The 1153433-nt window shown below is 39.2% G+C and overlaps 3 protein-coding genes across 10 annotated transcripts; 1 reads left to right on the top strand and 2 right to left on the bottom strand.

Moving 5' to 3' along the window:
* Positions 1-257819: 257819 nt before the first annotated feature.
* On the top strand, positions 257820-612500 carry unc5a (unc-5 netrin receptor A). The gene is made up of 16 exons (XM_052013762.1): positions 257820-258168; positions 462316-462537; positions 481417-481560; positions 497917-498020; positions 502699-502879; positions 516198-516365; positions 530440-530604; positions 553755-553943; positions 555803-556099; positions 562734-562821; positions 565764-565932; positions 579825-580058; positions 589426-589575; positions 595729-595893; positions 608317-608495; positions 611098-612500. Exons 1-16 carry the CDS (start codon positions 257949-257951, stop codon positions 611261-611263), a joined length of 2841 nt encoding a protein of 946 aa, XP_051869722.1. The 5' UTR covers positions 257820-257948; the 3' UTR covers positions 611264-612500.
* Positions 612501-623340: 10840 nt separating this feature from the next.
* pdlim7 (PDZ and LIM domain 7) lies at positions 623341-736032 on the bottom strand. 8 transcript variants are annotated; one of them, XM_052013769.1, is made up of 11 exons: positions 735778-735809; positions 734963-735043; positions 710346-710497; positions 693230-693263; positions 677703-677827; positions 646121-646200; positions 637684-637927; positions 629852-630032; positions 628836-628956; positions 626285-626400; positions 623341-625401 (listed from the first exon to the last, which is right to left on the bottom strand). In XM_052013769.1, the coding sequence occupies exons 1-11, from the start codon at positions 735802-735804 to the stop codon at positions 625315-625317; spliced, it is 1248 nt and encodes a 415-aa protein (XP_051869729.1). In that variant the 5' UTR covers positions 735805-735809; the 3' UTR covers positions 623341-625314. The 8 variants fall into 8 exon arrangements, with proteins under 8 accessions (XP_051869729.1, XP_051869724.1, XP_051869727.1 ...); XM_052013764.1 differs by having other exon boundaries at positions 677559-677827; positions 735778-735807; XM_052013767.1 differs by lacking the exon at positions 735778-735809 and adding an exon at positions 735347-735371 and having other exon boundaries at positions 677559-677827.
* A 96601-nt stretch (positions 736033-832633) lies between these two features.
* Positions 832634-1150484, bottom strand: LOC127569513 (glutamate receptor ionotropic, delta-2-like). The gene is made up of 16 exons (XM_052014230.1): positions 1150213-1150484; positions 1095171-1095326; positions 968792-969076; positions 966962-967167; positions 935063-935116; positions 919800-919973; positions 915492-915653; positions 908757-908876; positions 902618-902719; positions 894430-894627; positions 882239-882551; positions 869840-869984; positions 860363-860558; positions 853992-854158; positions 835511-835748; positions 832634-833292 (listed from the first exon to the last, which is right to left on the bottom strand). The coding sequence occupies exons 1-16, from the start codon at positions 1150295-1150297 to the stop codon at positions 832945-832947; spliced, it is 2949 nt and encodes a 982-aa protein (XP_051870190.1). The 5' UTR covers positions 1150298-1150484; the 3' UTR covers positions 832634-832944.
* Positions 1150485-1153433: the final 2949 nt, after the last annotated feature.

Below are 1153433 nucleotides of genomic sequence, written 5' to 3'. Positions count from 1 at the left end.
AATCAAACTGTTACATGGCAGTGTCCACATAAATATAGAAGACTTGTGAGCGGTTGACTGAATGTTTACTGTTTCACAATTAAATGCTTGGTATTTTAAAGTATAGACTGTCATAGATCCCTTCAAAATTATCTCTAACTCTCTATAATATTGAGAAGCATTAACAAAATATTAAAAATCAACGACACAATTGAAAATATTTAAGAACGATTGCAAGTTAAATAATACTATAAGATACTTTTAATCAATTAAAAGCATTTAAGCAAACTAACTAAAATCAAAATAACTTACCTTATATCTAAAGAGATTGTTTGCAAGCCTTCCTCTCAATTGAAATAATTGGATTTGTTGATCTTGTAACATCTAACATGCACAGATTCAGCAGTCAGTCTCCATAACAATTAATGTGAAGAACTGCAACAAGTTTGTCTTCCACCACTGGACTATATGTGTAGTCCAATTGGAAGATCATTGGTGAACATTGGAGGACAAGTTTGGAACTGTTATGATCCCACAAGAGTCCTAACTGTGCTGGTACTCATGTTGCGAAGTGCCAGCAATTCAATATGGAACTGCTGGCTTTTCTCAGCAAGGTCCATACTCTTGTTTAAAATGATTTTATTACTGTTTACTATGTATGCTTGACATCACATTATGTGTTTTATTTGGAATGATGAGGTACTGCAGCGAAAATTAATAAAAATAATAACTAAGCTTTCCTACGTGGTACAAAGGATTATTGGGCTTTTTAAAGATTGCAATCACTTTTGTTAAAGAAATTAGGATAGCTATTAACATTTCATAAAATGATTCTTTCCCTGTGCAATCTTAGTTACAGATAGCTCCCTCATGGCTGATAATTAATAATGATAGTTTGCATTTGCTATTGTCTTCATGAATAGATTGTCTGATAACTGGATTAATCATTGGGTCGGGGTAGGGGTTTTCAAGCAGAAACTACAGAATTATTTAAGAGTCAGTTAGAATGAATTGGGGATTTGGTTAGCATGGAATAATGAACCAAAAAATATATTTCTGTCCATGAAATGCAATGGCTATATTTACTTCTGTCAAAATTTTAAAAAAATCAAAGCACAGATTTTCCCTTGGAATTCATTAAATTGTAGAAATGTTTGACATTAGCCCATCTAGTGTTTAGTCATGTGATGTCACTGGTAGAAATAAAATATACAGATTGTTGATCATCATTTAGCTGTGAAGATGGTCCTATAATTGTTTCTGAACCTATAAGAGATATATTTTAAAGTGGGGAAAATAAATTTTAAGAGAATTTTTAAAACATATGTTTCAATATAAGGCTGCACTACTTATACTGAAACAGATAAAGGGGACTTATTTTCATGTTAGAAGAGCACATGCTGTAAGTTGCGATAGATGCAGAGATACGTCAGGAGACGCTATGGAGTTTTAGGATTTTACATTTTAAGGGGAAGAGAAAGCCAAATGGAAAAAGCAGGGCAAATAGGTAGTTAGCAAATAGTGTAGGGTATAATAGGGCCATATTTAGTTAGATTTTCTGTGTTGGGGTTATATACCAGCGTGGAAATTCTTTGATTCCTCAAAAAAAAGATGCAATGGTTTTGCTTATTTCAATAGATTAGTAGATGGAAGGAATAAGGTCCAGTATTCTTGGGGCCAAAAAGGAATGACTGAGATATGTGCAGAGTGTGTGGGAATGTGAGGCAGGTCTGGTTGTCCTTCCTCTCTACCCTCATCTCCCCAGGACCAAAAATTCTGCAAGATAGCTCAAATCTTGACAAATCAATTCAAAGTATTAAATGTATTTTAGAAATATCAAATCATAACATCCTGCTTGTTCATCATTCCAACTATTATCATATGAGGAATGCACCATCAGTGCCCCATCCCCTTTCTCTTCAGATTTATTGGTCATTTATTGATGGCCTTGTCCCAATTTATGTCCATCTGGTCCTCCACTCTGACCTCTTCTGTCTTCCTCTGCTTTCTCTTGCTATGGGATATGAGTACAAAATGGAGACATATTGCTCCAGTTATGTAGAGCCCTGCTGAACCTGCACCTATAGTATAGTGTGCAGGTCTGATCTCCTAAGGAAGTGTATACTTGGGATAGAGACAGTCGAAAGAAGATTTATTAGGTTAATTCCTGGGTTAATGTGTTTTTCATATGAGAAGAGGTTAAGAGGAGTGGGCTAAACACTCTAGAATTTAGAAGAACAAAAGATGATATTGAAATTAAAAAAATCTGATAGGGTTTGACTGGGTGGATGTAGGGGTCACAATGTCAGGACAAGGGTTGCCCATTCAGGAGAGAGTTAAGAAGAAAGTGGTGAATCTTTGGAATTCTCTACCCAAGAGGGCAGTGAAAGCCCAGTCGCCAAATATACTCAATGCAGAGATTAATTGATTGTTAAATATTAAGCGAATAGTGTTGGAGCAGGAAAGTGGTACTGAGGTAAATAATCAACCAGGTTCCTATTGGATGTCAGGACAAGCATAAGGGGCAGAACAACCTTCTCCTTTTGGTACTTCCTATTCCATTGCATTTCATTTTAATTTTGATATGGCAGAAATTATACAGCACCAAAAAAGAAACAGTAAAAAAAATAGAGGTGCAAATTTTTCTTGGGGTCTGAGGGTGAGAGTAGTGGTGGTATGAAGAAAATCAGGTGAGGAATAGAGACAGTATTAGTTTAGGATCAGGGTCAATTGGAGAGAGAATTGGTTGGGGGTTAAAGTGAAGTGACTGGGAATTGGAGATGTGGAGGAGCCAGACAGACAGTTGTTGACCCTGGGGACTTCAGATTGCTTAATGACGAGAGGCATTCATTCTAACATTCTGTGTTTTAAAATTAGGTTTCCAGCTTCAACAATTTTTTTGTCTTGTTTTTCTGAATGGAATAAATGCAGTTTGGAGGTGGACTTTGAATAAAATTACTTCAGCACCTAATTTAATTTTCAATAAAATCAGATCATGCAGTGCGCCAAACTGCTGCAATGTGGAGTGGAACTTCTAGACCATCATATTTTTGAATTCAGATTTGAGAACAGCCCTCCTAACTTTTCCATTGATGCTTGGTATTTGTCTTTCTTCTTCGATGTAGTCTAAGACTACGTGAGTGGTTGATTCTAAATAGCTGGTATCATAGACAGTAAAGAAAGTTATCAAAAGTTACAGGGGGATCTTGGTCAGCTAGGTATGTGGGCCAAGGTTTGGCAAATGGTGTACAATCCAGATTAGTGTGAGGTGTTTCATCATGCAAAGTCAAACCAATGTAGGACTTACACAGTGAATGGTAGCACCCTGGGGAGTGTTGTGGAACAGAAGGACATAGGTGTGGAGGTACATAGTTCGCTGAAAGTGGCATCACAGGTAAACAGGGTGGTGACGAAAGCATTTGGCATGCTGGCCTTCATTGGCCAGGGCATTGAGTATAAGAGTTGGGACATTGTGTACAAGACATTGGTGAGACTGCACTTGGAGTATTGTGTACAGTTTTGATCACCCATTTATGGGAAATACATCATTAAGCTGGAAAGAGTGCAAATAAAATTTACGAGGATGTTGCTAGGACTCCTAGAAAGATTCCAGGAGGGTGAAGGCACACAATTTTTTTCCCAGGGAAAGATAAACAATAACTAGGGGCATAGATCTAAAGTGAGAGAGGAAAAATTTAAAAGGGACCTGAGGGGAAACTTCTTCATGCAGAGGGTAGTGCGTACATGAAACAACCTGCCAAAGTAGTTGAGGTGGGTACAATAACAGCATTTAAAAGACATTTGGATAAGTATATGGATAGGAAAGATTTAGAGGGGCCAAACAGGGGCAAAACAGGAGCAAAGTGCTCAGGTGGGCACTTTGGTCATCGTGGAGGAGTTGGGCTGAAGGACCTGTTCCCGTGCTGTATTACTCTATATTAGCTCATTTCACGTTAATGCTGCAACATAAAGGTTAACCTTCTTTGTTTATTGTCCTTAAATTTTTGTAACAAGCAAAATCCTTTCCAAAGCCTGAAGACAATCTAAGCCATCAGGAAAGTATACATTTTCTATGAAAATTAAACATTATGTTTAAAGGTACTTCTGTTTGCAATAATTAGCAATGTATTTTTGGTTTAAATGGTTGTCCAGAAAAATAACATAATCTGCAATGTCAAATAAGTTTCAAAAGTCTTCAGACAACAGATGAATGACATCAAAATGACAATAATGTGAAGGCAACACAATATACATCACAAGGCTGACTATCTTAAGATTGTATAAGGTATAGCAAAGAGGAGCAGTACCACTAGAAATAACTTATTGCCAGCTGTTGAACAAAATATGGTTGGGCATTATCAAGACAGTGTTTACTGTGAGTTAACAAAATCATTTCATAAACTTTTGGAGGTATTTTGAAAATTATCTATTGTGTCATTTAACTATATTAACCTCATCATGCAGACTAATATGTTTGCAATTGCATATTATTGAGAACACAATAGGGATATTACTGTTTGATGGATACAATCATGCCATATAGATGAAAGTTCACCAACATGACTGATATCACATCAGGGAGGGAATCAAATACCACTTAGCAAGAGAATTGAATTTCAACATGTGGAAGAAATTCTAAATTTAAATTTTGAATTCAAAAGTTAACACTGACTTACAATTTTTCTGCAAAATAAAAATTTCACAGGCATTTATATACCTGGTACCTGAGTTCTCTGCTTATGCAAAGGCACAGAGCCCTACTTCCATCAATATAAGGTTGATGCCACAACAGCAGTACAAATCAGTACTGAATCTCACAAACCTTTCAAACTGCACCTTCATTACAACCATAACAATAAAGTTTGATGTTGTAGCTATTACAAGGTCACACTCTCAGCATGGAGCTTGCAATACCAGGTGTTGTTATTGGGTATTGATTCATAGAGGTCGGAGTTCACACAGCATTTTCCTCCTATTTGTTTTAATGGATTAAATACCTGAAGGGATTAACAAAAATCTCTGCCAAAGATTTGAGTAGGAAGCCACTAACGTAACTTTGTAAAATCAAGTGTAATTTCAGGGAATAGCTGACAAAACATGGGGACAAACTTTGTTTATTGGTATTGGTTTATTATTGTCACTTGTACCGAGATACAGTGAAAAACTTGTCTTGCATACCGATCGTACAATTCAATTCATTATACAGTGCAGTTACATTGAGTTAGTACAGAGTGCATTGAGGTAGTACAGGTAAAAACAATAACAGTACAGAGTAAAGTGTCACAGTTACAGAGAAAGTGCTGTGCAATAAGGTGCAAGGTCACAACAAGGTAGATCGTGAGGTCAGTGTCCATCTCATCGTATAAGGGAACTGTTCAGTAGTCTTATCACAGTGGGGTAGAAGCTGTCCTTAAGTCTGGTGGTATGTGCCCTCAGGCTCCTGTATCTTCTACCTGATGGAAGAGGAGAGAAGAGAGAATGACCCGGGTGGGTGGGGTCTTTGATTATGCTGGCTGCTTCACCAAGGCAGCAAGAGGTAAAGATAGAGTCCAAGGAGGGAAAGCTGCTGTCTGTGATGTGCTGGGCTGTGTCCACAACTCTCTGCAGCTTCTTGCAGTCCTGGGCAGAGCAGTTGCCATACCAAGCCGTGATACATCCAGATAGGATGCTTTCTATGGTGCATCGGTAAAAGTTGGTGAGAGTCAAAGGGGACAAACCAAATTTCTTTAGCCTCCTGAGGAAGTAGAGGTGCTGGTGAGCTTTCTTGGCCATGGCATCCACGTGATTTGACCAGGACAGGCTGTTGGTGATGTTCACTCCCAGAAACTTGAAGCTCTCAACACTCTCGACCTCAGCACCATTGATGTAGACAGGTACATGTACACTGCCCCCTTTCCTGAAGTCAATGACCAGCTCTTTTGTTTTTTTGACATTGAGGGAAAGATTGTTGTCATGACACCATTCCATTAAGCTCGCTATCTCCTTCCTATACTCCGTCTCATTGCTGTTTGAGATACGGCCTACAACTGTGGTATCATCTGCAAACTTGTAGATGGAGTTAGAGTAGAATCTGGCCACACAGTCATGAGTGTATAGGGAGTAGAGGGCTGAGAACGTAGCCTTGTGGGGCACCAGTGTTGAGATTAATAGTGCCAGAGGTATTGCTGCCTATCCTCACTGATTGCGGTCTGTTTGTTAGAAAGTCAAGGATCCAGTTACAGAGGTCTCGGAATTTGGTGACAAACTTGCTTGGAATTATTGTATTGAAGGCAGAGCTGTAGTCAATAAACAATTTTCCAGGATTTCTATGTTCTTTTATTGCTGTGAAATGCAATCAAGTAGGGACGTTCATAGAAATTAGTTTCCAATGATTTATTTACATTTCATTTAGCTTGTATAAATTTAAGCATTGAATTCACAATCTCATCCCTGTTCAATAGACAGAATGATACCAAAGTTTCAGAATGTAACCACAGTTCCAAAAAGAGCTACAACTGAATTAATGGTGAGAAAAGATAATATATCCTTTGAAAGGGAAATTAAAAATTGTAGTGCATATAGATATGGGGGAATCTTTAAAACTGAGTGCACCACATAGTATAAACTTGATGCATTGTTGCAGGGACTATTGTTAGTTGAGAGATTCTGCTATCTATAAAGGATGATCTGCTCATAATCCACCTCTAATAGGTCTAATTACTTAAGAAACACAGAGAAAATACATTGGCATCAAGGATAGGATCATGCTGCTTAAAGGAGGAGTAGGATAATAATCTAGTGTAAGGGAAATAGATATTGGGTTGTTTGAATGGAGCACTGATAATGGCTTACAGAGGATGTGCCAGATACACTAGGCAGCTCAAGAGATATGAGTGGGCTCAGATTGTTACGCTGTTAGTAGAACATGTGGATAAGTTCCTGAGTGGAAATAATATTGTCGAGGTCCTGGGCAAGGATATAGAAGAGTAATGCATAGTCAAATGTGAGAAGAGAAAGGAGATACTGTTGGTGGAAGAAGGGCTGGAGGCATTGGTGAGCTTATTAGCTCCATGAATTATCAATAAATCCTGAAGGGACATTTTAATCTGATGCCATCAAAGATTTTCAAGACCTACCATTTTGGCAGATGCAATCAGAAACCAAAGGAAAGACTTGGTGACACTGGCAATGGATCATTGTGAGATTGCTTATTGTGCAGATGGTAAAATGACTTAATGTGGAGGACTTAATGTGGAGAACTTAACGTTTGAGGCAGCATGTCAGATGGTCACCAGTATGGAGATGACATTTAAGAATGTAAAGCAGTTTTACTTGGTTTGTGATTCCTAAATGTGAGCATCAAGCAAGCAAAGAAAAGGACAGTAACGATGGCATTCCTACTCTGTCTATGGCATCCAGTCGTTTGGTCACTGAAAGTGACTTCACCATGAAACTCTTGAGTTACATGTACCCAAAAGGCAGGAAGGACCAGTATGGCCAGGGTACAAAATGTTGGGAGAGGAGCATCGCACAAACTGGAGGTACTGTAAGCCCACTATCAACCCAAAGAATTAACATCATATCCACTACTGTTAATGCACACTTATAGAACAACGCTGATTACAATGTCACAGTTACAATAAATGAAGGTGGCTATTGATATGTGGATGGTTCACTCATTAATGGATCACTGCAGTACCAGTTTTTGGATGCAGTCTGGGAAGGTCATACAGGTTTTCAGGCAAGAATTATGCACAGTCTGGTTCAAGGGCATAAGGACGAAAAAAATTGGAGCAGCCCGTACTCTGCCATTCAATAAGATCATGGCCGATCCAGTCTTGGCCTCAATACCACTTTCCCTCTCCCTTCCCTTGTAGTTTCTTCACAGTTCTCTGCAATAGAGAGTTGAAATAATCCACAACCCTCTGAGAGAAGAAATTCCTCCTCAGCTCCGTGTGGGTTGGTAGCTTACTTGGTTGCCTGTACTATGTAGGTGAATAGTAGAGTCTGGGAGGAGTTCAGAGAGTCATAGAGTCACACAGTAAAGAAAAAGGCCCTTCAGCCCATCGTGGCCATTCCACCCGTTGAACCTACCTACACCAATCCCATTTACCTGCTTTAAGTCCATAGCCTTCTATGCCTTGGTGATTCAAGTACTTAGCTAGATGCTTCTTATCTTAGTTTCCCCCACCATCTACCCTATCTATCCCCTCATAGTTTTGAATACCTCCATCAGCTCCCCTCATACTCTTCCTTTCCAGGGAAATCTAGTCAATCCAATCTCTCCATATCAATGAAGTTCTTCAATCCAGGCAAGATCCTTTTGATGAGAATGAGGGGAGAACTGGTTGCAGGAAAAGTTAATGGAGAACAAATATGCAGATTACCTCTCATTCTTCCATTCTTCAAAGACACAATCAACTCAACCTTTCTTCATGCTCCAACTGCTACATCCCTGGAATCAACCCTCTGAACCTTCTTAGCAATGCCTCCATTACACATCCTTCCTCAGATATGGAGACCAAAGCATGTATGGTCTCATCAGTGCCCTGCACGGGACATCTAGAAAACCTGCCAATTATCAAGCCAATTGCAGTAGGTGAGCAATGTTAATGCTGAAGGACTGGCTGTGGTCGCTGCAATTTGACTTTTGGTGATCCATAGTGCTAGCACAGCATCTATGGACTTTTCGCTGAAAAACATAGTAACATTGTTGGGTATAAGGCTGTTATTCGCATTGGTTTGGGAGCCAAGCCCACTAATTGTCAGCCAAGATTGGTCTACTATGCCCTAAGGCTGCAGATGGAGGATGAGCTATGTAAATTAGAACAGAATGGGGTGTTAGTGAACATCAACGCAGTGAATTGCTGAACTGCATTGACAGTGGCCCCCAAGGCAGATAAAACTGTACCATTATGTGGGATTAAAAAAGTAACCTTTAACTGAACCATGAATAGAACCAGTGATGAGCAGTATCCACAGCCCATCTCAAAATTTGATTGGTAAAAGTGTTATCTCAATACAGCAACACAAAGAAACCTGCAGATACTGCAAAATTCATTTAAAATATTTAAAAATGAATCAGAAGGGAAGAAATGATCCAAAATAATCCAGAAAAACAGTGAATAAACTTTTGGGAAGCTGTCAAATCTGTAAGAATCTAAGAATAATAAGAACAAGAAAGTGAGGTAGGAGGGGGCTTGAACTTGCTTGTCTCAAGGGTTTCTTTTACATCTGTATGCAAAATATGATTCCCACTTACTATGTTACCCTGCAGCAATAATAAAAGCACTGCTGATATTTTTTCTAAAAAGAAATGTATTTTTTCTTTTAATTAATGTTTCTTGCTTCATTTAATTTTTATTTGGAATTATTAAATATACAACGATACTTATAAAACTCCAGGACCCTGATTATTTTGACCACTTGAGTGAATAGCTTGAAGGAAATCATATAAAATTTAGGAGTGGATGAAGGAACACCTTGAACTTGTTCTTCCATTCAATTCAATGATGACTGAAATGTTCCTCATCAGCAAGAACCGCACCATTTCTATCTATTCCTGAATGCCCTTATATTGGAAAATGCATCTTGAAAATTGCAACTGGCCCAGCATGCTCAGCCTTCAAGCAGAGAGCTGAAATTTCCACAGCTCTTGACAAGAGAGTGTGTTCATTGATTTCACAGCTAAATAGCTGAGCTCTAATTTTAAGATTATGTTACTTTCTTTGAATTTTCATACTGGAGGAAATAGTTTTTCTCTATCAACCCTGTTAAGTTGTTTTATCATTATAAAAACTGTACCCTTTGACATTCCAAATTCAAGGAACTACATATCAAATTTATATAATTTGTCCTTAATATTTTAACAGTGGAATCTGTTCTATACCTCCTCCAAAGCCAATATATGCTGCTTCAGAATACAATACACATTGCAATAGTCCAGACGGCTTGTGAGACATGGTGGCGCATCAGTTAGTGCTGCTGCCTCACAGTTCCAGGAATTTGGGTTTCATCCTGCCCTTGGGAATTGGAGTTTGCACGTTATGCGTCTGCATGCGTTTGCTTTGGGTACTTGGGTTTCCTCTCACGTTCCAAACACTTGCTAGTGGGTTAGTTGGCCACTGCAAATTACTCTTCAGCGTAGATTAATGGCAAAAAGAATTAAAGGGGAGTTGATGGGCTTGTTTGAGAGAGAATAAGTTGCAGAGATACAGGGAAATAAGGAGAGGGGTAATAGTACTGATGGGATTATTCCCTAGGAGCTGACATAGACATCATAAACCAAATGGCCTCCTTCTATGCCATTATAAAGTCTGAGGCTCTGTACACTTAAACATCACTTTCAAACGCTTCCTTAAAACTTCCTTGAGTTGAAAGCTCTCAAACCATCAGCTATTTTGATTATTCTTTGTACCTCCGAACAATCTTCTCATAATGTGTAAGTAGCCAGCTCTTTATTTCTCCATAATCACCATCATTAAGAAAATATTCCAGTTGTCTTACTTGTACCCAAAGTGGATAATATTTCACTTTGATTGCCATCTTAAAATCTGAGTTTTCCAGTGTAATTTGGTGAAATGATGCTTCCAAGGCCAAAACAACGCATAATTTTATTGTGATATAAGTTATGAGGAAGGGGAAATAAATTTAATCTCTTCAAAATTTAAACTTCAATGTAACTAAACTTAAGTGACAGCCTGAGTTTGGCCTCAATCCTACTGAAAGCAATCCTAATATTCTTAGTGTTGGCAGCCAATTCAAAGTTTTAACTTGGAAAAATGGGTGATCCTTTGGTTGCCTTTCTACTTTAATGATTTACTTCTGAAAATGTTTTATCATTCACTTTGTGGACTAAATTCAATTGATCCTGAAAATTGGTGCAGGGATCACAACGCTCAATAAACATTTCTCTTCCTGCAGCAACTTTATTCTCAAGTCAAAGCTTTTGGAATCCATTCAGTGCGCTCCATGCTGTTCTTTGCCCCTATGCAACATCAGGGGACCAGTAATGTTTGTGGTTTGCTGCAGATCAAGCTAGCCTGCATCACTTAGAGGAGAAGTGCATTGTTGCTGGAACAGCTGATAGCAGTCACAGTGAATCTGACTTTGAAGAATGCCATATCATGGAAGAAAGTACACTCCAAGCTTCTCATATGCGACGTGGAGGCCCCAGCAGAGGAAGTGTAATGTCCTGTTTCTCTCTCTAGAAATGCTGCCTCCCTTGTTGAGTATTTCCAGCATTTCAGATTTCCAGTTTTTTTTTGCTTCATGTAGATAAGAATAGATTAAAAAAAAGACACATCTAAGCTTACAAAACAGAGCAATAAGCTTGAGGAATGCAAGTTTAAAAAAAAACAGAAAAAGATGAGCAAAAAAGTGGAAAAAGTGAATAAGAATAAACTAGTTAAAAATGATAAACCAGATTTTGCAGGAAATGTTGTGATGGGGAATAAGGAAATAGCCACACATTGAGCACTGTGATCCCTGCACCATTTTGAAGTTGCTTCACAGTAGAAGATATGAAAAGCAAGGAATAACAGGGAGCTAAGGGGCAACTAAGAATGAGGAAATTAGAGAGTATTCACAATAAAAAAAAAGTTCCAGAAAAGTGAACAGGTCAAAATGCCAATAAATCATGTGGGTCTGGTGACCTACATGAAAAGGAAGTTCCTGCAGAAATGATGAATCCATTTATTGTGATCTTTCAGAATTCCCAAGATTCCAGAATCAGCCCAGTAAACTGAAAAACAGCAAAATGTAACACATGATTCATGAAATAGAAATGGATGACACATGTCATAGAAGTTTTGGAGAGATAACTAGCAGGATAAATAAAATAAGTCAGTGGACATGGATTTTCAAGATGCGTTTGAAAGAACTACATGTACAATCTCTCAGCATGTTTAGAGGATTTGTTCAGTGGTAGAAAACAGAGTAGGGGTAAACAGGATATTTTCAGATTGAGAGGTGATAACTAGCCTGGTTCCACAAGGATTGGTACTTGGGGGCTCTCGGATTTATAATCTATATTAATGATGAATGAAGAGACTAAGTAGCCATGTCAGAATCATAGAGCCATAGAGCAATACAGCGTAGATACAGGCCCTTTAGCCCAACCAGTCCATGCCGACCATGTTGTCCGCTCAGCTAGTCCCAATTTCCTGCTTTTGGCCCACATCCTTCCAAGCCCCACCCCTCCATGTACCTATCCAAATGCTTCTTAAATGATACTATTGTACCTGCCTCAACTACTTCCTCCGGCAGCTCGTTCCATATACTCACCACCCTCTGGGTGAAAACTTTGCCCCTCCAGGTCCCTTTTAAATCTTTCCTTTCTCACCTTAACTCTATGCCCCCTAGTTTTGGACTCCCGCTACCCAGGGGAAAAGACTGTTACCATCCACCTTATCTATGCCCCTCATAATTTTAAACACTTCTGTAAGGCCAACCCTCATTCTCCTAAATTCCAAGGAATAAAGACCTAGCCTGGCCAACCTCTCCTTATAACTCAGGTCCTCTAGTCCTGGCAATATCCTCGTAAATCTTTTCTGCACTCTTTCCATTTTAACCATGTCTTTCCTATAACAGGGTGACCAAAACTGTGCACAGTACCCCAAGTGTGGCCTCACCAATTGTCGTCCCAAAATCAATTTTCCCTTTCCGTCCACTGTAAATAACATAGTGCCACAAGGTTGATTCGAACAAGTACCTTTATTAGCAGTGCACTGCTAGGAGAATTCTCTTCAGCACTCACTAAGTGTCGTTTCCTGAGTTCTCCCCGAACAAAGGGCAGACAGACATTTATACAGGAATTGTCACGCACATCCCATGCAAACGGCGCCGTGAGTTTCGGTCAAGCTATAGAGATCCCGAGACAACCATCACACCTTTTGTCTTAGTATAATTGAGTTAGAATCAAGGCTTTCAAAGGCAGGTATCACCCTTCATTGTTCAGACCAAGTCTTCACCTCGATGTTAATTACACTCAGTATCGCCACCGTCTGACATATCGGAATGGTTCATTACCCGAAACAAAGGCAGTTAACATACTTAACATTCCAACCTAACTAGTGGGTCAGCAGCTTGCTAGTCCTTGCTAAAGAAATATAAATGCATATATATATATATTTTATTTGCCAGTTATAGGTATGGTTGCAATTCTTAACCCTTCAGTTCCTCACAATGACTTATACAACTGCAACATAATGTCTCAACTCCTGTACTCAGTGCCTTGACTGATGAAGGCCAGCAATGCTAAGTGCCTTTCTCACCACCCTGTCTACATGTGACGCTACTTTCAATGAACTGTGTACTTGTATTCCTAGGTACCTTTGTTCTATTACATTCCCTAGAGCCCTACCATTCATAGTATAAGGCCTACACTATCCAAATCACATGTTTGTTGACAATATGAAGCTGTGTGGGAAAGTAAGCTACAAGGCGAATGCAAAGGGACTTAATGAGTTAGCAAGAATGAGGCAGATGGAAGAAGAATAGAAAAAACAGAATTTATAAATGGAGGGTAACAATTAAATGTTGTTCAGAGATTTCTGGATGTCCCACTAAATGAATTACAAGGCCTGGTGAAATCAGAAAAGCAAATTTTCTGCTTATTTTTATTACAATACTAGTGATTAACAAGAGTTAGGAAGTTTTGCTTCATGTGTACAGTGCTTGTGAGTTTGCAGTACTGCAGTTTACGTACAGTTTGTGTCTCCTTGTCTTGGAGGGGATGTATTTGTATTGGAGGTGGGGCAGTGAAGGTTCACGAGATTAATTTCTGTGTTGAGGAAACCGTTCCATCTGCGAAGCTGGGAAGAGAGGCACAAAGTGCATCGAGATGCAGCTCCTCAAGGAACGAGTTGAGAGTCTGGAGCAGCAGCTCGATGACCTTCGGCTGATTAGGGAGACCGAGCAGGAAATAAACAGGAGTTATAGAGATTTTGTAGAAAGTACCTTTGTGGCGGTCCCCCTCGAAAATCGGTATCTCATTTTAGATTCCGTTGGAGAGGATGACCTGACAGAGGAAGACCTCGGCAACCGGGACCTTGGCACCGTGCCCGGTACTGTGGTCCAGCGGGGAAAGAGAAATGCAGTGGTTATTGGGGATTCTATAGTAAGGGGTACAGATAACAGATTCTACGAAACCGACAATGAATCTCGGATGGTGTGTTGCCTCCCTGGTGCCAGGGTACGGGATGTCATGGACCGGGTCCAGAATATTCTGAGGAGAGAGGGTGAGCAGCCAAAAGTCTTGGTACATGTAGGTACCAATGACATAGGTAAAAAAAGAGAAGAGGTCCTGAAGGAGGAATACAAGGAGTTAGGGAGAAAGTTGAGAAGTAGGACGTCAAGGGTGGTAATTTCAGGATTACTACCTGTGCCACGTGCCAATGGTAGAGAGAATAGACAGCTCTGGCAGATGAATGCGTGGCTGAGTGACTGGTGCAGGGAGCAGGGCTTCAGATTTCTGGATAATTGGGACCTTTTTTGGGGTAGGCATGACCTATTCACTAAGGATGGGTTGCACCTAAACTCCAAAGGGTCCAATATCCTGGTGGGAATGTTTAATTTAGCTGTTGGGGAGGGTTTAAACTAATCTGGCAGGGGGATGGAAACCAGGATGTTAGGATACAAGATGTTAGGGTAAGGGAGGAAGTTTATAGAAACAAGTCCAAGACAGTGTGCAGTGAGGATGGCAAGAAGGACAGGCAGGCGAGAAGTCAGGATAATTTGCTGAACAATAGAAGTACAACAAAATCAATAGCAGATACTGGACTAAATGTACTATATTTAAATGCACGTAACATTATGAATAAAGTAGATGACCTAGTGGCACAACTACAGGTTAATGAATACGACATTGTGGCAATCACCAAGTCATGGCTTTATGACAGATGTGATTGGGAACTGCATGTCCGGGGGTACACAGTGTATAGGAAGGATAGGCGGGTAGGCAGAGGGGGAGGTGTGGCCATGATGCTTAGTAGTGATATAAAATCAATAGAAAGGAAGGACATTGGGTCAGAAGAGGCGGGATCCTTATGGGTGGAGCTAAGAAATAGCAAGGGTAAAAGGACAATAGTAGCAGTTATATATAGGCCCCCAAATAGCAGTCAGGAAGTGGACGATAAGTTGCAGTTTGAAATAGAAAAAGTGTGCCAGAGTGACAATGTGAAGATAATTGTGGGGGATTTTAACATGAAGGTGGACTGGGAAATCCAGCAAGGCAGTAGAACTCAGGTGAGTGAGTTTGTGGAATGTCTACGGGACGGTTTTTTGGAGCAACTTGTTGAAGAGCCCACCAGGGGATCGGCTGTTTTGGATTGGGTGCTGTGTAACGAACCGGAGGTGATTATGGAACTAAAGGTAAAGGAACCATTGGGAACCAGTGATCACAATATGATTGAGTTCAGTTTCAAATTTGAGAAGGAGAAGCTGATAACTGGTGTATTGATATTTCAGTGGAACAAAAGAAATTACAGTGGTATGAGAGAGGAGCTGGCCCAAATTGATTGGAAGAGTAAACTAGCTGGAGGGACGGCGGAGCAGAAATGGAAGGAATTTCTACAAGTAATAAGGAAAATGCAGGATAGATATATTCCAAGAAAAAAGAAGGTTTTGAATGGAAAAAAGACACAAATGTGGATAACGAGAGAGGTGAAGGCTAAAATAAAAGCAAAAGGGAGGGCATACAAGGAAGCAAAAATTAGTGGGAAAACAGAAGACTGGGAAACTTTTAAAAACCTGCAGAAAGAAACTAAGAAGGTCATTAGGAAAGAAAAGATGAATTATGAAAGGAAGTTGGCAGATAACATTCGAAAGGATACTAAGAGTTTTTTTAAATATTTAAGGAGTAAAAGACAGACACGGGTTGATATAGGACCAATTGATAATGGTGTGGGAGAGATTATAATGGATGATAAAGAGATGGCAGAAGAACTAAATGAGTATTTTACATCGGTCTTCACTGTGGAGGACATCAGTAATATACCGGTTAGTCAGGGGTCTCACGGAATGGAACTGAGTTCAGTTAAGATTACTAGAGAGAAGGTGCTAGCAAAACTAAATGGGCTAAAGACTGATAAGTCTCCCGGACCGGATGAGGCACATCCCCGGGTTCTGAAGGAGGTGGCTTTAGAGATAGCGGAGGCATTGGTGATAATTTTCCAGGAATCGATAGACTCTGTCATGGTTCCTGAGGACTGGAGGGTCGCAAATGTAGTTCCACTGTATAAGAAGGATGGGAGGCAGCATAAAGGAAATTACAGACCTATTAGTCTGACGTCAGTGGTGGGAAAGTTATTGGAATCGATCCTCAAGGATGGGGTTATGGAATACCTAGAGGTGCAAGGTAAGATAGGTCCTAGCCAACATGGTTTTGTGAAGGGAAGATCCTGCCTGACCAACCTATTGGAGTTTTTTGAAGAAATCACAGGTAGGGTGCATAAGGGAGAGGAGGTAGATGTTGAGTATTTAGACTTTCAGAAGGCCTTCGACAAGGTGCCGCATAAGAGACTGATTAATTAGATGAGAGGTCATGGAATTACAGGTAGGATAACAGAATGGGTGGAGCATTGGCTGGTTGGCAGGAAGCAAAGGGTGGGAATAAAAGGATCTTGTTCTGGTTGGCTACCGGTTACTAGTGGTGTGCCGCAGGGGTCGGTGTTGGGGCCACTTCTTTTTACCTTGTACATTAACGATTTGGATGATGCAGTAAATGGTTTTGTGGCTAAGTTTGCGGATGACACCAAGATAGGTGGAGGAGTAGGGAGTATTGAGGAGACAGGAAGGTTGCAGAGAGACCTAGACAGTTTAGGAGAATGGGCAAGGAAATGGCAGATGAGATTCAATGCTGAGAAATGTGCAGTTGTACACTTTGGAAACAGAAATAAACAGCCAGATTATTATCTAGAAGGAGAGAAAATTCAAAGTATAGAAATACAAAGGGATTTGGGGGTACTTGTGCAGGATACCTTAAAGGTTAACCACCAGGTCGGATCGGTGGTAAAGAAAGCGAATGCTATGTTGGCATTCATTTCGAGAGGTATAGTGTATAAAAGTAAGCAAGTGTTGATGAGGCTCTACGGGGCACTAGTGAGGTCTCATTTGGAATACTGTGCACAGTTTTGGGCTCCATATCTTAGGAAAGATGTGCTGATGTTGGAGAGGGTTCAGAGGAGATTTACGAGGATGATTCCTGGAATGAAAGGGCTTATGTATGATGAGCATCTGTTGGCTCTTGGACTGTACTCACTGGAGTACAGTAGAATGAGAGGGGACCTCATAGAGACATTTAAAATGTTGAAAGGACTGGACAGAGTAGATGTGGCTAGGCTGTTTCCCTTGGTGGGTGAGTCCAGGACCAGAGGGCACAATCTTAGAATTGGAGGGTACAGGTTTAAAACAGAGATGAGGAGAAATTTCTTTAGCCAGAGGGTGGTTAATTTGTGGAACTCCTTGCCAGGTACAGCAGTGGAGGCCAGATCATTGGAGGTGTTTAAGGAAGAGATAGGTAGATATCTAAATATTTGGGGTATCAAGGGATATGGGGATAAGGCCGGAAATTGGGATTAGAATAGTGTGTTTTTTTTTCACTTGCCCCCCACCCCAGTTTCTCATTTCTTTTTCTTTTTTCCCTTTTCCTTGGAGCAGACTCGGTGGGCCAAATGGCCTACTTCTGTTCCCTTGTCTTGTGATCAATTTCACTGAGGTTTACAAAATTTGGAAAGGAATTGATCCAATATCTGCCATTTATTCATTCCATTGGTCAAAGGTTCTGGAATGAGCGGGAGTAATCTCAGACTAAAGGGACTGGCCATTTAGAACTGATGTCAGGAGGAATTCCTTCACTCAAAGGGTTGTGAATATTGGGGTTGTTCCACCCCAATGGTCTGTTGGTGTCAGTTATTCAAAATTTTAAAGACTGAATTTGATATAATTTTGGAATCCAGGATATGGGAATCAAGTGAAATAGTGATGTTGAAGTAGGAGATGAGCCATGAAGGATTGAAGAGCTGTGCTGCCTTTTCCAGCTTCAGTTTCATAACCCAGCCCATAGATTAATAATGAATGGATTTGCCATTTTATGAAAATTAAAAGTAACTCTTCTTTAACACGTTAGAAATGATTAAAGTAACTTAGAGCCTTGTCAATTACTCTCTCATTGACTTAATTTTTACCAATAACATATATATAAGACAGTATCGTTCAAAGTAATTCTGCAGCAAAATATTTCTGCATCCTTGTGGACTGTAGCCAATAGTTGTTTTGATGGCAAAAATTCTTAATTCTCACCATCATATGTGTGTTAAATTGCCAGCATGGGCAAATGCCCACATAAAACTCAAACATCTAGACGTTCTTGTGAGTGATACCCAGCTCCCACAAAGGATGCACTTCTGCAGTCCTTGCAGGTGTAAACAGCATAGAATCATTGATTTGACATGAACTTCAACTTTTTCACACCATTCATGAAGTATGAGAATAAACTGGTGAGTGAACGATTGATCATCCTTGGGTGCCATTTTGCTTGCTGGAAGAAACGTTTTTTCGTGGTGACCAACAAAATAAAAGATACTAGAAGAAAGATCTTGTAGTTTGCTGGGGTAGTGCTCAACGAACATCAGAATTTAGATCACAAATTTTGGAAGCACATTGTCATCTATATTTAAAAAATACACACTGCAATTTATTATTGAACAGTCAAAATCAAGAGCTTTGACAAATTCAAAATAAAGATCAGAAATCCATTGGATAAATTAACAAAATGCCAAGCCAAAAAAAAATTGAAGCTGTTGTCCATATCCTTACCCTAGTAAATAAAAGCAAGATCAGTTTTTGTAATCCTACTGCAATGTGAGTGCCACTAATTCCCTAGTCATTTTCTCTCATAGTTTCTGCTCAGATCAATACCTTTAACAAAGTATGCATTGCAGCTCTACCCCCCCCCCACTAGTTTTTGACCTTTTTTTTCAATTCTGTGCCTTAAAGCTAATTGTATTTTGATTGAGGCATTATCGAAGAGAAACATGCATAAAGGTAATGGCTTAATCTGCTTTCCAGTGTTATATTTGATTGTTTCAAAGATTTACCTTCCTCTTGCTCGATTGCCTAATTCTTCATTGCTGTTTTACTTGACCTTAAATGTGCTACTTACAAAGCTGTAAAATCAACCAGCTGCTACAGGTTCATCAAAAGAGCCAGGGAAACTGAAGGGCCACTCATTCTATGCTAGCTTCGATTTGTGTGTCTGTGATTACATTTGTGCTTCATCAGTTTGATAGAAGGCCACAGGCAGAAGAACAATCAGCATTTGTGGGTTTTCTCAATGCTATAAAAACTGCCTATGAATCAAGTGTTTCCATGATTCCTGTACACCTGTATTTGTTCAACTTTCATCTGATTATTTTTTTTTCTTTGTTTAATTTCCTTCAGAGTTGATTATGTTTCCCAATTATATTGAATATTTGTTTTTAATATCTGTACATATTTCAGCAAAATTAACTTGGTGCTGCCAAAATTCTGAAGATTTACTCATTTTTTAGAACCATAGAACACTACAGCACAGAAGACAGGCCACTCAGCCCTCTAGTCCATGCTGAAACTTTATTCTGCTAGTCCCATTTACCTGCACCCAGTCCATAACCCTCCAGACCTCTCTCATTCATGTATCCATCCAATTTATTCTTAAAACTTAAGAGTGAGCCCGCATTTACTACATCAGTTGGCAACCCATTCCACACTCCCACCACTCTCTGAGTGAAGAGGTTTCCCCTAATGTTCCCCCTAAACCTTTCCCCTTTCACCCTAAAGCTATGTCCTCTCGTACTTATCTCTCCTTATCTAGCTGGAAAGAGCCTACTCACATTAACTCTGTCTATCCCCCTCATAATTTTGTAAACCTCTATCAAATCTCCCCTCATTCTTCTATGCTCCAAGGAATAAGGTCCTAACCTATTCAATCTTTCCCTGTAACTCAACTCCTGAGGACCCAGCAACATTCCAGTAAATCTTCTCTGCACTCTTTCAATCTTACTGATATCCTTCCTATAGTTAGGTGACCAGAACTGCACACAGTACTCCAAATTTGGCCTCACCAATGTTTTATACAACCTCACCATAACATCCCAACTCCTATACTCAATACTTTGATTTATGAATGCCAGGATGCCAAAAGCCTTCTTTACAACCCTGTTTTTTTTGGACTTTGTGACACAAATACGATCTATTTGAGAACCATTAGCTTTTTGGTATGGCTTTTGAGTTTATTACTACATGTATTTTAGTTACTTTAATTATCTTGTGATTACATACTTTTCTAAAATATCTACTGTTTTGAGGAGAGGCACTCACATGACTTTTGTTTGTAAATAAGGGCAATTGGGATTAGATTCATAGACATGTGAACATGCCACCTTGCTGTGTTTGATACAGAATCTTCATTTTTTTTAGTAAAAGCAATATCTAGGAATGATCTCCAACTTGTTCAGAATTTGCAGTTTGTAAACTGATGTATGCGTGTGTTATGGTGAAAACACAATTTCCCAAATTATCCTGCTGACTTTTCACACTGGTATCTTGTCAACGGTAGTTTGGTTTGAACCACCTTCAGGAAATGACAGCCGAGAAATTGAATCATATAGCACTGCTTTCTTTTCAGCATTATGTGACAGAAAATTGATTTAACCTGTACTAGATCATTTTGTGACCATTTCTGGGAAATTCAACTGGGTACATCCTGCCAAAAGCCACTATTGCAACTCTGATATAACTTCTGCATCAGGATGCATGTGAATATGTCATTTCCCGTTCAATACTCCTTTCTGAAGCATTTCAGGGGAACTTGATTCACATTGTTTGTGGGACACTGGGGATTTAAAAATGCATCTGCAAGTTAAATAAAAATGCATCTGCAAGTTAAATATATCCTTACCAACATACCACCAAGCAAAAGGACAGTTTTTATCCTGCTGTTATCAGACTCTTGAACAGACCTTTCATATGCTAAAAATGAATTTCGGATCTGTCAATCTATCTTGTCACGGCCCTTGCACTTGTTTACTTGCTCTGTACTTTCTATGTAGCTGTAACACTATATTCTGCATTTTGCTTTTCTTTTTACTACGTCGATGAACTTATATATGGCATGATCTGTCTGGATGACAGGCTGACAACAGCTTTTCACTGTACAATAATAAACCAATACCAATGCCAATGACTCATTCCAACACTAATATGTACAGCCCAACACTCCCAAATATCCAGCCCCCTATGCTCAGAACTGCACTCCTCCCAATTCCATGATTCCCTTCACATTTCTACTGCATCCTCCACATCCCCACCACATTTGCATCCTGACGTCGATCCTGAATCGGCTGTCAGAATACGGCAGATCGCCCCCACCAACCCCACTATTACACACACCTTCCAACCCCCAAATGCTGGTCTGATCTATTCCGCTGTCCCAAAAATGTGTTTCCTTCCCTCTCCGCCCAACAGAAGAAGGTTAAGTGATTTATACCACTTTCTGAGAGGAGAAGACTGACTATTTTCCTCACCACCCACTCCCCTCTCCACCCTCACCCACTGGACCCCGGGAAGACTGTGCCAGAGTGCGGCTAGTCCTGTTGATTTAAAGCTGCGACCCCACCCTCAAGCCCAGCTTTGGGAGAGCAGGACCAGGCAGCACATTTTCAAGTGTGAAATGTGCATCACTCGGTGCCTTGTAACCATGGCCTTGATTATGCAACTGCACTTTGATACAGTGGAACAGTAACAAAAGCAATTATTGTCCCACCTCAGCCAAAGCCTTCCTGTGCACCCCTTATTGTGCATTGGAATGTCTAGGTTGGCAACCTATCTCACTGAAAATAGCTCAATTATGTCTTTCAAGCATAAATGTACGATGGAGATGCTGAGAGATTTGCACAGAGTGGTCTGGATTGGAGCAGAATGAGGGAAGATAATTACTGAATCATAAAGATCTGATAGGTCCTCTGTAGGAATAAAGATAAAAAGCCTATTGTATTAAAGCTGTACCAAGATACTTTGTTGGAAAAGAGCTCTTTTGAAAGAGGATTTTGATTTTCACAGTTCTGATCATTGGAAGTAGTGTTTCTTTGATAAAACATACTCAAGCAAATTCCACTTTACTGCTCTTTATCCACGGGACAGAAATGTGTTTGTGAACTTCCAATGACCTCTGATATTCAAAGCAGCTGGATGAATAGCAAGTGGCAAAACCTGAAAGAAATATCTTATCATGAAAAGCAGATTATGCCACAACTTTTTAACCTTTCTTCATTATGCAGTGATTAAAAAAAAGTTTCCCTTGCCAGAAAAAAATGAATTTATATCCAGTTCTTAACAAGCTGAAATATCTTTAAAATGGTTCCGATTTTTTTCTAGGTTCATGCATATTCATTTTCCTGAAAAAGGAATAAATGTTACACATTTAATGCAGAAAGGCTCTGTACAGGAAAGAGAAGACTTAATTTTAGCAGAGTTTATGGAGAATAGGATGCAGAGAATCTGTTGAAAGAATGCTGAGCATATAAAATAAGATGGAAAGAGCAAAGCACAATTTTATGTTGGTATGAAATGAATTGGGTTTGGAAATTATGCAGGATGTTTATGTGCTTTGATGTTTTTAAAAGACTATGGGTAAAAATTAGACCAAAAATTTGCATTGCCCAGTGTCCTTATTCTTAATTACAATAATGTCAGTATTTTGGAGTTTTCCAATAATGAAATCAAAAAATGGACTCCAGAAACCAAATTAACCAGTGTTAAGCTTTCTTGGTTCTATGTAGATATCTGATAGATTTCTACAGAAACATTTTTCTGAATGTTTTTGTTGGGGGGATTTCATAACAATTGTCTTTGACAGTGCTACCTCTCTGAATCCACAGTTCAGACTGCTATAACAGCTTGATATACTTGAATATAGGTAATACTTACATCATCCTGTGTGGAGACCTGTAAACTAAATAAATTTAATATCCTCTAGATAGTTTGTAACAGCAGATTTTAAGCATTCTCTAAGATTTTTGATTCTTGTTATTGATCCAGAAACAGACGGTATAAACATTATGCTTAAATTCTGATTCAGCTTCAAGACTTTGCAGATCAATTTTCTTCACTCATCTACATTTTCCGGAATACCACATGCTGGAAACGTTAAAGATTACAACTACTTACAAATTATGTTTTTAGAATAACTGTTAGTTTACATACTAAATGTGCAAATAGAGAACTTGCATTGCCTTATCTCATGATACGGCTTCTAAACACCGCTGCTCTCTGAATAATTGAGATGCCATAAAGAAGAACAATAGAATTAAGAGCCAAAGGAAGAGAAAATAAAGCCAGTCAACACCATGAAAATTGTTGCTGGTAGAAAATGAATCACACATTCAGAATTCTGCAGCAATAATTTGCATACAATATAAGTAATTTCTGGAGGTTGGACAGTTCATTTGAGGAAATGTAGTTTATTCCTTTCCACATTATCTGTAAAATTATATCAGGTGTGAACACATGACAGAACTCAAAGTGTTCCAAAATTGCATTGGAAACACTTGTTAAATTTTAAGATTTATTTTCAGTCATGGCAGTGCTACTATAATTAAGTGAAATTTGCAAGGGGGGAGATGAAGGCAACATCTGTGGAAAGGAGAAACAGACTTAACGCTGCAGGTTGAAAAACCTTCATCAGAACGAGGAAAGTCAGAAGACAAGTTAGTTGTAAGTTGTAGAGAGGATGGAGAGGGATGGATGGGACAGACCGGATATCTCTGACAGGATGAGGCCAGAGTTGCCCTGTAATAAGGAGCAGTCTGATTGATAGATTAACGGGGGAAGTTAGGAAGTTCCGCTTCACCTGAAAGAACTGTTTAAGTCCCTGGATTGCAGGAAGGAATAAGCTAAATTAGCAGATGTTGCATTCCTGTATATATAGGAAAAGTGGAGAGAGAAGAGCAGATCTGAGGGTTGCTAAGGGAACAGAATTGAAAGGGTAGGGGGATATGTATCTGATGATGTGGAAATTGTGAAGGGTGATTTGTTGATTGTGAAAGCTGTCGGGATGGAAGCAGGAGAGCTCTATTCTTGCCCTGGCTGGGAGTTGAAGAGGTGAGAGTAAAGGTGCAGGAAATAGAAGAAATGTCATTGAGGTCTCTGTCCAGCATGGTAGGGGGTGAAGCCATTGTTAAAGAAATAAAGTGGAAAAATGAGGAGAGCTGAGTAGGACTGAAATTAGGACTGTTTTATGTATCTCACAAAGAGATTGGTATGACTTAGATCCATGTGAGTTCCCATAGTTACGCCTTTGATCTGCAGAAAGTGAATAGAATTGAAAGGACACACTCATTCTCTGGGTTGAACTCATTCTCATATTGAAGATGTTCAGTGTGAGAATGAGATTAGTCAGGCCAACGAGTCTGTTTGTGGAGGAGCACTAGCTGGTCCTCTGTTCAAGGAAGGGCAGAGGGCTCTTAGACCGAACCAGTGCGGAATGGAAATGGAGAGGGATTATCTGTAAATGATGAAGACAAAGCCTTTTGAGATCACGAATTGGAAACTGTCAAAGTGGTGAAGGACATCAGAAGTGTCACTGATGGAAGTGGGAAGGATCGGGCAAGAAAGATGAATTCGGGTTGGTTGAACTAAAAAGCAAGCTGGGCAATGGGTGCACCGAGGTGGTTGTGGATCTTGGGGGAGGAGGTGGAAGTGGCTGTGCAAGATTGGGGGACTGTGAGGCTGGAGGCTAAACAGGGAGCCTCTCCTGAAGAAATGAGGTCAGTGATAGTTTCCGAAACAATGGCCTGATGTCCAGTCCTGCGAGGTGGTGGAGATGGAGGGATAAGAAGGTGTCTGAGAACTGAGGATTGGCCTCAACAAGCTAGAGGCAAATTTGCAAAACCACAATAGCCCCACCCTTGTCAGCAACTTTGATGATGCTCGTGGTTCTTTGTCACAAGATCACAAGACAAGGGAGCAGAAGCAGGCCATTCTGCCCATTGAGTCTGCTCCAAGGAAAAGGGAAAAAGAAATGGGGAATGGGGAGAAAAAAAAACCTATTCTAATCCCAATTTCTGGCCTTATCCCCATATCCCTTGATACCCTGACTATTTAGATATCTATCTATCTCTTCGTTGAACGACCCCACTGATCTGGCCTCCACTGCTGTACGTGGCAAGGAGCTCCACAAATTCACCACCCTCTGGCTAAAGAAATTTCTCCTCATCTCTGTTTTGAAACTGTACCCTCTAATTCTAAGATTGTGCCCTCTGGTCCTGGACTCACCCACCAAGGAAAACAGCCTAGCCACATCTACTCTGTCCTTTCCTATCAACGTTTTAAACATCGCTATGAAGTCCCCTCTCATTCTTCTGTACTCCAGTGAGTACAGTCCAAGAGCCGACAAACGCTCATCATATGTAAGCCCTTTCATTCCTGGAATCATCCTCGTAAGTCTCCTCTGAACCCTCTCCAATGTCAGCACATCCTTCCTAAGATGTGGGGCCCAAAACTGCGCACAATATTCCAAATGAGGCCTCACTAGTGCCCCGTAGAGCCTCATCAACACTTGCTTACTTTTATACACTATACCTCTCGAAATGAATGCCAACATAGCATTCGCTTTCTTTACCACCGATCCGACCTGGTGGTTAACCTTTAAGGTATCCTGCACGAGTACCCCCAAGTCCCTTTGTATTTCTATACTTTGAATTTTCTCTCCTTCCAGATAATAATCTGGCTGCTTATTTCTGCTTCCAAAGTGTACAACTGCACATTTCTCAACATTGAATCTCATCTGCCATTTCCTTGCCCATTCTCCTAAACTGTCTAGGTCTCTCTGCAACCTTCCTGTCTCCTCAATACTCCCTACTCCTCCACCTATCTTGGTGTCATCCGCAAACTTAGCCACGAAACCATGTATTCCATTATCCAAATCGTTGATGTACAAGGTAAAAAGGAGGGTCCCAACACCGACCCCTGCGGCACACCACTAGTAACCGGTAACCAACCAGAACGAGATCCTTTTATTTCCACTCTTTGCTACCTGCCAACCAGCCAATGCTCCACCCATTCTGCTATCCTACCCGTAATTCCATGACCTCTCATCTTATTAATCAGTCTCTTGTGAGGCACCTTATCGAAGGCCTTCTGAAAGTCTAAATACACAACATCTACCGCCTCTCCCTTATGCACCCTACCTGTGATTTCTTCAAAAAACTCCAATAGGTTGGTCAGGCAGGATCTTCCCTTCACAAAACCATGTTGGCTAGGACCTATCTTGCCTTGCACCTCTAGGTATTCCGTAACCCCATCCTTGAGGATAGATTCCAATAATTTTCCCACCACTGACGTCAGACTAATAGGCCTGTAATTTCCTTTATGCTGCCTCCCACAATTCTTATACAACGGAACTACATTTGCAACCCTCCAGTCCTCCGGAACCATGCCGGAATCTATCGATTCCTGGAAAATTATGGCCAATGCCTCCGTTATCTCTAAAGCCACCTCCTTCAGAACCTGGGGATGCACCTCATCCGGTCCTGGAGACTTATCAGTCTTTAGCCCATTTAGTTTTGCTAGCACCTTCTCCCTAGTAATCTTAACTGAACTCAGGTCCATTTCATGAGACTCCTGACTAACCGGCACATTGCTGATGTCCTCCACAGTGAAGACCGATGCAAAATATTCATTCAATTCCTCTGCCATCTCTCTATCGTCCATTACAATACCTCCTGCACCGTTATCAATTGGTCCTATATCAACCCGTGTCTCTCTTTTACTCCTTATGTATTTAAAAAAACCCTTAGTATCCTTTCGAATGTTACCCGCCAACTTCCTTTCATAATTCATCTTTTCTTTCCTAATGACCTTCTTAGTTTCTCTCTGCAGGTTTTTAAAAGCTTCCCAGTCTTCTGTTTTCCCACTAATTTTTGCTTCTTTGTACGCCGCCCCTTTTGCTTTTATTTTAGCCTTCACCTCTCTCGTTATCCACATTTGTGCCTTTTTTCTATTCAAAACCTTCTTTTTTCTTAGAATATATCTATCCTGCATATTCCTTATTTCCTGTAGAAATTCCTTCCATTTCTCCTCCGCCGTCCCTCCAACTAGCTTACTCTTCCAATCAATTTGGGCCAACTCTTCTCTCATACCATTGTAATTTCTTTTGTTCCACTGAAATATCGATACACCAGTTATCAGCTTCTCCTTCTCAAACTTGAAACTGAACTCAATCATATTGTGATCACTGGTTCCCAGTGGTTCCTTTACCTTTAGTTCCCTAATCACCTCCGGTTCATTACACAGCACCCAATCCAAAACAGCCGATCCCCTGGTGGGCTCTTCAACAAGTTGCTCCAGAAAAACGTCCCGTAGACATGCCACAAACTCACTCTCCTGAGTTCTACCGCCTTGCTGGATTTCCCAGTCCACCTTCATGTTAAAATCCCCCATAATTATCTTAACATTGTCACTCTGGCATGCTTTTTCTATCTCAAACTGCAACTTATCGTCCACTTCCTGACCGCTATTAGGGGGCCTATATATGACTGCTACTATTGTCCTTTTACCTTTGCTATTTCTTAGCTCCACCCATAAGGATTCCACCTCCTCTGACCCAATGTCCTTCCTTTCTATTGATTTTATATCACTACTAACCATCATGGCCACACCACCCCCTCTGCCTACCCGCCTATCCTTCCTATACACTGTGTACCCCTGGACATTCAGTTCCCAATCACATCCATCATAAAGCCATGACTCGGTGATTGCCACAATGTCGTATTTATTAACCTTTAGTTGTGCCACTAGGTCATCTACTTTATTCCTAATGCTACGTGCATTTAAATACAGTACGTTTAGTCCGGTATCTGCTATTGATTTTGTTGTACTTCTATTGTTCAGCAGATTATCCTGACTTTCCACCTGTCTACCCTTCTTACCATCTTCACTACATACTATCTTGGACATGTTCCTATATACCTCATCCCCTATCCTAACATTCTGTATCCTAACTTCCTGATTTGTTGTACTTCTATTATTCAGCAAATTATCCTGACTTCTCACCTGCCTGTCCTTCTTGCCATCCTCATTGGACTTGTTTCTATAAACTTCCTCCCTTACCTTAGCATCTTGTAACCTAACATCCTGGTTTCTATCCCCCGCCAGATCAGTTTAAACCCTCCCCTACAACTAAATTAAACATTCCCGCCAGGATATTGGACCCTTTGGAGTTTAGGTACAACCCATCCTTAGCGAATAGGTCATGCCTCCCCCAAAAAAGGTCCCAATTATCCTAAAATCTGAAGCCCTGCCCCCTGCACCAGTCACTCAGCTACGCATTCATCTGCCAGAGCTTTCTATTCTTCCTATCATTGACACGTGGCACAGGTAGTAATCCTGAGATTACTACCTTTGAGGTCCTACTTCTGAAGCTTCTCCCTAATGCCTTGTATTCCTCCTTCAGGACCTCTTCTCTTTTTCTACCTATGTCATTAGTACCTACATGTACCAAGACTTCTGGCTGCTCACCCTCTCCCCTCAGAATATTCTGAACCCGGTCCGTGATATCCCGTACCCTGGCACCAGGGAGGCAACACACCATCCGAGACTCATTGTCAGTATCGCAGAATCTGCTATCCGTACCCCTTACTATAGGATCCCCAATAATCACTGCAGAGTGCAATGCTGCTAGTTGAGAGAGTGATTAGAGCAGGGCCAGTCTCTGATAAGGACTGATCATTCAAGATCAGAGAGGGGAAGATTTGAAGGGATAATGCAAACACAGCAAAATTTGGGAAAGATGGGATTAGAAGAAAGAGAAGGGGAAGAAAGACCTGGAGGAATTTTGGAATTCAAGAGCTGTTAAAGTTTGCAGAGGAGACATATTGTCAAATGGACAAATGTGAGAAACTCCTAATGCTTCGAAAAGTAGACAAAGCTCTGGGCAACTAGTCAGTTGAGTCTCTCTCAGGGATATATGTACTTTTCTAATTCCAGAAGTTTAGAGCTTCTTCAGGTTTCTCCCTTGCCTGACCTGCAACTGCACTTTTCTTGAATTCATCCGCAGTGACACTGGACAGTTTCATTGTGAGGTTTGGTGCTGTGGAGAATTTGAATTAGCTTATCAGCAGAATAGAAGCCCAAGTATGGATTCAGAAATGAATAAAGCAGCACTGGACCATTAAGGCAAAGAATCTGAAAGACAGAGAAAACAAAGACTAGAACATAGGCAGCAAAAGAGTTTGGCAGTGCTTAATGATCTATATTCCAAAACAAGTGAATGAAGCAGATGATTTGAGAACACACACAAATAGGTTGAAGGATGGCATCAGAGATTTACTGAAACATAGTATAAAGAAGAATATGGAGGGCAGCTCATTATTTCTGGTTACAGGACTTTACAACAAGATAGGTGGATAAGAAAGGAAAAGGTGATGGTCACAATATGGATTAAAGAAACATCATACCTGTGAGGAGGGAAGATATATTGGAAGGATCATAAAATGCTTCTACGTGATCTAAATAAAAGAGCTGCAGTCACATTGAGTGAACTACTGTTTTTCAAGCAGTTACAGAAAAACAAATATTTAGGCAATGGTCTGAGGAAAGCTGACACAATAATGTTGTGGTAGGGGATTTCAACTATAATAATATTAGCCAGGGTGGAAGCAAAGTAAAATATGTGCAACTTTCTTCAAATTTAATCAGGAGTACCATGTCAGAGAAGTGGGAGGCATTCAGAGAGGAGACACTGAGGGCTCAAAGCAAATTGGTTTCCAAAAAAGAAAAGAGTGGGTTTCCCAAATTTAGAGCTTCATAAATATAAAAATGTTCATGAGATTAAAAATTATTGCATAAAAGAGAACCTCATGCTCGATGTTGAGAGCTCACAGTACATAAAATCTCAAGGAATATAAAAAGTAGGGAATACAGGTCCACCCCAGCTTACAAACCCCTGACTTATGCACAGCCCATACATACGAACAAGTGTTTGGGAGACCCATGGGATGGATTTGTCGGCCGCTGCGGGGCTGCAGGTGACTGTTTTGGACACAATCTGGATTTTTGCCACATTGAACCCAATAAGAATACACTCTAGTCAACACTTCAATGTCCATTTTGCAAATCCTATCCAGATACACGTCATCCAGGCCAGCAGCAGTGTCCTTAAAACCGCCAATAGCATTTAAAACCTCGTCTGCAGTAAAATCTTTTAAAAGAATATCATTATTAGCCCAAGATAGGCTTGTTAATATCAGCTTTATTATTAAGAATGGCAAAATGAAATTTAAAATGTTTCTCCAAGCTATCTAATCCGATGGGACAACCCACATTTGCAGGCATCTTCTGTCGTGTAGGAACTCAGTTTGCAGCCGTATTTCTGACATGTGAACTGTTTGGGTGATGAACAGTTCTCAGGAGCGGAACCTGGGGAGGGCCTGTACTATAAAAACAGAGGAACATATGAAAAGAAGCAGAAGTAAGGCATCTGAGCTTCAAGCTAGCTCTGCCATTCATTAAAATCATCCGGGTCCCCCAGACCCATACGATCCTCATATCTTTTGATTCACTTATTGTCCATAAATCCCTTGATTCACTTACTGTCAATGATTGAGCATCCACAGCCCCATGGGGTAGAGAATCCCCGTGATTCATAAATGTCACAAGAACACAAGAATATACGAGCCGGAGTCAGACATCAGGCCCTTCAAGCCTGCCCATTCAATATGATCATGTCTGACCTATGCTGATCTCAACTCCTCTTCTGTGCCATTTTCCCATACTGCTCTATTCTTTGATCTGTTTATCCACCTCCACTTTAGATACTTCTAATGATCCAGCTTCTGCCACCCATTGGGGCAGAGAATTCCAGAGATTCACCACCCTCTGCAAGAAGGAATATCTATGTACTTTAGTTTTAAGTGACCAGCCCCTTATCTTGCAGTTATGTCCACTTATTCAAGACCCTCCACTGTGAAAACATTCCAACACCTATCCTGTGAAGCCCCCTTAGGATCTTATATGTTTGAATAAGTTCATTCCTCACTCTTCTAAACTCCAAGGAACACAGGCCCAAACTTTTTCGTTTCTCTTGGTAGAATAACCCTCTCATCCCAGGAATTAGCCTGGTGTGTCTCCTTTAGTCTGCCTCCAATATTACTATTTTGTTTAGGTAAGGGGGATTGAAACTGTTTGCTGAATTCCAGGTAAGACCTCACCAACACCCTGTATAATTGCAACAAAGCCTCCCTATTTTTAACTCCAGACCCTTTGCAGTGAAGTCCAAAATCCATTTGTTCTCTTAACTACTTGTTGGACTTGTCTGCTAGCTTTTTGTGATTCATGCACTAGAACACCTAAATCCTTCTGTATTTCATTCACTTCTAGTCTCTGTCTGTTTAGATAATAATTTGCCTTTTAACTTCACTTACCAAAGTGATGGCCTCACACTATCCCACATTAAACTCCATTTATCAGCCATTTGCCCACTCACTCAATCTATCTATATCCCATTGCAGAATCACAGTATTGTTATCAAAAAATGCCCTTCCACCTATTTTGGTATCATCAGCAAATTTGGAAACCTTTTATACTGTTCCTTCCTCCAGGTCACTAATTTAAATAGTGAGCTGTTGTGGGCCAAGAACCGATCCCTGTGGTTGCCTCTGCCCAGTGTGAAAACGACTCATTTATTCCAATTTTCTGTTTGCTATGAGACAACCAGTTTTCAATCCATTCCAACACACATCTTACAATACCATGGGCTTTTAATTTATGCACCAGGTCTTATGTGGCACCTTGTCAAATGCCTTTTGGAAATCTAAATACACTTCACATATTGGTTTCCCTGTATCAACTCTCCTTGTTACATCCTCAAAGAACTTGACCAAATTTGTCAAACTTGATTTACCTTTTATAAAACCATGTTGACTACATTTAATTTTATTCAGCTTTCCTAAACTGTTAGCTATTTCCTCTTTGATTATTGACTCTAGCATCTTGCCAATAATAGATGTTAAAGTAACTGGCCTGTAGTTTCCGGCCTGCTGCCTTCCTCCTTTTTTGATCAAAGGAGTTCCATTGGCTGTTTTCCAATCTTTTGGTACCCTCCTGGAGTTTAGTGAGTTGTGAAAAATTTCAATTAAGGGGTTCAGCATCTCTGTAGCCACTTTCTTTAAAATCCAAGCATGCAGTGTAGGAGGTCCTGGCGACTTGTCTGCCTTTAGCTCCCCCTGTGTTTCTCCAATACTTTATCCCTTGCAACTGAGATTTTTGTAAGTTCTACCATATTATTTGAAATTAGCCTGCTTAAATTGGTGTGCTTAGAGAAAAATATTTTCATCTCAGTCCTGTGTGGCTGATCTCTTCTCAAAAGACCATGTCACCTGATTCCAAACTCTTCAGCCAAAGAAAACATCAAGTTAGCATCTAAGCTGTTAATCACTTCCGAACAAAATAACCTCCCAATTTCCTGAAGTCCAATGGGTTCAAGGCCAACATATTGCATTCTCCACAAAATGTAACCCCTAGGATCAATTAAGTGATGAACCTATGGTGTTCCTCCAAGACAACCTGCTGACTCTAGAGAGCTGACCCTCTGCCTACAGCCTCTGGATGTCAGCAGGATGCAGGGAGCCCTTTTTGGTCAGGTTGTGAGGTCTGGATGACAATTAAACCAACAGCGGTGTAGTGCAGAACTGCTTCTGTCTGTCAAAGGCATCAGTGGATATAACAGTTCTGAATGTCTCTGACATACAAAGATACTTTAAAAAAATCTATTGAAATTAAAGCATTAAAATATTTTAGAACACATAAGAACAAATAGTAATGATAATAAACAAAATAATTAAAGAAAACCGCAGGCTTAGAGAGACAGTTCCTTAGGGTAACGCTAATAAATTCCATCAAGGCTGCACCCGCCCTTGGACTCCATACCTGTATGTCAAGGACTTCCTGACAGTTCCATTCTTAACTGAGGACCACAGTCAGTATGATTTAGGTCATTGAGCTCAAATAAAGCTTTCATGCATAAAGTGAGGATAGCCTCGTTTTGTTGGCTTCATATTGCTGTAAACTGGATCATTATATTCAACTACCGAAATGAAAATAAAAGATAATTACCAAGCAAAGAAAAATACATTAAGAAAATGATTTCCTAATAGACCATCCCAGTTAGATAATACTAAGTAAAGGATGGGTTAGTGTAGAGGCAAGGTCAGGTTGAGAATTGGCTGCTGGAGTATTGTTGATAGGTTAGAGGGGAAGATGTGTTGGTGACAACGTGGAGGATATTGTGGAAGAGTGCAGAAGAATCGAAGGCCTGGAGATGGGTGAGGGTGGGGCAGAGGCTGGAACTGGCAACATGGTGAGGGAAGCATTGGTGGGGCTGATCAAGTCTGGAGCATTTTAGAGGAACTAGGACCAGCGACATCAGTGGAGAGGTTTAGGACCAGGAGCATTGTGGCTGGAACAAAGCCAACAACAGCAGGGGATTGGGACAAGCAGCATTCAGTATGGTTGGCGGCAGGGGGGATTTGTTGCAGTTATCAAGACTGACAGGATTGTTGGTGGAGGGAGTGAGTCGCATGAGGATCTTGTTATCCTGAGTGTACATCTCATGGTGTCAGGGGCTGGGGTTATTGATTGGGTGATGTCTGGGGGAAATGTAGATGCTCCTTTAGGACTTCAGGAAAGATCCCCAATTAGATAGCCCAAATTTACAACCGCCTTTTCAGGAATCTGTGAAATATAAATGCAATATAACATATTCTGTCTTTTGAATACAATACAAAATATATGCAAGGTTTTACTTTAAAATTATGTCACAATATACATTTCACAATTCTCAAGAGAGTACTTGATCCCTACTGCTAGATATCCACTGGCCTATCCAGAGTTCCCTTGATAATTGGAATGGCTTACTCATTTCTGCCTCATCTTCATGTGCACTTGATTTGGTACTTAATTACAATACCATTCATTCAAATAAAAGGTGTCAGCAGTTATATGAGTAGCAGATGTTGTCACACAGTAGCCTTCCCACAATTTACTCTTTTGTTGAAACAGAGCTCAGCCACATAGTTTTATGTGGCTGTAATCAATAGCTCCTAAATCCTAGGGAGTATGCCAGTTCTTTAAAATTTGTCTAGGAACACTATCAAATTGCATATTGCTCTAACAAAGAGTGTTGGTGCCTTGCATGAAAGAATGCATTGTAATTTGGTTGATCCACCAAAGGTCTTCTAATGTTATGTCTTCTGGTCATGTTTGGCGACTCAGCGGTGTATACTTGCTTGTATCAATGAGTGGAAGTCCTCCAAAGTCTCATGAATGAAGTTCATCTTTCTGTGATTCTAGCTGATGGTCTCAAAAATTGGGCTCAGGTCTATACATTCCATGCAGTCTTCTCATACAATTGCTCAGAATTGAGAATGACATGCTTCCACTAAAATTCTGTGCATTCTTCAGTGACTGATGAGGCCCACAAACTCATGGGTCCACCAACTCTGCCATAGGTGGAACAGAGGGTGCTTGATGGGAAGAATAGGTGGGTAGTATGAGAGATATTGTGATCCTCCGGCTGCTTTACTGGATTTCTGGGTGCTCCTAATACATGGAGGCAACATTTTCAGTGTCATCCCAAATGCTGCTTCTCCATTTTGAATAGTTCTGCACCAGGGATTCCAACAAATGATTGGGAATGTCACACTTTATTCGGAAGTCTTTAAGAATATCGTTGAATCATTTAATTTGTCCTCTTGTAATCTCTTTCCATGACAGATAATTGAAGTTGAATGCCTATTTCTGGAGGGATAACACCTGCTCCAGAAGTCTTGATGTTTTTGAGTTGATTGGGTAATATTGGAATGGTCTGATTCTCCACTTAAGCCAACTAATAAATCTAGCTTAGTAGAGAACACTACTACTCTTCTTCTTCCTTCAGCATACTTGTCAGGTAAACTGGAATTCCCTGTAGAAAGCAAATTGTGTAGCACTCTAACTCCCAACTCCACCCCTCCCCTCCCCTACCTGGCTCCATTTGCCTGTCATCCTTCATCTATCCCCAGTCCACCAATCATCTACTTGTTCCTGTCTCACCACTCCCTCTCTCATCTTTACACTGGCTATCATCTCTCTCCACACTCAATCCTGATGCAGGGTTTCAACCTGAAACGTCAACTATTTCTTTTCCCCCACAGATGGTGCTGGACCCACTGAGCTCCTCCAGCAGGTTGTTTGTTGCTCCAGATTCCAGCATCTGCAGTCTCTTATGTCTCCTGTGGAGCACTCAATTATTAACTCAGTACTTCACTTTGTAGATCCAAATCTGGCAATCTGTTGTGCTTGTTGCTGACCTTAAAGAAGACCTAGATGTAGCCACTGCTGTGGCATGCATCCCTCTTCTCCAAAATGAAATCTGGCATTGGCTCAACAGGATCCCTGGTATTCAGCCATACTGATGTCATTAAGCTTACTAAGTAGAGTCACAGATTCATACAGCACAGAAATGGGTCCTACAGCCCACTATGTCCATGCCAACCTTTTTTTCCTCCATCTACACAAGTAGTCAAGCAAACATAGAGAATTCTCACAGATAACAAACCAGGAAGAAAAAAGCAACAAACAAGAGCCTGGAGGAACTCAGCGGGTCAGGCAGCATCTGTGGAGGGAAATAGACAATGTTTAAGGTCAAGACCTTAATAAGTTTTTAAATATTCCAGAGAGAGAAAAAAGAAGTTAGGGATTTTAATGTGAGATTAAGATAAAATGTCACAATAATATGAAATTTTTATTATTTTGCAAAGGTATGACATTTTAAATTTTATTTAAGGTTATGAAAATCTAATATAGAAATTACTATTTTCAGATTCAGAAAAGTTGTTATGGAATAACTATGACCTAGCCCTATTAAAATTTTGGTTACACATGTTCTAATGCATAAAATTTCCAGTGTTTTTAACAGAGGTTATTTTGCATATAGTTTGTTCTTGGAAGTTTACGGTAGAAGGCTGTAAACCTGTACCCAAGAAGAAGCAGGGAATTTTGCATATTTATCCTCCAGATGTTACTTTCAGTTTCATGGCAAAAGATGCCAAACACTGACAGTTTCACTGTTATTACAGCTACAAGCTCCAGGCCAATGCCTTGAGCAGGTTTACTGTAGTGGTAGGTTCCCAAACAATCTCCTTCTGCTTTTCTAAATTGTTTTTATTTACACTTGGTGCATTTTAAAAATGTTTTGCTATATTACATATTATTGCAATTGTGCCATAGCTAGTATGTTTGATTTAGTAGTTTAACTGAAGGCTTCAATAGGGTAGACAAGTCCATTTAGTGAAAGTGAAGGAAAAGTACAGAGAAGGAATAGATAACTAGAATTAAATGTGAACATAGAACATAGAACACTACAGCACAGTACAGGCCCTTCAGCCCGCAATGTTATGCCGACATTTTATCCTGCTCTAAGATCTATCTAACCCTTCTCTCCCACATAGCCCCTATTTTTCTATCATTCATGTGTCTATCTAAGAGTCTCTTAAATGTCCCTAACGTATCTGATACCACAACCTCTGCAGGCAGTGCGTTTCATGCACCCATCACTCTCTGTGCAAAAAACTTACCCCTGACATCCCCCCATACCTTCCTTAAAATTATGTCCCCTCATGTTAGCCATTGTCACCCTGGGAAAAAGTCTCTGACTGTCCACTGGATCTATGCCTCTTATCATCTTGTACACCTCATCTTGTGATGATATAACATTTTGCAATTTTTTTCGTGAACTGTATTTGTGTAAGTCTGCTCCTCTGCGCACTTCAGGGTGGAGCAATTCATTTAAAAAATAACTTTGAGGAATATAATATCAGATATATTCTGGAAGATATCTCAAATTAGTAAATCACTAAAGCTTAGAAAACAACTATGCTTTTATTTAATAGGAGTTATTATGATACATATTTTTTAAGATGTTACTTTAATTTCTCACTGATTACTCTTATCATAGTAGTAAATATCTGGATCTTATAATAAAAGTCCAACTATTGCTGTGGGAATACATAAGACAATACAGACTCTTGTCTCATGGATTCAGCATGAAATCTGAGGATTCACTCATTGCTATTGTGCTTAGCCTGCATATGAGGAATGGGCAAGGCAAACTTGTTACTGACTTCACATGGTGTGTCTTTGTCTGAAACCACTGCCATTTGCAAATCAACAGCTTGGGATACAGGCACTTATATTCTGATGATTTTGCTGGGCAGGGAATCGACAGAAAATCATTTTCTTAAAAGGTGTTCAACTTGTATTAACAGAGAAAATATTCTGACTGCATTGCAAAAAAACCAATAAAACTGAGGAGCAATAAAACAAACATACTGTAATATGAGCTTAACACTGCATCTTTTCTAAAATGCGTATTGCTTTAAATACTTAATGCCAACTTCACAGTAGCATAGCAGTTAGCATAATGATATTACAGTGCCAGTGACCTGGGTCCAATTCCCACCGTTGTCTGCAAGGAGTTTGTACGTTCTCCCCATGTCTGCATGGGTTTCCTCCAGATACTCCGGTCTCCCTCCACATTCCAAAGACGTACAGGTTAGGAGCTGTGGGCATGCTATGTTGGCGCCCGAAGAGTGGCGATGCTTGCGGGCTGCACCCCAGCACATTCTTAGTAATGCAAAAAGACATATTTCTCTGTGTGTTTCGATGTACATGTGGCTAATAAATAAATATCTTATATCTTAGTGAAGAAACCTTCAATGTACTCCCGAAACTTGACTGACCGCACCCCTATCTCATCCGTGTTTCCCAGCTGTACTGTGCCAGGGGAGTGCTGCCTTGGAAGAATGCGGCCGAAGGATTTCCAGTTCCATTATCCCACTTACTCTACCATTTCTTCCAACTTTGCACAAGAGTCCAATATGAAATTGGAGCCCAGAATGAAAGTAGCACTTGTCTTGAACCAGCTCGGCCATCTGTACTTTCTATTTGCATCACTATCTTCACACTGCACTCACACTGTAAATTGAAGAGTTAAGATATTAAATTCATTGTTTTCTATCAATCCTTGCAAGTAAAATGATCTAAAATTTGAGCCTTCATCTTTTGATCTCCCTCAGGTACAATAAGACTGACGTGAAACAGCTCACAGTTTTAGAGTGTGAAGGTCAGCAGGCATTCCTTATTGAGGAACAGAGTGCCATCATACATAGAAACAAACATCTCTTAAATTTTCATTTCTGAACTAATCAGCTAAAACTGTTAATGAAGAGCACAATGTTATTAAATTTATATTTGATCAAGGTAATGATTTAAACATTTTGACAATGTTTTCCTACCAAATATGTGTTTTCTTTTGTAGGTGGCTAAGCTTGAAGTATAACAGACATGTTAGATTTGCAGGTTCAGTTGGGGCGAGGAGTTCAGGGACATAGGGCAAAGCCAGAAAGATAGAATTAAGGTGCAGATCAGCTATGGTTTCAATGAATAGAAGAGCAGAGTTGAAAGCTTGAACAACCCCCACCCTTCCCTGATGTTCCTTTCTTCCTATGATTGACATGTCTAAACAGCAGGTGGAGGAGAACAATGAGGCAGCATAATTTATGCAGCTGAATGAAAATGTTCTTTGCCTGGATTTAATCTGATATAGAAACAAAATTGCAAAATATTCATTCTGCAGCTACTGATTCAAGCTTTTGAGGCACTGTGAGTTTCTCCTCTTCTGTTATTTAATAGCTACATAGCCATTTCATGGTTGATTAGTGAAAGTTTTGTTGCTATGGAAATTAATGTGGGAATTGCCAATTCCACCTTTAGATTCAATATTACTCTGACCAAAGTTCTAACCATTTCAGTGAAGTTGATATTGTCACTTCTCTGGTGTAGCCATCAGATTTACAGCTTTTTGCAAAAGTGTCATTACTCAGTTATGTTGAAACCTAAATTCTAGTGACTCACGCAGCAAGCTGCAGTTTGAGTAAGCCTGGAAAATGATCATTGGGAGAGCAAGTGATTATGAGAAGGATAGGATTTTGAAAAATTAGTAAATACATGGCTGATGCATACCTACTCATTCCCCAAAATTACCCTATTCTTCTATCAGAAACAGTTTGTTCAATGGAGGCCTACGCATTTTCAAACATACAGTTTATTATTCCCATAAATTTGCTAGTGACAAATGTGGTATTAAAGTACATCTGTGTTATCTTTTGCTTCTTTGAATTGGTAATACGAATACTGGCACTGATTTGTGGGGTGCAGAAATAAACACCTGTTTCCTCTATGTTAATAGCCTCTAGTTCATTTGGGGGAGGCTGATTGTCGGTCAGTGGCCATCTGCGCACTTGGGAGCTGTTCACAAGCTACGGTTTTGAAAGCATTTCTCATACATCTAGCATGAAATTTCAGTTAAACTTGGATGCAGAATTCAAATAGACTGGTATGACTTTAATTTCACATTCAAATGGGAGATAATGACAGTAGCATGCAGGCCAACAGCTGATAATTTGGTTCAGCAGTGTTTTGATTTCTGTACGTTCTTCCAGTGTCATCTAAGTCTGCCTCGGTTTGCAATACACGATTATCAGAGAAAAAAGTGGCAGGGATTATTTACTTGTGATTTTATAAAATCTTCTGCCATAATCATTGCAGGGAACCATATTCCAGCTGCCTGGCATTCTAATTATCTATTCTGTAAAATAAAATATCCTATTGTAATAGATAATATTTATTGTTCTTGCAATAGAAATGTTTTGTGTTAAATACCATTATATAGACTTTGATATTCACCCTCTAGGGACACAGGTGAAAGGGGATTGTAAGAGGTGAGGAAATATATATAAAAAAAAACCATTGAAAGTGTCCTCAGTCTGGGGCTATTCACAACTACCACCATTTCATAACAGGTTTCCTGGCATGCTTGTAAGCACCTTCATGACCACATTTAAATCAGATTCCCACAGTGTAATTGGGAAATTGATGCAAGTTTCATGGCTGGTGGCTAAAACAGGTTCAACAACTGTATCTTAAAGCACTGTTTGTGGGCCAGGAAAAAACAGGAATACATCCCTACTCCTCAAGCAAACCTTCACGCACCCACACCATCCCAAACAAACACTACACCAAAATTCAAATTTCTCCCTTTCCACTCAACGCTATGTTCCTACTTAGCCCTAAGTTTTCCCATTTATTATGGCATAATTGCCATAAGAGACCAATAATGGGGATTTTAGAACCTGTTGCATGCAGAATACTGGACATAAATTTTCTCCTTTTACGAACAAGCATAAATGTAGGAAATTTGGGGTAGTAATTTGTCCTTGGTCACGAGCTAACCATGTAATATAGTTGGGACTGGGAGTCGTACACTGCTTTTGAAATTCCATTGAAGTCAATCATATTTTGGAGTACAAATTTGCTAATAAATCTCACAGTTAGTACAGGCGACCAAAGACAAATTTCCATCCCTCGTGTCCTCCAGCTAAGTGCAGTTTTACCAGCATTACTCAGATTTGGCACAGTTAATCAAGCAAGTATGTACTTAGTGAGGTTCTGGCATCAATCCACCATAAGCTACAGACAAATTCATAAACACATGGCACATGCTGTTGATGCTACAAAACCAATTGATTCCTGGAATGGTAGTTTAATGTATATAGCCGGATTAAGCAAACTGAATCTATATGTTATTGAAATTAGGAGAGGTGATCTCATTGTAACAAAGGGGGTAGATGCTGGGTACGTGTGCTTTGGCTGTAACCAATGGACAAAGACTCAAACTGAGGGGTCATTCAGGACAGAGATGAGGAGAAATTTCTTCATTAAGTAAATTGTGAATCTTTGAACTTCTGTACCCAAGATGGCTGTCTGATGAAGTCATTAAGTGTATTCAAGTCAGAGGTCAGTAGATAATTAGATATTAGGGAGTCAAAGTATATAACGTGGATTTAGGCAAAGTAGGGAAGGTGACATTGAGGTAAAATATAAGCTGTAATCCTACTGAATGGCAGAGCAGATGTAAGGGGCCAAATACTCTACTCCTGCTCCTATTTCTTATGTTTGTGTGTTATTATAAATTATGAAGAAATTCAGGGTCAAAGATACAGCTTAGAGATTCTTAAGCTTGACATATGAAAGCCAGAGACTTAAAAGTGATTTCCCATCAAAATTCTGGGAGGTATGTAAATTTACCTTGAGAAAATTTAACTAATATTTGTATTTAATTTTCCTTCAATAAACTGAATCAAATATGTCCAATTTGAGCAAGTGATAAAAAATAAATATTAGAGTTAATTGCAATCCAATCATGTGAAATGATACTAGATATCAAATATATGTTTGAACAAATAATATATTTAATGAATCGTATTTTAGATATTTATTATGAATGTATAGTTATTGTAGAACTATCTACAACAACAGAAGTAATTTTTTTCTCTAGCTGTTGAGCAGAAAAGGATTTCTGATTGAAGATTAGAAATAGTATTCCCCTCAAAGTTTGAACTGACATTACAATATGTGGGAATTTGTGGGAAATAAAGGACTCGGCTTGCATTTATTTCTTAGTTCATTTGAACTGAGTAGATGCTGATTTTATAAAGATACTTACCAGGTTTGTAGACTCATTTCAGTATTAAGCACACTTACAGATGATGCATTTCAATGATACAACACTAGCCAGGAATTTGTGTATGGTGAGGAGTATATAAAGAGCCTTTGAGGGCATTTGAGGAAGATAAATGAATGGGCAAGGACATGACAGATGGAATCTAATCTGTAAAAATGTAAGATCTGGGAATGCCTTCTCTAGAATTTAGAAGAATGAGAGGAGATCTCATTGAAACATACAGTTTTCTTGAAGGCTTTACAATAATTTAATAAAGTTTCCAACAAACCTGGTGACTTTAAAGTGAGTATGGGAAACAGGATCCTGATGACTTTAAAGGGAGCATGGAATAGAAGGCCCTCATGTGTTTAATGGGAGGTTGGGAAACGGGATGCTGGTGAGTTTAAAAGGAGCATGGGAAACAACTCCATTAGTCTTTAAAATGAATGTGCAAAATGGGGCCTTGGTGTGTTTAAAGGGAGTGCAGGAAACAGAGCTCCAATGAGTTTAAAGAGAATGTAGAGAACGTAGTCTCAGTGAGTTGAAAGGGAGCATAGGAAAAGGGGTCTGGTGAGTTTAAAGGGAGCATGGGAAACAGGGCCCCGCTGAGTTTAAAAGGATCTGGGAAACAGGGTCCTGGTGAACCAGACCTGCAGTATTAAGAACAGTACTGATCTCCATACCTAAAATAGATAAACTTGTCATAGGGGGAGTGCAGAGAAGATTCACTAGATTTGTTCCAGGAGTGGTGGGTCTACCATGTGAGGAAGATTTAGTAGACAAGGCCTGTACTGAAACTTACAAAATTCTTACAGGGCCTTGACTATGGAATCTAGAATCAGGGGTGACATTTTCAGAATAAGGGGCAAGCCATTTAGGGTTGAGTTAAGGGAAAATATCTTCATTTTGTGAGTGATGAATCTTTGGAATTCCCTACCCTGGAAGGCCATGGATTTTGCTCATTGAGTTTGTCCAAAACAAAGGTTAATAGATATCTAGATATTAAGGAAACTAAGGGATATAATGGGAATAGTGCAGAAAAATAATACTGTTAGAAGATCAGCTATGATCTTGATGAACAGCAGTGCAAGCTCAAAGGGCCAGATGGCGTACTCCTGCTCCTAATTCTTAGGATTTTTTCAGCAACAATCAATGTGTGAGGGTGAAAGGATTCCTTTCTTCTTCCCCCATCCTGACAGATGCTGCTCGATCCTCTGAGCTTCTCTAGCAGATTGTTTGTTGCTCCAGACTCCAGCATCTGCAGTCTCTCGCGTCTCTTTTATGTTTTTTTGTTCTTGCAAATTATACTGTTGTGGCGACTCCGTACCGGCATCGAACCAGCTACTGACATCATGAACATCGTCAGAGGCTCCGATCCAAGATGGCGCGGGGGCCCTCCTTCTTCCCCATCATCGGGCTGGGAAGGCCCGCGTGCGGGAAGGTCAGGCGACCTGCGTGTGACGTCAGCGCGGGAACTGTAGCGCGGGAAGTTTTTGGATATTAAAGGCACACCGCGCCCCTGTCGTTCATCCGACTCCAGATTTCAAACCAGCGACTCTGTGTCTTCACTTTGTAGTGTGTAGCTAGCCGCTACACTGTTTACTTTGTTAGTATTTCGTGACTACTGATGTGTGTGCTTGAATGTAAATGCATGTATCCAAGATTTCACAGCTTCTTTGTTTTTTGACTGTGTCATCTGATTTTCTTGGGGAAAGCATATTATTGATTGGTGCTCCCAGACTGTGCATGTCTCGTCTGGCTTTGTAACTATCAAGCAGAAGTGTCTGAAAATTAAAGTATTAATCTCTCATGTAATGGAAGATAACTCTTAGATATAATGCAAAAGGAAAATGCTGCAGAAACAGCAAATCTGAAATAGAAGTTAAAAAAAAATCATTGGAAAGACGTAGGAATGTTTAGGACTGCAAGTGTTGGTATTAATACTGTTACCATTTACACTTCAGTTGATCCATCTTTAGTTCCCCATTACCATTTACTTTTGCCTTGTGTCATCACCCGCTTAGTCAGTTAATATCTCCTGTTTTCCACCCGATCATAGTTATAGAGTCATAGAGACACAGTATGGAAACAGTCCCTCAACCCATCACGTCCATGCTGACCATCAAGTTTCATATCTACACTAATCCCATTTACCAACACTTGATTTGTGGTCTTCTATCTCTGGTGATTCAAGTGCTTGTCCAGATATGTTTTAAATGTGGTGAAAGTACCTGCCTCCACCACTTACTCAGACAGTGTGCTCCATATTCCAACCATCCTCTGGGTTAAATTTTTCCTCAGATTCCTACTCCTCACTTAAACCCGAGCCCTCTGGTAAAGTTTCCTACTATCTACTCTATTTAGGTCCCTCATAATTCTGTCAGGTCACCCCTCAGCCTTCTTCACTCCAAGGAAAACAAAACAGCCTATCCTAGTCCTTTTTCAATCCTTTCCTGCATTTTCCCCTCATCTCCTCTGGCTCTTTACTTACAAATAATCTGTCAGATGAGATAAAATAAGATAAGATAAGATAAGATATTTATTTACTAGTCACATGTACATCGAAACACATGACATAAGGGTGCAGCCAGTCAAGTTTCAGGAGTAGATTGAAGGTTTCTTCACTAAGATATAAGATATTTATTTATTAGCCACATGTACGTTGAAACACACAGTGAAATACGTCTTTTTGTGTTACTAAGGATGTGCTGGGGGGCAGCCCACAAGTGTCGCCACTCTTCTGGCGCCAACATAGCATGACCACAGCTCCTAACCTGTACGTCTTTGGAAGGTGGGAGGAAACCAAAGTACCCAGAGGAATTGATCGCGATCATTTATAATGAAAGGTGATCAAACAGAAGTCTTGATCCTGTGCCTCTTCCCCTATCTATTGCCTGGCCTGCTAAATGCTTTCAGCATTTTCTATTTTTATTTCTCTTATGCATTGGTTGCTAAAGCCCCCAGTATGCATTCAAAACAGGAAAGGCTGGATATTCTCAGCAGGTCAGGCAGCATCAGTGGAGAGAGAAGAAGACTTAACATTTCAGGTCAATGAGCGTTCATCAGAACTGGAAAAGTTTGAAATAAGACCAGTGTAAAGTTGCTTGAAAAGGGATCCAGAGTAGAGAGAACAAGAGGGAAGGTCTGTGATGGGGTAGAAACCATGAGAGATTAAATGACAGAGTGGCTGTGATGCTGGCTGAAAAAAAAGGTGAAAGGAAAACAGATACTCTGTCTGGGGAAGGTGTAAGTAGGAGGAGATGAATGAAATCTGGCTGCATATCTAAAACTGTTAAATTCAGAGCTTGCTTCTGCATTATGCATATCTTAAAGATGCAGAATTGTAAAAAGCAAAAAAAAACTCACAGCTGCTGGCAAAATTAGGAAAAGAGGAAATGAAGAAAATATTTTCACACAGTACTGTTAAAACCAGACACCATTACCCAAAAGGCAGGTGCAATCAGACTCCATGGGAACATTCAAGGAATAATTTTCAGGATTACACTGCAAAATCTGGTTTAAGGAATTAAATTGGACAGTTCTTTCAAAGAAGTACAATGTGTCAAACGGCCTCCTCCTTACTGTAATGTTCTAGTATCCAGAAACTTGCCTCAGTTACTCTTGTGCTACTCATACTAATGTGCATTACAGTATCTGCAGTGCATGATATCCCGATTCTAAAACTGGATTCCAGTGAAGTTGATGGAATTGAATTTCAGCAGCTGGGTGCAAAATGTATGTAAGGTGCTCCTATATGGTACTTTAAATACTAATGACTGAAAAACATTTTCCTTCCAAATGTTTCCAAGAGCAATTATCCACAAAATACCAACTAGGCTAGGATGAGTAATGACTGATTTACTCTGGGATGCTTGGATACAGTCATTTACGTGGGACTAAGAACACAATATAAAAACTTAAGAAACTGGATCAAGCATAGGCCACATGGCCTCATAAACCTGCTCCAGCATTCAAAGAAATCATGTCTGACCTTTCACTTCAATCCCATTTTTCTGCCCTGTCCCCATACCGTTTGATTCAGTTAATGCCCAGAAATCCATAGATCTCTGTTTCGAATGCAACCAGAGAATAAGCCTTCATATCCATTAGCCATCTACCCTCTTGAGCACGGTAATGATTTTGAACATTTCAATGATGTCATCTCTTATTCTTCCAAACTCCAAAGAACAGAGGCCAAACAGACCCACCATCCTATGAGCCCATCTGCTGAATCTTCATTTCAATCCCTCCAGAGCAAATATTACCATTTTGAGGCAATGAGGTCAAAATTGTACACAATATTGCAGGAGTGGTCTCCCCAAGGCTCTATATAACTGCAATACTCAGATCCTTTCTCAATAATATTCAACATATATTTGCCTTCCTAACTGTCTGTCGCACTTGCATGTCAGCTTCCAATGACTTGTACAACAACACCCAGATCCCTTTTATTCCATCTATCGTTTTGTTGCCAGTCATTTAGCTTGTCAATATGTAGCCTTTTTTCACTCTCATCACTATTTATATTGGTTTTGTATCATGAGTAAACATTTTGTCCCAACAGTCAAATTGTTGATATAGATTGTGAATAGTCTGGGCCAATCACAGTGTTAGATGTCCTTTCGATTTTTTGAAACTGTGGCCCCTTGTCCAAAACTTCTCATCCAGGGGAAGCATTTTCCCTGCATCAAGACTGTAAAACCCTTTAAGAATTTTGTAAGTTTCAATGAGATCTCCTCTCATTCTTCTTGATTGTAGAGAAAGCAGTCCCAGTCTACTCAATCTCTCCTCATATGGTGATCCCACCATCCCTGAAACCAGTTTAGTGAATCTTTGCTGCCTTATTCCTGTATTCAAATCCTCTCATAATAAGATGAACTTTCTACTTTACCTCTTAATGATAAGCTTCACCTACATGCTGTCTTCAGGAACTTGGGTATAAACACTGCTAGATCCCTTGGAATATCAATACTTCCTAATCTTTCTCCAAATACTCCACATTTTTGTCATGTGCTCTAAAACAGATAACCCTATATTTTTTACCAATCTATTTAATTTGTCATGTTCTTGCCCACTGATTCAGCTTGTCAATATACCCTTAAAGTCTCTTTACATCCCCCTCCATATTCATGATCCCACCAGCTTTAATATTGTCCTCTCAGCCAGATCATTGATATAAATTGGAAAAAGCCAGGGTCCAGCCCTCAACTTCTGCGGTATCCCACCGGTCACAACCTGCCAACCTGAGAAGGGCCTGTGTATTTCTACTTCTTGTTTACTCTGTGCTAATTAACTCTAGATCCACAACAGAATATTATCTTATCAAAAGCCTACTGAAAATACAATTACACCACTTCTGCTACATTGCCTCTGCTAGCTATGTTCCTCCCAAAGAAGCCCAATAGACTATTCAAACATAATTTCTACATTTAAATCCATGTGTCAGGATATACACTTTGGGTTCTTTTAATCCAGTGCAATGCATTCACACTCACAATGGGGTGGCATGGTAGTGGAGGGGTTAGTGTAATGCTATTACGGGTTCAATTCCGGCCACTGTCTGTAAGGAATTTGTACGTTCTCCCTATGACTGTGTGGGTTTCCTCCGGGTGCTCCGGTTTCCTCCCACATTCCAAAGACGTACAGGTTAAGAACTGTGGGCATGCTATGTTGGTGCCAGAAGCGTGGCGACACTTGTGGGCTGCCCCTAGAACACTCTACACTAAAGATGCATTTTACTGTGTGTTTCGATGTACATGTGACTAATAAAGATATCTTACAATGTGGTCTCTCACTAGAGAAACCACTTGCAGATTGGGTGACCGTTTTAAGGAGCATCTGCGTTTCGTCTACAGGGGCAACCTTGGGTCCCCGTTGACTGCCACTTTCATTCTCCATCCCCCTCCCACTCTGACCACAATAAGGCTCAATGCAAACTTGAGGAACGGCACCTCATTCTCTGTCTGGGCATGTGATACCATCTGGACTTCAACTTCTTGTAGAATTCAACAACTTCAGGTAACTTTGATTTCCTCAGCTTCTCATGTATCCAAACAAAGGGACAAAACTCTTTCCATTTCCTTGCAAGTGCTGTGCTGTAGCAGGTTTTTTGTTTTCCATGTAAGATTTGGTTTATTCAGGTCCTAATTACATCCATAAGTAGTTCACAAAATTGAACCAGAGTATTATATTAGGTTTATCCATTGTCCAGAAACAATTGGATTCAGGTGCAGGAAATATAGCTTGTGACTATTCTTTTGAACTATATTTACAGAATACTGTTTTCAGATTTTGTACCTATAGGTTTCTTGCAATGAATAATCTTGAATTGGGAGAAATGAGAGTCACAAGGTTAAGACAGGTCTTGATATTTGGGGCTTGATGAAAGAAAAGTATTACTTCCTGTGCTCACTTTTGTTAGCGTTTTCACCTCCTTTTTATTGGAGTCCTTCTCTGCTTTGTTTTTGCTAAATTTGAGTTAGGCCTCCAATTAACATTTCAAAGCCTCGCTCCTGTTTTGATCAGGCGTACAGGATGATGACATGCTTTGTCAATTTCCTATGTGGAAGCCAGCTTATTTCTGGGAATCAAACGCAGGATAATACAAACCATAGTTCATTTCCCAGAAACTGGGCACAATATTGGCAATGCATCCCTGGCAACCATGCATAGATGTACAAAAATGTAGAATTCTAATTCAGAAGTGATGTCATTTGAGATGAGTGGAACTAATATGTTTGACAGAATAAATTTGAATGGCATGGATTTCTTCAGAATTCATGTTACGTGCCAGTTTACTCAGATATTGTGCAATGTATCACAAATGTTTGTATTTATATTGTACACAACCAGCTAGAATATGTGATGAGAATTCAGCCCTTAGTATAAGACCAGATACTGCAAAAGGTATATCTAGTAATTATCAGAAGGTGTCCCAGAGAAATATACAACACTGCAATGGGTGGCACGGTAGTGTAGCGGTTAGTGTGATGCTATTACAGCGCCAGCGATCAGGGTTCGATTCCCGTCTCTGTCTGTAAGGAGTTTGTACATTCTCCCCGTGTCTGCGTGGGTTTCCTCCGGGTGCTCCGGTTTCCTCCCACATTCCAAAGACGTACGGGTAGGTTAATTTGGGTTTAAAAAAAAATGGGTAGCATGGACTCGTTGGGCCGGAAGGGCCTGTTACCACGCTGTAAATAAAAAAAATCAAAAAAAATCAAGTGATCAGGAGAAGCAGGCATATGTTGCATTGAGACATCCCAGGCTTACTAAGCCCCTTATGAGGATACAGATTTAAAAAACATGCTTTGGCATAGAGACTGAAAAACTAGCAATTGGATGCTTGGACATAAAATGAGAGGTAGTTTATCTATAAATGACCATGTTATCACTTCCCATGTAAACAATGTCACTGAATGTGCATTGGGCTACAGGAGAATAGCCAATTTTTAAATCCATTACTGCTGATATTGTTCTAGCATAGGCCTGATCCAGATGCCCTGGGCTCAATAGAAGCTGGGCAAGGACCTCGCTGTATTATTTTCAACAGGCAAATTTGGTTCTCCCAGACAATGACCTCTCCATTTTTCATAGATGGTATCCTAGAAACATACAGTACAGAAATGGTCCCTTTTGGTCCACCTTGTCAATGCCAACTATGATGCATATCTACGTTAATCCCATTTGCCTACATTAGGCCTGTATCCCTCTACACTTTTCCTATCCATTTCCTTTGGCAGCTCATTCACACCCTCTATATGAAAATCTTCCATATTCTCTATATTCATACCATGAAAATCTTACCCCTCAGATCTCCTTTAAATTTCTCTCTTGTCATCTTAAATCTGTGCCCTCTAGTTCTAAACTCCCCTGCAATGGGAAAAAAAGATTCTGACTATCTATTCTACTTATGCCTCTCATTTTTGTTTGGTAGCTTTCTTCTGTTCCTTTAAATATTGCTGGAAAATTATTCTGAGCGTATACATTAAACTGTCCATTTAAGACTAACTTTGGGAAAGAGAGTTAAGTAGCATTAGGTCCCTGATTTGTAGCTATATGAGATCTGACACTTGTTTCAAACAGTTACCATGCCTGCCTGGAAAACCAAAATTGCAATGTCATCTCCCAGAGCCTGATTTATGTGGAATAGTGTGCTGGATATTGGTTATCATTGTTCTTTTTTGATGCTCAAAAAACAGGAATAGCAAACCTCAGTTTCCCTCTGTAGACTGTTGAATAAATGATTATACAGCAATGATAGGGAGAGCATGACTATGCACATGGGGAAAACCTATTTCTCCCCCTCCCATGAAACATTGTATAATCATGTTCTGCCTCAATATGAGTGCACAGATGCATCTATGGGATTTTTGCGGAGATAAATCAGTTCATTTCCAGTGTTGTAAATGTGTGATCTGCTCAATAAATCACATAGATCTGTTTTTTTTCATAACACCATTTTGTTTTAACCTTGTAGTTCAAGGTGTAGTGTGCTAAGTTCTCTGTACACATCCTAATGATTCAGTCTATCTTTAAAGGTCAATGATAATTGAATTACTGATAATGAAATAATTATTGCCATCAATAATGAATTTAGTTATTGACTTAAATGCATCTCTTGAATCACTTTATGTTTTCAAAATAATATGAGGAAAATATTTTGCTCACATACATCCTCATCTCTGTTGTTAGTGCTTGTTGTAATTTTTATACACTAAAATGTTTCAATATTTCTCTGAGAGATTATTTTTTAAATACTATAGAATTATAAAGACCTAAAAATTCATTTGGTGTCTGCAGTGGCACATTAATTGGTCACCATATGGTGCATCAATAACTGTTTTGGTTGTGTTTCTGCCACTACCAAATTCATTACCAACTGAGACCCGAGTTAACAAGTAGTATGGAAGCTGCATTACATGAGGAAAGGCCTTTTTTTTATGTCCAGTGTATGTCCAAAGCATGTGAAGGTAAACAGTTAAGTCTGGAGTCAGGAGAACTCAGAGGTTGAAAAACACTTTGATGCTGGAGGAACTCAGCAGGCCAGGCAGCATCCGTGGAGAAGAGCAGGCAGTCAACGTTTTGGGTCAGGACCCTTCTTCTGGACTAAAGATAGGAAAAGGGGAAGCCCAATATATAGGAGGGAAAAGCAGAGCAGTGATAGGTGGACAAAAGAGGGGAGGCAAGGTGGGCACAGGTTGGTGCTAGGTAGATGCAGGTAAGAGATGCTGATAAGCAGGTGTGGGGGAGGAGGGGAGAGCAGATCCACTGGGAGGTGGGTCAAAGGTAAGAAGAGAGAGGAATAAAAGGGGCAAGGAAAGGCAAGAAGAGAAGAAGCATGGTGGGGGCGGTGGAGTTTGTGGGGAAGGGGGTGGGGATTACCTAAAGTAATAGACAGCGAGGTTCCAAGACGGAAAATGAGGTGCTGTTCCTCCAGTTTGCACTTGGAATTCTCCTGGCAGTGGAGGAAGCCGAGGACTGTCATATCAGTGATAGTGTAGGAGGGGGAGATGAAGTGACTCCCCCTCCCCCTCCCACCTCCTCAGAGGTTTGCTGGAAAGAGATGTGAGAGATCGGGGTTTGGATGCCCATGAGTTGTTAAGGCAGAGATTTCAATGGTAATCATGGGGATGGAGAGAATGTGGTATCTGGTGAATTAGGGGCCTGCAATTAGACATGCATTTGGTCTGTAGTTGGGTTCTGTGATCAAGGAGTTGGGTGTTGTGTCAGGTGATTGGAACTTGGGGTCAAGTGATCATGATCTGTGGTTGAAGTCGTATGATTTGGGGTGTGGTGGTTGGGAGATCAGTAGGAGGGGAGCGGCTGTCATTCAAGGGTTATGACCCTGGCAACTCTGGAGGTTGGTAGAGTTGGGACCTTCGGTAATCTGGACCTGAAGGAGAGCCTGCAGGAAAATAAGTTAAAGGGGGCCTGCCTGAGTCAGCTTCCTGGCATTTGGTCGGAATTTGCTAATCGGGCACCATTCTTTATCTGGCACCGCAACAAAGCAAGTATTACTCGTAAAATCCGGTCAGGGTGAATGTGTCCAATGACAAGCATACCTCTGTACAAAGTGAATTAATTTCTGATAACAGTGCTCTAAATAAGCATTTTATGGAGGTTGATATCATTACAAGGACATATGGTGTGGAAAACGGCTGTTCCATGCAACAGGATTGGCAACAGAAAGTGCCCGATGGACTGTCCAATGTCGGCAGTTCAATCTGGAAACAGCACAATTGTTTTGCACTCTGGAAAACATTGCTTTTCGAAAAGTGCTGTGCTGGAAAAGAGGGCACGGTATGAACAGATTTCTCGGCAATAGTCTTGCTTCAGTTGGCTTCTGATATCCTGAAATAGAAAACAATGTCCTGTGAAGTTAGTGATTAATGGTGAGAACAGTTATGAGATGTGAATTTCAGCTTTAGCAACCCATATTCATGATTATTCCAAATATATTTTGTAAATTAAAAATAAATTGTCAATAATACTGTCAGTTTATGTCAAACTATCACTGAATAATTGTCGAGGATACTCATTTGCAGCTATCTTTCTATTTACATCAATTTCTGTCAGTTGATGCTTCTATTCTGAGGTTACAACATACAAACAAATTTATATTTGAAATTCAAGGCTACTAACAAGTTTTACAAGCTGCCAGTGTTGAATGTATTTGCTGAAAGCAAAATTAATGTAAACTGTTATCGAGGTATATCAACATATTCTTTTGGAAATATTTGCATCACAGCTCACTTTGTTTCAATAGAGTGCTGACTATTTTGATTTTATTTGTTTTAGATATTACTGAATGAGCCACATGCACATTCAAAGCAACTGCACATTTGACTGTATTTATATAATAGCAAGAAGTGTTCTCTACCCAGACTAATGGCTGTAAATGATTCCTGTTTACTTTGAATATTGGACACAAGAATGTAAGAAATACGAGCTGTGTGGGCCATCTGACTCTCTGAGTTTGTTCTGCCATTCATTAAAACCTGGGCTGACCTTTTACCTCAGCACCATTTCTCAGCACTATCCCCTTTGATTCCCTTTGATTCCCTTAATGTCTAGAAATACATTGATTTGTGTTTCAAATGAACAGAACTGGTGTTCTACTGCCATCCAGAATAGAGACTTTCAAAGGTTCACCATTCTCTAGGTGAAGGAAATTCTCTTCTGTTCCTGGATTCCTCAACCAGAGGAAACATCTTCCCTGCATCTAGCCTGTCAAGCCCTTTAACAGAATCTACCACTTGCCTACAAACTGGTGGCAAAAATTATTTCCTTTGTATATTTAATCTGTTTGGAATAGAATACAACCCAGAAAGTGAGTTCATTTGTACCCATAATATTATGTCCAAATCACACATGAAAAGCAAAATTCACTCTCTTTCATGTAGTCATACCCACCTTTTGCGAAGTCAGCCACATCCTGCTGTGATTAACCTTAAATCAGGTGCAATTCATTGCTGTATTTCCCATATGTGCTGATGTCACTAGCTTGCTCCGTCTGTAATATTAATTCAATGATAGAAATAGGATCAAGAGGATGTGATCTATGATAAAACATGATAATTGTTGTGCTAAGAGTTGTGAAAACCATTGTGACTTAAGGATGCCACTGAGACAACAATGTTATATAAGTCACCCACTGTTTCCTTTGTAAACTTTAGTGTATTAAAAATGCCTATCCCCTGTGACGTAGTATGTGACCATAGCCCTTAGCTCATACAGGCTCAATCATGGATCCCAACTCATCCTGGCCCAAATGTGACATTTTATGCCCAGCCTTATTGGTCTGCAACAAAGCTCAAGGCCCATTGGATGTTAAAGCTCAGCCCCAATTTCTCCATTTTAACTTCATGGCCTCTCACTCTTTTTCCCAGAAACTCCATTCCCAATTTCCCAGGAATAGCTGTCATTTTTCTCATTGATCAATATACTAATGATATCCCTGCTATGAAATGAGCTGCTTGGGTTTTAACTTCAGTTAAAGGGTGTAAACGATGTCACAATTTATCAAAGGATGTGCTCTTCTTGCGATTTTTTGTGACCTCCAATTTGGCAGTAGCACCATGCTAAGACCCATTTAGTACACAAAAATGCTTAATTATGCTTAATTAATGCTTAAATGCACATGTATGTGCTTGTACATTTCACAAGCTAACTTCAATGAAAGATAATTTAAGAATAGGCATTTCATGTTGGTTAATCAGTCTGTGATTTTCATTTTGGGAGAGGTTAGGATTTGCATTGTCATCCAAAATTTTTTTTTAAATTAAATTTTATTTACAGCGTGGTAACAGGCCCTTCTGGCCCAACGAGTCCACGACGCCCATTTTAAACCCATATTAACCTACCCGTATGTCTTTGGAATGTGGGAGGAAACTGGAGCACCTGGAGGAAACCCACACATTGGGTCAAAGGGCCTGCTTCTGTCCTGTATGACCCTAAGACTCGATGACAGACGTCATAACTCTCATGGAGACATGAGAGTACTGATGCAGAGTCTTGACCCAACACACTGCCCATCTCTCTGGCTCCACAGATGCTGCCTGACCCACTGAGTACCTCCAGCAGTTTGTTTTTTGCATCATAGCTCTCACCTTTCTCTGACTTCTGCTCTTTATGACACATGCTTTAACTTGCAAAGCCTAAAATATCAAATTGATATTAATTGATATCAAAAAACTAATTCAGTGTCTGATCAACTTGTAACTCCTAACTGCTTACATAATAAGGACTGAATGATCCAGCTGTAATAGATCAAATGTTATAAACAGGAAAAATATTTGCTGCTTGTTAGTCACCTGACTAGTGCTTAGTCACAGTTTGAAGTCTGTTTAACTTTGTACATTCTGTCATATGAACTGGATGTGTTTTAACACAGAGGTGTCGTGCAATATTCAACTAATCAGAATCCTTCGTGATGAATTCATTGCATAATTTCTTACAGGTTCATGACACTAACCTGAACCTCCCGCTCCTCCTTAAATGTGAAAACATCTCGCCGCCCTGAATATATTCCATCACCATATACAAATTAGTGTTATCCTGAAAAGGAAAAGAATACAGATTAAAAACAAATCCATCAAAGCACATACATTGTGGATGAATTCACTCCTCCTCTTTGCTAACGAGACACAAATTAGCAAAACATCCTGATGGCAGCACTGTGGTGCAGCTAGTAGAGCTGCTGCCTTGTAGCTTCAGTAACCTGGGTTCAATCCTGACCTCTGGTACGGTCTGTGTGGAGTTTGCATGTTCTCCCTGTCTCCATGTGGGTTTCCCCTGGGTGCTCTAGTTTCCTCCCACATCCTAAAGATGTGTTGCTTGTTAGGTTAAAGACCACTGTAACTTCTAGTGTGTAGGTGAGTGGTAGAATGTGGGTGGGATCAATGGGAACGTAGGGAGAATAAAAAAATAGTGTAGATGGATGCTTGTTGGCTAGCATAGACTTGGAGGGCTGAAGGGCCTGTTTTTGTGCTGTATGATCCTATGACATCCATGTAGCCTTTTCCTTGCTAACAGCATGAGAATAGTCCTGATGAAGGGTCTTGGCCCGAAACATCGACTGTTTATTTCCCTCCACAGATGCTGCCTGACCTGCTGAGTACCTCCAGCACTTTTTGTGTATTGCTCCAGATTCCAGCATCTACAGAATTTCTTGTATCTCCAGCATGAGAGTAGGGTAGGAATGAGATGTTAGAAGACTCACAACTACAGCAGTCACTTGGATTATAAAAAATATTACTAAAAGTGAGCAGCATTTATGTGGGCTAATGGTCCTCAAACATTTTAAGGTTTGAATTATTCTCCTCATACTTAAATCCTTTTTTTGTTTTCATCTCTCAATTGCCAAGAAATTGAATTACATCTCACTTGTTCTTTTCAGTGGTATACAATTGAAATCAATGCTCCAATATCACCCTGCCCTCCCCATGCAAAATGCCTTCCTTATCCTCCTCCTCTCTTCTTGTCAACAGCTGTCCCCAGATTAACAGTTAGGACATTCAGGATTGAGATGCAAAGAAATGTCTTCACCAGGAGGGTGGTGAATCTTCTCTACACCGGAGGGCTGTGGAGGGTCCGCCTTTGAATTCATTCAACACAGAGACCAATAGATTCCTGGGTATCAAGATAATCAAGGGATATTGGAATAATTCAGAAAAATGAAAGTGAGATAGATTATCAGCCATGGTCACGGTATTACAGCGCCAGCGATCGGGGTTCGATTCCCATCGCTCTCTGTAAGGAGTTTGTATGTTCTCCCCGTGTCTGCGTGGGTTTCCTCCGGGTGCTCTGGTTTCCTCCCACATTCCAAAAAGATGTACGGGTAGGTTAATTTGGGGGTTTGAACTCGTTGGGTCGGAAGGGCCTGTTACCATGCAGTAAATAAAATTTTAAAAAAAGTTTTAAAAATTTAAATTTAAATTTATCTTGAATAGTGGAGCAAGTTCAAAGGTCCAAGTAGCCTACTTCTGCTACTAATTCTAATCTTTTTATACTCTCATACACATTGCCTCCTGACCTTACATGCCTTACTGCCTGGTGTCTCATAAAGCTGTAGGATGAAAGTAAGCTCTTTGGCCCACCCACCTCAATTTGACCACAGCACTGGCCCTTGACCGTCTTAACCTCTTCCCCAACCACACCCTCACCCCACTGCCCAGTGTGGCCTGGGTGATATATTTCTGAATATGAGAATATGTGTCACCTCTTCAGTTGCATCTGAGGCCTTGACTCTCGGCACAGCTGAAATTTGCAGAGGGGATAGGAAAGCTGGTGGGCCCATGACCAAAATAGTCATTAGTATCCCACTCTAGCACTCACCCAGCATATCCATATGGCAACACTTGAATTTCCAGATCAGTCTCTTTAAATAGTTCAATGGATTGTGGAAACTTGGGTTGCACTGAAAAGAATTAGTACTTAAAACTATGTTATCTTTCAGTGGCACCACCGAGATTTAGCAATATTGAGAATAAAGCTGAAAGAAGGTTCAGTAGAATGGAAACTCGAGGACCTGATATAGTGGTGGGAGTCTGATGAAGTGGGATTTCCACCTCTGGGTGTCATTGGTTCCTGAATTGTGGGATCAGTTAATAATGCTAGGCAGGACAAGATTGTTTGTCCCACTAGCAGAAACTAGGAATTAACGAGTGATAAGGGACCTAAGTAGAGGCACAGCTCTCTCTTTTTTGGCACTGCTCTAGTTTAAATGCATGAGTAGACTTTGGCCACTGGGATTGAAGTGGGGATGGCAAAGAAGAGAGATTGCGATCATCCAGCTTTTCAAATGATGTTGATGTCCTTTTGTCAGAAATCAGAGAAAGCACGAAACCAATTATTGGAATATCTGGAAAGAAGCCAGGGTGTTATAGCACAGCTCACAGGGAAAGTGACGGTTGTCAGTAAGAATGCCAGTTTTGTAAGCACAAGGAGCTCTTACAATACAAAGTTACAAGGTCAGTAAAAGTCATCGTAAAAGTCATCGTTGAAACACTGAGAGGAAAATGGAAATTAACTTAAATAGTACAGAATTACACACCCAGTCAGCAACAGCAATATGAATTTCAAAACTCGAGTATCATGCACTGCTGCCACTATATGGCAAGTCTAATGTAACCAACTGGGGATGAATTTCTGTGCATAGTATTTGCAGCACAGAAACAGGTCAAGCAACTCAATGGATCTGTGCCAGTGTTTCTGCTCCACATAACCTTCCACATTTTATTTCATCCCACCCTATCAACATATTCTTGATTATATTTTTCTCTTATTTAACTGACTAAGGATTTTCCCAGCCCTAATACTCAAGCAATACCCCAGAAGTATGAACAACAGTCACATGCAGCCCATATGTCTCATCTGTCTCTGGGATGTTTCATTCTGGCCTGGCTCAATGAGTTCAAAGCCATTCACCTTTCTCTTTGGAGCAAGTTCCCCAAATAGGCAGCTGATCAGTAAATACATACAACGCCAAGTCTTCCTTCCAAAAATGAAAAGCTTCAGCGCTGAGGAAACCTTTGACAGTTGTCGCATCAGGTCTCCAGGTTGACCGGTTATTAAAACAGCTAGAGCTTGAAACATGTGAATTTCTTGAAAATATTCAAAAACTTAAATATTAATCATTAAAATAATACAAATTTTAAAAAGTTAAAGCATTGAAATTGTTAAGCAAATTAAAGAAGATCACTTAAAATGTTAGAGTATATTTAAAACAAAATCCATTTTAAAACATTTTATAGTTAAGTGCATTTAATTAAAAGAAAGTGAAATATCTAGAACTTAGCTATCTCTCATATTCATTGTTCTCCATTGAAATAAGTAGGTTGCTGAACTTGAAACATGTCCAACTTGGTACATGATCTGTTCCCAAATTACTTTTCATAACTGCTAGGACACTGGAGGTTGCTGGCCTCAATGAGGTGTCTAATGTCAGAGAACCATTGGAACAACAGCAATAAGCTCCTCAGATTGTTTGAGACTTCTATATTTGCATGCGTAGTCCTCAGAGGTGATTTGAATTACCAGTCTGGCCTTGCCACAGAGAAAATTACACAATGAAACATTAAGCAGTTTATAAATGCAATCTTTTTTTGCCTTTCCTGTGCTTCCTTCTATTTGTAAAACAGGCTGTCAGAAGTCCAGAGGTTGCAATGGATAATTTTGTGTGGGAGATCATCATGCTGAGGTGAGTACCATGGTGTGATGCCAGAGCAGAAACAGGAACCTGAGCCTGATAGCCAAATATTTGCCACTGGTAATGTTTTGTACTAAGGATAGTTATCACATGCAAAGGTCTAGTGCTCTGTCATGCTGCTAACTTGTTTCACTGGAGAAAGAAATGAAAGAGTTAGCCTTGACAAGCCAAGTATTTGTCACCTGTTTCATGCTTTGTTGAATTGCTTGGCAAAAGAATTCAGTTACGTAGCAGTTGGTGTTACTGCACCAGAAGCATACAAGAGTGACTTCGATAAAATAAGCTTGTGATTTAGGAGGCAGTTTAGGATGGATAATAATTGCTGGCCTAGCCAATGATGCCTACGTCCTGTGACTAAAAAAAACAAGTACAAACATATCACAGTCCTCAAGAGATTTATGGCATCGATCCACCCGCAATCCAAACCTTTTTAAATATGGTGGCAGAATAGAAGCAAGTAAAAGGGAGAGACAGGAATAAAATAAATCAGAACTAGGCTTAGTGATAAATGAGGTTCTGATCTTTTTAAAGCTTCTGATTCCCAAGCTTCTGAATCTCTTGGTTCCTATTCCCAAGACTTTAATTTGCGTTGCTCCTTTTCTTTTAAAAACACTTCAAGTGCCCTCTGATCTTATAGCAATTCCCTGCACACAAGACAATATAACTAGTCTCTGCAGTAGATGTTGACTTTAAGAAAGAGCTAAAGGCTTAGATCACAGGAAAAACAAGAGGGCATATTAGTGAATCCATTTGTGTAGTTTAATATAATGTAATTAAAAGATGTAGCATAATATTCATAATATTTTACTTAACATTATACAATTTAAACATAACAGTCTACAAGGTTTGCAAATGACTGAGTAGTTTGCTTTGGGAATCATTACTAACTGAGACCAAACCAGTTGGAATTGGGAGGGGAGGGGGCATGAGAAAAGCTGGAGTAAGATACATGGGGACAAAGCAGTGGCGGAGTAAATTTCTTGTTCTCTATCCACTTATTTTTAAACATAAACTATTAAAAATATGTATTGTCTGTTTGATCTCTCTCTGGGAGTGCTCTTACCTGAGTCAGATGAGTAAAGCTTCACTATAAAATCAGGTCTTCACAGAAGGAGTATGTGAATTGTCCAGTGAATTGTCCTTCAAGGAGGCAAATCTATCTATTCCAGTGGTTTTGCTGGACAGTAATCATTCCCACTGGGACTACTTGAAAGTGAAACACCTCTCTTACAATTCCTTTATCAACCAACACCACCAAAACGTTAATTGGGTATTTATGTTTTTGAAATCTTGTTACACACACACAAAATGATTACCAGTATTTTGAATACATACAAACTATTCTCTTATTTGAGGTTCAGTATGTGGCTCTGCACACTAACTGAAAAGGAATTTGTACTGCTTAATGAACCAATTACATGAAAAGATTTTTAAAAATGGACAGTATACAAAAACAGTGGGTACTTATTTGATTGTGAACACATCCATCTAAAATGCTAATGATAGTAAGGAGAATCATAATTTGTCAACCAACAAAATATCATCATTTATTGTCAGAGTAAGTCTTTTACAACAGATCGTAGATACTTATGGCACAGAAAAAGCCACTCAATCCATTATGTCCTTGCCGGCAGTGAAATAGTAGCTGGACATATCCCGTTTCCCATCAACTTAGTTCAGAGCCCTGTAGGATTTTTTTCCTGTACAGGAAGGCTGAGTGAGTTTGAGTTTGTTGGATTCTTACTGCAGATATCAATGACCGAGCAGGCCACACTTAACTGAAAGTAAGCAGCAAATCCAAATCCATGATTCACTGTGATCTGAACTGAAATAGGGGGGAACGTGGTCTATTGCAAACCTTTGCATGTTACTGTAACAATCCAGATTACTTATGAGGAAGTATAGAAAATTATGACACAAAGGGCATATTGCATTCCTGCTGGACAAAAAGGAACTTTTCAAATTAATGACACTTCCCACATCTCGGTCAGAACAAAATGTTTCTTTTTACTTATTGAAGAGACAAACATTATTTTGTTCTATGCTTTATTGGAAATTTTACATTATTTTTGGCTGTTTATGAATATGTATTCTCAAAACACTTCATTAATGTAAAAATGTTGCATTTCCATTTACCAAGCACATCAAAATTCATGAAACTAAAAAAAATGCAAATGCTGGAAATTTGAAATAAAAAAAAAGTGCTGTAACCACTCATCTGATCAAGCAGTCTGTGAAAAGAGAAGTAGAGTTATTGCTTCAGGTTGAAGAACTGGTCGAAGGTTTTCAACCTGCAAAGAATCTCTTTCCACAGATGCTGCCTGATCTACTGCGTATTTCTAACATTTTCTGTTTTTATTTCATTGGAATTCATGGTGTATGATATATTCTGAAAAAACTTCTGTTTCAAATTTGGCACTCAAAATGAAATATTGATAATAATATTCAAATTAATTCCTACCTCAGAATTATAAACAGGAGTAGGCCATTCAGTGCCTGCTACCTGTTCTGCCATTCAATGAGATCATGGCTCAGCACCAGTTTCCTGTGCTCATCCCATATTCTTTAATTCCCTTAACATCCAAAAAGCTATTGATCTCTGTCTTGAATATACTGAGAGACTGAGCTTGCACAGCACTCTAGGGTGGAGAATTCCAAAGATTCACTCTCTTGTATGTGAACGCATTTCCTTTTTGTTCTGCCCTGAATGGCTAATTCCTTATTCTGAGCCCCTGGATCAACACATCCTAACCAGGGGAAACATCAACTCTTTATCTACCCTGTCATCTGTGCCTGTTTACCAAGGACGCTGGATTTTTTTCAGGATGTGCTATTAATTCCTAAGTGTAACTTGTTGAAGCTGTGACTATAAAAGTGATTTAAAAGCAAATTATCTATCGAACCATGAGACAGATAAGTGGTTGTTGAGACACTTGCGGCTGAGGATACCGATTAGTGCTGCAGCCAACAGAATTATAATTAACATTTTTCTACACATGTTTTGTTTTTTTTTATTGATTGTAAGAAAGGCAGATATATTGTCATTTTATTAACTAAGATCTCCACAGAGAGCATCAAATCTCACATTTACTTGACAATGGTAATAGTTGTTAGAAAAAGGATTTCCTAACCACAGGATTATTTTACTTTAAGGTGCCTGAATGGATGGTATGTTTCCCAATGTGTTCTGTGTACATTGGATGGCATTACAAACTCATAGCAGACTCTGCCTGTAATGTCAACTTTTGGATTGAAAATGGTAGGCTAGAAATTGAAGTATTTGCTGCAGATTTTTTAAGCATTGGGGAATTGATTTTTGGTATAAAATTGATCATAAAATGTGATTGTGATCTTATAATGCACTTTGCACAAAATACGAACAACTATCAGCATAGCTGTGAATGCGAGCACTAATGCATAGAGCATGTGGAGCATGCGTGGGTGACATGAATCACGTAAATGGCCAATTGTCAGTTCATCTGTAGCACTGTTTCACAAAAATGTAATTAGCACAATTAGCACAATGTGTGAACAACACACTGTAAATCTTGACAGCATGGACATTCCCCACACCTGGGCTATTGAAAGCAATCATCAAGTAATTTAAGAAAAGATAAGATAAGATAAGATCTTTATTAGTCACATGTACATCGAAACACACAGTGAAATACATCTTTTGCATAGTGATTTTTTTTGGGGGGGCAGCCCGCAAGTGTCGCCATGCTTCCTGCGCCAACATAGCATGCCCATAACTTCCTAACCTGTACGTCTTTGGAATGTAGGAGGAAACCAGAGCACCCGGAGGAAACCCACACAGACACGGGGAGAACGTACAAACTCCTTACAGACAGTGGCCGGATTTGAACCCGGGTCGCTGGCGATGTAAAGCATTATGCTAACCATTATGCTACCGTGCATAGTGTTGGGAGTCATTAGGAAGACAGTAGTTGGAAGTTATGTGAAAAGTATGGGAGAATGTTGAGCTTCCATTTAGCTTTCAATACTGCTGATAAATGGGTGCTTGAGTAATGATCCCATTGGGCCTTGATTATGACAAGGAACATAAGGAAAGGGCATCATAAAGAAGAATGACTTGCTAGAAGGAGGATGGAGAGAAGGACTAGTTTAGGAGAACCTATCCCTCAAAAGTCTGCTGTGAGTAAAGCTTCTACTTCCAGCTGTTCAAAGAACAATTCAACTAGAAGTTATTGTTTCCTCAGAATTTCAGACACACATCCATGTCTGGAGAACTGCACCTGTAAAGGTGAAGGTCACTGTTACTATCACAATACTCTAATACCTGGCACAGATTATCTCACCATTTCCCTTTGACATTAAACCATTCCCCCAACAATCATGTTGGGTATTGCTAGTGGTCAGGAGATGATCTGGGCCCTACAAGCTTCTGCAGCAGCAAATCGGAGGCTATGAAGACTACTGTGGTAAACCCAATTCCTTTCCCACAAAGCCATTTCACCTGAGCCCCTGGATAAACATATCCTAACCAGGGGAAACATCAACTCTTTATCTATCCTGTCATCTGTGCCTCAAAGGCTCAAGTCTGTGTTATAGGCGGAGATCTTTAAAGCTACAAAGAGACTAAAGAAAGCTCTCTATTTGGAGCTAAGAATGCAGCTCTAAACACAATCAAGTGTCCTCATTCCATCTTGATGATTTCAGTTCTAAACTCACTGAAGAATACTCTTGTTAAGTTGCTGCACTACCAACCAATGAACCACCCTGAGCTTTCATTGTAAAGCATTTTCTAACTAGATATCAGCAACTGGGGAAAATATCATGGCAGCTTGGACTGCACATGTTGAAGTGTCCTTTGCAACACTCAGAAGTTGGTTGGCTTCTGCACGTGCTGTAATGGAGACCGTGACCTTTTGCATCAGACTGGTTGAGTCCATAAATGTTGGCAGAGAGCTGATTATCATTCTACACTGGAAAGAATGGATTCCAGACTTTGCACAAAGACCCGTGAAAGATTGCAGCTGTACTCTCCCATGCTCTTAAATGTCTCACACAGGCTTTCAGTGAAGTTAATCATTTCCACAAGGTTTACCATAATACAAATGCAGGAGGCTTCATTTATAACCTCCCCAACCATCCCCCCCCCGCACCCCAAAGTCCTCATCTGAGCCCTCTGAGGCAGAACTCTTGTGCGACTTTGCTGTTGGAGGAGCTGGCACAGCATACCCTTTCTCCCTAACTTGGCTGCTGTCTATTCTTGCCTGCTGATTCATCACAAGCAGATTCTGCCTCTAACCCACCCCTAAGTGTAAAAAAAGTGCCAGAGTCTGAGCTGGTAGATGTGACTGACTGATGCAGGCATGGTGTGTTGTCTACTTCCTCCAAATTTGGAGCTCTGCCTCTGGGGCCTGACCACATGGTATCCCTTGTGAGTATAACATGAGAAAGGCACAAGTGTATGAGGAGTGAAGGCAATTAAAAGAAGCGGTTTGAACTTCTCAAAGCTGTAAGAGAAGGAATCATAGGATGAAGGGTAGGTGAGATTGAGAAGATGGGTTGGATGTAATCATCTTGAATGATTTGCAGAGCAGCACAACCACTAGCTCTGGGTGGGTGGGAGGTGGAGGGGTCTGGAAACCCTCCAACCAGCTGAGTGTCTGGGCAGTATTGAGTTACTCTCTTGCTGCTACAGACATGTGTGTGCATCCTTCTGTGCTGCAATGTGAAAGAATGATATTCTGATCATGACTGAAAATCTGTTCATGCACAAGGTACGAGTTATGTGTGTAGATGCTGAAGTGGTGTAAGTGTGAGAGTTGCAGATTGCTTGCAGTGGTTGATGAGTTTTACAGCATTTTCCACTGACCTTGACCTGACATTTGAGGACTTTAATTTTTTTTGGTGTGGTACAAGGTCTAGGTCCTGAATGTATCTCTGGCCAACTCCTCTACTGCTGCTTCATTTCTGTATGCAAAATATAGCTCTGCTTTCTATCTCTTCCATTAAGATTTTGGGCACTGTATTGTAAATACTATCTTCTATACTCCTGCTGTCATCAACTGCACAGTGATGTCCAGCTGTGGTTGGAAGGAATGGTCACTTCCCCTTTAAAAAGTGCAGGCTTGTTGACAGTTAATGTAAATTAGTTTCAGCAGTGCATAGCACTCCTGAAATTACTCACAGTTAACACACAATGATTAAGGAAACATCACAATTGATTTCTCTTGCCACTTATGCTAATTGAACTGCTGAGTGCTTCTAGGTATTTCTGTGTTTCTTTGGATTTCCTACCTGCAGTTTTTATTTGCTCCAATCCTGGTAAGCAAGTGATGGTTATTTATAACTTAAACAACCTCATACAAGAAGGGGAAATTTAAGAACTGACATTAATTAGGTGAGATTTTCACAAGCAGGAAAATTTGATGAACGGCTTCACACTTTTTTTTAGCCTGGAGGAAAAAATGTGGCTGTCCAAAATCAAATATTGATATTTAGGTTAATCATTAACAATAATCAATGATGATAGTCAAGTCATATTCTTCTGGTAAAACTGACAACTTTCAATGCCACACAAGTGGATTCTAGTAGAAAGTAAATTTTGGGGACATTTCTAATCCATTACATCTGGGGTAGCTGCACTGTTAAATTAAGCTGGGAGCACCTACAGTTTTTTTTCCCAGAATCATTTTAGTACACACTTTCTTCAGGAAGCCATATGAACTTCATGAATGCAATTCAAGGCTCCTGATTTCATTAGCTTGACTGTAAGAAGAGCATAAGTTGGGTTAATATGTGGCTTTTGAACAAGTTGTGAAGATGTATATGAGACATTAAGCTGGATCATGCTGGACCTGTCCTGTGCTTTTTGTTCATTCCTTGTTCTGGCTCCAAGTTTGCACTTACTTTGTATGGCCTTATGGCTCCTAATATCCTTCTGGCATCTTGCCAGGGCTCTTCCATGAGGTAGAGAAGTTGCAAACCATGGGCAGGGGGTGGATAATAAGACCCTTTCCCACTGAAATGTCTGATGATGGTTAGAGATGTTTAGAAACTGTGAAAATAATTCAATTTTTTTAAAGTAAAATTAAATAATAAAATTTAATCACAATCAATTAAAACTAAGTAAGAAAATTATTCACCTTCATTTACTTTTTTTGTGAAGATCAGCAACCCAGTTCAAATGATGTGAAATCTAGCAGGACGGTCAGCTCAGGATATTATTGGAATGTCCCTGGACTCAACAGTGCACATGGCTACTGATTCCCAATCCCTACTGGCAAGTCAAGGATCCAATACAGCCCAATGTAGCATTCTTCCAATGCTGAGAGGAAGGGGAGCCATGTGCAAAAGAATAGGAAAATAGTTGTAAGTGTATTGGTTGAATTTTAATGTGTAAAAAGAGTGTGGGTTGAGAATGAGTAATCAGGTATGGGGTGGGGTGGAGTGGAGTGGAGTGGTGTGGTGGTTAAAACAAAGGAAATTTACAGCACATTAGAAAACTGACTTCAACTCAGCAACTTCCATTATTAACTGCAATGTATTAGGCTGCATCAGGAGAGGTGGTTGTCTATTTCTCCATTTCAATAGATAATAGGTGATTTACAGAGATTTTAAGATGGTACTTACAATTTGACTGTGGTTCATAGGTTTTCCAGGCTTACTGGAACTTGCCAGTGAAAGAAAGATGAGCACACAATTCCAACTGAGGGGCTGAAGACGTGACAGAAAGATGTGCTAATAATACTGACATCTCACAGCTGCTTTCTTGACTGCTTCTGTGAAATGCTATGTTCACAGCACTTGGAGCTGAGATGTTGCACTGACAACTTTGGAGGTTTGTATGTCTTATCTGCACTTTGAAGCTCGGATTTATCTGATGACTTAATCCAGTGATACTATAGAAACTGTGAAGGCCTTAACCTGGGGACCTAAACCCTAAGGTTCTAAAAGAATTAGCTACAGAGATAGTGAATGTATTTGGAGCGATCTTTCAAAATTCTGTAGTTTCTGGGACCATCCCAATGGTTTAGTAGGTAGAAAATCTAACATTGCTAGGAAATAGAGGGAACTATAAACATGAAGTCAGTACACAGGAAAAAAAGTAATAGAATTCATTATAAAGGAAGCAGTAAATGGACATTTAGCAAATAATAAAATGACTGGGAAAAGTTTTATGAAATTTGAAAAATCTATTTATTGAGGATGTAATCAGTTGGGTTGATACATAAAGAGCAGAAAATGTTAACATGTGAATAGAGCAAACAATTTGGAATGGTATATTGGCTTTTATTGGAAGGGGAATAGAGTCCAAGAATAAGGAAATCCTGCACCACTTGCAGATTCCCCTCCAAGTTGCCCATCCTGACTTGTTAATATATTGCCAGTCCTTTAATGTTTCTGGGTCTAAATCCTGGAACTCCTTACTATGGGAGTACCTTCACCAGAAGGATTGCAGCAGTTCAAGAAGGCAGCTTACCACCACCTTCTCAATGGTAGGGGATGTACAATAAATGCTGGCCTTGCCAAAGACACAATTCCCATGAAAGAATCAAGTGAATATAAGTTGCACCAGCTCCAAGGCAAGTATGAGCAGTTGCTATAAATTATATAGTGTTCAGGAAACCGGTATATCTTTCCAATATCAAACCTGTATCCCTGTTAACTGAAGCACCAGTGCCACTTAAGATGAAAATATTGACTGTGGAATTTCTGGAACCTCAGAAGAAAATTCAGTTCCCTTTTAAGAAGTGCTAGCTGAATTAAAACGTGATTGGATTTCTAAGCCTATACAGTGGTGATCTGAAAATCAGTTAGACTATCACTGGAAGCTTTCTACTCCTAATATATATATATATATATATATATATATATATATATATATATATATATATATATATATATATATATATATCTGAAGGCCTGACCAAAGCATTATTTAAGTTTTACTATGTCAGAAACAAAGATCAGCAGCATGAATCCCCACTTGATTCAATAAGCCGCTGTGTTTCACTCAAATTTCACATTTCAAAAAAACTATAAGTAATGTTTGATTAACAAAGCCTTGTACACAGTGAAATTGGGTAAATAACCCATAATGCAAATTCCCACTTTATAATACATTCTTTGCAACTTATTTAGCTTAAATTGTAACTGCCTTATAACTGTACTTTTCATATAAACATGGTGTATAAGCAGCCTTTCTGAAAGCAGCTTTCTTGAAATACCTGATATATTACATGTTGGAATGTTGTAAAATAACAATCAGTTCACAAGAAAAGCATCAGTGAATTCTCAGCACAAATTTAAATTTTGGTCTATTGCATTCCCGTAATCATATCTTTAATCCAGTATTTTAGTTTGTTTTTTATCTAATTATCAAAAGAATTTCGGCACATCAAAGATGCAAGATGTACAGAATTACTGTGCCCAAATGCTATTCCCAACAGTACATCATATCTTTACAATGTCATCCTGATATCTTTTGAAGTATGTATATCTAAGGGGACCTTCAGGCAAGCTCAGTGTTGAATTTAGTTTTACTGCAGAACATCAGCAGGGCACTGGGATGATTGAAATACAAATAGCATAGAGGGTAATGAAGGGAATGATCTACTAAAAATGACATAGAAGTATAATCATCAAAATGCAATTTTCTTCTCCAGAAAATGAAATGAGGCAAAAGTCTAATTTTCGTATAAGAGCCAATGAGCAATTTTCATTACATTTGTGACCTCTTATTACATGTTGCAGCAAATATGAAGTAATGCAATTTCAAGCTAAAGCAAAACTACTTGGTGTGTTTGGAACTGATTAACATAATTGAGCTACCATATAATGTTAAAAAAAGGCAATAAGAGTTATTGATTTAAAGAAAATATCCTTTGGAGATTATTCACCCTCGGTTGGCTTTCCAACTATATGGCAGCATAATTAATCTTAAACCACCCAACTTTTGGTTCCTGTTAATGTCTGAAAAAAATTGCAGCTAATATACCTTACATAAGTGTTTCTGTATTCCTCCTAACTTATGGATGCTTGTTATATCTTTCAAAAGAATGGGTATTATTCTTGTACCTGAGTGTGAAGTGAAAATGGAGCGGCTTCCACTTGTCAAAGGTCATTGCCAAACAATGGCATGTTGCCATGGCAGCTTGCCTCTTGAAATTCATACACCATGTAATGGTAGGCCTAGAGGCTTTGGCTGATGGAATGCTCCTCAGAGTGTGTGTTTAGTGGAATGGGATTTTCTTGAACTCCAAGCCTGAGATGTGCCCTAACAGCACATCCAGTGAAGGCCTTCCCATGTTGTTATTTGTTGCCATTCTTCTCGTCCTCCTCTTTCTCCTCCCTTTGCTCCTGGTGTTCCTGTTCCTGAACCAGAGCTGTACCATCAGAATGGCCAGTTTATGGAGTACGCAGCAGACAACAGTACAAGGCCATTTCTTGAGAGTGTTACAGGACGCCCACCTATCTATTGATGTACCAGAATCTCATCTAAAAGAAAACCATTGAGGCTCTTTATGAGGCTTCTTCTGGCCTTAAGGCTTCAAATGTAATTTTGCTCACAAAATCACCAGGATTGGAGTGAGGAGCTAGGGACAGCGAAGTGAACCAACACTTCACTGAGCACAGATGCAGCCATGACATGATGGGTGTAGCTGATGGCCAAGAGATCAAGGCATCCTATGAGTTCCTCAGATAAATGGCATTGACCATGAGGAATTTCTGCTTGTGATTGCTGTGAAGTTATCAGGGAATGATAGCATTGTGAGTCCTGTGAAGTTCTTGATTCATATAGAGAGCCCCAGGCATTTCCTGAACTTTAACACACCCCGAGCCATCAAGAAGCCTGATAAAACCCACATGTCTGTTATTCTTGCTGGTTTATACTGAGGAGGTCCTTTTTCCTCTAGTAGGGGCCAACTATTATGTCTCTAATGCAAAGTGTGTGCAGCAAACTGAAATTTGGCAGAGGCCACCAACTGCTCTCTGAAGTGATTCATGAAGTAGTACAGAATCTAGACCTGAAGAGGCAGTCCTGTCCTAGCTCTGTCTACAGAGGGTAACAAATGCCTTTGAAAATCATGGCCTCTGGGTATAGAGGGATGGAAATAGGAGTGTGATACTTTGGATTCTTGGAGGGTGTACAGGTTAGAGCTTCCATTCCTCTTTCAGGGTCCTTTGGCAAGTCTGCCTTGCCTTTATGCCCTGCCTTCTTGCTGTAGGACAAGAAGGACCAACGCTTTCATGCATGGTAAGCAGTTAATGAAAGAAGCTTAGCTCACATCTCAACCAGACTCTTCCCACACTGTGGCAGCAAGTTTTTGACAGACACCTGACTCCCCAGCATAGCTGCAAGTGATTGATTGCACCTCCAGCTAGAATAGTCATGGAGTATGCTCCTGCTATGCAAACCTGATTTCCTGTGAGTAGCCAGCATTGTGATTTTGGAATTAGTCCATAATAATATTTCACAGGAGAGCTACCACAAGAGCAGTGCACTGGGATTGGTGTCACACATATGTTCTCTACAAGCTCTATGCTCCATGTGCTGGTCTATTCTACATGGGGACGTGTTGGAAAGAACTTTCAATTATGCTTGACGTACGTTGCTTCTCCGTATTTACAGGAAGCAAGTGCATGGAGCAATAAATCAGTCACATAGCACTGAAAAGGCCAGCACTATATAAAATAATTTCCAGTTCAAGTTACATTGGCTGAGTTGGATTTGATCAGAACTGTAGCATTGCATGTATATTTAGAGTGAACTTTAGTTGCTTATGGATTTTTATCTGATCTTTTATGGTGTTTTATTGGTCTGCTTTAGACTTAGATAGCAGATGTATACCTGGAAAAGGTATAAATATTCAGCTGTCAATCAAAGGGAATTCTATTTCATCCTGATTTACATTTTTGCATTGTTAAATACTGGAGAGTCATGCCATAATGTTTAATAAAAAATCTCATCATTGGAGGTGAAATTGGAAAATCTCTGTCTGAGAAAATAAGAAATATCTTAATATGCTTCATATCATTGAAAATCCCTAACTATTTACAACCAGTCTTTTCAAAGTACAATCATTGTTGTTTTGTAAGCAAATACATTGGTCAGTTTATGTCTGCCAAGCACCAAATGAATGAATAAGCAGCTAATACGTTATTGTGAAATGTTTGGTGTTGATTGGAGGAAAGAAAATGTTAAATAGTGTATGAGGAGAATTTGTATTTAATATATTTTGTCATCTTTTACATCAAGATAAGCAGGAAGGTGAGAGTCTAAATTTGGTGATTCATGGGAGTGATAGAATACATGTTGGAGTAGTAGTCAATACTGCATCTATGACTCAGGTTGGATTATGTGATTAGTTTAGTCATGGAGTTTATGTCTATAACCTTCTGGTTTGAAGGAAAGAGTGCTGAACCATGGTGATGATTAATGCATAAATAATGAAATCAATAACTTGACATATTGAGGCACTGATTTAAACATCTCAATGCTATTTTGCTAATACATGAATATATTACACATGTGAGCTAAAGCACTACATATGATTGACTAAACATTGATTAACGGCAGAGCCAAAAAAAGAGAGCCAAAGATGTGTAAACAGGTTATTGTGCAACAGTCTACATTTATGCTTTAGAACATAGACTGCCCTGTGTGTGTGTGGGTGGGGGGGTGGGGGTGGCGGGGTGAAGATAATATCTCCAGCCTCAGGAAGATAAATTTAACTTCATGATATACCAAATACCAAAAGACTGGGTGCTATATTGGCCCATTGTTATTCTTCACGTCACAGATAGGGTTTCCATAGATTTTCACTTTTGTAGTACAATATACACTTTAGTTACTGCAACTTTTGGATCAATTATACCTACATTTTAGGTATACCGGATATATTTAAATAAGATGTACAGTTTGACGTATGATTTTTACATTTTCTTTGGTTCTCTCACTATTAGCATTCCGTTACATTCAAACTGAATTTTCACCTTATCATATCCCATATTTTTAAGTGTAAATGTGCTCTTTGTTAACAGCCACCCTGTTTGCAAGTCAAATTATTTCTATTGAATAAAATAATAACTAAATGTAGCAATGGCTATTACATAACTAGTTTAATGTGACGATTAAAAAAACTATTTTAAATGCAGTTTGTGTTCCTGCATTTTCAGCAGAACTGGATTCCGTGGGGGGGATTCTCACTACAGGAACATTTGGATTATGATTTGAGCTGTTTTAGAATATTGCTGTCGACCCCTTGAGAGCTACATTTCTTGGTGCATTCTTAGAACAATTAGCTTTAAATACTCAATGCAATCTGCATGTGTCATTTGTATAAAGCATTGCCTGAATACCTGCCTAATCAGTATAATGAAGATCATCATTGCAGTAAATATTGATGACCTGACAGCAAAGTCCATTTCTATTCCAATAGTGATATTTAAACATTTGGAGGCATACAAATGTCATATGTATTGACCTATAAAAAATTTATTTCAGTGCAATATTCAGGGAATACTGCACAGCCAGTGGGTATTGTCTTTTGAGAGTGAAATATAGGCTTAGGCCCTCAATTCTCTCAGGTGAGTATAAAAAGCTTCATGGTGCTATTTCAAACATCATTAAAAGCAGATTTTACCTGGATCTACTTTCATATTTCCTTAAGAATGAAAAGGATGACATAATACACATCAAGTCTATGCCAACTCTCAAGAACCATCTCAAATCATCCCCCACTTATTTCACTGTAATCTATTCTCTCTCAAGCCTATTGACTCCCCTTGATTCTCTAGGGGTAGTTTGCCAGTTAGCCTACTAACCACCACAGCCTAACGATATGAGAAGAAACCAGAGCACTGAGGAAAAACCCGTACGGTCAGTGGGGGAATATGCAATCCCCATACAGACAACACCAGAGGTCAAGATTGATCTGTGTCACTGGAGCTGTGAGGCTCTTGCACTATCTGCTACACCATTGTGCTGCCATTTGTCTTTGCTGCAGGTGGGCCCTGTATGCACATTGGCAACTGTTTCTTGCCCTCAAACAGTGAATGCTCCTCAAAAGTAACTTATTGGTTGTAAAACCCATTTGGACATCCTGAGGCCATGAAAGGTTCTACATAGACGCATGTTCCTTTTTTTTCGTCATGGATATATTTCCATTAACCAGAATTCATTTTTATCTTTTCAATGAATAAGTCAAACTATAAGATCATGTGTTAAAGTATTTAAACTATGACAAAAACAGTTACTGCATTGTAACATGGTTCTGAAGACCTTGGCAATCTCTATTTGTAATGCATGGCTTTTATAGAAATACGTGCAAAGGTCTGCAGAAAATTTAATGTAAATTTCCTATCCGGCAAGATCAGCAAAATAAAAGCAGCTACCTTCAAAAATAACCATAAAGTCACAGAACTTCAAAGAATTTGCACATCTCAGCCTGTCTTGTACATTGAATAAAAGTATCTGTTCTTATCATTGAAAATATCTTCCTTAACCCCCGAAAACTCGGTAGGATCTCAGCATTGTGTTTAAAAATACTTCCAAAATTTGAATGTTCAAAATTATCAGCACAATAAATATAACAAAATAGACTTTATTTTCATACCAACTTTAATTCTCTAGGTTTTATGGTACATATTGTTTTGGGAATCATTAATCAAATTGATTTATTTTTGGCCTTTAAATTTGTTTGAGTAATGCCAAAAATTTTTCTGCATTACTTGATCCAATTTCCATGAAAAATGAATTGTGATGGGAGATTGGGATCTTGCAGCAAGAAATGCAATGTCCACCATTTTTCTTCTGAATCCCTCTGTTTGTCTGCTGTACGGACATGGTGAACACTTGTCACACGCAGTGAAACCCAAGAACTTTTATTCATGCTGCGATTCCCCTCAATGTTCTCAGGCCACTCCTATATCAGTAACTTGTGAAGCCTGCTTTCACATGACTTGTGGGAGATTTCCCTTAGCAGGTCCGAGCTCAATGCTGAGAACCCAGTGTAAGTATGTCCCTTAAAATTTGCTTATCAGCTTTCCTATGAGCCTTCCATGCTCTAAATCTAATGGTACTGAACTTGTACTCTGTCATTACACTCGTGATCCTAGCCCAACCTAATCCTCTCTCACATCAGGCACTCTCCCCCATTGGCAACCACAGTCCAATTCCCCATCTTCCACCCCCTGATAATTGCATGGAACCCCTCTATCATCATTATCGATTGCCTCAAGCTGATCCTTTCCCTAATCACTGTGATCCCTGGTGTCTATCACATGCACTGGCCTATCTTTCCCCTGGTCCCAGCTACACTCCTGGACTTAAGTGATTCCTTTGCATGCAATGCAATGGCATGGAATACAAATGGAAAGCTTGGTCTCAAGTCAATTGAGTAGCTCTTGACACCTTGCTCCAAATGGCTGGGCCATGACTTAAACTGTTATTGGCCTGCTCTGAAACAATTGCTTAACTGCAGGTCCTGAGGAGATTCTTGGCAAAGTATTTGTATTGAAAGAGTCCCTCTCACATCCCTTTAGGAATATTCCAATGTACATTTTAGCTGCTGAAGTATTTTTGAAAGGTAGACAGTATAATTACGTAGGAAATATAGCTGTCAATCTTTCCACAGTAAGCTGTTGGTCTCCACCCTATCACAGACATTCCTTTTTTTTTCTCTTCAACTCTTCCCTCCTTTATAATTTGACATGTTTAGTTTCTAACTTTTCATAGTTTTGATGAAAATCATTAAAATGAAATATTAACTCACTATAGCTGCTGCCTGACCTGCTCTATGTATCTAATATTTTTTGTTTCTCATTAAGAAAATTAATTGTTCTAATGCTCCAAGATTATATAATTCAAAATATAAAAAAATTCTGCAGATGATGGAAATCTGAAATATAAACAGAAAACATTGAAACCACTCAGTAGGTCAGGCAGTATCAGTGGAAAGAGGAACAGAGTTAATATTTCAGGCAGTATCAGTGGAAAGAGAAACAAAGTTAATATTTCAGGTCAAAGTCCCTTCATTAGGACTGGAAAAGTGAGAAGACAAATTAGTTTCAAGTCTCAGAGAGGGTGAGGGAAGGATGGACAGGACAAAGGGAACATCTCTATTAAGGTGAGGTCAGGGGTTTTATGGTGATCTGCTGCTCATGAAGCTGTCTGGTTGGTTGATAAGTTAGAGAGAGAGGAAACAGCTGTTGCAGAGAACTGAAGCCAAAAGGAGAATGCTGTACACACCCAGCAAGTCAGGCAATTTCTGTGGAGATAGAAAAACTGAGTTAATACTTCAAATGGATAACTTACAGCAGATGTGATCATATCATAGCTTTTACATACCCCTTTTGTTTCTCTCTAAATGCCCTTATTAACCAGATGGCTTGGTAAACAGTTTGTCTTCACAGTAACTCAGACCTCATTCTATCAGAGATGTTACTTTGTCCTGCCATCTCTCCCCCACCCTTTCTGCAACTAATTTTATTTCTCACTCTCAGTTTGACCTGAAACATTAACTCTGATTCTCCATCCACAGATGCTGCCTGAGCTTCTGTCCTTGCAGTATTTTTCATCTCTCTGTGCTACGTTTGACAGATATCAGATGGAATTTATCCCGGACACTACCACCAACCTCAAACTCCGTCTCAAGAACTCCTTAATTCAATCTCCAAGATATTGGAAACAGTAATTTAAACAATCTAATTTTAGCAACAAGGAAACTTCATTCATGAAACTGTTTACAGAGCCAGCAGGCATCTTTATTGTTGCTTTCTTTCCAATAGCTTCTTGCTGGAAGTTTCTATCCACACACCATTAACAACATGAAACAAGCCTTGAAGGATCAATATTACATGTGATACCATGTTATGGACTCCTTGGATTAGGGAGGAGGCCTGGAGTGGACATCAGGTCACTCTCCATTGAGTTTTCCCAAAAGTACTAATTAATTCCTGTAAAATAGCTTGACATGTAGCCATCCAGAATTCAAGGTAAAGATAAATGAAAGATTAATTGAAATATTCCACAGAATGAGGTTATTTGGCACTGTGATGAACAGGGATCTTTAAAAGAATAATGGAGGAGTCAGAATGATGCATAATGGCTTTGCGTTTAATGAACTTTAATATGGAATATACTTCATGTAGTTTATAGAAGTAACTGTGCAATACTTATTTCGTTGTCTCCTTGTATATACTTGGTTATTTAAAAAATCATATTTAACAAGTTACTTAATTTTACATGTCAGTGTCCAAGGCTGTGACCCTAAGGTTGGGGAAGCAGATCAGCTGTATCAGCTGATTCTGCAACAGTTGTCCAAAGGAGTACTGGGGAGTATTGGGCTCAGGAATGTAAATAGCTAAGGCAAAGGCACTGACCCTTGCAGCATCCTATGAGTTACAACCTGCCAGTCTGGAAAAACACCCATCTGCTTTCAATCTAATGAGATTTAATTAATCCTCAATCTCCATCATAAGTAAACCCTGGCTCCGAAATCTCTGTTGCTCCTCTGCCGCGCTTACATCCACCTTGTACTGTAACTGGAACTTTCAGTAGTGCTTAACTAGTATTTCTAGCAAAACTACCCTGATCACATACGCCATGTCGCAGCTAATAAAAGATGACTTTCTTAAATCCCCACTAGCACCTTGGGCACAGGGTGATACTAACTGAAGGCAGTTGAAAGTTCACTGAATTGTTTGCAGGGGAGAAGGGGTTGTCTTGCGAGGGGGAAAAAATAGAATAGACCGGTTTCATACTCTCTGGACTTCTTTTAATGAGAGATGATCTATTGAAACATATAATATTCTAAAGGGCTGGACTGGATAGATGCTGGATTCCCCCTGGTGGAGGAATCTAGAACTAAGATCATTTCAAGATCAAAATTTACATGTTTAAGATTGAAGTGAGGAGGAATTTCAGTGCTTCATCATTACACCTGCAGTAGATGCATTGGTAAACTTGACCTCTGTACAGTCACTGTGAAGCCAAAGTCCCATCTTCATACTGGGGACATCTATCACCTTTTGTGGTACTACAATTTTGCCAAAGGGAATAGACTCAGAACAAATCTGGCAACTCAACCCTGAGTATTTATGAGCCCATTAACAGCCCTTAATTCTCCCATCAGCCACCTGCACTCAATGTAATTTACAGAAGCCAATTAATCTAATACCACCCACCTGTAGGATGTGGGAAGATACCAGAGCGCCTAGAAGAAGTCCACACAGTTAGAGGGAGAATGCACAAACTCCACACAAACAACATTGGAGGTTAGAATCGAACCCTGGTCACTGGAGCTGTGAGACCACTGCGCTACAGCACCATGATACTCAGCAAGACAGAAAATTGCCCAGGTATGTCCTGTTCATAAAAAATCAGGAAATATCCAATCCAGCCAATTACTGACCAATTAGTCTACTGTCAATCATCAGCAAAGTGACAGAATGTGTCATCAACTATGCTACCAAGCAACACTTATTCACCAATAACCTGCTGACTGATGTCCAGTTTGAGTGTCAGCTCCAGACCTCAGCATAGCATTGATCAAAGTGAGCACCAAAGAACTGAATTCCAAAGATGTAGTAAAGGTGACTGCCCCTGATATCAAGAAACCATTTGATCAAGTTTTTCTTCTCAGAGCCCTGGTAAAACTGAAGCCAATGGATATCAAGTGGAACATAGTCCAAAGATTGGAGCCATACCTTAAACAAAGGAAGATAGTTGTGGTTGTTGTCTCAGGACATGCAGGAGTTGCTCAGGGTGGTGCCCTAGATCCAACTATCTTCAACTGCTTTATAATGACCTTCCTTGCATTGTAAGGTCAAAAGTGGAACGTTGCCTGATGTTTGAGCAATATTCCATGCAATTGCAACTCTTGAGCATATGAACCAACATATGCCAGCATACAGCAAGATTCAGGCACAGGCTGGTAAGTGGCATGTCACATTTATGCACAAGACATTCATAAGGCTCATCAGCTATCTCCATGAAAAGGGTATGGTTAAAATAGTGATGAGTACCTATAATTTAATTTCCTGTTTGATTGTTTCTACCGTAGGACACGGTAAAATGCAGCTTGTTTGTTTGATGGTGATTTGCTGTGCTTCTGATTGATTGCTATCCATATTTGAGATAAACTTAAGTTTGACTGCAAATTCCGTCTTATCATGACATAAAAAATTGTGTCCAACTAATGTAAAAACACTGATATTTCAAAACAATTTAGGGCTCTGTTTATAATACATTTTAAAGTATGAATTCAGCTTTAGCATTCACTTTTTAGTGAATTAAATAATCATATGAACTAGCTATTTGGCCCTTTTGAGCAAAATGTTTTAAAGCAGCTGATAACTTTTGGATAATACAGCCACTCTGGAGATCACGTAAGGATTCATATATTATGCCAGCTTTATTGCTCTACTTTGAAAAGTCTTTTCATAGAATTGAATTCAATAAGGAAATATGGAATGTTCCATGCAATGAGATGAGAACAAGTATAGTCAAGCTCATGCAACTTATTACCTTTTGATAACTGTGACAGCTGTTTTTTTACTTACATTTTATTTTCAAACATTCCTTCTAAAGGGCATTATGTGCCTGGCAAGAACAAAGGCTCTGCTGGTGAATTGAAGAAATCTTTAGATTGACAGTATAGCACCACTGTTTCACGATATGTCAACATTTGATGTCCGTCCAAAGTTTGTTTTAATAGGATTATGGAATCTGAAATAATACAAATTAAAATATGATGCACATTGCCAAGCAAAAGCCATTAATTTGTAAAGCCTGTACTAATTACAGCTTTTAACCTGGATATATGAAATGCACTGACTATTTGCTTTGACCCAGATTCTCTTGCACTGTTAGAAAATTTCATTTTATTATGGTGGTGTTTTTAAATTTGATAACATGTTCTCTTGCCATTATCAAGCCATACCATTTGACAGGAGGTATTGATAGAAAAGATACATATGTCAACATTGGTCCTCGTCATGCTAGGAAATGAGTAATTTGTGCACAAAGACAAAAGGCCCAATCTTTCCCAAGGGCATGTTGGATTCAGGAACAATGGTCCTCTCAATTTATTGTAACCTATATTTTATATACTTCATTGTCTGTTAGTTTCCCTTCAGATAATTCTACTGTGGTCATTTTTTTCTTCTTTTGTTTATGTTTGTGTATTTATATTTTTGAAACACCTCTTACTTTAAGAAGTCCATGGTGGGTATGGAATAACTTTACTTCAGCTTTAAAACAAACAAATATTAATTAATGGTTTTCCCTCCACTAAAGTCCTAACTTGTGTTGCTTGTGAAATCATTTTCCTACTTTGCTGTTTTGTTTAATTTGAATTATATTTTCTCAGCTTTTGTCTCAAGGCTAATTTTAATGCAATTAATTCTGTCTTGCGTTACATTTAAATATTATCATTAATTAACAACAAAGAAACCTTGCATCAGGATAATGAGCTATGGAATAGAATATCCAAAACACATTATGGCTAAAATCCAATATTTACTGACAATAATAATGCACATTGTGGGAAAGTTAATTAGGAATACAGTGACTGACAACTTTAACAAATATGAATTGATCAGTGTAAGCCTGATTTGTAAATTGTTAAATAAAGTTTAATCATTTACAAATATTTTTGGAGAAGGTGACTGACCTCTGTGACTTCCTGAAGACTTTCAATGCAATTCCATCGAAAGCAAAAGTGCATGAAATTAGAACCACCTTTTTGGCACAGGAAGTCAATTGATTAGGAGTAGAAGATAGAGAGAAGTGATAATAGATCTGTGCTTCATTAGCTGGATGTAACCAGTTGTGTCACTTAGGGATTGCATTGGGGCTTCAACACTTCATTATTTGGATGAAGGAATAGTGTGAAAGTGCTGCATTTCCAAGTTTATTGGCAACATTAACTTACATGGCAGAGTGAACAGTGTAGTTGGTGTAGAAGTTGTAAAAGGTCATTGATAGACTAAGTGAGTGGGTGTAAATGCAGCAGATGGAGTTAAAGATGTGGGAGTAGAAGTATATCTACTTTGGAGCTAAGGAATATAGTGTATTTTTTAAGTGATATGATCTATGAGACGTCAGAGAAACTGACTTTAGAAGACAAAAATGTAACCAAAAACACTAATGGAATGTTAGCCTTCATATCAAAGTTGCTACAATGCAAGGGGATAAAAGTTGTGTTTAATTGTAGCTTGACAGCAACTGCATGTTGTGTTCAATTTTGGGCACCACCTATTGGTTAGTAAAAATTGACCTTGGCGAAGGTTCAGTGTGGATTAACTAGAGTTATATTACAACAGATTACATTATGATGATAAACTGTAGAGATTATGTTTGTTTTTTTTCTTGAGAACAGAAGATTAAGGAACATCTACATAAAATATAAAACAATTAAATAATCTGATAGAAATTTCCCCTTGTAGGATAATTCAGTACATTTCCTTAAACATTGTACTAGACTATTCAGATTATGTCTAAAGCACTTCTTCACACAAGTGATAGCATAAATGTAGAAATCTTTGAAATAGTTGTTAATTGGTCAATTGAAAATTTCAAAACTGAGATTTAAAGAATTTGTGAGCAAAGGGTTTGTAACCAGGGAGGGTTACTGGAGTTACGTTACAAACTGGTCATGGCCTAAATGAATGACTGGAGTAGTTGAATGGTAGAGTTCTGGTTCAGTGAACATGTTTTAACCAAACTATTTTACCAAAATATCAGAGTGATAAATTTAACATGTTCATTTTCATAAAAATAAAAAAAAATCAATAATTGAATCTTCATTATCAGATTCTGAATTCAAACGCTTTTTTGTTATTTTTAAGTCTATTTTTGCACAATTGATTGCATTCCACCTCAAAACAACAGCTTAAAAATTTATCAGCATGTTAATCGGTGGTTTTCTGTACAGCAATAACTGGTTTCAGTTGCAAACTTGTCATTCAGCGGACAAAGATTGACACAGCTGCAGAGTGAGGATTGTCAGTCTTAAGTCTCAAACAGATTTTTTGAAGCAGACGCATTGCATGGTATGTCACAATGGCCAGCATCCTGAGTTGCCAATAGTTGTACTGGACTCTACCAATCCCTATTTGGCAAATATTATCTGGAAAAATTAAAAATCAGTTGAAAGGACAAATTCTGCATCGAAGTCAGTTTTGGAGATACTGTTGTTGAAATATACCATTTTCAAAGAAGGCCACATAGAAATCACTGAATATGAGGCACAATCCAGTCTATAGCAAGTTCCTTATTCTTTGAAGAACTAAGTGGAAGAACTGTTTTTGAAATTGGAAGTAAATTGAGTTTTGGTCAAAGTTATTAAGTGCTATCATCAACTATGATGGGCAAGAACTGCCTATAGAATATGCTTTGTGTACTCTTAATAAAAGTGAAGTTAGCAGAAAAGGAGAAGGAAACATTAGTAATTATCCTTAGTGTGAAGAAATCACTCCAGTTCATTTTGGGAAGACTTTGCTTTTATTACAGATTGCAAACTGTGATTGGTAATTCTGGGTTCTTAAGCAGCAATTTCCACAATGCAAAGGCAGGTTGTTTTGCTGTTGCAGTGTTTTTAAACGATTATCGGGCAAGAAGGCAAATATAATTGCTGATGATCTGTCCAGATTAATACATGAATCACCTAGTATTTGTCGAGAAGCATGATTTTGCAACTTCACACTCGGGCAACTCAGCAAGACGTACTCTTGAAGTCAGCCCACAAACACATACTGAATATCCCAAAGGATACCTGTAGCCATGTTTAGAGGGAAGAGTAATGGAGCTGCAAAGAAAACAAAAAGTAATAATTCAAGGCATAGATAAACAATTCTGACCAAGTGAAAGAGTCAGAGTTACCAGACACTTGAGACAATGTGACCTTGCTGAAGCAGTTCAAGTCTGTAATCCGAAGGGGTACCTGATATGCATTGCAAATAAGGTCTGAAGAGTTCATCAGATGATCACAACAAGGGACATATCTGAACAAATTGAACAGATATGTTCATTTATTCCTAATGCCAATATATTGTTTAACAGTCATGAGCAGCAGTGATTTAAATCTAGAGGTTGCAAGTAGTCTAGTTCAAGGAACCAATGTTAGAGACAAGTATGCAATTGAGGAGTCCAAAATGGAAGACAGTCTGCAGAGTCTATAATGACTGTGTATTCGTGTAAAGAGTGAAAGCAATCTGCTGCATTCATGAACAAAATGCAAGTACGTCATGTATGTATGCAACATAAAGACCTTATTGTGCATTATATCATGTGTTTGTGTGCCTTGCAAATTACACATTCTGCTTTTGTTGTGTAGATATCATTGTAGTTAGTGCCTGCTATCATTCTCAGCATAGTGCAAAATTCACCCCCAAAAAAAATTACAGTCGTGGTCCTGTGTATTTGTTGCCAGTTTGAAAGGCAGTCTTGATGTAGCCTAAGTTGCTAACTAGTGAATCTTTAGATGACATTTATTATGGGCACAGTATCTTGGTGGTGGAAGAATGAATGTTTCGGCTGATTGATGTGGTTCCAGTCAAACAGGTTATATTGTCTTGTAAACATAGAAACATAAGAAGTAGGAGCAGGGGTAGGAATAGTATATGTGGCCCTTCAAGCCTGCTTCACCATTCATCATGTCTGTGGCTACTCTTTTGCCTCTGTTTTGAATGAATTTAATGACAGAGCCTTCCAAATACTTACATAAGTCCTCTGCATAAAGAAATTTATTCTCATCTCTGTTTTCAGTGACCTAGCCCTTATTCTGAGAATGCAGTAAAAATGGAAAATGCTGGAAACACTCAGTAAGTCGAGCAGTATCTGTGGAAAGAGAAACGGGATTAACATTTTGGGTTGAAGGCTTTTCATCAGGACTGAGAAAATGAGAAAGCAAGTTAGTTGAATTGCAGGGACGGTGGAAGAGGGATAGGAAAATGTGAATATCTGTCATAGGTTGAGGTCAGATTTGCCCACCTGACCCCACGTTCTTACTCAGCTTGTCTATATCCCATGAAACCTTTTCCCCACTCATAATTCCACCTTTATAATGTATCATCAGCAACTTGGAAATGTGATATTTCATTCCCTCATATGGCTCTTGAATAGCTGGAACCTGAGGACCAAACTTTGTGGTGTCACTAGTCACAGCCTGAGAAACATAGAAACATACATACAGCACAGGAACAGGCCCTTCAGCCCACCGTGTCTGTGCTGACCGTGTTGCTAAATTAAACTTATCCCATCTACCTGCACATGGTCTGTAAACTCTGCATTCCCCACCTGTTCATGTATCTGTTTAAATTCCTCTTAAATACTGCCATTGTATCTGCCTCCACCACCTCCCCTGGAAGCACATCCCAAGTACCCACTACTCTCTATGTAAAACACTTACCTCCCAAATCTCCTTTAAACTTTCCCCCTCACCTTAAATCCATGCCCTCTAGTATTTGGCATGTCCACTCTTGGGAGAAAAAAAGATTCTATCTACCCTCTCTATGCATCTCATGATTTTATAAACCTTTATCAGGTTTCCCCTCAGCCTCCGACACTCCAGAGAAAGCAATCCAAATTTGTCCTACCTCTCCTTACAGTTAACCACTCCAAAGCCTTCCCATAGTGTGGTGGCCAGGACTGCACACAGTACTCCAAGTGTGGCCGAACCTAAGCTTTACACAGCTGCAACACGACTTCCCCACTCTTAAAACTCGGCGCCCTGACAGAGGAAGGCAAAGCGCGCCACACTTCTTCTTTACCACCCTGTCCACTTTCAGGAGCCATGGACTTGCATCCCAAGATCCTTCTGTACATCAATGCTCATAGGGTTTCTGCCATTTACTGTATACTCTCCTCTTACATTTGACTTCACTCCCCCCCACCCCGAAATGCCACCACCCCACACTTGTCCGGATTAAATTCCATTTGCAATTTCTCTGCCTAAATTTCCAACTGGTCTACATCCTGCTGTATCCTTTCAAACCTTCCTCGCTATCCACAATTCCACCAATTTTCCAAGTCATTTGCAAACTTCTAATCAGACCAACCTACATCTTCATGTAAGTCATTAATATATAATCACAGAGGTCCCAGCACTGATTTTTGGGGGAACACCACTAGTCACCTCCAATCAGTAAAACACTCCTTTGCCACTACCTTTTGTCTTCTATGGCCAAGCCAAATTTGGATCCAATTTACCAAACTCACCGTGGCTCCCATTGGACTTGAATCTTCTGGACAGCCTACCAATGAGAGATCTTGTCCCAAATGTTTTACTAAAGTCCACATAGACAATATACCCTCAATCATCAGAATAACACCATATTCTGCATTTTGTTATTGCTTGTTTTGTACTACCTCGATGTACTTATGCATGGAATGATCTCTCTAGACGGCATGCATACAAAGCTTTTTACTCAATCTCTGTACATATGACAACAATAAACCTCCTCCTCACCAAGCCATGCTGACTGCCCGTAATCAGTCTGTACTTTTCCAAATGCGGGCAAATCACGTCCCTAAGGACCTTCTCCAGAAATCTCCCTACCGCTGATGTCATACGGCACAGAAACAGACCCTTCGGCCCAACTCGTCCATGTCGACCAAAAAGTGCCCATGCACTCTCACTCCAACAGATGCCACCTGGGCAGGGGGACCTTAGCTACACTCTCCGTTCTTGGGGTTGGGAGTGCTGGGACATTCAGTTGCGAACTATCTATTTATACCCACCCTTTTCTTCCAATAACCAATTTTCACTCCATGTCAATATATTACTTCCCATCTCTGTGTGCTCTAACCTTGTTGACCAACATCCTGTGTTATTGAAAATCCAAATATACCACTTCTACCCCTTCTCTGTAATCATATCTTCAAACATGATTTTTCTTTCATAAACCCATGCTGATCCTGCTCAATCCTTTCAAGGTGTTCTGTCATTAAATCCTTCACTATAGACTCCAGCACCTTTCCCTCCTATTTCCATTTGGCTAACAGTCAGTAGTTACCTGTTTTCTCTCTCCTACCTACCTTAAATAGTTCGATCACACCTGTTATCCTCCAATCTGCAGGAACAATTCTAGAAGATAATAACTGGAGCATTCACTGTCTCTTTAAAACCTCTCAGATGGAGATTATTTGGATTTATCACTTGTCAGTCTCACCAACTTCTCTAGCACCTTTTTTCTCTTACATATTTCCTCTTCCTCAGTAGACCGATGTTCTCTGATAGTTCTGGCAGATTATTTTTTGTCTTCTGTTGTGAAGTAGACACATATTAGTTAAATTAATTTGATTGCCATTTCCTCCTTCTGCATGGCAATTTTTCCCAGCTCTGTACATTAGCAGTGACCCTCATTTGGCCTAGTTAATCTTTTCCCTTTTACATATCTATAGAGGTTTTCACAGTCCTTTTCTATATTTCTTGCCCATTTATTCTCGTATTCTATCTCACCTTTCTTTATCAATCTCCTGAATTCCAAAATGCTCCTAATCCTCAAAACTACTAATTTTTTTCTGGAACCTGCATAAGAATCTTTCTTGGATTCAATTTCTTCTGTCAGCTAAGGATGGGCCACTTTATCTTTTGGGTTTTCGTGCCATAAAGGACTCTTTTTCTGCATATAGTGCACTTTTCCTTTAAATTCTAGCCATTGCCTGTCAATCATCATCTCTTTCAATGTAGTTTCCCAATCTACCAAGCCAATTTTCCCCTTGTTGTTTCCTTTGTTTAGATTTAACACCCTACTTTTGGATTGAAGCACATCACTTACAAGCTCAATGTAAAAATTCTATCACATTGTGGTCACTCTTCCCTAAAGGCCCACTTACAACAAAAATATCAAATTTATGTGGTTGATCACTTTCTTTTTGAAGATGGACGTTGCCTGGCAATTATGTGTTCTAAACATTAGTTAGCATATTATGACCAAAGCCAGATTGTTGTCCAAGTCCTTCCATGTGCAGGCATAGACTGCTTCATTTTTCTTGAAGGCTTGTGAATGGAGTTCAGTTCTGTGCAATTGTCAGAAGAAACATCACTGTCATGCCTCGGGCACTGCTCTGAAGAACTCCTGCAGTGATGTCCCAAAACTAGGAATATTGACCTACGACAACCAGTACTATTTTTCTTTGTGTGAAATATGAACCCTTCCTTTGATGCCATTGACTTCAATTTTACCAGGGCTTCTTGATGCCACTTTGTCAAGTGTTCCCTTGATGTCAAAGACAGTCATTGTCATCTTATCTCTGGAATTCAGCTCTTTGGTCCATGTTTGGACCAAGGCTGGAATGAGGTCTGGAGCTAAATAGTTTTAGCAAAACCCAAAGTGACATCAGTAAGGAGGTCGTTGCTGCTTAATAGCACTGTCGACTACACCTTCCATCACTTTGCCAATTATTGAGAGAAGATCGATTGGGTGATAATTGGCTAAATTGGATTTGTCCTGGTTTTGTGCGCACCAGAGTTTGTGATGTACAATTACTATTACTTTTGGATATTTAGCGAAAGTAACATTCCAGATGCAAAGCAAATTGGTAAAATATCTCTGTGATGCAGTTTTTACTAAAAAAATAATAAAACATAATTGTTTCTTAACTGAATTTTTTGTTACAAATATGTTAAAACCTCTAAACTTCTTGCATTAGATAGATCACTTTTGTGGATAATTCCATTTGGAATTAATTTTCAGCAATTTTGCTGTCAATCATGGCCAACACTTGACATTCTACATGTATATTGAACAGCAGAATTCTCCATTCCATCTTTATATAGCCCACAGATACATTCTTAACAACATAATTGCTTTATAAACACAACCTATTTTCTTGAAATTTGCATTGCCTAAGTACATTCACTGTTTGTATAAAATCAAAAAGCTGAACCCAGGTGGTACAGTCAAGTGGAATTCTTGCGTTCCAATACACTGCGTTGTTAAGTGTTCAGAGGAAGTTTAGTTTATGTTTACTTCTCAGTCTCAGGTGTACCATCTGTGCTGATTGGAGCCTAAGCAAAGTGCTCCCCATGGAGAGAAAATGTAGTGTGTGTCACAGAAATGCTGTGCGATGTGTCTGGAGGCCAACTCGAGCACCTTTGGCAGAAGCCTGGGAATAGATTAACTTTGCTGGTTCACAATCCAGGGTGAGAGATATTGTCCAATGGAAATAAGAAAATCAGAAAGAAAGATTTTCTTTGAGCGATTTTGGAGGCAATTTAATTATATTAAGACTATAGCAATTGCATATCCAGTCCATAGACAAAAAAAACATCAATTTCCTTTATTAAATGATTCTGAAGTCTCAGGTTATGATCTGGTGGAGTTGACCCAATCCACATCAACTGACTTTGCCATATATATAAAAAAAATGTTGTGACATGGCTTCTTGAGTATTTCCATCTGTAGAGAGGCAAACAGAGTTAATGTTTCTGGTAGCTGACTTTTCATCTGAACAATTTCTTTTGTTTCTCATCCAAGAGCAAGTTGGGACTTTATCTTGGTTCTTTTCAATGTCCAGCAAATGGCAGGAAATACTGAGAACCAAGCATTATACCATTTCCCTCTAAATTTTCCACCTGGGCTAGTTTGCCAACATGTACTGTAAATATTAATATATTTTATAATATGGGAGACAAGTTGTGCTTCACAAATGTTTACAAGTTTATTTAGATGGAGATAGAACTCACCAGCCTAGAGTTTATGCTTGGCTAATGAAAACCAGCAAGTTAAATGTTCACGATAAGGTTGAAGAGAAGTAGTCTTCTGAACCTTAACATAATAGAATAGCCAATAAAAGCCTACAGCAATTTAAAGGGGATTAATATGAAAATCATTTTCTCAGCTCTTCAGATGATGTTTGATATGTCAGTAAAAATAACAGTAATAACAAGTCTTTCACTGAAATTAAGAAAAGGTATGCCATTGTTTAGAAGCCTCTTACAGGGGCAGGAGCACAATTAAAGTGGCAGTAGGTATAAACTTGGAGCTGAGTCAACAGAAAAGATATAAGTTGTATTAACCGGGTTGTAACATCTCTGTTGCTTGTAATCCAGTCCCTCCTACTAATACTTGGAGATGTGACTGCATAATCATTTCTTGTTTCTTTTCCTGGAATTCTAATCATGACCAAACTGAAACCGCAAATTGCCCTCTATGAGAAGACTACGGTATGAGAACATCAATTAAGCTATTCTCTGTCTGCAGTATTAAGTGTTGTGGTTTCATCATTCGAGGAAATGAGACAAATATTGTACATGTGTCTAATTTTATGGTCTCATATTTGAGTTCGATTTCCAGTTCAATACAATTCCATTTGACTTGGGGGCAAAAATGTCACAGGAGAAAGACATGGAGGCATTGTATTGATTTAAATTTCTTTCTCTCTTTTTTTTTGCTTCAGTTTCTGACAAAGTCAACTTTTTCTTGCACTCCTGAGCACTTGTACTTTAGAACTGAAGTGATGTATATACCGCAATTAGGGAGGAAGTCATTGAACAACACAAATGTGACAGTGAATATTTCAAAAGTACACACTGCCAACTAGAAACAGCCATGTGGTAAATCTCACCAAAATAGCAAATGCATGGAATGCCAGAAAACATTAAATGATTGTAAAATTAGAATAAATTGTATGACATTTTAAGACATTCATCTTAGTACTTTTGTGATATTCTTATATTAACCAGAGTGCCCTACAGAATATCTCTCATTTATGAAGGCAAATAAGCACACACAGAAAATAGATATCCTTGGACCTATCGACTCTAGTGAAAGATAAACAGGGACATTCATAACTGATGATATTTCTCATTATCTCCTGCAATTTTCTTGAAAAACTAGTAAAACATACACTGCTGTCGTTATTTTCCTGCTACCAATTCCTAGTCTTTCATTCTTATTTGGCCATAAACTGAAATTAAACAGAGCCTACATGCAAATGTACAGATTAGGAGCAGGGGTAGGCCCTCATACCAGGTCTGTTGTTAAATAAGATCATGGCAGATCTGACTGCCTCACGTCTGCATTCCCATCCACCCACAGCAATCCTTCATCTCCCTACTTACAAAGAATATATCGACATCTACCCTAAAAAAATATTAAGATATTCTGCTTCCACTGCCTTTGAGGAAGAGATATCCAGAGACTCCTAATTCTCTGAGAAAAGAAATTTCATCTCATTTCTGTCGTAATCCCTTATTTTTAAACAGTGTTAAATTTTTCCACAAGAGGAACTATCTTCTCCACATCTATCTTGTCAAGACCCCTCAGGATCTTTTGTATTTCATTCAAATCATTTCCCACCCTTCTAAACTCTGGTGGATGCAAGACTAGGCTGTCCACCTGTTCCTCACAAGGCAACTTTTCCCATTCCTGTATCAGTCAAGTAAACCTTCTCTGAATTGTTTCCAATGCATTTACACCCTTCCTTGAGCAAGGAGATCAATACTGCACACAGGACTCCAGATGTGGTGCACATCCTGTGAAGTTCTGTAGCTTCTATGTGTGCCATACCACATTTGTATGCACAAGATCTACCATCAGGAACTCTGTGCGTATGGGTGGAGGGTGCTGTTCCTGAATTCTTTTCTGCTGATGTTGACGTAAGTGGGATGGGGAACTATTTTGGTACTGCTATTTCTCCACTCATGCTGAACTGCCCTAGTTCAAATCAAATCCATTTTCTCTGAGGTAGTTTCACCCCCTTATAATTTCTATGCTATACAGATTAATAATAAGAGGAATTAGCTCAATTCTGCCTCTAATAATTATCCTAAAAATTTATAAGGAAAGTTTTCAGTAAAGGAAGGCCCTGTGTACATTTTGCAATGTTTTTCTTCACTTGAACTGTAAATAAAAACGTTAGATTATAGCCTTCTTCAAGGAAATGATGTTAACTGTTTCATCGCAGAGGCATTTAACTTTATTTTTTAATGAAAATCAGTATAACCTGATTGTAGAAGACCGAACCAGCTCATGCTTTATCAGTAGGGCAAATCTTTCTAGCTGTAAGTGTGAAGTCCAAAGACAGAGCTGAGCATTATTTGCAATCATTTCTCCGTTCTTACCCTTGGCTAAGGATTAAAGAGCCAATTCTTTTCAGTGGACAATCCTGATCTGTGAAATGGAGGAAGCTCAGATATTTTATTTTTATAATTTTACTACTTAATCTTTAAATATTTTTAATAATCCTTTTTAATACTTTAATAATCTCTTTTAATATCTTTTAATAATTTTAACTTTATGCTATTAATTAACTTTCCATTTTTTTATTACATGAATTTTAATATTTTTTCAACATTCCTGAATGACAAAAATAGTTAAAAATGATTAAATGCTCTTGTAGACTTTGACAGGGGACACAGCTCTGCTTGAACTTTGCCCACTGTCCAGTCCTTACAGAGGCATTCTTGGGGCAGTGCCTCAACTGTCTGTCAATTGAAGTTTGCATATCCTTTGGAGCTTACTGTTCAGTTCCAGGACGTGGAGACTTCAAGTGATCAACCCTCTGCATCTGAACAAGATGAAGTTGGGTGGTTGAAGAGGATCACTGGTGCATCTGGCTTGATCCAGTCCATCATATCTGACCTCATGTATTCCCAGTGTGGTCATAAATTAGATTTGTGCCTTATTGTAGTAAATGTGTTTTTCTAGATGGTGTATAGCAAAAGAAAACCAGCACATCCTGGAAGCTAATAATGGTTAAAAATTATTCTATTTGGTTTTCATGCACAATTGCAGGATGTAAGATGATGTACCTGATAAAAATGCTAGGGATATTCATGTGAATGGAAGAAACAATGTTAATCAATTTGCCATCTCTTTCTAACTAGTACATCATATTAATAGTATTAAAAATGACTAGCCCATGAAACAGGCAGGCACTAGTGCCACGCAGCTTTATAACTCAAAGTATCAATATATGTATGGCTTGACTTGTTTGCCAGGCAATAGATTTCTTACAGGATTGTACTAAGTAGATTATGAGCCAGTGGTAGGGCAAGTTTTAAGGGGATTGCTTCCAAATTGTTACAGAGCAAATGAAAATCTCATCCAATGTGTGTAAAGCAAGAAGATGAAATGCCACCCGGGCCTTCAGCCATTCTGAAAGTTAAAGTGGTTATTCAGTGGCTGGGTTTTCAGAGTGTTTAATATTCCTGGAAAGTAGTGATAAACACAGCATAGAAATCAACATGGGTAACTACTGAGTGGATGATAAAATAATAATTGTGTCTCAGAGTATGATATTGTTCGTCATTTGCAGTATCTCTTATAGCAGTGCTGTGCTTGTAAAGTGGTTAACAGTGCATCATCAGCTGGAATCAAGCTAAATGCAATGCAGTAAGTGCAATTAATGGACAAAACTAATTTTCATTAATAATAAATCTGCATTTTTTAAGAAGCTTTTAAGTTCTGTTTGATTTTACAGTAAGCCTTGAACTGTTTGTATGTTTTGCCATATGATAAACATAGCCAAAGTTCACATCCTTTAATAATTATAACATTAAAAAATATGGAAAAAGGAACTGTGTTTAGACTTCTTTTATATGAAAGATGAATGGTAGAGGAAAGTGGATTGGGGGGACCCAGTGTCAATTGCCCAAAAATTCCATTTGGTTTTCCAACCTCGCATCTCCCCTTCTCATTAAGTGCAAATTGACATTAAGTCATAAAATAATATGTGTTGCTGGATTTTCTTACCATTGCTAATGGTGGCCCACCTGAGAAATATCAATGCAGGTGTAAAAAGCACTGTTGTGGTTGCTAAGCAGCAGCAACCAGGCAGAAGTGTAGTTCAAGGCCCTTCTTTGAAGATTGTTGCTGAAAGATTTCTGTGCAATGCCTGCTTTTCCTCATCTTTTTCACTTCAACCTTGGAAATGAATTCAGCGTTGCTCCTGGGGCTACATACCTGCACTTTTATCTTCTGAACCCTTTCTCTCTATGTTAACAGAACTTTTCCCTAAGGCATTTCCGATATTTCTACTATAACAAGAAAGAAAAGGGATACGAGGAAAAGATTTGCACAAATACTGAGATTTTCATGCAACTTCAATGATATCTGGTACTGATTTGCAGGTACCTCCATTTCTGCAACCTAGGAAGTCTTAGCCAAACAACATGATTTTCTACAAAATCCTGCGTGAAGAGATCCGTATGTTGAAACAGCAATTTAGTCTGGACCTTACGTTCATATCTATCAACCCAATATTAGATATTGTATGGGAAGTATAGATTAATTGCAATAATTGTGGCAAAGTGCATTGCCTGTCACTTTAGTACTGCAGAGAGTAAAAGAGTTAATGTTCATCAGAATTGGAAGAAGTTCAAAATGAAGCTTATAAAGTTGCAGAGAATATGGGGTGGACTGTAGGGGATAAAGATGAAATGTGAATTCTTTCTCTCCCCCTTCCTTCCCCTCTCCCTATGCAGGATTGAAGTGGCAGGCAGCTTGAAGCTCAGACTCATCTTTGTAGAATGAACAGGCGTGTTCTGCAAAATGCTCACCCAATTATAGAACGTAAGAACTAAGAAAAGGAGTAGCCATTCAAGTGTGTCTCTGGCTATCTGCACTGTTCTGGCAAAGTTCAACCTAAGCCCAAGAAATATTCCTTTAGGACTCAACAGTGAATTCAAATATTCCGGCCTTCTATCTTTCATCTCCAGAATCAAGTCTTCACTACTCCCATCTCTTGTGGTAATTCTGTATTTAATTGCCTCCAATTTATAACTCCTCTAGACAAACCTTTTGTTATTCACTGGCCACTACCACCCTCCTTCAACAAGGACCAGCAGCCCTTATGTCAATCAACTTTATATCTACCCCATCACAGATCTTCTGCTTCGTCCCCTTTGCCCTTCCCGATCTTCATTGCAATCGTAATTATTCCAGCTACAATTGTTTCAATTGAATTTCTTCCAGTTTTGATGAATTATTGACGCTTCTCTCTCTCTCTCTGTTGGTGCCACCTGATCTGCTGAATATTTCCTCCATTTACCTTTTTTTTTATTTCAGATTGTCAACATCTGCAGTATTTGGATTTGGGCTTTAGAACAAGTGTTTACAGTTGTCTGTCAGGAAATAATTATGTGCCTTGAACAGTTGGTATCTCTTCAGACATATAGGTGTTCCTGATGTATGTAAAAACTTCCACAATCAAACTACACACCGACACCCTACTATGAAATAATCTGGCATACAACCTGCCCCAGTGCAAACAGTGGTCTCATGTGAGTACTCCAAAAAGGAGAGCATGTACTATAAAGTAGGGAGAAAACCTTAGCTCATAATTTTGTTTCTAGGTCTGAAGCTTGAGACTTCAAATCCCACTCCAAAGATTTCAACACATGTAGATGACACTAGTACATGTAGTTTCAACACTAGTAAATTGGTCCTGTAATGAATGAATACTGTGTTGCCAAGGATGATGTCTTCAGGATGAGGTGATAAAGCAAGTCATCATTTCCCTTTAGAAGCGTGTGTGCTCCCATGAGCAGATTTGTCCCCCAGTCATCATATCCTTGGTCTTTGTGGCACCTTGTTTTTGTTTAGTTATTATTATATCAGAGATGCATCAGAAATAATGTATTGGTATTATAGCATGGTAGGACATCCTGGAATTAGGAAAGGCACCAAATAAATTTAAGCCTGTCTTTCATCCTCCTTTATGAGTTCATTTTCATGACTCAGCACTTGACATGCTAAGAGTGATTAACAAAATGCTTGGTCCAAATTTCCTGCATATTAAAATTAATGACTGAAAGCTCTGTGCCAAGAGCCTGATGAAATTTACAATTATATTTCAAGCTACTTGCTATGAATTATGCTTATTAAAATGTATTATTAAGTGGATGTAAGAGCTAACATCATTTAACTAGATTACAATTAGGAATGATTTGCTTCTTGTCAGCAGTGTAAACTGGTCTCAAAATAACATACCTTAAAACTTTAATCATTTGTGTAACTTAGAATATGTAACTGTGGAGGAGAAAAGTTTATTGGACATATTGCAGCTTTGTGCTTTCAATAGGAAGCTTTAAGTATCAGGAGTATGAATAGAATATTTAAGCAGACATGCCACATGATTTTCTGACCATTAATTTAAATGATTTGCAATTACTCATGAACATCTTTGAATTTGCACCATGTGGTTCTGGCTCGTAAGGATCACTACCAGGATCCAAAAGATGCAAATTTATTTTTATGTTTGATGAATCAGGTATTCAATGTATTTCTCCAGTTTTACCACCCTGTTCAACTGCATGCAAGAGCATATAATTACAAAATAATTCTTAGTATCATACCCATTTGAAATATTGAGAGACTGAGCCATTTGATCATCTACCCCATCTTGTATGAGGTCCTATGAAGAATAGTTTAAAATAGGCTGTTTGTGATCATGTAACTTCTGTGATATCCTTTAAAATTTGTAGTGACTGCCTGCCTTGTTTTCTGTCCATACATTATATGGAGGATTATTTGCACTTTTAAAAGATTTTCAGGAACTTGACTGAATATATCTCCGATACTGACAGATCACAGTCCTGATAGAAGGAGCCAATATGTAGCTTCCAAGAGGTAGTGTATTTCATTTACTGAATCGAGGATGGGATGGAATGGGATTGCACAAAGAATTTAAGCAGAATTTGCGTGGTGAGTGGCTTACACAAAGAATCTATGCTGGACTTTCTTGATTTGCAGACATTACAGCCCAGGTTTAGGGGTTAGTGATGAAGTGGTTGAGAAAAGCTTCCTCACCAAGTTCAAGCAATCTCTGTGATAAAAATGTATCTTTTTCTGCTGTCATCAACCATCGGTTCAGCAAGAATCCCTAGTGTGCCGTAGATTTGATGAGCAGCCAATCAGAATGAAGCATTCTCACAAGTAAAAAACAGCAGGGTTTCTGTTAAATTAACTGTTTAAATACTATGTAGAATGATAAATGATGATCAGAACATACAGGTAATTAGATAGAAGCTGAAATATCATAAAAACGGTTCTTTAAAAATAAAGAATTTATTTTACACTTGCGTAGTATTTTGAAATATTCATGTACAAAATTCCAATATACTTCCAAAGTTAGTTTCTTAGGGTCACATGGTTTGCAAAGTGTTGATTATGGCTTGGGATGCCTTAAAAACACACTTAGATCTCGTATAATTAAGATTAAGGGTATTTTATGGCAGGACTAATTTATAAAAGGCTTAAATTCACCATTAAAGTGATTTAAGCTAAATTACAATAACAAGAATGGAAGCTGCACAACTCGTGAAGGCACAACGGATAATTGACAACAAATCATATCAAGATACGCATATGCTATCAGTTTCATGGAGTGATGATATTCTGAAGTATATTCACATCATGAAGGAGGAAGAGTCTGATATATTGACACATATTAGGGTGGATAAAAACCCAGGGTCTGGTGGGATCTATCCCAGGATACTAAGAGAAGAGAGGGATGAGATTGTTGGGACTCTGACAGAGACCTTTGCATCTTTGCTAACCTCTGGAGAAGCACCAGAAGACTGAAGGACAGTGAATGTTGTCCCCTTGTTTAAAAAGAGCAACAGGGATAAGCCTGGAATTTACAGGATGGTGATCCTTACATGAGTGGTAAGGAAGTTGTTGGGGAGGATTTTGAGGGACTGGATTTATGTTCACCTGGAAAGGCAGGACTATGAGGAGTCAGCGTGGTTTTATGCAGGGAAGAGCATGTCTCACAAATCTGATTGAGTTTTTTGAAGAGGTAACTAAGAAAGTTGATGAAGGCAGAGTAGTATATATGGTTTACATGGACTTCAATAAGGTTTATGACAAGGTACCACATGGTAAGCTAGTCCAGAAGGTTAAGGCAGAAGGGATCTGAGGAGTATTAGCAAACTAGATCCAAAACTGGCTTGGTGATAGGAGGTGGAGAGTAGTGGTGGATGGACATCATTCTGACTGGAAGCCTGTAACAAATGGTGTACATCAGTGATTGGTATTGGCACCTTTGTTGTTTATAACATGTATAAATGACTTGGATGAGAATGTAGGTGGTCTGATCAGTAAGTTTGCAGACTACATTGATATTGATGGAATTGTAGATAGCAAAGAAGGTTGTCTAAGGATACGGTGGGACCTAGATCCACTAGTAAGTTGGGCACAGCAGTAGCAAGTATGAGATAATGCACTTCGGGATGTCAAATTCTGCTAAGACAGAGAGTAAATGGTAGGGACATTAGGACCATTGATATACAGAGAGACCTTAGAGTGTGTCCGCGTGGGTTTCCTCCAGGTGCTCCGGTTTCCTCCCACATTCCAAAGACGTACAGGTTAGGAAGTTGTGGGCATGCTATGTTGGCGCTGGAAGCGTGGCGACACTTGGGGGCTGCCCCCAGAACACTACGCAAGAAGATGTATTTCACTGTGTTTCGATGTACATGTGACTAATAAAGGCATCTTATAGCTCAGAGGAAGTGGTGACACAGGTGGATAGGATGGTAAAGAAAGCATTTGGTATGCTTTCCCTCATAGATTGAGGCATGGAGTATAAAAGTTGGAATGTCACATTGCAGCTGTACAAAACATTGATTAAACTGCTTCAACTATTGTGTACTGAAGTTTTCATTGCCTATACTATAGGAAGCATGCAGCAGCAATAGAGAGGTTGCAGAAATGATTCACTAGGATTTTGCCTGAATGGAAGGCTGTAGCTATAAGGAGAGATTGGATAGGTTGGGTGTATTCTTACTGGAACACAGGAGGGTGAAGTGTGACCTTTCAGAGGTTTGAAACAGAGGGAAGGGGTTTAAGGTGAGTGGGGGGAAGTTTAAAGGAGATCTGAGGGGCAAGCTTTTCACACAGAGATAGTAGTTAACTGGAACAAGCTGCCAGAGGAGGAGCAAGAGGCAGATACAATTAAAACATTTAAAAGGAATTTGGATGGGTATTTGGATAAGAAAGGAATAGAGGGATACATGCCCAATGCAGGCAAATGGGATTAGAGTGGGATAATCATCAAGTCAGCATGGGCAAGGTGGGCTGAAATGGACTGTTTTAGTGCTGTTCAATTCTATGATTCTATAACTTAACACCAATAGTTTTGCCTTAGGAACTATATCAAACTCTGGGCCGGTATTGTGAATGCTGGCTAGAGATTGCTTGCATGCATACAATACACTGTCCTTGTCTTTCATCTGTTCTTCCACCATGCCCTGTAGCCAACATTATTCATAGAATAACTTTCCATATGGTATATCGGTGGACATTATATGTTGGAAATTACATCCAACCAAAATAATGCTGCAGAGACATTGTCATGTTTGATATCTGACCTTCTCACTCTTGGAACACTATATATCAGCAGAAAATCAGGAAATTCCCAAGGATGGATGAATTACATGCTCTGCCTTCATCTGTTTAAATTAGGGTGTATTTTTACCTTTGAGCACAACACTGTGATGGGGCACAGAAGAAGAATTGCCACAATTTTTCTTTAGGGTCAAAACACAATGGTCTCCACTCCAGTTTTATTTACCAAACCAAAAACAGGTGGATCATGAAAAGCAAATTCAGGTGTTATTGTTCAAATTTCAATAGATGAGAAATGATGGGTTTCTATTTAATTCAATGTGTAATAAAAAACACACAAAAGCAGGTTTGTGGAGCTTTTATATGATCAGAGGGCTGTTTCCCAGTACAGCTGGGATAAACAATTGTCCTATTCAGAGGATTTATCTCCACAATTATAATCTGTTATATTTCTAAACTGTAGTATAAAGATAAATGGAAGAATCAGTCCTACATACTAAATTTTTTTCAAACCTTATCGAGCACAATAATGTTTCAGAGGTGGAAGAGCATGATATTCAGTTATTCCTCCCTTAGTTCACTTTCAATACAAGGATTGAGAAAGAATAATGAATCACAACCCTATTGTCCTTTGGGAGTAACATCAGCCTATTTGTGAGGGTATTTGTTATTCACTGCTTGCAGAGAAGAAAAGTAAAATGAAAGGAATAGGGCTAGTCTTGGATAGAGATTAAAAAAGCAAAACAGAACTACAACCTTCAAACATGTACAATAATATACCAACAGTAATCACAAGCTTGGAAATTAAATTCTTGAATTTCTTCCCACAAGTTACAGCCCCCAAAATACATGGAGGCTGGAATGCAAAATTTGGAACTTGTTCTCCATGTTACAATCTTCTTTTGACAGGAACTGATGCAGTATGAAGAAAATTAGATAAATCTGCTTTCAGCAATGGATCTCTGGAGAGGTATGAATCTATTCTGGAATGGACCCCATTTAAGGATATCATAATCAGTTGATAATGATGCTTCAGTCTGGACTGAGAGAGGCTGAAAGCTCAAAGTTTAATGTGTTATTTGCCATTTCAGCTCCTTTGAGAGACCTGTCAATCAGATATGGTGTTTGAAGATGACTGTGGGGATATGTTTAAAAAAAAATCTGGAAGATTCATGAAATGATGAGAGGAGTATTTACTTTACTGTACTTGTTCTGCCTTGTAAAGATAATGATAACAAAGGGCATTGCTCTGGATAATCTACAATGTAGGGGGTTAACACTCTTTGCACAAGAGATGTGTACTATGATTAATCTCTGTACAAGAACTTGACATTGAAACACTTCTACTTGTATAGAAAGGTTTGCGGTCAATCAAGATCAGACAAAAATCCACAGTAATATACCATCCATGCTCAGTGAACTATAACTTTCCTCAATCGTAGCATAACTCCTATCTTTCCTGACTGACCTGCATATTATTGACCAGTGACTGCATTATCAGGAGGAGCAATAATGGAGAGATGAAATGGTTGAGGTATCACCTAGTTGATGACTACTGAGAAGTGAAGAAAATATCAAAGGCACTGGCAAATTCAATCACTTCTTTCAAGAATGCCTTAATGAATGACTATGCATACCCCCTCTTGACACAGGTAACATCCACATACATAGGAGCCAATTCCTGAGTATTTTTGTTTAAGATCCATTAATATTAGATATTGCTGATTTATTGGCAAAATACTTAGCTTTTTAAAATTACTGAGATATTTTTTCTATTGAACCAGTTCTGGATGAATTAACTGCTTTAATAATTAAGATACGTCACTGGTACAATTGGAATTAACTAACCATGTATGACCAAAACTATAGCTTTATGCAGAAAATGCCCGTTTATCAGCTTCTCACAGGCAGAAACTCAACAAGCAGAGTCAAACAAGAATCCTACAATGTGGGAAGCTTTCCAGATATACCAGGAGCAAAAGATTACATGCACATGGAAAAGGATATATTATGGCCATGAAATAGGGATATGATTTATATTCCACCAAGGATGTTAAATGAATATCTCTAAAGCAGGGAAATCACAAGTGAGTTACGAGTGGTGTAACGGATAGCATTTAAATAATTTCTTGCCAGGAAATGGAGCTTTCTTTTTATAGCACATTTTATAGGAAACATTTTCAGTGACAGCTTTAACTTTTCTTAAAAAAATTAATTTTAATGGAAGTGAGAGGTAAAACTCTTTAATGTCATGGTATAATATTATTTATTTCTGACCTGTATAGAGATGATGATCTTGATCATTTGCAAAGCAGAGAACAAAGTAAGTCTTGGGAACCAACATAGCACGAGAAATTTTTCTTTAATATAATTCCACTGTTTGTCACAGAGTAGAAGTACTAACTCTAAGACAGTTTCAAAAATGAGGACTTTATATCACTTTAGTAATGCCAACTGCAGCTGCCAGGAAATGATACCCAACTCTGTTCAATTACAGAAACAGCTTTCTTGGAAGTAAAGCTGCAAAAGAGATTCATTCCAATTGAATCATATTTATTTCCAAATTTCAAATGGTAATGTCTAATCCCATGCACCTAAGAATTTCATAAAAATTACTTTAATTTCATAAAACAATGGTAATTTAATTTTCATGAAAGTGTTTGACCATGGGTATTTACCTTAATTGAGATAATTGACACAGGCAACTCCAGATATGAAATAAATAAATCAGGTTTTTCTATTTGTGGAGATTTTATTTTATTATTATGGAGCTCTTTATTCTATTATGATTACTATTTTATTACTTTGTGGGAAGTTGGTGGTCTTTGTTATTGCAATTTTTTCAAACATGATGCAAAAGTGATTGAACATTGACAGCAGTTGTTTGATTGTGAACTGGACTGGGGATAACAAATAAGGCTTGTCAGAGCTTATTTCTAAACCAGCTAGGTCATCCATTGAAAAGACAAAGCAATATACTACATTTTGTGTGATAAGCATTGTAAACTGGTCAATTTTAAGAATTTTAAAAGAAATGAATTCATAATTGGCAATTGTGAAGGCAAAATTTAAAATGTATACTGGTAAGGTGTGAAAGCAACTGGCAAATCATTACTTCCTATAAGATGAAACCTAACAGCATAAATGGAAGTGATGCTTCACTCGTTGATGAGCTCAATACCTTTATGTACGATTTGAAAGGGAGAACAACACGACACCTGTGCAAATCCCCACAGCATCTGGCGACCCTGTGAACTGTCTCAGACGCCAACATCAGAATATCCTTCAAGAGGGTGAACCCTTGCAAGGCGTCAGGCCCGACAGTGTACCTAGTAGGGTACTGAAAATCTGTGCTGACCAACTAGGTGGAGTGTTCAAGGACATCTTCAACCTCTCACTGCTGCAGTCGGAGGTTCCCACCTACTTCAAAAGGGTATCAATCATACCGGTGCCCAAGAAGAGCAGAGTGAGCTGCCTCAATGCCTATTGCCCGGCAGCACTCACATCCACTATGATGAGGTGCATTGAGAGGTTGGTCATGGCAAGAATTGACTCCTGCCTGAGCAAGGACCTGGGCCTGCTGCAATTTGCCTCCCACCATAACAGGTCTGCAGTGGACGCAGTCTCACTGGCTCTCCATTCTGCTTTGGAGAACCTAGACAACAGCAAAACATATGCCAGGCTGCTGTTTATCGATTACAGCTCGGCGTTCAACACCATCGTCCCCTCAGTACTACTCAACAAGCTTCAAAACCTGGGCCTCTGTACCTCCCTCTGCGACTGGATCCTCAACTTCTTTATCGGGAGACCACACTCAGTATGGATCAGTAGTAACATATCCTCCTCGCTGACAATCACCACAGTTACACCTCAAGGATGCGTGCTTAGTCCACTGCTCTACTCTACTCTACACTCGTGATTGTGTGGATAGGCACAGCTCAAACACCATCTCTAAATTTGCCGATGATACCACTGTTGGCGGAATCAGGATGGCGATGAGGAGACGTACAGGAGTGAGACAGATAGGCTGGTTGAGTGGTGTTGCAACAACAAACTTGTACTCAACGTCAGCAAGACCAAGGCATTGATTATAGATTTCAGGAAGGGGAAGTTGGGAGAACACACACCTGTCCTCATTGAGGAATCAGTGGTGGAACGGGTGAGCAGCTTCAAGTTCCTGGGCATCAACATCTCAAATGTATCTTGGGCCCAACACATTGATGCAATCATGAAGGAGGCACACCAGCTTCATTAGGAGTTTGAGGAGATTTGGTATGTCACCAAAGACACTTGCAAATTTCTATAGATGTACAGTGGAGAGCAGTCTGACTGGTTGCATCGCCTCCTGGAATGGAGGCTCCAATGCACAGGGTTGAAAGCAGCTGCAGAGGTTTGTAGACTCAGGCAGCTCCATCATGGGCACAACCCTCCCCACCATCAAGAAGGTAGCATCCATCATTCAGGACCCTCACAATCTGGGACATGCCCTCCTGACGTTACTGCCATCAGGGAGGAGGTGCAGGAGCCTGAAGACCCACACTCAACATTTCAGGAACACCTTCTTTCCATCCGCTATCAGATTTCTGAAAGGTCCATGAACACCACCTTGTTATTCCTCTTTTGCACTATTTATTTATTTTTGTAACTTATAGTAATTTTTATGTCTTTATGTCTTGCATTGTACTGCTGCCACAAAACAAATTTCATGACGTACGTCAGTGGTAATAAACCTGATTCTGATTCAAATCTAGTTAAGAGCAGTCTGTGAATCCCTGATCTTTGCCACTCCTCAGATTAGTATTCATTTTACAAAGTGGGTTCTTCCACATATAATGGTAAATCTTAAACATATCATTAGTAGATCAGTTGCAGCTGACACCATTCTGCCGTGCCATGGTCTATTTCATTATTTAGTCAAAATCAACGTTATTATTAAGGAAAGAATGGGGAATAAATGGGTTTCTTATTTAAGGAATGCCACTGCCATTGTAGTAATAGAGAACCCACAATTTATGATTTACAAAATGAAATTTACTATTTATTGCTTTATCCTTTTTTTCATGTCAGGAAAGGTTAGTTGATCGCACTTTGCTCAAAGATTTTAAATGAGAGACTCATAGAATTTATGATTAGGTTTGTTTATTCTCCAGGTGAAAGCACAACAGCAGGGCTGATACATAAGTTTTCCATTACCAATTGCTAGCAACATTGCTTGAATTCAGCTGGTGTTCTCTAGTGCACACCAGATCTCTGTTCTTTTATATTTAATGATTCTCAAAGATAACTTGCCCACATTTTTGTAAGGAAAGGGTTATGCTGTGTAATTGTTTAAGATGGTGAAAATTAACTCAACTTACTATTCATACAGAGCATAAGCACCCAAAATTACATTGCTGATCAGAAATGTAAAATCCAGCAAAAATTTGCAATATGTACAATGCCATTTATGTTCTTTTTCACAATATGTAGGTCAGGATGTGATTGTTGCATAAAATATGTTCATATTTGTAGAACGAAATGCCACCATAGAATATGCATCACTCTCATTCTCAGTAGCTCTCTGTATCTGGGCCCTAATGTTGGTCATGGCATCTGTTGTGAATAAACTGGGTGCTGCTCTCGAGGCCTGAAGCTGCATTACAGATCTCATTGAGAGGACCATTAGCCTGGCTTCATGGATCTTATTAGTGCTACCATGGCTGTAGTTTTACAGAACTCTATTTTAATTGTGGAATACTTGTGATCAATATAAGCAAAAGCAAGCAGTGTGAGCAGTTGAAGTATTACAACTCAGAAGGACACCGTTTGACTCACACCGACTACCTACAGAAGAATTCAGATACTTCTAAGCCACTGTTCTATCCAAGAGCCCTATGTCTTTTTTCTTTCAAGTCCCTACCCACTTGCTTTTTGAAATCACTTCTTCCTCCGCTCTTATAGGCAGTGAGCTCCTGGTCATTTACCCTCATCACATAAAAATATTCTTCCTCACTTTTTCCCTGTATCTCTTGCCAAATCTTAAGTGGGAGTCCCCTCTTCTCTGGACAAAGAAACGGCTTTTCTTTGTTTATATTTTCTAAATTTGATGCACTTTTTTCAAGTCTCTCTTCAACCTCCATTGCTCCAAGGAGAATCTCCAGTTTCTACAACTTAACCTTGTAGGTAAAATCCTTCATCTCTGTAATGATTCTGGTAAATCTCCTTTGCACTTTCTCAAGGACCTTCACATCCTTCAAATTGTGGCCCAACCAGAGTTTTATAAAGGTTCATCATAACTTCCCTGCTTTTATATTCCATACCTGTATTGTTAAAGCTCAAGATCTCATCTGCTTGGTTAACAACCCGCTCAATATGTCCTGACATCTTCAAATGGACATCAATTCACAGTTCTTGCACAGTCTTTAGAACTGTGCTATTACAACTCTGCTATCACCTCCTCAACTATTCTGCTTAAATGCAACAGATCTCTCTTCTCTGCATTAAATTCAATCTGCTGTTTGTCTGTCCATAGCCTTTCTATGGATTGTTGGTTGGTATCATCCTCATTGTTTGATACATCTCAAGTTTAGCATCATTAGCATATTGTACATATTTCAATATCCAAGTCTCCAAAACGTGGTCCTCAAGGAAACCACAATCCACCATTCTCCAGTCAGAAAGACAACTATTTGACACAACCTGCTACTTTCCGTCCTAAATTAACTCAAACCTCTCTATATGACAGTTATTTTTGTTTCCTTAATTAGTTTCTAAAACCTTACTCACCAGTGATGTTGAACTGACTGGTCTGTAGTTACTTGAAATATCTTCATACCCTTCCTTGAACAAAGAAGAATTATTGGCTACTCTCCAATCCTCTGACACCAGAGAGTGGAAAATTATGGCAAGTCATTCCCCCTTCTCTGCCCACTCTTTCCTCAGCCATCCATACGAAGTGACCTATCCACTCCAAGCACAGCCAACCTTCTTGTTCTTCCTATGAGTCTTGTAATGCCCCATCCATTACCTCAGTTCTCCTCTTCCGCAGATGTTTTGTCAGCCATTTCTGCTGCAATCAGAACATCAAAGGGAAGTAATTGAGTGACCTACACCAGGCCCACAGACATTATTCTTAGTGCAGAAAGATTCAGATGCATTGAAGTTCATTTGTGTCCAAATCGTGTTATTGTTCTGGTGTTGGATACTAAGTAAGCAGTTGGCAAAAATGAATCCTCAGCAGTTGCATTAGAACCAAAGGCAATATTACTGGGGAAGGTAATTCAGACGTGGTATGATACAATTGGAAGTAGCACTGTTCATATAACTAAGAAAAAGTGTCATTAGTGTGGTCTTACTGTCCAACTCCAGACTGCTATAACAATTTGTTATTTTCCTTGGTCTTGCTGAAATTAGTAGCCATCCTCCTCTGGATTCTCTATAGTTACACCACAGTGGATCACAAAGTTGTGGAATCTTTGGTCTGGGCAGTTTATAGAACAACCCTCCCTAATGAGGATTTTAAAACACGGCTTCAAGATACAAATGACATGATCACGAACTAATGTGATAGCTTAATGCACATTATTATAAATATACTCAACAACTGTTAATGAAGTCATGAATTTCAATTTAGGCTTAAAATTTTCCACATAAAACACCAAATTATCTCAGTGGTTTTCGGTAAAGTCAATGATCACACATCTGAGTAGTTTGAGAAACATCTTAGGTTTAATACTTCTGCAAGCTTCTTCAGAAGCTAGCAAGAAATAACAGCAATTACTCAGTTCAGAACAAGCATCTTAACATTTAGCTCATGGACATCACACTGAAAGTGCTTTCAGTCTTTTACTAACAACACTGCTGCACATTAGTTGAGTGGCTTCTTCAATTGTGCTTAAGACCAGTGAATGTTGAATTATTGAGCACAAGAGACGTGGAAGTTATTTAATGACCTTTTATGGAGCACATAATTTGACACCACAATTGCTAGAGATTGAAACATCAGAAAACTGATTGTGCCAAGCAAGTTACTTCCTACAGTTTCAAGGAATTCACAATATGGTGCATGTGGCCATTAAATCCTGACTCAAGCTCCTGCTGCATTGGCTTAATATCAATTAATATTCAGATGCAGATAACATAGTTATTCCAAAGAAATATGATTACTTTTGTTATACGTTAATTGTTAAAATAGATTATTGAGTTAATAAATCTTGGGATTTTGCCAAAGGAAACAAATACCTAGAGGCCTGAAATAAAATTAGACAATGTTGGAAATATTCAGCAGGTCAGGCAGCATCTGTGGAAGGGGAAACAGAGTTAATGTTTCAGGTCATATACTCTTTATCAGAAGTGGGAAATAGAGAAAACAAATTGATTTTACATTGCAGGGAGGGTAAGGGAGGGATGGACTGAAAAAAGGGTTAACCAGGGGATCAGCTCCAAACATAGTCATCCGTACGATGGATTAGTGGGGACAATTAAAGAGAGGGAGAATCTGAATAAAGGAACATAAAGCTATGAAATAAGCACAATTAGATAGTGAGAACACAAACAAAGAAATATACAAGTTGCAAAATGCAGATTAGTGGGATATACCCAGCAGGTTAGGTTGTGCTAGTATAGAGAAAAAACACTGAGTCAATATTACTCATGTAATGGTCAGTTCTGATACAGAAAGTGAGTTACCTTAATTTGTAGAATTCAATATCAAGTTTAGAAAGCTGCGAAGTGCCCAGATGAAAGAATTGGTGCTGTTCCTCAGGCTTGTGTTGAGCCTCATTAGGACAGGTTGGATAAAAATGGGATGGAGAATTAAAGCCAGGCAATAGGAAGCTCTGTGTCCACAAAGCAGTCACCTGAATCTGTGTTTGGTTTCTCCAGTGTAGAGGAGACCACTGAATGTGGTACACAAGACTGTTGCACTACACTAGTGCAAGTGAATCACTGCTTCAGCTGCAAGGTCTGATTGGGTCCCTGGATTGTGAAAAGGGAAGAAGTAAATGAATGGGTGTTATATCCCCTGTAATGCATGGGATAGTGCTATAAGAAGGGACTGTTTGATGGAGGCAGAAGAGGACACCAGAGAGAAAGGGGTGGGAAAGACGAGATGTGTTGAGTGATGGAATCTCATTGGAACTGGCTGAAATTGCAAAGGATGACCTGCTGAACGTGGAAGACAAGGGCTGGGGAAGTCAATCCTTGCTCTGGAGAGGGGATGAGAGCAGAGGTGCGAGAAATAGATGAGATGTTTTCAACTACAGTAGAGGGGAAGCCATGGTTCAGGAAGTGGAGACCTGTGGGGAAAATTTTACCACTGGACCAAATCCAACAGAGATGGAGGAGATGGGATAATAGAATAGAGTCCTCACAGGAGGCAGGATGAAAGGAAGTTAACTTAGTTTCTCTTTGCTGCCTGACCTGACGAGTATTTCCAGCACTTTCTGTTGTTATTTCAGATTTTTACCATCTTGGTAGTTTTTGTTCAGTCTACAATATCACCCAGTTTGCCATGAGACAACCTTACCAATGCAATCTGTCTGATTTAGATGGTTTGCAGTGGTCTTGTTTCTACACCAGTCGGCGATATGTTGAAGCTCCATTCCGGAGACCTGAGGCAGAATTTTAACTCCTTGACTGTATGATAGGGGCAAGTGGGAAAATTGAAATTTCATGCAGCTGTTTGTTAAAACTGTTTTAAGAAAACCCCATTAATGTATTATTTCCAGGTTTTCCCACAAGTCCGTCTTTTAAACGTGAGTCAACAACTGTATTTTTGGTGCTGTTCTGCATGCCAGCTGCTCCAACTGTAACAATGTCAGTAAAATCATTACCAGATCTCTCTGGGTGCATAGTATGTACATAGCTTACTGGAGCTGTCAATAGTTGCTTACAAACCTTCATACATGGGGACTCACATTCTGCACTGTGAACCCCATAGGTAGGCCTTGTGCTCCTCTTCTTGAGCCTGCTTGAATATAAATAGATATGAGTTCCCAGAAGCCAAAATCTCCTGAATACAACTAATACCAATCTATATAAATCATATGGGTGCAATTAAAAACACACATCACTGACATCAATAGAAAAACAACTAATTAGTCCTTCAAACAATTAGCACTACATCTAATATTAAAATAAAATTCAGTTAACTAGATAAAACGTAGCAGTGAAGATTTCCAGGGACTTGGTATTTAATACTCATTTAGATTTTGTACTGGGTATAATTGGCATCAAAACGTATGTCATCCCTGAACAAATCCAGCCATGTCTCTAATTGCAAGTACTAAATCTGCTGTCATGGTTACAGATTTTCTCCTTTGGTTGTATGGTTTTTAATAAATTCAAACATTTGGTGAAATTTTAGACCTCCAGTTGTGTAAACCTGGAATGCTGGCACCCAGAAAATAAATAATAATGTGCCCGTCACCATCATTTGTCTGAAATCGATCATAACAACCAATAACAGTAGAGGAGGGGAGGAACAGTGAGGAAGAAAGCTGGAAATGGTAGGCTATGTTCTTTCTGTTTGCTCATCAACAGTTCTGCAAAGGTTGTCACTGGAGTAGCCCAGTGTCAAAATGTGAATCTTTCAGCTCTGAGGTCTTTATAATGTGCACTGTTTATCTTTTTGTTTCTCGTAATTGTTGGGGGCTGATAATGATTTGAGTCAATCTATATTATTTTACAAATATATGAAAGTTAGAACCAAACACAAATATCATTTCAGATGTCCTATAATATCTTTTGATGTACAAATTAACTGTAAAGTATCGGAAAAGAGAAACCAGAAGTAAAGTTCCTGATTCATTTTCCTGTTTCACTGATTCCAGTCAACATATCAAACTGGTACTGTCACCTCATTATAGTTTGATAGATGTAGCTACTACCTGTACTATTTATTGATTACCTGGATATTATGCAGACCAACTATCCAATAACGCCAGTGGGGAAACCTGGCCCTTGCTGATTGTGAGTTGAATACAAACATACTGTTTTACAAATATATTAAAGTTCAGAATCAAACACAAATACCAATTGAGATATTAGTCCTCTGGTATATTATGAGGTGGTGGAAATCAGTGATAAATAGTTAAAAATAGAACATCGAAAGCTGAGACATTTATGCACCAAGTTTCAGACCTCCAATGGTTGTTCCTATACATGTACTAATTTTTGGTAATGTAGGGGGTAGGTATTACAGATGAAGGAGTCTTATTTTGGATGGGAATGATGTGGATGGAAGGGCTTCGCAGATGCATAATTCTTTAAGAAACCAAGGGAACTCTGCCATATCTCTTGAGCCCCCAATTATGATTTAACACTTACTATTTCAGACATTTTCTATTGTACCATCAGATTTTACTGAGTGGTGACTTCACAGCAGACAATTTGTTGCTTCATTACTTAAATTGGCTTTGGGTTCTTGTACACATTACAGGATATTGATTTGGCGAGATTAATGATATTCTTGCTTTATCCTGGCCAACACATTGGATATCCCTGACCTCGTAAAAGATGGCACGGCAGAAAAGTGGGTCTGGGGATGGGAAGGAGCAGAATTAGATCCATAATAAATGTATTTACTTCACCTGTACTCCAGTTTTATTTGGCTCTTTACAACTGGGATTGCAGGTGGGAAAGGCTGTTTAAAAATAAAATGGAACTTTATAAACAAAGGTTCTCATGGTGCAAATAAAAATGGTGATATTTTATCTCCGTAAACCATCAGGTGAGCCACAGTTGAAGTATGAGATGACACTTCAGCCTTCCTCCCTCACCAGCTGCTCGCTCCCTAGAATGTGAAGGGTAGTACAGATGATGACGGGAGATGGAGGATGGTTTTTATGAACAACACTAGAAATAAATGGGAATACATAGGTTTAACAAAAAAAGGCTTGAGAAATTTCATGGTAATAGGAAACATAAGGGGAGATTTGGAAGGCACATGGTTCTGGCAACCACAACATTTATAACAAGGTGGCATCCATTTTGTAGTTTCATGAGAAACTGAAATGGAAAAGGCAGGTTCTTTCACCCAGAGCATGATTAGAACAAAGAATAGGTCTCCACAAGTCTTTTTTTCTGTCCTACCAGCAAGTAGCATAGAAATACCCCAAATGACACATCTGCCACCAATCTCTATATTAGCATGTATCCTTACTGGTGCAGTGATGAATTCCATCTATGATCTGATTTGCTTATTTAAAGATTTTCTCCAGTTGAAGTTCAACATCAGGGGATAATTTATCAAAGACACCTTGTAGATTGCTGTTATTTTTCTGTGCCTTCCTTCAATTTACATTTGCTTTCCCATCAAGCTGGCTTCTAAGTACTCCCTGTTGCTGTTAAACAGCTTCAATCCGTCTTGCCTGCAGTCTTGCCCTCTCATGTGTGGTTAGGACTAAGTTGAAACATTTTTAGCAGTTTGTCATTTTCCAGACCAGCTACAATGTAATCATGTTTCCTGGGTTAGTAAAGTGATGCAAGGTCGTGACAAAATTGCTCAGAGATTCCATTTTTTATTTCCTTTGAATAAAATTTCCCATCATAACAATTATATTTATGTGCCTCACAAAAATCTTAACTTTTTCCCAAAACATTTTCAGTTTAAAGGAGGAGAGAAAATGTCCTGCATGTACCATTGACATCAATAGTCAAATAGAAACATTTCATTTTTCTAATATAATTTGGGAGCTCTTCTGTATTGTTCCATTTTTGTTAATAAAGTTGGCTCAATATGCTCATATTTACTTTCTAAATTTCCTTTGCAAGCAAGGATTTTCTGTCTTTCCTTCATAATCACTTATTAAACATAGAAGTGATTGAACTCCAACCCAATTTGTTTTTGAAGGTTTTGCTTACATATTCTTATCTGTTAATTTAAGTTTATGTTAACTTATGTTTGTCATGTTTGTAATGCACTATGCTGCTGCTGTAAAAAGCTCGTTTTCATGGTATTTATATCCTGGGTATGTATGCCTAAAGCAATAAACTTGAACTTGAACCCTTCCATATTTTTGTGCCATAGAACAATAAAATGCTTATTGCCACTGTCGGGAAATTAGATTAATTGCCCTACAGTGTAAAAAAAAATTGATAATATTAGGATATTTTATTGCCTAATTCCTTGGCGCTCCTTCCACTTCCAATGAAAATATAGCGAACCTATCTACACATACACCAGGGCAAAAGCAGCTCTAAAGAAATTCTTGACCCTTGTCTGCGTATTCCCCCAGAGGAGGCAACTCTTTATGATTTCTGTTAACTTTGACCAAGCATAGCAAGATTTAATATTGCTCTGTAACCTGGATAATCATGCAACACATCATTTACTCATAAAAATGGAAATGTAATTAAAAAATGAACTACTAAAGCACAAACCCACCTGGCAGACAGTCAGACATTTGAGTTGCTGTAATTACTGTAACTCACATCACCAGGAAAACATTTAACTGATATCTGGATGAATTTGTCCACCTAGTCCCTTGTTTCCCAAAGGAAATATCTGTTTGTAGTGTTACTATATTAAAAAAAAGTTTTCTATATCTGTAACTTTTACACTCCTTGAATATTTTTTCCCATTTTGCTGTTTCCGAATTCCCATTTTTAAAAAATTTTATTTCCTATTTGAAAAGACAATCAGTTCACCTTCTCTAATGAAGCTACACTCAGTGAACTACTCTGGAAGTTGAAGTATAAGGGGCAAATGTTCTGGCCTCCACAGAATCTAAATCCATCATTTTTAACACAATCAAAATTGGTAACTGTGACTGATTGGAAACACTTTCATCCCTTTGTGATATATAGTAGTATAAAAATACACCCAACCATGTTCCATTCTGTCATCTCATCATAATCCTGTACTTAGCTATCATCATTTGGCCTACAAACATTATGCCTATATTGGAGATCAGGCTGGGAAAAGGGAGCTGAGGTACAGGATCAGCTATGATCTTCACAAATGGAGAAGTGGTTTCAAGGGGGCACATTGTCAACATCTCTTTCTTAAGTTCTTGTGCAAAAAGTATCTTTTGTGATGATATGAGTGTCCACTCTTTCTCATGCTTAATTAGATTACTCCAGGGAACTTAGGGGAAAAGCATTCATGCAATTTTGTCATCTGAAGTATATTGAACAAACTTTCCCAATTTACTTGCTCTGGTTGTTTCAAATCTTGTTGACTTTAAGTCAATAATATGAAGTTGCTGCCTCCTGGTCTCCAGTACTTCTAATTTCCAGATCATATTTATCTCTGCAATCCTTTGACCCAGAAACATTTCTGCAAATGGAAAGCATGGAAAAACTGGGTCAGTAGCATAAAATCACGGCCTAACATTTGTGCTGTTTATTTCAGCTCTACGTCATTGAAAATGCACTTGGAATGGAAAATGGGTATTTCCCAGACATCTTACATCATGTGGAAAAAAAAAGACAGGCATTTTCCCACAAGTTGAGCTTGTACATTTGTTGTGGAGCTTTGGTGGGCAAATTAGCCCATGTGGCCTGAGCAGTCACTATTTGGTCACTCCTGGGATAGCATGTTTCCATTGCGCAGCACTCAACCGGAAATGAGCTAAGGTAAATCCTACACTTACCATCTATCTCTCACACTCTAACCTTAACACACCAATTTCGGCCCTTGACCCTCCAATTGACCCAGCACCAATCAGAACTCCTGGTTACCTCATCACCCAGTTCTCTGATCATGGATTTTCAAATCCCACGGCAACAGTTCGACCTTGCTCCATTCCCAAAACCAACTGTTTGTCCTCTTTGATCCCTGGACCCTGGTTTTGGCCTTAATTCTGGATGGTATATTTTTCTTCACTTACAAAAGAAAATGTGCAATGGTTCCTCTGAAGTTTCCGAGTTGGGCCCACAGATGAACGTTGTTGGGTCACTATATATTGACTTTATTACGCATTTCTAGGACACTACACTTCCTAGATTGATAGGTTTAAAAGTGACCCATGAGTCAGTGAGGCCATTCTGATATAAGGACCAGAAAATATACCTTGGCCTGAATTGTGCCTTGAGTTACTGCCTTAAAGACTCAGTAGACACCCCTAGAGCAGTAATTCCACTCTGTGCTGCATGTGAGCCAGTTGCAAAGGGACAATTTCTTTGGCCCATGCCTCTCTCCCCCCACTCCTCTGAGTCCATTGATGAATTCCCAGTGGCACCTGGCCCACATGCAGCACAGAGTGGACTTGCTGTTCTGGGGTTGCCTATGGTGACTTTGGTCAGAAAACAAAACTGGGGTGAAGTATTACCTTCAATCAGAGAGGAGTAAGTACATGGGAATTGCAAAAAGAACATGTTAAAAATTTTTTAAAAATGTGTAATGCTTTCATTAATACATTGAAACGTAGTATTAGACATTCCATCAAATTACTGAGTCATTAAGGAGCTGGTGCAGACTCAATGTTTCAGACAATCAGCAAGAATGCAATATTGTTGCACAGTTAACATTCTACATGACCCCCTCCCCCATCCAATAACATCATAGTATGAAACTACATGCTACAGACAGAAAACCACAGCATACTGCTCCACTTTTTTTTAAAAGTAAAAACAATGTACATGTAACTCATCAATATGTACCATTAATGAATAACAATGATAAATCTAGACTAGTAATTGATTATTAGGGTCTTCCAGGTTTTACAATTTTCAGTATTGAATCAAATTTTGTAATGTTTGGTTCAGAATTTCACTCAAAGAAGGTTCTGTTGATTTGTTAGACTTGTTTAGGTTTAGTACTTGAATTCCTGACATCTCGGCCATAACTTCATGATCAAGTGGTTCACCATCCAGATGTGATTCATATCTAGCAGAGGTCACTTGATCACCCAATTTTGTCGCCAGTTTATATCAAATATCTCTTGGTTCTTAAGCATCAACTATGCTTCCTCCCTTCCACCTGTGAAAGCTGAAATTGCTGGAACACTAAAGGATTCATTTTTCTTGATTTTTTTTTCTCTCTGTTTAGTGTCACAGTGATATTTTCACTCTTTTTTCTGTCCAATTCCAGAAACCAAATTTGATTGAACAAGTATCAGGTATATTTCATCTGGATTCTGCTGCTGGTGTGTATTAGCTTCCTCATAAGCTTCTCACTGAAACATATCAAATATTTTCTGAAAACTTAAGTATACTATAGCAATCCAAATTCCTTTAGAAAGTGGCTTCCTCCAAAAAAAACTTTAATTTTGTGACGTGAATTCTATTGCTTCCAAATCCATCTTGTCAATTAATTATGATCTCATTGTTTTAGTCAAAACTATACTACCATATAAATGTATAATACATAAATATATAAATTTTACAATAGCAGTTATTCCATAAGTATTAACCATTTTAGGTTTGAATGAATCAATCCTGATTTAATATGATTTCAAAGGAAATTTTTGATATTCTTTATAATATGGAAGAGAAAATTTTTTCAAACATACTTGAAATGCAGATAAAATGGAAGATGATGTTGAGGAAGGTCTGTAATATAATTTTTTTTTGTATATATCTTTCTGAGAAGTTAGTAATCATAGTATTTATGTCAAAAAGGAATGTTGGCACCAGAGATATATTTAAAAAAAAGCATTTATCAAATGCAACAACATTCTTTCCAACAGGATAGGTGTTTGAAGGGACCTACTGCTCTAACATTTTGTTTCTTTGCAATTTTTTTCACTTGATCTGCCTCTCAATTTAATGCCAATAGAATTTTTCTACTGGTATATTTTGTACAGGATTTATTTTGGATGATTTAATTCCCTGCTGGCCTCAATCATAAACATCTTCTGAAATGTAGCTTAAGGCCTCATTTTTCTTTCCTGTATATCACTTTGCTCTGATTAATGGAAATACATTTGAATCATTACTGAAGGTCAAATCATTCTATACCATCATGTTAAACTATTTAAATGGTAAGATCACTATTAAATTTTAATTTATTGCAGGTGGAAAAGTTTGACAAGAAACAGCAATACATTCCTGTGATTTTTAACCTGTAATTTCTGTGGATTATATCGCATTTACTGCTTGAATAACCATCACAACCTAAAAAGGCATCAGTTTGTGTTTCTTTTAATGTTGCCCTTTATGAAGAAGATATAAGCAAAAATGGAGAGCAATGTTAAACAGCAAGAGCAATCTCACTTCATCAGCACTGCAAAAGTCATTTCAGAATGTGAGTACTGAAGTGTTTTTTTTCTGCTTGACCTTCAACACGTACAGGGAGTTTTATTCAAGAGCTTCATCATTTAATTGCTTTGTGATGATGATTTTCCTAATATTTTCTCAAGCACACTTCAGCATCAACCCTCAGCATATTGTTAGCAAACTTTACTCTGAATTACCTCCCCACTTTATTGAGCAGATTTGACTTAATTCAACTAATAATAAATCACTTCTGAACTCGGGCCCATAGCAGCAGAATCTATTTATCAATGAAGCCTCTTTTCATGAAGATCCATTTTCCACTAGGAATTCTCAGCATAGTCGGATGGAAAATGCAAATAGTAATCTAAAATGATTAAACTTAAGAGATGCAAGAGACTACAGATGTTATAATCTGGAGCAAAAAACAAATTGCTGGAGGAACTCAGTGGGTCAAGCAGCATCTGTGGAGACAAAGGGATAGTTGACATTTCGGGTCAAGCCCCTGAATTAGGACGGAGAGTGTAGAGAGGAGTTAGCTAGTATAAAGAGGTGAGAGGTAGGGGTGAGGCAGGATCTGGCAGGTGATAAGCGGAACTAGTGAGGAGGGAGATGATGGCCAGTTGGTAGTGGAGACAGAAGAGGTTGGAGTGGGGAGAGGTGGCTGGCAGATGATAAGTAGAGACAGATAAGGGACAAGTATGGACAAGAAGAGGGGCAGATGTAGCCAGGTGGGGGAGGAGACGATGAAGGAAGAGACAGAGGCTGGAAGCTGATGTGAAGACACAAGAGGCTGCAGCTGCTGGAATCTGATAAACAAGGAGGATGATAAGTGGAACCAGATAAGGGAGGGGTGATGGGCGGATGGAACTGGTTGAGGGAGGGGAGAGGAGACTCAATAGCTTAAGGGTGTGGGTGATGGGCTGATAGAGCCAGGTGGGGGAGGAGAACAGAACTGAGTGCTGGGGAGAAGTGTTGGAAGAGCCTGAGTGGATCAGAAAGAGAAAGGAAAGAGCACATGGGGGTGGGGTTACCTGGAACTGGAAAATTCAATGAGCATACTGTTGGGTTGTCGACTACCCAGGCGGAATATGAGGTGTCGTTCTGCTGGTTTGTGCTTTGCCTCACCCTGGCAGTGGAGACGGCTGAGGACAGATGGATCAGTGTGGGAATGGGAAGAGAAGATGAAATAACATGTGACCGGGAGCTCAAGCTGCAAAATGGTCGACTACTTTGCACTTGGACCAAAAGAACAGACTGCTGGAGGAACTCGGCATGTTGGTAAGTTCCCACTGCATTACTCCAGCAGTTTGCTTTTCTCTCCAGATTCCAGCACCTGCAGCCTTTGGTATGGACGCTTGGGCTCGCCGAAGTAGAGGAATCCACATTGAGAGTACTAGATTCAGTCAATGAGTTTGGCAGAGGTCCATGTGAATCTTTCCCTGTTCCTGGATGGTGGTGAGAGAGGAGGTGGAAGGACAAATGTTACACCTCCTACAGTTGCAGGGGTAAGTTCCAGAGGTAAGGTAGGGGCGGATGGGTAGGTATGAGTGAACCAGGGAGTCACAGAGGGAGTGGTCCCTTTGGAAAGCAGAAAGGGGTGGAGAGGGGAAGATGTAACTGGTGGTGGGATCCTGTTGCAATTGGCAGAAATGTGCTGGATGAGGAGGCTGGTGGGATGAAAGGTGAGCGTCAAGGGAATGCTACCTCTATTCTGTCTGGGGAGAGATGAACGAGAGCGGGACTCTGGGAAATGGAGGAAATGTGAGAGATGGCTTCATCAACCTCAGCAGAAAGAGTAAATTTAAACTGACCTGCTACCATTTTCAACTTTCAGTAATCACCATAGCAGCTATCCTGCTCCACTAGAATAGAGCAAATTTCTTACTTTTTTTGGACCGAGAACAAGATTCAAGGATGTACTCAAAGTTTCCTTGAAGAAATTCAATATCTCTTAAGTTTCCTGGGAACCTCTAGATCATAGCCACTTAAAGTGGAGAAGGAACATCCAGAATGGTATTGAGAACCTCAAGACCATGGACTGGCTCTTGCATTTGCATCTCTGCAAATGGACAATATTAAGCATATATTAATTAACATTTATGGTCTTCATGTCATCTGGCTTTGCAATTTGATAACAATGTCAACTCTGTCCCTAGTTCAAAATGTACATCATTTTTTTTTGAAATTTAAGTAGTGTTTTTTGTGTTCCATCGTGTAAGTCACAAACCTTGCTTGATGGAACAGAAGCTAGTTACTTATTTCACACTATGAGTACATTGACAAATGAAACCATTAACAGCAGATGACCCTGAGAGCAGAGCCTCACCAGTTCTCAAAGCCATTCAGGGGCAAAGCCAACCACATGCTCTCGGAGAGACCCTACTCTGAGCAGCTGGAAGGTTCATATAGAAGATTGCTTCCAGGATTACGCTGAAACGAATAATGTGGTCTACTTGCAGGTGACCAATGAACTTGGGTGACATTGGAAAACCTGGCTCATTAATCAATTATATAAGTTGTTGTCCCGTCAACAACTTGCCTTTTTACTTCATCCTTCAGATTGATTCCAAATTCCATTACTTCATGTCAAACAGGAATAAGAAACCTTCTCCTAATCACCCCCTATTCTCCCCTTCAGCTGATTTATCAGTTCTCTCTACATTGAAAACACATGGAAGAAGACAAAAAATAGCAAGGCCAGAAATTATGTCCAACACCAAGAGGTAGCACTGCATCCACAATCATTCCCTCGCTCCACCAATGAAGCACAGTAGCAACAATTGGTTTCATCTACAGGATGCACTACAGCAACTCACCAAGTCGCCTTAGACGACACCTTTCAAACTCATGACCTCTAGCAGTTAGAAAGACAAGGGCAGCAAAAACCTGGGAAAACCACCATCTGAAAGTTGCCCTCCAAACTGCATACCATCCTGACTTGAAAACGTATCGCTGTTCCTTCAACGTCGCTGGGTCAAAATCCTAGAACACTCCCGCATAGCATTGTAGGTGTACCACATCTCAAGGACTGCAGCAGTTCAAGAAGGCAACTCACCACCTACCTCTCAAGGGCAATTAAGGATGGGCAATTAAATATTGTCTCAGCTTATGAAGCCCACATTCATTGAATGAAAAAAAAAGCCAGCAATATTTATAATAAAAGCATCCTTTTAATAATTTTGATTCAAATTGCCAAATGGTTTTTATACAGCATCTGAAGTAAAAAGAATAGACAATATATTCAAATTTACAGTTCTCTGTGGGCTTTCCCTACACAGTTGTACCATTGTGGGACATGATGTGGCTTTCTCCATATTGAAGCAGTGTTGACAAACTGATAATTCTTTTGTACTTTGGTGAAAAAGGTTATAATGAACATAGAACAATATTGTTAAATTAATGGACTCAGGGTGCTTGTCACGCTTCATGGCTGAGAAATTATTTCTCATGTATTTTCAGTCTCCAGATGCCACCAGTTGTTGTAATGTTCTGTTCAATTACTCTGTTCGTTCCATTGTCATACCTTCTTCAACTATACAACAAAAAAGGGATACAGAATCTATCCAATATTATAATTATGATCCTATGTCCTATAATGCTGAATGCATACTAACTACTCCACAAATAAACAGAAATTAATGACAGGTTTGATGTCTTTCATTTGGTGGCTATTATCCATTATAAACTGATTGCATGGGTTTCCTGCAATTAAAACTACAAGTAGAAGTAATTTCTTTACATTTGACTGTCAAGTCACATTAGCATCGACAATATAGTTTCCACAAGTGTAAGGAAAAGTAAATCAGATGTGTAAATCAGTAGATCAGAAGCTTAAGGATGTGTTAGCAATTGGAATGATTTTACAATTAAAATTGAAGGAAAGGCAAGAAAACAGTTGTCAGATTTTAGTTCTGTTAAGTAGCCAGACAAATGTGGGGCTGGCAATGAAAAATATAAGAGGTTATTGAGAGCTGAGGACAGATTTTTTTTAATGATGAGTTAACTGGCAGATGCCACTCTGGATTTGAGGATTGCAAGTACACCCCCTGCAATTTTCCAAACAGTGTTTGTCATTAGTCAAAGATCTCATTGCAGACTAGGACATGCATTTACTTCCACTGTATTATTAGGGTTAACTTTATGTTGATTATAATGAATTTATAATTAGCAATTAATAGCAAATATCAAGCAGCAGTTCTTAATTAAAAAAAACTTTTTTAGAGAGAAGTTATAGAGTTTTTAAGTTTGGGGAAAGGGTGATAAGGCTGATTTATGTATTTTAACATGAACTAAAACAGGTTAATTAATGTTAATTGTGAGTTAATTACCAATTATATAATGAAGAGGTCCTGATGAACAATTTTCTTTTCCCACCACCTAAGTATTTTCTTCCTCTGACAAATTTTCACTTTTGAAAGCTATATTCTTTATATTTTATTTATTTATTTATTCTGACTGAAAAGGAAGCCATTTGCCCTATCAGGTTCATACCTGCACCCAGATGAGAAGTCGCATCAATCCCGTTCCATACCTCTCTGTAGCCCTGCAACTTATTTTCTCGTACATGCCCATCTTTTGATTTTGAGACTTTTCATTCCTTTTGCTACTTATCAACACACAAGTAATTTATGTTAGCCAATTAACCTACCAGCACATCTTTGGGCTGTGGGAGGAAATTGGAATACCTAACAGAAATCTGCATGGTCAGGGAGAAAATGTGTAAATTCCACAGAGAGATCAGTGTTGAATTTGGAGCTATGAGGTCCATGTGGCTAATTATTTTCATACAAAGCTACAAAAGTAAATTTGTGTATAAGCCACTATCTTTGTGTAAATCTCTGGAGCATTACATTTTAAAAACTAGAGTTTTCATAAAAATTATTTAAAGATTGATCAATGAAGGGAGCACAAAAGTGTCAAGGAAAATAATCTATTCATTTTAATTGATCTTTTTTGAAAAATGTGCATTGTTTTATTGCCGTGATACCAGCGAACATTAAAATGTCATATTTTGATTTAAAAAGAAAAGTAATTGCTGGAATTTATACAATGGCAAACAGAATTTGTGGTTTTATCTCTTTTCTACTTTTCTTTTTTTTAACAAGTTCATCAATTCAGTAACTATGTGTTAAAATAATAGCAGAGAATGTTGGAAAAGCTGAGCACCTGTGGAGAGAAAAATGCAGAGTTAACATTTCAGGTCAATGACCTTTCACTAGAACGGGGAACAGTTGGAGATAAACAGATTTTAAGATGTAGGAAAAGGGAGGAAGGGAGAAGAGAGCCAAAAGCAAGACCTTTTATAGAGTGGGAAGCAGGGAGATGAATGAGCAACTTAACCTGGTAGGGGTAATGTTATGAAAATGATAAAAACAAAAGGGTGCTGACAGAAGTTCTGCACCAGATTCATAAATAGTTTACATCTCCATAGTCTAACAAAAGAGGCAAATGTCTCAGAATTTCTGCTGTCAATACTAAGGAGAGTGCTTGACAAGTTTATGTGATACTTTTCTGCTTTAATTGCGGCATTAGCCCATTTTTAAAAGAAATAATGGGGTATCATCTTCATTAAAGCAGCAGGGGAATATGGTATGACTGCATTAAATATTCATTAATACTTCCAACTGTAAAGTCATTTCCAGCCTAAAGTTACTATATCAAATAGAATATATGACAATAATACGCAAGTAAGTGTCAATTTGCGTTTACAAATCCTGTTAATTAGAAAATAGGCTTCCTCTATAATTCAAACATATTTGCTAAGAGCACATAAGGAAAATGCTGTTTCCATTTACATCTGTAAATTACGTTGATCACACAACAAAATTTTTGATGTAGATCATAAGCCAGAGAGAGGTGATTTTATCTTTTTTTGGTGTGCAACCAATTTTGTAAACCTGTTACATTTGAATGAGTTTATGATCTTGTTAATTGTCCTTTTTCATAATAATAAATGGCATGTTGGTGCATTTTCCAAACTTCACTCCCTTAGCCTTGAGAAACACTTTGAATCATTTTGCCAAATAGATCTTCATTACTTTGACAACTTCAAACTTGGAAGTAACAAAATAAGACATGTTGGGAATCAACTCTGATAATCTGAAGGTGATCGTACATTTTGTTTAGCTTTTATACATTCAGTTTATATTTTTGACTGCTAATCTTTACAAATCTGGAGTAACAGATCATGCCCAGTACCTCTTGAACATAAATCAAATTTGCCAGAGTCTTAGAATACTGTTGCAAACAGTTGCACTCTATGTATCTTTTAAAACATTTAAGAAAACTGCAATACTCTTGAGTTGTTCTTCTAACGTAGCAATAAAATATGTCTTTTCCTGAAGCATTTTATTCTTCACAAAGTAACAGATGTTTGTCATAGGAAATGGAATACTTTCTAATTTCAAGCACCCAGTGTAAAAATCAAGTGCTGCTGAATCAAGTTTGGCACTGTAAAATGCAGTGTAAGCTCACTCTGCTCTGTCCCAAATATATTCTCCAACGCAGCTTCCGAAAAAAATCCCTTGAAGCAGAAAGGTGACATTTGGCCTTTCCAATATCCAGGCATTTCCTATTTAATGTGTGAAATGATAATTCGTGGGGGTGGTATGTGTGCTGCATGTGTTCTGTTGTGAAGCAGTGTGAGGAAAATGAAAGGCAAGCGAACTGGAATGAAGTAAAATTTCATATTAATCTGACAGGTATATTTTTGAAGATGATGCATTATCATATTGTGACAATACCGCACATTTTAGAAAGGAATTGTTAAAATATCTTGGATGTTCTGATTTACACATGAAATAATTCAGTTTATTTTAATGTTGTGTTTGATCAGCTAATAAAACCTGGCCATGATGCCTGTTCAATGCTGTGGTTGTTTAAGTAAACTCAGGTTCAATTACTGGGATGAGCCATCATTTTTTTTATATTCCAGTTGTTTTCTATTTTATTGGTTCTTCTGCTTTACAAAATGGGGATACTGCCATACAACTTGTAATGAGAAAACATCTTTCCTTGCATAATTTAATTGTAAAATTGATTAGTTTGTTCAACTTCTTCATCATCTTCATGGAGTTTAGTAATATTGCATTATTAATGGGGCAAAGTATAATCATTACATGATGGAACAATGTAATGCCACCTCATGTTTTGTTTTCTTTATTTCTTTTTATATTTAATGAACTTACTATGTTGCAACAGGGCTTCCAGCAAGAACACATTTATCTCGCAATAAACTTCCATTAAAGGGAGCAGGGTAATGTACATGCAGTTCAGATGTAAAAAGTTTCATAACCAACATGTTATCAGGAACAAATAGAGCATTTGAATATATTTTTAAAACAAATTGTAAGATGAAAGAAAAGCAGGAGTTATTCATACGGAAACACGGACATTGACTGGTGTTATGAATTGGTCAAGCTGTTCACATGACAGGTAACATCCATCGTTCTGCTGAGTCCAGATTTGTCCCCACAACCTTAGAAGATGCTGACATTAGAGCTGTTGTAAAACCTATTCGCCAACATTTTCAAACTGCAGATAAAGTCACAGTTTGTTCCAGCATCATTGGCTGTGGCAAACTGTGGCTTCAAAGCGTCATTTGTGTGATGATAGTCAAACATCAAACAGCATGATTTCCTTGAGATAACAAGGAATTAAGTCACTAAATCGACTAATTTATGGATTTAGCAAAAAGGATTCAGATAATACAATCAAAAGGTGATTGCATCAGTCAGTTGTTACAGATGTAATTCTTATAAGAAAGGTGCTTTTACAGGCAAATCTTAGGATTTTGCAAGGGAAATGGACAGATTTATTCCCTTGTACAAATGGAAAAAGACTCCTCTGAGTGATGACTGGGTGAGTGGTGCTTTTAATTTAATGAATTTATTGAGAACTCTGTATGTGAGTAATGTTTAAAATTAAAGGAGAAAGCGTGTATTAGAAGGGACACCATACTAGTAGTGAGTTTTCACTAAGAGCTCCAGTTTCCTCCCAGATCCCAAAAATGTGCTGGTTGGTTAATTGGCTCCAGTAAATTACCCTTTGGTTTAGGTAAGTGCTAAAAGAATCAAAAAAAGAGGATGTACATGTGTGAGAGAGAGAATAAGTTGCAGGGCCACAAGGAAATAAGGGAAAAGGGAAGGGGACTGATGGGCCAAATTCATTCCTTCTGTGAGGTAATAAACAAATGTGTTTCTATGATACTGTTAGTACAAGAAATCATTAAAAGAATATTGAGGCATACTGCTTAACTAGTTTTTCCCCAAATGGATAACATTGTGTTTAATTCTGTAATTATAGTATTTGAGGAGAGGTGAGGATCACCTACCTACAATGTTGAGCATCTAACAAATATTTTTTTCCTGCTAAAATCAACTACTTTTTAGCACCACTTTGCTGAAAATACTTTGGACTGTAAACCCTTCAATATACAGTATGATTTTCAACTGAGATGAAGAAATGTTGTGCAATGCAGATGTGCCAAGTGAGATCTCAAATATGCTACTGCGCATGGTAGACACAGCTTAATGCATGATAGGACAGGACTTACATACAAAAAACTTCCCTTTGTAATCCATTATTAGGGGCGATAACTGCTGGAGGGTTGGGGAAGGAAGTGGGGAGAGTTCCAATTGTCAATGAGGATATCAGTAGAGAACAGTTCAGGGCTAATCACATTGTCAGAGTGATCTGAAATATTTGGCCCCTGCAATATCCATCCATCTGACAAACATAAATGGATCTTAGCAAAATGTTAACACCTTGCTGATATTGTAATTGGAGAAGTTTGGGCTACATTTTGTAACTGCATATTTCATTCTAGGTCAGGTTGGCACTACATGGATTAGGAATATAAAAAGACTTTGAAATATCATAATGGCAGCTAGACTCACTTAAAATGGTAGGAAGCAGAAATCAGTGATATTAAATTCTTTCCCATAGGAAGACCAAACATTGTTGTAAATATTCTATAATGTAACCAGAAATATTTGTCATTTTATTTCTAAATGTGAGAAACAAGAGGATGACTAGGGTGAGGGTAGGACCGCTCAGGGATAAGGGAGGAAAAAATGTGTCTGGAGGTGAAGAAGGTAGGGGAGGTCCTAAATGAATATGTTACTTCAGTGTTCACCAGGGGGAGAGACTTAGACAAATGTGAGGTTAACGTAGAACAGGTAAATGTGTTGGACCATGTTGAGGTTAAGAAAGAAGCAGTGTTGAAGCTACTAAAAACCATTAGAATAGGTAAGTCCCTGGGGTCAGACAGCATATACCCCAGGTTACTATAGGAAGTGGGGGTAAAGATTTCTGGAGCATTGACGATGATCTTTGAGTCCTCTCTGGCCACAGGAGTGGTACTGGAGGATTGGAGGATGGCAAACATTGTTCCATTGTTCAAAAAAGGTAAAAGGGATAATCCTGGGAATTGCGAAGGGCAGGTCATGCCTCACGAGCCTAATAGAGATTTTTGAGGAAGTGACAAGACAAACTGATGAACGTAATGCAGTGGATGTAGTATATATGGATTTTAGCAAGGCGTTTGTCAAGATTCCCCATGGTAGGCTCATTCAGAAAGTCATGAGGTATGGGATCCATGGAAAATTGGCTGTGTGAATTCGAAATTGGCTTACCCACAGAAGGCAGAGAGTGGTTGTCGAAGGGGAGTATTTGATCTGGAGGTCAGTGACTAGTGGTGTTCCACAGGGATCTGTTCTGGAACCCCTGCTCTTTGTGATTTTTATAAATGATTTGGATGAGGAGTTGGAAGGATGGATCGGTAAGTTTGCAGATGACATGAAGGTTGGTGGTGTAGTAGTTAGTGAAGAAGGTTGTTGTAGGCTGCAAAGGGATATTAACAGGATACGGAGCTGGGTGGAGAAGTGGCAGGTGGAATTTAATCGGAAGAAGTGTGAAATGATACACTTTCGAAGAGCGAACTTGAAGGCAGAGTACACGGTTAATGGCAGGATTCTTAGCAGTCTGGAGGAACATAGAGATCTTGAGGTCCAAGTACATAGATCCCTCAAAGTTGCTGCACAAGTGGATAGGACGGTTGAGAAGGTGTATGGTGTGCTGGCCTTCATTAGCTGGGGGACTGAGTTCAAGAGCCGAGAGGTAATGTTGCAGCTCTGTAAGACTCTGGTTAGACCACACTTGGAATATTGTGTTCAGTTCTGGTCGCCACATTATAGGAAGGATGTGGAAACTTTGGAGAGGGCGCAGAGGAGATTTACAAGAGTGCAGTCTGGGTTGGAGAGCATGTCTTATGAGGAGAGGTTGAGCAATTTAGTGCTTTTCTCTTTGGAATGACGGAGGATGAGAGGAGACTTGATAGGGGTATATAAGATCTTATGAGAGGCATAGACAGAGTGGACAGCCAGCACCTTTTCCCCAGGGTGGCAATGGCCAATACTAGAGGTGCATGGAGGAAAATTCAGGGGAGATGTCAGAGGTAGGTTTTTTACACAGAGAGTGATGGGTGCCTGGAATGCACTGCCGGGGGTGGTGGTAGGGGCCGATACAATAGGGTCATTTAGGAGACTATTACATAGGCGCATGGACAAAAGAAAAATAGAGGGTTATGGGGGGTGAAGTAGAGGGGGGGATAGATTGAATGGGGTTGAGGTTTATGTAGGTCGGCACAACATCGTGGACCAAAGGGCCCGTACTGTGCTGTACTGTTCTATGATCTTTTTTTAAAAATCTGGTTACAAATCTTATATGGGGTGAAATTTACTTTAAAATTTCAGGTTGGATTTCCATAACATGGTCCACACGTATTTAGCTGGAGATCTGTGCATGCTTGGTTGAGGGACATGCATTCTACTTAATGTTGCAGTGTCTCAGATAGGTGTGTTTACTTTTAATAAGATTATATCCTGTGATCCTGCTTAAATAGAAGTATACAATCCAATTATTAAATGAATAGATGGAAGTTTTGATTTAATTGTTTGGTTCTCTCCTCACATTCCATGGTCATCTTTATGACAACCTTGACTCTACTAGTAATTGAAAAAATAAAAATGCAGAAATAACAACAGAAAATACTGGAAATCTCAGCAGTCAGGCAGCATCTGTATGAAGTGGAAGAGCATTTGTGTTCCAGGTCAATGATCTTTCATCAGAAACTGAGATGTCAATTATGTTTCTCTTTTCACAGATATTGCTTGACTTGTTGAATATCTCCAGCATTTTCTATTCTTATTTGTTTTACTCAAGTGTGTTTCCATGCAAATGTTACGCCATCTACAATAACTTAGCTTCCCCTGCTTGTCAGTTTCTATGTAGGAGACCCTGGTTTTGTCCTGCTGAGCCACATTGACCTCCAGTTTAACCCCGGCAGAGTGGAAACAACTCTTTGAATTCCATAACAGTCTGTTTGCCAATGGCCTCAATTCCTTTCATGTTTTCTTTCTTGTCCATCTGGGCTCATCCTTCACCACATCTTCCATCGAACTGTTACTAGGATCTGCTTCTATATTCATGGTGCTCTTGCCTCCTAAGATTTAATTCTTCCATCTTTTCACATTAGGTAACCTATTCTTTTAAAAATAATCCAAAGGTAGCTATTATACTACAAGATCAAGAGTTTTAGATCTACACCATAGTACTTGCAGATGTTAATATTCATCATCAATCTGCTCCCCAATTAACAATTGTTGATTTTATCAAGGTGTTGCCGGTCTCCAACCAATGGTGGAATTATAACTCAACTTAGCTTAAATCCTTAACCTCTGTTGAGCAATCTTATAACATTCCTGTGACTTCTCAGTCTCCTTTGATGAACGAGTCAAACTAGCACCTCATGGTGTGCAATTAAAACTGTTGGAAAAGCTCAAGTAGGATCATACCCAGTGTGACCTACTTTTAACTTCAGTCCCATATATCCTGATTCGTTCTGAATAGCAGTAGATATGCCTTTGCAATGCTGTCCAAATCTTAAAAATATTTTAAAGAAAAAAAATCAAGTGATATTTTGCATTGATTTACCACTAACTAGACCATGATGGGTATATCAGGTTCAAAATCCTGACACTCATCTTCCAAGCCTTCAACAGCCTTGGTGCAACCTAGACCTTTTTCTTTGTTTGAATCCTCTCCTGCACACTTTGCACTTTTTTCTGACTGCTCTTCACTTCTACTTTGACCCTGCTTTCTCCCTGAACTCCTTTATCTCCCCCTCTGTGCAAAATGATCCCAAAACCCATCCCTTTCAAGTTGGAATTCACATTTACCTTGGTCGTGACTTTGTTACCAGTTAGAACTGCAAGAGTAAATATAACATGCTGAAAGTGTCTATGGTTCCTTGTTAACGCTAGTAAAATTGTTTTCTTAGAAATTACATACAACAAATATTGTACATTGCCACAGTTTTAGTATGACAATTCATTTAACAGAATACATTAAATTATCACATTTCTTAGAGATAAAAATTTTGTCCCCAGAGAGTATGATTAGACATTTTTTAAAATGTAGACAACGAGGTCACAGCCAGTACAACATTCTATTTTTTAAAAAACTGACAATAGTTTGCATCTTCTGTGACACAGGCAAGAAAGTAATTCTATGCCTTTATTATGAAGTAAATAAAGTACGTGTTATGTTGATGTGCATGCGTATTGTTACCAATACTGATGATTAGCAGACATGTGATAAGAAGAGAGATTTTGTAAAACATTTTCTTAAAATAACTCATGATCAATCAATAAGAAGAAAATTATATATCTGTCCTGACACATTGCTGAAAAGGTACAGATACCTGACATCTCACTTTTTTTATTCTTTCGTGCCAGAGGGGAGTAAATAATAGGTGCTGAAACAACACAACTTGAATTTATATAGCCTTATTAAAGTAGTAATATTGCTGAAGGTCCTTCACAGTGAATAATAAGACAAAAGTTAACACTAATCCATAGAAGTGCTACTTTGTCAGATGATCAAAACCTTCATCATCCTACTTTGAGAAAGAAATTAGAGAGGTGTGAGTAGTTTCAGAATTTAGCACCTCTGCAGGCCAAGGCATGGTTGATAATGAGGAGACTCAGGAATAAGATGCCAGAGGTGTAGAAAGGAGAGAATTGGAGCCTGGAGGACTGGAAGAAGCAAAGCCATGGAGTGATTTTTAACATAAAAATTTGGGATACGGACTATTGTATTTCTAAATTTCTTTCACAACTTCAGCATTTCTTGGCTTCAGAGCCAATGAAGTACTTTTTCGAGTCAATGTTATAGTGTAGGGAAATACAGTCTCACATAAAACAATAAGTTAAATGTTTAACTACTTAACAACATTGGTTGTAGATGAAGTATTGACCAGAAAACTGAAGAACCTCCCCCACTCTTCTTCAGATAGTATTTTGGGACCTTTTGTATTTACCTGTGGAAACAGATGGGATCCCAGATTAAGTTCTTAACTAAACTAAATAAGTTCCACCAATGTGCAATACTCCCTCAGAAATGCATTGAAATGTCAGTCGAGATTACGTGCTCTAGGGTGAATTTGAATCCAGAAGCTTCTGAGCCAAAGGTGATGATAATAACACTAAGCCAGGGCTGATGCCTTAAGGCAATTGAAATGTCAATGTCATGCAATAAAGACTGCTTACCATTTTGTATTGATTCCTTGTGCCTGATGTCAATCTGTAAATTCCAAATTAGGATACCAAATGTATGAATTCACCTCACAGAATCAATGAAATATGCCAATTATTTTTTTAGTGTGGTCTAATTTACTGCAATTCAGACAAGCAGGAACTAGCAGCCAAATGATTTTAAATGGTCTATGTATATTTTTGGATTTCAGCAGCATATTATCCTGTTGCTCAGAAAAAAAAACATATTTCTACTGACAATCACTTCTTATTGCTTAAGTTCAATAAGTTAATACGTCTTATTATTAAACAGGATTTCATCTATTCAGCCTTTGCCTGATTGGAGTCTTTGTTCCCTAATATTTCTGGATGGTTCCTTGTGCCCTCTTCTGTGAAGCTGCATTCCCTCTATAGTTAAAATATACTTTCTCAGATAAGGAGACTAAAGCTACACACAATATTCCAGGTGTGGTCTTGCACAGGTTTTGTATAATTCTTGAAAATCAAAACAAAATGCAGATGCTGAAAATCTGAAACAGAACCAGAAAATGCTGGAAAAACTCAGCTTGTCAAGCAACATCTGAGGGAAGAGAAATAGTTCTGATGAAGCCAAGATGTTAACTGGGAAAGAGAGAGACGCAATTAGGTTTCCTGTAAGAGGGAATGTGAGGGAAGGGTGTGTAAAACAAACAGGGTTGAAATGCCTAACATTAGAAGGCATGAATTTAAAATGAGAGGGGGAAAGTTCAAAGGAGATATCCGGGGGAAGTTTTTTCACACAGAGAGTAGTGGATGCCTGAAAGGCACTCCAGGGGCGTGGTGGAGGCAGATATGATCGAGGCATTTCAGAGGCTCTTAGATAGGTACATGAATATGCAGACAATGGAGGGGTGTGGGCCATGATTTTTATTAATAACTTGGATGAGGGGGTAGAAGGGTGGGTTGGCAAGTTTGCAGATGACACAAAGGTTGGTGGTGTTGTGGATATTGTAGAGGATTGTCAAAGATTGCAGAGGGACATTGATAGGATGCAGAGCTGGGCTGAGAAGTGGCAGATGGAGTTCAATCTGGAGAAGAGTGGGGTGGTACACATTGGAAGGACAAACAAATTGGAAGGACAAAGTTAATGGCAGGATTCTTGGTAGTGTGGAGGAGCAGAAGGATCTGGGGGTCCATATCCACAGATCCCTGAAAGTTGCTTCACAGGTGGATAGGGTGGTTAAGAAAGCTTATGGGATGTTAGCTTTCATAAGTCGAGGGATCGAGTTGAAGAGCCACGAGGTAATGATGCAGCTCTATAAAACTCTGGTTAGACCACACTTAGAGTACTGTGTCCAATTCTGGTTGCCTCATTATAGGAGGGATGTGGAAGCATTGGAAAAGGTGCAGAAGAGATTTACCAGGATACTGCCTGGTTTAGAGAGTATGCATTATGAGGAGAGACTAAGAGAGCTAGGGCTTTACTCTTTGGAGAGAAGAAGGATGAGAGGAGACATGATAGAGGTGTACAAAATATTAAGAGGAATAGATAGAGTGGACAGCCAGCGCCTCTTTCCCAGGGGACCAATGCTCAATACAAGAGGGCATGGCTTTAAAGTAATGGATGGGAAGTTCAAGGGAGAAATCAGAGGAAGGTTCTTTACCCAGAGAGTGGTTGGGGCATGGAATGCGCTGCCTGGGGCAGTGGTGAAGGCAGGTACATTGGTCAAATTCAAGAGATTACTAGATAAGCATATGGAGTAATTTAAAATAGAGGGATATGTGGGAGGAAGGGGTTAGATAGTCTTAGGTGAGGTTTAAAGGTCGGCACAACATTGTGGGCCAAAGGGCCTGTATTGTGCTGTACTGTTGTTCTATGTGCAGGCAGAACAGATTAGGTGTCATTAGTTTAATTAGTTTGGCACTACATTGTGGGCTGAAGGGCCTGTTCCTATGCTGTATTGTTCTATGTTCTTTCCCCCAGGGTAGGGTTGTCCAAAGTTATAGAGCAGAGGTTTGAAGTGAGAGGGTGGGAGAAGCAAGTACAATTACAACATTTGGACATTTACCTGGATAGGAAAGATTTTAAGGGATATGGCCAAATGCAGGCAAATGGGACTAGCTTAAATAGGCAATTTAGTCGGCATGGATGAGTTGGGCTGAAGGGCCTGTTTCTATACTGTATAGCTCTATGACAGCGGGAATGTCTGGGATATGATGAGTCAAAATGGCTTAATGAGGACTGTTTTAAGCACATTAATCTGATAGGCCTGTGTAATGAGTTGTCAATGGCAAAATGGTGGGACTTGCCTGGCAAACTCGACTTCAGCATTTTTCATTGCTTTTATTCTAAATGCATAAAAAACAAGCAGGTTAAGCAGCATCTGTGGGAAAGTGCCATACAATGGGAGTGGTAGGTGGGGACAGAAGAGCAGACGAGGAAGTCGCAAGTTGAGCAAATCCTACGAAATGTAGGAAGGGGAGGCGAGGGAAATATGTATCTTGTGGCGGAATCTTGTTGGAGCTGGCGGAAATTATGAAGGATGATACATTAAATGTGGAGGCTGATGGGATGGAAGATAGGAAAGGGGAGCTCTGTTCTTGTTCTGTTCAGGGAGAGAAGAAGTGAGAGCAGAGTTGCAAGAAGTAGAAAATGGTTCTGTCTATCATGGTAGAGAGGGAGCCATGGTTAAGGAAGGAGTGTCCAACTATATCACATCTACTGGCAATCTATTCCACCAGTTACCTTCTCAATAAACTCCAGTAGATTTGTCAAGCATGATTTGCCTCAGATATCAATGTTGACTTTGCCCAATTCTGTTGATATTTTCTGAATGTCCTGCTATGTTATCCTTTATAATGGCCTTTAGTATTTTCCCTACTATTGACGACTGACTAGTCTGTAGTTCTCCTCTCTTTCTCCATCTCTGCCTCTATCCCTGCCCCCTTCTTCCCCTCCCTCTCTCCCTCTCCCATTTCCCTATTCCTCATTATTAGTCCTGTTGTCTTCTGACTGTAGGGGGCCTACATTTGATTTCACTAATCTTTTTCTTTTTACATTGTTGCTGAAGCTTTTATAGCCCACCTTTATGTTCCCTGAAAGTTTACTCTCAAATTCTATTTTTGTTCTCTGGGGCAAAGTGGCACAGCCAATAGAGCTGCAGTGACCAGGTTCAATTCTGGTCTCAGGTGCTTTCTGCGTGAGTTTGACCCAACGGGCTTCTCCCAAGTGCTATGTATACTTCCCACATCCCAACAAGTGTGCATGTTATTAGATTATTTGGGTAACTGTAATTTGCCAACATTTGTAGGTATGTGGTAGAAGCTTGGGGGAGTTGACATGATTGTCGGGAACATAGGTCACATGGAAAATTAGTAGAAAAGCAGGATTACTCTATAAACTGGCATAAACTTGATGAGTTAAAATAGCCTCCCATATTGTAAAGAAATATGGTATTCAATTACTTTGTCCTCCTTTGCTGAAATCTATGTTGCTCCTAGTCACCAAGTTTTCTACTTTGTCTGGCAATCCTCTGTGACTGCTTTTTGGACCTAATAGTATCCTTAACTTCTTTCATTAGCCATGGTTGGCTCACTTTTTATCTTTGTATTTTTATATCAGGAGGGAATGTACAACTTTGCAGTTCCCATATTTTTTCCTCAGTATGAAATAGGTTGGCATATTCTTATGAACATGACTCAGTCTTAGATGTAGTCCTCTGAGTACTTAAAAAGATCCATCGTGACTTGTTTATCGAGGCCATCTACTGGATAAATGGTACTCTTGGATAAACTTCTCGTGGGAATTCTCTTTGGTGTGATATCTCCTTCTGCATCTATTGGTGGATTATACACACGGTTTGCAACATTGACCTTGGCAGTACCTTTTGTTTGATATGTTAAAATATCATCTTCTAGAATAACCAGCCTGTTTACATCAACAGATACCCATTTCATGCAGCACCTCATCCACTTCATTAGCCACCAGACAGAGGGTTCAGAGTGGTGCTACCTTAGCACTATGACAGACTTCAGAAGTTCCACATGATTAACCCAGCAATATTGACGTCTGCTCTGACCTGGCCTTTGTGTTCCAGTTTTGAAAATTCATCCTTAATGTGCTGTATCCTCTGTGAACATTTAATCTGAAAAAGATGGAATAAGTCATCAATTTAAAATGTTTCTGAATGCAACATAAATTCATAAGTTATGTGGCTTTATTTTAATAGAACACCATTACAATCATTATCATCATTGTAATTCATTGCATCTGCTGTTGCTTTTAATATTATGGATCATTTATCAAATAAACTCTGAAACATATTACAAATAACATCATGTTACTTTCTATAAATGCTCCATAATTGTGTCTTTAAAAGCACCCTCTAATTTAAAAAAAATCTTCTTTAGGAAGTTTGATCTCTGTTGCTAATGGCAACATAATTGCATACTTTAATTTTCTGTAAATAATAGCTCAAACGTAAAAATATAAATTGTATAATTGCTGATTTCTTATACTCCATTGCATAAACATGCAAAGCATGCAAATCATTAAAACAGTCAATTTTTATAAAATATAAATGTTCCTCTAAAGCATTTTATATTCATATATTAAAATCAAATCTTAAAAAGGCATTTTCTATATTAGTTGTTAATGTGTTTCACTTAGTTGGGAATTACAAAATTTAATCTGAATTGAGATCAACCCAATGAACTAATAGTTATATAAGCATAAGAACATGTGAAATTGAAGCAGGAGGAGGCCATTTGGCCTTTCAAGCCTGCTCTGCTGTGGCTCATCTAACACCATTTTCCATCACTATCCCAACATCCCTTGATTTCCTTAATATCCATAAATCTAGCGATCTGCATTTTTAATGCACACAACAAATGAACCCCGCAGCCATCTGGTGAATCAGAATCAGATTTATTATCACTGACATACATCATGAAATTTGTTGTTTTGTGGCAACAGTACACTGCAAGACATAAAAATTACTATAAGTTACAAAAGTAGATAAACAGTGCAAAAGAAGAATAACGAGGTACAGTGTAGAGAATTCCACACAGTCAGCACCCCTTGTATGAAGTAATTTCTCCACAGGTCTGTCCTATGTGGCCTATTCCTTACTCTGAGACTGTCACCACTGGCTCTAGACACCTCAGCTTGGGGAAACATCCTCTCTGTTTCTAGCCTGTCAAGTCGTGTATGGATTTTGTAAGTTTCAATGAGATCACAAAAACATGTGTGCTTTCGCTAGTGTAAATTCCCCCTAGTTTGTAGGTGAGCGATAGAAGCCATTGGAAAGTTATTGGCAACGTAGGAAGAATAAAATGGGTCAGGGTAGAATTAGTGTAAAAATGGGTGGTTGATGGTTGGTGCAGTCTCGGTGGGCTGAAGGGCCTGTTCCCATGCTATGACTTTTTGACTCTGTCTCTCACTCTTCTAAATCCAGCCTTAGTCCACTCAATCTCTCCTCATATGGCAAATCCACCATCCATAGAATTAGTCTAGTAAAGCTTTGTTGCAATTATTTTGGCAAAGATTTTTTTTAGGTAGGAGGATCAAAACTATACACAATAATCCAAGTATGGTCTCACCAAGACCCATACAACTGCTGCAAGACATTTTCACTCCTCTACTCAAATCATGTCAAATTAAAGGGCAATAAACAGTTTGCCTTCCTTATCACTTACTGGACCTGTATGTCAAATTTCAATGACTTGTATACAAAAACCCCTAGGTCCCATTGAAGATCAACATTACTCAATTTCTCACCATTTAAAAAAAAACCTGCATTCTGTTTTCTGCACCAAAATACATAACTTTACCTTTTTCCACGAAATATTGCAATTGCAGTGTTTTTGACAACTTGGTAACTGATTATTTAAACAAACATATAATCTACTTTTTCTTGCAGATGACAATTATGCTTTTATACCAGTCATCTAATAAAAATCTATGTTATCCTATTGTAACACAAAGTATTGTGAATTATACAGGTACATAGAATTCTAATTTGCAGTAGATATTTCATCAGCCTCATTCTGTCAACCTTGCATGCTTTATTTTGAAGATAGTTAACCCTCCTTATTATAGATGTATTCGTCTATGGTATTACAGCTATAGGTGTTCAACAACAAGCTTTGTTATGGCCCAAACCAGATTTTCATGCCTTCAATATTTCTAGAGATGTACTGACTTAACTATATATGAGGCAAAGATTGGTTCAAAGCAAAAATTGAATTCAATTAGTACAAATTTGCTCTAAATAATAACGGTGGTACATATCATGTAATTTTGTATTTTGTCCTGCTTTCTCAGGAAGGATCTCATATCTTTGAAACCTCCAGTATTTTAGATATATTTGGCCACACAGCTCAATTTCCAGAAATCTTTAGATGTCTGTGCCTACTTCTTTTTAAATCGCTGACTGTAGTGTCTGCTGATGTTAACAATGCAGCATCTGATGCTGCTGTTGCATCAAGATGAAGTGCCAAAAGTGACCAGGGTATTTAAATTAATGGGAGATATCTTATGCTTCTTTCATTAATTTTCTTTCAAAAATGTATTTTAATGAAAGTTTATCACCTCTTCTATTTTGGCAAGTTAATCTCTAACTGGTTTCTTCAAAGATGCAAGAGGGCTAAAATTGTTATATTGTGACCTTAACATCCTCATAGATGGTATTATCTTGGTGTTTGAAGCTATGGTGACACACCTATAGATGATGAAATCTGAGTGCTTGAAGTTATAAAAACACAGCCATAGATTGGCTCAGCTGACTTGCTGTCACAGTGGTGGGTATTCTTTGAGGTTTCTCATAAAAGAGCAGATATGCGAAGAGAAGGTAACTGTCAGTAATCCAATTGAACTACCCCAGTTCCCGTGATACTGCATTCCATCCCTTCCATTGATCTACAAGAAGGCAGATTCATGGAAGTGTTTTCTGCATTTCCAAAAATAGAGAGCAATGCCTTTATGGCCATAGTTGAGCTTACACTAAAGCTGCTAAGAATGTAAATATAGTTCATGTTATAGCACTGTGACTATTGTTTCCTCAGAGGTAACTATAATTTTTTCAAGACAGCAGAGCACCTATGATGTGCAAGATAATGCCACACTGGCTGAAAGCAAATTCCTCCACACGTGGAGAGGAGGGAATTGATAGAGGTGCTCAAGCGGGAGAGCAACCTGTTTTGTCAAATGCTTTTGGGAATGCAGGAATAAACAACCAGACTCCTTGTTCTTATGAAATAATCAAACTTCTATCGGCATTGAATCCAGGTGTTAAGCGTGATGCTTGTGACACTGTCTCTTTCTGCCACTTTTATCCCGTCCTGCCTCTCTGTAGCCTTGAGGACCAATGCTCATGATTTGCCCACCCAGTCATTCATTTATACTGCAGCTGCTGAGATGATAAGACAGCATTTATTTAAAGTAATATTTATGGTCCATCCTTGGTTCATCTAGAAACATTGAGTTAACTATATGTATCACTGTAGCCCTAAACATTTCCCAGGTCTCCTGGTTTTTGAGTTGCATTTTACTGTATGCATGCTAATACAATGATTGAGTTATGCTGATTGAATAAGTTACACCTCATTTTATTCCACTGGATTCCAGAATCCTTACCAATTATTCTTGGAGTCACTTAGTATGTCCCCTGCCATTTTCCCTTGAAAGCCAAAGTTCTCTTGATTAGTTGAGTACAATTGATTTCTATTTGATGATTTCTTTGGAATCAGAAGCTCTATCTTTCTAGGGAAAGGACTTTAAAATACAATCCTATTGCTCTCTTGCACTGCACTCACATATTGAAGCTTTGTTGGGTGTTGACTGGGCTTTCGGACCAGTAGTTTTTTTTATAGATAGAGTATTTGCTTTTTGGTTCAGTCTTAGCTCAAGTATCATCTAACATATTGTGTTCTAACACCTCTCAGAGCCAAATACTGTAAGTCTACTTTATACTTGGCATCTTGACACTAAACAGAGTCATAAATTCATTATTATAGACAAGTGCCCTTCATTGTGCTATGTTACAGTTTTGTAAGAGCAACATGATGTCATGTGACTAGTTCAATAATTTTACTGCCTTACATCATCTGAAGATTATTCTCTGTATCCCAGAGTTGCAGTGGTGTGCTCTTCACTGCTAAACATATTGGGTTAGACATTTCATATCAATATTTTTAAAAAATCATTATTATCTATCTGAGATTCTCAGAAGGGAATGAAATGAAATGTTTGCAACAGATCTGTAACAATCTTATCAGCTGGTTAACTATTTTTGGGTGTTTCACTGTAAGCCAAATGAGTGAAACAAGTATTGCAGACACAATACAAGCTGTTTGATCCCTCCTATCTTAGTGATGCTAGTATGTCTCCTTTGAATGGTCACAATATCCTAGCCTGAAAATATTGGTGTTCCTGAGGTAAAGGAATCAACCGACTTTATCTTCAGGGTAAGTTATATGAATAATGATTTTTACACCAAGATTTTTTCCTTGGGGATGCATGCAATTAAATACAGGGACTGAGAAATTGGAGTTCACCCTGCTTTTGGTGTGCTAAACACGTGTTAGGTGTGGCACTACAATTACAGCAGCCCCCTTAAAAAATTAGTGAAATTAATGAAAATAAAATGTGGAAATTGTGCTATGATGTTTAGCACGTGAATTCATGCTGTAGAACAGGATCTCAGCAGCTCCTGTTGGGGTTTTTATGCCCTTTTACTGATGCACTGATCTGCAAAAAAATGCCAGCACTAAAAGAACTCCCTTCACGGCAACTACACTACTCCCAGAGTCATGGAGGGGAGGCAAAACAGAGGGGATGGGAAACATGGGAAGGGGGCACAGCCCTTTCATGTGTTTCTGCTTCCTGCCTCCCCAGTGCAATGAAATGGCTGGATTGACTCCCGTTTTGCAAGTGGTCTTAAGCCACAGTGCACCATGGGTTATTCGATGCGCCAGCAAGACTGTGTGCAGGGCAACTATATAAAAATGCATGCCTTTTATCAGTTGTTTCATTCCCATATATTCAATAATATGTCCTTGTTTTTCTGTGGTTAATAATGAAGGTTGTAGGTTTTCCCTAAAAATTCTAGTTCCTGCCGCAGGAAGTGTGTGCTGTGCAACCTATGACATCGTTAGCTGTGCAATTGATACCAGGCCAGAGCTGAGGTAAATCAAATAAAAAATCTGCAAAATGGGCCTGATTTACAAGCAAGGGTACATAATATTACCTGTATTTCATTATCTGGTGATTAACAATACCCCTATTAATACTAGTCTGGAAACACATAATCTCCTCTGAGCTCAGAAACTAGAACTGACTCAGACCTTTTTAACAATTGAATAGGACAGTGCCCAGAAATATCAGGTGAATTGGCTGGATCCGGAGAGGAGCAAAAGTTGAACCACTGGATGAACTCAGTGGGTCAAGCAGCATACCTGGAGGTAAAAGGGATGTGTTGATGTTTCAGGTCAAGACAGGGGGGCAAGAGCTAAAATGGCCAGCGTATAAAAGTGAAGGGGAGGGGTGGGAGAGGAGCAGGTGGGTCATAGCTGGAACCAGATGAGGGGAGGATGATGTGTAGATGGAGCCAGTTTGGGGAGTGGTGGGGGAGGGGGGGAGGGGGGGAATGGTGGGACAGATAGAAAAGGTGAAAAAAATGAGAGAGAACCTGGGATGACTGGTGGGATTGGGAAAGGAACACAGGGCATGTGGGATAGCAGACACTGGAAAATTCAATGTTCATACTATTGGATTGTAAGGTACCCAGGTGGAATATGAAGGCAGAATATAAATATGTTCTTTTAGTTTGCATTTGGCCTCACTGCGGCAGTGGAGAAGGCCGAGGTCAGACAGGTCAGTGTGGGAATGGAATGGAGAGTTGGAATGACATGGAAATGGAAGCAGGCAGAGCGCAAGTTCTCCGTAAAATGGTCACCTGTTCTACATTTGGTCTTGCCAGTGTAGAGGAGGCTACATTGCAATTATCAAACGCAATAGACCAGATTAGAGGAAGTGCACATGAATCTCTGCTTCATCTGGAAGAGCTGTTTAGGCCCCTGGATGTTGGTGAGGGAGGTCATGTAGGGACAAGTGTTGCACCTCCAATGATTGCAGGGGAAAGTGCCAGGAGACAGGAAGGAAGAGGATGGGAAGGTTTAAGTGGACCAGGGAGTCATGGATAGAGTGCTCCCTGCAGAAAGAGGGAGAAGGAAAGACATGACTTGTGGTGAGATTGCCTTGGAACTGGTAGACCTAGCGAATGTCGATATGCTAGATACAGAGGCCAACTGGGTGAAAGATGAGGACCAAGGGAACTCTATATCTGTTCTGTCTGTGGAGAGCAGGGGTAGGGAAGGGATATGAGAGCAGATGTATGGGAAATGTAGGAGATGGGCAGCACCTGCTTACTTCACTCTGCCCAGGAATCACCTCCAATGGAAAGAACGTTAGAATGCCTAAGGTGTCTAAAGTGGTCAAAAAGGTCCAGCAAATTCTTGGAAACTCCTGGCTATGCTGATTCAGTCACTTCAGCAAGTTCAGAATATCCACTATTATTTTTCAAACATTTTTTTTCATAAGAATATTGGCTTGAACTTAAAACAGATCATAACTCCAAAAAAGATGATAAAGCACAATGATGGCTAATTGGGGAACTAACCACTGAGTCCAGGACTAGAGGGCACAATCTTAGAATTAGAGGGTACCGGTTTAAAACAGAAATGAGGAGAAATTTCTTTAGCCAGAGGGTAGTGAAATTATGGAATTCTTTTCCACGTACAGCTGTGGAGGCCCAATCATTAGGGGTGTTTAAGGAGGAAATAGATAGGTATCTAATTAGTCAAGGTATCAAGGGATACAGGGACAAGGCTGGAAATTGGGGCTAGATAGGAATAGTTTTTAGTGTAGCTCATGGAGCAGACTCAAAGGGCCGAATGACCTACTTCTGCTCCTTTGTCTTGTGATCTTGAAAAACATTTGATTTGATAGTGGGTGGGGTTATTTTTCAGGTGTCCTTGAAATTATTATTGAGGCTGTCTAGAATAAATTAAACAGGGCATTAATAAAACTATAAGCTGGACAAATAATTGGCAAATGAAGTTCAACACGGTGAATGCAAGGTAGTAGTACATTTTGGTTCAAAGTATAGAAAGGCCCATTATTACTTGCATAGTGTGAGTCCAGTTGGGGTAGAGGAGCAAGGGGATCTTCAAGTTAAAGTGCATTAATAATTAGAAGTCACTTCATGGGATAGCATGGTGACTAAAACAGTAATCAACCCAAAGCTTATTTCTGGAGGGATAAAATTGAAAGCTAAGGAATTTATGTTAAACCCGTATTGATCCTTGGTTAGAATACATACGGCAACAGTTCTGGTTGCTATGTGATAGAAAGAATATAAAGACAATGGAGTTGGTGTGGAGAAAAATGATAAGGGTAATACCAGAAATGTGAGGGTAAACGTATAGCGAAAGAATGATCAGAGTCGATCTCCTTTGAGAAAAGAGTTGGTGAGATCATTAAAATTGTGAAGGGTTTTCATGGCGTGGACACCAAGAGAGATATTTCCACTTGTGGAGAACAGCAAACTGGAGGTCATCATTATAAGAGAATCACTAAGAATTCCAAAATTCAGAAAGATTTCAGAAGAAATTTATTTATATGGTGAAAGGCAAGAAAATGGATTAAATAATCTCCTGTGCATAATCTGCAACGTTATAAATATGCCAGAAATACTCCATTAAAACAATACTTGCAGATGATAAAATGCTATTGGACATACTCGGTTGAGAGATTAATGAAGAAGTGGTTTGTGAATAAGCGATTTGCCATGAGTCCATAATCTGACCACTGGGAAATCTTGAATTCATCAAGATTACAAAGCCTATTTCTGTGGAATGCTTGTCAGACATCTAATCAGTATTCAAAGTCAAATCAGTCCCCCAGAAGTGAAAATGCCTACTGACTTTTTTGTGTTTGTTTTGTCTTGCCTGCAACTCAACCACAATTTTTTGAAGTTCATCCCACACCTTAGGTAGGGCCTTAGTGACGATCAAAAATCTGTCCCTGTTATTGTAACAGATGTGAACTACTTTTATCTAGCTTTGATTTAGTGTTGCTTGTTGAAATCTGCACAGCACCAGAAAACAGCCACAAATTGACTGCTCCAGGAAACACTGAAGCCTTGTCATCTCTAAATCCAGATAATTATTGTCTTTTATTGAGAAATGAAATTGGTTCCTTTGCTGATACTACCCCAGTGTGGTGAGAATAAAAACAAGAGACAGGTGACCTGGAGGATGATGCAGCACCAGCAGAGAGAACATCCCACTCGCAAACTCCCAATCTAAACAGCATTCTGGCCATGACCAATATTCCAGGGGATATCTGAAGAGCCGACAGTGTGGCAAATCCACTTTACAAGTCAGGTCATCAGCCTGGACTGTCAGCTGTTCCATAATAACTCAAACCTCATCTATGTGGAACATGGGATTTGTTGAGGAAATGAATGTCACCATGGCCTTCACCTTTTAGAAGTCTGGATTCTTGCTGGTAAATTCATTGCCTTGTGTGGAATTAGTTAAGAAGCATTTGGAGAATGCATCTTCCAGGTAACTGAAAGTAATTGATGCCCTTTTCTATATAATCAGGCAATTCAATTGATTTGAATTCCAAAGGAAGGACTAACAATCTGTGATTAATTAAACAGTTAAAGGTGTATCAGATTTCAGGGAAAAGCATATAACCATGCAAAGACTGTTAGCAGGTCAGAATATTGGATTGTACACAAAAAAAAGGCAAAGGATGACTGAAGGACTAAAAACGAAGGAAACATTGGAGTTTGAGATAAAGAAATACAAAAACTATTAGTAGGATTTTCTATGGATACTTAAAAAATAGAAAATTTAAGACAGGAGCATAGGTCCTAAAGAAAATGAGTTTGGAGGCACTAAAGGAAAACTGGAAAATAGCAAATAAATTAAAAATGTATTTTTAATTTTCATTACAAACTATACAAGCAACATCCCAGAAATAGCTGTAAATAAGGAATAGGAAGGGACAGAGCAACACAGGGACATTACAATCATTAGGAAAATGGCATTGAGCCAATTGTTGGAGTTGGTATTGATACTGGTTTATTATTATCGCATGTACCGAGATACAGTGAAAAGCTTTTGTTTTCGTGACACCCAGTCAGATCATGCCTTACATAAGTATATCGAGGAAGTTAAAAGAAAAGCAGATTGTAGAATATAGTGTTGTCACTTCAGAGAAAATGCAGTGCAGGTAAACAAATTGGGAGATCAAGAGTTCAATTTTAGCATATTAGAGGTAACAGCGAGAGTTGTGGCTGACAAGTCTCCAGGTCTTGAAGGAAACCATCAGAAAGAAGTGATTAGTGAAATAGTTGACAGGGTGGATGTGGAGAGGATATTTCCTCCTGTGGGAAAATCTCAAACCAGGGATCTTAAAAATATGAAGCTGTCCATTTAAGACAGAGAAAAAGTATTTTATCTCTGAGAAGATCATGAGTTTTTGGAAATCCCTTCCTCAAAAGCAGTGGAAACAATGTTTTGAATATTTTTAAGGCAAAGTTAGACAAATTCTTGAAATAAAGAAGGTGAAAGTTTATCAAGGATAGACAGATATGTTGAAGTTACAGTCAGATCAACTGAGATCATATTCAATGGCAAAGCAAGCTCAAATGACCAAGTGGCCTTCTCAACCATTTCTTCTTCCTACCCAGGGGTGCTGTTTCTTTTGCTGCAATATTGTACCATGATGAACAGATCTCATCCAAAAGGATTTCATTGAGACTACTGTCCTATGAACATGATGTGTACATGGTGAGAAGTCACATCTGAGGCAATTTGCACACAGCAGCTGACCGCCATGCATCAGATATTTTCCTTAGAGCTGTTTAGACTGAATCCACATTTTGTTCCCTCCTTCTATGAGATGGTTTAATGCAGTGTATCTCTCTTCCAAACAAGCTACCTCTTCACTATGAGACCACTGTAATTGTTAAGCTTTCAGACATTTTCTATCTGGCTCTAGTTTAACAGGCCACAAGCTTAAGGTGGAGGAAATCTCACCCTCAGTCTTTGGGTGTTCCTGGCTGGATGTATGCTAAGCCCTGGCTTTGAAGAAACTTGCTCATGCATTGTGGTGGAAGATCTTGACTTCTCACCATCTACACATCATTCTCATAGGACCGCAGCCTCAATAAAATCCTTTTGGATGTGATCTGCTCATCATGGTACAATATTCCAGCAAAGAAACAGCACCCCAGGGTAGGAGGAAGAAATGGTTGAGAAAGTTGGTGAGAAAAAGTTCTAAAGAATAGATTTTGAACTTTAAAATTTTGACTTCTAGGAATGTTGCTCAATGCTGGTGATATATGCAAATAATTTTATAAAATAAACATTTCCTTTGTTTCATTATTCATTAAAGCCCAAATGATTAACATTAGCAAGTGTACGAGTTCCCCTCTACTGCCTACAGTTATTTTGTCAATAATACAGAAACAACATCAAGTTTGGTACACCAAATGTGCATACTTTTAAAAAGTATGCTGTTCCCAGTAGGTTTCAGCTTGGTTTAGAAATCCCATCTTTGATTTATTTTCCCACTAACTTGGGAATTGAACCTCTTTCATTAAAACTCTCAATATTTTCACTTCCTGAATATTTCATGAACCACTCCTAAGGAGAGAATCAGAAAAGTGACCAGGCCTAGAATATAGATACATTTGGAGCTTTTTAATTCATAACTAGTTTGTAGTTTGTTTGCAGTACTGCTGATGATCTTGGGTGTAAGTACAATACAAGATGAAAGTGATGGTCTCCAATTTTTTATCAATTCAAACAATACAAAACTATTATTTGCGGGCCACTTGGAAATTTTCCAGAAAAATACATTGCTGATGAGTGACCTAAAAGCCAATGATAAAGAATGTTATTTCACTAAGGTTTATAATATTTATTGAATGTAATCAGGTTATAGTAAAAACATAATAGACATTCACAGGTATGATATTGTATTCAACATAACATGGTAACATTAGGAATGATGTAATGACTCTGACAGTAGTAAAACATAAGCTTTAAATTTATTAATTAAAATGCAGAGATAATTTAAATACTTTGCAACTAGTCCCAATGGGGCAACTGATCTTAGAGGCTGAGATGATTGTTTTGTGCATGTGTTGGGGATATACTGTCATCATTTGAATCTGTTACTTTAAACTCTCTCCTGATTATTTGTTGTCCTTTATTTTGTGTTCTTACTTCTACTGCTTCCAGACTGTCACTAGTTATACAGGTTGTTCTTTACTGTGGTAATATTTCCAAACTTTATTTAAAAACAGTTCCCCTTTGATCAGATCTCAACAGTGGAGATTATGTGTACATTAATTTACAATATAGCAAAATGCAATTTATACACTTTTAACATGCTATAGTGGTAATTTATGGACTTTATTAAGGCATTTGATAAGATCCCTCATGGTAGGTTGATTCAGAAGATAAAGATGCATGGGATCCAGGGTGAATTGCAAGTTTGGATTCAGAATTGGCTTGCCCATAGAAGACAGAGAGTAAGGGTAGAAGGCTGTTATTCTGGCTGGAGGTCCGTAAGCAGTGGTGTTCCACAAGGATCAGTGCTGGAACCTTTGTTTGTGATTATATATCAATGATTTGGATGAAAATGTGGATAGGTGGATTAGCAAGTTTGCGGATGACACCAAGATTGGTGGACTTGTGGACAGTGTAAAGGACTGTCAAAGAATACAGTGGGATATAGAACATTTACAGATATGTGCAGAGAAATGGCAGATGGAGTTTAATCTGGGCATGTGTGAGGTATTGCACTTTGAGAGGTCAAATGAAAGGATAATGTATACAGTTAATGGTAGGCCCCTTAATAGCATTGAGCTACAGAGGGATCTTGGGGTCCAGGTCCATAGTTCACTGAAAGTGGCTACGCAAGTGGACAAGGTGATTAAGAAGGCATATGGCATGCTTGCCTTCATTGATAGGGGTGTTGACTATAAGAGTAAGGAAGTCATGCTGCTGCTATATAAAACTTTAGTCAGACCACCCTTGGTGTATTGTGTGCAGTTCTGGTCACCCCATTATAGAAAGGATGTGGAGACTGTCGAAATGATGCAGAAGAGGTTTACCAAGATACTGCCTGGATTGGAGGTTATGAACTATAAGGAAACATTGGAAAAACTTGGATTGTTCTCCCAAGAGCATCGGAAGCTGAGGGGAGACCTGATAGAGGTTTTTAAAATTATGAAAGGCATAGATAGGGTAGACAGTCAGAAATTTTTCCCCAGGATAGAAATGTTAAACACCAGAGGACATGCTTTTAAGGTTAGAGGGGGGAAGTTTAAAGGCAATGAGAAGGGCAAGTTTTTTTACACAGAGAATGGTTGGTGCCTGGAATGGGTTACCAGGGGTAGTAGTGGAATCAGGCAGCTTGATGGAGCTTAAGAGGCTTTTAGATGGACAGATGAATATGAAGGGAATGGAGGAAAATAGATGATACACAGGAGGAGGATATTTAGAATAAATTGACATCAAGATCGGCACAACATTGTGGGCTGAATGGCCTGTCCAGTGCTGCACTGTTCTATGTAATTCTTATGTGAGCCATTACATTGAGAAAGTCTTTGTACACAGTTGCATATCATGATGCCATGACAAACCTGTCATGAGTAGCTTTTTGGTGCTGAAAGAAATGGTATTGGTTTATTATTATCACTTGTACCGAGGTACAGTGAAAAACTTGTCTTGCATACCAATCATACAGATCAATTCATTACACAATGCAGTTGCATTGGGTTAGTACAGAGTGCATTGAGGTAGTACAGAGTGCATTGATGTAGTACAAGTAAAAACAATAACAGTACAGAGTAAAGTGTCACAGCTACAGAGAAAATGCAGTGCAATAAGGTGCATGGTCACAACGAGGTAGATCGTGAGGATCATGTTGTGATACAGGTTTTAAACATGGGTTCTGCTGACAACCGTGGTTACTTCATTCTACCCACAATATTCTCAGCTGCTACTCACTTGTTTAAAACACTTCTCTGTCTCAGGTTTAACCATACTCGGCTCTATTTCCTTCCTTTGCCTCTCCCCTTATGTTGATGAACCTCAAGGTAGGCTTCACCTTCCATCTGCTCCTTTATGTAACCGCCTGCGGTGCATAAATAAAACTTCACAATCTGTGCTTGATCTATCCCATTTCACTCACTCTGTCACACTTTCCACTTTATTGTTGTGCTGGTTGCCCGCACTAAGTGTTAAAATGGAAAACAAAACAAATCTGGCACATCATTCTTTGATGCCTTACCTTAAACCCCAATATCAGGCTTCACACAAGTCATGATGTCTCTTTCTTGCATTGCTGCTTCAACTCCCTCTCTTTTTCCTTCACAATGGAACCTTTGAGCCTCTGGTTTGTCCAGCATAACACTTTCAGTAGACCCTCCACACTGCTACTTCTGTATCCAAACATAGCTCTCCAACTTCTGTTCCTAGCCTCAATTTTTCTTGAAGTTTTCATGGCAGCTTTAAAACTTTGAATGGACTGCTCAGGCAACTTATGTTTCCTTATTAATGCTTTCCTTTCATTTTGCACCCTCACCTCCCAAGCTCAGACACCAGAATTGTCAAAAAACATTACTTTTCTTACTCTTTTGCTAAAGTTCTCTGCCACCATAGTTTTCTGTTCTGTACCTCAATCGGAGGTACACGATATGCTGTTATGTTATAGGACTAGTAACTCATAAGTCTGGACCAATGAGCCATGAGAATATGAGTTTGAGAATTTAAGCTCAGTTTAAAAAAAACTGGAAATAAAAAGCTGGTCTCAGCTAAAGAACCATGAAGTAACAGAAAGCTGCAAAAAAACCCACAGAGGGAAAGAACCTTTCATGTGACTCCAACCCCAAACCAATGTGCTTGACTCTTGGCTGCCACCTTAAGTAGTCCTGAAAGCCACAGGGTTGGTGTTAAACCACAACAGAGCATAAACTGCACTGACTTAGGAAATAGCTCAAGGCTACCATGGATGAATGATAAATATTAGATTTTTCAGTGACTTATATACCCCAAGAATAATTAAAAATGTACAGTTGACGTATGTTTTTCTACTTTGTTTATTAATTTATTGGTAACTCCCACTATCATTTCTTTTATTGGTTTGTGGCAGGTTAATTAATAATGAATTCACTTGAGCCTAGTTCAAAATTAATTAATTAATTTTCTGTTTTGCATGTGTTTTATTATTAATTCATGGCAGCTTGGTGTTTCATTTACTTTATTGATTTATTGGGGAATGTTGTTCTATTAATTTATTAATTTACTGCCATACAGTGTTTTTGTTTTAATCTATTACATTTCTGGGGCTTGCACTATATTTAATCAGTGATGCAATAATTCCCTGGAATCCATTAATACCTTTGTGCACCCATGGTCGCAGAATTTAATGGTGGTGCTCTGTTAAAATACTGCTTCACACAAACACACTGCATTGTATTAATTTACTAATCTGCAGATGCAACTGTATTATTTATGATGGATTGATTTAAAGAGTAAAAGACAGGCGAGAGTAGGTATAGGACCGATAGAAAACGACGCTGGAGAAATTGTAATGGGAGACAAGGAGATGGCAGAGGAACTGAATGAGTATTTTGCATCACTCTGCACTGAGGAAGACATCAGCAGTATACCGGACACTCAAGGGTGTCAGGGAAGAGAAGTGTGTGCAGTCACAATTACAACAGAGAAGGTACCCAGGAAGCTGAATGGACTAAGGATAGATAAATCTCCCGGACCAGATGGAACGCACCCTCATGTTCTGATGGAAGTAGCTATTAGAGATTGCGGAGGCTTTAGTAATGATCTTTCAAGAATCAATAGATTCTGGCATGGTTCCGGAGGACTGGAAAATTGCAAATATCACTCTGCTATTTAAGAAGGGTGCAAGGCAGTAAAAATGAAATTATAGACCTGTTAGCCTGACGTCAGTGGTTGGGAAGTTGTTGGAGTCGATTGTCAAGGATGAGGTTACGGTGTACCTGGAGGCACTTGACAAGATAGGCTGAACTCACCATGGTTTCCTTAAAGGAAAATTCTGCCTGACAAACCTATTGCAATTTTTTGAGGAACACAACATCCACTGCATCTCCTTTGTCTAGCCCGCTTGTATTTGGATTTTCAGAAGGCCTTTGACAAGGTGCCGCACACGAGGCTGCTAAACAAGATAAGAGCCCAAGAAAAATGCAGTGACCAGCACTTGATGCCTTTTATTCATGCCTTTTTGTTTAACCTAACCAAAGTCTTTGACTCCAATTCGGAGGGACTGTGGAACATTCTCCTCAAATTTGGCTGCCCACAGAAATTCTCCTCCATCTTACACTTGTTATATGACAGCATGTAAGCCACGATTTCAATCAATGAAATCTACAACAGAACAATTCTCAGTGAAGACCATGCCAGACAAGCTGTGTCATTGCTGCAACACTTTTCTCAATCTTTCTTGCCATGATGTTACATCATACTTCCAACGGGGGTGCAGCTAATCTTCAGGGCTAAGGAAAAGCTGTGAAACCCAAGGTGACTACATTATAGAACCAAGGCTACACAAACCTTACTCATCTGTAGCAGTCTGCAGAAGGTGCTTGTGTTTCCACATGCTCAGAGGCCAAGCTTCAAACCATTATCAACAATTTCACTGAAGAATGTGAGTAACATATAGTTGATGAGGCCAATTAAGAAAATGAGCATTTGATGATCAAGACCTCAGATCTGGAACAAAACCCATGGTCTACCAGGCAGCAGTTATCCCTCTGTTCCCACATGTTTCTAAGATCTGGAATACCCATAGCAGGTACCTCAATGCACTGGAGAAATGCCACCAACACTGACTGCACAAAACCCACCAAATTCACTGGAAGAACAAGTGAATCAAAGCCATTCTCCTCTCCCATGCCAACATCCCACTACTGAAATCGTATTATCTCCTTACAACGTAGATAAAGGACATTTGGTCCATTCACTCTGTGCTAGCTGTCAGAGTAACCCTATCACTGCTGTTCCATCACATCCCCTGTAACCTATTCCATCTCTCAAATGCCCATCAATTGCATCTTGATTCTCTTACCATACCTCCACAAAGGGGTAATTTTAAGTAGCCAGTTAACCAATCAGCATGTCTTTGCAAAGTAAGTGGAAACTAAAGCATTAGGGAAACAACCTTTGTTGTCACAAAGAAAGGTGAAAACTCCAGCCAGCACCAGAGGTCAGGATCGAACCCAGGTCACCATAGCTGAGCAGCAGCAACTCTGGCTGCTGGGCCTCTGTGCCACCCTCATCACACTCAGTCTGCTCCATTAATCTGCATGCCCGACACCAGACTCTGCGAACAGACACTCCATTCTGAGTTCTGACCTTGGAGAAGATGACCAGGTGGCGAGAGAAAAGGTTCAAGAATGTGCTAAAGCCTCATTGAAGAAATGCAACATCACCACAGACTCCTGGGAACCTCTGGGCCTTGACTACCCAAAATGGAGGAGGAAGATTCAGGGTGGTATTCAGATCTCAAGGGCCATGAATCGTGTGCTCACAGAGGCCGAGCATAGGTGGTGAAAAAAGCAGACCCCCTCTCAAACTTCTCACCTACCCCAGTTATCAGTCACTCATTTATCAAATTGGATCTCATTTATCATAACCCACAAAATTGGAATGCACGTAAATCATCTTCAATCCCAAAGGTCTTCCTCAGAAGTAGGACTGGAGTCATATTTTGACTACATCAGAGAGGGACGACTGGTTTTCTTCGCCAAAGACATTATGTTTTTGACAATTCAACAGCTTTGTGTTAATGACACCAGATTATCCTTTCAATTTAAATGCTCTTTTTTCCTCAACTGGATTGAAACTAGCTCTCTTGGTTTTAATCTAGATTCAAGATAACTGGTTCAGCTATTCTGTTTTGCTGTGCTGGATTATTTATTTTGGATGACTCTGAATGAATGCTTTTACATGTCATTTTTGTCATCTGAATTTTCTTGTGTTACTGTTGAGCAAAAGCAATAGCACATTTTGTTACATTTTAAGCCCTCTATTCCATTAACTTTTAATCTTCATGACATTTTTGTTGTAGTTTCTGTCACTTCCTACATTTCCACGTGCTATCATTGTATTCTTTTAGATCACAAAGATAATTCTTTTGAAAATTATATGGGTCTTGACTTCCCGCTGTGCAGCACTACTAGAGATTGACTGGTATATTATTATTAAAGGTCTTGTATATGTCATACTTCAGGATGACAAATTTTGCTGCTTTTCAGGATATTTGATGAATCTTTAATGTCAAATGTTACCTGGGCCGAATCATCCTTGAGTTTGCCTGCTGCTGGGATTGGTAAATTGGTTTCTTATTGTCACGTGTACCAAGGTACACTGAAAGACTTGTCTTGCATACCATCCATACAGATCAATCCATTATCACAGTGCATTGAGGCAGTACAAGGTAAAAACAATAACAAAGTGTTACAGTACAGAGAAAGTGCAGTGCAGGTGGACAGTAAGGTGCAAGGTCACAACGAGATAGATTGCGAGGCCAAGAGTCCATCTTATCGTACAAGGGAATCATTCAATAGCCTTATAACAGTGGGATAGAAGCTGTCCATGACCCTGGTGGTATGTGTTTTCAGGCTTTTGTATCTTCTGCTCGATGAGAGGGGGGAGAAGAGAGAATGTCTGGGGTGGGTGGGGTCTTTGGTTATGCTGGCTGCTTTATTGAGGCAGCGAGAAGTGTAGACAGAGTCCATCGAGGGGAGGCTGGTTTCCGTGATGTGCTGAGCTGTGTCCACAACTCTCTGCAGTTTCTTGCAGTCAGGGGCAGAACAGTTGCCATACCAAGCCGTGATCCATCTGCATAGGATGCTTTCTGTGGTGCATCCTAAAAAATTGGTGAGGGTCATAGGGGACATGCTGTTGTGAGACAAGTTCAAGGTCTCAAAGGACGAGGACTCTGAACACAGCCTTAGAGTTAAATGACTTATTTACAAAAGTAAACACAGGGAAACAGTAATGGGGCAACACACACACACACGCACCGGTGATAGCGAGTGTGGGGAAATCACAACAAGGGTAAAATACACACACGCACAACGAACTGGGCACAAACAATCAAGGAAAAGCAATACGCCACCCCTTGACTCAGTGCAGGCACAGCTCTATGCTACCAGGGATATTAACTAATTTCTCCAGCACTGTTACGGTTCTTCGGCCTGGAGTGAAGCAGACTCTCCTAACTCCACCAAACAGTGCACAGCTTACTGACAAGGTATCCCTCAGAGACAAAAAAAGAGAGAGAACTAAGCATGTGGCACTCTTTATACTGCTGGAGGGCTGGGGGAGGGGTCCAGCCCAGGTAGTTCAAACAGGCCAATTGCCCAAGGCCAGGTACAAAAGTGCTTAAGGGGACCAATGGTCAAGTGTGCCCTGATGGGTGGGGTGGAGCCAAACCTTGATTGACAGTGGTGTATCTTCCAACCAGTTAGGGGCAGTACTGTCATCTGACCAGGTAGGAGCAGTGTCATCACGTGACAGCCACGACCCTCCACAATACACATGCCAAATTTCTTTAGCCTCCTGAGGATGTAGAGGTCCTGGTGAGCTTTCTTGGCCAATGTGGTTGGACCAGTACAGGCTATTGGTGATGTCCCCTCCTAGAAACTTGAAACTCTCAACCCTCTTGACCTCAGCACTATTGATGTAAACAGGAGCATGTGTGCCACCCCCTTCCTGAAGTCAATGACCAGCTCTTTTGTTTTGCTGAAATTGAGGGAAAGGTTGTCGTCATGACACCATTTTACTGCCAAAGCCTATGAAAGCCTTTTAACTCTGAATGAGACATTTTAAAAACTATTTGAATATGTTTTAAAAAATTAAGACAAATACAGAAGATTTAAAAAACACTTTAATTAAAACACATTCAAATATTAAAAATGATTTTAAAAAACATTAAAATAATGTAAGATAACTCAAGCACTTACATTTTAACATGGGGCCAGCTATCCCATTCAAAGGAATGGGTCACCTTTTGTCACCATCCCTGTTGTAAAGCTGTGGGGCCAGATAAATAGGATATCTGTTATTGTTTTTGCCTGTACTACCTCAATGCACTCTGTACTGACTCAATATATCTGCACTGTGTAATGAATTGATCTGTACGAATGGTATGCAAGACAAGTTTTTCACTTACCTTGGTACAAGTGACAATAATAAACCAATACCAATACATCCAGCCCCTCTCTCCAGCTTATCTACATTTGAACACCTGCATATTGAAGTCTGCAACAGACTGGACATGCAAAGGCTGAGTGCTAGCAGCTTCATACTGTGCTGCTGGTTGAAGATATGCACAATTTGGCCTTGAAGTGCTCAGACACAAGGGGCACAGCCTAAAAGCTTAACTTGCATACTATATTATGGGGGATGTTATAGGACAAAGAGAAACCCTGCATATTAAATAAGTCAGAGCAATGGAGTATGCAATAAGATTTATCAGAAGTATCCTGTGAGAAATATGATAATTGGAGATGCTGGGCCTGATCTAGTAGTGTCACCATGGTAACCTGGACTTTAAATGATCAAAGGGATACTTTGGCCATGAGACCACCAAGTCAGGATACCGTAAGCATAAGATGACTATGCAGGCAAGGTGATGTCAGAAGCAACTGATCATGTGCCTTTTAGTCTTGGCCAAGAAATGAAAGCAGATATCTGTGCATTGGTGAACATGTTTTACCTAATTTATACATTTGTATGAAAATGCCATGCTTTGTAGAATCACAGAGAGCGTGTGTAGATCACATCAGTAAAGTGAAACAAGCCTCTCTCTGCCTCCATGAGACAAAAGATAAATTGAATAAGTATGTTTCCATTTGACCTAAGATTAGATTGCATGTGGTTCTCTTGCTCTATAATTAATGTAGTCAGCAGGATCTTCCTGTCAAGTGTTCACATGGTTGACCTGCAATATCACTCAGGTGAGTGTAGTTTAAATACCACCCATAAAATTGATGCAAACCAATTGACCTTTGCCTGCCTGGTGAGATATCTTTACCTGGGAAAGTCCTTAATGTGAAACAGGTATTGACCTAGATAGCAAGAAAGGTGCATGTGATGTAAAAGAGGGCAATGGTTACAGATACCACAGTGCTCCAGGATAACTGGTGAGCTTGACAGAAAGCTCCAAAAGTTAAGACCAAATGAAAGAAAGATGGGTGGGACTTGAGCTGTGATCCTGAAGACCAGAAAGAATGGTGAGACAAACAGCACAAAATAAGGGAGTCAAGCCAGGGGTATGTGAATAAGACAATACATGACGTGCTTAGATAGGATGAAATCCACATTAAAGGACATGACCACATTGAAGTGAAGCCCTGATAATCCTGACTTCTGGCAGAAGTTAAAAGAAATGATGGGCATCCATATTATTGAAGTGTTTCATTGCAGGTTTGATGGATAGTCAAGTTCACCTTTTTTGTAAAGGTGCAGTTGAATGTTTTCCTTGTCGATTGCTTGTGTGAGAGCATGTCTTTAAAAAGTACCTGCAACCCTAGAGATGGAAGCTATTAACCCCATGTAGTCCTGTCTGTTAGCTGTTTTTTTCTAACTTTGTAAACCGAGTCTTCGAAAGAATTTTGAACTAAAGACCAAAGATTAAAGTTTCAATTGTAGATATTGGCATGGCATAGCATGTCACATTTTCCCAATGGAATTTTTGACAGCTGTAGGGAATTAGAGATAAGGTCTGGCCTTGAGACCAAATTTGGTTATGGTGTCTGATTCTAGGTCAATGAAGCTTTTGAAAATAGTTTCTTAATTCTGTTACAGTGAAGAATTATTTCCTTTTTTTTCATCCAGATTGAATAGACTTTGTGTGAGCTTTTAAAAGTCAAAAGGAGAGACAGAGAATTAATTTATTTTAATGTCAGACTCTCACTCCTTTGCCTGAAATGCTGCCAGTGTGGTTAAGTGCAGAGATGTTCACCCTTTCCACTGACAGCTCTCTTGTTTTGCATTCCAGAAGATGAAATTTTAATTGGGAAAATGGGGATGAACTTTGACAAAACCTGGCAGTCTAATAATGGGGTTTGTTTCTCATTTAAAAATGGAAAAAGAACAAACTCACAATGTACCAGAATATATAAGGACATTTCTGGGACTAATTCCACCAATGGATATTTGTCTGGTTTTGAAGCTCAAGTCAGAAAAAGTGTAAATAAGAATAGGTATGACTGGAAAAGTTTGTATATGAAAGCTGAAGGATGGCTTGCATTGGATATCACCTGTGGTACAGTGCTTGGGATGTCATAATTAGTGTGCAAGTGTGATTGATTGCGAGGGATGTAATCAGCTGTGGAAACACATGGTACGCATGGACTGAGGAACAAGTCTCAAACGTACGTAGTCATACAAAAACAATTTAATGTGAAATGGTTAATGTGCCTCAGGAAAGAGAGAGAGAGATAATTGTTTGAACATTAAGTCAATATGGGAATATTAAAACAAATCAACATTTAGATTAGAGGAATATAGATTCTGAACTGGAGCGGATGGGAACAGAAGAGTTAATTGATTACATACAGAATGAAGATTAAAAGGAGCACAGGAAACACCTTTATGTTCTGTGTTGTAATATGTCATTTATGTATAATACGGTAAGTGAGCATATGAACCAGAAATGGTTAAGCTGATTCCATTTATATAGCAGTAACAAAGGGGAATTATCTGAATGTTGTGAATATTTTGGCTTATGAAGTGATGACCCCCTGGGGAGTCCTTATCCCATCAGACAGACTACGAGTCTCATTTTATAGGCAAAATCACTAAATTAATGGGAATTGAGCAGAAATTCTCCATCCCCTATCAGCCCAGAGTGCAGGAATGGCGCAGAGAATGAATCGGATGTTAAAAGTGGCTTTAACAAAGGCCATTCAGGGAACCTATGGGTAAAGTCACTCTCAATGTTTCTAAGGATACCAGGGCAACACTCAATCAAACTGCTGGACTTGCCCCCTTATGAAGTGATGAAAGGGCAAGCAATGAGACTGCCGAACATGATAGTCAGTGGCGGAGGAGATGTAGGACCTCCAAAGGACTGAGGTGGGAGGTATATTCCAGAGGAATACAACTAACTGAAGGATAGGAGACTGGTAGTATGGGAAAGATAGGGTGTTTGTGTATGCGTTAACTTTAAAGGAACGGGAGTATGGAAGTACTGGTAGCAGATGTTCATTAATCAACATTGAGGGAGCTGTAGGGCCTCATATTCTTTCAAAGGGCTATGAGAGGATTGATGGAGACAAGTGCAATGATCCTACTGGTGATGACCTGGAGGAGCATTTGGACTGTACAGCAAGAAATAGTGAACACTGCATGAGGAGGTAATTCAATTGGAGAGAGATCTATAACCAGGACTGGAGTCTGGAGAATGGGATGGATGCTAATCCACAACTTTGCCTCGAATACCGTCACTTATTTATAATGGCATCAAGAAGAGTAATCAAACATGAGGGGGTGTTGTGGCGCTGTTGCATCAATTGAAATCTATGAAGTTCCTTGTAATTCCTGGTGAAAAGCAAATGGAACATAGTCTTATAGTATGTTGCAAGGGACCCAGCTTACTCTGGAGAATGGGATAGCATTGTGGTATGGGGGAATACAATATACGAGAATGTGGAACATGAAATTATACCAGTTATGCTTCATCTATAATATTTAAGGTTACCTGTGAGCGAGTAGCACAATGTACCAAAGACTACAATGTATATTCCTCTAAGGGGCAGTAGATTCAATGGGATGAGTGGTTACCAGTACTACCACAAACATAAGCACACTCTGATAAATACTGTGGTGACAGGACATCCCCAGTGAACATAATGCATCTCCAAGGGATTCCGATATGATTCAGGAATTGAGACAGTTAATGAAAAAGGGTACTGGCCTAACCTGGGAACAAGCAGCTTTGGGGTATCAGGGGTCCAAGCAAACATTCTCTTACATCAGAACATAAGAAATAGGAGCAGAAGTAGGCCATCTGGCCCATTGAGACTGCTCCTCCATTCAATGAGATCATGGCTGATCTGGCCGTGGACTCAGATCCACCTACTTGCCTTCACACCATAACCCTTAATTCCCCTACTATGAAAAAATCTATCTGTATCTTAAATATATTTAATAAGGTAGCCTGCACTGCTTCCCTGGGCAGAGAATTCCACAGATTCACTCCTTTCTGGGAAAAGCAGTTTCTCAGTCGATTAAGGTGATGGAGTTATTTGAACACCTGATCATCCCCTAATGTGAGGATGTGATCTGAGTAACACGAGCCACTACCGGCCAGGCTTATGGGAGCTGGAGGATTGGCCAAATAAATCCAAAGGGAAAAAGACTGGGGTGTAGCTGAGCGTATGTCTGCTGAAGGGCGTAACCCAGGTTCACCCGTCGATACATGGCTGTGAGGCTGACACTCTATAAAGATAGTTTTGCGAATTCCAGCAATGAGTAAGGAAATCTTCTTGTTGCCACAATATTGAAGCAGTCCGTATAAGTGTAGGAAAGGGAAGTCGTTTCTCAAATCTGGACTTCTGTGCTGTTAGGAGTTTCCCAAAATAGGTGTAGAGTGACAATCTTTCCACATCTGTTGGAAGGTGGAGAAAAGCTGTCTTGTGTGGCTTCAACCAGACAAGGGTGTGCGGTGGAGATCAGTTTGTCTGGTTTAGAACTGACCATCGCCACTATAGGCCAGACAGAGAACAGTGTGTCACACTGGGGGAACTCAGTTGTTAATTGGTGGAATGACTTGTTGGCTAAATCAGCCCAATTTCTGTTTACACCACAACATGGGAAGCACAAAGAGAATATATTTGTTCTACAGCAAGAAAGACTTGTGGCATTATGGTTGATATAGAAAAGGAGTTGGACATGAACAACAAACCCCCAGAGCCACCCATCCCTCATCTCCCAGACAGGCTGGTCAAAAAATACCACAGGTATGAAAAGAATCGGGCACATCAAGAGAAATAGGAAGAGCCCTGAAGGCAGAACCATGGTGCTGCCAAGTATGGAATTGAGGTATGAATATTGATATCTATCCATGGATCAGAGTGTTTCTCATTCCCAGCCCCAGTAGAAATATTGTTGGAACTTTGGGAATTGTGGGGTGTACCTTATGCAGAAGCGAGTGCCATTTGAAGATGATGAGGGCGGTATATTGAACCCCATTTGAGGGTGATATCAAAAATATACAAAAACATTTTTGTATATCATAACAGTGATAATATTACTGAAGCATCCTAATCTACTGAATGGCCACAAGAATCAGGGTGGGTACTTAAGGGCAGTTTAGATTTAGTGGCTTTCTTGGGCAGGTTATCCAAGAGGCAAAAAAATGGGGCGGGGGATGGTGGAAGCGGGCTGAAGTTATCAGACTCAGGGACATAGCCTGAAGTGTTAACTTGTGTATTGTATTAAGAAACATGCTGTAGGACCAGGAGAACCCCTGCATATTAAATAAGTCAGATCTAAGATAAGATAAGATTTCTTTATTAGTCACATGTACATTGAAACACACAGTGAAATGCACCTTTTTGTGTAGTGATTTGGGGGGCAGCCCGCAGGTGTCGCCACACTTCCGGTGCCAACATAGCATGCCCATAACTTCCTAACCTGTACGTCTTTCGGAATGTGGGAGGAAACCGGAGCACCTGGAGGAAACCCACACGGACACGGGGAGAACGTACAAACTCCTTACAGACAGTGGCCGGATTTGAACCTGGGTCGCTGGCGCTGTAAAGCATTATGCTAACCACTATGCTACCAAGAGTATGAGAAAAGAGGAACCAGAAAGTCTTCATCAGGAATGAGTTAATTGGTGATACCAGCCTGATGCTAGTACCATCACCATAGTAACCGAGGCTCAACTGAACAAAGGGATAATTTACGATTGAGATTACCAAACCAGGGAGATGATCAAGCAGTGAAGGTGATGTCAGGGGCGATCTAATAGGTAGCTTCTCAGCTTAATTGGTCAAGAAGTGATGAATGAAAGAAAGTCTGCGTATTGGTGGAAATGTTTTACCTTATCTCTAAAATCAAAGAGTTTATGTGGACGACACTAGTAAAGTGAACAGACATGCCTATCCCTTTTTGATGTGAATTGACCTGAGAATAGACAGTATGAGCAATTCCCTTTTTCCACAGTAAGTCTAATAGAAAATTGCTGTGTAAACATGTATGGTTAGAATTTCTATGCAAGCATTTCTGAAGTGCGGCCTGTCCTAATGCAGTTGTAGACATTCCTTCCTCCTCTCCTAGTGACTGCCTGGACTACTTTTGTGATGGTAGGATGTAAGGTGCTTCTTTCTATATTCCATTCAACACTGGACTCTCCCTTTGTTGATCCTCCATACAGAGACTATCCGTTTTTTTAGCGGTTTTCTGAACCCACAAGACAAATATGCTCTGTTGCTTCCTACTGGAACTTGGGTCTGTTTCAATTCACTTTTAGTTTGGATTCAGGTGGACTGACTCTCTTGCAATCCTCTGTCAAATTTATTCTGCAACACATTCAGAACAATTTTTGTGATCTAAGTCCTTATAGAACAGACATGACTCATCAGAGAATTACACCACAAATTTAAGTACTTTTCGTGTAATATTTTTCTCTGCTTGTCTGTTCATGCAAACCACTTCACACAACATAACATCTTTCACAAATGAACCTCATGAGTGTTCCGACCACTGAACCTTTCCACAAGTCAATGAAAACTTTTTTTTTGCACAGACAAGTGGCCTTTCTCAAAATCTGCCCTGTTATATTTCTCAAATACTTTACAATGTAATGACATTCTAAATAATTAAATTTTGGTCAATTCTCTTCTGAATAAAATTTTAATGTTCACAAACTACTATTCCTTTCAATAACATTTGTCCTTCTTTCTTGGAATCTAACAAATTATTCCCTATTGATATGTATAAATTTGTGGCCTAAAATACATTGATGGTAATCTGATTTATTTGGGTTTAGAAATTCTATTGTACCACGAAATTCTTCTGCATGCCATATGATTGAATTTAAACTAAACATGGATTATGATTGCTTTAGTGTGAACGTTACGGAAGTCACCAATTTTATCCCAGGTCTGCAAGAGATGTAATGCATCTCATGGCAACATAAGTATAAGCACTAAACTTGTCCGGGTCAGAGGATGCTGTTAAGATAGAGGGTAATCACACTGTAGATTTGTGAGTGGTTCATGAAAAATTTTATGAAATGTTTCACCAAAAATTCACTGAATGTAGAAAGGCATATTTTATTCCAAGGACAGCCACTGGTGAAAACATTATACAAAATGGTGACAGAAATTGGTCTGAGCATGCTTACGTGTTTTGCTTAAAACACCAGCTTGATGTTAAAAATATGCTATAGTGATCAACATAGAGGGCAGAAGCTGAATGGTGAGGTTTGGAAGAATTTTGCACTAGTCTGCCAGAATGGGATGCTGATGCATTGTGGTTGGTTCTCCTGTAGTTATATCCCCATTGAGCTTGCACTAGGGTAGATTCAGAAAAAGTTGGAAATGCTCAACATGTTAGGCAGCCTTTGTGGAAAGAGAAACAGAGTTAACTTTTCAGGTCAGCAAACTTTCATCAGAACCAGAAAAGCCAAATTTGTAGGTCTTTGTGTTGGAGAATGGAGCAGGGAAAGTCACCTCAGCTGCTGGATTTTGAGACAAGTAACTTGCCAAATGAGTGGAAATAATGTAAGGAGAAATGTTCTCTCTTTGTTAAGTTAGCAATGACTAGTAAAGAAGAGAGAGCAAGTGTGAAGGTACTGTTGTAGCTGGTCACTGAGACAGAGAGCTCTCCCAAACAAATCAGATGAGATGGTGCAAAATTTCCCAGAGCCTTTAAGAAATGCTAAAATTTTCTATACATGCAAATGAAATATTTTTTTCCAGTGTCAGACAAATGAGGAAACATTCAAAACAGTTTTGGCTGAATTGAAGTTGGTGGCTTTAGGTTGCAAGTATTGGTTTATTATTGTCACTTGTACCGAGGTACAGTGAAAAGCTTGTCTTACAAACCAATCGTACAGGTCAATTCATTACACAGTGCAGTTACATTGAGTTAGTACAGAGTGCACTGATGTAGTACAGGTAAAAACAGTAACAGTACAAAGTGTCACAGCAACAGAGGAAGTGCAGTGCAATAAGGTGCAAGGTCACAACAAGGTAGATCGTGAGGTCAGAGTCCATCTCATTGTATAAGGGAACCATTCAATAGTCTTATCACGGTGGGGTAGAAGCTGTCCTTAAGTCTGATGGTACGTGCCCTCAGGCACCTGTATCTTCTACCCAATGGAAGAGGAGAGAAGAGAGAATGTCCTGGTTGGGTGGGGTCTTTGATTATGCTGGCTGCTACACTGAGACAACGAGAGGTAAAGAGGTAAAGGGAGGCTGGTGTCCATGATGCGCTGGGCTGTGTCCACATCTCTGCAGCTTCTTGCGGTCCTGGGCAGAGCAGTTGCCATACCAAGCCATGGTAGGATGCTTTCTATGGTGTATCGGTAAAAGTTGGTGAGAGCCAAAGGGGACAAACCAAATTTCTTTAGCCTCCTGAGGAAGTAGAGGCATTGGTGAGCTTTCTTGGCCATGGCATCTACGTGATTTGACCAGGGCAGGCTGTTGGTGTTGAGTCCTAGGTCTCGGAGTTTGGTGACAAGCTTGCTTGGAATTATTGTATTGAAGGCAGAGCTGTAGTCAATAAACAATAGTCTAATGTATGTGCCTTTACTGTCCAGATGCTCCAGAGCTGAGTGTAGGGCCAGGGAGATGGCATCCGCTGTAGACTTGTTTCACCGATAGGCGAATTGCAATGGGTCCAGGTTGTCTGGTAGGCTGGAGTTGATGCATGCCATGACCAACCTCTCAAAGCACTTCGTGATGGTGGATGTCAGAGCCACTGGTCGGTAGTCGTTGAGGCATGTTAATATGGAGATCTGGGGGTTTTGTTGATCAGCAACAAAATTGCACCCAGCATGGAAGATGAAGGAATTAGAGAAAGAGGCTTAGACTTGGCAAAATGTGTAAAATCCTATAAGGCTTGGGTCTGCCCAAAGTCAAATGAGTTGGATACTGACCGAACAATTCTGTTCATGACATTAAACTGGCATAGAAATGAAGAACAGTTAGAAGTCCGCCAATGGGAAGGCAAATACCACTAAAGCAAAAAGATAAAGACTTTTCACACCTGTGCAGAGGGACGGGAATAGTAGTGAAGAATAATAGTAAAGGAACACAGCCAGTTCGCAATGTCACACAACTTAACTACAGTTCCAGTGAGAAGTCTAAAGGAGAGTATGATGTGATAAAAGTCATGATATTGAACCCAGGCAGAAAGGAAATGGAACACATGTACAGGGTAGAAGAGGACCCAGCGCCGTTCTTTGCTACCATGGAAATAGAAATAAAAGAGATACAACTCTAGTGAGACACTGGTCTACACTTGTGGTATGAACAAAAAAGCTTGAAGAGACAAAACAACTGCTAGCACAGTATGACTGTAGCAGCTCTGGCAAATGTAAACTATAAATTGAAAATCCAAAGAAAGGAAACAAGATCAAAGTGGAGTTTTTGAACCTGAAGATAACTGTGTGCTAATCCTTGGTAGCTGTGCAGCCCAGCTAATGGAACTGTCAACTACAGATAAAAAATCTGATAACAAGATAGGCTGCCACAGATGTAAATTCTGCACTCAACGAGAAGCAGCTGTGAGATGAATTTGCAGGTGCGTCCTGATAAACTGGAAAACTGAAAGGAAAATCCCACCTAGGGCTAGGTAGGAGTAAATAACCAGGAACATGTTCTCCAAATTGCATTCTAGTAGCTGTCAAAGAGAAATTGGAAGCTGAGCTTGACAGACTGATGAGGCAGAAATATTTACACCAGTAGACATTCCTCCTCCCTGGGTATCAACCTTGTTGATGTAGATAGCTCAAACAAGGTGGAGATCTATTTGTTCCACATGATCTTAATAAGACACCAAAAGAATACATTATTAAAAAATTACTATTAAACAAATATAAATGATAGGATGTGAGAGATGTAGTTTCATCTCAAGGTAATACAATAATTCTAAGTATTAAGCATTTCCAGGTCATGATGTCATTGCTAGTTTATGAGTAGCTCAGATATAATCTAATGGTGTGACTTGCCATGAATCTACAGAATGGAACAACAAGTTCTTTTTTTTTTAAACTGTGTAGCAGGTTTCCATAAAAGTTGAGGAGTGTTTCTGTTCTAATTAAAAGGGAGGCAGTGCACTTGCCCATTACCATGATGTTCCATGCCTGGATCCTCTTGCGGGTTAATATTTTAGCCTCCCCCTCTCACCTATGCCCAAGTTCTTTGCTGCAGATTGCCTCCAAGTACCCCGCCTTGCAATCCATCTCAAATTATCCCAGCAATTGTTAGATTGTATGTGGGATTATATTTAATATCAGCCTTTCTAGTTTGACTTTTATTCCGTCTTACTACTTCTACATTTTTTCCCTGTACCATCAAAGAACTGTTTGTGATAAGTGAATTCCCAATCATACAATGCCATTCCCAATTTTTCTCTTTTTCAGGACAGTTTCTAGACTTTGAGAAATTTATCCAATCTTCATCATTAATGGATAAAAAAAACCTTTTCAAAGGATTTAGCAGGTCTGTAGAACTCTGCCTTACTCTCAAAGGGAAGGATACACCACAGTTAGCAATTAGCAAAAATCACAAGGATGCAATTTAGTTATTTCTCTCCAGCTTCTGACTGTTTTACATTCTGTTGGGCCACCAGATATATTTAATTATTTTCATTACTTCAGTTTTCATCACTTTACCAGTTGCCTGAATGGTCACAATTGAAGGAGTGTTATAAACTTGTCCTTAAGGAAAACAACACTGTTTCTACTGTTTCTTCTTTCTTCCCTTCACCATAACCAAACCTGCTGTTATTTCTCCTTCATTGCTTTTCTGATTTTCCTTTTTTTGGGACAGAATTCAGAGTTCATTGTATTTTTACATTGTCTAGTACCTCCCTTTATAAAACATTGTTGCTTAGAAGTTGCACTGTGCAATTCAATGTTATTGAAAAATCATGTGAAATGAAAAATTGTGGACTCACCGTGAATTCTACAAAATCTAGATTTTCCTTTGGGTTTCTTTTCATACCTGGCATATTAATGCACAGAGGAACTCGGTGATACTTAATGGCATGCAATGCACACCTGGACACTTCCAGGATTTTAGATTAGATGGTCTGTGGGTATCATGCCTGGTGATTGTGTGTCTTTCTTCAGCATTACTTTAAGAGGATCTCTTGAATGGACTCCAACCTGTGGCTGACGCTGGGAACATGCCACCCTCAGGCTCTCTAACCGTTCCCCAATACCAGCTTATAAGGCTCATCTAATTCCTTCCTTCCAACCCCTCATCATCTTATAATGCTACACAACCCTCCCTATCCTGATACCTTGCTGAATGATGCCCTGATGCTCTCATCCACCCAATAATCTGGACTTCTGAGTTAAATGATTTGGTAATGAAAAAGTGTGTACATTTAAGGCCTTTCACTCCCTGTTCAGCTCCTCACACTGCTTTGACTTCACTTGCTGCTGAATTTTGCAGCTCTGGACCCTTGAATAAAATAATTGTTGTTCAGCTGCACCCTATCCCCATTAACATACCTTTACTGCCACATTTGAATTTCAAGATCTGTATCCTCAAATTCAATGCTATCAGAAAAGATAAAATTATATCCATGCAATGAATAGATGGTGATAATTCCTAAATTACTTGCAAATTATTCTCAATATCTTGCTGTTTTCACATAATAATCATAATACTTGAATTAACTTTAATTAATAATATAATTAACACTCCTCTATCTGTGTAATTAAAAATCGAACATGTAGTGCACAGCCTACATGTCATTTCTTGCAAAATGTCACCAGTGAAGGTGTGACCTCTTAGGTATCAAGCCTAGAAATTTAATATTCCTTTGCGTTTAAAAAAATTTCTGGTTAAGGAAGCATTTTATTTCAATTTTATATCAGCATAGCAGTGAGATTTGAAGAATAAGAACCAAAATATAAATAAGTAAGCAAAAGATCAATATTTCAAATAACTCACTTTCTTCTCAATGCTATCAATTCATAAATGTTTAACACTAAAATGAATTTAAGCCATTGTTCTTCAGCAATTGAAATCATTTCAATTCAATTTATAATTAATGTCAATGTGATTCACCTAGTTAAAAAAAATACATCTGAATCAGAAGTTTGCATATTTTAGCTTAATTACGATTGAGCATATTGGTACACTGCTAAAGTTATGCCACTTTGTTGGTCTATCAAAGGAGGGAGATTTGAATTTCCGTCTGTCCAATCAAGTGCATGTGGAGTTTTAATGCAGTACTAGTTGAAGTACTCATGATGTCTGAGTTAATATTCCTTTCTAGACAATGGCAGCTGATTATCTGGGAAAACACTTTGTACCTCCTTGTTTTTGTGATAACATTCCAGAACAAAATCATTAGCAGTAAACTGACAAAACACACTAGAAATACTCAAGAGACTAAGCAATATCTGTGGATAGAGAAACAAAGTAAACTGGGATAAGTTAGAAATAAAAGCTTTAAGGTGCAGAGAAAGGAAGTGCAGAGGGACAGAGAGAACAAAAGGGAAGCAAAAAACAAACTGCTTGAGGAACTCAGCGGATGAAGCAGCATCTGTGGGAGGAAAGGAAATGTTGATGTTTCGGGTCAAGGCCCTGCATCAGGACAAAAAGCAAAACAGAAGGAAAGGTCTATGACAAGGTGGAGACTGGGAGAAACTAAATGACCAGAAGAAAAGATGAAAGTGCAGGGTAAAAGAGTGTAATCATGGGAGAAGTAAAGAAACAATTGGTAGGTCGGGAAGAGGTTTGAATAAGGAGAGAGAATCATTATCCAGAATGACCAAAAATCTGGAATAAAAACTGAAAATGCTGGATATGTTAATTATCTGAAAATGTTCCACTCAGTTTTGAGTAATATTCCAAGTCAGAAGGGGAAATGTCATTTCTCCCACTTATAGGAATGCCAAAGATCAAGATGCAGAACTAAAGTGGTAGCTAACTGAAAATCCGGGGTCATACGTGAGAAGGTGTACTGCGGAGCACTCCCCTAATCTGTTTTTGGATAGCCTGATGCAAGAATTAATCTGAAAGAAGAGTAAGTAAATCATTACTTCCCCTGGGAAGAATATTTGGAATCCTGAACAATGACCAGGCTGGCAGAAAGACATGTGCGGCATCTCCTGGGGTTGCACAGTAAGTACCCTGGGCACAGTGTGGTAGAACTAGAGGAATGAATTAGATTGTCTCTGAGGAAGCAGTTATTTTGTAAACCTGAAAGAAGAGGAGAAAAGAAGGTGGTTGACAGTGAATTGTGTTAGAAACTTCCAGGTTGATATGAAAATGTCTGTATAAAAATGGTATTTTTTTTAAACAAATTTGGTATAAATTGCTTGTTCTTGCTTAAAGTCCCATGCAGGGTCGAAAAACTCAGAACCATGCTTCATAGAAATAATGAAGACTAAAAATTGTAATGTGCATTAAGGAAGGCACTGCTCTTTGAGGCATTCAACCATCCGTTCTCAATTCTAAATAATACTGGACAAAGAGAGTGGAGTCGAAAAGGGGAATTTACAGACTAAAAAGCCAGCAAATCCACCCAGAATTCTGAAACAGTTGGTGCACTAAGACATACCTCCACTTTTTGACTGGATAATTTATTTTTCAAAATTGAACTTTTTCCAAAAGTGTTTCTAGGAAAATAAATTCCCAGCAGAATCGTCATCAGTATCCTAATTGTCATTAGCATTTGGTAAAACTTCTGTATTTTAAAGTCCAGTGGTTTTTATGCCCACCTGACATGTTCTTCTCCTTACCCCAACTAGAATTCTCTGCTAAGTCATAAATTCAGTGCAATCTAATATGACTAACCTACATTCTTGTCAGGTCTGCCTTACAATCTTGTATTTCTCATTAACCTGCTGGGCTCTGATTCTATCTCAGGCCCACCCTCTGCCTGATTCACTGGCTTGAAGTGAGTCTATAGTAAATAAAGAGATTATACTAATAGGTAAAGGCACAGGCTGTTGGTTAGAATATTAGAAAAGTGCAGGCGAGTGACAGAATTACATTGAGATTAAGGACTATCAGTTGGTTGTGGTATTGTTTCAATCGTATGCCTCATTACTTTTCACCACTTATTTATTTCCTCTTTTCTACTTGTGCTGCATTGTAAAGTTGAGTGCAGGCTCTGATCAGATGTTCTTGCTAACATCTTGGAAAGAACTGCTAAGAGTGCTGAAGAAATGGGAGATTGTTTCCCTGTGATTTACTTGAACACATTTTTTTGTTCAATCACAAGATGTTGAATTTCTCTCTCTGACCTGTGGTGAAGCTAAGGTCATGAATTCAGTGGAAATGGCCTTTTCTCTCAGGTTCAAGGAAAACTTGCTTCCATTCGAGTTCGGTAGGTTCCGAGGTGAAGGCTGAGACCAATTTGAGAGTCACAGACACTGTCAGAAGTGGGACAGGAGATGCTTCTTGAGACAGGCAGGTGGATTGTTTGGAAAGTGGCATTTTCCTTCTGCCATATACTGTGTGCTTCCTGCAATTGGACTTGAAGATCAGCCTCCAAAAATGTATAGATTCAAGTATCATTGTAGGGTTCTTACATCAGTTGTAGGGAAATTGCTGGAGAAAATTCTTAGAGATAGGATATACAAGCATCTGGAATCCAGTGGCTTGATTAGAGAAAGCCAGCATGGCTTTGTGCGGGGCAAGTCTTGTCTTACTAACCTGGTTGAGTTTTTTGACAAGGTAATCAGAGAGATTGATGAAGGTAAAGCTGTGGATGTCATCTATACGGACTTCAGTAAGGCATTTGACAAGGCCTAATATAATAGGTTAATCAAGAAAGTTTGGATGCATGAGGTCAGTGGAAAATTGACTGTGTGGATCCAGAACTGGCTTGCCCATGGAAAGCAGAGGGTGGTGGTTGAAGGGACTTATTCAGACTGGAGGCCTGTGAATAGTGGTGTTCCGCAGAGATCTGTACTGGGACCTCTGCTGTTTGTGATAAACATAAATGACCTGGATGGGTTGATGGGTGGCTTAGTAAGTTTGCAAATGATACCAAGATTGGTGGAGTTGTGAGTAGTGTAGAGGGCTGGCGATGGATACAGCGTGATATAGATCAGTTGCAGATGTGGGCAGAGAAATTGCAGATGGAGTTTAATCCGGATAAATGTGAGGTGTTGCACCTTGGTAGGACTAATGTCAAGAGGCAGAACACTCTTAAGGGAAAGACCCTTAACAGTGTTGAAGAGCAGAGGGACCTTGGGGTGCAAGTCCATGGCTCATTGAAAGTGGCTACACAGGTAGATAGGGTGGTTAAGAAGGCTTATGGAATGCTTGCATTTATTAATCGGGGTATTGAGTACAGGAGTCAAGAAGTTATGACGCATCTCTATAGAACTCTGATTAGGCTGCATTTAGAGTATTGCGTGCAATTCTGGTCACCTCTCTATAGGAAGGATGTCAAGGCTTTAGAGAGGGTGCAGAGGAGGTTTACTGGGATGCTGCCTGGATTAGAGGGCATGTGCTATCAGGAGAGGCTAGACAAACTTAGGCTCTTTTCTGTGGAGGGGCGGAGGCTGAGGGGTGATCTGTTGGAAGTGTATAAAATTTTGAGGGGCGTGGATAGGGTGGACAAGCAATATTTTTTTCCTATTATTGAGCAATCCAATACCAGAGGGCATGCATTTAAGGTGAGGGGGGTAGGTTCAGAAGAGACATGAGGGGTAGGTTTTTTGCTGAGAAAGTGGTAGATGCTTGGAATGCATTGTCTGATAGGGTGGTGGAGGCAAATTCATTGGGGATTTTAAGAGGGGCTTGGATGGGCACATGAATGAGAGGAAAATAGAGGGATATGGGCATTCTTTAGGTAGGAGTAATTAGCTATGGGCCGAAGGGCCTGTTTTGTGCTGTACTGTTCTATGTTCTATACTCATCTGCAAACTGCTGCTCAATAACTCAAGTTAGATTGATCTTGGTTCTGGGTTGGACGTAACATAGATTGAGCAGTTTCCTGTAAGTGAGTGCCATTCCAGCAGGAAGCTTGTTATATGTGAGGTACATTATGACAAGAACGCTGAGAAAAGTATTAGAACAATGACTCAGCCTTGCTTGACACCAGTCTGCATTGAGAGTGGGTCCATCGTGGACCCTTCCATGCCACCATGTAGCAGATGAATGATGCAGGCAGCCAGATTTGAGAGAAATGTTTCACAGCCCCTCTTGATTGACATAATCAAAGGCTTTTCTGAGATCAAGAAATCTATATGTGGTGTTTGATGGCACCCCTCCATTTTTGTTGTAGAGAAAGAGAATCATTCACGCAGTTCACCCTCAGGTCAAATAGAAAAATATTTATTTGATGGATCTTTCACTTTGAAGAGAGAGAGACCCATTCACCTTACAAGTGTAGTCATGCACTGTCTCTTTGATTGTACAAAACTTTTGGCACTTTTATACACATTTTAGCGAAAAGGTTGGACATCCTCACCAACGTACAGTCATTCAGCTACCACTCCTTGATCAACCCAAGAAAGGAAGATGCATGATTGGTCACTTCTGACATCATTTCCTTTCATCATCATCATCTGCCTTATCAACTGCTACCTCTGGTCAGGGTTAATTATCACTTAGTGGATTAACAGCAACCATTTACATCAATCTGAAAATGAGAATAGCAATTTTTTTTTGTATGTGTTAATTACACTCACTGAATGCCAAATCTCTTTTCAAAATGTCTCAATAAATGCCCTATCAATTTAACTCTGTTCTCTGACCTACTCAATCAGATTTGAAGTACATGTAGAAAAACCTGTTCATCCTCTTCCAGCAACTAATCCAGTGTGTCAATTAATTTAATTATCAGAAAAATACACATTAATTATAGTTTTGGATTCGATACCTGGGTTGTTATCTCTACTCTGTCCATAGTTCATTGCAATGAGCCTGACTAATTCTGACTCAGTCCACCTGCTGGAAAAGCAGGAACCTAACCTGACAATCTGAAGACTATCAACACTAAAATCACATTGCAACCAATATCAAACTAATTAACTGTAGTGGCTGCTACCGCGATGTGAAAGTAAGACACTAGTCGATGAGCTGCAGAACAAAACTAATTTATTTTCCCGCCTTGTGCGGGCCTTTTAAGAGGAACGGTTCCCGCCCACCGAGAACGGAAATGGCGTATGCGCTACGTCATCAAACTTTTCCCGCACTCGGGTTCTCCCTGTTGCTCGGGGAAGATGAAGGTCCAGCGCCATCTTGGGCCTCGCCACTCCGACGACGCGCGACCCGACCGCCGAGTCGGTTCGTTTGTTCGGATGGGGAGTCGCTACATAACTATGTTTAACTGTCTTATTGCACAGAGTCATTTGGCTCACTTTTGAACTTGAGCATTTAATTGCATTTTATTGCTGATATTTGTACATTGAGAAAAGACCAATTGAAATTTAATCTACAGGAAAAGATGAATCTGAATATTGTACAATTAGAAAAGGATAAATATATCTCTGTCTGAGTTAGCAAAGAGAAAGAGTACTTTGAAGTTCCAGTAGAATTAGCATTATAATAATAAAATTGTCTGTTTGAATGGGATTCATTTTCAAGGAAGATTAGTTGAAAAACCATTTTAGATTGATGTCAAAGAGATGTTAATCTTTTATACATCACAAAAGTGTCAGGTGTTTTTGATGCAATCAGTATTGTATTAGAGTGAAATGCAATTGATAAATTCTCTTCATTTGTTTTTTAATAGGAACAGACTATCCGTTTAATTAAGTGAAAAATTGGATCCAGGTCAATCATTGCGGTTTGGCCTAAATTTGAACTGATCAGAAATATACCTTTTTAAAACTTGAGATTTACTTTTTTTTTCAGATATTATTTAAAATGTTATTAATATCAGACATTTCAAGTATATACAGCCAGCACTTGTTTTCACTGCATTTCAGTGCTCCAATTCTGTTGATATTGTAGATTTGATTGAGCTTGCAAACAAAATACAGTTGTAAACAAATTGTTAGTGTCTTGCTTGCTGAAGAATAATTGCTGTTAAATGATGTTTACTGGAGATTTAATCAGACTAATATATTTTGAATTACATGGATAAACTCAATGTCAAGGCAAAAGAGTTATCTGTGGCCTTGACCTTACTGAGAGTGGTTTTTCACATGCAATCACTACTGACACAGACAAGAACTTCCAAGCCAGAAATGGCAAGTTCTTGTATGATGGTAGGACCTTGAGTAATATAACACAGTCATATAGATGGAGAGAAAAACAGAAACCTGTCAGCAAGGTCTGGGCGTTTGTGTGAGCTACAAGTTCCAAACTCATTGGCATTTACTCTTAGTAAATGTCAGCAGTTCATTGCAGCACTAGTGGACTTCCTCAGCTAGTTCTAGCCCTGCTGCTCTATGGAATTTAGGTCACCTATTTTATGTTTAAATAAATTAAAGTTAATAAAACTTTACTTCATCTTTCTGGTCAATCTAGGTCACACCATCCCATGAATACTTCAGGTTACCACAAACTTTATGATTTTAAAAGGTTCAGCAGAGTTAAGTGAAGGCATAAATTTCACCAAGTAACATAGAACATAGAACATTACAGCACAGTACAGGCCCTTCAGCCCACAATGTTATGCCGACATTTTATCCTCCTTTAAAATCTATCTAACCCTTCACTCCCACATAGCCCCCCCCCCATTTTTCTGTCGTTCATGTGTTTATCTAAGAGTCTCTTAACTGTCTCTAATGTATCTGCCCCCACAACCTCTGCCAGCAGTGCATTCCATGCACCCACCATTCTCTGTGTAAAGAATTTACCCCTGATATCCCCCTTGTCTTCCTCCAATGACCTTAAAATTATGTCCCCTCATGTTAGCTATTGTCACCCTGGAAAAAAGTCTCTAAATGTCCACTTGATCTATTCCTCTTATCATCTTGTACACCTCTATCAAGTCACCTCTCATCCTCCATGTTAATGTTTGCTTGCTGATGAGTATCACAATTAAATCCATTGGCTTTACAACAGCAATTAGGATATCAAGTTCTTTGAAAAATTTGGTAAAGTATTTTCAAGATGATCTCTGACGCTTTCTAATTGAAAAATGAACTGTATGTGATTTGAAAAAAGGATTAGTTATCGTTGTAGTACTTTCTCAACAGTTGTCATCTTGATGAATCACTTGGCTGTTTCTGGACTGTACAGAGGCACATATCCTCTGTTCTTACCATTCATCATCTACTCTTTAGTCACGGGATTTTATAGGACCTCCACCTTCAGGTGCTTGGAGTATTGTGTACAGTTCTTGTTGCCACACTGGAAGCAGGAGTGCAGAAGAGATCCACCAGAATGTTGCCTGGAATGAAGGGCAGTTATAGGGAGAGGTTGTATAGGCTGGGTCGATTCTCACTGGATTGTAGGAGGCAGAAGGGTGACGTTATAGAGGTCTAAAGGAACTTCAGACACAAATTCATCGCCCTGTCTCTCACTTCTGGGAAGAGAAGAACACGTCAGGGAAACTCAGAGACACCGTATTTCCCGACTATCTTCAAAAAAGGAGAACATTTTGATTGTAGTAACTGTTGGTGGGGTTTCCTGCAGTTTACCACTGGAAAATTCACAGCAAGTCTTCCTCAAATGCTTTCTCCCAATAGTTTGAAGTGCTGCTCTTCAAATTGCATTGTGGTTTCTGTCCATCTAGCAGGAATATAAACATGATATTTAGTATGTGAAAGCACTAAATGAAGTACAAAGAAATGTATCAGCCATAATGCATGGCCTTTTTTAATCTCACAAAAGCTTTGAATCCAGTACACTGTGGAGCTTTCTTCTGAGATCTGGTCTCCATGGAAATTTATCACATTCCAATGTCTGGTACAGGATGGTACCCTGCTTCTAACTAATGAGTCCACAACAGACTCAATCTCAATTTGGACTGGTGTCAAGCAAAACTGTATCTTTGCCCCAACACTTTTATCAATCTTTCTCACCAGAATACTGCCCCTCACCTTCCACAAGTTTCCTGTTGAAGTGGTTCTAATCTCTAGGGAAAACTGGAAATTGCTCAACCTATATCACTTGAACTAAGGTTACTCCAACCTCAAACTCCGGTATGCAGATGGCATTTCTTTGTATAGATTTGGAAGACAAGTTCCAAGCCATTACTGACTCATTCAATAAAGCATATAAGAGATTGTACTTTGCATTAAACATCCTAAAACCAACCTGGTACCACTGCACCTTGGAGACCCTGAAAAGGTGGGCACTTCCCTTACCTCAACGGGCACCTCTCAGTGAAAGCAAATACTGATGATAAAGTCCACGATTGCCTTCTGTATGCCAGTATGGCCATTTGGTTGACTGGAACCCAGCACAATGCTTATGGTCTACCAGGCAACAGAGAACCATGCTCCCCCAAACCCTGCCCCCTCCTTCTGAGCAATGGACTAGTTCCAACAGGTACTTCGACTGCTGTTTAAAAAAAAATTTAAGTTCACTGGCAAGATGAGTAAACTAACTTTGATGTCCTTTCAAGGGCAACAATCTTAGCATCAGGCTTGAATTGCACCCAATCAGTTCCAATAGACAGGCCACATTATTTGCATGCCTGATATCAGACTACAGGAGCAGGCACCATGCTCCAAGCTCTGTTGTAGCAAGGGGGCAGAAGAAAGGATTCAAGAATGTTCTCAAAGCCTTGGAAGAAGTGTGCACATCCCTACACCCGCTTGGGAGCATCCCAGGTTCATGACTCTTCAAAGTGAAGGTGGAGCCTCCAGATGACTCTAAGTGTCTCTGTCAAGAATATGTGGAATCCCAGTCTATATGACAGGTGAAGCACATTACTTCATGCATTAAACAATCACACACTCTGTCAATGACGTCCTGCCCCACCTGTAGAAGGGTTTGCAGATTCCACCTTGCCTCATCAACCACCTCAAAACCTGAGGGACTGGAGTAAAAGCGAGTCATCCTTGACTGTAAGGGACTGCCCATGAACAGAAGAAGAAGGAGGCAGATGAGACGGCTGATTCTTGGTTTATTTTGATCTGCATTGTAATATTTCAGTGTCCAGGACCAGAGCTTGCAGAGAATGACGAGGCACATGTAATGAACACAGAGCTACCTGTTGAGTTCCAATTTCTCTTTTCAGGATCCATCTTTGTTCATCTGATGGAAGCTATTCTAAGACAAAATAATGGGGCCTTTTATTGGGCAGAGCATTGTATGATCCCATAACCATACTTAGGTGAGCCAGAATGAGCCCTGTCAAAAAAGCTGACGAGCAGTACTGCTAAGCCAACTGTCAAACTTGCCATGGACTTGAATGCTTCTGAATACAGCTGATACTCAGAAATCAATGAAACCAATAAAACAATCATAAATAAAACCACAAAATGCTGGAAACACTCAGCAGGTTAGGCAGCATCTGTGTAAAGAGAAACAGAGTTAATGATTCAGGTTGAAAATCCCTTGTCTGACCCTTTTACGTGCAATGTTTTTCCAGCATTTTCTGTTTTTACTTCAGATTGCCAATATATCAACAGCCTTAGCAGCAGAGAGGAGGGAGTTAGAGCAGTTTAAACGTTAATTGGCTGGTAAGAGCAGTGCTGTGGGAGCATTTCTGATTGGCTAACTGTGAGGCACATCAACTAATAAAAAGAAGGCAAGGAATAGTGGAGTGAACTTTTCGGATCTGCCATTTCTTTGGGAAAGGCTGTGTTTGGGTTCTAAGTGCTGTACTTGAGGGCTAAATGCTGATTGATCTGAGGGGGAAGTTCTTCACACAGAGGGTGGTACATATACGGAATGAGCTGCCAGAGGAAGTGGTTGAGGCAGGTACAGCAACAACATTTAAAAGTCATTGAGACAGGTACATGATTATGAAAGGTTTAGAGGGGTATGGGCCAAATGCAGGCAAATGGGACTAGCTTCGATGGGTATCCTGGTCAGCATAGATGAGTTGGGCTGAAGGGCCTGTTTCAATGCTATATTACTCTGTGAAAAAAGTTAAAACAGCAGTTAAAACATATAAATACGAAACTATTTTTAAACAATGATACAACTTAAGAATATTAATTCATTCCAAAGGTTGTAAATTAATTTTTACTGACTAAGGTCATTCCCAGCTGTTTCTCTCTCCAATCAAATGGATGGACTCACTGGGGATCTGTAGCATCAGTGTTCACCACCTGGCTACATGGATCCATTGGAAAAATAAGCAAACCAATGTCTCTCAAGATAAACTATGGTACTGGGGCCCTACTTACACACAGTCAGATCCATTGGCAGGCCACGCAATTTGCATGCCCAACTTAAACTCCCAAAAACAGACACTTTATTCTGAGTTCCGTCACAGAAAGATTATCAGACAGCTAGAGGAAAAGATGCAAGGATGTGCTCAGAGCCTTCCTGAAAAATAGAGTATCTACACTGACTCTGGGCAATCCCTGGCCAATGACCATTCAGTTATTGAGAACCCAGAGGCCATGCACTGGGAGCACACAGAAGCCCCACATAAGCTGCAGAGCAAATGCATTACCTTCTCAAAATTCAACCCCATCAGGCACCTCCTGCCCTATCTGTAAGGATGTTGAGGTTTTTGTGTTATATTTATTGTGTAGCATAAAAGAACATTAGGAACTGATAACTTCCTCGTCCCAAGGAAGATATCAGTGCCTTATGGGATGCTTATTGAGGTGACCAAATTCGTATCAGTGCTGACAGAAGCTAGAGTATTTGTTGATGGAAAATTAATACCACTTTCCTTGAAGAGTGTAAATTAAATTTTTCTTGCTGTTGAAGATCATTTTGAAGTAATTCTACCAAAATGATCATCTTCAGAATCTGATTTAATATTCCATAGAGATCAGTATGACTGCTCTTTTAACTTTGTTTTGCAGTACCTTTACGTATTTCTTATGCCCTGTCTTATATGCTTTGAACCATCTACACAACAACTTTTACTAATATTCTAGGTCCCAGAACCTAACCAGAATTGCACCTGGCAGGGATCGATGACTTTATTTTAAAGGCTGATTGATTTCTTCAGAAAGTAAAGAACAGTTCTCACTTGGTCTTTGAAGTGGGCTGGTGAAGGGGGAGTTTGGGAATGTGAGGTGCGGGTGAGGAATGCAAAATGGCAATTGGTGGATGGAGAAGGTACCGACTGAGCTGATTTCATTTAGCTGATCAAGCCAGGTGCTTATAAAGCTGATTTATTCCAATTATCTATGGCTTAGCACTCCTGGTATTTTTGATTTTAGGATCCAGTGATCTCTTGTGAAGAATAATAAAGGATGAAATAAAAAGAGGACTGAGAATAGGTCTTAGTCCAGAAAATTAGATTATTAAGAAATAACAAGCGAAAACACATGTTGGAGAAGTTTATAATGTACATAATGGATCAAATGACCTCCTGCATCATAAATTTCTATCATTCTTAACTGTTAGGAAACTACAGCAGCATACAAAAGGAGTAATGCAATATTTATGGGTTTCATAATGTTAATATAGATTGGATAACCAAATTAGCAAATACATCTTGGAAGATAAGTTCATGGAAAAAGAGTTTTCTAGGTCACTATGTTAAGGAAACATATAAACATAACCAGCAGCAAAAACTTGGTCCCTGTAATATCTTAAATCTAGTAATGTGTCAAAGGTACAGTTAATTAATAATCCTGTGATAAAAGATTATCTGAATTACAATACAGTAGAATTTGATATTGTGTTTGAGAGTGATGTTGTTACATCCTGAATCTAGTATTTTAAATATAAACAGAGCCAATTAAGGACCTATTGGGGATAAGTTGGCTACAGTGTATTGGGATGGTAGACAAGTGATTGTAAATTTAACAAAAGAAAATCATGGTTCTCAATATATATACATTCTCAAAGAATGAAACCCCAAGGTTAACTTAGCATAAAAGAAAATGCTTAAATTATTGCACAATGATACTTTACCTGGAGAATGGGGAAATTTTTGGAATCTGTTTATTACCAAGACATTGATATGGATTAGGAATGGGGAAGAAATGAATGAAAGTAACATGGCTCCTTTCAGAGAGTGACAGAGAAAATTATAATACCAACCAAATTAGAAAATATGTGATATCTATTTGCCTGGTAGAAAATATTTAAAAAATTATAAATTCCAAGCAGTGGGGAGCTAGCAGTTTAATGCGAGTTAGGAATTTAAAGTAATTAATGTTAGTAAATTAAAAGTCCTTCAAAAATTAATGGGACTAAAAGGTAACAAATCCTCGAACTAATGTCCTACATCTTCAGATTTTTAAAGAGGTTGCTGCAAATTTAATGGATATAATGGTTTTAGTTTTACAGATGCCTTAGATTCTAGAAGGGTTACTCTGAAAGAAAATAAAGAAAGCAAGCTTTTCAAGAAAGAGAACATGGAGGTTGCAGAGAATTCCAGGTCATTTGTCCTGACATCAATAGTAGGAAAAGTGCTACAATCTACTTTTGGGGATATGGTAACAAGGTACTCAATATCATAATATAATTGGGCTGAGTCAACACGGTTTTATGAAAGGGAGACACTGTTTGACAAACATTAGAGATATTTACAGTGTAACTAACATAGTGGATAAAGGAGACCACATGGGTATAATGCTTATGGATGTTCAGAAGGAGTACAATTATGGGTCATGTGGGGGTTCTCTGAAATTAGATCTTGCAGATTTAGGGTAATACATCAGCAGGAATTGTAAGTTGTTTTATGGTTAGAAAGCACATTAGAATAAATAGGTCACTCTTGCTTGCCAGGTAGAATTAATGAGTTACTTACTGATCATTACTCTAAAGTATCTATCAATATCCTAGGTGATGGGACTGAGCATAATGCATCCGAGTTTTCTGATACAAAGCTTGGTGGGAAAGTGAGCTCAGAAGAGAATGGAAAGAGATTTCAGAGATATAGAAAGTAACCAGAATATCTTCTAGAGATGAGAGATCAGTAGATGCTGATGCTCAGATCAATTGGGATATTCTTGTACATGATGTTAACAAGCAGGTATATCAAAGAATTAAGAAGGAAAATGGTAGGTTACATTTTATTGTAAGAGGGTTGAGAATCTAATGGTAAGAAGCCAAGTAACTTTGTTTTTCAGTACCTGTTGCTTGGGTTTTTCTGCCTGATGCAGGCATGTTCATAACATGACCCTTATTTGAAATGGTGATACTGCATGCATTGCTTGGGCACGTTGAAATTATATAGCAGATTGTGACATCAATCCTCAGACAACACCAGCAATAATAGATTAGACCTATCTCCATCTTTTATTCAACAGTGTTTGCCAGCTGGAAGAACCCTTCAAATGCAGTATTTAAGCAGATAATTAATTATTTTCAGCTTTATTTACAATTTAAAAAAATTATGATCATTAAGAAATATTGCTTTACACTTGTGGATTCTGTCAAAGTTTTTGAAGTCTGTAGGGAGGTATGCAGAGGCAAGAATTTTGCCCTGAATTCTAACTTCCTAGAATTTTGCCCTAAATCTTTGCAACCTCTCAGTGTTCAGAAAGATAGTGAGAATAAGCAGAGACAGTTATTTGGATATGTATATTTTATCTATTTGTTGCAATTTGTCACAGCATACATAGGTTTACATGTGCTACTGTCCCAGGGGAGAATCACAGCAGCATCCCAATAGGATCTGGGCAGCCCTAAAGTCAGCCTTAGAGAGTCCGTGTTAGGATTGTACCATTGCATGTGCAAATATGCAGCAGGTAAGGGAAGATAACTTTATTTTCAAGTTCCGGGACTATTTTGGAGCAGAATGAGAGCAAAGTAACGAGGGGCCAGTTTTTTCTCTTCATTGTGCCTATTTCTCAGGTATTACTTGGTGGAGCGGAGGAAAGAAAAATTGCCTTTGTGATGTAAATAAAATGATTAAGAGTTCAGAACATTATGTTCTCAATTTCTTCCTGGCAGTTAGTTGAATTAGATTCTGGGAGCAATCGTACAACTAAGATCGTTCCCTGAGATTTTGTTAATTCAGATAATTCAGCAAGGCATGCAAGATGTTTTGAGCTGAAGATATTAACAGGGTCATATTCCAAAGAATTGCTTCGATAATTGCAAAATGACAGGTAAACTCAGGTCAATGAGACTGCAGCCACTCATACTCCCCAGATCAAAGGCTGGTTTGTATAATTGCTAGGAGCATTTATGATGTGATTCCCAGGGCTGAATAAATATGAAATAAATCATTGGGAAGATGATAGGAGGGTCTTCAGCAAGAAATAAATGGAAGTAAGGCTACTGAGGAATGTGGTAATGGACAAATGCCGATTTTTTTTTGTCAGTATCTACCAAAGATTCAATATAGCCTTAGCTGGAACTGAAGTGTCAGATGACTCAGCCATTTTGTAACCCCTGGGAGCTCATGAAGAAGGAAAGTTGTTGATTACAGCAAGAAAATGACAATTTAAGTTCATTGCAAATTGTGAAACTGTCTTGCAGAAGCATTGAAGATCTGATTGCCCTGGGTTAATTTATACCAATTATAAATGATTGCACAAAGCTTGTAAATAGAAACTGATTGAAAGCTCAAGTTTAATTTTTATAGCAATTGTTCAACTTGGAAATTAAATGAATGAAACAGAAGTAATGAAGTGAACAGTTAAAGCTTAAAGAACACAAAAGTTGAAATTATAAATGCACATTTTCCTTAATTGAAGAATTGTAGATACTTCACTGAAAAGAAATAATAGATTGTAAATAATATTGCAGAAGCAAAGAGTCCCTAATCACATAAGCCTAATAATTACTGCTAATAAAAAAAATCCATCCACATCGTGTCGTTTTCAAATCTAGTAATTTGCTTTTGTGAATTTATGGCAATTGCTAACTGCATGAGGTAAATATTCAAATATCATTGGAGGGCAAAAGCCAATCTCCAATGCAAGGTCTGTGAGAACAGAAGTGCAAATCTTAGTGACCAGCATGTTGAGATACCCATAGTGGTGTTTTGAGAAAGGAAAATGGATTACTGATAAGCTGCTAGCACTATTAAAGTGTTACACTCACAATTCATTTGACTGCCATCAGATACACAAATATATTGGCAGTAACATTTCAGTTACTACACACTGTAGCTCTGTAGCCATAATTCAGCAGAAGTATAGTTAAATTATAAATTTCTTTCAGACAAGCCACATTCTTTGTATGGAAAACAGAAATGATATGCAGATGTAGCTGAGAAGATTCACTGGAGATTGCTCGGGAATGGTATGCTTGGGGAGAGCTATGAAATTAATGTCTGCTATGCCTCAGCTGAGAATGCTTGGCTTGGACAAAAGTGCAAATAGCAGAAATGTTCCAAACCCTTTCACTGCACTCCAACCAAAAAAACATTATTCTAGGAAAAGTATAATTATGAGTAAATTGCAAAATGGAACAGAAATATACAAATATAATTAATGAATTGTTTACAGACACACTATAGTGGCTACCAACTCATTTCCCTTGAAATTAAAGGGTGGGAAATGGCTAGAGACGTGCTCCCAAAAAAGTATCCAGCAGCTTTGGTTAGAATTGCACATGTGTACTATCAGGAAAAGACAAAATTAAGCCTATGCCCATAGCTCCCAATGCATAAAACATTTAAGATAAGATAAGATATCTTTATTAGTCACATGTACATCGAAACACACAGTGAAATACATCTTTTGCGTAGAGTATTCTGGGGGCAGCCCGCAAGTGTTGCCACATTTCTGGCACCAAAATAGCATGCCCATAACTTCCTAACCTATATGGCTTTAGAATGTGGGAGGAAACCGGAGAACCTGGAGGAAACCCACGCAGACACAGGGAGAACGTACAAACTCCATACAGACAGTGGCTAGAATTGAACCCGGGTCGCTGGCGCTGTAAAGCGTTACGCTAATCACTACACTACAGTATTCGCTGGCATGATTCACGCATTAAGAATATATAACAATATCAGACACAAAGTGGTGACTGGCAATCAACAGTCTCTGCTACAATAAGGAGTCAACAGACTTTGAAGAGGAAGGGAAAGGAAAAAAATCACTGACAGGGAAAATATTTGGAACATGAAAATAGAAAAGCTGGAACTTACTGGAACCCAAGGACTGGGAACTAGAAGTATCACAATATAACACTCCTAGTGGAAAGAGAAAATGTAGCTTTACTAACGTGAACAAATTATTGAAAAAGTATCATAATCATTAAACAAAAGTATTACAAAAATTAAATGCCTTCAGCAAATAAATATCAGAGAACGAATAAAGAAAATCAAGCTTTGTTGTTATGTGTGCACATTCACACAATCCTGCCAGATAAAGATAAAAAATGTTGATAATTTCACATTCCTCAGGGCATAGTAACTGCTGAGATTTTGGAGATATTGGAGATGAAGGGAGAAATCACGAGTCAATTCAGTTTGTGCAAGATTGTAAAACAAAACATTATTAAATTTAATGTAAAAGATCTATCTCAAGAATAATGCAATAGGTGCACTATTTACAGATCAGATCAGACCAAATTTATCTTAAGTACTTAAGAATTTGAATATTGAGCATCAGGAGGTTCTAATTTTTAAAACAAAATATTCTACTTGTATTCATCCAGATATATTTTCGGTGAATTAATTTTAGAAGAGCTTTTAAAAGCAGTCAGTGTTTGTAATGACAGTAAATAGATACGTTGCATAATCAACGGTATGATGAAGGAAGAAGGACAAATCCACGTGGATGCTATAATATTGAAGGGAAGATTTATTTTGCAAATTGAATTGTGGAGTCAATGTTCTGTTCCCCCAGTTGCAGTGGAAGATATTCTGACAAAACAGGAGATAGCAGTCTTTTGTAACAGAACACTTAATAGGATTTTGATACTGCTTAAGGTAAATAAAATGATTTATAGAATATTAGCATGGGTCTCCAATATAGGAAAGTGTTCAAAGGTATTTTCATATTAAATTTCTCATTTTTTGAGTATTAGAGAGCATCTTACTACTTGTTTCCATATAGATTTAAAGCTCTGGCTTGGTATTCCAAATTATTTAGGAAAATATCATAGCAAAGCAGTATCCTTTCATTTCTTCAAAGAACAGCTGGGTTCCAGACTTAAGTTTTGCACAAGTACATATAGAAATAGGAGGAGGGAGCTACAATCCTTCTCTGCCTTTCAATAACATTACGGCTTATCTACTTCAATGCCTTATTCCACTTGATTTCTTTGGTGTTCAATAATATATCAAGCTTGGGTTTGGGAATGCAAACAATTTACAAGCTTCAAAGAAATATCTCCCAGTTTTAATCTTAAAAATAAGGCACTTAATTTGACACTATAACACATAATATAACTTCTCTATTCTTGGGGAAAAGTCTCTCAGTGTCTTTCTTATCAGCCTTTGAAGAATGTTATTTGTGTTAGTGAGATTACAACCCATTCTTCTACAATCTATAGATAAAAAAAGACACAGTATCTTCCCATAAGCCCTCTCATCAGTTAAGTGAGCCTCTCTGGTATCTTCTCCAAGGCACAGCTCGTGAGCGAAGGAGACCTAAACTACACGCATGTTAATTCCATTTGGAAATTCTCAGATCATAAAGCAGTCCTTGCCTGCATGTAGAAAGACCTGAACAATGTTAAGACTTAAACCAATGAGTGATATTTAAGCAATGCAGTTGAAAAGCAATGAAAAGCCCAAGCATCTCCTCTTGGGAAGTGTTGTTGCGTGCACTACTTTAAACAGTTCCTTCACTGCCTGTGGTTGTGGTAAGTAATGAGTACCATCTACAATTTATGCTATTGTAATTGAACAAAGTTTTTCAAAAACATCCCCCAAACTCAACCTCCATCACCTGGAAGGATAAGAACAGCTGGTTCATGGGAATGTCACCAACTTCCAAATTTGCTTGAATTGGATGTATTGTTGATCTTTTTTCCTTACAAAATCAAATTCCACAAATTCTTTCTCTTAAAACATTGTAGGAATATCTTCACTTAACAACGACAGAGGCTGAAGAAGATGACCTATCATCCACTTCTCAAGAGCATTTAAGGATAAACAACAAATGCTGGGCTTACGAGAAATACCCAGATTTCATAACTAAAGAAAACCTAAGAAAATGCCGAGTATGATCTCACCACAGCAAAACTTCTTGAGACTAAATTGCTTATTGTTGGAAAACAAGTATTTGGGTGGTGAGGTATGTCCAAATGACACGATGCAGAATGCACTCAAAATTTATGCTCTAGTCTCATTATCTGGAACTCAACCATCAACAACACACCAGAGAAACTTGGTTTCCCTTTCTATAGATGCTGCTTGACCTGCTGATTGTTTCCAGAATTTTCTGTTTTTATTTCTATTAGCCTCAGAGATTCAGGATAACTGTGCTCTTACAATTCTTTTAATTTTTTTTTAAATATTAATTTTTAAAAAAATTTTATTTACAGTGTGGTAACAGGCCCTTCTGGCGCAACGAGTCCGCGCCGCCCATTTTAAACTCCCAAATTAATCTACCCATACGTCTTTAGCATGTGGGAGGAAACCGGAGCATCCGGCGGAAACCCATGCAGACACGGGAGAACGTACAAACTCCTTACAGACAGCGACGGGAATCGAACCCCGATCGCTGGCGCTGTAATAGCATCGCGCTAACCACTACGCTACCATGCCGCCCTTTCTGATTGCCCAATCTGATTGCACAATCATCCCAAATATAATTGCCCTACTCTCTGGGGCCATGATTTTGGTTCCTTAACCTGTAAGCTCTGGAATTGCCTTTCCAATCATCTCTGCCACTCTGTACCTATTTCCTTCTTTGTGATGTGTCACATACCAGCAACAAAGGAAACACACCGAATCATGTACAAGTGTTAAAAACTATTTTATTAATAACTACTTATGATAATAAGAAAAATAAAAGTAAAAATGTTAGAATGTTAGAAGTAAAAATGTTAGATCTTAAACATTAACCCCAAAAACTAAACTCGAAATGTGTGTGTGGGAAATTCCCGAACTCCAAGTCCAGGCATAGTTCTCAAAGTTCAGTTCAGCAAGCTGTAAAGTGAAACGTGAACAAAGGCTTCTGCAAAACCACTGTTGACTGAAGAGGAAATGTAGAGGGAAAATAGAGAGTAATTATTAAATCCAAATGTTCCATGATGGAACCCATACGACACCTCAATCACTGATGATCTCCATTCCTTTGTTCCGAAGTATCTGCCAGCCCAAAAGGCATTTGAGACGTGGAAGTCCACACAAATACCTGTTTCCTTCTACAGGTTAACGACAAAGTGGACTCCACTGGACTATTCCAAAAATCCATACGTGGATTGTAGTGACAGACACAATTATTGTTTTTCATCCATCGATACAGAGACCAACAGACAGGTGTCTCTCTCTCTCTCTCTCTCTCTCTCTCTCTCACACTCTCTCTCACTCTCTCTGACTGCTCCAAAAACATTATCACGTCTTTATCTCCTGTTGTTGTCGTAATCACACCACACACACACACACACACACACACACACACACACACACACTACTGTGCTATGTCTTAAAGGGACATTCACCAATAGTAACCTAATCTGTAACAGATGGTCTTTGAAAGCTATCTCTTTGACCCAACTTTTGGTCATCTGCCTTAATGTCTGTTTATGTAGCTTGGCAATATTTTTTGATATGCTTTTGTGTGAAGTGCCTTATGGTGTCTTATTATTAAAGGCCTTACATAAATATAAGTGGCAGTTGAATTTGCATCAATGTTTATTTCTTTTCATGTTGCTACAATGGATAATGGATAGCTTTGTAGTCCATTGCTCCTCCTTAAGGGGTTTGTGGGTTTTTTTGGGAGATGAAAATGGATGCACAGATGGTTGTTATTCTGTGATATGCAAGATTCATAATATGTGCAATAGATGAAGGCTTTCTGTTCAGAAAATTGTTTTGTATTGATTAAAATTGTTGCTAAATTGTTTCAATTACAGAAAGCACCATAAATCATCAATTTTATTGGTTTGAATTTCATGTCTGTAATGATGGTGGGATTAACATACCACGATTTCTTCTAATGCTGCAATGTTTTGCAGCCTTCTCTAGCTTAAACTTCAGCAATCAGAATTGATGAGTTATTTGTGAAATATTATTATCAAAAGCTACTCTGAATATGTACACTTCCTTGCATGAAATATGCAAATTGTTTTTCAAAAGCATAATAAGCTAAATTATTGCTTTGCAAATTCTCTGTCCTAAGAATCTAAGGCATTGAGTTTGGGAGTTGGGACATTATGTTCCAGTTGTACAAGATGTTGATGAGACCACACCTGGAGTATTGTGTATAGTTTTGGTTACGCTGTTATATAAAAGATGTCATTAAGCTGGAAGGAGTGCATTGAAGATTCATGAGAATGTTGCCAGGAATCGAGGGCCTGAGTTACATGGATGGGTTGGGCAGGTTAGAAATTTATTGAAATGTAAGAGACTGAGGGGTGACTTTATAGAGGTATTTAAGATCATGAGAGGCATAGATAGGGTGAATATACACAGTCTTTTTTCCCAGGGAAAGGGAATCAAAAACTGGAGGATATGGGTTTAAGGTGAAAAGGAAAAGATTTAAAGGGACGTGAGGGACAACTTCTTCATGCAGAAGGTGATGTCTATATGGAACAAGTTGCCAGGAGGAGTGGTTGAAACAGGTACAATAACAGCAGTTAAAAGGCACTCGGAGAGGTACATGGATAGGAAAAGCTTAAGGGGTTATGGGCCAAATGCGGGCAAATGGTACCAGCTTAAATGGGCATCATGGTCGGCATGGACAAGTTAGGGCAAAGGACCTGTTTCCGTGCCGCGTTATTCTATGACTCTATCAGACTCAAGTACTTTGTTAATGTTTAGCTTACTTGTATCTTGCTGAGATTCAGCATGTTTTTGCCAGGTTAGAGTGTATTCCATGTGATCTATTTTGTTCAATAGCCCCACTGTCTAGACAGGTCATGTGTGCACAATATACTTAATGTAGCTGCTGGCAAGAACACCAGGTGGCATTTATTCCACCGATTGTTTTCCAAAAGTTTCTACCTGCCTGAAAAGGTCACTCCAGAAAAGCATGAGTTCATCTAAAGTGTAACCCTATTGATGTGTTGAATCTATGCATTCTAATTTTTCAATCTCAAAGTTGTGGCAATGCAAAGAAGATATTATAGATCATTAAGAAATTGGCTGATGGATACTTAAGAGAAAAGTTAAGTTGAGGTGAACTTCTGAATGTTGTGTATTAGTTGTAAGAATTCTACTGCTTCTAACGTGCATCAGTGATTTGGATTCAGGCGTCCAAGAAATATTGAGTGAAGTTGAGATTATCCATGCTAGACAAGGTAGTGAAATCAAAGGAAGCATCTCACGAAATCTAGTATGTAAGTGTGAATGTTGTTCGATAAATGAAATTTAACACGGGCAGCTGTATCATACTTTCTAGGAGAAGAAAAAAATGGGTGACTATCATAGCTCTTTAAATAGCTTGGAGATAAATTTGAATCATCACTAGGAGACTTGGCAAACTTAAAACAGAAAAAAATCCAAACAATGTGAAGTAGCAATCATCAAATCAAACAGAATATAGCTCAACAAAAATGTAAGCAGATCTTGATGAATATATTCCATTTCAAGTGGCCATCTCCTATCACCAGTCCAAAGCACCTTTTTTCCTTGTAATTGCTAAAAGCACAAGACAGCAAATCCAAATCAGTTAAAACAAAAACTCCACAATTTTCTGTCACCTTCCCTTTTCATCATAACAATCATTGCAAACTCAAACACTCCATGGAGGCCGGGGAGTTGGGTGTTGAATTAATAGGGTGCATGAAAGAGCATCAGGTGAGGGTGCATAAAGAGAAGTATGTGCTGTTCGAAATGAAGAATAAATCAGTTGCACACCTGAAGTGTCACCTTGAATCTTTCTTCAGAGGTATGGGCCTCATAAGGGTCACCTACAATTACACATCAGCTTCCTATCATCAGTGCATGACCAGCAGCTTGAACAATTAGGGACTGTCCATAAAGCAGCCCAAACCCTACATCTCCCCTGTACTGCATGAGTGCCTGTAATGGATAATGGAGGGAACTGGAATAGATGGAAATCTCTCCCACAGAAATTTCACATATGAGGTATCCAGGCATCAGACTCAAATAACAGCAGATCTGTCAGCTGGTGTACCAACCTATGCAACCATGACGATAATTCTCATTTTTAGTCCCATATAATGATTGGGCAGTAGGAACTAAACATTTCCACTACAAAAGGCAAACATACAGCCATCCACTGGACTTTCTCTACCCATTGGGCACGGTAGTGTAGCGGTTAGCGCAACGTTATTACAGCGCCAGCGATCGGTGTTCGATTCCCGTCGCTGTCTGTAAGGAGTTTGTGCGTTCTCCCGTGTCTGCGTGGGTTTCCTCCGGGTGCTCCGGTTTCCTCCCACATTCTAAAGACGTACGGGTAGGTTAATTTGGGGGTTTAAAATGGGCGGCGTGGACTCGTTGGGCTGGAAGGGCCTTTTACCACGCTGTAAATAAAATTTAAAAAAAATATTCAGGAAATGGAAGGTCTGCATGAAAAACAGTCACTAAATCGACACTGTTCTCTGTTGCAGTAAATAACATTTGCCTTTTTTTCTTGTTTGTTTTCAGTCAACAAGGCAACTATATGCCCATATTCAGCGTGGTACAGTTATTTTGGATTATATACTACAGACTGGAAGAATTCATCTTGTAGTTGTCATGAAAGGTCAACTCTATTTTCCTGTTTGTAGATGTTGAACTGTTGTTGAGCACTTTCACCATTTTCTGCTTTTATTTCAGATTCCTAGCAGCTATTAGTGTTTTACTTTTGGATTTTATTTTATTACTGATCTGGCAAGGATGGATTTATCTGGGTTAGCCTTTGACGTGTGTATTGAATTTACATTGCAAGGTTGCATCCTATGGAGAGTCTTAAGATAGAGATGTGCTTGGGTTGCTTGCCTTCTCTGACCCTCCACATGACTTCAGGTCATTGACTTCTCATCATGAAGCATTAACTGTTGCTTTCTCCATGGATAACCTGTGGAATATTTAAAATAAGCATTACAATTTTGGGCCCAATTATGTTCTCAGGGCCAGATATGCAGATTCCAAGAAGAACCGTCTGTCTTTGGGCAGGTGCACAGTGCAAGTACATTTGGAACGAGTTAGCTATTCTTCACCACCCTGTCTACCTGTTATGTCACTTTCAGGGAATTGTACATATACTTCTTTCTATACACTAAACAACGTCAAGGTAAATTGAGTGATCTCCTCTGTACAGCCACCCAACCTCAACCAGGTGAACAGGGTTAAATTCATTCTAGGCCCCCGTTGTGTTCCAAACTATAGTCTTACTATTAAACTATTCTTAAACCACTGAAAAAATTCCATGCTTCTGAGTCATATGTTACTCAGGGTGAGAATTAAGAGACAACATGCTGTATTGATCTTGCTGCCACCAGGTGTTATGAGTTATCAGTCTTGGGTAGCAGTAAAGACAAACACTGTAGCTGTTTAAAGTGACAGGATCAGTGTAAACTTTATTGCAGTAATGTTGTGGGGTAATTTTCAGTACAGATGGGGAAAACTACAGCCTACAATCTGTGAAGTTCCATTAGCAGATCAACACTTCTGATAATGTTGGGAGAGAGAAAAATAGGTGTAACTCAATGATGAATGCAGTGGTGTGTTGATAAAAGAACTTATATCAAACTAACTATGGTGTCAGTCTGAACTACCTGCATGTAGCGTTACATTTATTGCCTTGATCTTTCAAAAAAAGATTGGAGCTGCTGTTTGTGTGATCACTTGTGCACAGCCAAAGCAATGTTTTTGTAAACAATCAGCACCATAAAAATTGGCACAACCACATTTTGGCTCATCAACAACTAGTTCAGAATATTATTGCCAGCTACTAAGTAATGTCCTGATTTTGTTAATAAATTAGCAATTAAACCATCATGTTACATCTCATCAAAGGAGCTGATAAAATTCTGGGAGTTTTGAGTGAAGTAATGCATGCTTTCCAATGAATAGGAGCATCCTGAACTATGTCTGGTTTACAGGAAATAGTTATTTTCAAAATAGCACTGAAAGTGAAGTTGCACCAAATTTGCATTGAAATGTTCTTGGAGAATATTGTACTATTTGCAAATGTTTTCTGCACAGCTTGTAAATTATGCATCATTGGTAGTGAAACTATGCCATAATCCAAATCTATTCCATTTTACAGTCAGACTTGTGAAATATGTCCATTTTCTTTCACCTTTTGCAAATCTGATTTTCATAAATATTGGTAAAAATCTGTGTAATTTTGTTAAATGATCGAAAAAGCATTTACCAGGATCCTCAGTGAAATTGAATCTTGCTTTTGGACCAATAAAATAGGGTGTTGTTATTCTTTCTACACTGATTAGTTTAGATTCTTTAGAACAATATGTTCTGTTCCACTAGGGATGCTATTATTTTATGGAGCTGTTTTCTTAATTAGAACATTATGCTTTCTTTTCAGCAAGTCTGCAGATAGCATGCTGTATTATTTCAAGTGATTTAGAAAATAATCTTTTTGGAATTTGACTCCTGGATTCATAGTAATTTAAGGCCCAAGACAATAGCTCAATTACCTTATAATCTGCTTTTTCAGCTCTCTTGAGTAAATATTTTCACAGCTTTAGATGTTAATTGTGTAGTGCTAAAATATGTGAAAATTTTGACAGTGAAAGACTGTGGATGAATTGAAAGTTAAAATGAAGTATCAAAAATATTACTATCAAAATATTTAATGTTGAATTATCAGAGCTATATTTAATTAGCTGCAAGTAAACTATCATTGGCACAATTTAGATGGCTTCCAGTTCATATTTTTTAACTGTTTGGTTCATTTTCATAAAATATGCAGATGAAAATGCTGAAAACAGTCTGTGTGATGCAGATCAGAGGAATCATGGAACCAATTTTTCCAGGTTAAAGTTCAACTGCCAGGAGAATACAACACAAAATTGCAGGCATGCTGTAAATCAAAGCTAACTGAGGCTTAAGTGTAAACTGTATATTGACAGAGATATATTGGCCTATTTAGTTGCTGCATTCTTTAATATTTTAATTCAAGCTGTTTAACTATAGAGGTCCCCAGTTAATGCTGGCTGACTACTCATATCAAATTTCAGTTTTCACTTCGGTTGCCTAGACCTTAAGGTTGGATTTGCTATCATAATGTTGGCTTGTATTCAAGTTTACACAGTTGATTCTCTCCTGATTCAGAAACCTGTTCTGTTTTCTGAATAAATCTGATCAAATACTTCCCACTCCAGCTGGTTATTCATTCCAAAAATAACAACCCTTTCAGAAAAAATGTTGTACTTCTTTGCATTTCTACTTTGACAATTTGTAATTGTGAAATTATGTTCCCACATTTTATGTTAAGCATCTACAGATATTACTTAAAAATATCTTGCTTTGAGCAACATTCTGGCTTTGAGGACTGTGTAGACAAAAAGGTTAGGGTCAGATTTAGGAAGAAAGATTGGGGGACCTTACACTGAGCAACCGGGGGTTGATCTGTTGGAGACTTGAACATTCATTTATGGAATGGCTTGGGTAAACTCAAGGTGCTACTATTAATTAATTCATATGGATAGAACACAAGGTTACAGGCTTTAAGTGGTTGATATAATTCAGGGATTAATAAAACTGAAATCTCTACACACAATGAATGAATGATATCTGGACTGGACTTCATAATGGTGTTGTAAAAACCAAAACCTTGAGGACATCTGAGAATGAATGGATGCCACCTTAGAATATTTATGGATAGGTGAATTAAGATTAAATGAATGTGTATTGTGGTCAATACTATTCCACTCAGGTAACATTGCATGAACCACCTATCCATAGTTCTTTCCCATTGTCGCAATGTTCAGCCACAATTTTTTGCTAGCATATATAATGTAGAAATGACAGGGAGATCTTCAGCAGATCACTGTCCATCTGGCCTTGGGCTCCATTGTTTGGTCCAGTGTGGTGCAAAGTACAGTCTTACAGGGGCAGCACGGTAGTGTAGCGTTTAGCGTAATGCTATTACAGCGTCAGCGACTGGGGTTCAATTCCTGCGCTGTCTGTAAGGACTTTGTACATTCTCCCCGTGTGTCTGTGTGAGTTTCCTCCGGGTGCTCCAGTTTCCTCCCACATTCCAAAGATGTATGGGTTAGGAATTGTGGGCATACTCTGTTGGTGCCGGAAGAGGGACGACACTTGCAGGCTGCCCCCAGAACACTCTACGCAAAAAAGATATATTTCACTGTGTGTTTTGATGTACATGTGACCAATAAAGATATCTTATCTAATGCTGGAAGCCAGAATTTTCCCATTGTGGAGTGCAGTGTGGGAGTTGGCTCATGGCAGGCAGCCGGCTGTACTGACAGAATGGTTTTGACAGCCAGTGAGCTCCATGCCCAGGGATGTCTGTGATGTCCTTGAAATTCTCAAACACTCTAAAATCAATTGAAATCTTTCAAAAATATAAAAATGTTAAACAATTTTAAATTAAAAAACACATATACACTTAAAAATAATTAAAATCATTTAAATGAACCAAAATTTAAAAATAAAACAGAAAATTTAAAAGGTCTTTGATTTGAAATATTAACTCTGTTCCTATTTCCGTGGATGCTGCCTGATCTGCTGTGTGTTTTTTCCAACACCCCTCCCCCCCTCCTGTTTCCCAGTTTAGTTCCCCTCCCCCACCTGGTTCCATCTGCCTATCATCCACACACTTAACCTACTGGGTCTTCTATCCCCTCCTCCTACTTGTTCTATCTGCCCATCATCCCTCCCTTATCTGGTTCACTTATTACCTTCCTTATTTATCAGGGTGCAGCATTTGGATTTGCACCTTTTGTGTCTCCACTTACCACCTTCCAGCCTCTGTCTCTACCTCCACTCTCCTCTTCCCCCCCCCCCCCCCCTCCAACTCGGCTCCATCTTCCCCCTTTCCTTTTTCCATTTCCTTATCTGTTTCTACCTATCACTGTTCCCCAACTCCATCCTCCATCCCTCCCCCTCCCCCACCTGGCCCTCACCCCTCCTTCTCATGCCTTTATACTGGCTATCTCCCCTCTACACTCTCTATCCTATTGCAGAGTCTTACTGCAGAAGGTCAATTATCCCTCTGCCTTCACAGATGCTGCCTGACCCACTGAGTTCCTTCGGCAGTTTGTTTATTGCTCCCTTTTGAAAGTCATGATTGATTCTGTTTATATACCACCCTTACAGGCGATGATCAGGACTACTCTCTGCAGTGTGACCCCATATGTCTCGTGCCCCTGATTTACTGTATATACTGAAAACAGGCTACTGTATGAAGCATGGGGAATACTGAACAACCTGCACATGGTCGTGACAAAATCTGGGATGAATCAAAACAGAAACAGGGCAGGAGAATCAAAACCACAGGCATTACCTCCTCAGTCCTCAAATTCGCCCTCAAGTTTGCAGTCTCATAAACATTGTTTAGCATTGTTTGCATGAATATTGTAGAGATGATATGATGTAACCACTGACAGTGGAAATGGTTCAGGATGAGCTTATATAAAAGGTATTGGTATTGGTTTATTATTGTCACTTGTGCCGAGGTACAGTGAAAAACTTGTCTTGCATACCGATCGTACAGATCAATTCATTATACAGTGCAGTTACATTTGGGTTAGTACAGAGTGCATTGATGTAGTACAGGTAAAAACAATAACAGTACAGAGTAAAGTGTCATAGCTACAGAGAAAGTGCAGTGCAATAGGGTGCACAGTCACAACAAGGTAGATTGTGAGGTCAGAGTCTATCTCATCGTATAAGGGAACCGCTCAATAGTCTTATCACAGTGGGACAGAAGCTGTCCTTAAGTCTGCTGGTACATGCCTTCAGGCTCCTGTATCTTCCACCCAATGGAAGAGGAGAGAAGAGAGAATGACCCGGGTGGGTGGGGTCTTTGATTATACTGGCTGCTTCACCAAGACAGCAAGAGGTAAAGACAGAGTCCACGGAGGCGAGGCTGGTGTCCGTGATGCGCTGGGCTGTGTCCACAACTCTCTGCAGCTTCTTGCGGTCCTGGGCAGACCAGTTGCCGTACCAAGCCATGATACATACAGATAGGATGCTTTCTATTGTGCATCTATAAAAGTTGGTGAGAGTCAAAAGGGACAAACCGAATTTCTTCAGCCTCCTGAGGAAGTAGAGGCGCTGGTGAGCTTTCTTGGCCGTGGCATCTACATGATTTGATCAATGGGCTGTTATGATTCATACTATCAGTCACTTGTCAAAACAAAGTAGTTGCTAAGGATTATGGTAAATTTCAACATGATGTTTTTTCCAGCATCCAAATTTTTTGAGGAGATTAGTTTAAATATGAAATTTTGTTTGTATGATCTTTCCCCTTTTCCTCTGCTTCAGCTGATTTTCAATATGATTCTTGTATATTGCTTTTTTTGACAAAGGGACTTTGCCCTGAATCATTTTTTTTCTCTTTTCACAGATGCTATGTGACCTGGTAAGTATTTCCAGCATTTTCAAGTTTTATTTCAGATTTCCAGTATCTGCTGTTTTTTACATATATATGTGTTCATGTTGTTTTTCTTTTCCTGTTAAAGATTTTCCTTTTCAGATATTTTGGATGTTTAGAACTTCAAGGTGACATAATAAATATCGGGTTGGATAAGGACCCAACTCATTTTTTTCGGAATTGGGGGAAACAGATCTTAAAATATACTGCAGGATAATTTAGATGTGCAACTATTTAATTTGATCAGTTCTACATTGACATTTGTGATACATAGTCTTGATGGATTTTTGATTCTTTTGAAGTATGCTGCTGAAATGCTTTCAGCTTTTTTCCATTGTGATTTCTTTCTACCTGGTTTGAATTATTGCTTTGTGTGCTTCTGAGGATCTTAATTGTTTTCTGTAGATTGGCCTCTGACCGATTTGAGAATCTTTATTGTTCAGTGTTTTTGGTGAGTTTCTGTGGCATTTATTGTATTATATCTTTTGTTTGCTTGTTAATTTGTGGCATTTTCTCTGAGCTTCATTTGAAGCATCATCATGCATTCCTGATAGGGTAAAATTCAATTAAGTCTCTTAGAATAATTGGCCTCAGTCACAACCACTAAATACACAAGTATCACAGAATTTGGTAATTGAACTCCCCTCTTAAAGGTCAGTTCCATTGATGTCACTGGAAATCTGATTATGTTGCCTCTGAGGTCCCCGGCACGTGGGGATGACGAGATTGTAGACTTAGAACTTCAGCAAGAATATCGTCTGTTCTTGGTCCTTGCTGTTTATTAATTGCCAAATGGCCTTTTCAATCTCTTCTGCAAGTGCCAAAGTGGTGCAACCTCTATCCTTATGAGAACAAAATCCAAAACCCTTCTTGTCCAAAGTATGCAACAAATTATCCATCAATAGTTTAAACAGAATAGGGGATAAGGGATCACCCTGCTTAACCCCTGTCCTGATAGAAATTGAACTGGGGGATTCAGATTTATCCTCTATAGTTGTAGTCAAATTTAAGTAAGGAAAGTTATCATCAGGGCCGCCTTCAGCTGATTCCTCGCAGTTGTTGCAAAGTTCCTCTCCAATTCACAGTGTAAGTTCTGTCAGTCTAGAGACAGAGTGGACACAATCTTTACTATGTGACAATTCCATGATAGATTCATGGAGCAGTTCCATAGACTTACATGAGTAGTTACGTGAACTTTCTCAGCCTCACTTTGACTCCATCAACCAGAATGTATTGTGGCGGAATCTCCTTGAATTAGGAAAGAGAAATTCGACTCCAAGAGACTGCAGATGCTGGAATCTGAAGCAATGAAAAATCTGCTAGAGGAATTTAGCGGGTTGAGCAGCATCTGTGGGGGGAAATGATTTGTCGACGTTTTGAGTGGAAACCCTGTATCAGGGCTGAGGTTGGAGAAGAGAGCTAGCCAGTATAGAAAGGAGGAGGGGAGTGATGAAACAGGAGTCCAGAGTGATTGGTGGACTCAAGGTAGACGAAGAAGAAATTGAGAGGCAGATGCATCAAGGTGGGGGGAGGGGACTGTGAAGGGGTGGAGACAGTTGATGGAGGGAGATAAGCAGGAACACAAAGGGCTATCAGTGCTGGAATATGAGAAATAAAGGAAGTGGTAATGGGAACCTTTAGGGGAGAGGTGAATGGCAGGTGGAACCAGAACCACTATGGGGGAGGAGGGGAGGGAAGCCTGTGAGAGAACTGTGTATGAAGTGGGGATATGGAATCAAGGGGGGGAATGGGATGAAGATGTGTGATGAGGGGTTGGGGGAGTGTCTGGGGGTGTGGCGAGAAATGAGCAGAAAAGGAAAACTGGAGGAGGATAAGATAAGATATCTTTATTAGTCACATGTACATCAAAACACACAGTGAAATGCACCTTTTGCCTAGAGCATTCTGAGGGCAGCCTGCAAGTGTCGCCATGCTCAGATCAGAAGGAGAGAGAGAGGAGAAGAAGGGGAAAATGTACACCAGAGGGGAGGGTTACTTAAAATTGGAAATCTCAATGTTCATAACATTGGGTTGCAAATGACATGCAAATGGGAGTTCAGGATGGCCATTGTGGACAGAGCTTGGGCGCTCTGCAAAACGGTTACCAGCCTATCATCCTTCATCATTACTGTCAGCTGCAAGGAGATCCCACCACCAGCCACACCTTCTCCTTCCTACCTTTTTCCACCTTCCGCAGGGACCAGTCCCTCCATGACTCCCTGGTCCACTCATTCCTCCCTGCTCACACCTCCTTGACCACTGGCACTTTCCCCTGCAACCGCAGGAGGTGCAACACTTATCCTTAAACCCTCTCCCTCAACACCATCCAGGGACCTAAACAGCCATTCCAGGTGAGGCAAAGATTCATGTGCACCTCCTCCAACCTCGTCCACTGCACTCTGTGCTCCTTACGTGGCCTCCTCTATGTAGGTGAAACCAAGCACAGATTGGGTGACTGTTTCGCCAATCCCCTTCTCCTCTTTATTTGTTGCTCCCGACTCCAACTTACACTTGCTTCATGATGGCATACAAGTCATGATTCCCAACTGATGGGTCCACTGCAGAGCCAATTTCAGTGAAGGCAGTGTCAAACAGGGCTATGTCTTTACCCAACATTTTCTTCACTCTTTCTCATGAAAAGCTGCACCTCACCTCCTACAAGCTTCACACTAGAGTGGAGTTGATCTGCAGGGCTAAGTAGAAACAATCAAACCTACAGTGGCTACCATCCAGAACCAAGAATGCCACAATCTTCATTTCCTGAGCTAATGGAAGCAAACCATACTCACCTATGTGTGTTCAGAGGCAAAGCTTCAAGCCATTGTCCATTTGGTCACTAAAAGCATACAAGAGGACAAGCCTTAAACTCAGCAAAATAATACTCCTTTGCCAACCTGCCTCTGCTGTATAAAACTGCCTCTGACAAAAGAGATTCACGGTGAAGCAAGAACTACTTATTTCTTGGGAACACTCCTCAGCAAAGGATGATGTAGGTAATAAAGTTTGTCATCATTTTCAGTGCTCGAAAATTAAACCTGGCACAAAACTCATGGTTTACCAGATAGCAGTGACTCCCGCTCTCCTATATATTTCTAAGACTTACACTACCTACAGGTGGCACCTCAAGGCACTGGAATGATATCACCAATGCTGTCAATACTCTGGGATCAAATCTGCAGGAAGAATAAGCAAACTGACGTCAGTGTCATGTCTCAGCTGAACATTCCCAAGCTGAGGCCTTGAGTACATTCAGCCAGCTCCTTTGGACAGGACACACTATCCATTTGCTGCAAGACTGCTGAAGTGGACATTATATCCTGGATTCTGTCACACAAACAATTACCAGGCAGACAGTGTAAAAGGTGCAGGGATGTACACAAAGCCTCCTTGAAAATAATAAACATCCCCACTGAATCCTGGAAATCACAGGCCCACGACCACCTAAAGTGGAAGAAAAGGGAATGGGCAAGTCCTTGTGTCCAGGTGTAAGGGAAAGCCCTTTAGTCCAGGTGTCAGGAATACACAAAAGATCAGCATAAATGGCAGAAGGAGTGCACCATCTTATAAACAGCCTGCTTGCACATCAGCCATCACTTTCTTCATTTGTAGCAGTTCCCACATTGGTCTCATCAATCACCTCAGAACCCGCAGAACTGGAGTAGAAACAAGTCATCCTCAATCCCAAGGGACTGCCAATGAAGGAGAAGAAGAACAGTGGAAAAAAAATTTGGAGGGTATTCAATCCAAAGCGCTTCAGAGTATTTGGAACTCATTTAAAAACTAAGAAAATAAAGAAACTGAAAGTAAAATAATCTCCTAAACTTAAATGAAGCTGAAGTGCTCTTGCAAACCTCTTGTAGCCGTTCCCTTGCATTCAATCGAAATGGAAAAGACCAGGAGTACTTCCCCTTACCTCCATAACGAGTCCAGCATCGGATAACTGTTGGCTGCCCAGTGCCAACTTCTGATAGCATCTCCTGCCCATAAAAAAAAACACCAAAGTTGTCCATGGTTATGCCAGAGTTAATATTTGCAGCTTTGTCAACATTTCCTTACAAAACCCATGATCTGGAATACTTTTGCTATTTTCCCCCATGAGCATTGATTAGAGGGGAATAATTAAAAACTTAATGAGCTTCAGTAGCACAAGTCTTCCAACAGCTTACTACTTGTTCATTAGTTGATTATTCTAAATATAAAACAAATATTTGCTTCTGTTTTGAAACATTCAGTAATTATTCCTGATTTTAAAGTTGTTATTTCATCTGAAGGCCATTGGTTATAAATCTAGTCAACACTTCATAAATAATAAATATCTTGAGTATTTTAAGAATATATTTCTTCCTTTTAGTTTTTTTTTAGATCAGTAAATTAGGCAGATGAACTGAATATTTTCAAATTGTTCATTTTTATTGGTAATCTAAAGAAAGAGTAGTTTGGTTGTTCTGGTTTGGATGCATAATAATCAAAAAATGATAGTCTGATAAGATAAGATCTTTATTAGTCACATGTACATCAAAACACACAGTGAAACACATCTTTTGTGTAGTGATTTTGGGGGACAGCCCGCAAGTGTCGCCATGCTTCCCGCACCAACGTAACATGCCATAACCTCCTAACCTGTACGTCTTTGGAATGTGGGAGGAAACCGGAGCACCCGGAGGAAACCCACAGAGACACAGGGAGAACGTACAAACTCCTTACAGATGGTGGCCGGATTTGAACCCGGGTCGTTGGCGCTGTAAAGCATTGTGCTAACCACTATGCTACCGTGCACTGTCTTGTTAAAGAGAGAAAATAGCCTGAATAACTGATAGATAAGGCCTTAATAGATAAGATAAACCTAATCATCACTTTTTGGGAATTTTTAAAGATACTACTTCTAAACTCCACCCATGAAATACATTATTACTGTTTCAAAGTACAGATGCCAAAATGAACTTCATTCTGTTTTAGGGTTGGCACAGCAGTACAATGGCCAACACTGCTGTCCACGTTCAATTCTTCCCTCCAGTGCTGTCTGTATGGAGTTTGCACATTCTCCCTGTGACCACATGGGTTTCCCTCGTATGCTCCAGCTTCATCCCACATCCGAAAGACATGTTGTTTGGCAAATTAATTGACCATTATCAATTTCCGCTGGTGTAGATGGGAGGTATGAGGATTGTAGAAGGAGGGAGTTAATAGGTTATGAGAGGGAAAAAACATGAGAATAATGCAGATGGATGCTTGATGGTCATGTGCATGTGGTGTGCTCAAGGGTCCGTTTACATGCTACATGAATCCATGACTGAACACTGAGGTGTTCTTACAACTTTTTGCTGACTGAACAAGAATCACTTGGTCAGTGGATTCCTCTTCTCCATCACCAGACAGACAAAAAGCCCTCAACTCACTTAAAATCGGTCTTACAGCTGGCAGCCTTTTAACATATAGAGCATCTTATATTTTTCTCACGGCATAGAAGGAGGTTATTTCATTTGTGCCCACTCTTGAAACTAGAACATGTGGGGAAAACCCACAGAGCATGTTGCAAATTGCAGCACCCTAGGTCAGGATTGAACTCACACTACTCTAGCTATGTAGAGACAGCACTATCTGCTGCATCACTGTCCCACTTGTGTAGCTATTCCACTGCCCCGTGTATATCCTTTACCTTCAGGCTCAGAAAAGGAAAATGTCCATGCCTGCATGCAACAGTACGTGTAGAATATCTGGGTGAGATAAACTTCTACAAGTAACACCTAAATGCCATGCAATGACCATCTCCAACAAGGGAAAAATAATTATCTCCCCTAGACTTTCATTAGTTCTCCCATCACAAATCACCCACCATCAACATCCTGGGGCTCATTATTGATGAGAAACTTAATTACATTAAGCCACAGGGAAAGCAGGGCGGAAGCAGGATATTCTGCACAGAATAACTCATCATTTTCCTCTTCAAAGCCTTTTCACCATCTAACGACATATGTCAGGAGTGTGGTAGAATACTCTGAATTTACCTGAATGAACATAACCCCAACAATACACGAGAAAGTTGTCATCTTCTGGAACAAAACATTGCATTTCAACTTCTACCTTACACATTCAGTCCCTTCATTGTTGCTGCACCATGCCTGCAGGATTCACCATCTATCACACACTGCAGCTATTCAGCAGGACTTCTTCACCAGTTTTTCACAAACCTGTAACCTCAGTCACCTGTAAGGGTGTGGACGGTTGATAATTGGGAACACCACCATATGCAGGTGCTTTTCAAATCATCTACCGTGATGATTTGTTAATAAATCATTTTCTTTCACCATTGCTTGATTAAAATCCCATAATTCCGTACCCGAGACACTGCAGTGGGTACTTTCACCACAAGTACTGCTGCTCTTCAAGATGCATCTCAGCACCGATAGCACTTTTGTGAGTAATTATGGAGAGTCAATAAACACTTGTCTTCAGTAAAAACCTGCATTTCATGAATGAATAAATAATACTGAATTGAAATGGTAGCCCAAATTACATGCACAAGTCTCTAGAAAGCAATCTTCTGACACAAAGACAAGAGCGCTATCACTGAGCTGTGACTCACATTCTGGGCTGACTTAGTTAACAGTTAATAATATCCTATGCATTAAGAAATCTACTAAGCTAAACAAAACCAATATCTCAATTCCCTCAGAAGAACTTCCAGCTATTATTGAAAGTATAATCAGTTGCCTTTTGGAAAGATTATGATATAATTTTCTTCAGAGCAATGAAAATAAAAGACATCATCATAACAAAAGCCGGTATTAACATTTTGAGACAATTACATATTCAAAAAAATTGTTGGCCGCAGGCAGAAAGATGGTCTAAAGGAGAAGGATTTTAACTGAATATTAGACTGTCCTGCTCATGCCGTGGTGAATTTTATTTTTGTAGAATGTAAGTCATTAAACTTCAGGTGCTGGCAATCTGAAACAAATGCAGGGAATGCTGGAAACATTGAGGAGGTTAGGCAGCATCTGTGGAAGAAGAAGCAGTTAACATTTCAGTTCGACAACCCTTCTTCAGGATCAGGATGATCTCCATTTTTCTCTCCTACTGAAAACTAGTTTGTTTTTCTCTTTTTTCTGGTGTTTCCAGCATTTTCAGTGTTTGAGTTGTTAAGTGGATTCTAAAACAAACTAAAATTCATTCCGTGTTTTTCTGTTGATCGGCATTAGTACCAAAATGCACTGGTATAACTTATTAATAAACATACTCATTAATCCCCACACACCCTCTCCAGAAATGGCAGGACAGGATACACTCCTCCTATTCATAAATTCTTATGATTTCTAAAGGCTGACCTGACATTCCCCAGTATTGTTCCAATGCTAGCTCAGTGAATCATATTAACATGTAGAGAAGTCATACAGCACAAATATGAAAAGAAATAAAACATAAAACACCATTCTGATGAAAGCAGTAGATGAATTGGCATTTGATATTCTTTTCACCTTTTAGACAAACTCATTTTGAAATCCCTCAAACTTCTATTGGCTGGGTAGAATAATTAGTCTTTACTGCTCTACTAGAAAAATGAAATGAATAATATTATGAGAATTTGAATTCTTAGCACTCAGGCAGTTTATTAAAATGAAATAATCAAGTTATTAAAATTATCCTCTGCATTAATGCCAGTGTTAGAACTGGCAGAGTTTATGAAAATCAGACCCAGTCTCCAGTGTACTGGTTGACAAAGCACTGCAGAGAAACTGAAATACAGCAGAGAAAAATAAAACTACAGCACACTCAAGTTTCAATAAATTAATTAGAAAGCACAATTTTAGATGCAAGTGTGATTTTGCACTTTATGAAACCAGCATATCTGAAAAAAATAATTTTGAGCATAGTGATGGATGCATATTGTAATTTAATTGAAATCAAACAGAACTGGAAAATGCTGAAGTGGTTTAATAAAGTGTTCCTCAAAATATCAGTATGAAATGAATGTTAAACAGGATTCCTTACTATGTTCAGCATCATATTCAGAACTGTGAATATCAAACTTCCAACAAAGTGGTCCATTTTATAATACATAGCAACCAGATTGTGCTGGACTCAGTATCTGCTGCTATAACTGTATCTTTTTATAGCATTTCAAAGAGGTCATTTCTGTATTTCATTAAATGTTAGGAGATTCTTTTGGAAAAAAAGGATAATAATTAATAAGTGGAATTACTTCACAATGCAGTTATCAATTTAGTTGCCATTTCATATATCAAAAATTAAATGGAAAGTTTAATTACTCTACTTAATTAATCGATTGCCAACTTGGCCAACCATAATATAAAGCAATCCAAATGTAATAAGGGATGTTATGGACAATTTATATCTTTTTTTATTATTCATTAATTATCAGAGTATCTCAATACTGTGATTGAAAATTACATCTTATCATGGATTCTCCAAACAATTGCCTTGTGAAGCCACACTTAGCTCAGTATCTTCTCTTGTTTTGTCACTCAGACACTGGAGGATAAGTGGTAATTTAAACAAAGCTATTAGAAAAAGATTTTACATTGTGCAAAACAACATTTCTTCTAGTGCTTTTTTCATTTAAGACAGGCGCTGAAAACTACTACAACAAATTGCCAGCAACATATAGAGAGCAGTTGGTCACATGCTAAAATGTTATTGTTACGGACTCAGTGAAAGTCCCTTTAAGATAGAGAGTGTGTGTGTATGTGTGTGTGGGGCGTGCTTACGTCAATAGAAGATAAAGGACGTAATGATGTTGTTGAAGAAGTAAGAAGAAGAAGAAGGAGAGAGAGAGAAGGGAGAGAGACACCAGCCTGCTTGTTTTCTCTATCGATGGATGAGAAACAATAACTGTGCTTGCCACTGAAATCCATGTATGGAAGTTGGAAGTAATCCGGTGGAGTTCACTTTGTTGCTGACCTGTAGAAGGAAACAGGTATTTGTGTGTGGACGACCACGGTTCGGATGCTTTTCGGGGTGAGGAAGTCACTACCGAGTAAACACTGAAGTGTCGTTTGGGTTCCATCGTGGAACATTTGGATTTCGTATGTACTCTCTCTATGTTTTTCTACATCTACGTCTTATCTTCAGACAACGGTGGTTGTTGAAGAAGCCCTTGCTCATGTTTCACCTTATGGCCTGCGGAACTGAACTTTAAGAACCATTCAGGAACTGGGAGTTTTGGACTTTGTCACACACACACACGACGAGTTTAGTTTTGGGGTTAACATTCGAGGTTTAACATTCTTGAATTCTAACATACTAACATTTTTACTTTTATTTTACGTATTATCATAAGTAGTGATTAATAAAATAGTTTTTAACACTAAATCATGCACAGTGTGTTTCTTTTGTTGCTGGTTTGTGACATTATCAACCGGTCTTCTCTTGTTTAATAAGAGAAAAAAGGAAACAAACATAAAAGGAATAACTGCCTAGTCTTTATATGTTTTACTTTAAGATACTTGGATCAATGTACCATTACTGGATGTAGATAATGAGGGAGTATCTGACTGGGGTGTCCAAAATATTACAACAATTCAAAATGATAGTTGTACAGGTGGGTAATTGGAAAGTACTTTTCATTCATATTTGGAATTCTTGTCTGAAGGGATTATAAACGCTGGGTCAATTATTGCTATGAAGACTTATTAAGAATAATTAATTTTTTATTAAATGGACATATGAACATGTATGAAGCAAAATTAGATGGATAAAGTTGAGGTACAGTTCTGGCATGAGTTATGCCTATTTATATTAACTCCGGCAATTAAAATTGACAATGTATAGGAGACTGGATCTGGAGGAATATTAGGTGGAGTGAATTGGGAAACGAGGTGCTATCACCACATTTAGGTATCTAGAAAAGAACTTAGATAGCCAAGGCATGGAGGACAATGGACCAAGTACTGGTAAATAGGATTAGCATAGATGAATATTTGATAGTCAGTATGGACAAGGTGGACCAAATGGCCTGTATCTGTTGCGTATGAATATATGACACCATGGCAAATTCTCTTGGCTAGCCTACCATGGTCCATAGGAAGTAAGAGAAAACTACATGACTCCTCCAGATGTGCCCTGCCTTTCAATAAGATCATGGCTAATTTAATCTTTGGCCTCTACTCCAATTTCCTACCCTTTCCCTTTATCCTTTTATTCACCACTTCAAAAATCTTCTCCTTAAACATCTAAAACCCCTGGGATTACACAACCCAATGACAGAAGAAATTCCTCATCTCAATCTAATGGCCAACCCTTTATTTTGAAACTACCCCTCTTCGTTCTATATTCTCCTAGCAGAGGAAACACTCTCATAGAAGCAACTTACAGAATATTTTACATTTCAAAGAAAACACTTCCCATTCTTCTAAACTCAAGAGAGTATTGGACCAATTTATTCATTCTTTCCTCGTAAAACAACCCTTCATTGCAAGAAGCAATCTATTGAATCTTTGCTATGCGGCCTCCAAGTTAACAATATCCTTTTATAAATAGGAATCAAAAAGTCTTCCTAACTGCTTACTGTACTTGCATGTTAACATCATGCTTCTTGTAAAAAGGAGACCCAGATCATACCTATATTAGTGGTCTTGGGCCATTTAGGTAATACGTTATGCACTCAGAGATTTGATTAGCATTGTCTGATGAAGGTAAAATACCCTCTTTGACCAATGCCTCAATTTTCTCCTTCTGCTCAAATTGTGATATTTATTATTACTTCCTACATCTGTTACCTCTAACTATTATATCTGTTATCCATTACATGTTATCTGTTGTCTCATTGACTACTGTCTGGTGGCACTTGCACCAACCGTAATGAAGTGCTTCGAGAGGTTGGTTATGGTGCAAATCAACTCTTGCCTCAGATTTCACTTGGATCTGCTCCAATTTGCCTACCGCCACAACAGGTCAAGGGCAGATGTGATTTCTCTGACTCTTCACTTTGCTCTGGACCATCAGACAACAGGAACTCATACGTTGGGCTACTGTTCATCGACTACAGCTGACGTATGAGACAATGATACTCAACTTCCTCATCAGCAGACCTCAGTCAGCGCGGATTGGTAACAACATCTCCTCCTCACTGATCATCAACACCAGTGCACTCATGACTTTGTTTATTTTTTGTTCTAATTGTGTTCTTTATGTAAAAATCGTTTCATTTATGTTTAATTTATGTTTTTCTTGTGAATGCTGCTTATATGATACTAGGTGCTGTGATGCTCCTATATGTGAGTTTTTTATTGCACCTGTGCATACATGTGCTTGTGTATATGACAATAAACTTAACTTTGACTTTGGCTCTGAGTGACAATCATCAATTGGTACCACATTAGGAATAGCTTTTTGACAAGTGTCCATGAATGGAGATATCTAAAATTCACTGCATGTAGAAACCTCATACCAAGCCGTCAAATGATCTTTATCCCCGTTATTTTGGGAAGTCGCATTGATTAAATGCTTATGTTTAATTCACTCATTTATCAATTTCCTTCCTGATAAATAAAAATTTAGAAAATCAATTAATCAAACAATTATAGATTGTTCCATTTATAAAAGCCTTAAGTACTAATCTTTTCTTAATATACTACAGCACTAACAATTTTCCAAATTCTACATGATGTATCTGTATTATTCAACAACAAATCTTTTTTTTCTCTAAATTCAACAGCAATATTTGAGGTATACTTCCAAGATGCAAAAGAAAGTGATGCTCAACTTGTTTCTTTTCATTAACTCTGCTTAAAGCAGTGAACCATGCCAAGACACAATTATATGCTTCCTCAACCAGGTCATACCTATTGCTTAAGCTGAAGTAATGAGCACCAGTCGTCTTTCTTCTAATCAATAAAATCATCACAGCTGAATCTCTCCCCCTGTGACATCCAGATTTGCTAACTAGCATCTCAGGATTAGATATCCTGACTATTTTCATTTCTTATTGCCTTCACAGGATACCAAGGCAAATTGAATGACTCTGCCACCTTCCTGATAGACTTGGCTCACTCAAGCACCACATGGTGACTTTACTCATTAAGCCACTGTTGGAGTTGGCACTTCTTAAATCTAAGAAGTACTGCTGTGGAATGGAAAGCCTCATAAGATAAAAACTTAGAAACGTCATTCACTTGACATTTTGACTGATTTTGCAGAAGCTTTAAGAAGTCTGACTTTTATCAGATATCCTGAATCTGCAGAAATCACGGTACCCTATTTTTCAGAATATTTGTTTTTGAGCTTGGGGTTCACGGTGCTAAAATATTTATACCTCAACAAACATATTTATGGTCAGCATTTTTAGTACATCAGTAAAAACACTGAGTTTGCTTTCAATCATTTTCTCTATCCAAATATTCCTTCTGTGTTTATGCAATACCATTGTCTGCACATTGTCTTGCAAAACCCTTTCAGGCTCTTCTGTGCAAATCCGATTTGTCTTCAGCTATTAGTTTTCCATATTCTGCCGAGTTAGTTTTGTGAGTGCAATCAAGTCTTCAACATTGCAATGTCTTCAGTTTATAATAGGTGTTTGTTCATGTAGGATATATTTTATTCCGTCATTTGGGAGATTTCCAAACTGTTGTCTGTTAAAATGATGTAAGATTGTTAGACAGCAGCTTTGAAATTCCATTCCTGAATGATGATCGAATGCCTCCAAAACATATTTAATAATGTGGAGCAGGATTTCCCTAGGGAAGGTTGTGAGTGATATAGTATCAGTTGTGTTGGTGGAGTACCTGCTACCACTCAGTTACTGGGCTGCCATTTGTTACATCACTGTGATAGGCAGCTTGTTTGTGTTGTGAGTGCTTCTTTCTGTTTCTGTATATTTTTTAATCTTTTGAAAATAAGCATAAATTTGACTTCATTGATGCTGAGTCCAGCAACAAAAAATTGTTGAAATTTTGATGCTTGGTTACAAATGCCCCATTGCACCGGCCTATCTACCTCGGTAAGAGCACCCAACTCTGCAAACCTCCCAGAATTTTTGCTCATCTAATTCTGGCCTCTTACACAACCTCTGTGTTAATTGTTCTCCTAAAACTCTGTAATTCTCTTCCTCAACTGCTCTATATCTATCGAGAGTTCCTCCAGCAGACTGTTGCTCTATCTCCATTTCCTCCTTTAAAGATTCTCCTTAAAATCTAACTCTTTGAATAAATTCTGACCTAAAATCTTACATAGCTTATTTTGTTTTTAAAGAATAATTTCAGTTTCTTGATATCTTTCCTGTGAGGTGCCTTAAAACCTTTTCTCATGTCAAAGTTGCTACTTGAATGCAAGTTGTCGATAATACTATGTACACTGTAAGTCATATCTTAATAAACAAGTATCTTTCAGGCTTGAGCCACATTTTTATGCTGAGCAATTATACTAACAGCCAGGCACGCACCCAAGTTATTGCCCATTGTGGACTTCTCCTAGCAACCACTGACAAGCAAATGGTGTTGCTAAGGTGCAATGATCTGACTTTTGAAGAATGAAACATTGCTTACTAATAAGATTTGTTTATTTCATGTATTTTAATGCACCAATGCACTGCACAGCAATAAGGTGATCCCTCTGCAGATAAATGAAGTCTATTAGAATCTTATTTTGTTGACCATGACTTGTCAGTTTTCATTACTTGTTATGGGTTTATATTCTGATCTACCCAATTATTCAACTCTTCCACTCGTTGTTGTTTATTCACTGACAGAGTGTTTTTCATTAACCTCCCTGGGATATTTTGGCTGCAGGCTCATATACAAGTCAGTGACAATGGTTTTAAAACTGAAACGAGCATCATTATTGTTAATCTATTTTTAACCTGCATGAGAATTTGTTTCCTGATTGGTTCTATATGTTAATGTTTTTTACTGTGCTTTGCAAACCACTATGTGTCAACTGAAAATACTGATTACTTCTTTTCTAAACCACAATAGCAAATGTAATTGTTTTCAGTCGAAGGTAGGCCTCTTTTATTTCCTGATTTTAGATATATTGAGAGAGATAAATTTTGCAATATATCTATAATTCTATTAACAATGCATTTTTGGTTTGAGCTTCAAGAGGTAATTCAAACAGTAAATGGGTGAAAAGTCATTCACTTCAGCCATTCTTGAGAAACCTCTATGTGTAAGATTGTGAATTCATATATGCTGTCAATGTTTCAGGAATCAATCTGAATTTTTAATTTGAAAAAATGAAAGAAACAAGTGAGAATGGAACGAGCATGAATAGGTTCAGGATATGATATGAGCAGTCAGCTTTGGACAAGCCAGAACTTATAGAGGGTAAATGGGTAATGGTAAGAAGGGCATAGGAGGAACTGAGATTCAAATTGATGACAACTTGCTGCTACTAAGAATTCACTGAACCTAGTGCCAATCCTATCCCAGAATTAATAATCTTCCCTGTGGTTTCTGTAGACACTGTGGAAGAACTTTATTTTTTTGTGAGAGTTCCTTTTTTGTGTCCAAAATGTCACTATCCCTAATATTAGCCTGAAAGTGTTCAGAAAAGAGTGGGACATATACCGATATATGAGCAGCTCAGCTCAGGAGCAGTAGCACTGGAGGGACTTCATCACTATTGAGACACAAGAAAATGCAGATGCTGGAATCTGGAGCAGCAAACAATCTGGAACAATGTTCTTCTCTCAAATTGTTTGTTGCCCTATCACTATTGATTTTTGTTGCCAAATACTGATGTGCTGACTGCACCTTCAAAATGCTAATGGGTACGTGAATTAATAATGTTACTTAGAAAGGCCACTTGGATAACTGATATGAGTAATGGAATTTTCACCCTGATACAACTGGAGCACTTTCTGATGGTGAGATAGAGAGGAATTAGTGGAGAAAGGTGAGTAGATTGTAGATTTACCAGAGTAACCTTAGAGGTTATAAAATGTTAGGCTGCAGTTGATCAATCTGTCACTTAATCGATGAATTGGCCATCCTCCAGAGGCTGAGATTCAGGCTGATGCTTAGAACAAGCACAGTTTTCTGTAGCAACGGAAAAAGGACAGATGTTGTCGTAAGTCCTAGAATTATTATTCTTTTCCTGCAGTGCAATTTAATGTCTCAACATCGTCTTTAAAGAAAACACAAATGATGGGAATTGCTACAAATTAAGCAGTTAGAATGCAGCCAATAAAAGATTAATAGTGTATCCCATGGGGTGAGTTACCTTTTGCACTCCCTTTATTTCTATTAGCGCCTTCCAGACACCTTGTAATTTCCACCTGGTTCAAATGGGCACACACATCAAAATAAAATAAGATGGGACCATGACATACCAACCGTGATGCAGAATCCATTTGGGTTGAAATCATGAATGGGAAGGAAAGCATGGGTTGGGAGTTGTCGATAGACCCCCAAATTGTATCTTTCAATAGGTCATAAATGGGGGAAAATCCAGGGCATCTTTGCAGAAAACTGCAATTACCATGGGAGATTTTAATCTACACGTTGATCAGATGAACCAAACTGGCAAGGGGATTGTAGAAGAATTTGTCGAATATGTCTGGGATTGCTTTTTAGAGCAGTGCATGATGGGCCCTACCTGGGAACAGGCTATTTTGATTTGGTCTTATGTAATGAGGAAGCATTAATGAGGGATCTTGTAGCTAAAATTCCCCTAAGAGGTAGTGACCACTATATGATAGTTTGAGGATGAACACCTGGCCAGACTTGGCCATGAAGAGGTTTTAACTCAAGAATGAGAAAGGATTGTGTTTGGGATATAATGTAGGCCAAAAAATAGTAATTTTCATTTAATTTATACAATATTTGAAGTTTGTGGAAGATGAGTTTGAGGTGGAAAAATTGCAGAGAATGAGATGAAGTTTCAAATGGAAAAGTAAATGATACTATGGAGTCAAACTAAATGACTGGATGCTCAGCTCTGCGTTAATTTGCGACCCAACAGTATGTTCAGCATAAGGCAATGGAAACAGAGGGAGACATAATTGGTGGTGAGTGCAGAAAGCTTGTGGTAGGGTCGAAGATAATGATGAATATAAAGGCTCGATCCAAGAAAAAATAGGTTGCATCAGGCTTCTTCCATCTGTTCTATGTAAGCCCTTGGGACTTAGTATTGAATTTAATAATTTAATAATTCTAGGGAAATATTCTTTTCTCCCTTTTCATAGATGTAGTTGAACCTCTCTGCTTCAGTTTGATTCTTGTTTTTTTTTCTTTTGAGTCTCCCACTGACAGCTTTAAAGTAATTATTACCTTGACATCTTTTATCTACACTATACCTCAGACATTCCTTTTCTCTCCACCCCTTCCCAACTCTGCAACTTAACCCACTTGTTTTCTCACTTTTTCCGTTCTGATTAGTGTCGTTAACTCAAAATAATAACTCTGTTTCTCTTCCCGGAGATGCTTCTAGTCCTGCTGAGCACTTCCTGCATTTTCTGTTACCATCTTAACAGTTTCTGCTATGGCTGGAAATTGCACTGTGAATTTTTCACTCCTTGCATAGATTTTGATGCAAGCACTCAATCTGAAGACCGCTAAATTCAGAAGGCCAGAATTCATGATACTGAAGTGCATGTCATGCACTTAGAACATCATTTCCATCCAAAACTGGCATGGTTCTTAAATGCAATGCCAGTCTCATTTGTGTTTTGACAAGCAGGACAATTTTCACCCCATAACCTTAGTTTCTTAGCCATCTGCAATTTTGAACAGTGACTTTTTTTTTTGAAGCATTGCTATCATTTTGAATTACACTGCATTTACTCTTTTGCTCCTACTCCTTAGAAATTAGTATATTTTACGACATGACTCTAATGATTACTGATAACCAAGAGTCAGCTAAAGGTGCAAACTATTTTGCTGAATGTACTTGAAGACAGATATCTATAGCTCAGAAGTAATTTTTTGAGTTTTTGTTTTGAAAACTTCCATTTGGCCTCTGTACCTGCACTTACTTCTCATTGCTTCTGATGGGGTCAGATAGTCATTGCATTTATGGGGCTAAAACGTCAGTAGGATTTTATGCACAATAGTGAGAGCACAAAAACTAATTGTTCGAAGTGATTGGGCCTTCTATGAATTGTATCAGCATCGTCCATGCGCACCATGTCTTTACATGCGGAAGATCATTAGATGCACAGCAATCATGTCAATCAACCAGCAAAGTGGTCTCCATTCTGTGTCAGGCAAGCCTTCTAGTCACCCACTATATAACCTTTACAGTGAAGGCAGCAGCTGGAGTAGCAGCACATATAAAGGGCTGCTCACTCAATGTACAACAGATGAAATCAAACCCTACAAGTTTAAAGTGAATAAAAGCTATATATTAATGCATATTGTGTAAAAGCATTAGTAGTTTTAGGACTAATTCCAGAACACTTACCTGCCAATATATCCCCAAAATAATCAAAGAACATTACAAATGATTTGTTATAATAACCAGTCTCATTTTCAAAACTCAATGAATACAATTTTCTTGACGATTAAAATAGAAAGATAAAACAAGTTTTGTTTTGGAAGGTAATAATATGTAATGCACATGGCTAGACCAGTATATGTTGTAGATAATGAACTATATATATTGATATTAGTAATGCATGTTACATATGATTTGAGACATTATAAAGAATTGTTCTGTTAAAAAGTAGACTGATAGATGCCAGGTAGGTTAACTTAGCACCACTATCAATTTCATTTGACATTTCAAATATTATAGCCTGTGAAATAACCTTGTAGATCATGTCACCTTGACTTTCCAGAACCTACACAGTTTTCACACCATTGAAGTAAATGGGATAAAATCAGGCAACAGGAAAGCAATCTACTCTATCAAGCTACAGCCAGAGGGTGGGTTTGAGAATTACTGCACTTGATCTGCTTGTACAACTGATTAATATTCCAATAATAATTGTAAGAGCTTCCAAATTAAAAATACATTCAAAATGTCAAATTATCCCACTAAAGCTGACAATAATTCCATTAATTTGTGTGATTAATATTTTAATAATTTCACTGCATTCAAACGAAAAATCGAATTAAATTGTCAAGTTAGTGAATTTATAATGAAAGTATTTCAAAATCGGTTAAGTTCTACTTAGCAGGTGTGTTGTGAAAACAATTGAATGAATAAAAAAAGATCATAATACATTTATAGGAACGCTAAATACTAGAATGGGTGTGATTAATTTTGCTAGCAATAAACAGTAAATAACCCAAGCTGATATTTGTTTATCAGGAAAGTGAAAAACCATGGAGGATCTTGTCAATCTTCTAACAATTCTTTCAATACGATGAGACAACACTGTTCTCATATTCAATGTAATTGCTGCACTAATTATTTGACATTTATGCTATTTGGCACCTGCTGTTTTACAGAGAAAAAGATAGTTTTGATGTGATATTTGAATTAGTGTGTTGTTTTCTTGTACTTTTACAACATAATAATGAGTCAGTTTCCTATTTTCTGTATTTTCAGGTTTAATTAAAGTTTCTTTACATAATTCTTTTCTATCTGTGGGATTTTGTTTGGAGTCTCCATATACAAAATTTTAATTACAATTGTCATCAATCAGAAAATGTCAATTGGTGGTAAAGGAAAATGTGTAAATAGAGAGTTATGAATAACCAGGAATGAGCTACAATAAAATAATTCTTGTACCATCTTAAAATATGGTAGTGAATCATAAGGAGCTTTCCAGTGTAATTTGAATCAAGCTAATTGGGGCCTGTATTGAGTACACAGTGCCTTTCACCTTTGAATTAGAATCCAGCCAAAGGAAAATGGAATGAATTTGACTAGTGTAACCCAGGTCTTGCATTGGAAAATTCACAGAAAATTCAATAAATATTGGCATTAAATAAGAATTATTAGTTTTAGAGATTTTGAGGATCATTGGAGTTAAACATCAATTAAACATCGGTGTGTGAGGATATCACTTGAAGCTGAAATTTTGTTAGAAAAGTTGGCTCAAATTTTATGTCACCTGAGAAAAGTTGTTATCTCAAACATCCCTTGTCTAGGGAGAACAGAAAGAATTAAACATTGAGGTTATAATTTGATAAGTTAAACCAGGGCAGGACTTGTACCATAAATGGTAGGGCCCTGGATGGTGTTATACAACAGAGAGAGCAGGGGTGCAAGTACTCGGTTCCCTGAAAGTGACAACACAGATATGTAGGGTGGTGAGGAAGGCATTTGGCATGCTTGCCTTCATCGGCCAGGGCACTGAGGACAGGAGTTGGGACATCATGTTGCAACTGTACAAATGGCTGGTGAGACCACACTTGCAGTTCTGCTCACCCAGCTATTGGAAGGATGTCATTAAGATGGAGACGATGCATAAAAGATTCATGAGCATGTTATTGGGACTGGAGGGTTTGAGTTATAAGGAGAGGCTGGATAGGCTTGTACTTCTTTCCCCAGATTGTTCAAGGCTGGGAGGTGACCTTATAGAAGTATATAGAATCATGAGAGGAGTAGATAAGGTGGATGGCCACTGTTTTTTTTCCAGGGTAGGGGAGTCTAAAACTAGAGGACATAAATTTCAGGTGAAAGGCAACAAATTCAAAAGGGACCTGAGGAGCAACTTTTTCACACAGAGTGGTGGGTATATGGAATGAGATGACTGAGGAAGTTGTAGAGGTAAGTACAATAACAATGTTTAAAAAGATATTTGGACAGGTTATAGATAGAAAAGACTGAGAGGGTATGGGCCGAACACAGGCAAATAGGACTAGCTCAGACAGACATCTTGATCGGCATGGATGAGTTGGGCTGAAGTGCTCTTTTTCTGCGCTGTATAGCACTATGACTGTAATTCTGAGATGAATTACTGCCATGGATTTATTTTTCAGAAATATTGGACCCTTCTTTTGAGTATTACTCTTGCGTATTAATTTTTAAGATTTTTTTCCAGTTGGCTACATGCAAAATTGCTTATTACTTAGAACTCTGCCAGATTTTTCATCACTGAAGCACTGTGTTACAGGTATTCCTTAGTAAGGCTTAAACAGAAGTGGGCCTTGTGTACAGATTTTTAAAGCTGTTTTTTTTCAAGTGAGGATATGCTGTGAATAATGACACGGTGCACCCAGCGCTACTCTGCAAATCTTCTACTGGCAGGCACTTACAGAATTCTTCAAAACAATCAGGGTGAGTGTCCCTCCATTGGTCACTATATTTGATCTCATTCAGTTCCAATAAGTCTATGGTACATTCTCAATATTAACAGTAATGGGATTTCCAAATGGCAGAGCAACTTATCTTGGACATGACAGGATAATGCACAAGGTACACTCCCATTTGAGGTTCAACAGCCACATTCAATAGAACTTTACCACACCTTTTAGCTCTCTTGTATCATAGGAAAAAGTAGAGGTGATTTAAGGCTGAAATCAAATCAAATCAAATCAAATCAAATCAAATCAAATCAAGTCCTTTATAGTGGTTTTCCAAGAGAAAGCTAAAAGTGCTTGACAGGTCAGGGAGTATCTGTGGAGATGGAAACTGGAATTAACTTTACAGGATGATGACCATTTATCAGAAATGTCCTGTCCTAAAAGAAACTGGAAAGACTGGTTATCTGAAATGTTGAAGTTAAACATGCAAGAGACTGAAGAGAGTTGTGGACATAGCCCAGCACAACATGGAAACCAACCTCCCCTCCATGGACTCTCTCGCTGCCTTGGTGTAGCAGCCAGCATAATCAAAGACTCCACCCACCCAGATCATTCTCCCTTCTCTTCTCCCCTCTCCCATCAGGCAGGAGGTACAGGAGCCTGAGGGCACATACCACCAGGCTCAAGGACAGCTTCTATCCCACTGTTAGAAGACGATTGAACAGTTCCCTTATACGATGAAATGGACTCTTGACCTCACAATCTACCTTGTTATGACCCTGCACCTTATTGTCTACCTGCAATGCACTTCCCTGTAGCTATGACACTTTACTCTGTATTCTGTTATTGTTTTTACCCTGTATTACCTCAATGCATTATGTAATGAATTGATCTGTATGAACGGTATGCAAGACAGGTTTTCACTGTACCTCAGTACAAGTGACAATAATAAACCAATACCAAAGCATTGACTAGAGGCCTGTAACATAACATATTCACATATTGAACTGCTTTTGCTTCAAATCCACTCACTTCACCAATGTAGTATCTTTATTAAAGCATTAAATAAGTGTACATTAATGATAAAAAACAACCAAAAATGTATTATATGGAGAAAAGGTGTATGCTAAAGAAGTTTCAGATAGTTCCTCCTAAAAAGACAAGAATAACTTCAAGTGCAGAAAAGCTATTTTGTGGCATCCTGTAATATCAGTTTCTGTTCTCCACACAAAAAAAAACTGTTGTAAAGATTCTCAGGCAACAAACTCTACTTGGAAAAGTAACTGATAGGCAGGCTTTGTTGCTGGACACAAATCTTACTTCCCATCAAGCCTTATTCTTGTAAACACCGTAATAGTGAAGACGAAAAATTCCTGAGATTAAATTCCAGCAGCAGTCATTACATTGCCACTGACGGTTGGAGAAGGGTTTCTCAGCAAACATGTGAGGAGTGACAACTTGTAGATTGGTGTCATCACACTTTCCAACTCCCACACAAATCTGTAAAAGTAAATATAGGGTTAGAAATTATAACAAATCCAATGAAAGAATGGTGCTGTGATGTTGACAATAAGGTTGACTTAGAATGGAGCATTTGTGTACATTTCTGGGTGCTACAGGATCTATTAAGAATCTGTAGCGACTCACCGTCTGAGCAAGCGAACCGGCTCGGCGGTCGGGTCGCGCGTCATCGGAGCAGCAAGGCCCAAGATGGCGCTGGGCCTTCGTCTTCCCCAAGCGACGGGGAGAACCCATGCGCAGGAAAAGTTTGATGATGTAGCGCATACATCATTTCCGTTTTCGGTGGGCGGGAACCATTCCTCTTAAAAGGCCCACACCAGGCAGGAAAGTAAATCAGTTTTGTTCTGCAACTCATCGACTAGTGTCTTACTTTCGCGTCGCAGTAGCAGCCACTACAAATCCTCATTTAACAGTTGGATTTTCATTCACCTGAACATTTTTTTTTCCCAGGGTAAAACTTCCCCCAGATCATATCACCAGTAGTACAACATGCAAAATTCACCTGCAGTCCAATTTTCAACCTCATTGGTATGAAAAATAACCATTCTTACTTCCTCACAGAACAACAAAGTTTTACTATCCCTGTTCTATCCTGAAATGATGCTGATTAAAGGTCAACTCAAAATGTATTCACTTACTGAGAACTCTGATCTTCTATGACCACAGATACAACCTCACATGCATGCCTGGACTGTTTTACCCATAGATGTCAGAGTCACTGTTAGCTTCCTAGCCTCAAGATCATTCCTGGATGCTGCTGCTGCTCTCGGCCATATCTCATGGCCTGCTTCTCACTGCCACATTAAGGGTGTTATCCAATGTTCATACTCAATGAGAGCAGACTTTGAGTCTACTTTCCCATCAGCCCACAAGAGCAAGCAGATTGGGCTTCAACATTTGATTGTTGTGCAGACTTCCCCATAGGGCAGTCATTCAGTGAGTCCAGAGACCTCTCTGGCCATAACCCTGGTGCACCTCCATGGACCCCTGGTTTCTTCTAGGTACTGTTCCTTCACAGTCCAGCCAGGGTCCTCTGAGTACCTTCCTATGACCTCCTATCTTTGCAGCATCTATTCCTATCATAGCAACATTTCCCTATAACTATTTTAATGCAAATAACAAGGTGTGAAGCACTTTGAATCCATTGTGTCCATGGAGGAAATTCCCTGACTATGTCACTGCCAAATAATTTTGAAGGCCCCAGAATCAACAATGATGATCTACTCACTGTGACAGAAAGACAGAAAACATGGTAAGGCATGTTCTGTGAGGACCTATAGTGACCACACAGGAAAAGGCTTTCATATGCAAGGACAGTATGAGTCAGTTTTGTTTGTAATGTGGCTGTTTCTTCTTGACATGCTGTGGAACTAATTCAATGAAGTGCAGTTGGTAATGGCCAACTAATGTGGCATTACCTCAAACTTAAGTGCCAAGCAATGGACCATATGGTATCTGTTCTGTACTTGATAATAAATGTATGCCTGTGTACAGGGCAAGAATTCTTTTAATTTCAACTTGGCCTTTCTTAACTGGCCTGTCCCTCCAGTCTTGGCTAAGGCTACCTATGGATTTTGCTTTTTTTACTATGAATATATCAGAATCAGGTTTACCATCACTGATATATGTCGTGCAATTTGTTGTTTTGCGGCAGCAGTACAGTGCAAGACATAAAGACATAAAAATTGTCATAAGTTACAAAAGAGGAATAGCAAGGTAGTGTTCATGGACCATTCAGAAATCTGATGGCGGAGGGGAAGAAGCTGTTCCTGAATCGTTGAGTGTGGGTCTTCAGGCTCCTGTACCTCCTCGCCAATGGTAGTAACGAGAGTGCTTGTGGGTGATATTCACTGAGGCAGCTCACTTTGCTCTTCTTGGGCACCGGTATGATTGATTCCCTTTTGAAGCATGTGGGAACCTCCGACTGCAGCAGTAAGAGGCTGAAGATATCCTTGAACACTCCAGCCAGTTGGTCGACACAGATTTTCAGTACCCTGGCAGGTACACCGTTGGGGCCTGACGCCTTGCGAGGGTTCACCCTCTTGAAGGATATTCTGACGTCAGCCTCCAAGACACAGTTCACAGGGTCACCAGATGTTGTGGGGATTCACACAGGTATCATGTTATTCTCCCTTTCAAATCATGCATAAAGGGCATCGAGCTCATCAGGGAGTGAAGCATCACTGCCATTTATGCTGTTAGGTTTTGCCTTATAGGAAGTAATGGCAGGTAAACCCTGCCACAGCTGTTGTGTGTCTGATTGTGACTCTAACTTCACATGGAATTGCCTTTTTACTTTCATGATTTCCTCCGTAGGTCGTACCTGGACTTCTTTTAGGGATCTGGATCGCTAGTCTTGAACGCCACAGATCTCGTCCTCAGCAGACTGCGAATCTCCTGGTTCATCCAAGGCTTGTGGTTTGGGAAAACTCAGTATGCCTTGACCGCACACATTCACCTACGCAGGTCTTCATGACGTTGGTGACAGCCATGGCATATTCATTCAGATCCGAAGATGAATCCTTGAATATGATCTAGTCCACCGAAACAAAGCAGTCCTATAAACACGGTTAATATGAACATGGTAGCAGCAAAATAACCAGCCAATCCATCAAATTTATCTCCTGCTAACAACAGCTGGAGTGTCATTATTAGATACTTTCTACCAGCCCCTCCTTATCTGCAAACCAATGTGATGTACTCAGAAAAGTCAAAATATCCTCTCCATCAGCATGGTAAAATTTTGTTACTCCCATCGACTTTGCAACTGACTCCATCACAATTAATTTCACTTATATCTAATTTTCCTTTTGAACAGTTAGTTTCATCCTAAGAACCACGTGAGTTTGCTCCAAAGTTGTGAATAGTTATCCAACTTGCTTAGATCAGAGAACTGAGTGCTTTCTGTATTCGAGATCCATACAGGTAATACAACTAGTTTGCATTGAATGAGAAAACATTAGGCCCAAGGCATTTAACTACTGAAACATCCTTTGAGCTCTGATGTTATTTTACACTGAACCAGTGACATTACCGACAAAGTAACATTATTAAGCAATGATAATAAATGGTTTCATTTGTACAATAAAAAGTCTTATGTCTTGTCCACATCTTTTTGGCCATATCATACAAAACAACACATCCACAAAGGTGAAGTAGGCAACGTCCAATGCAGGCATTCTGAAAAACTTGCACAAAAATAAGAGACAAACAAAAATCATTCATCTAGCTTTTTAAGGAACTGCTTTATTTCTTGATGATTGCATATTTCACCTTTGAAGAAAATATTATTTCCAGATCACTGTGACCAGTGTATTCTCTTTTTAATCACCTACTCTTTGCAATAATCCAGTTTTTAGGAGCAAATTATTCCCATGCTCTATGCCAAACTCAGTTTCAATTGGCATATGTTAAATACTGATCAAACTTTTAATGGATTAAAATAGCTCAAGCATTTATTGTCAGAATTTATAATAGATACTTGAAGTATCAAACAGATGGCAGAACAAATAAACAGTAAAAATTTTGTCTTCAGATATAGAAAGTCATTAACAAAGAATAGATGTTTTCATTGCCTTGTCTTGATAGAGTTCTGAGTGTGCATTCAAAAAAAATTAATCACCAAAATTATGCAATATCCATGCTTTTACAATTTTACTTAAGTGTAAAGCAAATTAAACTTCATATTGTCACATTATGAACATTTCTTTTATCTTCATAAATTCACTCAATATACCAGTCCTTAGACAACAGAAGTTTTTATAAGATTCACATAGAATAGAAAGCAGCTGTCCCAGACACATAATTAAGCAGAAAATGCTGGGAACACTCAGCAGGTCAGGCAGCATCTGCGGAAAGAGAAACAGTGTTAACACTTCAGGTCCCAAACTTGACCTGACCTGTTGAATGTATCCTGCATTTTCCACTTTTATTTCAGATTTCCAGAATCCACAGGTTTTTATTACTATAATTAAGCTATTGACAAAACAAGATACAGCCAAAGAGATCTCTGGTTTAATTGCACTTTTTTGCAGTATCCCTCAGAACATAGAACAATACAGCACAGGAACAGACTTTTTGGCCCACAATGTCTGCACCAAACACAATGCCAAATTAATGTAAATCTCTTCTGCCTGCAGGTGATCCATCTCCCTCCATTCCTTGCATTTTCAAGTGTCTATCTAAAAGTCTCTTAAATGCCACTATTAAATAAAATGAAAAGGGGAAACCTACAGTGTCAAGATTACTATTTTACTTTGTTTTTTCACATTACAAGCCAGTAACCCTTTTGCTCGTGACCATTCATAATTCAGTCTTTCACACCATTGTAATTTTTCAGGCACTGCTAAAATAAATGCACTTGCTGTTGATCTTGTAAAGTCTCAGTTTTAGAGTATCTCTGGTGCCCTCATGTCGGCCAATTGGCTAAACAACCAAATGCAATGAAGAACTCTGACAAGCAGCAAACCAGGAAGTAAAAGGCACTATGTTCAGCTAACATTTGACCATTTTACAAAGCAGGAAATAAAAATGGGAAGATCCAAGCTTGATGAGGCTAGAATCTGAAATACTACAAACTAAAAAAAAATTCAAACTCATTACATTTTGAAGTATTTATTTGTGAGAATTAGAATTCAGACATGTACGATTAGTTTTTTAAGCTGAGAGATGTTGAAAATGAATTGTAGCTTAATACAATGATAAAATCTCATTTACATCACATGTAATAAAATATACAATTTCCAGAGTATCTTACAGCAAGATAGTAAATTCTTGAAATTCTTGTCTGGAGAAATTGATTGAAATCTGGAGAAATATTTAAGACAGTGCCCCATCTGGAGTTGCAGGGATTCACTAACATCACTATCTGGATTTTTGCATTTAGCCATGCGTGAACATAATCCTGGAGTACCTGTCCACATTGCAGTACACTAGCAGAGATCACGCTGTCCTCCATCTTGTTATGCCCAAAATTCAGGTTCAGATTATTGATTCGAACCATCATTTCTTTGAGCAATTTGATGAGCGGGAATGTGAAACATGATCATATGCATGAGAGGAAAATATTCAGGAATAGAGTAATTATAGTTTCTGCAGTACTGTATACTTCCTTAATTACACACTTACGGTGTCATGTCTCAAAGCATTCCAAGGCCACAAGTTATTTACGTATGGTCATTCCAGATATGAGAGTTCACAACATTTTATTTGCTCATTGAACTATATGTATATAACGGAATCTGCAGAATACTTTTAAGACTGCAGCACAACTGAGAGAAAATTGAGTAGCTTATAAATACTATCAGATCTTTCAGTGTACTTAAGTGCAATTATATTGTAAGTCAAACTAGAGGTTTGTAGTAATGGTTTATAGCAATGATCCTGGACATGTGAGTATTCAGGTACTGTTTAAATTTTAATGTCACTATGAAGTTTAAGGTTCTTTCTGTTTCCCCCTGCTAACGGTAAAGGAAGACTTCACCTTTACATTACACTCTTTATTTCCCTTTCAGAAGGCTCCAAAGCTCTTTACAGTCAGTAAACTGTAGTGACTCACACAAACAGCAACATAATTATGACCAGATAATCTGTCTTTTAATGTAACTGATAATTGTGAGATAAATATTGGCTTGGGTGCTGGGAGTAACTCTGCTGTTCTTCTTTCAAACACCATGCTTTGAAAAACATTTATTTTCCTTAAATTATCTGCAAACTCATTTGCACTTCAGTGAAGGCAAAATATGTCATGAAATAGTTCAATCAAGCAGAGTTTCAAAAAGTGTTCTTTTTTGCTTTGAAAAGAATTCTTAAATCCGTGAGTAAGAACGAGGCACAGTTTGATCAATGCAGAGGAAAATGGGTTAATCATCAAATTGAGTATTTTAATCAGCATTAAAACACCACCTGTGAGCAACCTGATTTTAAATAACATGAGAATCACCTTTAAAGAAAATATACAGAACAGTGGCTAGATATATTGGGATACTGTAATCATGTCCTTCAAAATTTTAAAAAAATTTCAAAAGACAATAAAATATTCCCTCTGGTGCCCTTGCCCCCGAACATTTCTTTTTTACTTATAGAGCTTCCTGAAAGGCCTAGAAACTAATACTATTGGAAGGAAAGTCCAACAGCGACGATTCCTTCTGAGACAGTGGCCTCTGAAGGAAAGTCTGCAGTGAGAAGTTGAGCTCATTACTATCTAAAATGCACAAGCCAAGGCTGTATGAGAGGCTTTGTACAGCCCCAATGCCTTCCTTAGTGCTTCAAAGACAATAGGCTGAATTTTGATGGTAAGTTTCATATCGAATTATTGGCATTTACAGCATAAAATTTGGACTTTGACTTAAGCATTTCCAAATGCATGGGCAGACTCTCCAGCTGGCAAACCTGTCAGTATGCTTGAGTCCAGAAAACATAGCTGGAGATTCCCAAAACGTATATGAGGAAATCCTGCAACTCACTCATATTATGGAAGACAATGAATCTGCACAGGGCCTTCTGAATGGGTCGAGTACACTCTTGACTGGCAAATTCTGCTTTCCAGAATTTTCCAGGTAGGTGTGAGGCAATAGGGGAGTCCAAAAAATTGAGAGCAAACCATGTGATCATTCAGTAAAATCCAAGCCACTGCAGAATCTTTCCCTCTTTCTACACAAAGCAGCAGGCTACATTCCCATAAAAAGTGCTCTGGCCTGAGAGGTCTGTCACACAATGCAACATCTTAATGTGCTACATAATTGAATTTTACCTAAATCTGATCTTCTCACTGGTACCTCCAGACTTTTACTGATCCTTTAATCTCCTCTAACTCCACAACCCACCCCCTCACCTCCCCAACCCCATCCAAACTTCTTAACATTTACTTACTTTCTTCTTCACTCTCTGTTCTTCACTCTCTGATCATGACTCCAGTGTTAATCTTCTCTCCAGGCTCTCTTGCATCTTCTAAATGCCCCAGTCTCCTCAGCACCACCAATTTATTCCAGTTTTCTCCCCTATGATCTTTCCCACAACCACTCGCACACTGCTGCTACTATTCTCTTCAAAATCTCCAACATCAGCAATGAGAGCTTTGCATTAATGACCAGTTCTAGTGCGCACAACTCTTTAGACACCTGCTCCAAACTGACATGGGCCAATCATAAACATGTTAAAACTCACTGAAGAATTTCTAGCCCCCAGAGCTGTTGCTGCTGACCAACAATTTTGAATCACTGCAGTGCATGCATTTACCAAATGGTTGGAAATGCCCCTCATTGCTTCCTCCTCATTACAAGGTTGGATGATCTGTAAACATCTGGAAGGTCAAGGGGAGCTACCACTTGAGTACCATGGCAGCTGCAGGGTGGACTCCAAGGCAACTAATATCCTCACTTGGAAATGTATTTCCCTTTCCCGTGTGCTCCCTTATTAACTATCTTGCAAGTGTCCTCATAATAGTAATATTGATTCTCCTCAGTAGAAGCCCTGTAGTGAGTCAGAAGAGCAGATTCTAGCCACCCTCAGTGCCAAATAGGGATGAGCACCAAATGTCAACCCTCCATCAACATTCAGCACTCCTAAGTGATAATGAATAAAAGGAAACCCAAATCCCCATGGAGACATAATTCTCATATTGCCCCACTCCTTAGTCATCTCAGATCAAGAAATCCAGAACCACTTATCCAACTCCCAACCCAAGGTGACCTGAAGGATGATTCTAAGCAGCTCTATCTCCAGTGGTCTGGCTTGCTTTGATTGGCAAGTTGTGAATGGGTAACCTTGCACCACCTTGGTCATTTATCTCCCTGACCATCTCTACCCACTGCTATTTCATGCCAGTACCCGATGGCTTTCTGGTTCCCTGAGTGTGTGGGATCTGTCTCCAAGTCCCAACTTTTTAGCCGGCATATCCAACTCTGACTCCAATAAAAGGGGTGTCTGCTCCTGTACCTTCACTGCCATCCTTCCTGATATCTGTCATCATCCTTAAGCTGATGTGACCTCAGTAGTGACCTCTCTTTCAGAAATGCTGACGTGATGTGAATTAGCACAGACTAGTTTCAGCTGATGAAACTGTACACATTGAATGAGTGATAATAGAAAAAAAAACAATGTGATTGGTACTCTCAAGTGCTCAAGGCCTCACACGCATGAGAATCAGACATCATGTTACCAGCATAAAATTGTGGAGGTCCCCTGTACAGCATCACTTTCACACATGTTTATATTGACGATAGAGCTTCTACCCTAAAAGTTCCTTCCACCATTATGATAGATTCAGAGTTCAAACATTCTGTTCCATAGAACTTGGGAGAGGTTATTAACCTCCTTGTGGCATTTATTCAGAGAAGTTACCAGGGGAGTTTGATATAAAGGTATTTTATAAGCGAATAATATTGGATTAACAACATAAAATTCAGACAACTGGTGACAGAAATGGACTTACTCACTGTGGTCTTTATTTAGTACTTGGTTAACTGTGGATTATATCACTTACCAAGATTTCTGATCTGTGATTAATCTGATGCATTTGAAAAGTGCTGAGTTTTTTACGTAGATTGAACAGCCATCCATGTCATCAGTAATCTGTAGAGGTGTACTTTGTTGAGGTGTGGACTAACAACATATTTTAATTATAAGAAACACTAATAATTTTAGGTTGTCTATTGTAGATTTTGCACTAGAAAGGTATAATTTTAACATAATGGTTTACACTTAGCAAATTGTAGTTTGTGACTTGTGAATCATTAGGGGACATCTCATAGACTTGATGAGTTGATCCAGGACAAAGGCTTTGTCATTAATTATTAGAAAGTGCCCAAAACATTAGCTGTCTCTGACTGCCGCATACGATTTTTTTATTATCCTTGTTACCATCCCATTTTCTGCCAAGGGCTTGATATCTTATGTGGTAAAGCCATAAACCTTTAATCTTGCTATACAGAAACTATATTAAAAATTAATGTGCATGTGGAATTTGAAATGTCATTACCAAACCTCACAAAAATCTTGCATCAGAAAACAACGGCAAGAAAAATTTTGATACTTCATTTACCTTTCCTAAATATCTGAACTTCAGCTAACAGAATGGGAGTTCACTTCTTTTATCTCTGGATGGGGAAGTATTTTGTGGATAGCAGTAATGCAGTTTCATCATTATTGCCAGATGGAAAATGCAATTTGCACTGAAAGAAAAATTCCTGGCAATATATTTTTTAGTAGAAGGTACAGAACATTTGACAGAAAATAGGACTTAAGCTTATTTGTTGCTTGGCAACCTCAGAACAGTTTTTTTTCTCGGCAGTCATTTAATAGTATGCCTCATTTTCAGTATGCTCTCTCGGTTGTAGGTTACTTGTAACACTGCATGCAACCTACCACAATGAGCTATCACTAATTTTCTTTCAGCAAAGATCAGAGTATATTAAATATTCTGTTAAATTCTATTTCACTGCCCAACCCCTGACTTTCTCAAAGGTTTTATCTACTCTAACTAAAAACATTTCTTGCACAAAACAAGGTAATGAGGGTGGTGGTGGGGGTTGGGAGAGACTGCTGAAGTTTAAGTATAGAAAGTCATTCCTGAAAGTTTGTGCTTACTGCCTAGTGTATCAGTGGTTTCCTATTGTGCTCTGCTTAGAAAATTAAGTTAATGGAACCAAATTTTGGAAGCAGCATACAACAAAAGCCCCTACTATATTGCACATTTGACAAAAGCTACCAAGATTGAAATTTTGCTGCAGATGTCCACCTATATTCAGCCAATTGCATATGACAATTGTATTTGTTGTAGCTTTGCTCTTGGAGGATACTATACACCTTCCATAATTGCATGTGACAATGAATGCAATGTATCCATTGAAAATTCAGTTCTTCTGTTAATCACTGCTTCATCTTTTCTAATTTTGAAACAGCAGCCATCTAATGCCCTGAAAATTTAATACAGAAATATCCACCACTGATTTGGATAAGTGTAATTATATCCTAGTGGGATTATTTCAACTCACAGATTTTATCTGTCAAGGAATCATTCTGAGGAAGTACTTCACTGTTTCATGCATCATTTGCATGCTGCTCAATTTAACACAGGCACAGAGCACTCCCCATAAATGGTATAAAAGTTTAAATGACATTTGTAACCTCATGAAAATCAACTTCTGTGCAATTTTATAATAAAAAAACCTCACTTGAAAACACTTATCTAGATAATATATAAAGTCTATCCTTTCAGGAAGCAGTTGCTAAAAAAAGAACTAGTCGCATTTTAATTGCTGCTCTATCTTTGAGGTTTTTTTTTCCAGCTGCAGAGTATGAACAAAGATATCCCAGAGAGGTTTGTGTGCAAAACAGAAAGACCAAGTCACACCCCACATTATTCTCTAAAGCTGCTACCTTATACTGTCAGTTATCTTCACAGGATAAGGTTCACCAGGGATGCAATGATGAAATTGTGCCATCTGCTACAGTGGCAATCAAGGTCACAACCATCTTCAACCTTTATGACTGTGTGATTGTCCAGGCTGCCATAGGAGATATCTCAGATTTAATCAATTAGCTATAAACACTGCATTGTAATTAGTTTTTTTTCCTAGTGAAGGTACCTTTTCAAGATTGTGACCATTAGTTCAACCAACTTTGCTGCCTGTGTCCCTTCCTGTCTGCTAAGTTAATACCTGCATCCCACAATGCCCACATCACAGCTTTTTCTATTTTCTCCCCAACTTCGTAATAATTTCTCTGACTCCCACTTCCACTGATCAAGCTGACTTTCTGCATCCTTGATTCCATTCCTAACTATCTACTTTTATGACAACCACGTAAGTTTGTATTGTAACTGTTTCCACTTAATAAGATGCTAACTAGTACTTTTCACCTGCCATCATGACAATTTTTAGTCCCTCTTGTTATCCATTATCTCATCTAGATCTAGCCTTTCCTTGCCAGGTTCTTTGAACATGTTGTCCCTTCAGAGTAACTATCTATCTTTCCTGCAGCTCTTCTTTTGTCTTCAGGTTTTGCTTATCCCTCCCAGTCTATTCTTTAGTGGGTGGTTTTCCACACACACCTTTGATACACCTTTGCTGAAGTCTGCATTGAACTCTTATTTAATGCAAGTCCTTGTTATTATATTCATTTTAGATAACCTCTCAGTAGAAATGAGATGTCATCTAGGTCCTTATGAAACAACAAAAGAAAGCTCTTTATTTAGTTCAGCCACGTATAAGGCTGCAGCTTGACCCAATGCCCACTGCAAGCTTCCGTCAGGTGCAACAAATAGGAATGGTATTCAGTATTGGTTTATTATTGTCACTTGTACAGTGAGATTACAGAGTATTATTGTCAGAGGTACAGTGAAAAACTTGTCTTGCATATCAGTCGTACAGGTCAATTCATTACACAGTGCAGTTACATTGAGTTAGTACAGAGTGCATTGAGGTAGTACAGGTAAAAACAATAACAGTACAGAGTAAAGTGTCACAGCTACAGAGAAAGTGCAGTGCAGGTAGACAATGAGGTGCAAAGTCACAACAAGGTAGACTGTGAGGTCAGAGTCCATCTCATCGTATAAGGGAACTGTTCAATAGTCTTATCACAGTGGGGTAGAAGCTGTACTTAAGCCTGATGTATGTGCCCTCAGGCTCCTGTATCTTCTACCTGATGGAAGAGGAGAGAAGAGAGAATGACCCAGGTGGGTGGGGTCTTTGAATATGCTGGCTGCTTTATCAAGGCAGCGAGAGGTAAAGACAGGGTCCAAGGAAGGAAGGCTCGTTTCCATGATGAGCTGGGCTGTGTCCACATCTCTCTGCGGTTTCTTGTGGTTCTGGGCAGAGCAGTTGCCGTACCAAGCCATGATGCGTCCAGATAGGATGCTTTCTATGGTGCATTGATAAAAGTTGGTGAGTGTCAAAGGGAACATAACAAATTTCTTTAGCCTCCTGAGGAAATAGAGGCACATTGCATCCATATTATTGCATCCATATTAATACTTGATTTTATGGGCAGAAACCATAGAAAAAATAATGAAAATCAAAAGTCAATGTGTGCAATGTGAGCTGTGTAAAAAGATGCAGCACTCAAGAAAAACAATTCAGATTTGTTTCAGAAGGCATTTTGACATGAATGTACCTGCACAGACAAGGCAGTGGAAGAATGTTAAACAGCTGCTGCTGTTTGACAAGTCACCTTAAGCTTTTGTGAGCACTTCCATTTATTCAAATATAAAGTTGACAAATTCACAACAGATCATTTGCATGACAAGCTCTGCAAAGGCTTTGGATCATCTGGTATTTCTGACAAGCTGTAGCATTTTATTTTTTAAACATTTTGATGTGAAGAGATTGTTTCTATCTGTTGATGTCACTATACTGTCTTGTGTTTCCATGAAAACGGTGATAAATTGAGATGAAAAGAAATATTTTGAAGTGTTTTTCTTTGCCTTGGTAAATATACATATATATATATATATAATACTGCAGATGTTACATAGATCTATTAACAATGGCACAGCCAACTATTTATCTGTGATAAGCATTGATTTCTTGCTTACATGCTTGGCAGGATCATCCATAGTTCTTAATCAATATTGGGTAACAATTTGTAATGATGTTGAAACTGTCAGCATTTATCAGTCTTGTTCTGTAAAACTGACAGTAAAATTTGGCACATGCATTTCAAAGTGGAAATCCTGAAGCTGGACCTCCATGAGCTGCTCATCTGTAGTCTACACAAAGGCAATCAACCCAGCATCAATGGTCTGATGTCAACATTGACTTTTATCACACTATTCTTACTTGCAGACTGAAGAAAAAGTTTGCTCTGTAATACAAATTATAACTAAATTGTTAATGTGATAATTAGAAAGATTTGCTGCTGAAAAGGCTTTTTGATCCAAATGGCTAATTTTATGAGGGCCAATTTACAGTCCCTCAAATAACACATAAATCTATGCGCTCATAAATAATTTTTGTAAAATGTTTAAAAATTAATTAAAATCATAGATTGGCATTTCCTGAAAACATAATGGGTATTTTGGTCTTGCTTCATGTCATTATGGAATTTCTTCCATGAGTCAATCATTGGATGTGATCAGCTCCTGTGCTCCTTTTGTAACAGTGCAGTGGAATTTCAACTTTGCCCTGTGAATGACCATTATTATTCATTGTGTTTAATATCACAATGCTGGGATTGGCCAATGTGAGTCCCATAATCACCCTTGATCTCCCACACTGCACCACTCCTTCATCCCCAACCCATCAATCTTGCTCCTGAGCCTGAAGGATCCAGGCCACTATCCTCCAAACCTCTGATCCCAAATCCTTCAACCTTACAATCCTGAGAATCTCCCAATTATCCCAACCACCAAAAATCTCCTGATTCCCCAGTCCTCTGAGGCTCCTGCAATGGAAGCCCAAATCTTCACAACCTACCCTAACACAAGCTACTTACCTGATTTTTGCAACTGACAACAGACCCTTACCCTTCCTGTCTGTATCAGGAAGGAAAAAAGTGTTAGAAATATTGAAGTACATTAAGGTGGAAAATCCCAAAGGCCTGATGGAATCTATCCCAGCATGCTAAGAGAAGCAAGAGAAGAGATTGCTGGGGGTCTAATGGAGATTGTTGCATCTTTATTAGATGCAGGTGAGGTATCAGAAGACTGGAGAATAACTTATGCTGTCTTCTTATTCAAATAGGGCAGTGTGGATAAGCCTGGAAACTGCAGCACAGTGAGCCTTACATCAGTGGCAGGGAAGTTGTTGGAGAAGATTCTAAGGGACAGGATTTATGTTCACTTGGAAAGCCAGGGACTGATTAGCAGGAGACAGCATAGTTTTATGCTGGTGATATCATGTCTCACAAATCTGAATTTTTTGAGGAGGTAACTAAGTAAATTGATAAAGGCAGTAAGGTAGATACGGTATATGTGGGTTTCAGTTACTCTTTTGACAAGGTCCTGCATGGTAGACCAGTCCAGAAGGTTAAGCCACAAGGGATCTAAAGTGTGTTGGCAAACTGTATATCCAAAATTGGCTGGGTGATGGCAGACAGAGGGTAGTGGTGGATGTGTTTTTTTGCTACTGGAAATCTGTGACAAATGGTGTACCTATATATTACTTGGATGAGAATGCATGTTGTCTAATTAGTAAGTTTGCCGATGACACAAAAATGGGTGGATTTGCAGATAGAGAAAGTTGTTTAAGGATACAACAGGACATAGATCAGAAGGAAAGTTGGATGGAGTAGTGACAGGTGGAACTTAATCCAGACAAGTGTGAGATAATGCATTTTGGGAGTCAATTTCCAGCAAGACATATGGAATAAATGGCATAGACCTTAGGAGCATTAATGTGTGGGGGGAGGGGCATGTGCATAGCTTGCTGGAAGTGGTGACACCAATGAAAAGGGCAGTGAACAAGGTATTTGGTATACTTACTTCCAATAAGCCTGGCATTGAGTATAAAAGTTCTTTATAGCCAATTTGCAGCTCTACAAAACATTGGCTAGACTGCATTTAGAGAGAGTGGGAGAATAGAGAGATTGCAGAGGAGATTCACCAGGATGTTGCCCGGAATGGGGAGGCTGTAGTTATAGGGAGAGATTGGATAGACTGGTTTATTCTTACTGGAATATAGGAAGCTGAGTGTGACCTTATCAAGGTTTATAAAATTATGAGGGGCATAGATAGGATAGAGTCTTTTTTTCCAGGGTAGGGGACCCTAGAACTAGAGGGCACAGGTTAACGTGAGAGGGAAGAAACTTGAAGCAGATCTGAGGAGTAATTTTTCACACAGAGGGTGGTGGTTATCAGGAATAAGTTCCCAGACGCGGTGGTTAAGATAGATATAATTACATTTAAAAGGCATTTGGACAGGTCCTCAGATAGGAAAGGCATTGAGAGATATGGGCCTAATGCAGGCAAATGGGATTAGCATTGATAGGCATTATGGTCGGCATGGTCGAGATGGGTCAAAAGGGCGCATTCTGTGCTGTACAATTCTACGATTCTCTATCATTCTATGAGGATGCTGCAGATTGTGTTTCTTTTCCACCCCAACCCCACTGACCAAGGCCCAGACAATCATCCAACTCCAAATCACCCCCAGTTGTTCCCTTTTTCCTGAATGGCTCATTTTCAATAACGAATACGTGTAACAACTTGAATGGATTAGAATTTCTAGGTTTTTTGTCCTTTACAATTAGAAGACGATTCAACATCTAAAGAGTATTTCTGCTTTCAGATGAATTTGTGAAATACTTTGCAATATTCATTCTCATTTTTAAAAAGCCTCAATAATTTGAATGAATTGTTAAATTTGATATATTAACAAATTCATTTATTAATGAATTGACAAATGGTTAAAATTGTCAGATTTTAGGGTATATACTATTTAATGTCAACTCATAACACAAAATCACAACATTAATGCACTTCACTGTTATTTGAGGATGTTTTGTATGGTTTGCAATTGTATATACAAACTGACATCCTCACAAATTGATTGTATAACGTTTTTCAAAGTTCTGATTTTTAAACAATAAGCTATGTGAAAATAATAGAAAATAAATGTAAAGCCAGTGTTAATTCTAATGCAGTAATGGAAGTGACTAGGTTTGACTTGGTGCTTTCCAATAATTACTGAACTGTGGTGCAATAATTTCTCATTAAAATGTTTCTTTGAAACCTGCCATCCAAAAAGAAGTGTATTTTAATGACAATCTTATTCAATAAAAGGTACATACCACGGAATATGGGCTTATTGTGAAATAAATGATGAAGTGATATTAAAATTAATACCTTGTGAATTAAACAAGAACAAATACACGTTACATAAAGTTGGTTTATTCTATTAAACCACTACTTTCGGCCAGATTCAGTACTCATGCTAAACATTTACAGGTAGATTGTGAAGAGAAACATCTTATTATGTATGCAGTTACTAATGGCTCTTGATCAGTTGTGCTGTGAAGAGTGTTTTTGAATTTGTATGATTCAGCTTGGTTTTCAAGTCATGGAGCACTTGCCAATTATTAAAGTTTATTGCACTGTTCTGGGAAATTGAACTTCAATATAAATGGTAAAAGTCTTAAACCATTGAAAAAGGCTACAAATAGATTGCTAGTGGCGATACTTATGGTACATCTGCTTGAGAGCAAATGTAACATAACTTTAAATTTGACACATGCAGTGCATGTATTCTGGCTGCAAAATTCAGCTCCTTACTACCTGCTAGGCAAAACAGGAAGGGTGCTGGCAAGTGGAATATTCTCTCAAGCCTGAAGCATGCAGAGAAGGTAGATCATGTTGTCGATCTGAAATGATGTCAGCAGGGCCAAAGAGGACCTCAACGATGTAGCTGATGTCAGGCACTCAGCATGAATTCAGGATCCTGTGTTTAACAGCAGGAATAGTTCTTCCACCAGAGTCATTTGAAGGAATTATCAATTACCTACTAGTTTATTTCCAATTCATTTGACAGAGTGTTGGTTGAAATAATTTATTGTTTAATGATTTGTCAATTCCTCTTGACAATATTTGAAACCTACAGGAAATAGTAATACAGAATAAACTTATGTCCTCAATTCAAGGCCTCAGTAGAACCCTGTTGCTCTCAGATGTGGGGGCTTTCTTATTGATATTGGGCTCCCATAGGTTCCTTAACATTCCATGTAAGCTTTTCAGCAAGCCTACCAATTCATCAAGCAGTTCATTGCATAAACACCATGAGCCACTTTCTGTAGGCTAACCCGTCAAAGTCCTCATCTGATTCCTCTGCTGCAGGACTTATGTGCGACCTTGTCTTATAGCAATCTGACCCCAGTCACCCCTTTCTGCCTGCACTAGTCCATTTGCAACTTGTCAGTAACTGAAGCGGTCCAAGCCTGCATGCAGCAAGTTCTAGGCAATATTCAGGCACAGGCTGTGAAGTGGCAAGTAACGTTCACATCACAGAAGTGCCAGTCAATGAATAGCTCCAACAGGAGAGCCTAATCACCTTCCTTTGACATTTAATGGCCTTACGATCACAAGTCCCCCACCATTCCCGTGATCTCATTAGTGCTTATAAAATTTACTAAATTCTTACAGAGGTCCACAGGCAGGATGCAGGGAGGATATTTCTCCAGCAGAGGGGTTTAGAATAAGAGTCGTTGTCTGAAAATAAGGGGTAAGCCATTTAGGACTGAGACAAGGAGAATTTTCTTCTCCCAGAGCAGATGATTTTTTGAAATCATCTACCCGGGTATATTCAAGACAGAAATCAATAGAATCGAGGGATTCAGGGTTAGTGCAAGAAAATGAAGCTGAGATAAAAGATCTGAATATACCACATTTCAATGGTTTTCTCAAACTATAACATGATTAAACTTAGAAAAAATTAGGAGTGGTACTGTTGATCCTTCGCTTAAATTTGAGGAGACTGGGAGCCCATTTATTCAGTATTTCCATGTGATGTAAGCAGACGTCTTCTGAATCCCTTTCAATAACCTTCTATTTGAATATAGAGGAGCAGAGCTAACGACATAATAATGGTTTTCAACCGAAGAAATAACAGTCCAGCTTTTTTTGGAGATTTTGGTTTGCTTTTGTTTATTATTATTATCCTTTTTCTTTGTTGTTTTATTATGATCTTTTTCTTTTTAATTTTGGGGTTGTCTTTTCATATAATCAAATTTCTTTTCAAATTCTTTTGTATTAGGTTCATTTAGTAAGAGACTGGGAGGTTCAGATTATATATTTTACTCCCTGTGCTTGTATATGTCAACTGTTATTATTGTAATCCCGATCTCTTCGCACCATGTGTATGATTACTATTGTTATGTGTATTAATTTGAAATTTAATAAAAAGATTGGAAAAAAAATCTGAATGATGCCAGTGCAGGCTCCTGCTCCCCATCCTTTTGTTCTTTGTCTTATTCACATCCTGGGGGTAACTATTGACTAGAAACTCAACTGAACGAACCACATAAATGCTTCAAGAGTAGATCAGAGGCTGACTATCTTATGGCAAGTGGCTCACCTGCTTACAGCCAAACCCTTTCTGCGGGGTACAAATCAGGACTGTGATGGACTTCTCTCCAATTGCCCAGGTGAGATCTCCAATGCTGAATAACCTCATTTAATGGAGGCTGGGATGTAATTCTGGAAAATGTCAGAAGTTAAATTTTGGGAGTACTAATAAGGCTAGGACATAAGCATTGAATGGTAGGACCACAGGTAGTATTGAGAAACAGAGGGACTAAGTCCACGGACCTCTGAAGGTGGCAGCACAGGTAGATAAACAGTTGAGAAGGCATATCTGATATTGCCTTCATGGCATTTAGGGGATGTTTAGATGAGGACGTGAGGTACCGGGACAAGGGCGAGTGCTGGAAAGTGGGATTAATGTGCATTCATACATGATGGTCAGCACAGACTTGGTGGGCCAGAGGTCCTGTTTCTATGTTCTATGACTCAATGAATGCAAGGCACTAATGCCCAGTGACTTACCAGCTGCAGAAGCCATTTCTAAGCTCACCCCTAAAGGTAGTAAAGGCAATATCTGAGTCAGTGGCTGCAAGTGTCACATCAACTGATGGGTAAAACAAAAATAGAAAATGCTGAAAATACTCTGCAGGCCAGGCAGCATCCGTGGGGAAAGAAACAGTGTTAATTTTTCATGTCAAGACCCCTCTTCAGAATTGATGAGTTGCTGATTTTTTTTCACTTTCTTGCTGATGATCTGCTGCCTGGATAGATTTTGATGGAATTGTGCCAAGTCGAGTATGGGGTCAATGTAAGAAATGGATGTTTTCTTCATCTGTAGCTTGTAAATCAGAAGAGATAGTACATTTTGGAAGGAGGTTCTGTTAAAGGGTCATTGACCTGTGGTGTTGGTTTTGGTTCTCTCTCCATCCACCCACTCAACTGACTGACCTGCTGAGTGTTTCCAATATTTTCTGTTTCTGTCTTTGTTTGAAAAATGAAGGTGAGGTATCAGCATACCATCATCTTCCACAGGCTTAACCCTACTGCTGGCAATGGTTTTAATCATTATGGCTCTGATAATGCTGAGCACTTTCTTTTTCAGAGTGACAAGAAACTACAGCCTTGCGATTTTGTATTTTGAGTTTTATGATTATTTCCAATATGAAAATTGAGTTTTGGTTTTGATGTTTAATGTAAATTCTCTGGTACCAGTAAGTTTTTCCTCTTTATTTTCACTGTAATTTATTATGATTCCATCCTACACAGTAGATATCTAGAATACTGTTGTTTGCACCCTGCTGTACTGAACAAGGCAACCAAACCACTTTTACTGACATGCTTTGGAATGAGTTGTGACATTCTCCGCTGTATCTCTCTGGGAGACCTCATGCTTCTATTACCTTCGCTGTTGATTCCATACTTCATTCTGACATCCTATTTAATATTATCTCAATAATTTGCATCACCAGTCATTTCTGTCTTAATAATATTCATCCATCTTTGAAGCTCATAAGCCTTCTCATATCAAATGAAACTAAGTTCTTGGAACAAACAAATACAGTATTTCATGAAGTTGCACTTAAAAAAAGTCATACTGCTGTTTTGCATCAATGCAAAGTGAATTGAGTTGCCCATCGAGGCATGAGCATTAACATAACTTAGGAATCAGATCATACCAAGAGGTACGAGATGATTTATCACATTATTTCTAGTTTATGTTTCCTGCAATTTAATCTGACTCTGTTTTGAAATGACCAATTTAGTATTGGATTACTTTATTAATTTTTCCGTTGCGGAAAATGGACAAACTCTGTCCTCACTTGATATTAAAAATTAATCACTGGTGAAGTGATCTTTGCAAATTTGTCAAAACAGAACTTCGATAGCTCTGCATCATACAGTTAGCCTGATATAAATCAGATCAACAAGGTTTACTACCATAAATTCTTGAGTGTTATTTCAATATAGGAAGCATGGTACGAAAAAACATGGAATTGAAGAAATTGTAATCCATCCAAATCCACTCCTTCCTTTATCATTTGTGCTGTTATTGAAACATGTATTCAGTTTAAAGTTCCTCAGAGTTTTTCCTTGACCAATTGCAAAATATTTTGTTGCAGTTCACTCCAAAAGAAGCTTTTTTCTGCCCCTCCCCCCCCAAATTTCTCATTTCTTTTTCTTTTTTCCTTTTCTTTGGAGCAGACTCGATGGGCCGAATGGCCTACTTCTGCTCCCTTGTCTTGTGATCTTATGAAACATAAATTTTAGGTTAATTAATTAATTTCATAAGAAACAAGTAACAAATGCCAGACACAATCATTGATATTTCCTAAAAGCATCAAGGACAATGCCCAAGGTAAAGTGCATCTTTTAAAAACCTAAGCAGAATATGGTTAACCTGTATTGTGTGCAGTTCTGGTCACCATACGACAGAAAGGATATGGGAGCATGAGAAAGAGTACAGAACAGATTCACCAGGATTTTGCCTGGAAGGATGGTTTTAATCACAAGGAGAGACTGGATAGGCTGGGATCCTTTTCACTGGAGTGCAGAAGACTGAGGGGTGACCTTAAAGAGGTTTATAAAAATATAAGGGGCATAGATAGGATAGATAGAGTCTTTTTCCAAGGGTAGAGGAGTCTAAGTCTAGAAGGCACAGGATTATGGTGAGAGGGGAAATACTTAAAGGAGATTTGAGGGGCAAGTTATTTACACAGAGGGCGGTGGGTATATGGAGCAAGAGGAGATGGTATGGGCCAAATGCAGGAAAATGGCATTAGTGTAGATAAGCACCTCGATCAGCATGGACAAGACAGGCCGAATGGCCTGTTTCTGTGCTGTATGCCTCTATGCCTCTAAATCTTGTTTTTTGGTATCTAAAGACTAGAGAACTGAGTTGCTATCAATCCTACTCAAGGCAAGCAGTTAACGATAGGTAGAGGTAATTTTATAATTAGCCAATGGTTTTATTATCTAAAATAAAATTTAGTAAACTATGCACCAGCCAGACTATAAATGGGACAACAATAGGAAAACTGCAATTAAGAAGACAGCTGCCACCGGGAGAGACATCCACCAGTTCTAATTTCTGCCCTGTCCCTGATTTAAATGGACAGTGTCCTGCAGGGAAAGGGCAGAGACAGAATAAAATCATTGACATGAGTTAGGCAACACATTTAAGACCCCAACCGACTTCTTATGTCAATCAGCACTGGCACCGCCCCTTCCTCAATCTCCCCACAATTCATTGGCAGTACAAGACAGGAAGTAGACATTATCAATGTTTCATAAAGGCCCAGTCACATGCTCTCATTCAGCATGTTATAAAGATCTTCAATTGCTGGTTTATAGTTTTTTTAAAAGCAGTTGAATTAGCTGTATAACTTTCTGGAATCATAAGAGAGTACTGGCAACATTTATTTTTCAAAGTGGTCATTCTTCCCACAGTTCACTTGTGGGTAGGGAACAGGAGTCGCAAATCTGTAAATGCAGTGAGATCAAGTGGAAGGAATTGAGATTGTATGGCCCATTAGCTAACACCCAGAATAACATAACTATATACTTCTGAGGAGGCTGTCAAAGGTTAAGCTATCTCCTGAAGCTAGACGTGAAACCTGCTGCCACAGTTGGCATATTATTGTCTCTTATGGTAAGTTACTACAGTCCTGAACTCCTTTATCTCTGGTTTCTTCCAAGCTGCTACGGGGGAATCAGTCTGCAGTTCCTGGAGATGATCCCTGCTTACAAAAGCATGGACAACTTGAAGCAGCAGTGTTGGGTTATGGTTGATGCACTGGTTACAGGCTTTCAAAAAGGTCAGGGCTGAAATAACTGCACCCATGTCACCCTGTAGCCCCCTTCACATAAATGCCGCTATCCTTTCTTAAATTTCAACATGTTACTGCGAAGGCCAGCATTTAATGTCCATACTCACTGTCTTTGAGAGAATGGAGGTGACCAGCCTTTGTGAACACTTGCAGGATTTGTGGTGAAACTACTCCCACACTTCTTTTGGTGGAGAGTCCATAGATAGTGTGACTTGGAGCAACTTGTATGTAGTGGAATTCCCTGCATACCTTTGTGTAGTAGAGAGTCACAGTTATAGAGATGGCCTGCTTTCTTTCTTTGATGGTGGTATAATTCATAAACATTGCTGGAGTTAACCTCAACCAAGCAAATAGTGAGCATCCCATCACATTACTTACTTGTGCCTTGGAAAGATTTTTGGAGGTAGGAAGTGAGTCATTTGCTGTAGGATACACAGCTTCTGACCTATTCTTGGAACCACAGAAATTGTTAGGCAGATTAAATTTCTGATCAATGGCAATTCCCAGGATGTTGATGATGGGAATACAATTGTTAATCCCATTACATGTCTAGGTGAGCTAGTTAGGCCTTCTCTATTTGGAAATGGCCATTAATTAATATTTGTGTGGTGTGACTATTACTTGCCTCTTAACACTCCAAGCCTGAATGGTGCCCAGGTTTTGCTGGGCACAGGATGAATCACAAAGGTTTACTGATAAATCTGCAACTCACCAGCAGGAGTGTGCCTGTGTTGCTGACTGCTGTCGTGACATTTTCTCTCTTGCAAAATCTCTATCCCTCCTCTGTGCCTTTTATAACAATTCGGAGATTGGCCCCTGAGGCTGAGGAGGTTATTTACATACAACTGAACTAATATCTGCTTCAATCATGGGCTTTGTCTTTGCTCAGAAGCTGACAGCCTGATTCCCCTCAGAAGTGTGCATACATTCACTGCCTCCCACAGGTCTGGCTGTTGTTTGGAAGGCAAAGAAAGACAATATGCTGGCCTAATTAACTTTTGTCAGTTTTGTTTTTTATTATTTTCTTGTTACTGTCTTTCAAACAGAGAGAAATACATTAGGCCAAACCATGCTTGATTCATCCATTATCCAACCTCAACCTTGTGCTCTCCTTAGGCCCTCCCCAGACACACACTAATGTTGTCCAGATGCATAGGACCAATTATCTGAAAGCTGCCAGTCATGGAGTCAAACAACAAGCTGTAGCAATACGCTGAGGCACCACCCATGAAAAGCCTTACAGGCTTCGGCAAGAGGCAACATTGAGGGCAAGGTCTTGCCTTCTGTCATGTTGAGTGTTTGTGCAAAGACAGAGAATGCTGGAAACACTCAGCAGGTCAGGTAGCATCTATGGAGTGAAACAGAGCTACCATTTCAGGCTGATGATGCTTCACCAGGACAAGCAAAAAAAATTAGAAATTAAACATGTTTTAAGTTGCAGAGACTCAAACATCTGTTTTTTCCTTTACAGTAGAAGTGTAAGTGAAAAACTATTACAACAGTATTAAAAATTAAGTATTTTTAAAAAAATTATGTTAACATTAAAACTAAAAATATAAAAACATTAATATACATTAAAAACTAAATAACTGAACTAACTTTTTCTACGTGACTTCCATGTTGGGAATTTCCATTTAGTTGAGTGGGATCTTTAATCCCAGGCCTGGCTGGCATGGAATCATATTGGCATTATGCTGGGGAATGCCAAAGTGATCAGGTTTCACTGCTGGATTCCAAGTGGAGCATAGTGACAGATGTGCTGGATTTACAGCAGGGTTGTATAATTCCAACACCTAGCAGTGTGCATCTAACAGCTTGCTTGACTCCATGACTGGGAGCTTTCACCTAAAACCCACTGAATGCCAGCAATTCCCTTCAAAATGCAGCCCATTAATTTGATTATCAGTTTGGTCCTTGGGTCATGTAAACACAGCTGAGTTAATCAAAGGTGGGGATAACTAAAAATTGGAATGAAATTCACAACATTTTTGTATGCTGTTTTATCCATGTTTTAAAGGAAAAAAAAGTGGATGAAATAGCATGCAAAAATGTTGAGGTATAACATGTTAACGAAAATCAGGAAGTTACTACACTGATTGCAAACTTTGTGATTTTTCTTCAAGAGACATCTGTGCGTCTGACATGATACAGTAAGGACCCTTCTCCTGACATTGGGTTGTGATTGGCTGTCAAGGGTTCATGTGAATGGTTAGGGTTTTGTAAATGGGCAGTAGCAAGTTTTCAATTTGTCTGTGAAGTCTGCTTCCATTTAATGTAAAAAAAAGACATTCTTGCAGATCCCAAGCCAGCACTACTAACTTTAAGTATCATATTTTTGCAGCTCTCCTTCGAACACTACATGGAGGTGACCATATTGTCCCAAGTTTGTGATCGGTCACTGACACCGCCCCCCCCCCCACCCCGGCAACACCCAACTCCATAGCTGACTACTGATTCTTCATTGCCACCTACCCCCTCATTGTCAATCACACATCTAGAGAACTAACCTCCATAACTCAACATCCAATAGCAGCCCAGGACTTGACAACCGTCAACATGCAGCGACCAATTGACTACCAAATTTTCCAGTAGGGGACTATGAACAAAGCACATGTTGAATTTCCTCACAGTGACATTTTAATGCACCTTTGCAAGTGTTAACCAATTATAAAATAGAGTATGTTCAGTATCATATTATGGGAAAGACACAGAAACATTCATTTCAGGTAGTGAGGGTTTTGTGGGAAAATCTATAAAACCCATTACAATCTGAGATCTATTGGTCTAATGTTCCTCACTGGAAATTAGAAACAACTTTGTGACTACTTCTACTCATTTTCTTTGACTCTTTCCTACCTCAGGACCAAACACTTATGATTTCTCAATGCATGTTTAATTTAAGTTAATGAGGAAACAAACACATTCAGGTGGTTAACATTCCCAAGCGTCAATGCAGGGAAATAACAGAGGCTTGCAGTGGAAGACAAACAAGGTGGCAATTTCTCTTCTGTTGCATGTGCTGAATGCACAACATGGAGAAATATAAATATCAGACCTCACTACAGAAATTCAGTTCATTGAAGTCAATGGAACCAAATTTTAGAAGCGGTGTTCGATGTGTATCCCTTACTGTATCATGCATTTAATGCATACACCAGATGATGAATGCCCATCCAAATATCTTTATATAGAGCAAACAAATGGTGATTTCTGCAGTCAGGTGCAGGTGATAATTTCCTGGGAATTTTTATTCCACAAAGATCATCTCACTAACAGCTCTGTGGACAAACAAATTTAATGTTTTAGATATATTGTTGTAATTTCATATTTCCAGTACTTGTATATTTTGCTTTTGTAGAAACATTTTTGAGGTGTTGTTACCACTGTTATGTAGAAGAAACAAAGAAGTTTTACAAAGCTAGCATCCACAAATGTCTCATTCATCATGAGCAGATAATCTGCCTTTTCTAAATTATGTTGGTAGATGATAAAATATTGATGAAGGCACCAGTGTAATCCCCTTCATATTGTTGAACTAGTGCAATGGGATCTATTGTATCCATCTGAGAGGGCACATATGGTGTTGGTTTATTTTCACATCTGACAGCATAGTGCTTCTAGGTACAGCACTGGACTGTTAGATTTTCAAGTTCAAGCTTCTAGGTGTGCAATTTGAACCACAACCTTCTTAACATAAATTGGCCTCCTATGCTAAACATTGGCCTTCAATCACTGACACAGAACTGCCTCCTACAGTTGCCATTACCAAATTTGAAAGCAGAAGGCCCATTGTGCATGTCTGAAGCATCCTAGACTCAATCAGTGAGGCCTTGAACTCACTGTGGAGTGACTTCCAGTGGAGTGACAAACTGGAACGAGACTTATCCACTGAGATCTTCTGAAATTTGAGAGTCTGCAGCTTTGCAGACTGTCCAGGTTGTCAGGTTCTAAGTATATCTGAATATCTATGACATTCAGAAGCATTTAAAAATATTTAAATGAAACAAAGAATTTGAAAATGGTGCATTTTTTAAAAAAGTAAAAACATAAAGAAAGTTAGAAAAACTCCAAATAACTACCAAATGGACTTGCCATATTTCCTTCCTTCCCTGCAGACTGACAGGGCCCATTGAAGTTAATGGTCTAACCTGCCACAGAATCTAAGAGGTGATGGCCTGTGTAAATGTTGGGGAAGCTTAGCAAGATACAGCTACATCTCTGGACTACATGTGCAGTTCAGTGGTGGAGCATATTGAAAGTTACAGTATCAAATAAATGTAAGTTTGGGATGCCTGTACATGCATTATTATGCATGGACAGAATTGCCACATTTGTTGGCTTCTAAATAAGTAAATGCCACTGGTTCCATTCAGAAATGTTAGCGTTTGCCAGCAAAATCCAGACTATCAGAATTTCCCTTTTGATAATGCTGGAAATATTTAAATCTGATATCTTATCAATCAAACCCATGGGCTTCTCTAATTTTTCAACAATTCTAAATGATGTAAAACAAAAAAAAAATACTTCAATAAATGTCAACTATTTTGATGTTGCCATTTTTTTTAGTTAATCATTCACCTGGATATATTTGCAGCCAGTTGATACAGGGAAGATGAAGCTTGTACCTGCATGTTGTATGTAAAATAATCATAAACATTTTATGACAAGTGGGTTTATAATTGTCCTGAGTGTACTGGCAAAATTTCCCCAAATGTTACAATTATCACTGTTCCATGAACCTGAAATCTTTTGTCTACTTCAGTTTCTAATTATTTCAGGATACATAATTTAATTACTAATTTTCTCCATTTTCAAATATGGTTGAGTTTTCAATAGTTGGAAAGTCTTCTTGGCTGGCTTGCTTCACTTCCTGACAATAAATAATGTCAGCTACTTGAATAACAACTTGTCCCCTTATTAAAGGCGTTGAATATGCCCTGTACTGAATCGAAGTCAAAGTCGAGTTTATTGTCATATGCAGAAGCATATGCATGCACAGGTGCAATAAAAAACTTACTTGCAGCAGCATCACAGGCACATAGTATCAGATGCACAATGTTCACAAGATCAACAACCAACTACATAAATTATACAAAAAAAGAACAAAATTAGAACAGAAAAAACTAACTCATTGCACTGCAAAATGGTCATAGTGTTACTATACTGAGGTAGTGACTAGGGTTGTGCAGGCTGGTTCAAAAACTGACTGGCTGAAGGGAAGTAGCTGTTCTTGAACCTGGTGGTGAGGGACTTCAGGCTTCTGTACCTCTTACCTGATTGTAGTTGTGAGAATATGGTCCAAATGGTGAGGATCTTTGATGACAGGGGAGAGAAGTGCCCTTGATGTATTGGACTGAGTTCACTTCTCTCTGCAACTTCTTGTATTCCTGTACATCTATAATATTCTAAAGAAACTATATTGGTTTTAAATTTATTTACTGAACACTTAATGGCCATCCCTAATTGTCTTTGGAAAGGTAGTGAAGGGCAGTCTTCTTGAAGTGTTGCACTCTACATGGTAAAAGTATTCCCACAATGCTTATTGGGTAAGAGGCTTCAGTATTTGGATCCAACAATGATGAAGGAAAGGCAATATACTTTCAAATCAGAATGGTGTGTGATTTAATGAAGACATTGTGGGTGGTTACATTTCCCATGATTTGGTGCCTCGTCTTCCATGTAGTAGAGCTATAATCACCTAACTTCTGACATGCCATAGAGAATGCTTTAGTCATGGTGATAAGTCTGTGGGAAGTAAGAAAATGAGCTACTCAGCACAGAATACATAGCCTCTAACCTGCTTTTGTAACCATCTGTGGCTTGTCTGGATATGATTCTGTTCAATAGTAATCCTTACGATCTTGGAAATGGGGTTTCTGTGATGGTAAAGCTGTTGGAGGTCAGGGGAAATGATTCAACTCTCTCTTGCTGAAGATGGACATTGCCTGGCATATGGGTGGCACAAATTATCAACACAAGCCTGAAAGTTGTTCAGGTCTTGCTACATGTGGGCATGGATGTCTTCATTTTCTCAGAAATGATGAATGAAAATAGAACACTGCAATTATCAATGAATATCTTCACTTCTTACCATGTTACAGAAAGAAAATCAATGATGAGGCGGTTGAAAATACTTAGCCCTGAAGAACTCCTGCTATAATGTCTTAGGGCTGAGATGATTGATCCCCAACATCCTAGCAGAGCCCAAACTGAGCAAATTATAGTGAGAAAAAATGATTTAATTGTATCATTTATAACCTCTTCCAATACTTAACTGGTAGAGATTAGGCTTACTTGATTGGATTGGCTTTCTCTAGCTACTGGGGGCAAGAGATAAGTAGGCAAGTTTCCATGTTGCTTTCTATGGCTGCACACATCAGAACAGCTGTAGGAAAAGCTTAATAAAGCTTAATCTGGTTTCTTCATTCTAATTCACACAACTTGGATAAACTTTTTTAGTAATAATTTTTCAAATATAATTATGGTAAGGAATATTTGCACTTTGCCAAATAATAACATTAGAAGATTATATCATGAAAAATGTAAAGTATTTTAAATCCTGTATTTGATAAAGGTATTAGCTAAGACAGAATCAATATTTACCATCAATTTATTTTTGTTTCCTTCAACTGTATGAATTTCTAACCTTAAAAGCTTTGGTACATTGAACTGAGAAGTTGAAGAATCCTTTCAATATTCCAATAAAGCATATTCCCAGAAAAATGTTTACACTGCAAAACTGTCCCAAATGTCAAAATCCTAAATGGTTCTTGCTGTATTTTATTGAGTTGACTTTATATATCTACCTTCTTTTAAAAAAAAACTTAATTGTGGCACTTTATACTGTTCATATCAATGTAAAATGTACAAAATAGATACGTGAAGTGATTTAATGGCTCACTTTGACTTGATAAATAGCTGCATGAACAAAGGAGATCAGATAATTCTAAAGTGATGATGTTATGAGAATGCAATCACTTCACATGTTATATTTTATATATTTACACCAGAAAACTGCCTTAGAAAAATGTTAGAAGTGCTACTGTGCCCACACAAATCAGTTAAAATTACTTGTTAACGCTATTCTATCATTGTGAGGTTATAACTGCAGAAATCTCATATTTGTTCCCACTGATACCTGGATAAATAATTATAAATAAGTTTATTGTTTTGATTAGTGATAGTTTTCACAGTAGGACTAACTGACTGATTTATTGCTGCTCTATAGGCTTATTATTTTTAATTTAAAGCAATAATCACAGGCTTGAAACAAATACACAGCTCAAAATATTGTGAAGCATAGCAGAAATGAAAATCTGTATTTGCAAAATCCAATAAATGGTAACTTGGAAAAAGTAAACAAAAGTATCATAGGTGAAAGAACACAAACTTTAATTAAAAAAAACTACTTTTGCAGGAAGCAAAATCAGAAATATACTTTGTATTTGCTATTTTGATAAATAACAGAAAAGTGAGGGTTTGTATCTTCCTGGTTGGTAGATGGCTTTTATATTCACATTCACACTTCTGTTGTTTTATATTGAAGAATGAAGTGTTGTTTATTACAATCACCATAATACCTAATATTTACTGACTGGCTATTTAATTAAATACAAGGAAATTATGCAGTGCATAATGTACCCATGTGTTATAATACACCAGGTCAAAAATAAGAAACAAAAGATCACTGCAGGAAAAGAAAGGTTTGCCTAAAAATTGGAGCTCATGGTGCCATATTTCTGTACCTTCTACAATTCCATTTCAATGTAAAATAAGATGTAATGGGAAAATAGTGACTTATTGTGATTTTAACGATGTTTCTGATTTTGCTCGCAGCTCCTTCATGCATTCAATGTTTTAACATATGGAAGAGCTCAGTCAAATGCAGTGGTGTCCAACAATATGCAACGGATGCTATCGGATGTGACTTCAAGGATATGTGTCCATGCATGCATGACCTGCTTTATCTGCAGACCACTCATGCAGAAGCATGCTTTCACAGGCTGCAGGCCTGCCCCAGTGTGACTTAGCAGGTCCCAGCCTGTGATCTGGCACAGGGAATCTGCCTCAGATAAGTTCCCTTTAGAAAAATCCTTTTGCTCAAGCCTTCCATTCATCCCAACCCCTGTTACCAACCCTAACCCTCATACTACTTTCCCCACCCATCTACTTGTTGACCTGATACCCCCAGTTCCCCATTTATCTATCTGCTGTTCTGAATCTCCCTGACTACTTGCCTCTTCCCTGATGTTTTATTTTCCTTATAGTAGAGAAGGCAACCATTTGTTCCACTGAGTCAATGCTAGGTCTTGGTGCATTCCCACCAGTGCTGTTCCATGACTTATTTCCCCATAGCCTATTTTCTCTCACATACTGATCAAGTCCACACTATTTCTCCTACCACCCACCTGCATTTGGGAAAACTTACTGTAGCCAATTGTCAGCATCTCTTTGGGCATGGGAGAAAAGCAGTGCACCTGGAGGAAGCGGCCACAGGGAGAATGTGCACATTCGACGCAAATTGCGTCAGAAGTCAGGATTGGTCACTGGACCTGTGTGATAGTAGTAGCAACACTCACTACTGCATCTCTCTGCCACCCAACCACCAACCCCACAACCCCCCTCAACAACCACATGTGGTTGACTCTTACCTCAACAACAACCCCACCATCCCACTAACCCATCCTATTACCAAACCTCACTGTATCTCCTCTGACACTCTACAGACCCAACCCCACCCCCACCCCCACATTTTCTCTCCCTCTTCCTCTCCCCTCATCTCCCAGCCCCACCCCCCTCCCAATCCCTGACCCTTCGCACCCTACACTCAGGTTTCCTCCTTAGTAATTGCCCACTCCTGAAAGATCTAAGCCATCCTGAACTTGCGTAATTTTCTTTTGTGTTCTCCGAAATGGGGGGAGAAGCTTTCCAAGTACTTTCCCCATCATTCAAACCTTACACACAGAAGGCGATTGATCAGAAAATTATGAATGCTTTTCTTGCAAATAAAATTCACAAGTGTTGTCAAAAACAATTTTATTGGGTACATGAGGATGAAATTGTGTACGACATGAGTTGGTTGTGGTGTGTTTGGAGGTGGTTGTGGCAGAAGGAGAGTTGCTCTCATTGCTATCACAGAAACCCTCTTCACAAAATTAACTGTTTCACTGTTGATTGCCAGCAAGAGCACAGAACTAAATAATGGGGCATTTGAATAATAAGGCTCTCAGAGGTGGAAGAGGGACCATGAAATTGATAGCCATGAGGGCAGGCATTTTCATTTTGTTATCATAAAGTTGAACGAATCTTTCCATAACCCTAATAATTAAGCCCTTATTTACAAAGTCACCTGATCACTTTGTGTATCATGGTTTTGAACAAATAGTATTATCTTGATCAGAGCCATTAATATGCAGCATTATACTTAGAGAAACAAAGAACTGGAATCCAGGTGAAAAACATGATAATGCTGGAGGAACTCAGCAGGTCAGGTAGCGTCAGTGGAGAAAAGCAGGCGGTCAATGTTTCAGGTCAGGACTCTTCTTGAGGACTGAAGATAGGAAAAGCGGAAGCCCAATATATAGGAGGGAAAAGCAGAGCAGTGATAGGTGGACAAAAGACGGGAAGCAGGGTGGGCACAAGCTGGTGATAGGTAGATGCAGGGAAGGGGGGGGGGGTGGGGATTACCTAAAGTGGGAGAATTCAATATTCATGGCACAAAAACTACCCCCCACCATGCTTCTTCTCTTCTCCCCTTTCCTAGCCTTTCTCCTCTCTCTTCTTACCTTTGACCCATCCCCCGGTGGATCTGCTCTCCCCTCCTCCCCCGCACCTACCTATCACTATCTCTTACCTGCATCTACCTATCACCACCTAATGCCCACCCCACCTCCCCTCTCTTGTCCACCTATCACTGCTCTGCTTTTCCCTCCTATATATTGGGCTTCCCCTTTTCCTATCTTCAGTCCTGAAGAAGGGTCCTGACCCGAAACATTGACCCCTTGCTTTTCTCCACGGATGCTGCCTGGCCTGCTGAGTTCCTCCAGCATCGTGTTTTTCAGCATTATATTTAGCTTAGAATTTTATAGTTGGTGTCACCATTAGAATGTATTTTAGTGCTTACTGTTATATATTAAGGACATAATGATGGGCCTGAGCTGGCTGCCAGTGGTGAGACATTCCCAAGCTGCCCCAAGCTTCAATGGTGAGGACCTGTGCAATGACAGAACCTTGGACCATATAATGCTGATGCATGGAGAGAAGGGTTGAACCTGAAAAGCACTGAAAAATCTTTGATTCCAGGCTCAGCCATGCCTCTTGGTTTAGTCAGCTGTTAAAACCAAACAAAAACTACATCATTTCGAGAACAAATTTTTAAGCAATTAAATGTATTTAATTAAACTTAAATAAGTCAGAGAAATAGAAGGTACCTAATGCTCACCTTGATCTCCTGCAATTATTCCTCTCCAGTCAAATGAATGGATTTGCTGTTCCTGCACCAGGTTTAACCTAGCACTGGTTCAGTGGGCCAATAGCCAAATGAAAGTGTTGGTGAACTGCTGTGTCTGAATGGAGAGTCCAACAATGGAACGTAGCTGGGAAATTATCGAAGATGAGCAGCCAACAAGTTCACATTTCGCAAGAATCCCAAACTCAATGATATTTAAACAGAAACAACATTTCTGAGCAGGACCACTGGCATTTCCAACTTAGTCCAAGATCGTCTAAATAACTATGAATGTAAGATGTAGAAGCAAGACATTTGGCCCTTCATGCCTGTTCCTCTCTTGCATAAAATCATGGGCTGATTTTTATCTCAGCACCACTTTCTTCGACTGACCACATATCCCTTGATTATCTTAAAGGTTGATAGACTTTTAGATGTTATCTTGAAAATATTTGGTTACTGAACTCCCACAGCCCTCTTGGGTTGAGAATTCCAATGATTCATTACCCTCTGGATGAAGAATATCTTGTTTATTTCTGCCCTAAATGGCCAATTCCTTATTTTGAGATTATGATCTGTGATTCAGGAGAACCCAGACAGGGAGAACATCAACACTGCATCTACCTTCAAAAGTTTCATTAGAATTCCATGCATTTTAATGTGATCATGTCTCAATTATCTGGACTCAAGAATTATCTGGACTCAAGAGAGCATCGGCCCACTCTACCTAATCTATCCTTGCACAATAAAATACCATTCCAGAAATCAGTCTGATAAACCTTTGCTGCACTCATTCTAACTCAAGTATATCCTTCCTTGGTAGGAAACCAGACCCATACATAATATTTCCAGTTGCTGTCTCACCCAGACTCCTATATCATTAGAGCATGATGCTTCACCTCTTGCAATCAAATCCTTATGCAGAGAAAGTCGAGATGTCCTTTGCCTTGATAATTGTGTGTTATCCTTCAGTGACTTGAGTGCAAGGACATCCAGTTGTCTTTAAGCAGTAACTTTTCAACCTCTCCTCATTAAAAAAATACTTGTTATTCTTTCAACCAAAATGAATCTTCACATTTTCCCACATTACATTACATTTATCATGTCCTTGCCTGTTCCCTTAGTTTGCCTTTATCCCCTTATGCATTCTCCTTTAGTCCACACTGCCACATAGCTTAGTATTATTGATTCCCTTATCCAGATCATTGATATACATTGTGAACAGCTGGAGCCCCAACACAGATGCTGGTAAGATTCAGTAGTCACAGCTTACCAACATGAAAATAACACATTTATTCCCACTTTCTGTTTTCTGTCCATAAACAAATTCTGATCAGTATTTACTATGTACTCTAACTTTACTCATTAATCTCTTGTCTGGTACCTCTAAAACGCAACTGGTTTGCACTTATCTATTCTGCTAATTATAACCACTAAAAACAATTCCAATAGGTTTTTTCTAACATGATTTTCTTTTCCCACAGAGAGGGGCTCAGAACTAGTAGACAACTGTCATGCAGAATAGTAGCTTGTTTCTTGAAGTCATGATTTCTTTAGGAGATTTGTTCTGATAAATATGAGAAAAGTGAGATATTTCTCAGTTTAATACAAGATCAGATGATAAGTCAATTAAGTCACATTTTTATGATCTGAATCTCTCAATTAATTAGTATTTAATATTTCCATATACCTATTGCATTCACACAACTTCTTCTTTGGTTTTTGACTGTTGTCCTGGAAGTTATTTTGGGAGAGAAAATGTAATAGCTTTTTTTCTAGAACTGAGCTATCTATAATTATAAGACTGAGACTGCTGCACAATTTGTGAAAAGCACACGCATCAGAGAGAACTTTAATTTGTCATAATTGGAAGCATAAACTGTTTGTTTAACATTATTGCTGCTCGTGCTATCCACATGAGCATTGTATTTTAAGAGGTACAAACCCCCGGCAAAAAGGGTATCACTTATCCTCACTGATACTGATGCATGAAAATTGTCTCAATCTCATGAGAAAGATTACTGGATGTCTTTCCTTTGCATCCTGCTATCACATTATTGTCCATGTTAATATTTGCTACCCAGGAAGCTGTAATAAGGCTATGATAAAATGGTAGTCCAGCAAATCCATGTTGATAACACTGACCTTGTGTCAGGATGACTGATTGAATGAGTACTATCCTTTACAGCAACGTACTTTGACTATCTACAGCACCTCATAACAGAGCAAAAGTCAAATTTTACCAAGGCTGTGATACCACTAAAAACATTAACATGCAATTCCAAAGCTATATGGCAACTGGGTGTCAAGAACCAGGACAAATCTATTTGAACGTACCTATCCAATGCCTTCAGGATTAAAGTTGTTTGTCATATTCTACACAACACTACACAACACAAAGGATTTGTGCTTACTGAAGATGAAATAATGATGCCTCTGATAAACTTAGATACCTGAGTGGATTTTATATATTTATGGTATATCTGTAATTCAGTATCAGTATTTATTACAAAAATAATGTATGCCAAGATCCTATTTTACATACAAAGACGTTGTGGAGTATTAGTTGGTGATACAAATTTAAAAGGAATTTTTTTTTATTCTTGAGAGGGTAGAAGATTATTTGAAGTGTAAAAACTGCTCATTTGCCTGACTGCAAGAAGTTCAATATTGCTAATTAAGAGGCAGTCCATATGATTTCATTCACCGTTTTAAACAAATAATTTTCCACCACTATCATGGCTGCAGAGTGTACCATCTACAAGGTATACTGTAGCTTCTCACTAAGGCTTTGTGAACAATACATCCCAGAACTGTGACCTCTAATATTTGGAAAAACAAGAACATCAGGTACAGTACATACTGAAGCCATTTCCTGCAAGGGACATTTACCCAAAATCAAATTTCTTGAACCCCTTACATAACAGCTTTGTGGGAGCATCTTTAAAAGATGAACCCCAGTAATTTAAGAAAATACCTCACCGTCATCTTCATAGGTATAACTAAGGATTAGCAACGTGTGTTGACCTTGCCATCAATGCCCATTCCCCAAATATTAAAGAATACAAAGTGCCTTCTCATGTCACCAACTGGCTATATGAAGTCACACATTTCTACAGAAACAAACTCTGAAGTTGATATAATCAATATCAGCTTTTGGAAAAATATCAACAAAGGGATCCTTTATGTATAAACTCTAACAATAACTATTTCTCATGAGTAGGCCAACTTGCTGTTTCGTAGACCTTACTTGCTATAGCTTTGAATCCAGTCCCTTTATCTGCTACTCCCCTGAGTGAGTTAAGGTTGAGAGATGAATAGTAGGGAACTTCGATGGCTCAACATTAAAGTTGTTTCTAAGAGTCCCATTTCCTTTGAGATTCCCTTGTATTTTCAAGGGAAACAGAGGTGATGGAATTGAAAGCACTTTTAAGAAAAAAAATGGTGTCATAATGTAAACCTGTATTTGTTGCCACTCTCTACATTAAATTGAAGCAGGTCACAGACTCAATGGTATCACTCCTTAGTGTTATTGCTGATAAAATAGTTTCACTGAGGTTTTGGAAACTCACACTCATTTATTTAAGTCCTAGTTCAGTGGTTGGAGTGAGATGGCTGTTTTTATGTGCATTGATATTCTTAGTTCACAACTGTAAAAGCACTTATGGATCCAGTCTTTCTGCCCACTTTTTACATAAAATGGAAAGCCATAGAAGGCTGGCCAACAGTGCAGCATATCCTGACATTATCTCTCACTTTGACCCTTTATAGGTTTCCAATGCAAGGAACAAAGCACTCAAACCAAGGATTTCTGCTGTAAGTTTTCTTTATTTGAAAATCAGCAAGGTTATCTTTACGAGCAGCTACCCAATAGCATTCCTTTGTCTATGGTAATCCCTGATTACTGATAAGTAGAAAAATTTATAACTCATATATGTTAGCATCAGTGAATGGTTGGTATGACAGTGACAAGACATGGTTTCTCTGTGCTTCTGACTGCAGATCCACATGTTATTCTTGCAACACCTTTATACCCTCAAAGTGGGTTCTTATCTGTGAGTTCTGCTTTCCTTGCACAAACATCAATTCGTGGAAATCACATGATTTGCAAAATTCAGTCAAGCAGTCAAAAAGTGCTGAAGGGTGGAGGGACTGGTTTAACACATACATTACAAGCTTCTCTATTAAAATTGATGAAAATTCTTTCACTGGAAGCCACATTGGGAGTTGTTAGGAGTTCCAACCCTCCCATTGAGTCAAACACAGTGAGAAAGAACAATGCCTGTACTGACATACCTGGAAAGGAAGCTTAGCCTAATGGGGGAAACATTGCTCATCTCAATACCGGAGCCAATTGTAATCAAGAAGCTGATTAGGAAAAAAGTTGGAGTAACATTTTAATACTTTTCTTGTTCTCATGGAGAATTAAATAGGTAGTTACATCTAAGGAAGACTTGATTATATTCCATTACTTTGTACACCTATATATTGCTTTTAAACAAATCTGTTTAGTAGTGGTCATAGGAGCATTTAGTCTACATTTAGCAAGTTGAAGAAGTATGCATGAAGACAAGGGAGAAAAATATTAGGTGGATTTTCAATTCACTACCTGAAAGTAGAAATCATTGTCGAGACCATCAAACGTTCATTTAAATCGCTAATCTGGTGACAAGAAAGGACAATCTGTGGCTTCTATAACAGACTATGGATTCCTAGCAGCAACTATACACTTGGGTGGCAATTTCAAAGGGAACCCTATAATAGTCAGGACAGAACATGTCAGGTTAATCTATTCTGCAATCAGATGTTGAACAGTACGGGTGCACTGCTGAACATAAGACTCTTGAACCACTTACAGTGTGACTAACTTCACTGTACTTGAGTATCTAAGGCAGATCTGCAGTACAAAATGCTGTGAATGCAATGCTTATAGAGAATAACATAGAAACAGTCCACAATTTGTTAAATGTTGTTTTTGGTATATATTTCACACACAGTTTTTAAGTCAGTTGCAATATCACATATAGATAATATGTATCTACTACTTATGCATTCAGAATGGTAAGAACTGAAGACAAAATTCTTCACTACTGTAAAAGGATCAACAGCTTCTGAAGTCTGCATTGTTTTATCTGGATTAAAAACACAGTCGTTCAAATCAATGCATAGAATTCTGACGAGTCTGTTCACCCATATTGTGCTGGTTTCAATCCCTGCTATATGCTGCATTGTTCAGCTTGCGACTAAAGAAAGCCCATGTACTCTGACTAATTTCCACCCTGATTTTCCTCCAAGTCTATTATCAAGATAGGTGATCCAGACCAACATCAAGGCTCTGATTGTGCTCAATGAGTTGGATGGTCCACATCATCTGCACACCTGATATTAGATTCCTGAAATAAGCACTCAGAGCTCTGTCATGGCAAGAGATTTACAAGAAAACAGATAAAATATTTCCAGGATGTTCTCAATGATGAATCTTTCAAATTCATGGGAATCCCTGGCCTCTGGCTATTCAAAGTGGAGAAGGAGCATTTGGTAAGGCAATAAGCACCTTCAATCACTCCATTGGGAACATGTAGAGGACAAGAAAACTAGCAGTGGTGCACAGAATATCCAAAACAAACCATCCATCATGCACCATCTCTGCATTCTCAGTCTTCTAATCTCACAGCAGAACCCAGAGAAGCAGCGTAGAAGCAAGTGATCCTGCACCATAAGGGATTGCTTAAAAAAAGAGCTATTTTAAAACATACAAACATTTCACTGTTAGTTATTATGGAATTACAGTCAATTTAAACAAGATTGATAATGCTGTATTTCATTTTCTATCATGACAGACTCAATGGAAACAAGTTAATATGGTTTTACAATCATCCACCTACATTATAAAGGATTAAACTTTTCTTTGCCACAGTTCTGAATGCCTTAAGCCATCCATAATAAATCAGTTTACTTGAGTTGCCTGGTAGATTTTTACATACAGTGTATGTATAGTACTTCTATAGTACTAATTAATCATTTTTACAATAACAATACAACCTGAAAGTTAGTTTAGCTTGCAATGATACTTTGTAATATTAATTAGTTATGCAGAGGTAAGATAAGCATGTCCGATGTCATACATTGATTGTGAGGCTGTTGTGAGGAGATTGCTGCTTGCAGCAACTGAGTTGTTTATTCTGTTGGTTCAGAGTGAAAATTAGAGGCAGGACCTGGAGATATTTCTACCCCAAGAAGAAAGGCCAAATGCTGATTTTTGGGTAGTAACAGTAATTGACCACACAAAGGACTGACCTTTCATCATAACAAATTAGGCTGGGACAGTTACAAAATAATGCAGTTCTTTGTTTCTCGTCTCTCTTGGATATAGAATCTGGATTTCCATATGAACTACTAAAAGTGGTGTTATTTTTAAAGAAATCTAAACTATTTAGAGAGTTTTTAACTTGCATCTTCAATTTATATAATAACCAAAAGTGAAAGAAAATTGTTTGCTCTCTGTGGAAATTCTATGCTTTCAATTTTCCATATATTTCTTGTAAAGCATTTGATGGTTCAAAGGCTGACCCCTGCCTTGGCAGTGCCTTCCATAAAAAGAATAAAATTATGTGGTTTTTACTTATAATATTGCAGTAGCTAGAATCTGGAGTAAGGATTCTCTACTATAATCCCTGGGTCAGAGCAAACTCTAGTAAAATGTTTACAGGAATGGTGCATTGTGAATTGTAATGAATGTGAATTACATTCATGGAAGTATCTGGTAATTTTCTGTCTGCTCCAGTGTGTGGCATAAAACCCCAAAACTGTGCTACAGTCCCATTAATATATGTGCCTGCAGTTTGTAGTAAAAGTACAGGTTACATTTTATCAGTTTTTCATTATATTTATGGTTATCTTCAATTATAGAGCAGTGTGCTCCAGGTCCTTTGATTTTCTGAAAACTGATGACTGGATCAGAATTTTTTTTAGTAGATTCACCAACAAAAAGAACCTAGAAATGATGGGAAATTCTTGTGCATTCAGCTAAGGTTTGGTGGATGTTGGATATTCTTTATAGTGGCTATCTCTTATGAATCCTGCTGTTCTATGTCTTCTAGCAAGAAACTAAACTGTCAAATGCTCCAGAGTGAATCTCCATGCCTCCTACACACACATTCCTCTAATCTCTTGAAAAGTAGATAGAGTTAATATGAGGCAAGACCTTGTTTGCTTAATTCATAACCTGTTTATTTCACAATATTGAAAAATACAGATCCATCACAATGATGAGACCTCTGGAGTTCAATCAATCCAACTTGTAATCATAAATAGTTGACCACAGAAAATATCATATAATTTTAAGAAACAAAGCTTTTGTATTTATATCATGCTTTTCATGACCTCAAGAAGGCTGATAACCCTTTAGGTATAATGAAGTATTTTGAGTGTTTTAATGTAGAAGAATGCAGAAGCCATTAGTGCATAGCAAAAACCCACAAATAAACAGTTTTGGCAGTATTGCTTGACTGATAAATATTGTCCAGGATACCAGTAGAACACCTTCAGCTACTTTAAACAGTTCATTCACCTGAGAGGCCTCGATTTAATGACACATCCAAAGCATAATTCAGATTGTGCAGCACTCCCTTGGTAATGCACTGAAATGCCAGAATAGCTTATGTGCTCTTGCTTCAAGTGGGGCATGAATCTATGACTTTCTGACCTAGGCAAGTATATTACCACCGAGGCAAATCTGGTACTGAAAATGAAAAGACTTATTCCTACTGCCCTTTCTACATGAACAGAACATAAATTTGTTTGCCTTGCAGCTTGCTTGGTGCCTCTCCAATATGCTGGAACCTGTTCTGGTCTTTTTAAAACCTCTCCCTCCTCTGCACAAGGGAGTAAAATATGTTAGATATATTACTGAATAATAAAAGCATGGTTATTAAACATTTGATTAATAACTGGCCATTATTTTAAAGTGGAGGTTAATAACCTCCTATTTCATATTTAAAATCCTCGTCTGCCTATCGATTGACTACCAAGCAGCATGTATCAGAGGAAAGCATCTCTCTTCAGCTTTGCTTCTACCCAAAACACACGTGATCTTCCACATAAAATTAGAAGTTTGTGAGGTACAAATCAGATCAAGGAGGTCAGGGCAATTATCACTTTGCTGATAGGTATCATTCATGATCAAAAATAGAAATATCTTATCTCAAAAATGAAAATACTTTATTAACAGGCTTCAAACCCATCACCAGTATTAATGCAGGTTCTCAACCCAAAATGTCGACAATTCCTTTACCCCCAGAGATGCTGCTTGACCCATTGAATTCCTCCGGCAGTTTGTTTTTTACTCCAAATTTCAGCATCTGCAGTCTTTTATCTTTTCAAACAGTTCATCTTCATGGTACAATAATTTCATATGTTGCTTATATCATTTGCTTCCTATAAGTAATACATTTTTGCTAATATAAAGTAGCCTTATGAAAGATATTATGATATGTTTGGCTGCAAGTTAACACCGGACCTGTGCGACAGAATTAAACAGGTAATAGAGTCAGAGGGTCACACAGCACAAAACTGGCCCAATCCATTTGGGATCTCACTCTGCACAGTGAATGATGCATTACCAAAAGGAATGGTTCAGCGTTGGACTGAGGTTCCACCCCATGAACTCCAAGGATTTTGAATTAACTGGCCTAGCAGTGACAAGCCTTGCATGCTTGATGCTCAGCACCTTGCTGAGTCTGTGCTTTTGTGGACACCCTGATGGAGCCATCCTAATCCTGACCAATAAAACCCTGCACCTGAGACATAATTTGTGCACCACGTGGCTGGACCAGGTCAAATCCTGCCCACAGAAATGCTGAAAATCCTTGGCAGCTGCTAGGCCATGCATCCCAGCTTAGCTGTCTGGCTGAGATATGGGGAAACAATCGAACACTTTTCCAAATTAATCAATCAATTAAAAGAAAGATACTAAATTATTAATATATTTAAGCAAACATTTAATTAAAAGAATCTAAATGATTAATACTTTGCTAGGTCTCTTGCAGAAGTCCCTCTCCATTGAAATGAATGGACTATCTATTCTATCACCTGGTCCAAGCTGGCACAGATCCCCCGGATAAGTTCACTATCTAGCACTGGAATCTGTGGAGGCTCTTGTGGCAGAGCATTTTCTGCCATAATCCCAGCAACCATACTGGTCCTGCTCCTTCTGATGAGGAAATATCACCAGCTGCGCATGGAACTCCAGACAGACTTTAGGAACATATGACTGACCATAACTTTAATTCAAAACCTATGGGTGTGCAGTCACAGCTTCTCACTCAAATTTCACTATTACTTTTCTAAAGGTGCTGATTTATGCTGGATTTCAGTTCAATTGGTGCCTGCACCCTTTTGGTATTTCCACTCTGACACTATTCATCACACCCAAATTGGGACAATTGATGTCTGTGAGTAATGGACATTTTCCCATCTGAGATATGAGAAGATGAACATTACTCCCCCCACCCCCAACCCAAATGACTCTATTCATCTCTCCATCAATCCACCTTTAGCAATGCCTCTGCCTCACAAACCTCTTTCACTAGCTGAGATGATTAAGAATTTAATCTGGAGCTTTCCCACCCTGTTCTGTTTAATTATACAGAATGCAGTATTTATCCATTCTTCCAGTGATTGTAGTTGATGAAGAAGTTTTCACTTTTGATAATTTAGACTTAGAAACCTAGAAATTATTGTATGTACAGGTGAAGAGAAGGACTTTAAAGTCCTTAAACAGAACTACTTTAAAGCAATCGATTTCACCTTGGGTATAGCTGGACTAGGCTACAAATAACAAAATCATTTTGTGTTATCAGCATTGAGGAAATTGGTAGAAACCATTGCTCCACTTAAAACATGACTGAACTACTATTTTGTACTAATGATTGACAAAAGATTGCAGGGAAGTTCAGTACTGCTTCTCCAGTTATTTTCTTGTAGTTTGTTTTACAAGATGGTAAAATTAAATAGTTTGCTCACAAACAGAATCCTAATCCTTCTAGCACTCTGAAGGTGTGCTGCTGCATTCAGAAAAGATTCAGCTTGTAATATTGTCCCTGGGGACATCATTGCTTCAACTTCATCTTATGCATTCTAGGCAAATGTTTAACAGTGTTATGGCTTTGGAGTTTTTAACATAACTACAGAATTGTACAGCAAATGTTGGTACAAAACATTTTATTTGAATTATGCTAAAATATGCAACACATTTATATAAAAGAATGCATTTATAAGCTTTACATGTCAAATTAATTATCCTTTTCTCCCCCTTGGGAATCTCATTGCAAATCCTGACTCTAATCTGCTTTGGTTTATCTAAACTTATTTAGGTTTCATTTGCAATTAATTTACAATAGTGTGAAAGAAGCCTAGATCCTGCAATACATTAAAACTGACTGATTGATACATTAAGAAATATTTGTCCCTTTCTCCATGTAACTTAGTGATATATTTCACTTGGTTATTGTAATTACACATTTCATATCAAAATGATAATGAATTATATAAATGCAATTGTCATTAAGTTTTTGCCTGTAGGCTGTTTACTTGTATAATGATAAAATAATATGTTTTTTAAAAATGGTGAATTTTGGTCCCTGAGTGTTTCAGAATGTACAACGCGTTATTGACTAACACTTTGGCCTACATTTGCTTACCAGGATAGGTGTTTTATTTTCATCATAAATTCATTTCTTTTATTTTTGTAGTGTGCTGAACATGGGAATGCTTATATAGGTTCTTGGAATTTTTGTCACATTATTCAATAATTATTTGGAAATATTAGTAGGCATTTTTACACATCGCTGTATATGAAGGGTTTACATAAGCAGTGCATTGATTCAATTGTTTGAATTTTTCTCATGAGCCAACTTTATGTCATAATACCTCAGTGTAGACTTTATCACGTCCTCTGCGCTGCTCAGCACAGGACACATCTTCAAATTAGATGGTAAACAGAAGTGTCCTCTTCAGATGCTCCCCGGGACCTGTTCACAGAAGAACAGAGAATTCTCCCATTGCCCTGGTCGTCAATCTTATTTCAACTACTTCCATCAACTATTGTCTAGGTGGTACTCATATTTAATTTGTAGGAATTTCCTTTGTGTCACTTGAATGTCAGCTTGGGGTATAAGGGTGTGGAAAGAATTGCAGAAATTCTAATATGACCTTTAGTCACTTCAAACCAATCCTAGCGTTTAAATGTTGCCTGTAGAAAGTTAGGGAAAAAGTTATTCGGTGTTTTAGCCAATCTACAAAGCCAGTAGTCATTGGGCAGCATCTAAAATAGCAATTAATCTGTAACTTTATTTACAAACCCAGGAATTGTTATTTAACTGGGTGTTGGGCAGGCACGGTAGTGTAGCGGTTAGCATAACGCTTTATAGCGTCAGCGACCCAGGTTCAATTCCAGCTGCTGTCTGTAAGGAGTTTGTATGTTCTCCCCGTGTCTGCATGGGTTTCCTCCGGGCACTTTGGTTTCCTCCCACGTTCCAAAGACATACGGTTTAGGAAGTTGTGGGCATGTTACGTTGGCGCCAGAAGCGTGGCAACACTTGCGGGCTGCCCCCAGAACACTCTACGCAAAAAGATGCATTTCACTGTGTGTTTTGATGTACATGTGACTAATAAAGAAATCTTAAAGTCCAATTTCTTCAGGCTATCTTGAGTACTCAGTTGTAGAGGTCAATAGTCTGGTATCTATTTCTTGTCTTAATGTGGCTTCAGTAAATTGGCATCCTCAACAGAAACATTAAATTATTTGCCATTATTTGGGAATGTCTTGTAATAGATACCTCCTGTTTAAAAATTGCTCAGTGCTTTCTATGTCCCTTAGCCAGTTTCTCTTCCCTTGTATTATAGACTAAGCAAAAAGTTGGGTTTTAATTTACAGAGGAAATTATTTTCCACGTTTCCAAATAGTTACCTTTGACATTTTGAAAATCATGACTACTTAATTACGCCTGATAAATGTTACTTCTAATAATTAGTTTGAAACCATTTCTGCTTAAGTGTATCATCTGTTGCAATCTTGCTTTGACCCAACGTGAAACTGCAAGTTGATCAATTGTCTCTATTGTTGGCTGTGAATTGGACAATGAGCCGTAGCTTGTCACTGGTCACCGTTTATTGTTTCCTCATTATTGCTGCAGCTCCACCGACGATAAATAATTATAATCTACACATGAAATAGTGTGGATTATCGTGATGTTGATTTTTCGTGCTATGTCAGTTTGTTACTCAAACCAGCTAATAAAATAAGACTGACAGTTTCTGGTGTCAGCGAGGTCACAAGCTCAAAAAACCACAAAACATCTCTTTTTAAGGTGGCTAATTTTAACCACGTTGTTGATACTAATTTAGTGCTTATTATAAAATCTTCTGCTTCCAATAACGAAAGTGTTGTGGTAAATATTAAGCAGCGGGGAGGCGTAAGTTACTTCCAGTCATAGTATCCAGCAATTCGTAACTGATTTTCCCACTGCCAGCAACGCAACACAGAAATATAACACAAGTTTCTGATGATTTCAAAACAATTATACAAGCTACGGAAGTCGAGGGTGGAATGAAAAGATTAGTCATAAAAAACACAGCAGATCTTTATCATTCCCGTCTTTAAAACGCGTTCCTATAAGTCTGTTCCAGGTTTTGCGAGATACCTCGCTAATAGCTCCGCAATGAACATAAGCTGTCGTGGTATCTAATAAACGTACAATCTACGGAATAGAACACAGATGAGTGTGAAAGAGTGCTGAGCAAGAACTCGAACTTGTTTTTACCCGGTGTAAATAGACAGTTATTACTCTGACATAAAGCAGCGTGGTTAAACCCCTGCTGTTCTGAGCAGCAGCTGACGGACCGCAATGCCTTGTGCATATGTGCTGCCTGGTGGTGTGGAGCTGGGTAGGACAGTTTGATTTGCCGAGATTGTCCAGAAATTACTCTCAACACGAGAGTGCAGTTCAAATTGTGGAGCGCTGGGCACGGATAGAGCACTCAAACGGAATGCTATTGCTTCAGGTTTTATGCAGCAGCTTGGGAATGCTAAACTTCATAATTTCATCCGCTCTTCTGTGTTTGCAAATCGCCTGTCAAGGTAAGGAAACAAAGTAAATGCTGCTGGATTACCCTTGAAGGAAGAAAGGTAACTTTGCATTAGAATATTAAATGGGAGTCCTAACCGCGCACTCCTCAATGGCGTTGTCTAATTATAGAAGAAATCTCTCTTTTTAACATTATCATTTGGGGTTAATGGTATATTTTCCTTTCGGGCTTGTTTCTTCTGCTTTTGTTACGGGTCATTATCCCTCGGGGTAACGCGGCTGTTTTCAGAGCTTGGGCCAATCCCAAATCGGATTTGCCTTTCTTAATGAAATATATCACTAGTAACTTTCGGAAGAAGTTAAACGGTATATTAAGGCCCTGTGAAAATGTTAAATCCGGCGGCAACTCATTGTTGTAGCATTTTAAAGGAACTGATTTAAGATCTTTTTCTTCGGCCTTTTGTTACATCTTTTAAAGGCTGTGAACTTATTTTTACAACCGTTTTGTCTTTATACTGAACATAAATTTGTGACCGTGATATTACTCCGACGTTGTAATCGGAAAAGCATAGCCAATTACAGATTAATAATATAATTTAATGACATTCCATTTTACACACTAACGTTCCTGTTTGTTGTATTTTTGTTAATAAACTTTTCATCTGAATTGGAATGAGCGGTGGGGAGACAACTCGCTCGTAAACGGTGTTCAGGGTCACTCGACTGCAACGGTGCTGATGCGTGAAATGTATTATGAAGGTTGAACAAATGGTTGATTTATCTATTATTTATTGGTCTGCACTAGGGCTTGGCTTCTGTCGTAGTCTCTCACATAATTTTAAGGAAGATGTAGGTGTTTTAGAGGTGAGTGGGAACACGCTGAGCTGCGGAACAGATCGGTGAAGCCAACAGAGAATAGCCTGCTGTTAAGTTTAGTCAGGGAATATGAAAAGATGAAGTATTTTTGTCTGTCTTTTAGGGCCTCTTATTAGAAATCTAACTTGCTTGCCGTGTTTATAATGATATTAAACACCTTTTAATATTTTAATTTCTGGAGAACCAATGTAGTGTTTTCAGAGTCCAGGTAAACCATTTTGAAGGTGGGGAGAAGGTGTACCTGTGGGAGTGAGAGGGTGGAAGGGAGGGAACCTGAGACTCGGACGTAGAACTGGGGGGTGTCTCGGGGATGTCTTGTGGGGTTGTTCGGGGAGGGACGTACACCCGCTTAAGAATGGGAAGGGGGCGCCTACCTGGGCGGATGCAGGGTGGGGGAGTTCGGGGATTGGGGAGGGGGCGTTGACCTGGGATGGGGGTGTGGGGACCGTACCGGGACGTGCACCCGGCGCCTGCGAAAAGGAGGGGCAGTGAATCTTCCCTCGTCTAGTTGTACGTGCACAAGTGATGAGCAGAGCGGCCGCGTTCTAAGGTGGTGTCTTTGATCCCAGTGAAGATGACGATGTTTTGAAATAAGTTGAATCGATGGATGAATGCAGGAGAGTGGTGTCGAGCGTCTACTGTGCGGCCTCGAGTGACAGCGGGGCTTGGCGTTGCCGAGGGTTGAACCGGAGAAGTCTCCGCTGTCTCAGTGCATCGACGGTGTCGGAGTTCTCTTTAAACTTGCACCCCGTAATACGTTGGCGCTGAGCGTTTGCAGAGTCCTTCCAGAACGCTGGTCTACGGTCCGATTGATCCCTTTCTCACTCCTCGCCCCAGCAGTTTCACCCTCTTATCCCCCTTCCTGCCTGTAAATGTGCAGCAACATTAAACAAACTATAGGTTCGCCATTAATCACATTAAACTGTATCATAAGGAGGTCCTGTCCTCTTATTTAGCAGTTCGTGTTATCGCATCCCCTATGTGTTTGTCTAGAATGATGTGTATTCAAAAATAAAACTCCATACATTGTGGGGTTTTACAAGGGAGCCCCACCTCGGAGCTTCAGTTGAAACGGTAAAACTGAAAACTTGAACTCCATTTAATATCCAAACACCGAAGGACTTTGTATTCTTTATGTTGCATACAACAAAGACAAATGTTCAAAATGCTCGTAAAAATGTGGTTGAAGTAGCGCAGCTGAGTTTTTTTTTAAAAAACCGAAGGAAGTAGAATGTGCACATCTTCTTACCGAAAGCGAAAAGCATTTACTTTTTGAGTTGTGTACCTGGATACAATTGGCCATTTTGTTCTTGGGTCCATTTTGTGACAGTGTTTTCATTAATTAACTCTGGTCTCCAATTCATAATTATTAATGTTCTCCAATTTTTTAATGAATCATTTTGCATGTTTCAATGGAAAACCAGAAATTTTGCTTTGCTCAGGATGGTACCTTTTAATTCAAAGTGTAAGTGCGCTGTTCAAATGATTGTGGTATTAAGTCTTAACCATGAATGGTGACAAAAGTTCCATTTGGGATTTAAAACTGATTAAAATGTTAAGCTGACAGGTGTCTGTTTGAGCCCTTTGGAGGAACTTTTGTTTTGGTCACTGTACATCAATGACACTAAACTCAGTATTATCCTGACTGTTTTCAATAGCGAAGTACATCTTAAAGTTTCCAGTTACATGTAATCCAGCAGCTTTCCTGCTACCTTGTTAATGTCTCCCACAGAGTAACATCTTTACTATTTGCATATCAACACAGTTAAACAGTAAAATATAGAAATTCAGTTTTTAAAAAAGCTATTAGGCCTAATTTTAAATTGAAAATTTGTTGCTCAAAATTTAATCTATTGCAAAACTAAAGTTATTTGGGTTTTAGATCAGTGTAAGAATCTGAATGCAACTGGATTTGAGTATACAAATTTTGCTAATGCTAATCATGCCAGCTCCTGTAAAAAGTCTAACTGAAATTTTAACATCATACGTAAATCTTTCTATCTGTAAATTCAAAGTCATGCCACGTTGAGCAGTTATCCCTCACAAATCAGGGGTTTTATTGAGGCCCTTTTCAATAGTTTCAACATTTTGTTACTTGGCCTTTACCTAGGGATGAGGTGTGGTGATCTGGTACCTGCTTTGTGAGTGTTCACTTTTTAAAGCAAGTATGTATTAAGTGCAAGAAAATAATAGAATTACAAAAGACTCTTCTTTCAACGCCCCCCCCCCCCCCACATTTCTAAACTCCATCTATTTATTGTCTTGGAATTTAAAACCCTCATTTTGATATTTGTAGTGAAATCATACAATTATGTGTGTGAATTTTTCTGCAGGTGCGTTCACAACCACTACCTGTAAACACCTGCACTTTTTTATTAAACACCCAAAGGCAAACTAACCTGTAAAACATTCCTCCTATATCTCTCACTGAATTTTGGTCCTATAAATTCACACAAGGGTACCTATAAGTTTTGTTCTTGTCATTCAATGTAGCCTGGTAATAGTTTCTATAAACAAGACCTGGACTATATTTTCTTAAGTATTTAGATTAATGTGGACCAGGTTTAACAGTTAGCCAATATTTAGCTTGCTGGAGCTTTTGTCAGATGGTTGCCGCTTTTTCATATTTTTTAAATTATGTAACATATTTAGGGTAAAATTACACTGACATATTGTTCAAATGCAGATGGTGTTTTTACTTGAATTGTCTGTTCACTCGGGTTCTCTTGTAAAGGTGGCCTTTGTTCTCCATATAAACATCACCTGTAATATTCCATATCATCCACACAACAAAAATGAATATAGACGGCACAGCAAGGCTGCTTGATTGCTGAGTTGCAATTTTTTTTACCTTGAAGTGCAAACAAATTCTTTGGAACAGTTGGATAGTACTCTTCCATTTGCTAATGCTTGACAATACTTCAAATTGCACTTATGCATAATTACCATCTTTCATTAACATTTGAAACTGATTCTGGAACAAAATCTTTCTTTCACACAAATTGGTTCTACTCTTTAATTTTACCTATCACAGAGGCAGTCTTCAATTTAAGACTGTCATTGTGTTTCTTCTCTGATAGAGCCCAAAACTGCATGAAGCAATGTACATCATGGGCTACTTTATACCAATTATGTCTTTGTTTACATTTTTTTTAGAAGTTTCAACTGTTTTGGATTGCCTGCTTTGTTTGTGTACATGGTATATTTTGTGCTTGGGGAAAGTTGTCGGATCATATCTGAGCATTCAAAATCTGAAAAAAATACCACTAGCTATTTCTCTTTAATGAACTCTTGTAGCATATTTTCAGAGTCATCCTCAACTTTGAGACAAGATTGTATAAAACAGTGGTTTAAGGCCTTGGAGGTTATTTTATATTGGATTACATTTCAATGTTGCTAAACCAGGAGACTATGAACTGAAACAAATATTTGGTTAGCCACACAAACATTGCATGATGTGCTTTGGAAGGATTAATGAGGGTAGAACATGTACAACAAATGGTAGGGCTTTGGGGAGTGTTGCAGGACCTTGGTGCACGTGTCCAAGGCTTCCTGAAGTTGGCTACAAAGATAAGGTGGTGAAGAAGACAAATGAAGTATTAACCTTATTGGGTTGAGCATCAAATATATAAACACAAGTTTATAGTATAACTTCATAAAATACTGGTTAGACCACAACTGGAGTACTATCTGTATTTCTGGTCACTACACTGCAGGAAGATGGGATTGCTCTGGCAAGGATGCAGAGGAGATTTTCCAGGATGTTGCCTGGGATGTAATGTCTCGGTTATGAGAAGAGACTGAATGGGTTGGGTTTTCCTTGAAGAGGAAGCTCAGTTGGGGAGCAGGAGAGATACAAAACTTGTCAGGAACATGGATGTGATTGAAGGAAAGCTTGCCCCCCCCCCCCCCCCCATTGCAGAGGGCATAGGTTTAGGGTAAGAAGTTTAGAGAGAATCTGAGGATTTTTTTTACCTGGTGGGTGTAATCTGGAACACACTGCCTAATGGGCTGACAACATTCCAAAAATATCCAGCGGAGCATTTGAATTACCAAGGTATAGAAGGCTACAAACCAAGAACTGGTAAATCGAATTAGTATAGATGGTTGTTACTTGTTTTGCATAGATATGGTGGGCTGAAGGACCTGTTTCTGAGTAGTATGACTTTGACTCTGATTCTATGACCCTCAGATTCTGCTTTGCAGAATATGGAATCATAAGCCTTTGCTGTCCATGCAGCCCCCACCACACAGGTTCTGAAAGACTGTTTGTTTGCACTTCCAGTTGGAAGGCATTAACTGGACAAAGGAAACAGACACTGCTGAAGCTGTCACATGCTACATGCAGTGCAATGAAGTAAATGCTTCAGGATCTGCAGAAGAATGCTAGATTTTCCTACTAGCCAATCTACCTGTGAAAGGCTATGTAACACCTCCCACAAGTTTAATACTCTGTCAATGTCCATCTTTTCATGGGGTGACTTGATGCTGCTTTAGCAACTCTCCACTAATGTTTTCTTGATCCTTGCTTGACAAAGTCAGGCTTAACTTGCATATATTCGGTTATTGCCTGTCTTGTGATTTGTGACTTGCTCAGTGACTTTTGTTTTCATCTGGCCCATACTGTTTATCTGCACTACCATCTGGGCTGGTGAAAATGAAAGCAATGGGTAGAATGAAATGTTATTGCACCTGCCAGATGTGGAAGGGTCTGGAGGTTATTCCTGTACTGATTCACTTGATGGCTAAGGGAAGATGAAAGAAAAACTTCTGTTAACAGATTTTTGCTGTCACTTACTACTCTTCTCATACTTTGCAGTTTTGGCAACTATCTCTAAACATGCAGTCCTTTAATTCCGTAAAGACTTTAATATATTGGCTTGGTCATCATAAACCAACTAAAGGTCAGGACCTTTTACCTTCTCCATCTGCTGCATGTTCAGAGAGGTTATTGCCCATGAACTTGTCCTTTTACTGGATTAATTGTCTGAAGTCACCTGCTTTCTGTATAAGCCAAAGAGAATTCATAAAAGTGAAATAATTGCTTAGCTGTTATCTAAATTGAAAGGCAACTTCCAAAGTCAGCAGTGAAATAAAGGATCTGTTCTGATGTTTGGACAATAGGAAATGCGTTTCAAGAGGTAAACGTGTGATAATGTGTGAAGAGATATTAAGAGTGCAAGTCGGAGACGCTATGTGAATTTGTTGTTTGAAACTCTGAAGAGGCTGAACCTTAATGTAGAGGACAGTTTTTTTTTTCTTTGAGTCTTCAAGCTGCCAGTGCATTTTTTTTTTGTTAGCTTTTTTCTATCTTGATAAAGTAATTAAGTTTGTTTTTATGGCAGAGGAGCTTTTGCTATTTTGGAGATGTTGCTGGCTGCCTCTGCTACTTCCCCCACATAATTAGACGGCATACACTTTATGTTGAAGGAAATGTCAGAGGTTGTTTATCTTGTGAACAAGTTTCTTTGCCATATCACCTAGTGTATTTCCGCCCTGATTTTAAAAACTTCTGAAGCTCTTTTTTTCTCTCCACTGCAACTTGTCCCTTTTTTAATCAGACACCATGCTCTTCAGTATGGTGTTGGGCAAGTTTTGCCCTCTTTTCCTCTCCCCTGCTTTTCCTGATCCCAGGGAACCTGCTCTGTGGCTAGTAGGATTAGCATTCCTATTCTGACTAGCACCTGACTTTGTTTGTTATTCAATGTGTGCTTAATGAGATGCTGAAAACCAAATTGACTTCAGGGAGAGTGATTACAAATTGAGATTCTAATTCATGAAAACAGTGGGCAGGAGAAAAGTTAATGTCTGCTGACTTTTACGTGACTAAGTAGCAGTTGCATTGTAGTAATGTAGAACAAATAGAATATCTCAATATTGTCCCATAATCAATCGGGTTTCATGATGAAATGAATGATATAAGCACCACACTGTCCACAAATTAAAATGTTAGTAGGCTATTGAGTCCAAAGTGCAGAGGAGGAAATAGATTTAGTAACTGGCTGAAATGACTAAGATGCAATTTGATAAAGGGCAAAATATTTAACAGCCGAACATAAACCTTGTAGATTGACAACCATTATGCCAGTTGATCAATATTAATTTACATTTCCATATCTAAGTTAGTAAGAACGGGGAAAGAGTAGTTAGAAGAATTCGTGTGCCAAATACAAACAGCATTTAAAAAAAATAGATTTTTTTGGGTGGGGGGGGTGGAGAGGGAAAATATCAATGAGCTAATGTTTGGATTCGTAATGTGGCATATAAAATTAAGGGCCATTGCAATTTTTGAAATTTAAACCAAAAGGGTAATAATCTTGCAAAAGTAATGAATTGAGGTGCCCTAAATAATGAAATAAAACAACCATTTAGGGGCAACTCTTCCAATAAAAATTGAAACCAAGCCAATCATAAAGTAATCCTGAAAATTTTCTTTGCCCACAGGAAAGTGAATGTGGAATGCTATTCCCAATGGGACGTTACTGTAGAATCAAAGTGTTCGAAGGGGTTGTGATACTTGGGGAAAGAAAGGTATCTAAAGATATTTCTGTGAACTGGCTTACTCATTGGATGAATGACTTGATCTTGTTTCCTTGGGGTTGAAGTTGTCCTTGTAGCTCCCGTAATGGGACTAGTGCATTTTTTCCTACTGTTTTATGCTGCGAAAAGTTTGAGGGAAGTTCTATTAATATCTCACTGTCAGTTTTTGAATACTATTGCATTCAGTATGATTTTTTTTAAACCATGCACTTGGAAGATGACTATCTTGTCTGTGTAGAAGTTACAGTAAGTTTCAATGTTTGATTCTGACTAGTTTGATACTGAGATGAGAAATAAGATTGCTTTTGCCTCGGGTCAGACCAACCTGGGGTTGAAATCCCACACCATGGTCAGAAGTCCGAACTAGCCACATTTCCACCAGCTAAACAGGCTAAATGGATTTTGAGGTATGTGTTGAGACAGTTACAAAATGATTGAGTTACAATATACTGGAAGATTGGTGATCCTGTGGTGTTATGACCAAACCTAAATTCTATTCAGCAGAGGAATACAAATGAGAGCAGGAGTGCTGAAGGAATAAAACTCAATGATGCATCAATGAAAAGAAGTATATGATTTTAAAAAAAACACTTGCAAATTTACTTTTACATACCCAGATGTAAAGCATTGAAGTTTATTCTTTTGGGGGGAAAAAGACTTTAGGAATGGCATTGTTTCCCCCCCATTCCTTCATTATATGCATGCAATGGCTAATTGGATACCATATGCCAGTGTTTTCTCAGACAATGATCAGCTGTTACAATACAGATTGGTTAGTGGTTGTACAGGACCCAAAAAAATCTAATTATGTTGGTATTAACTCTGTGATGCTTCTTTGTTTATATGGGAAGGAATTAAAATCAGATTTTTATTGATTTGAACTGAATTGTATCTAATTCAACACTTCCTCTGTATCAGAATTTACCTTGCATAGTATGAATTAAAAGCTACAGACGTTCATTGTGGCACTCTAGTGGTGATTTTGCTCATGCTGTTTATAGTCGTCTTGGTCTGAATCATTTCGAACTGAAGCAATTTGAAGCTGGCAGTCCTAGTTTGTATTTTCACTTGGCAGCAGGACTAGAGGGAAACATTTGCACAATTTACAGTATGTAGCAGGTACCTGACTAATTCACTTTTGAACCAACAACTGTTTTATTGACTGTAAAACAATGAATTGTGAACTTGTGGTTAGCTAAAGATTTTGGAACACCTTTCATCTTGGAAGCTCAGAAGAGGTTTCGTGTTCCATGGACTTGTGGCATTAATCTGTTCAAGTGTGGCAGTTCCACTTCCAGCACAGCTTGAACATTATTGAAAGGCATTGGTGACTTCTGCACTTCCAGTAATCCACCATAATTGGTAATTTAAACTCATTGTTTTAGCTTCCTTTTAGTTAGCACATTATGATTAAAAACATTAAGGAGAAACAAACTAAAGGTGAGAAGATTAATATAAGGACATTCAAATTTGATCAGTAGATAGGTTATCATGTTACTCTGGCACTTTGCCTTTTACAAAACCAATGACTTAATCTCTTTTTGGATTCACTGGCACATTTGTATAAATAATGAACTCGAGACTGGCTCGAGAATGCAACTAGAAACTAAAGCAAGAGATGTGATAGCATTGTAATCTACAGTAGTTTGTTATAAGTGCAGTTGAAATATTGGAACCAAGGCCTTGTAATTCACTGAAATGGTCAACTTGCACTTATTTTACCTGCTTCAGTTGAAATTTTGGTTTTTATTTTCAGAAGATGGTTCAGTATTACTATGTTGAAAGGGTACTGATAATTTTCCATTTCTATGTAGATAAAGTTTGTGTTATTGAACATCTGACTGCACATTTGCATCTTGTTACTGTTACATTCACAATATTGTTTACAATGGGTGTTGCACTTTGTACAGTTTGGATCAGGTAAGTCCAATCATTTTCCCTCTACTGAAGTACATTAGTGAACTGGTTATTAGTTTTACAGTTAGTAATGCCAGATCTTTGAAGGTAAAAATCAGATTACCATAAACGCCCATTAAACTGCAGATGCCATAAATCACAAAGTAAAAACAATTCTGGTAATACTCAGCAGGTATGGCATCATCTGTGGAGAATGATATAGTTAACATTTTGGATCAATGATTCTCATCAAAACTGATCTGATATGTTGAATGTTTCTCTTTCCACAGATGCTGCCCACCTGTGAAGTATTTTGCCACATTTTCTGTTTTTACCTCAAATGTGAAATTTGAACTCTTATTCTACGGATTACTAGTCTAGTGACATAATAGAAATTCAAATCACAATGGGTACAGTTTTTCTGTTAATATCAGAATAAAGTTAAGATTTCAATGAGGACATTTAAAGAATAATTCCAGTTTAGGCTTTCACTGCCTTCCTTTGCATATTCAGATATAGTGTGACAAGTTAATTTGTAACAAAAGAAGTCATTGTAAAGGTGTTCTTTAAGATTTGTTTCTGTTGGGTTCCCCCCCACCTCCTTCCTATTGGGCTGTTACATCTGATTTGTTATTGGGATATTACACCTTTGCTAATCAAGAAAGCTGAGTGAGCATTTAAAGTGCTGGTGGGGAGGGTGGAAATTACAACCCAATCCATGCTCGTCTTCAGCTGAATCTAATAGGATTCACAGGATGGTATTTGGAGGAGAGAATCTTTGTTTTGCTTTCCTAATTCAGATATGTGAAGGCAATTGTACTGTCTCTTATTTCAGATGAGTTTAACTTGCACACTTAATGGAGAGCAAATCTCAGACTTTGTTGTTGACTGCTTAAATTCGCTGAGCCATCAAAAGAGCCCAGAGCATAACAGCACAGTACAGGCCCTTCAGCCTATAATGTTGTGACGACATTTTATTCTGCTCTATCTAACCCTTTCCTCCCACATAGCCCCCCCATTTCTCTATCATTCATGTATCTATCTAAGAGTCTCTTAAATGTCCCTGATGTATCTACCCCCACAAGCTCTGCAGGCAGTGCAGTGCATCCACCACTCTGTGTATTTTAAAACAAAACTTACCCCTAACATCCCCCTAGTATCTTCCTCCAATCACCTTAAAATGATGTCCCCTCTTGTTAGCCATTGTCACCCTGGGAAAATGTCTCTGAATGTCCACTCGATCTATGCCTCTTATCATCTTGTACACCTCTATTGAGTCACCTCTCATCCTCCTCCTCTCCAAAGAGAAAAGCCCTAACTCACTCAACCTATCCTCATAAGACATGCTCTCCAGTCCAGGCAACAACCTGGTAAATCTCTTCCGCACCCTCTCTAAAGCTTCCACATCCTTCCTATAATGAGGTGACTAGAACCGAACATAATACTCCAGTGTGGTCTAACTAGAGTTCTGTAGAGCTGCAACATCACCTCGCAGCTCTTGAACTCAATACCACAACTAATGAAGGCCAACACACCATACACTGCCTTAACCCTATTGACCTGCACGGCAACCTTGAGGGATCTATGGACGTGGACCCCAAGATCCCTTTGTTCCTCCACACTGCCAAGAGTCCTGCCATGTATTCTGCCTTCAAATTCGATCTCCCTAAGTGTATCACTTCACACTTATTTGGGTTGAACTCCATCTGCCACTTCTTAGCCCAGGTCTGCATTCTATCAATATCCTGTTGTAATCTACAGCAACCTTCTACACTATCCACAACACCACCAACCTTTTGTATCATCAGGAAACTTACTAACCCACCCTTCCACATTCTCATCCAAGTCATTTACAAAAATCACAATGAGCAGGGGTCCTAGAACAGATCCCTGCAGAACACCACTGGTCACTGACCTCCATGCAGGATACACTCCATCTACCACCACTCTGTCTTCTATGGGGGAGCCAATTCTGTATCCACACAGCCACATTTCCTTGGATCCCATGCCTCCCGACTTTCTGAATAAGCCTTCCACAAGGAATCTAATCAAATGGTTAAAGACTAACTTTAACCATTCTGCCTTGTACTTAAGAATAAAGAACTTGGAAAGCTCTTGTTTGACTGTGATTGCAATGGAATACAAGTCTAAGTCTAGTTTGATCAAATGCCTTCCTATTGGGTGTATTACAGATAAAAGCATTTGGATGGTATGGCTTAACTACTCTCCAGGAAACTGATGTTTTATTCACTGCAGTGTTAAGTATTCCCATGACTTTTTACCTTCAGTATATTGTGTGACCTCGAGTGTTTTCTGCATTTTTATGGAGTCGTACAGTCCATTGACCCATTGTGTCTGTACCAGCCAGCAAATGCCTTTAATCCCACTTTCCAGCACCAAGCCCTTAATCTTCCATGTTCTGGTGGTTCAAGTGCTCATTTAAGTACCTGCCTCCAGCAGTGTGTTACAGATTTCAACCAAGCTCTGGGTGGAGAAAGAAACCTCTTCATTATTTTTTTACTGTTGCTAAGGGTGGGGCTGGGGGGGGGGGTGGAGTTTCTCGCAGTTTATCTACATCCCTTGCAGTTTTATACACTTCCATCAGATTTCGTCCCATTAGCATTCTCTGTTCCAAGGAAAATGGCACTAGCCAACCCATTATCTCCCCATTGCTGTAAAGCTCCATCACAGCCAACATCTCCAGTGCAATTGCATCCTTCCCATAGTGTGGCAATCAGAACTTCACACTGCTTCTATTTAGATATCTAGTCTCTGCAGTGATTTGCTTTTTCTTTTAAAATACATTTCTATTCCATGTCTTTTGAAACCCCAGAAGGCCACATTTACTTTATTGGCATGAATATTTCCTCCTTGCTGAGTATCAACATGGACCCCTCAAGGCTGCATGCTTATCCCCCTGCTCCGCACTCTATACCCACATGACTGTGGCTAAGCATGGCTCCAAAGCCATCTACAAATTTGCCCATGTTGGACGAATCACAGGTGGTGAAGAGTCATCTTATCGGAGCAAGGTGGGTCACCTGGTTGAGTGGTGCTGCAAAAACATCATCTTGCTCAATGTCAGTAAAACTAAAGAGCTGATTGCTGACTTCAGGAAGGGGGCAGACGGTGAACATGCACCAGTCTACATTGGGGGGAATCGGTGGTGGAGAGAGTCAGCAGCTTTAAATTTGTGAGAGTTAACATATCGGATGATCTGTCCTAGGCCCAGCACATGGATGCAATCACAAGGAAGGCGTGCCAGCGTCTTTAGTTTCTTAAGACATGAAGGTCTGGCTTGTCACCTAACACTCAAACTTCTACAGATGTACTTTTGAAAGTATCCTGACTGGTTACAGCAATTCAATGCACAGAAACATAAGAGGCTACAGAGAGTAGTGGACTCGGCCCAATACATCATGGGCATGTCCCTCCCCATATCGGTAGTATCTACAGGAGGCACTGCCTCAAGAAGGCAACATCCATCATCAAAGATCCCCAAGCTCCGGGCCTTGCCATCTTCCTGCAGCTACCATCGAGCAGGAGTTACAGAAGCCTGAAGTCCCACACCACCAGGTTCAAGAACAGCTACTTCCCTTCAACCACTTAGTTCTTGAACCAACCAGCAAAGCTCTAATCACTACAGTATGACCAGTTTGATCACTTTGCACTAAAATTGACTTTGTTCTAATTGTATTCTTTCTTGTAAAAAAAATTATGTACAATTTGTTTTGTGAATGCTGCTTATCTGATGCTGTGTGCCAGTGATGCTGCTGCAAGTAAGTTTTTCATTGCACCTGTGCAGACAAGTACATATGACAATAAACTAATTTTTAAAATGACCATTTCCAGCTGACATTATGTTTTGGATATTTTGGGGACTGGACCTGTTCTTGGGAGGATGGTTTGAGATGCCTCAACCTCTTTTCCTGTAGAACTCTTACAGCCAGCAGTGTGGATACTTTGAGTCTAGATGAATTTAAAATATGCCCCACAGACAAAAGATCAGGCTGATACTAAAATGGGGAAACCACAGTTTGCTCGAAAACAAACAGGTAGAAGCTAAAATGAAATGCAAATGCAAGCTTTCAGAAAATGTGAAGCTCATAATATAGTGAAACCAACTTAATACAGAATGTATGGGGCACTGAAAAAGGAAAGGAGGACGAAGGTTGGTTGGGAATAGATTAGCAAACAAAATGCATCAGGGACAGTTTTTAATAACATTTTTAAAAAGCTACATAGTAAAGGACTGCTGTGTGCATGTGCAGGTTTGAGTGATATTATTTAGTGGTGATAGGGGAGATGGCTGGGCCACTGAGAATGTTGTATCTGTCTTCACTGGAAAAGAGAACAGTGACAATACCATGCAGAATGAGGAAGTGCTAAATAAATGGATTGGATGAAAATTGATTAAAAAGGAGAAACTAGAAAGTCAGGTAGCACTCAAAAACAGTCTGGACGAGATGCATCTAAGGCTTCTGAAAGAAATAAGAATGCGATTAAAAGATGTTTTCTGATATTAATGGAATAAATAGAAAGTAATCTGAAATGGCTATTAAAGGACAAATGATTTTTTTGCCTTTTCAATATATTGTAATAGGAACCTTGGAGTTTAATTGAAAATATGGATAATTATGCAAATCTTTGTATCTACTGATCTGTATCTTAACTGCATTTGACTGTAAACTATCTAAGAAGGAGCTGTATTAATACAAATCTTTATTTACTTTTTTAAAAAAAGCTTTGAATTAGAACATCGACCCAGCAAAGCACAAAGTAATTTCAGCTTTATGGTACTTGTCAAGTGTTTATACCACTGGGTTGGAATAAAATTGTAATAATTACATCCACTTTGCATATTTGAATATTTGAGATTTAAATCCATTTATCGGCATCTTGAGGAAACCTCAGATAATGTATTAATGGTAGAATAGCAGAAATATAGAATCAAAAAGGAGCACATTTAATCCTTTGAGCCTGCACTTGCCCTTTTTAAAAAGCTATCTAATGGTTCCAAACCTGGGTATTTTCCCATTGCTCTATAAATATTTTCCATTCCAGTAGTTATCTAACCATCTTAAGTTTCCATTCCATCTGTTTTATGCCACTCTTTTGGCCAGTGCAACCTGATCACACTTGGTTTACATTTTTCTTCTTGCCTCTAATTTGCCATGTCAAATCTGTGTCCTCTCTAGAACATAGAACAGTATAGCACAGGAACAGGCCCTTTGGCCCATAATGTTGTGTGGAACCAATCACATTAGTGATAGTGCCCAACTAAACTAATCTCTTCTGCCTACACAATGTCCATATCTGACCATTTTATTTTTATCCTACCTATTTTTTGTATCCTATTTATTTTACCCTACCTACTATAATTGGAAGTGTTTTATTCTTGTGATTTTTCACTAATACTAAAAGGAGAAAATACTCAACATCAGGAATGGCAGCAATTGTGAAAAGAGAAACAAAGTTATTGTTCTGACGACCTGAAATTTTAATTCTGTTTCTCTTTCTGCAGGTGCTGCGTACCCATCTGTGGTTTCAGAATTTTCTGTCCAGAAATTAAAATAGGTGCTCCTCAGTGAATTAACAAACGTTTCAAAAATTTCACTGAGATTCTCTTGCCTGAATACTTAATTCCTCTATTAGTAAAGATAAGGATTCCTTTTTAAATCGCCTTTGAAACTTGGCATGCGCCTTCAAAGATGTATGTACACGTACTCTCAAATCTTTGTTCTAGCTGCTTTGGTAGTTATAAAATGTAGGTTATTGCCTCTTTCTCTTTGGTACAAAAATGTATCACTTCAAGTTTCTGTCATTTCATTAGCTCCTGAAGTTTATTACTGCCCACCACTGTTTACCTTTTTGTTTTTTGGAGCTATCTGTGAACTTCTCGATTACTTGTGTCCAAGTATTTGTATTGAGTTTATTTCCAGAAGAACAGTGGTCCTAACCCTAAGTTCTTTGGCCATGTCTGCAAAATAATCATTTACCACTGCTCTCTGCCTTGTCATTTAGGCAACTTCATATCCATTGTTCCTTAATTGTATGTTTTTAATTTTGCTTCCAAGCCTGTAACGTGGTACTTCACACTTCTGAAAGGCATTTAATAAATACTGTTTTATCTTCATCGATAGTGTCCGCTACTTCAAAAATTCAATCAATCAAATGTGATTTGCATTTAATAATTCTGTGCTGATTTTTTTGTTGGTCTATACCTTAGTAGTTAATGTTATCCTGAGCTACTGTTCTGTGTTTGCCCACCAACCACAAAGTTGGTTGATTTATCCAGCCCACTCACCTTTGAACAAAATTGTAATGATAAAAGTTGTTCAGTCCCAAATCCTTGCATCCAGAGTAGGTAGAAAGATTGTGGACAGAGCCATTGGTGCTCTTAAACTAGGAAAAATTTGGAGAACTAAACAGAAATCCATGGTAGCTATTTTATGAGAATTACTCATTAGGTAAGTGAAGTGTTCTTTTTGCTCCATAAATTCACCTTGCCCCTTGCCCATTCTGACCTCTGCTGTCTGAGGAGCCTCCTCAAAGATTAACACTGACACGGTTCCTACTTGTAGCCTTTTTGAATAAATCCTGTTTGTTTTTATCAAATTAATAGGGTTAAATTATTGTAATATGGACAAAGTCAAAGTGCTAATGTAAACTGCGCTACTTAAATTTTCAAACTACTGTTTGATATTTTGAACAAGTAAACCTGCTTCATTAAATAACTTGGAGATTGAAATTCTGGTTCAGTATGATATTTAAAAATGCTGATATTCATGTTAAAACCCATCCTTGTAATGTTTAAGGACTTTAATAGTTTGGAGCATTTTGAAAGTAATCTGAAAGCAAAAAAACTGCAGCTGTTGAAATTTGCAATAAAAAGAAAATAAGGCAGTCCTCAACATTTGCAGAGAATTTTGTGTATATATTTTTCCTTATCTGAAGGTCACTTTTCTGAAACATTTACTCATTTTTCTTTGTGCGTGCTGCAGAATGTATGACAGTATAAAAACATTTTGTGCCTCCACGGTGAATTTTTTTGTAAATTAATTTCCTGCCACACAATTGCTTAATAAATTTGCAGGTAATGTAGACCACTTTAATGTGCTTGCACTATTGATTGCATTCACCTTAAATCTTTACATCTTGTATTTCACTAATTCTGTTGAAGGGCTTACTTGGGGTCTTGTGGTGATCTATATTAGGTGCACGTTTTGCAAACTGCATAAGAGGAGATTTACTCAACATTCCACTTCATGCTCAGAGCATGGCAGAGGTTCAGTAAAATGTATGTATAATTGGATTTTCTGTCAGAACTCGTGGCAGGGTGGAAATTCTTCCTGAATATTCGGGTTGTAGATTTCAGTGGCATGCTTGTGGTTGGTGTCAAATTTGAGATATGGTTGTCACATTTGGCTTTAGTCTGGATTAACGGCATCTCCTTCAAAAGACAAGTTTTGGTAATCGTAGCTACTTGTAGCTGTATGAAGCTAATTGAAAGTGGTTGTAACTGCTGGTAAACTTCAAGCTCCAGGCAAATGGGAGGCTTGTTTATCTTCAGAATCCCTTAACTACGTCAGACATTTATGTCTCATCTGTAACTTGAAATGTGATACAGTAGTTGATATATACCAATGTGAATTTTATTTTTTTTCTGGTCAAGTACAGAAGGGGAATAATGGAGCCAATGGAGGGGAAGGATAAAACAAGTAAGAGGGCTGATGGAGGAGCCCTGGGGAAAGAGGTGGGTGGGGAAGGAAAAATTAGTGGAAGAACAATTTCACCAGATGGAGAAGACAAAGGATGAGGATAAGATGGGGAAGAAGGAAATGTGAAAGATGAGGAGAATGATGAATATGGGGAATTCTAGTCGATGAGAAGGGGGAATATGAAGCATAAGGGAGGAGATGATGGGAATGGCAATGAGATCTGTTTAATAGCATTATCATTATGGAAGAAGTTGGTGGAGCATTTGGGGTTGTACCGACTGAGTCATTAGCAGAGTTTAAACTTGTTCTATCCATCCAGACTATTTTTACTTGAAAGGGTTATCCTGTTTGTCCATCCACTGCAATACAATAGCCCTACAAATCTGGAGCAGCAAACAACCAGCTGGAGGAACTCAGCAGGTCAAGCAGCATCTGTGGGGTGGGGGAGGAGTTGTTGACGTTGTCTCCTGCTCTACAAATTTATCCCCTTCCTAGAATTTCACCAACTCTTCCAGTATTATTCCCAATTATAACTTGGAACACATTCCTTTGCCAATTCTAGTTTTGTCTTTCACTTTGTATTACAACTCTCCTGCCATTGAAAAATGTTTCAGGTTATTTGCACTATCAAAACACAATATAGTCAATACTACCTAAAATTCCCCTCAGATGATCTGCTAAGGAAAATCTATAGCAGTTTTGTAGTTCATCCATGTGACTGAAGTCCCAAGTTTCTGGTACTATTTCTGGTAAATCATCTCTATCTCCGTCCAAGGAGATAGAGCACTGGTCAGTTCTGAGCACTAACTGAGACCTGGCTAGCATTTTATCAGATTTTAGTTGAACATATTACTGTGCTGTTTGCCCCTCTAAAATCAATAATTCTGATGGTCTTTTTAACAGCAATCTTAAATTGTCTGCCACAATTAAAAATGTTTGCACGTGCACCCCAAAATCTTGTTCAGTTAGGGAACTGAAACCAAAGCTTTTAGGAGAAGGAAGTGTGTGTTAGATGCATCACTTCCAAGATTTTCACACAATTTATAGTGTGCACCTAACTCCGTTACATTGCATAAGTTTAAAGGAAGAAAAGAAATTGTAAAGTACTTGAAATGGATGGTCCAGGAAAGGAAGTACATTAACTTGGGAGAGTTGTGGTGAAGTACTCTTGTTTCTCTTGGTCCATGATTAATGCTGAAAGAGAATTTGGCTCTCAGCAGAAATTTCAACCAGTCATTTAAACAATTTAAAATAAAGATGAAATCTTGGACTCAGCTGAATTAAAAAAAAGTTAATGACGCCTCATTGTTAATTAAAACGTTTGAAGAGTGACCCATCCTTGGAATGTTATGGTGCCACAGCTGGTAGAACTGCTGCCTCAGCTCCAGCAACCTGACCTGTAGTGCTGTTTGTGTGGAATTTGTATGTTTGTATCCTCTGGTTTCCACCCAAATCCAAAGACATGCATTGGTAGTTTAATTGGCAATTGCAAATTGCCCTGTGTGTGTGTGTATGGTGGAATCTGGGGGAATAAAATGGGATTTGCATAAATGGGCGCTTGATGTTTTGCACAGATTTAATAGGTTAAAAGGCTCGATTCTGTGACTTCATGGGAATGGGTTAGCTGTAATGGGTTTGCAGCACATTCAGATTTCTGTAACCACTTGACCTAAACTCAATTTTTATTTCCCTTCATTGTTCTTGGATTAACATCCTATGATCAAACTCCGAGACAAAAAGAATTTAACCAAATGAAAGCAAGAGAAAGAAAGGCAGGAATAAAAGCTCAAAAGAATGAGGGTAGAAAAAGGCAAGGAAGAATAAGTGACGGGGTTGAGGATGCAAGGCAAGTGGTGCAGAATTGAGTCAAATATAGAAATGCAAGATGGGTCCGTGGGAGGTATAAATGGCTGAGGGAATCCTCGAAACTTAGGCAAAGGAAGAAAGCTTCAATGGCCTGTCATTATAATTGTGACCATGTGGTTATGTAATATATCAGTATCTGAAAACAATACCCGTAAATTGAGTGCTGCCCTTAATATTTAATACTTGCTGTAAATATACAACATTTTATAGGAAGTTGTACATATGCATTCTAGACTTCTGAGCTTCATTCAGTATGACAATATATCACGCTTAAAGCTAAATACAAAAGTGATTTATCAGAATGAAAATTTAAAAAAAAACTGCAGATGCTGGAAATTAAAAACCAAAACTGTTAGAAACACACAGCAGGTCAGGCTGCATGTATGGGAAGAGAAATGGGTTAATGTTTTGGGTCAAACACTTATCAGAAAATTACTTAATACAATGAAGGACTATTTTCTTGTGAAATTACTTCTGACAAAGTCATAAAATAGTTATGTTGCTTGATGCCATGAAGCTAACCAACAAATGATCCAGTCTCTGTATAGACTTTGCAATCAGGGCTGAATCATTGCACTCCAAAATATTTTCTCATTAAATCTCACTGCAATGCCAAACCTCTTTCCAAGCTTCTTGCTAAAGTGAAGCTACTCTACAGGACAATTGAAGGAACTGTTCAATCCATGTTGCATTCCATTACCAGAATCAAAGTCACTGAGCTGCAACATGCAGATGATACTTGCAAATCTATTATTTGGAAGTGCTCTAAGCCATCATTGACTCCTTCACTGAGGAATGTAATATAAAGGGCTTTTGCACTTGAATATGCACTGAGCTGAAGGACAACATTATGCTATGGAACTGCACCTGGTGTATAATACTATCTTCCAACCAAATAGGTTTATGACAAGACTTGAGAAATGTGGGCCACTTCCTATAGCTTGAGAGCCATCATATAGTGAAGCAGATATTGGTGATGAAATCTGTCATTGGCTTCATTATAGCTTTGCAGTCTTTAGCCATTTGAAGTGTTTGAAGATCTAGCCCTTAAACCCAGCAATAAGCTCATGTCTATTGGTCAGGAGTAATCCCTTCACCTCCTCCCGCCCTACTTACACACTGCTACCTTCAATAGGCAGGCCGCATAGTTTGTATGCCACCACCCAGCTCCAAAACAGACACTTATTGCAACCTTCATTGTGACAAAAATTATGAGGAGGAGTTGGGAAAAGATTCAAGGATGTTCTCAACCTCCCTGTGGGGTGGGAGGATTATAATGTCATCACTGACTCATGGTAAGGTCTGGCCAATGCCCACTCAAAATGGCGGAGGAGTATTTATAATGACATTGTCGTGCATCAGAAGTGCATCAAAACCCAGCAGACAGGGTAGAAGGTGCCCACCACCTCCCAACCTGCCTTCCTACCTGTGCCATCAAGTATCTCCTGCTATGTTTGTGGTGGTATCTACAAATCCTATTTTGGCCTTATCTACCCTGGAGCCCACAGAATTGGAATGGATGCAAGTTATTCTTTGCCCCAAGGGACTGCTGAAGAAAAATTTTGTAAAATAACGTAGGCAATATAATGCTGGAGTTTTTTTTACATGACCAGATCTTAGAATGTGACCTATAAACTAATAATAGAGATTCATTAAATGTATTACATATTAAAGCACATTTAAGATTTAAATGTAATCAGAATTGTGAATAACACAGTCATAACCAACCTGCCCCACCACTATTTGCTAAATTGAGTGTTCTATCTAATGCTTCAAGCTCTTTTGCTTGCTCTCATTTCTTTTGAAATTATCTCCTTGCCTTTCTCATGCAAGATTCAGTGGTACTGTTGCCTGTTTTAATGTATAGTATTGAACAACTGTTTATCCAGCTGGTAGAAATAGGCTAACTGGAATGTCACATTTGATAAGCATCTCAATAGGCAGGTACAATAATGCTATAGGACTGGAAAAACATTTGCTGAACTTCCCGATGAATGAGACTGTGATCAAACTGACTCTATTCGCGTGATTTTAAATTCATTAAGTGTAAACTCAGAAGAGCAGACTTCCACTGTTGGGTAAATGTAATCAGTGCCCTTTTAATGTACATCAGAGTTGCATGGTTCAATCACATCGAGTGCTTTGTCAATTCCATTTGTTATTCGATAGCTGATATAACACAAATATATAGTAAATGTACTGACAGTGTTGATCTACTGGCCCATGTTAGAATGATGTGAGTAAAGCATAAATGTTAAGTGCAATGGGTTATTAATCTTAATTCTGTCACTCAATGATGCATTTGGGACATATAAGTAGAAGTCCTAATATTTTTTATCAGCACTTGCCGTATACATGCAGAACAATGCAAGTGCAGAATAGGTTTGCAGTAAGATGCAGCTGTACACCTGGAAAATCTTCAAGTTATTTGCAATACTGATCTGTGTAAGTTTGAAGAACCTGACTTCGCTACCACCTCAGCTTGTTCGAGATTCCGACAAGTCTGTGTAGGGATATATATAAAATATATCTCCGATCTCCCACTTTTCACCTTGTGTCCATGCCCTCTTGTTTTTGACACCTCTGCCTAGGCAAAAGATTCTCAATATGTACCCTATCTATCCGCCTCATGATTATCAGCATCCTTCACTCAAACCCAGCTTATCCAGTCTCTCCTTACAACAGAAATCCTCCAGTGTAGGCCACAGCCTGGTGCATCTCCTCTGTGCACCCTCTGTAATCACACCCTTGTGTGCCAACCAGAACTGCGGGTGTGGCCTAATCAATGCTTCATAAAGTTGTAACGTGATGTCCCTGCGCTTGCCACAGTTGAAGGGGTATCCCTTGTGCCTCCTTCACCAGCCTATCTACCTCTGCTGCCACTTTCAGGGGTTTATGGACTTTTACACAGAGGTCTGTTCATCAATGTTCCCTAGGGCCCTACCTGTGTATGTTCTGCCCTTATTCAACCTTTGAAAACTCATCCTTTTGCACTTGTCAGGACAAAACTGAGGTAAAGTTTCTGCTTTTATCCTAATTATCATTTGGAGGAGGATGTAGAGACATCATATGTATTATCTAGCTGGTGCCTGTAAGTTGCTTGTGACGGAAAATCTTTGAAGCAATTATTGTAAATGTTATGAAATAACGTGTTGTGGATAAAGGAGAAAAGGTACATGTGCTAGAATTAAACTTGCAGAAGACATTTGATAAGATAACGCACCAAACGTTATTGGGGAAAAATACAGGACCATAAGATATAAGAGCAGAATTAAGCCATTCGACTAATTGAGTCTGCTCCACCATTCGATCACGGCTGATTTATTTTGCCCTCTCAACCCCATTCTCCTGTCTTCTCCCCCATAACCTTTGACATCCTTACTAATCAAGAACTTGTCAACCTCCACTTTAAATATACTCGCACAGCTGTCTGTGGCAATGAATTCCACAGATTCACCATCCTCTGGCTAAAGAAATTCCTCTTCATCTCTGTTCTAAGCTCGTGGTGTAAGGTGGCATAGGTGGAAGATTGAATGGGTAACAGGAAATGGAGCGTAGGCGTAAATGCTTTTTTTTCCTAGTTGACAGGATGTAACATTTTACAAGGATCACTGCCAGGACCTGAACTTCTCACATGCTATCCAGATAGCATGGATAGACATCAAAGGTATTATTGCCAAATTTGCTTAGGATGCAAGTATAGCTAGGAACACAAGTGGAGAAGAAGAAATAAAGTGGTAACATAGATATATAGATAAGTGAAATGAATGGGCAAAATTCAGGAAAATGAGGACAATGTATGGAAAATGTGGAAGTGTCTAATTGGCAGGGAAACTGAAAACATTTAAATAGAGACAGAGACTTTTCATCTCATTTAGGAACCTGAGCAAGTTGGTATGGAAGGCTGAGGTCATGCTTGTAGATTAGAGTTGTCAACTAATCACATTTAAGAGAAGTAATTAACACTCTTTGGAGCTTTTAATGAAAAATAGAAGGAAATATGTTTAGCCCAGATTTTCTGATCAGTAATGAGCAGCCCATACTAGTTGTGACTTCTCTGCTATTCGTACTTAACCATTGTGGAGATGTCTCCTGTGAGAACTTCTCAAGATTGTCTTGAGGCCTTGGCAGTGAGGCCCTGGTGTCGTCACTGCTATTGTGTGGTGAGGCTGGTGGAATAAAAATCCTTTGACAGCCAGTTGAGCCGCATTCCCCTCCATCAAAGCTGTCAAAATTCTGAATATTTCTCTGTTTGGAAACTATCAAACTCTAACTTAAAGTTGATAAAACTATTTAAAATTAAATAACTCTTTTTAAAAACTATGGTTAAATATATTATTGTTTAGCAATACCATTGAAACAGTTTTAAGTACAATTCTTGTGTGGTGCAGCAAGTAGAACTGCTACTTCACAGCTTCAGTGATCAGGGTTCAATCCAGACCTCCTGTGCTGTCTGTGCAGAGTTTGCACGCTGCCACTGTGACTGTGGGAGTGTTCTCCAGATGTTTTGGTTTCTTCCCACATCCCAAAGACGTGTTGGTTTTGGATTAATTGGCCACTAAATTGCATCTGGTGTACAGGTGGGTGGTAGAACCTGAGGAGAGTTGATGGGAATGCCAGAAGAGTAAGAAAAAAAAGACTGATGTAGGAGGGTTTGTGTACATGGGTGTCTGATGGTCAGCATGGACTCAGTGGGCCAGAGGACCTATTTCCAGGCTATATGAGTCTGACTAAGCAGCCTCAATGTAAATGCATTTTGAATATTTTTAAACTGCACTCCATCTTTGCCTATGCTACCTGTTGAGATGTACAAGTGTAAATTGCTATTTCATGCAGAAGGAATATTTTGGTGGGTAAATTAATAATTGTTCTAATGGTTTTAATTCATTGGGGAGGTAATAGGACAAGGAAATCCGAAAAGAGAGGAAAAGATTAATGGTAAATGATAATGTTGAGGTCCTTCTATTCTTATGAGGGGAGGTGTAAGTGGGAAATGTGGGGAACTGAAATGGGTGTAGTACTTTTACTGGAAAAAATGCCCAAGAGAACAGAACTAAAAGAACAAATTGACAATGTAACTATTGTTTAAACGGTACCGTGATATTTTGGCGTTTTTGAAAACTGGGTTGAAAGAGTAAATGCACAAGATGGAGGAAGTAGGAATGGTAGCCACACGAACGATATACCTAACCCATGTGGTCATGCTAATAAGTTTGTAATAGATATCATCTCTGGGGGAAAAAAATATTGCAAAGAAGGTCACCTTTACTCCAGGGAATTGGATTGTGCAAAGGAAAAGAGATGGATGTAAATTGGAAAACTAAACAATTAAAAATCACAGATTTTGCTATGTAGTTTATTTACTTATATACTTGAGAGTGATGAATAATTTTTGCTTGGTCCAAGTTTGATGTAAGTAATGACTTGTACCGGAGATGTTGATATTCAAGTTGTGGTTTTAAGTGTGAATTAATAGGTTGTAATACATAATTGTAAAGGAAAATTGTGTTGGACTTGTCGAAATAATGATTGTATTGTATTTGGGAAGACTTGTATCAGGCTAAACTGTGATCTCAATTTTTATGTATGCTTAGTTGCATTATTCATGTAAGCTAAGCAGAAAAATAAACGGTGTGGTTTGATTATGGTGAGGTGTTGCATTGGTATCCATTATCTCATATTTGTGCATTGTGCATTTTTTTAAGGTTGTTTTAAATAGAAAGTTTTGAAAATGAAAGTAAGCACTGGTCACAAGATATTTCCCCATTTTTAGCCATTTAAATTGATATCCCTTTATAATATGTTGGTTTAATTATCATCAAGGATGTCAATTCTGCTATGGTATATCCCTAGAAACCATCACATAGCAAGTATTATTTGCCCACCTATGTATGGAGGTCACTAGCAATGTTTGATCAGCATACAACATGTTTGAAATCGCCATTGTAAACTACCAAAGAGAAAGTGAGGGCTTACACTTATATACACACACACACACACACACACACACACACACACACACACACACACAATGCTGGAGGAACTCAGCAGGTCAGGCAGCATCTCGAGAGAAATAAACTGTTGACATTTTGGGTTGAGACCCTTCATCAAGACTGGAAAGGAAGAGGGCAGAAGCCAGAATAAGATGATCGGGGGATGGGGAGGAGCACACGCAGGCAGGTGATAGATGAGTCCAGGTGAGAGGAGGAGGGGGGAGATGTAAGAAGCTGAGAGGTGATGGGTAGAAGATGCAAAGGGCTGAGAGGAGGAGGAATCCGGTAGGAAAGGACAGTGGACCATGGAATAAAGGGAAGGAGGTGGGGAATAGATGGGCAGGTCATGACGGTGAGGAAAAGGGAAAGAGAAGTGGGGGAGGGGCCACAGGAATGAGGGAAGACAAAGGGAGGGGTGGAAGGGGAAAAAAAAAGAGGGGGACGGGAAGGGTTACCAGAAGTTAGAGAAATCAGTGTTGAGGCTGTCAGGTTGGAGACTCCCAAGGCAGAATGAGGTATTGTTCCTCGGCGTAACAGTAGAGGAGGCTGTGGATAGACATGTCAGTATGGGAGTGGGATGTGGACTTGAAGTGGCTGGCTACCGGGAGGTCCTTGCTTTTGTGGCAGACGGAGCAAAGGCACTCAAGCAGTCACCCAGTCTGCGTCAGGTCTCACCGATGTCGAGGAGGCCGCACCAGATGCAATAAATGAGGGCCTTGACCAGGAAGTCTTGATGGAAGGTAGGCCCACTGAAGTCCCTGTACACGGGCAAACCCAGCCTGCAGTACAAACTATTAACTGTTTCTCTTTCCACAGATGCTGCCTGAGGCACTAAGTGCTACCAACATTTTCTGTTTTTTATATCAGATTTCCAGCATCTGCAACTTATTTGATTTTAATTTCTGGACTTGCCCTGTTGTTTAGAGTCCACCAGATCCATTACTAAATTTGACTCTGATGCACTGATGAACCTGATTTCTCTCTAACATTTTGTGGGTTGGGTTTGCATATTTTTTTATTGGGGTGGGAGGGAAGGAAAGATGAGGGTGGCCCAACTATTTTGATCTTCTGCCCAAGTTTCCACCTCTGTCACTGAGTGCGATATGTTTGCTCCAGTGTCTCTCAACAATTTTGACATTCTGTGACCAAAAGCTGCCCTACCAGTTCCAGTCTGGTTTCCTTTCAGATCTGCTGATTTAAAAGGACCAGCCATGCCTGGAGACCATGCAAGTTAGACCATATTTCATGTACAGCCCCCAAAATCATGCCATATTAACCAGATTGATGTCCCAGGAATTATGTGTGCAATGTGTTCCATTTCATGCAAGTTTGAAAATTGCTAACCTATGGCCCCTAGTGAAATTGGTGTAGGTCTCCTGCAATACAGCATTAAAATATGTTTTTTTTTCTGCACTTTGAAATTTTGAAGCTGTAATGTGTATTTGGGGTTTACAGACCAGGGACAAATTGATCACAAATCTTTAACAGTTTTGCAAACTTCATAATTTCAACAAAAACTATGCATTCTAAGTAGCCTTATGTTTGTATTATTGTAAGAACAACTAATTAAATCAGACTTCAGCTTTTCATATCATTGCACTTCTTCCATTCCAGCTTTTTTATTTGTAGAGATGTTATTTGCTTATTATAATCTGGCAGAGCTACTTGGTAGATACTCATGGAACAAGAACTGCAAGATATGATGCAGGGTCTTGACTTGAAACTTCGCCTCCCTCCACAGATGCTGCTTGACCCATTGGGTTCCTCTAGCAGTTTGATTTTTTTTTTGCTCCATATTCCAGCAAGTGTCTCCATATTGCCTAATTGTCTTTCATCTAGAACAGTTTTCTCTCGTTCCCTTACCATTAACAGGGGATTCTGGAGCCTCAGCCTTCCTAGGTTATAAACATGACTTACCTTTCAATCGTGTTAATTGCAGTGAATCTTTTAAGTCTGCTGCCACAGTCCAACAAAATATTTATTTTTTTTATATTTTATTGACCACTTATGAAGAACATCTGGCTATAGTACTTAACAGCTAGAAGGTTGAAAATCCAAGCAAAATTATTTTTTTAAAATGTATGTAGAATTTAGCTAATATCGGGTACATAATGCTGAATCTTTGGTATAACTAATCTGGGGATTTGCTTTTGGTGCTGAAAATGGGGGCAACGTTTTCAGGTCAGAAATTAAAGTAGTTTTTAACTGATTTAGTAAACTGAATCTAGGGGCATAATGTTGAAATCGGTAATGATTTTAATGCTATATATAATCAATATTCAACAATCTTAAGGGGGAGAATGTTTTTAGCTAAATTTGGATTGTGCATCTTGGGTATTTGAAATCTTTTTTAAAATCCTCTTCTAAATGTGTGCTCTGCAATCAATATACCCTTACTCTCACAAGAAAGTGCTTGTAAAATCACCCTTTGAATGCCTGAATTAGTCTTCTATTTAACTTTGATGTATTCCAATACCATTTATATCATGTATTGCAAAAAAAAATCATTAAATGCACTCTGTGTGCCTTCTTAAATTTTGTATATATTGGAGTTCATTTTGCAATCCAACTGAACTGAAAACAGCCTGAGGAAAATGTCAGTTTCTCCCTCAAAATAAGTTTGCATCATCGATTCAAGGAAATGCTGACATATTATTCTTCATATTAGCAATTAAGTAATCTTTTGCTGCATTGTGATTATTTGCTGAAAGATGCTCAGCATGGTAAATCAAAACCTGCATGGAGTAAGCCAAGTGTGTATTTAATAAATTCATCTCAATTAAACTGTTTACATTTGCTTGCGACCTGGTGCTGTCTGTTTTAATCTAAACTACCCTGCATTCGAAACAAACAACTGCAGATGCTGCAAATCCTAAATGGAAACAACAAATGCAGGCAGCATCTGTGGAGAGAAACAATGTTCCGGGTCAATAAGCCTTCATCAGAACTGGGAAAGTGAGAAAACAAATGTTTTTAAGTCGCAGAAGAGGAGAAGGGATGCAGAGAATAGGGAGAATGTATGTGATAAGGTGCAGACCAAAGTTCTCAGGATAATCTTTACACTCAGTCCTTATGCTGATTTTCTTTCCACAGATCCGTGTACTCACAAGAATGGCACTGGTTCCATATCACCAATTCTAATGAAGATCTATTTGTACACATTGAGGAACTAATCATTATATAAATACAGTGATCAGTGTCCAGATCACTTGTGTCAGGTGGCTTCCTGCTTTGTACTGCTCTAATAGAGTGGTCAGTGTGTTTGCCAGCCAGTTTATCACTAGTAAAGTAGATGAACTCAAAATTTTAATTAACACGGGTCTACAGTATTATTGCCATCACTGAGTCATGGTTGAAGGATGGTCAGGACTTGCAACTCTATATCCCAGGGTATGGAATTTTCAGGACAGACAGTGGGGAGAGGTGGGGAGGAATAGCACCATTAGTCAAAGATTGTGTTGCTTCAGTATTGAAGAAGGATATCCTAGAAGGCTCCTCAAATGAGGCCATGTGGGTAAAAATTAGAAACAACGGTGTCATCACTTTGGGGTGTATCACAGAACTTCTGACAGTCAACAGGAGATAGAGGAACTGATGTGTAGGCAGATATCAGAAAGTTGCGACAAAAAGAGGGTAATCATGCTGGGGGATTTGAATTACCCAAATACTAACTGAGTGCCTAAGTCTTAAAGGCTCAGAAGGGGTGGAATTCTTGAAACGAAAGAGAATGCAGGTGCTTGGAATCTGAAGCAACAAACTGCTGGAGGAACTCAGCAGGTCAAGCAGCATCTGCTGGGGGAAAGGAATTGTCAATGTTTTGGTTTGAAACCTTGCATCTGGACTGAGTGGAGAGGGAAGATGGCCACAAGGGTGATTGGTGGACAAAGGAGGGGTGAAGGACTATTTTAAAGTGGTTGGAAAACGTTACAGATGGACCAGTAATGAAGGTCTTAAGTTGGGGCAAGGCCAATTTCTTTAACATAAAGGAGGACCTCAAAGGTAGATTGGGAGTATCTACTTGCAGGTAAGTCTACATCTGCACAGTGGGAAGCGTTCAAAGGAGAAATAGCAAGAGTTCAATGCCGACATGATCCTGTAAGGGTGAAGGCCGGGGATGACAAGTATAGGAAACCCTGGATGTTGAGGGATAATAAGGGTTGGGTGACGAGGGGAAAGGAAGTGTATGATGTGTATAGGGAACTGAAGATGGGAGGTGGGTGGGGGATGTCGTGTATAACAACTGTTGCTTAAAAAAAGAAATTAGAAAGACTAAGAGGGACCACAACAGGATGGAGGTAAATCCAAAGACATTCCGTAAGTATATAAAGGGCAGAAAAATAACCAGGAAAACCATAGCACCCATTATGGAAAATTGGTGGAGTTGAAGTTGTTGATGGAGTGCAAGGCAGTCTTCGGCTGCAAAGAAATATTGATCTTTTGGTGAAGTGGGCTGAAAAATGGGAGATGAATTTTAATCCAGACAAATGTGATGTACTGCATTTTGGGAGCACTAATGAGGCTAGGACATCATGAATGGTTGGGTGCTAGGGAGTACTGAGGAATTGAGGGACCTCAGAGTACAAGTCTATAGATCCTTCAAGGTGACAATGTAGGTGAACAACGCGGTTAGGCAGGCGTATGGGAAACCAGCCTTTATTAGTCATGGCATTGAATACAGAAGTAGAGAGGTTATTTTCCAAATGTACAAAACCTTGGTCAGACCTCAGATGGAGGACCATGTGCAGTTTAATCATGAAAGAATAGGATGTATGTGATCGTGCTGGAGAAGGTACAGATGAGATTTACCAGGGGATTACCTGGGATCGAGCAGTTCAGCTTTGAGGGGAGAGACTAGAGAAGCTAGGACTTCCACTCCTTGGAGTGAAGGATATTGAAAGGGGACATGATTGAGGTTTATAAAATTTTGAGGGGTTATGGATAGATTAGGCTGTAGGAAACTTTTCCCCACAGATAACCCCATAGTGATAGATAAAATTAGATGATGTAGGTTTAGGGCAAGGGAGAAGAAATCCATAGGGGATATGAAGGGGACTTGTTTTTTCAACTAGAGAGTGGTAAATAGCTGCAGTACACTGCCTGAGAGCGTGTTTGAAGCTGGATTGCTGACAGCATTTAAGAACTGTCCAGACGAACACTTGAATTGCTTAGGCATAGAGGGCTATGGACCAATTACTGAAAAATCTGGTTAATATGAAATGGTGCCATGGTCAGCATGAATGATTGGGCTGAATAGCCTGTTTCCATGTTGTATGATTCTATGACTCTCATTTTGCTGCATCTTTATTATAGATTTCTGCAGTTTTGGCAATGTATCAAGGTCACAGAAATAGGCAGCATTAGTTGGTTTCAGATTCCCTACCTTAAATTTCCAACTGAATGTTTTTAAATCTATAAATCAGATAACTAATCCAGGGCATTGTAAATGTGGTGCCAGTGATCACAGTCTGCCCATTTACACCTTATTGAAAGTCGCAAATTGGAAATAATACTGGACCCTGAGCAACTGAAGTGAGAGATATTGTCCATGTTATTTGTTCAAGCTCGGTGGAAAAGGGAATTTCACTATTCCACCTAATGAACTAATCGAATAGCTATATTAGAAAGAAATCTCAAGATATAGACTCGCTATAATTTGAATTTGTTACTTTTTATTTTATTTGTTGACCTTGCAGACATCTACTTGAAGTACATCCAGTATTTAGCAAAAAAATAAAATCAAGGCCTTGTTCACTGTTAGAGCAGAGGAGGAAATGGTGAAATTGAAGGTGCAGCTTTAAATGAAAATGCTGCAAAAATCAGGGCAGACTATAAGTGTCAACAACCTGAAATCAATAAATTGATTTCTGGTTGATGACCTTTCATCAATGCTGGGAAGAGTTAAAAAATCAAATCTGTTTAGCATTGCGAAAAGGGGAGTGGAGCGGGGAAAAAAGGCATGTCTGTGATAGAATAGAGACTGTGACACACGGGGGTGGTGGTGCTGGCTGAGAGAGGGTGGTGAAAGCTCATTAGTTACAGCTTCTAAAACTGATATAGGAGAAACTCTTCTATTAGTGCTCTAAGTATTTTCAAAACTCATTGCTACATGAAAAACTTGGAAAGTAAAAATCCTAATGCTTCCAGAAAGTGATTTTCTTGTGCAGGTTATTGGATAGTTTTGGAAAACGTGCCCTGTCATTGCTAATGCCTCTGACACCAATTGACCCAAGTAGGGATAAGTCAGAATTAAGAACTCATTGTTGTAATTCAGCATTTTGACAAATAATGCTATTTTCTGTTTAATAACATGCTGACTCTTGTGACATTGGATAGGAAGAAAAATGAAGCGTGCATGTAGTTTTCAGTGTCTTTTATGAATGGAGTATTTATGGCTTCTTAAAATCATGGTAAAAGGCATTGTTTAACCATTTTATTCCATTACATGATTAATGTTATTAGCATACTTCCCATTCTTTCTTAATATATGCTACTGCAGCACGAGGATGTTGTGAAGCAGAACAGCTCAGCTGCTTCCTTGAATATGATAAAGCTGTTCACGTAGCTATTAAAGAGAAAAAACAATGACCAAACACATTCAATAAAGTCTTGTGTGCATGTAGTGCTCTTGTTTCTGGCACCCAGATATATATCATTAAATTTATTTTTGTATCTGTTAGAGGGTCCATTGCAATATTTCAAGGACATTGAGCAGGTAGAGCAGAGCATTTCCACTGCCTGCCAAGTGACATTGACTGGGTGCCTCCGTAATTTTTTACTATTTGGACCTTGAGTGATTGTCACTAATCAGCTACTTAAGCATTCACCACTCGGGCTGGTTGATTCTCTGTAAAAACAAATTTAAGTGAAGTAACCATGGAAGGCATTGATGGTAGGGAGGTAATGTGTAAGAGCATGTGGAGAACAACAGGCCAATGTTTGGGTGTGGCTCAGATTTGCTGTGTAACTGGTACACATATCCCATCCATTGGTAAATGGAAGCTGCATTAGGGGCTTGCAATTGGCAGGGGATCCAAAGTTAAGGCTATGTTTTGAATCAGGTTCAAAAACCAAGTCGGGTTGTCAGTGACCACCAGATTCTCATTTTTAAAAAAAAAAAATTAATAACTGGGGTAATATACGTATGTAAGTGAACTCCAGAGTCATTACTTTTATTCTAAGGCCTCAACCCTAATGCATTGAGAAGAAATTTGTTCTTGGTTTGATTATAATTTTCAGTTCATTTAGCATTACATTTATTCACACACACCAGTAAAGATTAATCTTCATTGCTTTAGTTGGTATATGAATTTGAGCATTTTGTATACACTGCATCAGGCTTCTGGTATGTGAACTCCTTATCATTATTGATGGCACAGTAGAATTGCCATTTAAGTCACCAGAATAATGAATGCATAACTATACAGCATATTTTATTGACTGCTGAACTTTTAAAGTATTAGAGTTAATAAAATTTTAAAGCTTTGATGCGTTATTCATACTGCTTAGCTATCTTCTCTGCTCAGTTCCTTCTCAGTTGTTACTTTCATGGGCTATGACAGTGAATTTATACAAAATATAGAGGATGGTGAAAATATTCAGCAAATTGGGCAGTGTCTCTGGAGAAACAGCTAACTTTACAGCTGAATGGTCTTTTATTAGAACTGATCACTGGATAGTAATTTTTGTAAATGTTTACTTTAATTGTGGATTTTAACACCCTGTTGCTATTTTAATAATTGGCAGCATTTGTGGGTTGCAAAAGGATGCAGCCTATAGGCAATAATATTACGAAGAAAATATCACTGAAAAAGCAGTAGAGTTGATTGTTTATCCAGCTTTGATATCCTAGATTTAAAAAAAAATGAATTGAAATAGGAATGATTGTGCTCTTGCCTTCATAATGTGTTGTAAAAGATGGTTTAACTGACTACTACCATATGCAACTTGAACTTTTTCCATTCAGCAATTCTTCAGTTACTTTGCCTTTTAGTTGTTATAATGGAGTTGTTGACTAATCATAGCAATGAATCTCTGTCAATTAGTCTATAACTAACCCAGACATGATGCATTGCGGAACAAGCAATTGTCTTTGTTGTGGCTGCTATGGGATTATTATTGGATCCAGTATCAATTTCTACACAGCAACGTAATCCTCCAGTACCATGTGGCCCAACAAACTGCTGTGCATGCTACTCTGGAAGCCATTTTCTTATGCTGCTTATTAATGTATGTGAGTAAAGAATAGAATTGATCCACTGTTTTCAGAATTTCCCTTAATGTAATCATTCATCAGGCAAACTGAAGTCAATGATAATACTAAGTCCTCTTAAGTAGGAAAGTTCAAGGCAGTTTCTCTCATGCTTATGGTAATTTGTGTTGAACGGCATACTGCAGTGCGTGCAACTACTTCTCAATGCCTTCGCTTCCAGTAGAGCGAACATTAAGTGATATGAGATTAATGCAGGGAAGTTCTGCTGAGGTAAAAGATCCATCTACTCTATTTTCAGTAGTCTTTCCTATTCTACTCTGAACATCCCAAACAACTCAACATCCACACCATAAGCCCCACTGGCCCAACCTGAGGTAGAATTTACAGATCCCACTTGGATCAAAGGATAGGGCTTTGAGAAAAAAGCAATTGATTCTACCATGCTGTCATGCCATCTAGGGATTCAGGATGACTTGTTCTGTGGGTTCTGATCTGGCTGACGATCTGTAACTTCTGTGACAGGTTGGCCAAATGGGGCTGGAGTGGCTGAAGGTGTTGATTGGGATCTGGCTCCGCCTCTGTTTGGCCTCCATATGCTCCCGTCATAAAGACTCTAGGTGCTATGTGCCATTCTGGATGCTCCTTTGTTTTGAGGGTTCATGGGCCAGGAATTTCCAGTATTCTGTAAGAATACCACACATTTCACCACAAGGACATCCTTGTGGATGCAAGAGACTGCAGATGCTGGAATCTGGAGTGAAAAACCAAATTGCTGGAAGAAAACAGCTGGTGAAGCAGCATCCATGGAGCCAAAGGGACGGTTGGCATTTTGAGTGCGTGTTTCATAACACTGGTGTAAGGCAGGTGGATAATGTGACCTGCCCACTGCTGGTGACTGAGAATCAGGGGAGCCCCTGCTAATGATGTTGGGTTGTTACTGCTTTAACACTATCAACTTGTAAACACGCCTTTCCAAGGTTTCCAAACACACAATGTGTTGGAAATCTGAAATAAAATGGGTAATGCTGGAAATGTTCAATGAGTAAAGCAGCTTTTGGGACAAGAACCTGGTTATTGTTTCTGGTCAAACACACTTTCCTTGAGCTTCAGATTTATGAGTTTTATATACTTTCATTGCAGATCTTCTCCTTTTAGTTTGCATAATATTGTGGTATGTAATTTATTCTCCTAGCACCCACTTTTACAGTCTTAAAAATGGATGACTATGCATCCAACATGGTGGGTGGCAAAGCAATAATATTCTGTTGCAGCACTAGGCCAACCAGGGTTTTGTGAAAGGCTTCAGTTTGTGTCCTAGACCCACAATAAAATAGGAACTCAGGCTTCAGCATATGCAGAGGATCATGATATTAATTATCCAACAGAATTAAAACATATAGCAAGTCAAATCCTTTCACAAATTTTTAAAAACATAATATAGCATCTTTTAAAAAATTATTTTGTGTTTAACAAATTGTGCACCTGGATTTTCTTAATGCTACCAATTATTTGGTGATGGCATATAAATCATTCAACAGGTGAATTCCAGTCAGAGAAAGAGGCAGTTAACGCAGTACATTAAACAGCTATCTTATTAGGTGCACCCTCAGCTGTAATCACATAAAACATGTTTGCAATTATAGCTGACAATGGGCATCATTTCAGAAAGATGTAAGGAAATAAATCAAGTCAAAGCCAAGAACAGTAAACAGATCTTGAAATATTTAAACTATGTAATGTTCATATTGCTGTCAATGTGGTGTAATGCAATATGATGCTAACATAGATTAACAGAAACAATAATAGGAGATCAAAGGATATAAAAGAGTAGATGAATGTTAAGCAGAAATGTACAAATAAATTCATTCTATTCATAATGAAATGGACTCCTCCAGCTTGTGACCACAGTGCGGATTGGTAGTAGCATCTCCTCGCTGACAATCAACACGGGCACACCTCAAGGATGCGTGCTTAGCTCTATACTCGTCACTGTGTGGCTAGACACAGTTCAAATGCCATCTCCAAATTTGCTGATGACACCACTGTTGTTGGCAGAATCTCAGATGGTGATGAGGAGGCGTACAGCAGTGGGGTAAATCGGCTGGTTGAGTGGTGTCGCAACAACAACCTCGCATTCAGCATCAGCAAGACCAAGGAATTTATCGTGGACTTCAGGAAGGGGAAGTCGGGAGAACACAGACTTGTCCTCGTTGAGGGGTCAGCGGTGGAAAGGGTGAGCAGCTTCAAGTTCCTGGGCGTCAACATCTCAGAGGATCGATCTTGGGCCCAACACATTGACGCAATCGTGAAGAAGGCACCCCAGTGGCTCTAGTTCATTAAGAATTTGAGGAGGTTTGGTTTGTCACCAAAGATTCTTGCAAATTTCTACAGATGTATGGTGGAGAGCATTCTGACTGGTTGCATAGCCTCCTGGTAAGGAGGCTCCAACATGCAGCATTGAAAGAGGCTGCAGCAGGTTGTAGACTCAGCCAGCTCCATCACGGACACAATCCTCCCCACCATCGAGGACATCTTCAAAAGGCAGTGCCTCAAGAAGGCAGCATCCATCATTAAGGACTCTCGCCACCCGGGACGTGCCCTCTTCACGTTGCTACCATCAGGGAGGAGGTACAGGGGCCTGAGTACCCATGCTCAACATTTCAGGAACAGCTTCTTCCCCTCTGCCATCAGATTTCTGAACCATCCATAAACACTACCTCGTTATTCCTCTTTTTGCACTATTTACTTCTGTAACTTTTGTATCTTGCACTGTACTGCTGCCACAAAACAAATTTCATGACATATTGTCAGTGATAATAAACCTGATTCTGCTTCTATTTTGCTCCCTGGTCCCTTCACTCCAGTCTCTTTGGATATGTAGCAACGAATAATCTGCTGAAGGAACTCAACGGGTTGAGTAGCATATATGTGCAGAGGGGATGGGGGAGTTGTCCATGTTTTGGGTCTAAACCCTGCATCGTTAGTCCTGATGCAGGATTATGAAATGTCAACAATTCCTTTACCCCTCCCACAGACACTGCTCAACCCGCTGAGTTCCTCCAGAAGATTGGAATTTGAGTAACCAACAGCATCTCTAGTCTCTTGTCTCTTTCAGTATATATATTCATAGGTATCAATATACATGCACCTCATTTACTGTATTTGGTACTCCCAATGTGGCCTCCTATACATTGATGAGACTAAGTGTTGACCAGGCAACTGATCTGCAGAGCATCGGTGCTTTGTCTGCCATCCTGACCTCCCAGTTTCTTGCCATTGCAATTTCCCTTCCCATTCCCACACTGACACGTCCATCCTTGGCCTTCACCACTGCCAGAGTGAGGCCCAATGTAAACTGTTACGGACTCAGTGAAAGTCCCTTTAAGATAGAGAGTGTGTGTGTGGGTCGTGCTTACGTCAATAGAAGATAAAGGACGTAATGACGTTGTTGAAGAAGTCAGAAGAAGGAGAGAGAGAAGGGAGAGAGACACCAGCCTGCTAGTTTTCTCTATTGATGGATGAGAAACTATAACTGTGTCTGCCACCGAAATCCATGTATGGAAGTTGGAAGTAATCCGGTGGAGTTCACTTTGTTGCTGACCTGTAGAAGGAAACAGGTATTTGTGTGTGGACGACCACGGTTCGGATGCTTTTCGGGGTGAGGAAGTCACTACCGAGTAAACACTGAAGTGTCGTTTGGGTTCCATCGTGGAACATTTGGATTTCGTATTTACTCCCTCTATATTTCTCTACATCTACGTCTTATCTTCAGACAACGGTGGTTGTTGAAGAAGCCCTTGCTCATGTTTCACCTTATGGCTTGCGGAACTGAACTTTAAGAACCATTCCTGAACTGGGAGTTTTGGACTTTGCCACACACACACACACATATATATATATATATATATATATATATATATATATATATATATACACACATATACACACACACACACACACACACGACGAGTTTAGTTTTGGGGTTAACGTTCAAGGTTTAACACTTGAATTCTAACATACTAACATTTTTACTTTTATTTTGCATATTATCATAAGTAGTAATTAATAAAATAGTTTTTAACACTGAATCATGCTCAGTGTGTTTCTTTTGTTGCCGGTTCATGACAAAATTAAAGGAACAGCACCTCCTATTCCACCTGGGAAGTCTACAACCCGTTTACTTGAACATTGAATTTTCCAATTTCAGGTAACCCTCACCTCTGGTGTTTTTTTTTTCTCCCATCCCCCTCAGCATCCAAGATCACCCTTGTGTTCCTGCTTATCACCTTCTTCACCTTCTTGTCTCCCCCTCTCCCCACCACCACCGCCCCCCCCCCCCAAATTTATAATCCACCTGCCTGTCTCCCAAATCTGCTCCTCTTCCTCCCCTACCTAGATCCATCTGCTCATCATCCTTCACATCTCCTTGGCCCACCAATCACCTTCCGGCCCCTGTCCAGCCACTCCCTCGCTTCTCTTCGTGTCGGCTATCTTCTCCCTCCGCTTCTGATCCCGAGGCAGGGTTTCGACCCAAAAACACCAGCAAATCCTCTTCTTCCCCCCACCCTCCCACTGCAGATGCTGCCCAACCCACTGATTTCCTCCAACGGGCTGTCTGTTGCTTCAGATTCCGGTGTCTGCAGTCTCTTGTCTATTGATAGATTAAGTTTGTTAATGCATTATTTATTAAGATTTTTTTCCCCTGTGTACTCTTTTGCATGTCGGTTCACGGTTATTTTTTCTTTAACCAGAGATGCAGGAGTATCTTTCAAATGGTTGAGAAAGTAGCTCCGCATAAATGTAGCATAAATTGGTTTCAAGGCGATTGCGTTTAATAGATGTATGTTAATAGTTATATAATTTTCTCTTGACATGTTGGTAATCTGTACAGAGAAGTACTTTGGGTATGTCAGGAGCAATCCATTAGGATGATTTTCAAAAATCGCCGATTACAAAAAGGTAACTGCATTCAAAAAAAGTCTGCTCTGGTGCTCGTTAATTTCTGAAACACAAGGGGAGTTGGCAAATTAGTGCAAATTCTGTATGTTATAACAAGGACAAACAATGTTCTGATATTTTGTTTCAATATTTTTTTCTGTTCAAGGAATGAATTATTCAGGACTTGAATACCTGCTTTTTACTGGTCTTTGCAATCAACATGCAAACCTACACCCCCAAAAGTGGGCATGTAGCTATCTGTTTCTGCAATTTAGCATTTATGATTATGATATTTAAAATTAGCTATTTTCTTTATTGATATCCTGCTATAAGCCATGTTATGATCAGGTTAAATAGATATTTGGGTCAACTATATAAGAAGTTTTACTTGATGCGCCAACAAATCTTTGTATAGTAATCACTAATAAACAATGTGATGTATTCTCTATATTTGATGAGATGATCCACCTTTAAATAATTATTTGGTACCAGTCAAAAGGAACTGATGCATCAAAGTCTTAACTATCTGGTTAAATATTTTGAAATGTAAGAAATATTGGCTTTAAGTTGAATTCTACTAATTATCAAATAAATGGTTAGTCATCGTCGGGCAGTGTCCAAACTACATAATATATTGATTCTAACCTGCTGAATTTTGTATTTTATAGTTAATAGGATAAACATTTTTTTGATATTTTTGTAAGACTTTTATGTATTTTCATATTTCTGCCATTGTGAATGCATAGGTTGTTAAATAAAGAACTCTGCAATGTAATTTAACTATGTTCTAGGTTTCCAATCCTAATTTCATTTGGGGCTTGGTTTCATTTAAATCAGAACATTTTCTGATGAAGTGAGAATTTATAGGTATACCACAAAGGAAATTCTATCAGATTAGAGCTACTGTTATGTCATAGAACTACATTTTTTACAATGAAAAATACCCATAGATGTAACAGATGAATTTCTTTGTCAATGCTATAATAGAATGGATGTAATACAAATGTAATTTTGTCCTTGTTCAAGATCAAAGATCTTCAAATCAAATAGTTTGACCTCTGACTTGTCTACTTATCTATTTTTAATTTTACAAGTTAATCGTGTGATTTCATAAAATCCAAAAAAATTGAAATTGAGTTATGCATGATTGATCAAACTCTTTGATCAGTAATTCTCTGTTATTAACAAGATTGTAGTGTATTGGGGAATGATGTTTAACAACCACCTCTCAGCTTGTATATTTAAAACTTATACATATCAAGATTATAAAGAGAAATTACCTTTTTGAAATGCAATTTTCCTGCTCTGTCACTTTCCCTTCTAATTTGAGCAAAGAGCACATTTTAATAAGTTTGATATTTACAAAGGAGTATCAAATCGTGTTACTTTTTGAATATGTTTAGCTAACTAGTTAACAAACACAGAAATCCTCAGAGCAACCAAACATATAATAAATTAATGGTTTTGGCAGAAAACAAGATTCCATGAAATCTTCCCTTCATTTGAAGTCAAATAATTAAGGAAGTAAAAGTCTTGCAAAAGGTATACTACACAAAATGTAACAGAGTTTAAATTCTTCAATTGTCACGTTTGGTGTAGTAGAATTTGTCACCATTTGGCAATGATGCTAAAACTGTGGCCCAAGGACCAAACTTAACCTGCAGCAATGCTTGGCTTGGCCTGCTTAATAATGTGCAAACTCAGATATTCTACTGTACCAGAAGTCCAAGGCATCCAGAGTGATAGAATACCAACTGTAATCTTCCAATATTACACTTGAAGATCACAAAGGATTGCGGAGTAGTTTGCAGAGATCAGAGTAAATATTATGTGAGAGGATGGGCAGAGAAGGCCCGCGGTAGTCAGAAAGAGGAATGAGACTGTATTTGGGGGTGGGGGGGGGGGGTGCGCAGTGGTGTTGGGGGAAGGGGTCGGGAAATGGATTGATGGTGGAGTGGGGGGTACATGAGTCTTCTGTGAAAACCTTCTGGAAAATCCATTAATGCTTAACAAATCGAAATTTGCCTTCAACAATTACCTGCTGTCTGTTCTATATAGTCCAATGCATTTCAAAATGCACAGTTGTGTTATCTCCACTGATGGATTCTAAGTGTTTGCTTGCACTGGATGCTAGATTAATTGAACTATTTTACTCTGTCCTTCATGAGAAAAGTGTTCCTGTTAGCTGGCCTTGTTTTAAAATTATTTTATCAGTAATAATAAATATTTTGAAATGTAATTTTAGTGATCAATAAAATAAAGCTATGGACATAAGATTAAAGTTGCATTTTTTCACAAATACAGAAATTGAATAAAAGTTGATTGTAAAGGCTAATTTGAAGATGAAACCAATAACATTACAACACTACAATTGAAACAAAACTGCAATTAGATGAGATTAGTTTCCAGCACTGACATTTTTCCCAAATGTATTGATAATTTGTGCTATGTACATAAAATTGAATTTGCTTGTGGAATTGCTATTGAGGGGTATGGGAATCATATATGGTGGAAATTGCTCTCCTTGAACTAAAATTCAAGTGGAGTTAAAGCACTAAGTGTATCTCGAAGTTCTTTATGTTCAAATGGAACAAATGGTGTATTTAGCAGTTTAAATGGGATCATATATTGAACAAATCTTTTGCTTAAAATTATTTCTTGAAATTCATTTGCCTTTCACAGTTACTTTTGATAGGTAACATATGCGGTTTGACTGAATAATGCATGCTAGAGAAGTTAGACTGATATCAAATCTGTGAATTGCACTGTCAAAGCAGATCGAATCAGCTGATTGTTAACAGGGAAATGGGTACTTGACAGATGCACATTGCCAACTTTTATGTTTGTAGGACTGAGAAACTGGTTTAAAGAAATGAGACAAATAAAGTTGGCAAGGTCTGTGAATGTGAGCCATTGTGGCACTGAAATATTAGAAAAATCCCAAGTCAAAGTTGATGCAAGTTGGAGTTGACTAAATTTGTGAATGTGGGACATTTGAAGGAGATGGTACCTTTTACTAGAGATGAATTTGGGCTTTGAGATTCAACCTAGTACATGGTAGGCACATCAATTCTGAGTTGGGTGAGTTGGTGATTAAATAACATGTTCCTCTTAATGAGTTTCAAAGCCACAGTACAGGGTAACAAAAATAAATGTGAACTTTTGGATGTTAAAGAGTGTGGTAATATATAGGAGTACACTGTAGCTACAGATCAAATATTCACTCTTTCCCAGAATGAATATTGTGCAAAAGGAATATGTAACAAGAACTGTAATGCTTAAAAGAGCCATGTGTCGCAATAAATTGTTCTTCTTTCTTGATGACTCTGTGGCTTAATCTGTTTTTTGTAAGGGGTAAAGGTAGTTGGCATAGATCTTTCCTCTGCTTGATGCTCTTGGCTACATCCCTCTGGGTTTTATGATGAGCTTACGTAAACCTGTGATTTGGTGTGTTAAATGTTATGTGTAGTTGGCCACTTTACCCATGGAAGAAATCACCACAGTGTCATCTAACTCATGGCTTGAGGCAGGCTCTACCAATCTAGATCCAGTGAGCTGGACTTGGAGGAGGCAACTACATTTGATGCAGACTCTCCACTGATGCTCTTGCCACAACCTGCTTATCTAATTTTCTGATCAACTGTGAATCACCAAATGAAACTCAGCTATTTTTAAAAGTGTAAGAATCTGAACTTGCTATTTTGGACCATGGTTCAATATGGTGCCATCTTGGAGATATTGAGCTGTCCTGAAGAATCATTTCCTTTGGCCTCCATTACCTACTACACAGCCTGTAGGAGACCAGAATTGTAACTAGTGGCAATGTAAGATGGTTATAATTTTACATTTATGGAATTTATTATATTATCCGGTGGTATTGTACAATACAATACATTGTACTCTTATGTGACATGTAGGAGGCTGATACTTCATTCTGTCACCAGGCAGCTGGGAGGCTCACCAAGAGTTCTAATGATCTTCTGTGCATCAGCTGGGGGGCCATGTCATGTTTACTTCCTCTTCTGGGTATTTTGTGTTCTCTAACCCCGCAAAAGGGAAAATGCAGACCTGCGACTAGATGCACAGCATTGGATGACAGTACATAATGTTGCACAAGAATCAATGCTGGATGGATGGAGATGTGAAAAAGTCCATAGAGAGGGATGGGTACACCTACAAGTTTAGTGATGGAAAGTGATGTATGATCAGAAATTCAAGCTGGTCAGTAGCACAATGAATTAGCAGTGCTGAATTTTGGCAGAGGAGTCTAGTGTGCTACTGTTAACACATAATGTAGCCAACAAGTAGATTGGGCAGGGTTTTACTGGCTCTATCAAAGATGACTATTTCAGTCTCCCATCTAAACATGAAATAAACAGCCCTTATTTCTATCTATCATTAAACTGCTTCATCATCTTGCAATCCTTATGACTTGAGTTGGCACCTAAATTAAACTGACATTTGTATATCACCAGGATGTAGAAATTTATTGAAATAGTGGAGAATGTGGCAGTATAGTTGTACCGTTTAAATGACAGGTAAAAGGTCTTTTGCGAAACAACATTTCAAAGCTCATTTAATTGAATTTTTCAGTTATATGTATTGTGTATCATTCTAGAATATGGTTGAGTTTACCTGCCATTCCAACCACCATGAGCTGTCAAACCCACAAGACTAGACCAGCTAAAACTGTCCAGGCATTCAACAGTCCTCAAATTGTCATCTCCATCATTTTCATGCAAACTAGTTAAAATCGATCAGAGAAATAATTTCACTGGGAACCTATGTTATCTTTCACGCCTGATCTACATAATGTTCACCTAAATGAGAATTGCGATTGACAAGTGCTCCACTTGACATTGGAGCATTTGTGGGTGACTAACTATCTATGGACATGAAACTTTTTCACAAGGAGAAATCAGCAATTCAGGAGACTTTTTAAAATTGAGAAATGTGGCAGGCACTAAGTTATCTGACCATGAGTTCTTGCATTATGATGGATAAATTAAGTCACACAATATTATTGAAATGTCTATTACATGCCTTGAATTAAATTAAATGAATATCACTTCTAAACAGAGTTGCTGCTCAGCATTCTTCTACTACAATTAATAAACAAATTTGAGTGTTGACAAAGTGCCACAAGAAGAGGGACTGCAACCAAAATCCAATTTTAAAGGAATTATAAGGTCACCCACCAGTTTCAAAATCTTTTAACACCATTACAAGAGAGCTATTGAAATTAAAATTGGGCCCTTTTACCAAGATAATTTTCAACAAAACCTTACTGAGAGGCAATTTTATCTGGACAGCATGTGGAGTTCAATGGAAGTGACCCATGACCCATTGACTTCACTTAGAACTCAGTGCAGGCAATTGCAGAATGGCAAATCAATAACTTCAATGAATAATGGAACAGTTCAATAATCATGTTTTTAGTGACAACTGGCAAAAAAAATTCTACAGAAACATTAGAGCAGTCCTTCAGAAACACATCTCGAACAGGCTTTTTGCAGCTTTTTCATCTATTTATGCTCTTCATTGACCTTTAGAAACGAAGGGCAAGATATCAATTCAGCTTTGTATTGGCGTTAATAAAACTGGATTACATAATGAAAGATCAGGTCATTTATTGTTAAAGATGTACCAATTTTGATTAAGTAGAGTTGTTTATCAAGGCATAAGGAAAATTCTGCTTGAGAGTGACTAGAGATTTTTTTTTCTACTCCTGATAATTAGACTGTGCAAGACCATGTTGAAAACTTCAATTGCCAACTATACAATGAATTCAAGGGACTTGTGATGAATGCTTTTTGATCACAATCACAGGTAGTTCTACATCACAACTTGTCTAAGTTGGGATGTGAGAAGGTGGAAACTGGCAAAACATTTTAATTGAGGAAAATAATTATTTTTCCACTCATTTATCAAACTAGCTTAATAAATTGTCAGTTGTGTTCTTTGATCATTACTTATTACTTCCCACAACAAAGATTTTTTTAATAGAAAAGTTAGTGACAGACTTGTGAAATTTAAAAGCCGTAACAAAAGTTGGTGGGTAGATTACAAGATTTATTAGGAATTCATCTCCACGTTCAACATTTTTCTTCACCTCCTAATTGGAAAGAGCAGCAAGATATTAGATGAGCCACATTTTTATTTCACCAAGACACGTGGACCAGTAGCCTTAGATTGCTTTGTTCCATTTAGACTAATATCAACCAAAATATGAGAAAGTATGGGAGAGAGAAAGAACCCAATCTAATCTATCAAGTCCTAGAAGACTCGTTTTAAAGCAGAGATCACAATCCCTTCAGAGCCTTCAAACTGGTGAAGGCAAGGTTGTGACATTTGTTCCTGTATATGACTGTTCAGCCACCAATTGCCTTAGCTAATGTATCATACATAGTGGTCCCACAGTAACCATTACATTATAACTTCCACGATTTCTACACAGGCTCCATTGATGAAAATAGAAGTAGAATTATGGCACTCATTTCCTTCCACCTTTTCTGTGTTACTGGGGACCGTAGTACTGAAATGTGACATTTGAATTATATAGTTAATAAGAACATTGCATTGTTTGTTGCCTTCAATTACAATGCAATGTTATAACCATATGACTTTTCATGGGTTAATATTAAAATTAAAATCTTTTTGATTTATCCTGGAAATGTATAATGAATTTTGTAGTACTTGCATCAAGGTGTGATGTGAGCCATGTTTGAGTATTTAAACTGTGAAGGGCTGAAGTGTCATCTGAGGATAATATTCCTAAAGTGAATGTGATCATCTCTTTTGAAAAAAAAACTACATTGGCTTTCAAAACTCGACTTGGGTAGGAACTGAATGTTAAGGTTGAAATAGTCAATTTAAATTTCAGGCATGACCAGGAAGATGGGTAGAGGTGCTTGCAAACAAGCAGTCATTTTAATGAGGCTTGCTTTCTGAAAATTAAACTACGGAAAGTTATGACCCAATCAAGACTGGATGTTCGACAGGCTAAAGCTCAGTTATAGATTCAAGCCTCCTGGAAAAGGAAGAATAGCTGGTGAGGATAGAAAATCAAGATCATTTAGGAAACGTATTTTTGACTTGAGATTTTCCAAAAGCTTTTTTTTAACTCTTGGTTGTCTAATCTCTCATTATGTTATGTATTTCAATCTGCAATTTACTGATATCCCTTTTAGTTAACTCTCAAAGAATGGTCATTCAAGTAATGGTAAGTTGCCTATTTGCTGCTTAATATAAAAAATCATAATTGTAATTGGTTTATTATTGTCACGTACTGAAATCAGTGGAAAACTTTTTGCATGCCATCATTGCATACATAAGTACATCGAGATAATGCAAACAGGGAAAAAAAATGCAGAATATAGTGTTACGGTTACAGAGAAATTGCAGTGCAGGTAGATGAAGTACAAGGGCCATGATGAAATAGATTGAGAAATCAAGAGTTCATTTTTAGTGTATAAGAAGACCATTCAAGATTCTGATAATACTGGGATGGAAGCTGTCCTTGAGCCTGGTGGTACGTGCTCATCCGTATACAGCAGGACAAGTAACAGCTTCAGATCATGAGAGAATGTCGTCATATTGACTGGTAGTCTGGAGGGTGGGGGAGAAAAAGAATTCAGCTACAAATTGACCAAGTACAAAAAGGTGAAGATTTTTTTTACTGTATAAACAGATACACTGAGTTGTTTGAAGGGGAATTTATGGCAGTTTAGAAATGTTGGTAGCCAGGAGAAAGTTTGCATGGATTTGAGTTAAGCATAAGTGTTTAGGTTAGCAATATTTATTTTTTTCCTCAAGGACTTCAGTTAGATATTGTATACCAGTAATATTATTTGCTTTCATTTCAGCAGATTAATATCATGTTAGATGCTCAAGTTCTGTTGTGAATCCTCTATTTGCTTTCAAAGGCTGATGACAATCTTGAGCTTCTCAAAATCTTTCCTAGAGATTTAGGTAAGATAAACATTACAAAATGACTTTTGGGATTTGCCAAAGAATGTGCTAAAGCATGTCAGCAGAAAATAATCAGGATAAAAGCTGAACAATGAGACCATTTTGTAATAATTCAGCTCAATTCTCTATTCATACCCATGATCAGGATATCAGTAGATTGAAGTATATTTTGAAAAAGAATGACTTGGATTGTTTTCCCTTTTTTATTCCAAAGCAAAATCATATAGAGTCCCAGGTAATCGTAAAATAATTCTTGAAAACAAGACAAGTCAGTGCTGGCTTCCTCTCAGATATAGCAACAGAATTTCCAACATCTCAGGTTATTCTAAGAGGTCTCAAAATATTCTGCTGTCAGTTTATAAAGGTAAACACTGGGTTAGGGGCTGAGGAAAATCCCTGGCAAGGAATGAAAGAAAACAACTAACCCTAAGCACTTTATGGTGATTATCTAATGTAACCTGTTTCGTAGTCCATAGTTTATAAACAAAGAGATGTTGTTACATTAGTATTCTTATGGGGAAGGTGGTAGAAGAAAGATTTTATTTTGGAGGAACTTCCTTTTCTGGAACCATTTTTCTCCACTGAATCACTTCCTCCACTTAATCATTTTGTGTGTGGGTGTATTTTTTTATTGCATGATTACTTAAAGACTGTTCAGTTCAAACTATTAATGTTATCGCTGTACTGGAGGATTATATAGTATTGTGCTACTTGTGGATGATTGAGTTGATGATAACCATTGCATTCATGGTATTAGCACGATAGTACATGACAACCTGATGTGTGTCTCTGTCTCTCTCTCTCTGTGTATGTGTGTGTCTCTGTCTCTCCCTCCTGTGTGTGTGTGTGTGTGTGTCAACTGAGTTGAGGGTAGTGGAGGTTTATTAACTGTATCTACCAACCAACACCAAGGTGCTCTGTCTCATCTGTACTGGTTTAGAGTTCCTCTTTCACTTTCATTTGGTCATTAAAGATCACAAATTTGAACAACTCTTGAATTCCAATTCTACCCTCTTTTTTTTCTTGCTTGTTTCTGATCCTATTTCTTCTCCAACCCTCCCCCCAAATTCTCCCCCTTCCTGAGCAATAGATCACAATCAGTAAGGATAGGCTGCGGCACTTCCACCACAATTATCCACAACACCACAAGGCTGTATCCTCAGCCCCTTACTTTACTCCCTATACACTTATGACTGTGTGGCCAGATTCTGCTCCATCTACACGTTCACAGATGACACCACCGTAGTGGGCCAGATCTCAAACAATGACAAGGCAGGGTACAGGAAGGAAATAGAGAGCTCAGTAACATGGTGTCAGGGCAACAACCTTTCCCTCAATGTCAGCAAAATAAAAGAACTGGTCATTGACCAGGAAATGGGGCAGAGTGCATTGCCCCTGTCTGTATCAATAGTACTGAGGTGGAGATAGTTGAGAGTTTCAAGTTCCTAGGTGTAAATGTGGCCAAAAGCTTGCCCTAGTTCAGCCATGCAGATGTTATAGCCAAGAAAGCACACCAGCACTTCTACTTCCTCAATGTTAAGGAAATCTGGTGTGTCCCCTATGACCCTCACCAATTATTATAGGTGCACCACAGAGAGCATCACAGCTTGATATATCAACTGCTCTGCTCAAGACCACAAGAAATTGCAGAGAGTTGTGAACACAGCCCAGTCTATCAAGCAAACCAGTTTCCCCTCCGTTGACTCTGTCTACACTTCCCACTGCCTTGGGAAAGCAGCCAACATAATCGAAGACCCCACCCACACCCCTGTCACTCACTCCTCTTCCTTCCTCACCCCTCCCCCCCCCCCACCCTTCCATTGGGCAGAAGATACGAAAGCTTGAGAATAAGTACTACCAGGCTCAAGGATGCTTCTATCCTACTGTTATGAAACTCATGAATGGATAAAGATGAATGGACTCTTGTACAATAAAGGTGAACTCTCAATCTCTCAATCTATCTTTATCATGGCTTTTGCACCTTATTTGTCTACCTGGGCTGCACTTTCTCTGTGGTTATATTTCTGCAATCTGTTATCAGTTTTCATTTGGTACCACCTTGATGTACTTGTGTTTGGAACGATCTTTCTGGATGGCATATAAAGCAAAGCTTTTCACTGTATCTCAGTACATGTGACGATAATAAACCATTTACCTTCCCCGCCCCCCCACCACCCCACGCTGACCCATTCAATCAGGCCTTGGCTTCATGCTTCATTCCTTCATTCTGGGCCCTCCATGCCCATATTTTTGGCCAGGAATCTTCACATCAGATTGTGAACTTTTTTTTCCATCTGCAGAAATCCTGATTCACCTTGCCTCTTACCCTCTCTAAATCTATTCATCACTAATTGCCAATGTGTCATAGACTGTCTTATTTTTATCACCGTCATCACTCACTCTAACCTAACTCCATTTTTGAATATGTAGCACTCTGCTCACTAAAGGCCAATCCCAGTATTATTATTCAAGCTGCTGATGGTGCTTTTGTGGTTTGTAAAACTAATCTCTACCTGGAATAGGCTGATTGCCAGCTGCTGGGGTACAAATTCTTGCCTCCAACTGCACAACAGGCCACTGTCTCTTTTCAAATCAGGAGTTATAGATGTGGGAGCCCTTTCATTCCTCTACAGCTACCAGCCTCAATATCCCAACCATGCACAGCCTGCTTTACCTTATCCTCTAGATCTTCAAGCGGGACTGTCCCAGTGGATCGATCATTTCAGCCGCTTATTGTCTGACAGAACTTAGTTTTCCCGATCTTGGTCCTGTTCTTTCTTCCTGTGCCTAGTTTTTCTTCCCGTGTACATCCATGACCCCTCTGGTGCTCTCCACCACTTTGATGGTTTCCAGTTTCCTGGCCCTAAGTAACTCACTTTAACTCGGGACATACAATCTCCACACCTCAGTCCCACATTTGAAGAGTCTGAGGGCCCTGCAGTGCTTCATTGAACAGAGTCCCAACTAATCTCCCTCCACCACTATCACCTTCATTTTCCTGGCTGACCTTGTTCTTGCATTGAATGATGTTTCTCTTCACCCCCCTTACTCCAAATTAAAAGTGTTGCCTTGGGGACATGCATAGGTTAAAACTACAGCTGCACTTTTATGGGTCGTTGATGGGCGTCTCAACCATGTCGGCTTCATTTCCTGGACTTCTGTTCTCACCCATTCTCTTTTCACCCAAAACAAAGACAGAGTTCACCTTCCACCCAACTACCCTCAGACACATTTTCCTCTCTCCTGCCCTCTAAGCATTCCAAAAGGCCCATTCCTTCCACAACTCTCTGCTTCACTCTTCCATCTCCATAAACATTCATTTGCCTTCATCCAGCTCCACAGGAGATGCAACATCTGACCTGTTACCTTTTCCCTTGTTAACTAGGGACCCAAGCAGTCCTTTCATGTAAAGCAATGATTCACTTGCACTTCCAACTTAGTGTATGGTATTCACACTGTAGTCTCTATATTAAAGAAAAAACAAACTCAGTTTTGCGGAGCAGCTCCATTCAGAAGGCAAGGGTTCTCATTGCCTGTCGCTTTAATTCCCACCCCCACACTCCCATTCCAAATCTGACTTTGTTTTTGGCGTCTTACACTTTACCCATGAAGCCCAATGTAAACAGGAGAAACAGCATCTCAATTTAGGACAGGCACAGTAGTGTAACGGTTAGTGTAACGCTATTACAGTGCCAGTGACCCAGGTTCAATTCCAGTCGCTGTCTGTGGGGAGTTTGTTCTCTCCGTGTCTGCTTGGGTTTCCTCCAGGTGCTCCTGTTTCCTAGCACATTCCAAAGACGTATGGGTTAGGAAGTTGTGGGCATGCTACGTTAGTGCTGGAAAAAAGATGCCTTTCACTGTGTGTTTTAATGTACATGTGACTAATAAAGATATCTTATCTTTTCTTGGGACTTGATACTGACTTCAATTTCAGAACTGGTTGGTTCTGAGGAAAGATCAGCAATGTGTAACGTTTAACTCTGTTTTTCACTCTCCACAGCTGCTTGACCTGCTGGCTATATTCAATGTTCTTTCACTTCAGATTTCCAGCAAGTTCAATATATTGTATATCCCAGTTTTCTAGTGTTTTTGCTCCTCTCTCCTGTATCTCCTATTATTTCTCCTCTACACATCAGATATAATTAACGACCCTTCACAGCCAGCTCTCAGCTGGCACCAACACCCCCTGTGTCATTCAATCTCCCCTTGGTCTCCACCCTTTCAAAGACATTAACTTTGTCATCTCTCCTCTTTATATGTAACTTGAAACATCTTTTGTTTTCTAACAGTTATCAATCTAAAACAATTTTGTTTCTCTCTCCGCATTTGCTAAGTACCTCTGGCATTTTCTGCTACATATCAACATGAATTTCAAGCAATATGATTGGCACAGTATGTTTGGGATTAAAATTTGTAACTGGACATTGAACTTGGAGCAAAACTAAATATAATTCTGCTGCTCAAATAGGGCAACACTTTCATTTTATTTGCAGAGATACAATGTCACATTTCATGTTAGTGTCACCAGAACCAAATTAATCTTTGAACAGTAATCTCTGCAGAATAACATCTCTGTGTAGGTATATTTGATGGTTCATGCATCTAGCCATGCTCCCAGAGAAGAACAAATTGGCAAGGCAAGATCTTTGACATCAAATTTAATAAAGATTGTGTACAAAATCAAAATCCTCACTCAATCTTTTGATGTTATTTTAGAATCTCAATTTCATTCCCTTTGAATTTATGTATGCTAATACATAGCTTGCTGCCTCAAATGTCAGTCCATGTCATTTCTACCTGCTAAGTGAGCTGCAGGCTCCAGCAGTAGATCCATTGAATGATGTACAGAATAATAAAGGACATGAAATGAACTTATTATTTTATCAACACAGCCAGGATGCTGTCAGAGACCTTAAACCTTTGCTGTATCCAGTACATTCAAAAAATATTTTGATATTGTATGACGTGAATCAAGTTGAATAAAGACTGACTTCAATGATGGTGGGGAACTCAAGGTGAAGCTGACATGGATTAGTCCCTTGAAGCTTCTGGGTGAAGATGGGTGCAAGTCTCTGGGATCTTTAGTAGTTAGATCTGATCTGAATGTCCTTTTTATATAGAATAATACTGGTGCCACAATGTCGGAGGAAGCTTTGTCATATCTTTGTGCTTATAAGGAAACTATGGTGATTGTTCTTATGGTCAGTGACAGATAATATCTATAATGGATACGTTGGTGTGGATGAGATTAAGTAACTCTTATCTTTATGTTGGTTCTCTTGCATCTTGTTGCAGCTGCAGGTCTGGCAATTATTTTCATCAGGTTTCAGCCAACTCAGTTAGTGATGCAACAGCAGCATCTTGATGAATGACACAGTCTCCCACCCGACGTGCATTCTGACCCTCCACATAATGTTCAGTATGGAGGAGTACACTGAGAGGTGGTAACGTCAGGAGATTTCCTTGACTGACCTGAAGCCATTAGACTTCATAGTATCCACAGCAGACAACTTCAGCGGGCAGTGTCTCACAGTGTAGTATTGTGCCAGCACCTCTGGTGGGCATTCAGTAATAATTGAGAGGGGTAGGACATTGGCTAATGGGTATGACCCCATAAGCTTAACTATTTCAAGCTGTTGCTTGATTAGCTTGTGGGGCCAAATTTAGGTTTTGCACAATCATTAGATACTAAGTCGACTCGAGATGAATTCAACTATTTTTAACCTTATCTCTTTTTTTGTAATGCTTTTGATATATCTGAGCTAGTTTTCTTAAATTTCAAATTTATTTTGTTCACTGAATTTAAAATGCCAGCTGACGTGACGTGGATTCTTTGTCCAGCAATATTAGTTCGATGCTGTTTTGTTTAAGTCAGTTATTTAATCATCTCTAAAAGAGTCTACCAATTAATGGTCTATTTCATTTTCTCAATGCCAATTCCAATTTAACTTTACATTTTAAAGCAATAGCTGCTCTCAATTGGAAATCAAAAATTGATTTCCAATTGTGGGCAGATCCTGGAAATTTGAAATAAAAACGAAATGCTGGAAACACTCAGCAGGTCAGGCAGCATCTATGGAGAGATAAAAAGATGTAATGTTTCCGGTTGAAGACCCTTCTGATGAAACAGCTGTATTAAAGCTCTTAGCTTAAGCCCCGTAACAGGCATTCATAATAAAAAGAAAATTAAATTCATTCTCCATTACAACCCTGTATGTTTAAAGATGCCATCTCTCACTTGAAATGGTAAACATGTCTTTTTTTCACACTTGGATGACTGGAAAAAATCTAATAATGCTATTGTGGGAATAAAAGAGCAAGGGAGATATCCAAGTCAATATCACTTTTCAGAAGAAAGTATATTACGTGGTGTTTTCACATTCTTGTTAGTGTCTGCTTCCTAAATGCAAGTTGATTGTTATGTTTCTTACGTTAGAACAATGATTATAGCCAAAGAAGTTTTTTTTGAAGGGTAAAGTGCTTTGAGACATCCAGGAAAGGACATAAAAGATGGTAAAAACATCAATCTTGTTTTCATCTCTGCTGTTTTCAGAATGAGAAGCATCTCATTTTACCTATTGAACATCATTTAAATTCCTCCAGCTGTCTTCACATGTGGGATGCCAGCCCATTCTTACGGCTTCTAACCTCTCAGAGAAACAGTGTAAAGATAAAAGTTAAAAATTTGCTTTCTGCACCTCTATATGATGGAAGATAACTGATAATACACCCACACTTTAAAATCTGGAACACTCTTATGTGAAACATACTTTTCCACTTTTTTAAAAGCTGCTTTATATTTTTATTATTCCCATCTGTTGTACTTCTATATTCCATTCATCATGACCTGCTTGGTAATGCATGGACGGGCTTCTACTGCCAATTTCTGCCAGTGCTTTGTTTATACTCATCAGCCGACAAATATCTGAATGCAGCCTGATGTGATCCACTTTATTTTCCCTGTTTCCACCTTTTTTTATTCTGTGTCCTCCTGATATGATGTATCTGAATTTCAAAATTACTGTGTGTAGAATTTGCAGGCGTAAATATGTATTCTACTGTTCTGCAACACAAGACTTGAGCTCCAAAATAGGTTACTAGGCACTGATTTTATTTTTCTTTGCCTCCTTTTTGATTTCTGTTTGGTTACTTTCAAAGGCTGTAGGTTATTGAGTTTATTGGTATGGTGTAAAAGGAACCCTGCAAATAAAGGATCTGCAAAGAACATTGGTGAATAGTAATATTTTTTTGTCCTGGTACTAATTGCTCATCTGATTAGGGCAAAATTACATTACTGCTTTAGGGCTGCACTGCATAAGGCATTTACTTTTAGCTCTAACTTCAATTCAGCACCCTCGATGGAAATTAATTCTATGATTATTATGTTCTTGGGTTGAATGATACTGTACATTGGATTGTGTATTTGTATTGCATAACAATGCTGAAGGGAATTGCATTCATGTAGCATGTTCTCAGAATTCAGAACTATTTTATAGAGCTTGAAGTATTTGTGATATAGTTAACTGGATCTGTTATCTACCTTGAATGCATAAATAACAAGTAATTTTGTGTTATCCTGCTTTTACTATAAAATGAATATTGATGATCATGAGAAGAATATTTTTTCAAAATATCACAGGTGTTTAAATTTGGCTTTTGCCTAATACATTTTACTTATGTATAATTATCAATTTCCATAGAAAAGTTCTGCAATTCAGAAGATTTTGCAATTGAAATATTCAGGGCTGCATTGCACACATTAAACAGTGAATCCACTTACCACTTAGTGAACAGCATCTGCTCACTATAACTCATTCTCTATGTTTTGAAAGACCAAGTAGTATTGGCTAAAATTTAATTCTGTTTAATAAAAATAAAATTGTATGAAGAATAACACGGTAGGTGAAAATAACAAAGTTTTCCCCATATTTTGATATCAGAAGATGTTTTTTAAAAATCATCTTTGAGATTTCTATTAAAGTACACACCATTAACCTCTGTATCCTGCATTACTACAATAAAGTATTCATGTAACAAAGCTCTGAAATGAATTAGCAAGATCTTTTATTTACTTAATCAGTTTCGCACTGAAGAACTCCTGATTATTATCAGGACAAAGTATGTTTCTACCTTAATGAAAACTTACTGTTCAATGTAAAGGGAATATTGCACTTGTGTACATGACCTATTGGAAAGAACATAGCCCTTTTCTGGTCGGTTATCAAATTGTGTAACATGCCCTACTTTTTGGCTCAGACTCTAACCCCTATGCTTGACCAGATGTCTCCAGAGAAAGGGTAACTTTTTCATTTCAGCATACCAGTTTGAAAAATGATTCAATTGCTTCTCTTTTCTGAGGCATGATTATATGCAAGAGCAACATAAAACCTTAATGTAATTAACAACAGGACAAAGCCTGCTTCATGAAAATGTTATCTTTGATCTATTGACATAGGCAAATAAGCATTTCAATTTGTGTAGGTTAAAGAATTGCACTTCTTCTCATGGTGTACCATGCCCTCATTTCTAGTCTCAAAGGTTGGAGGAAATTATTTCCCATTAGATACTCCCTGCATAGAGTTTTGCTTGTTAGGAATGTATTACATAAAATAGTTCCTGTTCCAGTTAAACAATTTAATGGAAAGAAAAATAAAAATGTGTATGGTGCCCCAGTTGGTACCCCTGGTCAGCAAGATCTTATGTGCGGTGTATGTCCAGAATGTTCACCCTGAGTTCTGTTACAGGAGGTTAACTTCACAACCTTGTAAACAATTGTTACGTGTTGAGTTCTAGTTTGATTTATTCAATGTATGTTGGCAAGTTGTGATAATACAAATGGAATTTGCTGTTAATGCATCACACAAAATAACAGCTTAGGATTTAGGAATACACCTTCTGGTGCCTCTCCCTCATCCAGATGATGTCACTGGAAGAGGCAGGAATGAGAGAACTTTGGGTGCAGTAACTTCTGTTGTTGCACTGTGCCCTCCACCAGAGCACTTCTAAAAGAAGGAATTTTGCATAACTACAGCTTGCATAACCCAAGGAAGTCCTGATAATCCCCAAATGGCGCACAATAAGCAAAATGGCTTCTTTCAGTGGTATATTTCATGAAATAGACATTTTCCAATGTAGTTTAGATCTAGAACTGATTTCAGTTGCTACTCTTTAAAGTAGGAGTTTTAAAATTTTTATTTCTTTGCCTTGATTACAATAGTTCTGTCACACTGAGATGGCTGAGTAAATGTGAAAAGATCTTGCTGGTTCAGCTCGGAGTTTTACCATATGAATATTCTGTTATAGTGATGCAGGATTCCATGAAGATAATGGTGTACATTTTAATAGAAAGCTCAAAGGGCTTCTGTTATTTCTTGAAATGTAATTTTAAGAATTTAGAGAAGTACATTGAGTGGCAGGAGTTCCATCTCTCTTCTGGTGGCACAGTTCCAGACTGATAAGTATTAATCCGATTGAAGGTGTTATCTGTTATTTAAAACTTAGTCCTGCGAACTCTATAGTTACAGAAGTAATAAAATATAGTATAACATTTCAGTTGTGAATTTGCAAACAAATAATTTGTCACATTTGGTTGTGGTATTTATAGCAAAATGAGTTATCTTATGTATATTGCATTCTAAGAGACAACAGTTCTAAGGAGGCCCTGATCTCTAAGTAAGGTGATACTTCAGAATCAGAATTAAAACTCCTGGCTGTAGCTCAAAGTTCAAATCATTTGCTAACCTAGACATGCAGCAATGGTTCTCATTCTTTAGATTTATAACAAAAAACTCGAGGGGAACCAGAGAGAACTCATTAAGCAAATTTAATTGGTATTTGGGTTATTATTGTCACATGTACCAAGATACAGTGAAAAGCTTTTTTTGCATGTCATCCAAACATTCATTCCATACACAAGTATGTCGAAGTGGTACAAAAATAAATCTGAACAGAATGCAAAATATAGTGTTACAGATACAGAGAAAGTGCAGGTTAACAAAGTGCAAAGGGCCATGCTGATATACAGTAGATTGAGAGATCAAGAATTTGGTTTTATCGTATGAGAGCTCTGTTCAAGAGTCTTATAACAGTGGGATAAAAGCTGTCCTTAAGCCTGGTTGTATCTGTTCTCAAGCTTTTGCATCTTCTGCCTGATGGGAGAGTTCTTTGATTATGTTGGCTGCTTTCCCAAGGCAGCAGGAAATGTAGACAGAGTCAATGGAGAGAAGGCTGGTTTTCATGATAGACTGGGCTGCATTCACAACTCTGCAATTTCTTGTGGTCTTGGACAGAGCAGTTGCCATACCAAGCATTGATGCATTTGGATAGGATGCTTTTTATGCTGCATCTGTCAAAATTTTTGAGGGTGATTGGTGACATGCCGAATTTCCTCGGCCTTCTGAGGAAGTAGGGGCACTAGTGAGCTTTTTTGACCATAACATCTATGTGGCTGGACCAGGACAAGTTGTTGGTGATATTTGTACCCAGGAACATGAAGCTCTCAACCATTTCTATCTTGGCATCATTGATACAGGCAGGGGCGTGTCCTCCACTCTGCTTCCTGAAGTTGACGACCAGCTCTTTTGTTTTGCTGGCAATGAGGGAGAGGTTATTCTCTTGACATCATGCCACTAGGCCCTCCTATCTCCCTGTACTCTGTTTCGTCATTGTTTGAGACCCAGCCAACTATGGTGGTGTCATCTGTGAACTGGTAGATGAAGTTAGAGCCAAATCCAGCCAGAGTCATGAGTGTATAATGGATGAAGTAAGGGGCTCAGGATGTAGTATTGGACACCAGCGTTGAGGATAATATTGGATCAGGTGTTGTTGCCTATCCTTACTGATTGCAGTCTGTTGGTCGGGAAGTCAAGGATCCAGTTGCAGAGGGGGATGCCAAGTCTTCGGTCTAGGAGTTTGGAGATGAGTTTGTTTGGAATTATGGTATTGAAAACAGAGCTACAGTCAATAAATAGGAATTTGACATGGATGTCTTTGTTGTCCAGATGTTCCAGAGCTGAGTGTAGGGCCAGGGAGATGGAGTCCACTGTGGATCTGTTTCGGCGGTAGGCAAGTTGCAGTGGGTCAAGGTTGTCTGGGAGGCTGGAGTTGATGTGTGCCATGATCAGCCACTCAAAGCACTTCATGTGATTACAAAGCTACAGGACGATAGTCAATAAGACACGTTACTTTATTTTCTTTAGCACTGGGATGGCAGTGCAGGTGGGAACCTCATATTAGAATTGGGAGACATTAACCATGTCTGTGAATACTCCCAGCCTATTCTGCGCAGGATCCGAGGTCACAGCCGGGAACTCCATCTGAGCCAGACACTTCCCATGGGTTCCCCCTCAGGATGGCGGATCTGATGACTGCAGTGGTGACCGTGGGTACAACGGAGGCTGGCGGCGTGGATGGTGTCATCTCATTGACCTTCTGTTCAAAGTGTGCATAGGATGCATTGAGCTCGTTGGGAAGGGATGTGTTATTGCCCATGATACTACCCAACGATGTTTTGTAGCCTGTTATAGTATTGCAAGATTTGCCTCAACTGATAGCTGGTCTGGGACTTTAGTTTGGTCTGGTATTCTCTCTTGGCATCCCTGATAGCGTTACAAAGGTCGTATCTAGATTTCCTGTACAGGTCAGGGTCACCTGATTTGAATACCTCAGCCCTGAACTTCAGTGGTGTTGGATTCGACTGTTTTAATTAGTTTTTTTAACATGTATAGTGTTTAATACACCTCAAGTGGCTGCACAAGGAATGGCTGTTTCCTTGCTTATTGGTTGGTCCATCAGGTGAATGTGTGTTTTTTTTCATTGGGTGGTTTTGCCACAGGCATCGAATAGGTTTCCTGATTGGACTATTGTTAGCTAAGGAGTACCTCTTATCTCAGGTACAAAAGGTGTCATTTTTTGTAAATCACTCGCTCTCTTACCCACCCCCCCACCCCGCCCCTAGCTCATCTTTAGTTCCTTTTGTCTTAGCTCATCTCCTAGTAGTAAAGCTAGTGCCATATGCTCCATGACTGTTTCTTTGTTTTAAACTTTTCCAATAAAACTTTGTGAAGCACTAAGTTGTTTTCAACTCATTCCTGGACTCCTGAAAGAACCTGTGGATTTGAAAATAACCAGATCCGACAGTATGGAGTGAACCTCTTGGTTCAGCCATGGTTTCCAGATTGGAAACATTAGGAATTATTTGGTATGCAGTCCTCTACACACATGCTGATGAAGTCTGCGATGGGAGTGGCATACTTATTTAGATTAGCCACCGGGTTCTTGAATATGGATCAGTCCACCAACTCGAAGCAGTCACATTGAAGCTCATCTATTTTCTCAGATCAGCACTGTACAACTTTCTGTACTGGATCCTTATGTTTCAGTTTCTGTTTGTAAGCAGGGAGAAGAAGCACAGAATGATGGCCTAATTTTCCAAAATGTGGGTGGGGGGTGGAACAAGTAGGTGTCTTTGGTTCTGCAGCAGTTAGTCATATGTCTTGTAACACTTCTATTCTCATTTCTACTCCTTGACATGCTATTTCATTTAAATAAGATTGTCTGTTCACGCTCATTCTGTAATGCTGCTGTTGACAGCAACATTGATTTACAATGTCAAACTAGTTGCCGTTTCCTGATTTTTATGCATTTTTTTCTTGATGTAAAGAACATATTGCACTCCTTAGTTAATGTAAACAATAGAGAGAGAGCTCCATTGGAGAAGATGCCCTCAAATATTATTCACAATATGAAAAACACTATAATGCAGGAGGAACTCAGCAGGCCAGGCAACATCCATGGAGAAAAGCGGGCAGTCAATGTTTCGGGTCAGGACCCTTCAGGACTGAAGGTAGGAAAAGGGGAAGCCCAATATATAGGAAGGAAAAGCAGAGCAGTGATAGGTGGACAAAAGAGGGGAGGCAGGATGGGCACAAGGTGGTGATAGGTGGATGCAGGTAAGAGATAGTGATAGGCAGGTGCAGGGGAGGAGGGGAGAGCAGATCCACGGGGGATGGATCAAAGATAAGGAGGGGGGAAAAAAGGGGTAGAAAGAAAGACAGCAGCTAGGAAAGGGAAGAAAAGAAGAAGCATGGTGGGGGGGTGTGTGTGTATGGGGGGTGGGTGGGGGACGAAGGGGTGTGGGGTTTACCTAAAGTGGGAGAATTCGATGTTCATGCTGTTAGGCTACAAGGTTCCAAGATGGAAAATGAGCTGCTGTTCCTCCAGTTTGTGCTTGGAATTCTCCTGGCGGTGGAGGAGGCTGAGGACTGATATATCTGTGATGGAGTAAGAGGGGGAGTTGAAGTGACTGGCAATGGGGAGATGCAAAGCGCTGGTGTTCTGCGAAATGATCACCTAGTCTGCATTTGGTCTTGCCAATATAGAAGAGGCCACACTTGGAGCACCGAATGCAGTAGATGATGTTGAGAGAGTTGCAGTTGAATCTCTGTCTCACCTGAAAGGGCTGTTTGGGTTTTTGGATGGAGGTGGTGTAGGGGTGGATTTTGCACCTATGGCGGGGGCAGTGGAAAGTTCCTGGGGTGGAAGCAAGAGGAGTGAACTAGGGAGTCACAAGTCACAGAGAGAGCGGCCCCTGCAAAAGGCAGAAAGGGGTGGCGAGGGCAAGATATGTTTGGTGATGGGGTCCCGTTGGAGGTGGTGGAGAATGACGTGTTGGATACGTAGGCTGGTAGGATGAAATGTGAGGACAAGGGGGTCTGTATCCCTGTTGGGTCTGGGAGGGGTGGGGGTGAGAGCACAGGTGCGGGAAATGGCAGAGATTCAGGTGCGAGCTCTGTCGACCACAGTAGGGAGGAAGACACGGTTAGTGAAGAAGTTGGACATCTTGGATGTCCCGGAGTGGAAAGCCTCATCATGGGAGCAGATGCGGCGGAGGTGGAGAAATTGAGAGAAAGGTATAGTGTCCTTGCAAGAGACAGGGTGAGAGGAGCCGTAATCAAGGTAGCTGTGGGCGTCAGTTGATTTGTAGAAGATGATGATGGATAAGGAATCTCCTGAGATGAAGATGAAAAGATCGAAGAAGGAGAGAGAACTGTCAGAGATGGTTCAAGTGAATTGGAGAGCAGGGTGAAAATTTGTGGCGAAATTTATGAAACTGTCGAGTTCTGCATGGGTGCAAGAGGTGGCACCAATGCAGTTGTCAATACAGCAGAGAAAGAGTTGAGGACTGGGGCGAGAGTAGGCTTGGATCAGAGACTGTTCAGTGTAGCCAACGAAGAGGCAGGCATAGCTGGGGCCCATGTCTATGCCCTTGGTCTGTAGAAAGTGAGAGGAATCAAAAGAGAAGTTGTTTAGAGTGAGGACAAGTTCAGCCAGGTGGAGAGTGTTAGTGGAAGGGGACTGTTCGTCTCTGGTCAAGAAAGAAGTGGAGGGTGGTGAGGCCGTCATGATGGGGGAATGGAGGTATATAGGAACTGGATGTCCATGGTGAAGATGAGGTTGTGCATGCCGGAGAACTTAAAGCAATGGAAGAGTTGGAGAGCGTGTGATATGTCACAGATGTAGGTGGCAAGACATTGGACAAGGGGGGGACAGGATAGTGTCCAGGTACAAGGATACAAGCTCAGTAGGGCACAAGCACATGGAGACAATTGGTCTGCCAGGACAGTTCATCTTGTGGATTTTGGAGAGAAGATAGAAGTGGACAGTCCTAGATTGCAGAACTATCATGTTGTTAGCTGTAGGGGTGGGGAAGATCTCCCGAGGTGATGAGGTCAGTGATGGTGCGGGAGATAATGTCCTGGTGGTCCTTGGTGGGATCATGGTTCAGGGGTAGTTGGGAGGAAGTGTCCAAGAGTTGGTGTTTGGCCTCTGCAAGGTAGAGGTCAGTGCACCAGACTACCATGGCACCACCTTTGTCGGCTGGTTTTATGACAATATCAGGGTTGGTGCGGAGGGAATGGAGAGCAGAGCATTCAGAAGGGGTGACGGTGGAGTGGTTGAGGGGAGCAGAAAATTCAAGATGGCTGATGTTGTGCCGACAGTTAGGTATGAACAGTTCCAGGGAAGGTAACAGGCCCGGTGGGGGAGTCCAGATGGAAGAAAAGGGCTGGAGGCAGGAGAACGGGTCATCAGAAGGGGGAGAGGGCTTCTTACCGAAGAAGGAGACGCGGAGGTGGAGGTAAAAGAGCTCGGCATCATGCCGGGCTCGGAATTCATTAAGGTGGGGGCATAGAGGTACTAAGGTGAGGCCTTTGCTGAGAACAGACTGCTCAGCCTTAGAGAGGGGGAGCTCAGGGAGGATGGTAAAGACCCGGCAGGGGTTAGACTTGGAGGAGGAAGGGTGGGGGGAGGGGTTGGGAGTGGTACAGGGGTGAAGAGAGCGGTGAAGGATAGGAGGTGGATGGAGGGGAGGGAACAAAAGGGAGAGCAGGAGGAGAGGTCAGGGGAGGGGATAAGGGAGACTGGGGGTGGGCTGGTGGGGGTGCCAGGTGGGATGGAGAATTAGAAGTAGATGGGGGAAGAAACAGAGCAGAGGCAACAGAAGGCGAAGCCTGGAGTGAGGGAGGCCCCATAAGGAAGGTGGTGGGAGGAGCAGAGAGTGGTGTAGAGCCAGGGAGGTGGTGCCAGAGGACTGTGCAGTGGTGGAAACCTCCGACTCCGGGCGGAGGAAGGAGTGCTGGGGGACTGTGGGACCTCCCACCCTGTCTCTTGCAAGGACGCTATTCCTTTTTCTCAATTTCTCTGCCAATGCCGCATCTGCTCCCATGATGAAGCTTTCCACTCCGGGACATCCAAGATGTCCAACTTCTTTACTAACCGTGACTTCCCCCATATTGTGCTCGAGTGAGCTCACACCCACATCTCTGCTCTCACCCCCACCCTTCCCAGACCCAACAGGGATAGCGTCCCCCTTGTCCTCACATTTCATCCCACCAGCCTACGTATCCAACACATCAATCTCCGTCACTTTTGCCATCTCCAATGGGACCCTGCTATCAAGCATATCTTCCCCTCCCCACCCCTTTCATCCTTTTGCAGGGACCGCTCTCTCCATGACTCCCTAGTTCACTCCTCCACCGCCCCCTCCCCACCCATCCCGCTCCCACCACGGGAAATTTCCACTGACTCCGCTATAGGTGTAACACCTGTCCATACACCACCTCCATCCAGGGACCCAAACAGTCCTATCAGGTGAGACAGAGATTCACCTGCACCTCCCTTAATATCATCTACTGCATTCGGTGCTCCTAGTGTGGCCTCCTCAACATTGGCGAGACCAGACACAGACCAGGTGACCATTTCGCAGAACACCTGGGTTTCATTTGTAACCACGATCTGCATCACCCCGTTGTCAGTCACTTCAACTCCCCCTCCCAGTCCATCACAGATGTAACGGTCCCCTGCCTCCTCCACTGCCAGGAGAATTCCAAGCACAAACTGGAGGAACGGCACTTCATTTTCCATCTTGGAAACTAGCAGCTTAACAGCATGAACATTGAATTCTCCCACTTTAAGTACTCCCTACACCCTCCACACCCACCCCCACCCCCAAACATGCCTCTCCTTCCCTTTCCTAGCCTTTCTTTTCTTAACCCCCCTTTTTCCTCCTTACCTTTGACCCATTCCCCCTTGGATCTGCTCTCCCCTCCTCCCCCGCACCTGCCTATCACTATCTCTTACCTGTATCTACCTATCACCACCTTGTGCCCACCCCGCCTCCCCTCTTCTGTCCACCTATCATTGCTCTGCTTTTCTCTTTTTATATATTAGGCTTCCCCTTTTCCTATCTTCAGTCCTGAAGAAGGATCCTGACCTGAAACCTTGACCACCTGCTTTTCTCCACAGATGCTGCCTGGCCTGCTGAGTTCCTCCAGCATCAGTGTTTTTTCATCTAGATTCCAGCATCTGCAGTCCTTTGTTTCTCTTGTTTACAATATTTCAGATTTGGCCTTTCTCTTAAAATAATATAAAGTCTACAACAAGTTCATTATAGCTCTTGGTAAGGAACATATGCATATCTCTGGATAATTTTAAGATCTTAAGAATGTCCCAAAGCACTTTCAATTGTGCTTTTCTATTGTTAATTTAAAAATGGGTAATTGACACTTTACACAATGGTGACATGAAATTTGTGAAAATGGGAATATACTATCATGTAACAAACAAATGCTAGTTTTCCATTGCAATTAAGCCAAACCTTAAAGGCTATACATTCTAATTGTTCAAAGCGTCTATGTTAATTTTGCCTACAGTTGTTTACCTTGCAAATTTGACATGTTTCATCTTGCAGTTAATAAATGGCCAACAACTCAGATGAGTTTGCATTTGTAGCAAAATATTTGCTATATTTGTTTTTGGTTTTGTTCGATATGTACTACAGTGAATGGGTTACTCTATTTTTCATTCAAATCAGATAATGTGCTGGGTCTCTGACAAATATAACGTACAACATAGTTTAAAGTATTATATTGGTTGGACCTTTGCTTATTTGTTTCACATAGCCAACGAGATATGTGAGCAGGTTCAGATTCTAGAATTGGGTTTCAGATTCAGTACAGAGTGGATAACAAGATTTTCATTGAGATTCTGAAATTTGGCTGAATTGTAAGCATTTTAATCCTTTAACCAACTGTAAAAGGAAAAGATTTGGAGGTTTGGCAGTTCTACATGGGCAATGTTAGAGCTTGGTAAAGGGTAGTAGGGAATTCCTGAAGCTAAGCAATGATACAGTTTTTAATAGTGCAGAAGGCAGCCATTTGTACCTTATCAGAAGAAGCTCAAGCAAGTTGCCTCTTTTGTTTTCAGATTTCCTTGGTTCAAAATGACCTGGGCCTGAGAATCATGTTGAAAGCTGAGTACTCTTCAGCCAAAGTTCAATTCCCCATTTCCTGGCTATGCTCTATACTGAACTGCCCTGTAACTTGCCTTGATATCGGGCATGATTTTGTTAGAAGAAATTATTTTTTTAACTGCTCAAAATTCAGTTTTCAACTGCCAGTTAGATGGTAATTTCTGGCTACATCTGGTGCGAATCCAACTGATGTGAAATCCATCTGCATCCCATGGCAGCAGCATGTGAGCCTGTCACTCACGCCAACCCCAGACAAGCATTGATCCCATCTTGTGTTAAAATCAATATGTATATTTTCTCATAAATGAGTAGTCAAGCTACAGCCATTAGAGTTGAGGCTGAGATCTCTGTGCCAGTTTAACATTTGATATTTAATAAATGTGCCTGTCCATCTTTCCTTTGCTTCAAAGGAAATAGTTAAGCCTTTAAGTGAAAATCAATGAAACTGTAGATTTATTCATTCACTATTTATTTAAAATCTCTTTGGCAATTGGTAGCTGAACCACAGTTTAACGGAATATTTACTTTGCCTCCACTTAAAACTCAAAGGAGATCATGCTATGACCATAAAGCCAAAGTACAGTTACAAAATTTGAGTAACACACAGTATGCCTCTAAATTTAATTAGATGAAAAACACGATGATGCTGGAGGAACTCAGCAGGCCAGGCAGCATCTGTGGAGAAAAGCAGGTGGTTAATGTTTTGGGTCAGGACTGAAAATAGGAAAAGGGGAAGCCCAATATATAGGAGGGAAAAGCAGAGCAGTGGTAGACAAAAGAGGGGAGGTGGGGTGGGCACAAGGTGGTGATAGGTAGATACAGGTAAGAGATAGTGATAGGCAGGTGTGGGGGAGGAGAGGAGAGCAGATCCACTGGGGGATGGGTCAAAGGTAAGGAGAGAAAGGGGAAAGAAAAGAGGCTAGGAAAGGGAAGAGGAGAAACAGCATGGTGGGGGGGGGGTGGTTACTTAAAGTGGGAGAATTCAATGTTCATTTAATTAGATGTTGGATAGTAAGGGAATATTTGTAATGAACTGAAGGCTCAGATATAGAAATGATTTGCACCTTAAAGCAGATGGAATAAAACTTCAAGAAACATAGAGATCCTCAGAAGCTAAAAACTTGACTTGTCAGCATTGAGAAGGCAGAATTTGGAGAATGGTTAGTAATGATGTCAAGGAAGTCCAGAACTGTATGGTGTGATAGTCTTGCTTGTGGCTCCACTGTCATATTTAGCATACTGGCTTCCTTCTTCAACCGATCACCTCGCTGAGTAAATCTTTATTGAATTTTCATCTACCAGCCAGGAAGATCCTTGCAAGTGCTCATCATGAATGACATAAGGTCGTGACTGCAAAGAGGTGCAGCATGAGAGAGTATTTTCAAAAAGCATGATACACTTGGAATAACGTTGCTTCTCAAAACAGTGTAAACTAATTTGGAAATGGACTCGATGAGAAGTTTAATTTATTATTGCAGAAGAACAGAATGACAGCACTTTCCAGGCTCCACCCTGATTAACAATCCTGGCCTTTATGGATGTAAAGCTATTGGCATTATCTGAAGAGCCAGGAGAAGTATTACTACTTTGCCATATTAAGTGGGAAAACCACTTTGCTGACTTAGTCTGTGCCCCTGCTGGAGCTGGTGTCACTAGCCTGGTGGCAATGATCCTTCAGCATCCACCGAGGTAGATTCAACACTCTTGGGGTGTCTGACTCCTGGTTTTCCCAGCTTGGTTAGGCCAGAGATCCTGTCATCTTGTGGTCAAAGGAAATGCTACAAAAATGTACCATTACATAATAAATAAGCACCAGCAACTGGGTGGGTGGGTAAGAGTAAAAAGGCAGACCAATGCCATCAAAACCTCCTAAGTTGCAGTTGTTTCAAAGCTGTAAAGAAAGAAGAAACAAATCCTGGCTGTTGTCAGTTCTCCCACGTGGAAATATTTGCAGTTTTATTGGATGAACCCACGGTTCTGGGTTTACTTTAATATCTTGCTCCAGGATCCATCAGTGAACCATGATAGAATTGTCCTTGGATCACCAATATAAAATGTATAGTTAGATATGATAGGTAAATGTTCCAGCAATCTTATTCTTTGGAAAAGACCTTAATAGGACTGTATGTGTACTTATTATCAGACCATTTGACTACACTGCATGAAAGCTTTTTCTCCCCCAGTGCTTGAGGACAGAAATTTGTTAAGGATGTACCGGACAATTATGTAGATGCATGCCACTGAACTGAAAATGTGCATGACTGGTTTAGTAGAATAATTTTATGGGAGATGAATTTGGATTATTAATAGTTGCTAAGTTCATATGATCTAAAGGATTTTTAAGGAGAACTTTGGAAAATGAGCCACATGAGAAAAACAAAGAAATTGCATATGATTATGTCACTACATGGTAGCTAGGTTTTCCACATTTCCAACATGGATCCTATTCCCTTTCATATTAAACTCTCATATTAATTGTGTGATATTAGCAGTGGAGCATCTTTTAAGTTTTTTTTGAAACTGGATAATTGCAATCTATTTCCTATGTTATGTTAACTTTTGTATGTGATGGGTTTGGATATCTGGATAATGGGCATAAGCACAGAAAATGCTGGAAACATTCAGGAGGTCACGCAGCATTTGTAGAAAGAGAAATGTGTAATGTTTCAGGTCTGAGGCCTTGCATCAGAACTGGGAAATTAGAGATATAAAAGAAGCTAAATTTGAAATTACGGAGAAGATGGTGGGAGAAGTGGAAGGACAAAGTGAATATCCGTAATAGGATGGGACAGGGTCAAATGGTTTAATGGGGCAGATTGATGGTGATTATGCTTCTTTGTCTATGGTTATGTGATGCTAACAGCAGGATATTCTAAGCAGATTAAGTTTTACTAATGAAGAGAGAACAATGGAGCCTAAATCACAGATGGCAGAAATGGCTAGTTTTGAGACCTTACAAGTTAACTGAAGTTTGAATTCAATATGGAATCTGGAAGGCTGCAATCTGCTCAGACAGAAGACGAGGTGCTGTTCCTCAAGTTTGCTTTGGATCTTGTAGCAGTGCAGGAGACCAGAGTGGGAGTCGGTGGGGAGTTAAATGGCAGGCAGCTGGAAGCTTGGGGTCATTCCTGTGGACTCAATGCAGGCGCTTCACAATCGATCACCCAATTTTCATTTGGTATCTCCAATGCGGAGGAGACCATATTGTGAACACTTACGCAATACACAAGAAATAAAGACTGGCAAGTGAATTGTTACTTGACTTGGAAGGGCTCTTTGGGTCACTGGATGCTGGGAAGAAGTGAAAGAACAGGTGTTATATTGGAAAAGCACCATAAAATGGGGAGTGGTTAGATGGAGATGGAAGAGCAGATCAGGAAGTCACAAAGGCAGGGATCCCTTCAAAATACTTGAAGGGAAGGTAATATGTATCTAGTGGAGTCTTGTTGGAGCTGGTGGAAAATGTGAATGATGATCTATTGAGTGAAATGTTTGGTGGGATGGAAGGTGAGAGCCAGGAGGACTCTGCCCTGGAAAAGAGAGATGAGAGTAGAGATGTAGGAAATAGATGAGATGCAGTGGAAGGGAAGTCACAGTTCAGGAAGATGGAAGACATTTCAGAGAGAGCAAAATAAAAACCGCTTGACCCACTGAGTTCCTCCCGCAGTTGCATTGGCATTTCAAAGGGACCTGTGTGGAAAGTTGTATCGGAGCAAATTTGATGGAGAAAGAGAAAGTGGAAGAATAGAGTTCTTGTAGGAGGAAGTGTAGTTAAAATATATTGTGGGAGTCTCTGGATTTGTAACAGATGTTTATGCCTATCCTATTCCCTGAGATGGAGAAATCCTAGAAAGGGAAGGGGTAAGTCATAGTTGGACCACGTGAAGGTGGGCTTAAGACAGAAATTGACACAAAGGTAATCACATTTTTGAGATGCAAGGGACTGCTTATACTGTAATCTAGAGCATGAAACAAACTACTGCAGGAACTCAATGGATCGAGCAGCATCTGTGGAGGGAAAAGAATTGTCAATGTTTTGGGTCAAGACCCTGCATCAGGAGGGAAGGTAGTTAGTGTAAAGAGCGGGAGACAGAGACAAGTTGGTGAAAGGTGGAAGCAGACAAGGGGGAACAAGTGGCAGGTGGGGAAAGGGTGAATCTGAAGGTGGAGGCTAGAGAGTGATGAGCAGCGATATAGGCTACAACTGTTGGAATCTGATGCAGGTTTTCAACTATTCCTTCCACAGATGCTGCTCGACCAGCTGAGCAGCATCTTTAATTCTGTGTCCCAAATGCAACTCTGACGTATCTGTCTGTGGCCTTCTGCACTGTTGCATTAAGGCCCAATGCAAGCATGAGGAACAACAGCTCATCTTCTATCTGAGCGCATTTGCAGCCTCCTGTATTCAATATTGGATTTCCATCTTTAGGTAACTTGCTCTTTCTGACTATATCAGAGCTGGCCATTTCTGCCAGTCATTCATCTGTAATTTTGGCTCAGTTTTTTTCGCTCCATTAGTACAGCCTAATCAGGGCAGCAGTATCAATGCAATCATTGATGTACTGGAAAAATAATAGTTGAAAGAATGTGTCTCAGTAGGACTGAAATGAAGACTGTTCAAAATCTCGCACAAAAAAGACAGGCTATAGGAGTGCCCATAGCTATACCTTTGATCTGGAATAGAAAATGCTGGAAACACTCAGCAGGTCAGGTAGCATCTGTGAAAAGAGAAACAGAGTTAGGTTTTGGGTCTGTGACCCTTCATCAGGACTGGGAAGGAGTTGTGAAAAATAATTTTGAAATTGCTCAGACCATAGCAGGACGACTGGAAGAACTGTTATTTCATATTTCCTGCATCTGCAGGTTTTTGATATCTGGGGTAGAATCATGTGGACAAGGCAGGAAGAAGGCAGTTCTATAATCAAAATGAAACAAACAATTATAATTGACCTGACTTCTATTTGTTTACTGTGGAAATGACTTCCTTGATTTCATCTTATATTTTTATGTGAGGTTGAAGTTCCTCTGGCAAAGTACTTCATTAATGAATTAATGGGCAGGAAGGGAATGCATCAAATTTGTAGTGGCAGAGAAATCTAGGGGAAAAATAGGGAAAATTATCAGTGAAGCAGCAAACATATATGAGATATGAAATGTTTTTTTGTATGTTACTGTAGGTAACTGGAAGGAAAACACTGGGAAAGTAAAAGGAAAATGGAGACTTGAAAACTATATAAATCAATGATAGAGTTTTGAGAATGAAATTAAGCAGTTTTGTGAATTGTTAATTTGAAAAGAAAATGAGAATTAAAATTAAGGTAGTAACAGAGATTAAATGAACTAAAGGGCTGGAGGCAGAGGTATAGTTGAGGAATTGATGATACTAGTCAGACCAGGCAGTTGTATCTTCTGCATTTCCTTCATATTCTCATTGACTTCTTGCTCCCTTCTTATCTCGCCTTGCATGCTATAACTGTCAGTTCATGTCTCATCCTGAATTCATGCTGAGCTGTCTGCCTTTGATGAATACTATTACTACTTAATTAGCTGACTACATTGTCCCTATATAAAATAAGTATAAAGATTTGAATACTGATTGAAAGGGTTACCTTTGCATTGCAATCTATCTTCCAGCTGGTATTTTAATATTGAATCATTCCAATGGTGTTTCTAATTTCATTCTAAACTGTTCTTTCCAAATTAAAATGATTGGAACAAGGAATCTGTTATTTTATTGAAAAATAACTGCATATTCTAAAATGTATAAATTTTGATATTCCTACCACAGCTGATGCTTTAATATTAGGATTATTTGCAGTGAAAAGATAAAGACCGAGAGCATTCAATTTGATGCAGAGATCTCGAGTCGAGAAATGCTTTGTTAATGTTGTTTCCAATAGCTGAGAAAGTGTTCACAAAAGTTTCACTGTCTGGGCTAAATTTAATGGAATGTGCAAGGTTTATTAGGAGTTTTTATCAAGGACACAAAGAATAGATTCAATTTTCAGTGTTAAAGAATTGAAAAGGCTGTAGCATCATAACACTTTCTAACAAATCAAGACTTTGTATCAATTCCAAAAAGGCAGATCAAAAACACAGAATTTAGTCTGTCTTAAACTAAAAGTTATTTTAATATTCAAAAGCACAAAGTCAAAGGTAATGTTGCGTCAGCAGAAGTCTTCATTAGGTTGGATATTTCGACAAAGAATAGACATGAATTTATGATTTTAAAAAACCTATGTTCTTTCTAGTCACCAGAGTTGGAAGATAACTGGGTCCAGTTGCTGATTTGATTGGAGTTGGCAAATTGTATTGGTTTGAAGCAATAGGCTTTCCTGTCCAAACTCACTTTGGTTCATGAATAATTCTATATTTGATTATCAGTGTAATGTGACACAATTACTTGCAGCTAAAAATAGGCTTATTCTGTTTTTTTTAATGTGGATGCCTAGTTACCATCTGAGTAACCACATTGCAAATGAAAATAAATTTAAAACCCAACTAAACAAGATACTGGTTTCATAGATCTGTTCTCGCTAGTTTCTTACTGGATTTGCTGGAACAGTACTATGGGTATGGATTTCAGTTACATGGAGAGAATGTGGGGGCTGTTTTGCTTATAACAGAAAACATTAAGGGGAGATTTAATAGAAGTGTTTAAAGTCATGAAGGGTTTTGATACTGAATTCAAAGCAAAATCAAATGGTATAGAGATTAGAAATTAAATTAATTGCCAGGGATAATATGGACAGTTTTTTTTAAAGAAACAAAGCAAATATATTCTCCAATGAACTGATGGAAGAGACTTGAATTATGACTTTCTAAAGACAATTGAAGGAGAAACAGTTGCAGGACTATGGTAAAAGGACACATGGATGGGATCGATTGAAACTGGCACAGACAGGATGCACCAAATGGCTTCCATATGTGCTGTCATTTCATGATTCTGTGATAAATTTAACAATCCAGAAAGATATTACAATTCTCATCCATACACCCAGCCAGGTTTCCTCCATTTGAGCCTCCTATAATATCTGCTATGAATTTTGCTAGTGCTTGAGTATTTTGCATAGATCGTGGTAATCCCAACTATGAAAAGCAATTACATTTAGAGCTTTAAAAGAATTAATGAAAGATATGGATATTCAGATGTAGGGATAATTAGATAGCCACAGATGAGAGCAAATTCTGCAAGTTACATTCCAGAATAAATTCTCTGCACTCACCACTTTCATTAAGAACGCAAAGCTGTTGTGTTAATGTTTTGTTTTAGTACTGGACTGTGGCATTTTCAGATGTAAGCATCAAGGGATAATAATTGAATTGTTCAGAAATGATTTCTTGTCATATTGGTTTGTTGGGATAGTGCAGTTTCTGGTACTGCAGTGATATCCAATGTTGAATTACTGATCTGAGTCTGACCTGCTAAAGAGGTACCACATGCAAGTGAGTGAGTTCCACACAAGGAAAGCAGATCACAAAACACTCTAACCACACACTAGGCACTTGAACACTTAAGTCATTAGTTACAAGGTAAGTTGGTAGTTATTAAAATAGTTGCTTACTCTATTTTTGAATTAATGGGGATATCCCTGAGATTGACCCCTTTTTAGAAAGCATTAAATCAATGCAAAAGCACACAATTATTACACTTTGAGTAGTGTGAAGTAGTTTAAAGATATTAAGTCTATAACCTAAGTTCCAGCATATCAAATCTACTTATTTGATATTCCTTGTTTAGTGTTCTTGGATCATATATTTCATAACATTAATTAAATGATATCCTTGCCAACCCACAGAAAATTCATGCTTTCAAGAGAGAAACTATACAACTTGAAAAATGATGGAGAGCTTATTTTGATTTATCAGCTAAAAGGTTGGTATTGTATCGACTCAATAGGCCTAAAAGTATAACTACCATTGACGACAATGAGACGTACAATAGAAATTTATAAATGAAAATAAAAATTAAAATCTAATTCAGAATTTGATGAAAGTAATTCCCTATAGATGTCAGAAAACAGCAGTTACAGGATGTTATTATACGCTAGTACTATTGCATAGAGACTAAAATTGTTTTTGTCTGGTGCCCCTTTTTAATTTAAATGTCTTGCTGTCCTTGGATTACTTTATACAAAGCAAACAGAGTGAGCTCTGTTTGAGGGAACTGGAGAAAATAACAATTATGTTGATTAATGAAAAAATGCTGAGGATGTAAGACAGGATAAATGTTTCTCAAACGAGATATTCTTAAAACAAATCACTTCACGACTTTTACAAAGCATGAAATTGATATTGACTTATATTTAGAAACAATGTATTGCAGAAAAAGTATAGTTACAGTATCTGTTTTATAATAAAATAGTTATCACCCTGCTTCTTTGCAAACTTCAACACAATTGTTAGGCAGGTATCGAGTGCAATACTCAATTTTATTCTCTCCTTATTCAGTAATGATCCATTTTGTTTTTGGAAATTCTGTCAGATGCTGATGATATGGATCAGAATTGCAACCAAGTGGAACGAATCATCTGCATTAGCATCATCACGTATCGAAAAAGCTTGTGATTTTATGGAGTGGAAGTACTTAATATTTTCTCTTCAATGGATCATCTTCGACTGCTCTCTTATAATTGGATTTGCACCTCATATCTTGCTCAGCATCATCTAGTACAACTAGTTTAATGTCTTGACCTTTAGGAATGAGTAAATGTGCAAAGCAAGCCTGTCCTTTCTCATTATTCCTATTTTTATTGAGAGTTGGAAAATGGCTTTATCATATCTCAACTAAATTTGCATTCATCAACATTTAAGAAAAAAAATTCAGTTCAACTATTTATTACCTTAATTCTTATTATTTAAGACATATTTACAGTGTTTGTTTTTGGAAGCTAAAATGAATTTTCAGAATCTACAAAAACAAATAAAGGATAAAATCTATGTTCTGTTTCAATTCCTTTGCTGAGAATGTAGTTTATGTAGCACCACATTTTTTGTTTGCTTCATAATTCAATATTGTTGCAAAATGAAAAGTAATTAAAATCAGGGATATGCAGTGAGTTGCCTGGGGTCTTCAATTTCCCTCTGGCTCCTTCGTGTATCTGGTGTCTAAACTTGTGTAGGGATTTGACGTGCAGTGTCAAATTTCCTCTGGGATTTTCGCTTGAACAGACCTTCATATCATTTGAGAAAGAAATAGGAGTAGATGAGTTGGCCCTCAAGCCTGGTCCGTCACTCAATAAGATAATGGCTGATCCAATATTGGCCTCATCAATGCGACTTTCCTCTATATTAATTAGGGTTGCATGCTAATTAGGGTTGCAAGTCCATAAATATGGGAAGCCATAGATGTGGGGTCTGCTGTGAGACAGGGTTGGATTGATGCAGTTGGAGTGGGGTTACGCAGGATCAAAAGAGGTTGCATACAGTTGTAGGCTCTGCCAGCTCCATCACGGACACAACCCTCCCTATCATTGAGGACATCTTCAAGAGGCAGTGCCTCAAGATGGTGGCATCCATCATTAAGGACCCTGGGACATGTCCTCTTCACGTTACTGCCATCAGGGAGAAGGTACTGGAACCTGAAAGCCCACACTCAACATTTCAGGAACAGCTTCTTCCCCTCCGCTATCAGATTTCTGAATGGTTCATGAACACTACCTCATTATTCCTCTTTTGCACTATTTATTTATTTTTGTAACTTATCATAATTTTTTATGTCTTTATGTCTTGCACTGTCCTGCTGCCACAAAACAACAAATTTCACGACAATGCACACAAAATGCTGGAGGAACTCAGCAGGTTAGGCAGCATCTATGGAGAGAAGTAAACAGTCAACATTTCGGGTCGAGACCCTTCTTCAGGAGTCCTGGTGAAGGGTCTCGATCTGAAATGTCGACTGTGTATTTCTCTCCATAGATGCTGTCTGACCTGCTGAGTTCCTCCAGCATTTTGTGTGTGTTGCTCCAGATTTCAGCATCTGCAGAATCTCATATGTCTAAATTTCATGACGTGTCAGTGATGATAAACCTGATTCTGCTGAACAAAAGAGGATGTGGGTTAAGGGGAAGTTTAAAGCAATGAAATAACAAAAAGATAGATAAGGCACTGACATGATAATGGAATAAAGAATAAAATAAAGCTTAGGAACCTTTTGTCTTCTCAAGCGTTCCCATGGGACAGAGGATGACTTGCTTCTATTTCAGTTCTGACATGGCCAATAAGGTCTTCAGACTCTGCCACAGATTGGGCAAGAGATGTTAAATCAGGTGGGTAGTCTGGAAGTTGTTTGCACTAGGCTTCTGTGTGCTCCTGATAATGGGATTCAGCGTTCTCAGTGCCATCTCAAATGCTCCTTTTCCGTTTCCATAGTCATGGGTGGAAATGTTTCATATTTTCAAGGAGCCTATGGTAACCTGTTTGTTTATTTCCACTGACCTGTTAATCTCTTGCTGTGATTGAATCATGGAATGGAGTAAAGATTTCAGGAGTTAGCTCTTTGGCCTGCCCATTGGTACTAGCTGAGTGTAATTGGGATACTTATGCTGGGATATTGGTCTGGGGGAGGATGTTGATGTTGAATCACTTAATTTGCCTGTGGATTTGGAGGATTGTATTCTTTTTTATATAAGATATCTTTATTAGTCACGTGCATTTCACTGTATGTTTCGATGTACATCTTTTGCGTAGAGTGTTCTGGGGGCAGCCCGCAAGTGTCGCCACGCTTCTGGCGCTAACGTAGCATGCCCACAACTTCCTAACCTGTATGTCTTTGGAATACGGGAGGAAACCGGAGCACCCGGAGGAAACCCACGCAGACACTGGGAGAACATACAAATTCCTTACAGACAGTCAATCAATCCAATCAATCTCCTCGATTGATTCTCTGTGGTGACTTCAATTCCAGAGTTTAAAAGGTCACAGACATTTGGAGAAAAAAACGTGATTAGCAAGGAAGGAGTCAGGAAAACTAACTCCACAGGGCTCTCCCAAGACAATGCTTGATGCATAACCTCATCACTATCAACTCCAGTCAATAAAGGTTAATGCTGCTCCCTGGATTTCTCTTGGAGTCATCATTTGGTGAAAGTCAGGTCCACTTTACCTCTGGATGTAACGCACACTGCAGTTCGGGCAACAACTCTTCTGCCATAGCACAGATGAGGAGGACTCTTGGGGTGACTTTCCCCTGGACAGACAGCAGAAAGACCCTGGCTGTATTCCTACTTGAATGTTGTCACAGTTATGGTTTACAGATGTCTTCTGGCATGTATTCTACTTACAAGATGCGGGACAGCAGGTTGTAAGTTTGTGTCCAAGTTCCCCTCTGTCATATTTAAAAATTCCAGTGGAGTTACCATCTACTCAGAGGCCTTGTTTTTGAAATGACATAGACCTTTTAAACTTCTTTGATGGTCTGGGATGGGTATTCTGTTGGATGTACTTGAGAACACTTCTCAAGGAGAGAGTAATGGTTGAGGAGCTTTTCAAAGTGCTCCCCAATGGCAGGTGCTGGTTGCCTTTCTATCATTTAAGTTCTCCTCAGCTCTCGGTGGTGTGGGCCCTTGCATGTTGAGGCAGTAGATAGCTCTGATAATGCTGAAATATCCACACCTTGGTTATCAGTGAGCTGCTGGATTTCCTGTGCTCTTGCTATCCACCATCTGTTGTTTTGTTCACAAGTTTTCTATTGGACAGCCTTGGGTGTTTGTAGAGCTGCTGCTTGAGGTATGGTGGAATTTCTAATACAAGGATATCTTGCTTTCAAGGTTAATAAATTCGTGGATCTTTTGGATGTTCTCATCAAACCAATCTCTGTATTTTCTGGCAATGAATCTAAGATTCTCTTCATTGAAACCAATAATTGTGGACTTCAGGGCAGTCCATTCACTGGGATATTATGTCGTTAAAATGAGATGGCCATTGCACAGCAGCAATCAAATGGGCTTGATAGAGTAAGGCCTCGGCCCAGTGGTAAGAGGGTCCAAGGTAGCCGGCGACTTGGACTCTGCTGCATGGATATTGATATACGTACATTAGTGGATGGACGTGTGTATGTCTGTCACAGCACATACAAGTGGGTTTAGACAGAGGTGTCCTTGCCTGCTCCCTCCACTTCATCTCTTGCTTCCCCCCCCTCAACATTATGCCTCCTATTGATGCTTTCATCTTTGAATCTCCCTGTCCCCACACATCTTTCAGTTTCCTTCCTCCACTCTGACATTCTTCCAGCATCCATCTGTTACGCTCCAACTCTTGGCTTTAATCCCTTGCCTTCTCTTGTCCCCTCCTACTTGCCCCCTCCTTCCCTGCTCCAGGCAACCTTCTCCCTCCCTGTCTCTCTGCACTCTTCCTTTGCACTTCTTCTTTGCCCCACCCCCCACCATGGCTTCTTTTGTTCTCCAGCTCTCGGGGAAAAATCTCAGGGAAAGTTTGTTCTGATGAGGAGGTAATTGACCTATATATTAACTCGGTGTCTTTCTCTACCACTGCATACTGGCCTGCTGAATATTTGCATTTTCTACTCTTCAGGTTTCCAGTGTCTGTGTTTTTCGCTTTTCCAAAATTTGTTCAATGCAGTTGGCCAAAATCTTGGAAGTTTTCAACTGGCCACTGGATACTGCCTGACCTGATTGAAACCTTGGGAAAGATCTCAATTGGCCCCTTGGTGAAACTAGCTAAATGTTTTCTCATCCACCTAACCTCAACCCCAGTAATTCCAGATCATTGAGACCTACACGTCCTACTGGAACAACCCTGGGCCTTCTCTGATAATGTTGGCACTTCTGCACTACTGCCAGCCCCAAGGAGTATTAAGCATTGTGTCATCAAGATAGGTCTTGAGCTATAAATAGCTTGATGTTCCCAGCCAACTAGAACCACAAATGTCTGGACCATTGTGAAATCCACCATAATTGGCATCTGTGAAGAGAGTCTTGATTTCTCTTCAGAAAACACTAGGACTAGTTTGGGAAGGACCAGGAGATCCAGTAATGAATTAGCAATAAATAAAGAGTGTTTTTGGACAGGCAAAAACAAAAAAAAAACTTGCAGCCTAAGAACTGATGGTGGGTGGAATGAGTGCAGAAGATCCAGCAGCTGTCTGACAATCAGGACATGGATGGATCTTCAGCACCATCAGGACCATCCATGACTTAAATATCCAGGATCCATGATTGGAAGCGAGCTTGCTTATCGAGCAAGGATAGATTGTGAGTTGGAAGTGCTCCTTCCAGCAGGTGCCAAGATCTCCTCAATCAAGCCTATCATTCATGCAAGTGTCATTGATCCCATCACATGATGTACTATCCATACATTTTTGGTACTACACCAACATAGCCAGGGGTTGTAAGAGGTAAAAAAAAATCAAGGCTTCTGAAGTAGACACAATCTATGCTGAGATCCTTGTATATGGTGAAGAGATTCTGGTGGAAAATTCATAACTGGCTGTTCCTCATCAGGAAAAAGGGGATGCCTGTTTGCAGTAACTACTGAAGGGTAAGGACACTCCTATTAGTAACATTTCTTCCCTCAGCTTGATGTCATGATCCTACATTATGCTGTTCTTTATTTCCAGCTAGGCTTCACTTTTGCCTGCCTCACATTATTCTAAGTCTCCAACACCTAACTATTAGTCCCAGTTTCCTCTTCCGCCTGATTTCCCATTGCTTAGTTTTTGTATCCGACCACACCCAAGATTCAACCTCCTAATACGGTCCTTTCACTTTTTTCCCTGACTCCCACGTTATGCTTCCTGACCTCCAGGAGCCCTATTCCCAGCCTTTAGACTTCTCTGCTTAGAATACCAGCCCACTCTTCCCCTGCCTCTGATCCCGACACCCTGCACTATATGACAATTAACCCTTGTCCCTAAGTATCTCCTACTCTAGTGCACTTGCACCTCACTTCCAATCACTCCTGAGAGTGTTAACCTCCTAAGTGGCTCATCGGTTGATGGCATAGAGCCTGAGCCTTCTCCAGCCAAAGTAAGGAAATTTCCTGAGCCATTTGCTGACCATACCCTCTTCCTCCCTCCCAGCCTCTTCTCATGCTCTATACTTCTGTAAAATCTCATGCTTTCATCAGAAGTGAATGATTCAGGAGGAAGTTTTAACTTGATCCTCCTGAGATTCCTTGGCAGTTTATCCACATCACAGTGAAATGAAGTAACATTCACTGACTCATCATTATCACAGGTCACTTCATTGTCTCCTCGTTTCATTGAGAGAAAATGGTTCATCATATTAATAGATATTGTATATTTTTGAATTTGTTAATTTAGGAACAAAAATACTTTAAAAAAAATTTCTACATGCTGTTGCTAGATGATTCACTGTAACATCTTGTATGATTCTGGCCAGTCTGCTTTGCAGTGCATTCCATTTGGTTAGATCTGCATAATTTAGCTTGTCGAGTTGCAATGCTGCTATAATTAGTTTATGAGGGTGTGCTGTGGTCAGGCAGTGGGAAGTATTTTGTTCTGGATTGGCTGTTTATTTCAAATCATTTTCTGCAACTTTCCATCACAGATATTTGAGACGACATCAAAGATATTTGATACTGACCCTCCTTCTGTCATTGACTGGCTCACAGTTGAATTCTACAATATCATTTTCTATGGAATTGGACCACAGTGCAATAAGTTAAGTTACAAAACATTGTGTCCAATTTACTGAGAATGCAGAGAAAGCCATTTATGAGATGCCTTACAGTATTAAACATAGTATCTCACAGGCGGTAAATCACTTTTGATGTCGGTTCTATGCTGTCACTGATGCAAGGAAAATATTTAGGTTAATTATATCATTAGTTTTAATGATTGAAAACCTTTCTAAGGTCAGAGGTTGTTCAGTTCAAAAAGAAAAGATTTGCTTTAATGTAGTATCTTTTATGACCACCAGGCATCCCATAATGTATTAAGTAGATCAAGTTCAGAAGAGGAAATTCAAATATTGATGGAATGAAATTGGTAGTTCATTTCAAGAGAATTCTCCCAATAACATGTTGAATTATTATATTTACATTTCTACATTCAAGCTTCACTGGATTGTTAAAATCTAGTGGAGTTCTCACTGGATGCTTTGCCCTCTTCCTTTTGCACAAGAAGCCTGAGGCAATTCACCAATTATCTATTAATGTCCAAGCATGAGAATTGCCCATCTTTTCAAAATGAAAATTAACCCTGTTGCATTCCAAGCCATGCACCATAATGACTTGTCACATTATGCAAATATTTCTGCTTCTCCATGTTCAAAGTGTACCCCCCTCTGCTATTGAACAAATTACCTTTGTTAATCTATTTTGGTACTTTTTGTCAATGTTCCATTATCATTTAATTATTCCAAGACTGACCTAACTTTATGGCTTCTGATTAAAATTAGCTTCCCTTATCTGAGTAATGTCAGATTACCTATACGTGAAAATTGAGCATTTGCTAAATATTAACATATCACGAGCAAAAGTCAACCATTCAGTGAGATAATGTCTAATCCGTCTCATAACTCCATCCACCTTCCTTGGCCTTGTATCCTTTTATTTTCTATTTAGCAAATATTCATTGCTTCGGAATTTAAATTACCAGTTGAAGAATGCCATTTTATTTTTTATGGAGGGCACATCCATTCCTCCACTCCCTTTTCAGGGAAAACCAACCCAAGGTTTTGATGGGAAATGCTGGCAGTTCTGCATGGAAGAGATGGCATTTCACAGCACCCTGGTAAGTTTTGGGACACCTGTGAAAATGCAGGTACCGAGCTTACTGGCTGCTTTCTGCAGGCCATTTCTCAACTGCAATTCACTGCTGGATTCCCCATGGACAATGGAGCAAGACCTTGCTGTAGTTTCTCAGTATTTACTGCAGAATCTGTCTTTGGATGCTCTGCCTGGTCATATCTAGCACAGAATCTCAGGGAGATTTGTAGGGCTGTGACAAAAGGAAGAAGTTTTTGAACTATTTGTGATTTATTCAGTTTTTAATTCCTTTGTCCATTTTTAATTTTTTTAATATTTAAAATACTACTTTTAAAATGTTTTGATTTAATTTTAAATAGTTTACTACATCTGAATGTCAGAGGTGGTTCTTGTTTGGCATGTGTGGTGTGAACTTCATTTGCCAATTCTCAGTCCATACCTGAATGTTGTTGCAGTCTTGCTATGTGCATCGTTTTCTAAGGAGCTGCAAATACAATTGAAGATTGTGCAGTTATCAATGATCATCCCCTCTCCTGACCTTGTGATAGATGAAGGATCATTGATTAAAGCAGCTGAAGGTGACTGAGCCCAAGCTTTGCCCTGAAGAACTCTTGTAGCGATGTCCTGGAGCAGAAATCTTTGAACTTCAACCGCATCCATCCTTATTTATGCAAGGCATAACTAACTATTCAAGTGCTCTCCCATAGATGCTCATTAATTTATCTGAAGGTTATAAAAGCTCCTTGATGGCACACTTGGGAAAATGCTGCCCTCATGACGAAGTCACTCACTCTCAACACATGTCTGGACCAATGAGATCCAGAGCTGAGTGATCCACGCAAAATCCTAACCCTAATATAGTACTGTTGATGACACCTTCCATTACCTTACCACCAACTGAAAGTACCTGATTGGATGGTAATTAGCTGGATTGGATTTATCCTGATTTGGTGGTGGAGATTGATTTTATGTTGCAATTCAATTGGATAGTGCATAAATAATTTCATACAATTGAATCTCCAGGCCAGTTTGTCTATTGAAAGATGTTTGTCATTTTTCCAATAAACAATGAAAGAAACAATTAAGTATTTATGTTGTTTTCAGAGCTGTGAGATACACTTTGTAAAATGCCAGGAAACTTGCACTTCTCGGTATCTCTCTGAGAAGTTGATCTGATTGATCGTGAAATTACTTTGAAAGTTAGACTTTTCTACCTTTTTGTCTAATGTTTTAGTATATTGGGCTCCAGAATGCTGTGGAGGCTAGGTCACTGGAAGTGTTTGAAGATGAAGTAGATTTTGGAAAGATTGGGGAATTAAGGGCTATGTGGAACAAGCAGAGGACAGGTTGGAGCAGATTGGCCATGGTCATATTGAATAGGGTGGTGGGAAGGGGTGGGCTTGAGGGGCCTGGTGGCCTACTATTTTTCTTGTATATCTTCTGCACAGTATCCAAACTGACTACAACTCGTTCAAAGGCTCTGCAACATCCACAGTGTGCTACAGTGAACAGGGAATGCTGCTTTCTCTCAGTATTTAGCTGCTGGGGTATTTATGGAAGTGATGCATTGGTACAGACACTGCTGTACTCCATTATTCAAATCTTGAGAAAGGTATTTCAAGCTACTGGCTGCTCATTGTCATAAGGGATCTAATCAATAACCCACTATCAAAGTACTAGAATGTAGTGGAAAACAGTTTTGGCCTTCTAAAGATGAGCTCCCATTGCCGACATCAGTCCAGGGGCCCCTGCAATACATGCCAAGCAGGTACAGAAGTATTCAGTGTCTTGCACAATAAACAATAAAGGTTTATGCTTAATACCTGGAATGAATGTTTTATGTTATGACGAAAGGTTGAATAAGCTAGGCTGGGCCTTTATAAAGTAGAGTTTTGAAGAACAAGAGAAGAGTTGACTGAAAATTGTTGAGGGCTTTTTGAGTGGTGGATCTGAAGAATGTTTTCTCCCGTGAGAGAGTGTGAAACCAGAGGGTCACTGTTTTCTTTATTCTTAAATCAAAAAGGGTTGCCTTTTCAAGATGAAGTGAAACTATATTTCTGTGGTCATGAGCCTTTGTTACTCTTCCTCTAAGGATAGTGGAACCAGTATCTTTGAGTACATTTAAACCAGAGTTAGGTTCTTGTTAACCAAGGGGTGAAAAGTTAAAGGGGGTATGCAGGAATGTGCAGTTGAGGTTGCAGTCAGATTAAACATGATCTTATTGAATTGTGTAGTATATTCAAGGGGCTGGTGGCCTAGCCCTGTTATTAATTAGTCTGCTCTTAGTAGCAATACCAGCAGCTCACACACTGGTGTGATTTATCTTAGGTACTGATGAATGCTATGTGCTCCAAGTGAGAACACAATTGAATGTTGCTGGTGTCTTGAGAATTATTTACAATAAGGAATATGTAAATGGAAAATAATAACATTTTTCTGCAAAGCCACACACACGCACTGTGCCTTCCTGACAGAAAACTGTATCATATTGGTGTGGTTACCTTTTTAAGAACTGTGTGCACTACGTGATATGACATTTGATACATCATGTTTATTGGTAATTCTATCTTTGTTACCTGCCTTCATGATAGCAACACAAAATCACCAAAGGACAGGACAAGAATCTCTTGTGGGGCGTGGGGTTGATGTCTGTTCTAGTACCATGTTACATGCGTGGGTGCTGTTAGGTTGCTATTTTCTCTTTGAATCTGCATTGAATTTCTTGACCTGGACTGCAGCTCAGGGCTAATAGATGGAGCAGCCTGGGATGGTTTGAATATAAGGCACAGCCTGAAAAGCAGTGGTGAATTGGTAACTTGGGAAGGTGGAACAGCAGTGACCCGACCTTGCACACCAGAAAACCTCTCAGGAGATTAGATTGACTGTGGTGCTCTGGTCTGCTGGCACCTAGACTGACATTGGAGCTGACCCAGCTGAAAGGTTTTCTATCCCGGGTGTCGTGGGTCACACTGTCTTCACTCCTCTCCTTACAATTGATTGATTCTGCAATCTGCACGGGAATCCTTTCAGATACAGAGATCTGTAAGCTGTAGGGAGTTGGGATCTGGTCACGTCTGCTCTTGCAAGTAGAGGAAACGGTGCACTCACGGTGTATCTCTCTGCTTGTGGGTGAAGGAGTTCCTCATTCGCGGTACCTCCTCCGCTCATGCAGGAGAGCAATCTGCTCAAGTGGAACATAGCTGTCCTTCTGTAAAGTATTGAAAGTGTCACGGTCCTCATCTGAATCTCCTGGGATGGTGCAGATGCGTGTGTCCCCCTTCCAGCATATCTCCTGTCCCAAATTCCCTCCACCTGACTGGCACCCTACAAGTACCTGGTGAATCTCCCATGTCAAGAATCCCCGCCCTCGACCATGATGTATGTTGCTGTTGTCTGCCTGCGGCGGGAGTGTGCTTCGAGGGTTTACAGCTGCCTGTCGTTGTGTGTTGGGGTGACAGCAGCTGTTCTGAGCTGAGTGTCGTCACATGGCGACCAGGCGATCGCAATTTCAAGCTTTCCGGGTGTACGCCACCCTGATATCACTTCAAATTTGTTTTTGACCGACTTTATAATTTCTGTGGAATGGGATTTGAGCACTAAATACAAGTTTATTTTAAGATGTTAAAAATAGTGCAATCCAGTTTATAAACACGTATGTGCCTTTTCAAACATCACTTGTCTGAGGGAAGTTTAGGTTTTCTGTGCCCTTAAGGGTTTGACAGTGTAGATGCGCGTTTCCCTTGGCTGGCGTGTCTAAACTGGGAGATCACAGTCTCAAAATAAGGGGTCAGCCCTCTGGGTTAGAGGTGAGAGGGAATTTCTTCTCCCAGAGGGAGGTGAATCTTTGCAATCCTCTATTCAAGAAGACCGCAGAGGCTCAGTCAGGACTGATCAACAGACTTTAACTTATTGGGGTTTGTGCAAAAAGAGGGTAAATGATCAGTGAATGGTGGGGCAAGCGCAAGGGAGTGAATTGCTGACTTTTGCTTCTATTTCTCATGTTCTTGACAATTCATAGTATCTGCTGAACTAAGTTCTCAAAGCACATCAATTAAAAATTCACAGCACTTGAGGGCCTTGCCTTCAAATTTAATAAATAACTAACTAGCTCGTTACTAGTTTGATGTATAATTGCATAGAATCTGTTTACTTTGGTGTATTTAACAATCTTTGTTGACCTGTGGTTCAGATTTTGGATGCGGAGAGCCATGTTCAGTTCTGAGAGTTGACTTTCACTGCCTTCACGTAAAGGAGAGGAGTAGGGGATGGGGAGGGATACTGCTCAAAAACCCAGATTGTTGAACCTTTGTCCTATATCTGACCCACGGGCTGCCATTTGTATATGGGCACCTCCTTGATGAACAAATAGGAGTTCTGATTCACATTGGTGCTCGCTGTAGGAGCTCCTAAGGGAACCACTGCAGAATAATTTTTGCATAGCGCTGAATACTTGTTTTGCTGTGAGAAACATCATTTGTTCAATAGTGATCTGTTTTGTTGTCCTTTATTTAATTCGAGCCTGATTGCTTGACTCTGCAGAGGTTTGAGGAGACTGCTCACAGCCTGATTGGCTCAGTTCTGAGCCTCTCAAGTTTAAAGGCTGCAGTCCTGACCACTCTCCTCTTCTATCCAAGGGAAGTTCATGTCAGCCTCTGAGCAGAAAGCAGAGAAAAGTATCGGAAGTGCAGAAGTAAAACTAAAAGGCTAATTAAGGAAAGTAAAGGGAATGTGTGAAAAATGTTGGCAAGTAAAATTTAAATTTTAAAAAAACCCTTGATGCTATCCTTTTGCTCTTTACGCACACATCTAACGAGTGAAGGAGTAAAGCCAATTTGGGATCAAAAAAGTTAAACAATTTGTGGAGATAGAAATGTGGGTTCTGAATGAAAACTTTAAAGGCTGCCTTTACAAAAGTTAAGGAGGAAGAGTGTGAAATATTGGGTGGTATGAACATGTAAAAGCAGAAGCTTTAAAGAGTTATCTTTGAAAGTAAATAAGTCACCAAGATTGGAAGAAATGTATCCCAACTGTTGAGAGAAGCAAGGAAGGAAGTCGTAGTGTTGATACGACAGACTGCAGATGCTGGGATCTGGGAGCATAAAACAAGCTGCTGGAGGAACTCAACAGGTCAAGAGCAGCACCTGTGAAGGTAAAGGGTTAGTCAATGTTTCAAGTTGAGGCCCTACATCAGGACCGCGAGTGTAAAGGGAAGATAACCAGTACCAAGGGGTAAGGGGGAGGGGGCGAGGTAGGAGCTGGTAAGCAATGGGTGGATCCAGCTGAGGAGGGGTTGATTGGCAAATGGAGCCAGGTGTTGTGGGGGGGGGGGGTGGAGTGGAGATTGTGACAGAGGCAGGGAGGTGATTGGAGACCATAAGGGGCTGCAGATTATCGAATTTGATAAAGGAAGGTGATGAGTGAAACCAGATTAGGGAAGGATGCTGGGAAGATCCTTCCACTCTTAACATAGAACAGTACAGCATAGAACAGGTCCTTTGGCCCACAATGTTGTGCCGACATAGCTATTCCCTGCTACCTATAGAGGCATATGGGCATCTTGTAGGTAGTAGCTATGTCAGCACGACATTGTGGGCCGAAGGGCCTGTTCTGTGCTGTACTGTTCTATATTAAGAGTGGAGGGAGGGGATGGGAGACTGAGTGCGTGGATGATAGGAGGTTGAGGAGGGGAAAGGAACTGGTTAACAGGGGTCTTGGGGGTGGGTTTGGAAATGAGGACGTGGGTAGATCAGAAGACAAGAGAAAGGAACAGAGTGGGTGCAGGTTACCTGAAATTGGAGAATTCACTGTTTATGCTGTTGGGTTGTAGACTACCCAGGTGAAATACGAGGTGCCATTCCTCTAATTTGCATTTGGTCTCACCCTGGCAGTGGAGGAGGCTGAGGACAGATAAGTCAGGTGTAGGAAATGGGGAGGGGAGTTGAAGTGGCTTGCAACTGGGAACTCAAGATGCCCATTGCAGACAGAGTGCAAGTGTTCGGCAAAGCAAGCGGTCGCCAGGTCTGTAGAGGCTCTGATCATTTTTTAAACCTCCCTGGCTGCAAAAGTGGTGCCAAAGTATTGGAAGACTGCTAATATTTTGTTGCTGTTTAAGAGGGAAAAAGGAATAAACCAGGTAATTACAAGTCAGTTGTTTTAACTTTTTCAGTTCCTGGTAATTTTCCCAGCACCATGCTGAGATGCAATTAATCAAGGGCTATCAGCATGCATTTGTTTAGAGAAGGAAATGTCTCATGAACTTGACTGAATACTTTGAGGAGGTAACAAGGAGGGTCTGAAGGCAATGCCTTTGATGTAGTTTGTATGTATGAACTTCAGCAAAGCTTTTGACAAGGTCTTGCTTGGCAGGTTTGTGAAAAAGTAAAAGTTCATGGGATCCAAGGGAGAGTGACAAATTGGCTCAGTGGCAGAAAGCAAAGCATATTGGTTAATGGGTGTTTTTTTTATAATTGGATGACTGGTAGCTGTGGGGCTCTGCAGGGCTTCAAATGTGCTCCATTGCTATCGAACAAAAATATAGGGGGATGATAATCTGCAGATTTTTTATATATATATATATATATAAAAAGAAAAGTCTGTATGGTTGATTATGATTGTTAGAGTGCAGTAAGATATCACTAGATCAGTTAATTTGGCAGAATAGGGGCAACTGCAATTCTCTCTGTAGTGGTGTGAGGTCATGGTCTTGGGATGTGCAACGAGGAAAGGAACTACAACAATAAAGAGATCGTGCACACTGGTGCAAAGGAATGGAAGGACTTTGGAGTGCATACTGTAATCCACATGTCATTAAAAGAAACCGGTGGGTCATTGAGGTGGTTATGAAAGTTTTTTTTATCCAAGAGATAGAATATGGGAGCAAGGAAGGTATACCAGAACTATATACAACATTAGAGTGCAACGTACAATTCCAATTACCACGTTACAGGAAAGATGTAACTACAGTGGGAGAATGAAGAGGAAGTTTACCAGAGACACAAGAGACCTCTTGCAGATGCTGGAATCTGGAGCAACACACAAAATACTAGAGAAACTCAGCAGGTCAGGCAGCATCTATGGAGGGAAGTAAACCAGTCAACGTTTTGGGTCGAAAACCCTTCATTAGGACTGGAAAGGTAGAGGACAGAAGCCAGAATAAAAAGGGAGGGGGAGAAGCACAAGCTGGCAGGTGACAGGTGAGTCCAGGCGAGAGCGGAAAGGTCGGTGGGTGGGGAAGGGAGGGGATGAAAGGGAGTGATGTGAGAAGCTGGGAGGTGATGGTGGAAGAGGCGAAGGGCTGAAGAAGAAGGAATCCGATAGGAGAGGACAGTGGACCATGGAATAAAGGGAAGGAGGTGAGGAACCAGAGGGAGGTGATGGGCAGGGGAGGGGAAAGAAAAGGGATGAGGGGGCCATGGGAATGAGGGAAAAGTAAGGGGGGAAGGGGGAAAACAGAGGGGTTATCAGAAGTTGGAGAAATCGACATTGATACCGTCAGGTTGGAGACTACCAAGACAGAATCTGAGGTGTTGCTTCTCCAACCTGTGTCTGGCCTCAATGTGGCAGTAGAGGAGGCTGTGGACAGACATGTCAGTATGGCATTTGGAATTGAAGTGGCTGGCCACTGGGTGATCCTAGCTGTTGTGGCGGACGGAGCAAAGTTGCTCGACAAAGCGGTCACTCAATCTGCGTCGGGTCTCACCGATGTCGAAGAGGCTGCACTGGGAGCACCAGATACGATAAATGATACTCTCGGATTCGCAGGTGAAGCGTTGCCTCACCTGGAAGGACTGTCTAGGGCCCTGAATGGTTGTGAGGGAGGAAGTGTAGTGGCAGGTGTACACTTGGCATGTATGAGGAAATGTATCAGGATGTTGAAAAGACTGGAATTTTTTAGTTATTGATTGGACAGGCTGGGGTGGTTATCTTTGGAACTGATGAGGTGAGAGGAGGCTTATCTGAGTATAAAATTATGAAAGACCTTGTCAGAATAAATAACTTTTTCATGTCAGACAAATCAATAAACCAAGAAGTATAGACTTGAAGTAATTGGTGGAAAAATTAAAGGAGAGAGGAGGAAACTTTTTTTCTCCCAGAAGGTGCAAGGGCTCTGGAGCTCTCTGCTGTATGAAAGGGCAGTGGAAGTAGAGACCTCATCACGTTTAACCAGCTCTTGGATATGCACTTGGATGCGATGACCTGCAGGGTTGCATGCCAAGTGCTGGAAGGTGGGATTATGTTGAGTAGCTTGTCTATGACTGGTACAGACACTAGAGATTGAATGGTTTCATATTTCACAAATGTTTTAAGTACTTTGCTATGAGATCCTTTTCGTTCTTAAGAGCACAAGTTAAAAATCAAAAGGTTAACCTTTTCAAACAGCATACTATTGGAATATCACAAGTAATGTATTGTGGAGTATAATTCTTGGAAAAATATGTAGTTAAAAAAAACCATATCTGATACATGATATACAAATACAAGTAGCAAACAATCTGCTGGAGGAACTCAGTGAGTTGAATTGTTGATATTTTGGGTCAAACCCTGCATCAGGACAGTGTTTCCACAAACGCAAGTATTTGTCTGTCTTTCCCTAATGCATATTTTAGCACATGAAATACATCAAGCCATATTTTGCTTGTTTTGATAACTTTAATTAAGAATGTAATCTTCAACCAAATGGATAGACTATTCATCTATGACTGGATTAATGAACCTAATTGAAATGTGCTGAGTGAAGCTGATTTGTGTTTGTAAGATTTTGTTAGTCTCATTAATGAGGAACTGCTGCAGTGTTATTCAAATGCAATAAAATCTAAAGGGGTAAAAATGTGATCTCAGTCATCTGTGCTAAATGAGTAATATGATGGAGGCCACACGTGGCACTTCATTTTTCAAAATTTGGTTCCATTGAAATCAGGAGAAAAGTATAATGTGCAGCTGCTGCTTTATAATGTGTTTAGCATAAACAACTTGAATTTTTTCCCCTCTGAATGCAAACTTAATTCCAAATGACAGGAGGATATTTCAATTGCTTCCTGCAATAAATGTACCTCTGTGAGGAAGAGACTTCACTTTTCATTCAATCGCTGTCTATATTAAATGCAGAGCTGCTGTACAGTCCAACACCCATTGATGGGGAGCATTTATGAAAATGCAAGTACTTACCAGCCTGAGAAATCAGATACTGCAACAAAGAGAGCACAAGTTTGCATTTATAGATTTGTGATGTCCCAAAGTATACTAAAGCCAACAAAATACATCTGAACCATACACATCAGAGTAATGAGGCACAGCAGGCAACTTCCATTCAGCAAGATCCACAAGCAACAATGAAATGCATGACATGTTTCTCTAAGGACACAACTCTCCTTTGTTTCAAGTCCTTTGAGTTCACCTGAAAATGGTGACACGGCCTCGCTCTTCATTTAAAAGGTAGCATTTCTGACCATGCAGCATTCTATTAGTCCTGCATTGAAAAGATGACTTTGATTATTTACTCAACACTGTGGCATTATCTATAAATTCAAATGATTAGTGCCATTTTATGGCCTTCATGTGATTTTCCTGTCCTCACTGAACTGGGAATTCTGCTTCTGAACCATTGCATCTTTTTTTGAATGTGATGCTCAGAATTCCCACAATGTTTTGCTGAGGTCTAACCAGTGAATTCTAAGCTTCAAGCATGATCCTTTTTGTTTTGATATTCTGTGTCCATTTATAAAGTCAAGATACAATCTTTCAGTGGGAGGGGCTGGTGGATGAGTTCATTGAATAAGAGTGCTAGTTTAGGGTCAAGCTAATCAGTTAACGCCTTGTGCCTAAAACATTTCGGGTTCCATTCAGTGTTGCTTGCTTATCTTTACAGAGTTAGCTTTCCCAATTCCTTCCAGTACTTCACATAATCAAGAATATAACGGAAATTTTTTTTTCCAATTGTTGTTAAGTCTCCTTTTATTGTTTTACTTTATTTCCTTTGTCACAATAGTGCATTGTCTTATAATGCTATGGTTCGTCCTTTCATAAGAATTTGTCTAGTTTGCGCCTGAACTACTACTGCCTGAATTCTGCTGTTCCTGTTTTTCTGTTCAGTTATTTTTGTTTTTGAAAGTCCTGGCCCCTCTCTCTCATTATCTTGAATGATGCTATGGTTCCTGTTACACACTTCACTGTTTCTAACACTGATCCCATCCTTGGAATGGAGATGTGTTGATGGAGAAAGATCTGCAGCGTATGCACCAGAAGTTCCTATCCTTCTCTGCATTCAGCAGCATATTTGTCAAGTTCTATATTAGGATAATTACCTTTGCTTCATGTCTTTCAGATTTACTATCAGATCTGCTCATCTATTTCCTTTTCGCTGTTTGGAGCTCTATAGGTAAAACTCTGAAAAATGTAACAGCTTTCCATCTGTTCCTCAACTCAAGCAGAATTGTTAAAATTGTAGAATTACCTTGTATATCCTTTCTATTTAAAACTGTAACAATATTCTTAGCACCAACACACTCCTCCACTTTTGCCTTTCATTAATCCTTGAATCCTTGAATGCTTGGAAGCCAGGAATGTTAAGAATTAATTCTTACTCTAATTTGAACCATTTTGTAATCTCATGCAGCAATTTGTACCAGCAGTTCACGGGCTTTGTTAGTGATACCACAGACAGAGGTATTTTAATACCTACTTCGTCAAATTTGTCATTTTTATCAGTCTCTGCAAATATTTTTAATTTTGTTCTACTTCATTCTCCCGAATTTCTGCTGCTTTGTTCTATTTTCTACTGTCTTTTTGTTCTTGCTGCACTAGTTACATCTGCAGGTTTTCACTAAACCCCCCCCCCCCCCCCGCCCCAAGTTTCTCCGTTAACTCTGTCAGAATTGAGAACAGGGAAGATGTACCATTGTGCAACTAATGCATTCTAAATTTCACTGATTCATTTGACTCTGCAAGACTATTAAAATTTTTGAATGGGGGGAGGGAGGGAGTTCTTTTCCAAAATACGTCTTTGGAGGCTGGAAAATGTAGTTGTGCAGGGTATTGCTTGTTTTATTGTGCATTGGTGGGGCAGGAGGTACACTAGCACAGCAGGATCTTCATCCACACATGGCCTGCAGACAGACTTCCTGCTGCTTGATGTCCACTTCAGCATTTACCTAAAAGGGTTTGCCTGGGCAAATCTCAGCCTGTTGAATCTGGTACTGAGTCCACCTCTGCCAAATTCCATTGAAGTAATATATTTACCTAACTCTTTCATGGGTTCCCTAACACCATCCCAGCTCATGACCTATGCCTTGATTGTGCTTTACTTAAACAACACACATTAATATTGAGAGCCTCATGGTCCGACTTGATACTCAAATCTTTACAATATTTAAACCCAATTAGATTTTTAAATCCTGGCAACGTGAGCCATGTTGGAGCATCTTCCAGTATGCACTGATCTTTCACAATTTGTCTCACCAACCAAGGTAGAAATGAATACCTTCTATCTCCAAGAAGCCAACCTTCACCTTGCCCTTGATCCTGAAAGGTCACTAGTCTGCTGAAGGATTAATGAGAGATGTCAGGCTTCTGCATACTGGACATTGATGTGCAGCAATATATGCCTATAGTCATGCACTAATTGGACACACAGGGACTGAAATCTCTTTGGGTTCACAAAGTAGTGTGGGCTCGCAGCAGGAACTCCTGTGGCCCTGAATGTCCAATTATTAAAACTATTGCTCCCAGCACTCATTGGATGCCAGCAAGCTGATAAAAATTAATGGGATGCTCACTCATCTGTCTTGCTTCTGCATTAAATTTAATTAACTAGACTGACCCACCAAACACGGCATTAATTAAATGCCTTGTGCAAGCCTAGACACCAAATTGACTGACCTGTCAGAAGTTGCCAGTTGCCCCTTGGAATGATCTTATGGCATGAAAGTTAAGCAGCTGTCCTATAGGGGTCCTAAGGTTGCAATCATCTCTTGTTCTATTGCTGTTAAATTTAGAACAATTATTAAAATATTAATTTCTAATAATTTGCAATACTTCAGCACTTCCTAACAGATGAATCTGTGAAGATTTATAACCAAACATCCCCTTGTGGCAGTTTTACTTTCGGCCTATTCTTAATGTCATCTTGAGGTCTTGGATGTCATGGCTGTTCTGAGGCTGTGAATGTTCAGGGAAAGGGAGAATTCTCTCAAATCTGAGATGAAAGCCGTTACAGGGTGGTTCTGTGGGTTTAAATTTCCTGCAGCTTGGTCTACTGACTTTTTCTGCCTGTAAGCAGGTATTAGGATACAAGTGGCAATTTCCTCAGAGCGCTGTCCTTTCATATTCTGAAATTACTGACTTTCCTTCAACCTTGTGTTATTTTTCAGTTGGGAAGGCTCGAGCATACTGAAACAAATTAAGCTGTTCTGTCAACTGATGACTACCTTTGTGCTTGCTTTATTTTCTGAACTTTCTTCCATCTGTGCATAATTTTGCTTTTACTCCTCTGATGTCTCCTCATATTTATTAAAACCTACGTGAGAGATTCTGATAGACTTTGAACAGAAATAGATCTGTTGTGGTAAAGGTGCTTTGAACCAAATGGAAGTGAAATACATCACATATCCATTGTGTCTTAAAACTGATCTAAGATTGTTAAACGCTACATGTAAAATTCTTATCAAACACTGTGGGATTGTACTTTGGTAACACTGGTGTAGATTTGCAAAGACAATAATAGTGACTGAAAAAACAACTCCCAAGAACTAAATAGGCTGTGCTAATCAGAATGGCAACAGCAGTAGACAGCTGTAAAGACAGGTGGCAATGGGAGCAACGGAAAGCAAGTGCACACATATATATACTGAGGAGTTGGCAACTTCACAAGTACATCTTAGATCAGTAGACAGGTTAAAATACGAGAAAGGAGTACCAACAATGTAAAACATGCAATTCACTGAAATTTGAGCACTGAGCTTCTTGGAGAGAGAGTGGGAAAACATCTGGCTGAAAGTAATGAAGGTACATATATCCACAGAATGAATTTATTACAGGTAAATGTCAAGCAATGAAGGTATTCTGTATTCACAGACTGCATATAATAACATGTACAATTGAAGTTCAGTTCCCTCTGGATAAGATATAGGGGTGATGAAGCAACCAGCTGGAGGAACTTAGCAAGTTCTCCAGTTTTTTTTTTGGTCTAGTTTCCAACATCTGCAGTTCCCTGGGTCTCCATTGCACAGGTGTGGTTGTTGCATGCTGATGTTGTTGCCAATGCCTTAGCAGCATTTGATTATTGACTAACATACTCCAGAATGTCTATCTGTTTTTGGGAGATTTGTAACTTAAATCTTGATCTGATGGTCCATGTTTGTCACCAGTTTTAACTCTCTTTTTGTTTCCTCTTTTTGCTTTTGTTTTGAACTTTCTACCAACCTGGTTCATGCTTGTTATCAGCCTGACATCTATCACTTGCCCTGTTTCTTTTTTCTGCACCATTTTGTTCCATCTCTTTGGTCTACCCTTCTTTCTTGGGAATGTACCTGGACCATCAAAGGCAGCTCACACTCTCTCCATGCATGGTGACATTGTGCCCTAGTGGCTTTGCACCTGTCTGAATGATTTGCTTGATACCTCAATTTATGAGAATTGCAGATTTGTTTGCTGACTGTGAAAAGAGCAGTGATTTTACACATGGTTGGTGGATAAAACTTTGGGCATGAAAAGACTGCAGTAAACATTTGAACCAAATGAACAGCTATAATACAAGCATTTAATTTGTGAACCTTGCCCCTTTTCAGTTGATAGCAGGGGTGAACAAAACTGAAGCATGTGAGATGATGTCGGTAATTGATTTATTATTACTACATGTACTGAAATAGTGGAAAAACTTTGTTTTGCATGCCATCCATACAGATCGTTTCAAAACCTAACTGCATCGAGGTAGTGAAATGAGAAAAGTGATAACAATGCAGAATATAGTGTTACAGTTACAGAGAAAGTGTAGTGCAGGTAGATAAGCTGCAAGGGCCACAATGAGGTAGATTGTGAGGTCAAGAGTTCATCTTTATCATACAAGAGGTCTGTTCGAGAGTGAGATGACAGCTTCCATCCCTCTGTTCTTGAACCTGGTTGTGTGTGTGGATTAAAGATCTGAAGAATCTATAAACTAGTTTTTAATCTAAAGTATGCACAGATCTAACATTCTGAGTTAAGGGATATGTTGTTCAGTAACAACAGGGCTGTTTCTTTGCAATGGATAATGACTGTTTAGGCCATTGACTTATGAGAAAAGTGGCATCTTGTTTTTTTTTGTTTATTAAATGATATTCTAAGATGTTTGGTGTTTTGAAGAGCAAATTTCCACAAAAAGTTTTAACTGGGGTACTTTTAATAATTACTTTATACTTTCTCTGATCTATGTAGCCTGACTCTACCTTCTATGAGTCTTACAGACTAATTTGCGTCAGGATTGGAGAAAAGTTGCATAAGAGTCATCATAGGTGACTGGGAATTTTTGACTTTGGTCAGGGTGTTAACAGTAGTATCAAGATGAGTTGGAAATTCTGCAACTTTCCAAGGGAGCATTTAAGGCTTTCCAGAGGCTCAGCAACAAATGAAAGGATGGAGTATCATGGCACTGATGGCATATTTCTGAAGTTTGAAAGTAATTATGTCAGTGCTTTGATACTAGATGGGGCAAATGTGAAGGGTAGTGATGTGTAAAGGTCCAAATGTTTTTCAACACTGCCTGGTGGGTTGGTGGCAATACTTTAGTGGTAGTTAGTACAGGAAATATTAGGGTTAGGTTGAGTAAAACTGCATTGGCCATTCACTAAATCAGAGTTATTGCCTGTTACTAATTTTAATATGATCTGCTCCCTTGTTTTTTCTGGATGCAGTAAGCTATCCTGAACACTCTAAAGAAATTTAGAGCTATCTTGATATGAAGTTTATCCCAATTGCTATGGAATTTTTAATCCCTCATTAAAGCATTGAGCTTAAAAAAAAACATTCTTTGAATTAGTATGTTTTTGCCAATATAATTTAGCATCCTGAGATTTGGAAGAAGTGAAATAATGGAGCTGGTGTATTAAAGCAAGGGACCATGTCAGCATTTAGCAGAATAACAATCCTGAACGTTGTACATTGAGACGATGGCTCAAAGCTTTCATGGAGCTCAGGAGAGGTGTTGGATCCCATTGAGTTTAAAGCCCAATGAATGGACATCCTGAGTTTAACAAATATGATAAGAGGTCTCATAGGATCAAGGGGAAGATAAATTTGAACTGATTTATTGAAGTTCCTTTCAAAGATAAGGTGGGGAAATATTTTTTTTCCAATAAAGAAAGTTTCCAAATATTAAAAATAAGTAATTTAGTTGCTTTTCCAGAACCATATTCTTTATGGGTTCAGTTACATTCTGGAAAGGCATATGATTTCTCCTGCTCATTTCCTCAATATTTGCATAACATTGGTAAGTTGGAATAATGTTTATATATGGAAAAAAAAACTTGCAGCATGAATTTTAATTAAGAGTACATAATCATCATTACAGTCAAATATCTATCTTTTAAAATGTGCAAATGACAAAAATATCACAGACACTGCATCAACTGTGTCCTTTGCATAACCGAGTTGTTTATTCCGTCCCTGTGAAAGGCATTGGCTTAAGTATTTTAGCTTAGCATGAAAACAAAGAAACACTGATCATCAGTGCTCTACACTTTGATATTTTCTGGCTCAATGCATTTTGTACTTTGCATTATGAAACTCTCCTCCATTATTAACAAAATTTTATTTATACTGACGGTCAACACTAATGTTTCAAGATGTGCACATGTTTATGCATCATCAAAAATGAATCATGTTATTAAGGATGTTCCAATCATATTTACAATTTGATTTACTATTGCAATTCTTAAATCTTTCAATTTTCTCATCTGAAAATATTTTGATAAACTAGGGAGTATTTAACTCAATGAAAGAAATATCATTTTGAAAGCTTCAATATTTGAACAACAGCCTCTGCTGAGGCAAGTTATCTTTTTACCCTTTCTTATTTTTCCATTGTTTCTCCTATCTTCTCATTCTTTTCCTCTCTCATTCTTTCCTCTCTCTCTCATTTCTTTTCCTCTCCTCTCTCATTTCTTTTCCTCTCTCTCTCATTTCTTTTCCTCTCCTCTCTCATTTCTTTTCCTCTCCTCTCATTTCTTTTCCTCTCCTCTCTCATTTCTTTTCCTCTCCTCTCTCATTTCTTTTCCTCCTCTCTCATTTCTTTTCCTCTCCTCTCTCATTTCTTTTCCTCTCCTCTCTCATTTCTTTTCCTCTCCTCTCTCATTTCTTTTCCTCTCCTCTCTCATTTCTTTCCTCTCCTCTCTCATTTCTTTTCCTCTCCTCTCTCATTTCTATTCCTCTCCTCTCTCATTTCTTTTCCTCTCCTCTCTCATTTCTTTTCCCTCTCTCTCATTTCTTTTCCTCTCCTCTCTCATTTCTTTTCCTCTCCTCTCTCATTTCTTTTCCTCTCCTCTCTCATTTCTTTTCCTCTCCTCTCCACAGTTCAATTCATTCTCATCCCTTCTCATTTCCACCTGTAATTCTCTTATCAGCTTCAACCAGTCTTCCCTCCTGTCTCCACCCTTTGTCTTGCTCTCTTCATCATCTGTGCCTCCTGAGATTACCACTGTTGTATAAATGTTATTGTTAATGAATAAACTATTGGCTTTTAAGTGCAACAGATATACAGTAGAAATAGTCCATCCCGGAGGTTTAAAGAGAACAAACCTAGAAGATTGCAAATGTCTGAACTAAAATCTTTCAAAATCCTCTTGATTCAAAACTCTTCATTTGTATTGAAACATTATGCACTACACAACCCACTTTAGTGAAAGTGAGAGAGGGAAGCCAGGAAGCTGTGGACCAGTCATCCTAATATCCGACGTCAAAGTTTTAAAGTCAGAATGGTGTGGAAAATTTTCAGCGGATTAGAGAAAGTCAGAATGGATTTGCAAAATGTAAATCCTGTCAGTTGAATATAATTTTTTTTAATAGTGACTAAGTTAATAGGACAGTAGAATGTCTACAGCTCTTTATGGACTTGAGAATGCAGTTGATAAAGTCCCTCAAAAGAGACTGTAACTATAAGTTGATACACATGGAAATGAAGGCAGATTATTGAGCTGAGAGAGTGCAAGAATAATGAGCAGGCACACATAGGCTGAAGGTGATCAACACTATTCTGCAAGGGTCTGTTTGGGCTTCAGCCATTTGCTGTGTTCATAAATAGCCTGAATATAGGCAGGTGGCATTGTAAACAGCTTAGCTGGGAGCATTTGGTTACAAAACAATACCATTAGATTAAAGGGTTAGGCAAAGGTTTGGCAAGTAGATTTCAGGGGAAAAACATGTGAAATCATCAACTTTGGATATAAAATGATGGATCAGTGTGTGTATTTTGAATGGGTTGAAATCCAGAAGTATTAGAATATAGGGATGCATGTGCATAGATCATTAAAATATCTTGCAGAATTACAGAAATTGATTTAAAAGGCTAATAGCATTTCCATTTTTATACCAAGACCTAGAGCGTAAGAGGGTAGAAGTTGTGCCACAACAATACAAAGCCATTGTTAGAACAGACCTGGATTACTGTGAGCTATTCTGGCCTTTGTTTTGGGAAGGAGGGAGTGCAGAGTAGCTTTACCAGAATGATACATGGATGCCAAAGTTCAAATTGCAAGAAAAAAGTACATAAACTAGCATTCTATTTTTTTGGGAATTTAGACAATTTAAGAGTTATTCAGTCAAAGGGCTGGTGTGAGAGGGAAGGCTTCAGATGCATGGATCAATGGGCTTGCTTCCAGGGCAATGGGACCTGTTCAAGAAGAATTTTTGCATCTAAACTAGAGAGGCACCAATATCTTCACAGGGAGGTTTGCTAGTGCTACTCAGGAGGGTTTAAACTAGCATGGCTGGGGTGTGGGAACCAGAAGGTCAGCAAGTGGAGGGATTGAGGGGAAAGTAGAGGTTGATAAAATCTCAGAATGCCATGACGAGGCTTACAGAAGTGAGAGAGATCTGCTGGTTGAGTGGTGTTGCAACAACATCCTCACACTAAACATCCGGACTTCAGGAAGGGGATATCAGGAGAACACACACCAGTCCTCATTGAGGGGTCAGTGGTGGAAAGGGTGAGCAATTTTAAATTCCTGGGTGTCAACATTTCCAAGGATCTGTCCTGAGCCCAACACATTGATGCAAACAAGAAGAAGACATGCCAGTGGCTCTACTTTGTTAGAGTTTGTGGAGATTTGGTATGTCACTGAAGACTCTTGCAAATTCCTATAGATGTACTGTGGAGAGCACTTTGACGGATTGCATCACAGCCTGGTATGGCGGTTCCAATGCACAGGATCGCAAGAGGCTGCAGAGGGTTGTAGACTCAGCCAGCTCCATCACGGGCACAACCCTCCTCACCATCGAGGACTTCTTCAAGAGGCAATGCCTCAAGAAGGTGACATCCATTATTAAGGACCTTCACCATCCAGAACATGCTGCCTTCTCATTACTACCATCAAGGAGGAGGTACAGGAGCCTGAAGACCCACACTCAATGATTTAGGAACAACTTCTTCACCTCTGCCATCAGATTTCTGAACGGTCCATGAACACTACCTCGTTATTCCTTTTTTTTTGCACTTCCTATTTATTTTGTAATTTATAGTAATTTTATGTCTTTGCACTGTGCTGCTGCCACAAAACAACAAATTTCACATCATATAAGACTGTCATCATAAATCTGATTCTGGGCAAGTCCAAGAGGAACTTAGGGCCAGGTTAATTTCAATATAAGGAGTATTGCAAGTAAGGTGGATGAACTTAGAGCCTGGATTAATATGTGGATATATATTACCATTACAGAAACTTGGACGAGAGAAGGACAAGACTGGCAGTTTAGTATTCCAGGATTTTGATGTTAAAGATGCAGTAGGGATGTAAAAGAAGTGGGGGAAGTTTCACTACTAATTAGGGAGAATATCACAGCTGCATTTAAAGAGGGCATCCTGACGGTCTCATCCGGCAAGGCCATATGGGTAAAGCTTAGGTATAAGAAAGTTGCAAACAGTATGATGGGGTTATACTGTAGACCACCAAATAGCCAGCAGGAGATAGGGGAACAGATATGCAGGCAGATCATGGAATGATGTAAAAATGACAGGGTTATTGTAGTGGGAGATCTTAATTTCCCCACTATTGACTGACATTCCCTTAGCACCAGTGGCATAACTGAGGTAGAATTTGTTGGGTGCATCCAGGAGGCCTTCTTGAAACAATGTGTAGATAGCCCATCCAGGGAAAGAGCCATACCTGGCCATGTATTGGGAAATGAGCCTGGCCAGGTGATTGAAGTTTCAGTGGGGGAACATTTTGATCAATAGTGATCTTAACTCTGCATGCTTTAAGATGGTTAAGGACGTGTGGAGGGAGAGCTAATTATAACAGTGTTAGGAGCTGGGGAGAGTAGACTGGGAACACTTGTTATTGGTTAAATCCACATTTAACATGTGGGAGTCTTTTAAAGACCAGGTTAGAGTTCAGGACCAGCGCGTTCCTGTGAAAATGAAAGTTGAAGATGGCTGGATTTGGGAACCTTGGACGATGCAATGTTCTAAGGTTTAGGAAGCTGAAATTTGTCAAGGCCTTGAGGAATATGAAGGAAGCAGGAAAGAACTTAAACAAGGAATTGGGGGGCTAGAAGTAGTCATGAAATGTCCTTGGCAAATAGGATTAAGGAAAATCCCAAGGAATTTAACAGATATTTACAAACAAAAGATATTAAAATCTCTTACAGATATTAAAATGACAGCTTCTACCCACTGTTTTGAGACTATTGAATGGTCCCCACATATGATAAGATGTACTCCCGATCTCACAATCTACCTCATTATGACCTTGCACCTTATTGTCTACCTGCACTGCACTTTCTCTGTAGCTGTGACACTTTATTCTGCACTCTGCTATTGTTTTACCTTGTACTACCTCAATGCACTGTGTAGTGAATTGATCTGTATGGATGATATGTAAGACAAGCTTTTCACTGTACTTTGGTACATGTGACAATAATATTCCAATTCCAAGAGGGTAGATGGGGAAAAGGTAGCTCCACTCAACGACAAAGGAGTGAATTTGTGCCTGAAGCCAGAGGAAGTGAGCAAGGTACTAAATGAATGCTTTTCATTGGTATTCACCAAGGAGAAGGACATGGATGATGGTGAGTTCAGGGAGGGGCATGTTGATATTCTAGGGTATGTTGACTTTAAGAAGCAGGTAATGTTGGATTTTTTTTTTGAACATTGAGGTGGATGAGTCCCCAGGGCCAGATGGGATCTATCCCAGGATACTGAAGGATGCCAGGCAGGAGATTACTGGGGCCTTAGCCGAGATCTTTGTATCCTATTTAGCCAAAGGCGAGGTCCTAGTGGAGAATAGCCAATGTTGTTCCTTTTTTTTAAAGAAGGGCAATTGGGATAATCCAGGAAATTATAGGCTGGTGAACCTTGCGCCAGTGGTGGGGAAATTACTGGAAAATATTTGAATATTAATAGGGACAGGATTTATTCAAATTTGGGAAAAAACATGGATAATCAGCATGGCTTTGTGCTTGTGGAGGTCCTGTCTCTCAAACTTAGACTAAGTTTTTTTCTGAGGTGGTTATGAAGGTGATTGATGAGGGTAGGGCAATGGGTGTTGTCTACATGGACTTCAGTAAAGCATTTGACAAGATCTCTTGTGGTAGGCTGATCCAGAAGATTAAGTCACAGGGGGATTCATGGTGAGTTGGGGGTTGGATTCAGAATTGGCTTGGTGATAGAAGGTAGAGCTGGAGGGGTGTTCTTCTGACTGGAGGTCTGTGACCAGTGATGCTGCAATGATCAGTGCTGAGACCTGTTTGTAATGTATATAAATGCTTTAGACAAAAATATAAATGGTCTGATCAGTACATTTTCAGATGACACAAAAATTAGTGGAAATGCATTTAGTGAGGAAGTTGTCAAAGGATATAGCAGGCTATAGTTTGGTTGGAAATTTGGGCAGAGAAATGGCAGATGGAGTTTTTTAAAATTGGTTTATTATTGTCACATGTACTGAGGTGCAGTGAAAGACTTTGTTTTGCATGCCGTACGTAGAGATAATTTCATTACAGCAGTGCATTGAGGTAGTACAAGGGAAAACAATAACAGAGTGCAGAATAAAGTGTTACAGTTTCAGAGAAAGTGCAGTGCAGACAGACAATAAGCTGGAAGGCCATAATGAGGTAAATTGTGAGGTCGAGAGTCCATCTTATCATACTAGGGAACCGTTCAATAGTCTTGTAACAGCGAGGTAGAAGCTGTCCTTCATCTGGACGTGTGAAGTGTTGCACTTTTGGGCGATCAAATGTAAGGGAAAAGTACACAGTAATTGGCAGGACCCTTCGGAGCATTGATGGGCAGAGGGATCTTGTGGTGCAAGTCCATATAGCTCCCTGAAAGTGGCAACACAAGTGTATTGGGTAGTAATGAAGCTATACAACATGCTTGCCTTCATCTGTTGTGGCATTAAGTATAAAAGTTGGGAGGTTATGTTGCAGCTGCTTAAACTTTGGTTTGGCTGCACTTGGAGTACTGTGCGCAGTTCTGGTCACCACATTTACAGGGAGGATGTTGAAGCTTTGGAAAGGATGCAGAAGAATATTGCCTGGATTAGAGAGTATTAGCTATAAGGAAAGGTTGGACAAACCTGGATTATTTACACAGGCGTGTAGGAGGCTGAGGGATGACCTGATAGAAGTAAATAAAATTGAGAGGCATAGAAAGGGTAGATAGAATCTTTTTCCCAGGATGGAATTGTTGAATAGTAGAGGACATTGATTTTAGGTGAGAGGGGGAGACTTTAAAGGAGATTTATAAGGCAAGTGTTTTATTTTACAAAGACGGTGGTAGGTACCTGGAACAAGCTGCCAAGGGAAGTAGTAGAAGCAGATATGATAGCAATGTTGGAAAAACATTCAGACAGACACGTGAACAGGCAGGGAATAGAGGGAGACACATGAGACTCCAGATGCTGGAATCTGGAGCAACGAACAATTTGCTGGAGGAACTCAGCGGATCGAGCAGCATCTGTGGGAAGAAAGGAATTATCAATATTCAGGTCGAATCCCTGCATCAGGACTAAATCAAGGAATAGGAGGATATGGGCTTTGTGCAAGTAGATGCCATTAATTTACATTGGCATCATGGTCAGCACAAACTTCAAGGGTGGAATGACCTGTTTTCATTGCTGTACTGTTCTATGTTTTAAATCATTTGTGATGTTAAGGGACACTAAATGGGTAGCTATTTCTGTTGGTTGTGGAGTGCAGGACGACAGGGCATGATCGAAAAGTTAGATCCAGGGCTTTTGGGGCTATTTAGCAAGCATTTCTACATGTAATGGGTAGTTGAAATTTGAAGCTTCTTCCTTAAAACAGCAATTGATGCTAGTTCCACAATTGATTTTCAGTTTGAACATTGTTTTTTCCTTAACCAGAGCTATTAAGGGATTTGGGGAAATGGTAGGTATATGGATATGTCTACAAGATTGTGGCAGTTCTGTGAGAAGGTTGGACAGGCTCTGGAGTAAATGGCTTACTCCTATGTTCAAGATCAGCAATAAATCAATAAATTCCCATTCAAGTCCTCCTACTGCATTATTATAATAAAGAAGTAATTGTGATTTACTTCAACACTATTCTTTATGTAAGTCATGCTACCAACTTGGAGTCTGACACAGAGATAGAGCTGTTTGAGAATAAAACACAGTAGAGCAAAAAAAAAACAACCAGATACAGCCAGAGTTTCTTGACATTGGGAATTCTGTTTACCACTTTGTACTCCTTAATCCATGCCCCCTCATATCAAGTACGACTTCAGTAGAGAAGGTGGAAGGGTTCAGCACCATGCCCACTCTTCTATAAACAACAAGTTAAGGAAGTGTTTGTGCAGAACTATGCATGTTTGGATTTATTATCACACCTCCAAAGTGATCATATTTAAATTTCTGCGCACATCCCTGCACTGGAATCAGATTCTGAGCAAAGATTGAATAAAGCTTTGCAAAATCAACTCCAGCTTCCCACATGCAGAAAAAGCACAACTGAAATAAATTGGATTAAAAAGCATTTTCCATTACATGTAAGCAGTAACTGCATCACACCATTGAGCTACCAAAAAACAATAAAAGTTGCAAAATAATATGTCTTGGGAGATCTGAAACTGAGGAAATCTTTTGAGCTAAAGGGGGTATGTTTACAAAAGATGTCCACTTTGTCAAAAATGGCCATTGTTGGTGATTTGGTATTAGATAAGGTATCTTTATGAGTCACATGTACATCAAAACACACAGTGAAATGCGTCTTTTGCGTAGAGTGTTCTGGGGGCAGCCCACAAGTGGCGCCACGCTTCCGGCACCAGCATAGCATGCCCACAACGTCTTAACCCGTAAGACTTTGGAATGTGGGAGGAAACCAGAACACCTGGAGGAAACCCACACAATCACGGGGAGAATGTACAAACTCCTTGCAGCAGCCGGAATGGAACCCAGATCACTGGCGCTATAAAGCGTTACGCTAACTGCTACAATTCCATGCTCAAAAGGTACAACATCCTGGTTATCTTATTAACAAAAATGATCTTTTAAACTTTTATAACTATTTGAAGGAAGAACCATTTCTTTGCTTCAGAGGTAGATCAGTAGTTTCTGCATATTAAAAGAATGAAGCAGTCGTGGACAGTACAGGAAATTGCAGAAGATCAGCCATGATCTTGATGAATAGTGGAGCAGGCCTCCTCCCATTTTCTCTTTGCATTCGAGTATGTGTACAGTGGCAGACCACATAGTGCTGCTGCCTCACTTCTCCAATGTCTTGTGTTTGAAACTGATGTTGGTTGTTGCCTGTGTAAAGTTTTCACTTTCCCCCGATGACAATGTGGGTTTTTCCCCAGGTGCTCTAGTTTCCTTCCATGTGCCAAGGACATGCTAGTTGGTAGGTTAATTGGACACTGCAGATAGTTACATAAAGTTCATAGAATTATCCAGCACAGAAACGGGCCCTTTGGCCCTACTGGTCCATGCTGACCAAGGTGCCCCAACCAAACTAGTTCCATTTGCCAGCATTTGGCCCATAACCTTCTAAAACTTTCCAATCCATATACCTGTCCAATGGTCTTTTAAAAGTTGTTATTGTACCTGCCTCAACCACTTCCTCTGCCAGCTCATTCCACTTACTCTTTGTGTGGGGGGGAAAAAAAAAGTTGTCCCTCAAGTTCCTATTAAATCTTTTCCCTCTCAGCTTAAACCTATGCCCTCCAGTTCTTGATTCCCCACTCGGGGGGGTGGGGGGGAGGCTGAGTGCATTCACACTATCCAGGCCCCTCATGATTTTATACACCTCTATAAGATCACCTTTCAGTCTCCTATGCTCCAACGGATGAAGTCCCAGCTTGTCCAACCTCTCCCTATAACTCAATCCCTCAAGTCCTGGCAACATCCTTGTCAATCTTTTCTGCAGTCTTTCCAATTTAACATCTTTCCTGTAGAAGGACGACCAAAACTGAACACAATATTCCAAGTGCAGCCTCACCGGCGTCCAGTACAACTGCACCATGACCTCCCAACTTTTAAGAGAGAGAAATATCTTTATTAGTCACATGTACATTGAAGCACACATTGAAATGCATCTTTTGCGTAGAGTGTTCTGGGGGCAGCCCGCAAGTGTCACCACATTTCCGGCATCAATTTAGCATGCCCACAACTTACTAATTCGTACGTCTTTGGAATGTGGGAGAAAACCAGAAAACCCAGAGGAAACCCATACAGACACGAGGAGGATGTACAAACTCTTCACAGACAGTGGCTGGAATTGAACCTGGGTCGCTGTTGCTGTAATAACGTTACGCTAACCGCTACACTACCGTGTAATGCCAACAGCCGTCTTTACCACCCTGTCCACCTGTGATTCCACTTTCAGGGAACCATGTACTTGTTTCCAAGATCCCTCTGTTCCACAACATTTCCGAGGGCCCTGCTGTTCACTGTGAAAGTCCTATCTGGATTTGACTTTCCAAAATGCAACCCCTCGCACTTATCTGAATTAAACTCCATTTGCCATTCCTCGACCCACTTACTCAGCTGATCAAAATCCCCCTGTAATTTTTGATGAACTTCTTCTTTGTCCACTATACCACTTATTTTAGTGTCATTTACAAACTTACTAGCCAGGGTTGCAGGAGGATTTGGGCTGGATTTGGGCGAGTGGGAATAAATGGGGACATGGCATAAATGGGAATTCTCTGAGGGCTGTTACAGATTTGGTGGGCCAAGTGCCAGCCTCCAATGTAGTGAGAAATGTGAGCTATTGTCATTTTTGGTAAAGAGTTGAACAGAAAGGTGCATTTCTAGTTATCCACACTCCACAAAACAAGTATATTTCTATTAGTTTTACTTTTCCAGTGGTCTGTTAAGTATTGCTTCAAGTGGACAAGCATATTGGTGACAAACTCATCTTGACGTTGGAATGTAGAGCTTGCTTCTATATGAATATTCAAATAGTCTGTTTCATGGCAGCTTTGTAATTCCTTTCTTCCAACATGTTGCTCATCCATCTGGAATATTAGGTGCATCTGTTACACTCTTCATGGATTTTGTATAGTTTCAAAATCCATGTTTCACGATATTTCCAAATTGAAGGGATATAGAAATGGGAAAGGATGTAACATTTCTGGTCCAAAAAGTTGGGGGAAAAATATTATCATTTCACTAAAACTTTACAGCTGCGTAAACAACTTTAATAAAAAAAAGCAACAAAGAGTCTGCTGGACGAACTCAGCAAGTCAAGCAGCACCTATGGGAGTGGGGGGGAAGGAATTGTCAATGTTATTGGTCGAAACCCAGTCCTGATGCAGGGTTTTGACCAAAATGTCGACAATTCCTTCCCCCCACAGGTGCTGAGTGACCCACTGAGTTCCTCCAGCAGATCGTTTTTGCTCCAGTTTCTAGCATCTGCAGTCTCTTGTGTCTCCAACTTTAATATAAATGGTAATTATATATATTTGATTTCAAACAATGCTGATGTTTTCACTCTGTTTCTCTCAGCAAGGCTCTCGAATGTGTTTTGGAGAAAATACATTGATGAATGCTTTCATGTGAAACTTCTATTCAGAAAAGCTCAATGTCTTTTTATCAGACATTTTGTGGAAGCAGGCCAAAATAATTAAACACTGAAAAATAATACATTGGTAGAGATTTAAAAAAATATAAATGTATCTGGCACAAAGTTCACCTACGTCTTTCCTGATGTAAGATTTTTAAATTAATTATGCAGTTGATTGCATATTTAGAAACCATTACCATTCAGAGTTTGGGGGGACAAAAAGAAAAAAAAAATGTTGTAACTACCAAGGTTAAGCTCGATGTGTAGAGGGAGAAGATATAGTCACACGTTGTACAACATTTCGAATTCTGATGCAAGACCATTGATCTGAGATGATTCCTGTTTCTTTCTCCACTTATGCTGTCTGATCAAATATATCCAGAATTTCCAGTATTTAGTTTTCTATGAGCAATGCAGGCTGTCAGCTGTAGCAGTAATATCTTGATGGAGCTGTGAGTGAAAATGCGAGGGTGATAGCACCTGCTGAAGACAGTCCTATACTTGTGGTATCGCAGTACTTAAGTCCCTCCTTTTACTCAACTAGAAAATGGCAGATTGGAAAACATGGCTGCATAGAACTGAGCTGTACTGTCTGTGTTCTTCTGTATCCCAATCGTTCTGCCAACAGAATATCAAGGTCATATGAGTTTGTATTTCAAACTTGAATAAAATTGTTCCAGCAGGTTTTCAAATAATTTGGAAATAATAGGTTTCCTAGAAATCCTGCTGCAGAAGCAGGGTAGAGAGTGTACAAGTTGCACGCTGGGGAGATTATCTTAATCCCTACTAGAAAATTCTGTACACGTTCAGGTTGTAATGTCTGTGGAATTGCAGGCAGGCAGATACAGTTAAAACTCAGGCAAACATTATTAACGCAACCAAAGGTAAAAATTGAAAGAAAACTTTAAAAGCCAAAAAAAAATCTTTTGGATAAACTTAACCTATGAATTGAGCTCACTTGACCTTGCACATGCAGAGAGTCAAGTGACATTTTATGGAAAAGTGGGATTAGATGGTATTTTCCTGCAAATCATAGAGTTAAAAAAGAGGTAGATATCGTTAATAAAATACGCTCAATTAAATACTCATTTGCAGTCTTAACCAAAAAATAGTTTTGCAAAAAAATCTTCTCTAGTACCATGTACCAGAGTAAAATTTAATTTATTCAGATAGCCCAAGTCAGATGGTTCAGGCTGTGCTTTCCTCTTGATCAAATTTGTGGGGTTCTTTTGCGCATATGGAGGCTACAAGAAATCACAAATCTAAATGCAAATTGATTTTAAGATGAGATTCCTCAACATTTGCAGTGATTTTGGAAAAAGGTTATCCCAAAACCGAAATTGGACATACCCCCAGGTGAGTTATTTGCAAATGGACTGCTAGTAGCCCTTATTTGTGGCCCTTCGAGGAGACTCCAAGATTTAAACTGGGATGTTTAGGCTGTGAGATTCTGAATTCATTTTTTAAAATGATCTAAGGAATGGATTACTGTCCCCAAATCTGATTCAGTACTGTTTATTTTTTCTAAAGCCATTTTCAACAACTTAACAACAGGTTAGTCACAGCTGGCTGATTGACAATGTGATTTAGAATCCATATCTTTTGTGATGAGGTCTCTTTTTTGTAGCTTCAATAGCTTTTTACGAAGCTTCTATTAAATATATCATGAAATTTTTAAACCAATTCTTTTAAAAATACATGCTTAAGCTCTCTCCAATGGCAACAATTCCTGACAGATTTTGCTTTTGGTGATTGTGCAACATATGTTGGTGTTAACTGATTGACTATTTATTTAAAACCCATGTGCTAAACAAGATCAAGTCCTTACTGTGCACATAGTACACTTCTGCAAATTCTACCTGGATCCTCCATGAGTAGAATATGCATGCAAGGTGAAACACCATCTGGTACGTGCAATTGCATCAAATAGCCTGTATATTAGAGGGCTGAAGGATTTCTTTCCCTATTTTTATAAAGCAGAGGAAAGACAGTGTAATGCCAGACTGACCAGAGGGTCTGATGACTGAAGCCTTTCTGAGAAATTGCTTGGGTTTTAACACATTGTTAAGGCAGTATCCTTGGTAATGCCCTCGCCTCTGCTGAACTTTAAAGCTTGTGTAAAATGTCAAGTATGTGTTGCATCCCTAGAGGTAGAAGTGTTCCTAATGTCAGTTAAACAAGGATAACAGATACCCCTCCCTCACCAATTGACTCCATTGCTCTCCCTTGGGGCTTAACCAGTTTTATTTTGCAATCTTGGTGTTTTTTTAAGCCATTATAAGCTTCAGACCACACAGTCATGTTATGTGAAGGACTGCCTATTTTCACCTCTGTGATATTTCCAGGCCACTTTGCCTTGCCTTTTATTTATTGCTGAAAACCTCTTCAAAATTGTGTTATCTCTGAACTTGATATTTTTTCAACAAGTTGGCCTCCCTTGTTCTGCCTTGTAAACCTAAAGTTAACTAAATATTATGCTGGATATGAGTTAACTCGTGGCAAAATTCCTGTGCTTTCTGGACTGATGATGGTTGGTTGAAACCATGCCTTGATTTAAAAATACCCATCTATTTCCAATCCCTCCATGGGCTCATACCCATCTAGTATTATATTTTGCATCTTCGAACCTTTGGAGATTGCTGTGGTCCTCCAGTTCTGGACTTTTCAGCATTCTGAAATGTAGTCATTCTACCAATGGTGAATGTATCTTCAGCTTTCATGGATCTAAGCTTTGGAATGTGCTCCATCTGAACTTGTAAACCACTCTACCTCTCTTTCCTCCTCTGAGATGGTGCTTAAAACCTGCCTCATCAACCAAGCTTTTCATCATCTTCCATCATGAGTGATGCATTTTGGATTGATAACACTCCTGTCAAATGTCTTTAAGAAGAGCTGTATAACTTGTCCTACCAGCACTGGTGAATTAGTGAGTTCCTCCTTTGAGGTAAGGAATGGTAGTTCATGGAACTTAATGGTCACAATGTCTGGAACCTGTCAGGAAGTTAAGTTTCCTTCCTCTTCTACTAGGAGCCAGATTTCTGCATCTCTGTTCAAAGCAAAATAATAAATAACTGTAATTACAGTATCAGCAGTCTCTTAACTGGCACCCCAGGGACCTTGCTTCATTTACAAAAACACTACAGCTTTGTACAGGAGATACTAATATCCTGATGCGAAATGTATATTCCTATATCCTGGGCAGGAAGATGATGTGAGCAAGTAAGAAACTAGTTTGAAGTCATGCTCCATGGTCAGCTTCTCTTCTGACCATATCATTGAGAATTTTCCATGTTTAACGAAGACTTTAAGGAAAATTTCAAACTTCTTGAAAAAGCAAATAATCGTACAAAGGCAGTTGGGAAGTTAGAAGGTTGTTTAATTAAAAAAATATAAATCCAATTAAGGAGTAAAAGATTAATAAGAAAGAAAACATTATTGAACAGGAAACAGCTAGAATTATATGAAAATAGATAGGAGATTCTATAAATATACAAAAGAATTAATAAAGTTAACATTGGTCAGATAGTAAGTGAATGATTGCAGAGAATTAATTATGGAAAACAGATGCAAATTAATCAAATTGGTTTTGATATTTGCGTCAGTGTGGATGATGTAAATAATATCTCAGAAATAACTGCTGGAATTGGAAGGGAGGCAGAAACTCGGGGAAAATTACAATCAACAAGACAGTTTTACTCATCAAATTGGGATGGTTGGGGGTTACTGCAGGCTGACAAGTCCCCAGGTCCTGATGGACTTCATCCTGGGATCTTAAAAGTAGTAGCTAGTGATGGTTGGCTCCTTAGTCTTAAAGTTCTCTGGAATCACGAAGGCTCTATTGCAGTGGAAAATACAAATACAAGTTCTTTATTCGATAAGGGAAGGAGACAAAAAGCAGGAAACTACAGACCAGTCAATTTACCCTATGTCACAAGGAAAATGCTATAAGCTACTACTAAAGAGTTGGGCCACTCAAGAAAAAAATCAAGGTCAATATGGTTTTTGAGAAATCACCTTTGGCTAACTTATTAGAAATCTTTGAAGTAAATTGTGCTATTGATAAAGGGGAACCAATGGATGTATGAAAGATTTCCAGAAGGCATTTTGATAAATGCTAGTCATTGAGGAAAATATAAGCTTATGGATGGAAGACAACCTGGCTAACAAGAAACTGCGCACAAATGGGTCTTTGCTGGCTGGCAAGATGCAACAGTTGGTGTGCCACAGGGATTGCTGCTGGGGCCTAGACTACTTACAGTTTATATAAATGACTTGGATGAAAAAGTGTGGTTGATAAGTTTGCTCATGACCCAAAGTTAGAAACGCAAGTTGTGGAGAGGGCATGGGAGGACACAGTGGATTATAAATCAGTTTTGAGGGTGGGCAAAGACCTAGCAAATGGAGCAAAGTATGTGAAGATGTGAAATTGTCCATTTCGGCATGAAAAACAACACATGTCATGTAAATGGTGAGCTCCAAGATTAATAAGGAAGGAAAAAAAAGAATACTAGATAAGCTGGCTAGATAAACAAAACTGTGTGTTAATAGTTTCCATGGATATTTAAATAAGCACTCTTACATGCAGTGGGATTTCAGTGTACTAGTGTTATGATTCACAAAAGCCTATTATACTGAGTGCAAATAACTAGGGAGGTTAACAGAATGTTATTGTTGTTTCTAGGGGAATTGAATACAAAAGTAGAAGATGTACTTCAGTTATGGAGGGCATTGGTCAAATCAGTATAGTATTGGTCTTTTTTTTAAAGAAGGATGTTAGTGGTTGGAAACCATTACGAGAACATGTACTAGACTATACATGGGTTGTCTAATGAGATTGTAGAGGCTAGTTTTGTATTTGCTGGAGTTTAGAAAAGTGCTAGTGACTTGATTAAACGTGTAAGATCCTGAGTGGTCTTGATAAGATGCATCTAGAGAGGATGTGAGAATCTAGAACTAGTGGTTACTATCTGAAAATAAGAGGTGGTTTATTTAAGACCAATAAAGCAAAATTATTTCTCCGAGCATTGTGAATCTTTGGAACTCTTCATCAAAGGGGAGGTGGAAGCGGGGTCTTTGAACATTTTTAAGGCAGAGGTCAATTGATATTTTATAAGCAAGGTTATGAAGAGTGCTGGAATTGACAGAATGCAAAAGTAAGGTTGCATTCAGATCAGCCACGAATGGTGGCTCAGGCTTGAGGAGCTGGATGGCCTGTTACAGCTCCTAATTTGTGTCTTTGTACGGGTCAAAAAAGCCCAATTTAGAGTCTTCTGACCATTGTTACTCTTGGAGGGTGCACTTCCACTAGAGGTTATTGGGGGAAAAATATGTCAAACACTAACTGAAGACTGACAGCTCACTTCCCCAAGGTGGGCAGCCATATCTGTATCAATGAAATTCATCACTTCCTATCAGCAACAGGCAGGCCTTGCTAAAGTAGTCAGGTCACCATGCTTCCTAATAAAAATTGGCCAGGAAGAAGTGGGAGCCAGCCTCTGCTACAGACTGGCAGGTATAAGGAGATATGTAAAGCCGTTCTTTTATTATATCAAAGTGAAACTGGAATGTGATGCAGTTTATCTTGTTCTGCTATAAATGCCAGACATCCAGGAAGCAGTTGTACCCCTGTCAGCCTCGTGACTTTAAAGCTTATGTCCTGATAGTTGACGTGTGTGCTACTATCACAATTATGACTAAAATAAGGCTTCCGCAGACAACAGTTACGTTGAGGTCTGTGCCAGTACATGAAACGTCACAGAACAAACTATTGAAATTCTGAAATCCTGTTTTGCATGCCAAGATAAATCTGACCCTTCTTTGCAATGAGCTCAAGGATTAATGTGGGTCACTGCATCATCCTTAACATCAAAAGGAACAAAGGATTTCTGTATCCAGAAGTTAAATGTGATGATGGAAAAGACAGGATGTAATGAGTTCCTTCCTACATAAGGAGGTGTAAAAAAAAGCAAGATTTCTGACAAGATAGCTAATAGTAAGGAAGAAATGGCATAATCAATCATGTCCAGCCAGGAATGTTGAATGGATGATTCTTATCTACTTCCTCCTGAGATCCTCACCATCATTAAAGTTGGTCTTCAGGGAATTTGATTCACTCCACGTGATATCAAGAAACAGCTTAGAGCACTGGGTACAGCAAAACCTCTGGGGCCAGCTGTACTTGTGAAGTCTTGAGCACCGGAACTAGTTGCAGTTCTACCTAAGCTGTTCCAGTACAGGTACATCACTGGCATTTCCTGAGGATGTTCAGATCTGTACTCTCAATCATTGGCAAAGTGATGGAAGTTGTCACCAATGGTGCTATCCAGCTGCATCTACTGGCCAAAAGCCTGCTTATTGATGCCAGTTTAGATTTTTCCAGGACCATTCAGCTCCAGGCCTCATTAAGGCCTTCAACCAAACATGGACCGAAAAGCTGAATTCTAGGGATGAGTTGAGAGTGACTGTAGAAACATAGAAAACCTACAGCACAATTCAGGCCCTTTGGCCCACAAAGCTGTGCTGAACATGTCCCTACCTTAGAAATTACTAGGCTTGCCCATAGCCCTCTATTTTTCTCAGCTCCATGTACCTATCCAAAAGTATATTAAAAGACCCTATTGTATCCACCTCCGCCACCGTTGCCGGCAGCCCATTCCACGCACTCACCACTCTGAGTAAAAAAAACCTTACCCCTGACATCTCCACTATACCTACTCCCCAGCACCTTAAACCTATGTCCTCTTGTGGCAACCATTTCAGCCCTGGGAAAAAGCCTCTGGCTATCTACCCAATCAATGCCTCTCATCATCTTTTATACCTCTGTCAGGTCCCCCCTCATCCTCTGTCACTCCAAGGAGAAAAGGCCGAGTTCCCTCCACCTGTTTTCATGAGGCATGCTCCGCAATCCAGGCAGCATCCTTGTAAATCTCCACTGCACCTTTTCTATGGCTTCCACATCCTTCCTGCAGTGAAGTGACGAGAACTAAGCACAGTACTCCAAGTGGGGTCTGACCAGGGTCCTATATAGCTGCAACAATACCTCCCGGCTCCTAAATTCAATTCTACGACTGATGAAGAACAATACACCATATGCCTTCTTAACCACAGAGTCAACCTGTGCAGCTGCTTTGAGTGTCCTATGGACTTGGACCCCAAGATCCCTCTCATCCTCCACACTGCCAAGAGTCTTACCATTAATACTATACTCTGCCATCATATTTGACCTACCAAAATGAACCACTTCACACTTATCTGGGTTTGAATTCCATCTGCCACTTCTCAGCCCAGCTTTGCATCCTATCTATGTCCCGCTGTAACCTCTGACAGCCCTCCAAACTAACCACAACACCTCCAACCTTTGTGTCATCCACAAACTTACTAACCCATCCCTCCACTTCCTCATCCAAGTCATTTATAAAAATCACAAAGAGTAGGGGTCCCAGAACAGATCCCTGAGGTACACCACTGGTCACTGACCTCCATGCAGAATATGACCCTTCAACGACCACTCTTTGCCTTCTGTGGGCCAGCCAGTTCTGGATACACAATGCAATGTCCCCTTGGATCCCATGCCTCCTTACTTTCTCAATAAGCCTTGCATGGGGTACCTTATCAAATGCCTTGCTGAAATCCATATACACTACGTCTACTGCTCTCCCTTCATCGATGTGTTTAGGCACGTCCTCAAAAAATTAAATCGGGCTCATAAGGCAGGACCTGCCCTTGACAAAGCCATGTTGACTATTCCTAATCATATTATACCGCTCCAAATGTTCATAAATCCTGCCTCTCAGGATCTTCTCCATCAGCTTCCCAACCACTTTAAGACTCATTGGCCTATAATTTCCTGGGCTATCTCTACTCCCTTTCTTGAATAAGGGAACAACATCCGCAACACTCTAATCCTCTGAAACCTCTCCCGTCTCCATTGATGCTGCAAAGATCATCATCAGAGGCTCCATAATCTCCTCCCTCGCCTCCCACAGCAGCCTGGGGTACATCTCATACGGTCCTGGTGACTTATCCAACTTGATGCTTTCCAAAAGTTCCAGCACCCCCTCTTTCTTAATATCTACATGCTCAAACTTTTCAACCTGCTGCAAGTCCTCACTACAATCACCCAGATCTTTTTCCACAGTGAATACTGATGTAAAGTATTCATTAAGTACCTCTGCTCTTTCTTCTGGATCCATACACACTTTCCCACTGTTGCACTTGATAGGTCCTATTCTTTTGCATCTTATCCTCTTGCTCTTCACATACTTGTAGAATGCCTTTCCTTAATCCCGCCCGCCAAGGCCGCCTTATGTCCCCCTTCTGGCTCTCCTAATTTCCTTCTTAAGCTCATTCCTGTTAGCCTTATACTCTTCCAGTTCTCTAACATTACCTAGCTCTCTGAACCTTTTGTAAGCTTTTCTTTTCCCTTTGACTAGATTTATCATAGCCTTTGTACACCACGGTTCCAGTATCCTATTGTAACTTCCCTGTCTCATTGGAACATGCCTATGCAGAACTCCACACAAATATCCCCTGAACATTTGCCACATTTCTTCTGTACTTTTCCCTGAGAACATTTGTTCTCAATTTAAGCTTCCAATTTCCTTCCTGAGAGCCTCATAATTCCCTTTACTCCAACTAAACAACTTTCTAGTCTGTCTGTTCCTATCTCTCTCCAATGCTATCGTAAAGGAGATAGAATTATGATCACTATCTCCAAAACGCTCTCCCACTGAGAGATCTGACACCTGACCAGGCTCATTTCCCAATACCAAATCAAGCACAGTCTCTCCTCTTGTAGGCTTATCTACATATTATGTCAAGAATCCTTCCTGAACACACTTAACAAACTTCACCCCATCTAAACCCCTTGCTGGATGGAGATGCCAATCGATATTTGGGAAATTAAAATCTCCCATCATAACAACTCTGTTATTATCACACCCTTCTAGGATCTGCTTCCCTATCTGCTCCTCGATATCCCTGTTGCTATTGGGTGGCCTTTTAAAAAACACCCAGTAAGGTTATTGACCCCTTCCTGTTCCTAATCTCCACCCACAGAGACTCCGTAGACAGTCCCTCCATGATGTCCACCTTTTCTGCAGCCGTGACACTATCTCTGATCAACAGTGCCAATCCCCTGCCTCTTTTGCCTCCCTCCATGTCCTTTCTGAAACATCTAAAACCCGGCACTTGAAGTAACCATTCCTGTCCCTGAGCCATCCAAGTCTCTGTAATGGCCACCACATCATAGCTCCAAGTATTTATCCAAGCTCTAAGCTCATCCGCCTTGTTCACAATACTCCTTGTGTAAAAATAGACAGATCTCAAACTGTCGGTCTGATCACGTCCCTTCTCTATCACCTGCCTATCCTCCCTCTCGTACTGACTACAAGCTTTCTCTATTTTAGAGTGAAGCACTGCTTACCCACTCTCTCCAGTTTGGATCCCACCCCCCGACAATTCTAGTTTAAACTCCCCCCAGTAGCCTTAGCAAACCTCCCCACCAGGATATTCGTCTCCCTGGGATTCAAGTGCAACCCATCCTTTTTGTACAGGTCATACCTGCCCCAAAAGAGGCCCCAATGATCCAGAAACCTGAACCCCTTCCCCTCACTCCGATCCTTCAGCCATGCATTTAACCTCCCCCTCATTCTATTCCTATACTCACTGTTGCGTGGCACAGGCAGTAATCCTGAAATTACTACCTTTGAGGTCCTGCTTCTCAACTTCCTTCCTAACTCCCTATAGTCTTTTTTCAGGACTTCATCCCTTTCCCTACCTATGTCGTTGGTACCAATATGTACCACGACCTCTGGCTGTTCTCCCTCCCTCTGCAGGATATCTTGGACGCGATCTGAAACATCCCGGACCCTGACACCTGGGAGGCAAACTACCATCCGAGTTTCGTTCCTGCGTCCACAGAATCGCCTGTCTGACCCCTTAACTATACTGTCCCCTATCACTACTGCCCTCTTCTCTCCTTCCCTACCTACCTGAGCCACAGGGCCGGACTCTGTGCCAGAGGCACTGCCACTGTTGCTTCCCCCAGGTAGGCTGTCTCCCCCAACAGTACTCAAGCAGGAGTACTTATTGTCAAGGGGTACAGCCACAGGGGTACTCTCTAGTACCTGACTATTCCCTTCCCCCTCCTGACTGTGACCCATATGCCTGACTCCCCTTGCCCCGGTGTGACCACCTTCCTATAACTCCTTTCTATCACCTCATTCTCTCTGACCATACGAAGGAGGAGGTGGTGGTGGTGATGGGTCACCTTCTTGAACTACTCCAGTCCTCCATGAAGGTACTCTCTCAGTCCTGTTGGGTAGGAAGTTCCAGGATTGAGAGCCAGCAACAAAGAAAGGCCAGCATGTCTGACTGTACTGGACTAAATACAGCATCAAGATGCCTTGGTAAAACTAAAGTCGTTAGATTTCAAAGAACCATCACTCCAGTGGTTGGGGGTCATAACTTGCACAAAGGAAGATAGCTGTGGCTTCAAAAGTCAATTATCAAAGCCTCTGGACATGGCTCTCAGAGTTTCTCAGGGTAGTATCCTAGGTTCACCCATTTTCAGCTGCTTCATCAATGACCCTTCTGTCAGAAATGGAGATGTTTGCCGATGATTGTACAACGTTCAATTCCATTTGCTGCTCCTCAGCAAAAGAAGCAGCCCAAGCCTGCATGCAGTAAGCTTAGAAAGCGTACAAGTATGGACTGATATATGGGAAGTAACATTGTTGCCATAGAAGTGCCAGGCAATGACCGTCTCCAGTAAGGAAGAATCTATCTGCTTACCCTTCCTGTTCAACGGCATTACCATTGCCAAGTCTCCTACAACCAATATCCCTACCATTGACCAGAAACTCAGTTGGACTTCATAACTACCATGGCTGCAAGAACGAATCAGAGGTCGGGTATCTTATGGTGACTCTCACACCCCCGATGCCTTTCTACCATGTATAAGGCACAAGTCAGAGTAGAATGGAATTTACTTTGCTCACCTAGATGAGTGGTATGCCAAAAGCTCTCAAGATGCTCAACAACATCCAGAACTAAACAGTCCATTTGATTGCCACCTCATCAGTTACCCTAAGTATTTTTCCCCTCTACCACTGATGCACATTGCATATTGGCTATGGTGAATACCATCTACAAAATGCCATTACTCACCAGGTTCTCCAACAGCATCTCCCAAAACTGCAACTTCTATCATCTAAAGGGCAAGTGCTGCAGGCACACAGGAACACATTATCTGCAGATTCCCTTCCAGGTCACCTACCATCCTGACTTGGAAAAATATTGCTGGTCTTTCTTTGTTGCTGGGTCTCAATCCTGGAACCTCCAACCCAACAGGACTGTGAGAGTACCTTCACGGGGAGGACTGAAGTAGTTCAAGAAGGTGACCCATCACCACCACCACCACCTCCTCATTGGCAAATAGGACAATAACTTGTCATCTTTTTAAAGTAAAAAACAATCACCAATTAAAGTCACTTCACATTTCATAGCTGCTTTCCCTCCCTCATTCCCAGCTTGATAATTGCAGCAGGTTTATGTTTTCACTGTCTTTGTTCCAACTCCTAAAAACTGAAAGCCTGCACATTTTGTGTGCAGAACTCTATGCAAGCTGTGTTTCCTTGATACAATGGTACATAGTTTTAAATGCTGTGTCTGCCTTGCATGCCAGTTAACTTGCTTTGTGCTCTAAACTTGCTACTTCTATAGAACACTTCTGCAATGAAATGTGGTTAACAATGATTCTTCTGGAGACTTGATCATTCCGTAAGTGACTAGGATAACTCCTGTACTGGAGGAATTATTTTCCTGTGGTAGCAGGTGGTGCTAGATTAACATTTGAAGATGTCTCCCATGCAGACATTGGAGGGATCTTAAGAGAACAGGCTTAATGCTGGTGTCTGATGCGACAGTGATATCTCATTCTGTTTGAAATTTTTCTTCCTTATGGTTTCAACCAATCCACTTATCTTTTCTATTGGCCTGGTCCCTTCACTTTTTTTTTAACTCCTCTGTCCTATTCCCATTATAAGTCGATCAATATTTAAAATTGTATTTCATAGCCTCACATTTCAGCTTTCATTCTTTTGATTCTTTGAAATGTAACTGTTGTTGTTTCAACCCAACCCAAATGGTATTTCAGTGTGTCTGGCAATTTCCCAACTCTTTCAACAGCATCAGTTCCTCTTTTCTAAATACATGACATTCTCAGCACCCAATGGCTCCCAGTTATAATAAAAACACATTCTTCTTGCATATTTTTTTATTTTCTATAATTATATTAAATGTATCACCTTCAATCTCTTAATTCAAACTTCTTAACTTTCTTTACTCACCCATTATTCACTGAAAATTTAACCATCAACTTATTTCACCATTTACACTTGAATTGCTTTTGCTATTCTTGGGATGAGTTCTAAAGTGACTAAGAAATAACCATTTTATTGCTACATTAATAATTCTGAAGAGACAGGACTTCTCAACTTACCATTCCTCTACTCCCCCCACCCTTAACCCTAACTCTGAGGTGCTGCTTTTCCCATAACCCTTCAGTTAATTGAGATTACCCAGCCTTGCTTCCATTTTCCATCTGTTTCTCAATACCATTATTGTGTTATTGCATTTCTGCCTTTTCAACTTCTTTGCTTTATCATCTCGGGACATATTTCTTCCCAACACTCTCCATTAATATAAGATCTTCTTTGCCATAACCACCCCTTTCCCTTTCTCACAGTATCATCATCGAGCAACTCATGTTACAATGTTTATTCTCTCTTACGATCTAATGTTGCGGCTCTAAAACTCTTGTGCCTTCTGACGTTCTATGGGAGATATACTGGTGACAATAATAAACTACTTATAACATCTGTGCAGCTTTAATCCGAAAAGGGAATGTTTCTGTAAGTGGTAACTTTTATATCACAAATGGCAAAAAAATGCATAGGTCAATATGCCTCATGCCCCAAAAAATAAGCTGCAATATGTTCTATGATGCTTCTGAAATTCAGTTGCACTAACCTCAGTGTAGAATGTGCAGCCACTACAACATACCACATTTAGTGCTATCTACTTGAGATGAGCTTCGAGGTAAATAAGTGTGGATTTGGTGTAAGAATTAATATTAATTAGTAGTTTTGCAAAATGTGTCATTTCCCCTGGGCAGGGAGTCATCCTGATTTCTTAGTACAATAGCAAATGAAATGTATTTGTCTCAGTAACTAATGCGTGCAACAAATGAATTGTCCATTATTCAACACAGGACCAAAGCAATCAAAATTCAACCAGTGCACAAATGAAAACAAACTATTACCACCTCAGTACTGTTGATAAATAATTTCTAATTTCTTCCTTCTAGCTCTGTGGTAAGTGAATCTGCAGAATCTGTGATATAAAGAGATAGTACAGGAATGTTATTCATTACCTCCACAGAGAGAATTGTTAAAATAATACACATGAGCCACATGATACTACAGCTGATAGAAGCACCAAAGAACTGTTTCACATTCACAGCTCAGTGATCAAATATTAATGAAGACAGGCTCTCAAGGCAGTAGTTGGTATGACTACATTGCATGCTGTTCAACTGCTGTCTGCTCAGGGTTAAAGTTCACTTCCATGGATACACATGCAGACCACAGGAGCAGACTTAGGGACCTCTCCACACCTTCCAAATGCACTTTCAGAGAATTGTTGGTTTTCCCATTTATTGCTGGAAGCATTGATGATCAAAATTACCATCAGTTGATGTAGGTTTCGGATGCTGAGATGAACTTTGATTCTTACCACCTTACCAAATCATCAGCTGGGAAAGTGGCAAAGGAATGGCAGATAGAATTTACCTTGGGCAAGTATGTATTTTAGCAAGTTAATCCAAGGCAGGACAACACTCTCCAGGGCAGCACAATAAATGGTAGGGCTCCAGAGAGTGTTGTAGAGACACATACACAGTTACCTGAAAGTGGTGACGCAGGTGAACAGGGTGGTGATGAAGACATTTGGCATAGTCACCTTCGTCAGTCAGGGCATTGATGCTAACAAGAGTTAGGACATCATGTTACAACTGGACAGGACATTGGTGAGGCCTCACTTGGAGTATTGTGTTGCAGTTCTGTTTGCCGAGGTGAAGGAAGGATGTCACTGAACTGGAAAGGGTGCAGAAAAGATTCACAAGGATGTTACCAGGACTGGAGGGCTTGAGTTATAAGGAGAGACTGGATAGGTTGGGGCATTTTTTTTCCCCTGGAGTGCAGGAAGGTGAGGGGTGACTTTTATAGAGGTGTATAAAATCATGAGGGGCAGAGATAAGGTGAATGGCCACAGTTTTTTTTTCCAGGGGTAAGGGAGTCTAGAACTAGTGGCATAGGTTTAAGAGGGGAAAGATTTAAAGGGGACCCGAGGGGCAATTTTTTCAAACAGAGGTTGGTGGGTATGTGGAACAAGCTGCCAGAGGAAGCAGTAGAGGTAAGTACAATTACAATGTTTAAAAGACAATTGGACAGGTACATGGATAGGAGAATTTTAGAAGGATAGGGGCAAGATGCAGGCAACATCGACATGGATGAATTGGGTCAAATGGTTGTTGCCATCCTATATAAGGTAAGGTATTTATTTATTAGTCACGTACATCAGAGCATACGGTGAAATGCATCTTTTTGCATTACTGAGAATGTTCTGGGGGGCAGCCTGCAAGTGTCGCCACTCTTCTGGTGCCAACATAGCATGCCCACAGCCCCTAATCTGTACGTCTTTGGAATGTGGGAGGAAACCAGGGCACCTGGACGAAACCCACGCAGACATGGGGGTTTCCTCCAGGTGCTCCGGTATGACTCCATGATCTGAGGCTGCAATTTAGAAAATGAAAGCTTAACTGGACAGTGCACCTATATTATCAAAAATAGTGATTGGATTTGAGCCAAGATTGTATCTTCAGTTGGCCAGCCAGTAAAGTACGACCATTTTATAAGACCACCTTTTATCAAATATTTTAATCTGAATGTAAATTATTAACATCAATATTTTTCAAATGCTTAACTCCATCTGTAGCAATACCTGCAAAAGGAGTGGCTAACTGTACCTACAGGGCTTGATAGCCATCCAGTAAGAGTCTGTGATCCACATAGCTGGAGATTGACCAAAAGTTTAATCTCAGCTTTCTCTGAGAGACCCACAGCTGAGAATGTACAGAGATGGAGTGAAGAACGTGGAGGGTAGATGGGAGAATATTCACTGATTTAACCATGACTTTTTGATGTCCCCCTCTCCTCCTCCACCACCATGCCCTGTGGTTTTGATGGTCCAGAGAGGTATAGTCTTCCAGGTATGGACTCCAAAAGGTGCTCAGTGGCAGGAAGGGAGGAAGGGTGGGGGGGGGGGGGGGGTATGTTAATATATTTATTTATTAGTCACATGTTCATCAAAACACACAGTGAAATGCATCTTTTTGCGTTACTGAGAATGTGCTGAGAGCAGCCCGCAAGTGTTGCCACTCTTCCGGCGCCAACATGGCATGCCCACAACTCCTAACCTGTACATCTTTGGAATGTGGGAGGAAACTGGGGCACCCGGCAGAAACCCATGCAGACACTGGGAGAACGTACAAACTCCTCACTGCAGCGGGAATGGAATCCGGGTCGCTAGCTCTGTAACTGAAGGCTGACACTGATGGGGTTCCACAAGACTCTGTATTCAATCCCTTTGTCAAATTGTTAATGTATAAAATAAAACTTGCATGCAGGGATACAATACAGAAATTTACAAATTATACAAAAATCTACAGAGGTTGACATGGTGGAGGGCATCTTTCAACTTAAGATATTGGTGATCTGGTGGTTGGGAAGAAAAGTGCCAACAAAATTTAATCCAGAGAATTATGAGGTAATGCATTTGGGGCACGCAGCGGAAAAACATTGAAGTGTATGTCTGCAGATCCTTAACAGTAGCAGGGTAAGTAAAAAGGTGCATGGGTTTCTTTCTCTGTTGACCAAAGCATAAAATATAAGAGGAGAAGATTATGCTAGAATGATTTGCACTGTTTATTAGGCCACAGCCAGAGTACTATATACATTTCTCAACTCAAAATGATAGGAAAGGTGGGATTGCTCTGGAGAGTGCAGCAGAATTTTACTTTTGAAGATTAGAGAAGCTAGGGTTGTTTTTTCTGGAATGGAGGAGGCTGAAAGAAGAGTTAATTGAGATGTATAAAATTGAGGGTTTAGACAATAAGTAGAAAGGATGTATTTCCTTTAGTAAAGTGGTCAACCTAACCAGAGGACATGACTTGTATCAATTAGTAAAAGAATTAGAGGTGATGAGGAAAATGTTTTTCACCCAGGTGGTAGTGGGATGGAGGAACTTATTGCCTCAAAATGTGGTACAGGCAGAAACCCTCATCACATTTAAACAGCATTTAGTTGTGAACTTGAAGAGCTGTGAACTGCGGGGTTATGGATTTTACATAGAACAGTACAGCACAGGAACGGGCCCTTCAACTCACAGTGTTTGCGCTGGACACGATGCCAAATTAAACTAAATCTCTTTTGCCTGTACACAGTCTGTGTCCCTCCATTCCCTGCATATTCATCTAACAGTCTCTTAAATGCCGCTATTGTATCTGCTTCCACCACTACCCCTGGCAGTCCATCCCAGGCACCTACTGCTCTCTGTGTATACATTTAAAAAAAAATCTTGCCCCGCACATCTGCTTTAAATTTTTCCCCTCTCACTTTAAATGCATGTCCTCTAGTATTTGACATTTCTACCCTGGGAAAAAGATCCTGTCTATTCTACACATGCCCCTCATAATTTTGTAAACTTCCATTGTCTCCACTCAGCCTCTGATATTCCAAAGAAAACAACCCAAATTTCTCCAATCTCTCCTCATAGACTATACCCTCTAATCCAGGCAGCATCCTGGTAAACCTCTTCTGCACCCTTTCCAAACCCTTCACATCCTTCCTGTAGTGGGTCATCCAGAATTGCACATCAGAACTGCAGCCTAACCAATGTTTTGTATAGCTGTAGCATGATTTCTTTACTCTTGTACTCAATGCCTCGATCAAGGAAGGCAAACATTGACATACGCCGCCTTTACCACCCTATCTACTTGCTTGGCCACTTTCAGTGAGCCATGGACCTGGACCCCAAGATCCCTTTGCTCTGGAAGGTGGGATTAGGCTGAATAGCTTTCATTTTACTGGCATGGATTGATGGGCTGAATGGCCTCCCTCTGCTGCAAGTCTTTTTGATTCTGTGTTTCTCAGTTCTAAGACTATTAAATGTTTAAATACCCAAATGACTATGTGAATCTGAACCTAAGCTATAAAAAGAACAAGTTTTCAACATCTGGTGGAACTGGAGAATAGCATACACCTCAGAGAGAGGCTGGAAAATTAATTTCCTCTGATCTTGAAGTCTATCACCTCTTCTCTAATATGCTCCCCCTGCACAGTTTTCCCAGCTTTCTTTACAAGACCTACGTCTCAAAAATGAGTAGCCAAAATGATCAGTTTTTAAGAGGTAGATTATTCTTGAGGTATAATGTTTCTCTGAAAATGTTGTAAGTATTAATGTGTGTTTCATTAAAAGTTGATAACAAAACTAAAAGGTAATGCTGTTCACACTATCTGTAAAGTGAACAGCAAGTGTCAGATGTGGCATATTTCATTGGAAATACCTTGCAACAATCTGGGGCAAGGTTTCTGTGCATGAGGATGACTTTGAGTTTGACGTTGAGAGCAGTGCAGGCACTTGCATGAGCTTGTCTTTGTGGTTTCTAAACAAAGCTAGGTCATCCTTGTCTTGAAATCCTTTCAGTCTGTCTCATTGGGAGGGAGAAAACACTCAACCAGCAAAGTGGGGAAACATTCTTTTTTTGGTGAACATGTTTTTAGCATTCACGATGGAGAGGAGCATTTAGCTGTATTGCAGGGTTCCCAACAGTGGAAGCATTAATTGAGGGAGCTCATGGTCATGCACACACCTTAGGAACATCCTACCATATGTATCCTTTGTATTATGAAGCTGCCTCTGGTGTACACAATTCTTCAGATGGCCATGAAGACTCCTCTGCCAGCCCCTCCCAATTTTGCAGCATGCACTAATTCTTTACTAACATCTGATTTGACTGAAAGTGTGTTGATCATATTGGGTGAAACTCTTGAGCAATTTCCTGAGGTCGGAGCTGTGAAGTAAAGATGCATTTAATGTGCGAAATTTTGACAGCTAATACCTGCTGTTTCTGAAACAAAGTAGTGCTATGAGGGAACCGATGAGCACTCTTTTGGAACAGATGCTAATGAAATTCATGGTTTTTTGAGGTTTAAGAAAAATGTTAAGGAATTTGCTAATGCCGTTGTTATACCTGGGAGGTTGGGGGGTGGGGGAGTTGCAGATGGTCTGGCAGCATTAATGGAGAGGAAATCAGACTTAGCACTTCAGGTTAATGGCATTTCATCAGAAGATTTCTGATTTAGGTTATGGACCAAAAAACTGAATTTAATAATACTACATACAGTTGTTTACAATCTAGTTTATCAGCTGAAGAATAATTTACACATTCTGATTTGTAAAATTGTTGTAAATCATTCACATTAAATGTTTTTAAAACATTGGCTAATGAAAAATTACCAGGATAAGATGGGCTTAATATTTTTGCTTTCTGCCATGATAAAATAATAGAGGGTACAAGTGTGAAGTGGTGATTATACATGTGGATTACACATCTTGAATTTAGAGCTGATTCACTCAATCAACTGAATCTTTATCGGCTGCCAGATGTTGTTTCACATAAGCCATTGTTTTGTTTTAATAGAGTGGGGAACTGTATTTAATAATAGCACAAACCTTGGTGGCATATTGGATATAATAAACTTTCTATCAACTCTTGAATAAGAAAAACTACAATAAGGTGCACTGTTTAATTATGATCTGCAGGAGCAGTGGGATTGAAATGGAACTTAACTATTTTAGACATCTCTTTGCTCAATATACCAAAAATAGTTGTATAAAGAAAGCAATTACAACAATCCTCAGGCAGAAAATTTATAGTAATTTTTCGTACAGACTTGCCATAAATCCAGAGTCTAAATGTAGGCTGAAATCTTCTGCATAAATGCAGTGGCAACGAGAGCATGCTAGTGAAGGGGTGTTCTGTATTGGGTGACTCGCCGAACTCCTCAAAAGCTTTCCACCAGCAAAAAGCCCAAAGTCAGGAATGTGAGGGAATACCTTATCTGGATGCAGACGCCTCTGATACTTGAAACTCATTCAGGATAAGCCAACTTGCTTGATTAGTACATCATCCACTACAATAAACATTAATTTCCTCCACCACCAGTGCATCACACTGTGCATCACCATTTGGAAGTTGCAGTTCATCAAGGCTAGCACCTTCTAAAATCCACATTGAGAGTAACTTCACAGTACAAACCGTAGTGATTCAATAAAGCTGCTCATCATCAACTTACTATTGATGACTGCTAGCCTTACTTGCATCCCTCACATTTCCATCAATAAATAAAATTTATATTATGCCCCTCCAAAGGGGTTCTAGTTGGAATACACTTTCTCAAATGTTTGTGTAGCACTTGGGGTTTTCAAATCAGTGTTTCAATGCTGATGTGTCAATTGTGACTGGATAATTTGATCTAATAAACTTGAGTGAGACCAATCTAAGGATTCAGGCCTGAGATGCAGTCTGCACACTCTGTGATTTGATAGTTTTTTTTCTCATAATTCATTGGCTTTTCAAAAATATTTTTAATATATCTTTGTGGGGCAGGCACGGTAGTGCAATGGTTAGCATAATGGTATTACAGTGCCAGCAACCCGGGTTCAATTCTAGCCGCTGTCTGTAAGGAGTTTGTACGTTCTCCCCGTGTCTGCATGGGTTTCCTCCGGGTGCTCTGGTTTCCTCCCACATTTCAAAGACGTACGGGTTAGGAAGTTGTGGGCATGCTATGTTGGCGCCAGAAATGTGGTGACACTTGCGGGCTACCCCCATAACACTCTACACATTTTACTGTGTGTCTTGATGTACATGTGACTAAGAAAGATGTCTTGCCTTGTCTTGATGTGTGATGATTTGTCATCCACGTTCTCTGTTGCATTTTGTGGCTTCTTTCTGGTGACTGCTGCAGTCCTAGTAGAATGGAAACCCACTGTGTATAATTAAATCAGAGGAGCTTGCCTGACACCACAAGGAGCACCAGTATGCGGACCATGCCAGCTGTGTCACAAGTTTTCATTACTGTGCTGAGAGAATGTCTTCCCCACTTAAAGAATTCCATAATATGACTAATATCCATGGCTCTGGTGAAATGGAAGTTAACAAAAATTCAAGAATATCTATGCATGAGGTTTACAATATTTAATATTTTATACATTATTTTATGTAGACTTATTTGTAAGAAGAATCATTGTTCTTTCCTTCATTTTGTATATCATTAAAATAGTACCAATCAATTAAATCAAATGCTTGCTGTGTTAAGTCGAATGTATCAGGGTTACTGCTCCGTAAGGTATCCTTACTTAAAAATTAATTCTTGGCTGCTGGCATTAAATGGGATATTTAATAGCAACTGTATATTCTCATGTTTCTGAAATTTGCGTCCACTGAAGTCAATAAATAGAATTTCACAAACTAAGCAGAACACAAGCTATTACTAGATATGTTGCTTAATGCTATTGACTAGGATGAATTTTGAAGCACTTGAGTGTGCTGTTTCACTTGTTTCTCTTGCATAACCAAAGACGGAAATAAACTAATAACGTTTGGCTTTTAAATTTCCTCCTTTTTAGTATGCTGCAGTCATAGTTGTTTGTTATGATGCTAATAATCCCTTAATGTACATGAATTAACATCCATTCTATTTTCAGTAATGTTTACATTCATGATGTAATATGGTCTGAACAGATTTAACATAGTTTGTGAAGCACAGATTTTGAACATTATTGCGTGATTTTCTTTCCTGTCGAATATCTAATACAATTTCATTACTTCCTTAGCAAGACACAATTTTTGTACTTATGCACATGGCCAAATGGGTGATGCATCTGCAGTAAAACAACATGGGTAGAAAGTTGTGTGATTTTATCTGAAGAAAACAGTACTGCAACCAGTATCTAGGGATGTTCCATTTTAGGGGGAAAGGAAAAGATCATAATCACTTGTGACGGAAACAGTTGCTAGTCCAGCTTGCTAAAGCTGTGATTGATGATAAACAGCTGGTGCTAATCGAAATAATAAGTGTGCTTATCAAGCAAAATATCTTCAATGCAGGTTACTAATTAGCAGCTGTGACCTTATATATCAAGGGCTATGATTAAATTAATGAGGAGAATTGAATCTACCGCTGCAAATGAAAAAGATATTGTCAAGGCCCCACTCAATTCCAGGTTCTTTCAAAGACATAATTAGTTTGGAATGGCCATTTAGAAGTTGGAATGCTAATTAATATGTAAATTAGGTTCTTTAAACATTTATATTTATGCCAATTCTTTATATCCAAGTTATAGAAGAATGAACACATCTGTTGTAATATTGTCGGCTTTGCTTGTCAAATGATTAACATTTCTTTGTACAATGGGAAAAAAAATAATTTCAATACAACTATAACTTTTCGAGAGGAGAGTATTGATTGGGAGGGTGGGAAGAAAACATTCTCTGCCTCTGGTGGCGTTTATTGGGATATCAAGGACGGCATGGCTGACACGACAAGTACACAGCCCTGTGTATCTGAGCATATTAGCAATACCGCAGTAACTAATTCACTTTTATTGTGCTTTTTTATATATATAACCATCAGACTCTGTAGCTATGTAGTTGCTTGCTGTGAAATTATTGACCTAAGTATCTACCTTTTGTGTATAGAATCAGTTCTAATTTGCAGTTAATTAATTCCAACTGTGACTTGGTCAATGACTCTCCATTTCGAGAGGTATTGATCTCTTGTTGTTGGCATATCCAGCTGGATGTTTGGTCCCAGCCAAATTGGTGATGAACAAGAGGGCTCTTGATCTAAATAGGTGTCAATCACTCTTAGTGTACTACTAAGGGGTCAAATGCCTGATTGAGGCCTGAGGCAGCTAGTGTTTCCTAAAAACAGACAGAAATGCCAAAAAGATACAATTTTGAGAAAAAGTTGCTTGATTGTTGTACTGGGAGTAGCAGAAGTATTTCTACCATCCTCTGAAAAGAATGTGGGGTGCCCATTTAAAAGCATTGGTGTTCCCAGCAGAAACCATGCTACATATTGATGTTAGCTAGAGCATTGGAGTTGCTTTAAAACAAAACATTATGACCAGTGCAGTTGTTTCAACTGCATTCTTGCTCTAGAAAAATCTTTGAACCTATTGCTGGGGACTTCATTTTTTTCCCCTGTCTGTTTCCTGTTCCTTCTTGTCCTGGAAAGTCTGACTTGACCTCGTACACAAACCATTGGATTTCCTGTTGCATTTTGTTTTCTTGCTCCCCCAAAAGATGAGTGATTGCTAGCCCCAACTATTTAAATAGATTCTGCACATCACTTTCTGAAATTTTCCTAAATGCACTTTCATCCATCACCCCGTGCTTGTTAAACAACGATGTCTCGCTGTTAAGCAGGGTCTCATTTTTAAAGTAGTTTCCAAATATCTCCATACTTTATCCTAGTCCATAATCTCCATACTTTATCCTAGTCCATAATCTCCAACCCTAAAACCCCCGTTCTAATTCAGGTTTCTTGCTAACTCCCAAAGATAGGCGTTCCACTGGTATTGTGCTTTCAGCTGCCAAGGCCCTAACTCATTCCTAAATGTCCCTGCCTCAGTACACTTCTTCCATTATTGTGTTTATTCATCATTTCAATTAGGCCTGTGGTGGTTTGTTTGAAAAGCTGCTTATATGGTTCAGCAACTTTAGTTGAAAGAACTCCTCTAAAGCATTTTTGATCATTTGGAGGCAAAGAACCTCTGAATTTGAACTGGGCATTTAAGAAGCAATAGCGTGGCAGATGCTTTTGGGTCTGGTTTTTTGTATATTCATCGCCATATAACATAACCCTTTTTTTTGGCTGTCAGCAAAATGGAAAGCATACAAAATGAGATATTGGAGGCACTTTTTTTTGTTTTTGGATTTTTTTTGTTCTAATTGTGTTCTTTCTTGTAAAAATAGTGTATAATTTATGTTTCTCTTGTGAATGCTGCTTATGATGCTATTTAAATCAGATTTATTATCACTGACATATGACATGAAATTTGTTGTTTTGCGGCAGTAGTACAGTGCAAAAACATAAAATTATATAAATTACAGAAATAAATAAGTAGTGCAAAAACAAGGAATAATGAGGTCATGTTCATGGACCATTCAGAAATCTGATAGCAGAGGAGATGAAGCTGTTCCTGAATCATTGAGAATGGGGTCTTCAAGCTCCTGTACCTCCTCCCTGATGGTAGTAATGAGAAGAGGGCATGTCCTGGATGGTGAGAATCCTTAATGATGGATGCTGCCTTCTTGAAGCACTACCTCTTGAAGATGTCCTCAGTGGTGGGGCAGGTTGTGCCCGTGATGGAGCTGGCTGAGTCTACAACCCTCTGCAGTCTCTCGCAACCCTGTGCTTGGAGCCTCCTACCATGCTGTGATTCAACCAGTCAAAATGCTCTCCACTGTACTTCTTCATGATTGCATCAATGTGTTGGGCCCAGGATAGATTCTCTGAGATGTTGACAGCCAGGAACTTGAAGCTGCTCACCTTTTCCACTGCTCAATGACCCCTAGATTCTCTGAGATGTTGACAGCCAGGAACTGCTGCTCACCTTTCCACTGCTGACTCAATGAGGACTGGTATGTGTTCTCCATCATTTGCCTGTGATGCTGCTGCAAGTAAGTTTTTCATTGCACCTATGCCTACAGGTACTTGTGCATATGACTATAAACTTGACTTTGACTTCCCCATAATGGGAAAAATTGAGGTGTAGAAATTCTTTTGCGTATGTCACTGCTTCATAAGTTGCAATGGAATTTAAAAAAAAGAATCCTGATCTAGACATTAGCTTCCTTGAGCATAGAGAATGCACTTCCAGAGGTGAGGTGGATCTGAGCAAACTTTCTATCAATTATTTTACTCCATTATAATACCTACCTCATTATTTTCGTCTGCAATCCTCTTTCCTGTTGCCCTGGTATAATGGCATCTCATAACTGAGTTTGTGCCAAATATAATCTGCTTTTTATAGGAATTGGACCAAAAATCATGATATGGCAAATGTCTAAGTCAGTTCAGAGGGAATGCTCAGGGCATTGGAAGTAAATAATGTTTTTATGGCTTAGAGAGCTGACAGCTTGGCCTGTTTTGCACTGGTGCAATTGAGATGAATTGATTTGAGTTTCAATTTCCTACCATGAATATCAGCTATTTACATTGTCAACTTAAATTGAGGAGAACTTCCATCCAATCCATCTACAGTTTAGTTGATACATCCTGATCATCTGCATTCCCTTCCCATGTATACCTTGATTCATGCATCCGATGCATCTAAAATCTGACGTTGTCCAAACTTGAAAGAGAAGCATGACAATCAAATTATACATTACTGGAGATTAAAGTTACCTTGATATGGTTTTACAAATTTGAATTTGCTGATAACTAACACCATTGAACTTTGGACCACATGTGGGTCAATAGTTTTTATGTTTAGTGGAATTGATTGCTATGTTATGAATAATAGTTAGTCTTTGAGAGATCTATTTTGGATATTAATATCCCAAACTGCAGACTAGATTCTGATACATGAACAAAGTTGGTCGAAATTTTGGGCATACTGATTTTCTTGAGTTTAATATGTATCTCAAATATTTGATGGAACTGTATAGACATCAGTGATTAAGCAAGTCCATTTGAGATGGATCCAAGTGGTCTTTCAAAGGAAGCAGCACTCTTCAATGGGGTCTTTTGGATGTTTCTGTTCAATGCAGTCTCATTCAGACAGAACAAATATCAAGGGGCTTAAAATTCTGAGCAGCATCTGCTGTACTTTCACCATATCTCTGGCACTCAGTGCAGAATATGATTAATGTACATTCCAGCAGTTCTGCACAATTCTCCATTCTCTGCAAGTCCAATGCTTTTTAGATGCTGCAGCACAACTAATTCAATTAGCTTTCCTTTCCATTAAGTGAGTTCTTTTGTCTTTTATGGCTCCCAATCTGCTTCTAATATTGTCCAGTTATGAATGAGTTTTGCCTTCAAACATAACAACAGTGCCAGTTGAGATAGTATGGTTCAAGTCCAATAAAATTTCTTCATAACATCGATTCCCTTTCTCATCACATGGCATGCAATTTTTATGGCATGCTATTTTCATTTGTTTCCTTTTTACATAATTACTATCAATTCCCTCTGTCATTTTTAGAATGCAGTACCATTTATTAACTGTATATGGCTTATGTTGCTACCTACTATGAATAAAGAAATATTTGCATTTGAATAAGATACTGTGAAAACACCATTGTTCTTTGAAGCCGTTATCTTTTAATATCTCCCGGGGCAGGCAGACGGAACCTGGGTTTTTTGTATTTCAAACTAAAGTTATCACCTATGACATTTCAGCACTCATTCAGTACTGCCCTGAAGCTTTGGCTGAGGTTGTATACTCAAGTCTCTGCGAAATGACTTAATTCCATGGTCCCCAGATTTGGGGGCAGAAGTATAACCGACTGTGGCAGGGTATTTTGTCTTTAAATAATTTGGTGTTCGACATGAAAATGGCTGAATCAGAACTTACATGTTCAAGAACAAAATTCCTCATAAACTTAGCTCTTTTACATACTTTGAGCTGTTCTCATCCACATGCAACTTGGCTGCTGCATTCCATCTGGTGTTCACAACATATTTAGAATTCTGTCTTAAAACTGGCCTTTTCTTGTAGCTAAATCATTCTCAATTAATTTTCACTTTTGATGGTATGACTATTTTTATTATTTCTGTCAGTTAAATTGATGATAAAAAATCAGTAGACTTACAATCCACCTGCAATAAGGCAAAGATATTTCTTCAGATATTCATCAAAAAAAACTAATTTGAAAAGCCCTCTAGTGTTAGCGGCACAAATGGATTGCAATAGCGTAGAATAAACCGGACAGAAAATTATAGGTATGAATGTTGTTAACTACAATAATTGCATTAAATCAAGATGATTCTTCTACGCCACTTTATTGGCAATTTTTTCTCAGCTCATTATGGGCACCATATATTGGAGATTTTGGTTCTTTGTGAAAATATCATGGCTTAATTTCTTCACGTCTTTGAGGAAATAGATTGGAACTTATAATTACTGGATGAAAAAAATGGAATTGTCTGCCCATCGCCTTCCATCCCAGTACATGATATAGGCTGATCATGAACAATCAATCTCTGTCAATTAGATCCAGACATCAGACAAGGAAACCCCAGCAGTAGAAAACATTTATAGGTCAAGTCCCCTGATCCTTACAATTGTGCTTTTGTCTTGTCTCACATTACTGTATTTCACAAAAAAAACTAAAATAAAGCTACCTTACTTTGAATGAATCAACACAATAATTTTTCATTGTCTCCCTAGAGAAATTCCAAAATTTGACTACATTTTCACCTAAATGATTGAGAAATTTTAGAGCAGTACCTGAGTTTAATTGTGGTGGTGAGGGTGGAGTGGGCAATAAGGTGGTTAGCAATGAATTTGATCCAGAGGCCTGCTCCAGCACACAAACTTGCTGGCTGCTCTTTATCCCTCTGTTACCAATTTAAATATGGTAATCAATTCTAGTAATAGTCGACATTCAAATTTATTGGTTTCCTGGGCTTTGTGAATTTGCCACTTAAACCAAGGAGAGAACAGAACAGCAGTTTGTGGGCCCAGTTAAGTTTATCAATGCTAAATAATTAATGTGTGCAGCTACTCTCCTACTGACCACAGAGAGAGTTTGTTGAGAGAGATTAATTTTGGTACGTTGGGAATATTAAGATGCTGGTCTGGTCAGGTCAGGTGGCATTTTCGGTGCCACAGATTGGATTTCAAATCAAAAGCAAGTTGCTCATCAGCAGCAAGAAAGAGCCTTTTGTGGAGAGATTTCCCAGAAATGAGCAGGAAGGCGAGGAGCAGAAGGGTTCAGCTCATATGAGACAATACACAAAGTGCTGCAGAACCTTGGTTTCACTGAGCTTCTTGAGGAACAGTTCAATTGAAGATGTCACATGAGAGCAGACTGCTGCTATCTCCTAGAAGACTGACTCCCTGGGGTAGCTGATGGCCATGCATTGTTAGTAGTTTTGGAAGTGAGAAGAGGTTTTCCTCCTCAAAATAATATATATATTTATTTATTAGTCAATGTACATCGAAACACACAGTGAAATGCGTCTTTTTGCGTTACTGAGAATTAGGTGGCACAGTAGCGTAGCGGTTAGCTGGATGCTATTACAGCACCAGCGGTCGGGGTTCAATTCCCGTTGCTGTCTGTAAGGAGTTTGTACATTCTCCCCGTGTCTGCATGGGTTTCCTCCAGGTGCTACGGTTTCCTCCCACATTCCAAAGACATGGGTAGGTTAACATGGGTTTAAATGAGTGGCGCGGACTTATTGGGCCAGAAGGGCCTGTTACCATGCTGTAAATAAAGTTTAAGTTGAGAATGTTCTGGGGGCAGCCTGCAAGTGCCACCACTCTTCCGGTGCCAACATAGCATGCCCACACCTCCTAACCTGTATGACATGGGAATGTGGGAGGAAACCAGAGCACCCGGAGGAGACCCAAGCAGACATGGGGAGAATGTACAAACTCCTTACAGACAGTGGTGGATTTTAACCTGGGTCACTGGTGCTGTAATAGCATTACACTAACTGCTACACTACCGTACTTAATTCTTTTTGGACTAATTTCAGTTGCCATTGATGTCTAATAGTATTGGCTATTCTACCCCTGGAAGAAGACATCATTATAATGCCCAGTGAAGTCGAATCTTTTATGCTTCAGGTAGATTCCTCTATTCTCTCTGGAATTATGAACAGTGTGTGTGGTTGGCTGTGCTCATAAGATTCCTCATTAGCCTTAAACTCCATTAACTGCTGTGAAGTGCTTGAAGGCTTTAACAGAGCAAACAAAATTATTTAGTACTATCAATTCCAAATAAATCTCTCTCCCTTCATTTCCATCTCACCCAGTCCCCTCCCACACAAACCCAATCCTGATGGTTTCCCTTCACTTAATATTATATGAGACTGTTTGGCTTTATTTACATTTATTATTGAACTTTACAGAGCTAGTCCCTTGAACAAAATGTTCATTAATCCATCTCATAACAAATGTTTCTTCTTGGGGAGTCCCTCAGGATCTTGTGGGTTCTGAGGTTGCTAATGTGGTAACCACAAACTTTTACACGGATGGGGCAGGAGGTCGCTGGTGAGATGCATGAGTGGGTGGTGTTTGAAATGCCCCTTCTGACACTTATTCAGATTCTCCATGTACTTCCAGTTCATAGCCTCCATTCTCATGGATTCCCTTGTCAATGTTGCATTACGTCAAGGAGCCTTTGGGCACATTCTTGAATCTTTTCCTTTATCCACCCAGAACTCTGTTCTCATGACAGAATTCTGAATAGAATTGCTGTTTCTGGAGTCTGGTATTAGGTTTGTGAATGCTGTGACCTGCCCAAGATAGCCAACTAAGGGCCTCGATACTGGGGATGTTAATCTGGGAGAGGATCTGATATTGGTTCACATATCCTTCCAGCGAGTTTAGAGGATTTCTTGGAGACAGTGTTGGTGCCCTGAGATGCATTTATCAGAGCAAGGGTCACTACTGATAGTAGACTAGGAGTTTTGTCCAGGTCTGAGATTTTAATCCTTAAATCGCCTTTTTTTAAATCAACCGAAGGCTGTGTTGATGGTTCAGATTTTATCATTGATGTCTACCTTTGCTTGAAAGGTGGCTCTTAAGATGTGGAAAGTGATTCATGTTTCCAGGGTCTTGCCATGAGCCTTTATAGTTGAAGGGCAGTGTGGTGAAGCAGGGACAGTTTGCTAAAGGACCTCTGTCTTGCAGATTGAGAATAAAAGCCATCATTTTGTATGCTTCTCTATTGCCTCCTCCCAGTGGCGGAAGAGCTGCGCCCTGATTCAGTCTGTGGATTCTGTCCACCCAGGAGCATAGTGGACATAATCTTCACCACACAACAGCTCCAAAAAAATATGTAGGGAGCAGCACCAACCACTATCAATGACATTTTTCAACCTCACTAAAGCCTTTGACTTCATCAACTGGGGAGACTGTGGAACACCATGGAGTTTAACTTCTCACTGAAATGTATCTTTGTCTTGCATTTCTGGCATACAAACCTTGCTATTAACCAACAAGTCTATATGAGAACTATTCTGTGGAAGACCAGTGTCAAACAAGGCAGCAACATTGCCCCGATGATTTTCTCTATTTGTTTTTGCCACATTGTTGCAACCTCCCCTCCAAAAAAAAGTGGGGAGGAGTGAAGCTAAACTTCACAACTATTGGGAATCTGTTCATCCTATGGTAACTACACCCCAGAAGCAAGGTTACTCGAGCTTCAATAGTTGAGCTGCAGAATGCAGATGGTACTTACATTTGTTCAAATTCGGAGGTTGAGCTCTGAGCTATGGTCGATGTTTTCACAACCATTTAATAAGATTGTAGTGGTGCGATTCAATTTTTAGACACTTGCATTACCTTTTTTCTGTATGAATTCTGCCAGATGGGTTTTGTGAAAACTAATAAGGGCTTCATTAGAATCCTGAGAGTATAATTAGTTACTGATTCTCTGCTTTTAACTAATGTGTAAAGTTAGATTTGCGCTTGAGAACTTCTGGTTTATAATCCTGGAAGGAAGGGTTCCCCAAAGAAGGACTAGAATTGAAATGAAAGTGAGAAATTTGCTGCAGGCACATTATTGCTGAAGTTAGGTACCATTTGTAAATTTTATCAACCTGAGGCATTGGCTTTGATGGTTTGCATACGTTTCCTAAAGTGATATTGATTAATTGCCTGAGGGATGTTCATGTCAATCTTTTAGGATATATAGGTCTAGAAATTCAATTGCTTAGCATTTGATTTTATGAAGTTCTTTTTAAAACTGGATTGTGGATCACAGTTAATTGATGATTACAAGCCTCACATAATCTGTAAAATTTGTTCATGTTTTTCCATGCTGTTTATGTGGGGAAAAGCCCAACATTTAACTTGAAGACAATAGAGTAGAGCTCATTGATGTCAGAAGCACTGAACTTTAAACCCACAGCAACGTTAGAGACTTCAGATTATTGCATTCTATTTTGTGAGGAAAATCTGGGCAGTTAAGATTGCAGTAGGGTTCCAATATGAGCAGAAGGAGAGGGGTTGATTGCAAGGCTACCATTTACAGAGAAGGTTGTACAAGGAACAACGGAGTGTTGTGGCTAGGAGAACTTATTCCCCCAAGAGTCACCTTAGGGTGATATCTGTCTGTCTGAAGAATGCTTTTATTAAGTGTGTAACATTTTCAAAGGCAGCAATGTCAACCAACAGCCACGTACCCCAACTTGGAACTATCTATTGAAGTGAAGGTGACTTGATAGCCAGAGATTCTTAGCTTCCAGATAATTTCCAGATCATCCATGTGCCACTGTTTGGAGTGCACCACTATACTTAAGATGTTATGTCTATTCCCTAAATAAAAGAAACCTTTTCTCTGTTTCCTTCAATAGATGCTATCAGGGTTCGTAGACATATTGAGTTGCAGGTTTCCCAAAGCCTTGGAGTGAAAGAATTTATCCATGTTGAATATAGAATTCTAAACTCAGAGCACATTTTCTCTAATAAAATCTCTATAACCTTAACCTATTTCTCCATCATCCCTAGTTGTGGAACTTTGATCCTATCCAGAAGAGAATATCATGTGGCAAATGATTAGCCCTATGGATTGAACAAAAGCATTAGTGGATATGCTTCAGTTGTCAATTTTGTTTTGTGGGATAGAGATTTGCAAAGGGCTAAGGGAAGCAAAGTGTTGCAGCTGGAAACTTGACAGTGGATATATAAATAGAAAATGTCTCAGTTTGGGCGTGGAAAAAAAACAAATCTGTACCAGAAATGATCTTATTCTTGGGATGAATCAATGAATCGGGGAGAGGTTCAAGGGCCCATGGTCCCACAGGGAAATACCAGGATAAGGAATCAAGCACATCAAGGCTAGGAAATACAGTGGGAAATTGTAATAGAGTGCCGACAGTGAGGGCACTGAGTAGTCAGTAGCAGAGGAGAAGAATGTTATCTTCTGGTTACATCTGGTACCTTTGTTTCTGCCCAGTTTAAAGGATAAGTTGACCCCAAACCCAGAGCCAGTGAGAGAACAGGTGTTGCACATACAAATGAAAATTCCACTGGGTCTTACAATGTTTTAATGAAATAAAGCCCATCTGAATTATACCTCAGGCTTAATTTTCTTTTGTTTGTTTTCACCATTTTCATCCCACCTTTTCCCTGTTCAAAACAAAATCTGAAATGGGGAGGATTTTAAAAATGAAACGTACTATTATTTTTTGTTAACTGTGTGGTTAAAAAAAATCTGCTTAAAGCAATGAAATCAATTAATGAACAATATAATTTTGAAGAAAGGAAAACCTGAACTGCTGCTCAGCTATTTTAATTGCCTTTCATTGAGGGTGTGGTGCATTAGAAAGAAGGTTGATAACATCCTGTTGTATAGTTTGCTTACATGACCTTGGAGGAGAAACAGAATTCAGCACAGACACCTGCAGCGTGAGCTCCAAATAAAGAGAAGTTTCTACAGATTTGCATTTGGCCTGGAATTGTATCACTTTTAAAACCATTAGTGATGAACATGATGTCTGGGTCAAAACCAGTTTGAACCACACATTGCTAATTTAGTTCATTTACACCAGAACTAAATCTAGTCTGTCTAAATTCAGTTGTCGAATTTTAAAATGATTGAAAATGACCTTTACTTACCACTTGACATAATATCAGGGTTGTAATGATAATGATGATGCCACTGCATAACAAATAGCAAGCACAAGGACAGCTGGTTTCATTGGGTTCTAGCCAGTATTAGCAGGAAGATGAAACATCCTTTGGGGGGGGAAATCAACGTTCTCTGACACTTAAAGCATCCATCACCAAAGCAGTCAAGTTACAAGGGCTGGCTGTGCACTTCAAGATAAGCTTGAAGTATCGATGAGGGGACCCTGGTATGTCCTTCAGAGCAAGTTTACAGCACCACTATTCAGAGAGCACAAAACATCTGCCTGAAGAACTGGCGCCAGTTTTGATCTAGGAAATACAGCTTTGACGGTGGTAAATTGGGCCAAGAATATAAATTGTTATTGGAGGACTCCATGGCTAGGGACTTTGTACAGCAAATGCAGGGATACATTTGGACATCTGCTAGTTTATTAGCTTAGCAGGAATTTAGTGACAGGTGAGAACCCAATAGTACTTTTAAATCAGGGTCTCGGATCTGGATTTTGTTGCCGGTAATAATGTCACCAAAACTAATACTTCAGGAAGAGCCAATATTGAGTGAGTGTGTTTATAAAACGTTGAAGATTTTCCAGTAGATTTTGTGTAACTTGACTGGTTCTCATTAAAAGTTGGGCATCACAGTGTCTCAATAGTTTGTGCTGCTGCATCACAACCTATAGGACAGGATTTGATCCTGATATTGGGTGCCATCCATACAGAGTTTCATCCAAGTGCTCTGGCTTTCCCCATGTTCCAGAGATTAATTAGCTACTCTAAAATACCGTTTGGTGAAGGTTAATAGCAAAAAAAAATCAAAGGAGAGTCGACAGGCATGTGTGAGAGAGAATAAGCTGACAGGGCACAGGCAAATGAAAGAGAAAATGGGCCTAATAGAATTGCTCCTCTGAGAGAAGGCATGGACCTGATTGGCTAAATGGCAGCCTCCTCTGTCATTAATGAGAGAGGGTAATTGAATTATTTCAATATTATATGAAATGTAGAATTTAATGATTATTAAATTCAGAAATTAAACACAAAATAAAGGGACAATTTTAATTTAAATGTGAACTGCAGAATTAAATTTGGGCATGGCCCCCCTTAACTTCAGTATAATTTGGAGCAGTGAACTGAGGCAATTGTCAACTGACTGTCCAAGCCCCCAGTCTTGGTTGTGCCAAAATTTCCTTCAGTTAAACATTCCAAAAGCCAAAGCTATCGTCTCCTGTGCAAACACATGTTTTCCCTAGCCAATGAATCCATCCCATACGCAGCCCTATTTTTTTGCCTGAACCAATCTATTCGTAATCCTGATGCAGGGTTTCAACGCGAAACATCGACAATTCCTTTCGCCCTACAGACGCTGCTCCACCCGCTGCGTTCTTCCAGATTCCAGCATCTGCAGTCTCTTGAGTCTCCTATTCACAACCTTAGCTGAGCTGAACCTCTCACTATTTTGCATCATGTATTTCCATCTCTATAATAGCTCTTCTGTCATCGGCCATTCGGTGGCTGAAGATTTAATCTATGGTTTTGCCATTCCCAGACTCATTTAAATGCTCCCTGGCTAGTTTATTACCTACTTTAAAACCTAAACTTAAACTCATGTAAGCTTATCACTTGACTTGTATTGCAATCTTGTCAAAACAGTTCAATTTTAACTCATTTAAGAGCCCTCTGTCTTTCCCATTCATTGTAACTTGCACAAGACCATCAATCCTCCAAGTATTTTGGTTTCCCCCAGTGACCTATCACGCATCCCCCACTTCCTTTTCCTCAATATGGAGAGCCATCAATGCAACCATTTAAGAAGATCCTAAATTTGGAATTCACCATCCAGACCCTGCTCCCTCATCACCTTTCCTCCTTTCAGAGCCATCTTGAAAACTTTGATTTTTCTCCTCAGTTGTCTATCCTAATGGGTCAAGTATTAACAATGAGGTCTGTTAAAGTGTGTTCTGATGTTGTGTGGGGAAACCTGAGTGTAACTGCACATTTTACTGCAGCCATGAAATCATTGTTTGGTTTGTGGGTTTGCCATCAAGTGCATGGCAGCAGGAAAGATTTGGATTCAGGAGGATGTTTTGGGAGGTTTAGTCAATGACAGCAATTTCACAATGGACTCATCTGCTAAAGCTGTGCCTCCTATATTGAAAGCTGTTTGGTGTATTGAGGTCAGAGAGGAGCCATAGAGGTTTGCCCCCAGCTACAGGAAGAAGGAATCTGCTGCTCTGTCTAAATTCATGGCCAGAGTTTGCCAAGGTCATTGGCATCTCTTAGCCTCGTGCTGCAATTAAAATCACTAAATCCTTATTCCCTAGAGATGTAGCCTACCCAACCCTCCATTCAAATTCAATTTAAACTTGTGGTTTAAGACTTTGCAGAACTTTCAGTTTATTTGAAATGTTTAATAACATTTTAAGAGTTAATGATTGAGACTGTGGAATAAAACGGTATGACATTGCAATCATATGAAGCTTGATTTAAACATCTTGCTCATCCCAACAAATACATATTCTTACAAAAAATATTTTGATCTACTTCTGAAAAAACAGGACACAAGGATTTAGATGACTCAACTGATAAATTAGTTTTGCAAGAAACTTTGTTGTAAGATGCTCTGCCTCAGACAAACACTAGATATGCATTCTGTTCACCAGAAATGCAGTGTACAATTCATCACGTTCATCATCGTTTCGTCAAATTGACAGGGAATTTTAGGGAATAAGAAAAATTGGGCAAGTAAACCTCTTAAATTAAACCTTCTGTCCATTTCCTATGGATGAGCTGTACACCGTGAGTGTTTGGGCAGAGAAACAAATTTAAATAAAAACTGTTATAATGAAAGCTTCATTTGCTGGTGGTAAAGTTTCTAGCATTGTACATTTTCTAATTCACTCAGAACTTTTTTAAAGGAAGGTTGGTCTATATTAATTCAGCAGTACATGTGTACTCCTTCTGATCTACCTGAAGTCGAGCTTTACTGGAGCATTCTCTTATTTCTGTCTGTTGTCGGTCTTGGTTTTTATTTTTAGATGGATAGTTGCAGTCTGGCTGTTGGAAGTGTGCAGTTTTACTGTGATTTCATACCCAGTTAGTTTTGCCTTTGGGTAAGTAGTTATTTCAGTTCTATGGTGTTGATTCTTCTATTGACATCTGTTAACTGGTTACAAGATGCATCTTTGATGGGAGCCCATAGCTTTTGAAAATAAACTATAAGATGGCCAGCAGAATAAAGGAAGCTACAGTATATTGGGCTCTGCTTTTCCCAAAATAAAGTGTGATACTAATGGATATAGGGAGGCTTCTGGTTTGTGAGGAAGAGCGCTCTTCCTTTACTCCTCTCCCCGTTCCTCTTCCCACATTACCCTGCAACAGAATTAAGACAGCTACTGCTCAAGGAGACCCTGAGCCTTAATAGACTTACAAAGGCATGTATGTACTTTCTGAAGAAAGGCACGTTAAATAGGTAGGTTTGCTGACCCAGCACACTGTCACCGTTTCCCCTCTGTAACTGCCATCTGGCTACTGGGAGGCTGCATCCTTTCTCTTTTGTGCCCAGCCGTGTCCTTGATGACCCATGAGAAGCCTGTATGGGCTAGATACAATTGTTGCCGAGGGCCAGCTGAAAGTGCAGCCTTGGATGGCTGGCTGTGGGGATGGGTGAGTGTACTGCTTGAGAGGCCAGTGGTGAGAAGGGAATTGTTGACCTTGTGAGGTGACTGGGTAGACAATAGTGCAACAGTCTGCTTGCTTTACCTTTGTCACAATCTCCAAATGCAGAGCTGACCCAGCTAAAGAGGGCTTCAAATCGATAGTGTCTGGGCACTGATGTTTCAGTCCTGTCCCGGGAATTGTTTCCCTGCAAGATCTGAAGAGACCTGTTATGATGAAGAGGTATGCGACTGGGGGAGATCGGAGCCACATTTCTCTGCTCCTGCAGAAGAGAGGCAAGGCTTTGCGTACCATATCTCTGGTCCTGTAGGACTGCAATCTGTTCACACCTCCTCATGACTTGTGGCTCCTGCAGGAGAGCAAACTGGCCACTTGTGGTACACCTTTGTTCCTGGAGAACAACTAGATCTCATTTGAGGCATCCTTTCACTCCTGCAAACTGTGACATGCTTATGGGCAGCACACCTGCATCTAATTGGCTCATGAATGACATCATACCACTCTGGAACAAACTGTTCACAAGTGGCACCTCTCTGCTTGCTGAAAACAATGGAGCTGCCGAGTGGCATATTGCTGTTCCTTTAGAGTTTCAATTTGCCACCCTGTGGCAGAGACCACACCTCCCACTGGATCAAGGTGAGATTGAATAAGACTGGAAAAACTTTGTGACTTCTTCTGCAGTAACTGTCAAGTGAAACAGTGATGGGATTGTCACAGAACCCTTGCAGAAAAGAGTCCTGATACCACGCAGCCACCTGTGAGATCAGGAAAGGTTTCTCTTCCATGGTCCTTGTCATCTTTTGTATTCAGCCATGAGGCTTGATCAGTGTAATATATCCAGGTTGCCGATGGGACAAAGCCAGGTGGCAGTGGGCTCTGTGGATGCAGAGAGCCTTTGGGGAATGAGGATGGGCTAAGTGATGGGATATTGTGGTTGGAACATAATATGGAAAATTGTGCAGTCATCCATTTTGGTAGAAAAATAAAAAGGCAGAGTGAGAGATTGAAAGGCATTGGTGTTCAGAGGGACATGAGTGTCCTTCTACATGAATCACTGAAAGTTAGTATTCAGGTACAGCAAATAATTTGGAAAGCAAACAGATCCTCTTGGCTTTCTTGAGGAGTTGAGTACAAGAATAGAGACATATTGCTCCAATTACAAGAGTCCTGGTGAGATCACAACTGGAATGTTGTGTACAGGTCTCAACTCCCTATCTGAGGAAGAATATCCTTGTGTTACAGGGAGTGCAGCAGAGGTTCACAAGACTGACTCTGGTACGGTGAGCTTGTTCGATGAGGAGAAATTATACATATCGTCTCCTGAGTTTAGAAGAATGAGAGATCTCTTTGAAGTGTTAGAATGCTTATGGGACTTTACAGGCTAGATGTGGAGTAGATGTTTCTGCTGGCTGGGGTGCTAGAACCAGATCTCTGAATAATGTCTGATCATTCAGGACAAAAATGAGGAAAACTTTCTTCTCTGAGAGGTTGGTGTATCTATAGTGAATGATGGAGAAGGCACAAGGGGCCGAATGGTCTACTGCTTTTTTATATTTTTATATTCTACGGTGCTCGCCATCTCATTGAGCATAAGCCTTGTCATGAGAGCATCTCAGTCATGATCACCATTTGGATCCTCTAGGGTGGTATAGATGTGTACACTCTGGGTGTATCCCACACCGGGTTCTCTACTCTAATGCCTGCTGTATTCTCCATGACATCCATTCATACATTCCTCTAATCTATTTTGTTCATCCCTTGCAGTGCTAGTCTCTGAGGTGATGCTGTGGGTTGTTGAGCCAATGATGTATTTTGGTTCTTATCATTCCCGCACAATCACCACTTCCCCTACCTCCGCCCTAACCCCTACCAGTTCAGTCTTCACTCCTGCTACTTCAGTGAGTAGCAGTGTTCTGTTAAGGTAAAGCAGGGGGCTCCTCCTGATATCTTTAAAAAAAAATGGAAGAACGTTTCATTTGCATGCTGTTCCCAAAACACCTCAACGGTAATGCAGCAACACACATGCCAATGTAGTAAAGGTTGTTATGAGCCTATCTGGCAGGTTTCATATAGCCTGTACTGAAGAAGTGATTTAAGATTAAGATCTTTATTAGTCACATGTACATCAAAACACTAAGTGAAATGTATCTTTTGTGTAGAGTATTCTGGGGACAGCCTGCAAGTGTCGCCACGCTTCCGGCGCCAACGTAGCATGCCCACAGCTTCCTAACCCGTACGTCTTTGGAATGTGGGAGGAAACCCACGCAGGCACAGGGAGAATGTACAAACTCCTTACGGACAGCGGCTGGAATTGAACCCAGGTCGCTGGCGCTGTAATAACATTACACTAACCGCTACGCTACTATGCCGCCCCTTTGCAAAAGAGAAGGAAGATCATTTCCTACAACTTAATGAAGTACTACACTTGTCAGGGTCCTTCCTTGTGCTGGTGTCTTCTCTCCTTTAGCCAACATAGAGGAGATGAATGATTGTGGTAGGAGGCTACTGTATTTGCCCATTTGAGTCCATAATCAGCTCTATGCAAGATCAATCCAGCTACCCTCACCTTTTCACACTTTCCCAACAGCTCTGCAAATGATTTCATTTCAGATATTTCTCAAACTCCCTTACTGAATGCTACAATTGAATCTGCCCCCTATCCCTGGCAGTGCATTTCAGTGCCAGACCATTCGTGGATATATCAAAGATCCCAACGTCACTTTTTTTTAACCAAGCGATGTCATTCAAAGTCCTTTATTACCTAAATTTCCACCAGTGGGATCCCTCATCCCACTTGCACCCTTCCTAAAGCCTGTATATCTTTGCTGATGTGTGGATATAACACTCCATTTACAGTTGAACCACTCTTTCCTGACAGTTCATCATGATGACTTTGCTCTTTGCACTGTATGCCTGGATTTGTAGAGTCCAAGATCCCATATGATTTACAACTTTCTTAACCTGCTCTGCCACTTTCAACGTGCACATGTAACTCCAGATCTTGTGTCTCTTAGAATTGCACCATCCGGTTTATATTATTTCATCATCATCTTTACAAAAGTTAGCTCCTCACATTTCTCAGCATTAGATTTCACACGCCACGTATCTACCCATTCCACCAGCCTTTTCTCTTTGAGGTCTGCTATTATCCTTCTTGCAGTTCACTGAGCCTCCAAAGTTTATGTCATCTGCAAACTTCAAAATACGTATGTGATGTTGAAATCATCTGTGTGTATTAAGAAAAGCAGTGGTCCTGGTACCAACACATGGGAACTCTACTATGTACTTACCTCCAGTCTGGCAAGTAAGCTTTCACTATAATTCCCAGTCCAGATGAAGGGTCTCACCCTGAAACATCGACGATCCATTTCCCTGCATAGATGCTGCCTGACCTGCTGAGTTCCTCCAGCTTTTTTTGTGTGTTGCTCTTCCATCATCTGAGGTCTCTTGTCTCCCTTTTACTTCAATTCTTCTTTTCATGTTAATTCGATATTTCGTCAATCCATGCTGCAAATGCCAATTTTATTCCTTTACCCTCAGTCTTGAAGATAAGCCTTTTATGTAGCACTATAGCAAGAATTTTCTAAACCTTTATAATAGTACATCAACTGCATTTCACTTCTAGACTCCCTCTGTCTCTTCACCCCTGAATTTGTAGGCCAGGAATTTGTTCCTACCTACCTTGCCTCAGGAAACCCATCTGGACCAGGTAGCTTTCCCACTGTAAGTTCAGCTTTCCTCTCTTAATTGAGTAACCTTCTAATTATTCTACTTTTAGAGGCTTCACCACTTTGTGGGGGTGGAGGGGGCCTCATGGTAGAATGAGGTTGAAGGATGCTGTTACTCTCTAAGAGGGTGGGATATGTGGGTGATTGTGGAAGGAGTAATTGTTTGGATATAAGGGAGCAGTTTTTTCACTGGTGTGCAGTTCACCTTGACATGCCGTGAAATGTTTTTGTTGTATTGCACTTTGGAGCTCAGTTTATTATTTCCAGGCAAGACATTTCCACCCACTTCTTGCTGCCTCTTTAATGTTGGCCCTTGTGGGCCTCAGAACCTCCTGGCACGGTAGACTTCCCTTCTGACATGTTCCAACATATTTTGAAATGCCTTTCTGAGGCTCGTACAGTCTCTTCCACTCCCCTGCAGCCTTCCTGTCCTATTTGGCAACCATAATGTGCTACTATCTGTGTGCCGTGAGATGTGTGGCATTGACTCATGCCCTTCTTTGATTGCTGCTCACTAAAGTGTCAACAGCTGAGCTGAATTGAGTATGAACCCATTGGAACTCCACAGGTCCCTTTTTAAAGCTTCTCTCTGGGTGTAATCCACTCAATGATTGTTTCAAACCAATTTCATAATGTTTTTAATGAGGGGTCTGATTTGGCGCAAGGGCTAAATCTAATGATGTTTTAGTGTTTCCAAAATAGGTCAGATCTAATTTCTGTGCAAATAGGGATTGACTCATTAGCTTGTCTCATTCACAATGCATAAATGGAAACACAAAATCACAGATGCTATAATCTGGAAGGAAAAAAACAAACTGGAGGAACTCAGTGGGCCAGACAGCATCTGTGGCAGCAAAGGGATAGTTGATGATTCAAATCAGACCCTGCCTGGCCCACTAGTTCCTCCAGCAGTTTTAGTCTTGCACTATGCCCAAATGCTTGCATAGATCAAATGGGTGATGAGTTGGTGCCGTTTCCACCATAGCTACAATTACATCTTTATGCAAAAAGACGGGAGTTTTGAATGTGCTGTTGGTGTCTCTCTGTCAGAAAAAGCAACATTTTATAGAAGGCAGGTAGTAGAAAACCTGGAACTGGCCAAAAAGTCATGCCTTTTGCAATAAAACCAATTCTGTCCCATTTTGGAAGGTGATGCAAGGCAATGATGAGGTAGATGAGGATTTCCTCACTGAGATTCATTGTTATTTTTCCTTTCCTCTAGTAAAAGAGTCCAAACATGTCAATAATCAGGATCCTTCTTCACAGATGACAGTGATGGTGACGTCTATTTACAACTTCCAGACTGCAATCGTCTTTTGGCCTTATCATGTTCAGTTAGCTTCAGTTTCCTACAGGGCTGGATTATGCTGATATCTAAGTGGCAGGTCCATACAGAACCTTATGCGTGGTGCTCATGGTTATTGGTGGTGATAAAGCAGGATGGCATGAGGAGGTGATGAAAATCAAGAGAAACAAATGAGATATGGTGATATTATTGGTACTTGCCTTTTCAGACAACATGGTATAACTCAATTTAATTGTAGCCCTGATGCTTTGCAGATTCTGTGGACTAATTCTTAGTTTCAGCTATGACCTAAAGCTAGAAGCTTTCAAAATAAAAAGGGGGAATAGTTTGATTCAAGTATCTTGCCAAACAAAAACTGTACAAGCACAAGCTGAAGAGGGTAATTGGTGCATTAAGAAGGTCATAAAAATTGCACTGGAATTTGGTGTGACATCCCATCACTGATAGTAAGATAAGGCGATGTGACCTAAGGTGTCATGCTGAAGCCTCATTTGGGCCTTGCTCATTCATTTCATGACTCAAAATTGGAGCATATATCCCTGGAGAAAATCATTATTTTGGCCTAGACATATGAACCAATATCAGTTTCCTAATTTAGGCCACTCTGTCAAACTAGTTCCCAGTAACATGACATCTCCATGCCATCAAAATGATAAATATCTGCTCTGTAATTGAAATATAAACTGCACATTCTGAATGTAATCATGGTAACTGGAAAAAAATGCCATGGGCAAAAACAAAAGACCTTCTCCATTAGTTATATACAAGAAATTCTTGTAACCTGGGCAAGAAAAAATCTCTGCAATAAATACATTCCCAGTGCAAAGTGGGCAATGTTTCCTAGTCCACTTTTTTCTCATGGTTTTGAAAGTGTGCACATCTTACTTAAGTAGTTCTCTAATGTCTTCACCTTTAGAAGTACAGTGATAACAGAGCATATTTTGTTGAGTGCTTTGACAAATAGCTGTCATTTTTGCCTGTCCCTGCTCCAAATATGGAACTAAGTACAGGGTGATTTGTGCAACCCTTTTTACTCTACATTACTTCATTTCACATCCAAGCTGTGACTGTACTGCTTGTACCTAAAAGGGTTTCTGAAATAATGCAGCCTTGGAAATAACTTTTTGCTTCTGAGGAGAGAATAACTTCTCTCTGACAAAATGGCTGAAAGCTTCACTCCTAAATATGAAACAATAGTCACCCATAATTTAGCAAAACATTGTAAAATCAGATATGCTCATTCATGGTTTAAGGAAAATTGCCCATATATATAATCACTGCATAAAGCTGTAATGTAAATATGTAGTTTAAGTTGAGAAAGAATTGCAAATTGCAATACTCTTAAAATACCTTTTGAAAGCTTTCTAATATCTTGGTCAGGAACTTTGTTTTTACTTGCTGGCTTTATTCTGGACAATTTACTTCTGAATGCAAATATGGTTATTCAGTATCTTTACATATCATGTAAGCTGTGAGGGATGACCAAGTCTCAGTAATGGTTTCTTCTGCCAATTATTTGTCACTCCACAGTTTTCACTTTCTCCTTTCCTTTTAACAATATGTAAGAATGAATGCTGAGTATGTCTAATGTAAATTAAACCCATCTTTTAAAATTAAGTGTTATTTTTCATTATTAAATGCTACCTTTCTGTGTGAATTTCCTCTATCCATTATTTTAAAATAAAATGTTGCAATGCCATTGTTAAAATAGCAGACAATAGAGTAAAAGTAGGGTCAGGAATAGTCTATTTAGCCCTTGGAGCCTGTTCCACCATTCAATACCATCATGTCTGATACTATGACTCAATGTCATATACCTGTTTTCTTCTCATATTCCTTGAAGCATTTGGTGTCCAGAAATCTATCTCCTCAACTTAAGTATATTTTGTAACTTGACCTCCACAGTCTTCTGTAGTAGAGAATAAAATAGGTTCACCACCCTCTAAGTGAAGACATGACTCCTCATCTCAATCCTGAAACTGCGACCCCTCGTTCTAAATCCTCAGTCAGGAGAAATTTCCTTCAGCCTGTCGAGCCCTGTTGGAATTGTATATGTTTAGATGAGATTGCCTTTCTAGAGAATATAGGCCTAATCAATTCAATCTTTTGTCATAAGAGAGTCCTGCCACCACAGGAATCAGTTTGGTTGAACCTTCACTGCACTCCCTCTATGGCAAGTATGTGTTTTCTTAGGTAAGGCAATCAAAACACCAGGTGTAATCACACCAAGGCACTGTATAGTTGTGATATCTTAAAAATTCAAAGGTTTTATCCAACAATATTACCACGATACCCTTCCATATTAATAGAGGGCTTTCAGTATGATTAGGTAAGACCTACTCCTGTTGGAATATTTTGATCTCCAAAGTTTTTAGTGAAAGGTAAGGGAATGTTAAGAACAGCATACATATAAATAGCCTTGGGTCTGCCAATGGTGTATCCAACAGGTCCAAAGGTGGGAAACTACTTACTTTTAAGAAACTATTAGCAATTCACTTTTTAAATTATTGAACCTGAGTGGCTAAAATTCCTGCAAAGGCCACATTTTCAAAGGCATCCTTTGGCTTTCACTTTAAGTATTCAGCAGATGACTCTATAAATACTGAATTACCAAACAGTATCATAGGAGAAAAGATCAATAGTTATGCTCCTTGCATGAAATTTTCCAGCTCTCAAAAAGTCTCTGCCAAGATTATTTGCCTGGAAATTCATATGCATTATGAAAGTTTTTCAGCATTATGCTATCCAGGTTGTTTATGGCATTCTGGAAATTCCACTGACGAATTTCAAGTGTGGACCACCATTGTGCGACAACAAGATTTTCACATCAGGGGCACGCAAGATGATATCATTCCCCATGCAGTGTCCCTTTAGGAACACAACAGGGAAATGTGGACTCTATCATCCTGGAAGCACCATGAGCACTCCTGGGGCAACCTGGTTTTCTTGGCGCAATCCCAAACTGGGATATCTGCTAGGCAAGCCAGCAATTTCCTTTCATCCTTGATCTCCTTTCCCCCACCCCCCCCCCCAACACAATCCACTGAGCCCTCCACGACCTTCCAATCTAGAGTGTACCCCTGTTAATGAAGATTGATCATGGACTATAAAAAATCATGAATAGGATTGACTACATGGCACGTTATCCAACGTAATCTTTGCTGACAAAGTTAGAGAAAATAATAAACGTTCTTTGAGAATGGGCTTTTTTTTCAACTCACTGTTCTGTATGCATGAGATAGACCTTTAAAATCAGGTGATGCTGTGTTCATTAATGTATTTAAAAAAAGTTGAAGGAGAGTGCTGTTAAAAAGGTTGGTTTAAGGTTACATGGATAGGTTTGGACGTGGATGATCAAATGCCATATCAAGCACAATGTATAATGCACTACCAGAGCCATGGGACTGCCATCAGTAAGGTACAGCTGGCCAAGCACATTATTCAGGCAGCTAGAGCAGCCCAGCACAAAAGCATCCTCACATTTGGATTGATCATATGACTCGATGATATTTATAGCCATTTCCTGTGCAAAAAACCAAAGACTTAAATGTACAAAAGGGTTGCATTCTGTAATCTGTCCATAGAGCAAAGAACATATTTTCATTATAAAGCAAGTGCATGTGTCAATTTTTGAGGGCTTGGTATTTTCAAGAGACACCGTTTTTAAAAAAAAGGCATTAGTCATTGGCTGTAATCAGTTCATGAAGCAAAATCCCAGAGCACTCAATTATAACCTGAAGCAGAGATTTTTTTTCCCAGATTCAGGATCATTTTACATTGTTAATAAATTCCACCTGGAATAGAAAGCAGGTGTGAATGATGACATTCTCCTGCAATACTTTATCTATAGTGAGACAAAAGTCTTTCAATGACTAGAGGAGGCAACACCCATTCTTTATAATGTGTTCAGTATTCAAATCTAAATCTTGATGGGTCTCAGGACAGTATTTCATAGCCATGAATAGCTTTAGTTACTCATTTTTGACAAGATGGGCGGCTTATACATATTAAGGAGCTTTACTTGAAAACCCGGATATGAATCAAAGTAACAGTATGTTTTATATTGGAGTATTCGTCTTGTAGGACAGATTTACTCTCTTGACCTCTAATTCTATTACAACTTACTATGTCACAAGAAACTTTGTTAACAGCACAATTAAAAACCAATGGAACATGTTTGTAATAGTGACAATTTAAAAATGGGTTTCATGATGTCATAAATGTTCATTAGTTTTACACTTGAAAAGATTCAGTTTTCTAGTGTTTTACAGCAGATTTTGATATTTTCCCTCAGTTCATTAATAATGTATTAAATATGTTTGGCAGAAGTCTAGCACTGACAGTTTCGTGTCCAGTTTCTCTCATTCAATCTGTTGGTCAGTATTGCATTCAGTAGCAGTTGGAGCACCTTTTTTAATCATACATTGTGAGTTGGTGCCTCAGAAAACTTAGAGCATGCAGAACAGAAATTGGCCAATTGGTCTAAAAGGTTCTAGTAAATATACATGCTCTACACAGTTCTCTATCTTTCCTTCCTCCCCCCCCCCACCCCCCACCCTCTCTATTCCAATCTACTCTTGACCTAAGCCTATTTGCATGATAATTTTGTTCTCCATGTGCTCAAACCAGACTTCCCTGAAATGCATCTACCCTATTCATATCAGCTGCTCCATGCAGCTGTGAGTTCAATATTCTAGCTTGTCTCAAGGTTTAACAAAAAAGTACTTCCCAATTCAGTTTTGAACTTGTATCTTTCATTTCACAGCCCCTATTTGGGTGGCCAATACTTGGGATACCTTTTCTGCACTTACTGAAGCCATTCCTTCCTCATTGTAGCCATCTTTCTTCGTCAGATCACCGCGCACCCTTCCCTCCCCTTGACTTTTATTTTCCAGAGAAAAGTCCTCCTATCTGCCTTGATATTGTCTTGATGTCTGATAATGTCTCGGTTCTGATGCCTTTCTTAAAAAAATCACATTTTGTATTTTTTTCAATGCCTCATTTTCATTTTATAGTTTGTAGATCAGAGCCGTGGATACTGCACTGGCCTAATCGAGGTACTGTGCAAGTTTAAAATAACTTCCCTGCCTTTCAAATTTTATAAATATTGACCTCACCGGATCTGAATATGCAGAGCTGATTACAATTGGTGGCACCAAAAATCAAAGATGTATTGTCTTAACTATGACTGTCATGTAGACTGATGTTGCATTTTGATATCTTGCGGACAGTCCACCAGAAGTACAAATTTTAAATAATATTGGTGACAAACAAGCTTCTACTGAGTTTTGAAAATTAACATTTGAGTGGATTAGTTGAGTAAAACCCCATCGTCATTGATCTAAAAGCAAAACACTGCAGGTGCTGGCAATACTCAACAGGTCAAGCAGTATCTGTGTAGAGAGGAACAGGGTTGACATTTCAGTTCTTAGGAAAATTAACCTGACATTTTAACTCTCTTTCTCCTTCTGTAACTGTGGTCTGACCTGTTGAGTATCTCCAACATTTTTTTCCTCCTGTTATTGACTTCAGTGTAACCTGCAGTGAAAAAATTGGCATCTTTAGTACAAAGTTTACATCTGACTTCACTCTCAGTGGTGGAGGAACGCCTTAATTATACTTAAAAAAAACTAAATAAAAATGCCAAACTACAAGTTAAGTGTATGATGCAAATAAGCTGCAGTAAATACTTTATTAATGCTTTATTAAAACCTATTGTATAAAGTATCTTCTATAAATTGTCCGGTGCTGAAAGCTAAGTAATGCCATCCTCGCAATTACGATTGATTGTGTGAGCCTGAGGCTATATTTAAGAGTGGCAGTACAATAGAAATGGATTAGAATGATCAATTTTGCTACTACACTGTTGATCATTTTATGCAGTTCCATGGAGTCTCTGCAGCAGTGCACATTACTAATCACTCAAGCAGAACTGTATCATTGACTTAGTGAACAATGATATGGTGTTATATATACCACGGAAAATGTAATTAAATTGAAATGTCCCAGACAGTCATTCCTATTTTAATCCTTGTTCACTGCAAGATTAGACAGTTGAATTTTAAAATATTTTACTGGATCCTTCAGGCTAGTTCTTGAACTAAATCGATGCCTTGCAAAGGAACAACACAATTTACACCAGTGATTTTAATCTGTGAAGGAATGTTATCCAAAACACACCATTTTCAAGAAAATTACATTTTGTTCAGTTTGCAAGATGATTTAATCCCAAATCGCAACTAACCAATTTAATTTGGCATTGCTGTCAACTGTTTTTCTTTTCAAAACAAGTTGGGATGAATATGATACATTTTATTTTGCACGTGTGAAACATTACAGAATTCATTCTAATCTGATCCTCACAACTGGAAAGCAGCTGATTATTATTTTAAAAAGTGAAAATTTAGCTGTGTGATTGGAAATGGGAAAGAAAGATTTGGCCGGTGATGTTGAATGATTATTGCAAGTGCTGATCCGTAAAAAAAAACAAATTCCCCCATGTGGCGACTCACCGTCTAGTCGGGCGAACCGGCTCAGCAGTCGGGTCGCGCGGCATCGGAGCGACGAGGCCCAAGATGGCGGCGGGCCTCGTCTTTCTGAGCGACGGGGAGAACCCGCGCGCGGGAAAGTCCTGATGACGTAGGACTTACGTCATTGCCGGTTGTTTTGGGCGGGAACATTCTCCCTTAAAGGGCCCGCGCAAGGCGGGAAAATAAACCAGTTCTGTTTGGCAATCCTCCGAGTAGAGTCTTGTTTTATTCCGCGGTAGCAACCACTACATTGGTGACCCCGACGGTCCAAATGGCTTTTAGACCCGCGAAATGAACGACAGCGCAGCAGCCAATGCAGTGGCCCTCAAGCTGCCCACCTTTTGGACACTTCGGCCCAGCGTCTGGTTTGACCAGGCCGAAGCGCAATTCCACCTTCGGCAGATCACCTCCGACTCCACGAAGTACTACCATGTGGTTAGCTCTCTGGACCAGGAGACAGCCACCCAGGTTGGAGACTTCATCCAGTCGCCTCCAGAGGAAGATAAGTACCCGGCTTTCAAAGACCTTTTGATCCGGACCTTCGGCCTCTCCCGTCGTGAGCGCGCCGCCCGCCTGCTTCATCTGGACGGCCTGGGGGACAGATCCCCATCCGCCCTAATGAATGAGATGCTGGTATTGGCCGAGGGTCACAAGCCATGCCTGATGTTCGAACAGGCCTTCCTCGAACAGCTCCCCGATGACATCCACTTGTTGTTAGCTGACGCCGACTTCAGCAACCCCCGTGAGGTGGCCGCCCGGGCAGATGTTCTGTGGAGGGCCAAGCGTGAGAGCGGTTCGTCCGTCAGTCAAATCACCAGGCCGCGAGCCCAACGCCCGCCTCGCCCGGCCCCAGCAACCGAGCAACCACGCCCCAGGAACGCAGACAACGACACGGGTGACCAGCTGTGCTTCTACCATCAGAGGTGGGATGCGGAGGCCCGTCGATGCCGCCCACCCTGCAAGTTTCAGGGAAACACCAGGGCCAGCCGCCGCTGATGGCTACGGCAGCTGGCAGCCGACAGAGCCTCCTATTCATTCAGGACAAGAAATCTGGACGGCGTTTCCTCGTTGATACTGGAGCGGAGGTCAGTATTTTGCCCCCGACAGGCCGCGACACTCGTGACAGGCCACCAGGTCCTTTACTCAATGCCGCCAACGGTACAACGATATGGTCTTTCGGCACCCGTACGCTTCAATTACACTTTGGCAGCAGCCGTTTTACCTGGACCTTTACCCTTGCCACCGTCGCCCGACCACTCCTAGGAGCCAATTTCCTTTGGGCCCACAACCTGTTAGTCGACCTGTGAAGGAAGCGGTTAGTCCACTCTAGCACTCTCCGGACCTATCCCCTGGGAGAAATCAGCCCACCAGCCCCGCGCCTGGACTCCATTTCCCTTTCTGGCGACGATTTCGCCAAGCTCCTAGCCGAATTCCCATCGATTTTGGCACCTTCGTTTACAAACTCTAGGCCCACATACGGGGTACGACACCACATCATTACCACAGGGCCACCCCTTCATGCCCGAGCACGACGATTACCTCCAGACAAGCTCCGCCTGGCAAAGGAAGAGTTCTGTCACATGGAGGAGCTGGGGATTGTTCGCAGGTCAGACAGCCCCTGGGCCTCCCCCCTGCACATGGTCCCCAAAGCCACCGGAGGGTGGAGGCCCTGCGGCGACTACCGCAGGCTGAATGACGCCACCACCCCGGACCGCTATCCCATCCCTCACATCCAGGACTTCGCAGTGAACTTACACGGGGCCCGCATCTTCTCCAAAGTGGACCTCGTTAGGGGATACCACCAAATCCCGGTCCATCCGGATGACGTCCCCAAAACTGCGATTATCACCCCATTCGGCCTGTTCGAATTCCTTCGGATGCCGTTCGACCTTAAGAACACCGTGCAGACCTTCCAGCGGCTGATCGACGCGGTAGGCCGAGACCTGGACTTCATGTTCATTTACTTGGATGACATACTGATCGCCAGCCGTAACCGCCAGGAACACCTTTCCCACCTCTGCCAGCTGTATTCCTGCCTCCGCGATTTCGGCCTCACGATCAACCCGTCCAAGTGCCAATTTGGACTTGACTCTATCGATTTCCTCGGCCACAAAATCACCAGCGACGGGGCAACACCCCTACCCGCCAAGGTGGATGCTATCCGCCATTTTGCCCGCCCCGACACAGTCAAAGGCCTACAGGAATTCCTTGGGATGGTCAACTTTTACCATCGTTTCATCCCTGCAGCAGCCCGTATCATGCGCCCTCTGTTCTCGCTGCTGGCTGGTAAGGGCAAGGACATCACCTGGACTGACGAGGCTGCGGCTGCTTTCGTTAAGGCCAAAGACACCCTGGCAGACGCCACGATGCTGGTACACCCCAGGACTGACGTCCCGACTGCCCTCACGGTAGACGCGTCCAACACCGCGGTGGGTGGGGTACTGGAACAGCTACTCGAAGGCTGCTGGCAACCCTTGGCATTTTTCAGCAAGCACCTTAGACCGCCCGAACTGAAGTACAGCGCTTTTGATCGGGAACTTCTGGTGCTGTATCTGGCGGTCCGGCATTTCCGATACTTTCTAGAAGGCAGGCCTTTCACCGCTTTCACCGATCATAAGCCTCTGTCCTTTGCCTTCTCCAAAGTCTCCGATCCCTGGTCAGCTCGTCAGCAGAGACATTTATCCTACATTTCCGAGTTCACAACCGACATCCAACATGTCTCCGGAAAGGATAATGTCGTTGCTGATGCACTTTCCAGACCAACCGTCCACAACCTATCCTTGGGTGTCGACTACACGGCCCTAGCTGACGCACAGCAAGCCGACGACGAACTGCCCAGCTACAGAACCGCAGTCTCGGGTCTGCAGCTCCGAGATTTCTTGGTTGGTCCAGGTCAGCGGACCCTACTTTGCGACGTTGCGACTGGTCAGCCCCGCCCTATAGTCCCTGCAGCCTGGCGGAGACGCGTTTTTGACTCGGTACATGGGTTGGCGCACCTGTCCATCAGATCTACTGTTCGACTGGTCGCCAGCAAGTTTGTCTGGCATGGCCTGCGCAAACAGGTCAGTGAGTGAGCCAGGACTTGTCCACACTGCCAGATGTCAAAAATCCAGCGACACACCAAGGTCCCACCACAGCAGTTCGAGCCTACCCGTAGGAGGTTCGACCACATACACGTCAACCTCGTGGGCCCTCTGCCGGTTTCAAGAGGAGCCCGGTATCTCCTTACCATCATGGACCGGTTCACGAGGTGGCCTGAGGCAACCCCCCTGACTGACATCACCACTGATTCCTGCGCCCGGGCGCTGCTCACAACTTGGGTCTCATGTTTTGGCGTTCCGGCCCACATCACTTCAGACAGAGGCACCCAATTCACTTCCAGTCTCTGGGCTGCATTAGCGAACCTGCTAGGGACGCAGCTGCACACCACCACGGCCTACCATCCTCAATCAAACGGGTTGGTGGAACGTTTTCATCGCCATCTGAAATCGGACTTAATGGCCCGCCTGAAGGGTCCTAACTGGGTTGACGAGCTGCCTTGGGTCCTGCTCGGCATACGCACTGCCCCCAAAGAAGACCTCCGCACTTCGTCAGCTGAGCTTGTATACGGGGCGCCACTAGTTGTCCCCGGGGATTTCATACCTGCCCTTCAGGACCAAGGGGAACAACCCCCAGCAGTCCTACAAAGACTGCGCGAGAAGCTTGGCGACTTGGCCCCGATTCCCACCTCACGACACGGTCAAGCCCCATCCTGCCAGCCCAAGGAACTACGGGACTGTAAGTTTGTTTTCGTTCGCAGGGGCACACCTCGGGCGCCATTGCAACGACCATATGAGGGACCGTTCCGAGTCATACGGAATAACGGATCCACTTTTATTTTGGACATTGGAGGCAGGGAACAGGTTTTCATGGCGGACCGCCTCAAACCGGCCCATTTGGATCTGCAACAGCCTGTCGAGGTTGCCACACCGCGACGCAGAGGCCGCCCCCCTAAGCGGCAGCTGGAACAGCCCACGGACCTTGGGGACTGTATCACCGGTTCTGGGGGGGGGGGGGGTTGTGTGGCGACTCACCGTCTAGTCGGGCGAACCGGCTCGGCAGTCGGGTCGCGCGGCGTCGGAGCGACGAGGCCCAAGATGGCGGCGGGCCTCGTCTTTCCGAGCGACGGGGAGAACCCGCGCGCGGGAAAGTCCTGATGACGTAGGACTTACGTCATTACCAATTGTTTTGGGCGGGAACATTCTCCCTTAAAGGGCCCGCGCAAGGCGAGAAAATAAACCAGTTCTGTTTGGCAATCCTCCGAGTAGAGTCTTGTTTTATTCCGCGGTAGCAACCGCTACACCCAAGTATTTGTGCATTTCACAATTAGACATTGAAGACACTTTGTGTTGCTAGGAGCAATAAGCGGTATTATTTCTTTGCAATCCAGTGCCAGAGCTTCATTGCTGGGATTGGTCTGAAACGTTTTCAGTGAAATTTAATTTTCAGTTTTCAGTTATTAATTTAATAACAGGGATCACATAACCTGTTAATCTGACCCATTTTAGCAATTTTACAAATGGCAGTGAACAGTCAGAACTTTACAGGCTTCTGTGGACCCAACACGTTATGCTGAATCTTGCTGGGAAATGTCAGTCAGTTGATCAGTGATCCTTTGAATTATTTTATGTTCCTAAAATACTTTGATAAAGGAATAGATTTCCCAACAAACAAGGACAATCCAGATGACATCATTTAGTCACATGAATACTAGAAAACAGAATGCTTACCAAGTTTACTTAGCTTCTGCACAAGCCTCTGCACACTGTTCTCAGACATTTTGGATAATAACTTGATTAAGTTTTCAACTTGCATACAGGCAAGAGACTGGCAGTTCTCGGGATTACAAGGTCAAAAGTTGAATACCATGAATAATATAATTTTGGCCCTTTAAAGTCAAGTGTAAGTCACATTACAGAGGGAGTACAAATGTACATGTCTTACATTTTTGAAAATCAAAATAAACCGCAGAAGTCGGAAATCTATAACACCGGAAATTGCTGGAAGTACTCAGCAGGTCAGGCTGCATCTGCGGGAAGAGAAATAGAATTAACGTTTCAGGTCGAAAATGATCTGATGAAGGGTCTTCAACCAAAACATTAAATCAGTTTTTTTTTCCCATAGCTGGAGCCTGACCTGCTGTGCATTTCCAGCATTTTCCACCTTGCGATTTCTCTCCTCTATTTAGATGCTGTGTAAGATTTTTTTTTTGCTTTTTGAACCATAACATATGGAATATGTTTATTTTGGTACAAAAGCAGCCACATTTTTGGCTTCCCAATTAAATGTAAAAGTATTCATAAATGCCTAAATATTTTATAGAACAGTAAAATCCTTAATGAAATGACCTATGAAAATATAAATGCTCACTCCAGCTCGGGGAACATCAGGAAACCTAACAAAAGCTACAATTCCCAGTGATGTTTGTCTGTGTGTCCCAGTCACAATATTTCATGCTTGAAGGAAACATACCAAGGTTATTAGCTGGTGCACAACTGAACTACCTACAGACAGCATTATGCCATCAATTGCAGGTGCATGCCAAGTTTCTCTGTCACTCTATTAAGGGATCCCACCTTTTATGTTTATTTCTGTTTGCTTTAAGATTACAAGATTAATAGGCAGCTGATGCTTACTATACACACCACAGATTTACCAAATTTGCCTGATACACTGTCAAGCTCCTCCTCTATCAAATAGCAACTGAAGACCCTTAGACTTTACTAATTTCTCTGCAGTTTCTAAATTCCCTCTATTTCCTCTCCTCAACTGTGGATCGTGACATAAAAAAAACCTGTTTATTGATGGCATTGAAGTGAATCCTGGAAGGTGTTAGCTCATTTTGAATTATTAGGGTTCCAGAGATAAAGTAAGAGGATCATCTATCACAATACTAGTTTCAAGACAGATCATTAACAAATCCTGCATTGTAAAATATTGTAATGAATTTGTGATTTATGAAGGAGAATGAGAACTGGAGAGGACAGGGTTGTATGGCCCCGGGCTGGGCAAAGGCCTCCAAGGTTGTCATCTCCCAATTCCTTGATTCACTTGTACTACAGACTTTTTTTTAAATGTGGTGATTACTTCCTACACTGGTGTACCTTTGACCTTGTCACTGTAATGGGGAACCTCTACATGCATGGAATGTGGGGGTTCTATATTGTGAGATGTATATGCATTTTCAGAGAGGGTCAAATGTTTGGCACTGAGCACGAATTATTAATACTTAATGTTTGTCATACCTCTAGATATCTTCTTGTTATACATGTTATTTAATTCAGAAATGTAAGAATGGGCCTGTGGTGTCCTGAGAATTCCAATTCTCCTAACCACCCGAATTAAAGAAAATGTTTTGATCGCTTTTGCGTGTTATCAAAGATGTCTGGGCTGGTACATTGGAATGTTTGGGTTGGATTGGGCTGCACTGGCAGTGAGCGGGCAGATTAACGGAGAGCATTCGGCTCACTGCTGTGCATGTGGCAGCATCTGTCACCAGACTTCTGTCCCTGAACACTGGAGATCAAAAAGTTTCGCATCTGACCATCCATTTTAGATCTGGACTTGTCACGGACTCCAGGGTCATGCAGTAAATTGTTGAGCTGAGGGGCTGAATACACCTGCTGTCTGATATCCATTGCCGGCCCATCTCACGAGGCCTCATCCACTTGAATGGGGCCACCAACTTTCACTTAAAAGGTAAGTCTGCTTACCTTTACTTCATTGTACATTTTTATTTAATAATGATTTCACCTGCTTAAAGTTGTTATTTGCTTTAATTTTTGGTATATTTCTAAATAGTTTTATTTGTTTACAAATGTCTTTAGTAATCAGAGATATTTGGAAAGTGAAAAAAGCCTTTGACAACGAGCTGCCACACAGCTATCAGGGTATTCTGTGGGTGAAGACTTACTTTCTGCTTGTGGGTCACTGCACCTCCAGAAAGGGTCACTGCACCTCCAGAAAGGGTCACAGATGCAGTGCCAGGAGAATATTAGAAGTTGTGTGGCCTGGAGCAAGCAACTCTGTGGTCTGTGTAGATCAGTGTAATCTAGTCCAATTAATTCATTTTAAAGCATGAGGCTCTATTTTACAATCAAATGTTTACCAATCACATCCATCTGCAACAGTTACTCATGAAGTCATTAAAGTTCAGTTCTGTGGACTCATCTGAATGACTCATAAAATGTCGAATAATCAATATAGTTTCATCAGCAATATTCTACATTTGCAATTTCATAATATTCATGCTCTAAATTAAACTTTTTTTCTGAATATTTGCACGGTAATTGTGTCAAAAGCTAATTATAGTCATAAACTTCAACCAGAAAATACGATATTCAGATATTAAGTTTAAAATTTATTTGGAATTTATTAGTTGCTCCATATCTTCAAACAAAATTGCCAAAAGATTTTTGCATGCATAAATTTATCAACAGCACACAAACGTTATACAGAGTATTCGGTTCAATTCAGTGCATTTGAATTTTGGTATCAGTAGTCTAAAAAAAGTCTTTGACTTGGATTTCCAAATACTATACATAAATGTGAAATAGTTGCAGAACATAACATTCATTCTTGTGGAAACTGTTTGAAAATGTATTGTAGTGTTCTCTGTAAATAAATCAACCTGACTTCTGGTATAAAAATTTGTATTTCTCTTCAAGTAAAGCAGCAAATTGTTTTGCTCTGATCTTCATTCTCACATAGAGGGATATATCAAAGGTCTGTAGCAAGGACCCGCGCATTGAATTGGATTGAGGGGTGGTGATTCAAGAAAGTATTGATGAGGAAGAGGATTGCAAGAAAGTACTTGAAGATAGGAGAAAAATGAGAAGTTTGTGGTACAGTGGGTGTTCCAAAAGCATCAGGCGATGTTAAGTAAAAAGCTACTGATAGTGATGTGAGGAATGAGAACAATATTAATATCACCAATGTGGAGATAATTGAGCCTGGGAGCATTGATGCCAGGGAGGCACTTAAGTGCAAAACAAAACTTAGTGGATCCTCTCAAACGGCAAGGGAATGGAACTTGCCAGGGCAGAATTAATAGGAATGGAGAGGCACACTTCTGGATGATGTCATTTATGAATAATAGAAGCAAGGAGAACAGTGAGGATAGCATTGGAGATGTTTGGATGATAAAAGTATGGATTAAGGTTTCAGTCTCGAAAGGAGATATGGGAGCAGAGATGAGCAGTCTTACAAAGAAGGGAAACTAGAATAATTAATGATCAGGAATGGGAATGACTCTGAGTTTGGGATTGAGGGTTATGGTTATACCCTGTGCATTAAATATAAAGTGGTAAACAGCAAGTTAGATAGAGAGTTAAAGGCAAAGGTTCTTTGTTTTCCCCAGAAAGCATCAGGTTTACTGGCATTGAGCTGAAGAAATTTGCTCATGAGAGACTTAAATTACTAACGTTCAATAAATGTGGTGATGTATAAAGGCAGTTTTTGTAAAAATGTTCATGGGACAAATCGGGTATTACTTGTTTTCAGGATCTGTTTGTTGGAGGAAATCTTTCTTCGTTTGAACAATTGTCAACCAAATATAATTTACCAAAAACTCATTTTTCCCGATAATTACAAGTTAGAGACTTTCTCCGATCTCAATTACACTCTTTTCCTATGAGTCCTGATAAGAACTTACTAGATGTAATTTTTGATTTGAAGCCTTTTTATGATGGCTCAATATCTAATATTTATGACAGGTTATTAGGAATGAGTAAGGCTCCTTTAGATAAAATTAAAAATGCTTGGGAACAAGACTTGCAGATTTCAATTTCTGAGGAAACTTGGAATGAAATTTTTAAACTGGTCAATACTTCATCATTATGTGCCTGTCACTCCTTCAATTTAAAGTGGTCCATAGAGCTCACATGTCTAAAGACAAGCTATCCCATTTTTATTTGGATATATCTCCTTATTGTGATAAATGCAATAACAGAGAGGCTTCTTTAATTCACATGTTTTGGACATGTCAGAGTCTTAAAAAATATTGGATGGAGGTGTTTCAAACTTTTTCTGTGCTCTTTAAAATAAATTTTAAACTTAATCCTTTGACTGCATTATTTGGGATTGTAGGAGAAAAAGATATAACTTTGGAGGCTTCTGATCTACACATTCTGGCTTTTATTTCTCTTATAGCCAGGAGAGCTGTGTTGCTTGAATGGAAGGAAGTCACTCCACCTACTCATGCTCAATGGTTACAGAATGTTATGTCATACCTAAATTTAGAGAAGATCCGTTTTTCAATTTCTGAATCTAACTTAGACTTTCAAATGCTATGGGGACCTTTTTTGAACTATTTTCAAAACCTTTGATTTGGTGGCTAAAGTACAGACATTGGCTGATACCGCTATGTGTCAAGGATTTTTCCTTGTCCTTTTTATTATTAAACAGCTCCGGTCTTGGGAGTGGGTTTAGAGTTTTTTTGAGAATAAAATTATTCCAATTTATTCGTTATTAATTATCATGTGTGATTATTAATATAGAGTATTGTGACTTCAAGTGTGATTTAACACAATGCATTTTGTAGTTTCTTCTCTTTGATTCATGTACTCTGTATTTTCTTTGCGGAATTAATAAAAAATATTGTAAAAAGAAAGAAAAAATGTTCATCAGTCACAATATGCAGCAAGCTAAAACCATGCTTTTAATATCAGTTATAGCTATTTCAGCATGAACCTGGTAAAATCACAAACATTGCCACTGCTACTTCACAGTCTGCATTCCTTGTACAGTAGTGTGAAATGGGAGTTGGTCAGTAGTATAAAAATAGCTCAGTGCCTCAAAGGCCAGTTTTCTGCACAGCTCTCTGCAACAATATTCAATCAGTAATAAGGCTCAAGGAATTCTGGACAATTGTTTGGGCCTTGCACTTTTGAATGTGCACAAAGGCTTTTCTGATGGCTTTGTCATTTCAGAGTTAGTGGTAAAAATCTAAATAGTGGATTGTGGAAACTTGGACAATGTAGGAAAAATCTGTTCTTGGATCAGCTGTAGAGGGGGGTGGGGAATTGGATTTTGGTTGGATGAATGCATTCTGGAACTCTTTCACCAACCTCCATCACCCCTTAAATCTTTACTTTCTCTCCAACTTCTGATGTGCTGCTTAAAATTTATCTTTGACTAAGCTTTGGGTTGTTTGACCTAATGTGTGGTTTGCTGTCAAACTGTATCTGACAACATTGTTCAGAAGTACCTTTGGACATTATATTGCAGAAGTAGCTGATTTTAATGACCAGCAATCTTGGACACCAATCAGTGTGTCAGTGTTTGCAGACAAAAGTAAATGGTCCTTTTTCCTTTTATCTCCATTACCCTGGATACAAAACCAGAAAACATTTCAATGTTAGACTACCTTTTGAATTGTCTGGGTTTAACATCACCCTTGTGCCCCCATTTATGGCCCTGCATCAATGTGTATTATTTTAATCTTTATCAGTATGTTTCAATCTTAAAAATATTTCTCTTGTGTATTTTTTTTACTAGTTCGTGCATACTGTTTCATTTACTTCAAAATATAATGTTTCATAGTTCTGAAATTTAATGTAGAGAACTATCTGCAGTTAACTTCTTCTCAGAGGTACAACTGAGCCTTTTGATATCCAAAAGGCTCAACTGTACCTCTGAGGAGAAATATCAGCTGAATAAGCTTGGAACAGGGTTATCCTTCATAGCACTTTGGGCTTTACAGGAGAGATAAAAGCAGGACTGGGTGTAGGGACAACCTCAAGGCTCTAAAACCCAAGGATTGCCAATGGAGTTGTCTTGCATACGCTGTAATTACAATATCTTATTTCACTCTGTGGGGGTGTTCTCTTGATTCCTGCAGAGTGTCCTGTTTGGGTTTGGATTCCACATAGCAACGTTTTGTGAGGTGTTAGAGTTGGATTGCTTCTTCCCACCTCAGCCTACTTATTGTAAAGCAGAGCCAGCTCTAGCTGCATGCTATATTTAATGATATTTCACAATTAGTATATTTTTCCATGACCATTCACTTGCCCACTGCCACTGTTTTTGTACATAGGACACTGCACAATGACGTCAAAAGGAATACAATAAATATTTGATATAGGCTGCACAAATTTCTATCATGGATGCAAGACCTACAAGAACCCTAAAACGTCTGACTGGAGGGCTGAGACTTGCATTTCTTAAAGGGTTCCTCCTTATCAGGGTTAATGCTGAAGAATCCAAGATGAACCATCTTAGAGTCATACAGCAGAGAAGTGGGCCACTCGGCCCACCACATCCATGCCAACCTATTTGTCCATCCACACTAATTCCATTTGCCTGCATTACGACCACATCCTTCTATACCATGCCTATTTGTGTCTGTCTAAATGCCTCTTAAGCTTAGTAATTGTATCTGATTCTACCTCTACCATCTCCTCTGACAGCACATTGCGGTTACCAGCCACTCCGTGTTTAACACAAGATCCCCTTTAAACTCCTTCAGCTCACCTTAAACCTATGCCCTCTCTTGATACAGTGAAAAAAAGATTTTGACCATCTACTCTTTATATGCTTCTCATTATCTACTTCTATCAGGTTACCCCCCCAGACTCCTTTGCTCCAGGGAAAACAAACCAAGCCTATTCTTTCCTTCTCTCCAATGTCGATGGCTTCTTTAACTTTTCCATTCCTGCTAATTGTCCACAGCTTCCTTCTCACCACTGATGTCCTCGGACCCCACACAAATCATCTGTTCTTCCCCTCAGTCATCTGCCAGCCACTCCAGTTTTTTCTATAATCTCCCTCCTCATTTGATCCTCTAATCTGCCCCCTACCCTGCAATGATGGAGTTTGTGGGGGAAGGATTAATTCTACTGCACATTAGGCCTTAGCCCTCTGACACAATAGAATATAAGAAGCCTCTCAGCAAGTCAATTCAACAAATGCCGCCTTCTTCCTGAAGAATTCTGTTCACATATCCCTATTTTTCTATTGTCTCCACATTTTCTATAATTTGCTATTTTCTGGACACCACTCCTAAATCTGACTCTTGGGAGCACCACATTTATATTCCTCCAGTTCAGACAAACATACAGTAACATCAGTTCATCCTTTTCCCCAACTGCTTATCCATACTGTAATATTCTGTTTAATACTGTGCTGGCGAATCTACCAAAAGTGCACCTACTCAAGTTGTACAAAGTCATGAAAATTCACATGCACAACATCCACTGCTTTTCTTCAACAACATATTCTGTTTCTTCAAAATGGTTGATTTAAAATTGACCCTGTCTGCCTTTTAGAGGTCAGTGCTGGGTTTTTAATTAATCCTTCTTTGTCTTTCTAAATGAGTATCAATTTTATCTAACATTATAATGACTAAAGCTTATTCATTTTCACAGTTGTCTAGCCTATAGTTACAAGCTTATAGGTTTAATGATTTGGGTTTTGGAGTAAGTACCTCAAGTAAATTAAGCAGCTGATTCCAAACTCTAGGTAGAACGGACAATGAAGAAGAATGTATCATCGTATAAGAATACATCAGACTTTTTATTGACAGGCGAGACAAGTAACTTTAACAGAGATGAATGTGAGGTAATACACAATGGTAGAAAAAAATAGAAACCTCACCTGCTCTTTAGAAAATAAGATACTGAAAGTGATAGAAGAGGAAATGGATCCAGTGATACTGGCAGGCAAATAATTAAAAGCAACATTGTAGTTTACCAAAGCAGTTAAAATGCTAACAAAATACTGGGTCTTGATTTAGAATAAAAAGCTCATAATGTTAAATATGCATTAGAAGCTGGTCAGACGTACCTGCAGTTTTATCTCCACAATATAATAAAGTTCGCAAGCATTGCAGGAAGTGCAAAGATGCTTACAAAGATGATAGAACATGGAAATTGCAACTATTAGGGAAGATTGAACTAGTTGCTTTTGGTCTTTTGAAACCGAAGATTTAAACATAACTTGATGGAATATTTTAAAATTATGAAAGAATTGGACAGTGCATTTGTGAAGAGAACTTTTCCTGTTGTATGAATCTAAATCTATTAGCCATAATTAAAAGACAATGACCACTGAATTTAATGTGTGGGTGGGGTGGGTATAAAGAGAAATAAATACTTTCATGCAGGTTGGAAGGTGTAACCTTTTGTCACACTAGTAGTGGAGAGGAATATCTTGCACACTTTCTCAAGGTAACACGATGAGAACATTAGAAGAAATGTGCTTAGAAGCTGACAGAATGGAATAGAGAGCATATACACCAACACTACTAACTGGGCTGAATGGTCTGTTCCACTGGGGCCCAAGCAGCACACAAGCATTGCAGCTAGTGCTGCTGTCTCAACTCCAGAAACCAGGTTTGATCCTGACCTCCAATGTAGTGAGTGTGGAGTATGTATTTTCTCCTCTCACCTTCCAAAGACTCAGTTGATATGTTAATTCAACGAATGTGAATTATCCTTGCCAGTGGGTGGGGAATTAATGTGAGTGAGAATTGGTTGCAGGTAAATTAATAGAGTAATGAGATTAATGGGATTGCGATGAGAGTCACCAGAGACTAGATGTGGGCAAATGGCCTCATGTCTTTAGGAAATATTTGACTATATATATATATATATATATGTGTGTGTGTGTGTGTGTGTGTATATATATATATATATATATATATATATATATATATATATATATATATGTATCCATAGGCAGGTCCAGGTGCACCTCACGTCAGTGGAAGTGAAGCTATTGGAGAGGATTCCTACGGATAGGATTTACACACATTTGGAAAAACATGGCCTAATTAGGGACAGTCAGCATGGTTTTGTGTGGGGCAGGTCATGTCTTACTAACTTGGTTGAGTTTTTTGAGAAGATGACAAAGGTGATTATTGAGGGTAGGGTAGTGAATGTTGTCCATGTGGATTTTAGTAAGGCATTGGACAAAGTCCCTCACAGTAGGCTGATCCAGAAGAGTAAGATGCAAAGGATCCATGGTGACTTGGTAGTTTGGATTCAGAATTGGGTTGCCCATTGAAGACAGAAGGTAGTGGTGGAAGGGTGTTATTCTGGCTGGAGGTCTGTGATTTGGATGAAAATGTAGATGAGTGGGTTAGTAAGTTTGCAGACGACACAAAGATTGGTGGAGATGTGGACAGTGTAGAGAGCTGTCAAAGGATACAGCAGAATATAGATCAGCTACAGATCGGGGTGGAGAAATGGCAGATGGAGTTTAATCCCAGCAGGTGTGAGGTGATACACTTTGGGAGGCCTAACAAAGAGAAAGCGTACAATTAGTGGCAAGACACTTAAAAGCACTGATGCACAGAGGGATCTTGGGGGGTCCAAGTCCACAGCTTACTGAAAGTGGCCACGTAAGTAGATAGGGTGGTAAAGAAGGCATATGGCATGCTTGCCTTCATTAGTCGGGGCATTGATTACAAGAGTCAGGAAGTCACATTGCAGCTATATAAAACTTTGGTTAGGCTGCACTTGGAGTATTGTGTGCAATTCTGGTTGCCCCATTACAGGAAGGATGTGCAGGCTTTGGAAAGGGTACTGAAGAGGTTTACCAGGCTGCTACCTGGATTAGAGGTTATGAACGATAAGGGGAGGTTGTTGGAGGCTGAAAGGAGAACTGAAAGAAGATTATAAGAGGCAACAGGGTAGACAATCAGTATCTTTTTCCCAGGGTAGAAATGTCAAATAAGATAAGATATCTTAATTAGTCACATGTACATCGAAACACAGTGAAATACATCTTTTGTGTAGTGTTCTGGGGGCAGCCTGCAAGTGTCATCATACGGCCGGTGTCAACATAGCATGCCCACAACTTCCTAACACGGTAGTGTAGAAGTTAGCGTAATGCTATTACAGCGCCGGTGACCCGGGTTCAATTCTGGCCACTGCCTGTACGGAGTTTGTAGGTTCTCACAATGTCTGAGTGGGTTTCCTCCAGATGCTCTGGTTTCCTCCCACATTCTAAAGACATACTGGTTAGAAAGTTGTGGGCATGCTATGTTGGCGCCGGAAGTGTGGCAACACTTGCGGGCTGCCCCCAGAACACTACGCAAAAGATGCCTTTCACTGTGTGTTTCGATGTACATGTGACTAATAAAGACATCTTATCCTATCTTATCTTTAAAATGTTGGGAAGAAACCAGAGCACCCAAAGGAAACCCACGCAGACACGGGGAGAAAGTACAAACTCCTTACAGACAGTGGCCGGAATTGAACCCGGGTCACTGGCGCCGTAATAGCATTACACCATACCAGAGAACGTGAATTTAAGGTGAGAGGGGGAAAAGTTTAAAGGAGATGTGTGGGGCAAGTTTTTTTTATATACACGCAGAGAGTGGTATGTGCCTGGAACAGGCTGCCAGGGATAGTGGTGAAAGCAGGTACAATAGTGGTGTTTAAGAGGCTGTTAGAGACTTGAATATGTAGGGAATGGAGGGATATGGATCGTGTACAGGCAGAAGAGATTTAGTTTAATTCAGCATCATGTCTGGTGCAGACATTGTGGGCTGAAGGGCCTATTCCTGTACAGAACTGTTCTACGTTTGTAATACTAACAATCCTTCAATTCTTTGGTACAAGCTACAGATGCAATAAAGTTTGAAAGACTATAATCTTTGAAAGACTCTGCCATTTTATCCCTGCTTTTTCTCCTCTTCCAAGGCGCTTGCCATCTCTGCTTCAACTTTGTGTTCCAACACTGTTGGCAGCACAACCACTTTTTGATTCTTTTATCCATTTAATTTCCACTGTTTCATTTTTGAGTGGAAAAACAAAGCATTTTTGTAATTTATGATATTTTTTCTTTGTCCATGTGAAACTTCTCTCTTCATTTCTTCAACTGGCCTTTTGCTCTGTTTAGCATTTTCTTGCATTCCTGCCACTTTATCTCTGTCTCCTTTCTAATCTTGGCTTTCCTGTCATATTTTCTTTATTCTAATTTTCTTTCATGTTGCTGGCATTAGAAATGCCACATGCTTCCTCCCTGAGTCTTCTATCTCTGTGGGTGAGAATAAGTTCATTTTTTTTAACTAATCATTTCTTTCACAGTATTAACGTGGTATTGGTGTGCAACAGGTTCAGCTTTCAAAATTTGTTAATCTTGGTTTAAATTAAATTTGAAAACCTAATAAGAATCATAAGTGAAGCAGTGTTCTTCCCCTCTCTACAGTACCCTGCCGAACAAATCAAAGTACAAAACTTGCATTTGTATGGTACTTTTTCTTAAGCTCAAGGTGTCTTAAAGTGCTTTGTCATCCATGATCAATTGTTGGCATGTATGGAACCACAGCAAACTATTTGTTCCCAAATCAACAACGTTAATGCAAAAAAACATACTGCTGGTGCAAGCCAGCAGACCAAGCAGCATTTGTAAGGGGGTTGGGTGGGAAGGAGCGATTGATGTTTTTGGTTGAGACCCTGCATCAGGACTTATGTTTGCTTTTTGTACCCAATTCCAGCATTTGGAGACACAAGAGACTACAATGTTAATGCTGTTATCTTTATGATGTTTGCAGCTGAGAAAATGGAGAGAACTTGTGCTCTCTGAATAATGCTGTAGGATCATCCACCTAACCAGGCTGCAGTTTGACACTCAACCCAAAAGCAACCACTCTCAGTCCTACCCTATGTATGCTGAATTATCTAAATGAAGCTTGAACTTACCAGAGAGTCACTCATTGGTGTGACTGCTACCACTCAGGCACATCTGATAGCTTCTTTCAGACTACACTTACAACTACAGTGCTAGTAAATCTCATTTGCACTTGTGCTACTGACAGAGAGGAAATGCATCCTAAAATTTCATGATGTTTAGCAACTATAATTTTTTCTGCAGAGTTGTAAAAGAAAAGCTATAAAGCTTATTGAGAAGAAAATTGAAATGTACTAAATCAGGTAAATGGACTATGCTACAGTTATGGCAAAGCATAATGTATTATGCTCCATTTTGGGCAATATAATTGTCTGATAATCTCTCTACTAATCATAAAACCATTAAATTACATGGAAAAAATATTGATGTAAACCCATTTCGGCTTCACACTGCTGCTAACTTTGAGGCTCAAATTTCAATGTGGTATCTAAATGAAGAGAGGTAGTTGTTGTTATTTTTAGGATGGTACTTAATTCTGCCTTGTCTCCATTTTGTATGTGGCCTAGTGAGGTATAATTCTGATCAGAGATCATTGACCTGAAACATTAGCTGTATTTCTCTCTCCACAGATTTTGCCTGACCTGCTGAGTATTGTATATTCAGGGTGTCCCAATGTGCTTTTCAGTCCATGATCTACTGGTGAAGTGTAGTCATTGTTATGCATAGAATCACAGTGCCTATCCGATCAGCAACATGATTACTGTTATCACAGTGATGTTAGCAACCAGCAAAATAAGAGAACTTGTGCTCTGTGAATATTTGATAGTCTCAGTATTTGCTGCAAATTTTCCACCTATACTCCCTACATTAAGCAGCTGTACCTGTGGAAAGGCCTCAAGTTTCCCAGGAAAATGCATTCAACTCAATATGATTTTTTTTCTTTAAGGGATTAATGACCTAGAAATTCTACAATAATAATGAAATCCACTGCACGATAGAATTTTATTGGAAAATCAATTGTTCACCACATTTGTGTTTATTCCCAAGTTTGTGGCTGTGCTTTTGGATCATCCATGCATACAATGTAAAATGCACATCCGGATGTCACTTCGGCTGAATTCATTCACATGTGCGTGGCCCAAGGGCATGCACACCACTCATGCAGAAGCAGTTTTTCACTATGAACGCACAGCCTGCTTTGGCAGCACTTAAGTAGGATCTGCCTGAGCATGGATTTCTATCACTGGGAACTAACTGCAGCTAGGTGCCCTTTAAATTGCTTCAGGTGTCACTGAGGAGCATTGAACTGCAGGACAAGGATCCCTTGCTATTGGCTCCACATGCTGTTTCGTGCCTTGTAGTGGATGACTGGCTGACTGGGAACTTGCAGCCCAGGATGGGACTGATGTACCTGGAACCTAAACTCCTACCATTGCTGCCTTCTCAATATTTTTCCTCATTGCTCTCTCCCTTGATTTCTTTTAATCTCCAAAAATATAGCAATCTGTATACTCAGTATAGAGAGTAACTGTTACGTATAGAGTTATGTATACTCAGTAACTGTTTCTCTTGGATAGAGAATTCCAAAGATTCATTACCCTCTTCTCAGTCTTAAATGCCCAATTCATCATTTTGAGACTGTGACACCTGTTATAGGCAGCCCTGCCAGTGAGTACATCAGCTCCACATCTACCATATCAAGCTCTGTAAGAATTTTGTACGTTTCAATTAAATTGCCTCTCATCTAGATTGGAGAGTTTACAGGCCCAGTCTGCTTTATCTTTGCTCAGATGATAACCAGCCATACCAGGAATCAATTTGGTGAACTTTTGCTCTACTCCCTTTATGACAACTATATCCTTCCTTGGGTTGGTGGAGCAGATCTGTGCACAGTATATTCCAGCTATAATCCCACCAGGGCTTTACATAATTGGGACAAGACATCTCTATTCTTGTACTTAAATCAAGGCCCCAGGGCTGGTACCAATGGCACCCATTGATCAATGCCTCCCAGTTCTTAAATGACCTGTTTATAATTGCAACTTCTTTTACCTACAAAGGGAATCAAAGTTCCAGGAGGATCGAATGACTGTCCTGAAAACTCCAGGAACTGAAAATCAATTGCCTAAACACTGCTGTACAGAGCCCAGCAGAAAAAAATCAAGAGTGCATTAAAAATTTACTTATTTTGATTTACTTTGAATATCTTAATTTGCTAGTTGGGAACATGTTGGCAATGGGTTGTGGGGGGGGGGGGAAGATGTCATTGTTAAGTAGGTGGAGACACATGAGACTATAGATGCTGAAATGTGGAGGATAAAACTAAACTGCTGGAGGAACTCAGCAGGTCAGGTATGACGGCAGCATTTCCCTCCCATGTGCTGCCTGACCCGCTGAGTTCCTCCAATGGTTTGTTTTTGTTTTGTTTTATTGGGTTTGATTATTTGGAGATGGGAGGTGATGTGATAAAACTTACAGGTGTTCCAATAGTGTAGACCGTCCTATTCCTCTTGGTATCAAATTTACATCACTAATGGCTCTTTGTCCATATGAGCTTTGAAGACAAAAATCCAGAATAAGACTACAAGCAACAAATGATTCCAGGGAGGATAAGTCAGAAAAAGAGAACTGGTATGACTTGGTTCTGTGCTTTTGTAAATTATACTTAGGTTACCAAGGTCTACAAGGCTGATCAACCACATATTATCTATTCTTATAGGCTGAATCTAATTTCTTCATTATTTTAGGGACCCCAATCACATATCAATCAGTCTTTGCTTTTCCAGAGTAAAAAGCTCCAGTTCTTTTGCAGTCCCCAGAGCCCTCACAACTGAGGATCAATCAAGTAAATAATCCCTGAGCTGTTTTCAAAGACTGCTTTCCACTATTTTCATTTGACTTTCTTTTAATTCTGTTTGCATTTTTTCTCAATGATATTTTTCTTTTTTAAGCTATTCCCCTCATTATCCATGGCTCTGAGATGCCTCGAATTTCAGAGATTCTTTATCATCATCCATTTTCTGATAGCAGTCCCATGAAAAATGTGAATCTTTATTGAAAATGAGGAGAGGGAATAGAAATGAAAGGATTATGGATACACTGCAGTGATTGAAACACAGCAATTATATTGCTGAAATTACTACCCAGCATTGGATATGCTTTAGTAAATTGTTACACTCGAATAGTGGTGGAGGAATTTTATTTCATTTCTGTTATTGTGACAGATGTCTTAACGCACATTGAAGCACGACTACTCCACACAGCCAATGACAATTGAGGATTAATGATTATGTAATGATCACTGCGAGGTATCGTGAAATAATTTAGAGCCAGTTCTATGAAATTAACAGTCAGTTCGTACTGTCTGAAAGATGATTAAGTTTTTACTCTTCTGCTGTTTGAAATTAATGTACTCATAAATATTAGCGAAGTGTCATGCTACTATGTGACATGTTTAGCCACTAATATAGCTAACGTTAATTTCTGGCTTCAGATTAAACCTTGGTGTTAGAATGAAAATGCAGATTGGCCAGCAACTCCAAAGCTCTAAACTTGAAATCTTCTAAGCCAGTTGCATGATCATTGCAATAAGGAGGTTGAAAAGTTGTGTTGCCCACTAAGTTATCTGGGCTCTAATCTTTGAAGTTACCTTAAGTATTCTTGCAACAACTCTGGTGTAGCTTGTGTGATCAAGCTGTTACACAAAACATCTTTACAGGAACACTTTATAGACTGCTGACATTCACAAAACATTAGAGTCATAGCCATACCGTCATACAGCATAGAAACAGGCCCTTCAGCCCACCACGTCTATGCTGCCCTTGCACCTCTCTCCACTTATCCCATTTACCCACGTCAATTTGTGCTTCACCCTGTCATGCCTGCACCCTTTCCACATTGCCCAGTCCACTTCCAATCACCCTGCTCTCCCCGCTGCCAAATGCTATTGCAAATCCCTTGCTTAGTTTCCCCTTCACTCTGTCCATCCCTGCTCCTGGTTCATCTTACACAGTCCACCGGGCCACCATCCTTTCAGGTCCGCCCGGGCTCCACCCTACCGGCTCTGCACCCAGTTTGCCATTTCTGCTCCGGATCATCCTGCTGCCTCTGCGCTTCCCCCTGCCGCCCGCTACCTCTGCGCCCTGGAAATTCACTCTCACTTCGTTCTTACTTAAACTGTTCAAGCTTCAACCTACCTGGTGCGCTTGCTCGTTACCCCTTCACTTTCCGCGCTCCACTTCCATCCTCCTGCGGCCAATTACTGTTGTGCGTTCCTTGCTTAGTTGCCCCTTTGCTCTGTCGATTCCTATTCCCGGTTCACCCTATATGGTCCGCTAGGCCATCCCCCTTTCAGGTCTGCTTGAGCTCCAGCCTATCATCTTCCTTCCAGGTCTGCCTAAGCCACATCCTGTCTTCTCCCTTTCCCGTACACTTGAGCTCCACCCTGCCGGGTCCGCTCCTAGTTTGCCACTTCCACTACGGAGCATCCTCTTACCTGGTGCACTGGCTCATGACCTTCCACGGCCCACTTCCAGTCACCCTGCTCTCCCTGCTTCACCCTGTGGCCGATCACTTACATATTCTTTGCATAGTTGCCGCTTCGCCCCGTTCATCCCTGCTCCTGCTTCCCCCTGCATGATCTGCTAGGCCACTACCCTTTCAAGTCCACCCATTGCCTGACGTCAAGGTGATCAACTAGTTTCTACCAAGAAACTTGACCATATCTCTCCTGCAAAACATCAGCCAGATTGGCATTATCACACCTTCTTAGATGTCAAGTGTTTCCACTGGGCAATATGTAGAAGAGCAGGTAGAGCGCAATGAGGAGTCTAAACACTTCTCCAAGGTATACAGGGCAGGAGCTTTACAATCGTTTGTTTTTTCAACTTAATCAGCCGTTAACATGGTTGTGCAGATGGCAGAAAGTCTGTACGAAAATTCCCATTCCACTTTCACCAGACCAATTTAGGCTAAACTGCTCATTCTGAATTATCTATCTAATTTAGTTATAAAACTACATACAGTATACTAATTTAACAATATTGTGGGTCATAGTTCCATCCTTTTATTGTAGTTTTCCATTTAATATTTGTGGTTAACTTAAATCTATACTTTCATCAACCACGTTAATCAAGTTTATTGTTTACCTTACCACAAATTATTATGAGCTTGAAAGTTATCGCATGACCTTTGAACATTCTCAAATCTACCGGAGAGAGGTTTTCTCAAATTTTTAATAATATCTGTGACACATCAATTAGTTTCTTTATTGCTTTTGTGTCTTTTATTAGGATCTCAAAGACAATTACTTAACTAAAGGGGTGCACTGGCAAGGCAAAACATGACAATCTTTTCCTGCTAGCCTTGTAACTTAGCTCTCGTCAGGTAACTTTCACAGGCAGCAACGGGATGATTCACGATACTGTTGTAATCTCATTTAAAGGGTAGCAAATCAATTTCTAGCCCTTGTCTCCAAGTGTAAATATAGGCTTTTGGTTTGTCCATTTTTGGTTTAATCTACTTGCACTCATCTTTAATGAATTGGATGGATATCTGTTCCAAGTTCTTTTGCTCCTCTGTTGCATTAAAAATATTTTGTTTTGTGAATTTAACCTGCAATATTTTTTCAGTAAAGATCATAGAATGGTAAAACCACTGTTTTTACATTTAAGAAAAGGCCTCCAATGTTGTGGAATAATACTGACACTTTGTATTTGCTTTGTGATTTTAATTCTTAATCAGATTGAAATTTATATTTCGTTCAAATTTATGTGTAAAATGCTTTATTTTTGAATGCATTACCTAAAGAAAGTATTTTGAAAAATCAATTCTAGATTTTTAATACTACAATTTGCAAGTATCCACAATTTTCATGTATTTCATGTATAGTTAGGTTTTAAACAGACTCGGTATGTCATAATATTTGCATACTTAAAAACAATACATAAATGACAATGTGTTATCAAACTTTGTGAGATCATTGAAGGTTTATTATTTCCCTCTGCTCTGCACAATATTTTAAAGTCATTTTGTGTAGATTTCATGTATCACACAGCATACAGTTCACATTGTTATTGTTCCATTTAAATGAATTGGTGTGACATTTTAATAAATGTATTTTCATGTGAAGCAGTCTGTAAAATAAGTTGAAGCATGAATTATGCAAATTATAATACAATATTGAATACAGCTCCAAATAATCTAATTATTTGACAACCGAGTTGAATGATATCAATGATGGTGCTGCTTGTACTACTAGACCACTTCATAAATATTTAATCCAAAGTGATTAACAGACAATAACCACCTTAGAAATGGAAAGTAAACTTGAAATTTAATAGACTAAACTGTTGCTAATAAATTTTCTAAGGAAAATTTATGTGCACCTTACCATAAGCTATTAAATTAAACCAATAAAGTTAAGGACATTTTGGCAGTTTTTAATGTACAGTGTTGTCAATGAGAATTTATTTTTAGCCACTGCACAGATGAGTGCAGTCTTTATGTGCTCTGCTGGCAAAAGGCAATTAACTCTGTATGAAGAGAAGGTTGATTTCAGAGTGAAAATTGTAATACTTAATTCTGGCTGCTGCACTTTGACTAAGTTAGCTAAAATCATCCTCCATTTTGGAATCCAGATCAGCACAAAAGGTCTAAGGCCAAGTTATTTGAATTATAACTGTGGGCAGCATCTCGGTGAGTGAGCAGCAGACACTGTCCAAGAACATCTCAACATTTTCAAAAGCTTTCTGATGATTTTGTTGTCACTAGCTAACAAAGTCATCAGAAATTTTTCAAAAGTACTACTGTCCTTAGAAGCTACATCACAGCGGCCTTGTGTTCGGGAAAGTTGAAGGGGATCAATGTTGAATGGAGAAGTCATTTCACAAGGGCCTAAACATGCTTTTTGAGGCTGAAAGGAATATTTCTCCTCTTGACTACACATGATCCATTACCATTGTTTTTCATGCAACAAGCAGGTGAAGTTTGTGTCAGTGATTTTCTTACTCCTTTCAGAAACCTGGTCACTAGCACATGCAGACAGTGCTCCTTTGATGAACTGCCTGAATTATTCAGTTCAGGTTTATTCTTAATAAACCACTATGATCAGCAGCTTTTAAAATGACAAATCCTTCACCCAGCTTTATGTTGGATTGCAGACAAATGAATATTTAACAGTTATAGACACAGAAAGCATTTTGTTGGTCCTGTCTATCTTTCTATTCAACATAAAATTATGGATGTGTCAAAAATGAGTGAAATTGAAAACCTCAAAACTCTTGGTTCCCATCATTAACCAGGATCTTATGACATTTTCTCCTACTGAGGTAGTCTGTTCATGAGCTTTAAACTCTGGATCTTATAGATCACCAAGGTTTTAACATAAGCCTTGACAATATCAAAAGATAAGATATCTTTATTAGTCACATGTACATTGTAACACAGTGAAGTGCATCTTTTTGCATAGAGTATTCAGGGGGGCAGCCTGCAAGTGTCACCACGCTTCCAGTGCCAACATAGCATGCCCACAACTTCCTAATCCGTACGTCTTTGGAATGTGGGAGGAAACCGGAGCATCTAGAGGAAACCCACACAGACACGGGGAGAACATACAAACTCCTTACAGACAGTGGCCAGAATTGAACCCAGGTCGCTGGCACTGTAATAGCGTTACTCTAACTGCTACACTACCATGCCTACCTACACTACCATGTGCCTCTGCCTTGTCTTCCCTGCTTCTGCCTTAGCCATATTTATGTGATCTGTAAATCCATTAACCATTTTGTTATATTCCAGTCTGTTGAGACTTATGGTTTTTCTCCATGATCAATTTGTCAAGTTTTTTGTTTACTCTGGACAAGAGAAGAGTTCAAAAGTCAAGTCGAGTTTATTGTCATGTGCACAAATACGGTGAGATACAGGTACAATGGAAAAACTTGCAGCAGCATCACAGGCACATAAGTTCAGTCAAAACACAAAATATAAATTATGCATAAATACATTATACAAGACAGTGAAGAGAAGAAAAAAAACTGCAAAAAAAACACCCACAATCAGAGAAGTCCATGGTCATGCAAGGTGTATTTCATTGCTGAAGTAGAATTAGAGTTAGAGCATAGAACATAGAACAGTACAGCACAATACAGGTCCTTCAGCCCACAATGTTGTGCCAACCTTTAAACCTCGCCTAAAACTATCTAACCCCTTCCTCCCACATATCCCTCTATTTTAAATTCCTCCATATGCTTATCTAGTAATCTCTTGAATTTGACCAATGTACCTGCCTCCACCACTGCTCCAGGCAGCGTATTCCATGCCCCAACCACTCTCTGGGTAAAAAAACCTTCCTCTGAAATCTCCCTTGAACTTGTTCAGGTCAGTACAAGAAATAGATGGTTGTAAAAAAGCAGCTCCTGAACCTGGTCTTGTGGAACTTCAAACTTCTGTACCTCCTGCCTGATAGTGGCAGTGAGAAAGAGGGCATGATCTGGATGGTGGGGGATCCTTGATGATAGATGCCACCACCTTGAGGCCCATTCCCATGATGGACGAGGCTGTGTCCACTACGCTCTGCAGCTTCTTGCGTTCATGTGTGTTGGAATTGCCGTACAAGGCCACGATGCAACCAGTCAGGATACTTTCAACAGTGCAACTGTAGACAGTTTGTTAGTGATTGTATCTACGTGCCGGGCACTGGACAGGTCATCTAAGATGTTAACATCCAGGAATTCGAAGCTGTTTAATCTCTCCGCTTCTGACCCACCAATGAGAACTGGTACATGGTCTCCAAATGTCCCCTTTCTGAAGTCAACGATTAGCTCCTTGGCTTTGCTGACATTGTACATGAGATTGTTATTGCGGCACCACTTAGCCAGATGTTCTATCTCAATCCTGTACGCTGACTCGTCACTGCCCACGATTCGGCCAACAAAAGAGGTGTCGGCAAACTTCTAGATGGTTTTGGAACTGTGCTTAGCCAAGTAGTCATGGGTGTAAAGAGAGGGGCTAAACACACAGCCTTGAGGTGCACCGGTGTTAATGGTCATTGAAGAGCAGTGTTGTTACCAATCCATACTGATTGAGGTCTGCTGAAGAGGAAGTCAATGATCCAGTGGCAAAGGGAGGTACAGAAACCCAGGTCTTGGAACTTGGATATAAGGGGATGATTGTATTGAACACTGAGCTGCAGTTGATAAACTTCAGCCTGACAAATACATTACTGTTGCCCAGACTGGAGCCAGTGAAATATATTCTGCTGTTGACCTGTTGTGCAATAGGCAAATTGAAGGGGATTCAGGTCATTTCCGAGGCTGGAGTTGATTCGCACCATAACCAATATCTTGAAGCACTTCATTAAAGTGCATGTAAGTGCTGCCAGATGGTAGTCATTGAGGCAGGTCACTGTGCCCTTCTCGGGCACCGGTGCTATAGATGCACTTTCAAAGCAGGTGGGAACCTTAGACTGCAGAAGCAGAAGGTTGAAGATGTCCTTGAATATACGAGCCAGTTGGCCTGCAATGTTTATTGAAAATTGCCAGAGTAAGCCAACTTTTACTAATGAATGAAGAAGCCTATCTCTTTTTGTCAAAATCAACAAGGTTAAGGAAAAGATACTGAAATCCATGATGACTCCAGGGAGCCTTTCTCATAGTGCAACTTAATTCAGAAGCAATGCATTTGGTGTGTGCACTTTATGGAAAATTCCTGCCCTAATGTTCTTTATCTGGAACAAAATAATTTCCATCTCTTTATCTCCTCAGAAGGAAAACCATTAAAAGAACACAGACCTATGATCCAAATTGCTTCTCCATTGTAAACCACTGGGCAAAAATCCCCATCTTCTTGTCTCCTTATGAGTTATGAGAGTCAATTGAAATCTTTTTGCTGTTTATGAAAATTTCATTTTCTTCCCTGCATCTGTTCTCCAAACAGACTGACTCTCAAATTTGGTGTATTTATTTTTCAGGTTACCAAGGGTGATTTGATTTGCTGGCATCAAAGCTGTCATATCCATGAGTGAAATATCCTTTTTAAAAAAAGCATCACTGACCCAATCACAAAATAATATTTTCCCAGCTCAGGTTAGAACCAAGCATGATACTAGTGGTCAGAAAATGGAGTATAATGATTTTCCTTCAATGGTATGTGTTGGGATGGGAATAGTTGGGGGGAAGGGGGTTTTGTGAAGGATAGCATTTTGGATCTCAAAGATTTATTTTTGTTGTTTAAAATGGTATGATTCTACTTGTAAAAGGAAAGCATGCAACATTATATTGCCTGGGCCGAGGTAACTGCCCTTGCTCCAATGTTGCAGAAGTTCTGGCTTCATAAAAGATTGGACACGTAATCAGTCCATAGTGATGTAAGCACCTGTCAGCCCTGCCCAATTTAAATGCCTTCCTGGTGACTTCCCACGTTCTGTAATAAGGTACTAGGAATTGTGAACTGTCAAAACTGACATGATCCGGAGCATTCTTAGCATCTATGCATTTCAAGACCTTTTGTTAGATTTTGTGTCAGCTGTGTTATTAGGGAGACAGCTATGGTAGAATTTGCAATATGCACAATAGATAAGATGTGGATAAGTTTTTTCCAATCTATACAATTTTTCTTATTTAAAGAGACTGCTACTGTACCCAAAAGAGACTGAGTCATATTTATATTCTGCAACAGTTAGCTAATTCACCATATGTCAGAATTAGAATGTCTTGGATAAACAGATTATTTAGTTGTCATTCAACATAGTATGAGAACTAGTCTTCTGAATTGTGATTATTAGTTCAGAGTCAATAGTTCCTCACCTTCTTCAGTCTCTACCTCCTGGTGAGATGGTTGCTAGGTTGGCCCTATTGCTTGCATCTATGGACCATCTGTCTTGTTTCTCACTGAGCTCACGTACAGTTTGCTAAAGTGAAGCTAGGCTCCTTTGCCTTGAATGAACTAACTGGTTGTAGCATGTTTTGACATTGTTACATTGTATTCAGGCTTGTGTTTCTACCACTTAATCAATGCACATTTGTTTTGACCCCTTCACAATCTTCTCATCCACAAATTTGATAAAGAGTTTGTTTATTTACCACACCGAATCCTGGAATGTATACCCATAGCATTCCAGTGAGAAAGATAAATTTATAAATAAAGCTCATCTTTTACCAGTAACAGCTTATGTCACTGAAAATGAGGAACATTTGACCCTGACCCTAAAAAATACCAATTAATAGACTGAGAAAAAGGACTTCAGATTATTTTCCTTCTTTTTATCTTGATGGAAGTTCTTCGTGCAAATAATTTTTGCAAGAGAAGGTGATAACTGAGAGAGGACTTCTGTTTTCCATTTTTTTGCCTGCTTGCTCAGTATCTGCACCATCCATGGCACGTTCTCCTCGGCTGGAGCTTCTATTGTAATGCATTGAGCTCCTGCCATCTGGAAATGCAAGGGCAACAAATCCTGGTGAAACTGTCTCCAGTTGTGATATTTGTGAATTAGCCTTATTACCTTTCCATTGTTCTCCACATACAGCAAGATTGTAATTTCATTTGTTTTAACAATATTCTTCTGTGAATTTTTTCCTAGACAAAAGTTATATGAATTTGAAATATTCTTGTTATTGGCATTTCTACCCATGCTTATACCTCTTTGTAGCATTGTATAATAACTGAAAGGCATATCCATTTATATGTGGAAAATAATTGACAGTGACATTTATTGTTAGCTTTTGCACTTCCTTCAAATGAGTCACTTACTTCCAGGCATTCATCATCTTTTACCTGCTTCATTTTCTCTGTTTATCAATAATAATTTGCACGAGGCCCTCCCCCCATCGCAAAAGTTGTTTCTATCTTGTTTTTCATTGTCATAGATATATGTGCTGTGCAGATGTATTGACATCTGAATTGCACATACATGCCTATTAAAAAGGTATTGGATGATTCAGCAACTTATTCAGTTGTGCCTTAGTTGGACCACATTTGAGCTCAAATAATGTTGCCTGAGTAAATCTGTATAATCCTGCAAGTGTCTTAAGAAAGAAAAACTGACTTTTGTTAATGCATCATCGATGTACTAAAGACAAATTAAGTCTTGCATTAAATTATTAATCTGATTCAGAGAGGCTTCAAAAATGACTGGCATTGGAAATGGAAAACTCTCAGTGGTACAGTTAGTAATGCTCTTGTAAATTGGGGTACATGGCTGAGGGACCTTTTATTAGAACCTGATCAGTTTTGTATCCGAACTATTATTGGCACTCCTCGCACGTTGCTGCAATACTGAAGGCACCCATCTGGATATATCTGGCAGTGCAGTTGTGCTAGGGATTTCAATTGCTGGTGAAGCAGATTTCCCACTTGAATGGACGGAGCTGAGACTCCAACATTCTAATTGCACCAATCTGCAGAGATGTTTGACCACAGAGACCTTCAGTAAAAGGAGCCCCAAAACATGCAAGTGAAGTGGCAGGTAGGAAAAAAAATGTGGAGAAATATAATTGGGAATCTAAGAAACTGGATAATATTTTGGTTATTAGAACAATTACTGTATTCTATGTGGTTAGAGAAATCTCTAACCCCAATTGAAAACTACTGATGGAAACTTCTCTAAACATGTAGAAAATGTTCCAAAATCAATTGAGCAGAGGATAAGAATAGCAAGAAAAACATTGATTTAAAAGCATGATCATTAAATGCAGAATAGAGAATCACATCAAAAGTGAAATGACTTAACAATATTGTTCCTTGAATGCAAAAAGATATTTGTGATTTTGTATATAAATCTGCATTTTCATGGAAATTGATGTACAACTACTACAGATCATAATTCAGTCTAATTTATGGTTACAAAACTAAAAGTAGTTCTGAACTGCAAAAAACACACACATTATATACTGTATGTGTTGGCAGGAGTAGTGAAGCAGAAGGTTCATATTAGTTTAAAAAAAACTGATGCTAACTTTGCATATTTTATTACATGTGTGAATGCAGCAATTAACTATCTTCTAATCTGACCAAATCAGCTGCAGCAGGACTTGTGCCAAACAATTGAATGCAATGTCCAAGAGCTGAAAGTACAATTGTGGTGTATCAAGTTCTTATGGTGCGTTCTTTTGGCATGACTTCAGGGGAAAAAAAAATTAGTCTGCTTTGTTGAGAAGACAAACTATAATCCAGCCTTTGCTGTTTCTTTAGGCATTGCAACAAAAGGAATACCATACAATCTAATGTACACTATTAATCTTTTCATTATTTTCTCTTCCCACATTTTGGCAAATTTTAGAAGTAGAATTTATTCTACTATTGTTTATCTGGAAAATCAGATTAATATGATTAATTGGGAATAATGCATATGATATTAAATGCAATTGTTCCCAGAGCCACTGGACAGCCGAAAAGAATGCATTCTGTGGAGCACTGTATTACTTTTCCTGCAAGTTTTCAAATCTCTGCAGAGGATATATACTGTTACTTTTCAACTATCAAAACTTTGATTTTATTCAGCCACATTTAATTTTAAATAAAACCAAAATCTAAGAATGCAATACAAGCATCATATGAAATCCAATTTGTTTTCTTGCCACCATGTACCATGAAAGAAACGCTATTAGTCTGCAGCACTTCTTGAGGCTCTAGCAGATGAATACTTATACAGTCATAGTTAAAAGATGAATTGCAGTAAGAGCATTTGCAATGTAAAATTCTATTCTCAGAAATGGACTAAGCAAAGTCCCATATTTAAGAAAAGGTACAAGTTGATGCAAATCTGAAGGAGCCTTAAGAGGTTTTCTACTCGGGATCTCTGGACTGGAAACAAAAACTCCTTGAATGATTTATTGCAAGTTCTTCCAGAATGACAATAAAAAAGGATGAGCATAGATTAACATTATTTAAGATTCTGATTCCAGCCCCATTTCTTACAACTAAGTGTAAAATCACAAAACTCTTTGAATTTGAATTTCAATCAGGTATAGCGGTGTCTTTTGAGTTTTCATTATCTTGGTCCTGTACCTCAGACACCCAATGAATATTTTACTCCAAACAGTAAATGCAACTCCATTATTTATGGAAAGTGTGAGTCAAAACATGAAGTAATAAATATATAAGTCTATCATTTATTGCTGGAAGATATTAGAATCTATAATTAAAGACTGAACCACTGACTATTTGGAGAAATCTCATCTGATTATGAAGAGCCACAGTGGATTTTTAAAGAGTGTATCTCACCCAATGTACCAATCAGAAATTTTTGAGGAAATAACTAAATTAATAGACAGGGGAAATGGTTATGGGTTTGGATTGTATAGACTATAACAATGCAATCAGTAGTGTTCCATATATGAGATTCTTGGCTAAAATTAAATCCCTAGACATTGGAGGCAAGTTGGGTTATGTTATTGGTTAGGTGCTAGAAGGCAAATTCGTCCTCCCCAGGTTACGCCAGGGTTCTGTGCCTGTGAACTGTTCATAACTCAGACAGTTTGCAAGTCAGAAATGTGGCCGCAAACAGAGTTCTCACGCAGCAGAAGATAACTGCAGCCCTGCAGCAGGCGGCAAATCCATCCCGTCCGTCTCCCAAATGCTCGATCCTATACAGGTTTTACCGTTTCTATATGAGTCAGGCGCTTGAAACCTGGAGAGGATCTGTAACGTCTACTAATTTTCAATAAAGGCCTGTGCTAAAGCCTCAACTATGTAATATATTTGCTAATAGCATGGGTAACACGACAGAGAGTTATACATCCAATTTGTCAGTGATAAAGCTAGATATTGAGGAAAAGTAAACCATAAAATCATAAGAGAAGTTAGGAAATAGTTCTACACCTGAGAGAAATGTGTGGCATTCACTCCCGAGTAAAAGTGTTCGATGCTGACTCAATGAGTAATTTAAATTTACAATCAAAGTATGCATGGCATGGGTATAAAAGAATGGAGCTAAGGTGCGTGGAAAGATTTGAAATAAAAGTTGACCATAATCTCATATAATTATGTAACAAGCTTGAGAGGCTGAATAACCCACTCACTCCCAATGTTAGTTCATTTATAGAAATAACGCAAGTACAAATGTATCCTTTTTGTTCTATTAAGTGAGAAGAAAAAACTTGTGATTGGATGAATTGTAATACATACATATTTGAGTACCAGCAGCCCAAAAACATTTTCAGAATCAGACTTGTTGAATAAGCAGCTCAAGGCAAAGGATTTCTGAAGCGTTTCTTTGACTTGAGATTCAGCAAGGAACACAAGCAATCCAAATGTACCATTACGTGCAGGGGTCCCAAGTCACTTACAAGGGTGCATAAAGCTATGCCTTTACTTTGAGTGAGCTCTCCCACTCATCTTGTTATAAGTTACACCAATCTCGGATTCCTAGAATCATGCAAAGGGTGGTGCGCATTTGGAATGAGCTGCCAGAAATAATGGTTGAGGCAGGCACATTAGCAACATCTAAAAGCCATCTAGATAAGTACATGGATAGGAAAGGTTTAGAGGGCCATGGGCTAAATGTGGGCAGATGGGACAAGCTCACTGAGCAACACGGTCGGCATGGACGAGATGGGGTGAAGGGCCTGTTTCCATGCAGTATGACTCTAAGTTACACACATCTATTTTTCTTATCTTACATGCACACTTAAATGCAAGTACCTTACACACATGAGCACCAGAAACATATAGCTTGACTATGATCTGAAGTTGCTTTCCATTGGGCAAATGACAAACTTGCTCCCAGCTGCTGAAGTTCCTTGTAAAAAGGGCAATTCCTGGAATCAAGTGGTCAAGTTCAGCCATACAGGATAGTTTCAACTTTCTGGAAAACAGCTTTGCTAGGAAATCCTGTGACTCAGTCAGACAGATAACTTAAGTCTTCTTTCCTGCAAATCATGTGACTCAAAGGAATGCAGTCAAGCAGTTAGAAGAAGAGGATCCCAACATGCACTTAGTCCTTGTAGTTCTGTAAAAATACATAAAGAGAAGCATAAATAGACCATTTAGGCCCTTGTGTCTCTCCACCATCCTATAAGAAAGGGGCTGATCTGAATTTTGGCTTCAACTTCACATTCCTGCCTGATTTCCCCCAGACTTTGATCATCCCATAGTGAAAAAATCTCTACTTCAGCCTTGACTATACTTAATTTAAGCCTTTAGAGATGAAAAATTGTAAAGAATTCCAAAGATGTTTAATGTACAGAGCAGACATTTCTCCCCATCCTAGTCTTAAATGGCTGACCACTCATCCTGAAATAAGTTCTCATATTTCCAGAAGACACCTGCCAGGGGAAAGATCCTCATGGCATTTATCTTGTTTAGCCCTCTCAGAATCCTGCTAATTTCAATGAGATACAGTTGTTTGTACTTGTATGAAGATCTAACTGTGATTTTAAGGCAGTGGACTTGCTTACATTTAAGTGCCAAACAGTCACATGCCCAAATGCAAGTCATCAAATAAACCTTGTCCAATGTCACTGCAAGTGAAAAGGCTACCAAAGTCATGGTAAGGTGGATTTTGGTGCATAGAATTGTGGACTACTCTTGTAATCTCCAACCTTGCAAAAATAACATCAAACCTTCCATGGAATTTAACACTTGAGTCTTGATAATAAAAATGAGTTCACATGCTTCCATTGCATGCCCGTCAAATGTCACTCTTAGCAGCTAACACATATTTTAATAGTGCTGCTTATCACAGCAGCAGCACAAGTTAAAGGGGGTCACCCTGAGCAGATCCTAGCCTGGCATGAACATCTGACTTGGATTTGTCCCCTTAGTTTATTTACTGACCTCCCCCCCTTAGTGCTCCTCACCTATCGCTTGTCACAACAACAGTAAGCACATAAAAATTGATGGTTTATCTCTGGAAGAGAAACTTGGCCAACTGCAGCAACTTTATTAACTTCACTGTTTAAGTATCATTATACGCACCTACTTTATGTATACTATCTTGAAATTAGCTTGTCTATAAGTATGCATGGTATCATATGTGAATAGGACAGTGTTTTTGATGATGATACTCCTAGTTCTAGAGAGCTTGGAATCTGGGAGTATCACTAGAATAACCAGTGTGACTATGTAAAGTGTTATCTTTTGAGTTTAGTGAGAAGATGATCTTGTGTGAGTGAAGCTAGTTGCTATAGTCCATCTGTAGGTTTTTCCAAAAAAAAAGGTGGCTGAATGTGATAGGGTACAGTCTTGCACTTATTGGACTAGTAGCTAATATTCTGGACATGAATTTGGAGGCATGAACTGGAATTCCACCATAGTAGCTAGAAAATGTAAATTCAAATAATTAAATAAATGTGGAATTAAAACTGCTCTCACTAATGGTAACCATGAAACTACTGGATTGTTTTAAAAGCCAATGCCCTTTAGGAGAGGAATTCTGCCACTCTTACCCAGTCTGTGACTCCAGATCCACTTTAGTTGATTCTTAACTGCCTCTTTAGTTCAGGGGCAGATAGGGATGGGCAATAAATGCTGGCATTGCCAATGGTGTCCACATCTTGTTGATCCTCTCCTGATTCAACAAATAAAGGATATGGTGTTTGAGTTCCAAAAATGATGGAGCAAGCTGGTGGCTAAGACATCAATTTAGCTTTGTTTTTATGTGATAAATCTCATTAGTCTGAAAATGACTGTGAGATAAAAGTCTAGTGCAGAGTTGGCCAAACCTACTGTGTCTCAGAAACACATGGAATAATTGGCAGTTTGAGAGCTGCAAGACATGTGCAACATTTAGAAATGCAATTTTATTGCTCATACTCCACTTGTATCATTTGTAGAAAAACATTTAAATCCACACCTGCTGCATCAGGGCTAGAGGCCTTGAGTCTCCATTACAGACATAAATCATTTGGAAACTGCAGATTTCTTTACTAGTTCCTGAATTTTTGTATGATTTGGATCTAAAATTGCAGTTATTTTTTACGTATTTCTCTTGAGATATTCCCCATCAAAATATGAACGCTTAGCATAAGTACCATCCCAATAATTGTTCTGTTGGCTTCCTTACGACATGCAGGAGTTACTGTCTGGTGATGTTTAGACATGATTTTAACATAATTATCCCGATTCTGATTCAGAGATATGTTTAGATGAAAACGTGTTGTGAATTGTTTCTTGGTAACACTTCAAATTGTTCACTTTGCAGTGAGTGAAGATACTTGCTGCTAGGGGAGTGGTTTGCCATCTTTAACAGTAATTGCAAAATCTTCCACTGCTGGCTTAAAACTTGTGTTTTTCCTTCATGCTAGTGGTTTTACGACTCAATGTCATTGTCATCTATTAAAATTAATGTAGGGCCACTAACACTTTGAGTTGAGTCAGGTCCTGTATTCTCCAGGGAGATCACAGGAGTACCACATATACTCATCACAAAGACTGGATGCAGTTTGCTGTGTACCCCCACGATGATCCATCAGAGCATATTGGGCAGGCATAGTAGTGTAGTGGTTAGCATAATGCTTTACAGCGCCAGCAACCCGGGTTCAATTCCGGCTGCTCTCTGTCAGGAATTTGTACATCCCCCCCGTGTCTGGATGGGTTTCCTCCGGGTGCACCAGTTTTCTTCCACATTCCAAAGACGCATGGGTTAGGAAGCTGTGGGCATGCTATGTTGGCGCCGGAAGCGTGGCGACACTTGTGGGCTGCCCCCAGAACACTTTACGCAAAAGGTGCATTTCACTGTGTGTTTCTATGTACATGTGACTAATAAAGATATCTTATCTCATATTTTATAGCTAACTTGTTTAGCTTGGAGGACAATGTACCCTGGACATAGCTCCCAGTATGTGCCTGATAAAATTAGGACACCGGGGCACATGCTTGTTACAAATTTCTAAGAGCCTTACTTGAATTCTGAAAGAGCCACATGCTGAACATTCCAACTTAATTTATCAGGTTCCCCTTTCTACAAATTTAACTGGAGTATAAATACATCTTAAAAGAAATGAGCCTATATTTCCTTTTGAGCAACACACACAAAATGCTGGAGGAACTCAGCAGGTCAGGGAGCATCTATGAAGGGAAATAAACAGTTGACGTTTTGGGCCAAGACCTTTCATCAGGACTGGAAAGGAAGAGGGCAGAAGCCAGAATAAGAAGGCTGGGGGAAGGGGAGGAGCACACGCAGGCTGGGGATAGGTGAGTCCAGGTGACAGAGGGCTCATATTTTCTTATTTTCTTTGGTGGGCGGCACGGTAGCGTAGTGGTTAGTGTGACGCTATTACCGCGCCAGTGATCGGGGTTCGATTCCCATCACTGTCTGCAAGGAGTTTGTACGTTCTCCCGTGTCTGTGTGGGTTTCTGCCAGGTGCTCCGGTTTCCTCCCACATTCTAAAGACGTATGGGTAGGTTAATTTGGGGTTTAAAATGGGTGGCGTGGACCCGTTGGGCCGTTGGACCACGCTGTAAATAAAATTTTTTTTTTAATTTTAAAATTAAAAAAAAAGGTAGGTGGGTGGGGGAGGGGGGAGATGTAAGAAGCTGAGAGGTGACAGGTAGAAGAGTTATATATTTGACTCAAAGGCATTTCTTGATTTCTGTACTCAATGAAGTGTAAACCCTAGGAAGCTAAAAAAGGACACATATAAAGATCCAAGCAGGGGAATTCTATTCTATTTAATCGTTTAACCCCCATTTCCATCTTTACCAACCCCCTGTAGGGCTGGTCTTCATACTAATTCTTTTCTCTTCATCTGCATTATGACCAAAATACATGTAAAGTGATCCACAGTTCACAGTTGATTAATTTTGCTCCATACCAGCAGAACTGGTTTGAGTTGCAGATAGTGTTCTTCTTTTTTCTGTCACCACTTTATGTGGATCTTCTGCAGTGCCAGCATTTGCTTCCTAGGATTGAATTTTATTATATGTACTTGTGTTTGTGTGAATTTACTACTGAGGGAAACGTGTTTATTGGCAGTATATCTACTTGTGAACATATCATTCCTTGTCTATGTTAATGCTGGCAGTAATAATTACTGACAGAACCATTAGGCCTGATTAATCAAATAATTTAGCAAAGGAACAGGAGGAAAAGCTTCCAGTTACAGTTTACCTCATAAATTTTAGTGTCAAACCCTGCATTCATGTCGCTAAATTGACTGTGAGAAGTGGAGGGAGGGAGCCAAGCAGAATATTTTTCTTCAATGTAATATTGTTTACGATGGCAGGAAAAAAAGGATTGCGGAAGGGAGAGCTTCTTCTCACACCTCATCTATCAGAATGTCCAAGAAGAATTTGTTGCTTGGGATGGGTCATCCTTACCTATTGGCCATCTTGCCATGGTAATGCTACCAATGATTCACCATTCCCTTGTGGAGCCAAAAAAGGATTTTTTTAAAATTAGAACTGTTCAAATGTACATCTGGGAGCCCCTTCCAGCCCTGATCCATCCCTGTATTGGATTGGGTTGTTGGAAACTTGATTTTGGTTTTTAACTCAGGCCGTGTGTGTGGGGGGGGGGGGGGGGGGGGGGGAAAAATTACAGTTCAGTACCAATGATGGTCTCAGGGTTGGCAACGCTTCTGCCACAAGGAATCCTTTCAGTTTAGGGCTCCTGCCCTTGTCACCTAATCAGTAGATTATGTAAAAATTTTAGTGAGCCAAATGTTATCAATCCAGAGGCAAAAGGATCATACCAACTGATTTCAAAAGTTGGACAGAGTTAGCTCACCCCTAGTGTCTGTGGAGCTTGTGTTTGCCACCCAATTGTAATATCTGATTATACCAGCTGTCCGTTCTTGAATTACAGCTAATTTCAAGTACAGGAAAAGCCCTGTCAGTGGCTGTAAAAGTCAGTACTGCTTTAAATTTTTATGCCATGAGATCCTTCCAGCCTGCCTTGGGGAGACATAAACCACTCAATTCCTTCTGCAGCCCACCACCACATAAAACAAAGAACAGATGCCATCTTGATGCTGCATTCAAGTGGGCCTCATAACTCATTACATTCACAATGAACCCGATGAGGCAGAGAGCACAACTATCCTCCAGTTTAGAGCACCACTGATTGTCTCACATGGCCCTAAAGACACCTTATGTGCTCCTACTAAATTAATTTAAAGGAAAAGACTTTTACTAACTCAGTTTCCAGCTGGTGTGTGATATCAGCTGCATTATTTTTAATGTGAACATGTGCCACTCAGGAAGCTGTGCACAATACTTGTAAGCTGCTGCTGTTCATCACAGAAGTGCCTATACGGTGACCTGATGACGAGGAATACTCTCTACCACTGATTGAAGACTCCACTCTGTTCACCCAAAAGCATCAGAGAGCAGGTACAATATGCTCTTTCCTGATATGTATTAATCACTTGCATGTGATTATGCAAGACACAACTTCCTAATTTGCAGATCCCAACAAACTTGGAAGCATAGTAGAGTCTACTACTCCATGTAAGGAGGATTGTAGTAGACTTCAAAAAGATATAGATAGGCTGGTGAAGGATAGAAACATAGAGTATAGGAGCAGGCCATTCGGTCCTTCAATTCTGCTCTGCCATTCAGTATGATTGTGACTGATCATCCATGTTAATATCATACCTCCTCTAACCCCCTTGATGCATCTTCTCTAGAAACGTATCTATTTCTTTCTTTTAGATATTAAGTAACTTAACCTTTACAGCGCTCTGTGACAGCAAATTCCACTGGCTCACTACTTCCTGAGTGAAGAAATTTTTCCACATCTCATTCCTAAATTTCTTGCCCTCTCACCTGAGACCCCCTTTTCTAGACACTCCAGTCAGGGGAAATATCCTTCTCAAGCACAATTTCTCTAGCCCTGTCAGAATTTTCAAATAGATCCCCTCTTGTTCTTCTAAGCTCTAGTGAATACAAATCTAGTCAACTTTATTTCTCTTCATAACAAAGTCCCACCATTCCAAGAACTAGTCTGGTGAACCTTTTCCCTATCCCCTCGATGACAAGTATATCCTTTCTTAGGAAAAGAGACCAAAACTATACACAATATTCCAGGTGTGGTCCCACCAAGATCCTGTATGATTGTGGTGAGAAATCCTTGAAACTGTATTTAAGTTCTCTTGCTGTGAAGGCTAACATACAATTTGTTGCCTTAATTGCTTGTTGCACTTGCATGTTTACCTTCAGTTACTGGTATACAAGGATTCCCAGATCTCTTCATATGTAAGCATTTCCCAATCTGTCATCATTCAAGTGACGTGCTACCTTTGCATTTTTCCTATCGAAGTGGATAACTGCACATTTGTCCATATTGTACAGCATCTGCTTTGACTTTGCCAATTTGCTCAATGTCTAAGTTAATTAAAATTGAAAGATGAAAGATAACATTGAGAAATGTGAAGTGTTGTATTCTGTGAGGAAAAACAAGATGAAGCATTATAAATGAAAGGGTATAATTCTACACTGGGTACTGGAATGGAGGAATCTGTGGTGCATGTGCATTGTTCTTTGCAAGTGGCAGAGCAGGTTGAGAAAGTGGTGAAAAAGATCATATGGTTTCCTGGTCTTTATAGAGTCATAGAGTACGAGCAAGGAAATCATGATGGACTTTTATAAAACACTTTCTCGTCCACACCTGGAGCATTGTGCCCAGTTTTGGGTACCTTGCTTTGTGGGGGGGATGTGAAGACTTTAGGGAGGCTGCTGAAGAGACTTTGCCAAAATGATTCTAGGGGTGAGGGACTTGAGTTATGAGGACGAACTGAAAAAGCTGGGGTTATTTCCCTGGGAATAGAGGGAGTTATGAGGAGATGAGATGGGAGGAATTTTAATTCATGGAGGATATAGACAGAGCAAATAGAAATAAATGGTTTCCATTGGCAGAGGTATCAAGAAATAGAGCACATGGAATGAAGGTGATTAGCAAAAAAAAACAAATGTGATGTGAGGAAATTTTTGTTTTACACACATCTGGTTAGGGCTCTGAAATACAGCACCAGCAGGAGTGGTACAGACTAATTCAGTTGTAGAATTCAAGAGGGAGCTGGATAAGTATCTGAAAGGAAAGAATTTGCAGAGCTGTGAGGAGAGGTCAGGGCAGTGGGACCAGCTGGTACAAATGCTGGCTTCCTCTGACGTAACCATTCTGTGATTCCACAATTAAAGGATTTAATAAAGCAGTAATCCTAATTAAAGAATGATCAGAATACTGATGCCTCCCTTCAGGTCTCTGGCTGATAGAGCATTGTAGTACAGCCTTGCAAATAGAATTGCAATCAGATACTGCACACAAGTCAAATTTTTTCTTCAGATAGGATTGATTCTTTCCTCTGTAGATAAGAAGAAAGTTAACTTTCATGGGCTTAGCAGCAAGAAGGCCTTGCAAATCCAGAGGAGGCAGAGCCCTTGAATGCCATTCCCACCTTTTTGCAGAATACCTGTGCTGCCATCTTGTTTTGTTTCCTCTGTTCTACGCCTTTGAACTCAACCCTGTTCACACTTTTTTTTGCCAGGAGAACCTTAACAAAGGCACTACTGTCTCTCCTTTGGACTTTTCCATTGCAGTTCCCAAAGTTGCCTGTTCCTTTGAGGAACAGCAATGGGTTATACTACACTTGTGCTACAATTGCCACCCTTCAGTGGTGAATGGCCACCCATGAAGGAGTTGATTGCTGTTTTCCAAATAAAATTAATTTAAGATCAAATAAGTAGTCAAAATTCCAGCTCCACCTTGCAACCATTGAAGAATAAAAATCTGACTTAAATGAACAAATACTGTATGATTCATTTGTGTTAAAATTTCCATACAAATGCTTATGTTGAGTCTGCTCCTCCTCGATACTTTATGATTGTGATGATACTAATAGCCATAACATCAAGCTTGCAATACCTCTTCAGCAATAGAAATCTAGAAACACAAGATAATTATGCTCCTCCATCTTCTTAAGGTATTCAATTAGATCATGGCTGATCAGTCTACCATGGCTGATCTCCATCTACTTGCCTTCATCCCATAGTCTGATCAAATTCCATAAATCTCAGTTCTAAGATTTTGAATATTATAACTGATCAAATCTCAACAGGCTTTAGTGAAGAACTCAAAGCAAAATTACTGGTTGATTTGAGTAAAGTGAGCTTATATTATCTTAATTATAGGAATGAGAGATTTCATTGAATCGTAGAAAGTTATTAGAGGAAACAAACAATCTGCTGAAGGAATTCAACCGGTTGAACAGCATCTGGGGGGAGGGTGGGGAATTGTCGATGTTTCGGGTCAAACCCCTGCATCAGGACTGCTGCAGTTCCTGATGTAGAGTTTTGACCCAAAACATTGACACCACCACAGATGCTGCTTGACCTGCTGAGTTCTTCCAGCTGATTTTGTTGCTCCAGATTCCAGCATCTGCAATCTCTTGTGTCTCCAAAGTTTTTAGAGGGTTTGAAAGGGTAGATACTGAGAAGCTGCTTCCCCTGGATGGGAACAAAGATCATGACACAATAAAAGGACTGAAACAAGCACTCATTTCTAAACTCTTTGTGAATCTTTGCAGTTCTCTGTCATAGATAATCAGGTGTCTAGTATATTCAAGGATGAGATTAATTTTTTTTTTGGTTATGGGGTGATAATGTTGAAAGTGGAGTTGGTGTAGAAATTCAGTCATGACATCATTAAATGAACCATAGAACCATACAGCACAAAACAGGCCCTTCAGCCCACCATGTTGTGCCGTCCATCAGACCACCCTCACTACCTAACCCCTTCCTCCCGCATATCCCTCTATCTCACATTCCTCCATATGCCTATCCAACAAGCTCTTGAACCTGTTCAATGTATCTGCCTCCACCACCACCCCAGGCAGTGCATTCCATGCACCAGCCACTCTCTGGGTGAAAAACCTCCCTCTGACATCTCCCCTGAACCTCCCACCCATAACCTTAAAGCCATGACCCCTCGTCTTGAGCATTGGTGCCCTGGGAAGGAGGCGCTGACTGTCTACTCTATCTATTCCTCTCAATATTTTATATACCTCTATCATGTCTCCTCTCATCCTCCTCCTTTCCAGTGAATAAAGCCCAAGCACCTTAAGCCTCTCCTCATATTCAATACTCTCCAATCCAGGCAGCATCCTGGTAAATCTCCTTTGCACCCTCTCCAATGCCTCCACATCCTTCCTATAATGAGGCGACCAGAACTGAACACAGTACTCTAAGTGTGGCCTAACTAGAGTTTTGTAAAGCTGCATCATCACCTCGCAGCTCTTAAACTCAATCCCGCGACTTATGAAAGCCAACATCCCATTGGCCTTCTTAACTGCTCTTTCCACCTGTGAGGCAACTTTCAATGAACTGTGAATATGAACCCCCAGATCCCTCTGCTCCTCCACACTGCCAAGTACCTTGCCATTCACCCAGTACTCTGCCCTGGAGTTTGTCCTTCCAAAGTGTACCACCTCACACTTCTCCGGATTGAACTCCATCTGCCACTTTCAGCCCAGCTCTGCATCCTATCAATATCCCTCTGTAAGCTCCGACAGCCCTCCACACTATCCACAACACCGCCTATCTTAGTGTCGTCTGCAAACTTACTAACCCAGCCCTCCACCCCCTCATCTAAGTCATCTATAAATATCACAAAAAATAGAGGTCCCAGAACCGATCCCTGCGGGACACCACTAGTCACTGCCTTCCAATCCGAGGGCACTCCTTCCACCACAACCCTCTGCTTTCTACAGGCAAGCCAATTCCTAATCCACACAGCCAAGCTTCCTTGGATCCCTTGGCCTCTGACCTTCTGAAGAAGCCTACCATGAGGAACCTTATCAAAGGCCTTACTAAAATCCATGTAAACCACATCCACCGCACTGCCCTCATCAATCCTCCTGGTCACCTCCTCAAAGAACTCTATCAGGCTTGTGAGGCAAGATCTTCCCTTCACAAAGCCATGCTGGCTGTCCCTAATCAGTCCATGATTCTCAAGGTGTTCATAAATCCTATCCCTTAGAATCCTTTCTAACAGCTTACCCACCACAGATGTGAGACTCACCGGTCTATAATTCCCTGGCCTATCCCTATTACCTTTTTTGAACAAGGGGACAACATTCGCAACCCTCCAATCCTCCGGCACCACCCCCGTAAAACTTGCCTGAGCAAGTCTGAGGGGTCATTTGGTTTGTTGCTTCTCCTGTTCTCTTACATTGATTTTATAACATAATTTCCATAACCAAGTTAAATGTCAAACTGAAATCTATGTCTTTTGTCACTGTCATTATCAGATGAAAATAACCCATACTTGAATTGTAGCTTCCTGGATCTTGCAGATAAATATTCTAAGTGGATTATTGTAATTTGTTAGTTGAAGGGATCAGAATTTAGGTACTATCCTGTATTCACTTTATTTATGCTCAATGCTAGTGACCAAGGACGAATTTCTACCCCTTTGTCTTTCAGCACTGTCATCAGACCCTAATGCAAGCTCTACAAATCTGACTAAAATAGCATTGGATTCCCATGTATATAACAGGCCATTTGCATAGATTAGTGATGCTCTCATCTGTTTCGGGCAGTAGGCAACTTTCCTTATTTACTCCAAAATCATAGCAAGCTGGACTATTATTAACAGACAATTATTGTGAAGTAGTGCGTGTCCCAATTCCTATCAGAATTGGACAATATGTACTCAATAATATGAACTTCAGAGTGCAGCAAGCCCTGAAAATAGGATGTTAGTTAAAACAAAATCATCCTTGATATCATATTTTATAAGCTTCGTTACAAAATAGGAAAGCAAACTCAGATTCTTCTTTTCAAAATAAAAATTTGTAGTTTCATTCTATTATACGGTAACATTGCAGTGACTATCTTTTTTGTTATCCACACCCATAAAACACAAAGTGTTAACTATTTGTCTTGTTATGGGAAATGGTTATAAAGGGCTGTTTAAAATGCATTACACGTGTTCTAACTGATTTAAAAGCTCCACTAATTTCAGGCAATGTTAAGTCTTCAAAGAGCATCATCTGTGTTCACATTGTTGACGACTAAAAGATTAATGGAGATACCGCATAGCTTTAGCTGGATGATGTTACTATTACCATGAATGCGTCCTTTATATATGGTGGCAACTGTGTTACGAGTGAAGTTTTTGTTTTCAGAAACTCCAGTAAATTTTCAAATTTGCAATTTGAATGCATGCCTTCTAAAATGAAAGCAAAGTATAATGTACAGAAAGTTAGTAAGTCTCTTGCATGAATGTTTGCAAATACACCAGGATAATTTCCTGCTCTATCTTCAAATAGTTTCTTGGGATAAAGTATATCCATCCAAGTAGAGAGCCCTTCAGCTGAAAGACAAAGGGGTAGAAATTCGTCCTTGGTCACTAGCACTAAGCATGCAATAACGTCACAAATGAGCATTGTACCCTGCTTCTGAAATCCAATTCAGTTGATATTAATAGAACTGAATTTTGGAATCTGAGTATAATGCAGAGCCACTGCTAAACTGTGTGGTTAGTACCCCTAACCCTAGCATATTACGTTAAAGTATTAGCCTAGATTGTGTATCTGTAGTTCTAAAGTACACTTTTTAGCACAACACATTCCAAGAGCAGTGTCCATGGAATGTGGACTTAGTAAGTAAAAATGTATTGGTTTAATTTAGACATGTTTACATTTGCTTAACCTTTAAATTTTAAATTTGCAATGATAAACAAATAGCAAACATATTGCTGTATTCTCCCAGGAAATTGGGTAGCTATCTAAAACTGGTTAATTAATGTCATGTGTAACTGGAACTGATACCTATAAATAAATAGTTAAATCAAATAAATTATGTTAAAACAGTTTTGTTGTGGTAGGAGATGAGTTATAGTTGTAGTATGTGGGAGCTGATGGAAGCTATTGGGAACCTTGACAACTGTATTAGCAGTAATTGTCTGCAGCTAGAGGAACCTTGAAGTTGGGTGAGTGAAAAAGAATGTAGTGTTAATAGGCTTTACTTTATTTAGGTGTTAGACGCTATTCTCTACAGCTGTATTTAAAAAAAAGTAGAACTCCAAAGGTGGTGATCTCTGGATTATTACATGGGCCTTGTGCAAATTGACATAGGTAAATCACGTCGGAGAACTGCATGTGTGGCTCGAAGATTCGTGTCAGAGAAATGAGTTGTGGATCATAGAGCACTGGGAGAAGAGGAGCCATTCCATTGGGATATGCTTCACTTGAATTGAGCAGGATCCACAGTCTTAGCAAATCAAATAACTCAGGCTATAAATAAGGCTTTAAGTTAGTAAAGGATGATTTATAGTGAATGGAAGTTTAGAAAGTTAAAGAACAGGCAAAGTAACTGTGCAAGGTAACAAAATGGATGATGACAAAGATTCTTTAACTCAATGTATTTACCATCCATAAAAAGATGCATGAATTAGTGGCACAAATAGAAATAAATGGGTTCAATCTAATGACCATTATAGATTCCTGATTACAAAGTGACCAAGGCTGTGAACTAAATATTCCTAGTTATACAACTTCCAGAAGGTAAAATGGAAAATAAGAAGCGGGCATCCCTGATTTTAAAGAATGGGATAAAGGCAGTGGAGAGGAAAGATCTTAGCTCAGAAAATTGAGTAATAGGATCAGTTGGATGGAGAAAATGAGAAGCAAAGGGAAGAAAATATTGATGTATTAGTCCCCATGCAGTAATGGTCATGCGGGACATCGTGTTGTTCAGGAAATTAGAGGTCCATACAGCAATTTACAATAATACAGTAATAATGGAGGATTTTAATCTGCATGTACAATGGCAAATCAGCATAGCAGCAGTGTATAGGATGAAATTATGGAGTGTTTTCCTGTAAGTACATTAAGGCACCAGTGAGAGATTTAGATCTATTTTGGATCTAGTATTGTGTATTGAGGAAGTATTAAAGGATGAGTTGCGAGTTAAAGGATCTTTAGGTAAGAAGAGTGGTCATAATATGATAGAATTTTATATAAAGATTGAGAGGGATTCAGTTCAATCTGAAATTAGGGTCTTAAACCTGAATAAAGCAAACTACAAAGGCATGAGATGTGAGCTGGTTATGATTGTTTGGGAAACCACATTAATAGTTTCCCATTAAGATGTATGACAGTAAACTAGCAATGGCCAACTTTTTAAATTAACTTATACATAGTGCATAAGCCATTTATCCTTTTTTAAGGCAAACAGTAATCAACAAGAGAATTTAAAGAAGGTATTGGTTTACTATTGTCACTTATACCAAGGTACGGTGAAAAACTTGTCTTGCATACCGATTGTACAGGTCAATTCATTACACAGTGCAGTTACATTGAGTTAGTACAGAGTGCATTGATGTAGTACAGGTAAAGACAATAACAGTACAGCGTAAAGTGTCACAGCTACAGAGGAAGTGCAGTGCAATAAGGTGCAAGGTCACAACAAGGTAGATCGTGAGGTCATAGTCCATCTCATTGTATAAGGGAACTGTTCAATAGTCTTATCACAGTGGGGTAGAAGCTGTCCTTAAGTCTGGTGGTACGTGCCCTCAGGCTCCTGTATCTTCTACCCGATGGAAGAGGAGGGAGGAGAGAATGTCCCGGGTGGGTGGGGTCTTTGATTATACTGGCTGAAAAGACATATTCCATTGCCAAAAAATGATAGAAAAATATTCAGAATTTAGTAAAGGTAGACCAATACATTGAGAAGGAAAATGTAAGGAGGCTGGTGAGAGAATACATAAAACAGATTGTAAGAGCTTCCATAGCTGTGTAAAAAGTGAAAGATTATCAAAACTTAATGTGAGTCCCCTGGAAATTGTGACAGGAACAATTATATTGGAGAATAAAGAAAAGACAGAGAAATTAAACAAATATATTGTCTGTCTTCACAGAGAAGATACAGAAATGACAGGTGTAGAGTAAATGAGAAACTGAAAAGAAATTAGTCTTAGTAATAAAATTAGAATTGGAGAAATTAATGGGATTGAAAGGGATAAATCCCCATGATCTGTTGGAGCTGGCTATTGCAATGGTTGGTATCTTCAAAAATCGCATAACTTCTAGAATGGTTCTGACAGACTGGATGGTAATAATTGTAACACCAGTATGTTAGAAATGGGGGAGAGAGTTGATGGAAAAGGGACTAGTCATCTTGACAGCAATAGCAGGGAAATTGCTGGAATCTAGTGGTAAGGGTGATAGGGCACTTGGAAAAATAAATCCATTTTAGTGTGGCCTAATGTTATTATGAAAGGGAAGTCGTGTTTGGAAAAGCTGTTGGAGTTTATTGAGACTGTAGCTGGCAGAATAGATGAGGGCAAAGCAGTTGATGTGATATATTTGGACCTCAGAAGGCATTTGATATGGTGCCACACAGATTATTAAGCAAGTTTAGAGCAGAAGGCATTGAGGGTAAAGGTCTGGTATGGATTTTTGGTTGGTTTAAGGAGAGAAAACAACTAATAGGAATAACTGGATTATTTCTTGGGTTGGGAGACTGGTGACCTAGAGGGTGCTATGGGGCCCTAGCTGCTCACAATATAAGAATTATTTGAATGAAGGGTTGAAATGTATTAAGTGCAAGTTTGCAAATGATGCTAAACCTGATGTCACTTTGAGCCATGAGGAAGATACAGAGACTCTGCGGATAGTGACAGGCTAAATGAATGGGTAAGGACAGGACAGATAGGGAAAAAATACAAGGTCATTGACTTTGGTGTAAGATTGAAAGGGTTTACAGGCACCTGCAATTGAGGGGGTGGAGTGAAGCATCACCAGATTAATTTTAGAGGTTGAAGACCAATCCCGATGGTAGTTGAATTGCAGAGCAGACATGAGGAGCTGAATGGCCTACTCCTGTACCTATTTCTTAGTTTCTAGTGCAGGGTGGGGCCTGAAAATCAATCTGGTGAGGTGAGGGACATTATTGAGCCAAAGCTGACCTGTAAAATGGCTGAAGGGTAACAAAAGAATGCCATGAACCCGGCAGTCAAATTTACAGTTTAGCTAAAAAGAAATGACAGCCTTCCTTGCTAGAGTTTTAGATCCTAAGATGGAGAACCGTTATATCAAAAGCATTTTGAAGAATAAGGGATGGAATTGTCGTTTTGAGAGAGTGACGGGAGAGCAGAGGTGGGTGAGGAAGAAATAGAATGACAATGTGTTTATTGCTGAGATTTAGAACCTTTGGCTTCATTGTTCTGCAGTATTGAACATTAGGCGTGGCACTCAGTAATGATGCCACCTACCCTTCCTGCATTATGAGCAGTATTTTTACCTGGGTTGATGCTAGATGGTAGTTCAACTTTTCTTTACTGTTATTGTAGAAAGGCATCCATGTATGAATGATTTGGTAGAAGTTGATCTCCTCCAACTTGGTGCTTGTCCTTCTGTTCTGTTGTCCAGATGACCTTTGCCTATTCATAAGTCCAGAGGAGTGTGACAAAATGATTCCTAAGATATACAGTGAGATTAGTAGAGAGTGCAGTGAAATTGATAATTACTATCTCCTCTAGCCTAAACTTGTGTTGAAATACAAGGAGAATTACCTTTTTAAAAACTGTGCATGAGTTTTCAGTAACTTTTCTGCATTCATCAGTTTTATGCAACTTTTTTTTCCAATGAAAACAGCCATGCCAATGTGTATAAGCTGCCTCTGGAAAGGCATGTGTGATTCCCTGTATTGCAGTGTGCATTTTTTTTCTCTATGAGCCCATACCAATTAAATAACCTTGAGAAAATCTTAGGTCTGGGTTTAATGCTGTTTTTATAATGAGCACATTTCAGGAGGTCATTGTAATCCACTATGATTGTTTCATGTGAATTTTGTTTTTATCCCCCTGAGTAACTTCAATAAGCAGCAAACTCTTCAATTTAATTTAAATTAAACACATTATTATTTGCTGTAATGTGATATAAAAATTCTATTCAGAAGCAGGAAAAGTATGCCTTGTTTTGTGAAACACATCTAATTTATTTCCCATCCTAGTACTTGTCAAATATAATCAAACAGGCTTCTTGAAGTGACAGAATGTGATATATATCTGCCATCAGTCTCAGAACATTTATTTTTCATTAACAGTTAAATGCATACATGAAACATATTGGAAAGGGTTCAGTGAGTTCTTTTTCTGGACTTGAATTTTACATTGATGAATTGATGCAATCAATGTGTCACAATCTGATGGTAGCAACCAGAAGGTAGCCATTATAGCATGTTGCAGCAGTCTAACAGAGCAATACAAAATCTACAAGTATACAATGGTACCATACTAGGTATACATCTGCCCATCTTACTAATCAGTACACAAGCTATAAAAAAAAGTGCATAATTATGAGTTTGTTCGTTTCCAACATATTTCATAATCAAGGTTTAATTTTTAAATATGCTATTATAACCCTGACCAGAAACCTATTTCTTTAATTATAAATTTAAAAGAGAAAATGTATCTAAAAAGTATAAATTACACAACATTTTAGTTGATAGTTATGACAGATGGTGCTTTAATAAGTGTTTGTATAATTAAGCAAGACTGGTGCCTTATGGATGTGAGTCTCACTGACAAAAGATGGTCTACTTGCAGGAAGCCATTGGCTATTAGGATTTATTCTCAGACTTCCATACTGTATATTTTCATCTCAGACTCCCAAGTACATGCAACCAAATGTGGGAAGTTAAGAGTTACTGAAGGTTGGCTATTGCTCCATTGCAAAACTGACCATTGAATCCAGCAAGAGAGTCTTGACTCCCCTAGGAGAGGGGCGAGTCTTTATCTATGTGCCAGTAGTGTCTGGCATATGGACTGCAACCCATTCATTTGAATAAGATCACTAACCTTATGGAAAAAGCTTTACTTACTTTATTTTCATTTTGTAATTAGTTGTTAGTGTTTAAGGTGATTTTAATTAAAATTTATTTTAAATATTTTTTTTACTTAAATCTATTTTTAGTAGTTTTTAATTGTCTCCATTGGACACATTTAAAAATTGGTATAAAGCTTTTGCAGCCTTTGACAGCTGGCAATCCGTCAAAGGCTGTCGGGGCATGCTGAGCAGGGTCTGAGGCCTATTGTTGCTTGGATTCCTGATCCGCCTCATGGCGTATCTGTTGGGTATGTAGGCAAAGCTCACTGAGCCCATCACACATGGGGAAAGGTGATGGTCGGGTGGGGGAGGTGCTTGTGCCATGTCTGGACAGTGGACTGGATCTAGCATGATCTGGTACTTATGAATCGGACTGATCTGAATTGCTCTATTTTTAGCATGCAAGGGATTTTTGAAATCCTGTCAAGAAATGTGGTCAGCTCTTTATTCTGGTATGTATTCTGATACATTTTTATATGGAATTTTCAAGCCTGTATTAATTCTTCACTGCAAACTAATAAATATACTTTTGGAATTACAGGTCTTCCTCTGTAAAACAACTGAATTTAGTGTCAATAAAGATTTATTCTAGCAAATGTTCAGTAATGATAAGAATTCAATTAAACAGTTTTAAAATTAGGCTCTTTTTTATATAGCATGTATATAAAAAAAATGCCCTTATTGTTTTAATGGTGTTTATCCATTAAAAAAGAATGCTTCAGAAGCTAATATTCAAAAAACAATCTTACAGATCCTCTGCAAAAATTATTCTATACGTATGCTGCAAATGCAACAAATGGTTATATTGCAACAGTTGCATTCATTGTTTGTTACAATGACCTCCCAAAATGTGTTCATTGCAAAAAAACAGTATTATATCTGGCCCAAAGATTTTTTCAAGGTAATTTACACTGGTCTTGGCTCACTGAAAAAAAATGCATCTTGCATTAAAGGTAATTATGCATGCCAATGTGTATAATATTCATGCACTTTTGGAATCTGTTTATACACATTAGCATGGTGGCATTCATTTGTGAAAAACCTGTGTAAAACTGATAAATGCAGAAAAGTTACTGGAAACTTGTGCAGTATTTAAAAAAAAACAGTTTTTGCTAGAGAAGATGGTAAAGGCAGGTACAATTGCAATGTTTAAAAAGAAATTGGACAGGTACTTAGATGGGAAAGGTTTTGAGGGGATATGGCTCAAACTCAGGCAAATGGGATTAGATTTGATAGGCCTCTTAGTCGGCATGCATGAGTTGGGCTGTAGGGCCTGTTTCTATGCTGTATAACTATGAATTTATAAATTATTCATGTGAGTCAATTTCATCAAACAGTGGTCATGTAATATATGACTTGTGTTATTATAGCTGGGTGTATAAGTCAGTATTACATTTTAATTATCAAAAACAATGCGTAACAGAACAATGTTGTCCTGAGCACTGGTGTTTTTTGCTTAGACTGTTTTCTGTAAACTAATGTATTAAATATATAGTACAGACTTTCTATATAGAACTCTGCAATGGATTTGTGTGGCTGATTTTTTTTTTAAGTGACCTCAAGAGAAATGGGAATGAACAAAGCATTTTCTCAGTGATAACTGGCATCTGTAGAAGTGATCATAAAATCTCTATTAGTTCACTGTTGATCTTTAGGAAAGAAGAGTTGTTGTTTTATGGTCTGGTCTTTTCTTAACCCACACCAAATTAATTGACTCTTAATTTGGCACCAAAGTGACCCAGAAATCAATTTCACCACCATCTTCCTGGGTTAAATATTGATGTAAAGCCTGCATCTCAAGTACAACTTTTCTTGCAAGAACAGAAAAATATTACAAATTCTAATTCTTTTCCCCCTTCAGATGCAGAATACAGTGAAACACAGTCCGAAACCATCCCAGTGGCCTCTTCAGAATCTTTGCCTCATTTTCTTGTTGAACCAGAGGATGTGTACATTGTAAAAAACAAACCTGTCACCTTGGTCTGCAAAGCAACACCAGCCACACAGATATACTTCAAATGCAATGGTGAATGGGTGCATCAGATGAATCATGTAACAGAAGAAACCATAGACAAAGTCACAGGTAGGTTTGCACTTCTTAATTGTGAAAGTGAAATTAAAGGTGTACTTTCTGACAAAGTGATTAAGTTGTTTTGTCTGGACCATAACCTACACTGACTGTTGGAACTTGAAAGATGGTGGGAAGAATAGCTAAAATCAAAGCAGTTAGTTACATCCTCCCTATGCCTGCTCAAGCACTAGAATAACTACAGTCTGGACACAATTTTGAATTCTCCAACTTTATGTAATTTGCTCTTTCTTTCTCTCTGCATTAGAACTGGCCACTTCTTCCAGTCATCATTTTAGCTCAGTTTTTCTCTTTCAACTGGTACATTTGGGCCTGCTGGACATGTTCCACAGCCTTGCTATTAATAACACATTGCACTGACAATGTTACTTTTACTAATTTGGCTTTGCCCTATTCCCTTTGTTCTATCCACCCCTCTCCCACCTTCTCTGCTTCTGAAAACTAACTTGTTCTCTCTCTTCTGGTTTGACCAGGGGTCTCGCATCTGAAATGTTAACTGTTTTTCTTTGCATGGAAGCCGCCTGACCTGCTGAATACTGCCAGCATTTTCTGTTAAAATCGTTTGCTTCAGGTTTCCCTGAAAAGCAAGAGAAGCATCAGTGCTCCTTCCTACTTCACAGAGAAACCTTGGAAAGCCTTTCTGCTCAATGTTCTTTCTTCACACCGTCTCCAAAAGGCTAATGTGAATCATGACAAAAACAGAAAATGCTCAAAATGTTTGGTAGGTCAGGTTGCCTCTGTGGGAAGAGAAATAAATGTTTCAGGTTTTTAGACTTGGTATTTAAGGTATCCTTATAAATTGTGATGAGAGGTTGTTAACCTGTAACGTTGTGGCCTGACTTGCTAGTTTTCCAGTATTTTCATGCTTTTTTTCAGATTTCCAGGGAGACATTGGAGGCTTTCATCCCATTCCTATCACCCACTCACTGACATGGAGTCAGAACCTCCTGAATCGCATGCCCTGGCACACACATGCACCAACCCTCCTCCTCCTATTAAAGTTGAGGATTAGTTTATGAATCAGTGGATACATAATCCAGTCCTATAATGTGGGTCCACTGATCTCAAGCAATAGTTATCTTCCCAATTCCTGGAAGTCCCAGAGTCTCCCTTGTTTCAAGGATTCCCTGCATTCCCACAATTATCTCTGTCTTCCTCAGCAAATTACTCCAGTCTGTACATCTCACAAGACCAGTGTTGATCATACATAATAATAATTTGTCATTATTGGCATTGACAGTCCATAATTCATCAACAATTTATACAGATTGTGGATTCTTCTGTGACTATAAGCTCACATTCTCAGGAGAGAAGTTTTTCCTGTGCCAGATATCTGATGGTCTCAAAGGCTGACTTTTTTATTCTTGATTATATATGGACTCCCTTCTTTGCACAACTTGTTTGAAGTGAGTTGTAAATCATTCCTTGGTACCTTTTCCTGTATTGGCTTTGTTTCCTTTTGTTTGCAGACCAAGTCTTTAAGTAATCCTTATAAATCGTGATGAGAGGTTAGTAACCTGAGAAGTTGACTGTTTCTCTCTCCACAGATGCTGTTGAGTATTTCCAGCATTTTCATTTCTGTGTCTTGTAATTGTGAACTAACTATTATAAGAGCTGATGCTGGAGAAACAGTACTTATTGATCAACACAGCACTGACTGATGTCACTTTACTTGAGAGCCTCAGTTGTTTGAGGTAGTTTAATTTCATGCACTTACACCTAGCCATGGTGCTTTGTTGACTTTGTCAACAACTCAGAGATCAGTGATGTGCTTTCCACAAAGATTCTGTTGGGTTATACATAATAATGACCCTACATTGGACTAGATAGTAATTTCTCCAGCACCTTTGACATAAGACAGAAGTCCATCAGATTCGCTACTGGAGGATCCTCCTGCCCTTCTTTAAAACAAAAAGATCCTGCTGACAGCAAACAATTTCATAAATTAATACATGTATTGCTGAGTTTCCATTGCATATTTGAGCAGCAATGGGCAGTGGTCGACTGTGAAAAGTTTAGGAAACGTGCAAGTGGTACCAGTGTGAGAAATGGATTAGTGCTACCCTGGAGCTCTGAATTGTTGGTGTCCTTCTGCTGACTTTAACATTTGCTGCATTGACATTGACAGGCAGGTGAGTTTGATATAACAAGTCACTATTTCTCTATCAATATTTTATGCTCTTGGAGTCGGTTTTCAACCATTCAGAGGATTTGACAATGCACCAGAATAGATGATGAGACTCTGAAGCAGAAGAAACATGGTGCATTTAATAACTCACAGAGAAAAAAGATCCATAACATATAAAATATGTATTACCTGGAAATAATGACAAACTTAACATGGAGATACAGGAAAGAGAGTGTGGAAGAGGAGAAAGACATTTTACATTTATTTCAGCTGAAGTGTTCTAAGCCATTGAATTTTGTAAATAATATAGAATTAAAGCTACTCTTGAGCAATGTAATACTGGGCCAGATCCTCCATGGCTGCGTCACTGCCTGTATATCCAATTGGAAGTCCCAATGTATGGCATTGGAGCTCTCTGAAGCCAGGTGTGACAATTTCTGCTCTGCCATCTGTACTTTTGACCGCTTCTGTGCTACTGCTCGGAACCTTTCATTGAGTACTATGCAGAAATGGCAACCTCCTGCTGTGTGCATCTGCTCTGCTAACTCCCTAGTGTTGTTATTCCTGCAACATCCAAATTTGATGCAGAAAGGCTACTCTAGCCATGGGAGAGTGATTATCAGGACCCTGGGGGACGGGAGACAAGTGGGGCCAAATAGTAGGTTGTTGGGAGTAGATCTGGGTTGAGTTGGGAATGTTTTGGGAATTGGGAATGTGGCAAGGAAGTAAACAGGTCACGAATGGGACAGTGACATCAAAAGATTCTGTAGAGGCTGGAATCTGGAGCAACACAGAAAAAGTGCTGGAGGAACTTTAATGGTACAGTGCCATTAGTCGAGTTGCATGATGGGGGGAGTGGTGCTATGATGCAGATGGCAGCGTGGGGGTTTTGAAGGTGGAGGTAGTAGAGTGGGTAACGGGGGGGAGGGGAGGTTAAAGATGGAGATGACAGAATGGTTGGGGGGGGATGTTCGACACGACAGTGGGAAGGTGAGCAATGGAGAGATGGCAGAGAGAGGGATGAAGGCAGGAATGCAGAGATGCAGGTAAATTAAAATAAGTTCATGCTTCATGAATGATATTGAACAGGAAACAATTAAATTTGCTTTGGTCCTTGCACAGTCCTGTGTAGCACATGTAATCCCTCAACTCCAGTAGTCAAACAGACTTCTGTTTACAAAGCTTCCTCTGAGGTCACTGACCAGAACAAAAATGGTTTGAAGTAGATGAGCACTGCTACTCCATTTACGCAGATGGCTACCAACCACGGTGTTCAGAAATGTACATGTATTTTCAGCAGGAGGTACCTAGGCTACAACTGCACAAGGGACAGGTAGTCAAGCTTCCTCTTGCTGACTCAAAGACCTGCACCTGTGTAGGGCTGTTTGTCACCAGCTGAGTTCTGGGATGAAGAGAGATTACCAGGAGATTGTCAGTTGTCTGTATCCAACACATTAGACTGGCACAGGGCCATTGTGGGCCTGTTGAGATATCAATGGAAGATTTGCATCATTATGTTTCAGCTTGACATTGAAATCTTAAAGCACTGGCCAGTAAATCCATGTACGTTTAAAAACTGGAAGAGATAAGATAAATTATCAATATTAAGTTGCTTCACATCCTTTTAACTAGAGAAAGCAAGACGCAGCATTTTTTTTTTGCTTGTAACGCATCAGTGTGATTCCATTGTAAAATTTCCTTGCTGTTGAAATGGATAAAAGTACTTAATAATGAACAGGATAATTACTCAAAATTAGCTGGACTGAAAACTGATCTCTGGCTGACAGTAGTGCAGTAGGTAATGCTGCCTGCCTCACAGATGCAGGGATCAGGGTTCAATCCTGTCCTCGGCTGCTGTGCGGAATTCTCCTTGTCACTGCCTGGATTTCTGCCGGGTGCTCCATTCTTCTCTCACCTACCAAAAAAGGTAATTGGTCACTGTAATTATTCTGTAGGGCAGGTAAGTGCCAAAAGAATAAAATCTCATGGCTACAGTGGGCCAAATGGCCAACTGCATCATAGGAAGAAAGGAAATTCAGTTTGGATTAAATATTCCGAACACTGAGCTCATCAGGTAACATACTGTGCTTCCATTGATGGGTATAGCACTTGCTGTCTTTTCTTTTCCCTGACTTTTGGTGCTACATAGTATTCCCTTAAAAACATGTCGACACGTCAAAGGTGAATCAGATACATAATTCAGAGTAATAGCACACTAATTTATTCTCCGTTTTTCATGTTCTTTCGTTTTATAATGGCAGAGTCGATAAGATTGTAAACATAGATGTTAACTGTCTTTTTTCGCTGTAACTCCTACAGACCATCTGGTCACTTGTGATTGACGACTATTTTCTAGCTTTTGAAGAGCCCAAATATGTGCCTTAGAGGACTATTTAATTCTCACTTCTTTCACAAACATTTGACATGTCTGCTTACCACAGCTGACAGATATTTCTTGACACCCGACTATTCCTGTCACACCACAGGAAGTTTAACCTTGGATTTAATGGTGATTTTGATTATTCTTTTGCCATTATTACTTAATTATCAATTTAATTATCCAGATGAGGCAACTCCCCTGTGCATCTGATTAATTCCCAAAGCAATTCAATGCATCTGTCTGTCTGTAAGAATGTTAACAGCTCACACATCACCTAAATGAAGGCTTTTGACACTTGAGGGCATTTTTCTCCTGTAAACTGTGCTCCTGATGTAGATTTTTGTAGACTTTCTGAATATCATGTAATTCAGTGTTAATTTTAAATTAATTAGCATCATAATTTCATTATGTCCTATCCAGTGTACTCAGCAAATATGAGTAAATCCTGATACTCTGACTGAAAAATATGAGGCAATGTATGACTGACCTTCACTTCATTTCATTCAACATTTGCTCTCTGTAGCAAAGTGCAGGCAGAAGAATGACATTAAACATCATCAAGGAATTAGTCCTCGAGCAGGGAAGTCATTAAGTGAAGCAGCCTAACAGTAACAAGTGGAGAATTGGCTGGATAGAAGTGAAGTTGAATCCAACAATCATTTCAAATATGATCTTGCTGAAGAACAGTTTTGATGGATTGTACCATTTATGACTGCTCCTCTTTCTTAACTTCTTATTCTCATTCTCTTTTACCCTCTTTTACCCATTTGGAAATGTTTTCAAACCCATTATAAATTTAAGACATCTCATGACTAAACTGATATTTTAAAAGTCTTTCCCCACACCCCCAATGAGAATGATCCATATCTAATTTGAATATTGAAATGAGGCCTGGCACTTAAACCAGCAGAAGCTGAGAATCCCTTGGCTATGTTCCTCCTGTTTGTACCCCACCGGTCCTGAACGCACTCCCACCTCGCTATTAAAATGAAAACCCATTTGATTTTGTATGTGCTTATAGTATAATGGGCAGTGATCTCATTGAGATACAACATTCTTATGGGAATTGACAGAATACATGGAGAGAAGATGGTCTTTCCATCTGAGGTATCTAAAGAGTCAAGTCAGTCTCATTTTTAAACTCCAACCCACAAATAATAAAGGCCAATATGCCACTTGTCTTCTGAATTGCTTGCTGTACATGCATGATAACTTTATTTCATGCACAAGAACATCTAGATCCCTCTGCACTCCATTTAGATAATAGTCTGCCTTTTGATACCATTTAGCAAAGTGCATGACCTCACACTTTCCTACATTAAACACCATTTGCCACATTTTTGCCCTCTCACTCAATCTATCTATACCCAGTTGCAGAACCCAAATATCCTCATCATGAATTTGGTACAGTCAGCAAACTTGGATAACCTGCACTCTGCCCCCTCCTCCAAATCAATACTCTAGATAGTAAATAATTGAGGACCACACACTGATCCTTGTGGTACTCCACTGATGACATCTTTCCAGTCTGAAAAAGAGCCGTTTATTTCCAACTCTGTGTTCTTTGTGATAACCGGTCTTCAGCCCATGTTAACATACCACGCCAATACCTTGAGCTCTTGTGCAACAGTCTTTTATGTGGCACGTTATAAATGCCTTTTGGAAATCCAAACACACTGTCTAAGGTTTTCCCTCTACTGAGATGGCTTGTTGTATCCTCAAGGTTCTACAAAAAAATTAACAGATGTAATTTCCCTTTCATAAAACCATGCTGGCTTGGTTTGAAGGTATTAAGCTTTTCTAAATGACTAGCTATTTCTTCCTTGATTTATGGATGCCAGTATATAATAGACAACAAATGTTAAGTTAACTGGCATGTAGTTTCCTACTTTTTGGTTCTCTCCTCTCTTGAACAAGGGCATTGCATTTGCAGTTTTCCAATCCACTGATACCCTCCTGGTATTCCGTGAGTTTTGAGAAACCAACCTCTGATTTTACCACGTTTGCTGTCACTTCCTTTAAGTCTTGGATACAAACTTCTGGGTTTGGGCAACTTCTCTGCCTTTAGTCCCTTTGTTTTTTCTGATATCTTCTCCCTTACGTTAGGGATTGATACAATTTCTTCTCTCCTATTTGAAACCCCATCTGTTCTTCTTGGAACATTTGCAGTGTGCTCTACTGTGGGGAAAAATAATGCAAAGTATTGGTTTAAATTATCACTATTTGCTTGATTCCTGTTACCAACTCCTCAGTTTCACTCTCCAGGGCTCCCACATAGCTACCTTCTTCCTTTGTGTATGTCCACAGAAGCTCTTGCTGTTTGATTGATGTTACTTGCCAGTTTTACTCTCATAATCAGTTCTCTGTCTCTTTAGATCTTTAGTCCTCTGCTGATTACTGAAAAATTCTCAATCCTCTGGTCTACCACCAGCTTTTGCCACTTTGTATGACCTAGTTTTGGATTTAATATTTTATTGGCTTCTTTTATTAACTGTAGGTGATTCACCTTTCTCATTGAGTTTCTCCATTTGATTGAAATAATTATCTGTTGATCATTATGAAATAACTGCTTAAATATCTGTTGATGCTCATCTACTGACCTTAGCCTATTTTCCAAACCTGTCTAGACATCTTTTGTTTTTTTAATTGCCCTTATTTAAATTGAAGACATGGGTTTTGGACCTGAGGTCTTGGCCCTCAAACTATATTTGGAATTCTACCAGGTTGTGATTGTTACTCACTAGAGAATCCTTGACCACAGTATCCATTATCAATCCTACGTTAATACACTTGACCATATCTAAAATGGTCTGTTTCTGTGTAGTTCCTGTAGTATTCAAAGAATATTGTTCCCTGTATCCACCCCGTTTAATACATCCTCAGGAGACTAGTAAAGTTATTAAACATAATTTCCCTTTCCTAAAACCGTATTGATTCTGGTTGATTGTCTCATGATTTTCCAAATGTGCTAAGATTTTCTAAATAATTCTCACTTGTTAATTTGCTGCAGAAGCTCAAAGTCACCTTTTAAAGATTGTTGACAGGTGATTCAGCCCATCATCCATATTGGGGCATTAGTAGCTGTGTTGAGACCTCTGGAGTTAGAGATCTGAGATGACTCTTAAGTTACTGAAACACTTGTCCAAGAGATCTTGAGCTCCCTTATATGCATATAATAAAAGTAGCTTTAAGGAAGCAGATTCATTCCTCCTTGACGCTCCCTGCCACCTGATAATACTCAGTGCCGATTCTGGGGTACTGGTAATCAATTAAGATCTGTAACTTCAGAATTGGGTTTTGTTTATGATTTTTTTTGTTCTATTGAGTCTCCGTTCATAATTTCAAATTAGAAAGCAGGATTTTGACTAGGCAACTTTCTTTATATAAACAAAATGAAAATAAAAATGTACATTTTATTCCAGCAAGAAGTGTACGGGACAATATAAATGTGAGACAAATCAATGCCAATTATTACTGACTACCTTTTATGTTAAGAGTCAGTTTTTATTTAATCAGTATGCAATTAATTTCTATTGAGATCTGTAATTTTGTTATTTCTTGAATTCACAACAAACCAGAATTAAAAATTAGCCTTTTTCAATGAAGATTACATCGTGCAATTACAATAGGTTTTATAAGGATCTTATTTTGCTTTAAGAATTATTTATGTTGATAAAAGATGAAAAAGCTCCATTGAATCATAAGTTTGTTATTCAATGATTGCAATGCATTGGATCTTGGGTAAAGCTATAACTAAGAAAAATTGAACAGGATCAGATATAGCTCAGGGGTGAAAAAAAGTAGATTTCTGGCTACAAACACAGAGCACATTGATTATGTGTATTTAGTCGTGAGGGTGAGGGACTGCAGTGGCATACGTTAACAGGATAGAAATGAAAAATATCAAGATAATGGGTTAGTAATGTCATGTATTAAATATTTAACCTACAAATGAATGCTATCAGCAGAATCAGCAGCCAATTCATCCCATTGTTTCAATAGCTTATTTTGACATAAATTGTATCAACATAATTTTATTTGAACTATTTTTAATCTGCTACTTTTTAATGGACAGATCTGCACATTAATTGGCTAAGCACGTTTAAGATTATTCTCATTAATATGGATGAATATGGAGAATGGATTTTAAATATCTTGTCCACATCGACTTGAAGGTCTTGTTATGTTGCTGATACTGTCATGTATTATTAATGTAGTTAATATAAAATATTATAGAACAAATTAATAAAGAACTGCCTCATTATTTGAAACACCAGGTTTCGAAAGTAATTTATGTTCATCAATTTTTGACTGGATCTGTTTAATTGCATTTATGCTTCCAGCCATACAAGTGTTTTACTGAAAAGGAAATTTGAGAGAATGAACAATGCACCTAACTTGTTAAACTTAAACTAAAGTCATTCATAGTTAAAATATCAAAAATCAATACCTTCTAATTACTAAATAATACATTGTATTTGGAAATAAATCATTGGATTGTAAAATAATGAAGTGTGTGCTTTAAATTTCAGGGTTGTAAAAGTAACTTGCTGAATATTAAACTATATTGACCACTGTAACTAATTCTGAAATGTTTTCAGTTATTCAAGGGTACTTTGGCAGGGTACCACAAAATATTCATTGCTACCACTATCCATACTTGTACTGCTATGACCTTAAAATGCTCGAGTTTGCCAACCTCAATTCTTTCTCTGTCCAAATGGTTTATTTATATTTTATTTATTTCAAAGGAAAATATGAATTGTCTTTATATCAATGAAATTTCTGGAACCAGTATACAATGAGCACACCAAACCACTCATTTTAAAGACCACCTTCATTTATTTGTCATTCTAAAATATGGCTGTGAAAACAGAATGTAGTGGGCTGAGTATTGCAATGGAAATAATGGTGCTAACAACAGCGCTCAACATTTTTAACAAGTAAATTGGACAGTTTCAGTGACAGAATGTCCACAATTATTTGCATAAATCAGCAATTTGCTAACCAAGATTTCCTACACCTTTGGAAGCTATACAAGAATAGCATCTTGCTGAGAAGTTCACCATTGATGCAGATTTAATGGTATGAAGTTGCTGTATTTACTTGATTTATATCTACCTAACTCACCAGGAACAAAGTAGCTGGCGACTAGTCGAATCCAGTATCTTTAAACATGACGTGAAGATGTAATTAATAAACAGCCTTTTAGGTTATGAAAATTGACTTTAATGAGTAAAGAGTCTCATTCCATCAGATTTTAATTATTGTTGGGTACTTAAAAGCCAAAGTAATATTTCTTACTTTTTCTTTTTAATCTAATAGTTCTCTCTAATGTTTGATTTGACACTTTAATATTCCAACTTCAAGTTCAGACCCTCCTTGTGTTGCTCATTAATGATTCCTTAATCTCATTATTTACTCTGTTCGCAGGACTCAGATCCTCTGTAGAGACTGCTTTTCTTTTTGGCATTAGCTCCATTTTCATTTTCCATGTCCCTATTGAATACTCTCACAGTTGTGTTTCTAAGGATCTGCTCCTGTACATTTATTTAAAACTAAAACATTAACCATACCTTGTGTGTCCTTTCTCTATGCTTCTTACTAAATAGTCTCTGCAGAAAATATTATCTAAAGTCTTTCTGCTCAATTATTAAACTGTATAAATAACTCTGAAATGATTTAATATTTTTACAGTTAAGCATATTTCCTATTTGTGTATAGTCAGCAAATGTTGATGTTGTGTTGCAAATGCTAAATCCAGGCAGCAAACTTCTAGAAAAGATTGTATTTTATGTAATTCCTTTCACCTTCTCACAATGTAGCAAAATACTTAAATAACAAACAATTACTTTTGAACTGTAGTCATTAGTCTCGTAGGAAGACCATGAGAAATTACTCAGTTGCCATTTTTCTTCCATTATAAGAATTCCCCATTTCATATCTAATTATCTCTCTACATCAGTATCGAAAATATTTATGGATATAATTTACACCTTCACTTCTTGGACACAGCAAAGGACATATTTGTAATGGTTGATAACATAGTTTACTATTTAATCAGTGAAGAGAAATTGATGTTCAAGGATTTTAAAATATCCTTTACAATTTTCGTGTACATTTGTCAAGTCTATTTTTCACGCATCCCTTTCTAATTTTTTCTTATTTTGATTTTCTTTCATTTTAATTTTGCATTTGTAATAATGCCTCCTTAAATTATTTACATTTATTGGGAATGTGTCTGGTTTGAATGCTAATCACCACAGTTTTGAACATACCTCACTGTGCCCTGTTTCATTTGCCAATGGTGTAATCCAATCTCTTTCAGTTAGTTTAATTTCTTTGTAATTAAAATAGGATTTAACCCATCAAAATTCTTAATCTTTGACAGTTCTCTTTCCTTTTCAATGTTTATAACAAAACACTGTTTATTGGCTCAAGCTCATTATTGTGCTACAAAAAAAACTTCACACTTACCAACAGAAATCTATGGAGAGAAGCCAATCTGATGCATGGTGGCTTCAGATGTAAAGCCATCATGTAATGAGCCCAGAACAAGATTCACCTACAAAACTTCTGTCAAAAAAACTTTAGACTGCCAAGTCACACTTCCTGGTTTAGTTGTCTGTCACAAATACTGAATATTTCTGATATTTGAAAATATTTTTAAAAAATTAAAATTGGATCAAAGCCATAAAAAAATAAAGAAACAAACCACTTAAAACATCTAAATAAACCCAAACATGTGGAGGGGAAAAGGAGCAAAAATATTAACTCTCTCAGCTATTCTTCTCTATTGGAATTGATGGATAAGATCTCCCTGTGCCAAGTCCAAACTGCCACAAGTTGTTTAAGCAGATTCTCCACCATAAGGACTGGGAAATCTCTGCACTTTATGCACCCTTGCTGGTCTCCATGGGAAGTTCGCATCTGGGCACTGTTGCAAAACACCCGACTGCAATGTGGAGACTTCACTTTTGTATGGAAAAAGTTGCAGTCAGTTACATAGAGAAATCTTGGCTGTTATAAAGATGACCGTTGATGTTTTCTGGCAGTGTCCTGGCTGTTATGGTTGATGTTTCCTCCAAATCCCCTCATCCATATGTCCTGCTTCCCTAAATTAGTTTCCCTGTGGATTGTTTTCATGACCATGTGCAGTCAGAAGTGGCAAATAAGTGATCCATCTTGGCCTACTTTTGAGACCCCCAGCATCACAGAAGGCAGAATCCTGCCAACTTGATTCCCTCCACATGACACTGAGAAACAGTTATGTGACAGGCAGCATCCCAGCAGCAGTGCTGAAAAATGGTGAGCCAGAATGAGCTGTGTCTCTGGCCAAGGTATTCCAAAACAGTTGAAACACTGGTATCTCAACTGGACCAGCCTTGTAAATATGAGATTATTAGAGCAGGTCAGAAACTTGATGCCCTGTGGGGAGTGACTTGATTCTGACACCACAAAGCCTTTTCTACCATCCACAAGGCACAGGTCAAGCAAATGATGGAATACTTACCCCTCTTTTGGATGAGTGCAGCTCCAGCAACTCTCAAGAGGTTAGAAACCATCTAGGACACTTGATTGGTACCTCATCCACCACTCTAAATACTCATTCCTGCCACCGATGCACAATGACTGCCTTGCATACCATCTACAAAATGTATTGTTGTTACAAGGTGCAACTATTCTGACAGCACCCAGCAAACTGGCAATTTTTACCACCAAAAAGGACGTCAGCACCTGAAAGACCAGCAGCAACAGACTTCCCCTCTGAGTTCCACACAATCCTGCCGAGGAAATATATCACCAAGCATTCCTTCATTGTCATTGGGTCAAAGTCCTGGAACTCCCTAACTAACAGCACTGTTTGAGTACCTTCATGAGAAGGACTGAAGTAGTTCAAAATGATGCTTCACCGCCACCTTTTCAAGGGCAGTTAGGGATGAGCAACAAATGCTGGCCTGACCAGCTTCGCCCAGATCCTGGAAAATGAATAAATGGGGCAAATCAAAATTCTGATTTAGAAACAGGTCATGAATGCTGGTTAGAAACCAGAGCCTGGAAATTCCACACCATGTGAGAATGGGTGCTCCATAGTGGGCCCTCAACTGTTAATTGCTACCCGTCTGTACTTGTACTACTATGACATTAATGTGCCAACCTCAATGTTTTGTCTGCCCTAATGGTTAATTCTAATATCTATCATGTACAAAAGAAAGATGTGCTGACATACCATACATTATGTGATTCTCTGCTGGCAATTGTTACTATCCCTATCATCCCTGGTGGTAGTACATGGAAATGGCTTTCACACAAGCAAAGGGTGTGGATGGAAACACACACCATGTTCCACCAACAGCCAATGTGACATCAATCGTTGGAGGTAGACATGTGAAGCTGGGATGTCAGTGTTTGAAGGCCCTCCAGGAACTCGAGAAAGAAGGCTGCATGCGCTACCTTCTTATAAAAACCTGCAAGGTTGAGGATAAATTGCTTCCTCTTCAGTACTGGGAGTGGAAGATGCCCTTGCATGACTTATTTTAACATGGGTTTGCCATTGTATATCAGCTACTACTTGGACTTTACAAAGCAAGGCCTTAGTTCAATGATAAGGAGGTGCAAGGTGATTAAATTTACCCAAAGGAAGAATAGCCATGCTGGGGGACCCTTCACTGTCAGACTTCCCAGATGCTTTCCAGATACATTTAGGTATTTTACTTACTATTGGAATAGACTTCTTTACTAAGTATGTGTCCCTTCTGTCAAAACCTGCATTGTTCACATATGACATATTTGCTGCAGAAAATCATGAGAGTTAGATTAATCATGAATGCCAGTTGAAGGCACTGAACTCTCCATGGTAATCTTTGTGTGAGAGTGTCAAATACAGTGACTGAATTTAATGAAGTGTATCTGGTAATCACGGTGCTCAAGCTTGTTTGGAAATCTAATTTTAGATGAACTTCATTTACTTGGCATATAAAACTGTTGTATTACACAATAGAATTTCTAACCCCTTACCTCTGCAAAGTAATTTACCATAAATTAAAATGATTTTTATTTTGCCATGAATATAGATTCATTGTGAAACACAATATGGTGGAAATTTATTCACTTTTATTGATGCTAAATGCATGATGTAGTAACATACATCCCTTGGACTCTGCCTCTGGAACCAAGTTCTGTCGAAATCAATTGGATCAAATGTCAACATATGAAGATTACCAGTTTACATAACTAGTACATTTAATAGTGGATCATTTTCCACACTATTAGTTTTGAAAACTTTGCACCATCATAGCTTTTATGAGTGAACATAAGGCACGAGAAATTCAGTTGCACAGACTACGTTTTGACCTCTGATTCAATTTCAGTGGTATGGTGTAATACTTCCTGAAATTCTATTGCAATCGTCTATTTGTATGTCACACTTTCCCCCTGGACATCTGTGCACATTTGAGTGATCAGAGGCTTTTACAAACAATTTGAAAGGATTAAATAATTATTAATAAAATAAATTGACTTAAAACACATTTAAATGATATACATTAATTGAAAACATTAAGGTTTGACTGAAATGCTTCTACCTTTTTCCGACAGATTGGATGAGAACTGCCATTGGGGTCAGTGTGCTCCTGATTTCCTCCCTTGTGCTTTGCAGTGAGGTGCACAGAGTGCATTTAACTGTGTTCCTAAATAAATTTATAATTATTTTTAATTATTTAAAACTGTTTAAACTGTTTCTAAGTGTGTCTGTTTATCTCAGTGAAGCGTGTAAAATTCTTACAGAGCTTATCAGAACAGATGCAGAGTTGATGTTTCCTCTGGGGTGTCTAGAACGAGGGGTCATACTCTCAAAATAAGTATTCCATATTTCAGTACAGAGAACAGGAGAAATTTCTTCACCCAGAGGATACTGAATCTTTGGAACCTGGAGGCTCAGTTACTGGGTATATTCAAGTAGAAATGGATCAACTTTTGGATGTTAATTAATTGAGGGATTTAGAGTTAGTGCAAAAAAGTGGCACTGTGGTAAATGATCAACCATGATTTTATAAAATGACGGAGCAGTTACAAGGAATCCACATCTGCTTCTATTTGGTAAGTTGGCACTCGAGGACTTCCATGCCTTGCAGTATGGCCACAGCAGTGAGGCCTTGAGCTTGATTGGACCTGCTGGGCTGGAAGAGGTTAGCGGCACTGCAGGAGATGAGCATGAGCCTCAAGCCAAGTCAAGCACAATGTGGTCCACTCAATAAAGTAAAGCCATAAAAAAAAATCTAAACTCTTCTCAATCAAGATTGATGACCCTGTTCAAATGAATGGGACCGTGCAATGCAGTCTGCCATGTTTTTCTAACCAAGCTCCCCGTTTTATTAGCTTGACTTTTTTTTCTTATGATATTGTCTTAGGTCAATTTGAAAGTTCCTTAGTGAACTAATGTTTTAATGAGGAAACTTAGAGCTGATTTAATTGAAGTTTTCATGATTCTGAAGGGAATTAATGAAGTTAATCCTGATAAATTATTCACAATGGTGAATGGTTGAAACTTAAGAAAGTAAAGGTTAAAATTTAGGGAAATGGAATACTTTTAATGGGCATCTAATTATTGGCTGGGTGATAGAAAAGACAGTTTAGAACTATGCAGGTGATTTTTTAGTTTTACAGTTTCCCTTAGTAAGTTTGTTTGCCAGGAGTGTGTATTTTATATTCACATTCACATCATTTACTAACCATTCATTTTCAAGGTATTTAGTGTTGGTGGCAACTCCTACTCACCAGAAGCACAGTGTTGAAAAACACACTTAAGTTGAGCCTGTAAAAGTTACCCATCTGAAATCCCATATTGTAGTACTGATAGTTTTGGCAAAACATGTCCCCAAATCAATAAAGTAAGTCTTGAGTGATTCCTCCTGTTGATATGGTTGAGTTTATTGAGAAAGGGTTGTATTTCTCTGTATGTTGGTGCAAATCATAGAAATATGATAGACCCAGATGAAATGGAAAATTTTAAAAACTATTCTTTTTAGATGTTCTTCTGATTCAAAAGCAGCAGCTAGTGACCAGTTGGGATTGATTGAATGGTTATTGAAGTGCAACAGGAGAGATGTCTGCAACCTTCCACTATCAAATTAGATTCCCTCCTATGGTGCTGCAGATCTCGGCGGGCTCATCGCTCAAATAGATTGATGGGTTTACAGGGAGCGCTCAATCAGAATTTGAGAAATTGAAGCATCTAACAAACAATGATACTGTATTGCAAAAGGACATGGTGTACCCAACTCCCAACCTAATCAGTGTTTCAAAGAGCAAATTACTAAGTGACCTGAAATTCTTCAGGTGATCTTCAGTCCACCTGTTAACTCCATAGGAGAGTTGGTTGCTTGGGGTTGTGCCACATACTGCATTTCCTGCTTGCGTTGTTAGAGGAAGGATCATTGTCTACTTCAAGGTCTTCTAGGAGGGGAGCTTTACCTTTGGTTAGATTCTTTTATCACTGAAGGCGCCCACGTCAGGAAATCAAACTGGATTCCAAATAGAAAGAGATTTAAAAACAATGTTTTACTCGGGAGTGTGACAGGACAAAGACCAGGACAGGAGGGTCCTGGCTGAGGAGGTTGCTGATATTTCAAGTAATCCCATAGCAGGTGAGGTTTGAGATGTGCCCAAAGTAGTGTTTGTGTCCTCCCACTGAACTGATGCCTTTGGTGTGATAGTCATCCTTGAAAGTTATTGCTACTTCCTATGGTGAGCACAGTGATACTGGTTTATACAGTGATTAGTGAGGTGGTGAGAGCTGCATCTACAGTCAGAAGGACTCCCAGAGCTCGTGACATGAATGATCCCACTGTGCTGCTCTGGCAAGATGAGCACCCTTCTCGGATCATGACCCGAGGAAATTTGAAACCTGCAAATTATTCCAAAGTTGGAAAAATGCCTGGTGATGCAAGCTGTGGTGGGAAAGTCTTCCACCACATTGATGCACTCCAATTCCAACCTCCGGCTGCAGAGTGGAGACTCACCTTCCCTAATGATTACATTTATTTGAAAGGAAATGTTTTCCAGTTTTCATATTTGTTGTTTATCTTTGAAAACACATGTAACGTTACAATGTATAATGTTTTTAAAAAAACTTGTGTCAAAACAATCACACGTTAAAATTTTGCTTCAGAAATTTGCCATAATCTGCAGAATGGTGTGATTCTGTATGTGTACGTGGAATTTTGCAGGTGTTGCACTAAGTGTGATTGATGCCACTATGAATCATCATTTATGATGCATCAATATTTATTGCACTGCTTTGTAACTTTCTAATTACTGATAAAGCAAGCATGAACCTTTCCAATATGTAAAACATACTGCTTTTAATTTGCAAAATACACCAAAAAGAACTCATCGCAGTTGGGATTTTGCATGGGTGAATTTGTATGATTTGCTTGGAATATTTTAGATTCCTCCCTTTTTAGCTAGATCTGTCTTTCTGCTGGTGGGTAATCAATAGGATGAGACATGTACCATATGAATACATCACTAACCCACTCAAACTTCCTCCCAGGATCCTTGTCATCCACATGGAATGGGTTATTCTGCACTCTTTTGTTCTTCCTTACAAGGACCATGTTATTTCCCCAGATGCCTGAAGTAGATTCTCCAGTGATTATATGTACAGTCAGTATTTTTTCTATGTGCTCCCAAAGCTGGAAGGAAGAACAAAAGAGTGCACAATAACCCATTCCGTGTGGATGACAAGAATCCTGGGAGGAAGTTTGAGTGGGTTAGTGATGTATTCATATGGTACATGTCTCATCCTATTGATTACCCAAAGCTGGAAGCACAGCTTTTTAATTGTTTCCCCGCAGAGGCTGAAGTCTGACTTACTAGGCAATGCAGACTTGTCAGTGCCATCCAATGGCCCTGGCGGCTTTCCTGTGCTTCTGTACATCCTGTTCTACCAAGTCAAGTGCAGGGGAAACACTTTCTGCCTGTTCAAATTTCACTTTCCTTTGACTGAAATATCTATTTTGTACAACTGGAATTAGCTATTCACATCATAATACATGAAGTTTAAAACATTGTAGGTTGTCCATTTAAGAAATAGTAGCCCTGGAGGTAATGAACAGCCATCTGTGCAATATTTCACACCAAACTGTAAGGAGGACTATTTCCATGAGAAAGTATTGCTTTTGCATTTCTCATGAAGAAAGGATGCTCTGAGGTGCTTTTGAAACATTCACAGACTTATTGTATAAATCAATGCATCGCAACATAACATCATGATGTGTCATTGATGAGAAAACTTTCAGAAGTAGGTGTATATTGTACTCAAATTTTCTGATTTTTTTAAAAGAATTTAACAGTTGAATAATATGGGATGAGGCTGTGATCTTTGACAGTCAACAGCTGGTTATGTTGTTTAAGAGATATTCTTTATAATATGGAGAGTATTTTAAAAATGTTTAATATTAAAGACAGGCAGTAAAAATCAGAGAAGCTGCAATGTAATCCACATTGTTGCAATTTATAGTTGTGCAGATATACTAATTATAATGCTTAAATACATCTTAGGAAATAAGATTTTATTAATTTTTATCTTAATTGTACAGTGAAACATGCTATTTATTTTTTTTACTTATCTAAGAATGTACAAAGTGTGAAATTCATTTTTTGTTAACATTCCTTACAGATCATGGAGTTTGGCATTTTTTTTACTTGTCCATTTAGCCTGATATATTCAATTACTTTGCTGTTACAAGGCCATGCTCTCTCCTCTTTGGTTCTTCTTCAGCAGGTTCAGCAAGCTGAAACAGATATTCTTACTAATATTGGAATTTACCATAGTTGTTTCAAAATTTTACATAAATATGCAATATCTGAAAACTATATTGCATCAACATCTGTTGGCCATGAAATCTCTGCTGCTCAAAAAGATAAGCACTTTTCAGCATAGGACATCACCAGCTGAATGATTCCCTCCAGGTCACGTGTCATTTCACCTCTATGTTTACCACCTTACTTTCATATCCCCTAGTCAATATATCAGAATGAACTACCTGGAGCTTTCATGGAAGCACCATTTTATAAAGAAGGCCCTTTACAATTTTTGGAGAAACTCGAATTGACTGATAAATATGGTCTTCCCAGCTTACCTGAAACCTGTGAGCAAAATTTCTGGCATATGAAGCTGATGTAATGGTAATCCAAAAGTTGAAATGATAGATGTTACGTGGGCATTCTCTACTTGAAGGAGAGTGTGATAATTGCAGCCAAAAGCATACTTAAACTGTTATTGTGAATTGCATGGTTTATGGTAAGGCACATTGGAACTGAAGTCTTCAGGCTTTGCTGATAAAATTGTTGTTACCTACAGGGCTCATGGTACTGCAGGTTAGAACTGATATTTCACGCCAGCAAGTAGAAAAGATGTTTGGCTTAGAAGAATATTGGTGCCAGTGTGTGGCATGGAGCACCTCGGGCACCACTAAAAGTCGAAAAGCTTTTGTCCGCATAGCATGTGAGTATCCAAATTTTTCCACAGGTGCATCTTGTATGTCAATATTTATTAAGATTGCTAAAATTTGTAACTGTGCTTTTGAAAAGTTATCTGCATGGTTCAGTTGCTTATGTTTTTTGCCATCATAGAAAGCTGTTGAATAAATAATCAAAAAACATCTATGCTAATAATGTTTACATTATTAGTCAGCTGAAATAGCAAATCAAAATCCCACCTGATCTTGATGGAGAGAAGCAATCAGCTATTCTTGCATTATCTGAACATGAGAGTCTTCACTAATATTCAACATATTCTTCCCAGAAGTAATATCACCACCATGAGAATGTTTGGGTTTTGGAGCTGAATGTTAGCTACCATAGGTCTAATTTTTTTTGATATAACTTTGTTTGTGAAGTACTTGAGATTTCCTGAGCATGTGATGAAGTGCTATTTAAATGAAAATTGTTTTTGCTGTTATTTTTTTAAGAAACATTTAAAATGTATGGAAGAATACCTAAAGAATTTCAAAATGGTACACTGGGCAGGAGTTCCTGTTTGGTTGCATTTCTTCCTCAGTGCTATTTGACTGAAATCAGCAAAACCAAAGATAAAGATGTTTCCAATTGCATGTTGTATCCATGCAAATTTGAGATTTTGCACTGTGTTAGTTTATAAACATTGTAGTGGATCTCTCTTCCCCGTGAAATTGGCCATATCCATAATCAAACTTAATCGTGCTGTTCTCTATCTGATGTTTTTAAGGAGGTTCTGAATATTAGCTTTTTTTGGTTCAAAGGCTCATTCTGAAATCTTTTGCATTGTTTACTTGATTAAGAATCTGATCCCATTGTATACCATTACATTCATTTCCAGCTATGTTAATAAAACTGCAATAAATTGCATCAAAATTAAAAGAAAATTCCCCAAAAATGCAACCTGATTGCATTGGTTCATGGGGGATTTTGTGTTTGGTAATATTCAAATAAACATGATAGACAAATGAGAAAGGAAGCTTCTTGAAACTACTGCAAGGAGACTCTTGACCTTTATTTATAACATGTCAGGAAACTTATCATGATTTGCACAATGATGCAACTGAATACCAGTTCTTCACAAAGGGAAAGATCAGTTTGTAAATTCAATGTATGGCAATATAGTATTTTCCCAGATGTGAAAATCAGATCACTGAATTGTAATAATTATTATTTGTTCTCCTTGTCTTCGAACTGCAAAATATAGGACTTGGGTTATAAATATAAATCACATTCATTATGAGGACAGATTTCACTTGATTTCAACTTCCGGTTGGGTATAGAAAAAAATAATGCAGACCATCTCATTTTTATGATTAGCAATACTAAACTCCAAATATCAGTAGCAAACTTTTTTGGGACCTATCATTTAATGCCACCGCAGTTCCTATGGGCATAGGTGAACTGAAGGATTGTACTTCTCTTAACAATTTGTTCTACTGCTAGTCATCAGTCTGTTAATCCATCCCAATGCATTCCTGTCTGTGTGCAATTTCCTTTAGTGTAAATCACTTCAGATCAAAGCAAGCAGCTTATCTCTACAGAATCTGCAGATTTACTTACTTTCCAGTATTGGGTTCTGTTTGCTTAAAAGTGGGTACAGCCATATTCTAGAAAGGATTAATTGAAGAATCTGTTTGCAGAAAACTCCCAGGCTGCTTGCTGAGAAAACCAATTTTACTGGCCAGCAGACTCTACTATTGTGCATGGTCCATCATCTTTTTAAACAACTAAGATCAACCTAAATCTTTCTTTCAAACTTTTATATTAAAATTGTAATGTTATAAATTTCCATGATAATTATTCTTACATATACCTCTTACACCCCAGGAGAGAGGAAAAAATTATTTCCCATGCTCTACCATTTTAATGTGCAGTATGTAGGTCGTATTAGCTCCATCATGGGCACAAGCTTCCTCACCAACGAGGACACCTTTAAGCGGTGGTGCGTCAAGAAGGCAGCATCTATCATGAAGGACCCTCACTATCCGGGACGTGCCCTTTTCACAAGACTACCGGCAGGAAGGAGGTTCAGGAGCCTGAAGAATGATTCAGGAACAGCTTCTTCCCTTCCACCATCAGATTTCTGAATGATCCATGAACACATGAACACCACCTTATTATTCCTTTTTTTTCTTGCACTATTTATTGATTTTTGTAATTTATGTCTTTGTACTGAACTGCTACCACAAAGTGACAAATTTCATGTCAGATGTCAGTGATAATAAATCTGATTCTGTTAAGATTCATGATATTTTCTAAACATGTTTCAAGCATAAATGTATTGACCAAATAGACCCAAATATATTCAGTGTATATTTCACCTTAATATTTGAGTAAATTTATCAAGGGCGTGAAAACATTATTCAATATCTTGCATGTAAAATAAGATTTGGACACTTCTTTCTCCAGCTTTTTGTTTCTTTTCTTCAAACTTCCATCTTCATATTTCTTTGACCACTGCATACTAAATCATATATTGCACAAATGCACTCCATTTGGTCCGTGGCTTTTGTTTGTCAATTCGAGCTATCTACTGTAATGTACAGTGGCATGCAAAAGTTTGGGCACCCGTGGTCAAAATTTCTGTTACTGTGAATAGCTAAGTGAGTAAAAGATGACCTGATTTCCAAAAGGCATAAAGTTAAAGATGACACATTTCTTTAATATTTCAAGCAAGATTACATTTTTATTTCCATCTTTTACAGTTTCAAAATAACAAAAAAGGAAAAGGGCCCGAAGCAAAAGTTTGGGCACCCTGCATGGTCAGTACTTAGTAACACCCCCTTTGGCAAGTATCACAGCTTGTAAACACTTCCTGTAGCCAGCTAAGAGTCCTTCAATTCTTGTTTGGGGGATTTTCGCCCTTTCTTCCTTGCAAAAGGCTTCTACTTCTGTGAGATTCTTGGGCTGTCTTGCATGCACTGCTCTTTTGAGGTCTATCCACAGATTTTCAATGATGTTTAGGTCGGGGGACTTTGAGGGCCATGGCAAAACCTTCAGCTTGTGCCTCTTGAGGTAGTCATTGTGGATTTTGAGGTGTGTTTAGGATTGTTATTCCTGTTGTAGAAGCCATCCTCTTTTCATCTTCAGCTTTTTTAAGACGGTGTGATGTTTGCTTCCAGAATTTGCTGGTATTTAATTCAATTCATTCTTCCCTCTACCAGTGAAATATTCCCTGTGCCACTGGCTGCAACACAAGCCCAAAGTATGATCGATCCACCCCTGTGCTTAACAGTTGGAGAGGTGTTCTTTTCATGAAATTCTGCACCCTTTTTTCTCCAAACAAACCTTTGCTCATTGCGGCCAAAAAGTTCTATTTTAACTTCATCAGTCCACGGGACTTGTTTCCAAAATGCATCAGGCTTGTTTAGATGTTCCTTTGCAAACTTCTGACACTGAATTTTGTGGTGAGGATGCAGGAAAGGTTTTCTTCTGATGACTCTTCCATGAAGGTCATATTTGTGCAGGTGTCGCTGCACAGTAGAACAGTGCACCATCACGCCAGAGTCTGCTAAATCTTCCTGAAGGTCTTTTGCAGTCAAATGGAGGTTTTGATTTGCCTTTCTAGCAATCCTACGAGCAGTTCTCTCAGAAAGTTTTCTTGGTCTTCCAGACCTCAACTTGACCTCCACGGTTCCTGTTAACTGCCATTTCTTAATTACGTTATGAACTGAGGAAACGGCTACCTGAAAACACTTTGCTATCTTCTCATAGCCTTCTCCTGCTTTATGGCCATCATTTAATTTAATTTTCAGAGTGCTATGCAGCTGTTCAGAGGAGCCCATGGCTGCTGATTGTTGGGACAAGGTTTGAGGAGTCAGGGTATTTATGAAGCTTTGAAATTTGCATCACCTGGCCTTTTCTAATGATGACTGTGAACAAGCCATAGCCCTAACAAGCTAATGAAGGTCTGAGACCTTGGTAAAAGTTATCTGAGAGCTCAAATCTCCTGGGGTGTCCAAACTTTTGCATGGTGCTCCTTTCCTTTTTTCTCTCTAAAATTGTACAAAACAAAAATAATACACTAATCTTGCTTAAAATGTTGAAAAGAATATTTCATCTTTAACTTTATGACTTTTGGAGATCAGTTCATCTTCCACTCACTTAACTATTCACAGTAACAGAGATTTACAAACTTTTGCATGCCACTGTATAGAGTCATAGAGCAACACAGCACAGATACAGGCCCTTCGGCCCAACCAGTCTGTGCCGACCATGTTGTCCACCCAGCTAGTCCCAATTTCCTGTGTTCAGCCCATATCCCTCCAGCCCCTCCCCTCCAGGCACCTATCCAAGTGCTTCTTGAATGATACTTTTGAACCTGCTGCAACCACTTCCTCTGGCAGCTCATTCCATATACTCACCACCCTCTGTGTGAAAAAGTTGCTCCTCAGGTCCCTTTTAAATCTTTCCCTTCCCTAAATCTATGCCCCCTACTTTTGGACTCTCCTGCCCTAGGGAAAAGATGGTTACCGTCCATCTTATCCATGCCTCTCATAATTTTAAACACTTCCAGAAGGTCACCCTTCATTCTTCTACGTTCCAAGGAATAAAGACCAAGCCTGACCAACCTCTCCCTATAACTCCGGCCCTCTAGTTCTGGCAACATGCTCATAAATCTCTTCTGCACTCTTTCCCGTTTAACCATGTCTTTCTTATGACAGGGTGACCAAAACTGTGCACAGTACTCTAAGTGTGGCCTCACCAACAACTTACGCAACTGCAACATAATATCCCAACTCCTATACTGAGTGTCTTGACTGATGAAGTCCAGCGTGCTAAATGCCTTTTTCACCACCCTGTCTACCTGTGATGCCGCTTTCAATGAACTATGCACTTGTATCCTTAGGTCCCTCTTTTCCATTACACTCCCTAGTGCCCTACCATAAGTCCTACGCTGGTTTGATTTTCCAAAATTCATCACCTCACACTTAAGTGTATTGAAAGGCATTTGCCACTCCTTGACCCACTTCCTGAATTGATCAAGAACCCCTGTAATCTGCGATAACCCTGTGCACTATCAGTAACACCTCCTAATTCTGTGTCATCTGCAAACTTGCTGATCAATTCTTGCACATTCACGTCCAAATAATTTATATAAATAACAAACAACAAGGGTCCCAACACTGACCTCTGTGGCACACCACTAGTCACTGACCTCTATTTAGAGAAACAACCTTTAACCACCACCCTCTGCTTTCTACCTCCAAGCCAATTTTGAATCCAATATAATGACGATTTTCTTATTTATCTGATAGTTCCACTATACTCTTCTCTTTAGTCCATTCCATTTAAAATGCCCTCACATTATTCTTATTCTGGTCCCAGATCTTTACAACTGCTTTCCAGATTTCCTATGTTATTTCTTCCCAATTCCTACTTGTCACTACTCTGGTATATTTTAGCATTCTCTGTTGGCATCTTCAGGCTGTCTACTTCTCAACCTGTGCATGTCCTTGAGACCTAGATAAGTCCTTCGCAACTGGCCCTCTCTTCTTCCAGTACCATCTCATAATGTCAACCAAATCACATTGTTCCCTTCTGCTTCCAAATCCATTCAACACCAAACTATCTCCTCTTCCCCACATACCCCAACCCAATGTCTATCCCCTTCCAAACTTCTCCATTAGACATAGACAACAGCAATAGAGATGCTCTCAGACTCCAAAATGATCACTCAGCTCTGTACCCCAGCTCCTACTCGTTCAGCTCCAATCTGCTAAATTCTAGTCTCCTAATCTGCACTAGATTTGAACATTTTACTCTGTGTGTACTCTCGAGGATCAGCTTTGCACCCATGGTCACGGTCTCAGCTGCCCTTCAAAATCACTTCAATCCTAAAGCTATAATCATAACACTGTTCGCAATTTTCTTCGTTCATTCTTGTGTGTGAGTGTTGCTATCGATGCTACACAGATATGCAATGCTTATTATTTATATATGCTTTTGTATCCTATTCACTCTCCTTTTTCCTGCACAACCCCAGCACCAACACAAATCCTAATCCCCTGTTTATTCCAGCCCAGAAGTCCTTGAATCCTTTCTGGCCCTTGTCTGTACTTCTCCCCAGTCCCTTTTTCTCTCTTATAAAGCAGCACTTGTTTGGCAGCCCAGCCCCACTGAGGAGTGATCTCCAAACCAGAAAATATTACCTCCCATTTTAAAGCATTTCTTAGCTTTTAGACAACATAAGAGATGGTAACTGAGTAAATTAAAACTGAAATGTAGCTAGGAGGCACATAGAGACATTGGGAGATATAGGAAGAGGATGAAATGCAAAAATATATATGAAGTAAGAATGGAACAAGAGCTGGATTTAGACATGGAAAAAGACTGATATAATGGGAAGCATATATTACACACAAAAAAAGTGGAAAGCCAACAGTAATAATTAGACACTGATAAAGAAGCTCAGGCAATTACAGGGAGGGAAAAGTAATTTAATTTGTTCATGAGATTTTAATATGTTGTGTTAGGGATTATAAAATTACTATTGCAGATTAATGCATTTTCCCCATTCACGGTGACCGGTGCCACCAGAGAATCACAGTATTTTAGTAGCTTGATATTAACAACTTTAAATTTTAATTTTGATACATGAAATATCAGAATCATTAAAATAGTCAGCTGACAGATAAATTATACCCGAGATAAGTAAATTATATTGCTGCAATTTTACTAAATTCTTTAACTGACGATTCAAAATTGAAAGTAGTTAATTTCACGGCACACTAAGTAATTAAAACAATTTAATTTTTAATTAATAGGAACTCAAATAATGTAAAATCATGATCCCAAATTAGATTTGAAAATGCCAATTACTGTTCCTATTATCAACCACCCCAGTTCACACAAAATACTCCAAATCAACATGATCGGAATAAATGTCATACCATTGATTCTACTGCAGTCTATTTCTTTTCTCTCTCATGGGACGCAGGTGTCGAAAGGAAAGGTCAGCATTTAAATGCACAGCCCTAATTGCCTTTGTGATGATGGTGGTAGTGCTCTGCCTACTTGAAATGCTGCAGTCCTGTTGGAGAAAGTACTCTCCAGTGCTGTTGGATAGAGTCTTCCAGGATTTTGACCCAATGAGAATAATGAAACAGTAACATGTTTCGAAGTCATGCTGGTATTGGTTTATTATTGTCACTTGTACCGAAGTACAGTGAAAAACTTATCTTGCATACCGATCGTACAGGTCAATTCATTACACAGTGCAGTTACATTGAGTTAGTACAGAGTGCACTGAGGTAGTACAAGTAAAAACAATAACAGTACAGAGTAAAGTGTCACAGCTACAGAGAGTGTAGTGCAGGTAGACAATAAGGCGCAAGGTCACAACAAAGTAGATCATGAGGTCAGAGTCCATCTCATTGTCCTGGTCAAATCACGTAGATGCCATGGCCAAGAAAGCTCACCAATGCCTCTACTTCCTCAGGAGGCTAAAGAAATTTGGTTTGTCCCCTTTGACTCTCACCAACTTTTACCGATACACCATTGGAAGCATCCTATCTGGATGCATCACGGCTTGGTAGGGCAACTGCTCTGCCCAGGACCGCAAGAAACCGCAGAGTTGTGGACACAGCCCAGTGCATCATAGACACCAGCCTCCCCTCCTTGGACTTTACCTCTCGTTGTCTTGGTGAAGCAGCCAGCATAATCAAAGACCCCACCCACCCAGGACATTCTCTCTTCTCTCCTCTTCCATCGGGTAGAAGATACAAGAGCCTGAGGGCACGTACCACCAGACTTAAGGACAGCTTCTACCCCACTGTGATAAGACTATTGAATGGTTCCCTTATACAATGAGATGGACTATGACTTCACGATCTACCTTGTTGTGACCTTGCACCTTATTGCACTGCACTTTCTCTGTAGCTGTGCCACTTTACTCTGTACTGTTACTGTTTGTACCTGTACTACCTCAATGCACTCTGTACTAACTCAATGTAACTGCACTGTGTAATGAATTGACCTGTACAATCGGTATGCAAGACAAGTTTTTCACTGTACCTTGGTACAAGTGACAATAATAAACCAATACCAATACCAAGGGAACCGTTCAATAGTCTTATCACAGTGGAATAGAAGCTGTCCTTAAGCCTGGTGGTATGTGCTCCTGTATCTTCTACCTGGTGGAAGAGAAGAGAAGATAGAATAACCTGGGTGGATGGGGCCTTTGATTATGCTGGCTGCTGAGCAAATGTTGTAGTTGGTGGTCATCCTTTCAGATCCTTAAAGTCGTGAGATAGGGAGGTTCTGCTAAAAGAACCTTGGCAAATTGCTGCAATGCATTTTTTATCCATGATGTACTAGTGGTAAAGGGAATGAATTAATTCTGCATTATTGCTTAGTTTTAACTGATGAATTCAAATAGTATAATTTCAAGGAAGCTTAAAATCTGTTTCTTGAAGTGCCTGATTCCCAGACTTGCCACTGTTTAAACTGCTTGAATTATATTGCGCACTGCTGTATTGCAGCCAGATCAATTCTCCATTTGTATGTGCAAAAGTGTGCATGTGCAGCTTTAAAAGTAATGCCTTTGATTGTCTTTGTGTTAATATCTTCCCCAGAGTCTGTGGACAGTCTGTTCAGACAGATTGTATGATACAACCAGGCTGCTGGCAGCCTGTCATTTGCATAGTGGGCTGAAGTAGCCCTGGCATCAGAGGGATGGCAGAAAGCCAGTAGTTTTGGTGATCTGGGTTGCTTCTGACAGAAGCAATATTGCTATATTTATATTGAGTTTATTAGTAACAGAATAGCAACAGTGCCATTGGAAATAATTTTCTGTGTACAATAAAACTCTGATAACCCGGCACCCTTGGGACTTTGGTTGTGCCAACTGGCAGATTTTCTGGACTATTGGATTGTATTCCCAATAATATCTCTACACACATTTAATTTACTTTGTTTCAAATGTTACGCAGTGGAATAATAAGTTTTCCAGTGAGCCCAGTAAGCTTAAAGGGACTGAGGGAAACTGGGTCCCTTAAGTTTAAAGGGAGAATGAGAAATGGGACACAATGAGCTTAAAGGAAGTGTAGAAAACAGGGTTCAGTAGTGAGGCATTAGTGAGTTTTAAGGGGGGGGGAGTGGAGGAAACATCATTCTGTGAGCAGGAGTTCTGAACAATCTGATAGCGGATTATTGGAATTTTACTGTAAGTGGAATTTTGGAGAATCTCCTGCTGTCATTATTCCATAGAATGTTCTTTTAAAACATACTTCTTACAAAATCAGGAATGAGCCTATACAATGCACATAAAAATGATTTATTAATCCAGGATGTCCGGCTTGGATTCAGTTGTGACATCTCTGGCAGTGAGACCTGCAGCAAACCTTGTTCGGAAGAGAGACCATTGTAGCCATGACCCTTAACTTTCATACAGTTCTTTTCAGAAATACAAAATTAAATTCTGCCAAATCAATTGATGTGATAGAACATAGAACACTACAACACAGTACAGGCCCTTTGGCCCACAATGTTGTGCCAACATTTTATCCTGCTCTGAGATCTATCTAACCCTTCCCTCCCACATAGCCCCCTATTTTTCTCTCAGTGTCAGATGCTCAGCAAAATATTAGGAAGTGATGTATTGACCCAAGACTTTGGATGCATAGCACTTGTAGTTACAGTGCTACACATAAGAAAATAGATATTTAATTTCTAGAGTAAGGCATGCTTGGGATAATTTTCAGGTTGAATCAAACTACATTCTAATTCCATTTATGATTCCTCTACCCCTGACCCCAACTCACACCCCTTTGGCAAAAACTGATGACCTGTCTTGACCCCAAAGTCTCAATTTGTAAACCTTCTTGACCTTTGGGTTTCAATTCACAACTCCTCTTTGCCCTCAGATCCTAATTCATAGCTCCTCTCGACCCCTGCAATCCAATAACCAGGGACCCAACCACTGGACCTCTCTTAAACACTTCATGCTTGTAGCTCTGAACTTTTAAGCCATGAGTTAATGACCTTAAATAGTCATTGTTGCACCATGCAATGACAAATTAATACTCCCTTGTTAGTGCTGCAGAATTTCTAGGCAATTATTCATGAGTGCCAATATTATGATCACATTATGCACTATATGTGAACAATAGCATGACAGGGCTCCCTAATTGTATTGTGTTGCTGAAGTTCCCAAACATAGGGATTCATCAATATTACTCTTTTCCATCTGAGCCCATGTGAAGAGAAAGGTTTTCATTAAAGTGGCAAATTTTAGCAACACCATATTCAGCATGTAAGCATCTCCTAAATCAGCAGATATTTTTCACTTTCTGGTAACCTACTTAAGGTGAAAGCAGACTGCAATGATCGTTCATCATTGACCAAGCATATTGTCCTCAACTGTGGCTATTGAATTTTTTACAACAGTTATAGAATCAAGTCGCAGATACAGACTATTGCCAGTAGCGGCTCGTTAAGGATCATAATGTAAGCATCTGGAATCCTCATTTAACATTTTTCAACACATCAAAACCTAATCTATCAGCTCCTTTCCCAATGTTGAAGACAATAATTACTGTGCGTTCCATAAATTTACAATAGAAGGACACCTAATAATAGTGAGAAGGAGCCAATTTGTGATGAACTAGATTAAGACTTGGAAGCACATTAAAATGGTGCAACTGCTAAAACGCGCAAGGGCAAGAAGTCTGCTACCTCATAAAATCATCCATATATTCAAGACCAATTTTAACTCTCTGCTTTCTGCTCATTTGAGAAGTTAATATTAAGCATTACATACCGCTCTGATAATCTTCTGCTTCCTTTTATTCACTTATAGGATGTGAGAGTAATTGCCTTTGAGAAAGTGGTAGTTTCCCGTTCTAGGGAAAAACTGATTTTCATGCATTTATACCTTGTGTATATATGCCTAAGATAACAATAAACTAGAAGGTACTTCCAGAGATTTCCAGGATTTAGATCCAGAAATGAAGATTCTGTATTTTCAAGTCAGGAAGCCCTGTGACTCAGTTGAGAAGTTGTAGATGTCATTCCAAAACACCTGTCGTCTTTTGTCTAGGCAGAGAGATTGCAGATTTGGCAGGTGATGTTGGAGTAATAGAGGTGAACAGTGTAGTTTGTGGATAGTACACATTGTAGCTACGAATGATTAGTTATTTGTAAAGGAAGTGAATGTTTCGGGGGGTGGATGAGGTGTCAGTCATGCAGTTTGCTTTGTTCTGGATGGGTGTTAGTGATAATCAATTGGAGAGTGGCTATGTCTGCCTGACACAAGCAGAAGCTTTGTGAGAGTATGACTCAGATAGGATCCCAAAGTAACTTTAAAAAAAACAACCAGTTAGAATTAACAACATAGCTGATAGAATTGGTTTAGCCTTCTAAAACTCCATATTAGGAAATTTGTTGGCTCTGTCAAGTATTCTTTTCTGGGGTCAAAATTTGCATATTTAAGCTGCTCCTCTAAAGGGACCTAACTGACCACAGACTTGCAATGAAGTCTTGAAACAGTGACTGCAACACTCTAGTATGAAGTGCAGCTTATATGAAGGGCCTGAAATTTTCAACCTTTGTTCATGGTTCAGTTTGAGGCTTTTATTTTTAGTTTGTATTTGTGCCTGCAGAATCATATATTTTCACTTGTAATAAAAACACTCAAAAGATGCCTCGGCATCTGTAAAAATGCAACTAAATTAAAATTGGTAGTGATAAAAATTAGATGTATTCAGACTTTACCTCAGTTATGTCTGCTAGATCTTCATTTTCTGTTATATTATCACAAACAACACGGTAGCATAGTGGTTAGCGCAACGCTATTACAGTGCCAGCGATCGGGGTTCGATTCCCGTCGCTGTCTGTAAGGAGTTTGTACGTTCTCCCACATCTGCGTGGGTTTCCTCCAGGTGCTCCAGTTTCCTCCCACATTCCAAAGACGTACGGGTAGGTTAATTTGGGTTTAAAATGGGCGGCGCGGACTCATTGGGCCGGAAGGACCTGTTACCACACTGTAAATAAAATTTAAAAAAATATTTTAAATTTTCACCACATTTCTGCCTGTGCTTCAATAGAATGCAGAAGGTGATTGTGGAGGGTTAGTTTTTGTGATTGGAAGCCTAAGACATTTGTTGTACTGGTGTAATCAGTGATGGGACCCTTACAGTTTGTTATGTACATTAATGATTTGGATATGAATATAGGAGGTATGATTGGTACGTTTGTAGATAATGCAAAATCAGTAACATAGTGGATAGTGAGAAGGATAGTCAGAGGCTTCAGGAGCATTTTACTCAGTTAATTAGATTAGCGCAGGGTAATGGCAGGTGGAACAAATCCTGGTAAGTGTGAGATGATGCACTTTGGGAGGACTAATAAGGGCAGCACAAGTCCAAAGATCCCTGAAGATGGCAACACAGCGAGATAAGGTGGTGAAGTAGGTATGAGACATCCTACTTTATCCAATGTATAGAATATAAGAGCAGGAAGGTTATGGTAAAAATTTATGAAACATTGGTTAGGCTGTAGCTGGAGTACTAAGTATAGCTTTGTTGCCATTCTATAGGAAGGACATTATTGCACTGGGAAGGGTGCAGAAGAGATCCACTAGGATGTTGCCTGTGATGAAGCATCTCAGTTATGAGGAGAGACTAAATAGGCTGGGTTTTTAATTCCTTGGAATGAAGGATGCAGAGGGCAGATATAGTAGAGGTGTAGAAAGTTATGAGGAGCATAATTAAAGTAGATATAAGGAAACTTTTCCCCATAGCGGAGGTATCTAAAACTAGAAAGCAGAGGCTAGTGTAAGGGGTAAGAGATCCAGAGGTGATCTGAGAAATAACTTTTTTTTCCACTCAGAAAGTGGTTAGAATCTGGAATATACAGCCTGAATGGTGGTGGAGGCCGTTTAAGAGCATTTAACAAGTATCTAGGTGAGGATTTGAATCACCAACATATAGAAGGCTATGGACTAAGTGTTGATAAATGGGATAAGTGGATACTTGATGGCTGCACTTAACACGGTGAGTCAAAGGGCCTGTTTCTGTGAGATATGACTCTAAAAACCTATAACTCTATCACTAACAGCTGTATAGTCCCACCTTTCAGCAAAGTTCTCCCAGTATTCCAGGCACCTATTCACTCCATCCCCTCTGTATGACAAAGTATATTAGATAACTTATCTGTGGGGATATAAGAATTTTAACCAAGACTTCTTGCAGCACCATCTTGGGAATGTTTTCTGAAAATCTAATCAAGTGACTTCTAAATCCTTCATCTTATATTTCAGTGCACTTAGTCATTTTCATTCACCTTTGTCTCCTGCACAACAAATATGCAGCAGGCTGGTGTTTGTCAAAACAGAGAAGTTATACAAATAGAGAAAGTTATATCAAATAGAGAATAAGAAGATTGCTGGAATCTCCTGAATTGTATCCCAAAGGGATGTAAGTGTCAAAAATATTTCTGAACAAGACATTATTTTAATAAAAAAAGTACTCCACCTTTTTTATATAATCAGATTAAAATTAAGTAAATTAAATAAATGCCTTCAAAATCATGCTGGTGTTTGATAAGTTTAAGTGATTACCTTCTTAATTCAAAATGATGGCATTCAAATGATAAGTTACTAAAGCACATAATGTGTTTGTATTTGAATTAAATGGCTTGGCATTTCGTACAAGTATGTTGTAAATAACTAACTGAACAATCCTTGCAACATGGAAGGGAGCAATCGGGACCTGCAGATGCTTGAAGATGCCCACAGAATTTACCTGGCATATATGCAGCAAAGTATGGTAACTTGAAAGCCATTTAAGCTTGGCACACTCTACAGTGTGGGAACCTTGCAAACAGGAAAAGCAATTGAATTGTGCTGCTGCTTATCTTATGACTGGGCATTGGACATTTACTTAATATATAGTGAAAAGTGATAATCACCTTTGGTGGTGACAGTGGAAATGACTGATGTGCCTGATACAAATCTACTTCAGATGTGCATCAGATTATGTCCTTCCCTCTACAATGAGCCTTTTGGAGCATTGCAGGGAAACTAGTCCATGTTATTCTGGGAGCAACCATTGTTGAACATTTCTAAGACAATCAGGTTGAGTGCTAAAAGGGGATGCTCTAAAGATTAGGCCAATCCTTGTAATGCATTTTATGTATCTTAAAGCATCGAATATGGTTTAGAGCCAGCGAAAGCTAAACTGGGTGTCTGTGAGCAGGTAATTAATGAGCAAGTGCCACTTAATAGCACTGCCAGTGGTACCTTCCATCATTTTTGCTGATGCTTGATAGTAGACTGGGTGGTAATTAGCCCAGTTGGATTTGTGCTGCATTTTGTGAACAGCACGTACCTGGGCAATTTTCCACTTTATTGGAACTTTGTTGTAACTGAATTGGATCAGCTTGGCTGGAGGCATGACTCATCCTGGAGCACAAGTCTTCAATACTGCATTTTGAAATATTTGTGAGGTTATGTAGCATTTTGCTCTATCTAATCATCTCAGCCAGTTCTTAATATCATATGGAATGAATCAAAGTGTCTGTCGATTGAAATTTGTGATACTAGGATCTCAGGACAAAGGCAACATGGTTTATTCACACAGTATTTCTGACAAAAATGCTTGCCAAATCCTTCAGACTATTCTTGACCACTTGCATGCTGGGCCCCATCAGCACTGATGATGGGGATTCTTCCTTCCAGAAGCTGTACAATTATCCACCACGAATCATGTCTAGATATGAATGGCCTGCAGATATTTAATTTGATTCATTAGTTTTGGGATTAATTAGCTCTGCCTTATGCATCCTGGTTTTGTTGATCAGCATGCATTATAGTCCTAAATTACAGCTTCACCTAGGTTTGAACCTCACTTTTTGGTACATCTGGTTCTGCACCCAATAGGTAGGCCCTTGTGCACTCCTCGCTAAAATGGGATTGATCCCCTGGTTTGGTGTAACGGCAGAGGAAGGGAATCTGACCCATGAAATTGCAGATTATGTCACCGAAATTTCAGTTTATAATTTAATTCAGTCTTGAGGAAGCCAACAGAAGGTGTGGCCCAGCTAGTGGTGCTGCTGCCTCACAGTTCCAGTGCCCCAGATTCAATCCTGACCTCCCGTGCTCTCTGTGTGGAGTTTGCATGTTCTCTCTGTGACAGCATGGGTTTCCTCCAGGTACTTTGGTTTCCTCCCACATCCAGAAGACATGTGGGTTGGCAGGTTAATTGATCACTGCAAATTGCCCCTTGAGGGCATGGCTTTAAAGTAATGGGTGGGAAGTTCAAGGGAGGTATCAGAGGGAGGTTTTTCACCCAGGGAGTGGTTGGTGCATGGAATGCACTGCCTGGGGTAGTGGTGGAGGCTGATATGTTGGTCAAGTTCAAGAGATTGTTAGATAAGCATATGGAGGAATTTAAAATAGAGAGATATGTGGGAGGAAGGGGTTAGATAGACTTAGGCGTGGTTTAAAGGTCGGCACAACACGGTGGGCCGAAGGGCCTGTATTGTGCTGTATTGTTCTATGGTGTGTAGGTGAGTGATATAATCTTGGGGAATGTGGGGAAAATAAAATAGGTTAGTGTAAATGAGTGCTTGATGGTCAACATGGACTTTGTCGTCTAAAGACTCTGTTTCCATGCTGTAGGAATCTGTCTCTAAGAGGCAAGCAGAAGTGGAAAGTTCTGCTGGTTGAGAAGAGGGCCCAGAGAAGGAGGCCAGCACATTTTTGCACCTTTTCAACCCACTTCTTTCATCTACATCAGGTGTGGCAGAGACTGCCATGCCATAGCGCAATTTCTGAGCCACACCAGTTGGTGTTCGTGGAAATAACCATCAAGATGCAAACTATCATTCTAAGGGAATGAAGGCTGCAACACATAGTTTTGGCTACTGCTGGAGGAGGTACTTCTGGGATGTGCATTCTGTTTCCCGGTGGAATCCTGTGCAAAGTAAGCTCTACATAAATAGCTGAAAACAAAAAATGGGTCTGGTTCAGGGTAGAGTAGAGATATTGAGCAGATGTCCTCATCTATACCAATCTTTGGTGCAAAGATTAAATCCATGCAGTTGTTAATGTTGTCATTGGGGTGAGAATGAATAGACTTCTCAGTCATTACAATATTTTGAAGAGATCTCTGAGATTTGATTGCAACCACTTGCATTATCCCTTATTTGATCTAACCAGTAGATATTACTGGGTATTTAAATCTCCATTTTAGGGAGATTCATAGTTGAATTTTGAAAATATTAGTTTTTTAATAATAGAAAAATCTCCTGAACATTAAAAGGTAAGTTTGTTTATGTCAATATTTGTTTCATAACAGTGGAGATGTAATTAATTATAGTTCTTGTTTTTGGATTGGAGATCTGCGGAAGAATTTTGAACAAGAACCAATAGGGAAAGAAGTTCCATTGGATCAAGAGGTTTTACTTCATTGTCGACCCCCAGAGGGTATTCCATCTGCCAAGGTAAGTAATACCATTACTCGTGAATCCAACAGAAACTGCCAGATAACTAAATGGAAACCATCTCAAGCTTTGCAGCATGCAAAATTCTTTTGCATTTATCCCAAGTTATATTTAAAACAATAAATTTGTGGAACCGAGCTAAACAAGGCACGTGCACAAAAAACCCAAAAATTGTTGTAAGTTTGAAAAACATCTTGTATATCCATATTATATTCATGATCATATAGATATTCCCCAATAATTTGTATTTATAACAAATAAAATCACTGAGTATAGTATAGATTGTATTTTTTAATTGGATATTCTGGGGGAAATGGTTTTGTAACAGATAATAATGTTTCAGAAATTGAGATTATATAAAAAAAAACAAGAGTTTATTCCACAGGCAGGGTGATTCAGGATAGTCAATGCTTATTCTTACCCAAGACTATGCTGACTATGAGGTTGAATTTCCATGAAGATCTCCCAATCTCCCTCTATAGCCTTGACAGAAACCTTCCATAAAAACTACACTATCCATTGGCATATTGCCCAGGATTTCTATTAATTCCATATTTATAGCAAAAGAGCAGAGACCCCATGTGGAAATTCAAGTTGCATGTTTTCAATCTTTTTCAAGCTGAGTACTTATATTTTCATTATGAGTTTCATATTTTTTATGTTACACCTGGTTTACATTGACAATTTCACAGCATATAATATCAGCATTATTTTCAAATATAAATTGGTAATCTTTTTACATAATTGGAATGAAGTATGCAAGCTGCTTGATTAAATATTTCTTTTCTTCATTAGCCTCATGGGAATCATTAAGCTTTAATCACATATTGTGTACATTTCCTGTTTCTACTGCACATGAAAGCAAACTTGGTATCACTCTTGTCTGATCTTCCAAACAAAACCCAGGTAGTGAAGACAAATATTATGCATTTTCCATAACAATGGGTTGCAAAATTTAAAATTTCAAATGTTTTGTAGTGATTCCAACTTAAAACCAAATCTTATCCCTGCGTACCAAAGATTAAGGGTTAAAATGGCAGCTCATTGCATTCCTGCAGATCTCTCCTCAACCACAAATTAGTTTCCCAGGTTTTTAGGATCTGTAGGCCAATTGCCACCTAAATGATGATATGTCAGGATCCAACGGTGTTGTTTGCACCCCAACATCATGGGGTGTATTGAGTTCCCCAAACTTGTTGACTCCTCGCACTTGGACACATTCCATTTACCAGTGTGCCCTGATTTTTGTCTTCTTTTGGGAGCATGGTTCCTAGGAATTCAAAACAACATACAGTCTATCTTTGCCATTCACAAACATTCAGTAATACTTGGAAGCAGTTTATTCAAAAAAAAGAAAATGGTTAACTACTTTTGAAGAACATTTGACACATCAAAAACAAGGAAAATAATTTCAATAAATAATAAAGAATGATACTACTTGGAGCAGCCAATGTTTTCAATTTATTTGAATGGGAGCTGCCATGCTTAACCAAGGTTTAACTTGGTAGACTCGATAAGCAGATTATCCTGATTGAGAAGTGGGAACCTTCTAAGATTGCACCACTGTTGGAAATTTTGACTTCTGTGGAGAAATCTGTGTAAATCCTGATGATTGGGATTGGGGCAGAAGGTCTGCTTCCATGCTAAGCCTGAAATAGTTGGTCTGTAATAAGTATGTGAGCAACATGATATTCCTTACTAGTATTTTCCAAAATCTCTGTTTTGCACCACTTTAGTGTAATTTTTTCTCTTTATTGCTTTTTATAGCTCCCTTAATCTGTGGAATTTTCACTTTTTCTTACATTTTAGCATACGTTCAATCTTGCCTCATTTGCTCAACTTAATTGCTAAACCACAGAGGGAAAGTCTTTGCATTTTTGGTTTACTTATCAAATGTTTCCCTGAATATTGCCCACTGTTTATCTTATTCATTGACAGTTTTGCTCCGTTCACTATGATCAAGTCATTACTCATCCTTGGGTGTGACTCATCCTTCTCCCTCTCAACCCTAGTATCACATACTGTAGTCACTCTTTATGCAATTTTAAATCAGGTTCATTACATCACTGATTTAGCATTGGCTATTGTCTTGTTGGTTGTAAAAATAAAAGTTCTAGGACTTTCGAGAATATATTACTTTCACTGTCTGAGTTCTGTCTCTCTCAGTTTTAAATCTATTCTAACAGAATTGTTTTCATTCCTGGTCTTAGTACTGTTATGATAGAATAAGAAAATCTATGCAAAAATCTCAAGTGAATTGTTTTGTCTACATTACTTAAAGAGTCAGATCTTTCAAAGGACTGCCAGCCTATACTGTAACTGTAGGTATTTGCACTGGAAGTTGTTTGAATGACTGCAGGTGCCTGTGGCCCTCCACCAACCTCCCAATTCTTGTTTCATTCACCTAGGAATCCTGCTGCACCTCTTAGTTCCCCATATTCAGCTGGCCACTGATATCTATCAACTATCGCAAAGGTGAATGGCTCCAGCTCCTGGCAATCTGGGCAACACTGACTATGAATCGGACGTATTTAAAACATATTTAAAAATGTGACTGTTTGATCGTAATTAAAAGCAGCAATGTTCATTAAAATAAAGAAAAATATTTAAATCACATACCTTCTCCATTCAAGTCAACATCCCTAGCCAGATGGCTAATGTATTGTTGGGAGGCTAAGAGGCCAAATGCACTATGTTTTCAAGTGTTCAGCTTGGTATGACTTTGTCCTTGGACTTGATGCTTAGTCCATTGATGAAGCCAGAGGTCAGATGCAGTAGAATCTGACATGCGGTGCACTCTACCCTGCAACATAGGAGATGAAGTCAAGAATGTGTTGACCCATCTGCTGCCATCACCTCCAGAACCACAAACAAAAGAGGAACATATTCTGGGTCAAAATAAAAAAAAACTGCAGATACTGGAAATCTGCAATAAAAGCAGTAAATGCTGTAAACCTACCCCGCACCGCCCCCCCCCCCCCCCCCCCCCCAAAAACAGGTCAGACTGAGTTCCGATAAAGGGTTTCTGACCTGAAAAATTAGCTCTGTTTCTCCTCCCAGAGTATTTCCAGCATTTTCTGTTTTTGTAACACAATCTGGGTCAGAGTCTCTAATCTGAGCCTGTACTAAAAAGAAATAATATTAACAGATCTTCCTGCCGCATATCCGCCTTTCTTAGAAAGTGATTAAATGCCAGTTTTTCATGAAGGCCTGTCTGTTATAATTCTATGAAACACTGGTTTCTAGCTTAAATGAGGATGTGTTTTACTTTGACAATGATTTGATTAATTGCAAGGATTTTGCTACTCAAACAATGAAGTAAGACACAAGTCCTTATGCTCTGATGAAACTGCAATGATGTTCAGGGATGGAGCCAGCCACTTGAGTCAGAAAGATCCCATGTATTCCTGACAATGTACAAGCAGCAAGGTCGGGCAGATTGCCAGTCATGAGAAGATCCAGCTTAATGTTACCTCTGTTCGTGTTTCCTGATCCCGAGTTCAGTGTACAACTCGCTTCACACCCATTGTGGTGAAAGTTGTAAATCCCATCCCAGTTTCTATATCTCTCTAACATATAATCTCTGCCTAGAAGTTCCACATCTGCCCACAGAGATGTGTTAAACCGTCACTGAGTAGCTCATCAACACCCATTTTGGTTTTGAGTCTGGTGCTTCGAAAATAAACAGTTGGGGATGAGTTGAATCACCTTTGCTGAAGGTAAACCCTTTACAATCCATGTTGTTCCAGTACAGAGAACCCAAACAAGATCCTGAACTGTGATTAAGGCCATTGGGAATCACAAAGGAGAGAGACCTGGATGTGGGGGTGAGGAGGTGGGCCATGAATCAGAAAGCAAAAGAAGGGCAGTGGTTGGCTGCCTGCATTGAGTGATGGTCATGAGGGAAGAGAGGCCAGTGATCACTATTTGAGAGGGGATTTGGGGCTGATGAGTCAGAGGTTGTTGCTTGGTGGCGATGGGATTGGATTGGGTGATTGATGGATGGCAGGTCTGAAGGCGAGCTGATAATTAAATAACTTAAAACTGACCTCACTCCATCCTGCTTGGGGATGCTCTCTTTGCGCTGGGCAAAAGCAGTCTCATGCAGGCAGTGTGAAAGCCTACTCCTGCAAGAGAAGCCTTCAGACAACATGGATCCTTCCAATGCAACCAGATATGCTGCAAATAGCAAATGAATGGGCATGGCACTTGGTTGGAGGCCACGGTGCACGTTTAGGATCTTCTGTGTGTGTTGTGTGGCAGGTATATTGAGGAAACCAGAATAAAAATTGCAGACCATGTGGCCCATGCTATTAATTCTCACTTTCTGTTCATTTTCATTTAACTTCTCATTGAAATTGGATCATGTGGCATCCCCAGCAAAGTGTTATACCATGTAACTTCAAGATGCATCTGCTTTAGTATCATTAGTACCATCCACTATTTTGATCTTTAAAAAATAATACTTTAAACTTAAATCTCTTTTACAGTAATTCACATGATTCAAAAAGTTCCACAGTTAAAGTGAATTGCTAGAGATCTGAAAATGGTGTTAATCAGGCAGTCTGAACTCTATGCCATTTCCCCAAACCCTGAGACTTTTGGATAAAGCACAGTACTGGAAATGCAGATTTGTTAAGTTTACCCTTTTTGTCTGTAATTAATTTGTATTTGAAAGGTGGAATGGTTGAAGAATGAAGAACTGATTGACCCAGCTCGAGATCCTAACTTCTACATCACCCTGGATCACAACTTGATCATCAAAGAGGCTCGATTATCAGACACGGCAAATTACACCTGTGTGGCGAAGAATATTGTAGCCAGAAGGAGAAGTGCAACTGCTGCTGTAACAACATATGGTAACAAGATTTTAGATCATTGTTTATTGCTAAGAGTATTTTGCTCAAGAATAGAACTTTAAAAATTATAATGGTTATTGAAACTAAGTATCTAAAACATTTAATTTGCATAATCAATGTTTTTACTCAGCATCATGCAGTTGAAAATTGACACTATATACCATTTCTTGGTCAGTTTGCAACTTGGCAGTGATTCACCATTGTTCTCTGACACAATTTTCACATCGATCCCACATTGGATGATATTATTCTCTATGCAATGCTTGGGCACTCCTGGAATGACCAGATTTTAGTACCACAGTGCTGGATTATGACCCCCAAAGGAAAACTCATTGTTCAATTTGATTCTTCAGGAACCCCCAACACAGCATCAATCACCATCTCCCCACAATGTCTGTTCATTTCTTCAACACCCCAGCCTTTTGAGGCTTGAGCCCTGACACCTTCACCCTACAATCCCCTTGTATTCCATTACCTAATTTCCCTCAGTGGTCCTAGCTATTCCTCAGTGTTCAGGCCCACAGGGCCCCAGTGTTCCATGCCCGTGACTCACTCCCAACCCACCTTCCATCCCTGATGGCACATTTCCAAATCTGCAAATGTACCCTTTCAGTGGTACTCATTTTACAGAGGTGGGTCCACAAGTGAAACACTTGTGTGTTGTTGTAATCTGGATGCAATGGAATTTGCAGGCCAGCATAGTACATAAATTTAAAATCCAAAATTGTTATTATCACCTCAGTTACGAATACCCTCCTCATCTGGAACATGCAATTGTGGCACCTTTCAGTCATAAATGAACAAGATATCTATCTTTCAAAAAGAAACCCCAATACAAAGTATATTAAACTTAACCACATGGAAATCATTGTTGAAATTCTTCAGAAGTATATTCCTACCACAGTGACCAGACCTGTACTAATATGTTGAACTCTATGCTCAACTACAACATTGACAATCTGCATAAATACGTGGTAAATCCTCATGTATTCTGAGTTCTTCTAATTAACAATGAGTGTTATGAATCTGAGTCTGCCTTTTATACTTTCTCTGATTGTATGATCATGGTTGCATCCAAAAATCTATCGAAGTACTTTTCCTTTCTGGCAGCTGATTTGCATTGTATAACCTAAGGGCATTGTAATATTATTACTATTGGATGTGAATTCTCAAACTATTTTGTTGAACACAAGTTAGGATCAGACTTGCTTAATTCAAGCAATAGTGCTTATCTTCACTTACTATTGCGAGTTATTCAGTATTACACATTTTTGACACAACAGTGGAATATCTTTCTTGACTTAAAAGAGATGACCTTTAACTGTTCCTCCAACAGTTCTGACATCTGTTCCCGGACCTTGCTGATAAATGCAGGCAGTTCCAACCAGATTGACTGGCATGTAACTGCTTGAATGGAAGCAAGTCCTCCACTCCAGGCACATACTGTCAAACCCCAGTGGCAGAATTCTATCTTGCTGCGATTCCCCAGTATTTTTATGCTCTTGGATACTGTGGCATGTTATACCAGATGCAAAGGGGCTGCCACTGATGCAGCTCCAGTGACCTGCATTCAGTCCTAAGCTGCAATGCTGTCTGTGTGGAATTTGCACGTTATCCTTGTAACTAAATGGTTTTCCTCTGGGTGCTCAGTCTCCTTTCACATCCCAAAGATGTGCAAGTTGGTAAATAAACTGGCTGCTGTAAATTATCCCTGGTGTATGGGTGCACAATTGAATCTAGGGGAAATTGAAGGGATGGTGAGGAGAATTTTAAAAAATGGGAATAAATAATGTAAATGGGTGCTTGCTAGTTGGTGCAGACTCTGTAGCTGAAGGGCCTGAGTCTGTGCTGTATGATTCTGAGGCACAAAGATTCCAATGTGGGACTGCAGATATGTTTCAACTTTTGTTTTGTTTTAAAAATAAATTTCCATCTTGATAGAATTACTTACTTTATATTTAATAGCCTTTGAACATCTCCGAATGTCAGATATATTCTATGATGCATAGAAACACTTACAACCATGTTCAGCATCTTGTGTACATTTGGCTAATTGGTACGAATTAAATTGCATTTGAATAATAGGAGAACCCACAAAGCCAGCTGGAGAAGCTTTCTGAGATGTTTCAGAGTAGGGACTTCCTCAGTATGACCCCTGCCATCACTCAAACCTTGCTGCTGGAGACCAGGATGCTTTAGACCAATGGGATAGGCCCTTCATATCTCACTTCCAGCCATGTTTGCAATGTTTTATTATCTGCTTAGACTAAAAAAAAATCAATGATCTTTTTATATAATCAGTGGGAGGTGTTTTAAAATTGGTGAATCGGTATAATGAATTGCTAAATACATTCCTTGGAGAAACTGTACAAATACTGCTCTCAAAAGTCGATATTGGGTTCATGGGTCAGCGGGCAGGTTCTCCTGTTACATATGAGTAAGTTGAATTTGTCCTCTTTATCAGAGGCAAACTTTTATGTCACCTAGCATTGGATAATCATGAAGAGACCAATAATCAAAATTCTCCTTTTATTCAAATATAATTTGATTAACACCAGAAAGCCAGATTCACACCAGATGCAGAACATCACATCAGGAAAATAAACACATCAAACCAACAACATGAAAACAGATGTACGTTAGATTGTTATGGATTTGGCAATCTCTGGATCTTCAAGTGGCAGGTTATAAAAGCACTTTGGTATTTGCAAATGAGTTCTCATTGTTACTACCTCCTTCACTGTTGAAAGTCACCTGCTATAAAGGCAGGAAAAAGTAACATTTGACAGAAACAGAGGAATATTTTCCTTTTATATGTAAGCATGTTCACTGAATTTGGGAAGATAAACCTTTTACTTTAATCCACTGTAAGTGGTACTGATCAAGCCAGCATTCATTGTCCATCATTCCAAAGAAGGTGGTGGTGTGCCATCTCCTTCAACAGCTGCTATTGTGCGAGGAAGGTACTCCCACAGTCCATCTTGTAATAGTACTTTGTAGCCAAAATATGTCATTGATGGATTATATCATGCCAATCAAATGGTCTGCTTTGTCCTGGATAGTGATGGAATCCTTGATATTTGTGAGACTGCAATCATCCTGGCAAATGAAGAGCATTCCATCGCTGTACCTATATGAACCTTGCAGATAGCAGGAAGGTTTTGGAGAATCAGGAGATGATTCACTCTCTGCACATCACCCGGTCTGACCTGCTCTTACAGCCGCAGTATTAATGTGACAGGTCTAGAAAGCAAGCAAGCAATGCAGGTTACACTATTGGAAACCTGTCAGCATCAAATGCGCACTCAGTGTCACCATCTAGAAGCCCAAGATGAAAGAAAGAGTCATTGTTATTAATATCTATGCTGTGGTTGGTGCACATTGTTACCCTGTGTAGACGCTGTGATCACATCAATAAATGCCATAGAAGGGAAGTATCCAGAAGCAGCAAATTAACTGCTTCTCACTATTGTATTTGACATGTGAATCAAGTGAAAGAGATCCCCAGTTATATTGCAAAATTTTATTTAAACCTTCATGAAAATGTAATAATTTGGGAAAACTATCTCTTCCTTTTCCTAAGTTTAACAAATGTCAATGCAGAAAGGTGAAGGTGAGCAAATTGCTGACTAACCTTTCAAGCATGTCCTGTGTGGTCATGAAGCAGTTTGTGCACATCCTCGCCCTCATCAGTGCCCTCCCATATGAACACTTGTGGGAGAGGCAAGATTAAAAAAACAACTTGAGGAAAACCTCCTGGAGATGATGCCTTTTCTACCCTAAGTGATTTCCAGAAGATCTTGATGATGGGGAAGAAAAATCCAAAATGTCCATCTACTTACCTTCTGTATTTTGTATCCTTTCAAATTGTAGGAAGTTAAGGCACAGGAGGAGGTAATTTGGTTCCTCGTGTCCATCCAGCTGAAAAAGAACTACCATCACCTTGCATATTGTGGCATTTCAAAAGCATATCTGTTTCTAAGGACATAAAGAGTGCTGCTCCCCCACAGTTTCAATCAATTTCGGATTTCTTTCATCCTCAGAAGTAAAGGTCTCTCTCCAGCTGATTATTGCTGATGCACAGGTGGTAAAACCTCCCACAACAGCTGTAGGTCCACTGTTTCCGAGCTCGGTCATAGCGTATCTTGATTCTCAAATCATTATGACGTCCATGTAGATTTATGACTCAACAAAATATTCATGTATCTTGCATCTCTGCAAAAAAATTAACTCTATTTCCAATCAAATTTCCTTAGTCTATGCTTGTCTAGAAAGCCTGACTCACGCTTTCTGATGAGATAACTACAGTTTTAATTTGGTATCAATCTTGCGGTCATCTTCAGAACCATTTCAATGTGAAAGCATGAACCGGACAATTATTGGAAATTGTCTGGAATTGTTGTAAGTGCTCCCTGACGACCATACAGAGACCCTGCTGAACCTCCTGTCCCTACACACCTCCTGTCCCTACACTGTCCTCCCCCAAGAGCCACAACACAGACACTCCTGCCGCCCCACCAGGTTCCACCCTCTCCCACCCCCACACCGACCAATCCCCTCAAACACAAGTGAATAAGTAAAATTTGCAGCTGGGAGCCAATGACTGAGACTGTCATTGGCAGCACACCTCATTGCTAGGAGTTCTATCACATGATATTCATTTATTTATTTGTTCCAATGGCAATATATCTGAGTTCTGTATTCACTTCTGAGGTGCTTTTCAGGCTTTTTGTGCATCTTAAGATATTTATCGTCTGTTGTACCTAGATCTTTCTCTACCTTAACAGCACAAAATTCACAACACTTTGTATACATGTATATGCCAGTGCCTAACATAAAACATTATTTCAGGCTGCATTTGCCAGATATGAGCACATTTCCTCCCATCCTATCCATGTCTCTCCGTTGTCCATTTATCTCATCTAAATTCTTGATACCTGCATGTGTCTTTGTATCATCTCCAATCTGCTTGCATTTTGCCACCCACCCCACCCCACCTCACCCCCCCCCAAGTGCCTTCATCCAAGTCATTAATATTTATGCTACAGAGTAACAGCCCTGTGGGACACAGCAAGTAACAGTCTACTTGCAGAAACACTACCATTAATGTCAATCTTTTATTTACAAAAAGGCAAACAATTCCTCTTCCAACCCAGAAACTGTATTCAAATCCCATGGGATTTAATTTTATAAAGTAATTTTTTTGCACTTGATCTAAGGATTTAAAAATAAATCAAAGAGCATGGTGTCAACTGTATAGTATATAGAATTCAACTTGTTCATATTATTCAACAAGGTTGATAAGGCATGACATGTTTATTTAATATAACTCATGGTAAGACTCAAGACTTCACTTGTCAAGAGAAATGAGAAGTGTACAGCCAATACTGTCAGTCTCCAAGCTCAACTGTGTGATACGCTCACTGCCACATGGTCTCAGCAGTATGTAGATATGCACAGGTGGAAACTGAAGGTTTCATGTTTAATGATGCACATTGAGCAAGGGTAGCACCCAGTAGCGTCAGGGGAATTATTGGCAAGTGCCATCGAATGCAAGAGTGACAAGCTTTACCCATTAATGAGAGGAAGAAATCTACAGTCCTCACTAAGAACACATGGTTGAAGGGAGCTATTGAAGATTGTGACTAGATACAAAGAAGGAAGTGGTTTATTGACCCAACCTGATTATGAAAATTGATCACAAATGCTAATTCAATTACATCCTGTGGTTTAAACCCCTGCCCCCACTCTCACACTATCTTTCCAACATTCTTTATTCCATATTCCCTCACAACACCACCTGTAGCTCCCTTTTGGTGCACCATTGCCTTGCCTCATGATTATTACAGCGAACAGAGAAGCTATTCACCCAATCGGGTCCATGCTGGCTCCTTCAAGAGTCCATTTACCCTCATTTTACCTCCCTGTTACCTTTGCAACTTTTTTTCTCTCTCATACATGATAAACAACTCCCTTTGCCATTTTTGCTGTTTAGCTACACCAAGGGATAATTTACATCAGCCAGCCAATCTACCAGTACAACTTTGGAATGTGGCAGGAATCCAGAGCACCCAGAGGAAGCCCATATGGTCACGGAGAGACTAGGCAATCACCCCATGAACAGTGCCCAAGGTCAGATTGAACTTGGAGCTATGAGCTGCCGTGGTGTTAATACTTAACCATTCATTGTTGGCACAGCCCAATTTCTATTCAGACGAGGGTGTCACAGGCAACCTCACTGAGTGCACTGCATGCACCAATGAATACCTCACCCTCATTCACTCATTCTCGCCTTTTCTCAGAACAAAGTGCAAAATACAAAGCCAAAGAATAACTAGACAAATACTCCAGGTCACAGATGCAGAGAATGATGCCAGAGAGTTATACAATATGAAAGCAGGCCATTTGGCCCATGGGGACTGTGCTGCCCATCAAGCATCTATCTACACCAATCCTACACTAAACCCCTTTTATTCTCATCACATTTCCATTAACTATCCCCAGATTTTACCACTCACCTACACTCTAGGGGCAATTTATGGATGCTAATTAACCTACCAGTGTGAATATCTTTAGGATGTGGAAGGAAGAGAAATAAAGGACTGCAGATGCTGGAATCTAGATTAAAAAAAACAACAAGATGCTGGAGGAACTCAGCAGGTCAGGCAGCATCCGTGAAGAAAAGCAGGCGGTCAACATTTTGGGTCAGGACCCTCTTCAGGACTGAAGATAGGAAAAGAGGAAGCCCAATATATAAGTGGGGGGGGACAGAGCAGTGATAGGTGGACAAAAGAGGGGAGGTGGGTTGGCAAAAGGTGGTGATAGGTAGATGCATCTGCCTATCACTATCTCTTACCTGCCTCTACCTATCTCCACCTTGTGCCCACCCTGCCTCCCCTCTTTCGTCCACCTATCACTGCTCTGCATTTTCCGTCCTATATATTGGGCTTCCCCTTTTCCTATCTTCAGTCCTGAAGAAGAGTCCTGACCTGAGACGTTGACCATCTTCTTTTCTCCATGGATGCTGCCTGGGGTGTGGGAGGAAACTGAAGCACCAGAAGGAAAGCCACATAATCACAAGGAGAACGTGCAATCTCCACACAGACAGAACCCTGGGTCAGAATTGTACCCAGGTAACTGGAGCTGTGAGGCAATGATTCTACTAGCTGCATCTCTGTGCCATCCAGTGCCATGAGGTTAAGTGATGCATATGCATCCTTCTCAATTGAAGGTGGAAAAAATTGGGAGCTCGTGGACAGCTGGTGATGGAATTAAAATATCTTTGACACAAATACAATGAGAAGAGAAAACATGGAAATTTTATGACTTTGACATGACAGTCTTCCAAGACCCTCATTAATACTTCAAGTATTAAAGAACCATAAAGACAAGAATCAGAGGATCTCATTCATCCTGAAGGTTTGTCAATTACGGGAATGTAGAACAGAACAGATGATGTATGCCATTAGCAGGTTCATTTGGTGATTCACGCTCACAAGTAAAATATAGAGAGTCATTGGTGATAAGAACAACTGTACGGAGTCCATGGTGTGCAGGTTCGGTCCTCTTCAAACTCCTTTCAACGGGACGCACGTCGTGAACATTGGGGTCTGTCACCAAGCCAGGCTCCAGCAGGGAGGGAAAAAGAAGTCCAACCTAACTGTGGAGCTTTGAGAACATTTGCCACACGTGCCACCTCCACTAAGGTTTCAGCCTGGCTTTCAAATGGTTTTATGCAGTCTGCATTCAACTAAGATATGGCTAGATCTGTAAACAGGATGTCAGATTCTACACCCACAGCCTTGCAGCTCTCCAGGGTGGCAATGGACCAAGATGGAAATGATGGCCAAAGCTAAAATGGAAGTAGGGATTCTTCCTGAAGTGCACCCATTTTCCAACCATTGCTACCCAATTGTAAAACTGCCGGTTCCTATGGTGGGTCTCTGTTTGTTCAATAGCAATGTACACCTTACTCTCTGACCACACAGAAGGAGGCCACTTCGCCCATTGATTCCATGCCATTTCTCAATAGATCTATCTCATCAGTCGCTCCCCCACCTTTCTCTCACATCCCCATCATATCCCCTTTGATGTTTTGCCATTTACCTACATTATTTACAGTAGCCAATAAACCGTCCATTTTTGGGATGTCGGAGGAAATCAGAGCAACTGGCAGACATCCAGTTGGTCACTAGGAGAATGTGCAACCTCCTCACAGGGAGCATTCAGGAGTGCAGCCGAAGTGGCAAGTCTGAGTAGCCATGCTGTCATCACAAGGGAGCAGTACGTAACTACCGACCCTACAGCCAATTCATCTATCATCGGGATTATGCATTTACTTGAGGTTAATTGCAGGACCCTTTGATGCATCTCCATTGGTGCCTTGGGAAGAGAAGGATGCAGATGTGTCTGTCAGGCCCAGTAGGTAGCAGGTGTTCTTTAGAAGGCTAGCGGAAACAGCCTCGCTGTCGACAGCACAGCACTCCCAAAATGTTAAAAGCAGTCCTCTATATCAATGAAACATGGGACAGAGTCAGTGCCTCTTATGCTTTCAGCCTCTCCCTTGTGCACTGTTGTGAGTGACAAAACAGAGTACACAGAAGCTGTAACTGGGGAATATTAATGTCTTTATTCACACTGCAGATCTACTGGAGAGAGAGAATGTAGCTCTGCTCACACAATATTTTATACTGACAATAAACAATTAACTACAGTTTCAATGGCTATAATCACCTACTTTAACATTTTGAATATAGTTAGGTAACTTTGCAGAATTACATATTTATAATGGGATCACATCCTAACTAGCAGAACCTCTGAGTATTCAATACTAGTAGCAGGTCCAAAAGCTTCTCAGCACGAACTCTAGACACTCAAATATACCCCTTTGTTTTCTATTGAGGGATGGCTCCCTGAAAATACATCTAGCCAGAATATTAAGAGACAAAACAGACCTGTCCTGAACTGTGCATTAAGTGGCAGGGATACACCTTTAACAATGTGTTACTACATGAGATGGCCACTTAATGTCTTCCCTGATCTCATCCTGAAGTTTTCAGTGAGCACCAATTAACATAAACGTTCATCTATTGTTTTCCCCTGCATAGTTTCAATGGTACAGAGTCAGAATGCCCCACACCCAATGATTGGTTTCAATAACCTTAAAGTATCAGTTGAAGTTAAATTGTGAACAGGTTTTATTTCCTGAAGACTGGTTCTCATTTTAATTAATATCTGCTATCCATAATTTCATAACTCCAGAATAATCCCTAACATGCACCTCTCAGCTGCACTGTTGTAGATCCCACCTCTGCACATTATAAGGGTATTGTCAAATATCAATGCAACCCCCTTCTTGGCCTTATTGATCTGAAAGCCTTTAAATTAGAGAAAAAAAAACATTTCATACAGCATCTTTCTGCCAAAAATATTTCAGAAGGAACTGAAATACCAGTTTGCAACACGAAACTTTATTCAGAAAGAATCATCATAACTTTAAGTATCCACCTGAACTGTGTCTTAATCTTAACTCTGTTTCATTGATCAGTTTCCCAAGCCCAAGGCCACCAATCTGTGTTTGACACATCCAAGTTGAAACTGAGTTAACAGACTCAACAAACGTGAACTGAAATGTCAGGAGCACCAATAACCTGCCTGCCCACTTGGTTGGTGCCTCAACTGGTAAATAGTTAAAGCCTCATTTTCTGTAAGCTAATTATTAGCAGGCATCCAAGCGCCTGTTAAATATCCCAAAGCTGGATGGACTGCAGATGTGATTGAAAAATCTTCAGTTTTATGTCCTTATCCAAACTCAATCCATCTTTTGGGATTTAATCTCCACCCCCTCCACCCCGTGCCCCTTTAAAAGGTTAGCTCCCTATGAAGATCTCTGTAATGTAGGAGACCATTGTTAAACTCCAGTGAGCTAGTAAGCAAGTGATCCAGAACCTCAAGTTGCAGCTTCCATCATTTAGAACACCCTTGGACTAAAGCCCTTACAAGTGGCAGTCATCCCATTTGGGACCCCCTTATTCCACTAGAACTGCATTCACATCCACTTTTATACTTTCAAATTAGATATCAACTTTATGATTTTTTGGTAACATGGCATGGTCCATTGAAGTGAGGCCTAATGTAAAGTACCCATTTAATGTCTCTGCCCTGAATCTGTCTTGCGGCAACCTTCAATAACTCTGTATGGTTTGTGATAGCCTCTGCTTTCTAACATAGCTAAGGGCTTCCTGTTCCTTTTACATTATTTCATTTCTTTCTAAAGCAATGGCTTCACTGCAGTAGCCCTTGTTTTTAATTGTGATCAATACCAGGAGGCTGAGAAAAATCTCAATATTAAATAAAACTTTGCTCCCAAGTCATTTTGACCCACAGCCCATCAGTCAGCAGCAATACTTCATTGCTAAAAGAAAAAAAAGGCAGTGACAAAAATCAAAGAACAAGTTTGCCTGAGCCCAATCAGGAAAAATAATTAATAAAAAGAACATGGCTTGTTAATTGATAAAAATAGTAAAACAGAAAGTAAAAAAAGATCACATTTGTAAGTTGATCAAGAAACCAAATAACGACTGAAAAAATTAAAGCTAGATAACAAAAGGATTCCATTTTGGGTATGGCAGGGTGGGGCTCTATTTAACAAACATCTATTGAATTGTTAATGGTAATGTGAACTTAACCAGTCAAGGATTTTAAGTTCCTCAAATTTGTATGATAAACTCTCATCTCCCATTCATATTTTTTCAGGCTAACCATTCTCAAGACATTAACTTGAAGAACAGAGCAAGAATTTGCAGTGATATAGCATCATAGAACATCCCAAAATACTTCGCAACTAATTACATAATACATGAAGTGCAGTCACTTTGTGAATGTCACAAACACGCATTCAATTTGCGCAGAGGATCCCACAAACATCAACGTGATTGTGATTCAATAATCTGTTATAGTGACATTGGGTGATTAATATTAGCCTGATGAGTGGGAACAAACACTCTGCTCTTTAAAATAATGATGTCAAATAATCCTTAACATCCATCTGGGAAAATGGATGTGTCCTTGATCTAAAATGACATCAAAGAGAATATTTCTGACAATGCAGTCCTCCCTTAGTTCTGCACTGGGAACATCAGCCTCGGTTTTTGAGCTTGTGTTTTTGGAGTGGCACTTGCCTCCACTATTTTCAGACTCAGAGCTATGTGTGCTATCTAGTAAGCCATAGTTAACAGCATTATTGGCACCAACCATGATTTTGTTAATCAAGCATGTTATTTCATAAAGTCAGAAAGCTTCATGATCTGTATGAACTAAAGAAAGGATAAACACCGAAAGGATACGGTTGGCTCACTTTTCTGGCCGCTCATTTACTTTACTGGTTGGTAAGTGATGTTGTAGCATGTGGTGCGGTTTCAATGGTCTCATTTATATTTCCCATTAAGGTTGTTCAACACTAAACAAATGCATCAGCCTCCTGTGTCAGTATTTATTCACATCACGTTCTTTCCTTTTTGCTTCATGCTTTGGGGAGTAATGTATTTTACTGCTTACAAACGGAACACGTTTTTTTCTTGGGTGTTTGAAAAGCTGTTAATTCACTCCCTGAAAGTGACTTTTCAAATGCTGTTTATTAGTCAATATGATATTAATGAACTACAGCATCAGGCATTTCAGCAGGTGGTGCTCATTTTATACTTGTCTTCATATCACTAAAAATGAACATTTATGCAATATGTTGTTGTAAAACTCAACAAAGCCCCAGCAATAAAACAACCACAGTGCTGTCTACCTTTTGTTCAATGTAGAGGGCAAATAGTAACATATCTCACTAAAAGGAAAATGTTTTTTTTTAATGAAATAATACTAGAATTCATCAAACCAGGAAATACATTGGCCCAGCTTTTGCTTGGAACTGTGGGGAATAATGTGCATAAGTGTCAGCAGCTTTGGGATTCCCTAGCAAGTGTGTGGGATATGGAAATCCCAAACTTTCTAGCAGCTGTCTACCAAAGTTATCATCATTGTACTCTGCCACTGGATTCTTCATTGAAGACCAGAGATGGAGCATGAACCTGCAGCAATTCACAAGTTAATTTGGGGAATCTATTCAAACAACCTGTGACTGGTTGGACCTAAAGTGAGAGTTCTAATTAATTCATTTCTGTGATGGATTAAAGAGTGCATTAGTATTTTTAGACTTGCTTTAATAGTTTGAATTCATTTGAAAGTTTTAAGTTATTTTATGAGCTTTAAATTTTTTCTTACATGTTTTATTTCAATGTTATTTTAATCAGTGTTTAATAGTCTGGACTGTTTCTGAACCAGCAGAAGATTCAAAAACATTCACAGTGTTTTGACAGTTTTCGCAGCTAGCTAAACCTAGACCATAGCTTTGCTGCTTGTTTAAGCTTATTCTTCAGCAGCTTCAGTTGGGGCTTATTCTAGAAGCCCACACTACACAATGGGATTGAGATGGGCAAGGTCCTGCCATAGCATAGGGCCTTGCAGCTGAGGGTGGAGCTGGAGTTTTGCAGGAAATTCTCAGCAAAGGAAGCAAGAAAGGTAAGTGGAAAGAAAGAACAGGCTGTTTCACTGATGACTGCAAAATATGATCTGTTGTGGTACATCTTGCAAAGTTTGTTCACTGATCTTTGTCAGCTATTCTCCTTTACATGTTTTGCTAAAATGCATTAATTTTAAATGTTTTTGTATCTTTATAATGTAATTTACATTGAGACTATTTATGTATTTACAGTGATTATATTTATAAGCTAGTCAATGGATGAAAAGCATTTCAGAGTGCTAAAAGACATCAGAGATGCAAAGCAACCCCATTTTAGTTCATCTTTTGTACATTAAACTTTCTGGCCTTTGTCATTCCTTTCCATGTAGACATTAGATAATAAATAGTTAAGCAATGGAGAGGTTTTTAAAAATCAGCACATGTAAGTTGAACCTAATGTTATTGGTGACTTGGTTAAACTTTTATTTTGTCTCGGGTATATTTGGTTAATATACCTAAGCATAGATTACTGATGTTTTATATCGACAACATCATATCCTTCAACAAAATAAAACTGAAGCATGGAAATAGAAATAAACATTGTCTTTGTTCATCAGCTAAACTACTTTAATGATCAAAGTAGATTTGTGGTTCAAAATTCTTAAGAGAGCCTTTACATGTTGATATTTATTTAATCATATCAACGTGTTTTTCTGTGTATACAAAAATAATAGAACTTCTTTATTTTTCATGATGCTTGTTGATTCTTAGAGGTATTTGGTGTATTTATTGATTGCCCCTTTTGAACAGTAAATGGTGGCTGGTCCACATGGACAGAGTGGTGGTCCTGTAGCACTACCTGTGGTAGAGGATGGCAGAAAAGAACACGCACTTGTACCAACCCTAGCCCTCAGAACGGTGGATCATTCTGTGATGGACAGAACACCCAGAAAACTGCCTGTACCACCTTGTGTCCAGGTAAATGATTAACTTCTAATTCTTTGTAATACTTTCCAGTTGCCCATTCACGATTTTCATTTGGGACCATATATAACGTGAGAAAATAGAGAATCAGAAATAAATCAGTCTTTGAAAGTATTTCTCTCTCTATCGCTCTCTAAATTGTTTAAAACCAGTAAGAACATGTTAATTACTTCATCTGCAAAGCTTTGTCAGGAACGTTGGAACAATATTATTGCAGAGTAGAAAATGTGATTGAGTATGAGAGTAAATGAGACTGAAAATTAGTGAGAGTCAGTGTAATCGTGTGAGTGGTTAAACAAAAGATTTTGAAGGATTGAGGTTTAAACCTGAATGTAAAAACATGAGTTGCAGAGTTATAATGAGGGAATATGAGAGTGACTGGCTGAGATCTTAAGTTGTAAAAATGACTGTAAATCAGTGAATGTCTGATCGTGACTGAGTAGAAGACATACAAAAAAGATAGTGTGTACAGGAGGGAAAAGTAGAAAGTCAGTGCAAGTGTAACAATACAACAACTTCTATTTATTTAGCACCCTTATGATAGAAAACATTCCAAGATGCTTCACAAGAACATTTGCTAATATTAATAATGAGTCACAATCTAGGCAGAGAGCAGACAGCTGATTCTACCTTTATACTCAAGGATCTCACTTGCTATCCTGCAGTCATGGCTGATGTGCAAGAAAGATTCTGTTCTCATGGACTGTAAAGACTACTCAACTGCTCAGATATTCTACAAGATTTCAATGTAGCTGGATAGTTTGTCACCATGTTCATTGTAACATTCAGATAGTCTAATAGTGAAGGATAGATGACTAGAACCAAGTTGCTGGACACTCACAAACATTTACTGGCAGACACACAATCTATATTGTGAACCCACTTTGAGTGACCTACCTTTTTGCTGAAGCTGCTTCCAAATAAATGTATGCAAGGTAGTACCCAATTGATACATATCACCTAAATACAATTAATGCTATCTGATCACAATTAACACAAACTGATACAAGTCACAAGGATATAATTAACACATATACTGTAATAACAACTGATTTTCAAAGCATTTATAATTGTTCAATGTTTTCTACTCTTGTATTCTCTATTAGATATCATTTTGTAAACTATTACCTACTGTAAACAATTCTTTCCATGATCATTTGAATGAGATTTTTGAGTAGATTATATTTAGAAAATTATAGAACAAACCTAACAAATTTTTGTCTAGGGTTCTCCCAAGTCAAGCATCACAACTGGACCTAAGTGGATTTGTCAGATCCAGAGATCCAGTAAACCAGCGTACTAAAGCATTGATATAAAGTGACAACAACAGCAACTTTTGGTATTGGTTTATTATTGTCATTTGTACCGAGGTACAGTGAAAAACTTGTCTTGCATACCACTCATCCAGATCAATTCATTACACAGTGCATTGAGGTAGTGCAGGGTAAAAACAATAATAGAATATGGAGTAAAGTGTCACAGCTACAGGGAAGTGCATTGCAGGTAGACAATAAGGTGCAAGGTCAAACAAGATAGATTGAGAGGTCAAGAGTCCATCTTATTTTGCTTACAATGCATTCATTAAGTTGTAGAATATTACTAGGCATGACACAGGAGCATTACCAAAGAAAATTTGACTCTACATAAAGTAAGGAGATATTCGGGCAAGTGACAAAAGGCTTGGTTTTTAGGAGTGTTAAAGAAGAAAGTAAGAGTGGTGGTGAGTTGGAGGGAGGGAAGGATTAAAGGAATAAAAAGTGAGGGCTGGTGATCTGACATGTAAGCAAAATCTGCTGGAAATGCTTATGAAAAAGGAAGATGAATTAATGTTTTGGTGGTACCTTAACTGTTTTTGTTTCCTTTCAGGTGTTAATGAACTTATTATACCTTTCCAGATATCTTTTTGATTTTAATGAAAATTGTACAATAACATGGTCAGTCTGTTCATAGGTTATTATGTATATTTATAATCTTGTATAATATCATTGCTTCACCATATTTATATTAATATGCAAGTAAATGGGAAAAAAACAGCAAAAGTTAACACAATGTTTTCTGGGATCTAAATTTGGAATTCCCTACAGACTTTTTTTTAATTGATAGGAATTGGGGGGGGGGGGGGGTGTACATTGTGAATTAAAAAGAAAATCAGAAAATGCTGGAGATTCTCAGCAAGTCAAGCAGGATTAGTGGAGAAATAAATAAATAAAAGGTCATCCACCTGAAACATTGAACCTGTCTCTCCACAGGTGCTTCCCTTACTGTTTAGGTTTTCCAGCATTTCCTTTCACATTTCCAGCCTCTGCAGTTTTTGTTTATTGATTACATTATGAAAAGATGTTTTCCTAACTTTTATGGAAGTACAGTTTTACAAATGATTTTGAAGGACTGAGATTTCTGCCCTGTGATATTTAAGGCAATTTCTCCCACTGAATCTAACTCTTTCACGTGGAATTCAGAAACCATCAGATATTAAAGTTATTTACCATCACATAAGAAATGCAAGCAGGAATAGGCTCCACCATTGAATAAGATTACGACTGATTTTTTACTTCTGCGTCAAATCGCTGAACTCCCTTAAATTCCAAAAATCTCTCCATCTTCATTTTGGGCATGTTATCACTCAACTGTATTTATTGTTGTTGGGGAGTTTATTGGGCTGAAGTAATCATGTGACACATGAATATGGAATCTAATGACCCAGTACAAATGTGATTATTGACTTGGGATGAGCCAGAACTAGGGAGAAAATGGGTTCACTCAGCTTTGCTGTTTGACCTGATAGTATTGATCAGGTATGTTCACCCACAGAATGATGGAAGTAGCAATCATCTGAGCTGAAGGCCTAATATTTAGAAAATAGCTTCACTTTTTTTTGTGCGTCTTTGTCTGCCACCCCTACCAGCCCACACCCCACCCTCTACTCTCTTTCCAGTAAAGTACCATTAAAGTTTCAAGAGATTACAGCTGGTGTTCTTCTGTAGGGAAAACCGATGGGCCCAGTTCCATCAAAATGTGGAAGGAGTTTCAGTTGTGCTGCCAATGGCATGGGTTTCTACAAAATTAGTAGCTAGGATATCTCTCTCACTCCACAAGCTTTATCAGGACTATCACTAGAGGTCCTGAATGAACTCCTCCTAGCACTTAAACAAAGATATCACTTATTTTTGTTGTCCTTATCCATTTTCATTTTGTACTTATTCAACATGTTTTGTTGTGCTATTCTCCTCAGGCAAGTACCCAATGATTATTTTTTTCATTAAAACCAATGAAGGAATTAACTGTGGATAAGTACTTCATTTCTTTTTCTAGACAACAGCCCCTCATGGCAATAATATTTTCTCCAAGAAATTGTATGTAATTTTGATCATCAACTATCACTATAGTATGATTCAATTTAATTTTAAAAGAGAAACCATAAATTAGTATTGTGCAATGTCCCGTTATGTTCTTCAAAAGATGTACAAGGTCTGTACATGGTCTGAAACTGTGCTCCCACCACAAGATGCATTTGTATACTGCTTTCACCATACAGTTGTTCTGGTGACCAAGTAATGATTGATCCATAGGATGAATTCCCTTAGAAGTATTCACACACATGTAAGGCAAGTATTTCATTCTGCCATAGAAAGCTACAGAATCAAGGAATAGGGCAGCGGCAATGAATCAAGCAAAAGTTAAGTGAACAATTATCTCGTATGGAAATAAAAAGTTAGAATTTCAGGTCACCTTATTTTAATGTTGTGGGGTGGGAGAAAGACGATTGTTGAAATGTAAATGGAAAATATTTTTATGCTCAAGAATTAATTCCAAGCTGCAGAACTTGTGACAAAAATAACAATGACTACCACTCCCATTTATAAAAGCTCCTTTACATAGCCAAAGTACTTCATGGGAACATTTGCAAGCAAAAAGATGTATTAAGTCAAATAAGATAGAGATATTAGGGTAGATGACCAAAAACTTGGTCAAAATTTTAAGGAATATCTTTAAAGAACAAGAAGAGGTGCAGAGGTTTAGGGAGAGGTCTTCAGCGTTTAATCCCTTGGCAGCCAAAAGCACAATTGCCAATGATGAAGCAACTAAATTCAGGAATGCTCAAGAGGTTTGAATTGGAAAGTGCTTCAGGTGACCTTGGTCATGTTAAAGGAGCTTTATAAATGGGAACTTGTAAGGCTGGAGGTAGTTATAGAGAAAGGGAGGAAGGAGTCACGCCATTGGAGAGCTTTGAAATGAATTAAAAGATCTTAATTGCTTTTAGGATTTTAAAGCTGGAACATTTCAGACAATTAAGACGATTTCAGAAGAGAGTGGTAGACTTCTTAGACAATGGCATAAATATTCTTGTGATTGAAACTTGTCGGGGGTGGGGAATCAGACAAGGGAGATTTCAAAGGAGGAAATCTGCCATCACAGAAGCCACGACAATGGGAAAGGATGTGCACAGTGGTCATGGAAACTCCCTAACTTCCTTGACCTACCCCCTTCAGTTCACTGATAGCACAATTTCTGCAAAGGTAAGTGTGTTAATAACAGGCTATATTTTAATGTTTATGGTCTGGAGTCCAATATAACTTCTAAAATTTTAGTGACAAATTTAAAGGTTATGTAATTAAGAACGACTATGTAGAACAATTATTTCATCAGACGTTCCTGTAATGCATGTGTGCCCTTGAAATAACTTTCTCAAAGCCATTAGGGAGTGATAGGAATTCTCCAAAATAGCTGTCAAATAAACCTGATGAGCTGAAAATAACAACTGTTCTGCTCTCACGCAGGCAGAAATTGTAAGGAATTTCTGGGATTGACAAGCTTCAGGAGAGACGACAACAGATATTCCTCCACTATCCCAACAGAAAGGAAGCACAGTAAGATCCCACTCAGTTGGGAGAAGAAAAAGAATTGTTCCAGCACTTACTGTTGCCTTGCACCAAACAGGTACCAAAGTTAAAATATATAAAAGAATTTTTGTTTTCTCACATTTATGTTCTGAGATGACCATTACCTGATTGGAAGAGTATGGAAATGGGAACCATTTAAGCTCATTGTGTTTTTCTTTATTTCTCTACAGGATCGAAGGAAACTGGCCTGATATGAGGCCACTGACATCAGGGACAGCATTTAAAGTTCACGCACACTATCATTCAACTATTCACTCATACTCACAATCCCGGAAAGAAAACACTCAGCAGTGTGGGTGCTGGCAGAATGGGGGAAGGGAAAAGGATGGAGAGAGTTGCAAATTGTACACATGAGGAGCCGACTGCAAATGCCGTTGATGGGGAATTCAGATGAAGAGATGGAGGAACAAGAGAAGCATATTTAAGATATCTTTATTAGTCACATGTACATTGAAACACACAGTGAAATACATCTTTTGCGTAGAGTGTTCTGGGGGCAGCCCGCAAGTTTCGCAACACTTCTGGCGCCAACATAGCCTGCCCACAACTTCCTAACCCGTACGTCTTTGGAATGTGGGAAGAAACCGGAGCACCCGGAGGAAACCCACGCAGACGTGAGGAGAACATACAAACTCCTTACAGACAGCAGCTGGAATTGAACCCAGATTGCTGGCACTATAATAGCGTTCTGCTAACCGCTACACTAATGTGCCTGCCCCTTTTTGAGCAGATGTGAAGGAAGTGCTAGCTGCTGGCTGGTAAGCACCTGAATAATGAAATTAAGGTCCAAAATGAAAATGGTGGAGCAACAAACATACTGAAACTCTGTCAAGCCTCTCTGGGAAAAGCACAGGAGATGACCTGGCTTGTGGCAGAGTCCGGTGCCCTCTTGTGGCAATCAGAGTGAGAGGCAGCTGAATAAATCTCACCATTTGCCCCACAGAATGCAAATGCCTGTTAACAGATTGCCCCCTAGGGCCTTTGATTGGTGTGATATACAGGCCTTGAGTAATGGAAAGGAGAGAATGGGGAAAAAATCTGGATTCTACATTCTTTCAAGCACCATTTTTTGAACACCTTCTCAAACATTAAAGATACTTCATCCCCGAGACTGAGGGATATTAGGAAGTGTGTAATGTTTGTGTTCTTGCAGGCCAAGTGCAACCAATATACTGAACCCATTTTACGTCAGGAAATTATGAGAGCATTTATGAAATCTGAATGTATGTAAAACACACGAGCCAATGGTGTGTCTGCTTTATTTTAGATTTGTTTGAAGAAAATTGTTAAGCTAATACTTAGGAGATTCTAAGCCATGTGATACAGATTATCACAGCATTCAATGGCACTGAGATGAGGGTCACACACCCAAGTGTTCACAGAAAAAAGAGGCAGCTGTCCATGTCTCAGACCTTCAGGCACTGAGCAGAAGACTAAAATCGAACTGAAGACCAATAAGGATAGTTGATTTAAATTGACTTTCCACTTTTAAAGCTATAATTTGATAGTTCCTGTCAGAAATAGTCTAATGATCATGATTTTTCTTTGAAAACATAAGAGCTGAGTTGTGCTGGCTCTGGCTGCCAGTTCATTCAATCTGAGAATCCAGGACACTTTGGGCCAATGAAATTAGTCTCCTGCACCTGGCTCAGGTAAGTATGGGTATAGGGTGATCAAGGTCATAATTCCGGGTGCAGTGATTCAGCTAATGATTTTCAGTCCAATATTGTTAGAGACAATTTTAGCTCTGAAATAGTTTATTTATTAAAAAAAACTTATTGGATTTACCTGTTTCTTTCACAGAACTTAATTTCATCTATTTTTGGAAGTTAGTATGAGAAATCCAACGCAAACTATTTGGTTCAGTGGCATATCGCAGAAGAATAGTTTTAAATTTCATCCAAGTTGTAAATTCAGTTATGCCTACCTATTTTAACAAAAACATTTTATCAACCAGCAGCATTCAACATTGTTTTATTTGTCCATTGAGGTATCCCTAACAGGGAAAGGCAGTATTTAGCATCCATCACAAGTTGTTCAATGTTTTAAAACGTCAACAGTGTAATGTGCTATTTAATGTGGGATGAGTGTTATGGATAGGCTAGATCAGAAGGGTCTGGCAAGTCACTTTCTGAAAGTTGGCAATAAATCAATTTCTCCCAGATGTGATGATAAACCAAGGTCACCGCTTGTGTCTAAGTGTTTCCATGGCACTATTTCAAAGAAAAGTAGAGAATGTAATCCTTGGTCTCCTGGCTAATGTTTGTCCTTCGACAAACATTTCCAAAACTGGTTGAGATTAGCATCCCTAGAGATGGCTAAGTAAGTCATTACATGCAAGGGTGATGCAGAAAGGGCTGATCTGATCAAACAATAATCAAAGGAAATGCCCAGCTAAATTTCTGGATTAGCACAGTTTGAAATGTGCTATGGCTTTACCAACTGAGAAACAGTAATTTTCATAAGTGCTAAAAAAAAGATACATTAATGAATGACTAGATCAATAGCACTTTGATGCATGTAGGAGCTTCCTGTGCACATGCTGGTTACCACAATTCCTACTTTACAATGGTGACTACGGTTCAAAGTACGTCATTGACTGTAAAACTAATTTAATGTTCTGAAAGGAATTGATAGGCACAGTCTTCTTTTTCCCTTGTGCGACTTAAGAGTCTAAGTTTTATTAACATTTGCTTAAAACAATTAAATCAAAAGAATGCAGGTGTTACAAAGGTAAGAGCCTGGAGTTTCTGATGTGTTTCTGATCTTTATTCAACTAGATATTTTTGGTTCAGTGCCTTGACAACTCTCATAGATAAGTCCTCACCTATCCTCTCTTGCAGAGTGCATTCCCTTGTCTAGAAATCTCAGCCGTTTCATACCATACTCCACAAGACTCCTTCATTTCATTTTCTCTCCCAACCAGTTAATAAAAACAGATTACCTCACCATTTATCTCTATGCAGTTTGTGGAAGCTTGCAGCAACCAAATGGTGACTGCAATTCAAAAAGCAATTATTGGCTGCAAATCACCCTAGCAGATCTCCACAAGTATTTTAAGCACTCAGTAGAAATAACCACATTGCATTTATATAGCAGTTTAATTTTGTAAAACATCCCAAAGCACAACACAGGAACATAGTTAGAAAACATGAGGACAAAAATGCAGAAGGATAAAGGCAATTAAAAAAAAATGTGTTGCTATAGCACCTTTTTGCAACCTCAGCTCACGTGAAAAAACTTTACAACCAATGAAGTGCTTATTGAAGTGCAGTTGCTGTTGCAATATAAGAAACACTAGGACCAATTTGCATGCTGTAAGCTCCCAGAAAAACTTTGTGATAATGGCCAGGCAATCAATTTTAGAGCTGCTAATTGAGGAATAAACATAATCCAGGATACCCAAGACATTTCCCTTCCTCCTTATAGTAGTGCCATCTTCAAAGAGCTGTCAGAGCTTCAGTACAGCATCCTATCCAAAAAATGATACCTCAGACCAAGCAGTGCTCCCTATTGTACTGAAGTGTCAGATCAGATATTTGTGTTGTGTCCTTGACTGAAACTCAATCAACAACAGTCTGACTCAGAAACAAAACATCTGTTGACTGAAATATAGCTGGCATTGCAAATAGTTTTAATGAATATCTTAAATGTTTGTGTGTATGTGTGAAAGAGACAGTGTGTCAGGGAGAGTGGGAGAGGGAGAGCGGGAGAGAGAGAGTGTCAGGGAGAGCGGGAGAGAGTGTCAGGGAGAGCGCGGGAGAGAGAGAGTGTCAGGTAGAGCGCGGGAGAGAGAGAGAGTGTCAGGGAGAGCGGGGGGTAGAGAGAGAGTGTCAGGGAGAGCGGGAGAGAGAGAGTCAGAGTCAGACAAGTGTAGAAAATGGACTTCTGGTTCTAAGGACCTAGGAAACTGAATGCACATCTACCAGAAGTGAAGGGCAGGAAATGAGGGATGGACAAGAGGCAGGAACAAGTTGGAAAAAGTTTGTTCTAGTGGAAGAGTTTGCAGGGATAGAAAGGAGAAAACAAAACAAAATCTTCGTGAGACATTTGCTGCATCACTACGCTATGTCGAGAAGAATTCTTGATCACTTAAATAATTTTGGATGATACCTTGGCCGTAAAAATCCCAGTAAAAAATGAAATTACATCTTTTATTAGAGAAATCAGATTAATGCTGTTTGAAATTGATGTTTTTATTTCCAGTAATAGAATGATAAATGTTATAACTGCATATAATTTCTGCAAAAATTACAATTAAAATTTCATGCCGTTTCACCTTAAAGATAATCAATGTTCATTTTTTATGTGTGAACATGATTCTTTTAAAACATCCTATTGTAGCCAAGTCTAGTCTTCCTAAATTTGTGGACTTGCCACACAATGCCCAATGCTGACGTTCTGCAGCAGTAAAAGTAAATCCTAGGTCCAGATTTCACTGTAAGATGTTGTAGTTGGAAAAAAAAAGCTGCTGTAAAATCTTAGTCCTAATTATTAACACACATTGTGCACCAACCTGCTAAGACAAAGAAGTTAACAAGACATTTATCATTTGTGGTGATTGAGAGAGCCTTGGTATTTACTTATTCTCAATCGAAAGCCACTTATTGCTGCTCTGAAAGTGCTTTTGGATCAATGAAAACTAAAGTAATAGGTCAGCTGGAGAGATATAGGAGATACTAACAGTGAATATCGATTTTTCTCAGCCAACAATCACAACTTAACAAAATATTAAGCTATTTTGTTCTTCTGGGAGGGGAGTCATTTGCTAGTCTATTAGTTATGACATATCTTCTGGAAATCTACTATAAATTGTGCACTTTCAAATTGACATCATTTTATTTTCTGAATAATTAGAAAAACAGAACTACTTTCCTTAGCAATTAGAATTTGAAAGGGAATGATTTCCACTTGAAACGTAATGAATAGGGAGAGTGTACAGCCTCTCCCCATCTCCTCCTCTCCACCTGAGAGTGGAATGCTTGTTTCATTTTGCTATTGATCCTCTGTTTATGAAGGGCTCAGCTTTTAGGAAAGCAGAATATCTACTGTGCTCAACACATCTTAAAAACAATCTGCATGTCTTAAAGGAGAGTTTCATTATCTGAATGTTCCATTGATGCCTTAGTCTTAACAACTGTGTAACTGGAAGATGCAAAATCACACCTTTGAGCATTAGAGATTGCAACTCCAGGCATCACAGATTAAGGTATCGAAACAAAGTGATTCACTCAACATTCCTGAAAGGTGCACGTGCAGGTGGAGAATCCTGCCCAATAGGCAGTGTGGAAAAGTGCAATTCTGAGTCCAAGTTGTACTGAGGGGCAAGAAAGGCTGCCTTTAATGCTACAACCATCGAAACAAAATAGTTACTGTGCTAAGACAATGGTTCATTATATCAGGCAGCATGCCACGTGGTTACTGCCACATGTCAGAGATGGTGAAGGAGATTCTACTTGTGTGGGGCTCTGGCACTTGATGTTCTGCAGTCAACCTGGAGTGTACGGTCAGTTCAGTGAATACAGTTGTTGGACCATTCTTGCAGGAGACTGCAGCAGAAACAGCCACACACCGTGGCAGAATGGCATGTCTATTAGCAAATAGAAATCAAGGTCCTTGTCATAATTGTAACTGCCTGGCTCTGATGCTGCTACAAACCATGAAAGTGGATCTAATTTGACAATCAATTGGAGAAAACAGAGGACAGCCATATTCTGATGAATTTAATTGGGATGTTAGCACAGATGCTGCAACTGGCTTCAGCGTTCTGTGGGTTGCAGGAACAAAAATCAGCCAGAGTTAATTTTAAAGCTGATCTACTGCTGGAGGGCAAGTTTGTGGATTGCACTTGAAGATAGGTAATGCTAAACTGCTGAGCACCCACATGTGTGAGTTAAAATCTGCAGATGTGTAGGAGGGAGGAAATTGGTGGATCACAAGATAGAATAAAAAAAATAAATCCTTGATGTTTCTGGGAACTGAACTGAATAAACTCTTTGTATTTCCATCTTTATTTTGAAATGACTTTGTACTAAAATCTCCTGGAGCAACTATAGTAACCCTGCATTAAAAGTAGCAGAGTACTTCCAGATTCGTGTCTTGTAGGGTAAAGTCACTTCACAGCAAAAGAGGCATTGTTTTCACAATTATAGTAATTAGAATCTTCACAAATTTATACTGTGTTTTGGAAAACAATAATCAGATCATGTCACATTGTAGAAAATGCATCATTCTGTATGTAGCTCACATACAATGATTTACAAATGTTATTTATGAATAATTTATTCACAATGCATTTATCATGCATTGTGAATAAATTAATTCAAATACAAATAGCTTTGTATATATAAATTAGATCAGAGTGCAAAAATAAGTTTACAAAATACCAAAATCTTCTATAAATTTTCTGAATTAGACATAAAGCAAGATATTTTTTAAACAGAGGAATGTTAACATGTCTGGGCAAATAGAGAACAAAAGTTAAACTTTTTCTTTTAATTCAAAGCATATTTATTGAACTCTCAAATCCTGTGCAAATGTTGAAGGCATTTGTGACATATGATGGGCAGTGTTATTGTAATACTAAGCTTTGCTTAACTTCACAGTACGTAAGCATGTCTAGGAATTTGGAAATTGATGGTTAAGTAGAATTTAGTATTACACAATAGAATGAGAAAGGAAGCTTTGTGTGGAGCACATTTGGGGTTACAAAAAATTGCTGTTTTAAGAAAATGTCAATCCAAAGTTCCAACCAGCCTGGTTCTGACAGCAGAGGTACATTTTTACGTTATAGATACACTTTCTCAAATGATGGAGATATGGACATTCATTTAGTCTGAGACTGTTCATGCCTAGTCTAGTCTGACCTTATTTAATACCTGCCCCAATCATTTGAGAGTGCAATCCAGCACTATTAATTCTTCACAGCCTTATACTTTCTGCCTCATATATGCATCAATCATCAATGCATCCTTTAAGAGGTGCAGATATTTCAGGTTTTGTATTTATCTGTTTTTTGGGATGTAGCTGCTGTTGGAAAGGCCAACATTTAGCAGTTATCTCCAGTTGCCCTTGAGGAGGTGGTAACGAACAACTTTCTTGAGGCTCTGCAGTCCTGCTGAAAGCCAGTCCCGCTCTATGGTTGGATAGGGAGTTCTAAGATTTAGATCCAGCAACAGTGAATGTACGGCAATATATTTCCTAGTCAGGATGGTGTGCAACTTGGAGGAGAATCTATAGATGATGGTGTCTTGTGTTCTATGCAATAAGTTATTTTCCTAACTTTTTTATTCACCTTCAGTGTTTGTTTTAAATTGATTATTGCTTCATCAGTGATACCCCATCCAGAGGAAGAAATAACCTGGTAAAACAGATATGATTCATTACGGCTCCTAGGCTTGGAGTTGCATTCGTAAATGTTATTTGTGTATGTACCATTCTAACTCAATATAATATTTCCATTATACTGTAGCAATGATTACATTGGATTATACTGCAGACCAAGAATAAAACACTGCAGATGCTGGAAAGATGAAATAAAAATAGAAACTGTTCTCAATACTCAGCCAGTCAGGTGATATCTGTGGAGGGAGGATCAAAGATAATGTTTCGGATTGATGATATTTCAACAGAAATTGGAAAAAAATTAAAATGAAACATTGAAGGTTGCAGTGAAAAGTGGGAGGGGCAAAGAAAACAAAGGGGGTGGGGGATGTTCTGTGAGAATGTAGAGACCAGGAGAGACTGAAAGGCACAAATAGTGGTGATACAGGATGAATACAGAGAGCAATACAGCACAGATACAGCCCCTTTGGCCCAATGAGTCCATGCTAACCAGGGTACCCACACAGCTAGTCCCAATTTCCTGCATTCAGCCCATATCCCTCTAAGCCCCACTCCTCCATGTACTTATCCAAGTGCTTCTTAGTGATACTATTGTACCTGCCACAACCACTTCCTCTGGCAGCTTGTTCCATATACTCACCACCCTCTGCGTTTAAAAAATTGCCCCTCAAGTCCCTATTAAATCTTTACCTTCTCACCCTGAACCTATGCCCTCTAGTTTTGGACTCCCCTACCCTGGGGAAAAGTCTGTTACCATCCACCTTATCTATGCCTCTCATAATTTTAAACACTTCTGTAAGGTCGCCCCTCATTCTCCTGTGGTTCCAAGAAATAAAGACCTAGCCAGGCCAACCTCTCCCTGTAACTCAGGCCCTCTTGTCCTGGCCACACCTTTGTAAATCTTTTCTGCACTCCTTCTCGTTTAACCGCATCTTTCCTATGACAAAACTGTACACAATACTCCAAGTGTGGCCTCACCAACGACTTGTACAACTGCAACATAATGTCCCTATATTCAATGCCCTGACTGATGAAGGCCAGCATGGTAAACACCTTTTTCACCACACTGTCTACCTGTGACGCTGCTTTCGATTAACTGTGCACTTGTACTCCTAGGTCCCTCTGTTCCTTTACACGTTCTAGTCCCCTACCATTCATTGTATAAGCCCTACACTGATTTGACTTTCCAAAGTGCATCACCTCACATTCATCTATATCGAAATCATTTGCCATACTCGGCCTACTTTCCTAACTGATCGAGATCCCCCTGTAATCTATGATAACCTTCTTCACTATCAACAACACTTCCTAATTCCGTGTCATCTGCAAACTTGTTGATCAAGCCTTATGCATTCACATCCAAATCATTTAGATAAATAATGAATAACAAGGGTCCCGACACCGACCCCTGCAGCACACCACTAGTCACCGGCCTCCATTCCGAGAAACAACCTTCAACCACCACCCACTGTTTCCTACCTCTGAGCCAATTTTGAATCCATCCAACTAGTTCTCCCTGGTTTCCGTGGGATTTAACCTTCCAGGCCTGGGTGGTAAAGAATAATAAACAACAAAATATATGTATGAAGGAGATGTGGACAGGGAGTTAAATAAAATCTGAAGTATCAGAACTGAGAGAAATAAAATTTGAATGCTGGATAAACAATCTGAAACTGCTGAATTCAATGTTAAATCCTGAAGTTATGCTGTAAAATGAATTGTATTAATCATTGTATTTTTTTAAAAATCTATCAGTGGACATGAACTTAAAACTTCTTTCTGCAAAATTGGTCTTCTATACAATTTTCTTCTTTTTATTTTAGTAGATGGAAGTTGGACTGAATGGAGCAAATGGTCTACTTGTGGGACAGAGTGCACGCACTGGAGAAATAGAGAATGTACTGAGCCAGCACCAAGAAACGGTGGGAAGGAATGTGATGGAATTGTCCTGGAGTCGGAAAATTGCACAAGTGATTTATGTCCTCAGAGTATGTATGACTTTAACACATGACATCTGCTTCAAAAAGTGATACTGCAAATTGGGCATTAAAAAAAGTAGAGAACCATTCACTATCTTGCAATTACTTGTTGGTGTATTCAATGGGAAGTGTAATGTACAATGCCTTAAATTCTATTTTAAAAAATCAGATCTAGTATGAATGATATAGAAATCTCCAATGAATGCAACCCTCTTGCAATATTGTGTGCATAAATTATGTTAGCTTTAGTTAAATGTAACTAGACAAACCCAGCTGATATACTAAAGGTATCAATTTGAAACTGATTTGCTTTTCACAAGAATGCAGCTAAACATAGCTACATGAAATAAATTAGCATAAATACAAAATCCAAGAATATTCAGTGGTATAGACTGATTTTTAGACCTTGGTATCAAGTGGGACCCGGCATGATAAGTGACGCAACAGAATTATAACTTTACAATTCAAAGAAAATTCTGGTAAAAGAATTAGAAGACAGATGAGGACATTTTTTAATGCAGTTAACTGGAATGAGTTGGAATGAATTTGAAACTAATTTCAATAGTAACTTTCAAATGTATATTTCAAATTTGAAATTTCAAATGTGCTAGGTGAATATTGCACAAGATTAAAAGCAAAATCGTAGAAACTAGAAAATAAACTCAAAAAGGAAATAACCAAAAATGTATTAAAATTAGGTTTATGACAATCATATAATAATTAAAGTTGGCAACAGTTTTTTCCACTATTGTCAATGAGTCAAGGAGCACCACAGCACAGAAACAGGCTCTTCAGCCCATCTAATCTATGCTGACCTGATCTTCTGCCTAGTCCCATCTACCTGCTACCTGACCATATCCCTCCAAACCTCTCCCATCCATGTACCTATCCAAACCTCTCCTAAATGTTGCAATTGAACCTACATCTACGACTACCGCTGGCAGCTCACACCACCCTCCGAGTGAAGAAGTTCCCCCTCAGAATCGCCTTATATATTTCACCTTTCATGTCTCACCCAACCTGATGGGGAAAAGCCTGTATGTATTCACCCTATCTGTACCCCTTATAATTTTGTATCCATCTATAAGATCTCCCCTCATTCTCCTGCGCTCCAGGGAATAAAGTCCTAACTTATTCAACCTTTCCCTATAACCCAGGTCCTCAAGTCCTGGCAACATCCTTGTAAATTTTCTCTGCACTCTTTCAAGCTTATTGACACCTTTCCTGTAGGCAGGTGACCAGGACTGCCCAAATTCAGCCTCTCCAATGTCTTGTACAGCTTTAACATAACATCCCAACTCCTGTACTCAGTGCCCTAATTTATGAAGGCTAAAGTGCCAAAAGCTCTCTTTACGACCCTATCTACCTGTGACGCCATTTTCAAGAAACTTTGGATCTGTATTCCCAGGTCCCTTTGTTCTACCACACATCTCAGAGCCCTACCGTTCACTGAATAAGTCTTACCCTGGTTTGTTCTCCCAAAGTGCAACACCTCACACTTGTCTGCATTAAATTCCATCTGCCATTTTTCAGCCCATTTTCCTAGCAGGTCAAGATCACGCTGCAAGCTTTGATAGCCTACCTCGCTGTCCACTATGCCCCCAATCTTGGTGTCATCCACAAATTTGCTGATCCAGTTTACCACATTATCATCTAAATCATTAATATAGATGATAAACTGGAATATTGTTAGGAATCATTACATGATTTTTGCATAAAATTACCTTATTCCAATTTTCAAGAAGTTTGTGAATAAGTGTCCTTGATTAATATTTTTGTTTAGCTGTTAACTGAACTTTAACTCTATCTTATTTTAAAAGAGCAAGATACTTGGGAAAGTAAAATTTAGGCCAATTAAAAATGGAGATTAAATTTAATAGTGTCAGCAGAAGTGGTTGTGTGTTTTGTAGGTTGTCTTGGCAATTGCTGGAATTGGCTGAGGGATGTGACACTGCATTGTGATAGACGCACTGGGAAAATGTGATGTAAGATTGAATTTACTGGATAGTTCTCAAGGTCTTCCAAAATTTCCTAGTTTCTGGAACAGCCCCAGCAGTTCAGAAGGTGGTAACTTTAACATGCTGTTCAAAAAGCGAAGGGAAAGAAAAAATAGAGAATTATATCCTAGTCAACCGGACATCAATCATCAGAAAAAGGCTGGAGTTTATCATGTGTTTGGGAGCACCAAGAAAATTGTAATATGCTTAGGCAGACTCAATATGGTCTAATGAAAAGCAAGCTGGATTATGAATCAAATGGAGTTTTTCTTTAAGGGTACAACCAGAAGGGTAGGAAGCCAGTGTAGGTAATAAATTTGGATTTACAAAGGGATGTGTCACAAAATGAGGGATCAGAGATTGGAGTAACATAAAAACAGTGACACAAGCACAAAAAGCAGAGAAAGAAAGAACAAGTTTTTTTTCAGGTTGGCAAGCTGTAACTTTTGAAGTGGAGACTCAGCTATCATAATCAAAATTATTGGTCCAGAAATTGGCCCAGGTTTTGAGCACTTAACTTGAGCAGAACCATTAGAGTAAGTCCCACCTCCTTACCCCAACCCTGTCCCTCAATACGCCACGTGAGGTCCAGTGGCACAGAGTAGTAACAAATACAGCATCATCTGTCATTCAGGAACGCCCAGAGCGGATTCATGCCAAGTTCAAGATTTATTTATGTAGCTCCCATGTAACACTGTACAGTGTGAGTGTGTATGTATATGGCCATTCAAACATACTGTAACTAATTGCTACAGGAATTCATGGCATCCCCTCTCACAAGAATGTTCATACAAGACTTTATCTTAGAAATTTCTTGCATCGCGAGAGCTGGGAGATCAAACTTTTATAGTGACTTCACTTAGAGGGAGTTAGAGTTATACAGCATGGAAACAGGCCATTTGGCCCAAATGGTCCATGCTGACCAAGATGCCCCATCCAAGCTAGTTGCTTTTGCCAGCATTTGGCCCATAACTGCCTAAACCTTTCCAATCCATGTACCTGTTCAACTGTCTTTAAAAAGTTGTTATTGTACCTGCCTCAACCACTTCCTCTGGCAGCTCATTCCACACATATATCTCCATTTAGCCCATAATCTCCTACAGTTTGTTCTTGAAGCTCTAATTCATTGACCATGTCCATCTCAGGAGCTCTTTGTGGTAACAACCTCCCATATGGGAGGAACAACTTACTGATGCCCAACAGTGGGTAAAAGAATAAAGTGATATGGTCTGACAAGGATGGGAAATAGCATCCTAGTCTTTATTTATGCCAGTAAAATGAAAATGGTATTTCGAAGTCCAACACATAGAAAATGTTCCTATAATAGCTATTCATTTTGTAATCCGAGTTTGTATAAAGTATCAGGTTGACTGTTGAGTTCCTTTAGCAGATTGTTTGTTGCATAAAATATAGATTTGTAGTTAGGCACATATTTTGAATGCAGGATAGAGGGATGTGAATTGTTGATTTATGATGTAAGTGCAAGGGAGCAGGGATTGTGTCCTAACATTTTCTACAATAAATTGCTGTCAAGTCCAGCTGAAGGTAACTGAGGGGCACTTCCAGTTTCTGAAGTCTTCCGTGCCATGGTTAATTTCTGTGGTGAAATTCCTACATGCTCCATACAACCAGAAAAACTGCTTGTGGCTGATATGTTGGAATGGGTGATGTGGATGTGTGTCAAAAAAGCTACAGAAACAGTAGAGAAAGATCAGTTTGCAATCAGGAAAGATAAACAGGTGGAAAAGCTGAGGCAGAGACAACAAGAGGTAACTTTGTAGAATTAGGAAAAGTCTTGGTGTTCTTGCAGGGCCCAAAGACTCTCTGAAACTTAAGACAATTACCTGAGCCCTCTAAAGCCATGGATGTGTTTATTTGGAACAGTGGGTAAGTGTGTAAGTTTTCCAAAGGCTTAATCAGGAAAGGACTATCGCTTTTAAATTATGCACACATTTATCTAAGCTGGCAACCAATCCTGCCTGATTTTAGGTTAATTAATGTGAATTGTGTAAGTGGGAATGCTACACACGCACACGGAGATGCACACGGAGACACACATGCAGATGCATGCAGACATACACGCACACAGACACAACCACATGCACACACATCACAGATTCCTACATGCACCATACAACCTGAAAAACTCCTTTATTTCTGGATTCTAATTTTCATTGAAAGCTGAAGAGTTGTGAAACTTTGCTCATTTTCCAAAGAGACACTTACTCATCTAATTACAAACAAGTCAATTTAACATCTGTGGGTTAGGTATGTTTTAGAATATTTAGCTAAAGATGTAATTATTAAATATCTATATAGTTATAAGAATTTTCAACAGAATAAATCTAGGAATGTAAGATGGTGTTTAACAAACTTAATAAAATTATTTAAGGGGGAAATGTGTGCAATTGATGAGGAAGTGCAGATGACATCTTTTATCTCGGAATTTCAGGGTTTTTGTGAGGGTTTCACATGTGAGGTTGTTGGATACAAAGTGGAGGAAGGGTAGAAAATTGGATTAGCAACCGTGTGAAAGGGATAAAGAAGAGAATAGCTAAACATAGTCCCTAGTGGGGAGGAAGCAGGAAACTTATTCCACAGAGACTATCCTCAAACTAGTTTGGTCCATTGTATATTAATGATGTGCATACAGTGTTAGAATGAGTGAAGTGCAAAATTGTGAGGAGATGTTGATAAGTTGTAGAATGGACACAGCAGATGGAATTCAATGTCACAATGATCAGAGCATTTGCCAATATAACAAAAAGTAGTAAGTAAGTAAATCCAAACAAATAATTAATAGGATACCAAATATTACAGCAAGGGATACAAAACGTAAAAGTTGAGATGCAGTTGTCAATCCTTATAAAACATCTATAAGGCCACTGTTAGTTTACTCCACAACATTTTGGGCTTCACATGATACAGGAAAGATATTGAAGAAATAAAGAATATATGGTACAGATTCACTAGGATGATAACTGGTATTAAGAATTATTACTATCAACAATCCTTGAACAAATAGGGCTGTTTTCATTAGGATATATCAAATTATATTTCAGAGGTCTCGAACGTTATGAAGGATTATGACACACTGGATAGAAACAGAATGTCTACTGTGATTGAGGCTTTTAGGTAGACAGGATAAGGATATAAATCTAATAGATTTAGGACAGATGGTGGGAGAAAGTTTATTTTTATACAGAGAATTCTGAAGCTGTGGAAAGTATCAACAGAGCTGATGATTGAAGACAGAACATGCTATCAGTTAAGAATAGTTGAACAATGTGGTTGAAATAATGTAAGGTAAAGATAAATAAGATCAAGCTTGCACATTAGATTAAGAATATCGTGTGTGTGTGGGTGGGTTTAGGGGAGGGCTGTGTGCATATAAAAACTAATAGATGAGTTGGGCTGAATCTTGGGATTCTATTTTGTCTTTTTTTTTCTTATTTTATCTTCTACTTTATCTAATGTTATCTTGAGATTTCTATGTAAGTTTGCTAACATATTATCCCTCAATAAACTATGAGTGTACTTCCATGGGTTTACAAACACTATTGGGGAAAGTAAGGAAATCTTTCAGCCGCATATTTTATTTGTCCTTTCTTTTGATGTTCTCTCTCTTGAGTGAGAGTTATAGATGCACCACCAAGAATTTTGAACAGCAAAGTCAAAAATTGCAATAGCAGATTAAAGAAAACTCCTGGGGTCAACTCTTCATAGTAAAGTAACAGTATGATAATAGCATTCACTATTATTATGCACAAATCAGCCAATTGGTTCAGGGCATAAAGAGGTGTGCAGTGAATCTCCGGATTATGCTCATCAGTGTATGCCCGTTCATCGTTTGCCTCATCAAAGAAGATATATCACCCTGAGCCCTAATGTTTCTAAGTGCTTGAAATATAATATGTATATTAATATTCATTAAACTGCACAGAAAATTAAGGCTTGCCCATAGTTGATTGTGTACTTACCCTTCTAGCAACGTTATTGGTAATTCAATGCAAAATAATGTCTGCAGCTGCAAAAAGTAACAAATTATATAAACTCATTCCTGCATAAATAAGTTGTTATTAGAAATACTAACAAATTTCAAATTTCATCTTTTTTTTAATCTTTTAAACTTGCATTTTTTCTATCTCTTTTTGCTCACTTTTTTTAATTGCATGAATCTATCACTCTCTTTATTTTTGTTTTTCTGCCAGGAATAACTCCAATGCACCCATTACAGATCAGTCTTATTTTCTATCAATTCTTATTGTCATTTTTTAAAAAATCATTAACATTTAGAGATTGGGCAGTGTCACATGTTTTTGCAGATCATAATGGAAATTCGAATATAATTGAATATTGAGGAGTTCATGCAAGTTGCATGCAAAGTCTTCACACAGTTTGCAATATTTATACTAAGCTCTCCATTCACCCGATGTGGCCATTATGCAGAAGCAAACTTTCACATTGTTTATGAAGCCTGCTTCTCAGTGACTTAAAGGGAATATCTCTGATTAAGTCACTGCCCTGCAATGGGAACCTGGTTCCAAATAGATATCCCGTGTGGAAGGTATTTACCTGTATCTCTTTTGGAAGACCCTCAACTTTGGACACTCCTGACCTACCAATCATTTAACTAGCCTGTGCCTCAGACCACTAACCTATCAAAGACTAATGAGCCCACTCCCACCAACATGCATCATCCAACCATCACAACCCGATCCCCCATCCCCACAGTTACCTAGCACAATCAATTCCTTCAACCAATGACCCTCCTGTCCACTACACCCGTCCCACTAACAGTTACTGATCCTATGCCCTAAGTACCCATCCTACCCCTCTCGCCTGGGTCCATGTACCCATCATTCGACTCAAACCTCAGGTCTCTCTCCTCAGACACAGCCCAATGTCTCAGGCACACCTTGTCTCCTTCAGGCATTCTGCACTGGAAGGTCACATGAAGGCTTTTGTTTTATTATTGTAAGAACCATTTAGTAGCTCACAATGTCTTGAGCATCACACAGTATTGAATTTGCAGGCAACTACCCAAAGAACAATATATTTGCTGAGTCATTAGGATCTATCTGAATAACATTCATTCAGAAGTGCTGGCCAAATGCTAGGCATAAATCTCATTACATAAATCTCAAAAGTGGGCCCACTGTCCATTAGGGTACCGGAAATCCTTGTTATGCTCAACTGTAAAACATAACCAACTAATGATGCACATCATAAGATGTCCTACTAAAGAAACATTTGACCTGTTAAGTTTAAGGATGCAAAGTGTGGTAAGAGATTGTAAACTAAAGTTCCCACAGATTGATGAGAGCTATTGAAGAATACTTAAATAAGTTTTGCAGTGGATTTAGTCAGACAATCTGCATCTGAACATAATTGAGCAATGGGTGATGATTCATGGGAATCCTGTCTATTTCTGAAATAAACTCCAGACATTGTACTCCTACTCCCACCAAATATAGAGTGACTTTTAGAACAAATGCAGACTGGGCGGAATTAACTCCTATACAATTACTGCATTGTTTGTGGACTCATGAAGCATTAAGGAATAAAATCTTTCAGTGATGATGTAAAATGGGTGAAATCATGCTATAGGTTCACAAAGCACTTATGTAAGTTTCCTTTACACTAAAGTTGGACAGGAATTTTTAATGGATACAGAAGAAGCATTTCAGCACCATAGCTTTACTGGAGCTTTTGTGTGTGGCCACTTGCATTTCCCTCATGGACTAATACTGTGTTGCTTAATCCCTTGTAAAAATGCTATTGGTATTGGTTTATTATGTTCACTTGTACCGAGGTACAGTGAAAAACTTGTCTTGCAGCCCGTTCGTACAGACATAGTGCATTGAGGTAGTACAGGGCAAAAACAATAACAGAATACAGAGTAAAGTGTCACAGCTACAGGGAAGTGCATTGCAAGTAGACAATATGGTGCAAGGTCAAACAAGGTAGATTGTGAGGTCAAGAATCCATCTCATCATATAAGGGAACTGTTCAATAGTTTTATCACTGTGGGATAGAAGCTGTCCTTGAGCCTGATGGTATGTGCCCTCAAGCTCCTGTATTTTGTGCCTGATGGGAGAGGAGAGAAGAGAGAATGACCCAGGTGGGTGGGGTCTTTGATTATGCTGGCTGCTTCACCAAGGCAGCGAGAAGTATAGACAGAGTCCATGGAGGGGGAGGCTGGTTTCTATGATGCGCTGGACTGTGTCCACAACTCTCTGCAGTTTCTTGCAGTCCTGGGCAGAGCAGTTGCCATACCAAGCCATGATGCATCCAGGTAGGATGCTTTCTATGGTGCATCGATAAAAGTTGGTGAGTGTCAAAAGGGACATGCCTAATTTCTTTAGCCTCCTGAGGAAGTAGAGGCACCAGTGAGCTTTCTTGGCCATGGCATCTACGTGGTCGGACCAGGACAGGCTATTGGTGATGTTCACTCCTAGGAACTTGAAGCTCTCAACCTCAGCACTGGGTGATGTTTTTAGAAAATATATTTTACCTATTTGTATTTGAAAATCGCACTTAATGTTCTGTGAATGATTTGCATATGTAAGAAGATTGTGAGAAAGTACTTTTAATGACTAAACAAAAATTTTAAACAAGTATTAGTGGCATTGACAGCAAGTCGTGCCATTTAATGTGCTGAGTATCTGTCTATGTCCTCAATATCCCAAATTCTGCGCAATAAGAATTACCTCTATAAATTCATGAACACAATCAAACATATTGGCGCAGATTTTCCAGCCTGCTTTTACTAATCACATTTCCATTGCCCTCAACTTAACTGCTCCATAGGGCCTGTCTTGCTGCCAAGATGTTCCTGGAGCTGAGCAGAAAGGCTCTGAGGAGCAGTAGGCCCTTGAATGATAATCAGCAGACATGAATGGACAAGAACAAGTCATGACCATGAAATTCCTCCAGAAATCAAGGTGAACAGGAAAGCCTGTTCCAGTTTTGCCAACCATCAATGCTTTTAACATTTTTCAAAGTTTCTGAATATTCCTTGTATTTAAGAAGTAAACAAGAAAAAGATTTTAAACGTTATTAAGAATAAAATCAACTAAAATCACTTTTAATTAAAATATTAAAACAAATATAATTAAACCTTTGCATTACCTGGTTTTACCTTTCTTTCCAGAAGTAAGGTATATTTTTAATGAGTGGGCCTGCAGATCCAGAATCAGGTCTAACCTGGCACAGGATCCGAGAACCGATTCTCAACCATTAGTGCTGCAGAGTTCCAGCAAGAATCTGCTCCACTGTTGAACTGCCTGTGACATTCATTTGTGTGGAGTAGTCTAGAAATCACTGGCCGAGCTCAGTCAACGAGATTGAGACATCCACATTTGCAGAGAATCCCAAATTTGCTGGCATTTACCTATGTTATTTGCTGGCAGTACCAGCAAAGCCCAGACTGATGTAACACCTTTCTTTGCTCATATAATATAACTTAACTTATCATAAATTTAGAATTACAGTGGAACAGATATTCACAATTTCATAAAGTAAAACAGTGGAACAATGAAAATTTAGGTATTCAAAGAGAAAGGCAAAGAGTAGATTAATGTATAAGGAAGATAAGAATGAAAAGATAAATATTTAAAGTCTAATTTCAAATTTATATTTAAAATATTTTACCATTTGCTTAATAAACTTCAATTACCTGCATCAATGGGATTCTAACAGGTAACTTACTATTCTGTAACGTTGGATGTAAAATCAATAACCTTGAAACTATGACCTTGCATTTACATTAGAACAAATCAAGAATCAGCTGAGAATCTGATGAAGATTGTTTACTTTAAATAGCCTGAATGAGATAATAAGCTCTGCTTGCCATCTTTTAAAGGCAGAGTGAGTAAATAACTACACGATGAAAGTTCTTTTGACCTGTTGGACATAAATTATATATTAAATAATCTCAATTTCATTAAATTGCTGTGAATTGATCTTAAGGGATGCCATAAGAAGTACATAATAAGATTGCATAAAATGGATGGCACAGAAACAGACCATTTCAACCCAACCAGTTCAAGCTTCTCTTCAGCTTCTTCCAGTCTTTCCTCATCTAAATCAATCAGCCCAACTCTCAATTCCCTTTATCTCCATATGCTTGCCCGGCCTCTTCCTTTATCTTATTTGCCTCAACCACTCGCTGTGCTTTTGAGTTTCACCTTCTAACTACTCATTGGGCAAAGACATTTCTTTTCTGAATTCGCTATTAAATTTGTGGGTGATTCTTTAGTATTGCTATCTACTGGTTTTGCTGTACCCCAGGAAGTGGAAACAATCAGTGTCCATTCTGTCCAAGTTGCTCATTATTTTAAAGACACTTTTTTGGTTAACTCCAATTTTGTATCAAGAGAGTCATGAGCTTGCTTGTTCAACTTTTCCAGATACATATATCCTCGCATTTCTAGTATCATTTTTATAAATCTTCTCTCCAATTTTTCCAGTGCCACCATATCCTTTTCATATACAGTGTCCAGAGCTATATGCAATACTCTGTGTGGGTTACCAAGGTTCAATACAGGTCGGAGTTGAGTTTATTGTCATATGCACAAGTACCTATATGTACAGGTGTAATGAAAAACTTATTTGCAGCGGCATGACACACACATAGCATCAGCTAAGCAGCATTCACAAGAAAAACGTAAACTAAATATAAATTATACACAATTTTTACAAGAAAGAACACAATTAGAAAAGAACAAAGTCCATTTTAGTGCAAGGTGGTCAAAATGGTTATAGTGTTGCTAGACTGTAGTGATTAGGGTTTTGCCAGTTGGCTCAAGAACCAAATAGTTGAAGGGAAGTAACTGTTCTTGAACCTGCTGGTGTGGGACTTCAAGCTTCTGTACCTCCTGCTCGATGGTAGTTGTGAGAAGATGGCATTGTCCGGATGGTGGGGATCTTTGATGATGGATGTTGCCTTCATGAGATAGTGCCTCCTGTCCACTCACCACCTCTAAAAATTCAACATAATGTCCCTCATTTTCAACTCTGAATCAGTAGAAATAAATTATGGCACTTGGTTTGATTTCTGTATGGCCTTGCTAATCTGTAACGCAACTTTTGCTTTATTTGTACCTAGATATTTTTGTTTCTCTACCCAATTTGGTAACCTCTATTCTTCCTACAAATGAATGACCTCACATTTATCTGTATTGCATTTCATTTGCCAATCTTTGCAAGTTTATTAATGCTCTCCTGTTATTTGATGGCATCCTTCTTAGTGTTGACTATACTCTTAATGTCCCTCCATCAGAATTTAGAAATTGTGTTTCGTTTCCCGATTCTAAATCATGAATGTAATTTGTGAACAGAATTAGTTCTGGCACTGATCCTTGTGGAGCACCAATACCCAAATTGTTCTATAGTGAATAACCACTCATTCCTCCTTCTCTTTGCTTTTTGTCCTGACACCAACTAGCAATCCTGACTATATTCTTTAACTGTTTTCATTTGCCTAATAGAAGTCCTTTAAAAATCTAGATAAATTATGTCCACTGCACTGCCCCGGCTTACACTCACAGTCACCTTCTCTAAACATGTATTTGCCTAAGAGGGATACCTGATAGAAGTTCTTTGAACATCTAGATAAATTGTATCTCCTGCATTACCATGAATTACTCTCCGTCACCTCCTCTAAAAATTCATTAAAATTGGTCAAGAAGAATATTCCTTTGGAAATCTATGCTGACTATTCATTATTCCTGGTTTTATCTCTATGTGTTCTTCTGTTCTCTCTTTTAGAAAGGATTTCAAGATATTTTCTACCACATATTATCTAACTGGGTTATAATTCTCTGGGCAAGTTCTATTCCCTTTAAATAGGTGTTATTTGAAAAAGCACTGAAACTTTTTTGTGACTAAATAGCACTGAATCAATGATTAGTTTGATTAGTAAGTAAGTTAACAAATTCAGATACATTTCAAATTATTTGCTATTAAATTTAAATCTCAGTTATTTTGCTTCAATACACTCTCTTTTTCAGAATACTGATATGATTTAATAATATTTAATGTAGTTATAGCTAAAGAAAAATATTTGCAGATATTTCTGTAACAAGATCACAGAAAAATGTTGTTAATATGTAAATCTTACTAGAGCCACAGGTTAGATTATTTAAAAACAAATTACCAAATCACATTGCCAAATATCGTTTGCAAATCATTCACTGTCACTGAGTGGGTGTTTGAGAATGTGCTGAAGAAATAAATTGCAAGCTATTATCAGATGCCCAGACGTTTTCATATGTAGGTAGAAACATAATTAATAACAATTGACTGACAGTGCAGCAAATGGATAGTGTAGTAATTTGGAACATTGCTTTAACTTTTGTCACCTGACATCAAACCAAGTCTAAGAGCAAGGATTTCTTCTCTCTGTCAATCATCCCAAATAAAAAAAAAGTGAGAAGTTTGAAGACACTTCATTGATTTAGAATGGAGAAGAATTTTCAGTACATGCACAAGACAACTTCCTTGATCATTTTGTCTTCAATCAAGGAATGAAGTAATATTTTATCTGCTTCTGGGAAATGAAGGAGGATGATTGGAGCTGCTATAATTTGAAATCATCCTGTTAGTGACCACAACATAAATCAGTTTAATGTGATCATAGAAAGAGACTGGTGGATATCAATGGTAAAAATGGTCAATAGAGTAAGAGCTAATATCAACAATTTCAGTAAGTGATTTAGTATAGGTAAATTGTAAAATAGCTACAGAGCAATGAAAATGTTCAGGTAAGAGATAGTGAGGTACAAATTAGACATATTTCCTTGAAGGGAAAAAAGTAGTGTATCACTGACAAAGGAAATAAAAGACAAGCTACAACAGAAAAAAAATTATGACAGATGCAGCAGTTCAAGAAGCCAACTCACCACCACCTTGTCAAGGTAATTAGGGATGGGCAATTAAATGCTGGCTCAGCCTGCGAAGCACACATCCCTTGAATGAATAAAAAAACTCAAGTTCCATTATTCAGTCATTTGCAAACATCCCCATTTCTGACCTTATGATGAAATGAAGGTCATTGATGACACCACCTTGAGAAACTCCCCTCAAGATGTCCTGGGGCTGCATGATTGACCTTTAATACCCACAACCTTCTTCCTTTGAGCAAATATGACTCCAACCACTGGAAGGCTTTCCCCTTGATGATGATTGACCTAATTTTAACCAGTCATATTCAGTCAAATGCTATCTTAATACTAAGGGAAGGAATTCTTGCCTTGTCACTGGGATTCAGCTATTTGTTGAACATTTGGACCAAAGCTGAGATAAGGTATAGAGCTGAGTGATTCTGGAAAAAAACAAACTCCCTCATTGGTGAGCAGGTTATTGGTGAGTTAACAGTGTTTGATAGGACTATTGATGACGCATTCCATCACTTGGTTATGATTGTGGATTGACTGATTGGACAGTAATTAGCTGGATTAGATTTGACTTTTTTTTTGGACAGGACATACCTGGGCAATTTTCTGCATTGTCAGGTCGACTGTACTGGAACAATTTGGTGAGTCTTCACCGCTATAGCTGGTCTCAGAGCCTTTGTTATAATCAGTGCTCCCAAGTATTCCATGATACCACAATGAGGGCATCAAATTAGCTGAAAGCTGGCTTCTGTAATGCTAGGGGATATGAGGAGGAAGCCACGGTGGATTATCCCTTCAACCCTTCGACTGAAAATGGTTGGATATTCTTCAGCCTCATCTTTGGCACTTACATGCAAGGTTCCACCATTCATTGTCCACCAGGTTTCAAGATAGAATGCAAATTGACCCCAGAATTTTGACCTGATCTGCCGACTATGGTATTGCTTATCTCTGTCTATTACTTACTGTTGAGCATACTTTGTTGTAGCTTCACCAGGTAGGCATGTTATCTTTATGCACATGTGGTGCTGGTCCTGGCATGCTCTTCTGCCCATCTTGTTGAACCATGGCTGATCCCATGGATAGGTTGCCATGGGAGACTGAGGGACATGTTGGAACCTCAGATGACAAATTGTCATGGTGTACATTGATGTTGTTGATGGCCCACAGCACTTCATGGGTACACAGGTTTGGGTGGCTGGGTGTGTCTTGAGTCTATCCCATTTAGCACAATGCTAATGCCAGACAAGACAATTGCAAGTGTCCTAATAGGACTTTGGTGGTCATGTGGATAGATTCATCTGTAGACTGATGAGAATGAGGTCAAATGAGTTGGATCACTATCTGCTGCACATCCATTATGGTAGCTGCATCTATCAGGTCTCGGTCAGTAATGATGCTCCCAAACCACTGTCACTGATGAACCCTGAAGTTCACTGGTCAGAGTACATTCTGCGACTTTTCTATTTTCAGTGTTTCTTCCACGTTTTCATCAATGCAATGGAGTGTTGGTTCACCAGCTGAAAGAGGAGGGTTCCTTCCCCATGTCCTCCCCACCCCCTCCCCCATATGCCATTGTGGCATCACCTCTCTAGTGGGTCCATCCTGCCAGTGAGATAGGGTGTTCCCAGGGATTGTGACAGAGGAATCTGGCAACTTGTATGTAAGGTATGATTCTGTGAATACAACTGTGTCAGGCTGTTGCTTGAATGGTCTATAGGATAGTTCTTCCAGTTGTTTATGAGAAATATTTTGCTAAGTTGACTAGGCAAGAAACGTCTTTGCTTTGTCAATACCTGATGGTCTATTTGATTTTATGTTTTTTTTAAAAATATTTTAAAATAGTAGTCATTGTACAATTCTGAGCGTTTCCAGCATTTTCTGTTTTTATTTCAGATTTCCAGCATCTGCAGTTTTTTGAGTTTCATTTACAGTTACATCCCTTCCATTACAATGGGAACAGATGGCTGTAAACAATAAAATAGAAGGTACTTCTGTTTAATTAAGTTGACTTGAGTTGCTTCTTTTATTCATTCTAATTCTTTCTATTTTCTTTTTAAAATCATTTTTAAATATATTAATATTTTCATATTAATAGTTTTTGAATGTTTTTAAATGTTTGTGCATGTCATTCATTCATTCATGACCCCTTTGGTGAGTGGGTCAGGAAGCAGACTCAAAATTATAGGGAAACCATTTGGAGGAAAGATAAGATTCTTTTACATTTAAAGAGTTACTGTGATCTGGAGCACTCTACTGGGAAAAGTGCTAGCATTCCATAAATGGGAGGTGGGCTGAACTTCCAATGCTGCACTCAGATACTCTGTGGTCTTTGCTTGGAATCTGAGATATCAGCCATCAGAGACTGCATGAGGGGTGGGTCTGCACATTGCAGTGGTGCTGGTCTCTACTTCCATGCTGTTAAAAAAAACTGGCTCCAGGCTGTGGTTTGCCTCCCCCATCTCATTCCTGCCAATACACGAGACATTTCATTTGGCACACCCTTCAGTTTTCCTCTCTCGGCTGTCCTATCAATCTTGGTATCTGAATCTTCTGCAGCAGAACTCATGTCCAACTTGGCCCATCCCTAGCAAGTTGTTGGCCATTGGCTGCTCTTTCTCCACCACTCTGATTGACTCACCATGCACTGGTTAAACCTCTAAACATGGTGTGCAAAGTGCCTGTATTTGAACTGGAGGCTGTGACTAGAAGATTGAGTGATGTAGTGCTTGCCTTACTGATGCTCAGTCACTTGTTACCAAGCCATGTGGGAGTTCTTGGCTCTTTAAAGAAGCAAGGAACAGAGGTAGGGGCTACAGAGATGGATGGGATGGACAAGAGGTATAAGTTAACACTATGCACCACCTATGAAACAAATCAGAGTGTGAGCCAAGGGTAGATAAAATCTGAAGAGAGGTGTAAGGTTTGAATAGGCCATCATCTTCGAAGGTCTCTGCTCGGACACTTGCTACACACACTGTGTTGGCTGCATTAATAATGCCAGGCACCGTCTGTCAAATCTTTCAGCCTAAGTGCCAGAAAACCTGAGGTGTTGGAACCCTATTTGACCCCCACCAGTTTGCTGGTACTGCTGCTGATCTTTCCTGCAAGAGAGAGGGAAGTGTGCTAGTGAGTGTCTTGCAATGTGAATGGGTGACATGTCTGCCATGGTGAAGTAGGTGCCAGTTATGCATGTGAGGCTTGAAATTGTGATAAGTGTGCAATGCATTTGGTCATTTACTTGTTAGGGTCTAGCTCTGATTGATGAAGATTATTGTTAAGTGAGAGACTATTGTTGCAGTTGATGAGGTTTGATGTATTTTACTATTACAATCATTGGCTCTAACCAACCTGTGGTGTCATTTAACATTTCAGTACTTGTGTCTATGTTCATGAGGCTTGACTCCTAAAGTTCACCTCAGCGCCCCTTCTCACTTGATACAGAGAATATAGAAGGAACCTTTTCTCATTACTAGGTGGCTCAGTGACTAGGGGACATAGAGTCATGGAGTCGTACAGCACAGAAACAGGCTCTTTGGCCCACCACGTCCATGCTGATCATTTTGCCTATATACAATATCACACTTACCTGCATTGGGACCGTATCCTTCTAGATCTTGCCTTTCTAAGTGTTGTCTAAATGCTTCTTAAGTGCAATAAACATACTAATTAGATATATTTAAAATTTGAGGCAAAAGATACAAGACAGATATTAAGAAAAGTCTTTTTTGCTCAGAATGTCGATATGAGGTGAAGCTCACTGAAGGAAAGAATCTCAATAGATATGAGGGGAAATATTTTACATCATTCTGTAGAAAGAGCAGGAGAATGGGACAGCTGGGATTGCTGTACTGGGAGATGACATAAGATGGGCCAAATGGTGACTTGGTCCATGGCAATATTGTGATTCTCTATGTCTGGAAGGCTCCCTATCTGTCCTGTAGGTTGGCCACTTCCTATATACAGTATCTTGTCCATCAGGGCCTTCTGAGCCACATTTGAAAACCAGAGTCCTCTCTCTTGCCTGTATTTTGCCTTATTTGACAGCTGCAAAGATCTCCAGAATGGCTCCCATCACCAGTTGCAATCTCTGCACCCCCAAAGGGCTATGCATAACCAGTTGATGAGTATATTCAATGCATATCAGCAAAGAAATCTGAACGCTGTCTATTAATAATCAACTTAATAATCTAGAGAATTGTCAGTATTGTACTTAACATGCATGTCTATTAGTAGTCATCAGTCATTGTGAGCTAAGGCTCCCAGCATCTGTCTCTCCAGATGTAATTAAATAGACTTCATTTTCACCAACTGAAATGTTCACCAGTACTGAACAGTTGCCAGTTGTGGTAATGAGAAAATGAATGGACATGCTAATGACTTTTCTCATTTGTCAATATAATTTAATTTTACTTATCAAACACTATCATCTTGTTTCTTTTAAAAAAAGGTGCAAATTGAATGTTTTTAATTATCTTGTTAATGGATTTTCCTGGTCTTATTTTACTAGCACTGTACAGAAAATGATAAACTTTGGAAAATTCAAATCATTACTTTGAAAAGGCAAAATTATTTTTGTTTTCTTTCAGTTACATTACTCGAAAGGTCAAACTGTTTGACTGATGAACCAACTTCAGCTTTAAAGATGCAGAAGTTCCTTAATTTCTTTTCCAGATTATGTTAGCATATTTGCATTAATGAAGGAAAGAAAAATATTCTCGAAAATGAAACCATTTGCTTGTGATTCCTGGAAAACCAACATCTATCATTTTTTTTCAAACTGTACAGAAAAGTAGCAATATTTTGCTTTGCTCCTGGATCTCTTAAATGTGTATACAGTACATTCTCACTTGCCTTTAAACTTTGGGTCATTTCTGAACTACTGCAGTTTTATACTGATGGTATACCTATAAATGGGGTAAGGTGGACAATTACAGTATTTTACCCACTGACAGTGGTATATGTCTGAGGCTGGATGTCGCATGACTTAAACTCAGAGGTAATGGTGTCACCATGACATTTGTTTCCTGATGGTGTCATGTACGGACTGTGAGGTGTTGTTAATATAAGATAATGACCACGTCAGTATTCAGCTCATTGACAAGGACATTGATGAAATGGAGTGCTTATCCTGGATAATGTTAAGTTTCTTGATTGTTATTGCAATTGTTCTCAATCAGGTGAGTGGTGAGCACTTTGTTCACATTCCTAATGAGCTTAATCAGCTTTACAAGGGTTTCTCCATATTTAAATTTCCTCAGACAAGGCAGCATCTGAGTAAATCTGCATTGCATGGTACCTGAACTCTCATTATTCTTTCAAGAACTTGGAGTTAAAACTACACATCATGGCTTTATTAAAATTTTATATTAGCTCATTCTTCCCTACTTTTTCTCCATTGTACATTTATGTTTATGAATCTTGCATTCTGGATTAAACTACATTTCCAAATTACTGATAGATCTCATGTGATGTTACTCACTTTGAATCAGAACATTTTCTGTTTTATTATGTGTATTGTGATGACTGTCATCAACGTTATGTTTACATACAGTGAATTGATCAGATTATGGAGGAAATCTGAAAAGATAATTCAATATCATTCTAACATCCAAGACAAATTTATCCTTATTATGTCTTAGCTCTGTAAAGTGCACTTTGGAATGTGAATTTTAAGAGAAAATAAGGGATCTTATATGGCATCTTCTACAATATAAAGACATCCCAGGGCACGTTCCAATCAACAGCTAATTTACACACAGAAAGTGCTCAAAAATAATAATGATATACATGATTGTTCTTATTTTAGTGGTGCTGGCTGAAGGAAAATGCTGGTCAGGACTAAGGAAGAACTAATATCAAGAGATCTTTGATATCCACCCACAAAACCAGATGGGTCTTGGTTTTATGTCCGATCTGAAAAATCAGTCTCTGTGTCTTACTCCTTCAGTACTGGATTGAAATGTGCATCTGAATTACAGCCATGATAATAATGAACTCTGATCATGATTGAATTGTATCCATTATACGTTATTGGAGGAAAATGGTTTAGGGTAGATGAAAGTAAAGGAGAATAGTCATAGGCTACTCAGAGAAGGCTCCTGCTACATGAATAGCTGCACTGCTTAACAAAATTTTGGTGCCTTGTACTTTAATTATTTTTTCTTAGCAGTATGTTTCGTTGACACTTACAATAATGTTAGCACGGCTCTGACAGAATATTGGACCAAATTATAACTCTTTACATGTTTGAACGGTTTCTAAAACTAGAACAATGGCAGATGAAATTTAGTCCTGATTTATGTAAGGTGATGCACCTTGGGAGTATTAACAAGTGTAGGACATACATAATAAGTGATACTGTCTTGGGAACTATTGACGAACAGAGGGATCTCAATGTACAGGTCCAAGGATCCCGGAAGGTGGAAGCACAGGTAGATAGGTGATGATAAAGGCATATTGGATATTCACCTTCCTTATCCAGGCATACAGTAAAAGAACAGGGAGGTTATGGGACAACTTTATAAGACATTGGTTTAGCCACAGCTGTACTGTGTCCAGTTCTGGTCATCACAATATAGAAAGGACTTGATTGCGTTGGTGAGGGCTAGGGTGAAGAAAAGATTCATCAGTATGTTGCCTGGAATAGTGTTTCAATTATGAGGAGAGAATGGATAGGCTGGGTTAGTTTTCCTTGGAGTGAAGGACATGGGAGAGGTGGGGTAGGAGGGGACCTGATAGATGTATACAACATTATGAGGGGCTTACATAGGATTGAAAGTAAGAAAGTTTTCCCCATTGCAGAGATATCTAAAACTAGAGGGCAAAGGCTTAGGATAAGGGCTAAGAGGTTTAGAGGATGGTTGGAATCTGGAACACACTGCCTGAGTGGGTGGTGGAGGCAGATACTCTTGCAACATTTAAGAAGTATCTAGATGGGTTTGTAAATCTGCAGACCAAGTGAGCAGCTAAGTGTGAGTGACTTCCCTTGAAATAAAGGCACCATTTGACCAAGTAAAACTGAAGTAATTGAGTTTCAAGGGAAAAACTGTCCAACTGGCTAGTGTCATATCACAAACAGATAGATGCTGTGGTTGGCATGGACGTAGTGGGCTGAAAGTCCTATTTCTGTGCTGTATGGCCCTATGAGGGCAGTTAACATAACTCTGACTTTTTAAGACTGCAAAGTGGGTGGTCTTTGGAATAATCAAGTTGAGAAATGAAGAGCATGTGGATGAAGAGGTCGGACATGCAAGTTCTGATGTAGAAACAATGTTTAGAGATGTTGCTGAAGTGGAAGCAAGTCTCCCCAATATTTTGGTGAAGAAAATATTGAGTTACCCATACTTTGGTCAGATAGTCACACTTGGATGTGGTCATGGAGAGGAAGAAAGTGATCAACAGAAAGCAAAAAGTGTTATTGACATATATACAATCCATTGTTAACATCTGGATGAGGAAGCCAATGGAGGCCAAGCAAGGATTCATATTGAACAGTGTGGGATTTGAAGAGGAATCATCATTAGTAAAACACCAGTTACGAATAGAACTAATGACATGGGATGGTGTGATTGAAAGTAATCAACCATTATGGCTAAAGGTCCTTGCCTTTTGAAGTGAGCAACAGATGATGCCCTTTTCATGGGTCATATCATCTCTGACTTCCCTGCAACATGGAAATTGGAGACCACCTGGGCATCAGATTTTCATGCATCAGCTCTAAATAAAGGGGCAGAGCACAAATATATGGAACTGAAGGGCCAGATGTATTTTGTGTCTGGGCTCTCAGCTTTGTGGCAGGGATGCAGCACAACACTGTTGATTTGAATGGGGTTACAAACATTGATTGATAAGAACATGGCGAACAGAAACCGGAGTAGTCCATTTAGCCACTTGACACTGCTCTACCATTTGACAAGATCATGGCTGATCTATTTCAACACAATTTGTCTGCCCCATCTCCAAATCCCTCGATTCCTTTAATATCCAAATGTCTATATTATTTACAATTGGAGTACAATTGGAGTAATTCATCTTTACTCTTGTTTTTAAATCCTCTGGCAACGAAGGCCAGCATACCATTTGCTCTCCTGCCCGCCTGTTGCACCCCGTTGCCCTTTCAGTGACTTGTGCATATGAATACCAGGGACCATTTGAACATCAACGCTTTCCAAGCTCTCACCATTTAAAGCATTCTCAGTATTTCTGTTTTTTTTCTACCTAAGTGAATAACCTCACATTTTTTCCACATCAACTCCATCTGCTGTGTTGTTGCTCACTCACTCAGCTTGCCTTTACTTTCTTGAAGCCTCTTTGTGTTCTCATCGTAACTCACATTTCCATTCAGCTTTGTGTCGTCACCAGACTTGAAAATGTTACATTTGGTCCCATTCAGGAAAATTATTGATATAGGTTATAAGTATCTGGGACCCAAGCACTATCACTGTTGTACTCCACTAGTCACAGCCTGCCTATATGAGGACTATTTGATACCACTTGAGATTTTTAGGATAATTGTGCTCTTTCTTTGATGCCTCAAGCTTCCTGCAGTCACAGGTGTGCAGCAAACTGTGAAGTATTGTGGAAATAAGATAACTCAGAAACATCAGAATTCCATGAGCTCTACCACCAAGAAGTAAACGGTTTGCAGTTGCATGTGTACACCATTGGCAAATTAATTCCCAACCAATCACTGGAAATATATTTGCTTGCCTTGCTCATCTCTGGGTAAGAGTTCAGTATCTCCCTGGCTACTAGTACATTGAAAATATATTACAGTAGATCCAGAAAGTAACTCCTCACCACCTTCTCAAGGACAATTATTCAATGATGACCTCTCAGTGATGCCCACATTTCATGCATAAATAAAAATAAAGAAAATGCAATATTCCCCATTTATCCCAGTCCCCATCTTGTCTCTCCTGTTTTTGCTGATCAGTAGCTGCTTGGTTATAATTTCTGAATACAGGTACCAACCATATTTATCCCTCAGTTTGTGTTTCATAAGGACAATAAATTCCCAAAACTATTACAGCCTGGATCCAAACAAGTGAAACTGAAGTCATTGAGCTTCAAGGGAAAAAAAAAACCTCCCACTGGTTGGTGTCATATCATAAATACATTATGATATGAATGGTTGTGGTTGTTGGAAATCAATCATTTTATTCCTTGGACATGCTGCAGAACTTTCTCAGGCAAGTGTTCAGAGTTCAGCTGCTTCAGTAATGATCTTCCATCATAAAGTCAGAAGTGGGAATGTCTATCAGCTATTCTACAATGTTCAATTCCATTCAATTTTTCAAAATGGGATGGAGATGGAAGGCAGGAAACAATAGACTCGTTAGTTTAATGTCTGTCATTGGAAAAAATGTTAGAAGTTGTTGTTAAGGATGTTACATCAAGCTACTAATAAAAATTCACAGTGATTAGACAAAGTCAATATGGTTTTGTGAAAGGAAAATCATGTTTGACCAATTTATTGATCTTTGAAGAAGTAACAGGTGCTATGGATAAAAAGGATCTGGTACTTGAACTATGTTTAGATTTCCAGAAGATATTCAATATGGTGCTGCATTGAATAAAGGCTTGTGGTATATGAGTTAACATATAGGCGTGGATAGAAGATTGGCTGGCTAACAAGAAATGAAAACTAGGCATAAATGGATATTTTTCTTCTGTTAAAAGCCTTGCAATTCCAGCTCCTGTGGTCCATTGCTCTCCAATTTCTCCCCCAATGCCTTTCATGGTTTCAAATAAAATGTGAGTGGCTCATTTAAAATACTTCTCATTTCTAATGTGTATAACGTCTTTCTCTTCAGGTAGTCAATGCATAATCTGATGTTAACTAATTGGAATCTGATGATCCTATTCGTATCAGTATCAGTGTGAAACCATTAAAATTTAAATGTTCAAATTTAAATCCATAATGAGAAGATTATTATTTCTGAAAATGACTTTCTTCAACTGAATTGCTAACATTATCAGCTTCTTTAGAGATGATCATTTGTATTCTATTTTTAAATGTTATTTTCTATCAAATAAAATGTAGTTGGGGATTTAGAAGACTGAAGCTCATTTAGCTTAATATAGGATTGCAGTTGACAATTATGTAGGATATCCTGAGGTTGCAAGTAACTTGAATTCTAATTTTTTGCATTGATTAACTTTGATTTTGAATTCATTCTGTAATGAAAAGGTAATTATCTCTTTTCTGATGGATTATATGCATTTAGTGACTGTTCAAATATGTTTTGTTTTCCAGCTTCTGCAGTGCCAGCTGATGTTGCTCTGTATACTGGTGTTGCAGCAATAGCTGTATGCCTCACATTATTGCTTGTTGTAATAATACTTGTGTATCGAAAGAAACAGCAAGACTTTGATTCTGATGTCACTGACTCTTCAATTTTAACAACAGGATTCCAACCTGTGAATATTAAAACACCTAAGCAAGGTTAGTTATTCCAGTTTTCTCTCAGCCACTTGTTTTTGGAAAAATTTTTATTGTCGGGAAAATATAAGGAAGCAAAACACAAAACAAGGTGAAGGGACAAGTATAAACAAATCAGTTTAATATCCTATTATTCAGTATAGATACTCAATCCTTTACTGCACTGACTGCATAGAACTTCCTGCTACTTATTCGGGTACATCCATTAGCTGGTGGGGCTACTAAAAACAGAACTTGAAGAATTCCAAGATTCTCTCTAAGACGGTAGTCTTTAGCATTTTTATTTATTTTCAGGATATGGGTATCAATGCCAAGACCAGCATTTTTTGCCCATCTCTAATTGCCCTTGAGAGCTGCGTTCTTGAACTCAGACACTCTCCAAGTTGTTGCCATTAGCATCTCCATGTTGAAATTAGGAAGGTTACAATCAAAGGGATACAATTATAGAGAGATCTGGGGTAATATACACACAGTCCATTAAAAGCGGTTAAAAATACATACGGGATTCTCAGCTTCATAAGTAAAAGCAAAGAGTACAAAAGCAAGAAAGTCATGATGAACTTTGATACCGAAGTATTCTTTCCAGTTCTGGTCACCACATTTTAGAAGAGATAGTTTTAGAGAATCTGCAGAGAGATTTACCAAAATGATCTCACAGATGAGTCTTTAGTTAAGTGGATAGAAAAGAAAAACTGGGATTATTCTCCGTGGAACAGATAAAAATTGCAGGAGATGTAATAGATGTATTTAAAATCATGTACGAGATAGACAGAGTAGATAGAAATAAACTGTTTCTATTGGACAAGAGGTTAATAACCAGGAGATGCAGAATGAAGACCATTGGCAAATGATCTAAAGTGACATGATTTTTTTTACATGTCTAGCTGTGAGAATCTGGAGTGACTGCCTGGGATAGTAGTGGATACAGCTTCAATTGTAGCATTCAAAAGGAAACTGGATAAGTATCCAAGAGGGAGAATTTTCAGGGCTATGGAGAAAGGGCAGTACAGGTTTGACATATTGTCTTCCCTGCTTTGTAATTCTGTGATTATATGAAGTCTCAATTCTGCCCCATATGACCTCGAAAAGAACAAAGCACTGTATGTTTTTTTATTACTTTTCAAGCTTCAATTTATCCAGAATGCTTTCTCTGAAGAACCAAGCAACAATTTTAAGATTATGCACAAGATTATTTAGTCCTACTTAGGGTGCACAGTCTTGTAGAGAGAAAGCATAAGTATGTTCAATTATACCAAATGTATTTGTAGCTTAAATGGATCATTAAGGCTGATTTTACAATCTTGTACATTAGTTAAAAATGTTTATTTTTAAGTTTAAACTGCTAGATTTTGCAAAAATTAGTAAAGGTGTAAGATCCAGTCTATAATCAATTACATCATAATCTGAATTGTACGCCTTGATTAGTCCATCATGGAAATTTACCTGTGGTAGGTGATATTGGAAGGTTTTGGAAATTCAGTTTCTCTGTTGTTTGTGAAGTAGAAGTAAAGGTTGGCATTTCTGTTTCAAAATCCAAGCAGAAAACTTAATATTTGACATTATTAAATTAATAAACTGTGAATTGTTCAGAGAATTTGATGATCTATTAATATTTACACATTGTTCAAACAATTAGAAGTTTTAGAGACCACCCATCGATATGCTTTAATTGGTTCAATGATCCATCTGAATGATTCTGCCCATACTTTACTAAATCTCTAATAATTGGAATGTTTGAATCAAGATGTATGTAGAGATATTTCTGAGAGCACACAATATTATACTGATGTGAAAACAATGATTAGTAATCCTTGAAATGCAGAATATTTTTCACTGTGGCTTGTCTGTTTTCATTCTGATAGATAACTCCCATTTGCTTACAATCCAGCCTGACCTCACAAGCACATCATCATACCAAGGCTCCATCCGTTCACGACAGGATATTTCAGACAAGATTCCAATGACTAACTCCCCACTTCTGGATCCACTTGCAAGTGAGAGACATACGTTACGTAATGGTACAGCACTTTCCGACACTTCCAACTTTATGGAGAGGCTTTCGATGCAAACAAACACCAGGTCATTATTGAGGGATGCTTCAAATACTGCATTTGGAACATTTAATTTTTTAGGTGGTCGCCTAACTATTCCTAGCAGAGGTAAGTGAGATTTAAATCAACAGCTAATAGCCACTAAAGTGGCATAAACAACCGCTACATTGTGTAACATTAATCCACAATACATTTATAGTGTCACAAAGGTGGTTAATTTTTAAACTGATCCATATTACAATTACAGAAACATTTTGACATTACTGCTCACAGAAAAATATGCAATATATATTACTTGAAAAAGTATTCTCCAACATACTCTGAGTAAACTTTCTCTTTTTCTTTGAGCAAAGCATGATTGAGGTTGACAATCTGGTTATCTTCCATGGAGAGTTAGTGATGGACCGGAGATTGTTATTCTGTATTTTTCTTCTGCTACTTCCTCTTGAATCCTGCATTGTCATTTCATGGTGGGTGTGGTGCAGTTATACTGCTCTTTGTAGGGTTACCATTCTATAGAATTACTTGCTCTTTCTCCCAAATTCCCTGGATTAGATAAATTAACTGCAGAAGTTCCTTGAAGAAATTCCAAATGACCTGTTAATGCAAATGCGTACTATTTCCTCACTCATATTGCAAATACCTCAGGTGCTGCTTGGATAGATGAATATCAAAGACATAGAAGATGATGTTCTCCTAATGGAGATGATAGACAGGTCTTGAGCTACCATTTCGTATGTCTCTCCAATGGACTCTGAGGCAAAACAGTATTCTAACTGTGGCATGCAAGGAATTATATTTAGTCAGTAAAATTACATTGATTAGGCCTACATGTTTAATAGACAACTGTTTCCTTTAGGCCTTATTAAACGTATCCCAAACTAGTCTCACCAATTCCTTATTTTCCTCTTCTTCATAACATAGAAACAATAAATTCCATTTGGGATGTTCATATTCACAGTTCTATGTTGTACTTTTTACGGAGATAAATAAGGCCAACAACGAACAACTGATGATCACCAAAACACCAAATGGTACAATCAAAATGTTTGCAGATTAAAACTAACCTTTAAATTACGGCAGACAAAATATGAGTGTATATTCAGTATTTCCCTCGTGTACATTACTGTTGCTCCACCTACCACTTAATTCTGGCAGTTAAATAAAATAATGGGTTTGAAGCAGATGCAAACATCAGATACAGTATATGAACCATGTTAACTCTATACCATTAAAATATGGTAAACCTCAAACAGTAGTGGCTAAAATATTATGATAAAATATATTGGACTGACAGCTTACTCAATTTATTACTTTAAAACACCTTCTATTTTCTAAACAAACAAAACATAGAAACCAAATTAAAATACTGTTTTCAGCATTCAATAGATCCCTGTGGCACACAATGGTCATGTGTGGTGGACACCACACAGTACCTCTCTGGGAACACCTGAGTGTGAATATAGCCTTGCTTGTGGGGTAGATAGTCAGGATGGGTCAAGCAATCCCTCAATTGCCGACTGCCCGTGACAGTGAGTGACAACCAAGGCTAAGTCCAGAAGCAGCCCAACAAGGAGGTTCCTTCACCAGCCCAATCTGCTCCTTACCAGGTACCCAAAGGTCAGAAGCATGAGACTTATAGCAGTTTTGGTAGAAGGGCTGCCAATCCAACCAAAATTGGACTAGCAGGCCTCTACCAAAGCTGTTATAATTCAGGATGGATTCATATATACATTTCTATGATCTTTGAAGACATGGACCATATATTTAAAACCAATTTTGTCACAAAAAAAAATGAAAATGAACCAAACTTTCTGCTGCAGCATTACAGTAAGAGAATTTAAGTTGTGGTGAGTCACTCTTTTCATTATTCGGATTTGCTGCCATCTGTAAAGTGATTTTAAAATCTTTGTGAAAAATAGGAAATAAGTTTCAATGTTTGTTTTGTAAATTAGAATGATTTTTTGCACCTATTGTAGGAAATAATAGTGATTCCAGTTAACTTCATTAAAAACATAGATGGAATATTTGGTCACACTCTATCAGTTAAGATCATTGCAAAAATCATATCAGGGTAATCTAATTTTGCTCTACCAAATTATTTTTAGTTCATAATGTTATTTGTTTAAGCATTTTGTGAGACATTTAGATAGTGTTATATTGACATGAAATAATCCTGTGCAAATATTCTTTCACTTTAAATGATAGGCTGAAACTTTCCCTTTTAATAATAATAATTGCATTTTTCCAATTCTGATGAGGACTTGTATTTTAACTTTAGTACTTGAATAATTAAACTGGCAAATGTGGATCAGAAATATAACACTTTAGAAAGGTGTTATTTTCTGTGAAGTAAAAATGAACTTATTCAGCAGCACAGAAAGGATTCTTGTTGGCAATACAAATCATGAAGGATAGCGTGGATATATGGATATTTCTTGGCCCTCAAAGCTATTACGTTGAGTGATGTGTTTAAAACAAGGTTCCTTATTTTCTTTAGAAAGTTGAAATGAGAGTGGAAAATCAATCTATTATTAGATATAAGACTATAAGCAGACTTTAAAGGATCCAGAAGTGACATAGAATAATAACTGATGGGAACAATTGGAAGGAAATGTAATGAACATTATGCATGTGGGCTTTCATAAGGTGTTTGATAAGTGCATCGGAAGAAACCTGTTAATTAAATCAGGACATGCAGTGTTAAAGGGATTGTAACAGCACAGATGGGAATGTGGTTAAAAGTCAGAAAATGGAGCAAAATGACTAATGGGAGCTTATTTTAGGATGAAGAGAATTAACAGTAACTGCAATTGGAATATTGTTGCCATGCTTCAGGTGTTTTACGTGAGGAAGATTGCGATGGTTGTGGAAGAGACCGATTAAGATGACATTAGAAGAGATGACTTTATTTTAATCTGGAAATCAGGGTGAAATTAGCTTATATCAAAAGTGCAAAGCAGCCTCATTACAAATCAAGAGCTCACTTTACCCCATGCCAAATTCTGTTGAGGTCAATGGGCTAGATTTTGCAGGAAAAATCCAGAATTCCCTGTGAACAGGGAAGAGTAGAACTTGCTGGCCACTTTTCTCCAACCTTTCCCTGATTATGTTCTTTTATTGGACTCCTCATGGTTAATGCAGGAGCAGTGATTCCATTCATTTGAATGGAGAGGAATGGGTGCAAGAGAACAAGATAAGTGTTAAATAATTTACATTACTGAATTAAATGACTGTAGTCAAATGTTTTGAATTAATTTTTTGTGTATCATGTATTTCAGTCTTGCTTATTTTTGTAAATTTTACTGTTTTTTAATATTTTGATGGATATTTAAGAGCTTCCAAATGTTTTTGAATGTCAGAGATATTTTAATGTTTTGAAAGGTTTTGATTGGTTGGTTTAGTCAGGGCTGTAGCATTGTTGAAAAGAACTTTAACAATCAACAGTTTTATGTGTGGGTATTTTGTGCTGTAGACCCAGTAAGAACAGTCATGTGCACAAGATCTTATTTTTATGCAGGTCCTGTCTATGAGGATTCACACAGTCACTTAACAGCAGGTTGATAATTAGAAGGGGATCTGAAAAAATAAGCTAGGATGTTTTGTATATCCCTGGTGAGGCTAGGTGTTTGACCCAAATAGTAAACTCTGAGTAATGAGTAAAGAACATTGGGTACAATGAAAAGAGGTTTCTAATTTAGTATGAGCCTATTTTACACCATCTGTGTAAAATGCCTTCATTGTCTTGGAATTTTTTCATTAGGACAAAGAAGGTTAAGCATAAATTAGGTACACTTGTTCTGTGATTTTGCTAAGATAATTCAGGATCAAATATTATATCTGTTGGTGAGAAAATAATCATAACTGATTATCACAAGTGATAGTAGGTGTTTTTATATGAAGGAATATTATTCAATGGCATGTGCTATGGAAATATCAAGAAACCAGCTCCATCCCACCATGTCCCGTGACCCTTTTATAATCTCTAAGTTACCACTCCCTTTGCCCAACACCATTATTGGATAAGAAAAAATCTCTTCTGATAATAGAGAATAAAATGAGAATATAGGATTAGTGCAAGTAGATCCTTGATGGTTGGTGTGGAGTTGGTGGGCTGAACGGCCTGGTTCTTTGCTGTATGATTCTATGACTGAATTATTTAATGTGCAACTGTCTCCATCTGATGAACCAGCTATGTTGCACTCTGCACAATTTTACATTCCATTCACTGAGTCTGTCAGAGGGGTTTCATTATTTTATACAGTTGTGATGAGAGGCTCAGAACAGCACTGTTACATAGAGTGTTACTGGAACATGGGGTGCATTGCTAAGGAGGATAGTTACATTCTTCATAGGAAAAACGGATACATGTTAGAGCAAGGTTGAGGCTACATGAACAATGCAGGGTATTGAATTAGAGTGGGGTACTCTGGGAAAAATTGTTCCAGATGAAAGGCCTCCTTTTGTACTGTGAACATCTCTAGTTCTGTAGCATTTGGCCTGTGGGCTACATGATCACATGCAGGACATCAATAATGCCTTTGCTGTAAGCAATGGAACCATACAGTAAATATGAAGTGCTCTCTTTTATTGCCAGGCCTTTCTAATGTGGAATTTGATGAATTGAGGGGGCAAGATAAGTAGGCATCTTTGACTTGAATAATGCAAAGGGGCCTGCAGGTTAGGTGATTTAACAGATAACTCCTGCTGTTTGCTGGAGCAGCACTATTGCATAAAAGAATCAAGACTGTGGTTATCTGACTACAAATGACAACAGTTCCTTTTGAAGAGGTCTGACCATCAGGAAAACCTACAGTTGCTGGTAGTCTAAATTAAAATATAAAATGCTGGAAATACTTAATGGGTCAAGCAGCATCCACTTGGAGAGAAACAGTTAATGTTTCAGGTCAATGACCTTTCGTCAGAACCAGAAAGAAATTAGATTTTTAAGCTGCAGGGAAAGAGTGAAGAGAACAAAAGGTAGATGATAGGTTGACACATCTTCCTCCTCCCCTCTCAGCTTTCTAGAGGAACGATTCCCCTGGGATTCTCAGTTTTTCTATTCCATCTCCAACAATACCCATCCCTTTTCATGGCACCTTTCCATACAATGCAGAAAATGAAACAACTGCTCTGCTACCTCCATTCTCACTACCATGACACCAGTTACACATTCCAGTTAAAGCTGTGAATTGTACCTCTTTCGTTTTAGAATACTACATTTGGTTCTCGTGATGTAATCTTCCCCGCATGGAGAAACAAAATGAAGATTGAGTGACTGCTTTGCAGAACACCTCCACCTAATCCACAAGGATGATTCTGAGTTTCTGCCTGCCTAGCTCGCCATCCTATCTGCACTTGGACTTTTCTGCTTTTGGTCTCCCACTCTGCTCCAAAGAAGCTCAAAATAAACCCCAGGAACAGCTACTCTTCTATCTAGGCTCGTTAGGGCTGTTCAAGCTCGGTGTTGAATTCACAATTTGAGCATTTTCAGAGCATCAACAATTCCAACCTCATATCTTATATTTGTTCCTTTCTTCCTGGTGATTTCAAATTTCTGTCATCTCCTATTTCTATTTACGCCTCCCTCAGACATACCTTTTATTTGCTTTTGAATGAGTCATTGATGACTTCGATCTCAACCTTGGAGCACACACAAACATGAGTCCTGTCTGCAAACTGCAGCTCAATTACTGAGGTTTGGGTGACCTTGTTTCTGGGCTGTAGTAAGTGCATTCATAGCAATACGACATGCACCCATTCATTGCCAACACTCCCTAACAATTGAAAGAGAGCTGGTTGTCCTAAGGTTAGAGCTGTAAAAGAAGTGGAAAAAGTATATTCTGTGTTTGCTCTTTTATTGTTACTGGTTTATTATTGTCTTATGTACCAAGATACAGTGAGAAGTTTTTGCTTGTGTGCCATCCAGATAGATCATGCCATACATAAGTACATTGAGGTAGTAAAAAGAAAAGACAATGCAGAATGTAGTGTTGCAGTTACAGAGAAAGTGCAGTGCAGGTAGACAAATAAAGTGCTTTGTTTGCTTTGTTTGAATATGCTTTGTTTTTATCTGCCTATTTTGTGCATGCTGAAGAATGGAGGCAGCAAAAGTTTGCACTCACCTTATTCCAAGTAGATACCACCAGAAGAAGCAATCAAGCTAGTGTAGCAGCATGCCAGATTTCATTCTGACCAAAGTTGAAATCAGCATCACTTTAAAGGTCACTTATTCTACAACCATTTGTAAGACTGGGACAATGGCAAATCCAAACTTATAGTATTTTCTACTTGAGCCATTTTAAATTTTGCAAGCTACAATATCCTTCACCGTCACCCCATCTGTCTCTAGGATCACTGATGTCTGCAGACAAAATCCTGGACCATAACATTTTGATCCTGGGCCATAGCAACCAAGGGACATTGGATACCTTACATTCTCCACTGCTTTCTGATTTTTTCCGCTTAAGATAGTTTGCATGCATTACCTGAATTTTGTCAAGTCTTGTCAGATATAAAATCCAATAGATATTCATTCAGCCCAGGGGAAAGAATAAAGAGAAATTCAAATTATATTGAATGCCAACATAATGGAATGCTTGGAAAGTTATGAAGTGAGTAGCATCCTTCCCCTGCAAACTGATGAGAGCTGTGTGAAAATTGTTGATCTCCACAAAAGAATCCCTGCATTTTATTTTTGAGATGGCAAAAATCAAACTCTAGACTCCTGTTTCTTTTCTAGGTATTAGCTTACTCATTCCACCGGAAGCCATTCCTCGAGGGAAGATCTATGAACTATATCTTACTGTCCACAAAAAGGAGGACGTGAGGTACGTAGTAACTTCAATGTTTAATTACATTACAATGCTTTTCTATTTTTACCTTTATAACCATTAAAGAGTAACAAGTTTCTTATTACCATCCTGACTCTGGGTACATAAATTCTCATTTTGAACAACAATTCTAACAAAGTGTTTCAAAACATCAATTTAGTGATGCAGATTGCGGGGCAGATACTAACTATCTAGGGTTCTTTAATTCATTCATGGGATGTGGGTAACACTGACATAATTGCCATTGAGAAGGTAGTGGTGAGCTGGCTCCCTGTACTGTTGCAGCATATCTGATGATATTATTCCACAGTGTTGTTGGATAGGATGCTCCAGGGTTTAGACCCAGTGATAATAAAGTTATACCAATATTTTTCCAAATCATGATGGTGTACAACATAGAGGGGGAACCTGTATGTGGTAGCATTCCTATGCACCTTACTGCCCTTATGCTATTTAATAGTATAGCTTATAGGTTTGGGGGATGCCACTTTGGTAACCAAGGCATGTGACAACAGTATATGTTGCAGGTGATACACACTAAATATGTAATGTAAGTAAATGTTCAGAATGATGAACAGGGTACTAATCAAGGTACTCTTTTGGTATTTGGGCAGGCATCACAGGCAAAGCCAGTGTTTACTATTTATTCCTAATTGTCCTTAAGAAAGTGGTGGTGAGCTGCCCACAACAGTCTTTCTAATGTAGGTGCTCCCACAGTGCTGTTGGGTAGGGAGTTACAGTATGAGGGGCCAGATTGCTTTGTTCTATATTATATTGAGCTTCTTGAATGTTATTGGAGCTGCATTCATCCAGGCAAGTAAAGAACATTCCACCGTTCTCCTGACCCTGGCTTTGTTTATGTTGGGAAGGCTTTGGTGCTGAGATTGCTCTGTAACTTAGAAGAAAATCTACGATTTTTAGAATTACAAGTGTAAGTGAGCTGAAAATAAGACTGCATCCTACAGCAAGATAGGAATAAGAAAGCATCTCGGTTGTTAAGACATTAGATATGTTCAAGGATGAATTAGATAGATTTTAATACTACTGGGGGAATCAACAATCTTTGACATCAAAAAGGAAAATGGAGTTGAGGCCAAGGCTCAGGTCAGCCATATCTTGAATTACAAAATGAGCTCTAGGGCCTGTATGGCCTACTTCTGCTTCTACTTATGTTTTGTACGCTTAATAGCTCAATTCATTGATATTGAAATTTAAAATAATACAAATAATTGTTTTATTTACATGAATTGTCATTTGTTATAAATTTGCAATTATTTACAAGGCACTTCTGGAAATAGATTTAGCATTGCAATTCCACAATACTCATTGTAGTGTCAAACTCGAGCTGCATCAGATTCACTTATCCAGTGATATTACTCCATTTCTTATCAGAGTCTGGTCAAACCTGATTTTAGGGAGATAATGTAACTTCAGTGTAAACTATAAATGGATATTTACACACAACGGTCCTTATAAATCACAAATATAAAGTTATAATTTGGCTTGAAAATACCATTTAATTAAAGGTGTCCCTGTTACTTCCATTTATGGTTTTTATTTCCAAAAGCAATATCCTCAGAATTTTATTTGAATCATATAATATAATATTTTCATTTAATCAATCTGAGAGGAAAATTTAACAAGAATGAGTAATTGCTTGGATGGTCACTTGCATTAGTTTCTTCTCATGATAAATTTTAGGTTTTCTTTATCATCAATTAAATATCATCAATTTAAAACACAAGTGAGTTTACAACAATTGACAATTAGACATCTTCAATATGTGCTAGACATTCTTTGTTACAGTTTAAGGTGGTCCACAGGATCCATATGTCTAAGGATAAGTTAGCCCGTTTTTATCACCATATAAATCCTACATGTGACACATGTAATTCGGAGGTGGCTTCCCTGACACATATGTTTTGGTCCTGTCCTCTTTTGGAAAAATATTGGAAAGACATTTTTAATATTATTTCAATTGTATTGAATATTGAGTTACAACCTCATCCTATTACTGCAATTTTTGGGTTACCAATGATGGATTCTGGTCATCTATCCGCTTCAGCTTGTGGTATGATTGCATTTGTTACATTAATGGCCAAGAGATCTATTCTATTTAAATGGGTCCTATACCTCCTACCACATTTCAATGGTTTTCTCAAACTATAACATGTTTAAACTTAGAGAAAATTAGGAGTGGTTGATCCTTCGCTTAAATTTGAGGAAATTTGGAGCCCATTTATTCAGTATTTCCATATGATGTAAGCAGACCTCTTCCGAATCCCTTTCAATAACCTTCTATTTGAATAAAGAGGAGCGGAGCTAACAACATAATAATGTTTTTTAACCGAAGAAATAACAGTCCAGCTTTTTTTTTTGAAGTTTTTGGTTTGCTTTTGTTTATTATTATTATCTTTTTTCTTTGTTGTTTTATTATGTTCTTTTTTAATTTTGGGGTTCTCTTTACATATAATCAAATTTCTTTTCAAATTCTTTTGTATTAGATTCATTTAGTAAGAGACTGGGAGGTTGAGATTATATATTTTACTCCCTGTGCTTGTATATATCAACTGTTATTATTGTAATCCCGATCTCTTTGCACCATGTGTATAATTACTATTGTTATGTGTATTATTTTGAAATTTAATAAAAAGATTGAAAAAGAAAGAAAATTAGAAAGTAGTATTTTAGCTTTACATAAAAACAAAATAAAAATTATCCTCAAAGTCCTCATATATATCTAGGAACAATAAAGTCCTCACACAGTTTAGTAAAACCATTCTAATTTTTTACCCTTTAAAGAGAAAAGGAACCTTTATGCTATGATTTTGTTAAGAGCAACTGTATGATGAATGTAGCAAACATAGACGAAAATAATACATTTTCTGAACTGTTTATTCTGCATTGCTCATTAATTTTTTAACATTTTGATAATTGAGGTTACCTCTAGCAGGGTGTCAGACCCTGCTCAGTCCAGTTGTCAGCTGTGGGCCTCCAGGTGTCCTGCTCACTGGGCCAGTCATCCTCAGCATTCAACATTGTGCAGAAGGAAATCTGGAGAACTGGTCCATTAAGCTGAAGAAACAATCACCCCAAGGAAACTGGGAGGTAAAAAAAATGGTTTTGCCTTCTCTATTAACAGATGCATTCTCTTATAAATAGTGTTGTATATAAGATAACTGTCAATTCTAAAATAGTGCTCTGAGAGAAAGAATTCTAAGTAACTTACAAATTGTCCATGGTCAATTGATGAACACAAATATCTTTGTGACTATATAAGATGGCAATGGAATTTAATGTGAAACTTCTGAAAATTGGTCAATCTAATGGCCATTGTTAGTAATGATTTAACAGCAATTGAATGAGAAATATCAGCATAGCAATTTTCATTGAGGTAACAAAAGTGTCCAAAAATGTGACATTAAGAAATGAAGATTGCAATCAGAAAATGGCTTTATAATGCTATATTCTTAATAATATATAGGTGTTTGCACTATAAGGAGTTTTATGGTATCATATGTGGCTTACTTGTTTTTATGATGCATGTAATATTTACTTCTTAAAAGTTATTTCCCTGAAGGCATTTAGGATTGACCACATAATAAGAGAGTGAGCCATACATAGAGCAAACTGGCTAAGTGTAGCAAGGTCTCTTCCCTGAAGAACATTAGTTGAATTTTTATGAAAATTTAGCAGCCTTAATGGTCATCTATTTCAGTGATTTTAAAAGCGCGAGTTATGACTCTTGGGTGGATAGCAGGATGTTTTAAAATGGGTCGCTATTTCTGCTTCCTTAAATAAAACTTATTATTACCAGCAGGCTTGGGAGAGCCATTTGTTTAAAATGGATCACCTGAAAAAGAGTTTGAAATCCAGTGATTTAGTCTTAGATTCTTGAATTCATGTTGGTATTCATCTGGTATTAGGATAAGGGTAAGATTTCTTTATTAGTACATATACATCGAAATACACAGTGGAATGTATCTTTGCGGAGAATATTCTGGGGGCAGCCCACAAGTGTCACCACGCTTCCGGCGCCAACATAGCATGCCCACAAGTTTCCTTTCTTTGTTCAGCGTTATAATGTAGGGAGATTTTGCCAAAACAACACCATGTAACTTGTAAATGGGAATAAATTATTTTAAAAATATATAACTTTGGCATGCATTTAGTTCAATGCAAAAGCAAAATATAGTAGTTGATGAAAATCTGGAATATAAGCAAATGTGGGAAAATCTAATGGGTCTGGCAAGGTTTTTTGAGAGATGAACCGAAGTGGGCCAAACCTGTGATCCTGAGCCCACCAGGGATGGTGTCACAGCAGGAGGTCCTTTCTTTTTGGCCCAAAGCATACTGAACTCAATCAGCTTAGTCTGGGTAGTGGCAGGGCCTCCAGCGACCCAGTGAGAATGCTCAGTCCCCAAAACTCTCTGAAAGGCTTTGACAGTAGGCAATGCCTGTCTCTTTTCCCACTTAGAAAATCTATGAGTGATTTTTTTTGTTGCTTATAAAATATATCTGGCATTCTGACATTTAAAAACCATGAAAGCAGATGAAAATAGTTTAAAAAAATTAATTTTAATCAATTATAAATCAAAACTGAAGAAATAATTTTTTTTAGTAAAATAATGTAGCCTTTGCTGTGGCTTTTTGTCTTAATCTACAGGCCTAAAATCAATGGCGACTCAGATTCTGCTTCTGCTCTAGCCAGAACCATAATCAAGAGGTGGTTCCCTAGCATAATGTATCATGAAAGCATAGAATTCTTACAGCACAGAATGTGGTCATTCAGCCCTGGAGTGAATAAACTTGAACTTGAACTTGAATACCATATAGGGCAATCCTTTCAGTTCCATTACCTAGTAGAAATGCTGAGAAATCTGACCACAACTGGACTCTGCCTCTGGATTCTATAACTGTCAGTAAGCTTGGCTATTATGCATTTGACAGAATGTGCTGGATTTACTATCATGCAAATTGGTATTGGTTTATTATTGTCACTTGTACCAAGGTACAGTGAAAAATCTGTCTTGCATTGATCGTACAGATCAATTCATTACACAGTGCATTGAGGTAGTACAGGGTAAAAACAATAACAGAGTGCAGAGTAAGATGTCACAGCTACAGGGAAGTGCATTGAAGATAGACAATAAGGTGCAAGGTCATAACAAGGTACATTGTGAGGTCAAGAGTCCATGTCATCGTAAAAGGGAACCATTCAATAGTCTTATAACAGCCGAATAGAAACTGTCCTTGAGCCTGATGGTATGTGCTCTCAGGCTCCTATATCTTCTGCCTGATGGGAGAGGAGAGAATGACCCGGGTGGGGGGTCTTTGATTATGCTGGCTGCTTCACTAAGGTAGTGAGAGGTATAGACAAAGTCCATGGAGGTTTCCATGATGTGCTGGGCTGTGTCCACAACTCTCTGCAGTTTCTTGCAGTCCCAGGCAGAGCAGTTGCCATACCAAGCCTTGACGCATCCAGATAGGATGGACAAATGCTGATGGTTCTGTTTGGACCATTGACATTAGCCAAGGAGATTGGGCCCTGAATTAATATTTCAGGTCAATAACTTATCATCCCCCACACTTTCATGAATCTGTATAGTATATTTTTCACTGTTATTCACTACAGCAGATGTGCAAATGGATATTGGAATTGACAGAACATATTTAGGGGAGAATCTGAAGCTAGATGCTTTAAAAATATTCTGTACTCCTAATTTTCCATTTCAAATCTGCTGTCCCTCGAACTTGTTAATATGGTTTCAGAGAAAGATATGTCTGTTTTCCAATAGAGGACATGGCAGCAAGATAGGAAATATCTCATCGGCTGAACAGGAGTTAATTAAAGAATAGGACAGTTAAATCCAAAGCAATGAATCTGTTAAATACATGTTTGCTGTAATTGTTATGTTACTGGTTCATTGTTGTCATTGTTCAAAGTCAGAGCTTTTTTATCACAAACTCCACTGAAGACCAAACACCCAGCCCACCAATTATCACCAGATTTCAAATTGTTGGCTGTACTACGTTCATTGTTGTTTTAATTAGCTTAAGGGCAACTTCAGGGCAGGGAAATAATTGAAAAATCCCAATGAGATGTTCAAATGTGCATTTCACACTCCCTATGGAAAACTGTACTTGAATGTTGAAATTAATTGTTGCAAGTTCAAACACTAACATCTAAATTGCAGATGCTATAAATCTGAAGCAAAAACAGAAAATGCTGGAAATACTCAGCAGGTAAGGCAGCATCAGTGGAATGAGAAGCAATTATCTTTTTAGAGTTTGTATCAGGGCTTGCTGTAGTTGGCATTGGTTTGCCTATACCCTGAATTGGAGTCAGAGAGATCAAGAAAGGAAAGAGATGGGAAGAGTCAGAGATGGACTGTGTGAAAGTGAGAGCAAGGTGGAAGTTGGCAGCAGAAGCGATGAAAGGTTCTGATGAAGGGTTCAGGACCTGAAATGTTGTTAACTGTTTCTCTTTCTAGAGGTGCTGCCTGACCTGCTCAGTATTTCCAGCATTTTCTGTTTATTGGTATTGTTTTATTATTGTCACTTGTACCATGGTACAGTGAAAATCTTGTCTTGCATACCATTCGTACAGATCAATTCATTACACAGTGTATTGAGGTAGTACGGGGTAGAAATAATAACAGAATACAGAGTAAAGTGTCACAGCTACAGGGAAGTGCATTGCAGGTGGACAATAAGGTTCAAAGTCATAACAATGTAGATTGTGATTTCAAGAGTCCATCTCATCGTATAAGGGAACCGTTCAATAGTCTTGTCACCATGGGATAGAAGCTGTCCTTGAGCCTGGTGGTATGTGCCCTCAGGCTCCTATGCTTTCTGCCTGATGGGAGAGGATGACCCAGGTAGGTGAGGTCTTTGATTATGTTGGCTGCTTCACCAAGGCAGCAAGAGGTATAGACAGATTCCACGGAGGGGAGGCTGGTTTCTGTGATGCACTGGGCTGTGTCCACAACTCTCTGCAGTTTCTTGCGGTCCTGGACAGAGCAGTTGCCGTACCAAGCCGTGATGCATCCAGGTAGGATGCTTTCTATGGTGCATCAATAAAAATTGTTGAGTGTCAAAGGGGACATGCCAATTTTTTTAGCCTCCTGAGGAAGTAGAGGCACTGGTGAGCTTTCTTGGCCATGGCATCTATGTGGTTGGACCAGGACAGGCTATTGGTGATTTTCACTCCTAGGAACTTGAAGCTCTCAACCCTCTTGACTTCAGCACCATTGATGTAGACAGGTGCATGCACACTGCCCCCTATCCTGAAGTCAATGACCAGCTCTTTTGTTTTGCTGACATTGAGGGAAAGGCTGCCGTCATGACACCATGTCACTAAGCGGTCTATCTCCTTCCTGTACTTCAACTCATCATTATTTGAGATGCGGCCCACTACAGTGGTATCACCTGCAAACTTGTAGATGGAGTTAGAGCAGAATCTGACCACACAGTCATGAATATATAGGGAGTAGAGTAGAGGGCTGAGGACGCAGCCTTGTGGGGCACCAGTGTTGAGAATAATCATGCCGGAGGTATTGCTGCCTATCCTCACTGATTGCGGTCTGTTGGTCAGGAAGTCAAGGATCCAGTTACAGAGGGAGGTGTTGAATCCCAGGTCTCAAAGTTTGTTAATGAGTTTGCTTGGAACTATAGTATTGAAGGCAGAGCTGTAGTCAATAAACAATAGTCTAATGTAGGTGTCTTTACTGTCCAGATGTTCCAGAGATGAGTGCAGGGCCAGGGAGATGGCATCCACTGTAGACCTGTTTCGGCGGTAGGCGAAATGCAGTGGGTCGAGGTTGTCTGGGAGGCTGGTGTTAATGTGTGCCATGACACTTATATAAGTAAGAAATGATTACTTTAAATATAAACCAATAATATCATAGAACCAGAGAGTGGACAAAAAACTTTAAAACTTACAAAATAATAAATAAAAACAGATTATCTCAGAAATGCTCATCAGGTTCAGCAGTATCTATGGACAGAGAAAAGTTTTAGGTAATAACATTTCATCAGTACCTTCTGTTTTTCACTTCGGTGATGCTGTCTGACCTACACTTTCTGCTTTTATTTCTGATCAGCACTGCAGTATTTTGCGAATGAAAATATATAGCAGAACAATGGGCATCAATGGAGAGGCCTAGTTAATATTTTAGGTGAATGTCAAAGCAGGACCAACAGGCTGAATGGCCTACTCCTGTTCCTAAATCCGCCTTGCCAATTCTGGAAATGTTAATGTCAGCAATTTATACTTCACAATCTCACTGCTGTTCTTAATTTTCTTCGGTTTCCTGTCTCCAGGGCTGAATTAATGCTCCTGCATACTACTTGACTAGTTAAGTGGTTGTTAAACCACTTGAGAGGTGGGAAATGAGCATTACAGCAGGCAAGAACCTGATTGGCCCTCTTTTCTGCCAAAATACCTGATGAAAAACGAGAGATTGACTCAGATATCCTCTGGGTAAATTCAATTAACAATTCCAGCTGCCATTATTAAAATCAACAAGACAAGGCAATAATTTACCCACCTTTTTTTTAACTAATGGACAATATCCTCGATGATGTCTTTCTTAAAGTTAGTTCATAATTAAAGACAAAATGCATGAGGAATGTAGATTTTGTGAAGTAATATTAGTGTGGTAAAGTTGTATGCTATATGAATTTATTTTTATGCAATCACCATAGGACAATACTAACAAATTTAAAGTAATCAAAGTAAAAGAGATGATGTCAGAAATTGAAAGACTACCATACAGTTTTCCATTTCAAAGATTAGATTAATGTTCTTGCATTTTACTCAATTAATTTGAGAGATGGGAAAAGAAATTACTGGACTATGGAGAAAGGGCAATGGGATTAATTGAATAATTCTACCATGGAGGGATGAATAGCCTCCTGCAGTGCTTAATCATTCTATCACTCTTTGCAAAATAGTTGATGATGAGCTAATTTAGGTTAAATTAAGATAACATGGTTTTAAACACGCTTTAAACTCTGATTGAGCTCATCTTTTCTATGGAAGGAAGAAGTGCTAGAACACTATTTTGCACATTAATTGTCCTTTGTGGAAAGGAAGGTTATGTGAAAACTAAGTCAGGAATAGATAGTTTATAAACAGTGTGAGAAGCAGGGAGAATCAGAATAATATTCACACCCACAGTGATAATATTCCGATCTCCGATAATTTAAATTCAAGAACGAAATTACAGCCATAACAGTGTATTGCATCATGATGGCCATAAAGGTGGGATTACATCATTAAATATTACCATTGTAATGCATTGTTGTACATTCATGAAGTCATACAGTTTGGAAACAGCACCTTTGGCCCATTGAGTCTACACTGACCATCAAGCACCCTGTTACACTAATCCTACACCGATACCATTTTACTCTTCTCCCACCACCCCCCCCCCCCCCCTTCCACTTCCTCTGATCCCACCACACATCTACACATGAGGGGCAACTTACAGTGGCCAATTAACCTACCAACCTGCACACCTTTGGGATTTGGGAGGAAACCTTTGCAGTCATGGAGAGAATGTGCAAACTCCACGGTGACAACACAAGTGGTTAGGATTGAACCTAGGTCACTGGAGCTGTGAGGCAGCAGCTCTACTGGTTCCGCCACTGGGCAACTTTGTTTTCCTTGTGCAGATCCTCACTCACTAAGGACATGCCCATAATTGAAATATATCCTCTTTCAGTTGAAAAGGACCTTGCACCTTATTGTCTACCTGCACTGCACTTCCTCTGTAGCTGTGACACTTTACTCTGTACTGTTATTGTTTTTACCTGTACTACCTCAATGCACTCTGTACAACCTCAATGTAACTGCACTGTGTAATGAATTGACCTGTACAATCGGTCTGCAAGACAAGTTTTTCACTGTACCTCGGTACAAGTGACAGTAACATACCAATACTACTTTCACAAAATTGACCTCATTTTAACCCTTTTCCTTGAGTCCAGCAAGAATTGCTCTTACAGATGGAAAGCATTGGTGTAGAATGTTTACTCTCCATCGACAGTACACCCCCACTGGCAGAGATTTTTACTTTCTGCTTTCAAGAGGCATCAGACACCCTCATTAAAGGCAGGTGCATGTCACAGAAACAGCCGGAGGCCCTGGCCCGCTGCCATCATTGGGACTTGCATGTGAATTTAACTCAAACACAACAGCTGCAAGTCATCGAGTAGGTTAATGTAAAAGCCACAACAGCAGTGCTAATGATTTTTTCCATAATTTTGCTGAGTTTGTGAGTAGCCAAGTAACACAATAAGTGGCCAGCTTAGATTTGTTCTGCTTTTTGTTGACAGAACAAATCTGGGAAAATTCCATCTTGTCAGGGAGTTGCCAGTGTTGTAGTTCCATTGGAACAGCTTATCTCGAGGACAATGAATTCTGAAGCAAATGTCTTCAGTATTAGAGTCAGGATGGTGTCAGTCCATAGCCTTTGGTACTTCTGGCACATTTAGCAATTTCTGGATATTATGAGATGGGTGGATAGGTGATTCAGCTTGGCTGAAGACTGACAACTATGATGCTGAAGATCTCAGATGTACTGCTGGCTTGTGTTCCAGCACCTTTGAGGAGGGCAAGATACACGGAATCTCCTCCTCTTTTAATGACAACACTTCACCAGATCGACATACAAAGGAGCTGGAGGAACTCAGCAGACAAGGCAGCATCTATGGAGGGAAATGGGCAGTCGATGTTTTGGGCCGAGACCCTTCATCAGATTTCCAGCACCTGCAGTCTCTTGTATCAACATCTCATCAGACTTCACTTTAGAGTTTCAGAGCTTTGATCTGAGATTTTGTTTGTGCGACCACATCGTTCTGTTCATTGTCACACACTAACCTGACTTAGAAGTCTATCGCCAGTATTTCCTTGTTACTGGATCTAAATCCTAGAACTCCCTAACCAGCAATACTGAGGTAAAAATGCAATGATGCAAGAAGGGTGGCTCACCAGCACCTTCTCAGGGGATAGGCAATAGTTTCTGGCTACACCAGTGCATCCCATATTCCATAAATGTTTTTTTTCAATGTATGTTCATTCACTTTTAGCATGATATGTAATTGCAGCTTTCTAGTACCTCTCTCCACCCTTCCACATCCTCAGACTGCTTGTCTGTTACCCAGGTACTGTGTCTTGCATTAGCTAAACATTGCAATAACAAAAATCATTGAAGTACAAATTTGAGTGAAACATCTCATTGTTGGTTGCATAATCAATAAGATCTGTAACAAAAACAACAAAAAAAAAGATTAATTCTAATTTGGCTCACAAGCCTCATTTAAATAATTTAATTGCGTTTTGGATACTTGTGTCATCTCCAAATATCATCCAAATTTTAAGGATGAGAGTAACAGGCAAATGCTGAACAGAGGTGGTATTGTTTGTTATTGGAGGACAAATATATAAAATGTTATTCATTGTCCATAAGAAAATAGTGTCTACTTAGGTTGAGTTGTTGATGGAGTTTCATATCCAGCAAATTCCTTCTAAACTCAGTAGTCACCTGCCTTCATACAAACAACAAGGTGGAACAACCAAATACCCTAATGCTCTTCAGTTGAGTAAAATACTGCCCACCAAGCTTTTTCAGCTGTTCTCACAGTACTGCACGGGAGAGAATTTGTTCAATCATTCTGTTCCCTTGTAGAGGCAGAAGCGAGTTCAAGTGTCACCCCTTGATCCATGATCTAGATTTCTCTCTCGCCGCCTTGAGTCTTCGCACTCAAATTTAATAGAGGAATGACTTGCTACCTAAACTGTTCCTCACACTGTAGAAGCAGATACTATCATTTGACATATTTGGGCTAAAGTGGAGTTTGGAAGATTGGGAAGTGATATTATTACAATACAGAAGGAAAGTGATGGAACATTGTATCCATGCTAGTCCCCTCAGTCCCATTCCCTCCCTTATTTCCTTATACTCCCTCAATTTTTTATCTCTCACATACCCATTAACTTCCCTTTAATTCTTTTGCACTTGCTTACACTAAAGGGTAAATTTACATTAGCCATTTAACCTGCCAGCTTATCTTTGGGATGTGGGAAGAAACTGGAATACCCAGTGAAAACCCATGCAATCAAGGGGAGAATGTGCAAACTCCACACAGACAGAACCCAAGGTTAGGATCAAACCCGAGTCCCTGGAGCTGTTGGTGAATAAAAGTGGACCGAAGGTATTGTCGGCAACACTTTCAATTGCTTTGCTGATAGCTGAGAGCAGACTGGTTAGACAATAATTAACCTTATTGGCTTTGTCCTGCTTTTTGTGAACAAGGCTTACTTAGGCAGCTTTTCCTATTGTTGGGTAGATGCAAACGTTATAACTATAATAGAATTGCTTGACTAGAGGCATAACTAATTTTGTGAAGCACATCTTCAATATAATAGCTGAGTTGCTATGTGGCCCAACAGAAATTCTGTACCCAGTGCTCTTGAATGTTTCTTGGTATCACTTGGATTATATCAAGTAGGCTGGTGAGTGGCTTGAGTGATGGTGTGGATTTCAAGAGGAAACTGAAATGGATCATCCACTCAGCACTTCAAACTGAATGTGGTTCCAAATACTTCAGCCTTGTTTCCAGCACTCAAGTATTGGGTCCTTCCCTTGCTGAGGACAGAGGTGTTCTTGGAACCTCCTTCCCCTGTTAGCTGTTTACTTGTCCACCATTTTTCACAATTTGATATGGCAGAACTGCAGAGCTTTGATTTGAACCTTTGGTTGTAGGATCTCTTAGTTCTACTGTCGAATGCTGCATTAGCAGTTTAGTACCCATGTGGTTCTGTATCTCAGTACCACCAGGGTGATACCTCAGTTATAGAAATGCAGGAATGTCTGGTACTGCTCCCAAAATGCCCTTCTACAATCCTCATTGAACCAGGGTTGATCACCTGGCTTGAATACAATGGTAGAGTGAGGAAATACTGGCCTATGAAGTTACAGATTGTGGTGATGTATTTCACTGCTGATGGTGTATTGTAGTTCTTGCCCAGTTTTAAGCTCCTGGATCTGTCCTGAGTCACCTCAGCATGACTGTAGTGCCACACAATGTAATGGAAAGTGTTATGAACCATGCTGTGGTAATTTTCATTCATGTTATCGTGAGCAGATTCATCTGCCACAAAGAGACTGGTGAGGATGAGATCAAAATAGGTTTATCCCTCATTGATTCACTCACTACTTGCCTCTGATCCAAGATGGTAGCTGTCTCCTTCAGGATTTGGCGATCTCAGTTAATGGCAGTACTGTTAAGTCATTAGCGAAACACTGCAGATGCCGGAATCTAGATGAAAAAACAACAAGATGCTGGAGGAACTCAGCAGGTCAGGCAGCATCCGTGGAGAAAAGCAGATGGTCAACGTTTCAGGTCAGGACCCTTCTTCAGGACATTGGCAGTCTGCTTTCTCCATGGATGCTGCCCGACCTGCTGAGTTCCCCCAGCATCTTATTGTTTTTTCACTGTTAAGTCATTCTTGGTGACTGGCGTTGTGGTCTCCCACCCAGAGTAAAGTCTGTGCCCTTGCTACCTTCATCAGTTTATCCAGGTGATAATCTGAAGGGACATTTCCTTCCTGAAGTTTGTCCTGATGGTATGAGACTTCAAGAGAGTTAATATTGAGGAACCCTGTGGTAGATAGGTCAGGTAGTTTATTTAGGCTAGAGAATGAGGGCCAGGAACTAAAGTCAGGATAACTGTTGGGTATTTGGGATTGAGATGAGAGGAAATTTCTTTACTTAGGGCAGTATTAGGAATTCTCTGCCGCAGAAGGGTGTGGATGCTCATTCAGTGAGTACCTTGAATTTTCGAAATATATAATGAGATGTGAGGATTGTACAAGAAAGTAGATGACATACAAGATCAGTTGTGATCTTATTGAGTTTTTCTGCTGAACTAAATATACCCAAATTTTATAATGCACATTGTGTTCTCCAATGAAGGAGAAAAAAAAGGTGTGAATTAAATTGCCATTATTTCTAAAATACAAGTGGAATAGAACTCTTTTAAAAAGGATGCACAGCATTTTGAAACTTTGCATAAGAGTTATGTTAACAATTTGAATGGAGCCACTTCTTTAGGTATTCTTTGTTGTAAGAGGTTTTAAGATGTCAAGTTTTAAAATTATGCATGTATATTTTCCATCTATTAATTCAATCTTTCTTTCCCCAGTCTTAGTGTTCTTTCTGTGTTTGATATAACATCAAATGTATTCAGTTTAATTTGACTCTTTAGTTATTCTGCCATTTATTTTTTAAATCTTCCAATTTAATTGGTTAAGGAAATGCCCTGTTGTTTTATCTGTTCACTTAAGTTCCAGATGTCCTACTTCCCGTAATGTAATAGTAACAAGGGGGAACCTAACCAATATAAAACACCACTGGATGCCTGCAAAAGCAAAACTTGGCCCATTAACTAACTAACTAAATATTGCACATAGAAACATTTCAGTTCCTTTGAATTTCACCTTAATATATAAATGTCTATTTGTCTTATAAATCAAAACGAATGGATCACAATTGAACACCATGGTTAGACTTGCATATATTACAGAGATTTAATTACCCAAGTGCTTTTTTTAGATTCCAAGACTACTAAAGAAGGAACTTCCTTGATACCATACACATCAGAGTTACCTGCTAATCCCTATGGTAACATAATGTTGAAATTCCACATCAGTGTAATTGCTTGAAGTTTTCTTTTAAAGTAATTTAGGGTCAATCAAGAGAACTTCTTTTTAATTAATACTTACCTCCAGAAAAGAACTGAGAACCAAAAGACACGTGGGCTGGTAGGTTAATTTGCCATCATAAATTGGCCCAAGTGTGTAGGTGAGTGGTAGAATCTGGAGGGGTTGATGGGGATGTGAGGAGAATAAAATAAGATTAGCAAAGGATTATCATTACTGGGTCCTTGATGGTTTGTTGGGCTGAAGAACCTGTTTTTGTGCTGTATGAATCTATGACTAAGAGTTTATAATCAAGAGAAAAAGTAAATAAACCAAGACTTAAGTTTTGGGGACTGTAAAATTGTGGATATGTGGAACCACTGAAACTGACTAGAAATAAAGTTAGTGATCATGGAAGAATCAATAAGGAAACATTTTTTAACTAATCAGGAATTCTAGACACTAGCAGAAAGGGTATGTTGGAGCAGCATTGTGAATAGTTAACAACTTTTGATAAAAATTGAATTTAAAATACAATTTTTAATTATTTCTGGTTGTGAACAACCCCTCTTGATATTTAGGTAGTATTATTAATTTATAATTACCTGTATTTTTAATATCAGAGTGTGTGAACTGAAAGCAGATAAAATCCGTTGGCTTGGAAACATCAATTCTCTCTCTCTCTCAGTGATCTACTTCTTGACTCATTTTCTATTTCTTAATTCTGTCTAATTATTTTTATCTTATAAAGGTTTTAGCTATTCTTTGCTTGCTGTCTACTATTACGACATCTGGGAAAACAATGTTCAAATTATTTTCTCTAGGCATTTTGTGACCTCTGAAACACTAAGCTCCCAAATATCACTGCTGATTTGTTTTCTATAAAGCTATTCAGTTTGGCATTTAAATTAGGTTTAACTTTTAAATTCACCTTCAATCCACCTTTCTTTTATTCTCATGGGAATATATTTACATTTCCTTTAAATGGTCTTTCAAATCCTTTTTGAACATAGGATGCTATTGCTGAGACATAGATGGTGAAGCTTAATTCTGGCACTTGATATGGCTGGAGTATCCGTAAAATAAATAGTGTGTATTTTGATAATTCCATATTTTGAATGGCTACACATATTATCAAAAGAATGAAACTTTACTCTAAGCAATCATTTTGCTGGAGTACAGAGGGAGAATGTTGCATTATAAAAGATACTCTGATTAAGGTGGAGCTTTGCTGCCTCTTCAAATTACTTAGGTAGATTTTAAGAATCCCACAACAGTCTTTGAAGAAGTAGTGGAATTCTCCAGGTGACTATATCAGATTTACCAGTTATTTTTACTTTCTGTTTTTAGAATTATCCTGCATAAAAAAGGCTAAGTTAACAACCATCTTTCCACTTCTGCATTGTGCAAAGCATTTTGAGACCTTTGAGAATATTGGTGTACAAGAACTGGCATCTCTATAACACATCCTGAAATCATCAGTGTGTCTCAAAGCACCAAACAGTCAATTAAGTACTTTTGAAGTGCAGTCAGTTGTGTAATGTAGGCAAACACAGCAAATGATGTGCACACGGTAACATCTCACAAACAAAAATCCCCATTCTGATTCCTGGGCTAAAAGCTCATACCAGTTGGGGCAAAGTGAGATTATTATAATTATCCTCAGCATGCCTGGATTTAGGGAAAGAAACATCAGTTAGTTTTATTCTTCTAATTAACATCTAACAACTCTTACTGGGAAGTGATATGTACAGATGTCAGGTGAGAACAAGATCTTGTAGAGTCAAAGAAGACATCAGCACTTACTGTATTTTGGTAAGGTAGTTAAAATTGCCAGCAGTAGACAGTATATATATAAAAAAAAGTAATGGATGGGAATTTGGAAACAAAATCATGAATAAGATTTCTTAACCAGGAAAAGATTGTTTTTTTGGCTCTAAAGTGTGATGTGATTCAATCCTAAACCTAACTACTTATGGATTTTAAAAATAAACCCTAAAATAAGTAAGGACCAATCAATTAATTGCTGCTTTGTTCATTGTTAACCCCTTCAGAAAACATTATATGTTAAAAACAATATATTTTTAGCACCGAAAAAAGCCTATCACTGGTAAAATTCACTTCATGTAAATATTAGAAGATATTAATCAGGGAAATCAACTTAAGTTGCCATTGTGGCGTACTGTATGCTAAACTAGCATTGTTTGCTTTGCTCTTCATTGCATTTGTGTGGTTGGCATTAAGAATTTATGTACATATGTCATAACACTTTTTGTCTTTCTTTCCGCAGGAGGTATTACATTTGGGGCAAGAAATTCCTTCCAATCCTTATTATTGTCAGCTGGATGGACAGATGTCCCACATATTTACTGAAACATTGGGTAAATACACACTAGTCGGTGAATCACTGAACACAACTGCAGCAAAGCGTCTGAGACTAGTTCTGTTTGCACCAGGAACATGCACATCATTGGAGTATAGCATACGGGTCTATTGTCTGGAAGATACGCAAAATGCACTGAAGGTAAACAATTAAACCTGATTTTAGACAAACCTACTGATGTTAATAGGTTGCATCATAGGTGGATCAGCTAAGCAAGATTAAACAATGCAATCAAAGTAACATTCAGAACTGCACTGCAAACTCAGTCAGGTTTGGGTGACCTGCCATTTCACCATCAGGGTGGTATTTCCATCAGGGTGCAGCTCACTCCTTTCCCTGCTACTGTAGAAGGGCACATGTCCTCATTAGGTAACTTTGAGAAAAGATGCAATGAAAGACCTCCTTGGAGCATTGTCCCACATGATGGGAAATCAACCCCTGCTGTTAGACTGGCCTATGTTCTTTGGTTTTATCCAAAATTAATTTTGTGGTTCCTTCGAAGAAGTGCTCCTTAGAAGAATAAAGCTTCAGACTTCTTGTCTAAGTAGGCAACAAAAGAAGATAGGACAGGTGAACGTACCTGGACTATCCAAATTAACATCTTGCCCCCAAAAAGGTTGCAGCTTTCCATTACAGCTATCTTGATACTAATCTATTCAGCCTGAGCTACACTCAAACCTCCACAGTATACAGTATTCAGTGCATATACTGCTCTAGTTATATGTTGTAGCACTAGATCTATTTGTCTATTCTTTGTAAGTTGAGCAGTGATTTAATTGAAGTAATTAAAATGACATGGGAATTTGATAGTTTGGGTACAGAGAAATTATTTCCTCTGGAAGAGAAATAAGAACCACAAGTATTAATCTTAAAATAATATGCAGGTTGGTTAGCAGTAAAATAACATGTCACTTCTTTATGGGCAAGTGATAAATGAGGTCAGGATGTAGCTCCTGAAAATGGGTTAATTGAACTTTCAGGATTGAGATTGTTGGAGTTTTGGAATGTGTAGGATAAAAGATGTCCACAGACGTGAAACAAAGATGAGTAAGTTGTGTTAAGGCACAGATCATCATAATTAAACAAAATGATAGTGCAGGCTGAAGTGGGATGAATGGGGGAAGATGTTGATCTGAAAGGGTCCTGCTTTTATTATTATTATTGATCTACAATCAATCCACCAAATGGAACTGAACTCAGAAATATACCTGGCAAAGTAAGAGATCCAAATGCAGAAAATATTGGAAGCCAGATGCTTCTATCATACTTATGAAATATGGAGTGTTTTGACACCAAATGTTACAGGATTAGTATTGAACTTGTTTTTATTCAGTTGGCATGCTACCTAATCTTCAACTTGTAATTTACAAATGAAAATTCAACAGATCAATTGAGCTACAATTTGGCATCTGCAAAATAAAACATGAAATAACACACCTTTCGTTAGTAATTCAATCCAAATCTTATATCCATTAAGTGGCTGTTCGACTGGCTGAGCTCTATGGAAACATTTTTCCTTGAAATGGCCCAGTTGAGATCACGATGTATCTCATGAATTATTATAGAGGTGAAATTGTATCCTTCAGTTCTGCAGTGTAGAAAAGTAATCCAGTGTCACATTATATCACTGATCTGCCTTATTGGCTAATTATATTGGCTCTTGGAATACAGGAAATAACAAAAACACATTTTTTGTCTCTTAACTAATTAAGCTGCTTCAGATATGATTCCCTAAATACTAATCATAATGGGTTGTTTCAAGTCTGTTGAAAGAGGAAACTGTTTTAAAAATATCAAGTCGTCAATAAGATATTGTAATAGACTTGCAATGTTTTCAAAAAGAATGATCATCCATTTGCACATCTCTATTTGATCAAGAATAGCTACAAATAGTTCAAATAATAATAAGGTTTGAACTAATTGTTGTTATCTATATCAATCCTGTTCCATGTTTGATTTACAGTTGCTACCTGTGGCATTTCAGGTTGTAGCCCTCCACTTTCTGAATCTGAAAATTTTGTAAATTATCAGAATACCACAACCACAATATAAATCTTAAATAAGTTTTAATTGTGTAATCTATGTGAAGTAAAATTGCATAACGAAAAACATTGAATTTGATTTTGTTAGTATTATCAGGCATCAATTATCTAAGAACCCTCAAACTTAAAGTAAGAGATTTGGGATTGATTTTTAACTCCATACAACAGGCAGAAATACAATTACAGACTGAAAATTGCACATTTTTATTAAACAATTAATTTATGGGATGTGGAAATCGCCAAAAGTATTGCATTTATTCTTTGTCCCTAACTGCCCTTGACAAGTGATAGTGAGCCACTGCAATCCTTCTGATTAACTTATTTCCTCAGTGTTTTGGGAAATGCAAAGAGTTAGACCCAGTGCTGATAAAGGAACTGTGATTATTCCAAGTAAGAATGGCATGCGATTCGGGGGGGGGGGGGGGGGTGCGCGGGGCGGGGGATGTGATTTTACTGTTCCCCGGTGGTTTTCCTCCTCCTTACTGGTAGAAATCAAAGGTTTCGAAGTTCATGTCAGAGAGGCCTTATGAAGTGGATTATGTAACTGGTATATTGCTTTGGGCATCATTGAAGTGGGTTGTTTTGTGCTGAATGATGTGTAAATTTCAAGAATTGTTGAAGCTACAAGCATCCAGGCCATGGAGATATCACACTCTTGACTTGTTCCTCATAGTTGTGGAAAGCTTTTGGGGAGTCAGGTGAGCCACGTGTAGCAGGATACCTGTCTTTGACTTTATAATTGCAGTATTTATGTGGCTGGTCCATTTGAGTTTCTGCCCAATGGTAACCTTGAGGATGTTGATGATGGAGGTCTAGGTAATGCTAATGTTGTTAAATGCTGTGTATAATCGGTTAGACTCCCTCTGATTGGAGATGGTCTTTGCTGTGTGTTACTTGCTCTTGGCCAACTCTTGTCTGAATGCTGTAGGTAGACATGGCTGCTTCATTACCTAAAGAGTTATGAATTAAATTAAACACTGTATAAATCATCAGCTAGCATTCCTATACCTGATCAGATGATGGAAAGAAAGTCATTGATGAAGCACTAGATGATGTTTGTGCCTCAGAGACTGCTGTGGTGAAACCCTACAAGACTGTGTTGGGGCAAGGAGGTGTGACTGTGAAAGTCAGTTAGAAGAACCCTGCAACAAAAATAGTTAAATTTAAACAAAAAATTACTGCTGCATTTTGAAGTTTAATTTAAGCTTTGAAAATTTTTTAGTAAATTACACAATAGGTAGTTATCTATAATTCCATTTGGGAAGCTAGCTGCTTATTATCCTGATTCAAAGCAATTAAAAAAGAATCAGAAAAGAACATGTGTGCTTCTTTGGGGATTTGATCAGACAATTCATGAATTCTAAACATTGAATAAGTCATTACCTTCCACTGTCATTGAATATTCACCCAAGTATCATTCATAAGATGGCAAGAAAGACACAGAATGTCTAATTGTGGAACATTGTCCCGCAGAGAAATGTGAAAGCTATTATGTGGAAACAATCTATCATATTCATGTTAACCATATGACGTTGCTTAATGGTAAGCAGTAACTTGTTAGTCCATATTAATATTCACATGCAAGCAGGCTTGTTTCTTTCTGCTAGTATTTCATTACCTGTTTTTGGAGATTAAATAAATTAAGGAAAAGCTTATATGCACAGATAGCATATGATACAGGAATAAGAGAAGTCTTATTGGTGAAAATGTTCTTTCACATTCTCTTAGACCTTATGGTTTTGAACTGTCTCTGAAATGAAGGTAATGAATATCTATGATGCAACATAGTGTAATTAATACCGTTTATGATAGAGGTGTGCCCACACAAAAGTGGTGAATGTTATTTGACAGATCAGTTTCTGAGATTTGTTTCACCTTATTGTTTGGTTGTTTGTTGTAAGCTGAAATGAGTAGTGAGTGAAGTAGTGAGAGTGGGTTTTGAGTGGATAGATGTTAACAAAGCAGGTGAATTAAAGAAGGATATATCAAGATAAATAGTTGAGAACAAATATGGAACAAGGCAATGAGTGAGATAACTTAAAAAGCATCAAGAGAAAGCAATAAGAAAGGGTAGATTTTTAATATTAAATATGGGAAATTGGAAAAGAGATTTAAAACAGATAGTTGTAGAGACATTTCAAAAATAGCATGATAACATTTTTCTATGGAATCATGAGACTTTTGTCTTAAGGGAAGGAATAAATTGTCAGGGAAACACAGGACCACACATTTAGTTCACTCGATTGACAACAGGCTCAGTCAAGATACCAAACTTCACTTATTAATTCTTACTGGGAGGACCTCTGTTCATTGAATTGGAGGAGCGTCAACAAAAGTGATGCTGTACAAATGCTGAAGTGAAGGAAGGAATGATGAGGCAGAGGTGGGGCACAATCCTGAGAGATTCTACGACTATATTAAAAGAGAATAGGTTCCCCTAAAGATCAGCATGGCTGCCTGTGTATGGAACCAAAGGAAATGGGTGATTTTTTAATGACTATTCCTCTTCAGTTTTTATTGTGGAGGAAATGATGGAAGCTAAGGGAATGAGGGAAATGAGTAGTGTTGTCTTGGAGACCTACAAATTAGCAAAGAGGAGGTATTGGAGGCCTTAGGTGCATTAAGGTGGATAAAGATAAGACAAGATAAGATCTTTATTAGCCCCACATACATCAAAACACACAGTGAAATACATCTTTTGCGTAGAGTGTTCTGGGGGCAGCCCACAAATGTCACCACGCTTCCGGTGCCAAAATAGCATGCCCACAACTTCCTAACCCGTACGTCTTTGGAAAGTGGGAGGAAACCGGATCAACCGGAGGAAACCCACGCAGACACGGGGAGAATGTACAAACTTCTTACAGACAGCAGCCGGAATTGAACCTGAGTCGCTGGCACTGTAATAGCGTTACGCTAACTGCTACACTACCATGCCTGCTCCAGGGCCTGACCTAGTGCATTCTCGGACCTTGTGGGAAGCTAGAGTAGAAATTGCAGTAGCCCTTGCAGAGATCTTTGCTTCATCTCTGGCCACAGGTGAGGTTCTGGAGTACTGGAGAGAGGCTAATGAGGTACCACTGTTTCAAAAGGATAGCAAAAACAAGCCAGGAAACTACAGGCTGGTGAGTGTCAGTGATGGGTAGATTGCTGGAGGGGATTCTGAGGGACAGGATCTACCAACATTTGTAGAGACAAGGTCTGATTCAGGACAGTCAGCATGGCTTTGTGCGTGGGAAATCGTGTCTGACAAATCTCTTGGATTCCTTGAGGAGGTAACCAAGAGGGTAGATGAGAGTAGAACAGTGGATGTTGTCTGTATGGACTTTAGCAAGGCCTTTTGCAAGGTCCCTCGTGGCTGGCTACTCTGGAAAGTTAGATTGCATGGGATCCAAGGGGAGATAGCGGATTGCATTCATGATTGGCTCAGTGGTAGGAAGCAAAGGGTAATGGTCAAGGGTTGTTTCTCAGACTGGAGGCCATGGTGGTGTGCCACGGGGGTCGATGCTGGGACCTTTGTTATTTATAATTTATATAAACGATTTGCATGTGAATGTACAAGGAATGGTTAGTAAGTTTGCGGATGATACTAAAATAGGTGGTGTTATAGATAGTGTACCAGGTTATGAAAAATTACAGGGGGATCTTGATCAGCTCGGTATGTGGGCTGAAGACTAGCAAATGGCTTTTAATCCAGATAAATGTGAGTATTGCATTTTGGGAGATTGAACCAGAGTAGTATTTATACAGTGAATGGTAGGACCCTGCAGAGCATTATGGAACAGAAGGACCTAAGAGTGCAAGTGCATAGTTTGTTGAAAGTGGCGTCACAAGTAGATAGTTGACCTTCATCAGTCAGGGCACTGAGTATATGAGTTGGGAAGTTATGTGACAGTCATATAAGACATTAGTGAGGCCTCACTTAGAGTATTATGTACAGTTTTGGTTGCCCAGTTGGAAGAAAGATGTGATTAAACTAGAAAGGAATGCAGAAAAGATTTACCAGAACATTGCCTGGACTTGGGGGTCTGATTTACAAGGAGAGGTTGCGTAGACTAGATTTTATTCCCTGGAACGTTGAAGATTGAGGGGCGACCCTCAAAAGATCATGAGGAGCATAGACAGGGTGAAAGCACATAATCTTTTTCCCAGGAAGGGCACACTAAAAACAAGATGGCATAGGTTTAAGATCAGAGGTGAGAGATTTAAAAGGGACATCAGGGGCAGCTTCTTCATGCAAAGGGTGGTGTATATTTGGAATGAGCTGCCAGAAATAGTGGTTGAGGCGGGCACATCAGCAACATTTAAAAGTCATCTAGATAAGTACATGGATAGGAGTGGTTTAGAGGGCTATGGGCCAAACATGGGCAGGTGGGACTAGCTTGCTGGGCAACACAGTCAGCATGGATAAGTTTGGCCAAAGGGCCTGTTTCCATGCTGTATGACTCTATGATGTGTATGCTGGCGATACTCAGGTTTACCTGCCTTGACCCCTCTAATTTTTCTGAACATCCACTACTGGAAGAGCAGAAATTAACTCCAAAAATCCTGGGAAAACCAAAGTAATGGGTCTAAACTGAATGTCCTGAAAAATGATCATGGGAATTGTGATGTGGAATTTATCCTGTACACATTACCCCATGCAGCTAACAGTGAGCTGTGTATAAACTATCATAATTGCAACAAGCAGTCAGCATCAACTGTACACTACAGCAAGAAGGCAAAATACATGAGAGGCTGACATATATTGCATATCCTCACTCTGCACTTCCTTAAAGGGGAGATATTGTGACCACAGGAGGTAATTGTAAGTGTGTAACTTATGTGGAAAAAGACGTGAGAGCAGGAACCACAATGTTCCACCTGTCCGTGGGAAGCCTTTATGTAGGACATGCAAGCCCACACTTGGCTACAGTGCTGCAAAATGTTTAATGATACTGCATGCACAGTCAAGGTCAGTGACTGCATCTTCAAATGCCACATTCTAGCAATGGCACTGCCAATTCCAGATGCTTCTCAATCGACCAGACTCCTCTCTCTAGCCTACCACCAATCAAGACTTTACATGCTCCACCACTCTCTCGTACACGACACTAACACAAACCTGGCAGACATATTCCCTGTTCTGACAAAGGGTCTCCAACTTGAAACATTAACCCTGTTTCCCTCCCCACAGATGCAAGCTGACCTTCCAGCACTTTCTGTTTTGTTATAGTACGTATATCCTAGCTTGCATACACTGTCAGCCATTCAACCATGACAGTCACATCACCCAAATACATTGCACAATATTCACAGACTTTCTTCTCTTTTGCAGGACTAGGCAGTACACAACTAGAACAGCAGAAGCTAACTCAGGCGGGTATATCCAGAGCTGGTTCCCTTTCTCCCTTGGAGGATGTGGCCATTATTGTTAGAGTGGCCACAGGGTGTGGTTAACAGTGGGGTTTAAATGATGGATGATGATAACATCCTTGTATCTAATTCTCCTCCCCATGTCCCATAATCTTCCTTGGTTTGGTAGCTGCATGCAGTGTGAACATACATTTCTTACCTGCCCCACACACCATCAACTGATCACAACCTTAGCTTGGTGCCTTTCCCCTTTCAGAATGCCAGGAAATGACAGCCGGCTAGGCACAAGCACTAAGTGAATAAACAAGATACCAGTGATGTTAAAACAGTCACTTAATGCCCACGCACAGCCATGAGCTTGGATACCAGCACTGCCCTTAATTTAGAGGATACCACAGAGGCAAGGTTTGCCTGTGGTAAGACACTGGATATTCAGCCAGGACAGGAAGAAGAGGGTAGTACAGGTGGCATCTCCCCAGAGAGATCACAAGATTTTGTTCAGAATCAGATAAATATTTTGGCTCTGGTTACAGAAAGAAAACATTTGAGTCTGTGCTATGTTTGGTGTATTGGCACACCTGCCGGAAAGCTAGCATCAGAAATTCATGAATTCAGTGCCTGATGGCCAATGTCTCAGCCTCTATGCACCACAGGCAGATGCTGCTTGACATCACCTTGGTGCAATGCAAGACCAGACGGCTCGTGTCCAAGCTCAGCATGAGATCTAAGCTCAGACTCTTCTCTGGCTGTGAACATACGCATAAAGAGGTTTTCAGGGTGTTGCAGCAGTCCAGCAAATTACTGAGGCTCCTGCCGTGTCACAGGATGACAGCATTTGTCCTCTGTCCCTGCCACTCGCCCAATGTCCTTGCAAACCAGACTGCTTCCTCCCATGCCCAGATGGCACACTCCAAAGCTGGGCACTCTAGCTCGGAACTGCTTGAGTTTGCCCTTCAAGGCTATCTGTTAACACATGAATTGAAAGCCTACAAGTTTTCGCAAGCCATGGTGTAGCTACTGGGACAGAGCACTGCCAGAGTAAGTCTTGGATGGGCAGACAGTGGCAGGATAAGAAAGGGAGGTGGTTGGCACTGGGAGAATTAATTAAGATAAGGAGTTGGAGTGGGTGGAATTATTGATGCAAGATGCCCGAGATCTCGGGGAAAGCCTGAAAGAGAATCAAGGGCAAAAGTAGGCAAAAATATGTGCCCAGTAATCCCTTCTGCAGGTTCGTGTACCCAAAACACTGCAGGTATGTAATATTTGTGCATTGGACCAAGCTGAATCAATAAGCCAAGAAACTTTCTTCCCATGTCTTTAAAATACTAACACTTGACCTGTCTTTACTCCAGTTATAGAGCTTATGTGCTCTGTAGGCCATCAGTAATTATCTGTATGATGAGAAGTGATTTAATCCTTACCCAGTTCCTTTGCTTTCCACTGTGCTGAAAGCATACCAATTTCCCAGTGTAAAGGAAACACATCTTGCTGTAAAGGCAAAGCTTGGCTGTAAAGAGGATGATGGTGGGTGGAGGTGAAAGTTCAGAGATTTACTCAATTTACTCAATACTGACATGGTGTGAAATTACATTGTGTTCGTTCACAATGTAAAATTGTAGCAGGAATGGTGATAAGGTACGTTAGGCCATAAAAGTGGCTCCAACAGTTTCAGACACTTCAATCCTGAGAGATGTAAATAAAATGTGTCCTTCAGTGGTTTCCTCCTCCTTCCATCCCCCAAAAGCCTGTGTTTTCTCTGACTCTCTCAATCCCATCATATATTTTATCTAATCCCCTTCCAGCTACATCCATATTCAAATCATTTTCTCTACCTCTTCTCTGAACTATCAGCTCAGCCCCCTTATACCATGTTCTACTTTCACTCTCTTTGCTCTTAACCAGCCTTTTGTTTAAGGCATTGTGTTAGTTTTCTTTTCTCGCTATTTTAATTGTTTACCCATTTAAAATAAATGTTTCATTTAAAAATATAAAAATTCAGTGGATACTTTTGAAGCAATGAAGATATTTTCTTGGCATGACTAAACTGATATTCAATGTAAATTCAAAGCTGTTAATTTGCCAGTTACTATCATTAATTAAACTTTCTTATGCAGGAAGTAATGCAACTGGAGAAGCATCTTGGAGGGCAACTCTTAGATGAGCCGAAGATTCTTCACTTTAAAGACAGCTATCACAACTTACGACTCTCCATACATGACATACAAAGGTCACTCTGGACCAGTAAGCTGCTGGACAGCTATCAGGTAAAACCAATTTGAACTATTACTACACATGATGTGGAAGTTAAAAAGAGGCATTTTTATTCCCAACACAGACAATAGGTAGTCTATTAATACTCTAAAGGCATTCAATAAAGTATCACACATGGAAAAGGTATTGAGTAGAAATATTGTCAAACTCAATTGTAAACATTGTTGCATCCCAGGGATCTGTACTTGGACCTTGGTTTTTCACAACACTCATAAATGACTGAGATGAAAGGATAGAGAGTTGTATATCCATGTCTCTAGGTTAGGTGACTTGATAAATTCACTGGATTGGAGCTCTCGCAAAGAGGAAATTAATAGATAAAGTGCGAGTTAACACTGTAGCAGAGGGAGCTCATTTTTAGAAAGTGTGAGATTATTTACTTTGTACTAAGGAAAATAAGAGTATTTTCAAAATGGTGAGAAGCTACAAACTGTGGATAGACAGAGAGATTAATTGGTGTAAATCAAGAGATCACCAAAATCTGGGGGAATAAGTGCAAGAAGTAATTATAAAAGCTATTGGAATGTTTATCTCCATCTCCAGGGTCTGTAACACAGAGGGTACAAGTTAAGCTCTAGCTCTAAGCACTTAACCATAATGTGTTCAGTTCAAGGCATCGCACCTCAGAGGAATATTTTAGCTTTGAAGGCTGTACAATGAAGGTGGACCAGAATTTTGCCAATTGTATGGTTAAATTAGGAATAAAATTTGTATAGACTGATTTTGTATTCCATTCACAGTTAACAATTATGAAGTGATGTAATTGAGTACTTGAAATGATTGCAAGGTTTGATTGATCTGTTGGACAAATCTAAAATAAGGTGAAGTTACCTTAAAATGAGAATGACACCATTCAGGGGTGATATTAAAAGACACCTACTGACAGAAAGGAGTGGCCAAGATCTGGAACTCCTCTTCTCTAACAGTTGTTAAGGCAAGGTAAATGGGGGAGAAAAATGTATTTTATGAGGCAAAGGTATTAGATGGCACCTGACCTTTACCTAATTCCACCTCCATGGGTAGGTGGAATTAGAAAAAGGTCAGATGCCATCTAATTGAAAGGCATAACAGGCTTGGAGGGCTGAATGTCCTGATGCTGTACCTAGGATCCTATTAAAATAAAGATTAGTAGTTTGAATTTTGAGCCACCAACAGATCTGCCTTGGCTTTGCAAAATGGGGAGGACAGACAAGATGAAGTCAAATATGGTTGGTGTGCAAAGTGATGTGTGAGAGTGAGTCTAGGGACAGAAAACAGGAGAGAGTGAAGTGGAGCAAAGAGAGGGAGGAAATAAGGTGCAGAAGAACGGGGCTGAAAGAAGATGTAAGGAGCACTTGGGGCAATGTGAAGGGGTTGAGACCCAGAGAAGAGGGAGAGGGAGGAGGAGGCACGGAAGTACAAAGAGACTTGGGGGTACTCGTGCAGGATACCTTAAAGGTTAACCACCAGGTCGGATCGGTGGTAAAGAAAGCGAATGCTATGTTGGCATTCATTTCGAGAGGTATAGTGTATAAAAGTAAGGAAGTGTTAATGAGGCTCTACGGGGCACTCGTGAGGCCTCATTTGGAATATTGTGCGCCGTTTTGGGCCCCACATCTTAGGAAGGATGTGTTGACGTTGGAGACGGTTCAGAGGAGATTTACGAGGATGATTCCAGGAATGAAAGGGCTTACGTATGAGGAGCGTTTGTCGGCTCTTGGACTGTACTCGCTGGAGTACAGAAGAATGAGAGGGTACCTCATAGCGACATTTAAAATATTGATAGGAAAGGACAGAGTAAATGTGGCTAGGCTGTTTCCCTTGGTGGGTGAGTCCAGGACCAGAGGGCACAATTTTAGAATTAGAGGGTACAGTTTCAAAACAGAGATGAGGAAAAATTTCTTTAGCCAGAGGGTGGTGAATTTGTGGAACTCCTTGCCACGTACAGCAGTGGAAGCCAGATCAGTGGGGGCGTTCAAGGAGGAGATAGATAGATATCTAAATAGTCAGGATATCAAGGGATATGGGGATAAAGCCGGTAATTGGGATTAGAATAGTTTTTTTTTCTTCTTCTTCCCCCATTCCCCATTTCTCATTTCTATTTCCCTTTCCTTGGAGCAGACTCGATGGGCCGAATGGCCTGCTTCTGCTCCCTTCTCTTGTGATCTTGTGAGATGGCCAAAAGAGGAGGAGTATAGTGCAGGGAAGGCAAGGTGGGAATGTTAAATAGCAATAAAGGAGGATATAGTAGCATTTTGAATTTAAGAGGAGCTCAGGAAAAAGAGTTCAGTGATGAATCAAAAACATTGCGTGACCAAAAAATTGGGTTGGATGATCAGACTGGAGGAGATAGAAGTCAGTCCGTAAAAGGTTAATAAGTGTTTCAGAAAAAAAGGGATTAATTCAGATAATGTCAAAAATAGAGTGAGAGAGGCAGCTTTAAAAAAAAGTGAGGACCGAGAACTGAACTTGCCAGGAGTGATGAAAAATGTGTCATGAAAGTTCACAAATGGCTGCAGATTAGAGAGAAAGGTGAACTGGGAGAGTAATTACATCTGTGAAAGGGCCTGCAGCAATAATATTAATCAGATAGATTCAGAAAATGTATAATCTCCATCAGGGAAGGTGAAGGTCAGGGTCAATATGATGCCACATAACATTTATTGAGTTTCACTGTTCTTAATGATACTGCATTAACCTGACAGCACCACCTGCAGGAAAAGTACACTTTAAGTTTTGTATCCTACGGTGTTTATAATATATACAGAAAAACAACCTGTTAGGGCAAATGAGATGTCACTCAAGTGTAGCTGATTACTGTTTGGCTAAGCCACTTCAAGCTTAGATGTTCAAGTTGCACAGTTATATCATCCAGTTAAATTTATAAGAAAATAATTTCTTCTGAGAAAGCCTATAATCTCAAATTAAAATTAATTTTTAGAAGTCTCCAATTTATAGCAGTTGTCAAAATATATGCAAATCATTTATTTGAGACTGAAAGAGAAATGCTCCTAAGGCCTGCTGTGACCGATGTGTTTTGCATCTCCTATTGATTCACTTAAACAGTGCAGATATTCTGGTAATTGTTTCTAATTACCGCATAAAAAGTGAATAATGGCAGCCTCCTTGAACTACCGCAGTCCTTCCAATGAAGGTGCTCTCACTTTGGTGTAAAATTGGGAGTACCACAATCTTGACACCAGGACAAAAGCAGCAAAGCAATATATTTCCTAGTAAAGGTTTACATTTCTAGGAATGGACTATGTAAGGATTTGTTTTCCCATGCACTCAAAACCCTTTTCCTTTAAGCAGAGGTAGCAGTTATTAGTTTTGGGGATGTGTGAAGAACCTTTGGCAGTTTGCTGTGTTTTTTATTTGGTTCGTACACTAGTTGCATTCTTCTATTCTCTAGGGCAGGCGCGGTAGCGTAGCAGTTAGCATAACTCTATTACAGCACCAGCAACTCGGGTTCAATTCCGACCACTGTCTGCAAGGAGTTTGTACGTACTCCTCGTGTCTGCGTGGGTTTCTTCCGGGTGCTCCAGTTTCCTCCCACATTCCAAAGACGTATGGGTTAGGAAGTTGTGGGCATGCTATGTTGGTGCCGGAAGCACTGCCCCCAGAACACTCTACACAATAGATGTATTTCACTGTGTGTTTTGATGTACATGTGACTAATAAAGATATCTGATCTATTCTTAAATAATCCCTTGGGATCGAGGGTAACGTGCATCCACTCCAATTTTGTGGGTCTGTGGTGGTCATTGTGGGAACTGAAGGGGCAGGAGGTGCCTGACTGGTGGGTGGGTACTTTGTGAGCTGGTCTGCACCCTCTGCAGCTCACATAGAGCTTCTGTGTGCTCAGTACCATCTTGAATGCTTCTTCTCCACTTCAAGCAGTCATGGGTCTGAAGTTCCCAGGAGTTGCTGGGGATGTTGCACCTCTTCAAAGAAGCTTTGTACAGATGCTTGAACATTGTTAATCTCCTTCCACAGTAGAGCTCGGAAGAGCGTGTCTATTTTGAGAATCTGGAGTTGAGCATGCAAACAACATGACCTGCCCGATGTAGCTGACTAAGGGTATCTAGGGCCTTGATGATGGCAATTCTGGCCTGAGAGAGGATGCTGATGTTGGTTGACTTATCCTTCCAGTGATTTTGGAGGATTTAGTGGAGACTGTTATTGGTGTTTATGCATTGTCTTGAGATGCCTGCTGTATATAGTCTGGGTCTCAAAAGCAAATATGAGGAAAGGGATCACTGCTGCTCAGTAGACCATGAAGTTTGTACTGGGTCTTGATCTACAAATACCTTTTTCCTCATTTGACCAAAGGTTATGCTATTGCACAGAAGGCATTGGCAGATTTCCTCATTGATGTCTGCCTTCTCTAAGAGGCGGCTCCTGAGATATCGGAAATGATCCACAATTTCCAGGGTCTCACTGTGAGTCTTTATTGTTGGAGGGCAGTACGGTAGAGCAGGGCAGGCTAGTGGAATTCCCTTGTATTGCAGATATTGAGTATAGTTGGCATCCTCTTGTATGCTTCAGTGAACGTCAACAATATCTCGGAGCTCAGTTTCCATAGTGTGCATACTATAGCTGGACTGTTGAGATTTAGGTGACCTTGGTTTTGGAATGCAGTTGTCGGAGGTTGAACGGTTTCTCATTAATTCTGAAGATTGAGAAAAATGTTGGTGCAGTCTTGTTGATGCCAGTCTTCAGAGATATTGGTTTTGGTGTGGATCCATTGTCAGTAACATGGCCTGCATGCCATTATGGAGCAAACTTAACATGGAACTAAATTTTTTTGGGTAGCTGAATCTGTGGAGGGTGTTTCACAGTCCTTTCCTATTGATGGAGTCAAAAGCTTTAGTAAATTTGAAGAAGGCCACATATAGTGGCTGGTGCTGCTCCCTGCATTTTTCTGGGAGTTGTCATATCTGTTGTGCCTCTAGGTTGGATGGAAACCACACTGCGATTTAGAGAGTAGCCGAGGAGGAACCTGGTGATGACTTTCCCCGTGATAGAAGGCAGAGAAACACTTCTGTAGTTATCACAATTGGACGTTACTTTTCTTGAATATGGTCACAATTAAGGCATTTCTGAGGTTCCTTGGAATCTCTTCCTCTTCCAAGATATGGACGGTGAGATGTAGCTTTGAGACTGAAGCTCTTCTCCACCGAGTTTTAGGATTTCTTTGCAGGTACTGTATGCCCTTGTTATTTTTGAGGGGGAAATGGCCTTCTCCATTTTTTGACCATTAGAAGCGACAGTAAGGCTAGTCCTGATAGATTGCTGTGAGTGGAAGCAAAGGCACTATGTCATGAGTCACACTTGAGGAGGTCTTTGAAATGTCCCTGATAAGTTCACCTCTGTTCTTGGCTCTCAGTGGGGTGGGGCCTTGGAGCTATTGATAGTTTTTACAACACTAAAGAACCCATATATGTTATGGCAGTAAGTGAGTTGCTGAACCTTCTGTGCTCTCTCCTTCCATCATGGGTTTTCTACTTCACCAGAGGCTCTGTGACTGGAATTGACTGTTGTGCAATCAGTCATATCCTTCCCAATTCTGGAAACAAATTCAACAGCAGCCTTCAAACGATAAATGATCTGCCAAGATGTCCTCATGATTCTTCTTCTCCACTGTTTACTCTGCTTTGAGCACTTTAACCTGTGTATTCTATATATTTTATTGAATTTTTTTTCAAAATCATGAAAAGTACAAGCTGAATTTCTGAAGCTTGAGGAACATCTTGAAAAAAGAACAAATTAATACCTTAAAATGAAAGTAACAGCATAGGTCATACATAGCATGGTTACACTATTTCTCCTTAAGTTACATTGTACTTCTTGCTTTGCAAAGTTCAGTAGGCTCCAATAGAAATGCTACTCATGAAAGCTCTCTTGGAGGTGTCCAGTGTTAAGTGCCAATAGGTAGTAGGAACTGGTAAAGTATTGGAAGGAACAATAGTCGCTGAGTTATGGCCAGCGTGTGGAGGATTAGAACTAACAAGGTTGCTCTTTGCACTCATTGGACCTCCTTCCAGTGCAAGGCATTTATGATTCTATGAACACATCCAGTTTGATTGTAATTTTCTCACTAATTATTGTTTCTTTCCAATTTAACTCATCCCAAGGAATAACACTCAACTTATTTAATTTCTTAGGAAATTCCATTTTATCACATTTGGAATGGCTGTCAAAGAAATCTACACTGTACCTTCACTCTGGAACGGTACAGTCTGTCCACAACTGAACTCAATGGTAAAATTTGGGTTTGGCAAGTAGAAGGAGAAGGACAAAGCTTTCACATTCATTTCAACTTTGCCAAGGTAAGCCGTACCTAAATATTTTCAGATTTATGAGGAGGTATCTTTGTAATAGCACAAATTTGCATAGCTATTAAGTGTAATAGGAAGGCTGGATGTTGTTCAAAATCTAATGTGAAAGCTAGAAATATGAAATAAAAGCAATCAATGAGCAGCAGAGGATGACAAAGTTAATGTTTCAGGATAATAACTATCATCGTTTCATTTCTGATGAGGATAAATAAATCTTAAATAAATTCCAATGATGTTAAAGGAGAAAGAAAAATGAAAGGAAAAGTTTATAAAAGGAAGAAGCAGAAGAGACTAAATGGCAAAGCAGAAGCCAAAAGAACAACTGATGGGTTAAGAAGAGTAAGTAGATAAAGCATAATTGTTATGTGAAATAGTTGAAACTAGCATTGGTTTGTGGCTGATTGCAGGATAAGGTGCTCTTGCTAGAGTTTGCATTGAGGTACCAAACTGAAGGAAACCACTAATACAGGTTTGCAATGAGCAATGTGCTCAGAAAAGGGAATGGACAGACCAATATAAAAGCATTTGTAATGCTATTTCAACAAGTTCTGAGAGGAAAAACAGGGGGGTTATTAGCAGAGAATCATTTAAAGTCTAGCACTCCAGTGAGATGGCTTGTCAACAAAGATAGTACTAGTTAGGTTCTACCAGCTGCCAGTTTGCAAATACTTTGTTTGCTTGGAACTAACAGACTAGCTATTTCCCAGATTTAATTTCTCTTGCTAAGGTAATGATAGAGGTCACCTAAGATATTGCCACTAGATGCAAAGGATCAGTAGTAAGCTATGTTGCATGTCCAAATGCATATATTTAAGCTACACTGCAATGTCACCCTGCTTTTCACAACTATTATCTAGGATATGTATAGGCATCAAGTGAGCAAGCTGATGGATCATTGCTCGTACCCATGCAGTTGCATCTAACGACTTGAGCTTTTAACAGAAGAGGTAACACTGTATAGAAAGACATGAGCAAGAAGTTAATCATGACATGGAGATGTTAAGCAAATTGTACTATTCCCTTTTATATTTCAAATCAATTATTATTTAGCTACCTCAAAATCTGGGCACACGTATACCTGTTACACCCCTGTGAAAAACTTGATGAAATATAGTGGTAATACTCAATGTAATTAAAAACACCTAGGTAGGAAGTGCCAATAGCTTGGCAATTTTTTTAAGTAAATTACTTCTGCAATTTAGGATAAGGACAACGTGAGTTGACCTTTGATCTCCCCATTGCATTTATTATATCAACACTTGTCTACACTCATTGGCACTAACAAGAAATTAATTCTTATGAATATCTTGTAATCCAAGAGGTATTTACACTCAGTTTGAATCTGATACTTAATTAGTAAGGTGTAATATTCTGCTTTTCTTTAGTAATTGAATATGAAGAAACTAAACTGAAGTTACATCCAAGAAATTCATTAGTGCTGCACGGGTATGTTAATCTATTACCATGCAGAATGCCAATGACCATTTTGTTTGTTGGCCTACTGGTTTAAAAGTTAATACTGCCCAAAGTATTGGGCACAACTGAATTGGCATTACACGAGAGTAAGGTCAGCTACCCTTCTTTACCCATTTGGGAAACAGTTAAGTCTGGGTGATGGCAGAGGAGACAGGATAAGTGTGATGTGTAATAATTAGGGATAGGAAAGTGGTCATAAGATGAGGGTCAGTTGCTCATGCTCAATGATGGTGCTGCTGGTGATCTTCAGTTGTGAATGGATCGAGATTTGGTATCTGAGACGAGAGCCATTACCAGGCAGTGGTCAGGTGGAATTGTTGAGTGGGTCTGAGGGTGACAATGAATTGGCCGGGATTTGGTGAGTCAGGAGTCTGGGGCTGGCCTTCAGGTCATGAGACAAAGGTCGGCAAGGATTATGAGCTTAAGGTTGGGTTGGAAATCAGCACTGTGAGTGGCAATAGGAAGCTGCTGCAAGTCTAAAGGAAAATAGGTAAGTAAATTGTAGGAAGCCTTTAGTCAGGGTCCCACACAAGGCAAGCAACTGTTCAGGGAGGACCATTGTAAATTATTCTAAATCACCGAATGTAATGCAGTAAATAACAATAGATACCTGGTTTGATAGAGAAGACTCCTGACAGATGTGAGTCAGAAGCAAGTGGAATGCAATGAATATGACATCATTACGTGCATATTTAATGCAGAAAATGCATCACGAATATAAGTATGATCCATGACAAATTTTGGTTGAATTTTCAGGAGGGGAAGATTTATGCAGAAACAAACTGAATAACATTCCATCAAAGAATAAAAAAAAACTTCATTTGCAGAGGGCTGCAAAATATAAAACATTGGGTTTCAAGGCAAGCTTTTTTTAAAAAAAAAATAGACTGCAGACAAACTACTAAAATGATTCAATCATCATATGGAGGGGGGCCAATCAGAAAAAAATTGGATCTATACAAAATATCCATATTTTAGGAAATGACAAATCATGAACATTTAAATGTGCACTGACAGCCTTAGCCTGATATTAATATCAAAAAAGATTGTATATTAAAATTTGGAGGGCCCAAGTTATTGGTTTGAAACACTTTTTCCACAAAGGACATTTAATCCTTTCCCTGTGTTAATGAAAATCCCTGACATATTTAAAGATAAGCCTGTCAGAAATTTTGTAACAAGGGGAGGTTTTGTTATTTGAATTTAGATAGCTGTCTTTGGGAGAATGATGCTTGTCCCTACAAATTTTGAAATTTGATCCATGAGGAAGTTAAGAAAAGTCAAGAGAACTTACCAGCTTCTTTGAAATCAAAGCCAAAAGTCCCAGGATTGGACTTTGAGGTGATTTGCTTCAACTTGCCAGAAGGTTGATGGACTTCTTTCATTTGGCATTGAGCGGAGACCCTATGCTGCTAACCCAAAGGCATGAAAAGTCCCATTCCGGGAGTTGCATCCCTGACTGTTTCCTTCCAATTTGGTGGAAACAGTTCTGCCCCCAAGCTAGCTTCTAGAAAACTGACCTGAGCTTTGAACCTGGATGCACTAAGGGCCTGGGTTAAGCTTTGTTTATTCTGCCTCAGAACTAGAAGGCAATGTGGGCCCCACTGATTTTCAGCCCATGTTGTTTTGTGCACAGATGTAGACTAAATTAATTTCTTAATGCAAATGGTCAACAAGAAAAGTTCGCAAAATACTTCAGTCAGGTAATTTAGCCTTGAGCAAAAACTAGTTATTTTGTACAATGAATACAGTGAGCGTGCTGTATTTTTTTATTGCTTCTGTCAAGAAACAGCAGCCAACCTCTCCAAGGTTTTTGATTACCTCCAGACAATTTGGCAGTAATGTTAACAAAAGCTCATGCCAAAAGGAAAGTATTTTATGAAGTGCTTAATTTCCTTCAACACTGCCAGGAAAGCTATGCAACCCTCTTGCATCCCCTCCCATTTAAGTTGAATGCTTTCTGATTGCTGTTGAAAGAATAATACCAGAAGGGGGACACAGGTTGGATTAAAAAAACTCAGTAATTTTCTCTGAGAAGTGTTGACATTAGTAAAATGAAAAGTGATGTACAGTTACAATTGTGCCAGATATGAGATTTTTGTGAAACCACAATGGTGTGATGAGTTTGGCTAGTTACCATTTGGACAGCTGGATGGATTTTACCACCATGTGGTGAAATGACATTCTGTCCATCTCAGTTTATAGCAACAGCCAGCTGCTAATACTTAGAGCAGCAGCAGCACTGCAAGGTAAAAGGAAATTTTGGCAATCCCCAGACCAATGAACTTTATTTGACATCGAGTCCCCAGTAATTTATGAAAATTACTAGGGCTTGATGGAAATCAGAGTGAGCTCTGCATTGCTGCAGGTAATTCCCAACACAGAACTACGTACCTGCCCCTGGTGTCAGGGATGATGTTGCATCTGGTTGGGCTTTCAACGTGAGACCTGAAAGGAACTTTGCACCTGTGCATCTGAGGCAAACTTGAGGGGCAAAAGCTCTGTAAATGTTGCCACAATGAAAAATTCGGTTGATTATTACATGCAGGAGGGTAGGAAAAATTAAACCTTGTCTCTGCAATGTTAAGATTCTCCCTTCCATTTCAGTTATGGAGGTTCTGAGATTTTAAGTGGGCCAAATTAGTCAGATGTGATCATTAATTGGCCAGAGTTCACGTGGAAGTATGGAGATAATGGGCAAAGGCACTGACAGTGAGAAGAAACGTAATGTGAGGGAAAACATTGAGGAATGTGAGGGGAGCAGTAAATGTGGAAGCAACATTATGGAGTTAAAAGGATTCTTTCTCAGTAGGGGAAAATAGTTCATCAGCAACTAGAGAGCTTAGCAAGTCAATTATCTAGATTTGTTTTGATTTATAAATTATGTTCTAATTCAGCTCACTGAGGCCTTTTTGGTCTGCAAAACCAAATGTTTTAGTCAGTTATTGGTGATACTGGGGCATTCATTGAAAGTAAATGCAATAACATTTGCAAACACCAAGCAAACGTTGTCTGACCAAATCCCAGCCGAACAAGGCTGTGATGAAAGTATGTTCAATCAGAGTTCTGACTGGGTGCTTCCCAGAATTAACTGGGAGTCTCTGGTAATTTATGCAAAATTAGCTTGGCTCCAGGACTTCAGAGACCACTCCAGGTTCCTAGAAAAGCTCATTCTCCAAGAACTGCTCACATCCACCCAAAGGTGGGTGCGTGTGTGTGTCTGCAATTGTGACCTTCGGTTTGAAAGATCTCTGATCTGTTTTCTGTAAATGGATTTTAATTTATTGTTCAAACGGGGAAAAAACAGTGTTGAAGTTAAAAGTTTGCAATATTTCATTCTAACTTAATTGCCAAAATTCCTTTATGAATATTTGCAGCTTTGAATTTATTTACCACTAAAATGAGCACATTAAGTTTCCACGTGTAGTTCGCTAGAACTGCTAATCTTTCATGAGTAGTTCAAAAAGACAACTGAATAAATCTTGGAGTATATACTGAGACCAAAGGAAATATCAGCTGCATGAAGATGTGACATATGGTCAAACCCAGTTGTGTGCACAAGAAATTAAATTCAGCTGTACTTAGCAAAGGACAGTAAGCTCATTATTCAAATGCGTACTTGATGTTTAATGGGCTGGCTTCTGCTTGTAACCCCTCTCTTATATTCTACATGCCACATAGCTCAAGAGCAATAGAGAGAGTAACTGCTGATGGATCCTTTGACATTAACAAGTGTTGAATTTGGAACGATTCAGATAAAGATTGAAATAATAACACCACATTTCTAATACCAGCTAAAGTGAATTTGATCTGCTACCTTTGCCTTTGTTGTGATGTTCATGTTTTTAGGCCACTGGTATATAAAAAAACACAAACTTACCCTGATTTTGTGTGTGTGTGTGTGTGTGTGTGTGTGTGTGTGTATGTGTGTATATATATATATATATATATATGCGCACACACACTCATGTGTAAGTCCACTGAACTCCTTATGTCACTGATTCCTGACAGTTGGGGCTTGACTCCTGGCATTGACCCCTGTCAGCATCTTCTCTTCTCTTATTGTCTTCTGGTCATGTGTTTGGAGAACCACCTGCCTTCCTTTGGGTACAAGACATCTCTCCCACTTTGCATCTCCTCTAGCTTGAACTGCAGTAATGCATCAGAAAATCAGAGATTGCTACACTCCTGTGAAGTGTCATCAGTCAGTCCTGTGTACTCTCAACTGTCAGTGTCACTTGGGTCAGAATGGATCACAAAGCATTTATGTGCATGTGCTGCATCCATGGTATATATACATCCTCTTAAAAGGTGCAGGCTGCCTTTAACCAGTAGCTTGCTAAGACGGGGCTTACATTGAAGGCAATAAACCAATACATAGTGATGGCTAGCCCTGATCATCTATTGCACACCCATTTTTCTGTTCATGGGATATCCAACTTAACCACACCCCTTCTTTTGTAGCACATGTGATTCTTCGTTCCTATCCTCTTTTTAATCTTTCTCAGTCCCAGTGAGGTAAAAGTGATCTTTACTAAAAAAAACATGAACTTTTAAGATTAATCCTAATCATGAGACTGATCAGAATCAGCTTTTGACATTGACTTGATTTTTTAAAAAAGTCATATGAAATTGATTGACTGCTTCACATAAACTACTCCCAAATCACACAGCAGATTCATTTTGACTCAAAAGTTGAGCTGGCTAGAAATCAGAATTAATTTTCATTTGTGATGGATTCAGAGCAATTGGAATTAGTGCAATTAATTCTTATTTCCACTAATGCAATATAAAAGCGACATATGTAAGTCATGAGCATATCCTCATTTCAAACTTTATGTTCTGGCAGCAATAAAAGACAGCTGTTGTTTTGGGTTTTTTTTAATTTTTAGTGTGTTAATGCTTATTTTTCTATGACACTTCAGCTAATTTAATTTTCATCTCTACTTTTTGATCCAGTGCATTGCCCATTCTCACATGGCTCTGGGGAAAGAACTTCATCATTTTAAACACTTCTAACAAATTGTATCGAAATCTGGGATGTTTTCAGGATAAAAGAAATAGAAACAGCAGTATGCTATTTGGCCCCTTATATCTGCTCCCCCACTTAATAAGATCATGGTTAATCTTTCACCTCAGTTCCACTTTCCTGTGCTACCCTAGATTCCTTCATTCCCTCTCTGTCCAAAATTCTATTTGTCTTGGCCTCAAACATGCTCAGTAATTGAACCTCCACAGCTCCCTTGTGTAGAGAATTCTGATGATTCATTACCCCCTGGATAAGGAAATTTCTTCTCACCTCAGTCCTGAATGACTGAGCTCTTATTTTGAGAATTTTGATCTCAGGTTCTAGATACCCCAGCCAAGGAAAATTTCATCCTTTTGTCTACCCTGGTAAGCCCCATTAAAAAAAAATTACATGCTTCCATCATTCATCTAAACTTGAGAGGTTAGGCCCAGACTGCTTAACTGCTCCTCAGTGGGCAAACACCCTATCCCAAGAATCAAGCTGGTGATCCTCTGCTGTGTTCTTTCTATCGCAAGTATATATATCCTTAAGAAGGGAGACTAGACCTGTACATAGTATTCCATATGTAATTTTACCATAGCCCTATGTAATTGCAACAAGACACCTTTACTCTTGTAGTAAAGGCCAACATATCATTAACCTTCCTAATTGTTTACTATAACTGCATGTTAGCCTGTACTGATAGTTGTGAACAGACAACTGGGCCCCTTTTAAAAATCACATCTTTAAATCACTCACCATTTATAAACAATATTCCATTTTTTAAATCAAAGTACGAAATCTCCCATTTTTCCACATTATATTTCATCTGGCATGTTCCTGCCCATTCACTCAGCCTGTCCATATCCCCCAAAGCTTTTCTGCATCCTCTTCACCACTTTCACTACAATAAGCCACTTTTTTGTTTTAAGGAGTCATGAGTGTCTCAAGGATTTCCTGGAATGGTTAGCATCCCTGCAGCTGGGGCAGTTAGTCTACCAAAAGTATTTTTATATATTTTTACTTTTTTGTGAACCTTCTAACTAAATTAGCTTAGTATTACTAAGCCTCATCAACCCCTGTAGCTTTAGGCACTCTAACTCCACTAGGGTTAGGTACTCCAGGTTGGGAACCAATGTTCTAGAAAAATGATATCACTGGCTCATTTTACTTCTATTGTTTAGAAAGCCTGTAGCAGTACAATAGCTTCCCCCACTTTCTGTGCAGGCTGATGATCGTATCCAATAGCCTGGGCATGCGTTCATTTTAAGGTGGAGGCAGGTAGGCTTGTTATAGAGGCATCTTGCCTGAGCGTCTGGCACTAATCCATTAGAAAAAAGGGAGCCAGAGGCCCTTAACACATTGGAGAGAAAATTTAATTAAAAATAATTTCTCACCGGAAAATTGGCGCAGTGTTTGGAGACAATTTATTCCCTCTGAGAGAAGAAGTAGCTAATGCGTGCATCAGCACTGTGCTGGGATTTCAGAGTATCTTGGAAGCTTGCATATGACCTTCCATTCTGTTTAAAGAAGATGAGTATCATAAAGATAATGAGAGCATACTGATGCTTTGCACAATTGTTGGAAGGCATTACTTAGGGGCTGTGCCATATGTTCATTCATCCATGGTGCCAATTGTGAATGGATTGCAAAACTGTGGTCTTGTTTGATCTTGTATAAGACTATGAAACAACTTGAGGAAAGCAGTCAAATCTTTTATATTCAATGGGATAAAAAGTGCAATGTTTTAATTTTCATAGATTAATGAATTCATAACATAAACAGTTAAAATTACCAGGAAAATTATTTACATGTGATATACATGTGTTCCTTCAGAATTTAAGGAAAATTCACTTGCATGCAGCCCGCAATGTTCCATTCATAAAAATTAGTAAGAAAAGTATCAATGATTACCCCTGCATTATTTATTGATATTTCAAGAGTTCAAAACAAAAAAAAAATCATTTCTAATCTTTAGTAGACTGCAAATCAGTGATTGTAGAAAGGCACTGTTGCAATGTTCAATTTCGCAAGTATATTTGAACTACATCTGTGTTTAATACCTTATTACTGACTTTGAGTGATATTGTTGGTTCTTAATTTTAAGATGTCCCATTTTTAATAAAAGTTTCAGTGAAGAGGACACTTATCTCGACCAAGCAGGATTTTTTAAAATAAAATTGAGCTGCTCCTGAAAATAAGTAACAGATGCTCAAGGGAATTATGTGCTGATAAGTAGATATTTCTCATAGAACTCTCTATCAGAAGTATTTATTGTACAAATTGTGCACAGCAGCATAAGTGTTCAAAAATAACTCAGTAGAAACTGAGTAACTGGTTATTAGATGGAACTTGCAGCATAAAATCACACTCTTTAGCTGCTGGAGAAGGTTAAGACTTGAATCAACTATTTAAACAAACTCAAGTCATTCTTCAGAGTACAAGAATATGAGGAGTTCATTTAGCCCCCCACTCATGTTTATCATTCAGTGAGATCATAGTTGATTGGTGGCCTAACTCCACCTTTTCCTCATGTTCCTTAATTCCACGTTGTATTCCCCACAAAGTCGATTAATTCTTACTACTGCAAGCCCACATAGTGAAGTCTTGATCAAAGGTCAATGGCCTTTTTTCATGAGCTGTTTTTATTCTGTTTCTCGCTCTGCAGATGCTGCTGACCTGTTGACTATTACCAGCATGTATGGTTTTATTTCAGATTTTGCTTTTGAATTGTCCTTACCGAGGTGCAATCACGATTCTTCAGGAACTAAATCAGAAAAAGCTGGAGACATACAACAGGGTCGGGCAGCATCTATGAAAAGAGAAACGAGTGAAGACCCTTTGACCTGAAACATTAACTCTGTTTCTGTATCCACAGAGAAAGATCTTCAACCTGAAATATTAACTGTTTCCCTTTCCACATATATTGCGTGACCTGATGAACGTTTCCAGCATTATCTGTTTTTGTCCTGTATTTCCAACATCTGCATTTTTGTCTGATTTTTTTTCATTTATGTTTCTCCAGATGTAGTTTAACCAAGGCTTAATATGGCTCCTATATCTTGTACCTGCTTATACTCCTGTCCTTTAGATTAAAAGGACAGCATTGCAATATTGTTTTGATACTTTTTGGTCCTCTCCGTGACTGGTACAGTTGCAACACGACAGTTAAATAACCAGACTAGTAACCAAGAGGCTAACAGTCTGGAAATAAGAGTTCAAATCCCATCTAGGCAGCTGTGGAATTTAAATTCAATTAATAATCTGGAATTTTAAAGAAAATAGTCATTAGTACATTGATGACTACAAAAACCACCAGATTGTCGTTAAAAACCCATCTGGTTCACTAATGTCGATCAGGGGAGGAAATCTGCCATCCTTGCCTGGTATGACATATGTGTGACTCCAATGTAATCAACTTTTAAATGACCTCAAAAGTGGCCTCGCCAACCACTCAGTTCAAGGCAATTAGGAATGGGTATTAATTACTGACCTTACTGACAACACTCAAACCATAAATAAATATAAATCTTATGATCTATATACACAATGCCATGTTGTATATAAAAAGATATTAGAAACTGTATGGCCCAGTCAAACCTCCTCTGTAATTCAGTGAATCTTTATATACTAAAATGTTCCCACAAGATCCAAATACCTCTTGATTCCCTTGGTGCCCAAAATCTATTGATCTCAACCTTGAATGTACTCACATAACTGTATAGCATCCACAGACTCTGAGGAAGAGAGTTCCATAGGTTTACAATTTTAAGTAAATGTCATCTTATCTCAGTCTTCAGTGACCAACCCAATTATCTTGCATCTTTGTCCTCTTGTCTTAGATTTTCCATTCCAAGGAAAGCCTTCCAGCATTTAGTCATGTTCCTAATGGGAAAATGTGGGGTTATTCACTTCCATAGAAAGAATAGAGAAACAATGTGTTGCTTAAGTGGTAGGAAAGTTGTAAATGTTAGGTATGCATTGTGATCTGTCTGCTGGTTTGAGAGTGCCAGACATCAAAAATTCCGCTAAAGCAAACAATTAAGATATCAAGTGGTCTGTTGACCTATATTGGGAGTGGGTGGGAGCACAAAAGCAAGGAAGGCTTCCTGAGATTTTGCAAGGCTTTGATGAGACCTTACTTTGAAGTCTTGGTTTCCATAGCTTAAAAAAAATCAAAGTCAAAACTGAGTTTATTGTCATATGCACAAGTACATGTTTGCACGGGTGCAATCATAGGCACATAGCATCATATAAGCATCATTCACAAGAAAAAGATAAAGTAACCATAAATTATACACAATTGTTACAAGAAAGAACACAATTAGAACAAGAAAAAGCAGAGTCCATTTTAGTGCAAATTGATCAAAGCGGTCATAGTGTTGCTAAACTGTAATGATTATGGTTTTGCTGGTTGGTTCAAGAACTGAATGGTTGAAGCTGTTCTTGAACCTGGTGGTGTGGGACTTCAGGCTTCTGTACCTCCTGCCCAATGGTAGCTGCGAAAGGATGGGTTTGGCTTGGAGTCAGTGAAATATAGATTTACTCCATTGACTCCTGGAACAGCTGAGGCAGTGGTTTGGGGATGAGAGTAGAGCTATGAGGAGAGATTAATGAATATTACTTGTACTCACCAGAGTGCAGCAGAAAAAGGAGTGGCCTCACTAAGACATGAGATTCTGAGGGAGATTGTCAGGAATTAGATCTGAAGGGCATTGTCTCAGGATGTGGTTTTGATCAACTGGGGATGAATTGAGGAGCCATTTCTTTATTCAGAGTCTTGTAAGTCTTTGGAATTATATATTCAATGCTGAAATTAATAGATTTTTTGACAAACTAAATGAGAGGATATGGGGATCATGTAGAAAAATTCATGAGACCCAAGATCATCCATGATATTATTAAATGGCAGAGCAATCTTATAGGATACTTTGACTCTTATTCTTAATGTTCTTTAAAAATCTTGTCTATCTAAATGAGAGCACCTCTCAATCTGAAGCTACCTCTTAGAAACCTGCAGTGCAAGCTAATAGGTCAAGGTGATTTGTTAGTGTTTAGTCCTCTTCAGTTCTGCAATATTTTTCTCTTCAGTGGCTTTTATTATGTTCCTTAACTGCTTTTAGACCTTTGGATCCACATTATTTCTTTGATGTTTATGGTGTCTTCTTCAGTGAGGGCAATTACAAGATATTTACAAGATATTTGATTAATTCCTCAGCCATTTCTTCATGCTCTTCTGTTGCTTCACTACCTTCAGCTCTCCAGAATTTAGGTCCAAATTGATTGATTTTATTTTTACCGACACATCAATCCATTTGCCACTAACAATGTCCACGAGTTGCAGATCTGATGATTTATTTCTAATATCATCAGATGCTACTTTTAACATTATCTCACATTGTTTTTGAAAACCCTTATAAGTAAATATTGGCTGCAGACAGTTAGTCTTGAATAATGCATCCTACCTTTGCTTTCAGGTAACATATTCAATGCTAGTGAAATTGAGTAACCAAATATTTGTTGAAAACAATAGATCAGAGAATGTTATTCTATGGAATATTCATTTAATTCTTCTAAATAATATTTGTTACCAGATAATGCAGCACAAAATATGAATCTATGCTTCACTGACTTCAAAAGTGGTGTACTGAATAAGCTTAAGCAATTTTTAATAATTGAGAATTTTCCCTATTTTAAAAGATCCATTAAAGAAGTTAACTGCAAAAGTCAAAAATAGAGATGCGATGTATGTTAAAAACGTGAAATAAAAACAGAAAATGTTGGAAATAAATTAAATCCTAAATACCAGAAGAGGGGAGGGGAAAAAAGTGACTGAAAGATCTGTGAAATTTCAACTCTTATGGCGTGCTCTTTGCATAACTGAACTCCTTAATAAAAAGTTGAACTATCATCTTTTTTATTTCCATAAGGATGCAAGACAAACTGACTTTCAATTTATGGAGCAAAATAACTGTGGCACATCTTTAGCAGGGCCATGTGCTTTCAAAATCCCTTATCTGATCAGGCAGAAGATTTGCAGCAGTCTGGATATTCCAAGTTCAAGAGGAAGTGACTGGAGAATGCTGGCATATAAATTGAAGTTGGACCGGTGAGTTTGAATGCATTTATACAATTGTCCTTTTTTAAGGTTAAAATTCTGGTGTGCATTTTTACCACTTTCTTTTAATGTGCAGCATGGATTAAAAATTGTAAAATTACTCTCAGAGAGAAGTCTAGATAGAGGGTATAGGTATTTATTACTATTTCACATTTAATAGTCTAATTAAGAAAACCCTATCAAGACATGGTTAACACAAATTAAAAATATATGTACTATAGAACAGTACAACCCAGAGAGAAATATGACTATTAATAGCATCAAAGTAACTAGTAGAAAGTAAGCAGTTGATTTTACTAAATCTTAATTATAACCTATGAATGCAATTAATAAAATTGCAAATAATTGTTACGATGCAAATCAACCAATAATATCGACTTTCTGGAATTATATTACAACATTTTTAACCAACTCTAATGAATGTTGATTCAGCCACTTCTCTAAAACAAGGTGCTGCTTGGCAATTCAAAATCCCCATGCTTGATTAGAATAACTGGTATATTTGAAGCTGTTAAGAGAGCCAGGCACGTGCATCTTTCTGATTTCAAAGTATCACAGTATTTTTACTTCCTGATGACTTCCATTTAAATCCTATTAATATTTATTTATATTTGGGTATGTTTGCATTTTCATGGCTTTGCAAAAAAACTATATTGTCTTGCTCAAGCAATGCGCTTGTCCTAAATGTTGCTAAGTATAATTAATTTCCAAGTTACTTTGAAATATTTATCTGTTAAACTATACTTAGGCAACCTCAACTATTGTGTTTATAGGAGTGTTGTTTATTTTTATCATTCTTGTGTGCTTGAATTTCTCAGAAAAAGATGATCAGTAACAGAAATCAAAGACTATTGCATGGATTGCAATCTTCCTTCTGGGTTCTCTCTGTGTATTACCTGCTAATGCATAGAGCAAACAGATAGGCACAGTGAGGTCCAGTGGCATGAAATGGGTCCTGATACACGGTCTTGACCCAAAACATCGACTATTCCTTTGCTTCCACAGATGCTGCTTAATCCTCTGAGTTCTTCCAGCAGTTTATCTTTGCTTGGCATAAAACACACATATATGGCCCAAGGATGGTCCAGCCCAGACGTGCAAAGCAGACCTTAACAAGATGTGTAATATTTGCTTTGCTCTACCTCAGAAATCCCATCTGAGTTAGTCGTAGCCCGTGAAATCCAGTACTGGGAAATGGCTTCAAGTAGGTCCACTTTAAGCAAAAGACATATCCCTTACATCATTTCTTCCTGAGGCCTCCAATCAGTCTTTCCCATTGTGACACTCTCCTCTATAATAACCCCCACACTTTGGGCATCATACACAATACATTTTTACACCAGTGATTCTTGGGAAAAATAACTGTTTCACCCCCAAGGAATTTCTGAATTGAGTTACATAAAATGAAAGGTTACATTTTCAGTTATGATTTTTATTGAGCCCACATCCTGAATATGAATAATTGCACCAAACAGTCAGCAATCAACAAACAGTCCTTAAGTAATATTATTTTGAGACATTTGAGTATATGTTTGTGATGGCAAGACCTAGAATCAGTTAAGGATAAATATAAAAAATTCTCACCACACTTACACAGCATCTGCAACATCTATCAGAACTTAAATGATTAACCTTACATACATTTGAGTCATAATGTCAGGTAATATCTGTAGTTATGTTTCCCCTCATTCAGAAACTCTTCAGGAGGCTCTTAAAGACTTTGGCACAATCTGGATTTGTGAGGGAAGATAAATGACTCGCACCTAAGTTTTATTCAGGGTCATATCAGCTTTTTAGCTAGGAGGAGTATCAGAACAATCAGTAAAGATGTGGGAATACGTAGCCAATGAAGCAGCATTTGTGTGCCTACTTTCACGATGAATCTTTGGGCCGAATTGAGCTGGGTGGCGACTATTCTGCTCCGTCATTGTGCTCCTCGTGGAGGAGTCCAGTGATGGAGCCCCAATGTGCTGGCATACCCCTGCATTATGTCTCTCCAATCCTGGACGAGCCTCCAGAAGAAGGATAGGTGCAGTGACTTGTTGATTTGAATGGGGATTTGTAGCCCTACGGTGTAGATGGGAAAAGATAAATTGAGTCATTTATTTTACTTAATTGTAATGTCTTTAATAATTTCCTTAAGTTTTAATATTTTGAATTCTTAAAATATTTTTTGTTCCTTTTTAAAAAATATTTATAACAGTTAATGATTTTTAAGTATCTCTGAATATCAAAGATATTATATAATGTGTTGTAATTATGTGTTACAAACTGTTTCAAGTTTTGTCAGGATGTGAGGCTCTACCCCTATCCCAGGATTTGCTGCCTGTCAAAGGTTGTCAGTGCATTCCGGGGCAGGTCTCAGCCCTAAACTGCTTGTGACCCAGCTGCTTTGACTGTGGACGTGGCAGAAGTGCAGAGGGTCAGATTCTGGTCAATGTAACCTTTTTCCTGATTTGATTGTTGAAAACCAAGGATGTGAAAGATAAAATATATTCACCTCATTATGATGGTAAATAATTTTCTGAATTAAAGTCCCATGAATTTAGTAATAAAATTGTTCTGAAGCATGTCTGTTTTTGTATTTTCATAGGTATCTCAATTATTTTGCATCAAAAGCCAGCCCTACCTCGGTGATTCTTGACTTATGGGAAGCTCAGCATTTGCATCATGGCAACCTGAACCATCTTGCTATGATCATGGCAGAAATGGGAAAGCAAGAACCAATGATTTTTGTCGTGTCTGAGGCAGAATGCTGAGGTAGTTTCAATATGTTATTGACAAATTGTGAACATTAATTTTAAGAGAAAACATTCAGATTCAACTGAAGTGTTGCTTAAGCAGTAACTCTCCTCATCCTAAACAAGATTAATCTATTTTCAATGGATTAAGGCTTCTATGTAGATTTGCTACTTTTGTGAACAAACATTCATGACTGAAGTGGATTTTGTACTAAGTTATGTTCACTAATTCAAAAAAGGGCTTCAAAATAATTGCTGTTTGGCCCTGAATGGTTCACTGGATAATTATAACTATATCACATTTTGTAGTGCAGATCAAGAAAGGAAGGCCCTATATTCAGTCCCTTCCACGTTGTTAAAATGATAAATTGTAACTAGGTTGGCAAAAGGGTATTAGAATTGACCTTAGGATTCCTAGGCTGGATAATGGAAACAATGGACAATAGTTCCTGCTCTTGATTACCAAGTTACATTAGTTATACCTGTGTTTGTGTGTGTGTGTGTGTGTGTGTGTGTGTGTGTGTGTGTGTGTGTGTGTGTGTGTGTGTGGAACAGCACTCTGCTGAGGTGGTGAAGGACATAAGTGTGAGATGCACGTTTTAAATAAGCCAAAAGAGGGAAAAATTAGTGGAGAGCTAATTTTAAGCTTCACCTGGCTGATAACCAGATGGATTGGCTTGTCAACCCACTGTTAAATGGCAGGTTTCACCTAATGGCAGAAATTCATTCTCCAAGGCTAATGTCCAGGCAGTATAGTTGAAAGTTTTAGATTGTTACACATCACACTGATACTGATTGATTTAGTTCAAGAAGGTCAGCATCACAGTTATAACACATTTATTTGCCATTTTATTTCTAATCATTAGCATTCATTTTATTGAACATCTCATCAGATATTAATACCGTTTTTCACATTAACCTGTTTTTTCCTTAAAACTTACATCAACAAAACATAACCATTTGGTACTTTTGATTAAAGACATTTGTCTAAGTAGAATTTAGGCTAGACCAACATATACAAAGTCTTTTATATCATTTCCTCACAAGCTCTATTGAAAGCCTTTACCATTCATTTACAGAACTCCACCTCAATGCTTACTTACATATCCAGAAATTATGATGATATGAACTTGCAATAAATTTACACCTAAAGTTTTGAATATTGCTGGACTAAGTCGTATTTTCTGGTACATTAAAATTTTTAAATTAATTTTATCTTATCTCTCCTCTCTGAGATCTGCATTATATTTCTGTACCTTTGAATACATCTTTGGGCATCAGAATGAACTGAATTGAACATTTTATGACTGCATTTCCTTAAGCATTATTTAATGTACATTGGAGATGGTGTGATGGATTCAAATTTTACTTTACTTCCTTAAGAGGAACTTAAGGAAGAAATAGCATGTCATGCTTTCTTGGGGCTCCATGAGTGACATCACTATATGTATCATGCACATGTTATGCTTTTGCCTTTAACAGAAGTTGGACCTCAAAACTTCACACAACAATAATGGTTTCAGTTCAAGTAGGAGCACATTGTGATAATTTGTGCTTTCCTTGTTATTTAAAGAAAGAGATTCTGCTGACATTGTGCGATCTGATTGGGCAGTTTCAGAATTGACTGCAAGCTGCTGAAGCAATTTCTGAAGTCCACATCTTACCTACCAGGGACTGATTTCTTTCAGTGTTTAACTGCTGAGACATTCCTTCCGTGTGCTCTTCAGTGGAAACACTTCTGTCAGCATTCCACTACTCGAGGTGTCACTATGGCTGTCCAGGATGGGTCAAGGAACTTGAGGCAGTCAAAAACTCATCTCCATTTCTGACAAGTTGGTGACACCCACAGCATCTCTAGAGATAGCACATCCCATCTGGACTTCTCTGAGGTACATTGCATTCAGAGGTTTGGATTTTTTATGGCTTTCAGTACTGAGATCTGCAGGAAGACCTTTAGCTATGCTCTCATGCCTGGACTGCTCATTATCTAGGGGTCAAAGTCATGTGAATGCTCACCTTCTCTACTGCAATATTTTTCCAAGTGCCAGGTCTCCCGGCATGCTACTCACTGCAGCATCAGAGGTCACCCAGGCATTGTAATTACTGAGAACTGATTTTGTTGATTTCAGTGTGGTTCAAGTGGCAACTCAGGAATTGAGAATTGCTAGCAGTGCAGGGAGCTGTTAGCCGCACATCCGTGTTCAAAAGACACAAAAGACGTCAAGGGGTAGGGGGAGAGAGCAATTTTATTGAATGGTTGGAGCAGGCTCAGGCTTTTAGCCTACTCGTCAATTTTTTTTTTGCAAGGGACTTGATATTAGTGAAATTTCTGGGTCTATGTATTATTTCGAACACTGATAGAAAAAGAATGAGGGAAACAAAGGACTGCAGATGCTGGAATCTAGGTGAAAAAAACGATGATGCTGGAGGAACTCAGCAGGCCAGGCAGCATCCGTGGAGAAAAGCAGGCGGTCAACGTTTCGGGTCAGAACCCTCCTGAAGAAGGGTCCTGACCCGAAACGTTGACACCCTGCTTCTCTCCACGGATGCTGCCTGGCCTGCTGATTTCCTCCAGCACCACCGTGTTTTTCATCTTGAAAAAGAATGATTTTGAAGTCAGAAACTTTAATTTGTTTTCTTGCTGATTCTCAGCAAGCTTTATCTGCTTACCACAGGTATTATTAACAATTCTGCTTAAATGGACGAACAGTTGGAGCAAGAGAAGCAGCGGCTTTAACAATCAGCAGTTAGATCTATTGGTGGATGGCAGTGGAAAGGGCTGCCCAGGCACAGCGGTAAAGGGTAGGAATCACTTCTGGATCTATCAGTGTTGGAAGCAGTGCATCAGCAAATGGCACTTCCCCCAGTACCTACTGCAGGCCTTCATACTTCTCTGCAGCAGGTTTGCTCTTTGCTAGGCTGGGAAGTCGGTCTTTCTCAATGATTGTTCAAGTTATTTTAGCCTGTAAGTAGTTTGCTATTCACTCTTCCGAAGCTGGATCTGAGAACATCACCCTCATCTCTTGAAAGGTGGAAGGAGAATGGGGTTTGGAGTGTGTCAAATGTTCAGGGAGGACAGCATCAGGGATGATGTTGCTGGCACTTACCATTTCAGCCACCTCTATGCAGGTCTGCTGAAAAGTTCCCTCTGTGGATGTTGAATAATGACACTTCCTCATTACCTTCACCTCACTCATAACCCTTCAGGACAACATCAGAAAATCTGAAGACAGCCCTATGATCAAAATCAAGCTTCAGTGAATATCATCTTGCTTATTGAAGTGCATTCCTTCTTTAAACGGTTCCCAGGAATTCCTCTAGAAATTGCATTACCAACTTAGGTGTCATTAGGCAACTTCTTTCCGGATACAATTGGGTAAGTTGTCTGTCTATCATTTTGAAAGGCCGTGCGGTCAAAAACACTCTCCAACATCATGAGGGCTTCCTGTTCTCTTGGTACTTCTGTCTGATTTATGCCTCCAGTTAAACTTGGGGCTTATATTATCTCTATTGCATTGCTTCTAATATTAATACTGTAAGTTAATCTATTTCAACAATGCACAGTATGACAATAAAGGTAGGACGCAAGCAAAGTTCAACTCTTCATTCGCACTCATCAATATTCTTGATGAATACTCATTAAGATGGCTGTTAATTTTCTTAATTTTATCTATATTTAGCTTTACATTGTTTTTCATATATCGCGACATGAATTAGAAATGATGTTACATTTAAAAAACATAGTTCTCTTGGGGAATATTTAAACAGAAGATGGAAAGGATATGTTACGAATTTTCCAATTAGGGAAAAAGATCAGAACCTCTTCTCTTACAAAATGAAGACACAGACAAGTCGATAAATTAGAGGGCAATTAGTGTTAGCTGTTGACAAATTACTCGAGTCTGTAATAGAGGATAACATTACCACACACGTTGGAGAAGCAGGAGAGAATCGAGGTTGGTTAGAAGACTTCCAAAAGGTAAGCAAATGTCGAAATGTCTTCTGATAATTTTTCCCTTTCAGAGCAAGGATTTGGGGATTGAATTGTGTTTAGGGTTATGTATTCACACAAAATAAATTTAAAGGAAATCATCGTTAGGTGGGAAGCACTGTAGATGATTTTTTTGGAATACTCAACTGATACAATAAGGGCCCATTGCCCCATCTCTTGCTTATCAGGCAGTATGGACCCTATTCATTTTGAGACCAGCAATGTGTTATATTTACACCCAGATCCCAGTCAGGAGATGTAGTTTGTTTTATTTACTTACAGAGAGTCAGTTTCTTTCTTCACTATTCTCCCACTGGCTAAAAATTCTCAAAGAAAAGGACAAAGGGAACAGACAGCTGTTAAAACATGAGCATGCAAGCTGTAGGCCCAGGGCCTGGAGATAAAGATGCAGGAGGTCAGGTTTTATACTTAGAAGTAATCTGAAAAGAAAGCTAATGCCAAAAATATCAATCAACCCAGGAAAGAAACACAACATGTGGTTTGTTATTCTCCTTTGCAAGGACAGATGTGCGATTAAGTAAGCTACAGCAATTGACATGTGACTTTTGATATTCACTTTCTATCCCGAAATTACATAAAATGAGCAGCTTGGAAATAGTCCAATTGGCTCACTGGTCTGTGCTGCTGATCACGCTTCAAGAATTTTCTACCCTGTAATCTGCCTCAACTCAGTCTTTCGGTACATCTTTCCACTCCCTTTTCCGCAATATATTTGTATAATTTACTTTTGTAATTGTCTTTCTTAATCACGTCCAACAGCAGTGAGTTTGATGCCCTAGCCAAACTCTTGAGTAACAAAGTTTCTTCCTAATTCCTGCAGTCCACTATGCTTTCCCACTGTTACTGCCCTTCAGAACCTTACTGCACCCAGTTCAAGGACAGTATTGTGTGTATGGATTCTATCTCCCACAAGTGGAAACATTGGCCCAAATGTTAACAGGGACAGGTATTCAAATTGGATACTAGGAAATCTAGTTTTAACGTTTTATTTTTCAACAGAAAGTCAGCCTGATTGACAGGGTTCACTGCCAGGCAGGGTGGGGGAGAACTCCTGAGCAGGCACTGGCGGGGGAGATGTCGGATCTCTGATTCTGGTGTGGTGTGCGTGATGGGAGGGCTGCAAAGCCAGGGCAGCTGGTAGGCTTGATGGACCAGGTATGACGTGCTCAGTGGGCCTAAGCTCCCACTTTTATTATTATATCCAATCGGTTGACTGTCTTCTTGTTCTACCTTTTTATTAAATTTCAAAGTGGACTTGTCAGAGTTGGATTTGAGATATTAAATGTTTTCACCTCATCACACCCTAACCCACCCACAATTCTCTTCACATCTATCCTGTCGAAATCATTCATGATTTTCAAGACCTGTATCATGTTTCCTCTTTATCAAACCTTTTCTGGAAAAATGCACCAATCTGTTCAATCATTCCCACTGGTACAGAAGAAATAGGTAGGCCATTAGGCTCATCATAGATACTCTGCCATTCAGGAAGACCACAGCTGATCTTCTACCTTAGCGCCACTTTCCTGCATTTACCCTTCATCACCTACTTCCATTGATATCTGAAGACCTATTGATCACTGTCTATAGCCTTTCCCTCCTACAGTTCTGATACCAACCTTATTGACCGTTTAGGTATTTTTCTGCTTTTTGTGTGCCCTGTGCTATAGCAGCCTGAACAGTAGAGTGCCATGTACATGATCCTCTGACATAATACTACTTCACATATGGTGCCCTGTCATTTGTCTGCTGCATTTCACACTTAGTGGAATGCAACATTGATTTCAAGTCCCCTCCACCCCACCCACCCTCATTTTTAGTACTTTCTGTTCTCCACCATTCAGTTACTGTCATTGTCACCCTTTAATCTAATCCTGAACCTTACCACGTTATGATCACAACCATTATAAAGTTTTCCTACTCTTACTTTCCTGCCTGATATAGCTTTCCAATATGATGTGGAGATATTCTCAAAGTTAAGCGGTTAGTAGTTCTAATCAAGAAATGGTTCCAGCTCGCAAGCATTCAATTGTAACTGGAAAGGCATTAGTCTGTAATATAATTTCAATACTCATCTGCTCCCTTGGGTAGTCTTAAAAAGATCCCCACAACACTATCTGAAGATGAGTTCTTGCTAGTGTTCCGGCAACAGTTATCACTCAACCAACAAAGAAATTATTTGGTGATTTATTTGTTATTTCTGAGACATTGGTGTGCATGTATAGACCACTTTATCTCCCAAACTGTAATGACAAACACTTTTCAAAATTACTTCAATGGTTGTAAAGCACTCTGGACATCCTGATGACATAAAAAACCTTTTCTTTGGTTACAAATGATCATTTCAAATGTGCATGTAGATTTTACTATGACATGTGCCATTGGTCTCATTCCCAATCCCCCTCTATTTCCCTCTAGCCCTGAAAAGGCTTCCTCATGAAATATATAACCATCTCTATTTAATCAACCTTATTGAATTTGCTTTGATCATCCATTCAGCAAACAGATCACCAGATAAAAACAAAACTCATTCTTCCGGCCCTTTTAGCTTAAATCTGTGTCCTTGCGTTAGTAACCATCCTGCCAGTTGGAATTTGCAATTGTTTAGCTCACACTAATTTGGGGATCGTGTTTGGGAAGCTTTCTTGTCTGTTTTCTTTGGACGTGCATCCTCAGCATGAAAGAAATAAAAAGCATCTGGAGATTTATTTCTTAGATTTTAAGTTGACTTTGGCATTAGGAGTGGTTATAATCAGTGACTGGATATCCTTAACGCATTTGTAAAGGCAACTGTAATTTAAACCTAGGCACTTGTACCATCGAAGTCCAGTAGTTTAAGAGCTGAGTCAGCTTTTATTTAATTGTGCATTAAAACACATGTATTAATTTACATCGTAACACCAAGCAATTCAGCAAAATGTAACAAAACATCATTACACCACAGTTGGCAGTGGCTGATTAAATCTGAGTCAATCATATTAACCATCGTTGCTACATATGTCAGTGTGCATGAGATCTGTTCTATATCAAATATCATAAATTGCAGGTTACAGATCAACAACAATATCCAGATTTTTAAAAAAACTTCAGTCCCTTATTGCTAAGCAGTGTACATCATTCCTACCTTATATTGAAAAAGTGGCTAGTTTTACCAGTTGTAAATGTTTAGCTATGAAATCATTGCACTTAGGAAGCCTTTTGTTGGAGGTTACTGGGAATACGTGTTTTGTAGTGTTATGGTAATAAACTTTACAGGTGTGAAGACTATGTAAATTGTGTGTAATTATTTTTTATGTGCTTCTTGATCCTTGCTGTCATTTGCTGTATATGATGTAAAAATGCTACAGTACAAAGGCAATTCATGTAAATTATCATTGCAGCGCTTCCTTTAAATAGTTTTCCTTGTATTAAAATGTTTGTGAGATAAATGGTAAAATTGTTTGAACAGTGCTATTTTATACTTTTTACAATGTATTAAGTGTATATCTCTTCAATTAACCTATCAAAGGATAATGTTTGAAATTGTCTTCAGCATTTAAAGGGATAATTAGCATTTGAGTTTTGTTGCTCAGTCATATTTTACAATAGTGTAAACCATGTTTTCTGTTTTAGCTAACTCTTCAAATATTGACTGCATACCAAACTTCCTTGAGCTTATGTTACTGCATATTTAAGGGTATAAAACACTATGACAAGTTCATAACACTACAAAAAGAACTTTAAAAACATTGTCCACTAAAGTACACACATTAGCAGAAATTTGAAAGTAAAATATGATGCATGGTCCTAGTGTATTATCTGTGTTGTGTGTAAATGTAAAATGTTAATTTTCATCTATTAATATTTTAAATATTTAGATTTATTTTGCAAGAATCCAACTGTAATCAAAAATATGCCATTTCTTTGGTGATGTTATGAATGGTTGATGTCTACTTTCCATTCAATGGCCAAATCTGTGCGCTGCAAACTGGTTTGTTCATTTTTGGCACTTTTCTGATACTTACAAAATTAGCAGGAAGCCAGAGCATTTCATTATATAATGCTACCAATGCATTAAAACATCCAAAAAACTGTTCAGCTCGGTGATGGTAAACTTTAAGTGTTTAACAAAAAACAATGTAAACATTGGCTTCAAGGTGAAAGTAAAATTGTATTGTGTCCAGCAAAAATTTAGGATAAAGCCAATATTATTGCTTAATTTTTTTAAAAATATATTTCTTCATGCTGGTTTGGCTTGTGATTTCTGCAGCTTTGTGCTGATAAATTGCATTGCAATTTTCATATTAACAGCAATTCTTTTTAAACCCAAGCTATTGTTTAGAATGGTCTACTGTTGGGGCAATAAAGAATCCAGAGTTGAACAGGTCAATGTTTTTCCATATACAATTTCTTGTACAGCTGTTAAGTAATTATATTACATTTTAGATCACAATGACTAAGTACAATACTTTAAATTAATTTGAAATACAGCAGTCTGTACATGTTCTATTTTGAAAAGTAATTCTGAAGTGCTTTCAAGTATATTGGCCTTATGTATATATACCCACTGCAGTAAATTTATGTATTGTAATTTAACCCAAGATTCCAGTAAATGAAGTATATATTGTTAAAATTGTTGAGTTGCTCTTTACTGCATCTTGTACATTGATTAAATATTGGAGCAGAAGACTGATTGTTCTTAATCTAATCGGGAACTAAAAATGAATCTAAAAAGGATTTTTTAAAGAAATAGTTAAGATTATCAGCCTGTTCCAAATGAAAGCATGAGTTGTCGTGCAAATTCTCATGTGTCTACGAGTATTAAGAGCAAAGAAAGGTTGAGCAACAAAAAACACAGACATTTTTAAGTGGATGAAAATGCAGATGCTTGGTTCAAAAGAATTTGTTTTATTGCTTACAGTCAGTCATTTTTAATCAGCAGTGAATCTAAACACTGATTTACTAAATGCATTTTCTTCATTGTTTGCTCCAAACACAATGATTTTGTTTTAAGTTTTTACATTTTAAGCTAAGTGGACAACGGGTTAAAGTGTTGAAAAGAAACCTTGCTCTGTTTTTTTTCTTGCTTTAACAAAGCAGGTAGGAAGTAAGTTTCAAAAAGATAGAGTTACTTGAAGGAAAGGTTATAGAAAATACTTGTGGATGAGACCAGAATAAAGGAGTATAATAGAAGGTCATCACTAACAAACCAGAAACAAAATTTACCCTTGGAGTGATGAGAATATGCCTCATTGGCCCTGGCAGCTGTTGACTGTTCTCTGCATAATTGACAGCAAAAACTAAATTCTTAAGTTACTTTCAGTTGTGCAGTATTTTTCAAGAATTACACTGGCGTTAGCTTTCTCAAGGAGACCAGCAACGAAATGCCACATGGTAGCAGTCCCCAAAACTTAAGGTGGGGAATTCACCTCAACAACCTGCATTAAGTTGGATTTGGTGTAATCCACAACTGAGGAATTAAGGTAAATGTTGATGTTTTATGACCACTCAATACTTATTAATTTATTTGGTCTGTTAATAGCTTAATTATTTTTGTATGTTCCTAAATGTCATAAAAATTCAAAGATTTCAGTAGTATTATAAACTGGCTGTTTTGTGGGCAGAGTTTGTTCTAGTTCCCATTGCCTGATTCCTCTACAACTGTTGGTGCTGATTTCCTTTGACCTCTTTCTATTGGCAGATCTGCATGAGGTAAATGTGATTTTTTTTAATATAAAATATATAAACTTGATGCTGAGATACAAATTCCGATCTTGCCAGGAATGGGCACAACCCAACAAAAAGATTTTCAATTAATTGAAGATTGTTTACTGAATTTTTTCCTTCTCAGCTGCAAATTGGGATTAAATTATTGCTGCTGCTTTGCACATTGCCATGTTTTATCCCAGTTCTGTAATTTAAGGTGCCTTCTCCAATGATGCTATCAGATGTTACTAAAGCAAGACGAACCAATTTCAACATTAATAGGTCGCCATAAGAATTGTGTGTCATGCTGAGCAAAGTACTTTCAAAATACCCCCGAATGATAGACCAACTGAAAACACAACTAGTTCCCTTATATGCAGGAAATGGTCATTGGTCTTGGAGTCAATGTCTCTCTTTACTTTTAATTTTAAATCTCTGGAAATTTAATGCCTCATGTTAAGAGCCAAATAAGTTCACTCACTATTTTTATAAATCTTCTCCCTCCCCCCCAACTTCTATAACTTTCTTTAAAATCATGCCTGATGCAAAAGTTTTGCGGAAGTTGACAGTGCTTTCCGTAAGCCCCTTGTGGAAAACTGGGACACTGAATAGGGTCACCATTCATTATTATGTTCAGTTAAGGTCACACCCAAGCCTTCTTCCATCTCCTGTTTGACTTAGGCCCACATTATTTGCTGCACTTACCCATTGAAGCACTGGGTGTATGGCAGGATACCGATAGTCCTTTTATTAGTGTTAACTTTGGCTAATTAATGTCAGGAATTAGTAGAAAGACACAACCTCATGTGTAAGGGAAAAACTGCAGAAATGTTTTTGCCATTGATAGGAATGAAAAGAGAGAAATTCTTCAATACCATAATCAGGCCAAATTGTTAGGCAGTGTGGCCTGGGATTAGATTTGCATTTAACATAATTTTTGTAGACAAAATACTAATTAGTATTTTAAAAGCTTTAATATGGAATCAAAGATGACCCATGAACTGTAAGTAAGTACAATTTTTAATCTACTTTTAAGACTTTGCACTGCTGTTCAAACTTTGTACTTCTATTTATGGTGTCTCACATTGACTTTAGCTGTGTCTACATTTTTAGTGTCTTTTTCATGTCTCCCTTCAAATTGTAGTCAGTTCTGCCTTTGTTCATAAAATAATTTCAACTTACAGTAATTTTTCTCTGAAGCCTTTATTAATTTTTCAGCCAGAATGATTAACACTGCAGTGGTTTAAAAATGTCTCACCCTGAACTTGCAGTGTCAAAATTGACCTATTGTTAACTGCTTGAGGGGCTCTTTCCTGAATCATCTTCAGTGCTGCAAAAGTGCACTTTGCACCCTCTCCTCTGAGAGGAGCTTGAAATTAATCTTTGAAAGAATAGATTCTGGTCTAGACTATGTAAATTGGGTGACCCCCTCCTGATCCTAATCATAAATACTTGAATAGAAGGTCTTTGTGGTGTCTGTACCACTCATTTCTTGCCCATTTGGTATTCTCACCAAACGCTGCTCCATGCACCACATATGGGGAACTTCCTCACACCTCCACTATTTATCTTCTCTTAACTAATTCTCAATTTATCTAGGTAATTTAAAATGTAAACCTTGGCCATCAAGCTTCTGAATAATCTCACAGAGAACCTCTGAAATCGCTAAAACTCATCTACTTGAATAGAAAGGAAACCTATTTGTAACTTACCTACAAAAAGTCTATTATCTTAATCTCAGGATGCTCTTAACAGTTTTGTAATAATCAGTTTTATTGTCATGATTTGGCAATCTCATGAGCAGACAAAGAGAACCAAAAAATTAAAGGGAATGGTTCTACAAAGCAATTATTTACACATGTGAATTTGGATTCAGGCTGTTTTTTTTTTAGGTACACCAATCTTTTCCTTAGGGAAACCCCAAGCACAGATATGATCAATGTTAGAGAAAATTGGGACTAGCTAGGTGGAGAATGTGGTCAGCCTGGACTAGTTGGACCGTAGGGCCTGTATCCGTGCTGTGTTGTTCTATGACTCTAAAATTTAATGGGCACTTGATTTGGGAAGGTTCACCAGTCTCTTCCTTGCACTTGTGTAACCCTTCAGCTCATGGTCAAAAACAAATCAAATATAATGGACCAATCAATGTTGGCCACAGCCCACTACACCAGAATCTGCCTTTTCTGAGTGCAGAGAGCCAAGGGAGGTCACACTCAGCACCCAAGAGGAAGTGCGCTGCACACATCAAAGGCTTTTGAATGGTTTTTTTAAGATGTCACTGTTAGAGACAAAAAGAACTTCATGTTAATTGCTTAATAAAATGTAATCCAACACTTACCTGAAAAGTATTACCAAAATTTAAATTAAGATTTAATATAGGAAATTACAAAAAAGCAGATCAGTTTCACAAGACCATTGCTGTTTTAATTTTAAGCATGTCAGAGAGATAGGTATACACTTTCAAAACAGAAAAAGTTAAACTGTGGCTTGCTTTAATTTCAATTGCTCCTTTCCTGGCAAAGTACAAAACATTGAAATATTATGCATTATGAGACTCAGTTTATACTTGTCAGTTAAAAGGAGGATAAATTCAAGTAATGAAACAAAGATAATAAAGCAAACACTTTACACCAACACCTTGTAAATATAGGATCCATACTTGTGGCAAATGCAATAAATAGTCTACACATGGAATTAAGTTACAAAAACAAGGCAAGATTTGTGACAAGGTTCTTTATTGCAGCACTTTGCACTTGCATCCGATGTGAACGCTAAAGGCAACTGTATAACTCACTTCAAATGTCAACAAATTTGCCAAATCAATTCTCACAGCTTCACTTAATTTAGCTATCATTTATTGCAAAAAGAAACACTAATATTAATTGGTCTTTGGCAGATAGCTCCCTGGACATAACTGGTTTCAGATCTCAATGGCAATATGGCACTCTCAACTCTATCAACTTTGTACAAAGTTCCAATAAACTTGCTACTTAAACACTAGCTTTTCCTTCAATCTTTTGAAATTTGCCACCGATACATATGGAAAGGAAAGCCTAAAAGCCATTTTTTTTAGATAACAAGTAACCATTTCCAAGTAGCTATCAACATATTTGGCTACCTGATAGCATACCAGCCGAAGGAAAACAATGAAAAGCAGTTAAACTCCAGAACCACACCTACACAAAACCTTCCTATTCATCAATTGTCTGATTATATTGTTTTAACTCTTTACATACACTGTGTTAAAGGAGAGTGAACTGCTAATTAAACAAATTAAAGTACAGTTGCCTAGAAATTCATCCCTGATGGCAGTTGCATTTAAAGCATCACATAGCATCATTGGATTGTAAATCCAAAGTCCATTCTATTGAAATCAATGGAATGAATTTCCAAAGCAGAATATGACACACTATCAGTACTAACTAAGAGATTATCCACAATGGATGCAAAGGTGCTGGTTACAGGAACCCATGTGGAGCTTGCTCAGTAATAATATCACTGCAAACTGGGAGAAATGGAAGCTAAAAAAATTGTGTACAAAACACACCTCATTTATCGCTACAGTGATTAATCCAATGGAATGGTGAAGAGAAACACATACTAATAAGTGTAGATAATGAAGAGATTCTATATGAATTCAAACCATCTCCTTCTCCATTTCAGAAAAAATAGTTTTAGCCAATCTAAGCATTTTCAGTAATCTCCCTTCTCCTGCAAGTCATAGGAGATGCAAGTGCAATTAATAAACATACAAAAGCAGTGACTGCAAGTTAGTATCTTATGATAAGCTGTTTGGCTTACTCCTTAAAACACTAAGTTGTTTTTTCTAATTACTATCCATAGCAAACATCCAAACTAATTTCCAGATGCAACAATCAAAGTTCTAAAGTTTGTGAGTAAATACTGACATTGATTTTGTTTTACAAGTAGCAATGTAATTCATAAAAAAATGGTTCTGCAAGGTAAGAACATTCTCAAAGAACAAGTAATAAACAATGTACATTGTGTGCAAAAGAGTGATAAAGATGAAATGCCTGAAGAGTTCCTTATACTGAAGGGATGTCCAAGATAGATACCACTAAGCTCATTTCCCATTGGAAAAAAAAAGGTACATTAAAATTTATAGGAGATTACATGCAGAGCAGAAAGACAAGCAAGATAATTGGCCCTTTGAGAAATACTCATGTAACAGTTTTGCGTGTTGATTAATTGCCTCTCTGAAGTGTTGCATATATTTTTTTATTGTACCAGAGAGCCAAAATTCCTTTGTGACTTCAGTTCTTTGTGACCTCTTCCAAGCTCCCTGATACGGATTGTGCTTGTCTGAGCCAGGTTTCTATTATGCTCTCTGTTGACCATCATCAGTGTAGAACTAGACAGTTGAAAAGGCATGACTCTTGCATAATGGTTTCTCTTTCTTGGAATAAAATGTCTTGCCTTCCAAGTTTATGTGGCATACCTTGAAGGTTAAAGAAATTAAATCAAATTGGTTTCAGATCCTTTCGGAATTCAATGGAAATTGTGTTTACATTTACAATGGTTTGTATTTCCAAATGCTGTCTAGATTTTTTTTACATACACACACACAGCTTCGGAACATTCCACATTGATAGATTTTCCAACTGGACCAATATCAAACAATATTCATTTGTAACTATGCTACAATTAGGCTGGAACACAAGTATTAAATTACTAAATTATTGTGTTTTGGGACAATTTTTGCACTTCAAATTCAGGTGCGTCTTGGCCACTTTCAAAACCAAGCACAGTCCTGACATACTCACCTCCTCCCCTTTGTTCCATGGTCCACTGTCCTCTTCTCTCACCCGCCAGCTCTTGCTCCACCCCTTCCTCCCACCTTTTTACACTAACTTCTGCCCTCTTTCTTTAATGAAGGGTCTCGACCCAAAACCTCGACTGTCCATTTCCCTCCATAGATGCTGCCTGACCCACTGAGTTCCTCCAGCATTTTGAGTGTTGGAACATCAAACATTACAGCACAGTACAGGCCCTTCAGCCCACAATGTTGTGCTGATATTTTATCCTGCTCTGAGATCTATCTAATCCTTCCCTCCCACATAGCCCCCCCCCCATTTCTGTATCATTCTAGTGACAGATAGCTCCAGATGTTGCTCCAGATTTCCAGCATCTGCAGTCTCTCGTGTCTCCATATATAAAACAAGCATTTTTACACTTCTTTGCCAACTGCACCAGTAATGCCCCATGAAACGAGCAGACCTTTAATTGGCCAAGGATCTTCACCTTCCTAAAATAAATTTGATAACATATTACAACAATACTGGAAGTGATTAGATGGAGACTAGAAAGAGGAATATGCTCACCGCACACACAAAACAGGTGTCATGCCAGCTGTACCCTAGAGCCTCAAGAAATCTGTCACCAGCGTCGATCTTGAAGTCACAACCATGGCATTTTGTACCAAACATTTTCTCATAATCTATTAAGAGTGCATAAATTAAATATAGTTTCATATTTATAGTTAAAGGATATTGCAGCAGCTTCTGATTTAGACACATATAATTATTAATTTAATACATCACAGCTAGACCTTCAGGTAGATAATGCGTTCAATCTGACACCACACATTACAGTACCAAGGCCTTGGAGAGGATGCTGCCGAAATTTACTGTACAGAAGCTGGGAATGCCCTCCTTATATTGAAGACTTTGAGAAGAATCAATATTCAAAAGTAAAGATGAATGGAAACTAGATCACATACCACTGTTTTTGCCGACTACGTAGAAGAATGAAGAAATCTGGTTAATGACAATGAGCGACTGCACAATTTCAGTTGACACATGCACACCCCACAGCATCTGATGGGATGTGCATGTGTTGATGATGGAGGCACTTCATTGTTATTTAAAGGGGTCTTGCCTCCAATGGTCCCTATCCAGTGCTCACAAGTCCCCTGCAGGTAATTTACTTTTCTGTTTCACCCTTGGGCTCCCATCTGGTAAAAACAGCCACATTCTTACATGAACTTATGACACTCACCCAACACCACCCCATCCAATTTAGTCATCAGCCAGCCTGCCCCAATCTCCCCAACAAAGCTCCCTCCAGAATATAGCCCCATCCATTCCTCTTCAAACACAAACTATTTGTGGCTGCTGACCTTTACCCCAGCCCTGCTTCTCACGATCGTTCCAATTCCCTTCCTTTTCCACAGGCTCTCACTTCTGTAACTCTACAGCGTTGAGCCTCGGCCTTGCTCACCCAATTGCAAAAGAAAGGTCTTTCCCCATACAAGACAGCAGTGATCTTGGACCTTGGGCACTACCGAGTTTCCCACTGATGGGTCCACAAACAAAATGCTGATCATATTCAGGGCAGAGGTGTTTTAAGAAAATAGGAAGAACTATTTCACATGCCAGAGGCGCATCAATAATTAGAGGTTACAGACCTAACATAAAAGACTTTTTCCCCCTAACCAGTAGATTGGTATTAATGCAAAGTTAAAAATGGTGGCCAAAGCAGATTTAACTGTGGGTGACCAACTTTTCTCATTACCACCCTGGATCAGTTTCACCCTCACCAAGTCCATCCAATCTCATCCTCCTACCTGCATGAATGCAATGTCTTATATGCTTTCTAAATGATGAAAATTACTGAAAAATGCAACATGATACATCCTGTTAGGAGGTACAAGGAAAGGCAACATAATGTAAAGGTTTAAATTCTAAAGAGGGGGCAGAAACAGAAACCTGTGTATACCTTTGAAAGTGGATGGCAGAGGACACAGATTTAATATAATCAGCAAAAGAACAAAAGCTGACTTTCAAATAAAAACCTCCGTCTTAAAAAAAAGAGATTACAACATGTATTTCGAAAGGGAATGGGATTAACATGAAAAGGAAACAAAATTGCAGGGCCACGGAGAGAAAGGGGAGGGGATTGGTTGCAATGCTCTTGCAGAGAGATGAAGGTGAATGTTCTCCATCCATGCTGTTACTGTTCAATGTTTTTAAACGGCTCTAACCCAAAGTAAAAGTTTATTTGTTCTTACTATTAAATTTTCCATAGATCCTTTAACATTTAATATTGACATTTAAAATGGGTCTTTCTGTAAAGATTTTTTAAATATAAAGTTCATTTAGTATATTTCTAAAACAAAGTCCAGAATTCAATCCAAAAGTACTATTTGAAAAGTAAATGCAACTTAATCACACACTGCAAATCTGAAATTAAATGGAAATGCTAGGGATGCTCAGGAGGTCTGGCAGTATCCATAGAGAGAGGAAAAAGAGTAAGTGTTTCAGGTCACACAGATGCAGCCTGACCTGCTGAGCATCTCCCGTACTTTCTGATTTTATGATCTCCCCCATTGTTATAAAATCCTCTCATTTGCCACTTGAACTACTATTAATGATACAATAATACAAACAATCTTCCAACCCAATTTATTACATTAATTAATATTAACTTTATGAACTCCTCATTGAGTAAATAACAAGTGTTTAAAAATTCTGTTCTGCCTCATTCCAGTTCCATTCAGACGAGGCAGAAACATTGCACTCTCATCTACATAAAAGCAATCCTAGTCACTATTTAATGTAGATAAAATATTACTGCTTTCAGATTACACGTTCAAACAGTAGCTGTCTAGATTGGATTCAGAATAAATTAGTAATGAAAATTAAGGATGTTATATTGACTGAATGATACAATATGCTTGTGAAACAATTTTTAATATTACAATATGCAAAGACATTTAGATCAATAACTTATTTGATACAAGGGAATAAATGTTTTAAAATTCATATATTGAGTTATGCATTTGATATTTTATGCAAAATATTGCTCCAATTGAAATGAGTGAAGATAACTGTTCCCACACATTTATTTGAAAAAGTTCAAAACTGCATTTACCTTTCTCACAGTAGGGCTGACCTTCTTCCATGTAAAATGCTTTATTGCGGATTGGAGTTTTGCATGCAGCGCAGGTAAAGCACTTAACGTGCCATGTCTGCTTCAAAGCATGCATAATTTCCTAGAAACAGGAAATAAAGGTTAATTTTTGAAAGAAAGGAAAGCAAAAATTCACATCAGGATAGAGCTTGGGATTTTTTTTTCCCTTTGGTTTTCAGCTTACTTAATCGCTGGAGCTGATTTCAAGTAATTCCTCATCTAGGTTTAATTGGACATGACTGGGTTAAACAATCTAGACATACAACAATGTTCTATTTGGAATGCACCTGGAACTCTATCTAGGAAAGTTCTGCAATGAGTCAAGATCAAGTGCTGCCATTTTTGGCAATTTTGCTTAAATATGCCATGTAAGACTATTGTAAAAATTTATACCATAACTACACCTTTCCACTGCAGCTTCTTATGTTCCAAGGATGAAGGGGATTGACACGTGACTAAATTACGTTCTCATTTCAGTCAAGGAGCACTCCCATTTCATGCATAATGTTACCCAGATACAAAGTAAATCTCCTTTAACTCTGTTCTTGCAATTCACTTTTCGCCCCCAAAGATGTTAGTGTGGTATTTTGCCTTTCTGTTCCTAATGGTAATTTCGTTGCAATTACTCAAAACACTTTGCTGCCTCCACCTCTGGAAGTAAGTCAAAATACAAAGGACCCTTTGATCAATAAAGGTGTGAAATGAAGGGAACTCATTCAGCTATAAAGACTACCTTCCTCTGGAATATTGACAATTCAGTTTCATTGATTGCTTCATTTTATATACAAAGGAGCTCCTCTTCTGTTCACACACGTCCCTCAATTACAAAAAAAACAAATGTGTCAATGAACTTTGATCCATGGATTATCAACAACAGTTATTCTGATGAATATTTTCATATCATGCATATTGTTTTGATTAATGAGGTTTGCTTCGTATAAACCTTTTATCTTTAAAATAACAATGATATTACTCACGCCTATAATCTTCTGTTTACATTTGGCACAATTGGGAGCGTGCTTATTTTCATAGCATTTTCCACAAAACACAGAGCCCTTTTCCTCAAAGAATCCTCCCTCAGTCAAGGTCATTTTACACTGATTGCAAGTAAACTCTTCAGGATGCCAAGAACGGCCCAAAGCTACAAGATAGCGGCCTCTAAACAAAAGGAACATACATCAGTCAGTCAATGTAAATCTTTATTTTTTTTTATCTTGTACTTGATTAAAAAAGCACCCATTGTTTAGATAAGAATTCACATTTATGAAACCAATTTTTCTACTGCAGACTATGGGCTGATATGTTAATAACCCAGCGTTATTAGGCTAATTTACATAGTTATAGAACATCAGTGCCACAAATTTATCTACTTTACAGGTATTAAATCTTGGGCAAAATAACCAAAAGATGAAAAGTTGATTATCACTGTTTGATAATTAAAAAGTTGGCAGATTAGGTTAATTTCAAAAAGACAGAATGCCAACATTGAAAGATCGTGCCTTCATCAACCACCTTTCTCCTGTTCAAATAGTGATCTAGGAAGTGACAGCTAATGTCCCACCCATGTTAAACATCACTGAAGCTAATCAGTTATTTCACAATATTCTTTAGTGGTTTACCTGGTAACCTAGTTGATTTTCAACCTGTAAAAGTGTAATTATTAAAAATTAAACATTTTCCTTTGGTTAAACTGAAATACCCACACCCAAGCACATAAAAAGATGTAAAAAGTTAATTATGAAATCATAAGCTCAAACAAAGCATGAATTTATAAAACAAGAGCGTAAGAAGGTGTGAAATGTGGAGACAAAGATCATAACTTGATGGTCTAGGAGTCAATGGGTTAGAGTAGCAAACTGTAAAGCATCTTTTGTTCCACAAAAGGTTCTATGAAACACAAATTATCATTACTGCGAGTTATTGCACAAAATGCAATTTTTGGAATGGAAATGCAGAGAAACAAAAATAAAGTGCATAGTCATTCACAATTACAAGTATCAGCCCGCTTAACTCGTGCAGATTTAAACAATGAAAACGTGCTTGTACAACTGAAGTTACTTTAGTTTGAATCTGTATAATTGTTATGCAACTTAGCTAAGATTCAACACAAGTTGCTTACTGAGATGGCACTTTTTTCTTTTTCATATTTAGTAGCAGTTCACAAATTACAATTTGAAAGAATTCATGCAGAAATAATATCTGATTATTGACTCTAGTTTCTGTGGTTTAATGATCCTACTCAGTCATTCTGATGTGGCTATTTTCTCCCCTCCATGGGTTGTGTACTCATGCTGACAATAGGTTTCACAGGCTGTCAAATTCCCCAATGTTATTTATAGCTGGAACTGGAACATGTTCCCAGCTAATTCATGCTGCTCTTTCCTAATCAACATTCCAAATGACACCTTTACATGGTACAGAATATGATGATCCAAGCTGAGATCATATTCCCTGCCATTTTGCCGTGCTCTGATAATATGAGTTAAGGTTAATTTGGAATTTTAATTATGCAGGTTTAATCTCACAGTTGTATATTTTCACACTACGAATTTGCTGAATTTGCACCAAATAGGTAGGGCGTTTTTGAATTCACCTCAAACCTTTGAAATGAATTCAGAATATAAATGAAAATACAATTAATTCAAACCTGTATCAATGATGCAAAAGAAAATAAATGAGCTAATGTTTAGAGACTGCATCCACCGCTACTATTTAATTATAAGTATACAAACTTGGTCAGTGCAAAATGGAATTCCGTAAACGCAGTCCTGAATGCAAAAGATTCAGCAGGGTTTCTAACCCTACTGAATTAATGAATAATCTATAAATTAGTGATTAAACTTAAATATTAATGCAAACGACCGGGGAAAAATCTTTGGGGTATTAAAGAAAATGGTGCATTCTTCTTTCATTTTCTTGAATATTTTAGTCCATTAGTTATATCAATATTGAAAATGGGGAAAAAAGTTGCTTAACAGGGCAAGGCTATTGGAGGCAAGGTGTCCTGTGATGAACCCGGCTAGAATATGGCAAACCAATAAATATTTAAAAATGGTTGCCACCAGGATTTTACAGTCAAATCACAATCATTTGGCTGCATGTTGCTTTCTTTAATGAGTTTTCCCTCAGCAACTAAAACTTGAAATTTACAATCCTGACTTCATCATAGCCCTAACCAGAACATTACAATATTTTACTTGTGTTTATTGAGCAAAGTGGTGAGAGATTTAAATTATTACAGCTTCAGTTCAAACATATTTACTACTAATCACCATCCTAAATGCTAGGATGATGGCATTTTGCAATCACTGATAAATTGATCAACTGAAAGGCCATTGTGCAAGGCTGGGAAGCGTCTTTTCTATTGCAGGTAGTGCATTAGAGACGCTTTTCAGTTTGTCTGAATTAGACATAGGCAAGTTCTTCTTGGAAAAACATGTCATTTTGGAATCTATACTGAACCTAATGCCCCAAAATGATGCCAAAACTTTACTAAACTGTACTCTCAGAAACTGTTACTCTTTCACCTTTAGGTATTAAATATCCAAGTTCCCAACACACTGGTATCACCTTCAGTAACGGAATTGAACATATCTTATGTGCACTGTGACTATTTTTAAAAGCTTCAGCATAACACAGCTGTTCCATTTTGCAATGTTATAAATTCCTTCAATAGTTTTCATTCTATACTCAGCAGTTCCCAGAAGTCATGAAGCACAGGAAAGATGTCAGGACTGTCTACCATTCTTCATCCCTAGATGTTATTTCTATGATTATAGAAACTAAAGTCAGGAGCATGGAGGTCAGCAATGATATACAAACCACAGTGATTTTGCAGTTTAACATTTTATACAAAGAACAGGAAATGCAGTTGTCCAGTTGCTACAAAATACTTTAATCCTAATTATGTAGCAACTAGCAGGGCAACCAAAGGGTTTTGATACATTTTTGTATTACACTCCCATTATAGTGATCACAAAGCAAATCTGCTCTTATAAAATTGTCATGTTTTATTTTCTCGATGAAATGCATATGTATTTATTTAAAATGACATTTTGTATTACCTCATCAATTCATGTTGCATTGTTAAAAGTGCAGAAAGTGGAATTTTGCTGTATTGAATTATTACTATGCACTTAAAAAGGATTAAGTGATCATCTAAAAGCCTAATTTGCATTATTACATCTTTTCTACACTAGCTACAAGTAATATCAAAAGAGAAAAATGTTTCTAATTCTGGAAACACTAATTACTGTGACTTTAAAAAAATTCAGTGTAAAAAATAAAAATGTAAAAAATTCAATTAAATTGGAAATGTCCTAATAACTTTAAAAATCCTTCTGATCTCTTCAACAGTAGAACACTGTATCTACAAATGGTGCACCTGGCCAACTCTGTTTTTCAGAGAAATCTAACAACCCGGTAATTGTTTCTAATCTTGTTGCATCAGTGGTTTTGAGGGGTTAATGCGATTATCATTGAGAGTACAAGTTCCAAAGCTGCCCTTAGCCCGCTTTGTGGGGAGTGGGGTATCGAAGGGGGAAAAAAAATCAGGATCCTGGGGTTTTGGAGTAAAAGTGGTGTCATTGCCACTGGCATTGCCAATCAATATTTCAATAAGTTCAAGAGTACAAAGTATACAGGATTTATACAGAACAGGCATAATATTCTATCCAATCATTTAATTGCAACAGGATCAGAGATCATATTACTTCTCAGTAATGGCAATGTATACAATTTTTTTGAATTTTTCTTTGAGACCTGCATTCTATTTTCTACAACTTTGACTATTTCCTGTGTATGCATGGCATTATAATTTATAAAGAGAAGAGGTTCCACGGCTGTATTTTGTTAAACCTACTGGTGAAATTTCAATTTCAACACATTTGAAAATTTGGGTGCAAATTGCATTTGAACCATATTTCTGAAAACAATTGAGTTTGTTCTCAATGCCATTTCCATAATCAATAATGTGAAATTTTCCATGAATCAGCACATTCAAGGAACATTTTAGAACACTATTATTTCTTGCATTTGCAGTATTCCTCAGTTTGTGGTCACATGGTATAATTTTGAAAATCCAACTGAGGAAGTTCTAATGCTCACGAATCATGTGAGAACAACCAGAGTTTTAGTGTTTGAAAGTGATTGATGTTCTACTGAAGAATTTACTAATTTCCTTGGCGTGCGGTGATCCTTTTCTTAATAACCATTTTAAGCACTTAATAGCTGTAAAATCACTGCACTTTAGTCCCCTTGCACCTAAAAAGGGAAACCAAATTTTAAAAAGTCCCAAGCACTCACCCAGGAGCACATGTTGCTGCAACCTAATACTTTCTGTGGGCACAGCCTGTGTAAAATACTGTGGTAACTTTATCTGCACTGAATGCTAGTTGCACTTAGATTTCCTCTACTATCATTTTCAATTTGAACAAGTTTGGGTGAATCTGCTGGAAAAGTGTTCTGGAATCCCCATGCAATTATTGTACAGTAATGACCGAATGCAAGTTAGAGGACATAAATAGCATGCTTGCACCTTCCTCAAATCCAGATTGTTTATGTTGATTTCCACTATTATTGAGATCTTTGTGACTCGTTTGGCATAATGTATACTGGTAATGTCAGGAAAGTGCAACAGCACCAGGTTCCTCACTGCAATACCCAGGATTTGTAACCAACTTCTAACAAAGCAACATCCAGCTCCAGAAATAAAATTAAATTGTGGTGCTCTGTAGGAACAATCATGATTTCACACTCACTAAACTGCAAATTTTGGTTATAATGTTATTGAAAAGAGAATAAACATGATGCAGTGTTGGTAGACTGACCTGCAATAGGCCTTGGTTAGCAACTATTACAGTTACGGTCAATTACAACTGTTTTTTGTAATCACTTTTACAATATAAAAAGGTGCAAACTTGTATACAAAAACGTAGAGAAAAAATTCCAGGGATCCCTTTTTAGTTTGAACTTGTACTAAAAACAAAGCAAGACACACTTAAGAAGCCACAATGTGATGTGCTGATGTATGCAACCACCGTGCTGCAGAGATCTATTTCTCAAGAAAATTCTGAGTTAGAAATTTAGGTGATAGAGGCCAAGATTCCTGGTCCTATAGATTTTGCTATACCTATAATCTTTTAAAGTTTGGGGAAAGATGAGCCAAACATACACTCCGTTCTAAACAAAAGTCAATGCATTGGTCTGGTTCCATTTTTCCTTATTGTCTTACACTGGTGTTCTCATCCAATTCTAGTAAAATGGAGTCAATTTTTTTTATTGCTGAGTGCATTTGAAAATGCCAGAAGTAATATCATCACGTACTCTATTTTCTGAAGAATTACAGTGGTGCTGCATCACCTCTCAAAGCTTTGGAACAGAATAACTGAATTCAGCAAGAAAGGAAAGAGAAAAAGACAAAGTGATGGAGGGAGAGCAAAAGGTAATGTCCAACCCAAAGCCATAAAAAAAGTTGATGAGTGAAGGAGAGAGAAGCTGTAATAGGAGAGAAAGACAGAAAAGGAGTACAAACACACCAACAAAAAACAAAGAAATAGTGGGGAGTTACCATACTTTCAGACCTATCATGTGTAACCTGATAAAAGGGCAGTGAGGGATAATTAAAGATTATGTAAATGCTTTCATAAATGTTCAATGAGACTAACTATACTTAATACATGAAGAGTTAATCAAAACGCATAAAACAGTAAATGCTGGAAATCTGAATTAAAAAACAGAAAAGGCTCGAAATACTCAGCAGATCAAGCAGCATCAATGGAGAGGGCAAAATGCAGACTGTGTGACTGCTTTGCAGAACACCTCCATTAATTTCGCAGGATTGGCCCAGAGCTTCCAGTTTACCATCATTTCAATTCTTCAAACCACTTCCAAACTGACCTTGGTCCTTGGTCCTTTATACAATTGCACTGAAGATCAAGGAACAGAATATCATCATCTGACTTGGAACATTGTGCCCTCTGGACTCAACAATGAATTCAACAATTTCAGATCATATGCCTTTCCAGATTGTGTCAGATCTGGCCAGTCATCAAAATGTAATGGTATTTCAAATTTTCTCTCTCCACACTTGCTGTCTGACCTGCTGGGCATACCCAGTTTTCCCTTTAATTACAGGTTTCCAGCACTATTTTTTTCCTCTCCTTTGTGCTCATCCATCTCCTTCAGTTTACAACTCCTCCAGGCTGATCAGCTGTGATTGATAAACTTGTCCAACCAGCATCACCAGCTTTATTGCCATGCCAACATTTGAACCTACAAGTTAGGAGCAAAAACTGGAGTACGAACAGGCTACTCTGCCCATTGAGCCTGCACAATTAAAGCCATCGTTAATCTGATCGTAATTTCAATAGTGCACTTTCACCTATCCCTAGTGACCTTTCACCCTTACTTATCAAGAATCCATCTACTTCTGGCTTAAAAAGTTTAAGCTCTGCTTCAACTACCCTTTGAGGCAAATGATTCCAAAGATTCATAACAGTCAGAGGAAAAAAAAATTATAGCCTCATCTCTGTCTTAAATGGGCTTCTCCTTTTTGTTTGGGAGTGATCCCTCACTCTAGATTCTCCCACACAAGGGTGCATCCTCTCCACACCCACTTTGTGAGGAACACTCAGGATCTTCCATGGACTGCAGAATACAGATGAAAAACACTATGATGCTGGAGGAACTCAGCAGGCCAGGCAGCAACTGTGGAGAAAAGCAGGCAGTCAATGTGTCGGGTCAGGACCCTTCTTCAGGATTGAAGATAGGAGAAGGGAAGCCCAATATATAGGAGGGAAAAGCAGAGCAGTGATAGGTGGACAAAAGGAGGGGAGGTGGGGTGGGCACAAGGTGGTGCTAGGTTGATGCAGGTAAGAGATAGTGATAGGCAGATGTGGGAGAGGAGGGGAGAGCAGATCTGCCAGGGGATGGGTCAAAGGTAAGGAAAAAAAGGGGATAGAAAAGAGAGAGAGGCTGGGAAAGGGAAGAAAAGAAGAGGCATGGTTGGGGGGGGGGGGGGCGCAAACGTGTGTGGGGATTAAAGTGGGAGAATTCAATGTTCATGCCATTAGGCTGCAAGGTTCCAAGACAGAAAATGGGCACTATTCCTCCAGTTTGTGCTTGGAATTCTCCTGATAGAGGAGGAGGCCGAGGATTGACATATCTGTGATAGTATGGGAGGGGGAGTTGAAGTGACAGGGAGATGCAGATCGCAGTTACGGATGGAGCGCTGGTGTTCCTCTACATTAGCTAGACCAAACGCAGTCTAGGTGACTGGAAGAACAGCACCTCATTTGTCGTCTTGGAACCTTGCAGCCTAACGATATGAACATCGGGCTTCCCCTTTTCCTATCTTCAATCCTAAAGAAGGGTCCCGACCCGAAATGTCGACCGCCTGCTTTTCTCCATGGATGCTGCTTGGCCTGCTGAGTTTCTCCAGCATCATAGCATTTTTCATTTTCTTCCATGTTTCAATCATTTCACATCCTGCTCTTCTGAACTCCATGAGATACAAGCCTAGCCTGTCCAAACCGTCCTCACAAGACAATATCCCATTCCAATATTAATCTAGTAACCCTTCTCTTAAACTGCTCCCAATCCTATGACACAGTCCCTTTGTTCTCTCCACTCTTGTCCCTTCTCTGCAACTTAAAACATGTTTCATTTCTATCTTTCTCTAGATTTGATGAAAGAAATTTACTTGAAATTTTAACTGTTTCTCTGTCTACAGATGCTGTCCAACCTGCTGAATATAACCAATATTTGCTGCTTTAATTGATGAACAATTACACTTGTATTCTTTACTCACTTGATGACCTTGTTACAATGTGCACACACTGGAGTCCTGTTTGTCCCATCAGGTGCCTGCTGAGCTGCCTGGACAATAGAGTTTCGATTCTGCTGAGGGGTTGGTTGAGCAGGCTGAGTGTATTTAGTCAATACGGTGGTAGTTTTGTTTGGTGCATACTTCTCCGCAAAGGAATCATCCACCACCCAAGGGGGTCTGCAACTTGGAGCAGAGGGAACTGGAGCAGCTCTTGGGACCGGTTTCCCTGGAGAAAGCAAAACAAAATAAGGAGACATTTTCACAGATGAGGCATCTTACAAACATGAAATAGCAGCAGGAGGCAACCACTCAGCACCGAATTCAATAAAAACAGAACTTACCTGATTGCAACCACTTTGATTGTAATTTTCTAGTTGTGCTTACAGAATTGCATTCTAGGAATTCATTAATTTTACTGAAAGCCAGTCTCTCTATACTTTCTTTTTACATATATGGGGTAAACTTTGGATATTTAATTAGCACATTATCATTCACTTATCATCATTGAGATTGAGACATCAAAGAGAACAAGTCATAATCCTCTTCTGTTATTTAATAAGAGCAATGACTTGCCAGCCATTGGTATTGGTTTACAGAGGTACAGTGAAAAACTTGTCTTGCATACCGATCGTACAGATCAATTCATTACACAGTGCAGCTACATTGAGTTAGTACAGAGTGCATTGAGGTAATACAGGTAAAAACAATAACAGTACAGAGTAAAGTGTCACAGCTACAGAGGAAGTGCGGTGCAGGTAGACATTAAGGTGCAAGATCAAACAAGGTAGATTGTGAGGTCAAGAATCCATCTCATCGTATAAGGGAAGCGTTCAATAGTCTTATCATAGTGGGATAGAAGCTGTCCTTGAGCCTGGTGGTATGTGCCCTCAAGCTCCTGTATCTTCTGCCTGATGGGAGAGGGGAGAAGAGAGAATGACCTGGGTGGGTGGGTGGAGTCTTTGATTATGCTGGCTGCTTCACCAAGGCAGTGAGAGGTATAGACAGAGTCCATGGAGGGGAGGCTGGTTTCACACAATGCAAGGGATTTCCTGATTTCATCATTATTCCCTTCAACTCACAGCAACTCAGACATGTTAGATTCTAATTAATCTGTCCCTTTAAACAAGACAGTCAAGCCCATATATGGTATCAAAGCTCCTTGGCTGACAGATCCTTTGTGTGTCAGAGAGATCTTCGTAGCAGTCAATAAGGGAGGGATCTTATCCAAGAGGGAAGCAGTGAAGAGAAAACTAGCCATCCTCATCTCTCAGTTACAATAGCAAAAGGAAAGGAGAGCAGAATAAAGCTTCAGGGATCCAAACCAAACCTTGTCAGGAGGAGGACATTTTTCATATATGTTTACCTGATAGGGTAGACAGGCCAAGCAGGATTTGAAATGGAATCAGTGGTATTTTAGAAGGAATTCTAGTTTTCTACTGGAATAAATTAATACCCTTAACTTTCACAATCTGCAGCAGTGGAGGGACCCATCATAAATAGATTCTCTTCTCTGTAGCTGAATGGAATGAAGGATTGGGCCAAGGGAACTCATTGGTATCTAAGACAAGTAAAATTGTTTTATCGTAATCGTAGCTGCTTAACTGTTAATTGTGTTACTGATTAGCATCATAAAGTTACAAATTTTTTTAAAACTATTATTAATCAGTAATATAATATAGACAGCTATAATTCGGTGTTAAATAATGTATTCAAAAATTGACCACTGAATTGAAAATCAGATTTCTCTAGGGTTAATATTAGAGGGATCTTTGCAATTTCACAAAACTAAATGAGTTGCTCAAGTAAGATGGATACTAAGTAACCTAAATAAGTAATCAGAAATAGATTTGAGGATTAAAACTAAAATTACCAAGCTGAAAATACCAGTTCTGAAGTATTTGCCACCATTTACCCATATAACTACCAGGAAGACAGTTATGTGGATTTTGGTTTTTAGCAGTCAATGTTGGGCTGCACAGTCTAACCCCTGGTTTCCTGACTGAATTCAAATTTAACTTATTTGCATCCCATGTCGAGAATATTCTGGAGGAAGATGGTCAAATCCTCACTGGAGAGGTCCTCTGCTGAGGGAGCATCAGGAATTAGAAGCCAATTTAAAATGTTGGACCTCAATGATGATCACCTCAGGATAATTACCCCAGCCATATGCTGATTGACATCTTGAATCAAATAGATCATAGTCTCAGTAACCATAACATTAAAATTACTGGATTGTTGTAAAAACCCATCTGGTTCACTAATGTACTTCAGGGAATGAAATGTGCCAGTCTTACCCTGTTTAGCCTATATATGGCTCCAGATCCTTGAATGTGATTGTCTTTTTGAGTACATCTTCACTTCAGGGGCAATTAAGGACGGACAATAAATGTTGGCATTGCCAGCAGCATTCACGGCTGCTTGAATAATTAATTCATGGTTAATTCGTAGCTATATAAAGCCCTGGTTTAATCTCTACCTGTACTACTGCATACATAACTTAGAAAGGACATACAAGCTTTGGAAGCAAAGCCAATAGAAAAGATTATATAAACATTTTTTATCCAGTTCTTAATTTATTCTTGGAACACTGAAGGATGAGGAGTACGCTGATTAGCGATTCTGCAAAGAATGTGCAGGGCAGCTGATTCTGGTTTAAAGAGACATGACCCTAAAACTAGAAAACACACCGTTCAGGAAAGAAATGAAGAAACACTAATTGAATACCTCACACAATATATGATGCACGTATGAACAACTTATGAAAAAAAAAAGCAGAATGCTAACTCAATTACCACCTTTGTATTCAAGGTCAATGGATCTTTAAAAGAGGCAACTGAACTCAGCAATTGAAGCCAAGGCAGGTGGATAGGTTTACATCACTGTTTTGTGATGGAAGCATTGAATATGTTAGAGCCGGCCGGAGGGGCTGGGTGATCTAATCCTGTTCCTACCTTCCTTTTTATAATTCATCTTTGTGATCTGGGCATCACTGACAAGGCCAGGTTTTATTAACCATCCCTGATTACCCCCGAAGTAATGAGCCACTTGTAGAAATTATAGTGATTTCTACATCATTGCACTGTACTGCTGCCTCAAAACAAGAAGTTTCACGACATATGTCAGTGATAATAAAGCTGATTCTGAAATTCCAGGATTTACACTCAGTGACAATGAAGAACTGGTGATATATTTCCCGATCAGGATTGTGGAGGAAACCAGAAGCCAGTGGTGTTCCTCTGCACCCGCTGCCCTTATCCTTCTTGGTGGTAGAGGTCATGGGTTTTGGAGGTGCCGACAGAGTTAGCCTGGGCAAGTAATCACAGTGAATTTTGTAGATGGTACACACAGTAATTATTGTGCATTGGTGGTAAAAGGAATAAATGTTTAGGATGGTGGACGAGGTGACAATCAAGCCTTTATCCTGAATAGTAACAAGCTACTTAAGAGCTGTTGCTGCTGTGCTCGTACAGACAAGTAGAGACTATTGCATCATGCTCCTGATTTGTGTAGATGGTGCAAAGGCCTTGGGGTGTCTGGAGGTGAATCACTCACCACAAGATATCCAGCTTCTGTTCTGCTCCTGCAGCCACTATATTAATGTTGCTGGTCCAACTGAGATTCTAGCAATCCCCAGAATATTGGTGGTCAGAGATTAAGCGATAATAATGCCACTGAATATCAAGGCTAGGTGTTTCAACTCTCTTGGAGATTGTCATTCCCTTACACTTCTGTGGCACTAATGTTATTTGCCACTTATCAGCCCATGGCCGAATGTTGTCTCAAGCCCTATGTAGGCATGGGCTGCTGCATTTGTTGAGCAGCTATGAATGGAATTGAATATCATGCACTCACCAGCAAACATGCCCACTTCAGACATTATAATTGATGAAAAGTCATTGAGTTTTCTTTGTTGTGTTTAATTCACTTGTTTAATACCAGACTTCACGAACAGGGCCTCTGACCACATTTGCTATCTCAGATACAACTCATTCTGCATTAAAGGTAAAATCTATCAGAAGCAAGTCCAAACACTTTTATCAAGATAGATCTTCTGGTTTAGTCTACTGGGCGATGCCTCAAATTCACTCCTGGTGTAAACTCCACACGTTCTCATTGCTGATGTACATGGCTTAGCAAGGATGGTGATTAGGTGCACATTGCCTCAATAATGTTATCTGTTGAAGGTCATTGATGAAGCCATTGAACTTAGGTGGGCCTGGGGCTTGGTTGATTGACGTGATAATGACAAAAAAGTCCTTGTGAGAGGTGTGACTCCCACTGCTGGAGTGTTTTCTATTATCAACATGTTACGGACTCAGTGAAAGTCCCTTTAAGATAGAGAGTGTGTGTGTATGTGTGTGTGGGGCGTGCTTACGTCAATAGAAGATAAAGGACGTAATGACGTTGTTGAAGAAGTCAGAAGAAGAGGGAGAGGGAGAGGGAGAGGGAGAGGGAGAGGGAGAGGGAGAGGGAGAGGGAGAGGGAGAGGGAGAGGGAGAGGGAGAGGGAGAGGGAGAGGGAGAGGGAGAGGGAGAGGGAGAGGGAGAGGGAGACACCAGCCTGCTTGTTTTCTCTATCGACGGATGAGAAACAATAACTGTGTTTGCTACTGAAATCCATGTATGGAAGTTGGAAGTAATCCGGTGGAGTTCACTTTGTTGCTGACCTGTAGAAGGAAACAGGTATTTGTGTGTGGACGACCACAATTCGGATGCTTTTCGGGGTGAGGCAGTCACTACCGAGTAAACACTGGAGTGTCGTTTGGGTTCCATCGTGGAACATTTGGATTTCGTATTTACTCTCTCTATGTTTCTCTACGTCTACGTCTTATCTTCAGACAACGGTGGTTGTTGAAGAAGCCCTTGCTCATGTTTCACCTTATGGCTTGCGGAACTGAACTCTAAGAACCATTCCGGAACTTGGAGTTTGGGACTTTGTCACACACACACACACACACGAAGAGTTTAGTTTTGGGGTTAACGTTCAAGGTTTAACATTTTTGAATTCTAACATACTAACATTTTTACTTTTATTTTACGTATTATCATAAGTAGTGATTAATAAAATAGTTTTTAACACTGAATCATGCTCAGTGTGTTTCTTTTGTTGCTGGTTCGTGACAAAATCTTCTGCTGAGAAGTTAATAAAGTCAAAATTTGCAAGATGACAAGAACTAGTTTTAAAATGTCAACAGCCTAGGGGAATCATTGAATTCAATTACAGTAATGACTGAATTATTAAAAGGAAAATATTTTAATTAAGACTAACTTCCTTCCACAGAAGGTGTGAGCTCTGTGGTATTCTCGTGTTGTCTCTAATTGAAAAGAGCCAAGTGAAACTAGAAAACCGCCTGGGGCAATATATTTCTGTTGTTCATTCAGTCTCTGTTCTAATCCCATTCCAAACCATGGACTGGTCATTTACATCAGGCAAGGATAACTTTACCTAGTGGAGATTGGAAGAGTTTCATAGCTGTTCATTAAAATCAGATTTATTAACACTGACATAGGTCATGAGATTTGTTGTTTTGTGGCAGCAGTACAGTGCAAGACATAAAAACTGCCATGTCACATAGATAGATAGATAGATAGATAGATGATAGATGATAGATGATAGATGATAGATGATAGATGATAGATGATAGATGGATAGATGGATAGATGGATAGATGGATAGATGGATAGATGGATAGATAGTGTGAAAGAGGAATAACAAGGTAGTGTTCATAGACCGTTCAGAAATCTATTGGTGGAGGGAAAGAAGCTGTTCCTGAACGTGGGAAAGAGATCTCCTTTGGAAATGATACATTTTTGAGAACAAGTTTCTGTTGTACTTTAAACACTTGATAGGTCTCACTGTTTCTGTGTATTGCTTTGTAAATAAAATCTTTTAGCCTGCACATATTCATTTGTGTGGCGTTTTCTTCTATTTGAAGATGAGTGCAAATCTATGAGTGTTGCTCACAGCCTAATAATGTTAACAAAAACAACAATTGTTAGTTTTTAAGCATTCTCTCTGGGGTTTATATTGTAGTATTCACTTTCTTATTGAAAATCACTGGCATGTAGTGAAATATTTTTAGTTATGTCTAAATTTTAGGTTGCCTAATTTTAATCACGGTAGATCTTGAGACCTAGGTTCACTTTCAAATTCCAGCTAAACTCAATACAGTATTTCTGGTTCACTTGCAAAAGGAGCCAAGGCAAGCAATTAAATATAAACATGTACATTTTGTTCAAATATGTTTAGCACATGTTTTTGAATTAAACAGTTACTCAAGTTCAAAGCGCCCTGGTTGCCATTTGGAGATATTATAGCCCCTGCCATTCATATCCATAGGTTTCATTTAGACTCTTCAAAGAAATGGTGCCTGAGCGGAAATGCTGAGAAGCCAGACACATTCTATAGCTGCTAAAGAAAATAATTACGAAGGTAACTACATAAAATACTTTGACCTATTTGAATATTACATTATTCATAGTTTTACAACGCAAAGAGAAAATAAATTGGGAATCAGCAAAAAAAAAATGTGCTGTTACAATACAATGCATTTTATGCATTTTTTAAAAAACAGAACAGTCAAGTGTTTAGTATCAGAGTTAGCCTGCTGAGATAAAACAACAAGAAGAACCTCATGGAAAGACAAACAACAGCTGTGGCTAAAATAATGTAGAAAAAAATATCCTGGGTACTTCGTTTAATAAAAGTAAGGTATCAATGATAAAGGGAGTGAAGGGATTGCCCATGAGTTTCCTGAAATACAGAATGCCATAGAATAAAGCAAAAAGAAAAAAAAACAAAAACAACAATGACCCATTTAAAATGATATGGGACCAACATCAGCAAGAACATGGATAAACTTAGACGAGAGAAGCCACAAGAACAATATACGAAGAGAAAAAGTCAAAAATTTAAACTTGTGTTCAAGGGAAAAGTAGAGATTCTTCAGTATCAAATAATGGTTTTTGTGTACTTTTGCTACCTCCTCCTTACTATACCATTGGAAATATCTGCAACCCTTTCACCCAGTGCACTGCCATTTTAACTACTGAATTTTGTACATCACATACTAAGCCTTCAGATATTAATATTCACATGAAAATAATTAAATTCAGGAAAATTGATTCAAATTAGTAATTGATATCTGAAATCAAATATAATGAAAAGGAATCACTTATTCAGGACCTTTGAAAAAACAGGGGCCTTCATTCAGGGCTTTCCTTTGAGCTATATATTGGTTTTTAATGTTCAAGTTTTCAGATTTCAAGATGGGGCAATGACACAATCCTCATCAAGAATTGGTTCCAAAAGCATCCAATATTTTGTCAGCTAACCAGTTATTCAGGAAGATGAGCTAAAGACTGATGACTTTAAAAATTTCCCACGCAGGTCTTGGTAACCTACCCTATTTTAGTGAAACTCAAAAGAATCAAAAGAAGAATGGCTCAACTTGTGTAGACTTTACATAGAGTTCAACTACTTCAGGTTATAATGCCCACTGTTTTTGTTTGGAAAGTGGTGATAATGATACTGTCATTACTTTTTAAAACTGCTCTTGACCCATCTTCTGTTCAATTTTTCCCCTTACCACTCTTTAATTATTTCAGCACAATTGCTTTAGCTGTCTCATTTAAGAGGCACTTAGGCAGATGAGATTAGTTTCGATTGGCATCATGTTCAACACAGACACTGTGGGTCGAAGAGCCTGTGCTAAATCGTTCAAAGTTCTTTTGCTTTCCATCCTATAACAATGTTCCCTTTTGTTCTTCTTTTCCCTTTCTCATTACTTGCCACAATACCTGTTTAAAACTTGATACAACTGGTCATCAGCAGATTGTCAGCAGGTTCTGCATTCAAGTCATGTCTCAATGATTTAAACACACAAATCTCAGCTGACACTCTACTGCAATACATCACAGTGGAAGGCACACCTTTTAGCTGAGACATTAAACCAAGATGTCATCTGATTCCTTAAAGTTCTGGTCAATTTTTATCTTTCAATTAGCATTTCACTAAAGAAGAATCTAGTCACCGTCACACTGGTGTTTGTGGGAGCTCAGTGTTTGTAATTAGTTTGTTACAAAAGAGACCACATTTCAAGAACCTCTTCATTGGCTGTGAAGTGTTGTGGAACTTGCTTAAAAGGATACGACAGGCAATATACAAAATCAAATATCCTTTTTACCTTGCTGTCTAGTGCTGACAAAAAGCTTAAAATATCATTTTGGTTTATTGGTCCATGGACGAAATACTCAGGTTGGCCATCATCAATTTCCATTTTTTCCCAATACATTTTGATGTCTATATTTGCATGCAAATTTGCACAACTTTGACGGCAGAATATAAACTAAAGCAGTAAATACTTGGAAGAATATCAACCTGAGAATGGGCAAATAATCTACTAACACAAAAATATTACCTGGATCTTCAAAGGTCTTGGAGGTGGGCTCAAGAGCAGAAGCTAGATCAAATGTATTCTCTGCAGCACCTATCCCAGGACTAAAATGACAAGAATAAAACTCAATGCTGATCATGTCATAAGACAATCAATAAGTATTTTGGTCAAAAAGTCTACACATATATATTGAACATTTTAAATCAATGGATTACCTGAGCAATGACAGTAAATTTAATCTGAGATGAAGACATTGTATCGTTAATAACATAACACTCAATACCACCATCAATTATTTCTTGATAATGCATCAATAAAACAGTGGATTACTGTGGCAGAACTGAAATACATAATTATTAAATTTGGGGTTTAAAAACCAATATGAAAATATCTTATGCAATGCTAAATAGATGGGTTTACTTAAAGTGAACCTGGAAAAATATCAGAGGCTTTTTATTGAAAATACAACCATTATGATTGTCCAGAGAAATACTTACTATTTTAATGAAAGAAGATTAGGCATGTAAAGGAGTTGATGACAAAGCAAACTTAAAAAGTTATGAGAACCAAAACCAAGTAAGGTATATGCTGTGACAGTAAACAGAAGAAAAATGCAATAACACTGACTATTTATATTACCATAACACACACAAATCTAATATGGCTCTTTTGACCAATTTAGTTTCCTCTTCTCCTGAGGGTAACGTCACAAAGCAAGGTTACAGATGAAAAATGACAGCAGGGAAGTAATAGCAAACAGCTATCCTTGTTAATTCTTACTGTCCACCAACCCAGACTATTGAAATAAATCATGCTACCTCTTCTGTCCATCTGGTTGAAATGAGCTAACTCAGTATGACGAGATCTGTAACTACTTTTCCGTGTGAATCAAGCATCAAGACACAAGGAGATGGAAAATGAAAAAACCTTCTATGTAATAACTTGTCAACAATCTGTAGTTTCACTTTTATTTGAAAATTAAAATGAATAAACCTGAGAATAATGCAGGAACAATGATGGTAGCAATCACGTAAATTTTTTTGTATTAAAATTTTCTATGTTATCCTTCTATCTTCTATCTTCATATTTCATTCTGACTCCAAACACACCCACTCCTCACCCCACCTCCCGCAAACAAAGTCATTTAGAATTTGTGATTATAAAGCAGAAGGTCTTATTAAAAAAAATACATTTGGAATATTGTGAGCAATTTTGGGGCCCGTATCCAAGGAAGGATGTGCTCATACTGGAGAGGGTCCAAAGGAGGTTCATAAGAATGATCCAAGGAATGAAAGGCTTAATGTTTGAGAGGTGTTTGAATGGCTCTGGGCCTGTACACGATGGAGTTCAGAAGGATGATGCGCGATCTCATTAAAACCTACCAAATACTGAAAGGCCTGGATAGAGTAGATGTGCAGAGTATGTTTCCATTAATAGGAGAGTCGAGGATCCGACGGCACAACCTCAGGATAAAAGGGACGTCCCTTTAAAACTGAGATGAGGAGGAATTTCTTCAACCAGAGGGTGGTTAATCTGTGAAATTCATTGACACAGAGGGTGGTGGAGGCCAAGTCATTGGGTGTATTTAAAGCTGAGATTGATAGGTTCTTGATTGATAAGGGGGATAGGGGTTATGGGGAGAAGGCAGTTAAAAACAAAAATCAGCCATGATTGAATGGCGGAGCAGACTCAATGGGTGGAATGGCCCAATTCTTCTCTCATATCTTATAGTCTTAAAACAATTATGTGCAGAGAGAGTAGTACAAGGGTCCATAGGTACCGAAATCCAACCAACCAGACAGTATCACTTTCTTGGTCTAACTGCATAAGAAATGGACACCAATATGGTTTGCTGCAATTCATAGTTGTAACTGACTTCATTTGAAACATAAACATGTACTTTTGCTTCTGATCGTTCATCTCTGTTGTATGCACAATATAATGTTTACCTACAATTCAACTGATGAAAACAGATTCCCCTGCCTTGTGTGGGATTTCTGCTCCATCATCTTTCATATTCTACAAATATAATTCAGTTTCATTTCCTGACATGAATACAGTAGAACTTACTGTTGCAGTGTATTGGAAAGTAATAACCAAATTCACAGCACTGCATACTCACTTTGCCAACGTCAATTTACAATGTCATTTCTTTGTGCTTCAGTACACTAGGCTGGAGGCTAAATACACGGTGTGATTTAAACCTGACAAGGTAATGCCTTCTACTATATGTTTGTTATAAAATATTGTTAAATAAAGAATTGATAGACTAGTTAAATGTAACCAAGGGTGGCACAATTAACTCTGAATGATATAAAATGTCAGGGTTTATAGATTAGTGATACTTCAATTTGATGAACATTTATTTTTAATGTATAAGTGTACCCAGAGTTAACTTCTGTTGTACCTCATTTTTTGAACAGCGAAGTTGTTGAATATATTTAAATAAACTAGTTAGGTCAATTTACTATTATATTTGAATTTTTCATTTGAAGTTGGTAGTTACTAGTTTTCCCAGAGGCCAATATCCTAATGAAAATCGTAAAATTGATTTCATGTAACGGACACAATAAATATTTAGTTGTAATATTTTTTTTATATAATAATTACAATACTGACCTTCCATGTATTTAATTTCAAAGTTTGCCTGTAGCACACACAATCATCAACCTAAACATATGCTCAAAAGTGTTTGCTTAAAATTAAAAGCAAGCCTGCTTAAATAATACAAGAATATTCTGAATTATTTTATTTTAAAAATCAATGCTATGTGTTTGTTTTCTCCTCAGTGTAGGTCCAATTATCTTGATTTGTATTTTATTTTGGCCATTATCTATCGCAATGTATAGCTTTTCCTTAAGATTGCTCTGTTGAACTCCAGAGGAATAATTTTGGATTTTTTCATCTGGGATTAATTTTAATTCTTTGCATTCCTACTAAAGCTGTTAATCTGATAAACTACTTGACAGCTCCTTCTATTCTCTCCTCCAACCTACTAACTGCCTCAAAAATAAATCACAACATTGGTGTGAAAACTAGGTAGTATAATTGTCCTTTTGCTTCCAAGAACACTTTAGAAACAACTACATGTTGGATTAGAATAATGCAACATTTAGGACCCAAGTGATTATGTAATACTTAAAAATAACAAAGAAGACTAAAAAGGACACGTTTAAATTTTGACACTGGCATTGCTTAAATTTATTGCAAAACCTGCACTCTTCTACAATCTCATTTTTCTCTGCAATTCACTTGACAAAGACTAAGCAGATGTCTGGAAGGTGTTTGGATTCCAATTAGGGAATGCCTGATGAACAAGAAATGAAAAGTTGTTTTCATGTGGAAGAGGAAATGTGCATCACAGTCATTAATCCAGTACACCTATAATCAACTAATTTACAGAGGTTAAAATCAAATAACATTTGACTACTTTAAACCTCCAGTTTTAAATCCATTAAAAGCTTGTGATATGAATCCAACAAAGCATCTGAATTAAATCAAGTAGAATTCATATTTAACAAGGTTCTTTAATGTGATAACACCCAAATACAAAGTTGAGATATTAAGGTTCTAATTTCACTCCAAATTAATGTTTTATATATTTGGGATCTAATTATCAATTGTCACTTTGAAAAAAAGGTTTCAATCGAGATTGCTTCCTTTATTTTGTTAAATATAGGGACCACACAATATTCCTTTCTTTCTTCAATGGGTCTTGCAGAAACTAAGGTTATTCTCAGAGTAGAGAAGGTTAAGCTGAGGATTGAAAATGGTTTGATAATGTTTTGATAAGAGAAACTGGGACAAAAGCTTCCCCCTAGTCTTAAGACACTGTCCACTTTCATTTTTATAAACCGGGTGCAGGAAAGGAAACAACAGTGCTACAGGAAAAGCCGGTTGAAAAAAAAATCAATGCGAAAGACTGAGAAAATTCAGGAGTGGTGCAGAAATGGGTGCAACCGAAGTGAGCATTCTTGAGCTACATTCAAATTTCTTGTGTTTTTTGTGCAGTAGATTGGACAATATTGCATTGTCATTTTTTCCCCCCAGTCAAGACATGCAAAATAAATTAGAGGAGGAACTGTATGAAAGGGTACAAGCTTTTGTACTATTATCCCACCCCTTTGGGCACCTGTAATTCATTTATCAGCTGATTACTAAAATCATTAATACATCAAATCTGGGGATTGGCAGTGGCTGCACAAATCACAAATATGCAACCCTCTCAGGGCAACCATATTTTCTTCCCATACCTGAAAAGAAATTGTCCTCCTACATGAACCATGTGCCCATAAGCCAGCTCACCCAGAATGTTGCTGCTCATAGACATAGGGTACAGTCTAAAACCAGCCCAAAACCAGCCCTCCAAGGCTCAGAGATGCCCAGGATTATCTTTCCAGGCCCCCTGAACTCCTCTACTGCAAATAAACAGCATTCCATAGTCATAAACAGAAATGTACAGGACCACCTTTAGGCAAGGACACACAGAAGGCAGGCACTTATAGGAAAGCAGAAGGATGAATAATTAATGTTGCTAAATAGGAGATATCAATATAAAAATGGTGCATAAAGTAGGTACTACAACTTAGTGTTGTGTAATTTTGGATATAATGATAATGATATGCAGAGGGGAAATTACTTATAATGCATGTGGCTTCAGGAAGAATTTAATGCAAACACAGCCAAATTAACCTACCCAACCGCCAGCAAGAAAGAAGTGACTGATTGTGACCTTTCTCCTTTTATTCACCTCCTCTTGTTTGCACTGTTGTGGGCAATTACCGAGTCAACAGTAATGCCAGGGTATACAGGAGATAATCTCAAGAGTTTGCTTAAATCTAAAGTCTATCCCTTCATTCATTCAGAGAGTGCAGTTGTTGCCATACTCAGCTTCCAGCCATTTCCACAGTCATATTTGAGATCAAGACCCAATAAATACTTCAGTAACATGTTCCATCTCCAAGCATGAATATTCAGTTCTGCATTTCCAACATTATATTACATTAAAGAAAGCAGTTCAGGTCAAGGCAGAGCCATGAGAATGGAGGACTGCCTGCCAGCTTATCAGAGTGCCCTCATTATCCGCAATACTTTATTCATTTTTTTTAAAGATGATGCAGTAAACTGCACAAGTTGAAGCTAGAGTTTTGATTCAGTCTGCTGCTAGTTTCCATCGCCTTTTGCCATCCTAACCTTAAGGCATCTTTTCTAGTCTTTGCCACCTTCACCCTTTTGGGCACACTATAGACTACAATGTGCAAGCAACATCTTTGGACTATAGGGACCCAATCGTTATGATATATACAAGTAAATTTGAGATCGAATTTTTATATGAAAAAAGGAATGCATTCAAACAGTTTTATCTGGAGTTGATAACCTTATCCTTTGCCACTCTTTGCATGGCCAGGAAGTGTTTAATGTTGTATCAATAATGACACTATTTATTCAGAGACTGCTAACTAAATAATTAGAGCAAATGTAGCAATGATTGATCAAGAATTTGAAATATGCCTAATTTCAAAAGGTTTACCAGTTTGGATACTCACTTGAGTAATGGTTAAACAAAAAAAATATGGTTAACCACTGGAAAAAAAAAGATTTACCACTCTTCATAAAGAAATCTTCTTCTACTTTGGAGTAGCTATCTAGTTGCAACAGCAGTTACATTTCTAATTTGCAAACAGGTGTCATTTGGTTTAGGGATTCTGACAACAGCAACTTTTCTTACCTGCAACAAACTGAGGGCTTAACATGCTCACATAAATCTTTGCACTAGGAATACACCGAATATGGGTATGCAAATTTTGCTATCCAAAGTGTGCCAACTTTTAATAGATTTGGATAGGCACAGATATAGAAATCAAATGGAGAAACAGTTAATTCAGGAACCTTTATTAAAATATTTTCTCAAGGCAAACCAGTATATATAAATTTGTACACAGTGCATTAATGCTATGTTACAAACATATGCAACAGTTTCCCTGTACCTGGTTTTACAATCATTAAACTTGACTCAAGTGTGAAGCTTTGCCCAATGACATTTTATGCTCCCACAATTTAGGACTAACCATTTCAGATTCTCTTGGCAGGTGAAAAGCTTCAGACTAAATTTAACTTGGTTGATTTATGTACTACTACATCTAGACCTTACATCTGCAACCTAAAGAAAACTGGCTCAACTTTAGCTTAGTAAGTTCTAGAAGAATTCTGTTTAATTTAAATCATGCTTAACTGTTCATTTTGCAAATGATGTTATATAATAATTCAATTTTAAACAAAAACATGCTGACTAACAAATTGAAATCTCCACAACAATCAAATCTTTTTATGTTTTATATATAATGAATATTGTATTGCAAGAGAATGCTCAGACATAAGAGAAATGAGATGTTCAGTTCAGAAATAAATGTCTAGACAAATGATTTAAGAGATAGCAAGCTATCAGCAATTACACTTTACTTCAGTTCAAGTTTTTATATTAAGAGAGTGAGCAGATCTTTCATGATGCCAATCACGCAATCTTGTATAACGTGGGCTCTGCAGTTCGGTGATAAACTTTTCTCTGCAGAGGATAAGAGAAAGATGAGAAGAAAAAGAAAGGAAAATGTAAAAAGGACTGATACAGAAGGTTAATAAAATGCCTCAACATTTTTTTCAAAACTTAGTTTTCAATCTAAATCCTACATTGGGGTCACAGTCACCTGACTTCTAAGGATAAGCTCAGGATAGTTCTGACGCTGTACTACTTAATAGATTATTTTAAAGAAAGCAAAGCCAATCTATTTTTAAAACAAAATGCTGGACTATACACCAAGATAAAACCATTCCAGAATTAAATTCATCTAAGAATGATAGCACATTTTATAGTTGGTCAGAAAAATCTAGAAAGTACATCTAGTTGTGAAACATTAAATTTGCTTCTGAAACAGCCAACAGTATTAATGTTCAGAAAACATGAGTTATGAATGGGCTGAAGCAGAAAAATACATTTGGTGAAACTTTATGATGAAGCAGCTTAAGTTAGGAAGGGGGACAAGTTTAAAACCTTACCATTTCAGAATAACTCTGAATTCATACTTTGAGAGAGTGTGTGGGCACACAAATGGAGCACATTATCTTTATGATTTACAATGTTTCACCACAAAACTGGTTGCTTCCTCAACCTGGGTAACCACAGTATTTTTATGGATCATAAAAGGAGCACTCTTGATCCTTCTCTTCCACAGAAAATAGCAACAAAAGATTTTTTTAAAGCTTTTTAAATCAATGCTTTAACAGACACTTCAAGGACTACTGCTTAATCCTTGAATACTTGGCACAACTGAATGAAGCTTACACAAAGCAGTTTCAAATCATCGCTACACAATTGTTAAAACTAAAGAATTTTTACAATCCACATTGTATAGTAGCTTTATGTTGGTTACACTAGGGCTGCTTGCACATTTTGACCTCCACCTGAATATGGCATTGGATGAGCCTCCAGCATCCCAACCACCCTAGGTATACCTTAGCCCTTGCCCCACTTCCATTTTCATTCTCATGAGTGTCTGTTTTTATGATACATACAGTGTAGATAAACACAAATCAAAATTTTCATCCCAAAATTACCATTACTTTCCAAATTTTTGATTCATTGCTTGTGATAGGGTGATTATTTTGTTTTGAATCTGCCTGCTATTCCAGCTTGGGCATTTGGCTTTCAGTTGTACAGGACTTGATGAATTATATGTGACATACTTCAACAATCTTTTTCAATAATTTTTTTAAACACCTTAACCTTGGCTATTACTCAGCAGCTTTTGCTGATGCAGACTAGGAAAAGACACAAAAATATCAAATCCAATTTTAAACAAGGCTTTAATTCTACATTGGTAGAAAATACAACAGCTGATAAACAGTCACTATCAAATTAGTTGCCCGTTGAACAGCCTGTTTTATTTGCCTTTCCAGTGACTCAAAAGGAAAATAAAGACAGCTCATGAAGTATGACTATTCAATAGAGGGTTTGAAAGCAGGAAATTATAGGCTAGTTAACCACACATATATCATGCTGAAATACATTATTAAAGAGTTATGAAAGGGAAACAGAGTTTGATAAATTTGTTAGAGTTCTTTGTGGATGTAACAGCAGAGTTGATAAATGGAAACCAGTAGATGTGATGAATTTGGATTTCCAGAAGGCATTCGGAAAGGTTTTGCATCAAAGATAATAGCACAATAGTGCACCGGTTTGGAGTTAATATATTGGCAAGGACAGCGGAGTGGCTAACAAAACAGAGTCGGGATAAAAAGGAGCCATTTGCAGATTGGCAATTAATATTGTCCACCGGGATAGGTACTGGGGCTTGAACAGTCTACAATCTATACTAAATGACTTAGATGAAGGGACGAAGTGCACTGTAGCCAAATTTGCTAATGATGTGGAGATAGGTGGATCTGTAGGTTGTGAGCAGGATGCGAAGAGCCTGCAAAAGGATATTGATTAATTGAGTGCGCAAGAAACTGACAGGTGGAGTATAATGTGGGAAAATGTTAGGTTATCCACGTCGGAAGGTGGAATAAAAAAATTGATTACTTAAATAGAGCAAGACTAAAAATGCTATGGTCGAAGGGGATCTGAGGGTCCTTGTATATGAAAAGCAAAGAGCTGACATGCAGGAGCAGCAAGTAATTGGGAAGACTAATGGAATGTTGGCTTTCATTGCAAGGGATAAGGAGTATTAAAGTAGGGAAGTTTAAATGCAGCTTTCAGATCACCGGAATAACCACTTCTAGGCTACTGCATACAAATTTGATCTCTATGCTTAAGGAAATACCTGGATTGGAGGGAATTCAGAAAAGTTTCAATAGATCGATTCCTGGGATGAAGGGGTTGACGTATGGAGATGTTGAACAGGTTAGCCCTACTCTCAGTGTAGTTCAGAAGAATAAGGGTTTACCTGGTACTGTGGTCCAGCGGAGGAAGCGAAATGCAGTGGTTATTGGGGATTCTATAGTAAGGGGTACGGATAGCAGATTCTGCGATACCGACAATGAGTCTCAGATGGTGTGTTGCCTCCCTGGTGCCAGGGTACAGGATATCACGGATCGGGTCCAGAATATTCTGAGGGGAGAGGGTGAGCAGCCAGAAGTCTTGGTACATGTAGGTACCAATGACATAGGTAGAAAAAGAGAAGAGGTCCTGAAGGAGGAATACAAGGCATTAGGGAGAAGGTTGAGAAGTAGGACCTCAAGGGTAGTAATCTCAGGATTACTACCTGTGCCACGTGTCAATGATAGGAAGAATAGAAAGCTCTGGCAGATGGATGCGTGGCTGAGTGACCGGTGCAGGGGGCAGGGCTTCAGATTTTTGGATAATTGGGACCTTTTTTGGGGGAGGCATGACCTATTCGCTAAGGATGGGTTGCACCTAAACTCCAAAGGGTCCAATATCCTGGCGGAAATGTTTGATTTGGTTGTAGGGGAGGGTTTAAACTGATCTGGCGGGGGATAGAAACCAGGATGTTAGGTTACAAGATACTAAGGTAAGGGAGGAAGTTTATAGAAACAAGTCCAATGAGGATGGCAAGAAGGACAGGCAGGTGAGAAGTCAGGATAATTTGCTGAATAATAGAAGTACAACAAATCAGGATGTTAGGATAGGGGATGAGGTATATAGGAACATGTCCAAGATAGTATGTAGTGAAGATGGTAAGAAGGATAGACAGGTGGAAAGTCAGGATAATCTGCTGAACAATAGAAGTACAACAAAATCAATAGCAGATACCGGACTAAACGTACTATATTTAAATGCACGTAGCATTAGGAATAAAGTAGATGACCTAGTGGCACAACTACAGGTTAATGAATACGACATTGTGGCAATCACCGAGTCATGGCTTTATGATGGATGCGATTGGGAACTGAATGTCCACGGGTACACAGTGTATAGGAAGGATAGGCGGGTAGGCAGAGGGGGAGGTGTGGCCATGATGGTTAGTAGTGATATAAAATCAATAGAAAGGAAGGACATTGGGTCAGAGGAGGTGGAATCCCTATGGGTGGAGCTAAGAAATAGCAAGGATAAAAGAATAGTAGCAGTCATATATAGGCCCCCTAATAGCGGTCAGGAAGTGGACGATAAGTTGCAGTTTGAGATAGAAAAAGCATGCCAGAGTGACAACATTAAGATAATTATGGGGGATTTTAACAGGAAGGTGGACTGGGAAATCCAGCAAGGCAGTAGAACTCAGGAGAGTGAGTTTGTGGCATGTCTACGGGACGTTTTTCTGGAGCAACTTGTTGAAGAGCCCACCAGGGGATCGGCTGTTTTGGATTGGGTGCTGTGTAATGAACCGGAGGTGATTAGGGAACTAAAGGTAAAGGAACCACTGGGAACCAGTGATCACAATATGATTGAGTTCAGTTTCAAGTTTGAGAAGGAGAAGCTGATAGCTGGTGTATCGATATTTCAGTGGAACAAAGGAAATTACAATGGTATGAGAGAGGAGTTGGCCCAAATTGATTGGAAGAGTAAGCTAGCTGGAGGGACGGCGGAGGAGAAATGGAAGGAATTTCTACAGGAAATAAGGAAAATGCAGGATAGATATATTCCAAGAAAAAAGGTTTTGAATGGAAAAAAGGCACAAATGTGGATAACGAGAGAGGTGAAGGCTAAAATAAAAGCAAAAGGGGTGACATACAAAGAAGCAAAAATTAGTGGGAAAACAGAAGAGTGGGAAGCCTTTAAAAACCTGCAGAGAGAAACTAAGAAGGTCATTAGGAAAGAAAAGATGAATTATGAAAGGAAGTTGGCAGATAACATTCGAAAGGATATCAAGAGTTTTTTTTAAATACATAAGGAGTAAAAGAGAGACACGGGTTGATATAGGACCAATTGATAACGGTGCAGTCGGTATTGTAATGGACGATAGAGATGGCAGTGGAATTGAATGAATATTTTGCATCGGTCTTCACCGTGGAGGACATCAGCAATGTGCCGGTTAGTCAGGAGTCTCACAAAATGGAACTGAGTTCAGTTAAGATTACTAGGGAGAAGGTGCTAGGAAAACTAAATGGGCTAAAGACTGATAAGTCTCCCGGACCGGATGAGATGCATCCCCGGGTTCTGAAGGAGGTGGCTTTAGAGATAGCAGAGGCATTGGCAATAATTTTCCAGGAATCTATAGATTCCGGCATGGTTCCGGACGACTGGAGGGTCGCAAATGTAGTTCCGTTGTATAAGAAAGGTGGGAGGCAGCATAAAGGAAATTACAGACCTATTAGTCTGACGTCAGTGGTGGGAAAATTATTGGAATCTATCCTCAAGGCTGGGGTTACGGAATACCTAGAGGCGCAAGGCAAGATAGGTCCTAGCCAACATGGTTTTGTGAAGGGAAGATCCTGCCTGACCAATCTATTGGAGTTTTTTGAAGAAATCACAGGTAGGGTGGATAAGGGAGAGGCGGTGGATGTTGTGTATTTAGACTTTCAAAAGGCCTTCGATAAGGTGCCTCACAAGAGACTGATTAATAAGATGAGAGGTCATGGAATTACGGGTAGGATAGCAGAATGGGTGGAGCATTGGCTGGTTGGCAGGAAGCAAAAAGAGCAGAAATAAAAGGATCTCGTTCTGGTTGGTTACCGGTTACTAGTGGTGTGCCGCAGGGGTCGGTGTTGGGACCGCTCCTTTTTACCTTGTACATCAACGATTTGGATAACGGAATACATGGTTTCGTGGCTAAGTTTGCGGATGACACCAAGATAGGTGGAAGAGTAGGGAGTATTGAGGAGATAGGAAGGTTGCAGAGGGACCTAGACAGTTTAGGAGAATGGGCAAGGAAATGGCAGATGAGATTCAATGTTGAGAAATGTGCAGTTGTACACTTTGGAAGCAGAAATAAGCAGGCAGATTATTATCCAGAAGGAGAGAAAATCCAAAGTACGATAGTACAAAGGGACTTGGGGGTACTCGTGCGGGATACCTTAAAGGTTAACCACCAGGTCGGATCAGTGGTAAAGAAAGTGAATGCTATGTTGGCATTCATTTCGAGAGGTATAGTGTATAAAAGTAAGGAAGTGTTGATGAGGCTCTACGGGGCACTAGTGAGGCCTCATTTGGAATATTGTGCGCAGTTTTGGGCCCCACATCTTAGGAAGGATGTGCTGACGTTGGAGAGGGTTCAGAGCAGATTTACGAGGATGATTTCAGGAATGAAAGGGCTTACGTATGATGAGCGTTTGTCGGCTCTTGGACTGTACTCACTGGAGTACAGGAGAATGAGAGGGGACCTCATAGCAACATTTAAAATGTTGATAGGAAAGGACAAAGTAGATGTGGCTAGGCTGTTTCCCTTGATGGGTGAGTCCAGGACCAGAGGGCACAATCTTAGAATCAGAGGGCACAGTTTCAAAACAGAGATGAGGAGAAATTTCTTTAGCCAGAGGGTGGTGAACTTGTGGAACTCCTTGCCACATACAGCAGTGGAGGCCAGCTCAGTGGGGGCGTTCAAAGAGGAGATAGATAGATACCTAAATAGTCAGGGTATCAAGGGATATGGGGATAAGGCTGGAAATTGGGATTAGAATAGGTTTTTTTTTGCTCCCCATTCCCCATTTCTTTTTCCCTTTTCCTTGGAGCAGACTCGATGGTCCGAATGGCCTGCTTCTGCTCCCTTGTCTTGTGATCTTATTGAAACACAAAATTCTGAGGAGGCTTGAAAGAATGGATTCTGAGAGGATGTTTCCCCAAGTGGGGCATGGTTTTCAAACAACAGGTTGTCTATTTAAAACGAGGAGGGATTCCTTCTGTCAGAAGGGTCATGGCTCTTCAGAATTCTCTTTTCCAGAAAGCCAAGAGGAATCATAGCATAGCCTCAAGTCAGAAATTGACAACCATTTGAATTAAGGAAGCCTAGGAATATGGAGAGAGACGCAACTGATTGAGGACAAAATTGGGTCAGCTATGACCTTATTGAAAGGAGCTTCAGACAAAGCGGTTGATACGCCTACTCCTGCCCCTGTTTCTTATGTTCTTAAGCTTTGCCACATCTGGAAGGATCAGTTTCACTTTTGCTAGTCTGTTCCTGGAGTTATTAGTCGATATACTTTTCAAGTCTTCAAATGAATAAAAGTCATTAAATGGTTCATTTACCCTTAGACAAGAATAAAACTTATATGGGCAGTAAATATGCTTCTATAAGAAGCAATAGTCCTCAGATGGTGAGGGGGCAGAAATTCATTTTAGGCATTTGCTAAAAATTTTCAAAAATATAGATTTTGGAAACTTGAAAATAAAATAAAAATGCTGGAGTTGTTCAACAGGTCAGGTAGCATCTGTGAAGAGAGAAAAAACATCAGTGGTTCAGGTCAATATAGTTCATTGACCCGAAACGTTAATTTTATTTTTACCTGCATAGATACTACCTGACATACCGCCCATCTCCAGTAATTTTGTTTTTAAGCTATAAAAGCACTATGGGTTTACAATATTGGTGCTAGGAGTGTAGAGAAAAAACTTTCCTTGTGCTCAAAATATCTGAAGCAGCTGTGTATATTTGACTGCTTCTAAAATTTTTTGATCGGTTCACAGAGCAGCTCATAATTTTATAGCTCAGTTAAGAAAGCTATATTTGAAATTGAAACCTAACAATCAACCTGACCTAACTCAGATACTTCTTCATATGGTTTCATGGCACACACTTCTCTGAAAGCAGCACCAATGGGTCCTATGGTTACTACAGTAAATAACATTTTAAATGTGTTTAATCAGGCTGATGTTTATTCATATTTTTACAATGTATTCACATGAGATTTGTGTACAATGCTGCTAGGGATGTGATTATTTTCCATCCTCATGGTAGTGAGGCCCCACCTTAAACTGCTGAAGTCCTGGCACTGAATTCCAGAATTCTGGCCCAGCAATGAAAAAATTTCTCATATTTTTCTAATTCAGCATTGTCTGCAACTTGAAGGAAAACTTGGAGATGTGTGTTGCTTTGGGTGCTTGAAATCATTGGTGTTGCTTAATGCATTTGTACATGTTGCATCCTGCAGCCGTGGTGTGATTGATGGAGAGACTGAGCATTTAGAATAATAGAAGTGCAAACCAAATGGACTCATTTACTGTCAAGTTTCTTGGCTATTATATGCTGCCTTTATCCAATTACTGAATATCACCTTGCAGATCATGGAGGGGCCTTGGTGTGTCACTCTGCAGGCCAGGCATCACAGAACATCCATCGACTAGAATGTGCTTTCAGTCACAATGTTTGTGTGACTAAAAGTGCACCACCAATGGTGTTACTGAAAGGGGGTTATTGAAAGGGGAAAATTCAGCAATGACCTTGTCATTGAATTATAGGAAAGGTGGCTAAATACTCTCCTGCTTTCAATGCCACCTATCAACTGGATGTGGCAATGCATATTCAGAGGCAAAACAATACTTGGTCTGAAACTCAACCAAGGTTATAAGGCAAGGGATAACTGATATCAACCAGTTTTAACCTGAACTCTATTTTAAAGTTAAATATAGTCACATTTTAAATTTCTCTTTATAATGGCAACTACTGATGTTAATGCGACAATGTAATTGCACTATCCTCCTCGTCTTGCTAATGCAGTCCTGCTACTGGGAAGAAAATGTGATTGCAAAAAAAAAATCTTTCATTGACCATTTCCTCCACTGATGCAGAGTTTAAAATGGAAACAGTTAACATAACATGTGTGAAAGCCACCTGGAATATGCCACCTAAAAAGGCCAATCAGTTGGTCCTTCCACATCTTACCTGGCTTTTTTAACAACTTCATCATCTGGATCTCTCACTGAAATTAATTGGAAATAAATAAGGGATTCTCAGTTAATAGCACGTGCTACTTTAAAATAATAAAGTTTAAGTATGAATACTCTTCTCCCCATGCTCTTAGGTTAACATTTCAAGCTTTATTTTAAATTGGTACAAGAAAATATTCTTCACATCCTTAGTGCAACCTTGTTATGTCAGCACCAATAAGTAATCATCATAAAGTCCATCCAAAGTAAACTAAAATTCATCTCATTCAATCAGAGGGGAAAAGACAAAACATAACTCACGTTTATAGGTTCTTGAAACCAAGCAGCTGGTGTATTTTAAGTATAACACACTGCAAACCACATCACGCAACACTCCGACATTCAAGTTAATTAAAGGAAACTATCATTATATTCTTGTCCTCAGTTCTAAAGTGAACTAAATCTCTTCAGACCAAATTGCTTTCAGATTAATTTCTAGCCATTGTTCCACAAACTATTTTCAACTCAGAAGAAAAAACCTAAGTTATTCGGATTTCTATCCCAGCGAAATCAAACTCCTCATATATTTGTATTTTAATGATTACTCAGAAGCACAATTTAGTTTATAATTATGCTTATAACTGATGCACTAAAATGTTTGTTTTCTTCAGTGTGAATCTACAGATACTAGCCCATCACCTATTAATATTAACATTGTTGAATAGAATAAGTTTCAAAGCTGTCCCAGCAGGAGAAGAATTACACTCTTGAATATTTTAAGGTTTTGTTACTTTCAAACTCAACACTGGTGTTCCTACCACCGCATGCAATCCAATTTACCCAAAACTCTTATACCCACCTACATCTTTCACCAGGTCCTGCCAGCCCACTGTCCCACCTCACTGTAAACCTACTCCAAATACTATTCCCTCCACAATCTTATTCTACCCATCACCAGCATGCATTCAAGGATGGCACATTTGAAGTTTCCCTCTCTACCAACAGCAGAAACGTCAACTATCCTGTTCCTTCTTTCAAATATCCTCTCTAAATTCATCCACTTCAACTTGCACCATTCCATTTACAAAAATCTCCAAGTCAGCATTTATCTAACCATGAATTGTCAGAGGACTACGGCACACCTTGGGGTGCATTTCTGTTGTGCGGTGTCTCACTTTGTTTAAAAAGATGATGCCTTAAGTTGTACAGTGTGTTAAAGTTGACATGCAAATGTAAGCTGTTCTTTTAACTTTGTCAAAGCTGAAAATTTCCTACATTCCATTCTCTACATTTGTTCCTAGTAAATCCCAAATCATACAACCTCTCCTCACAAAGCTTCAATTAAAAAAGGTTTTCAGCAAATGTATAAACGTCATTAGCCATTACATTTGTTAGAGGCAAGAGATGTCAAATGTGTTAAGAAAACAACTGCCTATTTGACATGCAGTACATTATTGCACATTAACAACCCCACTGCACTTACTGAAATCTGTGCCTGTCAGCTGAGCAAGGATACGAAAAGAGCGGGACTGGGTTGTTCCAGTTTTTGGTTGCCAATCCTCTGTGTCCTCCATAAGTCTTTTCTTACTGGCATCATTGGGCATGATAACACGATGATCAACCTTGGCAGAATGCCTACATAATGTTTTAAGGAATCAAAGAAAAAGGAGTGGGAAAAAAAGAGACATACAGAGACAGAGAGAAAGCATTTAGAAAGCAGCATACGACCTCATAAGCAGTTCACAGCTAATAACTCATGTTGATATAGTGCCTTTAGCATCGCAAAACAGCTTGAGGCCCCATGGGAGCATTACAAACAAAATTTTACATGCGAGCAGCTATGTAAGGAGATATTGGAGTAAGTGAAAATAAAAAAAAATCTACAAATGCTGGAAATCTAAAATAAAAACAGAAAATGCTGGAAATACTCAGCAGGTCAGGTGACATCTGTGGGAAGAGAAAGAGTTCTGATAAAGAGTCTTTGACATGAAATATTAACTGCTTCTCTTCCCACATATGTTGCCCAAGCTGCTGAGGTAATGGAGGTGACCCAGTGCAAGTTCAAAGACAAAAGTGTTAAGGAGCATGAAAGGGTGGTTGAAATGTCGAAGGCACTTAGTGAAGGAAGGAATTCTACAATTTGAGGCAGGACAGGCGTTAGCAATATCAGTTAGCATGAGGACCGGGAAGTGAAGCTAAAAGGTCAGTGTTCTACAGGGCTGTATTATAATCCAGAGAAATATATTAGCCATTTTATGCACAGATTAGCCTTGCAAAAATACGATGACAAAATAATCCATATTTAGCACAGCTCACTGAGGGTTAAATATTCATTAGGACATAAGAAAAACCACGTTGTTATTCTTTAAACAGTGCCTTGAGATTATTTACATCCACCTGAGACAGCAGTTGGGGCTTTATTTAACCTCTCAGCTGAAAGTCAGCACCACATGCAATGTCAGGATAGATTCTGTGTTCAAGTCTCTGGAGTGGGGCTTGAACCACATTTGCTTCAAAGGCAAGAGTGCCATCACTGAGCCAAGGCTGACACCTTAAACCTTCAGCAAAATCCTTTACATACTTGAACTACAACTACTGCCAAAGGTAGAAAGGCTATATTCAGCAAATTCTATATAGGAGGATCTGAAATTCTATGATGTATTTTAATCTGCTGCAGAACAGTTCTCTGGAACGAGATTATCCATCAACAGTCATCAGTACTGCAGAAAAAGACATTGCAAACAGGACTTCCAAACAGGAACAAACATAACATTTTCTATCGAGTCCAAAAGATATTAATTAAAAATTTCTCCACAAAATTTCAATATTATATAGAAGGCTGATACTAGTTGCTTCTGTTTTAAAATGTTTTAATTACTTTCGTTTTAAATTTAAATTCTCTTAAATTCTGTGTAGTTCTAAATCATAGGGATACGAAGAAGTGGTAAACAAGGGGCTATCAGTCTTCCACCTGGAAGTGATTGAGGCCAGGTGACTAAAATGCTGTCACCTGGGAATACAAATCTGTGGGCCCAGCTAAATCCACAGCATGCTGTGTGTGCAGTGTCCACAGATTTCAGGTATTCCCGCTATTCTGTAGAATTGGTCAGCCGACAGAGAGGAGGGTATGACTAAGTCTGAAGGTGGTTTTGGGATCCAGCAGGCAGATTAGAAGCCTCAACCCTTACAGAAAATACAAGATTCTTGTGTTCTCTGCAGATGAGAGCAGGAATTGCAGGGTATACAAAGCAAACTGACCACAGTACAGGGGGTTAATCAAGCTGAGTGAGAGAAAGATACATATTGGTAATAAGGACAGTATACTTTGGGGGCAAATATTATTTCTGCAACTGCAAGTGTGACTCCTGAAGGCAGTGTTGCCTTCCATGTCAGAGTTAGGGACAACCCCTCGGGACTGAAGAAGAAAGTGAAGTGGGGAAGGGAAAGGTCCAATTCTTGTGATCTGTGTGGGAGCCACAACACAGGACAAAAAGGAGAATATCCTGAAGGAATATATGCAACCCACTTCCAAATTGAAAAACAAAATCACAAAAGGTATTATTCTCTGGATTACTGACAAAGCCACATACAAACTGGCATAGGACAATAGGATTAGAGAATTGAACGTGTGTCTCAAAGATTGGTGTGGGGCAAAATGGGTTTCAATTCCTGAGGAACTGGCAACTGTACTGGGACAATCTTCATTTGAATAGGACTGATAAAGCTTTAAACTAAATAGTGGGGGTGTGGCTTCTGGTCAAGGAACATTTAGAAAGCTAAAGTAAAAGGTCAAAGTGATAGTGCAAGGTATCAACATAACCTGTATCTGTCAGGAAGGGAAAGTATAAACAAATATAAGAGCATATCTCCAATTAGTATCAGGGGAGGGATAAATGGTATAAAGATAAAACTGAAGGCCCTTTATCCGAATGCACCTACCATTTGTTACAAGGTAGGTGAACTAATGGCACAAATAGAAATAAACGGGTCCCATCCAATAGCCATCACGGAGACATGTTGGCAAAATGACCAAGATTAGGAATTAAATATTTCACAATATATCACTTTTAGAAGACAAAGGCAAAATTTAAAAGATTGGTAAGCCTGATTAAAAAAAGCCTATGGGATAAAGTTGAGAGGAAAGATCTTAATTCAGAAAAATCAAGCAGAATCAGCTTGGGTGGAACAGATAACAGAAAACGTTATAAGTAATGGTCAAGTAGAGCATAGAAGCCACCAGGAAATTAGGGGTGCCCGTTACAACGATAATTCAATAACCAGTAATTGTGTGGCATGGTGTACAAGAGATCAGTATGTGGAGGAACCACTAAAGGAACAGACGATTTCAGATCTACTGTGAAATGAGGAAAGGTTACTTAAATGACCTTGTAGTTACAGAGCCTTTAGGGAATAGTGATCATAATGTGATATCTTTTTTTTTTACACAAGGACTGAAAGTAATTTATTTCAGTCTGAAACCAAGATCTTAAAACTGAATGAAGCAACTAAAAAGGTAATGATTTGGCTATGGTAAATTGAGAAACTAGATTAAAATTATGACAGAGAATAAGCAATACTTGTAGACTTTTAATTTGTTAAAAGTTACTATCTATCCCTTTAAGGCAAAAAGATAGGGGTCCAGCCTTGGCTTTCAAAGGAAGTCAAAGATAGTTTGGTTAGTGGACAGAAATCAGAGCAAGAACAAATGGGTCACTTTCAGTTTGAAAGACTGATCAGTGGGATAATTTCTGGAACCCCAGCCATTTACAATATATCAATGATTTGGAGGAGTGAATCACATCCACATTTTTTGACGATACATAGCTAGGTGGCAGTATGGGCTGTCTGGAAGATGTAAACAGACTTCAGGGAATGTAGGTTAAATGGATGAGCAAAGACAGGGCAGATGGAATATAACTTGCAGAAATGTGAAGTCATCCACTTTGGAAGAAAAACTAGGAAGTAGTATTTTTAAAAACGGTGAGAGATTGAAATGTGTTGGTACTTAGGAGAGTTAATGTGCATATTTAGTAAGCAATTACTATGGCAATCAGCATTCTAATCCTTATTGCGAGAGGATCTGAGAACAAAAGAACAGGCTTGTTGCTCTGGTTACATATAGCCTTGATGAGCCCTGGGAATAGGCTGGACTGTCTGGATACCCGAGGGAGGATATGCTTGCAACAGAGTGGATTCAAAGATTCATCATTTTGATTCCTAGGATGGCAGGTTTGCCTGATAGGGAGAGATTAAACACTGTGGGCTTGTGTTTAATTTAGAAGAATGAGAGGTGATCTAATTGAAACACAAAATTCTAAAAGGGGTGTGATAGGGTATGTGCAGAATTGATGATTTTTCCTGATTGGAAAGTTTTGAAGCAGGGGTAACAGTCTAAATTAAAATGGCTAGTCATTCAGGACAGAGTTAAAAGAAATTTCTTTACTGAATGTATCCAAGACTGACAGATTATCACTTATTAAAAGAGTAAGGGGATATGGGTTCAATGCGGGAAAGTGGTGCCAAAAGTAAAAGATCAGTCATGATCTTGTATAGTGGAGCAGGGATGAATGACCTACTCCTGCTTCTAATGTTATGTTCCTATTTGTCTTTCTACTGATATCACTACCTCTCCAGTTAAACTTTAATTTCAAAATTTGAAAGAGGATTAGAAAAACATTGCACATATTTTTAAGGAAATTAAAGAAATTAAAGAGTTCTATTCTCCAATAGAAGTAATCAAGAGAAAGTAGTATAGTATATAGAATAAGCAACAAGGCAAGCAATATTGGTGACGTGGAAATTGAGGCAATACTGGAGTATCACGCAACATCTTTTTTGATTTAATCGGATTAGACATGTCCAAGAATGGATTTCACCTGCAGGTCACATTTCAAATAACAATGCGAACACCATGTACTTCAATTGATCAATTTTGGAATATTTTGTGCCTTTGTCTATTTAAACTCTGTCCACCATCTGATTTCACCCTACTAAGTGCTAAATGATCAAAATGCTTGGGACAATAATCAGTGCTCCTGATGGCTCACTATACCATCATATCACATGGTGTACCACAGAATTCTGCAGATCATTTTAAATAAATGCCTCAATAGATCAATACATATTGCATTCAGAAAATGTATTAAACAAAATATTTTATACTTTCGTGCAGTGAAAATTTTATTTTTTGTTCATATGGCATGGATGTTGTTGACAAGGTCAAAGTTCATTGTTCATCCCCAATTGCCCTCTAATTGATTTTCATGAGATCAAATTGCTGAGAGTTTGCTATCACTTATAGTCCAGACCAGTTTAATGATGGTAAATTTCCTTTCCTAAAGGACATTAGTTGATCAAATGGATTGTTATAACAATCCAGTGATTTCCAGGTCAATGTTACTGATACTAGGTCTTTATTTATTGAATTAACTAAATTTAAATTCACATGCTGCCATGGTGAAATTGGAACTCGTTGTCAGATCAGTACTTCAGGATTCAAGATTACTTATCCAGTCATTGAACAACAAAATTTTATCCATCCTTCAGATAGTCTCAATGTGATAACGGTGCTGTCAACTAGCGTGGATGAAGCACAGCTGTAAAGGCAGAGAGATCGGGAAACAATGCTGTGGGAAACCAAAAATACAAACTAACATGAATATTCAGTTTAGTTGAGCCTGTACTGGTCCAAGTTGACTGATCCAAGTTTATAACCTGTGAAAAAAGTTCTTCATACACATAAGTGGCAAGACAGAGCCTGCTATTTGGTTTTTCCAGTGAAGGGAAATTTTTGGCATTGAAAAAGAAACTTTACTTTAGCCAACCTCAAACTGTGTTAAGCTCCAGCAAAAACATTGCAACACGTGATTATTTGCCCAGAAATTACATATTCTATTTGTAATAAATCCTCTCAAACCACATTCCACAGACATTAAAAAGGAGATATGTTAAAGACTCAAAGGATTCATGCTTGCTCTGCTTACCTATAGTCACCAAGATCATAAAGCATTTCTTCATCTCGAAGAACATGAAACTTGGGACGATTCTCAAATTTATCCTCATTTTCACTAAATATATTACAATATATAGTCAAGGTTAGAATAAATTGCAAGGCATGAAATTCCACATGAAAGGCGTGAAAAGGAATTTGGAATAGGCGATTAATAGAAATAGCCTATCACATAAAGGAAGTAAAAATATAGGAAGTAAAAAAAAGTACGTCCGGTGCTTTCTATTACTTAGAACAACCAAGTACTTTTGTGAATAAAACATTTTTTAAAAAGGGACGATATGAAAAATGTCAGCAATTGTATTAACACAGCATGCAACATGCACAAATACCATACTTCAAACAAACTTGGAAAATTTGTTAATTTACAGACAGACTGTTGAGCATTCTCCACAAAATATATTCCCTCCAAGCATCAATTTAAAAGCACAATGACATGAAAAAAAAGTTTCTCACGTTAGAACCTCAAATAAGTTTGCAGGCAACTAAACTAAAAGCAAGCTGTTTGAAGTCTTAAACATTTTGCGGGTGGTGGATTTGTGCTATGGATGTCAACAATGTCTATAAGTTGATCAATGTCTTATTTATATGCCAATTTCAGATGATTTTCATTGGTTATATTCTATATTGCATTACTCAATGTATCTATTCTATTATGGACATATTTCTATCAAGTACAAGTTTTCAGACCTCCAGAAATTCAAGCTGAATTTAACTTGCTAATTTAAATGGCTATGAATGCCTATCAAATACATAACTACACAATAAAGTTCAAAAGCTTTTATATAGTTTTTTTTTAAAGACATGGAAAGCATCCCCAGCTATTATCAAAGGATGAAGAAATGGACACACATTATTAATAGTGGCTGCACGGAAAATGGTGAAAGACATGGTCCAAAAGATGATTGTTTTAAAGGAGTGGAGAGAAAATTTAGTGAGAGTTGCATCGTTTTCTTCTACCTTTTACCCCATTCAAATTCTGCCACTTAAAGTAGACCCAGGCAGTGAGGGACAGGGGTGGGGAAGAAGAAATGCAGAGGAGAGTCGAGAAGCGAAATGCAGACAGTGACACTTGCTGGCTCATTAGGATGGTGGTCATTGGAAAAGTCAGAAGATTTTCAAATCAGGATTTTAAGGAAACCTATCCTCCCCACAATCATTTAGTCGAGTACAATATGTAATTTGAAAGATAGCGAGCAATAAAAATGGGACAGAAAACTATGAACAAGTTGATGTTTGTGTACACAATGTAAAAGTTTTGAAGTCATCAAGCAGGGATATAGGTGAAGTAGAGTGAAGGCAAGAGTAAATGTGACCAGTCTTGCAAAAGTGAAGGTAAACACCTTGACATAATTAAGTGTAAATTCAGTTTCTTTTCAAATAGAGTTTTCTCATAGATAGGTTTAATCAATGAATAGTTAGAGACAAAATAGAAACAGAGCCAACACAGGTTTTTAGTGGGAGTCAAACAGAAGAGCTTCATCTTTGCTCTTGTCAGAATTGAAGATAACTTCAAGTTATTCATGTTGACACTGAACAAGTAGTCAGGGAAGACAACAACTGTTGTAAACTTGAGCTTGAGAGGAGAGGTAAAACTATGGATTCAACAAATAAGATTGTTGACCTAGATCTATGGATAGGTTTTCTGAGGATAAGTAAATGAGGAATGGGAGACAACCGAGTGAACCCTGTAGGTATTTCCAAGGTAGGTAGGGAAGTGCAAGAACCCACTGCAGAGCCTAGTGATACATCAAATAAGGGCATGATTAAGTGAGAGCTTTGCCACAGAAGAATGAAATAGAAGGATGCAAGAAAGCAGTAGAGAGGTCAAGGAGAAATAAGGAACAGAACTATGGTTACAATTAATGGATGCAATTGACAAGTAATATTCAAAATGTAAAATTTGTAATATATATGGATACATAATCCAATTTCAGGAACAAATTGTGAAATTTATAAAAAAACTTAGTCAAAGCAGAATGTGCTCAATATTGTCACATTTTAAGTAAAATGAATGTAAATAAAAATTGCTTCCTTTCAGAGTAAAGTTGCTTTAAATTCTCCACAGAAGACTGAAAAGCCCTTGAACAATGCAAGACAGACCTATTATGCAGGATTTCATAACTTTAAGGAAAGCAGTCCAAACTAAACAGGATACAACAACATTCATTATTCCACAGCTTCCAAAGAGGAATCAATCTACAACACTTTCAACACTGTTACCACTTTCCTAACTGTCGAAGAACAATGCTTTCTCTTCATGGTAAGAATTTACTTTCATCAAATGTTGTTCTGCATGTTGGACACTGATTTTCAGTCACTATGGCTAGATCTGCCAGAACAGAGAAGCTCTGAATTCATAGGACACTTCCATTAAGAAAAGGGTTTTTTTTTTGCTCATTTGGAAATGCACTGTGCTGTTTGTATTGTTCATCAGTGCGAATAATCTAAATGAAGTATAATTTGTGCTTTTTTAAAAAAAAAAGGACAGGGGTAATTTTACTAGTATTTGTCACACTTATTTATATATATTTTTTGAACACCATTTTATATTTTGGAGAAATTCAGTCACAAGTTTGTCATCTTTATAAGGAACTGAAATTAACAGCATTTGCTATGTCACTAAATAGCCAATTATAATTAAAGTATTTAAAAATAATTGAGGGGAAAATATTATACTAACACATAGGGCAAAAAAGTCTTTGTTGTATGTGGTAAATGCACACTTTAATAACTTGGGCACAATGAATCCCGTTTCTGAAATTCAGTTCCATGGAAGTCATTGGATCTGAATTTCAGAGGCATAATCGAAGAAGCAACCATTGCAAAGTTTAGTGTACATGAAATATGAACTTCAATAACTAAATAGAAAGTAATGTTTCTAAAGCATCCAGAAATACTGTTTCAGAGTTAAGCTGATACAAGATAAAAGAAGGCATACTACAGAGATCTATAGAAATTCAAAACCAGAGCACTCACAACTATTGTGCCAATTATATTTGTAGATTGATGAAGTAACAGGCTTCAGATCAGCAGAGAGCTAGTTACCATCTGTTTCAAGGATACTGGAAATAACCTTTGATTTAAGGACAAGGTTGCTAGTGGCAATCTAGGTCATGACTTAGCTCAACCTCTCTTTCCCTATCATCCATCATTAAGAGAACAACTCAGTACTAGTCAATATATTTAACAAGTGCACTTTAAACTCAGATCCCAAAATATTCCAGGTCTTGTTGTCAGAAAAATGCTGCAATTCCCCAAAGTAGGTGGGTCACCAAAAGCAGCCATTAAGACATCAGTCACTTGTTCTTCCTGTACCATATCATCGGTGCCCCCCCAGTTGTACACAGATTTATTAGAGTCAGGGAGTCACGCAGCACAGAACCAAGCTCTTTGGCATCAAGCACCACTTACAATAATACTACAGTAATCCCATCTTTATTCTCCCCAAAATCCTCTCAACCCCTCACATAATGAACCACTTATCTGCACAAGAGGAGCAATTTGCAGTGTCCAATTAACCCATCAATCTGCACATCAGGAAACCCATGCAGTTGTGGGGAGAAGGTGCAAACTCCACACAGACAGCACCCAAGGTCAAGACTGAATATGGGTCGTTGGAGCTGTGCGGCAGTAGCTTCACTAGCTGTGCTGCCCACTGCTACCACAGATAGCTTGATGCCTACTCCCTTTAATGTGGATGGTTCTGGTAACGTTTATAAACATTGGGACAAGCACAGAATCTGTCAGATGTTGCGATGTTCTCAGCAATATCCAGATACTCTTTCAGCCTTTCGAAAAAGGGAAAGGAAAGAATAAACTCTCGATAGTTTCATCCATTATATTTATGGCTAAATCATACATATTTCATCACAATGCACAATGAAATCAATAGCTCTTTCTATTGTCACATCCAGGATGTTGGCGTGCTCAGGACTGTATATGGTATTCTAGAAATATAGCATCCTTTTGAGCACCAATTGCACAAAGATTGTTTTTTTCCTGAAATAAATTGTGCTGTCAATTTCTGAGTGAAATCATAGCCATTACAAAAATGTATGGGACATTTTCAGTCACAGTCCACACAAACACGAGATATTTGCCTGATATCAGATGTATGATGATGTTACCATTCACCTGACACCAGTTTCCAAACTTCCTGGCATGTCTGAGCTCAAAGGTGCAATCCACAACCATGGTGGCAGAGTCTCAGTACAAATAGAAGCACACTGGTTTGAGTCTTTTCTTACTATCTAAAGGGACACTGTTGTAATCAGGAAAACTAACTGAGCGGCTTCAGAACTGACTACTGGCTGCTGATACACTTTCCAAAGGCCACCAAGTGTGCTTCAGTAACAGCAAGTGTTTTCTTCAACATTTAGCTCCTGAGGTACTCAATGTAATGGGTCCCTCAATTGTGACACCTCATTATTGCCGATATCATTATGGCAGTGACTAGCCATTCAGAATGGGTCAAGATTTTGAAGCAGGAGGCAAAGACGTGCCCATCTGTAAACAGCCTAATCCCACCGAATCTTCAGAGACACCACATTCTAACTGGACCTCTGATCAACAATGCATTTACAGGCTCAGGTTTTCAAAGACTATCAGAGGTCTGTGACATTCTGTGGGAAGACCTTCAGCCATACTCTTGGGCCCGAATGCTCTCTCTGCCAATGACAAGGTCGCATTGACTCTCAACCTTCTTGCCACATCGCCCTCCCAAGTGATCACGACACATCTCTATCACATTTCCCAATTTGCTGTTTAGGGCTGAATCAGAGAGGTCACCCCAGCACAGTTTGTGGAGAGAGAATTCCAGTTACCTCCAGATCAACAAAGAGCAGGCAGCAGCTCCAGGACAGTTTTGTATTAACAGAAGAGCCTTTCAAAATGCCACTGTTCTTCCAAAAAATGAGATTGTTGTCTGCTTCCATCTGGGGTCACTCTGTAGGTTATGCCAACTAACGGCAGCAACATACGATGCACAAGATAGCCAAACAAAGACAGCAGCTGAAAAGCAACAAGGAGACTCACAGCCCGAGATTTGAGCAGCAGAGACCGAAAGGCGACAGGAGCACGAGGAAAAGGATAAAGATGGAGTCATCCACAATTTCATCTCCCAGCTGAGTAGAATAGTTAGGCTAAAAACACTTAGCAGGTCAGGAAAGAGAAAGAGTTCATGTTTCACCTGAAATGTCAACTGTTTCACTTTCCACAGGTGCTGATTGACTGCCAAGTGTTGCCAGCATCTTCTGTTTTTATTTCAGATTTCTAGCATCTGCAGTTCTTTTTTTTATATTTTCACTTGGAGGAAGTAAGCTTTGCCCATATGGAATGGGAAGGACTGCTTGGCAAGATGTCATTTCTCCTTAAGAGTCTGTGGAATTACAGTCCCCAAGCCAAACTGAGTGACACTCTCCACACACCAAAAGATGCTAACAGAAGCAGCCCAGATTAAGGATTATTTGGATGGGGGATAATGATCCCCTACCTGCTAATTTGCAGGTCCAACTGCACTAATAAAGTCAATAAGTTAACCCTCAGTTTGATTACATAAATGGTTTGCCTCATCCATGTTCAGTTATCTGAAGCTCACCCTGAGTTTTTCCTGAGGGAATGAAATTTGTATTTGCTGAATTGTGTGGGGATTCTCACAACTGCAGCAGATAGCTGTTGCTGCTGTAACTCTTACAAAACTCTTCCCATCATGTGTAGAGATCTCCTGGACCCCTGGCATACTGGACTTCCTAGCTGCTACCTATTTCGTGGATGAGAACATACAGATCCCTCTCTCATTCAATCCAGAAGTTCTCTCACACTCCCTACCACCTCTTTTACTGCCAGAGCAGCCACATTACGTGTTGCTGCTGTCTTTCTGGTGTGGAATGTGTGCCTTTATTGCTGATACCCTTCTCTGTTAAGTGCACAGATAGCAGCAAACTGTCTCAAGGCGATGTTAAACTGTATGTAGTCTAGTCACAAACAGTGTAACGGTCATTTTAGTGCAGAATTCTGAGTATAAGCTACCCTAATATCATTTCAGATACTTTTTGGTCTATTTCCCTTTTTCTGGGAGACCTGAAAATTTATTAGCATTAACCCCAATGTTTGTTTAGTCTACCACAAACAGATGAATTCCTATTTCTAGCCAAGTAATCTTAAAGAGAAAGTACAAAGTTCTTCAAGGGGAAAAGCAGTAACATGGTGTTGCAAGATCATAACACCACCACAATAAGGTTCTCATGTTCACGTTTAGATGATCCCAGGATGTTAATAATATGATGGGTATGTGGTAGAACAATTGTGCAAGAAAGCAATGAGGGGAAATCAGGCACAACTACGGGCTGGGTCCTAAAGTTTCACCTTCTCGTACTACTATCATGAAATTAAATGGAAGGATCTACAGAAAGGCCTCCTTGAATCCTTCTTCTAGAATCCTCCACTAGAATCCTCCTTCTGCTCAGTGTAAATGGTTTGTATGCTTTAATTATTATGTATACAAACTACAGAAGTCTAAAAAGATTGCTTTCTTCAACTGAGCTGTCAGTTAAGCTAAGGGCCTTAAATAAAAAGTCCACATCATGACAAAGGGGGAGAACCACAGAGAGGGGGGTGGAATTTATATAGAATTCAAGGGTCAAAAACACTAGCAACCACAGGAGGAAGTGCAAGAATGGACGAAAAAGAGTAGTGTGCAGCAAGCAGATAAAGTAACAGATGAAGACAAGGTTGGAGGGGTATTAATGTTCTGAAAAAGAGTGGAAATACATCCTGCTTTAGTGATGAACAGAAAGTGGCATCTAAGCTTCAGCTCCAAAATAATTATCCCAGAATACCTGTACTCTGCTTCAGGTTCAGAGCCAGAAAGCAAGGTGCCAATTATCCAGAGACCAAAAATTAAGGATTCTATCTCCCACCCTCTGATGGGATATAACCTGTGTTCTTGCTACGACACAAAAGGATTAAACAGAAACAAGGTTCACTGCATGTCTGTAAGGTATAATAAAAAGATCTCTCTCAAATAATAAACACTTGTGCTTCCTCCCTTTTGTTAAATAAAATCAGCAAAATGCAATTCCCGGTATTGACAGATTCTTTCACTGTGATTATTTGTATTTTGTTAATGGATTTCATGTTTTCATATTAAATGATACATAGCTGTGCATATTTTAAGTTCATTCTTCCATTTTGCAGCAAGTCTTGTTTTTATTCTTACTAGAAAGAATTGCAACATGCCACAAATAGCAATACATGCATAAATATACTAACTTGATTAGAGTATCCACCTAAAGGAAAGAAAGATGCAAATCATTTAATTATGAAATCTAGCCAAAAGATAAAGCTTGCCAACAATAAAACAAATGAAAAAAATAGGAGATAAAACTCAAAGCAGAAATGCATAGGTGGAATGAACAGATCTGCAGAACAGAATTAAATCATAGATTAACATCAGAATAACTAACTTCAAGGCTTAGACAGATTATTTTGTAGTTTGTTTCTCCATTTCAAATATCCTTTTCATTTCTGTTTGCATTGTCTCATGTATGAAATTAATGACAAAAATCAATGAAACAATAGTATACATTTTCATTTAACCAATGACGTAGATAAAGTTAATGTTTCGTGTTTTCTCCACCCACATGATTAATAGCAGGTACAAAATTCAAAACAGAGTGCAAGGAGAAACATCCCAAATCACTGCAGATTCACAATACCACATCACTAATTAGACAGGTTTGTTGACAATATGAAAGGTTGTATACAGGTGCATTTTACAGCCCCTCCTTTGCATAGGACACACATCATAATTATAGCTGTTTTTGAATACTGTGCACATTTTATCTGCATTTTAATAAGTCAAACCACTTCCTGTTAACAACTCTGTTCTTCTGTATAACATGCATTATAACATTTTAAGGGTCCACAAAAAAAAGTTAAAATAAAGGCTGTTTTGTAATGTTCTGAATACATGGATAGAATATATTGAAGTCTGCCACATAGACCATTGCTCTGTGATCAGCCAACCATGAAGATAAAATTACACATTATATTCCAGCTATTGTGATACACCCACTGTTGCAATAATTCATTTATTGCCACAAATTAAGTTCCAACGTAAGTAACCTTCCTATAAATGGTGATTATTCAAAGCTGATATGAGAACACAAGTATCACAAGAGAGATTTAATTCTTTTAGTAATGAACATAATCACAAATCCCAGAATACTGTATGTTGTGCAAGTGGAATTGTTTTCAGGTAAGTAAAGAGCCACAAATCACAAAGCGAAATGAGCCTGTGGTAGTAGCACAAAATAAGTGATTATGAATGGGCAGCCCTTTCACACCCTGCCCAAATTTTTGTTTCCATTGACCTTTGCACCCTTACCAAAATCTAGTTTTACCTTCTCAAATTTCAAGGTTCTCAAGTTTCTCTAATTAAATAGCATACCATTGTCAGAATCAGTATTTTGAAGGACACTTTGTTTCATGCTCATGTGGTTAACAGAAGCTCACTATAGTCGAATACGAGCATCTAATTAACCAATCTATTTTGGTTCTGCATGTATGTCTCAGGAAGACTTCATTAGCCACCCATCCTCTGTTTTAAGATTGATCAACGCATTAAGTCAGTGTTTCAGTGACATGAAAACAGTATTCCACGTCAGCAGACATACACATTCATACATCTTCCTGACAACCAAGACCATCAAGGCTTGCTAACCAGAGCAGCAGATTAGCATTCATGAAGCCCAATATAGGTACAGATAAATATATGCCTTTCCAAGTATGGGCCTGTGTGGGCACACATTAATGGACACAAGTATAATATGACCCTGATCTGCAAGCTCATTTATAATTTCTTTAAAAGGAAGACGCACACACAACCTGACATGCTGCTAAAGCCAATTTACAGTTCCTAAACAGTAATCCAATGCCATATCGTTGCACACACTTAACCAAGAACACTATGGACTAAATCAGCTACAAATACCAATTTATAGATGAACATTAAAACTATTTCTGCATAATTTGATTAAACAAATAGTAGCCCCGAGGAACAAGCAGAATTAGTCTGGAGACTTCCGTATCATTTTGAAATGCAAATGTTCCAAATATAAAGGCATCACAGTGAGTGAATTAAACTACCAATTTTTTTTCATAAATGGCTGTGAAATAAAGCAAAAGCAAATTGTGAAGTTACATAAGGCAGTGAACAGTGAAACATTTTGTTCATATCATTAAAAAGCAGTTTCAGGAAGCTTGAGAATTTGTTTTTCCTTTTTCAAGAAACCAAAAGTGTTTGAACTACCATGCATCATGCAGAAAGCATTTTGATGCAATCTTTGTATTAATATATCGAGTGTAAACAAAGGTTTTTCCAAGCACTTTCATAAAGGCAGTGCTCATTTGAGAGAGGAAATCCTACTACTAAATCAGTGATTTTCCAACTCCAGTTGGTTCTACTTAACATTTCATCTACAACTAAGGTGCATGTAGCTTGACCTAGAGAACTCTGTCCATTCAGCTGAAATGTCTGAGCAGATAACATATCATTCATTGGATATTTAATTGTTTTGAATAAATCATTCAGTAACCTTAAACTTAGCAGTAAGATCTTCCTCTTTAATACAGCAATTTTGAGGCTGCCAATTATTAGGACTACATTTCATAGAGATATTTGAAAGCATGTTCTGACATACCCATTTGGATGCCGCAGTGTGGATGCAGTTGAGCTGCGTTTTTCTGTGGCTGAGCCATATTTTAGTTGTGTCTGGGTTGCAGGTGCACTACTAGGCAAAGCAGAAGGTGGAGTGCATAATGAAATAGGTTTGTAGCTCACGGACTTTATTGGTGTCCCTGAATTTGAACTTCCTGTAGATGTAACACCAAAGGGTCTGGCTGTCTTATTCAATGGCATGCTGGAGTCAAACGAATACTTCGGAACAGAAGATGCAGCAAACTTAAAATCCTGAGCAAAAAAAAACACACAAAAACTCAAAACACCACAGGCAACATGCAGTCACACAGTAATCCAACAGCAAAACTCAAGCAGTGTTAATTGATAATTATAAAAATCACAAGAATATGATGACATAACACTACACAGAATTAAATATCTCAGCAGCATGAACACAGTTAAAAGGTAAATCACAACTATACAACATATTCAAATAACTGCCTTTTGGTTATCAAAAAATTGCTCAGTCCTTGGAGAATAGTTTTTCCACAACAAACTTGATAAGTTGAACACAGGAAGGTAAGAAAATTATACAGGATGTTTTGGCTCATTCAACAAAATTACAGCTCATCTTTCACCACACCATTTTCCTCCCCTATTCCAATATTCGTTCATTCTTCTACTCTCCAGAGGACTATAGATCTCTGTTGATGACTCCCAGGGTGGGTAAGTGTAAAGATTCTCCACTTCCTGAGCAAAGAAATGTCAACTCATTTCAGTCCTAAATGGCTTTCTCCTCATCTTGAGGTTGTGACACTGGTTTTAGACTCATTAGCGAGAACATACATGGTAAGAACCGACAAATGTATTACAGTCAATTTAAAACAATTTAGACATTAATCTTAACTGCCAGGATCACCAGTCCATTAAACTGAAGTAGATGCAAGCGGCCAAGTGGCCTTCTCCTGCAATCATAACAATTCTATTATTCTGTGGAGAGGGTTGGGTGGCTGGAAGAGTTGTAGCAAAACAAATGCATATATAGCATTCTGGCAAAGGTACTATGTAAAATAGAAGCAAACTAAGTTACAAATCTTACAGGTATGCACATTATAGATATACCACTTCAGATTCTGTCGGACAGGTTAAACATGATATAGGTAATTATAACTTCTCAAAACTGATGCAACTTTCTTTTTGCTATAAAGACAGATTTAATTATTTCAGGATTGTTTTAGATATCATTGACCTGAAATTATTTTGTGGGGGTGGATGTCCCATTCAGTATGACACAAGTTAAGAACAGATTCCAATGTTGTTACTATAATGATGGCAAAAACTTGTCAGTGTTCACCGTTTCCCCCATTAAAACTGACAGTAACATCCGGCTTCCACACACGTTGAATTTAACAGCAACTTTGCAGATGCAATCAGTGATTTGATGAGACCTTTAACTATTTACAAACTGTTTTCACTGTAAAGCTTATGGCAAATTTACAACTAATAGGATGAGATGGAACTAATTTTTTTTTAATCAGAGCACATTAGTTATAATTACTGAACAACCTCTTTGACTGTGCGTGTACATGCCTGCGTGCAGGTGAGATAGTTAAGCTTCTACCATAACCTCGTCCATACCTGAAGTATTTTGTTATCTAAAGTGTTCAGAAATATGGTAATTAAAAATTAAGTTTATTTACTTATTTCCTGGCCTGCTGTCTAGAAGAATTCTTCAATGTGATGTGATAGCATTACCATTAGTGGATGTCAGAAATCCTCTACAATTGATCCCAGAACAAAATTGCCAATGGAAAAAGATGAAATTGCAATCACAGAGATACCTTGACTATTGTGAGAAACAAAGGACTGCAGATGCTGGAATCTAGAGGAAAATACAACAAGATGCTGGAGGAACTCAGCAGGCCAGGCAGCATCCAGGGAGAAAAGCAGAGTCAACATTTCGGGTCAGGACCCTTCTTCGAACTGAAGATAAGAAAAGGGGAAGCCCAATATGTAGGAGGGAAAACAGAGCAGTGATAGGTGGACAAGAGAGGGGAGGCAGGGTAGGTGCAAGGTGGTGATAGGTAGATGCAGGTAAGAGATAGTGATAGACAGATGCGGGGGGGGAAAAGAGGGGAGAGCGGATCCACTGGGGGATGGGTCAAAGGTATGGAGGCAGGTGGCATGGGGGAGGGGAGGAGAGGAAGAGGAGGGGGAGAGAGAGAGAAAAAAAGTGATTGTTGTGTTAGCTTTCTTCTAGGTTAACAGGGAGCATTGTCACATTATCCCTGCAGATACAAGTCTAGGTTAGGTCAAGGCCAACAGGTCCTTCCAGGTCTCACTCTGCTTTAGTACAATCTGAATGGACCATCCATTTCGTCCCATCTCAGTCACACAATATTACAGTATTGGATGGGGTGGGGCAGGTGGGCAGTAGAGGGGGAAAAAGAAATACAAGCATCAGCAATCAAGTTCTAGCCAAGTGCAGTGTCTGATGTCTCCAGTTCTAGCCAACCAATCTAATGTTTAATAACCAGAGATGACTTCCACTTGCAGGTCTACAGTGAACCTATGCTAGTGTACACATGAGCAAACTGTTCCAGGAAACGATGACTCCCTGTGAAAATAAGTATCTCCTGTTATCTCATTTAAGTTTCTGCTTTTATAATTTGGATTGAAGCTCTCTGGCTTGCTCTTGCACAACAAGTAAAAATGGATAGAATCTGTTCTCTTCAAATATTTAAGAACCAAACTCAAGTCCCTTAAATGTATTTTTTTCCACACAGTAAAAATAATAATCCCTATCATTTGAGGGTTCCTCCCAAACTAGATACATATACTAGTCAGATTTCAACAAGGGACCTTGTAGAAATTAAGATTTGAATCTCCAATGTCACATTCGATTATTCTAGCTGAGTACCAACACACAATTAGGTAACAGTCTATGTTCTGCTCATAAGAACTCAGCAGTAGCAAAGGAAATGAATGGGAAAAAGTTAGAATCTAGATAAACACTCCTGAAATTTCAAATATATTTTTAATTTGCATTATGGTGAAAAGGTGATCTTTCAACGAAAATGTCAACTTCTGTAACAGTAATACTGAAACATTAATAAACATTTTCTACTTGAAGATGTCATCCCTCAGGAACATCAACAATTATTACCATCACTACAAGGGACCTCCCATCACGTGCTTGGCAATGATGCTTATCCTACTTGCTTTGTTTCATGGCTAGATGATGCATTTCCAAGACCGTCTCTATATTAACTCTTTGGCATCACTAAGCCACTGGAAAAAAACTGACAAGCTTGAAGTAGATTCCTATCAAAATGAAAGTATACAACACGACTCAGATTTAGTATGCCTGAAAGCTTAAAATTTAAGACAGATGGAAGACCCGAACTAAACAAAAGAATTGTATCTGCATAGCATCTTTATTGCAGTAAAACATCCAGCGGTGTTGAACAGAAACATTCAGACAAAATTAGAGCTTCAGTATGGTATCAGGAAAGTCAATCATAAGCTTGGTCAAGGGCCAAGTTTATGAAAGGACAAATATTAAAGGGCTATGGGGAGAGAATACAGGGATTGGGCTGGCTGGAATGCTTTTGCAGAGAGAGTCTGTATGGACTTGACAAACTGAAAGATGACTTTCTGTGCTTAAATGTATATTTAAAGAGAGGAGGGTAGGGAGGGAATTTGAGAACTAAGAAACCTTCAATAGTAAAGCAATGAAGATTGCAAGACAACCGAACTGGAGAATTGCAAAAAGTCTGAGAGCTGGAGGAGATTACACAAATAGGGAGGGGCAAGACCATGGAGGGATTTGAAGGAAAGGCCAAGTATTTTTAAACATTGAGATTCTGCCAAACCAGGAACACTGTTTGGTTGGTGATTTCATGGGAATGATATTTGATGCGAGTCAAGAGACAGGATGATCAAGAATATGCAGTGTGGCAGAAGGACGAAGAGCCACAAGAGCATTAGAGAAATCTAGAAGTATCAAAAGCATAGAATAGTGTTCTGGCCTAACACTTAGCTTTTTAAAGAACACAAGCAAGCTTGAAAGATTTTTGATTTTAGTTCTTCTGTGATTAATGAAGAATACTGAATCACATACGACACATCTCAGTTTGATATCCATGCATGTATTTGCAAATCAGATTGTTACCAAGCAGAAGGATGGATTAACATAATTGACTATTTGACTAGCTCCATCCATAAAGTGCACTTTTCACTGTCATTCTGTGGTGACAGATTTTTTAAAATATATTTGCACTTAATTGTTTGCAACCAAATTGCACTTTAACAAAGTTCAAACAGGTTAAATTGCACATACAGCTCATCAAATCTGTATTTATGAATATTGTAAAGTCATAGAGTCATACAGCATGGAAACAGGCCCTTCAGCCCAACTCACCCCCGCCAACAAGTTGTCTACTTGAGCTCATCCCACTTCCCCAAATTTGGCCCATATCCCTCTCAACCTTTTCTATCCATCTAACTGTCTAAATAGCTTTTAAATGTTATAATTGTTCCCGCCTCTACCTCTTCCGCTGGCAGCTCATTCCATATACCCACCACCCTCTGTATGAAAAAGCTTCCCCTCAGGGACCTTTTAAATAACTAGTTGATTACCCCAGGGCTTAGAAAATTACATCATGATGCACCACTTTTGAATTTGGATTGGTTTGATTTCATGATAAAGTTTGATACCTAATATCAGTTGTGTATTTATTCCTTTGTTTTCCCAAATGAAGCAGAATTATTTCCAGATCCATCGTATGCAGAGTGCACTTATATGAATGATGCAGGGTATTTGTACGTGAATGACTGCACAGTTATTAAAGCTGCTGCTTCACAGTGCCAGAGACCAAGGGTTAATCCTGACTTCAGGTACTGTATGTGTGGAGTCTGCACACTCTCTTTATGACCGCATGGGTTTCCTCCAAGTGCTCTTTCTTCCCTCCCACATCCCAAAGACACATGGGTCGGTAGGTTTATTGGCCACTGTAAATTGCTCCTAGTGTGAAGGTGAGTGGTAGAATCTGTAGGGAGTTGGAGGATGCCAGGAAAATAAAAAAAATGGGATTAATTTTGGATTTGAAGAATTGGGTGGTTGACAGCTGCTGCACAGTTGATGGGCTGAAGGGCCCCATTTCTGAGCCATCTCTCTCCATGATACTATTTAGGTTTTCAAACAAGGCATGCAAGGTCTGCTCCATGGAGACTTAAAGGCAACCTGCCTGACCAGATCTGATACCACACTGGAGACAACCACATTAGGTCCCACCCAAGTACTGTACACAAGCTTTGCAGTGGCTTTTCTTTGGATTCTCCACTTCCAGACTCTGAGCATGATTGTGATACTGATGTTCCCCCAATCATAACAGCCAGTCAGCTCCTCAGCTCAAACTTAGGTCTCATTCCCCATCCCCAAGATCAGGCCCAAATATTAAGGTCATAATACCCATCCATTAAAGTTCTGCCATGCCTACAACCTAACTGGGCCTCTTAACCACCAATAGCTGCAGAGTCCCTCTGCTTGCTCCAGCTTAGAATTTTGGACAAGTGTTGGCCCACTGTGCATCGTCCTCTTAAGGAACCTTTCCTGATGTGGAACAATTTGTAGGCCTGAAAATCTTTCCCACAATGAAATTGCTTTCAACTAATGTGGGAATTTCTGCCATAAATTTTATTGCTTCTGGTTTTTGTTTGTGATGCAGAAACTGGAAGAATTCAGTAACTGTCAGATGGTAGCACGTAAAATGGACTGCAAGTTATTTTTATTGTTCATTTTGAGCCGATGTTAAAATTTCTAGCTCTTATATCCCAATGAAAACACTTAATTTGAAGGGAGGATAAGCCAACTATTAAGGATTCTCGAGAGAATTCACCATGTTCCCACTATTTAACTGGAAAAAGTGGTGATTTCAAGCATAACAAGGCTCCTCCTTGTATCCTGGTTCTGTTAATGACCATTTACTGTATGTTGCAGCTTCAGTACAGCAAAATCTCCCAAGGCACTTGAGTTTATTAAATACAAATTGATTCCAAGCCACATTAAGAGAAAATGATGCAGATGACCGGATGCTTGATAGGTTTTAATGAGTGTATTAAAGAGGTTTGGAAAGACTAAGAGGTTTAAAGGGAATTCTGGTAGGTCACTATAGCCAAAAGGTAAAATGCTAAAGGCTAGTGATTAAATTTGAGGACAGGAAGAAGATAGATATCTTGGAGGATTATATGGAGGAGATTACAGAACTAGGTACAGACTCGAAAACCTGGTTGGGTACATTTCAAGCAATGTCATTGAAGTAGAGGCATCAGCCAGCACTAAATATGGTATAAAAACATTAAAGCAAAACCGCTGACGCACCTATAGATTGGGATCAATGAACGTATAGTATGACCAGCAACAAGCATATGCTCCCTTGCTGCCCAAGAGGTAGCAACAAGAGGCACTTGGAGTAAAAGGGAATAACTTTGCCTTAGACAAGAGTCTGAAAATTTTTTTTAAACCAGTTGCTAAAGTTGTTAGTAAGCGTCCAATTATCCATCACTTCATTACGACATTCCTGCCTCAATCTTCATTGCACTCAATAAATACACCTCTGGTTAATTGCACTTGGCTTCAATTGATTTAACAAGATCCCATTCTTATCACCTGCTGACAGGATATCCAACATCATTAAAAATAAATTTGTCACAGATTTATTCATCCCTTTTTATATACAAAGCAGGCATGCTTTTAACGCAGCAGGTCTTTCCTTTGATGATTGCTGACTGATTTCATGTAACTTGATGCATTGTTCCTTCCATCTTCTTCCCCAAGCACAAGCTTGGGATTTTTATTTCAAAAATTATATACAAGAAATACAAAACAGTACAAGGATTTCTTTACATGCATAGCATTGTTCAGTCTATACATTTAGTTGTCATATCAATACATTAGTATCAAGTTAATACATCCTATGTACAAAGCACTATTGCCACTCACATGGCCTCTGAACAATACAACTAACAAGTATTACACAGGACCCAGCCCCTCAGTGCCCAGTTGCAACAGGACCTTAGACTGCAATCCCCCCCACAAGGCCTTTGCATTGGCTGTACCAAATTTCAGTGCATCCCTCAGCATGTATTCCTGAGGCTTGGAACGTACCAGGTGACAACATCTCTGTGCTGGAAGAACAAGTTTCGGGTATACTGAAGTCTCTTTTTTTTTTGTACAGAGTTGATCATTTTCCATCAGCACTGGATATTTGCCTTGATATGCATCTCTGGGAACAGCCCATAGATCAGTAAGTCCTTTGTTACACAGCTGCTCGAGACAGACCTTAGCAAGGACCTTTGTGTCCTTTTCTGGACCTCGTTTGCAAGCATACTGTCCATAAAGAGCTGGACAATCATCTCATCCTCACTGCAACCATCCCATGGGCAGCATCCATCAGGAGTGTGACTCCAACCATGCAGGAAGGATTTGATGCCAAGGACTCCTCTCACTGCCAGCCAAGTGAGGTCTTGGTGTTTCTTGGTACTTCCTGATGATTAGGCATTCTGCCAAATGGTTTTGACAGTCTGGTCAGGAAACCATCCCATGAGATCCATCATGCCCATTCCCATAGTGTCTGCAGGACATTGTGCTGACCCACTGCCTGATGGACTTGTGGTCAAAGGTGTTTTTCCTGAAGGAACTTTTCTACAAATGATAGGAAGTGCAGCAACATCCAACTGAATGGAACATTACCCAGCAACGAGGCCAGTTCCATCCTTTGCAACACCAGGGACAGGCAGAATCTCAGCATGTAGTGACACTTGATGCCAGCGTACTTTGGTCCTACGCTCAGCTCGATGCTGTCACACAAAGGTGACCATCAGGACGAGGACGGTGTTGGGTACACTTTTCCACTTGCTCTCAGGGGACAAGCTCCTTCTTGGATCCCCAGATGAAACAGAAGGTGGCCCAGTGACTGCCATGGTGAAGAAGCAGGGTATGGGCCATACCTGCACCACATACAGCAACACTGATACACCTCGTACCTGACGACCAGGCTCTTGTCTGCTATTGAGAGGAAGCACCAGTCCCACATTTCCAATTTTTAAAATAGACCTTGCCTATACATTCCAGCCAATTTCTGCACACATCCTGGCTCCTCTGAAGCAGATCCCTAGCACCTTCAGGTAGTCAGACTTGGTGGTGAAGGAACAGAGGACAAGCTGAGACTGGTTGCAGATGCTGATTAATGTGAGGACAGACCTTGGATCTGAGCAGGAGACACCAATGTTGTCCATGTATGGGGAGGCTTTGATCCAAGTGCCTCCACTGCCTCACATCATCACCACTCTTAGACACGTCCTTCCCAAAGGGTTCTATGCAGCAGAGAGAAGACGGAAGAGTGGGTAACTTTGTCTGACTCCAGAATTGATGGAGAAATCACTCACTCATCTGGACCACTGTCTGCAGAGCAGTTGAATCCAATTCCCTATTCCTTCCCTGAGGTCCACTTTGGAGAGCATGTCCTTCACATATGTGTGCAATATCCTGTCAAAGGCCTTCTCCTGGCCCAAGCTGACCAGGCAAGTGTGCCTCTCCCTTCCTCCCTCCGTAGGCAATGGTATCCCTGAGCAGTGCAAGACTGACAGAGATTTTCCTATCAGGTACGGAGTAGGTCTTGTCCGATAGATCAGAACACCTGTCCCAGAACAGACTTGATCTGACTGGCGATGACCTTGGATCTCGTAATCCCCATTCAACAGTGAATTGGGTCACCAATGCCCACGCTTTCCCCCTTCTGCTTGAAGATGAGGGTGATAATGCTCTTCCCCATGGATCTTGACACACTGCCAGCTAGAAGCAAGGCACTGTACACTTCCAGCAGGTCTGGGCCCATCCAGTCCCACCAAGCCAAGTAAAACTTGGCTGGTAAGCTATCCTTTGAGAGTTTGATTCATCTCAAGGGAACAAAAAGGAGCTTGTCATCTCCAAGTTCAATGGCTGGTCCAGACTCTCCTGCTCGCTACTATCCAAGATCTCCATGATAGAGGACAGGGAGACTGCACTGTCTCAAGCCACTCTGTTGCAGAGAATGGCAAACAAGGACCTGCAGATCCTCAATAACACCAGTTGGTGAGGATGTTACAGAGCTGTTCTCTCCCTTAAAGACTGTGTACCTTTCAGGAGGAATGCAAGTACATCTCATCCTGCTCCACCAGGCAGACTCTGGATGGGAAAATGATATTAAGGGATCCCAAGGCAAAGAGCAAGGCTTACCAGTTCTTCACCACTCAGGAGTTTGGGAAACAGCTAGATGCTGTGTCTGAAGCAGGTTTTTTTTAAAAAAAAGTGATTGAGGATCAAAGTACGGTCATGCATGGCATGGCCAAGACCTTCCACTTTGTAGCAAGTGTGGATAGAAACTAGAGGCAGCTTATTTCAGTCCAAAGTTTGGAAAGATGGTGAGGCATGATTTGGGCTTTGATGAGTAGCAAGACAATCAGCTGCCAGTTGTATTTGCCTCCCTGGACTTAAAACTATTGAAATACGATGGCAGACACTGGAACAGCAATGGGATTAAATGCAAATGACCGGTGCTTGAGTCAGAGTCAGCTGCATTCAATCTCATGGTTTAATGACAGATGTGACTGGGAACTGAATGTCCAAGGGTACACTGTATAGGAAAGATAGGCGGGTAGGCAGAGGGGGTGGTGTGGCCCTGATGGTTAGTAATGATATAAAATCAGTAGAGAGAAGGGACATAGGGTCAGAAGAAGTGGAATCCTTATGGGTGGAGCTAAGGAATGGCAAGGGTAAAAGGACAATAATGGCAGTGATATATAGGCCCCCAAAGAGCAGCCAGGATGTGGACTATAAATTACAGCTAGAAATAGAAAAAGCATGTCAGAGAGACAATGTCAAGATAATTATGGGGGATTGTAACATGAAGATGGATTGGGAAAGCCAGGAAGGCAGTGGATCTCAGGAGAGTGAGTTGTGAAGTGTCTAAGGGATGGCTTTTTGGAGCAACTTGATGACCCCACCAGGGGATCGGCTGTTTTGGATCGGGTGCTGTGTAATGAACCAGAGGTGATTAGGGAACTAAAAGGTAAAGGAACCATTAGGAACCAGCGATCACAATATGGTTGAGTTCAGTTTCAAATTTGAAAAGGAGAAGCTGATATCAGATGTGTCAATATTTCAGTGGAACAAAGGAAATTACAGTGGCATGAGAGAGGAACTGGCCCAAACTGACTGGAAAAGTAAGCTAGTTGGAGGGACGGCAGAGCAGAAATGGATGGAATTTCTACAAGAAATAAGGAAAAGGCGGAATAGATATATTCCGAGAAAAAAGATTACAAATGGAAAAATGGCACAACTGTGGATACCGAGAGAGGTGAAGGCTAAAATAAAAGCAAAAGGGAGGGCACACAAGGAAGCAAAAGTTAGTGGGAAAACAGAAGACTGGGAAACTTTTAAAAACTTAGAAAGAAACTAAGAAGGTCATTAGGAAAGAAATGAATTATGAAAGGAAGTTGGCAGATAACATTCAAAATGACACTAGCATTTTTTTTAAATATATGAAGAGTAAAAGAGACACGGGTTGATATAGGACCAATTGAAAACAGTGCAGGACAGATTATAATGGATAACAAAGAGATGGGAGAGGAACTAAATGAGTATTTTTCATTAGTCTTCACTGTGGAGGACATCAGCAATATACCTGATAGTTAGGGGTCTCAGGGGATAGAACTGAGTTCAGTCAAGATTACTAGAGAGAAGATGCTCGGGAAGCTAAATGGACTAAAAAACAGATAAGTCTCCCAGGCCAGATGAGATGCACCCCCGGGTTCTGAAGGAGGTGGCTTCAGAGATTGTGGAGGCATTGGTGACAATTTTCCAGGAATCAATAGACTCCAGCATGGTTCCGGAGGTCTGGAGGGTCGCAAATGTGGTTCCGCTGTATAAGAAAGGTGGGAGGTAGCATAAAAGAAATTACAGACCTATTAGTCTGACATTGGTGGTGGGAAAGTTATTGGAATCGATCAAGGATGAGGTTATGGAATACCTAGAGGTGCAAGGCAAGATAGGTCCAAGCCAGCATGCTTTCATGAAGGGAAGATCCTGCTTGACCAACCTATTGGAGTTTTTTTGAGGAAATGTCAGGTAGAGTGGATAAGGGAGAGGCTGTAGATGTTGTGTATTTAGACTTTCAAAAGGCCTTCGACAAGGTGCCGCACAAGAGGCTGATTAATAAGATGACAGCTCATGGAATTACAGGTAGGATATTAGAATGGGTAGAGCATTGGCTGATAGGCAGAAAGCAAAGGGTGGGAATAAAGGGATCCTGTTCTGGTTGGCTACCAGTTACTAGTGGTGTTCTGCAGGGGTCGGTGTTGGGGCCGCTTCTTTTTACTTTGTACGTTAATGATATGGATGGAGTAAATGGTTTTGTGGCTAAGTTTGCAGACGACACCAAAATAGGTGGAGGAGTAGGGAGTATCAAAGAAATAGGAAGGTTGCAGAGACTTAAATAGTTTAGGAGAATGGGCAAAGAAATGGCAGATGAGATTCAATGTTGAGAAATGTGCCGTTGTACACTTTGGAAAAAGAAATATACAGGCAGATTATCTAGATGGGGAGAAAATTCAAAGTACAGAAGTGCAAAGGGACTTGGGAGTACTCATGCAGGATACCCTAAAGGTTAACCACCAGGTCGGATCACCGGTAAAGACAGCGAATGCTATGTTAGCATTCATTTCCAGAGGTATAACGTATAGAAGTAAGGAAGTGTTGATGAGGCTCTATGGAGCACTGGTGAGGCCTTATTTGGAATAACATGTGCAGTTTTGGGCCCCATATCTTGGGAAGGATGTACTGATGTCGGAGAGGGTTCAGAAGAGATTTACAAGGATGATTCCCAGAATGAAAGGGCTTACTTATGATGAGCGTTCGTCGGCTCTTGGACTGTACTCACTGGAGTACAGAAGAATGAGAGGGGACCTCAGATATATTTCTAATGTTGAAAGGACTGGACAGACTAGATGTGGTTAAGCTGTTTCCCTTGGTGGGTGAGTCCAAGACTAGAGGGCACATTCTTAGAATTAGAGGGTACTGGTTTAAAACAGAAATGAGGAAGAATTTCTTTAGCCAGAGGGTAGTGAAATTATGGAATTCTTTGCCACCTACAGCTGTGGAGGCCCAATCATTAGGGGCATTTGAGGAGGAAGTAGATAGGTATCTAATCAGTCAAGGTATCAAGGGATATGGCGCTAGATAGGAAGTTTTAGTTTAGTTCATGGAGCAGACTCAATGGGCCGAATAGCCTACTTCTGCTCCTTTGTCTTGTGATCTCATGGAAAGCAGGCCATTCAGCCCAAATTGTCCATGCCGGCCAAGTTGTCTACCTGATCTAGTCTTATTTGCCTGCATTTGGCCCATATCCCTCCAAACCTTTTCTATGTACCTGTCCAAATGTCGCAATTTTATCCACCTCTGCCACTTCTGCTGGCAGTTCATTCCACATACCCACCACCCTGTGAGATAAAGTTGCCCCTCAGGTCCCCTTCAAATCTTTCCTCCCTCGTCTTAAAGCTATGCCTTTTTGCTTAGACTTCCCCTACCCTGGGAAAAAGACGATGATCATTCACATCAGTGTTACTCAATTTTATACACAAGATCATTACTCAAGCCTCCTGTGGAACAGCCCCAGCCTATCTTGGTTTTCCTTATAACTCAAGCTCTCTAGTGCCAGCAGCATCCTTGTAAATCTTTCCTGCACCCTCTTTAGCTTAAAGACATCTTTCCTATAGCTGGGCAAGCAGAACTGCACACAATACTCCACATGTGGTCTCACCAACATCCTATAGAGTTGTAGCATGATGTCCCAACTCTTATACTCAATGCCCTGACCGATGAAGGCAAGCGCACCAAAGGCCACCTTCACCACCCTACCTGTGTCACCACTTTCAGGGAATTATGTACTTGTACCCCTAGGTCTCTGTTCTACCACATTCTCCAGGGTCCTGCCATTTGCTCCAAGACCTGCCTTGGTTTAACTTAACCAAAATGCAGCACTTCACACTTGTCTGAATTAAACTCCATCTGCAATTATAAAACCTAATAAGACGAGCCCTAATGATATTGCAATCTGGCTGACGTAGTGAAAGAGGTCCTGTCTTTCAGGCAGGTGTCTTGGATAACTGAAATATGTTATAGTTGACCAATAAGGCATCACTCTTCTTTAACTGCTGCTTGCCTGTTTACCACTAAGCAGTGAGAGGATGGGATTTGAGCAGGGAGAAGTAGTAAAGAATTTAGCTCTTTATGTTCAAACCTTTTGTCGCCAATAAGCAGAAACATAATTAATACTGGGGACCTCGATCTGTGCAAAAAATGAACCACTCCTTATTTTGGTATGCAAGTAATTAAACAGTGTTAAACAAGGTTTCAGAAAGGTAAACAGTATTCAAAAATAACTCCAGTTCAGCTTTTTCACCCTCCCTTTCCATACTGCACTCAAACTAACATTTCCACAAAATGCTATCTTAAGTCCATTGGTTTTACCAAGGAGATAAAACATGCATTTAAACTTCAGTTTATTTCCATAGGACTGAACTTTAAATCTATTCAGAATTTCTGAATTAAAACTATGATTCAAAACCGTAGGCGTGGATAAGTCTGGCATACAAATGATGCACGAGATCTGGAAGAATACACTCCAATAGATAGAGTCATACCTCACAAAGAAAAAATGTTGTGGTTGTTGGAGGTCAATCATCCCATCGCCATGACAACCACCTTCAGATGCTTCAATGATCTTTCATTATAAAGTCAGAATTCACTGATAATTGCAGAGTTAAATTCTATTTGCAACTCTTCAGCAAATGAAGCAGTCCATACCTGCATGCGGCAAGATCGAGGCCCCATTCAGACATGAGATGGTAAGTGGAAAGTAAGATTCACACCACAGAAGTACAAGGCAATGACCATTTCCAAGAGAGCGGAACCACCTGCTCTTGATATTCAACAGTATCCTCATTACTGATTACCCCAACACCTTGGTGTCATCACTGACCAGAAACTCAACTAGACCAGCCACATAAAAACATGGAAATACTCAGGTCAGACCACACCTATTGGAAGAGAAAGAGTTAATGTTTCAGGTCAAAAAGTCCTTTGGTCAGAACTAGGAAGGAAAGAAGCTGCGAGGATGGGAGAGTGATGTGGAGGGAGAGGTGGTGGGGAGAATTCTCTGATAGGGTAAAACCAGGGTGACTATGGTGATAAGCTGTAAACAAGGTTATCTGGTCAATAAGAGAATGGGAGCAGTTAGAGAAAGACAAAAAAAAACAGATAAAAGAATGTAGGAATTGCAAAACTGAAACATTAACTCCTCTTCCAACAGATATGGCCTCACCTGCTGAGCATTTGCAGCATTTTGTTTTTATTTTCTATTTTCACATAGATAAATACATTACTTCATAAGCATTTCAGAATCTGGGTATCCTGCAGTGAGCAAAACCTAACAACCATCTTGAAGACAAACCCAGATTGTGATAAAACTTCTTCCACTTGCCTGGATGAGTACAGATCCAGCAACTTGACACCAAGCTAAAGTAGTCCACTTGATTAGCACCCTAACCACCTCCCTAAATGCACATTCTATTTCCAGTCCATTCTAGTTACAGAACGCCCTGTTGTTACCCACTTCGACTGCTCCAACAGCACCTCCCAGACTCTACCATCAAAAACAATAGAGGTACATGTGAATATCACCAGCCGGAGGTTCCCCTTGCAAGTTGCACACATTCTGACTTGGAATTTCCCCATTGTTACTGGATTTATATCCTGTAACTCCCTCCCCAACCACACTGTGGGAGCAACCTCAGCAAAAGGATGGCAAGTAGTTTGAGATTGCATGTCACCACCAGTTCAAGGTCATTAAGGGATAGATAAACAAATACTGGCCTTGCCAGACACACCCAAATCTTAAAATACAAGTAACATAACTCTGGCTTGATTGCCTTCAGGAAGATCAAAAACACCAATCTTTTAAATGTTCACTAAACAGGATGAAGAAGATGGTTGTAAATAAGCAATTGGTGCTTGGAATGTAATCAGGTAAAATGAGCACAGCGTGTACTTAAAGCAGGAACTTGTAATTTTCTCTAAAGTTTCATGCTTACAGACTGACTCAATTAGAACAGATATAGACAGAGCAAAACCAATGGCAAGCAATACATTTATTATGAATACGAATCAATGTATAGGCAATCACTATGGTCCATAGTTTCAAGTATTGATCTCATCATTTAGCTACAAACTAGTTTACAAATATCATTTTAATAGGCATTTATTTAGTTATACTTGAATGCATGTGTCCTTTCATAGTGCTTCTATTCATACCAAGATGTCCATGCATAAATGTAACAGAAATCAAAATCTGTGTCCGGGTGGTGGGGGGTGGGGTATATGGGTGAATACAAGCTTACCATACAGGAATATTAGACTTCATTTCCAGTGAAGATAGTATTTTTAAAATATGACATAAATGGAAGCTTTTATTGATAACACAAATGAAGTTACAATGAACATATACAATTAATTACTTGGCAATCGACCTACCTTCATTTATGACCAAGATAAATCTGTAAAATACTAATACTATAAAAAGTATTTATCCACTATACCTTCTCATCACAGCTGCCAGAGGAACGATGAGCTCTGAGAAGACAAAGAACAGGAAGAGAGTTAGTGTTGCAATATATCCTAAACTCAAGTTCAATACAAAATTACATATCATAGGGGATGTGGTACCAGAATGCACCATCCTGTTATATTGCCTGATGTATCATGGTTGAGGCAATTAAATATTTCATTTAAAGGAATGAGACTGAGATAATGCAAGGTCACATTTCTCAGTCAGACACTGAGCCATCAACATTTTGACTCTTAATCAAGACCTTGAAAAGGTGTCAGAGCATAATCCACTGACGTAATACCACAGAATGTCAAATGAGTTTATACAAGTCTAAAGATGTGAATGTAACTCAATGCCCATATTCAAGACAAGAATGTTGATTTCACAAATAAACTCCAAACACCAACAAGAAAATTGGCTGATGTGAATAGAATCAATGACCTGTTACAGAATCTAATACACACTTAAGTAATGGGACATCTAGTAAACCAAGCCTTGGGTTCCATGGCTCAGAACCTAGATCACTGGTGCCACAAGAGAGAGCAGATGGACAGATTAAAAAAAAGCAGAAAAAAATAGTTAAGGTTAGTCACGAAAACATCCTGAACTAGTCATTTGGTTTCAACCATATTTGGTAATATTGTAGAAGTGTCATGCCACCTCACTAAATCAAATTTCTGGCCCAAATTTTGCAGAAGCTATACTTCAAGTGTCACTCCAGGATACTTGAACATGTAATTTAGGCTGGAATTTAAGTATTATAGACCATTAATAATGTACCCTTTCGGATGAAGTACTAACCCAAGTTACTTGGCAGATGGGTATAAAAAAAATCTTAAGTAACTGTTCAAAGATGTGCAGGGGTTTCTGGACAGCATTTAATTGCTTTAAGTGCAGCTTTTACTACCTTCTTTGCAATATTTCCCTTAGTGAATGGATTTCCTTTATTCCTTTTCTTTTAGATGTATATCCTCTCTCCCTTATTGTTAATCAAAGCTATACATAAAATGAAGTGCTTTTGCTTTAGGAGCATCTACATGGCTTATATTGCACTAAATACTTTATGGTCTGAAATTTACAGCATAGAAAGCAACCATTTCTGCCACTGTGTTAGATCGTGCTTGATCCTAACTAATCTCTGCCTGGGTGGTACTCACTGCAGCATTCTACTGAAGGCTTCAACTCAGTGCTCCCACCACAGGTTGGATTGTGCTAAGAATGGTGATTAAGCCTCAAGTGGTGGAAACCGAGTCCACACCACAGGAGCATCCCAACAGTTTCCTGGTGTCAAAGGCAATTTCACTGTTTTCAGATGTCTCCAAAATTCAGGCAGTTTAAATCCACAGACTTAAAAAAAATATTAAAACCAAATGGACTAAGATATATTAAACTGCTGTAAAGTTATTGAACACACAAATCTGTCTTCTTCTCAGCCAATGCTCGGGGCCAAGGAAGACTTGCTTCCACTCTGGTTTAGTGGGTTCTGGGCTGGCTAACGAGGACAATGTGGGAAATGCAGACTCTTCCCCAGAGGGGGCAGGGGCAGCTGACTAGGTGGGCAAATGCCGAGTTTGGTGAGGTAGTGCATTCCTTCTGTCACTCATGCAGGGTTTCTTTGGGCTCCTGCCACGTGGCCTCTAAGTTCTCATTCCCATCTTCCTCACTGAGTGGTCATGAGCCAGACATTCCCAGGAGTTAGTGGGGCCATTATATTTCTTCAAGGAAGCTTTGAGCACATCCTCAAATCTGTTCTTTTGCAGCATCTTGCAGAGACAGCATTGGTGTTAATTTTCCAGTGCCTTGAGATGCCTATTGGTTGTCATCCACATCTCAGAAGTATGTGGGAAGGTAGGGTTCACTGATACCTGGTGGACCATGAATTGAGGTGAAAAAAGGAAAGATAATCAAAGGACATAGCCTCAATTTACTTGTTTAATGAAGATCAGAGACCACATTCAAATAAATGCAGTAGATCCTCACCAAAGTTAGCCAGTGTAAAGTTAGAAGAGAAACAAATTGCATCTAAACCCCAAGCTCAGAATTTATGGAAGCCATTGCCAAGATTCTGTCCCTGGTGTTGCAAAGCATGGGTCTGATTTTTTTTTGCAGCAGGATGTTCCATTCAATTGGACCGTGGCTGCACTACCTGCCCCTTGAGGAAAAGTTTCTACAGAAAACACCTGTGACCACAAGTCAATCAGGCAGTGATCTGCATGGATGTCCTGGAGGCCCTGTGGGAGAAGGACATGGTGGATCCTATTGGATGGTTTCCCGGACTGTCAAAGTCACATACCAGAATACATCACCAGAACTCTCAAACCAGCACCAAGCCCTTGTCTGGCAAGTGGCGAGAAGGGGCACCCCCATCAGCTTTCATGAAAGATCTTAAGTCTCAATCCCTCAATGTGCTGCCCTCAAGTTAGCTGAGTTATAGATGAAACTGTCATCCACCTCCTTGTGTTTGCCAGGAAAGTCTAAAAAGGGATGTCGTAGTCTTCGTCAAGGTTCACCTCGAGCAGCTGCACAACATAGGACTCTGCTCAACAGAGACACATGCTGAGATAAAGATCAACTACTGCTAGAAGATCAACCTGGTAAAAGACACACTTTGGTCTACCCGAAACACATTAGTCTTCCAGTGCAAGGTGGCATCTGCAAGCGAATGCTGCCAACTGGCACATCCCAACAAGGGATGAACCAAAGCTTGGGACAGCCACAGCAAAGCCTTTGCAGAGAAAGACCACAACTTAGACTACTCGACACTGAGCAGCTGTGTAACAGCCTCTCAAACTGATGGAATCTTTGGGGATGAAATCTTAATGACATTCATACAAGTGAATTTTTTGAACTGGTTAGCAGAGTGAATGAAGGTAATGATGTTTCAATTGTACTACCTTTCAAAAAAAATTTCTGAAGCAGTTTCTGAACTCAATATGGAGTCAAAACAAGATGAAACATTCAAACACTCTGGATCCCATCTTTGGCTCCAAACCTACCCACACTTAACTCCTGCTGTTCCCAATCCTCTCCTCGACCCTGGCTCTAGTCACAAACCATTAATATTGCACTACTTGCCAGCACAAGATATCAAATGGAATCCATCTCATGGCAAACAGAATTCACAAGACACCAAGAAAGTTCTGGAGGATGCTCCACATTTACCAATGTTCCCAGTAATACATGGACCTTGTGAGTACACAGATCCATAGCTAAGTCAGTAGATAAAAAGGAATTAGTATAATGTTCCTAAATATCCCTAGTGAATTCCTAAAAGGTATTCAAAAAGGGGCCACATAAAAAGCTAGTACACAAGAGCTCACAGTATTAGAGGTTTGTTAACATGGATTGAAGAATGGTCATACAGAAGATTGAGAGTCAGAATAATTGGGTCTACTTCAGGCTGAGAAAACATTACAAATAGAATGCCCCAAGTTTCAATCCTTGCTCCCCATTTATGCTAATGACTTGGAGGAAGGGAAAAGAGTGCAAGTATCCAAGTCTGTTGATGATGGAAATGGATGGAGGATGTGTTGCAATGAGGATATTAGGACTCTGCAGTAGGACGTAGATAGCTTGAATAATTGGGCAAAAGCTTGACAAATTAAGTTTAATGTGGGAAAGTGCAAGGTCATGAACTTTTGTAGGTGGAATCAAAAGGCAGATCATCTAATTGGAGAAAGACTGCAGAGTACAGAGGGTAGGAAACAAAAGTTAGCATGCTGGTGCAGCAAATAATTAAGGCAGCAAATTATGTATTGGCCTTTAATGCTAGGGTGGAGTTTAAAAATAGAGTACTATTGCAATTATACAGTGGTGGGAAGGGTGTACTTTGAGTACAATACACTAACATTGAAGACAGTACAGAGACTCACCAGGCTAATACCTGAATGAGGGGGTTAGCCATATATGGCTAAGAATGTTACATTTGTTTGGAAGAATGAGGCAGGATCTTAGTGAAACAAATCTAAAGGTGCATGGACAGAGTAGACATTGAGGTGTTTCCACTGATTTAAGAGTCTTGAATAAGATATATTTATTAGTCACATGTACATCGAAACACAGAGTGAAATGCACCTTTGTGTAGAATGTTCTGGGGGCAGCCTGCAAGTGTCACCACACTTCTGGTGCCAACATAGCATGCCCATAACTTCCTAACCTGTACGTCTTTGGAACGTGGGAGGAAACCCACCCAGTCACGGGGAGATTGTACAAACTCCTTACAGACAGTGGCTGGAATTGAACCCGGGTCACTGGCGCTGTAATAGCATTACACTCACCGCTACACTACCACACCTACCCTAACACTACTGGAGAATGCAGTCATCGATCCCGCTACCTCTCGCATGCTAAGCGAGCACTCTAGTCATAGTTAAAAGATAAAGGGGAGCAGAGGTGCGTAGAGTATCGAATCTCTGGCATTCTCCACACCAGAGGGTTGTATTGGCTAGATCTAGATCATTGGAAGTAACTAAAGAGAAGTTAGATATATTTTTGCAAGATTGAGGAATCAACGACTATGCGGAACTGGAGCAAATTAGCTGTACCACATTGAATAGGGCAGGGGGGCAGAAATGAGGGACTGGGTGACCTACTCCTATTTTCTTTTGTGTATTTTTGTGTAAGGTAATTGCAAAATGAGTGATTGAGTCACAATTTCCAACTATTGGTACATGTATTATGCCCCAACACCCTGATAAGTCATCAGGAAACTGTTAATGTGCACAATGCTATAAACAGGAAACAGACCACGGGGAAACCTTCCTATGCTTTAAGCTGGCTTCTGTTGCAGCGTTTTAGTCTTAACAGTGACAAGCATACATCACCATTTCAGATTATCTTTTATGCTGCAGAAATCCATATTTTGCCTTCCGGGTCCTTATAAACTGGTGTAACCCCAGCAGTACTACAGGCAAGATAAGGTATTTCCCAGCAACTTCGGCACAACAAAAAACTTCAGCATCGAAAGTGTATTAAACACAGGGCAATAAAACACAAGACAGAAAAATAATCAATAATGAGGAAAGGCAACTAATCTTTTGAAATGTCTCCAATATTCCCAACAGCTCAAACACCATCTGTAAACTTGCTGATGACGACTGTCATTAGCAGAATCGCAGATGGCGACGAGGTGGCGTACAGGAGTGAGATAGATCGGCTGGTTGAGTGGTGTCACAACAACAACCTCACACTCAATGTAAGCAAGACCAAGTAAATGATTGCGGACTTCAGGAAGGGGAAGTTGGGAGAACACACACCAGTCCTCATTGAGGCGGCAGTGTTGGAAAGGGTGAGCAGCTTCAAGTTCCCGGGCAACAACATTTCAGAGGATCTATCCTGGGCCCAACACGTTGATGCAATCATGAAGGCGGACAGCCAGCAGCTCTACTTCATTAGGAGATTGAGAAGATTTGGTATGTCACCAAAGACTCTTGCAAATTTCTATAGAGGTATGGTGGAGAGTATTCTGACTGGTTGCATCACAGCTTGGTATGGAGGCTCCAATGCACTGGATCGCAAGAGATTACACGGGCACAATTCTCCCCACCAAGGACACATTCAAGAGGCAGTGCCTCAAGGCAGCAACATCCATCACTAAGGACCCTCACCACCCAGGATATGCCCTCTTCTCATTACTACCATCAGTGAGGTGGTATAACAGCCTGAAGACCCACACTCAGCAATTTAGGAACAGCTTCTTCCCCTCCACCATCAGATTTCTGAACAGTCCATGAACACTACCTTGTTATCCCTTTTTATTTTGCACTATTTTGTGATTTACAGTAATTTTTGTCTTTGCACCGTACTGCTGCCGCAAAACAAATTTCACGATGTACAAGTCAGTGATAATAAACCTGATTCTGATGACTAGCAACTGCACTTTAAACTATTAATGCCTGCCTCCTCTAGCACAACCCAAATAATCAGGCAGTATCTGTAGAAAAACATAGTTAATGTGCATTTCAGTAGGTGGTTCCAACAGGAAATACCAACATTCACTGCTGAAACAGCAATAAGACCTCTGAACATACACTGCTAAATGACGTAGAGGCCTGAAACTTACTGAGTGACATATGACACCACAGCAGACACTACACTCAATTTGTTGGTCTTGGCATAGTGGTCCTGCTGGGCTTCCACACCTTTATCATAGGGAAACCATCTCTTCACTCCTCCATCAGCAAGGCTTGCATAAGATTAGAGAGCCCCATTGACTTCAGTAGGCATTTTAAGTACATGGATGAGGAATCAAAGGGAAAGGCAAATCATTTCTTAATTACTTAATTCTTTTTTTTAAAAACTACTTTAATGTTGTAACTACTTGTATTTTTGTTTTTACTAAATTGTTTCCTTTTGTGAAATTTCTCTTTTCAGAATTATTTAATTAATCTTCAATAGCTTTAAATGTGGAGGGGCCTCTGCATTTTCACCACCTGAAGCCGGGTCACTGTTGAAACTTCACCATTTGATTTTGCAAGTCAGCGAGATCATCCTGTATCCGACCACAGCGAGTGTGGGCAAGCTGGTCTGAGAGTTGCAAGCCAGGTTCAGTAAGATCAACAGTATTTCATTCTGATAATTCTGCTTCTCACTCCATGGATACTGCCTGATCCTCAGCATTTCCAACATATTGTTTCTTACCATAATCCAAAAGGAGGTAAAGGCATTTTGCCATACAAACAATTTAAGGAAATTTGCATAATGTTGAGGTCTAATCTCATCAATTACGTTCAATTCCTTATTTGTCAGAAAGATTTTCCTTCATCTTAACCATCTCTCTCAATTGTAGTGTTTATTCTTCCCCATCACTTACATTTGGGATCCTCTCAATTGCTCTTCTGTGACTTCTCCAATGTACACCCCTTTATAAGTTTAACTACCTGCATGATGTTCAGTAGCCTCTGTGTTCTAATCAGTGCATCATAAACATTTTTTGCATTCCAGCTTCTCATCGCAAGCAGATCAAGTCCTGCATTTATCTGGATTCCTACTTAACACTATCACTTGTTTTTTCCCCCCTCAGTTGTGCTTTGTTTAATATGTTTACCACACGATGCAACCTCCTTCAAGTTTCAAAGACAAAACAGATTAGCTAACCAGTTAAGTGTGATCTTGCCTTCACCAAGGCTTCTGGTGCCTTCTGACCATGAGGTTTCATAAACCCTTCTGATACACTGAACCCTTCAATCTCACCAGTTATCTTCAGTTTTCATTCTAGCAAGGTGTGAATGTTAAGATTTAAGGCAGAAAAGGTTACAAGTAAACATAGCTGGCAACAGAATAATATCTACCACAGTGCAGCTCTACTTCCTTTCCTGTCTTCTATTTGCTTAATGTTTCATTGAAAAAGACTATTGCACTTACCCAATTCTTCAATGTCCAATTTCCCCAGAGTTACAACTTCATCAACTTTGTCTTTGCTTTTCCTTTGACATTTAAGTTATTCTCTTATCTAACTTTATTAAAATCCTTGCTCATCTTTTGGCTTTCAGTTCTACAAATACAACCTGAAACATTAAACTGTATTAGACTACAGAGAGACAAAGTGTTGGCAAATTGACTAGCAGATTAAAACACAAAATCTACACCGAGAATAGGACCAATAAAAATTTAGGGAAGATACAAGTAGATTATAACTCAGTTGCTTACTATACTTTGAATGGTGGTAAAGGGGTTTGTTCAATAGCATAGGCTGATCTGCAAAGTCTACCAATAAATGCCACTCCAAAATCTGCTAGCAGAAGCTCCATGCAGCGCAGGGTCAACTGGTTCAGACTTGCTACTCACTCTCACCTATTGCTAGAGCATTTTGGTAATATGCCAAGTCATTTTGCACTACTTCACAGCCAGGACAAGAACTGCCAAGTTTGTCAACAAGAACATGAATCAGGAAAAGATCTGTTCACAAATTGTTGCCAATTGTAGCGACTAAAATTAAATTGAAAACAATACAAATACAATAGAGAGCCTAGAAGACTATAATATACAAAAATAGAAAATAATTTCCAACCCTCTTTTCTTTATATTAATATTTTATGCCACAAAATAACCAAAGCACACTTTTCTGTTTTGAGATGAAATGCATGTTTTCTTCAAATATTCATGCAGAGACGTGCACAATTTGGGCACAAGTGAATTATGCATGTTACTACAATATGATCAAATCACTGAACCTTTTTCCACTGCCCAAAAATCTCTCTGCTTGAACAAATTTCCTGCCACAATAATGGCCATGCCTCCAATTCTCAAATGTAAGTATCTTTCAATTACATTAGAACATAGAACAATTACAGCACAATTCAGGCCCTTCGGCACACAAAGCTGTGCCGAACATGTCCCTACCCTAGGGATTACTAGGCTTACCCATAGCCCTCTATTTTACTCAGCTCCATGTACCTATCCAACAGTCTCTTGAAAGACCCTATCGTATCAGCCTCCACCACTGTTTCCTGCAGCCCATTCTATGCACTCACCACTCTGAGTAAAAAACTTACCCCTGACATCTCCTCTTTATCTACTCCCCAGCACCTTAAACCTATGCCTCTTGTGGCCACCAATTCAGCCCTGGGGAAAAGCCTCTGACTATCCAGATTGAAATAAGAATTTCAGGAATAACAGGACATATTTTAGATATATATTTTTTTAAGTATCTAATATATTTTGCATCACTTTAATGCCCTTTCTACAATGAGGCACCTTAATGCACTCGCACTGTAACAAAATAGGTCTACACCCCTTCAAGAACCTTCACCATCTAACATGTGTACATTCTCATTCAGCAGACTTCAGAATGAACTTCTCCTAGCTTGTAAAGAATAGAAACAAACAGGTGAATCTTGCCCTTGTTTCTGGGAGAGTTAATGCCAATATTTAATATAGAATGGTTTTTTGGTCCAAGATTTTCTTGTACCCTCTATTTTACTGGAGTCTAGCTCACCAGAATGTCAACTTTTGTAAAATTGCCAAAGATTTTGCACCAGTTTAGTTGAAGTAACATCTTGCAGGAGAACCAGCTTTTGCAATATTCATAGGCAATTCGTTTGTATTCATTCTGCAAAACAAACCTCAACTAGGCTGATCCATACTGGAACCTCAGTCACCATAGTCAAATTGGTTTCAGCCTGTTCCCTCTCAAAGCCTGGTGGCCCACAAGTGCAAAAAGAAATCTGGCAAATATACAGTGGTTACATGCTCAACTGATGAGAAATGTATTTAACATTGGAGAAAGCCATCTGGAAAAAGTGGCATTTGGCACCTTTTCTGCCAGGTTTCACAGGAACAACCTTCTAACAACACTCAGTAGGAGAATGTCTACACAGACTACCTTTCCACACAGCAGTCTTCACTCACAAGTGTGACCTCAAAGTAAGGGCATTTAGGGAGTTCACTCGTGTCCTTACAATTATATTCCCGCAACTAGCTGCCATAGTTTGCTTGCCCAAAAAAAAAGGTGCCTTTTCTGGACACTTTTTTAAAAAAATTCCATGCAGGTTCTTTTGCACCTTGTCCAGGATTCTGATACTCCCCTGCCATCACTGAGTACACTCATTCCTTGCCAATACCCCTTATGAGCTGGAAAAGCTTTATTTGCATTGTGGCGACTCTTTAAGGGCTGCTCCCCGAGGTTAGAGCCAAGAAATTGAGCCAGTAGCAACTGCCAGCTGTGAAACAAAATACCTTTATATGAGGAAGGGCAATAGTCCACAACTTTTGAACAGGCATTAGCAAATTTTATAGAATTTTCAGAACTTTTTAAAAGCCAGTGTTAGGAAGCACATAATGACATTTTTACTTCCAAAAAGGGTACAAATTGCTACAAACTCGGACCTCAGCACTGGTCTTAAAAAGCCTTGACATTTTAGCTCTAATCACTGCATTCTGAGAAATGTCTCACACATTCCCTTCTCAAATTAGATAACTATTCCAAATATACTCACAATAGCACCAAAGAACTTCAGTCATTAGTTCCTACTTTCATACTTTATGGCATTCATGTTAATCATGACATTTCTGGTGCAAAATATTTTAAGCAATCAAATCCCTTAAATTAATGCAGCCATCATTGGCCATTTTCTGCCCATTAATAGAAACATTCATTGAATAGCCTAAATCCGAATTGGCATCTATTGGTTGATATTCAAACAGAATGGCAATTTCTTGCTATATATAAGAACAACGGAAACTATATTTCTTTAGCGTGTCCAAATGTGACAAATCTAAACAGTACGTACTGAAATAAAGAAAAGGCAAACTAAGTAAGAACTGATTACATTTAAGGCCTTCTTGCATAACAACTCTGGCTGATAGACAAGGAAGATAGTTCCTTAAAGACTGCTTTGTTGAAATACAAACTACATTCCCCACGTATGCATTTCCATTGAAATGGAACTGGGCCATATAGGGGTGCATGCACAGCAAAACATATTTTACCATTTTAATTAGTAAACCAAGTCCACCTTGCCAGCCTTTTTAATAAAAGGATCGAGTGGAAATGACATTAACATCAGGTCATGTTCATATCTAAAAACCGGTTTAAACATTTTTGTTTTATCTAGCTACACAAAAGATCATGTTCAAGTTCAAGAATTTTCTTCATTACTCTTTTGGCAGTCATTCAACATTACATACTGGGTCCAAGAAAATGAACTAACCCTTCCTGAAAAGTATTGTGCCTGTTATCAAATCCGGTCTTGCAACACAAACAAATGTTATCAAAATTTGAGCCCAATGTGAGACTTATTTCAACTAAATAATGAAAATTAACCCCCAAAATAGATGGATTATCTTTACTCAGAAAACCTCCAGTACTGAAACTGTCCAACCCCTACATTTGGGGTTTGTGGAAGTCTGACTTATCCAGGATTTTGGATTTGATCAAATAAACTTCTAAAGCATTATTATGCACAAATCATGAACAATTATTTATTGAAAGTGTGGCTTCCCTATTCCACACTTCACAGGTAATCCAGGACAGGTGGATACAGAGGGGGATGATGTCACAACAGTGTATTGGTTCAGGGAGGAAGCTTTTCATTAGTTTCAAACCCCTTCCCTCCTCAAAGGATTGGAGGAGAAAAGTAACTTGAACTGATCTACAGCAGCACAAATTTCAAAAAAGGGACATTGTCTGTTAACTAATTTCTTGCAAGTACATTAGGCAAATATAGAGAGTGCTGAATACAGGGATGGAGAAAAAAATCTTTAGCTGGGGTGGGACTCATGGGAGACAAACTTGAAGAGTAGCTGTTTATTTTTAGTGTTTATACAGAATTCAAAACAAATAGCTAACTGATGTAATCATTTCTGGAAGAACAAGCCATGAAAGTGAATTTTGAAGAATTAAAGCTAGAATTTAGCTTTCAATTTTATATATTTCTCAGATAATTTTATAAAAATACAATGAAGTAATGCAAAATTGGTTGCAAAGTACAATTTCCCATTTAACTCAGATTTATTTAGGTAACTGTTGTGAAAGACGACATTATTTCCCCAGGGCCAAGTATAAAACAATGTATTGGCATGCTCATTTATCTCGAATTGGTTATATGTAATTAATATCAATTCTAATGTAAAATTCATTTGAATAATAAGGTTAAATATGTCCACTATACATAACTGCTAACATTCTGGTGGACTATGTACAGGAGGGTAATTCTGGAAAAACTCTTATAGTTTAGCATATACAACAAATGGTAGTTGCAGTCACTCCTCACATCAGAACTTAGGTTTGTCTCTTTTCTGTCCAACTAAATTGGATTTTTTAAATTGGTTTTCAAAATATCAGAGTCCAGTTTCCAGATAAAGCAGGACTCATTTTAAGATCAGAGTTTCCTCACTAGTTGCAAGTCATCATGGGGATGACAGTCTGAAACAATGAAATGGACACACACTACTTTCAAGTGATTCAAACATCAACATTTAGAGCATGGAAAACAGGCCCTTCTGCCCAGCTTGTCAATGCCAACCAAATTGCTCGTCCTATTTGCCCGTGTTCAGTTTACATCCCTCTAAACCTTTCCTATCCATGTTCCTGTCCAAACGTCTTTTGGACTTTGTAACTGTACCTGCCTCTACAAGAACTTCTGGCAGCTCAATCCACACACCCACCACCCTCTTTTTAGAGAGAGTTACCCCTCAGGTCTCCTTTAAATCCATTACCTCTGGTTTTAGACTTCCCTACCCTTTCTATGTCTCTTACAATTTTATAAACCTCTACAAGGTCACCCCTCAGCAGCCTCCTACGATGCTGGGAAAAAAAGCCCCAGCCTATCCAGTCTCTCCTTTTAACTCAAGCCCTCCAGTCCCAGTAACATTTCCTCAGCTAATTAAGGGAAATATAGAATTGTTATATTTTCAAGAAGTAAATGAATATTTCTAATTTATAGGAAATTTAAAGTTCACATCAGTAATTCTTGAAATTACATTCACTTCAGTGAGATGTTCTATTGTGCAATAATTATCTACAGCACGTTGAACTAAAGCACCAGGTAATTATTTCGATTTTCTCCAATTCCTGGATGAATTGAAATTAATTTCTTTCAACATTGAAAGCTACTAGAAGAAAAACACTAAGATGCTGGAGGAACTCAGCAGGCCAGGCAGCATCCATAGAGAAAAGCAGGCAGTCAATGTTTCGGATTGACCACCTGCTTTTCTCCACAGATGCTGCCTGGCCAGCTGAGTTCCTCCAGCATCATTCTGCTTTTCATTTAGATACCAACATCTGCAGTCCTTTGTTTCTCATTGAAAGCTACTAGTCAGATAACTCAGTTACTAACACCGAGATGGTTTGGTACCAGGAAGTGGTAGACGTCTCCAGTTTGCATCAATTGTGACATTGCTAGAAGAAATTGTGGAGGAAGAGGACAGAGAAACAGAAGGATGGAAGAACAAAATAAAAGCCAACATGCAAAAGACAAAGGAGGCTTAATTTGAATTGTCCATTTGTAACAGCTACCGATATGAATTTTTTACTGCCTAAACCTGGGGATGATCACAACACTATAGTGAGGACTTCTAGCATCAGTATATTAATATCCAAATATTGACCAAAGGTGAAGTAACAACAAATCTGAAGCAATATTATGGTGGTTTCTTTTTCATCCTTAAATTGCTTTCTACATTAAAAGGTTCCACCACCCGTAGCTGTCAATACAACATAGATCAACTGGCTTTCAGTTCTGAAAGTCTAGATTTCACTTTTATCAGTTTAAGTTTTCTAAAGAGTGAAATATTACTTTGTGCCAAAGGTCCTTGTTTTGTAAAACTAAAATGACCCCATTATAGAAATATGCTGCAACACCCCCACGTGGGTGTGTGAAGCATATTACTTTAATATTATTAAAGCATTACATTTTCAGTTGTAGTTACTTAAAATATGTCCACAGCAGAGTATTCTCAAAATCAGTTACCACTCATGACCATAGGAAAAATGCTAGGTTAATATCTCCCAGCTGAAAGTAAGCTCTATTATGTAGATGTCAAGTATGTTATAAATACCTAATTCTCTATCCATGTCCCACAAAACAGATGCTTCCTGTATTCAAACATATCACTTTAATAGTTAGCCAAAAATGCTGAACTGCAATTTTGTTCTCTTTTAGAAATTGCTATGAAACATTAAAGTGAATTAAAACCCTCATAAATGTTAAAGTTTGTAGGATAAAATCAACCATAGTTAAAGCACCTGAAACAAGTAATCTACTCTGCAATAAAAGAATAACAAGTTTTCACGGTCCCACCCCTGGAGTTTGCCATGTCACATTTTATAGTTTTAAGTTACTGGCCTCAAACCCAATGCAATACTACAACATTGTTTGCAATTTAATTCAGCTGCCACTCACTTTAAAAGGTAGCAGGTTATGAGTACTTGTGAGTGTCAATGCAACTACTGAATACAACAGAAAAGGAAACTTCAAAATGCATTAAAACTTCTGATCAAGAATATCAGAAGAAAATAGAACATGAGCGGACACAAACAATTTCTCAAATCAAACATCACTAAGGACTAATAACTTTCACAACACCAAATAAGCAACCATGACTTCTGAACCTCATTTTTTTTTTATCCCTTCCTCCCTGGTTCCTGTTCCCCTTCACAAGGGCACAGAAACTTTACTAGGAATCTGTCAAACTAGCCAATAACCCCCTTGACAACAACTTGGGACTCTCATGACAAGGAAGCAATAGTCGATTAGTTCCTGCAAGCAGTAAAGGGCATATTTGAAACTGGAATTCAACTGATTCTATGGCTCACTCTTCGCCAGCTAAACTCGCTGGAGCAATCAGGAAAGTCTGAAACTACTTGGCAACCACAGACTTTTTTATTGCAGGTGTTTTTAAATAAGTCTTGTTTACTGCATTCCCCACCATCCACCACACACCCCCTTCACAACCCAAAGTTAATCCACTCTTCACTTTCCTATTCTACATCAATTTAGATACATAAAAAAACTTGCTGCCTTTTCCATTTTGGAAGTATGCAGTGCATTCTATACTACAGTATTACACTAGCCTCTGAAGTTACACTTGTCCATTCAATCACATTGTCCAGCAGTAAAATAAATCTTTCTGACAGCCAAAAGTTTCTTTCTAGATTAACTAAATATATCATACATATAACCATCAGTCAAAATGGTTCAGTTATTATATTTAGGTCTACTCCATGTCCTTCAACAGGAAAATGGAAGACCATCATGTCAATTCCTCAAATGATTTTACATTGCCATAAATTGCTATGACAATTCTCTTAATCCACCAACAATAAGCTAGATTGCATTGGACTTGGCCCACACCTAGTGGCGAGAAACATTTAGAAACAGTGATAAAAAGTTAATTCTTCTGAATATTAATTAACTGATGTAGTTCAACTAAAACTGCATATTATGGTAAAGCTAAAAACAAACCGAACTACTTAACCTTACTTACCTTTCAATGAAGGTTAGCAGACCCACTCAAATAAGGCTGGAGCAATACTGAGGGGTCAGATAATGAAGTGTATCCAGCCTGTCAATTCAAGTTATATCAGAATGCCCCTGTATTCAATGGTGTGCCCATGGACAGAGCAGAAGATTTCATGTGAAAGTTCTGAAGCTAAAAGATACGCTCCCAACAACTACCTGGAACTTCTCTACAGAGCTGCTAGCTATCCATGCAATCTGGCCCATTATCACCCCGTCACCATTCATTTTAATTGAATCTTGAATTGCCTTTCTTGATTGAAAAATGGACATTGATCTGTTGCTGCAAATCAGAAGACTAAGCACAAATCCTACCGTAGAACTCGAGTACAATTTAAACGTATTCCTCAGTACAATATTCTAGAGGCCTGCCTTGTCAACCAAGCTAATCCTCCTGCATGATGCTAGTTGATAGGATATGCAAAGTGTATCTTAGACAACACAGCAATACAATTTCTCAAAAAGGTACACAAGAACTGGATGATTAGGCAGGTCAACTCAGTTGGAAACAAAAAACCATGCACATAAATTAATCAAAGTTAATCTTCTATTGGGCTTCACAAAGCCAGGAGTTGCCCAACAGTAACTTTGATGACATCACACTGTCATACTTAAATTACAGCAGTGGAAAGAAATATAATGCATTCCACACATGAATATTACCCACAACAATATTTGATGTTCTCACTTGTATCCCTTTTGATTTTAGACCCAATCGTCAGTGTGAACTGCTTCAACCTAGCAGGATAAATTTACTATGTTGCAAACTGCTCCAGGCACGTCCCACAAGAGGGCAAAAGATTAAAAACTTAAAAATATTAACCCACAAAACATCTTAAAATGGTAACACCCCAGGAAGTTGATTAGCTCACTGTGCATGTGGCAGCTCTTTGATAGAGCTATTTATTTAATCTTCATTCCCCACAGCTCATCTTTTCCCTTTAAATATTTATCTAATTCCTTTTGAAATTTACCATTGAATCTGCTCTTGCCTCTTTCAGATCACAAATTTCACCAATATCCCACATAAGAAAACGTTTTCACATGCTGCCTTTGGTTCATTTGCAAATTACCTACAATTTGTGTCTGGTTACCAACCCTTCACCACCAAAAAGGTGTTTCACCTTATTTATTTGGTCAACTCATTCAAAATTCTGAACATCCCTGTTGGACCTTCTTTTAGCTTCTTTCACTAAGGGGAATAACCCCAGCCCACTAGCATCTTCACATAACATTATAGTAGCAAGTGCTTCTTTCTGCTCTCTGAAGCCTTTACACATTTCAAGCGTGGTGTCCAGAACCAATCATGTACTCCATCTGAGGCCTAACTGATATTCTATAATAGTTTCTCCACAACTACCTTGCTTTTGTGTTCAATGCCTTGATAAAGGTCATCAATCCCTTAAATCTTCTCAACTGCTTCTGGCCACTTTCAAGATTTGCATTCATGCACTTTTGGGTATCTCTTTCCATTCCCCACACTATCCCGTTAATATTAAACTGTTTAGTTCATTTTTGCCTACCTTCATTCCTTTCACCAACATGCCACACAGTTAGTTATTTAAAATAAAAATCAACTCAAAGTAGCTGTTTACAAAATGTAGTCGAGATCTTGTGGTTTGGGGAGGAAATTTTGTCACTATCTTCACTCTTTCTGCTTTGTTATCAGAAGGACAAAATGACAAATGTAAAGTAATTTTTAGAATGCCGCTATAAAATATGGTGCAAGATACAAGCTTGAAAACATCTTCACATAACAGAACTCTTTGAAACGTTAGCCTGTAAGCATGTGAAATGAAAATTGTGAAATACAAATACATCCATTAACCAATGTAATACTCCTCCATGACCCTAAAAATTCTGGTTAAAATTGAAAAAAGCAAGCAATTCATGCAATGTTCTTTCTTCAAATTCCTCCACATTGAGCAGAAGATTACAAACAATCTTTGTTCTTAAATATTTGAGAAAAGGTCATTGATCATATTCAACCACATGGCATAACTTCACACCAAATTATAATTATCTCAGTTTACAAGCAGACCACTGGATTACGAGGAACCAGGGTATGCAACTGCCATTCCTACATCAGCACGATTATGTTTACAGAGGTTACAAGTCACATTCTCCATCTGCATTCTTCTAACTTACTTCCCCAGGGAAAGATTCAAGATCCCTGCACAGGCCTTGATCTTGTTTTGTGCCTCCAGATGAGTCATTCCTTCAGTATTTTCACCATCAATGGATATAACAGTATCTCCTACCCCGATATTTGCTTGGTCTGCCTTACCACCTGGTGTGACCTGCAGCAAAACATACAATTTTGATGTTTAGTACAACTTAATCCTAAAAATAAACAGGGCATTATTTAATGTAATTACACTCACATGACCAAATACACTCCCCACAAGCTTCTCATGTAAGTAAATGTATACTTTAGAATTCCTTAGCCATCAGAATTTCATTGAAAGCAAAAATCTTCCAACTCACCTATACAGTACATTGACACGTTTTAAAAAGTGAAAAATCCTGAAGACTGCCTTATTTTGTTTTGTTAACAGGCATATATTGGGATAGAGAAAACTGCAGTTAATTCATGCTACCATGTGAAGGTGACCAGAAAGGTATCCTGTAATGCCAAAGGGTTGAACATGGGAGCTCATTAGATTAGCTGTTGTGCAGTGTAGGTACAGTTAGATCACTATTCTCATTTGGTCATGTAAAACAAGAAATGTTAGATGCCGATGACCCACTTATGATTGCACACAAAAGCCCAGTGAAACACTGTTGCCACAGAATAAGTCTTGAGGCCCACGTATGGCTCCCAAGGATGGGCACAGAATAACCTGTGGCCAGAGTTTGGCTGGAATATTGTATAGTTAACAAGCTGAGGGTTAATTAACCATGGCATTTCAAAAATGTAATAAGTGGATCGAAAGGAAGTGGAAATGAAGAAGAAAACATGTTTATCATTAATCAGAATGCATTAAGCAACAGTTATTTGTGTTATGTTATGGGCTCCATAAAATTCACCTTTCATTGTTTTCAGAATGGGGGAGGCTTATTCTGGTCACAGGATGAAAGCATGTGAAGTAGATGAAAAAAAACATTTGACATTTTGGGAACTGCTGATTACTAGGATTTAAGAAGGTGCCTGGAGGTGCTGATAACAATAGACAACTGTAGCTGTTTAGCAGTTTTTGCAGAACTGAATCTAGTTACCATGCACCAACTTGAATATAAGATTTAGTGTGTGCAGGTTGCCACAATAGAACACTTCAGGGTGGCTCAGGGACTGAGGAGAGAATTCCTAGGGTGCATTTATGGAACTTGAAAGGTTAAGGTGTGATTTAAGATATTAAAGCGAACTAATCAAGCAGATAGAAATATGTTAATTGCATTGAATGTGGAATCTAGGACTACAAGGCATGGTTTGAAAATTTTAAGATAAAGGAACACTACACAGAGCAATGTAGAAATATGGAATTCTTCTGTAAACAGTTATAGACAAGGTCAGTTAGGTAATTTTAAATAAGTTGTTTTTTTTAAGATTTTGTTAACCAAATGTAATAAGGGCTGTGGGAGAAACACTTCGGACACAGAATCATGTTCTCAACAAAAAGGGGCTAAATAGTCCCTTACTTTTCCTGGTATGCAAATAGATGAATTATCCAATTATTCTCTAATTGTAACAAAGGTCATACTTAAAAATTACTTAACAGGTTGCATAAAACTTAGGGGTATCAGGGCAAAGTGAAAGGTGCTATTAAATCAAGTTTATTCTTTAGATGACCCAAATGGACCAGGAAAGGACCTAATTTACTTTCCTAAATTGTACTTGGATGTCAGCCAAGACCATTTGAATGAACAAGGTACTTTAAGAAACATGCAAAAGTCACTTGTCTAATTGTTTGAAGAGCATTATTCATTTCTGTATTTTCCCATCAAGAAAACTGAAAAAAGCAAACAGGCAAATTCCTCATTTCTTTTTGTAGTTATTTAAATTCAGTCCACATGGGCTAAAGGGATACCAAGCAGAGCAGATGTTCTTGTGGGAGAACATGTCAAATCTTATTGAAATGAATTGCAAACCACAAATTAGACTTGCTTGCATCAGAAAGTAAAACTGCCACAGATACCTGTCATCTTTTGTAATAGTCTGTGAATGCACACACAAGGTTTTAGTTTATCGGGGTTACCATCAAATTTTAATCTGGATTTCATCGCCCATTTCCTGTAGATGATGATTATTTTCAGACATTACCTCACATTGATTACCTCACATTGATTCCAAATGCTTTAAAACCTCAACTCAGAGAAATTTAAGTATTACCAAAAGTTCTACAAATGTGTATTAATATAGTGCCTTTTGCAATCTTAGGACCATACAAAAGAATATTCAAGTAGCTTTGAAGTAAAGTCATTGCACTAAAAAGGAAGCAACCGGATCACACCCAGCAGGCATTCTCAAAGAACAAATGTGATAATGACCAGATAATCCATTTTTAGATGTTGTTTGTGTGATGAACATTGGCAAGGACACTGGGGACTGGTCCCCTACACATTAAAACACCACCATAGATCTAATCCCAGCTCATAAATAAACTGCTAGCTCTGATAAAATTTTCATTAAACTTGTATATTAATCCTAATTCCCACTTTGCAGGTGCTGCACAGCCGGCTGAGTATTCCCATTATATATCGTTTAAGGACCTTTTACAAATTACTTAAGTGGGTAGCTTGATCCTCAGTTTAATGCCTCATCTGACGCCACAACACTCTCTCAGGACTGCTGTGTCAGCATAAATGTTTATATTGAAGCTCTAGAGTGCAACTGGACACCATAACTGTGTCAAGTGTGTTATCAATTGAGTCATGACTGATGCTGTAATTAAAGAGTACTCCCTACCACTAAAATGTTTAACTTCGATCACCAGTGCATTTATATAATTGTCATCATAATAATTGCATCTAGAGTAAAATATTTACTCATTTTAAAATAGTCTATACGTTATTGTTACAACATGCAGCATTCAACATTTTAGTATTATTATTCAGCCAGTTATTTAAGATTCTACAATGACAAAATTAGTAGTCCATCACATCCATACACAAGCAGTCAACCCCTAGCCTAAAAAACATTGTCTAATGTAGGCCACTACAACCAGACCAGTAACACACTTCTCCCTTTCCATATACAAATGCAAAAAGGACAATAGCAACATATTTTTAATGTAAACCAAATGGAAAGTTTGGATATTTGCTACAGTGCTATAACTCCAATTTAATAAACAATTATTTACTAAAAAGCACCACTGCCCAAGCACAAATATCCACTTACAAAAAATTGCAGGAGGAACTCAGCTGGTCAAGCAGCATTTGTGGAGGTAAAGGGATAGTTGGTGTTTCGGGTAAAAACCCCGCATCAGGACTGAGATTGTACAGGGGAGATAACCAGTAATAAAGAGGTGAGGGGGAGGGTTGAGGAATGAGCTGGCAGGTGATAGGTGGAAGGTGAGGAGGCATTGATGTGCAGATGGAGCCAGGTGGGGGGAGGGAAGGGTGGGAGTAGAGACAGGTTGCGAGGTGATAAATGGAAACAAGGGGCTGCAGATTATAGCATTTGATAAGTGGAGACAGACAAGGGAGGGATAGGAGACCCTGTAGGTTGACTGCAGGGGAGGTCTCCAAATGGACAAGGGGGAAGAAATTGGGTAACATGGAGGTTGGTATAGGGGTGGGGTAGGGTAGGGTGAAAAGGGCAAAGGTGAGAGAACCTGGGTGGATCAGAAGGTGGGAGAAAGGAACCCGGGGTGGTGTTAGTGATTTGCCCGAAATTGGAGAATTCAAATGTTCATTCCACTGGGTTATAGTCTAACTCAGCAGAATACGAGGTGTTGATCTTCAAGTTTGCGTTTAGCCTCCCCTTGGCAGTACAGGAGGCCAATGACGAACAGGTCAGTGTGGGAATGGGAACAAGAGTTGAAATGGCTTGCAACTGGAAGCTCAAGATGGCCATTACGGACAGAGTGCATGTGCCCGGCAAAGCGGTTGCCTAGACTATGCTTGGTCTTGCCAATGTAAAGGAGGCCATATTGAGCACAGAGTGCAACAGACAAGACTTCAGGAGATGCACATGAAGCTCTGCCTCTTCTTAAATCATCTACTTGCAATGTGATTACCAAATGATACAAATTGCAATTGATCTATACATTGTTAATCTTGACTAAATCTGATCACCGAAGGTTCAATCTAATGCTCCAACAATCAAGGTTCAGGGTATAAAAATTATCGCATCAACAGTCCACGACTGAGGTACCAGCTCCAGGAAGAGCAGTTTTTAGAAACAAGCCAAAGTTTGCAAGCAATTTAGGAAAAGAAAATCATATTCCTTCAGATTGGAAGCATTAAAAAAGCAGAAGGTGAAACCAATGCAAGGATCACCTCGAATATCAGTTCTATTGTGTATTTACTGGTGCAATGTAGGAAATGAAACTTTTATTCTGTTATACTCATTACAAAATGCTTAGTGTACATCACGTGTAGTCCTCTTCTGGGCTATGTGTTAAAAACAGCAAATTCGTATCAGCAACAATGACCAGATTAAACTTTAAGTGATGCTGATAAAAGGAATAAATATTAGTCAAGGTGTCGAGAATAACTGCTCTGTTGTTCTTCACAATAATGTAGGGGGATCATTTACATCTAAGGAGCAACCAAAGTCTTAGCTAAACTTTAACGAAAGATTGTATTTGAAAATGTGCAGTGCTCCCTCAATATTGCATTGCAGAGTTAACCTAAAGTTTTCTTACACAAATCTCTAAAGCAGAGCTTGAACTCACAACCACCTGGTTCAGAAGAGGACTACATGTGATATACACCAAGCATTTTGTAATAAGTATAACAGAATATAAGTTTAAATTTCTTCCCCACCTCAACCTTGACATTACTCATAAATCTCACCAAGAAGTGCTTCACAGCAAGCTCCTTAATGCAAAGAGAGCAATATAAACAACGCAACTACAAACAAAATATCTCAGACGAGAAAAATGTTAAGGTTCAATCCCAAACAAGTAACTATAAGACAGTAATAACAATCTTCCATCATTACATCATGAGCAATTATATTTCAATGACACGGTTCTGACAAAAATACCTAGAAAGAATTTAGTCATTAATCTTTGGAATCTACATTTTTGTTATATTTGCATCCAGCTGCCCCATTCTTAACTGTGTACTGTTGAAGCTAAATGTACATTTGTACAAGGGGTTACAAATGCACATGGTGGTGACAGCCTATCCTAGTTCAGCCATCAGGCAAAAAAACAATTTCTTTTCACATAATTTCAAGATTCTTACTTCCAATAAGCTGGATGATTATTCCATGCCAAGTATTCGTTGCAAAGCTGAATTTCTGAATGTGGTCCAAATGTTTACCTCTGCCTAGTTTGAATCCATATTCCACAGTTTTCCTTCTGTAGTTTAATTTAAACCAAAAATGAAGAACATTTACAATACTTAGATGTCTCTACACCACTTGCAAACACAATTACTATGTTTCTTTGTGAAAGGTAAAAAAAATCTTGCGCCAGGATTCTCCAGTTATTCATCATAACTTAAACTTCTGACATGTGCATTATACTATGGCACTTCTTTCATTGCTTCAATGCTTACATATCTCGCTCATTTCTTGAGAACTGGAACAACATGCAGTTTGAGGTGTTAAGTATGATATTATTGTCCACTATCATTTTGGAGACCAAAAGAGTTTAAGTGTTTTATTACAGTGCTGGAGTTACCCAAGTCTGCATATTATCTGTCATCAGCACAGGCTCTGGAGAAGTCACACAATTCCCACAAAAAAAACATCAATGCTCCTGAGGATTTGGGTTAATCTTCTTTAGTCTTGACTATGTGAGGTTCTTCATCACATTTTTAACCCAAGGGGCAAATATTCAGACACAGTTGCCAAAGAACTTCATTTAGAATCTGCTTCATCAATGCCTTCAATCACAGCTGCACCTCAGGAAACATTCTTCTGCATCATATAATTACATCATTCATCATTCTCATTTTACTTCAAGTTGAAATTTGACTTGCATAAAACACTGCAGACATATGGAAACTATATAAACAAGGAAAGTTCAAAAGTAGCAAAATAAAAAAGGTCAAAATTAAGTTAATTCTTTGCCACAAAAATGTTTCTAAAAGATTAAATGAAAACTATTCTGGCACAATTTAAAGAGATGCTGTTTCATGTTGTACTATTTAGGAAAGGCTTCAGGAACTAACCTCTCACATCACAAAGAATAAGCTCCCTTGCTGGCTCAGCAAATTCATCTAGTGTTTGACTCAAGTGCACTACATTACAACACCTACATGAATTTAATATCCATCTTTACTTGTAGAAAAGATGAGTGTTCATTGAAACAAAATTGGAAGCAATATGAAGATATTTCAAAACATCACCAAAAACAAACAACCTAGGATCAATTTCTAGTCTATTTTAGCCAAGTGGCACTGTAATTGCCCTCAGTACCCTTATTATAGGATCTTCACCCACAGCTGGATTTGGCAAAGAAATCACGTAGCCGTACATTATTGAAAAATGCAAACTATTCATTATGACTCCAACACATACATTGGTGTGAAATAATGTATGGTTTTAAATATCAATAAGTAATAATTCATGAGCAATGATAATGGGGTTAGCAAATTCTTTCATAAGGTCAAAAAAGCTAATTGTTTCAAATAACATTTTCATGTGAAAAGATGTACCTTTATGTTCTTTGAGCTCAAATTTTCAAATATTCAATAGCAGCACTTCTAGTGCTGACATCACCTCTAACCCTGGTTCTGGCACAAGCAACAATGCATCTATGGAACAACTGAAAACTGTAGTACAATGGCTGACATAAAGTGTTCAGATAAATACTCAAGAGAAACTTGCAATCAACTCCAAGAAATTAACAGATGTGAGTTACTTCTCGATAAATATTTATCTGTGCAAAGATTTCTTTCGGGGGTGGGGGGAGTGCACATCAACTTCGTTCATGATCAAGAGGGTATACAAAATTGACAAACATCCTTTTTTTTTTACTTTTTCCATGTTCCATACTTTGGGCTTACATATTCCTTAATTACTCTATCAAAATGGAAACAACAACTTTAACGTTACACTATTACCATTTATCAATACAGTGTTCCATAAAAATATTATGGTAAAAGGGTAACACAACAGGTCAGTTTTACCAAAAAATAAGTTAGTGAAGTCACAAGAGTTTACCATCACGAAAAACCCAACTGTGTGCTTGGAAAATACAGGCTAATCCACAAGAAACAATATGGATTTGTGAACAATCTGGTGTGCTAACCACTCCAGCTGAATTTGAGTCACCAGCATTAATAATAGAGAAACATTGAGGTTTAGACCCTTTTAAGGATGTTGAACATACATCAAGTCCTTCTGTAGAGTGGATGCTTCACACTCATTTATACATTGATTGAGATAAAATTTTATCTGCCATTCCTAAAAATGTAAAAAATTCCAAAAAATGTATTCTTAACAAAACTGTTGATAATACAGCATTGGAACAAACTTCAATTATTATTTGGATTAAACTGTTCTAACACAAATGTTAAAAACCCAACTTAAGTGATTTTGTTTTAAAAAAAATTGGAATCATTAAAAATGGCAGAAAGTGAAACGTGTATGCTAGAATCACCTGGAACATCAGTTCCACTGTGCAGGCAATATTGCATTTACTGCAGTTTAAGTGCCTGTTACAATTTAGTATACAGTTCAAACTAAGTTAAAATAGCAATGAAACTGACATTTCTACTACAAAATAACTCAATACCGTGATTATGTCCTCCATTAGTCATTATACCAGCTTTTTCCAGGTACAGGCACTTTAAAAATTGTTATTCTTGATTTAGCATAATTATTAATTACCAGCAATTGTTAGTCAAAAGTGCCACTATGAATCACAAGCTGCAGTTATGGTTCTACTGTTTTGCCTTAACAAATACACAGCGCAACACAGAAGCATCCAGGAGAACCTGGAGTTTAAATCTGCTGCTAGTTGTAGCTCAGTTGGTATAACTATCACTCAGTCAGAAGGTAGTGGATTCAAGCCCATTCCAAGAGACTTGAGCACAAAATTCAGCTACTTCGATGCAGAACTGACAGGGTGCAATTTTAGCACAAGTATCATCTGTTAAACAGAAGCTTAATCTGCTCATTCAAGCTGAGATAAAGATCTCATGGCCCCCTCGTACTCTGGCTAACATTTAATAGTGGTTGAAGATTACAAAAATGGATTACCTGGACATAATCACATGCTATTTTGGCAGAGTGAAAATAAACTGCTTTAGTTTGCCCATAACAGTGACTGCACTTCAAAAGTACTTGTATATATGCAACACCCTAGAAGAACTTAGACATTAATAATTCATATTTTAATATTTGATTATTACATGAAGCTCCCACTGCATCATGGGAGAACCATGCCAGTTTGCTCCAGGGCCTTTTGTTGTAATTTTTGTCCAAGGACTGGTGCAGTTAAAATGTGCCAATCACAACAGTTTAACCATTAGAGCGTGTAATCCAAAACACATTTCAGTCCTACACACTAGATCCAATTGACATTAAGTCTGCATTTCGTAAAGTGGAAGAGGGTACCATTAACAGGAATATTCCAGCATGAGTGTGGGCATCCCAACTGATATGCACGGAGCTGGACAATCTGATTGACTAGGTCAATAGAAGAAATATCTTGTGCACAAGGGCCAAGAAGTGCCAGCGAGGTGGTGGCAGGCAGACTGCCTGTAGTGTTGCCCAGAAGATCTGGTCTCCAGGCAGGTCAAAGTTGAATGACCTCACACCTTCTCACCAAAACACTTCACAGTCAGCTAAACCAGATCCCCTTTGCTCATGGCAAGACAGTGCAATCTGAAGTCAGGCCACCTGGGCTCAGAGCTACTGATGGTCACCTATTACAGCTAATTGCAAACGTCAAATAGTTAAAAATGCATTCTTCTACCAGTTCTGCAGCATCCTCTGGGCCTGATTACAAGTATTCAGACAAGCAATGTCACATGAAAAGAAAAGGAAAGGAAACAGACAACATTGTTCAGTGTTTTTGGATCTGTAAGGAACTTTTCTCAGCTGCTTACAGTTGGCTTTGCAAAATAAATTTGAGTTCCTCACTGCAGCAGTTTATATTTATCAAGTTGGGTTTATGATCAATTTTGTTGGAGGAGGAATGAGCAATGGGAATGTTGTGAAATGTTCAAACTTCAGGACCAAATAGCAACAAGGACTTGCTATTTCCAGGCATGGCCTTTTTCTCCATGCCAACCTCAATCTAATGGAATAGTTAATGCATCTGAACCTCAATGAGACAAGATGCTCACTGGCAACACTTTCAAAATCTATTAAATCCCCTTATTCATTGCACTTCATTCAGGAGGTACAAGCATGGCTCTTGGAAGTGTTGAGGAATAGACCCCCTTGCTCAGAACACTTTTTCCTTTGACCCCTCTCTTGCTCCTGCAAGAGCAGGAGGACAAGAAATAAAGGACTTGTTGTTAACAAATGGAAGGCTTCATCTCCCAAGTACTCTGCACATTCAGTGTATTGCATTGCTCCAAATTTCAATTTTGCTGATTCAAAGAGAGTAACTGCTCTGGTTGCCCAACAAACTTAGAATTTATTGGCAATCCGCTTAACTAGTGCAGGTGAAGGGAATTGCCCCTAATGTTCAGTCCTGTTTTCCTATGTGGCCCACAGCACTTTGATTGCATACATTAGATTCACAGGGGAGGAATGAAACATGCAATACACAACAATCTAATATGATCCATGTTTCAGTTGTGTGCAAGACCCAAAGCAACATGCACAGAACCAGGCAATCTAGTGTTTCATCATGCATGAGGTTTGTTACAAGATGCTGATCACAATTGCTTCCACTACATTTCAGTCCCATAGCTTTGAGTTTCTAGCTGGGAAACTTTTTATTTGGATAATGTCAATTAGTTGCTTCAACATTCTCCAATTCCTTTTGTGCTTCTGGCTTTGCCAGGTAAGTATTGGACATCCATGACTTAACAAAAGGCACCTCACGTTTACAGTCAACTCCAGGACATGTTGTCTCAATCATCATAACCATCATTAAAAAAACTGCATAGTAATGGAAATACAAATATTGGGGAATATGTTGGACTATTTGGCGGAAGGATTGGCAAACATTTGGTTAATGTTTGTACCATTACAGGTGTTGCTCCTCTGGACTCCATATTCAGTAAATAATGCTAGAAATCTGACTTGTAGTTCACAGGCAATACCATGGTCTGAATTTCACGGATACTGCCAGAGCAGGTGTAGGCTGCCTTGGAGAAATCAACCATGACACAGGGCCTTATCACAGCAGGTTTTCCCTTCATGGATGCTGCCTGACCTGCTGAGTACTTCCAGCATTTCCTGTTTTCATTTGAGCTCCCAACAATGCAGGCAGGAAGCACGAAACATTTTCAGCAAGAAAAGCATCTCTCAATATTGAGAAAGAAAAGTTTTTTTTAAAAGCCAAACTTGAAGCTGACATTGTGTCAGTCAATAAGAGGCTTGTTTAGTTAGCAACTACAAGATACAATGGATATAACAAGACGATCCATGGCATTTAATGCAGAAACAAATTAGGCTTCCAAATGAAAATTACTGAAATTAGTGACAAGTTTACAGTTCACTTATAAAATTAAGTTTGATTGCTTAACAGACTACTCTACTTGATGCAAAATATTAAGTAAATGAATTTAAAATGGACTTAGACCAAATACTTTCCCATAGTATCTGCTCAGACATCAAAGCACATTTAGAGTATCTATAAATCTACCACAATACAAGGAAACAAGATAAAGTCCTAAACTTGCTGTTTCAATTACTTATTGTTTGCCTTCCCAAAAAATATTTTTTTCAAAATAGCTAATTCCATTAAAAACAGCCTCACAAACACTGTTTTTCAGCTCATCTTGCTATAGAAAAGTGAATGTTTCATATTAGCTTTTCCTCATAAATTTAAGCCGTCAAGGGAGTGTAGCAAAAATCGTAGATCACTTTTTAAAAAGCACCTGCATTGAACTCAATGAAATCCAGAAGTTATACAAATGTTTTATCTTACATATGTATCTCTTAAAAGTTAATTCATTGCTCCTTCGGATTTAGCAGAGGGCTTGCAGCTGTTTATGGCCACTGCAGAGAAATGTCATTCAGGAGTCAGTTTACAGCATGTGAAATTCCATCCTCTTATTTCTGGAAAGAAATCTGCAAGCCTTAACACTGCAGGTCCATAAATATTCCTGAAATACACAGTGCCATATACAACTGGTGCAATCAGTTATTAAAATTTAATGTGTTAAACATCTTAATGTAAATTTGCCATGAAAGTAATTCAGGATAGCTGCATGTCTAACCATGACTAGTTTACCATCTATCAAATGCCTGCATGCTACATCCCACACAATCTGATGGCATTTATGCCAGGGAACCTTCTTTGACATTCCTTGACTGAAAACAACACAATAAGGCAAAAACATCTTTGTCTATTGACTTAACAGGGAAGATTTATTTGCCTCCTTATATGCTCTAGACATATCAAATATTTAACGTTTTGTTCTTTGCATTTCATTGTTGGCAGTGCTATTGCTATTTCCATTTTACATTGAAAGGTAGACTGTACTGGGTACTCAAAAAAATTATGCAATATTTTAAACCCTGCCAAGAAACACAAGTACTTACAAATCCACAAGGTTAACCAAAAAAAAGCATTCAATATTTGGCCACTTCTCCAAGCAATTTAAACACATACATAAGTTGTAGAATGTGGCATAAATTTAGCACTTGTCAATAGGCAAAATATTTTTTTATAAAATAGTAATGGATTTTAAAACAATCCCAGACCATAGGCATAAGGAGTGAAAGGTAGCTCATTCTCTGAAGTTAGATTCTGAAGAAATGTTAGTGCATTTTCTAACTGACAACATACATTGGCTTGAACATACTAAATGTTTGCAACTCCTTTCCTGCTGATCGAACCACGTGATGAATAACAAAAATGATATGAACAGCAAAAACAAAAAAACTTGCTAAGAGGCAATATTCTTGTATACGAAATTAATACAATTATGAAGTAGCTATTCAAAGCATTTCTGCTTTCATATGGCAATAACTACATTCATTGCTCTAGTGTCCACTTCTCATTGTTCACTAAAATATACACCATGTACTTCATGAAGAAAAGCACTGATGCTGAAGGAACTCAGCAGGCCAGGCAGCATCTGTGGAGTAAAGCAGAAGTCAATGTTTTGGGTCAGGACCCTTCTTCAGGACTGAAGATAGGAAAAGGGGAAGCCCAATATATAGGAGGAGAAAGCAAAGCAGTGATAGGTGGACAAAAGAGGGGAGGTGGGGCGGGCACAAGCTGGTGAAAGGTAGATGCAGGTAAGAGATAGTGACAGGCAAGTGAGGGGAAGGAGGGGAGAGCAGATCCACTGGGGAATGAGTCAAAAGGTGAGCGGAAAAAAGTGGGGTAGAAAAACCTGGACCTGCAGTGGTGATGGTATAATGGAGGCAGATTCAATGTCAAGATAACAAAAAGCAAAACAAATTACTAATATTTTTTTTAATAGCATGTATAATGGCAATAATTTCTTCATCTCTAGGCTTATGAAAGGAATTATTTACTATTCAGATCAGGTGACCCCTTCATAAACCGTAGGTGTCTTTTCAAAGGCTGAATTGTCCTACTTTGTATTTCTATTCACCAAATGAATTGTGGTTAAATGTACACCAGAGCAACAGGATCCACAATTCTCTCTTCTATCTGGTCAAAAACGTTGCAAATCTTAATCTTAGTTATTCAGGAAGCAAAAGCATCTACAAAGTTTTTCATAAAATTAACATTCTTATACAGAGGGACAAGGCTGTTGTGGAGCAAGAGGGGGAAAAAAAAGACATCACACCGACTCAGGAGGAGGTGACTTAACAATGGAATTAAAATAGAAAGAGCGAATTCAATCTGGTTCACCAGTGACAATTTGATTGCTGCATCATACAATGATAATGGAGTTGTTGTTGACTAAACAAAGCTATCAATCTCTATCAGACATTTTACACAAGAGCTTTAGAGAGCACTTTGGAAACTATTTAGTTCCAAGGCCACTTTTTCCACACCCTTGCATGCAATTATTATGAATAGAAATCTATTCTCAGTCAGACACTGAATACACAATTTTAAGTATTGAACACAGCATCCAAAATTTAGTTACACTGGCCTCAAAGAACTACATTATGGAAGCAGAATACAACACGCATACTCTATTATAATACACATTTGATACAAATTACTATGCCAATATCTCAATAACATGTCATAACAAAGTGTTATATAGTGAAACTAACATTGCTGAGACAAAGTAAACCTCCCTTAACTCAACAGTGATTGCAATATTCTGAAGCCAATGTTCAGTGCCAATTTTAAGTTGCCTCACTGAAAGTATCACATTTATTAAGATTGATAATGTTAAGCAGTCGAAGACTCAAGTGCAGAAACAAGCGAGAATTTTTAAATAGTGAATTTGTAATCAAGTCCCAATGGGTAGTATTAATTTCTGGCAACCAAATCAGACATTAGTAAAAACCCACTGATGAACCTTCAATGCAAAACAATGCTACAAACCAACAATATTCAGATTGCAATATTAGTCACAAGGTTAGTGAGCATGCTGATGCCAATATAGTGCAGAAAAATAAATGAACTCAGTCCAAAATACATTATCTTTATGTCAATTTTAATTAAATAGCTCCCTTCAGATTTACCAGAACTGCATCATAATGTTAAAGCTGAGGATTGTTGACTTGTTCAGTTCTTGGGTGGATATGTGGTAAAGTAATCAATGTTTCTGTCAAGTAGAGAAAGAGTCTTAACTACCTCTTACAGGCCAACTTCAGTAGCACGCTGGTTTAGTAAGCAAACAGCCAGGAACTCAAGCTGCTGCCATCATCATAGTCAAGAACTTAGGGTTGTTGGCATGGACCAAGGAGCATCTGGTGAATGATGAACGACATGAAGAATGAGATTTGTCCCTCTCTCCACAGGTGCCGTCTGACCTGTTGAGCATTGCCAGCATTCTGTTTTTAAGCCATGAGTCTTTCCTCACCTCCCAACCACTGAGCATAGCGAGAGTTCTGAGTGAGGGATTACACACAAGGGAGGAAGCTCAAAGCAGCAAAGTCCAAAGAATTCCTTGCAGAGGCTGGCAGAAAATTTCAACTCTTCTTGGTCTACAAGTGAACTAAAATAAAATATTAAAATATTAACAATGTACTTCGCTTTGCCTCTTCTGGCCCTCTGTTCTTCCCAGGAAATGCCGTCTTACTTGGAGTTCAAGTTAAAATTAACCTTAAGACAAACAAGCAAAAAATCTACAAGTTACCCAACATATTTGAGAAAACACAAGTAGGACTTGCAGAATAAGTTAGTTTTTAAGTGTGCAAAATTTATGGTTATGTTAGAAAAAAAATTCTAATGCAGGATCTTGACCCAAAACATTGACAATTCCCCACCCCACCCCATATGCTGCTTGATCCACTGAGTTCCTCCAGCTGTGGGTTTTTTTTGCACCAGATTCCAGCATCTGCAGTCTCACATCTATAATTTAATGATTTGTCGGACTCTGGATTGCTACTTTATGTTCCATAGATCACCAGCTCATCTTTAATGGCTATCCTATTTCCAGAGCATGTCAGCGCATCAAGCAGGAGACACTGAGCTAAAAATAAAAAATGGTCTACTTGTAGCCCAGCTACTATGTGTAAACTACACAAGGCTGATCCTATTACACAATGTCTTTTTCTCCATCAGCTCCGCCACCATGGTGGTCAAAGCTTCAGCTGGGGTGTTGAAGGATCCGGGAAGGTTAACAGGGTCTGGTAGCAAGAGTCCAGAAAGAACCACTGCAAGATGGGTTTAGACAAGGGCAAGTTAAATTTTTCAAATAAATTCAAGAGGATCTAAGCATCAAACTCCTTGGTGTTAATCCAAGAAATACAGCTTCTCCAAGTTACATTAAAGTAGACCTCACATCCACTATGAAAACCAGGCAAGAAGGAATCTGCAGCCTTCACGGACCAAGTATGATCTAAAGAATTTTAAGTTGATGATGTCCAAACTTGCATTGAACACGTGTCATCATGGGCATCTCCAGAAACAAATGCATCACATGCATGGGAGACTCTAGAAGCAATCTATTCTCGTGCAAGAACTGCACATTACATGTGATTAAGTTCCTTTGCGTGCAGCATAAAATTACCCATGTTAAAGAATTCCTGGGCCATTGTGCTTACTCTGCAGGAGGCAAGAAATAAAAACCACAGATTCAAACACTTCAATGGATGAAAATACTGCATAATGCATAAACAAGTCAGCAGCAATCCCTCAATTTGAGCATGGTCTCTACTGGAGTTTCTAACTAGCCGTGAGATGACTATGCAACCCTAGAACAACAAACCCGCCTGCAGAATTTAGCTATTTTCTCATGTCAGCTGCCTACTGGGTTTCTTTCCCTTTCCTTCCCCCATTTTAAATGTGAAATGCTTCTCCTCAAAGGAAGCCACTGCTCAATGGAAGATATGGTGCCACTGAGGTAACTGATCACTTGGCCCTTGTAATGTCTATACCAGCCTCGAGATATACTTTCAGTGTTCTTGAGCTGTCTTTAACCACCATGGAATTTCTGGCCATGGGCAATTGTTGGGAAAATGAAAAACAAATATCCACAAATCATGTTGGATCCAGAAGATTTGGTGCACATAGATCAATTCTCCGGCATTGACACTAGAGAAGCAGCTACCAAGGTAAAATAATTGTTTAACTGTCCAAGGTCTGTCTGTCAATGGTGATTTGTAGATAGTCAAGTGCAAAGCCCAAGGCAGTCTCATGGAGCACCTTAGTCCCTTTTTGTCCATCAAGAATCCAAGGCTTAAGTTTAAAAGATCCAGTGCAAGTTGAAGGCTAATCTGATGGTATACTGAGGATCAGTTATAGATGCATTAGAGACTCCAGTCTTTGTGCAGAAGGTAGGAGAGCAATGAGCTATCTATCTGTCCAATATTTGACGTCAACTTCAGTGAGGAGGCAGTCTTTAAAGAGGGGAAGGATGTCTGGTAGGAAGATGGAGAAAATGTTTGGGGCAATAACACAATGTTGTTTAGCTTCAGTGTGGAAGATCAATGGAACTATCTCCAGACCATTACGAGCAGTGTTCTGTGTTGTGATCATGTGAATGCCTTAGAACCATAATACATTTTGAAGAGCACCAAACCTGTCTAGCATCTTCACAGGGCTTCATGATTAATGATCAAAGGCCTTTGTGAAATCAATAAAGCCCCTGTGCAGGTCCCAATTTTGCTCAAGAGCTTCAGAATTTTACACAAAGATCCTTTGGTTGCTCCGCAAGATAGTCTGAAACTCAAGCTGACTCCATCTATTGGATGAGAATGTGAATTTGGGGAAAATTCAAATACCCCAAGCTAGGCCAAGTGCACGTAAGAAATAAAGGCCATTTAAACAAACCCAACGTTTTAAATATAATGCAATATGCTGAAGACAGTATGGTTGAGAAAATTGTAAGATGTAGTTTATTAAAATGACAGATAAAAGCATAGATATTAGTCCTGAACAATGACAGGAACAGATAAAGGTGAACAGGAAAGGTCTGTAGTCAATATCTTGGCTGAAGCATTCCTGTATTGTATCACTTAGTGATAAATGAGAGCTCAACAATTGCCCTGCAATTTCAAAGTGTCTTCCTTTCTGTTTACATCCTTGTGCAGATAACATAGCTAGAATTCCAAGAAACAGTCATCGTTGGAGGGTGATCTTAATCAAACCGCAGTACTGAAATATCCAAGTTGCCTGTTCGAGCAAATTAGTCAGTCAACTTTAACACCCTCCCCCCCCAACACCATAATGAAACCAACAGTCCAGACAACGCACACAATGGAACTAATCTTCCTTATAACACATAAAATATATTTATTCTGAACATAAATTTTAAGGTCTCAGCAAACCCAACCTATAGTGCATAGTTGCTATACTGCCACGGAAAGCAATTTTAACTTTGCCTTTGGCTTCAGAACTACCAATATAGAGTTCGTGTTTGCCCAATATCCACATAAATTCTACAATAATACATGTATTTCAGCTGAATGATACATATTCATAATACCAGCTAAACAATTGTTTTTAAGCTGCACACAAACAGTAGCCTCCTTGAGGCAAATGTTGATCCAGATTCTGCAATTCAAGTCATGGCAAAACCACAATTACACAGTGAAAGAGCACAGAGTTTGTCTGTTTCATGGACAAATCCACTGCCCACATATCTTTGTAGCCTTCTCCACTGGGAATAAAATCAGTTGAATTGATGAGAAGAAAATACTTAGACTCACCTTGCTGAAAAATACTCAGAAAATGTTGCAATTTATTGAATGAGATCTTAATGATTAATGGAATAGTCAGCAATAATCAATACTCAGCAACACCTCTGACCTTTAAAAAGTTTAGTTAAAATGTGGAATTCAATTCTGATATTTCAGAATAATATATTTTACAATTTTAAAATTTGCTGTTTATGAAAGCTTCTCGATGTGATTGCTGGTATAGCTTGAATCAGAACTATAGGACACTAGAGATCTCCTCTTATTGCCTACATATTTTGCATGAATATCACCACGGATATTCATTGACTCACAGAAGCTTGAGTTCTGAGATTTATTGACCTGTGGGATTTGTTTATAAAATCCTGCCCAGAATCAAAGGGAATAGATGATTCTCAGCTGCTTCAGTACAACATTCTGCCAGTTTCAGTACTTGCCTCTACTCACAATCATCTTAACAAAGTTGTTCCCTAAGACCAGTCTGACGAGTGACAAGTGACATTTATACCACAGAATTGATGAGTAATGATCATATTGAACAAGGGAAAGCCTAGTTATCTTCCCTTGATCTTCAACACCATCACTAATGTCAAATCCTCTAACATCATCGTCTTTGCTGTCACCACTGACTAGTAGCTTAAGTAGACTAGCTGTGACAACACCATGATGAAGAACTGCCAATGCAAGTGTCATTTTTGCAACATGAGAACAAAACATTTCCATACATCAGTCGGGCTTGGATTACAAGAATGAGCACACTGCGAGAATGGCTGGGAAAATTGCTGGCTATTCATCAGATGTTCAGAAGTGGCTCTCCACTATCTATAGAGCTCCTTTGAGTAACAGCAGAATAATCACCACTCCCTCTGTGTGTGCGGGCATGAACAACACAGTAAAACAACACACCATCAGGATCTGACTGCTGGACTCAATATTCTCCTCTGCCTTCTCAGGGAGATAGGTTTACTTAATAAATGCACAATTACACTAGACAAGAAAATACAAAGATATCTGACATATTTCTGCCAGTGAGAGATTGAGTTACAAGTTCACCGTAATACAAATCTTGAGAAATTTTAACTAACTGCTGCCATATAGTGTCAAAAAGTGATCAGGTTCCATAAAATTTAAACAATACATTTTAAAATATGTTCTAAATGATATTAATCTAAGCCACAAGATGAACTCAAAATAGTTCTGCACAGGACTGTTGAATGTCTTACTATCAATCTTTTGAATTATTTAGTCTGAATACAAACTTCACAGAGCAGAGCTTTTCCATTTTTGCTCATAAAAGTATACAATTCCTTCCACTACATGTGATCTGTCATATTACCTGTCCAATATCCAGTAAAGCATGAGAAAATGTGTCCCTCAAATAAGTCTTGGGAATTCCAAGGCCAACATCTTTAGCTCCCCACCCCACACCCCCCCTCCCCCCATTGTATTTCTGAACTCTAGCCAACTTTTCCATTCCTCCTACCACCAGCTAAAATCAGCATTCCTTTAGACTCTGGGCCAAACTTCAGCCTATAAACCCTCCGCATCTACCAAGCCTGTTTATTTCTATGTTCTCCTCCATAGCCTTAGGCTTTCTCCTGCCAAGACTCTCATCCAAGCCTATTACCTCAAGACTAGACTGACCACTACAATTTTCTCCTGAACCTTCCACAAAGTTGAGTCGATCATAAGAACATAAGAAACAGGAGCAGGAGTAGGCCATCTGGCCAATCAAGCCTGCTCCGCCATTCCATAAGATCATGGCTATCTGGCCGTGGACTCAGATCCACCTACCTGCCTTTTCCCCATTACCCTTAATTCCCCTGCTACGTAAAAAATCTATCTAACTGTATCTTAAATATATTTAATGAGGTAGCCTCTACTTCTTCTCTGGGCAGAGAGTTCCAGATATTCAAATCTATTCCCCCAAATCTTGAGGCTATGTCCCTGAGTTCTAGTCTCACCTACCAATGGAAACAACCTTCCTGCCTCTAGCTTATCTATCACTTTCATAATTTTATATGTTTCTACAAGATCAAGGTAAGATATCTTTACTAGTCACACGTACATTAAAACACACAGTGAAATGCATCTTTTGCGTAGAGTGTTCTGGGGGCAGCCCACAAGTGTCACTATGCTTCCACCGCCAACATTAGCACGCCCATAACTGCTAACCTGTACATCTTTGGCATGTGGGAGGAAACCCATGCAGTCACAGGGAGAATGCACAAACTCCTTACTGACAGTGGTCGGAATCGAATCTGGATCGCTGGCGCTGTAATATCATTAAGCTAACCGCTACACTACCATGCCTGCCCCCTACACTACCGTGATCCAATCAAATCTAACAAATCTACACCTGAACACGCATAATATTTGTTCTTCCATCACCTCTGTCCCTGGCACACCCCTTCTTCCCTTTCCTAGCCTCCCTCTCTTTTTTCCGCTCCCCTTTTTTCCTCCTTACCTTTGACCCATCCCCGAGTGGATCTGCTCTCCCCTCCTCCCCTGCACCTGCCCATCACCACCTTGTGCCCACCCTGCCTCCCCTCTTTTGTCCACCTATCACTGCTCTGCTTTTCCCTCCAATATATTAGGCTTCCCTTTTTCCTATCTTCAGTCCCTGAAGAAGGGTCCTGACCCGAAACATTGACCATCTGCTTTTCTCCATGGATACTGCCTGGCCTACTGAGTTCCTCCAGCATCATAGTGTTTTTCATCTGACCTCTCCTTATTTTATTCCAATTAGTAAGAAACTGAGGAGACGCCACTGACTGCCATTCCTTCAGGTTAATAAAAGATCCCAACTACTGGAACTCCCTCTTCAAACTTGTTTGTCAACTTTCTCCCTCTTAAGATATTGTTTAGACTAAGCTTTTGGTTACCTGACCTAATGACATCTACATAACAATGTCAAAATTTATTTGATAATACTCAATGTGCTTTGATATTATAAAAAATGCTGCAGAGATGCACACAGATGTCTGTAACAGTCTACAAGGGTTGACTGACATTGTTGCAAAGTGAACACCGACCCAGATAATGCAGTAAAGTGTCTGCATTCTCTGGAGCAATTAACATCCCTCCTTGTAAACATACAGCAACTTTGGGATTTTAACATGAACATGAAATCCTGAAGTTGCAGTCAACTGTCTTTCTCCCAAAAGGGGCTCTGATGTTGTTGCGTCCTCCAGCTCGATTCCATGGCGGCAAAGTTGAGGGAGTTCCTCGCTTATCATGGAGAACCTGCAAAAATGCCCATCAGGTAGGGTCAGAAAAGGAGGAAGATCTCCACTGATTTTCATTGGCAGGGCAAGGTTGATGGCGATTCTGATTTTTATATTGTTTTAATTGCTGGTTTAAATGGCTGTGTTTTGAAGTATCATTCAATTTTCTTGTGATGCATAATTGAATTGGATATCCCTTTAAATTATAACAGAAAATTGAAAAGAATGTCATGTGTACACCCATGATGACATTACAGTATATATGTGCACTTCAGTGTCATTGCCAGAGTTAGTATAGGAGAAGGTAGCAGCAATAGCAGAATGCATCTTAAGGAACTGGATCTCCCAAATTTAGCTGGACTTATTCAAAAAGGCACTAAGCAAAAGACACAAGGAAATAATTACAAGAGAAAAATTATTTAAGGTAATATCAACCAGAGTAGTTCTGGAAACAACTGGCCACATTAAGTTGTAATATTGAAGGCATAACTATTGAAGAAATAAAGTGCAGATGGAGAGAGACAAGGATGGCAACGAAAGACTGTTTAAATACTGTAAGTTAATAATGCTATCAAATATATTAAATGCTCTCCACACACAGCCATTACCTCCATGCCCAATTCTTTTACGAGCAGTACGATGTATTTTTTAATCAATAAATCTGCGTTCTCCCACAATAACATGAAAATGTACAGAATAAGCACATAGCAATGCAAAGGGTCAATAATCCATAATCAAAACTGGACTTTAAATCTGTACTTGTACACAAGATCAACATTTTCTTAATAATTCCTTTTTGGGGAAGGTGTTGCTGGTGAAGCCAACATTATTGTTTATCCCCAATTCTTGCAATGAAAGGTTAAAGGTGAATGACATCTACAGAATACACAATACCTTCTATGGACATGTTTTATTGTTGTGGATGCATCAATTACAATGAGTAATATGGCTTCACTTGTAGAAATGGATCTGAATCAGCATGTTAAACCTAAGTAGAAGCTGTGTCATTGAATACTGTACAGTACTTGTCTGGAATTTCTCATTTTAATGTTCAGGGTGATTTAATTTGCCTTGAGGTATTACTGTGTGCATTGGAGCATAGCCAAAATATTTAATAGCTGAAGTCACAATCCTTGCTGGCATATTCACTTGAAAATTGTAGAGATGTTTAAACTACTCTGCAATGGAAGATAATACTAAAAAAGTCCTTCAAAGGACAGCTTGCCATTTTAATTTCATCAAGATTAAAATTATTCTGGGTGTTAATCCTCAATGTGTGTTAAATATCTCACTTGAATAAATCTATAGTGCAGTTCTGCATGACTTTGAGTCATGGAAATCAAAAGTGTCACTAAACATTCACCAACCATGTAATAGAGGGCCATGCCACACAATTGGCAACATATTTTGCAATAACTAGACATAACTACAGCTCACTCACATTAGGGCATTAATAACAAGTTTCAAATGTAATCATCTTCACATTTCCCAACAATCTAAAATAAACATTTAAACAAATTGCACACCATATGAGCAAATCCCTCCTGGGAATGAAGGTTGCTCAGTACAAATGGATCTGGACTTTTAGAATTGCAACACAACTTGCATGTTGTAACTGGTAGTCTTTATAAAAAAAACGTGGTAGTTCACATAGCTAACAAGCTCTTGGCTCAACTATTGGTTCAATTTCCCTTCTGTCAAAAAAAATTGAATTGCAATGAAACTCTAACCTCATTTTTAGCATTTAACATCCCCACTGGAGCATTTTTGGCTCAAAAGAATTAGAAGGCCAGCACATGCATTAACCCGCTGTTTGTGGATCAAGCTTAGCAATTATTGCAAGAATGCTCCAAGAATACCAATTCCATAATCATTTAAACTATAATGATTCTCAAAAGCAGCAAAATGGGACCATATTAAGATTATTTAATGTCTTCATTAAAAAAGAAAACACTATAAATTGAATTTATTCAGTCCCACTACACTGAAATAAATTCTTCCTAATATTCCAATATGCATTTCAAATTTCTTTCTTGTACTTCATAGACTTTTTGCCATTTGGTTTAAAAGCTCTCCAACAAAGCTGAATGCACTATAATACTTGGACCGGCAGCCACAAGGTGAAGGTTAAAATGTTCTTTTTCAGTGTGGGTAGACGCTTAGATTAAGTGAGGGGGCAATGCAATGAGAACAAGCGAGACACACACATTGCGGGGGGGGGGGGGAGGAAGTGTGGGGAAAGATGAAATATGGGAAGGGAAAGTATGGGATGAAACAAGAGGGCATGGTAGACAGGCAGAGTCTAATAGTACGGAATAAAGAAAGGAGGGTTAGGGGACATGGATAGGGAAAGGGAGAAGAGACAGACCATGCATGAGAGCAGAGACAGAGGTTTAAAGGGGTGGTGAGGAGAAATAGTGAGAGGTAGGACGTGGATGAGCTAAGGCTCCATGTGGGGATGTAGGAAGAAGTGGGGGAGGGGGGGAGAGAATGCAGAATATGGGGTAAAGCAAGGTAAGAAAGGGATTGACATACAGATAGAGAATTTCTTCTGCATGAGGAGACTAGAATTTGGTAGTATATTGGGCTTCACTACCATCGGTAGGTCAAATTTGACTGCTCCCACTGTCTAACTCATGTTTGTACTACTTCAGAGTGAGCTTTCTAGACTTGAAGATTTACGGACCAACTTGTACAAAATTCCTGAATTTAAGTCAGAGTGAGAATATGAATTAGGGCACTGAAGTCAAGTTTCAGATGCCAAATACACCTAAGCTAAACATACAAGCGCACAAACGGCATCAAGTACAAATATGGAAACACCGTATACGTGCAGCCACAGGAACAAACCCTTTCAATAATTTGATTTCTGAGACCTATATGGTGTCGTTATCCTGCTTCTCAATGCAGAAACACTTGCCCATATCTGGTCATGATGAACAAGTCTTCTTTGCACTTAAAAGATCATGAGGCTGGATCAGTAACAAAACTTTATCCCAAAACACACTCAGAATTTCTGCACTATGATAATATTATTCAAAAATAAATTTTGAACAAGTAATCTAATTTTAAATTGGTCAAATCACAAACTGTTTGAGCAATTCGTTGTCAACAACCTTTTGAAATCAGATTTTGGATTCATCCAAACTAAATGTTGTTAACTAAAAAGGCAATACTTAAAAGAACAGAACATTTACTTCACCATAACTTATATCTTGAGAAATCATTGCAAATAAACAGCATGCATTACACTCCCTGTAGAGAATTAGAACCAATCCAGCACACATTACATTTTAAACGTCAGTAGAAACATTTACTCTAGACTGAAATATACATCTCGTTGGACTCAAATTAAATAAGATTTGGGGTGACAATAACCTCATCTGGTCCATACAAAGAAAAAGGGAAGAGACTGCTGGCTGCTGCTGGCAGTCTCTTAGAGAGGCCGGATCAGTTTACACAGCCAGTTCTCAATACAGTGGAAGTTTCAGTCTTTCCCTAATCCCTGTGCATTCCTGATATGCAAGATTCACTCTGGAATGCGTTTTCGATACTGAGATTTTAAGATACCATTTTGTGTCGCACTACCACCTCGTGCTACATTAATAACTTACTCTGGGTCCCTTCAAATTTGGGGAGCACTGCTAGTTGTGGGCTCTGAAACACAAAACGCTCATAGGATTTCACGGTTTTGCGAAAGAAAACGTGAACCCATGTGGCCTGACCTGTCGGGGTTACAGTTTACAGCTGAACCAGGACCGACTTAACGCCTCGCCTCCGCTTCCAAACGTGAAGCGCCTGCAGCACAACACAGGGCGTGCTTTGAAATCCTCCAAGAGTTGGAGGAGTGAGCTGTGATTCCATACATTAAATCGCAAATGCAGTACAAGTGTGTCTGTCTGCCTACTGCTGTCTCGAATCTCTTGTTCTCGCAAGATGACGATTTGCAACACAAAACCTTTTACTTATTTCACCAATAGCTTTTGAAACGGGTAACATATAGAGAGAGGAAGAAATGTCTCAGTCTCCCGGTTGCTCTCGCTCACCCTGGACATGGTTAAAGGCTTGTTGAAGTCCTTTCCTCCCTGCAGTCTAAACCCCCACGGAGCCGGTCCTTCCAGGGTAACCTTGTACAAGTCCATCGTCGTTGGAAGGGGGGAACAAAACAAAACAAAACTAAAAGTTTGCTGTTTGTTTAAAGACCGGGTCGGGGAACTTAGTTCGGGGAAGGTGGGTGTTGGGGGGGGGGGGGTGCAGGAAACAAATTGAAGATTGAACCAAGGGAGGACGATGCCCGTGCGAAGAAGGGGGAAGGTATAACCGTGCAGCAACCACTCGCTTTATCCCGCAGAGAATGACAGCTCCGCACTTCCAGGCTATATAAGGCGTGTAAAACTACACCAACAATTTCAGCACTTTTTATGACTCACGCTAGGGAATTCAAACGCCACACAACACGTCACTGCCATTTCCCGTCCGGTTTTAAGAAAATGAAGCAGGAGAAAAGATAAAGCCCAACAGAGCTTAGCAACTGCAACAAGAGGGTGTGGGAGGTGACTGGGACACTAACTTCCCCCCCCCCTCCCCCACACACACACCTCCCCCCACCTCTGCCTGTGCACTGCGGGGAGCCTAGCTTTTACCCCCTCAAAGAAAGCAGGCAAACACTAAAGAATGGCAACCGCGTGCACCTAACTTTGTTGTGCTGGTGTTTTAAGCTTAACATATCTCATTTTCAATAAATGAAGAGAAACTTGCCCGTTCCAAGAATCTACGGTTACAACATGGCTTATTATCAGCGCAGAACGGCATTATAGGAAATGAGGGAGAAATTAAAAATTGCATTGGATGGGCAACTTACTTTTTTTGTTTCCATAAATGCTCTCATATCAAAATATTCCCGACTTCCTGAACACCCAACCCTTCGCCCATCAACCACATAACAATTGCTTCCATGTGACACAACCGTCACACCCAACAGCCTCGAAATTAACGAGGAGTGATGAACATTAACAGGCGTGTCGAATAAACACAGGTACGCTGACATCGTACCCCAGATAAAGTAACAGAACTAAGGAGGTACATGTGGCTTCCAAAGTAGTTATGAAGCGAGTGAGGAATTAGGGGGACATGTCCTCCTTTTAAATATACTGAGTTACTAAATAATGAACATTAAAATAAAATTACATTCTGTGTTGAACAATAAATGGAATACCAGCCGAAACAGAGGGCCCAGGTGAATTATATCACTTGAACCTTGATCTACAAATCACACGCTGAACCTGCCACTCATTAACGCAGCTCCACCTCCAATAAAGAGCAGTTTACTCAAATTTCTCCGATTAAACTGATTTCCCTGTGGCTGCACCAGTAGGCTGAGGATTCCGCGAGCAGTTTAGCTATCCTCAGATATTGTCTCCATCTTACATCTGCTTCATGATGGCATACAAGCTGTGATCTTAACCAACATTTCCACAAATCAGACCCAATCTCAGTGCAGACTGGTATTCCTAGAGTCAAAGGCTTTTGTGAGTTCAAAAAAGGCCGTGGATAGTGGTTCATGCTGCTCCCTGCACTTTTCTTGGAGTTGACATGTGGTGAAAATCATGTCCATGCCGTCGCTAGAAAAATAGATTCTGCATTGTAATTCAGGGAGGCCATGTCATTCTCTGTGGGAGGCCCCACTTGAGTTATCACAGTCACTTTTAACTCCTTTCTTGAAGATTGTCACAGTTACAGCCTTTCTGAATTCCTCTCAGATATGAGAGATAAGTTTGCAGATTTGAGACTAAAGTCAAAGTCCACTTTGTCATCGTATCCACAGTACATCTATGCACAGGTGCAATGAAAAAGTTACTTGCAGCAGCATTACAGGCACATATATAAGCAGCATTCACAAGAAAAACAAATTTTAAGCAATTTTTACAAGAAAGAGCAATTAGAACAAAAAAAACAAAGTCCATTTTATTGCAAAGTGATCAAAGTAGTCATAGTGTTGCTAAACTGTAGTGATTAGGTAAACTGGTAAATTTAATTGGTAAATTAGTTTATTATTGTTACATGTACCGAGGTACAGTAAAAAAAACCTGTCTTACATACCGTTCATACAGATCAATTCATTGCACAGTGCATTGAAGAAGTACAAGGTAAAACAATAACAGGATGCAGAATGAAGTGCTACAGTTACAGAGAAAGTGCAGTGCAGGAAAACAGTAAGGTGTAAGGTCATAATGGGGTAGATTGTGAGGTCAAGGGACCATCTTATCGTACCAGGGAACCATTCAATAGTCTTATAACAGTGGGATAGAAGCTGTCCTTAAGCCTGGTGGTACATGCTTTCAGGCTTTTGTATCTTCTGCCCAATGGGAGAGGGCAGAAGAGAGAAGGTCCGGAGTGGGTGGGGTCTTTGATTATACTGGCTGCTTTACCGAGGCAGTGAGAGGTGTAGGCAGAGTCGGTGGAGGGGAGGCTGGTTTCTGTGATGCGCTGAGCTGTGTGCACAACTCTCTGCAGTTTCTTGCTGTCCTGGGCAGAGCAGTTGCCATACCAAGCTGTGATGCATCCAGATGGGATGCTTTCTGTGGTACATCGATAAAAATTGGTGAGGATCAAAGAGGACATGGCAAATTTCTTTATCCTCTTGAGGAAGTAGAGGTGCTGGTGAGCTTTCTTGGCCATGGTGTCTACGCGGTGGACCAGGACAGGCTATTGGTGATGTTCACTCCAAGGAACTTGAAGTTCTCGACCCTCTCAACCTCAGCACCATTGATGTAGACAGGAGCAGGTGCACCGCTCCCCCCCCCCTTCCTGAAATCAATGACCAGCTCTTTAGTTTTGCTGACATTGAGGGAAAGGTTGTTGTCATGATACCATGTCACTAAGGTCTCTATCTCCTTCCTGTACTCTGACTCATCGTTATTTGACACGGTCCACTACAGTGGTATCATCTGCAAGCCTGTAGATGGAGTTAGTGCAGAACCTGGCCACACAGTCATGAGTGTATAGGGAGTAGAGTAGGGGGCTGAGGATACAGCCTTGTGGGGCACCAGTGTTGAGAGTAATAGTGGCGTTACCCCTAATCGTGGTGATTAGGGTTTTGCTGGTTGGTTCAAGAACTGAATGGTTGAAGGAAAATAACTGTTCGTGAACCCAGTGGTGTGGGATTTCAGGCTTCTGTACCTGCTGCCGGATGGTAGCTGTGGAAAGATGGCATGGCCCAGATGGTGTGGATCTTTGATGATAGATGTTGCCTTCATGAGGCAACACCTCCTGTAGATACTACTGATGGTGGGGAGGGATTTGCCCATGATGTATTGGGCAAAGTCCACTACTCTCTGCAGCTTCTTATGTTCCTGTGCCGATAAAGTTTAGAAATTCAGCTGGGATACTGTCCATCCCTGGTGCCATGTTATTTTTCAGATGGCAACTTCTTGTCATTCTGGGGTGGGTCCAAAGCCAGATCAGATAGTTTACTGTGGAATGGCATCAAGGATGCTCATATCAAGGATAAAGTCACAGTTGAGAAGTTCTTCACTATTTCTTCCAGCAGGCAATACCTACCGCTCTGTCATTCATAAGTTTGCCACCATTCTTGGGTGTTAACAGCATTGGCCTTGGATGTTTGAGCCGTCGAGGGCACTGAAGAATCTGCACAAATCAGGGAGTTGCTGGACTTCCTGTACTCTTTCCACCCACCACCTGTTCTTTCGCTCACCGGTTTCCTCAACCTTCAGGTGACTGCAGAACTGTTTCTTTTCCTGTATGCTACAGTCCAACTTCCAATCCATGTATTTGCAGCTAAATAGTTTCTGAATCTCATGGTCATCTTCAACAAACTAGTGCTGGTGTTTTCTGCTAGAAAAGCTTAGACTCTCTTCACAGCTGCCTGTTATAAAGGACCTTAGGACAGACCAGATACTGTAGATACTCTACACCGCATATTAGTCAACGATCATCAGGTTCTCCGTGAGGAGACGTTTGAGCAAGGAGATCCCTGCAGGGCTCTTAGGACATTCAACACTAATTTCCAGTGGGATGATTTCGTTGTTTAGGCCAGGTGGAGATAAAAGTACATTCAGCAGTAGCCAGTGCAACAGTCATAGGTACCTGTTGTGGCATAGGTGATGCAAATATCCTTGCAGTCCTTTACTCAGGTAGTTTGGCAAGTGTCAGTGTCTGGATCAGAGGTGTTGCCCACATGTGCGCTTCTCACTCTGGCAAAACAGGGTGTTGGCTATGACAAGAACATGCTCTGTATTTTCTCAGGATGAACACTCTATTGGAGTTATCTTTCACTTTTCCCTCCTTGTCAATCATGTCTTTCTGGAGGATTGCATCTTGCCAACTCTGACACTGAAGTTGCCCATGAGGTTTACTTTGTCTCCGGCTGCAACATAGGCTAGGTTTTTTTAAAAGTTCAAATTAAAATCCATCCTTGGCCTCATTCAGATTTGGGACGTATGTGTCAGTTACCATAGGGGGTTCCATGTTACAGTGAACTTGGAGGGTCATGTGACATTCACTTACACCACAGGTGCAAATTAGCTCTTTCTTGAAGGCAAAACCTACTGAGTGAAGACAATATTGCTCTTGCAAGCTACCCTTCCAGAAGAAGATGTAGCCATCACCTTGTTTTCTCCTGTCCATCCTGTACTACACAGATGTCAATGTCAGGGAATCTAAGTTCCTGGGCTGTGATGGACTGACTTTCAGGTCTGTCATTACTGAGAGTTACCATGAGGCCCCTGATGTTGCAGGTCCCAAACTTCAAATTGAGGGTGGAAGTTACTTCTGGGTGATTTCTTTTGATGTGGAAAATTAAGGCAGGCACAGTAGTGTAGTGGTTAGCGTAATGCTATTACAGCGCCAGTGACCCAGGTTCAATTCCGGCCACTGTCTGTAAGGAGTTTCTCCCCGTGTCTGCATGGCTTTCCTCCGGGTGCTCCGGTTTCTTCCCACATTCCAAAGACGTATAGGTTAGGAAGTTGTGGGGCTTGTTACGTTGGCGCCGGAAGCATAGCAACACTTGAACGCCAGAAGACTCTACGCAAAAGATGCATTTCACTGTGTTTCAATGTACATGTGACTACTAAAGATCTTGTCTATGAATAGTTGTTGCACTACAGCCATACACACACACACCCACACACACACACACACACACATACACACACACAAGGAAGGCTCACTTAAAGTTACCCTTGTTCTCTGCTTCCCCTTTGCTTCTCCTCCAACCACCTTGCCATTGATCTATTTCATCCTTGATCCTTCCTGCCCCTGAATGTCTTCTTCAATTCCCCCCCACCAATTCCACCCACTAACCTCCTCCCAAAAGTCCTTTTCCCTCTCTCCCCCTTTCTGACAGTGCAAAAATCCCATCCCAAAGAGCAGATGAAAACTGAAAAACAGGACCTCTGGCTGGCAGCTGTTCACAATCTAGATTAATGATATAGATCAGAGGAAAAGGTGTAAAATATCCAAATCAGCTGACAGTGCAAAGCTCGATTGCAATGCACGTTGTGAGGAGAATGCAGAGAGGCTTCAGAGAGATATATTTTGGCTAAGGAAGTGGGCACAGGCATGGCAGATGGAATATAATATGGAAAAAATTGAAGTTGTTCACTTTGGTAGAAAAAAAATAGAAAAGCAGAGAACTTAAATGGTTAGAGATTGAAAAGTATTGGTGTTCAGAGGTACCTAAATGTCCTTATACACAAATTATTAAAAGTCAACATGCAAGTCCAGAAAACAATTTGGATGCAAATTGTACATTGGCCTTTATTGCATGGGGCTTTGAGTATAAGAATAAAGATGTCTTCCTGCAATTGTAATGTAATTACAGAGTGCCCTGTTGAGACTGCACCTGGTATACTATGAACACGCCTGGTCTCAGTAACAAAGAAATGATGTAATTGCAGTAGAGGGAATGTAATTAAGGTTCACCAGATTGAGTCCTGAGATGGGAGAATTGTTCTCTGAGGAGAGGTTTAGAAGACTGGGCCTATACTCTCCAGAGTTTAGTAGAATGCACATAACCTAAACTATCACTCACCATCCAGTATTGTGGGAAAGCATAACCTCTTTCAACAAGGTCTTGGCTAATATTGCCTCTTTTCCTCAACATCTAAAAGTGTATGAAAAGTGGTCTTTTATTTCTTATGTCCTCTCTCACTTCTGGATTGTGAATGATAGCCTAGGCTGAGTGCTGATTTATGCAAAGTGGATCATGAATCTATAATGTTGTGACTCAAAAGCCACTGAGTCACAGCTGATAGACCTAGTAGTCAACTAGATTGTTCAGAATCGCAATATTCTGGCAGGCATGGTACTGTAGTGGTTAGCGTAACACTATTACAGCACCAGCCACCAGGGTTCAATTCCAGCCGTTGTCTGTAAGGATTTTGTACTTTCTTCCCGTGACTGCGTGGGTTTCCTCTGGGTGCTCCGGTTGCCTCCCACATTCCAAAAGACGTGCAGGTTAGGAAGTTGTGGGCATGCTATGTTGGTGCCGGAAGCACTGTGACACTTGCGGGCTGCCCCCAGCACACTCTACGCAAAAGATGCATTTCACTGTGTGTTTCGATGTACATGTGACTAATAAAGAAATCTTATTCTGTTCAAGCACTGTCTAAGGATCTAATCCTTAACATTGGCACCACAATGACCATTTCTGTTATGCCACCTACCTCACTTCCTAGGTCAACATTTCTGTTGCAGAATGCCCATCTGTGGCCTTTTCACTGAGAAAATGTAACAGCTCCAATATTTTCCTGGCTGGCTTCTCACTGATAACTCTAGATGAAGTTCAATTCCCCCAAGTTTTCCTGTCCAAATCACATCTTACAAGAAGATGTGATCACTCATCCATTGCTCATGAGTTCACGGATTTGTATTGATCCCTAGTACATTAGTATCCGAAGTTTAAAATTTGTATCCATGTACCAAAATCCTTCTATAGTTTTTCCTCACCTCTCTCATGCAAGCTGACACTTGGGTGCAGTACTGAGGAGGTCTTGAACTACCAGAAGTGCAGTCTTTCATCGTGTCATGAAGTCACATGGCATGGAGAAAGGCCCTTCAGCCCAACAAGTCTGCACTGATCATCAAGACCCATTTACAGTATTCCTGTTCTAATCCCATTTTATTGTCCCCACATGCCCATCAAATCTGTGAGATTTTACCACTGGGGCAATTTATGGTGGCCAACAAATCTACCAACCTGCACGCCTTTGGGATGTAGGAGGAAATTGGAACACCCGGAGGAAACCCATGCAATCACAGGCAAAACATGCAAATCCCACACAAGCAGCACTGGAGATCAAAACTGAACCTGGGTTGCTGGAGCTGTGAGACACAGATGCTATTATTAGTGCCACTGTGCTGTGCTTTCTTTCAAACTGAGGTCCTGGCTATCTGCTCACTTGGATGCAAAGACGTGAGAGTTCTTCCTGGAGTGATACAAACCTTCATCCCTCAGCCCGACATGGACAACCTGACCAATATCTCATTACAACTTGTAGGACATTACTGTGTTCAACATGATTCCCGTATTCCCTCACAATGCAAAAGTGGCTACACTTTTAAAATACCTTCTTGGCTATCAAGCATTTTGATATATCCAGAGGTCAAACTAAGAGCTATATAAATCATTCATGTTTTTCATTCACAGCCTTCCAGAACTCATGCATTGGAACTCCATTCTAAAACATGCTACCTTCCTTTCTCACTCCTCCTTTAAGGTCCATTTCCAGATTCACCTCTTTAATCAAATTTTTGGTCACTCCTCCCAGCAGTTTAGTCCTTGATTTTGCTTGCACTTTATCCTTAAACTTCTGTCAAGTGCTTTGAGACCACTTTTTGTGTTGATGGTGCTTCATTGCTGGGTTGAAATTGTGGTTAGCTTTGTACTTTTGTAGATGCTTTGTTTGAAGTTTCAAGTTTGAAAGCATGATGGTATTTCCAAACCATCCCTCATTTTCTAAAATAATTAATAATTGAAAAGGACATAAATAATTGAAAAGAAAATCCAATTGAAAATATTGCTGTTTCTGTAGAATTGACTCTTGGAATTTACATATACAAATAGAAGCTGCTTCCATTCCGTAGACACTTGAGGACATTTATTCAGCTCCACAGCCATACCATTTCAGGGTATGGAAATACAGAATAATAAAAAACAAAATGGAAACATTTGGCTCATTGTGTTGGTGATTGTTGAAAGAACAATCCAATTGCTCCCAGTACAGTGATCTTCCACAATGTTTTTCAGATTAAGTAATGGTTTGGATCATTCTGAACCAAATCACAGCTGAGCGAGACTCACCACCTATGGTTCCCGCCCACCTGCATTTACACACACTGGATGTGGAGAAACAAGCTGACACTCCGCAACCAGCAGGGTGGAGCAGCCTCTGGGCATTGATTAGGCCTCAGGCAGAATCTCCTAAGGCCCCACTATCAGAACATGCTGACAACATTTGAAAGCTCGCCAGATATCAATGGCTTTCTAATTTAAAAAAAATAACTTAGTTTAATTCAAAATGCAATAAGTACTACAAAGAATTAAAATAAAGTGAAATAATTGAAACATTTACCTGCACTTACCTTCTGCCAAAAGACTGTGGACTCCATTCAAATGAACAGGATTCATATTCCAGCACTTTCTGATGTAAAGTTCGGGTGGTGGATACAAAGTGCACCTCAATCCTCTGCTCGGTTTATGAGTGCTTCACTTCTGGACTCATTGTTAATCATCTGACCTGCAACTTTTCTTCCACTTTTGACACTCTGAGCTGTGTATGCCTGAAGGCTGATGGCTCCAGTCGGCATGATTCAAATCCATCATTCCATTACCTTATGAAAGTTACAACAGAATCTGCTTCTACTACATTTTCAGGCATTTCAGATAATAACACTGCCCTGGGATAAAAGCAAAAAATCAAAGCCAGAAAGAGGCGCAGGATAATGGAGTTGGGCTTGGACTCCCACTGGTCTGGAACTTGCAGAGAACAGCATGACCCCAATTTGCACTGCTGAGATAATTAAACATATTGAATTTATCTTATATAGATCTAGAAGTGTGAATTTACTGAAAGACAAGTCTAGATCCAAAATGATGAGGCACTGCATGGTGACTGGGCCTTGCACAATGCAATGTGGTGACATGGGCAGACCAGAACAAACCTTGTCTGAAAAAACACCTTTAACAGCTGACAAAGCCCTTTCTCTGACTTTACCAACAACCAAAGTTGTCAGGTTTTTTTAATGTATCAAAAACTTTCAAGGTCTATTAAAAATCAATTAAATAATTAATCTTAAAAATATTAAAGAGATGAAAAAGTACACCATTTAAACACAATAGAAAACATTTCTAAATAATTAAGAACATTAAAGCAAATACAACTGGATGAGGATAAGGAACATAACTTAATTTTCCTTGGAGACCTTCCCCTCCATTTAAATGAATGAAGTAATGAACTTTCCACATGACTAATCTGGGGGCAGATTTCCCAGTGTCAGTGCTGGGGAATTCAGCAAGTTTATATTCAACCACTGGACTCCATGTGGAATCTAGCAACAAGCTCCTGAACTTACTGGCACTTGGAAAGTAAATTTCTCAACAATATTGCCACCATTTCCAACAAGCTCCAGTTAACAATGCATCTTCCCGTCTTTTTTCTGTTTTGTTTAGACAGTTTAAGTCTCAGATGATTTGGTTTGGACATTTCTCACAGGAATCCAACAATCCCAAACTTGGCCATTGGAATACACCAAAAAATAAATTGCCAAATTCAATTAAATCGACTGCATTTAGTTTACTTTGTTTCTGAAAGATTGATAATGGGGCTTGTACAGGGTAGAAGATAACAGAATATTTCTGCAAAGTTTTGTTATCTATAATCTCTGATGCCTTTTACATTTTTGTGATATTTTCACAAACTCTAAAAATATCATCTCTTTTCTTGTTTTTGTGTATTAATTTTGTTTGCTTTATATGAGGTTTACTCATATAAAACTGTGGTTTATACTATTTATATTTATAGTATAAATCTTCTCAGAAAGTATGGCCTATTTTCAGCAAAGACCACAAAGTGAACAAAAGTTTCTGCTTCTGCTCGACATTGCTTCAGGCAGGGCTGCTTTGACACCTTGTGGAAAGCAGTTGACTGCAGGAGAAAGAATCATATCTAGCAAACCCTGGAGCTATCTGGAGGCTGACCACAACTGCTGTTGGCAGTTCTCTGAAAGCAGGCAGACCATCTGCCACAGATGTAAATTATGCCTTGAGCAAAACTATGGATAATTAATTGGAGTTGGAAATGGATGAAGATAGTGCTTCAGTTTTGCAGTACTCAGTTTGTACCACTAGGTAGCATTAGAATGCTTCAGAAGAGCTCTAACAAGGAATAGAGGAATTGTAATACTGCTCTCATATATGTAAACAAACAGTTACAGAACCAGCAAAGTTTATTGGCATGCTTATCATTGTGGTTCATCAAAGCAAAAGCATATGTAAATAACTTACTAAATCAAAGACCTGCTTTAACATGCTGTTTGTGAATATTTATAATTCAAGTAAAATGATAAAATATATAATCATTTATATTACAAAATAATTTAGTTCCAACACCGTTCTGTCATGAAGTGGTTTCCTTTCCAGTATTAAGGTAAATAAAATGTATCTATATTAACATACATTATCAGGATGGGATATCATTCACCTGAAGCTTACGTTGGGGAAACGATCATTGCTGCCTATCCATAATTTGTAAGAACATAAGAAATAGAAGCAGGAATAGGTTGTATGTCCATCTAAGCCTGCTCAAAATACACACATGAATAGTTCTATCCTTAAAGAAGGCTGAGCCCAATGAAAAAAAACAAGAAACTTGGTGTTAGACAACCCATTTCACACGATATAAGGTGGCTGAGACCACTGGATATAGCAAAGACCCGAAAATATTTTAGCTGCAGTGTTGAAGACTTATACTCCAAAGCTCCTTGCGCAAACAGGCAAACTCTTTCATCAGCCCAGCAATGTGGAAAATTTGCCCAGGTATGACCTTTCCACAAATGTAGGACAAATACAAGTCAGCCTATTACTGCTCGATGAATGTATTCTCCATCATCAGCAGAGTGATGAAAGATGTCGTCAACTGTGCTACCAAGTGACACCCACTCACAAATAACCCATTCACCTTATAAGTACCTATTCATACTATATTAGGCTTCCCTTAGAACACAGTTTATTGATCATAATTTTGAAATCCTACTGTTGGTTACCTGTAAAAAATGTATAGGCAGCAGCTTTAGTTATTGCATCCCATTAGCAATAGAAAATGCCCTGTTCTATAAACCTGGATCTCTGATTTAAGGTCATTCTGGTCAGTTTGGATAAATGAATCTGGTAAATGTGCTCCATTTTGAGGGAAAGGTGCTGTATTTACCTTGTACAATATAACCTTTCTGGTATCTTTGTAGTGGTTAGTGTAACGTTATTACAGTGCCAGCGACCCAGGTTCAATTTCGGCTGCTGTCTGTCAGGAGTTTCTGCGTTCTCCCCGTGTCTGCGTGGGTTTCCTCCGGGTGCTCCGGTTTCCTCCCACATTCCAAAGACGTAGGGGTTAGGAAGTTGTGGGCATGCTACGTTGGTGCCAGGAGCGTGGCGACACTTGCAGGCTGCCCCCAGAACATTCTACACAAAGATGCATTTCACTGTATGGTTTGATGTAGATGCGACTAATAAAGATATCTTACCTTATCTTATCTTATCAACTAGTAGAGCTGCTGCTTTACACCTCCAATAATCCAAGTTCCCACCCGATCTCCAGTGCTGTCCTTGTGGAGTTTGCACCTTCCTCCTCTGTCTGCTTGGGTGTTCGCTCAGTATTCCAATTCCTTCCCACATCTCAAAGTTGTGCGGGTTGATAAATTAATTGGCCACTGTAAAATGCCCCTATTGCGTAGCTGAATGGTAGGATCCAGGGGGTATTGATGGGAACGTTGGGAGAATAAAATGGGGTTAGTGTAAGATTAGTGTAAACAGGTGTCATACAGGACAGAAATGGGCCCTTCGGTCCACCACATCCATGCCTACCTTTTTTCCCATCTACACTCATCCCATTTGCCCACATTAGGTCCATATCCAACTTTGCCTTACCCATTCAAATGCCCATCTAAGTGTCTCTTGAATGTGGCAATTATATCTGATCCCACCACCTCCTCTAGCAGCGAGTTCCATTATCAACCCACTCTGTGTAAAAAAAACTTGCCCCTCAATTTCCCTTTAAAACTCCTTTCTTTCACAGAAAGGTTAGACTAAGATGATTAAAAATCTGAGTGGTGTGATTATTTATGTACTTCTGGAACTAAGGAAATGCTGTTGACAATAAGTTTCAATGAAAGGATAATTTTAAATTTTAATTCATCCAAGTTTCCAGAGTGTTCCTTCAAGAAATTAAATAAGCTGGAGAAACCTACGTTACAGAATATGATCACTGGACAGTGTAGGAATGGCTCTACTAGATCTGCTTCCCTTGATATTCTAGTTAACTTGACAATATTGCCCAATGCATCATGTAATTATTGCCCACTGTTTCTTCTTTTAAACAAAATAATAACAATTATTATTACCTGTGCAGGCACGGTAGTGTAGTGGTTATCGTAACGCCTTACAGCGCCAGCAACCCGGGTTCAAATCTGGCCACTGTCTGTAAGGAGTTTGTACGTTCTCCCCGTGTCTGTGTGGGTTTTCTTCAGGTGCTCCGGTTTCCTCCCACATTTCAAAGACGTACAGGTTAGGAAGTTGTGGGCATGCTATGCTGGCACCGGAAGCGTGGCGACACTTGCGGGCTGCCCCCAGAACACTACGCAAAAGATGTATTTCACTGTGTGTTTCGATGTACATGTGACTAATAAAGATCTTATCTTATCTTATCAATTGTTCTCTGCTCTGGGCTGGATTGTGAAATAATGTGACCCAGAGATTTCCCATAGATTTCATGAAGTATTTGATTACTGGGCTCTGATCTTTATTTCCTTTTCACAGTGAAATGTGAATAAAACAAGATTTTACAACAACTATGTGAATAATTACCAGATAATCTTTTCATATTGATGTTGGTTGAGAGATAATGATCAGCAAATATTGCCAGGTGAACTTCTTCAGTCACTTCCTGTGCCTCTCAATGAAGATGACCTAGTTACCGAGCCAATTTTGGTCATAACAGCAGTCGAGATGTTACATAATACTCACTATCAATAATTAAAGATGAATAGTAGTTCCTGGAGTAGTACTGTAGTACAGGGTTCTTTGATGCAACCACAGCAGGGAGAACACTGTACCAACATTTCAGAGGATAGATTTCTATTTTCAGTGAGTATTGGAAAGAGCTAGATCAACATTTCCATGGAAGAGGCAGACATAATTAGATGAATGTTTTCCAGGGAGGAGGAGGGAAAACCAAAAGTTCAACAACTTTCATGACTGCCAAGAATGCAACAATTTATGTCTGTTCAACTAACATGAACTTATTATGCACCAAAAGATTTCAGATATTTACAGCATTTTGAATCTTCTGAGCCTGTTTTTAGAAAATTCATGAATATGCTTCTGAGAAACATTGTAAATTCAAAGGAAAGCCTTGCCATTGCTGCAGAAAGTTTTTCTTAAATTATTATCCAACAATAATGAGCTCATATGTTAGAAACTACATATTAGCCCAAAAGAAATCTGTTGATTTACAGAGCATAGCTGATTGCCTCATGAACCTTGGTATCACTATTTACACCAGATAGGATGCATAAATGCTTTGTTGGAAAGCATAAAGTTCAAATTTAGGGAATCCTACATAAATACAAGTAATTAAGCAGGTATTTCTATCTGAATTTTATATACCAGAATTCATCTTTTTTTCTCCCTACAGTTGTTTTCATTGTGTCTTCTTAAAAGCATTTGGAAGAAAAACCCTTTAAAATTACCAGTGTTACTGTTCAAAGGATGATGTACCTACCCAAGTGGTAGCTGAGGTTCTGAGGTGATTTTCGAAGCATGCATTGGAGCGCACAAGTGGCATCAGCAGATACTAGTAGAGGAATGAATACAGAATCTTCTTTCTAGTACCATGTAGTTTGGCACATGGAACACAAGAGGGCACAAGTGGCTTTCACCAAACATTGAAATCTGGTACACAGATGATCATTCCAGTCAATTAAAGTTGCAGTTGACCACGTCTTTTGATTCTTATATCTTTATTATGTTATTGAACAATTTATACCATTTCCTTTATTACAAGTTCTTTCACTTCATACACATAAATCTTATGAGGTATCGCAATAGATTATAAATTCAGGACACATATTAACCTAGTGGATAGAATGATGAGTGTGCCCAATCTCATTGCAACATAAGGCCCAGGAAAATATAACCTGGGGCATGGCCTTACTTTGACAGGGGTTGGGAGAAAATGATGAGCTGGATCTTGCAGACAACTGCTGACAATTTCACGTTGAACTGCTGTCAGTTCTTCATATTAGTGTCACTAAATTCAGAATTCCTAGGGAAGGTCCCCAGCTTTGTTCTAATGTTGTTTTCCTTATGGTGAACAGCAGAGGACCACAAACATGTGACATTCCCCTGTTTTTACACTGGGGAATTTGGCTGCTGAAGGTAAATAGGATAAATCTTGTGTAGAAACAGAAAGTCCATTGAATGACTGCAAGGGAGAAAGGGATGAAGCAAATTACACTCTTAGAAATTAAGTTTAGTTAAATAATATAATGACTTAAAAGTAATAATATTTTTCAAATATTTTAGTTTTTTCCTAAACAAAACTTCTAAAAAATGGTTCAGTTGATTTTTACTAGTTTTTGTATATTTTACCTCCTGTGCAGCTATTTCCACGTTTCTGAAGTGCTGCTTATTTTAAGTGCAGGTACACTTAATACCTTCTAAAAAATAGTAATAGCTGATAACAGTTGACTTTACCCAGCATTTGTAACAGCAGAACTGAGGAGGCATTCGATCCCAGGATAAAATGCACTCTCTGCCCTTTGAATGCTGGATTAAGAGATTTCTGCTCCTTACAAAAAAGACTATCAACTTGCGCTGAACCACTGCACATGAAGATCTCACTCAAGAGAAGCAAGCTGTAAATTTCAACATATAATTCACTTTCCTCCAGCAATTTTTTTGAGAGTGGATGTCTTGAGGTGGAAGTGCTGTGTTTGAGGTCTAAGTACAGAGGCTTTGACAAGTAAGACTTGAGCAAGGAAGCTAAGTGGTGACAAGATATGGTTAGTCAAGGTAAAGTCTTTCCTTTTTATTTCTTTTAATCCAGGCAGAAAGTGTTATAGGTAGGTGTTTCATGGAGGTGGTCACACCGTAAATTCAGCCAGATAGGTGGATGACCTCCCGGAGGGCAAGGCACGTAGTGCAGGTGTCCCCTGTGGCTATTTCCCTCTCAAACAACTATACCATTTGGATACTGGGGGTGGGAGCGGTGGAAGCGGGGAGAAAATTGCCTCTCAGAGGAAAGCAACAGCAGCACCCAGATCAATGACATCACGACTGGCTCTGTTGCTCTGTTATACAACAGGAAAGTTCAAAGTCTAGGTGAGCGGTAATAATAGAGGGCTCGAGAGTCAGGAGCACAAACAGACATTTCAATGGCCACAAGTGAGACTCCAGGATAGTGTGTTGACAGGGTCAAGGACGTCTCCGAGCAGGTGCAGGACATTCTGAAAGGGGAGGGTGAGCATCAAGAGGTCGTGGTCCACATTGGCAGGAAGAGAAGTGATGTCCTGCAATGTGAATATAGGAAGTTACTCAGAAGGTTAGACAGCAGACCCTCCAGGGTTGTAATCTCAGGATTACTCCATGTGCCACATGCCAGTGGGTAGGAATAAGAGGATAAGGTAAATAAATGTGTGGTTGAATAGCTATTGCAGGTGAGAGAAGTTCAGCTACTTGGGCCATTGGGACCTCTTCTGGGGAAGGGGTGATCTCTACAAGAAGGACAGGTTGCATTTGAACTGGAGAGGGTCCGATATCTTTACTGGGAGGTTTGCTAGTGCTACTTGATAGGGTTTAAACTAGTTGGCAAAGGGGATGGGACCCAAACTAGCAGTGTATCAGATGAGAAAGTTAAAGAAAATATAGAGTTTAAGCAAGCAAGTCCAGTAGGCAGGCCAGACAGGGGCAGTACAGGGAGCCTGGAAGTTCAGATAGGCTAAACTGCATTTATTTCAATGCAAGAAGCCTGTCAGGTAAGGCAGATGAACTCAGAGCATGAATCAGTGCGTGAGTCATAAAGTCCTAGGAGCACAGAAACAGGCCCTTCGGCCTAACTCATCTACGCCAACCAAGTTGCCTACCTGAGCTAGTCCCAGTTGGCCCACAGTCCTCTAAACATTTCCTATCCATGTACCTCTCCAAATGTTTTTTGAACATTGCAATTGTACCCGCCTTTACCACTTTCTCTAGCAGCTCGTTCCACATACCCACCACCCACTGTGTGAAAAAGTTTCCCCTCAGGTCCCTTTTAAATCTTTCTCCTCTTACCTTAAATCTATGCCCTCTAGTTTTAGACTCCCCTACTCTGAGAAAAATACTATGACCATTCACCTTATCTATGTCCCACACTATTTTATGTACCTCCATGAGGTCACCCCTCAACCTTCAAAGCTCCACAGGAAAAAAAGTCTCACCTACCCAGTCTCTCTTTATAATTCAAGCCTTCCACCTCTGCAAATCTATTCTGCACCCTTTCCAGCTTAATCATACAATTTCTATGGCTAGGCGATCAGTACTGCACACAATACTCCAAGTGTGGTCTCACCAAAGTCTTGTACAATTGTAATAAGACGTTCCAACTCTTGTACTTAATGCCCTGAACAATGATGGCAAACATGCCAAATGCCTTCTTCACCACCTTGTCTACCTGTGTCGCCACATTCAGGGAAATTTGTACCTCTACTCCTGGGTATCTCTGTTCTCCCACATGGTCTTGGGCTCTGCCATTTACTGTGTAGGTCTTGTTCTGGCTTAACTTACCAAAATGCAACACCTCACATTTGTCCAAGTTAAATTCCATCTACCGCCCTTTGGTTCACTTTCTCAGTTGATCTGGATCCTGTTGTAATGTTGTAATCCTTCTTCACTGTTCACTATACCACCAATTTTGGTGTCATCCACAAGCTTACTAACCACCTCAACTACGTTCTCATCCAAATCATTAATAGAGATGACAAATAACAGTGGATCCAGCCCAGATCCCTGCGGCACATTGCTGGTCACACCCTCTACTTCCACCCTCTGACTCCTTCATCAAGCCAATTTTGTATCCAATTGGTTAGCTCATCTTGGATTCCCATGAGATCTAACCTTCTGGACTGACCTACTACACAGGACCTTGTCAAGGGCCATCTAGACAATGTCTACAGCCCTGCCCTCGTCAATCCTCTTGTTCATGGCTTCAAAAAACTCAATCAAGTTCATGAGTCACAATTTTCCCCACACAATGCCATGCTGACAATTTCTAATCGGTCCTTGCCTTTCCAAATGCAGTAGATCCTGTCTCTCAGAATCCCATAGCTGGAAGGTTGCATGGACATTGCACATTCTCTGCTGCTGCTCTAGAGTCGTCTGTCCATTGAAGGCAGAACTTAATTATACAATGACTGAAATCTACAAAATGTATGATCATTTGCTGTTCATTATTAACATACTTAACATTGTAAGATTACAGCATAATGTAACATAACATTATTAACATCTTTAACATTATAGCATTATAATTAGGACAGTCAATTGATTAAAACCAGTATTTTTATTTAATCGTGACTTAGTCATGCTTTTAATCACATGGGGTAGTAGTATTTTTGACAGTGCAAAAGGCTGAAGATCTTTGATCCTGCTGGGAGGGAGGGCTCAAGATCTCAGGAGCGATAATATTACATCAAGGACTTAACCACTGTAAACTGTTATGCCTCGAGTTCCTATAAGTGGGGCAAAATGGTACCAGACTCCATTCTCACTGACTCAACAGCAGTCTGTCTGACATCCATCCACGCCCAGCCCTGGAGGTGGAGGAAGGGAGTAACAGTGAAAATGAGTGGGTGTGGATTTGGGAGGAATGTCAGCAGTGCAAGTTGGTTGGAGAGTGGGAAGCAGCAGCTAATCTGGTACAATTCAATCTCTGAGCCGACAGCATCATTAGCCATGACATTTTCACCCAATAGCATTAGATTCCACAACACACGAAAAAACCTTAAGAAAGAGAGGTAATCTATAAAAATTGACTGGTATCTGACCTCCTTTGAGAAGTCACTATTGTCAGTGAGTAGTTGAACCACCTCTTGGAGGATGTGTGAACGCCCAGTGTGAGATAAAAGGCATGAACTAAAAACATCAGTGTAAGATTGATAGCAGCATGGGCGTGATTATATTTCATTCGTTGTAGTCATTATGTCAATGTTGAGTGCTCTACACATGCAGCTGCCTTATACTTCATTCTGACACCAGGAGGCACCACCTCCCCATTTTAATGAGAGTCGTGTTGAAACTCTGCTGATTTTCAGTCTCTCCACTTCTGTACAACAAAGGTGTGAGATGGCTGGGCGATGATCGCTCACTCTCTGCTTCCTTGTCTTCTTTACTCTCTGTTCAAGTAAGGAGAGAGAAGGTATATCTATGAGAGTTATGGCATTGTTTGGATAGACGGATAAAGAGTATTTGCTGAAGGTAACCATGACATACAGATGGAAATTTGAGTGAGGATGAGGTAAATATATCCATGATAGATGGGAAGATGAGGAAGTGTGGAAGTAGAATGACAAACAGAATACATGCAGGGTGAGTGGGTGTGAGGAGATTTGAGGAAGGAGGGTGAGGAGAGAAAGACTTTGATGAATGTACTATTGGTCTTACCCATCCAAACTGATTAGGTCACCGAATCAGTCTCCATTTGGTATCCAGGAGCATGGCACCTTGCTCTGGCTGCTTACTCCATTCGATCAAAAAACAATAGCCTTCTTGGTTGCCCCAGTAGAAAGCTTCCTTTTGTGTTGAAGTAACTGTGTCGTCTTTCAGGCACTCAAAGCCCCCATGAGGACATCTGCAGAGTGAACAGTGAACCAAGACATAGGCTGTGATGTCTGGTTTGATTTCTGTCATTTCCTTTTAGCTTCCAAGTAAATTCTTTTACAATTCCTATTTAGACTGTCCCCTTTATATGCTGTGATCAAAACTGTAAAATTAAAAAGTAGATTTCCATCATGCCTACTGGTGCTCATTAGTTGGGGAGCATGGTCAGCATATGTTATTTAAAATCCCCTGATATCCATGCAGCACTAACTTCTGGGTTTTTGGTGAACCCTCCAAGCATATTGTGAGAGCAAAATCTAGCCTTCTCTTTCATCCTCTTTCAGATGGAGGCCTTCTCTTTAACATCACTGCCAAGTAACTACCTAAATCAACTACCCCATCCTATCTGAGTCTTTATGACGTTGCTTTTTTTACCAAACACAGAAGTCATAAAATTCTACTGTCCTCACTTTACATCCCTCAAATATTGGTTAAGTAAATACTTCTGTCAACAGTATCAACAAATGCAAACAAATAAGCTACTTGTCAAACTCAACTGTGATAGATAAAGCAGCTGCTCTGAATGATTAACAAAATGATCATAAAACAATAATAATTCCACTATGTATTGTTTCCCTAGAAGTGGCCAAAAAGTGGTGTAAGTCTGCCCTGTAATGAAGCATTCACATCGTTAATTTGTATGACTAACCATTTATAGAAGGGTGTGTATATTTATTTCAGACTGTAGCGCTCCGTGAGAGACGCCAGGATCATTATATCTTGCCAACTGCACTTGCCAGATGCCTTATGTGGAAGAGATTTTCGTCACCTATTGAGTGGTCATTCTTGTTAAAGATTTCAATATCTATATTTCTGCTTAAATATCTTGTATTTGGGGCATGCACTGCTAAAGTGTCAACAGAGAATATAGATCTTGTTCATTTAAAAAAATGTCAGAATTTAGCATCGTAATAATCCCTGAGTCATTTTCTTGATTAGTATAGTCACATTTTTTAGTTAGTATAGTTAGTATAGTCACATTTTTCACAAGTGTGGCCAGCAGTTTTGTTTTTCTAATGTTCTTCATGTCATAAGGCTCTATTTCATTCCAATCTTGTCAGCCATTTGTAGTTCATAAAAAAACTTAAAGATGTAGATTTATGTTACAGTTTACAAAACTCAGAACTACTGTATCTCCACTAGCTTCACATAGCTTGAAAGATGCAAGTAGTAGGTTAGCTAATTTGTCTCCAATCATTTTATTTGTGATGGTGGTGTTTGTTTCTGGGCACATTTTTGACTTCCAAATAAGAGAAGGGCTTTTCTTCTTCAAATATGACCATGGGATAATAATACCCACTTAAATACTAGAAACAGGAAAGGCTTTGCCTTTTCTGATAATACATCATAAATGAGAACACTCTGGCTCAGAGGAGTCTAAAGACATAGCAATGACCCTTCCTCCAGCTTTGATTTTCATTCTTACCAGCATTGTTAATCTGTTATATAAGATTGGCTCTGGCACTAAGCATATAAGTTTTAAAAATATTTCCTCCAGTTAAGGACTTCCATTGAAATTTTATGTAAAATATTTAGCTGGAGCAGTTAATTGGATAGCTGCAGTAATATACTTTCTTAAACAGCATGGTAAAGCAATTAATAGTAAATTCATGAAGGTTACAAATGAATTAAACAAAAGCAATTATAGTGAGATGCAAAAGATTTACTTTACATGTAATCTGTTGGATAAAATTTGTTTCATTTTGTTCATTTATGAAATACAGAAGGTACATTTAAAAGCCTTTAGTCTTGTCAAGAAGAACAAGTATAATTTCTAATTACTCACTCATAACATGTAGGTTCTTGTGCTATTGTGTAGATAGACTACTTAGTGCCATTCTCAAGCAACATGATACTACCACAGCATATAGCATTGTGACTTGGCGGGTAGTCTTCAGATATAATAGATACATTCTTATTTCAATCCTTCCACCAATGGCCTTTGAAAACCCACATGAATTCTTCACTTCATTTTGCATTAGGAATTTGCTGAACTAATTTCTATCCACAGCAAAATAACTTTAGAAATTAATAGGGGCTTGGTACAACACAGGAGGACTGAAGACAAGTATAACTATGTGGTAATAATTCACAAGCACATTATCACGTGAAGTGAAGGGATTGAATGGAACTCTAATAATACTCTTACTTGACATATTCTTGATATAAACTCAATTTATTTTGTATTCTGTGCATAAAAGTTTCAATCCTTTATAAAAATTAACTGACTTATGTGTACATTTAAACTAAAGGTATGATTGACTTGCATTTAAACTTACACTGTTCCAGTTAACAGTCAAACGCAGGCAAAAAAAGTCATAAAATTATAATGCAAGGCAGATATTGCCATGGCAAAAGTAGTTAATTGGAAAAACATCAGAGTGTTAATTAGTATGCATTAGTGTCATAATAATGATTCATCAGTCTCACTTACATCCTCCTGGTGCTTGTACTTTGCAGTGGTAAGATTAAAGTCCCTCTGCAGGGAGCTCTCGTAGTTAGAAACAACTGGCTCCTGGCACCTACAGAGATCTGTCTTTAATAAAAAGAAATGACATTGTGTGTGCATGAAAAGGTCAAATATCAAGGGTTAAAGGCAAAATACATGTTAGAGTATAATGAAGTGCCATCCTAATATCCCCAAGTGAATACAGAATATACCCATATCATGACAGCTTATTCCTATGGTTACTTTAGTTACAGGTTTGGTATTCAGTTTCTCTGCAGGAAGCATTGAAGAAACAAAACACTTTTGCAATAAAGGAGTACAATTAAAACTGTACGTTTAGTTCTTTCTATAAATGCAAATCTGTCTCCTTTCTATTAAGGTTGTGAAAATAATATGAATTTGGCTAAGAGTACACTTGACAGCAATTTTCATGTGATCCTTGCCAGCATAACTTGAAAACTGTACATACTTTCCAATCCACCTTCAATTAACTTCTGTTCTTTAATGGATAGAGTAAAATGAGCAACTTTATACTTCTCTAAATAAGCTGATTTAAGTTCAGGGCCTTTGGGTCCTCTGCCATCAAAAGGTGGGTTTGCAAGCTGTACTTTTGAATCAACTAATAGACACCAAATTCATTTACTGTCTTTAGTGAAGATTTTTGTCATGGAAACTATGCAAAAGCTCTGGCTGTTAGAAGTGCCAGAACAGGCTGCCTTTCTATTATTATGACAGCTCCGTCTGCATTTCTTGGGCCAAGTACACAACCAGAAGCATTACCCCATATGTATTCAACCATCACAAAACCCTGAAGGAACTAGTTCAACAACTTCTTTTCTTTGCAGATGAAACAATCATCTCAACTGAGGCATTCAAACGTTTTGATTTGTGGATTGTTCCACTTAGTTTGCTTGTTGTGTGGGCACTGAAACAAATTATCACTTGAGTGATTTGGATAGTAATAAAAATGCAAGCATTTCTTAGTTGATTTACTTTTGGAGACAGCAATGCGTTGTGATTGGCTTTGAAATTGTTTAACATTATATGTGGAAGGTGTAAGGAATTTTAAACAATTCTGCCAACAAAAAAATGTACTTTTTGTCCCTTGGAGGAATCATACCCCCAAAACCAAACAGAGCAAATCTGATAAGCATTTCATCATAAAATAAAAGTCAAAACAGCTTCACAAAAAATTTCAAAGTGGGCTTTTATCAACGTATTTATTTCAAGATTCTGTTCCAGTACTTTTGTCTAAGTTGATCCAGTTCTAAGCAAAGTTTTATAAGCTATTATTCTAACCTCTGGACAATACCTCAAGTGACAAAGAGACACTGCTAAATTCAACAAAAAGCAAGGGGCATTGATACTGTTCTACAATTGCACAATTCTTGATCGTTTTATTAAGTTTCTGATGTCAGTCTTTTTGAGACATATAAAGTAAGCCTACTTTTTGTTTATTTCTGTTGGTTTCCAAATTGTTGAATTTACTGTGCATGTACTTTTGCTCCACTACTGCCAGGATAAGACAATACTATTATATCATTTTCATCCTCAGCTTATACCACTTGGGTTTGAAAATAAAATGATTTTACTCCTGGATGACAGTGAGATAAAGAGTAACTCTGGCTACATATTAACATCAACAAGCTTTAGAGAACTGCAAGTCAGTGAATGATTATGCTGTCATAAAACATTGGGTAAAAAAGCCAATAAAGAAACTAGCAATTGAAGTCAAACAGAAATAGATGTAAGATATTAATGGATCAGTTTGGAGTTAAATTGCAGAAACTGAAGTTAATTTTAGGAAACCAGCAATGTTGCATTACATAAATCTCCTTTAGACTAATCAGCAAACAACTTAGTGGCATGAGTACAAGATCTTTTGTAACTATATCATATCCATTCCCAGAAATAAAATGATTCAGTGGTTCAGCCCTAAGCTCACATTTTTATTTACTTTTGTTCCATTTTATTAGCTTCAAATGCGGATCAATAGAACCCCTTGATCGGATGCCCCAGCCATCATTTGGATGCCAAAATGGGTTCCACTCTGCACGCGCACACTTGTGATTCCAGTCATATCAAATGCCACAGTGGTGAGGCAACTAACACTTAAACACTAAACATTTGATGGAAGTAAGCAGCATAGCCAAATCACAAGATAAAGCAAATTGCAATACTGACTAGACACCTGAGTTGTCACATTGGAGATCAATGCTCCAGTCAATGCCCTGTCGTTACCTTGAACAGTTGAACGTGCCTTCAGCAGGAGGAAGGACCCCTCCTACTCTCAAAGCTAGACCCATTTATAAAAGCAATTCTATTAATTGCAGGTTGGTTGCTAGTTGGCTTTTTATGTTGTGATTCTCTCCATGCTTAGAGTTTTCTATAATTGTTTCAAGTTTCAGAAGCCTGCAAGGAGTGTTGCAGTTGGCACTGAAAGACTTTTTGTTGATTTCATATTGCTGCACAAGTGGATCGCTGCCAGAGAAAACATTAGCAGGCATTTTCCATGGAATTCAGGATGACTGGGAGAATGAGCAGAGGGAATGCTGAGCAGGACAAACAGCTGGAAGAAAGAGGGGGAGGAAGAGCAGGATGCCAAATGTCCCCAAAGTATTGAGGGAGCAATTCTTTTAACTATACCTTAGCAAAGAACAAGGGATTAGTAATTGGATTGTACTTATTTTTAGTGCACTTACACGTCATTTGATTAAACACTTATGCCAAATTGGGGTCCCCAAAAAAAGACATGGAATTGGTAACAGACAAGTTTGAAGCAGCATTAGAATGATTTACAACCAGAAATCCACACTGAAACAGGATCTGCAGGGTTCTTGCCCAGTCCGGGCTCGAGTAAACACAACTGTGGACACAATGATGTCATTAAAGTTGCACTCCCCATAACAGCCTAACAGCAGTAACACATACAACGTCTACCAATAGGGAAGGGAGAGGATGCAGGAAAGAGGAGAGACCTTCCAGATTTACAGAAAGGGATACTGGAGTCCCAATTCCTGACATGCCAGGAGAGAGTCTTGTGTGTTGAAGACGAGGGAGAAAGTGTGGAGAAGTGGGCCACAGTTAGAATAGCCTGCAGGAGGGCGGAGTTATCTCATTCAGCATTGAGAAGATCAGCATGGAGCAATGTTGAAAATAACTCATGACCTCTTCGGGTATGTCAAGTGAGATGCACATTAATGCTGTTCCCCCACACAGGTTCACTTATTCATGGACAATTCACAGAAAGTGTTAATCATTGCCGACCCCACCACTTCCCACCCTCTCTTATACCACCTCTTGGCGTCACTCCACCAATGATATTCTACTTATTCAATCCCCACACAGAGGAAAAACCTGTAAACACAGAATCATAAAAAGAGTTACTCAATGTTTTCCCTTTCCTCTATTCAGGCTAAACTGTGAGGAATAGTTGGAAAACTCTATGATGCTGAAGGAACTCAGCAGGCCGGGCAGCATCCCTGGAGAAAAGCAAGTGGTCAACATTTCAGGCAGTCAACATTTCAGACCCGAAACATTGACCGTCTGCTTTTCTCCAGGGATGCTGCCTGGCCTAATGGTTTTCATCTAGGTTCCAGCATCTGCAGTCCTTTGTTTCTCTGTGAGGAATAGTTGGGAGGTTGGGGGTGGGTTTGGAGGGGTTAGGGGGAGTATGGGTAACATGAATCCAGACAAGACTCCAGAGTCTAACCAGGCTAGGGAAGGCTTCTTTCATTCTTATAGTCAGAGGAAACACATAAGTCCAAACCACCCGAGCAGCCAAAGCTATTCAAGCTGCCTGGTAAAACAACTAAGTTGCACTGTGAATACTACATCATCCTTGAATTAATTAACAGGAGACCCTCATTATCATCTTTACTGCACAACCATAGAAGTGTTCTAAACATAGTTCATATATGCAATTATCTTTTGTTGTTTTATTTTGCAATGTATCAGATGAGTCTCCCTGTTTCCCCCTTCCCAGAATACCGCCATTCAGAACAGGAGGAACAGGAGAAGATGGTGAGGTGGAGGGTGGATAAGAAGGAGAGGAGCAGGAGGAGGGTAATGATAAAATGAAAACTATGGCATTACACTTAGCGGCCCACAGCATCGCCTCTCAAGATTGGCACGAAGGCAGAGCAGGTTACGTTGGAGTGATAAGTATCATGGGGAGATTCACCAGGTACTAGTGGGCAGTAGTCTGGCACTGAGGTAGACAGGAGGCTAGTGGAGGGGCAGGAACCGTGTATCAAATGTCCCAGAAGGTTCAGATGAGGACCGTGTTTGGGATGCTTTCAAGGCAAGACTGATGTGGATGTACAGTAAGATGGGAGATATGATATCAGATCTGTCTGGGCAAAAGCAGGAGACAAGGAGTCCACTTGTAGAGGTGACAGCTAAAGTGGAGGCATAGAGCCCACACAAAATCTTTCTTCCTCCATGCAGCCTTGTGCTGATCCAGCTGGCTGGTCTCTATCACAGGGGTGCAGCATGAAGCTCCAAAGGAACAGCAATAAGCCACCAAGGAGAAGCGTAGTATGATCACTGAGTAAAGAGATGCTACTTGTGAGCAGATTGTTGTCATGATTGAACAGTAAGATGCTGTTTGTAATTAGATTTGTGCACTCTATGGACATGGGAATTCTTCCTTGAGCAGCTCATGGTTCTCCAGGTGGAAAAGGATGCTGCACATCAGGAGCCAGTAGTGCTCTTCCACTGAAGCAGACACGGGCATCCTCACTCACTCAATCATACACTTCTTTATTATGAGAAGAGTCCCACTCAACAGGTACAGAATGAAGTCCAAGGGGAAAATGAGGACAGACAACTGCAATTCTAGGAGTGCCAGCAGATGATTCTTTTTATTTATTAATTTTTAAGGATGTAGATGTCACAGGCAAAGCCAACATTTATTATCATTTGTATTAGTATATTGTTCAACCTGACTCTGTTATAAAGTATTCTCATGTAACTAACACTGTTGAATTGTTTTCTTGTTTATCATGAAGAACATACTAATTGTATGGAGATAAGGTATACTGGTACAGCAGCAGCTGGCATTGCTGCTATCCTGTATTTCCCACCTAGAAAGACTGCTAGTATCATGAATATTACATGACAATGCTCAGGCTAAACCTTGATCGAGGGTAGACATTTAGTGGTGTATTCCCTGCAAACATTATAGTCTCATTGAAACTATTGTGAAATATTTATACCAATAAATTGGATTCATTTGAATCCAAGTTTTATGTGCAAATCATGTATAAAAGGCATTGTCCACACGTTTGAATATAATGGCATCGAATTCCAGTGGAAGTCACGCCCACTGGGAAGCTGGTCCAATCACTTCCAAGTGTTTTTCCCCTTAGCAGTACTTACATTTTCCTGATTCATTCATTCATATGATGCTCTCATGAATGTGTGCAATGTTCGTCTCATGTCTTCCCAACAGGAACTGCTGAAATAATGTGCAATCTACAATCTTTGGTTATAAGTCCCAGTAAACAAGATCAAATCCCAGAACAAGGAGAAATGAATTAAAAGGTCCCAGCCAGGACATCATTGCATTGCCCTCGATATGTACCTCCCTGAGCTCTCCATACTGAGTTTCCATCATTGCTCAGTGTCACAATCTCTACTGTAAATTTTCATAATCAGGCAGACCACAGATCTCTGTCTGAATAATGAGTCCATTCATTGCATGGGGCTCATTCAGTTGGGGGAAAGATAGTATGTCACACATATTGAGGACGTGTTCCCCCCCCCCCCCACCCCACTCATTCATCCTCATAGCAGCCTCTTATACTACTGTACTGTGACTGCCATAAAATGAATGTTTTAAGGCTGACCGCTAGCAGCAAAGATACAGCAGCTATAATTTCTGAACCCAGCTGCTTTGGGAACTATGCAGTTACATCATGTCACAGCAACCAGGGTGTAAACCACACTAACCATTTTTAAAGGTGATTTATTTTACAGTTTTATGACTTTTTATGGAATGGGTACCCCAAATGCAAGCTGGTATTAAATACAGAATCTGTTTAGCACAGCATATAGGGATGAAATGCAATTTCCAGGCATAAGATTTACACCATAGATGCCGTGTTATTCTGACAGTGATTGTGTATGAGCTTCAATGCAAAATTGATTACTACCTTGCCATTTTTAACTCTTCTGCGTATCTCCGGTTTTATCTCCGGTTTTATCATTTCTGGTCCCTTGTGTATCTTGAAGTGGTCAACTATGGCAACAAGGAGGAATAAGGGGAGATGGCAACATCTCCTTTCAAGGAATTCTTCCAAACGGGATTCTGATAACCATATCTCCAATTCTGCAAACAGCAGTAGTCTCACACTTTTACCTTCCCTCCATCATAGATGACACAGTTACTGCTAGATCATAGAGCAAAAATAAAAGTCCAGACAAAATAAACACACCAAGCTCAAATTTATAAATTAGGTCATGTTATATACCAGACAGCAACAACTAATTAATCTCATGCATCCTCTTGGTGTCTGCCTTTTCAGAGTTTTTGTATGCTTTGGTGCTCCAATACAGTGCTCTCTGTTGGATGCAGTAAGACTGATGGAAGGCTATTCATAGATTCATAGACTTCTATTGACTTTCATTTGAGGAAATCTGAAGCATCTATGGGCCTTGACAGACATACCATCCATCTTGGTATGGATGGCAACAGCCTGGGCTGATTTTCTGTTTGACAAACAACTGGTGGAGTGGAAGAGGACTGTTGGTTTCCCAAGAGATGGCAGTCTCACTGGCACTTCTCTGATGCAGAAGATGGATTGAAGAAAGAATATGAGAAAGAGAGATACAGTTACATGTGAGGATATTGTCCTCATAATTCCCAGCAATAAACCAGTACTGCTGAACACTGCCTCTTCCATGGGGTTTAGTAGATGCAAACATGCCTGTCCTTCTCCAGTTAATTATGACTGTTTCTGCTTATGCTTCATCCTGATTGGAAAGAGTGAGGGATTTGTTTCAGTCAAATAATGTGTTAAGAGAAGGCATTAGGTACTTACTCCCCTTGACCACTTGTGGAAGCTTTCGAACTTGTGACACTTCACCCAGGAATTTTGGCTACGCCTTTGTCATTGACCTCCAGTGCTATATGTGTTCACAATGTTCTGAGTGTGCATCTGGAGGGCTCCTTGCTCCACACAGGTAAATGACACCTCTCCTTACTTTCCACATCTTTCCCTTAGACCTTGAGTGCAAGGTCCAAAAGCCATGGAGCTTACATCTCCTCTGTTATGTCACACATCTACTGATGTTGAAGGCCTTCCAGCACCTGCTCCACCCACATCAAACCAGCTCTTTACGAGGTGCAACCCTGCTTTAATAGAAATGGCGAGCTTTATTAGTGCAAGCCACTCATAACATTGCTCTCCTGTAGAAACAAGCCACCAATGAACACCTCAATTCACACAAAGAGGATGCTGTAAATCCTTCTAATTAGGTGATAGCACAAATTTGACATGTAACTCAAGAAGACACCAAAATAATCATGCATCACATACCCCCTGCTCACTCTCAAGATGAATAATTTAATTCTGTACATGATTAGTTAAAAAGAGATTTTAGTTCAAGCATTTATTAAATGATTTTGTTCATCTTTACTTATGAAAATGTAAAATATATGGATATTTTCTTTTATGGTATTTAGTTATACCATACATTTCATTGACCAGTTTTCTCTGTTTTCGAAAAACTAGTTTATCAACTAAAATGCACTCTTTTCTGTAATAATTTCAGATTGTAACAGAATTACAGTTAAGGAAACCACCTTACGCAACTTCTTAATTGACTTATGATACAGGATGCAGGAGTATCTTTAATTAAAAGAGGAAGACATATACTATAATGAAAGCTTTAAAAAGTCTGTTAAATATTTGAAATTTCCTGTAATATTCAGCAGTGGAATTTCAAGAGAAAACAATTAAAAGGACTACATATTTGTGATATTTATGATTCAACTTCATCTCTGGCAATATTCCATTCAACTAGATGTACATTGTAGGTTGCACAGAGGTTAATAACAAAAGAGCCTGGATATTGTTGGATAATTCATTTTTAATGCAAACAGTTATATATTTTGTTTACATTGATATTGGAAAATACCTCAAAACTCTATTATTTACTGCAGTTGGAAGCCTCATTGGGACTTAAATATTAGTTATATTATTTGTCATATCCATGTGAACCCTAAACTGCTTCGCAAAAAAGACGAAGTAACTCTATATCTATGCCCTCTCACTCCTTAAATACAGATTAACTGATTTAGTTTCATCTACAGTACGGTAAATGGAGCAGTAAATTGAACTGTCAATTCTAATTCTTTTGTTTGCTTTATTTATTGAGAATACTTACAGTGGTTCAACAATGTTCTAGCAAGAACTGAGTTGCTCATACTTGATAGGATCAAACACGTTGTACAAAGTTTGCTAAGGATAACAATGGACTGTGAGCCCTGTCACATGAACCGAAAATAAGCTGGAATTCAAATCATTACCGTTTATCTCTTTCATTTCTGTACAGCCTCTTTATTAATGACACCCAGGAAGAACAGCTAAGCAATGGCAGCAATTACTGTTAGTAACTATGCTGCCCTTCATGGTTATTACCTTCAGAATTCCCTGTAGAATAAATGAAACTGAAAATACTTTCACTGAACACAGGTTACTGCAGAAAATATTTTAACCAGGAAGTAATTCTGGTCGAATTTGTTCATGTTTAAATTATATATTCTCTGAAATTTGAAACAATATTTTTATATATTTTTAAAAACATCATAAATTGTATAATTACCTTTCCTAAAGGTGCATCATTATCACTGGTATTTTTGTAAGGAACAAACTGACATTGACTTAGACAAATTGTTGAACTTATCAACATACGCTGGACTTCATAGACTTGAATCACCATTTTCTATTTTTATGCAGTGCTTACTCAATTTTAATCCATTCAAAATATTCCAAAACAATTTCATTTGAAACAAATCCATACATCGATCAATTTCCCAAACCTTTCCAGAGACTATTTTAAATTAAGCAATTAAATCTTTCAAATATTTTGACTGGAATAACAAAGCAATGTCTATTCCAATGGCTCTTCTGAACTTGAAGTGAATGTTACTCCGCGTGAATGTAAGGGGTTCCCACACTGAGAGGACTGGTCTGTCTGAGACTTTCCATTCTCACTTCCTTTATCTTGTGATCTACTCCTAAGTCTTAGTGGACCCTGGCTGTTTGAATTGGGCACTTCACTTAAATGTATTGCCTGAAATGTTAAGGTGTACATAGGACCCAATACAATTTATAGCACCAATAGGCACCATGTTCCTTCCATGGGTACCAGGCATGGCTAACTAAGAATCCTTAAAAGAATTATTGTTGCCTCCCACTGTCATCCCCTTCCCCCAGTCCCAACTCTCACAAAATTTCTCCTGCCCAACACAAGACTGTTAACCATGTCCAATGACTTTGATACCTCAGATATTCAACTGAAAGTCATTGTGACTCCCTTATCATTTGGTGTCAGACATACACTTTGATAAAGTAGCTGTGATCATAGCATTGTAAGCCATTTTTGAGTGATAGAAATAGGGTCTGATATGTATGCATGCACCTGGTGACCCCATGTTTATGCATGGACCATAGAAACGTTGGTCATCACCTTCTCTGGATGCAGGAAAATATCTTCGTATATCTTGCAGTGATATCTTTGATGGTCAATGGTATAATTTTATGCTCTGATTGAGCATCTGCAGATTGAATAGTGGATCCTGGATGCAAGTTACAAGTTTTGATTATTCAAGTGAGAAATAGAATCATATAGTACAGAAGGTAATCATTACACCCTTACCACATCTTTGTTAAAGCAATCAAAACTCACTCAGTTGCTTCATTATTGTATCATTACCCTTCACTTTGTTCTTTTATCAATGATCTTTTGTAAAATGCAATATTTCTGCTTCATCCACTCCCTTTGTCAAAGCATTTCACATCAATTGGTGCCAAAGTTACTTCCAACTCTCACCTCACTATCTTAGGGAAAATGTTAAAGTGATGAACCTCCTCAGCACTGAGTTTCCAACCAAAGAAATAGTATTACATTATTCACTCATAATTTTAAAACTCTTCTAAATCTTCATTTTGGCCTTATTGGATCTGGAGATGATATTGTCCAGAAGGGCCTTCGGAAGTCAAGAATGAGGTGCAAGTCTTGTGGTCACAGCCATTTTATTGGATGTTCATACCAAAGAAATAACAGTAAAGCACTGCGAGCAAGTAACACAGCAGCAGGTAACTCATTCTAACAAAGAACCTACCTCGTAGTCTTTCTTTAAACTGAAAACTGGTTCAAGCTGGATAGATAAGGGAGTCTTGCCTGATAAGAACAGCCTGTGAGACAACAAGGACCGTCTTGGTTACGCTGCCATGACATCTCAGGCTTACAGACAAAAAAATTACAGAAGTACAGAACCAACTATACTACAAATTATTGAAAATGCATTAAACATTTACAGACAAACAAGTTATTACACAAACATATAAGCAAGCATAAAGAAAGTTAAACTACAAGAAAATTAACAATTTAGACCCTAATCCAACAGCCTTCTCCATCACGCAGTAAGTATCCAATCTAAAATCTCAAATTTTCACATTCCTTTCCCCATCTTATTGAATCAGTCCACTGGGCTCTCTTTGGTCTCAATACCGTTTTTCTGAAAAAGTATGATACAGTATTTATACTGTAGCCTAACCAATATCTCGTACAAACTTAACAAAACTTTTTATTCTTTTACTGCCATCTAATATAGGAGCAGGAGTGGAATATATGTCCCATTGAACCTGTTTTGCTTATCAGTAAGGTCACGGCTGAACTTCTACATCAATCCCAGTTTCTTATTCCATCTCCGTATCCTTTGATTCACTGAATCCAAAATTTGATTAATTTCATTCTTGACTTTACTTAATTACAGCCGCTTGGGTCATAGAGTTCTGAAAATAAAACCTGAGAGGTTGTTGCAAGTAATTTTAGGCTTTTGATTATTTCTACATGTACTTCCAGGAAATTATGTAATTGATCTCATAGTTAATCCACGCTATTCAATATCTTTTCATTGTCTTTGTATCTTCCCAAAAGGCACATTAAATGCATCACCCACCTATTTGGCCATACTGCTAATCTAATGTAACAAAAGGGCCAGATGTAGTGGGAGGATTTAAAAATATTGTTCATAGTTTGTTTCAACCACAAATTTTTCTCAAACAAAATTATATTAATTATTCAAAAACTGCAGCTTTTAACAATTACAATTAGTGTGAAAATATTAAATTACTTTCCATTATTATGTTCTTATTTTTTGCTAAGTTTCTCTTCTATTTCACTCTTCTCTTGATGGAAATGAAAACTGAAGTGTGGATCCAATACTTCACACAAAAAGCCATTTATGTGAATTAACCATTTACACATGGGATGTGTCACTGCTAAACCAAATCTTTTCCTCAGCCAAAGTCTACACATGATTTTTTCAGAATAGTTCAAAGAGTAGTGAGAAGAAAACTGTTGTTTTGGGGTGGTGAAGTCAACTGGTCAATCATCAACTTTTCAGTTAGAGAATGGGAATTGAAATGTAGGAGTTTTTAATCTGTAGGGTGCATGCCAGAAGCCAAATTTATTAACTAATAAATATGCAATTTTCAGCTTTCATGGTGTTCTGCATGGTGCTATCCATGGAGGACTGCTACCTTAATTGAGTGCATCTAGGAAGAAACTAAAGGAAGGAAGTAACTCAAGTCTATGCATAATGGATTCTGTCTATTCGCATCCTTTAAAGATTTAAGTACCATATCAAGTTAATGATAATAACTTATGAAATAAAATTCCTAAAAAACAATTTATGGAAGATGTTAATATTTATGATATCAAAATGGTTGTGAATTGGATAATGTTTCTTGGATAATAGAACTGTTTACTGGAATAATAGTCACATTAGTTCTTCAAATATCATAATCTTAAAACTTGTTTATAGTCAAAGTCAAAGTTGAGTTTATTGTCATATGCACAAATACATGTATGCACAGATGCAATTAAAAGCTTACTTGCAGCAGCGTTACAAGCATATAACATCATAACAGCAACATTCACAAGAAAAACATAAATTAAACATTATGCACATTTTTTACAAGAGAAAAAACACAATTAGAACAAAAACAAAGATCATTTTAGTGCAAAGTAATCAGAGTGGTCAAAGTGCAGTTAAACTGTAGTGGTGATTAAGGTTTTGCTGGTTGGTACAAGAACTGAATGGTTGAAGGGAAGTAGCTGTCCTTGAACCTGCTGGAGTGGGACTTCAGGCTTCTGTACCTCCTGCTTGATGGTAGCTGTGAAAAAATGCATGGCCCGGACGGTTGGGATCTCTGATGATGGATGCCGCCTTCTTGAGGCAGTGCCTCCTGTAGGTACGACTGATGGTGGGGAGGGATGTGCTGTGATGTATTGGGCAGAGTCCACTACTCTCTGCAGCTTCTTACATTCCTGTACATGTGAATTGCTGTACCAAACAATGATGCAACCAGTCAGAATACTTTCAACAGTCCATCTGTAGAAGTTTGTTAGAGTGTTCATTGACAAGCCAAACTTCCTTAACCTCCTAAGAAAGTAAAGACGCTGGCACACTTTCCTTATGATTGCATCTATGTGCTGGGCCTAGGACAGATCATCCGATATGTTAACGCCTAGGAATTCAAAGCTGCTGACTCTGCCCACTGCAGATCCCCCAATGTAGGCTGGTGCACGTTTGCCCTCCTTCTCCATCCGGAAGTCAACAAACATCTCTTTAGTTTTGCTGACGTTGATTGAGAGGTTTTTGTTGCAGCACCACTCAACCAGGTGTCCTGTCTTGCTCCAGTAAGCTGACTCATTTCCACGAACAGTAGTGCCATCGGTGAATTTGAAGATGGCATTGGAGCTGTGCTTAACCACGTAGTCATGTGTGTATAGAGACTAGAGCAGGGCGCTAAGCACACGGCCTTGAGGTACACCTGTGTTGATGATCAGCGAGGAGGAGACGTTGTTACCAAACCTCACTGACTGAGGTCTGCCAATGAGGAAGTCAAGGATCCAGTTGCAGAGGGAGGTACAGAGGCCCAGGTCTTGCAGCTTGATGACGAGTTTGGATGGGATTATTGTGTTGAATGCCGAGCTGTGGTTGATGAACAGCAGCCTCACGTATGAGTTCCTGTTGTCCAGGTGATCCAGAGCAAAGTGAAGAGCCAGAGAAATTGCATCCACTGTTGACCTGTTGTGGCAGTAGGCAAATTGGAGTAGATCCAGGTCATCTCTGAGGCAAGAGTTAATTTGTGCCATAACCAAAATCTCAAAGCACTTCATTATGGTTGATGTAAGCGCTACCGGACGGTAGTCATTGAAGCAGGTCACCATGCCCTTCTTGGGCACCAGTACAATAGATGCCTTTTTGAAGCAGGTGGGAACCTCAGACTGCAGAAGTGGGAGGTTCTGTAAATGTCTGTAAATACTCCAGCCAGTTGGTCCGCACAGATCTTTAGTGCTCACAAGATCACAAGACAAGGGAGCAGAAGTAGGCCATTCGGCCCATCGAGTCTGCTCCATGAGCTAAAGGAAAAGAAAAAAGAAAAAGAAAAAGAAAAAAAAAACTATTCCTTTCTAGCCCCAATTTCCGGCCTTATCCCCATATCCCTTGATACCTTGACTAATTAGATACCTATCTATCTCTTCCTTATACGCCTCCAATGATCGGGCCTTCATTGCTGTACGTGGCAAGGAATTCCATAAATTCACTACCCTCTGGCTTAAGAAATTTCTTCTCATCTCTGTTTTAAACCAGTATCCTCGAATTCTAAGACCGTGCCCTCTGGTCCTGGACTCACCCACCAAGGAAAACAGCTTAACCAGATCTACTCTGTCCAGTCCTTCCAACATTAGAAATATATCTGAGGTCCCCTCTCATTCTTCTGTACTCCAGTGAGTACAGTCCAAGAGCCGACAAACGCCCATCATATGTAAGCCCTTTCATTCTGGGAATCATCCTCGTAAATCTCCTCTGAACCCTCTCCAACATCAGTACATCCTTCCTAAGATATGGGGCCCAAAACTGCACACAGTATTCCAAATGAGGCTCTCACTAGTGCCCCGTAGAGCCTCATCAACACTTCCCTACTTTTATACACTATACTTCTTGAAATGAATGCCAACATAGCATTCGCTTTCCTTACTGCCGATCTGACCTGGTGGTTAACCTTTAGGGTATCCTGCACGAGTACCCCCAAGTCCCTTTGTACTTCTGTACTTTGAATTTTCTCCCCTTCTGGATAATAATCTGCTCATTTATTTCTTTTTCCAAAGTGTACAATGGCACATTTCTCAACATTGAATCTCATCTGCCATTTCCTTGCCCAATGTGCTCGGCAGGTATGCCATCTGGACAAGACGCCTTTCATGGATTCACCCTCTTGAAGGATGCCCAGACATCAGCCTCAGAGACTGAAATTACAGGGTCATTCAGAGATGTGGGGCTCATGTGGGTGCGTCATAGTTCTCCCTATCATACTGTGTATAGAAAGCATTGAGCTCATCTGAGTAAAGTATCATTGCCACTGATGGTGCCTGATCTCGCCTTGTATGAAGTTATATTGTGCAAGCCCTGCCACAGCTGTCGAGCGTCGATCTGTGATTCCAGTTTAGTCTGAAATTGCCTCTTTGTGCTCGCAATGGCCTTCCAGAGGTCATACCTGGACTCCTTATATGACTCTGGGTTGCCAGCCCTAAACACCACAGATCTAGCCCTCAGCAGATTATAAATCTCCTGGTTCATCCAGGGCTTCTGGCTAGGGAAGACTCAGAATGTTTTTGTGGGCTCACAGTCATCCACGCATGTCCTTATGAAGTCGGTGATGACTGTGGCACATTCATTTATAATACAGATTCGATAATCTTAAGGGGGTATGTCACAGAGAATGTCTTAGTTTTTTTTATACAGAGCTGCATGGAAGCAATATCTATTTTGAGGATATTAATCACTTTTTATTTTAAATGGCACCTAAGCAGATGAGTGACAAGCAGCCATTAGCATTGATAATGTCAACTGATAAATGCAGATCTTAAACAGTTGACACTAGAATTACACAATGAAAGATATAGGCTTGGACTGTAAAGACTTCCAATTATTTTAAAAATACCTTTACATTAGGCGTATTTGGATCAGCCTAGAAGAAAGAGTATGACAAATCTTTGGCATGGAGGTGAAATGAAGTAAACTTGACAGTCCATAAATCGACACTCATTTATCAAGACACCATATCAATGAAAGGACAGAAAAGATGTGAAGCAGCTGAAATTCATCTCAGCAAAGCAGAAAATGGAATGGAGAAGCGGCAGCCCATTTTGCAGACCGTCTGATTTTCTTTTTCATAAGATTGATTGCACCATGTAAGCAAGAATTGGATGGAGAATAAAAATAGCTGCCAATTTACTTTCATCAACTGGACTACCCAAAACAATAGCAAAGATTTTCCAGATTTCAAATTGAGATGAAAATGAAGTTCAATTCATTCCCATGCTAAACCTTGATGTTTAGCCACAAAATATGTCATATGTCTTTGTTAAAATATCGTTGTATTCATCTACCTAGAGGATGACTGGAGCCAGAGGGTGCAGTTGAGTTTTATGATGATGTTGCTATGGTGGGGGAATTGTAACTGAGGAAAGAGCCAATAAACTGGAGTTGTTTTCTTTGGGACAGAGGAAATGAGGGAAGGTTAAAATACGAATAAAATTATGAGAAGCCTAATCTACGTTAATAGATAAGATCTATTTAATAAAACAGTAAGATTAAGAATTAAAGGGACAAATTTAACATCATTGGAAGAAGATTTGGAGAAGAGTTGAGAACTATTATACAGTAAAGGGTGGTGGGAGTCTGTAACTCATTGTCTTAAAGGTCTTTAAAGGCAGGAACCCTCATTGAATTTATAAAGCAGGACATAATGCAAAATAACCTACAATTGCTACAAGCAAAAACTGGCAAGTGAGATTAGGCTGTATGTTTTTTCCTGGCCAGCATGGACAGGAAAGGTCAAGTGGTCTCATTCTCTGCCATAAACTTCTATGATTCCATGAAAGACAGCAAAAGTCCTTACCGATACAGGTGAATTGACCACAGTCACCAGTAGGTTCGAAATCTCTTTCTCCCTCTTACTGTTAACTTCCTCCACTACAATTCTTTTAGAAACCTTTAAAAGTTGTGATAAGCTGGGCAGTGAATGAAGTTCAGAGCAGGGGATATAAAAAGTACTTATTTTGATCTCTGGAATGGATTGTTAAAAGTAAAAAGATATGGATATCTGCATTTGCAATGGTAGAGATTGTCATGGTTCTGAATCCAAGAGCATCCAATCAATGGGCAAAACAATTATTGGGTGTCCAGCAATATGGCTTAAAGGAATCTGTTAATTTTATCCCACATAAATTTATGGATGAAATTCAAGCAGGTTCACTTACAAAGTTTCTCGCTGAGTGGCCCAAATTATTGATGTTTGTAAAGCTGATCCATGGCTAAAGAACCTGATTGAATTTTTGAAGAGGTGGCTGAACTGGTGACAGGGGAATGACTGCAGATCTTGAAATGGAATCCCAGTAAACATTTGATTGATTCATTCAAATGCGGCAAAAATTGAATATCACGGAACTGACGGCAAATGGTTAGGAAATTGGTGAAGTAGCAGAAAACAGAGAGCAGGTAATAAGAACAGGTCTTCACATTGGCAGGATGTGATGTATTGTTGCCACAACTATTCATACCATTTCCAACTGACATAAAAGATGGGTTGAAAGTCCCATATGCAATTTGCTAATGGCAAATGATAGGCAGCATTGTTTAAGTAGAAGTGTTAAATCATAAAGAGATGTTAATACATTCAGGAAATTAACAAACTCTCAAATAGTTTCTCAGCACGGATAAATAAGAAGTCACCTATTTTTCAGAGCAGAACAGACTATTATCTAAATGAAGAAAAGATAAAAGCAGTGGAACTCCAAAGATACTTATGGCCCATAAACGTACATCAATAAAATCTCATGGGCAGATGCAGAGGTAATTAATAGGCGAATGTACTGAGAGGACTAAGTAAAAGGAGATAGAAGTTTTGCAGCATCCATACACGTGCTTGGATAGACCCTGCCTAGTGTCCTGTGACCAGTCCTGGCTACCACACCTTACAAGAGTATTGACTCGATGATTAAATTATGAGGGGAGGTATCAGAAACTAAGGTTACATTCCGTAGAATTTAATTAGGTTAAAGGATAATATGGTTGAAAAAAATCTTGTAAATTCTTACCTTCTTGGAATATATATATATGTATAAAAGGAATCATCTGTGCTTTGACTTAAGGACAGTTCTTTAGATATATATATATCTATCTAAAGAACTGTCCTTAAGTCAAAGCACAGATGATTCCTTTTATACAGCCAGATATAGATATTTCCTTAAGTATGCACCCTATCAGGATAGCAAAACTGGGGGAAAGTATTTCAGACCAAAAAGAATTGGCAAATATCTACAGTAAAATGACCAAAAGTGAGAGCTTATTAATGTGCAATAAATAAACAGTTGTCCCAAATATCAATATAATATTTAAGCACATTTTTTATCCAGAAATACAATTTATTTTTGGCTTTGTTGAAAAAATAATTGCATTGTATTCTCTAGAACAGTGTATTATATTAGTGTCCTGGACTGTGCACATTTTTTCTATCTTTGAAATTAAATCAACAGACCATAAAAAAGATACAATGCAAAAAGAAGCCACAAATGTTTCAGCCATTGTAGCTTCCTTATGGCATTTTCCATGCCATTCATAGATTATTCATGCCACAGTTCATATAACAAAAAGTCAATAGCTCTCCAGAAAGTTACGAAGGGACCCCTGCAGCTGAAGATGAGAAGGAACATGTTAGCACCAATCAGGCTTACTAGGGGGTGGTGACAGTGCTCTCGTGGTTACAGTTAGATAATGAAGCGTGTCAAAGGCTTCTGTCTGACATGATCTCTTCCAGTAGGAGACGTGGTTTGAATAGCACACCACACCAGGGAGAGGTGAAAACTATTTATTTAAAACATGCTTTTCCTAGCATGCTACTGAATTTACAATGTAGTTATCTATGGAAAACTGGCAGGAAATAATCTTGTTTAAAAAAAGGAACATCTCATAGTAGCAATAATTTAAATATATATTTCAGAATTTGCTAAAGAGTGTGGCTGACCATACAGCTAGAAGCCCAAAGAAATGCAGCAGGGAACATTAACATTAAGGAAAACTGATGTAAGGAACATTTGAGGAAAAGTGTTTTATGCAGAGTGCGGCGACGATCAGCACCTCACTGTCTGGGAGGGCAATGGAAACACTCAATCAGGCCTTTCAAAAGGGAAAATAAAGCAAAAGGTTACAAAGAGAGAGTGGGATTCAATGAATTCCTCTAAGAGGAGCTATAATAGATTCAATGATCTGAACGGCTTCCATCTGTACTGTCATGATTCTATGATTCTAAAAATTAGCTTTGCTCTAGCTCTGATCGGATGTGTTTTCCAATACAGGATTGATACAAAATTGTTCTATCTCCAAGCTAATTATACATTGGATTTCTTGAATAAATTTCTAACATTAATGAATAGTTATTTGAAGTAAATTAGAAAGAATCTTTATACACTTTTTTCCAATGCTTAATGTTAGAAATTTAATTTTAACATGTAATATTAATATAAGTTTCTAGCGTAACATTCATTATATACTTAAATTTAAGATATTCTTCATTATACATTCAGTATGCTCCATACTCACACTATACACTTCTCTTTATGACTCTATTACTCTATATAACAGCATAGTAATAAGACATGTATCCCAACTAGTTTGTGTTAGACTATATGCTCTTTGCAGGTGCATTATCTCATAGATTCTACATGAAAATTTGGAACTATATCACAGCTGTATTTCACTCCCTCATAATCCCTTCCTCTTACACTAATAAACTATTCTTGGTGCCTCAAATCATATCAAATAATGTATGGCTGCTTGGAGACAAAGATTATCCTTTAGTCATCTAAGACCTGATCACAGGATCTGCATAAAAGAGGAGAGCACCCTTATAAATGGGAGACTTGCTGCCACTGACAGATCATCAGTTTCCCCCAATGATGGTCTGCTGCCTGAAACCACCTTAACAAAGGCTCCAAAGTTTGCCTCATAGCTTGTTTTCCATTTTCTGGGAAGGAGGGTGATGGGTTGAAGCGCTTCATTCAGTGGCAAGATTTTGATTCTGTAATACAGGCTCAACTGTTGGGTCAAAGGGAGAAGGTAGAATAAGAGAAAGAGGAAGAGGTGGAGGAGTAAAAGAAGTAAGCAATGTTAGGAAATCCTTCCCACTTGGGTAGATTTTGATTTCAATAAACAACAATCCAATTCATAGTTCCCATCTCACACAGCTCTGCTGTAAGTTCTCTCAGCACCTTGAATCAAGATTACAGAATACAAGAGGACACCAGATCTACAGCCTAAACCATATTTATATTTCCAAAAGAGAGACAGAAAATGCTAGAAATTCTCAGCACTTCAGGCAGCATCTGTGGAGGGACAAAAGGAATTAGCATTTCAGGTCAATGCCCTTCCATCGCAGGCATGGTAGTGTAGCAGTTAGCATGACATTATTACATCACCAGCGACCCGTGTTCAATTCTGGCTACTCTCTGTAAGGAGCTTGTGCATTCCCCCCGTGTCTGCGTGGGTTTCCTCCCACATTCCAAAGACGTACGGGTTAGGAAGTTGTGGGCATGCTATGGTGGTGCTGGAAGCGTGGCGACACTTGCGGGCTGACCCCAGAACACTCTACGCAAAAGATGTATTTCACTGTGTGTTTCGATGTACATGTGACTAATAAAGATCTTATCTTATCTATGAATAGTTGTTGCACTACAACCCCACCCCCCCCCCCACACACACACACACACACACACACACACACACACACACACACACAAGGAAGGCTCGCGTAAAGTTACCCTTGTTCTCTGCTTCCCCTTCTCCTCCGCAAAAGATGCATTTCACTGTGTGTTTCGATGTATATGTGACTAATAAAGAAGATCTGATATGTCTAAACATAACACAAATATCAACCATATGTATAAACATAAAAAATACATAAAAACATAAAATATATAAATATAAAAACATCACCATGCACACACATTGACCCTGCCTTCCATTGGATTTTCCCCTGGATTTTATCCTCAGCACTGCCTCCCCAATTACTGCCGCATGGCTGATGAATGGTGGTGAAGTACTGGCCTATATTTTTCTGGGGCTTGTGGGCAGATCTGCACAAAACTGCTGCACACAAGTTTCCAAACTCACGTGCCAATGGGGAAGTCTCAATCCTGCTAGCCAAATTCTGGCAGTGACTTCTTGGCTGCACTCCACCCTTGGGTGGTCCAGCTTATTAAGATTTTCCAGGCTTACAATGCAAAACCTACTTTTTGATCCTTTTGCTGGTTACACTGAGCACATGATACTTGAGCCTATTCGTTGGTATCATAATAGTATAGATACGCGGAAGAAAGTTAGCAGTAGGGTATGTTATATATTCTAAAATACATTTATGCTTGCTTATATTTTTGAATTATTTAAATGGTCCCAAGTATTTTTAATAATTTTTATATTAATAATAGTTTAACATTTATTAATTGCTTATTTTGGTTTCAATAGTTTACAAATGTTTTTGAATGCCAGGGCAATCATAACATTGGAAAACTTGTCAGCTTAGACATACAGAAAAGCTGGGGCTACAGCCAACAGACAAAGATTTCCAGGGAATGTTGTGGGTAAGATTTGTCTTCCAGTCAGACAGTTCGATGTCCATGTGCTGCACAGGGTGTCACCACTGGGGACTAGGACAGATTTAGCCAACAAGATCAGCCAAGACCAGAGAATTTTGGGACAACAGAGTACCAGCAGTGTGCCTCACACAGCTTAACCCTGGCCATAATACTGTGTGAAAGAGAGTCACGATGGAAGTAGTCTGAGCTTTCACTGCTGCACTCAGATTGTACATGGCTCCTGCTTGTGCCCCACTGGATGCAGATATTAGTCATCAGATGCTGCACAATCATTAGCTTCATGTACCAGGTTGGATATTTCACGTCCATTTTTAGGTAGGCCAAATAATGCACCAGGGATATTGCAAGGATTCAAAGCAGCAGAAGTTATTGAAAATAAAAATCTTCTGCATGATTCCACCATTATTCCTTAGTTATTTTCACATTTTCAAACATTTCCTCAAAATTGGGTCTTAACAAGCAATTGAACAACAGGTTGATTTAATTTCCAAAGGGTTTAATTGACTGTGGAATTTGATTGTCCCATCAAAGGGGATCATTTACTCCAGATAGTTATGCTTTCTCCAGATTGCACAGTTGCATTTTAGTTTGCATGTAATTAGTGTAAAGAATAATGTTTCTTAGTATTGTTACTAGATACATTTAAGCATTCTAAATCTTTTGGAAGAGAAATCCATGAATGATATTTTACTGAACTGCTTGAATGTTCACTGCTGTTAGATGTGGTTAGATTGAGGATTTTCAGAGCACTTCTCCTATCTCAAGTCATTGAAATAGCATGTAAAAACACACCTTAATTATTATTCTTCTTTAATCTAACAAAAGAATGCAAACAGAGTGAATATTTTTTACATTTACACATGTTGCATAAGAATATGTAACATGATAGATGATGTAATATTCAATATTTCCATATTCAAGATGATTGACACTGAACCAAAATTTACAGTCACCTTCCTGTTTTAAATTTTACCTTCAACAGACAAATTAGTTAGCCAACAGAGTTAGAATATCAGTCATCATCCTTGAGCTATACAAACCTCAGGAGTAAATTATGATAAAAATAATGCAGCCTAATAAATCAGGACAGTGGTATTGCAGTGGACAAGCATTATGAGTTGGTGCCATAGTGTGGAAACAGTATGGACATCAATCTACTGAGTTCTGCTACTGTTGGATATTAGACAGACAGCTCATAACTCAACGGTCATTAAACTGGTCTTCTTTGGTTTAAAGACTATTCCTCATATATTAGATATGCATGCCATCTGTGGAACATAATGAATTATTTCCATAATAATGATGTCAAAACCTCACCCGCAGGCATTGAAAAAGTAATCAGGAAATCAGGAAAAAGTTGATATAGCATCTTGCCTTGTCAACATGAAATTAACATTGCATCTAAATATCTGAAGGAACATTCTAATTCAGTGGAACATTCATAAATTAACATTACAATGTACCCCAGTGTTACAGAAGGGTTGCATTCCTAGAAAACTGTCCATATTGTGAGTTTCCATAAAGAAAACTCTTTTCTTCCATTTAATCTTGTGTTATAAATGGAGGTGCGTTCCTATTGAAAGATTTTTTTCTCAACAGTATTGCTCTCGTGGGTGTGTGGTCGAAAGGCAAGGGAATTCTTATTGTATTATAAGCAGAAGCAAAAAGGTTATTGTTTTAATTAACTAGAAATGGATGATACATTGTTTGATAAAGTAATATTGTACAAGTATCAATAAAAGTGATTGCTTTGTCAATTTTCAGAACAAATCCTTTAAGTGGCCTCCTGCTGTGAACTGGCAGCCTGTGATCGTTGTCCTTGGTAAACTAGTTCAGTTCTTCATACATATTTTGTGTCTATTTTTTCACACAAATTCCATAAGAGGAAATTTTTATATTTGGGTAGTGAGTTGTGAATTTCACAAGGGTGAATTTCCGTTACCTGAACTACTGTGAAGTGGCGCAACACTATATTTTCTAACCATTTTTCAGGTCTTGCCATTGCTAGATACTGTATGTTGGATCAGATCATGCCTGAATTGACCCAGATGCTTCCTATGGCCACACTAAACCTTTGCAACCTTGGTGGCTCGATCAAGCTTCAGGCCCTGCTGCTGTGGCCACCTGTGGTGGAGTGCTCCAGGAGTAGTGAGCAGGCCACAGGTGGCAGACCCTGAGCTCCCTCCCCAGATGACCTTGATGGCCTTTATACAGCATTTACAACTGATAATCAGAGACCTGACAAAACAATTGATATAGATCTAAATAACATACAAGAAATATTCCCTAAAAATTAAAAGAAGTTAACTGAAATAAATTAATTAAAAATGTCGCCGGAGTGTGGCGACTCATTGCAAGCTGCTCGTTACAGATCTACTCATTACCCTTACTATAACTGTTACCTCAATGCACTCTGTACTAACTCAATGTAACTGCACTGCGGAATGAATTGACCTGTACGATCGGTATGCAAGACAAGTTTTTCACTGTACCTCGGTACAAGTGACAATAATAAACCAATACCAATACCAAAATAAAGAAAAAATACCAAACAGCTTAGCTTCACCTAACCTTTCCATCCAGACTGGTGATCTCCTTCCGATAGTACAAGATCGAAGGTCCAGACAGAAATTATATCCAGGACCTTAGCTCATAACATTTGTTCTTTATCCCTGAGCTCATTGCTGAATCTAATAGTGAAGCAAGAGGTCAGATGCATGTCTTCTAGCCCTAAATGCGTTCTGTGCTTTTGCACCACAGTGTACAGGTTTAGATATCAGTTACTCAAAGCAGAATGATGCTGCAATTAGCACTGCTGCCTCACAGCTCCAGAAACCTGGTTCGATCCTGACCATGGGTTATATCAGTGTGGAGTTGGTTCGTACTCCCTGTGACCACAGGGGTTTCCTCCTGCTGCTCTGGTTTCCACCCACATGTCATAAATGTGTTGGCTGATAGGTTAATTGACTGCTTTAGGTTGCCCCAGGTGTAGTTGGGTGGCAGGAGAACCAGGAGTCAATGAGCATGTGAGAGAGTAGGTTAGAGAGAAATGTAGTGGAATGGGACTGATGGCATTACTCTGAGAACCAGCATGGACTGAATGGGCTGAATGGCTGTGTTCAATGTCATTATGGAATATGAATCTGAAAGCTCTCCCATGAGGAGCACTTCTCTGTTGGCTGTTTTCCAAACTGTTGACAACAAGTTTTGGTCTATTGTATTATTAGGAAGTTAGTAATGCAACATTCTGACCATTTCAATTACTTTTGAGTTTTAACCGCACAATTGCTAAATTGAGAAATATGGTGACTGAGAAAAAAAGCAGAAGAAATCTTATATGACAATTGGAACAGGGAGCACTGTGTACCAGCGGAATGGCTTATATGTTCAGTTTTTTTAAACGCATATTACTTTTTAACTTAACATCACACCACGTTTTCATACACAGCCTTTTAATGTAGTAAATTAGGTAAAACTGCTTGAGGTAGACAATCAAGATAAATGTTAAGCCAAAGATGGGGGTATAAGGAAGGGAAGCCAAAAGGTTGAATAAATAGGTGTACTTTCAAGGATAGCAATAAAGGAGAGGGTGGTTGAGTGGTGTCGCAACAACAACCTTGCATTCAATGTCAGCAAGACCAGGGAATTGATTGTGGACTTCAGGAAGAGGAAGTCGGGAGAACACACACCAGTCTTCTTTGAGAGGACAGCGGTGGAAAGAGTGAGCAGCTTCAAGTTCCTGGGTATCAATATCTTAGAGGATATTTCTTGGGCCCAATGCATTGATGCAATCACGAAGAAGGCATGCCAGAGGGTCTACTTCATTAGGAGTTTGAGGAGATTCAGTATGTCACCAAAGACTCTTGCATATTTCTGCAGATGTACAGTGGAGAGCATTCTGACTGGTTGCATCACCGCCTTGTATGGAGGCTCCAATGTGCAGGATCAAAAGAGGCTGTAGAAGGTTGTAGACTCAGCCAGCTCCATCAGGGGCACAACCCTCCCCACCATCGAGGACATCTTCAAGTGGCAGTGCCTCAAGAAGGCGGCATTCATCACTAAGGACCCTCACCACCCGGGACATGCCCTCTTCATATTACTACCATCGGGGAGGAGGTACAGGAGCCTGAAGACCCATACTCAATGTTTTAGAAACAGCTTCTTCCCCTCTGCCATCAGATTTCTGAACAGTCCATGAACCCATGAACACTACCTCATTATCCCTCTTTTGCACGATTTATTTATTTTTGTAACTTAAGGTAATTTTTATGTCTTGCACTGTATTGCTGCCACAAAACAAAAAATTTCATGACATATGTCAGTGATAATAAACCTGATACTGAAGGAAGAGAGGCAAAGAGACTGGAAAGTAGAAAGACAATACAAAGCTAGGGAGAGATAATGCCATGAAGAAATTAAAATGAGAACGATTTTTAAGTTGGAGACTTTGGGGAAATTAAAGCAAACACAGACCAATGAAGGTGGGATTGATGATTGAGTGGACTTGGTGCAAGACACGATATAGCTGCAGGCACTTGTATGAGTTGAAGTTTATGGAGAGTAAAGAATAGGAGGCCAAACAAAAGAAAATAACATTGAGGGAGATAAGTTTGGAACAATGGAAGAAAGTGTTTTTTTTTGTGTGAAGAATACATGAGACTGAATAGGGCACTAAGATTCCCAGGGCAGTACTATTTACAGTCAGGTGGCTTCACTGTACTTTTACTTCAGCAGGTTCTTCCAATATAGAACCATGGCTTCAGTTGAAGATTGATGGAAACCTAACAAAGATCAAGGGTGCTTTCCATTCAAGTTACTCCTCGAGGGAATTTCAGTACAAGATTTTCACTTAAGTACGCATGACATCATTCATATTGATTCTGCTGTATTCAACTCTAGAATGTAGCTATAATATTAATCCAGGACAGGGATATATCCATAGAAACATCACTCATGAAAAAATGGAAACTGTTTTTTAAATAAACAAATAGGTAATCATTAATCTGCAGGGACTTTTATGAATTATTAACATTAATTTGAATTGTCTTCTGTGAAAGTAGCTTGCGTGAAGTGGCTGACACTGGCTATGTTCAAGGAAACCAATTGTACTTGTGGCTTAAACAACTTTCTTTGAAGGGCCACCACCTAACAACAAATCTTTTCAAGATACCTATTGGAATGAGGATCTGAGAGGAACAATATTGCTCATTCTACTATCAGCCACCATACATCACCCACCATTTCACCTTTCATCCAATCGGCCCACCATTTCACCTCTTATCCAATCATGAGCTTGATCATGACCTCAAACAATGCACCCACTCACCCCTCCTGTTACCTTGCTTCTCGAATACTTCTTTCTTCTGAGCGCCTGGCTCCAAGACAATTTCCTTCCCCCGTCCCCATCTTTCCAAATCATCCTGTTCTCCCAGTCCATTCTCGCAGTCCCCCAACTTTCAGTCACACTCAACAATCATCCACCACCACACTTTAATACTACAAAGGCCAGTGTTATCTGGGAAGCTCATGTCAGTGAGATTCTAGGTCCAATGCAATCTGCACCCATGCATCCATTTCACTGATAAATAAATTTGTATTTAATTAAGCCAAAGTTTATGATTGTTTTATATTGTTAGAACCATTATTGTTTAGTCCGCTTTTTAAGTAAAATTTCACATTCAGAAGTAAAATTAAAAAGTTGCTTTTTGTTGCTTTTATATGCAACGTTATAAACCGCAAAATAATATACACCTTCTTAAACAAAAATAAATAAATTCCAGGTAACATTAGAAATGTAATTCTTATTTTGGTGTACAATACGTATTTTAGGTGCTGTATTAATACTGTTCATAAATTAATGAAGTAGTTATACACAGTAAAATGGTTTAATATATGAAATTGATTCTAACAGAAGATATTTGCAATAATATTTAAAGGAATTGGTTGATAAGCATGCAGGTACAATTTGCGTAATGACAATTTTGCTATTATTAATTTCTTTATACCTAGTATGAGAAACAAAAGAATATCTCAAATTCATTGACCTTAACTCTGTCAGAATTTCTACCTCTTGTATCTCCCACAGGTCTACCCACATGTTCTGCCAGATGGAGAGTGGAAACTGCCACTCCTTTCTTCACTGGATCAGCCTGCAGGCTAAAGGCTGTTGTAACCTTATGAAATATTCATTGGTGAATTAAACAGCTACCAAGTAACTTATCCTTGTTTAACCACCCATGGTCTGTATTATCAGCTCTTTATTACTGACAAGTCCAAGTTTAATTTTTTATCATACAATGTATCATCTCCAACTACCTCTAGAAAAATATTGAATATAAACTTGATATTAATTACTATAAAATATCAAAAACTCCAAAAGGCTTTGATGATTAACCCATTCTGAATTTATTAAACAAAAGCTATGAAAAAATGTAATTACTTACCTTCTATCATTTCTAATCTGAAGGAAATGAAACATTGATACTTCTATCTTTGAGATCACTGAACAGAAATAATGTCTGAAAACATTTTTCTTAAGTATAATAGGTTGGCTGAGTACAGAACTAGCCTTGTTACTGTACATTACAGAGTATGAAACAAAATGATGGTTTCAGCTCTAGGCAGAGAAAATTAAGATGGCTGGAAATTAAATAATGAAAGGTCATCAACCTGAAATGTGAACTTTTCTCTCTCTCCACATGTTCCTCGATGCTGAGTATTTTCAGCATTTTCTGTTTATTTTAAACATTAAATAATGAATGAGTAATGAGATTATTTCCCCTGTGATACATTCATTTCAAATTTATGTGAAAAATATCAAAGACTAATTACTCTTTTGGTGTCACCAACAAGTCAAACAAGGTTTGAGGATAATTGGCCCAAGGCAGGAGGAAAGGAGAGGTGTTGAGCATGGGGAGAAGCTGTAGCTTGGAGCAGAACAGAGAAGAGAGAGAGGCAGGAAATGAAGGAAGTATACATGTATGGATGGTAATTGGAAATAATTGAGCAATGTGGTAAGAAACACCAAACTCATGATGGAAGGACTTACAGAAGTACTCAAATGGATAAAACTTTTTTCTTATTCTGATTCATAAGTTCTGATTTTAAAATATAACATTTTTAAACCTTCTTTTTCAACCAAAAAACCTTTTTCCAAGTAAGTGAAAAATCTTAAATTTCTAAAAAACATAGCTATCTATCTGTTCTTGTCAGATTTTTTCATTTTTATTCTATCAAAGGTATGATAGTATGACAGATTAAGCAAAACATCAACCTCGTTGAAGGCAAGTATTGCAGTTTTCTAATGGCACGCAAAAAATTCAAGTATATTTAACTACAAAATGCAGTAGCAGAGTTACTTGGGTAAAAATCCACACTATTTCAGAAATATGATTATTCTCTTAAAAAAACTAAATACTCTCATACTGGATAATTGAAATGAAAAGAAAAAGTGTTGAAAATACTCAGGAGGTCAAACAGTACCAAAGTCAAGTTGACTTGAGAATTGGGAGAATTTTAGAAATCTGCAAATGCTGCCAAGAACTTGAATAATGGGGTCTAATATCAGCATAAACTAGAAAGAAATATATAATCAGATTGCAGGAGCTTTACAAGTGTACAAAAAGCAAAAGATCATCAAAGGTAAAAATTACTTAGGAGCTGAGACAGGAGAGTTAATAATGGGAAATAAGGAAATGGCAGGGACAAGAAATAAACATTTTACAAGTCTTTACAATAGAATGTCAAATACTAGAGGACTTGCATTTAGGGTGAGAGGGGGAATGTTTAAGGGAGATGCGCGGGGCAAGTTTTTTACACAGAGAGTGGTACGTGCCTGGAATGGGCTGCCATGGGCAGTGGTGGAAGCAGATAAAGTAGTGGCGTTTAAGAGGCTTTTAGATAGACACATGAATATGCAGAGAAGGGAGGGATATGGATCACGTGCAGGCAGAAGAGATTTAGTTTAATTTGGCATTGTGTTTGGCATAGGCATTGTGGGCTAAAGGGCCAGTTCTTGCACTGTACTGTTCTATGTTCCATGTTCTATGTTCAAAGCATAAACAAAAATAGTAGGCAAAAGAAAGTAAGGAACTTGAAACAATCAATAGCACTTGAGAAAAGGTTTTAGGCAAACTAATGGAACAAAGTGCTGATAAATCCCTGGTTCTTTTTAGTCTGCACTCTAGGGTTCTAAACTAGATGACCATAATAGTCAATGCATTGGTTTGATCTTCACATTTCTCTGGATTCTGGAAGGAACTTGTAGATTGGAAAACAGAAAACATACCTTCATTGTTCCAGAAGTAATGGAGAGATAAAACATGGAACTGTCGGCAAATTAACCTAACATTATCTGATGGGGAAGTACAAGAATTAATTCTTGAGGGAGTGATTGCAGAGATGCCAAGATCAGGCAAAGACAGCATGCCTTTGTGTAAGAGCCATCATGTTAAGAAGTGTATTGGAGTTCTTCAAGGATATTACTTGCTGGATGGAGTCAGTGAATGCATTGTATTTGCATTTCCAAAAGATATTCAAGAAGGTGTACCTAAAAAATAAAAATTGCGTGGGCCCTTGCAGAGATTTTTGCTTCATCTCTGGCCACAGGTGAAGTTCCAGAAGACTGGAGAGAGGCTAATGTGGTACCATTGTTTAAAAAGGGTAGCAAAAACAAGCCAGGAAACTAACAGGCTAGTAAGTCTGACATCAGTGGTGGGTAAGTTGCTGGAGGGGATTCTGAGGAACAGGATCATGAGCACAGAAGGAGGCTACCAATGGAGGTAGACAAGTTGTAAGGTGAGAGGGGCAGAGAGTGAAATAGTGAGTTGAGCAGTGAGAGGCAGTGGGGTGTGAGAGGGGAGAGAGGGTAGTGACGGGGAATGAGAGGGCAGGGAGGGTAGTGACGGGGAATGAGAGGGCAGGGAGAGGACAGTGAAAGGGTAGTGAGGGGGGATGGGAAGGCAGAGAGAGGGCAGAGAAAGGACAAAGAGGGAGAATGAAACGGCAGTGGGGGGAGTGAGACAGCAGTGAGTGTGCAGTGAAAAGGCAGTGAGGAGGCAGTGAGAGGGAAGTGAGGGGCAGAGGGCCCAGTGAGAGGGCAAAATTTGAGCATTGAAGAGGTAATTGTGCAGCAATGTGGGAGCAGTAATGGGACATTGAGAACTAGGAGTTTTATGTCTTTAATTATGACTGTCTTGCTATGTATGGTTAAAGTAACACATTTTTTGAGTGGTCCTTGAAAATGGCTTAAATTATATATCTGACCCTCTCTGCAATAAAGGTGTGCACCACTGCCACTGAAAGCATTGATGAGAATCTTAAAACTGAAGTCATCCTGACCAGGAGCTAATTTAAGTCAGTAAGTGCAGGGGCGAGGGGTAAAGAGTCCTAGGTGTGAGTTAGGAAACAGGCAGCAAAGGTTTGGATTATCTCCAGTTAATAGAACGTATCTCCAGTTTACATGTGGTGACTGGAACAGTCAAGGTGAGAGGTGCCACGCTGCATATGTGGATTCAGCAACAGATGAGCAGAAGCAGGGTTAAAATTGGGCGATGTTCCAGATGTAGTTCAAAGCTCATCTCAAGGTCGTACATGACACTCTTTCAAACAGTTTAATTCAATATGAGACACCTGTCAAAGACTGAATGAAATCAGCAACTGCGAGAAGAGATTTTGTAGTGTGGATGAAGCAAAGTTCTTGCCAATAGTTAGTTAAAGGTCATCCAGCACTGAATGTCAGGCAAGCAGTTTCACATGTCAAAGTCAAAAAAGGGTTGAGAGAGTTGCCGTGAGTGTCCACTGGGTTTCAACACTGAATGTGCAGAAACTGAGGCTCTATTTTTGGATCATTTCACTAAGGATCTGCAGATGGTAAAGAAATAGAATGACATCATGGATTGATCCTTTGGAGACAACAAAGGTTTTGCTGCAGGGGTAGGGGAAGGCAGGAAAAGAAGCTTTTTACATGATTCTGGATAGATAAAGAACAAACTAGGTGGGTATAATTCTTTCTAACTTGGTGATGTTGGAGGAAATTGGAGGAGGGGTTTGTGGTCAATTTTTGAAAGACTGCAGGCAGGTTAGGAAGGACAAAGAGGAATAGATACCTTTGCCATGGCCGTAAATTCGGCAGGCACGGTAGTGTAGTGGTTAGCGTAATGCTATTACAGAGCCAACGACCCGGGTTCAATTCCGGCCACTGTCTGTAAGGAGTTTGTACGTTCCCTCCATATCTGGGTGGGTTTCTTCCCACATTCCAAAAACGTACGGGTTGGGAAGTTGTGGGCATGCTGTGTTGGTGTCGGAAGTGTGGCGGCACTTGCATCCTGCCCCCAGGACACTCTACGCAAAAGATGCATTTCACTGCGTGTTTCGATGTACATGTGACTAATAAAGGTACCTTATCTTGTATCTTACTTTTGAACAAAGCCACTTTGGTACTATAGAAACCAAAATGGTGAAGTATAAACACAGTGCCACTGGGAAATATTGGCAAATTCCAGAACTCTGGAGAAGAAAAGGATTTTGGAAACATGGTGGTGATTTGGAAAGACAGAAAATTTGTGGTTTTTGAGGAAAAGGGTAATAATGGCAAATTTGAAAAAGAGTGGGACAGTATGTTGGGTGAGGGAATCATTAATGGGATCAGCTACCGTGGAGGAAGCTAGGATGGGAGGTTGGGTGGGCGGGAATTTAGAGGCAATGGGCCAAGGGATCAGGAGGTGGCTCTCAAGCACAGGTGTAGACAGAGAGGATTGGAGGAAAACCTAAAGAAGGATGAGAGGTCAGAATAGGGAATACTAAATTAAATGTTTAACAAAATTATTTGATCATCAAAACCTTTTCTAGCTTTGATTTATTCCATGCAATGCTAATATCCGCGAGATTATGACTGAATGTCTCTAAGTCAGAATCCCGCCTAAACTGACTGAATCCTAGTTTTCATATTTTTGGAACCACCTATAATTAAAGATATCTTCAAGACATTGAACAGTTCTTAGACTAATACTCTTACTATTTCCTGAAATCCAAGCTCAGTACCACATTCAAACTCTTGACCTCTCTCTCTATCTCATCGTCTCACCCTGTCATGGATCTGTCTTGGTTCACACTTTCATGTTATCCTTCACTTCACCGAACACTTTCTCTAAGAGTATTTTTTTCATCTATTAGAGGCTTTACAGCTATGTGCTTGGGTGATGTGCCTGCCAAACCTGAATAGGTAATGCTTCAAAACTGAGAGACTTAGGAGTTAGTACTATGTCGAGTGTATGAATGGTGTGGTGAGATACATAAATGTCTTTTCCAAGTTCTGCTTAATAGAGTTTTTTGTGAGACTAACATATCTTCCTGCATTGCATTGCCAAACTTTAAGGATTCATAATATTGAAAAACTTCTTAATTATGTAATTCAAAAATATTAAGAATTCCTAAAATTGGACAAAATCTTAACTGTTTCTCTTTCATGCATATTTCTGAGCCTAAGAATGTAGAGTTTTGCAAAATACTAATAAAACTATTGCAGCAGATAGTTAGGTAATTAGTTTTTTCGACATAATTTTATTTTCCATGTTTTTTGATTATAAATAATGCCTAAGTGACAAGAAAACTCTACAATTCCTCCTCCTTAGGGCGGCACAGTAGCATAGTAGTTACTGTGATGTTATTACAGCGCCAGTGATCGGGGTTCAATTCCCACCACTGTGTGTAAGGAGTTTATACGTTCTCCCCGTGACTGCGTGGGTTTCCTCCGGGTGCTCCGGTTTCCTCCCACATTCCAAAGACGTATGGGTTAGTAGGTTAACATGGGTGTAATTGGGCAGTGTGGGCTTGTTAGGCCAGAAGGGCCTGTTACCGTGCTGTATAAATAAAGTTTTAAAGTTTTAGGAAGTTTTAATATCTGCTTGTCCTTAATAAAGATCTTTTCTATCTAAAATTCTGGTCTCCATTGGTTCATTCAAGTCACAAGAGGAAGGCAGATTTGGTGCATGTCAGAACTTTCTACATCATATAAAGCTCACACACTTGATTTCCCACCTCACTGACTATAATAATTTTGTATTACGTACTGAAATATAATAAACTACTTACAAGTTAATAAACTAATCAAAATTTCACTTAATTTTAAACTGAAAAAAATGATTTCTTATAATTTTCCAATGTTTAATCTAACTGCTGTAATCTATCTTCCAATATTGCCCTGGCTACATAACATAATTAACTGGTTGACAGAAATCTCATTATTTCCATAGCTTTAGATTTAAATTGATAAGTAACTAAAGCATGAAAGATTGAGGTGGTTGATCGGTGATATGCAAATGAAACATTTACTGCAAACTTCAAACTGTGGGGACAAAATGTCAACATCTGATTTCCTCATAAGGAGGTGTTAGGGAAAAGCAGCCATAGTCAGAAAGGATGAAGTGTAAGATGGGAACCAGCCTTCAATCTTGGACAAGGATAGTTGCATGAATAAGCATCATTGTCTGCAAAATGAGCCGTGCATCAGTAAAATGGTAATTAAGCCCATTTTGTGTATCTGGATTTCCAACAGAAGTGTTTAAATATTCAGGGATGATCTTGTCAGTTGAGATGTGCATCATTTGAAAACACCCAAAATGGTGAACTGAGCTATGTAATTGTGACTGTTGAAACTGCACTCGATCACTATCATCTTCATGCTAAAAGAGTATAAAATCTCAATTGCTTTTGAGTTGAGAGAATTTTTCTGAGAGATTCTCCAGGAGATTCTTCCACCAGGTCTCCTCCTTAATGTCTGCTTGTTCTGAATAAAGACCTATTCTATCTATAGTTCTGGTCTCCATTGGCTCATTTAAGTCACAACAGGAAGGTAGTTTCTGATGCATGTCAGAACTTTCTGCTTCTTATAGAGCCATGACATAGAAACTATATGCTTATGCCTTTAATTCTGTGATGTTAATAACCACAAATTACCATTTTACTCTTGTTTTTGGCAAACAGAATGACAATTGAAAATTGGTCTGAACTAGTGAGAAGAAGATATTGCCAAATATTAATACTTTACAGATTTTGGTGATTGATAATTACAATAAAAAAAGGCTTGATCAGTTTTGGAATGATTTTTTGGAAAAAGAAAGAAAAGTACTTGGACTTACTTTGAAAATAATTATTTGCATTACCAGGCCTAAATAACATTACTGTGTCAAGACTCTTCTATGATTACAGCTCCTTTCTTCTACTGATTTTGTCAACATTCTTGGAGATCTATAACCTATTTGTAAAGAGTGAGGAATGATTGAAAAGATGATAACTACTTTCACATGCACCAATATGCATGAACAATGTTTCATTCTTTGGCAAGAGAAGATGTTGACCGTTGTAAACCATAGGAGTCCATTTATAAAAATTATTTATCTTGTGAAACTGTTAATCCAAGATAGAGTGCAGTGCTCAGGTTACATTTGTCATTACTTTGCATTATATATTTCTGCTTTATTTACCTGTGTAAATGTTCTATTAATTTCAGCAGTCAAATGGTAATCTCATATTTCACTGTAGCTAACATGCTGGTCACTTCCCCTTGAACAAACTTACCAAAAATTCCAGATTTTGATTTATTAAATATCCAATAATGCCCGTTATTTAGTTGCCCTTGCATTTTTGGATTTTACTTATATTTTTAAATTTTTAATGACAAATTACTGTAACATTTTAAACAACATTCCTTTTGTATCTACAGCTTTTGTCTATGTTGGCTCATTCAAGTCACAAGAGGAAGATGCATGTCAGAACAGAAGAAAAATGGTGCAACTTGGAGCTAAGTGACCATCTGTAGATCCAATCAGACTGAAGGGTTGAAAAAAAAGATTGAGCAGAAAGTAAATTAAAATGTGTATTCAAAGGAAAAATCTGGTACTGCAAGAGAAATAAAGTACAAGATGAATTGGATTTACATGTTCGAATAAAGAAAGAGAAAGAAATATAAATATAAAACATACATGGAATGTTTTCAATCTACAACAATTGACACCCAAAAGTATGAGATGCTATTTTTGCAAGAGCTAATTTTCAGTGCTAGAAAGGTTGATTGGCAGTAATTAAAAATTATGACATTGTTGGCAGGTTACTTCAAATGGTTGGTTTAACATTCTGCTGCAGAAGTATAGCAACTTCATGCCATTCGTAGAACTTCAAAGATGAGAGAAACAAAAAAAGATGTCTATCTTGTGAAGAAAACTGTGGAATTACACAAGTCAGACATTCCTAGTCCTACACCATCGATGCCTGCAGGTGTAGTAACATTTCTTGATAGGTAATTGCAAGAATCATTACTCTTACTGTTATTTTGGTTACAAGAAGTGGCCAATTCATTTATTTTTATCTGATAGATAGCTTCATTCTTTTCAATTATCTCATTCACTTAGTACTCTGCTCACACATAGGATATACCTTGGCTATCAAACTGAAAACTCATAAACATAAGTTGAGATTTTACTCTAAATTCTAACAAGGTACTGAAGAAACACAAGCTATTCCCAATGCTTGAGATGAGAAAGCAAAATGCCAAGGGAGCTGTTGAGTGAAATCAATGGAGTGAGCTATTTTTTGTACTTCTTTCACTTATGAAATAATTGTTTTGACTTTTGACAAACTTAAAATTTGTGTTGGAATAAATGGGAATTGAATTTTGAGTGAGGATTCTACTCATCTGTTGGATTTGGACTGGATGCCATTTTGAATTAAACATACATTTTATTCATTCAGGATGTTGACACAAAACCAGCCGATGCCCAATTTATATCTATAAATGAGGATCTGCTGCTTCAGTACTTGATTGCAATGGATAAATCCATCCTGAAAACTTCCTAGGAATCCTCGGCAGGAATATTAGAGAGAGATACTGTTATAATATTATTTAAATAAAAGATCCTCAGCGGTAGTTGGGCATGTTCCCGCTCATTGTTTTCAATGAGTAGTGAGCTTTTTTTTTGTCTGCTTCTGGCTGTGTTTACTACTCCAATTGATGTGTAATACCATATTGGAATTGGTGTCCAGTTTTGTCAACCTGCTTCTGGGAGGATTCATGTATTCTTCAGACTGCCACTGCAGTTGGAGGGCCTGTAGAGGAACAGCAGTAAGTAAAAGTAGAGCGATGATGGTGAAGGAGAGGAAGTTGCAGAAGTCCTTACTCCAAACAGCTTTCAGGACAAAAACACTGAACATCCAGCTCAGAGACAATCAATGTGAAATGGCAGCTCATCTTCAACGGATAAGTCATTGCAGAGTTACATTATCCACTGAATCCCAATTCCATGGATCATAGATCTCATTGTCTCTAATCCAGAACTACTGTTACGTGGTCATTTCAGACTGCAGCAGATAAGTTACGTGAGATAAGTGATTTTTTGCTGCCAAGTATCTATGTCAAAATGGAAGTATTTCAATTTGTAGCAATCATAATCAATTTTGTAGCATGGTGGAGGTCCTTTATGGAGCAGAAATGCCATAAAACAGAGTTCTGGAGTTCACCAAGATTTCAGGTTGCCTTGGCTCAACTGATTACACCCATTAATCTACCATAACAAAACCCTGGCATATAAAGGGACAGGAAGGGCTTTCACTCACTGAATGCTGAAATGACATCCAATGGTCAACAGCATATCTCACCGACTTGTGCCGGTTTCCTGGCCGGTGTGCTGGTGACCTTATCCTGCACCACTTCTCAAATTTCCTCTTTATGTCATCAAGACCACTGGATACTGGCTGCTGCCTGTGGGGCAATTGATAGGCCCTGATCACATGGCATGCAACATCTCTTTGGAATGGTTGCACTGTCTGCAGGAGTTCTGTTGAAAACAAACTATCATTCCGAACCAATTTTGTTGTGCACTTCAGTACAATTCTAAGAATGTCTCCAGGTTATCCACAATAAAAACAGAAAATGCTGGAAATACTCAACATTTTATTCTATTCTGGTTTTCCAGCATCTGCAGTGTCTTTGATTTTCCAGATTATCCACAGTCTGCTGAATGAGGAAGACATGAAGGCGCTGGAGGAAGAAGAAAATTACTGCTGTAATTAGTTCAGCTAGACACAGGTAGGGGAGAAGCGACGTCCACCTCTCTGGACAGCTATCAGATCTGAATAGAGCTTTGGCTGACTCATCCCTTATCACCAATGATACTTTTTGCTGCCATCCTAAGTATCACCTTACTATAAAATCTAATCCTTTCTTCAACTAAAAGACTGGCAAAAGCATTTCCATCACATTACCCACATAACTAAGAATCTGACCACAAACTCTATTTTTTTTTCATTGTCAACAAACACATTAACAATCCAAGATTCACTTTTTTACTCCTTTGTTTACTCCTAATGCCTGGTTTAGGTGAACTAGTGCTTCATCCCATGTTTTAGCACTCATTGGAGGTGCTACAGTTGTCAGAGCATGAGAAGTGGAAGGCTGCTATACAAACTGTGAGCCACATGAGTTGGCCAGAGAAGATACTTGAAATCTACAGCCGAAGTGTTGTAACAAGCAGTTATAGGGAGTATTAAACCTGAGCCCTGTAATTTTGGTGCCAGGACCAGATAATGATTGTCACCACCCATCCTGACAGCCTCCAATGCAACTGAACCTGTGGTCACCGTTGAGGGGGTAAGATCAGTCTTCCGGAGAGTGAACACAAGGAAAGCATCTGGGCCAGATGGTGTCCCTGGCCATGTGCTCAGATCTTGTGCTGATCAGCTGGCAGAAGTATTTGTGGACATATTTAACCTCTCCCTGCTTCAATCTCAGGTTCCCACCTGTTTTAAGAAGACCACTATCATTCCGAAGAAAAGCAAGGTAACATGCTTTAATGACTACCAACCAGTGGCTCTGAGATCCACCATCATGAAGTGCTTTGAAAGGTTGGTCATGGCACGCATCAACTCCAGCCTCCTAGACAATCTTGGCCCACTGCAATTCACCTATCGCCGAAACAGGTCTACAGTGGATGCCATCTCCCTGGCCCTACACTCAGCTCTGGAGCATCTGGACAGTAAAGACACCTACGTTAGACTATGGTTTATTGACTACAGCTCTGCCTTCAATACAATAATTCCAAGTAAGCTTGTCACCAAACTCTGAGACCTAGGACTCAACATTTCCCTCTGTAACTGGATCCTTGACTTTCTAACCAACAGACCGCAATCAGTGAGGATAGGCAGCAATACCTCCAGCACGACTATTCTCAACACTGGTTCCCCACAAGGCTGCGTCCTCAGCCCTCTACTCTACTCCCTATACACTCATGTCTGTGTGGCCAGATTCTGCTCTAACTCCATCTACAAGTTTGCAGATGAGACCACCGTTGTAGGCTGTATCTCAAACAGTGATGAGTCGGAGTACAGGAAGGAGATAAAGAGCTTAGTGGAATGGTGTTATGACAACAACCTTTCCCTCGAGGTCAACAAAACAAAAGAGCTGGTCATTGACTTCAGGAAAGGGGGCCGTGTACATGCACCTGTCTTCATCAATGGTGCTGAGGTTGAGAGGGTTGAGAGCTTCAAGTTTCTGGGAGTCAACGTCACCAACAGCCTGTCCTGGTCAAATCACGTAGATGCCACGGCCAAGAAAGCTCACCAGCGCCTCTACTTCCTCAGGAGGCTAAAGAAATTCGGTTTGTCCCCTTTGACTGTCACTAACTTTTATCGATGCACCATAGAAAGCATCCTATCTGGATGCATCACGGCTTGGTACAGCAACTGCTCTGCCCAGGACTGCAAGAAACTGCAGAGAGTTGTGGACACAGCCCAGCGCATCATGGACACCAGCCTCCCCTCCTTGGACTCTGCCTTTACCTCTCGCTGTCTTGGTGAAGCAGCCAGCATAATCAAAGACCCCACCCACCCGGGTCATTCTCCCTTCTCTCCTCTTCCATTGGGTAGGAGATACAGGAGCCTGAGGGCACGTACCACCAGACTTAAGGACAGCTTCTACCCCACTGTGATAAGACTATTGAATGGTTCCCTTATACGATGAGATGGACTATAACCTCACAATCTACCTCGCACCTTATTGCACTGCACCTTCTCTGTAGCTGTGACACTTTACTCTGTACTGTTATTGTTTTTACCGGTACTACCTCAATGCACTCTGTACTAACCCAATGTAACTGCACTGTGTAATGAATTGACCTGTAAGATCGGTATGCAAGACAAGTGTTTCACTGTACCTCGGTACAAGTGACAATAATAAACCAATACCAATACATCACATTAGCTCTTCTCTTCTTATATGGTAAAATTAGTTAGGAAAAATATTGCAATAGATGTATCCTTTTCATTTTTTTAAAATTAATTTTACCATAATATGTGCATGTGTGTGTGTGTGTGTGTGTGTAGGCGGTGGGGGGATTCTGGAGGAGTGTATTGAGTGGATGGGGGTTAGAGTGGGGAAATCAATTGCAAATGGTAATCAAGAATGATCAAAAGCCTCTTCAGGGAGAAATTTAATCAGTTGCATTTATGTAAAGATGAATGGCCACTTATGTAAGTTTTCTAAGGCCTGTAGGATGCATCACACTGGCTCCCAAGACCCAGTGTCAACATGAAGGGAAGACAACGGAGCATGACAAATGATGGAAATCCCCTTCCATCCCCAAACTCCCAGCATCAAACCTAACCCCTCCCATTTAGTAATTGACTGGGTGGGGGAAATGGACCATAGGATGGGTGTAATTCTCTGAGAAATTGTCAGAGTATATTAAGTTATTTGAATCCTTTTAGTACAGTACATATTACAATGTTCTTCTAATTATTGTTAATTCTCCAAATGTCAGCATCGCAAAAGAAGTATTGGACTTACTTATATTTATTATATAAAGTCATATGGTGAATATATTTATTGCACACCAAATAAGAACATTTTTAATCAAAGTAACCACACAGAAAAATCATTAATTATATATGTGAAGTCTCAGACATCATGTAAAACTTTCCAAGTCTTCCTTCAAATATTACAATCTAAAGGGTAATCCCTCATGTTCATTTAGTGTTAAAACAGTTAAGTAGAATGTGTCTTTACCTCACCCTGATCTTCATCAATGCACCATAGAAATTTACATAGTAGGATGCTAACTTTGTTAGGGTAGTAAATCCAACCAGGAAAATGAATAATAACCCCGTGCTAATCAAGATTAACAATGGGACAGATTATACAACCAAAAGACAAATGATACAGCTTGACTGCAAACTAAAGAGGCTCAGTCAGGCATGATAAAATGCACCAAAGTTAATGGGACCTCAGTTTCCTTGTCTGCCTCAGTTGATGAAGACAAAATTAATAGACCTTGCCCAGTACTAAGCAATACTCCTTACTGATTTTCCATGCATGTTCCTCATATATTAACACTACATTGGTTTAACCTTTGCTTGTGACTTATCAATTTAAATTCACTGAGAACAACAGTTTTTATTCTGTATTTACTTAAATAACTCTGTATTCTGTATTCAGAAGCTACTTCTAAAAACTACATTATTTTCACTTAATTTGATGATTAAAATCATTTGTTTTACCAGAAAAATATGTGCATATATTTTTGAGAATAATGGCAACAAACTGAGAACTTGCAGATAACATCACATGTTTTAACATCACATTATTATGCCAATGTGACTGGTAAGTTAAGTAACTGATGAATGTTTACATTATAATACATTTAATGGAACTACTAAAACATGCCTTGTAGATTTTAATTTACAACAGAGACAACCTAGGAGAACCTGAAATGACTGTTATCCTCTTAATCTCAAATTCACCTGAAGGAATTCTAGCTTTACTTCCAAATTCCAGTCCATAAAGTTTTGACAACATTCAAATTTCTTGTAAAAAAGTAGTATTTTTACCAGCTTCTTAGAAGGAGGTTTGGTAAACATTTAGCCAAAAGCAATTACAAATATAATCAACAGGCGTCAAATTGATGCTTTTTTTTGAAGGTACAGAAATTTAAAAAAACTATAATGTAATTGATAATAATTAATTTTATTATTCATGTATATTTTCATTTATTTTGTAAATATTCATAATTAATGCAAGAAAATTACTAAAATTGGAAACATATATGCTACATCTATTTTTGGGGTGTATGAAATTGATGTAAGGTGTCTGTATTTAGCAGTGGGACAGCTTGTTGCCACATTGCACAGAAATTGGATTTCACAGCTAAACTTTTGTGCCTCCCTTTTAGTTAGTGCAGGGTATTGCTTAAAGTATATTGACCCAGATTATCCTGAACCTGGCTCGCTGCCCATAACCTCTGCCAGGGATCCCCATCTGCCCACTGGGCTGGTTGTAGGCAGCTGATCTCACTGACTTACTGTACCCTGGACTCGGAGGATGCTGTCTCAGTGGAGACTAATCCTCAGGTAATGTTCCACTATGACATTATCACTAGAAATCCCTGACAGGTTTTGTTTGTTGACTAAACTGGGGCTTAAGCTGCAATTAAAATTGATAATTGACATTATAAATGTTTAAATACCTTGACAAACTATGAAAATGAATGCAAATTATTGAATAAATCAAATTATTAAAAAATAAAAATAACACAGTTAATTAAAATGTTGAAACACTTAGATTAATATTTTCAATTATTTCAAAGTAAAATAATTAATAAACAAAATTATTTTACCTGCGCCTCCCAATCCACAGGCTGAGAATTCCTATTGAAATGAATGAGATTCCCAGTCCCAGGCTGAAAAATTGCATAATGAAAAGGGCGAGTTTCTTGTGAATGCAGGACTGGCATCAGGTGTTTACCCAGAATACTTACAGGTAGCCCAGAGCCCAACAAAAGTACTTTGTCATATGGGATGCAAATCATTTCATTTTACGCTCTCAGACATTCAAATATAGATCTTAACAAGTATTATGGATGAAAGCCTGGTGATCCAAGTTTATACTAAAAAGCCTAAAAGATTTGTATGAATACGTATAACTTTTATAATGTAGGAAATATTTCAGTCAGTTTCAGCACAGCAAGTCCTCGCAAACTTCAAAACATTGAATCAAAACTAATGGAGTTGGAAGATTATTAAAGATCCTAACTGACCAATACCATACTTTGGGTCTCCTTCTAATAATTGTCCTACAATCCTCATGATATTCATCCTTCTGTTGAAAAGCAAGCAGAAAAAAAATCCCAGCTTATTGAGATCAAAATGATGTCCAACAGATGGCATTGGTATCACATAATTAAGTGAAGTGCATGTCTTCTCCAAGCTGGATATGACCAGTAGGAATATGATGAGATTACGATTAGCCTGCAATTTGGTCTGAAGCTTTACAAAAGTTTTAAACCATCAGCTCATCTTTAACTGTATTTGTTAGTTAAACCAAGTAGGTTAATACAATATTGTTTGATGACAATTGCACTATTATTGCAAGAAATGTCAACCAAAAGGAAAAACGTCTTTCATTTATTTTGTGGTATTCACATCTAAGGGGTGGTCTAAAGTGCTTTATATCCAACAATGCTCATGTTTAAAGGATAATCACCCTTGTAGCTAAAACTAACAATTTCGTGATTACCATGTTATATCTATATCTATAGTGTAGATACATATATAGCTGTCTAGTCAGGTCATGACTTTTTTTGATGTTACCAGGCTAATGAAGAGCTATTTATTGTCATCTATTGGCTTGGAAATCATCCTTAGCTAAAAAGAACACTTTAGTGTTATTGATTCCATCAGAAAAGCCAATTGTTCCCTCATTGCACAGAATGGTATTACAGTCAAATTTTGAGTGGGGAATTTTGGTGTTTTGTGGAATGTAGAACAATTCTGCCAATTCATCCATTATTTATTGGAACACTCTGACAAATCTCAACAGATGTACTGTTGAAAATATCCTGACTGGTTGCATCATGGTCTGGTATATCAATGCAAATGCACAGGAACGTAAGAAGCTGCAGAGAGTAGTGGACTCAGCCCAATACATCACGGAAACATCCCTCCCCACCATCGGTAGTATCTACAGGAGACATTGCCTCAAGAAGGCATCATCCATCATCAAAGACCCACACCATCCAGGCCATGCCATCTTCTTGCAGCTACCATCAGGTAGGAGATACAGAAGCCTGGAGACCCACACCACTAGATTCAAGAACAGCTCCTTCCCTTCAACCATTGGGTTCTTGAACCATCCAGCACAACCCTAAGCACTACCTCAGTATAGCAACAATATGACCACTTTGATCACTTTGCACTAAAATGTACTTTTTTTTTGTTTTAATTATGTTCTTTCTTGTGCAGAGTTTATGTTTAATTTATGTTTTTCTTGTGAATGCTGGTCATATGATGCTATGTGCCTGTGATGCTGCTGCAAGTAAGTTCTTCATTGCACCCGTGCACACATGTTCTTGTGCAAATGACGATAAACTGGACTTTGACCTTGACCTCTTCCCAAGATTTGTGAAAATTGAGTTGTACTAAGATTGCTAATTTCCTTCCACCCTAAATGTGGGAACCTAGCCAATGGACTGATTTCCCAAACTTCAAATCTAAATCTTGCCATTGGTCATTACCCAGAGAAAGCTGAGGAATTCATCAAGTTCATGTTTAGTATTCTACACTCCAGGCAATTGCTAAAACTGTTATCAAATATGCTTCTCAAAGGATCTCCCACTGCACAAAAATCAATGGCACAAATTGAAAGCAGCAAGGATTGACTTGCCATGAGCAAAGTGGCAAAGAGAATATCATATTGATGGAGAGTGTATAGTCATTTTAGATAAACTTGATAGTTAAATATTATCCTTCCCCACAGAGATGATGAAGCAACAATCAAAGCCCAATACAGCCCCAAGGTTCAGTTCCTAGACATACAGCAAGGTAGAAGAGATTGTTCATAAAAGATGTGTTAGTTATCAGAGGACAACTGGTTAGCCATGTTAAAATTAACTTAATACCCATGACAGACTATTAATGTTAAAGTCTTGGGTGCACTTGTTGGAAGTTGGTCCTATCCACAAAGTAGCCATGCTTCAAATTAATCACTCCGATAAATTTTCGTGACTTTCCTCTCCCTTAGCCAATTTTTCATTCATTTTGAGCCAATCTCCTGTCACCCATTTGCAGATCTTAGAAGTTATTGACCTCAGTCTTCCACTTGGTTGGATTAGTTTTCTTTTGGCATGATTTGATCAAAATCAACATAACCAGCACAACAAAAATGGTAAACGTGTAAATGTAAATTACATTAAGCATCACAATCTTCTGCAAGAAGTCTAAAAGTATTGTGTTAGGAGGCCTCATCCACAAAACTGGCTTCACTCTCCTTCCACCCCAACCCCAGGTGAATTAATGAGTGAATTAATGACTATGGGAGTTTCAACTAACTGCATTCATTGCTAGTCTCTGGATAGATTCTAAAAAAAAATGCATTCTTTTCAATGCAAAGACAATGACAGAAACATTTTAAAAACTTTTGAATACAATTCTTTCTGGTTATCTAAGAAACTGCATCTCAGGTTGATGAATGGACACTGTGACTAAAATATATATATTTAATGATAAACTCATTGATTTACATGGGTTTATCATACACATATGGTTCCCTTCTCAAACATATCAAGTATTACATTTTGAAGGATAGATTTTTTTCTTAAAAAAGGATACATTTCAAAAATCTCTCCAATTACATTGGTTAAAGCTAGGATTTAGTCACAGAGGGCATAACTATCACAGATAACATAATTTTTGATGTTTTCCATGATGTTACAGAAACATGTATTTTTAACTTCAGTATTTTTCTATTTTGAACCAACCAGACTACCTTACTTAATGGGAACTGTTGCAGCCCTTGATGTTGACACCAACAAAATGAGTAAACCAGAAAATGCCAGCACAAAAACATATGTACTATAATCTGAAAATATCTTTCATGAAAGTAGAGATTTAATGTTTTAGAGATAGAATCATAGAGTTGTACAGCACTCTGTACAAGTGCCTGTCTATTCAAGTGCCTGTCTAAATGTCTCTTAAACATAGTTGTGTTATGTATTAATAGATTAAAAATAGTAAGAAATGGGCAAAACAATTTATATAAACTGTTCCATAAAGATAAAATGTTTTTTGAAGAAGAGAGAGTCTATATACGTGTACCATTTTCTGTGACTTTATTCTCTCTTGGCCAATTTTTAATTTATTTTCAGCCAATATGCCACGACTAATCTGCAACTAAGGTCCACATTTTCTGTAATATAAACCTCTCTCTAACAATGGTTAGTGCCAGAATTTACATCTGGTGGTATACAAATAAATTTGAGCAGAAACTCAATAAAATCATATTTTACAAAATATTTGCACCGATTTTTCGAGTAAGATCTAAACCCGAATGGTTCTTTTTTAAGCACAAGGGAATGAATTAAAGGCTTTTAGAAGCTTGTGACCATGATATTGTGATACATAGCTTGCACCAATTTGCTTCCACTTGATTTACAAGTGTGTAATATAGCAACTTGGGTAACTTGAAATCCCATGCTTTACATACAAACGACAGAATTATCCAGATGAGATAGTTGATTAAATCAATCCTTGTACAATACTGATTTGATTCTACCCTTCCTAAATAGCATTGCAATGATTGAGCTAATAACATAGGTTATCCACACATCTGACAACTGTTATTTAACTACAGGAAGAAGTTCAGTATCTCACCATATCAATGCTTTTTTTTAGCCATTGAGCAGGAGTAGACTTTTTTGGAGAGGATTACAATGAATTTTGAGATAAGAGATCTCTGGAGCCTTCCTGTGTTATTGCCAGGGGACAAGTGGGCCCTTTCTGTGGAAGAAGTATGCTTCAGTCCTACTGGGCTTCCAGCATGACAGTGAGGAGAAGTAGAGAGCGCAAAGATCAGGTCAAACTGTCAATTCAGAGGAGGAGAAGAAGGAAGAGGAGGAGGAGGAAAAGGGGGAGGAGGAAGAACTCTGAACTCAGTGGGAAGGGGCCTATGGAAGAACATAAAACCATAAGAAATAGAAGCAGGAGTAAGCCATTTTCCTCTCAAGCCTTCTCTCCCATCCATTAAGAACATGGCTTATCTCTAACCTCGATGCCACTAACCTGCATTAACCCCATATCCCTTGATTCCCTTTAAAATTTAAAAATGTATTGATCTCTATTTTGAATCTACTTAGTGACCCAACCTTCAAGCCCTCTTGGGTAGAGAATTCCAAAGACTCAGACTGAGGAAGTTCATCTTAACTGAATAGCTAATCCCTTATTTTGAAACTGTAAGATTTGGTTCAAGACAGTCTAGCCAGGGGAAATATCAACCCCGCATCTACCTTGTGAAGCTCCAAAGAATTTTATATGTTTCAATAAAATCACCTCTCGATCTTCTAAAATTTAGAGAGCATCATTCTGGTGAGCCTTTGTTACACATCTACTGTTACACATATACACACAGGAGACACAAGAGATTCTGCAGATGCTGGAAGTCTGGACTAACACACACAAAATACTGGAGGAACTCAGAAGGTCAGGCAGCATCTATGGAGGGAAATTAACGGTCAGCGTTTCGGGCTGAGACTCTTCATCAGGACTCCGAAGAGAGGAGGAAAACTTCTTCAGGGTAGGCATACCTCGAAGAGACTTCGCAGTGGAGCAGCAAAATGGAAATGTATCCTTCCTTCAGGGAGAGCAAATCTATGCATAATATTCTAGATGTGGTTTCGCCAGGCCCTTATATAATTGGGGCCAAATAAGTTTAATACTCAAATCCTCTTACAATAAAGGCCAACATGTCATTTGCCTTTCTAATTTATTTGTAAGCATTTAGGGACCAGATATCAATCTGCCTTTTCTGAGGAGCACTGCCTATGGAAACTGAGATACTCTGCAGCCACTAATTGTGCACAAAATGGCAGCCATACAGTCACATCTGGATTATTTTCTCTTGGCAGTTAATGCCACAATTGCTGTTTTTTTGCATCTGTCTTTATCCAGACAAGAGTGACAAAAGCGATAGAAATTCCCAATCTGTAGTGCACCAATGCATAGAGGCTCCTTACTTAACACAAGGCAATTTCATTTCCTTCCACGATGAAGTACAGCAGGAATTGCAAGAATGTATCTTCAACAACTTCATGGGGGTCTTCATTTTTTCTCCTTTACCAAAGGTGGTTTAAGCAGTGATAACAGCATCACATTAATACAATATTACAGTACTTAACGATACACCTTATTTACAGTGTCAAATTATAACACAGTTATTGCTATCCAGAACGCATTCGACCCCCTGTGGCGCCCACTGGTCCTGGAAATCCCCCACTGTACCCGTGGACACTGTGTGCTCCTTCTCCAGGGACACGTGGGCATGGACGTAACCCCAGAAAAGGGGCAGGCAATCAGCTTGGCAGAACTGTCGATTGCCCTTCGCCTGGACCTGTGAGTGGCCTCCTTGGTTAGGCCCAGGAGCAAACTGACCAGGAGATCCCCCGATCGACTCACCTCCATCTGCACCGGGTGACCAAAGATCAGGAGTGTGGGGCTGAAGTGCAGCCAAAACTTGAGGAGCAGCCCCTTCAGATACTCAAATAGAGGCTGCAGCCTCTCACACTCCATATATATATGATACACCATCTCCTCCTGGCCACAGAAGTGACAGGTGGCTGGGGAGTCCATAAACTGATTTAAGAATCTGTTACATGGTACTTCTCTACACTTTCTACTCTAGGTCCCCAAAGTAAAGGGGGTGGGGGTCCTCATGGCATTGGAGGTATTTATTGCACATGTGATATTAATGGCTCTGTCAAATTATTCAACTTGTACCAAAACTGCAAGAAGTTTCTCTCCCTTAACATTCAAATCATCTAGAAAACGACATAGAAAGTCTGATGGTCGACCCAAGCCACCTGGTATCCTGACGTAATTTGTTCATAGTGCAACAGTCCTATTCTCCTCCCCTCTATGATCCGATTTCTATCAGCCTCTTTAACACTGTTCACCCTCAGTGGTTTCAACCCATTACAGACACGCTCTTTGATCACAAATTGCGCTCCCTGACCTTCTCCACCACTTTGACTAACTTGGTTTCTCTCTTTTTCAGTTCTGATGAAGAGTCACTGACTTGAAACTTTAACTGGTTTCTCTTTCCATGGATGTTGCTTGACCGGCTGAGTTCTTCCAGCATTTCTGTTTTTGTTACTAGTTGCCATTACTGGTCTGGCAATGCACTGCAATACATTCCAGAAGGGGTCTCTCACTTCATCTTTGCTTGTTGCTTAACCTGGACATTGGATGGTTACTGCCCTTCTCTGTGACTTCACAGCAGAGTGAGAAGGAGGAGGTAAAGAGGAAGAAACAAAGAAGTAAGAGAGGAGAGTCAGTTACTTTTTAGCACCATCCAGGTCACCAACTCATGTTAGTTGGGCAATTGATTGTCAGTATCTGCACCACACAGAGTCTTCATTTTATTAGCAATAAAGCAGACAATTTGCTGAATATATTAAAGAGGTATTAGATAGAAAAGCTATCTTCCCAGTCCCTGTATGTTTACTTTTGCCTTTCCAATACAAGATCCATAGCTGTTTCTATCCCATTCTTCTTGCATACCTGCACTCTCATGAATGATTACTCATATCTTCCAGTGTCTGTCAAATTAATAACCAAATAGTTTTGGTCTGTCTTCTCTTTGATTGCAGTCTTTAAATAACAGACAACAGGCATTTGGCACACTGACCTTCCTCACTTAGTGCATTGTGTATAGGAGTTGAGAAGTTATGATGCAGCACTTGGAGTATTGTGTACAGTTTTGGTCACCCTATTATAGGAAAGATGTTATTAAACTAGAAAGTGTGCAGAAAAGATTTACCAGGATGTTGCCTGGACTTGGGGGCCGAGTTACAAGGAGAGGCTGCTTAGACTTGGACTTTATTCCATAGAAGGTGGGAGATTGAGGTATATAAGATCATGAGGAGCATAGACAGGGTGAAAGCACATAGTCTTTTTCCCAGGGAGGTGGCACCAGAAACAAGAGGGCATGGGTTTAAGGTCAGAGGCGGGAGATTGAAAAGGGACATCTGGGGCAGCTTCTTCACGCAAAGGGTGGTGCGTATTTGGAAGGAGCTGCCAAAAATAATGGTTGAGGCGGGCACATTAGCAACATTTAAAAGCCATCTCGGTAAGTACATGGATAGGAGATGTTTAGAGGGCTATGGGCCAAATACAGGCAGATGGGACCAGCTTGCTGGGCAACACAGTCAGCATGAACGAGTTGGGCCGAAGGGGCTGTTTCCATGCTGTATGACTCTATGACTCTATAACCCTATAACCGATTACATTCGTGGTTACTGCATAGCAGGGTCGCTTTAACAAAGATGGATTGCACATCATCTTTGTGTTGCAGCATCTCCTCAAATAATTACAAAGACAAAAGATCCTTATCACAGTTGACAGAAGTAACAGCACATGTATGGTTTACATGTTAGCTGTACAACTCTTTAATCTTAGTTTACTTAGCCAGGTTCCCAACATGTCTTTAGATTACAAATCTACAACTATTTGTCATTGAATCAGCCATAGAGTCATACAGCACAAAAACAGCTCTTTGGCCCACTGTGTCTAAAGTGGCAAAAGACCAAGAGAGGTTTATTCAATACCATAATGGGGCCTAGGACTCTGCACCAGGGAACTTCTGGAATGATGCTCTGAGGATGATATTGATCTCCCCCAACTATAACTATCTTCCTTCCTGCCAGGTATAACTCCAACCAGTTGAATCTTCACCTTGATTCCCATTGCTTTCAGTTCTACCAGGGCTCCTAAATGCCTTGAAATCAATTGAAGAAGTCACTATCACTTCACCCCTTGGATTCAGCTCTTTGATCTATGTGGTGACCAAGCTTCCAATGAACTCTGGAGCTAAGTGGTCCTGGTGGTACCTGAACTTTGCAACAGTGAGTAGGTTATCAGTGAGTGAGTGCCACTTGCTTGCACTGTCGGTCACATGTTCTGTCACTCTGCTGATAATTGAGAGTTGGCTGATGAAGAGGTCATTAGTCAGATTAGATTTGTCCTGTTTTTTGTGGAGAGGATGTGTCTGGGTAATTTTCCAGAATCTCAAATCCATGACAGTGTTGTAACTTTAACAGTTTGGCTGGAGGCACATTTAGTTCTGGAGAGCAAGAACATTATAATCAGAATGTTGATTCGTCCCATAGCCTTTTTTGTATCCAGTGCTCTTAATTGTTTCTTGATCTTGTGTGGAAGCTGCAAACTTATCCATGAATAGGGAACATGTTTTAGTGGATAGTGTGTGAGGTGGTGCACTCCTTCTGACATTAATGCTGGGCTTCTGCGTGCTCACACTGCATGGCTTCTAGGTTTACAAGACTATCCCAAATTATTTTCCACTTTGAGTTGTCACAGGCCAGAGATTGCCAGGAGTCAGTGGGGATGTTGCATTTCTTCAAGGAAGCTTTGAGTACATCCTTGAATCTTTTCCTCTATCTACCTGGTAATTTTCTCCTACTACAGAGCTTGGAATGGAGCTAACAACTACTCTGCTCAATGTAACCATCTGAGAATACATAGGTTCTCAATGCTGGGCAGAGGATGGTGACATTGATTCACATTATTTCATTAAAGTTGAAGATCTATGGAGTCAGCGTTGGTGGTATTTTTCCAGTGCCTTGAGATGCCTGCTGTGGCTAGTCCTGGTCTCAAAAGCATACAAGAGGGCAAGGATCACTACTGCCCAGTAGACCATAGGTTTTGTGCTTGGTCTGAGGTCTTGATCTTCAAATACCCTTGTGGTGAAAGTTCTTCTAGTATATTTCTTGCCTTCTATATCAACAAGACCAGGACTTTCATAGAACATAGAAGACTACAGCACAGTACAGGCCCTTCAGCCCACAATGTTGTGCCGACATTTTATCCTGCTCTAAGATCTATCTAACCCTTCCCTCCCACATAGCTCCCCATTTCTCTATCATTCATGTGTCTATCTAAGAGTCTCTTAAATGCCCCTAATGTATCTGCCCCCACAACCTCTGCTGGCAGTGCGTTCCACACACCCATCACTCTTTGTGTAAAAAACTTACCCCTGACATTCCCCTTATACCTTCCTCCAGTCACCTTAAAATGATGTCCCCTCATGTTAGCCATTGTCGCTCTGAGAAAAAGTATCTGACTGTCCACTCTTTTCATCTTGTACACCTCTATCAAGTCACCTCTCATACTCCTTCTCTCTAAAGAGAAAAACCCTAGATTGCTCAACCTATCCTCATAAGACATCCTTTCAAGAAGATTGGGGAGCTAATTGGCCACAGCTATATGACTTCCCTGTATTGGAAGTTCTTCTTTACTAAAGGGAAAAGAAGCAACTTCACTGGCACCTGGAGGCAGAGGTCCATCAGAAAACCCATGACCTAAAGAACAGCTGGTGGATGGAGGTTCAGTAACTCACTGACAGCCATGACATGTGTGGCTTCTTCAGCACTGTAAAAGCCACCTACACTTCAAACACTCAAGGCCAACCCAATGAGAGCCAAGAACAGGGCTGAGTTCAGCAGCAACAGGGAAGCAGTCAATCTCCGCTGAAAGAACTACTAAGACCTCCTCAACCATGATTCTGTCTTTTGTGTGAGCACCCTGGACTGCATCCCACAGCAAGCTATTCAGGCCAGCTTTGCTGCCGTCCCTGGATGATAAGAAGTCAAGAAGGCCACATCCCACCTCAAAAATAACATGGCCTTGAGAGCAGACAGTATCCCCTATGAAATCCGGAAACTTGGCAGTGAAGGGGCAATCTCATTGTCCATATCTGGGGAAAGGAGGACATACAAAAAGACATCAGAGATTCCTTAAACAGGACCAGTTTTGAGAAATAAAGGGAGACAAGTAGACTGTGGTAACTACAGAGGGGTTTACCTGCTGTCTGCCACGTTTCCTTGGACGTTCTCAACTACCTCCTCCAAATGTGGAAAGAACCCTTCCCCGAAATATGATGTGGATTCCGTCCAACTATAAGCACAGTAGACACGACCTTCACAGAGCAACAATTCCAAGACAATGTAGGGAGAGGGAACATGAATATCTTTCGCCCTCAATAAACTATTTGACTCCATCAATCCGAGGGATTATAGTGCGAATTCTCTCTGAATTGAACAGCATAATTTGTGAAAAACAATTTGTTTATATATATACAAGCAAACATGAGAAGAATAAACTTGCATCCCAAGTACAAAGCACCTAAAATTCAGCCAAAGAGCGGGAAATAATGAAAATTCATGAAGAAGAATATAGGCTAGAAATCGGTTAAAATGCGTGTTATTAGCGTAAAATAGAAATAGGCCAAATTCGTTCAATTACGATGTTCGTAGGAAAAGCTGGTTTCGGTGGTCAGCTCAGTGAAGTTAACGCACTGTGAAAATATACAGCCGGGTCATGAATCTGTTGCATTATTTATAGAAGAAAATCTAATGAACCCCCAATCTTTTAACAGCGTGTTTAGATGAGATTTCTCTAAGTGGACAGGGATGTTCTTGCTCTCTGTTCGGAACTAGCGATGGCAAACCCAGTATCTTAGACACTATTTAAGGACGGGGACAGATCTCGACTCGCCTACCAGGCGGCATATGGCACATGGATCCCAAACCACCGGCTTTTGTTAACAAATATTCTATGATACAATCGTTACGCTTTCGAAGGCTTTTTAAAGTATTCTTTTAATTTGACAGAGAAGGTGCTGAGTAAATATAAACAACTGAAACACTAAATCAGGTACAGTGCTTCATTCCTTCTTAGTATTGTTGTATCTTTCCCAAATGGCCAATTCGCTGCTTTTAATTTCAGCTGTCATTCAGTGTAATACATTATTTGAAAGAAATGTTTTCAGAAGGAGCTTTGTGTTTCCCATGTTATTAACAGACTGATTTCCTCCGCTGCTTATCTCACTGCGGACACGATCTTCACGTGTATACCTTAAATTCAGAGACGGTCCGCACTCACTACTGGTGCTTTACAGCCTGAGATCTCAGACACCAAGATGAAAAATCCATTAAATTTTCTCTAGTACTAAGCGAGTCTGGTAATATAGGACTTTGAAGGTAGCCCTTATGATGTTCAGAGATTCAGTCCCTTATACACTCTTGAAACTACATAAGTTTAATTACCATTTAAACTTTCTTTCATTGGCAATCTGAACTCAATTATTAGACTGCCCTAATCGTGTGCTTCTGTTATTGGGGCGGAATTGCTACTGTAATAGTAATCTTTTTATTCTGTAATATATATGGTATTGATCCTCCGCGTTTTTCAATTTTATTCTTAATATAATTTCTGTATATTGCTGTGACATTCTAACTATGGAACATAAAATATATATCTAAAATGAAAAAAAAATGGTCTTAATTCCAGTTGTTATACTCTGACTTAAACTACAAACTGTATTATTTAGATTAAGGGGTAATAAAATCTGTATCCTAATCTTACGCATGATTGTGAACAGACAAGTTTCTTCCAAACTACTATTGGATTTGATAGACATAACTTTTAGTTATATCGACCTGCGTGAACTAAGTAGGTAATGCTGTGAACTAACATAATACAGGATAAATATTGTTGACCAAATTCTGCTATATTTGACCTTTGCTGCTGGCATGTTACATTTGTTAATTTATTTCAACTTGATTAATCTAAGTGCACCGACAGGGCAGTTCAAAGTTCGTCTCCTAGTGACAGGTGCAGTTCCTTGCAGGCAAAACACCTGCTCTTTTACAGCTTAAACTCATTTACTTAACTTAAGTTATTGAGTATATTGCCTTCTCCCATTTTAATAAAGTCTTATTGAAGTATACAGTTCAACATGTCTGCAAAATAATAAATTATGGATCTCCTGTCCATTAACAAATAGGTTCAATAGCCTATCTACTCTTATTTTCAACGTCAAGCTACCCGGTAAGCAATTAAATGGACTATAACTTTTAAGAGTGCATTATAGACCATTTATCTTGACAAAAATATTTTGATACGATATATTTTGAGTCTATTGGTAAGTGACGAACGGTTGAATTCACTTCATGATCTTCCAAGAGTTTCAGCAGTTCAGAAATATTTATAGTAAGTAGAACAGTTAATTGTTAATGCAATGCATACATCCACGACAGTAATTGTTAAGTTGCGCTAGGATGATCATTCCTAGTAAAATAACAATATCAAATTACACATTCCTGCGTGATTTAAAATGTAAATTTATTGGAAAATAAGAATAATTTCATTTACAGCAAACATTTCCAGAATACGTCTATTGAATTCATTTCAGTCTCATTATGTTATGATGATTGAGTTCCTAGAATTATTCCTGGAACATGTTACACTGAAGGGGAAAATGTGACATGATAGTGGCATGGACCAGTTGTGCTGCTTCTTGCATTTCAATGACAGCGTTAACGTCGACAGTGAAAGCAGCACAACATTAACGAAACATTACACACGTTAAAAATTGAGAAATGAGTAATATCTTAATAGTGTAGTGAAGTCCTCTGCTTCTCTATTCTGATGATGGTTTTCCTAGGCATATCTTAACTGTTTCGGCTGCAGTATTCTTAAAGTGCAACAGGCGATCGCAAAATTGGGTGAAAAAAAACATTTTTATCGCCATTTGGAATTTATAAAAATAAATTAGGTTCTACTTTCTACAATGAGAAGTGAGAAAAAAAGTTCAGTTTTTCTTTTAAAGTTTTAGCCTAATTGACTTTCAGCACCCTGGCGGCATGTGAGAGATGCTGTGCCCTGGCACGGCGGGCCGTCCTGCTGTCCTTCCTCCCAGTCACTGGAATGCGAGTGAGGAGATGATTCTCCATCACTTACATTCTGCAGAAGTTCAGTCAACTCTGCGATGTAGATCTGTGCCATCTGTAGGGTTTCGTACTTTGACAATTTCCTATCGTTATCAAAGGCTGGGATCACACTTCGTAGTTCATCAAAAGCATGATTTAACCCATGCATCCGTCTCCTTTCGCGTGCATTTGCAGCAAGTCGCCGATGTTTGGTGGTTTTGCTACCTGTTTGCTTGGAGATTCTGTCTGACCTTTGAGATTGCAAAGATCATTATCTTTCCTTGCAGCCACTGTGGGGACTTTCGCGTTTGGAATTATGTTGGGCAAGTCTCCGTGACAAACTTCCTGATCACACAAAACTGCGATATTTTCTCCGGGTCGAAAACAGGTATGATAGGACGGGCAGGTTGCTTGAAAAGCGGGCGAAAGCCAAGCCCGGGGGTTGGTATTTTCAATGCGCTCTGCGCTTGCTGGTGAATTTGACTTCGCTTCATTCGAGTCCTCTCGCGGCCACTTTGCAGGTTGGAGCTTTACCCGGTGAGACATGTCGATGTGCACAGTTCTATCTACTGTTGCAGCGCTGAGATGCATCACCAGGCGAGCCTGTGAAGCTGATTTCCCCTGACTCCTGGTGCCAGCTTTAAATGCACCAGGATCTACCCAAGGATGGGGAAGGGGACCAATCAATTCATGCCCGTGGCGCGTGTGATTGACCAATCGGAGCACCAGATCAGGCGGGTAGTCGGCTATACGTGCGCTGATCGCGTGTGGTGGCCCAATGAGAAGGAGCGGAATGGCCTCTTGATGAATAATTAACAAGGGGTCCGGGCTCGGGTTCCACCTTGAGAGTTGGCACGCGTCGGGTATGAATGACATTTCACCCCCGTCTTCACCACCAGCCACACTTGGAAGGAACAATTCAAATCATTTTGCAAGCTCCACGTAGACGTGTTGCCCACTTTCACAACCTCTAAGACCGACAATCAGTTGGGAATATTGCCTCACACGTTTGGCATATTCGATTTCGTTTTACATAGCAAAAAAAATGTACAAATCTGACATTGCAAGGTTAATTTCCACAGACCGTTTGAATGTAACCAAAGTGTTGAAATTATCTAGTTAAACGTTTAGAATGATTGGCAGAGGATTTTACATTCGTTGGAATAAATTTCAAAGTTCTATGGATCTCAAAAAGAATTGGACCATTTTCCCATTTTCCAAATGACAACTACTTTCAAGTTTATATATATATATAAGTGTTTTATTGGGGCTAAATGGTGGCAATTTGAGCTTACACTGATTGCTGCTGTGGAAAGTGTAATCACCGTAATAACATTTTGTGGTTGTAAATAATTCAGCAGAACCCGGCCCTTGTTTATTAAATCGTCTAACTTTTGTTTTCTGTAGTTATTGAAGTTGAAATACACAAGGCATAGAGACAGATTTCAGAAAATGAAGTTAGTAAAAAGAAAATTGAAAATGCTACTTGAAATTAATTAGCTTAAATTATATGGAACAGTAGTTGTTTATACTCTAACATTCCTCTCACAAGTGCTAGTATTGTGAAGATAATTTTTCAGATAGATTAATGACCTGAGGTGAGTTTGTTCCATGGTAACAGCTTGTTCATTCTTTGAAGATTTAATACTTTGTGTTGATCTGCTGAAGGATTCTCCTGAATTTACCTCCTTGCTAAATCAAATGAAATAAGAAATTATGTTTAACAAATTGTCCTCTTCACACAAGACTAGAATACAGCTCCACCCAGCACAAGCAACAAATTTCACATGCTATACACACATTTTTGCCCTGTAGAAAGAAATAATGGATCTTCCTCAATGACTAAGAAAAGTTTTTTTTAACCATATGCGATACTAATTACATTGATGTACATAGCAACTATGCAGATTGACTGCCTACTTTTGATTGAAAATCCATTTAATATTTTAAGTGTCACTGGATATAGTGTAGGCAGAAATACAATGTTCTGTGAATGTTTAATAATTGGTAGAATAACAATTAACTAATAGCAGGACTTGAAAATAACTGATTACTCTACAATTTGAAAATAAATGTTTAATTCCTGTAATTAAGTATTATGCTCATTTTGCTATTGAGAGTTGAGCATGGTTACTCATATAAAATCAGGTTAGCTCAGGATTTTGTGTGATCATTTTTGTTTAACAGATTTGATTAAGCACTTATGCAATTATTTTTGAGAAAGGGTTTTACTTTAAAGAATAAGTGTTTACATTTGAAAAGAAAACTAAATGTGCTTGTATTTAAAATTCATATTTGGTAAATTACTCAGAACTTGTATTTAACATTTATTCAATTTAATGCCCTGTTTAATTCTGCCCTGTGGAACTGAACAAACAAGAGGAAACTCATTTTAATCAATGCATAATTAATTCATATAAACATTCCATGACTTGGGGAATAAGAGAACTAAACGTGTTCTTTCTTTGAAAATCAAAAGCTTTCTGGTTTTATTTAATACTGAAGGATTCAAATCCAAATGATATAAAAATCATCTAGCATAATTTACAAAAACTGATAAACAACACTGTTGTCAATACAATAAATGTTCAATTCCCCTAAACTCTTGATTGTGAAATCATAAAAACAGTTGGTTAACCATTTACCTAATTAGTCAGGTTGCAGAGTAAGGTTATACTTGCAGTATAGATATACACCTGGTGTCATGACTGTACAATCTACCTTGCTGTGCTATATTAGATATTACACACAAAATGTTAAAAGTGTTACCAGCCTGACCACAAGCTGAATCATATCTCTTTCAAAAGATGCTTTGAACAAACACAAAAAGATGTTTGATGAATACAAAAGGAAATATGCAACTGTGAGTTATAAAAGAACACCTCTTGTCAGTACAAAATTCATACTCCAGAGACTTTTGTTTAGATGTTGTAGGAAATAAGTTTGTGAACACTCAATTGCTTCATGATCTTATTTAAAATGTTAATTAATAATTGAAATATATTGCCATCGAAATCTTGCCAATAAATATACATTAAATTAAGAACATTTGTATATAATTGCAATAAACTTCATATCAATATCTAATTATGTCCACTATATCTAATACAAGGCAAAATTCTGAACACAAAAATATTTTGATCTTTCCTGTTACCTGTTATTCATGAAACAAGAAAACTTAAGTACAAAATCCTAATTAAAGCATAACATGTGGCAAAGGTATTTTTTAGCATGTAGCACAATAATTATTCAAAGAAAACACATTCTGAAGTGATTACAAGGCACCACTATCATTGAGTAATTCAAAATAAGTCAAATTTGATTTTAAAAAGTCTTTATATATTTGAATATCTAATGTCTAAAGCAGTCAACTTTAAAACACTTTCAAAATACATTTTATAGCTTGCATGTTGATTTCACCAGAATAGCTTTATCATAATTTGGGTTTATTCTTTCTGCTTTTGTCTTAAAGGATGCTGCCAGTCATTAGGCCAAAGTTTGTTTGTTAAATGCACAAACAAATTGCTGGACGAACTCAGAGGGTCAGGCAGCATTTGTGGAGGGATATGGATGATCGACGTTTCCAGTCGAGATCCTTTATCTCGATTAGATATCTACTTTTCAGTAAACCTTCCATGGGGATTTATGTTAGAACTTTCTATCAGTACACATCGTGCCCAATCATCTAACCCATATCCTGCTCTATGACTATCTTCTAATTACTTGTGTGCTGTTTCTTTGGACCTCGCTGTCTCTGCCAGTCTCCCAATGGAGTTCAATAGTCAGTTTGAACACTGTTCACAGTATGGTACTGACGACCATGTGACCAGACTACATGCCTGCTGATGAAGTCAGTCCTAAAGCCACACCTTTATAACAATGCAGCAGCAATAGGAACAGGGACAGAAACACACACACAGGTCTGTAAATTAAATTTCAGATCTGAAACAGTAGTAAAAGACATCTTAGAAAATGTATATTTTTACACTACAATTGTTTAACAGTCTTTGGATGTAATATGAAGTGGGAAGAAATGCAAGATTTAAAACAAGCGTATTCTCAAATTTGCTCCAAGGAAGTTATTGCCAGCAATGAGCTGTTCCTACCCACTTTAGGGCAAAAGAGCCTTTGCAATCCCCATAGGAACTTCAAAGCAAAGATTAAAAAGATGGCTTGCAAACACAAAGTGTAGATAAGGGGATCCAAGGGGTCCCCATTATCTCTTAATGTGAAACAGAAGAGACTGCAGATGCCTGGATCTGGAGCGAAAAAAAAAAAACAAACTGCTGGAAGAACTCAACCTGTCGAGCGGCATCTGTGGAGGTGAATAGATGGACGAAGTTTCAGGTCGAGACACTGCATCAGGCATGCAGAGGGAAGATAGTCGGTATATAGAGGTGAGAGGGAGGGGTGAGGCAGAGGCTGGAAGGTGGAACCAGATGAGTTGGGCCAGGAAGGGGGTTCTGATGGGCAGGTGAGACCAGGTGGAGGAGGAGAGGGGAATGTTGAGACCAAGACTCATAGGTGATTAGTGGAAAACAGACGGGAAGGAAAGAAAAATTAGGCAGACGGGGAGAGTAGAGGCAGAGGCTGGTGGATGATGGGTGGAACCAGATAAGGGAGGGATCATGAGCAGATGGAGCCAGGTGGGGGAAAGGATAAGAAAGGAGAATCAAATGAGAAGAAACCTAGGTGGATAGGTATGAGGGTCTTGGGCAGATGAAACCAGGGGGCGAGGGTAAAGGGTCTAGGTAAAGAAGGGGGGTAAGGGATGGAAAAGGTGAACCAGAGGGAGAGAAAAGCTTGGTGGACAGGTGGGAGTGGGAAAGGAACACATGGGGTGCAGATTCCTGAAAATTCAATGTATGTACCATTGGATTGTAGAACAACACCTCATATTCCACCTGGGCAGCCCACAACCATCCCTCTATCACCTGGTTCCACATATCATCTGTCACCCTCTGTCTCACCCTGCCCTCTCTCTTCTATCTTCCCTTTACACTCTCAGTCCTGATCCAGGGTCTCGACCCAAAACATCAACCATCCCTTTGCCCTGACAGATGCTTCTTGAGCCACTGAGTTCCTCCAGCAGTTTGTTTTAATTTCCTAATCTGATATGAGCTTTCTTATTCTTTGTATAAGTGACTGACCAACTTCTTATTTTTGTGGCTTTGTATAAATAAACTAGAATTACTGCAATTTACTTTGGCTTTCAGAATCTTTAGTTTTGCCACATAGTTTTTTTTTGCTACTTTTAGTCTTCCCCACACTAATTCTCAAAAATATCCATTATTTTATCTCAGTAGTTTTGCATATTTACACAAATCCAGGCACACCAAATGAGTGTCAATATAAATCAATACTAGGGATTCTTTTCAGGTACTGTTTCATACATACGTACATCAGTGAAACTTGGCATTGACACACCAAATCAAATTTGTTTACTTGCCATTGGTCTTATTTAATCCAAGACAGCCAGTCTCTTGGTGCATTTCCAACAATATTTAACAAAATGAAAGTTTGGTTGACTTAAGTGTGTTAGCACCTGGTTTGAATTAATGAAAGAAAACAGAGTTTATCAATGCTTTTTCCATAGACCAGCCAACTCTCAGCATTGAAGCCAGAAATAACTTCTGTATGTGGAGCAGTAGGAATGTAGAACTTCTCTGCAAATGGCAATTGAAGCTAGGTCAATTGTTACTTTAAAGTTCAAGATCTATAGATATCCGTTAACCAAAGAACTAAAAGGATATGGGGTAAAAGCCGACAGGTAGAGTTGGGTAACAGATCAGTCATGATCTCATTGAATGGTGAAATGTGCCTGACAAATGACTGGTGTACACCTGTTCCCTTGCTCTTTCATTGCATGTTATATTGATTAGGGTTTACTAACTATTAAGTAATAAGCTTTAACAATGTACATTGTAAAACACCACCCATCATGTTTAAATTTGTTCTTCCTGTTAACTTCTTATTACAAATGAAGATGGAAGCAGGCAGAGCTAAGATCATTTACTGCAAAACTTTACTTATCCTAGTTATATACAACAGAGGCTGCATGTCAAGAGGGAAATAAAAATGGAAATTTATTGAAAATATACATTACTTACAACTTAAAGCAAGGTTAACCAAAACCAGTCATGAAATCCAATACAACTGAAACTCCCAAAGAGCAGCACAATACTGTCACAGCAAGGGACAGGCTAGACTGGCACATGGGGGAACGTCAGAACTTTGGTGATCGGTGTGCACCTTTGTCTGAGCTTCCCAGGTTTTGATCTGAAATGTAGTTGAGTGCAGGCACTCTGCAACCTAAATAGTGGAAATTATCTGAACATTTGTGAAAGGATTATTGGTGAATAACCAGAAATTGGTATACATAAATGATTATCTTTCTCAGTTGAGAATGACTGAGAGTAGACTGACAGGACAATAATCATTTAGATTGATTTTGTCCTACTTCTGTGGACTATGTCACATAGTTGCCAGAGTTGCAGCTGCATCAGCACTACTTGATTACGAGCATGGCTTGTTCTGACTAAAATCTTCAGCACTGCAGCTGGATGTGATCAGGTCCCAAGGCATTTGCTGTATCCAGTGCTCTCAGCCTTCTCTTTGTAGTGGTGGAAATGAGCAGAACTGGATGAAGGTTGGCTTCGGTGATGGTGGGGATGTCAGGAGGAGCACAGAAAGGATTATCCACTTAGTATCTTTGGCTGAAGATGGCTTCAAATGCTTCAACCGTGTTTTGTCACTCACTTGCTAAATCTTCTCCTATTAATTGTATAAGAACCCACCACTGTTCATGAAAAGGCTATAGCAGGACTTATCAGCTGCTTTGTATATAATAATAAATGGCATAATGTAGAATATGTTGTGCTTATGATTTCATCCGTAAAAATCATGGTCACCTGCATTGAGCATCAAACACAGCAATCAAACAGAATACTCAGGACCTTGTTGAGATTCTGTAAATCATGAATGCTGCTTCGATTAGGCTACATGATGCCCCAGCCTTGGACATTCTTTGCCCTGACCAAATATAGCGAAGTGCTGTGCAGTTCCTTATGAGCAGCAAATTGTGGAAAGGCCACAAGGAGGTTGAAGGTGAGCTAACCATGGAAGTGGAGAGGCTCTGATCAAAGTGTTTCCCTTTCTTAGACACTGCACCCTCCCTGCCCCAATCATTTAAAAACCCACAAGCTACCTTGTGCCCTGTTGGCTGACTAACCCTGCAGGTGAAACGTCTACAGTAGGAATATCAAAAAAATCTCAGCAGTTCGGCTTTTAGCAGTCTGTCTCTACCTCTGTTGTGATGGATAGGAGGTTCATGAAGAGGAATAGGTTTGTGTTTGCAGAACGGTATGTAAATGTATGTTTTATAAAATGCTAGATTATTAAACTTACATTGTTTGAATCCACATATACTTTATTTGTTAATCACCTTCCTCTTCTTAGGCAGTCCCTTGGGATCAAAGATAACTAGCTTCCACTCCAGTTTTGTGACCTCTGAGATGGTTGGTGAGGCTGCTATTGAAACTACAGATTCTTCCACAGAGGGAGCTGGGGGCTGATGGGGCAGGCTGGTGAGTGTTTTGTGAGGAAGTCTGTTTCTTCTGCTCCTTATGTACCCAATTTCCTCTCAATACATGGCCTCAACGTTCTCAATACCATCCTGAATGCTTCTTCTCCACTTTGGGTAGTCTTGGGCCAGAGGTTTCCAGGACTTGTTGAGGATACTGCACTTCAGGGAAGTTTTGAGCACATCCCCGAATCCTTTTCTCTGTCTGCCAATTAATATCTTCCTAAAACAGAGCTCGCAATAGAATGTCTACCTTAGAGGTTTGGTGGCCAATGAAGTTGATACTAGTTGTTTAGTAAATACAGGTTGCCTTTTAACTTCTGTGGAATTGTAAGATAGATTGACTTTTTGTAAGGTCTACCTGGCTGTTTACATATCTGGCTTCCATTGGTGGGAGTGATTGCATTGATAGGGCTCAAGTGAACCTGAAAATAAAAGGGAAGCTCACCCAGGAATACAAATCACGTCTCGTTTTGGTTGAACCAACTTCCTCCTCCTTCTCCTCAGAGGCTCTGTGATCACTAATATGTGTCTCCTGTTAAACAGTATGCAGCACAGAACTATTCTGGACATGTTGCCCAACAATTATTGAAAGACAATTCCAGCATGGCAATGACTTCCACAGTGGCACTTTCAAAATGGCAATAGGGATAGCCATGTTTACAGTAAAAGGACAGATAGCACCACTGCTTAAATTGCACCTATTTCAATGCACGTAGCTTAACAGGTACGGCTGACGAACTGAGGGTGTGGATTGCCTCTAGGGACTGGGTTATTGTGGCCATAACAGAAATGTGGCTGAGAGGAGGACTGGCAGTTCAATGTTCTGGGATACTGATGCTTTACAGAGGTACAGGTAGGAGTGGAGGGGGTGTTACCTTTTTGATAAGGGAGGACATAACAGCAGTGCTTAGAGAGGATATTCTTGAGGGATCATCTAGCGAGGCCATTTGGGTAGAACTTAGAAATAAGAAGCGGATGGTCACCTTGGTAGGTCTATATTATAGACCCACTCCCCCCCCAATAGTCAGCAGGAACTTGAAGAACAGATGTGTCAAGAAATTACACGTAATTGTGAGAATAGTAGGGTAGTGCTAGTGGGAGGTTTCAATTTTCCTGGTATCGACTGGGCCACCCAGAGTGCAAAGGGCCTGGATGGAGCAGCATTTGTGCGGTACATCCAAGACAGTTTCCTCACGCAATATATAGAGGAACCTACTCAGGAAGGAGCAATACTAGACTTCCTCGGGAACAAGGTGGGTCAAGTAACTGAAGTAGCAGTTGGGGCGCACTTTGGGTCCAGTGACCACAATTCTATTAGTTTTAAAATAGTTATGGAAAAAGATAGAACAGATCCACAGGTTAAAGTCCTGAACTGGAGCAGGGCCAGCTTTGCGGGCATTAGGCAGGATCTAGCTGGGGTCAACTGGGTGACTCTATTCAAAGGCAAAGGAACACTTGGCAAATGGGAGGCTTTTAAAAGGGTCGTATCAAGAGTCCAGGGCAGCATGTTCCTGTTCGGGTGAAGGGTAGATATACCAACTTCAGGGAACACTGGCTGATGAGAGATATCGAGGCTCTGGTCAGGAAAAAGGAAGAGTACATCGTATTTAGGCAGTTGGGTACGAATGAATCCCTCAATGGATATAAAAAGTTCAAGACCAGGCTTAAGAGGGAAATCAGGAGGGAAAAAAGAGGGTATAAGGTGGATTTGGCAGGCAGGGTTAAAGATAATCCCAAGAGGTGGTTCAGTTATATTAACAGTAAAAGGGTGACTAGGGAGAGACTAGGTCCTCTTAAAGACCATCAGGGCTGCCTATGTGTAGAGCCACAGAAGATGGCTGAGATTGTTAATGTCTACTTCTCCTTGGAGTATGCTAAGGAGGATATCATGAATGCCAGAGAAATGAGGGTAATAAGTACTGAGGTCTTGAATCATATGTTTATCATGAGGAAGGAGCTATTTACTGCCTTGAAGTGCATTAAGGTGGGCAAATCCCCAGGGCCTGACCAAGTGCACCCCTGGACCTGATGGGAGGCCAGGGAAGAAATAGTGGAGGCCCTTATAGAGATATTTGCTTCGTTGTTAGCCACTGATGAAGTTCCAGAAGACTGGAAGTGGCTAATGTTGTTCCATTGTTCAAGAAAGGTAACAAGGAATGGGCAGGGAACTACAGGCCGGTGAGCCTGACTTCAGTTGTAGGGAAGTTCAGTAACTTTAACAGTAACAGTAAATTCCAGTCTTCTGGAATTCTGAGGGACAAGATCTACCATCACTTGGATAGTCAAGGCCTGACCAGGAATAGGCAGCATGGTTTTCGTGTGTGGGCAGTCATGTCTGACAAATCTTTGGATTTTTTCAAAGAGGTATCTAAGGATGAAGGTAGGGCTGTGGATGTTGTCTATGTGGACTTTAGTAAGGCCTTTGACAAGGTCCCATATGGCAGGCTGATCTGGAAGGTTAGGTCGCATGGGATTCAGGGGGAGCTAGCAAGGTGGTTCAGAATTGGCTCGATGATAGGAAGCAGAGGGTGATGGTTGAAGGGCGATTCTCCAACTGGAGGCCTGTGACTAGTGGGGTGGCCCAGGGGTCGGTGTCGGGATCTTTGTTATTCATCATGTATGTAAATGATTTGAATATGAATGTACGTTGCATGATTAGCAAGTTTGCTTGTGATACTAAATTAGGGGGCCTTGTTGATAGTGAAGCAGGTTACAATGCCAAGAGATCTTGATCAGTTAGGGAGACAGGCTGAGGAATTCCAAATGGATTTTAACTTAGATAAGTATGAGGTGATGCATTTTGGACAGTCAAACCAGGGTAGGACTTATACAGTGAATGTCAGGGCACTGACAAGTGTTGTGGAACAGAGAGACCTGGGAGTACAAGTGCACAGTTTGCTGAAAGCAGCCGCGCAAGGAGACAGGGTGGTGAAGGAGGCAGTTAGCATGCTGGCCTTCATCAGTCTGGGCACTGAGTTTAGGAGTAGGGACATCATGTTGCATATGGGCTGAACACAGGCAACTGGGACTAGTAGGGAGGTTGCTGTGGTCGACAGGAACCAGTTGGGCTGAAGGGCCAGTTTCCATGCCGTTATAAGTCATTGGTGAGGCCGCACTTGGAGTATTGTGTACAGTTTTGGTCACCCTGTTATAGGAAAGACATTGTCAAGCTGCAGAGGGTGCATAAGAGATTTACGAGGATGCTGCCTGGACTAGAAGGCCTGACTTATAGGGAGAGGATCTTTGTTCCTTGGAACGTAGGAGAATGAGGGGTGACCTCATAGAAGTTTATAAAATCATGAGGGATATGGATAAGGTGGATGGTCATAGTCTTTTCCCCAGGGTTGGGGAGTCCAAAACTAGAGGGCACAGATACAAGGTAAGAGGGGAGAGATTTAAAAGAGACCTGAGAGGTAACTTCTTTACACAGAGGGTAGTGAGTGCCAGGAATGAGCTGCCAGCGGAATTGGTCAAGGTGGGTACAATTGCAACATCTAAAAGGCATTTGGATAGGTACATGGAGGGGAGGGGCTTGGAGGGTTCTGGGCCGAACACGGGAGACTAGGACTAGAAGGGAGGTTGCTGTGGTCGACATGGACCAGTTGGGCCAAAGGGCCTGTTTCCATGCCATATTACTCTATGACTTGTAGATGTACTGCTAGTTGGCATCATTGTTTGGTACGTTTCTAGGTATTTTAAGAAAGTAACCCTTGTCACCTTCAAGGTGTGATCAGGGAGGGTGCGTGGGTGTAGAGTGAAAGCATTACGGCAGATGCCCAAGAACCTGGCAGATTCAAAGCTCTACCAGCTGAGGAACATCCCTGGGCTTTGCTGCCACCTGTATGGTCTTGCAAGTAACTCTAGCAACATCCTGGAATGATCCCTAAACTACTGTATTTCATTGAGGGAGGTGGTCAATTTGGCTGCCATTGGTAGAGCTCAAGACATCTGTGGTCAGAGGTCAACCACAACAGCCTTGTTTTCTCTAGTCCTTTTAATGTAGAAAGAAAAGCTCCTCAGCACCTCAGAGATGCATTGTCACATAAAATCACACATTGTCACACAAAACATTTGCATTGAGCAACATAAGAAGGGATTAGAGCAAATGACAAAAGGCTTGGCCAAGGAGCAAGCATTAAGGTATATTTTAAAGAAGGAGGTAGCGAAGCAGGTAAGTGTTGTACAGGAGTTTGGGGTAAAACCCATGTTGCACCCATCTGCTGATCCCCTCCTTGCCATGAAGTTCAAGATATTTGTGGAACAACCTACTGCTGTTCCTGAGCCCTTGCTGGTTAATACACATCATGTCTTTGTCGAGTCCCAATTTGACGCATTTATTGAAGACTGCAAAGTCAGTTCACAAGTAGTCAACTGCAATGTTTAGAAATTGCAAATTTACGAACTTCCTGAATTTTATAGAGATTGCCGTCAGTTTTTCTAAGCAATTTCCCACGGAATCTTCTGTGATCAGAGTCACACAAAAAAGCAAATACTTCACCATGAATGTATCAACAGATTTTGATTGTTGATTCTTCAACAACCATCACTCCCTCCCCTGCACTGTACCTCCATACCACCAAACCCTCCCCCCCAACACACACACACACACACACACACACACACACACACACACACACACACACACACACACACACACACACACACACACACAGCCAAGCACTGGCACAGACACATAGAATAGTGCATGGGAGAAACAATCTCCCAGCCGGTTTTGTGGGTGGGGATTATTAAGTTGCAGAATGCTCAGTCACATGCGGGGCCTCACCATGAGGGAGGGAGCTGACGCACAAACACCAAACCATGCTATCACACTAGGTAAGTCTGAGTTCATCACTGACTCAAATTTTTTTGGGCCAATATTGCTTGAGCTGCATTTTCAATTTCATTAATCTGTTTATCACTGGAAGGATAATAATGATGATAAAAGAAGATTGACAATTCAACCCAGTCTCTTCAGTTTAAAATATACTACTTATTTTTAAAATTTAGATCAATTCTCTCAAATGGCACAATACGTAAAGGTTAGGGTTCATGTAGAACAAAACATATTCTGGAACCAAATTTGAGTTCAAGCCTCAAATACCTAATGACAACTTCTGATTTCTAATGGGTATGAATTCCATACAAAAAATAGATATTAATCTTGACTCAGTGGGTAGTATCTTCTGCCTTTCAGTCTTGGTTGTGGGTTCAAATCCCACTCCAGAGACTTGAACTGATAATCCAGGTTAACACTGCAATACAGTACTTTGTTTTAACTGGCATCTTCCAGAAAGTTTTGGAATTCTTTGTAAACCAAGTTAAAAGTTCAAAACTCTTATTGATAAGGCATAAACATGTTAAAAATTGGCAACCTACCTCTTCCGGAGAGCTTGTGTGCACATAGCCTGATGCACTTGGGTTAATTCGCAAGTCAGTGGGTTAGAGATAGAGTTCTGACCTGTTATCTTGTTCAGTGTACTTAACTTTGAGTTCCTTTCCAAACCCACCAGCTCATGGAATTTAAAGTGAAGGCCTTTGTCTCAGTGAGGACTCCCGTCACATTGGCTGAAGAACCCAGAATTTCATCTCCATTTGGTAGCACTGAACCCTATAGTTAGGGTAGTGCATATTTAGCGATACCAACTGAAGATGAATTTCTATGATTTTTTTTGTAATGATTGACAGGTAACCTATATAGTGGTCTACTTAGCATCAGCCCCTGGTCAGAAGCCTGCAAAAGGTTTTCAGCAGCTGGAAGGTGAACAGTGAGTGCCGTTCCTCTGTGCCAAATATATAATACAGACCTTACATTATAACCGTTATGTACATAATCTTTTACATATTCCTTCCATATTAAGGGATTACAGGTGGAAAATCACATGAATAATCATGTTTTGATCATTATGAGTCTCAAATGACAATTCACACATTTAGCTAAAGGTTGCTTGGTAAATGATATTATGCTGGAGGATGGCATGGAGAAACTGAATTAATCCTCTGGCTGATGATAATTCTTAGGTCAAACAGTCATAATTACTAGATAATTATTGAATGATTTTATATCTAATGAGCATGTTGGCAGTATTCTATATTTCTTTGTATCAGAATTGCACTCCCATCATATTTTGTATCACAAAATTAACAGCTTTTGATGTAAATATGATATAGCAGAACAATTAGGCACAACAAAATAGCATCTGGATGTATTTTGATAGATGATTAATATTTTTATATAGCTGAAGAATAATGTCTTACAAACTATATATTGCTAACAACACTCACAAATTACTGTTTGAATCAACTATAAAAAATGCAATTATGTAAATAAGGAATTTAGTATAAATAATGGCCTGGATTTTTAAGGGAAACAAATTCAATACCTTTTAGCAGTTTTGAATGTTAGAAACTTTTGGTAAACTGGTAGCTGTTAAGCGTAACAAGACAGTATGGGGAAGAATGGGAAGAACAATCTCCCAGCCAGTTTAAGATTTTTTTTTCAGTTTTGTGGGTGGGGGTTATTAAGTTGCAGAATGCCCAGTCAACATGTAGGGCCTTACCATGAGGGTTGGAGCTGATACACAAACACTACACCCTGTTACCACAACAGATAAGTCTGAGCTCATCACCTGCATTTTCAATTTCAATTAATCTTTTTATCATTGGAAGGATAATAATTATGATTAAGGTAGATTGATAATTTAACCTACTCTCTTCAGCTTGAAATATACCAGCTATTTTTAAAACTTAGATCAATTCTCTCAAATGGCACAATACACAAAGGTTAGGGTCTAAGTGGAAGAGAAAACACTCTGGAACCAAATTTGAGTTCAAGCCTCAATGACCTAATGGGTATAGATTCCATACAAAAAAATTGGATATTAATCTTGACTCAGTGATAGTACTTCTACCTTTGAGTCTTAGTTGTGGGTTCAAATACGACCTCAGAAACTTGAACCTATATTCCTGGGTGACGCTGCAATGCTGTGCCTGAGAAAGAATGCATTGTTGTAGGTGCCATTCTTCAAGGGACTCTTTAAAGTGAGGTCCTTTCTGGTCTCTTACATGGAAGTGAAATGTTCTGAAGTACCAAACGAAACAAGAGGATGTTTATTTTGTTTTCATATCCTGGATAATACTTAGTTCTTAACCAACCTTACCTCATGGCTGTTTGTGGGACTGTATGGTGCATAAATTGGCTAATATGTTTTCCAGATTACAGCAAACTTCATTAACTAAAAATGTTCAGGGATACCTGTGGCTGTGGATAGCTGACGATTGTTGACATATTACTACGTTAGGTCAGTTCTCAGTACTGAAAGCCTTTCATAATCATAAATTCATACACAAAGTGCACAGTAAGACAGGGTCAAGGGAATATTAGTAATACGAAAACAAGTGTTTGGTAGAATCATGGAATTGGTACAATTACCTCAGGGAAATGCTATAAATATAGCAGTTTATGCCTTGCTCATACTAATCATTTAAGAAAACACCAGTTAACTCATTATGATAACAAAAAATCCATATTGTTAAGAATGTAATAATCTATCAATAATTATAAAAGTGCAGCAACTTCAAAACAACAATTGCAGCAACTTTCATTATTTTACATTCCTTCTCTACATAAAGTCTTTGTATATTATGTAAAGGGTTTTTATCAGCAATAGCTAAAAATGCATTGCTAGATTTGATCCTTTTTTTCACAAGAACATTAGAATCATGAGCAGAAGTAGATCATATGACCCCTCAAGTCTTACAATTTTTAATTAGGTCTGAATAATTATACAGTAACAGCAATAAACTATTGTTTATATATTACAATGTCACAAGATTTTATTAGCAATTTAAGCAAAATGCATGAATTTAATAAAGGCCTTTCAAAAAACAAATTTCATACGCAACTGCCTGTTACAACAGTTGAAACATAAAGTGGTATAAGCACTGTTGGTTTTATACTTTGAAATAAAAAGACTAAAACTTGTTTTCAGCATACACACCTCTCAATCAAGAGGAGACACAGTCATTTCAACAAACCCCTTCTTAATCTGATCTTCTACCCTATGGCTAGAATCCCTCCAACATCCTTCCAAATGTCTTGTCTCCCTGCAAGAAAATGCTAAACCTTGACTTGTGCGATCTTCATCTGGTCATAGCCAAGATCAGCAATTTACCATGTAGGAATCAGGGAACCGAGATTGATTGATCTGTGGAATTTATTGGAGCAGTTATTGGTAACACATTGCATCATTTGCTTGATGTCTGGCATTGTATTACAAATAAATTCTCCCTGTTCCCAAACTTTAGATTATTTCCTCTGCACTCCATTGATTTCATACTTTCATTATATGTGACAAATTTACTGGGGCATTTTCCAAATAATTATTACAAATTTTGATGATAAAAACTTAATTCTATACAGACTGCAAAAGCAAATCCAAAATGGCCACTGGATTTATACTGTAAGTTGTCTGTGCTGCATTATTAGATTACCATATTTTACTTATTTTCAGTAAGTGCATCTAGAATTAAATGAATAAAACAGAGATAGAAATAAATCTGAAGACCTTTCTTTTTCAGAATTTCTTTATTTGCTTTAATTCCTCTGATACTATCTTTAGATTTGTCTCACTTTTCTCCTGGTATATTCATGTTACTGATTAAGAACTTGAGCAATTAACAAGTAGGACCTTAGGATATTAGCTTTCTACTAGGAGGTGACTTCAAGTGACAAGATGGATTTACCTTCACCTTTTACACTTGTGTTTTACCTTCTACACCTACACCATTACCTACCCTGATTGTCTCATTCTCTCCCTCATTACCCAAATAAACTCAGGAGCCCATCATCACAGGACCAAGTTCGCCTTGGGTTTACTTCCATTATTCTGCACATAATTTCTATATGATTAAACACACAAAGATTTTTGTAAATACATATTGCAGCACAGGAACAAGTACAACATATAATGTGATATTTAATAATATTGAGCAAGTAATATTTATTATCAAAGTCATTTCTTTCTGGAATATTACATATAAAAAGTCATATGTTGTTTGATTTGGCAGTACTATTAAACATTGTAAATAAAATCTGTTATTAATCAAAACTGAAATTAAACACGAGTTATATGTGCTTTCCATACTTTTCTATTTCATCTTCTATTTCTGTTCATCTTCCTTGCCCCTACCCCACATAGCTCTGTCAAAGTAAATAGTAGCTTCAGTAAATCTCCTGAGCTGGATAACACAGTGTTCAGTTATACTTACTTCAAGACTTCTTTCCAAACTAATTATTTTCTGCCATGAAATTTAGTGCAATAATTAAATGCAAGGAACACAGAATTAAGAACAAAGAAACAAGAATTCATTTTCTCATTTTATAACTGAACATTTAAACAGATGTGAACTTTTCCAGTTTTGGTGGATTGATTCATAGTTAAGTATTTTTACTGGAATCACATTTTAGTCTGGATTTGTCTAACCTATGTGGTTCATCTTTGTAAAGTACTGTTTAACAAGGAAATAATAAACTGATTTAAGTAATATCTAATGGGTGGTATTGATATGGACTGCAATGTCTGTACATTTAAAAACTGTATGAATCCACACAAATTTGTTAGCATAGCCAGGAAGTTCACAACCTTAAGCCATTTAAGTGGCTTAGCTCTATAATTTTGGATCATAATCAATAATTCAAAATTCACACAGTTTTCTTTATTCTTATTTTCTGGAGAAAATGATTTAAGTTATTTCAAATCAATATAGTGCAAACTAATGAAGCAAAATATCTTCAGGAAAAGTAATGAACTCTGAAATGCATTTAACTAATATTATTTAAAATTATTTTCTGATAGACTAAACTAAGTTATGGACACAGTTATAATTCATGCTTCAGTTATTCTCAATCCAGGGTATTCATTCTGATAGAATATTCTGCATGTTTGCAATGTTTGAGCAGATATTTCAAAACTGTCTTTCCACATTTTTTGTTGTAATTTATCTCAGAATGAGCAATGAAAAGGCAGGCAGATTTTATAATATTGGCTTCTGTTGGGATGCAAATAATAGAATAATTAATTAAAATAGTAGCAATCAAAATGCAAGAAATATATGTAGGTTACATAAACTCTTCATTTCAAAAACATTCATTTAAAAAAAATCAAAGCTAAGCATGCAGGGAAAGGGAAATAAAAGATGCTATTAAGTCCATAGAGGGGGAAGCTTTTGGCATATAAGAAGCAATAATAATAACAATTTGTGAAAAGGATATATACAGTGACATAATCTTGAAAAGAGAACACAACTATTTAGCATTAGTATGACAATTTATAACATAAGCTGTACTAACATAAGGGCACTATTGTACTCTTAGTTTGTATATTATTGACATCAAATCAATTGATGTGACAACAGTATCAGACCAGGCATTTCATAAAATGCAATCTTGCAGTCCACTGGTTGCACAATACCCTAAGGGAAGCTATATTCCACACAAATTGTCAGCATTTCAAAATAACAAAGTCAATACAGGATGAGAATTCTAACATTACATGTTCCCAATAACATTTTTAATGTTACTGCTCACAGGCTTCAGTCTCTTTTAAGGTTAATGAAATTAGCTATATCATTTTAAATGGCAGGAATTGAGGTTAAAGTTCCAGTGTGCTGCAATATTTAATATTAACAAGTAACATTAAGATCTGCAAAGATTAAACTTAAGTGAAGCTCATTCTTCATTTACACTTCCAACTATTCTGGTATGGTTCAAAGTAACAACTGTTTTCCTCCCATGTCTTTCAAAGGAGTTGATAGGCAAAGTAACTAATTTTTTCATAAATCAGATTTTGAAGAATGTGTTCTGGATATATGAACATAACATGTTTTGTCATAGAGATCAGAGCTTCCTGAATATCCAGGACTGGGAATGTATTATTATAAATAGAAAGAGATGTATCAGAGTAGATTATTTAGTCCCTTGATATTATTCTGCTTTTCTTTAGGACTAAAGCTCATTTGCAACTTATTTCTGAATACCCACATTTTCCCATATCCATAAGTAATCTAGCAAATGAAAATCCATCAATCTCAGATTTAAAATGAGCAAGTGATCTAGGATTGATTCCTGTTGTGGGAGAGAGTTCTAAATTTCTATCATACTACTTATAGGAGTATTTCCTAGCTTCACTCCTGAAAGAACACACTCAACTTTTTGGCTAAACCCTGGAGTCCTGGACTCCCAACTAATAGAAATAGTTTCTCTCAATCTAATCTTTATCCCATGAGATCCCCTTGAAATCTTGCAAATTTTGATCATCACCCTTAACTTTCTAAATTCAAACATAAAGATTCTTTCTTTGTAGTTTGGTGTCCAGGTAACATTGTGATAAAGTTGGACTGTATTCTTTCCATGCTCAGGTTATTCTTCATAAGTTATGGTGACCAGAACTGCTCATGGAAGTCCAACTGTGGTACAATTGAGGCTTTGATTAGTTGCAGCTTTATTTTTCCCCATTGTATTCTAGCCTTCTGGACATAAAGTCCAGAATTCCATGAGCTTTTTTTAAAAAAAATTATTTTCTGTACACGTTTATCACATTGTATTGGTCTATGTAGATGTTACTCTAATCGCTTTGGACCTCCACTGGCTCTAGGTTTACATCATTGAGAAAACACTCTCATATTTTTTATACATGTCAGAATACCTGTATTGAAATCCCTCTGTCACAGTTTTGTCCATTTATTTATCTATTGAGATGCCAACAGAGATCCTTATGGGACTCCACTGGTTGTATCACGCCAAATTACCAGCTGCCTATTACCTCTATTTTCTATTTCCTAATCCTCAGCCAATTTTTTTCTCCAGATCAATAATTTGCCTTCTTTATGTGGGACTTTGTTGCACACATGCATTCTGGCACTCTGCACTAGTAACTTCCATTGACATTCCATAATCAGCCACGTCAATCATCTCTTTAAAAGATGCAACAGATTCATCAGACATGGTCTGCCTATTACAATTCCACGATGGCTCTCTTTGACAGTGGAGGTTTTCAGTATTCAATGAATCTGTCTTAATTCTGAATTCTTGTTCATAAATTTTCCTGACAATAGACTTTAAGTGAACTGATTTATGGCTCTCTGTTTTCAACACTCTTAAATATTTGAGTAACATGAAACATTATAATTTAAAGCATAAGAGAATGTTGGATAATCAATATTAGGGCATTTTCAATGTTACCACCTACTTCCTTCAAAATCCTGGGATGGAAACCACTTGGCCCTGGAAACCTGTCACTCTCTTGCCATTACATTCCTCCACAGTATAATTTTGCTTCCATTTATACTTGTGAGTTTCCATCCCTGAATCAATATTAGTTTCCTTGGAACATCCAATGAGCCACACTCTTCCTCTTATATTTTACAGAAAGAACAAAATGTGACTATGCTGGATAATGTAAATAATTCAAAAAATTAATCACATAATTTTGATGATATACCAGTATTGCCCATGAGTTCTAAGCAGCATTTCTTTGTAAGACTGCAGTGACATCCATGTGTTGTTTCTTTAAAATTCCAAAGTACAGATGAAGATGTATGCAAGCTGTTATCATATGCAAATTTTCTTCTCTGAAAGTTATACATACTTCCAGTCATCAACAAAGCAACTGGAAAAATAACCAATAATTTTGAATGCTTGTAACCATCTCAGTTATGTTCTTACATTCAGTTGTTCAATGCTTGTAATCATTTTACATTAATTTACTGTCTACATTCTCTTTTAATGACAAATTCATCACGTTGGTTTATTATAAATAAATCAGTATTAAACATAGAAAAGTGACTTGAAAGTTACAAGAACAGTATGACTGCATGTTTTAAATAACCATATGGCTCAATAATTTGACAGATTTGGCAAATGGGGTTTGCTCAATATCTTATATAGGAACATGCTGCCCCCTAGCTCACCCAATCAATGTCATCATCAGAGGAAGAGCATTGTTCTGTTGGTGCTGTAAATGGATTTAAGAAAAAAAAACTAAGTACTGCATTTGAAACTTTTGATAGAGGAGTAGACCTTCACTAATTCATTTTACCAGATAAATCAATTCTTTTAAGTTGTGCTTCATAGAAAATATTTCTAAAAATCCTTGCAAAGCTACTTGGCTAAAAAATGACCATCTCATCACATACTGCCAGTTGATAATGAACAGTAGAATTTGCAATTTTATTTTACTCATATTACAGTGAAGCTAATTCATTGTTATACCATTTATATCTCACTTATTATAAAATTGTTAAATCTAACACTGCTTCTATTACCTTCTTTAAAGTGCATCATTTTGGACCATTATAGGACTCATGTAATATACATTTCTTTTAGTTTGAAGCATTTCAGTTAGACATAAGTAACTAAGCAGCACATGTAAATCCGCACAGAACTTTTCAAACCAGGCCAGTACACAATATCCTCCAACTAACTTAATAACTTCAAACAGATTAGGACATAATTAGTTGTGGCATTAAGTCAGTCATCTTTCTACTTCCATCTTACCTTCTCATGATTCATCTATTTTAATTCATGTGTTTGTGTATTTTTTGTTTCTTTCATTTCTAATAATTCAATTTTGACTCTACATTTGTTTGCTGAACATAGCTTACTTTCATTGTCTACTGAATATCTGAGACCAGGCACTTCCTCAGCAGGCATTTCCCCTCCTTGCCCTAGCACAGATCCTGATGGAAGCTAAGGAAGGTCACCTTCCACTTTCTTAGGCTGTGAATGGTTCATAGGAAAGGGTGCAAGGGATTGGACGATAGGCAGAGGAAAATATTTAAACTAGGAATAAAGAATGAAAGATTGTTACATCAAAAATGTACACATAACTCAGAAATAAGAATTATGCTGGATCTAGTGATCAGAATTTGCAAGTGATTGTTAACTTTCCAGATATTATGTTGGCAATGTAATCACTCTGATCCAACAAAACATAACAGTATGTGTTAAATCATTCTGAAAAGAAGTTACCTTACAATACTCAGAAACTCACATTTCATGGGGCTGTAGTTTAATTAGTTCAAAGGAAAGATGAAGGACTGCTACAATCCCTCTCATTTTGTGGTGTGCATACGTATTGTGCAGTTTGTTGAGAAGATGTGCCACTCAATGGCATTCCAGATAAAGTCTTAGCTGATAAGCTACATGTGCTTGTCCTCCGCATCTGCTCAGGTATGAAAGTTGACATGGTCAAATTAGTGTTCCTGAAGTCATTAAATTCTTCCTGATTTTCACCAGCTGGTATCATAGAAAGTTCAAAAGAATTTAAGTCTACAAAGGATGGTGAAAATTTAAGAGAATTTTCATCTATTTTTGAGATGCTGTCTGTCTTTTTCTGAAAGTGATCAATTTCAATTTCATTGTCCTCCTGCAATTAGACAAAGAGAAGAACATAATTAACAAGATACCACTGTGGAATTAATTGTTTTAAACATTCTGTAAGAGAGTCTATGGGAACGGCCATTGTTTGCACACTTTGCCAAGATCTGGCAGTCAGATGTCAGGTGAAAGATGTTTCACAGTGTAAAATAACACAGACTGGGGCACAATAACACACAAAAAAAATGCTTCAATGCCAAATGCATATTAGCAAATGTATTTACATAAGGGTTGAGGTTTTGCAAATTTGAGTCAAATGAAACAGCAGTTCTCTTTGCCTTTTAGAGAAAGAAGGAAGATTTGTATGCTTTTGAGAGTTATCTTTGAGGAGGTTCCAGGAGACTGGAAATAGACAAATGTTGCTCTGTTCAAAGGTGCAAAAATCATATCTGTTAACCAGACACTCATCAGGCTAACATGGAAGAATAGCTGTATGAAAAGAAGCTCTCAAAGTACAGCACATTTGAACAACTTTTTAGATTTACCATTGACTAGCTTACTAAACCACATTTGTCAAAGTGTAGACCTTGCTTCATAAACAAAGGAGTGAGGGCACAAAAGGTAAGATTTTAGTAATTATCCAAATGGAAAGAAAAACAGAGGACCATAGTAGCTTCTTGGTGAAAATGAATGGAATTGAATTTCCAGAGCTGATAAATTATATCTTCTTACTGTTGCAATGCATCATACTTAAATTTTCAAAGATGCAAAATGAATGCAAATTTGGATGGAGAAGAGAAAGCCAAAATGTTGTAAAGAGAAGTTGACGTGAGATGAATGATTGAGAACTGGTGCCTTAGTTATACTGCTGAATGTATCATTGATACAAAAGTGGCCATACAATTGCAGGGCTTAACAGCCATGTTCAGCTTTTGGACAGGTGCTAACTCGGCCACATTCAAGATGCTGAGTCATTTAAGGTGGAAAGAAGCAGCCTCCCTCTTTGGTGTAGCTATTACTAGAGAGGTTGTGATTAAGGTCAACGAATCCTGACTGCCTTTCACGTTGTACCTTTACCTCATGTCGTTGCCAACCACATCCAACAGATCTAAGTATCCTCACAGGATACCAATCTATTGCTCATCATAAATACTGATTTAAAATCAATTAACATCATTGATAAAGACATTTGGAAGCATTACTGCACCCAATAATATAAATTAACTGCATTATCAATAATTAAAGATGATTTGGTGGGTTGGATCATGCTTGACTCACTCCCATACCTTACGTTTTCCTCCTGCATGATCCTCATGCTTTCTCTAAACTTCTGAGTCTCTAGAGATCTAATATAATTCAAAATTTTACTGCTTTAGCCACCCCATGAAGCAGATTGGACCACCAGCATTACTAGGCCTCAGGTGGCAGCTGCTGAGGCCTTACTAGCCCCCAAATTGCGCTGATGGCTTTTGACAGTCTTACCAATTGTTTCTAATTGTTCCTGATCAGCAGATTCGTAGACTTAATTGATTTTAATTAATTAGGAACAGTAATATTTATTTAATTTAAAGAAAATACTTGCTTTAACTTAACTTTACCACCCAGCACAGTGACCCTCCATCATATGAAGAGGGCCTTGCAACTTACACCAACAACAGTTGGCATAAAGCTGAGGAATTGATATAAAGTGTATCCAGTGCCTCTGTTTTGCATGTCTGAGCTCCACTCCTGAATGCAGTACTGTATACCGTGGCAGAATAAGAGCTCAGATGTGCCAACATCTGTTCTCCCGAATGATCTGAACTTCTACGCTGCAGTGCACATACGTTCAAGTCAAAAACACACTGAGTAACAGAGTATGGGTGCTCCCTGTGGAACTACCATCCACACCATAACACAGTTCCAGTGTTTTTATGAATTGAGATTAATATTTTAATTAAGCTCTCATAATATCATGGCCATTAATTTCTGGTTTGATTTGACTGCATAACACAGTTTTAAATTAAATTCACCAAGAATAAAGAGAAAAGAACCTGTAAAGCAAAGAGGAGATAAGATATGCTGAAGATAATTACTCTTCAATAGATTTAGATTTTAAAAGCCACATAAGTGAATCCCTGCATATAGCTGATAAAAATCTAATTTCATTGCTTTATGTATAAAAAGATATTAATGATAACTTAGTTTGTGTGTCCATATTTGCTTATGATTTCAATTAGCTGCAACAAAATAACTCATCTTTAAGGGATCTAAAATCAAAATATTACCTCTCCAGCAGCATCTGCTTTCTTTTTGCCTTTCCACCAAGTTTCCACCATAGCTGCAACAAAAGCCAAAATAACACCCAAAGCAAGAAAAAGAAAGGCTCCAGCAAAGTTTTGTAGGTCCATAGGGCCCCCCTTTCCATGTGCTTTAGCATGACTTTGCAAATCACATTTCCCAGCTTTGGGCCACCACTTCTGCTTTAGTCCATCCAGTTCACCACTTTGCTCAAGTTCTAGAAGGCTGCATTAAAAATGCAGAAAGATATGTTATTCAAGGGAAATTATTCATCAGACTTACTCATTTTCATCATTTCTAGATAAAACTAGCATTAGCATAGCATTTGTAACATGGAGAGACATCCCAAGGCACTTAGGAGAAGCATGATTAGAAAAGAACTGATACCCATTAACATAAAAAAGACTAGATATTAAAAGATGAAACTAACAGTTTGATCAAAGAGCCCATTTGTAAGGAGGAGTTTAAGATAGAAAAAGATGGAGGAGCAGAGCGGTTCATGGAAGGAATTCTAAATCTCTAAATCTTGCAGCCTAGGCAGCTGAAGGCACAGCCATTAGTGCAGAGGTGTCAAGTGTCAAGGATGCACATGTCTTGTGTAATACTCTTCATGCAGGCTTGCAGTGCTGGAGGAGATCACAGAGATGGAAAAGAGTAAGAACATGAAGGGATTTAAGCACATGGGTATAAAAAGTGTGTAAGCTTGAGTTGTGGGAGCCAAAGTAGATCAGTCAGTGATCACAGAAGTTATGGAAGAGTAAGACCTTGTGTGGGATAGGAAACCAAAAAACAGAGTGCTTGAATGCTGGAATATGTCAATAATCTTTATCAGAACATGAAGATTTAGAGATCAGATGCAAGGAAAGGGGAGAGGAAAATACAAAAGTGAAGAGAAGGAATAAAGGAGAATTAAATAATAAAGTGACAGATGGCACAAAGCCAACTCAAGGTAATGTGACAAATTTTTAAAAAATGTATATGTAAGTAGGAATAGCAGAATCATTATCTAATAGTGTTCATTTCTACATTGCTCTTAGAAAGCTGTACTGAATCTCACTGAAAGGTGAGTTGCTCCTCAAGTTTACATTGAAGTCCATTGGGAAAGCATAGGAAGCAATAGACACACTCCTATTTACATCAAAGGTGCTGCGGTCAAGAGGGTTGAAAGTTTCAAGTTCCTAGGAATGACCATCACCAATAGTCTGTCCTGGTCCAACCACATAGATGCCACAGCCAAGAAAGCTCACTAGGCCTCTATTTTCTCAGGATGTTAAAGAAATTTGATGTGTCCACTTTGACCCATACCAATGTTTAGAGATACGTCATAAAAAGCATCCTATCTGGATGCGTCACGGCTTGGTATGGCTACTGCTCAGCCTGAGACAGCAAGAAATTGCAGAGGGTTGTGGACACAGCTCAGCACATCACGGAAACCAGTCTCCCCTCCGTGAACTCTGTCCACACTTCTTGCTGCCTCGGTAAAGCAGTCAACATAATCAAAGACCCCACCCACCAAGGATAGTCTCTCTTCTTCCCCACCACCCAACCACCCCCGGGCAGAAGATACAAAAGCCTGAAAGCACATACCACCAGGCTCAAGGACAGCTTCTATCTTGCTGTTATAAGACTATTGAATGGTACACTAGTATGATAAGATGGACTCTTGACCTCACAATCTACCTCTAAGATAGCAATCTAAAATGGCCTTGCATCTTATTGTCTGCCTTCACTGCACTTTCTCTGTAACTGTAACACTTTATTCTGCATTCTGTTTTCCTTTGTACTTCCTCAATACACTGATGTGATGAAATGTTCTGGATGGATGACAAAGTTTTTCCACTGTTCCTCAGTACATATGACAATAATAAACCAATTTATCAATTTAGAAAGGCATGGATGAAGGAATAATGTTTGTTGGGAGGGAAAGAGAGAGGCAGGAGGAAAACTATGGCTGTGGCCAACCAATGTTTAGCTGAAGGGAGCTGTGACTTAACAGAAGCAGTACAGGAATTGAAGGACATGGTGGAAATATGTAACTAAGGGTCATCAAAATTTTATTGTAACATTTTTTCAAATGTCTTATCTTTTTTTATTGTACTGTCATTTCTTTGTTATGTATAACTTTAAATTACAATTACATCAATTTTTCAATAGCTTATTAATTAGTTTAGGGTGAGCTGATTAAAAGTAATCTATGAATATTTATTTCTTATTGCAAAATATTACTTTTAAGCTTCAAAGGCCAGAATATTTTTGATTATTTGGATCATTTTAAGCAAAATGTGTGAAATTATCTTTCTGTTGTTGGCTGATTTGGAATTTGAACGTGTCTCTGTAGTGAAACATGCAATGTGAGAAGAACATCTAAAGAAGGTACTTTTACCAAAAATGCAAAAACAAAATGGCACATCATTGCACAAATTCAAATGTACAAAATTTCCATATATTTTGTTAAAGGTTTCAATGAAGAATAGTTTACATGTAAGGCAGATCTAGATTTAACTAACTACTTTCATGGTTACAGAAAGGCCTATAACCCTTTAAGATATCTTAAATAAGATAAGATGGAGGTGGAACATTACACTAATCAACACATGCTGACAATAGCATTCTGGGATATTAACAGACAGTTCTTTGGAAACATAAACACGTGATGTATATACATACACATGGTTGATTAGAATAATACAGGCTGTGAGTTAAGAAAGGATGATGAGATTCACTGTCAGTGATTTTAACTTTGTAGAGAAATGGGATTGTGCCAGACTGATTTATTTGCTTTTGGTACATCCCATACAATAGTGAGTCACTTAGGGATATTTTTTACTGTTTAAGACAGATTACTCTTTAAATTCCATAAGTTTGAAGTTATTGGATTATTTATGCAGATGACACATCAAAGCAATTACTCAATGTTTTACTGGAAAAAACAAATGCTTTATGTTACAGTGTTGCCAGAATAGAACTAAAACTGTACAGATTTATCTCTGATTAGCAGTTTCATCTGAACTGATAATTAGTTCCAGTTTAAAAAGGTTCATTTCTGGCATAGGTTTCATTTCAGGATCAGTTCAGAGGTGAATTTACAACCTGCAGATTTCATTTAGTTCACTACATTCTTTTTCCAATCATCAAAAATATTTCATAATGATCATTGTCGATAGATTTTAAAAATAGTATCTGTCTGTGTAGATCAAAGAAAACTGATGCTGCTGCAACAGGTAAATTCCAGCTTAAATGGGGAAATCATTTCTTTCGGTTCAAGTCCTATTCCGGAGACGTGTGTGTAAGCGTCTACTCTGACGATCCAGTGCTGCACTGAAGAAGTGCTGTATTTGCTAGAGGTGCCATCCTTCACATGTGGCATTAAACTGTGGCTCTATTTGCTTTCTCTTGAGAGTGTAAAATATCCCAAAGTACCCTACTGAAGAAGAGTGGAAGAATTATCTCCAATATCCTGACATAATTTCTCCCTCAATCAAGAATTCTAACTATGTTACAGGTGATCTCCACATTAAGGGGTGAGGGAAGGGGGTGGGTGTTGCATTCCTAGTAGATGGTCCCTATCGCGATTTTGCGTGATGTAACATCGCATTATCTGCACATGATAAAAACGCAAGTTGAAAAAAAGTTATTTATTTATTTTTAACATAAAGTTCTTAAGAGCAAATTTTTATTCTGTATCTCAGATTTTTGTGTGCAATTCTGGTCGCCCATTGTAGGAAGGATGCAGAGGCTTTGGAAAGGGTGCAGAAGAGGTTTACCAGGATGCTGCCTGGATTAGAGGGTATAAGCTATAAGGAAAGGTTGGACAAACTTGGATGGTTTTTCCTGGAGTGTCGGAGGGTGAGGGGAGACCTGATGGAAATTTATAAAATTATGAGAGGCTTAGGTAAGGTAGACAAACAGAATATTTTCCTCAGGGCAGAAATGTCAAATTCTAGAGGACATACATTTAAGATGAAAGGGGGAAAGTTTAAAGGAGACATGCAGAGCAAGTTTTTCTTACACAGATAGTGGTAGGTGTTTGGAACAGGCTGCCAGGTGTAGTGGTGAAAGTCAATATGACAGTGGCGTTTAAGAGGCTTTTAGAAAGGCACGTGACTAGGCAAGGAGTAGAGAGAGATGGATCTTGTGCAGGCAGAAGAGGATTAGTTTAATTTGGCATCGTGTTCAGCACAGACATTGTGGAACAGACACTGAGAATCTGTTCCTGTGCTGGACTGTTCTATGTTCTGCTGGTGATTTAGGATTTCTGTAAGGGTGAATTTCTGTTACCTGAGCTGCTGTAATATGGAGTTTGCCTGTATTTGCTTTCACTGTCAACATGTCTCAGATATATAAATAGAAGTAAGGACATTGTTGTCTGCTAAATCCCAATGAATAACAAACATTTCAAGTTTCTTGTGCTACTGAGTCAAATAAATCTTGAAACAAATCATAGTTTTGATAATTGATGTGATTTTTTTCATACAATTCACTGACTCTTCCCATTAGTTGCATCACCAGCAGATATTATAAAATATGTTCAATTTTAAATGAAATATGGAGGTGTATGAAGAACATTACTACATAAAATCTGAATATGGTCAGATAAGTAATATAGATACTGCAAGCTGCATAACAAGTTTTTTTTTGATTAAAGCATAAAGCCTGCAGTAGGCAGATGTATTTTCTTGCTTTCATTATGGTAACTTTACTTAGTTTTGATAAATTTGTCAGGGGGTCAAATACTTAAAAGCTGCATTAATAATCTTGCTAGCACATTTCTGCAAGTTAGAATTAACTCAATTTCAAATCTTCAAAGTTCCATTTTATCAGATACTAAATCATCCTTACCAGAATCGTCATACTTTACATTCAACAAAGCCCTGCAGTAGTACAGTAAAAGGATAACTAGAATAACTGAATACAAAAATTGGTCACTTCTATTGATGATACAATTAAGGTATTTTTACTATATTACTTATTTTTAATTTTTTTTGGGAGATTTCAACGTCACTGACAAGGTCAACATCTGTTGCCCATCCCTGTGCTTGAGAATGTAATGGTGAGCTGTCTTTTTGAACTGCCGCAGTCCTTTTGATGAAGGTGCTTCCACATTGTGGACAACAAAGGACCAACAACATATTTCCAAGTTAGGATGGTATGCAAGTTGAAGAGGGACCTGCATCTAGTGGTGTTCCAATGCACCTGTTGCCCTTGACCTTCTTGGCAGTACAGTCATAGATTTGTGAGGTGCTGTTGGACAAGTAATTGCAGTGAATTTTGTTGTTTGGTATACACTGAAACCATTATGTGCTGATGATGCAGGTAATAAATGCTCTGCATGGTGGATGGGGCACCGAACAGTCACTCTCATCTTATCTTTGGAATTTAGTTCTTTGGTCCACATTCACGTCAAGCTGCGATGAGGTCTAGATCCTAGTGGTCCTGGAGAAGCCTTGCTAGGTGAGCAGGCTATGGATGACTAAGTGCTGTTTGATAACACTGTTGATGACATCTTCCATCACTTTGCTAATAATTTGGAGTGGACCAATAGTGCAATAATTCGTCCGATTGGATATGTCCTGCTTTTTGCAAACAGTACATAACTGGGCAATTTTCCACATTGTTGGGTAGATGCCAGTGTTATAACTACCACATCAGTTGACAAGAGACAGGGCTAGTTCTAGAGCCAGGTGTTCAGTGTTACATCTGGGATGTTCCTGGACCCTTAAGCCTTTGCTGTAACCACCGCTCTCAGCTATTTGTTGGTATCACATGGTGTGAATTGAAATGGTCGGCCTCACCCACAAAACCACTGTCCAAGCCTTTAACAAGTTCCTCTGTATATCAAATCCCATCCTGTTCGGAAAAATATTCCTCAGTTATGCTGGAACTGTGTCTCCCCACCTGCCAGCAATGTGGGACTACCTTCATCACACAGACTGCAACAACTCAAGTAGGCAACTCAGCACCACTTATTTTAGGGGTATTTGGGGATGAGCAATAAATACTGCCCTCCCATTGACATGCATGTTTCACAAAATAGTCAATCAAAATCATTGCAACTTGCATCTGAAGCATGATAATCAGGCAGCAGCAACAACAACATCTCCAATTACTGTTCTGAGTAGGTAAATGAACAATAACTAACATGGGGATTAAGTAAAAGGGATGCTCAATTGATTTCAGTAACATGCCTGAACTAGCAGACTACTTGTAACAGAAAAGTGAATGGGTTGAAGGAGTGCTAGTGGTTGACGGAAAAGGATTTATGTGGAAATTGCTAAATAAAATCTGTAAATGCTGGGAACACAGAGCAGGTCAATCAATATTTATGACTGAAGGTTGGATATTCAGACATGATAAATATAGATTTAGAATATTTATGAAAGAAACAAAGGGAAAATGAGAGAAAATATTGGCAAATGGTGCCTTGCTTTCAATGGTTTCCACCTATCCCTTTTCCTGCTTCTAACATGGCTTCCCACTGCCTCTGGGTATTCAAGTATGCTCTGTGCCTAGAATTTCTCAATGTTTCTTTTCATTGCTTGATTAAAATGATTTGTTATATAAGTTAATGGTGGAAGCCAGATCATTAGATATGTTTAAGGTGGAGATAGATAAATATTTGAAAGATTGAGGAATTGAGGGTTATGGGGAACTGGCACAGAAGAGGAGTTGAGGCAGCGTAGATCAGATAGGATCATATTAGATGGTGGGGCAGGCTTGAGAGGCCTCCTGATGAAAAGCACTATGATGCTGGGGGAACTCAGCAGGCCAGGCAGCATCATAGTGTTCTTCATCTAGATTCCAGTATCTGCAGTCCTTTGTTTCTCCTGAAGGGCCTCCTCCTGCTCCTATTTTCCTGTGTTCTTGTGTTCAATTCCTCAACTTATAACTGCTTTGTTTTTTCTTTCTTTTCCCATTTACTCATGCTATTTTTATATAACTAATGAAAAGTTTAAGTCCAAGACTCTGATCACCTCTGTCCTCTAATGTGACTGAGAGGCCCACAGAGTGCTTCCAGCTCTTTCTGTGTTTTACTTCATCTTATAATCAGCCCATCGAGTCTGCTCCATAAGCTAAACTAAAACTATTCCTATCCAGCCCCAATTTCTGGCTTTATCCCCATATCCCTTGATACCTTGACTAATTCGATACTTATCAATCTCTTCCTTAAATGCCTCCAATGATTGGGCCTCCACAGCTGGGAAAGAGCTTAATTACATCTACTCTGTCCAGTCCTTTCAGCATTCTAAATGTTTCTATGAGGTCCCCTCTCATTCTTCTGTACTCCAGTGAGTACAGTCCAAGAGCCAACAAACGCTCATCATAAGTAAGCCCTTTCATTCCGGGAATCATCCTTGTAAATCTCTTCTGAACCCTCTCCAACATCAGTACATCCTTCCTAAGATATGGGGCCCAAAACTGCACACAGTATTCCAAATGAGGCCTCACCAGTGCCCCATAGAACCTCATCAACACTTCCCTAATTTTATACACTATACCCCTCAAAATGAACACCAACATAAGCATTCACTTTCTTTACTGATTGTGAGTGACCTCTGTAGAATGAAGAACAGAGAAACTCATTTGCCCTACTTTTATTTCTATTACTGGTATTTCCTAACAAATAAAATGGCATCACTTTATGGCACAAATAAGGCAAGTATATGTGCCTTTATCAGAGTGAGATGGTGCTTGTAACTGCCTTGTGATTATTATTAATGTACAGTATTTCCTGGTGGATCAAACTGTGCTCTGTCAGCTAGATATAGAGGGAAGAGAACATTAGAACTGTTTTTACTTAGCCAGGACAATGGTGCTGTGACTGTCAAGAAACAAGTATTTTCTGACCTCCCTCCAGAGGGCTCAGCAGATCTCTGAAGTAAATTTGTATGTTTAGCATTGCGTACTGTAATGTGTCACCTTTATTTGTATTGCAAATAAATTTTCAATGATACTCTAATGAAGTGTTGCAGCATTCACACTTACGAATAATTAAAATACAACATTTAAATAATCACCTTGGAATACATTTACCTTGTAATTCTGTATGTTTAACATTTCTAATTTAAGCAAAATTATAAAACAATACATTTTTAATGTTTAATATGAACTATTAAAATTTGAGGTTTTTGTTTAGATAAACCTCGGTTTTCTAACTTTCAATTGCATGCGCTCTGGTAAAGATCAATTATGAGTTCCTAATGATCATAGCACTCTGTATTTGGCACACAATCTGTAATGATGTAATCTGCTGCCAGTTTATCTTCTAAGATGCTGAAACCTTATTCACCAATGGTACAGTGTAAATTAAGTGTGGGATTCCTGCAGAGGGCAGCCTATGCTACTTGCTCGAACACCACTCTTTCACTCATATCATTAAATACAAACACACAGCTTTTGTATTGTCCATTGCTTAGTAGCAAAATGCATATTTCCAATATCTCACTTTGAAGTTTATATGCTGCAAGAACCAATTTCCATTGCAGGAACTGTTGAATACAAGAACTTACTACAAAGTAGGTGTAGGCCATTCCATAAGATATAGCTCTTACTTACATGCCAAATCACAATATCAAAACAAAAATCAACCTGAGCCTTGAACATACTCAGTTTCAAGAAATTTCAAGAGAATATTTTAAAATGTTGGTGATAAAAGCAGGTTGTGAAAACCCTCATCCATATCTTCTCCAGAAAGAAATTTCTCCACACCTCTGTTCTGGATGGTTGAATCCTTATCCAGAGATGATGCTTTTATTTACCTTGTAATTATTATTGATATAGGAATAATCCCATGAATCAAGACAGAACTGACTCCAACGCTAGTATATCCTGTCTGGAGGTACCTCCTCAAAAGATCAAACTTCACACAGTATTACAGCCGTTGTCTCACCAAGGTCTGTATGATCGACCTCAAAATTATATTTGAGCCCAAGATGAAATTTAGGTCACATATCCATGCCACCACTAATGCAAACTTTTCATCTTGGTGACATTACTAGAAATCACTCAGTTTCAGCTCAGATGCTATGGAAACTCTCAAGCCCTTGTTAACTTTAGTCTTCACTATTCTAAAGCTGTTCTGGCTGTTCTCCCCACTTCTACTTTCTGTATATGGGGTCATTCAAAATTCTCCTGTCCATACTCTAACCTGCATTAAATCCCTCTGCTTGTTGATCTTTCCTGCTTTCTGGTTAGGAAACACCACTTTTATAAAATTACCCATGATGTCATACATACCTTTCTTTCTCACTGGCAGTGCGCTAGTAAATAGTAAGCATAATTTTTTAATTAACCTTTTATTTATTTTACTGAGCACCATAGAATTCTGTAATACTTACCCAAAGAAATCATTATACAAATAAAGTTAGGTTTATAGAATTATAGGTTTGTTAAGCAGCAATTGGTAAACCATTAAAACTTCACCTCATCCAAAAGAGTAACGTTTTCAGGATTTTTTACAAGGAGAACATATTGTAAATACTGACAGTTCTCATCAGTACACTGATTTCTGAATTTTATGCTAGAAAAAGGCTACACAACACTGCCTCCCTGTGAAAGAGCTGCAAACTACCACAGCAAATTCCTGGCAACCCCTTATGCTGAAATTTGCCAAATAATTCTAGATTCCCCCAGCACTATCAACCCCATCAAACTTCCTCAAAAGATCAAACCTCTTGTTCTTCTAGCCTTCAAGGATTTTAGACCCAATCTTCTCAATTTTTCCTCATAAAATAATCCCTCATTTCAGGAATCAATCCTATGAACCTCTTGACTATCTAAACTAAATGTTAGTAATAAGAATTAGCTTTGGCATATTTATCAATTAAGTTGTCCTGTTGTTTCTATACATTTTATTGTTTCCTTTAAACAAGACTGCAAAATACACTGGTGTGCACCATTTTGTACATTCAGTACTATTGCTCAGGCTACCTGACATTAAATGTCCAAGAGGGAGCAAGCTGTAAAGAAAAAAAATAATTTGTTAACAACATAAATAAAAGCCCTAATTTGATATCAAAGGTAAAGTCAGTCCACATAAAATACAGTTTGCATCAAAGAACAGATCACGATATGATCAGTATAATTAAAGTCTTGTATCTAATGTGCAGCTATCACATCACAACCACAAAAAACATCAGGAAACACAGGGCTTTAGGATTGAAATATTAAAATAACAATGCAGAGGGTTACTCTAATTTCTACAATTAAAATTTTTGTTAATAAATATTTGTAAGAACATTACACCATATAATTTTAAAGGCCTCCGACATTGAGAATTAGTCCTTGTTAACCAAGCAACAAAATGATATATTCATTCTGCAGCTCCTGACAATGCCACCACTATGTGAAGAAACGAGCAGACGGGAGGTTTGGCTGCGAATGAAAAAACTTACTAACTGAAGTCCTGGCTGATGGTGCCACGGAGGCAGAACAAAGATCCAGAATAGCTCATGGGATCATCAGAATTCCAGTGAAACAATCATTTGGTAGGCTCAGAAAAAGTCTGATGTTTGCACAGAATTGGGTGACAAAAATCAAACAGCCACATCCAAACTTTTGGTGAAGTGAAATAGCCTTTCGTGCTTCCTGCTGCTTCTTTGTGGTGCATACAGTGTGACTTCAGCAGAGGTAGGGTAAGGCTCTGTCTGTGGAACTGCTGTTGGACTTTTCCCTCTGAGCTTCAAAACCATTGATGGCCTCTTTTCAAAGATTACTCCACTGCAGCTGTGCAGGAGGAGGCGCAGCCATCAGGAGACAAGAAAATTTGCCTGGTACTGACAGGACGTGGCCATGATGGTGGTTGAGGGGTGGGGGGGGGGGGGGGGGGGGGGTGGGGTGTAGGTGGTGGGGGAGGGGTGGACACTTGAGGTTACATATTCAGAGAGCTGCTGGCATTAATCCTATGAGTGTGGTCTCTGTACTCAGTTTTTAAGGGGACATAGCAGAACACAAGCAGCATTCTTCCAGTTTTAAGTGACAAAGATTCCCAGTGGGTGCTATGACACCTAGAAGTGGGTGCAATTTTGCTCTAAGCCAGATAAAGCACCAGTTTTTTTTCCAGAATTCAGTGATGGAATTTCAAGCGCTACAAATAAAATGCTGAACAATGCTCATGGATTTCCAGCAATTTGTCCTTGACTGCACCCTTTAGTAATGCAGAAATGTACACCACCACAATCTGGAACCTTGTGGTCGAGCTCCTCAACCACTTACAGTCAAACCAGGGAATCAACCCTGGTCCAATGAGGAGTGCAAGAGGACATGCTCAGAACGCCATCTGTGGCTAAAAGTGAGGGGCCAACCCGATGAAGCTGCAATACAGGACTTCATGTGTATTATGTAACATAAATAGCATTCAAATAAGATATCTTTATTAGTCACATGTACATCGAAACACATGCATCTTTTTGCGTGGAGTGTTCTGGGGGCAGCCCGCAAGTGTCGCCATGCTTCTGGCGCCAACATAGCATGCCCACAAGTTCCTAACCCATACGTCTTTTGGAATGTGGGAGGAAACTGGAGCACTCAGAGGAAACCCATGCAGACACGGGGAGAATGTACAAACTCCTTACAGACAGTGGCCGGAATTGAACCCGGGTCGCTGGCGCTGTAATAGCGTTACGCTAACTGCTATACTACCATGCCACAGGCAGAGTGAAGTGATCTCACAGCCAAAGGTTCAAATCAAAGATCTGTGGTCCTGTCATATCTCGTCATGAATAGTGTTGGCCAATTAAACCGATAATGGGAGGTGGAGGATCGAAGAATATTCCCATCTTTAACATTGGCAAGGCACAGCATGTGAGTGCTAAGGATAAGGTTGAAGCATTAGTAACCATATTCAAGCTTAAGTGCTGAGTGGATGACTGCAAGTTAGCCTTCAGTCAATTTGATTCAGTCCATGTCATGTTAAGAACCAGCTGAGAGCACACGATACACCAACGACCAGGGGACGAGACAACATCTGAGTTGTAGTACAAAGGCCTGCAGGCCGGAATCAGTCATGTCTCAAACCAAGCTGTTCCAGTACCCAACAATTGCACAGGTATCTCGGGATAAATCCAGACCAGCTAATTACTGCCCTGCCTGTTCTCAATCATCAGCAAATTGATAGAAGCTGTCATTGACAGTACTATCAGGCAATATTTATTCACCAATAATCTGCTCACCAATGTCCAGTTTCGGTTTCACTAGGGCCACTTAGTTCCGGACCTCATCACTATCGGTGTGAATTAAAGAGGCGAGGTGTGAGTGATGTCAAGCTATTCAACCAAATATAGCATTAAGGTGCCCTGGTAAAGCGAAAGCTTATGGCATCAAGGGAAAACACTCTAATAGTTAGAGTCAAACCTTGCACAAAGGAAGAAGACTGAGTTTGTTGGAGGTCAATCCCAGTCCCAGGAGGCCCAAACAATGTCTGCTGTTTCATCAATGACCTTACTTCCATCATGAATTGGAAGTGGGATGTTTGCTGATGATTACACAAGGTTCAATTCCATTCACAACTCCTGAGGAAATGAAGCAATCCATGCCTGTTGCAACCAGACTGAGGGAATACTCAGGGATGGGCTGATAAGTGGCGAGTAAGGTCTGCATCAAAAGTTCCAGGCAATGACCATCTCCAATAAGGGGGCGTCTAATTACTTAATCTTGATATCCAATGCAATTATCATCACCAAATCCACCAACCTTAACACCCTGGGAGTCACAATTTACCAGAAACTGAACTAAACCAGCCACACAAATACAGTGGCTATTATGGGAGGGTCTTAGGTCTATTTTAGGGTATATTGTAGCAAATGACTCAATTCCTGACATACAAAACTCATTCCACCATCTACAAGTAACAAGGCATAAATGTGACAGAATAGTCTGTAAGAGTGGAGCTCTAACCTCATTCAAGATGCTGAATAGCATCCAGGACAAAGTAGACTGCTTGGTTGGTACCTCATCCCTCAGCATCCTCAACATTAATTCTCTCCACCACCAGCACATTGTATGTGCAGTATGTACCAGCTACTACAGTTACTCAGGCTACTTTGACAGCACCTCTCATATGCATGACCTTTACCATCATGAAGGACGAAGGCAGCAAGCACACAGGAACAATGTCACCTTCTGGTTTCCCTCCAAGTCGTGCGATATCTAGACTTGGAATATACATCACTGTTCTTTTGCCGAATCTAAATCAGAGAACTCCTTTCCAATAGCATTGTGGGAATATCTTCACCAGATGCACTGCGGCAGTTCATGAAGGTGGCTCATCACCATCTTCTCAAAGGCAATTAAAGATGCACAATCATTGCTGGCCTTGCCAGTAAAGCCCACATCAAAAAAAAACGAAAACATGTGACTGAAAGTAAATTTCTCCTCTATTATAAATAGATAAATATAGAGGTTTAAAGAAAATATAGTTTCATTGAAAGATGGAATCAATACATATCATTGAAATGGGTAAAGAAATGACAGAGACACTGAATGGGACCTGGTTGCAAGACAAAAAATACAGGAGGAAGAGGAACAATTGATAAATCATATAAACGTGAAAATAGCATTGTCATATTCATGGAATGCAATGTGGAAAAGGTATTGGATCCTGATGGCATGACTCTCAAAATTCAAGAACACTGATGAGCACACAGTCTCTCAAAAATTTTAATATAGGAATTATGTCAAAAGGTTGCAATTGTTGATTCCAAAAAAAACAAAATGCTGGAAAAACTCAACAGGTTAAGCAGCATCTATGGGGGTAAAATAAGTAAGGCGACGTTTCCGGTTGAGATCGTGTTTCATGACTGAGAGGGAAGAGGAAAGATTGCCATTATATAGGCGGAGGTGGGGCAGAGGTGAGAGGTAAAACCAGATGGGGGAGGGGTTGATGGGCAGATGAAGCAAGGTGGGAAGGGGAAGGGGATGGGAAAGGTGAACAAAGGGAGAAGAAGCCTTGGTGGACCGATGTGCATGGAGGAGGGAGGAGAATACTGAGGTGTGGGTTACTTGAAACTGGAAAATTCAATGTTCATACCATTGGGTTGTCGGCTACCCAAGTAGAACATGAGATGTTGTTTGGCCTCACCATTGAGTGGAGAAGGACAAGGACAGACGGGTCAGTATGAGAGAAGGAAGGAGAGTTAAAATGAAGCTCAAGATGACCATTGAGGTGCCCTCACCCTGTCACTTCCCAGCTTAAACACAGGTATTCTTTATGAAGTTGTGGTTAAAATTGAAATACTACATTGAAATACTACATTGTCCATCTTGCTTAGAATGTTATACTATGAAATCTCAGCTTCTTTAATTAAGGATACCAATCTAACTTATGCTACTGAAAAACACCATTAACAGTAGACTATCAGAGGAAGATTAATGTGAGGATTTTGATATTGAATTATTGTGTCTTACAGTATTGTTAAATAGCCCATAAAAACTTCACATCAAATTGGTATTTTTAAAATCTAATGCTCCTTACCCATGAAGCTCCTTGTGTGATATGGAAATATCCCTCAAGGTTATTTCACTTTTAAAGAAATGCATAAAATGAAGGGAAACACTGCAGAATCCTAGAGGATTCCCTCTTTATGATTTTTTTTTACAGGATATACAGCAGATAATCCAAGAAGTTAATGTCAGGTAACAGCAGCTTGGGAAATTTAGACTCTCCTGTCAAAAATGTTATCTTTCAATGAAAGTAATGTGAGTAATTTTTCTAAAGGTTTGACATTATGATATCTAAGATAAATATTATAGGGGTAAACTTTAGATTACAAAATAGATGGCATTTAAGAACTTCCAAATTTGTACACTAAACATGAATTTTGGAATCAGCATCAACCACTTGCATAAAAGGGATACTGAAGAACGACAAAGGATTGGGTTTTCAGCAGGGTTTTAGAGGACGAATGTCCATTTCCATGAACTTAAGTTCATGGGAACCTTTGAATTCAAATGGCTCCAAAGTCAACAAATTCAGCATCCATGGTATTACTTATTGATATTGCAGCTAAGACTACACAAAATACAAAATGATTTCCTCTATGATTAGACATTCTTTCACCAGTTGCTTGCAAAATTACATTGGAAATTTATAAACATTCAAGGGAAAATGTGCCCTCTAAGTAGTATCCCAAGCATGGAGCTCATTGCACTGTATTTTATCTCTTGGTTCAGATCAATTTGGTCCATGTTATTCAGTTTTATAAGTCTATAGCTAGTAGGTACATTTTCAATGGATTACTTTACAATAAGTTCCTGGTGTTTCCTCCTCTATTCAGTTTCCTCAAAATTCCCACAACCATATGCATTTCACCCTCTTCTTCACAATAGTCTTTATTACAGTCTAAAAGGCACTGTTTTAGCAATGCACCCTGGATGTAATTTTATATTGCTCATACCAAAATTAAATGGCAGGAGGTCCAAGTTGTTATGTCCACAGACTTCATATGCATTGGGAATCCATTTAACACATAATACACAATACAGCAACACCCAGCCTGTCCAAATGGTCTTTTTCACTACAATTTGCAGGCTGGATGAAACACTGCAGCTTAGATTTCACATGGTCCATGGTATAAAACAGAATGGTTTTCAAAGAGATTCAACTCTTCAATTTTTTTTTGTAAGATGTTTTGCTTTCCTCTCAAGGTGCTGCTATTTCTTGGTTTTATTTACAACAAGAAAATATAAATCAGCTACACCCTGCTCACTGGCTAATACACTTCAGAATGGTCCTGGTAAAGTTGATGGGATCTTCTGGTAATACCTGCAAACCTTAGGCATTCACTTGCCACAGGTAACAAGATGCAGGAAGTTTTACACTCCAACCTTGCTAATTCTGACCTCTTTTACATGGCTGGTCCTCACAAAACAATAAAGAATTCTCAAAATAGCACAAGGCCTGAAACATCCGGATCCTAGTCTTTCCCTGAGTCATTCCACTAATGTTCCGCCACATAATGTTTCCCATCAGCAACACTGGATATTCTGCAGAAGTTCAAAAGCTGGACTATTTTCCTCTCAGTTATGTCTGTCAAAAGCAGGATGGAAATGGGCATTGCTATTAGTGAACCTTGGGTGCAATGTTCCGTCTAGTATAAAAAGCTGAAGATCATTGCAAATTAACTGCCTAGATAAAAAGAGAATCATAATAGCATCAGCTAATTGATCTCTTAAGTAGAACTGCTCTTATTTTCACAGCTTCATTATCCATAGTACGTGGCAATAGTTTGAATATTTAAAAGTAAGTGATCCATCATTTTTGTTTATCCAATCTATCCACTGAGGAGAAAAGTTTATAAAATATTTGAGTACAGATTAAACAAATTTACTAACAAACCAGATGCATATTACTTCCAAAAACATAACTAAGTTCTGCAAATAGTCTAGCAATAGCAACTTTTAAAAATGATTTGTCATGTAACTAGGCAACAGTTGCCATGGTGCATTTGAAGCTCAGCAAGAAGCAGCCTGAAAGAGAATTAAGCACACTGAAGGGAGGTAATGCATTAGGAAAATACAATTATGTTTTTCTGTGGTTTTAATTCCTACAAGGGTTGACAAAATCGCACACAGTAAAGAATAACATGATAGTATTGAAATTAGGAACTACTTTGTTTTAGTCACAAAATAGCTCTCTCTTGCTATGTAAAATATATATCATTACCCATATATGTAGCTGTGATCCTGATAGATATTTGTTCTCTTTAGTGCATCACTTTATATACTTTGGAGACTGCTCAGGAAATAACACTTAATTGCACAATTATGATTAGACACTTTTAATAATCATTAAATAGTAGCATTTGTGAAATCATCTGCATTTTTAAAAATTGCTTTACAGTAGTTTCCATGCACCTTCTTTAAGAACTATTAAAACTAATATGACACGAAACATTTCATTAATATGGATATATATGTGTAACAAATTAATCTTGGTTCAAAATTCATTGAGCAAAACTGCCTGGTGTAAATCTACCTAGAATGTTTGAGTTAAATTCCTGATGCTCAGCAACAATTTTTCTTATTTTTAGTTCAGCAGTCATGAAAGAATAAAATAATAAAAGGTTAAATAATCTCTAGGAAATTGATACCACAGGAAATTACTGCAGTTTGGTCCATCTTGCCAAATCTGGTGCTTTCTCTTCTACTGAAGCCATCTCTTCTCATTAATTTTCCTGTCCTTTCTCTGCATTGTCATATTATTCTTTTCCAAATACCGTGAACTGGTGTTAAATTATTTTCTCAATAATCACTGTTAGAGCAACCCATGTACAAATAAGTCCTTAGCTTAATTTACTCTGTAATTCTGTTGATGAAACTCAGTATATACTCTTGATAGCAATTTGCAAACATAGTTGGCACATTATTTTAATATTTACACTTTCAAATTTCTTCATAATTTTGAACCATTAAGTCCTCAATTCTAAAAAGAAAAGCAGTTTTTGACTTTTCTCCATAACCAAATTCTCTTGTTCTCACTATATTTCTTTAGAGTGCACCGAGTATTGCCTCATGACTTAATGCCCTTTTGATAATGGGGTTCCAAGAATGATATAATTTTTTCATAATGTAGCCCAAACAATGTTTGATGGAAATTTGATAAAATTCCCTTGGTTTTATATTGAATGACATCTGTACAAAACTCAGAATTTTGTCTAGGCTCTTCCTACTCATTTCTACCTGTACTTAGCAACAATACTTCATAGGTAAGTAAAGTTATAATCTGTTCAATTAATGCACTCATACTGTGAGAAGGGAAGGGTATGCTGGTAAGCAGGTTAATCTCTATCATGGGATATAACATAGTGATGGGAATCAAAATAAAAATCATTCTAATTCTTTTATCCCTTCATTTTTCAAGTGCTCTGGACTCGGGTACTTCTGGGGAGTCCACTAGATCTTTTTCAGGGATTAATTATGTAAAACTTAACAAAAATGTACTGGATGTAGAATAGAATATAGTTTATTCCTGTTTTCATTTCATACAAATGGTTCAGTAAACTTAAAAGTTTCATATTGTTCTTCATGGAGGCCAACATCACTAAATTTCCTCATTCAATGTGAAAGCTGGATTTCACATTGTTACTCACAAGTGAATAGTAATTCTATGACTTCTTAATGGAAGATTCAAGTCCAAATGCTTCTTGGTAGATTTGGCATGTATGTCACCTGGCAGGTGAAACTGATTGAAAATAAAACCTCCCTTTTGTGAATTTAAGCAACTTAGCTTTCTGAGTATCATGTATCCACTTCCTTGCCTAACACCTCAAAAATTAACATACATGTTTGTGTTGCATAATATAGGTTTAATGTCATCATATCCACTTAAAATAATATATACACATTTCATTTAAATTGGAAGATATTAATAAACTATAATGGAACATTGGTGTGATGTAGTTTAAGCACTTTTTATACATCAGTATGCATGCACACGATTCAAAATTATTGTGTTTAGTAACAGAAGCAGCCTACCTTTGTGAAAAAATATCCCTATAAGGGCTGCCATCCTGAAGAGCAATGCCATAACCTCTATCAACTTTAGAGTTCCTTGCTGTGACAAAGGCACAGTCGGGTTCATTCTCTGCAACATATTCCAGAGCTGCAACATCCCAGATGAATGCATAATTTCCAGACTTTACCTTTAAAAATGAAAGTGTGTTACCAAGTGGATTACACAATGAACGGTTTTATACTTGGCTTTCAAAAGCCATACAATATGGTGTGCTAACACTTCTACATAAAACAAACGAAAGATGGCCCTCGTGCTTTAAAAATGTTATGGTTTATAAATAATTATCAAATTCGACTAATGTAAAATGTATGAATTCATGTAGAAGGAATTTACATATTTTGCACATTTTACAATAGTAAATGTATCAAATATTTGATGACATACTTTCACTTCCTTTTACAACTTCACATTGAATACATACAAGTAATTCTGGAACTCGGAACTGCCTGTTTTTCCTCCAATGATTAATGCGATAATTGAATACTTCTGTTAGAAAGGCAACCAAGCACAGGGAATATTTATTTTTCTGCTAGTAACAAACTTAAGGTCTTTACTAACTTCAGGCTTATTAATAAGACAATAACACATTTGCTTTGAGGTAAGTGATAAGATGTCAGATTCCAACTCACTATCTTATTAAAGTGATGGAAATACTGTTGAGGTCAACTACAACAATAGCACAATGCCAACATCTGTAGCTATAAACAGCAGGTCATATTTGCATTAATGATTTTTATTCAAAGGCAAACAGGACCTTGTACAATCATGAATACTGATTCCACGTGATCTTTAATGCCATTGAAATCACACACTAAAACCATTGTGAATTTCTGCAGCAATGGCACATTCTATTATGAGTTCTTTCTGAATGTGGTAATGAACCAGGGGAAGCAGCACATGTTAGTGTCACAAATGCAGACTCCCACTTTCATCCGGCCAAAGTACTGCAATACCAGAAATTCTAACTTAATTATACATAAATTAAGTAGTTGTAGATAGGATAAATTTAATGTAAAATAGTTTCCCACAGCTATCTTGACTACTTTTCATCCCACCCTGTCTCCTGTAAGGACAATTCCATTCATCCAATTCCTCCTTCTCCGTCGTATTTGTTCCGATGATGAGATTTTCCATACAGGTCCTCCGAAATGTCTCCCTTCTTCCTGAACTGTGGGTTCCCCTCTACCGTTGTTAACAAAAAGTCCTTGTCCACATCTCAGCTTCTCCCTGTGTCTCTGCTCTCAAATCCTCTCCTCTGGGACAGAACAAGGATAGAGTTCCCTTGGTCCTCACCTTCCACCCCACCAGGCTTCACCTTCAAAATATAATTCTCTGCAATTTCCACCACCTTCAGAGAGGTTCCACCACCAGATTCACCTTCCTCCCTCCTCACTGTTCAGCATTTCACATGGATCGTTTCTTTTGTGACTCCTGGGTTCAGTCTTTCGCACCCACCGACCACTGCCTTTCTCACTCCCACCAATCACTGCCTTTCTATGGTACTTTCCTTTGCAACCACATGCGATGCAACACTTATCCATTCATCTCTTCCCTTTCCTCCATATAGAGACTCAAGCATACTTCCCTGGTGATGCAGTGATTCACTTGTACTTCTTCCAATCTAGTGTACTGCACTTGCATCTCCTCTAAACTGGAGAAACCGAACACAGTTTAGGTAGCTGCTATCTGAAGCCTTAGTCCACAGCTTCCTGTTGCTTGCCACTTTCATTCTCCATTCCACTCTCACTCTGACTTATTGGTCTGTAGCCCCCTGTACTGTTAATATGTGCACCAACTCAAGTATGAGGAATAGCATCTCATCTTCTGTCTGAGCACCTTGCAGTCCTCTGGACTCCATATTGAATTCTTCAACTTCACATCAATTGGCTTCCTTATCTGTATTAATTGCCCATCAGCGATATTTGCTCAGATTATTATTTCCTTTTGTTTCTGTTATGTTCTCTGGAAGCAGAGGACATGCCCAGCCTGACCTGCTAGGCATGCCTTCCTGTTCATTTTGGAAGACTGTGAAATAGAATACCTGTGAATATCTTCACAACTCCTGCATTCCTTTGTCTACGTTCTCAGTCACTAGCTGCTCCCATTCACTCACGGACCAAAAACCTTGTTCATACCTATCCCTGTGGTCACCCTGGTCTTACCCTATTGGAGACACCCTCTGCCTCACCTCCCTGAAGCTTAACATGCTTCTTTTGTCTCTTTCCCAGTTTTGATGAAGGGTCTTCAAGCTGAAACGTTAGCTCTGTTTCTCTTCCCACAATTGTGACCTGACCTGCTGAGTATTTTCAGCATTTTCCATTTTTACTTTAGATTTCGAGCATCTGCATTTCTTTTTGTTTTCATTTATCAAAATATTTTAGAGTTAATACAATTTTTAAAAATTATTTCCCTAATTACAAATGCTTTATTTGCAACAGGACTGAATTCTCTAATTTGAATTTCCTTATTTGACACAGGTTAGCAATTTACCAATGGTAATCATCAATAGTGTTTTATTTTCTCTTCCATTACAATGCATTTAATTTTCCATGCAAGTAAACACATTCTGTTCCAACATTTTTGTTCCATTGATTTATTTGGAACCAATTTGTTCTTAATGTTGAATTACAACAAAAATGCCTAGATCTTTCACTGAGAAGAAAATCATTCTCCTTGTACTAAATCCAAAGCAATTTAAAATAAATATTCAGTCACTATTTCACTTCCCAGACAATTTGTATTCCGACAGTCTGCTTTGAAAATGTATGATCTGTTCTGATAGATAATTATATAATGTTGTTATTTACAATAGTAATTCCATGATTACAAGCTTTTTTCCCACAAGTTCATCAATCATTCAACCAGCATGATTCTGAGCTATCATTCAACTTATCAAAACCATATAAATGGCCTAAGGTAAGTGGAAAACTGCCAAATTGAACCAATCTATTAATTCATCAAGTCATGTACCATCTAACGTGGAAAAGTCATTGCTCCTAAATTAAGGAACTCCCTACTCAATAACCATGGAGGTACTTTCACCAGAAGCTCCGCAGTAGTTCAAAGCAGTAGTTTACTACCATCTTCTCTATGGCAGTTAGGAATGAGCAGCAAATGCTGATCTTCATCACATCCATTTCCCAGTAATAAATTAAGAAAAGACCATTTTTATTTCTACTCTCTTTGAAACTGATTTCTCTCTTTCCATGAATGCTTTAATTATTGCATTAGAGAAAAAAAATATTATCAATATTAGCAGAAAAATGAAGCAAGATTGCCTGTAAAGTTACACCAAGTTGAATTCATATCCATTAGTTAATATTAGATGAGTTACAGGGTGGCCACGTGAAGTATCTGTGTTTCGCAGTAAATGCTAGTCGGAGTTACAGGCTAAGATGGCGATGTTCGGAAAGAGTGTTAAAGCAGCAAGAAATGGCTCTGGTTGGTCTGTATTTCAACATGTCTGTTTGGTTGCTTCAGGTGAACTGCATCGTTTAATGTGATTGCACAGGATAAAGTACATATTTGTATGGTTCGCCTGCACTTAGCTGCATTTTGTTCAATTCCATTCCAAGTAACAGGGTTATTGTGCATGAAAAACACTATGATGCCGGAGAAAATTAGCAGGCCAGGCAGCATCTGTGAAGAAAAACAGGCAGTCAACGTTTCGGGTCAGGACCCTTCTTCAGAAGAAGGGTCCTGACCTGAAACGTTGATCGCCTGCTTTTCTCCACAGATGCTGCCTGGCCTGCTGAGTTCCTCCAGCATCATAGTGTTTTTCAACTAGATTCCAGCATCTGTAGTACTTTGTTTCTCTAGGGTTATTGTGCAGATGCTGAGCTAAATTTTCAGTTAACCAGGAGTAATACGGACCTCAACTCGTCCAGATTTGTGTTAACCCATGTGACACTTGCTTAATAAATCCTCAGCAAATTAATGAAGAACATAAAATCAGTCTAAACACATTTTTGCTGACTTCCTTAATGCTCCTTGAGATTTTCCAGAACCATGACTTGAGATGTTGACAGATAAAACTCCCTTGCAATAGAGTCTGTGTTCTCAAAAAGGAAATACCCCCGGATGAAGCCCAAATATCGCTCATTTCCAGCTCCTTTAACATGCAGTCAGCCAGCAACTGTTTATTTTGAACAGTCTGCCTAGGCACTGTTTTATGCTACATTCATAGGCTGCATCATTGATGGCTATACATGGACAATTGATGAACCAAATTGCTTGTTATCACTCCCTCCAGATATATAAGATGGACCATGTGAATCCAAAATGAATCTCAAGACTTTCAGTCCAGTATGCTTTCTACCAATTGTGTTCCTTTGGTGCATTTCCAATAACCTTGAATCCATTTGTTTTTTTTTCAATCTGTTCCAAGTATTTAAATACTTTAATAAAAGAACATTTATCCTAAATCTCCTATTTTCAACTGTTGATCTTAATTTGCCAAAATGCTTAAAATCCGTTCACAGAAGGCTTGCATGTCCTTTGGATGTGTAAAGCATGATCGTTATCTAGTATCAAATGTGGGTATTTCAATGGATGTTTGCCACCTAACTCAACATAGCAGTCATAATGTAAGAATGATTTTCGTCTATTAGCAAGCTGGCCATCGCTGAGCTATCAGCTATTGTACACCTGATATACATACTTACAGAGGTTGATAAATGAATTGATTGATAGGGTTAAAATTAGGAGCAAAAGCCATGTGTCAGTTCATTGTGCATTTGATTCCTTTATCCATAAATCTCAGCAACTTGCATTCCCTTAAGCGCAATAGGAGAAAACTTTGACACTTCTCTGCTTTACCGACATCATGGATAAAAGCATGGAAGGATAATAGTTTTCTTCAGTCTCTTACTGTTAGCATGTCCTACACTTTTCAATATACCCTTGTTACTTATATTTTTGCAAGAATTTGTACAAGTTTTATATTTGTTTAATTATCGGATATTGTTGATGTTTATTTTTGAATTTTTCATTTGGCTGATAAGTTTCTACAAATTGTTTCGAATATCACCTATGTTTTCTCCAATATTTATCAGCAGATATACTCAGAAAACCGCCTGCTGTGAGACCTCGCAGAGGAATAGCATGTCCAGCAATTTGAATGCATTGCAATGATTGTGAGGGGGAAGGGCAACTACAAAGTAATTTATATATTTATAATTAGTTAAGTTTGCTTTAAATTTTTGAATTGTTCAAAAGTGTTTTAAAGTGATTTTAAGAGATTTGATTATTAAAATTTATATTTCTTTAAACATTAATTTGACTTCTACCGTCTTTTTTTCAATGTTTCTGAAAGTTAAGCATTGATAGTTTTGACAGCATGGCTTTGCACATTGGATCAGAACCTTATCAGCAATTTGACATTGGGGACCTGCAAAAGGTAAGTCTGCAATTTCTCCATATCTCATTGGTTCATGTGGGTAGCTTACTGCTGGCTCAAAGCTCTGGTCCATTAAATTGGCTCTTTTACTCTGAATGTCCCAGCTTCTGCTGTGGTAGTATTATGAGCCTGCTTATCTTTTGGCATTGTATAGGATCATTTGAACCGAGGAGCACAGAAGTGGTTTACACTGAGAAATGGAGCCGTCATCTGAGCCTAGTCTTGCCTGTCCCCAGATGCTGGATACTCACTCAACATGTTCAGGGATACGTGTATAAGTAGGCTACAATGTGTCATAGAGGTCTGATATCAGGGTACCGTCCAGATTCCTCAATATAATTTCATGTTAAATTTTCAGTCCTTTAACAGCCTTCAGTAAGATACATACATTTATTTATTACTCAGCATGGATCTGACCTTACCTGTCCAAGTGCTTGTCCAAACGCCGTTTAAACATTGTAATTATACCTGCATTCATTACTACCTCTGGTAGCTTGTTCCAGATTTTCCACCACCTTCTGTGTGAAAAACTTAGCCCTCAGATCTCCTTTAAATTTCTTCCTTCTCACCTTAAACCTATGCCCTCTAGTTCTAGACTCTATTGCCCTGTAAAAAAGATTCTGTCTATACTATCTATGCCCTTCATAATTTTAAAAACCTCTATAAGGTCACCCCTCAGCTTCCTATGTTCCAGTGAGAAAAAACTTAGACTATCCAATCTCTCCTTCTAACTACAGCCCACAATTGCAGGCCAAATCCTGGTGAACCTCTTCTGAATTCTCTCTGTTGCTAGCACATCCTTTCTGTAGGACCAGAGCTGTGCACAATGCTCTGAGTTATTAATAAACAGGACTATTGACAGAGATTATCCAAATTACAGTATCATTTAAATGCTCATAGTAAATAAGGTCTCACATAAACTTGTTCACTCACCCTTTGAATTCCGTCATGAATTTTCTTCACACAATTCTCCAAACCATTTGTTTTGTTCATCATGTTCCACAAATGAGCATATGTTTGCTCAAGTTCAAATGGATTTCGACCCTTGGTTTTGATTATTTGCAAAACTTCTGAATCGAGGACAGTGCCATATGGAACATCTGTTTGTTTGGCAAGATCCTGAAAAGATCTGCATCATGGAAAACACAATGTTAACTCAGCAATTGTAGGGTATAAGGTATTTATTTATTAGTCACATGTACATCGAAACACACAGTGAAATGCAACTTTTTGCGTAACTGAGAATGTGCTGGGGCAGCCCACAAGTGTCGCCACTCTTCCTGTGCCAACATACCATGCCCACAGCTCCTAACCCGTACATCTTTGGAATGTGGGAGGAAACCAGAGCACCCGGAGGAAACCCACACAGACGCACAGGGAGGACGTACAAACTCCTTACAGTCAGCAGCAGGAATTGAACCCAGGTCGCTGGCACTGTAATAGTGTCATGCTAACTGCTACACTACCGTGCCGCCCGCGTACCATGTCTGCATGTTATTATAATTACTTTAATAGTGTTAGATCAAAGCATTTCAATTAACATTGCTTCTTCTTAGACATGTATTGGTATTGGTTTATTATTGTCACTTGTACCGAGGTACAGTGAAAAACTTGTCTTGCATACTGATCGTACAGGTCAATTCATTACACAGTGCAGTTACATTGAGTTAGTACAGAGTGCATTGAGGTAGTACAGGTAAAAACAATAACAGTACAGAATAAAGTGTCACAGCTACAGAGAAAGTGCAGTGCAATAAGATGCAAGGTCACAACAAGGTATATTGTGAGGTCAGAATCCATCTTATTGTATAAGGGAACCATTCAATAGTCTTATCACAGTGGGATAGAAGCTGTCCTTGAGCCTGGTAGTATGTGCCCTCAGGCTCCTGATGGAAGAGAAAAGAGAGAATGACCCAGGTGGGTGGGGTCTTTGATTATGTTGGCTGCTTCACCAAGGCAGCGAGAGGTAAAGACAGAGTCCAAGGAGGGGAGGCTGGTTTATGTGACGTGCTGGGCTGTGTCCACAACTCTCTACAGTTTCTTGCGGTACTGAGCAGAGCAGTTGCCGTACCAAGCTGTGGTGCATCCAGATAGGATGCTTTCTGTGGTGCATCGATAAAAGTTGATGAGTGTCAAAGGGGACCGCAGAAGACATGAATTGGGCATTTTTCCTTTGTTAGAAGTAGTGAGTGCATGGTCCATCCCAGTTGGCCCTTGAGGTTACTGGTGACCCAGAATAAAATCTTCACCAATTAGATTCAGTCAACATGATTTCAAGTGACTGAATGCACTGGATGTAGTAAACACAAGGAAGACTTGTTGGTAGTGCTGAAGACATACTCCAGATCCAGCTGCACCATCAGCAAAATATTCCTGTATGGTCACAACACTGGTGTTCAGCCAATAGTGTGGAAAATTGCTCAATTCTGACCTGCTTACATAAAGTAGGGAAAATCTAATTGGCACACTATTTACATTAATGACCCTGAGAAGGCAATGAGCATATGTACAAAAACAATGGAAGGGCATGTTGTTATGAGGACATTGTGATTCTGCAATGGGATATGGATATATTGAATGACTTGGTGAAAACCTGGCTAATGGAGTTCAATGTGGGGAAGTGTGAGGTCGTGCACTTCAGTAAGAGGAATCCTGCCGCTGTCTCTAAGGAGTTTGTACGTTCTCCCCGTGACTGTATGGGTTTCCTCCGGGTGCTCCCCTTCCACATTCCAAAAACGTACAGGTTAGGAGCTGTGGGCATGCTATGTTGGCGCCGGAAGAGTGGTGACACTTGCGGGCTGCCCCCAGCACATTCTCAGTAATGCAAAAAGACGCATTTCACTGTGTGTTTCAATGTACATGCGACTAATAAATAAATATCTTATTATCTAAATGGAGAGACACTGCAAATGTGTGAAGTTCAGACAGATCTGGGTGTCATAATGCATGAATCACAAAAGGTTGGCAGGCAGGTCCATCAACTAGTTAAGAAGGCAAACAAGATGTTAGCCTTTATTGTGAAGGGCAATATATAAAACGCTGGAGGAACTCAGCGGGTCAGGCAGCATCTATGGAGGGAAAGCTACAGTGGACAAAGGGTCCAGATGAAGGGTCTCGACCTGAAACGTCGACTGTCCATTCTGTCCATAGATGCTGCCTGACCTGCTGAGTTCCTCCAGCACTTTGTGTGTTGATCCAGATTCCAGTATCTGCAGTCTGTTGTGTCTCCTTTATTGTGAAGAGATTGGAGTTTAAGAATAGAAAGGTTTGGCTATATTTTTACAGGGTGTTGGTGATGCCATACCTTGAATAGTGTGTACATTTTTTGTTCCCTTATCTGAAAAAGGATATACTAGCATTGACAGCAGTCAAAAAAGGATTCACCAGACTACTCCCTGGAATAAGAGGGTTGTCTTATCAAAAGAGGCCAGGCAGCTTGGGCTGTACACCTTGGAGTTTAGAAGAATGACCTTATTCAAATATATAAATCTGAAGGGGGCTTAACAGGGGAGATGTTGTGATGCTTTCACCAGTGAGAGACTCACAAACAAGCCTACATAGCTGCAAATTAGGGGACTGGTCATTTAAAACTGAGGTATATAGAATTTTTTTCTCTCAGAGGGTAGCAAATCTCTCAAATTCTCTGCCTCCCAGGATGGTGAAGGCCAGATCATTAGATTATTTAAGGTGAAGATAGATAAGTATTTGAAAGATCAAAGAATTGAGGGTTATGGGGAACTAGCACAGAAGATGAGCTGAGGGAGGCATAGATTAGCCATGATCATATTGAATGGTGGGGCAGGCTTGAGGGGACTTGTGGTCTACTCCTGTCCCTATTTTCTTGTGTTTGTTGTGAAATACTAACTCTTCAATATACTCTCAATCGTTAGCAATCTAGCCATCTCTCATCCCTTTCTTATATTACTCTCCATCCATAACCTCTTCTCCAGCCCAATGCCTCTTTCCATTTCTGTTTGCATCGACCCCTGGATTCACTTACTCCTGCACTTCCAGAGTTCCTGTTGTCTAATCTTAGGCACTCCATTTTGGATAGAGAAGCAATGTAGTTTGTAACACTTTGCGCAAGATAAGAAAGATTATTAATCATTAAACTGGTTCATTTTGAAAACACTCCCACTCCAATTTCATGTCTATTTTTTCTTGAATCTCTATTGTTCAAATTCCATCTGTACCCTTGCCAAAGTCACACATGACATCATCTGTATCCTTGTTGAAGTGATGAATGAGATCACCTGTGACTGTGTGAGTGAAGCCATCTTCCTGCTTGACCTTTCCACAGAGTGTGGTCCTTTTCTTTCCACCCACCCCCCTTATGCGGTCTTTAGTTTCAACTGTTTGTCTTTCTTGGCTCTTCTCCCAGTTCTTTTTTTTTCTACAGTTTCATTTCTGGAATCTTGTAAGATTTCATTCTTGACTTTTTTTTCCTTTTCCTCATTTGTATGCTAACCCTTAGTGACAACATCCACAAGTGAAAATACTGCTGCCAACTAAATGTTGAAGATGAGCACATGAAGTGGCATTCATACTGTCAAATTACTTCTCCAACTACACCCTAGTTTTTCATTCTCCCTGGTCTGGACCCAACAATGCTGACGTCGCCTTCATTCTTGATTATTTCAATGTCTTATTTGCTTGACTTGTAACATGTACATTTAAATCCTAGTATGCATGTCTTTTCCATGGAATCTCTTCACTCTGCTATTAACTACTCTGAATTATTTTGCCTTGTGTGTTTTTTATATTCTGATATCTTTCATCCACTCTTCCTTCATGCCAGGAATAGTTCCCCTAGATGGGGAAGTCCTCAATGAGTGTTGCACAAGATTTGGGTATCCTAGTAATTATTAGAGATTGAAACATGGACAAGCTGTCGAACTTCTACGTAAGACGTTGTCTCTCAGAACAAAAACAAAATCAATGGCGTGCCAAAGAAGAACAACTGCTGGTGAAATGCAGGTCTGGAACTCATTGTGTGGCACTTTTTCTCAACACTCCAAATCTTAAAATCACTTTGTTCTGGAGTCTAATGCAACTGTGTCCAGGTTCAGGTTGAATCATGCCACTCCAAAAACTTGTCTAGGCACTTCCAGTCAGGGACACCCTTGCTCATCTGACATGATAGCTGCATCATCCATATATGGAGTGATGTTGATTCCTGTGCAATTCTCCTCTGCACTGTTGACCAGGAAATTAGGTCACATTATTCCAAGAAGCACCTATCAATGAGCACCCGTATGACAACATTATTTTGGGAGCTTTACTCCTTCTGAAGCAGGAAATTTAAACGAGGCCTCGGAAAGCAGGCTACAACCTATGCTGGGAAGCTGACACAGATACGCCCCCTTGAACATTTTTTTTAAAACTTACTTGCTCTCCTCAGGCAACTATTCCTCCAGTACCCACCCAATCCCCATAACGTCTTGACCCTCACTGCATGAATGATCTTTTGAAGTCCCTGTCTGGACTTCCCTTCCCACACCTGAAGCCCATCCATCTTCAGGTACCACAGCACATCCCCTTGTCCCCTCCCCAGTCTCTGGAGCCAAGCTCTGATCATACTCCATCTCGCAACTGCCAACGGGGCATAATCCACTGGTTCACCCAGCTCTCGATCCCCAGATCCAGACTCTTCATATTTTCCTTCACACAGCAGAATGGATACAAGAAGATAATAGAAGTAATATTCAAGGATAATATAAAGCTTTTGTTGTATAAAATTAGACTACAGATAACATAAAAGAATGGCTGGGACCAGTTATGCCCATGAAAAGATGGCAATGTTGCAACTATTATCGATAACAGTTTGATAAAATTGCGGGAAGAAATAAAACCAAGAATGAAAAGGAAGCGGGGGAGGACTCTCTCCTCAATAGATCTAGACACAAATGCATGGATTGAATCACATATGTTATAATGCAACCATATACCTGTATATACTGGTCCGTGTTTGATGTAATTGGGGCAGATATTGATGAACCTAGTGTTCACCTCTTCTGCGATGTCTGTGGTTGCACTTACATTTAGCATGCCCATGGCTCCTGACAGTCTGCTGGCCTTGTTACTGAGGCCATTCCATGATACAGCCTGACCATGAGCAGTGACTAGGTCACAGGCGATGGAAACTAAGTTCCTTCCCCTGGACTTCCCTGACTGACAACTTGCGCTGACAAAGACCATTTCTGTTTTTTCCTTCCTTTTCATTCCTGATCTGTGATGGTCAGAGACATTTAGAAAAGGATAAAAAAACTAAATATTAAAACATAAATTAATTTAAAACCACATTCAACGTAAATAAATTAATTAAAATATTAAAAAGAACTAAAAAAACAGAAACTACTTTCCATTTTCAAATCTTTCTAATAAACATCAAATTAATGCAACGAGACTAGTTGTGCCAGCTATGGCTAGTGTAAAGATAATGTAAAGATCAAAGTTAGAGATATCTGGCCTCTCAGCTCAATGCAACTTAATGCAAATTCTGGACTTAATGCAACTGACCTCCAGTACTCCTACACTTCTGTGTAGGCATGGAAGTCCCAAATGCACTGACATACCTACTGCAGCTGTGAAGCACTTCTCTTTGGAACCACCACCCAGACATTAATGTGATCCAGCTCATTGTTTTGTTGTTGGATATTTCAAGCTGTTGTTTGGTTAATGAATGTCTTCCATGGCCATTGAATTTCGATGAAAGAGGGAATTACAAAATCTATAGCATATTTCTTTACAAATGTATAAACATTTCCACCAATATTTACAGCTTTGTTCATTGGATGCCAAATATAATACAAGTTTAATATTTTATACTAAGATTCCATGCTAAATAGAATGAAAAATATGACTATGTAGGGATTAAGAGGATTCTGTTATTGATTGGGAAGAACTATGAATATACATATCTGGCAGATGGCTTCCACAGAACATTAACTGGAAATGCAGCACTTCCTGAGTAAATTGGGAATTTAATCATTTTCATGTAGCTTTTTAAAAACAAATTGTGAAGAAAAAAGTTAATCCAATCCATTTTATCTTGAGAAGAGTTATGTGGACATCATCCTTGGTAAACTGTAATTTGCTGGATTTTGTCACTTTATTTTAAAAATCGTCTATTTAAAAGATTTGTGCTAATGATTCAAAATAGAGATCAGCACAATTTTAACTATTAGAGAATCAAGGATATGGAGTTGGTGCAGGAAAGAGACATGGAGGTAGATGATCGTACACCTCAGTGCCACTGGTTGGTAGAGCAGGCATAAAGGGCCACATAGCCTTCTCCTACTATTTTTAATGGTCTTATGAATCCAACTTTGCTCATGTTGTATACATATGATAAAAATATGGTGACTGAATGGTTATATGGGCAAGGTAAAATGAGTTCATAAAATACTAATCACAATTACAAAGTGTTACTTAAATAAATTTTGAACCCAGCATTTATTAACCAATTATAATAAAGGGTGCTGATCTATTGCGTGACCACACAGCATTAAACTATAAATGGGAACCATACACTCAGGAACTATTCCATACTATCAGTTCACTTCTAGAAGACAGTAAAATCAAGAATGAAAAGGATGATGGACAGAAGGGACCAGGTCCATCATTATCTGCCCCAATGGCATCAAATTTACTCGTACATGGTTGCATCAAAACATATGTGTGGTCTGGATGCAGACACATGGGCTGAGTCATATACATGTTCTGATGCAATCAAAAACAGCAAATATTGGTCTATATTTGGTATTATTGGATAGGATCGAGATGGTCCTGTTCTCCTGGTGGGAGGGATGTGGTTGCACTTACTTTTTGAAGGCCTTTCATTACAGGAAATGAGACAATCAGTACTTAAAATATGCAAACAAATGCACTTCATTACAAGCATTTTACAGACTGGGAAACAGTGGAATGCTCCGTGAATTGGATTCATAAAGGAAATCTGATAATATATTTGACTTGTAACACAAGGGAGTGGATTAAGTGCACTATATGTATGTGTACTCTGCTTAAGATCTTCACAACAGATTGAGAAATCCATGGAAGTCTAGTTTTGATTTGACCAACACTGAGTGAAAACTTTCTGTCCACAAATGACTCAGATGCAGGTTGAGAAGGGTCAAGAGAGAGCAAGAACATGCTCTCTCTTATAGGTGTGAGGAGCCTGTTGGGGCAGCAGAGACAGAAAACCACATCACAATTAAACAATATTTGAATATTTGTGCAAATGAAGAGCTGTGACTTGCAGAACTACAGAATTGGTGCTGGAGGGTGGGATTTTGGTATGGTAGCTCCCATTTACTCAGCACAGACATAATAAGTCAAATATTTGGACAATGAATCTTCTCTGATTCTATAAACTTAATGAAAGTCCAACTCATTCAAGATCCTTAAGGAAATATAACAATTATCTGCTGGGAAAATAGGAAGATGAGTAAAATACATAATTTAGCTCTCTGGACTTTGTAATGATGCAGAAAATATGACAAGCAAGCCTAATACAATTGAGAAGAAATATTAAAAAGTAATTTACACTACAGAATATCATATTATGTTTATTATCTGATATCTACTAGGAAAATGAATTTGTACATTTTTGAATATGATCATAACATGTATTGAAATGGTATTAAATAAATTTTAAGTCTAATCATGATCATGTTATGACTATCTTTGCTGTGAAATCCAAGGAAGTAAGTTAGGAAGAATATCATTTCGGCTCTAATCCTTTAATGAAGATAGCACAGTGAAACATTGAAGTATTATTTATATTACGTTGTTATTAGGAACTCTATTGATATTTCTTTTTGTCTCTCCTTTGGGCTTAGATAACAACACAGCATAGATACAGGCCCTTCAGCCTTCATGCTGACCATGTTGTCCACCCAGCTAGTCCCAATTTCTTGCGTTTAGCCCGTATCCCTCCAGGCCCCTCCCCTCCATGTAACTATCCAAGTGCTTCTTAAAAGATACTATTGTATCTGTCTCCACCACTTCCTCTGGTAGCTCATTCCATATACTCACCACCCTCTGTGTGAAAAAGTTGCTTCTCAGGTCCCTTTTAAATCTTTCTCCTCTCACCTTAAACCTATGCCCCCCTAATTTTGGACTCCCCTACCCTGGGGAAAAGGCTGTTACCATGCACCTTATCTATGCTTCTCATAATTTTAAACACTTCTATAAGGTTGCCCCTCATTCGCCAACATTCCAAGGAATAAAGACCTAGCCTGGCCAACCTCTCCCTAAAACTCAGGTCCTCTAGTCCTGGCAGCATCCTTGTAAATCTTTTCTGCACTCTTTCCAGTTTAACCACGTCTATAACAGGAAAACTGTGACCAAAACTGTACACAGTACTCCAAGTGCAGCCTCACCAACGACTTGTACACCTGAAACATAACGTCCCAACTCCTATACTCAATGCCCTGGCTGATGAAGGCCCGTATACTAAACAGCTTTTTCACCATGCGGTCTATCTGTGATTCTGCTTTCAATGAACCATGCTCTTGTACTGCCTCTGTTCCATTACATTCCCTAGTGCCCTACCATTCATAGTATAAGTCCTACTCTGGTTTGACTTTCCAAAATGCATCACCTCACACTTATCTGTATTGAAATCCATTTGCCACCCCTCAGCCCACTTGCCTAACCGATCAAGATCCCCCTGTAATCTACGATAACCTTCTTCACTATCAACACCACCTCCTAATTTTGTGTCATCTGCAAGATGAAGACTTACAGGATGAAGGACAATTTGTCATTCAGTCATTTTAAAACAATTAACTCATATAATAAATGGCTTATCACTCCAATTAAACAGTAGAGAGAGGAATATGATACTTTTTTATGAAATTAACAATAGCAATGTGGATATATGAGAAGAATAATGCTAAACAAGTCACAACTTCCAAAATCAAGGGTAATTTTAACCTAAGAATTCCTTCTTCTTTGTAGTCAGTCTCTTGGGATTGAGAATGACTTGCTTCTATTCCAGTTTTGTGGGTTCCGAGGTGAGCGATGAGGCCAATGTGGAAACCACAGACTCTTTCATGGATGGGGTCCATGAGTCGCTTGTGAGGTGGTGTGCCCCTTTTGGCATTTACAGTGGGCTTCTGTGTGCTTTCAGTGCATAGGCTTCAGGACGTTAACGCCATTCTGAATGTTGCTCTTCCACTTTGAGCAATCGCACGCCAAGAATTCCCAAGAATCAATGGGAACGTTGCAGCAGGTGGAGGAGTGGTCCCACTTAATATCACCTTTGAATATGTGCTTTGATTAAAGATAGTTTAACTAAAAGCCTATACTTCACTTTTTGTTTTGCTGCCAGACGTTTTACTTGTAGCAAGACTACATCAGGGAGTTTTATTTTCTTACAAACAGATAATAATAATGTCTTACCGGACAGGGTTTTCAATACGATTGGTGGTCAAGATGGCAGTGAGATTTGCAGTGTACGTTGAGATAATTATAAATACAAAGAGCCACCAAAAACCCATCAACAAGCGAACTGCCAAAGTGTTCAGGGGGATTTCACCTCCTGTTCCTGGAAAAAGTAGAGCACAAATTAGTGTCTGCGTGTCTCTAAATTAGCTCAAGGACTTAAATGTCAGGAGAATTACAAAAATGTAAAGTGAATCAGGTGATATTAGTAAGATATTGTTGAGAAAATGCAGTTGTGGGTACTTCTTTACATTAAACTCTAATATTTACAGCTCGATGGTATGGGATACAAATTTAATTGCACCAATTTTAACTTTTCCTCCCTTATTTCATTGATGCATTGGAAAGTTACCCTCTCAATCCTGTAAGGGACTTCTTGAGGACTGCTTAATTGGTCACATGTAAACTTAGATCCACCAAATGTAGTTTCAGACTAACTGAGTTAGTAAAGGAGACAAAAGAACTCATGCACTCTTTAGTTATCTCTTCTGATGCCTTTATTAATAAATATGTAAGTTGCAATAAATTTGCAACTTCTGGATTAGCATGTGCTGTCATAATACAAACATTTTGCCATATAAAACAAGCAGCTTTTTTAATTTCTCGACCATTGTTTCCAATAATCAGACAAACTGCCTCAGGTCCTTCACAATAACTGCAAATGGATTCATCCTCATTCTTCAAGATGGTCACGACTACGAATTTAAGCATCGTTTCCGAAGTTGGGTTGTGTGAGCTGGTCACTATAATGTAGTTTAAGATGGATGGTCATGAAATATTAAAGGTAGGGAGGAAGATGTAAAGAGGCTTTAAGGGGATAGATGAGCTAAATAAGTGAACAAGAAAATGGCAGATAGAATATACTGTGGAGAAATGTGAGATCATCCACTTTGGTGCACAAAACAGAAAAGCTGATTATTTTGTTTTTAAAATAGTGACAGGTTTGTATATATTGATTTTAAAGTGATACAGGTCACTGAAAGCCAATATGCTGGTAAAGCTCACAATTAGGAAGGCAAATGGTATGTTGGCCTATGTTATAAGAGGATGAGAGTACAGGAATGAATATGTCTTACTGTAATTACAAAGAGTCTTGGGGAGAACTATATACGCTTTTGGTTTCCTTACCTAAACAAAGAATATTATTGCCACAAAGCGAGTGCAGTGAAGATTCACCGGACTGATTCACGGGATAGCAGGTTTGTTACATGAGATGAGATTGAGGGATAATTATGGAGGTGTCTCTGCTGTCAGCTGAGGTCCTTCTCAGTTGTCTCCTCCCAGTGGCTGAAGAACTGTTTCTTGAATCATTGTGTATATTCTATCCATCAAGAGACCCAACAGAAATGTTCATAACTGTGTGACCATTAACCAGCGTACACTGCCTTTTTCAACTACACAAGAACCTTCACCTCTGTCCATCAAGAATTCTTCTCAAATTGGCTGTCCTCAGAAACTCATTCCTATCTGCTGCGTGGTGAAATTCAAGCTATGATTCTAACCATTGCATCCAGCATAGATCCAATCTTAGTGCAGAATGGGATCAAGAAAGGCAGTGTCATTGCTTCAACACCCTTTCCAATCCTCTTTGCTGCAATCTTACACCTCACCTCCAACAAGTTCCTCACCAGAGTGGAACAAATCTGTCAGATGAATGGAAAACTGATCATCCTTTATTATCTCCACTCTAGAACCATGTCACTCCCAACTTCAGACATCGAGCTGCAGTATACAGATGATGTTGACATATATACACACTCAGAGGCTGAATTTCAAGTCAACATGGACTCATTCACTGAAGAAAATAGACCTTAAACTGAACATCTTTAAGTCAAAGGTCCTTTACCAAACCTGTCCCTGTTGTACAACATTGCCCCTGAAAGTTGTCTACATCTAGCTCAAATGTGGAAAATTAAAATATGAATTTCCTACACATATCATTTTGTTGATAAAAATGAAATTGCATAGCTAATCACCAAGTACCTGTAATACATATACCTTGGTGGTTCCTGAGCAGCGAATAAACTGTGGATAAATAGGTAGGTGGTTAGATAACTTCCAAATTATCTCTCCGCAATATTATACATTTTGGAGGGATAATGACAGAGGTATGCTTACACTCAATGCTAAAACTTTCAAAGTTCAGAACCACATATTACAAAAAGTGAGAATGAGATAAACAGTATCAAAAGGGATAGATTTTATAAAGAAAGATACAAGGTACAAAAGCAAAATCCAAATACCTGGACAGTCTCCAAAGAGAATATATCCCTAGAATTCCATATTATGTCTTCCAATGGCGCCACCCAATGTGAAATAAATAACACCCACCAATGGCCTGGAAGGGTATTTAAATGCAAAATTCCTTTGTCAAAATGAAGTGCATTTCCATTGGCACACAGGTTGGCATAACCTCAATTTAAAATTGAATAAGTTGATGTGCAGGGAAATTTCAGCCATCCTTTAAAATTAAGTAGTGTTTGAAGGTTGGCTGTGGAGCAGAGCATAATAGATGTAGTTGCAGATGTGTAAGTGTGCCTTTAACAACTGAGTGTACCATGTGGTGTGACCATTGTTGCATCAGATATTGCTGTTAGCTGAGAGTAATGTTTTCAAGGAAATGTGCACTGTTTGAAGCTCTCTCTGTATATTTGTTTATGAAAGCAGTTACCTGAAAGAGCCTACACATTCTAGGAATCTAAGCCGGTTGGCTGTCAGCAACTTGTATGGGGGTTTTATGTCACTCTTCAAGGATAATTGGCACAAGAGCAGCTCGAGCCAGACAGACAACTGACATGTGGGGAGGATGCTCAAGAATACAATATCAAATGTGGAATGTATGAGAGAAACACGAGGGAAAAGTGAGAAGTGTGAATTGAGAAGGGTGAATTGGCTACAAAATTTCAGAGCTAATCACCAATACTTGTAATATTTATGTCCTGATGTTTCTTAGATCATTGGGATGAAGAAGATGTTAAAAAGAAACAGGAGGAGGCTGCTTTGCACCTCAAGCCTGTTCCTCCAATCAATGAAATCACAGCTGATTTGTGACTAAATTTAATGCAACTGCCTTTGCTTTGGAGCACTCAATGCCTTTCCTAAGACAAACTTCCAAATCTCTGATTTATAGTTTACAATTAATGTAGCATCAATCACTGTTTATAGAAGATAGTTCCAATCCACTACCACTCTCTGTCTGTAGAAGTATTTTCTAACTTTAGGCCTGAAAGACATGGCTTTTTTGAATGTTTCTAATCTTGAGTTCTTGAATTAGTAGTTTCTTCCGACCCAACAATCAATTCTCTTTATTATCTTGAAAAATTCAATCAAATCATCCTCAAACCACTTAAATTCTAGGTAATACAGTCCTTGCTTGTTCAACTGCTCCTTGTAATTCAACACTTGGGGTTCCAAATGTAATTTCTGTATACTCACACTTTGCACTCTTCAAGGTCCATACATTGTTTACGATGTGGTCTCCTCTACATTAGACAAACTAAATGTAGATTGGGTGACTGTTTTGTGGAGTACCTGAACTCAGTCCACAGGAATAAGTCTGAGCTTCTTTAACTCTCCATCTAATTCTCTAGCCTCCTGCACTGTTAAATGAGGCCCAGTGCAGGCTTGAGCTACAACACCTTCACTTCTGCCTAAGCACACTGAACCTTTCCAGACTCAGTACTGAATTCTCCAATTTCAGGTAACTCACTCTTTCTTTCTCTCTTTATAACAACTGAACATTTCTGCCAATCACCTTTCTGTGATTTTGGCTTAGTTTTTCTCTCTCCATTAGTATAGCTTGCCAGTTGAGCATGTCCCACAGGCTTCTGTTAGCAATACATAACATAGACAGAGAAGCATAATCTGCTTCAAACTACCATATTAACCCATTTGGTGTCAGATTATCAGAGGTATTCCTCTTATTCTACCCACCTCTCCCTCAACTTCCCTGCAACAAAAAAAATAGCTTGTTATCTTTCAAAGAGGGTCAGACCTAAAATGTTAATGTTCTTTCTTTTTCTACAAATGCTGACTGACGTGCTGAACACTTCAAGCATTTTCTGTTTTTATTTCAGATTTCAAAACTCTGCAGGTTTTTTTTAATTTTTGATATTTCTTTCAGAATGTGTAGTGCCTAGAATTGCTCACAAGTGTGGAACTGTACCATAACCTCTCCAGCCTTGAGCATAAGTCATTGAGAGCATAGAGGTTGTAATTCTCATCACTAATCAGAAGTACATGAACAAGACAACACACTTTCCAAAAAAATCATTCTGGATTCTGGTCCATTCTCTAAAGATTCATGCTGGCACTCTTTGATCAGCTGAACATTTACAAGATGTTCAGTTATTTTATTCTGAACTATAAACTGTAGTAAGGAAACAAAGGACAGCAGATGCTGGAATCTAATGAAAGACATGACACTGGAGGAACTCAGCAGGCCAGGCAACATCCGTGGAGAAAAGCAACATCCTGACCCGAAATGTTGACCACCTACTTTTCTCCACGGATGCTGTCTGGCCTGCTGAGTTCCTCCAGCATCAGAGTTTAAACTGTAGTAATATCGCAAGGTAATTGTTAATTGGTCTACAAGTCCCTGATATCCTGTTTCCATTTTCTTAAACAGCAGAATGATGTGCATGATTTTTCAATGTAAAAGAAAACAAGAGAGGTTCTTAAAACTAGACAATGTTGGAAGATTATCATTGGAGCACTTTCAACATTTTCATCAAGGTTCTCTTGGTGGCGCTAGATGGAGTAGGTTGCATCTTGGCACTGCTCCACTCACTTTTTAATTTTTTGTACACCACCCCCTAATAAGACTTTTATAAGATTGATTTTGATTTTTAATTGCCGGAAATGAACACCAGAGCTAGAGGCGCAGCTGAAAGCAAGGGGAATGGTTTCTAAACTCCTGGATAAAAAACTTGATCAGAAATTTTCCACTTTGGAAACGCTGTTAAAGGAGATTGAAGACAGGCAGACCACACTCATACAGGAGAGCGTTAAACAACAGCAATTAATTGCTGAACTGGATGAAGCTGGCAAAGAGAAAGATGGTAGACTGAGCTTACTAGAAAAGGATTTAACTGCGACCACCCAAATACTGGAACAGCAAAGACAGAAGATTATTGATTTAGAAAGCCGCAGTCGGAGGAATAATTTGAGGATTATTGGCCTTCGCGAAGATGCTGAAATTGGTAATCCTATTGAATTCTTTTCCAAACTTCTGATGGATGTTTTTGGCTCTGAAGTTTTCTCTGTACGTCCCATACTTGATCATACTCACCGAGGTTAAGACCAAAACCCCCAGCAGAGCAAAAACCACGGCCAGTAATATTGAGATTTCACTATGTGAGTACTAAAGAACATTTGATTCGAAACGCTTGTCGTCAAGGAATGATCCAATATAAAGATTGGAAGTTTCGTCTGGTTGAAGATTACAGCCCAGATGCTATGAAAGAGAGATTGTGTTAAAAACCAATTATGTCGCGGCTTTATCAAGGGAAGTATCAACCTGCATTGCTGTTCGCAGCTCACTTGAGGATTGTACTCCCTGACAAATCACGCAAATGGTTTAATTCCGTGAATGAAGCTGAAGAATTTCTCAAAGATTAACTTTTGACTTCAGATGGTTAATAAATATGCTATTCTTTGATTTTTATACCTATCTGATCTACAAGATAATAATTAATTTACAGATTTGAACGTTTTAAGTCCGGAGATTTTTTTTTGCCCTTTGTTAACACTTTCGTGTTTGGTTCTGGAACATGGATACTTATTATGTTTCTATTTTACAATTTTTTTTTCCCTTATATTATTCTACCTTAATATTTTTAATGGTTTATTTCTATGATAATTAAGAATCTGACTGGGGGACTGATTGCTTTTTTTCTTTTTAAATAATAGTAAGATTGTATTTTTTAAATGTTGACTTTCAGTATTTTTGACTGTGTAGAATTTTCTCAGCAAGCCTGTTAATAATTTTGAAATGTTGTTTGGGTACTTGTATGTTCATGTTTTGACTACTGGTGGTGTTTTGCATTCCTTTTAACTTGGAGATTTGCCACCAAAAGAGGTGGGGTTAAGGGATTCAGTGAATAGCATTCTGGCTGTCTATTGGCCAGTTTTCAGGCTTTTCTGGGTGGGGGGTGCGGTTGTTTTTAGTTTAGTTTTCTTCTTCTTCTGGACTGATTTAAAACCACAAATATGCCTGAATTGTCATCATATCCGGCTCCTCTTTGAACTCTTTTTCATCTTCCTATTAATGGGTCTCCTGTGCAGTAAGGTTAACCCTTTACATACCATATGTTTTAGTCTATTAAAATGGATAATATGATTAATTTTGTTTCATGGAATACGAATGGTTTAAATAATCCAATTAAGTGGAAGAAGATCTTTAAAGTTTTTCATAGACTGAACGCTCGGTTTATTTTTGCTCAGGTGACTCATATTAGGAGAGAGGATAATCAGCACTTCTTTAGATTTTGGAGGGGTCAACAGTTTCATTCTAACTCACAAGCGAAGGTGAAAGGAGTCTCTATTTTTACAGACTCCTCGATTTCATTTGTTCATCATGAAACAATCTCAGACCCGAATGGTAGATTTTTATTAATTACTGGCTTACTTCATAACAAAAAAGTTGTTATGGTTAATGTTTATGCACCTAATGTTGATCATCCCAAGTTCTTTAAACATTTATTTGCATCTTTTCCTAATTTAAATGAATATACGTTGATTATGGGTGGAGATTTCAATTGTTGTTTAAACCCTTCGATGGATAGATCTGCGTCGAATCAAGTACTTCCAAACAAATCCGTTGTCTTTATTAATTCCTTTTTAGTTGATCCCCGAATTTTAGAAGTTTGGAGATTCCTACATTCATATGATAAAGAGTTTTCATTCTTTTCTCATGTTTATCACAACTACTCTAGAATTGATTACTTCTTTATCGATTCTCGATTAGCTCCATTTGTTATTGATTGTAAGTATGATGCAATTGCCATTTCTGATCATGCGCCATTGAAACTATCAATCAAATTAGTGGACGTACCCTCTGGTGCCAGACAATGGCGATTCACTTCTTCTTTACTTCAGGAGTTAGACTTTGTTCATTTTATTAAAGAACAGTTTTCCTAATTCTTCTCAACTAATTCTATGGAAGAAATTTCCAGTGGGATATTATGGGATACCTTTAAAGCCTATATCCGTGGTCAAATTATTTCATACTCTGCTGGATTGAAAAAACAAACTAATAATGAATTATGCATATTGATTGATAATATTAAGGAAATCGATAAAAAATACTCTGATGCTCCTAATTTGGAGCTTGATAAAAAGAGAATTGAACTTCAATTGCAACACAATTTATTATTAACATCTCCAATTGAAAATCAACTACTCAAAACGAGGAGTCAGTTTTATATACATGGTGATAAGTCTGGTAAATTATTGGCCAACCAACTGACAGCTGCTTCGACTAGTCAGATTATTAAAGTTCGTAAACGAGATGGTAATTACACGATGGACCATGATCAAATTAATAAATCTTTTCAAGAATTTTATACTTCTTTATATCAATCAGAATCTCCTGAGGATTCTACATCAATGCATGAATTTTTAAGGAATTTGAAGATTTCGAAATTATCACTTAATGAATGTTTAATATTAGATGCACACATTTTGGAGGAAGAAATAAAGAAAGCAATTTCTTCAATGAATTCGGGTAAAACACCTGGTCCCGATGGGTATACCGTTGAGTTTTTAAAATCTTTTTCTGATCTTCTCTCTCCCTGGTTAGGTAAAATTTTTAAAGATGCCCTATCAGCAGGTAAATTACCACAATCCTTTTATGAAGCAACTAACTCTTTAATTCTTAAAAAGGATAAAGATCCTACTGAATGTGCATCTTACAGACCTATCTCTTTATTGAATGTCAACTCCAAATTTTTTTCCAAAATATTGGCTTCTAGACTGGAAAAGGTACTTCCACAAATTATTTCTGATGACCAGACAGGATTTATTAAAAATCGTTATTTGCATTTTAATATTAGGTTGTTAATGAATATTGTATATATCCCTTCATCTACAATTCCAGAATGTGTTATCTCGTTAGATGCCGAGAAGGTGTTTGATAGAGTCGAATGGGAATATTTATTTAACACGCTTGAGAAATTTAATTTTAGCCCAAATTTTATATCCGCGATTAAATTGATATACCATAAACCTTTGGCTTCAATATTTACTAATAATCAGAGATCCCCCTTTCTCAGGCTTTTTCAAGGCAACTGACAGGGCTACCCTTTAAGTCCTTTATTATTTGATATTGCCTTGGAACCCTTGGCAATTGTTTTTTGGGACTTTTCTAACATATTTGGTATCACTTGTGGAAAGGGGACCCATAAGATATCAGTATATGCAGATGACCTGTTACTTTATATCTCTAACCCTGAGAAATCCATCCCTGCAGCATTATCACTGCTTGCTCAGTTTAGTGCTTTCTCTGGTTATAGATTAAATCTTAATAAGAGTGAGCTTTTCTCATTAAATATGCAAATCCCAATTTATAGGCAATTACCATTTAGATCAGTGACTGATTATTTAACTTAATTGGGTGTTAAAATTACCAAGAAGCACAAAGACTTATTCAAAGTTAACTTTTTACCTTTAATTGATCATGTTAAACAATTGTTTACTAAATGGTGCCCATTGTCTGTATCATTGATTGGTCAAATTAATGCGGTTAAGATGAATATTTTACCAAAATTTTTGTATTTATTTCAGGCAGTTCCAACGTTCATCTCAAAATCCTTTTTCAATACTATTGATTCTAAAATTCTTTCATGTATATGGCAGAATAAAAACCCAAGGTTAAGTAAGAAATATTTACAAAAATTAAAAAAGGATGGCGGTATGGCTTTGCCTAACTTTAGATTTTACTACTGGGCAATTAATATTAGATATTTAATTTTTTGGACACAAGATTTAGATGTAATTCAATGTCCCCGAAGGGTGTATCATGAGTATGAGTCTGTGAAAGGGTTTTCATTAGCTTCTATTTTAGGAGCCTCACTCCCTGGTATTGTTATTGGTTTATAATAGTCACTTGTACCAAGGTACAGTGAAAAGCTTGTCTTACAAACCAATTGTACTGGTCAATTCATTACACAGTGCAGTTACATTGAGTTAGTACAAAGTGCATTGAAGTAGTACAGGTAAAAACAGTAACAGTACAGAGTAAAGTGTCACAGCTACAGAGAAAGTGCAGTGCAATAAGGTGCAAGGTCACAACAAGGTAGATTGTGCGGTCATAGTTCATCTCATCATATAAGGGAACTGTTCAATAGTCTTATCACAGTGGGGTAGAAGCTGTCCTTAAGTCTGATGGTACGTGCCCTCAGGCTCCTGTATCTTCTGCCTGATGGAAGAGGAGAAAAGGGAGAATGACCCGGGTGGGTGGGGTCTTTGATTATGCTGGCTGCTACACCAAGACAATGAGAGGTAAAGACAGAGTCCAAGGAGGGGAGGCTGGTGTCCGTGATGCGCTGGGCTGTGTCCACAACTCTCTGCAGCTTCTTGCGGTCCTGGGCAGAGCAGTTGCCGTACCAAGCCGTGATACATCCAGATCGGATGCTTTCTATGGTGCATCGGTAAAAGTTGGTAAGAGTCAAAGGGGACAAACCGAATTTCTTTAGCCTCCTGAGGAAGTAGAGGCGCTGGTGAGCTTTCTTGGCTGTGGCATCTACATGATTTGACCGGGATAGATTGTTGGTGATGTTCACTCTCAGGAACTTGAAACTCTCAACCCTCTCAACCTCAGCGCCATTGATGTAGACAGCTGCATGTACACCGCCTGCTTTCCTGAAGTCAATGACCAGCTCTTTTGTTTTGTTGACATTGAGGGAAAGGTTGTTGTCATGACACCATTCCACTAAGCTCTCTATCTTCTTCCTGTACTCCGACTCATCGCTGTTTGAGATATGGCCTACAATGGTGGTATCATCTGCAAACTTGTAGATGGAGTTAGAGCAGAATCTGGGCACACAGTCATGAGTGTATAGGGAGTAGAGGGCTGAGGACGCAGCCTTGTGGGGCACCAGTGTTGAGAATAATCGTGCCGGAGGATTTGCTGCCTATCCTCACTGATTGCGGTCTGTTGGTTAGAAATTCAAGGATCCACTTACAGAGGGAGGTGTTGAATCCTAGGTCTTGGAGTTTGGTGACGTTTGCTTGGAATTATTGTATTGAAGGCAGAGCTGTAGTCAATAAACAATAGTCTAACGTATGTGTCTTTACTGTCCAGATGCTCCAGAGCTGAGTGTAGGGCCAGGGAGATGGCATCCGCTGTAGACCTGTTTCGCCGATAGGCGAATTGCAGTGGGTCCAGGTTGTCTGATAGGCTGGAGTTGACGCATGCCATGACCAACCTCTCAAAGCACTTCATGATGGTGGATGTCAGAGCCACTGGTCAGTGGTCATTGAGGCATGTTACCTTGCTTTTCTTCAATACCGGGATGATAGTGGTCTTCTTAAAACAGGAGGGAACCCGAGATTGAAGCAGGGAGAGGTTGAATATGTCCGCAAATACTTCTGCCAGCTGATCAGCACAAGATCTGAGCATGCGGCCCGGGACACCATCTGGGCCAGGTGCTTTCCTCGTGTTCACTATTTGGAAGACTGATCTTATGTCCTCTACTGTGATCACAGGTTCAGCTGCGTTGGTGGCTGTCAGGGTGGATGGTGACAATGCACTTCCCTTTTGTTCAAAACGTGCATAGAATGCATTAAGTTCATCAGGAAGGGATGCGCTGTTGTTAGCTATGCAGCCCGACTTCGTCTTGTAGCCTGTTATGGCATGTAAGCCCTGCCATAACTGGTGGCTGGTGAGGGACTCTATTTTGAGTTGGTATTGTCTCTTGGTAGCTCCCTGATAGCTTTTCGAAGGTCATACCTCGATTTCTTGTACAGATCAGGATCACCTTGGCTTATGTTGTGGCTATGAATCCCATCATAACATTGTGATGAAGTCCCAATAGTGCAGTGCAAAAGAATATCATGACCAAATCTGTGCATTGAATTAAACAGTGCTACTGAGAACATCATTCTATTGCATCATGGCAGTCATATTCCATGCTGCTGCAGTTTATCCTGTCTAACTTCAGCAGGGTAAAGTTTAGAAGTTGAAAGCTAGATGATAGGAACTTTAACACTATGTACCATTACATAGATGCTTTCAAATTATATTTTATCCCATTCACATTGTAGCAATAAAACATTTGTCTCCATATAAAAATGTGTTTTAATGCTATGAAAATTTGCCTCTAGCACTAGCATTGGTACCAGCACAATTTGCATTAAGTCTAGCTTAAGGTGCCTGAAAAGAGATTTGAAAACTCATCCAAAGTTTTGCTAGAAGCCACAGAATAAATAATGCATAAGAAATCTGATAACTCACAGGTGGTTGCAAATATTCTTCCACATGGATGAATGACTATCATCACAGTCACATTTGTCATGCCTGACAGTTTAGGAACTTCAATACTCCAGAAGAAACTGCTAATAATGTTTCCAGTATATATATTGCTCAAAATAAATCTTAAAACATCTTTAATATCTGTTTCATATACTTGTACAGTGTTAACAGCTACAGTATTTCACTAATTAGAACCTTTGGAACCCTTTGGCATATCAGGGAAGGAGAGAGATTTCTGGAGTAAAAATTCAGAGGTGAATCCGTCTGCTGAAACATGAGGGGCTTGATAGTAGTGAGGAATGTTGGGTGATTATTTACAGGTTAGCAAAGGAAGGAGGAGCTACTGTAAACAGAAACTCTCAGAGCAAATTACCCCTTCGAACATATTTTGATTTTAAGGAGGTTGACGACCATCAAGCTGATTAAACTGGCACCAAAAGAAACTTAAGATGGGATCAAGGAGAGAGGATGCAATTCATTGAGAAATGCAGCAGTAATATGGGACTCAGTGGTCAAAAGTCCTGGGTACTTCCCAGGTCACCTCCCAGGTACAGAAGTAATGGTTATAAAGGAAGGACTGAAAAAATTATTAGACAGCTGAAAGAACATCTTTTCTTTGGGAACTAATGATATAGGAAGGGAAAGACCTGAAATTGTGCAAAATAGACATGGGAGCTCACTAAACAGACTTGACAGCTAGTATGGTAATTGAAGATGGTAATTTACACATTTTTTCTCCAGCCATGTGCTAGGATAGGGAAGGTCAGCTATTCAACAGTACTTGGAAGAAAATAAACCAAAAAATAAGTTAACAGATCTCTACATTAAATAAATTTATTCTGTAAGTATCATGGTGAAACATCTTTAGACATAAAGACCCTTACCTTGTTGTACAAATGATCCATAAACAAGCCAAGCAGCATTGTACAAAGTTGTAGATGTCACAGATCCTATTTGAAGTGGAGATGGCTTTACCCAACTGAACATGCAGACAAGGAGGCCGATTATAAACAGAGTGCCAATAATACATGCCCACACGGTTAGATCAAATGGTTCTAGGCAGGTAAACATATCCACTTTGTGTTCTGGCTTCTTAAGTAGAAATCCTAAGGTATAGTCCATAAATCGACCAGTAAAGTCCACTACATTCTCTCTCTCTGGGGTAATTGTCAGGGCTGAAACTGCTATGTCAGCTCTCTAAAAGGAAATTTAAAACAAAACATATTATGCACATTTATTATGTTGCTGAGAATGATAATGGAATGATCTAATTGCAGTGATTTTTCAAGTATTAAAATTAAATATCCAGGCAATTTACCTCATTTTTATCCTGATAATAAAGCAATTTAGTAGACATTACAATTCATGAGATATTAATATTCATATTGATTAATAGTCAATGGCATTCAGCTCAAGGCTTTATATTACATATTGATACAGTAAAATATGCCAAATGGAGATAACATTAAAATCTATCAAACAAATTAAGACTCTTCTTCATTTAGAAAATATATTTGTGCTTTCAATATTGTCACAATAAAGCTTTGTATAACAGTTGGTGTTGATATGGGCATAGAAATGTATTATTTTAAATATACAAAACAGTTTTTTCCATTTGACTCGTACATAATTCACTATACTTTGTAGGCCAGGTTAGCGTACAAGATAAACAATTTGAAAGACTGATTTGATAAATGTCGGATCCGGTTATTTTCGAATCCGCAGGTTCTTTCAGGAGTCCAGGAATGAGTTGAAAACAATTTGGTGCTTTACAAAGTTTTATTGGAAAAGTTTAAAACAAAGAAACTGTCACAGAGCACATGGCACTAGCTTTACTACTAGGAGATGAGCCGAGACAAAAGGAACTAAAGATAAGCTAGGGCCGGGGGGGGGGGGGGGGGGGGGGGGGAAGAGACCAAGAAAGTGATTAACAAAAAAACACCTTTTATACCTAAGATAAGAGGTACTCCTTAGCTAACAATAGTCCAGTCAGGAAAACTATTAGATACCTGTGGCCAAACCAACCAATGAAAAAACAGATATTCACCTGATGGACGAACCAATAAGCTAGGAAGCGGCCTTTCCTTGTGCAGCCACTGGAGGTGTATTAAACACTATACATGTTAAAAAAAACTGCTTAAAACACTCAAATCCAACAATAAACAATGCAGATTTAAATTAAAATGAAACCTTTCATTTTATTGACAGAAACATTTTTCCTCACTACAGATGCTACAAATATGGAAATAGGAGCAGGAGCAGGCCATTCAACCCTTTGAGCCAGCTCCACCTTTCAATATAATCATAGCAGGTCCATCTCTTCCTGTACTCTCTTGAGACTTTAGAAATCTATCCACCTCCTGCTTAAGTATATTCTGTGACTTAACACCACTGTGTTTTATGGTGGAGGATTCCGCAGGTTCACCATCTCTTGAATGCACCATTGCTGCATCCCAATATCCTGAGAATGTGACCTTCCTCTCATTCCCACCTCCACTGATGCTCATGCTAGACACCCTCTCCTCCCCCCCCCCCCCCCCCCCCCCCGTGAGGGGAAACAAAGTTAATTCATCCAGTCCATCTAAACCTTTCAGAATTTTGTTTACTTCAATGAGATTTCCTCTCATTTTCAAAACTCTAGTGAATACAGAGCTAGTCAAGCCAATGTCTCCTCATGCAATAGTTTGTCATCCCAAGATACATTCTAGTGAACCTTTGCTACATTCACGCTTTTGCAAGTATATCTTGTCTTAGTCAAAATCAAAATGCAAACAATACTCCACAAGTGGTCTCAACAAAACCCAGTGTACTAGCAGAAAGACATCTTTTATTCAATACTAAAAACTTTTTGCAATAAAGACCAACATACCACCTGTCTTCTTAACTACCAGCTTCCCCTGCATGATTGCATGATTGCTATTGGTGATTAGTGTGTACAAGGTCATCGAGGTCCCTTTGTACATGAACATTTCCAAATCCATCACATTAAAGTAATACTCTGCCTTTCTGTTTTCTATACCAAAGTGGATAACTTCACATTTGTCTGCTTTAGTAGGAAAAAATACAGAAATAGCTAACCTCCTGAGTATTTCCAGTATTTTCTATCCGTATTTTGCTTTTAAGCTTAATTGCTGCATATTAACATTAAATTACTTTCAAAGTGGCTGAAGGATATAAATTTATCTAAAACAATTAAGAAATGTGAGAGTAAAGATCAAAGCTTGTTTATCTTCATATCTTGTGTTACATTGTTATTATACATTTTAGTGGCATACAAATGTAGCCTATTCCCTGCAAAATGAGAGTATTGAAATAAATGTGTTAAATGATTCAAATTAAATTTCATTAGCTGCTACCTTTATGGAGATATTACATGATAGAATGATGGTTAAATAAGTGGACAATGAAATGTATTACAGCTTACAATGCAAATTTCAGTTTGGTTTGGGAGCAATTACTCATAACTTAAATAGTTTAGATTTTAGTGCCAGTTTTTTTTGATGTGAGTATACTCTGTGAAAAGATATGCTACGCAAAAGGCACTGGAGGAACTCAGCGGGTCAGACAGCATCTATGGAAGAAAATGGACAGTCGATGGTTCGGGTCAAGATCCTTCATCTGGATATCACTTTACAAGGACAAAATGCTACTTTTCTTTTTCAGCACCTTTCAATAAAAAAAATGATATGCAAGTTTAAATTTTAAAATGTTTCATGTAATCTAACAATTATATGAAACAAGGTAGCCTGGGTACCTCCTTGGTTCAAACCCCTATAGCCATTGCCTCTCAACATGACAGCATAAACCACTCATTGACTTCAGTTCTAGGATAAAGCCATCAGGATACCACACCATCTAATAAGGTACTATTTTAAAGATGTAGCATATTGATATGACAGTGTTAAGTTTCCATTCTGTAATCAAATCTTTCAGCAAATGTCTATTAATTTTTTTCATGAATTGTACCAATTGCCAAGTATATCTGATCAATCTATTTGTGTTTAGGGTTACTATTAACACTGATGTATCTAATCAACTTAAATAATATTATATGTTTGTGTATATGTACTAATATGCACTAATTATTCATTTACCTTAATAAGTCAGAAAGACAAATAAATAAAAAACTGAAAAAATGAATACATAAAGAGGATGAATGCAGCAAAGTCCTGATGATGAATATGTTGATTGATCCTTACTGAAATTAGATTAGAAAGCAAACATTTGCATTCAACTTTCTCTGAAAGAATTCAAATAGTGATATAAAGAGTAAAATTGCAAAAGAAAACAAAATATGAATTTAACTTTTAACAAGGGCAGATGCATATAGAATATTTAAGTAGAATATGCAGGGCAGTGAAGTATTTTATTACCATTAAATAGGAGGGCATGACTCACTTCTGAATGTTACATTCATAATCCATCCTCGATTGCTTCTTTCCAATATATTAAATCTGATCTATTATTTCAATCCTTACTGCATTGCAGATGAATTTATTCATTATGAATACATTTGAATTCAATGAGTTTTATCATTGAATGGCAGTACTTCCTGTCCTGATAAATTATTCTTCGTGGACGATCTTGCAACCAAACCAGCAACCTTGAATTCAATTGTTTTTTGAAGTTGCTCTGAGAAGAATTATAGGAGCCAGAGGAAAATAAACCAGATGTGTTGTGTTTTAAAATTATATTATTTTTATAGGTAAATTAATTAGTTTATGCCAAGTTAGATAGCAAAAAGAGAAAGTAAAAAATTAAGAGAGCAGCTTGCAACGAGTTGGCAAGCTCCGGCGCCATCTTGCTTTGATAACCGCAATCAGTCAGGAAAGGCAGCAACAGCTATCCTTAACACTGGTGCCCCACAAGGCTTCGTCCTCAGCCCCCTACTCTTCTCCCAATACACTCACAACTGCATGGCCAGATTCTGTTCGAAGTCTATCAACAAGTTTTCAGGTGATAGCACCGTAGTGGGCCGAATCTCAAATCACAATGAATCAGAGTACAGGAAGGAGATAGAGAGCCTAGTGACATGGTGTCATGACAACAACCTTTCCCTCAATGTGAACAAAACAAAAGAGCTGGTCATTGACTTCAGGAAGGGGGGTGGGGGCGGCGGTGGCGCTGCACACAATCCTGTTTATATCAACGGTGCTGAGGTTGAGAGGGTTGAGAGCTTTAAGTTCCTAGGAGTGAACATCGTCAATAGTCTATCCTGTTCCAAGCACGTAGACTCAATGTCCAAGAAAGCGCATCAGTGCCTCTACTCACTCGGGGGGGGGGGGGGGGGCGGGCGGGGGTGGGTAGGGGGCTGAAGAAATTTAGTATGTCCCCTTTGATCCTCACCAATTTTTATAGATGCACTATAGAAAGCATCCTATCCGGATGCATCACGGCTTGGTATGGTAACTGCTCTGCCTGGGACTCAGTGCACTGTGGTAATGAAATGATCTGTGTGGATGGGATATGAAACAAAGTTTGTTTTTCACTGTACCTCTGTACATGTGACAATAATTTACCAATTTACCAAAATTAGGAGAAATAAGATTTAAAAAGAAAGCAAAACCTGAGAGAAAATATTAATTAAATTTCATACTTGTGAAATAAAAGTTTATACTTAAATCTGTATTTTAATGCACAATACTAATATTCTAATAATATCGCTTTTTGTGTTATCTAACTTTGTGGAAGTAGTCTGTCCAGCATCATGGCATGTGACCTGAAAACCTCGAATAAATTGGTGAGGGAATTTTTTTTACTCTTACATTTAAACTAAAAGGTTATTATACTTTCAATGCTGCGATACTTGTTACATGATTTCTAGACCTCACAATCCTATAATGCCCACCACAGAGATGCTGTGACCTTTGCTTGAATAATGAGCTTCAGAGTGATGTAGGGTTACGTACTGTATGGGAGAGAATTTGTGAGGATGATCATGAGAATTAGGTGATTGGCCACACACATTGAAAATGTATCCATCGCTGCCTCCTATATACCATGTTTTCTCTCACTTCTAGGTTAACCTTTCATGCTGTTATACTGTACTGCATCTGCTGTGAAGAGATTTCATTAAGGCCATGATCTGCTTCCCATGATTCCTAGCAGCCTCTTTGTTGTCTCCACAGGCAATTGTTATTGGGAACCATGCAGTTCACATCTTCACAGAGCAACCAAGGAAAATCATCCGAATGATGTTTTGAAGATCTCCCTATTGGGCATTAGGCTAACATCAACAGCTGTTTAGCATTCCCAATGAGTGTGAAATTTTAAGCATTTATATCAAGGTAATATATCTAATCACGAGAAACTGTTGTTATTACAAGACAAAGAGGTGCATTTTCTACAAAGATGTACATTTTTTAAAGGGAATGTATGTTTAATGTTTGCTAATTGTTTTTATAGTTGAAATATACCTCTCATCAAGCTGGTTCCAGTCAGTCAAGTATAAGAGGAAGCCTGCTACCTCTGCCAGTATAATATATCCTGAATGATTATGGTTTGATAACTTGGTATGGTTTGATAACTTGATGTGGTTTGACTAATAGAAAAGGCAGTAGAGCAAAACTGTTACTCAATGTGGGACATGAGGAAAACATTTTTAACATAGCAAGTGGTTGGGACCTGCAATGAATTGCTAAGGGTGGTATTCGAAGCAGATTCAATTGTGGCATCTGTCAGGGAGCTGAAAATGTATCTGAATGGTAAGAATTTTCAGGGTTACTGGGGGTGGTGATGGGTGTGTGTAGTTGGATTAACTGGATTGCACTTGCACTGAGCCACTACTGCCTTCACAGGCTGAATTGACTCTTCGTTGTTGTAACCTTTCTGTGATTCAATGTATATTTAATCGGAAAATTCTCAATACACTACTTGAATCACAAGCTTATTTCTATTGACCTCAATGAAGTTTCAGAAAGGAAAAATGCTACTCTTAATACGAGTCAACAGGAATAAGTGTATCCGTATTTACATAATGTTCACTGAGCACAGATGTTCATTTTAACAGATTTTGTTTTATAAAGAAATTCTTCCATGTGACATCATTAAAGAATAATAATATAGAAATAACCTGTCAAAACAATTGAGAAAACTAATAAAACATAATATAAATTAACATGTTAATGTTGCTATCAATATTAGTTGCAGTTGGTTAATCTAATCAAAATCCATGCAGTTTGTTCAAATGTTCTAACAGTTTAATACAGTTTTTGTCTGATTTATACAGGAAGTTCCAGCCTTAGAATTGATAGTTGCAGATGTTCTAAACCCAAAAGCAATTAACATAAAGCTATAATCCTGCTAATGTAGAAAATTAGACAATTAGAACATGTTAGTTTTGAAAAAAAATTGCAGAGATTATGGAATGTTATCATTTAGATTTAGCAAGTACATGTTGTTTGAATGCAAACAAAATGTGACAAAAAACACTATCAAGGCGCTTCTAAGGCAGAACATATTTATCATGTGGTTCTCCTGAAATGTTATTCTATCAGTACCTGTAATCTATGACATTTTGCAATAAGAAGAATTATTATGAATGTAATCTTTTTAAAAATGTGTCTCGGAGTGGGTTGGAATTATAATTTAATTATAACTTTAATGTTAGTAACAATAAAACTCCAATTTTATTCAATCTCAACTCTTTAACCTTAATCAGTGTTCCAACAATGAAAACATAGATCAAATTTCCCCCCTTTTACCATTTGTATAAATAATCTGTATTCTACATAGAATATAGAAGAACATAGCATGACTTTGGCCCATGATATATGTGCCGAACATGATGCCAAACTAAACTAAATGTCCTCTACCTGCGTATGATCCATATCCCTCCATTTCCTGCACATTCATGTGTCCATCTAAAAGCCTCTTAACTGCTACTATTGTATCTGCTTCCACCAATACCCCTGGCAGCCTGTTCCTGGCACCTACCACTCTCTGTGTAAAAAAGAAGCTTGCCCTGCCATCTTCCTTAAACTTTCCCCTTCTCACCTTAAATGCATGTCTTCTACAATATGGCATTTCTACCCTGGGAAAAAGATTCTGTCTACCCTATCTATGCTTCTTTTAATTTTATAAGCCTCTCTCAGGTCTCCCCTCAGCTCCGAAACTCCAGAGAAAACAATCCAAGTTTGTCCAACCTCTCCTTATAGCTCATACACTCTAATACAGGCAGAATCCTGGTAAACCTCTTCTGTATCCTTTCCAAAGCTTCCACATCTTTCCTGCAATGGGGGTGGCCAGAATTGCACACTATACTCCAAGTGTGGCCTAACCAAAGTTTTACACAGCTGCAACATGACTTTCTTACACTTATACTCAGTACCTCGATCAATGAAGGCAAGCATGCCATATGCCTTCTTTACCACCCTTTCTACTTGTGTGGCCACTTTCAGAGAGCTATGGACTTGGACCCCAAGATCCCTCTGTACATCAATGTGATAAGTGTCCTGCCATTAATTGTATACTCACTCCTTACATTAGACCTCCCAAAGTGCAACACCTCACACTTGGCCAGATTAAACTCCACCTGCCATTTCACCTCCCATAAATATAACGGATCTATGTGCTGATGTATCCTTTGGCAACCTCTTTCACTGTCCACAATTCCACCAATCTTTGTGTCATCTGCAAACTTACTAACCCACCCATCTACATTTTTGTCCAAGTCATTTATATATATATCACATGCAACAGAGGTCCCAGCATTGATCCCTGCAGAACACCGCTGTTCACAGACCTTCAGCTAGAATACCCTTCCACCATTACCCTCTGTCTTTTATGGGCAAACCATTTCTAAATCCAAACTACCAAGTCACCATGAATCGCATGCATCTTAATCTTCTGGATCAGCATACCATGAGCAACCTTGTCAAATGCCTTTAATGTTAATTAATGCCTTTTAAAGTCCATGTAGACAACTTCTACTACCCTACCCTCATCAATCACCTTTGTCACATCCTCAAAAAACTCAATTCTCACACTTCCTGCCTTCACAGTTTGATTTACTTTTTTTTGTGTTTGGAATTTATATTAGTAAAAATTTGATACAAAACATGACTAATACATAACAATAGGAATCACTGAACTGCAGCATAGGATGCAATACAAATGGAGTGCATTTATAAATGGAGTGGAAAATTGAGAATTTGATGACGAAAGTCTCTTAAAAGTGGTGTTAAGTAAGGCTCAAACTGAAACTTATAATTTAGAATTTAGCAGAGCTTTAATTATTATAAAAGAAACTGCAAATTGGTCAACAGTAGCAGAAGCTGCAAATCTGTAACAGTTAACAGCTAAGAGCTAATAATCAGTTTTAAAGTAATGCCTGAGTAGAACATTATTATTATGAAACAACTGGGTGTGAAACAGAAAGCAAATAAAAGTGGAAGTTTATTTGCTGAAGCATGAGTTGCTATTTGACGAGAGTGTGTTGCAAACAAACTGGGATATTGAGAATTTTATGAGTGACATTTAATGTTGAGGGGAAAGTAGGGACTCTTTTGTTTTACTTTTAGTGTCTTTAGTTTACTTTAATGGTATTAAAGTAAAAGGAGACAGTTATAAAGGCAAGAAAATGGCAGAGATTCCAGTGACTCGTTGGCAGAGATACAAGGAACAATGGCACCAAACAGCTACAGATTAGTATTACAATTAGTTTTAAGAAAAGGTGGTTACCCAAGAGCAAAGTGACCCCCTAAATTGATTACCATAAATAAAATGGTTGGTATGATGGATGGCTACTTTGTAGCACTATTTGCTACATATGAATTGATTTATTAACCCTAATGCACGCCAGAAACCTCAAGGAAACTAATATTGAATCAGCCATGGGAATCTACAATATTTAACATGTAAAGTAACAACAAGAAATAATGGTGCTTACGAGTGACAAACCCTAAGAGTAGATAATTCCCAACCAATAGTTTAAAAAATAGCAGAGGATATTACACAAAATTATCCAAAATACTTTCAATTCAGATTTTTGTTTTAAATTTAGGTTAGAAAATTGTGTAAGTATTCCATTATTTGAGAAAGATAAGATAAGCAAATCAGGAAACCATACGTCAATTCACCTAATATCTATTGTCAGGAAATAATGGTGTAACTGGCTATTTCAAAAGTCTTGGTTGTTAAATTGTACATGTTAGGTTATCCCTCATGAACCTGTTGAAGTTTTTGGAAAGTGGACTGAGAAAGAATGTGAATGTTTGTTATTTATCTGGATCTTCAGAAGACATTTGAAAAAGCCCTAGTGAGCTGAACTTCTGATGTAAGATTATTGATCTTGGAAGGAAACTGGCTGAACAATAGGATTCCGACAAAAGAATAATGGATGGCTACTGTAATTGACAGGATGTGGCTGGTGTCTCCCCTATGGGACGACATTGGAGCTTCAGCTATTAAATTACCCACTTAGATAATGGGATGGGGAACTGCATACTCAAGTTTGCCAATGAAATAAAAACATATTTAAGGTTGCCAATGAAATAAGCAGAACAAGTCGAAGAACAACACTAAGAAAATAATCTTAGTGGAACAAGGAAGTGGGCAAATCAGTGGCTCCTTTAGATCAGATATTTCCTAAACACAGAAAGCTAAAAACAATAGTGTTCCAAACCAACTTATGGGCCCAACTATATGAACTATAATGAGCACCCACAGAAACTAATCATAAGGATGAATGGAATGCTGGGATTTACATGTGGTGGCCCAGAATGCAAGGGGGTGGATACTATACTACGACTATGCTAAATAACCTGGAGAAGGCTCTGTCCTCCATTCTAAACACCAGAAGTACATTAGCCTTAGGGGGAAAATAGTATTGGTGGTATTAGTTTATTATTGTCACATGCATGCAGATACAGTGAAAAACTTTTGTTTTGCATGCCATCCACACAGATCATGCCGTACATAATTACATCGAGGTAGTATAAAGAAAACAGAATGCAGAATATAATGTTGCAGTCGCAGAGAAAGTGCAATGTAGGTAGACAAATAAAGTGCAAAGGCCATGATGAGATAGATCAGGGATCAAGAGTTCATCCTTTAGTGTCTGCGAGGTCCATTCAAGTGTCTGATAACGATGGGATAGAAGCTGTCCTTGAGTCTCTTGGTTTGTGCCCTCAGGCTTTTGTATCTTCTGCCTGATGGGAAAAGGGAGAAGAAAGAACGTCTGGGGTGGGAAGGGTCCTTGATTATGTTAACTGCTTTCCTGAGGTGGCAGGGAGTGTAGACAGAGTCAATGGAGGGGAGGTTGGTTTGCGTGATGGGCTGGACTGCATTCACAACTCTCTTTGCAATTTCTTGTGGTCATTGGCAGAGCAGTTGCCATACCAAGCTGTGAAACATCCAGAACATAGATTCATTAGGTTTACTATCCTGGACTTCACAGGATAAGTTATGAGGCGGGTAAATTAAAATTAGAGTGACTATATTGAAAGGTTCCAGCACTAAGACAAACTGATAAGATAGATAGAGAAAATGCTGATGGGGTCGCTCAGTGCCTGGGCACCTAGCTTATAAATTGATCTCAAGCTTTCACAGATAGACCTAGAGCTTTAATTTGTGGTTAGGAGATGCCATTACATGTAGAGAATGGTAAAAGTTTGAAAGTTCTTTTTTCTCACGTGTAACTGATGCTCATTCAACTATTCGCTTTAAATCTTTTAACTGATATTGTTAGCTAAAAGTCAAGAAAAAAATGGATAATTGGAGATAGAGTCAAGAACTGATTAGTTGCTTGCTATTCATAGGGTCATAGAATTGTACAGCACAGAAATTTGCCCTTCAGCCCACTGAATCTGACTGTGCATCAAACAGCCATTAATACTAATCCCAATTTATTCTTCCACATTCCCATCAAATCTCCCCAGATTCTACTATTCACCAAGGGCAATTTATGGTGGGCAATTAACTACCAATCTGTGTGTCTTTAGGACGTGGGAGGAAACTGGAGCTGCTGGAGGAAATCCACACAGTCACAGATAGCATGTGCAAACTCCACACAGACATGAGGATTGGACCAGGGTTGTTGGCACTGCAAAGCAGTGTCAGAACTAGCTGCACCACTGTGCTACCCAAATCTTATTCAAATAGCTAATTTCAAGATTTTGATGCAATTAAGTGGTTCTGAAAAATACTTTGAAGATGCAGCACTTCTGCCTACCTAGTCATGGTGATTTTATTCTGCAAATGTTATTCCTCATTTATAACGTGATTTTAAACTTTAAATGGAAATTTTTAACTCTGAAATTTTGAAAAGGTATTGGCTGTAAAGCTTTATTGTTACAAATCAATTAAATACAGTTTTGAGTTTTAGTTCTGAATCTCCATTGTTGATTAATCATCTCTGCATTCAGGTGCAGATTTACAAACAAAGTGATCTGCTTCATAGGGTGCATGTTATAGCATTTATCACTGATGAATTGAACCACACACAGATTCAATGAACTAAAGAAAGAGTATTTTGACTGAAATTATATCTTCTATATGCGAATTATATAATCAACATTGTTGTTAGACAATCGTGACTAAGACATGTACGTATAGACCTAAATATATTTAAGTCACTGTCATGGACTTAGATAACATAATGGATATTTACCATACACTAAAAGTGGTGCAAGCTCTTACAGGTCATACAGTTAATACAACATTCTGTCACTAATTGAGTCCAATGAGACAGTTTTTATCACTGGTTGATAGTCACTAAATGAACGCTTAATAATCTGAAGGTTTTTCTTTATGATGTACCCACTGATTGTAGTTGCTTTATTTTGATAATCTTATTTTGAGTCAAAGGAATAATGTCAAAGTAAACATAGAAGCCCACTTGTAAATCCTTTCAGCAACATTGAAAACATGAAGCTTCATACAGGGAAAACAATTGTGGGTCACCATGAAGCATGAACAAAAACGAAACACAATAATAAAAAAAGCAGAAGTGAAAGGAAAACAAATGTTCCAAAAGTCAGCTTCAGGTTTGTTATTATAACAGTTTTATTTAATTTGTGAATTACACTAAATTAATTTAAATACTATATTAATATTTCAGTAGTGATTTACTTACCTTGTGAACAAGTTCTCCTATCATTCCATTCCATTTTCCATTATTTTGTAGTTTACCATACTGATTGTCAGGAGCTTGATAGATTTGATATTTAAAGCCAAGATGCTCTGACAGTGCATTCAGAACATCTATAGAAAAACCACAAAATTCTTTAGGTTGACCAAACATGTTCTCTGATACCATAACAAATGGAGCCGCCTGAAAAAAAAAGATTAAGGGAAAAGATCAGATCGTAGAGGAGGCTGTCATGCTCATTTTTTTTTGGAAGTAAGATTCAACATTAATTTTGAAGTGGTCAAATTATGCAGTTCACTAAAATCAATAGCATTTTTCTCCAGAATACTTTAATTTTTCTTTTCAAATATGCATTTATCTAACCTGAATAAAGAGAATGAAAATAATAAATATCACCTTTAATTTAATCTAGACAAAATAAATGTGCATTAGGATGTTCTTATCTATAAATTAGCAAAAAAATTTTTCAAAAGATATCACATCAAATTATGTTAAGCAGGAAACCCTTAACATTTTCTTCAGTGTATTTTGTTTATTCCCACAAGCTTGGTTATTGGCACATCTGAGAAGGTGGTTCTCAAGCAAGATTATACAGATGCATTTGGATGAAACAGAACAATAAACAAAATTTTATTTATTTTCATATTATTTTGTTAAAACATTTCTAAAGAGGCAAACATACACTTTCTCTGCAATAGGTAATAAGAAAATTCAAAAGGTATTTCTTAATGTTGTACAACAGTTAAACAGGGATTATTCTGCTGGCTTTTCAAGTTTATGCAATGTTTTGTTGAAATGAGGAGGTTTAATCCCCAATTTGTGAACAGTTAGATCATCTAAAACAGAGACTATTCAAGACCTTGGCGCTCCTGACCTTGGGAAGAAGAAAGCCAAGGTTTATCCCCACTACATTTCACCACTAATTGTGCATGTATGTTGGGGTCAAGTTGGGACAGATTGAGGCTGACTATTGTGCTTCCGTGACTAAATATCTTCCTGTCACTGTCACTTTTCACAGATGAATAATAACTACCTGGGAAACCAGCAATCATTGCAACTGTACATCTGCATCAGTTGAGAGAAAAGGTGACAGAAGAAAACTAGCCAAAATATGAACCTCACATTTTGAAAAAAAAAACTGGTGTCATTTGTCTTCTCAAACCATTCAAGAATTTAATGGCCGTTAGTTGAAATTAACATTGTTAACTAATAATTTCTGCGTCTGCTATCCCTATTTAAAGGAATTAAAAGAATGAGGATATCCAATGGAGTACTGTTAAAAATTTGGTTTAAATTCAGTTTTGAGTCTGAATTCTGAATATCCATACTTTATTAATCATACTCTGCATTCTAATGTAGATTTCCAAATAAAGTAACTTTCTTTATGTTGTATATTACAATGTTCATAACTAATGAATTGATCCAAACTGAACAAATTCAGATAAAACCAAATCATTTTTAGAATGATACCATTCAGATTCAGATAATGACTCACAAAAATAATACATAGTACTTGTATGAAGATATGTTTTTTTTTCCCAGTTTGTACGTAATCTGGACAATTTCAAGCACATATCTGCACTATGAAAGATGAAAATATACAATTATGGCAGGCAGAATTAAACTTTTCTATCATTCAGTTATTTAGTCTGTGTGTAATTTATTCAAGTGGGAAGAGACAGATTACTTGCTAAGACCCATCAGCAACTCTATATTTCTGTGATGTTCATCTGCTCAGGGCAGATAAATGGCAGTCCAGTTACCATGGCCATCACTATCATCGACTACAATGCTTTATCCTAAAGGTAATCTGTGAGAAAGAAAGTTGAAGCAATAGCTCCAATAAAGAAGTGGTTTTGCCTTAAACCCTGACAAGAGAAAATACTTGAGTGTGATACAGTGGGGATCAAAGATTTATCTGTCAGTTGAGATACTAAACCAAGCTGATGCTAATCTCACTGACATGAATGTAATGGACGAAATGACCTCCTCTGTGCAATAAATTTCATTGATGTCCATGATATATTCTGGTGATTTGGGTGAAGATTAAAAAGATCATCGGTGACCATATGTTTGAACTGGCGAAGTAAACTTGCCTTAACTAATTATCAAATACAGAGTAACTGTTTGAAAACCAAAACAACAGCAGATGATGGAGATGAAAGAGAAGTGGCAATGAATTAAACAGTAAAGAAGAATTTAAAAAAATAGATGTTGGAAGGAAATTCTGATGAAGGGTCGGTGACCTGAAACAATAACTTCCTCTTTCCATAGATGCTGCCTGACATGCTGAGTGTTCCAAAACATTTTCTCCTTTTATTACAGAATAAAGTGTTAATTTATTTCATTATTGTTTGTGAAGCAATGCTAAATGCAAAAGAGCTGCTGCAACTGCTTATACAATAAACTGCCTTGCCTACCAAAACAAATAATGATGTGTCAATTGTCTTGTAATATACTTTGGACACATGTTATGGTGTCATACACTTGCAAGTGTTTTCTTTCTTTCAATGCACGTTCAGCCTTTAAAACTGAGGGAGTTGGTTCAGCTGACAGAGTACATATTTTTGTTTCCTCCAGTGAATGCTATTCGCTAATTCAACCATGCTAATTCCTCATACTCCAAGGGTTACACATGTTCATGAGGCCCACTGGATACTGTCTTCAGTAGATAATGTACAAGAAGTCCACTGTGTCAGAAATTAAGAGCATTAAATCGGTCAGAGCAATAGCTGCTTCACAAGCAATTGCCACAGAATACTCAGAGGCATTTATGTTGTCTCACCAATGCTCTGTAACGTTGCGTCAAAGTATCCTTACTTTTATACTCCATTAAAGGTCAACATTAATCTTTCCTAATAGTTCCATTAATCTTTCTAATAACTCGCTAAAGCTGAAAGCTAATGTTTTGCATTTCATGTACTGAGACCCCAAGTCCCTTTGTATTGCAATATTTTATAGTTTCACTCTATTTAAATAATAATTTACATTTTCATTCTTCCTTCCAAAATGGATAACCACATAATATTACCACATTATACTCCATCCGTCAACTTGTCCACTCACTTATCAATCTTAAGGCTCTTTATGCCCTCCTCACAACTTGCTCACTCACCTTTGTTTGTGTCATCAGCAAATTCAACTGTATACGTTATAAATTGTTGAGGCTCTAACATTGATCCCCATTAGTTGTTACTCAGCAAAACAGCCCATCATCAATTAAACCCATTACTAATTTTAACGAATCCCTGAGTACCTGTGTGTTTCAATGTACATGTGACTAATAAAGATATCTTATCCTATAAATGTAATTTATTATTCATCTTCTTATTCCAGTTTGGGCCTGAATCCTGATCCTCACTTGTTGCCAGTCTGAAGATCACTTATTTATCCTGTTTTCTGTTATTACCAGAATATTACCCATGAACATGTACTGTCTTATCTTGTACTGAAACCTTTAATGAGGCATTTTATCAAATGCTTTCTAGAAATCCAAAGTCTTCCTTGTAAGAGTCACTCAATTTCTCTCCATACTTTTTCAGTAAGGTGATTATTTACATTTTTCACAAACCCTTCCGCTTTCCACAGGCTGTAGAGCAATTGCAACCAGTCCTTCGGATAAGGACTCCATTGATCAATCAACAAACACTGTTGTCACTTCATGTACATGTGTCCTTCCTGCACATTTTATCCTCTAGGATAATTTACATCTCCCAAATGTACTATTTCTATATTGCTAACTGTTGTGCCTCCCTGAAATTAATTACTTGGATTGAACTCCTATTTAACTGCTGACCCTGCAGAATCGGGACAACTGTGTTTCAGCAATGAGCAACAGTTCTTGTCAAGCTCCCTCTAAGTCTCCTTACAGCTCAATTACTTTTGCTTGTCTGCACACCAATTAAATCCACTCAAGCAGCAAAGTCAACCAATTCAAACACAGCTTTTACTTATAAATACCAAATCAAAACAAGCTTAGCCATCAGTACTTTGATGTAGACTTAACAAATAGCTTGTACTTGAATCATCTGTGACCATTTGCAAAAATAATTACTCAGAAAAAACAACCCCGTAATTAAACCCACTACTAATTTTAACTAATGTCTGAGTAAATGTAATTTATTATTCATCTACTTATTCCAATTTGGGCCTGAATCCTGATCCTCAATTATTGTCTATTTCTTCTGCCAGCTTCTCAAATACCAAATCCAACTGCTAAGTATATTACAGAAGTAAACCATCGCTGCTGCAGAATTTAACACGTGTAGTTAGCTTTTTTATAAGCTCAATCAATTTTGCAAAGGATTGATAAATCCAAGAGGAGTCCTGTTCCATCAGAAAACAGTTTGAAATTTCCACAAAAGAGTGGCCATTCTGTATGGAACTGAGGCTTTTACCTCAAAAAAATGACAGGAAGTTTGGAATTTCCAGATAATTTTGCACAAATGTGTAAGTCCCAAATGTCCCAGAGCAGAGTTCTGGTGTCATCCTGCAGCTCCTCAGAAGTTACACTGGGAAATCTGCCTGCTGAACTTTGGCCAGGTCAGACCTGTCAGTTTGCGACTTTATTCATTTTAATGGAGAGGAATGACTGCAAGGGAGAAGAGCAAGCTTCAGGTAATTTTCATATCATAATTTAATTTAAATCGATTTAATTGTTTTCTAATGTCTTTTAGTTCTTCATATGTTTTGATTACTTTAAAAATGTTGATAGCATGTTTAATTCTTAATAGTTTATGAATATCAAAGGCGGCTTTGACAGCTGGTTCCTTAAGGTTTAAGCAGTTGTCACAGTATTTCAGCTGAGCAGGCCTTCACCAATCAGATCAATGACAGCTTTGTTGGGGAAGCTCTTACCAAGGGATCCACTCAAGGTAGGAGCATGTTTGTGAGTAGTTAGCTTAGATGGCTAGGAAATTCTGGACCAATAATACATTTTAAGGATAGTGTTCTCTTGAACAATTAGGCAGGGACTCCATTATGCATTAACTAGCATTCTTGTCACATACAACTGCTGATCTATTTCTGCTGCAGCATACTACAACACTATAAAGTTTAAGTTATTAACTTAATGAAGTAGAACAATACTAAGTAGCAAACTTCAGGAGACATTTCCCTGTGATGTACATTTGGGAACAGCAGTAATACTGCATTGTTGGTATCTGAATATTTTAAACAGGATTTTATGAAACAAGTAGTGTACATCAGCTAAATTGTCCTTTATGAGCCATGACCTCCCGAAACACTGCTGCTCTATAGTCTCTAAAAGCTAACTCTATTTCAGCAGATTCATAGTTTCCGAAATCACCCGTATTAACAATCTTCTTTTACCTCTTCCATCAAAATCTGCCTGGCAATACTCAATAGCATCAAATCAGCACCTGAAAACCTTTAATCATGCTCTCCTGTTACTATGCATTCTGAATTCTCAATTTAACTGATTTATATATAATATTCCTGCATTGATTAAGTGGTTTATTCTTAATTTAAATAATATAAAATAATCTACATTTACTTTTGAGTAGGAATGCTCAAAACATTGCACATGCGGTTTCCCATCATTTAGCCATTCTTTACACATGTATGCTTTCTTTATAAAGATTTATGAATGGTCACATGTCTGCCCCTTGATTTATGATGATTATAAATGTGTTCTGAGATGTGCTGGTCAAGAAATGTCAATCATTTGGTATTGGTATTGGTGAAGGACTGTTTTCATATTGATGCCAGTAAACTCTTACAAATTTAGATGTCTTTGCTTCTCTTGTGCTCAATATAATGCAGTTGTTGGCTTCTACAAATATTGTCATATCATTAGAACTCTAAACTAATTGCAAATAGTAACCCTAATCATAATTCTGAATTTATATTTCAACATTTGATTATAAATTTCCATTTGCCAATTCCAAAGATGAATCGCATTAGGATTATTAAACATGAAATAATGTTACCAGATTATTGTAGTGGAAGAAAATATTCATGAGTGCACATTTCTAAAGTCTATTAGTGTAATATATACAGTAATTGAATGATTTGTCTTTACCCAGCAGATTAAAATCTAGCAATATTTTAATCTATTGTCATAATAAATGAGTGATTAATTTCATTTCCTAATGCTTGCAAAACTTTCTTAATTTACTTTATTGCCTCTCATTCTAACCCTTCCCATCACAATATTCAAACCAGGATTATGGGCAGTTAGCTTAACATGAATAAATGCTTGAGAACATTATATAGAATAGTATTATTTTTATATCCAGAATGAATGAGGCTTTAAAAAGCAATCAACAAATAGTTACAAGCAAAGGGACATAGTTGTATTAATCATAGTTTTTCAATAGGAATAATTAGACTGCAAGTCGACAGCTGCTGATTGGATATAATTTATTTGATGCTGGAAAGTATTTGATAAAGTTCAGCATAAAAAGTTAAACATATAATGAATGCCAAATTAGATAGATTTATAACAGAAATTGCTGAAAAAAAAATTTCCTGGGGAGCAAGAACAAGTGAGCTTCCACTGGAGGCTTTTGTTGCCTTTCTCAGCACACCATAATGTTCCTTTGTAATGATCATGTGGGTGTAAAATCTCAAATATAAGCTGCAAAAATCAGTATGAATAAAATATGTAGGTTTTTAATTGATTGTGCTGATCCAAAGAGTTAACTTTGTACTGAATTACCCTGAGGTCTGTAAAACTGCTCAGCACTAATGGGCAGATTAAAATGCAGTCCAGTTTCTCCTGTCAACTTCTTGACTTAATATCAGCACTTCTAATTTTAGCCAACTTAAACATACCAACTTCTAAAGGGAACATTCATCCTGTCCTAAATTACTAGATCACACTGCACTTGCTTAAGGATAACATCAACCCACATGAAGAGGTTAAAAAAAATAAAGTCAGGGAGATCAAGGGAAATTAAACATAGTATGAGAAAGTGATGCTTTCCTAATAAGTATATTTAATGCAATGAATATTTGAATAGAAAGCATTAGACATGAAGGAACATCTATTTTCAAGGATGGAAAATATCCGAAAAATTCACAATGCTTTCAGTGTGAGACTGCATTTGGCAAAGTTAGTGCAATACTGACTGTGTCTCAAGGTTGTTTGTCTATAAGTCAAAATGTTACCTAACATACTAATGAGGCCATATTCAAATATTTTGAGCACCGTACCTCCAAAAAGAGAGATGAACTGAGAGGACTCAGAGGACAGCAACAAGGATTTCAGGATTTAGAGCAAAAACAACCCTTAGTTTCTTCAAAAAATAAAAAAAAAACTTGATGAAAATCTGACTGGGAACTGGGATGAAGTTTATAGGAAAGAGTAGGGGCTGATTAGTTAAATATTTTGTGGAACCAAATGGCTCCTACAGTTGCTGGATCTGGAGTTTGTTATTTATAAAGGATAATGTCTCACAGTAATATGGAGGGATTGAATAGTTATTGAGGTGCTCACTTGAAGCTCCATTTGGGACCTAACTAGTTATAAGATAAATTTTTACATGGTTAGTAGAAAATGAAGGCTTGACCCACTGATTGGTCTTTACTCATTCTTTGTTTTCTTACTCTAACTACTACCTACTTAATGCTGGAAAATGGGGAGCTCAGATTGAAATATTTTCAAGAATATTCTCCATGATGAGCATATAAGGTAAAGTGTTGGGGCAGGAGAATATTAAACATATTAAAGAACAAAGTCCAGTGGTCAAATGCTCAGGTCCTACAATGTGCTAGTCTAAAAAATATTCATTCCCTAACATCATGTTTTAGTCTTAAATAAACTATTTAACATGAAAAGTTACATAAAATACACTTTGAATTTGACAACCTTTGTTGAATTGCAATAATATTGAAGGACTACAGATTGTTGTTAGATTAATTTTGTTATTTCTATTGTTGCTTATAGTTATAACAATACCAAAAGAAGCCATTTGGCCCAATAGTCCATGCCAGCTCTCAAGTGAGCAATCCCATTAGACCTATTCCCTTTCTCCTTATTTCTCTGTGTTGCTGCAATGTATTCTCTCTCAGACATGCCCATCAATTCCTCTTTGATTCTTCTGGCCATTAACCTCCAATGAATGGTAATGTGCAGTTGCAAATATTTGGTATGATTGGACATTGCAAAATATTCAAGTATACACAAAGGCAAAGATTCAAACTTTACCAGCACTGTTACAACACGCAATGTTACTCCTTCCATACTGTTTTCCAGTTTCTGGTCTACCAGAGAACCATTCAATCCAGCAGTCGGACTCCAAAGACCTAGCTACATGGGGCATAGAAAACAAGCATTGTTAAATTTAATGTTGTTAAGTTCAATTAAAACACAATTTTACTGCTATACACTCCTCTGTAGTTGTCACAGCTCATTATATCATAATTAAGGCCATGAAATTATAATGTAATTTATATATAATTATACTTTAAATAAAATTGCAATCGTTCTTTGCGATGCTGGTCATAGAAAATTGAAGAATATGTATTTTATAGAGACATAGGAATCATAACATGTAACATACTGCTGTTCTCCTGCTGAAGCTATGTTTAATGTCAAGCTGGTCTCTTTAAAGGTACCTGCTACAAAATTGATCTCCAGTCAATTACATTAAATGTGCTATAATATAGTGCTAGTGTGATATTCAGTGCCTTTACATGTCAGGTTCCTTGATTTTCATATGCTGCTGCTATTATATAATGTACTTAGTGTTGATGACCAGAGAATTATTGCCAGGCAGCTAAGTTTGCAACTTGGTGCAACCTTAAAGGTTAACTGTTTTCCTTTTCCAAAATAATTTTGAGAAAACCACGAGTAATTACCATGCTACCTAGTTGTTAAGCTGAAATTATTTTATGAATATCAACAGAACGTGTGATAAGTTAATCTCACAAGCTATAAGGGGATAGATATTCATCCTTCACCACAAGCACTAAGCAAGAGATACAGCAGTATTTCTGCATCCTGCTCTGCTTCTGAAATTCAGCTCCATTGACCTCAGAAACAGAGTATAACGTGCAGATGTTGCTATATCGTGTGTCTAGCACAGGCAACTGAGAATGAAATTCTAGATCAGGGTTGTAAAAAACATATACAAATAATTAAAATAGGTGGTGAGTTGCATTACAGTATGAATTATCAAGAACCAACAGCACACAATAAAAAATTATGTGTTTCTCTAATAAAGCAATATTTTATTTGTAATTCTACATAGTGAAGTTCAGACTTCCTTTAGGTATGTTGCTTGATGAAAATATTGCAGGAACAGAATAAAAGCATCTGAAGACCTGTGCATTGATCCTAATGTGATCTCTGCAGTCATGCTTACTGAAGTAATTAGCAAGAGATCCTGTTTTTGCAAATACCCCTGACTGAAAGTTCATTTGTGGAGGCAGGGACACAATAAAATATTGCAGTACAATATTTTATTATACACGCCAGCGGCTCTACTTCATTAGGAGTTTGAGGAGATTCGGTATGTCACCAAAGACTCTTACAAATTTCTATAGATGTACGGTGGAGAGCGTTCTGATTGGTTGCATCACAGCATAGTATGGAGGCTCCAATGCACAGGATCTGAAGAGGCTGTGGAGGGTTATAGACACGGCCAGCTCTATCAGGGGCACAACCCTCCCCACCATCGAGGACATCTTCCAGAAGGTGGCATCCATCACTAAGGACCCTCACCATCTAGGACATGCTCTCTTCTCGTTACTACCATTGGGGATGAGGTACAGGAGCCTGAAGACTCACATTCAATGATTCAGGAACAGCTTCTTCCCCTCCCCCATCAGATTTATGAACAGTCCATGAAACCAATGAACGCTGCCTTGTTATTCCTTTCTTTGCACTATTTAATTTTTTTCATAATTTATAGTAATTTTATATCTTTGCACTGTATTGCTGCTGCAAAATAACAACGTTCATGACACACAAGTCAGTGATAATAAATCTGATTCAGATTCAGTAGGACTTAAAGGATGGTGGCAGCTAAAACATCGGGCACTATTGGCATTTATGTGGCTTCACCAGCCCCATTCTATGCTTGCATGTGCAACAGAAAGGAGATAAGACCAAGCTGTCTATGAAGCATTTGGCATATCTGCTATTAAGAAAGGATCCTTTTAGTTACATGAGGCTCATATACAGAAATCAGCCATTTACCTTGTACATTGTTTTCACTCAAGTAGAATTAAAGTTTTTTTATATAAATGCTTGAGTGCATAATTTGAATTCACATTTTATGTAATACCACCACATGGAAGCGTAATAGTAAGAACCACTGTGCGAACATACAGTACAGGCTGCACCAAACAATACTGGAGGATGTTGTTTTGAAAAGATGGACTGTGTGGGAGCTGCTGAGCTTCCAAGTACAGTGAAGGGCATGTTAATGATAATATTGTTGTAGAGAGAAGGGAGAAAATGTAGCTACATCTAATACAGTGACCAGACATGACATTTAATGATTCTTTGCAAAACAAAATACAGGTGACTCCCATGTTAAGTGGGGAGGAGGGGGTTGTGTTCCTTGAAAACAGGCCATATCACAATTTTCCGTAATGCAAAGCTACGTCATCTGTATATGCATCAAGAAATGCGAGTTGAAAAGAAAATGTGCTTTTATTCACATAAATTCCATGACAGCAAATTTTACTCCTTATCTCAAATTTTTGAGTAGCAATTTGTGAATTTTGTAAGGGTAAATTTCCATTACCTGAACAGCCATAATGCAGGGGTCACTTGTAACAGGAATGCACATTGCAACTGATTCTGAATTCTTTTCTGCAACTTCAAGCAACAAAACAGAAACGGTCCTGGCAAAGGGTATTTAAACTGACTTGTTAACTCTGTCTTCCTTTCCACAGATACTGCATGGCCTGCTGAGTGTTTCCAGCATATTCTGTTTTCACACCTGAGATTCCAGCTGGACAAGATTGCAGGCCATTGCCAGACTGGTCCTCAGATCTGAAGTATGCCTACAATGGCAAGCATAAATATGATGCTGCTGGCTGCATGGACTTAGATGAAGTAATGCTCAGCTCATTTCCTGAATGCAATGCTAAAGAAGAACACAATGTTTCACCAGCTGCATTTTTCATAATAGTTACATAATTTCAAAAATAATTGCTTGTCATATTTTATAGGGGTTTGGAGAATGGGAGGATATAGCTTAGTTCAGTGACAAATCTATTGTTTTGAATAGTCATTGATGAATGTGTAAAGAATTTGATTGTCCCTAATGTACTGTGATTAAATTGAAATGTTCACTAAACTAAACCAAACCAAAGCAAACAAAAATATACACTTTCTTTAAATAAATTCCACCTTTCCTTCAGGATTGCAGCCTATGTTGAATAATTACAAACGACCCACGTAGAATGAAGCACTACCATAACAGATCCATACTTCGACCACAAATAGAATGTAAACGCATGAGAAGATATTAGCAACAACACAATGGGGCCAGATTGTGCTGTACAAGGCTCACTGCCTGAAATTGCTGTCCGTGGTTACCACCGCCCTGTGCTTACCTGGGCTGGATGCAGAGGGCCTTTCTTGTTGTGCCTCCGTATCATCCCAAGGTCCAGTGGATAGGTTCGGTTGGCAACTGGGCCTCAAATGAGGTAGTGTGGAAGCACCACCCCCCAAAATACAGCGGCAGCTCCTGACAGAAGGCAGAGTAGGGGTGGAGCTTTGTTTTGTGTCAAAGCTGTCACTGGTTTTAACATTTTAAACCCCTGTGATTTTCACAGTTACTTAATATCCATTAAAACTGAAATAAATAATTTAACTTTTTAAATAATTAAAAATAAAAGTACAACATATTTAGAAAAAACTTAAAACCATTAAGATTGAAATAACTAATGAAATTACTTTTTAAGAATCATAAATGTAATTAGTGACTTTAAAACAAAAGGAAAACAAATTTTAAAAAGTAACCTTGCTTCACCTTTGCTTCTTAACTGGATCCTACATACCCAACTGAAGTCAATGGATTTGTGACTCCTGCATCCGTGGCAATTCCCCAGCATAACGTTGGGGAATCCCAGCAAGAGTGGGCTATGCTGTTTAACTCCACATGTAGTTTAATGGTGGCCTAAACTGATAGATTGGGCCCCATCAGACCTGCAAGTACATTAATGGACCTCTGCATTTCATAGACTATGGCTGTAAGTTCAGGCTGAATCCCAGTGGTTCTGTTTGGCCACAGCTAGCATGATTCAGCCTATGTAAAATTAAGGCCATAGGACTATTCTGACAGAAGGTCATCCAACTGAAATTCTCTCCCCACCAATGCTGAGTATTCTCAACACTTCCTTTTTACATTTTCAGATTTTCTGCAGCAGCAGTATTTTGCTTTTCCCATATAGATAGGCCTGAAGTTTTTGCAGGACACCACAGGAAACAACATATCTGTGTTAAAGACTTGTTAAAGACAATGTAATCACTTCCTTTCCATTATTCTCTTTTGGCTAGTTGGGAGTTAATCCTCTTTTATTTTCCTCTGAAGGTTTCAATCAGTTTGACTGGGATACCAGTTTGCTAATGGATTCAGATGGTTTAGTTTGTTACTGTTAAAGCAGGAAAGGCTGTAATGGGAAATTCCTTGAGTTTGAATAAGGGCCATCCAAGAAAAAAATTCTGGAATTGATCTGCAGAAATACAACTATGATTTTGATTTCAACTTCCAATGAATCCTTTGGCTGTTTCAGTGGAACCCTACAAGGTTTACAGTACTTTAAAGAAATAACCACCAAGCCAAACGTGGTTGAGGATCTCAAAATTCAATTCCACCTTTCTGCAGTGTTTAACAAACCTAGATTCCCATTTGATTTGGGTAAGTAGATAAGACATATAATGTCACAGTAAAAGTAAATGGGTCGTCTTCAGCTTGTTGTAAATTACATTAAAGACAGGACTGGGCACAGTTCCAATGGAATGGAAATCGTGCCACTTTCACCTGATTTACAACATCACACTGTCAGCTGGATTTGTGAAATCTCGACAGATCAACGAGGCATATTTACATTACACGGGTTGAGAGATGAAGTATCAAGGTAAGTCATGGTCTCTTCTGCACTACACAAGTATCAATGGATATTTTCCCACAGGGGAATTGTACAGCATTTAGCAAAAAAATATTCAAATAAACAAGCCATGGCAAATTATTCAACTTTCTAAATATCGTGGCCCTGAAGCAAATTATCCCAGCTGGAATCAGGACAGAACAGGGAGCGTTTTTTGCTTTGTCGTAGCTCTGTGTCATGCATGATGATGAATTTATTCAGAGAATTATGCAACTTTGCTTTTGTCTTTGTCGAAATTCAATTACAATGAACTGGACATATTTGTTTTGTAAGCTGCTTGCCTGAACGAAACATAATGTCATGCATTAAATTCTCATAACTTTTCTGAGCTTGTAACCTTGCCAGCCCTGTTATATTTCATCAGTTGAACCAAACTTGGCTAAGAGCATCTTGTTGTTTACATTAAATATCATTAACATGTTCATTTTGTATTTTCTACTGAATTTGAATAAGACATTACAGAACTTTACTTTTATTATGTAATATATTCGGACTGCGTGGCTGCAGAATTCTCTTATAAGCTCTCCACCAACAGAAGAGTATTGGGATGACAATAGATTTTCCTGAGTGGACAGGCCCGGGGATCAATTAATGTTACAGGAATTATAAGGATACACAGGGCAAACACATTAGTGATCACAACTGTTTCCTCTCAACCTTCCCCACAATGAACTGCCAGGAAAGTTGAAGCAGTGTGGTACCCCTCTCAGGAGTAGGGTGCAATGATGGAGGATGGCCGGGAGACTTTGGGCATTCTCTTGTCTAATCAATGCAGGACATTCTGGCCTTTTGAGATGCCTCAGCATGATCTATGCTGTCAATCAACTGCAAGGGTTCTGGGAAGATAGAATTCCTGTTAAAGCTTAAGAAATCTCCCAGAAATGCTCTTTTAACAGTAGGGAAGGTTCAGTTGCAAATCTGCACAGTATTCTCTTTACTGGAATACAGCAAAATGGACAACATGGGGCCGAATCTCTGAGGTTCTGCTTCTCACCTGCCCGAGTTCTGTTAAGGTTGAACCAGAATTTTGCACAGGTAATGGGAGACTATTATTTAGTTATATTTGAAATATTATATCCATAAGGTGAAGATGCAGCTGAAGAGAAAATTCATAATAAATAGGAGTTCTAACAAATGAAATCCAGGATAAAATACTTTGTTAAAAGTAGCACAGATTATCCCCTCTTCTTGGCTGTAAAATTTGAAATGTCACTTACACGTTGAATGCCTCTATCCTTTTCCTCACTGTAACTGGTACCGAGAATTTCAAACAGAACATTTGCATTTGTACCATCGTCCCTAAAACTGAGCATTCCAGTTAATCCACTCACTTTTCCCTATAAGTTAAAGAAAAAACACAACTTGTGGATTTTGACATTTGAAGTCCACATAAACAGCAAACATGAAAAATGAGGAAAGACAAAAGAATACATAATTTTATTATAACTTTCTGCAGGATTCAACGAGTTTATTATGCAGCTAAACTTCTTCCAATGCTTTGCTAATGGCAAATGAAAGGATTTGCTATTTTGTCATAACATAGATTTTTTTCAGTGTAGAAAGGATCAATGATCTGTGTTGTCTCGATAATTCAACCTCTTTCTCTATTGGATAATATTGTGGCATTTATTGATACCCAGAGGATCTCATTCCACAGCAGTGCCCATTATTCTTCGAGGACTGTAAATGTGTGGTCATTGATGCTTTGCAATATGAAGAGGAACATGTGGGTAGGGCTCTGGAATATGGTTCCACTTGGTAAATCTTGAAAGTTTGGTTGCTTGAATATTGGAGTTGATATACAACATGCACATGCTACCACGTGGCAAGCTCAGTACATGAGGTCAAAGATGAATGTATGAAAGAGTGACTTCTCAATGTCACATGGAAACACTGGTTAAACCTTGCTCTCAATAGGTTGGGCTAAATGTGCATATGTGTACAATTTGTGCTTCACTTATGAAATTGAAGCCAATGGAATTGTATTTTGGATGCAGAGTACAGTGCACCAATACGACAACATTACATGCCTAACTAGTGTACCAAGGATGAATTTTTACCCCGATGAAATCGCTCACCCTCAATGAATTTCTCAGTGTTTCCCCAAATTATATTTAAATAATGAGGAAAGGAGTGGTGATGTCAGAATGTATGCTGATGGGTGAAAAATGACAGCAGGTGATTAGCAAGAAATTTCCTTTGACTTTACTTATCTTGTGGGAATGGATTCTGCTGGATCTAGGCTGACACCTACAGTTGCCACATGCTTGCATTCACCTGGTCTGGACAGGGATGGCCGATCTCACTGATCTCCTATCCCCTCTAGTTAGGCAGCAAGACCACACAGCAGCTGGGCATCAGGTGGTGAGAGGCAGAGTCCTCACCCATGGAAAATCTCCAATAAGCTTTGACAGGAGGCAAATTTGGAGGCGGAGCTTTGCCATCTTTCAAAGCTGTCTAAGATTTTAACCATTTTTAATTGTGAACATTAAGAGACTATTAAAAAACACTACAAATGAAGTTACAAGAAAATTAAAATTAAAGATGTTAAAAGAACAAAAAAAATAAAATTCATTTAAATCTTATTAAAGCACTTAAGTATAATAAAAAATATACAGCTAAAATAAAAAAAATTCAGCTAAAATAAAATAACTTTGGAAAAAGGCTTATATTCCTTATTGTTTCCTAATCCACAGACCTAAGGTGATCATTGAAATCAAAGAGCTTTCTGGTCGTCCTCCAGGTTGTGACCTGGTGTAGGATGAAAGAATGTAATGCCTCTGGATGTCAATGAGGATGTGCAGTGACAACTTCACCGGTCACTCAGACTTCTGCGATCGGCACTGTGTGCATGGCTCCAAGACATGCGGGGTTTCAATGGCTGATTAGAAATGCTGACTCCAGTCTGCCTGACTACTGCATGGAATTTAAACTCAATACTGTGTAGATATTGCACTGGAGGAATCTGGATTATTAATGGCTGGTTATGAATCTGTAAGACTGATTATGTGAAGTCATTGCATGCCTTGCCCGCGAAACAATCTTCTCAACTTGAGTCATAATATCCTGTTATTAGTGTGGAACACTCTCAGGGTTGACTGGGCTGAGAGTGCCATAATTTTTCGTGATATGGCGCCTGAGGTGATTTTAGTAGGACTGTCTAATCTTCTGAACAAATCTGCTGAATTTAGTGTTTTTGCCTACAGCCTGGATGCATTATTAAACCGTCATTCAGAGTCAATTAGGTAATGTGGACTAGAATCAGATGCAGGCTAGACAGTTAGGACATTAGGGATCTAATCAGTGATGTTGCACAAATCACTGGGTTTATAAAATTCAATTTGACAATTTGCCATGGTGGGATTTGAAAACAAATACTCTGTAATGCAGGCCCAGTATCATTCCCAATTAGACAATAAGACATAGGCACAGAATTAAGCCATTTGGCCCTTTGAGTCTGCTCCGCCATTCGATCATGGCTGATTTATTTTTCCCTCTCAACCACATTCTCCTGCCTTCTCCCTGTAACCTTTGATGCCCTTACTAATCAAGCACCTATTAACCTTAAATATAAACGAAGCTTAAATATACCCAATGAATTCCACAGGTTCACCACCTTCTGGCTAAAGAAATTCCTCCTCATCTGTTCGAAAGGGACATCCTTCTATTCTGAGGCTGTGCCCTCTGGTCCTAGACTCTCCCACTACTGGAAACATCCTCTCCACATCCACTCTATCCAGGCCTTTCAATATTCGGTAGGTTTCAATGAGATCCCCCTTCATCCTTCTAAACTCCAGCAAGTACAGGCCCAGAACAATCAAACACTCCTCATATATTAACCCTTTTATTCCTGGGATCATTCTTGTAAACCTCCTCTGATCGTGTCCAATGCCAGCTCATCCTTCCTTAGATACGGGGCCAAAACTGCTAATAATACTCCAAATGTGGTCGATCAGCACCTTATAAAGCCTCAGCATTACATCCTTGCTTTTATGTTCTAGTCCTCTTGAAATGAATGCTAACATTGCATTTGCCATCCTGACTACCGACTCAACCTGCAAGTTAACATTCAGGGAATCCTGCACTAGGACTCCCAAGTCCTTTTGAATCTCCTATTTCTGAATTCGCTTTCTGTTTAGAAAATAGTCTACGTCTTTATTCCTTCTACCAAAGTGCATGACCATATACTTCCCTATGCTGTGTTCCATCTGCCACTTCTTTGTCCATTCTCCCAACCTGTCCAAGTCCTTCTGCAGACTCCCTGCTTCCTCAGCACTACCTGCCCCTCCATCTATCTTTGTATCATCCACAAACTTGGCCATAAAGCCCTCAATTCCGTCATCCAGATCATTAACATAAAACATGAAAAGTAGCGGACCCAACACTGACCCGAGGAACTCCACTAGTCACCAGCAGCCAACCAGAAAAGGCCCCCTATATTCCCACTCTTTGCCTTCTGCCAGACAGCCAATCTTCTATCCATGCTAGTACCTTTCCTCTAATACCATGGGCTCCTATCTTGTTTAACAGCCTCATGTGTGGCACCTTGTCAAAGGCCTTCTGAAAATCCACGTAAACAACATCCACTGACTCTCCTTTGTCTATCCTGCCTGTTACTTCCTCAAAGAATTCCAACAGATTTGTCAGGCAAGATCTCCCCTTAAGGAAACCATACAGGCTTCAGCTCATTTTATCATGTGCTTCCAAGTACCCCCAAACCTCATTCTTAATAATGGACTCTAACATCTTACCAACCACTGAAGTCAGGTTAACTGGCCTATAATTTTCTGTCTTTTGCCTCCCTCCCTTCTTAAAGAGTGGAGTAACATTTGCGATTTTCCAATTTTCCAGAACCATTCCAGACTCTAGTGATTCTTGAAAGATCACGACTAATGCCTCCACAATCTCTTCAGCTACCTCTTTCAGAACCCTGGGGTGTAGTCCATCCTGTCCAGGTGATTTATCTACCTTCAGACCTTTCAGTTTCCCAAGCACCTTCTCCTTAGTAATAGCGACAACAATCACTTCTGCCCTCTGACTCTCTCGAATTTCTGGCATGTTGCTGGTGTCTTCAACAGTGAAGATTGATGCAAAATACTGATTCAGTTCATCTGCCATTTCAGTGTTTCCCATTACTATCTCCGCAGCATCATTTTCCAGCAGTCCGATGTCTACTCCTGCCTCTCTTTTACTCTTTATATTTCTGAAAAAACTTTTGGTATCCTCTTTTATATTGTTGGCTGGCTTACCTTCATATTTCATCTTTTCTCCCCTTATTGCTTTTTTTAGTTTCCCTCTATTGGTTTTTAAAAGCTTCCTAATCCTCGGGCTTCCCACTAATTTTTGCAATATTGTATGCCCTCTCTTTTGCCTTTATGCTGTCTTTGACTTCCCTTGTCAGCCACAGTTGCCTCATCCTCCCTTTAGAATGCTTCTTATTCTTTGGGATGAACTGATCCTGCATCTTCCGAATTACTCCCAGAGACTCCTGCCAATGTTGTTCTGCCGTCATCCCTGCTAGGGTCCCCTTCCAATCAACTTTGGCCAGCTCCTCTCTCATGCCTCTGTAGTTACCTTTACTCAACAGTAATACCGATACATCTGATTTCAGCTTCTCCCTCTCAACTGCAGGGTGAAACTGATCATAGGATTTTACTTCCATAGTTAACATGGCATGGTGCTAAGAACACAGGCTTTTACTACTGCATAACCTTAAACATAAAAGAACACTTGATAACTCACACTTAGTCAAAGGATAGGATATTTGCTGCAAGCACACATTGTGGAATCTGTCTGATTTTGGAAAGTTTCAACTGCAAATCAGACTCCACATGAAAGTAACTCTTAAACTCCCGATGTTTCTTTTTAGGTCCCAATAAGGATATAATTTATTTATACAAATATTATAACTATAGAGAGACTAACAATTCCACACTAAGCAGTCTTTTAATAGCATTTAGTAGTATTTCATTGTTTTATATGAGCCATCAAATGTTCTTTTATGTTAAAAATTGATTAAATAATATTATATTGATTCTCTTCTTGATATGTTGTTTTCAGATTAAACAGCACATTTGGTAACAGAGAAAATAAAACTTTTCGATCTAGAGAATAGAAGTAAGGTGATCATGGTACTGGTCTTGAGTTAAAATCCCAACCTGACCTCATGCCATCTTGAATTTAACTAATCCAGCATTTGTGGAGGAGGACCAATCAATTTCCAAATTCCATTGTCCTTGAAATGATAAATACAAGTAGTGTTTGCAAGCCTTTTGCATAACTGTAGAATATGATTGCATCCTCTACCATAATTGCCTGAAATATTGCATACTTACTGGGATGCCTTGTTGATTTTCTCATCTGTTTATGTGTGCTTTTATATAATCTGTTAGTTTTTCAGGATGCCTGCATTCATAGAAAGATCTGTTTGCCATCGTAAAGCATTGATCCATAATTAATAAAATCTCTTATTTTGAGTTATATTTTATCAACTCTATTGAATATATTTACCTATTCTAAATTCTTTTGCAAGTACATTAGTTATATTTTACAGATTAAACACTAATGATGTAGTGAATGATAAAATAACTTCAGCAGCTACCAAGAGTCCTACCTAAAGTATGTAACCAATCTGAAACAAACAAATAACTGATTGACAGTTAAATGTGGGGTTGATTTTAGGCTAACAGTGAACCAAACAATCTCTATTTAAACATAAGAACCAGAGAATTTATATTGTCTTATTAGAAATATATATTGGTAACACATGCTACAATTATTGCTTGGAATATCACAGGGATGCCTGCATTCTTAGATAGATCAGGTCTTACATTATTAAGATTTCCCCTATTCTTAATCATTTTAATTGCTCTTTCCACTCATGCTTCACTTGTAAACAGTGGCTTTCCCTTTCTCAGGCTCAAGTTTTTTTCCTTCAAACTTCACTATCAAATAGATTTCTAACACTCAAGACTTAACGTGTGTATGATGCACACAGATAGCTTGGAGGTACTAGTAGAAAATTAGAAAATTAAATTATGGCCACAGTCTGGATGTGTCGGTACAGTGTGTGAAAGCAAGCAGTGTGATCAAAAAGTTGGGGACATAGATGTTCAACCCATCTTAATGATAGATTTCATTCCAAAGGTTTTTCTCACTGATTTACCTGAACTGGACAGCAGCTAGAGTAGAAGTTCATTAGTAGGATTCTGAAGTTGACGGTCAAGGTAAAAGCTGAATTGGGCTCTGGAAGCAATCAAATGGAGTGCTGGAAACTCAGGGCATGAAACCCTGTAATATTCTGTGAGGTCCAAAAGATGTTCCCACTGACTAAGCCACTTGGAAGCATTGAGTACAAATTAAAACTAAAATGAACACACAATGAGGAGAAAGACAATGAGGATCTTTAAATCTTCAACTGTAATTTCAACAAGGGACCAGCAAAAAAAACCTGAGAAAAAAACAAAAACTCTCATTTATGGTATTTCTCCCCAGACTTCTACCCATGTTTTTAAGAAAGGGTGGAAAATGTAGAGAATCCCAAGAAAACTTCATGTGAGGTGAGTAAAGACTTGTACAAAATGTTGCCTTCATACTTTGAAGGGTTGAAAGAGAGTTTAAATTTGCTGGTATGAAAATGACACCTAGTTTTACAGGCATAAAATTAATGCAGTTAGGGCCAACTTTGGGACTATTCCATGCACGTAAGATGCCTGAGAGAGAGAGCAAACTAGGAATAAAATCAGGTGATTTTTTTAACATCCCTGGTGAGCACCTAAAGAGGTAAGCTACTTGCGCACCGAAATGTACCTGCACACTTTTTTCCATTATCCTTTCTGCGTGGTCGCATTCCAAAGTGAATGAATTATTCCATATGGATTCTAATCCATTACATGCATTTTCTACTTATATAGGTGTAATATTATTGAATTTTGAAATAAAACATGTATAACCTTTTTAATTGCATCAAATGTAGACTTTCCACCTTGCCATGGCTTCGAATTTTTTCTTATACACGTCAAACTAGCCATGCTATGCCATTTTCGATCTTCTAGCTTCTTATGGAAGGCATCAGCCAGCAGCAAAACACTGTCATATACGTAGAGATTGGAGATCTGCATAGATTAGACCAAAGAAAAATTTTCAGCTAAAAAATAATCTTGAAATGATGAGTTCCCTGATACAAGGGAACTACAGATTAATGAAACCCTTCAGCCAAAGACAACATTTAATTTCTGTAATGAAATCTTCTCCTCACATCAATAAAAATTGAATATGAAAATTTATCAGTCCTCTGGGGTAGCACATGGATAGTACCATTAAAGGTCTTTGAGAAGTCTACACCAAATGCATTAATATTATTAAACAATTTTACCAACCAGAGCACTCATGAGAAAACTCTAATTACAACACCTAAAAATCATTAAATGGACTTTGGCAATTAGTCAATGTATTAATCAATATTTTGCTTTAAGTGGTTTTATGTGTAATCTGATTGGAGTTTTGGTCAAAGTAGCATCTGCATTAAGGCAACTTGTGAAACTATCAATCAACTTAAATTATTTCATGACTGAAGAGACATGAACTTTGTCTAATCTCTGCAAGTTCAAGATAGTAGATCTTCAGCCTTTAAAGAAAACTGTGGTTACTTCAGAGAGTAAAAAAATACGTGTCACAAAATAAAATTGATAGGATTTTCCAGGTCCTTTTCCAAACATTTCAAAGCAGCATTCTGATTGCTATACTGATCCTGCTATGACCAAAGCCCGAATTTCTGGCTATTCTTGATGGCTTCCCAAAGGTACATTCCAGTGATGTGAGAGAAGACAAATGTATTTGTACTGGGACTGCCGCATGTGGTAGTGACATTAAACCTTTATAAAATCTTGAAGAGTGGAACAGCTTGGTGGCTGAAAGTCAAGGTCAAACCTAAGTAAGTGGATTCAGGGAGAAAAGGCTCTATTCCATCTGCCAAATATGGCCTATCACTATGTATTTTTTTTAATCTGTTGTCCTCCAGAAGCAGCAGAAGCAGAGATAGACGGGAAGAAAATAGGCTAGGAACTCAAACTCTTCTCTTTCAAATGTATTTGTAAACAATCAGCAAGAAGAAAGCAGTTACAGAAAAAATTCTGATTCCAGGCAGTAGGATAAGAGGAATGTTCATTATCCAATTTTTATCCACTCATTTTTATCACTTCAAATATAGGAACATGGGAAATAAGAGCAGGAATTCACCATGCAGCTTCTTGAGCTATCTGATCTTGGCCTCCACTCTATTTTTCTGTCATTAGTCATGATTCCCCTGTAGCTTGAATAAACTGTTGACCTCAGCTTTGAATATATTCAATGGCTCGACCTTCACAGCTTTTTTGGGGTAAACAATTCCAAACATTAATGACCTCTGAGAGAATTCACCCACTCTACCTGCCATTTCATCTTCTCAACATCAACTCTGTCAGTTCCCCAAGGAAAAAGGCCAGCCTGCTCAATTGCAACCTTTCTGAACTACCTCCATTTTGAGTATATCCATCCTTTAATAAGGAGACCAGAACTGTACAGAGTATTTCAGGTGTGGTCTCATGGAATTCAGCAGTTATCTTATGTTCCATGTTTGAGAATATCCAGATACCAGGTACCACAACATTCTTGAGTCCTTCTCCATTGAAAACAATATTCTGTTTTTCTACTTCTCCTACCAAAGTGGACAATCTCATGTTTCCTCTCAATGCACTCTATCTGTCATTTCTTGCCTGTTCATTTAGCTTCTTTATATCACGTAGCAAACTATTTTGCTTAGAAATTAGTTTGTGCCTTTTTGTGGGCATATTACATATAAAAAGCACAATTCGCCAATTTTAATGTTTTTATGGATTCCTGATGAAAGCCCAGAAGTGCCTATTTGGACCATGCACCTCACTGACAGCATACAAATGAGCATTGGACAAAACATGAGCAAAGAACATTCTCCTCACACTACTTGCCAATTATCCACCTGAAGTTAAGTAATTTCTAATATGTTTGTGCCTGTGAAGTTGGAAGGAAAACCATTTAAAGTATTGCAGATAGGAAGAATCCTGTGTCTGCGTGGGTTTCCTCCGGGTGCTCTGGTTTTCTCCCACATTGCAAAGACATATGGTTAGGTTAACTTGGGTTTAAAATGGGCGGCACGGACTCGTTGGGCCAGAAGGGCCTATTACCACGCTGTAAATAAAATTTAAATTTAAAAAAAATTTAAAAAGTGGGCAACAAATAACTCCTTAAATATTACTGAAACAGCAACCAGTTAATTTCAACACCCACCACTCTCAGTTTCAGTCTGTATCCAGTTTATAGCAGATGACAGATTCTAAAACTCGAGTTCTGTGGCTTTATCGACATCATGTGAATTATAAGAGTTTAACATTAACCTATGCTCCAAACAATAGGACAAATGCATCAGAAATCAGTCATTCTGAAATTAAAGCTATGGAAAACTTTACAAGTTCAGAAAAAAAACTTAAAAATTTTCAAATGTTTTAAAATTTTCCTTCAAGGGTTAATTTGTCAGAATTCTTGTTTTTCTTTCCATGGGTGTTTCCATACTTGCAGTTTCCAAGATTCACAGCATTTTGCCTTTTGAACAAATTATTTGCTTTTATTTTCTTATTATCAGTTATTACACTTATGCATTTCAACTGAAACATATATAAATCTAGTCTTTCAAAGTAACACAATAAAAAGCTTCACAAATAGCAAAAACACATAAATGGAAGTTATCGCTTAACTTTTGTAAATTTGGGCTGCAGACACTAAAGACATTTTAGATACTTCCAAAAACCCATTTTCATTCTCGTTTTGATTCTTTAGCAGCTTAATGTAATAAAACTGTATAAAACTCAAAAAGACATGACTCTTATCCCATTTACGATAGCACAAGGAAAAACATGCTTCCTGTAGCCAAGTAAGAAATAGTATTCATTTTGTGTTTATGATAAATAATGATCCATATTATGACTAAAACTGCAGATCATCTTCTAAATTTTGTTTTGCCATGTCAAATTAACTCTAAAAATGTCCCTTGTAATGATTGTCTTCATCAAGCGTTCATGCATTGTGCTGTTAATTACCAGACCTTCATCATTAAAATGTCCTAATTATGCTTCATTTTATGGATTTCTAAAAGCAGGTTTACATTCAAGTCTGAAGAAGGAAACAATGTTATGTACAACAATATAAATTCATTACAAATATTGTCTTTCATTAAGGTCTTCCTTTGCTAAAATACATTTCTTTTTTTCTGTGCCCATGTATGCCTGATAGAACAGCTTTCTAATGGGCTGAAAAAAGGCAATAGTACACAAAGAAATACTCTAGTTAACAAATACACAACTAGACATAATCTAACCACAATGCTCTCTGGAACTACAGAGCATATGGTCTTTCCTTGCACCATTTCCACATAGGCTTTGAAGATGACCATAACGCTGGCATAAGTGCCAAGAAATTGCACCAGATATTCATCTTAGTTCAAAAGCATTCATACTGCTGCTGGCCAGAATATGATGGGAAAAAGAAAGTCCATTTTCTAATTCATTGCACCCAGTGTCTGAACTCCAAATAAAACCTATCCTGAGGAGCTTCACTCAAACCCATTTAAGGGAAAATAAATGCAACTGGATCATGTATTCATTTAAATCATTTGCAACTATTTTGAGGTTAATACATAACACTTGCATGAGTGCTCTATTTAAAAATATGGAAATAGCTTGAAATCCACTATCATAAGAATTTATGGAAGAGAAGTTTTTCTTTGATACCAGAGCCATATATGCAAGCAAGAATTCTGCTCACTTTCACATATTCAGCACCTGCCTCTGCAGTCAGTTTTCTGATTCAGTTGTCCCTACTGTAGGTCTCCTTGATGCCTGAACAACTACTGCAGTCATATTGCAGCTCTAACTTTATGCCACTTATGATTTTCCACAGTTGTTTGACTTTTTACACAAATAAATGCAAAATCTTTCTTTATACTTCTTTGAATGTAAATTATTTATCTATCAGTCATTTCATCTTAAAACAGTAACATCTGAAAACATCTGAAAATATTGTTTATTTTTAAAACTGACATCCAGGTCAGTTTTAAAATTGTTCATGATATTAATTTGCTTTTCATATAATTATCATACAGTCTTGTAGCTATTTTTTCATCTAAACATCATCCAGATACTATGTTACCTGAAGAGCAAAATCATTAAAATGCTATTAGCCAAATCCCCTACCTCCATATGCTGTGTGAAGGGGTCTTTAGGATTACACATCACTGAAGAAAATCTATGATTGCTTCTCAAACAATACTGGCTCTTGCTTTCTGACAGAGGGAAAGTTTGCCGAATGACAGTCAATCTCCCAGTCAATCTTCTTGCCAGTTCCCGAATATCTGCATCGTTTATTTCCTTAGGTTAACAAAGAATGACAAATTAGCTGATTAGTTTATTAAAGCAATATCACTTCTAAATTCACTCACACTGAAGTTTGTGATACAGAAAAGATGGGGGCTGGAGTACAGGCTAAATTTTCAATGACGGTATCCCACTGCTGCACCTAATTAGTGTCACCCCTCCCTGCCCAGGGTGGGTTAGGATTTCTAAACATAATTATGGCATTTACAAAAGTAAATTCATGCTTGACTAATTAATTGGAGTTCTTTATGAGTGAGGTGAGTAGAATTGATAAGGGGGAATCAATGTATGTGGTGTATTTGGATTTCAGAATGCTTTGGATAAGGTCGCATGCAGGATGATGGTCAACAATGTCAGGCTACATGGAATTGACTGTAAGGTACTGAGTTGGAATGAGAATTAGTTATCAGACAGAAATCAAAGAGTGGGAATACACTGGACCCTTCTCAGGTTGGCAGGTTGTGACTAGTGGATCCATACCTGGGCTCCACTTATTCACAATCTATATCAACGACTTGGCTGAGGGGACCAAATGTTGTTTTTCCAAAGTTGCTGATGATACAAACTAGACGAGATTGAGAGTAGGGGGAAGAACGTAAAGAGTCTTCAAGGGGATATAGACAAGCTAGGTGAATGGGCAAGAACTTGTCAGAGGGAATATAACGTAGAAACATGTAAAGTTATCAACTTTGGTGCACAAAACAGAGAGGCAGAGTATCTTTTAAATAGTGAAAGTGGATGGTCATAGGCACCTGGGTAGTCTTGTCACAGGTCAGTGAAAGCCAACATGCAGGCGAAGCGATCAGTCAGGAAGAAAATCTGAGTACAGGTGGTGAATCTTGGCATTCTCAATCTTGGATAACTGTGGAGGCTTAGCTATTGAGTTCATTCCGAACAGAGGTTGATAGATTTCTGGATATTAAGGGAATCAAGGAACATGAGGATAGTGCAGGAAAATGATGCAGGAGGCGGAAGATCAGTCATGATGCTGATGAAAAGTGGGCTTGAAGGGCCAAATGGACACTCCTTCTTATGTTCTTATTTGATGTGCAAATGTTCTGATATCTATCAAGCGTCGGTGAAGACCGTATCATACCAGATGTGAACAGTACTTTGCTAATTACAGAATACCTCTGATTCCCTAAACTGCACAATTGTTGCATAGATAACAGTTTGCATGCATTTACTTTGCACAAACAATAACCAAAAAACCAACAAATCTGGAAATGAGGTTTAACCTCGCTCTGGTGAAAAGAATGAACCACCCTGGAGAGGCTAGTCTCCCATCTTTTCTGTTTGCCAATGACTGGAAAGTGAATCCAATCCAATACCAAAGTATTAAACCTGGTTTGTTTAAAAAAAACAGTTAAGGGTACTTGATTATGTGGGGAGATTCATTAATCTTCAGGTGCAGACTAAGTGGGCTAGCTGTATGTTCAGAAATGTTTCAAGAGTGGGAATTCATCTTTTTACTCCTATTTTGCACTGTTGTGTTGGAATCCAGTCTGCAACTATATCTGGACTTGTGTGCAGCTCTTTTCAAGCAGCTACGGGAAAGATTCACAAGGGCTGCCTGGCTAAAAACCTAAACTACAGCTATTGATCTGAGACTAGTGTGGAAAGCAACCTTCAGAAATATCTGAGAAAAAACGGCATAATCATCGCAATAAATGTGGAGATCAAAGCTCTACTAATATTACATCTATTTTTTATGAAATAAAACTTCCTACATATTTCTCCTCTTTTGAACAACTGCAGAATAAAATCTACAATAATGGATGGTCCCATTATAAATATCCTAACAAAGCTAAAGTCATGAAATCCGATACAATTTTTGCATTTTTTCTGTGTATAAATTCAGACGTCATTTTGTATTTCACACCAAATGGGCCCAGAAGTTGCCATCAATGGCTTTTCAATCCATGACTACAACTCATCAAAGTTTTCATATGTTTTTTGGAGTCTCCTGCAAACCGGACAACGTGGCTCCAGTCAGCTGTGAGCAGATGTTGTCTTGTTTAATTAATAGATTGTACTCAGTCACAGTTATTGCCAAGATCAACTGAAACAGGCAGAAGTTTTTGAACAGAGAGATTGTAACGAGTTGTAATGACATGTTCTGCTGAGGATATTGTTCTGCAGCTATTAGGGAAACATTTTGAATACCTCTTTGGATTGCTTCTGACTATGTCTGGTCAGCTGATGATCAGATGAACACCTCACACCACTCCCTCAAGAGGAAGAATTTATTAATAATAAAATATAGCATTCTCTATTATTGAAGACAAAGATTGCAATATCAGCTGAGAATGGTGGTATGCAAAATCAGACTATATTTAGGGTTAATGCATTTACATCAGCTGTTAAATCCCACAAAACAAAATATGCAGTTTATGCAAGTCGCATATTTCATGATAAATTCATTAGAGATATGTATTACAAAAATGCATCCACCAAAGTGGAAATGATGGAGTCATGCCAGATTCCTCATAAGTTTGATCAGAAGAATATCATGGTTAGGGTATGGTTAGGTTGGGAAAATACCTGGGGAGCCTGAGGACATTGGCAGTGAAGGGCTGGAGCGTAGGTGGGACAAATCACTGGGAGAAACACTTAAAAGTAAATCCTGCTTGGACGATGGATAACTTTTACTCCTCATAGTAACCGAGGCAAGGTCAGACTCCCTTCAAATATGTTGAAGGAGGCCATGCCTTTCAGTTTATGGCCTGCTTCTGTGTGCAAGGCCTACACCAGATGTCAAAAAAAGCTTTGGATGATATTTGATGTCCTTTCACTTGCTCTGTGCTCTCATGGAGACCACCTGGGATAACATCTGGAAATGTAGCACTGGTCTTCTCAATAGCCTACTTTACTTTTGCTAAAGGTTCATTGTGTAATGCACAAAAGCACACCGCACTAAGAAATCTAATTTCCAGGCTTTTTTCTGTTCTAGTGACACTAAGCGAAGGATAAAACAGGCCTGGGCATTGCAGACAATGCCCTTGCTTCTCAAAAATAATGATACATTGTTTTTTGCAATATAATGGCTTACGCAGATAGTTTAATGTGTCCTCCAAAAGATAACAATTCTGATTGTGCAGCACTCCCTCAGTACTGCACTAAAGGTCAGTAATATCCTGTGTTCTTGTCTCTGGAAAGAAACTTGACCCATAGTCTTCTGACTCAGAGGCAAGGATATTACCAACTAAGCCATAGTTGACACAGATAGGAATTGGTGTCTGAAGATGCATTCGCTGACCTTGACTGCCCATTTTAAATCAACGAACTTCTTGCAGCACTCTAGACCTTGTATCTGGCATTGGCCTCCATGGTTATCTGCTCATCACTGCTTTCTGAGATGTGTCTGGATGGCCTTCTGGCCCATCATGGATACAGAACATCTCTTCTCCTCTTTACCTCTCCATCAAGACATCCAGTGCAATGTCCAATATCTTTTGTCTCCTGTCTTCTATCTTGTATCATTCTTGTTTGCCAGGTCAAATTCAGATCCTGCTTTATAGAACTGGCTCAAGCAATAATGCACTTTGCCTTTGGGCAGGCACAGTAGTGTAGTGGTTAGTGTAACGCTTTTCAGCGCCAGCGACCCGGGTTCAATTCCGGCCCGTCTGTTTGTATGTTCTCCCTTGGAGTTTGTATGTTCTCCCCGTGTCTGCGTGGGTTTCCTTCGGGTGCTCTGGTTTCCTCCCACATTCCAAAGACGTACAGGTTACGAAGTTGTGGGCATGCTATGTTGGCGCCGGAAGCATGGCGACACTTGCGGGCTGCCCCCAGAACACTCTATGCAAAATGATGCATTTCATTGTGTGTTTTGATGTACATGTGACTAATAAAGATATCTTATAAGATAAGATATAAGATAAGATACTTATAAAGTATCGGCAAATTTAAAGCAGTGCTGATGCTAGCAAGTTAAGATTTTGGATCCCTGCTGAAGCATGTATCCCTTTAATTTTGCAGTTAGCCTTGGCTTCACACAAAATTTATTTTCATAATGACTGCACCAATACAGCATGGAATTGGCACGCTGCCTGCACTGCAATTAACTGGCAGAAGTTAGTCATACGTGCTTTAGTTTCAGAGATTATCCGAATTAGCTCCCAATGTGTCACAGCTAGTTGTAGCTTGCTGTGCTCTGTAAAACTTCTCCAAACAAATATCTGCACTTGGGTGTTTCAAAGTGCTAAGTATAAATATTGTTGAATTCATGAATCAGAACCTTCATTTAGTGCTAATGCCAGTGAGTTCATAAAGCAACTGTTCACTATAGTAGTCACTTCAGTTTTAATATGCCGACCATTATCATCACCTTGTTCTTCTGTCCTATCTTCAAAGAAAGGACCATTATTTAAATCCTGTCTTTATCCAAGAATATGAAAACATGCCACACAGTTTGTGCTACAGAGACGTATCAATAATCATAGAATAATATGGCATTGACTGACTGTGCCAGTGCTTTGTAAAAACCATCTAACTAGTCCCACTGCTCTGTGTGTTTCCCATAGGCTACATATTGTTTTCCTCTTTGAGCATCAATCCAATTTAATTTTAATATTAACATTAAATTTGTAATCACCACCATGCAGCCTGTTGTTGATCAGTGCGATGATAGGGAGCGAGAGGTGTAATAGTATGAAGAGCATTATGTTGTGCCCTGAGGGAAAATCCACCCAACCCTATGGCTTTGTGGTAACTCGTGGATGTCATAGTCCAAGGTCTGATTCCAGATAAGACATTTATCCAATGACCTACTCTGTATCTATGTGGGCATTTGTAAAGAGTGCACCAGTAACACTTATGCCACCTCTGAGATAAACATTTCTGTATTTGTCCCCTTGGGTGTGAAGCAGCAAAGTTACCATCAACAATTCACAAATTGTCTATCAGTTGTGGCCTTTACTTTCTGTGTGCTTGATCAGACCATCTGACATTTCTGCAGCAGGCATAAACATAGGTCAACACCTGGGTTTTCCAGTGTTATACCTTTGATTTTAGCACCAATGCTGATGTGACATTGTCAAAGTTGATCAGAAAATATTTCCTGTTCAGGATGCAGTTTCTCCACACGTGATGAATCTCACCTGTGCAAGAATGTGGCCGGTTGTTCAGCCTACTTCAGTACTTTCCCATTGCCCCCTCAGAGCATGTATGAATCCGTTGAAAAGTACAGTTTATTTTGGATAAATTATCTTGATTTCCCATTATGCTGTTAAATTAGTATTCATGAGTAGTGTCTCCAATCTGCATCCTCTCTTGGCAACGTATTCCAAATATTCCATCATAAATTTTTATATTTAGACTGTCAACTAATGCCTCCTTTAAAGTTGGCAGATACGAACTCAAGATAGAATTAGTGGTTATGTTAAAATATTTACATTTATCTTGTCTATTCCCTTTTAGGGTCATGAATACTTAAATAAGATGAGGACTTAGTTTTCCCTTTTATACCATAAAAAATGTTGTGTAATCAGCTTCCTCTGCTTCATCCTAAATGATCTCATGGCTCATAAGAATTTAACCCACTTTAACCCTAAGCACGGAGTGGTTACAAGTTTAGTGTGTTGAAATTTAAATGTTTTCCCCTTGTGAGTGTGATATGTATCTGCTACCTCCAAACCATATGTACATTCCAAGTGAGTTCCCAATGTAGTGTAAAGATGGCTGCTTTGTGCAGAATATGCCTTGACAAATGGTTTTGATCCCTGGGCTTGGATCGTTGTTGGATTACCAGATGGTCCAACAACAAAAAAAGCACAGTAATCAGTAAATGGCTGCAATGACTGGTTGGGTCTGTACTTCACTGCTGCAACTGGAATCATTTGGATCTGGCAGCTCGGTGGTAGGACACTGCATTGCCAAGGCACATCCTGTCAATCCATGCAGCTTCTGCAGTCCTTCAACTAATCCACCGATTTGTGCATGAAGAAGCCATTGGGGAGTAATTAAACCAGTGAAAACCTGCTTAAAAGCTTCTCCACCACTTTGCTCTCCATCCCTTTCAGCATTTCAAAGGGATTTCTCCACTCTTCCACTCCCAGCTATCACTCCCCATTTTATGGTACTTTCTCATGCAAATACTGGAGGTGTAAAACCTGTTCTTTCACCTCTTCTCTTTCCACCATCGAGGGACCCAAACAGTCCTTGCAGGTGAAGCAGCGAACCTTTGCACTTCTTCCAATCTAATTTAATTCTTTTGGAATTTACAAAGTGGTCTCCTCTGCATTGGAGAAACTAAATGCAGGGTGAGTGATTGTTTTGCAGAGCATCTGTGCTCAGGCCCTGAGCTTCCAGTTGCCTCACCATCCCATTCCCACTCTGACCTTTCTGTCTGTGGCTTCTGCACTGTAACAACAAGGCCTAACACGAGCCTGAAGAACAATACCTTATCTTCTGTCTGGGCACGCTGCAGCTTTCAGAACTCATTACTGAATTCTCCATCTCTTGGTAACTCACTCTTTCTGTTTGTTTCATAACTGGCCATTTATGTCTGTCATCATTTTGGCTCAGTTTTTCCCTTTTTTGTACAATTTCCCCTGCTGAGCATGTGTCACGCACTGCCCAACCGTTAGTAATACATCACCCAGACATAGAACCTTCACCTGATCACACCCTACCAGAGGTATGCCCATTGTTCTCGGTCTTCCCCTCTCCCACCTTATCTGGTACCTAAACTAACTTGGCTCACTTCTCTGGTTGTAATGAAGGGTCTCAGACCTGAAACATTAACCGTTTCTCTTTCCACAGATGTTACCTGACTTACTGAGTGTTTCCAGCACTTTCTGTTTTATTACAGATTCTCCACTTGTCTCCCAACATGATAAATGCCAAAAAGATATCCCATTGAAGACTGAAGGAAGTTATCTCCAGAGTTTTCAATAGAGCTTTTATTGTGATACCTGGGTCCAGGATTAGGATTTTGGCTGAGTAACTGCATATCAGACAACCTTACAGTCAACAGATTGTCCATGCAATCATGGGCCACAGAAGGAGTTGTTAGATAGCTCCATATTTTAGTTAGGTTAGCCTACTCACAACATAATGCAGCGCCATGCAGAGCTATTACAATGAATTCACAGACAGGTCCTGTCAAATTTTAATCAAAGGAACCCAGTTAGTGGGCTTCCAAGCCATCAAGTTGATTCCCCACTTACTCGTTCCTTCTCATCATCATTTTTTCACCAATTACTGTCTTCTGAGTGATTCAGAGGACAAAGCCTATTTTTGCTTGCCATCGGAGCAGTAAGAAATGCACACTCCATGGCAGATATCGGGTTCTAACGCTTCTGAACTTCAACACCCTAAGTATCAAATATAGTTTAGAATTACTTTCAGTAGGTAGCACAGCCTCTCAATGAAAGCTTAGGTAACGAGACATGATGATGGCCTGGAATTGGCTGCAATGGGTAAACTGGCAACAAATAGCATAAGTAGACAGCTGTTCTACACGATCCTCCTGTGGCAAATTAATTTCAAAATCTGCAAGAAAAATAATTAGAGCATGCCACAGAGAGCTCGGCAGTTGATCAGGAGCTCAGCTAGCCAGCTGTACCTACATCATATCATTAAATAGTTAAGGAGTTCAAGAATACACAGCTAAGTTTAATTTTATCGAACCACTTCTTCTGGTCAACATTTATTTATTGCTGGCAGCTAGTTACTATAATATATAAACAGTGATATATATTGAATAAATGTTGCCACAAGGGAACTAAAAAGCAGTTCTTCTGTAAAACTTACCATGTCATCAGAGGACATTGCCAAGTGCTTGATTTCATCCATGGCTGACATCAAAGCATAATTTCAAAAGCAATATAACAAATTACCACCCCAAAAGGCAATTTAACCATTTCATGCATTTCCCCATTTCTATTCAATAGATTAGTTAAATAAATATAGATAATGATGGCAATTGTCTTAATTTCTGTTTCTAAATTTTTGCTCTGGGGTGAATAATTTAATCAAAAAAAGCTGATTTTGTTATTGCATTGTAATGTCTAAAGTAAGCATGCCTCATTTAAATGTGTTCTAACAAAATTCTTGTATTCCTCCCCTTTCAGCCTCATTTCATTTTGCAATGTCTTAAGTAGTAGCAGTAATGGCTCCAAAGGCTTTAAATCTGGGCACTCTATCTTGTCATTGATTTTTCGAGGGGGTGGGGTGGAGAACAATGTTAATCAGCTGTTTCACATGTTGATCCAGAGAAAAGACACAGAATGCAACAAACTCAGGAAATATGACACACCATTAGTAAAATAAATGTCACTGGTAGGAAGGAAATATGTTGCCCATCTCTAATTGACCTTGAACTCTATCACATTTGTCAGTCAGAAGTCACATGTAGATGCTTTTTAACGACGATGCTGTGGTTTCATGATCAGTATTAAGGGTGGCAGATTTTTATTTGAGATCCATTATTTATGTGCATTTAAATAACTGCTGGGGTGGGACTTCAAGTCATGCCTCCAAATCAATGGTCCAAGCCTCCAGATACTATGTAGCAATGTAACAACTATTTTATCATCTTTTTATCCTTCTTCTTAGGCAGTCCCTCAGGATCAAGGATAACTTATTTACACTCTGTGGGTTCTGAGGTGGCTGACAGGATGTGTGAGTGGGCTGTTTGCAAGGTGGTATACTCCTTCTGCTACTTACGCAGGGCTTCTGTGTACTCCATGCACGGATCTCAATACTATCCTGAATGCTCCTGCTCCACTTTGAGTAGTCATGGGCTAGAGATTCCTAGGAGTCAGTAGGGATGTTGCATTTCTTTAAGGAGGCATAAGTAATCTCTACCCATGACAGAGCTCACAACAGAGTATATGTTTTGGGAGTCTGGAGCTGGGTAGAGAGCGATGTGGCCTGCCTAGCAGAGTCAACTGAGTATAACAAGTGCCTAAATGTTGGGATGTTGGCCAAAGAGAGAACATTGCTGTTAACTCTGTTAATTTGTTTATCCTTCTAGTGAGCTTGGAAGATTTTGTGGAGACAGTGCTGGTGGTATCTTTCCAATGACGTAATGTGTCTATTGTAGGTAGCCCAGGTCTTAGTAGCATGATATCCACTACTTATGCATGATTTTTTCAAGCCATGCACACATGATACACTAGTACCATGATTATGGTGTAACTTTTTAACAACTGTTTCCCAGGCTATGGACCATGCTGCACTAGATAGGCAATGGGGCAGTTTCAGGGTAGAATGTCAATTTTGAAATATATGCTGATAGAATTAGAAGATAAGGCGAGAGAGGCTTTGTGAAAAATTAAATGTTACCACAGAGCAATTGGGCCAAAGGCCTGTTTATGTGCTGTAATTTTACACTCCATTAGCTGGGGAGTAAGGCAGGTTCCCAAATTACAGCTGCCCTATTTTTGCCAGGAAGGTTAGGTTAACATGGAGGCTAAAGATTTTGGAAAATTATGGAGGGTACAAGCCCTGAGCATGTCAGGAAGGACTCTAAGTTTACTTCTGTTCTTTAAAATTTACAGGCAAAAAAGCTTGTACACTCCTTACCAGCTAATATTTTAAACCTATTAATTGATAAAGGAAGTACATAACCAGTTAACCACCATGCTCAAAAATGCAAATCTCCACACATGGGTCACTTGTGTTTGCTGTGTGGTTGCCGCTCCAAGCATGCATTATGTGCATCTGTACGGCAGAAATACTAACAAACTACAAAATATTGCCATGCCTAAAAATTTGGAAAGAAGTCGTGTACAAGTTTCTTCTGTGATGCTGCACAGGCTTACTCTGAAGTGTTTCTGGCATGTATTCCAAAGCAACATCATAAGAGTAGGCAAAGTATGAACAAACTTACCTTGGCAAACTCAGTCTATGTTATAGTTTTCCCAGTAAAGAATTCCTGACATGTCATTGTTCTGAAATGTGAACTGTCTTTTTCTCTTCCATCTGCAGAGTATATCTAGTATTCCCTGTTTTTATCTGGAACTCAATAGGTCCTTTTGAAGGGTATAGCCAAGGCCATTGACACAGCAAGAGAGGGGCAGGATGGACTGGTGCAACAATATTTTCCTAGCCTCATACGATCCTTGAAATCAGATCTGGCTAGTGAGAATGAAGGACTAAAGGCTGGAAAGGGGTTCCATGTGGTGGTTAAAGAAGTTTGTGTCCCAACTGACATCACCATGGAAAAGAAAATTAAAATTCGTTGCAGTAACCTGCATAGGAGGGGGGCTGGGAAGATGAGGTAGTTTTCTTCATGGGAGGAGGGAAAAGAGAACAGTGCATGCATTCTTCCCCACCACATGTTGGGCAGCACCCAAGATGTACCACTGATAACAAAGGCACATTCCTCAAATATATTAACTCTGCAACTTCCGCCAGCTCCAACAGGATCACACCACCAGGAAAATCTTCCCCTCCCCTCCCCGCGTTCGCAGGGATCACCCTCTCCGTGACTCCCTTGTCCACTCGTCCCTCCCCACCGATCCCCCTCCAGGCACTTATCCCTGCATCCGTGCTAAGTATTACACCTGCCCCTACCCCTCCTCCCTCACCATCATTCAGGGCCCTAAACAGTCCTTCTAGGCAAGGCAGTCCTTCACATGTGAATCCATCAGTGTCATTTATTGTATCTGGTGCGGTCTCCCCTAAATTGGTGAGACCCGACGCAGACTGGGGGATCGCTTCGTCGAGCACCTTCGCTCCGTCTATCGTAACAGCCAGGATTTTCCAGTGGCAGCCATTTTAATTCCTCTTCCCATTTCCACACTGACGTGTCTGTCCATGGCCTCCTCTACTGCAAGACTGAGGCTAAATACAGATTAGAGGAACAGCACCTCAGATTCTGCCTTGGTAGTCTCCAACCAGATGGCATGAACATCGATTTCTCTAACTTCCAGCAACCACTCCCCTCTGTCTCCTTTTTCTCCCCCTTATCAGATTGGCCCCATCATCCTCTCTCTTCCCCTCCCCCACCCTTTCGACCTGCCCATCACCCACACATTCCTTCCTCTGATTCCCCTCCTCACTTCCTTCCCTTTATTCCATGGTCCACCTTCTTCAGCCCTTTGTCACTTCCACCTATCACCTCCCAACTTCTTACATCATTCCCACTTCCCATCCTCCCTCCCCCGCCTATCACCTCACTCACCTGGATCCACCTATCACCCACTGCTTTTGGGTGTTGCTCCAGATTCCAGCACCTGCTGTCTCTCTTGTGCCTCCAGTATCTTCTGCTTTGCTCAATTTCAAAATATAAAGACTTATGTGGTGCCTGTGGTGTGCTTACTGGGTTTCATTTCCAATCAGGTCATTGAGCATTGTTGATGGAATTTTATATTTCCATTTTTCCTTATGACGTAGAAGGATTTCATTTAGCCTTATTGAGTTTTTGCTGGCTCTTAGAGTGACCCCATCGATGCCATTCTCCCACTTATTTCCCCGTAACCTGTTCTAGCTCACGGGCCTACTAACTCCACAACCATTTTATATTAGGGGTGATTTACAATTAAGCTAACAACCAGTCCATTTCTGGGACTGGGGAAACCCACACAGTCACAGGGAGAATGTGCATACTCCAGGCAGACAGCACTGTAGACTGGGATTGAACCCAGTTCACTGAAGGTTTGAGATAGCTGCACCACCAGGTGCTCCACTCTGCCATAGCATTGCCATTGTTTCAGTATCAAGTATCCCAGGCCACTGATGTGCCCACCACAGGTTTTCACGGCTTAAGCCATTTGAAGGTCTAAATTCTCTTCTAGTTCATAGCTTACTGCATTTATGAGGTACTGCGTTATGGCATCATCACATCAAACAAACCCACTTCTCAGTCCCTGTGCTACTACTCTCACAGAATACCTTATGAGTTATTGACCTGTCTGGCTAGTTTTTAAAAGTAATTGTGAGATATCAAGTAAATCAACTTGAAAATAAAAGATACCCTTTCGTCCAACACAAGTTCTTTTCTTTACATTTCCCCATACTCTTACTTAAGGAAGACATTGAATCCTGATGAAAGCAGTGCACTAAGTGCCAGGCACTCATCGATGTGCTGTCTAAGTTTTAGAGAGTCATGTGTGAGCACTGGCAGTGTATAAAGATGGGCAAATTGAGTATGAGGTGTCACACCTGGTCCTGATCTTGTTCTTACTCAAGATGCAAATATGGAACATTTCATCAAAATGACTCAGGAGCAGTCAGGAGAGGAATCCAATATGAGTTTGGCAAAAGAGTTTTTGGCAAAAGTGACCCATTGGAAGGATCCCATTCTTTTTGGTTTTCATGAAATTCAGCAGTTTCAGGAGCAGAATGTTAACTAAAAGTGTGTGTGTGTGTGTGTGTCACTTTTTCTCTCTCTTTCACACACACACAATTTTCCCACTGAATCAGCCAAGAAGGGTGAGAAACCAAAAAAGTTTTGTTTTAATGATAGTATTATAAGAAAACTCAAGCTCCAGTCTGGAAAAAAAACTTAAATTTTAGAAACAATAGGTTTGAATGAATGTTTTTGATATATGTTGCCTCTCTATTGCATAGGTTAAGTTTGAATTCAATTTGGCACCAGGTCTAGTGTTTGGTGTCTGGATGATGTCTCTGTGCATCCCAGGAATCCTGCAATGTATGCCATCATGAGGCCATCTGCATGGACTCCTGAAAAACAGGTATAAGAACCATTCTGGGCAACTAGGGAGCCCACCATGATAAATCTGTATTTAACTTTGTTCTATTCAATCAGTGGTAGGCAAGTTCCCAGAGAAGATGGCCTGCATGCAGCTGTATTCATAACCTTCCAATATGGGAGATTTACTGAATAATTTGGCAGCTATTGTTCTTGTTATGGTAATGACCTGGTCCCTGAAATTTTGGCAGGCATTCCATTGTGGACATGTTAATCTTACATGCCAATTCACAACATTTGGTATCTAACATAATAGCTGCAAAGAACATCCATTTGAAATAGTGTTCTTAAGTTGCTAGATAGAAGAAGGTATCCTAGAGGTCAGGAGAAGGACAGAGTAATATGCGTATTTTAATCATTTCCTATTTCTGTAAACATTTCTCAAAAGTTTGGATCAAGAGGATGAAATGGAAAATGATGCCAAACGACAAGTTTCAGTTATATGTCACCAATCTTTATTGCAGAAAGCTGTCCGTTGCATTTCATAAAAACAGAACTAGATGCTGAAGTAATGAAGGGATAATGAGAAAAAGTGACTATGTGTTCAAAATCGTCGGTTTGAGGGTCTTAAAAGAAGTCAGAGTTGGAAAGTCAGAGCAACAGTTAGGAATTTCAAGGCAGAATACTGCAATAGTTGAAGGTATGGTCATCAATAATAGATTGAAGAAGGTAAGTTTCACATGAATCAAGAGTCATCCAGAAAGAGTCTGGCATACAGTGTGCTGTGTAGGTGCTAAACATCAAGGTGACAGGTGGATTTGGAGAGAAATCATGAAAGGATCTGAGCATAAGAATGAGAATTCCAAATTTGTGACAAAGTTGGAGCAGAAGCCAACACAGTCAATAAGTTAAGTGGCTCTTGGAGAGTCGGGAGGATCTCAGTAGCATGATTTTTGATGGGCTGAGGTTTCAAGAGATTACCCACAGGCCACACAGAAGCCAATTAGACCTGTCAGACTTGCCAAAGGTAAATTGTTTTCCGAGTAAGAATAGCGGAAGAGAAATCTTCCCCGATCTTCCTCCAGCCATGGATCTCCCAACTGCCCTTACAGTCTAATGGTTGTGCCTGTTGCCTCTCAAACTTCACTCTCCTTAATTGTATCCAAAATTATGATGCCGAGATTTCACCGAGCACCACTGAGTTATGTTGCCTTCCCATTCTATCCGAAAACTTCTCCTTATAATCCCCAAACCTCAGCCAACCCCACAACAGGATGTTGCCCCCGACTCTTGATTTTACACCTTGATCTCACCTACTCTGTCTCTCCTGATCTCTGACCTTCACCTCCTCCTCCCTTCTTCATCAAGTCCCTAACCCAAGCTCTGACAGAAATTGGAAAACAACTTGGGCTCTGGTCCACACTGGCAATAAGGCTTGGAGGGGGAAGGGGTTATGCAGCTAGGTAGAATGGAGTAAGAGGGTGCACTTCAATTTCAAAGAAGTTCATCAAAATTATTAGCTATTTGGTATATAAGTAAAAGCAATATTTCAACTGGAAATCTGTTATGTGCTCTATTGACAACTACCATATATACTTATAAATGCTATTGCTGTTTGCTTTAGTATGTAGTACAGTATTTTAACACTATGAACTTCAATATATTTGTCTGCAACATAAATAAGATGCCATGAACTCCAAGGCAAATTCAAAGCATTGTACTTTCATGTCTTGTATTTCCCCTAATGTAGGAAGTTGTATAATTGAGGCATTTAAAATTATGAAACAAACTGAAGGTTTGTTCAGGAGAAAGTATTTCCTTTGGTGGCAAAATCCAGAATAATGAACCACAGTCCTAGGAGTGAAACCTGTTTTCACTTAAAGGAAAACAGAACTCTAAAACTTATATCCCTCAAAATTTTTGGATGCAGGGTCATTTCAAGCTTTCAAGACTCAGAATAGTTGCTCCAAGTTGGATGAGAGTATTCAGGTGTGTGGACCACAGGCAACTAAAATACATTGATGTAATTCCACCATAACCTAAAGGAATAGTAAAAGAGGCTCAAGGGGCTTGATAGCTCTGCTCCTGTTCTTATATTTCAAAATATAAGTTTGAGCATACATCTGTAGGATACTCAGCTCCAAAGTAGAAATCATATATTTTTGGCAGAGGTACAATTGTTTTTGTGTACCACTTGATAAATAAGTCAAATCAGTTCAAGATGACTCCTTTAAAAAAAAACTCTAGACTTAATAAAATAATAATTGAAAATAAACACAATGAATCATTAAAGTATAAATCTCTGCCTTCAGTGAATATTCTTCTTCATGTGGCATATGGATATAAAACTGGCTTCTTTGGTAAATAAGCAATGCATCTGCATTCAGCGTACATACATATCAACAACAAATACAATTTACACTCATATTTGGCAAAGTTCTGGTACATTGTAGGACTTGTTCCACACAATTTCAATTACCTCATTTATGAAGATCCAGTGACTATCAACAGCTGCCAAATTGGTATCAACAGCCTGTAAACGGGAAGCAATAATTCATGAGTTATACAACTTTTTCAATATATTACCAGGCTTACTTTTTCCACTTAAGACATTCTTCATATCCAAACTAATAAATAAGAAATTAACTTTAAGCAACAACAACATTAAGAAAACCTGATCTGTAGCCATCTCACTTACTGGCTTTAAGAATATTTTTTGTTTTCCATTTTTAGTTCTAAAGCATCCCAAATATTGCATTTTAATATATAAACATACAGAAAATATGGAATCTGTTATGTAGAATCTTAGTTTGCACCATTTCCATCGAGTAATTCAGTTGGTTCTGGCATGTGAGTGACATGAAAAGATCACTCCAGCATGTTTTGAAAAAAAAACATACAAACTTTGTGAATTACAAGGACTACATAGAGCAGATTATTTTTAGCATGCAGGGAAGCACAAGATTCACCTGATGATAACAAATCAAACTATTCAGTATGTTTATCAATATTTATTAAAATACTATTAGACATACTCCACTGATATTGTGAACTTACAACAGTACTTTTAACAGTTATGTAGTCAGAATTGGTTTCTGATAGCTACATATGCAAAATATAAATTAAAATAAGAATTGGGATTCTTTAATTATAAATTTACAAGAAAAAGATCCTATTTTACATATCATTATACAATGACTGCAAAGAGTTTAATACTTTGTTATGTTAAGATACAAACTCACAGTACAAAATTTATAGTCTGGATTATTTTCTTCAAGTGTTTAAAATGATTGAGCTATTGGTGTTAAGTACAGCTAAGTCTCAAGTTGAAAGTTTTAAAAAAAAATTCATGGGAATTTATAGTCCAGAAGGCGAGTATTTGCTTTATTGTATCTTTGCTGACTCTGTGCTGCTGCACTTCAAAACTAATCCTTTTGTTTTGTACCTTCCCTGCAATCAGTCTTCATCTGTTTCAAACGGTTATCCAATTTTCACTTAGAAGATTCAATGGTCAGCCTCAATCACTCCCTGTGGCAAAGTTCTTCTTGTTCCCAGAATTCTCTAGATAAATATATTTATTCAGTTCTTCTTCTTCACCCTTTTTAATGGTAATATTAAAATTTATGATCATTCAAAACCCGCATCATTTAAAAAGAAATCTATCAAAGTTGCTCTATTAGCCTCAAGATGAAATATTCCAAGCATCACAATGTTTTCTTCATTCCTATGCATTGTCATTCATAACATCATCCTGGAAATCTAAGTGCTGTGTCCTTCATGACTTTAATGTCATATCTGTAATGAGGTGGGTAAAACTGCACAGACTAAACTACTGTCCATTCATCATGTTATTCCCAGGAAAACCAAGCTTTAGTAACACAATGATAGAGTGGAATCCCTGTAAGATGACTTATTTTTGATTCTTCAGACTACCTTTCCCCATCCCTTACCTCACCTTCCACTATCAACCTTCAGAACAAATTTCCCACCCAACCCCCACACCAAATATCGCCCCAACCCTGAGGCTCTGACCTTGATCATCCTCCTGTGGTCTTGACTCACAAACAATCTCATCACAGATAGGTCATTAAAGTCACGAAGGACACAGCACTTAGATTTCTAGGATGGTGTTATGAATTACAATACAAAGGAATGAAAGAAACATTGAGATGCGAGGAATATTTCATCTTGAGGCTACAGAACAACTTAGATAGATTTCTTTTTAAAATCCATTCCAATGCCACCTCAGTCAATGCTCTTATGATCCTTCAAGTGTCTGGTGGAAACCCCAACACAGACTCAGTTCACTGATCACTGACACAGACCCCAGATCTAATCTTTGCAAAAAGTCAACACCTGGCTCAGACCCAAGACCCCAATTCTTCTTCAAGACCCCTGTTCCTATCCCTGGCCTTGACAACTTGACCTCAGGTTCTGCTCCTCATCCTCTCAATTTCAGGTGGCACCCTTTCGATACTGCACCTCTGAAACTGAAATTTACTGAAGCATGTCGTAACGGAAACAAGTTTCCCCTGATAATTCTTTATCTGCGAGGCTTTGAAGAGGCAAAAGATCTGGTTCTCTCTGTGGTCTCTTGTACCCATGTGTTGGTATCTGTACATCACTGCATGTACCACCTCCACTGTGGGTGTTAGATCATGCACTCATGTTTGTCCCTTTAAGCTCTCTGCTGGCAGTTGCCCTTGTAAAAGGGAAGCATGTCAAGGAATGTCCTGCAGAATGAGTGGTTAATACAGCTGTGTGGGAGTTCTGAGTTGCCAATGTGAACTTTGCAACAAGGAAAAGGTAGAGCATATGAATTTTAGGGTTCCCTCCGTAGGCCTCTCACTTCCCATGGAGGCTGCCCACGTTCATTTGACTATCTTTGGGTGCTCACTTTTGTCTGCAGCCCTTCTGCCTGATACTCAAAATGGTACCAAACATACATTCAGTTCACTTCACCTGTCACACAGCTGACTGTTCAAATCTATGTCATCATGGCAAATGAAAGTTAAGGTTTCAAGAAATAGCAACATTTTATTGTAAGAAAATATTGACTGAAAACTTAATACAAGATAAACAATATCATATACTCAGCACCTTACTTACCTAAGCCTTAGCAGTTCAATAAATTTTCTTTCCAGTTGTCAAAACCAAATAAACAACTTCCCCATGGTGCAAATGTGTTTGGTTCACAATATTTAGTGGAACAGATGTTCTTCCTTATAATTACCCCAACGTATTGGCACCTTTACAGTTAATTTTCTATATAATAATTGGAAAGCAATCACCTTCAAATCAACTCACTTGTCGCAATGACACTGTTACATTGGCACAGTCAACACCCACTGTGATCATCTGCACAATGCTGTGGACTGGAAGAAATCATTTCAACTAAAGATCATAAATTGATCAGAAATAATGAAGAATTATTTTGTTTTACAATGGTTGTAATAACATGGATTTACCCGGCAGGCAGACCACAGTGGGGAAGTGCTTTTCAAACTCTGGCTGATGGATTTATATCGGAAAAACAAATAATAGGATATCAGAAAAGGCAAGAAAATGGGATTGTGGATATACCCTCAGAGAGCTGACTCAAGAACATTAGAGGAAATGGCCCCCTAATGTGCTTTAAGTTTGTGTGATTCTCTTCCAATTGTCATTTGGACTGTGGTGAGATTAATGTTATCTGTTAAAGGAAAACAGCCCATCTCATGGGCAGCTCTGTTATATTTCATAACCCTTTATATGTTACTTATAAGTACTGTTTCAGTAATGGTTAGCTATGTCTGGAAAATAAAATTTATTGGTCTTCGTGTGTGCCAAAATTTTAAAGATCAGCTTCAATTCTGAATCTGCTTGCAACATAGGTCAAAATACTTTACTCTCACATAACTAACAAAATGACCCTGTCATCTCCTACATCTGTCTTTTCAAAAGCAAGGCAAGTGTTACACTTTTTGCTTTATAAAGTCTCAAGACTGATTACTATTTTAAACTTAACTTTCCCAATTTTTAAAACTTATGCCCATATTGATGTGGTCATGATTATTGAGAACTGAATATATGAGTGAAGAACTTTATTCATCAAAATGGCAGTCATGGAAAATGTAAGTCATAGAGTAGGATGCACATCATTTAGTTAACAGCCCCAAATCAGGAAAGAGCATCAACTAAACAGAGCTGATTGCATCAATTAGGGAATTAATAGGGTTTCAGTTTTCCATCAGGCAGATTGCATTAGAAATACTGCCATGCCTTCTCCATAGACTAAAAGTGATGTTCCATTGCTGTTTTTCTCATGTACTCCATTCTTCTTCTGCTTGGAATGATCATTTAAAATTCAAGTTTGAGCTCTTTTAACCATTTTCCACAGGAAAGAAAGTGAGAGAGAGAGAGAGAGAGATTTTGATATTGACTGTTTAAAGTCAATCCTCATTTTTTTTAAAACATTGGCAGTACAGTTAGTAATGAAGAATGAAGAAGTGGCAAAGGAACCAATGAGATTTCTCAATATATAATTTTTCAACCATCATTTTTATTACTACAACCCCTGTGCCATTTTTATCACCTGCATTGACATTTTCTCCATGGTTGAAGAGCATTTCAGAGAAATATAAGAGATATTCCTCTGATTAAAGAGGTTGTTAAGATTGTGAGTTGCTAAATTATACAGACCAATAGTTTTATTGCTCAGCATTTGCTGAATTAGCCTCCCTGTTTGTTCTATTTGAACAGCATACCTATATAACCCCAATAACATAAGATGACATCAAATAAGGATAATGGAAAATATTTTTGCCATATATGTTGATTTTACTAAGATTTACTAATGTGTGCTGCTTGAGATTGGTTGAATTCAGGGTTCAGAGGAGATTTACGAGGATGATTCCAGGAATGAAAGGGCTTACGTCTGAGGAGCGTTTGTCGGCTCTTGGACTGTACTCACTGGAGTACAGAAGAATGAGAGGGGACCTCATAGCGACATTTAAAATATTGATAGGAAAGGACAGAGTAAATGTGGCTAGGCTGTTTCCCTTGGTGGGTGAGTCCAGGACCAGAGGGCACAATCTTAGAATTCGAGGGTACAGTTTCAAAACAGAGATGAGGAAAAATTTCTTTAGCCAGAGGGTGGTGAATTTGTGGAACTCCTTGCCACGTACAGCAGTGGAGGCCAGATCAGTGGGGGCGTTCAAGGAGGAGATAGATAGATATCTAAATAGTCAGGATATCAAGGGATATGGGGATAAGGCTGGAAATTGGGATTAGAATAGTTTTTTTTTCTTCCCCTATTCCCCATTTCTCATTTCTATTTCCCCTTCCTTGGAGCAGACTCGATGGGCCGAATGGCCTGCTTCTGCTCCCTTGTCTTGTGATCTTGTGATCTTGTGAATTTTTGTTAGGTATTCACTTATATATTTTTCATGATATACATGTCATTATTGCAAAATGTTAATTTATTTGATATGAAAGAAACAATAGCGTCTGCAGCACATTGGAGTTAATTAGCATTTACACCTTTATAAATCGATTCACTTTCCAATTACTAAACCTGCTCATTCAGGATGAGTTAATCCTGCAGTGTACTAAAATGCAATTTAAAATTATAGCAAAACAGACAAAAGGACTTGGATTAATCAGCAAATGAAATTCTAACGACAGTGAATAAAATGTCTGCATCTTTCCAATCATTAAATGGGATGTGTTTTTATAGTGGGGATGGCACCTCATTAACACAACAAATGCTAATTCATTTTTCATTGACAGATGGCTATGCCCACAATTTGGCTGCTTCATAACTGACGGAGAAAAAAACCCTTCAATTTCTCTGCTTCAATTTTGATCTGCAACTAAGCAATTTAAAATCATTTCTGTAAGCACACCAGGGCTCCATAATATACCAGGTAATCATTTTTTTTATTATTAATTAGAGAACGGCAGTGCTGTCACAGTTTGATAATGGGGAGAGGCTGAATCTATTAAGGTAAAGGCAAATTATATTTTGTACATGGGTACAAGTGCCACAAACAGTTAAGTTTTAAAATTTCAATTTCTTCACAAACTATACACTCCTTATTGAGTCATTTATGTGAGTGAATTATAATCTGCACTAATAAAATATTTTTTATGGCCAGAGGGCTTTTCAAGCAATAAATTTGGCTTCTTCTGCTGGTAAAACTCACCTTTCTAACAACAAAGCAATACATTTTCTGAATTTACTTCAGTGAATTATAATTTGAAATATTCATTCCTGAAGACTATGTTGCAATAATGTGCACAGTGTGGGGAAATATGGAATCACCGATAGCTACCTTCTGGAGTCCAACATTTGCCACACAAGTTCATTGTCAGGGGCATACATAACCAGGGCATAAATGCCATGAAAATTAGCTTTTTGCAGTAGCCCAGGTGGTGGCGGTCCTTAATGATGGATGTCGCCTTCCTCAGACAGCGCCTCTTTTAGATGTCCTCGACGGTGGGAAGAGCTGTACCTGTGATAGAACTGGCAGATTGCACCGCTCTCTGTCACTTTTTGCATTCCTGTGTATTGGGGTTTCCACACCAGGCTATGATGCAACCAGTCAGAATGCTTTCCGCTATACAACTTCGATGATATGCCAAATCTCCTTAAGCTTCTAAGAAAATAGAGATGCTAGCATGCCTTCTTCATGGTTGCATCTATGTGCTGAACCTAGGACAGATCCTCTGAAATATTGACACTCAGGAACTTGAAGCTGCTCACCCTATCCACTGCAGATCCTTCAATGAGGACTGGTTCTAATTCACCTGATTTCTTCTCCCTAAAGTCCACAATCAGTTCCTTAGTTTTGCTGACGTTGAGTGCAAGGTTGTAATTAGGATAACACTCAACTGGCTGACCTATCCCACTCATCCCCGTCTGTGATTCTGCCAACAACAGTGGTGTCATTGGCAAAGTTGTAGATGGCATTGGAGATATGCTTAGCCACACAGTTGTAGGTATAAAGAGGGTAGAGCGGGGGTGCTAAGCACGCAGCCTTTGAGATGCACCTGTGTTGATGGTCAGTGAGGAGGAGATGAGGTTTCCCATCCTTACTGACTGTGGTCTCCCTGTGAAGAAGTTGAGGATCCAATTGCAGAGGGAGGTACAGAGGCCCAGGTCTTGGAGCCTGCACACACATGCATGGTTCAGAAGTTGCTTTCAGATTCACAGTGCAATGATGACAGATGCTGACAATGTGTTATCATTTCATTTGCAAATTCTGAATGGTTGTTGCATTAAGTTTTCCAATTCAGAAAAGAGAGAAGAAGGAAAAAAAGCAAATAAGTTTGGTTTTGGGTCCTTCCCTATGGCTCGTTACTCACCCTTTAAATGATGGCTTGAAATTGCTTGGAAACTTGTGCCAATTCCAAAGTATCAGTACTGGGAAAAGCTGATTTCCAGTGCAAGATTGAAAAGAAATTCAAAGAAAATGACTTGCCAGTTTTTACACTATGCTCATGTTTGCTTGTCTCATTTGTGTCAATTCCATGAAATCTCTGCCAATGCCACTGTTTAGTGTAGCTGAAATGCCCTATTGTGTATGCATTTATGCATATGATTAAGATTTGGTTTAACCTCCCTTTGATAAAGTTTTTTTTTGTTTTTTTACAAATAATTATGGATATGATCTACAAAATTTAACCTACTAAAGTTGTTCACTCCCAGACAGTTTAGTGTATGAGGGCCTAATTTAACTGACTGTAATGTTTAGCTTTTCCAGGATCTGGACTGCAGGATGTGTGATTCATATCTGTTGATTTAATTTTGTGTCCACATTGTGAAACAAGATTGTCAAGGGAAATCTTAGATAGGAGGTAAGGGAATGGAACTCAAGTCAATTAGTGACATCCCAGTTGGTAAACAAATTGGCATCTGGCATTTTGTAGGAGGTAACTTACTTTGTAGGAGGTTCACAATATCCCCTATCAGACCATAAAGAATCATTGATCTGTAATGATCTTGACCTTTACTTAGCAACAAGCAGAGTCAGAATTGACAGGATTGGTGAAGGTTGCACTTTCAGTTAGGCGGGTACAGAATACTTATATTAATTCCTTTGCATTTTTACTGATCAAAGTGTGAAAGACTTGGCCAAACCCAATAAAAATATTTTGCAACCCTATTTGCATTTAAACTTTTTTGCACCCATTAGATCCACGTAAAGGACCAGGCCACCCAAATATGTTGGTGCAGCAGAATCAGATTTATTATCACTGACTTACATGACTAAAATCACTGTTTATGGAGTTTTCCATGATTGTTTTAAAACAGAATTCTTACTTAATTTTGCTTTATAATTTCCATATCTCCAAACATATTTTACAGAATAAGTTATATTAAAAATGAAAAATTTAGTTTAATTTTTAATTTAAATTTAATTTTCTTGATTGTGCTGTGCCCAATGACAATAAAAGATTGCCTTGAATGTTAATTCCCATGAAGATGAATTGACAAAAAAAGATATATTCTGCAGTTTTTACAGTTGATTTACGTTTGCTTAAAATTTCCCGGAAACTTCTGCCAAATCCATAGAATAAATTACTTAGCACTTTTCATAATTTCAGGACATTACAAACTACTTTACAGGCAATGAATGCATTTTTGAGTGGAGTTACTGTTATAATGTATGAATTCTTAATGCAGTTTTTAACGGTTTGCTAATTTTCCCCACCAAAACTGTAGAACATAATCCTAACCCTTGAAAGAGGTGGACAGGCATAGGAAGAAAATCCAGAGTGAAGAGCTTGCCAGATGAGAGCTCAGCCACATACTGTAGATAAAGGAGGATTGAACTGAAAGAGAGAAGAAAGCTCAAGTGTTTGTGGGTTGGGAGAAGATTCCAGAGATACTACGGGGCATGGCGATGATGGGATTCCTTCACAAGGAATAAATGCAACTCAGCAAGCAGGGGAACAATGAATTACTGAGACTTGATCCAAATTAGGACACAGCAGCAGTGTGGAGAAGGCCCAGAAGGAGAACATTGGCATAGTCAAACCCAGAGGGAATAAATGTCCAGTCGAGGGTTCAGCAGCAGAGAAGCTACAGCAGGGACAAAGTCATATGATTGTTATGAAGGTAGAAAAAGGCAGTCTTAATGATGTGTGGATATGCTGTCTTAAGCTTATTGTCAGATATGGCACTAGCTAGAATCATTTCAAAGGCTAAATATGTGTCACTGCTAATTGCCCTGAAGGGGTGGTGATGGACTTCTTGAAGTGCAACAGTTTTTATGTTGATAAGATTTTGACCTGTGGAGCAACAGTGACATTTATCAATGAAAAGGAAAATCTCCGGATGCGGAAGAATGGTATGTAAGGTTACTCTGCACATCGTAACGTAATGCGCAACGAAACTAATTTCTGCCCCACAAAATTTGGTTTGTTTAATTGGGGGAGAAGCTCAGCTGTACAGATAAGGTATAAACAGTCTACTAATATGAACTCTTAAATTAATCTCTTAATCTACTAACATGACCTCTCTTCACTGGAGATCATAGGATTATTGCATCTTTGTAGGAAATCCATGGCAATTAGATGCCTTGGTTAGCACAAGGACGTGTGGGGCAATGCAGATGAAGACATGATTGACATATTTGGAGTCAAGAACAATCTTTCACGGAATAGATTTGATGCAGCAGAAAGGAAGCTATTTAGCCAAAGGAGTCTGTGCTGGTTCTTTGCAGAACAACAGTCTCTTGCTCTTTCCCCATACTCCTACAATTTTTTTCTCATCAATTTCCTTTGAAGATGACATTAGAATCTATATCCATCACATTTTCAGATAATAGCATTAAAAGTCACAACGTATTTTTCTTTCAACTCACTACAGACCTTTAGATTCAAGTTTAATAATTTCAGATAAACTGCATTTCTATTTCAGATTTCCAGCATTCAGTCCATCATCCTCCAACAATTTCATATCATTATTCTGCATTAACACCTTCTCAAGACTGACCTTTTGTTTTTTACTTGTCCCATTACCACCCTCTTTCACCTTCCCCTAACTCCACTTTTGTCATTTAAGTGTTATTGCGTTCTATGCTATATCATAAATCTTCCATTATGTTCTCTCCTCCCTTCCTGAATCTTAAAACGTGCTTTATATTTAACTTTACTTGGTTCTGATAAAAGGTCATAAAGCTTTGTCAAATGTTAACTGTTTCTCTCTCCACTGATGCTGTCTGACCTGCAGAGCAATTCTAGCATTTCCTGTTTATAATCTTCTTTAGTTACCTTGGGATCTTTTGCCGATTACTTTAAATGTATCCTGTAGTCCATGAGCTTCCACCATCAGGAAGAGTATTTCTTCTTTCTTTTGTTGCAAGGAGAACTTCCCCAAGATTCTCTAGTGCATCATTCTAACTGAAATCGTTCATCCAGAAATTACCCTCTGAAGGGCATATTCTTCCAAAACTGTGGCAACCAGAATTGGATCCAACATTCCGAGTGTCACCTAACCAATGTTATATAAAGAGTCTCCATAACTGCCCTGCTTTAGCAACCTTTGCCTCTATTTATGAACTCCATGGTCCCATATACTTTGTTAATCATTCTCTTACATGGCCCTGTATTCATACAACCCATATAGAACTGCAGCTTTTAATCTATCTTGGTCTATTCTCTTCCCTCCACATTGCTGCATTAAATTTGATTAGGCATGTGTCTGACCAATCCTATTGGCCCATCCATGCATTTCCTGAAGTCCACCACAATTCTTCTAACACACCTTTGAATATTGTGCCATAATGCATTTTGACAACTTATTCTATATACCCATAACTTAGATCTAAGCATATTTTAAGAATAACCTGACCCAAGCTCCAACCTCTAGGGAACATCACAGTCCACCTTCTTCCAGTCTGAAAATTAAACATTTTCTATGAGACTCTTCTTATCCATACTGCCAGTGACTCTTTTGCTCTGTGAGTTTTACCTTTGCTGACCATTCTTTTATGTGGGATCAAAGGCTTTCTGAAAATTCATGTAGGCAACATACATTGCATTATCTTTATCTTCTTTGTTACCATGTCAAAGCTGGGAGCATTGTACAGAAGGGTATTTTTTTTTTAACAACATTGAGTTTACTCCATTGGCATCCATTAACCTTCGGTTTCTGAGGGCTTCTTATGCCACATTAAACTGAATTTTGGCTTGATGATGAGTGCAGCTGCTCTCCAGCCTGATTCAGTTCCTGTATTCATTATTGAACCAAGGTTGTGACGTCATCGGAAACCCAAACTGAATATCAGTGAACAGTGGCATCAGAGAACAGTTATCACTTGATGGCACTCTTGATGACCCTTTTCATTGCTATTTAGAGTTAAATAACTGAGGTAAAAATGACATGAGAACAGTTGACCTGAATATTTTAGTTTGTTTTTTTTTGTCCCCAATGGATAGGACATATTGGGAAATTTTTCACATATTCGATGATGCTAGAATCACAGCTGCACTGGAACAGCTTGATTGGAGAGTCCCGATACAAAGGTCTTCAGTACAACTGGTATGGTTGAAGGGTTCGTAGCTTTTGCTATGACCAGATTTCTCAACCACCTTTTAGTACCATCTGTAGTGAAATGAATTGGAATATACCAGCATGTAGGATAGGGGCCAAATAGCATCATTCAATCACCAATTTGGCTGAAGATATTGGCAGACCTATCAACCTAGTCTGTTGCATTACACTTCTCCACCATGGTTGATGATGGAAATTGTCTACTCTTTCATTTGTCTGCTTCCCCACAGCCATCTGCTTTGGACACGGTAGAGCTACAGAGTTTGCAGTGATCCATCAGCTTTTGCATTGCTCAACAGAGACTATGGATTGTTACCTTTGACATTTTAGAACATAGAAGAGTACAGCACAGGAACAGGCCCTTCAGCCCACAATGTTGTGCCGAACCAATTACATGAGTAATAAAATGCCCAACTAAACTAATCACTTCTGCCTACACAATGTCCATATCCTACCATTTCCCTCACATTCATGAGCCTATCTAAGAGCTTCTTGAACACCCCTATCATATTTGCCTCCACCGCCACCCCAGGCATATTCCAGGCACCCACCACTCTCTGTGTAAAAGAAAAGCTTGTCCCACACATCTCCTTTGAACTTACTCCCAATCACCTTAAATGCATACCCTCTGGTGTTAGATATTTCAACCATGGGGAAAAGGTACTGGCTGTCTACCTATGCTTCTCATAATCTTATAAACCTTTATCAGATCTCCCCTCAGCCGCCGCCACTCCAGAGAGAACAACCCAAGTTTATCCATCCTATCCTCATAGCACATGCCCTCTAATCCAGGCAGCATCTTGGTAAACCTCTTCTGCACCCTCTCCAAAGCCTCAACATCTTTCCTATAATGGGGTGACCAGGACTGAATGCAATACTCAAGATGCGGCCTAACTAAAGTTTTATAAAGCTGCAGCATAACTTCCTGACTCTTGAACTCAGTGCCTTGACTAATGAAGGCAAGCATGCCATATGTCTTCTTTACCCCCCCATCAACCTGTGTAGCCACTTTCAGGGAATTATGAACTTGGACCCCGAGATCCTTCTGCTCATCAACACTGTTAAGAGTCTTGCCATTAACAGTCTACTGTCTCATTATGTCCCCTCTGAGTACAGTTGTGATATTGTCCCTGATTAGGAGTGCAACTCCACCTCCCCCCCCCCCCCCCCCGGCCCCTTTTATCTCCCTATCTTTTCTAAAACATCAAAACCCTGGAACATTAAGCACCTATTCCTGTCCTTCTCCCAACCGAGTCTCTGTTACGGCCACAACATCATAGTTCCATGTACTGATCCATGCTCTAAATTCATCACCCTTAGCCATAATACTCCTAGCATTCAAATACACACACTTCAAGCTGTCCATCCCATTGTGTCTATTACTTTGCTCCTGCCTGATTTTACTGGCTCTGACATCTACCTTCCTCTCAATCCCTCTACTTTCTGACCCGGTGCTCTGGTTCCCATCCCCCTGCCAAGCTAGTTTAAATCATCCCAAGTAGCACTAGTGATCCTCCCCACCAGGATATTGGTTCCCCTCCAGTTGAGGTGCAAACCGTCCTTCTTGTACAGGTGGCCCCTGCCCCAGAAAAGGTTCCAACGATCCAAGAACCTGAAACCCTGCCTCCTTCACCAGTTCCTCAGCCACTCATTCATCTGTCCTATCATCCCATTCCTGCTCTGACTACCACGTGGCACCGGGAGTAATCCAGGGATTACTACCTTGGAGGTCCTGCTCGTCAGCCTCTTTCCTAACTCCCTATACTCACTGCACAGGACCCCTTCCCCCTTTCTACCTATGTCATTGGAGCAAACGTGCACCACGACCTCTGGTTGCTCACCCTCCCCCCTGAGACTATTCTGCAGCTGCTCTGAGACATCCTTGACCCTAGCACGTGGGAAGCAACACATCATCCTGGTGTCTCCTTAGTGGCCACAGAATCTCCTGTCTGTCCCCCCAACTATCGAGTCTCCAACCACTATTGCTCTGCCTGACTTTACCCTTCCCTGCTGAGCCGCAGAGCCAGCCACGGTGCCACTGACCTGGGCTGCTGCTGCTGTGCCCCGATAGGTCACCCCCCCCCCCCCCGCCCCCCCAGTAGTATCTAAAGGGGTATACTTGTTACTGAGGGGTATGGCCATAGGGGAACCCTGCACTGACTTCTTACTTCTCCTGGTGGTCACCCATCTATCTGAAGCCTGTACCCTGGGTGTGACCACTTCAGAAAAAGTCTCATCTATGAGGTTTTCAGCTTCCCGGATGGTCCTGAGTACATCCAACTCCAGCTCCATTTCTTTGACCTGGTCAGTCAGGAGCTGCAGCTGGGTGCACTTCCTGCAGATGTAGTCATCAGGGAGACTGAGAGGTTCCCTGACATCCCACATCTTACAGAAGGAGCATTCCACTGCCCTGACTGCCATCCTGCCTACACTGAATTTTGTATGCAGACAGCCAATGTTGTGATTGCATTGGTTTGAAGCCTCATCCTAAACTATTGGGATAATGGCTTGTAATGCATTGGGTCAGTAAGGATATCATTAAAGGGTGGTGGCATATCCATGCAGTCATCAAAGTCTTCCACATGGAATACAGTTCATTCTCTCACCTCTATTATGTTCCATGTGGAGGAGTCCTGATCCAGTTGATGGATTGATTGGTGGAAAGTGATGGGCACTGAATTTCTTTTACCTCTTTGAACATGAACCAATGGAATTTCATGAAGTCCACTGTCAGCCTTTTAAAACTGAATGAGTTTTTAGGCTTTGTCTAAATGTATTAAGATCACACGTAGTTCAGAATAAGAACAAAAGGTTCACTTCACAAAAGACATTACTGAAGCCAGCAAAACTTTTATGCTAACACAGTCACTTTAAACACTCAATCTCTTGTTGCCAGCACACAATTACTAAATTTACTTATTTTAATGATTTTGTCAGATAGATCTTGAACCCATGGTCATTGATTAGCTTGTTTTTGTACCTGATTACTGTCGGCACATGAAAGTTTCTGTGTCAATCTTTCCCCCACCTTAATTAGTTTCACCTAATTTGACTGACACCTAAATTCAGCAATCTTATATCTTGGTCACAGTTAGTTTCTCAGGTTGCCCAATCAAATAATTTGAATTACACCCTGAGGGGAAAAAAACATACAAAATGTAGTTTATTTTTCATCAGATTGAAGCTCAAGATAAGATATTTCAATAAAGACAGTAACATCAAATGAGACTTTACAATAAACAACCATTTTGTCTCAGAGTACCACCAATTCTGATTTTTACTTGAGACTTCAGTCAAAAACCTAGGCTTGAACTTAAAGCTTTTCATCTGAAGTGATCACTGTGTTAAATGTCAAATGTAAAGAGATGTTTTTTTTTGTTTTCTGATGTTTTAGTATGTAAGGTACATGAAGTTTCCCGGAGACATCAAGAGAATACAGAACGCAGGTTGAAGAGCAGGTTGGTTTTCCGAATTTGCACTTGGCTTTGAGGATTTCTTCTGAGGTTTCCAAGTGATTTTAATACAAGATTGTGCATATTGTTTTTCAGATGACTTTAACTTTTATGAATTATTTAATTCATAAAACTAACCAGAAAAAAACTATTTTACAATAAAGAACTTTATGACCATTATAATTTTATTTAATGGTACTTAAAATCGGTAAGTTACAGGGAGGTACTTGTAAACAGTTATGACTAATGGAATATTTAATTGATAATTTTAATTTTCCCATATTCTTCCTCATTTTATAAAATGTTTTTTAAAGTTATTTCATAAACTATAATTGCACTGCAAAGCAGTGAAAAATTGTTTAGAAAGGTATATTGAAAACAAGCTCTCAAGCATCAGATCACAAAGATGATCATTTGCCCATTGCGCTAGCCAGGCAAATTTATGTGTAATATATAATGCAGCCTCAGCTTTAAAGAAAGTCAAGCAAATAAAATTGAGTGCATGAATAATACAGCATGATAACAACCAAAGCTCTATAATGGAAATAACAAATCATAAAATTTCTCTTCCAACAAACTGACATTTTTGCATAAAATTACCTATGTTATATATAATCATGGGCAGAAATACACTAGAATAATTTCCAGCATTCCTTTTCCTGCTGACTACCTTATGTGCAATTTTTGTAATATTCGCCAATAAACCTTCTGGCATGATATATAAGTTTCAGGTGTTTATTTTATAGCTATGTTTGATTATTAGAGCAAAAATGTATTTGGTAATCATTGTAGCTAAATTTAATGTTTTTCACCTCCTCAAATCATACTTTCCAATTTAATATTGACATTCTTTTGCACAATATTTGAACAGTTACCTCCCATAGCCTTCCTCTTTCATCTCAGATTTCCCACTGTTCCACAAGAGGGTACTATAGTTACATCCTCAGATTACTCTTCTGTATTTGCAAATGTTGAGTAAAAAGCACATTATAGGCTGACTGACTGCTCTGAAATGGACAGTATGTTTACTGCAAGCCCCAATTTCACACTTCTCTGAATTTCAGCTTGATTGTTTATGACTTTATTCTGATTTTATTGTCCTTCATATTTTATCCACATTTCATTTTGAATTCTCTCACCTTTCTAATTTCCATTTTTTTTTAGATTTTTTGATTGATTTCTTTATATTTTTACACTCGCCTTTTTTTTCCCAACTGGCTTGTTGGGAAAAGGTACTTGTAGTTAGTTTTGAATTTTTTTAAATTGCCCTATTTAACATTGGAACATAAGCCTAACACGTACCTTTATTGGCTCTGGGAATATACTTAAATTGTATATTTATCAAATCTAATTCAACCGCTACCCACTGGTAATCTGTAACTTTATTTGTTAGTTTTAATTTAATGTAGTCTAAGGCATGGCTGACATTGCACTCACGTTGTTATAATCTGTTTCTCTTACCAATAAATAATCTTTAAATTTTCTTCTTACTTTTCTATTCTGAGGTAGATTTTGTTTTCCAGATGTTTCCCTGTCTTGGATCACCTATGTGCTATTTCATTGCTGCACAGGTAATCATGTACTTCTGTCTTTAATGAAGATCCTGACTGTACACTACAAAGACATTTACTTTGTTTCAAACATTTTACCTATCCCAATATATTTTGTATGGTTCAATTCTACTGCAAAAAAATTGCTAATATACACCTCTCGAAATTGTTTAACACACAACTCAACTTCCCTTCGTGTGCTCATTTTCCTTTAATGTATTCTTGTAGTGTGACTAGTCCTCTGCTAATCTTCAATTCCACCCAAAGATTTCCGGTAGGATCTCTCCTCCGTTTAAATCCTAGCGATTATCCTTTTTAAGGGCTTTCCCTTGACAAAGTTACTCTAACAGACATGTATTGAGGTCAATTGAGGCTAATTACTGTTTCTGTTGGAAAATTTCCCAGATTAGCATCTGTTTAGTTCCTCTTCTTTCCTTAGAGGGACCAATATTTCTCAACATCAAGAAAAATGAAGATTTTCTTTCTCTCTTTTTGAACACTTTATTGTCAATTCTTTTGGAAAGACACATTGATAGTGTGGCACACAATGGACCAATGCATAGTTTCTTTGAAAGGCTGCTGCTGCAAAATTTTACACGATCTTTGGCTCCAGCCTTTCACACTATCACCACCTTTATGTGCTGCATCATTGTGTTGCGGCTGTGGGGCAGACACTTTATGGCTGAGAATGGGAAGAATTAAAGGTTCATTGGGGATACTGGGAACTTGCGGAGTTTAGCTAGGTCATCATTGTGTTGCGGCTGTGGGGCAGACACTTTATGGCTGAGAATGGGAAGAATTAAAGGTTCATTGGGGATACTGGGAACTTGCGGAGTTTAGCTAGGTCATCATGGTGGGGGTTTTAACTGGCTAATGGTGGCAAGGGTTGGGTAGGGACTGAATTGGAGGGCAAGGTGGTGGGCGCAGATAGGGCTCGCAATAAAGGGAGGTGGCACGGGTTAGGGTTGTAATTAGATAAGGTTGGTGAGAGATGGACAAAAAATAGAGAGTGGGAGAGGAATATTCTGGCTATTGATCAGGGAAAGCGAAGGGCAGGAGAGCAGTTGGCTGCTGGGGGCCAGGATTATGCTGGGGGCCAGGATTATGCTGGTGGTTGGGGATTGACCCAGTAATTTTGCTAGCAATTAGTGCAGTGGGAGGTGTTCAAGAGGGAAGATCTGGTGTAAGGGTACATAACCTATGGAAGAATTACCAAATGTGGGAATTCAATGTCAGACTCCAGAGACTAAACCTGTTCAGATAGACCCCTTACAAGGCTGAATTAAGCCTCGTGTGTTGTGATGCATGCTATCTGCAGTCCTGCATACATGATGGAAGATCAAGGCTGGTATGTCCAGGTTACTGGATGCTGCTGCACATGTCTGAAAGCAACTGCAATCCAATCTTCAATCCATCCTGACCACTGCCTCCCGATCTCATGACTCATCCCTTCACTGCTACTTGATCACATGTCTGACTTTGCACACCTATCCACCGATGCTCCCATTCATCATACTCCATCTCCAATTCTTCTGGTCCTCCCTACCTCCCATCACATGCAAGTTAACCCTCCTGCTCTCCAACCCCATAAAACCTACAACCTACCATTGTCCTTCTTCCATTGTATACTGGAAAAAGGACAAGGATAATTTGGAAGGTCAGGCATGCATCAGGCTGGATTTTGCCGAGGGGGTGAACACTTGACTGGGCTGGGATTCAGCCCCTTTTAAGCACTGAGGAAGCAAGCCTGAACTTGCCAGTAAGAGCCTGCTTTGGTGTGAGTGGCCTGCGCTTTTCACAACTCTTAGTTGCACAAAAGAATTTTGCACAATTACTGCTTGCTGTTTGTTGTCACTGTGCTTGCCTGATAGCTACCAAGTGCATGCAAGTCATACATGAGGGACCCAGATCACACTTGCATAAGTTTGCATGTGTACAAAGAAGCTGGTCATGTTCAGCAGTTCCACTGTAAGTTCAAGTACACCACATCATGCAGAAAGATTATTCACTACCCAAAGGAATTCCTGGCTCATTTTTATTTTTTACTTTTCAGGAAAGTTATTTTATATCTTTTGAGATTTTTAAAATACGCTTTATTTCACTTTGAAATTTCAAACTCTCTCCTTTCATGGAAAATTTTAAATGCAGATTTATTTCTATTCAAATGGTGTTTAATTTGGCCATAATAGTTTTGGGAAAAGCAGTTCACTGGACTTCCAGGATTTTGACCACCTTCCACAAAGAATAGAAAAAAATGCCATCATTCCTCAGCCCTTTGGTTATAGATGTTTGAAAATGTGTTAGATTCCCCTTTAGGTCTGTTACAAGGAGAATTATAACAACATTTTCTGCAACATTCTAACAAAAAAAGCTTGGTTTGAAGGCTTTGGCAAGCCAGACAATTAACTCATTTTGGACTTTATTTTAAAGAGATTGGCCATAATCTAAAATTACATCTAATTTATAAGGGCTTCATGCAAAGCCATGATAACATCCACAGAATTCGCCTTAATTATCATCTGGGGCATTTAATTTTTTTGTCAAACTTCAGTTTATCTATAGGCATATTTGAACATTTTTGTTTAAATGGTTATTCTTGTTAAATACAAATTGAACAATCTGATGGGAACCAAAGCAGCTGGCAGCTTGCATTCAACAGGAGTGTCTTCAGAAACATCATAAAACATGTTTCTCAATCTGTTCACATACTTGAAAATAGTATTCACTGGAATGATGAGTTGCTTTATAGTGGTCAGTTAAATACTTTGGTGCTGCATGATAAACAAAAACAGAGAGAGGATTAGCTCAAAGTGGAACAAAGCAAAATATGCATTGTGATTTAGTTTTAGATTGTAGGAAAACTTTGTACAGTAAACAATCAACTCTAAGCTCACAGCTGCTACTAACATAGGACATTTTTGCCTCTGTGCAAACCTTACCAATGCATCACAATTTGCAGTGGTGAAGAAATCCAGATCTGCTAATACAAAAGAAGAATTTTCTGCACCAAAATGTAAATAAAATTATCATTCCTGGCCACCTGCAAACATTAGTTAATTTAGCCAAACATTAATTAATTTAGCAAAACATTAAAGAGTTTACAGGATTCTGGCTAATCTATCTTTAATATTGTTGACATTTCTGTTGAGCCAAAGTTCCTTGCACAATGAATCTTATTGGCTGAATTGCTGAACACAGGGAATAATGAAAGAAGTTACACAATTCCATGAATGCAGCATTCAAAGTATGTTTTGCACACTCTCAGGTGCCTTTCCTGACCCTTGAGGAATGCATGTAAGTAGTCTGCATGAAAATCTACCCGGTTAAATTTAGGATGCTAATACTTCAGAGTTCATTTTGATGTACCCTTACAGATGAAGACTGGACAAGGAGCGAAAGAAAGAGCAAGGATCTTATTTTTCATGTTTTTCAAAAATAAATTTCATTCATAATAAAAAAATATATACAAGTACAAAGCAAAAAACACAGTGTGTGACTCTTTACATTTGTAGTAGCATTCAAACTATACATTCAATGTCATTAGTTCTTTTACATTAGTAGTTTTGGCACATTTTTGTGTACATAGCACCATTGCCACTCATGTGGCCCCCTTGGGCTGATACAAACTTTGGTTGCATGAGGGACTTCCACACTGGACCCAGCCCCTCAACATCCAATGGCTGAAGGATCTTAAACTGCAGTGCTTCCCCACAAAGCCTTTGCATTGGCTGCACAGAGCTTCAGTGCATCCCTCAGCACATACTCCTACAGCCTGGAATGTGCCAGTCAGCAGCATTCCCTTCTGGATATATCGTTGTGCTGGAAGACTAGCAAGTTTTGGACAGACTAAAGTGCGTCTTTCACCGAGTTCATGATCTTCCAGCAGCCCTTGACATTCATCTCTGGGAACAGCCCGTATATCCGAGAATCCTCTGCTCTGCAGCTGCTCAGAATGAACTATGACAAGGCACCTTGCATCGTTCTCCAGATCCTCTTTGCAAATACACAGTCTGCAAAGACATACGTGACCGCCTCCTCTTCGCTGCAACTGTCCCGAGGGCAGCGTGTATTCGGAGTGTGATTCTGAAATACAGGGAGGATCTGACAGCAGGGTCCCTCTTACTGCCAGCCAAGCAAGGTCTTGGTGCTTGCTGGTGCGCTCTAGTGATGAGGCATTCTACCAGATGATCTAGACAGTCCGCTCAGGGAACCACCCCACAGGGTCCAATGTATCTTTGTCCTGCAGTGTCTGCAGGATGCTCCGTGCAGACCACTGCCTAATGGACTTGTGATCCAAGGTATTTTTCTGGAGGAATGTTTCAACAAAGTATAGATAGTGCAGCAAAATCCAGCTGACTGCGACACTGCGTGGCAACAAGGCCAGGGTCATCCTTTGCGACACCAAGGACAGGTGGGACCTCAGCATGTAGTGACACTTGGTGCCAACGTACTTTGATTCGAAGCACAGCCTGATGCAGCCACACATGAAGGTTACCATCAGGATAAGGGTGCTGCTGGGTACGCTTTTGCCCCCCATTGTCCATGAACTTGTGCATTGTGATCCATCGGACCCGTTCTATCTTGGATCCCCAGATAAACCTGAAGGTGGCTTGGCTGACCGACAGGGCAGAGGAGCAGGGAATGGGGCACACCTGCACCAAGTACATCAGCACCAAGAGTACCTTGCATCCGATAACCGGGTTTTTACTATTTATTGAGGGGGGCGCCTCTCGTAATTTTTGTTGAACTGCTCCAGTCGTTTTTAATTACACGCCTCAGCCCCTCCAAACCAGATCCCCAGCGCCTTCAAGTAGTCAGACCTGACGATGAAGAGGACAGAGGGCCAGTTGGGCCAGTTGCCAAAGAGCATAGCCTCGCTCTTTTTGCAGTTGACTCTGGCCCCTGATGCCAACTCAAACTGGTCGCAGATGCGGATCAATCTGCGGATTGTACAGGGAGACTTGGATCTGGGTGCCCCCACTGCCTGGCAACATCACCCCTCTGATGCCTGCATCTTTCCTGATGGAGTTGGCAAAGGGCTCAATGCAACACACAAACAAGACAGGGAAGAGTGGGCAACCCTGCCTTACTCCAGGTTTAATGGAGAAGCTATCCATTTCCCACCCATTGATTTGAACTGCACTATAGACAACTGTGTAGAGCAGTCAAATCCAATGCCTGATTCCCTCCCTATAGCCCATTTTGGAGAGCACGTCTATCGTGTACGTGCGCTATATGCTCCCTCCTTAATTTGCCTGACTGCAGTTTTAAACTGTAGGCTGCAAGGACATCTGGGCAAAGGCAACTGGGTCCTCCTTTAAGTAAGTAGAGGCCACCACTCATGTAGTTGTCATTTGACTTTTATTCCACCTGAGGCCTGATTGGGGAATAGCAGTTGCAAATTAGACCCTCTCCTTTTTAAGTACTCTGACTAGCCAATGTTAAAGGCCTGGTTGAGTTTCCATTCTATCAGTTTAACATGGGCTAGCTATTTACTGGTATGCTTTCAGTCTGAGAGTAAATTTTGATCCTTTAATCTTCGACCAATTTGTATTTTCTGTCCATAGTGGTTAGAGGACTGCACTAAATCATCTTGGTGATCTAGCACATTTATATATCAACTGCTGACATCAAGATTCTGGCTTCAGCTGAATCATGAGGCTGAGCAGAGGTTAAGTACATTCTCAGAAGGTGCAAATGAAAATGGGATATAAATCAACTTGCATTATTCTGAAGCACCTTTTAACAAGCAACTAAAATGTAGTGTAGAGAGACTGCAGCTGAAGCCAAGGTTATAAGTGGTGCATATTGTGTAATTTTACATTACAAATACAATTGGCATGCATCTCCCACCCCAACAATCACAAACAAAAGTATTCAAGTCATTAAAATTAACTAATAGAAATGTGGAAGCCTTTTTTTTCCTGAGCCATCAACCTGAGGAAAATGCAGAGACTACCACTGGAACAGAGAGTGTAACCACAGACCACTTTGCTGAATGGAGACTAAACAAGAGTAGTTCAGAATCTGATGAGAGTAGAAGCTTGGATTACAGAGAGAAAGAGGTAGTTTAACACTTTCAGCGATTATGTGTAAGTGAGGGAGAGCATTATTTAAAAATGTTTTTACAATTTTGTGCAAATTAGAGTACAAAAAACTGCAAACAATACTTAGGCTTGAGTAAAAGGTAATTATTTATTAATAGAACGAACTAGGATTAGATAAAACTAGCACATGTCGTCAATCCCAAGGCTAGAGTCTTCTGCAAGTATGAAACATTTCCAAAGAGTATTGCTGTCAATCTGACGCCAGATTAAGGAATATCTTGAGGTAGCTGGACAGGGGTTTGGGAAAGAGGAAGAGTGGAGTTGTTGAGATCCATTCATAAATAGGGAGGAGATCCTGTTGAGAGTGTCAAGAGTTAAGACCTAATTTAACTCTTAATTTAGCTCAAAGGTAATAATCTCCGGATAGGTGCCTAAATCACAGAGAAACTGGCCTAGGAAATGAGAGATGAGGAGCTGTTACATGACTCTAAAGGGTTGGCATGGAGAAGAGGAGTTACTTTCAAGGAACTTTGGTACCACAGAAGAGGAAAAGGTTGCAAAAGTGGATAGGCTCTACCTGAACTGAATGTAACCACTGTCCTGCTGGAAAGGGTAAATGGAAGGTTTCAAACGCTTTAAACAAATATGACAGAATACACCAGCTACAAGAAATAAGTAGCTAGGGAACACAGAGTCAAGCAACAGAAATACAAAAGTATGGTTAAGAATAAAATGGAAGCAAAATTATTGAAAATGCATTTAACTGTCTGTATATCAATGCACAGACTACTAAATAAAACTAGGATATTGGAGGAAGTAAATTGTTGCAAGAAATCAGATAGAATAGGACTTGCAAACATTTGACAAAGGTAATGCAGGAGTAGAAGTTAAATATTGCTGGGCACAATATATTTAGAAATAATAGAGGGCAAAGAGGAGATGGAGTAACTATTTATTAGAGTTAACATAATAGTAGAAGAAATAAAAAGGCACATTAACCAGTAAGATAAAAATAGACATTATAGAGCTAGTGATAAAATACAATGGTCTATAACACACTGACAGTTAGTCAGCGGGTGCATAGAGACCCACCAGCTGACTGCAGAGTGAAACTCAGGAAAGCTCCAGGAGGTCAGATGTGTGTGCATCTAACTTCTCACTCTGTCCCAGACACATCATTCATCTTAACTGGTCTAAAGATCTTAATTCTAATGTATAATTGTGCATTTAATTAGTGAATATCAGTATCATATGATTTTAAATAAATATATTTTTCTCAGTTTTAATTTTTCTTTTCATCTGAGACATGGAAACAGTGAACAGGCATTTTAACAGCATGAGTTATCAGAATGTCATCAGGACAATCCATGGGTAGAACCTTCCATTCCATTGCCTGCAGGCACAGGTTGGGTTCCTGTCCAATGACCTAGAAACTCATTTGCTCCAAAACTGGAGTGTTAGAACAGTGTGACATGCTAATACTTTTTTTCGGAAGTTGCTAAAGAATATCAATTTCAATAGCAATGCCACACCACAGCCAGCACGAGGATGCACAAATGCAACCTTGGAGCTCCCAGCCTTTAAAGGAATCTGCGCAGCACATGCACACCTCAAGTACTATGGTATGAGCAATGACAGAATCAGAGGCAGGAGAAAAGAGGGAATATGCTCGCAGATTCTATGATCATGACCTGAAGATTCCTGTGGAAAAATTTACTCACAAAGAGAGCCCGTATGCTGGGAGAAGGGTAGGCACAAGGCCACCTCAGGCAACAGCTGCCTACAGCTGACTGAGAATGATGTAGGAGCTCACCCCAAGCGAGATATTTCAGTGTATTGAGCAGAACAGGAAGGCTACCATAATCTCAAAGGTAAGAACTCTATACTCTATGTCTTCCTCCACTACACTCCTGGTAGACAGTGACACTCTCTCCCTTCATACCCGTCACTTGCATTTTGATAAAGTCACCCACCCCTCCTCCCCTATATTCCCTGATGGCCAGATACTCATCCTTTCCTCCCCCACCATGACATCCGACAAATAGATCGACACTTGCTCGTTTCTTCGCCCTCCCTGACAGACAGACAGTAAAATTCACCCTCTTTGACTAAGCCAACCATGCCATGGTTCCACCTCCCTGATTTGTCTTACAGTTGGCATACGACCTCCATTGGTCTTTACAGAGACAGGAGACTATACAGATGCTGGAATCTGGAGCAACATACACAAAACACTGGAGGAACTCAGCAGGTCAGGCAGCATCTATGGAAGGAAATAAATGGTCAACGTTTTGGGTCAAGACCCTTCATAAGGACTGGAAAGGAAGAGGGCAGAAGCCAGAATAAGAAGGTTGGCAGAGGGGGAGGAGCACAGGCCGGCAGGTGATTGGTGAGTCCAGGTGAGAGGCGGAAGGTAGGTGGGTGGGGGAGGGGGGAGATGTAAGAAGCTGAAAGGTGATCGGTAGAAGAGGCAAAGGACTGAAGGAGGAGGAATCCAGTAGGAGAGAGCAGTGGACCATGGAATAAAGGGAAGGAGGTGGGGAATAGATGGGCAGGTCATGAGGGCAGGGGAGGGGAAAGAGAAGGGGTGAGGGGGCCACAGGAATGAGGGAAGACAAAGGGGGGAGGGGGGAGAATAGGGGAGGGGTTACCAGAAGTTACTTGAGGTAATTGATGTTGATGTCGCCAGGTTGGAGACTACCAAGGCGGAATATGAGGAGTTGCTCCTCCAACCTGCATCTGGCCTCAATGTGGCTGCAGTGGAGGCCTTAGATGTGTCGGTATGGGAGTGGGATGTGGAATTGAAGTAGGTGGCCACCGAGAGATCCTTATTTCTGCGGCGGACAAAGCAAAGGTGCTCGACAAAGCAGTCACCCAATCTGCGTTGGGTCTCACCGATGTAGAGGAGGCCGCACCAGGAGCACCGGATGCAATAAATGACATCCTCGGATTCATAGGTGAAGCGCTGCCTCACCTGGATGGACTGTCTAGGGCCCTGAATAGTGGTGAGGGAGGAGGTGCAGGGACAGGTGTAGCACTTTGCACTGTTGCAGGGATAGGTGCTGGAAGGGTCATCGGTGGGGAGGGATGAGTGATCATTACAGTCCTCCCATGCTAGAGCACTGACCCTTGTGGAGGAGAGGGCCCTCCTTCCAATGGGCAATGGGTCAGCTGAGCCTCATTCTGAAGGCCGTCGCAGCATGCTTGGAATATGGCTGAGCAATTTTTCAACATCTCTTGCACCTTATTTAAATTATCTTTCTGTCTGAAATGAGTACTGGTCACTCCATACTGCCATGGCATTTTTCTTATTCTTATTATGGCAAGTTCATTGTGCAAAGAGCCCACTCCACCCCCTGAGGTCCATCAATAAGTGGAGGAGGAGGAGGAGGAGGAGAGTGATGTGGCATCACTCCAGCAATCCCTGCTAAATACCAGCTCAAATACTGGCAATGAGAGGGCAGGGCAATGGTTAGAGGGACACAATGCACAAGGGGAAATGCTTGGTACCGATGGACTGCAGTCAGGCAAAAGGAAAGAAGCATCCTGAAAGAAGAGTCTTGATGCAGGATTTTGACCCGAAATGTTGACAATTCCTCCCCCGCTCCCCCCCCCACACAGATACTGCTCCACCCACTGAGTTGCTCCAGCAGATTGTTTATTGCTCCAGATTTCAGCATCTGTAGTCTCCTGTGTCTCCAGAAGGAAACATCTATTGTGTTGACTCACTGGAGGATGATTCCACACAGTAACATTGGCACAAATGAATCAGCTGAGTCATAGACAGACACAGCATGGAAAAAGGCACTTTGGTCCACCAAAGCTGTACCAACCATCTACCGCCGATTTACACCAATCCTAATAGGATCCCATTTTTTTATTCTCCCCATGTTCTCATCAACTCCCTCCAGAGGCATAGATCGAGTGGACAGTCAGAGACTTTTTCCCAGGTCGACAATGGCTAACACGAGGGGACATAATTTTAAGGTGATTGGAGGAAGGTATAAGGGGGATGTCAGGGGTAAGTTTTTTTTACACAGAGAGTGGCGAGTGTGTGGAACGCACTGCCGGCAGAGGTTGTGGGGGCAGATACATTAGGGACATTTAAGAGACTCTTAGATAGACACTGAATGATAGAGAAATGGAGGGCTATGTGGGAGGGAAGGGTTAGATAGATCTTAGAGCAGGGTAAAATGTCGGCACAACATTGTGGGCTGAAGGGCCTGTAATGTGCTGTAGTGTTCTATGTTCTACTTTACCACTCCCCTACAATGGTCAATGAATCTCTCAACTCACATACTTTTGGGATGTAGGAAGAAACCGGTGTGTCTGGGAGAAACCTACACAGTCACAGAGAGAACGTGCAAATTCTACACAGTCAGCGCCGAAGTCAGGCTTGAACATGGATCTCCGCCACGGTGAGACAGCGGTTTGACTAGTTGCTCCACTCTGCTGCCCCAGGACCACAAGAGGGAAGAGGGAATGATTCAGGTGGCTAGAGAGGATACACAGTGAAATGCTTGGTATATTGTCCGGCCTGTCAGACTCAATGCACAAACTGACTCGGCACATGGAGGGATCCACATCAAATATTCCATATGAGGTGATGCCAAACCTCTCTTCTGCTCTGGAAGCAATACACACCTCTGTGCCAGCCATCACGGACACAGTGGCTGGTGAGGTAGGTTTCTGTTTCATGGAGCTGAAGGACATAAAAGATCTTTGTGTCACCCTGGAGTCTCAGAACTTCCAATCAACAGGACTCTCAAGAGACCAGGGGACTCAAGACATTGACACATGGATCCCTGCTAACCAAGGGGCTGCAGCAGATTGTTCTCCAGCACTGTTCGATAGATGGACTCCCTGAACTTGGGAATAGAGTACTGTTTCTTGGATAAGGGCTTTGTTTACCTGTATCCTTAGCTATCTCTCAACCTGTAGATAAAGATGAAGTAAGAGAAAATAAAATAAACCAGAGGTACTGGAAATCTGAAATATTAACAGAAAATGTTGGAAACACTCAGTGGGTCAGGCAACATCTACGGAGAGAGAAAGAGAGTTAATGCTTCAGGGCTGGGACCCTTCATCAAACTGAATAAGGGTCCTGTCTGAAATGCTGAATGTTTTTCTTTCCACAGATGATGCCTGAGCTGCTGAGTTTTTCCATCACTTTCTAATTTCATTTATTAAGTAAAAGGAGTGTCTGAGGAGTACTGAATGGAACTCCTGAAATGCAGACAAAGAACTTGAATTTTGGGTATAACAATCTTGGTGTCTAATATGCTTCTACTATGGATTTCAACATAAAGATGTCTAACTGCAGTGACTGGAGAGAGTACAAGTTTGAGAAGCCATGTAAGGAGCAGATGGCTTTTATCTTTTAATATTGGTTTATCAAGGCAATGTGGCCCTTCAATGAAGAAAGACAATTGTTTCTTCTTTAGAATGAAGGAGTCTTGTAAGTTCCCAGAATACACAATATTGAGCATGAGGGACTTCCCCTGATGGTTGACCACAAGCTGAACATTAAAGAAGGGGAAGTCCTTGCAATTTGTGAAGAGAACCCTGTTTACACCCACAGCTCCACTGATGCAAATCATTTGTTCTGCTTGCAATTTCTGTCTGTGGTGGTGCTGCTTAAGCACCCTTGCAAGTAGTGTCTAAGTACTAAAATGGCAGTCTAACTTCTTGTTGACAGAGAGCAGCTTTGAGTGCCAAGGAGAAAAAAATCAGTAAGTTGCAAGTGAACATGTGAGTGTCTCCTTAAATTAAGCAGCTGCAGAGCAAACAGCATTAAAGAAACCTCTTTGGTCTCTGTGTGTCCAATGACTGGTACTTTTCGGTAAAATGTAACCAATTTCACTTTGGAGGGTGAAAAACAATGTTGCAGTAGGATTGATGTCTCTGGAGATATATCATCACATAATAGCAGGAATCATGGTGAAACTGCCAGTCTGATTTCTAAAGTGATGTTAAATTAACTGGAAATGTTGTTACCATGCTTCCTTCCAGAAATGTGTTTAATTATGTAATTCAGAACAAAAAACTGCATTATGTGATCATATTTCTCAGCCAATATGTAACCAATCATATTAATTGGGGTAGTATACATAGCACCAAACAGTGGAAGAAAAATGAAAAAGAAACAAATTGTGGAAATAAGCAAAAATCAAAGAATAATGATTGTGGGTGATGCTAAACTTCATCGGTCAGAAGAGGGAGATCAAAACAGATGAAGGAATGAAATTCCTATTAGGTTTTCAGACATTCTTTCTGACCCCACATGAAAAAGGTGCAACTGGGGAGGTTTCACATCTGGAGGTAGAAAGAAGGAATGTGTCAGAACTAATAAAGTAAGTAAAAGTAGGTGAATCATTTCAAATAAATTTCAAATACCAGAGTAGAATGCAGTTTAAGATAGTAATTGTGAAGCACATAAGCTTGATAACCCCCAAGGAAATAAGTTGGAAATTGTCTGATTTTGAGGGATTGTGAATAGAATGGACAACAATACTATCAAGCAATATTGTAGAACAAGAGTTGGAAACATCTTAAACAAAAAAAATCTAGGAAAATATGTTCTACAAAGGAAAATCAAACTGAACTCTAATGAGGCACCACAGATGAATAAAGAACTAATGAGAAAATCAAGGAGAAAGAAGGACAGACGGTCTTAGGACGTGGACAGCAGGGGAGAACAAGACAAAGAGACTTGATGAAAAGTTAAAAAATATAATTAGGAAAACAAAGAGGAGCAATTAAATTATATAAAAAAGAACAAGATAATATACTTTACAGGAAAGCAGTGAAGGGAATAGAAACATTAAAGAATGGAGAGCATAAAATCACACACATTTAGAGCTGACTAGCAGAAATGTTAAAATTATTTTGCTTCAATATTTATCTGAGGGATAGGTCAGGTGAACATGAAATCAGAAGGAAAAATCAAAAGTGATAGAATTATATTTAAAATAAAAAACAATTACACTAATTAAGCCAAGAATAAAACTATTGGTTTTGACAGATTATATTTAAGGAGCCCCAGATGAGACAGCAGAGATACATATTTAATATTTCACTAGAAAAATGTACAGTCTCAGAAAACTAAAGTTAAACCTATATTGAAAAAAGGAGATAGAACATGTCCATGGAATTGTAAAATAATTGGCTTAGCACAAATAGTGGGAAAAATAACAGAATTTCTTACTATTAGTCAAAAATATAATAATAAATTGTCCATGTAGATTTCAAAGGGAAAGTCTTGCCATACTCACTAAATTATTTGAGAAGTTAACTTTGAGGGCAAACAAGGATAATACAGTAAATGTAATTTATCTGCAATATGTAAGGCCTTTGATTAGCTGTATAATAATAGACAAATCAGTAAGGTCATAACATATGGTGTCAGGGCACAGGAAACAGAATTAATAGTTAGCTAGCCCATAAGAAAGGGAGCAGAGAACAATTTTAAAGCATAGCTATTCAAAAGGTGGAAAGTCTGACGAGGATCAGTCCAGGGCCACTAGCATTTGCAATTTGTATTATTGACTTTGAATCTGAAATCAAAATGAACTTTCTAAATTTCCAAACAGTGTCAAATTAGAAACAGTCAATATAGAGGAGGATTGCAAAACATTACAAAATTACATGAATAATTTACAGAAGGTTCTAAAAATACTTCAATTCAGATAACTGCGAGGTATCAATTTTGGCAAAAAAATAAGAGGTCAAATATTACTCAGGAAATAAGATTTTAAACAAGTTTAGGAACAATAGGATCTGGAAGTTCAGACACAAATAACTGGAGATCCAGATAAAAAGACTCAAAATCACCTAAACATGCTAGTAAGGTTATTTCTAGAATGGCAGAATTGAAAATTAAAGAAGTTACACTACACTGTTTCAAACATTGGATCAACCACATTTGGAGCATTGTATTCAGTTTTTCTTGCTTCTTATAAAGAGTATGTGGGCTGCAAAAAGGACTTGGAAGTGTAATACCAAAATTGTGAGGTTATATCTATCTGTCAGGAAAGGATGCACAGGGGTGTGTATCTTTATCTTTGTAGAATGGAAAGCTGAGGGGTGACCTAATGCATGTCTTTAAAATTATGAAAGGTTTTGATAGAATTGACACAGAGAGAGTGTTTCTACTTTTGGGAAGGTCAAAACTAAAGGCTTTCAATGTAAGGTAGTCAGCAAGAAATCAATCACTGAATTTGTGAGTAACATTCATCCAGAGAGGAATGAGAATGTGCAACTTTCTACCAGAGGACATACTGTACAGATGCAATTATGGAAAAGATGGGAATGGAAGAGAAAATTATGTGGATAGAATTAGTTGAAGAAGGATGGAAGGAAGCTGACAGGAGCATAAATGGACTGGTTGGGACAAAAAGATCATTTATTTTGCTGTGTTATATGCAAGCATGCACTTCCATTGAACATTTAGTGAATACAAATTCCTAGATTCCTTTTACCTAAATCCAAATAGGAAAATTGCTGTAGTATTTCAGTGGTCTATGCCTCCTCAATGCTGAGATCCAACACAGTAACCTTTGTTTCAAATACACCTTCTTTTGCACTGAATAAATACGTTAAATTATGGTTATGCCTTGTTTTAATTTTAGCTGTTGAAAATTACAATCAGTATCACATCACAAGGTATTCTAATGTGATTCAATATAGAGTAGTAATGAGAATGTAAAATTATACTTGTTATTTGAAACAGTGTTAGTATCACAACCTTTTATGCAGGTTGTGTTACTAAATGGTGGCTGGTTTTGAATCAATCCATCAATGGAGATCTCAAGTATAGCATCACAAAAAGCAGTGCATTTTCCAAATCAAGACAGGTAATCTCTACTAGGATGACAACATTTATTTCTCCCAGTATAAATATAAAACTGAAGATAACAGCCTGGAAAATATGAAGGAGCCTCACAGGCACTGGAGGAGGGAGGTGGAGATGATTACTGGGAAAGACTGTGGTGTGCAGAGAGAATCCATTGGGATTTGGGACTGGTGATAGGATTCCAGAAGAAAGGCAGCAATAGGGAAGGGTGGGCTTGATGTTGGGGTGAGGAAGGGAGTGCAGGGCTGGGAGATTGATCAGGGGTACGGATAGAAGAGCTGCAGACACATTAGCTGAAGTGGTGTCGGGAAATTTAAGGAGGAAATCTGAAGGGGCATTAGGGCACTTGCAGTGAAAGGGATGAAGAATTATGAAGGAACCTACCTTGAGGAAGGTCAGTACCTTGGACTGCCCTGCAACAGCCAAAGACAGGGGTGTAGGTTTTCACCTAATGTCAAAGCATGCCTCAACCCAGCAGCTAAGGTCAGTTTCAGCACCTGAACACCATTCCGCTATCAGACCTTGATCTAGTCATCCAGACAAACATTGTTCATGATTTGAAATCACTGCTCATGCCTAACAGCCTTTTAGGCACGAAGGACCTGGATAACATATCTAAAATCAGGCTTCTCTCTCTCATACACGCACACGCACACACCATCCAATTGCACTTAGCAGTTAAGTTTTTGGCGATATTCATTTGTATAAGATAGAACAATATTGTGCCGAGTAAAACAATTTCTTGGTCGACATGTTTTTAAGAACTATTATCAGCTTTATTTTTGATAACCTTTAGTGCTTTTTCTACCATTTGTTGTTTCATCTCAGATTTTTAACAACTACTTTCTTGTTTCTACCACAGACTTATTCAGGCTGAAAGTTAAATATCAATATTTATAAGGCAAATTCACAATTGAAATTAAATTTGTTACCTCACTAATGAAGGTCTTTGCAGTACGTGGGTTGAGAAAAAGTAGGGCTCTTCGAAGCATGTCTCGAAAACGGCTGAGCTCATCGAATCCAAGTGTAGAGAAAAGACCAGTGAACATATTACTTATGCTGGTCTCTACTTTTTGAAGTGAAACCTCTATTCCCTGCTGACCAGCTTGACCCAAAAATTCTTGAATACCACGAATGTCTGTTTAAATGATCAAAAAAGATTAAGTGTGAGAATTCATTTGGGTCATTGATTAACTGTTAAAAGAAATTTAGTTGTCTTATAAACAGCTTTATGATCTTGTTGCATGCAATATCTGCAAGCATCCACCATTCATATAAACACAAAAACAATAACTATACATCTTAAATATTCTTAATTAATTAATGGCTTAATTAATGGTGGTACAAGCTAATGAAGTTGAAATGTTTTCAATTCCTCTTATTGTTTAAATTCATATGGCAGATGAACTTATTAACAGTAAATTAAAGAACAACTGGTAATTTGGTGGTGGTAGAGGTGATGCTATTTACAAGTGTCCATAATGGAAAATAAATTTGCTCGGCACTTGTTTTCCAAATGGTGCATTCTCATGTTGGCAGTATAATGATGCCAGCTTTGAAGACATTTAAGCCAACAAATCAGAGATCAGCTGTGATAATCACAGCTTAGTACTTTAACAAGCAGCCAATTTCTCCAGAAAGAACAAACCAATCATTAATGCAGATATGCTACCTAGCAATATGAGAAATTTAGCGACAAAACTATGCGACAGCACTTCCTATGTGTAGTAGATACTGGGAGTAATAATCAGCTCAGCAGTACACCCCCTGCTCCTACAATCTGCATATTCAGCGGGGTTTCCTGTGAGCTATTTAGTATATTGGTTTACATGTTTGTGCTAAATTATTTCTTGTGCTACTTTATTGCAGTTGATAATCCATGTAAAACAAATTAGCTAGGAACTGCATCAAAATCTGATGCAAACATGATAACCAGATGCTAAAGGGAGCGCCCAAAGGAAATGAAATCCCGAAGAACACATTCATGAAGAGATATCCAATCGAGTAATTGCAATAAAGGATAATTTCACATCAAAAGAACCATTTACAAGAAAATTGCCTTCAACTACCAGCAAGGAAAGTTCTGCCTTAAGAATAGGAAAGGTTCAACAAAACCAAAACAAATCAGGTAATTTTCTTTCCTTTTATGAGATGGTGGGCATGTCACATTATTATACCGTAATATCCTTTGCTCCTTGATTAATATGCCCATCCTGAATGCAGCAAAATGTCGCAGCAGATGCTGAATGCAGAAGCATAATCTGATATGGGAATCTATGAGAATCACATCAAAATCTCTATGGTGTTTTGCACCCACAGTGCTGGGTGACTAGTTTTTGCATCTCCCACCTCAATCCATTACATTAATTCTGATATGTTATCCTATACAATTGGTAAGGCAAGCCACAGAATTTCTACATTAGAAATATAGAGAAGGAGAGGAAGGTTATGTTCCTTCAGATTCACACATCACTGAAGGTTCCCATAAAATCAAAGTATCATACTTCCCATGTGACAAGTTTTACTTTTCATTTATTTCATCTTTTGTATTAAATGCAGCCATCTGAATTGTTGAGTTCTGGTATTATCCCATAGAAAAGATAACGTAGCCATTAGCTCTGAAACATACTTTGCTAAAACATACATCAAACAAACAACTTCAAACAGAAATATTATGGGAGTTTTAGATCAATATCAATGCCATAAGTTCCTTATATTATTTGTATTTGACAATTAGAAGGCAAATAAGATCATGTTGTTACCATATGCATCATCGTAGAAGATCATGAACTTCTGCCAGGAAAATTCAGTGATTACTTTAAGGATGACTTCATTGAAATAATCAGGAGGGCGTACAGAGAGTGTGTAATCATTGCTTCTAGTATTCCTTGCGATAGAACATTGCGAGCGTGGAGTTCCAGCTGGTGTTCGTTGAATATAGAGGTGAGGAATATGCATTCCATCCGCAAAAGACTGAAGTGAGGCAGAAGGTGCGCAGCCAGTGGAACTGACAAGAGCCAAAATCCCTTGTGACACAAGGTCACAGGCTGAAAAAAAAATTATGTTAATGTAATCAACAACAAATAACTACAATTGCACTTACTTATTGCCTTAAACACAGAGCAATATCCTAAGGTGGTCCAACAGAGTTCTGAGCCAAAGGAAGAGAAATTTTGTGTGAAGGGCTGGGTCTCAGAGGACACCCGATGACCTGGAAGGGGGAGGGGGTGGAGGGGTGGAGTACTTTAGAAAATGACTTCAGGACATCCTGAGATAAGTAGCTAATGGTCATGATGAAACTGCCATTAAAACTTCAGAAGAAATTGTCCAAGAAGAGGTAAGCATTTTACAGTATCAGCTAAAACTGCAGTCATGAGTGCATTTAATCTTGAAGAATTTAGTAAATTGCAGCATTAAGTGTAGGAGCCAGGATTCCTGGATGAGATGAGGTCGGAGTCCAAAATTGAGTGGTGAGTGATAAGGGAGAGGGCAAGGGCTCTGCATTATCATGGGGTAGGACCTTAGGGAGATATTTTGCTTAACTGGAAAGTGGAAGGATGCAATTAGAAAATTGAGTAATCTTTTACCTTGGAAGAATGAAATCCATGATCTTTTCTCCAATGTCAAGATGATAGTGTAAAGATGGGGCTGACTGATTTAGTAAAAGAGAAAAGAGACTGGTTCCAGCATCTGCAGTCTCTTGCATCTCCATAATAAATTGTGGGTCAAAGTCTTAGCTATATCAAAAGTGTTACAATCAAGTTGGGAGAGTGTTTTTAAAGAGACAGCATGTAGAGAGGACAGGAGAGCAATGTATTTGCCACTGATTGGATTAGGGGTGACATAAGTAATTCAGAAGAAGGAGTGGCACAATATTAATAGAAGTGATAATATAATGGAGATTTTAAATGAGAGGTGGGATGGTTGGTATGAGGTAAGGTGCTCATGCATAGGTGAATACTTTAAGACATGGCTTGCTGTTAAGTACAACATCTCCAAATCCCTTTTGTACTTCACCTCCCCACAACCTCCCACCCACCCACCAATGTTAAAGCCTGAGGACTAGGAGGTGTGATGGAATAAGTTCCTCTGAGATAGCACATTGTCAATTTGGACAGCCACCAGACAACATCCAGGTTTAAAAGCAATAATGGAGAGGGCATAGTTCAGTGAAAGCTTGGAACAAAGTTGCTTTGTTAATCTTCCTTTCAAACCTTTTCAACCACCCAACTAACTTTTTATTAAGTCATTTGCTGATGCACCATAACTGTACTGTGAAGCAGGTTTTTATTAGTAACATCAAGGCAGTGTGTCAAGCCTGTTCCATTATTCATTGAGATCATGACTGATCTGTATTGTAACTTCATCCACCTGCCTTCTCTTCATATCTCTGAATACTCTGTTTTAAGATAATTAATTGGACTGGCACCTGCTTCTTTTACACCAGTCTTCATATGATGAAGTTTCATAAATTCTCACTTGAATGACCTGGTTCTAACTTGAAGATCATGTTTCCTTCTCTGAGCTCTCCCAAGGAGTAAAACATTACATTTTGTCCATCCAACTGATTTATTTCAAAACCCTAAAAATGTCAATCTATGCAACCATTAATCTTCTATATTCCATGGAAACCAAGCCTAGTTTGTAATCTCTCTTCCCATTTTAACTCTTGGAACTCTGGTAACTTTGTGATGACTTGCATTGGATTCATTCCAACGTCATTTTATTGTACTTAAGACATGGTATCAGATCTGCACACAATTCCAGATGTGATCTAACCAGTGGTTTGAACAGCTTGAGCAAACCAATTTCCCTTTTATATTCCAGCTCTCTGTGCACAAGGGCTAATGTTCCAATAGACTTTATGATTTTCTTGTGCTTCACCAATATATTTAAGAAATCTGTGTACATTGACTACAAATCTATTTACACCTCCACTATTCACACATTCTCATGTTTTAAGGATAATCATTTCTATCTATTTTTGACCCATACCGGTTACATTTACCTGTGTCCAAATTCATTTTACATTAGTTTGCCTATTCAATCATAGATTTATACACATTCATACTTTAGTTGCTATGATATCAATTTTTGTGCCATCGAATAAGCCAAATTTTTAGTTTATTGGATTATCCAAGTCATTAATAAATGAAAATGAATAATTAAGGCTCAGTACAAATCCTCGTAGAACACCTTAGGTTTGATTTTAATACCCAAAAAAAATGTAGAATAGGGTATGTCTGGTTATAAATAACAACACTTCTTTAAAATATCAAATATGAACCAACCTGTCATCAAGCTCCACCCTTTTGGGTTTATAAGACACAAAACCAACTTCCAGGAGACAGGGTAGCAAATTAGATATTTCATTGAGTTCTGATATATACCCTGTTCTACAAGCTTATGTGTGATCTACTGGGTTCCTCAGGCTTTGGGAAACCTGGAAGTTGGAAGAAGCAAGGTCATCTTGAGGAAGGGGAGTGCTTTTACAGAACTAGTTTTGTTTAAGCAGCACTATTGCACTCTGGATCACAAACTCCCCTGTCCAATCCCAAATCAGATCACCGACATACAAAGATATACCAGGTTAAGGAATGCTGACCACCCCACTTTGACATTAGGTATGCAATATCAGAAACTTCCACATCCCTGAGAGTCTTTGATCAGACCTATCTGCTCCAATGGCCCATTTCAGAATCTTCCCCACCAATCTAAAATCTTAACCTGTTAATCAGGGTGACATCTGGGCAAGAATCTGTGAGGGAGAAAAGATATGCTGTGAATTTAAAACTCCCAGGCTCTTGCCTCTCTCCATTCCTGTTAATATCCAGGCTCAATAGTCACTGCCTTCCAACTTTATATAAATCATATTTTCTTGCTTATGTTAACAAGTGAGTTTCAGCCCTTGAATCATTATTAGTTTGTCTGAATGCCTGGTATATCATCCTCTTCCTTTGCTGTGAAAACTGACACAAAATATTAAAGATGCAATTTAAAGAAGCTTATTTTTGTTACATCCTTCAATTCATCACACTTTTTTGCTGTTGCAAATGTAACCGTAGGCTAAGGTTATGTTGTCACATTTGCCTTGATGCTAAGCAGTTTTAGATCCAGATAAATCCAAATGTCATAACTAGTTTCAAATTCAAATCAGCTTTTGCCATGTTTCATGTTGTAACCAGAGTAAATGATCTGCTTTTAATATAGGCAAAAATGCATTGTTAATTAACAACACATAAATACACACACATAAGTATATATGTGCCTTTAGTTAACGCTGCATATCTATCAAATTTATATACATATATTTACACAGAGTAGCTCCAACAATAATCAAGCAGCTCACACCATCTTGAACAAAGAAGCCATTTGATTTACATCTAATCCTCCAGCTAAACATTCACTCTCTCCATCGTGGATGCAAAGTACACCATCTACGAAATGCACAGCCGTTACTACCCGATGCTACTTCAACAACATATCCTGAACCCATTGCCTCTATAACCAAGAACCTCAAGAGCAGTAGCTATATTTGAATAATACCACATGCAAGTTCGCCTTCGAGTATATTTTAAAAATTTTAAAAAAAATTTTATTTACAGCGTGGCAAAAGGCCCTTCCGGCCCAACGAGTCTGCGCCGCCCATTTTAAACCCCCAAATTAACCTACCCGTACGTCTTTAGAATGTGGGAGGAAACTGGAGCACCTGGAGGAAACCCACGCAGACACGGGAGAACGCACAAACTCCTTACAGACAGCGATGGGAATCGAACCCCTATCGCTGGCGCTGTAATAGCGTTGTGCTAACCTCTACGCTACCATGCCGCCTGACTATACTGGCCTGACTTTGAAATAAAGCGCTGTTTCTACACTATCACCTTTATTTTCACTGGTTCTAAGTTCTGTAACTCTCTACCCAAAAGTACTGTTGAAGGGTTACCTTTACCAGAAGGACAGTAGCAGTTCAAGATGACAGCTCACCATCACCTTCTCAAATACAATTAAAGGTGGACAATAAATGCTGGCCTTATCAGCTATTCTCTTATTCTGAAAATGTATGAGAAAAACATGTGAGCTCCTCCCTCTTTTTAAAAAAATTTAACTTCAACAACATATTGTTCTATTCCAATCTCATTGGATTGCTATGTCATAACATAAAAAAAATTGTTAATGAATTATATATCTATTGTTGTAGAACTTTTCAAGATTATCAGCGATCAAAGTCTGTCATACTAACCCTCTGATTCTTTTGAAGGTGAATTAAATATCTGAGACTAGAAGCAGCCATGTATCCTGTCTCAAGCTATCTTTTTTTCCTCCTTTTTTCTCTTGCTTATCAATGTTCCAGTATGTATTGCTTCTAGTGGTCCACTAATGAAATATGGTAATGTTACTCATCGACTTTGTTCTTAATCCCCTGCAAAATGTCAATTAAGGCAAGTAGGAAAAGTAAGTATTCACTTCTAACTATCTTCCTTTGGTAAATAAGCAAAAGGAATTGGGTTATAAATATTTCTAAACTGGCATGATTAAAAATGTAAACTATAGGTCAGGGAGCTGAACATGCATGAAATTGGAAATGGTTCCATGGTGCCTGACCAATTTGACTGGAGGGAGATACAAAAAGCTTTACATTGAGTTGCAGGCAGCCAATAACCATGTTGTTGCAGTTCACTTTTTGTTGCAGAGCAAAACTGATTAGGTAATTGGCACCTGGCTATAAGGTAAGTTGTGTTTGTGGCAGATGATGCAGAAAGCTGAAGGATATAAGTAAGTTGCAGAGCAGAATATTCTTGCAGTTCCTCAAGTATCATTGCTCCTCCTCACACTAAAACAATCTTCAGAAAACATAAAGAAGTATTGTGTCTTGAGACTTAGATTGGTCCCTCCAGATGGAGAAATGGTATTGACATGTGCTCCCAGAATGTTATAACTGCATACTTTCAACTCATGTAGTTCCCACATCCTACTGCTTGCTTGCTTGGGAGTAATAGATTTGCAAAGTGCGTTCAGCAAAGTAAATGAATGTGCAAGATCTCTGCCATTCTTGCAGCTGCTGGAAATCCATTTTCAGATGAGAAATGAATGGCCATCTATGGAAAGTCTCATTTCTACTTTCAAAATAAACCCAGAACTCTTAAGGACTAAATGCATTGTTTGTTCCAAGTATTTTGTGTTTATTTTCTCAGCAATATTGTTATAAAGCTGTTGTTGCTTGGACATCCATCACATCTCTACTCCCTAATCAACCACGTCATTCTTCCATTGAAATGTAAAGTATCAATTAGGCATGCACACTTCACCACTTGAACAACTAGCATCTCCTAAACTATTTTTTTTCATTTGTGGGTTCACTATCAACCAATGCTGCTGCTAAAGCTAAATGATCCTGCAAAAGGCCAACTGTTGTAAGCTAATCTTGGCCTTTAGCTGTAATTTATTTTCATTCAGAGAATTTTCTTTCTCTTCAGGTTGCTAATTATTATGTTTTTTAATATTTTACATTTGTTGTAATATCCTTCACAATCATGTTTTCATTAAATTTTAATTGATTAAGAATTGAGATCCAATTTTAGATTTGTGTGAATAATTGTTATTTTTCAACTCCATAATTTAGAAGAATAGTTAAATAAGGGCATAGGTTATGTATTTCAGATTAAATTTCATTAAATTAAACTATAAATGATATCCTGAATGATTACTGATCGAATGAAATGTTGATTTTTTATAAAATAGCTCTGTGTGATACCGTGTCATAAGACATAATGCTCAAAAAATCATGTTTTAGCTGTTCCAATGCATTGTGTAATGAGATTAGAAGATGCATTGAGGGTGAATCTGGGTACACATCATAAAATTTAGCATTCACAAGCCAGAATACTTTATTCAATCAATCTCAGTATTTAGTAGAATAATTCAAATATTGCTCCACATCAGGACACCAAAAATAATCGTAACTCAATTATTCTCATTTACAATGTTTTACCTTCTGATTGACACATCGGTGGGGTTTCTGTAATTATTCCACCAAAAGTACACTGGATGTGGAAAAATTCCTGCAGCAATTCATGCACCTGTCACATGAGTACTCCACCACCGTTCAGAGTTACTCAGTCACTATCAAGTACACCAAATGGTTACATTTGTTTCAAAATGAATCTGTCAGAAGCTCTTGCAGAATAAACTGTACTAATAAGAGATGCACTCAGTGAAATCAACTCTGGCTTACAGTGAAGAATAAATCAATTGATCATCAATGTTATAAATCTCTGATGGAAAATGTGCAGCAGATCTAGAGTCACAGTATGATGAAAAAAAGAATTTAATATAATTTTTCAGAAAAAATATTTTGACTTATGGATAGATAACACATGAGCTGACAATGGCATTTATATTCTACATTCAGAGAAACTGGTCAACTTACAATGAAATGCTGGAGGAATTTTCTTTTCCCTTTTCAACAAAATAAAGTAATAAACATCCTTTAGATTATTTGCTATTCGACCAAAAACAAAATTTATTGTCAGTGTAGACATCCTCGAATACGTTTATCCTTCTTGCCAGGCCAATTCAGCAATCTCACTGACAGAGATTACTTTCATTCATTCACAGAATCACAGAATGGTTACAGTAACAGAAGGAGGCAGTTCATCCTATTTGAGCCTATACTGATCCAATGCAAGATTTTGAACAATTCTTTCTCCGTCTGTACCATGGCTATTAGGGATTTCTTTATGGGTCATTATCACATATCTATGCTTACTCTCCATCCTTTTCTTCTGGGGCAAGATCATTCCTCATTACTACCTTTGTGTTATATCTTTATTATCCGGGATAACCACCCCCACCCCCACCCCCACCCCCACCCAAATCTCATTTTTTGGGCCTTTCCAAACATCAAGTAACCTGAAATGGGCAGGCACAGTAGTGTAGTGGTTAGCATATCGCTATTACAGTGCCAGTGACCCGGGTTCAAATCCGGCCACTGTCTGTAAGGAGTTTGTACGTTCTCCCTGTGACTGTGTGGGTTTCCTCCGGATGCTCTGGTTTCCTCCCACATTCTAAAGATGTACAGGTTAGGAAGTTGTGGGTCTGCTATGTTGGCGCTGGAAGCGTGGCGACACTTGCGGGCTGCCCCCAGAACATTCTACGCAAAGATGCATTTCACTGTGTGTTTCAATGTACATGTGACTAATAAAGAAATCTTATCTTATCTTAAGTGCTTAGTTGCCAACCTTGATCATTATGGCACCGTTGAATAGGAACTTGCAAGGGAACAACTTTAACATTTCCCAAGATTTCAGTTGCATTTCCTGAGTCATACCATTCATCTAATACATCAGCCTAATCAGATGAATTAATGCTCATATGAATTAGAGGTAGGTAAACTAGATTAAATTCAATTTGTTTTGGTGCCCACTCTAAATATTCCAACTGGAATATGTCAAAGGCCTCAGCAAGTCATTCCCTGGCTGGAAAGTTACATGTCAGACATTCACTCCACATTTCAAAAGATCAAGGAGACATTAGTCTTCCTGTGTCTTTGAACAAAACAAACTCCATCCCACAAATATCAATTGATATTGCTGGACAACCACAATCAACAATGATCTTTTCTGCAAAAAAGTAAACTGAGTCAGTGAGTTTCTACAACCCCTTTACCCCAGAGTTTGTCAGGGATCCTTAAGCCCCATCCTGTTAACCCTCTTTTGGAGGGAGGGTCAAGGATGGAGATTCAACTTGGTCAGTCAATTTCAGACATGTGGCTCAGTGCACAGCAGCGGCAATACAAGTATATTTAGCACAAGCAAACAAGAATGAAAATCAGTTTTCCAAGAATGTTGTCTCTGATCTACCAGTCATCTCCCCAAGCTGATTTACTGGAGAGCTCTAAGGGAATTTGGTCAGAGCCAGACATGAAAGAGAGGCAGTCAGATTGTTACCTACTTCAGAAAATCAGTTTATGTTGTTGACAACAAATGTAATTTCAGTACAAAATAAATCACAAGTGCCTGCAGAACATAGGTTCTACCTCAGAGACCAGCAAGAGCAAACACACATGAGATTTTTTTTCGACCACCCCATTAACAGAATCCAGCAGACAGTTCACATTTGGCTCAAAATTCCTCTCCATATCAAGCGCTAAACAAGAAATCTGAAAGGAGCTCCATCTGAGACAAATGGAGGAGGAATGGTGGGGCATAGAAACAAGTGCCAAAGACATCCATATGCAAACACATGCAAGTGTTAATTTGAGATCTGTTGATGGGGTGAGGTGAAAAAAAGCTGGGAGGAACTCAGATTAGGCTGCACCTGTTAGGCTAAAAGATTACTTCTGAGTTGTAAAGATCACATTTTATATTTGATGTACCTTTCAAATGACAAGGAGGTGGAGGAGGTGGTGTTGGAGGTCCTGAAAAGCATAAAGGTGGATAAATCCCTGGAGCTTGAACAGGTATATCCTGGGACGTTATGGAAAGCTAGGGAGGAAATTGCTGGGGCCCTGCTGGCAGAGATTTTTGTATCTTCATTGGCCACAGGTGAGGTATTGGAAGAATAGAGGATAATTAAAATGATAGAGAAACAAAGGACTGCAGATGCTGGAATCTGGTTGAAAAACACAATGATGCTGGAGGAACTCAGCAGGCCAGGCAGCATCCGTGGAGAAAAGCAGGCTTTTCTCCATGGATGCTGCCTGGCCTGCTGAGTTCCTTCAGCATCATCATAATTAAAATGATGTGTGTTTTTGTCTATGCTTTTATTACTTTTTAAGCATTTTGGTTAATAATTCTGCAAAAAGTTTTGAACGTCAGAAAGACTCAAGGAATTTTTGATGGCCATCTTAGTTGTTGGCATGACACAGTTGTGTGTTAAAGTTTTTTGGCATTTTCATGGGCAGGTTGGGCAGACTTGTTATGCCCCCTCCTGCCCAATCACCCTCACTCTCGACTTGAAAGGATTTATACACAGATTGCCCTGCTGCATTTCCCTGTGATTTTGGAGCTGGCTTCAACAAGCAAGCTGGCCTCGGGAAATTACATCAGGTAAATGTGATTTTGTTTGCTGGTCAATGGCGAGAATGAGTGGTTTGCTGCTGACACAAGTTCTAAGCCAGTGCTTTTCTGAACCTAGTTTGTTCAGTGTGATAGATAGGTGTATGAAATATTTTTGATAATATTTACAGGAAAATATAAATGCATAAAGTTGCTGTTTACTAACCAATATGAAAAGGGTTATAAAAAACATCACTTTAATTTGTATTTTATATTTGATATGCAACTTAATGGATCCAGTCAGTGCTTGGTACTTTATTGAAAGCTACCTCATTCCAAGGAATCATTTTGTTAGTTGTGTTCAGGTTTTATAAATAGTAGTCACAATGGGTATCTTCCCCAGACTTTTTGTGACCTTAATGAGCTCTATAAAAATTCTATACAGGTAAATTAAAATGAGCTTTAAGAAATAATCAATAGTCTTGAACAAATACATGTTTTAACTGAATTTATTAGACGGGAGTATATCAGGCTCATAAGAGATTAGAATGCAGAATACACAACGTGTAGAATTTCTTCATGGGATTTTCCAATTTCCCCCTGTAACTTGGTGGGTATGGTAAGATGAAACAAGATTAGTGATTTCCCTGTTGCAATAGCTATATAATGGCCAAATATGTCAACAAAGATGGCTGACTTAAGTTTCATTTTAGTCTCTGATTACACAGGTAGGCCTGTCTGAGAAATTTATTGGAAATCATGTGGTGGTTTCCAGTAAATTGCATATTGGTAGTCTTGCCTTATATGGAGTTGTTATTCACTTGTAGGGGAGATAAGGAAGACACTGAATAGTATAATAATAAGTCTTTACAAAGGATGTTTAGGGCTCTCCATGGGCTGGATCGCGACTAGTGCCTGGCGACCTTGATACCCTCATGTCTCGTCGAAGTGTTGGTGCTCCCCGGAGGCTAAAGACTGAGTGGTTCAGAATATACAAGCAGTGCTGCTAATTGTTAATTGCTGATCAATTGTATGCAACCTTGAGCTTGATTTATTAGTGGAGAATCAAATAAAGAAGTCTGATTTTTTGTTCTTTTAGTTGAATTAGACTAGATTTGTAGCTGTAGTTACAAAGGTAAATTAGATCTGTAGCTAAGAGTTAACCAAAATTACTTGAGTTACCAATTTCTCTGTTCTTTTCATTAATAGCTGAATAAAGTTACTTAATCAATCTATTTGTGTAGTCGAGTATTTCATTGCTGATTCGGTCGATCGAGAGGAATCAAAAGAAACCTGAGCTCTGTTTTAAGGCAGTGGGACATCCATGGAAATCTTGAAAATTTGGTGTACCTGGCCCTACAATTGCCCAAAGTTCCCAACAAAGTTATGGCAGAAAAATCAAAATCCAAAACCAAAAATACTGCCTTAATACTTTGTTTATATATTTTTTTCCATTGCAGGGGATATAATCAGCAGAATACGAACACATTTTAAATTGTAACTTCCAGCATGTCGTGGTTTATTCACATTGAATCAAAACAAAGCTGTTTTTGGGAGCTGCTGGCATATTTTAAGTAAATTTTGAAAGGCCTTTAAAAGTAGAACAGTGATAGATTAGTGGGTAGATGAGCACAGTAAGAATTGCATAGAGTTTCACATTCTAAAGGACAAGATAAATGAATGAAATAATTATGTTCAGCATTACATCAATAAGAGGACAAGATACGGATTAAGAAATCATGGAATAATATGGTTGTGGTGAAATGTGTAATATGCAGATCCACCCTCTTTCTTTCTTTTTCAATCTTTTTATTAATTTCAAATTAGTACAAAATAATATATACCATGAGTAATTATACATATGATGCAAAGAGATCAGGATAGCAATCATAACAGTTAATATATATAATCACAAGGAGTAAAAAAAAATCTAGATTTCCCACTCTCTTATTAAGTGAACAAATACAAGAGGAAGCACTGAAAAGAAATTTAATTATATGAAAAAGGAACCCCCAAATCAAAAAATATATTGATAATAAACCAAAAAAAAACAAAAACCAAGAAAAAAAACTGGACTGATATCTCTTCAATTAAAAAAAAACATTATTATGTCGTCAACTCCGCTCCGCTGTATTCAAAGGTTATTGAAAGGGGTCTGAAAAAGGTCAGCTTATACCATATAGAAGTACTGAATAAATGGACTCCAAACTTCCTCAAATTTAAGTGAAGGATCAACAGTACCACTCCTAATTTTTTTCTAAGTTTAAACATGCTATAGTTTGAGAAAACCACTGAAAAGTGGTGGGAGGTATTGGATCCTTCCATTTGAACAAAATGGATCGCTTGGCCATTAATGTGACAAAGGCGATCACACGATGAGCAGAAGCAGGTAATTGGTGAGATTCCATCACTGGTAACCCAAAAATTGCAGTAATAGGATGAGGTTGTAAATTAATGTTCAATACAGATGAAATAATGTTAAAAATGTCTTTCCAATATTTTTCCAAAAGGGGACAGGACCACACCCTCTTTCTTTTGCTTTCTGGAAAGACCCCAGGCATGCAGAAAACTTTCCTCCCCAATGAGACTGATAATAATGGCCACCTAGAGGTACTCCGTCACAATATACACAAAATAAAATTAGACAAAGCTTAAGAGAAATAAATGAATGTGAAAATCCAACACAACGCATTAACTGAAAGAATAAGGCAACAAAAATAGTCCACAATTTGCTATCAAAATAACAGTGAGTTAAATGATGCTTGTAACTTCCGTGTGTAAATGTTGCAATAATTTTAAGCTATTTGTTTGCATCTTACTGAACATCTCCCAATTTAGTAATGTGATGTCCTCATATTTGGGAGGTATTTGATAACTAAACTCACCAAAAAAAAAAATAGGTCTTCCCCATTTCGGTCAAACTATCGTTTAATCCATTTGAGAAATAATAATTACTGATAGCACTGAAAATTAACTATTACAGTCATTGGTCTGATTTGTTCACATTTAATTGCTAGAAATGTTAAGGTCAAATATAAAATAACATTTCAGTCTACATTTTTTTCTCTCTTGATCTAATCTTTCTCCTCCTTTATTTCTTCTTCTACCTCACCGACTTTGAGTTTACTCTTCCCTTTTTGCCCTTGCACTGTTAATTTCACAATCCTTCAATCTGATTGTTTAAGGAGATACATGGATGCTTGCCCTGTTCATCTATGTCCCAGAAACCTATTTCCCTTATAGGGATGTTATCAGTTCATACGGCCAGGAAACTGCCATGCAGTTTCTTTAAATTAATCATGCCAAGGCAAGATTAACTAATGGCAGCCATTAGTTTCGCCTTTACAGAAAATTATAGACCTTAGAAAGATAGGAACTAAATTATGACTGGAATGTAAAATTATGAAGTAGGATTATTGACCTTAGCTTGAAGTAAGAGTGAAAAGAAATGGATAATGTCCTTGCTCACTTTCCTTTGTTCACTTCATACTAAAAGATTATGCATATTGTCCTTTAAGACCTCAGCATTTAATCAAATGTCAGAATATAGCCTCAACTATTTACTCATTTCTCCAAGGTTTCAAAGTGTATTTCACTTGTTCAAGCTTCTAACCCCTAATCCTTTGAGATTTTTCATAACATAACTTAACGACAATGGTAAAATAGTTAACATGCCAAATCTATCTTCATAGCCATTATATTTAATGGATGGTTATGACTAGATCTTTAAGCAATGCATTCATTTTTATCATGTTATCTAATTTGCAGCACTTACTTCCAAAAAAGTGTAGAGAGAATTCCATTCATTTCAGTTGCTTTCCAGTAGACATGATCGTATAACAATCTGCCTGAAATGCTGACACTTAGTCTCAGCAGCTCACCAACCTTTACCTTATTATCTCACAAATTATATTTAATTTCACTCTTTAAGCACAACTAAAGCAGAAACAAGGCTGAACTGGAAACAAAAGGAAAATAATTAGGAGTGCCATTCTAGAATAATAATGTTTTAAATTTTCTCTGAGACTGAATCTAAAAGCATTGTCATTTAGTTATACTTCTTATATATTCAGAGTTTTATAGTTATTGCACAACACCAGCTCAAAGTGTGAGGTGAAAACTGACAGAGCAACAGAGTATGCGGGAACAGGTAAACTAACTTGTATTTCTTTAACTGGGTAAAACAAGTAATTGTGAAATTAAAAATAGAAGGCTACATAAATTTGAACAGGTTAATTCAAATTCTAAATCAGGTTCAAGGCTTAAATAAAAATAATAAGACAGGATTAAGAAATATGAAAAAATAAATTGAACAGATCTAGAAAACAATTTAAAACTCCCCGACTACAATTAAACCTAAAGGAATGATCCCACATTTGAAAGGACAACAAGAAAAGGAGGAGTAGGTTTGTGGGCCTACTCAAACATTCAATAATATTATGACTGAACTTGACATTAATTAACATCAGTCCTACTATCCCTTGATTCTTTTGGTACCCAAAAAAATGATCAAGCTCAGCTTTAAGTACACTTAATGGCTTGAGCATCCATCCACGTCAATTGATTTATAACCCACTGAGGAAGAATTTTTCTCCTCATCTCTGTCTAAGTGGCTTATCTAGTGACTATAATCCTAATTCTATATTCTCTGGCCAGGGGAAGAGGCCACCCAGCACATATCCTGTAAAGTCCTCAAATAGTATTATATGCTACAATTAGATCACTTCTCATTCTTCTAAACCTGAGAAAATATAGGCTGGCTTTATCCTGTCTCCCCCTTTCAGTCCAGGAATCAATGTAGCCAACTCTCATGACATCTCCTTTAAAGCAAGTGTGTCTTTCCTGAAGAAAGAAGACAAATGACAAGAAATTGGATTCATTTTCAGCCTTATTAATGCATAAATTGCACATTAAAAGTGATTTTGTGCACATTTTGAAATGCCTGAACCCATTTCCTTTTGAAGTCCCGCCCATCAAAAATTAGACTAGGCACTTCCTGTCATTGTTCATTCTAATATTAATGTCATATCCTTTTTGTCAGTCCTGCACATGATAGCATTATCAACTAGTACATTATCCATTAAAATGGATCAACCGATTGTGACTTGTACCTTTCGTTATTTAGTCACAGTTCAATGAGGTGTACGTCAGACTAAAAATAGTGAACTGTGTGCAATTTGAAGTGCCTGCAATAGATATTGTTTTCTCTGTCTTCCTGTGTCAGTCTTACATGTATAAAAATTCATTTCTGCCAAACCGCAGTACAGAGTGAGGCTTCTGTAAGCTGAAAACTGCAATTCACAGATGCCTCTTTCTGCAAGTCCAATGGCTACTGCTGATTGGAGGGGCTTGGGTCATGATTAGTCGGCTCAATGCTTAGTGGGTTTCTCCTCCAGGAGACTAACGTGCCATTATTTCCTCCCACATTCTCCCTTATCCTCCCGTCTTGGACAGCTGCCTACCACTCCTTGTTTGATGTAATTTCCATGGCAACTTGAGAATGATACGGAGAGCTCAGTTCAAGAATGCTGCCCCATTTCCTGTGGATCAGCCCATGGATGAAGCTGCTACCGATTACCCAATATGGCTGTGAAACGTGCAGCTCAGTTTTTGATACTTCTTAAAGGGAGTAAACGACAATAGAAATTTCTTATTGAGCAAGGACATCCCAATTTTATTATTCTTTTTGGTAACTTCCAATTTAGCGTAGGCAGTACCCATTTAGTGCACCAAGTATGAGAGAAATCCAGTTTCTAGGTTTAAAATTGTACAATGCACTCCAGTAATGCATCTTCACTAATGAACATGATGTTCTTCTTGCGTCTGTGTGAGTTCTTATATTGTGATCCTATTGGATAGGAAAGTCCTGTGGCATGAAAATCAAACAAAAATACAGATGCTGAAAATCTGAAATAAAGACAGAAAAAAATAGAAACACTTATCAGGTCTGGCAGCCTCTATAGAAAGAGAAACAAAGATAACAATTCAGGCTGAAGATTCTTTGTCAGAACTGGAAAATAGAGAAAACAAGTTAGTTGTCAGTTGCAGAGTGGGTGACAAAGGGATGGATGAGTTATCTCTGACAGGGTTAGGCTGGAGTTGCCATGGGAATAAGCTGTAGACCAGTCATCCAGTTTATAGGTTAATGAGGGAAGTTAGAGAGAGAGCAAGAAAAGAACATGAAAGTTATGAAATGAAGGCAGATGGATGACATCTAATTGAACAAATGAACATTTTCGTTAAAACAATCTATATAATGGAGGTTGAAAAAGAAAGTGAAGTTTAGGACAAGAAGCCAGCAGCATGGTGAGACGATTAAAGAACGTTTCCTTGCATTGCAAATTTGGTGCCCTTATTAATTGGTCCATAAGTGATAGGACTGTGTACAGAGAAATATACAAATGTACTCAGTTAAAGTTGTTACATAGGCAAAAGCTGACATTCAAAATTGCATGCAACTAGTACAGGAACATATTCGTTAAATTACTGGACTGCAGCTTATGTTCTGGAAAATTTATAAATAAACAGAGTCTGAATTCCACCACAGCAGTTGGGGAATTTAAATTCAAATAATTAAATATATCTATAATTTGGTATGGTATCCATGAAACACTGGGTTGTCTTAAAAACCCTTTTGGATCACTAATATCCTTCAAGCAATCCTTAACCCATCTGGCTTCTATGTGACTCCAAATCCATCAACGTGGTTGACTCTCTTAACTGTTCCCTAGTTCGTGCGCAATTCAGGAAGGGCAATAAATGCCAATATTGCCAGTGACATCCATATCTCAAGAATTAATTACTTTTGTTTGTAAATCAGTATTGGTGGAAATGACATCCAAATATGCTTGAGAATGTTATTTACCACAAGATATTGGGGCAAGCACTGTAGTGTAGCGTTAGCGTAATGCCATTACAGCACCAGCAACCTGGGTTCAATTCCGGCCCCTGTCTGTAAGGAGTTTGTACGTTTTCCCCATGTCTGCATGGGTTTCCTCCATGTGCTCCAGTTTCCTCCCACATTCCAAAGATATATCGGTTAGGAAGTTGTGGGCATGCTATGTTGGCGCTGGAAGCATGGCGACACTTGCAGGCTGCCCCCAGAACACTCCATACATAGATGCATTTCACTGTGTGTTTCGATGTACATGTGACTAATAAAGAAATTTTATATCATATTCATATAACTGCAGTCCAATGTAAGGGAGCCATCTGACAATTCAAAGCAATGAAAATGAGTGCACTGGTGAGACAAGTTCAGTCAATTGCTATTGTTTCAATGGTCGCTGCTCACCACAATTCTGTCAGTTTTGAAGTGCTAGGTGTTTCAGTTGCCAAAAGTCACATTTTGACAGATCCAGGGCTAAAACAAGCATAAAAACAACTTGGCATCAGAACAGAGAGTTCATAGTTTGGAAGTTCATATGGACAATGAAGAATTGCAATGATAAAGTTTCTATCTCACAAATGAAAGTGACAATAAACCAAGAGACTTTAATGTGAAGGTGTCCATTAACAGGTGAATTGATGGACAGGTTGATAAAAAGTCAAGACACTTACTCCAGTAGGTTCAACCAGATACCATTGACAGAAAGCAGCAACCTACTCTGATGAGGTTTTACAGACAAATGGAATGCACAGTCAATCACACCCTATCAGCACTGTTATCCATCATTGTAACAAACTCTGAAAACAGGCTAACATTAATCGGGAAAAACAGGCTAAAACAATTCAAGCAAGATTAGAAGAATGTTTTTAGTACTGATGCTCCAAATTTGCACTTTGATGCATTGTTGGAAAGATATGATCATAATTTTGGAGGCCGCTCCAATGGCATATCCAGCTACATTGTGCACATTTACGTCTTCCTAATTACAAAGTCTCATTTGCTCTAAAGACTCAAGTTAGCAAGACACTGGATAGGGGAGAACAAAATGGTGTGTTTGTAAATGCTGAACAGTATGCATGATGCCAATACTGCGGGCAGCTTTGTGGAGACTACATTAGATCAGACCACAGATAAACAAAGTCTCCTGGTGGCTTCACGTCATAAGAGTTTTAAGCAGTTAGCAGAATCAAAGGTATTCAGAGAACTGGACCTCTATCATTCCAATTCACGACTAAATATTGACAAAAGGCAGTATTGCGTGAGAACTCTTGATGTTGGAAGTGAACAGGAGATACATGTATAAAGTGCAATTGATGTGAACTTTCCAGAGAGATCCAATGATAAAAACGTTTGTGAGTAGACATCAAAAAGGACAGAATTTGGCCAGTGTACAGACCAGGAACTGATGCTGTTCCACAATATGGTCTAATGTGAGCAGGGCTGCATCATGGGGTCATACAGCAGATATACCTACTATTTTGGGAGTAAAAAAATGGCCTAACTTAACATTGGATACACTGAAATAGTCAAAATGAAAGCAATTGCAAGAAGATTTGTTTACTGGAATTTTGTTCAATGAAAATACAATATTTGCCAAGGTTACAGGAATAAACCACCGAAATTCCTTGGTCATATCTACTCTTTGTGATAAAGGGAACGGCAATTTCCTGTTAGTGATCAACAGTCCCTCGAAATGAAAAACAAGAGTTTGTGTACTGAACATACTATAACTGAGTTGAGATCTGAATGTAATATCATGGTTTATGTGAAGAGCTCATTTCTGACCATAGCAATCCATTTCAATATTCTGTCCACATATTTTCATCCTTTTATATCATTTGACTTCAAATGGAGTAACCAGAAGGTCAGTTAGAATAGTTAAAACAGCTCTCCAGAAGCAATGTTCAAGAGTTATTCAAATCTTAGCCTATAAGACTACGTGGCTTATTTCTTGATAAAATATCCACGTTAACCTTCTGTGATCTGTCTTCCTTATTACTGATATTTATTAAAATTGTGTTCTTACTATTCCTATTAATGAGGACAATTTCACAGAAGCAAAGAGCTATAACTCTCATTTTTTATATGTCACCAGTAACTGTTATTTAAATTTATCATTTATTTTGATGAACTGCAAACAGGAGATAGCAGTGAAGCAGGACACTCCTAAAAATTGATTATTTCTTCTACCATGGAAATAATGCTGGTCACACAACTGAGTGATTCAGAAGTTAAAATTTATTCATGAAAAATAAATGTATTTAAAAGGATGTTTTTAAAATTACAATCATTGTTGAGGGTTATTATAAGCGGCTTTAGAGGAAAAACGACAGGTGAGATTATACTAGGAAAGTGTTGTCGTGATACAAATTACTCACACTATCTATTCTTCAGGTCAAACAGAAGTGAATTAATTTGATCAATCTTACACTTGCAAATGGAAGAAGATGGTTCATGCCTTCTCCCCTTTTATGTAAAATATGGCAGATCCGTATATAATCAGAGACATGGTGCAGTATCTTACAACATCATTACCCAATGTACAGACACTCTAATATCAGGTTGAGAACAGCTCATGATCATCCTGTGTCTCATGATGCTACTTCAGGGCCTCGGTGTCCTGCACTGTGGGGAAAAAAAATGTGCTGCTCTGCCACAAATCAGTGTTGCTCCAGGAAGAGACTGGATATACTCTCGCATTTCCTTCTAGTGGATATGGTGGTCTTGTTTTACATGTACTGGAATTCTGCACAGTCCTCGGCCTCATTACTCACTGCTGTGGGACCAGTGCACACCATACAACAGGTTGAAACTGCAAGGTCTGGCATTCTGTGGTCCGACAACTCCTATGCTCCACTATATTTTGATTTTGTAGTACAGATCTGTACTAATTTACTTTACTTTCTTTGTCTTTACATTTCTCTTGGTCGGAACATTTTTCTCTCTCTTTACATTCTTAGAAGGTTTGCCATGTCACCGAACATACTAACAAACTTCTACAGATGTACTGTTGAAAGTATCCTGACTGGTTGCATCATGGTCTGGTACAGCAATTCAAATGTGCAGGAATACAAGAAGCTGCAGAGAGTAGTGGACTCATTACGGGAACATCCCTCCCCACCATTGGTAGTATCTACACGAGGTGCTGCCTCAAGAAGGCAACATCTATCATCAAAGATCCCCACCATCTAGGCCATGACATCTTCTCGGAGTTACCATTGGGAGGAGCTACAGAAGCCTGAAGTCCCACACCACCAATTTCAAGAAGAGCTACTTTCCTTCAACCATTCTGTTCTTGAACCATCCGACACAACCCTAATCACTATGGTATAACAACACGATGACCACTTTGATCACTTTGAACTAAAGTGGACTTTTCTTTTTGCTCTAAATCTGTTCTTTCCTGTAAAAACATACATAGTTTATGGTTAGTTTATGTTTTTCTTGTGAACGCTGCTTATCTGATGCTATGTGCCTGTGATGCTGCTGCAAGTTTTTCATTGTACCATGCATAGATGTACTTGTGCTATGACAATAAACTCGACTTTGACCTTAATTAACTAATTCTAACTGTTGGTCATGAAAGAATTAAAAATTTGCAAAACAGCTAATTGGAATGAGTCAAGGGCAGTGGAAGTAGACAAATTAAATGTCTTTGTTGTTGCCATGTGGTGGAAGGAATGGAAGCTGCTATTTTGTGACTGTTTTTGCAACTACCATTTTGTGAACTGTTTCCTGAACTGGTTCTTGTTCAGGGATGATTGGATCAGAGTAACTGAAGGTGGACATCACGTAGTCCCTGCTGATAACCTGCTGTAGACTTACGGAAGAGCATCTTGTGTCTGTGAACTGAAGTAACTCGAGCCCAGTGTCTGGCTTGAGCTGGCTATAACTGGTTTAACATGGCCTGACTCAGGGAAAAGCAAGGGCAAGGGAATGACATAAGTGGCAAGTCCTTATTTGGGAGAAGAGCAATGAGGTAATGCTAGCTGTAGCCTTGGGCCAGAGCCAAAGAAAGACTAACACGGGCTAGCCAGATAAGCCAGAACCAAAGGTAAAAAAAATAACAGTGCAGAACTGATAAGAAAAGAGAATAATAATGAAGGATTTTGGATGTAGAGCAGCCAGAACTCCAGAGGCTAACTATTGCAAGGGAGACCCAAATGCCTGGGGCAGGGAGATCAATCGTTTGGCCAATGGGAGATCCCCTATTTTGATGTTATAAATTGGAGCGGTGGTCTGGGTGAGTACTGGTACAAAAGGAATAATAGCATTCATGGACCGAAGTCATTGACCTAGGGCCAACATAATTTATGTGGATACTCACATTGATATAATAAAGTGCAAGTTTTAAATTAATTAAGATTTGCGTGGTAATTTGCCCAAGTTAGTCGACTGGGGGTCAACATCACTAAGATAAGATAGAGGCAGGAAGGTTGTTTCCACTGCTAGGTGACACTAGAACGAGGGGGCATAGCCTCAAGATTCATGGGAATACATTTAGTATGGAGATGAGGAGAAACTGCTTTTCCCAGAGAGTAGTGAAGCTGTGGAATTCTCTGCCCAGGGAAGCAGTAGAGGCTACTTCATAAATATATTTAAGACACAGTTAGATTTTTGCATAGTAGGGGAATTAAGGGTTATGGTGAGAAGGTGGATTTGAGTCCACAGCCAGATCAGCCATGATCTTACTGAGTGGTGGAGCAGGCTCGACAGGACAGATGGCCTACTCCTGCTCCTATTTCTTATGTTCTTATTAAGATCTGACTAAGGTCTAAATTAACTATTTCTACTAATCTGTAGCTAATTAACCTACCACTGCAACTTTTGCGATCTCAGCTGGCAGTGTTTTCAACTTACGGAAACTACGGGTTACGGACAGTTCTCTGAGTGCTCCAGCTTCCACTTTCCACAACCGTTGCGCCATACTTTAAAATAAAATGGTTCTCCTCCTCAGAGGAATACGGCTGGGGGTAATTTATGTGGTCAAGCACCAGTCAGGTCCCAAGGATATTGGACTAGAAATTTTTAACCAGTAATTGCACACTAGCAGGGTCCCTCTGATCCTGGATCCTTCCCATTTCAATGTTAGGAGAGAACTTCCACTGTCCTTCCTTTCCCCTAATCTATCATCCTGTTTGTTTTTCCCTGCTTGTTTCCTTGCTTGGTTTACTGCAGACCTTCCAAGACTAACTGCTAATTAACTGAAGACAATGAGTATGCACCATCCAATTTTACTTATGCAAAAATTAGCTCTCTGTGCTATTCATCCTTGTATCTTTCCTATTTCTTCCACTAAAGAAACAACTGAGAATAGAAAATAAAGGAATATAGAACAATGTGGGAAAATGATCATTGACAGAAGTGATGGGCTTTCCTGCTTCCCTGTTCTAAGTCTATACAATTGTACTGTAATATTAATATTAAATATATTGTCAACTCAGTTCAAACTCCCTTTTGCTCAATGTTATATTAATTTTAACTGTTACAATAATTTGTAGCATTCTTAAAGTGGTACTCCAATAAAGGGGAAATAGAATATAAAATTATTTTCAACAGGTAAAACACCATTAGGTTATTTGCTGTTCTCGCAATAGACAATGATAGAACATAAAACATAGAACATTACAGCGCAGTAAAGGCCCTTCAGCCCACGATGTTGTGCCAACATTTTATCCTGGTCTAATATCTATCTAATCCTTCCCTCCCACATAGCCCTCCATTTTTCTAATCATTCATGTGGCTTTCTAAGAGTTTCTTAAATGTCCCTAATGTATCTACCCCCACAACCTCTGCCAGCAGTGCATTCCACGCATCCACCACTCTCTGTGTAAAAAAACTTACCTCTGACATCCCCTTTATACCTTCCTCCAATTACCTTAAATTTATGCCCCCTCATGTGAGCAATTGTTGCCCTGGGAAAAAGTCTCTGACTGTCCACTCGATCTATGCCTATCATCTTGTAGATCTCTATCAAGTCACCCCTCATCCTCTTTCTCTCCAAAGACAAAAGCCCTAACTCACTCAACCTATCCTCATAAGACATGCTCTCCAATCCAGGCAGCATCCTGGTAAATCTCCTCTGCACCCTCTCTAAAGTTTCCACATCCTTCCCATAATGAGGCGACCACAACTGAACACAATACTCTAAGTGTGGCCTAACCAGAGTTCTATAGAGCTGCAACATTACCTCGCAGTTCTTGAACTCAATACCCCGACTAATGAAGGCCAACACACCACATGCCTTCTTAACAACCCTATCAACCTGTACGGCAACCTTGAGGGATCTATGGATGTGGACCCCAAGATCCTTCCTTTCCTCCAGACTGCTAAGAGTCCTGCCATTAACCTTGTGTTCTGCCTTTAATTCGATCTCCCGAAGTATATCACTTCACACTTTTCTGGGTTGAACTCCATCTGCCTCTTCTCAGCCCAGCTCTGCATCCTATCAATGTCCTATTGTAACCTACAGCAACCTTCTACACTATCCACAACACCACCAACCTTCATGTCATCAGCAAACTTACTAACCCACCCTTCCACATCCTCATCCAAGTCATTTATAAAAATCACAAAGAGCAGGGGTCCCAGAACAGATCCCTGTGGAACACCACTGGTCACCAGACTCCAGGCAGAATACACTCCATCTACCACCACCCTCTGTCTTCTATGGGTGAGCAAATTCTGAATCCACACAGCCAAGTTTTCCTGGATCCCATGCCTCCTGACTTTCCGAATGAGCCTTCCATGAGGAACTTTATCAAATGCCTTACTAAAATCCATATACACCACATCCACTGCTCTACCTTCATCAATGTGCTTTGTCACATCCTCAAAGAATTCAATCAGGCTCGTGAGGCACAACCTGCCCCTCACAAATCCATGCTGACTGTCCCTAATCAGCCTATGCTTCTCTAAATGCCCATAAATCCTGTCTCTGAGAATCTTCTCCAGTAATTTGCCCACCACTGAAGTAAGACTCACTGGCCTGTAATTCCCAGGGCTATCCTTATTCCCTTTCTTAAACAAAAGAACAACATTTGCCACCCTTCAATCATCTGGCACTACTCCTTTGGCCAGTGAGGATGCAAAGATCATCACCAAGGGCGCAGCAATCTCTTCCCTCGCTTTCCATATTAATCTTGGATATATCCCATCCAGCCCCGGTGACTTATCTATCCTAATGGTTTTCAAAAGTTCCAGCACATCCTCTTTCCTCACATCGTCATGCCCTAGCAATCAGCCTGTCATATGCCATCCTCACAAATGTCAAGGTCTCTCTCACTGGTTAACACTGAAGCAAAATATTCATTAAGGACATACCCTATCTCTTCTGACTCCAGGCACGTGCTTCCTCTTTTATCCCTGATCGATCCTACCCTCACTCTAGTCATCCTCCTATTCTTCACATATGTGTAGAACGCCTTGGGGTTTTCCTTAATCCTACTCACCAAGGCCTTCTCATGCCCCCTTTTAGCTCTCCTAAGTCTATCCTTAAGCTCCCTCCTGGCTGCCTTGTAACTCTCCAGAGCCCTGCCAGATCCATGCTTTCTAAACCTTAGGTAAGATTCATTCTTCCTCTTGACAAGATATTCTACATCTCTTGTCAACCATGGTTCCTTCACTCTACCATCCTTACCCTGCCTCAATGGGACAAACCTATCCAGAGCCCCATACAAGTACTCTCTAAACAACCTCTACATTTCCACTGTGCACTTCCCCAAGAACATCTGTTGTCAATTTACGCTCCCAAGTTCCTGCCTAATAGCATCATAATTCCCCCTCCCCCAATTAATACAAAAAGTTAGTAAATGGGAGTTTGGGAAACAGTAGTCATAACATGATAGTATTTTGTAACTCTCACAATACTGAAGCAAAAAACCGCTCACAATACTCCAAATGTGGTCTGACCAATGCCTTATAAAACCTCAGCATTATATCCTTGCTTTTATATTCTAGTCCTCTTGAAATGAATGCTAACATTGCATTTGCCTTCCTTACTACCAATTCAAGCTGCAAGTTAACCTTCAGGGAATCCTGCACTAGGACTTCCAAGTCCTTTTGAACCTCCGATTTCTGAATTCGCTCCCCGTTTAGAAAATAGTCTACACCTTTATTGCTTCTACCAAAGTTGGTGATCGTACATTTAACAATGCTGTATTCCATCTGCCACTTATTTGCCCATTCTCCCAACCTGTCCAAGTATCTTCTGCAGATTCCCTGCTTCCTCAACACTACCTGCCCCTCCACCTATCTTTGTATCATTCGCAAACCTGGCTACAAAGCCGTCATCCAGATCAGTAACATATAACATGAAAAGTAGCGGACCCAGCACTGACCCCTGCGGAACACCACTAGTCACCAGCAGCCTACCAGAAAAGGCCCCCTTTATTCTCGCTCTTTGCCGTCTCCCAGTCAGCCAATCTTCTATCCATGCTAGTACCTTTCCTGTAATACCATGGGCTCCTATCTTGTTTCGCAGCCTCATGTGCAGCACCTTGTCAGGCAAGATCTCCCCTTAAGGAAACCATGCTGACTTCGGCCTATTTTATCATGAGCTTCCAAGTACCCCAAAATCTCATCCTTAATGGTGAACTCTAACATCTTACCAACCACTGAAGTCAGGTTAACTGGCCTATAATTTCCTGTCTTTTGCCTCCCTCCCTTCCTAAAGAGTGGAGTAACATTTGCGATTTTCCAGTCCTCCGGAACCAATCCTGAATCTAGTGGTTCTTGAAAGGTCACGACTAATGCCTCCACAATCTCTTCAGCTACCTCTTTCAGAACCCTGGGGTGTAGTCCTTCCAGTCCAGGTGACTTATCTACCTTCAGACCTTCCAGCTTCCCAAGCACTTTCTCCTGAGTAATAGTGACTACACTCACTTCTGCCCTGACTCTCTCAAATTTCTGGCATGTTGCTGGTGTCTTCTGCAGTGAAGACTGACACAAAATACTTATTCAGTTCATTTGCCATTTCTTTATTCCCCATTACTACCAACTCAAGCTGCAAGTTAACCTTCAGGGAATCCTGCACTAGGACTCCCAAGTCCTTTTGAACCTCTGATTTCTGAATTTGCTCCCCATTTTGAAAATAGTCTATGCCATCATTTTCCAGCAGTCCGATGTTCACTCTTGCCTCTCTTTTACTCTTTATATATCTGAAAAAACTCTTGGTACCCTTTTTTATATTATTGGCTAGCTTACCTTCATACTTCATCTTTTCTCCCCTTATTGCTTTTTTTAGTTGCCTTCTGTTGGTTTTTAAAAGCTTCCCAATCCTTGAGCTTCCCACTAATTTTTGCAATATTGTATGCCCTCTCTTTTGCTTTTCTGCTGTCTTTGACTTCCCTTGTCAGCCACGGTTGCCTATCCTCCCTTTAGAATGCTTCTTATTCTTTGGGATGAACTGATCCTGCATCTTCTGAATTACTCCCAGAAACTCCTGCTTGCTGCTCTACCATCATCCCTGCTAGGGTTCCCTTCCAATCAACTTTGGCCCACTCCTCTCTCATGCCTCTGTAGTTACCTTTACTTAACTATAATATTGATACATCCAATTTTAGCCTCTCCCTCTCAAACTGCAGGGTGAATTCTATCATATTATGATTACTGCCTCGAAAGAGTTCCTTTACCTTAAGCTCCCTAATCAAATCTGGTTCATTGCACAACATCAAATCCAGAACTGCTTTTCCCTAGTGGGCTCAACCACAAGCTGCTATAAAAAGCCATCTCATAGGCATTCTACAAATTCCCTCCCTTGGGATCCAGTACTAACTTTATTTTCCCAATCTACCTGCATTTTGAAATCATCCATGACCACCATAACATTGCCCTTTTTACATGCCTTTTCTATCTCCTGTTGTAATTTCTATCCCACATGCTAGCTATTATCCAGAGGTCTGTATATAACTTCCTTGCAGTTTCTTAACTCTAGCTACAAAGATTCTGCATCTTCTGATCCTGTGTCATTTCTTGCTAAGGACTTGACTTCATTTTTTTTCACTAACAGAGCCACCCTGCCCCCTCTCTCCACCTGCCTGTCTTTTCGATCGGATGTGTATCCTTGGATGTTCAGCTCCCAGCTGTGATCTTCTTTCAACCATGACTCTGTGATGCCCACAATGTCATACCTGCCAATTTCTAACTGTGCTATCAGCTCATCCACCTTATTTTGTACACTGCATGCATTCAAATATAACAACTTCAGTCCTGTATTCGCCGCTCTTCTTCTCAAATTTGTCTCCATGTTGCCTGAAGTTAAATTCTTATCCCCTTCGAAACTTTGTCTTATTCTTTATTCTGGAGACTTTAGTAACCTCTCCTGCGCTCTCCTTCCCTTTTACTTTATCCATACTTTTCCAATCTATTGAACCCACCCCCCTACTATTTAGTTTAAAGCCCTATCCATTCATAGAATGAGAGGATCAGATACAACATATCCAGGTTTACTAATGGTACAAAGCAAGATGGCAATATGGGCTATCAGGAGGTGGAAAACATCGGAGGATATAAACAGGTTAGATCAATGGGAAAGGACTAGCTGATGGAATATAATGTGGAAAAAGTGAAGCCAATGAACCTGATGGAAAAAAGAGAAATGCTAAGAGATTGAAAGATTAATAGAAAGTGGTATAAACACCTAGCAGTTCAGGTAGTATCTGTCCAATAGAAAATGAGTTAATGCTTCAGTTTGAAGACTCTTTCCTTCCACCCAAGATATTAACTCTGCTTCTCTTTCCACAGATGCTGCCTGCCCTGTTGAGTGTTTCCAGTATTTTGTGTTTTTGTTTCAGATTTCCATCACCTGCAGCTTTTTGATTTTCAGGATGTTAGTGTTCTGAGTGTCTGAATACATGCATCACTGTAAGTTAACAGGAAGATATACCAGCACTTAGGAATACAAACAGAATGTTGGACTTTATTAGAAGAAGATTTGAAGATGCTTTACTCCAATTATATAGGCACATGGTGAGGCATCACCTGGAAAACTGTGTACAGGTCTGTTCCTATTTGAGGAAGAGTACGCTTATGATAGAGGGAGTGTAGCAAAGGTTCACCAGATTGATTCCTGGGATAACATGTTTGTCGAGTGAAGAATGATTAAAGAGATTGGGTCTACACTCTCTGGAATTTAGAAAAACGGGAGGTGATATCAAGGAAGCACGCAAAATCTCCACAGGGATTGAGTGGCAGATACAGAATTAATGTTTAACCTGCCTGGTATGTTCAAAACCATGGGTCACGGTCTCAAGGAACCAACTATTCAGCACAGAGTGGAAAAGAAATTTCTTTGGTTAGAGGAGTGAATCTTTGGAACCCTTTATACAAGAGTACTGTGAAGGCTCAGTTGCTGAGTATATTCAAGGGAACGATAGATTTTCAGACATTATAGCAATAGCAATCAAAAGATATGGGACAGAGCAAGAAGGTGGTGCTGAAGTAAAAGGTCAGCCATGACCTTACTGAATAGCAAAGGAGGCATGTGGGGCTGAATGACCAACTTCTGTTGCTATTTCTTATGCTGTTTTGCTCTTTTATTCCAAAGCATGTGCTTGACACTTGCAAGAAATTAATGGAACTTGTTAGGTTCCAGCTCTAATTATATTACTATTTGTTGAGACCATTTAAAGAAGACATTCAAAACCATGATTGTGTTTTATATGGGAAAATGCATTGGCACTTGATTGTATTGCAGTAATCCATTTAAATTCAAATGGATTCCTGTTGTATAGAGTTCAAGTGATCTGAAGGATGTAAGTAGTACTACCAATGTGCAAAGCTGCTTTGATTTTCTTCAAGGACACTCTTTGAACTGTTATGGAATCTCAGTACCCTTTCATATCTCAGGTACCCTTCTTGTATAGCTAATGGATGGAGATAGTATCACTATCCTCTATTATTTAGCTTATTTAGTTATATGGCTGCTTTGTATTTCAACTGTACATCGCAATTGTATTCAAATTGAAAATGTATTTGATTACAAGAAAGGGCAAAAGGTAATTTTATGCTACCAATCCCAGGGTTTCTGTTCAGGATTTCTCTATCTTTTCCAATACCATATTTATTTTCGAAATAGAAGGGCTCACTTGAAACTGGTTGTTGTTCCTGTACTAATTTAAACAAAGGCTTAAAATTTCTGCTGCCATTCAACATAGTAAGAGGAGCAACATTGTTTTAGTTGAAACTACACTTTGGTCAATGTTATATTAATTGCAATAATCAAATTATAATGTTCCAAAAAGTGAGAGAAAGAAGACTAGCAACTATGCTGCATTAGTAGTAAGTAGAACATTATGGCTATTTTTAGTAACATGGTGTAACCTATACATATTGTCACAGTTGTTAGGACAGGTTCTTCCCATTCCTCAATCATGGTTGTGATCTCTTTCCCAAATAGCATCCTGTTTTCTCTTTAGTATGAATGTATGAGCTTGATTTTCAAATGTTTGAGGTCTCAAAGTCCCACTCCAATTTTTATTGAAGACACCAGCAATTAAATGCATTAGTTTGTTCCTTTTGACTTAGTGCAGCTTTCCCATACATGACAGTTTGCTGTTTTGGTCTACAAATTCATTTTTTTTTATTACTTACAACAAACATAATAACTATCTAGTTCATATTAACCAAACTAAAAAATAATACAAGAAGCATTTTATTCTTTGCATTCTTTCAATTTGAAACTTCAAATGAACAAGTAATAAAAAAAATGTATCATGACTTACAGAACTGAATAAACTAGGCTGTGTTTTAGCATTTTACTTTAACACTGTGTGGTTTTGACTGTTAATATATTTACAGATACACCCTCAGAACATTATGCCCCAGTGAATATTTTTGTCAAAGTTTATCATTAGTTGATTAACAGGTTGAAATGAGAAGGATATTGCTTGCTGTTTGTTTATCAGGATAGGGCAATTTCCACTGCAGTAATAACACACATTAATTAAAGTGAGCTTACTTGACTATGCTTTTGCCCAGGAATGATGTCGATTTAACTGGCTGTCAGAACTTGTTGAGTACTTCAACACCTAATAAATAACTTGCAACAAGATCAATTTGTCTGGTGAGCTCTAACAGCCTGTCTAAGGCAGTGCAAAATTTTGCACCACCTTTTATGAAGTGTGTTCAGATTTCATAACCTGCGTTAACGAAATTATATTGGCAGCTTGTCAGCAAAAGTGTGTTAAAATGCACAATCAGAATAATTTTTACTGTCTAAATAGAACATGATTGAATCCTCTATTTTATTTTCTTGGGCGTCAAATGATCAGGTTGGACTTCCTTAGCTCCATCTTTTCTAGGATCAGACACCATGTTGACAAATCTTTAAATAAAGGCCAAGGAATAATGAGGTCTGCAAGAAAGATATTGAGGTAAGGTATATGTGGGCAACCTTTATCTCTGTATGATTGGATAAGTCAAATTGGTAAAGGTAGCCCAGAGAGCGGGTTCAAAGAGTGCATTCTGGATACTTTATTAAAATATTGTGTTGTAGAACCAACCAGAAAGCAGGTTATTTCAGAACCGGTCATGTCTAAAGACATTAATTAATTAATGATATCAAAGTAAAGGATTCTCCAGGGAAGAATGATCGTAATATGAAAATTTCACATCCTGTTTGAGTACAAGAAACTTTGGTCTGAGAGGTGTTTGCAGGCTGCCCTCAGAGCACTCTGTGCAGGGGATGCATTTCACTGTGTGCTTCGATGTACATGTGACTAATAAAGATATCTTATCGCCACATGTTCAACTCTCATAGAGAACCCAATGCACTTTAGGAAGAAAAGCCCCTCATCCCCCTTCACCTGTGCTAATTAAAGTGATATTTGGCTGGTTTGCTGGTGATTGATTTGAAATAGAATTGATTCAAATCAATCACCAAGGTGGTGAAGAAGGCTTTTGGCATGCTGGCCTTTGCAAGTCAGGGTACTGAGAGTAGAAGTTGGGAGGTCATGGTGTGGTTCTAGAGGATGCTGGTGAGGTCACACTTGGAGTATTGTGTTCAGTTTTGGTCGCCCTGCTGTAAGAAAGATGTTATTAAACTGGAAAGAATGCAGAAAAGATTTACGAGGATGCTGCCAGGACTTGAGGGACTGAGTTATCGGGAGAGGTTGGACAGGCTAGGACTTTATTCCTTAAAGCGTATGAGACTGAGAGGTGATCTTATGGAGGTGTATAAAATCATGAGGGGCATATATAGGGTGAATGCACTTGGCCTCTTTCCCCCCAGAGTTGGGGAATCTAGAACTAGAGGGCACAGGCTTAAGGTGAAAGGGGATAGATTTAAAAGGAACTTGAAGGGCAATTTTTTTTTACACAGAGGGTGGTATCTATGTGGAATCAGCTGCTGGAGGAAGTGGTTGAGGCAGGTACAATAACAGCATTTAAAAGACAGTTGGACAGGTACATGGATGGGAAAGGTTTAGAAGGTAATGGGCCAAACGCTGGCAAGTGGGACTAGCTTGGATGGGGCATCTTGGTTGGCATGGACCAGTTGGGCCGAAGGGCCTACTTCCGTGCTGTGTGACTCTATGACTAGCGTTTGAAATTTAAATAAAGGTAATTAAAGGTAAAAAGACAGAGGGAGCTAAAGTGGACAGGTAAATAGAGCGAAAGGTAAGGCAGTAGATAAGCAGTGGCAAATATTTAAGGAGACATTTCACAGATCTCAACAAAGATATATTTCATTGTGAAATAAAAATGCTGCAAGAGGAATGAGCCAACTGCAGCCAACTAAGGGAGATAAGAATGTCACTGAATTGAAAGATTTTTGTTTACAAACCAGCAGAATGAAATATTAAAAAAGAAAGAAAATAGATTAGAGATTAATCAATCACAAAATATTAAAAAAAACAACAGTTAGGGGATCTACATGTCACGAACCAGCAACAAAAGAAACACACTGAGCATGATTTAGTGTTAAAAACTATTTTATTAATCACTACTTATGATAATACGTAAAATAAAAGTAAAAATGTTAGTATGTTAGAATTCAAAAATGTTAAACCTCGAACGTTAACCCCAAAACTAAACTCTTCGTGTGTGTGTGTGACAAAGGCCCAAACTCCAAGTTCCGGAATGGTTCTTAAAGTTCAGTTCCGCAAGCCATAAGGTGAAACGTGAGCAAGGGCTTCTTCAACAACCACCGTTGTCTGAAGATAAGACGTGGATGTAGAAAAACATAGAGAGAGTAAATACGAAATCCAAATGTTCCACGATGGAACCCCAAACGACACTTCAGCGTTTACTCGGTAGTGACTTCCTCACCCCGAAAAGCATCCGAACCGTGGTCGTCCACACACAAATACCTGTTTCCTTCTACAGGTCAGGAACAAAGTGAACTCCACCGGATTACTTCCAACTTCCATACATGGATTTCAGTGGCAAACACAGTTATTGTTTCTCATCCATCGATAGAGAAAACAAGCAGGCTGGTGTCTCTCTCCCTTCTCTCTCTCTCTCCTTCTTCTTCTTCTAACCTCTTCAACAACGTCATTACGTCCTTTATCTTCTATTGACGTAAGCACGCCCCACACACACATACACACACATTCTCTATCTTAAAGGGACTTTCACTGAGTCCGTAACATACATAAGAGAATAGTTAGGGTAAACCTTGGTCACACAGATGGTGAAACTGTGAAATTAATTATGGGAAATAAGGAAAGAACAGATTTTTGTACATTTTTTTTGTCTACCTGCACAGTACAAGATTCCACTAATAGTAGAAAATCTAGGGGCAAAAGTGAGGGTAGAACTTAAAACAATCATTATCTCTAGAGAAAAGATAATAGGCAGAGCAAGAGGACTAATATCTTGTAATCAAGCAACTTAATTCGAAAGTTACAACATTAAAGATGTTGATAACAGGATAGATCACTTTTGATCTGACTTTCTGCACAGCACTGTGGCCACACGAACCACTCGCTCCCAGCAACCTCTAGCCTCAGGCCCCATGGCCATCCTACAAGTGGATTGGATTTCAGGTGGTGACCAGACTTCCAGTTGGTCGATCCTGGGCTCCGCCCACAGCATTACCCTGAGTGGCTTTTGATAACTTGTGCTTCATTGTTTTTAAATATCTATAATAATTGCAAATATTTAAAAATATTCTAAACAATTTAAAGAATAAAAATAAAAAATTAGAAGATAAATTGATTTATAATTCTCTTAAGTAAAGACATACAGTGAATCAAAGACGAAAAAAAGGGAGCATCAAAATCTCAGTTAACATTTTTAACAAAGATCAGCAATCCCATCCAAATGAATGTGGCTCGGCTGGTTGCGTCAGGAGAAACTCGTGTAACTTTGAAGAACTGGATACAAATTATATTCATCCCCTAACTAATTCCTTGCTTTTCCAATATGGCGTTTCTAACTGTTCTCTCATTTTCATTTTTCCAACTAATCCCTTGCATTTTCCATGTAAACCTTTTAACTTCTTTCTAACCTTGTTTTCTATGTGCCCTTTCTAACCGGTCTCCCATGTAGTTTTTCTAACTGGTCTCTTATTTTCCCCATGTGGCCTTTCTGATCAGTCCTTTACTGTTCTCATGAGGCCTTTCTATCTGGTTTCTCCATTTGTCTTTCAGAAGAAATATATTATTTTAAATGTCCAAGTATTATATTTGGCAATAATTAACATGGCAACCTGAGGAGCTTTTATATGACTGCTCTCTTGCTAGGAACAATAAGCCCTCAGCAATTCCTGGCAATATCTAACTTCACATAATGAAAAAAAGTACAGCAATGCTAATAAGTGTCTACCTGCTTGAAGGAATTGTATTATTGTGACATTGATTTATGACTCACATTATTGTTACTCCTAGATAAAGCTGCCAAATAAAGAGTTCCATTTTTTAAAAGTAAAATAGGATTTCCATTGCACTGTCACAGCTATAATTTCCCATGAGGACTGCTTGCCTCCTCCTCTGTGCAATGGCTTACTTGTCCCATGACCAACAAAATACTAATAGTTTCCCAAAATCATAACTATTCAGAAAATATTATTTCCCTGCATTATTTGAGCAAAAGAATTACTATGCATTACTCACAGTGAAAGATCAGAAGATAAAACAACAGAATAATAAAAGAATACATTAACATAGCTATGACTCAGAAATGAATACAAACAAAATCCAGAAGGAATTCTATTAATTCAAGGTTAAAAAATGGAAATAAATTTGCAATTTAGTTATGACTGATGCCATTGGGGCTCTGTGGTTCACTGTAAGTGCTTGGATTGACATTTTAAAATGCCAAATCTAAAAACACCACTGATCACCATACACCAAAGAACCAAATGTATTCTGCACCACTGGAAAATCAAATCCAGGAGTGTAGCTCCTATCTAACAAAATGTCCAGGATCACAGCGGGAAGCACATTATACAATATCAGCAGTCTTAAAATGTATTTATAGATTTATGTTACAAGTTGCAGCAGGATGTTTCTTAACTCATTATTCTAATATAAGAAGGATAATCTATGGTGTAATGCTTTATGATTGTGCCCTGACTGGTGAGACTGTGAGCTCACAACTAAAAAGCTATGGATCTCTTTACATATTATGAAATGATGTTTGAGTACCAGAAAGTTAGAATATTTAATAATGGATTATAGGAAGATTATTCTCTCACATAGTGGTACTGTACATTCATTACTACAGGTTCATGGTGCAAATGATGCTTGTGCAGACATCTGATTCTTTGATTGCACAAGAGAAAATAAACATATCTAGAGATTTTTGTTGTTTTTCCCTTATTTTTCTTCTTTTAAAACTGTGGTGCAGAAATTTTATCATGTAGCACAACAATCAATGTTCAGGTGAAATTCTATCATGTGAAATTCTATCATATGACATATAAAAACTTCGTGGTATCTGAGAGAATTTTACTTTAACAATGATCACTAATCGAAATAGGCAATTCCGTGCATCCTCAAAGAGCTTCAGGATACTTCATTGCATTAAACTGTGCGTATAATGTGCTTGTGCATGGAGACCAATTGACAAAGTTACTGTAATACTGTGGCATGAACATGTATTGTACAAATGGTGGGGGGCCTTGAACCCAGTTATTTGAAGGACTCGCTTCCACTTATACCATCATTGAGGAGTTTATAAGCAAAATGGCAACTTAATTCTTCCTAGACAGACTGGAGGGTTGTCTTTCTAGAAATCATTTGTTCTTTGTCGCAGAAGACCTTGACCAAGGAGGTCCCTGTCTGGAGGTTCTCCTCCAATGATGAAGGATCCAATCCACGATTGCAGGTTGGGATGTCCATCTTTAGTGCCCAGCACTTTGCATATCATGTACATTAGAATGCTGCACTCTCTAAATCTTACACAAAACTGCCATGGGTCCCTATTTATCCATTGAAAGTCCCTACATGAGGCAGTGTTTCAAGAAGGCAACATCTATCACCAAAGATCCCCACCATCAGGGACATGCCATCTTCTATTGGGCAGGAGGTACAGGAGCCTGAAGTCCACACCACCAGGTTCAAGAACAGCTACTTCCCTTCAAACATTCGGTTCTTGAACCAACCTGCTCAACCCTAATCACTACCTCAGTATAGTAACGCCATGACCACTGTTCATTACAATGGACTTTTTTTGTCCTAATTATGTTCTTTCATGTATAATTTATGTATAATTTATGTATAATTTATGTTTTTCTTGTGACTGTTATGTCCCTAATGCTATGCACCTGTGATGCTGTTGCAAGTTTTTCATTGCACCTGTGCATGCATGTATTTGTGCATACTCAACTGTAACTATGTAACACTACTTTGACACGTTTTTGTATGCTGAATTATCGGGCCACTTACTCTTTGATGATGCTCATATTTCACAGATGCCCAACATGTTGCTCATCCAAGTGGCTATTGATGACAATGATTAACAGTACAACATCCCAGCACAACAGCATCACAGACAAGTTGAAGATACATTAGAAACAGAAAATGCTGAGAAGACTCAGCAGAACAGGCAGTACCTGTGGAAACAGAAAAAGAACTAACATTTCAGCTGAAGAACATTCATCAGTACTGGAAAAATGGGGAAAACTGAAACATATTCTAGGGGATCGCATCGAAATGAGGCCAGCCAGAAGCAATTCTCTCAACGCATGAAATGAGAGGAATTAACTGAAGGATTGCCCAGGGACATGACTGGTTTGGTTTGGTTCATCTACTGTATGAACGAATGTAAAGTGAGGAAGCCATGAATAAATTGTTAAATAACTGCTAGAGTGCATTTTTGAAAAAAACCATTATGAACAGGGAAAATTGCATGCACTTGTTCTTTCAGGCCCACAGCTGTGTGAAATTGGGAAACGGAAGAAAGACTAATATAGAAATTTAAAAAAATACGTTGTCTACAAAGAGAGTATAATTTATTGAACCATTGAATGCTTGGTTGACGTTTGCTCAGGAAGAATAACAGATCTGCTGTTAAAGTGCTTCTCAAGCATGGGAACGATAAGGATTATGAAAAGAATTACTCCACAAAGGCAAAGGTGAGAGGCAGAACAAATTAGAACCAAGTAATTATTGGAAGTTTAATAGTAAGATCCATTAGTAGTAAAAAATGCACAAATTTTAAAAGTTTCCTGTTGTCCTGTTTTAATAGTGTTATTTTTAATTAATGATAAGAATTATTTTTATGCTAATTACTAATTGCCTCATATTGGTCTTTACAGATTAACTACGTACTTAATTGGACTTATTGAAAGAATAAATAGGATTATTCTTCTTTCTGTCATAAACGAAGATGCGTGTGCTTCAGAAAAAAGACAACAATATAAAGAAAAATTAAACAAAGTGTAAACTATTTGAGTTAAAAAAAAAGGAAAGTTGCTATGGTATCAGAGAATAAATACTTTCAAGTAATAACTTAACGTACATAATAGCACTTTGTAAACTCTTTAAAGGCACTATTTTTTAAATATTTCATTCATTCCATTGCTTTTGTTTCTTATTTTTGCAATATATTGCTTTGCAAACCCACGTTTTCAATTTTATAGTAGAAATCAGTTTCTAATCTCTAGAGTATATGAACATTTTAAAATGCAGTGCAATGAGCCTTAGAAGTTATTATGAATACTATATTGCATATCCAACATTAAAAAGCAAAATGTATCAACACCCTGAGGACTTGTAATTGTTCACATATAAAAGATTTTAAGATACAATCCAACCAGGGAGAATTGAACTTCTGGGTCCCACTAGTCCCCAGAGCTGAAACAAAATCTGCAGGGGACATAAATATTCTGGGAAAAATGGAATGAATACCATATGTGTGAGGCCATTTGTACATGCCCAGTGAAATTCATCAGTAGCATGCAGAGCAGGCAGGTATCTTCAATATGATGCTGTGCTTGAATTTTGTAGATTACTTCTCTCGCTGATGCCCTCTCTTACCCTGGTGATATTAACTATGTGCTCAATAACAGGAAGAAGATGTAATTACTACTGCTCTCCATCACTGCTCTTTCCAGAGGTTATCAACTACTTACAGGTTAATATTTTACTATGTTGCTATGAGTGTTCGGTGTTTTTCATATTTGCTTCAAGTTGCAAAAGTCTACAGGGAGAGCTGTGGTAAATGTTAAAGGCTTTTCTGCTTTCTTAAAGTTTCTGCACAAAGTAACTGTGGGGAAAATGATCAGAGGACACACACAAAATGACAAGATGCTGTCAGAGGGAAGAGAAGGCAAGGAAGAACCCTGGAGAGAAGACCATATTTGCTTCAGGTGTCCAGGGAGTTACTCTTCCACTTCAGTGAGAAAAATGTACAAGATGTCTGCAGCTGAATAACAATGTCCTTATGGAAACCTGCCACCACAGCTACAAACTCAGAACACAAGTACTGAATTGCCAGTGGCTACTGCAATTGAGGTAATCATCTTTAATGGATCTCGTAGTGTCATATACCACAGAAACAGGCCCAACCCCATGTGGGTTCTTTTCAGGTGGAGCTGAAGCTACTTGCAGCAGTTCACAGTTTGCCATCCACAGTCGTGTGATGAAGGTCTTTTAATGCTCCGTTTGAAGAGAGACAATGAAACGGATGTAGGCACGTGGATGTTACTTATCTCTGGATAGTGCAGGGAATACTGAGAATCATAGAGAACTTCTGGAACATGTGCATGTTTAGCCAATTCTCTAACTATGCTGTGTCTGCATGCATACATCATACATTTACATACACCACACAAGTGTCCCCCTTTGTGGCATGAAAGAATGATTCACATCTTTTCTAGATCTTTTAGCCTATTCACGTGTTTTCTGTGTCTCTTTTACCTTGTCAAAGGAACTTCCAATGTATACAATGTATCCGCTCCTTGATTTGGAAAGGGTCACTTCTTGACAATGCAGTAGACTCTAGTGCCATTTCGTCCACAGTCTTCACTGGATCAATTCCTGGAATATACTCCTGAGGGCCAATCACCCGACCTGACTTTCACCCACCATTTATCTTGCAGATGCAGCATTCACTGCTTGAGAAACATAAATGGGTCTGCTGAACTCCAGAATGAGTTCAGCAGGCTGACCCTGCACCATACCTCATGTTACTCATCAACACTGGTGTGCAGGGAAGATCACATGACCTACTCTCTCACTCTCTGATGGCATCACTTTACTTCCTTCACAGAATTTTGGTGGTGACTCCGAGCTGTGTCCTTTGGAATGGGAAGTAGCCTCATACCCAATCCTTACCTCAAAAAAGGATACAGCTGAGAAATGTCACTAAATTCGGCATGACCCTCACCAATTTTTATAGATGCACCATGGAAAGCATCCTATCCAGATGCATCACAACTTTGTCCACCTGAGACTACAAGAAACTGCAGAGAGTTGTGGACACAGCTCAGCACATCATGAAAATTAGCCTCCCCTCCAGGGACTCTGATTATGCTGGCTTCTTTTCCAAGGCAGCGAGCTGTGACAAAGACCTCTCTCACCCTGGACATTCTCTCTTCTCCCCTCTCCCATCAGGTAGATGATACAAAAGCCTGAAAACATGTACCACCAGGCTGAAAGACAGTTTATATCTCGCTGTTATAAGACAATTGATTGGACCTCTTGTATGATAAGATGGACTCTTGACCTCACAATCTACCGCGTCATGGCCTTACACCTTATTGTCTGCCTGCACTGCACTTTCTCTGTAACCATGACACTATATTCTGCATTTTGTTGTTACTTTTCCCTTGTACTACTTCAATGGACTGTTATAATGAAATGATCTGTATGGATGGCATGCAAAACAAAGTTTTTCACTGTACCTTGGTACATATGACAATAATAAACCAATTACCAATTTCCATACCAATCATTTGAAAGGAATACATTAAAAAAGGGTCAATTCTACCTTCATTTAACTTTTGGCAACCGTTATATTGGGCAAACAACTCCTTAGCTGTACAAGAGACACAGCAGGAGATCAGCCTGTCCAGCAAGTGGCCAGTTCATCGTGCAGCCACCTCCCAACCAGGAAAGAAAGTACAGCAGTTACTCCAGTAAATCTAGTACCTGATGGTCAGTGGGCTGAATGACCTGGACCGTGATGTAGGGATGATGATATTTCCCTTGACTGGATGGACCAGGGATCACAGTCTCAAAATAAGGGGACAGCTATTCAGGACAGAGATGAGGAAAAATCCAGAGGATAGTGAACCTTTGGAATTCATTATCCAGGAGGGCTATGGAGGCTCCATTGCTGGTTACAATCAAGGAAGAAGTTGATAGATTTTTTAGGTATTAAGGGATTTAAGAGATCTGGGTTTTGTGCAGGGTAAACCAGCGCTGAGTTAAAAGATCAGCCATAATCTTATTGAATGGTGGAAAAGGCACATGGGGCCAAGATTATACATGGAAAGCATGAAAATATATATATATTTTTTTAGAGTAAGTAACATAACGGAAATTGATGCTGATGGTGAGATTGTGCCTGCACATAATGATGCTCTGCAGGAGCACAAAGAGAACATTCTAACTAAAAAGGGCTCTGAAGCCTACCGTGCATTAGCTAATCTTTTAATGCCACAGAAAACAAAGGCTGTTTCATTTAGTGAAGTAGTGAAGATTATAGGATTAATTCATTCCTAAATCATCAGAAATTTTGGAGAGCTACACATCTGAAACTGGGAATCAGTAGTCAGGCGAGACTGTCAGTGAATATATCATCTTATTGAAGGACTTGTCATGGCACTGCAATTTAGTGCTTTTGTAGACTGTGTGCTGCAAGTTTGTTAGGCTTTAATTGATGAGTAAATTCAATCAAAATGATTAAACATACAGAATCTCACATTTTATCCTGTATGAAAAATTGCCACACATATGAAGATAGCATTGAGAAATGCTAAAGGGTTTCACCTAAATACAAATATGAGTCTTCAAGCAGTAACAAAGACTGGAATTCCGATCAGAACCAGGAGTATTTGAGTAAGACTGGTGTGAATTACTATTCATAGCTGTATCAGAATCATTCCCTGCGCATATCTCAATTTAAATGGCAAACATTTTAACTGTCAGAAAAAAAGAGCACAGATCCTTAGCAAGGATAAAACTAAGATAGTTAATCAAAGTAACTGCAGCAGTGTGATTTCTTCACACTAGAGATGTTTTCACACCAAAAAAAGGAGAGAGAAGAACTCCTCACAGTATTGAAGCTGGTGTGAACAATGGAGTATAGGGTCTGTGGACCTTTTACACCACCAGCAGTAATGACAGAATAACATCAAGATTAAAGTGAGGTTAAGTAGTTCACACATCCACATGAGCATCGATATGACAGTAGATAGCTTAATTCTGAACAAGAATTTATATTTATGTCTCTTCACCCAAATACCATGAATGAAGAGTACAATGAATACATCTAAAGCTTATTCAGAGGAAGTGCTGAAGACTAAGGGGCTAGGTAAAATGTTGAGTGAGCCAAAATAGTCAGCAAATAAAACTACCAATTGTTGCAGCTGATTACAATAATTGAACACTGATCTGCAAAGACTGCCACTGTGATCACCACTGCTGTTGGCTCACAGGTATGTCTCCTTGCTTAACTTGGTTAGTTTCTTTTTTCAGGAGAGGTCCATTTTCTACAAGCGTGTTGCACTCAGGGAGTATTGAGAATGATAGTGAACAGTTGCTAGAGCATGTGTATCTTGTTTATTTAATTCTCTAACTACACAGCATATGTTAACAAATGTTATTTACATACATTGTATGTTTGCACACATTTCAGGGAACTACAGTTCATTCCTTCTTGCCAGAAATAACCCAAAGGAGGGAGTGAGAGATTTTACTTAGAGTATAGCTTTTCTCATGGAGTAGGACATTGCATTTCAATTCTGTTCCTATCATTCATGTGATGCAGATGTTTCCACAAAGGCATTATGTAGGGAATTCCAGGAATTTGATACACTGACATACACCTAAGTCACAACAGTGTGCAACCTATTGACTTTGCCCTTCTGTTTGAGAACTGCTGTCAAAGAAGCCCTAGTGATACGCCTCAGTGCATCTCATAAATGGTACACACTGCAGTCATGGTGTGCTAGGAGTGGAGGTTGAGGCTGATAGATGAGGTGTCAATCAAGTGAGTGTTTTGTCTTAGATGGAGAGAAGCCTCTTAGAAGTTGCTGAAGTTGCATTTATCAGGCAAGTGCAGAATATTCTATCATACTTGCGCTGGTAGATATTGAGTAAACTTTGATGAATCAGAGGATGAGCACTCTTTGCAGAAGTACCCAGTCACTGGCCTGCTATTATAGCTACAATATTTTTTGTGCATTGGTTCAATTGAACTTAGAGTCAGAGAGTCATTTCTAGTCCATAACTATACCCTACCACTAGAGTGGGTGATATAACAATGGTAATGTCATTGAATGTTGACTCTTCCGTGTGGGAAGCAATCAACGTTTGACATTCTTTGATGCAAATTACTTTTCAGCCCAAATCTGATTGTTTTCCTCATCTTACAAATTGTAGGCATGCACTGTTCCATTATCTGAAGAGTTGTGTATGGAAATGTACACTGTTTTCATTGAACATCCCCATCTTGGACTTTATATTGGAATTGTGGTTACTGATAAAGCAATTGAAGATGGTTCTGTTGAATTTTCATTGAGAAACTCCTGCACCAATGTACTGAGGCTGAACTGATTGGCCTCCAAGAATCATACCCATCTTCCTTTGTGCTAATATCACTCCAACCAGTGCAGAGCTCTCTTTATAACTCCCACTGACTTCAGTTTTACTGGAGCACTTTGATGCCACACTCTAAGGAACTTTATACAGCACTGCATCCAGGTCCTTGAGATTCAACTCCTGGCATTGGCAGCCATGGTTACCTGTTTCCATTGTTTTCTTTTCTTTGACGAGTGCCTGGAGGGTGACACAGGTCTCTGCAGATCTTGGATTTCTTCACTGCTCTGCACTTCCTCAAACTTGGAGTCTGCTCTTTCCCACTGTTTCCAGATTTCCCAGGCTAGATTCCCTTCTTGCATGACTACCACCATTTGCCTCAACCACAATACTTTAAACTGGGCAGACTATTCTCAAGTGAAGTTAACTTCCTCATTGATACTGGTTGCCCTTTGATGCATCTAGTTCAAGATCAATGGTGAAATGATGAAAATGTGCAGGCAGCTGGCATGCTTTCTCAATTTCAATCAACAGACACGAGATAAATACACATCTTTTTTGTATCTAAGGTGCTCGAGAGTTCAGTGCTTTCACATTTGTAAGATGACATTGTTTTAATTACCTGAGCTACTTCCTTCAGAGCATTTTTTGTTGAAGTTCTATGTGCTGTTGAAATGAATTATCTTTAGCAGTTACAACTGCAGTACAGCTAAATTACAAGCTACTGTGCAATAAACAGTGGCTTGATATTAATGGATAACTTTGCTTACTGTTCATAATTTGTTTCTGTAATTTAGCAGAATTGATTTAACATCTAGCCAAAAGGGATCATGATATATAGTTTCAAATAATCTCAGAGAAGGGCATTTGCCTGACAAAAATCGGACTGTGGACAAGCACTAGGAATAGAACTTCGGAAAATAAAATGCACAACAATAATGATAAACAATGATAAAGAATAGAGATGGGAACTCTTAAAACTATTTTCAGCAAAGGTCAAGTAATCTTTATTCTAGTAAATGGCAGGAAAAAACAAAACATTGAGTGTAAGGAAAGGGCACATTAAGGTCATGTACAGTACACTAGATAGAGGCAAGGAAGAAGATAAAGTGATTAAGAGAAGTTTAACCATGTGGGGGGGGTAGGGGGATGGGTGCTGGCTTGACTGGAACGTAAATATCACCACTGAATGATTTAAATGAGTGGCTTATTTCCATGCTAGATAACTATGTTTTGTTGGAAATGCAGTAAAAATGCAAAAGCTCTTGCTATTGGCTAATTGATAATAATCAGATTCCTTATTCATTGAAGTTGGTTGAAGGATAAACATTGGCCTCGTTATGGGGAATAACTACTCAACTCTTTCAAAATAGTACCATGGGATCGCTTACACCTACTTGAGAGGGCAGGCGAAACCATGCTTTAATATCACCAGTGAAAGATAAAACCTGCAGTAGAGCAGCAAACCTCAGTACTATGATAAATTATTAGCTTAAGTTTTCTCCCCAAAGTTCTTTGGACTTAAATTCATAATTGCACAAATACGAAGCAAAAGCTGATACAAAATAACTTTGCAGAACTTGCAGCACTGAATACCTCTGTTCAATAACAGCCAGCAGTTTTAACCTCCATTGCTCCCTTTCCTGAGGTTCAGCATTTCTGTGTTGCAACTACTGAACTTCCTGTGAGTCTGTGCCTGAGGTTGTGAGGGTAATACCTGCTGCCTGTTTTAGGCCTTCAGGTGAGAGTTATTATGCAAAAGCACAAACCCATTTCCGGAGCTTGGAGGTTTTGGAGAAATTCAATGTTGCACAGTAAGACTATGACCAATGTTGCTGTTGTAAAATTAAAGGGAAAAGAATTAAACACTGAATAATTACAGATCCATCACCTTCTGTACAAATGTCATAATATACAAATCCAGTCCGTGGGCTAGAACTTCATTTGCGCAATTATGAGAAGACAGCATCCTGCTGTTGGAAATCTGCTTAACCCGGAGCAGAGCAATATTATTCACATTTCTCTCTTACCATGTGTAGCAAAATATGTCCCTTCGTTTTTTTGGTAGTATTCTTGTTCATCTAGGTGCTTTTTTCTGGTGTAAAACTCTTGCAAATGATGTCGCAGTAATGCAACATGTAATATTTTTTCCTGCAATTAAGTTGTCACTCACAGATCTGAAAACACTCATCCTTTTTTTTATTTGCAGAACAATGTTAGCTTTTGCTCTTGAATTTATGATATTCAAAGGGCCATTGCTCAGATTGTATTCTTTCATTGCACTGAGAACTGAAAACTTCTGTGGCCTCAAATTCAGATACACATTTGTGCCTTGACTACTTTGTCCAAGGTTGCCATGGAATCATAGAGTCATACAGCACAGAAACAGGCCCTTTGGCAAAACTCGTCCATGCAGAACACAATGTCCATCTAAGCTAATCCCCCTTGCCCACAGTTGGCCCATATCCCTCTAAACCTTTCCCATCCATCTACCTATCCAAGTGTCTTTTAAATGTTGTTATTGTACCTGCTTCAATATCTTCCTCTAGCAGCTTGTTCTGTATACGCACCACCCTCTGTGTGAAGAAGTTGCCCTTCAGGTTCCATTTAAATCTTTCCCCTCTCACCTTGAACCTATGCCCTCTAGTTTTTGATTCCCTTTCTCTGGCACTCTACCTATGCCCCCTCATGATATTTATACACCTCTATAAGGTCACCTCTCAATCTCCTATGCTCCATGAAATAAAGCCCTAGCCTGCCCAACATCTCTCATAACTCATAATTCCAATCTCTCATAACTTAGGCCCTTGAGTCCTGGCAACATTCTCATAAATCTTCTTTACACTCTTCCCAGCTTAATGCCATCTTTGCTATAATAGAGTAACCAAAACTGTAGACAATACTCCAGGTACAGCCTCGCCAACATCTTGTACAAGTGCAACATAACATCCCAATTCCTGGACTCAATGCCCTTACTGATAAAGGCCAACATGCCAAACACCTTCTTCACCACCCTGTCTACCTGTCATGCCACCTTCATGAACTATGTACTTGTGCTCCTGGGTCCCTCTGTTCATCATTCTCAGTTTCCCAGACCCAGGTTCACTTCAAGATTCTGCTGTGTGTCGGTTCACGACTCCTTGATGCATTAAAAAATCCTTTCTTTGGCTCACTGAAACAGGTACAAGAATTGCCAACATCTGTAAAAAGGAAAATATTTATAGTACTCATGCCCTTGCATTCATACCCTTGAAATGAATGTGTGGCAACCTCCTTCAAGATTGTTCACCTGAAGAGTCTCTGTGCGCCTCATGAAGAAAGAACATGCTTCCTCTGAGCACCATTCTTCACTAGTACATTCTGGTCCTTCCCATCAAAGCTCACCAGCGCTTCTACTTCCTCAGGAGGCTAAAGAAATTCAGTATGTCCCCTTTGACCCTCACCAACTTTTATCGATGCACCATAGAAAGCATCCTATCTGGATGTATCACGGCTTGGTACGGCAACTGCTCTGCCCAGGACCGCAAGAAACTGCAGAGAGTTGTGGACATAGCCCAGCGCGTCACGGAAACCAGCCTCCCCTCCATGGACTCTGTCTATATCTTTCGCTGCCTTGGTGAAGCAGCCAGCATAATCAAAGACCCCACCCACCCAAGTCATTCACTCTTCTCTCCTCTTCCATCAGGCAGAAGATGCAGGAGTCTGAGGGCACATACCATCAGGCTTAAGGACAGCTTCTATCCCACTATGATACGACTATTGAACGGTTCCCTTATACGATGAGATGGACTCTTGACCTCACAATCTACCTTGTTGGGACCTTGCACCTTATTGTCTACCTGCACTGCACTTCCTCTGTAGCTGTGACACTTTACCCTGTACCATTATCGTTTTTACCTGTACTACCTCAATGCACTCTGTACAAACTCAATGTAATTGCACTGTGTAATGAATTCACCTGTACGATCGGTATGCGAGATAAGGTTTTCACTGTACCTCAGTACAAGTGACAATAATAAACCAATACCAATTTAATCAGAATTAGCATTTCCCTGTGGCTGGAAGAATCTGCTTTTATTGTGGTATATCCTTTTTAGAACTGGCTGTGAAGATCAGAAACATGCAACTACGTACAGACAACTGTGACAACTTGCAACACTAGAACGCTGGGCTGAAGCTACCAATGTCAATTTATGCAGGAAATCCCAACAATGTTGTCCTGTGAAACTAGCAATTTTAAGTTCCTGCATTTTGTGTGGCTTACTCAAACAGTGTCTGGGTGACCTGCTTAAGACCAAATAAAGGGGACAGTTTCTATGTCCATATATCTACAAACAGAATCTTTTCATTAATACATTGGTATTAACATTTTAGCTATGTTTTTCACAGTTTCCAGTGAGCATTGCCCTTTATATTCACACTCATTGCACGATCACTGACTGAAAACAACACAGCATAAAGCACATTTCCCAGTGTGAAAACCTTCCGAGTATTTCAGATGACTTCCAAATGCTTCTGAAGAGTCTAGAAAAATAAATAAAGCAAATGAGAGGATATGCCTGAATAGTTAATTATTTTAATGATTTCTGGTGACCAATAACATTATTAGAACACAGAACACTACAGCACACTACAAGCCCTTCGCCCAGGATGTTGTGCCGACATTTTATCCTGCTCTAAGATCCATCTCACCCTTCCCTCACACATAGCCCCCCATTTCTTTGTCATTCATGTGTCTATCTAAGTCTCGTAAATGTCCCTAATGTATCTGCCCCCACAACCTCTGCCGGCAGTGTGTTCCACGAACTTACCACTCTCTGTGTAAAAAAAACTTACCCCTGATATCCCCCCTTATACCTTCCTCCAATCACCTTTAAATTATGTCCCCTTGTGTTAGCCATTGTCACCCTGGGAAAAAGTCTCTGACTGTCCACTCGACCTATGCCTCTTATTAGGCCACAGGTTTAAAATATTAATCTTTTGTGAATGATTTATACTGAAAAACTTCTTATGATCTTAACATGAAACCATCTTAAGTACTGTAACTGTTCTGTTGAAAGAACACATTACAGGTTCCCCCCAGCTTACAAATACCCAACTTATGTACAGCCCGTACATATGAACGAGCATCCGGGAGACCAGCGGGATGAATTTGCAAGCATCTTCAGCAAATTGGGAACTCGGTTCATGGCTGTATTTCCAATTTGCAAACTGTTTGGGTTATGAACAGTTCACAGGAATGGAACCTTGCCATTACCTGGGGCGAACCTGTACTATTTGGTCCCTTACTCACTGTATGCATTCACATTTCATTTAAATTGTGAAATAATAGATTTCAACGTGGATGTGAAAAATATGGGGAGACTTAGTATAAACATACATAATTTATTTTGTTTGCAAGATCTGAGGGGGTTAGTAGTTCCATTACAAACCTGCAAAAATACGCAAAGCAACATATTTGTGCAGATCACTTGATTATCTCATATGGTATGACAAAGTATACTTAGTTTATAAAGGCAGATCAGAATGATAGGCACTTTGATACAACTTGTCTCTTTTATAATCTCAGTGGAAGAGAGAGCAGTGTGGCACACTATTCCACATACACAACAAAGGGTTACAGGTTTGCTTTTTCATTCTAAGTTTCTTGGGGAGAGGTACTGGGATGTGAGGTGTGGAAGGTGGAGGGTGGGGGTCAGGGAAAATTGCAAACAGGAACCACTGGCAGAGAGAAACAGAAGTTGACTAATCCGCCATATGACTCTCATGGAAACTTTATTGGTTCCGAGCAGTGTTGCCAAAATCTGGAATTAGCTGCTCATCAGTTTAAATGGCTGAGGAAATCACTGTTAGAAATGTTAAAAAACTTACAACAAAAGATGATTTGAAATACAATGTAATCAGCATCAGTTTCATAATCATATTCAAAAGCTTTGAAATATTGCCCTGAATTTTACAATTAAGTGTTGCCTGCTCTCAAAACTATTCTGCATTATAGATGATTTGTAATCTCTTGTGATACAGAGATTACAAATGTGGGTCTGGGTTTTGTTGTCACCTGCAAAGTGAAGGCATTCACTGCAGACCTCAAAGAAAGATGTCCGCAAAGATTTAGAGACATCTTTCAATGCAGATTTCCTTTTTTTCCCCAACAGTGTTGCCATCCCACAGAAGTTGAAGAAAACTATTGCTGTCCAGCAACAGTGATGGCATCAAAGTAGCTGAAGAATTCTCAAAGCCATCAATCTGTGAAAAATATATTTAAAACGTCTTTCTTTACACAATATACATTAAAGGGGAAGCCTTTTTTTTAAAGTGGAAAAAAAATTATTTTAAACCTTTAATTATCCACTCACATAAAATTGATATTTTAGTGTCAGAGCTTTTAGAATCAGAATCATAGAGAGATACAACATGGAAACAGGTTGTTTGGCTCACCGAGTGCACACTAACCGACAATCACCAATTTACACTAATCCTACATTAATCTTTTCCTCTCTCTCGACCTTTTCATTTCCAACTGCTGACACGACAATAACCGTCTTGACTTCTCCCCTCCTGTCACCTGCTCCGACCTCTGCCCCTCTGAGCACACAGCTCTCCACTCACTCTGCACCAATCCCAACCTCACCATCAAGCCCACAGACAAGGGCAATGCCGTTGTAGTCTGGCAGACTGACCTCTTCCTTGCAGAGGTTAGGCAGCAGCTCTTGGACACCTCCTTATAGCAACCCCTCAACCCTGACCCCACCAAAGATAATCAGGCCACTGTCTCCCATACCATCACAGATCTCATCACTTCAGAAGACTATACTATACTGCCTGTTTCTATCCCCTACCCCAGTCCAAATGAAGGGTCTCGACTGAAAACAACTATCTATTTCCGTCCATAGATGCTGCCTGACCCACTGAGTTCCTCCAGGATTTTGTTTCTTGCTCTCATCAACACCTCCCTGATTCACCACTCACTAGGGGCAATTTACAGAGGCCAAATAATCTAACAACCTGCACATCATTGGGAGGTGGGAGGAATCTGGATCTCCTGGAGAAAACCCATGCAGTGACAGGGAAAACATGCAAACTTTATGCAGGCAGTACCCGAGGTCAGCATTGAACCAATGTCTCTGGCGTTGTGATGCAGTGGCGCGATGAGCTTGTCACACTTAGATTTCACAATTAAGGCTCAGATCGCCATTGAAAAACTCACTTATCATTCTTTCAAGAAGACTTAAAATTTGAAAGGTGTAAAAATACATGATAAATACATCATTTTTTTTCATCAATTCAACAATATCTGTAGGTAAAACTGGGAAAGCTGTGACAAACAGTAGTTTCAGGCATGACAGAGGTGGGTGCAAAAGGGCAGGGGTGTTGAACTGCTGGTCAAGGAGAACAGTACGACAGTGCCCAGGGAAGATATCCTGGAGGAATCAGCCATTGAGGCTCTATACGAGTAGAACTTTGGAATAAGAAAGGAGGTGGTCACTTTGATGGGGTTATTTGACAAGCCTCTCAAAAATGGAAAGTAGAACATATGTCAGCATATCGCAGAAGGATGTAAAAGCAATAGTGTTGTAGTCGTCGGGGATTGTAACTTTCCCAGTATTGACTAGAATTGCCTTAGCGCAGTGGGTAAACATGGGGAGGAATATATCAGCATCAACAGCAATTTCTCTAACTTCCGGTAACCACTCCCCCGTCTCACCCCCCCCCCCCACCTTTTGTTTTCCCTTATCCCCCTAGCCCCTCCTCCTTCCTCTCTCCCGCCCTGCCCATCACCCACACCTTCCTCCCTTTGGTTCCCCACTTCCCTCCTTTTATTGCATGGTCTACTGTCTTCTCCTATCAGATTCCATCTTCTTCAGCCCTTTGCTTCTTCCACTTATCACCTCCCAGCTTCTCACATCATTCCCACTCCCCCACCTCCCTACCTTCCCCCTCTCACCCAGATTCACCAATCGTCTGCCAGCTCATGCTCCTCCCCCTCCCCCCACCCGTTTATTCTAACTTCTGCCCTCTTTCTTACCAGTCCTGATGAAGGATCTCAGCCCAAAATGTCGCCTGTTAATTTCCCTCCACACATGCTGCCTGACCTGCTGAGTTCCTCCAGCATTTTGTGTGTGTCGCTCCAGATTTCCAGCATCTCCAGTCTCTTGTGTCTCCAATTTGTAAAATGCATTCAAGATGGTTTTCTGAAACAGTAAGCAGAGAATCCTACAAGGGAATCGACTGTACTTGACCTTATCTTAGGGAATGAGAATTATTGAGGAACCCTTTGAGAACAGTGGCCATAATTCAGTCAGCTTCAATATAGTCATGAAGAAAGATAGTGCCCGAAATTGAGCTAAGGCAGATTTCAATAGTGCAGGACAGGACCTGGCAAAAGTAGACTGGGAGCAGCTGCTAGAGGGGAAAACAACATTGAATAATTGGGAGGTGTTTAAAAGCAAGATAGTAAGAGTTTAGAGCAGGCACATCCCTGTCAAAATAAGAGGCAAAGATGGTATGTTAAGTGAACCTTAGTTAATTAAAGATATTGATCAGGGAAAGGAAGGAAGCGTATGTCAAGGATAGGAAATTGGTATTGAATGAGTCATTTGAGGTTTACAAGGGATATAGGAGAGAAATTAAGAAACAAATTAGGAGGGCAAAAAGAGGCCATGAAATGACCTTGGTAAATAAGATTAAGAATGCTAAAACTTTTTATGTATATTAGAAGCAAGAAGGTAGCTAAGGAGAATATTCTAAATGACTACTTCACATTGTATTCACAGGGTAGAAGGACATGGAGGTGAGTTAAGGCAAGGGTACGCTGATATCCTGGAGCACATCTGAAAGGTCCCACACGGTCAGCTGGCCCAGAAAGTTAAGGCACAAGGACGGATTCCTGTCACAGTATGTTGACAGGCCAGCTAAAGGGAATGCCATATTAGATCAGTATTAGGTAATGAACTGGGTCAGGTGACAGATCTCTCGGTGGGTGAGCACTTGGGGGACAGTGACCACCGCTCCCTAAACTTTAGCATTGTCATGGACAAGGATAGGAGCAAAGAGGACGGGAAGATATTTAATTGGGGAAGGGCAAATTATGAGGCTATAAGGCTAGAACTTGGGAGTGTAAATTGGGATGACACTTTCAAAGGGAAATGTACTATGGAGATGTGGTCATTGTTCAGGGATCTCTTGCAGGATGTTAGGGATAAATTTGTCCCAGTGAGACAGAGAAAGAATGGCAGGGTGAAGGAACCATGGGTGACAAGAGAGGTGGAACAACTAGTTAGGAGGAAGAAGGCAGCATACATAAGGTGTAGGCAGCACAGATCAGAAAGGGCTAGGGAGGAATATAGGGTAGCAAGGAAGCAACTTAAGAAGGGGCTGAGGAGAGCAAGAAGGAGACATGAAAAGGCCTTGGCGAGTAGGGTTAAGGAAAATCCCAAGGCTTTTTTCACGTACGTGAAGAGCAGAAAGATGACGAGAGTAAAGGTAGGACCGATTAGAGACAAAGATGGGAGGATGTGCCTGGAAGCTATGGTAGTGGGTGAGGTTCTCAATGAATATTTCTCTTCAGTATTCACCAAGGAGCGGGGCCTTGATGACGCAGAGGACAGCGTTGGTAAGGTTAATGTTCTGGAGCATGTAGATATCAAGAGAGAGCATGTGTTGGAGCTGTTAGAAAATATTAGGACAGATAAGTCCCTGGGGCCTGACGGGATATTCCCCAGACTGCTCTGCGAGGTGAGGGAGGAGATTGCTGAACCGTCGGCTAGGATCTTTGTCCTCGTTGTCCACGGGAACGGTACCAGAGGATTGGAGGGTGGCAAATGTTGTCCCCCTATTCAAAAAAGGTAGTACGGATAGTCCAGGGAATTACAGACCAGTGAGCCTTACGTCTGTGGTGGGCAAGCTGTTGGAAAGGATTCTTAGAAATAGGATCTATGAGCATTGAGAGAATCATGGATTGATTAGGGACAGCCAGCATGGCTTTGTCAAGGGAAGATCATGTCTCACAAGCCTGATAGGGTTCTTTGAGGAGGTGACCAGGAAGATTGATAAGGGTAGTGTAGTAGATGTGGTCTACATGGATTTTAGTAAGGCGTTTGACAAGGTTCCACATGGTAGACTTCTTCAGAAGGTCAGAGGGCATGGGATCCAGGGAGGCTTGGCCGTGTAGATTCAGAATTGGCTTGCCTGTAGAAAGCAGAGGGTTGTGGTGGAGGGGGTGCATTCAGATTGGAGGGCTGTGATGAGTTGTGTCCCATAAGGTTCGGTTCTGGGACCTCTACTTTTCATGATATTTATTAATGACTTGGATGAGGGGGTAGAAGGGTAGGTTAGCAAGTTTGCAGATGACACAAAGGTCGGAGGTGTTGTGGATAGTTTGAAGGACTGTAGGAGATTGCAGAGGGATATTGATAGGATGCAGAGCTGGGCTGAGAAGTGGCAGATGGAGTTCAATCCGGAGAAGTGTGAGGTGGTACACTTTGGAAGGACAAACTCTAAGGTGGAGTACAACATTAATGGCAGGATTCTGGGCAGTGTGGAGGGGCAGAGGGATCTGGGGGTACATATCCACAGATCACTGGAAGTTGCTTCGCAGGTGGATAGGGTAGTTAAGAAAGCTTATGGGATGTTAGCTTTCATAAGTCGGGGGATTGTGTTTAAGAGCCACGGGGTAATGATGCTGCTCTACAAAACTCTGGTTAGACCACACTTGGAGTACTTGTGTCCAGTTCTGGTCACCTCATTATAGGAAGGATGTGGAAGCATTGGAAAGGGGTGCAGAGGAGACTTACCAGGATGCTGCTTGGCTTGGAGAGTATGGATTATGAGAAGAGACTAAGGGAGCTAGGGCTTTACTCACTGGAGAGGAGGAGGATGAGGGGAGACATGATAGAGGTGTACAAAATATTAAGAGGAATAGATAGAGTGGACAGCCAGCGCCTCATTCCCAGGACAACAATGCTCAATACAAGAGGGCAAGGTTTTAAAGTAATGGGTGGGAGGTTCAAGGGAGATATCAGAGGGAGGTTTTTCACCCAGAGAGTGGTTGGTGCATGGAATGCATTGCCTGGGGTAGTGGTGGAGGCAGGTACTCTGGTCAAGTTCAAGAGATTGTTAGATAAGCATATGGAGGAACTTAAAATAGGGGGATATGTGGGAGGAAGGGGTTAGATAGTCTTAAGCAAGGTTTAAAGGTCGGCACAACATGGTAGGCCGAAGGGCCTGTATTGTGCTGTATTGTTCTATGGTTCTATGGTTCACAAGGGATCCAAGATATGTTGGCAAATTGGATCCAAAATTAACTTGGTGATAGGAGGTAGAGGGTTGTGGTGGGGCAGAGTTGCATGAGCATTTGCACATGATGGTCTGAAATTTGCAGTTAGTTGTGACTTAGAGCCTGTTGAGGAGCAGGGAATTGCTTGCAGCCACTTCTGAATTTCCATGTTTCATTGTGCAAGTCTGGACTAAATTTTCCACTGGTTACATGGTGATGATGGCAAATGCTAAAAAAAAATCAACTGTTCAACTGGAAAATCCAAATTTTAAAACTTTCAGCCTGAAACCTGGTCTAGACCCACTTTTAGCATAGCTCTATTACAGAGCTAGCGATCCGGGTTCAATTCTGGCTACTGCCTTTAAAGAGTTTATACGTTCTCCCCACGTCTGCGTGGGTTTCCTCCAGGTGCTCTGGTTTCCTCCCACATTCCAAAGACATACGGGTTAGGAAGTTGTGGACATGCTATGTAGGCGCCAGAAGTGTGGAGACACTTGCGGGCTGCCCCCAGAACACTCCAAGCAAAAAGATGTACTTCACTGTGTGTTTCAATGTACTTGTGACCAATAAAGAAATCTTATCTTCTGTGAATGTACTTGCATATCAAGTCCTTCTGAGATGTAGAGATAAAGCTGATTGAGTGATAATGGAGCATGAATTGTGAGCCAGGTTGGGAAAGTCATGTGCTCTATATTACAGATGTAAAATACTGGACAAGGCCAGATGTCTTTATGCCCCATGAAAAATACAGTGGGCACCACAGAGCAGAGACCTTTCCTTCCAAGACAGATTTTCAAAAAAATAATGTTGTAACTTCTTAACATTTATAATTTATTATAAATTTATAAATATTTATAATTTATAATTATATAATTTATAAAATTAACATTTATAATCAAGAAAATCACAAACATTCACACATACTTTCATACATACTACAGTTCCAACAGTCTTTTTTTGTGCTTTATTCTTCCCAGCGCAAAAGCTTGTAGCATATTCTGACAACTTCGAATTGGTTTCAATTTCAGCATCTCTCTCTGATTGAAAATGACGGCCTGGAGGCCAACCATACCGGCACTAAAATCCAGCTTAGGCCATGAGGCTCTCTACGCTGACTGCTGCACTAGATCTGTAGTCCCTTTGAAGATGCAGGTTTTCAACATGCCTGTGAAATCTGCTTCTGTGCAATTTAAAAGGGGAATCACCTGAACAGATTCCAATTCAATTCAGGTTGGTCCCTATTGTGTAAAGTACATTCTTGATTTACCCTCAGGTCCCAATTGTAGTGACCTTCACTGGACACTTATATTGTCACCTCCACAAATCCAAACAACACCTCCCAATGGCCACCAACTCCCTCTCCACAACTGCCAATTGCACTGCTGCACTTAATTGATTACACCCACCCATTCTTCCCCCAATCCACCCCACTCCACCCCCTGGGAATTAGATGCCAATTAGAGAATAGTACTTAACTTTACCGAGTGAATATCTTCTGACTGCTGAGTTGTGACAGGTCATGAATTAGCTTCTCCAAGACACTTCCATGCAGCCCTGATGATAAATATGTTGAAACAAATTGTTGCCACTGACCCATTTCAGGGGCACTGAACATTGAAAGGCACTCCCTCTTTAGTTCATAAATTTGGTTTCTATAACATTTCAATTTCTAATTAAATTTTAAACCAAATGGAAAATTTCTTTTTTGGATGAAATGATCGTGAGGATCCTTCTCTGTTGCTCTGAAAGGGACAATAACCATGTGCCTGAACACCTGCCTTACTAATGACAATCAGAGGTACAAGGTGAATTGACACTTTGCTCATATCTAATCTGACGCAGTTAAGCTACTTTTTTTTATATTTCTGGCAACAACCTGAAGGCAAATAACTTAATGTTCATCAGTTATGGTAATAGCTTGAACTGCAGACTCATTAAAGAAAATTGTAAGATCCCATATATCACAAAATAAATTCAGACAATGACTTAATCAAATATTCGAGGCAAGAATTAACTCATGGACTCTGTACTGTTCCACTCCAATATATGTTCCTTTTGTATCTGATTTATGTGATCATATACATATAAAAGGTAATCAATGTTGCTGAGAGAAATGGTGCTATTTAGGAAGAAAATTGGGCCAATTGCCAGAGAATGAAGCTAAGTGATTTAAAAAATGCATAAGTAATTAAAAGGATTGTTTAAAGAAATAAATAGCAATTGAGAACGTTGTCTCAGGAAAAAAAAGACATGATTAGGAACTGTTTACAAGGTAATATACATCGGAGATGTTTCTACTTGAAATCTAACCCAGAACATGGGTATGCCATTAAAAAAAACAATTAAATATAAATTTTATACTGTCAAATACGAGCATGTAATGGTGTACAGCTCAAAGATTTGTTTGGTCAATTATGCTTGCAAGCAGAGTGACAATGGCCTGGATTTTGCTGAGTGGGTCCACCACTCTCACTCACCACTGGGATGCCCCACACTTATCTTTGGCAGGGAAAGGGTGATCACTGGCTAACAGCATTCTGGACCATAGTGGCAAGGCCCCATATGGCAACAGAGTCTCCCTTGGTCAGCCTCCCTTGGTCAACCGTATACAAACCTGAGTTATTTGAGCCAGTTTTAATCACTCTACTGTTAGCAGTGAGTTCAGTTGCCAAGGCCTTCACCTCCTGAATTCTCACTTTGTTTCTCCACTTCTGTACCTTTCTTTCCTCCTTTATGATACTCCCTTAAAATCCACCATTTTGACCAAAGAAATTGTTAATCTGCCTCTTTTGTGCTTTAGATCAAATTGTGATAACACTCTTGTGATGTAGCTTGGGATGCTTTGCATTGTTGAAAGGGGCCATCTAGAAATATGTTTTTTTCTGATTCTGTTATTGAAATACCAGCGAACATGATAACACTTAGAAGTGCATTAGTAGCCAGGTATTGCTAGGCCAATGGCTACATTAGTGAACATAATTATGAAATAAAGGAATGCCCGTTTAATTACGAGATGAGGAGGAATCTCTTCTTTCAAGGGATCATAAATCTTTGGAATTTTGTAAACAATCAAGCTCTGAAATCTTTCATTGAATATATTCATGCTGAAATATGTTAATAACTTCTGCACATGTGTGAATGGTGCTGGAAAAAAGTTCAGCAATGTTAATGAGAACCATACATGAAGTGCACAGTCCAGTTTCCTGAGAGGCCTGACTTCCACATGTTCCACACAAAAACAGGTATTACATGCTCCAGTTTCTAGGCTTAAAAACCTCTTGCTGTTCCAGCAGAGGTCGTGCCTGCTTCTGTGGCTGAAACGTGCTTTAGAGCTTTATCTCAGCATGTATTTGAAGAATCCCATAACTTCTCAACCATGCAAGTTGACTGACGGAACTCAAAAACAACTAATGTTCAGAGAGAAAAAGATAACAAGGTACACAACGTTTGTGTAGTTTACTAGAGTTCATTGTCTTCCACTAACCAAAATGAAATCTGGGGATACAATGCTAGTTATAGTTATAGCATTCAAGGTTACAGATCTTTCATGCGATTATCAATATCTAAATTCATTCTTTCCTGGGTTTTATGTATTTATTGCACCACTTCACATATTCCCTGGTCAAAATCATCATCTTACAACATTGGGATATCTGTGTTAAGTATTAGAAGGGCATGTTGTGATAAGGACATCGTAATTCTGCAATGGCATATAGATAGACTGAGTGGTTTGGCAAAAACCTGGCAAATGGAGTCTAAAGGAGTCAAAAGGCAGATTATTATCTACATGGAGAAAGAGTGCAAATGAATAAAGATCAGAGGAATCTAGGTGTTCTAGTGCATGAATCACAAAGCGTTAGCAGGCAAGTCCAATAAGAAAGCAATCAGCACTTTGGCCTTTACTACAAAGGGGTTGCTTAAGAATAGGGAGGTTCTGTTACAGGGTGTTGGTGAAGCCACACCTGGAATATTGTGCACAGTTTTGGTTCCCTTACCCAAGAAAGGATGTAGTAGCTGTGGAGGCAGTCCAGAGGAGATTCATCAGGGAAATACTTGGAATGTGAAGGTTGTCCTAGACGGTTTGGGTCTGTATTCCTTGGAGTCTAGAAGAATGAGGGGTGACCTCATTCAAACATATGAGACCCTAAAGAGGTTTGATGGGTAGATGTGGAGATGTCTTCACTAGTGAGAGAGTCACAAACAAGGGGACGAAGCGAGGGCCTGTCATTGTAAACTGAGGTGGACAGAAATTTCTTCTCTCAAAAGGTAATGAATCCAAAATTCTCTGCCTGAGGGTAGTGGAGGTCAGGTCATTAGATATATTTAAGGTGAAGATAAATAAACATATGAAAAATCAAGGAGTTGAGGCCAGCATAGATCAGCCATGATGATATTGAATGGCTGTGCAGACTTGTGAGGCCCAGTGGCCTACTCCTGCTCCTATTTTCTTGTGTTCACATTCAATTGCTATCTTAGGTAATCATGAATGAAGGATAATGTAGCACACAATAATGTGTGCTACATTATTGAAATAAACCATTTGTTTTACTTCAATAATGTAGCACACAGATCAATTATAAGAAGAATGGATAGGCAAAAATCAGCTGGTACATTGGCAGTTAAGAGCTGTCATTATGGGTTCATTGAAATTATAATTAATTCACTTATATCAAACTGGCATGGTGGGTCATGAAGAGGCCACCAGAACAGGAAGACCCCAATTTATTTCTTATTCTGGGAGAGCAGGCACAGGAAAAAAAATCATGATGAACAGAAGCATTAAACTTAAAATGTTAGAAGAGCTTTTAAAGAGATGACAATAAACTTAAAGTAACCTAGAGAAAAATGGTAAATGGATTACTTGATTATTTTCCAAAACCTGTGCAACAGGCAGTTTTCTAACTCATTCTGGAAAAGGCATTGCAATGCAGAATGGTAGAATGTGATATCCATTATATTTGAAGGACCATGAAGAAAAGACACCAAAATAGCCAATTCATTATTCATTAGAATTCATGTTACAATATTAAATTGTTTTGTTTACTTTTAAATGTAAAATGTTTTTTTTTGTTGAGTGTTATGCCACTGATGTGCTTTTATTAGTTCTTTACTGGATTGCTTCAAGTGCTAGAAAGTCAATTCCCAGAATTTACATGACTATATTCCGCCTCATATTATTATAGCAGAATCATACCAGGTAGTTTTTGCAGGCCTGCAAGCCAGTCCCCTGGATAAAAATTTAATTTAGTCATGTAAATGCCAGAAGCTACTTCATGACTGCCATTCTCCTGGAATCCAATCTAAAAAAGCAAAGGTATAAAGGCGGCTTTAGTTCCTGCTTTGTGACAATAATATTCCAATCATGTTAATGATCTTCAGTGGTGGCTTTTAGTGCCCAGGGATATACAGCTAGAAGTTCTTCCTGTCAGGAATATAATGTGAAATTCTGTGGTTTGTTTCACAGAGAAGCATAAATGTAGTGTACTGAATTTAAATTGCTGCTGTGAATGCCATTATCTACTCCTTACCACCTCTGGGGAGTCAGAAAAATTCATTTGTATAGGTCAAGTGGCTTACACCTGATAATTAAGGTAATAATTGTCAGTTGCCTCAGCTGCATTCTTATTAGTTGGCTAATCCAAGCCTCTGTGTTTGCAGACTTTTTTATATCTTGTCAGAATGGATAATCAGAAAAGACACATAGGCCTTTTTTTCCTCGCATTGGTACCATTCTGCCTGCAACTTAGCAAGGTTGTACACAACTCTTCTTATTGTTACATCATCGGGGTAGAAACTAAATCCAAAAAGTTACAAAACAGTAAGTACAGGAATAAATGACACTGCATAACCTTTAGTATTCCTAAGGGTGCACAAATGCCTAACTCTCTGCAGATGCTTTTTGTAAATCATACCATATCAAATATAAAATGTCATTTAACATTTCAAATATTTTCTATTTCTGGGCATGTTGCCAGGATGCTGTTTTTCCTTAAACACCTCAGTCATTTTCAATGACTTTGCAAAATAGAACAGCACTTGATTTGAATAAAGCATGTTGTCCAGTGAGTCTTTAAGTATTTTGAGCTGATTTCCTGTTTGCAGCATTTTGGATGCACTGCGTGCTAACAATGCTAACGTGGTGCCAAATATACTTCAGTGCATTAGATATCCATCATCAGAAGATGAGCCCTTACATTTTGTTTAAGCTACCATTAATTACCCATCAGTACATCGGCACATGAAACATAGAGTGTCTGTGCAGAATGAATGAGTGAACCAAGAATAAGTTTAGTGGCCTTATTCTTATCCCCAAAGCTTGTGCAGCAGGCCAAAAGATTGTTGTCCAATTTGTAATAAGAAAATTCTTACAGAAGATGAAAATTCATGACACCAGCACAAAAATTCGCTCAGATCCTTCAAAAGGAACAACATTTAGAAATATGAGGTGGGTTGTCATTTTAGATAATAGAGCAACCCTTATTTTCATTCCATTGAAAACCTATTCCATAAAAACATCATATTCGATCTATATAACCTTCTAAAAGTGAGTTATGTCCACCAAATATAATGATCTTAGCTCAGCATGCATTTTAAAGTGAGGACTAAGCCTTGGAAATACTTTGGCCTAGAAATGTTTCCATGTTGGGAAAGGTAGCATTAAATGAGCATGTTGTGCAAGGGACTGAAGCTACAAAATTCTACTGTGCAGGTGGATAAAGGAATTTGATGGCAATTAAATATGCCTTGCATGCAGAGGGCAACAGAATTTTTAACCCTACAATAGTGGGAGAGGGTACCACAGTGAAGCTTCTTGAAAGGTTGGGGTTTGGGGTGCAGAGAAAGAAGACAGAGTTATTGTGGGGGCCTGAGGAAACCGCAGTAAGGGCCATGTAAACTTAAAGGGAACTTATCTGCACACTTATCTGAGCTCCCAAATTCAGCCAAGCTGCTTTGGAGTGATGCTAAGTGGAAATAGGAAAATGTCCCTGCTTCAGAAAGATTGAACTGGGGAGTAACACAGTAAATCCAATAAAGAAATTCAAGAGAAAGACATTTCTTCCAAAAATATGTAACTTGAAACCACATTAGACTGATTGAGTTGAATACTTAGGAGGCATTTAAGGAGAAATTAGGTGGGTACATGAGAGAGAAAGGAGTAAATGGATATGTCAATAGGAAGAGGAAGTAGTGTAGGAGAGGATCAAGGGAGCAGCAGTGTAGGACCAGCAATTGGGCCAAAGGGCACCGCATTCTGACAGGTCTCTTCAAGTGTCACTGAAGCAGGTTTCTTGTTATATCAGCTGTTAAGGCATGCTTCTGCAGGGTGGTTGCACCATCTGCACCTCTGTGCACTTCTGTGTCATGAGCATGGATAACTCAAGTATTTTGTTAAGTTTGTAACAACACAGTAAGTTACTCAGGCACATTGGATACCACAGGTAAACACCCTATGACTTCGGGTTTATCAGCAAAGACATTAAGCAGTGGATGCAAACACAAAGTTAAGATCACAACTAATGCATGTTCAATTCAACCTCCAACTTGAACTTAAACATAAGGCGGCAATATCAGAATAGATTTTTCCACAGGTATCTTGAAACACACACTTTATAAATTCAAGGTTGACGTTGACTGGCTGGAAAAGTTAAAGTACAAATAAAAAGGCACTTCATCCATCTACTTGCATTTTTGAAAATGAAAGTAGATGTCCTCCTCTTTCAATAGACGGAGTTGCCTTTCCACCACCATCAATGCAGCCCTCACCTGCATCTCCTCCATTTCCTGCATGTCTGCCCTCACTCCATTCCGCGCCCCCCCCCAACATAACAGGGACAGGGTTCCCCTTGTCTTCACCTACCACCCCACAAGTCTCCACATCCAATGCATCATTCTCCGCAACTTCCGTCACCTCCAACGGGATCCTATCACCAGGCGAGTCTTCCCCTCCCCACCCCCCCAAACTTTCCACAGGGATCACTCTCTCCACAACTCCCTTGTCCACTCCCCACAGACGAGCCTCCCGGCACTTATGCCTGCAACCGCACTAAGTTCTATACCTGTCCCTGCACCTCCTCCCTCACCACCATTCAGGGTCCTACACAGTCCTTCCAGGTGAGGCAGCACTTCACCTGTGAATCCAAGGGTGTCATTTATTGCATCTGGTGCTCCCGGTGTGGCCTCCTCTACATCAGTGAGACCCGACGCAGATTGGATGACCGCTTTGTCGAGTACCTTCGCTGCCGCAAAAGCAAGGTTCTACTGGTGGCCACCCACTTCAATTCCACTCCCATACTGACATGTCTATCTATGGCCTCCTCTACTGCCACGTTGAGGCCAGACACAGGTTGGAGGAGCAACACCTCATATTCCGCCTTGGTAGTCTCCAACCTGATGGCCTCAACATCGATTTCTCTAACTTCTGGTAGCCCTCCTCTCTTCTCCCCCCTTTTTTTTCCTTGACCCGCCCTCCTTTAACCTCCCTCATTCCTGTGGCCCCTCCCCCTTCTCTTTTCCCTTCCCCCACTCTCATGACCTGCCCATGTATTCCCCACCTCCCCTTTATTCCATGGTCCACTGCTCTCTCCTACCAGATTCCTTCTTCTTCAGCCCTTTGCCTCTTCTACCTATCACTTTTCAGCTTTTTACATCTCCCCCGTCACCCACCCTGCTACCTATCCCCCTCTCATCTATCACCTGCCTGTGCTTGCTCCTCCCCCTCCCCCCCACTTTTTATTCTGGCTTCTGCCCTCTTCCTTTCCAGTCCTGATGAAGGGTCTCAACCCGAAACGTCCACTGTTTATTTCTCTCCATAGATGCTGCCTGAGCTGCTGAGTTCCTCCAGCACTTTTTGGCGTGTGTGGCTTCATTTTTGAAATGTTTCACACTATAACAAAAACAACTTTTCTCCACAAGAGGAGGAATTATTTGGAATAATAAAGGGAAAGAGGCCAGCTTCCAAGAACTTGCTCTCGTATTGAGGCAACATTTTAGAGGTATATGAAAGCAGTCTAAATTCCATTACAAATATAATACTTTCCACAGATAATATTTTCTATAGCCAGTGATTTTCTGATGGTCAAGGCAAGGTCATTACCGATCTTGAGTTTGAGTTTAAGGAAGACAGCAAATGACTTCAGGAGTAGTGTAGTCAGGCTGGTGAAATGGGCAAATGAAAGTTAATGCCCTGAGCAGTGGAAAGGGATAATATATTTGATGGAAAGAATGAAGATGAACAATATGAACCTATGATATTAATATAAAAAGGAGTGCACAAACAGAGAAACCAAGGGGTGCATGGATACAAATCTTTGTAGATGTCAATGTAATTGCAAGTGGCTGTTTAAAATTCATGTGAGATCCTTGGTTCAGTTAAAATACCATTTCATGAAAAATGCAAGGACATCATGCTAAAGTTTTATAAAACAATAGCTGGGCCTCACCTTGATATTTATGCTCAGTTTTGAGCATCAGACTTTAGAAAGAATGGTTTGGTTTTAGCAAGGATGCAGAAGGTATTTTCTTTAGAACGTTACTGGGGTGAAGGGCTTTGTTTTGCGGAGAGACTGCAGAAACTGGAGGTTTGAAGAGGTGTTCAAAATCATGAAGGGCTTTGATAAAGTAAAAAAAAGAAAAAACTTTTAATGGCAGAGATGTCATTGATCAGAGGTCACTGATTGTTAAAAGATGAGAAGTGACATGAAGATATACTATTCAAGTTGCTTTGAACTGAATGCACTGCTGAAGAGGGCTACGAGTGCAAATACAATTGTAGGAATAATGCAAGAGGAGTAATAAAAAAATAATAGGGCTATGAGGAGAGAGCAGGAGAGCACAGCCATATGAAAAGCTCCAAGATCCCACACTGGCATGACAGATCAAAAGACTTCCTTTAGTGCTGTGTCATACAATGATCCTATATACATAAGTGACAAAGGATAGTTTATTACTTACAAGTAAATAGTAATGTGCTTTTTGGGATCTGTTAGCAATTTATTGTGAAGAATGACACTTCCATGTGATCAATGCAGTTCCTTGCATCCCTCTTCCATATTTAATTTGCAAACTTACTTTTGTTGGCTATTTTGTACCATAACACTAGCTCAACATCCATAGTAATCTGCATTACGTGGCTAGTGTGTTCTCCAACAATCTGATCATGTGCCACTGTTTGAAATAAAAGTTAAATTTATGGCCCATTAAGTCTTGAGGGGAAAAAAATGAATTCATGGCTTATGAAGCATACCTCCTTCTTCAATGACCAGTGATGGACTTTAATTTCAGAGGGTTATTAACAAATTAAATCAAATGAATCTAAGTTTCCATATTTCAAAATGTTTACTTTTCTGTGTTATAAATCCTTTGATACATTTGGCAAACAAATCTATGTGAATACATTGGAGAAATGAGACTGCATAATAAAAATATGAATTTACATCATTGAATTTCCCAACAGTATGACATTATTCACTTAAATATTTCTGTCATATTGTTTTGTAAAGGAGTCAACTCAATGCAGGAGAATAAAATCTACACAAAAGGCTTGAGAGGAGACAGAATTGGCTGGAAGAATTGTTCTTTCAATCATAAGCTGTTCCCCTGAATAATTCATTGTAAACCTTTGACAGGTGCTGTACCGAAAGAGAAAAAAGTGAATGAAGGGAAGAACTTCTCTGCTTCCTCACTTTATTTAACCAATAATGGGTTATGGATAATCTTTATGAACATGAAGGTCATTATTTTTCTACAAAGTGCAAGAATCTGTTTAACAAAATTACAAACAAGAGGTATAGTTTCTGGGTTTATTCATTTGAAAGATATTGAAATAAATTTTGTTTTACTGGCACAGAATGTTGGCAATTTTTGAATATTAGCCAGACCAGACAGTAATGTGGAGTAGTGTTCTTGACAAATGGAACACTATCTTTTCAGAAAGAATAGGCCATTTGGGCCTTCAAGCTCACGCCATTCATGAAGATAAATGCTGATCCTCTGCCTCAATGCCATTTTCCAGCATTATTCCCATATCCTTTGGCACTCTATATATCCAGCAATTTATTGATTCTTGTCTTGAATTAACTCTATTAATGAGCATGCACAGCCCTCTGTGGCAGAAAATTCACCTTCCTCTGAGAGAAGGCATTTCTCTTCATCAGTCCTAAATGACCCATCCCTTATTCTGAAACTGTGACCCTGGCTCTTAACTCTTCAGTCAGTGGAAAGACTATCCCTCCATTCACTCGATCAGTCCCCATCAGAAGTTTCAGTGAGATCATTCTTCTGAATTCAAGAGAATACAGACTCCGTCTACTCAATCTCCCTTCAAATGCAAATCCACCTTTCTCTGTAACCAGTCTGGTGAATCTTCACTGCCCTTCCTCTCTGGCAAAGATATCCTTTTTCAGATACAGAGACCAAAATTGTTTACAAGGTGCAGTCTCACCAAGGACCTGTATAATTGTAGTAAGACATCTTGACTCCTGTACTCAAATCATATCATAATAAATGCCAAAATACTATTCGTCTTCCTAACCATTTGATACATCTGTATGTTGGCTTTTAACTTGTGTACAAGCACAACCAGATCCTTTTAGGCATCATTACTACCGAATCTCTCACCAGTAAAATAATTACACTTCTCTGTTTTCTGCATCAATGAGGATAACAACACATTTTTTCCAAATTATATTGCACCTGCTTTATTTCTACCCACTCACCCAGCATGTCTGTATCCCTTTGAAGTCTCTTTATAGCCCACTCCCCCCTCACAGTCCCACCTGGCTTTGTATCATCAGCAAACTTGGAAATATGAAACATGAAACTTCCATTCTCAAACTGCCCAGTTACCAGCAGAACTCTGCAGAATATTTGCCCCATTGATGTGACTGACTAAAATATAAGCAGATAAACGATGTTCTCCAGGTTAGTGAGCATTCAAAAACATGAAAAAAAAATGTACATTTTTCACATTCTGACTTTCTGGAAGTGACATTGTAATTAAGTTGTGGTTCCTTTCAGGTTTATAGTTACGTGTGTGACATTAATGTTACCTTTCACTTCTGAAAATCCATTAATGATGCTGTTCAGTTATTCGTAGACTCTGTGACACAATAAATAGATTAGGATACATGTGTCACACTATCCTGAATTCTATCATTTCCCGTTCCTTGGGTCATTACTTTCCTGATGCCATAAAAACAAAGAAATCACCTGAATGAGCTGTATTATTTCAAAAAGCACCTTTAACTTCTCAGCAAGTGGCACAAAGTTTGCATTAAATGCTCAAAGTACTAAAAATGACTCTTTGTTGAAGTAGTGTTGTAGAATGATTCTCTAATACAGTACGTCATATAGGAGTACTATTACACACCACTGTTTGAACTGTGGACATCAACTGGGACACTATACATGATTTCCAAGAATGCAAACTGTTATCCATGCAGGAAAACTTGGTGGCACACCTCCCTATTTTATATCAATCAATGGATCAAGTGAGTTCAGCAGCGCACAAAAGGATTGGAGATTGTTCCTCCATCCCCAGGGATAAATGACATAGCCCTTAACAGGCTGTGAAAGCATAAATAGGATAAGGCAAAGAGGGAAATGAAATATATAATCACTATGTCCTAAATCCTTCATATATGACCCAACCTTGTTTTTCTGCACCTGAATGCTCCTTTGAATTGTGGTATAAACAGATTTTTGGCATCAGAACAAATCCTACAATGTTTTACTCAGCAAATCAGCCTAAGAATTTTTTCCACCCTGTTAGCTCCTCAGCTCCATATCCCTTTGCACTTGCCCAAAACGATCTATTTTAATATTACTTTTTTCATAAAGGACCATCCATTAAATGTTGAAGCTCAGTGATTGCATCTTGTTAATATTTGATCAGATCAGTACTAAGGACTTATGCTGTAAGGCAGAAAGTAATTTCTGACATAGAGGAAATACTGCCTTACTCTCTCAGTTTTGGTAAAAATAACCATGAGAGAAAATTACACTTATTTCATTGTTTGTAACAACTTTTAGGCCCAATCTTGAACAGATTCAATTGGTGCTGAAAAATCCAATTGTGCCTTCCAACTAATGTGATTGCTCATATTGACAAATGTTTAATCCCAATGAAAACACTAACAAGCTGTCACATAGGTTAAAGTGCTGTTAGTTTCATATCAAGGTAACTATCAAAGCTCTAGGCATTTTTCTGTAATTTAACTGACATGGCAAAAAGTTCCAGCTTCAACCCACAGTGAAGCAAACAGATGGCTCATGAATTTGATCTGTAAACAACACAGAAAAAATTGGAGAAGTAGCAGCAAATGACAAAATGGAGACTTGGATATTTTCCATTGTCTAATACATGTTCCAATAATCTCCTTTTATCAACTTAAGAGCATTTACAGTAAAAACATAGATGTGCACCAAATAGGTTGCAGTAACATTGCTGCACAGAAAGTATTTTAAGTAGATCTTTGCAAACAAAAACCGAAAAGTGTGGTTTCCATGGAAAAGTCAGCACAACAATTAATTTGCCCAACTCCATAAACAAACCATTGTGCTGTTGAAAACCAGATTAATGCAGAGTGAAGTCAGTTTATGTGCATTTCTAGGTATCTTTGCACCCATCACGTCCTCATGTTCAGGCAAGACTTTCAAGTTTTGACATGATCCTTGCCTATATGAACTACATAGTCTCTAACCACAATGGTTTGAAAAATGTCACACAACATTCACATTTCGGCCAACCAGGTTTTCCTCTCGTTGATCACTCCGAACTTATATTGCAAGGGCCAAACACAATCAATTGGCACTCACAGCCAGATTGCTATCCATCACTCCACCATCAGGAACAGCTTCTTCCCCTCCGCCATTTGATTTCTGGACGATCCATGAACACTACCTCATCGTTCCTTTTATTTTTGCACTATTTGTTTTTGTAATTCATAGATTTTTATGTCTTTGCACTGTACTGCTGCCGCAAAACAACAAATTTCACGTCATATGTCACTGATAATAAATCTGATTCTGACTTTGATTCTGGCCTTCACTGCATCTCAGACCACTTTGCTGTAAGCAAAGCCAACTGAGAATGTCTCGACGTGCCACTCCTTAACGGATGACAGGGACATATAACAGATACCTCCCAAGCAGCACAGGCATCCTTGGGTCCACAACACAGGAAGCAAACAAAGGCTCGTCACCGATGACATTATTCACCCAAGGGTTTATATGGAGCTGTGCTCTTACCTCCTTTACTTGAAGGAGTAACAATGCAGGGTGTACTTACACAAGGTTGGCATCACCATGAGCTGAAAACTTATAAACCTCATTTTCAAGATCACTCACATGCTTATAGTGTTCTTACAATCCATGTAAAAGTTACCTCACTCTCAATGTCAAGGTCACCTCTTGCCCTAGGATTATTCCAGGCCACACCCTCTGATACATGCCGCATATCAGTTTGCTGCTCATCACTCTATTGCAGAGCTCTCCACATGACCAGACTTTATCTGCTTCTCCAGCACCACACACAGACTGGACATTGGCAATTCATGCTATTGCAGCCATTATTAGACCGCAATCATATGCCCACTGCTACTCCCATTATAAACCTACAAATACCCCTTAACAATAACAGACTACATTCTCTTCATGACTTGGTGGCAAACTATCAGAGGATCTCCTTAATGGCCAATTCCAGCTCACAGGACGTGGTCATTCTTTGCCAGTCACAGCTGTCTCCTATATTTCAGGGACCACACATTTGGTCAGGGAAAGTCCTGAGGGGCATTCCCTGCTCAAATAGCTGCCTGCTCCAGTCACAACTCTAGGCCATTCAGGTGAATAATGCTACAATTATAACCACATCACAAGGAGCACAGTGGAGACCACTATAGGGGGCTCAAAATGAACATTCCTTCTTATGGAACTTGATAGTATTCAGCAGCCTGGGTAACACGACCTTTGTATTATTCTGTTGTGCACTGTATAAGTTCAACCATCATACAAGCTCAACCGCTGTATGCCAAGTTGGCGCAAGGGGAAAAGCCTGTGGTCAAGATGGCAGCGGCAGCAGAGGAAAGTCATAGAAGAGAGAAGGGAGAAGAATCGTACATGAGGCAGTAAGGAGAGAGGGGAATTCATGGAGCAGTAGGGAATGGGAAAGAGGGAGAGAATGGGAGGCTGGCAAAATAACAGGGAGATGCTAAGGGAGAGAAGCAGGCTGAGTATGCATGAGAAAGTGATTATGTTGTAAGGAAAAATGTTCTTCGAGGGCGAATGGAGCTATGGAAGCAAAGGAGGAGTGTTAACTGTGCTGGCTTTCCTTGGCCAGCTTGGCAAAATCATGATTTTCCTTGTGACACATGCCATCTCGGTGGTCAAAGTTACTCCCGACACACCTGCAAAGTCTCCCTGGCCCACTTGAATGGAGGATATACCTCCTGTCGGTGATATAATCCACCATCTTCTCCAGATCCATTTACTAATTTGACAGTATAAACCCGACTGTCTGTAATAACTGGTGCAGCCTTGGTGGTGAGTATACATGCCGAAGAACTGGTTGATGAGATCACAACTGCATGGCTATGTGCTGGCTGTCATAGAAATTGAACTGCAGCTTTTCAGCAATGCCTGTGCTTTCTAAGGTAGCATGGCATTACACAAAAGAGCCAGACAGAAATCCTTTTTATCAAAAAATTATTCTGTGCAATATCACAGTCATTATAGAGCTTCTTAAAACTGTTTTGTGTGCATCCCCAAATTGGCTTAACACCAAGAAAAGGCACTGAGGAATTTCTAGTCATTTGTGTTCCAGTGGCCTTACATCCTTCAACCAGTATTTTGGATGATACATTAAATCAAGATTGGGTCTGCTCTTGCAGGGGGATGTAAAAGATCCCAGGGGCATATTTTGAAGAGCAGGGGAGGTATCCTGGCCAATACTTATCCCTCAGTCAACACCACTAAAATGAACTGTTTAGACATGAACATATTAGCCTTAGTCGGCTCTTCGTATCTGCATACTGGCAGTCATGTTTTCTACATTTACAATCCCTTCATTGGTTGGAAGGTCATGAAATGTACTAAATAAATAAATTTTTATTGTTTTTTTTCTTTTACCGTTCACCTAAGCTGCCTGACAAAAGGGGAGGAACAATCTCTTCATTTTCATGTTGTCAATATGATATCTTACACCTTGATTTATTAAACAAGTAGGAATTGTATAATGTTCTCAAATACTACAACAATATTTTGCATTCATGCCAAGTTAAAGCAAATCAGTGGCTGCAATTATTTACAATTACTGCCTCAATAAACCATTAATGATCCCATGGTAATGATATTAAAGGGCCGATTTCACAATCTCACACTTCATTAACTCTAAAATCATCAGCAACGTTTTAAGATTTTCTATGCATTATTAACATCTGAGGCTTTATGTTGGCAAGTCAAAGTCAGGAACTGATCCTGAACATGCTAATGGGAGGAGATGGGTTAAAAGTACAAATAAAACTGAGAATACACTGAATTATCTATCGATTGAATCTTCACCCACTGAAAAGAGAAAGCATACAAAATGGTAGCTGCACAGGTGTATGCACAATGTCACATTTCTGATGACTAGACTTGCATAAAAATACACTTTTGACACTATGTTCTGGTCCAGAACAATTAGAATTATTGAGCGGCAAGTGGCATATGTGGCTAAGTAACCAGCCTCTTCATCTGCTTATAGGTCTGAATACAGCAGGGAGGGCGGACTGCTGCAGGGCAAATCAATCATGGCTGCTTCCGAGGAAGCTTGTGTTCACCTCTAGAAAGATCTCCTTCTTGAGGTTTCAGAGCAGATGATTGATAATGGAAGGTAACCCCTTCCACTTAATGAACATTCCTGGGTGATTTGTGGCTGCATTGCTAACACAAATACAGAAAATTAAGACTCTGCTGATAGAGCATTCAGGCAAAGTACGGTGTCCCGTGTATTGGAAGTCTGTTTTGATTCGCCTTCTCGTGTCCAATCAGAGGTGGGTCAGAAACAGTCCACTTCCTTTCCTGAGTTCCTATCATTGTCCATCCCAGCTATCACCCAATTATCGCATGTTCTGCACATGTGGCAACCATTGTGAAGTCCTTATGAAGACCTGCTGTCTGCAATAAACAAGTTTGCAGGTTCAGAAGTGCCCAAAGTGGGCAACAAAGTTTTGAAAGTTCGCACAAATCCTCTCCAAACTTTTTTCCAGACTGAAGAACCAGAACAACTCCTCTGAAGAAAGCCTACCATGGATTCAGTGCTGTGAAACTGCAGTATTTACTGTCAGATTAATAACTCCTCTGTGTTGCTGATGCAATCTTGCTATGGTTTTGATGGCCTGTTTCAGGAAGTTCTCAAAACCATTAAATTCACAAACTGTTATTGAACTCAGAGATTAATGTATTCAACTTGACTACACACCTCACCTGAATGGATTTCCCACATATAGTCTCATAAACTCAGGCCAGATTAAAGTCACTGATTCACATTATGCTTCCAATCGTAGATTTAATACCTGACTCCTCTCTTCACAAGATTTAATTTTCACTCACCAAACAGCTTACTCTACTCAAATAAATTACAATATACAATTCAACTATCTTTGTACACAAATCAAAGTTAACTAGATAGAATGTCTTCCGTGACCTTCAGAAAGAAAAGGGATGTGTGATTAACACACAAGCGCTCAAGGAACTCAGTGGGTCAGGCAGCATCTATGTAGGGAAATGGACAGCCGATGTTTCGGGTCAAGACCCTTCATCTGGACTATGTTGACTGTCCACTTCCCTCCATGGATGCTGCCCGACCCACTGAGCTCCTCCAGCACTTTGTGTGTTGCACCAGGTTCTAGAATCTGCAGTCTCTTGCATCTCTGGATGTGTGATTATGTTTTCTTTATAAAAACGATATGATTTAGAAAGTACAGAATACTGCAGGAAATCCATAACAGTGATGAAGAGGAAGTTTTGAAGCCTAAAAGCATCAAATTGGATAGAAAAGACTTTAATACATATAAAATTCACTTTGTTTCCCGAAATTGTGGTGATCTTTGAAAAACAGCTGAACTTCCAAAGGCAAGTTACAGAGTAACCATGGATATTATCCATTCTAATGCGAATTCGAGCAAGAAGGCAAATATGATAAAACGGTACTAGGCACAATATGCTGGGGTTTTCTCATCAATCTGTCATCAAACTGGTGAGACTGTAATAATATTGCTCCAGGATATAGTTCTTCCTCTTGTATCAGACACAAGATTATATATGCTGCAACCATCTCACATTTTAAATTTTAACCTAATACAGATAATAAGAACATTTCCATTTATGAAAATTATTCAGCAACCAAGTGTGGAACTTATGTTACAGAAAAAACCTAATGTTCACTGAATATATAGCTTCTTTTTCTCATGTACAGCAAGTCTTCTATAAGGATCACAGATAAGACAATTGCTTTCTCCTAATTTCCATTTATGGTTTGGAGTTTGGGAAATGAACACAGTATTAATCTGTGGAGACGTTATCGGCTCAGATGTAGTCAGGTGGAGTCAGGGGAATTATTAGCCAGCACTGAGGAATAATGCAACATATTATAAGCCAACACTACAAACATTACAGACTGACATTCAGTCCCTTGGAGCTGAGGATGATTTGCCTTTCATGCTGCTACTCCAGTTCTGTGGGTTCTTAAGTGATTGATGAGGCCAATATAAGTCCTACAGTCTCTGCCACAGGAGCTGAAGCACGTGGACAGCTGTGTAGTTTGGGATGAAGGGAGTTACCTCCACCTTTTACACAAAGCTTGCCTGTGCTCCCAATAGACAAAATTAAGGTTCTTAATGCCGTCCTAAATGCTCCTTCTCTAATTTGAATGGACATGGGCCAATGACTCCCACAAGCTGGTGGACATGCTATTTTGTTTTAAAAGAGGCTTCAAGAACATCCTTGAGCAACACACACAAAATGCTGGAGGAACTCAGCAGGTCAGGCAGCATCTATGGAGGGAAATTAACAGTCGACATTTCAGGCTGAGACCCTTCATCAGGACTGGACAAGCTCATTTCCCTCCATAGATGCTGCCTGACCTGCTGAGTTCCTCCAGCATTTTGTGTGTGTTGCTCCAGATTTCCAGCATCTGCAGTCTCCAGTGTGCCTCTGAGAACATCCTTGAATCTTGTTGTTTCTTGTTTGACACAGCTTAGAATAGAGGGTCCATTCAAAAGTCTGCTGTCAGGCATCCACAGAACAATCTGCCTCAGCTGTACAACACTGCCCTCAGACATAAAGGTCAGTAATGATACCTGGGAAACTTGGAGCACTTTGCATTTCTCCGGAGCCATCTCTCAACAAAGGTAAATATTGAAGGTTAAATTCACTTTTGTCTTCGGTGCCTGTCACAGTCATTGGCAGTCTGAGAGAAAAGGAACTTCGCCAAAGGGCAAGCAAACCTATCTCAGTATCCTTCAACTGGCCAACGTCCCCAGTATTAAGGCATAACGTACAATCAAGTTAGTTACGTTGGCCAGGCCACATCATTTGCATAACCGACATCAAATTGCTGAAAACAGTCTATTTTTGTTATGGAAAGAGATTACAGGTAGACAAAGATTTAAAGATCTGTTCTATGCTTTCTAAAAGAAATGAAGCATCGCCACCGTCTCCTTAAAGTCTTGGCCGAAGTAGAGAAGAAGCATTTGAGATGGTATTTGGAACCTCAAGGCCATACACTGGGAGCACACAGACATTGCATATAAACAGCAGAAGGAGCACACCACCTTATAAACTACCCACCTGCCTGCCCTGTGGCCACAACCCACCTACTCTGTGGAAGAGCCTGCACTTTCCACAATGACTTCCTCAAGGTGCACAAAACTGGAGCAAAAGTAAGTCATTACCAATTTCAAGGGGCTGCCTAAATAGTAGTTAGTAGTAGTAGTTGTTGTTATTAGTAGTGTGAGCCTGAGAGTCTACACTTTCCATTCTATATACAGTATGTTATAACAGTTTGGGAGTGTGCAGTAATAAGCAGTGGTCTTTTATCCAATAGAACTTGTGGATATATTCCTTTTTCACAAAGGATTATTTAACAAACTAGTTTTATAAAATTATAGTAATATATGCTTAGTCACTTGCACTAAACTTACTTACATGCATGCTCTATTCCTTCCAAAATTCAATGGTGTAGCGGTTGCTACCGCGGAATAAAACAAGACTCTACTCGGAGGATTGCCAAACAGAACTGGTTTATTTTCCCGCCTTGCGCTGGCCCTTTAAGGGAGAATGTTCCCGCCCAAAACAACCGGCAATGACGTAAGTCCTACGTCATCAGGACTTTCCCGCGCGTGGGTTCTCCCCGTCGCTCGGAAAGACGAGGCCTGCCGCCATCTTGGGCCTCGTCGCTCCGATGCCGCGCGACCCGACTGCCGAGCCGGTTCGCCCAACTAGACGGTGAGTCGCCACACAACCCCCCCAGAACCGGCGATACAGTCCCCAAGGTCCGTGGGCTGTGCCAGCTGCCGCTTAGGGGGGCGGCCTCGGCGTCGCGGCGTGGCAACCTCGACAGGCTGTTGCAGATCCAAATGGGCCGGTTTGAGGCGGTCCGCCATGAAAACCTGTTCCCTGCCTCCAATGTCCAAAATAAAAGTGGATCCGTTATTCCGTATGACTCGGAACGGTCCCTCATATGGTCGTTGCAATGGCGCCCGAGGTGTGCCCCTGCGAACGAAAACAAACTTACAGTCCCGTAGTTCCTTGGGCTGGCAGGATGGGGCTTGACCGTGCTGTGAGGTGGGAATCGGGGCCAAGGCGCCAAACTTCTTGCGCAGTCTTTGTAGGACTGCTGGGGGTTGTTCCCCTTGGTCCCGAAGGGCAGGTATGAAATCCCCAGGGACAACTAGTGGCGCCCCGTATACAAGCTCAGCTGACGAAGTGCGGAGGTCTTCTTTGGGGGCAGTGCGTATGCCGAGCAGGACCCAAGGCAGCTCGTCAACCCAGTTAGGACCCTTCAGGCGGGCCATCAAGGCCGATTTCAGATGGCGGTGAAAACGTTCCACCAACCCGTTTGATTGAGGATGGTAGGCCGTGGTGGTGTGCAGCTGCGTCCCTAGCAGGTTCGCTAATGCAGCCCAGAGACTGGAAGTGAATTGGGTGCCTCTGTCTGAAGTGATGTGGGCCGGAACGCCAAAACGTGAGACTCAAGTTGTGAGCAGCGCCCGGGCGCAGGAATCAGTTGTGATGTCAGTCAGGGGGGTTGCCTCAGGCCACCTCGTGAACCGGTCCACGATGGTAAGGAGGTACCGGGCTCCTCTTGAAACCGGCAGAGGGCCCACGAGGTCGACGTGTATGTGGTCGAACCTCCTACGGGTAGGCTCGAACTGCTGTGGTGGGACCTTGGTGTGTCGCTGGATTTTTGATGTCTGGCAGTGCGGACAAGTCCTGGCCCACTCACTGACCTGTTTGCGCAGGCCATGCCAGACAAACTTGCTGGCGACCAGTCAGACAGTAGATCTGATGGACGGGTGCGCCAACCCATGTACCGAGTCAAAAACGCGTCTCCGCCAGGCTGCAGGGACTATAGGGCGGGGCTGACCAGTCGCAACGTCGCAAAGTAGGGTCCGCTGACCTGGACCAACCAAGAAATCTCGGAGCTGCAGACCCGAGACTGCGGTTCTGTAGCTGGGCAGTTCGTCGTCGGCTTGCTGTGCGTCAGCTAGGGCCGTGTAGTCGACACCCAAGGATAGGTTGTGGATGGCTGGTCTGGAAAGTGCATCAGCAACGACATTATCCTTTCCGGAGACATGTTGGATGTCAGTTGTGAACTCGGAAATGTAGGATAAATGTCTCTGCTGACGAGCTGACCAGGGATCGGAGACTTTGGAGAAGGCAAAGGACAGAGGCTTATGATCGGTGAAAGCGGTGAAAGGCCTGCCTTCTAGAAAGTATCAGAAATGCCGGACCGCCAGATACAGCGCTAGAAGTTCCCGATCAAAAGCGCTGTACTTCAGTTCGGGCGGTCTAAGGTGCTTGCTGAAAAATGCCAAGGGTTGCCAGCGGCCTTCGAGTAGCTGTTCCAGTACCCCACCCACCGCGGTGTTGGACGCGTCTACCGTGAGGGCAGTCGGGACGTCAGTCCTGGGGTGTACCAGCATCGTGGCGTCTGCCAGGGTGTCTTTGGCCTTAACGAAAGCAGCCGCAGCCTCGTCAGTCCAGGTGATGTCCTTGCCCTTACCAGCCAGCAGCGAGAACAGAGGGCGCATGATACGGGCTGCTGCAGGGATGAAACGATGGTAAAAGTTGACCATCCCAAGGAATTCCTGTAGGCCTTTGACTGTGTCGGGGCGGGCAAAATGGCGGATAGCATCCACCTTGGCGGGTAGGGGTGTTGCCCCATTGCTGGTGATTTTGTGGCCGAGGAAATCGATAGAGTCAAGTCTGAATTGGCACTTGGACGGGTTGATCGTGAGGCCGAAATCGCGGAGGCAGGAATACAGCTGGCGGAGGTGGGAAAGGTGTTCCTGGCGGTTACGGCTGGCGATCAGTATGTCGTCCAAGTAAATGAACACGAAGTCCAGGTCTCGGCCTACTGCGTCCATCAGCCGCTGGAAGGTCTGCGCGGTGTTCTTAAGGCCAAACGGCATCCGAAGGAATTCGAACAGGCCGAATGGGGTGATAATCGCAGTTTTGGGGACGTCATCCAGATGGACCGGGATTTGGTGGTATCCCCTAACGAGGTCCACTTTGGAAAAGATGCGGGCCCCGTGTAAGTTCACTGCGAAGTCCTGGATGTGAGGGATGGGATAGCGGTCCGGGGTGGTGGCGTCATTCAGCCTGCGGTAGTCGCCGCAGGGCCTCCACCCTCCGGTGGCTTTGGGGACCATGTGCAGGGGGGAGGCCCAGGGGCTGTCTGACCTGCGAACAATCCCCAGCTCCTCCATGTGACGGAACTCTTCCTTTGCCAGGCGGAGCTTGTCTGGAGTTAATCGTCGTGCTCGGGCATGAAGGGGTGGCCCTGTGGTAATGATGTGGTGTCGTACCCCGTGTGTGGGCCTAGAATTTGTAAACGAAGGTGCCAAGATCGATGGGAATTCAGCTAGGAGCTTGGCGAAATCGTCGCCAGAAAGGGAAATGGAGTCCAGGCGCGGGGCTGGTGGGCTGATTTCTCCCAGGGGATAGGTCCGGAGAGTGCTAGAGTGGACTAACTGCTTCCTTTGCAGGTCGACTAACAGGTTGTGGGCCCGAAGGAAATCGGCTCCTAGGAGTGGTCGGGCGACGGTGGCAAGGGTAAAGGTCCAGGTAAAACGGCTGCCGCCAAAGTGTAATTGAAGCGTACGGGTGCCGAAAGACCGTATCGTTGTACCGTTGGTGGCATTGAGTAGAGGACCTGGTGGCCTGTCACGAGTGTCGCGGCCTGTCGGGGGCAAAATACTGACCTCCGCTCCAGTATCAATGAGGAAATGCCGTCCAGATTTCTTGTCCTGAACGAAGAGGAGGCTCTGTCGGCGGCCAGCTGCCGTAGCCATCAGCGGCGGCTGGCCCTGGTGTTTCCCTGAAACTTGCAGGGTGGGCGGCATCGACGGGCCTCCGCACCCCACCTCTGATGGTAGAAGCACAGCTGGTCACCCGTGTCGTCGTCTGCGTTCCTGGGGCGTGGCTGCTCGGTTGCTGGGGCCGGGCGAGGCGGGCGTTGGGCTCGCGGCCTGGTGATTTGACTGACGGACGAACCGCTCTCGCGCTTGGCCCTCCACAGGACATCGGCCTGGGCGGCCACCCCACGGGGGTTGCTGAAGTCGGCATCAGCTAACAACAAGTGGATGTCATCAGGGAGCTGTTCGAGGAAGGCCTGTTCGAACATCAGGCATGGCTTGTGTCCCTCGGCCAATGCCAGCATCTCATTCATTAGAGCAGATGGGGATCTGTCCCCCAGGCCATCCAGATGAAGCAGGCAGGTGGCGCGCTCACGACGGGAGAGGCCGAAGGTCCGGATCAAAAGGTCTTTGAAAGCCGGGTACTTATCTTCTTCCGGAGGCGACTGGATGAAGTCTCCAACCTGGGCGGCTGTCTCCTGGTCCAGAGAGCTAACCACATGGTAGTACTTTGTGGAGTCGGAGGTGATCTGCCGAAGGTGGAATTGCGCTTTGGCCTGGTCAAACCAGACGCTGGGCCAAAGTGTCCAAAAGGTGGGCAGCTTGAGGGCCACTGCGTTGGCTGCTGCGCTGTCGTCCATTTCGCGGGTCCAAAAGCCGTTTGGACCGTCGGGGTCACCAATGTAGCGGTTGCTACCGCGGAATAAAACAAGACTCTACTCGGAGGATTGCCAAACAGAACTGGTTTATTTTCCCGCCTTGCGCGGGCCCTTTAAGGGAGAATGTTCCCGCCCAAAACAACCGGCAATGACGTAAGTCCTACGTCATCAGGACTTTCCCGCGCGCGGGATCTCCCCGTCGCCCGGAAAAACAAGGCCCGCCGCCATCTTGGGCCTCGTCGCTCCAACGCCGCGCGACCCGACTGCCGAGCCGGTTCGCCCGACTAGACGGTGAGTCGCCACAATGGAGCTAAATGTTGGAAGTGCAGTACGATGCATAGCTGCATGTTTCGAGTAAGCAATAGAAGACAAGCATATAACAACAATTCAGATTAACAGATCCTCAATAGAAGACACCCTATGTGAATTCACTGGGGATAATCAATGTTGGTGATATTTTATAAGCGATGATTGTATGATCGTATGATCTTTCCCAATTTACAAATTGTAAGAAGCTCCAGCCTTACCTTTGCATATACTTAAAGGGAAAGATAAGTAAGAACAAAAGGGAAAAAGGAAACGAAGGAGAAAATGACTGGGTAAGATGAAAAGAGAGGTTGTTTCAATGCTGTAAATCTATTTAATTCCAATCTTTTTTTGCGTGGTGATTTAAATATCCACTCTCATTTGCTGTAAACTGCCTGACAATACACTATCTTTATTCCTAAGATTTAGATTTATGTTAGTTATTTCACCTTTATTGATCTCGCTTAGAAATAGTGGATTTATTAAAACTCTACAGTGATTTCTAATAATTTTAGTTTATGGGTAAGTTTATTGAATTTAGTTCAAATTATGAATGATTCTTCACCTCATTATTTAGCTAAATATTCAACAACATTAAAAAGTCATGGTAATGGCCATAACTTACTTTAAAAATAATAAATTGACCAGAATGTCGGATGCAAGCTGCAGTATTTGAATTATTTCCTATTCTGCACAACCTTTCTTGTTTTACAATTCACTAATCAATATGGTTTAGTTCCCCATTTGAGATGCTTTAAATAACCACACAATTGATTTTTCCCTCCTATGGCAAATACATTGAAAATGTGATGTATTATCTATTATTAAAGTGAACCTAATGCAAAAAGCTGACCACCCTGCTGCCCTCTGCTGATTCCTGACTCCCATGTTAGCTGATATTGTTAACAGTTCCCTCTCAGAAGATGCCCTCACTTCCCCAAAGAGAACTCAACTTTATTCACTAGCTCATTTTCACCCTCCCTTTCCTCTTGAATGTGATGCAGTCACCCAGTTCTATATTTGTCCTGCCTGCAACTCCATATTTACAACTCTGAACAGATTTTCGATACTGTCACAGCATTGAAACAGCTCTTAGCAAAGTCACGAATTCAATCCTATGTAAAAGTTACCTCTGTAAACCATCCCCCCTCAGCCTTTTCGACATACTTTTGATGTTGTTGACCATACTATCTTTCTCCAAATCCTCTCCTCCATTAACCATGAGTGTGGGAATGTTGTCAACCGCTTCAATCTTCCCTACTCAGTTGTAGCACATCAGTGACATTATCCAAAAACATTTCACACATATTCTGACAATAGCAGCTTGACATCATGGCCATTTCTCTGGATTTTCCAACTATATTGGATGCAGTATTATTCCAGAACAGTTACGACACCGGAATCTACCCAACAATGCGGAAAATTGCCCAGGGATGTCCTACTCACAAAAAGCAGGGCAAAATCAATCTGTCTAACTATCACCTAATTATTCTACACCTAATTATCAGCAAAATGATGAAAGGTGTCATTCAACAGTGCCATTGGTAACACGTATTCACCAATATCCTACTCACTGATGCTGAGTTTGGGTTTCACCAGAAACATTCAGCTGCCAAACTTATCCCAGCCGTGGTCCAAATATGGACTAAGAGCTAAATTCCAGTAATGACATCAAGGCAGTACTTGACTAAGTGTGACACAGGGGAAAACACTTCAATGGTTAGTCATATCTTGAAAAAAGGAAGATGGTCATAGTTATCAGAAGTCAATTATCCCAGCCCCAGAACATGATTTCAGTAGTTGCCCAGAACAGTGTCCCTGACCCAACCATCTTCAGTTGCTTCATCAATAATATTCCATAAACATAAGTTCAGAAGTGGAGATTGTGCCATGTTCATTTCCATTCACAACTCCACAGCAAATGAAATAGTCTGTACCCGCATGCAGCAAGACTTAGACAACATTCAGGTAATAATTTCTGTGCTGCAAAAGTACCAGGCAATGACCATTTCCAAGGAGGAAGATTCTAACCACCTACCCTTGATGCTGATGGCTATACTACTGAACAGTTACTCCACCATTAACATCCAACAACTCAACTGGTCCAACTATAAAAAATACCCCAACTATAAGAACAGGTCTGAGGCTGGATATCCTGAGGCAAGTGTCTCACCTCCAGACACCCTAAAGTTCTTCTACTATCTTAAAGGCATTAACCAGGAGAGTGATGGTATACTCACCAATTTTTATCGATGCACCATAGAAAGCATCCTATCTGGATGTATCACAGCTTGGTATGGCAACTGCTCTGCCCGGGACTGCAAGAAACTGCAGGGAGTTGTGGACACAGTCCAGTGCATCATGGAAACCAGCTTCTCCTCCACGGACTCTGTCTATACCTCTCGCTGCCTTGGTGAAGCAGCCAAGCATAATCAAAGACCCCACCCACCTGGGTCACTCTCTCTTCTCTCCTCTCCCATCAGGCAGGAGCCTCAGGGCACATACCACCAGGCTCAAGGACAGCTTCTATCCCACTGTGATAAGACTACTGAACGGATCCCTTATACGATGAAATGGATTCTTGACCTCACAATCTACCTTGTTTGACCAAGTGTCTACTTGTGACACACTTCACTGTAGCTGTGACATTTTTCTCTGTATTCTGTTATTGTTTTTACCCTGTACTACCTCAATGCACTGTGTAATGAATAGATCTGTAGGAACAGTATGCAAGACAAGTTTTTCACTGTACCTTGGTACAAGTGACAATAATAAACTAATACCAATACCATTTTCCTGAATGAGTGTGGCTCCATCAACTCTCAAGAAGCTTGGCACGATCCAGGACAAAGCAGTCCACATGATTTGTACTTCATTCACCACTCTAACCATTCATTCCCTCCACCACAGACACAAAGTGGGTGCAGCATTAACTATCTTCAAAATGTACTACATTTAGTTGCCCAGGCTACTCTAACAGCACCTCCCAAACCTACAATCTCTACCACCAAGACAGACAAGGATTGCAGATGCCTGGGAACACCACCGCCTGCAGGTTTCAATCCAATCTGCATACCATGCTGATTTGAAAGATCTCGCCAATCCTTAATCATCACTAGGTCTAAATCCTGGAGCTCCTTCACCAGAAAAACTGCAGCAGGTCAAGAAAATGGCTCACCACCACATTAATATGTAATAAGCGAAGGACAATAAATGCTGGCCAGTGAAGCCTAGATCCTGGAAAATAAATACAAAAAACTCTGAAATCCTGTGCTGGATGAGCAGAAAAATATTCTGATATTGAACATTTGAGAAACCCATACATATTGTCTTTGGCCTGTGTCATAAATTCTCTTCCCTAGCCATTCACTCCTTTTTTGCCTCTTCCTGAAGGCTGTTAGTGGCTGAACTTGATCTTTGCAGCTGCAGCATCCTCCCTGACTCCGAGATGATCTTCCTGTCACATAGCTGGAAGATCTTCCAGTCACATAGCTATTTCCACCTTTATAACATCGCTAGTCTCACTCTGTGGCTTTCTTTAGTTCATCTTCTGAAAACATCATTCATGCCCCATCATCATGAGACATGAAGATCCTAATGCTCTTCTCTTCAGCCTTCCACTTTATTTAAACTTCAGCACATCCCAAACTCTGTTGCCTGCAACCTAACCAGCACATCACCCTGGTGCTCACTGACCTACACGGTCTCCCTTTTCAGCGTACTATTGACTTAGAAATGATCAAGCAGTTTTCAAATCCCTTTTGTACTTCTATGTGTACACAAAGACATCTCAATCTTATACAGTATTGTTCAGTCATTAGAATAATGTATATCATCCTGACTCGATTTATTGTACTCTTATCCACTTCATTACCATTCCCAACTGTTACTTTTTGACTACAAAGCTGCACTTGATGAGTCTACAGAATATACTGTGTCACACTCTCACATGATATCACTCGACTTACCACCGCCCTTAAACTTTAGCATCAGCCAAGTACTGAGAACACCATACAGTGTCACTCAACATTGCCATGACTGTTTTGTAATGGTCGTGTGGTCCATGGACTTGGTTAAACCTTATTAATTAGACAAGGCAGAGTTGAGTGCAGCTTCGTGAACCATGAGGGGCATTCCTTGTCTTTCAATTACTATTACGTCATGTTGCCGAAAGGGTGCAATCACAGTAGCTGGTGGGATTGCAGGATAAGTCTCCAAAATACTGAAGGCAACATAAGCATTTGCAAAATCTTACATGCAATCAAGTTAATATTCAACAGAATATAGGTACGCCAGCTGTAATGAGTCTTTTGGTAAAGAGAAGTACTGTTCCTTTTTTCAAAATTATCTCTTTTTACATACTGTTTCAGACAAAATTTCTTAAGCAGTGGATGAGTATTGCTTTGCCTGAACAAATCTTTTTATGGTTCAACCAACATTAACAGACACAGGTTTACTGCTAATCAACATCTATTTTATGGTAGTCAATGTAGTTTCATGTGTATATAGATACTACAATTAGAGACTGGGCAACTTACAATGACTGTCTCACCTCCTGACACCCCAAAGCCTTTTCATCAATTACAACGCACGAACCAGGAGAATAATGGATTATTCTCCAGTTGTCTGGATAAATTCAGCTCCAACAACAGCAAGAAAGTTATATACCATTCAGGGCAAAGCCACCCACTTGAATGGCATCACACCACCCAAAACATTCATGCTCTCCAATATTTGCTCACAGTAGCTGTAGTGTGCATAATTTACAAAGTGCACTGGTTAGGTAGCCTGGTCCAACAGAATCCTCCAAACCCACAACCATCATCATCAAGAAGAACAAGACCACCACCTGCAGGTTCCCTCATTACATATTGTCCTGAATTGGAAATATATCTCTGGTCCTTCATCGTTATTGGATCTAAATCCTGGAACTTCCTGCCCAACGGTATTATGGGAGTATCTTGCCTGCAATGGTTCGAGGTGGCTCATTACTATCCTCTCAAAGGCAATTAGAGATGGGCAGCAATTGCCAACCTTGTCAATGATCTCTGTAACAAAAAATAAATAAATAAAATGTTCTACTTTCTGGTACCAATCTTGGTTTTGCAGCCCACATTTCCTTCTTGTGTTAGCATATTGTTCTGCTCTTGTCCAGACAAAAAAGTCTTCAGATTTTCTTCTTTGCATTGACATTTTCTACCCAGGTGACCCTCTTGCAAAGAGCGGTGTCAACTTCACTGTACTAAATATTGTTCTGTTTCTTTCAATGTCAGAGCTACATACTCCCCATGTAGAATGTCACTGTCATGAAGTCAAGGTGGTAAGGGATAGTATGGCTGGATTTAGTTAATTAGTCAAATATTATTTGCGTAAATCAGACAGATCAGGAGATACACAAAAAGTGCTGGAGGAACTCAGCAGGTCAGGCAGCATCTATGGAGGGAAGTAAACAGTCGACGTTTCGGGCCAAGACCCTTTATCAGGACGGGAAAGGAAGAGGGCAGAAGCCAGAATAAGAAGGTGGGGGGGGGGGGGAGGGGGGAGGAGCACACGCAGGCAGGGGATAGGTGAGTTCAGGTCACAGGCAAGTCCAGGTGAGAGGGGGAAGGTAGGTGGGTGGGGGAAGGGGAGAAGATGTAATAAACTGAGAGGTGATAGGTAGAAGAGGCAAAGGGCTGAAGAAAGGAGAATCCGGTAGGAGAGGGCAGTGGACCATGGAATAAAGGATAGGGGAGGAGAGGAGATGGTAAGGTCATCAAGGTGGGAGAAGGGAGCCACAGGAATAAGGGAAGACAAAAGAGTGAGAGGGAAGAAAAAGAAGATCAGGAGGTAATTTCTCAATCTATTAAAACCTTTGGTTTTATCTTTGCAAACTTAGAAATGTATAGTAAGGAAATCAATGATCTAATTCTTGTGAAAGTAAACTATGTGAAAATAAATTTTACTTTAAAAAGTAGATTTCATCTATGAAGTATGATACCAAATCTTTGTTGGTATGAAAAAGCTCAATCCTAAAACACATCACAAAGTGGATTTTTTATACAATTTGATCAATAGTAATGGGAATATATGATGAAATCGTGCTTCTTTAATAATAATAATCAAATCAACTAAGTTCTAGAAAAAACTACTTTTTCACTAATTGTAAAATACTTCCAAGTAATAAAATTTTAACTGGCATGGAAAAATGTCACTAATGATAAAATGTATTCTCTTTTATTTCTGAAAGGTCATTCTGAGGCATTAATCTCATTCCATTCACAGGAGCACCAGTAACAGTTGAGCTGGGAGAAAAATCACAAGAAAGCTGTAAATGCACCAGAATTTAGATTGCAAATCATACCAGTCCATATTGAGAAAAAAGCCAAATAACAGGAAGTTTGTGGACAGAAATTGTACAGCTTATGTTATTATTTTTACATATGCAAACACACACACATACACACGCACACACACGACAGGGAAGGAATTATCTCCTACTGCATTGTGCAGAGCTGTAGACTAGATATCAAGCCCTGTACAACATTGAAAGGATTTATTAATACTTTCAAAAATAGGTAATGGCAGTGCACTCTAAAATAGTGGGCAATCAAAGCTGCTCACTTGTGAACAAGATTGTGACAGCCATAATCTTATTGTGATCGACTGTTCTGACATGCTTGCTTTGGCTTATGATTCATATTAACACTACTGTGGCTGTTAATATATTCAATTCCCCTCATTTCCACCAATATAATTTCCAGATCCTCAGCTTTATGTTTCACTCACACATTTTGGCATTCCCCTTGATAGCCCCGCCCTTCCCCCCACCCCCAAACCTTGGGTAAATCCTCCTTCTTTATTCCATAAATTCGATGAGATTGAAGACTAGATTGGCCACCCATCACCAATGTGCTCTTCTGATGAAGATATCCTCTTCTCCCACATCCAGCAGGAAAGTATTAATCATAGAATATTAATAACTACTAAACCCCTCTTCCATACCCTGCCCCATTCAACTTCTCACTGAAACAAATGAGGCACATTTTTTAAGCAGGTAAGACAGAAATCTATCAGTGGCCTTTGCTGCTTCCTTCCATTGTCTTGTTCATCAAACTATATCTTCCTCCTTTTCTCCTGCCATCTAACCTTGAACTACCACTAGCTTCTTCCCTCCCACTTTCTTCCATAAACCTTCTCTCAGCTCATCTGACCTACAAACTTCTTTTGCCCCCTTTGCTCACTTTCACACAAAATTAAGCTGCACCAAACATTCCTTCCCATTTCTAGAACAAATAACTGAAGCAAATGTAAATGATTTTGTCAGACCCTGAACATCTTCCTTTAATGAATTGCTACTTCCTCTTCTTCAGAAAGCACAACATTGACCCTTCTGTCCCAATCATCAGCTTCCCTTTCTTCTCCCAGACATCTGAATGCATTACCCTTACAAGTGTGCTTTTCTGATCCATTCAAATTCTCCTGAATATCTAATGTACTGAATATATGTTGTTCTGACTAAAGTAGAGGCGTTGTTTTAATCAGAAACATTAACAAGGAGCTCTACAAGTCACAATGCAGAGAAGGATCTGTAGATTGTGATGTAAGTGATGGGGGTAGATGTAAACTAATCTGGAGATGCATTTGAATTCTGTAGAAGTAAAACAATCTACCTTCATTTGACTACTTTCTATATTTTTTATAACTTTTTTAAAATTAATATCACTTTATTTCCAGATTTTTATAAACTTAAATTCAAATTCTTAAACCGTTGTGCTAGGATTGTGTGGATGGATGGCCCTGTAATATAACCACTATACAGCAGCATCGTGGGAAAGCTAGGCTGTATAAATTGCAAAATAATGTAGACACTAGCAAAGAAAAGATTTCATGGGTCACAAATGGTACTTTTCTGCCATCTTCTACTCCAGAAGAAAATCGTCTTAGTGATGGTGATCAATCTGGTTTACTCACTTGAATTAATTTGTTCAGCAGCGCAAGTTAGAGGACAATGAATGGACATTAACCAAACTCAGACAGATTTGATTCAGAACATAAAGTCAATCAGCAGGCAATGTCTAGAAAGATGCAGCACATAGCAAATGATAAGGAGTAAAGCTAAGATTTTGTGCATCTAATGAGGGTAAAATAATCGGTGTTCACCATTATCACACTGGGAGGTTGAGAGGAACTTCTAGAGTACTTCTGCAGTTAAATAGAATTATTCAGAGGTTAATGTTAATGATTCCTTGTTTGCATATAGCAAACATTATTTTACAGAGTTCTCCAGTGCAATCAGGGGACTTGAATGATTTGATAAGAAGCAGGTTGTTATGAACCATCCTCACTGTTAACATATCCTAAAAATGTTACACTTGGTTGCATGAGCAAGCTTTAATGATCCATTCAGCTGTAATTATTGCTAAGCATACTATGATGCTAATAAATTCAGTTATGCAGATACATCATATTTTTATATATTTATCTTTGAGATTAGCTATTTTACAGTAATAATTATTGTCAGAAACTGTTTATTATATTTTAGCTTGTAACTTAATCTTTAGTGAATTTTCTAGTTTTAGCTTGCATTGTGTAAAATATAAGCTAAAATTGTGCTTATTCTTTCTGGTTTGCCATCTGGGAGACTTCTTTAAAATGATCTGACACTTGGACAACTGATATTATCACTGTTGCTGGATACCTGGAATCCACTTGAACAGGCAACTAACTTCAGGAAAGGGGAACGTTCATGCCACAGAGATAGCTGGATATCTTGACAGGGAATTCAGGCAAAAACCTAATATACCTGGAGTGTGGAGAATAGCTAAACGGTACAGAAATTGTGCTTAAAAATGCAAGCCACTTTTGTTCAAAGCACAATGACAAGGGAATAAACTCACATCTTTGGTAACAGTAGTGTGGTCTTCTTCATAGTTGAGCAACACGAATTCTACCAGTGGGTTTGACAGGTATCAAGAGGGTCATGTGGTTTGCTGAAAGGCCACAAGTTGTGTGTACAAAAGATCTTGCCATGAAAGTTATAAAAGCTGCATAGCCTCAGAACGTCCATTCAAGATGGCCCAGTGCTACAATTGCCGCAAGACAAGGGGTGCTACAAGTCTCTGAAGAGCCAGTAAGGATGGGCATCCCCCATCGGGCTCATATGCAAAGGGCCAGGCAAGTGGAACAACTATGCTGGGGCATTTTACACATGGCAGATAATCAGGTGGTAATGGGAATGTTGAACAGAATCTAAGGCACTCCTAGGGAAGTGTTTATGATTGTACATTTAAGAACAATTTAGGAAACAAACATAAGTATATTCATCAATATAGTGGTATGTCAGTCTGTCATAAGCCAGGACACGTATCTGAAATAATTCAGCCATTTTCTGTTGATGTGGAGCAAAACAGTGTTGAGCAGGAGAGGCCCTGACTTATGGTTAGGTAAACTGTTGGGTGCTGGTGGTGAAGATGGCCCATAAGTATACATTAGTGATTATGGGAGTAGACTAAATCAAGGACAACAAATGTGGCGAGTTTTAGAAAGGATCACAGACTTGAGCACCGAAAAGTTTCAGGAGCCATTCACACTTTGCATTGGGCCTGGTCAGGTGAGGTTTGGAGCTGCATAGAAGTCTTCTGCTAACTGACACTGGCCGATCTGGATTGGAGGGTGCAGCTCTCAAGAAAGACTCATGGAAAATGGCAGTTAAGTTATTACTATACAACTACCTGAGACAGTGAGAGAAAGTACAACCTAGGATGAGAGTGTAGTGAATATAGGCTACTCTTTCTTTGGGATCGAGGTTCGGGTAGCAATGTACCACCACCATTGTAAATGGAACCTGATAACAGTCCATCTGGAAAGAATATGAAGCTTGATCTCAGAGAATAGGTAGGCAGTTAAACACAAGACCTTGTCCAAAGCATGAAGATAATGAATACCAAGGAAATTGAGAGAAAGTTGCACAATATTCCACCAAGGGCACTACTGAAGCACTACGACAGTGAATGGAAATGTGACGTCTTCAGAGTGTTTCTGTAATGATAGTGAGTAATATTAATTAAAAATACATTTTCAGAAGCCTAAAGGGAACATTGAGGATATTCTTCAAATGTCAATGATTTGCAGTGCTGACTGTCCAGATGTCGGTCAGTGACGGCTGGATATACATTGAGTTCACTGTGGTTCAACAATTGAAGCAGGTATTGCATCATGATGGCAATGAATTACTGGGGCAGATGGTGTCAATTACAGGAGCATCTGTGAGGTTGAGAAAAAGACTGGTAAAATTCCAAGCTGGTCAGAGAATTGGATCTGTCTACAGTAGCTCAGATGAAAAGATTTTTGGAGTCCAAGGCCAATGGAAGACAGGCCATTATGAGAAGCTTGAGTCAATGACAGTACTTGGACAGTGGAACTATTCACAAACCACAAAAGCAAGCCTCTCAGAGGAAGACTCTGTAATCTGTTTGAATGTTATGAGAGAGACAGTTCACAAGAGTTTTAGAACAACAGCTGTGACATTACACATGGACAAGGCATGAAACAAAGGGATCAAGACAAGGCGAGTCAATTGACATTACCTCTGGCATTGATGAGACACAGTGTGCTTTGGAGACTCTTGTTGCCTTCAGAACTGCTGAATGGAATGAATCAACTGCAGAGTGACTTGTACACTTTAAAAGGACCACATTATAATGTGGAGTCAGTTGAAAAGCTCTGAAGATCCTTTGCTGGATGTCACTACAGGTGGGTACTGACTAATGTCAGCCTAGTGCAGCATAGCCAGTATGCAAACGAGGTAGACTGAAAAAATCACAGTGGAGTTAAAGTCAGAGAAGACGATATCATAACTTTACTAGGAATGGTACAGAAAGGAAAGGTCTGGTGTTTATAGGGAGTAAGGATGAAGGCAGAAGCACAAAGATGGAGACTTTTAAGCACCAACTAATGCAGAAACTGTAGCCACCATGTTCATGGTTTCCAGTAATGTACTAAATAACAATATATACTTTGAACTACTGATAGCTACTAATAAGAGCTGTAAAGCTCTGTGATAAGCTTTATCTGACATTTTATGTTATATACAGGTGACGTGAAGAAGATGGTGATCCAAAATATGTAAAATAATATATCTAGTTTTGAAAGTAACTATTTCGAAGCAACAATTGCAGAAAATAATATGTGACCACATGTGTATAAGGATTATCTGTAGAAGTAATCACTAGAAATACTTGGGCCTAAAGTGCTATTTCAGAAAGGTCAAGAGTAGCTTGCAGTGAAGAGTTCAGTGAACAAAAAGACCAAGATATCAAGTGATTTATAGTTGATTGAATTTATAGCTGCATATTGATGTAAATAATTAACTTATGATATAATTTTACTTATGTAAATAATTGATAGTTTTAAAATAAAAGCAATAAACCCTTTCAAAGGGAGAGCAGTGTACTTACTATATATTAGTGTAAGTGTATCTTTAAGAACTGTATTAATATTTGGTATGATTTTGATGTATTAGTATAGCAGATATGGCTGTGTAGTAAGGAGTTATTGTCTTCAATAAGGATGTTCTATTGCTACCTCTGCCACTGTTATTTGTCTAAGGAAGCAATTATCATAAAATAGTCAACAGATACCATTGAAGATTGGGCATTGCAAAGATTGGGGTGGGGAGGTCATAAAATCATGCCAGAAGAGAAGCGCAAAGCAGAGAAGTTGGCTCTTAAAATGAGAGTCATTGTAAAACAGAGTCAGGCTTTAAAACAGGATTTTGATGAGAGTTGAAATTAATTTCAGAGAACCAAGAGGGCTTTGATTAATTTAATTCACAAGACAACAGTAAACAAATGATCAGAGCATTTAATTAAATATGGTGATAAAATGAACTAGGTAAAAGATATCAACATTAAAAGGGACCCAAACTGCATTTAACCATAAACAATTAACCAATAAACAATAATCTGATATATTGAAATAATAAATAATAATGTTTTTAGGTTTAACATAGGAAGGAGAAGATCTGTGCATGTGGAAACTCCAGATTGCTTCACGTGTTCTGGATAACCACAGAGGAAGGAAGTGCTTCCAACTACTCAAACTCAGGATTAGCGATACCGAGCAAATGGGAAGCTGAGGATTTCTTGAATTAGTTGTGCCACAGCCAGAGAGAATACAAGATGACTGTAAGGTGGGCTGGCCAACTGCCAAAGTAGGAAGAAGATAGGAAGTGAGGAATGATTTAGGAATGAGATGCTCACAAACTGGTTTGCAGCTTTCTCAGAAGGTGCTGACAGCACTGCAACCAATCCATGAGACTGTGGGTCATCTGACTGCACATGGAACACAGCAAATAACTAAAATGCAATGATCACAGAGGAACCTGCCGTTATGAGGGTGACTTGGTAATGAAAGCTTTGCATGGCATGTGCCAGGTTGAAAATAACACAAAATGTGTACAGGACACCCCATAAAAGGAAGGAAACAACTAGTAGATATGGTTTAGGTTAGAGCTAGAAATTTAGTACAAACATCTGTGGTCAGAATCTCAGGAGACTGGGTGGAAGTTAATAGCAAGACATCAACATTTTGAACCCCGAATGCCACATTCTAGTTTGTTTTGATACATAAAAATAAGCAGGTTAATATGATTGGAAAGTGGACTTCAGTTTGCTGGGGCACTGGATCAGTGCTGGGGAAGGAAGACCAAAGTAAGTAAAGTGGCGGTGTTGCATCTCAATAATGGTAGGACCGAAGTCCTTCCAGGAAGGTGAACCACTGTCATGTGAGAGGTTTTAATCTCCATTGGCAAGAAAATGGAGGGTAGGGTGAAGCATTAAAGAGGAGAATCAAGCTGCAATGGGCCAAATGGATTAAAGAGGCAGTGACAACATGGATAAGGAATAGGCTAAGTGACAGAAAGCCATCAATGGGGATAACTAGCTGTTTGAGTTTGTTTTTTCAGACTGGAGGTTCTTCTGCCCTGCATTATTTCTCAGGGAGTCACCATTAGAACTTAGTTATGCAAAGAATAACTTCAAGATTTGAGAGTGTCACAATACTTAGAAATAAACAGTTAAGAGAATGGTCTGAAATTCCAGTAAGAGTTAGATTAGTGAATTAGGCAGACATAAAGCAGATACTTTACTCAGAGATATATGAATTATGTGTTTCAGTAGAAGGAACAAATGGGTGGAATAGACATATCTAGGACTATATGGACAAAAATCCTTCAAGGTTACATGTTCACAAAGCTGTTAAAGCACATTGTGAGATCTTTTGCTTTATAAACAATGATACAGGAATCAATTGTATCACAATGTTATAAATCAAAGTTTGTCTGCAAGTGTCCAAATCAAAGAACCATTGTTGAGGACGATTTTGCACAGGTGGTTTCTGAGCTTATTCCTCTTTGAGCAGAGAATGTTGAGGGGTGATTTAATGGAAGTGTTCAAAATCATGAAGGGTTCAATAATGTAAATAAGGGGAAACTGTTTCCTATATCCAAAAGGTCTGTAACCAGCAGACATGGATTGAAGGTAGCTGGTAAAAGACTCATGAGGCAATGAGAAGAATTATTTATTAATTACATACTGCAGGTTCTTTAGTCTGGAATGTGATTCTTGAAAGGTCAACAAAAGAAGATTCCATTGTAGCTTCCAAGGAAGAATTGGAGGAAAGCACAGGAGAATGAAAGAGCTATCCAATTAGTCCCAACGTATTGGCACAGATTGGTTGAACTGAAAGGTCATCTGTTGTGCAGTATTAATCTTTGAATCTGGGAGTTGAGAGGGTCAGTGAATAGGAGACACAAGAGATTCTGCAGATGCTGGAATCTGGAGCAACACACACACAAAAGTACTGGAGGAACTCAGCAGGTCAGGCAGCATCCATGGAGGGAAATAAACAGTCAACGTTTCGGGTCAAGACCCTTCATCAGAACTGTAAAGGAAGAGGGCAGAAGCCAGAATAAGGTGGTCAGGTGAGGGGGAGGAGCACAGGCTGGCAGGTGATAGGTGAATCCATGCGAGAGGGGGAAGGTAGGTGGGTGGGGGAGATGCAAAAAGCTGAGAGGTGATAGGTAGAAGAGGCAAAGGGCTGAAGAAGGTGGAATCTGGTAGGAGACGGCAGTGGACCATGGAATGAAGGGAAGGAGGTGGGGAATAGATGGGCAGGTCATGAGGGTGGGGAAAGCAGAAAGAGAAGGGGTTGGGGGCAACAGCAGTGAGGGTCCCTCCTTCTTCAGCCCTTTGCCTCTTCTACCTATCACTTCTCCCCCACCCACCTACCTATCTTCCCCCTCTCACCTGGACTCACCTATCACCTGCCAGCCTGTGCTCCTCCTCCTCTCCCCCAACCTTCTTATTCTGGCTTCTGCCCTCTTTCTTTCCAGTCCAAGTGAAGGGTCTAGACCCGAAACGTCGACTGTTTATTTCCCTGCATAGTTGCTGCCTGATCTGCTGAGTTCCTCCTGCACTTTGTCAGTGAGTAGGAGTCAATGATGGGGAAAAAAAAAAGAGGAGACAAGTTGTGGTTGGTAGCGGAAAGGCTCAAGGCTTCCTTGAGGAGCTAGGGGAAATGTGGCTGCTCCTGGCACAAGAGTTGGTAACCACAACTAACCCAGGTTTCCTGACACCTAGAAAACTCAGACACTTGCCGTTGGCTTTAAGATCAGCTCTTAATTGCACTAGAGGGATCTAATCTAAATATGTAAATGAAGTGACTTCTCTTTATAGTCCTCAGGACACTACAATGGCACAAAAGTCATCATCCTAAAATTGGCAAAGGGTAGCGTGCTGCTAATTAGGGTTATATTTAGCACATTTGCTTGCTGAAAACCTACCCAAACCTCTCTCAATCATCAGTGGGGTTATCATCGAGCCAAATGGCTCTATTAATAACTCCAAGGTTACTATATCCTTATCGATGTGACCTGCGACTTTCAAAGATTTATGTACGTGCATCTCCCAGCACCAATTTTCCTGAATCCCCTTTAAAAATGTATGATAATTTCCTATTGTCTCATCTCATCTCTCCTTCCAAAAAAATGGTGCATTTCTCTACATTAAATTTTATCTTCTTTTTCTACATTACTCGTCACTGGTTACAACATTTGCCACTGTTTAATTTTGCAAACTCCGAAATCATGCTCCTGAGAACGGTGCCATCATTAATATTCCTCAAACGATCCTAATATCAACTCCTGTGGAACACCTCTCTACCTTTAAATCTGAAAAGTAATAGTTTATTACCATTCACTGTTTCGTGCTTCAACCAATTCCATATGCATTCTCTCGATGACCCTTTAATCCACTAGCTGATTTTGCTAACAATTTCATTATGCAGCAGTCATAGTACATTTGATATATTTCCATATCAAAGAATGAGCCTCAAGAAAAGCCTAGAAAATGTACAAACTTTAATATGCCTGCAATAAGAAATAAACATGTTTCATCTAAAATCTTTGAATAACAGCCATAAAATTGCCAAAGGGATCAGAGCAACATGATACAGAGTCTAGAAAGTTCCAGCCATGTGCCCAATGAATAGAAATTCCAGGTTGATTGCAGTTCAAAAATGTCTTCATTTATTTTTATTTTCAACCAGAGTCTTTATAAGGACAATGGTGATAAATTACCAGGTGGTCCCAAATAGGACTCTGCTCCTGATCAGTCTGGCTTGCAGAAACTGTACTGCATTTATCCAAGGAGCACACTGACTTTCCACTGCCCAAGAAGATATTTTGGGGTTGTGTGTCATAGTGGGGAGCCAGGGTCTAAGCAATGGCTTCTTGTTGACTTAAAGTTCAGGATGTGCATGTTCCTCTTCTTTGATTTTTAAGTGGTCCATTAATATGACCCAGCAGTATTCAATTTAGCAAGGATATTTGTCATTTGGAACTCTTGAAAGCTATTTCCTTGATTATTGAATGATCCAGTGTGTATAATTCAGAATTTATAATACTTGGAAGGCCTAGAACTAACCAAATGGAGCTGAACCCAAACCTTTTACTTCCCTTCACTGCCTGGCTTCCTGATCCTTGGGAAAAATCGCGCAACAACATTCGATTAATTACTTCACAAGAGCTTATTTTAATCATATCAGTAAAGTGATCCCTCTTTATGAGCATGTTTAGTACATTTAGTTATTTAACATTTTCACAAACCTCTCCCACTCAGGATGGAGGATTAATATCTAGATATATGCCTCCACAAATGAAACCAAGGATGTCATATGCTTATCAACTTATCTTTCGATCTTCAAAGATTTATGTATGTGAACCTTCAAATCTCTTTCTGCCTGTATCCCTTTTGAAGATATACTATTTTATTTCTATCAACTCTCCCCCATTCTTTCTTCCAAAATACATTAATGCAGGTAATTGCAATGTAAATTTCACCTGCCAGAGTATGCATGGTTTCCTATCAAATATGAGCACAGTACACTGTGGATAAAGATTCTAACACTGATTTTTACATGAATACATTTCTGTTCTAACTTCTATCGAGTTTGCCCATTTGTCAATGCAGCTTGGTATTTTATATGCATGTAATATGACTCTCACTCTTAACAAGGTAGAAGAGTTACGATGAAGATGCAAAGGGTCATGGAAAAGTGGCAGCAAATCTTTCCTAGAATTAATAAAAGATCTACAATATTTAAAACACTTTCTGGTTGTCATCATTAGTGATTGGAATGAGCAAGTATGGAAAAACTAAAAAAAATAGATTGGAGAGAAGACTCAAATTCAGTGTCAAATGAAAATAAGGTTTGGTAAATTATTGAAGACACCAAGAAAATAGCATTTGACAAGTAGACTGCTGCAAGCTTAAAACTTCTTTCCACAATAATATTTTATCTGACATTACTGGATTGTCAGTAAGTGTCTATGTCAATCACAAAAATGAACAGTACAGAAAGAAGTATTTTGGCTTTAAAATGAATGGTTTTAAGCTCAACGAACACAGAAGATTTGACAATAACCTAACTTATTTCATGGAATTGAATCATTTACTTAGAATTGGCAAGAAACCTATTTGCTCCTGGTAAAGTATGCCTAATATAATCTTGGGATACAGTCAACCATGTCATGATTTGCCTCAAGGATAGTTTCCAGGCTCTTTCCCATCTGAAATGGGCAGATCCGATTAAGACATGCAATTGGCTATCTAGTGATTTATATCATTCATAATAGTATCATCATGTCATTTATATCATGAATGAACTTGTGCTTTTAGATTAAAAGATGTTATACACACTTTGTGCCAGAGTGGCACTTTTTTCTCCATTGTGTGCAGCAGAACCTAAGAATCCAAATTCAATGTCTAAGTGAGGAGCAGTCAGTTCAGCAACAGGCTCAGGGAATTGGAGGATCAGTGTCCCAAAGAATCGTGAGTGTGTCAGTTGGGGAATGGGGAAGCTTGGCATTATGTTGGGTGGGGAAGAAGGATAGAAGTATGGGACTTGCATTAGGGGAATCTTAATCCAACAATGCCCAATGAAAACACAGTTGCCCCAAGATGATTGATCCTGGGACAAGATGGACTAATTTCCCTGGCAACACTCCAAGTATTGCACACAGATTGAAGTCACTTGATGCATGTCTGACACCAAAATCGGATTTGATGAGTAAGTGTAAGTGTTAGGGAGTGACAAAAGTGACCTGGTGAGTGTTGTAGAACAGATGGACCTAGGAGTACAAGTGCACGGTTCCCTGAAAGTGGCATCACAGGTAGACAGGATGGTGAAGGTGGCATTTGGCATGCTGGGCTTCATCAGTCTGGGCACTGAGTATAGAAATTGGGATGATATATTGCAGTTGTACAAGATGTTGGTGAAGCCGCATTTGCAATATTGTGTTAGTTTTGGTCACCCTGCTAAAGGAAAGATACCATCATGCTGGATAGAGTGTATTGGAGATTTATAAGGATGTTGACAGGATTCAAAAGATTCGACAATAAAGAGAGGTTGAGCAGGATGGGATTTCATTCATTGGAGTGCAGGAGAATGAGAGGTGATATTATAGAGGGGCATGGATAGGGTGAATGGACTCTGTCTTTTTCCTAGGATTGGGGAATCAAGAACTAGGGCATAGGTTTAAGGTGAGAGGGGAAATATTTAATAGGAAATTGAGGGGCAACTTTTTTTTGTATAGAGTGTGGTACATATATGGAATGCGCTGCCAGAGGAAGTGGTTGAGGCAGGTATAATAACAACTTTTAAAAGACAGTTGGACAGGAACATGGATGGGAAAGGTTTAAAAGGATATAGGCCAAATGCAGGCAAATGGGACTAGCTTAGATTGAAATCTTGGTCAGCATGGACCAGTTAAACCAAAGGGCCTGTTTCTGTTTTGTATGACTCTGTGATCTGGAAATGATCATAATCATAATTCAATCTGCAAAAAAAGCATTTTAATTATGCAGGGCTGATGTGAACAGTGTTGTGTGATCAAATTATAAACCTTTGGATCAGTTCAAAATCAGGACTTCAGGGGACAAGGCAGGGCCACTCATGGGAACAAAATTCATTGCCATTTGTCCTTTTATACAAACTAACAGATTTCCGGAAATCAAATTACAATACAAGAAAGCCTGGAAATCTAAAGCAGCAGGAGATACTCAGCAGTTAAGGCAGCAGTTACACAGAAAGAAAAAGAATTAAATGTTTCAGATCAGGGATCCTTTTTCAAAACTATGAGCAGAATTATTGCTGAGCATAAAACTGCATTGATGGCAACCACTGCACAGTGAAACAAATCACAGCAGCAAAGGTCTCTAATGGTTGGATAGACCACAACAAACATGATTTTACACTTGAAATACCCAGCAAGTCAGGGCAGCACCTGTGAGGAAAAACAGAAAAATGTAACGCTTCAAGTCAATTATTGTTCATTGGAACTAGGATACTGGGGAAGTAAATATCTCCAGCTCTTTCTATCTTTATTTCAGATATTTACATAATCATGTGGAAATTTGCTCATATCAGTAATACACTTTAAGCAGGCCCAGTCCTGGTGTAATGGGCATTTTAGGCCAATTTGGCTTTATACAGTAGGTACATTTCATAAAAAGATTCAAATTAATAACTGAACACATAACATCAGGGAAAAAGAAAAAGATGTAAGAAGAAAATTTTACAATGTAGTTCAACTGAATATGGTATTTCAATCAGATCATAAGACCTTGCATCCAATTACCATTAGGGTACTGCAACTCAATCTTGCACCTCATTTGAATATTTCTGATACAGTTTGGGCTGTAATATTCCATCTCTGCTTATAACCAGACAAAAGGTTCCGTAGGTTAATTGTGGGTTGGTTGGTGATCTGATAAGTGATGGTTCACAGTGTGTGATGTTGAGCATGTCTTCAACTTCCACATCTGTGCATTGGAATGCAGAAGTCAAAAACAGGCTGGGTGCACTGGGTACAGTGTGGCTCCAAATGGGGCTGCTGTTCTTCATTAAACAGTTGAGGTTCTTGTTTGTTCTTCTTTATTTCACTTACATTTATGTTTTTGATTGACTTATGATAGTATAAGGAATCTTAATTAAATGTATTTAAATGAAAATTTTATAAGTTTATGGAACCATACAGCACAAAACAGCACAAAACAGGCCCTTCGGCCCAAATATCTTTGCATATTGTTGGGGGCAAATGTGGGTGGTAGGTCAGATCAAATGCAATCCAGCCCCATTTTGCCTCTGAACTAAAACCAGCATTCATTCGTTTTGTGCAAGGGCTAGTCTTTCGTTAATTGTTAATTTTTCAAGATGTGGGCTTTATCGGCGTGGCCAACAATTGGTGCTCATTCCCAACTCCCCTTGTGGCAGTGAGCCACCCCCTGAAGGGCATTTATTTAAAATTAGAGGACAAGTGGAGAGTATTCCACAATCTCCTGATCCGTTCCTTGTGGGCAGGTTTCAAGATGCGAGTTACTCACCACAGCAGACCCAAATTTGATCTGCTCTTGAAGCAGGTAGCTTTTGTATGGATAGTCCAGTTAAGTTTCTATTACTAATGTTTAACCAAAAAGTCCCAGTTGCAGATATCCTTATTGTGGAATTATATCACATTCCCTTGTCACATCAAAAGGATAGAAAATACACCATTTGATCAATCCACATAGATTAAAGCTACTTGATTTGATCTCCTTAAGAATATAGAACAGATAATATGCTAAAAGATACAACATGATAAATAGAATCATTCCATAACACATTAATGTGGCTATTCAGAACACAGTTTCTTTTAGATTCTGTTTGGCAGGAATTAAAATAGGCAAGTTTGAGTTTTGGTACAGTTTTAAGGTGCAATGTTGCAGATTAGTGACACAAATTCAAATAACCAACAGACTGTGATACTTCAACAAATGAAAAATTAATAGCCTAGCCTGTGTCTTGTAGGATTAGATTTTTCATGTTGCATTTTGCTTTGTGAACTAAGATTCAAGGTTTAATGGATCCCATAACTTGTGAAAAGAAACAATGTTTGTATACTGTGACATGCTCCACACATTCCTCCCAGATGTACAATTTATCTAAAGGCTTAGTATTCTGACAGAATGGTAATTGGACATATTCCTCTGCAGTCCACTAATTTCTATTAGCCAATGGACAGAGGGATCACCAGAGGTGGCAGGAACTATTTAAAGTTCCAACAGCAGGAAGCAAGAAAAAATTGCCAAGCCTGGGTGTGCAAAACTGACATGTCTGGTACTCAGATATGTAGCCCAACAAACTGGATCACATGATGCCAATCTTTTGTGCTATTAGTGATTCAATTCCATTTTTAAAAATCCACCAAGGAATATGATGAATTTACCATGGGCATTATCAAGTTCGTGGTTTTTATTTCTGAAGTCTCTGGATGTCACTTCTGTGACTCTGGATAACAGATATGTCCTATAAAGGACAATGCCTTCGGAGAACTCGTGAGGCCTGCATACCCGTGACTTAACAAGATGTGCCTGAATAGGTCGCAAGCCTTGGAGACCAGCACTGAGAACCCACACGAAATGCAAAATGCTTAAACACTGAGGCTGTTACCCCTCAGGCCCCAAAACTTCACCCTCACTCAATAGTAACCCCCCCCCCACACACTGATCCAACCACTCCACATCCACTTTCTCAACACACTGCCTACCGCTGCTCTGCCATCTATCTCCTCTCTAACCATTCTATTGTCCGATACCTTCTCTCCAGTGATCAGATGCCTGACCCTTGCCCCATACCTGTCAAACAATCATGGCTCTCCCACTATGTGACCTCACCCAATCTTCCAGATTCCTATTTCCCCATCCTCAACTGACACCCTGTCCCTTTGTTCCCTCCCCTGTGAAACCTCACCCCCACCACCACTTCAAAAGAATGGTCTAACAGAGCATAAAACCTATTCTATTGTGTGCACCAGCCTGGTGAACTACTGATATTTACAGCAGGAAAACAACATATTCACTTATTTGCTGCTTACCTTTACATTAAAAATATAATCACAGGTCACATTCAATTTCCATTCAGCCATATTCCCAGTCGTTAACACCCCTATAACACAAGATTCACTGATTTGTCAATAAAAGTGGTCAAATGGAGGGAAAATTATTCCAAATGATCAAACTTCGTTGCTGTTTTCAATGCTTTTTCAATGAATGATTCCAATGAATTAAGTAAATTTTAACTCCATTAATTTGCACATTTTTTTCCCTTCACAGTAAACAACAATCTCATTCTACTCCAGTATTGTAACTGAAATAAAATTAATACAATCTCCAAAGCTTGAACAAAGCTGAAGAATGGCTCAAAAAAGTTAACAGCCTCAAAAATTAGGACAAGTCACAAAGCAATAAAAATAAATGGCTATGGTGTCTGCTCCAAAGCAAAGAATTCCAAGAAGAAAGAGCCCATGTACTGCTGGGTTAATAAGACTGTAAGGGACAGAATATGGTGTCTGACAGTTGCACCAAAAAGACAGCAACTGAATTAAATGAAATTGCATGCAGAGCAGTTGAAGTGATACAGCTCATCTTGCCACATTGACCGAGATGAAATTCTAACCCTAAAATGACATAGAGAGCATAGGTACACATATTAAAATAATTAAAAGCAAGTATTCAGGTTAATAAGGCCATAAAATGCAAACCAAACACTGTGGTTATTTCTTTTATATATTGGAGAGACCTGGAAAGCACTTTACTCAGTTTAGCTATATTCAACAAAATTTACCATTAGAGCAACCATAAGACTTCAGGGGAAGGTGGCAGTGATTAACTGTGGAGCCAGTAATAACATCTTTCATAGCTTTATTGGGACACTGAGAGCAATAAAAGATAGCAGTGGACTATTGAAAGTTTCCTCAGAACAGATTCAGTTTAATATTTATCACTGTATATTTGGATTTTTGAGTTTTTGCTAAGGTTCCACACCACAGATTATGGGACAGATTTCTGTACAGTTGGTTGACAGGTAAAGAACTGATTGCAATCTCATCAACTGTGATGGTTTTGTGCGGAGGCAAGTCAATGGTAGAGCTGTGAAGGAATCTATGTTAGAAGTACTATACGTCACAGTTTACACTAATGACCTAGTTGAGAGATAAATATTATCCAAGATACTAAGAGAACTCTTCTGCTCTTTACCATTTGTATCCACTTGATGCAACATTTTCCAGTAATATATTGTAATTACCTAACAGACCAGAGCTCTGTTCCCCACTTAATATTTTGTACCACTATTCGACATTATGTCTTTTCATACAGGGATTTTATTTAGTGTTTAAAACCATATTGTAAGATCAGTGACACAACTATTAGAGGTTGTCTCATAGCTCCAGTGACTTGGGTACAATTTTCACCTCCATTGCTGAATGTGAAGAGTTTGCATGTTCTTCTTGTGACTCTGTGGGCCTGCCTCAAGTGATGTGCTTTCCTCCCACATCCCACAGACATGTGGGTTGATAAGCAAATTGACCACTTTAAGTTGCCCCTAGTGTGTAGAACATTTGGTAGAATCGAGGTGGAGTTAATGAGAATGTGGTAGAATAAAATGGGGTTAAGTGTAGGATGTGTAAACTGGTTCCTGATGGTCAGCATGGACTTGGTGGGCCAAAGGGCCTGTTTCCTCTCTGACTCTAGCAATACTTGATTTCTGCCGATACAAAACAGTCATAATATTTGTTCTGGAAATCTGGAAATCGGAACTATATCTTTCCGTTTCACAAATTTGATACAGTTGCTGTGAACCTCTAAAATTAATTTTCTATATTTTTTGGCTGCCAATAATTTCAAGAAGCAGCTTGAAAATAAGTTGTTCAATAATCTGGTTATAAGGTGAATGTGTGTTTATAAAAATGTTCAAAGCACAAGGTAGTTTTAGACTAATTTAGTCTGCATTATGTTTTTCCTATGCAGAGCAGCATTTAAAGTAGTAAGTGGTCATGTCGTTTTTCTCTTTCCATTGCTTGCACAGTTATAAAAAAAAACAAGGAATAACGGACAGAAGTAAATGTACCACAGATAAGATCAGTGATAAAAAATATTTCCCAAGGGTGCTCGGCTTGCAGAAATGCCACACGTTCACTCTTTTCTAAAGTCAATAAAATCCAAGATGATTGTACTTTCAAAATAATATACAATTTCATAGATAATGTTTGTACAGCGGGATTACACTCAAGATATCCTGCTGCAAAACGATGATGAATGTGGCATGTTAAATTGTCAATGGAGCTAAAAATATTAACAGGCAGAATAGCATTCCAGTCACACTTGGATCTTTAGCACACAATTATGCATTGATTATATTCAGTTTTAAAAATCAAATTGCAGGCTTCTGGCTTTAATTACTACATGGCTTTGCAGAATAGTCAGAAACCTGAAATTCCTTCATTTTTCAAGTGGTATGTGAGTAATTTGTTGCACTAAATTCATCATAACCAACAAGGATGATAAAATAGTGCAATTAAAATGGAAATTTTCATCAGGCACTTCCATATATGTGACACATAAAGTGCACATGGGTGATGTTAGTTCCCATTTAACACTTATTGGGACCTCCCCTGTGAAACTGTAACATGGAAATTCAATTAATACACAGTGCAGTACATGCGGAAGAAAACTGATTCTGATGGCGTGTGCTACTTAAAGGGAGGACCAATAACGTGCTGCCTTATTGAAGAGCTTTTTGCAGTAAAGCTGCGCAATCAAAAGGATATACAGAAAGATGGACACTTGGTACTGTTGACAATATTACTGAGGTAAAGACATGTTTTTTTTTTACCTTTACTGATCCCACTGGGCTGTGGAATGATCAAGAACTAGAACCATAGAACAATACAGCACAATACAGGCCCTTCAGCCCACCATGTTGTGCCGACCTTTAAACCACGCCTAAGACTATCTAACCCCTTCCTCCCACATATCCCCCTATTTTAAATTCCTCCATATGCTTATCTAGCGACCTCTTGAACTTGACCAACGTACCTGCCTCCACCACTACCCCAGGCAGCGCATTCCATGCACCAACCACTCTCTGGGTAAAAAAAAACCTCCCTCTGATATCTCCCTTGAACTTCCCACCTATTACTTTAAAGCCATGCCCTCTCGTATTGAGCATTGGTGCCCTGGGAAAGAGGGACTGGCTGTCTACTCTATCTATTCCTCTTAATATTTTGTACACCTCTATCATGTCTCCCCTCATCCTCCTTCTCTCCAAAGAGTAAAGCCCTAGCTCCCTTAGTCTCTCCTCATAATCCATACTCTCCAATCCAGGCAGCATCCTGGTAAATCTCCTCTGCACCCTTTCCAACGCTTCCACATCCTTCCTATAATGAGGCGACCAGAACTGGACATAGTACTCCCAAGTGTGGTCTAACCAGAGTTTTGTAGAGCTGCATCATTACCTCGTGGCTCTTAAACTCGTTCCCATGACTTATGAAAGCTAACATCCCATAAGCTTTCTTAACTACCCTATCCACCTGTGAGGCAACTTTCAGGGATTGTGGATATGAACCCCCAGATCCCTCTGCTCCTCCATACTACCCAGGATCCTGCCATGAACCTTGTACTCCACCTTGGAGTTTGTCCTTCCAAAGTGTACCACCTCACACTTCACCGGATTGAACTCCATCTGCCACTTGTCAGCCCAGCTCTGCATCCTATCAATATCTCTCTGCAAGCTTCGACAGTCCTCCACACTATCCACAACACCACCGACCTTTGTGTCGTCTGCAAACTTGCTAACCCACCCTTCTACCCCTCATCCAAGTCATTAATAAATATCACGAAAAGTAGAGGTCCCAGAACCAATCCTTGTGGGACACCACTAGTCACAGCTCTCTAATCTGAATGCACTCCCTCCACCACAACCCTCTGCTTTCTAAAGGCAAGCCAATTCTGAATCCACACGGCCAAGCCTCCCTGGATCCCATGCCCTCTGACCTTCTGAAGAAGCCTACCATGTGAAACCTTGTCAAACGCCTTACTAAAATCCATGTCGACCACATATACTGCACTAACCTCATCAATCTTCCTGGTCACCTCCTCAAAGAACCCTATCAGGCTTGTGAGACATGATCTTCCCTTCACAAAGCCATGCTGGCTGTCCCTAATCAGTTCATGATTCTCTCAATGCTCATAGATCCTATCTCTTAGAATCCTTTCCAACAGCTTTCCCACCACAGACGCAAGGCTCACTAGTTTGTAATTCCCTGGACTATCTATACTACCTTTTTTGAATAAGGGGACAACATTTGCCATTCTCCAATCCTCCAGTACCATTCCCGTGGACAACAAGGACTCAAAAAAATCCTAGCCAACAGTTCAACAATCTCCTCCCTCACCTCGAGGAGCAGCCTGGGGAATATTCTGTCAGGCCCCAGGGACTTATCTGTCCTAATATTTTCTAATAGCTCCAACACATCCTCTCCCTTGATATCTACGTGATCTAGAACATTACCCTTACCAACACTGTCCTCAGCGTCATCAAGGCCCCTCTCTTTGGTGAATACTGAAGAGAAGTATTCATTGAGAACCTCACCCACTTCCACAGCTTCCAGACACATCTTCCCACCTTTGTCTCTAATCGGTCCTACCTTTACTCTCGTCATCCTTCTGCTCTTCACATACGTGAAAAGAGCCTTGGGATTCTCCTTAACTCTACTCGCCAAAACCTTTTCATGTCACCTTAAAACCTTTTCGTGTCCCCTAGAGGAAAGGTTCTAAATTGTTCTGTCGGCACAACATCGTGGACCGAAGGGCTTGTACTGTGCTGTAATGTTCTATGAATTCAAGGATGATTTGTCAGAGAAGATCAGAGGAGGAGGGGAAGAAGACACTTGCCAGGGTAGTTTAATCCTCAAGATTTTGCAGGGAGTCATGTCCCATTCTCATTTTCTCAGAGAAGCAATGTTTTAGAATGCATGGTTTTCCAAGTCAGTGCTGACAAGAAGCAATCACCTATCTAGAGTGGGATCCAGCATCACCACAGCAGCAGTCTGTTCATGGTTGGCAAAGTTTGCTGGCCAGCTAGTTGAGAGCATTCAGTGCCTGGCTGGCAGAAAGAGCCTAGGTGGCAGATGTCTGAGCTTTCAAAACCGCAAGAAATCATTATGGAACTTCTACTTATTTTGTCGGGCCAACTGAAACCTGTGACACCACCCACTGCCCTGTGCTTGGGGCCCCATCTGTTGAAGTGGATCTGGCTGTTACTGCGGCAGAAAGGGCAGTTCCAGAATCCACTCACAGATCTGTAAAACGTCATTTCTGGGCTCCCACATGCTCCTTGATCCATCTTTCCTTTAGGCTAGGTAATACAGTAATCACTCCCAAATGCATTTGCATCAGTCTTCTATTTGCTTCGCCATCGAAGTCCTCTGGAGAATGAAGTTCCATACCAGTTTGCTCCACTGTAGCAAACTGGTATGTAACCTCATTCTCTAGGGAGCTGGCATGAGCTACAATTTCTCTCTGGCCTAGCAACAGCCCACCTTTGTCATATGCTTTCCCATATAAAAGCTAACTGCACTTCCTGAATTATCCTCCATGCTTTGCAAAGTGCCAGGACCTGAGCTGGTGGATGGGAGTGACACAGGCAGTGATAGTATGTCCTCTTCATCTTCCTTACTCCAGTGATTCACGGGGAGAGCATGAACAAGTGGGGTCTCTTGTGAATCTGAAGTGAGAAATGTAGAAGGACATGGTCATGTTTAGAGGATTGCTAAACAATGAGAACAACATGATATATTGTGGAATATGTGAGAGAAGATCTGAGGGGGCTATTGCCAATTAGTACACGTCCACTGAGGATTCCAATCATTCTCTAGTCAGTATGTGGCAGCAAAGTCCATGGCTTGAATCCCCTCTGCCAAACTAGTGAGCCTTTGAAAAATGAAGGGCCCCTTCCAAGGTTTGCCAGCAGGCTTATCCTGTAAGAGGAAGGAGGAGTACTGATAATTGGATGAAATTACTGCCATGGTTTAATAGCCGTAGGTGTACGAGATCCCTAAAATGTATACGAGTGTTGGAGCAGCAGTAACTGTGCATGTAAAGCTGTACTTTTATTGGCAGATAGGCTCTTCAACCACCTCCATTCACTTTAAGGCCAAAAGACATATTTGGGATTGTGGTCATATCCTGGCACTGATCACTACATATGAATTAGAAGCAGGAGTGAGCTACTTGGTTTCCTGACCCCATTCCATTATTCAAAAGATTTGATTGTAACATCAACCCCATGTCTCCACCTAACCTGGGTAATCTTTCACTACTATGCTTATCAAGAACATATCATATACTCAAAGACTCTGCTTCCACTAACAGGAAGAAAATTCCAAAAATTCACAATCTTCACAGCAAATAAAAATCAATCAATTCTGTCTTAAATGAGTGAACCCTTGATTTTTTGTTTTGGAAACAAGGACACCAGTTCTAGAATTTCTCATAAGAGGAAACATCATCTCCACATTGAGTCATACAGCACAGAAACAGACCCTTTGGCCTAACAGGTCCATGCCGACCAAGATTCCTGTCTAAGTTAGCCTCATTTGCCTGCATTTGGCTCATATCCCTCTATTTCCTATCCATGTACCTGTTCAAGTTCCTTTTAATGTTGTTAAAGTACTTGCCTCAACCACTTCCACTGGCAGCTCATTCCACATACTGACCACTCTCTGGGTGAAAAGGTTGCCCCTCAGGTTCCTATTAAATCTCTCCCCTCTCACCTGAAACCTATACCCTCCAGTCCTTGATTCCCCAACCCTGGAAAAGACTGTGTGCATTCACCCTATCGAAGCCTTACCTTGTCAAGATGTCTCAGAATCTTGTGCTTCAATCAAGTCCACTCACTTTTCTAAATGCCGATGGAAACAAGCGTAAACTGTCCAACTTTCCTCATAAAATAACTGCCCTTTCCAGGTATTAGGCTAGTAAATCTTCTCTGAACTGCTTCCAATGCATTATAAGCCCTTCTTAAATAAGGAGACCAATACAGAACACAATATTCCAGACGTGGTCTTACAAAAGCATAATCTCTCGATTTTTGTGTAAAAATTCTACTCACGATAACTGATAACTTTCTGTTAACTTTCCCAATTAGTTGCTGTACCTATATATTCATCTTTTGCAAACGATGCACAAGGATCCCCAAATCTGCCTGTACCTCAGAGCTCTGCAATCCTTCAGCATTCAGATGATTTGTTTCGCCAAGACAGACAATTTCACATTTAATTTCACTATAGTCCATTTGCCTATTCACTGTCATCTATATCCTTATGTGGCCTCCTCATGTTCTCTTCACAATTTACTTTCCCACCAGCCTTTGTGTCATCAGCAAATTTAGTCTTCATCCATGCCATTTATATAAATTGTAGAGGTTGAGGCCTTAGCATCAAACCCATTGGAACACCACTCACCACAACTTGTTTATGACCCATTTATGCCCACTGTGTGTTTCCTGCTGGCCAGCCAATCTTTTTCACGCATTAACTTTCTGAAGTAGCCTTTGATGTATCTCCTGATCAAATACCTTCCGGAATTCTAAGGTTAGTACATTCACTGATACCCATTTATCCATAGCAAATGTTAATTCTTTAAGGAACTCAAGTAAATTGGTCATACATGACTTCCCTTTCACAAAACCATGATGACTTTTCCTTAATACCTTGTACTTTCTAGGTATCATGCTAAAACCTCTTTCAATAATAGCTTCTAACATTTTCCCTTTGACAAATGTTAAGTTAACTGCTTAATCTGTGGATTCCCGCTTTCTGCCTCCCTCCCTTTTGAATAAAGGAGCTACACTTGCTATTTTCCAATCCAATGGAACCTCCACAAATGTAGGATATTTTGGAAAATTAAAACCAATGTATCAACATTCTCATTAGGTACTTCTTTTGAGACTGAAGGGTGAACTCCATCAGGACCCATTAGATACGTCAGCCCAGAGTTCCAACAATTTGCTCAACTCCAACAATCTTCCTACTGATTGTAATGTTCCTGAGTTCTTCCCTCCCTTTCAATTCACTATTTACAGCCATCTCTAGGATGTTGTTACTTGTATCCACTATACTGTTCGATCGTTGTTGCATTTTACTCACAATAACATTTTATCTTGGCCTGGGGACTGTTCCAGTGACAACGTGGCAAAGAACCATTGATCCTCCACACATTTAGTACATCTTTTAAGAGATGTACAATTTCTGGTCCAGAATATGTATTGAATTTTCTGAAGAGTTACATAAACTTGGCAATGAAAACTATCAATTTCTACTATTTTGCCCTAAATGCAGAGGAAGTGGTTATGAAATTACTTAATATATTTAAAGTATCATCTAGTGGTTGACATATTTACATAGATATCAGAATCGTTAATCTACAGGATTCCAAATCTATCATCATTTTAGGATACATCTTTGTTCCTTTTAACATTTACCTAAAGCATTGAAGAAAATAGCAAAAAAAACTAATAAAAATAAAATTGCATACCAAGATATATAAAGCTGTCATGCTGCATTATAAACCCTATGTTCACCAGTTAAATTACTTTTTTACTCCTGCAGTAACACCCCATTGTATTATAAAGTTAAATGTTGCAAATCCATTCCCCATGAATCCTCTTCACAAATTACTGTACATCAATCATGAACAATATAAACTACACATTTCTTAAATTTTTAAAATCATTTTGCAACAAACTACTCCATCTGATTCTATCTAATGTCTCCAAAAGTTGAAATGATAGATAAATGCTCATTTCATCAAACGTAATGCTGGAAAATTGTTGGAGGAGGATTATATGGTTTCAATTTATAATACAAGAAGCATATCTGTTAATACACTGCTAGCCTACTTGCTGCAATGTCAACATTTGCTGTAACTTACTTACAGATTTCATTGTGTGGAACTCAATAATCACCTAGATTTATACAAGTAGCATTACTGCTCTGATGTTGCAATATGGTGAACAAGCACGCAGTGGTCTTAATTACTGCACAATCCAATGTAGTTTTGATACCGTCTGCATGATTTTCAAAATTATTTAAATGAGTTGCATTAAGGCTGCAGTCCAGACTCACCACCTGCAGTCTCTGCCATCTATACATACCTGAGACAGTGGAAGGCCAGTCAAGCTCACACCCTGAACTCAGTGGTGGAGGCGGCCTCAGGAGGCACGAGGGCTGCATTAGGGCTGCTGTCCAGACTCACCACTTGCAGTCTCTGCCAGCTATACATACCTGGGCCAATGGAAGGCCAATCAAGCTGACACCCTGAACTCAGTAGTAAAGGCGGCCTTAGGAGGCACAAGGCCAAGGCCCCACCCCACAATACCCTGACAGCCTTTGGCAGAATCTGCCTCCTTGGTCCAAAGCCAATCAGGCCTGACGTAGTATTATAATCTCTAATCCCAGACTGGAAATTAAGAGTGGAAAACCAAGTTATTTAACAGCTTTTACATAACATTTTAAAAAATGCTGAATTTATAAATACTTAATTTAATTAATTATACATTAAAACACTGAAATAATTAATAACATTAATAAAGTAAAACAATATATTAATCAATTAACAGACCAGCCCAGGGTTTGTGAAGTAGATTAGCTAGTATTGTGCTGGAAATCTCAGCAAAACAGGATTTAGGGCAGAGTAAGTGACAGGTGCAACAGCATTTGTCAGTCAATATGTCCCAGAGTTACACCTGGGACTTGTTTCCATGTGCGTGGATGAAGGCCACAAGTTCTGCCAGCATCATTCAGCTCATAATCGTTTGAAGCAATCATTCATTTTCCTTCACAAGCTTTTATTGATCAATTTATAGCATCTGCAAACAAAAGATGCTTTGTTTGTTGAAGTAATGCACCTATTGTCCTACGAAGAATGATATGCAGGAATGAGGTAACAAAGACTATCATCAACCGATTTCACATTTTCGAGAAGTCCTGTGCCTTTGTAGAACAGACAGCTTCTGTGTAACTTAATAGCTGAATTATATGGAAGAAAGAAATGTAAGAAATTGAAATAGTGAAGATTGAAGGCTGTGCAGCATATCATTTATACTTTCTATAATTTTCACAGTATGTTACCTCAAGTTCCCCATATACTAAGCACCTGCATGGTTTGTGTAATAATAACATTGTACTCAAAGTAAATGAGTTTATGAACTCATGTGAAATACATATCAAAACAGGTGCTAAACATTGTGTACTATGGCAACTAGAAGGAATTGACATGGGGCATTTAATTTTCATGCCTTGGTCTAATTTATCTCAATTCAACAAGCTTTCAGTGTGAAAAGTATAAACAATTTAATACAGGACAGGAAATGCAGCTTTGTTGTCATTGCTTAAAAGGTACACCATAGCAACATAAAGGATGAGCCTTCCAGTGTGATACCAGCAAACAGATAAACAACTGTAATTCTCTGTGAATGTATTGAGATATAGTATATCTCAATACAAAGAGATTTTTTAAAATATATTTTGTAAGAGAGCACATTTTGAACTATTTATATGTTGACTCTTTAAACTAGCAGACTGAATGTCCATGGCAATATCACCTTGAGTAAAGTAGGCACTCCGCATAGTTCTCCTGCACAATGGGATCATAATATGAATACACACAAAGATTTACAGGGAACAATATTTACCAACTTACAGATGTACTGCATAAATAGGAGACAAAAATTACTTTAAACACTTTCACCAGACTTTCTAATGAAATGGCACAGATGTAGGATGTGCAATGGGTGCAAAAAATATTTTAGCCAGCTCCAGAAAATGTCAATGCTACCACCATGATTTTCAAGGACTAGCTAATATGCAGGTAAGACTCCCCTTAATCCTCCATCTTTCTGGATGCCCTTTCAGAAACCTACATACCCTAAACATCACGAGTCTTTCACTTCACATTTCTTTCTGACTTGATTTGACTCTCCAGTCATCTGAAGAAATCATCTCTTCCACCTTGTGCTTGAGTTAAGCCTATAAATGTTGCCTCTTCTTGCAATCATCTACACTACATTAAGCTGCCTCATAAATCTTGGAAACCCATAAACATGACCACATTAATTCACTTTCACACATTTTGTAGGAGGAGCTGGCACATAACAGAAATGAGATTGGGAATAGAATATTATATTGTCCTATGACACATCAGTGAAAGAGGTAGAGATTATTGGCAAAGAGAGGGCATACAATATTGAAATTCTGCAGCTTTCAGAAGATCATGGGATAAATGATGAAAGTAGTTACTCTACCAGATAAGGCATCAGTGACCCCAAACAAAAAATTCTCCCCTGGCATTAGGCTAGAGAAGATTACATTGCCACACCCTCTCTGCAACATGCAAGTACATTAACCAGGGCCTGTAATCCCATTGGAATTATAAAGATTTCCGGGAAGATGTTTCCTATTTGGTTCCTCTGGAACTGTTCCTACTTCCTCTGTTGTACATAATCTTTCTTTTGCAGAATCAAATTCCATGCAGAATTAAGCACAATGTCAAAAACTGCTCAAGAGGACTGGACATTCTACAGAAACAAGTATCATAAAAAGTCTTCTTAGTAGTGCAGAAAACTTTTGTACATGGAGACATTTCCCAAAATTGTTAACTGGTATTACCGAGATCATATGCTGATCCTTTTAAATGTCATTAAACAAGGCTGCCTACCAATATGCACTATTCATGGATTGGCAGACTGAGGAACAGTAGCAAGATAAGAGAAACAAAACTAATGGCAAGTGTCAAGATTACATTATCTGTCCTCATTACTATACGTTAATAAAAACATCAGACTATTTCATGCAGGAGTTTTGATCACCCAGAAAGAGGGAATCTGAAAATCATGACTAGTGGTTCACAATTGTTCATTGGCACTTTCACTTAAGGTGCTATTTCTGTCTTTATATTCCACATTTTTAAGCTCAACAGTTAGTGCAAAGACATGAAAATAGCTGTCATTATGTCCCATTTTCTGCTCTCAGAAGCAAACAGAGCATCTAACCATCAACCTATTCTTATTTCTGACTGAAGCAGGAACCAGTACAGGTGGATGAAATGCAGATAATTATAGTGATATCATGGATGCTGATCAAAATATATACTATAAATATAATTTGGTTTCACACCTGTCAAGTCAGTCAGGAACACACTTCCATATTCTTTTTCAAAATCAATTTAATCTTTACTTATGACAGATGACTACTGGCAAAACACAATATGATCATAGCAGTAAGGCAGCATTGCATCACACTTCTGATATGAACCAATTGAACATATTAATTATCTGTGTTTTGGAATCAATGCCAGTCAAGGGCTCTTGTCTTCTGTGGAAGATATGTCATTGCTTCCCCAATGGCATTTTGGCTCCAGAAGCCAACCCAATTACATATTCATAGATTTATGCCATTTACCTCACCTCAGTATAGAAAAAGCAGGATAGTTGCCCACTATCTGCTTTTTCCTGCACTGGCTCTATTCCAAACATCCCAGAGATAATTAACAAAATATTTCAAAACAGTATATTGTAGTATGAAAATGTGTAAACTTCATTTTCTTCACTAAGCTAATATTTCACATGGTTACAATTAAAGCAACACCAAATTATTCTAAACAGTCTCTTCGACAAGGCTTGCTACAATATCCTTGAATACCATTTTATCCTAATCTCTTCCACGCATTCAAAGTGTCACCCTTACCATGGTAAGAAATTGTATAGAGAAAGCTTACAAAGTACCAGCCATCATGATCTTCCAGCCCATATTCAAGAGACTTTAAAGTGGTGCTTGCACCCAGCTAATATTATTAACTTCTCCAACAGAAACTTAGGAATAGTTGATAAGAAAACTGGATTTCATGACTGATGACGATCTTGCAGTTTTAAATTCAAAATTAAAACAGTATTATTTAAAAGCAAATAACTATTTATTTTATTTTTTGATTAATTCCATCCTTATATCCCTGATGATAGGGCAATTGATAATTGCAAGGGCACAATTACATTGATTGTAATTACTACACAATTACACAACTACATGACTAGCATTTGCACACTAATATGACACTCTAATTATCAACATTGTTTACTGTCCCTTAAATTGGTTTACCTTTAACAAGCAGGGATATACCTTTCCCTCTGTCAGCAGTTGAAACAACTCCATATTTCCCAATCTTTCCTGCAACATTGTGAATCATAAAATGCATCTAATTGTGATATCATATTGTGACATTGTCCATGGTAAACTGTAACATTTTCAAGCCTCCTATATCCTCTTCACCAGAAACTACACAAGGTGTCTCTTTAGAATCTGATTTGTCTACTTGATTGTTCAGATATATGCTCCATTACACTTTTGCTGTGCTTGGTCATTGGGATGTTAGCAGCCAATAATATTTGATGCAGCAATTTGATTAACAGCTAATAAGATGCCTCAAGGAAGTAACTATTTGATCTTTCATCTCCTTAGGTGTATTGTGGAATGTATCATTGAACAAGAAGATGGGTGATTGAAGGAAAATTCGATAGTGGACATTTGCATTTATTAAGAAGAAACCTTCCTGGTTTGTGTGCACCATGAATTGGTGTCAAGAGAGATGCAAGTGTTAATCGGACACCTGGCTTACATCTGATGAAACAGTGATCAGGTAGCCTTACTGACGACACAGAAATTTCCTGTTTATGACAGAAAATATAAAATGGTATAGAAGGGACATGGTAACATTTAGGCAATCACTAGCAATTAGTACTGCACTGTTTCAGTTAATGGAAAAGGTAAATTAATACATCCAGGTGAAAAATCTATTTGTGTTTTTGCAGTGGTTAACACTAGTGTTTCTTGCATAGTATTGGTAAAAATTAACCACCTTAAGGTAGAATTTCCTACATTTACAACATCCAGAGGGAACAGATTAAACAAAGGCAAAAAAATTGGGAGTTTTAAACCCAACTGACAAAACTTTATATTTGGTGCTCTCCAATTTTTAACACTGGTTTAAAATTAAGTTTGTCAGACCAAGTCCCACACAGAAGACCAACCATGCCCCAAGGGCACAACTTTAAATTTCTACAAAGTGCACTGATCATGGAAGGTTCTTCAAATGGCTCTAAATGTTCTTTGACGCATAGGCATAAGTAGATAGGCATAAGTAGATATGCTGTTAATCTTTTTTCCAATAATAATTACTAAACAAAACTGAATAAATATGGCCCCTTTTAAAATCAGGTTACACACAGATGGATGTTACAAATAATTATATTTTGTGATAAATGAATACATAAATGAATACATTTTAGAGACACAAGAGACTGCAGATGCTGGAATCTGGAGCAAAAAACAATCTGCTGGAGGAATTTAGCAGGTCGAACAGCATCTGTGGGAGGAAAGAAATTGTCGATGTTTTGGATCAAAAACCTGGATCAGGACTGAAAATATTTTAACTGAAAACTGACAATGAATGACTACATTCCATTATGATGAGCAATTACATTGGGTCAAAGAACATTTTAAATCTCTGGTATCCGAATAATAAAACTCCATTAATCCAGCATGCTTGGGATTTTGGTGGTTCCAGACTGGCAGATTTTCTGGACTATTGGATGATATTCACAGATACTCTTTTCAAACACTTTGTTTTAATATGCTACACAGTACAATATTATAATTATTTTCCTAGTGAGTCAGGCAAGTTTCAAGTGACTATGGGAAACAGAACCAAGTAATTTTCAAAAGAGCACAGGAACCAGAGCCCCAATGAATTCCAAGGAATCGTGGGGAGCAAGGTCCAGTGTGGTAGAGGGAGAGTGGGAATCAGTGCCTGTTGTGCCAGCTACCAAGCCATCAGGATTTTCAAACAATTGGATGCTGGATTATTGACATTTTACCGTAAGCAAAATTGTTAAGTGCTACGTCAAGTGCATTTTGGGTGCAATTTACCAGTTCTCCCTCTAAATTAAGCTAAAACCTTCTGCCTGTGTATTCCATTTGAACCTGGCAAATGTACAAGAGGCACTTGGTGCCAGAGTAGTAAATTTTATTTGACAGCACTGTAGCTGGGATATTTTAAGTTCCATACAGACTCAAATAAAAAGAGCACCAAAAGATGAATGAGAAATATTTGCATTAATCAAAAGGTAGTTGCTTAAAGCAGACCATTTAAATCTAATAGAAATCAAGTAACGTGTGATTTAGTTACAACACTGAATTAGGAATAACTAGATATTTTTAAACTCAACCCACTCACTGGGAAATTGCGAGAATTAAATTATCCACCTATTCAACACACCACCTGATTTTATGTTGAAGGTGACAAATAGGTATCCCAGAGATCAAGAGATAACAGGAAACAGGTATGAGGCACAGATGAAAGACCGATTAACAAATGTTGGAAAAAAAAGGAAATACAAGTACAAATGAACAGAGATGAGTAAAAAGAATGATGTAATGGAATTGAGAGCATCGAGACAGGGTCTTAAATGAAAAGTCAAGAAAATTTCAACATAGCAATTGTGATTTACCAAAGCTCACTGATTTGTGAAAAACGAGATTCAAATTTGACTCTACCCTTTCAGATAGATCTCCCTTCAAATAGTTTTCATCCTACTAACCACCTACCCTCCACTGTGAATGTTCTCTGAGGTCCCCTGATACATGCCTGACTGGCTCCTCCCTGAACAGCAAATGCCTGTCCAAACAGCTATCCACCATCACCACAAGTCCCATACCCTATTTGCTCTGCCCTGACCTCTAATCACATTGGAGCAATCCCAACCCAATCTCCTCTCTGGCTGACCCTTCCACCTTATCACACTTCCAGTTTCCTTATTCCCCTTCTTTGATCTTCTCCAGCCCCACAATCCTCTCAAGCATCTGTTTACTCCCCATATGCCTTTTATAGCACCCGTGCTGCCACTTTTACAAATCCTTGGACTCGTACACCCTCTGTTCTTCAATACTTCCGAGGGCCCTATGATTCACTGTGTATGCCTTACATTATTCGTACTTCCAAACTACACCACTGACACTGAGCAGGATTAAATTCCATCTGCCATTGCTCTGCCCGTTTTATCAACTGATCAATCTCATCCAACAGCCTATGATTATCCTCCTCACTATAAATGCCACCAATGTTCATGTTATTTGCAAAATTACTTATTCCTACATTCATATCCAAATCATTAATAATAAGCAGCAAATATACATCAAACAGTAAGGTTAGATAGTAAGAAGCAGTTCCCCACAGAGTCATGTAAAACCAGAGGGCATTGTCATAGAGTCATAAAAACAGGCCCTTCAGCCCAACTTGTCCATGCCAACCAAGGTGTTTTCCTGAGCTAGTCCCATTTGACTGCATTTGGCCTATATCCCTCTAAACTTTTCCTATCCATGTACCTGTCCAAATGTCTTTTAAACATTGTAATTGTACCTGCCTGTACCACTTACTCTGGCAGCTCGTTCTATCTCTTCTCACCTTAAACCTGTGCCCTCTAGTTTTAGTCTCCTCTATCCTGGGAAAAAGACTCCAGCCACTCACTGTATCTATGCCCCTCATAATTTCATAAGATCACCTCTCAGCCTCCTTCACTCCAGGGAAAACAGTCCCAGCCTAACCAGTCTTTCCCTATAACTCAAGCCCCCAAATCCTAGCCGCATCCTTGTGAATCTTTTCTGCACCCTCTCTAGCTTAATCACATCCTTCTTACTGTATGGCAAACAGAACTGCACACAATACTTGAGTCTGGTCTCAACAATGTCTTGTACAGCTGTAACATAAGTCCCAACTCTTGTACTCAATGCAATTGGTTTAAGGTAGGGGACAGGATGTTTAAAGGGAATCGGAGGAAGATTTTTCTACCTAGCAGGTGTTTGGAATCTGGAATGTACAGCTAGAGGCCAGAGATTCTCTGGGTGGAGCCAGAGACTCTCACAGTATTTAAGTATTTGGAAAAGTATTTGACTTATTAAGTACTAGTAAATGGGATTAGTATAGTTGGGTACCTGATGACTGGAAAGGACATGGTAGGCCTGGGGGCCTCTTTCCTTGCTATCTTACTCCAAGACGCTATGACAATAACCTATATTTGGTGACAATTAGCTGGCAGGCAAGAAGAATTATGCAAAAGAGTGTAGATAAAATAAGTGAGTTGAACAAAAATAGACTGAGGAACTGAGTTCTGGACATATGCAGGGATAATAATGGTAATTCAAATTTAAATTATACTGAGGGGGAAATAGATGAATGATGGGATTTAGAGTTTCAGGTGGATGAGTCATTAAACTTTGGCTTGAAGGCACAAACCAGTGACGAGATACAGGGCTTTCAGCATTTGAAGTTTTGAACTTAAAGCAAGAACAGACAAGTGCAACTATCTGGATAACTAGTTTGAGCTCATTAGGAATATTAGGTAAAGTTTTGGCATCCCACCGTAAGCAGCACATATTGGTTTTAGATAAAGTCAATTCACCAGAATGACATCTGGAATAATTAATGAGTTATGACGCAATATTGGATAAAAACTAGGTTGTACTACTAGGAATATAAGAATAAGCAGATTGGGGTATTTACAACAATGAGCAAGAGCAGATGGGCAAATCTGGACCAAGACGACTTAACCTAGAATTCAATTGAAACTTAAAAAACTAAAGAAAAACTTCATGTTTGGAACTATGCTACACCAGAAAGCCACAGATTAAAAGGTTTAGATATTTGAAAGGAAGATAAACAATAAAAAAAAAGTTCTTTTCTTCCAGTTATGTGGCTAGCACAGCTATCCACTATTTCTAAAATGCTCTTTAAAATAATTCAATGAAAACAATTTTCAAAATACTATAGAAGAGAAACTGCAAGACCTGCTGAAAAGGAATCAATTTGTATCGAACTCTCTCTCTCCATTAACTTTCTAATTGAACATGGCTAAGCAATCCAACAAAAAGGTGTATGCAAGTTCAAGCACATGTGCATGCAAGTGTCAGAACAACGTGCTTTCAAAAATAAAAAGTCTTGTCACCTGATAATCTTAAATATTTTTCACGTAGCTAAGAAATATTTATTTTGTTCCTTGCGGGATTATAATTATTGTATCATTTTATAAAACATGCAAATCATGGATAGAATGGGAGCAATGGTTGCCCAGGAAAATCAGGGGATCTATATTTTGATTCCTTTGTCATTCATATGGTTGAAGCAGTTCTTGGTAAAGCATTTCCCATATGCAGTTTGCTGATTAGAAACTGTAAAAATCCATTATTACTGCAGATTCTAAAAGTGCCTGTAGCAGTTTAAAGGGGAGTTTTTTTTTAAAAAACTGCAGCCAAAAGAGGGGAGCAACCCATGGAGATACAGAAAGCTGTCTGCATCAGAACTTCTGGCAAAGCCTTGAGACTTTCAGATTCAACTACAGAGCAGTTTGTGGAACATCCACAGTAGATTGGAAGTTCACTACAGAGTGTGGGTTCCCAAGGCAAGATATAAACCAAGTATGCAGAGGTTAGCCCTGCTCCCCAAGCAGCAGCCTACAACTGTCCCTCCACAATGAAAAATCATAGGGCAGAAAGGTTTGATAGATACATGAATCAACTCAAAATCATGTCAGAATCCAGAGTGAATAGCCATTGGCCATTATACACCAGTTGTACGTTAAGAGAACAGATAGCCTTGTGATTTATGAAGTCAGTTGCATTATGTAGAAGGGTCCTACAAAATGATGTGGCGCAGTCAACTGCATCCATGACTTGGATGAAGTCTGTAATCATTGCACATCTCACAGAACTAAATACTTTCATTAGTTACTTTTGAAAAAAAAAGATGAATACATCTCCCACAGCAAACATGGCAATAGTTACTGGTTGAATGAAAACATGAAACCAAACCGACTGACATTACTTATGTCCTTTTTGAGTTGTGTGAGAAGCAGATTCATTCACAGCTGTAGTGAAGTTGAAGGTTTAGCAGTTGTTTGATAATTCTGTTCAACAACTATGTTACAGGCTCTCCAGAGAAGTCAAGCCATTCATGCACCATTCCTCCTTTTAGTTCTGGACCTGTAAGTGTCTTCAGAAGTGTAAGAATTCTTTCAAGCATTCCTTCTTCTATCTCCTCTCCAGGAAATAGAAAGAGGCACACTTGAAAATCTGGAGCTCCAGCTGTCCTTTGCTTCTTAGAGTGGATTCCAAGGAGGAAACCCAAAGACAGCTGCTGATGTAAAAATGTAAATCAGTCATGTGAGCATGTAATGCAATGACATCGTCATATGTACGACATATTCACAAATGGTGATGTGGTTAGTCTTCAATAAAGAAGGCAATACATTCTGTGAAGCCCTCTATCTCTCCTAGAATTTATTTGCTACACTACTCCCTAGAATAATGTATATGCTTTTTCTTAGGTATTCCCTTGGAATCAAGGAAGACTTGTGTGTTTATGGCTTCCAAGTAGCTGATAAGCCATGTGGGAATCTCTGACTCTTCCACAGTTGTGGCAGGCAGTGGCTGATGGGCAGGCAGGTGGGTAGCTTGTAAGGTGGACCACCCTTTTCACCACTCACACAGGATATCTGTGCATTTCCAATTCTTGAGCTTCTCAATAACATCCTGGATACTCCTTGTTCACTTTGAGCAGTCATGGTTCAGAGATTCCTATGATTCAGTAGGAATGTTGCATTTCTTCAAGGAGGCTTTGAGGAAACCCTTGAATCTTTTCCTCTGTTCAACTGGTAATATGAAAGAGCTTGGAATAGAGTGTCCATTTAAAGAGTCTGGTGTCAGGCATGTGAACTGGGATTGCAGGCAATTAAAGGGCATTAATATTGTTTCCCTTGTCCTCCCAATGAATTTAAAGGATTTTGTGAAGATAGAGTTAGTAGTCTTTTTCTAGTAACTTGCAATGGCTGCTGTAGGTAGACCAGGTCTCAGAAGAATACAAGAGGGCAGGGATCAATGCTGCCCAGGTAATGAGTTTTGTGCCAGGTCAAAGGTCTTGATCTTCAAATACCCTTTCCTCTGACTACTTTAGCCACTGATGTTTCTCCCTGCAATCCGGCACAAGAAAATTCATTGTGAGGGCTGTCCTCAACAGTCACCTCCTATTGGTCGATCAGGAACTCCCCCAAATCACAGTGTGGATTTAGAGGCACATTGATTATGATATTCACAGTGCGATCGCTCCAGGGAGCAGAACCATCCACTATATGTGGCCTTCAACCTCAGCAAAGCATGCGACTCAGGTGAAGACCCTCCTCAAATTTGCCTGCTAACAGAAAGTCACCACCATCTTATGCTTGCTTTGTGCGCAAATTGTGATGTTATGCAACAGATCCACCCTCAGTGAAACAAGGCTGCATCACTGCCCCAGCACTCTTCTAAATCCTTCTTACCATAAAGCTACATCTCACCTCCAACAAAATTCCCAAAAGAGTGGAGATAACTTCAAGCCTATGAGAGGATGGCCATTAAATTCAACATCCAGGTCCTCTACCTAATTGACTCTACTGCACCACAGTACATTCTGTCAATAAAGTTTTGCATCTAGACCCTCTGAAGAAAACATGGAACACTTCTCATATCTCTGGAGCCACCTCTCATGGAAGGAAGAAATTCACCACTAACTTCAGTGCAGATACACCATCTCTCAATATACCATGACCAGTGTTAAAGATAAAAGAATAAAAGAAGGTGCAATTTGCAGAATCTCCCAGGACTTCGATCTTCAGAAATTGATTAAGACTGAATCTACTGCTTCTTCTGAACTTTACAAGGGAAAGGGAGAAAAGCTGAGACATTGCAGTGAGACTGCCAACTGATTTTGAGTACTCAGGCTGTGACAATTATAAAGGCAGCAGCAATCAATGGCATTGTGAGACACGAGAATTAAACACAGGAGAATTGAACATAGTGCAGAGAAGCCTTCAGTGCAGCAGCTTCACTGTCAAGGCAGGGCATGCGACTACATGGTGAATCAGAGTGAATATATAGGCAGCTGATGTCCACTGGTGTACGTGAATCTTTCATTGTCCAAATGGAAAAAATTAAATTGTTCTTCTTTGTTTTTCTCCTATAAGTTGAAGCTCACATTGAAAATGCACAGGCATGGGATACTGCCCTTAGAGTATGCAAGAAGACTGCACTATTAACAAAGACTTATCATGTTTCATTTACTGAAGATGTGCAAAAATTGAAGGATTATTTCACCTACAGCCATTTGAAATTGTGGAGAGTTACCATTTAAAAGAACAGGAAAAAAACTATGTTGCTCCAATGAAAGATCAATGAACAGCATTACAATTTTTCTGAATTCTAATGGATAGATTTGTGTGAGACTTCGACAAGTCAAATAAAATGCATGACTTGCTACCAAGATCAACAGTTCTGATTGCTAAGAGTTATAGCTGACTAGATGATACTAGGCAAAGATTAGCAAAGAAGAAAGGATCAACTAGGCAATTTACTGATCAAGCAGATGTTGTATCCAGACTGCCACACAGATTCTGTGTGGGTAGTGAAAACATTTTACCTTTTTACAATCACAGGTGCAGAAATCACAGAGACAACAACAGAAACAAGTCTATGAGCAAATTCTCGAAGGTTGGACTGATTTCAATTAGGGTCAAAATGTGGATGTACAACAATTCTATGATAGAAGATACACATTATCCAAGGATGACTGAAGTGGAGACATTGAATAGTCATCCCAATGTCCAGACAAATGGAGTCTAAAGCAAGAAACTGCAGGTGTTGGAAATATTTTTAAAAAACTATAAAGACACTTGGGTCAAGCAGTATCAGTGGAGAGAGAATCGGGATTAATACAGTGGCATGTAAAAGTTTGGGCACCCCGGTCAAAATTTCTGTTACTCTGAATAGCTAAGCGAGTAAAAGATGACCTGATTTCCAAAAGGCATAAAGTTAAAGATGACACATTTCTTTAATATTTCAAGCAAGATTACTTTTTTATTTCCATCTTTTACAGTTTCAAAATAACAAAAAAGGAAAAGGGCCCAAAGCAAAAGTTTGGGCACCCTGCATGGTCAGTACTTAGTAACACCCTCTTTGGCAAGTATCACAGCTTGTAAACACATTCTGTAGCCAGCTAAGAGTCTTTCAATTCTTGTTTGGGGGATTTTTGCCCATTCTTCCTTGCAAAAGGCTTCTAGTTCTGTGAGATTCTTGGGCCATCTTGCATGCACTGCTCTTTTGAGGTCTATCCTCAGATTTCCAATGATGTTTAGGTCGGGGGACCGTGAGGGCCATGGCAAAACCTTCAGCTTGTGCCTCTTGAGGTAGTCCATTGTGGATTTTGAGGTGTGTTCAGGATCGTTATTCTGTTGTAGAAGTCATCCTCTTTACATCTTCAGCTTTTTTTTTACAGATGGTGTGATGTTTGCTTCCAGAATTTGCTGGTATTTAGTTGAATTCATTCTTCCCTCTACCAGTGAAATGTTCCCCGTGCCACTGGCTGCAACACAAGCCCAAAGCATGATTGATCCACCCCCGTGCTTAACAGTTGAGGTGTTCTTTTCATGAAATTCTGCACCCTTTTTTCTCCAAACATACCTTTGCTCTTTGCGGCCAAAAAGTTCTATTTTAACTTCATCAGTCCACAGGAATTGTTTCCAAAATGCATCAAGCTTGTTTAGATGTTCCTTTGCAAACTTCTGATGCTGAATTTTGTGGTGAGGATGCAGGAAAGGTTTTCCTCTGATGACTCTTCCATGAAGGTCATATTTGTGCAGGTGTCGCTGCACAGTAGAACAGTGCACCACCACTCCAGAGTCTGCTAAATCTTCCTGAAGGTCTTTTGCAGTCAAATGGGGGTTTTGATTTGCCTTTCTAGCAATCCTACGAGCAGTTCTCTCAGAAAGTTTTCTTGGTTTTCCAGACCTCAACTTGACCTCCACGGTTCCTGTTAACTGCCATTTCTTAATTACATTACGAACTGAGGAAATGGCTACCTGAAAATGCTTTGCTATCTTCTTATAGCCTTTGTGCTTTCTTATAGCTTTCTTATAGCTTTCTTATAGCTATCTTCCTGCTTTGTGGGCATCATTTATTTTAATTTTCAGAGTGCTAGGCAGCTGCTTAGAGGAGCCCATGGCTGCTGATTGTTGGGACAAGGTTTGAGGAGTCAGAGTATTTATAAAGCTTTGAAATTTGCATCCCCTGGCCTTCCTAACGATGACTGTGAACAAGCCATAGCCCTAACAAGCTAATGAAGGTCTGAGACCTTGGTAAAAGTTATCTGAGAGCTCAAATCTCTTGGGGTGCCCAAACTTTTGTATGGTGCTCCTTTCCTTTTTTCACTTCTAAAATTGTACAAAACAAAAATAATACACTAATCTTGCTTAAAATGTTGAAAAGAATATTTCATCTTTAACTTTATGACTTTTGGAGATCAGTTCATCTTCTGCTCACTTAACTATTCACAGTAACAGAAATTTTGACCAGGAGTGCCCAAACTTTTGCATGCCACTGTATTTTCAGAGAAGGGTAATGGGTGGAGAGAACAAAAAAGATATCTGTGATAGGGTAGAGATTAAATGAATTGAGATGACACATTTGCTATTGATGACATCTGAAAGAAGGTGGTTAAGTCTTGTAAATCACAGCTGACCTGGAGAAGGTGTAACCAGAAGGAGATGAATGAGCTCAGATGAGAGAAAACAAAAATAAATGCACTTATTCACAGATTTTCCCGTTATTCTCCCCACCACTCCCAATTCTCTGCAACTTAAAGAGTGCTTGACTTCTCACTTTAACAGTTCTGATGAAAGGCCATCAACCTGAAGCATTAACATTTCTTCTCCCTCCACAGATGCTGAATGACCTGTTGAGTATATCCAGCATTTACGGTTTCTATTTCTGTATAAAAGAACCTTAGATGAAATACATTTAAAACAGACCAGCATAGTAAATATGAAAGGTATTCTGATAAACTTCACAGACTGGCAAGGTATGGACAGAGAGCTAGAAGATGCCATTACAGCAAATACAATCTCTCTCTCGAGCAGAACAATACCAAAGGCACTTTTTTGAGTTATAGAGCTATACAGCACAGAAACAGGCCCTTCAACCCAACTTATCCATGCCAACCAAAGTGTCTTCCTGAGCTAGTCCCACTTCCTGGACTTTGGCCCATATCCCTCTAAACCTTTCCCATCCATGTACCTGTGCAAATGTCTTTTAGGTGTTGGAATTGTACCAACCTCCACTACTTTCTCAGGCAACTCATTCCATATACCCACCACTTTCTGTATGATAAACTTGCTTTTCAGGTCCCCTTTAAATCATTACCCTCTCACCTTAAACCCAAGCCCTCTATTTTCAGAATCCCCTTCCCTGGGGTGGGAAAAAAGCTGTGACAATCTATCTTAGCAATACTCTCATGATTTTATCAAGCTTTATAAGGCAACTCTCAGCCTCCTATGCTCCAAGAACAATCCTAGTCTATTCAGTCTCTCCTTGTAACTCAAGCCCTCCAGTTCCAGCAACAACCATGTGAACTTTTTCTGCACCTTCTCTCGCTTACATCCTTGAAACTCATGCGACTCTCCATTTCTCCACAGGATTCACCCTGGCAGAGTTGTTGGTATCACAGACTTGAACATACTTAAGCTTACTACAGCCCAGTTTGGAGGAGAAACAGCCAGCAGTTAAAGCAAAAGTAAAATCCTGATTCACCTCCTTACAACTCTTTAAGAGGTACAGTAAAGTTGTTCAAGCAACATGAGAAAGTGAGAGTACTAAGACTGTCAAACAAGTATACCACACTGAAGTTGTATATTGGTGAATATAACAAATCTAAAGGACTAAACAATATCTTGTGCATGGCAGAGGGAAGGCCAGAAGCCTCCACATTGACAAAATGATTGCATTGAGAGACATACTGGAGAAATGGGTGATGGCAAACCTTTTCCAGAAGTAGATATGGAACCAACCACTGAAGAGGAGACACAGGTCAACGATGGATTGAGACATGATTTCACGTGTCTTTCAGATCATTTAATAATACAAACTCAGAGATCCAAAAACTGTTTTTGTGGTCAAGCATCTGAGAAAGCCAGCCAACAAACTGAAACTTTAATTTTTGTACATATAGGGAAGCACTTTTTCAAAGAGGAAATGTAGTATATCTGTGTAGAAATATGTAAATGAATTGTGTAAGAATGTAATTGCACATATGATGTAATTACAAAGGTGTTGTCTTCAATAAAGAGGTAGTACTTGTTCTGAAGGACTTGAGATCTCAATAGACCACAGCTGTAATGTAAAATTCCCTTTACCTACAAAGCCACTACAAGCATCTATTCAAATTCAACCACAATCATTTTTGCATTTACAGATTTCTACCCAGGATTTCCAGTGCACCCAAAAGGATGCGCTAGAGAGGCTTTACAACAGACACCAATGAAGTTTCAGATCTCAGCCCACAGTGCAAACTTCAATTCTGCCAGAAGCCAAATAAAAACAGGGATCCATGTTACAGTAGAATCTCAGAAGTATATTACCTAGGTAAGGAGTCAGAATCAACCATTCTATCCACAGAAAGACTTCATAAGTAAAGTTCAGGCTGTTGCCTCACCCCAGTAAAATCACCCCCAGCATCCCAGACATGCTTTGCTAATAACAGCTTTCCACTGATGTTGCTGGGCCACAATAGCTAATCTTTGTTGGGTTCCTGCACACACTGTCATCTGTTCCTAACACCTCTCTGTTGCAAGTTAAAATTGGCATTTTAATATCTGGTCTTGAACTTAATGGTGCCTACAGGTCCACCCCCGATTCTCTTTCATTCTTGAAGGAATGCTGTGGGGGATGAAATTTAGTTGAAATTTTAATGAAGGCAAAGTTAGATAGCATGTCTTTACACGGATACAATTATATTCCTCTGGTGAATGGTTAAGTCAGTGTTCATGACACACTGACTGAAAACTATGTTTTTCTCTCTCCCTCAGGTATGGGAATACGTGTCCAAGAGCAGAACATTTCAGTGGAGGATGCAGAAGATGAATGTCTGAAAGTATAAGCAGTAAGTGTCACTTGCATTTGCTCTCATTGCTTCCAGGTCCAAAGATAAGAGAAATTGCGCAGAGTGCAGTTACTAAATAAATTACCAGTTCTCTCTTTCTCCATACGTATAATGTCAATAATTAAAGATGACAGAGGGAAAAGTGATCTTGTGCGGCATATATCTCAAGAAAGTTGTATCAAAACAATGATGTCTGTGTAGGGGATAATTTTTTGCCCTCCCTTTCTGCAATTTAGCAACGCAAAGATTTTCACTAATATATAGTTAAGCTGCAGCATTACAACAACTAAGCCAAGGAGAGAGGTAACAACACTGGTGATTAAATACTTGATTTAAAAGAGCTAGGTTTTAAGGAGTGTCTTACAAAGTGCAGCCAGAGGTGGAGAGGCAAAGGTTTAAGGTAAAGATTTCAGATCTCGGGCTCCAAGACAGCAATGAAGGAAATTGGGCATGCAAAACCAACAGCGGAGTTCTTGATGGGTTGTGGAGTGGGAGGATGTTAGAAAATTGGGAGGTGCTCAGCCATGGAGAGATAAGAATGCAAGGATACAAAAAAAATATTTTGGTGAATCAGTTAACCAGGAAATATGGGTGACTGTTACTTGGGAGTTAGAATAGGGTAGCAGGATATTTGATTGTTTGAAATTATTGGAGGGTGGAAGATTGTGGGCAGCAGAACAGCACTAGAAAAATCAGATCTGGAGATAACAGAAAGATAGACAAGGGTTTCAGTAATATAGAAGTTGAGGCAAGGATTGAGATAAACAATGGTCTATGTGATAGGGTCAGAAAATTAATTGAAATCAAATAGAATTATTCTTGTTCTTATGAGTTAGTGACTAGGGAAGGGAAAACCAATTCAGAGGTAAGAGGGCAGAACTTGTGACAGGACCCAAACATCTTTCCAACATTCAGTTGGAGAAAATTGTGGCACAAGAATGATTGGATGCTGGACAATCAGCCTGAAACAGGAAAGCACTGGAGAGATACTGGTGAAGTAGAGTTGAGTGTGATCAGTTTACATGTGGAGCCTGACCTGTATGCAAGCAGCAGCATGCTGTTGAGAAATACAAGTCTAAACAGACCTTTGCGGGAACCCTAGAGGTAATACTGCAGAGGGAAGAAGAGCCATCACTGGAAATTCTCTTGCTTTGACTGATCAGGTTAAAAGGAAAGAGGCAATGGCATTCTCACTCAGCTGGGCATTATCAGGGAGGAACTGAAGGATGGTGTGCTCAATTTACAGAGAGCTTTAATAAAGAAAACATATCATTTACTATTAAAATAGCTTCAATGTCCACTCTCCATAATAGTTACAAATAAAGATAAATAGGTAGCTCACACCACAAGAACAGAACTTGCTTTTAATTAACATCTGGAAGACTAAACATTTACTTGAAGGCTATTACTGAAGGTTGATTTAAAGGTTAAAGGTTCACCTCCATTCAATGGAGAAGGAAGTATATATTCAAAGCTGTATTGATTTTATTAAACAAAGTGGGAGCCTGCAGTTTAATCATCAAGCTCTAATTGTTAAACTGTTCAGACTAAAATTGAAACATAGAAGACCCAAATTATTTCTTCAAAAGTTCATCAATTTCCAATTCAAAATTTACATTTAGCCCTGATGGAAATTAAGTCCACAATTATAATTCATCTCCAAATATAGGCAATATTAAAATATATACAATAATAAAGGTGACAAAACCTGCAATAATCTCCCCAAACAAAAGGTTAATGAAATAAATGGCTGAAAAACTGTTGCCTTACCCTCTTGAACAGCTTGAAAAGGATTGTTGGAATCAACAAATCTGACCGAGAATGTTATCTTTTCATTTTGCAATATTTCTTCATTCATGTTCATTTCAGCCACGGCTAATCGAAACATTTTGTCATCCTTTCTGGCAGTCTCCTCAAAAATTGCACCTGAAGAAGTAAAACAAATTAACATAAACCCATTTATTTGAGTCTGATTAGACAATGAGAATCGTAATCATTTGTAAATAGTTTAAGCAGCTGAATTCTACTGACGCTCCATGAATTTGAATGAACTTGAAAAACAAACTGTACTAACAACATTCAAATATGGTGCCTGATTTACAATAGTATGCAGTAATTAATTATTTACATTTAATCACATTGACTGTATCCTTTTCAGGATATCAGTGGTGCATTGATTTAGTCCCAGGCAGCATTTCTGAAAAAGTACCCAAACATTTTTAACAAGGCACTTGATATTAGTCATGTAGAAACAGTACAATCACGTAGACACCATGGCCAAGAAAGCTCACCAGCGCCTCTATTTCCTCAGGAGGCTAAAGAAATTTGGCATGTCCCCTTTTACACTCACAAACTTTTATCGATGCACCATAGAAAGCATCCTATCTGGATGTATCACGGCTTGGTACGGCAACTGCTCTGCCTGGGACCTCAAGAAACTGCAGAGTGTTCTGGACACAGCCCAGCACATCATGAAACCAGCCTCCCCTCCATGGAATCTGTCTCTACCTCTCCCTGCCTTGGTGAAACAGCCAGCATAATCAAAGACCACACCCACCCGGGTCATTCTCTCTTCTCCCCCCTCCTATCAGGCAGAAGATACAGAAGGCTGAGGGCACATACCACCAGGCTCAAGGACAGTTTCTATCCTGCTGTTATAAGACTATTGAACGGTTCCCTTACACGATGAAATGGACTCTTGACCTTACAATCTACGTTGTTATGACCTTGCACCTTTTTGTCTACCTGCAATGCACTTCCCTGTAGCTGTGACACTTTACTCTGTATTTTATTATTGTTTTTACCCTGTACTACCTCAATGCACTGAGTAATGAATTGATCTGTATGAACTGTATGCAAGATAAGTTTTTCCACTGTACCTCGGTACAAGTGACAATAATAAACCAATACCAATGATGTGTCTTGATTAAAACAGTAGGGATATCTGAAATGTGCATGGGTTTAAAACCACAGCACAAATTTGAAGCAGTGAACAGAATTTGATTTCTTTCCATCTATGTTTATTATCTTTTAACCTCTACTTCAGTTTTCATGTCAAAACAGTAGCACAGCTGGTAAACCTGCTGCCTCACATCTTGAGGGATCCAGGTTCACAGGACTTCCTGTGTTATTTGTGTGGGTTATGTATATTCTTACTGTGACTGTGTGGGTTAACCCTGGGTGTTCCCGTTTCCTTGCACATCCCAAAAATGTGTGGATAGGTGGATTACTTGGCAACTAATACGTAGGTGAGTAGGATGCAGTTGATGAGAATGTTGTAGGAAGGGGGAGGGAATGAGATTCATGTAGGATTGGTATAAATGGATGCTTGATGGTCAGCATAGACTTAGTGGGCCGAAGGGCCACTTTCTGTACTATATGGGTCTATGACGCCATGAAATTCCTCCATTCTAGCCACTTTATGCCAAGGCCACATCCATATTAATTTTAAGTACATCTCACGCGATAGCAAATGCACCTTAAGACTACATAGTTTCACAAGCTGGTCTGGATAAAGGCATGGCTAATAGCACATTATTATTTACATGGAAGTTGAACAATTAAAGACAGAAGTCCAAAAAATGCTCTTAGAGATGTCCTGCTCATTCCTAAGTTTTCTGAAAAGGCTGACAAGCACCTCATTTTATCAGTTTGCAGTTGCTTTACTTACCTGATACATCACCACTACAATTATAAGTGCAATACTTTCCCAGATCAGCACTAAGAAATCCACATTGCTATCAAACAACCTCCTTGGCAATGAGAATTGCTTTTGCAAATTGTGAAGTCTTATTGCTTCAGCTTTTAATTATTGTTGAGAATTTTAAAAAATACTAAAATTTAAAATAATCATTTATCTTGTATATACTTCCCTTGCTCTTTTTAATCTCCCTCAACTCTAGCTTTCATTCTGTTTTCTTTGTGTTCTTCTACCCAAACATACATCCTATTCGATCTCCAATTTGCACTTCCTGGTTCACAGACTGCTCATTAATGGTTCTTCCACCTGATTGGTTACTTGCCCTGATCACACTGGTCCTGGATGTTCTGCAAAAGAAGCTGATTTTTTTTTAAAGACTCTTTAATTTGAACAAGTTTTAGTGCAAAACTTCAGAGAAAGCTTAAAGGCAAGTGCAGGCCTTAGTTTGTTATTGTGGACAAAAATTCTGCTCCACGCTTTCAAACTCTCTCACTGTTAAACAGGTCAGTTGCCAAACATTCACTGCTACCACACACCAGCATATCTTGCAACTGAAGCTGCACTTCCCAACAATGGCCCTTACTGCCATTTGCAGTTTATGACAAATAATATATTAATTTTCCATATTTCACAACTCTGAGACTAGTATTTCTTTCTGCCTGATTTTTTTTCCAGTGCGTTACCCAGCTGTCTGTTGGCTGAGGTATCAATCTACACGTCCAGTCCTGAACTCCCTTGCGTTCGTCAAACAATGAACCCTGCTGAATCAGGAATGGTTAGGTTTAATAGCAGAGGTCCAAGAAGGTCTGGAGCGAATTGCAAGGTTGAATGCGAGTTGGAAAGAAGGGAGTAATAAAGTCTGTTTAAATTTCAACAAGTGCTGGTTTGCCTCATGTCATGCTTCAAAGTATTACACCTGATGTACTTCACCTTCAAAAGCAAAAAAAACATGAATAAATTTAGCTTTCAGGTTATTGATTTCCCAAGGATGAAGAGAAAGAGGCCATTTTCAATCACAAGCCCCATTTAGATTGAACTGATGATCTGCAAAAATAAAACTGCAGATGCTAGAAAGCTGAAGTAACAACAAAAAGTGCTGGGGATACTAAGTGAGTCAAGCAGTACCTGTGGAAAGCGAAACAGACTTAACATTTCAGACTGTTGAGGCCTGGGATTGAAAATTAGTTCTTTTATCTCAATGCAGCTTGGCACATCAGGCTGTCTGGATACTACCAAGTGAGAAGAAAGACAAAGTCAGAGGATAGGGAGAAAGAATGGGCTCATGATTACAAGCCCCACAAAAAATATTCTAGAATTTACTTTTTCTGGACCTGTTCTTTAACACCACCAATGAAATTGGTTGGAACAACCACATATTTATTTTCAAATGACTAGAGCCTGATGTTCTAAAGTGCTTAATTCACTGGTTTTCCTACATAAGTCAGGTCAACCGTAGTAAGCACAATTAAACACAGTGCCAGATGCAAGTGTTCGGCAGATATTGCATTCAAATGAGGAGAACAAAGACAATGCACTTAATAAAACAGCAAACTGAAACACATTGAAGACAGACACTACAGAGATGGGTAGAAAATCAAATACTTCTTAGAAAGATCTTTTTGATTGGTTGATTAGGCTTCAGGTCCCAGGGCAGGAAAAGGTAGTGTTAAACTGAAGACACTAAAAGATAGAGAGAAAGCAGATATGGAATTAAATTTCAAAATTTGTAAGCAATACAAACTGTGCTAAGAGATTGGAGAACGGCAAATGTTAGATCTTTGCTTAAAACTCCTAAGAGTCCTGCCAATTATCCTGCACAGATTGTATGACTGAAACTTCAGCTGGGTTGGCAGTTTTAGCCATGAAAGAAAAATCCAGAAAATGTTGGCGGGGGAAAAAGGAGAAAGAGAAGCTGAATCTTTTGCTTTGTTTACCCGTGCCAAAAGGGCATTCTGTGGTTCCACTCCCTTTTCAAGATCCCGACCAAACTCCGTTTTGACTGCCAACACACATGGGAAGACACCACTAATGACTATGCTAGGCAACACCCACTGATTCTACCTCCATAATTTGAAATGTAATCTTCCCACAACCATCACGGCACTTCAAAAAACCAGTTTTACATTTTCCACACGGCTCTCTTGGTGTTTCTTTTTCTTTTATTTGTTTCAATTTGGCCTTCTCTAAAGGTCATCCAATCTGATAGCAAACCCTATGATCTTCTGAGGTATAAACAGTCACTCCACTCTGTATCCTAATTAATTAAACAAATTAGAGAGATAAAATAAAATGAATACCTGGGAGGGATTGAGCTAATCAGGAATCATCATCAAACAGAGAGGTCATGCTTGATGACCAGCACAGAATTTTATTGAAGCAAAAATATAATGTATCAATGGAGTGAATGAATAAATTAGTTTCCATAGATCTTCAAATAACATTTATTAAAGCATCTTACAAGATATTGATTGAAAAAAAACTAAGGATTTTTGGCATGAAGAAAGTGATAGCAGTAAGGATGGAGAGAGAACTGAACAGCAGTCAGCAAAATTAAGTAGTAAACACTTCTCAAACCACTGATTGCTAGAAGGGAGCCCCAGAGATTGGTAATAGGATTAGATTTGTTCTCCATTAAATATATATACACCAGTGGATTCCCCCACGGCTTTGCATATATTGAAGTCAGAGGATATGCTATATTCTGAAGCGTAGGAGGAAGTGAAAACATTTCTACAAGTTTCACTGTTACAAGAATCTCTTAATCCATCGTTGAGTCACGGCAAAACAGTAATTAATCTCTGATGTTCAAACTAAGCGAATCAACCATCAGACATCCCTGGAGTCTTATGAATTAAATAAATATTGTGAGCTAATAAATAATAACAGGGACAGGAATTAAATAAATGAATGGGAGGTCAAAAATTAACCAACATAAACCAGAGCCCTAATTAAATATCAGAGCCAGGAATTCAATAAATAGTAAGAGCCATGGGCAGTCACTTGTCTCATTAGCAGTTCTTTGTTTATGTGATGAAGAAAATGCCAAAATTCACGTGCTCAGTTACACCTGGACAGTTTTCTGACTTGCTTTAGTACTTGTGGTGATGGCACTCTCGAAACTTGGTAACCACCAACAGCACTAATTAGGGTTGCAATTACCATGTTAATTAAAAACCCTACCACCTAATAATGAAGTGAAGAACCAGAAGAAATAGAGAAGAATTTTTCTGAGTAACAATTAGTGCATAGACCTAGTTAATTCACCCCCTTTAGGTAAAGCATATAATAAACCAATGCATACAAAGTACAGTAAAGCAGTCTTAACATAGGATATTCTTTGCTGAAAGTTGTTCTCTCTATGGCTTCACTCCCATAAATGTTAACACAAACACTGAAACAACAGGAAGCAAAATTTATGGTAAGTGTATGCAATAGTTTAATATATACATATTTCTTTAAAGTATTTTAGACAGGTGTACATTAATGAGAGTATCAAATGTATTAATGATGCCAAACTGGGAAGGAGATGCAAAGCATCGATTAAAATGCAGATTCCACACAAATGAACAATGGAGGACAACCTTGTAGATCCAGGCAACATTTCAATGGCAAAACATTAAACTCTAATTAATTCATAATAGTGAGCTAGGATATTAGCATAATCCAAGGAATATTAATTAGGTTTACTAATTCCAATCTATAAACTCCATCCTCAAGTAAAGGCCTACCATTCATTTTCACTGTGATGTAAAAGTCATGAAAATTTAAGATTTATGAGTTTTAAGAAGTGACAGAATTACTGGGATAGTATGGTTGGAAGTAGACTTTCCCTGCAGAAGTGAAGCCAGCACTCATAACCCAATTCAGCTGAGTCCCTTTTATTATCTACTGTATTCTCCCTTCGGCTTCTACAGTGACCCCTAACCTCCCACAGTCTCACTCACATGCTTGTAATCTTCAACCACCAAACCGCCCAATACTCACCCTACTCCACATCCTGGAGCCATCCTGACATCAATACCCCAACCAACCAAGTGCCAATTACACAGCCCAACTCAATTATCAACCACTCCAATATAGCAAACCCTCACCTGACCCCAACCCCACCATAATCCTAAACAGACAATGCTTACTCTGACAGCCCCACCCACCAAACATCCTGACCCATCTATAACTCCCTGACCTTGGCCAAAACCTCTGCAATTTTCTTTGCAAACTTCACAATAGTGAAGGAAAGATCTTTTCCTATTTGTGGCTGATTCAGTAGTGCCCCTTCCAGTCTTCCTAGTGTCAAGCCCTCAAGAAAAGTTTGCTGGCCCACCATTCAGTAGCTGAACCAAAGGGATCTTTGCAGCCACCAATCATTTTCAAGGCCTATCATCTCCTCAAACTGAACACAAGAACTTACATTAGAATATTGCATTCAATCCCCATTTATTTACAGAAAACTAAAAAGGGAAAGAAAAACGGGATTAGGAGAGAAAGAGACAAATAATTATTTATTTTAAATTTCAAAAATAATTAAAATCTATAGGAAAGAGAGTCCAACCTTGTAAAATTTAATGTTCAGTACCAGAAAAGATTATTTGGCAGTAACTATCACACACCTGAAATCTTAACAACATTTAATAAGGCACTTGGACAGGCACATGGATAGGAAAGGTTTAGAGGGATATGGGCTAAACACAGGCAAATGGGACTAGCTTGGGTGGGAAGGTCGGTTGGCATAGACCAGTTGGGCTGAAGGGCCCGTTTCTGCACTGTATGACTCTATTACATTCACTGAATTGAACAATCTTTAATACATTCTAGCAAATTTAGCACGTCAGTTAAGTAAACCAACTATACACCATTCCATGTACTTCAGTAAGATCCTATTACTGTTATGGCAAATATTCTGGAGGACCAAGTCAAATTGAACACCAACTTCCTGAATTCTGCTTTAACGTTGCGTGTTCAGTTACCAGATGTTGCTCTTCAGCTTACACTTCAATAACAGTGAGTGCTGATAGTCTGGCCATTATTTATACTACTCAACCCAAACCAATATACTGTACAGTTGCACAGAGAGTTGTTTCATTCCACTTTGATTTATATTGTGATCAGTTGACATCTTGCCTGAGGATGAAGCAGAGATTAGATTACACTGCAAGCACCTGCTATCTTTTCTCTTCAATGTTTGAATGAAAGCAACTATATTAATTAAAACAATGATCCTTTAACTGCACATGATGTTTGTAATTTTTAACTGTGATTCTTTTTTATCCAATTTTCACTTTAAAAAGTCAATTAAAGCAAAGGTTGAGATGATTTTGATGCAGTGTTAGATTCATGGTGCAATTTATTTCAGAGCACAAAATTAAAAATGGATTCACTACAAGGTGAGACACAAATATGACCATTTTCAGATCGCTTCACATCACTCTGGAAATTCAAGTGGGCCCTGTCTCTCACCAACAGGTCTAATGCCATTTCCACATCAGCCACTCATCCAATGACATCATACCCCAATTCAGCATTTCTTTTGAAGTATTGTCCAAGGACTGATCACTCTTGGAAATTCATGAATCAATGTTCTCACTGTGATGTACCAGACTGAGCCCCCACTAAGGTAAGACCCATATTTACCTTCTTTGCAATATCCCCACAGTCCCTATCAGGAATGGAGCTAAACCATAAATCCCTACCCAGTGCCTATGTTCCAAACCCAACAAACCCTCCCCATGCCCAGACCCTAACCTCCAAGAATACCAAGTCTCAATCCCCAGATTACTGTGGCCACAACATCTGATCCTTTTTCATTAACTTCCCTCTTCTCTTTAAATTCCATACTTAACCCTTGCGATGACTTTCTTTCAGGGACCCTTACACTGTATCCACTCATGAACCCTTAACACATCTGGTCATGAACCTGATCCTGCCCGATCACTGGCCCAACCATGGAGTTCCCAACACAGCCCCTGCACCTGACTGATAGGTTAACCCTATCCCATTCCTGCTGGAACTCTCTCTCTACATTCTGAGACTGCCAGACTGCCATCACTCACCCAATCAACACCCAGAACTGTGACCTACCCCTTTTCTTTTGCACACACTGCAATGATAGATTGCAATTGTGCAAAGGAAAGGTCTTTCAGTAAAAGTGGGTAAACTCCCAATCTATAGAATTGTGCAACAGATGGATCATAAAAAAAAGTCTCCAGTGGCACCTGTCACCATGGATCTTCAGCTTAGGGACCCTGGCATTTTTTGAATAGGCAACATGATTGGGAGTTAATTTGGAATTTAAGTCCTTCTATATTCAATTATATCATTCACAGAGCCATGAAGTGCGTCATAAGCACAGAAACGGGCTCCTTGGCCCACATCCATGCCAACCATTATGCATTAGGCATACTAATCCCATTTACCAACCATTCAAGTACTTCTTAAATTTTGTGAGAGCACCTTCCCCCACCACTCACTCAGATTCCAACCACCCTCTGGATGAAAAGGTTCTTTCACGGAACCCCTCTAAACCTCTTACCCCTCCCCTACCCTCAACCGATGCCTTCTAGTTTTAAATGTTCATTACCTGAGAAGCTTATTAGGTGATACTGGAGCAAACATCTTTCAACAGTAGATTAGCAGTGCTGTTCATTGAGAAGATAAAGTTATCTTGTTCCATGTAAACAGATTGGAATATATTTGCTTTTTTACTGCCGGACTCTCAATGACAGTCTAATTTAAAATTAAAATATTGCAGATGAGGAAATCTGACTAAAACAAAAATTTCTGGAAATATTCAGCAGGTCAGGCAGCAGATTTAATGCTTCTAGTCGATGATGTTTCATCAGAACTGGCTTCCTAATTATTCTTTCCAACATATTAAATATGTCCACTTACTTTCTAAAATATATTGTGGATTCTTTTACCATTACTATTCAGGCAGGGCATAACACAATCAGGCAATCCCCTTAACCTCTCTTTTAATTTTTTTGATTATCTTAAATTGATATTCCCTAGTTGCTAAATCACAAACCAATGAAGTATTTTTCCTAACCACATTATCAAAACCCTTCATAATTTTGAACAGCTCTGTTAAATCTCTTAAATCTTTGCCTTAATTAACTCAGATCATTGCCCCATTCATATAACTAGTCTCTCAATCTCCAATTTCACAGTGAATCTCTCCTTCTGAATTAAAACACCCAAAGAAACTCAGCTTAAAGTTATGTTTTTTGTCCTACTTACTCCTATAATAGATTTCCCAATTATTGCACTTGCTGCCAAGATCAGATCTACATGCCAAAACAACTTGTAATTCCCAAACACGTTTTAGACTGGTTAAATGATATTTTGGGGTTTAAACTGCATAGATATTGGCTGGGGACAAAGTATAGGAAGAGAAATTGGGAGTCTAAATTTATTTTGGGTTATCAGAACTGAAGAAAGAGAAACTGGAGTAAGTCATAAGACACTTCAAGCCTGCTCAGCCATTCAGCAAGATAATGATTGACCCGTTCAAGTTCATTTTCCCATCTGATCCCCGAATCATCTGATGCTCTGATATCCAAAAATGTATCCATCTCAGCCTTGAATATACTTATTGAGTTAGCATCCACAGCCTTCTGAGGTAGAAAATTCCAAAAATATACAATTCACCACATGCAAGATATTGCCCCTCATCTCTGTATATGATGGCTGACCCTCTATCCTGAACAATACACACAAAATGCTGGAGGAACTCAGCAGGTCAGGCAGCATCTATGGAGGGAAATAAACAGTCAACATTTCAGATCAAGACCTTTCATCATGACTGGAAAAGGCAGAAGCCAGAATAAAAAGATCAGGGGAGGGGGAGGAGCACAAGCTGGCAGGTGATGGGTGAGTCCAGGTGAGGGGGGGGAAGGTAGGTGGGTGGGGGAGGGGGGATGAAAGGGAGTGATGTAAGAACATGAGAGGTGATAGGTAGAAGAGGCAAAGGGTTGAAGAAGAAGGAATCCGCTAGGAGAGGATAGTAGACTATGGAATAAAGGGAGGAGGTGGGGAATAGATGGGCAGGTCATGAGGGTGGGGGATTGGAAAGAAAAGGGGTGAGGGGGCCATAGGAATGAGGGAAAATAAAGGGGGGAAGGGGAAAGGAGGGGGGAGGGGAAAAGGGGGGGGGGAAGAGGGGAAGGGTTACCGGAAGTTAGAGAAATCGATATTGATGCCGTCAGGTTGGAGACTACCAAGGTGGAATATGAGGTGTTGCTCCTCCAACCTGCATCTGGCCTCAGTGTGGCAGTAGAGGAGGCCATGGATAGACACGTCAGTATGGGAGTGGGAAATGGAACAGAAGTGGCTGACCACCAAGAGATCCTGGCTTTTGCGGTGGACGGAGCGAAGGTGCTCGACAAAATGGTCATCCAATCTGCGTTGGGTCTCACCGATGTAGAGGAGGCCGCACTGGGAGCACCGGATGCATTTCCCATATACCTGCCCTCACACCAACCAGCCCTCCCCCGACATAAAAGGGGCAACATTCCCCTTTTCCCAACTACCACCCCATGAACTTCCGCATCCAACACATCATCCTCTGCAACTTCCGCCACCTCCAATGCGATCCTGCCACCAGGCACATGTTCTCCTCCCCCCTGCACTTTCCACAGGATCACTCTCTCCACGACTCCCTTGTCCACTCGTCCCTCCCCACCGATGACCCTAGCAGCACTTATCCCTACAACCGTGCAAAGTGTTACATCTGTCCCTGCACCTCCTCCCTCATCACCATTCAGGGCCCCAGAAAATCCTTCCAGGTGAGGCAGTGCTTCACCTGTGAGTCCAAGGGTGTCATTTATTGCATCCGGTGCAGCTCCTCTACGTCGGTGAGACCCGATGCAGATTGGGTGACCGCTTCATGGAGCACCTTCGTTCTGTCTGCGCAAAAGCCAGGGTCTCCCAGTGGTCAGCCACTTCTGTTCCTCTAACTTCTGGTAACCCCTCCCCTCTTGCCCCCCCTCCCTTCATTTCATTTCCCCGCCTTTGTTTTCCCTCATTCCTGTGGCCCCCTGACCCTTTTCTTTCCCCTCCCCCACCCTCATGACCTGCCCATCTATTCCCCACCTCATCTCTTTATTCCATGGTCTACTGTCCTCTCCTACTGGATTCCTTCTTCTTCAGCACTTTGCCTCTTCTACCTATCACCTCTTATATTCTTTCTCTCTTTTTCAATCTTTTTATTAATTTTCAAATTAATACAAAATAATACATATAACATCGGTAATTATACACATAATACAAAGAGATCTGGAGAACAATCATGACATATATAGTCATAAAGAATAAAAAAAAGATATATTCTAAGCCCTACGGTTTCTTAGTAAATGAATATATTACAAAAAAAATCAAAACGAGAAAGAAAAAGATTATATAAAAAAATACCCCAAATTGAAAAAAAATTATAAGTAATAAAACGAAACAAACTAGAAATAAATTTCAGAAGAAAAAAGAACTGGACTGACATTTCTCGATAAACAAAGAGCATTATTATGTTGTCAACTCCGCTCCTCTAAGTTCAAAGATTATTGAAAAGGGATCTATATCATATGAAAATATTGAATGAATGGACTCCAAACCTCCTCAAATTTAAGTGAAGAATCCACAGTGCAACTCCTAATTTTTTCTAAGTGTAAACATGATATAGTTTGAGAAAACCATTGAAAAGTAGTGGGAGGTATTGGATCCTTCCATTTAAACAAAACCTCTCATATTCTTACATCACTCCCTTTCATCTCCCTCCCCCACCCACCTACCTTCCCCCTCTCACCTGGACTCACCTATCACCTGCCAACTTGTGCTCCTCCCCCCCCCCCGGCTTCTGCCCTCTTCCTTTCCAGTCCTGATGAAGGGTCTTGACCTGAAACATCGATTGTTTATTTCCCTCCATAGATGCTGCCTGACCTGCTGAGTTCCTCCAGCATTTTGCGTGTGTTGCACCAGATTCCAGCATCTGCAGGATCTCGTGTCCCCTATCCTGAAACTATGTTCTCTAGTCCATACTGTCTAAGTAGATGAAACAGCTTCCCTGTACCTACCCTATCAACTCCACCCAGAATCTTAATGCCTCATTGAGAGTGACTTTCATTCTTTAAAACTCCAGTGAGTGAATCCAAGATTATTCTGGAGGGCAATTTCCTTACTCCAGGAGTCAGTCTTGTGAATCCCCACTGAACTGACTGGAAGGATCCTGACTGATTGCATCATAGTCTAGTATGGCAACTCAATTGTGCAGGAACATAAGGTACTGCAGAGAGGAGCGGACTCAGCCCAACACACCACTGGCACATCCCTCCTCACCATCAGGAAGTATCTACATGAGATACTGCCTCAAGAAGGCAACATCAAAAATCACCACCACCTAGGCCATGCCATCTTCTTGCAGCTACCATTGGGCAGGAGGTACAGAAGTTTGAAGTCCCACACCACCAGGTCAAGAATAGCCACTTCCTTTCAACCATATAGTTCTTGACCAACCGGCCCAACCCTAATTACTACCTCAGTATAGCAACACTATGACCACTTTGATCCCTTTGCACTAAAATGGACTTTTTTTGTCCTAATTATGTTCTTTCTTGTAAAAATTGTGTATAATTTATGTTCTTCTTGTGAATTCTATTTATCTGATGCTATATGCCTGTGATGCTGCTGCAAGTAAGTTTTTCATTGCACTTGTGCCTAAATGTACTTATGCATATGACTATAAACTCAACTTTGACCTTGAGGTCCTTTTTATGTATGGAGACCAAAACTGCATATAACACTCCAAATATAGTCATGGCCAACCTTCCCTTGGAATAAAGGCCAACATACCACTTATCTTCCTAACTTATCTTGTACTTGTTTACTTCCTGCCTCTCATGAAACAGCACAGCAAGATCCTGCCTTCCACCAGCATTTAATAACTTCTCACTGTTTCAAAAGGTATAATTTTTACTGTTCTTCCTTCCAAAATTAATAATATCGTATTTTCTTACCCATTCTCCTATCTCCTCTGTAGGTTTTTTGAAATTCCTCACAGTCACTTTCCCCCTAATTTTGTATTGTCAATAAACATGATTACACTCTGATGACGGGTCTCGGCCTGAAAATTTGACTGTTTGTTTCCCTCCATGGATGCTCCCTGACCTATTGAGTTCCTCCAGCACTTTTTGTGTATTGCTCCAGATTCCAGCATCTTCAGAATTTTTTGTGTCTCAAGATTACACTCTACCTTTTCATGCATTATTGACAGAAATTGTGATTAGCTGGGAGCTAGTTGAGATTTTAGTACCATCTTAGTAGTAACAGTATGCCAACCTGAAAATGCTTTTACTGTGTCTCTGCTTTCTATCCTTTAAACCCAGAACCTGTGCACCATTATTTTATATTACAATTATTTTTATGGTATCTTATCAAATGTCTCTTGAAGTCAGGCTGCTCTAGTGGGTGCTGAAGTGGAATAAATCTCCCCAAAGCTTGGTGGCATAAGGCCTGACAGATTTCACATACCAAGTATCATCTATAAAGGCCCAGACTTCTTCTCAGACAAAGCAGACAGTGGTAGCTAGGCAACAAAAGTATAGGAAAAATGTTAGACTACAGGTTTTATAGTTATATGTCATATAGTAAATATTATTCAACTACCAAGGTACTAAGGAGCATTATTCACATTAAAGTAGGTGATAAGGAAAGTAGCTGGAAGGATTATGTGAGAGGGTTTGTTGGGGGTGGGTTTGGGTGTGGAGGGGGAAAGCTTGAGCAAGGAAAACCTAAGCAATCCTTATGGAAAAGCAGAAGTGCTCCTCAGCCTTGAGGAAAGACAAAAATGTTAAAAAAGATCTCTGAAGTTTTCATGCCTCTGAGCTGCCTCCACTCATTAGGTCTAATGTTTCTATATCACAGCGCATCCATCCATCATCAGGCATGGCTGAACCAGACTAAGCTCTATAAGACCTTTGTCAAAACTAGGTATAACTCTAGGGTCATCCTTACATGCAAGGATATTATTATCTGTCTTTTCTTCCCCCCTTATCAATCATCTTCTGAAACAACACTGCCCTTTATAAAATGCCAAGTGCTCATTGACAATAGTCACCAAAATAGAGACTAACTATTCAACCACCTTGGTTGCTTTCCCACCTATCAACCGCTCAAGGAACCATCAATCAAATCCTGATGATCATGAAGACACAAAAAAGACTGCAGGTGCTGGAAATCTGGAGCAACACTCACAAAATGCTGGAGGAATTCAGCAGGTCAGGCAGCATCTATGGAGGGAAATGAACAGTTGATGTTCTGGACTGGAAATAAAGAGGGCAGAAGGCAGAGTAAAAGGGTGGGGGAGAGGGAAGAGACCAGCTGGTAGGTGATGGGTGAATTCAGGTTGGGGGGTTGGGGGGGGAGGGGTGGGGAGTAGAAACGATGCGAGAAGCTGGGAGCCGATTGATGGAAGAGGCATAGGGCTGATGAAGATGGAATCTGATAGGAGAGGGCAATGGACCATGAAACAAAAGGAGGGGAATGGTGTGAGTGATACGCAGGTCGTGAGGGTGGGGGAGGGGAAGGAGAAGGGGCAAAGGGGCCAGAGGGATAAGGGAAAACAAAGGGGGGGGGGGGGGAAGCAAAGGGGAGTGGTTACCGGAAGTTAGATAAATCTACGTTGATGCCGTCAGCTTGGAGACTATCAAGACAGAATATGAGCCATTGTTCCTCTAATCTGCGTCTAGCCTCAACTTGGCAGTAGAGGAGGCCGTGGACGGACATGTCAGTGTGGAAATGGGGAGTGGAATTAAAATGGCTGGCCACCGGGAGTTCCTGGCTATTAGAGCAGACGGAGCAAAGGTGCTCGACTAAGCGATCCCTCAATCTGTGTCAGGTCTCACCAATTTAGAGGAGGCTACACCGGGAGCACCAGATGCAATAAATGACACTGGCGAATTCACATAAAAAGGACTCTCTTTTCTCTCCAAATTACTCCATGCACATTGCGTTTACCTCAATCTCACCTTCTGGTACTTTCATTTCATTGTCAATGAATTTGCCTTCACAATAACCATGTGGACCAGCATTTCCCATCCTCAGGTAACGTTACCCTCTGCCAACATTGCAAAACAGCACATTCTTAGCTTCTCATTACCCTGTTTCAAGAGTCACGTTCAGCAGCAACGTCTTTGAGTAAATGCAAGATGGAGAGTCAAAGGACTGCAGATGTGGGAATCTGGAGCAGAAGCAAACTGCTGGAGGAACTCAGTGGGTTAGGAAGCATCTGTGGAGGGAAATGGACAGTCAAAGTTTCAAGTTGAGACCAGTACAGATGCTGCCTGACCTGCTGATTTCCTCCAGCAGTTTGTTTCTTGCAACCTCAATGTAATATCATTCTGCTATTCATTGAAGAGACTGCAATTATTGGGGCAAAACTTTACCCTCAGCCACAAGTATTAATGCATCCTGGTAGTTAATGCACTTTTGCATTCTACTTCTAAATTCTGGCTCCGCTGGCTTCAATAGAACTGAATTCATAAAGTTATGAACAATTCTCATGGATTATTATGCTGAGTATTTAGCACAAGTGACCAATAATGCATGTATACTGCTCTGCCTTTAGCTTCTGCCAAAAACTTTAGGTTCTTCATAATGACTCCCCTTTCAGAATAAACTGGAGTATTTGAAACTATATGTGCTCCTTGACCCAATATCCTTTCTATTATAATAACTATTTGTTTCTACCTTTAACATTTGCCACCTACTGACTCAATGACTCCAAAGCTCCACCAGACTGCCTCCCAACCTTCATAGGTCACAAAATCACAAAGCAAAGGAGCAGAAGTAGGCCATTCGGCCCATCGAGTCTGCTCCGTTACCTCACAATGAGCTAAACTATTCCCATCTAGGCCCAATTCCCGGCCTTTTGCCCATATCCCTTGATACCTTGACTAATTAGATACCTATCAATCTCCTCCTTAAACACCCCCAATGATCGGGCCTCCACGGCTGTATGGTGCAACAAATTCCATAAATCCACGACCCTCTGGCTAAAGAAATTTCTTCTCATTTCTGTTCTAAATGGGTACCCTCTAATTCTAAGACTGTACCCTCTAGTCCTGGACTCATCCACCAAGGGAAACAACTTAGCCACATTTACTCTGTCCATTTCTTTTAACATTCGAAATGTTTCTATGAGGTCCCCTCTCATTCTTCTGTACTCCAGTGAGTACAGTCCAAGAGCCAACAATCGCTCATCGTATGTAAGCCCTTTCATTCTGGGAATCATCCTCGTAAATCTTCTCTGAACCCTCTCCAACATCAGTACATCCTTCCTAAGATAAGGGGCCCAAAACTGCACACAAATGAGGTCTCACCAGTGCCCCATAGAACCTCATCAACACATCCTTACTTTTATATGTTATACCTCTCAAAATGAATGCCACCACAGCATTCGCTTTCTTTACTGTCGACCCAGCCTGGGTATCCTGCACGAGGAACCCCAAGTCCCTTTGCACTTCTGTACTTTGAATTTTCTCCCCATCTAGATAATAATCTGCCCACTTATTCCTTCTTCCAAAGTGTACAACAGTACATTTCTCAACACTGAATCTCATCTGCCATTTCTTTGCTCACTCTCCTAAACTGTCTAAGTCTCTCTGCAACCTTCCTGTTTCTTCAATACTCCCTACTCCTCCACCTATCTTGGTGTCATCTGCAAACTTAGCCACAAAACCATTTACTCCAAAATCTAAATCATCGATATACCGTGTAAAAAGAAGCGGCCCCAACACCGACCCTTGCGGAACACCACTGGTAACCAGCAGCCAACCGGAACAGGATCCCTTTATTCCCACTCTTTGCTTTCTGCCTATCAGCCAATGCTCCACCCATTCTAAAATCCTACCTGTAATTCCATGGGCTCTCATCTTATTAAGCAGCCTCTTGTGCGGCACCTTGTCAAAAGCCTTTTGAAAATCCAAATACACTATGTCCACAGCCTCTCCCTTATCCACCCTACCTGAGATTTCTTCAAAAAACTCCAATAGGTTGGTCAAGCAGGATCTTCCCTTCACGAAACCATGCTGGCTTGGACCTATCTTACCTTGCACCTCCAGGTATTCCATAACCTCGTCTTTGAGGATCGACTCCAATAACTTTCCAACCACTGACGTCAGACTAATAGGTCTGTAATTTCCCTTATGCTGTCTCCCTCCTTTCTTATACAGCAGAACTACATTTGCGACCTTCCAGTCCTCCGGAACCATGCCAGAGTCTATTGATGCCTGGAAAATTATCACCAACGCCTCCACAATCTCTAAAGCCACCTCCTTCAGAAGTTAAGGGTGCACTTCATCTGGTCTGGGAGACTTATCTGTCCTTAGTCCATTTAGCTTCCCGAGCACCTTCTCTCTAGTAATCTTGACTGAACTCAGTTCTATCCCGAGACCCCTGACTATCAGGTATATTGCTGATGTCTTCCACAGTGAAGACTGATGCAAAATACTCATTTAGTTCCTCTGCCATCTCTTTGTTATCCATTATAATCTCTCTCGCACCGTTTTCAATTGGTCCTATATCTACCCGTGTCTCTTTTACCCTTCATATATTTAAAAAAGCTCTTAGTTTCCTTTTGTATATTATCTGCCAACTTCCTTTCATAATTCATCTTTTCTTTCCTAATGACCTTCTTAGTTTCTTTCTGTAACTTTTTAAAAGTTTCCCAGTCTTCTGTTTTCCCATTAATTTTTGCTTCCCTGTATGCCCTCCCTTTTGCTTTTATTTTAGCCTTAACCTCTCTCGTTACCCACATTTGTGCCATTTTTCCATTCATAACCTTTTTTCTTGGAATATATCTGTCCCACACCTTCCTTATTTCTTGTAGAAATTTCATCCATTTCTACTCTGCCGTCCCTCCAACTAGCTTACTTTTCCAATAAATTTGGGCCAGTTCCTGTCTCATGCCACTGTAATTTCCTTTGTTCCACTGAAATATTGATACACCTGATATCAGCTTCTCCTTTTCAAATTTGAAACTGAACTCAATTATATTATGATCACTACTTCCTAATGGTTCCATTACCTTTAGTTTCCTAATCACCTCAGGTTCATTACACAGCACCCAATCCAAAACAGCCGATCCCCTGATGGGTTCATCAACAAGCTGCTCCAAAAAGCCATCCCGTAGACATTCTACAAACTCTCTCTCCTGAGATCCACTGCCTTCCTGGCTTTTCCAATCCACCTTCATGTTAAAATCTCCCATAATTATCTTGACATTGTCCCTCTGACACGCTTTTTCTATTTCCAACTATAACCTGTAGTCCACATCCCGGCTGCTCTTTGGGGGCCTATATATAACTGCTATTAAGGTCCTTTTACCCTTGCCATTTCTTAACTCAACCCATAAGGATTCTACTTCTTCTGACCCTATGTCTCTTCCTTCTATTGATTTTATATCATTGCTAACCATGAGGGCCACACCACCCCCTCTGCCTACCCGCCTATCTTTCCTATACACTGTGTACCCTTGGACATTCAGTTCCCAATCACATCTGTCACTAAGCCATGACTCGGTGATTGCCACAATGTCATATTTTTTTAATCTGCAGCTGTGCTATTAGGTCATCCACTTTATTTCTAATGCTACATGCATTTAAATACAGCACACTTAGACCAGTATCTGCTACCGATTTTGCTGTATTTCTATTTCTCAGCAAATTATCCTGTCTTTTCACCTGCCTGTCCTTCTTACCATCTTTGCTGCACACTATCTTGGACTTATTTCTATATACCTCTTCATCTATCCTAACATTCTGGTTTCCTTCCCCCTGCCAAATTAGTTTAAACCCTCCCTAACAGCTATATTAAACATTCCCGCCAGGATATTGGTCCCCTTTTTGAGTTCAGGTGTAACCCATCCTTTTTGAATAGGTCATACCTCCCCCAAAATAGGTCCCAATGATCCAAGAATGTGAAGCCCTGCCCCCTGCACCAGTTACTCAGCCACGCATTCATCTGCCTGATCCTGCTATTTTTACCCTCATTAGCACGTGGCACAGGCAGTAATCCTAGTAATCCTGAGATTACTACCCTGGAGGTCCTGCTTCTCAACCTTCAACCTTCTTCCTAACTCCCTGTAATCTTCCTTCAGGACCTCCTCTCTTTTTCTATCTCTGTCATTGGTACCAACATGTACCAAGGCTTCTGGCTGTTCGCCCTTTCCCCTAAGAATATTCTGGACCCGATCTGAGACATCCCGTACCCTGACACCAGGGAGGCAACACACCATCCGGGTATCCTTATTGGGCTCGCAGAATCTCCTGTCTGTTCCCCTGACTATGGAATCCCCTATAACTAAGCAACAGACTGTTCAAAATTTCAGCTCTTTGTTTCTTACTGAGCGACTAGGTTCGCTACCATCATCACCAAGTTGCATTGGCTCTCTGTTCATTGCACCTCAGACCTAAAAGTTCTCAACCATGTGCGTAAAATACTGCATGACAGCTCATCTCCTATTTTTGTAAGGACCTGTAACTATAGTTTTCCTGAAACAATGTTTTCACGCCAGTTCCACACTTTCAGTCATGTGGGCCCTCTGCTCCAGAATTCTCTACTTTTCCATCACCCTCCCTCCTTAAAATTAATCCTTTTGATCTAATTTTTGGTCAGCCTTCCCAATCGATCCCTCTTTGGTTTATCACCCACGCCTTTGCAAAAAGCTTTCTGGTACTCCAATGCATCAAGATTTGTATAGGCAGTCTTGAACCTGAAATAAAGATTGGTCAGTTTGCATCTTCTCCAGCTCTCTTCCACCAATTAGTTTCTCCTAGTCTAAATTTAGCAAAGACAAAAAAACATAAAAAAACAATTAGCACAATGTTTGTAGCATCACAATCTCTTAGTGCATCAAAAGCTTTTCTTTTTGCAATATTCTCAACAGGTACACAATAAATATGAATATACTTAATAGATCACTGGGGAAACCAGAAAGCTAAGGATGCCTTGCATTTAATAATGCCAGAGGGATTTGAGGAAAATTGAAAGTCTACTTCTGCGTGAAACACTTGTGAATTGAGAAATAATTTTGAATACTAACGGATAATTGATGTATTCATTTGCCACAAAGAGAAGTTGAAGAATGCTGCAAAAGACAAATTTTCACCAGCACTGCAGAGCACAGTTACAAAAACACAAATGTCCAAATCCAAACAGTCAAACTTTGAAGAACTGAACATATATCTCTGAAAAATTAGCACCAGCCTTACTAACAGAAAAAAAAGATACACAAAACCTGAGAAATGTAGCAGGTCAGTTGCCATTGTAATAACAGTGATGAAAAGCCAATGGGGCAGATCTTCATTGATTCCAAAATCAGTGGCTGGCCTGCCCTTGGGCTACACCATGAGTCGCAGCCTACACCCACAGATCAGCTTCCACTGGGAGCCCAGCTCATGTTGCCTTGGCTTGGAGCTGTCTTGCCATAGTGAGTGGGTTGAATCCACAGTTTAGCACTGACAAACAATGAGACCCCCTCTGCAGCTCACCAACAATCAAAGCTGTCAGTGAGTTTAGGGATATTTAACATTAGTTAATATCTTTGACAATTAAACAGCTAAAAGGAGGATGAAACCCCCAGAATATCACTATCCTCAATGATAGCTGAGCATAGCATGCAAGTGATAAAGACAAGGCTGAACTGCTTGAAATTCTGTTCAGCCAGAAGTGCCAAATGATTGCTCCATCTTGGCTTCTTTCTGAGATCCCTATTATCACAGCAACCAGTCTTTACCCAATTTGAATCACTCCACATGAGATTAAGAAGTGACTGAGAACACTGGATATGATAGACGGACAAAACAACATCCCAGCTGCAGTGCGATAGATTTGCACTCCACAGCTAGCTGCACCTCTAACCAACCTTTGCTAACCAACAATGTGGTAAGGTGCTGCAATATATCCTATCCACAAGAAGTAGGGCACATTTAGTCCGGCAATTTACAGCAATACCTTCACCTGATTGACCACAGCAATTCAAAAAAATGGTTCACCACAATCTTCACAAGAACAATTAGGGTGAGCAATAACTTTTCGTCTTGCCACCAACACCCACAGCCTAAAAAATGAATAACAAGATCTGTTTAAGACATTGTGATACATTTTACATTTAAAATACTTAGAACACCTTCTTGCATTAAAATCAATTAAAAGCATTCAAACTAGCTTAAATATCAGCAGCAGGCGAGAAGTCCCTGCTGGCTTAGGGTCATGCAAGCAATGCAAACAGGAAATTCCATGGGGTTATGCAGTGGAGTGAGAGCATCGTTGGCATTGAGGCAGAAGATATGGACAACAGAAAATTGAAAGAACTTTAGTGTATTCCTATTATTCAACATGGATTCCATGACACCATGATCATCAGATCCTCATACAGATGAATACCTATGGCAGCACCTGTTCAAACTGCATAAAACAGAGTGTCTCAACAGACTGAGTCTGCTGAACTTGGTTACTCTGAACAGGTTTGGAAGTGAGAATCTTTCTTCCAAAGGTGGTGGTTCAGGGTAGGAGAGACTGCCTGCGAGTAGATAGACCTGAAATCACGACCTGTGGGGAGAAATAAATCGAAAGCTGGCTGGTTAAAAACAAACTGCTGGAGGAACTCAGCAGATCGAACAGCATCTGTGAAGGTAAAAGAATTGTTGAGGTTGCAGGATCTCAGTCCGAAATATCAGCAATTCCTTTCCCTCCACAGATGCTGCTCGACCTGCTGACTTCCTCCAGCAGATTTTTTTGCTCCAGATTACAGCATCTGCAGTCTCTTGAGTCTCCAGCTGACTAGGTAAATTGAAAACAAAAGTGTTTTGAAGATGGGAACAGATTATAATTCATTCTTAAAGAGGGCCATGTAGTATTCCATTTAGCAACAGTAACAGAGTATACTATGTTTCTATTTATAATGTAAACTAGAAAGGCTGGTTTACTGAAATTGCTGGGTTTCCAGGTTTCTAGTTTGTCTCAGAACTGGCCAATTCTGGTGGAAGAACAGGGCTGGAAGGTAGGGATGCTCAGCAGGTTCAGAAGTGTCTTTGGGGAGAGGCAGCGTTGGCATTTCAGGTCAATGACATTTCATGGAGAGGGAAAGGTAGGCATCAATCTGTGGTGTTAGCTCTGTTTCTCTCTCCACAGTTGCTGCCTGACCTGCTGAGTGTTTCCTGCTTTTTCTGTTTTCATTTCCAATTTCTAGCATCTGGATTTTTTTTAAATTTTCTGGCTGGAATAAAGGTGTTTGCAAAACTTGCACAATCTCATGCATATTAGCTAGCCAACATCGACCAGGATAGCCAACAATACAACTGTCAACATACATAAAGGATTCCCTAATGTTGCTAAATTGTCTACTAAACACAAGGATAAAATATTACAGGGAACAGACAACTTGGTGCAATCAGAGTGTGTCTTGATGGCTATACATACTGAAGAGGAGAATTTTTCAGACTGCAGCAGAGGTGCAAGAGTGGCTATACAGTCACAGAGAGAATATAATGTGGATAATCTTGGATGAGCCTGGTTTTCAACCTGTGAAACGGAAAGTACATGCCATTGTAAAGGCTTCAAAATTGGAGACCAGCTAAATCGAGGTCATTCTTGAGAACAGTGCAATATCAAAGTACACAGTTAATGGTAGGACCATTAATTGCGTTGATTTGCAAATGGATCTTGGTGTCCAAGTCCATAGCTCCCTGAAAGTGGCCACACAAGTTCACAGGATAGTAAAGAAAGCATATGGCATGCTTGCCTTTATTAGTCAAGGCGTTGAGTTCAAGAGTCAGGAAGTTATGTTGCAGCTTTATAAAGCTCTGGTTAGGCTGCATCTGGAGTATAGCATTCAGTTCTGGTCTCCCCATTATAGGAAGGTTGTGGAAGCTATGGAGAGGGTTCAGAAGTGGTTTACCAGGATGCTGCCTAGATTAAACGGTGTGTGCTATAAACAGAGAACATAGAACAGTACAGCACTGGACAGGCCATTCGGCCCATGATGTTGTACCAATCTTGATGCCAATTTATACTAAACGTCCTCTTCCTGTGTATCATCCATATCCCTCCCTTCATATTCATTTGTCTACCTAAAAGCCTCTTAAACTCCACCAAACTGCCTGTTTCCACTACTACTCCTGGTAACCCATTCCAGGCACCTACCACTCTCTTCATGAAAAACTTGCCTCTCACGTCACCTTTAAACTCCCCCCCCTAACCTTAAAAGCATGTCCTCTGGTGGTTGACATTTCTACCCTGGGGAAAATAAGGACAGGTTGGACAAACTAGGGTTGTTTCTCTGGAGCAGCGGAGGCTGATGGGAGACCTGATAAAAGTTTGTGAAATTAGGCATAGACAGAGTAGATAGCTGGTATCTTTTTCCCAGGTTTGAAATATCTAATACAAGAGGGCATGCATTTGAGCTCAGAGGGTAAAGTTCGAAGGAGATGTGCAGGCAAGTGTTTTTTTTTACACAGGGAGTGGAGGGTGCATGGAATGCACTCCCAAGGGTGGTGGTGGAGGCAGATACGATAGAGGCATTTAAGAGGCTCTTAAATAGGCACATGAATATGCAGAGAATGGAAGGATATGGACCATGTGCAGACAGAAGGAATTAGGTGTCAGTAGCTTAATTAGTTTGGCACAACATTGTGGGCCAAGGGGCCTGTTCCTGTGCTATACTGTTCTATTGTGCATGTTTTCTATGAAATTTGGCAACAGTACTTTTGCTGCTTCTTGCTTATAAAAGATATGGAGTATGACCAGACAAGAAAGCAACAGCATGCCTATGATAAATTTCAAGCACAGCTAGGTAGTAAAACTCTGCTTGTCCAATGTGACATGAGCCATGGATTGAGGTTAAGTGTGATGATTCAGGCCATGGTGCTGGGGCTACCATTAGTCATGTAATGAGTGATTGGCAGGAGAAGCTTATTGTTTTTCCAATCTGCACTTTGATGAAAAGTGAAAATATTTGGCATCAAAAGGCTTCAGGATGACGGGCTTATCCTGGCACCAGTTCTAAAGAAGACGTAACCTGTATTGTTGGACATATAGCACCTCAGAGCTGAGACGAATATCATCACAGGGAGGGTCACCGGTGGTGTGATTTGACAGAGGGATGGGCAAAGAAAGGTAACATAAAAAAAGATCAAGAGGGGTTGAGAGAGTTAAATAGCACCAGAACAAGGAATAGGTTTTTAAATAGGACCAGTCTAAGAGAGGGTACAACAAAGTCTAAAATAAGTTTATAGTACATGCACGTAAGTACAAGAAAGTGAGCTACAGGTGCAATAAACCATGTGGAGTTGAAACATCATGGCAAAAGCAGAGACCTGGATAAGGAAAGGGACAAGAATAGGTTGCAACCTGGATGCAAGGTTTTCAGGAAAGGCATGGAAGAGAATACAGGAAGATGAGCAGTAGTATTGATTGAGAAGAAAACTGCAGCACTAGAGAGAATGTCCTGAAATAATCAGTGAAGAAATCTAACTATTTAGAGTTATGAAACAGTACAGCTTCAATTGTACTACCAAGATTACTCCATCAGCTGCCAAAATAGTGTGATGATGCTGAACAGCAAAATATCAGGGAAACTGAAGTGATATGAAAAAGTTATAAAGTGGAGATAAGGTATGGGGGCAGTGGGGACTTAATTTATCCAAATATAGACTTGGTTAGCAATTATATTAGGGGTAAAGTTCAGGAGGTGTTTCTGAAGTGTGCTCAGGAGAACTTTCTTGATCAACAGAGTTCTGGCCTGATGAGGAAGGTGGCATTGCTGGATTTGGTTCTGGGAAAGGAGCCAAATCAAACAGAGCAAGTATCATTAAGGGAGCAGCTAGCGAACTGAGATCATACCACAATATTCAGAATCGCTATGAAAAGGGACAGGGACAACTCCAAAATAGGCATTTGGTGAAAGGCCATTTTCAACTGGATAAGAACAGATATGGCCCAGACAACTTGTAATCAAAAATTGAATATTAAAAAACTACAAATTCTAGAAATTAAAATAAAACAGAAAATGCTGAAAATACACGGCAAGTCAGGCAGCATCTGTGAAAGGAGAAGTGAGTTAATTTTTTAAGTTGAAGCCCCTTCACAAGATCTGGGAATATTTAATTTCCTCTTCCAAATAATTTGGTGGACAAGGAAGCTTTGGAGAGGGAACAGAAGAGGTTCACCAGAATGTTGCCTGGATTAGACAGTATTAGCAATAAGGAGAGGTTGGGCAAACTTGAATTGTTTTGTCTGGAGCATAAGAGGCTGACAGGTAACCTGATTGAAGTATATAAAATTATGAGAGGCATGGACAGATAATCAGACTCTTTTTCCCCCAGAGTGGAAATGTCAAATATTAGTGGGTGTAGTTTTAATGTGAGGAGGGGAAAGTTTAAAGGAGACTAATGAGGCAGGTTTTATGAGATTGTCCTTGTGCAATAATGAACAGGCTACAGTCTGCTTATCTTGCAATGAACTCCTTCACAAAAGTAAAATAAGCCCTGCATTACAATGCAGCCTTGTGGTTTTGTTTAAGAAAATGTGTCTAACTTTGTTAATTTTCCTTAATCTTACTGCAACTCCTTTCTTTGGTCACTTTCCAGCCACTGCCAAAATGGATAAGATGCACTTAATGACTTTTAAGAGGATAGGTTATTATTTAGATTATGTGCCAAGTCCCATTCTTCCATACCCACACACTTGTTGATTATTGGTTCCCACTTAACCAACTTCAAAATTTCTTATTTTTACTTTGAAATCTCTCCATGGTCTTCCTCTCTCTTTTTCTTGTAATTTCCTCCAGCCTTCAAACTTCTTGAACTGTCTGATATCTAATTGTTCTCAATGAAATAAATGAATTTAATAGTAACAACTTCTCCTCATAACAATTAACCATGAAAGAAAACATGTTAACGTTTCAGTCCTTTTGCTCATACCCACTGCTCAAATATTAGCATACATCCCTTCATCTGCAAAAGCCCTAAGCTGTAGAAGGAGAAATAAAGGACTGCAGATGCTGTAATCTAGATGAAAAACACTATGATGCTGGAGGATCTCAGCAGGCCAGGCAGCATCCGCGGAGAAAAGCAGGCAATCAACTTTAACCACCTGCTTTTCTCCGGCGATGTTGCCTAGCCTGCTGAGTTCCTCCGGCATCATAGTGTTTTTCAGCCCTAAGCTGTAGAGTGCTCCCCATCTTAAAACTTCTCCCTACCTCTGATCCTATTTCCTCCAATAAGAAGCATGTTACAACCTATTTTTTGTCCACGCTAGTCGCTATTTTTCTTAATACTTCCTTATGTGGCTCAGTGCCAACAGTTATTTGCTAACACCCTGATGATGCACTGAGATTTTTGGTTTCTACTTTGATGAAGCAATGATAATGGAAGTTGTTGATATTTGAAACAATCTCTTCATTTAATTCAGTGGTAGTTTAACCTTTCATATTTTAAACTCATGAGTACACTATATTTTACAATTTATTTAAAAGCATGTATTTTCACAAAAAATGCTTTGAAATAAAATGGCCAAAAGTTTGATGCATTTTCATGTCACCTTTGCAAATAAAATTCTTATGAAACTCTCTACGAGAGCTGGCAGAAAAGTCTATCAACTGTAGACACAATCATAATTTGTTTAATTTATAAAAGATTTTGATTAGCTTCCAGAGAGATAACGAGATGTGTACATAATAGTTGTTTAAAGAGGAGCAGATTGGCATTTATATTCACCCCCTTCTGCTATTTTTCCTTTAAAGAGGATTCATATCTTTTTTCCTCGCTACATATTTGTTCATTCTTTATTTAGCAAATTAAAATGGAATGCAGTTTGATGTGATCGTCATCACATATTGAAGACAGCAGATTGAGCTTGTGGAGGCATATAAATGATCTTCAAAGCTTAAGAATAATTGAGAACGGCAAGTTCTCTACTTATTTGACTGGGAGCATTACCAAGCATTTCATCCAGATTGCAAGGCTAGTGTAAACATTGTGGAAAACATTATGGAAGATTTGAGTCAATTTAGGAACATGAAAAAAAGTGCCAAAATACCTCAGAGCTATAAAAAGATTCAAAAACAAAATATAAGCAAGCAGCTTAACCAAGAAAATATGTCCAAGTTAACTTGATGGTAGAAGCTTCACGAGAGTTTATGATACAAGCAGCAGCTTCAGCATGCATATCAAGTGCATTGCAGCAGCTTTAAAAGTTGCATGTTTAGAATTCTGCATACCCTTTGGGGATCAATGTTTTCAAAAACAAAATAGTGGAAAACTTAATTTATTTTTAATAGGAAGAAATGCCAACTTGGCACTGATAATTTGTCCATTTGAAAATTACGGCAGAATAATCTCTACCATCTCAATGTACCATACCATGCTCTGACACCCACATGCACCCCCTTCACCCCCATATCCACATCCATCATTGGAGCACAAAATAATAAAAACAATTTCTTAACAAGTTTTTATTCCACTATATTAAACAAATGTCTGAAAGCTGCCTGAAAGTAGTTTTAATTTTCTTTGATTAACCAAGGTCTATCTGCTTCACGCAATAGAACAATTAGAGAATAGTCCAGACTCGTAAAAATTAAAAACAAAAATCCAAAGTAAGAAAGAGGGAGAACAGTAAGAGTAATTCTTTTAAAGCCAAGCCTGATTTAAAAAGGGAAAGATTGAAATTGGAATGGGAAGAAAATAATTTTTAACACCCAACTGAAGGTATAGCAGGAAGTTGTGATTACACCTGGGGTATCTCAGAAATTGACCTAGAGTTTGTGGTAGCCAAAACAAATTGCTGGGGATTCTGGCTCACCTGGCCTTCCAGGTGAGTCCTGCTTTCAGGGTCCTTTGTCTTCACTGATTTCTCCAACTTCTCCTGTTTCAGGCAACATGGACCTTGAGTGATTGCAACATGCTGCTTTTAAACAGGCAGCATAGCAGTCAACACTCTGTGGGGCCTCTGATTACAAGAGAGGCAGTAGGAGAGGTGTTATCCTGAGTGCTACTTCCAAATATTCAGCAAGGAGAATAATTTTTAGCTTAGAAATTCTACTTCATAAAAACTTCATTGCAAAAAAAAGTGTTAAGAGAACTGAATTGCTAAACATGAATCAGATGCAAATCCGCCATATATCACACATATACACAGAGAACATGGGCACACTTAGCAAAGTTAAATGGCATGCAACAATCATTTTAATATTACTTAAGCTAAACCATACTGTGCACGAGTTCTTAACAGGTATTGATACTTGTTTCAGATTCAACAAAAGAGAATGATCTTTTCTGGACTGCCATCAGAGACATCCACTCTCTCCACTGTCCCTTTAAAACTGAGATGAGAAGGAATTTCTTCAGCCAGAGGGTGGTGAATCTGTGGAATGCATTGCCACAGAGGTGTATTGGGTGTATCTTATGCACAAATTGATAGGTTCCTGATTGGTAAGGGAGTTAAGGGTTACAGGATGAAGGTGGCAGAATGGGGTTTGAAAACAAAAATCAGCCTTGATTGAATGGTGGAGCAGACATGATGGGCCGAATGGCCTAATTCTGCTCCTACATCTTATGGTCTTCATGAAGATGCCTTCTTTAAGTTTGCTTTGTTTTTGATCGGTCCCATATCCATCCTTCCTGGGTGTTGATGTCCTCAAGGACCCCTTTCCTAACAAGTATTTTCCTAAAAGCCCACCCACCACTCATCAACCATACCACTTATTATTTCCATTTGTGAGAAACTAACCCCTGCCTATCCTGCAATCTTCTCCCACTTCCCTGCATCCCCACCACACTCCATTGTCCTCTTGTCCCCAAACCCAATCACTTCCTCCAGGATTTCCACTACTTGCAACGGTAGGCAATTGCAAAGGAAAAGCTCTGTGTGAGGCCTAATCTACCATGCACTATACGTTGGGTACAACAGAATATCTCTGTCTGGGAGGCTTAAGCAAAACTGGTGGAGGATCTCACACTCAGCACTGGTTTAACATGCATGTATAACTCCTGCCCCAACACCACCTCCATCACCTCCATCCAGGGACCCAGTCTTTTCAGGAGAGAAAAATTCACCTGCACCTCCCTTAATATCATCTACTGCATTCAGCGCTCCAAGTGTGGCCTCCTCTACATTGGTGAGACCAAATGCAGACTAGGTGACTGTTTCGCAGAACACCAGTGCTCTGTCCATAACCGTGACCTACATCTTCCTGTTGCCAGTCACCTCAACTCCCCCTCCCACACTATCACTGATATGTCAGTCCTCGGCCTCCTCCTCTGCCAGGACAATTCCAAGTGCAAACTGGAGGAACAGCACCTCATTTCCCATCTTGGAACCTTGCAGCCTAACAGCATGAATATTGAATTCTCCCACTTTAGGTAATCCCCACCCCACTTCCCCACAAACCACCCTCACAATGCTTCTTCTCTTCTTCCCTTTCCTAGCCTCTTCTTCTCCTTTCTCTTACCTTTGACCCATCCCCTAGTAGACCTGCTCTCCCCTCCTCCCCCGCACCTGCCTATCACTATCTCTTACCTGCATCTACCTTGTGTCCACCCTGCCTCCCCTTTTTTGCCCCCCATCACTGCTCTGCTTTTCCCTCCTATATATTGGGCTTCCCCTTTTCCTATCTTCAGTCCTGAAGAAGGGTCCTGACCCGAAACATGGACCGCCTGCTTTTCTCCACAGATGCTGCCTGGCCTGCTGAGTTCCTCTAGCATCATCGTGTTTTTCATCTGGATTCCAGCATCTGCAGTTCTTTATTTCTCTCTTTACAATTTCTAGTTGTTGTGTTTAAGTGTTTTATTTAATAGTGTCTATATTTTGTTAAGAAAAGTTGGGAATAAAAATAGCATTATACTTAAACAGGGCTGAAAATGCCCACCCTAGGTCTTGGCTTTGTTATTTCCTGCAGGGTGGGGAAAAGGTGTTCAAACACATATTGGGAGAAGCAGGAAATGTATTTTTGATGTGCAGCAATTTAAGTCATTGGTGATCGTTGTACCTGTGCATTTTCACTGAAGTTGATGGAACCAAATATATGACAGGAATGTAACAAGCAACTAATACTTTATCAGTGTTTTTAAATGCATAAATAAAGGAATGCAGAGCTCAACATCTTTTATGGAGAAGGTTGGAATCACAGCTTTAGGTGAAGTAAATATTGGATCAGATTTTCTATTGCCTCAAAAGCACCGTATGCCTGTTCCTACGTCAAGCTGAATGTTCCAGCATTGGCCCCATTGCAGCCTTCCATTGGGAGCCTGGTCCCCAGCACTTCAGCTTGGCTAGCGTAGTGTAGGTGCTATCTCAGAACAGGCAGCCAGCTGGGCTCTCAGAACCATTTGACTGTCTGGTGAGGCCAGACGCCCACAATCACTCACTTGCTGGCTGCCAAAGTTGTTACAGTAATCAGGGACATTGAAGTTATCGAATGCACAAAATCACAAGCTCTCTTCCTAATAATAACAGCTCTTCAGCTCTATGTGATTGTAATATACCACACTTTTAAAATGCCCATCCAATTCCCTCCTCTTGTTCAATCTCAAATTAATATCTTAATTGAAAACCATGCTTAATGTCCATAAGCCTCTTTATGTCGCTGCTTCCATAGCAAATTAGAGCTATAAACAGGACATCCTTTACTGAAGCCAGACTTCTTCTTCCTCCTCCTAGGCAGTCCCATGTGATCGAAGATGACTTGCTTCCATTCTGGTTTAGTGGGTTGTGGGGTGACTAATGAAGCCACCAGAGGAACCGCACACTTTTCCTCTGTTGAAGGTGGCGGTGACTGTGTGGATGTGGCAGGTGGATGGGTCATCTATGAGTAGTCCACTCCTTCCGCCACTTGCACAGAGCTTCTGTGTGGTCCTAATTCATGGCCTCCAAGTCTTGAATATTCCTCCTCCACATTGAGCAGTCTTGGGCCAAAGGTTCCCAGGAGTAAGTGGGAATGTTGCACTTCGGGGAAGCTTTGAATAGATCCTCAGATCTTTTTCTTTGTCCACCTAGCAGTCTCCTCTCATGACAGAGCTCAAAACAGAGAGAATAAAATAACAACAGAATGATCTCAACTCAGACCTGTGTCCTGTACGGTAAGATAAAGTGATACCACATTCAGTTCCTAAAAGGTATTTATAAAAAATATACTTCTTCCTGCTAAATAAAAATAAACCAATGCAAACCATCAAGTAGTTCCGTTTATAAAATAATACATTTAACTACTTACACCAACATGCAACTGTTATTTCAACCAACTGCAAATTCACTCGATCTCTGGTCTTTTTGTTTATTGAGCACTTAAGGGCAGGCTGAGCTTGGAATTTCCTAAATGCACTATACAGGCACCACTAATTCCAGTGGATCACTTCTCCAGATAGGTCTCATACATATCATATTCTTTTCTGCCATTGTTGCTTCAACACAGTCATATTTGTAACTTTGAATACATCCTAATACATATCCTGGATCAGAATCTTCTTGGTGTCACCTGTAATCACTAAACTGTCCACATAAAACCAAACAGAGATCGTAAATCCTGTCAATAGCAAACAACAATTAAAGTACACATTGTATTTGGATGTCGCTACAACAACCTCTTTGTTAATTCGTAAAGCCCTTCCCTGTTTTCACTCCACCTTGCACCCTGACCGCCTTTCTGACTCACTGCTTTCTATTTCAAAGTCAGAAAGTTATCTCCTCTAGCTTTCCTTTTCTGGATCGTCTCCAAGACTTTTAATTCTGACATGATTGTTTTCAGTCTGTCTTGTTGCACTCTTGCTAGATGTATTTGGCTGACATTAATAACACCATATCTGTGCAATATCCTTCAGAGGATCTTCGAGGCTTTGGAACTCTCCCACATTTCAAAGTAATTCTCACTCATAGCATACAACTCAATCTGTATGAGATTCAATCCATCCAGCAAAACTATAGAAAGCAAGAATCTTGTAGACATGGAGCTCTTTCTCAGAACCAATGCTGTCTCATCTTCTCCATCAGCGTCGCCTTTGTCGAACTACAGCAATGTTACAGCACCTCATGCTAAGCTTTTTGTTTATTACCTTGTTTGTGGCACAGCTGTTGTCCTTGTACTCTGTGAACTCTCTCTCTCTCACATAGATTACTGGCTCATCTTCCAAACTGCCTGCCATTGAGGTTAATCACCTCAATATTCTGAGATGGCCAAGTCATTGTTTAAGTGATACATTTGATTCAGACTATCAATGATGGCCTGTTTTATACTGGGTCATTTTCTCTGGGGCATCTCTCTCCCATCTAATTCTCTGACAAGTTTGTTACTTTTCCCTGAAGGACCATTTCTCAACCTCATGGTTGCCTCTTCTTTCCTCTGTCTTCATGATACAATATCTGCTTCACTTGCTGACCATGTTAAAATACACACATGCCCAGCCCTCACTCTAAAATATGTGACTCTCAGAGGATGTATTCAGCATTCTGCTTGTCTCTGAAGGAGTATTCTTTGTCAACATTATCCACTCCCTTTGCAAAATCATTTCGAGAGATATCTGCTTGGCTTCCTTTTCAGCCCAAGCTTCACAGTCCTCATTCAGATGGACTGTTTTGTCTGGGTCACTATATTTATTGTTGTACTTATTACTATCATGTACACTGTTTACACTGTGAGCTTCATGCAAGCAAGGAATTTCATTGCACCTTTGTGTATTTGACACTAAACTAATCTGAATCTAAATCTGTCGTCAAATTCCACCTGTGTTGGTGTCAATGCACTGTTACCTGTACCTGATCACCACCCCTGACCTTAAAGGTATTTATGCTTTCTTACGCTGGACTGAACTTTCCCCTCACTGTCCTACATAGTTGTAACCATCAAACAACCCTTTTTTGCAGCTATCTCATTTGAGCAGCAGCTTGAACTCCTGGTTTACTTACATCTGCTCTCATCTGGAGAACATTTAGCAGCTCCAAAGACCACCTGACCAATGAGTCTGCAAAGAGGGTGAGTAATATTGACGAAGAAAATTCCTTCAGAAGGGAACAAAGGGCCGAATTCATCCTCTGAGAATCTGAAATGTGAATAGCTCCTGGATCTCCTTGGTGCCCAATACTGTGATCCTCTCAGAAACACAGTTCCCCTATTCACTTAACACGATCCAATCTATTCCAATAATTGCAGATGCACCACTCATATTCTGTTACCTTGGTAGATGACTCGACTCATTCAGCTCTACCACCATCCCAACACGTTACTTTTCCCATAACTACTAAGGACCCTCTCCCCTATGTGCCCACCACCACTTTGTTCTGCATCAATTATTTCAGGTACACTTCTTGGCTAATGACATTTTGTCTTAACACGATGTCAATACATACATCTGTGGTAGCTTCCTCAAAGAAGAAGGTGGCCTTAGAGATAGTGAACTTTTCAATCTCAGAGGTGAAATAGATACTACTAAGTATTCCCATTTCTGTCTCCGTTGTATGATACTCCAACAGATTTGTTCCTTTGCATCTGAGCTATTTGGAGACTAAGTTTTTACTGAACTCTTACACCCCTGTGTATTATGGCTCACCCTGTGACAACTGTAGCTTTGTGCCATCTTGAATAAGCATTCAGAACTCAGTGATTCTACTAACATTCACAGCAAAGCCTCCTGCTTTTTGCACCTAACCCACAACCCTTCCAAGTTTTAAGCTCATGTGACTTGTACAATGGTGTCTTTCTGCCACACTTGTAGTATCCATGTGACTGAGTCACAATGAAGTTTACAGTGCCATTGTACCTTGGAAGTGTGCCCTGATCAGAGTTGCCTCTTATCTTTAAGTGCCATTTTCATAGTGGCAGCTATTTTACACACTCACTCAAATAACATCCACACTATTCAATAGTTTTGCCTGAATTCTCTCATCTGCTAATATGCACACTAAGCAATCCCACATTGACCAAGCTACAGAGGTTTGGAAATTGTACCTTTTGCCAGTCTTTAACCTAACCATCTATTATTCTGGTCCCTGAATGCACCTGCCAAACTTGTAGGTCACTCAAATTTCCAAAAGATCCTGGAGAAAAATGTCCCTACAGGGTTTTCAGTGGGTCCTCATACAAGACCTCTAGTTTTCCTGGCACTAGTAGACTCAACATTATCTCATATCTTTAACCATACAACCACCAACAGTGTTAAATTCCTCTTCCCATATAAAATAGCACCTCTCTGTTCTGTATTCTCCCATGAGACCTCAACAATACCATTCAACTTGGGAACATGTTCACTCATTCAATAGACAAGGTATATGGTTGGGTCTGCTTAAACCTCTCAAGCTCTCTGATGTAACTGTCACATCCACTGCCCCATTCTTTATTTCCTTCACATCCACTACCCCATTCTTTATTTCCTACAATACTGTTCCTCCTTCAGGCAGAAAAATCCAAACTCAACACCATTATACTATATGTAGTTTCTTTTTTACTGCTTGCACTGACAAATCAACAGATGGAATGCTATCAATAGAACATCTTGAAGGCAGTAAATCACAACTGTCAGCAGTGTCCAGTACAAAAATATATCAATGTCATTCAGTCCTAAAGGTTCACTTACAAAAAAATGCATTACACGATCACTGTCAAGTTGCTATGTTAATGATGTTATATATATGGAAGTCGTGAGTATTTCTTCCTAATGATGCATTAATATCTATCCAAAATCAGTGAAATAAGCTGCATGTTTATTGATATTTCAATCACTTTCTTTCGTTGTAGGAACACGTCATCTGTCAGTGCTCAACACCAAAGTAATTCAAAGGAAAATCTCAGAAAATAAATGTGTGCAGAACTGTTAACACATTTGTATCATGTAATACGCATGCAAAATTCAAGCAATTGCATGGTGAACTACTCCAAGCTCCCTGATATGCTTTCCCAATGTTAGACTATAAATTTCAAATAGCACCCTATTTAATTTTCCATTTCAACTATTCTTTAAGTTTGCACTTAAGTTAACAACTTATTCTGAGGTGGTCACTATGAGAAATTTTGTGCTATCAGCATTAACAACAGAGTTCAATTAACATAAACTTTCATAAGAGAGTGCACATTTCCAATACTTCACTGTGGTCTGAATTTGAATTATATTCCCAGAGATGAAAAGACATTGTGTTTGCCCACTGCACAAAAGTACCTCCCAGATAAGTCTCCAACTTAAATTCTAAGTTCTGCTCTGTGAAGTTATCTTGATTTCTCACATGCTTTTCTCTTACACTGTATGACATACAACATTTTCCTGGTGTTAATTTTATTTTTTTTCTTTGGGAAGTGGACATCAGTTACTATATTATCAGTTATCACCCTGAGAATGACACCTCCTGCAGCAATCTGCCACTGCAGCTACTTATTTGACATGGTTGAATTTGAACTCTCTGTTTCAGTTCTAACATCATAATCATTAGGATGCCATTACCCACTCATCTGATATTAATTACAAATTGTTTTTAAGATTTATATAATCTTTTGTCTGTGTTACAAAGCTCATGAAATAGACAGGGCTGTGCAAAAAATTGGCTAGGTAGTAGGAAAAAAAACAGAAGTGAAAGGTTATTTCTTGAACTGGTGGGAACTGTAAATGGGATTCCCCAGGGGTCAGCACTAACTCAAAAAGCAAGAAGATGCTGAAAGAATTCAGCAGGCCAGGCAACATCCATGGAGAAAAACAGATGATAAACATTTCAGGTCAGGACCCTTCTTCAGGATTGAAGATAGGAAATGGGGAAGCCCAATATATTGGGGGATAAAAACAGAGCAGTGATAGGTGGATAAAAGCGGGGAGGCAGGTGGGCACAAGGGGGTGATAGGTAGATGCAGGTAAGAGATAGTGATAGGCAGATGTGGGGGAGGAGGGGGAAAGCAGATCCACAGGGGATGGGTCAAAGGTATAGAGAAAGGCACCCCATGGGAGGAGAGGAAAAAAAATAGGTCAGGGAAAAAAGAGATAGGCAAGGAAAGGGAAGAAAAGAAAAGCTTCTATCTTCTCCCCAGAATCCACAAGGAGGACTGTTCTGGCAGACCAATTGTCTCCGTGTGGTCTTGTCACACTGAGCTCATATCCTCGCACCTGGACACAATTCTGCACCCCCCCTCCACCCGGTCCAATCCCTTCCCATCTATAACTGTGACACCTCGAATGCTCTCCAATTCTTCCATAGCTTTAAGTTCTCTGGCACGCACAACCTCATCTTCATCATGGACGTCCAGTCCCTATATACCTTCATTCCCCATTAAGACAGTCTCACCACCCTCCACTTCTTTCTTGACCAGAGACAAAGAGTCACTAACACTCTCCTCCACCTGGCTGAACTTGATCTCACTGTAAATAACTCCTTCTTCAATTCTTCAGACTTTCTTCAGACCAAGGGTGCAGCCATGGGCACTCACATGGGCCCCAGCTATGCCTGCCTTTTGTTGGCTACGTTGAACAGTCTCCGTTCCAAGCCTACGCCGGCCCCATTCCTCAACTCTTTCTCTGCTATATCGGCCACCTCTTGCAGCCATGCGGAACTCGACAGTTTCATAAATTTCACCACCAATGGGCTCTGAAGAGTTACAAGGTAGCCAGGAGGGAGCTTAAGAATGGACTTAGGAGAGCTAGGAGGGGGCATGAGAAGGCCTTGGTGAATAGGATTAAGGAAAGCCCCAAGGCGTTCTACACGTATGTGAAGAATAGGAGGATGACGAGATCGAGGGTAGGACCGATCAGGGATAAAAGGGGAAACGTGCCTGGAGTTGGAAGAGGTAGGGGAGGTCCTTAATGAATACTTTGCTTCAACATTCACCAATGAGAGAGACCTTAACGTTTGTAAGGATGGCGTACCACAGGCTGATACGCTAGGGCATGTCGATGTGAGGAAAGAGATGTGCTGGAACTTTTGAAAAACATTAGGATAGATAAGTCATCGGGGCCATACGGGATATATCCAAGGTTATTACGGGAAGCGAGGGAAGAGATTGCTGCGCCTGTGGCGACGATCTTTGCATCCTCATTGGCCACAGGAGTAGTGCCAGATGATTGGAGGGTGGCAAATGTTCCTTTGTTTAAGAAAGGGAGTAGGGATGACCCTGGGGATTACAGGCCAATTAGTCTTACTTCAGTGGTGGGCAAATTACTGGAGAAGATTCTTAGAGACAGGATTTATGGGCATTTAGAGAAGCGTAGGCTGATTAGGGACAGTCAGCATGGCTTTGTGAGGAACAGGGCGTGCCTCACAAGCCTGACTGAATTCTTTGAGGAGGTGACAAAGCACATTGATGAAGGTAGAGCAGAAGATGTGGTGTACATGGATTTTACTAAGGCATTTGATAAGGTTCCTCATGGAAAGCTCATTCAGAAAGTCAGGAGGCATGGGATCTAGGGAGATTTGGCTGTGTGGATTCGGAATTGGCTTGCCCATAGAAGGCAGAGGGTGGTGGTAGATGGAGTGTATTCTGCCTGGAGGTCGGTGACCAGTGGTGTTCCGCAGGGATCTGTTCTAGGACCCCTGCTCTTTGTGCTTTTTATAAATGACTTGGATGAGGATGTGGAATGGTGGGTTAATAAGTTTGCTGATGACACAAAGGTTGGTGGTGTTGTGGATAGTGTAGAAGGTTGCTGTAGATTACAAACAGGATATTGATAGAATGCAGAGCTGGGCTGAGGAGTGACAGATGGAGTTCAACCCGGTAAAGTGTGAAGTGATACACTTCGGGAGATCGAATTTGAAGGCAAAATACAAGATTAATGGCAGGACTCTTAGCAGTGTGGAGGAACAGAGGGATCTTGGTGTCCATGTCCATGGATCCCTCAAGGTTGCCTCGCATGTTGTTAAGAAGGCATATGGTGTGCTGGCCTTCATTTGTCGGGGTATTGAGTTCAAGAGCCACAAGGTAATGTTGCGTCTTGATAGAACTCTGGTTAGACTATACTGAGAGTATTGTGTTCAGTTCCGGTCGCCTCATTACCGGAAGGATGTGGAAGCTTTAGAGAGGGTGCAGAGGAGATTTACTAGGATCCTGCCTGGATTGGAGAGCATGTCTTATGAGAATAGGTTGAGTGAGTTAGGGCTTTCCTCTTTGGAGAGGAGGAGGATGAGAGGTGACTTGATAGAGGTGTACAAGATGATAAGAGACATAGATTGAGCGGACAGTCAGAGACTTTTTCTCAAGGTGAAAATGGCTAACATGAGGGGGCATAATTTTAAGGTGTTTGGAGGAAGGTATCGGGGGGATGTCAAAGATAAGTTTTTTTTACTCAGAGAGTGGTGGGTGTGTGGAATGCAGTGCCGGCAGAGGATGTGGGAGCACATACATTAGGGACATTTAAGAGACTCTTTGATAGCCACATGAATGATAGAGAAATGGGAAGGAAGGGTTAACATTCGGGAGGGAAGGGTTAGATAGATACTGGAGCAGGATAAAATGTCGGCACAACATAGTGGGCTGAAGGGCCTGTACTGTGATGTAGTGTTCTATGTTCTATGTTCTAATTTTCACCCAGCTCTCCAATTCACTTGGACTATCTCTGATACCTCTTTACCCATTCTCGATCTCTCCATCTCATCTCAGGAGATTCTTTATCCAAGGACATCTTCTACAAGCTCACTGACGTCCACCGCTATCTTAATTACAGCTCCTCGCACCCTGTCTCTTGCAAGGACGCTATCCCTTTCTCTCAATTTCTCCACCTCCGCCACATCTGGTCCCATGATGAGGTTTTCCACTCCAGGACATCTGAGATGTCTGACTTCTTTACTAACGGCGGCTTCCTCCCTACTGTGGTCAAGAGAGCTCGCACCTGCATCTCTGCCATTTCCTGCACCTCTGCTCTCACCCCCACCCCTCCCAAACCCAACAGAGATAGGGTCCCCCTTGTCCTCACATTTCATCCCACCAGCCTACGTATCCAACATATCGTTCTCTGCCACTTCTGCCATCTCCAATGGGACCCCACCACTAAGCATATCTTCCCCTGCCCACCCCTTTCTGCCTTTCATGGGGACTGCTCTCTCTGCAACTCCCTAGTTCACTCCTCCCACCCCCGCCCATCCTGCTCCCACCCCGGGGACTTTCCATTGCCCTTGCCATAGGTGCAACACCTGCTCCTACACCACCTCCATCCAGGGACCCAAACAGTCCTTTCAGATAACAGAGATTTATCTGCACCTCTCCTAATGTCATTTACAGCATTCGGTGCTCCAAACGTGGCCTCCTCTACATTGGCGAGACAAAACGCAGACTCGGTGACTGTTTCGTAGAACACCTGCGCTCCATCCGTAACCGCGATCTGCATCTCCCTGTTGCTGGTCACTTCAACTCCCCCTCCCACACTGTCACTGACATGTCAGCCCTTGGCCTCCTCTACTGCCAGGAGAATCCCAAGCGCAAACTGAAGGAACAGCACCTCATTTTCCGTTGTCAGACCTTACAGCCTAACGGCATGAACATCGAATTCTCCCACTTTAAGTAAACCAAACACCCCCCAACCCCCCACTATGCCTCTTCTTTTCTTCTCTTTCCTCCCACCAATTTTATTTTTTTTCCTCTCCTCCCCTCCCCAATGGGGTGCCTGCCTCCATACCTTTGACCCAGCCCCTGGTGGATCTACTCTCCCCTCCTCCCCCGCATCTGCCTATCATTACCTCTCACTTGCATCTACCTATCACCACCTTGTGCCCACCCCGCCTCCCCTCTTTTGTCCACCTATCATAGCCCTGTTTGTTCCCTGCTATATACTGGGCTTCCCCTTTTCCTACCTTCAGTCCTGAAGAAGGGTCCTGACCCAAAACGTTGACCATCTGTTTTTCTCCACGAATACTACCTGGCCTGCTGAGTTCCTCCAGCATCTTGTTGTTTTTGCATCTAGATTCTAGCATCTGCAGTCCTTTGTTTCATCAGTACTAGGTCTACCTTATCTCTTGATGTGTTTTAATTACTTGGACTGGGGTGTACAGGGCACTATTTCCAAATTCGATGATGATGCAAAACCTGGAGGCAATGTATACAGTGAGGAGAATAACAATAACCTTCAAGGAGATATAGACAGACTTGCAGAATGGTGCCAGATGGAACTTAATGCTGAGGTAGGTGACGTGTCACACTTGGAAGGAATAATGAGAATAGACAATATTAACCAGATGGTACAATACTAAAACGGGTACAAGAACAGAGAGAACTGTAAGTGTATATGCCTAGCTCAGAGTGGTGAGGCTTTATAAATAGTGGCACAAAGTCTTGGAAGACATAATTAACCTTTATATAACCCTGCAGTCCAATTGCAACAGGAATATGATGTCCCTTTTTGGATGCAACGCTTTAGGAAAGATGTAAAGGCTTTACTGGGGGGCAAAGTGATTCACAAAGTTATTTTTCAGGATGAGGGATTTTAATGAACAGATTGGAGAAGCTGGGGTCGATCTCCTCAGAACAGGGAAAGTTGAGAAGGGATCTGATGGAGGTAATACAAATTCTGAAAAGCAAACTTAAGAGTAGATGGAGGGAAACTGTTTTCTTTGGTGTAAGGCAATAAGAGTTCCTTAGTCCTGCAATTACGCCCTATCTTATTAAATCTCTCACCATTTAACAAAAAGTCTACTCCACTAAAGTCGATAACCTTATATTTTTCCACATTATATTCCACTCGCCATGTTGGTACCCACTCACTTAGCTTGTCCGTATGCCTTTGAAGCCTCTTTACATCCTGTATACTCACAGTTCCATCTAGTTTATTATCGTCAGTAAATTTGGAAAACACTTTGGTCCCTTCGGCCAAATCACTGATGTAGATTATGAAAAGCTGGGGTCCAAGCAGCAATTCCTGTAGTACTCCACTGGTCACAGCCAGCCAACCTGAGAACAATATGCTTATTCCCAGTCTTTGTTTTCTGTCCAACAACCAATTCTCAATCCATGTCAGTACATTTCCGCAATTCCATGTATTCCTATGTCGGACCTTATCAAATACCTTCCAATAATCCAAATGCACTACATCCACTGATTCAAGCTTATCTATTCTACATCCTCAAAGAACTCCATCAGTTTAATCAAAGATGTTTTTCCTTTCATAAATCCACATTGACTCTGCTCAATCCTCTTTTTAAGGAGTAGTGTAGGCTTTTAAAAAATAACTACGGCATCCACCATCTTTAAAACCACTTTCTTTTAAGACTCTGGGATGTCAATCACGGGATCCTTGGAATTCATCAGCTTTCAAACTCACCAACTTCTTTAGTACTATTTTTTGACTAATACCAAGTTCATTCAGTTCCTCATGCCTGTTAGAACCTTGATTCTGCCCCCAGAATATTCTACACAAAAAGATGCATTTCACTGTGTGTTTCGATGTACATGTGACTAATAAAGATATCTATATCTGGAAGTTTTTGTGTGTCTTCTTTTGTGAAGACAGACACAAGTAATTGTTTAATTCATTTGCCATATCCTTATTCCCCATTATAAATTTTCATGTGAAGGACCCACACTTGTCCTTGCTGGTCTTTACCTTATTGCAGTACCTAAAAATTTGTACTGTACCAAACAAGTTCCAAAATAGTCTGTACTCCAGTGAATTCCTCAATGCTTCTTAAATTTACCTTCCAGCTTATTACAGTAAATTTGATTCATCAAATCTATATGTAGGTTAAAGTGCCCCATAATTTTGTACTAAGCCTGTCACACTAACTTCCAGATTTATATCACACCCAATATTACAACGAGTGGCACAGTGGTACAGCTAGTTGAGCCATTACCTCACAGTGCCAGAGACCCAGGTTCAATCCTGACCTTGGGTGCTGTCTGTGTGGAGTTTGCATGTTCTCCCTGTGATCATGTGGGTTTTCACTGGATGCTCCGGTTTCCTCCCACATCCCAAATATGAATTGGTTGGTAGGTTAATTATAGACTGTAAACTGCCCCTGGTGTGGGGGTGAGTGGTAGAATCTGGGGGCAGTTAAAGAGAATGTGGAGAGAATAAAAAAATGAGATTGATATAGGATTAGTGTAAATGGTTGATCAGCACAGACCTGGTGGGCTGAAGGGCCTGTTTCCATGCTGTATCTCTCTATGACTCTACAATTTGGTGGTCAAAAATCAGAAGAGACTGACTTAAGATCATTGGTAAAAGATCCACAAGGACATGAGGATTTTTTCATTTTATTTTACACAGTGAATGGTAAGATCTGCACTGCCAGGAATAGTAGTATAGATAGGTTCAAAAGGCAGCTGAAATTGTATTTGAAAGGAAAAAAAAATCTGCAAGGCTATGGGGAGAGGGGACAGGAATGGGACAGGCTAGAATGGCCTCCTTCATGCTGCCATAGAGAGATACAGCACAGAAACAGACCCTTCATCCCACTGAGCCCACACTGGCCATCAAGCACCCATTTTATTCTCGCACATTCCCATCAACTACCCCCCGGATTCTAGCACTCATCTCTTTACCAGGGGCTAATTACAGTAGCTAATTAACATAGTAAACCCACACATTTTCGGCAGGAAAACAAATCATCCAGAGGAAAGCCACCGGGCCACAGAGAAAACATGCAAACTCCACACAGACAGCACCAGTGGTCAGGATTGAACTCAGCTCACTGAAGCTGTGGAAGTCTGCCACTGTGCTACCCCTAATTAATTAATTCTGTTAATTGATCAACAAAAGGGGAGTGTTTCAGCTTTGTGAGGATGTAAACCAACAGCCAAATCATGACGTTTTTTAGGCTGAGATAAGAAGTGATCCCCCAAAGTACTGGTGCTGGCCTGATGCTACAAGCCAATTGCATCTACATTTTGCATGCCTTTGTAATGTATGGGATGCCTATGAATAACTGTCAGGCCACTTTTTTGTTACTCTTGAACCAAACTATTTAATTCTGACACTTAACTTGCTTTTAAACAAAGCTAAGAAACAGCTAAGAGGCTGTAGATATTCTTCAATCGGAATAATACACTTGAAAAACGTAATTACCTACCTAACAGTGACAGGTTCTTTTGATCTTATGTGTTGCATTCTACCGTGGAGACCCTGAAGGCACTAGGGCAGATACGAGGTATTGCTTTCTCGTCAGAGTTCAGCTTTCAACCCCTCTGTTTCAATAGCTGACATTCAGAGTTCATCCAGTAGGAGGGAGCACTGTCACACCCACACACAAGATTCTCACCTGCAAAACTCGTGATTATCAGACATTGTTAAAATTGCAATCTGGAGATCATATATAATATGCAGAATTGTTTCATTTTTTAATGTGGTATTTACACCGGCATCATCTTGCTGCCTTGTTTTTACACCTACAAAGTTATGATGGTTGTGAATAAATCACTGCATTAGTTTATACAGAGAAACAACATTGTGTTCCTGTCTTTCAAAGTAGGAAACAGTGCACTAGAAAGAAAGGCAGGCCATCTGTGCATTCTCCACTGTATAATGTTGCGGTAAAAAGCTTAAGCAATCTTCTTGCATATTCATTCTCATTAACAACACACGAAAAGGGCAAGATTGGAACCTACAATATGACTATTTATAAAAATTCTTATTCTCTAGAAACACAAACAAATAAACAGATTGGACCCTTTTATCATCATAGAACCACAGTGGCAAACCACGGACAGCTCTACCGATTGTCCCCTTTGCACCATTTTATTTCCTTTCAAGTACATATCCACATTAGAAAGGGACAATTCAATCTGTTTTCAACATTGCTTCAGACAATACATTCCAGATCACAGCAATCCACTTCATGACAGGAAATCCTTATTGTGTTTCAAGTTCTTTTACCTCTCACCTGAAGTAGAAATCCAATGATTAACGACCCATCTGCCCCTGGAAATAGGATAAAACTATACAAACCATTCACAATTTTGCACACTTCTATCAAATCTCCTCAGAATTTTCCCTGCTCTGAAGGAGAACAACTCCTGCTCCTCCAGATTAACTGGTCCCTGATCCCATTCTAAGAAATATTTTGAGCCTGCCCTTGAAGATTACCTAAAATATGGCACCCAGAAATGATTCCAACTTTCCAGCCAAGGTATTAAAAGCATTTTATAAATCACCATAAACCTTATTTATGATCAATAAGGTTCAACTTACAGAAATAGGCCAGGGTGTAGTATCCCTTTCTGATTATTTGTCTGATTTGTATATTTGACAGATAGGCAATATGTTCAATTGCGGATGTGTTATTGTGTAGAAAAGGAATGAAGCCAAGGTAATTTATAGATCGCTTCTACCATGTAAAAGTTGCTGGGAAACAAATGCCACAACATTGTGACGATACATTCCATCTGTATCCTCTCAAGCCATCTGAACAACTGTTTAAAAAGTCATAGTCAGCAGTATGATCTAACTCATATGCCTAAAATTGTAAGATATCTTTATTAGTCACATGTACATCGAAACACACAGTGAAATGCATCTTTTGCGTAGTGTGTTCTGGGGGCAGTCCGCACTTCCGGTGCCAACATAGCATGCCCACAACCTCCTAACCCCTACGTCTTTGGAATGTAGGACTTTTCATTTTAGAAACTTTGTTTCTCCTTTTTGCCACTTGTGTCATTTGCATTTGAATTCTTTCTAGCTTCATTGAACCTTATTTTCCCCTACCACCTGCCACCTCAAATATTGCAGGTGTTGGAAATCATAAATAAAATGGCCAATGTCAGAATTACTCAGTAGGTCAGGCAACATCCATGGACAAAGAAATAGTTAATGGTACAGATTGTTAAACTTTCATCAGAACCAATGACCATTCATCATCATTCTTCTGAAAAGTCATTGACCTCAAACATTAACTGCTTTTCCCTCCACAGATGTCTGACCTATTGTGTATTACTAGTACTCATTATTCATTGTGGTTATATAGCTGTCATTAGCAAAGATGACATTTATTATCATCACTCACTGCCTCAAGAATATCTAATTAGCCAAGTTAGATCACATCTTGCAGTAGACTGGAGCCATGTGTAGACAATAATGGGAAAGAACCCTTGGTTCCTTTCCATAAAGGACATCAGTAAACAGTTGTTTCTCCCTAATGACAAAGGACAACTTCAGTCTCATTTATGGGGACCAACTTCTTGAGAGCAGACTTCTAAAAAAAAGTTCAAATCTGCAAAATGCAACTATTGGACATAAAGTCATGTTCCTTTGATTATCAGCAGAGCAACCTGGCTACTGAACCACAATACTCACACCCCAAACTCAATTTATTTCTATTTATCTGCTTTTTGTCAGTTACAATTCAACAGAGTTTATAGCAATCAGCATCAGCCACCTCTTGCACAAGTCAGACAATCTTTTATGAATTACTCTTATTGTCAGAGAACTAGAAGATGATCAACTGTATAGCCACCAGGGCAAATGTAAATGCATTAGAGAGGATACTGTTGACCTATGCTCTCCCATAGAAATGGAAACAAGTCACATAACATTTATCTGGACTTGGAAGCCGAGTTTTTGCTAATGCTACAGCTGAGAGATAATCAGAGAATTTTAATGTTTCCTACAGTCAACTCACCAATCCTCTATTGCTGCTGGAATGATTATCGCTGTGAAAGATAGTAACATTTGCCCTCTATGCCAGTCAGTCTTTTTCAGGTCAGGCAACCATAAGATCAGCCAATATTGTTGCGTATATCAAATGATTTTTTTTGTCAGAACCAAGGCTTCATTTTTTCCAATGGATTTTCATGATGAATGATTAAAGACTTATTTTTCAGAATGACTGGTTTCCCAAATAAGATCGATTTTATTACCAGATTCTGATAAACGCCTATAAATGTACTTGGACTTAAGCACACAAAGGGATTCCACTTCATCAACATGTATCTTGTAAACAACTATAAGAATAATCAAAAAATAGCTGTGATTTATTCACATCAGTTGGAGTCTGCTTATCTAGCACTGGTGCCCCTCGAGGTGGTTGGTTTCAGAGCTACAATGAAAATTGTTTTGAACCTTGACGGCAATAGTGCAGGCAAAAATCCAGAAGAATCTTGACAAATTGCATCTGTCATTAAGAGCTGATAGTACACATTACTTCTCAGCTAAATATTGCTCCAACAGGTGCTTGTGGCAATATATCTTCACAATTAAGATCACAATCCCCATTTTCCATCACCTATACATTAGTTCCAAAGCTACCTCTGGTAAATAAGCATCTCCATTTCATCCCTGAATAGTTGGAAAATACTGACTCATTCAAGAAAGCAGAACTTCACCCAAAGGACATCTACTGAGCTCTCCCCTCTTTTTTCCAGTCCTGATGAAGGGTCTCAACCCGAAACATCAACTGTCCATTTCCCTCCACAGATGCTGCCTGACCCACAGAGTTCCTCCAGCATTTTATGTGCGTCTACTGAGTGTTTCTTTCATTCAGCTACCTGAACGTTTAACTTCCTATCCAATATTTCCTGGCTTCAACACCTATCCCCACCCTCCCACCATATGATGCAACCTTTTTGCATATAAGAGATGAGAAAACACTAGTGGGTACTCTCTTCAAGCCCAAAATGTGGAACACAAATGTCTATACTGCTGATGTCCCACTGTTTTGCCCCTGCTGGAATTCTTATCCTATAATTTCTAAATGCAGAAGAAAATGAGAAAGACAAAGGTGATGCCATTACAGGGTATCATTTTTACAGTAACAGAGCAACAGTTTACTAAGTTGGCATCTTGAAAGTAAATGACCTTACAACAAGGCAATTCCACATGACAAACATTCCACCTTATATATGTTAATCAGTGGTTCTGCCCAGAATACCTGCATGTAATGTTGAATCCCAAAGTACATCAGACTAATCCATATTGGCTCTTCCAAGAAGGCACCTTTTGGAAAGGGGAGTCAAATTTTTGAGAATGGATTCTAAATCCCTCATATTAACTTTGCATGTTATTATTTTTCCTGCTTTTTTCTGTTTGTAAATAAAACCTGATTTGTATTTTGGTCTGATGGAGTGATCTAAAATGCAATACTTGCCATGAATCAATTTCTACAGTCAGCATCTAATATATTTGCAAGTGAGCTTTTTTTTTATTTCCAATCAAGATTAATTGTTAGGCAACAGCTACATTAACTCAGTGCTACAAGATGTAAATGGCATAAAATTTAACTAATGAACAAAAACAGCATTCCATCCACAGGGATAATTAACCCATTCAAATAAAAAAAAACAGAATAGAGTGCCATTTTGTTATGTACAAATGGGGTCTGACTACTGGAAAATACAGAGGATATTTTTATTTATTTAAAATGGAATGCAAAGTACATTTCCCTGTATTTTAATTAGTTTTTCAAAAGACAAGTATAACTATTGTACCCCAGAGAAACATTAGCGGAATTTACATCAAGGATAGGGAAAACACAGGAGGAGAAAGAAAGCCAACAACAGAGGGAAGATAGAATCATGTGCACACTATCTCGTATGGAGGAGCCGGGAGAATCTGAGAGAGCCCTGGATGGAGGAAATATAGTAAAATAAAAATGTCCAGGGACAAACTTCCTTGAATCCAGAACTAACATGCAGGCACAGTAAGTGCATGAACAAAGATAACATCAGAGAACTCCATACATCTGTTGGATGAGTCCACAGAGAGGACTATCAAAGCTTTTTTTTCCCTCTTTCCCATGTGCTGCTTTCTCAGATTTTCCCCCACTGCCTTCTCATACATTCATCCAAGTAAACTCGGATAACCTTCCTTTAATTGCTAGAGTATTGTTATCTCATTTTCTCACCTTTGCCTCTGTCATTAACTTCTTTAGTCTCTGAACACCAAAGGTTTTTTATAGAATACTTGAGTCACCATAGTCTACAGATGTGGCATAGTGGAATACAATTGGCACTGGACTTCCTCAAAGCTCTGTGAAATTTCATGACATCAACTCACATTTTAACAAGGAAATTCCCTGATGTTTAAGATGTATTGCCCTCTCTCAGCTGAGGAATCTCCAGTGACTGATGTCATAACAGGCAAAAAGGAAGATGGTTGTGATTGATAGAGATGAACGATCTCAGTCTTAGGATGTTAATACAGGTACACTTTAGGGTAGCAGACTAACATGAATGACTGTCTGCTGCTTTCTTGATGATCTTCCTGCCATCATAAAATTAAAACTGGGGATCTTCCCTGATGATTGGACAGTTCCATTTCACTCATCTCTGTCTCAAACAGATGCCCCCTTATTTAAAACAATAACCCTTAGTCCTAAATTCTCTCACATGAGGAAACATCTTCCCCACATTCAATCAGTCAGCACCCCTCAGGATCAATCAAGTCTCCCTTCGGTCATCTAAACTTCAGCAGATACAATCCTAGCCTGTCCAACCTCCTTAGTAAGACAACCCCAACCCCCAAACCCACGCCCATTTCAGTTATCGGTCTAGTGAACCTTCTCCGTATTGCTTCCAACTCATGTGCATCCTTCCTTAAATAAGGAGACTAATACAGGTGACCTCTGTGTTTCGTGGGGGGGTGGAGAATGCGTTCCTAGAAAGTGGTCTGAAATGCGAGTTTCCATAACGTGAAACTGCATTGTCTGCACGTGCATCAAGAAATGCAAGTTTGATAAAAGATTAATTTTGTGTTGATTTATTTACCTTTTCTCACATCAATTCCATGAAAGCGAATTTTATTCCATATGTCAAATTTCTGGGCAGCAATTTTTGAATTCTGTAAGGGTGAATTTCCGTAACACAAATAGCCATAATGTAGCAATTGCTTGTACAGTGCACCATACTCCAGATGTGCTCTCACCAGTGCTCTATATAACTGAAGCATAACCTCCCTGTTTTGTATTCAATTGCCCTACCAATAACCATCTTGTATCCATTCCTACTTACTTCATAAACATGCATTCTAACCTTTTCTGAACTGTGTCCAAGGACACGCAGATCCCTCTGACCTCACATCTCTGCAATCTCTCACCACTTTAATGAAATGCTTCATTTGCCTGCCAATGTGGACAATTTCCAAATGTTCTCATATTACGTTCCAAATAGCAAATCTTCATCACTTACTTAACCTATCAACATCTGTTTCTAGCCTCCTTATGGCTCTTCACAATTTAGTTTCCCTTTTTCCTTTGTGTCATCAGCAAATTTAGCAACCGTATCTTGAGTACCTTCATCCAAATCATTTATATTAATGATAAGAAGTTGAGGCTTCAGTGCCAATCCCTGTGGTACACCACTTGCTACATCTTGCCAGCCAGGAAAACACCCACTTATGCCTACTCTCTGTTTCCTGTTAGCCAGCCAATCTTCTATCCATGCCAATATGTTGCCTCCTACATTGTGAGCTTTTATTTTCTGGAGTAGCCTTTGATGTGGTGCCTTATCAAATGCCTTCTGGAAATTTATGTATAGTTTTTCCACTGGTTCCCAGCATGACATGAAGATAACTTCCTTGCAGTTACCAAAGAACTCCAATAAATCAGTCAACCCAAATCATGTTGACTTTGTCTGATTACTTTGATTTTTTTTTTCTGAGTACTCTGCTATAAGTTCCTTAATAATAGCTTATAAAACTTCCTTATGACACCTGTTAAAATAACTCGAAAACTCCTGCTTCTTTGAGTAAGAGAGCTACATTGGCTGTTTTCTAATGGAGCTGTCTTTCTATCTACGGAACTTCTGAAAATTAAACCCAATGTTACAACAATGTCACCAACAACTTCCTTTAAGACTCTAGGATGAAGGCAATTAGGAAATGGGAGCTTGTCAGCATACAACTCCAATGATTCACTCGGTACTACCCTGATCGTGATAATTTTCCTGAGTACTCTTGCCTTCCAATAATTGAATTACAGTTACCTCTAGGATGCTAGATGTGTCATCCAGAGTGAAGACTGATGTAACATACCTGCCTAATTCACCTACCATTTTCTGTTATTAATCTCCTAGACTCACCTTCTTTAGGACCAGTGCTCACTTTGTTAATTATTTTATTTTTCTCCATATTTATAAACTCTCACTCTCTATATTCAGATTTCTGACTAGTTTTGTCTCATTCTCTAATTTTCCTTCCTTTTTAATCTTTTAGTCATTCTATGCTGTTTTTGCATTCTGTCCAATTTTCTGAACTGCCACCTGTCTTTGCCCAAATATATGCTTTGTCTTTAGCATTTTTAATTAACCATGGATAGTGAATGCGTGCTTTGGAATTTTTCTTTGGTGATGTATCTATTCTGTGAATTTGGAAAGACCCCTTAAATGTCTGCCATTGCATCTGAATTGACCAATGCTTTAGCCTGAACTACCAATTACCTCTAGCCTGTTCTACTGTTATATCCTCATAAATGCCCCTATTTAAACTCAAAATAGAAGATTTAGACTCATTCTTCTCTTTCTCAAACTGAATGCAAAATTCAATCATATTATGATAATTGTTACCTATGAACTCCTTTACTAAGAGGATTTTAATTAATCTCATCTCATTTTACAATACCGCTATGGCCTGCTCTCCTGAACTGGCAGTTCTAAGAAATTATCTTAAAACATTTTATGGACTCCTCATCCTCATCAGATTTTATTAGTGTATATGCAGATCAAAATTCCCTATGATTATTGCCATATCTTTCTGACAAATTCCCTTTGTTTTTTTTTCCTTCTGCCCTACTGTGTGGTTACTATTATGGGGCCTATAAAGCACACTCACAAGTGACTTCTTTATTAGTTCGCCATCCCCACCTAAACCATTTCTACATCCTGGTTTCCTGAACTCAGGTCATCCCTCACTTTTGTGCTAAGATCAGCTTTAATTAAACATCCACTCTGCCATCTTTTTATAGCTTCCTATTCTTCTTAAGTGTCACGTGTCCTTCAATATTCAGGTCCCAAATCTATGTCATCCTGCAGCCATGTTTTTATAATGGCTAATGGACCATACTTACTTATTTCTATCGTGCTCTCATTTCATCTGTTTTATTTAAAACAGATGAAATGAGAGCAAAATCTCTCAGAGCCTTTGGTCTTTTTTTATTATTTTTTATAACCTCTGTAGCCTGGCTGCTGATTTATGCTTCGATCTATACTCTCTATCCTTCCTGTCAAAGTCTATTTATCATTTCCCATATTAATTGCTTTCTCTCTGGCTTCGTCTCTCCTCTTTATTTTACCACAGCATCCCAATATTGATCCCTTGACTCCATGTTTTAATATTAAATCCTCTTTACTTCCTTAGTTATGTGGCTCAGTGGTATGCTGGTCCCAGCATGGCATAGACCATTCCAACTGTACACTTTCCATTTTCCCCAGCACTGGTGCCAGTGGTCCATTAACCAAAGACCATTTCTACACCAGCCATTTCTCCAACTTATTTCCCTTTGCCAATTGCACATGGTCCAGGTCACAACACAGAGATTATTATCTGAGAATATGCTTCTTTATTTGGTATCTAGCTCCTCATATTGACTATGCGGAGCCTCTTTCTTAGTCCTGCCTATGGGGTTGGTATCTATATGTACCACGATGACTGGATCCTCCCCCTCCCCAGCCCAGAGCAAATGTCCAACACCTTGGAGTTGGTCATCTGCAGTCTTGCTCTTTCCTGCAGACAAGAGTGCTTATTCCCTCACTATACTGTCCCTACTAATGCTCATGTTTTCTCCCTCCACTTCAATGGCTTCCTCCACCGTGGTGTCATGGTCAGTCAGCTCATCCACACTGCAGCCATCTAAGCAACCAAAGAACCTCAATCTCATTGGACAATTGCAATAACTGAGGTTCCTGCACGGTTCTCTTACCCATCCTACTTGTAATCACACTCCCTAGCCCTGACCAGTAACCAAATCAGAAGATCCATTGAAGGGGCGTGACCACATCCTGGTTCAAAGCATCCAGCTGACTTTCACCCACCCACGTATGTTACGGTGTCTGCAGCTTGGCCTCCAAGTCAAATACTCTGAGCCAAAGTTCCTCACACCACAAAGACCTGGTGCAGACATGTTTGTCCTGGATCACAAAGTCATCTAGGAGCTCCCATATGACACATCACTTGTCTTACCATCCTAAATGTGTATTAATAAATCATTTAATTATCTATGCAATTGTTTTCCTTTTCGACAAATTTGTATTACCTCCCCTCCAGTTCTGCACTATTTTAAACCTTGGGGATGGAATGGACCTTAACGTCAGCGTCTTGATGATGCTTGCCTCACAAGCCTGATAGGGTTCTTTGAGCAGGTGACCAGGAAGATTGATTAGTGCAGTAGATGTGGTCTACATGGATTTTAGTAAGGCGTTTGATAAGGTTCCACATGGTAGGCTTCTTCAGAAGGTCAGAGGGCATGGGATCCAGGGAGGCTTGGCCGTGTGGATTCAGAATTGGCTTGCCTGTAGAAAGCAGAGGGTAGTGGTGGTGGGAGTGCATTCAGATTGGAGGGCTGTGACTAGTCATGTCCCACAAGGATCTGTTCTGGGACCTCTACTTTTCATGATATTTATTAATGACTTGGATGACGGGGTGGAAGGGTGGGTTAGCAAGTTTGCAGATGACACAAAGGTCTGTGGTGTTGTGGATAGTGTGGAGGGCTGTTGAAGCTTACAGAGGGATATTGATAGGAAGCAGAGCTGGGCTGACAAGTGGCAGATGGAGTTCAATCCAGAGAAGTGTGAGGTGGTACACTTTGGAAGGACAAATTCCAAGGCAGAATATAAGGTTAATAGCAGGATTCTGGGCAGTGTGGAGGAGCAGAGGGATCTGGGGGTTCATATCCACAGATCCCTGAAAGTTGCCACATAGGTGGATAGGGTAGTTAAGAAAGCTTATGGGATGTTAGCTTTCATAAGTCGTGGGATCGAGTTTAAGAGCCACGAGGTAATGATGCAGCTCTACAAAACTCTGGTTAGACCACACTTGGAGTACTATGTCCAGTTCTGGTCGCCTCATTATAGGATGTGGAAGCGTTGGAAAGGGTACAGAAGAGATTTACCAGGATGCTGCCTGGATTGGAGAGTATGGATTATGAGGAGAGAGTAAGGGAGCTAGGGCTTTACTCATTGGAGAGAAGGAGGATGAGGGGAGACATGATAGAGGTATACAAAATATTAAGAGGAATAGATAGAGTGGACAGCCATTGCCACTTTCCCAGGGCACCAGTGCTCAATACAAGAGGGCATGGCTTTAAGGTAATGGGTGGGAATTTCAAGGGAGATATCAGAGGGAGGTTTTGTTTTTACCCAGAGAGTGGTTGGTGCATGGAATGCACTCTCTGGGGTGGTGGTGGAGGCTGATACGTTGGTCAAATTCAAGAGATTGTTAGATAAGCATATGGAGGAATTTAAAATAGGGGGATATGTGGGAGGAAGGGGTTAGTTAGTCTTAGGCGAGGTTTAAAGGTCGGCACAACATGGTGGGCCGAAGGGTCTGTATTGTGCTGTATTGTTCTATGGTTAACTATTTACCAGATACTGACCAAACACCTGGCTGCTTTCCACAGCCCACAGCACATTGCTGAGTAGGAAATGACTGTCGTTTCAGATTAACTTTTGCATGGGCTTGCTTTCTGAAAGAAACAGTCAGCTTTGGCCATTTTTCTTCAATGACCTGTGGTGTTACTTTTAGACTTTAATGGTCAGATTTCAGAAATGGGTAACTGGAGCTGCTGTATTGCATTTTCTTTTCCTCCTTTACTTATTTTGTTACTTTTCACACAACATCGTTGGTCCTAAGAGACAGTTCGGCCCATTGTCCCTGTGCCGTTATAAATTGATAGGGTGTTATCCACTCCAATCCCCACCTATAACTTGCTCTTTATTGCTAGAATGCAATGTCAGTATCCTTATTGCAGCAGTGGCTTCCACAAAACTCCTAGGCTTCCTCCACACCACTTCCCAAACTACAAACTGCGCTACAGAAAGAAGAAAGGGTAGCAGGCGCATGGGAAGATCAGCAGCGGTAAATCACGTCCTGCAACCCACCCCCCGAAACAAAAACTTGGAAATATATCGCTGTTCCTTTACGGTGGCGGAGTTGCCTCGCAACTGAACGAGTGAGGCTTGGATACCTTCAACTCGCTGAGCGTAACGGTTGGGGAGGACGGCTCCCCACCACCTTCTCAAGGGTAACTCGGGTGGGTTTTGGCTGTCCCGTGCTTCAGCAATGACACCCACATCCCACAAATGAATGAATGAAACAGAAACTAGCGGTCCCCTTTTCCTACCACACCTCATACTTGTACCCCCTGTCGGCGCACAACGCTGTGAGGGTTCGGACGCGGTGCTGTCCCGCTCTCGCTGTGCTGGGTTCGCATTGAATTGTCTGCATTCACCAAGGCGCTAGACTTCTAACGCGACGTGCACCGGCCGCTCGGCTTCAATTGGATTCAATTGCCCCGACTTTGCCCACTATAAATAGACGACCATCTCTGCAGGAGACGGCTGCATCAGCCGTCTCCAGTCTCCCCCGTTTATTCCTTCTCGCTTCACTTTGCTTTCCGACAAAATGTATTGGTGCATGATTGACAGTTGTAGTGGAGTTGGTGAGGCCTGTTTTGCTCAATTCATATCTCTCAATTGACCATCGATCCCCATTTAGAAAGCTCAAGGCCCCGATCACCTTGTGCAACCTGCATCTCGTAAAGCACAAGCCACGGTAAAATTATTTTTTTCCAACTTGCATTGGATTTTTTTATTCTATTTTTCAGGTGTGCTGAAGATGGGGAACAGTTTATGCACATATTAATGAAGCATGTGTATCAGAGGGGATTTTCCAATACTTCAATGCGTTCCGTGTACAGCTACAGAACCCGATTCAATGTTTTATCCAACCAATTTATGTAGTAACACACATAATGCAATGGTAGCTTTATGTTACCATAACAACTTTGAGAAGAAACGTCAACACCAAAAACTCCACACGGCAGCTATTAAGCAGAAACATTAATTACTTTGTGCGTTGACTGCGTGATACAAAGACTTTCATTCAGGCCAAATTATAATTCTTGCAGAAGCGCCGTGTTAAAGAAAGGCCAGTGCTAGTTTAGATCTTGGGCTGCTGGAAACGCACGACGTAAATAAAAGCTCATTGTACTTGTGGCAATCAGCTCCGCCACGCTCACCACCATTAAAAAGACGAACGAACAGTGTTGCCTTACCTATGTGAATGATAGAATCACTCGCTACAGTGTCGGCACATAAGATCCAAGCGATGGACACAATCAGAGCGGCGAAAACTTCCATTTCCTTTATACTGTCAGTTGAAGACAGCCGATATCCACTGCATACAGCACATAACGTGAAAACGAAATCTTGCGATCCAAATTTATCGACGAATTAAAGCGTCTTTATTGAAACGGCCCGTGTCCTGCTTGACAATCCACTTCTAGAACTTTGCTTGCATTATTTTTTTTACGAATAACATGCACAAAACGTGTCCCTTGATCTCACTCTTCCAAAGACTGAAAGCACCAAGTGACGACGAGGTAAACCAAACTACAGCTAAAATATGCGCGATTGGACTAGAGCAGCTTCGTTACTTCCCCGTTCGCTGTTCATGATGTTGCAAAGAGAATGTATGTTACCGTAAGTGGCTGCTACTGATTCAATATCAGTCAGTAGCGAAAAATCCATGACACCCGAAAACAGAGAAAGCCAGAGCGGCGAAACAGTACAATCTCCAGTTGCAGACCGTCTGCAGAGACCATTCGTCTCTCTTGCGCTGTGTGCTCTGGTTCCAGCAATTGGAAGGGAGCTGTATCTTGACAAGGCAACGGAGGTGCGAGCCACCTCTATCTCCTCAAATCATTGTATTGCAACGAATCTTGAAAAGCGGTCAAAACATGAGGCGCCAAATAGCTTGCATACACACACACAGAGCCATGAGCGGCACTGACTGGCAATACCTTCAATTTGCGTTTGTGAAAGTGACGTTATGCAGCATTCTCCGGAATAGGACACGCAGAAATGCCTTGGGTTCATCTAAAACTCGTCACGGGTTGTTAACAGCATTCAAAGCGGGCATGCTGAAAACACTGAACGCCTTCCATGCTTTGGTGAGCGCTTAATCCCCAGAAGACGTTTGTATTAACGCGTTTAATACATCCTTGTACTTGGATGAGTTACAGTTCAAATTGAAGAACCAGAGATAAAAAACAACGATAGCAATCTTGTGTAATGTAGCTATCGTAATCTCGTCATCTGGGGACGCAGGCACGCTAATTAAAATAGGCAGCGACAAACTTACTAACTGAGGGGCATTTTCTGTTGCACTAATGGGGTAGGAGCAGTAGCTGAGCCTGCTCTTTTGATCTCGCTTCACATGACGTCATCCAAAAATACTATTTAAATAAATGAAAGATAATTAATTCACGATAGTCCTTTGTATGGAGTTGGCAGGCGAGAAACAATCCCCGAAGTAATTTAGTCTGATAACTCACAAGGTAGGGGGAAAGTCCAAGTTGAGAGATAAATACGTTTTTCTATTAATACTTGGTTAGCACCACTCCGGCTAAAGCAGGATAAAACTCCCTTTAGGCACCGATAAAGACCGAATAACACTAACTTTTGATTCCATTTCTGCAGCGTATAATAATCAGCAGACCTCTGTGCCCTTTCGCACATTCAATCTACCCAAATTTGCTTTACGTAGGAATTGAAAGAGAGAGGTATGCTGGCCCGTAAATCACTAAAATATTCTTGAAGCATCGTTATTGTCCCAGTCATAAGAAACTAGCGTCCGTTAAATATCTAAAAGTAGCTGTAAGAGTAAAATTATAGAGGTTGGTAAGGAGTTCCAACAAATAATTGATTAGAGTTAGCGGTATACAATGAAAGTGATTAAGCACAAGAGGGATGCTGAGGGAGAACATTTTGAACAGATTGTGAAGCAGTTTGGACAAGTAATTGGCTGGAACCAGGCAGCTATCGCGACAAGGGTGATGGTGCATACCCCTGGACAGACAGGAGAGTGGCACAGCAGATGGAGGCCCACTCTGCGCAATTTCTCTTGTCTTTGGACCTGGAAGCAATGAGAGCAAATGGAAGTGACACTTACTGCTTATACTTTCAGACATTCATCTTCTGCATCCTCCACTGAAATGTTCTGCTCTTGGACATGTATTCCCATACCTGAGGGAGAGAGAAAAACATAGTTTTCAGTCAGTGTGTCATGAACACTGACTTAACCATTCACCAGAGGAATATAATTGTATCCGTGTAAAGGCATGCTATCTAACTTTGTCTTCATTAAAATTTCAACTGAATTTCATCTCCCACAGCATTCCTTCAAGAATGAAAGAGAATCGGGGGTGGACCTGTAGGCACCACTAAGTTCAAGACCAGATATTAAAATGCCAATTTTAACTTGCAACAGAGAGGTGCTAGGAGCAGATGACAGTGTGTGCAGGAACCCAACAAAGTTTGGCTATTGTGGCCCAGCAACATCAGTGCAAAGCTGTTATTAGCAAAGTATGCCTGGGATGCTGGGGGTGGTTTTACTGGGTTAGCGGACTGAGGAGCATGATGTAAAGGGAGTTTGAGGCAAAAGGCTGAACTTTACTTATGAAGTCTTTCTGTGGATAGAATGGTTGATTCTGACTCCTTACCTAGGTAATATACTTCTGAGATTCTACTGTAACATGGATCCCTGTTTTTATTTGGCCTCTGGCAGAATTGGAGTTTGCACTGTGGGCTGAGATCTGAAACTTCATTGGTGTCTGTTGTAAAGCCTCTCTAGCGCATCCTTTTGGGTGCACTGGAAATCCTAGGTAGAAATCTGTAAATGTAAAAATGATTGTGGTTGAATTTGAATAGATGCTTGTAGTGGCTTTGTAGGTAAAGGGAATTTTACATTACAGCTGTGGTCTATTGAGACCTCAAGTCCTTCAGAACAAGTATTACCTCTTTATTGAAGACAACACCTTTGTAATTACATCATATGTGCAATTACATTCTTACACAATTCATTTACATATTTCTACACAGATATAACATACTACATTTCCTCTTTGAAAAAGTGCTTCCCTATATGTACAAAAATTAAAGTTTCAGTTTGTTGGCTGGCTTTCTCAGATGCTTGACCACAAAAACAGTTTTTGGATCTCTGAGTTTGTATTTTTAAATGATCTGAAAGACACGTGAAATCATGTCTCAATCCATCATTGACCTGTGTCTCCTCTTCAGTGGTTGGTTCCATATCTACTTCTGGAAAAGGTTTGCCATCACCCATTTCTCCAGTATGTCTCTCAATGCAATCATTTTGTCAATGTGGAGGCTTCTGGCCTTCCCTCTGCCATGCACAAGATATTGTTTAGTCCTTTAGATTTGTTATATTCACCAATATACAACTTCAGTGTGTTATACTTGTTTGACAGTCTTA

The sequence above is a fragment of the Pristis pectinata genome, chromosome 4 (assembly GCF_009764475.1).
Source record: "Pristis pectinata isolate sPriPec2 chromosome 4, sPriPec2.1.pri, whole genome shotgun sequence".
Lineage (NCBI taxonomy): Eukaryota > Metazoa > Chordata > Chondrichthyes > Rhinopristiformes > Pristidae > Pristis > Pristis pectinata.
Note: the sequence above shows the minus strand (reverse complement) of the source record. Positions and strands in the feature narration are given on the sequence as shown.

Bases quoted from the DNA above. Each gene is read 5' to 3' on its own strand.
- unc5a (XM_052013762.1), top strand. From the start codon at position 257,949: ATGTGCTGCCTGGTGGTGTGGAGCTGGGTAGGACAGTTTGATTTGCCG. The intron at 553,944-555,802 runs GTTAGTTATTCC...TCATTCTGATAG, and splicing joins TATTAAAACACCTAAGCAAG to ATAACTCCCATTTGCTTACA. The intron at 595,894-608,316 runs GTAAGCCGTACC...TATTTCCATAAG, and splicing joins TTCATTTCAACTTTGCCAAG to GATGCAAGACAAACTGACTT.
- LOC127569513 (XM_052014230.1), bottom strand. From the start codon at position 1,150,297: ATGGAAGTTTTCGCCGCTCTGATTGTGTCCATCGCTTGGATCTTATGT. The intron at 854,159-860,362 runs GTGAGTGAACAA...TCATTTTTAAAG, and splicing joins TTCATGACGGAATTCAAAGG to GTAAAGTCTGGAAATTATGC. The intron at 835,749-853,991 runs GTAGGCTGCTTC...TTTTTAATGCAG, and splicing joins AGGGATATTTTTTCACAAAG to CCTTCTAGAACTTGAGCAAA.
- pdlim7 (XM_052013763.1), bottom strand. From the start codon at position 735,963: ATGTCAGCGTACCTGTGTTTATTCGACACGCCTGTTAATGTTCATCAC. The intron at 646,201-677,558 runs GTATGTCAGAAC...TTGTCATTTTAG, and splicing joins ACACTGCGGCATCCAAATGG to TCCTGGGATAGGTGCTGCAG. The intron at 628,957-629,851 runs GTGAGTAATATC...TCCTGTTTCTAG, and splicing joins GTAAACAGAAGATTATAGGC to GAAATTATGCATGCTTTGAA.